At 44.2% G+C, this 1,153,433-nt stretch overlaps 2 protein-coding genes across 6 annotated transcripts; both read left to right on the top strand.

The window, feature by feature from the left end:
* Positions 1–134,516: 134,516 nt before the first annotated feature.
* GNG4 (G protein subunit gamma 4) lies at positions 134,517–199,367 on the top strand. The gene is made up of 4 exons (XM_073673268.1): positions 134,517–134,739; positions 134,921–135,037; positions 154,551–154,659; positions 197,954–199,367. The coding sequence occupies exons 3-4, from the start codon at positions 154,561–154,563 to the stop codon at positions 198,080–198,082; spliced, it is 228 nt and encodes a 75-aa protein (XP_073529369.1). The 5' UTR covers positions 134,517–134,739; positions 134,921–135,037; positions 154,551–154,560; the 3' UTR covers positions 198,083–199,367.
* A 63,005-nt stretch (positions 199,368–262,372) lies between these two features.
* FMN2 (formin 2) lies at positions 262,373–1,134,587 on the top strand. 5 transcript variants are annotated; one of them, XM_073671453.1, is made up of 18 exons: positions 262,376–263,947; positions 276,432–276,595; positions 376,525–376,651; positions 414,864–414,925; positions 462,573–464,155; positions 521,090–521,234; positions 531,694–531,781; positions 580,404–580,465; positions 658,058–658,149; positions 706,791–706,920; positions 727,971–728,117; positions 773,670–773,729; positions 837,709–837,829; positions 846,402–846,494; positions 926,929–926,980; positions 1,018,976–1,019,125; positions 1,059,978–1,060,059; positions 1,134,343–1,134,587. In XM_073671453.1, exons 1-18 carry the CDS (start codon positions 262,711–262,713, stop codon positions 1,134,370–1,134,372), a joined length of 4,425 nt encoding a protein of 1,474 aa, XP_073527554.1. In that variant the 5' UTR covers positions 262,376–262,710; the 3' UTR covers positions 1,134,373–1,134,587. The 5 variants fall into 5 exon arrangements, 2 of the variants coding, with proteins under 2 accessions (XP_073527554.1, XP_073527555.1); XR_012318035.1 differs by lacking the exons at positions 1,059,978–1,060,059; positions 1,134,343–1,134,587 and adding an exon at positions 862,083–862,194 and having other exon boundaries at positions 262,374–263,947; positions 1,018,976–1,019,037; XM_073671454.1 differs by lacking the exon at positions 773,670–773,729.
* Positions 1,134,588–1,153,433: the final 18,846 nt, after the last annotated feature.

The following is a 1,153,433-nucleotide window of genomic DNA, read 5'->3' as shown; positions in this document are numbered from 1 at the left end:
GCCCATACATTCTCCTGCCTCCAATAATATATACCTGACAGGAGCCCATACATTCTGCTGGCTCCAATAATATATACCTGGTAGGAGCCCATACATTCTCCTGCCTCCAATAATATATACCTGACAGGAGCCCATACATTCTCCTGCCTCCAATAATATATACCTGACAGGGGCCCATACATTCTGCTGCTTCCAATAATATATACCTGACAGAAGCCCATAGATTCTGCTGCCTCCAATAATATATACCTGACAGGAGCCCATAGATTCTGCTGCCTCCAATAATATATACCTGACAGGAGCCCATAGATTCTCCTGCCTCCAATAATATATACCTGACAGGAGCCCATAGATTCTCCTGCCTCCAATAATATATACCTGACAGGAGCCCATACATTCTCCTGCCTCCAATAATATATACCTGACAGGAGCCCATAGATTCTGCTGCCTCCAATAATATATACCTGACAGGAGCGCATAGATTCTGCTGCCTCCAATAATATATACCTGACAGGAGCCCATACATTCTCTTGGCTCCAATAGTATATACCTGACAGGAGCCCATACATTCTGCTGCCTCCAATAATATATACCTGACAGGAACCCATATCTCCTGCCTCCAATAATATATACCTGACAGGAACCCATATCTCCTGCCTCCAATAATATATACCTTACAGGAACCCATATCTCCTGCCTCCAATAATATATACCTGACAGGAGCCCATACATTCTGCTGCCTCCAATAATATATAGCTGACAGGAGCCCATACATTCTGCTGCCTCCAATAATATATACCTGACAGGAGCCCATACATTGTCCTGCCTTCAATAATATATACCTGACAGGAGCCCATACATTCTGCTGCCTCCAATAATATATACCTGACAGGATCCCATACATTCTCCTGCCTCCAATAATATATACCTGACAGGAGCCCATACATTCTCCTGCCTCCAATAATATATACCTGACAGGAGCCCATACATTCTTCTGCCTCAAATAATATATACCTGACAGGAGCCCATACATTTTCCTGCTTCCAATAATATATACCTGACAGGAGCCCATACCTTCTGCTGCTTCCAATAATATATACCTGACAGGAGCCCATAGATTCTGCTGCCTCCAATAATTTATACCTGACAGGAGCCCATACATTCTGCTGCCTCCAATAATATATACCTGACAGGAGCCCATACATTCTGCTGCCTCCAATAATATATACCTGACAGGAGCCCATACATTTTGCTGCCTCCAATAATATATACCTGACAGGAGCCCATACATTCTGCTGCCTCCAATAATATATACCTGACAGGAGCCCATACATTCTCCTGCCTTCAATAATATATAGCTGACAGGAGCCCATACATTCTGCTGCCTCCAATACTATATACCTCACAGGGGCCCATAGATTCTCCTGCTTCCAATAATATATACCTGACAGGGGCCCATACATTCTCTTGGCTCCAATAGTATATTCCTGACAGGAGCCCATACATTCTGCTGCCTCCAATAATATATACATGACAGGAGCCCATACATTCTGCTGCCTCCAATAATATATACATGACAGGAGCCTATAGATTCTCCTGCCTCCAATAATATATACCTGACAGGAGCCCATACATTCTCCTGCCTCCAATAATATATACCTGACAGGAGCCCATATATTCTCCTGCCTCCAATAATATATACCTGACAGGAGCCCATACATTCCCCTGCCTCCAATAATATATACCTGACAGGAGCCCATATATTCTCCTGCCTCCAATAATATATACCTGACAGGAGCCCATACATTCTCTTGGCTCCAATAGTATATACCTGACAGGAGCCCATACATTCTGCTGCCTCCAATAATATATACCTGACAGGAACCCATATCTGCTGCCTCCAATAATATATACCTGACAGGAGCCCATACATTCTCCTGCCTCCAATAATATATACCTGACAGGAGACCATACATTCTCCTGCCTCCAATAATATATACCTGACAGGAGCCCATACATTCTGCTGTCTCCAATAATATATACCTGACAGGAGCCCATACATTCTGCTGCCTCCAATAATATATACCTGACAGGGGCACATACATTCTCCTGCCTACAATAATATATACCTGACAGGAGCCCATAGATTCTCCTGCCTTCAATAATATATAGCTGACAGGAGCCCATACATTCTCCTGCCTCCAATAATATATACCTGACAGGAGCCCATACATTCTGCTGGCTCCAATAATATATACCTGGTAGGAGCCCATACATTCTCCTGCCTCCAATAATATATACCTGACAGGAGCCCATACATTCTCCTGCCTCCAATAATATATACCTGACAGGGGCCCATACATTCTGCTGCTTCCAATAATATATACCTGACAGAAGCCCATAGATTCTGCTGCCTCCAATAATATATACCTGACAGGAGCCCATAGATTCTGCTGCCTCCAATAATATATACCTGACAGGAGCCCATAGATTCTCCTGCCTCCAATAATATATACCTGACAGGAGCCCATAGATTCTCCTGCCTCCAATAATATATACCTGACAGGAGCCCATACATTCTCCTGCCTCCAATAATATATACCTGACAGGAGCCCATAGATTCTGCTGCCTCCAATAATATATACCTGACAGGAGCGCATAGATTCTGCTGCCTCCAATAATATATACCTGACAGGAGCCCATACATTCTCTTGGCTCCAATAGTATATACCTGACAGGAGCCCATACATTCTGCTGCCTCCAATAATATATACCTGACAGGAACCCATATCTCCTGCCTCCAATAATATATACCTGACAGGAACCCATATCTCCTGCCTCCAATAATATATACCTTACAGGAACCCATATCTCCTGCCTCCAATAATATATACCTGACAGGAGCCCATACATTCTGCTGCCTCCAATAATATATAGCTGACAGGAGCCCATACATTCTGCTGCCTCCAATAATATATACCTGACAGGAGCCCATACATTGTCCTGCCTTCAATAATATATACCTGACAGGAGCCCATACATTCTGCTGCCTCCAATAATATATACCTGACAGGATCCCATACATTCTCCTGCCTCCAATAATATATACCTGACAGGAGCCCATACATTCTCCTGCCTCCAATAATATATACCTGACAGGAGCCCATACATTCTTCTGCCTCAAATAATATATACCTGACAGGAGCCCATACATTTTCCTGCTTCCAATAATATATACCTGACAGGAGCCCATACCTTCTGCTGCTTCCAATAATATATACCTGACAGGAGCCCATAGATTCTGCTGCCTCCAATAATTTATACCTGACAGGAGCCCATACATTCTGCTGCCTCCAATAATATATACCTGACAGGAGCCCATACATTCTGCTGCCTCCAATAATATATACCTGACAGGAGCCCATACATTTTGCTGCCTCCAATAATATATACCTGACAGGAGCCCATACATTCTGCTGCCTCCAATAATATATACCTGACAGGAGCCCATACATTCTCCTGCCTTCAATAATATATAGCTGACAGGAGCCCATACATTCTGCTGCCTCCAATAATATATACCTCACAGGGGCCCATAGATTCTCCTGCTTCCAATAATATATACCTGACAGGGGCCCATACATTCTCTTGGCTCCAATAGTATATTCCTGACAGGAGCCCATACATTCTGCTGCCTCCAATAATATATACATGACAGGAGCCCATACATTCTGCTGCCTCCAATAATATATACATGACAGGAGCCTATAGATTCTCCTGCCTCCAATAATATATACCTGACAGGAGCCCATACATTCTCCTGCCTCCAATAATATATACCTGACAGGAGCCCATATATTCTCCTGCCTCCAATAATATATACCTGACAGGAGCCCATACATTCCCCTGCCTCCAATAATATATACCTGACAGGAGCCCATATATTCTCCTGCCTCCAATAATATATACCTGACAGGAGCCCATACATTCTCTTGGCTCCAATAGTATATACCTGACAGGAGCCCATACATTCTGCTGCCTCCAATAATATATACCTGACAGGAACCCATATCTGCTGCCTCCAATAATATATACCTGACAGGAACCCATATCTCCTGCCTCCAATAATATATACCTGACAGGAGCCCATACATTCTGCTGCCTCCAATAATATATACTTGACAAGAGCCCACGGATTCTCCAGCCTCCAATAATATATACCTGACAGGAGCCCATACATTCTGCTGCCTCCAATAATATATACCTGACAGGAGCCCATACATTCTGCTGCCTCCAATACTATATACCTGACAGGAGCCCATACATTGTCCTGCCTCCAATACTATATACCTGACAGGAGCCCATACATTCTGCTGCCTCCAATAATATATACCTGACAGGAGCCCATACATTCTCCTGCCTCCAATAATATATACCTGACAGGAGCCCATACATTCTCCTGCCTCCAATAATATATACCTGACAGGAGCCCATACATTCTCCTGCCTCCAATAATATATACCTGACAGGAGCCCATACATTTTCCTGCTTCCAATAATATATACCTGACAGGAGTACATACATTCTCCTGCCTCCAATAATATATACCTGACAGGAGCCCATACATTCTGCTGCCTCCAATAATATATACCTTACAGGAGCCCATACATTCTCCAGCCTACAATAATATATACCTGACAGGAGCCCATACATTCTGCTGCCTCCAATATATTATACCTGGTAGGAGCCTATACATTCTGCTGCCTCCAATAATATATACCTGACAGGAGCCAATACATTCTGCTGCCTCCAATAATATATACCTGACAGGAGCCATTACATTTTGCTGCCTCCAATAATATATACCTGACAGGAGCCCATACATTCTCCTGCCTCCAATAATATATACCTGGTAGGAGCCCATACATTCTGCTGCCTCCAATAATATATACCTGACAGGAGCCCATACATTCTCCTGCCTCCAATAATATATACCTGACAGGAGCCCATACATTCTCCTGCCTCCAATAATATATACCTGACAGAAGCCCATACATTCTGCTGCCTCCAATAAAATATAACTGACAGGAGCCCCTACATTCTGCTGCCTCCAATAATATATACCTGACAGGAGCCCATACATTCTCCAGCCTCTAATAATATATACCTGACAGGAGCCCATACATTCTGCTGCCTCCAATAATATATACCTGACAGGAGCCCATACATTCTGCTGCCTCCAATAATATATACCTGACAGGAGCCCATACATTCTCCTTCCTCCAATAATATATACCTGACAGGAGCCCATACATTCTCCTGCCTCCAATAATATATATATGACAGGAGCCCCTACATTCTGCTGCATCCAATAATATATACCTGACAGGAGATCATACATTCTGCTGCCTCCAATAATATATACCTGACAGGAGCCCATAGATTCTGCTGCCTCCAATAATATATACCTGACAGGAGCCCATAGATTCTGCTGCCTCCAATAATATATACCTGACAGGAGCCCATACATTCTGCTACCTCCAATAATATATACCTGACAGGAGCCCATACATTCTACTGCCTCCAATAATATATACCTGACAGGAGCCCATACATTCTCCTGCCTCCAATAATATATACCTGACAGGAGCCCAAACACTCTCCTGCATCCAATAGTATATACCTGACAGGAGCCCATACATTCTGCTGCATCCAATAGTATATACCTGACAGGAGCCCATACATTCTGCTGCCTCCAATAATATATACCTGACAGGAGCCCATACATTCTGCTGCCTCCAATAATATATACTTGACAGGAGCCCATACATTCTGCTGCCTCCAATAATATATACCTGACAGGAGCCCATACATTCTCCTGCTTCCAATAATATATACCTGACAGGAGCCCATACATTCTCCTGCCTCCAATAATATATACCTGACAGGAGCCCATACATTCTGCTGCCTCCAATATATTATACCTGGTAGGAGCCTATACATTCTGCTGTCTCCAATAATATATACCTGACAGGAGCCCATACATTCTGCTGCCTCCAATAATATATACCTGACAGGAGCCCATACATTCTGCTGCCTCCAATAATATATACCTGACAGGAGCCCATACATTCTGCTGCCTCCAATAATATATACCTGACAGGAGCCCATACATTCTCCTGCTTCCAATAATATATACCTGACAGGAGCCCATACATTCTCCTGCCTCCAATAATATATACCTGACAGGAGCCCATACTTTCTGCTGCCTCAAATAATATATACCTGACAGGAGCCCATACATTCTGCTGCCTCCAATAATATATACCTCACAGGAGCCCATACATTCTCCTGCCTCCAATAATGTATACCTGACAGGAGCCCATACATTCTCGTGTCTCCAATAATATATAACTGACAGGAGCCCATACATTCTGCTGCCTCCAATAATATATACCTGACAGGAGCCCATACATTCTCCTTCCTCCAATAATATATACCTGACAGGAGCCCATACATTCTGCTGCCTCCAATAATATATACCTGACAGGAGCCCATACATTCTGCTGCCTCCAATAATATATACCTGACAGGAGCCCATACATTCTGCTGCCTCCAATAATATATACCTGACAGGAGCCCATACATTCTGCTGCCTCCAATAAGATATACCTGGTAGGAGCCTATACATTCTGCTGCCTCCAATAATATATACCTGACAGGAGCCCATACATTCTCCTGCCTCCAATAATATATACCTGACAGGAGCCCATACATTCTCCTGCCTCCAATAATATATACCTGGTAGGAGCCCATACATTCTGCTGCCTCCAATAATATATACCTGACAGGAGCCCATACATTCTCCTGCCTCCAATAATATATACCTGACAGGAGCCCATACATTCTCCTGCCTCCAATAATACATACCTGACAGAAGCCCATACATTCTGCTGCCTCCAATAATATATAACTGACAGGAGCCCCTACATTCTGCTGCCTCCATTAATATATACCTGACAGGAGCCCATACATTCTCCAGCCTCTAATAATATATACCTGACAGGAGCCCATACATTCTGCTGCCTCCAATAATATATACCTGACAGGAGCCCATACATTCTGCTGCCTCCAATAATATATACCTGACAGGAGCCCATACATTCTCCTTCCTCCAATAATATATACCTGACAGGAGCCCATACATTCTCCTGCCTCCAATAATATATACCTGACAGGAGCCCCTACATTCTGCTGCATCCAATAATATATACCTGACAGGAGATCATACATTCTGCTGCCTCCAATAATATATACCTGACAGGAGCCCATAGATTCTGCTGTCTCCAATAATATATACCTGACAGGAGCCCATAGATTCTGCTGCCTCCAATAATATATACCTGACAGGAGCCCATACATTCTGCTGCCTCCAATAATATATACCTGACAGGAGCCCATACATTCTCCTGCCTCCAATAATATATACCTGACAGGAGCCCATACATTCTCCTGCCTCCAATAATATATACCTGACAGGAGCCCATACACTCTCCTGCATCCAATAGTATATACCTGACAGGAGCCCATACATTCTGCTGCATCCAATAGTATATACCTGACAGGAGCCCATACATTCTGCTGCCTCCAATAATATATACCTGACAGGAGCCCATACATTCTGCTGCCTCCAATAATATATACTTGACAGGAGCCCATACATTCTGCTGCCTCCAATAATATATACCTGACAGGAGCCCATACATTCTCCTGCCTCCAATAATATATACCTGACAGGAGCCCATACATTCTGCTGCCTCCAATAATATATACCTAACAGGAGCCCATACATTCTGCTGCCTCCAATAATATATACCTGACAGGAGCCCATACATTCTGCTGCCTCCAATAATATATACCTGACAGGGGCCCATATATTCTGCTGCCTCCAATAATATATACCTGACAGAAGCCCATACATTCTCCAGCCTACAATAATATATACCTGACAGGAGCCCATACATTCTGCTGCCTCCAATAATATATACCTGGTAGGAGCCTATACATTCTGCTGCCTCCAATAATATATACCTGACAGGAGCCCATACATTCTGCTGCCTCCAATAATATATACCTGACAGGAGCCCATACATTCTGCTGCCTCCAATAATATATACCTGACAGGAGCCCATACATTCTGCTGCCTCCAATATTATATACCTGACAGGAGCCCATACATTCTCCTGCTTCCAATAATATATACCTGACAGGAGCCCATACATTCTCCTGCCTCCAATAATATATACCTGACAGGAGCCCATACTTTCTGCTGCCTCCAATAATATATACCTGACAGGAGCCCATACATTCTGCTGCCTCCAATAATATATACCTGACAGGAGCCCATACATTCTGCTGCCTATAATAATATATACCTGACAGGAGCCCATACATTCTGCTGCCTCCAATAATATATACCTGACAGGAGCCCGTACATTCTCCAACCTCCAATAATATATACCTGACAGGAGCCCCTACATTTTGCTGCATCCAATAATATATACCTGACAGGAGATCATACATTCTGCTGCCTCCAATAATATATACCTGACAGGAGCCCATAGATTCTGCTGCCTCCAATAATATATACCTGACAGGAGCCCATAGATTCTGCTGCCTCCAATAATATATACCTGACAGGAGCCCATACATTCTGCTGCCTCCAATAATATATACCTGACAGGAGCCCATACATTCTCCTGCCTCCAATAATATATACCTGACAGGAGCCCATACATTCTCCTGAATCCAATAATATATACCTGACAGGAGCCCATACACTCTCCTGCATCCAATAGTATATACCTGACAGGAGCCCATACATTCTGCTGCATCCAATAGTATATACCTGACAGGAGCCCATACATTCTGCTGCCTCCAATAATATATACCTGACAGGAGCCCATACATTCTGCTGCCTCCAATAATATATACTTGACAGGAGCCCAAACATTCTGCTGCCTCCAATAATATATACCTGACAGGAGCCCATACATTCTCCTGCCTCCAATAATATATACCTGACAGGAGCCCATACATTCTGCTGCCTCCAATAATATATACCTAACAGGAGCCCATACATTCTGCTGCCTCCAATAATATATACCTGACAGGAGCCCATACATTCTGCTGCCTCCAATAATATATACCTGACAGGGGCCCATATATTCTGCTGCCTCCAATAATATATACCTGACAGAAGCCCATACATTCTCCAGCCTACAATAATATATACCTGACAGGAGCCCATACATTCTGCTGCCTCCAATAATATATACCTGGTAGGAGCCTATACATTCTGCTGCCTCCAATAATATATACCTGACAGGAGCCCATACATTCTGCTGCCTCCAATAATATATACCTGACAGGAGCCCATACATTCTGCTGCCTCCAATAATATATACCTGACAGGAGCCCATACATTCTGCTGCCTCCAATATTATATACCTGACAGGAGCCCATACATTCTCCTGCTTCCAATAATATATACCTGACAGGAGCCCATACATTCTCCTGCCTCCAATAATATATACCTGACAGGAGCCCATACTTTCTGCTGCCTCCAATAATATATACCTGACAGGAGCCCATACATTCTGCTGCCTCCAATAATATATACCTGACAGGAGCCCATACATTCTGCTGCCTATAATAATATATACCTGACAGGAGCCCATACATTCTGCTGCCTCCAATAATATATACCTGACAGGAGCCCATACATTCTCCAACCTCCAATAATATATACCTGACAGGAGCCCATACATTCTACTGCCTCCAATAATATATACCTGGTAGGAGCCTATACATTCTGCTGCCTCCAATAATATATACCTGACAGGAGCCCATACATTCTCCTGCCTCCAATAATATATACCTGACAGGAGCCCATACATTCTCCTGCCTCCAATAATATATACCTGGTAGGAGCCCATACATTCTGCTGCCTCCAATAATATATACCTGACAGGAGCCAATACATTCTCCAGCCTCCAATAATATATACCTGACAGGAGCCCATACATTCTCCTGCCTCCAATAATATATACCTGACAGAAGCCCATACATTCTGCTGCCTCCAATAATATATACCTGACAGGAGCCCCTACATTCTGCTGCCTCCAATAATATATACCTGACAGGAGACCATACATTCTCCAGCCTCCAATAATATATACCTGACAGGAGCCCATACATTCTCCTGCCTCCAATAATATATACCTGGTAGGAGCCCATACATTCTGCTGCCTCCAATAATATATACCTGACAGGAGCCCATACATTCTCCTGCCTCCAATAATATATACCTGACAGGAGCCCATACATTCTCCTGCCTCCAATAATATATACCTGACAGGAGCCCCTACATTCTGCTGCATCCAATAATATATACCTGACAGGAGATCATACATTCTGCTGCCTCCAATAATATATACCTGACAGGAGTCCATACATTCTGCTGCCTCCAATAATATATACCTGACAGGAGCCCATAGATTCTGCTGCCTCCAATAATATATACCTGACAGGAGCCCATACATTCTCCTTCCTCCAATAATATATACCTGACAGGAGCCCATACATTCTGCTGTCTCCAATAATATATACCTGACAGGAGCCCATACATTCTGCTGCCTCCAATAATATATACCTGACTGGAGCCCATACATTCTGCTGCCTCCAATAATATATACCTGACAGGAGCCCATAGATTCTGCTGCCTCCAATAATATATACCTGAGGAGCCCATACATTCTGCTGCCTCCAATAATATATACCTGACAGGAGCCCATACATTCTCCTGCCTCCAATAATATATACCTGACAGGAGCCCATACATTCTCCTGTCTCCAATAATATATACCTGACAGGAGCCCATACATTCTGCTGCCTCCAATAATATATACCTGACAGGAGCCCATACATTCTCCAGCCTCCAATAATATATACCTGACAGGAGCCCATACATTCTGCTGCCTCCAATAATATATACCTGACAGGAGCCCATACATTCTCCTTCCTCCAATAATATATACCTGACAGGAGCCCATAGATTCTGCTGCATCCAATAGTATATACCTGACAGGAGCACATAGATTCTGCTGCCTCCAATAATATATACCTGACAGGAGCCCATACATTCTCCTTCCTCCAATAATATATACCTGACAGGAGCCCATACATTCTGCTCTCTCCAATAATATATACCTGAGTGGAGCCCATACATTCTGCTGCCTCCAATAATATATACCTGACAGGAGCCCATAGATTCTGATGCCTCCAATAATATATACCTGACAGGAGCCCATACATTCTCCTGCCTCCAATAATATATACCTGACAGGAGCCCATACATTCTGCTGCCTCCAATAATATATACCTGACAGGAGCCCATACATTCTCCTGTCTCCAATAATATATACCTGACAGGAGCCCATACATTCTGCTGCATCCAATAGTACATACCTGACAGGAGCCCATAGATTCTGCTGCCTCCAATAATATATACCTGACAGGAGCCCATACATTCTCCTTCCTCCAATAATATATACCTGACAGGAGCCCATACATTCTGCTGTCTCCAATAATATATACCTGAGTGGAGCCCATACATTCTGCTGCCTCCAATAATATATACCTGACAGGAGCCCATAGATTCTGATGCCTCCAATAATATATACCTGACAGGAGCCCATACATTCTTCTGCCTCCAATAATATATACCTGACAGGAGCCCATACATTCTGCTGCCTCCAATAATATATACCTGACAGGAGCCCATACATTCTGCTGCCTCCAATAATATATACCTGACAGGAGCCCATACATTCTCCTGCTTCCAATAATATATACCTGACAGGAGCCCATACATTCTCCTGCCTCCAATAATATATACCTGACAGGAGCCCATACATTCTGCTGCCTCCAATAATATATACCTCACAGGAGCCCATACATTCTCCAGCCTCCAATAATATATACCTGACAGGAGCCCATACATTCTCCTGTCTCCAATAATATATACCTGACAGGAGCCCATACATTCTGCTGCCTCCAATAATATATACCTGACAGGAGCCCATACATTCTCCGTCCTCCAATAATATATACCTGACAGGAGCCCATACATTCTGCTGCATCCAATAGTATATACCTGACAGGAGCCCATAGATTCTGCTGCCTCCAATAATATATACCTGACAGGAGCCCATACATTCTCCTTCCTCCAATAATATATACCTGACAGGAGCCCATAGATTCTGCTGCCTCCAATAATATATACCTGACAGGAGCCCATACATTCTCCTGCCTCCAATAATATATACCTGACAGGAGCCCATACATTCTCCTGCCTCCAATAATATATACCTGACAGGAGCCCATACATTCTCCTGCCTCCAATAATATATACCTGACATGAGCCCATATATTCTGCTGCCTCCAATAATATATATCTGACAGGAGCCCATACATTCTGCTGCCTCCAATAATATATACCTCACAGGAGCCTATACATTCTCCTGCCTCCAATAATATATACCTGACAGGAGCCCATACATTCTCCTGCCTCCAATAATATATACCTGACATGAGCCCATACATTCTGCTGCCTCCAATAATATATACCTGATAGGAGCCCATACATTCTGCTGCCTCCAATAATATATACCTCACAGGAGCCCATACATTCTCCTGCCTCCAATAATATATACCTGACAGGAGCCCATACATTCTCCTGTCTCCAATAATATATACCTGACAGGAGCCCATACATTCTGCTGCCTCCAATAATATATACCTGACAGGAGCCCATACATTCTCCTTCCTCCAATAATATATACCTGACAGGAGCCCATACATTCTGCTGCCTCCAATAATATATACCTGACAGGAGCCCATACATTCTACTGCCTCCAATAATATATACCTGACAGGAGCCCATACATTCTCCAGCCTCCAATAATATATACCTGACAGGAGCCCATACATTCTGCTGCCTCCAATAATATATACCTGGTAGGAGCCTATACATTCTGCTGCCTCCAATAATATATATTTGACAGGAGCCCATACATTCTGCTGCCTCCAATAATATATAACTGACAGGAGCCCATACATTCTCCTGCCTCCAATAATATATACCTGACAGGAGCCCATACATTCTCCTGCCTCCAATAATATATACCTGGTAGGAGCCCATACATTCTGCTGCCTCCAATAATATATACCTGACAGGAGCCCATGCATTCTCCTGCCTCCAATAATATATACCTGACAGGAGCCCATACATTCTCCTACCTCCAATAATATATACCTGACAGAAGCCCATACATTCTGCTGTCTCCAATAATATATACCTGACAGGAGCCCCTACATTCTGCTGCCTCCAATAATATATACCTGACAGGAGCCCATACATTCTGCTGCCTCCAATAATATATACCTAACAGGAGCCCATACATTCTGCTGCCTCCAATAATATATACCTGACAGGAGCCCATACATTCTCCTGCTTCCAATAATATATACCTGACAGGAGCCCATACATTCTCCTGCCTCCAATAATATATACCTGACAGGAGCCCATACATTCTGCTGCCTCCAATAATATATACCTCACTGGAGCCCATACATTCTCCTGCCTCCAATAATATATACCTGACAGGAGCCCATACATTCTCCTGTCTCCAATAATATATACCTGACAGGAGCCCATACATTCTGCTGCCTCCAATAATATATACCTGACAGGAGCCCATACATTCTGCTGCATCCAATAGTATATACCTGACAGGAGCCCATAGATTCTGCTGCATCCAATAATATATACCTGACAGGAGCCCATACATTCTCCTTCCTCCAATAATATATACCTGACAGGAGCCCATACATTCTGCTGTCTCCAATAATATATACCTGAGAGGAGCACATACATTCTGCTGCCTCCAATAATATATACCTGACTGGAGCCCATACATTCAGCTGCCTCCAATAATATATACCTGACAGGAGCCCATAGATTCTGCTGCCTCCAATAATATATACCTGACAGGAGACCATACATTCTCCTGCCTCCAATAATATATACCTGACAGGAGCCCATACATTCTGCTGCCTCCAATAATATATACCTGACAGGAGCCCATACATTCTGCTGCCTCCAATAATATATACCTGACAGGAGCCCATACATTCTGCTGCTTCCAATAATATATACCTGACAGGAGCCCATACATTCTGCTGCCTCCAATAAGATATACCTGGTAGGAGCCTATACATTCTGCTGCCTCCAATAATATATACCTGACAGGAGCCCATACATTCTCCTGCCTCCAATAATATATACCTGACAGGAGCCCATACATTCTCCTGCCTCCAATAATATATACCTGGTAGGAGCCCATACATTCTGCTGCCTCCAATAATATATACCTGACAGGAGCCCATACATTCTCCTGCCTCCAATAATATATACCTGACAGGAGCCCATACATTCTCCTGCCTCCAATAATATATACCTGACAGAAGCCCATACATTCTGCTGCCTCCAATAATATATAACTGACAGGAGCCCCTACATTCTGCTGCCTCCAATAATATATACCTGACAGGAGCCCATACATTCTCCAGCCTCTAATAATATATACCTGACAAGAGCCCATACATTCTGCTGCCTCCAATAATATATACCTGACAGGAGCCCATACATTCTGCTGCCTCCAATAATATATACCTGACAGGAGCCCATACATTCTCCTTCCTCCAATAATATATACCTGACAGGAGCCCATACATTCTGCTGCCTCCAATAATATATACCTGACAGGAGCCCATACATTCTCCTTCCTCCAATAATATATACCTGACAGGAGCCCATACATTCTCCTGCCTCCAATAATATATACCTGACAGGAGCCCCTACATTCTGCTGCATCCAATAATATATACCTGACAGGAGATCATACATTCTGCTGCCTCCAATAGTATATACCTGACAGGAGCCCATACATTCTGCTGCATCCAATAGTATATACCTGACAGGAGCCCATACATTCTGCTGCCTCCAATAATATATACCTGACAGGAGCCCATACATTCTGCTGCCTCCAATAATATATACTTGACAGGAGCCCATATATTCTGCTGCCTCCAATAATATATACCTGACAGGAGCCCATACATTCTCCTGCTTCCAATAATATATACCTGACAGGAGCCCATACATTCTCCTGCCTCCAATAATATATACCTGACAGGAGCCCATACATTCTGCTGCCTCCAATAATATATACCTAACAGGAGCCCATACATTCTGCTGCCTCCAATAATATATACCTGACAGGAGCCCATATATTCTGCTGCCTCCAATAATATATACCTGACAGGGGCCCATACATTCTGCTGCCTCCAATAATATATACCTGACAGGAGCCCATACATTCTCCAGCCTACAATAATATATACCTGACAGGAGCCCATACATTCTGCTGCCTCCAATAATATATACCTGGTAGGAGCCTATACATTCTGCTGCCTCCAATAATATATACCTGACAGGAGCCCATACATTCTGCTGCCTCCAATAATATATACCTGACAGGAGCCCATACATTCTGCTGCCTCCAATAATATATACCTGACAGGAGCCCATACATTCTGCTGCCTCCAATAATATATACCTGACAGGAGCCCATACATTCTCCTGCTTCCAATAATATATACCTGACAGGAGCCCATACATTCTCCTGCCTCCAATAATATATACCTGACAGGAGCCCATACTTTCTGCTGCCTCCAATAATATATACCTGACAGGAGCCCATACATTCTGCTGCCTCCAATAATATATACCTGACAGGAGCCCATACATTCTCCAGCCTCCAATAATATATACCTGACAGGAGCCCATACATTCTACTGCCTCCAATAATATATACCTGGTAGGAGCCTATACATTCTGCTGCCTCCAATAATATATACCTGACAGGAGCCCATACATTCTCCTGCCTCCAATAATATATACCTGACAGGAGCCTATACATTCTCCTGCCTCCAATAATATATACCTGACAGGAGCCCATACATTCTCCTGCCTCCAATAATATATACCTGGTAGGAGCCCATACATTCTGCTGCCTCCAATAATATATACCTGACAGGAGCCCATACATTCTCCAGCCTCCAATAATATATACCTGACAGGAGCCCATACATTCTCCTGCCTCCAATAATATATACCTGACAGAAGCCCATACATTCTGCTGCCTCCAATAATATATACCTGACAGGAGCCCCTACATTCTGCTGCCTCCAATAATATATACCTGACAGGAGCCCATACATTCTGCTGCCTCCAATAATATATACCTAACAGGAGCCCATACATTCTGCTGCCTCCAATAATATATACCTGACAGGAGCCCATACATTCTCCTGCTTCCAATAATATATACCTGACAGGAGCCCATACATTCTCCTGCCTCCAATAATATATACCTGACAGGAGCCCATACATTCTGCTGCCTCCAATAATATATACCTCACAGGAGCCCATACATTCTCCTGCCTCCAATAATATATACCTGACAGGAGCCCAAACATTCTGCTGTCTCCAATAATATATACCTGACAGGAGCCCATACATTCTGCTGCCTCCAATAATATATACCTGACAGGAGCCCATACATTCTCCTTCCTCCAATAATATATACCTGACAGGAGCCCATACATTCTGCTGCATCCAATAGTATATACCTGACAGGAGCCCATAGATTCTGCTGCCTCCAATAATATATACCTGACAGGAGCCCATACATTCTCCTTCCTCCAATAATATATACCTGACAGGAGCCCATACATTCTGCTGTCTCCAATAATATATACCTGACAGGAGCCTATACATTCTGCTGCCTCCAATAATATATATTTGACAGGAGCCCATACATTCTGCTGCCTCCAATAATATATAACTGACAGGAGCCCATACATTCTCCTGCCTCCAATAATATATACCTGACAGGAGCCCATACATTCCCTGCCTCCAATAATATATACCTGGTAGGAGCCCATACATTCTGCTGCCTCCAATAATATATACCTGACAGGAGCCCATGCATTCTCCTGCCTCCAATAATATATACCTGACAGGAGCCCATACATTCTCCTACCTCCAATAATATATACCTGACAGAAGCCCATACATTCTGCTGCCTCCAATAATATATACCTGACAGGAGCCCCTACATTCTGCTGCCTCCAATAATATATACCTGACAGGAGCCCATACATTCTGCTGCCTCCAATAATATATACCTAACAGGAGCCCATACATTCTGCTGCCTCCAATAATATATACCTGACAGGAGCCCATACATTCTCCTGCTTCCAATAATATATACCTGACAGGAGCCCATACATTCTCCTGCCTCCAATAATATATACCTGACAGGAGCCCATACATTCTGCTGCCTCCAATAATATATACCTCACAGGAGCCCATACATTCTCCTGCCTCCAATAATATATACCTGACAGGAGCCCATACATTCTCCTGTCTCCAATAATATATACCTGACAGGAGCCCATACATTCTGCTGCCTCCAATAATATATACCTGACAGGAGCCCATACATTCTCCTTCCTCCAATAATATATACCTGACAGGAGCCCATACATTCTGCTGCATCCAATAGTATATACCTGACAGGAGCCCATAGATTCTGCTGCCTCCAATAATATATACCTGACAGGAGCCCATACATTCTCCTTCCTCCAATAATATATACCTTACAGGAGCCCATACATTCTGCTGTCTCCAATAATATATACCTGACAGGAGCACATACATTCTGCTGCCTCCAATAATATATACCTGACTGGAGCACATACATTCAGCTGCCTCCAATAATATATACCTGACAGGAGCCCATAGATTCTGCTGCCTCCAATAATATATACCTGACAGGAGACCATACATTCTCCTGCCTCCAATAATATATACCTGACAGGAGCCCATACATTCTGCTGCCTCCAATAATATATACCTGACAGGAGCCCATACATTCTGCTGCCTCCAATAATATATACCTGACAGGAGCCCATACATTCTGCTGCCTCCAATAATATATACCTGACAGGAGCCCATACATTCTGCTGCCTCCAATAAGATATACCTGGTAGGAGCCTATACATTCTGCTGCCTCCAATAATATATACCTGACAGGAGCCCATACATTCTCCTGCCTCCAATAATATATACCTGACAGGAGCCCATACATTCTCCTGCCTCCAATAATATATACCTGGTAGGAGCCCATACATTCTGCTGCCTCCAATAATATATACCTGACAGGAGCCCATACATTCTCCTGCCTCCAATAATATATACCTGACAGGAGCCCATACATTCTCCTGCCTCCAATAATATATACCTGACAGAAGCCCATACATTCTGCTGCCTCCAATAATATATACCTGGTAGGAGCCCATACATTCTGCTGCCTCCAATAATATATACCTGACAGGAGCCCATACATTCTCCTGCCTCCAATAATATATACCTGACAGGAGCCCATACATTCTCCTGCCTCCAATAATATATACCTGACAGAAGCCCATACATTCTGCTGCCTCCAATAATATATAACTGACAGGAGCCCCTACATTCTGCTGCCTCCAATAATATATACCTGACAGGAGCCCATACATTCTCCAGCCTCTAATAATATATACCTGACAAGAGCCCATACATTCTGCTGCCTCCAATAATATATACCTGACAGGAGCCCATACATTCTGCTGCCTCCAATAATATATACCTGACAGGAGCCCATACATTCTCCTTCCTCCAATAATATATACCTGACAGGAGCCCATACATTCTCCTGCCTCCAATAATATATACCTGACAGGAGCCCCTACATTCTGCTGCATCCAATAATATATACCTGACAGGAGATCATACATTCTGCTGCCTCCAATAATATATACCTGACAGGAGCCCATATATTCTGCTGCCTCCAATAATATATACTTGACAGGAGCCCATAGATTCTGCTGCCTCCAATAATATATACCTGACAGGAGCCCATACATTCTGCTGCCTCCAATAATATATACCTGACAGGAGCCCAGACATTCTCCTGCCTCCAATAATATATACCTGACAGGAGCCCATACATTCTACTGCCTCCAATAATATATACCTGACAGGAGCCCATACACTCTCCTGCATCCAATAGTATATACCTGACAGGAGCCCATACATTCTGCTGCATCCAATAGTATATACCTGACAGGAGCCCATACATTCTGCTGCCTCCAATAATATATACCTGACAGGAGCCCATACATTCTGCTGCCTCCAATAATATATACTTGACAGGAGCCCATACATTCTGCTGCCTCCAATAATATATACCTGACAGGAGCCCATACATTCTCCTGCTTCCAATAATATATACCTGACAGGAGCCCATACATTCTCCTGCCTCCAATAATATATACCTGACAGGAGCCCATACATTCTGCTGCCTCCAATAATATATACCTAACAGGAGCCCATACATTCTGCTGCCTCCAATAATATATACCTGACAGGAGCCCATACATTCTGCTGCCTCCAATAATATATACCTGACAGGGGCCCATACATTCTGCTGCCTCCAATAATATATACCTGACAGGAGCCCATACATTCTCCAGCCTACAATAATATATACCTGACAGGAGCCCATACATTCTGCTGCCTCCAATAATATATACCTGGTAGGAGCCTATACATTCTGCTGCCTCCAATAATATATACCTGACAGGAGCCCATACATTCTGCTGCCTCCAATAATATATACCTGACAGGAGCCCATACGTTCTGCTGCCTCCAATAATATATACCTGACAGGAGCCCATACATTCTGCTGCCTCCAATAATATATACCTGACAGGAGCCCATACATTCTCCTGCTTCCAATAATATATACCTGACAGGAGCCCATACATTCTCCTGCCTCCAATAATATATACCTGACAGGAGCCCATACTTTCTGCTGCCTCCAATAATATATACCTGACAGGAGCCCATACATTCTGCTGCCTCCAATAATATATACCTGACAGGAGCCCATACATTCTCCGGCCTCCAATAATATATACCTGACAGGAGCCCATACATTCTACTGCCTCCAATAATATATACCTGGTAGGAGCCTATACATTCTGCTGCCTCCAATAATATATACCTGACAGGAGCCCATACATTCTCCTGCCTCCAATAATATATACCTGACAGGAGCCCATACATTCTCCTGCCTCCAATAATATATACCTGACAGGAGCCCATACATTCTCCTGCCTCCAATAATATATACCTGGTAGGAGCCCATACATTCTGCTGCCTCCAATAATATATACCTGACAGGAGCCCATACATTCTCCAGCCTCCAATAATATATATCTGACAGGAGCCCATACATTCTCCTGCCTCCAATAATATATACCTGACAGAAGCCCATACATTCTGCTGCCTCCAATAATATATACCTGACAGGAGCCCCTACATTCTGCTGCCTCCAATAATATATACCTGACAGGAGCCCATACATTCTGCTGCCTCCAATAATATATACCTAACAGGAGCCCATACATTCTGCTGCCTCCAATAATATATACCTGACAGGAGCCCATACATTCTCCTGCTTCCAATAATATATACCTGACAGGAGCCCATACATTCTCCTGCCTCCAATAATATATACCTGACAGGAGCCCATACATTCTGCTGCCTCCAATAATATATACCTCACAGGAGCCCATACATTCTCCTGCCTCCAATAATATATACCTGACAGGAGCCCATACATTCTCCTGTCTCCAATAATATATACCTGACAGGAGCCCATACATTCTGCTGCCTCCAATAATATATACCTGACAGGAGCCCATACATTCTCCTTCCTCCAATAATATATACCTGACAGGAGCCCATACATTCTGCTGCATCCAATAGTATATACCTGACAGGAGCCCATAGATTCTGCTGCCTCCAATAATATATACCTGACAGGAGCCCATACATTCTCCTTCCTCCAATAATATATACCTGACAGGAGCCCATACATTCTGCTGTCTCCAATAATATATACCTGACAGGAGCACATACATTCTGCTGCCTCCAATAATATATACCTGACTGGAGCCCATACATTCAGCTGCCTCCAATAATATATACCTGACAGGAGCCCATAGATTCTGCTGCCTCCAATAATATATACCTGACAGGAGACCATACATTCTCCTGCCTCCAATAATATATACCTGACAGGAGCCCATACATTCTGCTGCCTCCAATAATATATACCTGACAGGAGCCCATACATTCTGCTGCCTCCAATAATATATACCTGACAGGAGCCCATACATTCTGCTGCCTCCAATAATATATACCTGACAGGAGCCCATACATTCTGCTGCCTCCAATAAGATATACCTGGTAGGAGCCTATACATTCTGCTGCCTCCAATAATATATACCTGACAGGAGCCCATACATTCTCCTGCCTCCAGTAATATATACCTGACAGGAGCCCATACATTCTCCTGCCTCCAATAATATATACCTGGTAGGAGCCCATACATTCTGCTGCCTCCAATAATATATACCTGACAGGAGCCCATACATTCTCCTGCCTCCAATAATATATACCTGACAGGAGCCCATACATTCTCCTGCCTCCAATAATATATACCTGACAGAAGCCCATACATTCTGCTGCCTCCAATAATATATAACTGACAGGAGCCCCTACATTCTGCTGCCTCCAATAATATATACCTGACAGGAGCCCATACATTCTCCAGCCTCTAATAATATATACCTGACAAGAGCCCATACATTCTGCTGCCTCCAATAATATATACCTGACAGGAGCCCATACATTCTGCTGCCTCCAATAATATATACCTGACAGGAGCCCATACATTCTCCTTCCTCCAATAATATATACCTGACAGGAGCCCATACATTCTCCTGCCTCCAATAATATATACCTGACAGGAGCCCCTACATTCTGCTGCATCCAATAATATATACCTGACAGGAGATCATACATTCTGCTGCCTCCAATAATATATACCTGACAGGAGCCCATAGATTCTGCTGCCTCCAATAATATATACCTGACAGGAGCCCATAGATTCTGCTGCCTCCAATAATATATACCTGACAGGAGCCCATACATTCTGCTGCCTCCAATAATATATACCTGACAGGAGCCCATACATTCTCCTGCCTCCAATAATATATACCTGACAGGAGCCCATACATTCTCCAGCCTCCAATAATATATACCTGACAGGAGCCCATACACTCTCCTGCATCCAATAGTATATACCTGACAGGAGCCCATACATTCTGCTGCATCCAATAGTATATACCTGACAGGAGCCCATACATTTTGCTGCCTCCAATAATATATACCTAACAGGAGCCCATACATTCTGCTGCCTCCAATAATATATACCTGACAGGAGCCCATACATTCTGCTGCCTCCAATAATATATACCTGACAGGGGCCCATACATTCTGCTGCCTCCAATAATATATACCTGACAGGAGCCCATACATTCTCCAGCCTACAATAATATATACCTGACAGGAGCCCATACATTCTGCTGCCTCCAATAATATATACCTGGTAGGAGCCTATACATTCTGCTGCCTCCAATAATATATACCTGACAGGAGCCCATACATTCTGCTGCCTCCAATAATATATACCTGACAGGAGCCCATACATTCTGCTGCCTCCAATAATATATACCTGACAGGAGCCCATACATTCTGCTGCCTCCAATAATATATACCTGACAGGAGCCCATACATTCTCCTGCTTCCAATAATATATACCTGACAGGAGCCCATACATTCTCCTGCCTCCAATAATATATACCTGACAGGAGCCCATACTTTCTGCTGCCTCCAATAATATATACCTGACAGGAGCCCATACATTCTGCTGCCTCCAATAATATATACCTGACAGGAGCCCATACATTCTCCAGCCTCCAATAATATATACCTGACAGGAGCCCATACATTCTACTGCCTCCAATAATATATACCTGGTAGGAGCCTATACATTCTGCTGCCTCCAATAATATATACCTGACAGGAGCCCATACATTCTCCTGCCTCAAATAATATATACCTGACAGGAGCCCATACATTCTCCTGCCTCCAATAATATATACCTGACAGGAGCCCATACATTCTCCTGCCTCCAATAATATATACCTGGTAGGAGCCCATACATTCTGCTGCCTCCAATAATATATAGCTGACAGGAGCCCATACATTCTCCAGCCTCCAATAATATATACCTGACAGGAGCCCATACATTCTCCTGCCTCCAATAATATATACCTGACAGAAGCCCATACATTCTGCTGCCTCCAATAATATATACCTGACAGGAGCCCCTACATTCTGCTGCCTCCAATAATATATACCTGACAGGAGCCCATACATTCTCCAGCCTCCAATAATATATACCTGACAGGAGCCCATACATTCTCCTGCCTCCAATAATATATACCTGGTAGGAGCCCATACATTCTGCTGCCTCCAATAATATATACCTGACAGGAGCCCATACATTCTACTGCCTCCAATAATATATACCTGACAGGAGCCCATACATTCTCCTGCCTCCAATAATATATACCTGACAGGAGCCCCTACATTCTGCTGCATCCAATAATATATACCTGACAGCAGATCATACATTCTGCTGCCTCCAATAATATATACCTGACAGGAGCCCATAGATTCTGCTGCCTCCAATAATATATACCTGACAGGAGCCCATAGATTCTGCTGCCTCCAATAATATATACCTGACAGGAGCCCATACATTCTCCTTCCTCCAATAATATATACCTGACAGGAGCCCATACATTCTGCTGTCTCCAATAATATATACCTGACAGGAGCCCATACATTCTGCTGCCTCCAATAATATATACCTGACTGGAGCCCATACATTCTGCTGCCTCCAATAATATATACCTGACAGGAGCCCATAGATTCTGCTGCCTCCAATAATATATACCTGACAGGAGCCCATACATTCTGCTGCCTCCAATAATATATACCTGACAGGAGCCCATACATTCTCCTGCCTCCAATAATATATACCTGACAGGAGCCCATGCATTCTCCTGCCTCCAATAATATATACCTGACAGGAGCCCATACATTCTCCTGTCTCCAATAATATACACCTGACAGGAGCCCATACATTCTGCTGCCTCCAATAATATATACCTGACAGGAGCCCATACATTCTCCAGCCTCCAATAATATATACCTGACAGGAGCCCATACATTCTGCTGCCTCCAATAATATATACCTGACAGGAGCCCATACATTCTCCTTCCTCCAATAATATATACCTGACAGGAACCCATACATTCTGCTGCATCCAATAGTATATACCTGACAGGAGCCCATAGATTCTGCTGCCTCCAATAATATATACCTGACAGGAGCCCATACATTCTCCTTCCTCCAATAATATATACCTGACAGGAGCCCATACATTCTGCTGTCTCCAATATTATATAACTGACAGGAGCCCATACATTCTGCTGCCTCCAATAATATATACCTGACTGGAGCCCATACATTCTGCTGCCTCCAATAATATATACCTGACAGGAGCCCATAGATTCTGCTGCCTCCAATAATATATACCAGACAGGAGCCCATACATTCTGCTGCCTCCAATAATATATACCTGACAGGAGCCCATACATTCTCCTGCCTCCAATAATATATACCTGACAGGAGCCCATAGATTCTCCAGCCTCCAATAATATATACCTGACAGGAGCTCATACATTCTCCTGCCTCCAATAATATATACCTGACAGGAGCCCATACATTCTCCTGCATCCAATAGTATATACCTGACAGGAGCCCATAGATTCTGCTGCCTCCAATAATATATACCTGACAGGAGCCCATACATTCTGCTGCCTCCAATAATATATACCTGACAGGAGCCCATACATTCTCCTGCCTCCAATAATATATACCCGACAGGAGCCCATACATTCTGCTGCCTCCAATAATATATACCTGACAGGAGCCCATACATTCTCCTTCCTCCAATAATATATACCTGACAGGAGCCCATACATTCTGCTGCATCCAATAGTATATACCTGACAGGAGCTCATACATTCTCCTGCCTCCAATAATATATACCTGACAGGAGCCCATACATTCTCCTGCATCCAATAGTATATACCTGACAGGAGCCCATACATTCTGCTGCCTCCAATAATATATACCTGAGTGGAGCCCATACATTCTGCTGCCTCCAATAATATATACCTGACAGGAGCCCATAGATTCTGATGCCTCCAATAATATATACCTGACAGGAGCCCATACATTCTCCTGCCTCCAATAATATATACCTGACAGGAGCCCATACATTCTCCTTCCTCCAATAATATATACCTGACAGGAGCCCATACATTCTGCTGCATCCAATAGTATATACCTGACAGGAGCCCATAGCTACTGCTGCCTCCAATAATATATACCTGACAGGAGCCCATACATTCTCCTTCCTCCAATAATATATACCTGACAGGAGCCCATAGATTCTGCTGCCTCCAATAATATATACCTGACAGGAGCCCATACATTCTCCTGCCTCCAATAATATATACCTGACAGGAGCCCATACATTCTCCTGCCTCCAATAATATATACCTGACAGGAGCCCATACATTCTCCTGCCTCCAATAATATATACCTGACATGAGCCCATATATTCTGCTGCCTCCAATAATATATATCTGACAGGAGCCCATACATTCTGCTGCCTCCAATAATATATACCTCACAGGAGCCTATACATTCTCCTGCCTCCAATAATATATACCTCACAGGAGCCCATACATTCTCCTGCCTCCAATAATATATACCTGACATGAGCCCATACATTCTGCTGCCTCCAATAATATATACCTGACAGGAGCCCATACATTCTGCTGCCTCCAATAATATATACCTCACAGGAGCCCATACATTCTCCTGCCTCCAATAATATATACCTGACAGGAGCCCATACATTCTCCTGTCTCCAATAATATATACCTGACAGGAGCCCATACATTCTGCTGCCTCCAATAATATATACCTGACAGGAGCCCATACATTCTCCTTCCTCCAATAATATATACCTGACAGGAGCCCATACATTCTGCTGCCTCCAATAATATATACCTGACAGGAGCCCATACATTCTGCTGCCTCCAATAATATATACCTGACAGGAGCCCATACATTCTCCAGCCACCAATAATATATACCTGACAGGAGCCCATACATTCTGCTGCCTCCAATAATATATACCTGGTAGGAGCCTATACATTCTGCTGCCTCCAATAATATATATCTGACAGGAGCCCATACATTCTGCTGCCTCCAATAATATATAACTGACAGGAGCCCATACATTCTCCTGCCTCCAATAATATATACCTGACAGGAGCCCATACATTCTCCTGCCTCCAATAATATATACCTGGTAGGAGCCCATACATTCTGCTGCCTCCAATAATATATACCTGACAGGAGCCCATACATTCTCCTGCCTCCAATAATATATATCTGACAGGAGCCCATACATTCTCCTACCTCCAATAATATATACCTGACAGAAGCGCATACATTCTGCTGCCTCCAATAATATATACCTGACAGGAGCCCCTACATTCTGCTGCCTCCAATAATATATACCTGACAGGAGCCCATACATTCTGCTGCCTCCAATAATATATACCGAACAGGAGCCCATACATCCTGCTGCCTCCAATAATATATACCTGACAGGAGCCCATACATTCTCCTGCCTCCAATAATATATACCTGACAGGAGCCCATACATTCTGCTGCCTCCAATAATATATACCTCACAGGAGCCCATACATTCTCCTGCCTCCAATAATATATACCTGACAGGAGCCCATACATTCTCCTGTCTCCAATAATATATACCTGACAGGAGCCCATACATTCTGCTGCCTCCAATAATATATACCTGACAGGAGCCCATAGATTCTGCTGCCTCCAATAATATATACCTGACAGGAGCCCATACATTCTCCTTCCTCCAATAATATATACCTGACAGGAGCCCATACATTCTGCTGTCTCCAATAATATATACCTGACAGGAGCCCATACATTCTGCTGCCTCCAATAATATATACCTGACTGGAGCCCATACATTCAGCTGCCTCCAATAATATATACCTGACAGGAGCCCATAGATTCTGCTGCCTCCAATAATATATACCTGACAGGAGACCATACATTCTCCTGCCTCCAATAATATATACCTGACAGGAGCCCATACATTCTGCTGCCTCCAATAATATATACCTGACAGGAGCCCATACATTCTCCTGTCTCCAATAATATATACCTGACAGGAGCCCATACATTCTGCTGCCTCCAATAATATATACCTGACAGGAGCCCATACATTCTCCTTCCTCCAATAATATATACCTGACAGGAGCCCATACATTCTGCTGCATCCAATAGTATATACCTGACAGGAGCCCATAGCTTCTGCTGCCTCCAATAATATATACCTGACAGGAGCCCATACATTCTCCTTCCTCCAATAATATATACCTGACAGGAGCCCATAGATTCTGCTGCCTCCAATAATATATACCTGACAGGAGCCCATACATTCTCCTGCCTCCAATAATATATACCTGACAGGAGCCCATACATTCTCCTGCCTCCAATAATATATACCTGACAGGAGCCCATACATTCTCCTGCCTCCAATAATATATACCTGACATGAGCCCATATATTCTGCTGCCTCCAATAATATATATCTGACAGGAGCCCATACATTCTGCTGCCTCCAATAATATATACCTCACAGGAGCCTATACATTCTCCTGCCTCCAATAATATATACCTCACAGGAGCCCATACATTCTCCTGCCTCCAATAATATATACCTGACATGAGCCCATACATTCTGCTGTCTCCAATAATATATACCTGACAGGAGCCCATACATTCTGCTGCCTCCAATAATATATACCTCACAGGAGCCCATACATTCTCCTGCCTCCAATAATATATACCTGACAGGAGCCCATACATTCTCCTGTCTCCAATAATATATACCTGACAGGAGCCCATACATTCTGCTGCCTCCAATAATATATACCTGACAGGAGCCCATACATTCTCCTTCCTCCAATAATATATACCTGACAGGAGCCCATACATTCTGCTGCCTCCAATAATATATACCTGACAGGAGCCCATACATTCTGCTGCCTCCAATAATATATACCTGACAGGAGCCCATACATTCTCCAGCCACCAATAATATATACCTGACAGGAGCCCATACATTCTGCTGCCTCCAATAATATATACCTGGTAGGAGCCTATACATTCTGCTGCCTCCAATAATATATATCTGACAGGAGCCCATACATTCTGCTGCCTCCAATAATATATAACTGACAGGAGCCCATACATTCTCCTGCCTCCAATAATATATACCTGACAGGAGCCCATACATTCTCCTGCCTCCAATAATATATACCTGGTAGGAGCCCATACATTCTGCTGCCTCCAATAATATATACCTGACAGGAGCCCATACATTCTCCTGCCTCCAATAATATATATCTGACAGGAGCCCATACATTCTCCTACCTCCAATAATATATACCTGACAGAAGCCCATACATTCTGCTGCCTCCAATAATATATACCTGACAGGAGCCCCTACATTCTGCTGCCTCCAATAATATATACCTGACAGGAGCCCATACATTCTGCTGCCTCCAATAATATATACCGAACAGGAGCCCATACATTCTGCTGCCTCCAATAATATATACCTGACAGGAGCCCATACATTCTCCTGCCTCCAATAATATATACCTGACAGGAGCCCATACATTCTGCTGCCTCCAATAATATATACCTCACAGGAGCCCATACATTCTCCTGCCTCCAATAATATATACCTGACAGGAGCCCATACATTCTCCTGTCTCCAATAATATATACCTGACAGGAGCCCATACATTCTGCTGCCTCCAATAATATATACCTGACAGGAGCCCATAGATTCTGCTGCCTCCAATAATATATACCTGACAGGAGCCCATACATTCTCCTTCCTCCAATAATATATACCTGACAGTAGCCCATACATTCTGCTGTCTCCAATAATATATACCTGACAGGAGCCCATACATTCTGCTGCCTCCAATAATATATACCTGACTGGAGCCCATACATTCAGCTGCCTCCAATAATATATACCTGACAGGAGCCCATAGATTCTGCTGCCTCCAATAATATATACCTGACAGGAGACCATACATTCTCCTGCCTCCAATAATATATACCTGACAGGAGCCCATACATTCTGCTGCCTCCAATAATATATACCTGACAGGAGCCCATACATTCTCCAGCCTCCAATAATATATACCTGACAGGAGCCCATACATTCTGCTGCCTCCAATAATATATACCTGGTAGGAGCCTATACATTCTGCTGCCTCCAATAATATATATCTGACAGGAGCCCATACATTCTGCTGCCTCCAATAATATATAACTGACAGGAGCCCATACATTCTCCTGCCTCCAATAATATATACCTGACAGGAGCCCATACATTCTCCTGCCTCCAATAATATATACCTGGTAGGAGCCCATACATTCTGCTGCCTCCAATAATATATAACTGACAGGAGCCCATACATTCTGCTGCCTCCAATAATATATACCTGACAGGAGCCCATACACTCTCCTGCATCCAATAGTATATACCTGACAGGAGCCCATACATTCTGCTGCATCCAATAGTATATACCTGACAGGAGCCCATACATTCTGCTGCCTCCAATAATATATACCTGACAGGAGCCCATACATTCTGCTGCCTCCAATAATATATACTTGACAGGAGCCCATACATTCTGCTGCCTCCAATAATATATACCTGACAGGAGCCCATACATTCTCCTGCTTCCAATAATATATACCTGACAGGAGCCCATACATTCTCCTGCCTCCAATAATATATACCTGACAGGAGCCCATACATTCTGCTGCCTCCAATAATATATACCTAACAGGAGCCCATACATTCTGCTGCCTCCAATAATATATACCTGACAGGAGCCCATACATTCTGCTGCCTCCAATAATATATACCTGACAGGGGCCCATACATTCTGCTGCCTCCAATAATATATACCTGACAGGAGCCCATACATTCTCCAGCCTACAATAATATATACCTGACAGGAGCCCATACATTCTGCTGCCTCCAATAATATATACCTGGTAGGAGCCTATACATTCTGCTGCCTCCAATAATATATACCTGACAGGAGCCCATACATTCTGCTGCCTCCAATAATATATACCTGACAGGAGCCCATACATTCTGCTGCCTCCAATAATATATACCTGACAGGAGCCCATACATTCTGCTGCCTCCAATAATATATACCTGACAGGAGCCCATACATTCTCCTGCTTACAAGAATATATACCTGACAGGAGCCCATACATTCTCCTGCCTCCAATAATATATACCTGACAGGAGCCCATACTTTCTGCTGCCTCCAATAATATATACCTGACAGGAGCCCATACATTCTGCTGCCTCCAATAATATATACCTGACAGGAGCCCATACATTCTCCAGCCTCCAATAATATATACCTGACAGGAGCCCATACATTCTACTGCCTCCAATAATATATACCTGGTAGGAGCCTATACATTCTGCTGCCTCCAATAATATATACCTGACAGGAGCCCATACATTCTCCTGCCTCCAATAATATATACCTGACAGGAGCCCATACATTCTCCTGCCTCCAATAATATATACCTGACAGGAGCCCATACATTCTCCTGCCTCCAATAATATATACCTGGTAGGAGCCCATACATTCTGCTGCCTCCAATAATATATACCTGACAGGAGCCCATACATTCTCCAGCCTCCAATAATATATACCTGACAGGAGCCCATACATTCTCCTGCCTCCAATAATATATACCTGACAGAAGCCCATACATTCTGCTGCCTCCAATAATATATACCTGACAGGAGCCCCTACATTCTGCTGCCTCCAATAATATATACCTGACAGGAGCCCATACATTCTCCAGCCTCCAATAATATATACCTGGTAGGAGCCCATACATTCTGCTGCCTCCAATAATATATACCTGACAGGAGCCCATACATTCTGCTGCCTCCAATAATATATACCTGACAGGAGCCCATACATTCTCCTGCCTCCAATAATATATACCTGACAGGAGCCCATACATTCTCCTGCCTCCAATAATATATACCTGACAGGAGCCCCTACATTCTGCTGCATCCAATAATATATACCTGACAGCAGATCATACATTCTGCTGCCTCCAATAATATATACCTGACAGGAGCTCATACATTCTGCTGCCTCCAATAATATATACCTGACAGGAGACCATACATTCTCCTGCCTCCAATAATATATACCTGACAGGAGCCCATACATTCTGCTGCCTCCAATAATATATACCTGACAGGAGCCCATACATTCTCCAGCCTCCAATAATATATACCTGACAGGAGCCCATACATTCTGCTGCCTCCAATAATATATACCTGGTAGGAGCCTATACATTCTGCTGCCTCCAATAATATATATCTGACAGGAGCCCATACATTCTGCTGCCTCCAATAATATATAACTGACAGGAGCCCATACATTCTCCTGCCTCCAATAATATATACCTGACAGGAGCCCATACATTCTCCTGCCTCCAATAATATATACCTGGTAGGAGCCCATACATTCTGCTGCCTCCAATAATACATAACTGACAGGAGCCCATACATTCTGCTGCCTCCAATAATATATACCTGACAGGAGCCCATACATTCTCCTGCCTCCAATAATATATACCTGACAGGAGCCCATACATTCTCCTACCTTCAATAATATATACCTGACAGAAGCCCATACATTCTGCTGCCTCCAATAATATATACCTGACAGGAGCCCCTACATTCTGCTGCCTCCAATAATATATACCTGACAGGAGCCCATACATTCTGCTGCCTACAATAATATATACCTAACAGGAGCCCATACATTCTGCTGCCTCCAATAATATATACCTGACAGGAGCCCATACATTCTCCTGCTTCCAATAATATATACCTGTCAGGAGCCCATACATTCTCCTGCCTCCAATAATATATACCTGACAGGAGCCCATACATTCTGCTGCCTCCAATAATATATACCTCACAGGAGCCCATACATTCTCCTGCCTCCAATAATATATACCTGACAGGAGCCCATACATTCTCCTGTCTCCAATAATATATACCTGACAGGAGCCCATACATTCTGCTGCCTCCAATAATATATACCTGACAGGAGCCCATACATTCTCCTTCCTCCAATAATATATACCTGACAGGAGCCCATACATTCTGCTGCATCCAATAGTATATACCTGACAGGAGCCCATAGATTCTGCTGCCTCCAATAATATATACCTGACAGGAGCCCATACATTCTCCTTCCTCCAATAATATATACCTCACAGGAGCCCATACATTCTGCTGCCTCCAATAATATATACCTGACAGGAGCCCATACATTCTGCTGCCTCCAATAATATATACCTGACAGGAGCCCATACATTCTGCTGCCTCCAATAATATATACCTGACAGGAGCCTATACATTCTGCTGCCTCCAATAATATATACCTGACAGGAGCCCATACATTCTCCAGCCTCCAATAATATATACCTGACAGGAGCCCATACATTCTGCTGCCTCCAATAATATATACCTGGTAGGAGCCTATACATTCTGCTGCCTCCAATAATATATATCTGACAGGAGCCCATACATTCTCCTGCCTCCAATAATATATACCTGACAGGAGCCCATACATTCTCCTGCCTCCAATAATATATACCTGGTAGGAGCCCATACATTCTGCTGCCTCCAATAATATATACCTGACAGGAGCCCATACATTCTCCTGCCTCCAATGATATATACCTGACAGGAGCCCATACATTCTCCTACCTCCAATAATATATACCTGACAGAAGCCCATACATTCTGCTGCCTCCAATAATATATACCTGACAGGAGCCCCTACATTCTGCTGCCTCCAATAATATATACCTGACAGGAGCCCGTACATTCTCCAGCCTCCAATAATATATACCTGACAGGAGCCCATACATTCTCCTGCCTCCAATAATATATACCTGGTAGGAGCCCATACATTCTGCTGCCTCCAATAATATATACCTGACAGGAGCCCATACATTCTCCTGCCTCCAATAATATATACCTGACAGGAGCCCATACATTCTCCTGCCTCCAATAATATATACCTGACAGGAGCCCCTACATTCTGCTGCATCCAATAATGTATACCTGACAGGAGATCATACATTCTGCTGCCTCCAATAATATATACCTGACAGGAGCCCATACATTCTGCTGCCTCCAATAATATATACCTGACTGGAGCCCATACATTCAGCTGCCTCCAATAATATATACCTGACAGGAGCCCATAGATTCTGCTGCCTCCAATAATATATACCTGACAGGAGCCCATACATTCTCCTGCCTCCAATAATATATACCTGACAGGAGCCCATACATTCTCCTGCCTCCAATAATATATACCAGACAGGAGCCCATACATTCTCCTGCCTCTAATAATATATACCTGACATGAGCCCATATATTCTGCTGCCTCCAATAATATATATCTGACAGGAGCCCATACATTCTGCTGCCTCCAATAATATATACCTCACAGGAGCCCATACATTCTCCTGCCTCCAATAATATATACCTGACAGGAGCCCATACATTCTCCTGTCTCCAATAATATATACCTGACAGGAGCCCATACATTCTGCTGCCTCCAATAATATATACCTGACAGGAGCCCATACATTCTGCTGCCTCCAATAATATATACCTGACAGGAGCCCATACATTCTGCTGCCTCCAATAATATATACCTGACAGGAGCCCATACATTCTGCTGCATCGAATAGTATATACCTGACAGGAGTCAATAGATTCTGCTGCCTCCAATAATATATACCTGACAGGAGCCCATACATTCTCCTTCCTCCAATAATATATACCTGACAGGAGCCCATACATTCTGCTGTCTCCAATAATATATACCTGACAGGAGCCCATACATTCTACTGCCTCCAATAATATATACCGGACTGGAGCCCATACATTCTGCTGCCTCCAATAATATATACCTGACAGGAGCCCATAGATTCTGCTGCCTCCAATAATATATACCTGACAGGAGCCCATACATTCTCCTGCCTCCAATAATATATACCAGACAGGAGCCCATACATTCTCCTGCCTCTAATAATATATACCTGACATGAGCCCATATATTCTGCTGCCTCCAATAATATATATCTGACAGGAGCCCATACATTCTGCTGCCTCCAATAATATATACCTCACAGGAGCCCATACATTCTCCTGCCTCCAATAATATATACCTGACAGGAGCCCATACATTCTCCTGTCTCCAATAATATATACCTGACAGGAGCCCATACATTCTGCTGCCTCCAATAATATATACCTGACAGGAGCCCATACATTCTGCTGCCTCCAATAATATATACCTGACAGGAGCCCATACATTCTGCTGCCTCCAATAATATATACCTGACAGGAGCCCATACATTCTGCTGCATCGAATAGTATATACCTGACAGGAGTCAATAGATTCTGCTGCCTCCAATAATATATACCTGACAGGAGCCCATACATTCTACTTCCTCCAATAATATATACCTGACAGGAGCCCATACATTCTGCTGTCTCCAATAATATATACCTGACAGGAGCCCATACATTCTACTGCCTCCAATAATATATACCGGACTGGAGCCCATACATTCTGCTGCCTCCAATAATATATACCTGACAGGAGCCCATAGATTCTGCTGCCTCCAATAATATATACCTGACAGGAGCCCATACATTCTCCTTCCTCCAATAATATATACCTGACAGGAGCCCATACATTCTCCTGCCTCCAATAATATATACCTGACAGGAGCCCATGCATTCTCCTGACTCCAATAATATATACCTGACAGGAGCCCATACATTCTCCTGTCTCCAATAATATATACCTGACAGGAGCCCATACATTCTGCTGCCTCCAATAATATATACCTGACAGGAGCCCATACATTCTCCAGCCTCCAATAATATATACCTGACAGGAGCCCATACATTCTGCTGCCTCCAATAATATATACCTGACAGGAGCCCATACATTCTCCTTCCTCCTATAATATATACCTGACAGGAGCCCATACATTCTGCTGCATCCAATAGTATATACCTGACAGGAGCCCATAGATTCTGCTGCCTCCAATAATATATACCTGACAGGAGCCCATACATTCTCCTTCCTCCAATAATATATACCTGACAGGAACCCATACATTCTGCTGTCTCCAATAATATATACCTGACAGGAGCCCATACATTCTGCTGCCTCCAATAATATATACCTCACAGGAGCCCATACATTCTCCTGCTTCCAATAATATATACCTGACAGGAGCCCATACATTCTCCTGCCTCCAATAATATATACCTGACAGGAGCCCATACATTCTGCTGCCTCCAATAATATATACCTCACAGGAGCCCATACATTCTCCTACCTCCAATAATATATACCTCACAGGAGCCCATACATTCTCCTGTCTCCAATAATATATACCTGACAGGAGCCCATACATTCTCCAGCCTCCAATAATATATACCTGACAGGAGCCCATACATTCTGCTGTCTCCAATAATATATACCTGACAGAAGCCCATATATTCTGCTGCCTCCAATAATATATACCTGACAGCAGCGCATACATTCTGCTGCCTCCAATAATATATACCTGACTGGAGCCCATACATTCTGCTGCCTCCAATAATATATACCTGACAGGAGCCCATAGATTCTGCTGCCTCCAATAATATATACCTGACAGGAGCCCATACATTCTGCTGCCTCCAATAATATATACCTGACAGGAGCCCATAGATTCTGCTGCCTCCAATAATATATACCTGACAGGAGCCCATACATTCTGCTGCCTCCAATAATATATACCTGACAGGAGCCCATACATTCTCCTGCCTCCAATAATATATACCTGACAGGAGCCCCTACATTCTGCTGCCTCCAATAATATATACCTGACAGGAGCCCATACATTCTCCAGCCTCCAATAATATATACCTGACAGGAGCCCATACATTCTCCTGCCTCCAATAATATATACCTGGTAGGAGCCCATACATTCTGCTGCCTCCAATAATATATACCTGACAGGAGCCCATACATTCTCCTGCCTCCAATAATATATACCTGACAGGAGCCCATACATTCTACTGCCTCCAATAATATATACCTGACAGGAGCCCCTACATTCTGCTGCATCCAATAATATATACCTGACAGGAGATCATACATTCTGCTGCCTCCAATAATATATACCTGACAGGAGCCCATACATTCTGCTGCCTCCAATAATATATACCTGACAGGAGCCCATACATTCTCCTTCCTCCAATAATATCTACCTGACAGGAGCCCATACATTCTGCTGTCTCCAATAATATATACCTGACAGGAGCCCAAACATTTTCCTTCCTCCAATAATATATACCTGACAGGAGCCCATACATTCTGCTGCCTCCAATAATATATACCTGACAGGAGTCCATACATTCTGCTGCCTCCAATAATATATACCTGACTGGAGCCCATACATTCTGCTGCCTCCAATAATATATACCTGACAGGAGCCCATACATTCTGCTGCCTCCAATAATATATACCTGACAGGAGCCCATAGATTCTGCTGCCTCCAATAATATATACCTGACAGGAGCCCATACATTCTCCTGCCTCCAATAATATATACCTGACAGGAGCCCATACATTCTCCTGCCTCCAATAATATATACCTGACAGGAGCCCATATATTCTGCTGCCTCCAATAATATATACCTCACAGGAGCCCATACATTCTCCTGCCTCCAATAATATATACCTGACAGGAGCCCATACATTCTCCTGTCTCCAATAATATATACCTGACAGGAGCCCATACATTCTGCTGCCTCCAATAATATATACCTGACAGGAGCCCATACATTCTCCAGCCTCCAATAATATATACCTGACAGGAGCCCATACATTCTGCTGCCTCCAATAATATATACCTGACAGGAGCCCATACATTCTCCTTCCTCCAATAATATATACCTTACAGGAGCCCATAAATTCTGCTGCATCCAATAGTATATACCTGACAGGAGCCCATAGATTCTGCTGCCTCCAATAATATATACCTGACAGGAGCCCATACATTCTCCTTCCTCCAATAATATATACCTGACAGGAGCCCATACATTCTGCTGTCTCCAATAATATATACCTGACAGCAGCCCATACATTCTGCTGCCTCCAATAATATATACCTGACTGGAGCCCATACATTCTGCTGCCTCCAATAATATATACCTGACAGGAGCCCATACATTCTGCTGCCTCCAATAATATATACCTGACAGGAGCCCATACATTCTCCTGCCTCCAATAATATATACCTGACAGGAGCCCATACATTCTCCTTCCTCCAAAAATATATACCTGACAGGAGCCCATACATTCTGCTGCATCCAATAGTATATACCTGACAGGACCCCATAGATTCTGCTGCCTCCAATAATACATACCTGACAGGAGCCCATACATTCTCCTTCCTCCAATAATATATACCTGACAGGAGCCATACATTCTGCTGTCTCCAATAATATATACCTGACAGGAGCCCATACATTCTCCTTCCTCCAATAATATATACCTGACAGGAGCCCATACATTCTGCTGCCTCCAATAATATATACCTGACAGGAGCCCATACATTCTCCTTCCTCCAATAATATATACCTGACAGGAGCCCATACATTCTACTGTCTCCAATAATATATACCTGACAGGAGCCCATACATTCTACTGCCTCCAATAATATATACCGGACTGGAGCCCATACATTCTGCTGCCTCCAATAATATATACCTGACAGGAGCCCATAGATTATGCTGCCTCCAATAATATATACCTGACAGGAGCCCATACATTCTGCTGCCTCCAATAATATATACCTGACAGGAGCCCATACATTCTCCTGCCTCCAATAATATATACCTGACAGAAGCCCATGCATTCTCCTGACTCCAATAATATATACCTGACAGGAGCCCATACATTCTCCTGTCTCCAATAATATATACCTGACAGGAGCCCATACATTCTGCTGCCTCCAATAATATATACCTGACAGGAGCCCATACATTCTCCAGCCTCCAATAATATATACCTGACAGGAGCCCATAGATTCTGCTGCCTCCAATAATATATACCTGACAGGAGCCCATACATTCTCCTTCCTCCTATAATATATACCTGACAGGAGCCCATACATTCTGCTGCATCCAATAGTATATACCTGACAGGAGCCCATAGATTCTGCTGCCTCCAATAATATATACCTGACAGGAGCCCATACATTCTCCTTCCTCCAATAATATATACCTGACAGGAACCCATACATTCTGCTGTCTCCAATAATATATACCTGACAGGAGCCCATACATTCTGCTGCCTCCAATAATATATACCTCACAGGAGCCCATACATTCTCCTGCTTCCAATAATATATACCTGACAGGAGCCCATACATTCTCCTGCCTCCAATAATATATACCTGACAGGAGCCCATACATTCTGCTGCCTCCAATAATATATACCTCACAGGAGCCCATACATTCTCCTACCTCCAATAATATATACCTGACAGGAGCCCATACATTCTCCTGTCTCCAATAATATATACCTGACAGGAGCCCATACATTCTGCTGCCTCCAATAATATATACCTGACAGGAGCCCATACATTCTCCAGCCTCCAATAATATATACCTGACAGGAGCCCAAACATTCTGCTGCCTCCAATAATATATACCTGACAGCAGCCCATACATTCTCCTGCCTCCAATAATATATACCTGACAGGAGCCCATACATTCTTCTGCCTCCAATAATATATACCTGACAGGAGCCCATACATTCTCCTTCCTCCAATAATATACACCTGACAGGAGCCCATACATTCTCCTGCCTCCAATAATATATACCTGACAGGAGCCCATACATTCTCCTGCCTCCAATAATATATACCTGACAGGAGCCCATACATTCTGCTGCCTCCAATAATATATACCTGACAGGAGCCAATACATTCTCCTGCCTCCAATAATATATACCTGACAGGAGCCCATACATTCTCCTGCCTCCAATAATATATACATGACAGGAGCCCATACATTCTCCGGCCTCCAATAATATATACCTGACAGGAGCCCATACATTCTCCTGCCTCCAATAATATATACCTGACAGGAGCCCATACATTCTCCTTCCTCCAATAATATATACCTGACAGGAGCCCATACATTCTCCTGCCTTCAATAATATATACCTGACAGGAGCCCATACATTCTCCTGCCTCCAATAATATATACCTGACAGGAGCCCATACATTCTGCTGCCTCCAATAATATATACCTGACAGGAGCCCATACATTCTCCTGCATCCAATAATATATACCTGACAGGAGCCCATACATTCTCCTGCATCCAATAGTATATACCTGACAGGAGCCCATACATTCTCCTGCCTCCAATAATATATACCTGACAGGAGCCCATACATTCTCCTGCCTCCAATAATATATACCTGACAGAAGCCCATAGATTCTCCTGCCTCCAATAATATATACCTGACAGGAGTACATACATTCTCCTGCCTCCAATAATATATACCTGACAGGAGCCCATACATTCTCCTGCCTTCAATAATATATACCTGACAGGAGCCCATACATTCTCCTGCCTCCAATAATATATACCTGACAGGAGCCCATACATTCTGCTGCCTCCAATAATATATACCTGACAGGAGCCCATACATTCTGCTGCCTCCAATAATATATACCTGACAGGAGCCCATACATTCTCCTGCCTCAAATAATATATACCTGACAGGAGCCCATAGATTCTCCAGCCTCCAATAATATATACCTGACAGGAGCTCATACCTTCTCCTGCCTCCAATAATATATACCTGACAGGAGCCCATACATTCTCCTGCCTCCAATAATATATACCTGACAGGAGCCCCTACATTCTGCTGCCTCCAATAATATATACCTGACAGGAGCCCCTACATTCTGCTGCCTCCAATAATATATACCTGACAGGAGCCCATACATTCTCCAGCTTCCAATAATATATACCTGACAGGAGCCCATACATTCTCCTGCCTCCAATAATATATACCTGGTAGGAGCCCATACATTCTGCTGCCTCCAATAATATATACCTGACAGGAGCCCATACATTCTCCTGCCTCCAATAATATATACCTGACAGGAGCCCATACATTCTCCTGCCTCCAATAATATATACCTGACAGGAGCCCCTACATTCTGCTGCATCCAATAATATATACCTGACAGGAGATCATACATTCTCCTGCCTCCAATAATATATACCTGACAAGAGCCCATACATTCTGCTGCCTCCAATAATATATACCTGACAGGAGCCCATACATTCTGCTGCCTCCAATAATATATACCTGACAGGAGCCCATACATTCTGCTGCCTCCAATAATATATACCTCACAGGAGCCCATACATTCTCCTGCCTCCAATAATATATACCTGACAGGAGCCCATACATTCTTCTGTCTCCAATAATATATACCTGACAGGAGCCCATACATTCTGCTGCCTCCAATAATATATACCTGACAGGAGCCCATACATTCTCCAGCCTCCAATAATATATACCTGACAGGAGCCCATACATTCTGCTGCCTCCAATAATATATACCTGACAGGAGCCCATACATTCTCCTTCCTCCAATAATATATACCTGACAGGAGCCCATACATTCTGCTGCATCCAATAGTATATACCTGACAGGAGCCCATAGATTCTGCTGCCTCCAATAATATATACCTGACAGGAGCCCATACATTCTCCTTCCTCCAATAATATATACCTGACAGGAGCCCATACATTCTCCTTCCTCCAATAATATATACCTGACAGGAGCCCATACATTCTGCTGTCTCCAATAATATATACCTGACAGGAGCCCATGCATTCTCCTGCCTCCAAAAATATATACCTGACAGGAGCCCATACATTCTCCTTCCTCCAATAATATATACCTGACAGGAGCCCATACATTCTGCTGCCTCCAATAATATATACCTGACAGGAGCCCATACATTCTGCTGCCTCCAATAATATATACCTGACAGGAGCCCATACATTCTCCTGCCTCCAATAATATATACCTGCCAGGAGCCCATACATTCTGCTGCATCCAATAGTATATACCTGACAGGAGCCCATAGATTCTGCTGCCTCCAATAATATATACCTGACAGAAGCCCATACATTCTCCTTCCTCCAATAATATATACCTGACAGGAGCCCATACATTCTGCTGTCTCCAATAATATATACCTGACAGGAGACCATACATTCTCCTTCCTCCAATAATATATACCTGACAGGAGCCCATACATTCTGCTGCCTCCAAAAATATATACCTAACAGGAGCCCATACATTCTGCTGCCTCCAATAATATATACCTGACTGGAGCCCATACATTCTGCTGCCTCCAATAATATATACGTGACAGGAGCCCATAGATTCTGCTGCCTCCAATAATATATACCTGACAGGAGCCCATACATTCTGCTGCCTCCAATAATATATACCTGACAGGAGCCCATACTTTCTCCTGCCTCCAATAACATATACCAGACAGGAGCCCATAGATTCTCCAGCCTCCAATAATATATACCTGACAGGTGCTCATACATTCTCCTGCATCCAATAGTATATACCTGACAGGAGCCCATACATTCTCCTGCATCCAATAGTATATACCTGACAGGAGCCCATACATTCTGCTGCCTCCAATAATATATACCTGACAGGAGCCCATAGATTCTGCTGCCTCCAATAATATATACCTGACAGGAGCCCATACATTCTGCTGCCTCCAATAATATACACCTGACAGGAGCCCATACATTCTCCTTCCTCCAATAATATATACCTGACAGGAGCCCATACATTCTGCTGCATCCAATAGTATATACCTGACAGGAGCCCATAGATTCTGCTGCCTCCAATAATATATACCTGACAGGAGCCCATACATTCTCCTTCCTCCAATAATATATACCTGACAGGAGCCCATACATTCTGCTGTCTCCAATAATATATACCTGACAGGAGCCCATAGATTCTGCTGCCTCCAATAATATATACCTGACTGGAGCCCATAGATTCTGCTGCCTCCAATAATATATACCTGACAGGAGCCCCTACATTCTGCTGCCTCCAATAATATATACCTGACAGGAGCCCCTACATTCTGCTGCCTCCAATAATATATACCTGACAGGAGCCCATACATTCTCCAGCTTCCAATAATATATACCTGACAGGAGCCCATACATTCTCCTGCCTCCAATAATATATACCTGGTAGGAGCCCATACATTCTGCTGCCTCCAATAATATATACCTGACAGGAGCCCATACATTCTCCTGCCTCCAATAATATATACCTGACAGGAGCCCATACATTCTCCTGCCTCCAATAATATATACCTGACAGGAGCCCCTACATTCTGCTGCATCCAATAATATATACCTGACAGGAGATCATACATTCTCCTGCCTCCAATAATATATACCTGACAAGAGCCCATACATTCTGCTGCCTCCAATAATATATACATGACAGGAGCCCATACATTCTGCTGCCTCCAATAATATATACCTGACAGGAGCCCATACATTCTGCTGCCTCCAATAATATATACCTCACAGGAGCCCATACATTCTCCTGCCTCCAATAATATATACCTGACAGGAGCCCATACATTCTTCTGTCTCCAATAATATATACCTGACAGGAGCCCATACATTCTGCTGCCTCCAATAATATATACCTGACAGGAGCCCATACATTCTCCAGCCTCCAATAATATATACCTGACAGGAGCCCATATATTCTGCTGCCTCCAATAATATATACCTGACAGGAGCCCATACATTCTCCTTCCTCCAATAATATATACCTGACAGGAGCCCATACATTCTGCTGCATCCAATAGTATATACCTGACAGGAGCCCATAGATTCTGCTGCCTCCAATAATATATACCTGACAGGAGCCCATACATTCTCCTTCCTCCAATAATATATACCTGACAGGAGCCCATACATTCTGCTGTCTCCAATAATATATACCTGACAGGAGCCCATGCATTCTCCTGCCTCCAAAAATATATACCTGACAGGAGCCCATACATTCTCCTTCCTCCAATAATATATACCTGACAGGAGCCCATACATTCTGCTGCCTCCAATAATATATACCTGACAGGAGCCCATACATTCTGCTGCCTCCAATAATATATACCTGACAGGAGCCCATACATTCTCCTGCCTCCAATAATATATACCTGCCAGGAGCCCATACATTCTGCTGCATCCAATAGTATATACCTGACAGGAGCCCATAGATTCTGCTGCCTCCAATAATATATACCTGACAGAAGCCCATACATTCTCCTTCCTCCAATAATATATACCTGACAGGAGCCCATACATTCTGCTGTCTCCAATAATATATACCTGACAGGAGACCATACATTCTCCTTCCTCCAATAATATATACCTGACAGGAGCCCATACATTCTGCTGCCTCCAAAAATATATACCTGACAGGAGCCCATACATTCTGCTGCCTCCAATAATATATACCTGACTGGAGCCCATACATTCTGCTGCCTCCAATAATATATACGTGACAGGAGCCCATAGATTCTGCTGCCTCCAATAATATATACCTGACAGGAGCCCATACATTCTGCTGCCTCCAATAATATATACCTGACAGGAGCCCATACTTTCTCCTGCCTCCAATAATATATACCAGACAGGAGCCCATAGATTCTCCAGCCTCCAATAATATATACCTGACAGGTGCTCATACATTCTCCTGCATCCAATAGTATATACCTGACAGGAGCCCATACATTCTCCTGCATCCAATAGTATATACCTGACAGGAGCCCATACATTCTGCTGCCTCCAATAATATATACCTGACAGGAGCACATAGATTCTGCTGCCTCCAATAATATATACCTGACAGGAGCCCATACATTCTGCTGCCTCCAATAATATACACCTGACAGGAGCCCATACATTCTCCTTCCTCCAATAATATATACCTGACAGGAGCCCATACATTCTGCTGCATCCAATAGTATATACCTGACAGGAGCCCATAGATTCTGCTGCCTCCAATAATATATACCTGACAGGAGCCCATACATTCTCCTTCCTCCAATAATATATACCTGACAGGAGCCCATACATTCTGCTGCCTCCAATAATATATACCTGACAGGAGCCCATACATTCTGCTGTCTCCAATAATATATACCTGACAGGAGCCCATAGATTCTGCTGCCTCCAATAATATATACCTGACAGGAGCCCAGAGATTCTGCTGCCTCCAATAATATATACCTGACAGGAGCCCATACATTCTGCTGCCTCCAATAATATATACCTGACAGGAGCCCATACATTCTCCTGCCTCCAATAATATATACCTGACAGGAGCCCATGCATTCTCCTGCCTCCAATAATATATACCTGACAGGAGCCCATACATTCTCCTGTCTCCAATAATATATACCTGACAGGAGCCCATACATTCTGCTGCCTCCAATAATATATACCTGACAGGAGCCCATATATTCTCCAGCCTCCAATAATATATACCTGACAGGACCCCATACATTCTGCTGCCTCCAATAATATATACCTGACAGGAGCCCATACATTCTCCTTCCTCCAATAATATATACCTGACAGGAGCCCATACATTCTGCTGCATCCAATAGTATATACCTGACAGGAGCCCATAGATTCTGCTGCCTCCAATAATATATACCTGACAGGAGCCCATACATTCTCCTTCCTCCAATAATATATACCTGACAGGAGCCCATAGATTCTGCTGTCTCCAATAATATATACCTGACAGGAGCCCATACATTCTCCTTCCTCCAATAATATATACCTGACAGGAGCCCATACATTCTGCTGCCTCCAATAATATATACCTGACTGGAGCCCATACATTCTGCTGAATCCAATAATATATACCTGACTGGAGCCCATACATTCTGCTGCCTCCAATAATATATACCTGACAGGAGCCCATACATTCTGCTGCCTCCAATAATATATACCTGACAGGAGCCCATACATTCTGTTGCCTCCAATAATATATACCTGACAGGAGCCCATACATTCTCCTGCCTCCAATAATATATACCTGACAGGAGCCCATAGATTCTCCAGCCTCCAATAATATATACCTGACAGGAGCTCATACATTCTCCTGCCTCCAATAATATATACCTGACAGGAGCCCATACATTCTCCTGCCTCCAATAATATATACCTGACAGGAGCCAATAGATTCTGCTGCCTCCAATAATATATACCTGACAGGAGCCCATAGATTCTGCTGCCTCCAATAATATATACCTGACAGGTGCACATACATTCTCCTGCCTCCAATAATATATACCTGACAGGAGCCCATACATTCTCCTGCCTCCAATAATATATACCTGACAGGAGCCCATACATTCTGCTGCCTCCAATAATATATACCTGACAGGAGCCCATACATTCTGCTGCCTGCAATAATATGTACCTGACAGGAGCCCATACATTCTCCTGCCTCCAATAATATATACCTGACAGGAGCCCATACATTATGCTGCCTCCAATAATATATACCTGACAGGAGCCCATACATTCTGCTGCCTCCAATAATATATACCTTACAGGAGCCCATACATTCTCCTGCCTCCAATGATATATACCTGACTGGAGCCCATACATTCTGCTGCCTCCAATAATATATACCTGACAGGAGCCCATAGATTCTGCTGCCTCCAATAATATATACCTGACAGGAGCCCATACATTCTGCTGCCTCCAATAATATATACCTGACAGGAGCCCATTGATTCTGCTGCCTCCAATAATATATACCTGACAGGAGCCCATTGATTCTGCTGCCTCCAATAATATATACCTGACAGGAGCCCATACATTCTCCTGCCTCCAATAATATATACCTGACAGGAGCCCATACATTCTCCTGCCTCCAATAGTATATACCTGACAGGAGCCCATACATTCTGCTGCCTCCAATAATATATACCTGACTGGAGCCCATACATTCTGCTGCCTCCAATAATATATACCTGACAGGAGCCCATACATTCTGCTGCCTCCAATAATATATACCTGAGAGGAGCCCATACATTCTGCTGCCTCCAATAATATATACCTGACAGGAGCCCATACATTCTCCTGTCTCCAATAATATATACCTGACAGGAGCCCATACATTCTCCTGCCTCCAATAATATATACCTGACAGGAGCCCATACATTCTCCTGCCTCCAATAATATTTACCTGACAGGGGCCCATACATTCTCCTGCCTCCAATAATATATACCTGACAGGAGCACATACATTCTCCTGCCTCCAATAATACATACATGACAGGAGCCCATACATTCTCCGGCCTCCAATAATACATACCTGACAGGAGCCCATACATTCTCCTGCCTCCAATAATATATACCTGACAGGAGCCCATACATTCTCCTTCCTCCAATAATATATACCTGACAGGAGCCCATACATTCTCCTGCCTTCAATAATGTATATCTGACAGGAGCCCATACATTCTCCTGCCTCCAATAATATATACCTGACAGGAGCCCATACATTCTGCTGCCTCCAATAATATATACCTGACTGGAGCCCATACATTCTGCTGCCTCCAATAATATATACGTGACAGGAGCCCATAGATTCTGCTGCCTCCAATAATATATACCTGACAGGAGCCCATACATTCTGCTGCCTCCAATAATATATACCTGACAGGAGCCCATACTTTCTCCTGCCTCCAATAACATATACCAGACAGGAGCCCATAGATTCTCCAGCCTCCAATAATATATACCTGACAGGTGCTCATACATTCTCCTGCATCCAATAGTATATACCTGACAGGAGCCCATACATTCTCCTGCATCCAATAGTATATACCTGACAGGAGCCCATACATTCTGCTGCCTCCAATAATATATACCTGACAGGAGCCCATAGATTCTGCTGCCTCCAATAATATATACCTGACAGGAGCCCATACATTCTGCTGCCTCCAATAATATACACCTGACAGGAGCCCATACATTCTCCTTCCTCCAATAATATATACCTGACAGGAGCCCATACATTCTGCTGCATCCAATAGTATATACCTGACAGGAGCCCATAGATTCTGCTGCCTCCAATAATATATACCTGACAGGAGCCCATACATTCTCCTTCCTCCAATAATATATACCTGACAGGAGCCCATACATTCTGCTGTCTCCAATAATATATACCTGACAGGAGCCCATAGATTCTGCTGCCTCCAATAATATATACCTGACTGGAGCCCATAGATTCTGCTGCCTCCAATAATATATACCTGACAGGAGCCCCTACATTCTGCTGCCTCCAATAATATATACCTGACAGGAGCCCCTACATTCTGCTGCCTCCAATAATATATACCTGACAGGAGCCCATACATTCTCCAGCTTCCAATAATATATACCTGACAGGAGCCCATACATTCTCCTGCCTCCAATAATATATACCTGGTAGGAGCCCATACATTCTGCTGCCTCCAATAATATATACCTGACAGGAGCCCATACATTCTCCTGCCTCCAATAATATATACCTGACAGGAGCCCATACATTCTCCTGCCTCCAATAATATATACCTGACAGGAGCCCCTACATTCTGCTGCATCCAATAATATATACCTGACAGGAGATCATACATTCTCCTGCCTCCAATAATATATACCTGACAAGAGCCCATACATTCTGCTGCCTCCAATAATATATACCTGACAGGAGCCCATACATTCTGCTGCCTCCAATAATATATACCTGACAGGAGCCCATACATTCTGCTGCCTCCAATAATATATACCTCACAGGAGCCCATACATTCTCCTGCCTCCAATAATATATACCTGACAGGAGCCCATACATTCTTCTGTCTCCAATAATATATACCTGACAGGAGCCCATACATTCTGCTGCCTCCAATAATATATACCTGACAGGAGCCCATACATTCTCCAGCCTCCAATAATATATACCTGACAGGAGCCCATACATTCTGCTGCCTCCAATAATATATACCTGACAGGAGCCCATACATTCTCCTTCCTCCAATAATATATACCTGACAGGAGCCCATACATTCTGCTGCATCCAATAGTATATACCTGACAGGAGCCCATAGATTCTGCTGCCTCCAATAATATATACCTGACAGGAGCCCATACATTCTCCTTCCTCCAATAATATATACCTGAGAGGAGCCCATACATTCTGCTGTCTCCAATAATATATACCTGACAGGAGCCCATGCATTCTCCTGCCTCCAAAAATATATACCTGACAGGAGCCCATACATTCTCCTTCCTCCAATAATATATACCTGACAGGAGCCCATACATTCTGCTGCCTCCAATAATATATACCTGACAGGAGCCCATACATTCTGCTGCCTCCAATAATATATACCTGACAGGAGCCCATACATTCTCCTGCCTCCAATAATATATACCTGCCAGGAGCCCATACATTCTGCTGCATCCAATAGTATATACCTGACAGGAGCCCATAGATTCTGCTGCCTCCAATAATATATACCTGACAGAAGCCCATACATTCTCCTTCCTCCAATAATATATACCTGACAGGAGCCCATACATTCTGCTGTCTCCAATAATATATACCTGACAGGAGACCATACATTCTCCTTCCTCCAATAATATATACCTGACAGGAGCCCATACATTCTGCTGCCTCCAAAAATATATACCTGACAGGAGCCCATACATTCTGCTGCCTCCAATAATATATACCTGACTGGAGCCCATACATTCTGCTGCCTCCAATAATATATACGTGACAGGAGCCCATAGATTCTGCTGCCTCCAATAATATATACCTGACAGGAGCCCATACATTCTGCTGCCTCCAATAATATATACCTGACAGGAGCCCATACTTTCTCCTGCCTCCAATAATATATACCAGACAGGAGCCCATAGATTCTCCAGCCTCCAATAATATATACCTGACAGGTGCTCATACATTCTCCTGCATCCAATAGTATATACCTGACAGGAGCCCATACATTCTCCTGCATCCAATAGTATATACCTGACAGGAGCCCATACATTCTGCTGCCTCCAATAATATATACCTGACAGGAGCCCATAGATTCTGCTGCCTCCAATAATATATACCTGACAGGAGCCCATACATTCTGCTGCCTCCAATAATATACACCTCACAGGAGCCCATACATTCTCCTTCCTCCAATAATATATACCTGACAGGAGCCCATACATTCTGCTGCATCCAATAGTATATACCTGACAGGAGCCCATAGATTCTGCTGCCTCCAATAATATATACCTGACAGGAGCCCATACATTCTCCTTCCTCCAATAATATATACCTGACAGGAGCCCATACATTCTGCTGCCTCCAATAATATATACCTGACAGGAGCCCATACATTCTGCTGTCTCCAATAATATATACCTGACAGGAGCCCATAGATTCTGCTGCCTCCAATAATATATACCTGACAGGAGCCCAGAGATTCTGCTGCCTCCAATAATATATACCTGACAGGAGCCCATACATTCTGCTGCCTCCAATAATATATACCTGACAGGAGCCCATACATTCTCCTGCCTCCAATAATATATACCTGACAGGAGCCCATGCATTCTCCTGCCTCCAATAATATATACCTGACAGGAGCCCATACATTCTCCTGTCTCCAATAATATATACCTGACAGGAGCCCATACATTCTGCTGCCTCCAATAATATATACCTGACAGGAGCCCATATATTCTCCAGCCTCCAATAATATATACCTGACAGGACCCCATACATTCTGCTGCCTCCAATAATATATACCTGACAGGAGCCCATACATTCTCCTTCCTCCAATAATATATACCTGACAGGAGCCCATACATTCTGCTGCATCCAATAGTATATACCTGACAGGAGCCCATAGATTCTGCTGCCTCCAATAATATATACCTGACAGGAGCCCATACATTCTCCTTCCTCCAATAATATATACCTGACAGGAGCCCATAGATTCTGCTGTCTCCAATAATATATACCTGACAGGAGCCCATACATTCTCCTTCCTCCAATAATATATACCTGACAGGAGCCCATACATTCTGCTGCCTCCAATAATATATACCTGACTGGAGCCCATACATTCTGCTGAATCCAATAATATATACCTGACTGGAGCCCATACATTCTGCTGCCTCCAATAATATATACCTGACAGGAGCCCATACATTCTGCTGCCTCCAATAATATATACCTGACAGGAGCCCATACATTCTGTTGCCTCCAATAATATATACCTGACAGGAGCCCATACATTCTCCTGCCTCCAATAATATATACCTGACAGGAGCCCATAGATTCTCCAGCCTCCAATAATATATACCTGACAGGAGCTCATACATTCTCCTGCCTCCAATAATATATACCTGACAGGAGCCCATACATTCTCCTGCCTCCAATAATATATACCTGACAGGAGCCAATAGATTCTGCTGCCTCCAATAATATATACCTGACAGGAGCCCATAGATTCTGCTGCCTCCAATAATATATACCTGACAGGTGCACATACATTCTCCTGCCTCCAATAATATATACCTGACAGGAGCCCATACATTCTCCTGCCTCCAATAATATATACCTGACAGGAGCCCATACATTCTGCTGCCTCCAATAATATATACCTGACAGGAGCCCATACATTCTGCTGCCTGCAATAATATGTACCTGACAGGAGCCCATACATTCTCCTGCCTCCAATAATATATACCTGACAGGAGCCCATACATTATGCTGCCTCCAATAATATATACCTGACAGGAGCCCATACATTCTGCTGCCTCCAATAATATATACCTTACAGGAGCCCATACATTCTCCTGCCTCCAATAATATATACCTGACTGGAGCCCATACATTCTGCTGCCTCCAATAATATATACCTGACAGGAGCCCATAGATTCTGCTGCCTCCAATAATATATACCTGACAGGAGCCCATACATTCTGCTGCCTCCAATAATATATACCTGACAGGAGCCCATTGATTCTGCTGCCTCCAATAATATATACCTGACAGGAGCCCATTGATTCTGCTGCCTCCAATAATATATACCTGACAGGAGCCCATACATTCTCCTGCCTCCAATAATATATACCTGACAGGAGCCCATACATTCTCCTGCCTCCAATAGTATATACCTGACAGGAGCCCATACATTCTGCTGCCTCCAATAATATATACCTGACTGGAGCCCATACATTCTGCTGCCTCCAATAATATATACCTGACAGGAGCCCATACATTCTGCTGCCTCCAATAATATATACCTGAGAGGAGCCCATACATTCTGCTGCCTCCAATAATATATACCTGACAGGAGCCCATACATTCTCCTGTCTCCAATAATATATACCTGACAGGAGCCCATACATTCTCCTGCCTCCAATAATATATACCTGACAGGAGCCCATACATTCTCCTGCCTCCAATAATATTTACCTGACAGGGGCCCATACATTCTCCTGCCTCCAATAATATATACCTGACAGGAGCACATACATTCTCCTGCCTCCAATAATACATACATGACAGGAGCCCATACATTCTCCGGCCTCCAATAATACATACCTGACAGGAGCCCATACATTCTCCTGCCTCCAATAATATATACCTGACAGGAGCCCATACATTCTCCTTCCTCCAATAATATATACCTGACAGGAGCCCATACATTCTCCTGCCTTCAATAATGTATATCTGACAGGAGCCCATACATTCTCCTGCCTCCAATAATATATACCTGACAGGAGCCCATACATTCTGCTGCCTCCAATAATATATACCTGACAGGAGCCCATACATTCTCCTGCATCCAATAATATATACCTGACAGGAGCCCATACATTCTCCTGCATCCAATAGTATATACCTGACAGGAGCCCATACATTCTCCTGCCTCCAATAATATATATCTGACAGGAGCCCATACATTCTCCTGCCTCCAATAATATATACCTGACAGGAGCCCATAGATTCTCCTGCTTCCAATAATATATACCTGACAGGAGTCCATACATTCTCCTGCCTCCAATAATATATACCTTACAGGAGCCCATACATTCTCCTGTCTCCAATAATATATACCTGACACGAGCCCATACATTCTCCTGCCTTCAATAATATATACCTGACAGGAGCCCATACATTCTGCTGCCTCCAGTAATATATACCTGACAGGAGCCCATACATTCTGCTGCCTCCAATAATATATACCTGACAGGAGCCCATAGATTCTCCAGCCTCCAATAATATATACCTGACAGGAGCTCATACATTCTCCTGCCTCCAATAATATATACCTGACAGGAGCCCATACATTTTCCTGCCTCCAATAATATATACCTGACAGGAGCCCATACATTCTGCTTCCTCCAATAATATATACCTGACAGGAGCCCATAGATTCTGCTGCCTCCAATAATATATACCTGACAGGAGCCCATACATTCTCCTGCCTCCAATAATATATACCTGACAGGAGCCCATACATTCTGCTGCCTCCAATAATATATACCTGACAGGAGCCCATACATTCTGCTGCCTCCAATAATATATACCTGACAGGAGCCCATAGATTCTCCTGCCTCCAATAATATATACCTGACAGGAGTCCATACATTCTCCTGACTCCAATAATATATACCTGACAGGAGCTCATACATTCTGCTGCCTCCAATAATATATACCTGACAGGAGCCCATACATTCTGCTGCCTCCAATAATATATACCTGACAGGAGCCCATACATTCTCCTGCCTTCAATAATATATACCTGACAGGAGCCCATACATTCTCCTGCCTCCAATAATATATACCTGATAGGAGCCCATACATTCTGCTGCCTCCAATAATATATACCTGACAGGAGCCCATACATTCTCCTGCATCCAATAATATGTACCTGACAGGAGCCCATACATTCTCCTGCATCCAATAGTATATACCTGACAGGAGCCCATACATTCTCCTGCCTCCAATAATATATATCTGACAGAAGCCCATACATTCTCCTGCCTCCAATAATATATACCTGACAGGAGCCCATACATTCTGCTGCCTACAATAATATATACCTGACAGGAGCCCATAGATTCTGCTGCCTCCAATAATATATACCTGACAGGAGCCCATACATTCTCCTGCCTCCAATAATATATACCTGACAGGAGCCCATAGATTCTGCTGGCTCCAACAATATATACCTGACAGGAGCCTATACATTCTGCTGCCTCCAATAATATATACCTGACAGGAGCCCATAGATTTTGCTGCCTCCAATAATATATACCTGACAGGAGCCCATACATTCTGCTGCCTCCAATAATATATACGTGGTAGGAGCCCATAGATTCCGCTGCCTTCAATAATATATACCTGACAGGAGTCCATAGATTCTCCTGCCTCCAATAATATATACCTGACAGGAGCCCATACATTCTCCTGCCTCCAATAATATATACCTGACAGGAGCCCATACATTCTGCTGCTTCCAATAATATATACCTGGTAGGAGCCCATACATTCTGCTGCCTCCAATAATATATACCTGACAGGAGCCCATACATTCTGCTGCCTCCAATAATATATACCTGACAGGAGCCCATACATTCTGCTGCCTCCAATAATATATACCTGACAGAAGCCCATACATTCTGCTGCCTCCAATAATATATACCTGACAGGAGCCCATAGATTCTCCTGCCTCCAATAATATATACCTGACAGGAGCCCATACATTCTGCTGCCTCCAAAAATATATACCTGACAGGAGCCCATACATTCTCCTGCCTCCAATAATATATACCTGACAGGAGCCCATAGATTCTCCTGCCTCCAATAATATATACCTGACAGGAGTCCATATATTCTCCTGACTCCAATAATATATACCTGACAGGAGCCCATACATTCTGCTGCCTCCAATAATATATACCTGACAGGAGCCCATACATTCTCCTGCCTTCAATAATATATACCTGACAGGAGCCCATACATTCTCCTGCCTCCAATAATATATACCTGACAGGAGCCCATACATTCTGCTGCCTCCAATAATATATACCTGACAGGAGCCCATACATTCTCCTGCATCCAATAATATATACCTGACAGGAGCCCATACATTCTCCTGCATCCAATAGTATATACCTGACAGGAGCCCATACATTCTCCTGCCTCCAATAATATATACCTGACAGGAGCCCATAGATTCTGCTGGCTCCAATAATATATACCTGACAGGAGCCCATAGATTCTGCTGCCTCCAATAATATATACCTGACAGGAGCCCATACATTCTGCTGCCTCCAATAATGTATACCTGGTAGGAGCCCATAGATTCTGCTGCCTTCAATAATATATACCTGACAGGAGCCCATAGATTCTCCTGCCTCCAATAATATATACCTGACAGGAGCCCATACATTCTCCTGCCTCCAATAATATATACCTGACAGGAGCCCATACATTCTGCTGCCTCCAATAATATATACCTGACAGGAGCCCATACATTCTGCTGCCTTCAATAATATATACCTGACAGGAGCCCATACATTCTGCTGCCTCCAATAATATATACCTGACAGGAGCCCATACATTCTGCTGCCTCCAATAATATATACCTGACAGGAGCCCATACATTCTGCTGCCTCCAATAATATATACCTGACAGAAGCCCATAGATTCTCCTACCTCCAATAATATATACCTGACAGGAGCTCATACATTCTGCTGCCTCCAATAATATATACCTGACAGGAGCCCATACATTCTCCTGCCTCCAATAATATATACCTGACAGGAGCCCATACATTCTGCTGCCTCCAATAATATATACCTGACAGGAGCCCATACATACTGCTGGCTCCAATAATATATACCTGACAGGAGCCCATACATTCTGCTGCCTCCAATAATATATACCTGATAGGAGCCCATAGATTCTGCTGGCTCCAATAATATATACCTGACAGGGGCCCATACATTCTGCTGCCTCCAATAATATATACCTGACAGGAGCCTATAGATTCTCCTGTCTCCAATAATATATACCTGACAGGAGCCCATAGATTCTCCTGCCTCCAATAATATATACCTGACAGGAGCCCATACATTCTCTTGCCTCCAATAATATATACCTGACAGGAGCCCATACATTCTGCTGCCTCCAATAATATATACCTGATAGGAGCCCATACATTCTGCTGCCTTCAATAATATATACCTGACAGTAGACCATACTTTCTGCTGCCTCCAATAATATATACCTGACAGGAGCCCATACATTCTGCTGCCTCCAATAATATATACCTGACAGGAGCCCATACATTCTGCTGCCTCCAATAATATATACCTGACAGAAGCCCATAGATTCTCCTACCTCCAATAATATATACCTGACAGGAGCTCATACATTCTGCTGCCTCCAATAATATATACCTGACAGGAGCCCATACATTCTCCTGCCTCCAATAATATATACCTGACAGGAGCCCATACATTCTGCTGCCTCCAATAATATATACCTGACAGGAGCCCATACATACTGCTGGCTCCAATAATATATACCTGACAGGAGCCCATACATTCTGCTGCCTCCAATAATATATACCTGATAGGAGCCCATAGATTCTGCTGGCTCCAATAATATATACCTGACAGGGGCCCATACATTCTGCTGCCTCCAATAATATATACCTGACAGGAGCCTATAGATTCTCCTGTCTCCAATAATATATACCTGACAGGAGCCCATAGATTCTCCTGCCTCCAATAATATATACCTGACAGGAGCCCATACATTCTCCTGCCTCCAATAATATATACCTGACAGGAGCCCATACATTCTGCTGCCTCCAATAATATATACCTGATAGGAGCCCATACATTCTGCTGCCTCCAATAATATATACCTGACAGGAGCCCATACATTCTCCTGCCTCCAATAATATATACCTGACAGGAGCCCATAGATTCTGCTGCCTCCAATAATATATATCTGACAGGAGCCCATACATTCTGCTGCCTCCAATAATATATACCTCACAGGAGCCCATACATTCTGCTGCCTCCAATAATATATACCTGACAGGAGCCCATACATTCTCCTGCATCCAATAATATATACCTGACAGGAGCCCATACATCCTGCTGCATCCAATAATATATACCTGACAGGAACCCATACATTCTCCTGCCTCCAATAATATATACCTGACAGGAGCCCATACATTCTGCTGCCTCCAATAATATATACCTGACAGGAGCCCATAGATTCTGCTGCCTCCAATAATATATACCTGACAGGAGCCCATAGATTCTGCTGCCTCCAATAATATATACCTGACAGGAGCCCCTAGATTCTGCTGCCTCCAATACTATATACCTGACAGGAGCCCCTAGATTCTGCTGCCTCCAATACTATATACCTGACAGGAGCCCATACATTCTGCTGCCTCCAATATTATATACCTGACAGGAGCCCATACATTCTGCTGCCTCCAATAATATATACCTGACAGGAGCTCATACATTCTGCTGCCTCCAATAACATATACCTGACAGGAGCCCATACATTCTGTTGCCTCCAATAACATATACCTGACAGGAGCCCATACATACTGCTGGCTCCAATAATATATACCTGACAGGAGCCCATACATTCTGCTGCCTCCAATAATATATACCTGATAGGAGCCCATAGATTCTGCTGGCTCCAATAATATATACCTGACAGGGGCCCATACATTCTGCTGCCTCCAATAATATATACCTGACAGGAGCCTATAGATTCTCCTGTCTCCAATAATATATACCTGACAGGAGCCCATAGATTCTCCTGCCTCCAATAATATATACCTGACAGGAGCCCATACATTCTGCTGCCTCCAATAATATATACCTGACAGGAGCCCATACATTCTGCTGCCTCCAATAATATATACCTGACAGGAGCCCCTACATTCTGCTGCCTCCAATAATATATACCTGACAGGAGCCCATACATTCTCCTGCCTCCAATAATATATACCTGACAGGAGCCCATAGATTCTGCTGCCTCCAATAATATATACCTGACAGGAGCTCATACATTCTGCTGCCTCCAATAATATATACCTGACAGGAGCCCATACATTCTGCTGCCTCCAATAATATATACCTGACAGGAGCCCATACATTCTCCTGCATCCAATAATATATACCTGACAGGAGCCCATACATTCTGCTGCCTCCAATAATATATACCTGACAGGAGCCCATACATTCTGCTGCCTCCAATAATATATACCTGACAGGAGCCCATACATTCTCCTGCATCCAATAATATATACCTGACAGGAGCCCATACATCCTGCTGCCTCCAATAATATATACCTGACAGGAGCCCATACATTCTCCTGCCTCCAATAATATATACCTGACAGGAGCCCATACATTCTGCTGCCTCCAATAATATATACCTGACAGGAGCCCATAGATTCTGCTGCCTCCAATAATATATACCTGACAGGAGCCCATAAATTCTGCTGCCTCCAATAATATATACCTGACAGGTGCCCCTAGATTCTGCTGCCTCCAATACTATATACCTGACAGGAGCCCCTAGATTCTGCTGCCTCCAATACTATATACCTGACAGGAGCCCATACATTCTGCTGCCTCCAATAATATACACCTGACAGGAGCCCATACATTCTGCTGCCTCCAATAATATATACCTGACAGGAGCTCATACATTCTGCTGCCTCCAATAATATATACCTGACAGGAGCCCATACATTCTGCTGCCTCCAATAATATATACCTGACAGGAGCCCATACATACTGCTGGCTCCAATAATATATACCTGACAGGAGCCCATACATTCTGCTGCTTCCAATAATATATACCTGATAGGAGCCCATAGATTCTGCTGGCTCCAATAATATATACCTGACAGGGGCCCATACATTCTGCTGCCTGCAATAATATATACCTGACAGGAGCCTATAGATTCTCCTGTCTCCAATAATATATACCTGACAGGAGCCCATAGATTCTCCTGCCTCCAATAATATATACCTGACAGGAGCCCATACATTCTGCTGCCTCCAATAATATATACCTGACAGGAGCCCATACATTCTGCTGCCTCCAATAATATATACCTGACAGGAGCCCCTACATTCTGCTGCCTCCAATAATATATACCTGACAGGAGCCCATACATTCTCCTGCCTCCAATAATATATACCTGACAGGAGCCCATAGATTCTGCTGGCTCCAACAATATATACCTGACAGGAGCCTATACATTCTGCTGCCTCCAATAATATATACCTGACAGGAGCCCATAGATTCTGCTGCCTCCAATAATATATACCTGACAGGAGCCCATACATTCTGCTGCCTCCAATAATATATACCTGGTAGGAGCCCATAGATTCTGCTGCCTTCAATAATATATACCTGACAGGAGTCCATAGATTCTCCTGCCTCCAATAATATATACCTGACAGGAGCCCATACATTCTCCTGCCTCCAATAATATATACCTGACAGGAGCCCATACATTCTGCTGCCTCCAATAATATATACCTGGTAGGAGCCCATACATTCTGCTGCCTCCAATAATATATACCTGACAGGAGCCCATACATTCTGCTGCCTCCAATAATATATACCTGACAGGAGCCCATACATTCTGCTGCCTCCAATAATATATACCTGACAGGAGCCCATACATTCTGCTGCCTCCAATAATATATACCTGACAGGAGCCCATAGATTCTCCTGCCTCCAATAATATATACCTGACAGGAGCTCATACATTCTGCTGCCTCCAATAATATATACCTGACAGGAGCCCATACATTCTCCTGCCTCCAATAATATATACCTGACAGGAGCCCATACATTCTGCTGCCTCCAATAATATATACCTGACAGGAGCCCATACATACTGCTGGCTCCAATAATATATACCTGACAGGAGCCCATACATTCTGATGCCTCCAATAAGATATACCTGATAGGAGCCCATAGATTCTGCTGGCTCCAATAATATATACCTGACAGGGGCCCATACATTCTGCTGCCTCCAATAATATATACCTGACAGGAGCCTATAGATTCTCCTGTCTCCAATAATATATACCTGACAGGAGCCCATAGATTCTCCTGCCTCCAATAATATATACCTGACAGGAGCCCATGCATTCTCCTGCCTCCAATAATATATACCTGACAGGAGCTCATACATTCTGCTGCCTCCAATAATATATACCTGACAGGAGCCCATACATTCTTCTGCCTCCAATAATATATACCTGACAGGAGCCCATACATTCTGCTGCCTCCAATAATATATACCTGACAGGAGCCCATACATTCTGCTGCCTCCAATAATATATACCTGACAGGAGCCCATACATACTGCTGGCTCCAATAATATATACCTGACAGGAGCCCATACATTCTGCTGCCTCCAATAATATATACCTGATAGGAGCCCATAGATTCTGCTGGCTCCAATAATATATACCTGACAGGGGCCCATACATTCTGCTGCCTCCAATAATATATACCTGACAGGAGCCTATAGATTCTCCTGTCTCCAATAATATATACCTGACAGGAGCCCATAGATTCTCCTGCCTCCAATAATATATACCTGATAGGAGCTCATAGATTCTGCTGGCTCCAATAATATATACCTGACAGGGGCCCATACATTCTGCTGCCTCCAATAATATATACCTGACAGGAGCCCAAACATTCTGCTGCCTCCAATAATATATACCTGATAGGAGCCCATAGATTCTGCTGGCTCCAATAATATATACTGACAGGGGCCCATACATTCTGCTGCCTCCAATAATATATACCTGACAGGAGCCTATAGATTCTCCTGTCTCCAATAATATATACCTGACAGGAGCCCATAGATTCTCCTGTCTCCAATAATATATACCTGACAGGAGCCCATACATTCTGCTGCCTCCAATAATATATACCTGACAGGAGCCCATACATTCTGCTGCCTCCAATAATATATACCTGACAGGAGCCCATACATTCTCCTGCCTCCAATAATATATACCTGACAGGAGCTCATACATTCTGCTGCCTCCAATAATATATACCTGACAGGAGCCCATACATTCTGCTGCCTCCAATAATATATACCTGACAGGAGCCCATACATTCTCCTGCCTCCAATAATATATACCTGACAGGAGCCCATAGATTCTGCTGCCTCCAATAATATATATCTGACAGGAGCCCATACATTCTGCTGCCTCCAATAATATATACCTGACAGGAGCCCATACATTCTGCTGCCTCCAATAATATATACCTGACAGGAGCCCATACATTCTCCTGCATCCAATAATATATACCTGACAGGAGCCCATACATCCTGCTGCCTCCAATAATATATACCTGACAGGAGCCCATAGATTCTGCTGGCTCCAACAATATATACCTGACAGGAGCCTATACATTCTGCTGCCTCCAATAATATATACCTGACAGGAGCCCATAGATTCTGCTGCCTCCAATAATATATACCTGACAGGAGCCCATACATTCTGCTGCCTCCAATAATATATACCTGACAGGAGCCCATACATTCTGCTGCCTCCAATAATATATACCTGACAGGAGCCCATAGATTCTGCTGCCTCCAATAATATATACCTGACAGGAGCCCATACATTCTCCTGCCTCCAATAATATATACCTGACAGGAGCCCATAGATTCTGCTGGCTCCAACAATATATACCTGACAGGAGCCTATACATTCTGCTGCCTCCAATAATATATACCTGACAGGAGCCCATAGATTCTGCTGCCTCCAATAATATATACCTGACAGGAGCCCATACATTCTGCTGCCTCCAATAATATATACCTGGTAGGAGCCCATAGATTCTGCTGCCTTCAATAATATATAACTGACAGGAGTCCATAGATTCTCCTGCCTCCAATAATATATACCTGACAGGAGCCCATACATTCTCCTGCCTCCAATAATATATACCTGACAGGAGCCCATACATTCTGCTGCCTCCAATAATATAGACCTGATAGGAGCCCATACATTCTGCTGCCTCCAATAATATATACCTGACAGGAGCCCATACATTCTGCTGCCTCCAATAATATATACCTGACCGGAGCCCATACATTCTGCTGCCTCCAATAATATATACCTGACAGGAGCCCATACATTCTGCTGCCTCCAATAATATATACCTGACAGGAGCCCATAGATTCTCCTGCCTCCAATAATATATACCTGACAGGAGCTCATACATTCTGCTGCCTCCAATAATATATACCTGACAGGAGCCCATACATTCTCCTGCCTCCAATAATATATACCTGACAGGAGCCCATACATTCTGCTGCCTCCAATAATATATACCTGACAGGAGCCCATACATACTGCTGGCTCCAATAATATATACCTGACAGGAGCCCATACATTCTGATGCCTCCAATAATATATACCTGATAGGAGCCCATAGATTCTGCTGGCTCCAATAATATATACCTGACAGGGGCCCATACATTCTGCTGCCTCCAATAATATAAACCTGACAGGAGCCCATACATTCTGCTGCCTCCAATAATATATACCTGACAGGAGCCCATACATTCTGATGCCTCCAATAATATATACCTGATAGGAGCCCATAGATTCTGCTGGCTCCAATAATATATACCTGACAGGGGCCCATACATTCTGCTGCCTCCAATAATATATACCTGACAGGAGCCCATAGATTCTCCTGCCTCCAATAATATATACCTGACAGGAGCCCATGCATTCTTCTGCCTCCAATAATATATACCTGACAGGAGCTCATACATTCTGCTGCCTCCAATAATATATACCTGACAGGAGCCCATACATTCTTCTGCCTCCAATAATATATACCTGACAGGAGCCCATACATTCTGCTGCCTCCAATAATATATACCTGACAGGAGCCCATACATTCTGCTGCCTCCAATAATATATACCTGACAGGAGCCCATACATACTGCTGGCTCCAATAATATATACCTGACAGGAGCCCATACATTCTGCTGCCTCCAATAATATATACCTGATAGGAGCCCATAGATTCTGCTGGCTCCAATAATATATACCTGACAGGGGCCCATACATTCTGCTGCCTCCAATAAAATATACCTGACAGGAGCCTATAGATTCTCCTGTCTCCAATAATATATACCTGACAGGAGCCCATAGATTCTCCTGCCTCCAATAATATATACCTGATAGGAGCTCATAGATTCTGCTGGCTCCAATAATATATACCTGACAGTGGCCCATACATTCTGCTGCCTCCAATAATATATACCTGACAGGAGCCCATACATTCTGCTGCCTCCAATAATATATACCTGATAGGAGCCCATAGATTCTGCTGGCTCCAATAATATATACCTGACAGGGGCCCATACATTCTGCTGCCTCCAATAATATATACCTGACAGGAGCCTATAGATTCTCCTGTCTCCAATAATATATACCTGACAGGAGCCCATAGATTCTCCTGTATCCAATAATATATACCTGACAGGAGCCCATACATTCTGCTGCCTCCAATAATATATACCTGACAGGAGCCCATACATTCTGCTGCCTCCAATAATATATACCTGACAGGAGCCCATACATTCTCCTGCCTCCAATAATATATACCTGACAGGAGCCCATAGATTCTGCTGCCTCCAATAATATATATCTGACAGGAGCCCATACATTCTGCTGCCTCCAATAATATATACCTGACAGGAGCCCATACATTCTGCTGCCTCCAATAATATATACCTGACAGGAGCCCATACATTCTCCTGCATCCAATAATATATACCTGACAGGAGCCCATACATCCTGCTGCCTCCAATAATATATACCTGACAGGAGCCCATACATTCTCCTGCCTCCAATAATATATACCTGACAGGAGCCCATACATTCTGCTGCCTCCAATAATATATACCTGACAGGAGCCCATACATTCTGCTGCCTCCAATAATATATACCTGACAGGAGCCCATAGATTCTGCTGCCTCCAATACTATATACCTGACAGGAGCCCCTAGATTCTGCTGCCTCCAATACTATATACCTGACAGGAGCCCATACATTCTGCTGCCTCACATAATATATACCTGACAGGAGCCCATACATTCTGCTGCCTCCAATAATATATAACTGACAGGAGCCCATACATTCTGCTGCCTCCAATAATATATACCTGACAGGAGCTCATACATTCTGCTGCCTCCAATAAAATATACCTGACAGGAGCCCATACATTCTGCTGCCTCCAATAATATATACCTGACAGGAGCCCATACATACTGCTGGCTCCAATAATATATACCTGACAGGAGCCCATACATTCTGCTGCCTCCAATAATATATACCTGATAGGAGCCCATAGATTCTGCTGGCTCCAATAATATATACCTGACAGGGGCCCATACATTCTGCTGCCTCCAATAATATATACCTGACAGGAGGCCCTAGATTCTGCTGCCTCCAATACTATATACCTGACAGGAGCCCCTAGATTCTGCTGCCTCCAATACTATATACCTGACAGGAGCCCATACATTCTGCTGCCTCCAATAATATATACCTGACAGGAGCCCATACATTCTGCTGCCTCCAATAATATATACCTGACAGGAGCTCATACATTCTGCTGCCTCCAATAAAATATACCTGACAGGAGCCCATACATTCTGCTGCCTCCAATAATATATACCTGACAGGAGCCCATACATACTGCTGGCTCCAATAATATATACCTGACAGGAGCCCATACATTCTGCTGCCTCCAATAATATATACCTGATAGGAGCCCATAGATTCTGCTGGCTCCAATAATATATACCTGAAAGGGGCCCATACATTCTGCTGCCTCCAATAATATATACCTGACAGGAGCCTATAGATTCTCCTGTCTCCAATAATATATACCTGACAGGAGCCCACAGATTCCCCTACCTCCAATAATATATACCTGACAGGAGCGCATACATTCTGCTGCCTCCAATAATATATACCTGACAGGAGCCCATACATTATGCTGCCTCCAATAATATATACCTGACAGGAGCCCCTACATTCTGCTGCCTCCAATAATATATACCTGACAGGAGCCCATAGATTCTCCTGCCTCCAATAATATATACCTGACAGGAGCCCATAGATTCTGCTGCCTCCAATAATATATACCTGACAGGAGCCCATACATTCTCCTGCCTCCAATAATATATACCTGACAGGAGCCCATACATTCTCCTGCCTCCAATAATATATACCTGACAGGAGCCCATACATTCTCCTGCCTCCAATAATATATACCTGACAGGAGCTCATACATTCTGCTGCCTCCAATAATATATACCTGACAGGAGCCCATACATTCTCCTGCCTCCAATAATATATACCTGACAAGAGCTCATACATTCTGCTGCCTCCAATAATATATACCTGACAGGAGCCCATACATTCTGCTGCCTCCAATAATATATACCTGACAGGAGCCCCTACATTCTGCTGCCTCCAATAATATATACCTGACAGGAGCCCATACATTCTCCTGCCTCCAATAATATATACCTGACAGGAACCCATAGATTCTGCTGCCTCCAATAATATATACCTGACAGGAGCTCATACATTCTGCTGCCTCCAATAATATATACCTGACAGGAGCCCATACATTCTGCTGCCTCCAATAATATATACCTGACAGGAGCCCATACATTCTGCTGCCTCCAATAATATATACCTGACAGGAGCCCATACATTCTGCTGCCTCCAATAATATATACCTGACAGGAGCCCATACATTCTCCTGCATCCAATAATATATACCTGACAGGAGCCCATACATCCTACTGCCTCCAATAATATATACCTGACAGGAGCCCATACATTCTCCTGCCTCCAATAATATATACCTGACAGGAGCCCATACATTCTGCTGCCTCCAATAATATATACCTGACAGGAGCCCATACATTCTGCTGCCTCCAATAATATATACCTGACAGGAGCCCATACATACTGCTGCCTCCAATAATATATACCTGACAGGAGCCCATACATTCTGCTGCCTCCAATAATATATACCTGACAGGAGCCCATACATTCTGCTGCCTCCAATAATATATACCTGACAGGAGCCCATACATTCTGCTGCCTCCAATAATATATACCTGACAGGAGCCCCTACATTCTGCTGCCTCCAATAATATATACCTGACAGGAGCCCATACATTCTCCTGCCTCCAATAATATATACCTGACAGGAGCCCATAGATTCTGCTGCCTCCAATAATATATACCTGACAGGAGCCCATAGATTCTCCTGCCTCCAATAATATATACCTGACAGGAGCCCATACATTCTGCTGCCTCCAATAACATATACCTGACAGGAGCCCATACATTCTGCTGCCTCCAATAATATATACCTGACAGGAGCCCATACATTCTCCTGCCTCCAATAATATATACCTGACAGGAGCCCATACATTCTCCTGCCTCCAATAATATATACCTGACAGGAGCCCATACATTCTGCTGCCTCCAATAATATATACCTGACAGGAGCCCATACATTCTCCTGCCTCCAATAATATATACCTGACAGGAGCCCATACATTCTGCTGCCTCCAATAATATATACCTGACAGGAGCCCATACATTCTCCTGCCTCCAATAATATATACCTGACAGGAGCCCATACATTCTGCTGCCTCCAATAATATATACCTGACAGGAGCCCCTACATTCTGCTGCCTCCAATAATATATACCTGACAGGAGCCCATACATTCTCCTGCCTCCAATAATATATACCTGACAGGAGCCCATAGATTCTGCTGCCTCCAATAATATATACCTGACAGGAGCCCATGGAGTCTCATGCCTCCAATAATATATACCTGACAGGAGCCCATACACTCTCCTGCCTCCAATAATATATACCTGACAGGAGCCCATACATTCTCCTGCCTCCAATAATATATACCTGACAGGAGCCCATACATTCTCCTGCCTCCAATAATATATACCTGACAGGAGCCCATACACTCTCCTGCCTCCAATAATATATACCTGACAGGAGCCCATACATTCTCCTGCCTCCAATAATATATACCTGACAGGAGCCCATAGATTCTGCTGGCTCCAATAATATATACCTGACAGGAGCCCATACATTCTCCTGTCTCCAATAATATATACCTGACAGGAGCCCATACATTCTCCTGCCTCCAATAATATATACCTGACAGGAGCCCATACATTCTGCTGCCTCCAATAATATATACCTGACAGGAGCCCATACATTCTGCTGCCTCCAATAATATATACCTGACAGGAGCCCATACATTCTGCTGCCTCCAATAATATATACCTGACAGGAGCCCATAGATTCTCCTGTCTCCAATAATATATACCTGACAGGAGCCCATAGATTCTCCTGCCTCCAATAATATATACCTGACAGGAGCCCATACATTCTGCTGCCTCCAATAATATATACCTGACAGGAGCCCATACATTCTGCTGCCTCCAAAAATATATACCTGACAGGAGCCCCTACATTCTGATGCCTCCAATAATATATACCTGACAGGAGCCCATACATTCTCCTGCCTCCAATAATATATACCTGACAGGAGCCCATAGATTCTGCTGCCTCCAATAATATATACCTGACAGGAGCCCATAGATTCTCCTGCCTTCAATAATATATACCTGACAGGAGCCCATACATTCTGCTGCCTCCAATAATATATACCTGACAGGAGCCCATACATTCTGCTGCCTCCAATAATATATACCTGACAGGAGATCATACATTCTCCTGCCTCCAATAATATATACCTGACAGGAGATCATACATTCTCCTGCCTCCAATAATATATACCTAACAGGAGCCCATACATTCTCCTGCCTCCAATAATATATACCTGACAGGAGCCCCTACATTCTGCTGCCTACAATAATATATACCTGACAGGAGCCCATACATTCTCCTGCCTCCAATAATATATACCTGACAGGAGCCCATAGATTCTGCTGCCTCCAATAATATATACCTGACAGGAGCCCATAGATTCTCCTGCCTCCAATAATATATACCTGACAGGAGCCCATACATTCTGCTGCCTCCAATAATATATACCTGACAGTAGCCCATACATTCTCCTGCCTCCAATAATATATACCTGACAGGAGATCATACATTCTCCTGCCTCCAATAATATATACCTGACAGGAGCCCATACATTCTCCTGCCTCCAATAATATAAACCTGACAGGAGCCCATACATTCTGCTGCCTCCAATAATATATACCTGACAGGAGCCCATACATTCTCCTGCCTCCAATAACATATACCTCACAGGAGCCCATACATTCTGCTGCCTCCAATAATATATACCTGACAGGAGCCCATACATTCTCCTGCCTCCAATAATATATACCTGACAGGAGCCCATACATTCTGCTGCCTCCAATAATATATACCTGACAGGAGCCCATAGATTCTCCTGTCTCCAATAATATATACCTGACAGGAGCCCATAGATTCTCCTGCCTCCAATAATATATACCTGACAGGAGCCCATACATTCTGCTGCCTCCAATAATATATACCTGACAGTAGCCCATACATTCTCCTGCCTCCAATAATATATACCTGACAGGAGCCCATAGATTCTGCTGCCTCCAATAATATATACCTGACAGGAGCCCATAGATTCTCCTGCCTCCAATAATATATACCTGACAGGAGCCCATACACTCTCCTGCCTCCAATAATATATACCTGACAGGAGCCCATACATTCTCCTGCCTCCAATAATATATACCTGACAGGAGCCCATACATTCTCCTGCCTCCAATAATATACACCTGACAGGAGCCCATACACTCTCCTGCCTCCAATAATATATACCTGACAGGAGCCCATACATTCTCCTGCCTCCAATAATATATACCTGACAGGAGCCCATAGATTCTGCTGGCTCCAATAATATATACCTGACAGGAGCCCATAGATTCTCCTGCCTCCAATAATATATACCTGACAGGAGCCCATACATTCTGCTGCCTCCAATAATATATACCTGACAGGAGCCCATACATTCTGCTGCCTCCAATAATATATACCTGACAGGAGATCATACATTCTCCTGCCTCCAATAATATATACCTGACAGGAGCCCATACATTCTCCTGCCTCCAATAATATATACCTGACAGGAGCCCATACATTCTCCTGCCTCCAATAATATATACCTGACAGAAGCCCATACATTCTGCTGCCTCCAATAATATATACCTGACAGGAGCCCATACATTCTCCTGCCTCCAATAATATATACCTGACAGGAGCCCATACATTCTGCTGCCTCCAATAATATATACCTGACAGGAGCCCATACATTCTCCTGCCTCCAATAATATATACCTGACAGGAGCCCATACATTCTGCTGCCTCCAATAATATATACCTGACAGGAGCCCATAGATTCTCCTGTCTCCAATAATATATACCTGACAGGAGCCCATAGATTCTCCTGCCTCCAATAATATATACCTGACAGGAGCCCATACATTCTGCTGCCTCCAATAATATATACCTGACAGGAGCCTATACATTCTGCTGCCTCCAATAATATATACCTGACAGGAGCCCCTACATTCTGCTGCCTCCAATAATATATACCTGACAGGAGCCCATACATTCTCCTGCCTCCAATAATATATACCTGACAGGAGCCCATAGATTCTGCTGCCTCCAATAATATATACCTGACAGGAGCCCATAGATTCTCCTGCCTCCAATAATATATACCTGACAGGAGCCCATACACTCTCCTACCTCCAATAATATATACCTGACAGGAGCCCATACATTCTCCTGCCTCCAATAATATATACCTGACAGGAGCCCATACATTCTCCTGCCTCCAATAATATATACCTGACAGGAGCCCATACACTCTCCTGCCTCCAATAATATATACCTGACAGGAGCCCATACATTCTCCTGTCTCCAATAATATATACCTGACAGGAGCCCATACATTCTCCTGCCTCCAATAATATATACCTGACAGGAGCCCATACATTATCCTGTCTCCAATAATATATACCTGACAGGAGCCCATACATTATCCTGCCTCCAATAATATATACCTGACAGGAGCCCATACATTCTGCTGCCTCCAATAATATATACCTGACAGGAGCCCATACATTCTCCTGCCTCCAATAATATATACCTGACAGGAGCCCATACATTCTGCTGCCTCCAATAATATATACCTGACAGGAGCCCATAGATTCTCCTGTCTCCAATAATATATACCTGACAGGAGCCCATAGATTCTCCTGCCTCCAATAATATATACCTGACAGTAGCCCATACATTCTGCTGCCTCCAATAATATATACCTGACAGGAGATCATACATTCTCCTGCCTCCAATAATATATACCTGACAGGAGATCATACATTCTCCTGCCTCCAATAATATATACCTGACAGGAGCCCATACATTCTCCTGCCTCCAATAATATATACCTGACAGGAGCCCATACATTCTGCTGCCTCCAATAATATATACCTGACAGGAGCCCATACATTCTCCTGCCTCCAATAATATATACCTCACAGGAGCCCATACATTCTGCTGCCTCCAATAATATATACCTGACAGGAGCCCATACATTCTCCTGCCTCCAATGATATATACCTGACAGGAGCCCATACATTCTGCTGCCTCCAATAATATATACCTGACAGGAGCCCATAGATTCTCCTGCCTCCAATAATATATACCTGACAGGAGCCCATACATTCTCCTGCCTCCAATAATATATACCTGACAGGAGCCCATACATTCTCCTGCCTCCAATAATATATACCTGACAGAAGCCCATACATTCTGCTGCCTCCAATAATATATACCTGACAGGAGCCCATAGATTCTCCTGCCTCCAATAATATATACCTGACAGGAGCCCATACATTCTGCTGCCTCCAATAATATATACCTGACAGGAGCCCATACATTCTGCTGCCTCCAATAATATATACCTGACAGGAGATCATACATTCTCCTGCCTCCAATAATATATACCTGACAGGAGCCCATACATTCTCCTGCCTCCAATAATATATACCTGACAGGAGCCCATACATTCTCCTGCCTCCAATAATATATACCTGACAGAAGCCCATACATTCTGCTGCCTCCAATAATATATACCTGACAGGAGCCCATACATTCTCCTGCCTCCAATAATATATACCTGACAGGAGCCCATACATTCTGCTGCCTCCAATAATATATACCTGACAGGAGCCCATACATTCTCCTGCCTCCAATAATATATACCTGACAGGAGCCCATACATTCTGCTGCCTCCAATAATATATACCTGACAGGAGCCCATAGATTCTCCTGTCTCCAATAATATATACCTGACAGGAGCCCATAGATTCTCCTGCCTCCAATAATATATACCTGACAGGAGCCCATACATTCTGCTGCCTCCAATAATATATACCTGACAGGAGCCTATACATTCTGCTGCCTCCAATAATATATACCTGACAGGAGCCCCTACATTCTGCTGCCTCCAATAATATATACCTGACAGGAGCCCATACATTCTCCTGCCTCCAATAATATATACCTGACAGGAGCCCATAGATTCTGCTGCCTCCAATAATATATACCTGACAGGAGCCCATAGATTCTCCTGCCTCCAATAATATATACCTGACAGGAGCCCATACACTCTCCTACCTCCAATAATATATACCTGACAGGAGCCCATACATTCTCCTGCCTCCAATAATATATACCTGACAGGAGCCCATACATTCTCCTGCCTCCAATAATATATACCTGACAGGAGCCCATACACTCTCCTGCCTCCAATAATATATACCTGACAGGAGCCCATACATTCTCCTGTCTCCAATAATATATACCTGACAGGAGCCCATACATTCTCCTGCCTCCAATAATATATACCTGACAGGAGCCCATACATTATCCTGTCTCCAATAATATATACCTGACAGGAGCCCATACATTATCCTGCCTCCAATAATATATACCTGACAGGAGCCCATACATTCTGCTGCCTCCAATAATATATACCTGACAGGAGCCCATACATTCTCCTGCCTCCAATAATATATACCTGACAGGAGCCCATACATTCTGCTGCCTCCAATAATATATACCTGACAGGAGCCCATAGATTCTCCTGTCTCCAATAATATATACCTGACAGGAGCCCATAGATTCTCCTGCCTCCAATAATATATACCTGACAGTAGCCCATACATTCTGCTGCCTCCAATAATATATACCTGACAGGAGATCATACATTCTCCTGCCTCCAATAATATATACCTGACAGGAGATCATACATTCTCCTGCCTCCAATAATATATACCTGACAGGAGCCCATACATTCTCCTGCCTCCAATAATATATACCTGACAGGAGCCCATACATTCTGCTGCCTCCAATAATATATACCTGACAGGAGCCCATACATTCTCCTGCCTCCAATAATATATACCTCACAGGAGCCCATACATTCTGCTGCCTCCAATAATATATACCTGACAGGAGCCCATACATTCTCCTGCCTCCAATGATATATACCTGACAGGAGCCCATACATTCTGCTGCCTCCAATAATATATACCTGACAGGAGCCCATAGATTCTCCTGTCTCCAATAATATATACCTGACAGGAGCCCATAGATTCTCCTGCCTCCAATAATATATACCTGACAGGAGCCCATACATTCTGCTGCCTCCAATAATATATACCTGACAGGAGCCCATACATTCTGCTGCCTCCAATAATATATACCTGACAGGAGCCCCTACATTCTGCTGCCTCCAATAATATATACCTGACAGGAGCCCATACATTCTCCTGCCTCCAATAATATATACCTGACAGGAGCCCATAGATTCTGCTGCCTCCAATAATATATACCTGACAGGAGCCCATAGATTCTCCTGCCTCCAATAAAATATACCTGACAGGAGCCCATACACTCTCCTGCCTCCAATAATATATACCTGACAGGAGCCCATACATTCTCCTGCCTCCAATAATATATACCTGACAGGAGCCCATACATTCTCCTGCCTCCAATAATATATACCTGACAGGAGCCCATACACTCTCCTGCCTCCAATAATATATACCTGACAGGAGCCCATACATTCTCCTGCCTCCAATAATATATACCTGACAGGAGCCCATAGATTCTGCTGGCTCCAATAATATATACCTGACAGGAGCCCATAGATTCTCCTGCCTCCAATAATATATACCTGACAGGAGCCCATACATTCTGCTGCCTCCAATAATATATACCTGACAGGAGCCCATACATTCTGCTGCCTCCAATAATATATACCTGACAGGAGATCATACATTCTCCTGCCTCCAATAATATATACCTGACAGGAGCCCATACATTCTCCTGCCTCCAATAATATATACCTGACAGGAGCCCATACATTCTCCTGCCTCCAATAATATATACCTGACAGGAGCCCATACATTCTGCTGCCTCCAATAATATATAACTGACAGGAGCCCATACATTCTCCTGCCTCCAATAATATATACCTGACAGGAGCCCATACATTCTGCTGCCTCCAATAATATATACCTGACAGGAGCCCATAGATTCTGCTGGCTTCAATAATATATACCTGACAGGAGCCCATACATTCTCCTGTCTCCAATAATATATACCTGACAGGAGCCCATACATTCTCCTGCCTCCAATAATATATACCTGACAGGAGCCCATACATTCTGCTGCCTCCAATAATATATACCTGACAGGAGCCCATACATTCTCCTGCCTCCAATAATATATACCTGACAGGAGCCCATACATTCTGCTGCCTCCAATAATATATACCTGACAGGAGCCCATACATTCTGCTGCCTCCAATAATATATACCTGACAGGAGCCCATAGATTCTCCTGTCTCCAATAATATATACCTGACAGGAGCCCATAGATTCTCCTGTCTCCAATAATATATACCTGACAGGAGCCCATAGATTCTCCTGCCTCCAATAATATATACCTGACAGGAGCCCATACATTCTGCTGCCTCCAATAATATATACCTGACAGGAGCCCATACATTCTGCTGCCTCCAATAATATATACCTGACAGGAGCCCATACATTCTGCTGCCTCCAATAATATATACCTGACAGGAGCCCCTATATTCTGCTGCCTCCAATAATATATACCTGACAGGAGCCCATACATTCTCCTGCCTCCAATAATATATACCTGACAGGAGCCCATAGATTCTGCTGCCTCCAATAATATATACCTGACAGGAGCCCATAGATTCTCCTGCCTCCAATAATATATACCTGACAGGAGCCCATACACTCTCCTGCCTCCAATAATATATACCTGACAGGAGCCCATACATTCTCCTGCCTCCAATAATATATACCTGACAGGAGCCCATACATTCTCCTGCCTCCAATAATATATACTTGACAGGAGCCCATACACTCTCCTGCCTCCAATAATATATACCTGACAGGAGCCCATACATTCTCCTGCCTCCAATAATATATACCTGACAGAAGCCCATAGATTCTGCTGGCTCCAATAATATATACCTGACAGGAGCCCATACATTCTGCTGCCTCCAATAATATATACCTGACAGGAGCCCATACATTCTCCTGCCTCCAATAATATATACCTGACAGGAGCCCATACATTCTGCTGCCTCCAATAATATATACCTGACAGGAGCCCATACATTCTGCTGCCTCCAATAATATATACCTGACAGGAGCCCATACATTCTCCTGCCTCCAATAATATATACCTGACAGGAGCCCATACACTCTCCTGCCTCCAATAATATATACCTGACAGGAGCCCATACATTCTCCTGCCTCCAATAATATATACCTGACAGGAGCCCATAGATTCTGCTGGCTCCAATAATATATACCTGACAGGAGCCCATACATTCTGCTGCCTCCAATAATATATACCTGACAGGAGCCCATAGATTCTCCTGTCTCCAATAATATATACCTGACAGGAGCCCATAGATTCTCCTGCCTCCAATAATATATACCTGACAGTAGCCCATACATTCTGCTGCCTCCAATAATATATACCTGACAGGAGATCATACATTCTCCTGCCTCCAATAATATATACCTGACAGGAGATCATACATTCTCCTGCCTCCAATAATATATACCTGACAGGAGCCCATACATTCTCCTGCCTCCAATAATATATACCTGACAGGAGCCCATACATTCTCCTGCCTCCAATAATATATACCTGACAGGAGCCCATACATTCTGCTGCCTCCAATAATATATACCTGACAGGAGCCCATACATTCTCCTGCCTCCAATAATATATACCTGACAGGAGCCCATACATTCTGCTGCCTCCAATAATATATACCTGACAGGAGCCCATAGATTCTCCTGTCTCCAATAATATATACCTGACAGGAGCCCATAGATTCTCCTGCCTCCAATAATATATACCTGACAGGAGCCCATACATTCTGCTGCCTCCAATAATATATACCTGACAGGAGCCCCTACATTCTGCTGCCTCCAATAATATATACCTGACAGGAGCCCCTACATTCTGCTGCCTCCAATAATATATACCTGACAGGAGCCCATACATTCTTCTGCCTCCAATAATATATACCTGACAGGAGTCCATAGATTCTGCTGCCTCCAATAATATATACCTGACAGGAGCCCATAGATTCTCCTGCCTCCAATAATATATACCTGACAGGAGCCCATACACTCTCCTGCCTCCAATAATATATACCTGACAGGAGCCCATACATTCTCCTGCCTCCAATAATATATACCTGACAGGAGCCCATACATTCTCCTGCCTCCAATAATATATACCTGACAGGAGCCCATACACTCTCCTGCCTCCAATAATATATACCTGACAGGAGCCCACACATTCTCCTGCCTCCAATAATATATACCTGACAGGAGCCCATAGATTCTGCTGGCTCCAATAATATATACCTGACAGGAGCCCATAGATTCTCCTGCCTCCAATAATATATACCTGACAGGAGCCCATACATTCTGCTGCCTCCAATAATATATACCTGACAGGAGCCCATACATTCTGCTGCCTCCAATAATATATACCTGACAGGAGATCATACATTCTCCTGCCTCCAATAATATATACCTGACAGGAGCCCATACATTCTCCTGCCTCCAATAATATATACCTGACAGGAGCCCATACATTCTCCTGCCTCCAATAATATATACCTGACAGGAGCCCATACATTCTGCTGCCTCCAATAATATATACCTGACAGGAGCCCATACATTCTCCTGCCTCCAATAATATATACCTGACAGGAGCCCATACATTCTGCTGCCTCCAATAATATATACCTGACAGGAGCCCATACATTCTCCTGCCTCCAATAATATATACCTGACAGGAGCCCATACATTCTGCTGCCTCCAATAATATATACCTGACAGGAGCCCATAGATTCTCCTGTCTCCAATAATATATACCTGACAGGAGCCCATACATTCTCCTGCCTCCAATAATATATACCTGACAGGAGCCCATACATTCTGCTGCCTCCAATAATATATACCTGACAGGAGCCCATACATTCTGCAGCCTCCAATAATATATACCTGACAGGAGCCCCTACATTCTGCTGCCTCCAATAATATATACCTGACAGGAGCCCATACATTCTCCTGCCTCCAATAATATATACCTGACAGGAGCCCATAGATTCTGCTGCCTCCAATAATATATACCTGACAGGAGCCCATAGATTCTCCTGCCTCCAATAATATATACCTGACAGGAGCCCATACACTCTCCTGCCTCCAATAATATATACCTGACAGGAGCCCATACATTCTCCTGCCTCCAATAATATATACCTGACAGGAGCCCATACATTCTCCTGCCTCCAATAATATATACCTGACAGGAGCCCATACACTCTCCTGCCTCCAATAATATATACCTGACAGGAGCCCATACATTCTCCTGCCTCCAATAATATATACCTGACAGGAGCCCATAGATTCTGCTGGCTCCAATAATATATACCTGACAGGAGCCCATACATTCTCCTGTCTCCAATAATATATACCTGACAGGAGCCCATACATTCTCCTGCCTCCAATAATATATACCTGACAGGAGCCCATACATTCTGCTGCCTCCAATAATATATACCTGACAGGAGCCCATACATTCTCCTGCCTCCAATAATATATACCTGACAGGAGCCCATACATTCTGCTGCCTCCAATAATATATACCTGACAGGAGCCCATAGATTCTCCTGTCTCCAATAATATATACCTGACAGGAGCCCATAGATTCTCCTGCCTCCAATAATATATACCTGACAGGAGCCCATACATTCTGCTGCCTCCAATAATATATACCTGACAGGAGCCCATACATTCTGCTGCCTCCAATAATATATACCTGACAGGAGCCCCTATATTCTGCTGCCTCCAATAATATATACCTGACAGGAGCCCATATATTCTCCTGCCTCCAATAATATATACCTGACAGGAGCCCATAGATTCTGCTGCCTCCAATAATATATACCTGACAGGAGCCCATAGATTCTCCTGCCTCCAATAATATATACCTGACAGGAGCCCATACACTCTCCTGCCTCCAATAATATATACCTGACAGGAGCCCATACATTCTCCTGCCTCCAATAATATATACCTGACAGGAGCCCATACATTCTCCTGCCTCCAATAATATATACCTGACAGGAGCCCACACACTCTCCTGCCTCCAATAATATATACCTGACAGGAGCCCATACATTCTCCTGCCTCCAATAATATATACCTGACAGAAGCCCATAGATTCTGCTGGCTCCAATAATATATACCTGACAGGAGCCCATACATTCTGCTGCCTCCAATAATATATACCTGACAGGAGCCCATACATTCTCCTGCCTCCAATAATATATACCTGACAGGAGCCCATACATTCTGCTGCCTCCAATAATATATACCTGACAGGAGCCCATACATTCTGCTGCCTCCAATAATATATACCTGACAGGAGCCCATACATTCTGCTGCCTCCAATAATATATACCTGACAGGAGCCCATAGATTCTGCTGCCTCCAATAATATATACCTGACAGGAGCCCATAGATTATCCTGCCTCCAATAATATATACCTGACAGGAGCCCATACATTCTGCTGCCTCCAATAATATATACCTGACAGGAGATCATACATTCTCCTGCCTCCAATAATATATACCTGACAGGAGCCAATATATTCTCCTGCCTCCAATAATATATACCTGACAGGAGCCCATACATTCTCCTGCCTCCAATAATATATACCTGACAGGAGCCCATACATTCTGCTGCCTCCAATAATATATACCTGACAGGAGCCCATACATTCTCCTGCCTCCAATAATATATACCTGACAGGAGCCCATACATTCTGCTGCCTCCAATAATATATACCTGACAGGAGCCCATACATTCTGCTGCCTCCAATAATATATACCTGACAGGAGCCCATACATTCTCCTGCCTCCAATAATATATACCTGACAGGAGCCCATACATTCTGCTGCCTCCAATAATATATACCTGACAGGAGCCCCTACATTCTGCTGCCTTCAATAATATATACCTGACAGGAGCCCCTACATTCTGTTGCCTCCAATAATATATACCTGACAGGAGCTCATACATTCTCCTGCCTCCAATAATATATACCTGACAGGAGCCCCTACATTCTGCTGCCTCCAATAATATATACCTGACAGGAGCCCATACATTCTCCTGCCTCCAATAATATATACCTGACAGGAGCCCATAGATTCTGCTGCCTCCATTAATATATACCTGATAGGAGCCCATAGATTCTCCTGCCTCCAATAATATATACCTGACAGGAGCCCATACATTCTGCTGCCTCCAATAATATATACCTGACAGGAGCCCATACATTCTGCTGCCTCCAATAATATATACCTGACAGGAGATCATACATTCTCCTGCCTCCAATAATATATACCTGACAGGAGCCCATACATTCTCCTGCCTCCAATAATATATACCTGACAGGAGCCCATACATTCTCCTGCCTCCAATAATATATACCTGACAGGAGCCCATACATTCTGCTGCCTCCAATAATATATACCTGACAGGAGCCCATACATTCTCCTGCCTCCAATAATATATACCTGACAGGAGCCCATACATTCTGCTGCCTCCAATAATATATACCTGACAGGAGCCCATACATTCTGCTGCCTCCAATAATATATACCTGACAGGAGCACATATATTCTCCTGCCTCCTATAATATATACCTGACAGGAGCCCATACATTCTCCTGCCTTCAATAATATATAGCTGACAGGAGCCCACACATTCTGCTGCCTCCAATAATATATACCTGACAGGAGCCCATACATTCTCCTGCCTCCAATAATATATACCTGACAGGAGCCTATACATTCTCCTGCATCCAATAATATATACCTGACAGGAGCCCATACATCCTGCTGCCTCCAATAATATATAGCTGACAGGAGCCCATACATTCTGCTGACTCCAATAATATATACCTGACAGGAGCCCATACATTCTCCTGCCTCCAATAATATATACCTGGCAGGAGCCCCTACATTCTGCTGCCTCCAATAATATATACCTGACAGGAGCCCATACATTCTTCTGCCTCCAATAATATATACCTGACAGGAGCCCATAGATTCTGCTGCCTCCAATAATATATACCTGACAGGAGCCCATAGATTCTCCTGCCTCCAATAATATATACCTGACAGGAGCCCATACACTCTCCTGCCTCCAATAATATATACCTGACAGGAGCCCATACATTCTCCTGCCTCCAATAATATATACCTGACAGGAGCCCATACATTCTCCTGCCTCCAATAATATATACCTGACAGGAGCCCATACACTCTCCTGCCTCCAATAATATATACCTGACAGGAGCCCACACATTCTCCTGCCTCCAATAATATATACCTGACAGGAGCCCATAGATTCTGCTGGCTCCAATAATATATACCTGACAGGAGCCCATAGATTCTCCTGCCTCCAATAATATATACCTGACAGGAGCCCATACATTCTGCTGCCTCCAATAATATATACCTGACAGGAGCCCATACATTCTGCTGCCTCCAATAATATATACCTGACAGGAGATCATACATTCTCCTGCCTCCAATAATATATACCTGACAGGAGCCCATACATTCTCCTGCCTCCAATAATATATACCTGACAGGAGCCCATACATTCTCCTGCCTCCAATAATATATACCTGACAGGAGCCCATACATTCTGCTGCCTCCAATAATATATACCTGACAGGAGCCCATACATTCTCCTGCCTCCAATAATATATACCTGACAGGAGCCCATACATTCTGCTGCCTCCAATAATATATACCCGACAGGAGCCCATACATTCTCCTGCCTCCAATAATATATACCTGACAGGAGCCCATACATTCTGCTGCCTCCAATAATATATACCTGACAGGAGCCCATAGATTCTCCTGTCTCCAATAATATATACCTGACAGGAGCCCATACATTCTCCTGCCTCCAATAATATATACCTGACAGGAGCCCATACATTCTGCTGCCTCCAATAATATATACCTGACAGGAGCCCATACATTCTGCAGCCTCCAATAATATATACCTGACAGGAGCCCCTACATTCTGCTGCCTCCAATAATATATACCTGACAGGAGCCCATACATTCTCCTGCCTCCAATAATATATACCTGACAGGAGCCCATAGATTCTGCTGCCTCCAATAATATATACCTGACAGGAGCCCATAGATTCTCCTGCCTCCAATAATATATACCTGACAGGAGCCCATACACTCTCCTGCCTCCAATAATATATACCTGACAGGAGCCCATACATTCTCCTGCCTCCAATAATATATACCTGACAGGAGCCCATACATTCTCCTGCCTCCAATAATATATACCTGACAGGAGCCCATACACTCTCCTGCCTCCAATAATATATACCTGACAGGAGCCCATACATTCTCCTGCCTCCAATAATATATACCTGACAGGAGCCCATAGATTCTGCTGTCTCCAATAATATATACCTGACAGGAGCCCATACATTCTCCTGCCTCCAATAATATATACCTGACAGGAGCCCATACATTCTGCTGCCTCCAATAATATATACCTGACAGGAGCCCATACATTCTCCTGCCTCCAATAATATATACCTGACAGGAGCCCATACATTCTGCTGCCTCCAATAATATATACCTGACAGGAGCCCATAGATTCTCCTGTCTCCAATAATATATACCTGACAGGAGCCCATACATTCTCCTGCCTCCAATAATATATACCTGACAGGAGCCCATACATTCTGCTGCCTCCAATAATATATACCTGACAGGAGCCCATACATTCTGCTGCCTCCAATAATATATACCTGACAGGAGCCCCTATATTCTGCTGCCTCCAATAATATATACCTGACAGGAGCCCATAGATTCTCCTGCCTCCAATAATATATACCTGACAGGAGCCCATAGATTCTGCTGCCTCCAATAATATATACCTGACAGGAGCCCATAGATTCTCCTGCCTCCAATAATATATACCTGACAGGAGCCCATACACTCTCCTGCCTCCAATAATATATACCTGACAGGAGCCCATACATTCTCCTGCCTCCAATAATATATACCTGACAGGAGCCCATACATTCTCCTGCCTCCAATAATATATACCTGACAGGAGCCCACACACTCTCCTGCCTCCAATAATATATACCTGACAGGAGCCCATACATTCTCCTGCCTCCAATAATATATACCTGACAGAAGCCCATAGATTCTGCTGGCTCCAATAATATATACCTGACAGGAGCCCATACATTCCGCTGCCTCCAATAATATATACCTGACAGGAGCCCATACATTCTCCTGCCTCCAATAATATATACCTGACAGGAGCCCATACATTCTGCTGCCTCCAATAATATATACCTGACAGGAGCCCATACATTCTGCTGCCTCCAATAATATATACCTGACAGGAGCCCATACATTCTGCTGCCTCCAATAATATATACCTGACAGGAGCCCATAGATTCTGCTGCCTCCAATAATATATACCTGACAGGAGCCCATAGATTATCCTGCCTCCAATAATATATACCTGACAGGAGCCCATACATTCTGCTGCCTCCAATAATATATACCTGACAGGAGATCATACATTCTCCTGCCTCCAATAATATATACCTGACAGGAGCCAATATATTCTCCTGCCTCCAATAATATATACCTGACAGGAGCCCATACATTCTCCTGCCTCCAATAATATATACCTGACAGGAGCCCATACATTCTGCTGCCTCCAATAATATATACCTGACAGGAGCCCATACATTCTCCTGCCTCCAATAATATATACCTGACAGGAGCCCATACATTCTGCTGCCTCCAATAATATATACCTGACAGGAGCCCATACATTCTGCTGCCTCCAATAATATATACCTGACAGGAGCCCATACATTCTCCTGCCTCCAATAATATATACCTGACAGGAGCCCATACATTCTGCTGCCTCCAATAATATATACCTGACAGGAGCCCCTACATTCTGCTGCCTTCAATAATATATACCTGACAGGAGACCCTACATTCTGTTGCCTCCAATAATATATACCTGACAGGAGCTCATACATTCTCCTGCCTCCAATAATATATACCTGACAGGAGCCCCTACATTCTGCTGCCTCCAATAATATATACCTGACAGGAGCCCATACATTCTCCTGCCTCCAATAATATATACCTGACAGGAGCCCATAGATTCTGCTGCCTCCATTAATATATACCTGATAGGAGCCCATAGATTCTCCTGCCTCCAATAATATATACCTGACAGGAGCCCATACATTCTGCTGCCTCCAATAATATATACCTGACAGGAGCCCATACATTCTGCTGCCTCCAATAATATATACCTGACAGGAGATCATACATTCTCCTGCCTCCAATAATATATACCTGACAGGAGCCCATACATTCTCCTGCCTCCAATAATATATACCTGACAGGAGCCCATACATTCTCCTGCCTCCAATAATATATACCTGACAGGAGCCCATACATTCTGCTGCCTCCAATAATATATACCTGACAGGAGCCCATACATTCTCCTGCCTCCAATAATATATACCTGACAGGAGCCCATACATTCTGCTGCCTCCAATAATATATACCTGACAGGAGCCCATACATTCTGCTGCCTCCAATAATATATACCTGACAGGAGCACATATATTCTCCTGCCTCCTATAATATATACCTGACAGGAGCCCATACATTCTCCTGCCTTCAATAATATATAGCTGACAGGAGCCCACACATTCTGCTGCCTCCAATAATATATACCTGACAGGAGCCCATACATTCTCCTGCCTCCAATAATATATACCTGACAGGAGCCTATACATTCTCCTGCATCCAATAATATATACCTGACAGGAGCCCATACATCCTGCTGCCTCCAATAATATATAGCTGACAGGAGCCCATACATTCTGCTGCCTCCAATAATATATACCTGACAGGAGCCCATACATTCTCCTGCCTCCAATAATATATACCTGGCAGGAGCCCATACATTCTGCTGCCTCCAATAATATATACCTGACAGGAGCCCATACATTCTCCTGCCTCCAATAATATATACCTGGCAGGAGCCCATACATTCTCCTGCCTCCAATAATATATACCTGACAGGAGCCCATACATTCTCCTGCCTCCAATAATATATACCTGACAGGAGCCCATACATTCTGCTGCCTCCAATAATATATACCTGACAGGAGCCCATACATTCTGCTGCCTCCAATAATATATACCTGACAGGAGCCCATACATTCTGCTGCCTCCAATAATATATACCTGACAGGAGCCCATACATTCTCCTGCATCCAATAATATATACCTGACAGGAGCCCATACATTCTGCTGCCTGCAATAATATATACCTGACAGGAGCCCATACATTCTGCTGCCTCCAATAATATATACCTGGCAGGAGCCCATAGATTCTGCTGCCTCCAATAATATATACCTGACAGAAGCCCATACATTCTCCTGCCTCCAATAATATATACCTGACAGGAGCCCATACATTCTCCTGCCTCCAATAATATATACCTGACAGGAGTCCATACATTCTCCTGCCTCTAATAATATATACCTGACAGGAGCCCATACATCCTGCTGCCTCCAATAATATATACCTGACAGGAGATCATACATTCTCCTGCCTCCAATAATATATACCTGACAGGAGCCCATACATTCTCCTGCCTCCAATAATATATACCTGACAGGAGCCCATACATTCTGCTGCCTCCAATAATATATACCTGACAGGAGCCCATACATTCTGCTGCCTCCAATAATATATACCTGACAGGAGCCCATACATTCTGCTGCCTCCAATAATATATACCTGACAGGAGCCCATACATTCTCCTGCATCCAATAATATATACCTGACAGGAGCCCATACATTCTGCTGCCTGCAATAATATATACCTGGCAGGAGCCCATACATTCTGCTGCCTCCAATAATATATACCTGGCAGGAGCCCATAGATTCTGCTGCCTCCAATAATATATACCTGACAGGAGTCCATACATTCTCCTGCCTCCAATAATATATACCTGACAGGAGCCCATACATCCTGCTGCCTCCAATAATATATACCTGACAGGGGCCCATACATTCTGCTGCCTCCAATAATATATACCTGACAGGAGCCCATACATTCTGCTGCCTCCAATAATATATACCTGACAGGAGCCCATAGATTCTGCTGCCTCCAATAATATATACCTGACAGGAGCCCATAGATTATCCTGCCTCCAATAATATATACCTGACAGGAGCCCATACATTCTGCTGCCTCCAATAATATATACCTGACAGGAGATCATACATTCTCCTGCCTCCAATAATATATACCTGACAGGAGCCAATATATTCTCCTGCCTCCAATAATATATACCTGACAGGAGCCCATACATTCTCCTGCCTCCAATAATATATACCTGACAGGAGCCCATACATTCTGCTGCCTCCAATAATATATACCTGACAGGAGCCCATACATTCTCCTGCCTCCAATAATATATACCTGACAGGAGCCCATACATTCTGCTGCCTCCAATAATATATACCTGACAGGAGCCCATACATTCTGCTGCCTCCAATAATATATACCTGACAGGAGCCCATACATTCTCCTGCCTCCAATAATATATACCTGACAGGAGCCATTACATTCTGCTGCCTCCAATAATATATACCTGACAGGAGCCCCTACATTCTGCTGCCTTCAATAATATATACCTGACAGGAGCCCCTACATTCTGTTGCCTCCAATAATATATACCTGACAGGAGCTCATACATTCTCCTGCCTCCAATAATATATACCTGACAGGAGCCCCTACATTCTGCTGCCTCCAATAATATATACCTGACAGGAGCCCATACATTCTCCTGCCTCCAATAATATATACCTGACAGGAGCCCATAGATTCTGCTGCCTCCAATAATATATACCTGATAGGAGCCCATAGATTCTCCTGCCTCCAATAATATATACCTGACAGGAGCCCATACATTCTGCTGCCTCCAATAATATATACCTGACAGGAGCCCATACATTCTGCTGCCTCCAATAATATATACCTGACAGGAGATCATACATTCTCCTGCCTCCAATAATATATACCTGACAGGAGCCCATACATTCTCCTGCCTCCAATAATATATACCTGACAGGAGCCTATACATTCTCCTGCATCCAATAATATATACCTGACAGGAGCCCATACATCCTGCTGCCTCCAATAATATATAGCTGACAGGAGCCCATACATTCTGCTGCCTCCAATAATATATACCTGACAGGAGCCCATACATTCTCCTGCCTCCAATAATATATACCTGGCAGGAGCCCATACATTCTGCTGCCTCCAATAATATATACCTGACAGGAGCCCATACATTCTCCTGCCTCCAATAATATATACCTGGCAGGAGCCCATACATTCTCCAGCCTCCAATAATATATACCTGACAGGAGCCCATACATTCTCCTGCCTCCAATAATATATACCTGACAGGAGCCCATACATTCTGCTGCCTCCAATAATATATACCTGACAGGAGCCCATACATTCTGCTGCCTCCAATAATATATACCTGACAGGAGCCCATACATTCTGCTGCCTCCAATAATATATACCTGACAGGAGCCCATACATTCTCCTGCATCCAATAATATATACCTGACAGGAGCCCATACATTCTGCTGCCTGCAATAATATATACCTGACAGGAGCCCATACATTCTGCTGCCTCCAATAATATATACCTGGCAGGAGCCCATAGATTCTGCTGCCTCCAATAATATATACCTGACAGAAGCCCATACATTCTCCTGCCTCCAATAATATATACCTGACAGGAGCCCATACATTCTCCTGCCTCCAATAATATATACCTGACAGGAGTCCATACATTCTCCTGCCTCCAATAATATATACCTGACAGGAGCCCATACATCCTGCTGCCTCCAATAATATATACCTGACAGGAGATCATACATTCTCCTGCCACCAATAATATATACGTGACAGGAGCCCATACATTCTCCTGCCTCCAATAATATATACCTGACAGGAGCCCATACATTCTGCTGCCTCCAATAATATATACCTGACAGGAGCCCATACATTCTGCTGCCTCCAATAATATATACCTGACAGGAGCCCATACATTCTGCTGCCTCCAATAATATATACCTGACAGGAGCCCATACATTCTCCTGCATCCAATAATATATACCTGACAGGAGCCCATACATTCTGCTGCCTGCAATAATATATACCTGGCAGGAGCCCATACATTCTGCTGCCTCCAATAATATATACCTGGCAGGAGCCCATAGATTCTGCTGCCTCCAATAATATATACCTGACAGGAGTCCATACATTCTCCTGCCTCCAATAATATATACCTGACAGGAGCCCATACATCCTGCTGCCTCCAATAATATATACCTGACAGGGGCCCATACATTCTGCTGCCTCCAATAATATATACCTGACAGGAGCCCATACATTCTACTGCATCCAATAATATATACCTGACAGGAGCCCATACATTCTGCTGCCTGCAATAATATATACCTGACAGGAGCCCATACATCCTGCTGCCTCCAATAATATATACCTGACAGGGGCCCATACATTCTGCTGCCTCCAATAATATATACCTGACAGGAGCCCATACATTCTGCTGCCTCCAATAATATATACCTGACAGGAGCCCATACATTCTCCTGCCTCCAATAATATATACCTGACAGGAGCCCATAGATTCTCCTGCCTCCAATAATATATACCTGACTGGAGCCCATACATTCTGCTGCCTCCAATAATATATACCTGACAGGAGCCCATACATTCTCCTGCCTCCAATAATATATACCTGACAGGAGCCCATACATTCTGCTGCCTCCAATAATATATACCTGACAGGAGCCCCTACATTCTGCTGCCTTCAATAATATATACCTGACAGGAGTCCCTACATTCTGCTGCCTCCAATAATATATACCTGACAGGAGCCCCTACATTCTGCTGCCTCCAATAATATATACCTGACAGGAGCCCATACATTCTCCTGCCTCCAATAATATATACCTGACAGGAGCCCATAGATTCTGCTGCCTCCAATAATATATACCTGACAGGAGCCCATAGATTCTCCTGCCTCCAATAATATATACCTGACAGGAGCCCATACATTCTGCTGCCTCCAATAATATATACCTGACAGGAGCCCATACATTCTGCTGCCTCCAATAATATATACCTGACAGGAGATCATACATTCTCCTGCCTCCATTAATATATACCTGACAGGAGCCCATACATTCTCCTGCCTCCAATAATATATACCTGACAGGAGCCCATACATTCTCCTGCCTCCAATAATATATACCTGACAGGAGCCCATACATTCTGCTGCCTCCAATAATATATACCTGACAGGAGCCCATACATTCTCCTGCCTCCAATAATATATACCTGACAGGAGCCCATACATTCTGCTGCCTCCAATAATATATACCTGACAGGAGCCCATACATTCTGCTGCCTCTAATAATATATACCTGACAGGAGCCCATAGATTCTGCTGCCTCCAATAATATATACCTGACAGGAGCCCATAGATTCTCCTGCCTCCAATAATATATACCTGACAGTAGCCCATACATTCTGCTGCCTCCAATAATATATACCTGACAGGAGCCCATACATTCTGCTGCCTCCAATAATATATACCTGACAGGAGCCCCTACATTCTGCTGCCTTCAATAATATATACCTGACAGGAGCGCCTACATTCTGTTGCCTCCAATAATATATACCTGACAGGAGCCCATACATTCTCCTGCCTCCAATAATATATACCTGACAGGACCCCCTACATTCTGCTGCCTCCAATAATATATACCTGACAGGAGCCCATACATTCTCCTGCCTCCAATAATATATACCTGACAGGAGCCCATAGATTCTGCTGCCTCCAATAATATATACCTGATAGGAGCCCATAGATTCTCCTGCCTCCAATAATATATACCTGACAGGAGCCCATAGATTCTCCTGCCTCCAATAATATATACCTGACAGTAGCCCATACATTCTGCTGCCTCCAATAATATATACCTGACAGGAGCCCATACATTCTGCTGCCTCCAATAATATATACCTGACAGGAGCCCCTACATTCTGCTGCCTTCAATAATATATACCTGACAGGAGCGCCTACATTCTGTTGCCTCCAATAATATATACCTGACAGGAGCCCATACATTCTCCTGCCTCCAATAATATATACCTGACAGGACCCCCTACATTCTGCTGCCTCCAATAATATATACCTGACAGGAGCCCATACATTCTCCTGCCTCCAATAATATATACCTGACAGGAGCCCCTACATTCTGCTGCCTTCAATAATATATACCTGACAGGAGCGCCTACATTCTGTTGCCTCCAATAATATATACCTGACAGGAGCCCATACATTCTCCTGCCTCCAATAATATATACCTGACAGGAGCGCCTACATTCTGTTGCCTCCAATAATATATACCTGACAGGAGCCCATACATTCTCCTGCCTCCAATAATATATACCTGACAGGACCCCCTACATTCTGCTGCCTCCAATAATATATACCTGACAGGAGCCCATACATTCTCCTGCCTCCAATAATATATACCTGACAGGAGCCCATAGATTCTGCTGCCTCCAATAATATATACCTGATAGGAGCCCATAGATTCTCCTGCCTCCAATAATATATACCTGACAGGAGCCCATACATTCTGCTGCCTCCAATAATATATACCTGACAGGAGATCATACATTCTCCTGCCTCCAATAATATATACCTGACAGGAGCCCATACATTCTCCTGCCTCCAATAATATATACCTGACAGGAGCCCATACATTCTCCTGCCTCCAATAATATATACCTGACAGGAGCCCATACATTCTGCTGCCTCCAATAATATATACCTGACAGGAGCCCATACATTCTCCTGCCTCCAATAATATATACCTGACAGGAGCCCCTACATTCTGCTGCCTCCAATAATATATACCTGACAGGAGCCCATACATTCTCCTGCCTCCAATAATATATACCTGACAGGAGCCCATAGATTCTGCTGCCTCCAATAATATATACCTGATAGGAGCCCATAGATTCTCCTGCCTCCAATAATATATACCTGACAGGAGCCCATACATTCTGCTGCCTCCAATAATATATACCTGACAGGAGCCCATACATTCTGCTGCCTCCAATAATATATACCTGACAGGAGATCATACATTCTCCTGCCTCCAATAATATATACCTGACAGGAGCCCATACATTCTCCTGCCTCCAATAATATATACCTGACAGGAGCCCATACATTCTCCTGCCTCCAATAATATATACCTGACAGGAGCCCATACATTCTGCTGCCTCCAATAATATATACCTGACAGGAGCCCATACATTCTCCTGCCTCCAATAATATATACCTGACAGGAGCCCATACATTCTGCTGCCTCCAATAATATATACCTGACAGGAGCCCATACATTCTGCTGCCTCCAATAATATATACCTGACAGGAGCACATATATTCTCCTGCCTCCTATAATATATACCTGACAGGAGCCCATACTTTCTCCTGCCTTCAATAATATATAGCTGACAGGAGCCCACACATTCTGCTGCCTCCAATAATATATACCTGACAGGAGCCCATACATTCTCCTGCCTCCAATAATATATACCTGACAGGAGCCTATACATTCTCCTGCATCCAACAATATATACCTGACAGGAGCCCATACATCCTGCTGCCTCCAATAATATATAGCTGACAGGAGCCCATACATTCTGCTGCCTCCAATAATATATACCTGACAGGAGCCCATACATTCTCCTGCCTCCAATAATATATACCTGGCAGGAGCCCATACATTCTGCTGCCTCCAATAATATATACCTGACAGGAGCCCATACATTCTCCTGCCTCCAATAATATATACCTGGCAGGAGCCCATACATTCTCCTGCCTCCAATAATATATACCTGACAGGAGCCCATACATTCTCCTGCCTCCAATAATATATACCTGACAGGAGCCCATACATTCTGCTGCCTGCAATAATATATACCTGACAGGAGCCCATACATTCTGCTGCCTCCAATAATATATACCGGGCAGGAGCCCATAGATTCTGCTGCCTCCAATAATATATACCTGACAGAAGCCCATACATTCTCCTGCCTCCAATAATATATACCTGACAGGAGCCCATACATTCTGCTGCCTCCAATAATATATACCTGACAGGAGCCCATACATTCTCCTGCATCCAATAATATATACCTGACAGGAGCCCATACATTCTCCTGCCTCCAATAATATATACCTGACAGGAGCCCATACATTCTCCTGCCTCCAATAATATATACCTGACAGGAGCCCATACATTCTCATGCCTCAAATAATATATACCTGACAGGAGCCCATACATTCTGCTGCCTCCAATAATATATACCTGACAGGAGCCCATACATTCTGCTGCCTCCAATAATATATACCTGACAGGAGCCCATACATTCTGCTGCCTGCAATAATATATACCTGACAGGAGCCCATACATTCTGCTGCCTCCAATAATATATACCTGGCAGGAGCCCATAGATTCTGCTGCCTCCAATAATATATACCTGACAGAAGCCCATAGATTCTGCTGCCTCCAATAATATATACCTGACAGAAGCCCATACATTCTCCTGCCTCCAATAATATATACCTGACAGGAGCCCATACATTCTCCTGCCTCCAATAATATATACCTGACAGGAGTCCATACATTCTCCTGCCTCCAATAATATATACCTGACAGGAGCCCAAACATCCTGCTGCCTCCAATAATATATACCTGACAGGGGCCCATACATTCTGCTGCCTCCAATAATATATACCTGACAGGAGCCCATACATTCTCCTGCATCCAATAATATATACCTGACAGGAGCCCATACATTCTGCTGCCTGCAATAATATATACCTGACAGGAGCCCATACATCCTGCTGCCTCCAATAATATATACCTGACAGGGGCCCATACATTCTGCTGCCTCCAATAATATATACCTGACAGGAGCCCATACATTCTGCTGCCACCAATAATATATACCTGACAGGAGCCCATAGATTCTCCTGCCTCCAATAATATATAGCTGACAGGAGCCCATAGATTCTCCTGCCTCCAATAATATATACCTGACTGGAGCCCATACATTCTCCTGCATCCAATAATATATACCTGACAGGAGCCCATACATTCTGCTGCCTCCAATAATATATACCTGACAGGAGCCCATACATTCTCCTGCATCCAATAATATATACCTGACAGGAGCCCATACATTCTGCTGCCTCCAATAATATATACCTGACAGGAGCCCCTACATTCTGCTGCCTTCAATAATATATACCTGACAGGAGCCCCTACATTCTGTTGCCTCCAATAATATATACCTGACAGGAGCCCATACATTCTCCTGCCTCCAATAATATATACCTGACAGGACCCCCTACATTCTGCTGCCTCCAATAATATATACCTGACAGGAGCCCATACATTCTCCTGCCTCCAATAATATATACCTGACAGGAGCCCATAGATTCTGCTGCCTCCAATAATATATACCTGATAGGAGCCCATAGATTCTCCTGCCTCCAATAATATATACCTGACAGGAGCCCATACATTCTGCTGCCTCCAATAATATATACCTGACAGGAGCCCATACATTCTGCTGCCTCCAATAATATATACCTGACAGGAGCCCATACATTCTCCTGCCTCCAATAATATATACCTGACAGGAGCCCATACATTCTGCTGCCTCCAATAATATATACCTGACAGGAGCCCATACATTCTCCTGCCTCCAATAATATATACCTGACAGGAGCCCATACATTCTGCTGCCTCCAATAATATATACCTGACAGGAGCCCATACATTCTGCTGCCTCCAATAATATATACCTGACAGGAGCACATACATTCTCCTGCCTCCAATAATATATACCTGACAGGAGCCCATAGATTCTGCTGCCTCCAATAATATATACCTGATAGGAGCCCATAGATTCTCCTGCCTCCAATAATATATACCTGACAGGAGCCCATACATTCTGCTGCCTCCAATAATATATACCTGACAGGAGCCCATACATTCTGCTGCCTCCAATAATATATACCTGACAGGAGATCATACATTCTCCTGCCTCCAATAATATATACCTGACAGGAGCCCATACATTCTCCTGCCTCCAATAATATATACCTGACAGGAGCCCATACATTCTCCTGCCTCCAATAATATATACCTGACAGGAGCCCATACATTCTGCTGCCTCCAATAATATATACCTGACAGGAGCCCATACATTCTCCTGCCTCCAATAATATATACCTGACAGGAGCCCATACATTCTGCTGCCTCCAATAATATATACCTGACAGGAGCCGATACATTCTGCTGCCTCCAATAATATATACCTGACAGGAGCACATATATTCTCCTGCCTCCTATAATATATACCTGACAGGAGCCCATACATTCTCCTGCCTTCAATAATATATAGCTGACAGGAGCCCACACATTCTGCTGCCTCCAATAATATATACCTGACAGGAGCCCATACATTCTCCTGCCTCCAATAATATATACCTGACAGGAGCCTATACATTCTCCTGCATCCAACAATATATACCTGACAGGAGCCCATACATCCTGCTGCCTCCAATAATATATAGCTAACAGGAGCCCATACATTCTGCTGCCTCCAATAATATATACCTGACAGGAGCCCATACATTCTCCTGCCTCCAATAATATATACCTGGCAGGAGCCCATACATTCTGCTGCCTCCAATAATATATACCTGACAGGAGCCCATACATTCTCCTGCCTCCAATGATATATACCTGACAGGAGCCCATACATTCTCCTGCCTCCAATAATATATACCTGACAGGAGCCCATAGATTCTGCTGGCTCCAATAATATATACCTGACAGGAGCCCATACATTCTCCTGTCTCCAATAATATATACCTGACAGGAGCCCATACATTCTCCTGCCTCCAATAATATATACCTGACAGGAGCCCATACATTCTGCTGCCTACAATAATATATACCTGACAGGAGCCCATACATTCTCCTGCCTCCAATAATATATACCTGACAGGAGCCCATAGATTCTGCTGCCTCCAATAATATATACCTGACAGGAGCCCATAGATTCTCCTGCCTCCAATAATATATACCTGACAGGAGCCCATACACTCTGCTGCCTCCAATAATATATACCTGACAGGAGCCCATACATTCTGCTGCCTCCAATAATATATACCTGACAGGAGCCCATACATTCTGCTGCCTGCAATAATATATACCTGACAGGAGCCCATACATTCTGCTGCCTCCAATAATATATACCTGGCAGGAGCCCATAGATTCTGCTGCCTCCAATAATATATACCTGACAGAAGCCCATACATTCTCCTGCCTCCAATAATATATACCTGACAGGAGCCCATACATTCTCCTGCCTCCAATAATATATACCTGACAGGAGTCCATACATTCTCCTGCCTCCAATAATATATACCTGACAGGAGCCCATACATTCTGCTGCCTCCAATAATATATACCTGACAGGAGCCCCTACATTCTGCTGCCTCCAATAATATATACCTGACAGGAGCCCATACATTCTCCTGCCTCCAATAATATATACATGACAGGAGCCCATACATTCTCCTGCCTCCAATAATATATACCTGACAGGAGCCCATACATTCTGCTGCCTGCAATAATATATACCTGACAGGAGCCCATACATTCTGCTGCCTCCAATAATATATACCTGACAGGAGCCCATAGATTCTGCTGCCTCCAATAATATATACCTGACAGGAGCTCATACATTCTGCTGCCTCCAATAATATATACCTGACAGGAGCCCATACATTCTGCTGCCTCCAATAATATATACCTGACAGGAGCCCATACATTCTCCTGCATCCAATAATATATACCTGACAGGAGCCCATACATTCTGCTGCCTCCAATAATATATACCTGACAGGAGCCCATACATTCTGCTGCCTCCAATAATATATACCTGACAGGAGCCCATACATTCTCCTGCATCCAATAATATATACCTGACAGGAGCCCATACATCCTGCTGCCTCCAATAATATATACCTGACAGGAGCCCATACATTCTCCTGCATCCAATAATATATACCTGACAGGAGCCCATACATTCTGCTGCCTGCAATAATATATACCTGACAGGAGCCCATACATTCTGCTGCCTCCAATAATATATACCTGGCAGGAGCCCATAGATTCTGCTGCCTCCAATAATATATACCTGACAGAAGCCCATACATTCTCCTGCCTCCAATAATATATACCTGACAGGAGCCCATACATTCTCCTGCCTCCAATAATATATACCTGACAGGAGTCCATACATTCTCCTGCCTCCAATAATATATACCTGACAGGAGCCCATACATCCTGCTGCCTCCAATAATATATACCTGACAGGGGCCCATACATTCTGCTGCCTCCAATAATATATACCTGACAGGAGCCCATACATTCTCCTGCATCCAATAATATATACCTGACAGGAGCCCATACATTCTGCTGCCTGCAATAATATATACCTGACAGGAGACCATACATCCTGCTGCCTCCAATAATATATACCTGACAGGGGCCCATACATTCTGCTGCCTCCAATAATATATACCTGACAGGAGCCCATACATTCTGCTGCCACCAATAATATATACCTGACAGGAGCCCATAGATTCTCCTGCCTCCAATAATATATACCTGACAGGAGCCCATAGATTCTCCTGCCTCCAATAATATATACCTGACTGGAGCCCATACATTCTCCTGCATCCAATAATATATACCTGACAGGAGCCCATACATTCTGCTGCCTCCAATAATATATACCTGACAGGAGCTCATACATTTTGCTGCCTCCAATAATATATACCTGACAGGAGCCCATACATTCTGCTGCCTCCAATAATATATACCTGACAGGAGCCCATACATACTGCTGGCTCCAATAATATATACCTGACAGGAGCCCATACATTCTGCTGCCTCCAATAATATATACCTGATAGGAGCCCATAGATTCTGCTGGCTCCAATAATATATACCTGACAGGGGCCCATACATTCTGCTGCCTCCAATAATATATACCTGACAGGAGCCTATAGATTCTCCTGTCTCCAATAATATATACCTGACAGGAGCCCATAGATTCTCCTGCCTCCAATAATATATACCTGACAGGAGCCCATACATTCTGCTGCCTCCAATAATATATACCTGACAGGAGCCCATACATTCTGCTGCCTCCAATAATATATACCTGACAGGAGCCCCTACATTCTGCTGCCTCCAATAATATATACCTGACAGGAGCCCATACATTCTCCTGCCTCCAATAATATATACATGACAGGAGCCCATACATTCTCCTGCCTCCAATAATATATACCTGACAGGAGCCCATAGATTCTCCTGCCTCCAATAATATATACCTGACAGGAGCCCATAGATTCTGCTGCCTCCAATAATATATACCTGACAGGAGCTCATACATTCTGCTGCCTCCAATAATATATACCTGACAGGAGCCCATACATTCTGCTGCCTCCAATAATAAATACCTGACAGGAGCACATACATTCTCCAGCATCCAATAATATATACCTGACAGGAGCCCATACATTCTGCTGCCTCCAATAATATATACCTGACAGGAGCCCATACATTCTGCTGCCTCCAATAAAATATATACCTGACAGGAGCCCATACATTCTCCTGCATCCAATAATATATACCTGACAGGAGCCCATACATCCTGCTGCCTCCAATAATATATACCCGACAGGAGCCCATACATTCTCCTGCCTCCAATAATATATACCTGACAGGAGCCCATACATACTGCTGCCTCCAATAATATATACCTGACAGGAGCCCATACATACTGCTGGCTCCAATAATATATACCTGACAGGAGCCCATACATTCTGCTGCCTCCAATAATATATACCTGACAGGAGCCCATACATTCTCCTGCCTCCAATAATATATACCTGACAGGAGCCCATAGATTCTGCTGCCTCCAATAATATATACCGGGCAGGAGCCCATAGATTCTGCTGCCTCCAATAATATATACCTGACAGAAGCCCATACATTCTCCTGCCTCCAATAATATATACCTGACAGGAGCCCATACATTCTGCTGCCTCCAATAATATATACCTGACAGGAGCCCATACATTCTCCTGCATCCAATAATATATACCTGACAGGAGCCCATACATTCTCCTGCCTCCAATAATATATACCTGACAGGAGCCCATACATTCTCCTGCCTCCAATAATATATACCTGACAGGAGCCCATACATTCTCATGCCTCAAATAATATATACCTGACAGGAGCCCATACATTCTGCTGCCTCCAATAATATATACCTGACAGGAGCCCATACATTCTGCTGCCTCCAATAATATATACCTGACAGGAGCCCATACATTCTGCTGCCTGCAATAATATATACCTGACAGGAGCCCATACATTCTGCTGCCTCCAATAATATATACCTGGCAGGAGCCCATAGATTCTGCTGCCTCCAATAATATATACCTGACAGAAGCCCATACATTCTCCTGCCTCCAATAATATATACCTGACAGGAGCCCATACATTCTCCTGCCTCCAATAATATATACCTGACAGGAGTCCATACATTCTCCTGCCTCCAATAATATATACCTGACAGGAGCCCATACATCCTGCTGCCTCCAATAATATATACCTGACAGGGGCCCATACATTCTGCTGCCTCCAATAATATATACCTGACAGGAGCCCATACATTCTCCTGCATCCAATAATATATACCTGACAGGAGCCCATACATTCTGCTGCCTGCAATAATATATACCTGACAGGAGCCCATACATCCTGCTGCCTCCAATAATATATACCTGACAGGGGCCCATACATTCTGCTGCCTCCAATAATATATACCTGACAGGAGCCCATACATTCTGCTGCCTCCAATAATATATACCTGACAGGAGCCCATACATACTGCTGGCTCCAATAATATATACCTGACAGGAGCCCATACATTCTGCTGCCTCCAATAATATATACCTGATAGGAGCCCATAGATTCTGCTGGCTCCAATAATATATACCTGACAGGGGCCCATACATTCTGCTGCCTCCAATAATATATACCTGACAGGAGCCTATAGATTCTACTGTCTCCAATAATATATACCTGACAGAAGCCCATAGATTCTCCTGCCTCCAATAATATATACCTGACAGGAGCCCATACATTCTGCTGCCTCCAATAATATATACCTGACAGGAGCCCATACATTCTGCTGCCTCCAATAATATATACCTGACAGGAGCCCCTACATTCTGCTGCCTCCAATAATATATACCTGACAGGAGCCCATACATTCTCCTGCCTCCAATAATATATACAAGACAGGAGCCCATACATTCTCCTGCCTCCAATAATATATACCTGACAGGAGCCCATACATTCTGCTACCTCCAATAATATATACCTGACAGGAGCCCATAGATTCTCCTGCCTCCAATAATATATACCTGACAGGAGCCCATAGATTCTGCTGCCTCCAATAATATATACCTGACAGGAGCTCATACATTCTGCTGCCTCCAATAATATATACCTGACAGGAGCCCATACATTCTGCTGCCTCCAATAATATATACCTGACAGGAGCCCATACATTCTCCTGCATCCAATAATATATACCTGACAGGAGCCCATACATTCTGCTGCCTCCAATAATATATACCTGACAGGAGCCCATACATTCTGCTGCCTCCAATAATATATACCTGACAGGAGCCCATACATTCTCCTGCATCCAATAATATATACCTGACAGGAGCCCATACATCCTGCTGCCTCCAATAATATATACCTGACAGGAGCCCATACATTCTCCTGCATCCAATAATATATACCTGACAGGAGCCCATACATTCTGCTGCCTGCAATAATATATACCTGACAGGAGCCCATACATTCTGCTGCCTCCAATAATATATACCTGGCAGGAGCCCATAGATTCTGCTGCCTCCAATAATATATACCTGACAGAAGCCCATACATTCTCCTGCCTCCAATAATATATACCTGACAGGAGCCCATACATTCTCCTGCCTCCAATAATATATACCTGACAGGAGTCCATACATTCTCCTGCCTCCAATAATATATACCTGACAGGAGCCCATACATCCTGCTGCCTCCAATAATATATACCTGACAGGGGCCCATACATTCTGCTGCCTCCAATAATATATACCTGACAGGAGCCCATACATTCTCCTGCCTCCAATAATATATACCTGACAGGAGCCCATACATTCTGCTGCCTGCAATAATATATACCTGACAGGAGACCATACATCCTGCTGCCTCCAATAATATATACCTGACAGGGGCCCATACATTCTGCTGCCTCCAATAATATATACCTGACAGGAGCCCATACATTCTGCTGCCACCAATAATATATACCTGACAGGAGCCCATAGATTCTCCTGCCTCCAATAATATATACCTGACAGGAGCCCATAGATTCTCCTGCCTCCAATAATATATACCTGACTGGAGCCCATACATTCTCCTGCATCCAATAATATATACCTGACAGGAGCCCATACATTCTGCTGCCTCCAATAATATATACCTGACAGGAGCTCATACATTTTGCTGCCTCCAATAATATATACCTGACAGGAGCCCATACATTCTGCTGCCTCCAATAATATATACCTGACAGGAGCCCATACATACTGCTGGCTCCAATAATATATACCTGACAGGAGCCCATACATTCTGCTGCCTCCAATAATATATACCTGATAGGAGCCCATAGATTCTGCTGGCTCCAATAATATATACCTGACAGGGGCCCATACATTCTGCTGCCTCCAATAATATATACCTGACAGGAGCCTATAGATTCTCCTGTCTCCAATAATATATACCTGACAGGAGCCCATAGATTCTCCTGCCTCCAATAATATATACCTGACAGGAGCCCATACATTCTGCTGCCTCCAATAATATATACCTGACAGGAGCCCATACATTCTGCTGCCTCCAATAATATATACCTGACAGGAGCCCCTACATTCTGCTGCCTCCAATAATATATACCTGACAGGAGCCCATACATTCTCCTGCCTCCAATAATATATACATGACAGGAGCCCATACATTCTCCTGCCTCCAATAATATATACCTGACAGGAGCCCATAGATTCTCCTGCCTCCAATAATATATACCTGACAGGAGCCCATAGATTCTGCTGCCTCCAATAATATATACCTGACAGGAGCTCATACATTCTGCTGCCTCCAATAATATATACCTGACAGGAGCCCATACATTCTGCTGCCTCCAATAATAAATACCTGACAGGAGCACATACATTCTCCAGCATCCAATAATATATACCTGACAGGAGCCCATACATTCTGCTGCCTCCAATAATATATACCTGACAGGAGCCCATACATTCTGCTGCCTCCAATAATATATACCTGACAGGAGCCCATACATTCTCCTGCATCCAATAATATATACCTGACAGGAGCCCATACATCCTGCTGCCTCCAATAATATATACCTGACAGGAGCCCATACATTCTCCTGCCTCCAATAATATATACCTGACAGGAGCCCATACATACTGCTGCCTCCAATAATATATACCTGACAGGAGCCCATACATACTGCTGGCTCCAATAATATATACCTGACAGGAGCCCATACATTCTGCTGCCTCCAATAATATATACCTGACAGGAGCCCATACATTCTCCTGCCTCCAATAATATATACCTGACAGGAGCCCATAGATTCTGCTGCCTCCAATAATATATACCTGACAGGAGCCCATAGATTCTCCTGCCTCCAATAATATATACCTGACAGGAGCCCATACATTCTGCTGCCTCCAATAATATATACCTGACAGGAGCCCATACATTCTGCTGCCTCCAATAATATATACCTGACAGGAGATCATACATTCTCCTGCCTCCAATAATATATACCTGACAGGAGCCCATACATTCTCCTGCCTCCAATAATATATACCTGACAGGAGCCCATACATTCTCCTGCCTCCAATAATATATACCTGACAGGAGCCCATACATTCTGCTGCCTCCAATAATATATACCTGACAGGAGCCCATACATTCTCCTGCCTCCAATAATATATACCTGACAGGAGCCCATACATTCTGCTGCCTCCAATAATATATACCTGACAGGAGCCCATACATTCTGCTGCCTCCAATAATATATACCTGACAGGAGCACATATATTCTCCTGCCTCCTATAATATATACCTGACAGGAGCCCATACATTCTCCTGCCTTCAATAATATATAGCTGACAGGAGCCCATACATTCTGCTGCCTCCAATAATATATACCTGACAGGAGCCCATACATTCTCCTGCCTCCAATAATATATACCTGACAGGAGCCCATACATTCTCCTGCATCCAATAATATATACCTGACAGGAGCCCATACATCCTGCTGCCTCCAATAATATATACCTGACAGGAGCCCATACATTCTCCTGCCTCCAATAATATATACCTGACAGGAGCCCATACATACTGCTGCCTCCAATAATATATACCTGACAGGAGCCCATACATACTGCTGGCTCCAATAATATATACCTGACAGGAGCCCATACATTCTGCTGCCTCCAATAATATATACCTGACAGGAGCCCATACATTCTCCTGCCTCCAATAATATATACCTGACAGGAGCCCATAGATTCTGCTGCCTCCAATAATATATACCTGACAGGAGCCGATAGATTCTCCTGCCTCCAATAATATATACCTGACAGGAGCCCATACATTCTGCTGCCTCCAATAATATATACCTGACAGGAGCCCATACATTCTGCTGCCTCCAATAATATATACCTGACAGGAGATCATACATTCTCCTGCCTCCAATAATATATACCTGACAGGAGCCCATACATTCTCCTGCCTCCAATAATATATACCTGACAGGAGCCCATACATTCTCCTGCCTCCAATAATATATACCTGACAGGAGCCCATACATTCTGCTGCCTCCAATAATATATACCTGACAGGAGCCCATACATTCTCCTGCCTCCAATAATATATACCTGACAGGAGCCCATACATTCTGCTGCCTCCAATAATATATACCTGACAGGAGCCCATACATTCTGCTGCCTCCAATAATATATACCTGACAGGAGCACATATATTCTCCTGCCTCCTATAATATATACCTGACAGGAGCCCATACATTCTCCTGCCTTCAATAATATATAGCTGACAGGAGCCCATACATTCTGCTGCCTCCAATAATATATACCTGACAGGAGCCCATACATTCTCCTGCCTCCAATAATATATACCTGACAGGAGCCCATACATTCTCCTGCATCCAATAATATATATCTGACAGGAGCCCATACATCCTGCTGCCTCCAATAATATATAGCTGACAGGAGCCCATACATTCTGCTGCCTCCAATAATATATACGTGACAGGAGCCCATACATTCTCCTGCCTCCAATAATATATACCTGGCAGGAGCCCATACATTCTGCTGCCTCCAATAATATATACCTGACAGGAGCCCATACATTCTGCTGCCTCCAATAATATATACCTGACAGGAGCCCCTACATTCTGCTGCCTCCAATAATATATACCTGACAGGAGCCCATACATTCTCCTGCCTCCAATAATATATACCTGACAGGAGCCCATAGATTCTGCTGCCTCCAATAATATATACCTGACAGGAGCCCATAGATTCTCCTGCCTCCAATAATATATACCTGACAGGAGCCCATACACTCTCCTGCCTCCAATAATATATACCTGACAGGAGCCCATACATTCTCCTACCTCCAATAATATATACCTGAGAGGAGCCCATACATTCTCCTGCCTCCAATAATATATACCTGACAGGAGCCCATACACTCTCCTGCCTCCAATAATATATACCTGACAGGAGCCCATACATTCTCCTGCCTCCAATAATATATACCTGACAGGAGCCCATAGATTCTGCTGGCTCCAATAATATATACCTGACAGGAGCCCATACATTCTCCTGTCTCCAATAATATATACCTGACAGGAGCCCATACATTCTCCTGCCTCCAATAATATATACCTGACAGGAGCCCATACATTCTGCTGCCTACAATAATATATACCTGACAGGAGCCCATACATTCTCCTGCCTCCAATAATATATACCTGACAGGAGCCCATAGATTCTGCTGCCTCCAATAATATATACCTGACAGGAGCCCATAGATTCTCCTGCCTCCAATAATATATACCTGACAGGAGCCCATACACTCTCCTGCCTCCAATAATATATACCTGACAGGAGCCCATACATTCTCCTACCTCCAATAATATATACCTGAGAGGAGCCCATACATTCTCCTGCCTCCAATAATATATACCTGACAGGAGCCCATACACTCTCCTGCCTCCAATAATATATACCTGACAGGAGCCCATACATTCTCCTGCCTCCAATAATATATACCTGACAGGAGCCCATAGATTCTGCTGGCTCCAATAATATATACCTGACAGGAGCCCATACATTCTCCTGTCTCCAATAATATATACCTGACAGGAGCCCATACATTCTCCTGCCTCCAATAATATATACCTGACAGGAGCCCATACATTCTGCTGCCTCCAATAATATATACCTGACAGGAGCCCATACATTCTGCTGCCTCCAATAATATATACCTGACAGGAGCCCATACATTCTGCTGCCTCCAATAATATATACCTGACAGGAGCCCATACATTCTGCTGCCTCCAATAATATATACCTGACAGGAGCCCATACATTCTGCTGCCTCCAATAATATATACCTGACAGGAGCCCATAGATTCTCCTGCCTCCAATAATATATACCTGACAGGAGCCCATACACTCTCCTGCCTCCAATAATATATGCCTGACAGGAGCCCATACATTCTCCTGCCTCCAATAATATATACCTGACAGGAGCCCATACATTCTCCTGCCTCCAATAATATATACCTGACAGGAGCCCATACACTCTCCTGCCTCCAATAATATATACCTGACAGGAGCCCATACATTCTCCTGCCTCCAATAATATATACCTGACAGGAGCCCATACATTCTGCTGCCTCCAATAATATATACCTGACAGGAGCCCATACATTCTGCTGCCTCCAATAATATATACCTGACAGGAGCCCATACATTCTGCTGCCTCCAATAATATATACCTGACAGGAGCCCATACATTCTGCTGCCTCCAATAATATATACCTGACAGGAGCCCATAGATTCTGCTGCCTCCAATAATACATAACTGACAGGAGCCCATAGATTCTCCTGCCTCCAATAATATATACCTGACAGGAGCCCATAGATTCTCCTGTCTCCAATAATATATACCTGACAGGACCCCATACATTCTGCTGCCTCCAATAATATATACCTGACAGGAGCCCCTACATTCTGCTGCCTCCAATAATATATACCTGACAGGCGCCCATACATTCTCCTGCCTCCAATAATATATACCTGACAGGAGCCCATAGATTCTGCTGCCTGCAATAATATATACCTGACAGGAGCCCATAGATTCTCCTGCCTCCAATAATATATACCTGACAGGAGCCCATACATTCTGCTGCCTCCAATAATATATACCTGACAGGAGCCCATACATTCTGCTGCCTCCAATAATATATACCTGACAGGAGATAATACATTCTCCTGCCTCCAATAATATATACCTGACAGGAGCCCATACATTCTCCTGCCTCCAATAATATATACCTGACAGGAGCCCATACATTCTCATGCCTCAAATAATATATACCTGACAGGAGCCCATACATTCTGCTGCCTCCAATAATATATACCTGACAGGAGCCCATACATTCTCCTGCCTCCAATAATATATACCTGACAGGAGCCCATACATTCTGCTGCCTCCAATAATATAAACCTGACAGGAGCCCATACATTCTCCTGCCTCCAATAATATATACCTGACAGGAGCCCATACATTCTGCTGCCTCCAATAATATATACCTGACAGGAGCCCATACATTCTCCTGCCTCCAATAATATATACCTGACAGGAGCCCATACATTCTGCTGCCTCCAATAATATATACCTGACAGGAGCCCATACATTCTCCTGCCTCCAATAATATATACCTGACAGGAGCCCATACATTCTGCTGCCTCCAATAATATATACCTGACAGGAGCCCATAGATTATCCTGTCTCCAATAATATATACCTGACAGGAGCCCATAGATTCTCCTGCCTCCAATAATATATACCTGACAGGAGCCCATACATTCTGCTGCCTCCAATAATATATACCTGACAGGAGCCCATACATTCTGCTGCCTCCAATAATATATACCTGACAGGAGCCCATACATTCTCCTGCCTCCAATAATATATACCTGACAGGAGCCCATAGATTCTGCTGCCTCCAATAATATATACCTGACAGGAGCCCATAGATTCTCCTGCCTCCAATAATATATACCTGACAGGAGCCCATACACTCTCCTACCTCCAATAATATATACCTGACAGGAGCCCATACATTCTCCTGCCTCCAATAATATATACCTGACAGGAGCCCATACATTCTCCTGCCTCCAATAATATATACCTGACAGGAGCCCATACATTCTGCTGCCTCCAATAATATATACCTGACAGGAGCCCATACATTCTGCTGCCTCCAATAATATATACCTGACAGGAGCCCATACATTCTGCTGCCTCCAATAATATATACCTGACAGGAGCCCATAGATTCTGCTGCCTCCAATAATATATACCTGACAGGAGCCCATAGATTCTCCTGCCTCCAATAATATATACCTGACAGGAGCCCATACATTCTGCTGCCTCCAATAATATATACCTGACAGGAGCCCATACATTCTCCTGCCTCCAATAATATATACCTGACAGGAGCCCATACATTCTGCTGCCTCCAATAATATATACCTGACAGGAGCCCATACATTCTGCTGCCTCCAATAATATATACCTGACAGGAGCCCATACATTCTCCTGCCTCCAATAATATATACCTGACAGGAGCCCATACATTCTGCTGCCTCCAATAATATATAGCTGACAGGAGCCCCTACATTCTGCTGCCTCCAATAATATATACCTGACAGGAGCCCCTACATTCTGCTACCTCCAATAATATATACCTGACAGGAGCCCATACATTCTCCTGCCTCCAATAATATATACCTGACAGGAGCCCCTACATTCTGCTGCCTCCAATAATATATACCTGACAGGAGCCCATACATTCTCCTGCCTCCAATAATATATACCTGACAGGAGCCCATAGATTCTCCTGTCTCCAATAATATATACCTGACAGGAGCCCATAGATTCTGCTGCCTCCAATAATATATACCTGACAGGAGCCCATAGATTCTGCTGCCTCCAATAATATATACCTGACAGGAGCCCATAGATTCTGCTGCCTCCAATAATATATACCTGACAGGAGCCCATACATTCTCCTGCCTCCAATAATATATACCTGACAGGAGCCCATACATTCTGCTGCCTCCAATAATATATACCTGACAGGAGTCCATACATTCTCCTGCCTCCAATAATATATACCTGACAGGAGCCCATACATTCTGCTGCCTCCAATAATATATACCTGACAGGAGCCCATAGATTCTGCTGCCTCCAATAATATATACCTGACAGGAGCCCATAGATTCTCCTGCCTCCAATAATATATACCTGACAGGAGGCCATACATTCTGCTGCCTCCAATAATATATACCTGACAGGAGCCCATACATTCTGCTGCCTCCAATAATATATACCTGACAGGAGATCATACATTCTGCTGCCTCCAATAATATATACCTGACAGGAGCCCATACATTCTCCTGCCTCCAATAATATATACCTGACAGGAGCCCATACATTCTCCTGCCTCCAATAATATATACCTGACAGGAGCCCATACATTCTGCTGCCTCCAATAATATATACCTGACAGGAGCCCATACATTCTCCTGCCTCCAATAATATATACCTGACAGGAGCCCATACATTCTGCTGCCTCCAATAATATATACCTGACAGGAGCCCATACATTCTGCTGCCTCCAATAATATATACCTGACAGGAGCCCATACATTCTCCTGCCTCCAATAATATATACCTGACAGGAGCCCATACATTCTGCTGCCTCCAATAATATATACCTGACAGGAGCCCCTACATTCTGCTGCCTCCAATACTATATACCTGACAGGAGCCCATACATTCTCCTGCCTCCAATAATATATACCTGACAGGAGCCCATAGATTCTGCTGCCTCCAATAATATATACCTGACAGGAGCCCATAGATTCTCCTGCCTCCAATAATATATACCTGACAGGAGCCCATACACTCTCCTGCCTCCAATAATATATACCTGACAGGAGCCCATACATTCTCCTGCCTCCAATAATATATACCTGAGAGGAGCCCATACATTCTCCTGCCTCCAATAATATATACCTGACAGGAGCCCATAGATTCTGCTGGCTCCAATAATATATACCTGACAGGAGCCCATACATTCTCCTGTCTCCAATAATATATACCTGACAGGAGCCCATACATTCTCCTGCCTCCAATAATATATACCTGACAGGAGCCCATACATTCTGCTGCCTCCAATAATATATACCTGACAGGAGCCCATACATTCTGCTGCCTCCAATAATATATACCTGACAGGAGCCCATACATTCTGCTGCCTCCAATAATATATACCTGACAGGAGCCCACAGATTCTCCTGTCTCCAATAATATATACCTGACAGGAGCCCATAGATTCTCCTGCCTCCAATAATATATACCTGACAGGAGCTCATACATTCTGCTGCCTCCAATAATATATACCTGACAGGAGCCCATACATTCTGCTGCCTCCAATAATATATACCTGACAGGAGCCCCTACATTCTGCTGCCTCCAATAATATATACCTGACAGGAGCCCATACATTCTCCTGCCTCCAATAATATATACCTGACAGGAGCCCATAGATTCTGCTGCCTCCAATAATATATACCTGACAGGAGCCCATAGATTCTCCTGCCTCCAATAATATATACCTGACAGGAGCCCATACATTCTGCTGACTCCAATAATATATACCTGACAGGAGCCCATACATTCTTCTGCCTCCAATAATATATACCAGACAGGAGATCATACATTCTCCTGCCTCCAATAATATATACCTGACAGGAGATCATACATTCTCCTACCTCCAATAATATATACCTGACAGGAGCCCATACATTCTCCTGCCTCCAATAATATATACCTGACAGGAGCCCATACATTCTGCTGCCTCCAATAATATATACCTGACAGGAGCCCATACATTCTCCTGCCTCCAATAATATATAGCTGACAGGAGCCCATACATTCTGCTGCCTCCAATAATATATACCTGACAGGAGCCCATAGATTCTCCTGTCTCCAATAATATATACCTGACAGGAGCCCATAGATTCTCCTGCCTCCAATAATATATACCTGACAGGAGCCCATACATTCTCCTGCCTCCAATAATATATACCTGACAGGAGCCCATACATTCTGCTGCCTCCAATAATATATACCTGACAGGAGCCCATACATTCTGCTGCCTCCAATAATATATACCTGACAGGAGCCGCTACATTCTGCTGCCTCCAATAATATATACCTGACAGGAGCCCATACATACTCCTGCCTCCAATAATATATACCTGACAGGAGCCCATAGATTCTGCTGCCTCCAATAATATATACCTGACAGGAGCCCATAGATTCTCCTGCCTCCAATAATATATACCTGACAGGAGCCCATACACTCTCCTGCCTCCAATAATATATACCTGACAGGAGCCCATACATTCTCCTGCCTCCAATAATATATACCTGACAGGAGCCCATACATTCTCCTGCCTCCAATAATATATACCTGACAGGAGCCCATACACTCTCCTGCCTCCAATAATATATATCTGACAGGAGCCCATACATTCTCCTGCCTCCAATAATATATACCTGACAGTAGCCCATAGATTCTGCTGGCTCCAATAATATATACCTGACAGGAGCCCATAGATTCTCCTGCCTCCAATAATATATACCTGACAGGAGCCCATACATTCTGCTGCCTCCAATAATATATACCTGACAGGAGCCCATACATTCTGCTGCCTCCAATAATATATACCTGACAGGAGATCATACATTCTCCTGCCTCCAATAATATATACCTGACAGGAGCCCATACATTCTCCTGCCTCCAATAATATATACCTGACAGGAGCCCATACATTCTCCTGCCTCCAATAATATATACCTGACAGGAGCCCATACATTCTGCTGCCTCCAATAATATATACCAGGCAGGAGCCCATACATTCTCCTGCCTCCAATAATATATACCTGACAGGAGCCCATACATTCTGCTGCCTCCAATAATATATACCTGACAGGAGCCCATACATTCTCCTGCCTCCAATAATATATACCTGACAAGAGCCCATAGATTCTCCTGTCTCCAATAATATATACCTGACAGGAGCCCATAGATTCTCCTGCCTCCAATAATATATACCTGACAGGAGCCCATACATTCTGCTGCCTCCAATAATATATACCTGACAGGAGCCCATACATTCTGCTGCCTCCAATAATATATACCTGACAGGAGCCCCTACATTCTGCTGCCTCCAATAATATATACCTGACAGGAGCCCATACATTCTCCTGCCTCCAATAATATATACCTGACAGTAGCCCATAGATTCTGCTGCCTCCAATAATATATACCTGACAGGAGCCCATAGATTCTCCTGCCTCCATTAGTATATACCTGACAGGAGCCCATACATTCTGCTGCCTCCAATAATATATACCTGACAGGAGATCATACATTCTCCTGCCTCCAATAATATATACCTGACAGGAGCCCATACATTCTCCTGCCTCCAATAATATATACCTGACAGGATCCCATACATTCTGCTGCCTCCAATAATATATACCTGACAGGAGCCCATACATTCCCCTGCCTCCAATAATATATACCTCACTGGAGCCCATACATTCTGCTGCCTCCAATAATATATACCTTACAGGAGCCCATACATTCTCCTGCCTCCAATAATATATACCTGACAGGAGTCCATACATTCTGCTGCCTCCAATAATATATACCTGACAGGAGCCCATAGATTCTCCTGTCTCCAATAATATATACATGACAGGAGCCCATAGATTCTCCTGCCTCCAATAATATATACCTGACAGGAGACCATACATTCTGCTGCCTCCAATAATATATACCTGACAGGAGCCCATACATTCTGCTGCCTCCAATAATATATACCTGACAGGAGCCCCTACATTCTGCTGCCTCCAATAATATATACCTGACAGGAGCCCATACATTCTCCTGCCTCCAATAATATATACCTGACAGGAGCCCATAGATTCTGCTGCCTCCAATAATATATACCTGACAGGAGCCCATAGATTCTCCTGCCTCCAATAATATATACCTGACAGGAGCCCATACACTCTCCTGCCTCCAATAATATATACCTGACAGGAGCCCATACATTCTCCTGCCTCCAATAATATATACCTGACAGGAGCCCATACATTCTCCTGCCTCCAATAATATATACCTGACAGGAGCCCATACACTCTCCTGCCTCCAATAATATATACCTGACAGGAGCCCATACATTCTCCTGCCTCCAATAATATATACCTGACAGGAGCCCATAGATTCTCCTGCCTCCAATAATATATACCTGACAGGAGCCCATACATTCTGCTGCCTCCAATAATATATACCTGACAGGAGCCCATACATTCTGCTGCCTCCAATAATATATACCTGACAGGTGCCCATACATTCTGCTGCCTCCAATAATATATACCTGACAGGAGATCATACATTCTCCTGCCTCCAATAAGATATACCTGACAGGAGCCCATAGATTCTCCTGCCTCCAATAATATATACCTGACAGGAGCCCATACATTCTCCTGCCTCCAATAATATATACCTGACAGGAGCCCATACAATCTGCTGCCTCCAATAATATATACCTGACAGGAGCCCCTACATTCTGCTGCCTCCAATAATATATACCTGACAGGAGCCCATACATTCTCCTGCCTCCAATAATATATACCTGACAGGAGCCCATAGATTCTGCTGCCTCCAATAATATATACCTGACAGGAGCCCATAGATTCTCCTGCCTCCAATAATATATACCTGACAGGACCCCATACACTCTCCTGCCTCCAATAATATATACCTGACAGGAGCCCATACATTTTCCTGCCTCCAATAATATATACCTGCCAGGAGCCCATACATTCTCCTGCCTCCAATAATATATACCTGACAGGAGCCCATACACTCTCCTGCCTCCAATAATATATACCTGACAGGAGCCCATACATTCTCCTGCCTCCAATAATATATACCTGACAGGAGCCCATAGATTCTGCTGGCTCCAATAATATATACCTGACAGGAGCCCATACATTCTGCTGCCTCCAATAATATATACCTGACAGGAGCCCATAGATTCTCCTGCCTCCAATAATATATACCTGACAGGAGCCCATACATTCTGCTGCCTCCAATAATATATACCTGACAGGAGCCCATACATTCTGCTGCCTCCAATAATATATACCTGACAGGAGCCCATACATTCTGCTGCCTCCAATAATATATACCTGACAGGAGCCCATAGATTCTCCTGTCTCCAAAAATATATACCTGACAGGAGCCCATAGATTCTCCTGCCTCCAATAATATATACCTGACAGGAGCGCATACATTCTGCTGCCTCCAATAATATATACCTGACAGGAGCCCCTACATTCTGCTGCCTCCAATAATATATACCTGACAGGAGCCCCTACATTCTCCTGCCTCCAATAATATATACCTGACAGGAGCCCATACATTCTCCTGCCTCCAATAATATATACCTGACAGGAGCCCATAGATTCTGCTGCCTCCAATAATATATACCTGACAGGAGCCCATAGATTCTCCTGCCTCCAATAATATATACCTGACAGGAGCCCATACACTCTCCTGCCTCCAATAATATATACCTGACAGGAGCCCATACATTCTCCTGCCTCCAATAATATATACCTGACAGGAGCCCATACATTCTCCTGCCTCCAATAATATATACCTGACAGGAGCCCATACATTCTGCTGCCTCCAATAATATATACCTGACAGGAGCCCATAGATTCTCCTGTCTCCAATAATATATACCTGACAGGAGCCCATAGATTCTCCTGCCTCCAATAATATATACCTGACAGGAGCCCATACATTCTGCTGCCTCCAATAATATATACCTGACAGGAGCCCATACATTCTGCTGCCTCCAATAATATATACCTGACAGGAGCCCCTACATTCTGCTGCCTCCAATAATATATACCTGACAGGAGCCCATACATTCTCCTGCCTCCAATAATATATACCTGACAGGAGCCCATACATTCTCCTGCCTCCAATAATATATGCCTGACAGGAGCCCATAGATTCTGCTGCCTCCAATAATATATACCTGACAGGAGCCCATACATTCTCCTGCCTCCAATAATATATACCTGACAGGAGCCCATACATTCTGCTGCCTCCAATAATATATACCTGACAGGAGCCCATACATTCTGCTGCCTCCAATAATATATACCTGACAGGAGATCATACATTCTCCTGCCTCCAATAATATATACCTGACAGGAGCCCATACATTCTCCTGCCTCCAATAATATATACCTGACAGGAGCCGATACATTCTCCTGCCTCCAATAATATATACCTGACAGGAGCCGATACATTCTGCTGCCTCCAATAATATATACCTGACAGGAGCACATACATTCTCCTGCCTCCAATAATATATACCTGACAGGAGCCCATACATTCTGCTGCCTCCAATAATATATACCTGACAGGAGCCCATACATTCTCCTGCCTCCAATAATATATACCTGACAGGAGCCCATACATTCTGCTGCCTCCAATAATATATACCTGACAGGAGCCCATAGATTATCCTGTCTCCAATAATATATACCTGACAGGAGCCCATAGATTCTCCTGCCTCCAATAATATATACCTGACAGGAGCCCATACATTCTGCTGCCTCCAATAATATATACCTGACAGGAGCCCATACATTCTGCTGCCTCCAATAATATATACCTGACAGGAGCCCATACATTCTCCTGCCTCCAATAATATATACCTGACAGGAGCCCATAGATTCTGCTGCCTCCAATAATATATACCTGACAGGAGCCCATAGATTCTCCTGCCTCCAATAATATATACCTGACAGGAGCCCATACACTCTCCTACCTCCAATAATATATACCTGACAGGAGCCCATACATTCTCCTGCCTCCAATAATATATACCTGACAGGAGCCCATACATTCTCCTGCCTCCAATAATATATACCTGACAGGAGCCCATACATTCTGCTGCCTCCAATAATATATACCTGACAGGAGCCCATACATTCTGCTGCCTCCAATAATATATACCTGACAGGAGCCCATACATTCTGCTGCCTCCAATAATATATACCTGACAGGAGCCCATAGATTCTGCTGCCTCCAATAATATATACCTGACAGGAGCCCATAGATTCTCCTGCCTCCAATAATATATACCTGACAGGAGCCCATACATTCTGCTGCCTCCAATAATATATACCTGACAGGAGCCCATACATTCTCCTGCCTCCAATAATATATACCTGACAGGAGCCCATACATTCTGCTGCCTCCAATAATATATACCTGACAGGAGCCCATACATTCTGCTGCCTCCAATAATATATACCTGACAGGAGCCCATACATTCTCCTGCCTCCAATAATATATACCTGACAGGAGCCCATACATTCTGCTGCCTCCAATAATATATACCTGACAGGAGCCCCTACATTCTGCTGCCTCCAATAATATATACCTGACAGGAGCCCCTACATTCTGCTACCTCCAATAATATATACCTGACAGGAGCCCATACATTCTCCTGCCTCCAATAATATATACCTGACAGGAGCCCCTACATTCTGCTGCCTCCAATAATATATACCTGACAGGAGCCCATACATTCTCCTGCCTCCAATAATATATACCTGACAGGAGCCCATAGATTCTCCTGTCTCCAATAATATATACCTGACAGGAGCCCATAGATTCTGCTGCCTCCAATAATATATACCTGACAGGAGCCCATAGATTCTGCTGCCTCCAATAATATATACCTGACAGGAGCCCATAGATTCTGCTGCCTCCAATAATATATACCTGACAGGAGCCCATACATTCTGCTGCCTCCAATAATATATACCTGACAGGAGCCCATACATTCTGCTGCCTCCAATAATATATACCTGACAGGAGTCCATACATTCTCCTGCCTCCAATAATATATACCTGACAGGAGCCCATACATTCTGCTGCCTCCAATAATATATACCTGACAGGAGCCCATAGATTCTCCTGCCTCCAATAATATATACCTGACAGGAGCCCATAGATTCTCCTGCCTCCAATAATATATACCTGACAGGAGGCCATACATTCTGCTGCCTCCAATAATATATACCTGACAGGAGCCCATACATTCTGCTGCCTCCAATAATATATACCTGACAGGAGCCCATACATTCTGCTGCCTCCAATAATATATACCTGACAGGAGCCCATACATTCTCCTGCCTCCAATAATATATACCTGACAGGAGCCCATACATTCTGCTGCCTCCAATAATATATACCTGACAGGAGCCCATACATTCTGCTGCCTCCAATAATATATACCTGACAGGAGCCCATACATTCTCCTGCCTCCAATAATATATACCTGACAGGAGCCCATACATTCTGCTGCCTCCAATAATATATACCTGACAGGAGCCCATACATTCTGCTGCCTCCAATAATATATACCTGACAGGAGCCCATACATTCTCCTGCCTCCAATAATATATACCTGACAGGAGCCCATACATTCTGCTGCCTCCAATAATATATACCTGACAGGAGCCCCTACATTCTGCTGCCTCTAATACTATATACCTGACAGGAGCCCATACATTCTGCTGCCTCTAATACTATATACCTGACAGGAGCCCATACATTCTCCTGCCTCCAATAATATATACCTGACAGGAGCCCATAGATTCTGCTGCCTCCAATAATATATACCTGACAGGAGCCCATAGATTCTCCTGCCTCCAATAATATATACCTGACAGGAGCCCATACACTCTCCTGCCTCCAATAATATATACCTGACAGGAGCCCATACATTCTCCTGCCTCCAATAATATATACCTGACAGGAGCCCATACATTCTCCTGCCTCCAATAATATATACCTGACAGGAGCCCATACACTCTCCTGCCTCCAATAATATATACCTGACAGGAGCCCATACATTCTCCTGCCTCCAATAATATATACCTGACAGGAGCCCATAGATTCTGCTGGCTCCAATAATATATACCTGACAGGAGCCCATACATTCTCCTGTCTCCAATAATATATACCTGACAGGAGCCCATACATTCTCCTGCCTCCAATAATATATACCTGACAGGAGCCCATATATTCTGCTGCCTCCAATAATATATACCTGACAGGAGCCCATACATTCTGCTGCCTCCAATAATATATACCTGACAGGAGCCCATACATTCTGCTGCCTCCAATAATATATACCTGACAGGAGCCCACAGATTCTCCTGTCTCCAATAATATATACCTGACAGGAGCCCATAGATTCTCCTGCCTCCAATAATATATACCTGACAGGAGCCCATACATTCTGCTGCCTCCAATAATATATACCTGACAGGAGCCCATACATTCTGCTGCCTCCAATAATATATACCTGACAGGAGCCCCTACATTCTGCTGCCTCCAATAATATATACCTGACAGGAGCCCATACATTCTCCTGCCTCCAATAATATATACCTGACAGGAGCCCATAGATTCTGCTGCCTCCAATAATATATACCTCACAGGAGCCCATAGATTCTCCTGCCTCCAATAATATATACCTGACAGGAGCCCATACATGCTGCTGCCTCCAATAATATATACCTGACAGGAGCCCATACATTCTTCTGCCTCCAATAATATATACCTGACAGGAGATCATACATTCTCCTGCCTCCAATAATATATACCTGACAGGAGATCATACATTCTCCTACCTCCAATAATATATACCTGACAGGAGCCCATACATTCTCCTGCCTCCAATAATATATACCTGACAGGAGCCCATACATTCTGCTGCCTCCAATAATATATACCTGACAGGAGCCCATACATTCTCCTGCCTCCAATAATATATAGCTGACAGGAGCCCATACATTCTGCTGCCTCCAATAATATATACCTGACAGGAGCCCATAGATTCTCCTGTCTCCAATAATATATACCCGACAGGAGCCCATAGATTCTCCTGCCTCCAATAATATATACCTGACAGGAGCCCATACATTCTCCTGCCTCCAATAATATATACCTGACAGGAGCCCATACATTCTGCTGCCTCCAATAATATATACCTGACAGGAGCCCATACATTCTGCTGCCTCCAATAATATATACCTGACAGGAGCCGCTACATTCTGCTGCCTCCAATAATATATACCTGACAGGAGCCCATACATACTCCTGCCTCCAATAATATATACCTGACAGGAGCCCATAGATTCTGCTGCCTCCAATAATATATACCTGACAGGAGCCCATAGATTCTCCTGCCTCCAATAATATATACCTGACAGGAGCCCATACACTCTCCTGCCTCCAATAATATATACCTGACAGGAGCCCATACATTCTCCTGCCTCCAATAATATATACCTGACAGGAGACCATACATTCTCCTGCCTCCAATAATATATACCTGACAGGAGCCCATACACTCTCCTGCCTCCAATAATATATACCTGACAGGAGCCCATACATTCTCTTGCCTCCAATAATATATACCTGACAGTAGCCCATAGATTCTGCTGGCTCCAATAATATATACCTGACAGGAGCCCATAGATTCTCCTGCCTCCAATAATATATACCTGACAGGAGCCCATACATTCTGCTGCCTCCAATAATATATACCTGACAGGAGCCCATACATTCTCCTGCCTCCAATAATATATACCTGACAGGAGCCCATAGATTCTCCTGTCTCCAATAATATATACCTGACAGGAGCCCATAGATTCTCCTGCCTCCAATAATATATACCTGACAGGAGCCCATACATTCTGCTGCCTCCAATAATATATACCTGACAGGAGCCCATACATTCTGCTGCCTCCAATAATATATACCTGACAGGAGCCCCTACATTCTGCTGCCTCCAATAATATATACCTGACAGGAGCCCATACATTCTCCTGCCTCCAATAATATATACCTGACAGTAGCCCATAGATTCTGCTGCCTCCAATAATATATACCTGACAGGAGCCCATAGATTCTCCTGCCTCCATTAATATATACCTGACAGGAGCCCATACATTCTGCTGCCTCCAATAATATATACCTGACAGGAGATCATACATTCTCCTGCCTCCAATAATATATACCTGACAGGAGCCCATACATTCTCCTGCCTCCAATAATATATACCTGACAGGATCCCATACATTCTGCTGCCTCCAATAATATATACCTGACAGGAGCCCATACATTCTCCTGCCTCCAATAATATATACCTCACTGGAGCCCATACATTCTGCTGCCTCCAATAATATATACCTTACAGGAGCCCATACATTCTCCTGCCTCCAATAATATATACCTGACAGGAGCCCATACATTCTGCTGCCTCCAATAATATATACCTGACAGGAGCCCATAGATTCTCCTGTCTCCAATAATATATACCTGACAGGAGCCCATAGATTCTCCTGCCTCCAATAATATATACCTGACAGGAGACCATACATTCTGCTGCCTCCAATAATATATACCTGACAGGAGCCCATACATTCTGCTGCCTCCAATAATATATACCTGACAGGAGCCCCTACATTCTGCTGCCTCCAATAATATATACCTGACAGGAGCCCATACATTCTCCTGCCTCCAATAATATATACCTGACAGGAGCCCATAGATTCTGCTGCCTCCAATAATATATACCTGACAGGAGCCCATAGATTCTCCTGCCTCCAATAATATATACCTGACAGGAGCCCATACACTCTCCTGCCTCCAATAATATATACCTGACAGGAGCCCATACATTCTCCTGCCTCCAATAATATATACCTGACAGGAGCCCATACATTCTCCTGCCTCCAATAATATATACCTGACAGGAGCCCATACACTCTCCTGCCTCCAATAATATATACCTGACAGGAGCCCATACATTCTCCTGCCTCCAATAATATATACCTGACAGGAGCCCATAGATTCTCCTGCCTCCAATAATATATACCTGACAGGAGCCCATACATTCTGCTGCCTCCAATAATATATACCTGACAGGAGCCCATACATTCTGCTGCCTCCAATAATATATACCTGACAGGTGCCCATACATTCTGCTGCCTCCAATAATATATACCTGACAGGAGATCATACATTCTCCTGCCTCCAATAAGATATACCTGACAGGAGCCCATAGATTCTCCTGCCTCCAATAATATATACCTGACAGGAGCCCATACATTCTCCTGCCTCCAATAATATATACCTGACAGGAGCCCATACATTCTGCTGCCTCCAATAATATATACCTGACAGGAGCCCCTACATTCTGCTGCCTCCAATAATATATACCTGACAGGAGCCCATACATTCTCCTGCCTCCAATAATATATACCTGACAGGAGCCCATAGATTCTGCTGCCTCCAATAATATATACCTGACAGGAGCCCATAGATTCTGCTGCCTCCAATAATATATACCTGACAGGACCCCATACACTCTCCTGCCTCCAATAATATATACCTGACAGGAGCCCATATATTCTCCTGCCTCCAATAATATATACCTGCCAGGAGCCCATACATTCTCCTGCCTCCAATAATATATACCTGACAGGAGCCCATACACTCTCCTGCCTCCAATAATATATACCTGACAGGAGCCCATACATTCTCCTGCCTCCAATAATATATACCTGACAGGAGCCCATAGATTCTGCTGGCTCCAATAATATATACCTGACAGGAGCACATACATTCTGCTGCCTCCAATAATATATACCTGACAGGAGCCCATAGATTCTCCTGCCTCCAATAATATATACCTGACAGGAGCCCATACATTCTGCTGCCTCCAATAATATATACCTGACAGGAGCCCATACATTCTGCTGCCTCCAATAATATATACCTGACAGGAGCCCATACATTCTGCTGCCTCCAATAATATATACCTGACAGGAGCCCATAGATTCTCCTGTCTCCAATAATATATACCTGACAGGAGCCCATAGATTCTCCTGCCTCCAATAATATATACCTGACAGGAGCGCATACATTCTGCTGCCTCCAATAATATATACCTGACAGGAGCCCCTACATTCTGCTGCCTCCAATAATATATACCTGACAGGAGCCCCTACATTCTCCTGCCTCCAATAATATATACCTGACAGGAGCCCATAGATTCTCCTGCCTCCAATAATATATACCTGACAGGAGCCCATAGATTCTGCTGCCTCCAATAATATATACCTGACAGGAGCCCATAGATTCTCCTGCCTCCAATAATATATACCTGACAGGAGCCCATACACTCTCCTGCCTCCAATAATATATACCTGACAGGAGCCCATACATTCTCCTGCCTCCAATAATATATACCTGACAGGAGCCCATACATTCTCCTGCCTCCAATAATATATACCTGACAGGAGCCCATACATTCTGCTGCCTCCAATAATATATACCTGACAGGAGCCCATAGATTCTCCTGTCTCCAATAATATATACCTGACAGGAGCCCATAGATTCTCCTGCCTCCAATAATATATACCTGACAGGAGCCCATACATTCTGCTGCCTCCAATAATATATACCTGACAGGAGCCCATACATTCTGCTGCCTCCAATAATATATACCTGACAGGAGCCCCTACATTCTGCTGCCTCCAATAATATATACCTGACAGGAGCCCATACATTCTCCTGCCTCCAATAATATATACCTGACAGGAGCCCATACATTCTCCTGCCTCCAATAATATATGCCTGACAGGAGCCCATAGATTCTGCTGCCTCCAATAATATATACCTGACAGGAGCCCATAGATTCTCCTGCCTCCAATAATATATACCTGACAGGAGCCCATACATTCTGCTGCCTCCAATAATATATACCTGACAGGAGCCCATACATTCTGCTGCCTCCAATAATATATACCTGACAGGAGATCATACATTCTCCTGCCTCCAATAATATATACCTGACTGGAGCCCATACATTCTCCTGCCTCCAATAATATATACCTGACAGGAGCCCATACATTCTCCTGCCTCCAATAATATATACCTGACAGGAGCCGATACATTCTGCTGCCTCCAATAATATATACCTGACAGGAGCCCATACATTCTCCTGCCTCCAATAATATATACCTGACAGGAGCCCATACATTCTGCTGCCTCCAATAATATATACCTGACAGGAGCCCATACATTCTCCTGCCTCCAATAATATATACCTGACAGGAGCCCATACATTCTGCTGCCTCCAATAATATATACCTGACAGGAGCCCATACATTCTCCTGCCTCCAATAATATATACCTGACAGGAGCCCATACATTCTGCTGCCTCCAATAATATATACCTGACAGGAGCCCATAGATTCTCCTGTCTCCAATAATATATACCTGACAGGAGCCCATACATTCTGCTGCCTCCAATAATATATACCTGACAGGAGCCCATACATTCTGCTGCCTCCAATAATATATACCTGACAGGAGCCCATACATTCTGCTGCCTCCAATAATATATACCTGACAGGAGCCCATACATTCTCCTGCATCCAATAATATATACCTGACAGGAGCCCATACATTCTGCTGCCTGCAATAATATATACCTGACAGGAGCCCATACATTCTGCTGCCTCCAATAATATATACCTGGCAGGAGCCCATAGATTCTGCTGCCTCCAATAATATATACCTGACAGAAGCCCATACATTCTCCTGCCTCCAATAATATATACCTGACAGGAGCCCATACATTCTCCTGCCTCCAATAATATATACCTGACAGGAGTCCATACATTCTCCTGCCTCCAATAATATATACCTGACAGGAGCCCATACATTCTCCTGCCTCCAATAATATATACCTGACAGGAGTCCATACATTCTCCTGCCTCCAATAATATATACCTGACAGGAGCCCATACATCCTCCTGCCTCCAATAATATATACCTGACAGGGGCCCATACATTCTGCTGCCTCCAATAATATATACCTGACAGGAGCCCATACATTCTCCTGCCTCCAATAATATATACCTGGTAGGAGCCCATACGTTCTCCTGCCTCCAATAATATATACCTGGTAGGAGCCCATACATTCTCCTGCCTCCAATAATATATACCTGACAGGAGCCCATACATTCTGCTGGCTCCAATAATATATACCTGACAGGAGCCCATACATTCTCCTGCATCCAATAATATATACCTGACAGGAGCCCATACATTCTGCTGCCTGCAATAATATATACCTGACAGGAGCCCATACATCCTGCTGCCTCCAATAATATATACCTGACAGGAGCCCATACATTCTCCTGCCTCCAATACTATATACCTGACAGGAGCCCATAGATTCTCCTGTCTCCAATAATATATACCTGACAGGAGCCCATAGATTCTGCTGCCTCCAATAATATATACCTGACAGGAGCCCATAGATTCTGCTGCCTCCAATAATATATACCTGACAGGAGCCCATAGATTCTGCTGCCTCCAATAATATATACCTGACAGGAGCCCATAGATTCTCCTGCCTCCAATAATATATACCTGACAGGAGATCATACATTCTGCTGCCTCCAATAATATATACCTGACAGGAGCCCATACATTCTGCTGCCTCCAATAATATATACCTGGTAGGAGCCCATAGATTCTCCTGCCTCCAATAAAATATACCTGACAGGAGCCCATACATTCTCCTTCCTCCAATAATATATACCTGACGGGAGCCCATACATTCTCCTGCCTCCATTAATATATACCTGACAGGAGCCCATAGATTCTCCTGCCTCCAATAATATATACCTGACAGGAGCCCATACATTCTGCTGCCTCCAATAATATATACCTGACAGGAGCCCATACATTCTGCTGCCTCCAATAATATATACCTGACAGGAGCCCATACATTCTCCTGCATCCAATAATATATACCTGACAGGAGCCCATACATTCTGCTGCCTGCAATAATATATACCTGACAGGAGCCCATACATTCTGCTGCCTCCAATAATATATACCTGGCAGGAGCCCATAGATTCTGCTGCCTCCAATAATATATACCTGACAGAAGCCCATACATTCTCCTGCCTCCAATAATATATACCTGACAGGAGCCCATACATTCTCCTGCCTCCAATAATATATACCTGACAGGAGTCCATACATTCTCCTGCCTCCAATAATATATACCTGACAGGAGCCCATACATCCTGCTGCCTCCAATAATATATACCTGACAGGAGATCATACATTCTCCTGCCTCCAATAATATATACCTGACAGGAGCCCATACATTCTGCTGCCTCCAATAATATATACCTGACAGGAGCCCATAGATTCTGCTGCCTCCAATAATATATACCTGACAGGAGCCCATAGATTCTGCTGCCTCCAATAATATATACCTGACAGGAGCCCATAGATTCTCCTGCCTCCAATAATATATATCTGACAGGAGATCATACATTCTGCTGCCTCCATTAATATATACCTGACAGGAGCCCATACATTCTGCTGCCTCCAATAATATATACCTGGTAGGAGCCCATAGATTCTCCTGCCTCCAATAATATATACCTGACAGGAGCCCATACATTCTCCTTCCTCCAATAATATATACCTGACAGGAGCCCATACATTCTCCTGCCTCCATTAATATATACCTGACAGGAGCCCATAGATTCTCCTGCCTCCAATAATATATACCTGACAGGAGCCCATACATTCTGCTGCCTCCAATAATATATACCTGACAGGAGCCCATACATTCTGCTGCCTGCAATAATATATACCTGACAGGAGCCCATACATTCTGCTGCCTCCAATAATATATACCTGGCAGGAGCCCATAGATTCTGCTGCCTCCAATAATATATACCTGACAGAAGCCCATACATTCTCCTGCCTCCAATAATATATACCTGACAGGAGCCCATACATTCTCCTGCCTCCAATAATATATACCTGACAGGAGTCCATACATTCTCCTGCCTCCAATAATATATACCTGACAGGAGCCCATACATCCTGCTGCCTCCAATAATATATACCTGACAGGAGATCATACATTCTCCTGCCTCCAATAATATATACCTGACAGGAGCCCATACATTCTCCTGCCTCCAATAATATATACCTGACAGGAGCCCATACATTCTGCTGCCTCCAATAATATATACCTGACAGGAGCCCATACATTCTGCTGCCTCCAATAATATATACCTGACAGGAGCCCATACATTCTGCTGCCTCCAATAATATATACCTGACAGGAGCCCATACATTCTCCTGCATCCAATAATATATACCTGACAGGAGCCCATACATTCTGCTGCCTGCAATAATATATACCTGACAGGAGCCCATACATTCTGCTGCCTCCAATAATATATACCTGGCAGGAGCCCATAGATTCTGCTGCCTCCAATAATATATACCTGACAGAAGCCCATACATTCTCCTGCCTCCAATAATATATACCTGACAGGAGCCCATACATTCTCCTGCCTCCAATAATATATACCTGACAGGAGTCCATACATTCTCCTGCCTCCAATAATATATACCTGACAGGAGCCCATACATTCTCCTGCCTCCAATAATATATACCTGACAGGAGTCCATACATTCTCCTGCCTCCAATAATATATACCTGACAGGAGCCCATACATCCTCCTGCCTCCAATAATATATACCTGACAGGGGCCCATACATTCTGCTGCCTCCAATAATATATACCTGACAGGAGCCCATACATTCTCCTGCCTCCAATAATATATACCTGGTAGGAGCCCATACATTCTCCTGCCTCCAATAATATATACCTGGTAGGAGCCCATACATTCTCCTGCCTCCAATAATATATACCTGACAGGAGCCCATACATTCTGCTGGCTCCAATAATATATACCTGACAGGAGCCCATACATTCTCCTGCATCCAATAATATATACCTGACAGGAGCCCATACATTCTGCTGCCTGCAATAATATATACCTGACAGGAGCCCATACATCCTGCTGTCTCCAATAATATATACCTGACAGGAGCCCATACATTCTCCTGCCTCCAATACTATATACCTGACAGGAGCCCATAGATTCTCCTGTCTCCAATAATATATACCTGACAGGAGCCCATAGATTCTGCTGCCTCCAATAATATATACCTGACAGGAGCCCATAGATTCTGCTGCCTCCAATAATATATACCTGACAGGAGCCCATAGATTCTGCTGCCTCCAATAATATATACCTGACAGGAGCCCATAGATTCTCCTGCCTCCAATAATATATACCTGACAGGAGATCATACATTCTGCTGCCTCCAATAATATATACCTGACAGGAGCCCATACATTCTGCTGCCTCCAATAATATATACCTGGTAGGAGCCCATAGATTCTCCTGCCTCCAATAATATATACCTGACAGGAGCCCATACATTCTCCTTCCTCCAATAATATATACCTGACAGGAGCCCATACATTCTCCTGCCTCCATTAATATATACCTGACAGGAGCCCATAGATTCTCCTGCCTCCAATAATATATACCTGACAGGAGCCCATACATTCTGCTGCCTCCAATAATATATACCTGACAGGAGCCCATACATTCTGCTGCCTGCAATAATATATACCTGACAGGAGCCCATACATTCTGCTGCCTCCAATAATATATACCTGGCAGGAGCCCATAGATTCTGCTGCCTCCAATAATATATACCTGACAGAAGCCCATACATTCTCCTGCCTCCAATAATATATACCTGACAGGAGCCCATACATTCTCCTGCCTCCAATAATATATACCTGACAGGAGTCCATACATTCTCCTGCCTCCAATAATATATACCTGACAGGAGCCCATACATCCTGCTGCCTCCAATAATATATACCTGACAGGAGATCATACATTCTCCTGCCTCCAATAATATATACCTGACAGGAGCCCATACATTCTCCTGCCTCCAATAATATATACCTGACAGGAGCCCATAGATTCTGCTGCCTCCAATAATATATACCTGACAGGAGCCCATAGATTCTGCTGCCTCCAATAATATATACCTGACAGGAGCCCATAGATTCTCCTGCCTCCAATAATATATACCTGACAGGAGATCATACATTCTGCTGCCTCCAATAATATATACCTGACAGGAGCCCATACATTCTGCTGCCTCCAATAATATATACCTGGTAGGAGCCCATAGATTCTCCTGCCTCCAATAATATATACCTGACAGGAGCCCATACATTCTCCTTCCTCCAATAATATATACCTGACAGGAGCCCATACATTCTCCTGCCTCCATTAATATATACCTGACAGGAGCCCATAGATTCTCCTGCCTCCAATAATATATACCTGACAGAAGCCCATACATTCTGCTGCCTCCAATAATATATACCTGACAGGAGCCATACATTCTGCTGCCTCCAATAATATATACCTGACGGGAGCCCATACATTCTCCTGCATCCAATAATATATACCTGACAGGAGCCCATACATTCTGCTGCCTGCAATAATATATACCTGACAGGAGCCCATACATTCTGCTGCCTCCAATAATATATACCTGGCAGGAGCCCATAGATTCTGCTGCCTCCAATAATATATACCTGACAGAAGCCCATACATTCTCCTGCCTCCAATAATATATACCTGACAGGAGCCCATACATTCTCCTGCCTCCAATAATATATACCTGACAGGAGTCCATACATTCTCCTGCCTCCAATAATATATACCTGACAGGAGCCCATACATCCTGCTGCCTCCAATAATATATACCTGACAGGAGATCATACATTCTCCTGCCTCCAATAATATATACCTGACAGGAGCCCATACATTCTCCTGCCTCCAATAATATATACCTGACAGGAGCCCATACATTCTGCTGCCTCCAATAATATATACCTGACAGGAGCCCATACATTCTGCTGCCTCCAATAATATATACCTGACAGGAGCCCATACATTCTGCTGCCTCCAATAATATATACCTGACAGGAGCCCATACATTCTCCTGCATCCAATAATATATACCTGACAGGAGCCCATACATTCTGCTGCCTGCAATAATATATACCTGACAGGAGCCCATACATTCTGCTGCCTCCAATAATATATACCTGACAGGAGCCCATAGATGCTGCTGCCTCCAATAATATATACCTGACAGGAGCCCATACATTCTCCTGCCTCCAATAATATATACCTGACAGGAGCCCATACATTCTGCTGCCTCCAATAATATATACCTGACAGGAGCCCATACATTCTGCTGCCTCCAGTAATATATACCTGACAGGAGCCCATACATTCTCCTGCATCCAATAATATATACCTGACAGGAGCCCATACATTCTGCTGCCTGCAATAATATATACCTGACAGGAGCCCATACATTCTGCTGCCTCCAATAATATATACCTGGCAGGAGCCCATAGATTCTGCTGCCTCCAATAATATATACCTGACAGAAGCCCATACATTCTCCTGCCTCCAATAATATATACCTGACAGGAGCCCATACATTCTCCTGCCTCCAATAATATATACCTGACAGGAGCCCATACATTCTCCTGCCTCCAATAATATATACCTGACAGGAGTCCATACATTCTCCTGCCTCCAATAATATATACCTGACAGGAGCCCATACATCCTGCTGCCTCCAATAATATATACCTGACAGGAGATCATACATTCTCCTGCCTCCAATAATATATACCTGACAGGAGCCCATACATTCTCCTGCCTCCAATAATATATACCTGACAGGAGCCCATACATTCTGCTGCCTCCAATAATATATACCTGACAGGAGCCCATACATTCTGCTGCCTCCAATAATATATACCTGACAGGAGCCCATACATTCTGCTGCCTCCAATAATATATACCTGACAGGAGCCCATACATTCTCCTGCATCCAATAATATATACCTGACAGGAGCCCATACATTCTGCTGCCTGCAATAATATATACCTGACAGGAGCCCATACATTCTCCTGCCTCCAATAATATATACATGGCAGGAGCCCATACATTCTGCTGCCTCCAATAATATATACCTGACAGAAGCCCATACATTCTCCTGCCTCCAATAATATATACCTGACAGGAGCCCATACATTCTGCTGGCTCCAATAATATATACCTGACAGGAGCCCATACATTCTCCTGCATCCAATAATATATACCTGACAGGAGCCCATACATTCTCCTGCCTCCAATAATATATACCTGACAGGAGTCCATACATCCTGCTGCCTCCAATAATATATACCTGACAGGAGCCCATACATTCTCCTGCCTCCAATACTATATACCTGACAGGAGCCCATAGATTCTCCTGTCTCCAATAATATATACCTGACAGGAGCCCATAGGTTCTGCTGCCTCCAATAATATATACCTGACAGGAGCCCATAGGTTCTGCTGCCTCCAATAATATATACCTGACAGGAGCCCATAGATTCTGCTGCCTCCAATAATATATACCTGACAGGAGCCCATAGATTCTGCTGCCTCCAATAATATATACCTGACAGGAGCCCATAGATTCTCCTGCCTCCAATAATATATACCTGACAGGAGATCATACATTCTGCTGCCTCCAATAATATATACCTGACAGGAGCCCATACATTCTGCTGCCTCCAATAATATATACCTGGTAGGAGCCCATAGATTCTCCTGCCTCCAATAATATATACCTAACAGGAGCCCATACATTCTCCTTCCTCCAATAATATATACCTGACAGGAGCCCATACATTCTCCTGCCTCCAATAATATATACCTGACAGGAGCCCATAGATTCTGCTGCCTCCAATAATATATACCTGACAGGAGCCCATAGATTCTGCTGCCTCCAATAATATATACCTGACTGGAGCCCATAGATTCTGCTGCCTCCAATAATATATACCTGACTGGAGCCCATACATTCTCCTGCATCCAATAATATATACCTGACAGGAGCCCATACATTCTGCTGCCTCCAATAATATATACCTGACTGGAGCCCATACATTCTGCTGCCTCCAATAATATATACCTGACAGGAGCCCATACATTCTGCTGCCTCCAATAATATATTCCTGACAGGAGCACATATATTCTCCTGCCTCCAATAATATATACCTGACTGGAGCCCATACATTCTCCTGCCTCCAATAATATATACCTGACTGGAGCCCATACATTCTGCTGCCTCCAATAATATATAGCTGACTGGAGCCCATACATTCTCCTGCATCCAATAATATATACCTGACAGGAGCCCATACATTCTGCTGCCTCCAATAATATATACCTGACAGAAGCCCATACATTCTGTTGCCTCCAATAATATATACCTGACAGGAGCCCATACATTCTGCTGCCTCCAATAATATATACCTGACAGGAGCCCATACATTCTGCTGCCTCCAATAATATATTCCTGACAGGAGCACATATATTCTCCTGCCTCCAATAATATATACCTGACTGGAGCCCATACATTCTCCTGCATCCAATAATATATACCTGACAGGAGCCCATACATTCTGCTGCCTCCAATAATATATACCTGACTGGAGCCCATACATTCTCCTGCATCCAATAATATATACCTGACAGGAGCCCATTCATTCTGCTGCCTCCAATAATATATACCTGACAGGAGCCCATACATTCTGCTGCCTCCCATAAAATATACCTGACAGGAGCCCATTCATTCTCCTGCCTCCAATAATATATAGCTGACAGGAGCCCATACATTCTGCTGCCTCCAATAATATATACCTGACAGGAGCCCATATATTCTCCTGCATCCAATAATATATACCTGACAGGAGCCCATACATTCTGCTGCCTCCAATAATATATACCTGACAGGAGCCCATACATTCTGCTGCCTCCAATAATATATTCCTGACAGGAGCCCATACATTCTCCTGCCTCCAATAATATATACCTGACAGGAGCCCATACATTCTCCTGCCTCCAATAATATATACCTGACAGGGGCCCATACATTCTGCTGCCTCCAATAATATATACCTGACAGGAGCCCATACATTCTGCTGCCTCCAATAATATATACCTGACAGGAGCCCATACATTCTCCTGCCTCCAATAATATATACCTGACAGGAGCCCATACATTCTGCTGCCTCCAATAATATATACCTGACAGGAGCCATACATTCTCCTGCCTCCAATAATATATACCTGACAGGAGCCCATACATTCTCCTGCCTCCAATAATATATACCTGACAGGGGCCCATACATTCTCCTGCATCCAATAATATATACCTGACAGGAGCCCATACATTTTGCTGCCTCCAATAATATATACCTGACAGGAGCCCATACATTCTCCTGCCTCCAATAATATATACCTGACAGGAGCCCATACATTCTGCTGCCTCCAATAATATATACCTGACAGGAGCCCATACATTCTCCTGCCTCCAATAATATATACCTGACAGGAGCCCATACATTCTCCTGCCTCCAATAATATATACCTGGTAGGAGCCCATACATTCTCCTGCCTCCAATAATATATACCTGACAGGAGCCCATACATTCTCCTGCCTCCAATAATATATACCCGACAGGAGCCCATACATTCTGCTGCCTCCAATAATATATACCTGGTAGGAGCCCATAGATTCTCCTGCCTCCAATAATATATACCTGACAGGAGCCCATACATTCTCCTTCCTCCAATAATATATACCTGACAGGAGCCCATACATTCTCCTGCCTCCAATAATATATACCTGACAGGAGCCCATAGATTCTCCTGCCTCCAATAATATATACCTGACAGGAGCCCATAGATTCTGCTGCCTCCAATAATATATACCTGACTGGAGCCCATACATTCTCCTGCATCCAATAATATATACCTGACTGGAGCCCATACATTCTGCTGCCTCCAATAATATATACCTGACAGGAGCCCATACATTCTGCTGCCTCAAATAATATATTCCTGACAGGAGCACATATATTCTCCTGCCTCCAATAATATATACCTGACTGGAGCCCATACATTCTCCTGCCTCCAATAATATATACCTGACTGGAGCCCATACATTCTGCTGCCTCCAATAATATATAGCTGACTGGAGCCCATACATTCTCCTGCATCCAATAATATATACCTGACAGGAGCCCATACATTCTGCTGCCTCCAATAATATATACCTGACAGAAGCCCATACATTCTGCTGCCTCCCATAAAATATACCTGACAGGAGCCCATTCATTCTCCTGCCTCCAATAATATATAGCTGACAGGAGCCCATACATTCTGCTGCCTCCAATAATATATACCTGACAGGAGCCCATACATTCTCCTGCCTCCAATAATATATACCTGACAGGAGCCCATACATTCTCCTGCCTCCAATAATATATACCTGACAGGGGCCCATACATTCTCCTGCATCCAATAATATATACCTGACAGGAGCCCATACATTTTGCTGCCTCCAATAATATATACCTGACAGGAGCCCATACATTCTCCTGCCTCCAATAATATATACCTGACAGGAGCCCATACATTCTGCTGCCTCCAATAATATATACCTGACAGGAGCCCATACATTCTCCTGCCTCCAATAATATATACCTGACAGGAGCCCATACATTCTCCTGCCTCCAATAATATATACCTGACAGGAGCCCATACATTCTCCTGCCTCCAATAATATATACCTGACAGGAGCCCATACATTCTCCTGCCTCCAATAATATATACCCGACAGGAGCCCATACATTCTCCTGCCTCCAATAATATATACCTGACAGGAGCCCATACATTCTGCTGCCTCCAATAATATATACCTGACAGGAGCCCATACATTCTGCTGCTTCCAATAATATATACCTCACAGGAGCCCATACATTGTCCTGCCTCCAATAATATATACCTGACAGGAGCCCATACATTCTCCTGCCTCCAATAATATATACCTGACAGGAGCCCATACATTCTCCTGCCTCCAATAATATATACCTGACAGGAGCCCATACATTCTCCTGCCTCCAATAATGTATACCTGACAGGAGCCCATACATTCTCCTGTCTCCAATAATATATACCTGACAGGAGCCCATACATTCTGCTGCCTCCAATAATATATACCTGACAGGAGCCCATACATTCTCCTGCATCCAATAATATATACCTGACAGGAGCCCATAGATTCTGCTGCCTCCAATAATATATACCTGACAGGAGCCCATACATTCTGCTGCCTCCAATAATATATACCTGACAGGGGCCCATACATTCTCCTGCATCCAATAATATATACCTGACAGGAGCCCATACATTTTGCTGCCTCCAATAATATATACCTGACAGGAGCCCATACATTCTCCTGCCTCCAATAATATATACCTGACAGGAGCCCATAGATTCTGCTGCCTCCAATAATATATACCTGACAGGAGCCCATACATTCTCTTGCCTCCAATAATATATACCTGACAGGAGCCCATACATTCTCCTGCCTCCAATAATATATACCTGACAGGAGCCCATAGATTCTGCTGTCTCCAATAATATATACCTGACAGGAGCCCATACATTCTCTTGCCTCCAATAATATATACCTGACAGGAGCCCATACATTCTCCTGCCTCCAATAATATATACCTGACAGGAGCCCATAGATTCTCCTGCCTCCAATAATATATACCTGACAGGAGCCCATAGATTCTGCTGCCTCCAATAATATATACCTGACAGGAGCCCATACATTCTCCTGCCTCCAATAATATATACCTGACAGGAGCCCATACATTCTCTTGCCTCCAATAATATATACCTGACAGGAGCCCATACATTCTCCTGCCTCCAATAATATATACCTGACAGGAGCCCATACATTCTCCTGCCTCCAATAATATATACCTGACAGGAGCCCATACATTCTCCTGCCTCCAATAATATATACCTGACAGGAGCCCATAGATTCTGCTGCCTCCAATAATATATACCTGACAGGAGCCCATACATTCTCCTGCCTCCAATAATATATACCTGACAGGAGCCCATACATTCTCCTGCCTCCAATAATATATACCTGGTAGGAGCCCATACATTCTCCTGCCTCCAATAATATATACCTGACAGGAGCCCATACATTCTCCTGCCTCCAATAATATATACCCGACAGGAGCCCATACATTCTGCTGCCTCCAATAATATATACCTGGTAGGAGCCCATAGATTCTCCTGCCTCCAATAATATATACCTGACAGGAGCCCATACATTCTCCTTCCTCCAATAATATATACCTGACAGGAGCCCATACATTCTCCTGCCTCCAATAATATATACCTGACAGGAGCCCATAGATTCTCCTGCCTCCAATAATATATACCTGACAGGAGCCCATAGATTCTGCTGCCTCCAATAATATATACCTGACTGGAGCCCATACATTCTCCTGCATCCAATAATATATACCTGACTGGAGCCCATACATTCTGCTGCCTCCAATAATATATACCTGACAGGAGCCCATACATTCTGCTGCCTCAAATAATATATTCCTGACAGGAGCACATATATTCTCCTGCCTCCAATAATATATACCTGACTGGAGCCCATACATTCTCCTGCCTCCAATAATATATACCTGACTGGAGCCCATACATTCTGCTGCCTCCAATAATATATAGCTGACTGGAGCCCATACATTCTCCTGCATCCAATAATATATACCTGACAGGAGCCCATACATTCTGCTGCCTCCAATAATATATACCTGACAGAAGCCCATACATTCTGCTGCCTCCCATAAAATATACCTGACAGGAGCCCATTCATTCTCCTGCCTCCAATAATATATAGCTGACAGGAGCCCATACATTCTGCTGCCTCCAATAATATATACCTGACAGGAGCCCATACATTCTCCTGCCTCCAATAATATATACCTGACAGGAGCCCATACATTCTCCTGCCTCCAATAATATATACCTGACAGGGGCCCATACATTCTCCTGCATCCAATAATATATACCTGACAGGAGCCCATACATTTTGCTGCCTCCAATAATATATACCTGACAGGAGCCCATACATTCTCCTGCCTCCAATAATATATACCTGACAGGAGCCCATACATTCTGCTGCCTCCAATAATATATACCTGACAGGAGCCCATACATTCTCCTGCCTCCAATAATATATACCTGACAGGAGCCCATACATTCTCCTGCCTCCAATAATATATACCTGACAGGAGCCCATACATTCTCCTGCCTCCAATAATATATACCTGACAGGAGCCCATACATTCTCCTGCCTCCAATAATATATACCCGACAGGAGCCCATACATTCTCCTGCCTCCAATAATATATACCTGACAGGAGCCCATACATTCTGCTGCCTCCAATAATATATACCTGACAGGAGCCCATACATTCTGCTGCTTCCAATAATATATACCTCACAGGAGCCCATACATTGTCCTGCCTCCAATAATATATACCTGACAGGAGCCCATACATTCTCCTGCCTCCAATAATATATACCTGACAGGAGCCCATACATTCTCCTGCCTCCAATAATATATACCTGACAGGAGCCCATACATTCTCCTGCCTCCAATAATGTATACCTGACAGGAGCCCATACATTCTCCTGCCTCCAATAATATATACCTGACAGGAGCCCATACATTCTCCTGCCTCCAATAATATATACCTGACAGGAGCCCATAGATTCTGCTGCCTCCAATAATATATACCTGACAGGAGCCCATAGATTCTGCTGTCTCCAATAATATATACCTCGTAGAGCATATATGTATGGGCTTCAGTCAGGACCTGGAAGGAACCAATATATAATAGGCTCAGCCCTCCTGTCATGCCTGCCAAGCCCGAGTGCTATTTCTGTGGTGGGCTGGATGAAGCGTGGGTGCACACAACAGCGCGTTTCTATAGTGAATCAATTAGCAGCAGAGAAGCCCCCGCCGCTGTCGGCCACTAGGCAGTGCTCAGAGCTGGTCCCTGGCGACTCGCTCACTGCAGTGTGGAGCGGCGACTTCCCCAGCATGGTCTCGCCCGGTAAGTTGTGCAGCCGCCTCACGGCCAGGGAGACAATGGGAGGCATGGCGGGATCGGGGGCCTCATCCAGTGCTCTGCGGACTCGGTGCCTCCACTGTTACTACATCACCCATGGCTCCTAGCACGGCAGTGCCGGCCTCACGGGTCACGGACGCTAATACATTACTCGTGCTTTTTGCAGCTGGGCTCCTGTGGTCGCTTTATCATCACCATCGTCAGTGTTAATTCAAGAACCGGGCAGCTGTGCATGAAGAAGGAGGACGGCGCCCGAATCCCAGCACACACACGCTCGGCTGTGGTGAGTATGGCAGCGCCATGGGTATCTACTTCCATAGCCTGGGGTTGCTGCTAGCCAAGGCGTGTGTGTGTGGCCTGGGGTTGCTGCTAGCCAAGGTGTGTGTGTGTGTGTGTGTGTGTGTGGGTGTGTGGGTGTGTGGGTGTGTGGGTGTGTGGGTGTGTGGGTGTGTGGGTGTGTGGGTGTGTGGGTGTGTGGGTGTGTGGGTGTGGCCTGGGGTTGCTGCTAGCCCTGAGGCACTTTTGTGTGTGTAGCCCGGGGTTGCTGCTAGCCCTGAGGCACTTTTGTGTGTGTAGCCCGGGGTTGCTGCTAGCCCTGAGGCACTTATGTGTGTGTGTCACTCACCGATCTACCGCCATATTTGTGAAGCCTGGGGCTGACAGAGTATAGCAACCAGTCAGCTCACTGCTTTCATCTTTCAACTGGTATGAGGTAAATGCCAGCTGCATGCTGATTGGTTAAGCCTCCACTTGTCTATGTTCTTATACTAGGCTGTGAGTAGCGGTCGGTCAGAGGTAGGCACGGTCTTAGGCCTGCTCATTTTTGAGTTAGAGCTCTTCTATATGATCCTCTGCTTAAAGGGGTTGTCCTGTGATCACTGGTGCTGGCAGCGATTGGCAGACCAGGGAATTTTTTATCCTGTCATAAAATGACGCAGCAGGTAAATCCTTATGACAGGCACGGGAGTCATCAACAGACCCCTGGCTGTCATGACAACCCATCAGCGCCTCGCGATCACGTCACAGGCGCGCACCGATGGACACATGGACTAGCGCACCCCCCTGCCGACACATGTTAAATTCTGATACTGACAACGGGATTTTACAAGTTAACAGCTGCTGGATGAACTCCTCTCCATCTACGGCTATTAAAGGCACATGATGGCTGGGAAAGATGTGGGCTCCGCGTGCGAGCTTGTATCAAAGTCAGACAGCCGGCATATGACGTACCAGTAAATCATATGTCTGTAAGGGGTTAACCTTTAATTTAGTTTTAATGGAGTAAAACTGTGTGGGGTGTGATTTTAATTTTATTTATTTTTAAAAAGATTTGTTTTTCTTTTTTCCTTTTATATTTTAGTTACCTTAGGGCTAATGAAGATGTACGTGGATCACAGGCCACAATTCACGGACTGGCCGCAGCTCTCCCGGCCTGAACGCGACAGCTTCATATATTTCTATGAGGCGGCCATACTCAGGGCAGGAGAGCCATGACCAGTCCGTACATTAACACTCCATGTTTGCACCGATTTTACAAAGATGTCTGCATGAGCCCTTAGATTTGAACCTGTGTTCATCTCATCACTTATATTGTACAGTGCCTTAACAAAGTATTCATACTCCATGATCTTTTCCACATTACACCAACAAACTTTAAATGTATTTTATTGGGGTTTTATCTGATACAGTTGAAACCAGTTTACATACACTACCGTATTTTTCGGATCATAAGACGCACCGGACCATAAGACGCACCTAGGTTTTAAAGGAGGAAAATAGGAAAAAAAAATTTAAGCAAAAAATGTGGTCATGATGCCCTGTTATGGGGGAGTGGGTCTGCTGCTGACACTGGTATTGGGGTAATGTCCCCCAATTCTGTTAATATCCTCCATCCTGGTATGTATCGCCCCTCCTTCCTGGTATAAGTAGCCCCCATCCCATCCTGGTATGCATGGCACCCCTTTATCCCCCATCCTGGTATGCATGGCACCCCTTTATCCCCCATCTTGGTATGCATGGCATCCCTTTATCCCCCATCCTGGCATGCATGGCACCCCTCTGAGGGCCCCATCCTGGTATGCATGGCACCCCTCTGAGGGCCCCATCCTGGTATGCATGGCACCCCTCTGAGGGCCCCATCCTGGTATGCATGGCACCCCTCTGAGGGCCCCATCCTGGTATGCATGGCACCCCTCTGAGGGCCCCATCCTGGTATGCATGCTCTGCTGACGACACTCTCACTGTGTGAGCCGCTCATGGTCACTGCTCTCCACGCCCGGACTCTGTGCGTGGGGAGAAGTGACCATTCAGTCTGTTCAATAGCCGGCACACTGTACCGCAGCGTGGCTCCTGCTGCCGCTCTGTGGTCAGTGTGCCCGCTATTAAAGACCATGGATATTCACTACAACCCATGGGAGTGAGTTGTAGCGAATATTCATGAGCTTTAATAACGGGCACACTGACCACAGAGCGGCAGCAGGAACCGTGCTGCGGCTCCAGTGTTCCGGCTATTAAGAGAAATGAATATTCATTGCTCTCCACGCCCATGGGCGTGGGGAGCAGGGAATATTCATTTTCTTTAGTAGTGGGCACAACTAGGCTGCAGCAGGCGGCTGCTGCCTCCTGTGCCCCGCTGATCCTCCGCTGCCGCTCCCCCAAACCCACCACCATGCGGCCATACAATAATATAGTATTTGGACTATAAGACGCACCCCCCACTTTCCTCCAAAATTTGAGGGAAAAAAGTGCGTCTTATAGTCCGAAAAATACGGAATATGAAAAGACACATATGCGTGTTTTTCTCAATATCTGACATGAAATCAGAATAAATCTTTCCTGTTTTAGGTCAATTAGATTACCATAATTTTTAATATTTGCCAAGTGCCACAATAATGATACTTTACATTTTTTTAATTGTTGAATAAAACATTTTTTTGATCACTCCTTCCCTTTAAGGCATTTTTATTACTTACTGCAAAGTCAAAAGTTTACATACATTTCATTAGTATTTGGTACCATTGCCCTTAAACTGAATGACTTGGGTCAAACGTTTGGGATATCCATCCACAAGCTTCTCATAATAGTTGGTCTAAATTTGGTCCCATTCCTCCTGACAAAACTGTTGTAACTGATCCAGGTTTGTAGGTTGCCTTGCTTGCACCTGGCTTTTCAACTTTGCCCATACATTTTCAATAGGATTGAGATCAGGACTTTGTGATGGCCACTCCAAAACATTGACTTAGTTATCCTTAAGCCACTTTGTTACCATTTTGGCAGTATGCTTCAGGTCCAGACCCATTTCCGCTCAAGCTTTAACTTCCTGGCTGATGTCTTGAGATGTTGCTTCAATATTGCCACATAATCTTCTCTTCTTATGATGCCATCTATTTTGTGAAGTGCACCAGTCCTTCCTGCAGCAAAACAAGACCACAACATGATGCTGCCACCGCCGTGTTTCACAGTTGGGATGGTGTTCTTAGGCTTCCAAGCTTCTCCCTTTTTCCTCCAAACTTAACGATGGTCATTATGCCCAAAAAGGTTCAATTTTAATTTCATCAGACCACAGGACATGTCTCCAAAAATTAAGGTCTGTGTTCCTGTGTGCATTTGCAAACATTAATCTGGCTTTTTTATGTTTCTTTTGGAGTAATGGCCTTTCAGCCCATATTGATACAGTACTCTTTTCACTGTGGTTATTGACACAATCTTACCAGCTTCCGCCATCATCTTCACAAGTTCTTTTGCTTTTGTCCTTGGGTCCTTCCTGAGCTGTATGATGGCTAGACATTCCCATCTTGTTTGTACTTGCGTATAATTGCTTGTACAGATGAACAAGGCACCTTCAGGTTTCTTGAAATTGAACCTAAGGATGAGCCAGACTTGTGCAAGTCCACAATTCTCTTCCTGATATCTTGGCTGATTTCTTTAGACTTTTTCCCATGGAGATACACAAAGAAGCAGTGTGTTTCAGGTGTGCATTAAAATACATCCACAGGTGTGTCTCAAATTAACTCAGATGTTGCCAAAAAAACATGACAAGCTTCCAAATACATGACATCATCATATGGGCAGTCCAGAATTGTTTAAAGGATTATTAATCTTAATGTATGTAAAGTTTTGACTTTGCGGTAAGTAATAAAAATCCCTTAAAACATTCTCTCTCTCTCATTATTCTGGCATTTGGCAAATATTAAAAATTATGGTAATCATAATTGACCTAAAACAGGAAAGGTTTATTCTGATTTCATGTCAGGTATTGAGAAAAACATGCATATGTGTCTTTATATAGTGTATGTAAACTTCTGGTTTCAACTGTTTACCAACACGAAGTAGCAAGCATTTGTGAGGCATAAAGGAAATGATACATGGTTTTCTAAAATATTTTAAAAATATAAATCTGAAAATTGTGACATGCATTTGTATTTAGCCCCCCTGAGTTAATAATTTGTAGGATCACCAAGTCTTTTGGGGTAAGACTCTACAAGCTTTGCACATTTAGAGACTGAAATGTTTGCCCATTCTTCTTTGCAAACTAGCTATAGGTCTGGACTTTGATTGGGACATTCAAACACATGAATATACTTTTATCTAAACCAGTGTTTCCCAAACTCCAGTCCTCATGGACACCCATAGATCATGTTTTCAGGATTCCCTTAGTATTGCACACTGGGAAACACTGATCAAAACCATTCAATTGCATCTCTGGCAGTATGTTCATGGTCATTGTCCTGCTGAATGGTGAACCTACATCGCAGTTTAAGTCTTTTGCAGCCTCTAAGAGGTTTTTCTGCAGGGTTGTCCTGTATTTAGCACTATCCATCTTCTCATCATCTCTGACCAGCTTCCCCCTGTCCGTGCTGAAGAAATGCAACCCCGCATGATCATGCTGCCACCACCATGTGTGGCGGTGGGAATGGTGTTTTCACGGTGATTTGTAATGTTAGCTTTCTACCACACATAACGTTTTACATTTAACTCGAAAAGTTCTACTTTGCTCTCCTCTAACCAGAGTACCTTCTTCCCCCAGTACATGGCTTTTTGCAAAGATAAAATGGGACTTCCTATGGGTTGCTTTTTTTCTTAACTACTTTCTGGCCCAAGGTGTACGTATCTGCGCCCTGGGACTTAAGAGCCTGATACGTATTAGTAATGCGGTCCCGCGACCGAAGTCGCGGTGATCGCATTAAATCTCCGGCGCCATGTTACCTCAGGGTAGATGGCGCCGTCATCTCGGGAGGGTGTCGCAGCCCCCCCCCCGCACCCAAGAGCGCTGTGATTGGCTATTCAATTCTGAACAGTCAATCACAGCATTTCTCACTGTTTCCGGCAATCAGATTGCCGGAAACAGTGATGTGCAGCCTAGGATTGGTGCTCCTAAGTGACTCCAGCCCTCTCCCCAACCCGCAGTGATCAGTGCGATCACCGATTACATCAATCGCACCGATCATAGCGCGACCTCTTGGTGACGGGGCGGTGACCTGCCTGTCACCGCCCCATGACCCCCTGTGGCGTGTGCAGAGGCCCCAGACAACTCTGATTGGAGCGATCATCATCGATCGCACCAATCAGAGTGCCGACTGGGTGGTGACCGGCCTGTGACCTGGCTGTCACCACCATATCACCCCCTGTGACCGCCCTGCAGATCCTCACACTTGGTGAAGATTTCTACAGAGCGGTCACGTTTGATCACCTCTGTGCTGGGCCTTGTGGTGCCACAGAAGCACCTGTGACACCACAAGACCTTCTTCTCACCTGCTCCAGTCGCTGCTGCTGCTGCTCCAGTGTCCTGCTGCGGTCTCCTGGGTCCTGGGTCTCCTGCTCCGTGTCCTGCTGCTGCGGTTCCTGATCCAGAGCCTCCTCCAGAACCTGCTGCTGAAAGAAGAACAGAGAAGACTTTGGTAAGTCCATCTCTGTTCTCCCCTCATCCACTTTCTCCTTTTACCCTTGTGAAAAAATGTTTTTTTTTTATTTTCACAAGTCAACGTTCTAATTTTCTGTGAAGCACCTGGGGGTTCAATGTACTCACCACACATCTAGATAAATTCATTGGGGGTCTAGTTTCCATAAAGGGGGCACTTGTTGGGCATTTCCATTGTTTAGGTACATCAGGGGCTCTGAAAACGTGACATGATGCCCGCAGCCCATTCCATCAAAGTCATTCCAAAGCGTCACTCCTTCCCTTCCGAGCCCTGCCGTGCGCCCAAACAGTGGCTTTCCCCCACATATGGGGTATCAGCGTACTCAGGAGAAATTTCACAACAACTTTTGGTTTCCGACTTCTCCTGGTACCCTTGTGAAAATAAAAAAATTGCGGCTAAAAGATCGTTTTCCCCTCACCCATGACAGCACACCTTGAGAGAGGGATCCGCCCCACCAAGGACTGGAAACAGTCTGAAATAAAAGGGCGGTACCTCTCCCTCGCTACATTTGGTTTCCTGTCCTTGATGGGAGCCTGTCTGAGGAAGAAGATGATGCAGTACCTGGGTCTGTTCCGGCGAGGAAGAGCGGGTGCCAGCCTGTGCACTGGGTTCCGGGCTCCAGAAGCGCCGTCCACGGCTCACTGGGGCCGTGTCCGTGCGTGCGCAGGCGGTGAGGAGGGCTCCAGCTCCCCACAGACCGCTGCGCTGCTTTCCCTCTGCAGCTAGCTCCTTGCTGGCCGCATGCATGGAGCGGCGTCTTCCGGGTGTGACGCGCCTGACGTCATGGCGCGGTGCATGCTGGGAGGGGTGTGCCAGGTGATGTCGGGGGGGGGCGGCACCCGGATCCAACATAGCGGCGCCCTGTAAGCACTTGGCGGCCGTTTTTTGAAGCTCCGGTGGGCGTCAGGAGGGGGGAGGGCACTTGAACTGGAGGAGTTTCTGGATGTGCCCTATTTAAGGTGGGGGGGTTAACCTGACCAGCGCTTCTTATGCTCCAGCTCATAGTGTTAATAGCTGTGGCAGACCAGGACAGTCAGGAACAGCAGCAGCTGACCCCTCCACCTCAGCAATGCCAGAGGAAGAAACAGTCTGATGCCTCTCACACAGACAGCCGCTCAAGCATCCGTAGCAGCAGCCGGAGAAGTAAGGTGTCTAACGCTTCTGTGCCATCCAGAAGGGATTCCTCTCATATTCCGCCACAGCCTCCAAATCCGGTACCCTTTTGTGACTTCAGGGGTGAGTGATCTTCGTGAATGTCACTTGATAGTCATGGAAAGTTATTATGTGCTTCATCCCCTCAGAGCCTAAGAGTAGCGCCAAACAGAAGCACAGGATTTGTGCCTTATGCCTAATTCCCCTTTCCATAGATTGGCAGAAACAGCTTTGTTCAGGCTGTATTAACAGAAACATAGCGGAGAGTACTCCAGATTTTGCATCTAATTTGAGGTCCATTGTCCGTGCAGTGGTACAAGGTTCCCTGAAGGGTTTACTTAAAGGAAAGAAGAGATCCCATAAGGATATCTCCTCCGACTATGATTCATCCTCCCAGTCGGAGGATCCATGTCTCAGTGATTCATTGTCCTCTTCTTCATCAGATAATGGTAGACCCTGTTTCCCTATTGAGGGTACGGACAAGTTGGTCAGAGCTGTCAGATCAACCATGGGATTAAGGGAGGAGAAAGCAGCCAGATCCCTTGAAGACATTATGTTCGCGGGCCTGGAGGTAAAAAAAGAGACGTTCCTTTCCGGTGAACCCTAAAATTCAGGGCCTTATAGACCGGGAATAGAGGAAGCCTGAAAAATCGGGAGCGTTGCCCTCATCCTCTAAGAGGAGGTACCCCTACAAGGGTAAAGTCTCTGAGTCTTGGGATAAAATTCCCATAGTTGACGGGTCTGTGGCTCGATCATCCAAAAAATCGTCTCTACCCCTGGAGGACTCGGGCATTCTAAAAGATGCTCTAGATAAAAAGCAGACTCCTTCCTACGTCACACCTGGGAAGCTGCAGCAGGGGGCCTGAAGCCAGCGGTAGCAGGCACTTGTGTTGCTAGGTCACTCATGGTATGGCTTCAACAATTAGAAGACTAGCTCATGGATAATAAGATCCCTAGAGATAAAATCCTCTCCAATCTACCTCTAATGCAGGCTTCATCAGCCTTCCTTGCTGACTCCTCAGCAGATTCTGTTAAACTCTCTGCCAGATCAGCAAACTTATCTAATGCTGCCAGACGGGCCCTGTGGCTCAAGGGTTGCCCAGGAGTCCTGCAGTCAAAAAATAAGTTATGTTCCCTCCCTTGTGACTACAAGCTCTTATTAGGCCAAAAGCTGGATGAGCTTTTGGAAAAAGCTGGCTACAGGAAGAGAGGTTTCCCAGGGTTCATGGGGGGCACAAAATGATCTTACTTTTGGAGGAAGAGATTTAACCGGGGTCTCCATCCCGGAGAAAGAAAAATATGGTAGTCCAAATCTAAAAAAAGAGTCTGGTTATATGTTTGGAGGACCATCCTCCAGTACTTAAAAAAATCTTCCCAATGACGCCAGGCTAGAGGTCGGTGGAAGGCTATCCCATTTTATTCCAGCTTGGGAGGCCATTACATCAAATCCCTGGGTGCTGAGTATTGTGAGGAGTGGCCTGAAGATACGCTTCAGTTGGATTCCTCACCGAACTTTCATGATCACCCCCAGGAGGAAGTCCAGGGAGGAGCAGATAGCCCTAGAGTCGGAGATATTAGAATTAGTAAGGAAACAGGTCCTTCACGAAGTTCCGGAATCACAAAGGGAAAAGGGATTTTATTCCCCCCTATTTGTGATAAAAAAAGAAAAATGGTTCTTACGGATCATTATCAACCTCAAGAGTCTAAATCAGCTGATAGAGAACCAGACTTTCAAAATGGAATCCATGAACTCTGCAGTAAAACTCCTACACCACAATGGTTTCATGGCAGTAATCGACCTAAAGGATGCCTATTATCACGTTCCAATCCATCCAGACTACCAGAAGTACCTAAGGGTAGCCCCATTCATTCAGGGGGAACTGAGACATTTCCAATTCACTGCCCTAACTTTTGGTCTCTCGATAGCTCCGAGAGTGTTTACAAAGGTGATAGCGGAGATGACAGCTTTTCTCCGAATCAAAAACGTAGTGATCGTTCCCTACTTAGACAACTTTTTGGTAATAGGGAGATCAGAAGACCACTGTTCCACTCAACTTCTAGATGTCAAGGTGGGTTTACATCAGCTGTGATGGTTGATAAATGCTCAAAAATCAAAACTAACCCCCTCAAGGACTCAAATCTTTCTCGGCCTGACCCTAAATTCTCAACTCCAAGCCTGCTTCCTCCTGGAAGACAAGGTTTGCAAAATAATCAATTTGGTCACAAGGGCCATAGAGTCTCTGGTGATGTCCTGTCTCCCAGCAGTCAAATGGGCTCAAGGTCATATGAGGCTTTTTCAGTGGGAGGTCCTGTCAGCACAGAAATCCTTCAACGGACATTTAGAAAAAAAGACTATTTCTTTCCTTAGAAATTGTAGACTCCCTCTCATGGTGGACAAACAGGGAAAATCTGACCTCAGGCATGCAGTGGTCCAGACCAGTCGACCATATAATTACAACAGATGTGAGTGGCTCCAGCTGGGGGGGTCATCTGGCAGATCTCTCAGTTCAGGGGCACTGGGCATGTCACGAAATAGGGCATCATCGAACCTAAAAGAACTTTGGGCGGTGGAGAAATCCCTTAGACTTCCTTCCCCACATTCAGGGTCACCATGCCCAGGACAGGTCCGACAATCGGACAACCGTGGCTTACATAAATCACCAGGGAGGAACAAGATCACGCTCCCTGATGGTAGTGGCAAACAGAATCCTGCAACTAGCGGAACAGCATCTCCCATCCCTCAGTGCTCTTTACATCAGGGGGGTAGAGAATTCAAAGGCAGATTTTCTCAGTCGCCACACTTTAAGACAAGGAGAGTGGGCCCTAAACCTGATAGTCTTCCAGCAGATTATCCACTTATGGGGGCCACAGGACATAGATTTGTTCTCCACCAGGGCAAACAGGGAGGTGGAGAGATTCTGTTCACTAGACCCGACAGAGAATCCCTATGCTGTAGACGCGCTCCAGGTTCCATGGAAGTTCAGGAAGGCCTATGCTTTTCTCCCGATAGTAATGATTCCGGCAGTTGTGAGGAAAATTCGGGAGGTTGGGGCAAGGATAATTCTAATAGCCCCTTTTTGGCCAAAAAGACCTTGGATCTCCCTTCTTCATCTAATGTCGATCTCAGATCCCTGCATCCTGCCGGAGAGGCCGGACCTTCTCATCCTGGGGCCGGTATTCCACGCACAATCCAAAGGATTCCATCTGGCGGCGTGGAATTTGAGAGTATGTTACTGAGTAATAAGGGGTTTTCACCGGGCCTAGTTTCTACCCTATTAGGTAGTAGAAAGCGCATAACAACTAAGATTTATAGCAGAATCTGGGGAAAATTCCTGGATTTTATAGATACCCCATTATCAGATAAACCTCCAATTAAAAATGTCCTGGAGTTTTTGCAGAAAGGGCGTGACCTGGGGGTTGGCTACAGGAACACTCAAAGTTCAGGTGTCCGCTCTGAGGGCGCTCTATAATTGCAACCTGATGGGGAACAGGTGGGTCTCTAGATTAATTAAATCCTGTTCCAGATCTAGATCAGTTCGGACTCTTGAGTTCCTCCCTGGGACCTGAATTTGGTCTTAAACACCCTCTCTTGTGACCCATTTGAACCCCTGCAGGTTCTCTCCAAAGAGCCTCACCCTTAAAACCATTGTCCTAGTGGCCCTAACATCAGCCCGTAGAGTGAGTGACCTGCAGGCCCTTTCCGTTGATCCTCCGTACACCCAAATTCATGATGACAGGATCATCCTACGTCCAGATCCAGCATACCTTCCTAAGGTACTGCCCAGATTCCACTGTAATCAAGAGATTGTGCTACCTTCATTCTGCAGCAATCCAAAAGACTCCGGGGAGGTTAGATTCCACAATCTGGATGTTAGAAGAGACTTGCTACAGTACATAGACATGACTAGTCAGTGGAGGAAGGACCACTCCTTGTTTCTGACCTTTCAGGGGAATAGGAAAGGTCACGGGGTATCATTGGGGACTATTTCTAGGGGGCTTAGGGAGGCCATTTGTCTATCTTATCTACAGGAGGTCCGGCACCGGACGGTATTAAAGCTCATTCCACCAGAGCTGTCGCAACCTCCTGGGCGGAGAGAGCAGACGTCTAAATTGACCAGATATGTAAAGCTGCTACTTGGTCTGCACCATCCACCTTCTACAAGCACTATAGGTTGGATCTATCCTCCTCTGACCTCACCTTTGGGAGAAGGGTACTTCAGGCGGTGGTCCCTCCCTAGGGTGCTCATATTCTCTCAAGGTGTGCTGCCATAAACTTTTGCAGTCAAAGTGCTCACCACACATCTAAATAAGTTCCTTAAGGGGTCCAGTTTCCAAAATGGGGTCACTTGTGGGGGGTTTCCACTGTTTAGGCACATCACGGGCTCTCCAAACGCGACATGGGATCCGCTGTCAATTCCAGTGAGTTTTGCATTAAAAACATTAAATGGCTCTCCTTCCCTGCCGTGAGCCCAAACAATGGGGTACTCAGGAGAAATTGCACAACAACTTTTAGGGTCCAATTTCTTATGTTACCCTCGTGAAAATAAAAAATTGGGGTCTAAAGTAAAATTTTTGTGAAAAAAAAGTTAAAGGTTCATTATTTTCCTTTCACGTTCAGTTAATTGCTGTGAAGGGTTAATAAACTTCTTGAATGTGGTTTTGAGCACCTGACGCTAATTGCCCATGATGCAGAAATGCTGCATATTTTTTCTGCTTCTCCCTGGCAGGAAAAACGCATGCGGATTGTACATGCGTTTTTCCTGCCAGGTAGAAGCGTTGTCAAGCGTTCTTCACATGCTTTTCTGCATGCGGGTTATCAAGCGCTTTCCAAGCGATTTTAGCATCACTTGGAAAAGTGCTTGACACCTTGGTCACACGATATAAATCCATGCAACCGGCATGGATTTATATAGTGTGACCAAGGAATAGTTTAAAAAAAAAAAAAGAATAAGAATGGTAAAAAATAAAGATTATACTTACCTTCCGATGGCCCCCGGTATTTTCTCCGCTCCGTCTGGTCTGTTGTATCGGTCGCGGTGGTGTGAAGGATCTGCGACGACTTCATTGAGTCATGTGACAGGTCACGCGACCGCCGACTAAATGACGTCATGGCAGGTCCTCACACCACCGCGACCCATACAACAGACCGGACGCATCGCTGAGCTGGCCGGGGGCCATCAGAAGGTAAGTATAATCTTTATTTTTTATTTTAAATTCTTTTTTTTACAGGTTCTATGGTATCCGGGTCTGGAAGAGAGTCTCCTCTTCTCCAAACCCGGGTACCATCCACACAGAGAATCGCATAATATCCGTATGTGCAAATGTGCTGACACGGATAATATGCGTTTCAATGCAAGTCAATGGTGGCAATCACGCTGCTTGTCTGCAAAATTAATGGACATGCTGCGTATTTTTCCGCAATGATAATCCTCAGCGGAAATTTCCGCAGCATGTTCACAGCACATGCGGATTATCATTGGGGGCCATGGGGCATGTATTACCAAGCGTTTAAGCGTTTTCGCTGCGGAAATTCCACGGCAAAAAAACGCTTGAAAAACACATAGTGGGCACACAGCCTGAGGGGTGCAGTTTTTAGAATGGTGTCACTTTTGGGTATTTTCTGTCATAAAGGCCCCTCAAAGTCACTTCAAATGTGACGTGGACCTTTTTAAAAAAAAAAAAAAAAAAGGTTTTGTAAATTTTGTTGTAAAAATGAGAAATCGCTGGTCAACTTTTAACCCTTATAACTTCCTAATAAAAAAAAAAAAAGTTGGTTCCAAAATTGTGCTGATGTAAAGTAGACATGTGGGAAATGTTATTTATTAACTATTTTGTGTGACATATCTCTCTGATTTAAGGGCATAAAAATTCAAAGTTTGAAAATTGTGAAATTTTCGAAATTTTCGCCAAATTTCCATTGTTTTTCACAAATAAACGCAAGTGATATCGAAGAAATTTTACCACAATCATTAACTACAATATGTCACGAAAAAACCTTCTCAGAATCAGTGGGATCCGTTGAAGCGTTCCAGAGTAATTACCTCATAAAGTCACAGTGGTCAGAATTGTAAAAATTAGCCTGGTCATTAACGTGCAAAACCACCCTCGGGGGTAAAGGGGTTAAAGGCCAGATTTGTGGAGTATACGACTTATAGTTGTCCTGTGGACATATCCTCCCATCTGAGCTGTGGATCTTTGCAGCGCCTCAAGAGTGACCATGGGCACATAGGCTGTTTATCTAATTAGTGCTCTTCTTGCTTGGGATGTCAGTTTAGATGGACACCCACATCTTGGCAGGTTTGCAGTTCTATACGCCTTCCATTTGTAGATGATTGATTGAACAGTGCTCCGTGAGATGTTCAGAACCTGGGCTATTTATTTATTTTTAAGATTTTATTTATTAAAACATTAAACATACATAATTGTAACCAGGTTCTGTAAAACAAAAATCACGAGGGTACAATCAGGGTTAACAAAATACCTAGAAATATATTGAGTAGTCAGTGTCATACGGTATTGACTGGAATGTCCAAGGTCATAAGGAAGCTTGAAGAGAAACCAATATTTAAAGATGGGCTGGGCTATATTTTTTTTTTCTAACCTAACCCTGCTTTAGGCTGTGTGCACACGATGCGTTTTTAATGCGTTTCCGCGGCGTTTCTGCAGCTGCGGAAACGCATTAAAAACGCATGGTAGAAGGACAGCAATGTTCCCCAATGGAAATCCGCATGTGTTGTGCCCATAATGCGGATTTTTCCGCAGCGTAAACGCTGCGATCAAAAATCCGCAGCATGTCCATTAATTTTGCGGAAACGCTGCTTTTTCGCCGCCATTGACTTGCATTAGAATGCATGGATTGCACATCACTGTATATGTATTCCATGCGTTCTAATGTGCGTATGGTACCCGGGTCTGGATGAGAGGACTCTCATCCCGACCCAGGTACCATTTAAAAAAAAAGAATAAAATAAAAAAAAATATATATATATATATATATATATATATATATATATATATATATATATATATATATATATATATATATATATATATATATATATATATATATTATATTATATTATATTATATTATATTATATTATATAATATATATATTATAATATAATATATACTTGCCTTCCGGCGTCCCGCGCTGCGTCCTCCTGGCTTCCCGGGCACTTCGCGGTTGAATGCAGGACCTACGCTGATGTCAGAGTCATGTGACGCTGACATCGGCAGGTCCTTCAGTCTTACACTGCCGGCAGCCTTGACGGAGGGAAGCAGGACACCGGGGCCATCGGAGGGTAAGTATATATTTAGTTTTTGACATTCATACACTATATAAATCCATGCTGGTTGCATGGATTTATATAGTGTGAAGTTGACAAGCACTTTCCAAGTGATGCTAAAATCGCTTGGGAAGCGCTTGTCAACCCGCATGCGGAACTGAAAGTGAAGACCGCTTCATTTCCGCATGTCCCTGGCAGGAAAAACGCATGTACAATCCGCATGCGTTTTTTCCTGCCAGAGAGATGCAGAAACGCTCAGGAAAAAATCCGGAGCATTTCTGCATCGTGTGCACATACCCTAAGGCTGGGTGCCCACGTAGCGTTTTTCAAGTGTTTATGCTGCGGAATTTCCGCAGCGTAAACGCTTTTAAAACGCTAGGTAATCCGCACCCCATGGTCCCCAAGGGGATTCCACATGTTCTATGCACATGCTGCGGATTTTTCCGCAGCGTTTATGCTGCGTACAAAAATCCGCAGCATGTCATTTAATTTTGCGGAAGCGCAGCGGAACTCCCGCCATTGACTTGCATTGAGACGCATAGAAACCGCGACTGTACATTTGTACAAGCGGCTTCTATGCGTCTCTATGTGCGGATGGTACCCAGTTCTGGAGGAGAGGAGACTCTCCTCCAGACCTGGGTACCATTGTACCTGTAAAAAAAGAATAAAATAACAAATAAAGTTTATACTCACCTTTCCGAAGGCTTCTCTCTGAATGCCGGCATCGCTTGAGGACCTGCGGTGACGTCACAGTCATGTGACCGCAGGCCCTTCACCGCTCTGTCTCGCGATATGCCGGCAGCCGGGAACCAGACAGGAACGAGCGCTGCAGCCACGCCGGGCATCGGGGGTGAGTATAGCTTTATTTGTTTTAATTTTTACGGTTCACACTGTATAAATCCATGCTGTTTGCATGGATTTATACAGTGTGACCTAGTTGTCAAGCACTTTCCAAGTGATGCTATCGCCTGGAAAGCGCTTGTCAATCTGCATGCGGAAACGCATGTGGATCCGCATGTATTCTGCAGGACAAACGCATGCACAATCTGCATGTACAATCTGCATGCGTTTTTTCTGCCAGGGAGATGCAGAAATGCTGCAGAAATTTTCTGCTTCATTTCTGCATCGTGAGCACATAGTCTAACTCATCTTCACAACTTTATCCCTGCCCTTCCTGGTGTGTTCTTTGGTTTTCATGATGCTGTTTGATCCCTTATCTGCCTTCACAGAACAGCTGTAGTTATACTGAGAATAAATTGCACACACATGGACAAAATTTACTAATTCTGTGATTTCCCTAGACAAATGGACCCTCAGGATTTTATTTACGGGTATCAGACTATATTGGGCTGAATACAAATGCACAATTTTCAGATATATATTTTTAAAATAATTAGAAAATTTTTAGGCCGTATTTTCCGTCTTAAATTCCATCCACTTTGCTGGAACTGTATGTAAATCTCATGCCCACTGTACTTCTTTTTATTCAGAGTAAACTGACCTGCGGTGTGTGCTTCAAATCCACAACTTGTCACTTTCTTTTTGGGGGGTACTCTGAGTTTTATGTGCAGATTTTTTCCCCGTAGACTTGCAATAGATGCGGAAAATCTGCAGGGAAAAAAACACATGCATTTTTAGTGCATTTCTGAAACGCATCAAAAACGCATGTGATCCACACAAACTCTACCAATAACGTTTTGTCAAAGCCAAATACTAGGAAGTATCAAAATCAAAGTGACTGTCTATAATATGATAGACCAACAAGAAACAAACTGCAGCATCAAAAACAGGGCTGTAGAGTTGGTATAAAATGGACCGACTCCAACTCCTAAAATATATAATAAATTGGGTGCAGTAGTTCAATGCAGTTTGTGGGGAATATTTTTTCATAAGAATTTGGGAAAGTTATGAAATGTCCTATAAATGTCTGTCCTATTCCTGATCTAAGGGTCTAGACTTTTAGCGGAGATTAATCTCTGCTACAGTAAATGTATCACTTAAACATGAGCCATGTATGACGGAGTCGGAGTCGAACTTTGGCTTACTGACTCCACAGCCCTGGTCAAAAATGAGATAAAACATGTAAAAAAAAAAAAACACAATTAAAAAAGATACATAACCTAACTAAGTCTATGAGACAAATCGTTTCCAAGGCACGAGAGAGAGATTTCTATTCCTTTATTCATCCAAAATGCATCATAAAAGCTTATATGATTGATGCATTTTGGATTAATAAAGGAATAGAACTCTCTCTCTGGTGCTTTGGAAACGATTTGTCTCTGAATTTGCTGTTGACTTGGTGGAAAGTTGCCCCAAAGAAGCACAGAGCCTGTGGAGTGGTGCAAAGGGAACTACCATTACGGCCACTAATTAAGGCTATGTTCATATGTTGCGTTTTTTATGCAAATTAAAAGATGCTTTTTGCATTTTTTAGAACTGCAGCATTATCCATTCGTGCTGCAGTTTTTCACCCATAGCAAGCAATAAGTGCAAAAACAGGTACAGCCGGATGTGAAGTACAGTTTCATTAAATTAGTGATATGTGTTAAGGAAGTAATGCCCTACCAATGTGATAAAGAGAAATTGTCATGTGAAATAACGCTCTTAACCTGCAGACATAGTTAATCTGTAGGTTAATAGCATTCTGAACCTGCCGAGTGCCTGCACTTAGAGCACTAGTGCTGGGAGGAAATGCACTTTATTCTTCCCAGGAGCTTATGAACTTATGAGTGTGGCGCAGGTGCAGTTTCAGTTGCCAGTTGCTCTAATGCTGGTCCTGCTTTCAGTCAGTGCCGGGGACACTGTTACAGTATATAGTAAAAATCATGGTCTCCTCTGGGGGCTATCCACAGGCTGGTCTTCATAGGATTACCATCATGTCAGGCATGGGATCCTTCAGCAGGACCCTGAATGCCACAGCAATACATTGACACCCCATGTTTGCATTGCAAGGGGGTGGACGCTGGAATAGCACGTCCTTTGTACCATACACATTAACTGCCACTGTTAGAGATTGGCAATGTGCTAAAGGCAGATGCTCTACTTGACTGCAGACTTCTGAATTGTGACACTGTGATGTGCACGCTGTCATGATTCAGCTGTCTGCAGTCAAGTAGAGTGACTGCAGACTTTGAATTTCAGCCCTGAAAGTCCCTTCCCGAAAATGGACATACTGGTATATCCAATGTCAAGTCCCGTGACTATAGGCTTTGTTTCTGCCCAGTTTAAAAACTGTAGGCTTCATTAGCCTATAGTGCAGGCAACCAAAATGATATCAAACACAAATTAAAGCTGCAAAAAAGACTTTAATAGTTCATAAAAATATACAATTTGCATGAATAAATAGATGGCAGACATTTTCCCAGAAGATACAAAAGTTCCGTAATTGCAAACAGACAAAACTACAGGGCCCTGCTGAAGTATTAGAAATCCCACACCTGGTTTGTAGCTTTAGGGTATGTACACACGGTGCAGATTTGCTGCGGTTTTGACGCTGCACTACCTAATATGCAAATTAGGTTACTTGTGTTTTTATGCATGCGTTTTTCATGTCTTCATGTTGAAATTAGAGAATAGGTTTTTTTTTTTTTTTTTTTTTTTTAAACAAACTTTATTGATCATCATGTAGCGTTTTTGTGTGTGTTTCCGATGCGGAAACGCACACAAAACACACATGCGGTTTTTACGCATGCTTATTTTCCTCATCTAATGCAAGTCTATGGGAAAAATATGCATGTGTTTCTGCAAGAGAAATAGACATGCTGCGGATCTGAAAAACGCACATCATGTCAGTTTCCGCAGGTGCACAAAAACGCATAGTGGGCATGAGATTTCTAGAAATCCCATCCACTATGCTGTAACATCTGGATGCTGAAAATGGAGTGATAGGCTTCCTTATTCAAAATCCCATTTACCTTGTACAAATCTCCCACTTTACCAGCACCAAAGCAACCCCAGACCATCACATTACCTCCACCATGCATGACAGATGGCGTCAGGCACTCTTCCAGCATCTTTTCAGTTGTTCTGCGTCTCACAAATGTTCTTCTGTGTGATCCAAACACCTCAAACTTTGATATGTCTGTCCATAAAACTTTTTTCCAATCTTCCTCTGTCCAATGTCCGTGTTCTTTTGCCCATATTAATCTTTTCCTTTTATTAGCCAGTCTCAGATATGGCTTTCTTTGCCACTTTGCCCTGAAGGCCAGCATCCCGGAGTCGCCTCTTCACTGTAGACGTTGACACTAGCGTTTTGCGTGTACTATTTAATGAAGCTGCCAGTTGAGGAGCTGTGAGGTGTCGATTTCTCAAACTAGAGACTCTAATGTACTTGTCTTGTTGCTCAGTTGTGCAGCAGGGCCTCCCACTTCTCTTTCTATTCTGGTTAGAGCCTGTTTGTGCTCTCCTCTGAAGGGAGTAGTACACACCGTTGTAGAAAATCTTTAGTTTCTTGGCAATATCTTGCATGGAATAGCCTTCATTTCTAAGAGCAAGAATAGACTGTCGAGTTTCACATGAAAGTTCTCTTTTTCTGGCCATTTTGAGAGTTTCATAGAACAAACAAATGTAATGCTCCAGATTCTCAACTAGCTCAAAGGAAGGTCAATTTTATAGTTCTCAAATCAGCCAAAACATTTTCAGCTGGGCTAACATACTTGTGCAAGGGTTTTCTAAGGTTTCCTAAACATCCATTAGCCTTCTTATATAGTTAGCAAACACAATATACCATTAAAACACTGGAGTGGTGGTTGTAGATATTGCAGTAAAAACAAGACGTTTGCAGTTAGAATAGTCATTTACCACATTAACAATGTATAGAGTGTATTTCTGATTCATTTAAGGTTAGCTTCATTGAAAAAAAAAATGTGCTTTTATTTAAAAAATAATGAAATTTCTAAATGACCCCAAACTTTTGAACGGTAGTGTACTTTATGTTATTGGTTGTAAAAGGGGTTAAATAAATAAAAAAACTATGCATGTTTGGTACCTGCCTAATTGTACTGGCATGGAGAATCCTATTGCTAGGTCAGCTTTACCGTATAGTAAACATGGTAGATAAAAAATAAATAAATAAGTAATTGCACTGTTTTTTGCAATTTCAACGCACTTGGACTTTTTTTTTTCCTGCTTTCCAATGCATCACATGATAAAATGAATGGTGTCATTCAAAAGTACAACTTGTCCCACAGAAAAGCAAGCCCTCAATTGAAAAAAAATAAAAGTTATGGCTCTTGGAAGACTGGGAGGGAAAAATGAAAACAAGAAAATAGCCCCGTCAGGTAGTGTTAAGAGATTGTTTAGACAGGATGACCACACTTGGCATCCCTGCTTGGTGGTATAGTACTCGTTGACATGTGGGGCGGTGTTTTGTGTCCGATGTGTGACACTCCTACTGTCAATACTGAACAGGTTTTTTTTTTTTCTCTGTTTATAATCAGGATTAAAACCATGAAGGAAATACTTTCTAACAACAGCACAACTAGCATCTCTCAAGCACGGAAAGCGGTTGAACAACTCAAAATGGAAGCATACATGGACAGGATAAAGGTATTTTTAGCAGACTAAAAAAATCAATTGTGTTTATTAAACGTAGAAATGATTGAAGGGGTTGTCCGGGCTTATCACAGAAGTCTGCAGTCACTGAGGATTTCCTGTGCTAACGGCAAGACCAAGCAGTCATGTGACTGCAAGTATGTGACATGCATACCCCCCCCGGCCACATGTCGACTAGATGTGTGCGGTCTCGTTCAATACAAGTGCCGCCAGCACTGGAGAATCCTCATAGTGCGCAGTGCATGTGATGTGAGGATTTTGCAAGTCTGCAGTCACATAGACTGACTGCAGTAATTTGTGATAAGCCCGGACAACCCCTTTTAAAGCTTTAAACAGATTAACCCCTTTGTACATCATGATCGTCAAGGAGTTTCCGCAAGATAACATACAGATACTTAATAGTGATTGAGTGGGCACAGGAGCTGTGTCCAGTATAATCACCGTGGGAACTCGTCTTAACTGACAGCTCAGCTTTGGCAGAAACCGCACCAATACAGGCTGTTTAATCCCATCTAGATGCCACACTCACTAGCGTGCTCAGCATCTAGGTGATGGACAGAAGAAGGGGTGATCCTTATCATGGCAACCGAAGATCAGACAATGGCCTGTGGGTCTGCCAACTTTTGTGCTTTATTAAGCTCAAACATAAATATGGTTTAATCGGACACATTTCAGGTGTTAAGCTGTTAACAGTATTATACCAAGAGATCAGCTTATTGAAAGTTGTAGTCTCATAGTGGGACTAAGTGGAAAAAGTCAAATAAAATTTGTAAAAAATTAAGTAAAGCGAAGAAGTTAAAAAAAAAAAAAAAAAAAAGTTTGCCAAAATAAAATTTAGGTTTTATATAAACGCTAAGATCTAAGGGGTAACATTTCTCCTTGTGGAGAGTGACAAGTCAGGCATGGCATGTCAGGGTGAGGAGACTTATATGCCATGAATGCTCTTCTGGGGAATTAAATATGCAAATTGCCTCTTCAGAGAGTAAGAGGACTTGAACTTAAGTTTCACCTATTGGAAATAGCAATCCTAAAAGTCAATATTGACCCTTTAACGAGCCTTATCACATGACTTAGGATAAAAGTCAAGCCAGAATCTCAATTTGCAGACACTGTGTTTCGGGCTATTGGCCCTCGTCAATGCAAAGTATAAGATCTGATTTTGCCTAGGTTAGAAGCTTATGACTGCAATCTAGGGGGTAACGTTTCTCCTTGTGGAGACTGACAAGCCAGGCTTGGCATGTTAGAGTGAAGAGACTTATAAGCCATGCATGCTCGATATTTACTTTTAGGATTGCTACTTCCAATAAGAGGCACTAAAAGTTCAAGTCCTCTTCCTCTCTGAAGAGGCAAATTTATATAAAAACTAAAAGATACAGATAATTGGTATTGCTTCGTCTGCAACAACTACAGCTATAAAACCGTTACTTACTGCAACTCCAAAAAAAAAAATAGAATGTGATCAGTCGTATGTACAGCAAGCTAATACCCATAAAAACAACTCGGCCCACAAAAAAGAAGCCATCATACAGCTCTGTCAGCTGAAAAATAAAAAGATTTAGATTTTTAGTGTGCAAAAGAGATTTGCTCTCATGAATATGTCAATGCAAAAAAAATATTTCTTGGGGAAAATTTAGATTTTTAGTGTGCAAAAGTAAAAAAATGTAAAAATAAATACATCTAGTATTGCTTTATTTGTCATATCCTGAACAAAAAGGTTGTCTTCCCACTTTTCAAATGATGAACAGTGTAAAAACAAACAAACCTGAGTTGCTGTTTACTTGTGCATTCTGATTAACCTGTTCACAACCTTGGACATATACAGTACAGACCAAAAGTTTGGACGCACCTTCTCATTTAAAGATTTTTCTGTATTTTCATGACTTTGAAAATTGTACATTCACACTGAAGGCATCAAAACTATGAATTAACACATGTGGAATTATATACTTAACAAAAAAGTGTGAAACAACTGAAAATATGTCTTATATTCTAGGTTCTTCAAAGTAGCTACCTTTTGCTTTGATGACTGCTTTGCACACTCTTGGCATTCTCTTGATGAGCTTCAAGAGGTAGTCACTGGAAATGGTCTTCCAACAATCTTGAAGGAGTTCCCAGAGATGCTTAGCACTTGTTGGCCCTTTTGCCTTCACTCTGAGGTCCAGCTCACCCCAAACCATCTCGATTGGGTTCAGGTCTGGTGACTGTGGAGGCCAGGTCATCCGGCGTAGCCCCCCATCACTCTCCTTCTTGGTCAGATAGCCCTTACACAGCCTGGAGGTGTGTTTGGGGTCATTGTCCTGTTGAAAAATAAATGATGGTCCAACTAAACGCAAATCGGATGGAATAGCATGCCGCTGCAAGATGCTGTGGTAGCCATGCTGGTTCAGTATGCCTTCAATTTTGAATAAATCCCCAACAGTGTCACCAGCAAAGCACCCCCACACCATCACACCTCCTCCTCCATGCTTCACGGTGGGAACCAGGCATGTAGAGTCCATCCGTTCACCTTTTCTGCATCGCACAAAGACACGGTGGTTGGAACAAAAGATCTCAAATTTGGACTCATCAGAGCAAAGCACAGATTTCCACTGGTCTAATGTCCATTCCTTGTGTTCTTTAGCCCAAACAAGTCTCTTCTGCTTGTTGCCTGTCCTTAGCAGTGGCTTCCTAGCAGCTATTTTACCATGAAGGCCTGCTGCACAAAGTCTCCTCTTAACAGTTGTTGTAGAGATGTGTCTGCTGCTAGAACTCTGTGTGGCATTGACCTGGTCTCTAATCTGAACTGCTGTTAACCTGTGATTTCTGAGGCTGGTGACTTGGATAAACTTATCCTCAGAAGCAGATGTGACTCTTGGTCTTCCTCTCCTGTGGTAGTCCTCATGTGAGCCAGTTTCTTTGTAGCGCTTGATGGTTTTTGCAACTGCACTTGGGGACACTTTCAAAGTTTGCCCAATTTTTCGGACTGACTGACCTTCATTTCTTAAAGTAATGATGGCCACTCGTTTTTCTTTACTTAGCTGCATTTTTCTTGCCATAATACAAATTCTAACAGTCTATTCAGTAGGACTATCAGCTGTGTATCCACTTAACTTCTGCACAACACAACTGATGGTCCCAACCCCATTTATAAGGCAAGAAATCCCACTTATTAAACCTGACAGGGCACACCTGTGAAGTGAAAACCATTTCCGGTGACTACCTCTTGAAGCTCATCAAGAGAATGCCAAGAGGGTGCAAAGCAGTCATCAAAGCAAAAGGTGGCTACTTTGAAGAACCTAGAATATAAGACATACTTTCAGTTGTTTCACACTTTTTTGTTAAGTATATAATTCCACATGTGTTAATCCATAGTTTTGATGCCTTCAGTGTGAATGTACAATTTTCATAGTCATGAAAATACAGAAAAATCTTTGAATGAGAAGGTGTGTCCAAACTTTTGGTCTGTACTGTAGGTATGTCAAAGGTAGTGTCCCTGCCGGAGCCCGCATCTTTCCCTGCACATGACAGCTGATTTGATTGGACGTGCTTCTAACACCCTCGGCTGTTAACCAGTCAAATTTAAAGGGAATCTGTCACCCCTGGCACTTATGTGACCTACTAATATGGGCATACAGGTGATAGAAATGTAAATCTATGCATACCTGTATGCCTCATATTAGAGGTCTTGTTGCTGTGAAACGTCTTTTTATTCAATCAGGTTTCTGATGCTTGCAGGCCCGGGGCCCTGAAGAAATTCCCACCTCCTGAGTTAATTACAATGCTTCTCCCCTCCCCTGCATGTCATAGTGCCTAGATTTGGCCATGGCAACTGCACATCAGAGGGCACTGACATGCAGGGGAGGGGGGGGAACACTAGAAAAATTATTAGCTCTCAAAATATAGCCATGCAAAAAAAAAAGTGTTTTTTAGTGTGTGACAGCAGCCAAACATAAAAACCTGATAAAAATCTGGTATCGCTGTAATTGCACCGATCTGAAGAATAAAGTCCTCTAATCACTTATATCACACGAGGAATGGCTTAAAAAAGAAATCAATTCTTCACTTGCTGCTGATTTGTTCATTCTGCCTCCTAAAGATCACAGTATGGCTGGGCACACATTTATCCTGTTCTGAGCGCTTACACCGGGGTTCCGTGTAAATTTCTGAAATACCTGATTTAGACAGAACCTCCGGCGGATGATTCCCTGTAATGAGGCAGATGGAGGCACTGTGGACACAATCTGGCCTGTGATCCCACGGTGTCCGTCTTTTTATTAGGTGTGCATAAAAGTGACGTCGGCCACAGTTTTGTGTAACTCTGAAAAAAAGAACACCGCCAGATGAAGTCCAGAGTAACTCTGCTGCCTCATTATAGTGAATGGATCCCTCAGGGGTTTCATCTGAATTACTTCAGTCGGAGATTTAAATGGAAACCTGATGTTAGTGCTCAGCATAGAGCACTATGCCATGCTCACAATTTTTGGAATGTGGAAGAAAAAATTAAGTTACTGTATTTTTCGGACTGTAAGACGCACTTTTTTTCTCCAAAATTTTGGAGGAAAGTGGTGGGTGTGTCCTATAGCTCGAATGTGTATAGTCCGAATGGTGTGGCTGTGGATGGGAAGGGGGGAGAGGGAATGGCAGCTAAGCAGGGTACAGGAGGCAGGAGCTGCCTGTTGCAGCCAAGACTGTACCCACTGCTAAAGAAAATGAATATTCACTGCTCTCCATACTCATGGGAGTATGGAGCACTGAATATTCATCTCCTTGATAGCGTGCACAGTGTAAGCTGCAGTTGCCAGCTTCCTGCCATGGCTCGGCTATCACGTGCGACCGCTATTAAAGGTCATGAATATTTACTACTCCCCACTCCCATGGGTGTAGGGAGTAGTGAATATTCATGCTCTTTAACCCCTTCCCGACCCGTGTCACACCGTTTGTGACATGGAAAACAGTTCGTTCCCGACCCATGTCACAGCGTCTGTGACATGGAGGGAAAGACCCCCTGCAGCGCCTGCGAGCGGGGTCGCTCAGGTGTCACAGTTGCTACTGCAACTGGACATCCTGAAGTCGACCCCCCGGGGGGTGGATTAACCCCCCCGTGCCTGGGACCCCTCCGATTGGCTGTTTCATTTTCACTTTTAATGAAACTGCCAATCGGTATGAATTAAATATTTCACCAATGAAAATTGGTGTAATATTTAAATCTGGGCATGGCCTGATGCTTACAGCATCAGCCATTGGCTGGGGGGAGTGTCACCTCTGTCCCCCCCTCCCCCCAGATCTGATTGGGGGGCTAGCGTCACATGGATACTAGCCCCAATCAGATGTGGAGGGAGTTTTTAATGATGGCCGCAACTGCCCGTCCATGGATCGGGTGCCGGCCGTTGTGGACCCTCTGCTGCTGCCCCCCCGTGGACCCTCTGCAGCTGCCCCCCCGTGGATCGCCTGCTGCCGCCGCTGATCGCCTGCTGCCGCCGCTGATCGCCTGCTGCCGCCGCTGATCTGCATCAGGTAGTATTGCCCCCGCTCCCCCCCGACCCCCCCTCCACTCCACCCTGCCCCCCCTCCACCCCCGACCCCCCCCTCCACTTTCATACCTGCACCCCGACCTCCGCTCCCTCTGCTCCCTCTCCCACGTCTTCATCCACCGGCTGCTGCTCTCCTTCTGACAGCCGGTGGACTGTGATCACAGCAGCAGCAGGCTCAGTGTAAATGCCCTGCTCCTGTGATCAAACCCACCATCCCCCAGTCCCAGTGATATCACCCCCCACCTCCCAATAATCACCCCTCCCCCAGTGTTCACCCCCCCTGTCCCCAGTGTTCACCCCCCCTGTCCCCAGTGTTCACCCCCCCTGTCCCCAGTGTTCACCCCCCCTGTCTCCAGTGTTCACTCCCCATCCCCAGTGTGCACCCCCCCATCCCAGTGATCATCCCCCCCCCCCCGCAAACCCAGTGATCACCCCCCTTGCTGCTGCCGGCTCCTGCCCCAGTGATCACCCCCCTTGCTGCTGCCGGCTCCTGCCCCAGTGATCACCCCCCTTGCTACTGCCGGCTCCTGCCCCAGTGATCACCCCCCTTGCTGCAGCTGCTGGCTCCTCCATCTCTTCAGCCCCCCCCCTACGCCTGACAGCCCCGTACGCCTGACAGCCCCCGTACGCCTGACAGCCCCCCTACGCCTGACAGCCCCCCTACGCCTGACAGCCCCCGTACGCCTGACAGCCCCCGTACGCCTGACAGCCCCCGTACGCCTGACAGCCCCCGTACGCCTGACAGCCCCCGTACGCCTGACAGCCCCCCTACGCCTGACAGCCCCCCTACGCCTGACAGCCCCCCTACGCCTGACAGCCCCCTACGCCTGACAGCCCCCACACGTGACTGCAGAAGGTTACACCAAGCACACACACACACACACGTACACTCACACTATAATAAAGTTTCGATTTTTTTTTTTTTTTTTTACACACGCACACAGCACACAAAATGTCCCGCCCGTCCCACTCATCCCAGTCTAGGGCGTACTCAGCTTAGTAGGCTATGTCAGGTTGGTGTGTGTGTTGTAGTGTGTGTGTGTGTGTGTGTGTGTGTGGTGTATACACTACAATATACCACACCGCACACCAACCTGACATACACTACACAATGGTGTCCACTAACAAATTGGAACCATGTTGCGTTTGGAGAGTCCCTGTGTGCCCAAACATTGGATCTCCCCAACAAGTGACCCCATTTTGGAAACTAGACCCCCCAAGGCACCTATCTAGATGCATAGTGAGCACTTGAAACCCCCAGGTGCTTCACAAATTGATTCATAAAAATGAAAAAGTGGAAAAAAAAACACTTTTTTATTTTTACGGATTAATTTGTGAAGGACCTGGGGGTTCCAAGTGCTCACTATGCATCTAGATAGGTGCCTTGGGGGGTCTAGTTTCCAAAATGGGGTCACTTGTGGGGGAGCTCCAATGTTTGGCCACACAGCAGCTCTCCAAACGCAACATGGTGTCTTCTAACAATTTGAGCCGACAATTTGTTAGCGGACACCATGTTGCTTTTGGAGAGCCGCTGTGTGCCCAAACATTGGAGCTCCCCAACAAGTGACCCCATTTTGGAAACTAGACCCCCCAAGGCACCTATCTAGATGCATAGTGAGCACTTGGAACCCCCAGGTGCTTCACAAATTGATTCATAAAAATGAAAAAGTGGAAAAAAAAACACTTTTTTATTTTTACGGATTAATTTGTGAAGGACCTGGGGGTTCCAAGTGCTCACTATGCATCTAGATAGGTGCCTTGGGGGGTCTAGTTTCCAAAATGGGGTCACTTGTGGGGGAGCTCCAATGTTTGGCCACACAGCGGCTCTCCAAACGCAACATGGTGTCTTCTAACAATTTGAGCCGACAATTTGTTAGCGGACACCATGTTGCTTTTGGAGAGCCGCTGTGTGCCCAAACATTAGAGCTCCCCAACAAGTGACCCCATTTTGGAAACTAGACCCCCCAAGGCACCTATCTAGATGCATAGTGAGCACTTGGAACCCCCAGGTGCTTCACAAATTGATTCATAAAAATGAAAAAGTGGAAAAAAAAACACTTTTTTATTTTTACGGATTAATTTGTGAAGGACCTGGGGGTTCCAAGTGCTCACTATGCATCTAGATAGGTGCCTTGGGGGGTCTAGTTTCCAAAATGGGGTCACTTGTGGGGGAGCTCCAATGTTTGGCCACACAGCGGCTCTCCAAACGCAACATGGTGTCTTCTAACAATTTGAGCCGACAATTTGTTAGCGGACACCATGTTGCTTTTGGAGAGCCGCTGTGTGCCCAAACATTGGAGCTCCCCCACAAGTGACCCCATTTTGGAAACTAGACCCCCCAAGGCACCTATCTAGATGCATAGTGAGCACTTGGAACCCCCAGGTGCTTCACAAATTGATTCATAAAAATGAAAAAGTGGAAAAAAAACACTTTTTTATTTTTACGGATTAATTTGTGAAGGACCTGGGGGTTCCAAGTGCTCACTATGCATCTAGATAGGTGCCTTGGGGGGTCTAGTTTCCAAAATGGGGTCACTTGTGGGGGAGCTCCAATGTTTGGCCACACAGCGGCTCTCCAAACGCGACATGGTGTCCGCTAACAAATTGAATGGAAAATCGGCTCAAATTGTTAGCGGACACCATGTTGCGTTTGGAGAGCCCCTAATGTGCCTAAACAGTGGAGCTCCCCCACAAGTGACCCCACTTTGGAAACTAGACCCCCCAAGGCACCTATCTAGATGCATAGTGAGCACTTGGAACCCCCAGGTGCTTCACAAAATGATCTGTGAAAACAAAAAAGTACTTTTTTTTTCACAAAAATTTTCTTTTAGCCTAAATTTTTTAATTTTCACATGGGTAACAGGATAAAATGCATCCTAAAATGTATTGGTCAATTTCTCCTGAGTACACTGATACCTCATATGTGGTCGTAAACCACTGTTTGGGCACATGACAGGGCTCAGAAGAGAAGGAGCGCAATTTGACTTTTGGAGCTAATTTTCCATTCAAAAAGTAAAATGGCGCTCCTTCCCTTCTGAGCCCTGCCGTGTGCCCAAACAGTGGTTTATGACCACATATGAGGTATCAGTGTACTAAGGAGAAATTGACCAACAAATTTTAGGATGCATTTTATCCTGTTACCCATGTGAAAATTAAAAAATTTAGGCTAAAAGAAAATTTTTGTTAGAAAAATAAAAATGTTCATTTTTTTCTTCCATGTGGCTTTAGTTCCTGTGATGCACCTGAAGGGTTAATAATCTTCTTGAATGTAGTTTTGAGTAGCTTGAGGGGTGCAGTTTTTGGAATGGTGTCACTTTTGGGTGTTTTCTGTCATGTACACCCCTCAAAGGGACTTCAAATGTGATGTGGTCACTAAAAAAAATGGCTTTGCAAATTTTGCTGGAAAAAAGAAAATTTGCTGATGAACTTTGAACCCTTCTAACTTCCTACCAAAAATTTTTTTTTTTTCAAAAATTGTGCTGATGTAAAGTAGACATGTGGGAAATGTTATTTATTAACTATTTTGTGTCACATCACTCTCTAGTTTAGCAGAATAAAAATTCAAAATTTGAAAATTGCAAAATTTTCAAAATTTTTCCCATATTTTTGATTTTTTCACAAATAAACGCAAATATTATCGACCTAAATTTAATACTAACATGAAGCCCAATATGTCACGAAAAAACAATCTCAGAATCGCTAGGATCCGTTGAAGTGTTCCAGAGTTTTTACTTCGTAAAGGGACACTGGTCAGAATTGACAAAAATGCCAAGGTCTTTAGGGTCAAAATAGGCTGGGTCCTGAAGGGGTTAATAGAGTGCACATGTGATCGCCGGGCCGCTGCAAGAGCTGCGGCTGACTCTGACAGAACGAATAGTCACTACTCTCCACGCCCAGTAGTTCCGCTCTAAGCATGGTCTAATAAGCTTGCTAGCCTGGTGTCATAGGTGTGTCGCCACGAAGATCGTCGCGACTACACAGCCTGACTTCTCGCAGCTGAGTTTTTGGTGCTTTGTGTTTTTTGGTTGTGAGGGAGTTAATTCTCTCTCTCTGTGCTTGACGAGGCTCAGCCTCGCCCAGCTGCAGTTAATGCTGCAGTATTGGGATTCCTTCAAATACCTGCTGGTCTGATAGGGAAGTTGTCGGTGAAAGCATTTCTTGCAGACCTTCAGAGTGGATCGTTGTTTGGTGGAGTTCGGAGCGAGGAGTATGCGGTGTGGTTTGTTCCCTTCCTCCCTTTATCATTTATCTCCTAACCTGTTGTTGTTCCCTCTGTAATTGTGGTGTTAGTTTTTGTATGCAAGGTGGTTTTTGGTTTTCCCCTTGTACTGTCTCGTTTGTCTAGTACTGTGTTTTGGGCATTTTCTATCCTGTTCCCCATTGTTGTGATCGGGGTCCTTCTCAGGACTAGATTACTTAGGTTCAGGGATATTCAGGAGTTTAGGGTTACGCTGGCGGCCTGGACCTCTGTACCATTAACAGTACCTCCAGGTTGAGGGATTAGTCAGGGCCCCCGTCTAGGGTCAGCTCAGGCCCCTGACCCCCCTGTACGCTGAGACAGCGTGACACCTGGTGACCCGGATGTTGTCATGACTACCTCGGGTCACCATGGCAACGATCGGACCCTTGCGATGACGTCGCTGGGGTATCGATCAGAAGGGAGAGGGAACCTCGCAGTGAGAGCCGGGTGTCAGCTATAATGTTAGCTGAACACCCGGCAGCGATCCTGTGCACGCAAAACCGCCAGGACGTGTCCAAGGTCGGGAAGTCCTTCCCTTCCATGACATAAGATATGTCCAAGGTCGGGAAGGGGTTAATATCAGGTTAAGCATAGGTCTGGTTCAAGATAACTTACATAAAATCAATGTGAACAAAGCCCCAGGCCAAAATGGACTTCACCCAAGAGTTCTAACTCTGCTTATTTATTACTTCGCCCTTATACATAATTTTTAGAAACTCTCTAGTGACTGCTTCTGTGATAAGTAATAGGTGCAATGATAATGTGGTGCCAATTTTTCAAAACTAGGTCTTTCCCAGGTAATTATAGAACAGTAAGCTTAGATATATATTTATATTGTAATGCAGCGGGTGCTTGGCATTACTGTAATGATCCAGTGTGTGTGTGTTTTGACTGACCATGTACCTCCCCCTCAGCTGACTGGTCACGTGACTGTGACATAGCACAGGTCCTGCGCGCACAGAATGTCTGTCTGATCACATGACTGTGACATCAGCAAGGTCCTGTGTGTGTGTGTGCGCGCACAGGATGGATATATAAACCCTGCTTGATGGGAGACAGGTGTGTTCGGTGTGAGAGGCATGAGGCCTGTTCCCCATGTGTGTGGGACACCGTTCGTGTGAGGCCTAGTGAGGCTGAGTGAAGCCTGGCAGCCTGAAAGGCCGAGACTGGATCCTGTGAGTGGATGCTAGTGGCCTTGGAAGGCAGAGGCTTGCTGAAGAGTCCTGAAAGGCAGAGCCTGGATGTGAGTGAAAACATACAAGTAGCCTTCGAAGGTACGAGGGCTGGAGACCCCCACCTGGGAAGCCTAAAAGCTGAAGTGGTAGCAAACTAAACCTGAAACCGTTAAGACCCTGCAAAAGGTAAAAGCGGTACGTTATATGGACATTGTGATATATGGACAGTGTTATAGTTTGCTGAAGCCAAGTGTTATAGTTTACCTGGAGCCAAGTGGGCATAGCTGCCACTGGAAAGGCTCGTGGACATTATGTGTGTGAACAGCGGTTTATGATAACATAATAAACTGCTGAATTGTGAAATACCGGAAGGACATTGCACGTGTGCTTAATTTACCCGGTGCAGCGAGTATCCCCCATTATGATGACTAGTGCTGCCTTACAATAAATATATATATATAATATATATACTGATCAACAGAATAAAGGGAACACTTAAACAACAGACTATAACTCCAAGTTTATCAAACTTCTGTGAAATCAAACTGTCCACTTAGGAAGCAACACTGATAGACAATCAATTTCACATGCTGTTGTGCAAAAGGAATAGACAATAAATGAAAATTATTGGCAATTATCAAGACACACTCAATAAAGGAGTGGTTCTGCAGATGGGGACCACAGACCACATCTCAGTACCAATGCTTTCTGGCTGATGTTTTGGTCACTTTTGAATGTTGGTTGTGCTTTCACACTCGTGGTAGCATGAGACGGACTCTACAACCCACAGAAGTTGCTCAGGTAGTGCAGCTCATCCAGGATGGCACATCAATGCGAGCTGTGGCAAGAAGGTTTGCTGTGTCTTTCTGGTAGCGCCTCCAGCCTCTGGACACTACGCTGGAGACAGGCCAGTACACCAGGAGACGTGGAGGAAGCCGTAGGAGGGCAACCACCCAGTCGCAGGACCGCTACCTCCGCCTTTGTGCAAGGAGGAACAGGAAGAGCACTGTCAGAGTCCTGCAAAATGACCTCCAGCAGGCCACAAATGTGCATGTGTCTGCACAAACGGTTAGAAACCGACTCCATGAGGGCCCGACGTCCACAGATGGGGGTTGTGCTCACAGCCCAACACCGTGCAGGATGCTTGCCATTTGCCACAGAACACCAGGATTGGCAAAGTCGCCACTGGCGCCCTGTGCTCTTCACCAATGAAAGGAGGTTCACACTGAGCACATGTGACAGACGCGACAGAGTCTGGAGACGCCGTGGAGAGCGATCTGCTGCCTGCAACATCCTTCAACATGGTTTGGCAGTGGGTCAGTAATGGTGTGGGGTAGCATTTCTTTGGAGGACCGCACATGTGCTCGCCAGAGGTAGCCTGACTGCCATTAGGTACCGAGATGAGATCCTCAGACCCCTTGTGAGACCATATGCTGGTGCGGTTGGCCCTGGGTTCCTCCTAATGCAGGACAATGCCAGACCTCATGTGGCTGGAGTGTGTCAGCAGTTCCTGCAAGATGAAGGCATTGAAGCTATGGACTGGCCGCCCGTTCCCCAGACCTGAATCCAATTGAGCACATCTGGGACATCATGTCTCACTCCATCCACCAACGTCACGTTGCAACACAGACTGTCCAGGAGTTGGCGGATGCTTTAGTCCAGGTCTGGGAGGAGATCCCACAGAAGACCATCCGCAACCTCATCAGGAGCATGCCCAGGCGTTATAGGGAGGTCATACAGGCACTTGGAGGCCACACATAATACTCAGCCTCATCAGGAGCATGCCCAGGCGTTGTAGGGAGGTCATACAGGCACGTGGAGGCCACACACAATACTCAGCCTCATCAGGAGCATGCCCAGGCGTTGTAGGGAGGTCATACATGCACGTGGAGGCCACACACAATACTGAGCCTCCTTTTGACTTGTTTTAAGAACATTACATCAAAGTTGGATCAACCTGTAGTGTGTTTTTCCACTTTAATTTTGGGGGTGACTCCAAATCCAGGCCTCCATTGGTTAATAAATGTGATTTCCATTGATGATTTTTGTGTGATTTTGTTGTCAGCACATTCAGCTTTGTACAGAACAAAGTATTCAATGAGAATATTTCATTCATTCAGATCTAGGATGTGTTATTTCAGTGCTCCCTTTTTTTATGAGCAGTGTGTGTATATATAATACCCATGTGTACATACTGCTTTTTTTTTTTTTTTTTTTTTATCCGATCATTTTTATTCAAGGTTTAAGTCATTTTCAACTTACAAAACAAACATTAAACAACACGTATCTCAGCACCCCATACCCAACAAAGTAAAATGGGAGTTTATATTTTTCTATAAGAGAGTATAGTTCAGTACTCCATTGTCACCAGCAGTTCTGTTCAGCCGTCTATTTCTTCACTCCTCCAGACCTTAATACACATTCCCATATCCAATTTAATAGCACCTGCATAAACATAAAGTATAGGCGATAAAGACTGTACAATATGAAAGACTTTAATGTGGAGAGACAAACATATCGAAGCTAGGAAGAATATTTTTAAATACGGTGTATATATAAAGTTCTCTCAAATAACAATACCCTGGATGGCATACCAGGGTTATCAAGCCACAGACCCCATATCTTCTCATATTTATTAAAATCATTACATTTTTTTACATTGTAATAATACTGTTTAGCCGGTTTTTAAATTCACCCACTGAAGAAAGTGCGGATTGAATCCACCTAGATGCAATATGTTTCCTAACCTAATCTAGGATACGAGAAATCCCTATCTGAGTAGGATCAAATTCCATTTCCTTCTAACAATACCAATAGACATATTTTAGGATCTGCCACAATCTTGAAATTATAGATCATTTAATGATGGTCCGAATCCTTTTCTAGAATTTCCCTAAACTAAACACACACTGCTTTTATACCCTGTGTACCCTCTTTCCCCATCCATTCGGTTACAGTATAACATGATTGGTCAGTGATGGGAGTAGCAATAATCTTTATTGCCAGAGCTGGTGAGTTATGTTTTACCAAAATGGATAACTTTTACATCCGAATAGTTGTCTGCATGCACATATTTATGGGTGAATCTGTATTTAGCACTGTTGTGTATATACTCCATTATTTTGATTCCCCTCATTTTTGCTGTGACTAGCCTCACTACTATTTCCCAGATGTATTTCCATATATGCTTATAAGAGCTCAGTAACTGAGATATACAGTATCTACTCAGCATAATTGCCTTCCATGCCTTCCACAGCAAGTCATTTGTATTACATTTTCCTTATGTTTTACCATGTCAGCTCTGTGTTTGCTCTCCCTTTTTTAACCCATTTAACCCAATAACCATTCAATATAGGATACATTTATATTGCATTGGATACAATTTTGTGTATGCATGGAGACACAGTATTTTGGCTAAGTTTTTTGCCATGTAGGGTTACAACAGTCTTGGGGTTCGCACTCATCTGCATAAATAAAATCTCTTTGATGTTCTTGAAAAGTCGGACGAGTGTCATGCGAGTATAATGCGATTTTTCTCACATAGCATCCGTATGACATTCGAATTCAATGCTTTTTTGTATGCAATTATTATTTCGCAATCATTTACAGGACCATTTACAGTGTCCTGTGCTATAGAATGTTAATGTATCCGTAAAAAACTGACGGTATGCATGTGCTGTCTTTTTTTTTTTTTTTTCTTTTTTTTTTTTTTCCCCTCTCACCCATTGACTTTCATTGGCGAGTCTCGTCCAACATACTCAGCCATTCGCAGCATGCTGCAACATTTTTTTTCTCAATCCCATCCGAGCTGAGAAAAAAAACAAAAAACGATGAACACTGATTCAGTGAATAACATTAGTGAGAGTGCAATCCAATTTTTTTTATCAGATTGCACTCGTCTGATTTAAACTCAGATGAGTAAGAGCCTTAAGGGGGAGACTGTGAGAGGGGTTATCTGAAAAAAAGGTTGATATGGCAAAGCAATTTTCCAGATCCAGAGAGGGATCCACCCTTTTAACCCCTTACCGACATATGATGTGGCTTGGGGAGCAAGCAGACAGCAGTGGCCCATGAGCAGCAGCCCATCCTTATTGTGCTTACAGTATGAAATTCACCATTGAGTGGTCTTAATACATTGGACTCCAAACAGAGACATCTTCATCAACGATCTGACACTAAGTCAGGGCTGTGGAGTCTGTAAGCCAAACCTCCGACTCCTCAATTTCCATGACACCAACTCCGACTGCCTCATACATGGCTCATGTTTAAGTGATAAATTTACTGTAGCACAGATTCATCTCCACTAAACGTCTAGACCCTTAGATCAGGAATAGGACAGATAATTTTTATGAAAAAATATTCTCCACAAGCAGCATTGAACTACTGCACCCAATTTTATTATGTATCATTTAGGAGTTGGAGTCGGCCCATTTTATACCGATTCCAACTCCACCAAAATGGGCACCGACTCCGACTTCAACTCCACAGCCCTGCAGTAAGTACACAGAAATGGTACTAGAACCAAGCTAACTACATAAAATTCGTCAAAGAACCAAGCCTACTACATAGATATGGTGCCAAAACCAAGCTTAGGCTTTGTGCACATGACCTCTCTATCAAGTAAATTCCACCTGAAAAAGTGCTGCAAAAAATGAAGATATTACGCAGCAATGTAAAAACAACACTACTGTGCATTTGTTCAGTGTTTTGTTACCTCTTTTAACTGATACAGGGTTCAGACATGTTAAAGGGGTTGTCCACTACTTGGACAGCCTCATCTAAAAAACTTATACTCACCTCTCGTGCTGGCGCCATTCCAGTGGTGTCAGCACTCGCAGTCCCGGGGCTCTCGAGCAGTTGACAGGTGAGCCTGGTGCCCAATCAGCGCTGGCATCATTGTCCCCACCTTCACACGAATTGAACATGAAGAGGAAGTGAGAGAGCAGCCGCAACTCTGATTTCCTCTCCATTTTCAATTCGTACGAAGATGGGGCCAGTGACGCCAGCGCTGATTGGGCGCCAGGCTCACGTATCACAACCACACAGGAGCCCCGGGACCGCGTGTGCCGACACCTCTAGAACGGCGCCAGCACAGGAGGGGATTATAAGCTTTTTTTTATTTTATTGGGGCCAAGCGTGTGGAATGAGAGAGTTGTCCAAGTAGTGGGTAACTTCTTTAAAAGAAGTGACATGCTCATTCTTTGCTGAACCCGTTCTCCATTAAAGTGTATAATGAAGAGAAAAGACATAGGTGGATCCGCCGCAGAAAACGATTGTAAAGACACCAGTGAAGCTGCTTCAGGCAAAAGACTGCCAGCATTTTGCTGAAGTGGCTTCACCTAGATAAAACTGGACTGAACAGACTTCGTGTGCATATACCTATAGGTGTTTTTGCACATTGGCACAATTCCCCTCTATTCCAAGCACGAACGCGCTGTTAAGTAATCACAAGTTTCATAGTTGCGGCCAAATGCCGACTAGATTCTCATCGAGTACTTTCAATGTTCTACTGAGCGAAGCTGCTAATCCTCTAGTCGGGACGTGACCACAAGTATGAAAATTGCACATTTGCGATCACTACACTTGGAACAGAGGGAAATCGTGACCTTGTGTGCATAGCATGCTACAACGATTCAGCAATCTTCAGTGACAGTGACTGCACAAATGTGTCTAGAGCCTGGAAAACCCTTTACTCTATAGAGGCAGTAACAGATCCAAGTGAACTGCACAGCTATACTAACTGAACCAACTACATATAGATACTGTAGCTGAATAAACAATACTGCAAAGATACTTGCAAAGCATTGGAAAAAAAAGTTTGTTGCTTGGAAATGTCATGATGTCCTCATAAATTCCATTCCTATATACCAGGCCTGGGTAAAGTGCGGCCCAAGACAGCCGTGGGCTTAAAACAGTGGCCCTCTGGCTGCGCTGGACATGGGGGTCGGCCGCAGCACACGGGAGGCTATGGGGGTCGGCCGCAGCGCACGGTGAGGCTATGGGGGCCTGCCTCTGCACATGTGGATGGCTGCATAATTAATTCTGCTCAATATTAAGTGATACAATTAATATTAATATAAAGAAATTAATATGTTAACATTAATATTGAACAGAGCTAATTTCAGCCTATTGGTACGGCCCTCCACAACAGTCATGGTCTCTCATGTGGCCCCTCTGGAAAATTAATTGCCCAACCCTGCTATATATCATTCCATTATTCATGAACAAAAGTTCATCAATAGATCTCTGAATAATTGGATGGGTTTAAATTAAATGTTCCTGTGCAGAGATAATCTTATACAGTTAGGTCCATATATATTTGGACAGAGACAACATTTTTCAAATTTTGGTTCTAGACATTACCACAATGAATTTTAAACAAAACAATTCAGATGCAGTTGAAGTTCAGACTTTCAGCTTTCATTTGAGGGTATCCACATTAAAATTGGATGAAGGGTTTAGGAGTTTCAGCTCCTTAACATGTGCCACCCTGTTTTTAAAGGGACCAAAAGTAATTGGATAGATTAAATAATTGTAAATAAAATGTTAATTTCTAGTACTTGGTTGAAAACCCTTTGTTGGCTATGACTGCCTGAAGTCTTGAACTCATGGACATCACCAGATGCTGTGTTTCCTCCTTTTTGATGCTCTGCCAGGCCTTCACTGCGGTGGTTTTCAGTTGCTGTTTGTTTGTGGGCCTTTCTGTCTGAAGTTTAGTCTTTAACAAGTGAAATGCATGCTCAATTGGGTTGAGATCAGGTGACTGACTTGGCCATTCAAGAATATTCCACTTCTTTGCTTTAATAAACTCCTGGGTTGCTTTGGCTTTATGTTTTGGGTCATTGTCCATCTGTAGTATGAAACGACGACCAATCAGTTTGGCTGCATTTGGCTGGATCTGAGCACACAGTATGGCTCTGAAGACATCAGAATTCATTCGGCTGCTTCTGTCCTGTGTCACATCATCAATAAACACTAGTGACCCAGTGCCACTGGCTGCCATGCATGCCCAAGCCATCACACTGCCTCCGCCGTGTTTTACAGATGATGTGGTATGCTTTGGATCATGAGCTGTACCACACCTTCGCCATACTTTTCTCTTTCCATCATTCTGGTAGAGGTTGATCTTGGTTTCATCTGTCCAAAGAATGTTCTTCCAGAACTGTGCTGGCTTTTTTAGATGTTTTTTAGCAAAGTCCAGTCTAGCCTTTTTATTCTTGATGCTTATGAGTGGCTTGCACCGTGCAGTGAACCCTCTGTATTTACTTTCATGCAGTCTTCTCTTTTTGGTAGATTTGGATATTGATACGCCTACCTCCTGGAGAGTGTTCTTCACTTGGTTGGCTATTGTGAAGGGGTTTCTCTTCACCATGGAGATTATTCTGCCATCATCCACCACTGTTGTCTTCCGTGGGCGCCCAGGTCTTTTTGCATTGATGAGTTCACCAGTGCTTTCTTTCTTTCTCAGGATGTACCAAACTGTAGATTTTGCCACTCCTAATATTGTAGCAATTTCTCGGATGGGTTTTTTCTGTTTTTGCAGCTTACGGATGGCTTGTTTCACCTGCATGGAGAGCTCCTTTGACCGCATGTTTACTTCACAGCAAAACCTTCCAAATGCACGCACCACACCTCAAATCAACTCCAGGACTTTTATCTGCTTAATTGAGAATGACATAACGAAGGGATTGCCCACACCTGTCCATGAAATAGCCTTGGAGTCAATTGTCCAATTACTTTTGGTCCCTTTAAAAACAGGGTGGCACATGTTAAGGAGCTGAAACTCCTAAACCCTTCATCCAATTTTAATGTGGGTGAATTGTTTTGTTTAAAATTCATTGTGGTAATGTCTAGAACCAAAATTAGAAAAATGTTGTCTCTGTCCAAATATATATGGACCTAACTATAAATGTGTCCTGAAGTGTACTGTGTAATGGCCGTGTCTGACCGCACAGGAACATTGTCTGTACATAGCATAGTTACTGGGCAGGTGGTGGTGGGGGGGTACTATACAGACATTACAGCACGGGATCACAGCTAATTCCTTCTTTGACATTGTTTACAAACAGGCAGTGAATTGTTTTACCTCACAAAAAGAATCAGCTGTGATCCCCGGCTGTAATGTCTGTATACTCTTTTGCTTCCTCCCCTGCCCAGGAGATGTGGTATGATCAGACCATGTTCCTGCTTGGTCAAATTATCTCAGCTCAGGAACATTTTATTTAAACACAACCTATTGTGGAAGATGTTATTATTCCAAAATCTATTCATTAAAATCAACTTTTGTTTGTGGGAAAACCGCTTTAAGGAAACTTGCCATTAACTTTTTTTTTCTTAAACCTGTGGAAATGTTAGTGTAGTTCAGTGCCAATGTGTTAATATACCCACCGATCGCCATCCTCTGTGGTATCCAGCGCTGTTCTGCTCCTCTTCTGAGTCACGTGACAGCGATTCAGACTCTCAGCATTAGGCCACGGCCCCAGTATCAGTATTTGGTCAGTATTCAGTCAGTATTTTTTATCAGGAGTGGGAGCCAAAACCAGGTGAGGAACAATCAGAGAAAAGGTATAATAGAAACAAAAAAGAAACTGGAGAAAAAATGGAATCCTAGCGGCTGATAAAATTTAGCAATCTTTATTTCATGTCTTTAAAAAGAGGGATATCCATACAATAAAAAAACAGTGAACATTCTGACGCGTTTCTGGCCAAGGCCTTAGTCATAGAATGTAAATAATAAGCTGCGGAGGTACTATTTAACCAAAATATCATCCAATGGCATTAAGACATAAACTACCATGTTAATTATTTGATGTACAACATGTGGAAGAAAGAGAACACATTCATTCAAAGTGATAGTGATATAACAATATTAAGTACAATATAAGATAACACACAGCTTCCACGAATACAATCACAAATAATGTATGGATCCACAAAAAATGAGGAAAAAAACCCATGATAAAACATCATGCAACACATTGTATTACCATATATTGCTGCTTCATATGAACATGGATATGTTACACAAGGTAGAACACAGATTCCACAATGCACTGAATACATATTCGTTTCTCCAAGTCGAAGCGGTGAAAAATCAGCTAATGAATACAACCACAGGCCAATGTCAAATGGCAGACCCTTCTAAGATTTAATTAATGGATGACACCTATATCTAAAAGGAACAAGAAGGAGTTAGTAGGTGGCGATAAATTTAGCTATGTTGCAGTGCTACATCATGTGAACACTGCCATGCAATACTGTGCAACATGTAATCTCAATACTGAATTAAAGAAGTTGTCCAGTACTTTTGATAAATGCCCCAATGTCCTCCAATGTATTTTCCTTGGGCCCAAAGGTATTTTTATAATTACCTTGCTGTGTCTTTATGGCCTGTGAGCGGCGCTATCGCAGGCCGCTCACAGACTTCACGTGACCATGGCTGCAGCCGGCTTTTTGTTCCGCTGATGTCAAGTCACAAATATGTATTGAATGTGTTCTCTTTCTTCCACATGCTGTACATCAAATAATTAAACTACCATATGTTATGTCTCAATGCCATTGGATGATAATTGGTTAAATAGTACCTCCGCAGGTTATTATTTACAGTGAGGAAATAAAGTATTTAGTCAGCCACCAATTGTGCAAGTTCTCCCACTTAAGAAGATGAGAGAGGACTGTAATTGACATCATAGTTAGACCTCAACTATGAGAGACAAAATGAGAAAACAATCCTGATAATCACATTGTCTGATTTGGGAAGAATTGTTTTTCAAATTTTGGTGGAAAATAAGTATTTGGTCAATTACAAAAGTTCGTCTCAATACTTTGTTATATATCCTTTGTTGGCAATGACAGAGGTCAAACGTTTTCTGTAAGTCTTCACAAGGTTGGCACACACTGTTGCTGGTATGTTGGCCCATTCCTCCATGCAGATCTCCTCTAGAGCAGTGATGTTTTGGGGCTACACGGACTTTCAACTCCCTCCAATGGTTTTCTATAGGGTTTAGATCTGGAGACTGGCTAGGCCACTCCAGGACCTTGAAATGCTTCTTACGAAGCCACTTCATTGCCCTGGCGGTGTGCTTGGAATCATTGTCATGCTGAAAGACCCAGCCACATTTCATCTTCAATGCCCTTGCTGAAGGAAGGAGGTTTGCACTCAAAATCTCACAATACATGGCCCCATTCATTCTTTCATGTACACGGATCAGTCGTCCTGGTTCCTTGGCAGAGAAACAGCCCCAAAACATGATGTTGCCACCCCTATGCTTCACAGTAGGTATGGTGTTCTTTGGATTCAACTCGGCATTCTTTCTCCTCCAAACACGCCAAGTTGTGTTTCTACCAAACAGTTCTACTTTGGTTTCATCTGGCCATATGACATTCTCCCAGTAGTCTTCTGGATCATCCAAATACTCTCTAGCAAACTTCGGACATGTAATGGCTTAAGCAGAGGGACACATCTGGCACTGCAGAATCTGAGTCCCTGGCCGCGTAGTGTGTTATTGATGGTAGCTTGTGTAACGTTGGTCCCAGCTCTCTGCAGGTCATTCACTAGGTCCCCCCTGTGTAATTCTGGGATTTTTGCTCACCGTTCTAGAGATCATTTTGAGGGAGATTATCAGTAGTCTTGTATGTCTTCCATTTCCTAATTATTGTTCCCACAGTTGAGTTCTTCACACCAATCTGCTTGCCTATTGCAGATTCAGTCTTCCCAGCCTGGTGCAGGGCTACAATTTTGTTTCTGGTGTCCTTTGACAGCTCTTTGGACTTCACCATAGTGGAGTTTGGAGTGTGACTGTTTGAGGTTGCGGACAGGTGTCTTTTATACCAATAACAAGTTCAAACAGGTGCCAGTACTACAGGTAATGAGTGGAGGACAGAGGAGCCTCTTAAAGAAGAAGTTAAAGGTCTGTGCGAGCCAGAAATCTTGCTTGTTTGTAATTGACCAAATACTTATTTTCCACCAAAATTTGAAAAAAAAATTCTTTCCAAATCAGACAATGTGATTTTCAGGATTTGTTTTCTCTTTTTGTCTCTCATAGTTGAGGTCAACCTATGATGTCACTTACAGGCCTCTCTCATCTTTTTAACCACTTCGCACCAGAGCCTGTTTTTGCCTTCGTGACCGGGCCAATTTTTTCAATTCTGACCACTGTCACTTTATGAAGTAATTACTCTGGAACGCTTCAACGTATTCCCGATTCTGAGATTGTTTTTTTTCGTGACATATTGTACTTCATGTTACTGGTAAAATTTCTTCGATATAACTTACGTTTATTTGTGAAAAAAACAGAAATTTGGTGAAAATTTGGAAAATTTTGCAATTTTCTAACTTTGAATTTTCATGCCCTTAAATCAGAGAGATATGTCACACAAAATAGTTAATAAATAACATTTCCCACATGTCTACTTTACATCAGCACAATTTTGGAACCAAAATTTTTTTTTGTTAGGGAGCTATAAGGGTTAAAAGTTGACCTGCGATTTCTCATTTTTCCAACAAAATTTACAAAACCATTTTTTTTAGGGACCACATCACATTTGAAGTCACTTTGAGGGGTCTTTATGACAGAAAATACCAAAAAGTGACACCATTCTAAAAACTGCACCCCTCAAGGTGCTCAAAACCACATTCAAGAACTTTATTAACCCTTCAGGTGCTTCACAGGAATTTTTGGAATGTGGAAGAAAAAAATGAACATTTTAACTTTTTTCACAAAAATGTTACTTTAGACCCAATTTTTTCTATTTTCACAGGGGTAACAGGAAAAAATGGACCCCAATTTTTTTGTGCAATTTCTCTTGAGCGTGCTGATACCCCATATGTGAGGGAAAACCACTGTTTGGGCGCACTGCAGGGTTCGGAAGGGAAGGAGCGCCATTAGACTTTTTGAATATAAAATTTGTCTGAATAATTAGCAGACGCCATGTTGCGTTTGGGGAGCCCCTAATGTGCCTAAACAGTGGAAACCCCCCACAAGTGACACCATTTTGGAAATAAACCCCTTAGGGAACTTATCTAGATGTGTGGTGAGCACCTTGAACCCCAAGGGGCTTCACAGAAATTTATAATATTGAGCTGTAAAAATAAAATTTTCACATTTTTCCCACAAAAACGTTTTTCATCCCTTAATTTTGCATTATCATAAGGGTAATAGGAAAAATTGCACCATGAAATTTGTTGTGCAATTTCTCCTGAGTACGCCGATACCCCATATGTGGGGGAAAACCACTGCTTTGGTGTATGGCAGGGTTCGGAAGAGAAAGGAGCACTATGTTGGCTGGGATAGGTGGCAGACACCATGTCACATTTGAAGAGTCGCTGACATGCCGAAACAGCAGAAACCCCCACAAGTGACCCCGTTTTGTAAACTACACCTCTCAAGGAATTCATCTAGGGACGTAGTGAGTATTTTTTAATTTATACCATTGGGCAGTGAAAAAAGCATAATTATATTTTTACCACAAAAAAATGTTTTACCCTCAGATTTTACATTTTCACACAGGGCAATGGGTAAAAATGGTGCCGAAATGTGTCACACAATTTCTTCTAAAAGTGGCAATACCCCATATGTGGCTGTATCGTACCGCTCAGCCATACAGCGAGATCTGGGGGGACGGAGTGTTATTTGACAATTGGAGAACAAATTATTGTAGAATAGGCATTTGGATTTGGGAGCACAAATTTTTCTGAATTTCTTTTGGGAGGCAAGGGCCATTTCGCTTTTCCAGAGCCTTTCTGCTACCAGTAACTTGGAAGTCCCTTATATTTTTAACAGATAATGGAACTGAGTGGGGACTAGCTTTTTTTGAGGACTGAGTTGAAGCTTTTATTGGGAATATTTTATGTAACATTTATCCGGCGCTCTAGGCTGAGCACTTACATCGGGGTTTCCATCTAAATTTCCAAGTGATATAATTCAGATGAAACCCCTGCGGGATCCATTCACTGTAATGAGGCAGCAGAGTTACTCTGGACTCCGTCTGGCCTCTGTTTAGTGGTGTCCTTTTTTTCAGAAGTGCACAAAACTGTGGCCAACCGCACTTTTATGCACGCCTAAAACAAATGACACCGTGGGATCACAGGCCAGACGGCATCCACAGTGGTCTATATCTGCCTCATTACAGGGAATCTTCCGTCATGGGTTCCGGCTGAATCACGTATTTCAGAGATTTACACGGAAACTCTGGTGTAAGTGCTCAGTGCAGAGCGCAGGATAAATGTGAGCAGAGCCTTACTGCGATCTTTCGGAGACATAATAAACAAATCAGTAGCAGGTGAAGAATTGGGTTTATTTATTTTTTACGCCGTTCCTAGTGTGATATAACTGATTAGATTACTTTATTCTTCGGGTCGGTGTGATTACAGAGATGCCAGATTTATATCGGGTTTTTATGATTGACAGCTGTCACACACTAAAATACGCTTTTTTTTGCAAAATCTAGTTTTTGCATCGCCATATTTTGAGAGCTATAATTTTTCTATATTTCGGCCGACAGTCATGTGACTGCTTGTTTTTTGCGGGACGAGTTGACATTTTTATTGGTACCATTTTTGGGTACGTGACATTTTTTGATCGCTTTCTATTCCGTTTTTTGGGAGGTAAAATTAACAAAAAACAATTCAGGAATTGTTCTTTGAGGTTTTTTTTTATGCCGTTCTGCGTGTGGTAAAAGTGATCAGGCAGCGTTATTCTTCGGGTCAGTACATTTACAGCGATACTACACTTACTGTATATTTTTTTATGTTTTGGCGCTTTTACCCAATAAAACAAATTTATAGAAAAAAATATTTTTTTTGTATTGCTTTATTCTGAGCACTATAACTTTTTTATTTTTCGACTGATGGAGCTGTATGGCGGCTTGTCTTTTGCGGAACAAGGTGACGTTTTCAGCGGTACCATTTTTATTTCTATTTTGCTTTTTGATCGCATTTTTTTCCACTTTTTGTTTGGCGATATGATGAAAAAGCATTTTTTTTGCTCCGTTTTTTATTTATTTTTATTACGGTGTGCACAGAAGGAGTTAATTAGTGTGACAGTTTTATAGCTCGGGTTGTTTTGGACGCGGCGATACCAAATATGTGTTCTTTTTTTGGTTTTGTAAAAATATACGGATTTATTGGTTTAATATTTTATTTATTTTAATTTATTTTGTGATTTATTTTATTTTTTATTTTTTTTTAACAGTTTAAAAACTTTTTTTTTTTTTACATTTTTACTTAGTCCCTGTATGGGACATTAATTTTTATTTTTCTGATCACTGATCTCATGTAATGTAATAGACATATATTACATTACATTACATTACATGAGATCTTCCCTGTTTCAGTCAGCCTGCAAGCTGAGCCAGACAGGAGACTCTGAGCCAGACAGGACACCATATATGGCAGAGCTGGAGGCGGTCATGTGACCTCCAGCTGCCATAGCAACCCCAGGTCCTGGAAGGAATCGGAGGTCTTCGGAGGTAAGTAAGACGACCCCCTCTCCTCCTGCTGTCTCCTATATGCCGCGATCACTATAGATCGCAGCATATAGAAGACAGCAAAGGGTTAACATCACTGGGACCTGATCCAATCAGGTCCCGATGATGTTCCCTGTCTGAGTTAACGCTCTGCACCGGAATCGCAGCGCTTGCAGGACCCTGGGGGTCCTGAGCGCTGCGAGACCACCCACCGTTTTTAAACGTCCGCGCTGCACAGAGCCCAGGCAGCGCGGACGTTTATGTACAGTGGGCGGTCGGGAACCGGTTAAGTGGACGAACTGGCACAATTGGTGGCTGACTAAATACTTTTTCCCCCCATTGTACATTCTATGACTAATGCGTCAGAATGTTCACTGTTTTTTTTTTGTTTTGTTTTTATTGTATGGATATCCCTCTTCTTAAAATGAACTCCACAAATAAAAAAAATCATTGTGGAATTGGTCTTTTTTTGCTATTGTGCCAAAATTAGATTTTTTTTCCTCACTTTCTAGTGCATCACTTGATAAAATGGATGGTGTCATTCAAAAGTACAACTTGTCCCACAAAAAACAAGCTCTCATACCTCTATGTTGACAGAAAAATAAAAAAGTTTATAGCTTTTGGAATAATGGAAATAAAAAACAAAAAAGCGCAAAAAAAACAGAAAATTTCCTGGTTAGGAAGGGGTTAGAAAAAACGTATTAAAGAAAAATTTCTATTTCATTTGAATGTAGTCCGATGTTGGAAAAGTCTAAGTCTATTAATAAAAACTGATATATGTTTGTGTCTAATAGTATATTATCAGAGGTAGGTAAAAAAAATACAAAAAAAATTTTTTTAGGTGATCAAAAAATATACGGGATCACTTGATTAAAGGCAGACTAGAAAATAAAACAGCATGGCTGCATGCGGTTCCTATTAGTTATTATAAATGCGGTAACTGGTCATGCTGTTTTAGGATTAGAAAGCAGAGAACATTAAACTTGGATTGATTAACTATGCTACTCTAAGGAGACAAGACACTGGAACCAGAACAGCATGGCGGCGTGGCAGAGGGGAGGCGTTTGATCAGGACTGTGGGTACAGTGTTGTCAGAGTAACCAGCTCAGGAGAAAAACCGCGCGTGTGCAATTCTGAGGTGATTCTCACACGAAAGAGAGAGACGGGAGAAGAAACAGCAGCGTCGGGAGCTCCTGTCAGGAAGAAAAGTGCTGCGCATCTGCCCAGGTGTTGAGCCCCGAAGACCTGAGCGACGCCAGTCAAGGTTCCTCTCCCGGGTGACGTCTGTCGACAGGACGGGAGCAGGTTGCGGCGGCACAGTTATCAGATGTGTGCGCCAGCGACAGGACGTCGCAGAAGCCCCAGAGGTGTCAGATCGGAGATTCACAGTCAGGTCGGCGACCAGGAAGGACGCGCGAGACGGGCCATTACCTCTGATAGGGACATATGGTACCGGGCACAGTAGTTAGACTGGAACCAGCAGACACCAGAGCGGCATCGCAAAAGTGGATAGCAACAAGTTGTGATATGAACCAAGTATTGCCAAGGCTTTAAAAGACTGCCCCTCACCCAGAATAGTTAATGACAATCTAGTTCCCCTTCCCTCCAGTAGATCATTTTAACTGCCAGCCCCTGAATTCTAGTGTATTCTGATATTTTATTCTGTTTGTGATTTTAAGCTTATTTTACTGTCAAACATTGTAAAGAAATTGTTACCATATAATACATGTTTTACAATTAATATTAGTTGTTAAATAAAATAAATATACTGTTGTTCCGCCTGTGTCTCCACTGTTGCATTCTGATACCTGCTTATGCTACAAGGGACCACATGCTAAAATGATTTTGTAGAATTTGCTGTATTCGGTCCATTTGTTTTGTACTACGTAGATAAGATGATCCTTCCCCTTTTATAAAAGAATAAGGGCTCATTCAGAAGTCAGTGACTTTTCATCATTGTTTTGTATGACAAAGCCATGAGTTTCTCCAAAACACAAACAGGTGTTAATGTTTCATTTATAGTTTCTCTATGTTCCATTCCTGGTTTTGGCATACAAACACTGATACAGAATAGTGATCAAATACTGGCGTGTGAATAAGCCCTAAAGGAACACGTTCACTCAGCACAGGTTTTGGTAATCCAAGATTATTTAAACATTTTCAGGAATACCATAAGGGTATGTGCACACGATGCAGAAATGCTCAGGATTTTTTCCTGAGCGTTTCTGCATCTCTCTGGCAGGAAAAAACGCATGCGGATTGTACATGCGGTTTCCTGCCAGGGACATGCGGAAATGAAGCGGTCTTCACTTTCATTTCCGCATGCGGGTTGACAAGCGCTTCCCAAGCGATTTTAGCATCACTTGGAAAGTGCTTGTCAACTTCACACTATATAAATCCATGCAACCGGCATGGATTTATATAGTGTGTGATGTCAAAAAATAAAAAATAAATCTATACTTTACCCTCTGATGGCCCCCGGTGTCCTGCTTCATCGGTCCCGGCTGCCGGCAGTGAAGACTGTAGGACCTTCCGACGTCAGCGTCACGTGACCAGTCACATGACTCTGACGTCAGCGAAGGTCCTTCATTCAACCGCGAAGTGCGCGGGAAGCCGGCAGGACGCAGCGCGGGCCGTCAGAAGGTGAGAATATATATATTTTTTATTTTATTCTTTTTTTTTTAATGGTACCTGGGTCTGGATGAGAGTCCTCTCATCCACACCCGGGTACCATCCGCACATTAGACCGCATGAAAAGCGCATCAACATATACAGTGATGCGGATTCCATGCGGTCTAATGCAAGTCAATGGCGGCAAAAGAGCAGCGTTTCCGCAAAATTAATTGACATGCTGCGGATTTTTGACCGCAGCGTTTACGCTGCGGAAAAATCCGCATCATGGGCACAGCACATGCGGATTTCCATTGGGGAACATTGCTGCCCTTCTACCATGCATTTTTCATGCGTTTCCACGGCGTTTACGCAACTGCAAAAACGCCGCGGAAACGCATGAAAAACGCATCGTGTGAACTCAGCCTAATAGTGATAATAAGACACATTTGCAGGGATTAGACTCCTAATGAGGGGGAAACCAGGAGTGGATAGATATACAGTACACTTCTTTTGCTAAGAGAGGTATACTGGGTTACATGTACTGATGCACTTGGCGCTTTAGGTATGAAGCGTAACAATGAGTGTGTTCTTATCATAGATTTCATAAGGAGTCAAATTACTGAAAGTACGGTATGCACTGTATTGCATGCTTTCTTTATACGAGATGAATATCGCTTTTGCAACTTCTTTGCATAGCCTTTTTGGATGTGTACCGCTTATTATTTTAATGTTGAGGGGTGTGTCTCACCTTTCTGAATGAATAAACAGGTGTGCTACCCGGGGACCAGGTAGAAGCGTGTGCTCAACTTGAAAACGGCTGATGTCCATACACTGAAGTATTCCACATGCTACCATGCTGTATTTTTATATTTTTGGAAAAAAATTGCTGCATTTTTACGTACGAGTGAGTGCCGCATTTCATTCTTTTTTTCCTGAATATATCTTTTGGACTTTACACATATTGGCTGAGCACCACTCAAGTGTATGGGGGAAATGTTTCTCGAGTGCCTCTATTAACCCTTCTATTCTGATCAGGGCCGGCTCCAGATTTTTGTGGGCCCTGGGCGAAAGAGTCTCAGTGGCCCCTTTAACACATACCATGATTCATGATGCACAGATACCGCAGAGAAATATATATATAGTACAATGCCGAAGATTTCACTTCTTACAGTACATGAGCGCTATCTATTGTGAATTCTACAAAAGCTCAGAAACCGGCGAATCCTCCTCGACGCACAGTGCATACCGGACAGTATAGTCCTCCATATTGTATTATGGGCTCCACATAGTACTCCATTCAGTATTATGGGCCCCATATATTGCTCCATACAGAATAATGACCCCACATAGTCCTCCGTACAGTCTAATGGTCACCACATAGTCCTCCATACAGTATTATGGGCCCCATATATTGCTCCATATAGAATAATGGACCCCATATAATACTCCATGCAGAATACTGGCCCCCAAATAACGCTCCATACGGGATACTGGCCCCCATATAACGCTCCCTAGAGGTTACTGGCCCCTTATAATGCTCCATACAGAATACTGGCCCCCACATAATGCCCCATGCAGGCTGTGCCCCCACATAATGCCCCATGGAGGCTGTGCTGCCACATAATGCCCCATGCAGAATGTCCCCCCCCCCCACCCATATAATGCCCCATGCAGGATGTCACCCCCTCCATATAATGTCCCATGCAGGATGTTACCCCCCCCCCATATAATGCCCCATTTAGGGTGTCATCTCTCCCCCCCCCCCCCATATAGTGCCCCATGCAGGATGTCACCCCCCCCCATATAGTGCCCCATGCAGGATGTCACTTCCTCCCCATATAATGCCCCATGCCTCCATACATAAAAAAAATATATATATACTGCCGCTGCTCCGGACTCCTCAGCGTTGTCGGCGTCTTCCCACTCTGCGCTGCCTGTAACGGCTCAGGAGAGAGCGCGGTGTAAAGACGTTCCACAGTGCAGCAGCTGTGGAAGAGACCGGACCTGCTGCAGAGGCACGGGGAGAGGTAAGTATTGTGCCGGGGCCCTGAGCAAGCGGGGAAGTGGGGGGTGGGGGCGCTGGCACCACTCTCCTCCGCTCACGGGTCCCATAGCACGCAGGGGTGCCTGACGGTGAGTGGGCCCCCCCGCCGGCTCAGGGCCCCGGCACTTACCCCGGTGCGCTGGGTGCTGACGCCGGGCCTGATTCTGATATACTACTTTATTTTAGAGACGATAGTTATGAGTAGTTTATAAAGAAATTGCTACCTTTTGTGCAGCTTTGCATGCAAAAGTGATTTCACCAAAATTGAATGAAGTTCAAAATAGCTTACTTGGGGCCAACCTCATTTTCAAAAAAGATACTCTCCGTACTTGACTAATGCAGATAACAGCTACAGCAATAACATATTTGTAACCCGCAGTCAGCAAATTGCTGAGAAAGCTATTGTGAAGCTAAATGTTTGCTGTAGTTTCTGCCAAATGAGTAGGAAGAGGAGAGAAATTGTTTCAGTTTTAGCAGTATAGTTGGCTGAATTTACTTGAGTGTGCAAAAAATTTCTCCAGTGACATCCTGTTAAATCAAACATGACTGTAGTCTGTGAGTTACCGTACTTGAATCTGTGTTAATTGGTATAAAGTCTAATGGAACATGGTGAGATTTCTTTTTTTTCTCCACACAATGTCTGTGTGAAAATTAACTAATGTAAATTGTGCCTTGTGCCCTGTGTGCATTCCATTGTGGTCATGGACTTAAAGCGTGGTGGATAACCTTTTTTCTGCCAAGAGGTTCTGGATATTTATACCATCATTCGCAGACCATACAAAATTATTAACTTAAAAATTTATATTGTTATGTTTGGTCAAACATTTACTTAACTCACCCCCAATGTGATTGCTGGAACTGCTTCTCTTTGGTGCGACTGTGTGTTAAGTGGTAATGATGATGTTGCTACTCGAACTGCTTTTCCAGGTATGCATCAGTTAGTCTGTAGAGCAGTCCACTCTTTGCGATAGTGAGTTTTGAAAAAAATCTGCTCACAGCAGTAAGTTGTTCCAAACATTGCAGGTCTACTTAAAGTGGGAAATTCATCACTGGTGTGATAACCATACATCCTCCTCTGCTGGGTGTTCTCCCTTTTTTTGTTGTACTGGGAGACATCCATCGTTTGGTTCGTTCTCCAAATTGGTGTCGGCTGTGCCGGAGGAGGAGAATTTTTCCGGTGATTTGGAGAGAGTTTGGACTAATGTACATTGCAACCTTCAAGAGGCTAACAAGAAGTCCAAGATGTATTTTAACAGGAAACGTAAAGAGGTTTTGTTTACAGTGGGTGACATGGTTTGGTTGTCTTCAAAGAATCTGCGGTTGAGGATTCCCTCTAAAAAATTGGGTCCGAAGTTTGTGGGGCCATTTAAGGTGCTTCAGGTGGTTAATCAGTCTGCTGTTAGGTTGGAGGTCCCCACCTCCTGGAAGATTAATCCTGTGTTTCATGTTTCCTTGTTGAAAAAGGCTGATGTATCGGATAGGGATACTACTGTCACAGTTCCTCCGGTGGTGGAAGACGGTGAATATGAAATTTCTCGTATCCTGAATTCCAGAAGACCTAGAGGGAGATTGCAGTATCTCGTCGCTTGGAAAGGTTTCGGTCCTGAGGATAACTCCTGGGTAGGGGCGGATGATGTCTCTGCCCCTAGACTTGTCAGAGCGTTCCACAGAAGGTTTCCTGATAGGCCTGGGCCTGGAGGATCCGGAGGATCCTCATAGAAGAGGGGGTACTGTTAGAACTCTCCTGTTAGGTTTTTTCTATTTTGGTCACGTGACCTGCTGCCTATTTATTCCAGCTCCGCCCTTCTGGCTTTGTTGGACTTCAGTGTTATTTGACTCTCTATCTAGCCAGGTGCTTTTGTACCTATCTCTCTAGTTCTTTTGGTCCTTTGGACCTCTAAGTACTTTTTGTCTGTTTGTCATTTTGCTCCGCTACATCATCTGCTAGGAGGTGTCCAATTTTGTCCCAGTCCTTAGTTCTTTTAGGGACCCCTCCCTTTATTCTATAGGTCTGCGTTCAGACTAGCTGAGCACGAAGGCGGGTCTGTTCACAAGGATCAGGTCGCCCGCTGCAACGTAGGGAATCAGCTCAGTCTTATTGTAGGGACAAATTCCCTTTCTTTCCTTAGTTCTTGTAGCAGATCATAACAACTGGTCACATAACGTTTATAGAACTCAAGCAGTTGGGGTCTGCTGTATACATCACATAAAAGACACTGAGGCTAAGTGCCCACGATGCAGAAATGCTCCGGATTTTTCCTGAGCGTTTCTGCATCTCCCTGGCAGAAAAAAACGCATGCGGATTGTACATGCGTTTTTCCTGCCAGGGACAAGCGTAATTGAAGCGTTCTTCACTTGCATTTCCGCATGCGGGTTGACAAGCGCTTTCCAAGCGATTTTAGCATCACTTGGAAAGTGCTGGACAACTTGGTCACACTATATAAATCCATGCAACCAGCATGGATTTATATAGTGTGACCGTAAAAGAATGGTAAAAAAATGAATATTATACTTACCTTCTGATGGCCCCCGGTGTCCTTATCCGATGCTTCCGGTCTTCCCGGTGTCTCACGGTTGTGTAAAGGGACGTGCCATGATGTCATTTAGTCATGTGTTAGGTCACTCGACCACCGACGTCAGCGGTCGCGTGACCCATCACATGACTAAATGACATCATGGCAGGTCCTTTTAGACCATCGCGAGCTGCTGGGAAGTCAGGATGGATCGCTATGGAGACCGGGGTCCATCAGAAGGTAAGTATAATGTATATTTTTTATTTTAATTCTTTTTTTTTTTACAGACATATTTTCAGTGGTTTCACACTTTTTTGTTAAGTATATAATTCCACATGTGTTAATTCATAGTTTTGATGCCTTCAGTGTGAATGTACAATTTTTATAGTCATGAAAATACAGAAAAATCTTTAAATGAAAACGTGTGTCCAAACTTTTGGTCTGTACTGTATATACACAGCAGTCTTGGTTAATCCGATCACATAGGAGATGCTGCTACTTTGCAGTATATACGCCACGCAGATACTACAACTGTTGCATCGGAGGTAGTAACTGGACTGGAGCGCAGAGCATGCTAACTCTGCCTGCAAAGGACATCCTGGAACTGGCCAGCATCAGGATGTAATACAGCATTGTGTGTTCTGCAGCAGCGTGCAGTAGTGAACAGAAACATTAGTGGCCAGCGGCCAAAAAATGGCTCCTGCGGTCAAAGCAATGCTACCAATCAAGGACCTGCCCAAACCATATTGCTATCAGTTGCCATTTTATTTAATAAAAGAGATGGCAGCTCAAGACTTTTCATTTTTCTAAATATTACATATGTACAAAAGATCTCAGAAGTGACCCTACTGTCCCCCGAACAGAAAGTCGGGGCCGGAATTCCGTATTGTGGGATCCTGGTATGCAGAGCGAGATTACATAGCCCTGCACGGCGCCTCTCACTGTGAAAGAGGGATATTGATTTTTGTTCTAACCTAGTGCTGCCGTGTACTTTACTAGGTTGTTACCAAATGGTAACCACTCTAATAGTTTTACCATTTGCAGAGATATTCGCATGTAAAAGTTTATATTCTAATTTCCACTTTAACCAAAGGGGCATTAACAGATTCTTTGTTGCCCAATTATAAGCAGGCAATATCATGCAGGGGAAGAAAAAAAAGCTGGACTGTCCTGACATTGCATACACAGCGCTGCATCTTTCCCAGGCATTGGGGAATATTTCTCTAGTAACTTGAATATATGCAGATCAGTGTATGTGACACACTGCTGTTCTCCTCCTGCAGCACTGACAGTGTGGGGGAAAGGAGAGAAAAGCAGAGTTGTGTGTCATTACATACACCGCTTTTCATCTTTACCAGACACACAACTCTGCTCTCCTCCTGCCACAGTAGATAATATGCTGTATGTAAGGGCACACTAATCTGCGCTACTTCCCAGGTCACATAGATCTCACTGCCATTATCTACTGTGATTACAAGTGCCAGAAGGATAAGGGAGCTGAGTGTCCAGTATAGATGCAGAGATGTTTATCTAATGACACACAGTTCTGCTGTCCTTCCCCCTGCACTCTTAGGCTATGTTCACATGTTGCATTTTTATGCAAATTAAAAGCTGCATGTTACAGTACCACCAACATCTGATATTTCATAAATCTCATTCACACAGTTTTTTTATTTACTGACTGAATTTGAAAACTGCAGCATGTCACTTACACCGTTTTTTCACCCATAGAAAGCAATGAGTAAGTGCAAAAACACAGGTATCAGGTTTTTAGTGAAAAAAGCATGTACAGCAGTATGTGGAAAAAAAAATATTTTTGTGATTTTTCCCAAGTTTAACCCCTTTAAAGCCCATGACGTACTAATACGCGTCTGTGCCCTGGGCTTTGAGCCTGACCCGTATTAGTACGTCATGGCGATCGCGCGCGCACACAGGCTGTGCGGGCGCGATCGCCGCCGGGTGTCAGCTGATTGTCACAGCTGACACCCGGTACTATGTGCAGGGAGCGGTCCCGCACCACTCCCAGCACATTAACCCCCGCAATGCTGCGATCGAAGTCGATCGCAGCATTGCGGGGGCAAGGGGAGGTGATCGCAGATACTCACCTCCTCTTCCGGCCTCCAGCGCTGTCTGCCGCGGCTTCCCTGGTGTTGCTGACGCACCCCTGGGCCTACTTGGTGTAGCGTTGCGCACGCGGGGACTACCCGGAGCCGGGCCTGTTGGGGGTAGTAGTCTCGTGGCGGCGACCCGGTCCGTGCCCAGGGAGTCAGACTAAGTGGCGGTATATTAGCAGTAGATGTAGGACGACTACGCCACCCGTTGAATGCAGCTATGGAGCTGCCGCTGCAGGGCAGACCGCTGAGGCCGGTGGTAGGATAGTGCAGCGTAGATGGTATAACCCCCAACGGGAGGGGTATGGCCTCAGGGCAGCCGACGTGGATGATGGGGGTAGCAGGAACCACTCAGAGACGATGCGGTGTAATTCAGGGTCTTTACTGGTGACAAAGATAGACCCTCCCGGAGTACTGGCTAGCGGTCGGGGCCTGGTCAGTCCTTGAGCAGATGGGATTCCCCTTGGCCAGGCGGAGTTGTAGGCCTCCCCAACTAATTGTACTCTTCTGGCTTCCTTGCTAGAGGCGGGTAAAGGTAGCCCACGTCCCTGAGTGTACCGTGTGGTGCTCACCCGTATGGCCGGTGACTCGGGGCCTTCTAGTGGCTTCCGCTCCACGACGGCGGTGCTGGTCCCACGCGTGTGACCGTGCCTTCGGGTTTCTTGGCCAGAGGACCTGAAATCCCCTGCCGGTCGGTTTCTGCTGCTGGGTCAGGGTTAATCCCCACAGCCTCGGACTCCGGGTCCGGTGGTAACTCTTCAATCAGGGCGAGCTCTTCAGCTGCCAGCCCCTGATTCCTTTTAGCACTGCTCCCACTGAGCTCCTGATCTCTCTTTCCTAAGCTGCTCCTCTTCTTCTCAACTCTTCTTCTCTCTAACCCTGCCTCAGCCCCAGTTTTATATAGGGGAAGTTCTTCCCCTCCCAGGACTGGGCAGGAGGTGTGGCATGCATAGGATTCCTGACCAAGAGACCTCCCACCTGCTCTCAGACATAACATTGCTATTACTGTGGAGACCAGACCCCTGGGGTGCCACATTGCCATGACGACCCGATGTCGTCATGACAACATCCGGGTCACCAGACAGCAGGAAGATTGTTTGGACATGCGCAGTGCATCACCAAACAATCTTCTCCCAGTCCAGCGCTGACAGCCTGCATGGCACAGGGATGGTGCTGCATTCCTGTGCCATGCAGGCGATCAGAATAAAAAAAGTGAAAGTCCCATAGTGGGACAAAGTAAAAAAGTAAAAAAACTGTCTGAAAGTGAAAAAAAAAAAAAATTTGTAAAAATATAAAAAAAAAATAAAAAAAGAATCCACTAAAAATAAAAATATAATGTACCCATCAATAAATATTATGACAAACAAACAAACAATAAAAGTACACATATTTGGTATCGCCGCGTCCGTAACGACCTGACCTAGAAAACTGTTTCACTAGTTAACCCCTTCAGTGAACACGGTAAAAAATAAAATAAAAAAAACAAAGCAAAAAACAATGCTTTATCATCATACCGCCAAACAAAAAATGGAATAACACGCGATCAAAAAGTCGAATATAAATAAAAATGGTACCGCTGAAAACGTCAGCTCGTCCCGCAAAAAACAAGCCACCATACAGCTCCATCAGCCGAAAAGTAAAAAAGTTATAGCTCTCAGAATAAAGCTATGCTAAAAAATAATTATTTCTATAAAATAGCTTTTACTGTGTAAAAGCGCCAAAACATAGAAAAACTATATAAATGTGGTACCGCTGTAAATGTACTGACCCGAAGAATAAAGCTGCCTTATCAATTTTACCACACCCGGAGCAGAATAAAAAAATGTAAAAACACACAATTCCTGAATTGTTGGTTTTTGTTTAGTCTGCCTCCCAAAAATAGGAATAGAAAGCGATCAAAAAATGTCACGTGCCTGAAATTGGCACCAATAAAAACATCAACTCATCCCGCAAAAAACAAGCCGTCACATGACTCTGTCGGCCAAAATATGGCGATGCAAAAACTAGATTTTACAAAATATGTGTCTTTTAGTGTGTGACTGCTGTCAATCATAAAAACCCGATATGATTCTGGTATCGCTGTAATTGCACCGACCCGAAGAATAAAGTAATCTCATCACTTATACCGCATGAGGAACGGCGTAAAAAATAAACGCTAGGGTTGGGGTTGAGCTAATGTTAGGGTTGGGGTTGTTTTTTTTTTCCAATGTAAAAAAAAAAAGAAAAAAAGATGACTATATGGCGACTAGTGTTGAGCGCAAGTGCTCGCTACTTGAGTTTGCATTGGGTGCTCGGGTATGCACGGAGTATCGCGGGTGCTCGAGTCTCCGCCCCATATGCTTCGCGGCCAAAAAAACCTCGCGGGGATTGCTTGCCATGCACGAGTGATCCCCGTATGTTTTTTTGGGGGTGTCTAATAACCGTGAAACATGCGGGCGGGGACTCGAGCATTTCACTTGAGCACCCGTGATACATGGTGCATACCTGAGTACCCGATGCAAACTCAAGTAGCGAGCACTTGCGCTCAAGAGTAATGACAACTTATTCAATATGATGACCTAATGTTATCAAATTCTGTGTCGTACCTCTGGGTTCAAAATGTTCGCTATACCCCTTAATAAAATCCTTGAGGGGTATAGTTTCCAAAATGGGGTCACTTGTGGGGGAGCTCCACTGTTTAGGCACATCAGGGGCTCTCCAAACGCGACATGGTGTCCGCTAACAAATTGAATGGAAAATCGGCTCAAATTGTTAGCGGACACCATGTTGTGTTTGGAGAGCCCCTGATGTGCCTAAACATTGGAGCTCCCCCACAAGTGACCCCATTTTGGAAGCTAGACCCCCCAAGGCACCTATCTAGATGCATAGTGAGCACTTGGAACCCTCAGGTGCTTCAAAAATTGATTCGTGGAAAAAAAAATACTTTTTCATTTTTACTAATCAATTTGTGATGCACCTAGGGGTTCCAAGTTCTCACTATGCATCTAGATAGGTGCCTTAGGGGGTCTAGTTTCCAAAATGGGGTCACTTGTGGGGGGTTTCCACTGTTTAGGCACATCAGGGGCTCTCCAAACGCAACATGGCATCCGCTAATTATTCAAGCAAATTTTACAATCAAAAAGTCAAATGGCGCTCCTTCCCTTCCGAGCCCTGCCGTGCGCCCAAACAGTGGTTTTTCCTCACATATGGGGTATCTGCGTGCCCAGGGGAAATTGCACAACAAATTTTGGGGTCCATTTTTTCCTGTTACCCCTGCGAAAATAAAAAATATTGGGTCTAAAGTAACATTTTTGTGAAAAAAGTTAAATGTTCATTTTTTTCTTCCACATTCCAAAAATTCCTGTGAAGCACCTGAAGGGTTAATAAAGTTCTTGAATGTGGTTTTGAGCACCTTGAGGGGTGCAGTTTTTAGAATGGTGTCACTTTTGGGTATTTTCTGTCATAAAGACCCCTCAAAGTGACTTCAAATGTGATGTGTCCCTAAAAAAAATGTTTTCGTAAATTTTGTTGGAAAAATGAGAAATCGCTGGTCAACTTTTAACCCTTATAGCTTCCTAACCAAAAAAAAATTTTGGTTCCAAAATTGTGCTGATGTAAAGTAGGCATGTGGGAAATGTTATTTATTAACTCTTTTGTGTGACATATCTCTCTGATTTAAGGGCATAAAAATTCAAATTTTGAAAATTGCTAAATTTTCGCCAAATTTCCGTTTTTTTCACAAATAAACGCAAGCGATATCGAAGAAATTTTACCACAATCATGAAGTACAATATGTCACGAAAAAACAGTCTCAGAATCAGTGGGATCCGTTGAAGCGTTCCTGAGTAATTACCTCATAAAGTGACAGTGGTCAGAATTGTAAAAATTGGCCTGGTCATTAACGTGCAAACCACCTTGGGTTGTAAAGGGGTTAAACCACAATGTCTTGGCTCTTCATCTGAGAATGGGAGTTTAGGATTAGTACAATTTAACTAAATTAGTGATGTGTGCACAGAAAACATTGGCTGACCAAGATGTGAAATTGAACAATACCTGACCAACTCAAGGGCTGAGGAAAGTGTGAAAGTAAACCGTGTCCTACAAACTCAAAGCTTTGCGAATGTCTTAGGTAAACTATTACCGACCAATTCACCTCCCACCACTGTTACATTTGTAATTGTGTATTTTTCATAAACTCGTATGAACTTTTTTGTTTAGAATAGTCACTATTTTTTCACACATAACAATCTTTTCCCACTAAATAATTGATCAAAGTGCCTTTTTTTCCAAAAATGGTTTAATGGTTTCACATATGTCTTGGATTGGTGACCTGTGTTCATTCTTCTGTGGTGGAATAAAAGCTGAACTTAGGGATCCTGAACAATGCAGCAAAATCTGCTTTTTGTAAACAGCTTCTTTACTGCCAAGAGCAGGTTTTGCCTGCAGAAAAAATGCAGCAAAACACAACTTGTGAACATAGCCTAAATTACAATGGGTGATGGAAGTGAATATCTGTGTGACCTGGTTGGATCAGTCTTACCATACCTCAGTGAGAGAGCCTGTTATGTTTGGGCAACATCATACAGTTGAAAAAGGTAACCTCCATCACAAAAGACTCTTTGCTAACTCCCCCTTGGTTATGGTGGAAATTAGCATGTTGGTTTTACAGACTGATATCTCTACAATGTACACCGCCTTCCAAATTATTATGCAAATTGGATTTAATTGTCATAAATAATTTTTGTTTTTTCAATGGACTCCTGGATGGTATTGTGTCTCAAGGCTCTTTGGATCACTGAAATTAATCTCAAACACCTGTGATAATTAGTTTGCCAGGTGAGCCCAATTAAAGTACAGCCTAATTAATATGTTCCACATTATTATGCAGGCCACAATTTTCAAGCAGAATGTGAAAGAAAAAAGACCTCTCTGCTGTCGAAAAGCATGAAATAGTGTAATGCCTTGGATGAGGTATGAAAATAGATATTTCACAAAAACTTAGAGGTTTTCCCACAAACAAAGTACATTTTTATCAACAGATCTTGGAATAAAAATAAGTTCCACAATTGGATGTGTTAAGAAATGTTCCTTTGCGGAGATAATCTTATAAATGTGCCCCTGCTATGTACTATGTAATGGCTGTGCCTTACCATGCTGGGACATGGTCTGATCATACCACATCTCCTGGGCAGGGGGGGAAACATTACAGCTGTCAGCACGACACTAGTAGAACGCCTTTTAGAATGTGCTCCTGGCATGGTCTAACAGCTGCCAGATCCAGAGGTCATCCGGCTGCCATGACAACCATCGGGTCTTCATGATCACATCGCAGAGGAGCCAGTTGGGTGAGAGAGTGGGCTCCTCCCTCTCACAATCTTCTAAATGCTGCGATCGTTATTGATTGTGGCATTTAGAGTCTTGAACAGTCGGGATTGGTGTGGGCTTCGGCTCTGGCTGTGACAGCTGGAGCTTAAGCCAATCGTGCCTGGCGGCGATCATGCACGCATAGATTATGTGCCCGCATAATCGCCATGTACGTTATAAGTCGGAAAAGTGTTAAACAGTAGTGTGCATTACAAAAGATTGAATGAAAGCTAGGGGGACAGAAAAACGCAATAGGACGTTATCCAGACAACAGCGTTAAATGGTGATGTGGCAGCGATCACCTGGGACAACACTTTAGAGGCTCAAAATATAAATCCAGCTGCTGCTGCTCCATAGGTTGGGGGGGGTCCAACGTAAAGATCAGCTATAGGAGATGCAGGTGTGCTGCGCTGCTGGATGGTAGAAATAAAAGACATCCAGAGAGTCCTAGGTATTTTGAAATAATAGTGGTTTTATTATCAATGCGTTTCAAATTATCTATAGTTTCTTCATCAGGACAAACCACAGAAAGTATACACAGTGCCAGAAACCCAGCTTAAAGAGGTTGTCCACTACTTTTTCATTGATGATCTATCCTTCAGGATAGGTTATCAGTGTTTGATTGGTCGAGGTCCGACACCCGGCATCAGCTGTTATCTGTGTTGGTGGCCGCTCGCCGGAAATACTCACTTGCCTAGCTACTCCTTCTTCTGCTCCTATAGATTTGACTAGGAGGGGGACGTACAGTACGCTGCCGCTGCCTCTATCAGTAGGCAGAACAGCTTGGCAAGTGAGCATTTCCCGCCGGTGGCCCAGACACAGCAGCTGATTGGCGGGGGTGCCAGGTGTCGGACCCATACCGATCAGACATTAATGACTTATCTTGAGGATAGGTCAATGAAAAAGTAATTGACAACCTCTTTTAAGCTTTTTACCTTTGTTTTAAGAAATATGACCCTGGCTGTCGGAGAGAAAAAAGTTTGGTAAAAGAGAAACTGATTAGTAGAGAGTTGCAATACACTGTGTGCAGAATTATTAGGCAAGTTGTATTTTAGAGGATTATTTTTATTATTGATCAACAACTATGTTCTCAATCAACCCAAAAGACTCATAAATATCCAAGCATAATATTTTTGGAAGTTGGAGTGGGGTTTTTTTAGATTTGGCTATCTTAGGAGGATATCTGTTTGTGCAGGTAACTATTACTGTGCAGAATTATTAGGCAACTTAATAAAAACCAAATATAATCCCATCTCACTTGTTTATTTTCACCAGGTAAACCAATATCCGTGCACAAAATTTAGAAATAAACATTTCTGACATGCAAAAACAAAAACCAAAAAAATTAGTGATCAATATAGCCACCTTTCTTTATGATGACACTCTTCCTTCCAGATTCTGTCAGTTGCTTGATCTGTTTTCGATCAACATTGCATGCAGCAGCCACCACAGCCGCCCAGACACTGTTCCGAGAGGTGTACTGTTTTCCCTCCCTGTAGATCTCACATTTTATGATGGACCACATGTTCTCTATGGGGTTCAGATCAGGTGAACAAGGGGGCCATGTCTTTATTTTTTCTTCTTTTAGACCTTTACTGGCCAGTCACGCTGTGGAGTAGTTGGATGCATGTGATGGAGCATTGTCCTGCATGAAAATCATGTTTTTCTTGAACGATACCAACTTCTTCCTGTACCACTGCTTGAAGAAGTTGTCTTCCAGAAACTGGCAGTAGGTCTGGGAGTTGAGCTTCACTCCATCCTCAACCCGAAAAGGTCCCACAAGTTCATCTTTGATGATACCAGCCCATAACAGTACCCCACCTCCACCTTGCTGGCGTCTGAGTCAGAGTGGAGCTCTCTGCCCTTTACAGATCCAGCCTCTGGCCCATCCAGAGTCACTCTCATTTCATCAGTCCATAAAACCTTTGAAAAATCAGCCTTAAGATATTTCTTGGCCCATTCTTGACATTTTATCTTATGTTTCTTGTTCAAAGGTGGTCGTTTTTCAGCCTTCCTTACCTTGGCCATGTCCCTGAGTATCGCACACCTTGTGCTTTTTGATACTCCAGTAACGTTGCAGCTCTGAAATATGGCAAAACTGGTGGCGAATGGCATCTTGGCAGCTTCACGCTTGATTTTCCTTAATTCATGGGCAGTTATTTTGCGCCTTTTTTGTCCAACATGCTTCTTGCGACCCTGTTGGCTATTTGCCATGAAACACTTGATTGTTCGGTGATCACGCTTCAAAAGTTTGGAAATTTCAAGACTGCTGCATCCCTCTGCAAGACCTCTCACAATTTTGGACTTTTCATAGCCCGTCAAATCTCTCTTCTGACCCATTTTGACAAAGGAAAGGAAGTTGCCTAATAATTAAGCACACCTTATATAGGGTGTTGATGTCATTAGTCAACACCCCTCCTCATTACAGAGATGCACATCACCAGATTTACTTAATTGGTAGTTTGCTCTCAAGCCTATGCAACTTGGAGTAGGACAAAATGTATAAAAAGTATCATGTGATCAAAATACTCATTTGCCTAATAATTCTGCACGTGGTGTAGTCCAGGCGAGAATGAATATGAGCGACCGTAGGAGTTTTTGCAGTTTCAAAGGTGAGGAACGGCCGGATTCTGGAAATGTTCTAAGAAGCAGCTGACGTGAGTGAGTGAATGATTGGATATAAGGAATAAAGTGGAGGGAGGAAACACAAGAAGTTCAGTTTTTTAGAGATTCTGTTTCAGATAGAGTGGGGACCTAATATTAGAGACTGCAATCAGACAATCCCTTCTATTTTATATCAAGATTGGGGTGTTGTCAGGAGAAGAGGTGTATAATTGGGTGTCATCAGCATATATATGGTACTGGAAACCAAATTTGCTGATGGTTTGTCCAATAGGGGCAGTGTATATAAAAAAGAGGAAGGGGCCTAGGACTGAGCCTTGAGGAACCTCCGACAGTAAGGGAAAGATTAAAGGAAGATGAGCCGTCAAAGGATACAGTGAAGGAGCTGTCAGAGATTGGAGGAGGAGCAATAGAAAATGGTGTCCTTGAGGCACCTCCATCTATTTTGTGGTGTGGTTCATAGAATAATTCCATGCAAAATCAGGACTTTTGAGAATAATGTGTTATATTTTTAAGTTTGTTTCTTCATTTTTAAAATAAGCACTTATAATCAAGTTGTGGTTTTTTTTTTTTTTTTTTAATTTGAGCATTTTTATTTAACACTGTTCTCTTGAGTTGCTGAAAACTGATAAATACTGTTTTTCTCTCTAGATATCCAAAGCTGCAGCAGATTTGATGGCCTATTGTGACGCTCACGTTAGAGAAGATCCACTTATTCTACCCGTGCCTGCCTCAGAAAACCCTTTTAGGGAAAAGAAATTTTTTTGCAATATTCTTTAAAGTGCATCTTTTTGTTCTTCAATTGACATTATGCATGATATTAATAGTATAGGACGTTATTTTATATATGATAGCATACTCAAACCTTAGGTGTTACAAATAATCTGGGCGACAAAATAAATATTCTTAGTGATTTATTAGGTTTCATCTATGAAGTATTGTATTGGATGCCAAAGTGCTTTTAAAAAATCCTCTATGTTCTCAAAAACACAGGATTTTTAACTCTTGTGTATTGCTCCTTGCATAGGCTACCAGCCACCTCTGCAATCCTTCAGCAGTGTCAGGTCTTTTAGGCAAGGAGCACAGCTGTAAAGATCTTTGCTGTAGACCCTGAAATTGATGCTGAAAAACCGGCTGGATCCACTCCTCCGATACTGCAGAGGCAAAGTTACCGCTGCTTCTAGCACTGGAAAGCACACAATTCAGACCAGCAGCTCCATCATATGCCATTGGTCCAAAATGTCAATCATCAGGAGCGCATTGCTCGCAAAAACCTCCTTAAATATTCCGATATTAATAAGAACTTTTTATGGATGAGTATAACTGCATTTCCAAAGCTTTTTACCTTTTTTATGTAACTAGTCTTGATTGAATCCCCCTTCCGTTTACATATGTGGTTTGAGGTTACGTTTTTTTTTTTTTTTTTTTTCATGAACTCTATAAAGTTATGGGTGCCAAAAGAGGAGCTTTTTTTTCAATTGGGAAAACAAGCGCCCTTTTTTTTTTTTTTTTTTTTTTTTTTTTTTTTTTTTAAGAAATTGAAGCGTGTCATTGTCACTATTAGGGTAAGTGCACACACCACATTGTGTTTTTCTGCACCAAATCTGCTGACAACTTTTCTCTGGCAGGAGACTAGCTGCGTCAAAAACGCACGTATTTGCTGCGTATTTTGGTGCGTATTTTTGTCCACCCATTACTTCCTATGGGTGAAAGACGCAGCAAAATACGCGACAAAATATGCGCGTTTCTGCTGAAAGAAGTGACGTCACTTCTTTCAGCGTTTTTCTAATCACTGAAAATACGCAGCAAACAAAAAAGCAACATGTGGGAACAGTGAATTCTAGTTTCTCATACACTTTGCTAGTACTGCCAGACGCAGCTGAAAATTTACATAAAAATCTGTTGCAAATACGCAGCAAAACACAACGTTTGTGTGCACTTACCCTTAGGAATTAAAATAAACGTTTTAGAAAGGTTTGCTCTGTTGGACACTTGAGTGCTGCCTGTTCAAAATGTAAAATGCCTGCACAGGCATGTCAGTGATACAATAAAAGTATAGAAATCATGCGTATTGTGTGGTGTCACATTTGAAGGAATATTTACCTCCTTTTTGACATACTTCATGCTTGGGTGGTGGGGGGGTTGCCTGAAGGTGCACAGGAGTGGTCATATCTTTCTGAGGCTCCGATGCCTGAGCTGCTGAAATGTAAATTTAAGGACTAAATTGAAAACTGGGAACCTAACTCACTCGACTGCAACCTCCCTGGATATTCCTGGATCATTTTGATACTCTCCGGGACTCCGCAGACCTTATAACGGCTGGATTATCAAAGAAAGATTTCTGTGAGGAGTTGTCGGCTTCACAGCTGCAAGCCTGTAAGTGTGTGAGAGAAATTTCCCCTCACGCTTCTGCACTTCCCTCATTACACTGCTCAGATCATCAAGGGACCCTGGAGATCACCCTCTCAAGACCCCATGGGACCACCAAGGGAGGGTAAGGGGGGAGGGGGTTCAGAAGAAAAATTACTTACCCTGCCAAAAGAGTTCCGGTGTATAACAGAGGAGCCAAAGTGAGTATAACTTCACATCACTTCCTATCAGCAGTAGTGACACAGAGCATCAAGCAAGGACCCGAGCAAGTAACTCTGGTGTTACCACTAAGAAGGTCTCTTATAAAGGCTCAGAGGGGTCCCTGCACTCTGGGAAATCCCTTAAGGGGAAAAATAGCAGCGCTTCGCAAATTTTGCACAATTCAAATTACCGCTCAACTAGCTGATTCTTGGGCTCAGGTTCAGAAATATTCCTATGGCAGAGTGACTAGGAACAATATTAAAAAAGGCTCTAAACATCCTACTAAAGTCACTGACCATAATATGTCATTTTCCTCAGAGGAATCCGTCCCCAGAAATAAAAGAGAGAAATTGGCTAGCAATAATAAAGATAATGAAAATTGAATCGAAATACAGTCATTAGAGTCTAAGGCGGACTCTAAAGATATCTCTCCAAATGTCTCTCCATACAAGCAGCACCCAAGATTGGACACAGAGTCCTCCGGCTTCTCATCCTACTATAACATCTGATTCCCAAATTTCTGTAGATACATATGCTGTCTCCAGATTGGCAACCAGGAAATTTAATTCAATCTGAGAGATTTCTACCTGAACTATTTAATGGGAATCTGTCACCACTTTGGAGTTATCAGACCTCTACTATGGCCATACAGCATATAGGCGGGGATTTGGGGGAATAATAAGCACGTAGGCGGGGATTACTCGGACGCAAAGGTTATACAAAATAGAATTGATTAAAACGCTTTTCTCTACATTCAAACATCTACTATGGGCCATACAGGTATGTATAGATTTACTTTTCTATACCCTGTATGGCCAAAGTAGAGGTCTGATAAGTCCAAATTGGTGACAGATTCCCTTTAAGTCCACAATCCAACAGCTAGACATGAATAAAAGATTTGATTATATTCAAAACTCATTAGAAGAAATCAATCAGAAGCTTAAAGTTACTGATGACAAAATGGAATCTGTTTTCATTAAGCAAAATGTCCTTGAAAAAGATCACACATTGCTGAAAAATGAAGTAAAAATGTTAAAAAGCGAAACTCACAGTTCTTGAAGATCGCAACAGGTGAAACAACCTCAAATTTAGAGGGATCCCGGAAAGCGTCCTACCCGGAAATCGTGTCTCCTGTATAAAAAACCCTACCTGCGTCTTCTAACATAGATCTGTCAATTGATAGAGCACATAGACTATTGAAGCCAAAGTTCCTATCATAGAATCATAGAATGGTAGAGTTGGAAGGGACCTCCTGGGTCATCTGGTCCAACCCCCTGCTCAAAGCAGGATTCACTAGATCATCTCAGACAGATGTCTGTCCAGCCTCTGTTTGAAGACGTCCATTGAAGGGGAACTCACCACCTCTCGTGGCAGCCTGTTCCACTCATTAATCACCCTAACTGTCAAAAAGTTTTTTCTAATATCTAATCTGTGTCTCCTCCCATTTAGTTTCATCCCATTGCTTCTAGTCTTTCCTTGTGCAAATGAGAATAAAGATGATCCTTCTACAATGTGACAGCCCTTGACATATTTGTAGACCGCTATTAAGTCTCCTCTCAGTCTTCTTTTTTGCAAGCTAAACATTCCCAAATCCTGCAAATCCTACCTAGAGAAGTACCCAGGAAAGTCATCACAAGGCTTTATTTTGTTCTAAACACAGGATCGGCTCTTAGAATATTTAAGGAAATATAAAAACTTACCCTCTTCTTTTGAATTAATCAAGGTCGTCCCTGACTTTTCTAAAGAGACATTACGTGCCAGGAAATCATTCACTGACACTACTTCTATCCTCAGGCTTAATAATATCCCCTATAATTGGGGTTTTCCAACAAAATTTAAGAATTTTTTCAATTGAAAATTGTTTATCATACAAAATCCAGAGGAAGGAAGGAACTTTCTAAGTTTGCATCACATCTCCGGGAATCTAAACAATTCTTCACGAGAAAGAGAAGCTCCCCCGAAGTGAGATTATAGATATCCTGTTTTTCTCTTTTTTTCAGTAGGTTCCAGAGGCTGTTAGCGTGGTCTTCTAATATTTGTCTTCATAATTTTAAGCTAATTTTAGGACTTATTGGCAGAGAATGACTAACTTTCTTTTCTTCCCCATTGTTAGGATGAGGCTTTCGAGAAATTGCTCTACTCTGTTCTCAAGCTCTATCTCCAGGTCATCTGAGAGGTATCAGACCCTGGGTTTTCTTTATTTTTGCTTTGTTGTATAACTATTTTTTCTTTTAGGTCTGTATATTATATTTGTTCTACCATGGGTCTTCACAAATTATTGGAAAATGGGTATTTGAAAGTTTTCTGGCTATTTGTCAGAACTATTTTACAGCTACATATGGAGTTAAAAATACTCTCACAAAATGTCAAAGGACTGAATAGTCCTTTTAAGAGGTATGCTGCTTGGAGGGAAGCCAAAAGTGCCAATATAGATATTGTGGCTTTTCAGGAAACTATACTTTCGCAAAACAATCCTCCCAAGTTTTTCCCATAAGAATTTTCCCCATACTTACAGATCTTCTTCGGAAAAGAAGGCCGGTGTATTTACAACTATACGTGACACTATTTTTCCAATTCTTAGAGGAAATTAAAGATAATAATGGGTGTTTCCATATCCTTATATGCAATATAGATAATGTTACCTATACTTTAGTAAATTTTTATGCCACTCATAGAGGACAAATTTCCTTTCTTAATTGATGAAAAAGTTATCCAAACACCAAAAAGGAAATCTAATTTTATTCGACGACTTCAGTATAATCCCCGATCAAAGTATGGAAATGACGTCTTCTTCCAAGAATTTAATTTTTACCTTGAAAAATTGGATAATCAAGGAACAACTATTTGATGTGTTCAGATGCTTGAATTCTTCATCAAGAGAATATACTTATTCCGACAAGCATAAATCTTACTCAAGAATTAACTTGGTCTTAACTAATATTTATACTTTACAAAAATTTAAGGATATACAAATTGGTAACATTACATGGTCTGACTACGTTCCAACTATTTTTATCCTCAAATCTACACCCCAGGGATATAACAGTAGACTATAGGGATGTAATTCCTTCTTACTCTACCACCCAGCTTATAAAAAAGAAACTGATAATGCCATAAAATTATATTTCCAAGAAAATTCCTCCCAAGAAATTTCTAAATTTTCAGATGGGAATATCCATAAAGCTGTAATTAGAAGGGTTCTCATTCAACTAAAGGCACAACATAGAAAGAAATCTAAGGAAAGTATCCAATCCATTGTTCAAAAAATTAATGATGAGGAGATCAAACAGTAAAAAAAATCAACAAATGAACATCATCTCACAATTCTTAGATTGAGAGCTGAACTAAAATCGTTGCTGATGGATGACTGACAAATTAAAGAATTTGGTTCAAATTAATCACTATTTTTCTTATAATAGAATGAGTAAACTCCTGACCAAAAAGGTTAAACTGCAGAAAATAATGTCAAGATTAATCGCTCTTAAAAAATCTGGTATTCAGTACGTTCACCCTCAAGATATAGCAGATCAATTTGCGACTTTTTACTCTTCCCTATACAATTTAAAAGAGAACACGGACATCCCTCAACCGAATATCCAAAAAATAAACCCGTTTCTTTCCAATATTGACCTTCCCCATTTAAGTTCTGACCAAATTAATTCACTAAATTCCCCCTTTTGCACTGGCGAAACTGAGACAGCAATTCATAAATTAAGAGAACAAATCTCTAGGTCCCGACGGTCTTCTAAATGAGTACTACAAGCTATTTGGGCATCATCTTTCTCTTCCCTTGACATTTATGTTTAGTCAAGCCTGCCCTGAAGGCTCATTTCTGAAAAAATTCTTACATGCAACCATAGTTGTTATACCTAAGCAAAACCGTGACCCCAAGTTGGTCTCGAATTATAGACCTATATCACTTTTGAATACAGATATAAAAATCTATTCCAAATTGATCTCTGAAAGACTAATAATCATTCCTAAATTAGTACATTCAGAGTTGGTTTTGTCAAGGGGAGACAAGCCTTGGATTATGTTTGCGACATTAAATAAATTTGGTTTTCAAGGTCATATTCTTAAGGTAATTTCAGCTTTGTACTCGCACCTATCAGCAAAGGTTTATGTCAACAATCAGCTATCTAATAATATCTTTATCTGATGGTACCCGTCAAGGTTGCCCACTTATCCCTGTCCTCTTCGCTCTTAGTATGGATCCTTTTGCGGAATCCATCAGAACTAATCAGCATATAAATGGCATCTCCCTTAACCATAGGCAATACAAAATTGGGTTATTTGCGGACGATGCCCTATTTACAATTACTGACCCAATTAATTCATTAAGAGCTGTCTCCTCAGTAATTAAATCATTTGCTTTGGTTTCTTACTATAAAATTAATGTAAAAAAGTCGAAAATCCTAGGATTTTTCTTGGACTCCAACCTAAGATACTCAATCCAGAATAAGTTTCTTTACTCTTGGGAAAAATCTAATATTCCTTATTTAGGAATGAAAATAACAAAACCGCTATTTAATACTCTGGATGAGAACCTATTTAATATTTTAAAACTGATCCAAAATACCATTGACAAGTGAATTCCTCGTGGTTAGGTAGTGTTGTCCTTTATAAAATGATTTTACCTAAGTTACAATATATTTTTAGGACAATTCCTATGCTGATCCAAGATCGTTGGATTGAAAAGCTTCATAAGCAACTATATAATTATATATGGCAAGCTATACCGGCAATTGCAAAAGCACTTATTTAAGTGCAAAGGGAGAGGAGTTATTGGGTTACCTAATATCCAAGCCTATAATGACACTAATATTACTTTGCACAGTAGAAATTGGTTTATACATGGACTGTGGCCTTGTTGGGTAAGTATGGAGAAATCCTTTAACTACAGTTTTTCTTTGCCATTCCTCATTTTCTCCCATTTGCTAGATCATTCTTTACACAAAAAGCAAAGCCACATTAAGAAGAATTAAAATTCCCCAAAAATTCAAGAAAAAAAAGCAGTACTTACCTGCTCAGATCTTCAGAGCTAATGCACTACCAGGATGCAGCAGACCCATATAACAAAGATGGCAGGTGCAAAATACTGACAAGACAATCACTCACAATCTGCCATTTCATGGAGGGGGTGATTGCTTAGTATTAAGATTGAGCACAAAGAGGCTTGTATAGGGCGCTGTTCACACCTGGGTAGCGCACAGGATCTGGTTTACAGCTTATTAGTTACGCCCCTACTACTAGATTAGGCAGGCTGACCAGTGCTATCCAAGTGCACCCCATGAGAACAGACACCCTAGTTTACAATGCCAGCACTGATTGGCCTGGCTGCACATTGGAATAAAAAAGTGCAAAAAATGCATATATATTTAATATATGAGGTATTAGTCGACATTTTGGCCAAAATACGCAAGCTCGTAACCCGCGTCAAGGATCCTCATGCTTACGAGTCCCTACACTAAATACAAAAAGCAAATTCACAATAAGAAGAATTAAAATTTCCCTGAAATTCCAGAAAAAAAACAAAAAACACAGCAAAAAAAGCATCAGTATTTACCTGCTCAGATCTTCAGACCTAATGCACTATGGGTCTGCTGCATCCTGGTAGTGCATTAGGTCTGAAGATCTGAGCAGGTAAATACTGCTGGTTTTTTTTTTTTTTTTTTTTGCTGTGTTTTTTTTTCTTGATCATTCTTTACCAATCCCAGATCACCCATTAATGGAATCTACTATTGTTTTATGGAAAAAGTTGCAAAAACTTTAATAATGATTAAGCTTTAAACTTCCTTTAACTATGTTTCAATCTGCACACCCCAATTTTCCATTCGACAAGTGGGAAAAAGTTTGAATATCAAAGTGCTCTGCAGTTATAACAGCCCCCAATTCGGATACTATTATAAATTTTCATTCTTTTAAAAGTGTCTTACAATCTTCCGGATGAAGAACTTTATAACTTTTTGGACTTGAGAAAATACATCAGAAATAAGATTTCTCTTCCCATTTCCCTTCCTCGAGCCATAATTACTCAAGTGAGAAATCCGTCATCTGATGCTTTTTGAAATACAAAGAATATTTATGCTTTGTTCTATACCGTCAATTGCATGCTAAAATGGGAAAAATATTTGAATCTACACTTTTCTTTTGATATTTGGAGGAAAGTGGTAGATATAATGTATAAATCTAATAATTCCAGTTTACATGAAAAGTACTATAAGACTCTTACTCGTTGATTCTTCAGTCCAGTTAGACTCAAAAAAGCCTTTACTGATTACTTGGACTTGTGCTGGACAGTGCGGACAAAGAGGCAATCTTATTCATATTCTTTGGGAGTGTCCAAAATTGTAACACTATGGAGAGAGTTGGCCTCATTGCTCTCAAAAATTAATAAATCTTCAATAAATCTCTCTCCTCAATTAGCGCTCTCATCGCTAGGTGCAGACACACTCCCTCAGAAAATCAGTTATATTTCCATACATATTTTTTCAGTAATTCATTCCTTTGAATATTCTAATGTCTTAAGGAGTAATACTTAAAAAAAAAAAAAAAAAAACATTCTAAATGGGCATCTTGAAATGCATATTTCTCTCCTGAGCAGTAAGAACCTCTTTTGGTAAAGTATTTTTCTTTTTAGCCAGACGCAATTATAATTACAATTTTTTTTTTATTTTAAATTATTGTTAGTTTAAATTTTACCCGTGGTTAAATAATTAGGATGATCTTCTGAGCCTTTTTTCCCTTCCCTTTTTTCTTTTCCCTTTTTCTTCTCCCTTTTTTCTTTTCCATTTTCTTGCCCCATCAACTCTTCCTCATCCTCCTCTCTCCCCATTTCCCCCCTTTCATGCTTCCAAATTCTTCCTGTCTCTTTATCTTTTTTCTTTTCTCATAAATATTTATCTAACTATTCAAAAGTTATTGATTTTACTGTATTGTTTTGTCCCCGTTTCTTTCCCCTTTATTCTAAAAACCCTTTTAATTACAAGAATTTAACAAAATGGTTAGACTTTTCTGTAAAAAAAAAAAAAAAAAAAAAAAAAAAAAGGGGGGTATTCCCAAATCTTACATTTACTCATTTACTTTTTAGTAAATTCAATGGGATATATACAAATAAACAACTCTCTACTTTTATTTTTATGAGCTTTCTGACCTCCTCTCCACTGATAGCTGCACAAGACGAGGCCCTCTTCTCAATGTAGAGGCATGACACATTAGTGAGAGCCAAGTCTACCATACATTTATGGCATATTCTGTGGATGTGCCATGAATGTACAAGATTGGAATACCCCTTTAACCTAAGGGGTGCAGAGTGTACTTTAATGAGAAAAAAAATTAACTTTTTAGAATTTAACAAATAGTTGCAATGAAACAGAGTGAAAAATTTAAAGGGGTCTGAATACTTTCCGTACCCACTGTAGTTAGCATTTTGAACCCACAGGTACTACACAGAATTTGATAACATTAGGTAGTCCTTTTTTACACAAAAATGTTGTTTTATCCCCAAACTTGTAGTTTTCACAATGGATGATAGGTGAATACGGACCCGAAAATTTGTTACGCAATTTCTCCCGAACAAGATGATACCCCATATGTGGTCAAAAGCTTCTGTTTGAGCACATGGCAGGGCTAGGAAAAGAAACCGCTATTTGTCTCGAATAAATTGTGAATGCCACGTACCATTTGGAGAGCCCTTGACATGCAAAAACAGCAGAAACCCCTCTAGGTGACACCATATTGGAAACCTCACTGCCTAAGGAATGCATCTAGGGATGTAGTGAGTATTTTGGACCCATAGGTGCCTCACAGAATATAATAACATTGAGACATGTAAATTTAACATTTTAGTGGTAAAAATTTAATTATTGTACTTGCTGCAAATTATTCAGGTACACAAGGGTTAACAGGTGAAACTGATCCCCATAATTCATTGCGTAATTTCTCCCGAACGCAGTGATGCCCCATATGTTGTCAGAGATTACTGTTAGGTCACATTTCAGGGCTGAGAAGGAAGGAGCGCTATTTGGCTTTTGGAGCACAGATTTTGCTAGAATAGTTTGCGGGTGATATTTGTGAAGCCCTGAAGGTGCCATAACAGCAGAAAGACCCCAAAAAGTGACCCTGTTGTAGAAATTGCACCTCAATGAATTCATCTACGGCTGCAGTGACTATTTTGTAACTTCAACGCCAGGCTTTTTTTCTGGAGAATTGCAGTTATGCCAGTTTAGTGCCCATACATTGTGCCCCCATATATTGTCGCGCCCACATACATTGAAGCCAGATTGTTCTTCTGGCAATATACACTTACCGCTTACTGTGGTTTAGGCAAAGTGGGGTATTTAGATTTAGGAACACAGAATTCACTAGATTTTATTTGAGGGGGTGGGAGCCATGTCGCTTTGTTCTTTGTTCTGCCAGTAACATAGGACCCCCCCTATAGTTTCAGTGACAGATGACGGACCTGAGTGGGAGCTGGTTTTGTGCCGGATAAATTAGGGTTTTTATTGGTAACATTTTGGGGTACATAATATTTTTTTGACATTTCCAGAATAAGGCTGGGATAAGATTCTTGAGTTCTACGCTGAGCACTTACATCGGGGGTGTGGAAGTGGGGTTCAAAGGACCCCAACCCTTTGCTTATCCCTTGCCAAATTAACTTGTTCAAGTGTATACGTGAAGCTTTGATATCGGACAGACAGAGTCAGATACTGAACTTCTGTTGAAGAGAGATGGCGCAGAAAAAGGTGTGTTTATTATTCCAGCACAACATATATATGTTCAGTATAAAGGGAGGTCCCAATAGGGTGTCGCCCTGAGGCAATTGAGCAATCACAGTAGTCTCTGGCCCATGGTATAGATAAGTCTCATTATGTTGTCCTATGGGGTTAAGTGTTTCCTCCCAGGTATTCTCCTCATTCGCCAGGATATTCTCTTGGGAGGTGTCATGTTGAATCCTTTGTCTTCTTCTTGTAAACAGTTTGAAAGTCCACTTCTATAACCAGCTCCAACTAGTCCTTTCAGGATATTTATATAGTGACACACGAGTGCAGATATCTAATATATACATCAAGGTTTTCATAATATAAAAGTGAGGGTATATATGACTAAATGATATCCAATATAACAGATATATGCAAAACAAGATTCATAACATATGACAAAATATAAGTATAGATATTAGTATACATCAGAGTTTCATATGTTTTTTAGTAGATTTTAGAATCTTATCTTTAACAGTCCCCCCTAAAAACATTTTTGAAACCCTTCATCAGACCCCCTCACTGCTTAGCACTTGTAGAAATACATAGCAAAAATTTCACACAAAAGAATCTAGAGGTTACATTTAATAATATAAATTCTAGATATAACAAAATGAATACTGCTTTCATAGCTCCCTTCTCCTTTGGCAGTGGGTGAACGCTCCAGCCGAAGTGCAAACACACAGACCTGCCCACGTACTTCTCCGCCCCTAGTGGGAGGAGCCAGCCGAGGCCGGATTCCCCAGACAAGCCTGTCTGCCACACTGCCAGATGGACACCAACACACACAAACCACCACAAACAAGGGAACTATACAGGTGCCACAATCAAGTGTTAGACTTTGTAGCATCGGCGTCTCTGCCCCCTGCCAGGCAGAGACGCCGTCCCACTCACCTCCTCGCTCCCCGCTCTGCGTTCTCCAGCGCTCCTCTTCCTGCTGCTGCCGGCGCGCGCAGCTCCCCGGGCACTGTGCTTAGGGCGGGCACTCCCCCCCTCTTAAAGGGGCCGTGCGCGCCGTCCTAAGGAGTCCCCGGCCAATAGCCGAGGGCCCTCCCATATATAAGGCACCTCCTCCAAAATGGAGGTGACCGAGCAAAAGTTGTTGCACAGTGTTTCTTACCTCTGCTTCAGCCCTCAGGTCCCCCTGCTAGCCTGACTACCAGTCCTGCCTGCCAGCCTGTTACCTGCCGTGCCTGCCAGCTCGCTCACCTGGGAGCACTTGCCTGTTGCCTGCCTGTTACCTGCCGTGCCTGCCAGCCCGCTCACCTGGGAGCACTTGCCTGTTGCCGGCCTGTTACCTGCTGTGCCTGCCAGCCCGCTCACCTGGGAGCACTTGCCTGTTACCTGCCTGTTACCTACCTGTTACCTGCCGTGCCTGCCGGCCCGCTCACCTGGGAGCACCTGCCTGTTACCCGCTTGTTACCTGCTGTGCCTACCCGGAGGCTCCTGCTGTCACTTGCCGTGACCACCTGCCAGCCTACCTAGAGACTCCTGCCATCACTTGCCGTGTCTACCTGATAGCCTACCTGGAGGCTTCTGCTCGCCAGCCTGCCTGCTGTGCCCATCTGCAATTCCGGTCAGTCCCTGCCATCTCTACCATGGGAGTCACCTGCTCTCTTACAAGGTCGTCCCCAGAGTAGCACCTGGTCCCTCTGCTCGGATCCTCCCTGGTCACGGAGTCTATTGAGCCGCCGTACGACCTTGGTCGCTCTGAGTTGATTCCTAGTTACGCCCCTCTGGGTCCCTCCTTGCACCGCAGCACAGAGGTTCCACCACCCGGATCCGTAACAGACTTATTACTTAAGACTGACTGTTTAATCTGGATTTTTGTCAAAGATTCTTCTGTCCAGTTATTAGTTTCCTCATCAGTCATTACCATTATAGGATCCACAGTTTTTTGTATTAGTTTTCGTATACAAGGAACAACACAACATGCCATCATCGATAATATAATCATTATTACAAGAATTGCTATCCCCACCTGAACTAACCATTTCTGCCAGCCACTCATCCATGAGAAATACTGGTCCCATGGATCCTTGATCCCTGAATTTTCTTTGAGTTCTTCTGATAAACTAGTAAGTTTCTTTAGAAATGTTTTTCCCAGCAGTATGCGCTCCTGAAGGATGATGATGGAACTTGATATTCGGATTCAAAGATCATTTTTATTTCAAACTAAAATACAACCGGTTTCGACTTCTTTGAGTCTTCCTCAGGTATAACATCATGCATATAAACACACATTTTATAGCAGATATCCCTGCTTGTCATTTTGGGTGTGGACTGAAAGATCTGTTTTTCAGACACACCCAAATACTCAGATATGCAGGATTTTGCACTCTGAGGAATCTAACAAAACCCATATACTAAATGACTTTCATACAGTTTTTTTCCATAAAAAAAATTTTTTGCACAACAAATGTTTTTCACACAGAAAGTATTTTCTTTTCTAAAAACACTATAAATATAATTTTACCATATATAAAATGTATTTTAAAATTAATAAGAATAAGGAAAGAAAAAAAGATGGGTGGCCGTATAATTTTATCACCGCTTTTAATCGTAGTAATACGGAGATAAGAAACATTTTTAATAAATACTGGTACTTGTTGAAAAAGGATACATTTTTGAAAAAACTTTTACCAGATAGACCCAATATTACCTTTCGTAGGGGCCAAACAGTGAAGGGTATAATTGCCCCTAATAATCTCAGAATGACCAAAGATGGGGAACAGGAATGTATAAAGAAAAAAGAAAAAACTAGGATAAATAAAATGGATGCTTTCAAACTAGGGGTCCATAGATGTGGTTCCCGAAAATGTTGTACCTGCAAAATCATCAATCATATGACTCAGTACATTACATCGTACAGTACGGGTGAAACCATAGCAATCACACAAAAATTAACGTGTGATAGTGATTTTGTGATATATGTCATTACCTGTGCCTGTGGCCTGCAATATGTGGGTCGGACCATCCAGTCCCTACGATCCCGTATGAATGGCCACAGGCACAATACCAAAAATGGGTTTTTAAAACAGAGCTTATCTCGGCACTTATGTTTGAAGCATAATAAAACATTCAATATTTCCGTGACCCCGTTGGAGCAAATACCTGAGAATTGTACTAATAGGGTACAAAATTTAAAGAATCATATTGGATCTTCTGTCTGGGTACATTATACCCAGATGGATTAAATGATATTATAGAGGGTATTTGACATATAAATGTTGACAGGTACAGTACAGACCAAAAGTTTGGACACACCTTCTCATTTAAAGATTTTTCTGTATTTCCGGTGACTACTTCTTGAAGCTCATCAAGAGAATGCCAAGAGTGTGCAAAGCAGTCATCAAAGCAAAAGGTGGCTACTTTGAAGAACCTAGAATATAAGACATATTTTCAGTTGTTTCACACTTTTTTGTTAAGTATATAATTCCACATGTGTTAATTCATAGTTTTGATGCCTTCAGTGTGAATGTACAATTTTCAAAGTCATGAAAATACAGAAAAATCTTTAAATGAGAAGGTGTGTCCAAACTTTTGGTCTGTACTGTATAACTACCCCAAGTATAAAAAGTATGTGATTTATACACTTTGTGAAAAATGAAAGGCACTTTTATACATTTTAGAGATTTTATTAATCAAAAAATAGAATGTATCAGACAGATCACATTTCAGCAGAATTACAGAATGATATAAAGCATTACAATAACATACAGCGGTGTTGAATTTAATAAAATATATTAACAGTTATTTTACAAGGGTTCAGAATAATATACAAATAACGTATTTCATAATATATAGTAGAACAGGCATTTTACATTTATTACAGCATAATATAAAGTATTACAACACATTAAAACAATTAAATTACAATTATTACACAATAATATAAAGGCATTTAGGCCGCATAGCAGTTACATCGTCAGCCACATGGATTCTAATAAAGGTAAACGCCTTTTTTTCAGCAGCAAAGTCCTCAATGTGAAACCTAATAATATCTAGGGGTAATATTTCTCCTTGCAGAGAGTGACGCGTTAAGCACGTCAGGTGAGGAGACTTTTAAAGTCGCAATGCTCCTCTGGGAAATATGCAAATTGTCTCTTCAGAGAGGAAGAGGACTAGAACTCTAGTGCCACCTACAGGAAGTAGCAATCCTAGAAGTCAATAGTGACCCTTTAACGAGCCTCATCACATGACTTAGGATAAAAAGCCAAGACCAGAAATTTTCTGGTCTTGGCTTTTTATCCTGTCATGTGATAAGGGTCACTATTGACTTCTAGGATTGCTATTTCCTGTAGGTGGCGCTAAATTTCTAGTCCTCTTCCTCTCTGAAGAGACAATTTGCAAACCTAATAATGGCACATGAGGTTTCAATGTGGATAGCATATAGAGAAAGGTGCTTCAAAATGTAAAATACTCATCTGTATGACTTAGATGTGTGGGGACAGGTACCCCAACGTGCATTTCGCGTTAGCTTCTTCGGAGGGAATACCCCCTCATGTGTACTAGGGTTTCTGAACAGGTAGTATACAGTATCTAGGGTTTATGCCCTGATTACAGTACTATGTTTATATTTTGGTCAGATCCCTGATATAGGACTATATGCTTAATAGTCTCTCTTTGTACTTCATTGATATTCAGTATTCTATGTGAATTGGCGCTTTTGGAATCTGAACTATACACAGTGCCTACAAGTAGTATTCAACCCCCTGCAGATTTAGCTGGTTGACACATGCGGAATTAACTTGGCATTGTGACATTTGTACTGTAGATCAGCCTGGAAGTGGGAAATGCACTGCAGCAAATATTGTTGTTTTTTTTTTTTTTTTAAAACGTTAAAAGTTAATTCAGAGTGTCATTTATTATTCAACCCCTCAAACCACAAGAATTCTGTTTGGTCCCCCTAAAGTATTAAGAAGTAGTTCAGGCACCAAGAATAATGAGCTTCACATGTGTGGATTAAAGATCTCTTTTGCCAACCTTTTCTGACTATTTAAGACCCTCCCCAAACTTGTGAACAGCACTCAGACATGGTCAACATGGGAAAGACAAAGGAGCATTCCAAGGCCATCAGAGACAAGATCGTGGAGGGTCACAAGGCTGGCAAGGGGTACAAAACCCTTTCCAAGGAGTTGGGCCTACCTGTCTCCACTGTTGGGAGCATCATCTGTAAGTGGAAGGCTTATGGAACTACTGTTCGCCTTCCACGGCCTGGACAGCCTTTGAAAGTGTCCTCCCGTGCCGAGGCCAGGCTTGTCCGAAGAGTCAAGGCTAACCCAAGGACAACAAGGAAGGAGCTCCAGGAAGATCTCATGGCAGTGGGGACATTGGTTTCAGACAATACCATAAGTAACGTACTCCACCGCAATGGTCTCCGTTCCAGACGAGCCCGTAAGCTACCTTTACTTTCAAAGCGTCATGTCAAGGCTCGTCTACAGTTTGCTCATGATCACTTGGAGGACTCTGAGACAGACTGGTTCAAGGTTCTATGGTCTGATGAGACCAAGATCGAGATCTTTGGTGCCAACCACACACGTGACGTTTGGAGACTGGATGGCACTGCATACGACCCCAAGAATACCATCCCTACAGTCAAGCATGGTGGTGGCAGCATCATGCTGTGGGGCTGTTTCTCAGCCAAGGGGCCTGGCCATCTGGTCCGCATCCATGGGAAGATGGATAGCACGGCCTACTTGGAGATTTTGGCCAAGAACATCCGCTCCTCCATCAAGGATCTTAAGATGGGTCGTAATTTCATCTTCCAACAAGACAATGACCCAAAGCACACAGCCAAGAAAACCAAGGCCTGGTTCAAGAGGGGAAAAAGTCAAGGTGTTGGAGTGGCCTAGTCAGTCTCCTGACCTTAACCCAATTGAAAACTTGTGGAAGGAGCTCAAGAATAAAGTCCACATGAGACACCCAAAGAACCTAGATAACTTGGAGAAGATCTGCATGGAGGAGTGGGCCAAAATAACTCCACAGACCTGTGCCGGCCTGATCAGGTCTTATAAAAGACGATTATTAGCTGTAATTGCAAACAAGGGTTATTCCACAAAATATTAAACATAGGGGTTGTATAATAATTGACCCACATTTTTATGTTTAAAATTTAATAAAATTCAACTGAACAACATAACTTTTTGGTTTGTAAGATTTATGCTTCTGTTTATAAAACCTACTCTCGTTTGCAGTTTGAAGGCTCTAACTTATTTGCATCTTATCAAACCAGCTAAATCTGCAGGGGGTTGAATACTACTTGTAGGCACTGTAGGATATACTCCTTGTCTATTGTATTGATCTAATGATCAGGTTGTTGTCAGACCCATTTTATTTTTTTACAGCTATATATGGGGGTATTTTGTGACACATTATCCATTGTCTCACTGGAGAATGTAAATTATTATCATATAAATATTTTGTGTCACGGAGCTAATGTTCTAATCCTGGAATTCATTATATTATTCTAATCTTAGATTTAATTTTTTTGTCCTGCCAGAACACATATTACCTGTACCACATACTTAGAATACTGTTTGTATGATTTGAATATGTGGGGTCTCTATGTCATTTTCCCCTTTTTTTTAATAGTTTTTAAGTATTTTAATAATGAATTAAATAAAAACTACTATTTTACTTCATAGCTAAACTAGCTTCTTTTTTCTTTGTTTGGTTTCTATAAATGTAATTCGGTATGTGCGTGCCTGTCTCCGGCATGCATTCAAAGTTGTAAAAGATATAATGATCTGACTATACCTTTGGTACATACCTTCGCAAGTAACAAAGATGGTCATCGAACTTATTAACACAACCGAGGCTTGTGAATTTTGTGTCACAATGTGACTAACATTTGCAGGACAATCTTGGCTGTGTGAAAGTTGGTCCGGCTGTTGTATCACCAGCTGTGGATGCTGTTAAGCTATTGCATCACGGGAGGCCGCTCGCGGCTTTCTAGTAGCTAGTGAACGCTTAGCACACATCAGCAGTTTTATAGTTCATTTTATAACTTTAGCCCTATTATACAGCGGTAATGTGATTTTAGTCGTTTTATGCATCCCATAACCGACCATATTCAGTTATAATGGGGGTATTTGCATCTGCTGCCACGCTATCCACACAGTTTTCGGAGTGCGTATAGTACGGCAGTATTGTCATGTGTTCGTTTTGCTGTTGATAATAATTTTTCAAAGTATAATAGAAAAAATATATTTTGGGGATCAACATTTTGTACCATAAGTACCGGGCAAACTGTTCCTTAAACACAGCTGATTCATCATCGCCCCATCCAATGGGCTCAGGGGCAGGTTCCGTATTGTGAACTTTCCGTTTTTTTACGCTCATTAACCACTGACGGTAAGAACCTCTTTATCCGATTTGTGGCATTAACCGAATTAGATGGCCCAGCAAGAGATGTGTTTGCCGGATTAGATGACCCAGCAGGAGCCGTGTTTGCAGAATTAGATGGCACAGTAAGAGATGTGTTTGCCGGCTGCACAGTATGAGACACCCGTATATAGATTCGATCTATGGCGGGGTGCTTACCGTCAGCGAGCTGATCAATCTCTCTATCAAGAACTTCATAACTCTGTTGTATTGTGTTATTCACAATGCTGATCTGGGTTGTGGTTGATGGTGGAGCTGTGAACACTTGATCAATGTTTGTGTTTTCAGGGTGGTGCAATCAATTAATGGCACAGTTGTCTTGTGTCACTCACGAGGTTGATCGACGGTGTGGCACCGGGTAAACGCATTATAGTATTCTCTCTTGATATTTTTGATTCTTTATATTTTTATGCTAAATCTTTTGAATAGGACTTTTCACGTTGTTTAGCTACCACAGCACTTCCTCCATGCTGCACCACACAAATCGGTGATAGCGTCAGTGTTCTGACAGAACCATTAGCAGCCTGTATGGGGTCCTGTGATGCCGCAGTGTGTTAATCTCATGTTACCATACACTGTTGAAGGTGTTTTTCTCCGGGCACTATGTTTAGCTGAAAGAAAAGGTTATACATGTTGAAAAGGGAAGGGTGGTGGAACGACTGGGCCGTGGTTCAAGGAGAGCCCAGAGGGGCATAAGTAGGGATCTCACCAAAGCCAACCTTGGTTGCAAGGCGACTTGATGACTCTGTGATCCGAGGAGGGACGAGGAAGGTGGACAAGGTGCTACTCCGGGACCTTGGGTGGATGGCAGCTGACCCCCAAGGGACAGGAGGTAGGTGCAAGCTGGCACGGCTAATGGACAGGCAGGCTGGCACGGCTGATGGGCACGCAGGTAGGCAGGCACTGCTGGTGGACAGGCAGGCGGACACAGCTGGTATACAGGCAGGTACGGCTGATAGACAGGCATGCGGGCACTGCTGATAGGCAAGTAAATGGAGATACATGCACTGGCACCTGAGAACTAACGAGTGTTAACAAACAAGCTTACAACGTTGCACAGGCACCTCCATGTTGGAGGAGGTGCCTTAAATAGTCATGACACTTTAGAACGGCACGCGGCCCCTTTAAGAGGTGGGGAGAGCGCACACACACCCTAAGCATGATGCCTGGGGATCTACGCAGTGTGCACTTACCCCAGGCAGCGTCAATGAGCGAGGAGGACGGAGCAGGACACTCCGGCAGGGCTGCAGAGGTGAGAAGGTTGGTTCTCTGCTGGGGGAGGGAGGCAGAGATGCCGGCATTACAGAACCCCCCCCTTTACGACCTTTCTTTTTCAAGCCTGCAAGAAATCTCTCCAGGAGGAGAGAGGCATGGATATTCTCCCTTGGCTCCCAGGACCTCTCCTGTGGACCAAACCCCTTCCAATACAGAAGAAAAAGGTCTTTCCTCTTACCCTCTTGATAGCCAGAATATTTTCTACCTTAAAAATGTCTTCAGTGCTGAGTGGTACCAGGGTCTTTCGGAAAAAGGACTGAGGACGACAGGCTTAAGGACAGACACATGAAAGAAATTGGGGATCCGTAAGGAGGCAAGGAGTTTGAGCTTGTACGCCACCGAATGAATCTGGTTTAGAACCTTGAAGGAATCGAAGAAGCGAGGGCCCAGTTTATATGAGGGTACCTTGAGACGGACATACTTGGACGACAACCAGACTTTGTCCCCAGGACGAAACAGAAGCGGATCCAGATGTCTTCTGTCTGCATGTAGTATTGGTGAAGGGAGCAACTCCTCCATGGCGCTAAAATAGATCTCTCTGGGCTGCAGTTAGGTTCAGTTAAGGAGTTAGCTGTGATAATCCAGCCCAGTAGAGGAAGGGGGAACCAAGTGCTATGGTTGAGCACAGAATGTTTGTTCCTGATGTTTCCTTGTGGGCTGTAGTATTAACAAACGGCCACAAGATGCCACTGTCTAGAATGCAGATGACAGGTGAAGTTTGCCAGTAGTATTGCAGGCATTTAGGGCAGTGAGAGAGTTAACTGTGTGTGAGGACAGCCTATAGAGGGTGGGCACTTAATGAAATTTTTGGTTAGTTTCCAGAAGCAGGAAGTGAATAGCCAGTAGTGTATAGTACGTTGGACAGCAAGGACAGGCTCCGTATACTAGCTGCTAGGAAAAAAGTGAGCCCCGTATATCCAACAGTGGATCATCAGGCAAAAGAGTCTCTCCACAAGAGTCCCCTTAGCTGGCCTAGGAAACTCAAGAGAGTCATTGAGGACCCGGGGGCACTTTCTGTCTGCAGGCTGCAGAAGTAGTTAGGACTCAAGTCTAGGACATGGGGAGAACTAGGATCCTTATATACTGTCACTGGTGAGGAAGATTCTTTAGGGCTAGAGAACAAGGCAACAGAGATGCTTCACCTAAAGTGGGAACCAGGGCTGAAGTTATATCAAGTACCTGTGGGAAAGATGAAAACCCGTTGGGCCTTATCCATTATATCTGCCTGTAAATATTGTAAAAATTCCTACTTCCCAAGTAAAGTTCCAGTTATTGTTATGAACCTTGATTCCTCTGAATTCATTGCTGCCTTGGTTCCAGAAGAGAAATGCCTTGAGACAGATGCGACCGGCTGGTCTGAAGTAAGTGGAAAGCACCACACACACTGCTGCACATCAGAGAGAGGACACACTTTGCCAGGGTGTCAGGGCGAGTATGTGCTACAGCTCACCCATGACTACCTTGCTGGGGCACCTTACATGCATGTCTTTTCTCTGCCGGGGAAGGGAGGCAGGAGGCTGAGACGCCAGCGCTACACATGTGTCAGATGCACGTGAAACCTGTATCATCAGGTGAAATGGCTTTCCTGAATTTGTAGTCACTTGTGTGTTTTCCGACGTATCAGGCTCTTGAAGCATCTCGACGTCTGCATAAAAATTTATATTTAGTTTCATATCAAAATACACATGATTAAAAGATATATATATAGATTTTCAACGCACCGATGATGTGTTGCGCTAAATTAGTTTCCATGGCTACCGCTCCACCAGCATTAGTGCATTCCATTCCTGGCAAAATCCTAAAATCAAGGTCATCCATATTCATAGTGGCTAAAAATTCATCAGTGAGATCAAAATTCATATACTCCGCTTAAACAAGAAAGAATAAAGCAATATAAAAATAATATATAAAACAGCTTTTAACCCCTTTAAAGCCCATGACGTACTAATACGCGTCTGTGCCCTGGGACTTAAGAACCTGACCCGTACTAGTACGTCATCGCGATCACCACCGGCTGTCAGCTGATTGTCACAGCTGACACCCGGTACTATGTGCAGGGAGCGGTCCCGCACCGCTCCCGGCACATTAACCCCTGCAATGCTGCGATCGAAGTCAATCGCAGCATTGCGGTGGCTAAGGGGAGGTGATCGCAATACTCACCTCCTCTTCCGGCCTCCAGCGCTGTCTGCCGCGGCTTCCTGGGTGTTGCCATGACGACCCGAATGTCGTCATGACAACATCCGGGTCACCAGACAGCAGGAAGATTGTTTGGTCATGCGCAGTGCATGACCAAACAATCTTCTCACTGTGCAGCGCTGACTGCCTGCATGGCACAGGGATGGTGCTCCATCCCTATGATATGCAGGCGATCAAAATAAAAAAAGTGAAAGTCCCAGAGTGGGAAAAAGTAAAAAAGTTAAAAACTTTCAGAAAGTGAAAAAAAAATGTTTAAAAAATTGTAAAAATATTTTAAAAAAATAAATAAATAATAATCCACCAAAAATAAAAATATAACGTACCCATCAATAAATATTATCATGAAATAAAAGTAAACATATTTGGTATCGCCGCATCCGTAACGACCTGACCTATAAAACTGTCCCACTAGTTAACCCCTTCAATGAACACGGTAAAAAAAAAAAACGAAGCAAAAAATAATTCTTTATCATCATACCGCCAAGCAAAAAATGGAATAACACGCGATCAAAAAGACGAATATAAATAAAAATGGTAACGCTGAAAACGTCATCTTGTCCTGCAAAAAACAAGCTGACATACAGCTCCATGATCTGAAAAATCAAAAAGTTATAGCTCTCAGAATAAAGCGATGGAAAAAAATAATTTTTTCTATAAAATAGCTTTTATTGTGTAAAAGCGCCAAAACATAGAAAAATTATATAAATGTGGTACCGCTGTAAACGTACTGACCCGAAGAATAAATCTACCTTATCAATTTTACCACACGCGGAGTAGAATAAAAAAATGTAAAAAAAAACAATTCCTGAATTGTTGTTTTTTATTTATTCAGCCTCCCAAGAGCTGGAATAGAAAGCGATCAAAAAATGTCACGTGCCTGAATATGGCACCAATAAAAATGTCAACTCATCCCGCAAAAAACAAGCCATCACATGACTCTGTCGGCCAAGATATGGAAAAATTATAGCTCTCAAAATATGGCGATGCAAAAACTAGATTTTAATAAATATGTGTTTTTTAGTGTGTGACAGCTGTCAATCATAAAAACCTGATATGATTCTAGTATCTCTGTAGTCGCACCGACCCGAAGAATAAGGTCGTCTAATCATTTATACCGCACTAGGAACGGCGTAAAAAATAAACGCTAGGGCTGGGGTTGGGGTTAGAGTTGTGCTAATGTTAGGGTTGGGGTTAGGGTTGTGCTAATGTTAGGGTTGGGGTTAGGGTTGTTGTTTTTTTTCAAAAGTAAAAATAAAAAAAGATGACGATATGGCAACTAGTGTTGAACGCAAGTGCTCGCTACTTGAGTTTGCATCGGGTGCTCGGGTATGCATTGAGTATCGTGGGTGCTCGAGTCTCCGCCCCATATGCTTCGCGGCCAAAAAAACCTTGCGGGGATTGCCTGCCATGCACGAGCGATCCCTGCATGTTTTTTTTGGGTGTCTAATAACCGTGAAACATGCGGGTGGGGACTCGAGCATTTTACTTGAGCACCCGTGATACATGGTGCATACCTGAGTACCCGATGCAAACTCAAGTAGCGAGCACTTGCGCTCAAGACTAATGACAACTTATTCAATATAATGACCTACTGTCATCAAATTCTGTGTTGTACCTCTGGGTTCAAAATGTTCGCTATACCCCTTGATAAAATCCTTGAAGGGTGTAGTTTCCAAAATGGGGTCACTTGTGGGGGTTTCAACTATTTAGGCACATCAGGGGCTCTCCAAACGCGACATGGCGTCCGCTCTCGATTCCAGCCGATTTTGCGTTCGAAAAGTCACACAGTGCTCCTTCCCTTCTGAACTCTGCCGTGCGCCCAAACACTGCATTTTCCCCACATATGGGGTATTGGCGTACTCAGGAGAAATTGCACAAAAGTTTTTGGGGTCCATTTTCTCCTCTTACCCTTGTGAAAATAAAAAAATTGGGGCTAAAACATCATTTTTGTGGAAAAAGTTTGATTTTTTTATTTTCACGGCTCCATGTTATAAACTTCTGTAAAGGACTTGGGGGTTCAAGGTGCTCACCGCACATCTAGATAAGTTCCCTGAGGGGTTTCGTTTCCAAAATGGTGTCACTTGTGGGGGGTTTCCACTGTTTAGGCACATCAGGGGCACATCCGCTAATTATTCAAGCAAATTTTACAATCAAAAAGTCAAATGGCGCTCCTTCCCTTCCGAACCCTGCCGTATGCCCAAACAGTGTTTTTCCCCCACATATGGGGTATCTGCTAACTAAGGAGAAATTGCCCAACAAACTGCATGGTGCAATTTCTTCTGTTACCATTATGAAAATGCAAAAGTGTGGGCTGAAAAAACATTTTTGTGGGAAAAATGTGAAAATTTTATTTTTACGGCTCAATGTTATAAACTTCTGTGAAGCACCTGGGGGTTCAAGGTACTCACCACACATTTAGATAAGTTCCCTGAGGGGTATAGTTTCCAAAATGGTGTCACTTGTGGGGGGTTTCCACTGTTTAGGCACATCAGGGGCTCCCCAAATGCAACATGGCGTCCGCTAATTATTCAAGCAAATTTTACATTCAAAAAGTCAAATGGCGCTCCTTCCCTTCCGAACCCTGCCGTGCACCCAAACAGTGGTTTTCCCCACATGTGGGGTATCTGCTTACTCAAGAGAAACTGCACAACAAATTTTGGGGTCCATTTTTTCCAGTTACTCCTGCGAAAATAAAAAAATTGGGTCTAAAGTAACATTTTTGTAAAAATAAAGTTCTTGAATGTGGTTTTGAGCACCTTGAGGGGTGCAGTTTTTAGAAAGGTGTCACTTTTGGGTATTTTCTGTCATAAAGACCCCGCAAAGTGACTTTAAATATGATGTGATCCCTAAAAAAATGGTTTTGTAAATTTTGTTGGAAAAATGAGAAATCGCTGGTCAACTTTTAACCCTTATAGCTCCCCAAAAAAATAAATTTTGGTTCCAAAATTGTGCTGATGTAAAGTAGACATGTGGGAAATGTTATTTATTAACTATTTTGTGTGACATATTTCTCTGATTTAAGGGCATAAAAATTGCAAAATTTTCGAAATTTTCACCAAATTTCCATGTTTTTCACAAATAAACGCAAGTGATTTCGAAGAAATGTTACCACTATCATGAAGTACAATATGTCACGAAAAAACAATCTCAGAATCAGGGGGATCCGTTGAAGAGTTCCAGAGTAATTACCTCATAAAGTGACAGTGGTCAGAATTGTAAAAAATGGCCTTGTCATTAACGTGCAAACCACCTTGGGTTGTAAAGGGGTTAATCAGAATAAAATAATAACAGTTGTGTTTATATTAGGTATAATACATACCTAATTGAGCATCCATAAACATGTCTGAAAATAGGTTCTCGGAATTTTGCGCTTCCATCTAAAATGAAATTAATGCTACGTGAAATTTTTAACTATCGCATTGTTTTAGAAAACCATGGCCTCTCCATTAAACGTACAACATGAGTAATTATAATTATATTATTATATATTATTACATATCGCTATTATTATTATATATTATTACATATCATTATTATATATTATTATTACATATTATAATATATTATTAATTATAATATATTATTATATATTATTACATTTATATTATTACATATTATTATATTACACAATATATATTATTACATGCCATTATTATTATTACATATTGTATATATTATTATATAGCATTATTACAAATTATACAGTATATTACATATAGTGTTGAGCCACCCCCGTAGTGTTCGAGTTCGGTTCGGTTCGTCGAACACCCGTGTGTTCGCCGAACTGTTCGTCGAACTGTTCGTCGAACACCTTCGAACACCGTTAAAACCAATGGCAGGCAAACAAAAACACATAGAAACACATAGAAAACACCTTCAAAGGTGTCCAAAAGCTGACAAACTGCTCAGAAGACATAACTAACACATGGAAAAGTGACAAGTACATATAGTCATGCGAAAAGAAAAGAGGTGAAGGAGTAAAAGGAGGGGGAGACACAGATATAGGCATGTCATGCCCTTCTAAAATCCAAAAAGTGAGAAGCCGACACGGCCATTCCGTTCCTGCCCGTGCCACCTCCGTGTCGCCGGGTTTGTGCCAGAGCCGCGGTGGACCCTGACGGCCAGCCCCCCTCTCCCAATACTGGTGCCTGTCCGCTGGTGGGTCGAGCGAGCCCCCCTGTGGTGGAGGCAGCTCTAAGCTTTTTAATTTAAATTGTCTCTCTAATTTGAATGAATACACTTTAAATCCTTTTACAAGGATCTATTGGAGGGCAAGTCTCATGCCAGCAGCCGCGTAATTCCAGCTCCAGTAGCGTCCACTAAAGCTGCTGCAGTTAAAAAGCTTTTATAAGGATCGAGCTCGGCTGTCCACCACAAGGCATCCTACCGCCAGTCCCAGCCCCTATGCCTTGGGGTGCCTCCTGATGCTCTTCACTGAGTATCCCGTGGTCCCGAAGCATTTCCTTTGAAAAAATTAAGTGTACAAACTACAGGTGGTGTAGCTTGCTTAACAGCCGGGATAATCCGCTGACTAGCAGACACTGCTACTAGGCACAAAGTATTTCCTGGGCTAGATGCAGTTAAAAATTTGTAATTAGATACTCTCGTTGGATGCTGAGAAAGCATTCCATAGAGTCTCCAGGCACGCCATATATTATTCTCTTAAAAAGCTTGGGGTAGGGGTCTAGGGGACCCTTTTATAGCCAAAATCACGGCCCTGTATCGCAATACGTCACCTAGGCTGAAGATAAATGGAACTGTAGCACCCTGAGGGCTCGGTTGCTACAGAGGTATTGCACCTCACCCAGAGGTGTGATATCTCACTCTCAGGTAAGGATGGAGTGTGGATCAGGACCCGACACCTGCATGCATTACACCACATTGCCGTGGGGCAGGGCAACCAATATGCCCCTGAGATGGGCACGACAGTCCCTGTCCCTGGCTGGAGTGGGGGGAGGGAACACTGAGGAAGGGGAACCCTGTAGTGCAGGAGCAGGGAGGAAGCAGTTCCTGGGTGCATTGAGAAGGGAGTATAAAAGGTGGGCACCATCTTAGTTCAGTGCAGAAAAGTCTGAGCAGAAGTGACAGGGAGCAGGGGCTCTGCATGAGCTCTGATCCGGAGGCGGGCCTAGTAACAGAGGCCCAGGCCTGGAAGAGGGAGAAGGAAGGAAGAGGAGCGGAGAAGGCTCCAGGAACGAGGAACGAAAGGGATCCCAGGGGTGCGGACGGGCGAGTCGCCACCGCACGCCCGAATCCACCTGCGTGGAGGGGTCAGGCCAAAGGGGGAGACCAGTCCCCGAAACTAGTGGAGGCGGGAAACGACCCTCAGCTAGAAACCAGAGGCTGTGACATTTTATGTGGCGCAGCCCCTCGCTACACCCGCTACGAAGGCACCACATAGGGTCAGGGAAACTGGCGCCAAGTTTACCAAGAGGAGGCCCGAGGCAGCCGGACAGAAGGGTTGGTAAGAAAGGCCAGACAAAGGACACACAAAGGGGGTCCTGTGAAGCGCTCCAAAGTTATCTGGGAGTTGTCTGAGCCCCTCACCTGGTGAGCACAGTACGACGTGGGCAGCCGTTACCTGCAGAAGTGGTCTGGATAATAAGAACTGTGAGTAAAGGCCCTGGACTGCATCACTGACTCCGTGTCATTACTGCTGCTGCCCTGCACCTTCACCCCCATCCTCCGCATACACTGCCCTGAGGCTATACTCCTCCCGTGGGGAGTTATGCTACGCTCTGCTGCACCCACAACACCAGCCTCAGCGGTCTGCCCTACAGCGGCGGTTCACTCTGACCGCAATCCACGGGTGGCGTAGTCGGACATTTAAACATCAAAACCACATAAATAGTTCCGCCACTGGTTTGACCGCCCTGAGCCACGGAACCGGGTCGCCGCCACGGAGACTACAACCACCAGCATCCACCAGAAAGGGTCCGGCTCCGGGTGTCCCAAGGCCCAGGGGGCGCGTCAGAACATTTTCATCACCTTTCATAATCACCAATGGGACAAGGCAGGGATGTCCTCTGTCCCCTCTCTTATACATCCTAGTGACGGAGCACCTGCTCTCATCAATTCGCCATAACCCCAATATTAGGTGGATTGAGGTGGGAGGCACCGAGTACAAGTGCTCTCTATTTGCTGATGATGTCCTAGTATATATCACTCAATCACATATATCCATCCCTGCTGTTATGGCTGAAATAGATCACTTTGTTACATGGTCAAATTTTAAAATCAATGCAGTGAAGTCTGAGGCCCTCGATGTCTCCCTCCCCAAATCCATACAGGATTCCATTCAGTCCAACTATCCCTTTGCCTGGCCCTCACAGGGTATCAAATACTTAGGAATTCCTATTCATAGAGACCTCTCCCGTCTATGTTATCTTACTTTTGGGCCCTTTATTGAACAACTCCATACAGACCACGGTTGGCAAGTTAGAACTGTAAGATTCACTACGTGAACCACTGGTGTTTTGTGGAAAAGCACATGTACACTTTGTTCCAAATTATTATGCAAAAAGTGTTTAGGAGTGATAAGGGAAGAATTTGTTTGTTTGTCAGTTAAACTCATTGATGGTGATGTGTGTCAGGGCTCTTTATATCACTGTAAGCAATTGCAGACACCTGTGCTAATTAGTTTGGCAGGTGTGTCCAATGAAAGGCAAGACTACTTAAGAAGGCTGTCCCACATTATTAAGCAGCCTACATTTTCTGCCAAAATGGGAAAGAAAAAGGATGTGTCGGCTGCTGAGAAGCAACAAATTGTGGAGTGTTTAGATCAAGGAATGACTACAATCAACATTGTGCGATGATCAGGATGAAGAGTCTTGGCAATCAAGAAGTATGTAGCTGATTCACAGTACACACGTGTGCGTGCTGATAAGGGCAAATTGAGGACTCTTTCCTACAGGCAATTACGTCAGGTTAAAAGAGCAGCGGCAAAAAAGCCTTGTCATAGCAGCAGACAAGTTTTTGAAGCTGCTGGTGCCTCCAACGTCCCCCGAACAACAAGATGCAGGGTCCTTCAGAGGTTTGCAGCTGTGCGTACGCCATCCTGTCGACCTCCTCTATCCACTTCACACAAGCAGAAACGGCTCCAGTTGGCCAAACATTACATGAAGACTGATTTCAAAACTGTTTTGTTCACGGATGAGTGCCGTGCAACGCTCGATGGTCCAGATGGATGGAGTGGAGGATGGCTGGTTGATGGACACCCCACGCAAACACGGCTACAGCGCCAACAAGGAGGAGGTGGAGTAATGTTTTGGGCTGGAATCATGGGGAGAGAGATTGTCGACCCCTTTAGGATCCCTGAAGGGGTAAAGATGAACTCCATAATGTATGTGGAGTTTCTCAAACAGCACTTCCTGCCATGGTTCAAGAAGAAGAACCGTGTATTCCACAGCAAGATCATTTTTATGCATGATAATGCACCGTCTCATGCTGCACATAACACATCTGCATCTCTGGCTGATATGGGCATAAAAGGGGACAAACTTATGGTGTGACCCCCATGCTCCCCTGACCTCTACCCCATTCAGAACCTCTGGAGCATCATCAAAAGGAGTGTCTATGATGGCGGGAGGCAGTTCACATCTAAGCAACAGCTCTGGGAGGGTATTCTGTCCTCATGCAAAACAATTGAAGCAGAAACCATCCAAAACCTGACAAATTCAATGGACGAGAGCGTTCAGAAGCTCCTTTCGAACAAGGGGTCCTATGTGCAAATGTAACATCACCTAGAATAAAGTTTTGAGTTGAAAACTGTTTGATTTCAGTTTCTAATAACCTGCTAATGCTTATAATTTCAAAAATGACCATTTTTTTGTTCTTTATTAAAATGAAAAGGTTGATCGAAGAGTGTGGGGGATCTAAGAGTGTGGCAACCCAGTAGTCAGGATTACTTCGAATTCTGACAATCTGAGGGTCATGTTGCAGGTAGTGCAGCAAAAAGGCACTTATGTGTCTTGCGCATCTCGGAGCCCCAAAATTATTTTCCGGGCTAGATGCAGCTAAAAATTATTATTAATTTTAAATCTGGTGGAGCTTAGTATAGATGGCCTAATAGAATCAGTACTGCACACTGCTACAAAGCCCAAATTATTTTCCAGCCAAGATACAGATAAACATGATTAGTAATTTTAAATCTGGTGGAGCTTAGTATAGATGGCCTAATAGAATCAGTACTGCACACTGCTACAAAGCCCAAATTATTTTCCAGCCAAGATACAGATAAACATGATTAATAATTTTAAATCTGGTGGAGCTTAGTATAGATGGCCTATTAGAATCAGTGCTGCACACTGCTACAAAGCCCAAATTATTTTCCAGCCAAGATACAGATAAACCTGATTAGTAATTTGAAAGCTTAAAACGGTTGGTGAGGTGATTTTAACCAATCATCAAGCTTTTACTCTCCCCAGGATGACACAGGGGTAGAAAAGTCGTTTCGGATCCATGATTTGTTCATCTTTATGAACGTGAGTCTGTCTACATTATCAGTGGAGAGCCGCGTGCGCTTATCTGTCAGCACACCACCAGCAGCGCTGAACACACGTTCAGACAGAACGCTGGCTGCGGGGCATAACAAGATCTCCAAGGCGTAAGTGGCTAGCTCAGGCCATTTATCCAGATTGGAAGCCCAAAAAGAGCAAGGGTCCAGTGACACAGTCATGGCTTCAATGTTTACTTGGAGATACTCCTGTACCATCGTCTCTAGGCGTTGACTATGTGTCAGACTTCTTGTCTCCTGTGGCCTTGCAAAGGATGGGCTAAAAAAGTGGTGAAATGATTCCGCAAAATTGATGTTACCAGCAGATACTGTGTTTCAGTTACGGTTTGAGTGCTGAACACTCGACGGTCCCACGGTTGGCAAGTTGGAACTGTGAGATTCACTACGTGCACCACTGGTGTTTTGTGGAAAAGCATATGTAAGATTCTGCAACAGTCTCTGCTGATACTCCTGCATGCGTGCATCTCTTTCTATGGCAGGAATAATTTCTGCAAATTTACTTTTGTACCGGGGATCTAACAGTGTGGCAACCCAGTAGTCAGCATTATTTCTAATTCTCACAATTCGAGGGTCATGTTGCAGGTAGTGCAGCAAGAAGGCACTCATGTGTCTTGCGCATCCAGGAGCACCAAGTCCCTGTTGTGTTGGTGGCGAGGTAACAATCATGCTTCCTTCCTCTGTCCTCTCCCCCCAACCTCGCACAACAGAAATGTGATCAAGGTCTCCCTCATCTGATGAGTCTTCCATCAGTTCGTCCTCCACTTCTTCCTGGGCTCCTGCACCTTCCTCACTAGTGTGGCTGCTGCCATGCGCCCTGGTAAAACCATCTCCCCCACCCTCACATGCCTGCCGCCTTGGTGCTGCCGACCGTCTGGACCTTGCAGATGTTAGCCTTTCCGCATACAACTCCTCCTCCTCTACTTCCTCCACCTCCTCTTGTGCCACCACCTGACTCCGAATTCTGTTTAACATGTGCTCCAGCATGTAAATCACCGGAATAGTCATGCTGATAATGGCATCGTCAGCACTAAACATCTTCGTTGCCATTTCAAAACTGTGCAGAAGGGTGCATAGGTCCCTGATCTGAGACCACTCCTCCAGCGTGATTTGCCCCACCTCTGGATCTTGTTGGCCCAGGCTATACGTCAGAACGTATTGCGCCAGGGCTTGTCGGTGCTGCCACAGTCGCTGCAACATGTGCAGAGTTGAATTCCACCGGGTAGGCACATCGCATTTTAGCCAGTGAAGTGGCAGGCCCAACGACTTCTGTAGAGATGTAAGTCACTGAGCTGCGGGATGCGAACAGCGGAAGTAAGCACACAGCGACCGTGCCCTCTGCAGAAGGCCATCTAGTCCGGGATAGTGGGCTAAAAATTGCTGGACAACCAGGTTCAACACGTCAGCCATACAAGGCACGTGTGTGACATTGCCCCGGCGAAGGGCCGCACCCAGGTTTGCAGCATTGTCGCACACGGCCTTCCCTGGTTTCAGGTCCAGTGGAGACAACCATTCATGAAATTGGTTCTCCAGAGCTGACCACAACTCCTCAGCTGTGTGACTCACATTTCCCAGACATTTCAAAGTAAAAACCGCCTGATGACGTTGAGCCCTACTGCCAACATAGTAAGGAGGTGTGCAGGATCCCTTCTGCGCAGTTAGAAAGCTTGTGGCATAACCAGACAGGCTTTGGGTGCAGGTGGAGGACCGAGAGGAGGTTGAGGAGGCAGAAGCAGTGCAGGAACTTTGAGATAAAGAGGATTGACGCACAACTCGTGGGGACGGCAAGACTTGGACAGCAGCCCCTTGTCCTGCTGTCACCATAGTTACCCAGTGCCCAGTCAGCGACATGTAACTCCCCTGTCCATGCCTACTCGTCCAAGTGTCTGTGGTGAAATGCACCCTGTCACACACAGAGTTTCTCAAAGAAGCGGTGATGTTGTGTGCGACATGCTGGTGGAGCGCGGGCACACCTTTCTTTGAGAAGTAGTGCCAACTGGGCATCTGGTACTGGGGCACTGCGACGGACATAAGGTCTCGAAAATCCTCTGTGTCCACCAGGCGGAAAGGCAGCATTTCTGTAGCCAAGAGCTTGCAGATGGTGAAATTCAACCTCTTAGCTTTCTCATGGCTAGGAGGAAATGGTCTTTTACTTGTCCACATCTGAGGGACCGAGGGCTGGCTATTGTGCTTAGACGGGGTTGATAAGGGTGTCCCCGGCAAACTGCCGGTCTGTGAGGAAGATTCAGGCGGACATGTTAGGTTGCCTTGATCCAAAGGTGGTGCTATCGATGTCGGACAGCGCTCAACACCAGCTGGTGTTACCACCTCCAAAGAAAATGATGACCTGCCAATCACACTGGCTGTTGCGGGTAAAGAGGTGGCAGGTCTGCGTCCCAAAACAGATGTGACTGCTGTCCCCCCAGTCACAGAGGATGAAGAGGCCGCGGATGCACAAGATATGGCAGACGGTGGTTGGCCCGGCCGGCTAGGCCGCATTGTAGCACAGTGAGCTTCCCACTGCAACTTATGTTTCATGTCCATGTGCCGGTTCATGCATGAAGTACTCAAACTATGTATTTTTTGGCCTCTACTTAGCTTTTGCTGACAAATGTTACAGATAACACGAGTTGGGTCATCTTTATCGATCTGAAAAAATGCCCAGGCTATGCAAGGCTTAGCACCCATGCGACCTGAAGAGCCACCATGACTTGTGGTAGAGTTTTGTTTGAGGATGCAGTTGTTGACGTGCTTCCAGTACTACGTCTCTGTCCAGGAAGGCGCAACCTGACCTCGTCGTCACTAGCATTCTCCTCCACCTCCTCTGCTGACCTCATCTCTTGGCTGACTGTGGGTTGACAGTAAGTGGGATCTCCAACCTCATCATCATCACCCTGTGCGTTATCACACCCGTCGTCTTCAGAGTCAACCTGTTCCTGCCCTGACAAAAAACTAAAGTTGTCGCTCCAATCAGGTATTTGAGTCTTATCATCGTCTTCCTCATAGTCTCCACCAACAGGAGTTACAGTTTGGGAATGAGGGTCTACATTATGGTCAGAACCTTCAGCGTCTGGTCCTGGATCCGACTCATAAAGATTCTGGGCATCAGTGCAGATCATTTCCTCGTCTGGATTCACAGAAGCGCTGGAGCGGACCTCTGATTCCCAGGCTATAGTATGAGTAAACAGCTCTGCAGACTCAACCATCTGTTCTACCTCATACTCAGACGGGCAGCTGGAGATTTGGGAGCTGTGAGGAAGCAAGTGCGATTGGGGTGACACCTTTGAGGACTGGAGTATTTGTGATGTTGAAGTTGATGTGGAGGAGAGCCCACTTAAAGGAGCACTTGATATCTGTTGAAGGACCTGCTGTTTTTGTGCCTCATCTGGAATTTGTAGCGATTGGCATGGCCGTAAGAAAGGGATCTTATCACATTGTCCGCTAAAAGAAGTAGACATTTTAGTTTGGCTGGAAGATGGTCTTTCTTCTGCAGATGTTACTGTTGCTTTAACACCTACCCCACGGACACAACCTTTTTTTCCACTTCCCAACACGCCTATTCCCCTTTCCACCAGCAGCAGGCCTTTTTCCACTCAATTTAGTGGTAAACTAATTCACAACTCTGGAGTTGTTTGCACAAAAAAACAATGGATGGGAACCGAGCAGAGCTGAGTGGCCAAACTGTGGTATTAGGCCAAAACTATTGGCTGGGTTAGATGCAGAAAAAAATTATATTCAATTTGCAACCTGATGGAGGTCAGTATAGATGGACTAATAGACCAAGTCCCACACACTGCTAGAAGCCCAAATATTTTTTCAGAGCTAGATGCAGAAAAAAATTATTTTTAATTTGCAACCTGATGGAGGTCAGTATTGATGGACTAATAGACCAAGTCCCACACACTGTTAGAAGCCCAAATATTTTTTCAGAGCTAGATGCAGAAAAAAATTAAATTCAATTTGCAACCTGATGGAGGTCAGTATAGATGGACTAATAGAAGAAGTCCCACACACTGCTAGAAGCCCAAATATTTTTTCAGAGCTAGATGCAGAAAAAAATTATTTTTAATTTGCAACCTGATGGAGGTCAGTATAGATGGACTAATAGACCAAGTCCCACACACTGCTAGAAGCCCAAATATTTTTTCAGAGCTAGATGCAGAAAAAAATTATATTCAATTTGCAACTTGATGGAGGTCAGTATAGATGGACTAATAGACCAAGTCCCACACACTGCTAGAAGCCCAAATATTTTTTCAGAGCTAGATGCAGAAAAAAATTATATTCAATTTGCAACCTGATGGAGGTCAGTATAGATCGACTAATAGACCAAGTCCCACACACTGCTAGAAGCCCAAATATTTTTTCAGAGCTAGATGCAGAAAAAAAATATTTTTAATTTGCAACCTGATGGAGGTCAGTATAGATGGACTAATAGACCAAGTCCCACACACTGCTAGAAGCCCAAATATTTTTTCAGAGCTAGATGCAGAAAAAAATTATATTCAATTTGCAACCTGATGGAGGTCAGTATAGATGGACTAATAGAACAAGTCCCACACACTGCTAGAAGCCCAAATATTTTTTCAGAGCTAGATGCAGAAAAAAAATATTTTTAATTTGCAACCTGATGGAGGTCAGTATAGATGGACTAATTAGACCAAGTCCCACACACTGCTAGAAGCCCAAATATTTTTTCAGAGCTAGATGCAGAAAAAAATTATATTCAATTTGCAACTTGATGGAGGTCAGTATAGATGGACTAATAGACCAAGTCCCACACACTGCTAGAAGCCCAGATATTTTTTCAGAGCTAGATGCAGAAAAAAATTATATTCAATTTGCAACCTGATGGAGGTCAGTATAGATGGACTAATAGACCAAGTCCCACACACTGCTAGAAGCCCAAATATTTTTTCAGAGCTAGATGCAAAAAAAAATATTTTTAATTTGCAACCTGATGGAGGTCAGTATAGATGGACTAATAGACCAAGTCCCACACACTGCTAGAAGCCCAAATATTTTTTCAGAGCTAGATGCAGAAAAAAATTATATACAATTTGCAACCTGATGGAGGTCAGTATAGATGGACTAATAGAACAAGTCCCACACACTGCTAGAAGCCCAAATATTTTTTCAGAGCTAGATGCAGAAAAAAAATATTTTTAATTTGCAACCTGATGGAGGTCAGTATAGATGGACTAATAGACAAAGTCCCACACACTGCTAGAAGCCCAAATATTTTTTCAGAGCTAGAGGCAGAAAAAAATTATATTCAGTTTGCAACCTGATGGAGGTCAGTATAGATGGACTAATAGAACAAGTCCCACACACTGCTAGAAGCCCAAATATTTTTTCAGAGCTAGATGCAGAAAAAAATTATTTTTAATTTGCAACCTGATGGAGGTCAGTATAGATGGACTAATAGACCAAGTCCCACACACTGCTAGAAGCCCAAATATTTTTTCAGAGCTAGATGCAGAAAAAAATTATATTCAATTTGCAACCTGATGGAGGTCAGTATAGATGGACTAATAGAACAAGTCCCACACACTGCTAGAAGCCCAAATATTTTTTCAGAGCTAGATGCAGAAAAAAAATATTTTTAATTTGCAACCTGATGGAGGTCAGTATAGATGGACTAATAGACCAAGTCCCACACACTGCTAGAAGCTCAAATATTTTTTCAGAGCTAGATGCAGAATAAAATTATATTCAATTTGCAACCTGATGGAGGTCAGTATAGATGGACTAATAGAACAAGTCCCACACACTGCTAGAAGCCCAAATATTTTTTCAGAGCTAGATGCAGAAAGAAATTATTTTTAATTTGCAACCTGATGGAGGTCAGTGTAGATGGACTAATAGACCAAGTCCCACACACTGCTAGAAGCCCAAATAATTTTTCAGAGCTAGATGCAGAAAAAAATTATATTCAATTTGCAACCTGATGGAGGTCAGTATAGATGGACTAATAGAACAAGTCCCACACACTGCTAGAAGCCCAAATATTTTTTCAGAGCTAGATGCAGGAAAAAAATTATTTTTAATTTGCAACCTGATGGAGGTCAGTATAGATGGACTAATAGACCAAGTCCCACACACTGCTAGAAGCCCAAATATTTTTTCAGAGCTAGATGCAGAAAAAAATTATATTCAATTTGCAACCTGATGGAGGTCAGTATAGATGGACTAACAGAACAAGTCCCACACACTGCTAGAAGGCCAAATATTTTTTCAGAGCTAGATGCAGAAAAAAAATATTTTTAATTTGCAACCTGATGGAGGTCAGTATAGATGGACTAATAGACCAAGTCCCACACACTGCTAGAAGCCCAAATATTCTTTCAGAGCTAGATGCAGAAAAAATTATATTCAATTTGCAACCTGATGGAGGTCAGTATAGACGGACTAATAGAACAAGTCCCACACACTGCTAGAAGCCCAAATATTTTTTCAGAGCTAGATGCAGAAAAAAATTATATTCAATTTGCAACCTGATGGAGGTCAGTATAGATGGACTAATAGAACAAGTCCCACACACTGCTAGAAGCCCAAATATTTTTTCAGAGCTAGATGCAGAAAAAAAATATTTTTAATTTGCAACCTGATGGAGGTCAGTATAGATGGACTAATAGAATGATGCTATTCCCAAAAGGTTTTACTTCACTAGGTGCAGTAAAAAAATGGTATTCTATACACAGGTGGTGTAGCTTGCAACACAGATAGGCTACTCCACTGACTAACACACTCTGCAATAGGCCAAAAAGGATTTGCTTTGCTAGATTTAGCCAAATGCTGTGAAAAAAAACTTGCACAGCACTGGCACAGACCTGCCTGGCAAAAACTGATAGGAACTGATGTAACTTAGTCCTGAAAAGGACTGCAATTACAATTAGTCTTTACTCCCACAACCTATCTATTTAAGAGCTCAGACCTGCCTGATAAAAGTCATAGGAAATGCTGTAACCTAGTCCTTAAAAGGACTGCAATCGCAACTATTCCATACTCCCAAGCTATCTGTAGATTTGTGTGAAAATTGGCTTGAAATTAACAAGGTATAGCGCACACAGCAACAGCGGTGCCGTCTAACACGCAGCTGCAGCAATGAGAAAATGGTGGCGACGGGGAAAATGGCTGGGTCTTATAGGGCAAGGACATGTGACATACACTGCCAATGACACATGCCCTTGCTTGTGTGAAAAAAAGCACTTCGCTCCGTGTGTGCGCTGCTGATAGGCTGACAGATTGCACCTCCCCACTGTAAATGCGGGAAAGAGAAAAAAAATGGAGATCTTCATTATTCCTGCAGAGATCCATCCCCTGTCCCTCCCCCCGCCCCGCTGTACACTCAAACTGCGTATTAACATTAATTTTCATCATTACTGAGAAAAAATCCAGTTATGATTTTGGTGCACGAACAGTTATCGAACATAACCTCGAACAGCCGAATTTTTTTCAAATCGTTCGTGTTCGCCGAACGGCTCGAACACCGCCCAAAACAGCTCGAATTTGAGATTGGCGAACAGTTTGAGTCGAACAACGCTCATCTCTAATTACGTATGATATATTATTACACATTATTTTTATATTATTATACATCATTATTATTACATATAATACATTATTACATATATATATATTACACATTAATATATGTATTATATACTATTACATATTATTATATATACTACACATTAATATATATTACACATTATAATATATTATTCCATATCATTATTATATATTATTGCATATTATAAGTTATTACATATTATATATATATATATATATATATACCGTATAGACCAAAAGTTTGGACACACCTTCTCATTTAAAGATTTTTCTGCATTTTCATGACTATGAAAATTGTACATTCACACTGAAGGCATCAAAACTATGAATTAACACATGTGGAATTATATACTTAACAAAAAAGTGTGAAACAACTGAAAATATGTCTTATATTCTAGGTTCTTCAAAGTAGCCACCTTTTGCTTTGATGACTGCTTTGCACACTATTGGCATTCTCTTGATGAGCTTCAAGAGGTAGTCACCGGAAATAGTTTTCACTTCACAGGTGTGCCCTGTCAGGTTTAATAAGTGGGATTTCTTGCCTTATAAATGGGATTGGGACCATCAGTTGTGTTGTGCAGAAGTCTGGTGGATACACAGCTGATAGTCCTACAGAATAGACTGTTAGAATTTGTATTATGGCAAGAAAAAAGCAGCTAAGTAAAGAAAAATGAGTGGCCATCATTACTTTAAGAAATGAAGGTCAGTCAGTGCGAAAAATTGGGAAAACTTTGAAAGTGTCCCCAAGTGCAGTTGCAAAAACCATCAAGTGCTACAAAGAAACTGGCTCACATGAGGACCGCCCCAGGAAAGGAAGACCAAGAGTCACCTCTGCTTCTGAGGATAAGTTTATCCGAGTCACCAGCCTCAGAAATCGCAGGTTAACAGCAGCTCAGATTAGAGACCAGATCAATGCCACACAGAGTTCTAGCAGCAGACACATCTCTTCAACAACTGTTAAGAGGAGACTTTGGTTTGGGGTGAGCTGGACCGCAGAGTGAAGGCAAAAGGGCCAACAAGTGCTAAGCATCTCTGGGATCTCCTTCAAGATTGTTGGAAGACCATTTCCGGTGACTACCTCTTGAAGCTCGTCAAGAGAATGCCAAGAGTATGCAAAGCAGTCATCAAAGCAAAAGGTGGCTACTTTGAAGAACCTAGAATATAAGACATATTTTCAGTTGTTTCACACTTTTTTGTTACGTATATAATTCCACATGTGTTAATTCATAGTTTTGATGCCTTCAGTGTGAATGTACAATTTCCATAGTCAAGAAAATACAGAAAAATCTTTAAATGAGAAGGTGTGTCCAAACTTTTGGTCTATACTGTATATATATATATCACATTGATATATATTATTACACATTATTCACATATATCATTATATATTATTACACATTATTATTATTATTCTATATTATTATTATACTAAACAAAGTAAGTTAAATAAAAAGAAGGATTGAGCTAGTTAGTACTCACTTTTAGTTAGCTGTTGTTTTCAGGATCTCTGGACGAGGGTCTTGGAAGCTTGCACTGACTTAGCAGTTTTGAGCTGTGTTGAGAGTCTGTTAGGCTGCTATACTTAAGGATCTTTAGGGTACATGCACACGGTCAGTTGTTGCTGCGGATTGGACGCAGCCCACTTGCGCTGCTTGCAATCCGCAGCGTCCAGATGTTACAGCATAGTGGATGGGATTTATACAAATCCCATGCTCACTATGCGTCTCCTTTCTCCTGCGGCTTACCCGGGGACACGGACATGCGGCGCATCTTCACAGACTGCAGCATGTCTATTTCTCTTGCAGAGATGCTAGTCTCCGCAACAGAAATTCTACAGTGGAAATGGATAGGATGCGGAGAAGCCGCATGTGTTCAATGAATATATGCGGCTTCACCTGCATGCAGCGCTTGCTTTGGACGCAGCATAGAGTATGCCGCCTTCAAAGCTCTGCCAAAAAGGATGGTGAGCATATACCCTTACAAGAAAACACACAACTGTTCACATCCTCAAACATGCCCGTTTACACCCCCTTCATAGGGGCGGCTGACATGTTAAACCTGTTGTTATTTTTATATATTTTTATTAAAAGTCTTTTATACGGATACATTTCTGCTGAGGGCAAGCAAATTACAATTTAATTTCACTTTATACAGCTACATTTCTGGTAAAAACAAGTGAAAGTTGCTACAGTCCTATCATTTCTTTTTAATTAATCATGACTCCGATACGCAATGATAAAATATTGCAGAATCAATATTTTAACCCACATGGTATTAAAAAGGTTGATTTGATTACGTGGCTTGCTAATCAAGATGCATATACCTTACAAACCTGTGAGAAAACAGTTTCTCACAAACAAGATCATAGCGTCAGATATTGATAGCCAATTGCAGTCAGATTTTATCAGTATGATCAAATATTTGGGAGAAAATGACAGTATCAAATATATCCTTATCCAGTTATTGATGTGCTGTCAAAATTTGCTTGGTGCGTGGCCTTATCAAACAAGACCGGCTCATCTGTTGCCCGCTCATTTGAATTAATATTTGAAAATGATCAGCGCATACCGCAGAAATTACAGAAGGACCAGGGCAGAGCATTTATGAATAACATCATGAAGCATATTTGGAAATTACATAAAATACATTATTTTTTTTACTAACAATATGTAAAGTCTGCTCTGGTGGAACGATTTAATTGCACGTTAAAAACGTGAATGTGGCGCTATCTCACCAAACATAATACCTTTAGGTATATTGATATTTTATCTGATTTGGTGTATAGCTACAATCATACTTACCATACTGCAATTTGCTGCAGGCTGGTTGATGTGACAAAACATAACTCGCTACAAATCTGGAAAAATATTTACAGCTCTAGTATGGCTAATAAGCGCAATAAATCCACTTTAAAAATCGGTGATCATGTGCTCATCTCACGATATAAGGGTTCATTCAATAAGGGTTATGAACAAACGTACGCAGACGAGATTTTTGTCATTAATGCCATCAACAAATTTCAAAAACCTCTTTATAAAATTGCTAACTTGAGCAGGGAGGCATTTGAGGGGTCATAAGGAAGAAATACAAAAAATACCAATGGATGAAAATCGTATCTACAGAATTGAAAACATATTAAGAACCAAAAGTGTCAGAGGTAAGACATTTTATTTCGTCAAATGGCTTGGCTATCCCTCAAAATTCAGCAGTTGGGTTGACGAGTCTCAGCAGATAGCAGATATATAAACATGTAAGACGGATCATTTTTATATGACATTACCAAGCAATGCATCCTCTAAAATTTACCCCGAAAACACAATTTCAATCTATACCACTAAATTAGCAAAACCTGTTCAAATTTCTGACCCCTTTGAAGTGGCACTCACAGAAATTCAATATCCTCATATTTCAAACACCTTTGAACAGGATGATGGAATTTTTTTTATTGGTGAGCATGGGGACATGATGCGAGAGTATTATGTACAGTCAGGCTTTTATTCAATCATCAACGATCTCATAAGAGCCAAACTGCGCTATCATAAGATAAAGGGGGGCGTTACCATATCGGATTCACAGGCGAAACAATTTGCACCAGTGCAAGTCGTGTACTGGGTGTGTTCTTCCAGACATGGCGGAGCCACGGGCGAGAAAACAAACTCTTACACAGTTTGATCCCAAAATAACTATATTACTTATTTAAGTGTATATTTTCATCCAGACAATAGAAAAAAAAACATTTAAATATTATGCAAACATTAGTCAATAGCTGGAACTTCTGAGTTATTGTTACGATGCCGGGTGGTGGAACCACTGTGCCGTGGTACAAGGAGGGACCGGAGGGGCGTAACTAGGGACCTCACCCGGACCGACCTTGGCTCTACAGTGGATTTACAACTCCGTGAGCCAAGGAGGGACCGGGAAGGTGGACCAGGTGCCACTCCGGGACAGCCGTTTAGGCATAAATATAGTCATACGCAGTTGAATAACTGTCCAGTACTAAAATGCTGTGCAGAAACTTTCTCCTGTAACAAAATAGTGTCCAAGTATGGTCGAGAGTCCGTTGTGTGCTGTGTCGGCACCTCAAAGTGGATTGGGATTTTCTTAGTTATTAAACCAGCATAAACCTTGGCAGCGAATCTGAAAGTTCTGGACACTGGTATTAGCAACAAACGTTATGTGAAGCAGTTAATATACCTAACTAACTAACTACAGGCTATAACACAGCCTTGAAAATTTTGGTGCCAAAAATGTTATGTGAACCGTGAACAGCTACTCACTGTGGGGTCCCTTCAACAGGTGAGCGGTACCATTGACGCTTGTAGCTTAATTTCTCAGTGGTGTCCAATATCTCTTTACAGTAGGTCCCAGCCTTTATCGTCTCTGGACAGCGTTTCTGACAGGAATCTCCTCAAATTGGACAGGTTTCCGGTTGCGAGCAAGCTCAGCTCCAATATTCCGTTTCTCTGATGTCAATGGGGTGTTCTCACAAGCAGATGCTGCTGAATTCCCTTCCAGCGTGTCCTCTTCTGTTCAGGACATATTCCAGACTACCCCCAAGATGGCCGCTCCACTTATTCCTGTCACGTACTTTTCAACTGTCCACTGGGAATTTTCCTGAGCACAGTAACTAAGCCCCTCCCACACTGGAGCTAGACCAATCACCAACTGTCTGTTGGTTGCTGGGCAAACTTCATCCTTCACTCTACTGCAGTCACTACCCCTTAACAACTTGCACTGAACTTCTTATCATCAATACATTAGCTGCTTATTCTCTTCATATAATCATGTAATACAATGCATTTTAAAACATTCACTGAGTTAAAATCTTACATCAAAATATATATACAGTCTTTCAGCATGTACAGTGCTATACTGATGTGGATACAGATTTACACAATCATATCACTATGGTGAACCGACGCACATCTCACACCAGGGCAAAAATTGGCGCATATTTTAGGGCTTCACCCCTATAGCAAGGCTTTTGTAGATAACAGTTGTCTAGAGAGGAAGAATACTTATGCAGACATAAAAGCTGGCTTTTATACACTATGTGTGTACACAGATATCATACAGCACCAACTTTGTGGGGGATAGCTATGTCCAGCTGCTGGGCACAGTGCAGGTAGCTGGTAAGAGTGGTGAAATTATCAACCTTCAGTACATAAGACCCGATAGCTTTATGCAAACAATATTTTGATTCTGTGACAATCTCAATTTTATCAGACCAAGGAGCGCATGTAAAATTCAAGTACGGAAAAAGTATTGTGCGATTACATTTTAGACGGCATTGACACGATAAAATGGTGTCTCACCGGGTGTATTGAGGTCCCACCATTTATGCCCGCTACTATATTGCTCAGTCTGGTCAAGGCTTAGAGGGCTTCCGTGGTGATGCGCACATATATGGCTCGGAAATCGTGGGGATTTTTAGGTGTCTTTTTAGGCGTGCCATACCACTTTTCAGAAAAGGCATAGAATTAGTCAAACCGCATGTGAAGACGGCTGTCAAAAACATTGCTAAAGACTCGTTGGCCATAAATGAATAGGATAAACAACACACCGCAGGATGGCTCAGGCATAGTTTATGTCGCTAAAAAACAACAGAAAAGAAAAAGACGTGCGCTATTCATGGCCCCAAATGCTCATGAATAAAAGTGTTTACAAAAGATGACCCCGTCAGAAAAGAGTAAGACGCTCTGTGGACGACATGTTCTAGTCAATCATAATGGCTTTCGTACACAATGGCTCTATAGAGTGCACAAAATCTGAACTGGATATTTTTGACATCCCGCTGACACAAACAAGTATTGAGAAATCTCTTTGTAGAGGTTCAACCTATTGCGGCGCTGTCAGACAATGTACCTCTGGAATCTTACATATCGTGGAGCTGTGAATAGTTTTATGATTTGAACAACATGCTGCTGTATATAAATTGCCATATCGTCAAGCAAGATAATACGGCTATCCCCGATGACGCTCGTGTGGCACTTATAAACTACCCTATAGCGACTCTTTTTAATCAGGATGATGTCACTCTGGGGGATCGCCTTATCTGACAATCGGACAATCTCTTCGGCTATAGAGCTTACATCGAGACCATTTTAGATTATAGTTCGTCGACATTGGCCTCGCAGTTTACTGCAGGATTGTTCTATAAAGACGCTGTAGGCCATCATAATGATTGGAGCTTGGATGGAGCAAATGCCGGTTTTATCAAAAGAGCCCGGGCATCGTCCCACTCCAAACCTGTTGATCTCTTGGGGCCTATTTTTGGCAATTTATTTAATCAGGCGAAGCTAATATTAAATGGACTTGACCTTTAGGTCAAGTTATCAAGAAATGAGGCTACTTTCTGTTTGACATCAGCAGAAGCTGACCCGTTTAAAGAACAAACCTTACAAGCCGCTCTTTATGTAAAGGGAGTGCAAGTTTCTCCAGCTGTCCGTATAGACCACAGTCTGGCACTACTAGTGGCCAGAAATGCGATTGATCGGGCTTGTTTGAAAGTGTAAGGCTATGTGCCCACATTGCAGAAATGAAGCAGAAAATTTCTGCTTCATTTCTGCATGTCCTTTCCCGGAAAAAATAATGGGCGGAATTTAGCAAGCGTTTTTCGCGCGTTTTAGAAGCGTTTTGGACATGTGGAATTGCCTTGCGTTTTTTATTGCATTGACAAAGCAATTCCGCATGCATAAATGCAAAATTAATGGACATGTTGCGGATTTTTGAGCGCATCAAAAACGCTGGGCATTGAAATTGCGGATTCTCATTGGGGACCATGGGGGACGGATTACTAAGCGTTTCACAAGTGTTTACGCTGCGGAAATTCCGCAGCATATACGCTTGTAAACGCTACGTGGGCACATACCCTAAAGCATACCATCTGGTACCCGGGTAACCAACCATGAAAATATCTTCCTCGGACAGCTACCTAAAACTGTTATATTAGGCTTTGTCGATAATGAAGCATTTAGTGGCACGTATAATAAAAATCCATTATTGTTCAGCCATTATAACGTGCACCATGCAGCGCTATACCTGGATGGACAACAGATCCCTGCAAGACCTTTTCAGCCCAATTTTACTGTTGATTTAGCCGTTAGGGAGCATATGGCCCTTGCCCATATAACTGGCAAGTACAAGTTTGATAGCGGTCTGTCCATAGACCGTGAAGAATTTATGGATGGGTTCACCTTGTTTGCGTTTGATCTATCACCAGATCAAGAACAGGGAGGTCATTTCTCCCTCATTAAAACAGGTGACCTGCGTGCTGAAGTACAATTTGCCCCACATGGTTAGCATGATCATATATTCGACCAATACCGCTGTTTTGGAGTTAAATAACTGCAGATCTTGTATGATTTTAACTGATGATGGATACTGTAGAACACCCAGCCCTGTTGAAGGCCAAAAGCTATACAGAACGCATATTTGCAGGTGTGCTGCCGTGTGATTTGCTGCCGTCAGAGAGAGTGAACCAGAGACTGCGGCATACATAGTGAATACGGATACATCAGGACAGAGCGGATTGGAAATTGATAGTACTCTGCAATGATAAAAAGGCCATATTTTTCGATAGTTACGGATCTGAGCCAAATAATTTCCCCGTAATTTTGCGACATTCTTAAATAGGAACTGCGTGTCATATAGTTATCAAAATCAATAGTTGCAAGATACATATAGCAATGTGTGTGGACATTTCTGTGTTTTTTTTCCCTTCCAGTTGGTTGAATAAATCAGGGACTACAGGGAACCACAAATGTGGTACATGCAACTTTTGCAATTTTCATTCAACCTCTAATCCTATAAACTTTGGTGGAATTAGTCATGTAGTGAAGGACTTCATCACATGCAAAACACAATTTACAGTCTATATTATTTTTTGCCCTTGTGGGAAATTTTATATTGGTAAGACCAACAGACCACTTTTCATACGGTTTAGAGAGCACTTTAAGTCCATATATTCTGGGAAAGGTTCAAGAAGACTAATAGAGCATGTTCGCACTATGCACTGTAGAAAACCCTGAAGCTCTGCGGTTTGCGGCCTTGGAAAGGGTTGTGTTACCTAATCAAGGGGGTAATCTTAATAAAATTATTCTCCTCAGAGAAGTCAAATGGATTCTGCGTTCTGGTGCACAGGGGCTGCCGGGTTTGAACGAGAAATTAGATATGGCGGTATTCCTGTAATTTTGTGATGTTACGCTATGTTTTTAATTATGCAATTTCTAAGGATGTTGTGCTGACATAGCCATTAGGGCGGGGATGTTTCACCTATATATTGTCCCACCCCTATACCATGTTGTATTTGGACCCATAGAAGCGTGCATGCCATGCGAAACGGCCGTCGTCTGACTGGGGACCCGCTCCCCCGCATCCATGTTTTTATTTTTATGTGAATAAAAGGATATTTTATCCCTGCAGTGTGCCACCCCTTGCACTTCTAGTTGCTTGCAAATCTAACGATTGATTGACACTATCAAAATCCAAGATTTAACTAATTGACACTATCAAAAGTAATTGATTTGATAATGACACTATCAAATTGAATTGATATGCTAATAACGGTATCAAATACATAGTATAATAGTGGAGGGGATATGCTTTGCGGAGGGGAAGGGTTAGACAGTTTGATACACTTTGATAGGGACAGGACACCTGTCAGATTATATTTGATGGATCATATGAATTCTCTACTACTCGTAGTGGAGGGCCTCAGAAAACAGTTTTTCCCATTATTAAGGAGTGGGTATCATAGACTGGTAATGCACATGCATTAAGTGCATGGGCTGGAAAACATTTACCTTTGCGGGGTATGCATATCTATAAAAGAATGTTAGAGGTAGGCCTCTAAAAATTATTAATTTTTTTCAGGGCCGATTCAAATCTATTCTATTTTCTACAATATTACTATATTACCTTTATTATCTGCAATTCGTATACTGTGAGCTATCGCACAAGAGATAGCATATTGCAGGCACCTAGTCAGGGATTATTGCCTTATAGTCTGTTCTGCTGCAACCAAAAATAAAAGAAAGAAAAAATTATATTCTATTCCCTATGAAATCTGCTGTTAGCTACATTTAGTATAGGGACAGGTGTTAGGTATCATCTGCTGTAAATGAGTCTTCATTCTGGTGACATACATCTCTGACACTGTCTATAACGTGATTGCTTTTTTCAAAAAACTCATTGACAGATTCGTGTTTTTTACAGTGATCTGCACTCAGAAATTCTTCAAGGCAGGCAGGGTTGCTTGCGTTCCTCCACAGTTTCATGCCACCATGTACCAAAAAAACTCTTTTCAGGGCCAATTCAAATCTATTTTATATTCTACAATATTACTATATTACCTCTCTTATCTGCAATTCATGTACGGTGAGCTGTCGCCCTGGGGATAGCGTATTACAGGCCTCTAGTCAGAGATTATTGCCTTATAGTCCTTGCTGCTGCAATGGAAAAAAAGCTATTCTATTACCCATTAATACCACTGATAGCTGCATTTAGTATAGGGACAAGTGATAGGTATCATCTGATGGAAAAGAGTCTTCATTCTGGTCACATACATCTCTTACATTGTCTATAACTTGATTGCCTTTTTCCAAAAAATCTTTGACAGATTATTTTTTTTTACGGTAAATTGTACTAAATATTTCATCAAAGCAGGCAGAGTTGCTTGCGTTCCTCCACAGTTTGGTGCTGCCACGTATAAAAAACCCCCCACTTTTCAGGGTCGATTCAAATCTATTCTAGTTTATACGATATTACTTTATTACCTCTCTTATCTGCAATTTGTGTACGGTGAGTTATTGCACAAGATATAGCATATTGTAGGCATCTAATCAGGGATTATTGATTTATAATCCATGCTGCTGCAAGCAAAAAAAAAATTTCCATTCCCTATTAATATCGCTGTTAGCTGCACTTAGTAAAGGAATGGGTGCTAGTTATCATCTGCTGGAAATGAGTCTTCATTCTGGTCACATGCATCTCTTCCACTATCTATAACTTTTTTCAAAAAACTCATTGACAGATTTATGATTTTTACAATGATCTGTACTCAGAAATTCATGTAAGCAGGGAGGGTTGCTTGCATTTCTCCACAATTTAGTGCAGGAAGGTGGACCCGTAGAAGTGTGCTTGGCACGCACGCAAAACGGCCATCATCCGACTGTGGACCCGCTCACCCGCGTCCATGCTTTAGCCTTTATGTGAATAAAAGAAGATTTTACCTCATGCAGTGTGTCACCCCATGCATTTCTACATGGCTGAGAAGAATCTCACCCCCCTCAGTGATTGGACAGGGTAGTGGTCATACAGGCGGATATAGTGGCCTAGGATGGGGACATTATTACTGGAAGGGGTCCCGATGGGGACACTGTTACTGGGAGGTGCCCAGGATGGGGACAATATAGCTGGAAGGTGCCCAGGATGGGGACATTATTACTGGAAGGGATTCAGGATGGGGACACTATTAATGGAAGGGGCCCAGGATGGGAACATTATTACTGGAAGGGACCCAAAATGGGGACATTACTACTGAAAGGCTCCCAGGACAGGCAGGGACATTATTACTGGAAGGAGCCCAGGATAGGGACATTATTACATGAAGGGGCCCACAATGGGGACATTATTACTGGAAGGGGCTCAGGATGGGGACACTATTACTGGAAGGGCCCAAGATGGAGACATTATTACTTGAAGGGGCCCAGGGTGGGGACACTATTACTGGAAGAAGCCCAGGATGGGGACATTATTACTGGAAGGGGCCCAGGATGGGGACACTATTACTGGAAGAAGCCCAGGATGGGGACATTATTACTGGAAGGGGCCCATGATGGGGACATTATTAAATAAAGGCGCCCAGGATGGGGACCTTATTAAAATGAACATAGACAGAGACAACATAGGGGCCTAAGATGGGGACACTAAAGAAAGGGGCCCAGGATCTGGGACCTTATTAAAAAAAGGGGTGACAATTACTTTATGGGGGTCAGGAGGAGGAAAAAAACATTATTGGTTTATGGTGATAAGTAGGGACATAATTACTGTAGCAATCAGGGGACATTGTTACTGCTGCAATTTAATTTACCTTTGAAGATATTATCTTCCATTGGGGTAACAAAAGGGGGATCCTGTTACTGTGCAGGGCAGCACTATGTCACTATGTATAATAGAACTGGTGATCGCTGTATTATTTGTACAATGACACTATACACAGAGCTCCTGTGCATAATGTCACCGGTGATCACTGTATTACCTGTACACTGACACTATACACTGTACACTATATACAGAGATCCTGTGTATAATGTTACTAGTGATCACCGCAGGGCCGGCTCCAGGTTTTTGTGGGCCCTGGGCGAATGAGTCTCAGTGGGTCTCTTTAACACATACCACGGTTCATGATGCACAGATGCCGCAGAGAAATATATATACAGTATATATATATATATATATATATATATATATATATATATATATAGTACAATGCCAAACATTTCACTTCTTGCAATACATGACCAATATCTATTGTAAATCCCACAATAGCTCAGAAACCGGCGAATCGCTCCATACAGAATACTGCCCCCATATAGCGCTCCATACAGGATACTGGCCCCCATATAACGCTCCATGCAGGCTGTGCCCCCACATAATGCTCCATGCAGGCTGTTCCCCCCACATAATGCCTCATGCAGGCTGTTCCCCCCACATAATGCCCTACGCAGGCTGTTCCCACCTTATAATGCCCCATGCAGGCTGATCCCCCCATATAATGCCTCATGCAGGATGTCACCCCCCTTATAATGCCCCATGCAGGATGTCACCCCCCTTATAATGCCCCATGCAGTATGTCACTCCCCCCCTTTTAATGCCCCATGCAGGATGTCACTCCCCCCCTTTTAAAATCCCATGAAGGATGTCACTCCCCCCCTTTTGATGCCCCATGCAGGATGTCACTTACCCCCCCTTATAATGCCCCATGAAGGATGTCACCCCTCCTTTTAATACCCCATGCAGGATGTCACACACACACCCTCCCTTATAATGCCCCATGCAGGATGTCACTCTCCCCCTTTTAATGCCCCATGCGGGATGTCACACACCCCTCCCTTATAATGCCCCATGCAGGATGTCAACCCCCCATATAATGCCCCATGCAGGATGTCACCCCCCTTATAATGCCCCATGCAGTATGTCACTCCCCCCCTTTTAATGCCCCATGCAGGATGTCACTCCCCCCCTTTTAAAATCCCATGAAGGATGTCACTCCCCCCCTTTTGATGCCCCATGCAGGATGTCACTTACCCCCCCTTATAATGCCCCATGAAGGATGTCACCCCCCCTTTTAATACCCCATGCAGGATATCACACACACACCCTCCCTTATAATGCCCCATGCAGGATGTCACTCCCCCTCTTTTAATGCCCCATGCAAGATGTCACATGCACACCCTCCCTTATAATGCCCCATGCAGGATGTCACTCTCCCCCTTTTAATGCCCCATGCGGGATGTCACACCCCCCTCCCTTATAATGCCCCATGCAGGATGTCAACCCCCCATATAATGCCCCATGCAGGATGTCACCCCCCCTTATAATGCCCCATGCCTCCATACATTAAAAAAAAAAAAAATACTCACCTCACTTCTCACCTGCTGACGCTGCTCTGCTCTGGACTCCAGCGCCGCCGGCAACTTCCCGCTCTGTGCTGTGACAGCTCAGGAGAGAGCGTGGTGTAAAGACGTCACCGCGCCCTCTGAGCTGAGACGTCACAGTGCAGCAGCGCAGAAGTCACTGGACCTGTTGCAGAGGCACGGGGAGAGGTAAGTATTGTGCCGGCTGCCGGGGCCCTGAGCAAGCAGGGGGAGTGGGCACTGGCACCGTACTGCTCACGGGTCCCATAGCGCGGCAGGGTGCCCGGCGGTGAGTGGGCCCCTCGCCTGCTCAGGGCCCCGGCATTTGCCCGGGTGCGCCGGGTGCTGACGCCGGCCTTGGATCACTGCATTACCTGTACACTGACACTATATACAGAGCTCCTGAGTATAATGTGACTGGCGATCACTGCATTACCTGTACACTGACGGTATACACTGTATGCTATATACAGAGCTCCTGTGTATAATGTCACTGATGATCACTACATTACCTGTACACTGAAACTATATACAAAGCTCCTGTGTATAATGTCGCCAGTGGTAATATTAGTGTTATTAGTATTATGGTTTTTATTTATGATCAGTATTATAGTATTCAGTCACTTTGTGGTGGTAATATGTGATCTGGTCATGGTGTGGTGGTATATCACTCTTGTATGTTGTATTATCCGGTCACTATGAGGTGGTAATATGTGATCTGGTCATGGTGTGGTGGTATTTGTTCCTTGTATGTGGTACTATTCAGTCACTATGTGGTGGTAATATGTTATCTGGACATGGTGTGACTGTATTTATCCCTTCTATGTGGTATTTTTTGGTCACAGTGTGGCTGTATTTGTTACTTTTATGTGGTATTATTGGTCTTGGTATAGTGGATTATGGTGTGTATGGAGGTCACTTGTTCTCTCTACTATCAATAAGGGGAATATTCTTGATTTTCAATAGAGATTAAATACTTAGATGTTTAACCTCTCCCTGTCCTGTGACTATTACACTGTATCAAATATGCACTTACAGGGATTGTATGGGGAAAACAAGTAATCACTTATCATAGGACCATATTCACACTTTCAGTATTTGGTCAGGATTTTGCCTCAGTAGTTGTAAGCCAAAACCAGTAGTGGGTGATAAATGCAGAAGTGGTGACGTGTTTCTATTATACTTTTCCTCTGATTGTTCCACTCCTGGGTTTGGCTCACAAATACTGATGCAAAATACTGACCAAATACTGAACGTGTGAACGTGGTCAAAGGATAAATGATACGTTATTGAATGGTGGGGGTCCGACTGCTGGGACTTGCACCGATCTAGAGAATGTGCAACTTTTATCCTCATTAATATGGAGCGGCATGTACAACTCGACCACTGATCCATTCATTCTCTAAGGGTCTGCACTTGGCTTTTTCTGGAACCCCCCAAAGAGGATGAATGGAGCTGCGATCAGACATCCCATCTGCCTCTCTATTTTTAAATGGGGATAAAAGTGCCCTGTCAGGGATAAAGGTTCCCCATCCTTCCGATAGGTGCAGTTTAAAAAGGTCAGATTCAACTGATCAATAAGATATCACCTACCTAACCTGTGGATTGGTGATAACTTATTTTCATCAAAGAACCCTTTAATGCAAACTACCGTAATTGTACATTCCAGTTAGAGTGTGCGCACAGTAGATGTGTAGGAGCCTCCTGTGTTTTACAGTCAATGCTCCACTATAACAGGTATAACACCTAACAGGTATCTGCATATAGCTGTAGGGTGGGCCCCTAGGGTCAATTCCCCCTCTGGGTTCCAGACACCCCAGTCTGACCCTGAACAGGTCTGTGAGAGCCAGAATTCTAGCTGTTTGGTAGGTGATCAAATACTTTTTTTAATGCAATAAATACAATTTCATTATTTAAAAATCATACAATGTGATTTTCTGATTTTTATTTTTAGATTCTGTCTCTCACAGTTGGAGTGTACCTACAATAAAAATTACAGACCTCCCCATTCTTTGTAGGTGGCAAAACTTGCAAAATTGGCAGTGTATCAAATACTTATTTCCCCCACTGTATTCGCCACTGAAATCCAACAAAATGTCTGCTCCTAAATCCAAATGCCCCTCCTCCCTTCTGAGCCCCACAATGTGCCTAAACCACAGTTAGCATCCACATGATTGGTATTAGTGTAGCGAGGAGACCTACTTAATTTATAGGGTGCGTGCCTTCAGAAGCTCAAGCTGGGCACAATGTATGGGCACCACAATGGTATACAGTATTTGCAATTTTCATCCACTGTGTACTTGTTTGTGGAAAACACCCATGGACTCAAAATCGTCTTTACACCCATAGATCCGCTTCACTTGGCACTTAGGGGCTCTGAAATTGGAGTCTGCAAAATATTCTAAGAAAATCTGCACTCCAAAAGTCAAATAGTGCTCCTTCCCTCCCAAGACCTGTTATGTGGCGAAACAGTTCTGTACATCCACGTATAGGGTGTTGCCACGTTGAGGAGAAATTGTGTAACAAACTTTGGTGCCATTTTTACCTTTTTCCCCTTCTGAAAATGTAAAATCTTGTGCTAAAATAGCATTTTAGTGATAAAAATGTACCGTATATACTCGAGTATAAGCCGACTTTTTCAGCACATTTTTTGCGCTGAAAAAGTCCCCATCGGCTTATACTCGGGTATATACTCGAGTATATAGAAATTCGGGTGGTGGGGGGGGGGCTACTGCAGCTACGTGTGCCTCTGCTAAAGGGGAGTGAATATTCACTTTTCTCCACTTCCATTGGCGTGGAGAAGAATGAATATTCATTTTCTTTAGTAGTGGGCACAGAGAAGCACTGAGCTGCCCACAGATCCGATATTGATGACGATATCGAATAGATAGACCAGACAACCTCTTTAAGGGCACAGCCCCATTATCAGTATTTGGTCAGTATTGGGTCAGTATTTTTTCTCAGAAGTTGGAGCCAAAACCAGGAGTGGGTGATAAATGCAGAATTGGTGACTTGTTTCTATAAGGCCACAGCCCCACTATCAGTATTTGGTCACTATTTTTTCTCAGGAGTGGAAGCCAAAACCAGGAGTGGGTGATAAATGCAGAATTGGTGACTTGTTTCTATTATACCTTTTCTCTGATTGTTCCTCACCTAGTTATGGCTCCCACTCCTGAGAAAAAATACTGACTGAATACTGACCCAATACTGATAGTGGGGCTGTGGCCTAAGGCTCTCACCGGTCTCTCTCCTCTCCCTACACTCCGGTCTCAGGAGTCTCATAGCAGTTTCTCCTCCTCTGCTCGGATGCCTGTTCTTTAGTCCTTCTCATTGATGCTTCTTCCTTGCCCTATGCAGTTGTGGCACCCCAGGGGTCTGGTTTCCACAGTAACAGCAATGTTATGTCTGAGAGCAGGTGGGAGGTCTCTTGGTCAGGGATCCTATGCATGCCACACCTCCTGCCCAGTCCTGGGAGGGGAAGAACTTCCCCTATATAAACCTAGGGCTGAGGCAGGGTTAGTGAGTAGAGAAGAAGTAGAGACAGAGAAGCAGATATAGGAAAAGAACATCAGGAGCTCTGTGGGAGCAGTGCTACAAGGAGTCAGGGGCTGGCAGCTGCAGAGCTCGCCCTGACTGAGAAGTTATCACCGGACCCGGAGTCCGAGGCTGTGGGGACTAACTCCTATCCAGCAGCAGAAACCGACCGGCAGGGGATTGCAGGTCCTCTGGCCCAGAAACCCGAAGGCACGGTCACACGCGTGGGACCAGCACCGCCGTCGTGGAGCGGAAGCTACTAGAAGGCCCCGAGTCACCGGCCATACGGGTGAGCACCACACGGTACACTCAGGGACGTGGGCTACTTATACCCGCCTCTAGCAAGGTAGCCGGAAGAGTATCGTTAGTTTGGGAGGCCTACAACTCCGCCTGGCCAGGGGAGATCCCATCTGCTCAAGGACTGACCAGGCCCCAATCGCTAGCCAGTACTCCGGGAGGGTCTATCTTTGTCACCAGTAAAGACCCTGAACTACACCGTACCGTCTCCGAGTGGTTCCTGCTACCCCCATCATCCACGTCGGCTGCCCTGAGGCCATACCCCTCCCGTTGGGGGTTATACTATCACGCTGAACAATCCTACCACCGGCCTCAGCGGTCTGCCCTGCAGCAGCAGCTCCTTAGCTGTACTCAACGGGTGGCGTAGTCGTCCAACATCTACCGCTAATACAGCGCCACTTAGTCTGACTCCCTGGGCACGGACCGGATCACCGCCACGAGACTACAACCCTAAAGAGATCCGGCTCCGGGTAAGCTCCCGCGTGCGCAACGCAGCGCGACACAGGCCCAGGGGTGCGTCAACTTTTGGCGTAGTTGGCAGGATTTCGTGCCCGCAACCACCGGGTACTGCGTGCCTGAAAAAGACTGTTCAAACTTACCTGTGGTGAAGATTCCCGCCATCCGGCGCCATCTTCGGCCTTCTTCCCGCCATACGTGGAGTTTTCCCGCCATTGGACGCCATCTTGAGGACGCCGCGCGGGAAGAAGAGGGGCGTGGACTCCGAAAGCGCGCGAGAACTGAAGCCCCGCCTCACGTCCGGACGTTGCGTAAGGTCCTGGAAGGAGCCCAGCAGACGCCGACGTCACAGGAGCGCGACGGAAGGTCCTCAACCCTGACGATCCACTGCGGAGCCGCGGCCTACGGAAGAGGATCATCGCAAGGTAGGCCACGGTCCACTAGGGGGGAGAAGGATGTCGGATACGGAGGAGAGCTTCACCGCTTCAACCCCCGCCAGCGCCACCGCTGTTGTGGTCATGCCTTTCACCATGCCCTATATCCCGGGGGCAGCCTGGCTACCCCAGTACTCAGGGGAGTCACATACCCTGCATGACTTTAGAGAAAAGCTGGATAGCCTCTTCCAGGTGTACCCCCTCACAGAGTGAGCATCCTGGTGGCCCAATTAACCGGGGCAGCCCAAAGGGAGGTAAAGTCCTGGCCACCTGGGGGGAGGACTGTCGCAGGGATACTAACCCGGCTGAGGGACACCTTTGATACCCGCACCTCAGCCGAGATCAAGCTTAGATTCTACGGGTGCAAACAGCGGGCACATGAGAGTATAAGGGACTATGCCCTGAACCTACAAGAGGCCCTGAGAGCCATTAAGCAGACCGACCCTGACGGCGTGGGAGACGAGGACAGGCTGTTGACTGAACAATTTATAGAGGGTTTATATTGCAATGCCCACCGAACCCAGTTGCGGGCAATGGCCTTACAGGACCCTCATCTGGGATTTGCACAGTTCAAGGACAGAGCCATCCGGGTGCTTCGAGAACCGGCACCAGGTGGCGTTGTGACCCCCAGATGCCCCACTACCACTTACCACCAGGAGGCGGCGCCCTTGTCGGCAGGGCCTGTGGGAGCTGGTGCGCAGGCTTTGAACAATGACCCGGCTCCAGACCTGCACCATCAGGTCCAAGAGCTAGCTAAAAGCGTTGCTGCGCTAACCCGAACTGTGCAGTCTTTACAGGTTTCCACTCCAGGGAAGATCCAGCTGGCATCCGGACCGGAGGACATCCCGTGGCGTCGACCAAGGAGGACCCCACCGGCCAGAGGAAGACCCAGCGACCGATACAACGAGGACGGACGACTCATCTGCCGCCGCTGCAATCAACCCGGACATATGGCAAGGTACTGTCCTTTAAACTGGCACAACCTGGGGTAGAGGGCCAACCCCCAGGAAAAAGATCACCAGGCCCATCGAACTGGCGCGACAAATATGTGGGAGGACGTCCAGTCTTACCCGTGGTACTGGATGGCATTCCTATGAGTGCCCTACTGGACACTGGGTCACAGGTCACCACCATCCCGTACGTGCTCTTCAAGCAGTACTGGAATGACTCGGATATCACCCGCTACCCTGACGACGACTTGAGTATCATCGCCAGCAATGGTCAGCCCGTGCCACAGATTGGATTTAAAGAGGTGACCATTAAAATCGGTAGAGTCGAACTGGCAGCACAGGGACTGATCATTGTAGACATTGACAAACACGAGAGTCACCCAAAGATAACTCTAGGAACTAATGTAATTGAAAATTGTCTTGCAGAGGTGATTTTCCTTTTACAGCAGGTTGCCAAGAACGCCAGCTCCGGACAGCAGCGAGTGCTCCAGAAAGAGATCCGGGCACTGATGCGACGGCAACAGCTAGAACTCTCCGGTGGTGAGATTGGTAGCGTGCGAATGTGTGACCCTTTCCCTATTGCCATGTCCCCGAAAAGTGAAATGATGATTTGGTGCCGGGCAGCTATTGGTCTGAGAGGTAGAGATTACCAGGCAATGGTAGAACCAGTTTACTCAGACAGTAGGCCCACCATTTTGACAGCACGGGGGGTGGTCAATGTACGCCATGGGAGGGTGCCCGTTCGCATAATAAATATCGGGAAGAGGGAAGTGTACCTGCCCCGGTATGCCACGCTAGCCAAATTGTATACCATCAATCAAGATTCCATACAGTCCGTAGAACCCTTGCCTCCATCTTCCCCGGAGGAAGGTAACGACTCTCAGAAAACAATGGAGGACTGGTGTCAGCAACTACATTTGGGTACTGACTCCACTCCCTCACACCAGAAACAGGGAATCTATCGGGTGGTTCAAGAGTACGAGAGAGTGTTTAGTAAACACCCGCTAGACTTCGGGCGAGTCAAGGGGGTAGAACACCACATCCCCACGGGAGATCATCCTCCCATAAAAGAGAGGTATCGACCCGTACCCCCTGCACACTACCAACACGCCAAGGGGATGCTTAGAGACATGAAGGAGGCTGGGGTGATCAGGGATAGCTGTAGCCCCTGGGCAGCTCCACTAGTCTTAGTCAAAAAGAAAGACAACACCATGAGGATGTGTGTAGATTACCCGAAAATCAACCGTATCACACACAAGGATGCGTACCCCTTACCAAGGATAGAGGAGTCTTTGGCTGCTCTAAGATCTGCTAACTTCTTCTCTACCTTGGATCTCACTAGTGGGTACTGGCAGGTTCCTGTAGCAGAGGCGGACCGGGAGAAGACCGCATTCACCACCCCGATGGGACTTAGCGAGTTTACCTGCATGCCGTTCGGACTCTGCAACGCACCAGGAACCTTCCAACGATTAATGGAGTGCTGTCTGGGCCACAGAAACTTCGAGACGGTCCTGCTGTACCTGGACGATGTCATCGTATATTCCAAGACGTATGAGGACCACCTGAAACACCTGGCGGAAGTGTTCGAAGCTCTGGCAAGCTACGGCCTAAAGGTGAAACCCTCCAAGTGTCACCTCCTGAAACCAAAGGTGCAGTACCTGGGACACGTGGTGAGCGCTGATGGAGTGGCTCCCGACCCTGATAAGATCACCGCAATTAAGGAATGGCCAAGTCCCTCCAGTGTAAAGGAAGTGCGGCAGTTCCTCGGGTTGGTAGGCTATTACCGCAGATTCATCCCCGGTTTCACCAAAAAGGCAGCTCCTATGCAGGACCTCCTGATAGGCCAGTCCCGGAAGGCCAAGAACCAGAAGCCACCCTTCAGATGGGAGAAGTTAGAAGAAGAGTCCTTCCGCCAGCTGAAGATGGCCCTCACGGGGGATGAAATCCTGGCGTACCCTGATTACAGCCAGCCCTTTATCCTCTACACCGACGCAAGTAACATCGGGCTAGGAGCCGTGCTGTCCCAGATCCAGCAGGGGAAAGAACGAGTAATCGCTTACGCCAGCCGAAAACTGCGACCCACCGAGAGAAACCCTGAGAATTACAGCTCATTTAAGCTAGAGTTCCTGGCAGTGGTGTGGGCAGTCACCGAACGCTTTAAGCACTACCTCGCTTCTTCCCGGTTCACCGTGTACACGGATAACAACCCGTTGACACACCTGGACACGGCAAGACTCGGTGCCCTAGAGCAGAGATGGATGGCCCGTCTGTCCAACTACGAGTTCACAATCAAATACCGGGCAGGACGCTCCAATACCAACGCGGACGCCCTGTCCAGGATGCCAAACCTACCGGACGTAGGAGAAGATACAGAGGGACTGGAAGAAGTCGAACTCCCCGCGTTCCACCGTCATGGGACTATCCAGTATTCCCATCGGGTAAGGAGTAAGCAAGCCGCTACGTTTAACCCCTTGCCTCACTACAACTGGGAGGAAACGCAAGACAGTGACCCTGCCGTCCGACTGGTGAAGGAGATGCTGACTCGGCCAGAGGCTCGCCTTGACCCAGACGCTCCGGAGGAAGCCAAGCAACTGTGGGCTGAGAAGAGTCGACTGTTCCTTTATAAGGGGAAGTTGTGCCGCCGAATGGTTAACTCCCGGATGCATGAACTAATCTGGCAAGTAGTGGTGCCACGAAGAGACGCAGCCGTGGTGATGGAGGCATACCACGACGGGGCTGGACACTTCGGATGGAAGAAGCTGGAGTTCCTGCTGCGCGGGCGGTTCCACTGGGTAGGTATGAGGGGAACCATCGAGAGGTGGTGCAGAGACTGTGGCCCGTGCAACCTAAGAAGGAAGGACCGTGCCAGCCAGAAGACTCCCCTGCAGTCCATCGTCACCCGGCAGCCGTTGGAACTGGTAGCCTTGGATCATGTAAAACTGACCCCAAGCAGAAGTGGCTACGTCTACGCACTAACCATCGTGGATCACTACTCCCGGTTCTTAGTTGTCGTCCCCGTCAAGGACTTAACCGCTCGAACAGCAGCTAGAGCCTTCCAGCAGCATTTCTGCCGTCCACACGGGTACCCGGACCAAGTGTTGACAGACCAGGGACCTGCCTTTGAAGCGGAGGTCTTCCAAGAGTTCTGCACTCTGTATGGCTGCCGGAAGATAAGGACGACACCCTATCATCCGCAAACTAATGGACTTTGTGAGAAAATGAACCAGGTGGTGATAGATCTTCTGAAAACATTGCCCCTGGAAGAACGCAGTCTGTGGCCTGAGAGGCTGCCCGACCTAGTGGACCTATACAACCACATCCCGGTAGGTTCCACCAACTGTACCCCGGCTTACCTGATGAGGGCAAGACCTGGTAAGCTACCTGTTGACCTGGAGATGGGAGTCCTGACACCCGAGGACACTTCACCAGAAGCAGACTGGGACACAGAGAGGTAGCAGCAGTACCGGAAAGTACAGGAGAGCGTGGAGCGAAGTCTCTGTCAAGCTAGGGAAAGACAAGAGAAAACTTACAACCAGTATGCTCCCGCTGTTCCCCTGGTACCCGGAGAGCAGGTCTTGAAGAGGAAAAGGCGGCTCCACAAGTTGGACGACCAGTGGGAGAAGGACCCGTACATCGTACTGCCCTCAAGCCACGACAACCCAAAGGTCTGTACCATCAGTAAAGACGGAGGGGAAACCACAACCATTGTATCCCGGGATCACCTGAAGAAGTGTCCCGAACAGCTACGGAACCCTGAAGAGAAACAAGAAGACCCTCGACCCGTAGAGGAAAGGGAAGATATGGTTAGTACTGTGCTCGGAGACTTCCCTCGGTCTTGGACTCAAGTCAATGGCGCAGTTGTGGTACCCGTACTCACCTTCCTCCAACCAGCATCCCAAGCACCTACGGAGCAACAGGTAGAGCTGGAAGAACAGCCGGTCCAGGAGGCAGAAGACCCCACACCAGCAGACCAGGAGGATCAACCCTCTGCTTATAGTGAACCTGCCATGCCTCTAGTGAGCCAAAGGGCCCGTGGACAGCTGCCCAGTTTACCCTTGACAGTTCCTACACCCTGTAGTTCGGGGCTAGACAGTCAGCTCCGTAGGTCCACTAGGGCCACTAGAGGCCAGTTACCCGCACGTTGGAGGATTTGAAGTGTATAAGTTGTTTTATTTATGGTTACCTGTTTTTCTTGTTACTTGTAAATAATTATGTGTTTCTAGTTATTTTTAGGAGTCCTTGGTGGATTTACCGGGAATCCTTGTACAATTGGTTGGAGCGTAACCTAGGAATGGACTAAAGACTGTTAAGGACTCGGGGCAGGACAGACCCCTACCTGGTTACGTCTCCCTGTTTTGGTGAAATGGACACCTTGCTTTTCTTCAAAACTGCACCCGGTTGCGGACACGCCGTAACCATCTTTATGTGTTTTTCTTATTGTATTATTATTGTTTATACCTTGTTATGTTTTTCTAAAAATATGTTTAGTCCCGGAGTACTAAATTTCACTAGGGGGGAATGTGGCACCCCAGGGGTCTGGTTTCCACAGTAACAGCAATGTTATGTCTGAGAGCAGGTGGGAGGTCTCTTGGTCAGGGATCCTATGCATGCCACACCTCCTGCCCAGTCCTGGGAGGGGAAGAACTTCCCCTATATAAACCTAGGGCTGAGGCAGGGTTAGTGAGTAGAGAAGAAGTAGAGACAGAGAAGCAGATATAGGAAAAGAACATCAGGAGCTCTGTGGGAGCAGTGCTACAAGGAGTCAGGGGCTGGCAGCTGCAGAGCTCGCCCTGACTGAGGAGTTATCACCGGACCCGGAGTCCGAGGCTGTGGGGACTAACTCCTATCCAGCAGCAGAAACCGACCGGCAGGGGATTGCAGGTCCTCTGGCCCAGAAACCCGAAGGCACGGTCACACGCGTGGGACCAGCACCGCCGTCGTGGAGCGGAAGCTACTAGAAGGCCCCGAGTCACCGGCCATACGGGTGAGCACCACACGGTACACTCAGGGACGTGGGCTACTTATACCCGCCTCTAGCAAGGTAGCCGGAAGAGTATCGTTAGTTTGGGAGGCCTACAACTCCGCCTGGCCAGGGGAGATCCCATCTGCTCAAGGACTGACCAGGCCCCAATCGCTAGCCAGTACTCCGGGAGGGTCTATCGTTGTCACCAGTAAAGACCCTGAACTACACCGTACCGTCTCTGAGTGGTTCCTGCTACCCCCATCATCCACGTCGGCTGCCCTGAGGCCATACCCCTCCCGTTGGGGGTTATACTATCACTCTGCACAATCCTACCACCGGCCTCAGCGGTCTGCCCTGCAGCAGCAGCTCCTTAGCTGTACTCAACGGGTGGCGTAGTCGTCCAACATCTACCGCTAATACAGCGCCACTTAGTCTGACTCCCTGGGCACGGACCGGATCACCGCCACGAGACTACAACCCTCAAGAGATCCGGCTCCGGGTAAGCTCCCGCGTGCGCAACGCAGCGTGACACAGGCCCAGGGGCGCGTCAACTTTTGGCGTAGTCGGCAGGATTTCGTGCCCGCAACCACCGGGTACTGCGTGCCTGAAAAAGACTGTTCAAACTTACCTGTGGTGAAGATTCCCGCCATCCGGCGCCATCTTCCGCTTCCTTCCCGCCATCGGTGGAGTTTTCCCGCCATCCGGCGCCATCTTCGGCCTTCTTCCCGCCATACGTGGAGTTTTCCCGCCATTGGACGCCATCTTGAGGACGCCGCGCGGGAAGAAGAGGGGCGTGGACTCCGAAAGAATAGGAAAGAAAGATCAGGAGCTCTGTGGGAGTCGTGCTAAGAGGAGGTCAGGGCTGGAAGCTGTAGAGCTCGCCCTGATTGAAGATTTCTTACCGGACCCGGAGTCCGAGGCTGTGGGGACTAACTCCTACCCAGCAGCAGAAACCGACCGGCAGGGGATTTCAGGTTCTCTGGCCCAGAAACCCGAAGGCTCGGTCACAAGAGTGGGACCAGCACCGCCGTCGTGGAGCGGAAGCTACTAGAAGGCCCCAAGTCACCGGCCATACGGGTGAGCACCACACGGTACACTCAGGGACGTGGGCTACCTTTACCCGCCTCTAGCAAGGTAGCCAGAAGAGTACAATTAGTTGGGGAGGCCTACAACTCCGCCTGGCCAAGGGGGATCCCATCAGCTCAAGGACTGACCAGGCCCCGACCGCTAGCCAGTACTCCGGGAGGGTCTATCTTTGTCACCAGTAAAGACCCTGAACTACACCGCATCGTCTCTGAGTGATTCCTGCTACCCCCTTCATCCACGTCGGCTGCCCTGAGGCCATACCCCTCCCGTTGGGGGTTATACCATCCACGCTGCACCATCCTTCCACCGGCCTCAGCGGTCTGCCTTGCAGCGGCAGCTCCATAGCTGCATTCAACGGGTAGCGTAGTCGTCCTACATCTACTGCTAATATACCGCCACTTAGTCTGACTCCCTGGGCACGGACCGGGTCACCGCCACGAGACTACTACCCCTATCAGATCCGGCTCCGGGTAGTCCCTGCGTGCGCAACGCTACATCACATAGGCCCAGGGCGCGTCACATGCGAAGTATGATCTGTCACAGGCACCGTCCATGCTCCACATGCTCACGTCACATACAGTATATAGAACCAGAAAGAGAACAGTGATATTAAAACATTGTCAACTCTTATGCGGATATGGTCCAAGAAGGTTTTGCAGATGCCAGAGCAGACTGTGGTCACACACTACAGGCAGGTTAACCCCTCTTATGCACTACAGGCAGGTTAACCCCTCTTATACACTACAGGCAGGTTAACCCCTCTTATACACTACAGGCAGGTTAACCCCTCTTATGCACTACAGGCAGGTTAACCCCTCTTATGCACTACAGGCAGGTTAACCCCTCTTATGCACTACAGGCAGGTTAACCCCTCTTATACACTACAGGCAGGTTAACCCCTCTTATACACTACAGGCAGGTTAACCCCTCTTATACACTACAGGCAGGTTAACCCCTCTTATGCACTACAGGCAGGTTAACCCCTCTTATGCACTACAGGCAGGTTAACCCCTCTTATACACTACAGGCAGGTTAACCCCTCTTATACACTACAGGCAGGTTAACCCCTCTTATACACTACAGGCAGGTTAACCCCTCTTATGCACTACAGGCAGGTTAACCCCTCTTATGCACTACAGGCAGGTTAACCCCTCTTATACACTACAGGCAGGTTAACCCCTCTTATACACTACAGGCAGGTTAACCCCTCTTATGCACTACAGGCAGGTTAACCCCTCTTATGCACTACAGGCAGGTTAACCCCTCTTATACACTACAGGCAGGTTAACCCCTCTTATACACTACAGGCAGGTTAACCCCTCTTATACACTACAGGCAGGTTAACCCCTCTTATACACTACAGGCAGGTTAACCCCTCTTATGCACTACAGGCAGGTTAACCCCTCTTATGCACTACAGGCAGGTTAACCCCTCTTATACACTACAGGCAGGTTAACCCCTCTTATGCACTACAGGCAGGTTAACCCCTCTTATGCACTACAGGCAGGTTAACCCCTCTTATGCACTACAGGCAGGTTAACCCCTCTTATGCACTACAGGCAGGTTAACCCCTCTTATACACTACAGGCAGGTTAACCCCTCTTATGCACAACAGGCAGGTTAACCCCTCTTATACACTACAGGCAGGTTAACCCCTCTTATACACTACAGGCAGGTTAACCCCTCTTATGCACTAAAGGCAGGTTAACCCCTCTTATACACTACAGGCAGGTTAACCCCTCTTATGCACTACAGGCAGGTTAACCCCTCTTATGCACTACAGGCAGGTTAACCCCTCTTATGCACTACAGGCAGGTTAACCCCTCTTATGCACTACAGGCAGGTTAACCCCTCTTATGCACTACAGGCAGGTTAACCTCTCTTATACACTACGCGCAGGTTAACCCCTCTTATACACTACAGGCAGGTTAATCCCTCTTATGCACTACAGGCAGGTTAACCCCTCTTATGCACTACAGGCAGGTTAACCCCTCTTATGCACTACAGGCAGGTTAACCCCTCTTATGCACTACAGGCAGGTTAACCTCTCTTATACACTACGCGCAGGTTAACCCCTCTTATACACTACAGGCAGGTTAATCCCTCTTATGCACTACAGGCAGGTTAACCCCTCTTATGCACTACAGGCAGGTTAACCCCTCTTATGCACTACAGGCAGGTTAACCCCTCTTATGCACTACAGGCAGGTTAACCCCTCTTATGCACTACAGGCAGGTTAACCCCTCTTATGCACTACAGGCAGGTTAACCCCTCTTATGCACTACAGGCAGGTTAACCCCTCTTATGCACTACAGGCAGGTTAACCCCTCTTACTTCATCGCTGATAGGCTTAGCTCTGGGGTTTTAGTAGGCACTGAGTGGGTGCTGTCCAGTTCCTCTGTGTGGGGGGCTGCTCATCCAAGGCATCATCACTGGAGCCACACCTATTGATACTCAGTATTACCCATTGGGGATTATTATGGGACAAAATACTGGCTATTTTGGTGACATACAGACACACTAATTGACACTGCTCGGCTTGCCTGGTGACGTCAGGACTGTTTAGCCCTCCAGGGGGCGCAGCTTTGGTGGGAGTTGTGCAGCTGTGCACTGAGCATGTCTCCGCAGAGCAGCTCGTTCTGCACAAAGGCAGCAGCCAGCGAGGGGAACGCAGACAAAGCTTCCTTCCCCTGCCTTGCTCTCTTTGCTTCCCTTTCAGCATCCTTCCTGCAAGCAGGGAATGTGTCATCTGTCAGAACAGAGCAGTGCTTGAGAGATGGGGAATCAGGATGGTAAGCACAAGAGGGCTCATGGGGATGTGAGGGACAGAGCTGAATCTAGGCCTGAGGATGGAGAGAATGGCAAGAGGGGAGGCAGGAAAAGCCATGGCAAATGCAGTGACACGCACAGCAAGAAAAAGGGCAAGTCTGAATCCAGATCGTCTGTGTTTTCCAATCTAAGAATCAGAAAGACTCTATCCAGACACAAGGATGGCACGTGTGGCTCCAGTGATGATGCCCTGGATGAGCAGCCCCCACACACTGAGGAACTGGACAGCACCCACTCAGTGCCCACTAAGACCCCAGAGCTAAGCCTATCAGCAGATGAAGCAGGCCTCTCTGATACTGATGCTGAGCACTTCCATCTCAACAAATCCCTGGCAGCAGCTGTCAGCAATGGGATCCAGGAAGGACAAAAGACCAGTTCAGGCTCAGACACAGACATCTACAGCTACCATTCAGCCACAGAACAAGATGACTTACTCTTCGATATCCAGATGGCCATCAAAATGCAGTTCTCTCAAGAGGAATCTCAGGAAGCAGATCATCTGTCATCAGTTCTTCATGGCCCCCTGTCAAGTTCTCACACAGTATTCTGGGATGCAGGTGATGAGCTGACATCTAATAAAGAAAGCATCTTTCCTCAAGTTCAAACAGATGAGAAAGAAGATACTGCAAGTAGTAATGCCGGAGTACAAGTACAAGGAAAGAGAAGCATCTCTGAAGAAAGTCACCAGATTTCTGAGATAATGCCAAGTGGCAGTAATGGCTCTTCTTCCCAATGTGAAACTGGGGAATTAGCTTTGTCTTTCAAGTGCAGGCAGGATTCCTATAACACTGTGGATGTACAGAGGAGTAATTCATGTGGAAAAGAAGAGAACATTGATTTACTCTTTAACACAAATGACACCACAATCATAACAATGCCACCAGGTGTTGAGGATAGTGCCTCTACCACCAGGAACTATAGTGGCAATGCTCCTTCACAAACTTCTTGGAATAGTTCTGGGAGGCAACAAACCTTTCCAAATGGTGATGGATGGCTTAAAAAGTACAGGGACAGTGGTCGAAAAAGGAAATTAAGCCAATCTGCAGACTGGACCAATGAACTGATTAAGGCCCAGAATAAAAGCAGGAAAGGAAGCATTCCAGACATAGCAGATGACAGTGGTGCCCTAAGAAAGTCTTCAAGCGTTCCAACAGCTTCCTTCAGTTTATTCAATGTACTTCAAGGTGAGAGATTTTTGCAATTAGCTATAATATTTATTATATTTATATATATGTGTGTGTACACTTGTGTAATATCTATACATACTATATGTAAATATTACATAGACTGCAGAAATGACCAGTAATACAGGCAACAAGCAGTAAATAAGATTGAAAATCCCTTAGTTCTTGAGAGCTAAGAGGTTGTTTTAATGACAAATAAATTGTAAAGTTGCTTGTTGCTGCATACACTTTGCAATTTTAATTATTTATTATGTTGAGAATAATCCTTTAAGTGGTATAGTACGTCTCAATGAAGTAGCTTATATTTTTGCCACCGGTCACATAAAATGTTGTGTTTTATCTGCAGCAGATAAAACAGTGATTTAATCAGACTGCGTGCATGCGATCATGTGTTTCTTGTAAATAAATAATTATAAATAGTCATAAATAATTATATAATGAATTGTAGAAAGAAAATATGTTGTAAAATGGATAAAAATAGTTAAATAATAAATGAGGGATAAAAATCATATAAAAAAGAGGGAACAAAAATATAAAATAAATAAAAGGCCGTCCTGCCTCCAAAAAGGTTCATAACCACATAAAGTTCATAGCCACATTGGTTGGATCCTGACCCTGTCTTTTGTATTAGGCTGTGTGCCCACGATGCGTTTTTTAAGCGTTTCCGCAGCGGCAATTCCACTGCAGAAACACTTAAAAAACGCTTGGTAGAAGGTCTGCCATGTTCCCCATTGCAGAAAAAAACGCAGCACTACTAATTATTTTGCGGAAGCGCTGCGTTTTCGCCGCCATTGACTTGCATTGAATGGCTTGGATTATGCATCACTGCATCTGTACATGCGGATTCCATGCGTTTCAATGTGCGGATGGTACCCAGGTCTGGAGAAGAGGAGACTCTCCTCCGGACCCGGGTGCCATAGAACCTGTAAAAAAAGAATAAAATAAAAAATAAATATTATACTTGCCTTCTGATGGCCCCCGGTGCGCTTGTCCTCGCTTGCCGGCAGATCGCGGTGGACTGAAGGACCTGCGCTGACGTCATTTAGTCATGTGACGGCAGGTCCTTCAGTGCAGTGTACCACGAGCTGCCAGCGAGCCAGGACGCATCGAATAAAGACTGCGGGGGCCATCAGAAGATAAGTATAGATTTTTTTTTTTTACCATTCTTTCGGTCACACTATATAAATCCATGCCGCTTGCCGTTTGCATGGATTTATATAGTGTGACCAAGTTGTCAAGCACTTTCCAAGCGATGCTAAAATTGATTGGAAAGCGCTTGTCAACCCGCATGCGGAAATGCATGTGAAGAACGCTTCACTTCCGCTTGTCCCTGGCAGGAAAAACGCATGTACAATCCGCATGTACAATCCGCATGTACAATCCGCATGTACAATCCACAAGCACAATCCGCATGTACAATCCGCATGCGTTTTTTCTGCCAAGGAGATGCAGAAATGCTCAGGAAAGAATCCGGAGCATTTCTGCATCGTGGGCACATAGCCTTAAAGTCTGTAATGAGCCTGTGCAAAAGTCATTGTGAACGGAGGGTCAAGTGTGAATTTTCCTATTTTAATTGGTGCTTTTATCAGCTGTGCATAGATGTGTCACCTGTCATTGTAATCCTGCCTCTAGTGTAAAATCTTCCATAAAACACAAGAACTACCAGTCTAAAAAAGCCCCAGTGGCCAGTGCGTGAACTGCAAGATTACTAATTTTATCTTTGTAATAAAGATCATGATTAGTAATGTGCGATGGTGCTCGGATAAGGTGTTATCCGAGCATGCTCGGGTGCTAACCGAGTATCTTCAGCGAGCTCGAAAAATATCTTCGCGTCGCCACGACTGCAAGTCTCGCGGCTGTTTGACAGCTACATCACATGCAGGGATTACTTGTTTATTAGGCAATCCATGCATGTATTGCGGCTGTCTAATAGGCGCGAGACATGCAGCCGTGGCGACGCAAACATATTTTTCAAGCTTGCTGAAGATTATCCGAGCATGTTCGCGCATTACTAATCATAAAATAAAAAAAAAACAGTGCCATCATTTAAAAAAAAAATTGATGCAAAACAAAAAACTGATTTAAAAATAGGTCATTTTATGAGAAAAGCTTCCTTTTAAGACATCTTGTGTGACACAAGCCATTTAAAGGGAACCTGTCATCTAAAAATGAGGATACTAAGCATTGCTGTATGATCCAAGGAGACTTCAAGGAAGCAGTATGAATGGTTTATTGAACACAAAGCTACTCTTTTCAACACATCACTGGCATCTTCATTTTGATATTGAAATTTTTTTTTTAAGTTTAATCCTACATCTTTCTGTAATTTAATTCCCATGAACTTTGAATTTTTAGCACCATTTTCTGGCCTAAATACTAGCCCTTTATCATAACCCCTTTCATGTGTGTGACTGATGACGATCCTAGTCCATGACAGAAACGTGTGATTTGTTTTAGACAATGCAAGATCTTTATTGATGACAACACTACTGTAAAGCTGGCCATACACATGAGATACTGTAGCTAGTTCAGTGGAGCTATTAAAATGCTTTAACCCCTTAATGCAAAATCCCGTATGTGTACATGATTATTGGGTTTCCCATATGTCGAGAGAGCTCAGGATCTAAGCTCTCTCCACATGTGCTGGCTATATTACATAGCTGGTATCTGTGTTTAACATCTGAGCTCTGGCCACGTCTGTTAACCATTTTAACTCCACTGTCAATCTCTGACAGCGGCATTTAAATAGAATAGGCATCGACTTCCATCAGCTCCACATGACACGATTGTGGGACACTGATGAGTTACCATGGCAGCCATCTTGGTACTCCTGTGAAGCTCAACCACAGCCACAATAAATCTGATCTACATATAATCGCATAAATTTGCCATAGTGTCCATTACCTGATGGAACAATGAAGTGAGTAAACAGGACGACCCGCCGCTCCGACGCGCGTTTTGTCGACCTTCTTCAGGGTGCGCAGTGTTGGATGTGTGATGTAAGATATATATAGGGGTAGCTGATCGTTATAATAGCATTTGCAGCTGTTTCATCCATGGCCGCTGGCCGGAAGTCAGATGGTATTCGGCGCGCATGTCTGATGACGACCTCCTGCGAAGGCGGACTTCCGTTCATGGAGCCGTGACCCGCAAGCGCTGGGTTGCTAAGCAACGCAAACGTCAGCGGTCACATTGCCCATGTCGGGAAGAACCTGGAGGTCGGTCTATCTCACATGCGCGCACCCATCTACACTACAGGGAGTGTGTAGGGAGGTCAGTGCAAGACAGAGTATATCAGAATAGATAAGTATCATTGTAACTATACAGAATTAAAATGATTTTAATAACAAAGGTTATTTTGTATTAACTAAATATTACAATGAATGTATTAAGAATTTTATGTTGCATTGAAAAATCATATATGAAGAAAATATCAGAAAAAAATATTGTAATGAAATGAATAAATATATGTTAAAAAATAATAAATAAATAATAAATGAAGAACAATGATAAATATTAAAAAATAATAAATAAATAGAAAATCAAAAAGTATAAAGAATGAAAAATAAAAAATAATAAAGATGAATATAAATGCTAATGTATAGAAAGTGAATAATATATTAATGAAAAATGGCAAGTGCCAAAAAACAATGTGAATCAAAAATAATACAAAATTGGATGTGGCAAATAAGCAAACAACGTGAAAAACATGTTTGAAATATTGAATCCAAGTGTGTACTGACATAAAGTGGAGCATATTTGAGATATTGAATCCAAGTGTATACTAACATGGAGTGATACAAGCTCCAAGTGCCAAGTGTCGATGGACCATATAGGTCAAAATATCAAATGCATGTGATGTAATAAATAGATAAAAATATTAGTAACATAAGTGTAACATTAAATTCAAGTATATCCAAGAATAAATAGCACATGAATTAAAGTGCCAAGTGGCCAGGGGTGACTGCACCCTCTGCCTCCCCGGAAGCTCCGCTACTGCCCCATATATCTATGCTGGCCCCCATGTGTCCAGCCTGCCCCCCCATATATCCATCCTGGCCCCCATGTGTCCAGCCTGCCCCCATGTGTACAGCCTTCCCCCCATGTGTCCATATTGCCCCCCCATATATCCATGCTGGCCCCCCATATACCTGCTGGCCCCCATATATCCATGCTGGCCCCCATGTGTCCATGCTGGCCACCCATATATCCATGATGCCCCCCCCCCCTTATATCAATGCTGAGCCCTCCCCCATATACAGTTGTGCTCAAAAGTTTACATACCCTGGCAGAATGTTTGCTTTCTTTGTTTCAGAGAACATGAATGATAGCAAAAAAACTTTTTCTCCACTCATGGTTATTGGTTGGGTGAAGCCATTTATTGTCAAACTACTGTTTTTTCTCTTTTTAAATCTTAATGACAACCAAAAACAACCAAATGACCCTGATCAAAAGTTTACATACCCTGGTGATTTTGGCCTGATGCACAGAATTTGCACAGAATTTGACACAATTGGGTTTGAATGGCTACTAAAGGTAACATCCTCACCTGTGACCTGTTTGCTTGTAATCAGTGTGTGTGCATAAAAGCAGAGTGAGTTTCTGGGATCCAGACAGACTCTTGCATCTTTCATCCAGCCACTGATGTTTCTGAATTGTGAGTCATGGGGAAAGCAAAAGAATTGTCAATGGATCTACAGGAAAAGGTAGTTGAACTTTATAACACAGGAAAGGGATACAAAAAAAATCCAAGGAATTGATAGTGCCAGTCAGCAGTGTTCAAACTGTGATTAACAATTGGAAAATCAGGGGCTCTGTAAAAACCAAACCACGGTCAAGAAGACCAACAAATATTTCGGCCACAACTGCCAGGAAAATTGTTCGGGATGCAAAGAAAAACCCACAAATAACATCAGCTGAAATTCAGGACTCTCTGAAAACTAGCGATGTGTCTGTTTAAAGATGCACAATAAGGAGGCACTTGAAGAAAAATGCTGCATGGTCGAGTCGCCAGAAGAAAGCCATTACTACGCAAATGCCACAAAGTATCTCATCTACAATATGCCAAACAGCACAGAGACAAGCCTCAAATCTTCTGGAACAAGGTAATTTGGAGTGATGAGACCAAAATTGAACTTTTTGGCCACAACCATAAACGTTAAATTTGGAGAGAGTTCAACAAGGCCTATGATGAAAGGAACACCATTCCTACAGTAAAGCACGGAGGTGGATCGCTGATGTTTTGGGGATGTGTGAGCTACAAAGGCACAGGAAACTTGGTAAAAGTTGAAGGAAAGATGAATGCAGCACGTTATCAGCAAATACTGGAGGCAAATTTGCATTCATCAGCCCAGAAGCTGCGCATGGAATGTACTTGAACGTTCCAGCATGACAATGATCCAAAACACAAGGCCAAGTCGACCTGTCATTGGCTACAGCAGAAGTCAAGGTTCTGGAGTGGCCATCTCAGTCTCCTGACCTCAATATCATTGAGCCACTCTGGGGAGATCTCAAGGCTGCAGTTCATGCTAGACAGCCCAGGAATTTACAGGAACTGGAGGCTTTTTGCCAAGAAGAATGGGCAGCTTTACCATCTGAGAAAATAAAGAACCTCATCCACAACTATCAACTATCACAAAAGACTTCAAGCTGTCATTGATGTTAGAGGGGGCAATACACAGTATTAAGAACTGGGGTATGTGAACTTTTGATCAGGGTCATTTGGATGTTTTTAGTTGTCATTACGATTTAAAAAGAGAAAACACAGTAGTTTGACAATAAATGGCTTCACCCAACCAATAACCATGAGTGGAGAAGGGAGGGAGATCGAGTCCAATACAGTTAACAGTACCGTAATTCTGGGTGGGCCCCCCTGCCCCCCAGTAGCTATGCTACTGGTTATATCCAAAGTTACCTGTGTGATAGGGCTTAGTATAAACATGCTTCTTGAGACATACAATGGGGAAAATAAGTATTTGATACACTGCTGACTTTGCAAGTTTTCCCACCTACAAAGAATGGAGAAATATTTTTATCATAGACTTCAAATGTGAGATAGATTCTAAAAACAAAAACCAGAAAATCACACTGTTTGATTTTGAAATAATTAAATTGCATTTTATTGAATGAAACAAGTATTTGATCACTTACCAACCAGCAAGAATTCTGGCTCTCACAAACCTGTTAGTTTTTCTTTAAGAAGCCCTCCTACTCTGCTCTCATTACCTGTATCAATTGCACCTGTTTGAACTCGTTACCTGTATAAAAGACATCTATCCACACAATCAATCACACTCCAACCTCTCCACCATGGCGAAGACCAAAAAGCTGTCTAAGGACACCAGGGACAAAATTGAAGACCTGCACAAGGCTGGGATGTTCTACAGGATAATAGGCAAGCAGCTTGTTGAGAAGGCAACAAATGGCGCAATTATTAGAAAATGGAAGAAACACAAGATGACTATCAGTCTTCCTCAGTCTGGGGCTCCATTCAAGATCTTGCCTGGTGGGGTAAGGATGATTTTGAGAAAGATCAGGAATCAGCCCAGAACTACACTGGACGACCTGGTCTTCTATTAATAATTGGCCATTCTATTTTTATGTTGAAAATAAGTGTCTTTGTAAATACCTTACTTTGCACTGGCCATTCACAGGCAACACGTTACCCCCCGCTGATGTCACGTCAAGTGAGGCATGACATCAGTGATGTGGTCCCCGCAGTGGATGCTGGGCTGTGGGCTGGATTACCCCGTGCGTCACACCCATCCAACGCGCGCTTTCCCAATGAATGGGGAGAGGGAGAGCGCGCGGTGGATGCTGGGTGTGACGCACAGGGTAACCCCGTCCACATCCCAGCATCCACCGTGGAACGCAGAAGAGAGACCCCCCAGCTGCATCCGGACCATGACGTGACATCAGCGGATGTCAGAGCCGGCTGCAGCCAGGGGTCACGTGATGCCTGTGAGCGGCCAGTGATAGCGCCACTCACAGGCAGTAACTGCAAAGCAAGGTATATACAAAGAAAGTTATTTTCAACATAAAAATAGAATTGCCAATTATTAATAGTAGTGGACAACCCTTTTAATATAAAAAAAGAATAATCATGCAATTTTTACACTGAACACTGGAGCTATTTTAGGCCCTATATTTCCTGTCATGAAAAGTTTACAGCAGTTTTCTTATCATCAGAGGCAGAATTACAATGACAGGTAACACCTCTATACACAGCTGATAACATTGGGGGATCCTATCACAGTAGGCAATATCACAGCTTACACTTCTCCCCCTCCTTTCATAATGACTTTTGCATGAGTTCATGACATGCCTCAATGCAAAATATAGGGTTGAGGTATGTTCATTTCAGCTAATATACATGTGGATTTTTTGAAACCATATAAAGTTAAAGTTTAAAAAAAGTATTATTTTTAATAAAGATAGTAATATAGTAAAAAAAACATTGTGAAAATGTTTTAAAATAATGCAATAATAATGTACCACATAAACCTGATTTAAACAACAGTCATATCTGTGCAAGTGCCTGTCCCCTCTATTCCTGCTTCAATAGTCAGCAGACACAGGATCAGTACAGACAGTACAGACCAAAAGTTTGGACACACCTCATTTAAAGATTTTTCTATATTTTCTTGACTATGAAAATTGTACATTCACACTGAAGGCATCAAAACTATGAATTAACACATGTGGAATTATATACTTAACAAAAAAGTGTGAAACAACTGAAAATATGTCTTATATTCTAGGTTCTTCAAAGTAGCTACCTTTTGCTTTGATGACTGCTTTGCACACTCTTGGCATTCTCTTGATGAGCTTCAAGAGGTAGTCACCGGAAATGGTCTTCCAACAATCTTGAAGGAGTTCCCAGAGATGCTTAGCACTTGTTGGCCCTTTTGCCTTCACTCTGCGGTCCAGCTCACCCCAAACCATCTCGATTGGGTTCAGGTCTGGTGACTGTGGAGGCCAGGTCATCTGGCGTAGCACCCCATCACTCTCATTCTTGGTCAAATAGCCCTTACACAGCCTGGAGGTGTGTTTGGGGTCATTGTCCTGTTGAAAAATAAATAATGGTCCAACTAAGCGCAAACCGGATGGAATAGCATGCCGCTGCAAGATGCTGTGGTAGCCATGCTGGTTCAGTATGCCTTCAATTTTGAATAAATCCCCAACAGTGTCACCTGCAAAGCAAACCCACACCATCACACCTCCTCCTCCATGCTTCACGGTGGGAACCAGGCATGTAGAGTCCATCCGTTCACCTTTTCTGCGTCGCATAAAGACACAGTGGTTGGAACCAAAGATCTCAAGTTTGGACTCATCAGACCAAAGCACAGATTTCCACTGGTCTAATGGCCATTCCTTGTGTTCTTTAGCCCAAACAAGTCTCTTCTGCTTGGTGCCTGTCCTTAGCAGTGGTTTCCTAGCAGCTATTTTACCATGAAGGCCTGCTGCACAAAGTCTCCTCTTAATAGTTGTTGTAGAGATATGTCTGCTGCTAGAACTCTGTGTGGCATTGACCTGGTCTCTAATTTGAGCTGCTGTTAACCTGCGATTTCTGAGGCTGGTGACTCGGATAAACTTATCCTCAGAAGCAGAGGTGACTCTTGGTCTTCCTTTCCTGGGGCGGTCCTCATGTGAGCCAGTTTCTTTGTAGCACTTGATGGTTTTTGCAACTGCACTTGGGGACACTTTCAAAGTTTGCCCAATTTTTCGGACTGACTGACCTTCATTTCTTAAAGTAATGATGGCCACTCGTTTTTCTTTACTTAGCTGCTTTTTTCTTGCCATAATACAAATTCTAACAGTCTATTCAGTAGGACTATCAGCTGTGTATCCACCTGACTTCTGCACAACACAACTGATGGTCCCAACCCCATTTATAAGGCAAGAAATCCCACTTATTAAACCTGACAGGGCACACCTGTGAAGTGAAAACCATTTCTGGTGACTACCTCTTGAAGCTCATCAAGAGAATGCCAAGAGTGTGCAAAGCAGTCATCAAATCAAAAGGTGGCTACTTTGAAGAACCTAGAATATAAGACATATTTTCAGTTGTTTCACACTTTTTTGTTAAGTATATAATTCCACATGTGTTAATTCATAGTTTTGATGCGTTCAGTGTGAATGTACAATTTTCAAAGTCATGAAAATACAGAAAAATCTTTAAATGAGAAGGTGTGTCCAAACTTTTGGTCTGTACTGTATATATTTATATATATATAGTACAAGGACAAAGATTTCACTTCTTACATTACATGAGTCATCTATTGTAAATTCCACAATAGCTCAGAAACCGACGAATCGCTCCACACAGTAAACTGGCCCCCATAAAATGCTCCATACAGGATACTGGCCCCCGGTTACACAAACTCCTGAACTGATTGGAACTGCTTCACCATCCTATTAAACAGTGCAGATTTTCCTTGCTCTGTCATTGCAAGGCTTAATCAGTTCAGTTGATCTCCTGGAGCTCTCCATCTTGAATTGTCTCAGCTGTTCTGTGTTGGCCACTCCCCTCTGGTATATATGCTTGCCACTGGCACTTGGAAGTTGACAGTGATAGTTCTACTTCCTGGTTTCGTGTTGAAGGATAAGTTCAGTGTTTGGAGTAAGCGGTTGGAGAGTGTTTCATGAGATTGTTGCGTGGAGTTGGTTTGGGTGTATATCCTCATCCTCTCCTATTTGGAGAGGAAAAACATGGGTTTTTCTTTCTTTAAACGAGGGGTACCAACAATTTTGTCACGTGTGCATAGTATATATACTTAAATACACACACACACTTGCACCTCACACATACATATGTGCACGCGCTGCATACATACATAGACAGTATATGCACAGCCTGCTCACATACATATATACACAAACTACATACATGCACAGTATACATACGACAGAATACATATACACACACTGCACATATATATATTTATACACTATATATATATACACACACACACACTGCATACATACTTACATAGACTGAATATACACACACTGCATACCTCAACTGCACACTCACACCCACAACAAAGTCAATGTTTTGGAGTGGCCATCACAAAGCCCTGATCTCAATCCTATTGAAAATTTATGGGCAAAACTGAAAACGCAGGTGCGGGCAAGGCGACCTACAAACCTGGATCAGTTACACCAGTTTTGTCAGGAGGAATGGGCCCAAATTCCGACCAACTATTGTGAGAAGCTTGTGGAAGGATATCCCAAACGTTTGACCCAAGTCATTCAGTTTAACCCCTTAACGACCAAATGGGGGTGCGTCTTATGGTCCGAACTTTACTTTACCAGATAGTTGCGGTGGTGGTGGAGCGGGATCACTGGGCCCTCCTTCCTTCAGCAACGCAGTCGCGGTGGCGGCGGCAGCAGCAGAAGAAGTGAGATGCTGTCGGCGGTGAAGTGGTGAGGCAGAGCGGCTGGAGCCTGTGCTTGGCTGGGGCCGGGACCTGTGCCTGGCTGGGGCCGGTGTGGGGCTGTGAGCGGCAGTGGGCGGTGAAGCATAGCGGCTTTCCAGTGCGCGCGGCCATCTTCCTGAGGCCTTGATCTACAAAAAATGGCCGCCCAAGCCAGCGCATGCTCAGACCGGGAGCTTCGGCGGCCATTTTCCTGTAGATCACAGCTTTAGGAAGATGGCCGCGCACACCTAAAACCCGCGCACGCCCCGGCCTCAGCCCAGCACAGGCCCCAGCCCCAGGCCCCGTCCTGAGCCCGCGGCCACAGGCCTTGGCCTCTGCCACAGTCATAGGCCCCGACCTCAGCCACAGGCCCTGTCCTTGGCCACAGCCACAGGCCCCTGCTCAACACAGGCCCCAGCAAGGCACAGGAACCAGCCAGGCTAAGGGCCCCAGCCAGGCACAGAGCCCAGCACAGGCCCAAGCCAGGAAAAGGTCCCAGCCAGGCACAAGGCCCGGCACAGACCCCATAGCATCTCACCTCTTCTGCTGCAGCTGCCGGGTTCCTGAGGGAGGGACCGGAGGGCCCTGCTATCCTGCTCCACCACCACCGCAACTCCTGGCTGCTGGAGTTCCTCCACTTCTGCTGGCTTCCTGAGGGACCCAGCCTCCTGTGACCCTCGCTCCACGGCCTCCCAGGTAAGATACCTATCCAGACTATAAGATGGACCCCCATCTTATAAAAAATATTTTTTTCCTATTTCCCACCCCAAAATTTGGGGTGCAGATTATAGTCCGGTGCGTCTTAGGCAGTGTGCCCACGATGCTTTTTTTAAGCGTTTCCGCAGCTGCAATTTCGCTGCAGAAACGCTTAAAAAACGCATGGTAGAAGGCCTGCCATGTTCCCCAATGATAATCCGCATGTGTTGTGCACATGCTGCGGAAATTTCCGCTGCAGGTTATCATTGCGGAAAAAAACGCAGCACTACCAATTATTTTGCAGAAGCGCTGCGTTTTCGCCGCTATTGACTTGCATTAGAAAGCATGGATTACGCATCACTGTATATGTACATGCGCATTCCATGCGTTTCAATGTGTGGATGGTACCCGGGTCTGGAGAAGAGGAGACTCTCCTCCGGACCCGAGTACCATAGAACCTGTAAAAAAAAGAATAAAATAAAATATAAATATTATATTTACCTTCTGATGGCCCGCAGCGTGCTTGTCTTCTCTTGCCGGCCGATTGCTGTGGGCTGAAGGACCTGCGCTGACGTCATTTAGTCATGTGACGGCAGGTCCTTCAGTGTACCGCGAGCTGCCGGCAAGCCGGGACGCATCGAATAAAGACTCCGGGGGCCATCGGATTGTAAGTATAGGTTTATTTTTTTATTTTTTACCATTCTCTCGGGTCACACTATATCAATCCATGCCGTTTGCATGGATTTATATAGAGTGACCAAGTTGTCAAGCACTTTCCAAGTGATGCTAAAATTGCTTGGAAAGCGCTTGTCAACCTGCATGCGAAAATGCAAGTGAAGAACGCTTCACATCCGCATGTCCCTGGCAGGAAAAACACATGTACAATCCGCATGTACAATCCGCATGTACAATCCGCATGTACAATCCACATGTACAATCCACATGTACAATCCGCATGTACAATCCGCATGTAAAATCCGCATACTTTTTTTCTGCCAGGGAGATGCAGAAACGCTCAAAAAAATCCGGAGCATTTCTGCATCATGGGCACATAGCCTTACAGTCTGAAAAATACAGTATATTGTACTAGTACACAAAAATACATCTCTGTATACTTTTATAAGGGTCAAATAAAAGTCAAAGTTTATTTTCATATAAAATAAACTAAAAAATATTGAAAAACAATTACAATAATCACGTTTAATACTTTTTAATAATTAAGTTCACAACCCTGATGCAGAATGCTGCTATGTGAAAGTTATCCAAGTAATAAAATAGGCAAAGGGAGATATATGATATCAGTAATGTATACAGCTGTTTTTCAGTTCATTTACTGATTTATATTAATGTTTATATATTTAATGCAGGACAAACCTTACTGGAAAAACTGTTTAGCAAGCAAAGGGATGCAGCTGAGGATGCCGAAAAACTCTGCTCTGAAATTGTTTCCATGAGCCTGCTTCTTCCTTTTAGCGACTGCTTTCGGGAGCAATGTACCAAAAGCACTGAGCAGATTCCCTCCAATATCCAAGTAAGTAATGGAAGCTTTGCCTTCATTTTCTAATTATGGCCCCGATTCATCAAGATCAGTGATGTTCACGCCGGTCTTGATGAGGGAGCATGTTTGAGTCAGAAGCTCCTCTTAGTGAATCAGGAGCCTCTGACAAGTGGTGTACGTCTCTGTGTGCGCCTCTCCACAAATCTTACTCCAGTCAGATCTATTTGTTTTGGCATAGCTGGATGAAACTGAAAATGCCAAAAGTTGCAAAATCTTTTTGCAACTCAGAGTTAAACAAAACTATTGTGACTTTTTAAAGCAATTCATGACAGAATCTTGGTGTAATTGCTTTGATAAATCGGGGCTTATATGTTTTACTCAGTCATAGACTGTTTACTGCTTAGGCTGTGTTCATATGATGCTGATGTGATTTATTATTTTTTTTTTTGTGGCTTTTACCTGAAGCCTCAAGAGCTTAGTATGGTTTAACCGCTTCACGACATTTGATGTACAGTTATGTCATCTGTTGTGTCACTGACTTTGATGCAGGCTCACAAACCGAGCCTGCATCTTCCCAGGCAGATGATAGCTGAATTATAGGAGACTGTGATTTTAGCTATACATAGCAATGCAATAGCACTGCTGTATATAGGGCAAGTGATCGGATGATCACAGCTTCAAGTCCCCTGAAGGGACTAACAAATACAGTAAAAAGTGAAAAAACTGTTTTTAAAAATATGAAAAAAATAAAAAATATTAAAGTTCAAATCACCCACTTTGCCCCATTAAAAATAAAACAATTAAAAAGATAAAAACTACACATATATGATATTATAATCAATAGAAAAAATTGGTTGTCCTTAAAGACCTCATCTGGTGTTGCTGTGCTTGTTAATACTCATAAATCAATGAGTTTGGAAACAGATCTACACGTGTGATCACCAACCAAACCATACCAGCAAATATATTAAAAACAAGAATTTTATTACACAAAGAGATATACAGTAACACATGAAAAATAAAAAAGCACTTCAGACTGTGAGGGACGATAGGGTAAAATGTAAAGCTGCTGTAATTAGATGATCAACCCAGAGATGGTTGAAAATAGCAGCTAATAACTGGTTTCCACAAAGCAGAAGCACTGACTATTTATATACTTTGCACTGGATGTGTGCTAGGCAGTGGGGTACCGCCAATGGCGGCAGGCCATGCCACTGCTATGGGGGCCATGAGCCGGGGGGCCCCAAGGCAGCAGGGGAACGAGGAGGATAGGTGAGTATTGGTGGGGAGGGAGGATGCGGCGGAGGAGCAGGGCACAGGCCGTGCCCGCTGCTAAAGGTACATGAATATTCCCTCTTCTCCACTCCCATGGGCGTGGAGAAGAGGGAATATTCATTTTCTTTAGTAGCGGGCATGGAGCAGCGTTGAGCCGCAGCTCCTGCTGACAGTGCCCGCTACTAAACAGAATACATATTCACGCTTCTCCACGCCCATAGTCCCGCACGCTGCTCAGATGCCGACATGAGCTGCTGGCAGACAGGACGCAGCGCCGGAGCAGAGGTGAGGAAGGAAGGTGAGTATAAGTGTTTATTTTTTTATGTGTAAAGTGATTGGGACACATATACCAGGATTGGGGGATGAGGGGTCCACACATACCAGGATTGGGGGATGAGGAGGCCACACATATCAGGATTGGGGGATGAGGGGGCCACACATACAAGGATTGGGGGATGAGGAGGACATGCATACCAGGATTAGGGATGAGGGGGCCACACATACCAGGATTGGGGATGAGGGGGCCACATATACCAGAATTGGGGGATGAGGAGGCCACACATACCAGGATTGGGGGATGAGGAGGGCATGCATACCAGGATTGGGGGGTGAGGCGGCCATGCATACCAGGATTGGGGGGCCATGCATACCAGGATTGGGGGATGAGGGGTGTCATACGTACCAGGATTGGGGGATGAGGGGTGCCATACGTACCAGAATTGGGGGATGAGGGGTGCCATACGTACCAGGTTTGGGGAATGAGGGGTGCCATACATACCAGAATGGGGAAATTTACCAGTAGCTGCTGCATTTCCCAATTTTTTGTGGTAAAATTAGGGGCCTCAGCTTATACTCGGGTCGGCTTATTTAAAATAAGCGGTATTTTTAAATCAGTGAGTACGTGGTGCCCATAATACTGCAGGACTGTGGGGTGCATTATACTATATGGGGGCTGCATTTTACCCTATGGGGTGTGTAATATACTGTATGGAGGACTATGGGGAGTGCATTATATTCTATGGAGGACCATGGGAATTTCTACTATATGGATACTATATGGAGGATTATGGGGGGCACATTATACTATATGGAGGATTATGGGGGCGCATTATACTATATGGATGATTATTGGGGCACATTATACTATATGGAGGATTATGGGTGGCGTATTATACTATATGGAAGGCTATGTGGGGCCATTATAATATTTTGAGGGCTATGTGGGGGGCCATTAAACTGTATGAAAGCAATTATATGGTGTGATGGTTTGTGTGGGACCCATCATACTGTTTGGAGGGCTGTGTGGGGCCATTATACTGTATGGAGGGCTGTGTGGGGGTCACAATTGGGGCATCATCCTGTGTTAGGGTCACCATACTTTGCCTTGGGAATTAAAGTGTGGTACAATAGGGTCATTATACTGTGCATGTGGAGGCTAATGTGGATGAATGCACCATAGAGATATCATACTGTGTTTGGGGGGCACTTTTATTGACATCATACTTAATGGGGCTATGAAAGAGGAATCTAGGACTTCAGCAGGAGGAAAATTACTAAGTAAAGGCTGGAAAGTTGTGAGATCTGCTCTTCTGTGACACAGACAAATATTTGTTTATTTTTTTTTGGGGGGAGGGGGCAATTAGAGCTTCTGCTATGGCGCCCCATGATTTCTATGTAGGCCCCTGGTGCTAGGGACTGTTGATCTGCTCTGGTTTTTTTTCTTTGAGACCTATACTGATTATTGATATTCTGCTGCTTTGTGGAAACCATTTATTAGCTGCTATTTTAACCATCTCTGGGTATTGGATTGTGATACCTACCGTATTTTTCGGACTATAAGACGCAACGGACCATAAGAGGCACCTAGGTTTTAGAGGAGGAAAATAAATAAAAAATTAAGCAAAAAATGTGTTCATGATGCACTTTTAAGGGAGAGGGGGTCTTCTGCTGACACTTGTATAGGGGTAATATCCCCCAATTCTGACAATATCCCCTATCCTGGTATATATGCCCCCCCCCTTCCTTTTATACGTGGTCCCCATCCCCATCGTGGCATGCCTGGCATCCCTCCATCCTGGTATGCATGGATCCCCTCCATCCTGGTATGCATGGCACCCCTCATCCCTATCCTGGTATGCATGGCACCCCTCATCCCTGTCCTGGTATCCATGGCACCCCTCATCCCTGTCCTGGTATGCATGGCACCCCTCATCCCTATCCTGGTATGCATGGCACCCCTAATCCCTATCCTGGTATGCATGGCACCCCTATTCCCTATCTTGGTATGCATTCCACCCCTAATCCCTATCCTGGTATGCATGCCAACCCTAATCCCTATCCTGGTATGCATGGCACCCGTAATCCCTATCCTGGTATGCATGGCACAGCAATCCCCATCCTAGTATGCATGGCACAGCTATCCCCATCCTGGTATGCATGGTACCCCTCATCCCTATCCTGATATGCATGGCACCCCTCATCCCTGTCCTGGAATGCATGGCACCCCTCATCCCTGTCCTGGTATGCATGGCTCCCCTCATTCCTATCATGGTATGCATGGCTCCCTCATCCCTGTCCTGGTATGCATGGCACCCCTCATCCCTGTCCTGGGTTGCATGGCCCCCTCATCCCCTTCCTGGTATGCATGGCACGCCTCATCCCTATCCTGGTATGCATGGCACCCCTAATCCCCATCCTGGTATGTATGGCACCCCTAATCCCTATCCTGGTATGCATGGCACCCCTCATCCTTATCCTGGTATGTATGGCCCCCTCATCTTTATCATGTTATGTATGCCCCCCTCAGAGTTATCCTGGTATGTATGACCCCCTCATCTTTATCTTGTTATGTATGGCCCCCTCATCTTTATCTTGTTATGTATGGCCCCCTCAGCGTTACCCTGGTATGTATGGTCCCCTCATCCTTACCCTGGTATGTATGGCCCCTTCATCCTTATCCTAGTATGCATGGTCCCCCTAATCCCCATCAGGCTGCACATAAAAAAAATAAACACTCCTACTCACCTTTCTTCTCTCCTCCAGCGCTGCATCCTGTCTGCCCACACTGATCTCTCCATGTGAGTCGTGCATGACGTCACTGCCATGCGTGGCTCACAAGGAGAGATCAGCTGCCGGAAGTCACTGCTCCCCACGCCGGGACTGTGTGCGCGGGGAGCAGTTACTTCACTCTCCTTCATAGCCGGCACACAGTGTAGCCGCCCTGCGGCTCCTGCTGCTGCCGGGCTATCTCGTGTGCCCGCTTATTAAAGGGCAAGAATATTCACCCCTCCTCAAGCCCATGGGCGTGGAGAGAGGTTGAATATTCATGCCCTTTAACAGCAGGCACAGGCGATTCCGGCAGCAGCAGGAGCCGCAGCGCGCCCCATGGGCGTTGGGAGCAGTGAATATTCATTTTCTTTAGCAGCGGGGACAGTGTAGGCTGCAGTGGGCAGCTGCTGCCTCCTGTGCCCCGCTCCTCCACCGCTACCGCTCCCCCCACACCCCACATATATATACACCCCCCCCCCAACATTTGGACTATAAGACGCACCCCCATTTTCCTCCAAAATTTTGGAGGAAAAAAGTGCGTCTTATAGTCCGAAAAATACAGTATTTATTATTAATTACAGCAGATTTACATTGTACCCTATCGTCCCTCACAGTCTGAAGTGCTTTTTTATTTTTCATGTGTTATTGTATATCTCTTTGTGTAACAAATTCTTGTTTTTAGCATACAGTGAAGGAAATAATTATTTGATCCCTTGCTGTTTTTGTAAGTTTGCCCACTGACAAAGACATGAACAGTCTATAATTTTAAGACTCATTTTAACATTGAGAGATAGAATATCCCCAAAAAAATCAAGAAAATCACATTGTATAAATTAGATAATTTTTTTTGCATTTTGCTGTGGTGAGAAATAAGTATTTGACTCCTCTGGCAAACAACATTTAATACTTGGTGTCAAAACCCTTATTGGCAAGCACAGCAGCCAGACGTTTTTTTTAGTTGATGATGTTATTGCTGCATTCGTAAAAGTTCAATCTATCAAAATATAAAATCAATTAATTTGACTGGTAAACAGCATAACAAGAAAAAAATCAAAATGCAAGAATTACGTTTTTTTAGGGCGCAACATTGCAATTAAATGCAATAAGAGGTGATTAAAGCATTGTATCTACTCAAAAATGGTATAAATAAAAATGCCCACTCAGGGCACACAGTCCTCACACAGCCCCATATCCCAAAATGTGAAAATATTACTAGTCTCGGAAAATGGCGACACAAGCAAAAAATTTTTTTTTTTTTACAAATTTCCTAATTTTCGTCATCACTTAAATAAAAAAAATCTATACATGTTTGGTATCTGCATAATCATACTGACCTGGAGAATCATCTTGCCAGGTCAGTTTTACCAAATAGTGAACATGGTGAGTAAAAAAACTCAAAAAAACGTTTGTGGAACTGAACTTTTTTGCAATTTCCACGCACTGGGAATTGTTTTCCCACTACACATTGTGGTATAATGAATGATGTCATTCAAAAGTACAATTTGTCCCGCAAAAAAGCAAGCCCTCATATGGTTATGTGAAAGGAAACATAAAAGAGTTATTGCTCTTGGAAGAAGGGGAGAAAAAATGAAAACGAAAAAATGGAAAATAGCCTGGTCATGTTGGGGTTAAAAAGGAGGTGGTGGAAGATTCTAAAAAAGAAGACAAGTAGCAGGAATCTATTCATTGGAAGCTATTGATATGGGTGTGTCAGGGTTGACAGTCATATGGTGCCCGGCTGTAGAAGGTCTCTGCGTTTGGCCTTACAAACATCTCCCTGATCCTTTTATGATTCCTCTCTCTTTAGGACCCAGCGGTGATCCTCACCTTGCTTGGGGATTATGCCTTTCCCTTTAGGACCCTGAGTTATCCTCACCTTTCTGCTGTTAATCAGCACTTCTTTGCTGTGTTATTAAATACACTCCGATTGCTCAGAGAGTTGCTGTTGATAACATGTTATACCTATTCAAGCCTAGGATTCTAGTAGTAAACTAGAATTACCTTGAAGTTCCTTCATGGATTGTTGCCTTGCTTTCTCCGGTGTCATCTTGGAGCTAAGTGTATTCCCCTGTTTGTTTCCCCTGTGTGTACTTTAGTCTGTAGTGGGGTGGACTTGGTGCTCACCCCTCCTGCTCCCTACCTAGAGCCTAGCCTAGGTCAGGTTTCCTGCTCAGCAATAGGTGCAGAACCTATTTAGCGTCTATAGGGGAGTCAGGGTTTGTTGTTGAGATCTGTTTGTTGTTGAGATTGTTGTTGAGATCTGTTTAGGGGTCTCCACTCTCTCTTTTCCTAGTTGTAGAGCTTCCTCCCCTTTCCTGTCGTTATATTCTGGGTTCTCCCCATACCTAGCATGAAAGCTATAGTGTTTTTCCATTATTAGTCAAAAATCACTGCAAAAAAAGTGACATGTTAAATGTTATATGTAACATTTTATGTTTATGCTTAATTTTAATGATACCGTTATTAATTAAGTAGAAAAAATTTGTTACAGTATAAAACAGTTTTAGATGCAAAAGCTATTTGCAAAAATACAAAATTGCTAACCCTTTGGGTAAAGAACTAAAAACATCGGAACCTCTCTGAAATCATGTGATATTGCACATCATTTAAAGTATCAATCCAGTGTTTTTGTATTTATTTCAGTATTTGTTATTCACCAGTAATGTACAGGGTGGGCCATTTATATGGATACACCAAAATTAAATGGGAATGGTTGGTGATATCAACTTCCTGTTTGTGGCACATTAGTATATGGGATGGGGAAAACTTTTCCAGATGGGTGGTGACCATGGCGACCATTTTGAAGTTGGCCATTTTGGATCCAACTTTATTTTTTTCAATGGGAAGAGGGTCATGTGACATATCAAACTTATTGAGAATTTCATAAGAAAATCATGGTGTGCTTGGATTTAACGTAACTTTATTCTTTCATGAGTTTTTTGCAAGTTTATGACCACTTATAAAATGTGTTCAAAGTGCTGCCCACTGTGTTGGATTGTCAATGCAACCCTCTTTTCCCACTCTTGACACACTGATGGCAACATCGCAGAAGAAATGATAGCACAGACTTCCAGTATCCGTTGTTTCAGATGCTGCACATCTCGTATCTTCACAGCATAGTCAATTGCCTTCAGATGACCCGAAAGATAAAAGTCTAAGGGGGTCAGATCGGGAGACCTTGGTGGCCATTCAACTGGCCCACGACGACCAATCCACTTTCCAGGAAATTGTTCATGTAGGAATGCTCGGACCTGACTTCCATAATGTGCACCATCTTGTTGGAAAAACTCAGGGAACGTGCCATCTTCAGTGCATAAAGAGGGCAACACATCATCATGTAGCAATTTCAGATATCCAGTGGCATTGAGGTTTCCATTGATGAAGAATGGCTCTACTATCTTTGTACCCCATATACCACACCATACCATCAAGATACGAGATGTGCAGCATCTGAAACAACTCATACTGGAAGCCTGTGCTAGCATTTCTCCTGCGGTGTTACTATCAGTGTGTCAAGAGTGGGAGAAGAGGGTTGCATTGACAATCCAACACAATGGGCAGCACTTTGAACACATTTTATAAGTGGTCATAAACTTGTAAATGTTAGAATCTATGTTGTTTTACTTTTCAGCCATCTTTTTGTGGTTTGCTGGCTTCTAGTCTTTTCCTCTGGTTCTGGTTGTCTTGGTCACGTGATCTCACTCTTTATTACTCAGCACCTGTCTCTCATTCCTCGCTGGACATCAGTGTTGTTACGCTTGTGCTCTGGCTCGTTGCCTTGTTAGTTCTTTGTGCTTAGGATAATTGATATCCTGGGACTTCTTGTTCCACCAGTTTTGTTTCCTTTAATCTTCATTTCTGCATCTAACTTATCTTTTAGGAGGTGATCTATTTTTGCTCCCAGTCCTTAGATCTTTTAGGGACACCATTTCCCCTTCCTTCAGGTCTTTGGTTGAGTTCAGTGCAGGATCGTCGGTGGGGCTATTCACGAGGAATAGGGCATCCACCCCAGCGTAGGGTTTAAGCAGAGCCTCAGTGCAGGGACAGCTATTCCCTCCTATTCCTTAGTTCTTAGTTGCAGAACATAACATTAAAAAACTCATGAAAGAATAAAGTTACATTAAAACCAAGCACACTATTGTTTTTCTTATGAACTTCTCAATAAGTTTGAGGTGTAACATGACCCTCTTCCCATTGAAAAAAATAAAGTTGGATCCAAAATGGCCGACTTCAAAATGGCCGCCATGGTCACCACCCATCTGGAAAAGTTTTCCCCCTCCCATATACTAAGGTGCCACAAACAGGAAGTTGATATCACCAACCATTCCCATTTAATTTAGATGTATCCATATAAATGGCCCACCCTGTATATTCAGTTTGTGCTTTAAAATAATTACCTATCAGAGTCTTCTGCCATTTCCAGCACTATTTGGGTCCTTGATGTTTGTCTTTTTATCGCAGCTCTTTCTTGCCAGATCTAACTACAGACTTTTACTTTCTTTCTTAATGTAAGCCTATGAGAGCCTCGTTCCTTATCTCATAGACTTACATTGAGAAAGCGATGTGTTAGCATACACAAATGCTGTAGGGAGCCAGTTAATCACAACCGCAGTCAGATGGTGCAGAAGACTAAGGATATGTGCACACGATGCAGAAATGCTCAGGATTTTTTCCTGAGCGTTTCTGCATCTCTCTGGCAGGAAAAAACGCATGCGGATTGTACATGCGGTTTCCTGCCAGGGACATGCGGAAATGAAGCGGTCTTCACTTTCATTTCCGCATGCGGGTTGACAAGCGCTTCCCAAGCGATTTTAGCATCACTTGGAAAGTGCTTGTCAACTTAACACTATATAAATCCATGCAACCGGCATGGATTTATATAGTGTGTGAATGTCAAAAAATAAAAAATAAATCTATACTTTACCCTCTGATGGCCCCCGGTGTTCTGCTTCATCGGTCCCGGCTGCCGGCAGTGAAGACTTTAGGACCTTCCGACGGCAGCGTCACGTGACCCGTCACATGACTCTGACGTCAGCGAAGGTCCTTCATTCAACCGCGAAGTGCCCGGGAAGCCAGCAGGACGCAGCGCGGGCCGTCAGAAGGTGAGAATATATATATTTTTTATTTTATTCTTTTTTTTTTAATGGTACCTGGGTCTGGATGAGAGTCCTCTCATCCACACCCGGGTACCATCCGCACATTAGACCGCATGAAAAGCGCATCAACATATACAGTGATGCGGATTCCATGCGGTCTAATGCAAGTCAATGGTGGCAAAAGAGCAGCGTTTCCGTAAAATTAATTGACATGCTGCGGATTTTTGACCGCAGGGTTAACGCTGCGGAAAAATCCGCATCATGGGCACAGCACATGCGGATTTCAATTGGGGAACATTGCTGCCCTTCTACCATGCGTTTTTCATGCGTTTCCGCGGCGTTTACGCAACTGCAAAAATGCCGCGGAAACGCATGAAAAACGCATCGTGTGAACTCCGCCTAAAGCAGTGCTGGAAATAACAAGAAGACGACGTAGTCTAATTTTACAAACATTTGTAAAATGATGGTCGCTCTGAAGGGCTTACTGGACTTAAATGTTGTACTGTAAGGCTATGTGCCCACGATGCAGAAATGCTCCTGATTTTTCCTGAGCGTTTCTGCATCTCCCTGGCAGAAAAAACGCATGCGGATTGTACATGCGGATTGTACATGCGGATTGTACATGCGGATTGTACATGCGTTTTTCCTGCCAGGGACATACGGATGTGAAGCGTTCTTCACTTGCATTTTCACATGCGGGTTGTCAAGCGATTTTAGCATCACTTGGAAAGTGCTTGACACCTTGGTCACACTATATAAATCCATGCAACCGGCAACCGGCATGGATTTATATACTGTGACCGAAAGAATGGTAAAAAATAAAAAAATAAATCTATACTTACCTTCTGATGGCCCCCAGTGTCTTGCTTCCCTCCATCCTCCCTTGCCAATTATGTCTTTAATGACCAAGCTAAATTTTATAATTTTGACCACTGTCAATTTATGAGGTAATACCTCTGGAACACTTCAATGGATCTCACCGATTCTGAGATTGTTCTTTCATGATATATTTTACTTCATAATAGTGGTAAAATTTCTTCGATATGACTTGCATTTATTTGTGAAAAAAATGGAAATTTAATGAAAATTTTTCAATTTTCAAACTTTGAATTCTTATGCCCTTAACCCCTTAAGCCTCAAGGGTGGTTTGCACGTTAATGACCAGGCCAATTTTTACAACTCTGACCACTGTCACTTTATGAGGTAATTACTCTGAAACGCTTCAACGGATCCCCCTGATTCTGAGATTATTTTTTTGTGACGTATTGTACTTCATGATTGTGGTAAAATTTCTTCGATATCACTTGCGTTTATTTGTGAAAAAAATGGAAATTTGGCGAAAATTTTGAAAATTTTGCAATTTTCAAAATTTTAATTTTTATGCCTTGAAATCCAAGAGATATGTCACACAAAAGAGTTAATAAAGAACATTTCCCACATGTCTACTTTACATCAGCACAATTTTGGAACCAAAATTTTTTTTTGTTAGGGAGCTATAAGGGTTAAAAGTTGACCAGCGATTTCTCATTTTTCCAACAAAATTTACAAAACCATTTTTTTAGGGACCACATCACATTTGAAGTCACTTTGAGAGGTCTTTATGACTAGTGTTGAGCCACCCCCGTAGTGTTCGGGTTCGGTTCGTCGAACACCGGGATGTTCGAGGAACTGTTCGTCGAACTGTTCGTCGAACACCTTAGAACACCGTCGAACACCGTTAAAACCAATGGCAGGCAAACAAAAACACATAGAAACACATAGAAAACACCTGCAAAGGTGTCCAAAAGCTGACAAACTGCTCAGAAGACACTCTCTTTAAAAAAGCCGGCCGGCAAATTCAGCAGCGGCATACACCGGTACCCGACAATTTAGACAAGAAGGAATAGAGCATCACACATAGATTAGATAGATAGAAACATGTCAGTCACACATATAAGAAGCACAGTGACAGTGTTGGTTACTGCACTTGTCATTTAGTGTAAAGGATTTATTAAAAAAAATATTAGTGTTTTCATGCACCGTCTCTTTAAAAAAGCCGGCCGGCAATTCAGCATCTGTACCCGACAATTTAGAACAGAAAGAATAGAGCTTCACACATAGATTAGATAGATAGAAACATGTCAGTCACATATATAATAAGTACAGTGATAGTGTTGCTTACTGTACTTGTCATTTAGTGTAAAGGATTTATTTAAAAAAATAATAGTGTTTTCATGCACTGTCTCTTTAAAAAAGCCGGCCGGCAATTCAGCAGCGGTACCCGACAATTTAGAACAGAAAGATAGAGCATCACACATAGATTAGATAGATAGAAACATGTCAGTCACATATATATGAAGTACAGTGATAGTGTTGGTTACTGTACTTGTCATTTAGTATTAAAATAAAGGATTTATTATTAAAAAAATTGGCGTGGGGTTCCCCTTAATTTTAGGCTCTAGCGGAGGTTAAGCAGACGGCTGGGGCAGATGTTTGAAGCCTGGGAAGGGGGTAATACCCACGGAGCTTCCCAGGCTACTAATATCAGCCTCCAGCTGAATACATAGCCTTTACTAGCTATTAAAATGGGGGACCCCCCAAAAAAAATGACGTGGGGTCCCCCCTAATTTAATAGCTAGCAAAGGCTAGGCAGACAGCTGGGGGCTGATATTAATAGCCCAGGAAGGGAGCCATGAATATTGGCCCCCTCCCAGGCTAGAAACACCAGCCGTCAGCCGCCCCAGAAATGGCGCATTCATAGGATGCGCCAATTCTGGCACTTAGCCTCGCTCTTCCACGCTGCCCTGGTGCGGTGGCAGGGGGTAATAGGGTTGGGGTTGATGTCAGCTTATAATGCCAGCTGACATCAAGCCCAGGTTAGTAATGGAGAGGCGTCTATAAGACACCCCCATTACTAACCCCATAGTCAAAGTTAAAAAAAACACAAACACCCAGAATAAAGTCCTTTAATTGAAATAAAGACACAATCCTTTATTGTTCTAAATTAAACCATACTTACCATCACGCCCATTCCAGCTGAAGCCAACGATCTCCTGCAATAAAAGAAAAATAATAAAGCAACCTCATCCTTACCTTTCCATGGTTCCCACGACAGCTTCAGCTCTGCTACATCGAGATGACAGGCTGGACCGCAGCAGAACGCTGCCATCCAGCCTGTCATCCCGCAGACACTGAGAAGCGCAGGCTTGCTTGCGCTGCTCAGCGTCTCTCTGTGACGACATCCAGATGAGCCGAGTTCATGTCCAATGAACTCGGCTCACCTCATGCACGTCACTGACAGCGTGGGAAAATTCTCACGCTGAAGCGCTGATTGCAGGAGAATTTTCCCACGCTGTCAGTGACGTGCAGGAGGTGAGCTGAGTTCATTGGACATGAGCTCACCTCATGCACATCACTGACAGCGTGGGAGTATTCTCCTGCACTCAGCACTTCAGCGTGAGAATTTTCCCACGCTGTCAGTGACGTGCATGAGGTGAGCCGAGTTCATTGGACATGACCTCGGCTCATCTGGATGCCGTCACAGCGAGACAGTGAGGAGCGCAAGCATGCCTGCGCTTCTCAGTGTCTGCGGGATGACAGACTGGATGGCAGCGTTCTGCTGCGGTCCAGCCAGTCATCTCGATGTAGCAGAGCTGAAGCTGTCGTGGGAACCATGGAAAGGTAAGGATGAGGTTGGTTTATTATTTTTCTTTTATTGCAGGAGATCGTTGGCTTCAGCTGGAATGGGTGTGATGGTAAGTATGGTTTAATTTAGAACAATAAAGAATTGTGTCTTTATTTCAATTAAAGGACTTTATTCTGGGTGTTGTGTTTTTTTTAAATACTTTACTAGAAATTCATGGCGGTCATGTCTAATACTGGCGTGACCCCATGAATTTTGGGCTTGGGGCCAGCTGATAATACCAAGCTGGCCCTAACCCCTTTATTACCCAGTGAGCCACCGCACCAGGGCCCTGGATGAGTTGGGTACAGCGCCAGAAGATGGCGCTTCTATGAACGCGCCATTTTCCGGGGTGGCTGCGGACTGCAATTTGTAGCGGGGGGGGGCCCAGAAAGCTTGGGCCTCCCTGCGCTGCAGATTCCAGCCCCCAGCTGCCTAGTTGTACCTGGCTGGACACAAAAATAGGGCGAAGCCCCACGTACTTTTTTTTTAATTATTTCATGAAATTCATGAAATAATTAAGAAAAAAAGGCCTTCCCTATATTGTTGTGTCCGGCCAGGTACAAATAGGCAGCTGGTGGTTGGGGGCAGCCCGTTCCTGCCTGCTGTACCTGGCTGGACACAAATATAGTGCGAAGCCCCACTTCAATTTTTTTTAATTATTTCAGGAAATTCATGAAATAATTAAGAAAAAAAGGGCTTCCCTATATTGTTGTGTCCGGCCAGGTGCAAATAGGCAGCTGGTGGATGGGGGCAGCCCGTTCCTGCCTGCTGTACCTGGCTGGACACAAATATAGTGCGAAGCCCCACTTCAATTTTTTTAAATTATTTCAGGAAATTCCTGAAATAATTTAAAAAAAATTGACGTGGGGCTTCGCACTATATTTGTGTCCAGCCAGGTACAGCAGGCAGGAACGGGCTGCCCCCAACCACCAGCTGCCTATTTGTACCTGGCCGGACACAACAATATAGGGAAGCCCTTTTTTCTTAATTATTTCATGAAATAATTTAAAAAAAATTGACGTGGGGCTTCGCACTATATTTGTGTCCAGTCAGGTACAGCAGGCAGGAACGGGCTGCCCCCAACCACCAGCTGCCTATTTGTACCTGGCCGGACACAACAATATAGGGAAGCCCTTTTTTTCTTAATTATTTCATGAAATAATTTAAAGAAAATTGACGTGGGGCTTCGCCCTGTTTTTGTGTCCAGCCAGGTACAACTAGGCAGCTGGGGGCTGGAATCCGCAGCGCAGGGAGGCCCAAGCTTTCTGGGCCACCCCCGCTGCAAATTGCAGTCCGCAGCCACCCCGGAAAATGGCGCGTTCATAGAAGCGCCATCTTCTGGCGCTGTACCCAACTCATCCAGGGCCCTGATGCGGTGGCTCACTGGGTAATAAAGGGGTTAGGGCCAGCTTGGCATTATCAGCTGGCCCTAAGCCCGAAATTCATGGGGTCACGCCAATATTAGACATGACCACCATGAATTTCTAGTAAAGTATTTAAAAAAAACACAACACCCAGAAAAAAGTCCTTTAATTGAAATAAACACACAATTCTTTATTGTTCTAAATTAAACCATACTTACCATCACGCCCATTCCAGCTGAAGCCAACGATCTCCTGAAATAAAAGAAAAATAATAAAGCAACATCATCCTTACCTTTCCATGGTTCCCATGACAGCTTCAGCTCTGCTACATCGAGATGACAGGCTGGACCGCAGCAGAACGCTGCCATCCTGCCTGTCATCCCGCAGACACTGAGAAGCGCAGGCTTGCTTGCGCTCCACAGTGTCTCTCTGTGAGGGCATCCAGATGAGCCGAGTTAATGTCCAATGAACTCGGCTCACCTCATGCACGTCACTGACAGCGTGGGAAAATTCTCCTGCACTCACCGCTTCAGCGTGGGAGAATTCTCACACTGAAGCGCTGAGTGCAGGAGAATTCTCCCACGCTGTCAGTGACGTGCAGGAGGTGAGCTGAGTTCATTGGACATGAGCTCACCTTATGCACGTCACTGACAGCGTGGGAAAATTCTCCTGCACTCAGCGCTTCAGCGGGAGAATTCTCACGCTGAAGCACTGAGTGCAGGAGAATTCTCCCACGCTGTCAGTGACGTGCAGGAGGTGAGCTGAGTTCATTGGACATGAGCTCACCTTATGCACGTCACTGACAGCGTGGGAAAATTCTCCTGCACTCAGCGCTTCAGCGGGAGAATTCTCACGCTGAAGCACTGAGTGCAGGAGAATTCTCCCACGCTGTCAGTGACGTGCAGGAGGTGAGCTGAGTTCATTGGACATGACCTCGGCTCATCTTTATGCCGTCACAGAGAGACACTGAGGAGCGCAAGCAAGCCTGCGCTTCTCAGTGTCTGCGGGATGACAGGCTGGATGGCAGCGTTCTGCTGCGGTCCAGCCTGTCATCTCGATGTAGCAGAGCTGAAGCTGTCGTGGGAACCATGGAAAGGTAAGGATGAGGTTGCTTTATTATTTTTCTTTTATTGCCGGAGATCGTTGGCTTCAGCTGGAATGGGCGTGACGGTAAGTATGGTTTAATTTAGAACAATAAAGGATTGTGTCTTTATTTCAATTAAAGGACTTTATTCTGGGTGTTTGTGTTTTTTTTAACTTTGACTATGGGGTTAGTAATGGGGGTGTCTTATAGACGCCTCTCCATTACTAACCTGGGCTTGATGTCAGCTGGCATTATAAGCTGACATCAACCCCAACCCTATTACCCCCTGCCACCGCACCAGGGCAGCGTGGAAGAGCGAGGCTAAGTGCCAGAATTGGCGCATCCTATGAATGCGCCATTTCTGGGGCGGCTGACGGCTGGTGTTTCTAGCCTGGGAGGGGGCCAATATTCATGGCTCCCTTCCTGGGCTATTAATATCAGCCCCCAGCTGTCTGCCTAGCCTTTGCTAGCTATTAAATTAGGGGGGACCCCACGTCATTTTTTTTGGGGGGTCCCCCATTTTAATAGCTAGTAAAGGCTATGTATTCAGCTGGGGGCTGATATTAGTAGCCTGGGAAGCTCCGTGGGTATTACCCCCTTCCCAGGCTTCAAACATCTGCCCCAGCCGTCTGCTTAACCTCCGCTAGAGCCTAAAATTAAGGGGAACCCCACGCCATTTTTTTTAATAATAAATCCTTTATTTTAATACTAAATGACAAGTACAGTAACCAACACTATCACTGTACTTCATATATATGTGACTGACATGTTTCTATCTATCTAATCTATGTGTGAAGCTCTATTCTGTCTGTTATAAATTGTCGGGTACCGCTGCTGAATTGCCGGCCGGCTTTTTTAAAGAGACGGTGCATGAAAACACTATTATTTTTTTTGATAAATCCTTTACGCTAAATGACAAGTACAGTAAGCAGCACTTTCACTGTACTTCGTATATATGTGGCTGACATGTTTATATCTATCTAATCTATGTGTGAAGCTCTATTCTTTCGGTTCTAAATTGTCGGGTACCGGTGTATGCCGCTGCTGAATTGCCGGCTTTTCATGTTTCACTGTTGACACTGTTCCCATCGATTTGGGCAATCACTGTAATGCCACAACCACCATGGCTGTGGCATTACAGTGAGTGACAGACAATCCCTGCATGATTGGTGCTCTAAATAGCGCCAGACATGCAGGACAAGCTTTTGGTGCACGAACAGTTATCGAACATAACCTCGAACAGCCGAATTTTTTGCAAATCGTTCGGGTTCGTCGAACAACTCGAACACCGCCCAAAACAGCTCGAATTTGAGATTGGCGAACAGTTCTAGTCGAACACCGCTCATCTCTATTTATGACAGAAAATACCCAAAAGTGACACCATTCTAAAAACTGCACCCCTCAAGGTGCTCAAAACCACATTCAAGAACTTTATTAACCCTTCAGGTGCTTCACAGGAATTTTTTGAATGTGGAAGAAAAAAATGAACATTTAACTTTTTTTCACAAAAATGTTACTTTAGACCCAATTTTTTTTATTTTCACAGGGGTAACAAGAAAAAATAGACCCCAAAATTTGTTGTGCAATTTCCCCTGGGCACGCAGATACCCAATATGTGGGGAGAAAACACTGTTTCGGCGCACGGCAGGGCTCGGAAGGGAAGGAGCGCCATTTGACTTTTTGATTGTAAAATTTGCTTGAATAATTAGCGGACGCCATGTTGTGTTTGGAGAGCCCCTGTGTGCCCAAACATTGGAGCTCCCCCACAAGTGACCCCATTTTGGAAACTAGACCCCCCAAGGCACCTATCTAGATGCATAGTGAGCACTTGGAACCCCCAGGTGCTTCACAAATTGATTCGTAAAAATGAAAAAGTGAAAAAAAAAAACACTTTTTCATTTTTATGAATCAATTTGTGAAGCACCTGGGGGTTCCAAGTGCTCACTATGCATCTAGATAGGTGCCTTGGGGGGTCTAGTTTCCAAAATGGGGTCACTTGTGGGGGAGCTCCAATGTTTGGGCACGCAGGGGCTCTCCAAACGCAACATGGCGTCCGCTAACAATTTGAGCCGATTTTCCATTCCATTTGTTAGCGGACACCATGTTGCGTTTGGAGAGCCCGTGATGTGCCTAAACAGTGGAGTTCCCCCACAAGTGACCCCATTTTGGAAACTATACCCCTCAAGGATTTTATTAAGGTGTATAGTGAACATTTTGAACCCAGAGGTACGACACAGAATTTGTTTACATTAGGTCATCATATTGAATAAGTTGTCATTAGTCTTGAGCGCAAGTGCTCACTACTTGAGTTTGCATCGGGTACTCAGGTATGCACCATGTACAGCGTGTGCTCGAGTGACATGCTCGAGTCCCTGCTCCGCATGTTTCACGGTTATTAGACACCCCAAAAAAACATGCGGGATCGCTCGTGCATGGCAGGCAATCCCTGTAAAGTTTTTTTGGCCGCGAAGCCTATAGGGCAGAGACTCGAGCATGTCACTCAAATACCCACGATACTCAATGCATACCAGAGCACCCGATGCAAACTCAAGTAGCGAGCACTTGCGCTCAACACTAGTCGCCATATCGTCATCTTTTTTTCTTTTGAAAAAAATCCCAACCCCATCACAACCCTAACCCCAACCCAAGCCCTAACCGTAGCACAACCCTAACCCTAGCACAACCCTAACCCTAGCACAACCCTAACCCCAAACCCAGCCCTAACCCTAGCCCAATCCTCACCCAAGAGTTTATTTTTGACGCCATTCCTCGTGCGGTATAAGTGATTAGACGACTTTATTCTTCGGGTCAATGTGATTACAGCAGTACCAGAATCATATGGGGTTTTTATGACTGACAGCTGTCACACACTAAAAGACGCATTTTTTGTAAAATCTAGTTTTTGCATCGCCATATTTTGAGAGCTATAATTTTTCCAGATTTTGGCAGACAGTCATGTGACAGCTTGTTTTTTGCGGGATGAGTTGACGTTGTTATTGGTGCCATTTTCAGGCACGTGACATTTTTTGATCGCTTTCTATTCCGATTTTTGGGAGGCAGAATAAACAAAAACCAACAATTCAGGAATTGTGTTTTTTTTGTTTTTTTTTATTCTGTTCCACGTGTGGTAAAATTTATCAGGTAGCTTTATTCTTCGGGTCAGTACATTTACAGCGGTACCACATTTATATCGGTTTTCTATGTTTTGCACTTTTACATAATAAAAGCAATTTTATAGAAAAAATTATTTTTTAGCATAGCTTTATTCTGAGAGCTATAACTTTTTTATTTTTCGGCTGATGGAGCTGTATGTTGGCTTGTTTTTTGCGGGATGAGATGACGTTTTTAGCGGTACCATTTTTATTTATATTTGTCTTTTTGATCGCGTGTTATTCCATTTTTTGTTTGGCGGTATGGTGATAAAGCATTGTTTTTTGCTTCGTTTTTTATTTTTTTTATTTTTACCGTGTTCACTGAAGGGGTTAACTAGTGGGACAGTTTTATAGGTCAGGTTGTTCCGGACGCGGCGATACCAAATATGTGTACTTTTATTGTTTTTTTGGTTTTTTTTTATAATAATATTTATTGATGGGTACATTATATTTTTATTTTTGGTGGATTATTTATTTTTATTTTTTTTTTATTTTTTTTTTCACTTTCTGGGTGTTTTTACACTGTTTTACTCTGTCCCACTCTGGGACTTTCATTTTTTTTTTCTCTGATCGCCTGCATGGCACAGGAATGCAGCACCTTCCCTGTGTCATGCAGGCTGTCAGCGCTGGAAGTGGAGAAGATTGTTTGGAGATGCACTGCGCATGTCCAAACAATCTTCCTGCTGCCTGGTGACCCGGATGTTGTCATGACGACATCGGGTCGTCATGGCAACACCCGGGAAGCCTTTGCAGACAGTGCTGGAAGCCGGAAGAGGAGGTGAGTATCTGCGATCACCTCCCCTTGCCCCCGCAATGCTGCGATCGACTTCGATCGACTTCGATCGCAGCATCGCGGGGGTTAATGTGCTGGGAGCGGTGCAGGGCCGCTCCCTGCACATAGTATCGGGTGTCAGCTGTGACAATCAGCTGACACCCGGCGGCGATCGCGCCCGCACAGCCTGTGTGCGCGCGCGATCGCCATGACGTACTAATACGGGTCTGGCTCTTAAGTCCCAGGGCACAGATGCGTATTAGTACGTCAGATGTTGTTAAGGGGTTAAATCAGAGCGATACGTCACATAAAATAGTTAATAAATAACATTTCCCACATGTCTACTTTACATCAGCACATTTTTTGCACCAATTTTTTTTTTTTGTTAGGAAGTTATAAGGGTTTAAAGTTGACCAGCGATTTCTCGTTTTTCCAAGAAAATTTACAAAACCTTTATTTTATTGTCCACATCACATTTGAAGTGACATTGAGGGGTCCATATGACAGAAAATGCCAAAAAGTGACACCGTTCTAAAAAATGCACCCCTCAAGGTGCTCAAAACCACATTCAAGAAATGTATTAACCCTTCATGTGCTTCACAGGAAATGAAGCAATGTAGAAGGAAAAAAATTAACATTTGACTTTTTTTCACAAAAATTTTACTTCACATCCTATTTTTTTATTTTGCAAGGGTAACAGGAGAAAATGGGCCACAAAATTTGTTGTGCAATTTCTCCTGAGCACGCTGATACCTCATATGTGGGGGAAAACCACTGTTTGGGCGCACGGCAAGGCTTGGAAGGGAACGAGCACCATGTGACTTTTTGAACGCAAAATTGACTGGAATCGAGAGCGGACACCATGTCGCGTTTGGAGAGCCCCTGATGTGCCTAAAAGGTGGAAGCCCCCCACAAGTGACCCCATTTTGGAAACTACTCCCCTCAAGGGTTTTATCATGGGGTATAGTGAGCATTTTTAACCCAGAGGTGCGACACAGAATTTGATAACATTAGGTCGTCATATTGAATAAGTTGTCATTCGTGTTGAGCGCAAGTGCTCGCTACTTTAGTTTGCATCGGGGGCTCGTATGCACCGGGTATTGCAGGTGCCAGAGTGACATGTTCGAGTTCCCGCCCCACATGTTTTGCAACTGTTAGACATCCCAAAAAAAACATGCAGAGATTGCTCGCTCGTGTATGGCAGGCAATCCCTGCCTGCTTTTTTTGCTGCATATGGGGCGGGGACTCCAGCATGCATACCCGAACATCCGATGCAGACTCAAGTAGCGAGCACTTGCGCTCAGCACAATGTCATATGTCATCATTTTTTTTCTTTACTTTTGAAAAAATCCCAACACAAACCTAACTCCAACCCAAACACAACCCTAACCCAAACCCCAACCCTAACCCTAATACCAACCCTAATCTTAACCCCAACACAACCCTTACCCCAACCCCAACACAACCCTAATCTAAACCCCAACCCTAACTGCAAAGAATGGAAAAATATATATTTTTTTATTTTATCATTTTTATCTAACTACGGGGGTGACAAAGGGGGATTTGAGTTAATTGTTCCTTTTGATCACTGTGATAGGGTTTATCACAGGGATCAAGAGGAACCAATAAGGAGAGAGGAGAGAGAAATCATTGTAACCGCAGGCACATTTTTTTCTTCCTGATTATGCTATTGGGGACCAGAAAAACCGGCCCTGATCATGTTTTCCAGGGTCTCAGCTTTCTCAGTTTTCCAGGGTCTCAGATAGCAGAGACTTCGGAGATTTTCCAACGCTAGGGGGCGCTACACTGTTATTACTCAGCGCTGTTAAACAGCGGAGCTGAGTAATAAGTACCCTTGACTGCCGCCATGAAATGGCGTATCGGCGGTTGTTAAGGGGTCAATCCCTTAGTGACCGTGCCAGTTTTGACCTTAACAGGGTCGAACTGGGGTGGCAGAGGACCACAGGGGGAATTGACCCTAGGGGCCCACCCTACAGCTATATGCAAATATCTGTTAGCTGTTATCCCCATTATAGTGGAGCGTCGACTATAAAATACAGGCAGTTCCTGTGCGTTCACTTTAACTGGGATGTACAATTATGGTAGTTTGTATTAAAGGGTTCTTTGGTGAAAACAAGTCATCACCAATCCACAAGTTGGGCTCGCTCCCACTTGCGATTAAATCAGACTAATGCAATTCGATTAAAAATTGGATTGCATTCATACCAATTTAATCCTATGCTCATATTCTCAATGGCTTTTTTTTTTCCTGCTCCAATCGGATCGCGATCGGACGGAAAAAAAAAACGCAGAATGCTGCGATTGCATACTAAATTTGGATCGCAATATAAGTCTATGGGTGCTTTTGAAACATCGCACTACACTCGGATAACAGCACCATGCAGTTACCATATATAGGAATAACATAAGTCCACAAACTCTTTCAAAATGAATCAACTTTATTAACCAATAAATAATCAATATAATGAATAAATAACAAACTAAAGAAACACTCCTGGCAAAAGAGAAACACTGTTATCTTATTCACATCAGTGTGTGATAAAGTGCCACAACAGAACAATAACAATAAATACTTTCAAGGTACATTCTCTTAAAGTGTAAGTGCCACAAATTGAAGCTGCATCCATCTGGCATCCCAGCAGCCAGCATCATTGTATCAGCACCAAACTTGGCCCACTGGGAAAAGTTAAAGAATTCTGTAAGCATTTTGGAAGTTTGTATTGCACGTTTTCCTCTCCTCTATAATACAGTACCATTCAATTGTTAGTGAAAGGCCCAAAACAACAAACAAACACACACTAACAGTCATTCAGCAGCAAAATTACAAAAGTTTTTTTTTCAGAACAGAAGATGACATTGCATACGTATTAATAATCTCATCATAGTCTAAGTTCCTTGAAATGTCATACTCAATGTTCAACAGAAGGAGTGACTCTAAAAGCTCCTGTCCAATCGAAGACCTGAGACGATTTTTTTACAATTTTCAGCTTTGAGAACACTCTTTCAAATGAAACCTGGGTGCAAACAAGTGTAAGAAGTGTCTTGTAAACTGCAAAAATGTTTATGTAATCAGCAGAATGTAAATTGTAGTCATATAAAAGTCTGTAGCAGCAGGAAAAAGTTTTTTTGCGGGACGAGTTGTACTTTCAGATGCAGTCATTTATTTTATCATATAGTGTACAGGGAAATGGCAACAAAATTTCCAAGTGCAGTAAAATTGCAAAAAAAATGCAATTACACGTTTGTTTATTGGGTTTTTTAGTCACCATGTTCACTATATGGTAAAACCGACGTGACAGTGTGATGCCTCGGGTCAGTACGAGTTCGTAGATACCAAACATGTATACAGTGGCATGTAAAAGTTTGGGCACCCCTGGTCAAAATTACTGTTATTGTAAACAGTTAAGCAAGTTAACAAAGAAATTATCTCTAAAGGCCTAAAGTTAAAGATGACACATTTCCTTTGTATTTTAGGCAAATAAAAATTATATATTTTTATCTTTTACATTTTAAAAATTCTAAAAAGGAAAATGGGCACATGCAAAAGTTTGGGCATCCTGCATGGTTAGTACCTAGTAGCACCCCCTTTTGAAAATATCACAGCTTGTAAATGCTTTTTGTAGCCAGCCAAGAGTCTTTCAATTCTTCTTTGAGGGATTTTCATCCATTCTGCCTTGGAAAATTCTTCCAGTTCTGTGAGATTTCTGGGTCATCTTGTATGCACTGCTATTTTGAGGTCTAGCCACAGATTTTCAATGATGTTCAGATCAGGGGACTGTGAGGGCAATTGTAAAACCTTCAGCTTGCGCCTTTTGAGGTAGGCTATTGTGAATTTTGATGTGTGTTTAAGATCATTATCCATTTGTTGAAGCCATCCTCTTTTCAACTGCAGCTTTATTACAGATGGTGTTATGATTGCATCCAGAATTTGTTAAAATGACATTGAATCCATTCTTTGCTCTACCCGTGAAATGTTTCCCTGCCATTGGCTGCAACACAACCCCAAAGCATGATTGATCCACCCCGGTGCTTAATGGTTAGCGAGATGTTCTTTTTCTGAAATTCTGTGTTTTTTTTCTCCACATATACCTTTGACCATTGTGGCCAATGAGTTCTATTTTAACCTCATCGGTCCACATAACTTGTTTCTAAAATGCATCCGGCTTGTTTAGATGTTCTTTTGCATAGTTCTAATGCTGAATTTATGGTGAGGACGCAGGAGACGTTTTCTTCTGATGTCTCTTACATGAAGGCCATATTTGTATAGGTGTCTCTGAACAGTAGAACAATGTACCACAATTCCAGAGTCTGCTAAATCTTTCTGAAGGTCTTTTGCAGTCAAGCGGGGGATCTTAATTGCCTCTTTAGCAATCCTACAAGCAGCTCTCACTGAAATTTTGCTTGGTCTTCCAGACCTTATCTTGACCTCTACTGCTCCTGTTAACTACCATTTCTTAATTACATTTTGAAGTGAGGAAAGGGCAGCTTAAAATGCTTTGCTATCTTCTTATAGCTTTCTCCTTATTTGTGGGCCTCCACCATTTTCATTTTCAGAGTGCTAGGCAACTGCTTAGCAGCACCCAAAGCTGCAGTTTTTTGGCACAAGGTTAGAGGAGGCTGAGTTTTTATAAAGCTGGGAAATTTGCATCACCTGGCCTTTCCTAACGATGATAGTGAATAAGCCATAATCCTAACAGACTAATTAAAGTCTGAAACCTTTGTCAAAGTTATCTGAGAACACAAATCTCCAAGGGTGCTCAAACTTTTGCATCAGTCCACTTTCCTTTTTGTAATTTTTAAAATGTAAAAAATAACAAAATATATATATTTTTGCCAAAAATATAAAGGAAATGTGTCATCTTTAACTTTAGGCCTTTTAGAGGTCATTTCATCTTCAACATGCTTAACTGTTCACAATAACAGTAATTTTTACCAGGGGTGCCCAAACATTTACATGCCACTGTACCTTTACTGGTATCTAAGTGGTGAAAACAAATTCATAAGTTTAAACAAAAAAAATCACGCTATGTTCTGCGCACCGTAGTGTTCTCATTTTTTTTTTTATCTGGGGCTGTGCGACGGCTTATTTTTTGCGTCTTGAGCTGACGTGCATCTCTGCTGCTCTGTAGTAGTCACAACACAGGGAGAGGTTAAACATTCAAGTATTTAATATGTATTGCAAATAAAGAATGTGCCCATTCTTAATATCCGAAAAAACAAATGACTGACAACAATCCACTATACCTAGACTAATAATACCATATAGAAGAGAGAAATACCGCCACAATATGACCAGAACACATACCACCACATAGTGATCAAATATTACCAAGTACAAGGTATATATACTGCCACACCATGAGAAGACCACATATTACCACCACATAGTGACTGGCCGAGTAATACCACATACAAGGGACAAATACCGCCAAGCCATAACCATGGCACATAATGGCACCAGATAGTGACTGATAATGAAAATGTAAAAAAGCTCTGTACATAGAGTCAGTGTATAGATAATGTAGAGATTATCAGTGACATTATACACAGGAGCCCATAGATTCTCCTGCCTCCAATAATATATACCTGACAGGAGCCCATACATTCTGCTGCCTCCAATAATATATACCTGACAGGAGCCCATACATTCTCCTGCCTCCAATAATATGTACCTGACAGGAGCCCATACACTATCCTGCCTCCAATAATATATACCTGACAGGAGCCCATACATTCTGCTGCCTCCAATAATATATACCTGACAGGAGCCCATACACTATCCTGCCTCCAATAATATATACCTGACAGGAGCCCATACATTCTGCTGCCTCCAATAATATATACATGACAGGAGCCCATACATTCTCCTGCCTCCAATAATATATACCTGACAGGAGCCCATAGATTCTGCTGCCTCCAATAATATATACCTGACAGGAGCCCATACATTCTCCTGCCTCCAATAATATATACCTGACAGGATCCCATAGATTCTCCTGCCTCCAATAATATATACCTGACAGGAGCCCATAGATTCTCCTGCCTCCAATAATATATACCTGACAGGAGCCCATAGATTCTCCTGCCTCCAATAATATATACCTGACAGGAGCCCATAGATTCTGCTGCCTCCAATAATATATACCTGACAGGAGCCCATACATTCTCCTGCCTCTAATAATATATACATGACAGGAGCCCATACATTCTGCTGCCTCCAATAATATATACCTGACAGGAGCCCATACATTCTGCTGGCTCCAATAATATATACCTGACAGGAGCCCATACATTCTCCTGCCTCCAATAATATATACCTGACAGGAGCCCATAGATTCTGCTGCCTCCAATAATATATACCTGACAGGAGCCCATACATTCTGCTGCCTCCAATAATATATACCTGACAGGAGCCCATAGATTCTGCTGCCTCCAATAATATATACCTGACAGGAGCCCATACATTCTGCTGCCTCCAATAATATATACCTGACAGGAGCCCATACATTCTCCTGCCTCCAATAATATATACCTGACAGGAGCCCATAGATTCTGCTGCCTCCAATAATATAAACATGACAGGAGCCCATACATTCTCCTACCTTCAATAATATATACCTGACAGGAGCCCATACATTCTCCTGCCTCCAATAATATATACCTGACAGGAGTCCATACATTCTGCTGCCTCCAATAATATATACCCGACAGGAGCCCATACATTCTCCTGTCTCCAATAATATATACCTGACAGGAGCCCATAGATTCTGCTGCCTCCAATAATATATACCTGACAGGAGCCCATACATTCTACTGTCTCCAATAATATATACCTGACAGGAGCCCATACATTCTCCTGCCTTCAATAATATATACCTGACAGGAGCCCATACATTCTGCTGCCTCCAATAATATATACCTGACAGGAGCCCATACATTCTGCTGCCTCCAATAATATATACCTGACAGGAGCCCATACATTCTGCTGCCTCCAATAATATATACCTGACAGGAGACCATACATTCTCCTGCCTCCAATAATATATACCTGACAGGAGTCCATACATTCTGCTGCCTCCAATAATATATACCCGACAGGAGCCCATACATTCTCCTGCCTCCAATAATATATACCTGACAGGAGGCCATAGATTCTGCTGCCTCCAATAATATATACCTGACAGGAGCCCATACATTCTACTGTCTCCAATAATATATACCTGACAGGAGCCCATACATTCTCCTGCCTTCAATAATATATACCTGACAGGAGCCCATATATTCTGCTGCCTCCAATAATATATACCTGACAGGAGCCCATACATTCTGCTGCCTCCAATAATATATACCTGACAGGAGCCCATACATTCTGCTGCCTCCAATAATATATACCTGACAGGAGACCATACATTCTCCTGCCTCCAATAATATATACCTGACAGGAGCCCATACATTCTGCTGCCTTCAATAATATATACCTGACAGGAGCCCATACATTCTCCTGCCTCCAATAATATTTACCTGGTAGGAGCCCATAGATTCTCCTGCCTCCAATAATATATACCTGACAGGAGCCCATACATTCTCCTGCCTCCAATAATATATACCTGACAGGAGCCCATACATTCTCCTGCCTCCAATAATATATACCTGACAGGAGCCCATACATTCTGCTGGCTCCAATAATATATACCTCACAGGAGCCCATACATTCTCCTGCCTCCAATAATATATACCTGACAGGAGCCCATACATTCTGCTGCCTGCAATAATATGTACCTGACAGGAGCCCATACATCCTGCTGCATCCAATAATATATACCTGACAGGAGCCCATACATTCTCCTTCCTCCAATAATATATACCTGACAGGAGCCCATACATTCTGCTCCCTCCTATAATATATACCTGACAGGAGCCCATACATTCTGCTGCCTCCAATAATATATACCTGACAGGAGCCCATACATTCTGCTGCCTCCAATAATATATACCTGACAGGAGCCCATAGATTCTCCTGCCTCCAATAATATATACCTGACAGGAGCCCATACATTCTCCTGCCTCCAATAATATTTACCTGGTAGGAGCCCATAGATTCTCCTGCCTCCAATAATATATACCTGACAGGAGTCCATACATTCTCCTGCCTCCAATAATATATACATGACAGGAGCCCATACATTCTCCTGCCTCCAATAATATATACCTGACAGGAGCCCATACATTCTGCTGGCTCCAATAATATATACCTCATAGGAGCCCATACATTCTCCTGCCTCCAATAATATATACTTGACAGGTGCCCATACATTCTGCTGCCTGCAATAATATGTACCTGACAGGAGCCCATACATCCTGCTGCATCCAATAATATATACCTGACAGGAGCCCATACATTCTCCTGCCTCCAATAATATATACCTGACAGGAGCCCATACATTCTGCTGCCTCCTATAATATATACCTGACAGGAGCCCATACATTCTCCTGCCTCCAATAATATATGCCTGACAGGAGCTCATACATCCTGCTGCATCCAATTATATATACCTGACAGGAGCCCATACACTATCCTGCCTCCAATAATATATACCTGACAGGAGCCCATACATTCTGCTGCCTCCAATAATATATACATGACAGGAGCCCATACATTCTCCTGCCTCCAATAATATATACCTGACAGGAGCCCATAGATTCTGCTGCCTCCAATAATATATACCTGACAGGAGCCCATACATTCTCCTGCCTCCAATAATATATACCTGACAGGAGCCCATAGATTCTCCTGCCTCCAATAATATATACCTGACAGGAGCCCATAGATTCTCCTGCCTCCAATAATATATACCTGACAGGAGCCCATAGATTCTCCTGCCTCCAATAATATATACCTGACCGGAGCCCATAGATTCTGCTGCCTCCAATAATATATACCTGACAGGAGCCCATACATTCTCCTGCCTCTAATAATATATACATGACAGGAGCCCATACATTCTGCTGCCTCCAATAATATATACCTGACAGGAGCCCATACATTCTGCTGGCTCCAATAATATATACCTGACAGGAGCCCATACATTCTCCTGCCTCCAATAATATATACCTGACAGGAGCCCATAGATTCTGCTGCCTCCAATAATATATACCTGACAGGAGCCCAAACATTCTGCTGCCTCCAATAATATATACCTGACAGGAGCCCATACATTCTCCTGCCTCCAATAATATATACCTGACAGGAGCCCATAGATTCTGCTGCCTCCAATAATATAAACATGACAGGAGCCCATACATTCTCCTACCTTCAATAATATATACCTGACAGGAGCCCATACATTCTCCTGCCTCCAATAATATATACCTGACAGGAGTCCATACATTCTGCTGCCTCCAATAATATATACCCGACAGGAGCCCATACATTCTCCTGCCTCCAATAATATATACCTGACAGGAGCCCATAGATTCTGCTGCCTCCAATAATATATACCTGACAGGAGCCCATACATTCTACTGTCTCCAATAATATATACCTGACAGGAGCCCATACATTCTCCTGCCTTCAATAATATATACCTGACAGGAGCCCATACATTCTGCTGCCTCCAATAATATATACCTGACAGGAGCCCATACATTCTGCTGCCTCCAATAATATATACCTGACAGGAGCCCATACATTCTGCTGCCTCCAATAATATATACCTGACAGGAGACCATACATTCTCCTGCCTCCAATAATATATACCTGACAGGAGTCCATACATTCTGCTGCCTCCAATAATATATACCCGACAGGAGCCCATACATTCTCCTGCCTCCAATAATATATACCTGACAGGAGGCCATAGATTCTGCTGCCTCCAATAATATATACCTGACAGGAGCCCATACATTCTACTGTCTCCAATAATATATACCTGACAGGAGCCCATACATTCTCCTGCCTTCAATAATATATACCTGACAGGAGCCCATACATTCTGCTGCCTCCAATAATATATACCTGACAGGAGCCCATACATTCTGCTGCCTCCAATAATATATACCTGACAGGAGCCCATACATTCTGCTGCCTCCAATAATATATACCTGACAGGAGACCATACATTCTCCTGCCTCCAATAATATATACCTGACAGGAGCCCATACATTCTGCTGCCTCCAATAATATATACCTGACAGGAGCCCATACATTCTCCTGCCTCCAATAATATTTACCTGGTAGGAGCCCATAGATTCTCCTGCCTCCAATAATATATACCTGACAGGAGCCCATACATTCTCCTGCCTCCAATAATATATACCTGACAGGAGCCCATACATTCTCCTGCCTCCAATAATATATACCTGACAGGAGCCCATACATTCTGCTGGCTCCAATAATATATACCTCACAGGAGCCCATACATTCTCCTGCCTCCAATAATATATACCTGACAGGAGCCCATACATTCTGCTGCCTGCAATAATATGTACCTGACAGGAGCCCATACATCCTGCTGCATCCAATAATATATACCTGACAGGAGCCCATACATTCTCCTTCCTCCAATAATATATACCTGACAGGAGCCCATACATTCTGCTCCCTCCTATAATATATACCTGACAGGAGCCCATACATTCTGCTGCCTCCAATAATATATACCTGACAGGAGCCCATACATTCTGCTGCCTCCAATAATATATACCTGACAGGAGCCCATACATTCTGCTGCCTCCAATAATATATACCTCACATGAGACCATACATTCTCCTGCCTCCAATAATATATACCTGACAGGAGCCCATACATTCTGCTGCCTCCAATAATATATACCTGACAGGAGCCCATACATTCTGCTGGCTCCAATAATATATATCTGACAGGAGCCCATACATTCTGCTGCCTCCAATACTATATACCTGACAGGAGCCCATAGATTCTCCTGCCTCCAATAATATATACCTGACAGGAGCCCATACATCCTGCTGCCTCCAATAATATATAGCTGACAGGAGCCCATACATTCTCCTGCCTCCAATAATATATACCTGACAGGAGCCCATACATTCTGCTGCCTCCAATAATATATAGCTGACAGGAGCCCATACATTCTCCTGCCTCCAATAATATATACCTGACAGGAGCCCATACATCCTGCTGCATCCAATAACATATACCTGACAGGAGCCCATACATTCTCCTTCCTCCAATAATATATACCTGACAGGAACCCATACATTCTGCTCCCTCCTATAATATATACCTGACAGGAGCCCATACATTCTGCTGCCTCCAATAATATATACCTGACAGGAGCCCATACATTCTGCTGCCTCCAATAATATATACCTGACAGGAGCCCATACATTCTGCTGCCTCCAATAATATATACCTGACAGGAGACCATACATTCTCCTGCCTCCAATAATATATACCTGACAGGAGCCCATACATTCTGCTGCCTCCAATAATATATACCTGACAGGAGCCCATACATTCTGCTGCCTCCAATAATATATACCTGACAGGAGCCCATACATTCTGCTGCCTCCAATAATATATACCTGACAGGAGCCCATAGATTCTCCTGCCTCCAATAATATATACCTGACAGGAGCCCATACATCCTGCTGCCTCCAATAATATATAGCTGGCAGGAGCCCATACATTCTCCTGCCTCCAATAATATATACCTGACAGGAGCCCATACATTCTGCTGCCTCCAATAATATATACCTGGCAGGAGCCCATACATTCTCCTGCCTCCAATAATATTTACCTGGTAGGAGCCCATAGATTCTCCTGCCTCCAATAATATATACCTGACAGGAGCCCATACATTCTCCTGCCTCCAATAATATTTACCTGGTAGGAGTCCATAGATTCTCCTGCCTCCAATAATATATACCTGACAGGAGTCCATACATTCTCCTGCCTCCAATAATATATACCTGACAGGAGCCCATACATTCTCCTGCCTCCAATAATATATACCTGACAGGAGCCCATACATTCTGCTGGCTCCAATAATATATACCTCATAGGAGCCCATACATTCTCCTGCCTCCAATCATATATACCTGACAGGAGCCCATACATTCTGCTGCCTGCAATAATATGTACCTGACAGGAGCCCATACATCCTGCTGCATCCAATAATATATACCTGACAGGAGCCCATACATTCTCCTGCCTCCAATAATATATACCTGACAGGAGCCCATACATTCTGCTGCCTCCTATAATATATACCTGACAGGAGCCCATACATTCTCCTGCCTCCAATAATATATGCCTGACAGGAGCTCATACATCCTGCTGCATCCAATAATATATACCTGACAGGAGCCCATACATTCTCCTGCCTCCAATAATATATACCTGACAGGAGCCCATACATTCTGCTGCCTCCTATAATATATACCTGACAGGAGCCCATACATTCTCCTGCCTCCAATAATATATACCTGACAGGAGCCCATACATTCTGCTGGCTCCAATAATATATACCTGAGAGGAGCCCATACATTCTCCTGCCTCCAATAATATATACCTGACAGGAGCCCATACATTCTGCTGCCTGCAATAATATATACCTGACAGGAGCCCATACATCCTGCTGCCTCCAATAATATATACCTGACAAGAGCCCATAGATTCTGCTGCCTCCAATAATATATACCTGACAGGAGCCCATAGATTCTCCTGCCTCCAATAATATATACCTGACAGGAGCCCATAAATTCTCCTGCCTCCAATAATATATACCTGGTAGGAGCCCATAGATTCTGCTGCCTCCAATAATATATACCTGACAGGAGCCCATACATTCTCCTGCCTCCAATAATATATACCTGACAGGAGCCCATACATTCTCCTGCCTCCAATAATATATACCTGACAGGAGCCCATACATTCTCCTGCCTCCAATAATATATACCTGACAGGAGCCCATACATTCTCCTGCCTCCAATAATATATACCTGACAGGAGCCCATACATTCTCCTGCCTCCAATAATATATACCTGACAGGAGCTCATACATTCTCCTGCTTCCAATAATATATACCTGACAGGAGCCCATACATTCTGCTGCCTCCAATAATATATACCTGACAGGAGCCCATACATTCTGCTGCCTCCAATAATATATACCTGACAGGAGCCCATACATTCTACTGCCTCCAATAATATATACCTGACAGGAGCCCATACATTCTCCTGCCTCCAATAATATTTACCTGGTAGGAGCCCATAGATTCTCCTGCCTCCAATAATATATACCTGACAGGAGCCCATACATTCTCCTGCCTCCAATAATATTTACCTGGTAGGAGCCCATAGATTCTCCTGCCTCCAATAATATATACCTGACAGGAGTCCATACATTCTCCTGCCTCCAATAATATATACATGACAGGAGCCCATACATTCTCCTGCCTCCAATAATATATACCTGACAGGAGCCCATACATTCTGCTGGCTCCAATAATATATACCTCATAGGAGCCCATACATTCTCCTGCCTCCAATAATATATACTTGACAGGTGCCCATACATTCTGCTGCCTGCAATAATATGTACCTGACAGGAGCCCATACATCCTGCTGCATCCAATAATATATACCTGACAGGAGCCCATACATTCTCCTCCCTCCAATAATATATACCTGACAGGAGCCCATACATTCTGCTGCCTCCTATAATATATACCTGACAGGAGCCCATACATTCTCCTGCCTCCAATAATATATGCCTGACAGGAGCTCATACATCCTGCTGCATCCAATTATATATACCTGACAGGAGCCCATACACTATCCTGCCTCCAATAATATATACCTGACAGGAGCCCATACATTCTGCTGCCTCCAATAATATATACATGACAGGAGCCCATACATTCTCCTGCCTCCAATAATATATACCTGACAGGAGCCCATAGATTCTGCTGCCTCCAATAATATATACCTGACAGGAGCCCATACATTCTCCTGCCTCCAATAATATATACCTGACAGGAGCCCATAGATTCTCCTGCCTCCAATAATATATACCTGACAGGAGCCCATAGATTCTCCTGCCTCCAATAATATATACCTGACAGGAGCCCATAGATTCTCCTGCCTCCAATAATATATACCTGACCGGAGCCCATAGATTCTGCTGCCTCCAATAATATATACCTGACAGGAGCCCATACATTCTCCTGCCTCTAATAATATATACATGACAGGAGCCCATACATTCTGCTGCCTCCAATAATATATACCTGACAGGAGCCCATACATTCTGCTGGCTCCAATAATATATACCTGACAGGAGCCCATACATTCTCCTGCCTCCAATAATATATACCTGACAGGAGCCCATAGATTCTGCTGCCTCCAATAATATATACCTGACAGGAGCCCAAACATTCTGCTGCCTCCAATAATATATACCTGACAGGAGCCCATACATTCTCCTGCCTCCAATAATATATACCTGACAGGAGCCCATAGATTCTGCTGCCTCCAATAATATAAACATGACAGGAGCCCATACATTCTCCTACCTTCAATAATATATACCTGACAGGAGCCCATACATTCTCCTGCCTCCAATAATATATACCTGACAGGAGTCCATACATTCTGCTGCCTCCAATAATATATACCCGACAGGAGCCCATACATTCTCCTGCCTCCAATAATATATACCTGACAGGAGCCCATAGATTCTGCTGCCTCCAATAATATATACCTGACAGGAGCCCATACATTCTACTGTCTCCAATAATATATACCTGACAGGAGCCCATACATTCTCCTGCCTTCAATAATATATACCTGACAGGAGCCCATACATTCTGCTGCCTCCAATAATATATACCTGACAGGAGCCCATACATTCTGCTGCCTCCAATAATATATACCTGACAGGAGCCCATACATTCTGCTGCCTCCAATAATATATACCTGACAGGAGACCATACATTCTCCTGCCTCCAATAATATATACCTGACAGGAGTCCATACATTCTGCTGCCTCCAATAATATATACCCGACAGGAGCCCATACATTCTCCTGCCTCCAATAATATATACCTGACAGGAGGCCATAGATTCTGCTGCCTCCAATAATATATACCTGACAGGAGCCCATACATTCTACTGTCTCCAATAATATATACCTGACAGGAGCCCATACATTCTCCTGCCTTCAATAATATATACCTGACAGGAGCCCATACATTCTGCTGCCTCCAATAATATATACCTGACAGGAGCCCATACATTCTGCTGCCTCCAATAATATATACCTGACAGGAGCCCATACATTCTGCTGCCTCCAATAATATATACCTGACAGGAGACCATACATTCTCCTGCCTCCAATAATATATACCTGACAGGAGCCCATACATTCTGCTGCCTCCAATAATATATACCTGACAGGAGCCCATACATTCTCCTGCCTCCAATAATATTTACCTGGTAGGAGCCCATAGATTCTCCTGCCTCCAATAATATATACCTGACAGGAGCCCATACATTCTCCTGCCTCCAATAATATATACCTGACAGGAGCCCATACATTCTCCTGCCTCCAATAATATATACCTGACAGGAGCCCATACATTCTGCTGGCTCCAATAATATATACCTCACAGGAGCCCATACATTCTCCTGCCTCCAATAATATATACCTGACAGGAGCCCATACATTCTGCTGCCTGCAATAATATGTACCTGACAGGAGCCCATACATCCTGCTGCATCCAATAATATATACCTGACAGGAGCCCATACATTCTCCTTCCTCCAATAATATATACCTGACAGGAGCCCATACATTCTGCTCCCTCCTATAATATATACCTGACAGGAGCCCATACATTCTGCTGCCTCCAATAATATATACCTGACAGGAGCCCATACATTCTGCTGCCTCCAATAATATATACCTGACAGGAGCCCATACATTCTGCTGCCTCCAATAATATATACCTGACATGAGACCATACATTCTCCTGCCTCCAATAATATATACCTGACAGGAGCCCATACATTCTGCTGCCTCCAATAATATATACCTGACAGGAGCCCATACATTCTGCTGGCTCCAATAATATATATCTGACAGGAGCCCATACATTCTGCTGCCTCCAATACTATATACCTGACAGGAGCCCATAGATTCTCCTGCCTCCAATAATATATACCTGACAGGAGCCCATACATCCTGCTGCCTCCAATAATATATAGCTGACAGGAGCCCATACATTCTCCTGCCTCCAATAATATATACCTGACAGGAGCCCATACATTCTGCTGCCTCCAATAATATATAGCTGACAGGAGCCCATACATTCTCCTGCCTCCAATAATATATACCTGACAGGAGCCCATACATCCTGCTGCATCCAATAACATATACCTGACAGGAGCCCATACATTCTCCTTCCTCCAATAATATATACCTGACAGGAACCCATACATTCTGCTCCCTCCTATAATATATACCTGACAGGAGCCCATACATTCTGCTGCCTCCAATAATATATACCTGACAGGAGCCCATACATTCTGCTGCCTCCAATAATATATACCTGACAGGAGCCCATACATTCTGCTGCCTCCAATAATATATACCTGACAGGAGACCATACATTCTCCTGCCTCCAATAATATATACCTGACAGGAGCCCATACATTCTGCTGCCTCCAATAATATATACCTGACAGGAGCCCATACATTCTGCTGCCTCCAATAATATATACCTGACAGGAGCCCATACATTCTGCTGCCTCCAATAATATATACCTGACAGGAGCCCATAGATTCTCCTGCCTCCAATAATATATACCTGACAGGAGCCCATACATCCTGCTGCCTCCAATAATATATAGCTGGCAGGAGCCCATACATTCTCCTGCCTCCAATAATATATACCTGACAGGAGCCCATACATTCTGCTGCCTCCAATAATATATACCTGGCAGGAGCCCATACATTCTCCTGCCTCCAATAATATTTACCTGGTAGGAGCCCATAGATTCTCCTGCCTCCAATAATATATACCTGACAGGAGCCCATACATTCTCCTGCCTCCAATAATATTTACCTGGTAGGAGTCCATAGATTCTCCTGCCTCCAATAATATATACCTGACAGGAGTCCATACATTCTCCTGCCTCCAATAATATATACCTGACAGGAGCCCATACATTCTCCTGCCTCCAATAATATATACCTGACAGGAGCCCATACATTCTGCTGGCTCCAATAATATATACCTCATAGGAGCCCATACATTCTCCTGCCTCCAATCATATATACCTGACAGGAGCCCATACATTCTGCTGCCTGCAATAATATGTACCTGACAGGAGCCCATACATCCTGCTGCATCCAATAATATATACCTGACAGGAGCCCATACATTCTCCTGCCTCCAATAATATATACCTGACAGGAGCCCATACATTCTGCTGCCTCCTATAATATATACCTGACAGGAGCCCATACATTCTCCTGCCTCCAATAATATATGCCTGACAGGAGCTCATACATCCTGCTGCATCCAATAATATATACCTGACAGGAGCCCATACATTCTCCTGCCTCCAATAATATATACCTGACAGGAGCCCATACATTCTGCTGCCTCCTATAATATATACCTGACAGGAGCCCATACATTCTCCTGCCTCCAATAATATATACCTGACAGGAGCCCATACATTCTGCTGGCTCCAATAATATATACCTGAGAGGAGCCCATACATTCTCCTGCCTCCAATAATATATACCTGACAGGAGCCCATACATTCTGCTGCCTGCAATAATATATACCTGACAGGAGCCCATACATCCTGCTGCCTCCAATAATATATACCTGACAAGAGCCCATAGATTCTGCTGCCTCCAATAATATATACCTGACAGGAGCCCATAGATTCTCCTGCCTCCAATAATATATACCTGACAGGAGCCCATAAATTCTCCTGCCTCCAATAATATATACCTGGTAGGAGCCCATAGATTCTGCTGCCTCCAATAATATATACCTGACAGGAGCCCATACATTCTCCTGCCTCCAATAATATATACCTGACAGGAGCCCATACATTCTCCTGCCTCCAATAATATATACCTGACAGGAGCCCATACATTCTCCTGCCTCCAATAATATATACCTGACAGGAGCCCATACATTCTCCTGCCTCCAATAATATATACCTGACAGGAGCCCATACATTCTCCTGCCTCCAATAATATATACCTGACAGGAGCTCATACATTCTCCTGCTTCCAATAATATATACCTGACAGGAGCCCATACATTCTGCTGCCTCCAATAATATATACCTGACAGGAGCCCATACATTCTGCTGCCTCCAATAATATATACCTGACAGGAGCCCATACATTCTACTGCCTCCAATAATATATACCTGACAGGAGCCCATACATTCTCCTGCCTCCAATAATATATACCTGACAGGAGCCCATATATTCTGCTGCCTCCAATAATATATACCTGACAGGAGCCCATACATTCTGCTGCCTCCAATAATATATACCTGACAGGAGCCCATACATTCTCCTGCCTCCAATAATATATACCTGACAGGAGCCCATACATTCTGCTGCCTCCAATAATATATACCTAACAGGAGCCCATACATTCTGCAGCCTCCAATAATATATACCTGACAGGAGCCCATACATTCTGCAGCCTCCAATAATATATACCTGACAGGAGCCCCTACATTCTGCTGCCTCCAATAATATATACCTGACAGGAGCCCATACATTCTGCTGCCTCCAATAATATATACCTGACAGGAGCCCATACATTCTGCTGCCTCCAATAATATATACCTGACAGGAGCCCATAGATTCTGCTGCCTCCAATAATATATACCTGACAGGAGCCTATACATTCTCCTGCCTCCAATAATATATACCTGACAGGAGCCCATACATTCTCCTGCCTCCAATAATATATACCTGGTAGGAGCCCATAGATTCTGCTGCCTCCAATAATATATACCTGACAGGAGCCCATACATTCTCCAGCCTCCAATAATATATACCTCACAGGAGCCCATACATTCTCCTGCCTCCAATAATATATTCCTGACAGGAGCCCATACATTCTGCTGCCTGCAATAATATGTACCTGACAGGAGCCCATACATCCTGCTGCATCCAATAATATATACCTGACAGGAGCCCATAGATTCTGCTGCCTCCAATAATATATACCTGAGAGGAGCCCATACATTCTCCTGCCTCCAATAATATATACCTGACAGGAGCCCATACATTCTCCTGCCTCCAATAATATATACCTGACAGGAGCCCATACATTCTCCTGCCTCCAATAATATATACCTGACAGGAGCCCATACATTCTCCTGCCTCCAATAATATATACCTGACAGGAGCCCATACATTCTGCTGCCTCCAATAATATATACCTGACAGGAGCTCATACATTCTCCTGCTTCCAATAATATATACCTGACAGGAGCCCATACATTCTGCTGCCTCCAATAATATATACCTGACAGGAGCCATTACATTCTGCTGCCTCCAATAATATATACCTGACAGGAGCCCATACATTCTCCTGCCTCCAATAATATATACCTGACAGGAGCCCATACATTCTGCTGCCTCCAATAATATATACCTGACAGGAGCCCATACATTCTGCTGCCTCCAATAATATATACCTGACAGGAGCCCATTCATTCTGCTGCCTCCAATAATATATACGTGACAGGAGCCCATACATTCTCCTGCCTCCAATAATATATACCTGACAGGAGCCCATAGATTCTGCTGCCTCCAATAATATATACCTGACAGGAGCCCATACATTCTGCTGCCTCCAATAATATATACCTGACAGGAGCCCATACATTCTGCTGCCTGCAATAATATATACCCGACAGGAGCCCATACATTCTCCTGCCTCCAATAATATATACCTGACAGGAGCCCATAGATTCTGCTGCCTCCAATAATATATATGTGACAGGAGCCCATACATTCTGCTGTCTCCAATAATATATACCTGACAGGAGCCCATACATTCTCCTGCCTCCAATAATATATACCTGACAGGAGCCCATACATTCTGCTGCCTCCAATAATATATACCTGACAGGAGCCCATACATTCTGCTGCCTCCAATAATATATACCTGACAGGAGCCCATACATTCTGCTGCCTCCAATAATATATACCTGACAGGAGACCATACATTCTCCTGCCTCCAATAATATATACCTGACAGGAGCCCATACATTCTGCTGCCTCCAATAATATATACCTGACAGGAGCCCATACATTCTGCTGGCTCCAATAATATATACCTGACAGGAGCCCATACATTCTGCTGCCTCCAATACTATATACCTGATAGGAGCCATAAATTCTCCTGCCTCCAATAATATATACCTGACAGGAGCCCATACATCCTGCTGCCTCCAATAATATATACCTGACAGGAGCCCATAGATTCTGCTGCCTCCAATAATATATACCTGACAGGAGCCCATATATTCTCCTGCCTCCAATAATATATACCTGACAGGAGCCCATACATTCTCCTGCCTCCAATAATATATACCTGGTAGGAGCCCATTGATTCTGCTGCCTCCAATAATATATACCTGACAGGAGCCCATACATTCTCCAGCCTCCAATAATATATACCTGACAGGAGCCCATAGATTCTGCTGCCTCCAATAATATATACCTGAGAGGAGCCCATACATTCTGCTGCCTCCAATAATATATACCTGACAGGAGCCCATAGATTCTCCTGCCTCCAATAATATATACCTGACAGGAGCCCATACATTCTCCTGCCTCCAATAATATATACCTGACAGGAGCCCATACATTCTCCTGCCTCCAATAATATATACCTGACAGGAGCCCATACATTCTCCTGCCTCCAATACTATATACCTGACAGGAGCTCATACATTCTCCTGCTTCCAATAATATATACCTGACAGGAGCCCATACATTCTGCTGCCTCCAATAATATATACCTGACAGGAGCCCATACATTCTGCTGCCTCCAATAATATATACCTGACAGGAGCCCATACATTCTCCTGCCTCCAATAATATATACCTGACAGGAGCCCATACATTCTGCTGCCTCCAATAATATATACCTGACAGGAGCCCATACATTCTGGTGCCTCCAATAATATATACCTGACAGGAGCCCATACATTCTCCTGCCTCCAATAATATATACCTGACAGGAGCCCATACATTCTGCTGCCTCCAATAATATATACCTGACAGGAGCCCATACATTCTGCTGCCTCCAATAATATATACCTGACAGGAGCCCATACATTCTCCTGCCTCCAATAATATATACCTGACAGGAGCCCATACATTCTCCTGGCTCCAATAATATATACCTGACAGGAGCCCATACATTCTCCTGCCTCCAATAATATATACCTGACAGGAGCCCATACATTCTGCAGCCTCCAATAATATATACCTGACAGGAGCCCCTACATTCTGCTGCCTCCAATAATATATACCTGACAGGAGCCCATACATTCTGCTGCCTCCAATAATATATACCTGACAGGAGCCCATACATTCTGCTGCCTCCAATAATATATACCTGACAGGAGCCCATAGATTCTGCTGCCTCCAATAATATATACCTGACAGGAGCCTATACATTCTCCTGCCTCCAATAATATATACCTGACAGGAGCCCATACATTCTCCTGCCTCCAATAATATATACCTGGTAGGAGCCCATAGATTCTGCTGCCTCCAGTAATATATACCTGACAGGAGCCCATATATTCTCCAGCCTCCAATAATATATACCTCACAGGAGCCCATACATTCTCCTGCCTCCAATAATATATTCCTGACAGGAGCCCATACATTCTGCTGCCTGCAATAATATGTACCTGACAGGAGCCCATACATCCTGCTGCATCCAATAATATATACCTGACAGGAGCCCATAGATTCTGCTGCCTCCAATAATATATACCTGAGAGGAGCCCATACATTCTCCTGCCTCCAATAATATATACCTGACAGGAGCCCATACATTCTCCTGCCTCCAATAATATATACCTGACAGGAGCCCATACATTCTCCTGCCTCCAATAATATATACCTGACAGGAGCCCATACATTCTCCTGCCTCCAATAATATATACCTGACAGGAGCCCATACATTCTGCTGCCTCCAATAATATATACCTGACAGGAGCTCATACATTCTCCTGCTTCCAATAATATATACCTGACAGGAGCCCATACATTCTGCTGCCTCCAATAATATATACCTGACAGGAGCCATTACATTCTGCTGCCTCCAATAATATATACCTGACAGGAGCCCATACATTCTCCTGCCTCCAATAATATATACCTGACAGGAGCCCATACATTCTGCTGCCTCCAATAATATATACCTGACAGGAGCCCATACATTCTGCTGCCTCCAATAATATATACCTGACAGGAGCCCATTCATTCTGCTGCCTCCAATAATATATACGTGACAGGAGCCCATAGATTCTGCTGCCTCCAATAATATATACCTGACAGGAGCCCATAGATTCTGCTGCCTCCAATAATATATACCTGACAGGAGCCCATACATTCTGCTGCCTCCAATAATATATACCTGACTGGAGCCCATACATTCTGCAGCCTCCAATAATATATACCCGACAGGAGCCCATACATTCTCCTGCCTCCAATAATATATACCTGACAGGAGCCCATAGATTCTGCTGCCTCCAATAATATATATGTGACAGGAGCCCATACATTCTGCTGTCTCCAATAATATATACCTGACAGGAGCCCATACATTCTGCTGCCTCCAATAATATATACCTGACAGGAGCCCATACATTCTGCTGCCTCCAATAATATATACCTGACAGGAGCCCATACATTCTGCTGCCTCCAATAATATATACCTGACAGGAGACCATACATTCTCCTGCCTCCAATAATATATACCTGACAGGAGCCCATACATTCTGCTGCCTCCAATAATATATACCTGACAGGAGCCCATACATTCTGCTGGCTCCAATAATATATACCTGACAGGAGCCCATACATTCTGCTGCCTCCAATACTATATACCTGATAGGAGCCATAAATTCTCCTGCCTCCAATAATATATACCTGACAGGAGCCCATACATCCTGCTGCCTCCAATAATATATACCTGACAGGAGCCCATAGATTCTGCTGCCTCCAATAATATATACCTGACAGGAGCCCATATATTCTCCTGCCTCCAATAATATATACCTGACAGGAGCCCATACATTCTCCTGCCTCCAATAATATATACCTGGTAGGAGCCCATTGATTCTGCTGCCTCCAATAATATATACCTGACAGGAGCCCATACATTCTCCAGCCTCCAATAATATATACCTGACAGGAGCCCATAGATTCTGCTGCCTCCAATAATATATACCTGAGAGGAGCCCATACATTCTGCTGCCTCCAATAATATATACCTGACAGGAGCCCATAGATTCTCCTGCCTCCAATAATATATACCTGACAGGAGCCCATACATTCTCCTGCCTCCAATAATATATACCTGACAGGAGCCCATACATTCTCCTGCCTCCAATAATATATACCTGACAGGAGCCCATACATTCTCCTGCCTCCAATAATATATACCTGACAGGAGCTCATACATTCTCCTGCTTCCAATAATATATACCTGACAGGAGCCCATACATTCTGCTGCCTCCAATAATATATACCTGACAGGAGCCCATACATTCTGCTGCCTCCAATAATATATACCTGACAGGAGCCCATACATTCTCCTGCCTCCAATAATATATACCTGACAGGAGCCCATACATTCTGCTGCCTCCAATAATATATACCTGACAGGAGCCCATACATTCTGGTGCCTCCAATAATATATACCTGACAGGAGCCCATACATTCTCCTGCCTCCAATAATATATACCTGACAGGAGCCCATACATTCTGCTGCCTCCAATAATATATACCTGACAGGAGCCCATACATTCTGCTGCCTCCAATAATATATACCTGACAGGAGCCCATACATTCTCCTGGCTCCAATAATATATACCTGACAGGAGCCCATACATTCTCCTGCCTCCAATAATATATACCTGACAGGAGCCCATAGATTCTGCTGCCTCCAATAATATATACCTGACAGGAGCCCATACACTCTGCTGCCTCCAATAATATATACCTGACAGGAGATCATTCATTCTCCTGCCTCCAATAATATATACCTGACAGGAGATCATACATTCTCCTGCCTCCAATAATATATACCTGACAGGAGCCCATACATTCTCCTGCCTCCAATAATATATACCTGACAGGAATCCATACATTCTCCTGCCTCCAATAATATATACCTGACAGGAGCCCCTAGATTCTGCTGCCTCCAATACTATATACCTGACAGGAGCCCATACATTCTCCTGCCTCCAATAATATATACCTGACAGGAGCCCATACATTCTGCTGTCTCCAATAATATATACCTGACAGGAGCCCATACATTCTGCTGCCTCCAATAATATATACCTGACAGGAGCCCATACATTCTGCTGCCTGCAATAATATATACCTGACAGGAGCCCCTAGAGTCTGCTGCCTCCAATACTATATACCTGACAGGAGCCCATACATTCTCCTGCCTCCAATAATATATACCTGACAGGAGCCCATAGATTCTGCTGCCTCCAATAATATATACCTGACAGGAGCCCATACATTCTGCTGCCTCCAATACTATATACCTGACAGGAGCCCATACATTCTCCTGCCTCCAATAATATATACCTGGTAGGAGCCCATCGATTCTGCTGCCTCCAATAATATATACCTGACAGGAGCCCATACATTCTCCTGCCTCCAATAATATATACCTGACAGGAGCCCATACATTCTCCTGCCTCCAATAATATATACCTGACAGGAGCCCATAGATTCTACTGCCTCCAATAATATATACCTGACAGGAGCCCATACATTCTCCTGCCTCCAATAATATATACCTGACAGGAGCCCATACATTCTCCTGCCTCCAATAATATATACCTGACAGGAGCCCATATATTCTGCTGCCTCCAATAATATATACCTGACAGGAGCCCATAGATTCTGCTGACTACAATAATATATACCTGACAGGAGCCCATACATTCTGCTGCCTTCAATACTATATACCTGACAGGAGCCCATACTTTCTGCAGCCGCTGCCTGGGGCGACGCCGCGTCCGTCCTCCACAGTGCGCACATGAAGCAGTCCCAGGGCGATGACATCATCCCCCTGACACTGACCTTCTGTGCACGCGCCGGCAGTGTCGCGCTGCGCAGAGGAGGCAGAGGGGCACTGCGGCAGCCAGCAGAACAGGGAGATCGCTCTCCCTGCTTTGACTGTTAGAACCTTGCTCTTAGGTTTTTTCCTTTGCTGGTCACATGACCTTGTTGGCCTATTTAATCCTGCTCCGCCCTTCTGGCTTTGCTGGACTTCATTGTATATCTACTTTCTAGCTAGCCTGTGCTCTGTGTCTTGTTCTGTTAGTTTGCTTGGTCTACGGACCTCTATGTTCTTTATATTTTGTTTGTTCGTCTGTCTGCTACTATTTCTGTTAGGAGGTGTCCCATATTCCTCCCAGTCCTTAGTACTTGTAGGGATTCCTCCCCCACATCTATAGGTCTTCGTACAGACTAGCTTAGGACTTTAGCAGGTCTGATCGCAGGATCAGGTTCCCTGTTACATCGTAGGGATTCAGCTGAGTTCTATCGTAGGGACAGATCTCCTCTCTTTCCTTAGCTCTGGTAGCAGAACATAACAGTAAGTCCAGCCAGCAAATTCTCTAAGGAAAGATTTTTTTTGTTCCATCATGGTGTCGGTTCAGGATTTGGCTAAACACCTGCAGGGACTCTCTCTGGAAGTGGCCGAGCTCCGTCAGCACGTGAGTAACTGTTCTGGAGCACATTTCTTGGAGCCTAAGGTATGTTTGCCGGATTTATTTTTTGGTGAACATCGAGAATTTTTTTCATTTAAAAATGCTTGCTTATTGTATTTTCGTTTGAGACCCAAGTCCTCTGGGGATGAATCCCAGCGCGTAGGGTTCATAATGTCACTTTTGCGCAAAGAGCCTCAGGAGTGGGCCTTTTCTTTGCAACCTAGTGATACATGCTTCAGATCAGTGGATAGTTTTTTTTCTGCTTTAGGACTATTATATGATGATCCTGACCGTGTCGCATCAGCTGAAACTGAGTTGAGACGTTTAAAACAAGGATCAGGTAATGTCGAAAAATATTGTACACATTTTCGTCGTTGGTCCACTCAAACAGGGTGGAACGATTCTGCTCTGAAAAGTCTATTTCTTGCTGGGCTCAGTGAAAGGGTTAAAGACCTGCTAATTGCTTATCCTACACCTGAGGATTTGCAACAGGCTATGCAATTAGCTATACGGGTGGATAGAAGACTGCGTGCTAGGGTTAATGAGAGCAAATCCTCTGCTATGTCAGTTTCTGGTTATGATAATGTGTGTACTAACAGTGGTGAACCGATGGAGATTGGATCGGTGGCACCTCGCTCTCAAGAAAAAGACCGTCGTTTTTCGGAAGGCTTGTGTTTCTATTGCGGAAAATCTGGTCATTTGATTAAAGGCTGTGAGCTTCGTATGAAGAAAGAAAAAAAAATGGTCAGTCATGCCTGTATTGCCTGTTTAAATTCCAAGGGTATATTTTTAGCTGCTTCCACGATTGCTCAGGAAAAATTAATGGAATTTCGGGTGTTTGTTGATTGCGGGTCTACACTGAATGTAATTGATGGGGGATTCGTGGAAAAACTCAATTTAAAACCTGAACCTTTATCATCCCCCATTGCTGTGGTTTCTGTGGATGGCTCCCCTTTGAAGAATATTACTCTCAAGGTCTGTGAATTTCCTCTCACTATTAATGGTGTTCACCATGAGAAATTGGATTTGGTAGTGTTGAATAACTTGCCTTCTCCAGTAATATTGGGATTGCCCTGGTTAAAATGTCACAATCCTGTACTGGATTGGTCTACCAGTGAAATTAAATCCTGGAGCCATAAATGTTATGACAAGTGTTGTAACGGGCGTATTGCAGCTTTGGATAGGGGAGAATTGCCTGTTCCTATTCAGGATTTTTGGAGAGTTTTTTCTGAGAAGGAATCGCAGGTTTTGCCTCCCCATAGAGACTATGATTGTTCTATTGAATTTGTCCCTGGAGCGACTCTTCCTAAAAGTCGTTTATTTAACCTTACTATTCCTGAGAGGAAGGCTTTGGAGGAATACATACAGACAAGTTTGGCCGCCGGTCACATTAGGCCCTCTAAGTCTCCTGTGGCGGTTGGATTTTTTTTTGTAAAAAAAAAGGACGGCGGTTTACGTCCTTGTCTGGATTTTCGTGAGATTAACAAAATTACGGTACGCAATCCTTACCCACTGCCATTGATTCCTGATCTGTTTAACCAGTTATTGGGGGCCAAGTGGTTCTCTAAAATTGACCTTAAGGGGGCATACAATCTGTTGCGCATGAAGGAGGGTGATGAATGGAAGACTGCTTTTAACACTCCTGTGGGTCATTTTGAGAATCTGGTTATGCCTTTTGGTCTTACTAATGCTCCTGCATTTTTTCAGAATCTGATTAATGACATCCTTAGACCTTTGATCGGTAAAAATGTGGTTGTGTATTTGGATGACATTTTGATTTATTCGCCAGATCTGGAGTCTCATTGGCGGAGCGTGCGTGAGGTATTACAGTTATTAATGGACAATTCGCTTTTTGCTAAGCTGGAGAAATGTGAGTTCGCTGTACAGAGAATTAGTTTTTTGGGCTACATTATCTCCAGCAAAGGTTTTGAGATGGATCCGGTTAAGGTTCAGGCTGTGCAGGAATGGCCTAGGCCTATTGGTTTGAAATCGATATAGAGGTTTTTGGGTTTCGCCAATTACTATAGAAAATTCATAAAAATTTTTTCTAGTATTGTCAAACCTCTGACTGATCTCACCAGGAAAGGTGCTGATGCGGTTCAGTGGTCTTCTGAGGCCATTGAAGCTTTTGTGTATCTCAAGGAGAGGTTCACCTCTGCTCCCATCCTTATGCAGCCTGATGTTACTAGGCCGTTTTTGGTTGAGGTTGATGCTTCCTCTGTGGGGGTTGGCGCAGTATTGTCTCAGGATAACGGGGATGGATTACATCCCTGTGCCTTTTTTTCAAAAAAATTTTCGGAGACTGAATTGAATTACGATATTGGTAATCGGGAATTATTGGCTATTAAACTCGCATTTGAACACTGGCGCCACTTCTTGGAAGGTGCGGAATTTCCCGTTCAGGTTCTTACGGATCATAAAAATCTGATATATCTTGACGCTGCCAAGCGCCTGAATGCCCGTCAGGCTAGGTGGGCACTGTTTTTCTCGCGGTTTAATTTCTCCGTTACTTACATCCCTGGTACTAAGAATGTTAAGGCGGATGCCTTGTCTCGCAGTTTTTCTCCCATAGTCGGTGCTGAGAAAGAGGAAAACATTTTACAAGAAGGTGTTGTGATAGCTGCTTTAGACTCCGTTTTGGAAGATGAGATTCTTAAAGCTCAGGAGAATGCCCCATCTAACACTCCTCATGGGAGGTTGTTTGTGCCTGGGACCTTTAGGAGAGATTTGTTTGTTGAGTGTCACGAATCTCGGTTGGCAGGTCATCCCGGAATCTCTGAGACCAAGAGACTGGTGGGTCGCAGTTTTTGGTGGCCTGGATGGCAGAAGGAAGTCATTAAGTGGGTACGCCAATGTACTGTATGTGCTAGATCTAAGTCCTCACATACTCCTGCTGCGGGGTTGCTTTGTCTTTTGGAGGTCCCCAGTGCTCCTTGGACACATTTGGCTATGGACTTTATAACTGACCTTCCCCCCTCTGAGGGTTTTACTGTCATCTGGGTGGTCGTGGACCGTTTTAGTAAGATGTGTCACTTGGTTCCCTTCATCAAACTGCCCTGCGCTAAAACTCTCGCTAAGGCCTTTGTCAAGGAAATTGTCAGACTTCATGGCGTTCCTACTGACATTGTTTCTGATAGGGGTCCTCAGTTCGTGGCTCGTTTTTGGCGTGCCTTTTGTGACAGGTTGGGAATTCATTTGTCGTTTTCGTCCGGATATCATCCTGAATCTAATGGCCAGACAGAAAGGAAAAACCAGGATGTTGAGCAGTTCTTGCGTTGTTTTGTGGCAGACAATCAAGAGGGGTGGTCTGAGTTTCTGCCACTTGCCGAATTTGCTCTGAACAATCATACATCTTCTTCTGCTGGTTGTTCGCCTTTTTTTTGTTGTTCTGGGAGACATCCGTCGTTTGGGTCGTTCTCCAAGTTGGGATCTGCCGTGCCTGAGGAGGAGAATTTTTCCGGTGATTTGGAAAGAGTTTGGACGGATGTGCGTGGTAATCTTCAGGAGGCCAACAGAAAATCTAAAGACTACTTTGATAGGAAACGACAGGAGGTTTTGTTCGCTGTTGGTGACATGGTTTGGTTGTCCTCTAGGAATCTGCGGTTGAGGACTCCTTCTAAGAAATTGGGTCCCAAGTTTGTAGGGCCCTTTAAGGTGCTTCAGGTTGTCAACCAATCTGCTGTTAGGTTGGAGGTTCCTACCTCCTGGAGAATTAATCCGGTCTTTCATGTCTCTCTGTTAAAAAAAGCTGTTGTGTCGGATGGTGACGCCTCTGCCTCTGTTCCTCCGGTGGTGGAGGACGGGGAATATGAAATTTCTCGCATCCTTGACTCTAGACGGTATAGAGGTAGTTTGCAGTATCTTGTGGCCTGGAAAGGTTTCGGACCCGAGGATAACTCTTGGGTGAGGTCAGATGATGTTTCCGCGTCCAGACTTATCAGAGCGTTTCACAGGAGATTTCCTGATAAGCCTGGTCCTAGGGGATCCGGAGGATCCTCTTAGAAGGGGGGGTACTGTTAGAACCTTGCTCTTAGGTTTTTTCCTTTGCTGGTCACATGACCTTGTTGGCCTATTTAATCCTGCTCCGCCCTTCTGGCTTTGCTGGACTTCATTGTATATCTACTTTCTAGCTAGCCTGTGCTCTGTGTCTTGCTCTGTTAGTTTGCTTGGTCTACGGACCTCTATGTTCTTTATATTTTGTTAGTTCGTCTGTCTGCTACTATTTCTGTTAGGAGGTGTCCCATATTCCTCCCAGTCCTTAGTACTTGTAGGGATTCCTCCCCCACATCTATAGGTCTTCGTACAGACTAGCTTAGGACTTTAGCAGGTCTGATCGCAGGATCAGGTTCCCTGTTACATCGTAGGGATTCAGCTGAGTTCTATCGTAGGGACAGATCTCCTCTCTTTCCTTAGCTCTGGTAGCAGAACATAACATTGACGCTGCAGAGGGCCCATCACTAATCATATCGGCAGTGCTGCCGATATGATTAGCGAACCGGGGGGGCCCTCTATTCTCTGTACAGGGCCCAGAGGGGGTAGGGGGCGGGGCTTGGGGGCGTGGCCATCGGGACCCGGGGCCCACCGGGGGTCTTCCCGATCCTCCGGTGGGCCAGTCCGCCCCTGGCCTGGTCCCAGCAGTCAGATCCTCACCAATCAATAACTTATCCTTAGGCCTTGTTCACACGTTCAGCATTTTACATCACTTATTTGTAAATCAAAATCAGGAGTGTGACAATCAGAGGAAAAGTATAATAGAAACTCGTCACCACTTCTGTATTTTTCACCCATTCCTGGTTTTGGCTTACAAATATTGATGTAACATCCTGACCAAATACTGAACGTGTGAACATGACCTTAAGATAGGCGATTACTTGTTTTCACCGAAGAACCTCTGTAAGTGTATATTTGCTACTGTGTAATAGACACAGGACAGGGAAGAGTTAAATGTCTAAGTAATTAATCTCTATTGGAAATAAAGAATCTTCCCCTTACTGATACCAGAGAGAACAAGGGGCCTCCACACACAACATAATCCCCTATACCAAGACCAATAATACCACATACTAGAGAGAAATACCGCCACACCATGATCAGACCACATCTTACCACCGCATAGTGACCTAATAATACCACATACAAGGGACAAATACTGCCACACCATGACCAGGCCACATCTTACCACCACATAATGACCGAATACCACATACAAGAAACAAATACCGCCACATCCTGACCTGATCACATATTGCAGCCACATACAAATGGCAAATACCAGACCACATGCTACTCTTACATAGTGACCGAATAATACTGCAGTAATGATCATGAATAAAAACCACGATATTAAGAACACAAATATTACCACTGGTGACATTATACACATGAGCTCTGTATATAGTGTACAAGTAATACAGTGATCACCAGTGACATTATACACAGGAGCTCTGTGTATAGTGTCAGTGTACAGGTAATGTAGTGATCACCAGTGACATTATACACAGGAGCTCTGTATATAGTGTCCATGTACAGGTAATACAGTGAACACAAGTGACATTATACACAGGAGCTCTGTATATAGAGTCAGTGTACAGGTAATACAGGGATCACAAGTGACGTTATACACAGGAGCTCTGTATATAGTGTCAGTGTACAGGTAATACAGGAAGGGGGGGGGGCATTTGGTTTTGGGAGTGCAGAATTTACTGGATTTTATTTTAAGGGGCGGGAGCCATGTCGATTTTCCAGAGTCTTTGTTCTACCAGTAACTTGAGAACCCCCTGTAGTTCCAGTGACAGATGACGGACCTGAGTAGGGGCTGGTTTCATGTGGGATACATTTTTTCTTTTATTGGTAACATTTTAGGGTATATAATATTTTTTGATTGCTTCCAGGATAAGGCTTGATCACATTCTTGTGTTCTACGCTGAGCACGTACGTTGGGGTTTCCGTTTAAATCCCACAAAAATACGATTCAGACGAAACCCCAGCGGGACCACCTACCATAATGAGGCACATGGAGACACTTAGGGCTATGTTTGGCGTCAGCTCCGGTGGTATTCATCTTTTTAGGTGTGCACAAATCTGTGGTCGCCCACACTTGTGCGCTAAAAAGACACCTAAAACGATGGGACACTGCTGGACCAGAGACCAGTCCAAAGTAACTCCATCTGCCTCATAAGTGAGTGGTTCCATCCGGGATTTTGTCTGAAACGCAGTTTTGGAGAATTTACAGTGAAACCCCCGATGTAAGCATTCAGCGGAGAGTGCAGGATAAATGTGAGCCGAGCCTTATTCCGATTTTTGGGAGTCAGAATGAAGAAATAGACAGCAGTCCCAGAATAGTTCTTATTTTTAATTTTGCGTAGTTCACCTTGCAGTATAAATAATGAGGCAGATTTATTCTTCGAGTCGGTGCGATTACAGCGATACCAGATTTATATTGGATTTTTTTAAGTTTTGCTGCTATCATACAGTAAAAATGCTTCGTCACCATATTCTGAGAGCTGTAATTTTTTTATTGTTTGGCGAACAGCGCTGTATGAGGGCTTATTTTTTGCGGGACGAGTTGCAGATTTTTTTTGGTACCATTTTGGGGTACATAATATTTTTTGATCGCTTTTTATTCAGATTTTTCAGACACAGAATGAACAAAAAACAGCAATTCAGTTATTGTATTTATTTTTAATTTTTTGTGCTGTCAACCGTGTGGCAAAAAAGTGATAAAACCTAATTGTTCGTCGGGTCGGTTCGATTACAGTGTTACCAGATATATATATTTTTTTAGAATTTGCTATTTTTTACAGACTAAAAACAATATTTTACAAAATGAATTTGTGTTTGCATCATCATATTCTGAGAGCTGTAACTTTTTTTTTTTTTTGCCAAATGAGCCATATTATGGCTTGTTTTGTTGTGTGATGGTTTGGTATTTTCTTTTGTACCATTTTTTTTACATAAGACTTTTTGATCGCTTTTTATTTACTTTTTTGTGAGCCAGTATGATGAAAAAGCGACTTTTTTGGCATGTTTTTATTATTTCTTTTTTACGGCGTTCGCCAAACGGAATAAATAACGTGCCAGTTTTATAGAGTGGGTTGTTCCGGATGTGGCGATACCAATTATGTGTAGGTTTTTTTGTTTATCTTCGTTTTATTACAAACTCTGCGTTTTGAGTGACGAAACGAATTTTAGTGATTTGTGTGCACTTTGTGTGTTTATTTCTTTACATTTTTTTTCACTTTTTCACTAAGTCCCACTGTGGGACAGGCATTTTTTTAATTTTTATCTCTGGTCTCATACATTGCATTACTCGTGTACTGCAGTGCATGAGACTGTCAGTGAGTCACCGACTCAGCCTGTGAGACACAGCTTATTACTGGATCTTAGAGGCCACTGTACCCTGAAGTCATGTAATGATATCATGGTAACCATCGGTACCCGCGATTCTCATCGCGGGGGTTTGATGGTTACTAACTGGGTGTTGTGACCCCCTTGTAACAACTTAAATACTGCTGTCACATACAGCTGACACCCATGGGAATTGCCGTTGTCGCGCGGCGCCATTCCCTTATTTCCAATCGCAGAGTCGGTAAGCCAAACCTCCGACTCCGCAATTTCCATGACACAGGCTCCACGACTCCGACTCCCTCATACATGGCTCATATTTAAGTGATAAATTTACTGTAGCACAGATTCATCTCAGCTAAAAGTCTAGACCCTTAGATCTAGACATTTTATACCCACTCTAACTCCGACTCCACCAAAATGGTGGGCTCCCTGACTCCGACTCCACAGCCCTGGTTTATTCACTGCAGGTTTATATTGCAATGCAGGGCGGGGCACCATTTCAGTTTTCACCTCAGGCATTAGGAAAGCTAGAATAAACCTTGAGTGAGACCAGAAAAGTTCCAGTCAATGCTCTTATTTGGAGTCATAGGGTGGCAAGACTGCACTAAATCTGATGAGTATTAGAATTGATGGCTATATGAAAGTATTTGTTTCTTATCAAGCACCTTCAGTGAAGGTTATCTTTGATATGTATGAATACCTTTTAAAATATTGAGCTATAAGCAGAGGTGTAACTACAATGGCATGCAAATGTTTGGGCACCCCTGGTCAAAATTACTGTTATTGTGAACAGTTAAGCAAGTTGAAGATGAAATGATCTCTAAGAGGCCTAAAGTTAAAGATGACACATTTCCTTTGTATTTTAGGCAAAAAAAATATATATATTTTCATCTTTTACATTTAAAAAATTACAAAAAGGAAAATAGGCCGATGCAAAAGTTTGGGCACCCTGCATGGTTAGTACCTACCTAGTAGCATCCCCGTTTTGCAAGTATCACAGCTTGTAAAAGCTTTTTGTAGCCAGCCAAGAGTTTTTCAATTCTTGTTTGAGGGATTTTCATCCATTCTTCCTTGAAAAATACTTCCGGTTCTGTGAGATTCCTGGGTCGTTTTTCATGCACAGCTATTTTGAGGTCTAGCCACAGATTTTCAATGATGTTCAGATCAGGGGACTGTGAAGGCCATTGTAAAACCTTCAGCTGCGCCTTTTGAGGTAGTCTATTGTGGATTTTGACATGTGTTCAAGATTATTAATATCCATTTGTAGAAGCCATCCTCTTTTCAACTTCAGCTTTTTTGCAGATGGTGTTATGTTTGCATCAAGAACTTGTTGGAATTTCATTGAATCCATTCTTCTCTCTACCCGTGAAATGTTCCCCGTGCCATTGGCTGCAACACAACCCCAATGCATGATTGATCCACCCCCATGCTTAATGGTTGGCGAGATGTTCTTTTCCTAAAATTCTGTGCGCCTTTTTCTCCACACATACCTTTGATCATTATGGCCAAAGAGTTCTAATTTAACCCCATCGGTCCCCAGGACTTGTTTCTAAAATGCATCAGGCTTGTTTAGATGTTCTTTTGCATACTTCTGACACTGAATTTTATGTTGAGGATGCAGGAGAAGTTTTCTTCTGGTGATTCTTCCATGAAGGCCATATTTGTGCTGGGTTCTCTGAACCGTAGAACAATGTACTACCTACCAAAAGGTTAGAGGAGACTAAATTTGCATCACGTGGCCTTTCCTAAAGATGATAGTGAACAAGCCATAACCCTAGCAGGCTAATTAAGGTCTGAAGCCTTGGTCAAAGTTATCTGAGCACAGAAATCTTCAGGATTGCTCAAACTATGACTTTTAAAATGTTAAAAATGACAATATATACTGTATATACAGTACAGACCAAAAGTTTGGACACACCTTCTCATTTAAAGATTTTTCTGTATTTTCATGACTATGAAAATTATACATTCACACTGAAGGCATCAAAACTATGAATTAACACATGTGGAATCATATACTTAACAAAAAAGTGTGAAACAACTGAAAATATGTCTAATATTCTAGGTTCTTCAAAGTAGTCACCTTTTGCTTTGATGACTGCTTTGCACACTCTTGGCATTCTCTTGATGAGCTTCAAGAGGTAGTCACCGGATATGGTTTTCACTTCACAGGTGGGCCCTGTCAGGTTTAATAAGTGGGATTTCTTGCCTTATAAATGGGGTTGGGACCATCAGTTGTGTTGTGCAGAAGTCTGGTGGATACACAGCTGATAGTCCTACTGAATAGACTGTTAGAATTTGTATTATGGCAAGAAAAAAGCAGCTAAGTAAAGAAAAATGAGTGGCCATCATTACTTTAAGAAATGAAGGTTAGTAAGTGTGAAAAATTGGGCAAACTTTGAAAGTGTCCCCAAGTGCAGTTGCAAAAACCATCAAGCGCTACAAAGAAATTGGCTCACATGAGGATCGCCCCAGGAAAGGAAGACCAAGAGTCACCTCTGTTTCTGAGGGTAAGTTTATCCGAGTCACCAGCCTCAGAAATCGCAGGTTAACAGCAGCTCAGATTAGAGACCAGGTCAATGCCACACAGAGTTCTAACAGCTGAAACATCTCTTCAACAACTGTTAAGAGGAGACTTTGTGCAGCTGGCCTTCATGGTAAAATAGCTGCTAGGAAACCACTGCTAAGGACAGGCAACAAGCAGAAGAGACTTGTTTGGGCTGAAGAACACAAGGAATGGACATTAGACCAGTGGAAATCTGTGCTTTGGTCTGATGAGTCCAAATTTGAGATCTTTGGTTCCAACCACCGTGTCTTTGTGAGACGCAGAAAAGGTAAACGGATGGATTCTACATGCCTGTAGCATCTCTGGGAACTCCTTCAAGATTGTTGGAAGACCATTTCCGGTGACTACCACTTGAAGCTCATCAAGAGAATGCCAAGAGTGTCCAAAGCAGTCATCAAAGCGAAAGATGGCTACTTTGAAGAACCTAAAATATAAGACATATTTTCAGTTGTTTCACACTTTTTTTTTTTGTTAAGTATATAATTCCACATGTGTTAATTCATAGTTTTGATGCCTTCAGTGTGAATGTACAATTTTCAGAGTCATGAAAATACAGACAAATCTTTAAATGAGACGGTGTGTCCAAACTTTTGGTCTGTACTGTATATATTTTTTTGTCTAATATACCAAGAAAATGTGTCATCTTTAACTTTAGGCCTTTTAGAGATCATTTCATCTTCAGCTTGCTTAACTGTTCACAATAACAGTAATTTTGACCAAGGGTGCCCACACTTTTACATGCCACTGCATAACATGTCAAGGAGTTGCACTTGTGCCTGGATTCTAGAACCTAGGGGGCCCAAAGGGCCCTTTTGCCCATATAAGAGAACCAATATTAATGAAGGTTTGTGATAGTTGGGAGCCCTGTAGAAGATTTTGCATTGGGGCCCATGAGCTTGAAGTTACATCACAGGATAAGAATGTTCTGATATTGAACAAGAACAGGATGAAGGATCCATTTGGTGTAGTGTTGAAAGTGTAGAGCTCAAATACTTAGATTAAGACTGATTTTTTAAATTTTTAACCAGTTGCATATACTGACTCTTTCCTTGAGTTGATTCCTCATGTGAAGGGATAGAAAAAAAAGTTATGTTTTTTTTTAACACTATACGTCAGTTCCTTTTCTTTCCAAACTGATATATGTAATTGCTGTTGGTTTGGTTTCACTGCCAAAAGACTGGTCATGTATTTACATTTTTTTGCCTACCAATCACCTTACTTGTAGTGTGTTATAAACAGCCATTACCGATATGAGAGATGACGCCATTATAGGGAATAGGAGAATTCTAATTTTACAATAAGAACATATAAACGGGAGTCTTTCTTTGTTGGGGTATGTGCACACAACATCTATTTCAAATGGATTCCACCTTAAATCTTCCTGAAAAAGCGCTTAAAGGGAACCTGTCACATCCTAGTTGCTATGTACACAGCCCCCATTGGTTTGTTAGTGATGCAATGTGACCCGGCCATTATTGAACCATCTACCTTTGTGTTACACATTGTTTCGAAAAAAACCCTCAGAGGGTATGCCAGCGTCTAAAAGACATACCACCTACTCTAATGAATAACTGAGACCAGTTTTGCTAGGACTTATTGTGTATAGATCTTTGTGCCTTTGATCTGGAAAGCAGTGAACTGAAGTTTTCCTAGATAGAATTCTTTAACCCTTTAGGAACAAGGCAATTTTTCATTCTTGTGCTTTTCCCTTACTTACTTCCCAGAGTCATAACTTTTTTCTTTTTCCATTGAAATAACCATGTAAGGACTTGTTTTTAGAGATGATTCAATTGGTCCATGGAAAATTGAATTTGCTGAAATTCGCAGGTCCCAATCAATTAGAGATTTGATTTCTTGTGAATCAGCAAAAATAAAAATACCTGGCGTCATTTCACACACTGCTGAAGAGTCACAGAGCTGGCTAATGACATCAGGCATGAGCAAGCCCTGCAGCTATCACCTGGTCTAGTGCACACGTGTCAAACTCTGCCCTATGGGCCAAATCTGGTGCGCAGGGTGGTTTTACTTGCCCCACAACACCAGAACCACCACCCCTATTTGGGGCCATTATTCTGTATGAAGGGCTATGTGGGACCCATTTTTCTGTATGGAGGACTATGTGGGGTCCATTATACTGTATGGAGGACTATGTGGGGCCCATAATACTGTATTGAAGACTATGTGGGGCCATTATACTGTATGGAGGACAATGTGGGGCCATTATTCTGTATGGAGGACTACGTGGGCCAATATACTGTATGGAGGACTACATTATGTGGGGCCATTATTCTGTATGGAGGGCTATGTGGGGCAATTATTCTGTATGGAGGAATTTGTGGGGCCAATAATACTGTATGGAAGACTATGTTGGGCCATTACACTGTATGGAGGACTATGTTGGGCCCATTATTCTGTATGAACAACTACGTGGGAACATTTATACTGTATAGTGGTTGGCCTGCGACTTTGTCAAAATTTTTCATTTTGGCCCTCTGTGTGTTTGAGTTTGACATCCCTGTTCTAGCGCAACCAATCAAATTTCATTTTTTGCACACTTCTTTGTTGTATTAGTCCAATATTAGACCCCTACACAGCATCCGAATACATTGACTTGTTGCAAATGCTCGCTTTTGGGACTCAAAACTAACAAGCTTTTCTTGTCCTGCTCTCTTTTTGGAAAGTACCAGGAGTCCATTTTTTTAAAATCTTTTATAAAACGGACATATGCGCCTTTTTTGCAACATAGCATTTTGGATTATTTTTTCTTTCTGTTAAAGTGTGAGATAACTTGAATGAATAAGACAAAAGAAAAAATAAAAGGTTAACGTTTTACACCTGTTTTATAGTCAAATTTAAAACCTGTATGCACCAGAACAATACTGCTGTCTGTTGCCTCAAATTACTTTCTGTGCATGTAACTAACTAGTAAAATAATATTTTAGGGTTACTTATGTTGCATTGTTTTGCAAGAGGGGCATAAAAAAAGATTAAGGTTTAATAATTGATACAGTAGTCAAAATTAACGTACGTGGCACAATAAACCTGCTGGATGTTGCTGCAAAAGCCTTACGAGGTGTGTACTTAACAAATAAGGAAGCATTCAGGGTTAGGTTTTTTGTTCAATTTGGTTCCTTGTTTTCAAAACCAAAATTAGAAATTTGAAAATATTATATACACAATTTACTTTTTTCTTAACTGTTCAATTATTCCAATTCGGTTTGGCAAACATATACCCAGGGGGACACTGGGTCGGGGGGGGCAGAAGGGCACATGACCCTCGGGCCAGTCCCCAAGCAGTTGTTCAGGGCCGCACAGCCATCTGCTGACTTAGAGGCTGCGGCCATCACTGTACCTTTAAATGTGTACATGTGCTGGCCTGGCTGGCTGCAGCACAGAACAACAGACACTACTCACTTCATGCTGGTCTTCTTCCCGCCAACCAGAAGCTTCAGCCTGTGAGCAATGCGTAAGGTCAGACGTAGTTTGATCTTTGTAAGTGTGGGCTAGTGATGTGTCAGTCTCGAATGATGGGAGCCGGCACCCCAGTGAGATCCACTAGCTTCTCTGCATGGCTCTCACTGGGTGTAAAATTGCAGAGTTCAGCAGCCGTAACTCTGCCCAGATGAGCCAAACGCCACCCACTTTTCAATTTAACTGGCTAATTGCAAGTAGGCAACGTTTTGCCGGCAGGTTGGCAGAGTTTCAACCTATGGTGAACATATATTTAATAGGGATCCATTTAGGATCCAAAAAACCCGGCTCTTTTGGTGAGTGGAGCCAGAAGATCCAGATCACCAAAAAGATCCGGATCGCCCATCACTAGTGTGGATGCCGTGAAGTGATAGCGGCAGGAGATTTATGCAGTTTGTACAGAGAGGAGGTGGTCAGACGCTGTCAAGTCCAGGGCCGGATCCTGAACATATCTATGGCCGCTCTGCTGAGGATCAGGGAGATTTTATTATGGCAGTTTGAACCTTCATGCAGGTCGGGCTGTCAGTGTGCGATCATCAGCTCCCGATCTGTATGAAGGTTCAAACTGCCATCATAAATCACACAGTGCCCTTGATAATACAGCCACTGCAGACCTGAGTATACAGACCCCTGCCCAGGACTCATCCTGCGGCTACAGGACATCATAAGTTATATATACACAACCAGCTATTATAATGTGAGAAGTCCTGTAACTGGTGAAGGATCAGTCCAGTGCCTATACCATTATACAATCTAATGTCAGTGCACAGTACAGTACATACAGTGCTGGTATATGAGATACTATGACTACAGACATCAGATGTAATACAGTATACACATTGTTATATGTACACACACACATATATATGACAATATGTATATACTGTATAACATTTGATGTCTGTATCATATTGTTTCATATACCAGTCACATATTATACTGTGTACTGGATGTGCACAGACATCTGTGTAAACCGAGAAGCACCTGAAAGAGCTATAGTGGCTGATGAGTATAATACACAGTGTCTTCAATAAAATGGCACCGTTTTGCGGTATGCGCATATGCTGACTCCGGCGCCACACCGCGCAGGCGCCACCCATCCCGACTTCGGACAGAAGGAGGCGTCCAGCATTATATACAGGTGCTTCTCACAAAATTAGAATATCATCAAAAAGTTAATTTATTTCAGTTGTTCAATACAAAAAGTGAAACTAATATATTATATAGAGTCATTACAAACAGAGTGATCTATTTCAAGTGTTTATTTCTGTTAATGTTGATGATTATGGCTTACTGCTAGGGTTGAGCGAGTATGTTCTGTTCCGAGTATGCTCGGGCCGAGCTCCGAGTATTTATAGCTGCTCGGTGATATGGTTGAATCGCTCCCGTGTGCATGATTTGTGACTGTATGATAGCTTTATTACATGTGAGGAATGTGTAAGAAATAGACATTCCTCACATGTAATAAAGCTGTCAAACAGTTGCAAATCATGCACACGGGAGCGATTCAACGATATCACCGAGCAGCTGTAAATACTCGGAGCTCGGCCCGAGCATACTCGGCGAAACGGTTAATAGAACATACTCACTCAACACTACTTACAGCCAATGAAAACACAAAAGTGATTATCTCAGTAAATTAAAATATTTAGCAAAAAACACCTGCAAAGACTTCCTAAGTGTTTAAAAAGGTCTCTGTTCTGTGTCCCCTCACACTTTTCTCCCCTATACTGTCTCCTCAATCATTCCCCTTAATAGTCTCTTCACACATCCCCCCCACACTCCATCCTCCTTCCCCATTCTGTACCCTCACCCATTCACTATCTTGTTTCTTCTTACATTCTCCCCATGCCGTCTTCTATAATTTCTCCCCCATCCCTCCCCAATGTAATAAATCTTCGGTAGAGCAAGCAGACATGCACGCACAAAGAAACACACGCACAAAGACAGACACACACAGACATGCAGAAGCACGCATAAACACGCACACATACATGTGTGTGCAGATACGCACATATACACATCCAGACATGCATGCGCCCGTATGCACACACACAGAAATGCAGACAGGCACACATACACACGTAGCGCAGGCAAACATACAAGCACACACATATACGTGCAGACACGCGCACATATACATGTACATACATACAGAAACGCAAATGCAGTCATGCACAGACACGCAAATACGCACACGGAAAATGCACACGCAGATATGCACATGTAAACACGCGCAGACATGCGCACACGCACACTCATTCGTGTGCACACAGTCACGCACAGACATGTATACAAGCACACGCGTGCGCACACACACATACATCCAGACAGACACGCACACGTACACATGCACATACCCATGCACATACCCATAAACACCCACTACAGACACAGAAATGCAAACGCAAACATGCACACCCAGGCAGACGTGTACACACACACAAACATATACAGTGACACATATAGATTCTGTAAGATGGCCACCGGACATGCCCTTGAGAGGAGATATGTATCCCTGAGGTTGGCAGCTTCAGTGATGTAAAAAACAGGGAAGCATGCTCCAGCACAAATAGTGCTGAGAGGGTTAATTGGGCATATCAGGGCCATTTTTTTCGAGCAGTCATAAGAGATGTACGGGATTGGCTGCTCACATATCCCCACCCCAGGGCGTGTGTATAAGATGGAGACCGAGTGTCTCACTCGGTGTCTGTGGCTGGAGGTGTGGAGACCTCCAGCGTGTCTGTGCTACAGGACACTGACTGGTAGTGGGCAAACCTGCAGCACTGTATGGACTGTTTTGCTTGTTTTGTTACTTTGTGCCGGACAAGGCTATATTTCATTTACCTGGAGAGTGTGGTTTATGAAGTCCGAATAAACCCACCTTGGACATTTTTAAAGAAACTGACTCATGTGATTACCTTGAAAGCGGCTGAGTGAGTACCAACCCCCTTACAATTCACATAAATACACACAAATATTAAGGATGTTAGTGTTAATACAAGGGGCAAGGGGAGAAGGGGGGGCATTATACTACAGACTCTGCCTATGGGGGGGACATTATACTACAGACTCTGCCTATGGGGGGGACATTATACTACAGACTCTGCCAAAGGGAAGGGGGCAGACTCTTCCTATTGGGGGGGGGGCATTATACTACAGACTCTGCCTATGGGAAGGTGGGCATTATACTACAGACTCTGCCTATGGGGGGGACATTATACTACAGACTCTGCCTATGGGGGGGGACATTATACTACAGACTCTGCCAATGGGGGGGACATTATACTACAGACTCTGCCTATGGAGGGGGGCATTATACTACAGACTCTGCCTATGGGAAGGGGGGAGCATTATACTACAGACTCTGCCTATGGGGGGCATTATGGGTCATACAGTGTGGGAGATAATGTGGGGTCTTTGAATAGTGTGGGGCCATCATACAGTGTGAGAGATAAAGTGGGGTCTTTGGATAGTGTGGGGACCATCATACAGTGTGAGAGATAAAGTGGGGTCTTTGGATAGTGTGGGGACCATCATACAGTGTGGGAGATAATGTGGGGTCTTTGTTTTGGTGGGGGCCATCATACAGTGGGGGAGATAATGAAGGGTCTTTGAACAGTGTGGGGGCCATCATACAGTGTGGGAGGTAATGTGTGGGGTCTTTTCACAGTGTGGGTGCCATCATACAGTGTGGGAGATAATGTGGGGTCTTTGCGCAGTGTAGGGGCATCATACAGTGTGGGAGATAATGTGGGGTCTTTGCGCAGTGTAGGGGCCATCTTACAGTGTGGGAGATAATGGGGAGTCTTTGCACAGTGTGGGGGTCATCATACAGGGTGGGAGCCATCAGTTTGGTGGCTACTTAGAGGTCAGTATACTGTGTGGGGGGTACTATACAGTGAGTTTACATTATACTGTGTATAGGAGAGCATCATACTGTGTGGAGGGGAGCTGTACATGGGGGGAGACTCAAGACATTATTAAATCTTAAGTGGGCACTATTGTGTTTTATTGGGGAACTCAGGTTATTGTGACTGCCAGAGGGGCACACAGAGGACGCTATTACTTTCTAGGGGGCAAAATGTTGGCAATATTTTCTAGGGCCCTTGCACACGACATTACTATATTCTAGAGGGTTGTTTTACCATCTAGAATGCAGGTGCAGTAATAGGGAGACATACAGCAACAGAGGCTCAGTATTGGGGTATCAGCAGGATGAGGAGTTTGTGCAGGTTGGGGACAGTGCCTGAAATGTAAGGAGTCAAATGTGTCTTTGTTGTGATCTCTGCAGACCTGAGACTGAGTCCTGGATGGAGAAGTTGTTGTGTCAGTCTGGGCCAGATGGAAAAGACGGGAAAAGTGAACAATTTAATTAGAAAGAACATCAGCTGTAAGTTACTATATATAATTGTGCTGTGATCTCATATATGTTCTGCAAGACTGGCATCTATCAATATACAGTCATGGCCAAAAGTATTGAGAATGAGACAAATAGTAATTTTTCCAAAGGTTACTGCTTCATTTTTTGTAATGGCAATTTGCATATACTCCTGAATGTCAAAGAGTGATCAGCTTAACAGCAATTACTGTACTTGCAAAGTCAATATTTGCCCAGAAAATGAACTTTAACCCCCAAAACACATTTCAACATCATTGCAGTCCTGCCTTAAAAGGAGCAGCTAACATCGTTTTAGTGATTGATCCATTAACACAGGTGTGGGTGTTGATGAGGACAGGGCTGGCGATCAATCAGTCATGATTAAGTAAGAATGACATCACTGGACACTTTAAAAGGAGGCTGGTTCTTGGTATCATTGTTTCTCTTCAGTTAACCATGGTTATCACTAAAGAAACACGTGCAGCCATCATTGCACTGCACAAAAATGGCCTAACAGGGAAGAGTATCGCAGCTACAAAGATTGCACCTCAGTCAGCAATCTATTGCATCATCAAGAACTTCAAGGAGAGAGCTTCCATTGTTGTCAAAAAGGCTCCAGGGCGCCCAAGAAAGACCAGCAAGCGCCAGGACCGTATCTTAAAACTGTTTCAGCTGCGGGATCGGACTACCAGCAGTGCCGAGCTTGCTCAGGAATGGCAGCAGGCTGGTGTGAGTGCTTCTGCACGCACTGTGAGGCAGAGACTCTTTGAGCAAGGGCTGGTTTCAAGGAGGGCAGCAAAGAAGCCACTTCTCTCCAGAAAAAACATCAGGGACCGACTGATATTCTGCAAAAGGTACAGGGAGTGGACTGCTGAGGACTGGGGCAAAGTCATTTTCTCTGATGAATCCCCTTTTCGATTGTTTGGGACATCTGGAAAACAGCTTATTCGGAGAAGAAGAGGTGAGCGCTACCACCAGTCTTGTCTCATGCCAACTGTAAAGCATCCTGAAACCATTCATGTGTGGGGTTGATTCTCAGCCAAGGGAATCGGCTCACTCACAGTCTTGCCTAAAAGCACAGCCATGAATAAAGAATGGTACCAGAATGTCCTCCAGGAGCAACTTCTCCCAACCGTCCAAGAGCAGTTTGGCGCCCAACAATGCCTTTTCCAGCATGATGGAGCACCTTGCCATAAAGCAAAGGTGATAACTAAATGGCTCATGGAACAAAACATAGAGATTTTCGGTCCATGGCCTTGGAAACTCCCCAGATCTTAATCCCATTGAGAACTTGTGGTCAATCATCAAGAGACGGGTGGACAAACAAAAACGAACAAATTCTGGCAAAATGCAAGCATTGATTATGCAAGAATGGACTGCTATCAGTCAGGATTTGGTCCAAAAGTTGATTGAGAGCATGCCAGGGAGAATTACAGAGGTCTTGAAGAAGAAGGGGCAACACTGCAAATATTGACTTGCTGCATTAACTCATTCTAACTGTCAATATAACCTATTGGTAATCATAATATGATTGCAATTATATTTCTGTATGTGATATAAACATCAGACAAACACTAATAAAAACCAGAGGCCAGCAGATCATGTGAAAATATAATTTTGGTGTCATTCTCAATACTTTTGGCCATGACTGTATTTCACCACATGGCGGTAATATCAGTGCTGGTCTTTGTATAAAGATTATTTTCAGTAACAGCGCGGTCATCTGCTGAGGTTCATCACATCACTATCTGGGTGCACCACCATAGCTGTAATCAGGGTTACCTGGTTAGGGGCCCACTCAGAAGTTTCGCCCCCCTGAACCAAAATCCTAGCTACGCCTCTGCTTACAGCCAATGAAAACACAAAAGTCATTATCTCAGTAAATTAGAATACTTTATAACAACAGCTTGAAAAATGTTGTTAAAATGTGAAATGTTGGCCTACTGAAATGTATGTTCAGTAAATGCCCTCAATACTTGGTCGGGGCTCCTTCTGCATCAATTACTGCATCAATGCGGCGTGGCATGGAGGCGATCAGCCTGTGGCACTGCTGAGGTGTTATGGAAGCCCAGGTTGCTTTGATAGCAGCCTTCAGCTCGTCTGCATTGTTGGGTCTGGTGTCTCTCATCTTCCTCTTGACAATACCCCATAGATTCTCTATGGGGTTAAGGTCAGGCGAGTTTCCTGGTCAATCAAGCATAGTGATACTGTTGTTTTTAAACCAGGTACTGGTACTTTTGGCAGTGTGGACAGGTGCCAAGTCCTGATGGAGAATGAAATTTCCATCTCCAAAAAGCTTGTCGGCAGAGGGAAGCATGAAGTGCTCTAAAATTTCCTGGTAGACGGCTACGCTGACTTTGGTCTTGATAAATCACAGTGTACCTACACCAGCAGATGACATGGCTCCCCAAACCATCAAACAACACCTTGGACCACTTAGCAACAGTCCAGGTCTTTTTCTCCTTGACCCAGGTAAGACGCTTCTGGCGTTGTCTATTGGTCATGAGTGGATTGACACAAGTAATGCGACACTTGTAGCCCATGTCCTGGATGCGTCTGTGTTTGCTGGCTCTTGAAGCAATGACTCCAGCAGCAGTCCACTCATTGTGAATCTCCCCCAAATTTTTGAATGGCCTTTTCTTAACAATACTTTCAAGGCTGCTGCTATCCCGGTTGCTTGTGCACCTTTTTCTACCACACTTTTTCCTTCCACTCAACTTTCCATTAATATGCTTGGATACTTCACTCTGTGAACAGCCAGCTTCTTTAGCAATGACGTTTTGTGGCTTACCCTCCCTGTGGAGTGTGTCAATGACTTCTTTCTGGACATCTGTCAAGTCAGCAGTCTTCCCCATGATTGTGGAGCCTACTGAAACAGACTAAGGGACCTTTTTAAATGCTTTGGAAGCCTTTGCAGGTGTTTTTTGTTATTTTTTCTAATTTACTGAGATAATAACTTTTGTGTTTTCATTGGCTGTAAGCCATAATCATCAACATTAACAGAAATAAACACTTGAAATAGATCACTCTGTTTGTAATGACTCTATATAATATATCAGTTTCACTTTTTGTGTTGAACTGAAATAAATTAACTAATTAACTTTTTGATGATATTCAAATTTTGTGAGAAGCACCTGTATATATAATGTACTGATAATACAGGGGTGTACTCACTTATGCTGAGCACTGTGTATATATAATGTACTGATAATGCAGGGGTGTACTCACACTGAGTGCTGTATATATATATATATATATATCTATATATATATATATATATATAATATATATAATATATTGATAATATGGGAGTGTACTAACTTATTCCGAGCGCTGTATATATATAATTTACTGATAATATGGGGGTGTACTCAGTTATGCTGAGCGCTGAATATATATAATGTACTGAGAATACGGGGGTGTACTCACTTATGCTGAGCCCTGAATATATAGAATTTACTGATAATACGGGGGTGTACTCACTTATGCTGAGTGCAGTATATATATAATGTACTGATAACACGGGGTTGTACTCAGTTATGTTGAGCGCTGTATATATTGTAGGGTTTGGTACTCACTGTTTTAGAGGTAGGCACAGGAGTCGGTTTCTTTAAAATGTCCAAGGCAGGTTTATTCAAACTTCAAAAACCGCACTTTCAAAGTAAACAAAACACAGCTTTGTCTGGCACAAAGTAACAAAGCAGAATTTAACAGTCCATACAGTACTGTGGCTTCACCCACTCACAGTCAGTGTCCTTTAGCACAGACACGCTGGAGGTCTCACTTATACTGAGCCCTGTATATATAATGTACTGATAATACAGGGGTGTACTCACTTATACTGAGCGCTGTATATATAATGTACTGAGAATACAGAGGTGTACTCACTTATACTGAGCTCTGTATATATAATGTACTGATAATACAGGGGTGTACTCACTTATGCTGAGCGCTGTATATATAGTATACTGATAATACGGGGTTGTACTCACTTATACTGAGCGCTGTATATATAGTATACTGAAAATACAGGGGTGTACTCACTCACGCTGAGCTCTGTATATATAATGTACTGATAATACAGGGGTGTACTCACTTATACTGAGCGCTGTATATATAATGTACTGATAATACAGGGGTGTACTCACTTATGCTGAGTGCTGTATATATAATGTATTGATAATACAGGGGTGTACTCACTTATGCTGAGCGCTGTATATATAATGTACTGAGAATACAGAGGTGTACTCACTTATACTGAGCTCTGTATATATAATGTACTGATAATACAGGGGTGTACTCACTTATGCTGAGCGCTGTATATATAATGTACTGATAATACAGGGGTGTACTCACTTATGCTGAGCGCTGTATATATAATGTACTGAGAATACAGAGGTGTACTCACTTATACTGAGCTCTGTATATATAATGTACTGATAATACAGGGGTGTACTCACTTATGCTGAGTGCTGTATATATAATGTACTGATAATACAGAGGTGTACTCACTTATACTGAGCTCTGTATATATAATGTACTGATAATACAGGGGTGTACTCACTTATGCTGAGCGCTGTATATATAATGTACTGATAATACAGGGGTGTACTCACTTACGCTGAGAACTGTATATATATAACGTACTGAGAATACAGGGGGGTGTACTCACTTATGCTGAGCGCTGTATATATAATGTACTGATAATACGGGTGTGTACTCACTTATGCTGAGCGCTGTATGTATAATGTACTGATAATACAGGGGTGTACTCACTTATACTGAGCTCTGTATATATAATGTACTGATAATACAGGGGTGTACTCACTGATACTGAGCTCTGTATATATAGTGTACTGATAATACAGGGGTGTACTCACTTATGCTGAGCGCTGTATATATAATGTACTGATAATACAGGGGGGTGTACTCACTTATACTGAGCCCAGTATATATAATGTACTGATAATACAGGGGTGTACTCACTTATACTGAGCGCTGTATATATAATGTACTGAGAATACAGAGGTGTACTCACTTATACTGAGCTCTGTATATATAATGTACTGATAATACAGGGGTGTACTCACTTATGCTGAGCGCTGTATATATAGTATACTGATAATACGGGGGTGTACTCACTTATACTGAGCGCTGTATATATAGTATACTGATAATACAGGGGTGTACTCACTCACGCTGAGCTCTGTATATATAATGTACTGATAATACAGGGGTGTACTCACTTATACTGAGCGCTGTATATATAATGTACTGATAATACAGGGGTTTACTCACTTATGCTGAGTGCTGTATATATAATGTATTGATAATACAGGGCTGTACTCACTTATGCTGAGCGCTGTATATATAATGTACTGATAATACAGGGGTGTACTCACTTATGCTGAGCACTGTATATATAATGTACTGAGAATACAGAGGTGTACTCACTTATACTGAGCGCTGTATATATAATGTACTGATAATACAGGGGTGTACTCACTTATGCTGAACGCTGTATATATAATGTACTGATAATACAGGGGGGTGTACTCACTTATACTGAGCCCAGTACATATAATGTACTGATAATACAGGGGTGTACTCACTTATACTGAGCGCTGTATATATAATGTACTGAGAATACAGAGGTGTACTCACTTATACTGAGCTCTGTATATATAGTGTACTGATAATACAGGGGTGTACTCACTTATGCTGAGCGCTGTATATATAATGTACTGATAATACAGGGGGGTGTACTCACTTATACTGAGCCCAGTATATATAATGTACTGATAATACAGGGGTGTACTCACTTATACTGAGCTCTGTATATATAATGTACTGATAATACAGGGGTGTACTCACTTATGCTGAGCGCTGTATATATAGTATACTGATAATACGGGGGTGTACTCACTTATACTGAGCGCTGTATATATAGTATACTGATAATACAGGGGTGTACTCACTTATGCTGAGCGCTGTATGTATAATGTACTGATAATACAGGGGTGTACTCACTTATACTGAGCGCTGTATATATAATGTACTGATAATACAGGGGTGTACTCACTTATGCTGAGTGCTGTATATATAATGTATTGATAATACAGGGGTGTACTCACTTATGCTGAGCGCTGTATATATAATGTACTGATAATACAGGGGTGTACTCACTTATGCTGAGCACTGTATATATAATGTACTGAGAATACAGAGGTGTACTCACTTATGCTGAGCGCTGTATATATAATGTACTGATAATACAGGGGTGTACTCACTTATGCTGAGCGCTGTATATATAATGTACTGAGAATACAGAGGTGTACTCACTTATACTGAGCTCTGTATATATAATGTACTGATAATACAGGGGTGTACTCACTTATGCTGAGTGCTGTATATATAATGTACTGATAATACAGGGGTGTACTCACTTATGCTGAGCGCTGTATATATAATGTACTGATAATACAGGGGTGTACTCACTTACGCTGAGAACTGTATATATATAACGTACTGAGAATACAGGGGGGTGTACTCACTTATGCTGAGCGCTGTATATATAATGTACTGATAATACGGGTGTGTACTCACTTATGCTGAGCGCTGTATGTATAATGTACTGATAATACAGGGGTGTACTCACTTATACTGAGCTCTGTATATATAATGTACTGATAATACAGGGGTGTACTCACTGATACTGAGCTCTGTATATATAGTGTACTGATAATACAGTGGTGTACTCACTTATGCTGAGCGCTGTATATATAATGTACTGATAATACAGGGGTGTACTCACTTATGCTGAGCGCTGTATATATAGTATACTGATAATACGGGGGTGTACTCACTTATACTGAGCGCTGTATATATAGTATACTGATAATACAGGGGTGTACTCACTTACTTATACTGAGCTCTGTATATATAATGTACTGATAATACAGGGGTGTACTCACTTATGCTGAGCGCTGTATATATAGTATACTGATAATACGGGGGTGTACTCACTTATACTGAGCGCTGTATATATAGTATACTGATAATACAGGGGTGTACTCACGCTGAGCTCTGTATATATAATGTACTGATAATACAGGGGTGTACTCACTTATACTGAGCGCTGTATATATAATGTACTGATAATACAGGGGTGTACTCACTTATGCTGAGTGCTGTATATATAATGTATTGATAATACAGGGGTGTACTCACTTATGCTGAGTGCTGTATATATAATGTACTGATAATACAGGGGTGTACTCACTTATGCTGAGTGCTGTATATATAATGTATTGATAATACAGGGGGGTGTACTCACTTATACTGAGCTCTGTATATATAGTGTACTGATAATACAGGGGGTGTACTCACTTATGCTGAGCGCTGTATATATAATGTACTGATAATACAGGGGTGTACTCACTTATGCTGAGCGCTGTATATATAATGTACTGAGAATACAGAGGTGTACTCACTTATGCTGAGCGCTGTATATATAATGTACTGAGAATACAGAGGTGTACTCACTTATACTGAGCTCTGTATATATAATGTACTGATAATACAGGGGTGTACTCACTTATACTGAGCTCTGTATATATAATGTACTGATAATACAGGGGTGTACTCACTTATACTGAGCACTGTATATATAATGTACTGATAATACAGGGGGTGTACTCACTTATACTGAGCTCTGTATATATAATGTACTGATAATACAGGGGTGTACTCACTTATGCTGGGCGCTGTATATATAATGTACTGATAATACAGAGGTGTACTCACTTATACTGAGCTCTGTATATATAATGTACTGATAATACAGGGGTGTACTCACTTATGCTGGGCGCTGTATATATAATGTACTGATAATACAGGGGGTTTACTCACTTATGCTGAGCGCTGTATATATAATGTACCTATAATACAGGGTTGTACTCACTTATACTGAGTGCTGTATATATAGTATACTGATAATACAGGGGTGTACTCACTTATACTGTGCCCTGTATATCTAATGTACTGATAATACAGGGGTGTACTCACTAATGCTGAGCGCTGTATATATAATGTACTGATAATACAGAGGTGTACTCACTTATGCTGAGCGCTGTATGTATAACGTACTGACAATACAGCGGGTGTACTCACTTATACTGAGTGCTGTATATATAATGTACTGATAATACAGGGGTGTACTCACTTATACTGAGCACTGTATATATAATGTACTGATAATACAGGGGTGTACTCACTTATACTGAGCACTGTATATATAATGTACTGATAATACAGGGGTGTACTCACTTATACTGAGCACTGTATATATAATGTACTGATAATACAGGGGTGTACTCACTTATACTGAGCACTGTATATATAATGTACTGATAATACAGGGGTGTACTCACTTACGCTGAGCGCTGTATGTATAACGTACTGATAATACAGCGGGTGTACTCACTTATACTGAGTGCTGTATATATAACGCACTGATAATACAGGGGTGTACTCACTTATACTGAGCGCTGTATATATAATGTAATGATAATACAGGGGGTGTACTCACTTACGATGAGCCCTGTATATATAATGTACTGATAATACAGGGAGTGTACTCACTTATACTGAGCACTGTATATATAATGTACTGATAATACAGGGGTGTACTCACTTATGCTGAGTGCTGTATATATAATGTACTGATAATACAGGGGGTGTACTCACTTATGCTGAGCGCTGTATATATAATGTACTGAGAATACAGGGGGTGTACTCACTTATACTGAGCGCTGTATATATAATATACTGATAATACAGGGGTGTACTCACTTATGCTGAGCGCTGTATATATAATATACTGATAATACAGAGGTGTACTCACTTATACTGAGCACTGTATATATAATGTGCTGATAATACAGGGGTGTACTCACTTATGCTGAGCGCTGTATATATAATATACTGATAATACAGGGGTGTACTCACTTATACTGAGCGCTGTATATATAATGTACTGATAATACAGGGAGTGTACTCACTTATGCTGAGTGCTGTATATATAATGTACTGATAATACAGGGGGTGTACTCACTTATACTGAGCGCTGTATATATAATGTACTGATAATACAGAGGTGTACTCACTTATACTGAGCCCTGTATTTATAATGTACTGATAATACAGGGGTGTACTCAATTATACTGAGCCCTGTATATATAATGTACTGATAATACAGAGGTGTACTCACTTATACTGAGCACTGTATATATAATGTACTGATAATACAGAGGTGTACTCACTTATACTGAGCACTGTATATATAATGTACTGATAATACAGGGGTGTACTCACTTATACTGAGCCCTGTATATATAATGTACTGATAATACAGAGGTGTACTCACTTATACTGAGCACTGTATATATAATGTACTGATAATACAGGGGTGTACTCACTTATGCTGAGCTCTGTATATATAATGTGCTGATAGTACAGGGGTGTACTCACTTATACTGAGCCCTGTATATATAATGTACTGATAATACAGGGGTTTACTCACTTATACTGAGCTCTGTATATATAATGTACTGATAATACAGGGGGTGTACTCACTTATACTGAGCCCTGTATATATAATGTACTGATAATACAGGGGTGTACTCACTTATACTGAGCGCTGTATATATAATGTACTGATAATACAGGGGGTGTAGTCACTTATACTGAGCCCTGTATATATAATGTACTGATAATACAGGGGTGTACTCACTTATACTGAGCTCTGTATATATAATGTACTGATAATACAGGGGGTGTACTCACTTATACTGAGCCCTGTATATATAATGTACTGATAATACAGGGGTGTACTCACTTATACTGAGCTCTGTATATATATAATGTACTGATAATACAGGGGTGTACTCACTTATACTGAGCGCTGTATATATAATGTACTGATAATACAGGGGGTGTACTCACTTATACTGGGCCCTGTATACATAATGTACTGATAATACAGGGGTGTACTCACTTATACTGAGCGCTGTATATATAATGTACTGATAATACAGGGGTGTACTCACTTATACTGAGCGCTGTATATATAATGTACTGATAATACAGGGTGTGTACTCACTTATGCTGAGCCCTGTATATATAATGTACTGATAATACAGGGGTGTACTCACTTATACTGAGCGCTGTATATATAATGTACTGATAATACAGGGGTTTACTCACTTATGCTGAGCGCTGTATATATAATGTACTGATAATACAGGGGGTGTACTCACTTATGCTGAGCCCTGTATCTATAATGTACTGATAATACAGGGGTGTACTCACTTATACTGAGCGCTGTATATATAATGTACTGATAATACAGGGGTGTACTCACTTATACTGAGCGCTGTATATATAATGTACTGATAATACAGGGTGTGTACTCACTTATACTGAGCCCTGTATATATAATGTACTGATAATACAGGGGTGTACTCACTTATACTGAGCCCTGTATATATAATGTACTGATAATACAGGGGTTTACTCACTTATGCTGAGCGCTGTATATATAATGTACTGATAATACAGGGGGTGTACTCACTTATGCTGAGCCCTGTATCTATAATGTACTGATAATACAGGGGTGTACTCACTTATACTGAGCTCTGTATATATAATGTACTGATAATACAGGGGTGTACTCACTTATGCTGAGCGCTGTATACATAATGTACTGATAATACAGGGGGTGTACTCACTTATGCTGAGCACTGTATATATAATGTACTGATAATACAGGGGTGTACTCACTTATGCTGAGCGCTGTATATATAATGTACTGATAATACAGGGGGTGTACTCACTTATGCTGAGCGCTGTATATATAAATTACTTAGAATACAGGGGGGTGTACTCACTTACGCTGAGCGCTGTATATATAGTATACTGATAATATGGGGGTGTACTCACTTATGCTGAGCGCTGTATATATAATGTACTGATAATACAGGGGTGTACTCACTTATGCTGAGTGCTGTATATATAATGTACTGATAATACAGGGGTGTACTCACTTATACTGAGCTCTGTATATATAATGTACTGATAATACAGGGGTGTACTCACTTATGCTGAGTGCTGTATATATAATGTACTGATAATACAGAGGTGTACTCACTTATACTGAGCTCTGTATATATAATGTACTGATAATACAGGGGTGTACTCACTTATGCTGAGCGCTGTATATATAATATACTGATAATACAGGGGGTTTACTCACTTATGCTGAGCGCTGTATATATAATGTACTGATAATACAGGGGGTGTACTCACTTACGCTGAGCGCTTTATGTATAATGTACTGATAATACAGGGGGGTGTACTCACGCTGAGCACTGTATATATATAATGTACTGATAATACAGGGGTGTACTCACTTATGATGAGCGCTGTATATATAAAGTACTGAGAATACAGAGGGGTGTACTCACTTACGCTGAGCGCTGTATATATAGTATACTGATAATACGGGGGTGTACTCACTTTCTCTGAGTGCTGTATATATAAAGTACTGAGAATACAGAGGGGTGTACTCACTCACGCTGAGTGCTGTATATATAGTATACTGATAATACGGGGGTGTACTCACTTACGCTGAGCGCTGTATATATAATATACTGATAATACGAGGGTGTACTCACTTATGCTGAGCGCTGTATATATAGTATACTGATAATACGGGGGTGTACTCACTTACGCTGAGCGCTGTATATATAGTATACTGATAATACGGGGGTGTACTCACTTACGCTGAGTGCTGTATATATAGTATACTGATAATACAGGGGGTTTACTCACTTATGCTGAGCGCTGTATATATAATGTACTGATAATACAGGGGTGTACTCACTTATACTGAGCGCTGTATATATAATGTACTGATAATACAGGGGGTGTACTCATTTATGCTGAGTGCTGTATATATAGTATACTGATAATACAGGGGGTGTACTCACGCTGAGCGCTGTATATATAGTATACTGATAATACGGGGGTGTACTCACTTACGCTGAGTGCTGTATATATAGTATACTGATAATACAGGGGTGTACTCACTTATGCTGAGCTCTGTATATATAATGTACTGATAATACAGTGGTGTACTCACTTATACTGAGCGCTGTATATATAGTATACTGATATTACAGGGAGTGTACTCACTTATACTGAGCCCTGTATATATAATGTACTGATAATACAGGGGTGTACTCACTTATGCTGAGCTCTGTATATATAATGTACTGAAAATACAGGGAGTGTACTCACTTATGCTGAGCGCTGTATATATAATGTACTGATAATACAGGTGGTGTACTCATTTATGCTGAGTGCTGTATATATAGTATACTGATAATACAGGGGTGTACTCACTTACGCTGAGCCCTGTATATATAATGTACTGATAATACAGGGGGTGTACTCACTTATGCTGAGCCCTGTATATATAATGTACTGATAATACGGGGGTGTACTCACTTACGCTGAGTGCTGTATATATAGTATACTGATAATACAGGGGTGTACTCACTTATGCTGAGCTCTGTATATATAATGTACTGATAATACAGGGGTGTACTCACTTATACTAAGCTCTGTATATATAATGTACTGATAATACAGGGGTGAAGTTGACGCGCCCCTGGGCCTGTGTCGCGCTGCGGTGCGCACGCGGGAGCTTACCCGGAGCCGGATCCGTGGAGGGTTGTAGTCTCGTGGCGGTGACCCGGTCCGTGCCCAGGGAGTCAAACTGGACGGCAGTCTACTAGTAGTAAATAGTTGATGACTACGCCACCCGTTGAGTGCAGCCAGGGAGCTGCTGCTGCGGGGCAGACCGCTGAGGCCGATGGTAGGATTATGCAGCGTGATAGTATAACCCCCAACGGGAGGGGTATGGTCTCAGGGCAGCCGACGTGGATGATGGGGGTAGCAGGAACCACTCAGAGACGGGACGGTGTAGTTCAGGGTCTTTACTGGTAACAACGATAGACCCTCCCGGAGTACTTGCTAGCGAACGGGGCCTGGTCAGTCCTTGAGCAGATGGGATCTCCCCTGGCCAGGCGTAGTTGTAGGCCTCCCAAACTGACTGTACTCTTCTGGCTACCTTGCTAGAAGCTGATGTAAGTAGCCCACGTCCCTGAGTGTACCGTGTGGTGCTCACCCGTATGGCCGGTGACTCGGGGCCTTCTAATGGCTTCCGCTCCACGATGGCGGTGCTGGTCCCACGCGTGTGACCGTGCCTTCGGGCTTCTGGGCCAGGGGACCTGAAATCCCCTGCCTGACGGATTCTGCTGCTGGGTAGGAGTTAGTCCCCACAGCCTCGGACTCCGGGTCCGGAAAGAAGTCTTCTTAGTCAGGGCGAGCTCTGCAGCTGCCAGCCCCTGACTCCTTGTAACTCTGCTGTTTCCTATGCTGCTTCTTGTCTCTACTCCACTTGTCTGACTCACCCTGCCTCAGCCCCGGGTTTATACAGGGGAAGTTCTTCCCCTCCCAAGACTGGGCAGGAGGTGTGGCATGCACAGGATCCCTGACCAAAGGACCTCCCACCTGCTCTCAGACATAACATTACATTACTGTGGAAAACCAGACCCCTGGGGTGCCACATTCCCCCCTAGTGAAATTTAGTACTCCGGGACTAAACACATTTAGAAAAACATAACAAGGCAAAAACATTAATAATACAATAAGAAAACATATAAAGATGGTTACGGCGTGTCCGCAACCGGGTGCAGTCTCTGAAGAGAGCAAGGTGTCCATTTCACCAACACAGGGAGACGTAACCAGGTAGGGGTCTGTCCTACCCCGAGTCCTTAACAGTCTCTAGTCCATCCTGGGTTACGCTCCAACTATGTACAAGGATTCCCGGTAAATCCACCAAGGATTCCTAAAAATAACTAGAAACACAAAATTATACACAAGCAACAAGACACAGAAAAACATAAATAAAACAATTTATACACTTTAAATTCTCCAGCGTGCGGGTAACTGGCCTCTAGTGGCCCGAGTGGACCTACGGAGCTGACTGTCTGGCCCTGAACTACAGGGTGTAGGAGCTGTCAAGGGTAAACTGGGCAGCTGTCTACCGGCTCTTTGTCTCACTAGGGGTACGGCAGGCTCACTATAAGCAGAGGGTTGATTCTCCTGTTCTGCTTGTGTGGAGTCTTCTGCCTCCTGGACCGGCTGTTCTTCCAGCTCTACCCGTTGCTCCGTAGGTTCTTGGGATGATGGTTGGAGGAAGGTGAGTACGGGTACCACAACTGCACCATTGACTTGAGTCCAAGACTGAGGGAAGTCCCCGAGCACGGTACTAACCATATCTTCCCTTTCTTCCACGGGTCGATGGTCTTCTTGTTCCTCTTCAGGGTTCCTCAGTTGTTCGGGACACTTCTTCAGGTGGTCCCGGGATACAATGGCTGTGGTTTCCCCTCCGTCTTTACTGATGGTACAGACCTTCGGGTTCTCGTGGCTTGAGGGCAGTACGGTGTACGGGTCCTTCTCCCACTGGTCGTCCAACTTGTGGAGCCGTCTCTTCCTCTTCAAGACCTGCTCTCCGGGTACCAGGGGAACAGCGGGAGCATACTGGTTGTAAGTTTTCTCTTGTCTTTCCCTAGCCTGACAGAGACTTCGCTCCACGCTCTCCTGTACTCTCCGGTACTGCTGCTGCCTCTCTGTGTCCCAGTCTGTTTCTGGTGAAGTGTCCTCGGGGGTCAGGACTCCCATTTCCAGGTCAACAGGTAACTTACCAGGTCTTGCCCTCATTAGGTAAGCCGGGGTACAGTTGGTGGAACCTACCGGGATGTGGTTGTATAGGTCCACCAGATCGGGCAACTTTTCAGGCCACAGACTGCGTTCTTCCAGGGGCAACGTTTTTAGAAGATCCATTACCACCTGGTTCATTTTTTCACAAAGTCCATTAGTCTGCGGATGGTAGGGTGTCGTCCTTATCTTCCGGCAGCCATACAGATTGCAGAATTCCTGAAAGACCTCCGCTTCAAAGGCAGGTCCCTGGTCCGTCAGCACTTGGTCCGGGTACCCGTGTGGACGGCAGAAGTGCTGCTGGAAGGCTCTAGCTGCTGTTTGAGCCGTTAAGTCCTTGACGGGGACGACAACCAAGAACCGGGAGTAATGATCCACGATGGTTAACGCGTAGACGTAGCCACTTCTGCTTGGGGTCAGTTTTACATGATCCAAGGCTACCAGTTCCAACGGTTGCCGGGTGACGATGGACTGCAGGGGAGTCTTCTGGCTGGCTCGGTCCTTCCTTCTCAGGTTACACGGGCCACAATCTCTGCACCACTTCTCGATGGTTCCCCTCATGCCTACCCAGTGGAACCGCTCGCGCAGCAGGAACTCCAGCTTTTTCCACCCAAAGTGTCCAGCTCCGTCGTGGTATGCCTCCATCACCATGGCTGCGTCTCTTCGTGGCACCACTACTTGCCAGAGTAATTCATGCGTCCGGGAGTTAACCATTCTGCGGCACAACTTCCCTTTGTAAAGGAACAGTCGACTCTTCTCTGCCCATAGTTGTTTGGCTTCCTCCGGAGCGTCTGGTTCAAGGCGAGCCTCCGGCCGAGTCAGCATCTCCTTCACCAGTCGGACGGCAGGGTCGCTGTCTTGCGTTTCCGCCCAGTTGTAGTGGGGTAAGGGGTTCAACGTAGCAGCCTGCTTACTCCTTACCCGGTGGGAATACTGAATAGTCCCATGACGGTGGAACGCAGGGAGTTCAACTTCTTCCAGTCCCTCCGGATCTTCTCCTCCGTCCGGCAGGTTGGGCATCCTGGACAGGGCGTCCGCGTTGGTATTGGAGCGTCCTGCCCGGTATTTAATTGTGAACTCGTGGGGACTAACTCCTACCCAGCAGCAGAACTCGGGCCATCCACCTCTGCTCCAGGGCACCGAGTCTTGCCGTGTCCAGGTGTGTCAGCGGGTTGTTATCCGTGTACACGGTGAACCGGGAAGAAGCGAGGTAATGCTTAAAGCGCTCAGTGATTGCCCATACTACGGCCAGGAACTCTAACTTAAATGAGCTGTAATTCTCGGGGTTCCTTTCGGTGGGTCGCAGTTTTCGGCTGGCGTAGGCGATTACTCGTTCCTTCCCCTGCTGGATCTGGGACAGTACGGCTCCTAGCCCGATGTTACTGGCGTCGGTGTAGAGGATAAAGGGCTGGCTATAATCCGGGTACGCCAGGATTTCGTCCCCCGTGAGGGCCATCTTCAGCTGGCGGAAGGACTCTTCTTCCAGCTCTTCCCATTTGAAGGGCGGCTTCTGGTTCTTGGCCTTCCGGGACTGGCCTATCAGGAGGTCCTGCATAGGTGCTGCCTTTTTGGTGAAACCGGGAATAAACCTTCGGTAGTAGCCTACCAACCCGAGGAACTGCCGCACTTCTTTTACGCTGGAGGGGCTTGGCCATTCCTTAATTGCGGTGATTTTATCAGGGTCGGGAGCCACTCCGTCAGCGCTCACTACGTGTCCCAGGTACTGCACCTTTGGTTTCAGGAGGTGACACTTGGAGGGTTTCACCTTTAGGCCGTAACTCGCCAGAGCCTCGAACACTTCCGCCAGGTGTTTCAGGTGGTCCTCATACGTCTTGGAATATACGATGACATCGTCCAGGTACAACAGGACCGTCTCGAAGTTTCTGTGGCCCAGACAACACTCCATTAGGCGTTGGAAGGTTCCTGGTGCGTTGCAGAGTCCGAACGGCATGCAGGTGAACTCGCTAAGTCCCATCGGGGTGGTGAATGCGGTCTTCTCCCGGTCCGCCTCTGCTACAGGAACCTGCCAGTACCCGCTAGTGAGATCCAAGGTAGAGAAGAAGTTAGCAGATCTTAAAGCAGCCAATGACTCCTCTATCCTTGGTAAGGGGTACGCATCCTTGTGTGTGATACGGTTGATTTTCCGGTAATCTACACACATCCTCATGGTGTTGTCTTTCTTTTTGACTAAAACTAATGGGGCTGCCCAGGGGCTACAACTATCCCGGATTACCCCAGCCTCCTTCATGTCTCTAAGCATCCCCTTGGCGTGTTGGTAATGTGCAGGGGGTACGGGTCGATACCTCTCTTTTATGGGAGGATGATCTCCCGTGGGGATGCGATGTTCTACCCCCTTGACTCGCCCGAAGTCTAACGGGTGTTTACTAAACACTCTCTCATACTCTTGAACCACCCGATAGACTCCTTGTTTCTGATGTGAGGGAGTGGAGTCAGTACCCAGATGTAGTTGCTGACACCAGTCCTCCATGTCTTTCTTAGAGCCGTTACCTTCCTCCGGGTGAGATGGAGGCAAGGGTTCCACAGATTGTATAGAATTTTGATTAGTGATATATAATTTGGCTAGCGTGGCATACCGGGGCAGGTACACTTCCCTCTCCCCGATATTTATTATGCGAACGGGCACCCTCCCATGGCGTACATTGACGACCCCCCGTGCTGTCAAAATGGTGGGCCTACTGTCTGAGTAAACTGGTTCTACCATTGCCTGGTAATCTCTACCTCTCAGACCAATAGCTGCCCGGCACCAAATCATCATTTCACTTTTTGGGGGCATGGCAATAGGAAAAGGGTCACACATTCTTACGCTACCAATCTCACCGCCGGAGAGTTCCACTTGTTGCCGTTGCATCAGTGCCCGGATCTCTTTCTGGAGCACCCGCTGCTCGCCGGAGCTGGCATTCTTGGCAACCTGCTGTAAAAGGAAAATCACCTCTGCAAGACAATTTTCAATTACATTAGTTCCTAGAGTTATTTTTGGGTGACTCTCATGTTTATCAATATCTACAATGATCAGTCCCTGTGCGGCCAGTTCGACTCTACCAATTTTGATGGTCACCTCTTTAAATCCGATCTGTGGCACGGGCTGACCATTGCTGGCGATCATACTCAAGTCGTCGTCGGGGTAGCGGGTAATATCCGAGTCATTCCAGTACTGCTTGAAGAGCACGTACGGGATGGTGGTGACCTGTGACCCGGTGTCCAGTAGGGCACTCATGGGAATGCCATCCAGTACCACAGGCAAGACTGGACGTCCTCCCACATATCTGTCGCGCCAGTTCGATGGGCCTGGTGATCTTTTTCCTGGGGGTTGGCCCTCTACCCCAGGTTGTGCCCGTTTAAAGAACAGTACCTTGCCATATGTCCGGGTTGATTGCAGCGGCGGCAGATGGGTCGTCCGTCCTCACTGTATCGGTCACTGGGTCTTCCTCTGGCCGGTGGGGTCCTCCTTGGTCGACGCCACGGGATGTCCTCCGGTCCGGATGCCAGCTGGATCTTCCCTGGGGTGGAAACCTGTAAAGACTGCACAGTTCGGGTTAGCCCAGCAACGCTCTTAGCTAGCTCTTGGACCTGATGGTGTAGGTCTGGAGCCGGGTCATTGTCCAAAGCCTGCGCATCAGCTCCCACAGGCCCTGCTGACAAGGGCGCCGCCTCCTGGTAGTAAGTGGTAGTGGGGCGTCTGTGGGTCACAACGCCACCTGGTGCCGGTTCTCGGAGCACCCGGATGGCTCTGTCCTTGAACTGTGCAAAGTCCAGATGGGGATCCTGTAAGGCCATTGCCCGCAACTGGGTTCGGTGGGCATTGCAATATAAACCCTCTATAAATTGTTCAGTCAACAGCCTGTCCTCGTTTCCCACCCCATCAGGGTCGGTCTGCTTTATGGCCCTCAGGGCCTCTTGTAGGTTTAGTGCATAGTCCCTTATACTCTCATGCGCTCGCTGCTTGCACCCGTAGAATCTAAGCTTAATCTCGGCTGTTGTGAGGGTATCAAAGGTGTCCTTCAGCCGGGTTAGTATCCCTGCGACAGTCTTCCTCCCAGGTGGCCAGGATTTTACTTCCCTTTTGGCTGCCCCTGTTAGTTGGGCCACCAGGATGCTCACTTTTTGCTCTTCTGTGAGGGGGTACACCTGGAAGAGGCTATCCAGCTTTTCTCTAAAGTCATGCAGGGTATGTGACTCCCCTGAGTACTGGGGTAGCCAAGCTGCTCCCGGGATATAGGGCATGGTGAAGGGCATAACTGCAGCAGCGGTAGCGCTGGCGGGGGTTGAGGCAGTGAAGCTCTCCTCCGTATCCGACATCTTCCTCCCCCCTAGTGGACCGTGGCCTACCTTGCGATGATCCTCTTCCGTAGGCCGCGGCTCCGCAGTGGATCGTCAGGGTTGAGGACCTTCCGTCGCGCTCCTGTGACGTCGGCGTCTGCTGGGCTCCTTCCAGGACCTTACGCAACGTCCGGACGTGAGGCGGGGCTTCAGTTCTCGCGCGCTTTCGGAGTCCACGCCCCTCTTCTTCCCGCGCGGCGTCCTCAAGATGGCGTCCAATGGCGGGAAAACTCCACGGATGGCGGGAAGAAGGTCGAAGATGGCGCCGGATGGCGGGAAAACTTCGCGGATGGCGGGAAGAAGGTAGAAGATGGCGCCGGATGGCGGGAAACCTCCACGGATAGCGGGAATCTTCACCACTGGTAAGTTTGAACAGTCTTTGCTTTTCAGGCACGCAGTACCCGGTGGTTGCGGGCACGAAATCCTGCCGACTACGCCAAAGTTGACGCGCCCCTGGGCCTGTGTCGCGCTGCGGTGCGCACGCGGGAGCTTACCCGGAGCCGGATCCGTGGAGGGTTGTAGTCTCGTGGCGGTTACCCGGTCCGTGCCCAGGGAGTCAAACTGGACGGCAGTCTACTAGTAGTAAATAGTTGATGACTACGCCACCCGTTGAGTGCAGCCAGGGAGCTGCTGCTGCGGGGCAGACCGCTGAGGCCGATGGTAGGATTATGCAGCGTGATAGTATAACCCCCAACGGGAGGGGTATGGTCTCAGGGCAGCCGACGTGGATGATGGGGGTAGCAGGAACCACTCAGAGACGGTACGGTGTAGTTCAGGGTCTTTACTGGTAACAACGATAGACCCTCCCGGAGTACTTGCTAGCGAACGGGGCCTGGTCAGTCCTTGAGCAGATGGGATCTCCCCTGGCCAGGCGTAGTTGTAGGCCTCCCAAACTGACTGTACTCTTCTGGCTACCTTGCTAGAAGCTGATGTAAGTAGCCCACGTCCCTGAGTGTACCGTGTGGTGCTCACCCGTATGGCCGGTGACTCGGGGCCTTCTAATGGCTTCCGCTCCACGATGGCGGTGCTGGTCCCACGCGTGTGACCGTGCCTTCGGGCTTCTGGGCCAGGGGACCTGAAATCCCCTGCCTGACGGATTCTGCTGCTGGGTAGGAGTTAGTCCCCACAGCCTCGGACTCCGGGTCCGGAAAGAAGTCTTCTTAGTCAGGGCGAGCTCTTTAGCTGCCAGCCCCTGACTCCTTGTAACTCTGCTGTTTCCTATGCTGCTTCTTGTCTCTACTCCACTTGTCTGACTCACCCTGCCTCAGCCCCGGGTTTATACAGGGGAAGTTCTTCCCCTCCCAAGACTGGGCAGGAGGTGTGGCATGCACAGGATCCCTGACCAAAGGACCTCCCACCTGCTCTCAGACATAACATTACATTACTGTGGAAAACCAGACCCCTGGGGTGCCACATACTCACTTATGCTGAGCTCTGTATATATAATGTACTGGTAATACAGGGGGGTACTCACTTATACTGAGCCCTGTATATATAATGTACTGATAATACAGGGGTGTACTCACTTATAATGAGCACTGTATATATAATGTACTGATAATACAGGGGGGTACTCACTTATAATGAGCACTGTATATATAATGTACTGATAATACAGGGGTGTAGTCACTTATGCTGAGCCCTGTATATATAATGTACTGATAATACAGGGGGTGTACTCACTTATGCTGAGCGCTGTATATATAATGTACTGATAATACAGGGGGGTACTCACTTATGCTGAGCGCTGTATATATAATGTACTGATAATACAGAGGGGTGTACTCACTTATGCTGAGCACTGTATATATAATGTACCCGTCTAGTTCGGAGGCTAAAGTGAGGAGCACAAAAGATCACCTCCGATCTAGACGCTTCACTGCTGAGAAGACTAGATCAGAGTTGCTGGAGTGAGGGCCTCAATAAATCACATCTGATCTACACGCAACCTTGCCGGGAGCAGTATTCAAATACATGGGCGGCGTCAGCAGTGACTGGATGCGCTGCTGCCCATGACTGAATAGCAGGATCACACCCCTATGACTGAATACAGCAGGTAGGACAAAGTATATATAATGTTATAAAATCATTATACTACCACCGATTTGAATGAAAAAAGCTTGTTAGTGATGCACATTGCATCACTAACAAAGCAATGGGGGCAGTGTAGATAGTAGATAGGACGTGACAGGTTTCCTTTAAATGTTTCAGATGACAAAACAAATTTAAATATTAGACAAAGATAACACAAACACAAAATGCAGTTTTTAAATGAAGGTCTTTATTATTAAGGGGGAAAAAAAATCCAAACCTACAGGGCCTTGTGTGAAATAGCGATTCCCCCTAAACCTAATAACTGGTTGGGGCACCCTTAGCAGCAACAACTGCAAGCAAGCGTTTGCGATTACTGGCAATTCGTCTTTTACAACGTTCTGGAGAATTTTGGTCCAGTCATCTTTGCAAAATTGTTGAAATTCAGACACATTGGACAGTTTCTGGGCATGAACCGCCTTTTTAAGGACATGCCACAGCATCTCAATTGGATTAAGCTTAGGTCTTTGACTAGGCCACTCCAAAGTCTTAATTTTGCTTTTTTTAAGCCATTCAGAGGTGGACTTGCTGGTGTGTTTTAGGTCATTGTCCTGCTGCATAACCCAAGTACGCTTCAGCTTGAGGTCACAAACAGATGGCTGGACATTCTCCTTCAGGATTTTTTGGTAGACAGCAGAATTCATGGTTCCATTTACCACAGCAAGTCTACCAGGTCCAGAAGCAGCAAAACAGCCCCAGACCATCACACTATCACCCCCACCATATTTTACTGTTGGTATGATGTTCATTTTCTGAAATGCTGTCTTACTTCTACACCATAAGTAATGGGATATACACTTTTCAAAAAGTTCAACTTTTGTCTCGTCAGTCCACAGAGTATTCTCCCAAAAGTCTTGGCGATCATCAAGATGTTTTCTGGCAAATCTGAGACTAACCATTATGTTCATTTTGCTCAGCAGTGGTTTTCATCTTTGAACTCTGCCATGCATGCCAATTTTTCCCTATATCTTTATTATGATGGAGTCATGAACACTGACATTAACTGAGGCAAGTGAGGCCTACAGTTCTTTGGATGTTATTGTGGGGTCTTTTGTGACATCTTGGATGAGTTGTCGCTGCTCTCTTGGGGTAATTTTGGTCAGCCGGCCACTCCTGGGAAGGTTTCACCGCTGTTCCATGTTTTTGCCATTTGTGAATAATGGCGCTCACTGTGGTTAGCTGGAGTCCCAAAGCTTTAGAAATGGCTTTATAACCTTTTCCAGACAGATAGATATCAATTACTTTGTTTCTCATTTGTTCGTGAATTTGTTTGCAACACAGCATGATGTATAGCTTTTGACGATCTTTTGGTTTACTTCACTTTGTCAAGCTGGTCATATTTAAGTGATTTTTTGATTGAGAATAGGTGTTGTAGTAATCAGGCCTGTGTGTGGCTAGGAACATTGAACTCTGCTTCCCAAAGATGTGATAAACCACAGTAAATTTATGTTTTAACACAGGACTCTGTAGGTTTGGATTTCTTTTTCCCTTAATAATAAAGACCTTCATTTAAAAACTGCAGTTTGTGTTATCTTTGTCTTTATTGAACAGTACAGCAGATTTAAACTAACATTTGAATACAAATTATTAGAGTAAATTGAGACATTTAATAATGCAGATCTGTTTTGCCAAACTTGTTAAAATTGTCAAATTGGAGACAGAGAAATGCAGTACCAATATTATAGGCAAGCTGATGTTGCATTAGCTTTTTATTGTGGTTGAATCCAGGTTTTCCGGCTAGTAACAAATATTGTTAAATACTTTTATGTTTTAACTCTGTCAAAAATGTATGTTAAACCAAAATGTTGCACTCATCATGCAATACCGTTAAAGGAAAAAACTTTCCATACTATGTAAAAAAATATGGGAGCCTCTATCAGCAGCAACCATCTCGGCTGTACTAGTATGAAACGCAGATCACAATTGGACTACATTACCTCTGGCAAGTACATCAGTGGGGAGGAAGCGGAGGGAATAATGGAATATATGTCACATTGTTTGGCTCAATCCCAGCAGGTTGATGTAGCCTCCCAGTGTGATACTATCAGTGTTCTACTCAGGCAGCTTCCTCCGCCGACAAAACAGAAGGCCCAATTCATCAAGATCGATGTAATCCATGTGACCGATCAGAGGAGCCGGGGAGAATGACTCCTGCAGCGAGTGGCACCAGAACTGCGCTCAGCGAGCGGTGTCCTGTCCTCACTGCAGGAGTCATTCTCACCGGCTCCTCTGCTGATCAGTCGCATGGATTACAGCGGGAGACACTTCGGACAGGTGTGTATATGTTTTTTTAATTTTATTTTTATTTTTACAGATGGATACAACGGGAGCAGACTACTACTACTACTCTCATCATTAACCCCTGCTGGCACTGATTGCAGCGCTGGGAGGAGACAATGATGAGGGCAGTGTTCAGCACCCGGCGCTTGGGAACAGTGCTAACTGTACCGCTGATTCCCAGGCTCCGGTATGTGTGATCCTGATGCGGCACACGGGGGCGACACACAGGCGACACACGTATGTATCTCTGGTACTGTTTTTTCCGGTACCGGAAATATCCGGACATGTGAAACCGGCCTAAGAGAGAATTTTTGTTGGAGTTGTCAGGTTGAGGGTCAAATGAGGATACTCTTGCTTAGGGCTTGTCCAGATGACCTCTCCTTGCTATTTTATGGGGCTGTGTACATGTCCTATTTTTTCCTCAGACCTAGCGGGTCCGACTGTTCGAGGAAGAAAAGTGCAGCATATACTGTTTGCCTCCAAGAATAAGACGGCCCTCGCTCATGGGTCCATGAAATAAATCAGACCACACTCGGGTAATCGGAGTCTGATTAGAGTGTGATTAGCATAATCAGACCGATTTTCTTGGATGGAGAGAAAACGAGAGAATTTGTCCGATTACTTAAATGACACTTGGCTCAAACTCTGTCAGAGCTTGAGCCGAGTGTCCGTGCACTGTGCTTCGATTATCTCTCATGAAAAAATTGCAGCACAAGTCTGGAGGAGACGGAGTAAGTAATTTCTCCATCACCTCCATTGCCAATGTCCGCGGTAATCGAACTGCACTCAGATTATATTAGAGTGCAGTCCAATGTTTCTTTCGCACCCGTAGACTTTTATAGGTCCGATTCTTGGATGCACTTACAACATGCTGCCATTATTTTCTCATGACAATTCGTCATGAGCAATTAATCGCCGATCTACACTTCTCCATAATATAACATTGGGCTGAGTGCTATCCCATGAAACATCAGATAGCGCTCGGTCATGTTATATGGCAGTGTGAGGGAGCCCTTTATTTTACGTTTCCACAATGAGCTTTTGGTGATTTTTTGCAGCATTTTCTGCACCTATTAGGTAAATTGGGTTACTTGTGTTTTTGCGTGCATTTTTTAATACGTTTTTTAAATTTTTTTTATTGTGTTTTTGATGCTCCCTCTTTTCCCCTCTATTTGATATGTATAGTTTTAAATGAAGCTGATTTATTTGTGATATTTCCTAGAATATGGCTTTGACAAAAATTTATTAACCCCTTAACAACTGCTGGTACTCATTAAAACAGCGGTTGTTAAGGGACCTTATTCCCTCATCGCCGTTTTAATCCCGGCGGCGGCGATTACCACGGGTGTCAGCTGTACATGACCAATCGGGGCCGATTAACCCATTAAATACTGCTGTCAATTGCGACAGCAGTATTTAAGTGGTTGCAAGGGGGTCACAAGACCCCCTTAGTAACCATCGGACCCTACACAATGAGAATCACGGGTCCCGATGGCTACCAAGGTACCGTGAGGTCATGTGATGACCCCAGGGTTTGGTGGATTGTGAGATACAGCTATAAGCTGAGTCTCACAGGCTGAGTCATTGACTCACTGACTGCTCTCATACACTGGAGTACACGAATACTGCAGTGTATGAGACCAGAAATCCCTCCAAAAAATGCTACATACCCCACAGTGAAAAAGTGTAAAAAGAAGTGAAAAAAGTAAAATCAAAAAAGTAAAAGCACAAACCAAAAAAGCGCGCACACAAATCATGAAAATCTGTTTCGCCATTCAAAACGCAGCGTTTGTGATAAAACAAAAATAAACCAAAAAACTACACATAATTGGTATCACCACATCCGGAACAACCCGCACTATAAAACTGTCGCGTTATTTATTCTGTATGGCGAACGCAGTGAAAAAAAAAAATAAAAAACATGCCAAAAATGTCGCTTTTTTATCATACTGACTCACAAAAAAGTGAATAAAAAGCGATTAAAAAGTCATTTGAAAAAAAAAATAGCATCAATGAAAATGCCAAAACGTCCCACAAAAAACAAGCCATAATATGACTCATTTGGCAAAAAATAAAAAAGTTACAGCTCTCAGAATATTGCGATGCAAAGACAAATTCTTTGTAAAATATTGGTTTTAGTCTGTAAAAGCAGCAAAGCATGAAAAAATATATAAATCTAGTATCGCTGTAATTGTGCTGACGACTAAATCGCTCTTATCACTTTTAATGCACAGTGAATGACGCCAAAAATAAAAAATAAAAACAATAACTGAATTGCTGGTTTTTGTTCATTCTGTGTCTGAAAAATCTGAATAAAAAGCGATGCCAAAATATTATGTGCCCCAAAATGGTACCAAAAAATTCTGCAACTCGTTCTGCAAAAAATAAGCCCTTAAAAAGCTCTATTCGCCAAAAAATAAAACTTACAGCTCTCAGAATATGGTGATGAAAAAAACTAGCATATTTACTGTGTAATAGCAGCAAAACCTAAAAAACCCCCATAGAAATCTGGTATTGCTGTAATCGCACCGACCCAAAGAATAAATCTGCCTTATCACTTATACCGCATGGAAAATGGCGCAAAAATAAAAATAAGAACTATTCTTGTACTGCTGTCTGTTCATTCTACCTCCCAAAAATCGGAAAAAGGCTGGGCTCACAATTATCCTGCGCTCTCTGCTGAGTGCTTACATCGGGGTTTCCGTGTAAATTCTCCAAAACCGCTATTCAGACAAAACCCCAGATGGAACCACTCACATATGGGGCAGATTGAGTCACTTTGGACTGGTCTCTGTTTTGGCAGTGTCCCATCATTTTAGGCGTCTTTTTAGCGCACAAGTGTGGGCAATACCACCAGAGCAGATGCCAAACGGACTCCAAAGTGTCTCCATTTGCCTCAAAAATATTATGTACCCTGAAATGTTACCAATAAAAACTCTAATTTTATCCCGCACAAATCCAGCCCCCACTCAGCTCCATCATTGAAACTACTATAGGGGGTTCCACGTTAGTGGTAGAACAAAGAGTCTAGAAAAGCAATGGCTCTCGTCCCTCAAATAAAATCCAGTGAATTCTGTACTCCTGAATCCAAATGCCCCCTCCTTCTGAGCCCCACTGTGCCTAAACCGCAGTAAACGGCCGCATGTTTGGCATTATTGTAGCGGGGAAAGAGCACTTAATAATTTACTGGTGCATATCGCCAGAATCACAAGCTGGGTACAATATATGGGGGCACTACAATATATTGGGGCACAATGTATGGGCATTAAACTGGCATATTTGCAATTCTTCAGAAAAAAATCCTGGCGTGGATGTGACAAAATAGTCACTGCAGCCGTAGATTAATTCATTGAGAGGTGCAATTTCTACAATGCCGTCACTTTGGGTTTTTTTCTGCTGTTCTGGCACCTTCGGGGCTTCGCAAATGTCACCCGCAAACTATTCTAGCAAAGTCTGTGCTCCAAACGCCAAATAGTGCTCCTTCCTTCTCCGCCCTGACCTGTGGCCTAACAGTAATTTCTGATGACATACGGGTCATCACTGCGTTTGGAAGAATAAATTGTGAGATCCAGTTTCACCTATTAACCCTTGTGTACCTGAAAAATTTGCAGCAAGTACAATAATCACATTTTTACTAAAATGTCATATTTCCATGTCTCAATGTTATTATATTCTGTGAGACACCTATGGGTTCAAAATACTGATTACATCCCTAGATGAATTCCTTATGCAGTGAAGTTTCCAATATGGGGTCACCTGGTGGGGGGGGGTAGTTTCTGCTGTTTTCGCACCTCAGGGGCTCAGGTAATGAAGCCCACAATCTATTCAAATGGAATCTGCATTCTAAAACCCAAGTAGCATTCCTTTCCATTCAATCCCTGCCATGTGCTCAAACAGTAATGTACAGCCACATATGGGGTACTACCACATTTGGGAGAAATTGCATAAAAAATTGTGGGGTCCAATTCCTCCTGTTACCCCTCGTGTAAATTGTAAATTTTGTGCTAAAACAGTATTTTAGTGGAAAAAAAATTATTTTTTGTTCTCACATGTAAATGTTATAAAGTTTGTGAATCATCTGTAGGTTAAAAATGCTCAGTACAGCCCTAGATGAATTCCTTGAGGGGTCTAGTTTACAAAATGGGGTCACTTGTGGAGAGTTTCTGCTGTTTTGGCATATCAGGGGCTCTCCAAATGCGACATGGCAGTCACAATTTATTCCAGACAAATAGCGCTTTTTCCTTTACTAGTCCTGAAATTTGCCCAAACAGAAGTTTTTGACCTCATATTGGGTATCAGCGCATTCGGGAGAAATTGCGTAAAAAATTATGGAGTCCGTTTTCACCTATTATCCATTGTGAAAATTAAAAATTTGGGGTTAAAGCAATATTTTTGTGAAAAAAAAATAAAATTTTCCATATGACGACCTAACGTTATCAAATTCTGTGTAGTACCTGTGGGTTCAAAATGCTCACTAAACCTTTGGATGATAAAACCCTTGAGGGGTCTAGTTTCCAAAATGGCTTCACTTGTGGGAGGTTTCCAAAGTTTACGCACATCAGGGATCAATTGCGACATGATGTCCACTCTCGATTCCAGACGTTTTTGTGTTCAAAAAGTCAAACGATGCTCCTTCCTTTCTGAGCCATGCCGTGCACCCAAACAATAGTTTTACCCCACATATGGGTATCGGCGTGCTCTGGAGAAATTGCACAAAACATTTTGTGGTCCATTTTCTCCTGTTATCCTTGTAAAAATAAAAAATTTGGGGCTAAAATAACATTTTTATGAAAAAATGTACAATTTTTCCGTCCACATTGCTTTAGTTCATGTGCAGCACGTGAAGGGTTAATGAACTTCTTGAATGTGGTTTTGAGTGGGTGCAGTTTTTAGAATGATGTCACTTTTGGGTATTTTCTGTCATACAGGCCCCTCAAAGTCACTTCAAATGTGATGTGGTCCCTAAAGAAATGGTTTTATAAATTTTGTTGGAAAAATGAGAAATTAATGATCAACTTTTAACCCTTCTAACTTCCTAACAAAAAAAAATTATGTTTCAGAAATGATGAAGCTGTAAAGTAGACGTGTGGTAAATGTTATTTATTAACTATTTTATGTGACATAACTCTATGGTTTAAGGGCATAAAAGTTTGAAAATTGCTAAATTTTTCTCCAAGTTTCCAATATTTTCACAAATAAACACTAGCTGTATCAAACAGATTTTACTACTATCATGAAGTACAATATGTCATGAAAAAACAATCTCAGAATCAGGGGGATCCGTTGAAGCGTTCCAGAGTTATTATTATCATATAAAGTGACACTGGTCAGATTTCAAAAATTTGGCCTGGTCATTAAGGTCAAAATTAGCTCTGTCACTAAGGAGTTAATATAGTCATGTGTGGATTACGTGTGTTTTTAGAACATTTCCACAGCAGAAATGCATTAAAAAAAAGCATTTGCACATTTGCATTTTTTTTACTGAGAATGTACAGCATCTAATGCAGTTCTATGGAGAAACTTTTCAGATAAAACTCAGGGTACCCGCAAGAGAAATTCACATTTTGTGGATTTCAAAAATGCTCCGCAAGTCAGTTTATACAGTGTCATTAGGCTACTTTCATATGGCAGTATTTGGTCAGTATTTCACATCAGTATTTGTAAGCCAAAACCAGGAGTGGGTGAGAAATACAGAAGTGGTGACGTGTTTCTATTATACTTTTTCTCAGATTTTTCCTCTCCTAGTTTTGGCTTACAAATACTGATGTAACATACTGACCAAAATACTGCTGCGGCCTCAACAAAAGCACAGTGGGCATGAGATTTCTATAAATCCCATCCACTTTCCTGGAAATGAAAGATTCTGCATTTTTTGCACTGCTAAAATGTACAATGTCAATAACTTATCAAAAACTCTTTGTGGGAAGTTACCTTACTGTTGGTTTAAATTTTATTAACAAATTGTTTTTAATTAGTTACATTCAAGAAGTGACGGATTATTGCAAGTATTGCATGCAATATTATTTTACTTAAGATAAAAAAATGTTTCAGTGTAATACATAAGTAGTGATACTGTACATGACAGGGATGTCAAACTCAAACACACAGAGGGCCAAAATGAAAATTTTTGACAAAGTCGCGGGCAACCAGTATACAGTATAATGGTTCCCACATAGTCCTCCATACAGAATAATGGGCCCCACATAGACATCCATACAGTGTAATCGCCTCACATAGTCCTCCATGCAGTATAATGGGCCCCACAAAGTCCTCCATACAGTATAATGTCCCCCATAAAGTCCTCCATACAGTATAATGGCCTCACATAGTCCTCCATACAGAATAATGGCCTCACATAGTCCTCCATACAGTATAATGGGCCCAACATAGTCCTCCATACAGTATAATGGGCCCCACATTGAGGTTCTATGAGGAGGTAAGTGCTAATCTGGATGTTGGTAATGCGGCTGATGCGATTTATCTGGACTTTGCAAAGGCATTTAATACTGTACCACATAACAGCCTTATACTGAAGCTACAGAAGCAAGGACTTGGGGGAACTATATGCAGACGGGTAAGGAATTGGCTAAATTATAGGAAACAAAGAGTCGTCATAAATGGTACATTCTCTAAATGGGATACAGTCAGCAGTGGGGTACCGCAGGGATCTGTGTTAGGAATGATTCTTTTTAACCTTTTTATTAATGACCTTGGGGATGGGATTAAGAGTAAACTGTCAGTCTTTGCTGATGACACCAAACTATGTTGGATATTAAAATCTGATCTTGACATTACGATATTGCAGAATGATCTGGATAAGATGTCTGAATGAGCAAACACTTGCAGATGAGGTTTAATGTAGATAAATGTAGAGTAATGCACCTAGGACGGAGTAATCCTACTGCTGCATATACATTAAATGGGAGTATACTCGGGACTACAGAACAGGAGAAGGACTTGGGTATTCTGGTTACAAGTAAGCTGAGCAGCAGCACTCAATGTCAAGCAGCAGCCGAAAAAGCAAATAAGATTCTAAGATGCATAAAAAGAGAAATAAAATCCCGTGATCCCAACGTATTGTTATCCCTTTATAAATCACTGGTGAGGCCACATCTGGAATATGGGATCCAATTTTGGGCTCCTCATTTTAAAAAGGATATTCAGAAGTTAGTGTCAGTTCAAAGGCGGGCAACGAGATTATTACAAAGGATGGAAGGCCTCTCGTTTGAGAGGTTGAAAAAAGTTGAGCTTGTTTAGTTTAGAGAAACGATGCCTCAGAGGAGATCTCATTTACATGTATAAATATATGTGTGGTCAATACAAAGGACTAACACATGACTTATTCCTTCCAAAGACCATACTAAGCACCAGGGGGCACTCATTATAATAATAATAATCTTTATTGTTATATAGCGCCAACATATTCCACAGCACTTTACATACATTATCATCGCTGTTCCCATTGGGGCTCACAATCTAAGTTCCCTATCAGTATGTGTTTGGAGTGTGGAAGGAAACCCACACAAACATGGGGAGAACATACAAACTCCTTTGAGATGTTGTCCTTGGTGGGATGTGAACCCAGGACCCCAGTGCTGCAAGGCTGCAGTGCTATCCACTGAGCCACCGTGCTGCCCAGGTGGAAGAAAGGCGATTCCAGCACCTAAACAGGAAAGGGTTCTTTATAGTCAGAGCAGTCGGACTATGGAATGCCCTACCACAAGAGATAGTAATGGCAGACACTATAACAGCTTTCAAAAAGGGCTGGACAATTTCCTCGATTCACATAAGTTGTGGGTTATAGTTAAATTAGACAAAAGGTTACACCTATAATCAGGGCTGTGGAGTCGGAGTCGTGGAGTCGGAGTCGGAGTTAGTTTTGGTTGGAGTCGGAGTTGGTAGAAATGTACCGACTCCGACTCCAGCTTTAAAAAAAATGTATTAATATTTCATAATTGAACTTTCATATGAATTTTAGAAATGTTACTCAAATATATATATTCTATCAAACTATGAACAACAGTGATAAGCAGTTCTGCTTGAGATAGAGACATTTCTTACTTCTTATTTGTCACTGTTCTCCACTGCCCTTATCTAATCTTATACTTGGTTAACCTCATGCTGCCCCAACCCCCCTACTTACAATGTATGAAACTGAAAGTGAAAATGTGTTGCAAATTCTTAGTAGTAAAGCTCCTCCTCTAGACTAGATGTTTACTAGGTGTGCGTCTTCCAAGCATCTCACAGCTGCTACTCAGAAAAGGAAGACTGTAAGAAGTATTATCCTTTCAACAAACTTTGCATCAGTTAACTGTGAGTACATGAGGAATAACAGTATTACTGACCACTATATCAGTTGTACGACCTGGCAATAATTTTGTACAATTGTTTTTAGGAAAAACAATTGTCATTTGGATTGTGAATGCAGAATTAAAAACCCTAGAATGTCAAAGAAGCGTCACATTAAATCAGCTGTATTTGAACATTTCACCATCACTCAAGATAGAAAACATTATGTCTGTCAGTGTATGACAAATGATCCAGACGAAAACAAATGCTGTGAAGCCAAGATCATATTCAGGCAAAGATAAAAATGCTCCTACCAGAGCTTCTAATCTAAAGAGACATTTACAGCGCTTTCATCCAGAAGTACTGAAAGCAGTGGATGAGAAAGACTGCATCCAAACCAATGAACCAGTGCCCAGCTCTTCCAGCCAAACAAAGGAGCAGAGAACTTTGCAGCCATCAGTTGCAAGATATTTTGTCAGTGACAAAGTTACTGTGACAATGACAGTAGAGACATTTAAAAAACAGATCATAGAGCTTGTTGTAAAGGATAGTGTGCCAATTTCATTATTTTCACGACCAGCTTTTATGTGTCTGAATGGGGAAATGGCCCGCAAGCTTGGTGTTTCTCTGGAGAGAGAGAGTATTAGAAAATTAGTAATCGAAGAAAAGGAAGAACTTAAAAAAACTCTCAAGGGACGCTTTCTGTTTCTTAAAATGGATGCCTGCACACGTCACAAAGTGAACTATTTTGCCATCAATGTCCGATTTGTTTGTGACCAAAATGAAATAGTTACCAAGACATTGGCAGTAAAAGACACCAAAGCTCATCACACCAGTGAGTTTCTCCAGGTCTTGGTGGAAAAGGTTCTGCAAGACTATGAACTTAAAAAAGAGCAAGTTCTTTCTGTCGTAACTGACAATGCTTCAAATATGATAAGTACTATTAAGCTAATGAATGAGAGTAATGATGGTGACCAGCAGCTAGAAGAACATTCTGGGTCCACAGACACAGAAATGTTTGAAATAGAGGAACACAGTATTGTAACTGAGGAGCAAACTGAAGTTGCTTCAGATGAACAGCAACATGATAGTTTAGATGATCTTGTTGAAACGGTGTCAATACGTTCTTTCATTCATCACATGTGCTGTGTTGTGCATACGCTACTGCTGGCTATAAGAGACAGTCTGCAAGAAGGACATGCTGCTGCACTGATTGGCAAGGTGAGAAAATTGGCTACTGTTGTCAGAACCCTTAAAGTTGACTCAATTTTGAAGAGACGTGCTGGAAAAGGGGCAATTATTGATCAAGCCACACGATGGGGCAGTACTTACTTAATGATTCAGCGCTTGGTTGAACTGAAAACCTTTCTTGTAGACATGGCTAACCCTCAACTGACGCTAAATGAAAGTCAGTGGAATCAGGTGACTGAGCTGGAAAAATTGCTAGAGCACCCATTTACAGTGACTAAAAAATTACAAGCAGAGGACTTAACTCCAGGTATTTTCTTAAAGGAGTGGAAGAACCTGATGTTTCGCCTGTCCCAAAGAGGAGGGTTAATTGCAAGTGGCATTGCTACATCAATGAAAAGGAGAGAGGAGCTACTATTACAAAATAACATTCTTTTGGCAGCTGTTTATGTAGACCCAATGCATTGGATTCTTCTAGATGATCAACAGCTAACTAAAGGAAAAGAAGCTCCGTGTGAAATAGCAGTAAGGATGAAAGGGTTGCAGAACAGTCAGGAGGAACAAGAAGAATTTGGTCGTCCTGCCACATCTTCACCCTCATCATCAACTGATGAAGAATTTAATTTCGAAAAATATTTGGATCACAAGGACCGTGCAAAGCGTTCCCGCATAGAAGAAGAGTCATCCCCATCAAAGAACACAGCCAGTACATTTCAGCAGAATTTTTCATGTGCACTAAAAGAAATTGAGAAATTTGACCGTTCATCTAAAATAACAGTGCAACAAGCGATTCCTCTGTATCCTGACATTGTCAGAGATGTTGCCCGAGTGGTTACTGCTTTGCCACCAACCCAAGTTAGTGTAGAGAGGTTGTTCTCTGCTCTCAAAATAATTAGATTAGATTTGAGGGCATCCATGAAGGAGGATCTGACAGAGGCAATACTTTTTCTGAGGACAAATTTATAGATTTCTTCTTATTAACTGCATAACAGTGTTTATTGCATATTTACTTACAAGAGTTTATAAAAGTTTATAAAAGTTATTTGCTATATTCTAATTGTATTCTAATAAATATAGTTTTTGCTCTAAGTGGTCTGATTACTTATATGATGGTGAGAAACTGAATAAGCACGATGTTAATATTTTACAACAGTAAATTTATTGTTACGAATTGGCCATTTATGAAGAAGTCGGAGTCGGAACCTGATAAAATCCAGGAGTCGGAGTCGCAACTGTGGCTTACCGACTCCACAGCCCTGCCTATAATAGTACATTTAGCACAGTAATAGTAATTACATAACTAGTAACATAATTAGGTTTGATCCAGGGTTCTAGGACTGATCTCCTTTTCTTGGGATCAAGAAGGAATTTTTCCCCTGTGACACAAATTGGCTGAATGTATCCTGGGGTTTTTGCCTTCTTCTAGATCAATAGATATAGGCATAGGGATTTTAGTAATACCTTTATTAGAAACACAAGAGTAATACCAAATATAAAACTAGTTAAAAAATTATAAATGGGTTCATTTTTAATTGTAAAAGAGTAGTAATACTAAAAATGGTAATAATAATACATTTGTGAGGCCTAGTCCCAGTTAGTTATTAGTGTAGTGTTAGTGTAGGGAGTACAATTGAGGAAGGATGGTTGAACTTGATGGACCTAGGTCTTTATTCAACCTACAGTTAGGTCCATATATATTTGGACAGAGACAACATTTTTCTAATTTTGGTTCTAGACATTTCCACAATGAATTTTAAACAAAACAATTCAGATGCAGTTGAAGTTCAGACTTTCAGCTTTCATTTGAGGGTATCCACATTAAAATTGGATGAAGGGTTTCAGCTCCTTAACATGTGCCACCCTGTTTTTAAAGGGACCAAAAGTAATTGGACAGATTAAATAATTGTAAATAAAATGTTAATTTGTAGTACTTGGTTGAAAACCCTTTGTTGGCAATGACTGCCTGAAGTCTTAAACTCATGGACATCACCAGGCGCTGTGTTTCCTCCTTTTTGATGCTCTGCCAGGCCTTCACTGCGGTGGTTTTCAGTTGCTGTTTGTTTGTGGGCCTTTCTATCTGAAATTTAGCCTTTAACAAGTGAAATGCATGCTCAATTGGGTTGAGATCAGGTGACTGACTTGGCCATTCAAGAATATTCCACTTCTTTGCTTTAATAAACTCCTGGGTTGCTTTAGCTTTATGTTTTGGGTCATTGTCCATCTGTAGTATGAAACGACGACCAATCAGTTTGGCTGCATTTGGCTGGATCTGAGCACACAGTATGGCTCTGAAGACAAATTCATTCTGCTGCTTCTGTCCTGTGTCACATCATCAATAAACACTAGTAACTCAGTGCCACTGGCAGCCATGCATGCCCAAGCCATCACACTGCCTCCGCCGTGTTTTACAGATGATGCGGTATGCTTTGGATCATGAACTGTACCACGCCTTCGTCATACTTTTCTCTTTCCATCATTCTGGTAGAGGTTAATTAATCTTGGTTTCATCTATCCAAAGAATGTTCTTCCAGAACTGTGCTGGCTTTTTTAGATGTTTTTTAGCAAATTCCAGTCTAACCTTTTTATTCTTGATGCTTATGAGTGGCTTGCACTGTGCAGTGAACCCTCTGTATTTACTTTCATGCAGTCTTCTCTTTATGGTAGATTTGGATATTGATACGCCTACCTCCTGGAGAATGTTGTTCACTTGGTTGGCTGTTGTGAAGGGGTTTCTCTTCACCATGGAGATTATTCTGCGATCATCCACCACTGTTGTCTTCCGTGGGCGCCCAGGTCTTTTTGCATTGATGAGTTCACCAGTGCTTTCTTTCTTTCTCAGGATATACCAAACTGTAGATTTTGCCACTCCTAATATTGTAGCAATTTCTCAGATGGGTTTTTTCTGTTTTTGCAGCTTAAGGATGGCTTGTTTCACCTGCATGGAGAGCTCCTTTGACCGCATGTTTACTTCACAGCAAAACCTTCCAAATGCAAGCACCGCACCTCAAATCAACTCCAGGCCTTTTATCTGCTTAATTGAGAATGACATAACAAAGGGATTGCCCACACCTTGAAATAGCCTTGGAGTCAATTGTCCAATTACTTTTGGTCCCTTTAAAAACAGGGTGGCACATGTTAAGGAGCTGAAACTCCTAAACGCTTCATCCAATTTTAATGTGGATACCCTCAAATGAAAGCTGAAAGTCTGAACTTCAACTGCTTCTGAATTGTTTTGTTTAAAATTCATTGTGGTAATGTCTAGAACCAAAATTAGAAAAGTGTTGTCTCTGTCCAAATATATATGGACCTAACTGTTTGTTACTATGTTACATGGTCTTCCATACAGTATTATGGGCCCCACAAAGTCCTCCATACAGAATAATGGCTCCACATAGTCCTCCATACAGAATAATGGGCCCCACATAGTCCTCCATATAGTGTAATGGCCCCACACAGTCCTCCATACAGAATACTGGGCCCCACATAGGGGTGATCGTTCTGGTGTCGCTGGCCAAATAAAACAACCTTGCGGGCCATATTTGGCTCACGGGACATAATTTGACACAAGTGTTACTTGATAATATTTGGCAAGTTTGATGTTGCACTTGTATATTTATTATTGAAAGTTAATGTGGGTCTAAATCTTGAATTTTCTTTTGAACAGCAAAGTCAGTTTCAGACATGGGCTGCAGTTAATCAACCTACTCATTCAATGAACTCTCTAGAAGAATGCTTTCCTCAAAGAATCCAAGAGCTTTGGTCACCATCATCCATCTTAGATAAAAAACCTGGTAAGATTTTGTCTATTATTTTAAAATAAAATTCAGTTTAATTTGGTAAAAACATATTAACATAGTTCCAATAGACTACCTTCACACATCTTTTATGGTCTTTCTTTGGGCTTCTAAAATCACCATAAATTTCATGCCACTTTCAACAGCATTGAAGATGATCTAATAATTACGAAGTAGAATTCTTATGAAAGCTTGTTCCCCCATAATTGTCATGTTTAAAAGTAAATGGGCATTTAAAATGAGGCCACTTCCAATTTTTATCTCTTCAATCATTTACACACACTGACGAGCAAAAGGGTAACAATCTTTTGACCTCTTCACTTTCAGGCTCCATATCTGACCATCCACTACTACTTCGAACATGCGACTACCATCATTTTATAGACAATCATCTTGGCAATCTTATACATAATTTTGACTTGAAACTAGTTAGCATATGATTAGTTATGCAAATTCTTGTCATGTCACTGCATTGCTAGTGTTTTGCTCCTGGTCTTGGAAAAATCTTTTTCTTCCTGTATACTACAAAATACAACCTGTTCTCACATTCCCTAATGGCTCAGTGTGTTATTAGGTTGATTTCCAAGCGAAAGGTCACTGGTTCGAATCGAGGAGCAGTTATGAAGATTTCCCAAGAAAAGAGAAACAGCATCATTCATCTCATCGATAGCGGTCTCTCGGCCAAGAAAATTGCCAAACTGCATCATGTGAATGCCATGACATTTGGAAGGATATGAAATGAAGTCTGTCCATCCATTCAAAAGTCAAAAAGTGGGCGTCCATGCAAAATATTGGAGTGAACCAGTCGGCTCATCACAAGGTCTATCAGTTCTGGTGCGACAAACACGGCATTGGAGGTGGCTCGTTTGCTTCATAATGTTGAGATCATAGACGTCCATGCAAGCACTGTGCAATGCACGTTACATAAATCTGGAATATGCTCAAAAGAAAGGTGGAGAAGCCTCAACTTCAGTATTGTCATAAGAAGCATCGGCTCGAGTTTGCAAAAAAGTATGAAAAGTGGACAGTGAAAGATTGGAAACAGGTGATTTGGAGCAATGAGATGAAAGTCAATAGACTAGGCTCTGATAAGTGCAAATGAGTCTAAAAGAAACAAGGGAAAAATAGAACGGATCAAGAAATTGAAGGAACTGTCACGTTCGGTGGAGGAATCCTGATGATATGGGGTTGTTTCACAGCCAAATGCATTGGATACTTGACGAGGATAAATAGTGGTCTCAATGCTGAGCCATATGTGAGTATCCAACAAGACGAGTTACTTTGTACACTCGAGCACTATGAGTATGTAAAGGACGATATAGTGTTTCAGCAGGACAATAGCCTGGAGCATACTTCGAGATTGGCGAAGGAATGGTTTAGTAACAATGAAGTGGAGGTGCTGGATTGGCCCCCACAATCCACAGACCTCAACCCAATCAAACACTTGTGGATAGAATTGAAGGAAAACTGTATACATACCCAAGTAAGTCGATCAGTATGCACCAACTTTGGGAGCGTGTACAAATGACCTCAAATCAGATTTCGGTCGAGATATGTTTGAATATGACCGAAAGCATGCCTAGAAGGATTCAGGCAGTGTTGAAAGCCAAAGGTGGATTGACAAAATAATACAAATTAAAATTTAGATCTTTAGGAGCAAAACAGTAACAATGCAGTGACCTCATAAGAATCTGCATAACTAATCATATGCTAAATAATTGCAAGTCAAATTTATGTATGAGATACCCAATATGATTGCCTATAAAATGATGGTAGTCTCACGTTTGAAGCAGTAGTGGATGGTGAGATATGGAGCCTGAAAGTCATAAGTTCAAAACATTGTTACCCTTTTGCTCATCAGTGTATCTATCCATGTGATATATATACAGGTGCATCTCACAAAATTAGAATATCAAAAAGTTAATTTATTTCAGTTCTTCAATACAAAAAGTGAAACTCATATATTATATAGAGTCATTATAAACAGAGTGATCTATTTCAAGTGTTTATTTCTGTTAATGTTGATGATTATGGCTTACAGCCAATGAAAACACAACAGTCATTATCTCAGTAAATTAGAATTCTTTTGTAACAACAGCTTGAAAAATGATTTTAAAATCTGAAATGTTGGCCTACTGAAATGTATGTTCAGTAAATGCACTCAGTACTTGGTCGGGGCTCCTTTTGCATCAATTAGTGCATCAATGTGGCGTTGCATGGAGGCGATCAGCCTGTGGCACTGCTGATGTGTAATGGATGCCCAGGTTGCTTTGATAGCAGCCTTTAGCTCGTCTGCATTGTTGGGTCTGGTGTGTCTCAACTTCCCCTTGACAATACCCCATAGATTCTCTATGAGGTTAAGGTCAGGCGAGTTTGCTGGCCAATCAAGCACAGTGATGCTGTTGTTTTTAAACCAGGTATTGGTACTTTTTGCAGTGTGGACAGGTGCCAGGTCCTGCTGGAGAATGAAATTTCCATCTCCAAAATGCTTGTCGGCAGAGGGAAGCAAGAAGTGCTCTAAAATTTCCTGGTAGATGGCTGTGCTGACTTTGGTCTTGATAAAACACAGTGGACCTACACCAGCAGATGACATGGCTCCCCAAACCATCACTGATTATGGAAACTTCACACTAGGCCTCAAGCTTGCAGCTTGGATTGTGGCCTCTCCACTCTTCCTCCAGACTCTGGGACCTTGATTTCCCAATGAAATGCAAAATTTATTTTGCATTTACTTAGTGTGTCAATGACTGCCTTTTGTATATCTGTGAAGTCAGCTGTCTTCTCCATGATTGTGGAGCCTACTGAAACAGACTAAGTTACCTTTTTAAATGCTTAGGAAGCCTTTGCAGTTGTTTTTTGTTAATTATTCAAATTTACTGAGATAATCACTTTTGTGTTTTCATTGGCTGTAAGCCATAATCATTAACATTAACAGAAATAAACATTTGAAATACATCACTCTGTTTGTATACATGAGTTTCACTTTTTGTATTGAAGAACTGAAATAAATTAACTTTTTGATGATACTCTAATTTAGTGAGATGCACCTGTATATATGTAGATAATCAATATGTATATATAACAATAAACTACTAACAGAACGTATTCCACAGCTGCCTAAAAGTTTTGCACTTCACTCTGTGTGTGTATATACACAGTGGCATGTAAAAGTTTGGACACCCCTGGTTAAAATTACTGTTATTGTGAACAGTTAAGCAAGTTGAAGATGAAATGATCTCGAAAAGATCTTAAGTTAAAGATGACACATTTCCTTTGTATTTTAGACAAATAAATATATATATATAATATTTTCATCTTTTACATTTTAAAAATTACAAAAAGGAAAATGGGCTGATTAAAAGGTTGGCCACCTGGCATGGTTAGTAGCTGGTAGCACTTCCTTTTGAAATTATCACAGTTTGTAAATACTTTTTGTAGCCAGCCAAGAGTCTTTCAATTCTTGTTTGAATGTTTTTCATCCATTCTTCCTTGGAAATTTCTTCCAACTATGTGAGATCCTTGGGTAGTCTTGCATATACATCTATTTTGAGGTCTAGCCACAGATTTTCAATGGTGTTCAGATCAGAGGACTATGAGGGCCATTGTAAAACCTCCAGCTTGCGCCTATTCAGGTAGCCTATTGTGGATTTTGACGTGTGTTTAGGATCATTATCCATTTGTAGAAGCCATCCTCTTTTCAACTTCAGCTTTTTACAGATGATATTATGTTTTGTATCAAGAATTTGTTGAAATTTTATTGAATCCATTTTTCCCTCTACCCATGAAATGTTCCCTGTGCCATTGGCTGCAACACAACCCCAAAACATGATTGATCCACCCCCATGCTTAATGGTTGGCGAGATGTTGCTTTTCTGAAATTCTGTGTACTTTTTTCTCCACACATAGCTCTGACATTGTGGCCAAAGAGTTCTATTTCAACCTCATCAGTCCACAGGACTTGTTTCCAAAATGCATCAAGCTTGTTTAGCTGTTCTTTTGTATACTTCTGATGCTGAATTTTATGGTGAGGACGCAGGAGAGATTTTTTTCTGATGACTCTTCCATGAAGGCCATATTTGTGCAGGTGTCTCTGAACAGTAGAACAATGTACCACAACTCCAGAGTCTACTAAATCTTTCTGAAGGTGTTTTGCAGTCAAGCGGGATTCTGATTTGCCTCTCTAACAATTCTACAAGCAGCTCTCTCTAAATTTTTGCTTGGTCTTTCAGACTTTATCTTGACCTTTACTGTTTCTGTTAATATTTTTATAGTCTTCTCCTGCTTTTTGGGCTTCTACCATTTTCAGAGTGCTAGCAGCTGCTTAGAAGAACCAATGGCTGCTTTTTTTTTGCACAAAGTTAGAGGAGGCGTTTTTATAAACTTGGGAAATTTGCATCATCTGGCCTTTCCTAACGATGATAGTGAACAAGCCATAACCTTAACAGGCTAATTAAGGTTTGAAACCTTTACCAAAGTTATCTGAGCACCTAAACCTCCAAGGGTGCCCAAACTTTTGCATTGGCCCATTTCCCTTTTTGTAATTTTTTAAAATTGAAAAAATGAAAAAAAATATATATATTTTTGCCTAAAATACAAAGGAAATGTGTCATCTTTAACTTTAGGCCCTTTAGAGATCATTTCATCTTCAACCTGCTTAACTGTTCACAATAACAGTAATTTTGATCAGGGGTGCCCAGGCTTTTACACAGGACATTGTCTCTTTAAAATGGCCAAGACAGGTTTATTCAGGCTTCATAAACCAGACTTTCAAAGGAAACAAAACACAGCTTTCTCCGGTACAAAGTAACAAAACAGGAAAATGAACAGTCCATATAGTACTGCGGGTTCGCCCGCTCATAGGCAGTGACTTTTAGCACAGACACGCTGGAGGTCTCCATACCTCCAGCCACAGACACTGAATGATACACTCGGTCTCCATTTTATACACACACACTCTGGGGTGGGGATATGTGAGCAGCCACTCCCACCCGTATCTTATGACTGCTCGAAAAAAACGGCCATGATATGCCCTATTAACCCTCTCAGCACTATGTGTTCTGGAGCATGCTTTCCCGGTTTTACATGACTGAAGCTGCCAACCTCAGTGATACATATCTCCCCTCAAGGACATGTCCGGCGGCCATCTTACATACCCCCCCCGCCCAAAGCCGGGGGGCTTGGCACCTCTCGCTAACATACAGTGGACCCTTGACAATGCTTCAGCATTGCCATACAGTTTCCCAAACCTATGCTCTACCTGGAAGCTGAACTCCTGAAGAGCTAGGAACCACCTGGTCACTCGAGCATTGTTCCCCTTTTTCTCACTCATCCACCTTCGTGGGGCGTGGTCTGATACCAGCCTGAACTTCCTGCTTAAGAGATAGTATCTTATAGTGTCTAGTGCCCACTTGATGGCCAAACATTCCTTCTCCACTATGGAGTAATTTCTCTCACAAGACGTCAGCTTCCAGCTTAAATACATTATGGAGTGCTCTTCACTGTTCATCTCTTGTGAAAGGACCGCACTCAGCCCGACATCTGACCCGTCCGTCTGGACCACAAACTCCTGCGAGAAATCCGGTGCCACCAACATCGGCTGTTTACACAGGGCTTGCTTGAGTTCCTGGAAGGCTGTCTCGGTTTCTGGAGGCCACTTAGCCATAGCCGATTTTGTCCCCTTAAGGAGGTCTGTCAATGGGGCGACTGTCATGGCAAAGTTAGGGATGAACCGGCTCTAGTAGCCCACGCTGCCCAGGAATGCTCTGACCTTTTTTGTGAGAGGTTTTGGCCAATCCCGGATCGCGTCAATTTTATTTATTTTATCACGCCTCTACCTACGACATAGCCCAAATATCTGGCCTCTTCCATGCCCATGGCACATTTCTTCGGGTTGATGGAAAACCCCGCCTTACATAGAGCATCGAATATCGCCTAGACTTTGCTCAGATGGCTACCCCAATCCTGGCTGTAGATCATCCAGGTAGGCTGCTGCATACTTCTTGTGGGAAGCTAGAATCCGGTCCATGACTCTCTGGAAGCTAGCTGGAGCTCCTTGCAATCCAAACTGCATTCTGGTGTATTGGAATCACCCATCTGGCGGTGGCCTCTTGGGACATAAGGATCTGCCAATACTCTTTTGTGAAGTCAAGGGTGGTAATGTTCCTGGCCGGCCTTAGTCTCTCAATTAGTTCATCTACCTTGGGCATTGGGTATGAATCAAACTTAGAGACCTCATTTAGTTTCCTATAGTCATCGCAGAACCGCCATTCTCCATCTGGTTTCAGCACTAAGACTATGGGACTGGACCAGCTAATCTTGGACTCCTCGATGACCCCCAGACTCAACATTCGCTTCACCTCCATTGAGATTACCTCTCGGCGGGCTTCTGGAATCCGATATGGCTTCATATTCACTCGGACATGAGTCTCTGTAAGTACCTCATGCTTTATGACCGACAACAGGTCCCTGTTCTCTTGAGATTGTTGCTTCTGGGCACGTGACAGCTACTCTGCCACCTTGATTTCCTCCATGTCGGTTTCAGTCTTCGCCATCAAACATAGAGCTTCCACTGGCTCACTGTGTCGCCATGGCTTTATGAGGTTGACCTGGTACACATGGGTAGGGTTTCCTTCTCCTTGGTTGGTGGACCCTATAGTTGACGTTGCCAAGCTTTTCAACCACTTCATAGGGGCCCTGCCACTTGGCCAGGAATTTGCTCTCCACCCTAGGTACCAGCATTAGTACCCGATCCCCAGGGTTGAAGTGTCTCACCCTCGCTGATCTATTGTACACCCTCGACTGTGTCTCTTGTGCTTTGAGGAGGTGTTCTTTCACAATGGGCATCACCTCTGCAATCTTCTCTTGCATCTGGTGCACATGTTCGATCACACTCCTGTAGGGTGTAGACTCCGCCTCCCAGGTCTCTTTTGCTACGTCCAGGAGTCCGCAGGGGTGTCGGCCATATAACAGCTCAAACGGGGAGAATCCAGTAGAGGCCTGTGGGACTTCTCTGATGGAGAATAGAAGATACGGCAGTAGGCATTCCCAGTCCCGGGCGTCTTTCTCCACTACCTTCTTTAACATGGCCTTCAAGGTTTTATTAAACTTCTCCACTAAGCCATCTGTCTGGGGGTGGTAGACTGAGGTCCTGAGTTGTGTGATCTGCAGGGTTTTGCACAACTTCCTCATCACCCGTGACATAAATGGGGTCCCTTGGTTCGTTAGGATCTCCTTAGGCAACCCCGTTCTAGAGAACATATGGATCAACTCCCGGGCTATACATTTGGCAGAGGAGTTACGTAGTGGCCCGCCCTCCGGATACCGCGTAGCATAGTCCAGTACCACCAGGATATACTGATGTCCTATGGCGGTCTTGACCAGGGGTCCCACTAGGTCCGTGGCTATGCGATCAAATGGCACCTCAATGATTGGCAATTGCACTAAGGGGCTACGGAAGTGGGCCACTGGGGAGGTCAGCTGGCAGGTGAGACATGACCTTCAAAAATGTACAATTTCTCGGTGACAACCGGGCCCATAGATCCTCTGGAGGATCCTTTCCTGTGTTTTCTCTACCACCAGATGACCACTCAACACATGTGTATGGGCCATATCTAACACTCTGCGCCTGTAGGGCCCTGGCACCAATAACTGCTAGATTATCTCCCCTCTGAGCTTGGTGACCTGATATAGTAACTCCCCAATTACGGCGAAGTGCGGATATCGGGTGTCAGCCCCCGGCTCCTGAGCAACACCATTAAGGACAGTGACATTATCAAATGCTTCTTTTAGAGTCAAGTCTCTGAACTGGACGGTTCCAATGTTTCGCCCGGACACCTCCAGCTCAGGGATGTTGGCCTCCGGGGATGCTGCCTCATCCTCATCCCCAACAAGCACACAAAGAGGAAAACCGTCAGCGGCGGCATGTGACGAGGTTCTTCTGGAGTGACCTGGTTGTTGTCCGGACAACCTGGCTTCCTCCCTTTCTCCCACAAGTCCCAAAACAATGCAAAGTCCCGCCCTATTATAACAGGGTGCAACAGGTCCTTGACTACACCCAGGTCATGGGCCTCGGTGCCACAGTTTGTGTCTATGACCACTCGGATCCCAGGGTAGTCCTTAGTGTCCCCATGGATACAACGGACGCCGACCTTTTTCCCCAGAACCAGTTGATGAGGAACTGTGGCCCGCATTAGGGTTACCAGACTCCCCGAGTCTAACAGAGCAGTCACTTACACTCCATTACCCAATATGGAGCATGCCTGCGGTCCCTCGCCTGGTTGAGGAACAGCATTGCAGGCAGGATATGCAAAGTACAAGCAGCGCTATCCCGCTTTGCAGCCCATTGGCTCGTTGATCCTGGGGCAACGGGCGGCTTTGTGACCTGGGGTGTGACATCTCCAACATGCTACGTTATGGGGCGGGACCTTGTGCAGCAGCTCAGACCCCTCTTGAACTCTAGCATGCCCCCCAGGTGTGGCTCTAGCTCTCCTCTTTTGGGTGTCCGCCCCCTTTTAGGAACCCCAGTATGAAGAGGATACGACCCCCTGTTTCCCCAAGAAACTCTCAACCACCTGGTACCTTTCCACCAACCCCACCAAGTCATCGGCATTAAGGGGATCTCTCTGGGCAACCCAGTATTGCACCAACATCCGAAGAGAGTGTATGAACCTGACTATAATGACCCTCTCCACCATCTGTGCTGGGGAAGAAGATTCAGGTTGCAACCACTTTTGGACCAGGTGTAGGAGGTCTAACATTTGGAACCGGGGAGGTTTGTCACTACAATAGGCCCAGTGGTGCACCCGTTGCGCCCTGACAGTCAGAGTCACTCCCAAGCGCGCCAAGATCTCCGTTTTTAATTTGGCGTACTCTTTTGCGTCCTGCAAGGCCAAGTCATAATAGGCTTTCTGCGGCTCGCCTGTTAAATATGGCGCCAAAACCTCCGCCCACTGCTCCGGAGGCAATTTCTCCCGCTCTGCCATCCTCTCAAAGACAGTCAGGAACGCCTCTACGTCATCACCCGGGGTCATCTTTGGTAATGCTCTTCTTACCGTCTTCCTCACGTGAGAGTCATCACCTTGAGTTGGGGGTGGGGCGGTTGCCCTGCCACGGATCACCTCGGCTAGGAGCTCCATCTGCTGCTTGTGCTGCAGCTGCTGCTGCTGTTGCCACTGCTGCTGCTGCTGTTGATGCTGCTGGAGATTAGCCTGCACGAGTTGCTTTATCAGCTCCTCCATATTGCCGGACGTCCCTGGCTGGCTGACGGCCTTCACCCAGGATATAAACGGTTTCCTGTAGCAATCACACTGCCCCGTGGGATTCGTGTCCGCATTCTCCACCAATTGTAGGGTTTTGTACTCACTCGTTAGAGGTAGTCACAGAACACTGTCTCTTTAAAATGTCCAAGGCAGGTTTATTCAGGTTTCATAAACCGCACTTTCAAAGGAAACAAAACACAGCCTTCTCTGGCACAAAGTAGCAAAACAGGAAAATGAACAGTCCATATAGTACTGCGGGTTCACCCGCTCACAGTCAGTGTCTTTTAGCACAGACATGCTGGAGGTCTCCACACCTCCAGCCACAGACACTGAATGAGACACTCGATCTCCATTTTATACACACACCCTGGGGTGGGGATATGTGAGCAGCCAATCCCACCCATCTCTTATGACTGCTCGAAAAAAACGGCCCTGATATGCCCTATTAAACCTCTCAGCACTATGTGTGCTGGAGCATGCAAAGTATATATATACACTACCGTTCAAAAGTTTGAGATCACCCAGACAATTTTGTGTTTTCCATGAAAGCTCATACTTTTATTTATCAAATGAGTTGCAAAATGAATAGAAAATATAGTCCAGACATTGACAAGGTTAGAAATAACGATTTTTATTTGAAAGAATAATTTTCTCCTTCAAACTTTGCTTTCGTCAAAGAATGCTCCCTTTGCAGCAATTACAGCATTGCAGACCTTTGGCATTCTAGCTGTTAATTTGCTGAGGTAATCTTGAGAAATTTCACCCCATGCTTCCTGAAGCCCCTCCCACAAGTTGGATTGGCTTGATGGGCACTTTTTGCGGACCATACGGTCAAGCTGCTCCCACAACAGCTCAATGGGGTTGAGATCTGGTGACTGCGCTGGCCACTCCATTACAGATAGAATACCAGCTGCCTGCTTCTTCCCTAAATAGTTCATGCATAATTTGGAGGTGTGCTTTGGGTCTTTGTCCTGTTGTAGGATGAAATTGGCTCCAATCAAGTGCTGTCCACAGGGTATGGCATGGCGTTGCAAAATGGAGTGATAGCCTTCCTTATTCAAAATCCCATTTACCTTGTACAAATCTCCCACTTTACCAGCACCAAAGCAACCCCAGACCATCACATTACCTCCACCATGCTTGACAGATGGCGTCAGGCACTCTTCCAGCATCTTTTCAGTTCTGTGTCTCACAAATATTCTTCTGTGTGATCCAAACACCTCAAACTTTGATTCGTCTGTCCATAAAACTTTTTTCCAATCTTCCTCTGTCCAATGTCTGTGTTCTTTTGCCCATATTTCCTTTTCCTTTTATTAGCCAGTCTCAGATATGGCTTTTTCTTTGCCACTTTGCCCTGAAGGCCAGCATCCCGGAGTCGCCTCTTCACTGTAGACGTTGACACTGGCGTTTTGCGTGTACTATTTAATGAAGCTGCCAGTTGAGGAGCTGTGAAGCATCGATTTCTCAAAGTAGAGACTCTTCTACTTCTCTTTCTACTCTGGTTAGAGCCTGTTTGTTCTCTCCTCTGAAGGGAGTAGTACACACCGTTGTAGGAAATCTTCAGTTTCTTGGCAACTTCTCGAATGGAATAGCCTTCATTTCTAAGAACAAGAATAGACTGTCGAGTTTCACATGAAAGTTCTCTTTTTTTCTGGCCATTTTGAGAGTTTCATAGAACAAACAAATGTAATGCTCCAGATTCTCAACTAGCTCAAAGGAAGGTCAATTTTATAGCTTCTCAAATCAGCCAAACCGTTTTCAGCTGGGCTAACATACTTGTGCAAGGGTTTTCTAGGGTTTTCTAAACATCCATTAGCCTTCTTACACAGTTAGCAAATACAATGTACCATTAAAACACTGGAGTGGTGGTTGTTGGAAATGGGCCTCTATACACCTATGTAGATATTGCAATAAAAACAAGACGTTTGCATCTAGAATAGTCATTTACCACATTAACAATGTATAGAGTGTATTTCTGATTCATTTAATGTTAGCTTCATTGAAATAAAATGTGCTTTTCTTTAAAAAATAATGCAATCTCTAAATGACCCCAAACTTTTGAACGGTAGTGTGTGTGTATATACTGTATTTTTATATATATATATATATATATATATATATATATATATATATATATAATTTACAAAGGTGAGTGTTTTTTTGCTCCTTCTATGTGGTGTCTATCTAGGTGCTGTGTGGTGGCCATTGTTGCTGTGACTTTGTGCTGGTGGGGCGGTGCGGTCTGGAGTCAGGGGTCTCAGTCTTGCAGCATTGGTTAGCGCACGACTCCGCTCCTTTAAGCCATAGATATATATATATACAGTTGAAACCAGAAGTTTACATACACTATATAAAAATACATATATGCATGTTTTTCTCAATATCTGATATGAGATCAGAATAAACTTTTCCTGTTTTAGCTCAATTAGGATTACCATAATTTTTAGTATTTGCCAAATGCCAGAATAATGAGAGAGAGAGAGAATGTTTTAAAGCATTTTTATTACTTACTGCAAAGTCAAAAGTTTACATACATTTCATTAGTATTTGGTACCATTGCCCTTAAACTGGATGACTTGGGTCAAACGTTTGAGATATCCTTCCACAAGCTTCTCACAATAGTTGGTCGGAATTTGGGCCCATTCCTCCAGACAAAACTGGTGTAACTGATCCAGGTTTGTAGGTCACCTTGCTCGCCCCTGCCTTTTCAGCTTTGCCCATACATTTTTCAATAGGATTGAGATCAGGGCTTTGTGATAGCCACTCCAAAACATTGACTTTGTTATCCTTAAAGAGGTTTTCCCATGATCAAAAGTTCATTTTAATCAATATATCTTGGAATAATAAAAACTTCCACAATTGAATGTATTTAAATAAAATGTTCCTGGTGCATTGGCACTGTGGCATTGGTTAGCGCGCTCCTTTAAGGGAGTAAAAGTTAGCGACCCACTAAGGTTTGCCGCGCCGTGACGTGGCAGTGGGCTTCATACAGCACTGCGTATGATCAAACTAACTTGCTGGGGACCCAGATGTCGCTATGACGACATCGGGTCACCATGGCAACGATCGGGACCCCGCGCTCACTGTCTCCGATCCGATAGCAGAGGTGCTTCTGTCCCTCTGTTCGCTCGCTAAATGCTGTGATCGCAGCATTTAGGGTGTTAAAGTGCCGGGAGCCATGCGGGCACTTCTACTGGCACTGAGTGCCGGGTGTCAGCTGTCAGAATCAGCTGACACCTGGCGGCAATCGGGCTCGCACAGTCTGTGTGCGGGCGCGATCGCCATGTCGTAATAATACATGCCTGGTCCATAAGGCCCGGGGGACATGGAAGTATTATTACGTACAACATCAGAAAGGGTCCATTTAGACATGACAATTATATACAGTAGATCACAAAAGTGAGTACACCCCTCACATTTTTGTAAATATTTTATGTCTTTTCATGGGACAACACTGAAGATATGACACTTTGATACAATGTAAAGTAGTCAGTGTACAGCGTGTATAACAGTGTAAATTTGGTGTGCCCTCTAAATAACTCAACACATAGCCATTAATGTCTAAACTGCTGGCAACGAAAGTGAGTACACCCCTAAGTGAAAATAACCAAATTGTGCCCAATTAGCCATTTTCCCTCCCTGGTGTCATGTGGATCATTAGTGTTTCAAGGTCTCAGTTGTGAATGGGAAGCAAGTGTGGTAAATTTGTGTTATTGCATTCACACTCTCTCATATTGGTCACTGGAAGTTTAACATGGCACCTCATGGCAAATAACTCTCTGAGGATCTGAAAGAAATAATTGCTGCTCTACATAAAGATGGCCTAGGCTATAAGAAGATTATCGACATTCTGAAACTGAGCTGCAGCACAGTGGCCAAGACCATACAGCGGTTTAACAAGACAGAATTGGCCTCGCCATGGTCAACCAAAAAAGTTGAGTGCTTGTGCTTAGTTTCATATCCAGAGGTTGTCTTTTCAAGATGATGTACGAGTGCTCCCAGCATTGCTGTAAAGGTTACAGTGGTGGAGGGTCCATTTGTCAGTGCTCAGACCATAGGCCACACACCGCATCAAATTGGTCTGCCTGGCTGTCGTCCCAGAAGCAAGCCTCTTCTAAAGATGATGCACAAGAAAGCCCGCAAACACTGTGCTAAATATAAGCAGGCTAAGGACATGGATTACTGGAACCATGTCCTGTAGTCTGATGAGACCAAGATAAACTTATTTGGTTCCGATGGTGTCAAGTGTGTGTGGCGGCAACCAGGTCAGGAGTACTAAAACAAGTGTGTCTTGCCTACAGTCAAGCATGGTAGTGGGAGTGTCATGTGGGGAGCTACAGTTCATTGAGGGAACCATGAATGCCAACATGTACTGCGAAGTACTGAAGCAGAGCATGAACCCCTCCCTTCAGGAACTGGGCTGCAGGGCAGTATTCCATCATGATAACAACCCCAAAAACTCACCTCCAAGATGACCACTGCCTTGCTAAAGAAACTGATGGTAAAGGTGCTAGACTGGCCAAGCATATCTCCAGAACTAAACCCTATTGCGCATTTGTGGGTCATCGTCAAACGGAAGACGGAAGAGCACAAGGTCTCCAACATCCACTAGACCCATGATGTCGTCATGGAGGAGTGGAAGAGGACTCCAGTGGCAATCTCTGAAACTAGTGAACTCCATGCCTAAGAGAGTTAAGTCAGTGCTTGAAAACAATGGTCCACAGAAAAATATTCACACTTTGGGCACAATTTGACTATTTTCACTTAGTGTACTCACTTTTGTTGCCAGCGGTTTAGAAATTAATGGCTGTTTGTTGAGTTATTTAAAGGGCACATCAAATTTACACTGTTATATAAGCTGTACATTGACTACTTTACATTGTATCAGTGCGTCATGTCTTCAGTGTTGTCCCATGAAAATGTATAATTAAATATTTACAAAAATGTGTGCGGTGTACTCACTTTTGTTGTATATTGTATGTGTATATATACATATACAGTACAGACCAAAAGTTTGGACACACCTTCTCATTTAAAGATTTTTTCTGTATTTTCATGACTATGAAAATTGTACATTCACACTGAAGGTATCAAAACTATGAATTAACACATGTGGAATTATATACTTAACAAAAAAGTGTGAAACAACTCAAAATATGTCTTATATTCTAGGTTCTTCAAAGTAGCCACCTTTTGCTTTGATGACTGCTTTGCACACTCTTGGCATTCTCTTGATGAGCTTCAAGAAGTAGTCACCGGAAATACAGAAAATTTTTTAAATGAGAAGGTGTGTCCAAATTTTTGGTCTGTACTGTACCTGTCAACATTTATATGTCAAATACCCTCTATAATATCATTTAATCCATCTGGGTATAATGTACCCAGACGGGAGATCCAATATGATTCTTTCCGGTTTAAATTTTGTACCCTATTAGTACAATTCTCAGGTATTTGCTCCAACGGGGTCACGGAAATATTGAATGTTTTATTATGCTTCAAACATAAGTGCCGAGATAAGCTCTGTTTTAAAAACCCATTTTTGGTATTGTGCCTGTGGCCATTTGCACACTCTTGGCATTCTCTTGATGAGCTTCAAGAGGTAGTCACCGGAAATGGTTTTCACTTCACAGGTGTGCCCTGTCAGGTTTAATAAGTGGGATTTCTTGCCTTATAAATGGGGTTGGGACCATCAGTTGTGTTGTGCAGAAGTCTGGTGGATACACAGCTGATAGTCCTACTGAATTTGTATTATAGCAAGAAAAAATCAGATAAGTAAAGAAAAACGAGTGGCCATCATTACTTTAAGAAATGAAGGTCAGTCAGTCCAAAAAATTGGGCAAACTTTGAAAGTGTCCCCAAGTGCAGTTGCAAAAACCATCAAGCACTACAAAGAAACTGGCTCACATGAGGACCGCCCCTGGAAAGGAAGACCAAGAGTCACCTCTGCTTCTGAGGATAAGTTTATCCGAGTCACCAGCCTCAGAAATCGCAAGTTAACAACAGCTCAGATTAGAGACCAGGTCAATGCCACACAGAGTTCTAACAGCAGACACATCTCTACAACAACTGTTAAGAGGAGACTTTGTGCAGCAGGCCTTCATGGTAAAATAGCTGCTAGGAAACCACTGCTAAGGACAGGCAACAAGCAGAAGAGACTTGTTTTGGCTAAAGAACACAAGGAATGGACATTAGACCAGTGGAAATCTGTGCTTTGGTCTGATGAGTCCAAATTTGAGATCTTTGGTTCCAACCACCGTGTCTTTGTGCGACGCAGAAAAGGTGAATGGATGGACTCTACATGCCTGGTTCCCACCGTGAAGCATGGAGGAGGAGGTGTGATGGTGTGGGGTTGCTTTGCTGGTGACACTGTTGGGGATTTATTCAAAATTCAAGGCATACTGAACCAGCATGGCTATCACAGCATCTTGCAGCGGCATGCTGTTCCATCCGGTTTGCGTTTAGTTGGACCATCATTTATTTTTCAACAGCACAATGACCCCAAACACACCTCCAGGCTGTGTAAGGGCTATTTGACCAAGAAAGAGAGTGATGGGGTGCTACGCCAGATGACCTGGCCTCCACAGTCACCACACCTGAACCCAATCGAGATTGTTTAAGGTGAGCTGGACTGCAGAGTGAAGGCAAAAGGGCCAACAAGTGCTAAGCTTCTCTGGGAACTCCTTCAAGATTGTTGGAAGACCATTTCCGGCTTACTACCTCTTGAAGCTCATCAAGAGAATGCCAAGAGTGTGCAAAGCAGTCATCAAAGCAAAAGGTGGCTTCATTGAAGAACCTAGAATATAAGACATATTTTCAGTTGTTTCACACTTTTTTGTTAAGTATATAATTCCACATGTGTTAATTCATAGTTTTGAAGCCTTCAGTGTGAATGTACAATTTTCAAAGTCATGAAAATACAGAAAAATCTTTAAATGAGAAGGTGTGTCCAAACTTTTGGTCTGTACTGTATATGTATATATATATATATATATATATATATATATATATATATATATATATATATACCTGTATATAAAACTACATAAAGAGCTTAATGTTGAGGTGAGTCCGAGAAAAACATCAGCTGACATTGTACCATATATACTCGAGTATAAGCCGACTTTTTCAGCACATTTTCTGTGCTGAAAAAGCCCCCCTCGGCTTATACTCGGGTATGTACTTGAGTATATATATTCCTGAGATGGATAGTGGTTGGGGAGTTGCTGTGGTGGAGGAGCAGTGCACAGCCACTGCTGCAGCTACCACGTGTGCCCACTGCTAAAGGTAAATGAATATTCACTCTTCTTCACGCCCATGAGAGTGGAGAAGAGTGAATATGCATTTTCTTTAATAGCGGGCACAGAAGAGCGTTGAGCTGCGGCTGCGATTGACAGTGCCTGCTATTAAAACAAATGCATATTCACTCCTCTCCACGCACATAGTCCCAGTGTGGAGAGGAGTGAATATCCCCGCAGCTTACCTCAGTGTCTGAAGGCGCATGGCAGTGATGTCATGCGCTGCTCAGATGCTGACATGAGCTGCTGGCAGGACACAGCTCTGGAGCAGAGATGAGGAAGGAAGGTGAGTATAAGAGTTCATTTTTTTTCATGTGTGCAGTGATGTGGGTGCCATGTATACCAGGATTGAGGATGAGAGGGCCACACATACCACGATTGGGGATGAGGGGCCATGCATACCAGAATTGGGAATGAGGGGCCATGCGTACAAGGATTGAGGATGAGGGGGCCATGCACACAAGGATGGGGTCCATTCTTACCAGGATGGGGAGCATGCATACAAGGATTGGGGGTGAGGGGCCATGCATACCAGGATTGAGGATGAGGGGGCCATGCATACAAGGATTGAGGATAAGGGGCCTTGCATATTAGGATGGGGTCCATTCTTACCTGGATGGGGAGCATGCATACCAGGATTGGGGATGTGCTAGCCATGCCTACCAGGATTGGGGATGAGTGGGCCATGCATACCAGGATTGGGCATGAGGGGTGCCATACATACCAGGATTGGGGATGAAGGGGCCATGCATACGTCTACTTCAGTAGGGCAGAGGAGTAGCATATAGAGAGATTTCCATGCGATCTGCCATGGGGAATTCACTTTTTGAATTGACGAATGTCTCTGTAATCTTCTAAATTTTATTTTTGTTTTCCGTAATGCCATTTACTAATTTATTAATTATGACAACTTTGTTGTTTATCGTGTAAAAAGGCTCAAAGTGGATATACATAGGTAATTTGAGTTCGTTTTTATTATGTAGAGCACACTTTTCTAGCTTCCGAAACGTATTTCTTTCGGAACTCAGGCTGCTAGTATATACAGTGAAGGAAATAATTATTTGATCCCTTGCTGTTTTTGTAAGTTTGCCCACTGACAAAGACATGAACAGTCTATAATTTTAAGGGTAGGTTAATTTTAACATTGAAAGATAGAATATCCCCCCAAAAAATCAAGAAAATCACATTGTATAAATTAGATAATTTTTTTTACATTTTGCAGTGAGAAATAAGTATTTGATCCCCTACTAATCATTATGAGTTCTGGCTCCTGCAGACCAGGTAGACACTGCTAATCAACTTGTTGCCTGAATTAAAGACGGCTGTCTTACATAGTCACCTGTATAAAAGACTCCTGTCCACAGACTCAATTAATCGTCAGACTCTAACCTCTACAACATGGGCAAGCCCAAAGAGCTTTCTAAGGATGTCAGGGACAAGATCATAGACCTGCACAAAGCTGGAATGGGCTACAAAACCTTAAGTAAGACGCTGGATGAGAAGGAGACAACTGTTGCTGCAATAGTAAGAAAATGGAAGAAATACAAAATGACTGTCAATCGACATCGATCTAGGCACCATGCAAAATCTCACCTCGTGGGGTGTCCTTGATCATGAGGAAGGTGAGAGATCAGCTACAAACTACACGGGGGGGACTTGCTAATGATCTCAAGGCAGCTAGGACCACAGTCACCAAGAAAACCATTGGTAACACATTTCGCCTTAAAGGTTTAAAATCCTGCAGTGCCCGCAAGGTCCCCCTGCTCAAGAAGGCACATGTGCAGGCCCGTCTGAAGTTTGCCAATGAACACCTGAATGATTCTGTGAGTTATTTGGAGAATGTGCAGTGGTCAGATGAGACAAAAATTGAGCTCTTTGGCATTAACTCAACTCGCCGTGTTTGGAGGAAGAGAAATTCTGGCTATGACCCAAAGAACACCATTCCCACTGTCAAGCATGGAGGTGGAAACATTATGTTTTGGGGGTATTTCTCTGCTAAGGGCACAGGACTATTTCAATGCATCAATGAGAGAATGGATAAAGCCATGTACCGTAAAATCCTGAGTGACAACCTCCTACCTTCCGCCAGGACATTAAAAATGGTTCGTGGCTGGGTCTTCCAGCATGACAATGACCCAAAACATACAGCCAAGGCAACAAAGGAGTGACTCAAAAAGAAGCACATTAAGGTCATGGAATGGCCTAGTCAGTCTCCAGACCTTAATCCCATAGAAAACTTATGAAGGGAGTTGAATCTTCAGGTACCTCTTTCTTCAGATATCTTTCCCTCCTCATTTAAGCATGCCATCATATCCGCTTTACTTAAAAAGCCATCCTTGGCCTGGAACTGCACTGCTAACTACAGACCTGTCTCTAATCTTCCTTTCCTCTCTAAACTCCTGGAACGCTTGGTCCACTCCCGTCTAATCCGCTATCTCTCAGATAACTCTCTTCTCGACCCTCTACAATCTGGTTTCCGCTCTTTACTCTCTACTGAAACTGCCCTCACTAAAGTCTCTAATGATCTACTAACAGCTAAATCCAAAGGTCACTGCCCCATGCTGATTCTCCTGGATCTCTCTGCTGCATTTGACACTGTGGATCACCAGCTCCTCCTCACTATGATCCGCTCTATAGGCCTCAAGGAAACTGTTCTCTCCTGGTTCTTCTTCTACCTCTCTGACCGCTCCTTCACTGTATCTTTTGCCGGATCCTCTTCCTCTCCTCGTCCTCTTACTATCGGAGTTCCGCAGGACTCAGTCATACGCCCCCTCCTCTTCTCTCTATACACTGCCCCTATTGGACAAACAATCATCAGCAGATTTGGGTTCCAGTATCATCTCTATGCTGACGACACCCAATTATACACTTCTTCCCCTGACATCACCCCTACCCTAATGCAAAATACCAAGGATTGTCTGTCTGCTGTCTCTAACATCATGTCCTCCCTCTATCTTAAACTGAATCTCTCCAAAACTGAACTTCTTGTGTTTCTCCCCTCTACTAACCTAACTCTACCAAACTTCGAAATTACCTTGGAGGGTTAAACCTTAACTCCCAAGCAGCACGCCCATTGCCTTGAGGTCATATTCATAAACTTTCCTTTACTCCCTATATCCGATCACTCACTCACTCTTGTCACCTGCATCTTAAAAACATCTCCAGAATCCGACCGTTTCTCACCTTTGAAACGGCTAAAACTCTTACTAATGCTCTTATTCACTCTCGTCTGGACTACTGCAACGCTTTTCTGATCGGTCTCCCTCTTACCAAACTTTCTCCTCTCCAATCCGTCCTGAATTCGGCAGCCAGGGTCGTATTTCTGTCCAGCCCCTTCACCGATGCCTCCATCTTGTGCCAGTCATTACACTGGTTACCCATTCGCTATAGGGTCCAATATAAACTCATCTCTCTCACCCACAAAGCTCTCCACAGTTCTGCACCATCTTATATCTCCTCTCTCATCTCTGTCTATTGCCCTACACGTGCCCTCCATTCTACAAATGACCTAAGACTAACATCCCCCATAGTCCGAACCTCGCACCTCCGTCTCCAAGACTTCTCTCGTGCTGCGCCAGTTCTCTGGAATGCACTACCCCAGATGATCCGACTAATGCCTAGCACTCACGTCTACAAGCACGTTTAAAAACCCCATCTCTTTAACCCCTTTCTGGCCCAGGGCGTACTAATATGTATCTGTGCCCTGGGCACAGCGAGATCGCCGCCGGGTGTCAGCTGATTGTCACAGCTGACACACGGTGCTATGTGCAGGGAGCGTTCCCGCACCGCTCCCGGCACATTAATCCCCGAAATGCTGCGATCAAAATCGGTCGCAGCATTCCGGTGGCATGAGGAGGTAAGCGCTATCCTTACCTTCTCTGCCAGCGTCCAGTGGCGTCTGAGTCCGGTCCCGGATGTTGTCATGGTGACCCAATGTCATCATGACAACATCCAGGTCACCAGGAGGCAGGAAGTTACTTTTGTCATGCGCAGTGCGCGACCAAAGTAACTTCTCCCTATGCAGCGCTGACAGGCTGCATATCACAGGGATGGTGCTGCATTCCTGTGCTATACAGCCGATCAGGCTTAAAAAGTGAAACTCCCATAGTGGGACAATGTGTAAAAGAAATAAAAATGTCAGAAAGTGAAAAAAAATATATAAAAAAATTGTAAAAATTAAAAAAACAAAATGAAAGAAATAATAAAAAAAATAAAAATATATTGTACCCATAAATAAATAATCTTAAGAAAAAACAAACAAACAATAAAAGTACACATATTTGGTATTGCCGCATCCGGAACGACCTGACCTATAAAACTGTCCCGCTAGTTAAGCCCTTTAGTGAACACGGTAAAAAAAATAAAAAACTAAACATAAAACGATGCTTTATCATCATACCACCAAACAAAAAATGGAATAAAACGTGATCAAAAAGACGACTGTAAATAAAAATGGTACCTCTGAAAACGTCATCTTGTCCCGCAAAAAACAAGCCACCATACAGCTCCAACGGCCGAAAAATAAAAAAGTTATAAGTCTCAGAATAAAGCAATGCAAAAACAATTCTTTTTTCTATAAAATAGTTTTTATTGTGTAAAAGTGCCAAAACATAAAAAAAAACAATATAAATGTGGTACCGCTGTAAACGTATTGACCCGAAGAATAAAACTACCTTATCAATTTTACCACACGCAGAACGGCATAAAAAAAAACAAAAACAATTCCTGAATTGTTGGTTTTTGTTTATTCTGCTTCCCAAAAATAGGAATAGAAAGCGATCAAAAAATGTCCCGTGCCCGAAAATGGTACCAATAAAAACGTCAACTTGTCCCGCAAAAAACAAACCATCACATGACTGTCGGTCGAAATATGGAAAAATTATAGCTTTCAAAATATGGCGATGCAAAAACTAGTCTTTGCAAAAAAAAAGGGTTTTTTTTAGTGTGTGACAGCTGTCAATCATAAAACCCAATATGAATCTAGTATCGCTGTAATTGCACCGACCCGAAGAATAAAGTCGTCTAATCACTTATACCGCACGAGTAACGGCATAAAAAATAAACTAAAAAAGGGTTAGTGTTGTGCTAGGGTTAGGGTTGTGCTAGGGTTAGGGTTAGGGTTGTGCTAGGGTTAGGGTTGGGCTGGGGTTAGGGTTGGGCTAGGGTTAGGGTTGGGCTAGGGTTAGGGTTGGGCTAGGGTTAGGTTAGGGTTGGGCTAGGGTTGGGGTTGGGCTGGGGTTAGGGTTGGGCTAGCGTTAGGGTTGGGCTAGCGTTAGGGTTAGGCTAGGGTTAGGGTTGGGCTAGGGTTAGGGTTCGGCTAGGGTTGTGCTAGGGTTAGGCTTGTGCTACGGTTAGGGCTGAGCTAGGGTTACTGTTAGCCCTAGGGTTAGGGTTAGGGTTGGGCTAGGGTTAGGGTTGGGCTAGGGTTAGGGTTGGGGTTGGGATTTTTTCAGAAGTAAAGAAAAAAAATGACAATATGGCGACTAATGTTGAGCGCAAGTGCTCACTACTAGAGTTTGCATCGGGTGCTCGGGTATGCATCAAGTATAGCGAGGGCTCGAGTGACATGCTCGAGTCTCCGTCCCAAATGTTTCATCTGTTATACAGCCAAAAAAACCTTGCGGGGATGGCTTGCCATGCACGAGCGATTCACGCATGTTTTTTTTTTGGGTGTCTAATGACCGTGAAACATGCGGGGCGGGGACTCGAGCATGTGCTTACCCGAGTACCGATTGCAAACTCAAGGAGCGCTCAAGACTAATAACAACTTATTCAATATGATGACCTAATGTTATCAAATTCTGTGTCTTACCTCTGGGTTTAAAATGTTCCCTATGCCTCTTGATAAAATCCTTGAGGGGTCTAGTTTCCAAAATGGAGTCAACTTGGGGGGGGGGGGGTTTCCACTGTTTAGGCACATCAGGGTCTCCCCAAACGCAACATGGCGTCCGCTAATTATTCAAGCAAATTTTACATTCAAAAAGTCAAATAGCGCTCCTTCCCTTCTGAACCTTGCCGTGCGCCCAAACAGTGGTTTTCCCCCACATATGGGGTATCGGCTTACTCAGGAGAAATTACACAACAAGTTGCATGGTGCAATTTCTCCTGTTACCCTTATGAAATTACAAAATTGGAGGCTGAAAAACATTTTTGTTGGAAAAATGTGAAAATGTTATTTTTACGGCGAATGTTGTAAACTTCTGTGAAAAACCTGGGGGTTCAGGGTGCTCACCGCACATCTAGATAAGTTCCCTGGGGGGTCTAGTTTCCAAAATGGGGCCCTTTGCGGGAGGTTTCCACTGTTTAGGCACATCAGGGGCTCCCCAAACACAACATGGTGTCTGCTAATTATTCAAGCAAATTTTATATTCAAAGGCCCCTCAAAGTCACTTCAAATGTGATGTGGTCCCTAAAAAAATGGTTTTGTAAATTTTGTTGTAAAAATGAGAAATCGCTGGTCAATTTTTACCCCTTATAGCTCCCTAACAAAAAAAAATGTTGATTCCAAAATTGTGCTGATGTAAAGTAGACATGTGGGAAATGTTATTTATTAACTATTTTGTGTGACATATCTCTCTGATTTAAGGGCATGGAAATTCAAAGTCTTAAAATTGCAAAATTTTTGCCAAATTTCCCTTTTTTTCACAAATAAACGCAAGTGATGTCGAAGAAATGTTACCAGTATCATGAAGTACAATATGTCACAAAAAAACAGTCTCAGAATCAGTGGGATCCGTTGAAGCGTTCCAGAGTAATTACCTCATAAAGTGACAGTGGTCAAAATTGTACAAATTGGCCTGGTCATTAACGTGCAAACCACCCTCGGGGTTAAACAAGCCTACCACCTCAACTACTCAGTAAACTAACTTTCCCCTGTTCCCTCCTAAATATTATTAAGAATCTGCTCCCTACTGTTCGTCTGTCTCTACACCTTCCATGCACACGATAACTGCACTCGATACTTGATTATTGCACTTAAACATACGGGCTGATGACCGGATCATGCAGCTTTATATGCCTATTATATCCCTATTTATAATAATTGCCAGACCTGAAATAACAAGCACTTTTCACCTATTGTGTCCCCCCCATTTCCTTGTAGATTGTAAGCTTGCGAGCAGGGACCTCACTCCTAATGTAACTGTTTAAACTGTCCTTAAATTGTATTGAATTTATTGTATGTACATGTCCCCGCTTAATTGTAAAGGGCTGCCGAATATGTTGGTGCTATATAAATAAAAATGATTATTATTATTATTATTATTATTATTATTATTAAGCTTCGAGTTGCCAAGCGACAGCCTCAAAATCTTAATGATTTAGAGATGATCTGCAAAGACGAGTGGACCAAAATTCCTCCTGACATGTGCGCAACCCTCATCATCAACTACAAAAAAATGTCTGGCTGCTGTGCTTGCCAACAAGGGTTTTGCCACCAAGTATTAAGTGTTGTTTGCCAGAGGAATCAAATACATATTTCTCACTGCAAACTGCAATAAAATTATCTAATTTATACAATGTTATTTTCTTGATTTTTTGGGGGATATTCTATCTCTCAATGTTAAAATTAACCTACCCTTAAAATTATAGACTGTTCATGTCTTTGTCAGTGGGCAACCTTCCAAAAACAGCAAGGGATCAAATACTTATTTCCTTCACTGTATATGTACACTGCTCAAAAAAATAACAGCCCTCCATGTGCTCGCCAGAGGTAGCCTGACTGCCATTAGGTACTGAGATGAGATCCTCAGACCCCTTGTGAGACCATATGCTGGTGCGGTTGGCCCTGGGTTCCTCCTAATGCAGGACAATGCCAGACCTCATGTGGCTGGAGTGTGTCAGCAGTTCCTGCACGATGAAGGCATTGAAGCTATGGACTGGCCCGCCCGTTCCCCAGACCTGAATCCGATTGAGCACATCTGGGGCATCATGTCTCGCTCCATCCACCAAGGTCACGTTGCACCACAGACTGTGCAGGAGTTGGCGGATGCTTTAGTCCAGGTCGGGGAGGTGATCCCACAGGAGACCATCCGCAACCTCATCAGGAGCATGCCCAGGCGTTGTAGGGAGGTCATACAGGCACGTGGAGGCCATACACAATACTGAGACTCATTTTGGCTTGTTTTAAGGACATTACATCAAAGTTGGATCAGCCTGTAGTGTGTTTTTCCACTTTTTTGGGGGGTGACTTCAAATCCAGGACTCCATTTGTTAATAAATTTGATTTCCATTGATGATTTTTGTGTGATTTTGTTGTCAGCACACTCAACTTTGTACAGAACAAAGTTTTCAATGAGAATATTTCATTCATTCAGATCTAGGATGTGTTATTTAAGTGTTCCTTTTATTTTTTTTAGCAGTGTATGTGTGTGTGTATATATATATATATATATATATATATATATATATATATATATATATATATATATATATACAGTACAGGCCAAAAATTTGGACGCACCTCATTTAAAGATTTTTCTGTATTTTCATGACTTTGAAAATTGTACATTCACGCTGAAGGCATCAAAACGATGAATTAACACAGGTGCAATTACATACTTATCAAAAAAGTGTGAATTAACTGAAAATATGTCTTATATTCTAGGTTCATCAAAGTAGCCACCTTTTGCTTTGATGACTGCTTTGCACACTCTTGGCATTCTCTTGATGAGCTTCAAGAGGTAGTCACCGGAAATGGTTTTCACTTCACAGGTGTGCCCTGTCAGGTTTAATAAGTGAGATTTCTTGCCTTATAAATAGGGTTGGGACCATCAGTTGTGTTGTGCAGAAGTCAGGTGGATACACAGCTGATAGTCCTACTGAATAGACTGTTAGAATTTGTATTATGGCAAGAAAAAAGCACCTAAGAAAAGAACAACGAGTGGCCATCATTACTTTAAGAAATGAAGGTCAATCAGTCCGAAAAATTGGGCAAACTTTGAAAGTGTCCCCAAGTGCAGTTGGAAAAACCATCAAGCGCTGCTTTGGTCTGATGAGTCCAAATTTGTGGTTCCAACCACCGTGTCTCTGTGCGATGCAGAAAAGGTGAACGGATGGACTCTACATGCCTGATTCCCACCATGAAGCATGGAGGAGGAGGTGTGATGGTGTGGGGGTGCTTTGCTGGTGACACTGTTGGGGATTTATTCAAAATTGAAGGCATACTGAACCAGCATGGCTACCACAGCATCTTCCAGCGGCATGCTATTCCATCCGGTTTGCGTTTAGTTGAACCATCATTTATTTTTCAACAGGACAATGACCCCAAACACACCTCCAGGCTGTGTAAGGGATATCTGACCAAGAGGGAGAGTGATGGGGTGCTACGCCAGATGACCTGGCCTCCACAGTCACCAGACCTGAACCCATTCGAGATGGTTTGGGGTGAGCTGGACCGCAAAGTGAAGGCAAAAGGGCCAACAAGTGCTAAGCATCTCTGGGAACTCCTTCAAGATTGTTGGAAGACCATTTGCTAAGTATATAATTCCACATGTGTTATTTCATAGTTTTGATGCCTTCAGTGTGAATGTACAATTTTCATAGTCATGAAAATACAGAAAAATCTTTAAATGAGAAGGTGTGTCCAAACTTTTGGTCTGTACTGTATACATACATATATATAAACATATATATGTATGTATGTGTATATACACAGTTGAATACTGCCTCCTACCACAGATTCTCTCATCCTTTGGTGTCAAAAACCTTGCCCTATCCTGGATCTCCTAATACCTTTCCAACCGCACTTTTAGCGTCTCCCGCTCCCACACTACCTCCTCACCCCGCCCTCTCTCTGTTGGAGTCCCTCAAGGCTCTGTCCTAGGACCGCCACTCTTCTCAATATATACCCTTGGCCTGGGACAGCTCATAAAGTCCCACGGTTTCCAGTACCACCTATACACTGATGACACCCAGATCTACCTCTCTGGCCCAGACGTCACCTCTCTGCTGTCCAGAATCCCAGTGTGTCTATCAGCCATATCCTGCTTCTCCTCTCTTTTCCTCAAACTCAATGTGGACAAAACTGAACTCATTATCTTTCCTCCATCTCGCGTATCTTCCCCATCTGATCTGTCTATCACAATAAATGACATCATACTTTCCCCTGTACCAGAAATCCGCTGCCTCGGTGTAACCCTCGATTCTGCTCTGTCCTTAAAACCACAAATCCAAGCCCTCGCCACCTCCTGTCGCCTCCTGCTCAAAAATATTTCCAGAATCCGTCCTTTCCTCAACCCCCAATCTACTAAACTGCTTGTGCATGCCCTCATCATCTCCCTCCTCGACTACTGCAAAATCCTCCTCTGTGGCCTACCTGCTAACACTCTCGCACCTCTCCAGTATATCCTTAGCTCTGCAGCCCGACTAGTTCATCTCTCTCCTCGCTACTCCTCTGATACCCCCCCCTTTGCAAATCTCTTCACTGGCTCCCAATTGCCGAGCGTATCCAGTTCAAACTACTAACACTGACCTACAAAGCCATTCATAACCTTTCTCCTCCATACAGCTATGAACTAATCTCCCAATATATTCCCTCACGTAATTTCCGGTCCTCCCAAGCAGGGCTGTGGAGTCGGTAAGCTAAACCTCCGAATCCGACTCCTCAATTTCCATGCCTCTGACTCCACGACTCCTACTCCCTCATACATGGCTCATGTTTAAGTGATACATTTACTGTAGCACAGATTAATCTCAGCTAAAAGTCTAGACCCTTAGATCACTAGGACAGACGTTTATATGACATTTCATAAGTTTCCCAAATTCTTATGAAAAAATATTCCCTACAAACTGCATCGAACTACTGTACCTAATTTAATATATATTTTCGGAGTCGGTCCATTTTATACCAACTCCGACTACACCAAAATGGGCTCCGACTCCACGACTCCGATTCCGACTCCACAGCCCTGCTCCCAAGACCACCTCCTCTCCTCCTCACTTATTCATTCCTCACCCAATTGCCTCCATGACTTCTCCCGAATATCCCCCATCCTCTGGAATTCTGTGCCTCAACACGTCCTATTATCTGCAACATTCGGATCCTTCAGATGGAACCTGCAAACCCACCTCTTCAGTAAAACTTACAACCTGCAATGACTACGCTGCCGCATCACCACCACCAGGGCTGCAGCAACCCCCCTACCTGTCTCCTTCCCCATCCTGTAGAATATAAGCCAGCAAGGGCAGGGTCCTTTTCCCTCTGTGCCAGTCTATCATTGTTAGTTCATTTACTGTAAGTGATATCTGTAGTTTGTATGTAACCCCTTCTTATGTACAGCACCATGGAATCAATGGCGCTATATTAATAAATAATGATATATATATATATATATATATATATATATATATATATATATATATTAGTGCCTTGATAAAATATTCATACCCTATGAACTTTTCTACATTTTTACACGTTACGTCTACAAACTTAAATGTATTTTCATGGGATTTTATGTGATATAATATAGTATTCAGTCAATACTTTGTAGAGTAAACCAAGTAGGAACCCAGTACTCACATGTGAAATAATTAGCCTTTTATTGTTGTCTCAACATACAAGTCATCAGACGTTTCAGCCCCTCCCAGGCTTTTTTCAATAATATGGGTTGAATACATTCAAGGGCTTATATAAGTAACATCAGATACATTTCATCATAGTGAGGCTACAGTAGTTACAAGAAAATATAACCAGCACAGTAAAATAGCATAATTGCAATAGACTATAATTTCACTGGATAATATATATGCACATTATAGTTATTATTTCTACCAATCCCTGCATGTGTTAATAAAATATATAATAACTTGATTTCTCGTGGTTTTATAACATTTCTTTAAATACATAATACAAAACTTATTATTTCATTTGTCTAAATGTTGATACATCAAAATCAAAAAACTTTTTTTAATTTTTAATTTTTTTTTATTGCTATTCTTTATTTTAAATGTACAGTACAGACCAAAAGTTTGGACACACCTGCTCATTTAAAGATTTTTCTGTATTTTCATGACTATGAAAATTGTACATTCACACTGAAGGCATCAAAACTATGAATTAACACAAGTGGAATTATTTACTTAACAAAAAAGTGTGAAACAACTGAAAATATGTTTTATATTCTAGGTTCTTCAAAGTAGCCACCTTTTGCTTTGATGACTGCTTTGCACACTCTTGGCATTCTCTTGATGAGCTTCAAGAGGTAGTCACCAGAAATGTTTTTCACTTCACAGGTGTGCCCTGTCAGGTTTAACAAGTGGGATTTCTTGCCTTATAAATGGGGTTGGGACCATCAGTTGTGTTGTGCAGAAGTCTGTTGGATACACAGCTGATAGTCCTACTGAATAGACTGTTAGCTGCTTTTTTCTTGCCATAATACAAATTCTAAGTAAAGAAAAACGAGTGGCTATCATTACTTTAAGAAATGAAGGTCAGTCAGTGTGAAAAATTGGGAAAACTTTTAAAGTGTCCCCAAGTGCAGTTGCAAAAACCATCAAGCACTACAAAGAAATTGGCTCACATGAGGACCGCCCCAGGAAAGGAAGACCAAGAGTCACCTCTGCTTCTGAGGATAAGTTTATCCGAGTCACCAACCTCAGAAATTGCAGGTTAATAGCAGCTCAGATTAGAGACCAGGTCAATGCCACACAGAGTTCTATCAGCAGACAAATCTCTTCAACAACTGTTAAGAGGAGACTTTGTGCAGCAGGCCTTCATGGTAAAATACCTGCTAGGAAACCACTGCTAAGGACAGGCAACAAGCCGAAGAGACTTGTTTGGGCTAAAGAACACAAGGAATGGACATTAGACCAGTGGAAATCTGTGCTTTGGTCTGATGAGTCCAAATTTGAGATCTTTGGTTCCAACTACCGTGTCTTTGTGCGACGCAGAAAAGGTGAACGGATGGACTCTACATGCCTGGTTCCCACCGTGAAGCATGGAGGAGGAGGTGTGATGGTGTGGGGGTGCTTTGCTGGTGACTCTGTTGGGGATTTAGTCAAAATTCAAGGCATACTGAACCAGCATGGCTACCACAGCATCTTGCAGCGGCATGCTATTCCATCCGGTGTGCGTTTAGTTGAACCATCATTTATTTTTCAACAGGACAATGACCCCAAACACACCTCCAGGCTGTGTGAGGGCTATTTGACCAAGAAGGAAAGTGATGGGGTGCTACGCCAGATGACCTGGCCTCCACAGTCACCAGACCTGAACCCAATTGAGATGGTTTGGGGTGAGCTGGACCGCAGGGTGAAAGCAAAAGGGCCAACAAGTGCTACGCATCTCTGGGAACTCCTTCAAGATTGTTGGAAGACCATTTCCGGTGACTACTTCTTGAAGCTCATCAAGAGAATGCCAAGAGTGTGCAAAGCAGTCATCCAAGCAAAAGGTGGCTACTTTGAAGAACCTAGAATATAAGACATATTTTCAGTTGTTTCACACTTTTTTGCTAAGTATATAATTCCACATGTGTTAATTCATAATTTTGATGCCTTCAGTGTGAATGTACAATTTTCATAGTCATGAAAATACAGAAAAATCTTTAAATGCGAAGGTGTTTCCAAACTTTTGGTCTTTACCGTATACATACATATATATAAACATATATATGTATGTATGTGTATATACACAGTTGACCACTGCCTCCTACTACAGATTCTCTCATCCTTTGGTGTCAAAAACCTTGCCCTATTCTGGATCTCCTAATACCTTTCCAACCGCACTTTTAGCGTCTCCCGCTCCCACACTACCTCCTCACCCCGCCCTCTCTCTGTTGGAGTCCCTCAAGGCTCTGTCCTAGGACCGACACTCTTCTCAATATATACCCTTGGCCTGGGACAGCTCATAAAGTCCCACGGTTTCCAGTACCACCTGTACACTGATGACACCCAGATCTACCTCTCTGGCCCAGATGTCACCTCTCTGCTGTCCAGAATCCCAGCGTGTCTATCAGCCATATCCTGCTTCTCCTCTCTTTTCCTCAAACTCAATGTGGACAAAACTGAACTCATTATCTTTCCTCCATCTCGCGTATCTTCCCCATCTGATCTATCTATCACAATAAATGACATCACACTTTCCCCTGTACCAGAAATCCGCTGCCTCGGTGTAACCCTCGACTCTGCTCTGTCCTTAAAACCACAAATCCAAGCCCTCGCCACCTCCTGTCGCCTCCTGCTCAAAGATATTTCCAGAATCCGTCCTTTCCTCAACCTCCAATCTACTAAACTGCTTGTGCATGCCCTCATCATCTCCCTCCTCGACTACTGCAAAATCCTCCTCTGTGGCCTACCTGCTAACACTCTCGCACCTCTCCAGTATATCCTTAACTCTGCTGCCCGACTAGTTCATCTCTCTCCTCGCTACTCCTCTGATACCCCCCCTTTGCAAATCTCTTCACTGGCTCCCAATTGCCGAGCGTATCCAGTTCAAACTACTAACACTGACCTACAAAGCCATCCATAACCTTTCTCCTCCATACAGCTATGAACTAATCTCCCAATATATTCCCTCACGTAATCTCTGGTCCTCCCAAGCAGGGCTGTGGAGTCGGTAAGCTAAACCTCCGAATCCGACTCCTCAATTTCCATGCCTCTGACTCCACGACTCCTACTCCCTCATACATGGCTCATGTTTAAGTGATAAATTTACTGTAGCACAGATTAATCTCATCTAAAAGTCTAGACCCTTAGATCAATAGGACAGACGTTTATATGACATTTCATAAGTTTCCCAAATTCTTATGAAAAAATATTCCCCAGAAACTGCATTGAACTACTGTACCCAATTTATTATATATTTTCGGAGTCGGTCCATTTTATACCAACTCCGACTCCACCAAAATGGGCTCCGACTCCACGACTCCGATTCCGACTCCACAGCCCTGCTCCCAAGACCACCTCCTCTCCTCCACACTTATTCATTTCTCACCCAATTGCCTCCAAGACTTCTCCCGAATATCCCCCATCCTCTGGAATTCTGTGCCTCAACACGTCCTATTATCTGCAACGTTCGGATCCTTCAGATGGAACCTGCAAACCCACCTCTTCAGTAAAACTTACAACCTGCAATGACTACGCTGCCGCATCACCACTACCAGGGCTGCTGCAACCCCCCTACCTACTGTCTCCTTCCCCATCCTGTAGAATATAAGCCAGCAAGGGCAGGGTCCTTTTCCCTCTGTACCAGTCTATCATTGTTAGTTCATTTACTGTAAGTGATATCTGTAGTTTGTATGTAACCCCTTCTTATGTACAGCACCATGGAATCAATGGCGCTATATTAATAAATAATAATAAAATATATATATATATATATATATATATTAGTGCCTTGATAAAATATTCATACCCTATGAACTTTTCTACATTTTTACAAGTTACATCTACAAACTTAAATGTATTTTCATGGGATTTTATGTGATATAATATAGTATTCAGTCAATACTTTGTAGAACAAACCAAGTAGGAACCCAGTACTCACGTGTGAAATAATTAGCCTTTTATTGTTGTCTCAACATACAAGTCATCAGACGTTTCAGCCCCTCCCAGGCTTTTTTCAATAATATGGGTTGAATACATTCAAGGGCTTATATAAGTAACATCAGATACATTTCATCATAGTGAGGCTACAGTAGTTACAAGAAAATATAACCAGCACAGTAAAATAGAATAATTGCAATAGACTATAATTTCACTGGATAATATATATGCACATTATAGTTATTATTTCTACCAATCCCTGCACGTGTTAATAAAATATATAATAAGTTGATTTCTCGTGGTTTTATAACATTTCTTTAAATACATAATACAAAACTTATTATTTCATTTGTCTAAATGTTGATACATCAAAATCAAAAAACTTTTTTTAATTTTTAATTTTTTTTTATTGCTATTCTTTATTTTAAATTTATAATTTGCATATTCTTTACATTCCAAATTATTGACAATATATAAGATGTGGTTTCAGTTATCTATAGACATAGAGATATTTCATCTCTGTATCCAGAAATAATATTCCCATAAACTTTTCTACAAAAAGTTTGCAGATCTACTTGTGACCGATGTCTGAAAAAGGGAAAAGAAATATGTTTAATTGAAAAAAAGGATGAAGAAAAGAAAAACTTGTTAACTAATCTTGTGTAATCCGACTGATGTCATATTCTTTGTTCAATCCGTTGGGGGATAGAGTATTTAATTTGTGGATTCAAAATGCCTCTCTCTTAAAGGGGGCTTTTTTAATATTACCCTATTTCCTACTGGAAGTTACTACTTCAATCACCTGATATTTTAGCCATGCAATTGTGTGATTATTATCCTTGAAGTGTTTTGAAAGAGGTCTAACATATCCCCACATTGAATTGTCGATTTATGTCTATTGATACAGGTGCCCACTTGCTGCGTTGTCTCCCCCGCGAGGACACTTAATTGCGTTTTTGCGTTTCCGTTTTTTGCTCCCCTTCTTCCCAGAGCCATAGTCTTTTTATTTTTTGGTCAATATGGCCGTGTGAGGGCTTTTTTTTTTGTGGGACGAGTTGTTCTTTTAAACGCCATCACTGGTTTTACCACATTGTGTACTGGAAAACGGGAAAAAAATTCCAAGTGCTGTGAAATTGCAAAAAAAATGCAATTCCACAGTTGTTTTTTTTTTTACCACATTCACTGAATGCTAAAACTGACCTGCCATTATTATTCTCCAGGTCATTACGAGTACGTAGACACCAAACATGTTTAGGTTATTTTTTATGTCAGTGGTGAAAAAAAAATCCAAAATTTGCTAAAAAAAAAAAAAAATGGCGGCATTTTCCGAGACCCGTAGCATCTCCATTTTTCGGGATCTGGGGCTGGGTGAGGGCTTATTTTTTGCTTGCCGAGCTGATGTTTTTATTGATACCATTTTGGGATAAATCCAACGTTTTGATCGCCCGTTATTGCATTTTATTGCAATGTTGCGACGACCAAAAAACTTAATTCTGGTGTTTAGAATTTTTTTCTCATTACGCCGTTTACCGATCGGATTAATTATTTTTTATATTGATAGATCAGGCGATTCTGAACGCGGTGATACCAAATATGTGTATGTGGGAATTTTTTATTATTATTTTATTTTGAATGGGGCGAAAGTGGGGTGATTTAAACTTTTATATTTTTTAAATTTTTTTTAATATTTTTAAACCATTTTTTTTACACTTACTGCTTGCTTCAATAGTCTCCATAGGAGACTAGAAGCTGCAGTTTCCTGATCGTTTCTATCTCATACAGGCGACGAGCAGATCGCCTGTATGCAGGAGAAATGCTCCTGTTCTATGAGCGCCAACCACTAGGTGGCGCTCATAGCGATCAGCACATGACAACCACTGGTGTCTGCTGCAGACCCAGGGTTTTCATGCCCACCCATCAGTGACCCGCGATCACGTGACGGGGTCACCGATAGGCGGGGTAAGTAACGCGCTTCCGGCGCGGCGATGTTAAATGCCGCTGTCAGAGATTGACAGAGGTTAACAGCCGCGGGTGGATTGCGATTCCACCCGCGGCTGTTGCTGGCACATGTCAGCTGTAAGAATCAGCTGACGTGCCCGGTTCAGTATGTACTCACCCAGGGCCGGCTCCAGGTTTTTGTGGGCCCTGGGCGAATGAGTCTCAGTGGGCCCCTTTAACACATACCACGATTCATGATGCACAGATACCGCAGAGAAATATATATATAGTACAATGCTGAAGATTTCACTTCTTACATTACATGACCGATATCTATTGTAAATTCCACAATAGCTCAGAAACCGATGAATCGCTCCAAACAGTATACTGGCCCCCATATAATGCTCCATACAGGATACTGGCCCCCATATAACACTCCATACAGGATACTGGCCCCCATATAACTCTCCATACAGGCTGTGCCCCCACATAATGCTCCATCCAGGCTGTTCCCCCCACATAATGCCTCATGCAGGCTGTTCCCCCCACATAATGCCCCACGCAGGCTGTTCCCCCCACATAATGCCCCACACAGGCTGTTCCCCCCATATAATGCCCCATGCAGGCTGTTCCCCCCATATAATGCCCCATGTAGGATGTCACCCCCCTTATAATGCCCCATGCAGGATGTCACCCCCCCCTTTTAATGCCCCATGCAGGATGTCACCCCCCTCCCTTATAATGCCCCATACAGGATGTCACACCCCCCTCCCTTATAATGCGCCATACAGGATGTCACACCCCCCCTCCCTTATAATGCCCCATGCAGGATGTCACCCACCCCTCGCTTATAATGCCCCATGCAGGATGTCACCCCCCCTCGCTTATAATGCCCCATGCAGGATGTCGCACCACTCCACCCCCCCTCCCTGGACGTGGGGGAAACAGGAAAATTGAAAAGAGATGTCTTTGTAGGTTGGTGCGAATGGTGGAAAAAACACCACGTCAAACATCCAAAGACCTGAAGGCCATCCCATTCCCATTGAAAATCTTTGGGGTGAGTTTAAATATGTCATTGGGAAAAAAAAACCTGCTAACATTCAAGAGCTTAAACAAACTGCAGGGGAAGAGTGGGAGAAAATTCCAGCTGAGAACTACAAGAAGCTTATAGATGGTTACAAGAAACGTTTGGAGGCTGTCATCAATGCCAAAGGGTGTGCAACTAAATATTAATTAGGGGCGCCTTTATTGTGGCACATGCTGTTTATTCTGTTTCTTCTTTGAAATTGCAACATGGAAGGTGAAAAACAATGTTTTATTGTTGTATTACTTTGGACCACTAATTAAAAAATCCTGAAGATATAACTTTGGTACATTTCCATTTACTTCTGAAGATAACGTACATTATGTCCTTAAACTTCATGGGTGCCAATAACGATGAGCAAGACTGTATCTTCAGTGTAAAGTAGATGATGGAGTCCTAGAAGTGATGTGTCCTCCACAGAGCTCTGTTGTCAACATCATCGAGTTTGTCTGGGATTAAATGAAGTAATAGAGGGATTTGTGCAAGCCTACATCCACAAATGATTTATGGTTAGTTCTCCAAGATGTTTAGAACAACCTTCCTGTTAAGTGTCTTCAAAATCTTCAGTACAAGTATACCTAGAAGAATTGATGTCTTGATACTGTTTTGAAGGTAAAGGGTGGTGGTTACATGAAATATGGATTTGATTTACATTTATTTCTTGTTCACTCATCTTACATTTTATTAATTGATAAAAATAAACTGTTAATACTGTTATTTTTTTTAAAGCATTCTTACTCTGCATCATGTATTCCGCACTTCCCTATAAAGCTTTTGCACTGTACTGTATATATACAATGCATTGCAATACCAAGAATGAAAAGTCATGAAGGTATTAAAATCACAGGATCAATAGACATTAATGATGAAAACATAGAAACAAATTTTTTAAAACATCTCGATCTTTTCAGTAATCAAATATGGGAACTCAGAGAAACAAATGTACTTTTACACCTTGGGATGCTGTCACTGTGGTTTTTAATTCTTGTCGGCGGAATGTTCTGCCACACTGAAGCACTTAGTAATACATATCCTCCAGATCCGCTGCTAGCAGCTTCTTTTGCTATTACTGACCAATGAGGTGCCAGATTTCCCCAATGGAAGACAAGTCCAAAGACACAGGCCAGAGTAGCACATTTAGGCCATGCAGGTTGTTCACAGTAGCATGAGCAACATGTAGCATAGCGTTGTTATGTTAAAAAATGGCTCCTGGAATGCTTTCACGTTCCCTTGTGAAAGCCTATTCATAGCCTTGTCCACATGGTCTCCAAACCAAACTCAAGCTAAAATTACACCAAAAACAAAAGTGGGAATCATCGCTGAAGACGATAGACCTCCATTTCAGACTCCACTGCTGCATTACGTTGCACCATGGAATACTTTGAGGGCGGTGATGTGAATTCAATAGAACACCTGTAGCTGTTTATCTGGCTCATAGCCCAGTCTCATGCACATGCCTTCTGTTGGCTTGTGTAGACACTATATGATGCTTTAGCCTTTATTTGCTCAGAATGGATTACTACACACCATTCTTTGATTCTGGCGAGACCACATGGGCGACACCAAGAGGCTTTCACAAGGGAATATTACACCAATCCTACTTCCTGGATTTTGGTGTGAGGTGGCATAAAGGACAATAGCCAGACATCTTTAGTCTGCATTCCAAGTATACTAACATCTCAGCATTACATCGTTTTGGTTGTGGAACCACTGGTTTAGCTTTTCTGCAAGGTGTCCCAGGAGCCAGTTTTCAATATGACAACACTAGGCCACATGTTGTTCGTGCTGCTGTGAGCAGCTTGCTTGACTTAAAGAGGTTTTTCCACAAACAAAAGTTAATTTTAATCAATAGATCTTGGAATAATAATAACTTCCACAATTGGATGTGTTTAAATAATATGTTCCTGTGCTGAGATAATCTTATAAATGTGCCCCTGCTGTGTACGGAGTAATGGCTCTATCTGACCGTACAGGATCATTGTCTGGTCATACCACAGCTCCTGGGCAGGGGAGGGAAGCAAAAGAGAGTGTACAGACATTACAGCATGGGATTGCAGCTGATTCTTTCTGTGATGTAAAACATTTTCTGTTTTTAAACAATGTTTTACTTCAAAGAAAGAATCAGCTGTGATCCCATGCTGTAATTTCTGTATCCTCTTTTGCTTCCTCAACTGTCCAGGAGATTTGGTATGATCAGACCATGTTCCTTCATGGTCAGACACAGCAGGGGCACATTTATAAGATTATCTCAGCACAGGAACATTTTAGTTAAACACATCCAATTGTGGAACTTATTATTATTCCAAGATCTATTGATTAACATTAACTTTTGTTTGTGGAAAAACCCCTTTAAGTGTGCTACCATGCCCTGCAGCGTATCCGGACTTATCTCTCTTCAAACTCATCTGGGATGTCATTGTTTGGCAATTGCAAAGGAAGCTGTCAGCAGTGAATCGTAATGATTTACATGCAAAAGTGCGTTTAGTGTGGCTGGACTTTCTTCAGGCCGCTATTAATATCCTCATTTATAGCATATTAAGGCGTTTAAGTGCGTGTATTTATGTGCTTTGCACTCATACTCAATACTGAATAAATTGAGATGTTTTGAAAATTTTGTTTTTTTTCCAACATTTGCATATTATTAAGATGACTATCGAACAAAAGTTTTTTTTATAATTCCATGACTTTTCCTTCTTGGGGTTAAAATTTGAATTTTGAGGAGTGTATTTGTATACATTTATATTTACATTTTAATGCCATAGTACTGGCATTTTTTAATTTCTAGAGAGAAGTTTATGATGAAAAACAATGGTATATGCCATACCTCAAGCATGCTGCATTTAAAAAAAATACCACTGATTAAAAAAAGCCCATCAGAACCCAAAAGGCAAAAATATCTAGTTATGTCTAAACATTAAATTACACAATTTTAAACCAGACAACAATGCAATGAAAAACAATTATAACGTCACAAGTAACATGTAAGACAGTGCTATAGTTTTATCTTTGTGCTAATTGTTTGAGTACCACATTTTAGAAAATTTGGATTATCACTGATATCATTTGGGACCTTAGATAAGTCAGTATCCTGTGGGTTTATGGCTTAAAAATTGTAATACATATCTAATCTACACTACTTGTTAATTTCATTCCAGAAAATTCTTCAGAGGAATTTGGATTTCAGAAGAAAGCAATCAAACACACTCAGGAGATTGTGGTAAGTTGTAGTAAGCAATCATTTCATAATGTTTCAAAATGATCCTCATTTTTACATTTATTTATCTTAGTACTGAATACTTGTAATATAATTTTGTTAAATGTTAGCAACATTTTAGATTTTCTTCATTTTTAATTATGCTACCCATAGTTAGGTAGTAATGGCAATTGCGAAAGACTTTTTCATTACAAAGAACAAATATATAAATTGTGTCTGCTGATGGCTTTCACTCTGGCTTCTTTCTTCCTGGCTGGGCTTGATTAGTAACGGCTCCGTCAAAAATTTGTGATCTTTCTAGTACTCACAAAACTATCTCCGCTTCATCAGTGTTTTTTATCAGATTGTCGTCATAGTTAGATCAGTGGGTAACTTTTACTGTAATAGTTTGCTCAGAGTTTCATCAGTTTTTCTCGAATGATATAAAAGAGATGAAGAAGGTTTCTCAAGCTCCTCATATCAAACAGTCCATGAAAACAAGACAAAACAAAAGGGGTTTCCATGTGTTAAAATAAAAACACTTCTGCTCTCCTCCCGTGTCCATTCGGTTCCACCAGTGTCAGCACTCAAGTTCCCAGGGCTCACTTGAGGTTATGTCACGCAAGCCCTGCGCCCATTAGCGCTGATGTCACTGTCTCCATGTTCTGACAAATCAGACATCAAGAGTGAGAGAGCAACCACAGGTCTGACTTTCTGTTGATGTTCAATACATGCAAAAGCGGTGATAGTGAATCCAGCACTGATTGGGCGTAGGGCTCACGTGACGTAATAACCTCACTTGAGCATCGGGAACGTGAGTGCCAACACTGCTGGAAAGGTGCTGGCACTGGAGGTGAGTATAGGTGTTTTTACTATAAGGAGGCCAAACATGAGAAATAAGAACAGGTTGTCCTAGTAGTGGACAACCCCTTTAATATCCGTCAAATGTTTTTTTTTTTTGCGCAGATCACTCGGTCCGTAGAAAAAAAAGGACATATACAGTACCCCATAGACTATTATAGATACAAGTGTTATCCGTAAAAATCATGATTAGCACTCGTATGAGAAAAACTGACTTCTGAATGAGCCCTAAGTCTCACAATATTTGTATAAAGAAAATGTAGTAGAAAACCCTGACCTTTATTTCATAAAGTAAATGCTGTAAAAGCAAATTCCCCAAAACAATAGGAGTGTAATGCCTTTTTTTCCACTGCATTTTTCCCCCTCTTTTTTTCCCCTCTTCAAAAAAGAAACCCTTAAAAGGACACCAGGTTTTTGACACCTAATCTGATAGAGGCATAATGTGGAGAAAAAGACCGTGATTCCAGCAATGTGTCACTTACTGGGCTACTTGTTGTAGTTTTATATAATCACTGTTTTACAAGCAGGAGATTATCACTAGATGACTAGGAATCTTGCTGCCATGAGGTCTTCCATATTGATGAGTTCTATATTACCCCACCCCCAGCATTGATTAGCAGTTTTCCACCTATGCACAGTGCACACGGGAATCTACCAATCAGTGGTGTGGGAGGGGTTATATAGAGTTCAACATTCATAGAACAGTTACATTTGCAGCAGATAAAACAGTGATTTTATCAAAGTGACAGGAAGCAGCCCAGTAATTGATAATTCTCTGAAATTAGTGTCTCTGCCCCTACATAATGCTGCTGTCTGATAGGGTAGCAAAATCTTGGTGACTAAGATTTTTTTATTGACTGCCACATTCCAATAGCAATTACCGTTTTCTCATTGATATTGTTGTATGTTTTTTCAGGATGAATTGTATTATTACATTTTGATTCACATCTAACCAATCATCTGTTATTAATTCCTCCATTGTGGTTTTCCATTTTTATTATGTTCTGTTTATCATGCTTTTATAATTTCAAGTTAGTTTTTTTTAATGGTTTAGTACTTTTGAGCGATAAGAATGTGTTTTTCGAAATCTCCACCAGAAAAACCATAACGTTTTTCCATCAACGTAGCCATTTTTTCGATAATTATCAGACTGGTTTCATTGGTACTATTGGGATACATATATTTTATAAATTACATATACAGTATGTGTATTTCCTAAATGTATTTACAATTTTTTTTTTCGAAGTAGAAAAGGAAAAAAAAACTATTACACAATTGTTTTTTTTTTGTTTGTTTTTTCCTTCATAATTATTTTCATTGTGGTTAAAATAACAATTAAATTTCATGGTACATGTCATTACTTTTACATGCCAAATTAAAAAATTGACAGGGCAATTTAAAGATATGAATAAGATACAAGACTTTATTAAACTCTAAGTAAGCAAGCCCAATTTTTTAAATCTGATGTATTACTTTATATGGTAAAAACTCTAATGTTTAAAAATATCCCAGTGATTCTGAAACTGTTTTTTTATGATACATTATATTTTATGCAAATAGTAACTTTAGGTCGATATGTTTTGCGTTGATTTATAAAAATATCAAACATTTTCAAACTTTGAATGGGTATACCATTAATCCAGATTGTTACTTTACACAAAAAAGTTAACAAACAACATTTAATTATGTCTACTTCATGTCAGCATCATTTTTTAAACGTATTTTTATTTTGTCAGGATGCTAGAAGTTTTAATAGTTTGGCAGCATTTTTTTTTTTTTTTAAGGAAATTTACAAAACTTATTTTTAGGGACTTATTCAGTTTTAAAGTGACATTGAATGCCCTATATACAGCGGGGAAAATTAAGTATTTGTTACACTGACGATTTTGCAAGTTTTCCCACCTTCAAAGAATGGAGAGATCTGTAATTTTTATTGTAGGCACACTTCAATTGTGAGAGACACAATCTTTAAAAAAATCCAGAAAATAACATTGTATGATTATTACATACTTAATTAGTGTTTTATTGCATGAAATAAGTATTTAATACAATAGAAATAAAGAACTTAATATTTGGTACAGAAACCTTTGTTTGCAATTACAGAGGTCAGACGTTTCCTGTATTTCTTGACCAAGTTTGCACACACTGCAGCAGGGATTTTGGCTCACTCCTCCAAACAGATTTTCTCCAGATCTTTTAGGTTTCGGGGCTGTCGCTGGGCAACATTGAGTTTTTTCCAAAGATTTTCTATTGGGTTTAGGTCTGGAGACTGTCTAGGCCACTCCAGGACATTGAAATGCTTCTTATGGAGGCACTCATTAGTTGCCCTGGCTGTGTCTTTTGGGTCATTGTCATGCTGGAAGACTCAGTCATGACCCATCATCAATGCTCTTACTGAGGGAAGGAGGTTTTTGGAAAATCTCATGGTGCAGTTGTCCTGTCCCCTTTGCACCCGCAAGGTATGATATTTTCCCCACCATGTTTCACGGTTGGGGTGATGTTTTTGGGGTTGTACTCATCCTTCTTCCTCCAAACACAGCGAGTGGAGTTGATACCAAAAAATTCTATTTTGGTCTCATCTGACCACATGACCTTCTCCCATGCCTCCTCTGGAACATCTAAATGATCATTAGCGAATTTGAAACGGGCCTAGACATGTGCTGATGTGAGCAAGGGGACCTTGCGTGCCCTGCAGGATTTTAATCCATGACAGCATAGTGTGTTACTAACGGTAATGCTTGAGACTATGGATTCAACTCCCTTCAGGTCATTGACCAGGTCCTCCCGTGGGCTGATTCCTGACCTTTCTGAAAATCATTCTTACCCCACAAAGCGAGATCTTGTATGGAGCCCCAGACTGAGAAAGATTGACAGTCATCTTGTGTTTCTTTCATTTTCTAATAATTGTGCCATTAGTTGTTGCCTTCTGACCAAGCTGCTTGTCTATTGTCCTATTTTAGAGTAGGAGGGCTTCTTAAAGAAAAACTAACAAGTCTGTAAGAGCCAGAATTCTTGCTGGTTGGTAGGTGATCAAATACTTATTTCATACAATAAAATGCAAATTAAGTATGTAAAAATCATACAATGTGATTTTATGTTTTTTTACAGGTGCATCTCACTAAATTAAAATATCATCAAAAAGTTAATTTATTTCAGTTCTTCAATACAAAAAGTGAAACTCATATATTATATAGAGTCATTACAAACAGAGTGATCTATTTCAAGTGTTTATTTCTGTTAATGTTGATAATTATGGTTTACAGCCAATGAAAACACAAAAGTCATTATCTCAGTAAATTTGAATAATTAACAAAAAAACACCTTCAAAGGCTTCCTAAGTGTTTAAAAGGGTCCCTTAGTCTGTTTCAGTAGGCTCCGCAATCATGGGGAAGACTGTTGACTTGACAGATGTTCAGAAGGCAGTCATTGACACACTAAGTAAATGCAAAGTAAATTTTGCATTTCATTTGGAAATCAAGGTCCCAGAGTCTGGAGGAAGAGTGGAGAGGCCACAATCCAAGCTGCTTGAGGTCTAGTGTGAAGTTTCCACAATCAGTGATGGTTTGGGGAGCCATGTCATCTGCTGCTGTAGGTCCACTGTGTTTTATCAAGATCAAAATCAGCGCAGCCGTCTACCAGGAAATTTTAGAGCACTTCATGCTTCCCTCTGCCGACAAGCTTTTTGGAGATGGAAATTTCATTCTCCAGCAGGACCTGGCACCTGTCCACACTGCCAAAAGTACCAATACCTGGTTTAAAAACAACAGTATCACTGAGCTTGATTGGCAGCAAACTCGTCTGACCATGACCCCATAGAGAATCTATGGAGTATTGTCAAGAGGAAGATGAGAGACACCAGACCCAACAATGCAGACGAGCTGAAGGCTGCTATCATATCAGTGCTATGCTTCCATAACACCTCAGCAGTGCCACAGGCTGATCGCCTCCATGCCACGCCGCATTGATGCAGTAATTGATGCAAAAGGAGCCCCGACCAAGTATTGAGTGCATTTACTGAACATACATCTCAGTAGGCCAACATTTTGGATTTTAAAATAGTTTTAGTTTTTCAAGCTGTTGTTATAAAGTATTCTAATTTACTGAGATAATGACTTTTGTGTTTTCATTGGCTGTAAGTCATAATCATCAACATTAAAGGGGTATTCCCATCTCCAAGATCCTATCCCAATATGTAGTAGTTGTAATAATATTAGCAAATACCGCCAATTAGAAATGTAGTGTAGTATAGTATTTTTTATTCGCTATGTCTCTTTCCTCAGCTTCTACAGTGCTCAACTTTTCCCATTTGTTGGTGTCCTCAATGCCGAGAAATACAGACAGATACTCATACATCATGTCATACCATCAGAGAGGCTCCAGATTTATCCTGCAGCAGGACAATGACCCCAAATATACAACTAATGTCATTAACAAATATCTCCCTCATAAAGAATAGTAAGGAGTCCTGCAAGCGATGATTTGTCACATTCGCAGCCCTGATCTCAGCATCAAGTCTGTGCATTAAGAGATAGAAGGATTTGTGCAAGTCTTCATCCACACATGTTCTGTGTTTATTTCTCCGTTTTTGGAAAAACCTCCTTTAAAAACTTTGTGCTATTGTACCTAGAAAAATGAATGCTTTGTTGCTGTTTTGAACACAAAGGGCGGTCACACCAATTATCAATTTGATCTAGATTTTTCTTTTGTTCATTCACTTTGCATTTAAAACAAACTATTAACACTATTTTTTAGAGCATTCTTACATTGCAGCATTTTTCCACAGCTGCTTAAAACTTTTGCACAGTACTGTATATATGAAATAAAAAAATGACAAAAAAATTCTGCCATTTTTTCATTTTATTTATACATTTTTTTAGTGATTCGGATTCTGTTGCTTGCTCCCGCACTTTATTTCATTGGTGCTGTTTATATATATTTTTATTGGAAACCTGAAATGCACTTGAAAACGCACCGTAAGAAATGAACAAAATGCACAGCAATGTAAAGACAAAATTGCTGGCATATGTTCAGTCTTCTGTTACTTCTTTTAGCTTTAGGGTTCGGAAACCATGAAACAGTTAATGGTAGCATGTTCACCAAAAATGACAGAAAAACCACCAGCAAAACTGCTTTAGGAAAAAGACAGTCGGCTTCTCTCTGAAGCGGCTTTGTCTAGGAAAACCTCAGATCCGCCGTAGTCTTAAAGATGTGCAGATACTCTTAATGTGATTCATTAAAGTTTTGTATCTTATTCATATCATTTATTGTCCTTGCATTATCTGTTCTGGTTTTACTATGTATTTAATACATTGAGGTTCTTTATTTGAAGTTATTTAGTCTTCACAATTGTGGTAAGTAACAAATGTGTTTTTTGTGAACCAGCTAAAAAAATAACAATTTTGTTTTGTTAAACTGTCAGGCAATCTGCTAGTCCTATATGGCGTAATATAGGTTTCTAGATGCCATAGGAAAGCATCAGACCTTATGATTACATTGCTCTTTTATACAGTTGCAATCAAAATTAATCAAGCCCCATTGCATATTAGATTTAAAGAAAACCTGTCATCAGGATCATGCATGATAAACTAAAGATATGGGCATAAATGTGCTGTTCTGCTGATTTAATAGGTACCTTTATTGTAGAAATATGTAGCCTGGTTATTCTTTAATCACCAATAGAAGTTTTGGTGCAAAAAGCAGTTTGTGCATCTAGGCAGGCCTGTGGGATGTGGGTAGGGTCTTCATCCCTGCCAGGGCCCCTTATCTGCCTCTGGTGTAAGGATCTACATATTGTTTAAAATTCCGCGCCGGTGCCGCCCTAGCTGCGGGCAGCACTTGCGCAGATCGTTGTGGTTGCAGGTTTTAGTAAAATTCCGCTGGTGTCGGCACATGCGCACGTTAACCTCCGGCAGGCTTTAGGAAAATGACGAGCCGAGATCTCAACCTGCGCACGTTCCAGAAGCCTGTGCGAGGTTAACGTGTGCATGCGCTGACACCAGAGTTTTAAAAATCATTCATCCCCTTCATGACAAGCATCTCTAGTACCTAATAGGACAGCCCTAGGCATTTATATGCTGCTGCAAGCATGATGCATGCACCTTTTTCAAGTGCCACCAAAGATTTTCTATGTGGATCAAGTCAGGTGGCCACACCAGTATATTTTGGGACTTCTTATGAAAGCAAGCCTTGATGGAATTTGAGGTTAACTTGGGATCACTGTCCTATTGGAGATCAATTGATGCCCAAGCTTCAGCTTGCTCACAAAATGCATGACTTTTTTACTTGTTTAAATCCTTCTTGTTCTTCACACGTTGATGGTTTTAGTGCCTAAGGAAACAAATCAGCCCCAGACCATCAATGAGCCACTGCTAAGGTTCACTGCAGGCAGAGCATTATTTTTAGCATATGCTTCATTCTTCTTCCCACAGACACACTGCTGATCCATAGGCCCAAAAAGTTGAAGTTTTTTTTAATCACTCCACAGAACAGAATTGCCAAACTTCTGTTAACTATTCGTATGGTTTTGAACATACTTAAGACAACTTTTCGTGTGCTTTTGGGTGATCAGAGGTATACATCTTGGAAATCGAGACCTTCAGCTATCAGCATATCTTGCTATCAGTCTTTTGTAATTACTCAAGGTCTTTTATTTTTGTTTTGAATTTGGAAAAAAACACTTATTATGCCAAAGTGAATTTGTCATGTAAAAAAAAATCAATTAACCTGCAGATATGATGTTAAGCTGTTCGGCACCTGCACTTAGAGCCCCACTGCTGGGAGCAAATGAACTTTATTCCTCCAAGCAGTGTTGGGCTTTCAGTCATAGGAGTGGGCCGGCACAGCTTCAGTCATTGCTCAGTGCATAGTGACTGACAGCTGTAACCATGCCCCCGACTCTGACTGATAGCCAGCTCAGCATTACAGTTCATTTCCTCTTGGCAGTGGGGCTCTCAGTGTGGGCACCGGTCAGTTTCAGAATTCTATTAACCTGTTGATTTGACTGATATCTGCAGGTTCATAGTGATTTCTTACATGACATGTTCCCTTTAATTAGAGATTATGGAATCAATCCATTGAATATCGACTTTGTGTCGAATTTCTTGTCATTCGCAGGTCACAGCAAATGTGAGCAATATGTGGTTCGATTCGTGTGGATAGCTTAAAGAAATACTCAGTACCATTTCACACATTGCTGAAGATTGCATTATGCAGAGAGTAGGCTCATATGAAGTCAGGCATGGCCGTGCGGGCTTCCTCATAATGCCTTGCAGCTAGTACATCATGTGTTATAGCACCGCTAATTGTGGGACCATCAAAGCCAGTGTAAAAGATGAGGCAGAAGAGTTTGGTGCACTACTGCAGTACTAAATAACATAGAAAATTGAAGTGGTAGTCTAAGTCTGTATGTAATAATACATATATCCTGGTGGTAAGGAGGTCCAGGACCTGCAGAGTATGTGTGACTGTGAACTGATTGATCCAAGATATACTCCATTATAGCACCACTTCAAGCTGCCTATGAATTTAATTACACCGTTCTTTTAATTCTTGAAGCACTACAAACCAGGAGGTCAGTTTACAACACCCTCATCCTCAGTCCAATTCTTCCTACTGAAGAAAAATACTGAAGCCAAGGCTAGTCTGAGAAAATGGGTTTCTGGCTTGTTACACTGTAAAGCCATACGCATGAGCGACATATTTTTTTAATTACTTTTGCATTCCTTTTTGTAAAGGTATTTTTTTAAAGTCATAATAATATTTTCAACATTCCAGACTTTTAAATGCAAAAGTATATGACGCGCCCCCTGGGACATATTCCTTTTTGAGGGGAATACCCGGCACCGGATCAGATGGGGGGTTGTAGTCTCCGAGCGGCTGTGACCCGGTCCCGTGCCCAGGGCGTCAAGCTCAGTGTTATGTGGCAGTCCTACAGATGTTATTAAAGTTCTTTTGTGTCGACTACGCCACCCGTTGTGATGCGGTCACTGTGGCCGCCGCTGCTGCAGGGTCCGCTGAGGCTGATGGTGGGTGCGCAGCTTGGTGAGATAACCCCCAACGGGAGGGGTATAGCCTCAGAGGGGACAGGCGCAGAGGATGGGGGTTGTGGTGGTGCGGTGCAGCCGGCAATGAAGACAGACTCGGGTTGTGCAGTTAAGGGTGTTTACTTACTGCTGATGTTCCGGTCACTCCAGCTGCTAGTGACCACCCGAGCCGTGCTGCGTCCACCAGGTCCTGGATCCAGCCAACCCCCAAACAAGTCCGGAGCGTGGCCCTGAGCTCTCCCTCTGTCCTTTCTTCAGCCGTCCCCACCAGTGATTCACCTAGGTCCAGCTCCCTCGGGCCTTCTTTTGGGACACCCTTGGCCCTGGGTTCCCTGACCCTTCATGTGGTGTGCCTTCGGGGTGAATGTGGTGGGTGACCGTGACAGACACTGCCCACGGTCTCCGGTCTCTGGCTGGGGAATGTCTTTACCCCCACCAGCTTGGGTTCCGGTACCCTCTTGCTGACTCCTCACCCGGTGCTCTAATTTGGGTTCTTGGGTCCCTTCAGTCTTCCCCCTCTGGGTCTTTCTCTTTCTTTCTCCTCTCTCTCTCTCCAGGGCTGCTGTTTCCTTCTCTCTCCTCTCCAACTGACTTGTTCTCAGCGTCTGACCCTGATCTAAGTTGGTGCCCTCCTTATATATCCCTCTATGTGTGAGCTCAGGTGACCAGCACCCAATGAGCTCCTATCACTACCCAGACTGCTCCCCCTATCTGCCCCTACACTACATGGGATGTACCACCCCCCTCCCACTCCAGCCAGGAACAGGCTCGGTTGTACCTGCACATTTCTAAGTGGGAGTACCGTCGGCCTGCTCCTCTGAAATGGGATGTATGTAGTGCATGCAGTCTATCTGAGCTCAGTTCCACACTCCTTCCTTACCCGGGAGTGGAATATCACACCTCTGGGTTGAGGTGCAATACCCCTGTAGCAGCCGAATCCTCAGGGTGCTACATATACTTCACACTTCTGTTAATAGTCCAATATTACACCAGTACAAATACTGTGGCTTGCTGCATGTGCTGGTTTTTGGGACATGTACATATTTAGTATTCATTGTCATGCAGGGGTTTTATTTTTTTATAAAAACAAAAAATATTTAAAAAAAAGTATAGATTTTACTTTCATTGAATTTTTGCATTGACATTTTACTTGTCCAATTTATCAACCGTACACACCATGACAGTCCTGCATGCTGATGTCTCATGTTTCTTTCCAGCCTTGTACCTACTGCGGTAAAGCGACTTGCACGGCTCTCCAGAGGCAGACACAGGACATGCGGTTCGGATTAAACTTCCTGCTGGTTTATTCGCAGTTGGGTAATCTGGAGGACCTTGCACAGCTCCTTCATTACCTTGCTCATGAACGGGGTCCCTTCGTCCATTAGGATTTCCTTCGGCAGACCGTTCCTGGCAAATATATATGGACAAGTTCCCTGGCTATGCATTTACTTGATGAATTTCTTTGTGGTACCGCTTCTGGATACCGGGTCGCACAGTCCATGATCACCAGAATGTATTGGTGGCCTCGGGCTGACTTGACTAAGAGCCCTACTAGGTCCACAGCAATCCTCTCAAAGGGAATCTCCATCACTGGCAGTGGAACTAAAGGACTAAGGAAGTGGGAAGAGGGAGCGTTTTTTTGGCAGGTGGGGCAGGACCTACAATCGTTGAGAATTTCTCGGTAACACCCAGGCCAATAAAACCATCTTAAAATTCTCTCCTGAGTTTTCTCGACCCCTAGGTGTCCCCCCAGAGCATGTGAATGGGCCATATCAAGTACCCTCCATCTGTATGGCCCCAGCACTAACAGCTGTTCCACTGTCTGACCGCCTCTTAGTTTAGCCACCCAATATAGCAACTCCCCCTGAACTGCAAAGTGGGGGAACCTGGTATCGGCTCCCGGCTCTTGGGCAACCCCATTACATACAGTAACCTGGTCAAATGCCCCCTTTAAGGTCAGGTCCCGAACTTGAGCTGTCCCAAAGTTCTCTCCGGACACATCCATATCAGGGAGGTCGGCCTCCTCAGTCACCGTATTGCACTCATCGCCGGCAAGGACGCACAGTGGGAACTCATCCACTTGAGACTTCGTCGGGGGTTCTTCTCCAAGGACCTGGCATTTGCCCACGCTACTTAGCCCTTCCCCCACAAGTCCTAAAACAAAGAAAAATCATGGCCCAGTATGACAGGATGTATCAGGTCCTTAACCACCCCGACCTCGTGGAACTGGGCACCACAGTCTGTTCCCACTGTAACTGTGGCCACGGAATAGTCCTTGGCGTCCCCATGGATGCACCAAACGCCCACAGTTTTGGAAGGGATCAACTGGTGGGGAAAGATAGCTCTGATTAAGGTCACCAGACTCCCAGAGTCCAACAGTCCAAGCACCTTTACTCCATTAATGGACACAGCACACACCTGTGGCCCCTCGTCAGGTCAACAGTCCACGCTGCAGGCTGGGTAAGCATAATATGAAACCCGCCTGTCTAAGCTGCAGTCCATGGGCTCAGGTGACATATGACACTGGGCGGCTATGTGTCCAGGGTTGTGACACCGCCAACAGACTATGTCCTTAACAATCGTCCTTGCGGCACCTTCAGTGGAAGTGGGACGCCCGCCAGTGGTGGCTCTAGACCCCTTCCGTGGTGAACCCGCCCCCTTTTGGGTATCCCAGTATGGGGAGGTGACTATATCCAGTTTCCCGAGGGATTTCTCAACCACCTGGTACCTCTCTACCAGGCCGAAGAAGTCATCTGCGTTCTGGGGATCGCCGTGGGCAACCCAAGTCTGTATCGACTTGGGAAGGGAGTGCAGAGATCTATCAATCACCACCCGCTCGACCATCTGGGCCGGAGTGGAGGACTCTGTCTGTAACTACTTCTGAATGAGATGCAGTAGGTCAAAAATCTGCGAGTGAGTGGGTTTGTCGCTGTCGTATGCCCAGTAGTGGAGTTGTTGGTCTCTCACCGCCATATTCACTCCCATGCATGCCAAGATCTCTGTCTTTAGCTTGGCATATTCCTTGGCATCCTGTAGTCCCAAGTCGTAATATGCCTTTAGGGGTTCACCTGACAAATATGGCGCCAGAACCTCTGCCCACTGTTCTGGTGGAAGTCTCTCCCGATCAGCCACCCTCTCAAAGACTGTCAGAAAGGCTTCTACATCGTCCCCGGGGGTCATCTTCTAAATGGACCATCTTACCGCCTTCCTGAAGTGGGAGTCATCAGTCAGCCCTGGGGGTGGGGCGGTTGCCCTGCCCTGGATGGCATCCGCCAGAAGCTTTATCTGCTGTTGATACTCCTGCTGGTGCTGCTGCAATGCCTTTTGCTGCAACTGAATCTGTTGCAGCAACAGTTTGGTCGTCTCCTGGTGCTGCTGCATGCTCTCTTGGCTCTGCTGCATGCTCTGCTGGCTCTGCAAGTGTTGCTGGTGCATCTGTTGTTGGCTCTGCACCAGGTGTTTAATGAGCTCCTCCATGCTGCCGGACTTCTCTGGCTGGCTGCCGGACTTCTCTGGTTGTCTGGCGACCTTCACCCAGGACACCCAGGTACACGTGTTCCTGGAATCTTGCACGCACTCTCACACCAACTGTGGTAAAGCGACTTGCACACTGCCATTAATGAATACATGAACTCCAATATTGGTGTATATGCTAAAAACGTAAATTTTTGATCTAAGACCAAAGAGGTAGGAGATTTAGTGTTTAGGGACTAGAGATGAGCGTTGTTCTACTCGAACTGTTCGCCAATCTCAAATTCGAGCTGTTTTGGGCGGTGTTCGAGCCGTTCGGCGAAGACGAACGATTTGAGAAAAATTCGGCTGTTCGAGGTTATGTTCGATAACTGTTCGTGCACCAAAATCATAACTGGATTTTTTCTCAGTAATGATGAAAATTAATGTTAATACGCAGTTTGAGTGTACAGCGGGGTGGGGGGAGGGGCAGGGGATGGATCTCTGCAGGAATAATGAAGATCTCCATTTTTTTTTCTCTTTCCCGCATTTGCAGTGGGGAGGTGCAGTCTGTCAGCCTATCAGCAGCGCACACACGGAGCGAACTGCTGTTTTTCACACAAGCAAGGGCATGTGTCATTGGCAGTGTATGTCACATGTCCTTGCCCTATAAGACCAAGCCATTTTCCCCGTCGCCACCATTTTCTCACTGCTGCAGCTGCGTGTTAGACGGCACCACGGTTGCTGTGTGCGCTATACCTTGTTAATTACAAGCCAATTTTTGCACAAATCTACAGATAGCTTGGGAGTAGGGAATAGTTGTGATTGCAGTCCTTTTAAGGACTAGGTTACAGCATTTCCTACGACTTTTATCAGGCAGGTCTGTGCTCTTAAATAGATAGATTGTGGGAGTAAAGACTAATTGTAATTGCAGTCCTTTTCAGGACTAGGTTACATCAGTTCCTATCAGTTTTTGCCAGGCAGGTCTGTGCCAGTGCTGTGCAAGTTTTTTTCACAGCATTTGGCTCAATCTAGCAAAGCTAATCCTTTTTGGCCTATTGCAGAGTGTGTTAGTCAGTGGAGTAGCCTATCTGTGTTGCAAGATATACCACCTGTGTATAGAATACCAATTTTTTTACTGCACCTAGTGAAGTAAAATCTTTTGGGCATAGCATCATTCTATTAGTCCATCTATACTGACCTCCATCAGGTTGCAAATTGAATATAATTTTTTTCTGCATCTAGCTCTGAAAAAATATTTGGCCTTCTAGCAGTGTGTGGGACTTTCTCTATTAGTCCATCTATACTGACCTCCATCAGGTTGCAAATTAAAAATTATTTTTATCTGCATCTAGATCTGAAAAAATATTTGGCCTTCTAGCAGTGTGTGGGACTTTCTCTATTAGTCCATCTATACTGACCTCCATCAGGTTGCAGATTAAAAATAATTTTTATCTGCATCTACCTCTGAAAAAATATTTGGGCTTCTAGCTGTGTGTTGGACTTGTTCTATTAGTCCATCTATACTGACCTCCATCAGGTTGCAAACTGAATATAATTTTTTTCTGCATCTAGCTCTGAAAAAATATTTGGCCTTCTAGCAGTGTGTGGGACTTTCTCTGTTAGTCCATCTATACTGACCTCCATCAGGTTGCAAACTGAATATATTTTTTTTCTGCATCTACCTCTGAAAAAATATTGGGCTTCTAGCTGTGTGTGGGACTTGTTCTATTAATCCATCTATACAGACCTCCATCAGGTTGCAAACTGAATATATTTTTTTTTCTGCATCTACCTCTGAAAAAATATTGGGCTTCTAGCTGTGTGTGGGACTTGTTCTATTAATCCATCTATACAGACCTCCATCAGGTTGCAAACTGAATATAATTTTTTTCTGCATCTAGCTCTGAAAAAATAGTTGGCCTTCTAGCAGTGTGTGGGACTTTCTCTATTAGTCCATCTATACTGACCTCCATCAGGTTGCAAATTAAAAATAATTTTTATCTGCATCTAGCTCTGAAAAAATATTTGGCCTTCTAGCAGTGTGTGGGACTTTCTCTATTAGTCCATCTATACTGACCTCCATCAGGTTGCAAATTAAAAATAATTTTTATCTGCATCTACCTCTGAAAAAATATTTGGGCTTCTAGCTGTGTGTGGGACTTGTTCTATTAGTCCATCTATACTGACCTCCATCAGGTTGCAAACTGAATATAATTTTTTTCTGCATCTAGCTCTGAAAAAATATTTGGCCTTCTAGCAGTGTGTGGGACTTTCTCTATTAGTCCATCTATACTGACCTCCATCAGGTTGCAAATTAAAAATAATTTTTATCTGCATCTAGCTCTGAAAAAATATTTGGCCTTCTAGCAGTGTGTGGGACTTTCTCTATTAGTCCATCTATACTGACCTCCATCAGGTTGCAAATTAAAAATAATTTTTATCTGCATCTAGCTCTGAAAAAATATTTGGCCTTCTAGCAGTGTGTGGGACTTTCTCTATTAGTCCATCTATACTGACCTCCATCAGGTTGCAAATTAAAAATAATTTTTATCTGCATCTACCTCTGAAAAAATATTTGGGCTTCTAGCTGTGTGTGGGACTTGTTCTATTAGTCCATCTATACTGACCTCCATCAGGTTGCAAACTGAATATAATTTTTTTCTGCATCTAGCTCTGAAAAAATATTTGGCCTTCTAGCAGTGTGTGGGACTTTCTCTATTAGTCCATCTATACTGACCTCCATCAGGTTGCAAATTAAAAATAATTTTTTTTCTGCATCTACCTCTGAAAAAATATTGGGCTTCTAGCTGTGTGTGGGACTTGTTCTATTAATCCATCTATACAGACCTCCATCAGGTTGCAAACTGAATATAATTTTTTTCTGCATCTACCTCTGAAAAAATATTTGGGCTTCTAGCTGTGTGTGGGACTTGTTCTATTAGTCCATCTATACTGACCTCCACCAGGTTGCAAACTGAATATAATTTTTTTCTGCATCTAGCTCTGAAAAAATATTTGGCCTTCTAGCAGTGTGTGGGACTTGTTCTATTAGTCCACCTATACTGACCTCCATCAGGTTGCAAATTCAAAATAATTTTTTTGTCTGCATCTAGCTCTGAAAAAATATTTGGCCTTCTAGCAGTGTGTGGGACTTTCTCTATTAGTCCATCTATACTGACCTCCATCAGGTTGCAAACTGAATATATTTTTTTTCTGCATCTACCTCTGAAAAAATATTTGGGCTTCTAGCTGTGTGTGGGACTCGTTCTATTAGTCCATCTATACTGACCTCCATCAGGTTGCAAATCGAATATAATTTTTTTCTCCATCTAACCCAGCCAATAGTTTTGGCCTAATACCACAGTTTGGCCACTCAGCTCTGCTCGGTTCCCATCCATTGTTTTTTTGTGCAAACAACTCCAGAGTTGTGAATTAGTTAACCACCAAAATGAGTGGAAAAAGGCCTGCTGCTGGTGGAAAGGGGAATAGGCGTGTTGGGAAGGGGAAAAAAGGTTGTGTCCGTGGGGTAGGTGTTAAAGCAACAGTAACATCTGCAGAAGAAAGACCATCTTCCAGCCAAACTAAAATGTCTACTTCTTTTAGCGGACAATGTGATAAGATCCCTTTCTTACGGCCACGCCAATCGCTACAAATTCCAGATGAGGCACAAAAACAGCAGGTGCTTCAACGGATATCAAGTGCTCCTTTAACTGGGCTCTCCTCCACATCAACTTCAACATCACAAATACTCCAGTCCTCAAAGGTGTCACCCCAATCGCATTTGCTTCCTCACAGCTCCCAAATCTCCAGCTGCCCGTCTGAGTATGAGGTAGAACAGATGGTTGAGTCTGCAGAGCTGTTTACTCATACTATAGCCTGGGAATCAGAGGTCGACTCCAGCGCTTCTGTGAATCCAGACGAGGAAATGATCTGCACTGATGCCCAGAATCTTTATGAGTCGGATCCAGGACCAGACGCAGAAGGTTCTGACCATAATGTAGACCCTCATTCCCAAACTGTAACTCCTGTTGGTGGAGACAATGAGGAAGACGATGATGAGACTCAAATACCTGATTGGAGCGACAACTTTAGTTTTTTGTCAGGGCAGGAACAGGTTGGCTCTGAGGACGACGGGTGTGATAACGCACAGGGTGATGATGATGAGGTTGGAGATCCCACTTACTGTCAACCCACAGTCAGCCAAGAGATGAGGTCAGCAGAGGAGGTGGAGGAAGATGCTAGTGACGACGAGGTCAGGTTGCGCCTTCCTGGACAGAGACGTAGTACTGGAAGCACGTCAACAACTGCATCCTCAAACACAACTCTGCCTCTCACCACAAGTCGTGGTGGCTCTTCAGGTCGCATGGGTGCTAAGCCTTGCATAGCCTGGGCATTTTTTCAGATCGATAAAGATGACCCAACTCGTGTTATCTGTAACATTTGTCAGCAAAAGCTAAGTAGAGGCCAAAAAATACATAGTTTGAGTACTTCATGCATGAACCGGCACATGGACATGAAGCATAAGTTGCAGTGGGAAGCTCAGTGTGCTACAATGCGGCCTAGCCGGCCGGGCCAACCACCGTCTGCCATATCTTGTGCATCCGCGGCCTCTTCATCCTCTGTGACTGGGGGGACAGCAGTCACACCTGTTTTGGGGCGCAGACCTGCCACCTCTTTACCCGCAACAGCCAGCGTGATTGGCAGGTCATCATTTTCTTTGGAGGTGGTAACACCAGCTGGTGTTGAGCGCTGTCCGACATCGATAGCACCACCTTTGGATCAAGGCAACCTAACATGTCCGCCTGCATCTTCCTCACAGACTGGCAGTTTGCCGGGGACACCCTTATCAACCCCGTCTAAGCACAATAGCCAGCCCTCGGTCCCTCAGATTTGGACAAATAAAAGACCATTTCCTCCTAGCCATGAGAAAGCTAAGAGGTTGAATTTCACCATCTGCAAGCTCTTGGCTACAGAAATGCTGCCTTTCTGCCTGGTGGACACAGAGGATTTTCGAGACCTTATGTCCGTCGCAGTGCCCCAGTAACAGATGCCCAGTCGGCACTACTTCTCAAAGAAAGGTGTGCCTGCGCTCCACCAGCATGTCGCACACAACATCACCGCTTCTTTGAGAAACTCTGTGTGTGACAGGGTGCATTTCACCACAGACACTTGGACGAGTACGCATGGACAGGGGCGTTACATGTCGCTGACTGGGCACTGGGTAACTATGGTGACAGCAGGACAAGGGGCTGCTGTCCAAGTCTTGCCGTCCCCACGAGTTGTGCGTCAATCCTCTTTATGTCAAAGTTCCTCCACTGCTTCTGCCTCCTCAACCTCCTCTCGGTCTTCCACCTGCACCCAAAGCCTGTCTGGTCATGCCACAAGCTTTCTAACTGCGCAGAAGGGATCCTGCACACCTCCTTACTATGCTGGCAGTAGGGCTCAACGTCATCAGGCGGTTTTTACTTTGAAATGTCTGGGAAATGTGAGTCACACAGCTGAGGAGTTGTGGTCAGCTCTGGAGAACCAATTTCATGAATGGTTGTCTCCACTGGACCTGAAACCAGGGAAGGCCGTGTGTGACAATGCTGCAAACCTGGGTGCGGCCCTTCGCCAGGGCAATGTCACACACGTGCCTTGTATGGCTCACGTGTTGAACCTGGTTGTCCAGCAATTTTTAGCCCACTATCCCAGACTAGATGGCCTTCTGCAGAGGGCACGGTCGCTGTGTGCTCACTTCCACCGTTCGCATCCCGCAGCTCAGCGACTTACATCTCTACAGAAGTCGTTGGGCCTGCCACTTCACCGGCTAAAATGCGATGTGCCTACCCGGTGGAATTCAACTCTGCACATGTTGCAGCGACTGTGGCAGCACCGACAAGCCCTGGTGCAATACGTTCTGACGTATAGCCTGGGCCAACGAGATCCAGAGGTGGGGAAAATCACGCTGGAGGAGTGGTCTCAGATCAGGGACCTATGCACCCTTCTGCACAGTTTTGAAATGGCGACGAAGATGTTTAGTGCTGACGATGCCATTATCAGCATGACTATTCCGGTGATTTACATGCTGGAGCACATGTTAAACAGAATTCGGAGTCAGGTGGTGGCACAAGAGGAGGTGGAGGAAGTAGAGGAGGAGGAGTTGTATGCGGAAGGGCTAACATCTGCAAGGTCCAGACGGTCGGCAGCACCAAGGCGGCAGGCATGTGAGGGTGGGGGAGATGGTTTTACCAGGGCGCATGGTAGCAGCCAAACTAGTGAGGAAGGTGCAGGAGCCCAGAAAGAAGTGGAGGACGAACTGATGGAAGACTCATCAGATGAGGGAGACCTTGATCACATTTCTGTTGTGCGAGGTTGGGGGGAAAGGACAGAGGAAGGAAGCATGATTGTTACCTCGCCACCAACACAACAGGGACTTGGTGCTCCTGGATGCGCAACACACATGAGTGCCTTCTTGCTGCACTACCTGCAACATGACCCTCGAATTGTGAGAATTAGAAATAATCCTGACTACTGGGTTGCCACACTGTTAGATCCCCGGTACAAAAGTAAATTTGCCGAAATTATTCCTGCCATAGAAAGGGATGCACGCATGCAGGAGTATCAGCAGAGACTGTTGCAGAATCTTACATGTGCTTTTCCACAAAACACCAGTGGTGCACGTAGTGAATCTCACAGTTCCAACTTGCCAACCGTGGGACCGTCAAGTGTTCAGCACTCAAACCGTAACAGAACCACAGTATCTGCTGGTAACATCAATTTTGCGGAATCATTTCACCACTTTTTTAGCCCATCCTTTGCAAGGCCACAGGAGACAAGAAGTCTGACACATAGTCAACGCCTAGAGACGATGGTACAGGAGTATCTCCAAGTAAACATTGAAGCCATGACTGTGTCACTGGACCCTTGCTCTTTTTGGGCTTCCAATCTGGATAAATGGCCGGAGCTAGCCACTTACGCCTTGGAGATCTTGTCATGCCCCGCAGCCAGCGTTCTGTCTGAACGTGTGTTCAGCGCTGCTGGTGGTGTGCTGACAGATAAGCGCACGCGGCTCTCCACTGATAATGTAGACAGACTCACGTTCATAAAGATGAACAAATCATGGATCCGAAACGACTTTTCTACCCCTGTGTCATCCTGGGGAGAGTAAAAGCTTGATGATTGGTTAAAATCACCCTACCAACCGTTTTAAGCTTTCAAATTACTAATCATGTTTATCTGTATCTTGGCTGGAAAATAATTTGGGCTTTGTAGCAGTGTGCAGCACTGATTCTATTAGGCCATCTATAATAAGCTCCACCAGATTTAAAATTAATAATAATTTTTAGCTGCATCTAGCCCGGAAAATAATTTTGGGGCTCCGAGATGCGCAAGACACATAAGTGCCTTCTTGCTGCACTACCTGCAACATGACCCTCATATTGTCAGAATTCGAAGTAATCATGACTACTGGGTTGCCACACTCTTAGATCCCAGAAACTTTTCGATCAACCTTTTCATTTTAATAAAGACCAAAAAAATGGTCATTTTTGAAATTATAAGCATTAGCAGGTTATTAGAAACTGAAATCAAACAGTTTTCAACTCAAAACTTTATTCTAGGTGATGTTACATTTTCACATAGGACCCCTTGTTCGAAAGGAGCTTTTGAACTCTCTCGTCCATTGAATTTGTCAGGTTTTGGATGGTTTCTGCTTCAATTGTTTTGCATGAGGACAGAATACCCTCCCAGAGGTGTTGCTTAGATGTGAACTGCCTCCCGCCATCATAGACACTCCTTTTGATGATGCTCCAGAGGTTCTGAATGGGGTAGAGGTCAGGGGAGCATGGGGTCACACCATAAGTTTGTCCCCTTTTATGCCCATATCAGCCAGAGATGCAGATGTTTTATGTGCAGCATGAGATGGTGCATTATCATGCAAAAAAATGATCTTGCTGTGAAATACACGGTTCTTCTTCTTGAACCATGGCAGGAAGTGCTGTTTGAGAAAATCCACATACATTATGGAGTTCATCTTTAGCGCCTTCAGGGATCCTAAAGGGGCCGACAATCTCTCTCCCCATGATTCCAGCCCAAAACATTACTCCACCTCCTCCTTGTTGGCGCTGTAGCCGTGTTTGCGTGGGGTGTCCATCAACCAGCCATCCTCCACTCCATCCATCTGGACCATCGAGCGCTGCACGGCACTCATCCGTGAACAAAACAGTTTTGAAATCAGTCTTCATGTAATGTTTAGCCCACTGGAGCCGTTTCTGCTTGTGTGAAATGGATAGAGGAGGTCGACAGGATGGCGTATGCACAGCTGCAAACCTCTGAAGGACCCTGCATCTTGTTGTTCGGGGGACGTTGGAGGCACCAGCAGCTTCAAAAACTTGTCTGCTGCTATGACAAGGCTTTTTTGCCGCTGCTCCTTTAACCTGACGTAATTACCTGTAGGAAAGAGTCCTCAATTTGCCCTTATCAGCACGCACACGTGTGTACTGTGAATCAGCTACATACTTCTTGATTGCCAAGACACTTCATCCTGATCATCGCACAATGTTGATTGTAGTCATGCCTTGACCTAAACACTCCACAATTTGTTGCTTCTCAGCAGCCGACACATCCTTTTTCTTTCCCATTTTGGCAGAAAATGTAGGCTGCTTAATAATGTGAGACAGCCTTCTTAAGTAGTCTTGCCTTTCATTGGACACACCTGCCAAACTAATTAGCACAGGTGTCTGCAATTGCTTACAGTGATATAAAGAGCCCTGACACACATCACCATCAATGAGTTTAACTGACAAACAAACAAATTCTTCCCTTATCACTCCTAAACACTTTTTGCATAATAATTTGGAACACAGTGTACATGTGCTTTTCCACAAAACACCAGTGGTTCACGTAGTGAATCTTACAGTTCTAACTTACCAACCGTGGTCTGTATGGAGTTGTTCAATAAAGGGCCCAAAATTAAGATAACATAGATGGGAGAGGTCTCTATGAATAGGAATTCCTAAGTATTTGATACCCTGTGAGGGCCAGGCAAAGGGAAAGTTGGACTGGATGGAATCCTATATGGATTTGGGGAGGGAGACATCGAGGGCCTCAGACTTCGCTGCATTGATTTTAAAATTTGACCATGTAACAAAGTGATCTATTTCAGCCATAACAGCATGGATGGATATATGTGATTGAGTGATATATACTAGGACATCATCAACAAATAGAGAGCACTTGTACTCGGTGCCTCCCACCTCAATCCACCTAATATTGGGGTTATGGCGAATTGATGAGAGCAGGTGCTCCGTCACTAGGATGTATAAGAGAGGGGACAGAGGACATCCCTGCCTTGTCCCATTGGTGATTGTGAAAGGTGATGAAAATGTTCTGATGCACCCCCTGGGCCTTGGGACACCCGGAGCCGGACCCTTTTTGGTGGATGCTGGTGGTTGTAGTCTTCGTGGCGGCGACCCGGTTCCGTGGCTCAGGGTGGTCAAACCAGTGGCGGAACTATTTATGTGGTTTTGATGTTTAAATGTCCGACTACGCCACCCGTGGATTGCGGTCAGAGTGAACCGCCGCTGCAGGGCAGACCGCTGAGGCTGGTGTTGTGGGTGCAGCAGAGCGTAGCATAACTCCCCACGGGAGGAGTATAGCCTCAGGGCAGTGTATGCGGAGGATGGGGGTGATGGTGCAGGGCAGCAGCAGTAATGACACGGAGTCAGTGATGCAGTCCAGGGCCTTTACTCACAGTTCTTATTATCCAGACCACGTCTGCAGGTAACGGCTGCTCACGTCGTACTGTGCTCACCAGGTGAGGGGCTCAGACAACTCCCAGATAACTTTGGAGCGCTTCACAGGACCCCCTTTGTGTGTCCTTTGTCTGGCCTTTCTTACCAACCCTTCTGTCCGGCTGCCTCGGGCCTCCTCTTGGTAAACTTGGCGCCAGTTTCCCTGACCCTATGTGGTGCCTTCCTAGCGGGTGTAGCGAGGGGCTGCGCCACATAAAATGTCAGAGCCTCCGGTTTCTAGCTGAGGGTCGTTTCCTGCCTCCACTAGTTTCGGGGACCGGTCTCCCCCTTTGGCCTGACCCCTCCACGCAGGTGGATTTGGGCGTGTGGTGGCGACTCGCCCGTCCGCACCCCTGGGATCCCTTCATTCCTCGTTCCTGGAGCCTTCTCCGCTCCTCTTCCTTCCTTCTCCCTCTTCCAGGCCTGGGCCTCTGTTACTAGGTCCGCCTCCGGAGCAGAGCTCATGCAGAGCCCCTGCTCCCTGCCACTTCTGCTCAGACTTCTCTGCACTGAACTAAGATGGTGCCCACCTTTTATACTCCCTTCTCAATGCACCCAGGAACTGCTTCCTCCCTGCTCCTGCACTACAGGGTTCCCCTTCCTCAGTGTTCCCTCCCCCCACTCCAGCCAGGGACAGGGACTGTCGTGCCCATCTCAGAGGCATATTGGTCGCCCTGCCCCACGGCAATGTGGTGTAATGCATGCAGGTGTCGGGTCCTGATCCACACTCCATCCTTACCTGAGAGTGAGATATCACACCTCTGGGTGAGGTTCAATATCTCTGTAGCAACCGAGCCCTCAGGGTGCTACAGTTCCATTTATCTTCAGCCTATGTGACGTATTGTGATACAGGGCCGTGATTTTGGCTATAAAAGGGTCCCCTAGACCCCTACCCCAAGCTTTTTAAGAGAATCATATATGGCGTGCCAGGAGACTCTATGGAATGCTTTCTCAGCATCCAACGAGAGTATCTAATTACAAATTTTTAACTGCATCTAGCCCAGGAAATACTTTGTGCCTAGTAGCAGTGTCTGCTAGTCAGCGGATTATCCCGGCTGTTAAGCAAGCTACACCACCTGTAGTTTGGACACTTAATTTTTTCAAAGGAAATGCTTCGGGACCACGGGATACTCAGTGAAGAGCATCAGGAGGCACCCCAAGGCATAGGGGCTGGGACTGGCAGTAGGATGCCTTGCGGTGGACAGCCGAGCTCGATCCTTATAAAAGCTTTTTAACTACAGCAGCTTTAGTGGACGCTACTGGAGCTGGAATTACGCGGCTGCTGGCATGAGACTTGCCCTCCAATAGATCCTTGTAAATGGATTTAAAGTGTATTCATTCAAATTAGAGAGACAATTTAAATTAAAAAGCTTAGAGCTGCCTCCACCACAGGGGGGCTCGCTCGACCCACCAGCGGACAGGCACCAGTATTGGGAGAGGGGGGCTGGCCGTCAGGGTTCACCGCGGCTCTGGCACAAACCCGGCGACACGGAGGTGGCACGGGCAATAGCGGACTGAACATGTCGGCTTCTCACTTTTTGGATTTTAGAAGGGCATGACATGCCTATATTTGTGTCTCCCCCTCCTTTTACTCCTCCACCTCTTTTCTTTTCGCATGACTATATGTACTTGTCACTTTTCCATGTGTTAGTTGTGTCTTCTGAGCAGTTTGTCAGCTTTTGGACACCTTTGAAGGTGTTTTCTATGTGTTTCTATGTGTTTTTGTTTGCCTGCCATTGGTTTTAACGGTGTTCGAAGGTGTTCGACGAACAGTTCGGTGAACACACGGGTGTTCGACGAACCGAACTCGAACACTATGGGGGTGGCTCAACACTATTAGGGGTCATCCATATTTAGGTACACCTTGGCGTTATTGGATGACTTTTGCGCTCTGTGATCAAAAAACGCTGAGTACAATTGTTACGGGTCCGGGTGGTGGAATCACTGTGCCGTGGTACAAGGATGGACCAGAGGGGCGTAACTAAGTGCACGGCTGATTGACAGGCTGGCGGGCACGACTGATAGACAGGCTTGCAGGCAGCACTGAAACCTGAGGGCTAGAGAGAGTGTAAGAACATTAACAAAAACCTTGCACAGGCACCTCCATTTTGGAGGAGGTGCCTTATATAGCAAATGTCCTCCGGCCATTGGCCGGGGACATTTTAGGATGATGCGCGTGGCCCCTTTAAGAATCAGGGAGCACGCACGTGCCCTAAGAACAGTATCCGGGGATCTGCGCGCAATGAGCGCACCCTGGGCAGACACACCATGGGAACAGGAGGAGGGAGCGGAGGATGCCGGACCAGGGCCGAGGCGGTGAGAAGATCAGCGTCTCTGCCGGGCAGGAGGCAGAGAAGCCGACGCTACAACCATTTTTAGCATTTACAGCAATATTGGAGTTGGTATGTATTCAATAACCTCAGTGTGATGATGCATCGTGTATATATACCATTCATTTTACCACATAATGTACTGAAAAACAGGAAAAAAAAATAGTGCAATAAACTTGTGAACCCCCCCGAATTTTGATATTGTTTTTTGGGAGTTGTTTTCACGGCGTACTTTGTGTGATGAAAATTACCTCATAATATGATTCTGCTCATCAGTGCGATAACGGCGATGCCAAACATATCAGGTTTTTTATCATTTTAGTGGCGGGAAAAAAAATGAAAAGTTTTAAAAAAAAATTTCGGGTTGTGTTGCCATTTCCCGAGACCTATAACGTTTTCAATTTTCCATCGATGGAGCTGTGTGATGGTTTATTTTTAGCGGGGTGAGATGATGTTTTTATTGATACCATTTTGGGATAAATGCAACATTTTTATAGCTTGTTGCAGCATTTTTTGTGGTATTGCAGCGACCCGTAATTTTGGCGTTTTTTTATTTTTTCCGCTTATGGTGTTTAATTGAGTTAGCTATTTTTATATTTTAATAGAACGGATTTCTGAATACAGCAATTTCACATACGTGAATTTTTTATTTTTTCATTATCTGTATTTTTTAATGGGGGAAAATGGGAGTGATTTGAACTTTTATGTGTTTTTTTTTTAGATTTTTTTTTTTAAATGTTTTTACTTTTCACTGTAGTTGTTAGTCCCCTTAGGAGAATTGAACCCTCAATTGTCTGATCGTTCGTGCTATGTACAGAAATACCACAGTAATTGCTGTATATAGTGTAATTCATGATCCCCTTTGAAGCCCACCCACAGGCTGAGTTTCAAGGGAGCTCCGCAATGACAAGAACGGAGGTCTTTTTAAAAGATCACCAGTTGTCATAGCAACCAATCGGCGACCCGCAAGCACATCATCGGCATGACGATGGGTGAATAACTCGTCCCCATGCTGGCGTGCTGTTAATTCCGTGGTCAGAGTTTGACAGCGCCATTTAACAGGTTAACGTTGCTCCACCTGTAGTTGTTAGAAGCAGGTCTTGGCTGTAACATACAGCCACTACCTGCCGAGTATTGGGCAAGATCACCCCGTGAGTCGGCTTCATACACCTGCTACCAGCTTGCGCCGTACATATACGGTAGGAGGATGACGGTAGGAGGTTGAAATTCAAACCTAGAGGAGATCTAGTTAAGTGTAGATCCACCATGTTTCTTTCTCCTTTATTCTCCACCTCTAATTGGTACCTTAACTTTTTCAATCCCTCTTACTTTACATGTGTCCACATTTTGCAATGTTCTCAGAAAAATGACATTTAAATGTCAGTTTATATCACAGCATGTTCACGTGATCAAACACATCACATAGGATGTATTGCAATACTAATGTAATTATTGATAAAAGTTTTATTTGTAATGGCTGAAGAATTGGGCGATTTAAGACCGATGTGGTGCACACCAGTCTTAATGAAGTACTCACTGGAGGACACTGACCTGATTCATTAAGCTTCATGCACTGCTTAATGAATTAGGCACTTATGACAACTTAGTGAGAGCCTCCACAAGTATTTTACACCACTGAATTAAGTTACACCACTTTAGTGGCATAATTTATGACCAATTTGATGTGCAGATGTGACCACTCCCTGTCCCGCCCATACTACACCCATATTGGCGTAGCTGGCAGGAAGTGTTGTATAAATTCCAAAAATAGCAGCTTATTAAGGTGTTTACACCAGATTTCTGGCATAAGCACCTTAAAGGGAAGCTGTCACCCTCTGGGACATATATAACCTATTAATATGGGCATACAGGTGGTAGAAATGTTAAACTAGTCCTACCTGTATGCCTCATATTAGTCGTCTTGTTGTTGAGAAATCTTATTTCTTTATTCTAACGATTTCTTCTAGTCTCCAGACCTTCTCTCTTCATTAAAATACCAACCTCCTTCCATGCACTTCACAGTGTCCACAGTGCATTCCCTCCACAATCCGTATCTTTTCTACCCTTCTATGGGCACTGTATGAAGGGATATTCCGTGCAGCCACTGGCAAGTCACTGCGACTTCCGCTATAGTGCCCCCGGCGTGCGCGACTACAAGATGCTCTCCTCACTTCCTCCCTGCATAGTAATTTCTAGGAACCATGTGTCTATTTAGTTGTCCTCAAAAGTTTACATACCCTGGCTGAATTTTGCTTTCTTGGCCTTGTTTCAGAGAATATGAATGATAGCAAAAAAAATTTTTCTCCACTCATGGTTATTGGTTGGGTGAAGCCATTTACAACAATGACAAGCTCAAACATCCAAATGACCCTGATCAAATGTTCACATACCCTGTTGATTTTGGCCTGATTAAATGCACAGAATTTGACACAAATATGTTTGAATGGCTACTAAAGGTAACATCCTCACCTGTGACCTGTTTGTTTGTAATCAGTGTGTGTGCATAAAAGCTGAGTGAGTTTCTGGGATCCAGACAGACTTTCATGGATTGTGAGTCATGGGGAAAGCAAAAGAATGGTCAACGGAAAGGTAGTTGAACTATATAAGGCTGTGTGCCCACGATGCGTTTTTCAAGCGTTTTTGCTGCGGAATTTTCCGCAACGTAAACGTTTGGGAAACGCATGGTAAGCCTTCTGCCATGGTCCCCTATGCAATTCCGCACTTTCAATGCCCATGCTGCGGATTTTTCCGCAGCGTTTATGCTGCGCTCAAAAATCCACAGCATGTACATTAATTTTGCGGAAGCGCTGCGTTTTCGCCGCCATTGACTTGCATTAGAACGCGCCAATTCCGCAAGACTGCATTTGTACTTGTGTAATTGGCGCGTTCTAATGTGCGGATGGTACCCGAGTGTGGAGAAGAGAAGACTCTCATCCACACCCAGATACCATAGAAACTGTAAAAAAAGAATAAAATAAAAAATAAAGATTATATTCACCTTCCGACGGCCCCCGGTCTCCTTCCCTGTGCTTGCCAGCAGACTGAAAGACCTGCGCTGACGTCACAGTCATGTGACGGCAGGTCTTTCAGTGCAGTGTCCCGCGATCAGCTGGCAGCCAGGAAGGAGCGCAGCAACTTACGCCGGGCCATCGGAAGGTAAGTACGTATCAAGGTTTATTTTTTTATTTTAAACCATTCTTACGGTCACACTATATAAATCCATGCCGTTTGCATGGATTTATATAGTGTGACCTAGTTGTCAAGCACTTTCAAAGTGATGCTAAAATCGCTTTGAAAGCCCTTGTCAATCTGCATGCGAAAACGCATGCGAATCCGCATGTATTACGCAGGAAAAACGCATGTACAATCCGCATGCGTTTTTTCTGCCAGGGAGATGCAGAAATGCTGCAGAAATTTTCCGCTTCATTTCTGCATCATGGGCACATAGCCTAACACATGAAAGGGATACAAAAAAGATATCCAAGGAATTGATAATGCCAGTCAGAAGCCTTCAAACTGTGATTAACAAATGGAAAATCAGGGGCTCTGTAAAAACCAAACCACGGTCAGGTAGACCAACAAAAATTTTAGCCACAACTGCCAGGGAAAATTGTTCGGGATGCAAAGAAAAACCCACAAATAAGATCAGCTGAAATTCAGGACTCTCTGAAAACTAGCGGTGTGGCTGTTTCAAGATGCATAATAATGAGGCACTTGAAGAAAAATGGTCTGCATGGTCGAGTCGCCATAAGAAAGCCATTACTGCGCAAATGCCACAAAGTATCTCACCTACAATATGCGAAACAGCACAGAGACAAGCCTCAAAACTTCTGGAACAAGGTAATTTGGAGTGATGAGACCAAAATTTTACTTTTTGGCCACAACCATAAACGTTACATTTGGAGAGAGGTCAACAAGGCCTATGATGAAAGGAACACCATTCCTACTGTAAAGCACGGAGGTGAATTGCTGATGTTTTGGGGATGTGTGAGCTACAAAGGCACAGAAAACTTGGTAAAAGTTGAAGGAAAGATGAATGCAGCACGTTATCAGCAAATTCTGGAGGCAAATTTGCACTCATCAGCCCGGAAGCTGTGCATGGGATGTACTTGGACGTTCCAACATGACAACGATCCAAAACACAAGGCCAAGTCGACCTGTCATTGGCTACAGCAGAACACAGTGAAGGTTCTGGAGTGGCCATCTCAGTCTCCTGACCTCAATATCATTGAGCCACTCTGAGGAGATCTCAAGCGCGCAGTTCATGCTAGACAGCCCAGAAATCTACAGGAACTGGAGGCTTTTTGCCAAGAAGAATGGGCAGCTTTACCATCTGAGAAAATAAAGAACCTCATCCACAACTACCATAAAGACTTCAAACTGTCATTGATGTTAGAGGGGGCAATTCACAGTATTAAGAACTGGGGTATGTGAACTTTTGATCAGGGTCATTTGGATGTTTTTGGTTGTCATTAAGATTTAAAAAGAGAAAACACAGTAGTTTGACAATAAATGTCTTCACCCAACCAATAACCATGAGTGGAGAAAAGTTTTTTTGTTATCATTCATATTCTCTGAAACAAGGCCAAGAAAGGAAAAATTCTGCCGGGGTATGTAAACTTTTGAGCACAACTGTATATACATGTGTATATGTGTGTGTATATACACTGCTCAAAAAAATAAAGGGAACACTTAAACAACAGAATATAACTCCAAGTAAATCAAACTTCTGTGAAATCAAACTGTCCACTTAGGAAGCAACACTGATTGACAATCAATTTCACACGCTGTTGTGCAAATGGAATAGGCAATAGATTGAAATTATTGGCAATTATCAAGACACCCTCAATAAAGGAGTGTTTCTGCTGGTGGGGACCACAGACCACATCTCAGTACCAATGCTTTCTGGCTGATGTTTTGGTAACTGTTGAATGTTGGTTGTGCCTTCACACTCATGGTAGCATGAGACGGACTCTACAACCCACAGAAGTTGCTCAGGTAGTGCAGCTCATCCAGGATGGCACATCAATGTGAGCTGTGGCAAGAAGGTTTGCTGTGTCTGTCAGCCTAGTGTCCAGAGGCTGGAGGCGCCACCAGGAGACAGGCCAGTACACCTGGAGATGTGGAGGGGGCCGTAGGAGGGCAACAACCGAGCAGCACGACCGCTACCTCTGCCTTTGTGCAACCAGGAACAGGAGGAGCACTGCCAGAGCCCTGCAAAATGACCTCCAGCAGGCCACAAATGTGCATGCGTCTGTACAAGCGGTTAGAAACCGACTCCATGAAGGTGGTATGAGGGCCCGATTTCCACAGATGGGGGTTTTGCTCACAGCCCAACACTGTGCAGGATGCTTGGCATTTGCCACAGAACACCAGGATTGGCAAAGTCGTCACTGGCGCCCTGTGCTCTTCACAGATGAAAGCAGGTTCACACTGAGCACATGTGACAGACGTGACAGAGTCTGGAGACGCCGCGGAGAGCGATCTGCTGCCTGCAACATCCTTCAGCATGACCGGTTTGGCAGTGGGTCAGTAATGGTGTGGGGTGGCATTTCTTTGGAGGGCCGCACAGTCCTCCATGTGCTCGCCAGAGGTAGCCTGATTGCTATTAGGTACTGAGATGAGATCCTCAGACCCCTTGTGAGACCATATGCTGGTGCGGTTGGCCCTGGGTTCCTCCTAATGCAGGACAATGCCAGACCTCATGTGGCTGGAGTGTGTCAGCAGTTCCTGCAAGATGAAGGCATTGAGGCTATGGACTCGCCCGCCCGTTCCCCAGACGTGAATACGATTGAGCACATCTGGGTCATCATATCTCTCTCCATCCACCAACGTCACTTTGCACGACAGACTGTCCAGGAGTTGGCGGATGCTTTAGTCCAGGTCTGGGAGGAGATCCTACAGGAGACCATCCGCAACCTCATCAGGAGCATGCCCAGGCGTTGTAGGGAGGTCAAACAGGCACGTGGAGGCCACACACAATACTGAGCCTCATTTTGACTTGTTTTAAGGACATTACATCAAAGTTGGATCAGCCTGTAGTGTGTTTTTCCACTTTATTTTGGGAGTGACTCCAAATCCAGGCCTCCATTGGTTAATAAATTTGATTTCCATTGATGATTTTTGTGTGATTTTGTTGTCAGCACATTCAACTTTGTACAGAACAAAATATTCAATGAGAATATTTCATTCATTCAGATCTAGAATGTGTTATTTGAGTGTTCCCTATATTTTTTCAAGCAGTGTATATACTAGCTATTGAACCCGTTCTACCCCCAGGTGGCAAGCCTTTTTATTGGTATATGGTGCCCTATCCTGGTATATGGTCCCCCATCCTGGTATATGGTCCCCCATCCTGATATATGCTCCCACATTCTGGCCCCTATCCTGTTTTGTGCTCCCCCATCCTGGTATATGCTCCCCAATCCTGGTCCCCTATGCTGGTATATGGTCCCCCATCCTGGTATATGTGCCCCCATCCCGGTCCCCTATCCTGGTATATGCATCCCCATCCTAGTCCACCATCCTGGTATATGCTCCAACATCCTGGTCTCCCATCCTGGTATATGCTCCAACATTCTGGTGCCCTCTCCTGTTATGTGACCCCCCAACCTGTTATATGCTCCCCAATCCTGGTCCCATATCCTGGTATATGCATCCCCATCCTAGTCCACAATCCCGGTATATGCTCCAACATCCTGGTCCCCTATCCTGGTATATGCTCCCCCATCTTGGTCCCCTATCCTGGTATATGCATCCCCATCCTGGTCCCTCATCCTGGTATATACTCCCCCATCCTGGTATTTGCTCTCCCATCCTGGTATATGCTCCCCAATCCTGGTCCCCCGTCCTGGTATATGCTCCCCCATCTGGTATATGCTCCCCATCCTGTTATATACTGTCCAATCCTGGTCCCCCATCCTGGTATATGCTCCCCAATCCTGGTCCCCTATCCTGGTATGTGCCTCACCAGTCCTGGTCCTCTATCCTGGTATATGCTCCCCCATCCTGGTATATGCTCCCCATCCTGGTCCCTTATCCTGGTATCTGCTCCCCAATCCTGGTCCCCTTTGCTCGTGTATGCTCCCCAATCCTGGTCCCCCATCCTGGTATATGCTCCTTAATCCTGGTCCCCTATGCTGGTGTATGCTCCCCAATCCTGGTCCCCTTTGCTGGTGTATGCTCCCCAATCCTGGTCACCATCCTGAAATATGGTCCCCCATCCGGGAATGTGGTCCCCATCATGGTCTATACTCCAGCTTCCTGGTATATGCTCCCCCATCCTGGTATATGCTCTCCAATCCTGGTCTATGCTCCCCAATTCTGGTCTATGCTCCCCAATCCTGGTCCCTGCTCCTCAATCCTGGTCCTCCAGCCTGGTATATGCTCCCCCATCCTGGTGTATGCTCCTCCATCCTGGTCCCCTATCCTGGTATATTCATCCCCATCCTAGTCCACCATCCTGGTATATGCTCCCACATCCTGGTCCCCCCATCCTGGTATATGCTCCCACATTCTGGTCCCCTATCCTGTTATGTGCATCCCCATCCTGGTCTCCCATCCTGGTATATACTCCCGCATCCTGGTATTTGCTCTCCCATCCTGGTATATGCTCCCCAATCCTGGTCCCCCATCCTGGTATATGCTCACCCATTCTGGTATTTGTGCCTCGATCCTAGTATATGCTCCCCCCATCCTGGTATATGCTCTCCCATCCTGGTATATGCTTCCCCCATCCTGGTTTATGATTTCACCATCCTGGTATATGCTCCCCTATCCTGGTATATGCTTCCCTCTATTCTGGTCCCCCATTCTGGTGTATGCTTCCCCATCCTTGTCCCCCATCCTGTTATGTGCTTCCCCCATCCTGATTCCCCATGCTGGTCCATGCACCCCCAATCCTGGTCCCTAATCCTGTTCCCCAATCCTGGTCACCCATCCTATTATGTGCTACCCCATCCTGGTCCATGCTCCCCAATCCTTGTCCCCCATCCTGGTATATGCTCCCCCATCCATCCAGCCATCCATCCATAAATAAAAGAAACAAACACTCCTACTCACCTTTCCATCACTCTCCTGCAGCGCATCACCTGATTTATTTTACTAAAATGGCGACAGAAACAGTGCCTGCACATAGCGCGATATCTGGCGCCATTTTATTGAAGATAAATTTGTCTTCACTAAAATAGCGCTGGATATTGCGCTATTCGCAAGTGCCGATTTTGGCGCCACACGCTTTCACCGGCCTCTGGCTTGAACAGCCCCACACTCCTCCCCCGGCCTCTGGCCCGAAAAGGTATGCATTTATGGAGCAGGACATCGCAGTATGCGTTCAGTGCCTACGCTTACCGCAATCTCCAGTGCCACACGCCTCATCCCTGCGCAGTCTATAGAGGCTTTGGTCAGAACGACACATCCCTGATTATATTCTAGATATATATACACATAAATATATGTATATATACACATACAGTGGGGAAAATAAGTATTTGATACACTCACGATTTTGCAAGTTTTCTCACCTACAAAGAATGGAGAGGTTTTTAATTTTTATCGTAGGTACACTGCACCTGTGAGAAACAGAATCTTGAAAAAAAAAGCCTAGAAAACCACATTGTATTATTTTTGCATAATTAATTTGCATTTTATTGCATGAAATAAGTATTTGATGCAATAGAAAAAAAAGAACTTAATATTTGGTGCAGAAACCTTTGTTTGCAATTACAGAGGTCAGACGTTTCCTGTAGTTTTTTACCAAGTTTGCACACACTGCAGCAGAGATTTTGACCCACTCCTCCATACAGATCTTCTCCAGATCTTTCAGGTTTCGGGGCTGTCGTTTGCCAATATTGAGTTTCAGCTCCCTGCAACGATTTTCTATTGGGTTCCTATGGAGCCACTCCTTAGTTGCCCTGGCTGTGTGCAGGTCTACAATTTTGTCCCTGGTGTCCTTAGCTCTTTGATCTTGGCCATGGTGGAGAGGTTAGAGTGTGATTGATTGAGTGTGTGGACAGGTGTCTGTTATACAGGCAATGAGTTCAAACAGGTGCAATTAATAGAGGTAATGAGTGCAGAGAAGGAGGGCTTGTTAAAAAAAAACTAACAGGTCTGTGAGAGCCAGAATTATTGCTCGTTGGTAGGTGATCAAATAGTTATCTCATGTAATAAAATGCAATTTAATTATTTAAAATTCACACAATGTGATTTTCTGGATTTTTTTTAAGATTCTGTCTCTCACAGGTGAAGTGTACCTACGATAAAAATTACAGACCTCTCCATTCTTTGTAGGTGGGAAAACTTGCAAAAACGGAAGTGTATCAAATACTTATTTTGCCCACTGTATATACAGTACAGACCAAAAGTTTGGACACACCTTCTCATTTAAAGATTTTTCTGTATTTTCATGACTATGAAAATTGTACATTCAGACTGAAGGTATCAAAACTATGAATTAACACAAGTGGAATTATATACTTAACAAAAAAGTGTGAAACAACTGAAAATATATCTTATATTCTAGGTTCTTCAAAGTAGCCACCTTTTGCTTTGTTGACTGCTTTGCACACTCTTGGCATTCTCTTGATGAGCTTCAAGAGGTAGTCACCGGAAATGGTCTTCCAACAATCTTGAAGGAGTTCCCAGAGATGCTTAGCACTTGTTGGCTCTTTTGCCTTCACTCTGCGGTCCAGCTCAACCCAAACCATCTCGATTGGGTTCAGGTCTGGTGACTGTGGAGGCCAGGTCATCTGGCGCAGCACCGCATCACTCTCGCTCTTGGTCAAATAGCCCTTACACAGCCTGGAGGTGTGTTTGGGGTCATTGTCCTGTTGAAAAATAAATGATGGTCCAACTAAACGCAAACCGGATGGAATAGCATGCCGCTGCAAGATGCTATGGTAGCCATGCTGGTTCAGTATGCCTTCAATTTTGAATAAATCCCCAACAGTGTCACCAGCAAAGCACCCCCACACCATCACACCTCCTCCTCCATGCTTCACGGTGGGAACCAGGCATGTAGAGTCCATCCGTTCACCTTTTCTGCGTCGCACAAAGACACGGTGGTTGGAACCAAAGATCTCAAATTTGGACTCATCAGACCAAAGCACAGATTTCCACTGGTCTAATGTCCATTCCTTGTGTTCTTTAGCCCAAACAAGTCTCTTCTGCTTGTTGCCTGTCCTTAGCAGTGGTTTCCTAGCAGCTATTTTACCATGAAGGCCTGCTGCACAAAGTCTCCTCTTAACAGTTGTTGAAGAGATGTGTATGCTGCTAGAACTCTGTGTGGCATTGACCTGTTCTCTAATCTGAGCTACTGTTAACCTGCGATTTCTGAGGCTGGTGACTCAGATAAACTTATCCTCAGAAGCAGAGGTGACTCTTGGTCTTCCTTTCCTGGGGCAGTCCTCATGTAAGCCAGTTTCTTTGTAGCGCTTGATGGTTTTTGCAACTGCGCTTGGGGACACTTTCAAAGTTTTCCCAATTTTTCGCACTGACTGACCTTCATTTCTTAAAGTAATGATGGCCACTCGTTTTTCTTTACTTAGCTGCTTTTTTCTTGCCATAATATGAATTCTAACAGTCTATTCAGTAGGACTATCAGCTGTGTATCCACCAGACTTTTACACAGCACAACTGATGGTCCCAACCCGATTTATAAGGCAAGAAATCCCACTTATTAAACCTGAAAGGGCACACCTGTGAAGTGAAAACCATTTCCAGTGACTACCTCTTGAAGCTCATCAAGAGAATGCCAAGCCTGTGCAAAGCAGTCATCAAAGCAAAAGGTGGCTACTTCGAAGAACCTAGAATATAAGACATATTTTCAGTTGTTTCACACTTTTTTGTTAAGTATATAATTCCACATGTGTTAATTCAAAGTTTTGATGCCTTCAGTGTGAATGTACAATTTTCATAGTCATGAAAATACAGAAAAATCTTTAAATGAGAAGGTGTGTCCAAACTTTTGGTCTGTACTGTATATATACACATGGTTCCTAGCGATGACTATGCAGGGAGGAAGTGGGGAGAGTACCTTATAGTCGGAGGTCACTGGAGCAGAAGTCGCAGTGACTCGTCTGCGGAGAAGATCCTAAATACACTGCCCATAGAAGGGAGGAAAAAATATGGATTGTAGATGGAGTGCAGGACGCAGGCGCGAGATTCCGGCGCCACAACTTTACGTCACAGGGCACTGTGACGTGCAGGGGAAGGTGGTGGTATTATAATGAAGAGAGGAGGCGGGGATTTCTTCCAGGCACCCTACGCCCCATAGCTTAGAAGAAATCATTAACATAAAGAAATAAAATGAGTTTTCTCAAGAACAAGACCGCTACAGGTAGGACTACAGGTAGGACTAGTTCAACATTTCTAGCACCTGTAAGCCCACATTAATAGGTTATATACTTCCCAGGGAGTGATAGATTCCCTTTATTGAATCCGGCTCTTTAGTATTTTTCTATGTTTACAATTACAAAAAGTGCCTATAACATGGTCACATTTATAAAAAAAAATTTGTACATAGCCAAGCTCAGGTAACTACTGTCGTTTCTCCTGCTGTGATGCCTTTCACTGGCATTTATGTCTTGTCATCTAAAAAAGATTATTATTTTCTAGCACTGTTTTTTTCTGCAGGATAATGTACATTTATATTTCTAACTGAATTTCTATTCCATCATTGATACCTATATTTGGTATGCCCTAATCCCCTAAACCACAGCCCCTTGGGAACTATGGAAGATACTTCACCAAAACAACTTCTTTTAGTTGATTTATTGGAAAAGATGAACAGTCATCCTCTTTGCTTGGATGACATGGGGGTGAAGGATATTCAAATGCTTAGCCTTGCTCCTAACTCTGTGAGCCATGGTGGTAGCGGCATTGGTAGTGGAAGCAGCACTTATAGTGGTAGTGTCACTTTGTGTCAGGGAAAATTTAAAGTCATGGGGGCAAGGAGCTCAGGACATATATGTCAGGGATTCAGCACACACAGGATCCCGATTACTCACTACGTAGTTATTGGCAAGCGAGCAGTGAGCATATCGCGTACACACCTCTGAACTCCAACGCATGGAAAATGTGTATATGCCCCCGTACGATCATCGTCAGCTTCACAATAACCCAATTAAGATTATTCGCTGCCACCACCAATCAGTTTTAAAATATTCAAATGCAGGCCTGATTGGACGCCTCCTTTCTGGTAGCGTATGGCTTTGGTGGAGGAACGATTACAGAGCATAAGAAACAGCACTATTCAATTTTATATTTAATCCAAAAGGGAGGCAGTGTTTATGAAAAAATATACAAAAGATTTTACAAACGGTGACAAGACAATACAGCATATACAGTTACACAAAATAAAAGGGATTAACAGAAGAAACTTACTAGACAGATCGTAGAGACAATTCAGTTTAGCTGGAGAGAAGCACTCCAATTCTGGCCGTTATGGAACGGGACCCCTGCTTAAACAAATATGTATCTCCCTGCATGAGTATAGATCAATATTCGGCTTGATCTTTTATGCCGAAGGGGGGCCCTGCCCACACACTCCCCTGTGATGACCTCACGTGGGCTGGTCTCCGTCCTTCATGGATTTATTGAATATCTAGTTTCTGTGATAACTCCTCGCTGGTTGATCGCAGAAGTTAGCAAGTGATGCCATAGTTTTTATTGCGATTTTACCTCTCCTTAGAGACCGAACATGACATAACTGCTGTTGGTCATATTTCCCTCTTGCATTACAGCTCACCGGTGGGGTGCACAGGTATGGAAAAATATGCATCTGTTCACAAGTTTATCTCGCCGCTAAAAATATGTGTCCCATCACAATCGGAATTATAGAACTTCTGATATTCCATATTTCGTTTCGGTGCCTAAGAGACTCGAGATTCAACACATGTGCAAATGAGAATGTCCAGACTATTATACAGAGTGAGGTAGATTCCCTTTGAAGCCTTAACAAGTTGTTTCCTTGTCTCTTTCAATCTCTGGCCCATATGTTCAAAGGGGTCTATTCGTCACCCATGTCTCTCTTGCCAGTAGGTCCATTTGGTATGGTAATTAGCCTGGATAATTGAGTTTGCCACTTCTTGTGTTGACTGCCATTTGCATAGTAACAGCTCCTTAGATTGTTAGCTCTTGTCCTCTGCAAATGGTATGGGGAGGGGGAAGAGGAGAGGGATTTCAGTGGGAGAGAGAGATTTGTAATATTTTTTTAATATTCCCTGACATCTCCACCTCTTTGAGGCAGCATAGGGGCCGATTTACAGATCGTCCCTTAAGCCTAACTTATGGGTCACCCTTCCTGGATCCCATAATACCCTCTCTTTCAGGGGTTTGGAGATGGGCTTCTCCGGGGGGCTTCTCAGCATCACCAGACCGGTTTTGGACTCCTAGCTGGAGGTAGCCAGAAGTGACGCTAAGGCCCAAACCTCACAGGAACCTTCTGGGACCTGTCTTGGGCCAGTCACTGGCCCTGTTATCCCGCTGCATGAGGAGGGTCCAAAAGGCAGGGCGCGACTTGCGTTCTGGGTTCCTGGGCCACAGGTGACAGCGGCTAGATAGGCTGTCTCCGTGGGGGATAACACTGGTCAGATGCATGGGACGACCTGCTCCCTGGTCTCTGTGCCTGCTCCCATTGCCCATAGCACTTATACTGGCTCATTTTAGGGGACCCTCAGCAGCATCACCCCGCGGTGTGAGGTGTCTGAGTTCCCCTTTACCACAACACACATTTTTATTATGCATGGCATTGACATTATTGACAGTTGCATCACATAACATATCAGATCTGGGAGGGGTGTCAGGAATGTATTGGACAACCAACCGTCCCACATCAGTTCCCAATAGCACATTAGTGGGGATATTCTCCGACACCCCCACTTCCCTTAACCCCCTCCCCGCACCCCAGTCTAGGAAAACTCGGGCCATCGGTATGGGACGGCAAACACCCCCAAACTAGGTGACAGTCTTCTCAGGAATGAGTTCTTCCAGTAACACGAACTCAGGATGGATGAGGGTACATTCTGCTCCAGTGTCCTTAAGCCCAACAGTAATGGTGTTGCCCCCGGTAACTGGTTGTAAGTTCTCACGGGCCCTGCCAACAGCCACACCCACAAAAAGAATGGCTGCACTAGGCCCTGAGGCCTCAGGTGTGGGGTTCATCTTCTGCCTCTCCGGGCAAGTGAGGCTGATGTGACCAGTCCTGTCACAGGTATAGCACCTCCAGGAGTCAAATGCCGGCTGGGTGCTGGAAGATGGGGCAGGACTCCCTGAGGGCCGGCTGGCAGGGGCACTGGGGGTGGCTGTCGGCTTACCCCTTTCCAGCTGGTGACGGCTGACTTCCGCACTTCCGGCGTGTGGTTGGCCTCATACGCATCTGCGATCTGGGCTGCTTTCGCGGCCTCCTTTGGCTCCCGGTCCAGCACAAACTGTCGCACTCAATTCGAAAGGGCAAAGATGAAGAAACTGGTCCTTCACCATCAGATCCTTTCGGTCCTCGAAGGTGGTGACTGACAGTCCTTGGACCCACTGCTCAAAGTTTGTCCTGAGCCCATCCACCACATCACTGTAGCTGTCATGTGGTCCACGCTGGAGGGCTCTAAACTTTTTCCAGTAAACCTCCGGAGTCAGCTGGTACTTTTTTATCAGGGCCTGCTTGATGGCCTCGTAGTCTCCATCTTGGGCTTGAGGGAGAGAAGCAAACACTTCCAGAGCTTTTCCTCTGAGCCCTTGAGTTAAATATCTGGCCCACTGGTTCTCAGGCAGCTGGTACTGTCTGCAGGCTTTTTCAAATCCTTACAGAAATGTATCCAAATCCCTGTCCTTTTCCATTACAGGAAAATGCTCAGGACGGGGTTTGAAGCTGTTGGCACTCATGGATCTGTGTAGGGGATGGCTCCTTCTGAATCCGGGCTAGCTTGGGCCTGTCGCTCAGCATTCTCAGCCTGGGCCTGTCACTCAGCAGCCTCTCGGTCAGCTTGGGCCTGTCGCTCAGTTCTCTTAGCCTCTTGGAATTTCAGGATGAGCTGCAGTTGTCCTTCAAGATCGTCTGCGGCGAGATGCTCCAAGGCCATCTGCAGGTGGGGGTCCAAACTACCTTGGCTGCGGGTATGGCTGGCAATCACAGGTGGGACCCCTGCAGCAGCGCCATATGGGCATTGGCTGGCCGCCCCATCATCAGGGCTCTACTGTCGGACTGGCTCTGCGGCACTTTGCAACAATTCAGCAATCATTTGGCGCCTGGTTTTGCCCATGGAGTCAATCTGTCTCAGCTCACAGAGGACAGTAAGAGCGTCCTTGGACTGCTAATCATACCAGGACTATCCTCGAGTAGCTATCATTGCCAAACAAAAGATAGAACAGAAATACAAGAGAAGGGGTGGGGGGTTTCAACTGCTACACGTACAGTAATGTCCCAGATAAAAAATATTAGAAACACTGAGTCTGATTCCTTAAAACTTTGCACAGAATTCTCGCAAGAACTGTGCAAGTTTTCAGTGACAGGAATGATTGCTCAATCCAGCCACTGATGTTCTGTAATATCCCACCACTTGCCACCAATTTGTCAGGGATTCAGCACACACAGGATCCCGATTGCTCACTACGTAGTTTTCAGCAAGCGAGCAGTTAGCGTATGGCGTAAACACCTCCGATCTACCAACACATGGAATATGTGCTTATGCCCCCATACGATCACCCAATTAAGATTATTCGCTGCCACCACCAATCAGTTTTAAAATATTCAAATACAGGTCTGATCAGACGCCTGCTTTCTGGTAGCGTATGGCTTCGGGGAGGAACAATAACAGAGCAAACAAAACAGAACTATTAAATTTTATATTTAGTCCAAAAGGGAGGCATTGTTTATGTAAAAATATACAAAAGATTTTACAGTAGGGGACAAGACAATACAGCATATACAGTTGCGCAAAATAAAAGGGATTAAGACTGTGTGCCCACTATGCATTTTTTAAGCATTTCCGCAGCGGCAATTCCACCGCAGAAACGCTTAAAAACGCTTGGTAGAAGGTCTGCTATGTTCCCCAATGATAATCTGCATGTCCTTGCTTCCCGGCGGCTCGCGATGGTCTAAAAGGACCTGCCATGGCATCATTTAGTCATGTGACAGGTCACGCGACCACCGACGTCATATGACTAAATGACTTCATGGAAGGTCCTTTTAGACCACCGCGAGCCACCCAACACACCGGACGCACCGGAGAAGACCGGGAGCCATCGGAAGGTGAGTATAATATTTATTTTTTATTTTTTACCATTCTTTTACTATAACTTGGTCACACTATATAAATCCATGCCGGTTGCATGGATTTATATAGTGTGACCAAGTTGTCAAGCACTTTTCCAAGTGATGCTAAAATCGCTTGGAAAAGACCTTGACAACCCACATGCGAAATAGCATGTGAAAAGCGCTTCACTTACGCTTGTCCCTGTCAGGAAAAATGCATGTAAAATCCGCATGCGTTTTTTCTGCCATGGAGATACAGAAACGCTGTGGAAAAATCCGGAGCATTTCTGCATCGTGGGCACATAGCCTATCAGAAGAAACTTACTAGACCAATCTTAGAGACAATTCAGTTTAGCTGGAGAGAAGCACTCCAATTCTGGCCGTTATGGAACGGGACCCCTGCTTACACAAATATGTATCTCCAGGCCTGAGTATAGATCAATATTTGGCTTGATCTTTTATGCCGAAGGGGGGCACTGCCCACACACTCCCCTGTGATGACCTCACGTGGGCTGGTCTCCGCCCTTCATGGCTTTATTGAATTTCTAGTTTCTGCTGGTTGATTGCACAAGTTAGGAAGTGAAGCCATATTTTTTATTGCGATTTTACCTCTCCTTAGAGACCAAACATGACATAACTGCTGTTGGTCATATTTCCCTCTTGCGTTACAGCTCACCGTCGGGGCGCACAGGTACGGAAAAATATGCATCTGTTCCACAGTTAGTCCCGCCGCTAAAAATATGTGTCCAATCACATTTGGAATTATTATAGAACTTCCGATATTCCATATTTCATTTCAGTGCCTAAGAGACTGGAGATTCAACACGTGCAAATGACAATGTCTAGGCTATTGTACAGAGTGAGGTAGATTCCCTTTGAAACCTTAACGAGTTGTTTCCTCGTCTCCTTCAATCTCTGGCCCATATGTTCAAAGTGGTCTATTCGTCACCCATGTCTCTCTTATCAGGATGTCCATTTTGTAAGGTAATTAGCCTGGATAATTGAGTTTGCTACTTCTTGTGTTGACTGCTATTTGCATAGTAACAGCTCCTTAGATTGTTAGCTCTTGTCCTCTGCAAATGGTATGGGGAGGGGGAAGAGTGAGAGGGATTTCAGAGGGAGAGAGAGATTTGTAATATTTTTTATATTCCCTGACAATATACTTCACTGAGATAGCTGTGAACCAAGTCATGGATAATGCTGCTGATGATTGTGAAACAGATCGTGTTGTTAAGGAGGCAATGTGATCAGATGCGGAATTGTTATTAAAGAGCAGAAAGGATGTGTTGCCAAAAGATCTTCAATTGCAAGTTCTGCTACTTCTGTGGTCTGGTCAATTTGATAGCAACTGATGTTGCAACTGATGATGGTGTTGGAGGATCCACAGTGCTTGAAAGCTGTGGTGGTGGTCATTATGATGGTGAGTTCTAGGCGCTGGCATCTCTGGTGTAGGAATTTTTTTCCACTTCGCTGAAGGATAAACTATGTGCGGTGAGCAGGCTCTGCTCTTGGAAAATAAGCTATGGACATCCTGGCCCACTTATCACACATATACTAGGAACTATGCCTCTCTGTCAGTTCATGAAGCATTATTACCTGATCACGTGGTGAAAGCAAACTGACCAGCAATATGAACAAGGATCAAGCTCATTCTCCTCATGATCATCTTTCTGGGAGCTAGTCTGCATTCACAAGTAATGCCTGGTTATTGTCATCATCATCCTTATCTACTGCTTTCTTTTATCTTTCTCCTCTCCCTCCTTTGCATCACCAGTTAGCCTTTTGTGTGCCCAAGAAACATGTTTTCAGTTGTTTATGTGGAAACAGAAGTTCCACCTCTCCAAGTCACCACAGTGGATGTCAACCAACTGAATTGTACTTCCTTTTGAAAAAGAATAGTGTGTGCTCAGCTTTTATAGAAGATACCCAGCTGCCATTATTTATTCAGAAAATCAGTTTCTTCTTTATACTTTCATGTGGCTGATACTGTCGTCTTTTCTTTGAAATTGATGTTGTGCTGCAAGTTGCACTTGACAGTAGCCATTACAACAAGGGACTTTGCATATTTTTTAAGACCCATTGAGTCACTGTTTTGCAAGGCGGTGAAGGCCATGCCATTAGGCAAAGTAACACATGCTCATTGCTTTCAGCTTCTCAGCTTCTTAGTGATTTGAATTGAAATAAAAAATTTTAAGGCCTCGTTTATTCCACAGTCATGACCTTGCAAAGGACGGGCCACAGTACAGGGATGGGCAAAAAATTTTCTTAAATTGTTTAGCTTCTAAGACTACCAATTTTCTTTAGTGGCAGCCTTATCTTCATTTTTGTTGTAAATTCAAAGGTTTTACGTGACATCTACTCGAGGACTACAGCAGTAGAACTCTGCACAGGATTTGACCCTGTGCAGGGCAGGGCATAAATGGAAAATTTGTTGTAACTTAGCAAACAAAAATTGTGGTATTCTGTTCATGTAATTTTCTTTAGGGAAAATCTAAATTTTTATGCAAAGATATATATTATTTTTATTTTTTGGGTCAAGTGAAAGTCCCTGGTAGAACCCTGCAAAGGGTTGGGTCCATGCCCAGGACTGGGAAAAAAAAGGCTGTGGTCATGTTTCCTCTTTACGGCTCAGTCATACGTCAGTGATTTTTTCATCAGTGTTTGTATGCCAAAACCATGAGTGTTTCCAAAACACGGAACAGATGTCAATCCTATAGTTTTTGTATGTTCCACTCCTGCTTTTGGCATACAAACACTAATGAAAAATCACTAATGTCTGAATGAGCCCTTAGTTATATCAAGTAGCCTATTAGACAGATTGATCCTTCCCAATGTTGTGGGATACATCTTCAAGAGATGTCTATATTAGACAATTATCTTGAGAAGGCTTCACTTCTTCAAGGGATTCTTCTGGTGATGGAGTACATTTTGCTAGTTTTTCAGCTATAACATCACAATTCTCCAATACAGGATCTATATTGAACACTGACATTGGTAGGCACTAAATCACATGGATAGAGAAGATGATGACTCAAGGAATACAACCCTGATTCTCTGTGTCTTGTGGTCTGAACATCATGTTACCCATGGAAAGTACCATCCAAAGTTGATAGGACACACAGATTTGGAATTGTTGCCACAAGTATGAATGGCTATCATCAAGTTCAGGACCCTGTGCATCAGTTATAAAATGCAAGGCTAGTCAGATTTGGCATAAACAACACACCTAATCAATTGAATTCTTTGTTTACCCCCATGCAATAAATTTCAGTCTTTACCATGGATTTACAGGCAACGAAAGAATGGTTTGCTTGATCACAAAAGATTAAGAGTTATCATTTTTTAATTTTTTTTAAAAAGCATGAAAATTCTGCCTGTGCAGTGTGTTAATAAACAGGCTGTTGGTTATCACTAGGTAATATAGGTATATATAGCTAGGTATATAGCTATATATGCTGCAGTCTCTTGAACATTATTAAGGCTGGCTTTGCATTTAAGAGCCCAAAAGGGTTCAGTACAGTCCTATGAGACCTGAGAGTATTATACTCATCTTTGCCAGGCAACTTGAGGCTTTGCAATATTGCAATTTGCTGCAAATTAATTGAATTTTTTTGAAAAAAATTAATCGAACCTGGCAAATTCATATTTAATTTTATTAATTGTTGAGGTATTTCAGTTGTTCTTATTACTTAGTTTGTTGCAAACAGCAGAACATTTAAACGTTTTGCTACTAAACGCAATTTGCAATGGGGATTGAATAGTTTTGATTGCAAGTACTACAATGGAAACTGTAGCTATGTCAAATTAAAAAGTTATAGGTCTTAGAACACTCAAAAAATAAAGTTAGCTGTTTCTTTAGGACCCAACATAATAGCTTCCTGACGGGGTTAATCTTCAGCAAAGGGTTCACGGTGAATCATAAATAGGAAGGTGCTCACAAAACCATGGCAATTAACCCAACACTACAAGACAGTATGATCAAACTTGTCAAATATATACAGTGGGGGAATAAATATTTGATCCCTTGCTGTTTTTGTAAGTTTGCCCACTGACAAAGACATGAACAGTCTATAATTTTAATGGTAGGTTAATTTTAACTTTGAGAAATAGAATATCCCAAAAAAATCAAGAAAATCACATTGTATAAATTATATATTTTGTTTTGCATTTTGCAGTAAGAAATACTGTAAGTATTTGATCCCCTACAAACCATTATGAGTTCTGGCTCCCACAGACCTGTTAGATGCTCCTAATCAACTCATTACCTGCATTAAAGACAGCTGTCTTACATAGTCACCTGTATAAAAGACTCCTGTCCACAGACTCAATTAATCAGTCAGACTCTAACTTCTACAACATGGGCTAGACCAAAGAGCTTTCTAAGGATGTCAGGGACAAGATCACAGACTTCCACAAAGCTGGAATGGGCTACAAAACCATAAGTAAGACGCTGGGTGAGAAGGAGACAACTGTTGGTGCAATAGTAAGAAATGGAAGAAATACAAAATGACTGTCAATCGACATCGATCTGGGGCACCATGCGAAATCTCACCTCGTGGGGTATCCTTGATCATGAGGAAGGTGAGAGATCAGCCTAAAACTACACGGGGGTAACTTGTTAATGATCTCAGGGCAGCTGAGACCACAGTCACCAAGAACACCATTGGTAAAACATTACGCCTTAAAGGTTTAAAATTGTGCAGTGCCCGCAAGGTCCCCCTGCTCAAGAAGGCACATGTGCAGGCCCTTCTGAAGTTTGCCAATGAACACCTGGATGATTCTGTGAGTTATTGAGAGAAGGTGCTGTGGTCAGATGAGACAAAAATTTAGCTCTTTGGCATTATCTCAACTCGCCGTGTTTGGAGGAAGAAGAAGGATAAATACAACCCTAAGAACATCGTCCCAACCGTGAAGCATGGTGGGGGAAACCTTATACTTTGGGGGTGCTTTTCTGCAAAGGAGACATGATGACTAAACCGTACTGAAGGGAAAATGGATGGGGTCATGTAATGCTGGATTTTGGCCAGCAACCTCCTTCCCTCAATAAGAGCATTGAAGATGGGTCATGGCTGGGTCTTCCAGCAAGACAATGACCCAAAACATACAGCCAAGGCAACAAAGGAGTGGCTCAAAAAGAAGCACGGTAAGGTCATGGAGTGGCCTAGCCAGTTCCCAGACCTTAATCCCATAGAAAACTTATGGAGGGAGTTGAATCTCCGAGTTGCCAAGTGACAGCCTCAAAATCTTAATGATTTAGAGATGATCTGCAAAGAGGAGTGGACCAAAATTCCTCCTGACATGTGCGCAACCCTCATCATCACCTATAAAATACGTCTGACTGCTGTGCTTGCCAACAAGGGTTTTGCCACCAAGTATTAAGTGTTGTTTGCCAGTGGAATCAAATACTTATTTCTCACTGCAAAATACAAAAAAAAATATCTAATTTATGCAATGTGATTTTCTTAATTTTTTGGGGGATATTCTATCTCTGTGTTAAAATTAAAATACCTTTAAATTTATAGACTGTTTATGTCTTTGTCAGTGGGCAAACTTACAAAAACGGCAAGGGTCAAATACTTATTTCCCCCAATAGGTGACTATTAGGGTTGAGCGAGTATGTTCTGTCCGAGCATGCTCGGGCCGAGCTCCGAGTATTTACAGCTGCTCGGTGATATGGTTGAATCGCTCCCGTGTGCATGATTTGCAACTGTTTGACAGCTTTATTACATGGGAGGAATGTGTAAGAAATAGACATTCCTCACATGTAATAAAGCTGGCAAACAGTTGCAAATCATGCACACGGGAGCGATTCAACCATATCACCGAGCAGCTATAAATACTCGGAGCTCGGCCCGAGCGTACTCGGCGAAAGGGTTAATAGAACATACTCGCTCAACACTAGTGACTATCTCTTTCTGCACCGTAAAGGTTGTCATGATGATCTCACTGCTGCTTCCAAAGCACTTGCGTGATTAGAGGCTGGAATGGGGCTGTAATAAGAGGTTGTGATCCTGTTGCAGCAGAACATGTCCTGTATTAAACAGCTGTGCTCCTGCCTGAACTGCCATGTATAACACATTAATAAAGCTACATTGCTTATGACGTGTAAAGTATATACGCCACCTTCTTTGCTGTTTATTCATATTCTTCCTTGAACCCTTCTCAGCGTGTAATGTGTATGTATGTCATACATTGAATCCTGGTATATGGAGTGTGCTCAAAACCTTCATGTGTGAATCTGGACTTAAAGGGGGACATTCAACCAAAAATTTATGCCAAAAACCTTTTTAAATACATCTGCAATGTAGTGTTGTTGTATTAAAATGCTTTCCGACTGCCATTTTCCAAGGTTTCCAGTGCTATTCTTGTCTTCTTCTTAGTCACATGACTTCAACTCCAACTCTCCAGATCACATTGGGGTATATTTGTGGACCTGAAATTGCTTTCATAGTGTAACCCTATAGAGCCTTGTTTTGAGGCTCCGTAGGCTTACAGTGATGGAAGTTACAACATCTCACACAGTGGTGCCTATGTGAGCAAAGGAGAAGAGCGCTCATGTCATTCCAAAACGGACTGGAAACGGAAAAAAGGATGATCGGTAAGTATTTTATTACAACTACACTACATTATAGACGTATTTAGAAAGGTTTAGGGGATAAGAAATGTTTGGGAAGTGGTTCTTAAATGTATATTCTTAATTGCCGTTCATATCTATAAAACACATAGGCTCTTAGTTCTATTTCACTGTGCAAGCTTAGTTATAATATACAACAAACGAATGGAAAAATTCTAAAGCTTATATCTGTATAGTTATAAATGCTCCTCCAAATGTATCCAGGGGAATAAAGTATAGTAAAGTTGAGCTTGTATGTTTTCTAGCATCATTTTATGATACTAATGTTGCTTTATTGTATTTATTTATATTACCAAGTTTTCTTTTTGATAAATTAATCCAATGTTTTTGAACAGGATAAGGACATGAAGGAAGATCATATAAATATAATACAACAACTAGAGAAAACAATACAGGATTTGAAGGCTAAACTTGCAGAGCATGAAAGGCAATATATACAAACAGATGTTTCTGCAATTAATAAAATGCAAGACAAAGTTATTTTTTCTTCTGAACTATGCATGAGAAATGACTGTACTGAACACGTGTCACTAAAGACTAATGTACAAGGAAAATCTGTACAGACATCACCAGTAGCAGAGATTGTACCGCATGAAGTGCCTTTGTTCCATGCTGAAGCATTTCAGAATTCATCGGAAAAGCAGCTTTTTTCACATCATGAGATTCATGATGGTTCTGTAGATCTGCAGCAGAAGTCAAACTTTGAACAGTTCAATCTTATTAATAATGCTTCAGAATGTATAAATCCAGCACCAGGCAAAGAAATCACTTCTGGACAAGTTGAGTCTTTGAGCTTGTCTAGTACTTTAAACTGTGGAGAATATCTTAAAAAACATGAGAATTTTCTTTCTTCACCTACCATTGTACAGGATGCTACTATGGAGAGTCCATGCCCACTATCTTCGCTATTGCACTCAGATCAGATGTGCATTCAGGATCATTTGACTGAACTCCCATCTCATGCCACAGTTATTGCATCATTGCAATCTTCAGACTCTGTAACACAAGCAGCTTCTCCTGAGTTACTAACCAGAATTTCAGATTGTAAAGCAATTCCTCCTGCTCCACCATTACCATCTACCATTTTAATTCATAATTCATCTCAACTACAGCTGAAACAACCATTAAATTCATCAGTAACTTTGCCAGCACTGTCATCTCATCTAGCAATTCCCGCTCCTCCACCATTGCCATGTTCTCATTTTCCACCTCCTGTACCAATCCATACAGACAATACTGCACCATTTAATTCTTCACCACCAAATATTCCACAATCAAGCATTATTGAAATTCCTCCTTTACTATCACCATTTACTCCACTACCAGCTGATACTGCAATACCTTGCGCTCCTCCTCCTCCTCCACCCCCTGTGTTGGCAGCTATTAGTGCAATTCCTCCTCCACCACCATTGCCTCCAGGTACTTCTGCATTTCCTCCCCCACCACCTCCACTACCATCATTACCAGGTTTTCCTTCATTTCCATTGCCACCTCCATTACCTAGCATCAGTGGAATTCCTCCTCCACCACCTTTACCATGTGATACAGTCATTCCACCTCCTCCACCACAAGCACCACCTTTACCAGGTACCATTCATATTCCTCCACCTCCTCCACTGCCAGGTACTACAGTAATCCAATCTGTTCCATTGCTGCCACGAATGCCACATAACATTTTGATTCCACCACCTCCTCCTCCACCACCTATTCTACCACCACCAGCCCCTTCCATTAATCCTTCTGCTTCATTAAACCTCCCTTCTTTTGCTTATTCTCAAACACATCTACCACCTCCCTTGCCTGCTGGATTATTTGCAATAAAATTAAGCCAAGACAAAGAAAACAGAAAAGCGGCAATTGAACCAACAAGGCCAATGAAACCTCTTTACTGGACAAGAATTGAATTACATGGGAAAAGGTAATACTTGGAATAAATGCATGCATGTTTATGATTATCCAGTAAGCACTTTCTATCTGAAGGTGAAATTAATTCTGCTGTCAAGATAGTTTAGTAAAGTTGTCATTAATGTTAAATAGCAGTCTTTAGTGCAAACTATAGTCTGGTGTTAATTCAATATATTTTTTTGCCACATTAATTTTTTTGCCATATTTAGTATGGAGGAGTGGTTTATCTTCTTAGTTTATTTTACCTTTCTCTCTCATCCTCTTACATGAGAGCATATAAAAGGTATTTTCAAATTGTGTGTGTATGCTTTATCAAGCTAAAGATGAAGAGAGGAAGGAGAAGAACAAATATTAACCATACAGTGGGGGAAATAAGTATTTTCAAGTTTCCCACCTACAAAGAATGGAGAGGTCTCTAATTTTTGTTGTAGGTACACTTCTACTGTGAGAGACAGAATCTTAAAAAAGTCTAGAAAACCACATTGTATTATTTTTGCATAATTAATTTACATTTTATTGCATGAAATAAGTATTTGATACAATAGAAAAACAGAACTTAATATTTGGTGCAGAAACCTTTGTTTGCAATTACAGAGGTCAGACGTTTCCTGTAGTTCTTGACCAAGTTTGCACACACTGCAGCAGGGATTTTGTCCCTCTCCTCCATATAGATCTTCTCCAGATCATTCAAGTATCGGGGCTGTCGCTGGGCAAAATTGAGTTTTAGTTCCCTCCAAAGATTTTCTATTGGGTTCAGGTCTGTAGACTGGCTAGGCCACTCCAGGACCTTGAAATGCTTCTTACGGAGGCACTCATTAGTTGCTCTGGCTGTGTGTTTCGGGTCATTGTTATGCTGGAAGACCCAGCCACAACCCATCTTCAATTCTCTTATTGAGAGAAGGAGGTTGTTAGCCAAACTTTTGCGATACATGACCCCATCCATCCTCCCTTTAATACGGTGCAGTCATCCTGCCCTTTTTGCTGAAAAGCACCCCCAAAGTATAATGCTTACCCCACCATGCTTCATGGTTGGGACGGTGTTCTTGGGGTTGTACTCATTTTTCTTCCTCCAGACTCGGCGAGTGGAGTTGGTACCAAAAAGTTCTACTTTGGTTTCATCTGACCACATGACCTTCTCACATACCACCTCTGAATCATCCAGATGGTCATTGGCAAACTTCAAGTGGGCCTGGACATGTGCTGGCATGAGCAGCGGGACCTCTCGTGCTTTGCAGGATTTTAATCTATGACGGTGTAGTGTGGTACTAATGGTAATGTTTGAGACTGTGGTCCCAGCTCTCTTCAGGTCATTGACCAGGTCCTCCTGTTTAGTTCTGGGCTGATTCCTGACCTTTCTCAGAATCATCATTACAACATGAGGCAAGATCTTACATGGAGCCCCAGACCAAGAAAGATTGACAGTCATTTTGTGTTTCTTCATTTTTTAATAATTGTGCCAATAGTTGTTGCCTTCTCACCAAGCTGCTTGCCTATTGATCTCTAGCTCATCCCAGGTTTGTGCAGGTCTACAATTTTGTCACTGGTGTCGTTAGTCAGGTCTTTGGTCTTGGCCATGGAGGAGAGGTTGGAGTGAGATTGATTGTGTGGACAGGTGTCTTTTATACAGTGTAAAGTGGCTAATGGTCGTGTAGTCGATGGGAGGTATGTATCACAGAGATGGCTGGTCTCTGTAATGTAACCCGGAGGATTAATTGGTGCACCTGGGAGCCGGGTTACAGGTAGCTAGGAGAGAATGGGTGGATCCAGCAACCCACATACCTTACCTCTGGGTGTGGTTAACAGTCTATAAAATGCAGGCTGTTGCTTTGCACATGGTCTGTGTGTTTGGAGGGAGAAGGCCTCCTGTGTGTGGTTGGCTCCAGACCGAGCCAGGATACTGGACGTTACGCAGCCTGGGTGCCCACAGGACTGATTAAGCAGAGACCTGCTAAGGACACTTTACTTTGTTTGCCTGATCTAAAGACTGTTTGTTTTCTTTTCTTGCTTGTTGGTTTATGAAGCAATAAACCGACATGGAATCTTAAAGGAACATGCTCCCTGTTTTCCTCGCGTCGCACCCAAGTGAGTAAAACCCCTACACCAGGTAACAAGTTATTACGTATTTCCTCCACTGTATTTCAATAGTTTGTTTGTGGCATGTAGGAATTGAAGCCGGCAGTAAATGAAGGTGGACCAGGGGTCGGCATTAAAAGCAAATTAAAACAATGATATGATTTCTGAGATTGACTTTTGTGTTGTGCAATGGAACCGATGGCTTGAAGCAGAAAATAATAAAAAAATCAACTCCAAGATGATCCCTAGCTTAAATTGAAAACCCATGAGTTTTATACTTAAATATATATCAACAGTGAATAAACTCCACACTAAATATATACCAGCAATGAATATATAACATCCATAAATATATACCATAAGTGAATAAACCGCAAGCATAAATGCTGTATAAATAATTCTAAAAGGGCAATGCACCACTAGATATAGACCCCTCACTAATAGATCATCAAAACTTAGCCTTTATTTAGATTCACTAAAAGCCATATTTACACACCCTAATTCTCAATGTGGTAATAGGTTATAAAAACCTTATTTCTAATATTGATTATTAAATAACTCTTTGAGAAGCATAAATATTGCTTGAGCTAGTATACAGAGAGAGAGCACCCCAGGTACCATCAATTCATGATTGATAAGACAAGCTATGGGTATATAAAATATATCATGACCACAACGTACATCTCCCCAATATGTTTCACTGACATATCAGTGAACTACACAATATTTAACAGCGCAAAGTAATTGTTCGATAAAGAAGGTTTTTTCTTAAAAGAGAGTCGTGACCTATATAAACGATTTTGTGAGAGGGGTTACCACCGAGCTGTTCATACACAAAGAAATGAGTTACTACATGAGACCAATAATAAGGAAAAAAAAGATTATATTAGATATATTTAATGAACAAGTTAGAAATGATCGCAGGGTTCTAAATAAACCCTGGAATATTCTGTGACAAGATGAAGATCTGAAGCATAAAGCTGCAGAATATCCAATGAGAACCTATCATAGAGCACCTAATCTTAAGACTCTTTTAATACTCCGTCACTATGAACAAGGGACAGTTGTCTAATATATGCTCGCTCCAAAATAGAACAGTAAGATCTCATAAACGTGGACACTCTAAGCAGATATCTCCAACCTTTCTGACCTTAAGAGCCACATTCAACTATGAAAGAGGGTTTTGAGCCACATTCAGCTCTGAGAGAGTATCACGAGCCACATCCAGCTCCTGTCCCTCACAGTAGTGACACCCAGAGCCCCCTTATTACTGGTATAGAAAACCAAAGCTTTTCCACTGAAATCACACCAAACCAGTATGCCAAGCTCCTGGGTTTCCTATTATACCCCCATTCAGATCTGCTATTAAAGGGAACCTGTCATGTCCTTTGTGCAGTAGTATGTAAACTGCCCCCATTCCGTTGTTAGTGATGCAATGTGCATCACTAACACGCTTTTCTCATTAATATCATGTGTAAAAAGCACTTTATATACACTGTGTTCCAAATTATTATGCAAATAATATTTTCTCAGATTTTCCCAAATTACCTATATGAATTGCAGTCATTGTAATTTTCCAGTCAAATAACTATTAGAGTACAATTGAAAGGTTTTTGTACAAACTGCCTATGATAACAGTATATTTTTAAAAAAATAAAACACTCAAGCTGCACTCAAAATGCATGTTCCAAATTATTATGCACAGCAGAGTTTTCAACCTTTTCATTTTAATAAAGAACAAAAAAATGGTCATTTTTGAAATTCTAAGCATTAGCAGGTTATTACAAACTGAAATCAAACAGTTTTCAACTCAAAACTTTATTCTAGGTGATGTTACATTTGCACATAGGACCCCTTGTTCGAAAGGAGCTTCTGAACTCTCTCGTCCATTGAATTTGTCAGGTTTTGGATGGTTTCTGCTTTAATTGTTTTGCATGAGGACAGAATACACTCCCAGAGCTGTTGCTTAGATGTGAACTGCCTCCCGCCATCATAGACACTCCTTTTGATGATGCTCCAGAGGTTCTCAATGGGGTTGAGGTGAGGGGAGCATGGGTGCCACGCCATAAGTTTGTCCCCTTTTATGCCCATTGCAGCCAGAGATGCAGATGTGTTATGTGCAGCATGAGACGGGGCATTATCATACATGAAAATGATCTTGCTGCGGAATGCACGGTTCTTCTTCTTGAACCATGGAAGGAAGTGCTGTTTGAGAAACTCAACATACATTATGGAGTTCATCTTTACCCCTTCAGGGATCATAAAAGGGCCGACAATCTCTCTCCCATGATTCCAGCCCAAAACATTACTCCACCTCCTCCTTGTTAGCGCCGTAGCCGTGTTTGCATGGGGTGTCCATCAACCAGCCATCCTCCACGCCATCCATCTGGACCATCGAGATCATTTCATGCATGATAATGCCCCGTCTCATGCTGCACATAACACATCTGCATCTCTGGCTGCTGTGGGCATGAAAGGGGACAAACTTATGGTGTGGCACCCATGCTCCCCTGACCTCAACCCCATTGAGAACCTCTGGAGCATCATCAAAAGGAGTGTCTATGATGGCGGGAGGCAGTTCACATCTAAGCAACAGCTCTGGGAGGGTATTCTGTCCTCATGCAAAGCAATTAAAGCAGAAACCATCCAAAACCTGACAAATTCAATGGACGAGAGAGTTCAGAAGCTCCTTTCGAACAAGGGGTCCTATGTGCAAATGTAACATCACCTAGAATAAAGTTTTGAGTTGAAAACTGTTTGATTTCAGTTTGTAATAACCTGCTAATGCTTATAATTTAAAAAATGACCATTTTTTTGTTCTTTATTAAAATGAAAAGGTTGAAAACTCTGCTGTGCATAATAATTTGGAACATGCATTTTGAGTGCAGTTTGAGTTTTTTATTTTTTTAAAAATATACTGTTATCATAGGCAGTTTGTACAAAAACCTTTCAATTGTGCTCTAATAGTTATTTGACTGGAAAATTACAATGACTGCAATTCATATAGGTAATTTGGGAAAATCTGAGAAAATATTATTTGCATAATAATTTGGAACACAGTGTATTTATATCCTACCTACCATGGGTACTATGTCATAGCCAGCCGCGCTTGTCCCTCTGGGAGCCCTGCACAATGAAGCTGGGAACTACACTCAACTCCACTGTGCACGCACGGGGAGCCTCTTATCACAGCTCATGCATGGCTCCCAGAGTAACAAGCACGGCTGGCCATGACATAGTACGCAAGCGTGGCATACAGACGTCAGCGCAAGCCGGGAGCAGAATTCAAATGTCGTGGACGGCGCCAACCCTGACTACATGCGATCATTCACACCCCTATGACTAAACAGGCAGGTAGGATGTAACTATATAAAGTGTTTTTTACACATTATAATAGTGCCGATTTTAATGAAAAAATGAAAAAAGAGTGTTAGTGATCCACATTGTGACTCGCCCCCTGGGCCGTGGGGTACCCGGAACCGGGCATCTGTACGATGCTGGGGGTAGTAGTGGCAACCCGATCCCGTGGCTCAGGGTGGTCAGACCAAATTGTGGCAGTCTATTTATCAGTGTTTTGAATGTCCGACTATGCCACCCGTGGATTGCGGTCAGGGATAACCGCCGCTGCAAGGCAGACCGCTGAGGCTGGTGTTGGTGTGCAGCACAGGGATAGGATAACTCCCCACAGGAAGAGTGTAGCCTCAGGGCAGTGTAGGTGGATGCTGGGGGTGATGGTGCAGGCGCAGCAAAAATCACACTGAGTCCAATGGTGCAGTCCAGGGTTTATACTCACAGTTGTTATCCATGTCACTTCTGTCAGCAATGACTGCCCAAGCCGTGCTGCGTCCACCAGGTGAGGAGCTCGGTCAACCCCCAGGCAATTCAGGAGTATGGCACAGGACCCCCTTCTGTCCTTTCTCTGGCCTCTTGTGCCCCACCAGTGACCAAACTTGTGTCCAGCTACCGCGGACCATGTCGGGTAAGCGTTGGCCTCCGCTTCCCGCTATCCTATATGGTGCCTTCCTAGCAGGTTTGGCGGGGGGTCGCACCAATAAATGATCACGACCTCCGGTTCTTGGCTGAGGGATAATTAACCTCCACCAACTTGGGAATCCGGTACCCTTCCACAGCCTGACCCTTCACCCGATATAACGCGGGTTTGCAACAGTTGCTGTCCGTTCTGCTCTCTTAGGGTCCCTTCTGCCTTCTTTTTTCTGGAGCCTTTCTACTCATCTGTCTCTCCTCTTTCCTTCCTTCTCTTTCTTCTCTTCTCTGGCCCTGGCCTTCTCTCCAGGCCTGCCTTGTGGAGCTGAGCTCAGGCTGAGCCTCGGCTCCCTGTCAGCTCTCTCTCCCTTCTGAACTCACTGACTGAACTGAACCCCATTCTAAAGATGGCTCCCACCTTTTATCTGCTTCTCTGTGTCTGAGCTCAGGTGACCTGCACCCAATGAGCTCCTTACTATGCTCCAGAAACCGTCCCCTTCTGCTCCTACATCACTGGGTTCTCTCCCCCCTCCCCACTCCAGCCAGGGACATGGTCAGTTGTGCCTGCATAAATGGGAGCACCGTCGAGCTGTCCCCCGGAAATGGGGCGAGTGTGTGTATGCAGCTAACTGAGCCCTGGTCCACACTCCATCCTTACCTGGGAGTGGAATATCACACCTCTGGTTGAGGTGCAATACCCCTGTAGCAACCGAGCCCTCGGGGCGCCACAATTGCATAACTAACAACGCAGTGGGGGCAGTTTTGATACTACAAAGGACATGACAGGTTCCCTTTACTAGCTGTTTGCTACACCTGGTGCTAATGCACGAAGCTGTCACACAACCGCAAGCCACAAATCATGGGCCCGCGAGCCACATGTGGCTCTCGAGCTACAGGTTGGGGACCCATGCTGTAAAGCATGTAGATACATGCCAACTAATATGCAATTTCAAAATTCCAATGACTCTAGAAATTATTTAATCAGGTAGTTTATTTACTATACTACATCTGTAGTAATCTACATAGCTATGTGCCCTTGCACTCTGTGATATGTGGGTAAGACTACTCAGCATCTAGGAAATGAGTACTATAGCATATTAATTCTGTCTAAAGTAATCAGAACACTCTAGTATCTTCTCATATGCTATTTAGCCATGGTTCACTTCCTCTGGTGCTGCAATTTTGTGACATTCAGAAATTTACCTTACAACAACGGTAAGGGAATCTTGATCAGATGCTGTTGGAAGAGGAGTCGAAATAGATATTCATCTTAAAACATTGAGTCTAGGTGACTTAAATAATGGATTTTCATACAGCTTGTTTATTTAGGGGGATTTACTTTATAATTGAATTAACTTTATTTAGAGGGCTTCACTTTTTTATTTCTCTATATTTTTGTTTCTTATGCAATAATTTATTTTGTCTTGTAGTTACCAATGGGAACTCTAAGCACATATACAGTGCATTGTGAAAGTATTTTGCCCCCTTGAACTTTTCTACCTTTTGCCACATTTCTGGCTTCAAACATAAAGATATAAAATTCTAATTTTTTTGGGAAGAATTAACAACAAGTGGGACACAATCGTGAAGTGGAACGAAATTTATTGGATATTTTAAACTTTTTTAACAAAATAAAAAATTAAAAGTGGGGCGTGCAATATTATTCGGCCCCCTTGAGTTAATACTTTGTAGCGCCGCCTTTTGCTGTGATTACAGCTGCAAGTCGCTTGGGGTATGTCTCTATCAGTTTTTCACATCGAGAGGCTGAAATTCTTGCCCATTCTTCCTTGCAAAACAGCTCGAGCTCATTGAGGTTGGATGGAGGGCTTTTGTGAACAGCAGTTTTCAGCTCTTTCCACAGATTCTCGGTTGGATTCAGGTCTGGACTTTGACTTGGCCATTCTAACACCTGGATACGTTTATTTTTGAACCATTCCATTGTAGATTTTGCTTTATGTTTGGGATCATTGTCTTGTTGGAAGATAAATCTCCGTCCCAGTCTCAGGTCTTTTGCAGACTCCAACTGTTACAGTATAGTTACCAAATCACTTATGGCTCTTGGCAGTGATATAATTTCTCTTTCCTGATACAATTTATATTGAGTTGGATGCCACGCCAATATAGTATTTGGCAAGCGCATCTTTTCTATCCTTATTCTGTTACATCATTGGATGATATATCATGTGATATAATGTCACATGAATAGACGGTTGATTATCCCGTCAAAGAGTGCTTTTTGACAAATAAAAGAGCTCCACGTCGACAAAAGGGGAATTCTGTTTTATTGTATCTTATGGAACATAGTAAAATCAACCAATACATAATACCATTTCACTATAATGGATCGAGAGCGTGTCTCTTTTATTCATGAAATCCAACATCATTGGATGATGTATCTTGTTGCGTGGCACTACATGATTGGACTGTTACTTCTTTCGTCAGCAAGCGCTTGCTGATTGTTAGGAGGGAGCTACGTCAGTAAAATGGGCGTTTCGGGAGTATGCTGTGCTCCTTCATCTATCGATGTTTGTTGGGAGATCCTAATATTGGTGAGTTAGCGATCTGACATATAAAGTTCCCTTGCAACAACTAAATGATTATATAAATGCAATGTTTTTTATGTTATGGCTTGACCATAGTCTATATTTTGGGGTCATGTCTCTCCGGAGCATCATTCACACTAATGTCCTATGTAATGCACACGCCCGGACTGACTGGCGTGTGTGTGTTTAGTGGTTCCACTGTGCCATGAACCGGAGAGTGTCTGGAGGGGCGTAACTAAGTATATGCCCGATCCGACCAAGGTCGCACGACGGCATACGACGCCAGTGCACCAGGGAGGAACCGAGCAGAGGGACCAGGGTCTACTCCAGGTCAGACTCCGGACACGGCTGTTGACCTACACCGGGGAATACAGGAACAGGCAGACTAGAGCGCAGGCTGGGTAGGGTCCAGTACAGACTGGGAGACAAATTTGGAGCCGCAGATGCGGTAAACAAACAGAGTAAAGCGAAACCGCAGGTGCGGTACTCAAGGCCGAGCAGAGCAGAACCGCAGACGCGGTAGACAAGGCAGAGCAGAGCAGAACCGCAGACGCGGTAGACAAGGCTGAGCAGAGCAAAACCGCAGACGCGGTAGACAAGGCTGAGCAGAGCAAAACCGCATACGCGGTAGACAAAGCTGAGCAAAGCGAAACTGCAGACGCAGTGGACAGGACTGAGCAAAGCGAAACCGCAGACGCGGTGGACAGGGCTGAGCAAAGCGAAACCGCAGACGCGGTGGACAGAGTTGAGCAAAGCGAAACCGCAGACGCGGTGGACAGGACTGAGCAAAACGAAACCGCAGACGCGGTGGACAGGGCAGAGCAAAGCGAAAACGCAGACGCGGTGGACAGGGCAGAGCAAAGCGAAAACGCAGACGCGGTGGACAGGGCAGAGCAAAGCGAAACCGCAGACGCGGTGGACAGGGCTGAGCAAAGCGAAACCGCAGACGCGGTGGACAGGGCTGAGCAAAGCGAAACCGCAGTCGCGGTGGACAGGGCTGAGCAAAGCGAAACCGCAGACGCGGTGGACAGGGCTGAGCAAAGCGAAACCGCAGATGCGGTGGACAGAGCTGAGCAAAGCGAAACCGCAGACGCGCTGGACAGGGCTGAGCAAAGCGAAACCGCAGACACGGTGGACAGGGCTGAGCAAAGCGAAACCGCAGACGCGGTGGACAGGGCTGAGCAAAGCGAAACCGCAGACGCGGTGGACAGGGCTGAGCAAAGCGAAACCGCAGACGCGGTGGACAGGGCTGAGCAAAGCGAAACCGCAGACGCGGTGGACAAGGCTGAGCAAAGCGAAACCACAGATGCGGTGGACAGGGCTGAGCGAAGCGAAACTGCAGACGCGGTGGACAGGGCTGAGCAAAGCGAAACCGCAGACGCGGTGGACAGGGCTGAGCAAAGCGAAACCGCAGACGTAGTGGACAGGGCTGAGCAAAGCGAAACCGCAGACGCGGTGAACAGGGCTGAGCAAGCAAGAACCGCCGAAGTGGCAAGCAAGGCAGAGCGGAGGGGACAGGGCTCAGTTCACACGGAACAGACAGGAAGGGAAAGGCAGAACCAGATACCCACAGGGTACTTGCAGAGAAGTAGCGAGTGGACCACAAACTCACAAACGGAAGTACAGTGACAACGAGCAGGAGTTAGGTACGAGTTCAGACTCTGCAGAAAAAGGGAAGGTACGGACATAGAGAAAAACAAAACAGGCTTGGAGAGTATTCAGACTAGAACAGACACAGCAGCAAGATACAGGAGCGGGTCTAGGTATGCGGCCCCTAGAAGCGGAACGAACAGGCAGAAGCGTGTTCACACAGGCCTGGAAATACAGCCTCCAGGATAGGCAGAAGACAACAAGCTAGAAGATAATACAGACAGGACACAGTTCAGACACGGGAACTGATACCGAAGGCAGGAAACATAAACGGGACCTGGCATATCAGTGACCAGAAGCCAACTGACAGAACACAATGCTCAGGCATGGGTTAATTGGAGCAGCTGGTTTAAATACCAGGTGACAGACAGCAATAGGCTGAGGACGCACAAGGGGTGTGCCTGCAGCAGGTACAAAAAACAGGAAGTGATCGGGCGCTGCCCTTAAGCAGCAGAAGCAGAGGCAAACAGACAGCATGGAGGGAAGCCAGGCTAGCAGACTGGACTGGAGATCAAGTGCGCACTCTTGCACAGTGGGAGATGGACCACTATGCAAGGACGCCGCCAGGTATGTTACATCCTATCACCTGAAGATGCTGATAAGTCGGTTAAACATGGTGAAGGTACATATATTGTGTGGATTATTTATTTTATACACACACATTGCATGCACTATCAATGAATTGATGGTACCCCTGGGTGATATATCTACATATATACAAGCAATGTATATGCTGCTCAGAGATTCATTTAATAATTGCTATTGGAAAATATGGGTCTTTTAACCTACTCCTCCCATTAAGGATTTGTGTATTTTAGATAATGGTTTTAGTGAATCAGAATAACAGCTAAGTTTTAATGGCCTATTAGTGAGGGGTCTATATCTGAAGGGACATTGCACATTTTGGATTATTTTTATATTCGAAATCCATACCCCTCTGTAATAATTTGACAAAGTCACTGGCAAAGTACTGGAGGGGAGATATGTATCAATGAGGTTGTTAGCTTCAGTGATATGAACCTAGGAAAATGTTTCAGCACACTAAGTGCTGAGAGGGGTTAATCAGCCATGTTTAGGGCTAGGTTGAGTGAACAGCTGTAGAGTGGATGGGAGGGGAGGGTGTTCACCATATCTCCACACCAGGGTGGAGTCCAGAGGATAAATACTGGCTCATTCAGTGTTAGGTGTCTCTGGAGAAGAGATCTCCAGAGCTGTGTTCTTGTTAAAGAAAGCTGAACCTTATGTTTGTTTCCTGAGCTGTCGGACCCCTGCAGCAACACAAACTGTGCCTTTTGTTTTGTTTTGTTTTTCCTGTTAGGCCAGAAAGGCCGCGTTTATTTTGCTAACTCTGCACTGGTTTATGCAGTACCTCAATAAACCAGTGGAATATTTAAAGAGACAGGGTTCCTGTGTCTACCTCTATGTGCACCTGAGTGAACCAATCTATCACACCCTCCCATGTCATATAGTCTCCATACGCATAATTTCAATGCATTAAATACATACTAGAAGCGAGTAAAGCACATACAGTTGTGCTCAAAAGTTTACATACCCTGGCAGAATTTTTCCTTTCTTGACCTTGTTTCAGAGAATATGAATGGTAACAAAAAACTTTTTCTCCACTCATAGTTATTGGTTGGGTGAAGCCATTTATTGTCAAACTGTGTTTTCTCTTTTTAAATCTTAATGACAACCAAAAACATCCAAATGACCCCGATCAAAAGTTCACATACCTTGGTGATTTTGGCCTGATAACATGCACAGAATTTGACACAAATGGGTTTGAATGGCTACTAAAGGTAACATCCTCACTGCATTGGTTCAATAGTCTTAGAACAAGGCCGACACCTCACAGGCCCACTCCTTCATACAGATCTTTTCCAGATCTTTCAGGTTTTGGGACTGTCACTGGGCAACATTGAGTTTCAGCTCCCCCAAAAGATTTTCATTTGGGTTCAGGTCTGGAGACTGGCTAGTCCACTCCAGGACCTTGAAATGCTTCTAGCTTAGCCACTCCTTAGTTGCCTTGGCATTTCTTAGTTGCCCTGGCTGTGTGTTACGTGTCTTTGTCATGCTGGAGACCCAGCCATGACTCATTTTCAATGCTCTTACTGAGGGAAGGCGGTTTTTGGACAAAATCTAGCGATACATGACCACATCCATCCGCTCTTCAATATGATGCAGTCATCCTGTCCCCTTTGCAGAAAAGCACCGCAAAAGTATGATGATTCCCCCACCATGCTTCACTGTTGGTACTGTGTTCTTGAGGTTGTACTCATCCTCTTCTTCTTTCTCCAAACATGGCGAGTGGAGTTGATGCCAAAAAATTCTATTTTGGTCTCATCTGACCACATGACCTTCTCCCATTCCTTCTCTGGATCATCCAGATAATCATTTGAGAACCTCAAATGGGCCTGGACATGTGCTGGTGTCAGCAGGGGGACGTTTCATGCCCTGCAGGATTTTAATCCATAGTTACTAATGGTAATGTTTGAGAATGTGGTCCCAGCTTTCTTCAGGTCTCGTGTAGTAGCTAATTATTCCAAATTGTACATTTTTTGTGAAAAAAAGTTAAATGTTTATTTTTTTTCCCCATTCCAAAAATTCTTGTGAAGCACCTGAAGGGTTAATAAACTTCTTGAATGTGGTTTTGAGCACCTTGAGGGGTGCAGTTTTTAGAATGGTGTCACATTTGGGTATTTTCTGACATATAAACCTCTCAAAGTCAATTCAAATGTGATGTGTTTTTTTGTTGGAAAAATGAGAAATCGCTGGTCAACTTTTAACCCTTATAACTTCCTAACAAAAAAAAATTGTTTCAAAAATTGTACTGATGTAAAGTAGACAGGTGAGAAATATTATATATTAACTATTTTGTGTGACATATCTGATTTAAGGGCATAAGAATTCAAAGTTTGAAAATTGCAAAAATTTCTAATTTTTACGCCAAATTTCCTCTTTTTTTCATAAATAAACGTAAGTCATATCAAAGAAATTTTACCACTATCATGAAGTACAATATGTCACAAAAAAATCTTAGAATCAATGGGATCCGTTGAAGCGTTCCAGAGTTGTTACCTCATAAAGTGACAGTGGGCAGAATTGTAAAACTGCCTACTTGAATATTAAAACAACTATGCAAAAAGTAATGTACTTTTATTATCCCCAGACAGAAAACCATAACCAAGAATACTAAGTTGGTTAGTACTTCATAGGTAGACGTTTGGAGAAGAACTTGCGACACTAGACAGCTGTAGTGTTGTGGCACGTATGCTTGTTAAATTGGATTGTAAAAACAGTTATGCAAAATCTTAACTTTTTTGTATTTTGATGTATATTTTTTGTTAAATTCTCCACGTCCTTAAAAAAAATTTGGTAACCCAAAAAACTATGTTTCTAGCTACATATTGTCTTATCAAAAGAAGTAACTATTAAAATGTAACCTTTATTTTAATTCTTAAAAATACACAATATAGACAATAAAATATTTAGTGCCCAACCAAGCACAGTATAACTAGAATGGCTAAGAGATAATGCCATACACAAGAGAACAATAACGTTTTTCTGCATTAGATCATATACATATAACTCAAAGGAGAAAGTGAGTTTCACACTCAATACACAATAGTCAGTGCCTGTCTCACCCTAGTTTGGTCCTGCACAGTGTCCCTGCCTTGCCGCAGAGGTTGGCACCCTAGCTTACACGCAAAATGGCACCCTCACTCAATGATGGCGGGACCTAGGAGGCCCTTATAAATCTCTGGTCTTAAACATTATGACAATAAAGGGAGATGGCAAAACATGATCAGGCCACAGAAGATTTTAAGACCTACCATAAATACAGGTCAGCGCAAGACTGGTATTCGGGATGTTGATTTGTCTCCTATGGAGATTTTTAAACACCGGTACAACTCCAACCCCATACAAAAGCTTCAAATAAGTCAGTAATGCCAGGGCATCAAACACTATTACTGACGCCTCTGTCAAAAGTATACAGCCATTTTATATAATCAACAACATTAAATAGATAGTGTCTGTTAGTATAGATCTCCAAGGAAATATCCAAGGAAAAACCTGCAGATATGATCAAAGATATAGTGTAACTGCAGCATCTATCTTGAAACAGCAATATCTATTGTTCACTCTTATATAAAAGACAGAACATGTATCAAGATAGCCATAGATACCTTTTTGTAGATGACTGGGGAGACAGATTTAGATACACTGCTTATCTCCGGCCCTTCTCATGCCTAGCAAACCGCAAGACAGCCTCGGACATATATATAGCTAACACAGAAAGTTGCAGGGCGAACAGAGAAAAAAATGTAAGTTATCTTCTGCCTCCACTGGAATCAAAAGCAGCTTCAACGCTTTTCCCCTCTGTTATGTAGTTCATCAGGAGGCTCATGGAACAAACAGTGTCAGAGTCTTGACATCTGTGATATACTATGGCCTGGTTGCAGGTCTGAGTGTATGATGCTTTTGGAAAATTATACCCATAAATAATTAGTGTCAATAAAAGAGCATAGAGAGAAAAGGTCCACTTCTTAATCACTATCCACTATCTATCATGTGCAGTATTCACTTATGAAACACAGAGTGATTATGGACAAAAAGGTCACTGTCACTCCAATAATCCTAGCCGGTGGTGATATATATCTTCTTCCTTTTTTTTCTCTTTTTTTCCTCTTCCTTCGTCTCTCTTAAATAAAACAGCATGAACTTCACTTCTCTCTAACCCAAATGCTCCTGGCTTTAATTCTCAGATATATGAACCTCTAACACATCAGACCATAATAAAATTGTTCAATGTAGATAGTTATTTATCCCATATGGGGCACCCTGATATTTAAATGGGGGCCATAAGAAGATGATGACAACAGGACAAAACAAAAAGGAACATCCAAGTAAGAAGTACAAAACTTTATTAATGAAGAATAAGACACACAGAGAAAAAGGGCAGATTAAATGCACACATTTAAGGACATATCATAGACAGGAATCCCCCAAGAAAGTAATTTTATCTCAGTTTAGGCACCATGGTTCTCCACATCCATAAACATAATTAGTAATTGCAACTAAAGATGAGCGAACCTGTTCGGCAAACATTAATTTTTTTCCAAATTTCGGCAAGAACGTTGCACATTTGGATTACGTGTTCGGGTTCCTGAGCCTCTTGAGGTCCGAACACGAACATCTCTGGTTTCCCACACTGCCATCTGCATGACAGCATGGGAAACGGGCTGTGATCGGCGGTAGCGATATTACCCCCCTACTGCCGTCATTATCCGGTGCCTATGACCCACAGTAAGCTTTTTTCCTGCGGGTCACTGTCACAGCTGCAGGATCATGCTGACATCTGACACTGTAATAAGTAGCTCAACCGCCGCTGATGGGAGGAGTAATCTCTCATCAGCTGGTTCTTGTGCAGTGAAAGTGCAGTAAATGAGGTCACATGACCTTTCAGCTGAAGAACTCGTCTGATCTCTCTGCTGGCAGCTCCTCGCAATACAATTTGGGAGTGATCACGCTCCTGCCAGTGTATTACCGGCTGCCGGATAGCACAGTCACGTCTCCGAATGTGGTTGTGCTATCATTAAGATCTGCGTGGGACACTTGATATTATATGGACTACGGTGGACAGGTGAGGATTATGGTGGTTTATTATTTTTGATTTATTACAGGAGACAAGGGTATCGGAGATATGGTGTAAGGTGAGTGTATGGTGTTATTTTATTTTTTATTTTTTACTTGGGACGAGGGCATCTTGGACAAGGTGTAGTTGAGTATAATGCGTTTATTATTTTTATTTAAATAATTATTTATTTTAACTTTTTTTTTACTTTCACTGTATCGCAAGCACCGGCTGATGAGAGATTACTCCACCTATCAGCGGCGCTTGCACTGCTTGTATAGAGTGGCAGAAGGCTCCGCATGATGGGGGTAGTAGTCCCATCAGCTGGCGCCTATGACCTTTTAATCTTTTTCCGCGGGTCACTGTCACAGCTGCGGGATCTTGCTGATACCTGACAGCATGATCCTGCAGCGCTGTGACCGGCGGTAGTGTTGTTACCGTCGATCACGGCCCCTGTTTCCCTGTTTTGTATACAGAACCTACTCAGTAATACAATAATAGTATTTGAGAACATATATAATTTATATGATATATGACATATATTATTTACCTCAAGAGATAACAACCAAGGGGCAGAGGGATCCCTGGATGGATGCTCGCTCAGCCCAACACGTGTTTTGGCGGAACCTTCGTCAGGGGTATAACAGAGCTTTTCGGAAGCCATTGGCCACAAATGCCCTTCTTTGATGGGACAGTAAACACTGGGTTATCCTTTAAGCGGTGGAGACCTTGTGGATACCATTTCGAAAAAAACTAAAGTAACCTTTAGGAATGGACGATCTTTAAAAGATCGTCTAGTGCATAGTCACTATACCAGGCCTAAAGTAGAAGGAACCTGGCTTGATAAGAAAATGTGTGAGTCCTTTAGGTGTGGTGGCTGTTCCTTTTGCAATTGGGTTGTACCATGTAAAAAAATTCGTCTGCTTCTTCTGGAAAGAATTTTTTTTTTTATAAAAGATTTTGGTAATTACAAAACCTCAAGGGTTGTTTACATGGTGACATGCACTTGTCCACTAAACTATATAGGAAAACTAAGAGGAAGTTGAGAAAACATGTCAGTGAACATTTGGGTGATGTGAGACACAAAAGAGACACCTCTATAATCTTCCGTGTTTGGAATTACCATCAGGGGAATGCGAGTGTACTGTCTTTTTGTGTCCTGGATTTAATCAGAGAAAATGGGAGACAGGGTGACTGGGATAGGCTTATTTTCCAGAAAGAAACCCAGTGGATCTTTAGGGTGGAGTCCATATCCCCTAAGGCTTTATATGAAAAGCTTACATATGTCTGCTTCATTTGAGTTCGCTTGATTCCGACACCACTCCCCCCCACATGTTACATTATTATATCCAGAAAGCCAGCTAAAATATGCAAGATGGATCATGCATCTTCTTAGGGCCCCCTTTTAAATATCTGGGTGCCTTACATGGGATAAACAACTATCTACATTGAACGATTTTACAGTGGGTATGGAAAGTATTCAGACCCCTTTAAATTTTTCACTCTATGTTTCATTGCAGCCATTTGGTAAATTCTAAAAAGTTCATTTTTTTTCTCATTAAAGTACACTCTGCACCCCATCTTGACTGAAAAAAAACCCTGAAATGTAGAATTTTTTTGCAAATTTATTAAAAAAGAAAAACTGAAATATCACATGGTCATAAGTATTCAGACCCTTTGCTCAGTATTGAGTAGAAGCACCCTTTTGAGGTAGTACAGCCATGAGTCTTCTTGGGAATGATGCAACAAGTTTTTCACACCTGGATTTGGGGATCCTCTTCCATTCTTCCTTGCAGATCCTCTCCAGTTACGTCAGGTGGTGAACGTTGGTGGACAGCCATTTTCAGGTCTCTCCAGAGATGCTCAATTGGGTTTAGGTCAGGACTCTGGCTGGGCCAATCAAGAATGGTCACAGAGTTGTTCTGAAGCCACTCCTTTGTTATTTGAGCTGTGTGCTTAGGGTCATTGTCTTGTTGGAAAGTGAACCTTCAGCCAATTCTGAGGTCCAGAGCACTCTGGAAGAGGTTTTCATCCAGGATAACTCTGTACTTGGCCGCATTCATGTTTCCTTCTATTGCAACCTGTCGTCCTGTCCTTGCAGCTGAAAAACACCCCAATAGCATGATGCTGCCACCACCATGTTTCACTGTTGGGATTGTATTGGGCAGGTGATGAGCAGTGCCTGGTTTTCTCCACACATACCGCTTAGAATTATTACCAACAAGTTCTATCTTCATCTCATCAGACCAGAGAATCTTATTCCTCATAGTCTGGGAGTCCTTCATGTGTTTTTGAGTAAACTCTATGCGGGCTCTCATATGTCTTGCACTGAGGAGAGGCTTCCATCGGGCCACTCTGCCATAAAGGCCTGACTAGTGGAGGGCTGCAGTGATAGTTGACTTTGTGGAACTTTCTCCCATCTCCCTACTGCATCTCTGGAGCTTAGCCAGAGTGATCTTGGGGTTCTTCTTTACCTCTCTCGCCAAGGCTCTTCTCCCATGATTGCTCAGTTTGGCTGGACGGCCAGGTCTAGGAAGACTTCTGGTGGTCCCAAACGTCTTCCATTTAAGGATTATGGAGGCCACTGTGCTCTTAGGAACCTTGAGTATTGCAGAAATTCTTTTGCAACCTTGGCCAGATCTGTGCCTTGCCACAATTCTGTTTCTGAGCTCACTAATTTATAAAAAAAAAAGCCTTGCAGATTCGCCGAAGTCCACGGAATCCACCATAGTCCACCAATGGATACGTGAAAATCAAAAAAAGAGAGAAACAAAGACAAGATACTGTCCCCTGCTCACCAATTTATTAAAGACCAAAATGTTCGAACCCAGGTCCAACGTAGTCCATGGCGTTCCCACAAGAATCCCGGAATCCGACGTCCAAAGACTATGGAGCCTTGTTCAGAGAACAAAGCTCCATAGACTGAATCAGCATAAACTCCGGGTCCCACTATGTTCCGCGAGACCCGGTGGCTGTGATATGAGCGGAGATGTTGGTAACTACCGCTGGGTCTCGCAGAGCACAGCGTGAGCCGGGAGTGGCTGTTGCTAATAGCCTATGGAGACTCAAAATGAGTCTCCATAGGCTTTATACAAGGGAATCAGGGAACGTCGTGGGAAGCACTGGACTATGCCGGACCTGAGTGGGACTCTTATTCTGTAATAAATTGGTGAACGAGGAACAGAGTCTTGTTTTTAATTCTCTCTTTTTATGTTTTTCATGTTTTCATTTGTGAACTATGTCTGATTTCCAGGACTATATCGGACCTGCAAGATTTTTTTTTTTTTAATAAATTGGTGAACCAGGGAAAGTGTCGCAGAGTGTTTTTTTTAAAGTATTTTTTGGTGTATGTGTATAAGGAGACAAGACACTGTGGAACCAGAACAGCATGGCGGCGTGGCAGAGGGGAGGAGTTTGATCTGGACTCCAGGTACAGTGTTGTCAGGGAAACCAGCTCAGGAGAAAAACAGCGCGTGTGCAATTCTGAGGCGATTCTGGCACAGAGGAGAGAGATGGGAGGAGCGACAGCACCGTCCGGAGTTTCTGTCAGGAAGAAAAGTGCCGCGCATCCAGCCAGCCCAGACGTCGACAGTGAAGCCCGAAGACCTGAGCAATGCCAGTCAAGGTTCCCAGCCGAGACGTCGACGGTCAAGCCCCGAAGATCCGAGCAACGCCAGTCAAGGTTCCTCACCCGGGTAACGTTGGTCAACATGACAGGAGCAGGTTGCCTTGACACAGTTCTCAAACGTGTGCGCCAGCAACAGGACGTCACAAAAGCTCAAGAGTTGTCAAATCGGAGACCAGGAAGGATGCGTGAGTTGGGCCATTACCTCTGACAGGGACATAAGGTACCGGGCATGGATAGAAGGAAAAACAGTATTCAGACGGGGACCAGCATATGCCAGAGTGGCATCGCAAAAGTGAATAGAGAGTGATAGGGGAAACAGGCAGCAAGCTGTGATAAGAACGGAGTATTGCCAAGGCTTTAAAAGACTTGTCCCATATAGTTTATGGCAATCTAGTTCCCCTTCCCTCCAGTAGATAATTTTAAACTACCGGCCCCTGAATTCTAGTGTATTCTGATAACACAATAAATTATGTGATTTCCTGCTTATTTTACTGTCAAACATTGTAAAGAAATTGTTACCATATAATACATGTTTTATTAATGTTAGTTGTTTAATAAAAGAAATATACTGCTCCGCCTGTGTCTCTGCTGTTGCATTCTGTTACCTGCTTTTATGTGTATTAATTTTTTGATTACTGGCTTAGTAATGGGGGTGTCTGATAGACACCTTTCCCTCTCCATTACTAACACCAGGGCTTGATGCCAGCTGTGATTTTGGACAATTCACATTGTCAAATTGGGGCCAACATCAACTCAAAGACTCATTATGTGATTTCCCAATGCACCAGGGCAATCGGGAAGAGCGAAGGCAAAGTGCTAGAATTTGCGCATCTAATGTGATGCACTGCTTCTTGGGTGACTGTGGGCTTGTATTTTAAGCCTGAAAAAGGCCCAATAGCAAAGGACCTTCCCAGCTTGATAATATCAGATCACAGGTGTCTGCTTTACCTTTGCTTGGAAAGCCCACATCATTTTTTTCATTCATTTATTTGGTTAAACTAGCCTAAAAAAACAGTAGAATAAACTCCACATAAAAAACACTAAAGGGTCAAGTTTATAATATGTAGGGGGGTTGTGAAATTATATATCTGTAGCCAGTGGTGTATCTATAGTCTGTTGGGGCTCGGTGCAAGATTTGGACCGTCCCCCCACCCCACCATCCTGAATAAATTGTATATGTGCTTCCTCCATTGTGGTATATATGTCCCTCATTCTGGTCCCATCATGGTATATATCCTCATTCTGGTATATATGCCCCCCGGTCTGCCGCTGTTCTTTAACGTATAGAAGAAAATAAACCATTATACTCATCAAGGATACATAGAAATCATGGGGCTCCATAGAAGAAGTATAATCCATCCCATAGTCCTCCATATAATATACTGCAGAGCTTATAGTCACCCATATAGTACGAGCATGCCTGCGCTTCTCAGTGTCTGCTGGATGACAGGCTGGATGGCAGCTTTCTGCTTCGATCCAGCCTGTCATGTGAATGTAGCAGAGCTGAAGCTGTCCTGGGAACCATGGAAAGGTAAGGATGATGTTGCTTTATTATTTTACTTTTATTGCAGGAGATCGTTGGCTTCAGCTGGAATGGGCGTGATGGTAAGTATGGTTTAATTTAGAACAATAAAGAATTGTGTGTTTATTTCAATGAAAGGACTTTATTCTGGGTGTTGTGTTTTTTTAAAATACTTTACTAGAAATTCATGGCAGTCATGTCTAATATTGGCGTGACCCCATGAATTTCGGGCTTAGGGCCAGCGGATAATACAAAGTTGGCCCTAACCCCTTCATTACCCAGTGAGCCACTGCACCAGGGCCCTGGATGAGCTGGATACAGCGACAGAAGATGGCGCTCCTATGAACGCAACATTTTCTAGGGTGGTTGTGGACTGCAGTTCGCAGCAGGGGGGGCCCACAAAGCTTGGGCCACCCTGCGCTGTGGATTCCAGCCCCCAGCTGCTTAGTTGTACCTGGCTGGACACAAAAATAGGGCGAAGCCCCACGTATTTTTTTTTTAAACTTATTTCATGAAATTCATGAAATAATAAAAAAAAGGGCTTCCCTATATTGTTGTGTCCGGCCAGGTACAAATAGGCAGCTGGGAGTTGGGGGCAGCCCGTTCCTGGATGCTGTACCTGGCTGGCATACAAAAATATGGCAAAGCCCACGTCAAAATTTTTGGGTAAAATGAATTAAAAAATAAATAATAATTTAGGGACTGCATCTTTATTAACCCCTCAAGTGTCATTTAGTGTTAAAATAAAGGATTTATTAAAAAAAAAATTGGCGTGGGATCCTCCATAATTTTAGTCTCTAGCGGAGGTTAAGCAGACAGCTGGGACAGATGTTTGAAGCCTGGGAAGGGGGTAATACCCACGGAGCTTCCCAGGCTACTAATATCAGCCCCCAGCTGAATACCTAGCCTTTACTAGCTATTAAAATGGGAGACCCCCCCAAAAAAAATGACGTGGGTTCCCCCCTATTTTAATAGCTAACAAAGGCTAGGCAGACAGCTGGGGGCTGATATTAATAGGCCAGGAAGGGTGCCATGAATATTGGCCCCCTCCCAGGCTAGAAACACCAGCCGTCAGCCGCCCCAGAAATTGCGCATCCATAGGATGCGCCAATTCTGGCACTTAGCCTCGCTCTTCCACGCTGCCCTGTAGCGGTGGCAGGGGGTAATAGGGTTGGGGTTCATGTCAGCGCCAGCTGCCATGAAGCCCAGGTTAGTAATGATGGGCGTCTATAAGACACCCTCATTACTAACCTACAAAGTGTTAAAAAGAAAAAACACACACTACACCCAGAAAAAAATAATTTATTTGAAATAAAACACACCATTTTATTTAATTCTTAGTTTACTAAAAAAAAATAGTTACCTGTCCACGTTCCTGCGCTGATCTCCCATGCACAGCTGTCACATCTGGAGATGGTGACAGCTGTGCATGGCTGCTGTAAGCTCACGCTGCTGGGCACACGTCCGCTCCCGGCAGCGTGAGCCCTGACTGAGGTCACCGGAGTGCATTCAGTCAGCGCAGCTCCGGAGACCTCCTTTACGGCACTGCTGTACCGTGGAAATTTCTCACGGTACAGCAGGGCCGTAAAGGAGCTGACCGGAGAAGCGCTGCCTGAACTCCGGCGAACCCGCTTATGCAATGACGGGGCTGCTTTACGGCACCGTCATTCTAGCGGCGGCAGCGGTTCAGAGCGGTCACATTCTATGTGGCTGCTCTAAACTGGAGATCATCGTGGGACACTCGTGGACTACTACGGAGGGGTAAGGATAAGGTTGTGGTTTATTATTTTATATTTTATTACAGGAGATCGATGGCTTCGGGGAATTAGGTGTCTAGGTGAGTATAGGTGTATTTTTTTATTTTTTACTTTATTTTAGGTGGCGATCGGCGGGGACAGGTAATGTATAAACTAATTTATTTTAGGTAACCACTGGCCACCAATGAAATGTATTTAAAATTTATTGGTGACACAGTAGGGCAATTTAAATAGCAGGATCAGGCTGATGGGAACTACTGCTCCCATCGAGCTGATCCTGCTGGCACGAGTGGACGGGGGACAGACATAGGCCGATGGGAGTAGTAGTGTCACATTGGCCTATGTCTGCCTGCACGCACACACCAATCATGACGGGCTGATGGTCTGCGAGGTGTGGCTGACCTGTGCGGCCGTGGGAAAGTTCATATGAGTTCATGCAATGCAGTCAAGCATGAACTCACATGAACCCTCTGAGGGCACCGCGGCGACTTCAAATGAACAGCTGATCAGCATCACCTGATACCTCAGCTGTTCATTTGAAATAACCGGCGGGAAAGCGCAGCACAGAACGGGAAAGCCGGCGGTGAAGTCTTTTCATTGCCGGCTTCCCCGCCCGGGTCCTTTGCTCCCCGCTCCTTGGTGCTGTGCTCCCCGCCTGGTCCTAACTTATGATCGAGGTGGGAGGCTGCAGGGAAGCGAGTATGGGGCTGAGTGATTGTTTAAAAGCCGGCGGGCGGTAAAAAGCCGCCGGCTTTTAAACAATCAGGAGAATTCTCCCACGCTGGGATGGCATTGAGATGACAGGCTGGATCGCAGCTGAGCGCTGCCATCTAGCTTGTCATCCTTCAGAGACACTGCAGAGCGCAGGCATTATGGGAACTTCCGATTCCGGTATCCGATATTGTAAAAATATCGGAACTCAGTATCGGAACTCCGATACCGCGAATATCGGCCGATACCCGATATTACAGTATCGGAATGCTCAACACTAGACCGAACCACTCCTCATAGATAGACATCTTATAACACTGGAATCAGCCTGTGGGAGGGAAAATAAACAGGTTTAGTTTATCCTTCCTCTAATACTAAGAAAGTAGACCCTGGCCCTGCTGCTATAATCTCTCCGTTTTTTAGCTTGTTCCTAGAATCTCCTGCACTAGGCTGGAGGCTTACTCTACTGCCCTTTTCTAAAATGATCACACTCTCGGTTATTTTTGGGCAATATGCCAGTATTAGCTGACAGATCTCCTGCCCCTTTTCAATTGACCCATTACAAAGGGGATTATCCCTAACAAAATGTTTTCCTAACTCATCTACTTCTGTCATTTCCGGAAACTGACACCATGGTGCCAGTTGAGCATGTGGCAAAACTAACAGCTTGTACCTCCTGGGGATCCCAACAATGCCAGTGTAGAATCGCCAGCATTCACCATATTCAGGTACCTGATTTTCACAATTCCAATCCACCCCCCACCCTTACTTGTCCTCAAAACTATACACTGAGATTTTGTTTTCTGTTTGACTGAGAACCTTCTTAGTTCTAATCATTACTTGTAAAGGCAAAGCCTTGTCGTCTTTGTCTGAGTGCAATCCTATCATTCTCATGGGGTGTGATCCTGATTCACCCTGTTGTTCAAAAAGAAAACTGCTTCCTCAAGTACTTTATCCCACCCCTCAGTGGTTGTTGTCACTCTGTATCTCTTGTGGGAGTCCATAACTCATTTTTAATTTTTGTAGTAATCGTAAGGTAGTGTCTTGGTCAGCATGCTTAGTAGAATGAGTAAGCATCACTCCTGAGTGAGTGTCCACTGCGGTAGCACAATACCGTACACTACCTTTTCCCACTGGAAGTGGTCCAGTAAAATCAACTTGCCATACTTGGCCTCCATGCTGACCTCTATGTATCTGGCCCAAAGGTTGTTTCCATTGATTTTGGTGCCACATGTGCATCTACACAGCTAGGCCTTGATACACTGCCCAGCTATCAGTGTAGATATACACTTCACCTTGAGTTTCTTCAATGATCATCAATACAGTCATAAGTTCTGCAAACTGAGTCGATCCAGCATCTCCTGTTTCATGTAATACAGTCTCTGTGGAAGGTTGGATAGCAGCTGCTGTGCAAGAGCATCCTTTATATGTCACTGTAGCAGAACCGTCTATGAACCAGATTTTACCTCTCTGGTCTTCATTTAGCTGATCCCAGGGAGGGGCTTCCAGGTAGGGCCCCCCTTCTACTTGTAAAGGTGGCTCCTCCATCTGTTGAGACTCAAAGTCCACTAGTCCTGCCAGTTGTTGGTTGACAGCTGAAGGTGCTTGTCCACACAGTTTTCCTCTTTCAGATAAATACTATTTCCACTGCTGCAAAGTCTGCTTTTGGGCAACTGAGGTACGAGCCGCAAGGCCTTCTTGATGTACCCAGTTACTTATAGGCAAGTCTGTACGAACAGTGACTGGCTGAAGTCCTGTTGCTGCTTCTGTGTGTTAAGCGGTATAGGTTGCTAAAAGCTGTTTCTCCAAAGGGCTGTATCGTCGCTGTGTCAACGTAAATTGCTTAGACCAGAAACCTATAGGGACTTTTCTTGCCCCTGCACTTGAGGCCTTTTGCCCAGTCCCCAGGACATGCCATGATCTGTCACTGACACATCCAAGATGAAAGGTTGGTATGGTCTGTTGGGCCCTAATATGTTATGGGCTCGTAGAGCCTGTTTGTCACAGTTCAAAGCATCCTCCTGGGCCTTGTTTCAAGAAAACTGGCTTTCTTTCTGGTCACATCATATATTGGTCAGAGAATCAGTCCAAGATGAGGCACAAATGATCTCCAGAAACCAAATAAACCCAGCAAAGATTGAGCCTCTTTCTCATTGGTGGGTTCCTTCAAATTTAAAATTGTGTCCAAAACTGGTTGTGGTATTATTTTCTCTGGTTCATGCCAAATCATTCCCAGAAACTTTAATTGTTGGGCGAGCCCTTGCATCTTATTTTTGTTAATGGCCCACCCCCGACTCAACATCCAATCGATCAGTATACTTAAATCCACTCGGACAGTCTCTTGGGTGTTACCTGACACCATAATGTCATCAATGTAATGGAACATGCTGCTGGTCAAAAGTTTGGGTATATTCTCAAGGTCTCTTGCCACTAGTCCATGACATATTGTTGGTGAATGTACATACCCCTGTGGTACGACAGTTGATGCATATTGAACATAGTAAATAATGGCGCTTTGTAAGAAAGTGGGGCACTTTCTATTAATTTAGTTTTCATCATTACCGTGAACTATGCAGCATCTGGTCCCTTCCAATCCTCCACAACAGCAAAATCATTATTAGAACCTGGCAATGGATCACGAGTTATACTACCTATGCATGCAATTTCTCTCAATCTCTGAACTCCGTCTGCAAGAGACTCCCATCGAGTTTGTGGTGATAATTCAATAGGAGTGTCATACATTTGTGCCACAGAATCCCTCACCAAGTGCAAATGACCGGTCATTTACATTCCTATGTTAAATAGGCCATCTGGTTGAACTTTTCAGTATTAATGACCTTCTGCTGAACTCCCTGAAAATATAAATATATAAATATATATATAATTATTAATTAAACTGATTTAAACCATATAAAAAATACTGAAATGATTAAAAGAAAAGAGATGCGCTGCAAACCACTCATAAAATACAAAAAGAGTGATTCCTACCTGTCTCAGAGAAAATGGTAGTCCAAATGAAGCACTTCAGATATATGCGTGCAGCTTCCAGGGGTCCAATACCAACTAACTGAGGGAGAAATGGGTATCTTGAATAAGGGTTTAAAATTTGCCCGTCCACTTATTTTAATAAATTTGATGCGTTTATTGGAATAAAGAAGTTCATCTGGCTTTGAAAAAATATTTTCTCAAAAAAAATATTGCGGGATCTACATTGAAAAAGAAAATAGATGTTTCCCCACTTTCTTCGAGTGCGTCAGACAGTTCTTTTATTCATACAGATCTCAAATGCAAATCGTCCTTTAATCCGATACAAGAGTACTTGGAGGCATTCACCAGCTTCCAGAATCTAGTTATCAGGGATATACGGAAAGTAAAAAGTACCAAACGCCATCATAATTTAACCAGGAAGGAACAATTAATTATCAAAAAATTACAGGACAATAACAATATAATGATACGCCCTGCTGACAAAGGGGGAGGTATCGTTATATTAGACAAGGAGACATACCACACAGAATCACTAAGATTGTTGAGCGATGAGAAAACATATAAAAAATAATGGATCCTACTAATTCTTATAAGATGGAATTAAAATCTCTGGTAGATGCAGGTAAAAGATCGGGCGTATTATCAGTTCATGAACAAAAATATATTTATAATCAATAAATAATAATCAAAGATCCATAACAATACAGATCATCCACCAGGACGCCCGATTATTTCAGACATTAATTGTCTCATGTCCAATCTGTCTGAATATGTAGATTGCATTTTACAGAAATGTGTGCCTTCTTTACCAGCTTACATCAGGGATACAAAGGATTTTTTACAAGTTTTAAACACGGTACAATGGGAACCGGGTTTTATTATGGGCACTCTTGATATAACCTCCCTTTACACAGTTATGGATAATGTGCAAGGAGTGGAAGCAGTACAACACTTCCTACAAATGAGTAATGGTATTGAAAAAATCCCACAAGTTCAAATTGATTTTATTAAAAAGTCGATTAATTTTATTACAACCCATAATTATTTCCAGTACGACAAACAATTCTATATTCAGACGTGGGGTACAGCAATGGGGACCAGATTCGCGCCGAGGTTCGCTAATCTCTACATGGGGAGGCGGCAGGGGCTTCACCTCCCTCCCCACCAGGGGCCCGGCGCGGGTCTGGTCCTATGGAAACGTTTTATTGTGGATGTATTTTTTATATGGTCCTGCACTGGATACTTATTTAATGGAAATTAATAAAAATGATTTTAATTTGAATTTTACGTCAGCCACCAGTACATCGTCAGTTAATTTTTTAGATATCACAGTTTTTATAGAAAATGGGCATTTAATTACAAAAAGTTATAGAAAGCCTACTGATAATAACAGTTATATTAAAATAACTAGTTGCCATTTACCTGCGTGGCTCAGAAATATTCCTAAAGGCCAATTTATGAGGACAAGGAGGAACTGTACTAATTATGAAGATTACCAGAATGAATCTGAAAAGATGATAGACCAATTCACCCAAAAAGGCTATAATCATACAGACCTCGAGAATCTGAGAGAACAGGTAGGGAAAATTCCTAGAAATCAGCTGCTTACTAAACAAAAAATAAGTGATTTAAAAAAAAAAGAGCAATAATGCTGTTTTTAAAATCCCAATAATCACGCAGTATAATCACGAATGTGGTAAATTAAAAAGCATTGTCAAAAGTAGTGTCCGTTATTAATGGAGGACAAAATTATTGGAGAGTACGTTCCTCCTAAACCCAGTTTTATACACTGCTCAAAAAAATAAAGGGAACACTTACACAACACAATGTAACTCCAAGTCAATAACACTTCTGTGAAATCTACCTGTCCAGTTATGAAGCAACACTGATTGTGAATCAGTTTCTCCTGCTGTTGTGCAAATGGAACAGACAACTGGTAGAAATGATAGGCAATTCGCAAGATACTCCCTATAAAGGAATGGTTCTGCAGGTGGTGACCACAGACCATTTCTCTGTTCTCATCCTTTTTGGCTGTTGTTTTGGTCACTTTTTCATTTTGCCATTGCTCTCACCCCTAGAGGTACAGTAGCATGAGGCGGTGTCTACAGTTCAACCCACAGAAGTTGCTCAGGTAGTGCAGTTCATCCAGGATGGCGCATCAAGCTGTCGCAAGAAGGGTAGCTGTGTCTGTCAGCACAGTGTCCAGAGCATGGAGCTGATACCAGGAGATGTGGAGGGAGCCATAGGAGGGCAACAACCCAGCAGCAGGACCGTTACCTCCTCCTTTGTTCAAGGATGAACAGGAGGAGCACTGCCAAAGCCCTGCAAAATGACCTCCAGCAGGCCACAAATGTGCATGTGTCTGCACAAACGGTTAGAAACCGACTCCATGAGGTTGGTATGAGGGCCCGACGTCCACAGATGGGGGTTGTGCTCACAGCCCAACACCGTGCAGGACGCTTGGCATTTGCCACAGAACACCAGGATTGGCAAAGTCGCCACTGGCGCCCTGTGCTCTTCACAGATGAAAGGAGGTTCACACTGAGCACATGTGACAGACGTGACAGAGTCTGGAGACGCCATGGAGAGCGATCTGCTGCCTGCAACATCCTTCAGCATGACCGGTTTAGTGGTGGGTCAGTAATGGTGTAGGGTGGCATTTCTTTGGAGGGCCACACAGCCCTCCATGTGCTCGCCAGAGGTAGCCTGACTGCCATTAGGTACTGAGATGAGATCCTCGGACCCCTTGTGGGACCATATGCTGGTGCGGTTGGCCCTGGGTTCCTCCTAATGCAGGACAATGCCAGACCTCATGTGGCTGGAGTGTGTCAGCTGTTGTGACGTCACACAGATACTAAGCGCTCACATCCTGCAGTTCTTCTCACCCATGATCTTCATCCCTGTATCCACCTAGTTCAACGGCTGAATGTACCTGAAAGCCTGAATCTTTGAGAGTCTCTGCGGCCCTCTATCTCCGGCGTTAACACGCCGTCTGAACCCATTTTCTGCAACACTCACAGCTTGTTCTACAGATTCCGGCACTTGTCCATCATCTCTAGTTGCAGTTGTGACTTCTTCTAAGGACCCCTGCTGGAAGCCGCACGCATATATCTGAAGTGCTTCATTTGGACTACCATTTTCTCTAAGACAGGTAGGAATCACTCTTTTTGTATTTTATGAGTGGTTTGCAGCGCATCTCTTTTCTTTTAATCATTTCATTATTATTTGCACCAGGGCATACTGTGCTTTGAGATTGCGTCTCTTTGCCTATCTGATCTTACTATAGCAGCACCGCTACTGCAGTTTTTTACATTTTACATATAAAAAATACATATCTAGGTTTACACACTGTACCATTACAGTATTCCCCCATACTGTCACCTCACAATTCTCTCATGCAGTCCTCTCACGATCCCATCCTATACTGTCCCCTCACACACTTCCCACCATACTGTCTCCTCGTACTTCTCCCATATTGTCCCCTTACATTTTCCCTCCCAATACTGTCCCCTCATAATTTTCCCTTCAATATGTTCCCGCCCCCATACTGTTTCCTGCACACTTTACCTCTCATACTTTCCTCTTCACTTTAGCCCCATATGTTCCCCTTACATTCCCCCCAAATTCTCCCCATACTGTTCCCTTAGACTACCCCCATACTGTCCCCTCATACTGTACTATGACGCGCCCCCTGGGCCGTGGGGTACTCGGTGCCGGGCCGGTCGGTGCAGGGGATGTCACAGTGGCAGTGGCCCGGTCCGTGACCCAGGGCGGTCAAAAAAAGGGGATTATAGTTTTTATAGTTTAATGTTCGTGACACGACCTGTGGTATGCGGCTATATGGAGCTGCTGCTGCGGTGCAGATCCTCTGGAGCTGATGGTGACGCAGCAGAGTTGGGACAGCTCTCCACAGGTAGAGCTTAGCTCCAGGGCAGGAAATGGTGATGTTATAGGTGTTGCTGTGCAGTGTAGTGCAGGGGATGGCACAGATAATAACCAGTCCAGAACTTAATGGCGGTTTCCTCTTATCTTTATTTGCGGTGGTTAGGCTGACCGGGGCACGGGTACTAGCTTGTACTAGAGGTCCGGGCAGCCTGGAAGCAAGTTGGGAATCCACCTCGCCAGGTGAAGTTGGAGGCCTTCCCTTTGCGCTAATCTCTTTGGCCCTGCTGCTTATAGCTGTGCTGTGGCCCTCGTCCCTGAGTAAAACGTCTTTGTGCTCACCCGTATGGCAGGCAACTCGGGCCTTCCTGGAGTGTCGCTCCCACATGGCGGTGCTGGGCCCTATGTGCTGTTGAGCCTCCGGGCGTCTGCTGGGGCCAGGAGACCTGCAGTCTTCTGCCCTCTGGTTTCTGCTGCTGGGTTGCTGACCGCGCACAGGCAGCACGTGACCCCCGGCTGCAGCCGGCTCTTGCTTCCGCTTACGTCACGACTATTTACGGCTGCAGCCAGGGGTCTCCTGTTCCGCGTTCCACGGTGAGTGACGGGTTGTGGGCGGGGTTATCCCCCATCGCGTCACACCCGGCATCCACCGCGCGCTCTCTCAATGAATGGGAATGCAACCTTGATGCTCTTCTGTATCCTGTATTCTTTTCAAGAGGTGATCAAGGGTGGCATGAAAACCTACACCAGCAAGGAACTTCTGTTACGGGTCCGGGTGGTGGAACCTCTGTGCCGTGGTGCAAGGAGAGACCCAGAGGGGCGTGACTAAGTATCAATTCAGACCGACCCTGGTCGTACGGCGGCTAACGACTCTGTGACCAGGGAGTGACCGAGCCGAGGGACCAGGTGCTACTCAGGTGGCTCCCACGGGTCAGATGACTGGGATTGACCGGTATAGCGGGTAGGCACGACAAGCAGGTAGGAGTCTCTGGGTTAGCAGACGGGTGGTCACGGCAAGTGACAACAGGAGCCTCCAGGTAGGCTATAAGGTGGTCACGGTAAGTGACGGCCAAGCAGGCAGGAGTCTCTAGGTTTAGCCGACGGGTGGTCACGGCACGTGACAGCAGAGCAGGCTGAAGTCTCTGGGTTAGCAGACGGGTGGTCACGGCAAGTGACAGCAGGAGCCTCCAGGTAGGCTAGCTGGTAACAGGCAGGTAATAGGCAAGTGCTCCCAGGTGAGCAGGCTAGCAGGCACGGCAGGTAGCAGGCAGGTAACTGGCAGGTGCTTCCTGGTAAGCAGACGGGCTTGCCCATAGACAGACTGGCGGGTAGAGCGGAAGGCAGACTGTCGGGCTGGAGAGTAGTCAGGCTGGCGGACTGGAACAGTAGTCTGGCTGGCAACAGGACCTGAGAGCTGAAGCAGAGGTAATATACTGTGCAACAACTTTTGGTCGGGCACCTCCATTTTGGAGGAGGTGCCTTATATATGGGAGGTCCTCCGGCAAATGGCCGGGGACTCCTTAGGACGGCGCGCGCGGCCCCTTTAAGAGAGAGGGAGCGCCCGCGCCCTAAGCACAGTGCCCGGGAAGCTGCGCGCGCCGACAGCAGCAGGAAGAGGAGCGCGGGAGGACGCCGCGCGGGGAGCGGGGAGGTGAGAGGAACGGCGTCTCTGCCTGGCAGGGGGCAGAGACGCCGATGCTACAACTTCAAGAAGAATTGCATAACTGCAGTACTACAGTTTTCTTCTGTCTGTCCGAAATTACTTCAGTCCTATTTTAAATGGTGGGAAACTGACACAACAGTACTTAGTCGACGCATATGTTAAAATTGAAGCTAATCGTCTAAATTTCATACGAATGAACCAAAAACAACTTAACCCCTTTACAGCCCATGATGTATTAATATGCGTCTGTGCCCTGGGCTTTAAGAGCCTGACCCGTATTAATATGCCATCACGATCGCGCGCGCACACAGGCTGTGCGGGCGCGATCGCCGCCGGGTGTCAGCTGATTGTCACAGGTGACACCCGGTACTATGTGCAGGGAGCGGTCCCGCACCGCTGCCGGCACATTAACCCCCGCAATGCTGCGATCGAAGTCGATCGGAGCATTGCGGTGGCAAGGGGAGGTGATCGCAATACTCACGTCCTCTTTCGGCCTCCAGCGCTGTCTGCCGCGGCTTCCCGATGGCTTCATGACAACATCCGGGTCACCAGGCAGCAGGAACATTGTTTGGTCATGCGCAGTGCACGACCAAACAATCTTCTCACTGTGCAGCGCTGACTGCCTGCATGACACAGGGATGGTGCTCCATCCCTATGCTATGCTGGCGATCAGAATAAAAAAAGTGAAAGTCCCAAAGTGGGACAAAGTAAAAAAGTGTAAAAGCTGTCAGAAAGTAAAAAAAAAAAAAAAAAAATTGTAAAAAAATAAAAAAAAAATAAAAAAAATAATGCACCAAGAATAAAAATATAATGTACCCATCAGTAAATATTATTATGAAAAAAAAGCAAACAAGCAATAAAAGTACACATATTTGGTATCGCCGCGTCCGGAACGACCTGACCTATAAAACTGTCCCACTAGTTAACCCCTTCAGTGAACACGGTAAAAAAAAAAAAAAAAACGAAGCAAAAAACAATGCTTTATCATCATACTGCCAAACAAAAAATGCAATCAAAAAGACGAATATAAATAAAAATGGTACCGCTGAAAACGTCATCTTGTCCCTCAATAAACAAGCCGCCATACAGCTCCATCATCCAAAGAATCAAAAAGTTATAGCTCTCAGAATAAAGCGATGCAAAAAAATATTTTTTTCTATAAAATAGCTTTTATTGTGTAAAAGTGCCAAAACATAGAAAAACGATATAAATCTGGTACCGCTGTAAACGTACTGACCCGAAGAATAAAGCTGCCTTATCAATTTTACCACACGCGGAACAGAATAAAAAAAAAAAAAAAAAAATTCCTGAATTGTTGGTTTTTGTTTATTCTGCCTCCCAAAAATCGGAATAGAAAGCGATCAAAAAATGTCACATGCCTGAAAATGGCACCAATGAAAACGGCAACTCATCCCGCAAAAAACAAGCCATCACATGACTCTGTCGGCCAAAATATGGAAAAATTATAGCTGTCAAAATATGGCGATGCAAAAACTAGATTTTACAAAAAATGCGTCTTTTAGTGTGTGACAGCTGTCAATCATAAAAACCCCATATGATTCTGGTATCTCTGTAATCGCACCGACCCGAAGAATAAAGTCGTCTAATCACTTATACCGAATGAGGAACGGCGTAAAAAAATAAACTCTCGGGTTAGGGTTGTGCTAGGGTTAGGGTTGTGCTAGGATTAGGGTTGGGGTCGGGGTTAGGGTTGTGACGGGGTTGTGATTTTTTTCAAAAGTAAGAAAAAAAGATGACGCTATGGCGACTAGTGTTGAGCGCAAGTGCTCGCTACTTGAGTTTGCATCGGGTGCTCTGGTATGCATTGAGTATCTTGGGTATTTGAGTGACATGCTCGAGTCTCCGCCCCATATGCTTCGCGGCCAAAAAAACTTTGCGGGGATTGCCTGCCATGCACGAGCGATCCCCGCATGTTTTTTTTTGGGTGTCTAATAACCGTGAAACATGCGGGGCAGGGACTCGAGCATGTCATTCGAGCACAAGCAGTACATGGTGCATACCTGAGTACCCGATGCAAACTCAAGTAGCGAGCACTTGTGCTCAAGACTAATGACAACTTATTCAATATGATGACCTAATGTTATCAAATTCTGTGTCGTACCTCTGGGTTCAAAATGTTCACTATACCCCTTGATAAAATCCTTGAGGGGTCTAGTTTCCAAAATGGGGTCACTTGTGGTGGGTTTCCACTGTTTAGGCACACAGGGGCTCTCCAAACGCGACATGGTGTCCGCTAACAAATTGAATGGAAAATCGGCTCAAATTGTTAGCGAACACCATGTTGCGTTTGGAGAGCCCCTGTGTGCCTAAACATTGGAGCTCCCCCACAAGTGACCCCATTTTGGAAACTAGACCCCCCAAGGCACCTATCTAGATGCATAGTGAGCACTTGGAACCCCCAGGTGCTTCACAAATTGATTCATAAAAATGAAAAAGTAGAAAAAAAATACTTTTTCATTTTTAAGAAACAATTTGTGAAGCACCTGGGGGTTCCAAGTGCTCACTATGCATCTAGATAGGTGCCTTGGGGGGGTCTAGTTTCCAAAATGGGGTCACTTGTGGGGGAGCTCCAATGTTTAGACACACAGGGGCTCTCCAAACACGACATGGTTCCAATTTGTTAGCGGACACCATGTCGCGTTTGGAGAGCCCCTGTGTGCCTAAACATTGGAGCACCCCCACAAGTGACCCCATTTTGGAAACTAGACCTCCCAAGGCACCTATCTAGATGCATAGTGAGCACTTGGAACCCCCAGGTGCTTCACAAATTGATTCGTAAAAATGAAAAAGTGGAAAAGAAAACACTTTTTTATTTTTACGGATTAATTTTTGAAGCACCTGGGGGTTCCAAGTGCTCACTATCCATCTAGATAGGTGTCTTGGGAGGTCTAGTTTGCAAAATGGGGTCACTTGTGGGGGAGCTCCAATGTTTAGGCACACAGGGGCTCTCCAAACGCAACATGGTGTCTGCTAACAATTTGAGCCGATTTTCCATTCAATTTGTTAGCGGACACCATGTCGCATTTGGAGAGCCCCTGTGTGCCTAAACATTGGAGCTCCCCCACAAGTGACCCGATTTTGGAAACTAGACCCCCCAAGGCACCTATCTAGATGCATAGTGAGCACTTGGAACCCCCAGGTGCTTCACAAATTAATCCGTAAAAATAGTGTTTTTTTTCCACTTTTTCATTTTTACGAATCAATTTGTGAAGCACCTGGGGGTTCCAAGTGCTCACTATGCATCTAGATAGGTGCCTTGGGGGGTCTAGTTTCTAAAATGGGGTCACTTGTGGGGGAGCTCCAATGTTTAGACACACAGGGGCTCTCCAAACACGACATGGTGTCCGCTAACAATTTGAGCCGATTTTCCATTCAATTTGTTAGCGGACACCATGTCGCATTTGGAGAGCCCCTGTGTGCCTAAACATTGTAGCTCCCCCACAAGTGACCCGATTTTGGAAACTAGACCCCCCCAAGGCACCTATCTAGATGCATAGTGAGCACTTGGAACCCCCAGGTGCTTCACAAATTGATTCGTAAAAATGAAAAAGTGGAAAAAAAAAAACTTTTTCATTTTTACGGATTAATTTGTGAAGCACCTGAGGGTTCAAAATGCTCACCACCCATCTAGATAAGTTCCCAGGGGGGTCTAGTTTCCAAAATGGGGTCACTTGTGGCGGTTTTCCACTGTTTAGGCACATCAGGGGCTCTCCAAACGCAACATGGCGTCCGCTAATTATTCAAGCAAATTTTACAATCAAAAATTCAAATGGCGCTCCTTCACTTCCGAGCCCTGCCGTGCGCCCAAACAGTGGTTTTTCCCCACATATGGGGTATCTGCGTGCCCAGGGGAAATTGCACAACAAATTTTGGGGTCCATTTTTTCCTGTTACCCCTGCGAAAATAAAAAAAATTGGGTCTAAAGTAACATTTTTGTGAAAAAAGTTAAATGTTCACTTTTTTCTTCCACATTCCAAAAATTTCTGTGAAGCACCTGAAGGGTTAATAAAGTTCTTGAATGTGGTTTTGAGCACCTTGAGGGGTGCAGTTTTTAGAATGGTGTCACTTTTGGGTATTTTCTGTCATAAAGACCTCTCAAAGTGACTTCAAATGTGATGTGGTCCCTAGAAAAATGGTTTTGTAAATTTTGTTGGAAAAATGAGAAATCGCTGGTCAACTTTTAACCCTTATAGCTCCATAACAAAAAAAATTTTGGTTCCAAAATTGTGCTGATGTAAAGTAGACATGTGGGAAATGTTATTTATTAAGTATTTTGTGTGACATATCTCTCTGATTTAAGGGCATAAAAATTCAAATTTTGAAAATTGCAAAATTTTCAAAATTTTCGCCAAATTTCCGTTTTTTTCACAAGTAAACGCAAGTGATATCGAAGAAATTTTACCACAATCATGAAGTACAATATGTCACGAAAAAACAGTCTCAGAATCAGGGGGATCCGTTGAAGCGTTCCAGAGTAATTACCTCATAAAGTGACAGTGGTCAGAATTGTAAAAATTGGCCTGGTCATTAACGTGCAAACCACCCTCGGGGGTAAAGGGGTTAAAGTTGAAGACTACTGCGTTCTTCAAGAACGTTTGCAAAAACAATCAATTCAAAATGGAATTCCAATTGGAAAAACAGTAATTCTCCCGTCGTCGTTTGAAGATAACCCCCGCAACATGCAACAGCGTTATCAAGATGCAATGGCAATAGTAACAAAGTATGGAAGATCTGACATTTTTGTGACAATGACCTGTAATCCTAAATGGCCGGAAATTACCGAAAATCTTGAACCCTGGCAACAAGTTGGACACAGGCCGGACTTAGTCGCACGCGTATTTTCACTGAAACTCAGCAGCCTTTTGAAAGACATCAAAAATAGGCTTTTTGGAATAGTCGTAGCAATGGTACACGTCATAGAGTTTCAGAAACGAGGTCTCCCACATGCGCATATACTAATTATCTTAGACGCGGATTCCAAGTTTCGCACGGAGGAAGAAATCGACAACATAGTGTGGGCTGAAATTCCTAACAAGAAAAGTATCCTGAACTGTATAATATTGTAGTCTCTCATATGGTTCATGGCCCATGCGGTGTAGCAAATCCAAAAAGTCCATGCATGGAGAACGGAAAGTGTACAAAAGGGTTTCCAAAGGAGTTCAAACAGCACACTGTTAAAGACTTGGATGGCTACCCATCGTACCGGCGACAACACATTGATAACATTGTTCGCAACAAAAAAATTATAAATAGCTCATGGATAGTTCCATACAACCCGTACTTATCAAAACGCTACAACTGTCATATCAACGTAGAAATCTGTGCTTCAATAAAAAGTGTAAAATATCTTTTCAAGTACATCTACAAGGGGCATGACAAAGCTAACATCGAAATATAACAGAAAACAGTCAATCACGATGAATCATCAACTTTTGTTGACTCAAGATATGTGAGTGCTCCAGAAGCTGCTTGGAGGATATTTGCGTTTCCAATGCATTCACAGTCCCATGCCATTATATGTTTAGCTATTCATTTACCAAATCAACAGCAGCTTTATTTCTTTGAAGATGCTCAAGTCAAAGATGTCTCAAAAACTTTAAGCACGACGTCAACATTAATGGAATGGTTTTTGCTGAACCAACGTGGCGAAAACGCAAGGCAGTATTTGTATCGAGAAATTCCAGAGCATTACATTTGGAATAAAACTTGGAATCCAAGACAACGAGGACTTATCAGAATAATTGGACACATGTATACTGTTAGTGTCAAGGATCAAGAAAGATATTGCCTTCGGCTGTTACTACTGCATGTGAAAGGAGCTACAAGTTATGACGATTTGAAAACAGTTACCGGAGTATTGCACGATACATTTATAGCTGCAGCTTTGGCTTTAGGACTTCTATTGAATGATACTGTGTGGAGACTTACTTTAGAAGACGCAGTTACCCTATATATGCCTGAGCAACTTCATGAATTGTTTGCCTACATCTGCGTATTTGGACCGCCTACAAATCCAGCTCAACTTTGGACAAATTTCAAAGAACATATAATCGGGGATTACTGCTTACGTCTTTACAACAGAAGTGGAAATTGTCAAAATTGCAAATCTTATGCCATGCAAGATGTCCAAAATGTCTTACTACTGCATGGAAAAATGTTTTCAGACTTTAATTTGCCACAGCCTGCAATTCAAGTTCCACAAGTTCCAGAGTATGACGAAGCTTACGAATTATTGTTGGCAACTGAGAAGAGAAACTCCTTAAATAAACAACAACGGATTGCATATGACACTATTGTGAGCGCTATAGAAAACGAAGCAGATGCAAGGGCAAAATGTTTCTTTATTGACGGTCCAGGAGGGAGCTGTAAAACATACCTCTATGAAGTTTTAATGCATCACGTTAGAGGGTTGGGAAAAGTCGTATTGCCATCGGCTACAACAGGTATTGCAGCAAACCTTTTACGAGGAGGTCACACTATACATTCACTCTTTGGGATACCAGTTCCAGTCATAGAATCATAGAATCATAGAATGGTAGAGTTGGAAGGGACCTCCTGGGTCATCTGGTCCAACCCCCTGCTCAAAGCAGGATTCACTAAATCATCTCAGACAGATGTCTGTCCAGCCTCTGTTTGAAGACGTCCATTGAAGGGGAACTCACCACCTCTCGTGGCAGCCTGTTCCACTCATTAATCACCCTAACTGTCAAAAAGTTTTTTCTAATATCTAATCTGTGTCTCCTCCCATTTAGTTTCATCCCATTGCTTCTAGTCTTTCCTTGTGCAAATGAGAATAAAGATGATCCTTCTACAATGTGACAGCCCTTGACATATTTGTAGACAGCTATTAAGTCTCCTCTCAGTCTTCTTTTTTGCAAGCTAAACATTCCCAAATCCTGCAACCGTTCCTCATAGGACATGGTTTGCAGACCAGTCACCATTCTGGTCGCTCTTCTCTGAACTTGCTCCAGTTTGTCTATGTCTTTTTTAAAATGTGGTGCCCAAAACTGTACACAGTATTCCAGATGAGGTCTGACCAAAGAGGAGTAAAGACCAATAATGACTTCACGTGATCTAGACTGTATGCTTCTGTTAATACATCCCAGAATTGTATTTGCCTTTTTTGCTGCTGCATCACACTGTTGACTCATGTTCAGTCTATGATCTATTAGTATACCTAAGTCTTTTTCACATGTACTGTTGTTTAGCTCTATTCCTCCCATTCTGTATATGCTTTTTTCATTTTTATTGCCCAGATGTAGTACTTTGCATTTTTCCCTGTTAAAAACCATTCTGTTGGTTGCTGCCCACTGCTCCAGTTTATTTAGGTCTTTTTGAATCCTTTCTCTCTCTTCTCTAGTATTAGCTATCCCTCCTAGCTTTGTGTCATCAGCAAATTTAATCAGTTTACCCTCAATTCCTTCATCTAAATCATTGATAAAGATGTTGAACAATACAGGTCCCAGGACGGAGCCCTGTGGTACCCCACTTGAGACATTCATCCAGCTGGATGTGAAGCCATTTACAATCACCCTTTGAGTCCGATCACTAAGCCAGTTATGAATCCACCTAACAGTTGCCTGGTCCATTGCATACTTGGTCATTTTTTCAATAAGGATGGTGTGAGATACTTTGTCAAATGCTTTGCTGAAGTCAAGATATACTATATCTACAGCATTTCCCTGATCCACCCAGTCAGTGATTCTGTCATAGAAGGAAATTAAGTTAGTCTGACATGACTTGTTAGTTATAAACCCATGCTGACTCTGGTTAATCACTTCATTCTTATCCAGGTACTTACATACATGTTGTTTAATAATTTGTTCAAAGATCTTTCCTGGTATAGAAGTCAGACTCACCGGCCTATAGTTCCCTGGGTCCACCTTCTTCCCCTTTTTGAAGATAGGAACAACATTTGCTCTTCTCCAGTCTTCTGGGACTTCTCCTGTTCTCCAAGAATTTTCAAAGATTATGGAGAGTGGTTCTAAAATTTCTTCTACGATCTCCTTCAGTACTCTGGGGTGTAATTCATCTGGACCTGGAGACTTGAACTCATTTATGTTAGCTAAATATTCCCTCACAATCTTTCTGTTTACAGATAACTTGGATTCTTCTATTCCTTTAAAAGGACAGTGAAGATCAGTTGATGTTACATTTTCTTTCTGAGAGAAAACAGATGCAAAATAGGAATTAAAAAGTTTGGCCTTCTCAACATCCTCTCTTACCATTTCTCCATTTTCATCCTGTAAAAATCCTATAGCATCTTTGACTTTTCTTTTACTTTTGACATACCCCCAAAATCCTTTTTTATTGCTTTTGACATCTCTTGCAAGCCTTAATTCATTGTCAGCTTTAGCTAACCTGATACATGCCCTGCAGGATCTGCAGACTGCATTATAATCTTCTTTAGATATGCCTCCCTCTTTCCATTTAATAAACATTTCTTTCTTTCTTTTTAGCATGTGTTTAAGTTCTGTGTTCATCCATCCTGGTTTCCTTAAATGCTTCCCATTCTTCCTACTTTTCGGGATTGTTAACGATTGTGCTTTGAGAATCTCATTTTTAAAAATTTCCCATCCTTCCTGGACATTTTTGTCCTTAAGGACATCCAGCCATTGGATCCCTCCTATTCTCTTTCTGAGTCTCTTAAAATCTGCCTTTCTAAAATCTAACCTTGAAGTTTGAGTCTTCACATGTCTTCCTCCTCTAGTTATCCAAAATTCTATAATAGCATGATCGCTGCCTCCTAGGGTCCCAGCCACTTTTACCTCCTCAACCATTTCCTCCTTGTTTATAAGGATTAGATCCAAAGTAGCAGATCCCCTTGTTTTCTCCCCTACCTTTTGGAAGATAAAGTTGTCAGCAAGAGAGGATAAGAATTTGCTTGACCTGTTAGTTTTACTTGAGAGAGATTCCCAACAAATGTCTGGATAGTTGAAATCTCCCATGACCACTACGTCATATTTTTTTGAGAACTTGGTCATTTGATACATAAAGAGTTCATCCATATCTTCAGCTTGCCCAGGTGGCCTGTAGTAAATGCCTACAATGGTGTCCTTTCCGTTGTTCTCTCCTTGTATTCTTACCCAAACAGTTTCCACAGAACTCCCAGTCTCTGAAGCTTCAATCTCTGTGCAGATATACGCTTTTCTAACATACAATGCGACACCTCCTCCTCGTTTATCAAGTCTGTTTCTTGCAAATAAGTTGTATCCTTTTAGCCTTTTATTCCAATCATGTGTATCGTCCCACCAAGTTTCAGTGATTCCAATGACATCATATTTCTTTTCCTGCGTTAGTAGTTCTAATTCTCCTTGTTTGTTGCCCATGCTTTGTGCATTTGTATAAAAACATTTTAGTTTGTGATTGGTTTCTCTTCCTCCCATATTTTTATTATTTAAATTGTTTTGTCTTTGTTCTTCCTTTCCACTTCCAGTAGCAGAGATCTCAATAGTATTTGTCAGCTGTATGGCTTTTTCTGGCCTTTTGCTTCCCTTCCCACATTGTTCTAGTTTAAAGCTCTCCTGATGAGTGCAGCAAGGCAATTTCCAAATACATGTTTTCCAGTCTTCGTAAGGTGCACCCCATCTCTAGCAAGTAGTCCATCGTATAGGTAATTCATTCCGTGATCCAGAAATCCAAATCCTTGTTGACGGCACCATCGACGTAGCCAGTTGTTCACCTGTAGAATCTTATTCCACCTCATTGTTCCATGGCCATCCACTGGGAGGATGGATGAGAAGACCACCTGCGCTCCCAATTCTTTCACTTTCTTGCCCAAGTCTTCAAAGTCACTGCAGATGGTTTCCAGGTCCTTTCTTGCGGTGTCATTTGTCCCCACATGTATAAGCAGGAATGGGTAGTGATCTGTAGGTCTGAAGAGTCTTGATATCCTGTCAGACACATCTTTAATTTTTGCTCCTGGAAGACAGCACATTTCTCTTGAGGTTATGTCTGGTCTGCAGATAGCAGCCTCTGTTCCTCTTAACAGGGAATCCCCCATGACCACCACTCTCCGTTTTTTCTTCACAACATTCTTCTTTCTCCATCCAGGAGGATTCTGAGGGCTTACAAGGTTATTCATTGCTGGCAAAGTCTTATCTTGCTGTATTTCTTCATGGTTCTCCTGCGAGAGAGCCTGGTACTGGTTCCTGAGCAGTATAGGTGCTGACTGCCTCTCTATCCTCCTGCTTCTCTGGGTTACATGCTTCCATTCCTCTGTTTCCTCAGGTGCAGTTCGAATTTCTTCTCTTTCTGAATCATGAAGAGATAATTCTGCTCTGTCTAAGAACTCTTCACCTTCCTTAATGATTTTCAAGGTAGTTAACCTCTCTTCTAGATTTCGCAACTTTTCCTCCAACAGGGACACAAGCTTGCATTTCTGGCATGTGAAGTTTGGCTTTTCCACTGGCAAGTCTGTGAACATGTAGCAGGATATGCAGCTCACCAAATGGCTCCTGGACTCTTCCATGTTCTTACTGTTAATGTTCTGAAAACAGTGAAAAAAGCATAAAAAAAAAGCTTCAAAATGCGCGCGCCGGCAGGCGCGCGGTTTACCGATGTCCTCTTTTCAGCTCCAACAGCCAAAATCCAGTGTTCTTTGAGCTCACGGAGACTCTTCACTTACCCCAAAATGCAGTGGGAATATGCAAATTATCTCCTCAGGACTCCTCCCCTGGTTTACCGATGTCCTCTTTTCAGCTCCAACAGCCAAAATCCAGTGTTCTTTGAGCTCACGGAGACTCTTCACTTACCCCAAAATGCAGTGGGAATATGCAAATTATCTCCTCAGGACTCCTCCCCTGGTTTACCGATGTCCTCTTTTCAGCTCCAACAGCCAAAATCCAGTGTTCTTTGAGCTCACGGAGACTCTTCACTTACCCCAAAATGCAGTGGGAATATGCAAATTATCTCCTCAGGACTCCTCCCCTGGTTTACCGATGTCCTCTTTTCAGCTCCAACAGCCAAAATCCAGTGTTCTTTGAGCTCACGGAGACTCTTCACTTACCCCAAAATGCAGTGGGAATATGCAAATTATCTCCTCAGGACTCCTCCCCTGGTTTACCGATGTCCTCTTTTCAGCTCCAACAGCCAAAATCCAGTGTTCTTTGAGCTCACGGAGACTCTTCACTTACCCCAAAATGCAGTGGGAATATGCAAATTATCTCCTCAGGACTCCTCCCCTGGTTTACCGATGTCCTCTTTTCAGCTCCAACAGCCAAAATCCAGTGTTCTTTGAGCTCACGGAGACTCTTCACTTACCCCAAAATGCAGTGGGAATATGCAAATTATCTCCTCAGGACTCCTCCCCTGGTTTACCGATGTCCTCTTTTCAGCTCCAACAGCCAAAATCCAGTGTTCTTTGAGCTCACGGAGACTCTTCACTTACCCCAAAATGCAGTGGGAATATGCAAATTATCTCCTCAGGACTCCTCCCCTGGTTTACCGATGTCCTCTTTTCAGCTCCAACAGCCAAAATCCAGTGTTCTTTGAGCTCACGGAGACTCTTCACTTACCCCAAAATGCAGTGGGAATATGCAAATTATCTCCTCAGGACTCCTCCCCTGGTTTACCGATGTCCTCTTTTCAGCTCCAACAGCCAAAATCCAGTGTTCTTTGAGCTCACGGAGACTCTTCACTTACCCCAAAATGCAGTGGGAATATGCAAATTATCTCCTCAGGACTCCTCCCCTGGTTTACCGATGTCCTCTTTTCAGCTCCAACAGCCAAAATCCAGTGTTCTTTGAGCTCACGGAGACTCTTCACTTACCCCAAAATGCAGTGGGAATATGCAAATTATCTCCTCAGGACTCCTCCCCTGGTTTACCGATGTCCTCTTTTCAGCTCCAACAGCCAAAATCCAGTGTTCTTTGAGCTCACGGAGACTCTTCACTTACCCCAAAATGCAGTGGGAATATGCAAATTATCTCCTCAGGACTCCTCCCCAGTCAACGAAATCTCCTTTTCCAGAATAAAACAAGACACATTTGCCGGAAGACAGTTAAACAACGCAAATCTTTTGATTCTTGATGAGTGCACCATGGCACCTCAATACGCTTTGAGCTTAATTGACAGACTTCTGCGTGAAGTACTCATTACAAATGTTGCTGAAAATTTTTTAATTCCGTTTGGAGGTAAAGTTTTTGTCATTGGCGGAGATTTTAGGCAATGCCTTCCAGCCATACCAAATGGAACAAGAACAGATGTTATTGAGTTCAGCTTAAAAATGGCTGACCTTTGGAAACAGTTTAATAAACTCCAACTAATTAACAAAATGCGATCTTCTGACCCAGAGTACAGCAAGTGGCTTCTTAAACTTGGTAACGATGAACTTAGCAACGAACCTTGGAGAAGACATTATTGAAATACCAAAAGACATGTTGTGCACTGACTGCATTGTAAGTGATGTTTTTGGACAATGCGTTGAAATTGATGTGAACGACCAAAGCAGTGTTGAGAGGGCCTCTTCCCATGCAATTCTCTGTCCCAAGAACGATGACGTGGCTCTGCTAAATTCCTGTGTAATGGATAGAATGCCTGGAGAGTATAAGTTGTACAAAAGTGATGATTCAGTGGATGTAGACAATGAAGATGAATGAGAGCATTATCCAGTTGAATTTTTAAATAGTCTTACGCCATCAGGAATGCCATCCCACAGACTACAACTCAAAGTTGGAACAATTGTAATGTTGCTGCGGAATCTAAATACAAAAAATGGTCTATGTAATGGAACTCTCCTTATTGTTACTGGACTCCATTCCCACGTAATTCAAGCAAGAGTGATCACTGGATCAGCAAAAGGAGACAAAGTGTTCATTCCACGCATTGATTTATGTCCTTCGGACACCGGTCTTCCATTTAGGCTTTGGCGTCGACAGTTTCCAGTAAAAACAGCTTTTGCAATGACAATAAACAAGTCACAAGGTCAAACTCAACACCGTGTTGGCATATATCTACCGGAGCCTGTTTTTCCTTTACAAGGAAAGTTGCTTATAGATAGTCAAAATGTATTCACAAGAAATGTGGTGTACAAAAATATTTTGGGCTGATATTGTTAACAAATATATTATAGTGTCTGTTAAGGGGACGGTTGCAAACAACTTTATTATAATGGAACGCAACCGAACCTGGGGTCCGCGATGCAGCCTGATGGACTCCGGCCGAACACCTTCCGGGTGAGAAGGAAGCAACCAACTTAAATAGCAATCTCCTCCGTGTTACAGCACACCGGAACGGGAATAGGGATTCGCACTATCTCCGTTAACTGCACGAGAGATGTGCGATAAATAATATATCTGTAGTCCTGTTGCAGCACAGGGACTACACTGTTGGCGCTAGGGTGCGTGTGTGACTCACGCCGGCGAATACGTGCCCCCAGCCGGCGTGCTACCGGACTGAGGAGTATCTCTCCACGTGGCTTACAGGTGGTACCGGGAATAGGGTGTCTGCAGACTGCTCGGGGTGTAAGGCGACCCCTTTGTCAGAGCCAGACTGTCAGATGAAGCTACCTGCCTATTTCATCTAGCCTGCCTATTTCTACTAAACCTGCCTGCCAGAAACTAAAGCACACGTGGAGCCCAAGAGACCAAGCGTCCACACAACACCATCACAGCTCAAAGATCACAGCACCCGCCATGTTTGTGGGCGGGCTTTTTAAAGATTAAGCCCTGCCCACCGTAGCACCATTGGTGACGTCACCCGCGAGCAATCAGGTGGTGCCTGGTCACCGGATCAGCTGACTCCCAAACCACCAATCACGGTCCGCCATGTCACGGGCATGCTCAGTACAGAGAATCCTGGACTTAGGCTTTAACAGCCCTGTCTCCCTCCGCAACCTATCCTTCATGTTGCTAGGAACAAAGACTCAAGAGACAACCTGTACATCTCGTGGACCAGCTAGGCGTTGGGACTGACAACGATGCTGAGCAGCATCAGCCCTGGCTGGACCGCAATAGGAGACCACAGAAGGTTCTGGACCCATTTCAAATCCAGCAGACACCTAACATTATCCCCCTCCACTTGACGCTCATTTTCCTCAACGAGCAGGGGAGCAAGAATGTGGTCCACCGGCTCCCAGGGATGATCCTCAGATCCATGGCCCCTCCAGTGTACTGGGTAACCTTTTTTCCCACGAACCATCTTAGACCCCATAATAGCCTGCACCTCGAGATTATCACCCCTGGTGTCTGTAACAGGTTGGGGTTCAGCGAGTTTTGTCAGGTGAACGGGTTTAAGGAGCAACACATGGAAAGTGTCGTGACTCCTCAGGTGTCGTGGTAACTGTAACCGGTACATTGCAGAGTTTACTTGGGCCAAAATGTTGAAAGGACCAATAAAGCGGGGGGTAAACTTAGCAGATTCCCCGCGTACTTTAGTATTGCGAGCCGTGAGCCACACTCTGTCGCTCGGATAGAATGCGGGAGCAGGACGACGAAGAGTGTCAGCCGACTCACTATCTGTGGAGTCCGCCACGGGTAATGGAGAAGGTAGTGGAGAAGGCCAGCCGGACTTTGACGGGATGATTTATCTCTCGCACAGAAGGCACACGCAAGAACATATTCCTTAACGTCCTGCCGCCACCGGGGCCACCAATAGGACCGTTGAAGGGACTTTGTGGTACGTTTGACCCCAAAATGGGCTCCGATCTTAGGGGCATGAGCCCAGGAGAGCACCTCATTTTGTAGATTAGGGGGAACGAATGACCTCCCTGAAGGAACCTGGTTTAAGGACACTGGAGCCACCCTCCCCACCCTCCGCATACCTCCCGAATTAATGGTGAGCCTGGGCTCATCATCGTCCTCAGCCGTATCCATGGACTGGGACAAAAGGTCTACCCGAGGGTTCTTTTTGACATAATCTGACAAGACCTGGGTCTTGGGGACAGACAGAGGGTCTGTGCCGGGGGCCACATCGGTAGAAGGGTCAGAGACTACCCTCCGGGTGACTGTAACCATACACTGAGACACACAATTCTCACTCCAGGAAGAAATTCTCCCCGTATTCCAGTCAATGTGTGGAGTGTGACAACGTAACCATGGAAGACCCAATAACACCTCATCTAATCCACCGGGAATAATAAGAAAGGAGATAACCTCCCGGTGACCCTGAGGAAATGACATGGTGAGGGGAATCGACTGGTGGGTGATTTGCGTGTCCAGGAGTGAACCGTTGACTACCCCAATGTTCATTGGTCTTGGCAGTAACTCTATAGGGATGGCATGCCTCTGGGCAAACGTAGATGACAAAAAATTGCCATCGGCGCCAGAATCCACCCACGCCTTGGCAGTAACCGCGGATGCTCCGAAGGACAATGTCACCTTATACAATAATTTGGAGGAAGAAGCCCTGGAATCTAACACACCTCCTCCAACGGTGGTTAGACACACTCGTTTTCCCGACTGCTTGGAACCCTTATTAACGGGGGACTCCAAGAGATGTGCAGGTTGGGAACGAGAAGAGCTAGACTCAGTTCGGGATATATCCATAGCCTCAGGCTCCGGGTCGGGAGTCGCGGGTTTGGAAATGGGTCTAGAGAAGGATGGTGCCAACCGACACTGAGGTCTGGCGACCTCCAGCTCTAACTTGTGTTCTGCATGACGCAAATCTATACGGTTAGCGAGAGAGATTAACTCCTCCAGGGAGGTTGGAATCTCTCTGGTAGATAGAGCATTTTTAATATGCCCAGCCAGACCCTTCCAGAACACCGGGATTAAAGACCGCTCAGACCAATCCAATTCAACCGCTAAGGTTCTGAACTGGATGGCATAGTGGCTGGCGGTGACCGAACCCTGGACCAACGCAAGAAGCTTAAGAGCCGTATCATGCGTGACGTGAAGACCAAGGAAAACACTCTTTAGGGCATTAAGAAAGAGATCCCCATTAGCCACTACCGGGTCATTGCGCTCCCACAGAGGAGTAGCCCACTCCAGAGCCCTGTGGGAGAGTAACGAGATGACATATCCCACTTTGGCCCTTTCGGAGGGGAACCGTGCCTCCATCATCTCCAATTGAATGGAGCATAGGTTAATGAAACATCTGCAAAATCTGCTGTCACCAGAAAATTTTTCCGGGAGAGCAAAACGGGGTGATGGAGCAATTGCAGCTGCCGCAGCATTTACCGCAGCCGAGTTGACCAGATTGGCTGCTTGAGAAGCCGCTTGGGTAGCTACTGCAGGGATATCAGCTACCGGGTCAGCTTGTTCCAGAGTCCTAAGTCTGGCCTCAAGTTGCTGTATATAGCGCTGCAGTTGCTGGTTGTCAGCCATGTTCGGCAAGACCCTGGCTCTCTGATACTGTTAAGGGGACAGTTGCAAACAACTTTATTATAATGGAACGCAACCGAACCCGGGGTCCGCGATGCAGCCTGGTGGACTGCGGCCGAACACCTTCTGGGTGAGAAGGAAACAACCAACTTAAATAGCAATCCCCTCCGTGTTACAGCACACCGGAACGGGAATAGGGATTCGCACTATCTCCGTTAACTGCATGAGAGATGTGTGATAAAAAATATATCTGTAGTCCTGTTGCAGCACAGGGACTACACTGTTGGCGCTAGGATGCGTGTGTGACTCACGCCGGCGAATACGTGCCCCCAGCCGGCGTGCTACCGGACTGAAGAGTATCTCTCCACGTGGCTTACAGGTGGTACCGGGAATAGGGTGTCTGCAGACTGCTCGGGGTGTAAGGCGACCCCTTTGTCAGAGCCAGACTGTCAGATGAAGCTACGTGCCTATTTCATCTAGCCTGCCTATTTCCACTAAACCTGCCTGCCAGAAACTAAAGCACACGTGGAGCCCAAGAGACCAAGCATCCACACAACACTATCACAGCTCAAAGATCAGAGCGCCCGCCATGTGTGTGGGCGGGCTTTTTAAAGATTAAGCCCTGCCCACCGTCGCACCATTGGTGACGTCACCCGCGACCAATCAGACTGTGCGAGGTCACCGGATCAGCTGACTCCCAAACCACCAATCACAGTCCGCCATGTCACGGGCATGCTCAGTACAGAGAATCCTGGACTTAGGCTTTAACAGCCCTGTCTCCCTCCGCAACCTATCCTTCATGCTGCTAGGAACAAAGACTCGAGAGACAACCTGTACGTCTCGTGGACTAGCTAGGCGTTGGGACTAACGACAATGCTGAGCAGCATCAGCCCCAGCTGAACCAGAATGAGAGACCACAGAAGGTTCTGGACCCATTTCAAATCCAGCAAATGCCCGATGCCTAACAGTGTCAATGTACGTCTTTCGTCTGATGATTTATTTAAATACAGTTAGATATTCATGTAATAGTTTATATATTTTGATGATCTGTTTAATAATTTCATTCAGTTGTATTAAGTTCTATGAGCAATAAAATTTAATGATAATGTATATACTTTACCCGGAAAATCCTGTGTATTCATTGCATTATTCTTAAATCTTCATAAATAAACTACATACATATTCTAGAATACCCGATGCGTTAGAATCGGGCCACCATCTAGTATATATATATATATTATACAGCTCTGGCAATAATTAAGAGACTACTGCAAAATTTTCATTTTCTCTGATTTTTCTCTTTATAGGTATTTTTTTGAGTTAAATATACATTGTTGTTTTATTCTATAAACTACTGACAAAATGTCTCCGAAAGTCAAAGCTAAAAAATTTGTATTTATTTGCAGCAAATGAGAAATCGTCAAAATAATAAAAAAGAAACGGTGCTTTCAGGCTTCAAATAATGCGAAGAAAACAAGTTCTTATTCATTTAGAAACAACAATACTCATGTTTTAACTCAGGAACAGCTCAGAAATCAGTATTTGATGGAATAACCATGATTTTTAGTCACAGCTTTCATGCGTCTTGGCATGCTTTCTACCTTTCTTTCAAACTGCTTTTGGGTGACCTTATGCCACTCCTGGCACAAAAATTTAAGCAGTTCTTCTTTGTTTGATGGCTTTTGACTATACATCTTCCTCTTGATTACATTCCAGAGGTTTTCAATGGGGTTCAGGTCTGGAGATTGGGCAGCCATGACGGGGTCTTGATGTGGTGCTCCTTCATCCACACATTGATTGACCTAGCTGGTGTGGCATAGGGCATTGTCCTGCTGGAAAAAACAGTCCTCAGAGTTGGGGAACATTGCCTGAGCAGAAGAAAGCAAGTGTTTTTCAAGGATAACCTTGTATGCGGCTTGATTCATACGTCCTTCGCAAGGATTAACCTGCCTAATTCCAGCCTTGCTGAAGCATCCCCAGATCATCACTGATCCTCCACCAAATTTCACAGTGGGTGCAAGACACTGTGGCTTGTATGCCTCTCCAGGTCTCCGTCTAACCATTAGACGACCAGGTGTTGGGCAAAGCTGAAAATTAGACTCATCAGAGAAGATTACCTTACTCCAGTCCTCTATGGTCCAATCCTTATGGTCTTTGGCAAACTTTAGCCTGGCTCTCCTTTGCTTCTCATTGATGAAAGGCTTTTTTCTAGCTTTACATGACTTGAGACCTGCCTCTAGGAGCCTGTTACGAACTGTTCTTGCTGTGCACTTCACCCCAGCTTCAATTTGCCATACCTTTTGTAGGTCACTTGATGTCATCCTGCGGTTGCTGAGTGACATTCGAATAAGATGACGGTCATCCCGGTCAGTGGAGAGTCTCTTTCACCCTCTGCCGGTCTGTAGCTTTGTTGTCCCCAATGTCTGCTGCTTGACCTTATTGTAATAGACTGCCGTCTTCGAAATTTTAAGGATGGAGGCTACATGACGCTTACTGTATCCCTCTGCTAGTAAAGCCAGAATTGAGCCCTTCTTTTCCTCACTCAAGACTTTTCTTTTCAACTCCTTTGGCATGGTTAAAAGTTATTTTTTCATTCAAATTACTTTTGGGCTATTCCTAGCACTTGTTTTGCCATCCAGCTTGTCCTATTGCAAGAGGATTATGAAGACCACAACAGTGTTTTTTATACTTTCTCTCATTACATAAGATTTGGTTCAGGTGATCACCTAATCGGAAGCACATTAAGTAGAATGAGGTTGGAATTCAACTGACACGGGAATGGAATGGCTGTCAGACATGTAGAGATGGTGATTTTTAGAAAACTGTGCAGTGGTCTCTTAATTTTTGCCAGAGCTGTATATATACACACATATACATACACACATACACAGTGGTGTGAAAAAGTGATTTTTCTTTTCCTGATTTCTTATTCTTTTGCATGTTTCTCACACTTAAATGTTTTAGATCACAAAACAAATTTAAATATTAGACAAAGATAACACAAGTAAAAAATGCAGTTTTTAAATGAAGGTCTTTATCACTAAGGGAAAAAGAAATCCAAACCTAGAGGGGCCTGTGTCAAAAAGTGATTGCCCCCTAAACCTAATAACTGATTGGGCCACCCTTAGTAGCAACAACTGCAATCAAGCGTTTGCGATAACTGACAGTGAGACTTTTACAACGCTCTGGAGGAATTTTGGCCAACTCATCTTTGCAAAATAGTTGTAATTCAGCCACATTGAAGGACTTCGAGCATGAACTGCCTTTTTAAGGTCATGCCACAGCATCTCAATCGGATTAAAATCAGGACTTTGAGTAGGCCACTCCAAAGTCTTCATTTTGTTTTTCTTAAGCCATTCAAAGGTGGACTTGCTGGTGTGTTTTGGATCATTGTCATGCTGCATAACCTAAGTGCACTTCAGCTTGAGGTCACAAACAGATGGCTGGATATTCTTCTTCAAGATTTTTTGGTAGACAGCAGAATTCATGGTTCCATTTACCACAGCAAGTCTTCCAAGTCCTTAAGCAGCAAAACAGCCCCAGGCCATCACACTATCGCCACCATATTTTACTGTTGGGAAGATGTTCCTTTTATGAAATGCTGTGTTACTTATATGCTATATGTAATGGGACATAAACCTTCCAAAAAGTTCAACCTTTGTCTCATCAGTCCACAGAGTATGCTCCCAAAAGTCTTGGCGATTATCAAGATGTTTTCTGGCAAAACTGAGATGAGTCTTCATGATCTTTTTGCTCAGCAGTGGTTTTCATCTTGGAACTCTGCCATGCATGCCATTTTTGCCCAGTCCCTTTCTTATGGTGGAGTCACGAACACTGACCTTAACCCCTTTACCACCTTGGGTTTTTCCATTTTTGTTATTGTTTTTTGCTCCCCTTTTTCTTAGCCATAACTTTTTTATTTTTAGGTCAATATAGTCATGTGAGAACTTGTTTTTTTGCGGGACGAGTTGTACTTTTGAAGAACACCATTGGGTTAACCATATTGTGTACTGGAAAACGGGAAAAAAATTCAAAGTGCGATAAAATTGTAAAAAAAAAAATGCAATTCCACAATTGTTTTTCGTTGTTTTTTTTTCAGTGTTCACTAAATGCTAGGTCATTACGAGTTCGTAGATACCAAACATATATAGGTTCTTTTTTAAGTGGTGAAAAAAAATCCAGTATTTGCAAAAAAAAAAAAAAATTACGCCATTTTCCGAGAGCCATTGCGTTTTTTATTTTTCGGGATCTGGGGCCAGGTGATGGCTTATTCTTTGCGCGCCAAGTTGATGTTTATATTAATACCATTTTGGTGTAGATACGATGTTTTGATCGCCTGTTATTGCAATGTTGCGTCGACCAAAATAATTTAATTCTGGCGTTTTGATTTTTTTTCTCGTTACGCCGTTTACCGATCGGATTAATTATTTTTTTATATTGATCGGGCGATTCTGAACACAGCGATACCTTATTTTTTTATTGTGTTATTTTGAATGGGGCAAAAGAGGAGTCATTTGTACTTTTATATATATTTTTTTATATTTTTAAAAACGTTTTTTTTTTACCTTACATTTTCTTCAAATGCCTCCATGGCAGAGTAGAAGCTGCGATCTTCCGATCGCCTGTGCTATTCACAGCAGGTCTTCAGCCCTGTTATGTGTAGAAAAAGTGCTCACCTGCTATGATCACCGACTGCTAGGCAGCGCTCATAGCATCCCAGCAATGACAACCGCAGGGGTCTCCTGCAGACCCCGGATTGTCATGTCAACTCATTGGCGACCCGCGGTCATGTGACACGGGCAGAGTTAGTGACACGCTTCCAGTGCAAACATGTTAAATGCCGCTGTCAAAGATTGACAGTGGCATTTATCATGTTAACAGCCATGGGTGGATCACGATTCCACCCTCGGCTATTAGGGCCACATGACAGCTGTACAGATGTGCCGTCATGTGCCCTAAAACATGCGGGCTCATCGCCGGAGCAAAGAAAAGACATGCAAAAACTGGGGATACACCTTTAATAAATACAAATTTATTAATCAAGTAGACAAAAGGACAAAAAACAACAAAATTAAAACCAATGAAAACCCCAATAATGGGAAACAATAAACATTGATTTGCTCACAATATAGCTAATGTCAAACCTCCAATGCCCTGGTATAGACGAAATCACATATATCAGAATTATATTAAAGAACCTAACATGACCCACTGGGAAAGTGCAGTCCATGGTAACACAATAATACCCAATGAGCAGAGGTGATATCCAAAAGGACGTAAACAAGTAAGCACAAAGTATGTAACCAGATAAGAAGTATGATGATGAAGTGGAAAATAAAGACCCACTAAACCTGATCACAAAGATGATAAAAGGCAATTGTTAGAGGTCCTAAGTGATGACACTCTGCCAGCACCATGCACAGGGGTACCAATAGTCCTATATTAAAAAGATAATCATGTTGTCCAAACCAGATCAAAGAACAGAGTAAAGGATGTGGGAAAAGCCTCATCGCCGGAGCCCGCATGGAGTGCAGGGATACAATCATTGACGTACTCATATGTCCAAGGTTGGAAAGGGGTTAACTGAGGCTAGTGAGGCTTGCAGTTCTTTGGATGTTGTTGTGTGGTCTTTTGTGACCTCTTGGATGAGTCATCGCTGCACTCTTGGGGTAATTTTGGTCAGCCACTCCTGGGAAGGTTCACCACTGTTCCATGTTTTTGCCATTTGTGGATAATGGCTCTCACTGTAGTTCGCTGGAGTACCAAAGTTTTAGAAATGGCTTTATAAACTTTTCCAGACTGATAGATCTCAATTGCTTAAAAAAAGAGAAAAGAAGGCAAATCGGCTTTGAATTTCACACAAACCCCCCAAAAAATGGGCTGGAAAAAATTGTAAAATTGTTGGCACCCTCGACTTAAAATTTGGTTGCACACCCTTTTAAATAAATAACTGCAATCAGTCATTTCCTATAACCATAAACAAGCTTCTTACACCTCTTAACTGGAATTTTGGACCACTCTTCTTTTGCAAACTGCTCCAGCTCCCTCATATTTAAAGAGTGCCTCCTCCCAGCAGTAAGTTTAAGATCTCTCCACAGATGTCCAATGGGATTTCGATCCGGACTCATTGCTGGCCACTTCGGAACTCTCCTGCGCTTTACTTCCATCCATTTCTGGGTGCATCTTGAAGTATGTTTGGGGTCATTGTCCTGCTGGAAGACCCATGAGCTAGGACACAAACCCAGCTTTCTGACACTGGGTACTACATTGCTACCCAAAATCCTTTGGTAGTCTTCAGATTTCATAATGCCTTGCACACAGTCAAGCTATCCAGTGCCAAAGGCTGCAAAACAACCCCAAAACATCTTTAACCTTCCACCATGTTTGACTGTAGGTACAGTGTTCTTTTCTTTGTAGGCCTCACTCCGTTTTCGGTAAACAATTGAATGATATACTCTACCAAAAAGTTCTATCTTGGTCTAATCTGTCCACAAGACTCTTTCCCAAAAGGAGTTTGGCTTACTCAGGCACATATTGGCAAACTGCAGTCTAGCTTTTTTATCTTTCTGTGTTATCAGTGGGGTCCTCCTGGGTCTCCTGCCAAAGCGTTTCATTTCATTCAAATGTCTATGGATAGTTCACGCTGACACTGATGCACTCTGAGCCTGCAGGACAGCTTGAATTTCTGGAACTTGATTGGGGCTGCTTATCCACCATCCATTTTATCCTGCGTTGCGACCTTTCATCAATTTTTCTTTGCCATCCACATCCAGGGAGATTAGCTACAGTACCATGGGTTGTAAACTTCTTGATTATGTTGCGCATCGTAGACAAAGAAACATCAAGATCTCTGGAGACGGACTTGTAGCCTTGAGATTGTTGATATTTTTCAACAATTTTGGTTCTCAACTCCTTAGACAGTCCTCTTTCTGTTCTCCATGCTTAGTGTGGCATACACAGACACACAATGCAAATATTGAGTCAACTTCTCCCCTTTTTACCTGGTTTCAGGTGTGATTTTCATATTGCCCACACCTGTTACTTGCCACAGGTGATTTTGAATGAGCATCAAATGCTTGAAACAAAGTTTAACCACAATTTTGGAAAGGTGCCAACAATTTTGTCCTGCCCATTTTTTGGGTTGTGTGAAATGATGTCCAATTTGCCTTTTTTTCTGTTTTTCGTGTTGTTCCAATACACACAAAGGAAATAAACATGCGTATAACAAAACATGTGTAATTGCAATAATTTTCTGGGCGAAATACTTCATTTTCTGGAACAATTTCAAGGGTGCCAACAGTTTCGGCCATGGCTGTAAATATTATATGGTTAATAGTTTAGAATGAAAATTCCATTTAGGATATTGGTGACGTATACAAATAATTATATAGTCTCATTGTATATACTTAGTCAGTACATTGAGACTTACATGTATTTTGTGAAAGTCCTTAGATGCACTTTGTGGTAGACTTAGCATCTTGCCTTTGGCTACATACTAGCACTGTAAAATCTACATACTCTTGATGGTATAAATGTATCTGTGTTGTCAGTCAACTTTTATGTAACATTTCTAGATCTAATTTTTATTTAAAAGGCTTGACCACCCTTTCTTTATTTACAAATAGTCCCAGTTGTACTGCTGTATTAGGCCCCTTCTGTTCTTCTCTCTTCTTCTACTGCAGCCAGTAAACTGCCACAGTTGTCACTCATTTATAAATGTCGGTCAAATTGTTTAGTTAATTATACATTATGAAATACACTTTGCAGTGCTCAAATTTTTTTTCCATTTTATACAGCGAACTGAACTTCACTTTTAGATATTATTTTTTCTTTTTTATGCATTCCGTTGGGATAATTTCTGTCTTCACAAAATAAAGTTGAAATTCTAACGTTTCATATTTGTAGCTTACATTCATCTGTTTATTAAAGGGGTTGTCCACTACTAGGAAAACCCCTTCTCGATCTGAATGTTTGGCACTGACAAAATAAAAACACTTCTACTCACCTTCCATGCTGGCGCTGTTCCAGTGATGATAGCACCCGCGTTCCCGGGACTCTCGTGCGGTTTTATAAAATGTGAGCCCTGTGCCCAATCAGCGCCAGCTTCACTGTTCCCGCCTTCTGAAGTATTGAGCATCAACAGGAAGGCAGTACTGCAACTGCTCTTTGGCTTCCTTTTGATGTTCGATTTGTCTGAAGACGGGGACAGTGACGCCAGGGCTGATTGGCCGCAGGGCTCACGTGACATAACAACCGCACGTGAGCCCCGGGAACTCGAGTGCTGGCACCGCTGGAACAGCGCCAGCGGTGAGTATAAGTGTTTTTATTTTATCGGCGCCAAACATTCAACTTGAGAAGGGGTTATCCTAATAGTCAATAACCCCTTTAAGACTTACAAAGTATAGTCCACTACAAACATATATGTTGAAACATCCATATCCATTACCAGGCACTTTCTGACCTGATTTGGATCTGTAATTCTGATCTGTGACAGAAACTGGTTAATATTTTGTCTAATTCTACTACACGATATGATGTAGAGCTTGATTTACTGTTCATTGTTCATTAGGGTAATTTGTCTACATGAAGTATTGTCTGACCTTAAAAGTTTTTTTTGTTTCATCTTAGAGATTTGAGCAGCCCTCTCATTTGGGAAGTAGTCAGTGAGCCAAACGTAGATGTCCATGAACTTGAAAGTCTTTTTTCCAAAACTGCAGTAAAAGAAAAAAAGAAACCTATTTCTGACACTATAACCAAGACCAAATCAAAACAGGTAAGTCTTTATATTCTTTATTTATTATAATACTTTGATTATCTCCTATTTGGTCAGTAGCTCCATGATAAATATTCCTAATTAGAAATATAATTATTAACTCAAAAACAGAAGAGTATGAGGCACAATGAAATAATGAAGTATGAAAATATTTACTTGTAATAACAATGAGGGGTACCAAATTACAGTATATTAGGGTATGTTGACATCTTTTTTTCCACTCGTCAGTGTATGAAGTCCTGAAAAGCGGGATTTGGATGTTTGCGCTGAAAGCACCAATGACTTTAATGGATCCAGTTGGATGAACACGTAAGGTGGGCTGTGCTGCTGGAGTAAATCAGTTCTTCAGAAATAATGATGAGAATAAGGACAGAGGATCGCATCGCACTGAACGGACTGGCCGGCACCGCTCCTGACCTGAGCATGACAGCATGATGGATTTCTTTACAGCTGTAAAGCTTGGGTCAGGAGAGATGCCGGCCAGTACGAGATTTATAATGCGATCCTATCACGAGAAATGCGGCAGTGTGTCTCTGCCCTAAGGATTTTTATTCACAACATGTGAATATCGGCTTCTTTATCAAATGCAAAACATGGCAACATATGGGTTTTAAAGGCCCAAAAAGGCCAATTACATAGGGAACACCAACAGGAACACTTTAACCAATAGGAAAATAGGGAAAGGGAGGGTGTTAAGGGGACGGTTGCAAACAAATTTATTATAATGGAACGCAACCGACCCCGGGGTCCGCAATGCAGCCTGGTGGACTGCTGCCGAACACTTTCCGGGTGAAAAGGAAAGCAACCAACTTAAATGATAAACCCTTCTGTGTTACTGCACACAGGAACGGGTATAGCGGTTCGCTCAATCTCCGTTAACCGCACGGGAGATGTGCGACCGGGGAAGTAGCTGTAGTCCTGTTAACTACACAGGGGATACGCAGTGGATGCTAGGATGCGTGTGTGACTCACGCCGGCGTGTAAGTGCTCTCAGCCGGCGTGCTACCGGACTGAGGAGAATCACTCCACGTGGCTCACAGGCGGCATCGGGAATACGGCGTTTGCAGACTGCTCGGGGTGTATGGCGACCCCCTAGTCGGAGCCAGTCTGTACGGCCAAGCTACCTGCCTATTTCCACTACACCTGCCTATTTCAACTAAAGCACACGTGGAGCTCTATAGGCCAAGCGTCCACACAACAGCATACTGCTCAATGGTCAGAATGCGCCACCATGTTTGTGGGGGGGCCTTTTAAAGATTAAGCCCTGCCCACCGTCGCATCATTGGTGACGTCACCCGCGACCAATCAGGCAGTGCCAGGTCACCGGATCAGCTGACTCCCAAACCACCAATCACGGTCCGCCATGTCACAGGCATGCTCAGTACAGAGAAACCTGGACTTAGACTTTAACAGCCCTGTCTCCCTCCGCAACCTATGCTTCCTGTTGCTAGGCACAAAGGCCCAAGAGACAACCTGTACTTCTCGTGGACCAGCTAGGCGTTGGGACTGATGGTGATGCTGAGCAGCATCAGCCCTGGCTGGACTGGAATAGGAGACCACAGAAGGTTCTGGACCCATTTTGAATCCAGAAAACGCCTGACACCTAACAGAGGGGAGTTCAACTTGCAATTTCAAAATTAAAGTCAGAGGAAAAAAAAAGAGTCCATACTTATTGATGATAAAAGGTTAATGGATGACAAAGTATTGAGGAGAAATGTATGGAATGTAGGAGAAATGGGGGCTGAACCCAGGATGGGCCAGCAAATGGAAGCCAGAATGGGAACATTTAATGGAGGAGCCATCTAGGCAGGTGAGGGAAAAATTACAAAGAAAAGAAAGGAGCTATACATATAAATGATTACACAAATAAAGAACAAATTATTGATAAGAAATGATTGGAGTGTAGGAGAAATAGAATTTGAACCTGGGACTGGTCAGTGACTTTAATGATGCAGACAAAGTAACTTGTGCTCTGCCGGACATCATTTTCAGCAGTATTTGCCTATTTGAGGCAAGCACCAAAACATGGACGAATGCGTTTTAGTGCCCACTTCAAATAGGCGGATACTGAGTGAAAATGATATCTGACAGCAAGAAGTGACAGTAGTGGTGTTGAGACAGCATGAAGCTTCAGTACCATGTAGATGCATAAAGTAAATGTGGAATGATCCCTTTTCCCAAGCAAAATCCGAGTAAAAAAAGGTGGTTTCAACATCCATTAATGAGCAACTTGCTTTATTATAGCATCACAAATCCAGAAACCGCAGCACATACAGAAGTGCACAGCCCTATTTAAACCCCCTTCAAAACAGCTATATATATCCACCAGAAAGTACAATTCTTACAGCAAACTTGTCATATAACATTATAATAGCATTATCAGTACACCATAAATATATATGCTAGTGATGAGCGAGTATGTTCGGTTAACCCTTTCGGCTAGTATATTCGGGCCGAACACCGAGTAGTTACAGCGTGCTCGGTGATATGTTTGAATCACTCCGTGTGCATGATTTGCAACTGTTTGACAGCTTTAATACATGTGAGGAATGCTTGTTTCTTTCGCATTGTTTTCCAAATATAATCCACATGTACAGTAAAGCCAATAATATGCTTGTAAAAAAATACTTCTTTCTGTATATTTTTTTCTAACGAGGACTTCTCAAAGTATTAATATCAAGATATTGTTATAAAAAAAATTGATTCATTTATTCTCGGGTTGTCTATTAAAAAGAATGATTGCAGAAGGTACATACAATAATTAGTTACAAAGTGATTGTCCATAATTAGCTTAATTGTTGAGATTCACCCATCTTTCCCTGGGATTCTGGATGGTAGATTGCGTCTGTCTGTGTCCAGCACGTGTGTCCGGATGACACCATGTGTCCGGGTAAAGAACGTCTCTCCTTGGGCCTACATCAGCAGCCGCTTTCTTCACACACAGATTCTCGTCCAGTGTCCTGTGGAATGGCAAGAGCCCCCCTGTCTCTAACACAGGGTTATATATTGTCGGTCATACCAGCTGTTCTTCTATTTATGGTACTAAGTAAAAATACACAAATAGTGCATGTCATCTAGAAACCCTAGCACGATGGCTGATGCAATCTTATGCAATGTATGGTACAGAATTCAGAATTAAGAATAAAATGAATATCCATAATTAATATTTAACAATGCTGCATGTGAAACCATGTTTATAGAAAGAATATAATTTCAGCGCAATGTTGAACTAATGTCTTAAAACCGCAAGGTAGATGGCTAGGTACAAGGAGTAATGAGTGTACTGTCCCTGCTACCTTTATCAGGAAGTGTAAATAAACATTTAGGAAGGGGAGGTTTAAAAGCGGTACCAATCATTAGGAGTCGGCCTGAGTGCTGCACGACACAAGCGTATACAGGAGGTTCTGGGCGCCTGCCGCGTCCTTCGCCATGTGACATGACGTCAAGGGGCACGGAAGGCACTGACACCAGAAGGCCACCACGACGCAGTACGCACATGCGTATCACCTGGTCGGATCATATTGAAACAAATTTGAAATTGTCTCGTCATATACCTTGTATAATCAAAAATAGGTATCGCTGCAGTACCACAAGTTGGCCACAAGATGGTGCTATAAGTGCAAATGTATATATAAAAGAAAATAACATACTGGAGATACACAGATGTAATAATGCATGGGGCAAATAAGGTGGCAACCGAGTAATGGGAAAAAAACAATAAAGGGAGGGAAAAGATATGGAAAAAATAAACAGATGCCTCTGCTACACCACATCAGTCAACAATATACACATCTTCTTCTACTTTTACACTTCTTTCCATGTAATCTTTCACATCACGATGTTGTGATATGTTGGGTGACACATGGCATATCCATCTACTGCTACATCTCAATTAGTACATGTCTTATATTTCTATACTTACCTTTTATTTTTAATCATTGATTTTTGGTATGTTATTTTCTATGTTATCTATTCATTCTTTATTTCTTCATTTATTCCCTCCATCCATCTATTAGTCTCATGGTATATCATGAAATCATAAGGTATATTGTGTATTGATGCGGTTTAGCAGAGGCATCTTCTTATTTTTTAAATGTCTTATCACGCCTTTTATTTATATTTTACCATCACTTGGTTACCATCTTGTGTGTCCCATGCAGTATTACATCTGTATATCACCAAATTGTTATTTTCTTATATCTATGCATTTCCACTTAAAGTATCATCTTGTGGTATTAAAAGTCCAGAAAGAGACCAGCACTCACTTGATTCATAAAAAAGAGGGAATTTATAATACACGATAAAAACAAGGAATATAGCACAGCTGTTCTTAGCAAGGCATAAAGGGAAACCACAAAAATCTCAGGCAACACGTATCTGACCTATGCGGTCTCAGCTGAGACTAAGGACCGTATAGGTCAGAAACGCATTGCCTGAGATTTTTGTGGTTTCCCTCTATGCGTTGCTAAGTATGGCTGTGCTATAGTCCTTTTGTTACACACGTGGATCGTGGACCCACTGCGCCACGGACCGGGGAGAGCCGTGGATCGTGGACCCACTGCGCCACGGACCGGGGAGAGCCTGGAGGCTAGAGCCCCCTAATGTTGTGATTAAACTTGGGCCACAGGTGGACATCAGGTTAAAATCCAGAACAGATCCTGGTACCGTGGCAGCTGACCCCAAGGTTCAGGACTGTAGGCACAGACTCTGAGTCCAACACAGCATCGGATACTGGTGGAACGGATAGTAATGCTAATACACACGGGACAGGGTAGTAAGCACAAGAATCGGTTCACGTACCGCCGGAGTGGTTTCTGTCTCAGGTGCCGCTGGTGTGGTTTCAAGTTCATGTACTGCCGCAGCGGTTTCTGATTCCTGTACCGGGCGGTTTCCGGTTCAAAGTACATATACAGATCAAACTGGAACAGGTACTAGAACAGATGTAGGTTAAGGGACCTGACAACAGGCTTACAGCTAGCAGACTGCCAAAACTCGCACACGGGCATGCCCTAAGCGTGCTGCCAGGGAAAGCAGTGCGGCGCACGCTAAGACTGAGATGCGGGAGCCAGAGAAGGGAACATGACAGGGTGACCTGGGCAGTGACTAAGTTGGTGTCCCTGCTGTGAGGGAGGAGCAGAGGCATGCAAAGACAGCGGCATTATAGTACCCCCACCCTGTGCCCCCTCTTCTTCAAGCCCGCAGGGCTGTGGTGTCTCTAATACTATTTGGTAATTATTTGTGAAAATATTTCTGGCTATTTTTTGGTGATCCAATTAGCTTGTGTAGGTATTGTATCGTTGTTCTAATTGGATAGTGCTGGATTGCACGCTTATATAGCTATTGTTATGTGGGATTTGTTCTTCCTATTATAGGTTTAAAGGGAACCTGTCACGTCCTAGTTGCTATTATCACTGCCCCCATAGTGTTGTTAGTGATGCAATGTGCAATGTGCAGTGAAGCTGTTTTCATGAAAATCGGTGGTAGTATAATGATGTTATAACGTTTTATATACTTTGTCATGCGTGGTCAATGTATCTTGCGGTCTCTGGCTGCTGTGGGCATAAAAGGGGACAAACTTATGGTGTGGCACCCATGCTCCCCTGACCTCAACCCCATTGAGAACCTCTGAAGCATCATCAAAAGGAGTGTCGATGATGGCGGGAGGCAGTTCACATCTAAGCAACAGCTCTGGGAGGGTATTCTGTCCTCATGCAAAACAATTGAAGCAGAAACCATCCAAAACCTGACAAATTCAATGGACGAGAGAGTTCAGAAGCTCCTTTCGAACAAGGGGTCCTATATGCAAATGTAACATCACCTAGAATAAAGTTTTGAGTTGAAAACTGTTTGATTTCAGTTTCTAATAACCTGCTAATGCTTATAATTTCAAAAACGACCATTTTTTTGTTCTTTATTAAAATGAAAAGGTTGAAAACTCTGCTGTGCATAATAATTTGGAACATGCATTTTGAGTGCAACTTGAGTATTTTTTTTTTTTTTAAATATACTGTTATCATAGGCAGTTTGTACAAAAACCTTTCAATTGTACTCTAATAGTTATTTGACTGGAAAATTACAATGACTGCAATTCATATAGGGAATTTGGGAAAATCTGAGAAAATATTATTTGCATAATAATTTGGAACACAGTGTAGATGTAAGAAAAGCAACAACTATTTTTACCACTGGGTTTACATTGCATTTTTGACTCTGCTGTGTTTACAGGTGAAACACTTTTCAAAAAAGTTTTTGATCTGTGACACCCCAATGCCAAAAACTGCAGTGTAAAACCACAGCAACTTGCTGTAAAAAAAAATAAAACAATTTATTTTTTTATGTGCTTAAAGGGTTTTTCAGAAAAAAGTTATCCCATATCTACGGAGCAGAAGAGCACATGCTCAACCTCTGTTGTATTCAATGTGCATGGTACTGCCAGAAATAGCCACAAACAGTGCTCGTCTTTCTGCAACAGTCCCATAGACAATGAATGGAGCCGAGGTATAGTGGGCTCACCCTCTGCTCCATTCAAGATGGGGTTGCTGAGCATCAAGCTTGGGATTGCTGAGGATCCCAACAGTTGGACAATCTGAGATCATAAAGTTATCCCATATCCTTTTTATTTGGGGTGGTCGGTAGAGGGGTAAAGAAGGGGGAGGGAGAGGAATAACCCTTTAATGCATTTATTGTGTACTTATTAAAAAAAATGTCCTGCAAAAGCGTAGTCTTATGCAGGGAGTGAAGGAAGATCCCACACATCACAGATTTTCCTCCTGTCCTGCAGCCGGACAGCTCCCCCACTGTCCCCGGGGGATCCAGAGTATGGGGTCACTGTAGAAAGATTAGTGATTTCATGTAAACAATAAATATATATGCCCTTATATAATGCACCACAAATGTAATACTACACACATGTTTTGCTATATTGTTATTGTCATCATTTTGCATCATAATATTATTGCCATCACCTAAACACATCACTCCCCCAGGACTATCACCATACCAGCCACACATCACTAATACACTACTCATGATGCACACATAAACCTATAACATGGAGCACACGTCACATGTAGTTACCTGCCTTCTTTTCCAAACTGTTGTTCTTGAGAACCATCAGGCTTCCTTGCTGCACTAAACCATGGGGTCCCAGTGAAGCCACACCTCCTTTGCATTAAGCCCCGCCCATCACATGATGTTCCTTACATCCTGGTCACTGTGCTTTATTTGACCCCTGTGCAGCTGAATACAGCCAGGTCCCCTGAGCCCCCTCTGCTTGCAGCATCTGCAGGGTTGAAGCAACAGTATCTGAAAAAATAAGCCTAGCACTGATTGGCTGATGCTCGGCCAACCAGCGCTAGGCTGCGCTTCTCACACACAGGCAGGGCAGTGAGCGATAACTGCACTGAGCAGCTGACAGCTCATCAGTGCACAGGGCAGTGCTGTGGAGCTTCTCTCTGCTGACTCCCCCAGTGATGGAGATGCACATATCAGCCAGCAGGGGGAGCCCCCGTTGTTATACTGTCTCTCCCTGTAAGGCTATATGTGCATGATGCATATTTGAAGCAGAAATGTCCTGAGCGTTTCTGCATCTTCTTGGCAGGAAAAATGCATGTGGATTTTCCACGCGTTTTTGACGCGTTTTGACACGTTTTTTGATGCGTTTTTTGAAGCATTTCTGTACATCAATGAATGCATTTTGGAGCTAAATGCAGTTATTTGGTGGGACAATGCTTAAACTTTGGATTACCATCAGAACTGGGGTGAGTATATTGGTTAATTTGAATGATTAAAGAATTTGTCTGTTGTATTTCAACAAAGTGTTTACTCTGTGTCTGTGTGTTTATTTAACTCTTTACTTTACTTTAATTAAGTTTGGTCATGAAAAGGTCTGATTGACACCTTGTCATAACTAAACAAAAGAGCTAGGTGTCATCTAGTCCCATTCACCCAATCTTCATTAGCATTTCTATTCAATTAATTTATGCGGCTGCTGTGAGCTACTATTTTTAGCCTGGGAAGGTGCCATTTGCAAACATAGTCCCTTGCCGTAATTAACATCTTGTGGCTGTTTCGTTAGCCACTACGTCCCCCCAATCAGCACTCAGCGATTTGGACGCAGCATATTTTTGTTGCGTCCAAAACGCGGTGTTCTAATGCCACACTTTTGTTGTCCTTAGATGTGAATCCCCACATATAATGACACTTCAGTCGCTCAAAATCTGCAGTGGAGACTAGCGAGTTCACTACAGAAATTGACTGTGGGTGAAATTGGGTACGTGGCCATGGTCAGGACCGCAGCATGTCAAATTCTCTTGCAGAGTCGCTAGTCTCCACAACAGAAATTTGACAACTAGAATGTATAGAATGCGGTAAATCCACATGGTTCAGTGAACACATGTGGATTTACCTGCGTTCAATAGAATGCATAGTTTTGGACGAAGCAAAAAATATAAGTCCAAAGTGCTGCAATGTCCGGATCCTGGGCACAGAGCTGAAAATTAAAAAAAAAAATGACATGGGCTCCCGCATTATTTTTATAACCAGCAGAGGGAAAGCCGGCCGCTGGGGTCTGATATTAGTAGCCAGGGAAGGGGCCATTAGCCAACAATATCAACCCACAGCTGTTTGTTTAGCCTTTATTGGCTAGATTACAGGGGGACCCCAGAAAAAAATTGATGTGGGGTCACACTATAAAATCAAACCAGGAAATGCTAAACTAGACAGCTGCGAGCTGATATTAATAGCCAGGGAAGGGGCCATGGATACTAGCCCCTCTGTGGCTATTATTATCACCCCTCAGCAGTCCCAAACATGGCGCATCCATAAGATGTGCCAAATCTGGTGCTTAGCTTCCGCTCTTCCCATTGCCCTGTAGCGGTGGCGAGTAGGGTGATGGGGTTGGGGCTCACGTCATCCTTGTATTGGCGGCTAGCGTGAAGCCCAGGTTAGTAATGGAGGGCGTCTGTAAGATGCCCCCATTACTAACCTCGTAGTAAAATGGTTGCCGCCTTTTCAATAAAAACATATTGAAGAATAAAGTATTTTAATGAAATAAAAAACACGTTTTTTAAAAAAAAATAAATAAAAATTATTGTATGCCTCCGCGAAGCCATCGATCTCCTGGAAAAAAACGTAAAATAGAAAACAACCATATCCCTCACCTGTCCGCCATCAATGACGCAGTCCACGTACCGCCAATGAGTGTCCCACGACGATCCATGTCACTTCTACAGCAGTGACATCAGCAACCCTGTCAGTGTACATTGCTGTGCAGGAGGTCTCTGGGGTTCCTCAGCTGAAGATCAGCTGATGAGCCCCGTGAGCTCTCACTGCCATCACCCTGGGAACTTTCTTCTGAAAGTCCCCAGGGTGCGGTCACGTGAGCAATCAGCTGATCGGTCACATGACCAATCAGCTGATAGCTGACGTCACCGCAGGTCCTGGCAGCTCAGTACACTGCGGGGAGCAAGCCCGCTCCTCGCAGTATACCGCCGGCTGCCGGGAGGAGAGGATCGCTGCCGGGGACCAGGAGAACACCAGGGGCCGCCGGACAGGTGAGTATGAGTTTTTTTGTTTTTTTTTACTTTGCTTTTTCTTTTTTTTACAGCGCGTGGTTGCTGGCTTGGCTGGGAAGACTACTGCTCCTCCCAGCCACGCCGCTCCCGCTGTTATCAGCGGGAGAGGCAATCGGGATGGGAGGAGTTGTAGTCCTCCTCTCCAACCCGGGTACCACCCGCACTGTCTTTCCGCCATGAATTCGCGGCCATTGACTTTAATTGAAACGCAGCAAATCCACATATACCTGCATGTTTGCTGCGTTTCAATGGACCTCAATGGGCGTGAATTCGCTGCGGGATCGCGCTAGAAATGGTCCTGCTGCGTTTTTGAACGCAATGCGAATCCGCAGCGGAAATTTTCGCATCATGTGCACAGCACATCCAGATTAGCATTGCCACACATGGCAGACCTATTAACAAGCGTTTTCGCAGTGTTTCCACGGTGGGAAAACTGTCGCGAAAACGCATCAAAAACACTGCGTGTGCTCATAGCCTAAGTCTGCAGCTGCTACTCCTGACTGCTCTGCTAAAGTACCGGCCCCTCTGAGAATTTTTAAACTGCCGCGATCATGGCAGAAGCGGCCCCGCCAGTGCCTCCCTGCCCTCTGCGCACAGGGCACATGCCCCGGCTGCCCCCCGGATATGCCCTTGCTCTTAGTCAAGTCATGTCTAAAACAATTTTTAAAGCCAAAGTGTCCTTTTAAAGTTACAAGTATAGCTATCTACATTGTCAGTCTCAGCAATAGTGATGATCAAATCAAACGCCAATCAGCATTTTAGAACCTACATACTGTTGAAATGTTTTCCATTTATATTGATGTTACGTACTTTAATTACTTTAGTTTGCATCATGTGTGCTTTTGCATTAAACATATTATTTTTACTTTGCATATTACTTACAGGTTGTCAAGCTCTTGAGCAATAAAAGATCACAGGCAGTAGGAATATTAATGTCCAGCCTTCATCTAGACATGAAAGATATTCAAAATGGTAAGCAAATGTTGCATTTCATTATTTTGCAATATTTAACAAACACAAGTGACCTAATTTCTAGGTATGAATCAATTTTGTTTAGCAAATTTAAATACTTTTCCAATTTATGTATGTCATGAAAATATTAAGAAAATATTAAGGATTTCTCTCTCCCCCTGAAACCTTTCATGCCCCCTCCTATCTACCATTTGTCAAAGGAAAAGAGCTGACAATCTATGGAGCTGTCTGTATGCAAATGGCAGTACAAGAAGCTCAATAGGCCATTCTACTTAACATACAAATGCAGTTCCTCTTAGCACCAACCTGTGATAAATGGACACCTTTGAGCATATGGGCCAGAGATTGAAAGACAGAGGATACAGCTCTTGGGCTTCAAAAGAACTCTGTCACACTCCAGACAATAGCAGGGTCACCCTCATTTGCAAATCCTTTTGGTTAACAGCAATCTTCAGTCTGGCTGGCACTGACGTGAAATATGGAATATCTGAAGTTCTATACTTCCGATAATAATGGGACCCATGTTTTTAGTGGCAGGGTCAGCTAAGGAGCAATATGGATAATTTTCCGTAGCTGTTTTTTTCCCCCGGGAAGCGGTAATACAAAAGTACAAAATAACAGACCGCAGCTATGTCATGTGTGGTCTCTAAAGAAAGGTAAATTCATCATGGAAAATATAGCGTCATTTGCAAGCTTCTGAGATCAACCAGCGATAAGTTATCCCAGAAGTTAGAGATTCTAATAAAACTATGAAGCCTGGAGCCCAGCCCATGTGAGGTCATCACAGGGGGTGTGTGGGCAGGTCTCCCCCTTGGGCTAAAAGACACATAAATGTCTTTCCAAATCAGACAATGTGATTTTCAGGGTTTGTTTTCTCATTTTGGCTCTCATAGTTGAGGTCTACCTAAGATGTCAATTAAAGGCCTCTCTCATCTTTTTAAGTGGGAGAACTTGCACAATTGGTGGCTGACTAAATACTTTTTTTCCTCACTGTATCAAATTCCAAAGTTTGTATAATGTAATTTAAAGCTAGGGAACCACAATTGGAAGGTATATATACACTGCTCAAAAAATAAAGGGAACACTCAAATAACACATCCTAGATCTGAATTAATGAAATATTCTCATTGAATACTTTGTTCTGTACAAAGTTGAATCACACAAAAATCATCAATGGAAATCAAATTTATTAACCAATGGAGGCCTGGATTTGAAGTCACCCCCAAAATTAAAGTGGAAAAACACACTACAGGCTGATCCAACTTTGATGTAATGTCCTTAAAACAAGCCAAAATGAGGCTCAGTATTATGTGCGGCCTCTACCTGCCTGTATGACCTCCCTTCAATGCCTGGGCATGCTGCTGATGAGGTTGCGGATGGTCTCCTGTGGAATCTCCTTCCAGACCTGGACTAAAGCATCCGCCAACTCCTGGACAGTCTGTGGTGCAACGTGACGTTTGTGGATGGAGCGAGACATGATGTCTCAGATGTGCTCAATCGGATTCAGGTCTGGGGAATGGGCGGGCCAGTCCATAGCTTCAAGGCCTTCATCTTGCAGGAACTGCTGACACACTCCAGTCACATGAGGTCTGGCATTGTCCTGCATTAGGAGGAACCCAGGGCCAAACGCACCAGCATATGGTCTCACAAGGGATCTGAGGATCTCAGCTCGGTACCTAATGGCAGTCAGGCTACCTATGGCGAGCACATGGAGGGCTGTGCGGCCCTCCAAAGAAATGCCACCCCACACCATTATTGACCCACTGCCAACCGGTCATGCTGAAGGATGTTGCAGGCAGCTGATTGCTCTCCTCGGCGTTTCCAGACTCTGTCACGTCTGTCACATGTGCTCAGTGTGAACCTGCTTTCATCTGTGAAGAGCACAGGGCACCAGTGGCGACTTTGCCTTACCTGGTGTTCTGTTGCAAATGCCAAGCGTCCTGCACGGTGTTGGGCTGTGAGCACAACCCCCATCTGTGGACGTCGGGCCCTCATACCACCCTCATGGAGTCGGTTTCTAATGCAGACACATGCACTTTTGTGGCCTGCTGGAGGTCATTTTGCAGGGCTCTGGCAGTGCACCTCCTGTTCCTCCTTGCACAAAGGCGGAGGTAGCGGTCCTGCTGCTGGGTTGTTGCCCTCCTACTGCCCGTCCATGTCTCCTGGTGTACTGGACTGTCTCCTGGTAGCGCCTCCAGCCTCTGGACACTACGCTGACAGACACAGCAAACCTTCTTGCCACAGCTCGCATTGATGTGCCATCCTGGATGAGCTGCACTACCTGAGCAACTTCTGTGGGTTGTAGAGTCCGTCACATGCTACCACGAGTGTGAAAGCACAACCAACATTCAAAAGAGACCAAAACATCAGCCAAAAGCATTGGTACTGAGATGTGGTCTGTGGTCCCCACCTGCAGAACCACTCCTTTATTGAGTGTCTTGATAATTGCCAATAATTTCCATCTATTGTCTATTCCATTTGCACAACAGCATGTGAAATTGATTGTCAATCATTGCTGCTTCCTAAGTGGACAGTTTGATTTCACAGAAGTTTGATTTACTTGGAGTTATATTTTGTTGTTTAAGTGTTCCCTTTATTTTTTTGAGCAGTGTATATATATATTTGTCAATAAGAAAAGTGGTGAATCTCAGGAAAAGGGAAGAGATTAAAAGAAGTTGTCCACTAATTTCACATTGATGCCCTATCCGCATGTGGCACCCCGCCGATCAGTGGTTATCGGAGGCGGCCGGAAGTGCTTACCTGCGGTGCTTGGACGTCCATCTGTAGTGGCCGCCGCGGGGTATTGCACATTCGCCTCCTATTCAATTGAATGGGAGGCGGATGTGCAGTAACAAGCGCTGGCCACTACAACTTGATGGACAAGCACCGCAGGTAAGGACTTCCAGCCTGCGGCTTCCGCTACCGATAACAGCTGATCAATGGGAGTGCCGCTTGCGGGACCCCGGGCCAATCATACATTGATGCCCCATCCTACGGATAGGGTATCTGTGTTAAAATAGTGGACAACTTCTTTAAGTAGTAGCAGTCACTGTGGACCACATAAAATCACCCTGATGAATAATGGATCCCACGAATGCCTGAAAGGGCAGTGCAATGGCTCACCACCATACACCCAACGTGCATTTCACAAATGCTTCGTCAGCCCTGAATTCTTATAGTACCACACACTATGTCCCCTAAAAATATCATTACCAATGTCACCTGTAAATAATGGCACCACACACTGTGGCTTCTGAATGCAATAATGCCAAATGAAGCCAGGTGGTCCAAAATAAATAATCTACGCTGAGTCCCTCAAATGAATAGCTCCACACATTGTGCCACCCTGGATTACATCACTGCTATGTGTAGCAGAAATCATGATCTCTTATGAACGCTGGCCACTTGCTGGCATTCATAGCAGATTGACAATAACAGGCACGGGGGTCTTCTGCAGATCCCCGGCTGTTATGACACCCCATCGGCGCCCAGCGATCACTAGACAGGGCGGGACTTGTGACCCGCTTCCGGCGCATGTTAAATGCCGCTGTCAGTGATTGACAGCAGCATTTAACTTACTGGTTAACAGCCACGGGTTGATCTCGGATCTACCACAGCTGTTAGAGGCCCATGACAGCTGATCAGATCAGCTCTCGTGTGCAGGGAAGATGTGGGCTTAGCTTCGAAGCCCGCATCAAAGGCATGGACATGGACGACAGCTATGTACCTATACATCCAAGGTCATAAAGGGGTTAACAGTGCGTGAAACCTCTATTCATGGTGGTCAATCTCTTGCAGCGTGCCAGCTCTGTAGTAGGAAAATAAGCTGTGGATGTCCCAGCACAAATTAAATAGGATCTTTTTTTTTTTTTTTTTTTAATATATAGTTTTTATTAATATTTTCAAAAAGGAACATAGCATACCAAATCAAGGTAATAATCAAATACCTGTTCGCAGACAGGGTATAAAGTGATGATTTTCACTTGTTTGATTGGTAAAGCAAAGCAATGTAAATAATATAAACAATATAAAAACTTAATAACATTGTAACTTACATCAGTTTAATCAGTATGTAATCCAGTTGATACTCTGAATTATTTAAGCCATCTTGTTAGATTAGACCACCTTTATTAGTATTATAGACCATTACCAAATGATCCCTTCATCCCTCTCTCTCTCCCTCCCTTAATTTAGGCGTAGTGGTCCTAGGTTATCCTTAAGATCTTCCAGAATGTACCACGCTGTGGAAGTGAAGGGTTCCACCATTTTCCTTTTTTCATCTAACGAGCAGCAATTTACAATAAACTGCTTCCATTTCGGAAGAAATTTGCCAGCCTGCGTCTCCTTATTGCTAAGGGCGTCCTGTTGCTCCATTCCCATAAAATGTTTCATTTGAGCTGTCAGCTCTTCAATGGGGGGGGGGGGGTTCTAGCCAATATTTAAGTAATTTTTTTTTTGCCAGGATAAGTACGGTGTGGCCCCTCTTCCCCTCAGGGTTCCCTGTGCTGTTCCAAAAATGTAACAAGGCTAGATAGGGGGAGAGAGTATACCCCGGACCCCAAATGGTGTTGATCATATTTAATACTTGTCCCCAATATGAAACTGAGGCCGGGCATGACCATAGGCCGTGCATGAGGTCGGAGAGTGGAAGGTGGCATTTAGGGCGAGCTGTTAGCCTGTTTGACAGCGGGTCTTTTTTAGGCATGTTAAATGCATAGATGGCACCATGTACGATTTTATATTGCGTTTCTCTCCAAGCTTCGTTTGTAATGTGTTTTCTTAGTAAATTCCAGCCTGTCCTGATCTTATCCGAGATCTCCACATCTTTCATCTGTTGTCTCTCATATTTGAAGAAAGTATCTGGGTGAACTCCCAGTAGATTAGATCTCATTACAGAATAAAGGACAGATATCGAAGGGGTACCCATTGGAGACAACAGAATGACATCCAATTCATTTTGAGAGACTTCAAAGGTCACATCTTTTAAATTGGCCATAATAGATAGTTTGATTTGTTCATATTGGAAATAATGTTGGGGAGGTAGATTGTGTCTGTCCAAAAACTCGGTACATGTCATCCATCTCTGCTCTGTTGAGTGGAGAAGATGAGATACGTTGTCTACACCTGCCTGCCGCCATTTCAGAAATAGTTTATTTTCATTACCCTGGAGGAATTCTGGGTTTTGCCATATCGGAGGGGATTTTGAAATCCTGAAAGAAAGGCCGTATTTTTTCCCGACTGCCTTCCAAATGGTAATACTGTCCCTAAGGATTGTTGACTTTTTAACTGCCAAGGTAAGGGAGGTGAAACAAGAGTGAAGGAGGGCAACCAAGTCAAGGGGGTATGCATAGTCGGCTTCCAACGTGTAGTCAGAATACGTATGTCTCTTATGAAACCAGTCTATTATATACCGGAAAAGGCAAGCAAGATTATAATTTCTGATGCTTGGGAAATGAATGCCTCGTCGTCTTTGAAAGACATAAGTTTACTCATACTAATCCTGGGCTGTTTTCCTTTCCAAATAAAGTGACTATAGGCTCTATTGAGTATAGTTACGTCCGTGTGTTTCAGGAGTAAAGGTAAGGTTTGTAGTTGATACATAATCCTGGCTGTACTGATCATTTTTACTAGATGTGCCCTACCCATAAAAGATAGGGGCAAATCATGCCATGATTTTAATTGGTTGATGATTTTTTTTATAAGAGGAGGGTAGTTTAAGGTGTATAGAGATGAAGGTAAATGGCCTATTTTAATTCCCAGGTAGGTGAAATGCGAGGGTGCTAAGGGTATACCATCTAAGGACCCAACTGGGCAGAGTTTTATTCCCTTTTCGGTTAATGGGAGTATTTCACATTTTTTTTACATTGATTTTAAATCCTAAATAAGAACCAAAATTTTTAAGTAAGTCTAACACTATAGGCAAATGTTGAGTGGGGTCAGACATAAATAGAATGACATCGTCTGCTAAAAAAGCCCCCTGAATTGATTTCCTAGTAAACTGAATACCTGTGAAAGTGCTTGGATCAGACAAGATGCAGACTAAGGGTTCCAAAGCTAAGTTAAAGAGTAGGGGGGACAATGGACAACCTTGCCTGGTTCCTTTCTCAAGGGGGAATAGAGTGGACAGGAAACCCGGGGTGTATACCTGAGCCCTTGGAGATGAATATAGATTACGAATATAGTTAAAAAAGGGGCCTGCTAGTGACATTTTTGTTAAGACCGTATACAACCACTCCCAGTTTATATTATCAAAGGCTTTTTCCGCGTCCAAGGAAACAATAGATATTGTTAAGTGAGCCAATCTACCCTCGCTATCTGTTTGTTGGCTGATAATCTGATGTGAGAGGTGTTTATTAATAAGAATTAGGACCCCAGACTTTCTATTTACTAAGGAGGAACCATAGACGGCGCCCACCCACAATTTCTTTATCCAAGGGAAATCTGTCTATGGAAGATGTGTCTCCTGAAGGAGGGCTATGTCGGGTTTTAGGCGTTTTAGATGTCTGTGGATTTTCATACTTTTTTGAGGAGATCTCAAACCCTTAATGTTTCAGGACACAATATACATAGTTAGAAGTAATATGGTTAAATCGAATTGGTAAGGTACTTATTCTAAAATGATGGCATTGATGATAGTGAAGGCATTCAACTGGAATAAAGAAATAGAAATCATTTTTAACATTATATACCAAAATTGAACAGCAAACATTGAAAACAATAGAACATATTAGTCCTAGCATCAGCTGAGGCATTTCATCCTAGCTCGCTAGAAAAGACCTTTCCTCTGGGCTTCACCTCTGCCCGACCATGTGTATAAGATTTTCGTTAAAATCTCCCCTGTTTTGATATTTTAATTTTTTGCTTTTCCCCTCATTTACTCCCATTTCCATTTCTCCTCCTCCAATTAGTAGAAATTTGTCAATATCTGTACTAAGAGTACAAGAAGAGAGAGGGTGGGCGGGAGTAGCATTTTCCAACTGGCTTCTCACATCAAGGCGTCCCATATGTAAATAGGATAGTTTCCTGATTAATTAACATTTTTTGGTCACGTTTTTGTTAGATCTCCGTTCATTTTTACCCGCTCTGCTTACGGATCTCTCTGGGGTTCTTGAATAAGAAGACTTGTCAGCTTGAGGGATCTGTTCCGGACAGAACCCTGGGCACAGTAGGTTATTGACAAAAGTTTCGGCTTTGTCCGGAGATATGAATTCGCGAAAGGAGCCATTTGAGTCTTTCAAACGTAGAGTAGCTGGGTAGCGGAGTTGAAAACAGACCTTTTCCTTATGGAGTCTAGTTCAGATGGAGCTGAATGCCTTACGTTTTCTGGTCACATCCATAGAGTAATCCTCAAAAAGTACGATTTTATGACCCTGAATGGCCAGCAGGTGATTGAGTTGTTTATAAGCTCGTATAATATCTGCTTTGTCGTTGATATCGGGGAATTTCATGATGACCTGTCTAGGTCTGGATGTATCCCGTTTTTCGGATATTGAGGGTGGGGGGGCCAATCCTGTGTACTCTTTCCACCTTTTTGCCCTCAGGTAATTTTAGAGCCTTTGGAATATCGTTTTCACATAATGGCTTCAGTATATTTTGAAAAAATGATTCTGGTAGTCCTACCAAACATAAGTTGCTCCAATGGGAGCGATTCTCTAGGTCGTCTATAAGGTCTCTCAGGATCATGTTTTCACGAGCAATAGCAGTCATTTTTGCCTGGTCCTCCTTTGAATCATCCTCAATGGTCGCTACCCGTGACTCTAAATCTGTCAGCTGTTTGACTTGTTCATCTTGCCTAACCTGTAGGTCCATCAGGGCTCAGTTAAGCGTAGATTGAATTATGGATTTGATTTCCGGTAACAATTTAGCCGTGACCTCAGCTGTTTCCCCTTTCTTTGCAATAGAGGCGCGGGGTGGTCTAAGGAAGTAGCGTGACTCCTCGTCACCCTCTATTTGGGAAGCTGTTCCTCTTGATCAAGAGTAGGGCTCATCTTGGTAGGATTAGAAATGTCAATATGGCAAGAAGAGGTGGGCTGTTTTTACCCACTACGAAGGAGATAGCGGTCCATATAAACAAATGATATTTTTTAAAGATAGCCTACAGCTTGTTAGTCACAAAGACCATGAGGATTTTGAATTCGGGGATCAAGTGGCTGGATGAGATATAAAGGGGAACATAAGCGGTAAATTAAGATTCACATGGTCGGCGCTTGAACCGGAAGACTCACAGATTCATAATTAGCGAGTTGTTCTTACTTCATGTTTCGCTACTGTCCACTTATAAATTTTTTGCAATACCGGGACTGGGAATTAGAAGGCTGCAGTAATAGATTTTGGATGCAGTATCAGGTTACGATTGACTTTGGTGTTGTTCTATATATATCCACAAGATGTCGCCAGAGACTTTGTGGTGGTGACGTTAGAAAGCCTCTGAGTAGCTTACACAAAAAAACAAAGAAGTCCCAATATGGCAGTATTAATTTAATTTAGCGGTGGAGGTTAATGTCTCAAAGAGTAAATTATTTGAGTTAGGATTATTATCCAAAGAGTAGGGCTATTATAGCCGAGGAGAAGGGGTCTCCAAACAGCACAATTACATGTATTTTGTTTTGTATAGCTCTTGGAAGCTACATAGTTACATAGTTAGTAAAGCCGAATAAAGACTTGCGTCCATCAAGTTCGACCTGTTAGTTCTGTAATTGCTAAAGTTGATCCAGAGGAGGGCAAAAACCCCAAATGATTTAGCCAATCTTCACCTGAGGAAAAATTCCCTCCCGACTCTGAAACCAGCAGTCAGAATAAATCCCTGTATCAACCTACTATTTTATTTTATTTTTAAGTATACGCTGAAATCTGCCTGGTATCTAGAAATGCATCCAGTCCCCGCTTGAACTGGTTTAGTGAATCCGACATTACCGTCTCCTCACTCAGTGAATTCCATATTCTCACTGCTCTTACCGTAAAGAACCCCTTCCTATGCTGGTGCTGAAACCTTTTCTCTTCCAGTCTTAGTGAGTGCCCTCTTGTTACCGTAATATCCCTCCTTTTGAACAAATCCCGGGCAAGGTCTCTATACTGTCCCCTAACATATTTGTACACATTTATTATGTCCCCCCTCAACCTTCTCTTTTCCAGGCTGAATAGTCCTAGTTTTGCCAACCTCTCTGGGTATTGCAGTCCCTCCATTCCCTTTATTAATTTTGTTGCCCTCCTTTGTACCTTTTCAAGCTCATTTATATCCTTTCTATATATTGGGGCCCATAATTGAGCACAGTATTCCAAGTGTGGTCCGACCAGTGCTTTGTACAGTGGAAGAACAATGTTCTCATCCTTTGCAGCTATACCTCTTCTGATACATCCCATTACCCTGTTTGCCCTTACAGCAGCGGCCTGACTTTGGGCACTCCAATTTAGTTTGCTATCAATCAAGATGACTAAGTCCTTCTCCATCTCTGAATTCCCCAGTGATTTCCCATTCAGTGAGTACTGGTGACTTCCATTTTTCCTTCCCATATGTATGACCTTACATTTCTCCTCATTAAACCTCATTTGCCATTTAATGCTCCACCTACCCAGCTTATCCAAATCCCTCTGTAGGTCTGCACTGTCCTCTTTTGTATTAATTGTTTTACATAACTTTGTGTCATCTGCAAATATTGATATTTTACTATTTATCCTGTTGACTATGTCGTTAATAAAGATATTAAATAACATTGGGCCTAGTACAGACCCCTGTGGTACCCCACTAGTGACGCTTACCCAATCTGAGTATATTCCATTTATACCACCCTCTGCCTTCTATCCTTTAGCCAGTTAGCTACCCACTTGCAGACATTTTCCCCCAGCCCCATCATTCTCATTTTGTATACCAACCTATTATGTGGCACGCTATCGAACGCTTTTGAGAAGTCGAGATACACGACATCCACTGGTTCCCCCTGATCTACTCGAGAGCTAACCTCCTCGTAGAAGTCAATCAGGTTTGTTTGGCAGGAGCGATTCTTCATGAATCCATGTTGGTTCGGGGTTAATAGATTATTAGCATCAAGATGCTCCACGATTGCCTCATTAATAAAGCCTTCAAAAATTTTGCCCACAACAAGCTGTCAGAGGGGGGTGATCTTAGATTGAAGCATGGGCCAACTGTTGTGTGTGAATCAAGAGGGCTGTTAAGCGACCTCCGTTTGGGCCCTTATGGTAGGAGATTGTTCTACCTCCTGCTTCTTACCCTCTCAACATGGTGGAGGTTCTTGCAGTGGGAGAAGTCCCTCAGCGCCACATCCCGGGAAGTTCCCTGAGCGCTGCCAGCCCTGCTCTCCTCACCGCACCCGCGATCTTCCTCCCGCGATACTCCGGTGGGCTCCAATTGCCACCTGAGGGACCACCGGCCCAGGCTTGGGTCTGGTAAGTGCGATCCCCAAGCCATGCACTGCTTTGTTGCGTGCCCGGGTCTCCTCTCACCTCTGCCCCCACCACAGGATCACACAGGTTTGCTCCGGTATCCCGGACTGCAACGCTCCCCTCCGGACACCTTCTTTCGCTCTTCCTGCCGGGTAGAGACCGGGTATGTTCGGCTTCCAGGCCCCCTCACACTGGCACCTGCCGTTCTCTCCGGGGCTCTTTTGGGCCACACCCCACGCCTGCAGGGAAGGCCGTGGTTTCAAACGTCGGTATAGGCCCGATCTCCAAATCCGACTCCGCAGCTCCGGAAGCCGCTCCGTGGGAAGCCCCCCAGTCCTGGGATGTCTCTAGTAGTTTTTAGGCAGTGTTAAAGTACTTTAATAGGTAAAATTCTGTCTGGATTCATTCAGGGAGCTCTTCACCAGCCCAGCACCTCCTAAGTGTGAAATGGTGCCAGCTGCAGTAACTGTATAATATACCAAAAGAAAGAAGCACTCAGTAAGGGCCAAGATACATAAAACAATGAAAACATTGGATCTAAACTGTATTATTACTCAGCAAAATGTACTTACAAAAAACGAAGGTTCTTAGCGCATATATTGGCCAATTCATGTGTGCCCATCAATCGCTTCAAGGTGACCTCCCTCTGATGGTTGCTGCTCTACCCTACATGTCACTTTTGGGCTACAAGCCTATAACTAAGCAGACAAATACATCTCTCAGAGAGACATGTTTGTCTGTTTAGTTGTAGAGAGAGACATCAGAGAGACATGTGTGTCCGTTTTTAGTTGTAAGCTTGCAGCCAAAAGTGGCAGGTAGGGATAGAGCAGTAACCATCAGAGGGAGGTCACCTCCCTCCGAGTTCATTCATCTGAATTGCGTCACTTGGAGATTTAAATGGAAACCCTGATGTCAGCGCTCAGCGTAGAGCACAGGATAAATGGGAACATTTTACATAAAATTTTGGATCACAAAAAAAGCTTTGACTCAATCCACAAAACAGCTCCCACTCAGGTCCGTCATCTTTTAGCGGAAATATAGGGGCTTCCACGTTACTAGTAGCTCAAAGGCTCTGGAAAAGCGAAATGGCCCTTGCCCCCCAAGTAAATTCAGCAAATTCTGAGCTCCCAAATCCAAATGGCCACTCACAGTGTGCCTAAACCACAGTTAGCGTCCACATGTTTGGCATTTCTGTAGCGATGAGAGCCTGCCTAATTTACGGGTGCATGTCTCCAGAAGCACGAGCTGGTCACAACGTACTGGTCACTGCAACGTACTGGCCACTGCCAAAAGAAGAATGTAGTGGGCACCACAGTATATAAATATGAGTATTAAGGGGTGCAACAGTGGCCACGCAAAAAAGAGGCACAGAAATAAGGAGAGAAAAGCTTGCACAGCATATAATGCACACCCAGAACAATAATAATTAGTAAAGAGATAACTTTATTAAATTTATGCAAAAATACTTCATCAAAATTTAAAAACAAGAGCCTGTAAAAACAGCAAAAGCTGGACAGAAAATCCCCAGGGTGCTATTATACAGAAAGATAATAAGGATAATCTGTATTAAATTATGCACCCTATGAAAAAGTGGGATCACACTACAATGATATAAATATATATGTGCAAAATGGACAATGAAATTTTGTCCAGACAAAATGGCATACAGGGTTGATAACAATAAATGATCAGATATGAAATGTATACCGTCTATAAAATATCAAATCAAATGCAAAAAGATTCAAGTATAACACCATATAGATACTGTACATCACTGTTTCCACATAATATATACCCTGTATACCAAAGAGATTGTCAAGTAGTGGCAATAACAGTGATGAAAGGCACCAGGGGAAACGTAATTAGTTAGGTAAAATACCTTAAAGTGATCACATCACAATATAATAATGAATCCCATAGTTGCCAATCACCAAAATTTATAGAGCCATGGATCAAACATATAATAAATGCACATATGAAGGATCAGATAAATACAGAAACCATGTTCCCAATTGCAGAGCTCAAACCCTCATCGTGTCGCTAACACTTAGCTTTGTTAGGGGTCAGTTAGATGTGAATCCAATCAGGTCTATATAGAAGATGGTAAGTGCACTTACATAAAAAAAAGTCATACCAAAATCCTCTGCACCAATAGGGAGACCGCACACGAGGATTGCGCATGCGCAGAGCCTGTGGACCATAAATGTCAGCAGTATGTGCGGCGTCCGCTGCACCAATAAGTAGACCACGCAAGAATAAGGATCGCGCATGCGCAAAAGCCTGTGGACCAGAAGTGAATAGATTTGCATTCCAAAGTAAGTAGAATGGGTGGGGATGCGTTACACCTACCGGAAATGACAACACGGGTATGCACAAAAAGTCAGGAAGCAGAAAGAGAGGCAAGGAACACAATCCCCCAGCAACAAGGGAGATACAAAGTTCCTTCAATCTCAAAGACAAATAATGAGAATACATCCCAGCATGATCAAGGGATATTCACATTGATGATAAGACAAGAAGATTGAACAACAAAAATACAAATGACAGATGAAAATAAAGAAAAAAATATGAGAAAAAGAAAGCAAAGAGAAAATGAATATAAAAATGAAAAAATAAATAAACAATGAATAATAAGAGAATCAAAATGGAAATATAAAAATAATACACAAACCAACAATGTAACAGAAAAAGAACAAGGAGGGAAAGAGGGGGAAACATCATGGGAAAGTGACAAACTGACAACACATAGAATGGGTAAACAAAAAAAGGGAAAAAGTAAGGATAATTGTTGGAAAAGGCGGGGGGATGGCTAGTCGCCAGTCCAATAATTGGAACGGAGAGTATCAATCCCCTGTCGCATACGGCGACGCATACAACAGCATGTTTCTAATATTCACCTCGCCAAACAGGATGTGATTAAGGACAGGACTCTTTCCACGGTGGCGGCACACTTTTTGCATACACATTCTGGACATACACGTGGTCTACAGGTTTGTGGCCTACAAAAGATTGCGAACAACATTAGGCGTCGCGACCGACAGAGTGACCTGCTTAGACTTGAATCCAGATTGATTTTTGAATTGAACTTTGTTTCCTACTGGTATAAATGAGGGTTTACTCTTCATAGGTTTCCTCATGCCTTGTGATAAGTAGGCTTTTTCGGCCCTTAGGACAGAATAAGTCTATTAGCACACTACCATTTGCACTTTATTTAGTAAGATGTGGGATTGTTGCTCTCCCTTCCATTTATTATTTATCCCCCGCCTTTTCCAACTGAACAAGTGTCACGTGACCGGACTTCAATCATGTGTTCAGTCATGTGGACGATGTCTCGCTTGCGTCTCCTGGACCGGCCCTTTCAGATGACGTGGCAGGGGGTGGGTCAGGCGGGCATCGTGGTGCTGCCTGCGCCAACATTGACTTTAATTAGACCCCTTACGCGGTGGCTTGGCATTGGCTGGGAGTGATATATTAGTAACCTCCTGCTGGTCTGACGCCACGCTCCCTCGCAAAGGCTTGGGCGCCGAAACACGCGTTGGGACCTGGCATCAGTCATGCAGGAGGAAATGGCCACAGGTAACTTCAGCTAATAGATTATCTTTATTGTTCTACATTGTTGGCCCAAAATACTACCTGGGTGGTTCGGTTTAAGGACATTGTTATATACTATTATATACACTTATATTTACTTTATACCCCCAAATGTTCATCTGTGTGCTAACTGTTATGTGTTTGAATTTAGTATTTATGTGGTATAACTCATCCCCGTCCTGCTGTACTGACGTATTAGTGTTGCTCATTATACACTCTCATTTACTTGATTTACTCTAATAAAATAAATTTATATTCACCCATTTGGCTATTTCTTGTGAATTGGTTCTATGGGTCAACTCATTATCCTTTAGATCTTCTTCTGGTCCCTTGTGGAATGTGTCCAACTTTACCACTTTTGGGTGGTGATCGAGGACAAACAATTTTTTTTCTTCTCAAGATATGAAGCTCTTATTCAGATTTGATAAGCAAAGACAGCAAGTATGATATGTCCTGTTCAGAGTTGTTACAGATAAATTTACATTAATACTCAGAATCAACACCTTATTCACAGGGCTGGCCTTAGCCTGAATGGGGCCCTGTGCAAAACTGTCCTTTGGTGCCACCATTTTATTGATTTTTAACCCAGTTTTCCAGAACACCAACGAACGGCAGGAGGTCATTTTTTTATATCAGTAGATAAATAATTTCGGATTTCTTCACATCGTTTTTTTTTTCTGACATGAAATGACCCCACCATGTATTGTACTATAAACTCCTCCAAATCAATTCCAGCACATCTGAACTGCCCCTTAATGGGATATTCTGATCTTCTACATTTATGCCATGTCCACAGGATGTTACATAATTGATAGTACATGCAGATCCCACCAATGGCACCCACATCGAGTCTGGAGAAGGAGGCTCTGATGATTTTCGTGGAGAGGTGGCCAAAATTTCTATACACACACTAGCGCAGCTACCGGGGGGGCAGAGGGTGCGGCCGTCATGGGCCCCACGCTCAGAGGGGCCCACCTGGAGGCGAGCTACGCTACGTTTAACTGTATCAGCACACGCCGATACAGTTAAACTCTGTGGCTGGGCAGAGAGACACGATATCCCTACACTGCTGCTATGGGGCCCCTGAGCTGGGGGCCCCCCGCATGTTCAACTGTATTGGCATCTGTCGATTCAGTTGAAAGCGATGGAGGAGGGAGCGTCAGTTGACGCTTCCTCCCCCTTCATTTTTTTTTCGACGTCTGACATTTCAGCACGGTGACGTCACTGAGATGACTAAGTAATATATGGCTGTAGTATCAGTGTAGGTCATTGTATAGAGTTTCTTTCAGTAACAGCGCCGTCATCTGCTGAGGTTCTCCTACATCCACAATTGGGGTGCACCACCATAGTTGTAATCATGGTTACCTGGTTAGGGCCCCACTCAGAAGTTTCTTTCCCCCCTGAACCAAACCCTTAGTTACGCCTCTGTATACACATGAATGTAAATTCCGCCATCTCTTGGCTGAGAGCTTCACATCTCATGGCCTCACCCATTGGTGGGATCCACATCTATACATTTCTATTGAATCCTATGTACTGTATAGGCCATAAATGCACAGAATACCAGACAATTCACGATTGAGCCGGCACCCTGCTCATAAAAGGGGATTGTACAAAATTAGAAAAAAGCATCTACTTTCCTGCATAATAAAGTGTTCATGGGTGCAGCACCATCTGCGTCACGACATTCACAACATGAGGTTTGGTGTGGCACTGTTTAAGGAAGAACACCGCCATATTTATCCAGAATAATTCCTTTATTAACGTGTCTCGGCTCACACCCAATACGGTAAATAATTTTATGGGAGATCTGTAAAATAAAACCACACCGAATCATGTAGATATTGGGGCAGATTTGTCTCTGATTTTCTTGTGTGTTATGAAAAGAAAAAAAAAAAGTCAATGATTTTGAAATAAAAATATACAATACATTGTACATAATATAGACCTCACCTACTGCAGGACCTCACAATACACCCCAGCTGCTACAGAGCCTCATAATTGCATACCTCAGCTGCTACAGAACCTCGTAATACACCTCAGCTGCTGCAGAACCTCATAATTGCACACCTCAGCTGCTGCAGAACCTCGTAATACACCTCAGCTGCTACTGGAGAACCTCATAATACACATCAGCTGCTGCAGAACATCATACTATATCTCAGCTGCTACTGGAAAACCTCATAACACACCTCAGCTGCTGCAGAACATCATAATACACCTCAGCTGCTACAGAACCTCATAATACACCTCAGCTGCTGCAGAACCTTATAATATTCATCAGCTGCTGCTGAATAGCATAATATTCACCTCAGCTGCTGCAGAACCACATAATACATCTCAGCTGCTGCAGAACCTCATAATACACCTCAGCTGCTACAGAACCTCATAATACACCTCAGCTGCTGCAGAGCCTCATAATACACCTCATCTGCTGCAGAACACCTTAATACACCTCAGCTGCTGCAGAACCTCATAATACACCTCAGCTACTGCAGAATCTCAATACACCTCAGCTGCTGCAGAACCTCATAATATAGCTCAGCTGCTGCAGAATAACATAATATACACCTCAGCTGCTGCAGAACCTCATAATACACCTCAGCTGCTGCAGAACCTCATAATACACCTCAGCTGCGGCAGAATCTCAATACACCTCAGCTGCTGCAGAACCGCATAATACACCTCAGCTGCTGCAGAACCTCATAATATTCCTCAGCTGCTGCAGAACCTCATAATACACCTCAGCTGCTGCAGAATCTCAATACACCTCAGCTGCTGCAGAACCTCATAATACACCTCAGCTGCTGCAGAACCTCGTAATATACCTCAGCTGCTGCAGAACCTCATAATACACCGCAGCTACTGCAGAACCTCATAATATACCTCAGCTGCTGCAGAATAACATAATATACTCCTCAGCTGCTGCAGAACCTCATAATAAACCTCAGCTGCTGCAGGAACTCATAATACACCTCAGCTGCTGCAGAACCTCGTAATATACCTCAGCTGCTGCAGAACCTCATAATACACCTCAGCTACTGCAGAACCTCATAATATACCTCAGCTGCTGCAGAATAACATAATATACTCCTCAGCTGCTGCAGAACCTCATAACACACCTCAGCTGCAGCAGGAACTCATAATACACCTCAGCTGCTGCAGAACCTCGTAATATACCTCAGTTGCTGCAGAACCTCATAATACACCTCAGCTGCTGCAGAACCTCATAATACACCTCAGGTGCTGCAGAACCTCATAATACACCACGGCTACTGCAGAACCTCATAATACACCACGGCTACTGCAGAACCTCATAATATACCTCAGCTTCTGCAGAATAACATAATATACTCCTCAGCTGCTGCGGAACACAATAATACACCTCAGCTGCTTCAGAACCTCATAATACACCTCAGCTGCGGCAAGACCTCATAACACACCTCAGCTGCTGCAGAACCTCATAATACACCTCAGATGCTGCAGAATCTCAATACACCTCAGCTGCTGCAGAACCTCATAATACACATCTCAGCAGCTGCAGAACCTCATAATACACCTCAGCTGCTGCAGAACCTCATAATACACCTCAGCTTCTGCAGAATAACATAATATACTCCTCAGCTGCTGCAGAACCTCATAATACACCTCAGCTGCTGCAAGACCTCATAACACACCTCAGCTGCTGCAGAACCTCATAATACACCTCAGCTGCTGCAGAATCTCAATACACCTCAGCTGCTGCAGAACCTCATAATACACATCTCAGCAGCTGCAGAACCTCATAATACACCTCAGCTGCTGCAGAACCTCATAATATACCTCAGCTACTGAAGAACCTCATAATACACCTCAGCTGCTGCAGAACCTCATAATACACTTCAGCTACTGCAGAACCTCATAATAAACCTCAGCTGCTGCAGAGCCTTATATTACATCTCAGCTGCTGCAGAACCTCACAATACACATCTCAGCAGCTGCAGAACCTCATAATACATCTTAGCTGCTGCAGAACAGCATAGTACACCTCAGCTGCTGCAGAACCTCATAATATACCTCAGCTACTGAAGAACCTCATAATACACCTCAGCTGCTGCAGAACCTCATAATACACCTCAGCTGCTGCCAAACCTCATAAGACACCTCATCTGCTGCAGAAGATCATAATACACCTCAGCTGCTACAGAACCTCATAATACACCTCAGCTGCTGCAGAACCTCATAATACACCTCATCTGCTGCAGAACCTCATAATACAACTCAGCTGCTACAGAACCTTATAATATACCTCATCTGCTGCAGAACCTCATAATACACCTCATCTGCTGCAGAACCTCATAATACACCTCATCTGCTGCAGAACCTCATAATACACCTCATCTGCTGCAGAACCTCATAATACACCTCATCTGCTGCAGAACCTCATAATACACCTCATCTGCTGCAGAACCTCATAATACACCTCATCTGCTGCAGAACCTCATAATACACCTCATCTGCTACAGAACCTCATAATACACCTCAGCTGCTGCCAAACCTCATAATACACCTCAGCTGCTACAGAACCTCATAATACACCTCATCTGCTGCAGAACATCATAATACACCTCATCTGCTGCAGAATCTCATAATACACCTCATCTGCTGCAGAACATCATAATACACCTCAGCTGCTGCAGAACCTCATAATACACCTCATCTGCTGCAGAACCTCATAATACACCTCAGCTGCTACAGAACCTCATAATACACCTCATCTGCTGCAGAACATCATAATACACCTCAGCTGCTGCAGAATCTCATAATACACCTCATCTGCTGCAGAACCTCATAATACACCTCAGCTGCTACAGAACCTCATAATACACCTCATCTGCTGCAGAACCTCATAATACACCTCATCTGCTGCAGAACATCATAATACACCTCAGCTGCTGCAGAATCTCATAATACACCTCATCTGCTGCAGAACCTCATAATACACCTCAGCTGCTGAAGAATCTCAATACACCTCAGCTGCTGCAGAACCTCATAATATAGCTCAGCTGCTGCAGAACCTCATAATACACCTCAGCTGCTGCAGAACCTCATAATACACCTCATCTGCTGCTGAAGATCATAATACACCTCAGCTGCTACAGAACCTCATAATACACCTCAGCTGCTACAGAACCTCATAATACACCTCAGCTGCTGCAGAAGATCATAATACACCTCAGCTGCTACAGAACCTCATAATACAGCTCAGCTGCTGCAGAACCTCATAATACACCTCAGCTGCTGCAGAACCTCATAATACACCTCAGCTGCTGCCAAACCTCATAATACACCTCAGCTGCTACAGAACCTCATAATACACCTCATCTGCTGCAGAACCTCATAATACACCTCATCTGCTACAGAACCTCATAATACACCACGGCTACTGCAGAGCCTCATAATACACCACGGCTACTGCAGAGCCTTATAATACACCTCATCTGCTGCAGAACCTCACAATACACATCTCAGCAGCTGCAGAACCTCATAATACACCTCAGCTGCTACAGAACCTCATAATACACCACGGCTACTGCAGAGCCTCATAATACACCACGGCTACTGCAGAACCTCATAATACACCACGGCTACTGCAGAACCTCATAATACACCTCATCTGCTGCAGAACCTCATAATACACCACGGCTACTGCAGAGCCTCATAATACACCACGGCTACTGCAGAACCTCATAATACACCTCATCTGCTGCAGAACATCATAATACACCTCAGCTGCTGCAGAACCTCATAATACACCTCAGCTGCTGCAGAACATCATAATACACCTCAGCTGCTGCAGAACCTCATAATACACCTCAGCTGCTGCAGAGCCTCATAATACACCTCAGCTGCTGCAGAAGATCATAATATACCTCAGCTGCTACAGAACCTCATAATACACCTCAGCTGCTGCAGAAGATCATAATACACCACAGCTGCTACAGAACCTCATAATACACCACGGCTACTGCAGAGCCTCATAATACACCACGGCTACTGCAGAACCTCATAATACACCACGGCTACTGCAGAGCCTTATAATACACCTCAGCTACTGCAGAACCTCATAATACACCTCAGCTGCTGCAGAGCCTCATAATACACCTCAGCTGCTGCAGAACCTCATAATACACCTCAGCTGCTGCAGAGCCTCATAATACATCTCAGCTGCTATTGTTGCATTAATTTGATAGAATGGCTTTTATTTCCACATTGAACCATTACATGTGATCTGCAGAGATCAGTGACACCATGTAATAGATAAAGCTGAGGCTTCTAACTTTATTTTACCCAGAGATAAGGGACCTAACAGCTGATTCCTACTAATTGTGATAAGAGCAAAGACAAAACAAGTCGTAAATGAATTTTCACTAAATATTCAGTATATGATAGTATAAAAATCTTTCTGTGCACAAAAATCAATATTATACTGCAAATGAAACAGTATGTAATAGCTGCTACAAACATAATCCAAAAACAGGGTGCTACATGTGACATGAAGAGGTCTGTAATATACAGGGATATACCAAAATTGTATCAAAATTGAATCACATGAAGCCTAAAAATTTGTCAGACATTGCAAAAAATCACATGCAAAGAAATGCTGTGGACAGAATGTGGTATAAGTGCTGTGATAAAGTATATATTTACTGTAGGTGCCAGGGGAATAGAAACTACATATATACTGGATGTAATATGTATTAACAAAGTGCATGTGCAACGGAGTTTATAATGCTGATTGGATACATACCCATAGATAATACCAGCTTTGTATATATAGGTATGTTCCTGTAATAAAGTGCATGTGCAAGACAATACCTCTGCTGTAAATACATAGAGATGTGCCAAATGATTAATACATCAGATGACTAACGCAGCTATTGCTACAAACATTGCCAAATAAGATCAAGGAAGAGGAAATGACCTTGCATACCTTGACTGGTGAATTGTGCAGTTTGCAGTGATATGTGCCCACCCTTACGCACGTTTTGTCATACCTTTGTATTCATATTCATTTAATTTTCCTTCATTTTATTTGGAAAGATTTGATCTTGTGCTGAGTAAATGAACCCTGCTTCTCTCAGTGCACTACTACTGAAAGAAGCCCAACAAGTCTAGTTGGCACATGACCGCAAGTATACAAATTGCAGTGGTCATGTAAACGCCCGCTCGCTCTGGGATGTCTGATCACATGCTGTCATAATTCAGAAGTCTGCAGTCACATAGAATGACAGCAGACTTTTGTATCAGGCCTGTACAACCCCTTTAATGCCCCTCTATATTGCCTCCATTGTTTCTCCACAATGCTCTACGACTAGTTTTTTTATACATATTTATTTTTGAATGTTCAAAAAGACTAACAATATGATGTGGCCACTTTTATAAGTATCAACATTATTTTTATACAGAAGAAACAACAAGGAAGTACTTGGGATAAGAAAGGGGTAGGGAAAGGAGTGGGTTAGGAAGGGGAGAGTCCTGTTAAAAACTTAGAAATATGAAAAAATATATAAACATAGCTGAGCATGTATGACTATGCATGGTAGAAACTTAACTTGGTTTGAAGAGTGTCAAAGTCAGAAGCTTAAGAAGAATAGATCAGGTTATTAAAATATTATTGAATTTTGATATGTACCATTTATTCCAAGATCCAAGAGGGTTTTTGTTCTGCAATCGGGTCTTCTCCATGGTATAAATGAGATTTGATTCATTCATCCCTTCAAATAAGGATGGGGGGGTCATTGGCTTTCCAATGTCTAGCAATGGTAATTTTAGTGGCGTTAAAATGGTGAGGAATTACAGAAAGTTTATTTAGAATTTGTTGTTGGGTGTCTAATAAGCCAGGGCTAAGGTTTATATTGATGTTGAGGGCCTTCCAATATGGATTTTTACATTTTCCCAATAGTTTGATTTTAGAACAGAAAAAAACAGATATGAGAGGGGTTACTTAGATCTCGGTTGCATCTCCAGCAGTTTGAAGTATAGGACTTGTTGATTTTATGCAGGATATTTGAAGTTTTATACCATCTGGAAATAATCTTGTAGTTGAGTTCTTAGTATTTGATTGATGTTGAGATGGAGTGTGTGTTTTTTAGAATGGTTCTCATTTCATCTGTGTTAAAAATCATGTTTAGTTCAGTTTCCCATTTATTGATGAATGCAGGGGATTCCATTGTGTTGCATAAGATTTTATATAGTTTTGATATTGTTTTACTATTTTCTTATGGGTTTGTGATTAATCCTTGTAGGGAATTATCAATTGTCAAGCTTTAAGCATCTGTCAAGAAGAATGAGGTTGTTTCTTTAAGGGTTATAGATGCTGAGTCTTTTAGATCTATGCTATTGTAAAAATGTTTTATCTTATTGGTAGTGATATCTTTGTTATTATGTATTACGTATCCAATAGGTATATTAGACAAATTCTCTGATGTTTTAATTTTACTTATTAAGGATTTAAATTTGTTTGGAATAAAATATAGTAGTGGAGTAAAATTACATATATTGGGAATTAGATTGCATTTTTCGTTGGTTTCATGCCATAGTCTAAGGCTGTGTGCCCACGATGCAGATTTCATGCTTTTCCACGGAGGCATTTCCGAGGAGAGAGGATCGCCGGCGGGAGGAGACCGTGGGCCGCCGGAGAGGTGAGTATAAGGTTCTTTTTTTCTTTTTGCTTTTTAATTTTTTTTATTTACACTAGATGCACGATTTGAAGCAGAAATCTCCTCATGAGTTGGTCACACATCCATGCCAGTTGCATGGATGTGTGACCAACTTGTCGAGCCCTTTTCCAAGTGATGCTCAAAATCGCTTGGAAAACAGCTTGAAAAAAAACGCATGCATAGACGCATGTAAAAATGCTTGAAAAACCGTGTTTTTTCTGCCAAGGAGATGCAGAAATGCTCAGGAAATTTCTGCTTCAAATCTGCATTGTGTGCACATACCCTGGAGTTAACCAAAGATAATGGTTTACAACTACTTTGAGAGGATTGAGTTCTAAGTCAACCCAGAGTTTCCTGGGTGGGAACATGCGGTATTCCAAGGTTCTGGCTAGGTGTGTGGAAATCCTGTAATTTTCAAAATCTGGAAGTCTTAGATCTCCCTTATTTTTAAGCTTAGTTAGTGTTGAGAATTGAATTATATGGCCTTTATTTAGCCATATGAATTTTGTGATCAAATTTTTAAGTTTTTTAAAAAAGGGTTATGGTATTTCAATTGGAAAAATTTGAAGATATAGGATCTTGGGCAGAGCAATCATTTTTAATCGACTGGTTCTATCAAACTAAGAAATAGGAGTGGCGCTCTGTTATGGAGTGACGGTTTGCAATTTAAGTCATATACAGTAAGGGAGAGAGAGAGTTACTGATTTTTGTCCCTAAATATGTAATATAGGATACATACTTTGATAAAGGGCTGAATACTTGGATCTCTTTGAATAACACTGTGATTGATCAACGAGGATCAGTGAGGAAAAAAGCACATCATGTACGAATGCTGCTAGCTGGCCATATTTTAGGCTTTTAATACCAGGGTTTTGTCTTATTTTTGTATGGATAATTCCATTGTAAGAATAAATAAGGGTGAGAGAGGGCATCTCTGCCTGTCCCATTCATAATATTAAAGCTAGGGGAAGGCTCGTTGTTGATTTTTAATCTAGCTGTGGGATTTCTGTATGCAGCTAACATTTTTTTCAATTAAAGGAGCTGTGAAGCCAAATTTCATCAGTGTTTGTTCCATAAATATAGTCAAATGATTTTTCAGCAACTCTTGTAAGAAGAGCTGTTTGGATATTTTTTTGTTCTGGTAGATGTATAGCGTTTAATCCCTTCACAACATGTGTGCGCTGTACATGTACTGCGCCTGTCGTGCCTCCCCCTTTGGTGAGGGCTCCGGCGCTGAGCCCGCACGTTTCCGGGCACATGACAGCTGATCTGTACAGCTGTCATGTGCCCCTAACAGCCGCGGTTGGAATCGTGATCCACCCGCAGCTTTTAACATGATAAATGCCGCGGTCAAACTCTGACAGTGACATTTAACATGATCGCACCGGAAAAGCGTCATTAGCTCCACCCATCGGCGACCCGTCACATGATTTTGGGTCGCCAATGGGTTGTCATGACAACCTGAGGTCTGCAGGAGACCCCTGGGGTTGTCATAGCCGATCTGCTATGAGCACCACCCAGCGGCGCTGCTATGTGTAACACAGGCGGTCGGAAGATCGTAGCTTCTAGTCTTTTATGGAGACTATTGAAGCAAGTAAAAAGTAAAAACAAAATGTTTTTAAAAATATTTAAAAAATTAAAAATATATAAAACTTTAAATCACCCCCCTTTTGCCCCATTTAAAACGAAATAAAAAAATCACATATTTGGTATTGCCGCGTTCAGAATCGCCTGATCTATCAATATACAAAAAGAATTAATCATATCAGTAAACGACGGAACGAGAAAAAAAAATCTAAACGCCAGAATTACGGCTTTTTGGTCACTGCAACATTGCAATAAAATGCAGTAACAGGCAATCAAAAGATCGCATCTACACCAAAATTGTATCAATAAAAACGTCAGCTCGGCGTGCAAAAAATAAGCCCTCGGCCGGCCCCAGATCCCAAAAAATAGGGTCTCAGAAAATGGTGCAATTTTTTTTTTTTTTTAACAAACTTTGAATTTTTTTTCACCACTCAAATAAAAAAAGAACCAATACATGTTTGGTGTCTATGAACTTGTAATCACCTGGAGAATCATAATGGCAGGTCAGTTTTAGCATTTAGTGAACATAGTGGATTTTTTTTCCCGTTTTCAAGCACGCGATATGGTAAAACCAATGGTGTCATCAAAAGTACAACTCGTCCCATAAAAAATAAGCCCTCACATTGCCATATTGATGGAAAAATAAAAAAGTTATGGCTTTGGGAAGAAGGGGAGCAAAAAACGAAAGCGCAAAAACAAAGAAGGGCTGTGGCATGAAGGGGTTAAAGTTCTAATGACATTGTCTTTGGCTTTGCTTCCCCTCATAGTATGTGCACATGATCAGTAATCGCTGCGGATTGGATGCAGCACACTTACGCTGTGTGCAATCTGCAGCGGCCAGATGTTACAGCATAGCGGATGGGATTTGTAGAAATCTCATTTCCACTATGTGTCTCCATGCACCTGCGGATTACCCGCGGACATGAACATGTGGCGCGTCTTTACAGACCGCAGTATGTACAATTTCTCTTGCGGAGACAGTAGTATGATGAGTATTTCACTGTGGATGGACCTGTAGTCGCGTGGTGCTCAAGAGGGAATATGGCGTCCGCGGTGTTCCAACAGATTACTCTGGCATCCTCTGATGTGATGGCAAGTAGGACAAGTTCAGATGGTGGGGAACTATCCCAAGTGTCTCCTCAGCACCCCAATATGGTTTGAGCGTTTAGTTCTGTAAATAGATAATTCCGGGACCCAGTTTTTCCTATTAAGCTGGATGAAGCTCTGAACAGCACATCTTCCTCTTTCAATTGTGAGGCCACGCCCCAGCTCTACTACTATTTAAAATGAAATAAAAAAAAAAATAATAATATCTCACCTGTCCCCGATCCCACACTGAGTGGCAACTTCCTCTTCCTTCTTTTACTGGCTGGCTCCCTGCAATACACTTACTCTACAGCCACGGGCCTATCAGAGGCGGCTGCAGAGCAATATATGTACATACATATATTTATTATGACAAAGTCTCTGGCAAAGTGCTGGAGGGGAGATATGTTTCACTGAGGCTTTTGGCTTCAGTGATGTGAAACCTGGAAGTTTTCTCCTGCATGTTATGTGCTGAGAGGATTAATCAGCCATTTGCAATAGGCCAGTTTTTTGTGAACCACTATAGAGTGGGTGGGAAGTCGTTCACCATATCTCCACCCCAGGGTGTGGTCTGGAATTTAAATACTGGGCCTGTTGAGACATTCAGTGTTCAGTAAGTCTGGGGAGGCAAACTGCAGACATGTTTGTGTTGAGCTGACCTGAACAATGTGGAGTTGCTAAACTCAAGGACTGTGTTTTGCGTGACCACTCTGTTTTCTTTATTTTTCCTGTTTTGCCCAAAAGGCCTTGTTTACTTTTATGGACTCAATGTTGGTTTATGCTGCATTCTAATGAACCAACACAGAATTTAAAGAGACAGTGTACCTGTGTCTAACTGTGTGTGCAGCTGAGTGAGCGATCTACTACAATATTATCTCTATATATATTCTCCATTTCTCCAGATCTCTTTTGCCAGCCTTTTCTGACTATTTAAGACCCTCCCCAAACTTGTGAACAGCACTCAGACATGGTCAACATGGGAAAGACAAAGGAGCATTCCAAGGCCATCAGAGACAAGATCGTGGAGGGTCACAAGGCTGGCAAGGGGTACAAAACCCTTTCCAAGGAGTTGGGCCTACCTGTCTCCACTGTTGGGAGCATCATCTGTAAGTGGAAGGCTTATGGAACTACTGTTAGCCTTCCACGGCCAGGACAGCCTTTGAAAGTGTCCTCCCGTGCCGAGGCCAGGCTTGTCCGAAGAGTCAAGGCTAACCCAAGGACAACAAGGAAGGAGCTCCGGGAAAATCTCATGGTAGTGGGGACATTGGTTTCAGTCAATACCATAAGTAACGTACTCCACTGCAATGGTCTCCGTTCCAGACGAGCCCGTAAGGTACCTTTACTTTCAAAGCGTCATGTCAAGGCTCATCTACAGTTTGCTCATGATCACTTGGAGGACTCTGAGACAGACTGGTTCAAGGTTCTATGGTCTGATGAGACCAAGATCGAGATCTTTGGTGCCAACCACACACGTGACGTTTGGAGACTGGATGGCACTGCATACAACCCCAAGAATACCATCCCTACAGTCAAGCATGGTGGTGGCAGCATCATGCTGTGGGGCTGTTTCTCTGCCAAGGGGCCTGGCCATCTGGTCCGCATCCATGGGAAGATGGATAGCACGGCCTACCTGGAGATTTTGGCCAAGAACCTCCGCTCCTCCATCAAGGATCTTAAGATGGGTCGTAATTTCATCTTCCAACAAGACAATGACCCAAAGCACACAGCCAAGAAAACCAAGGCCTGGTTCAATAGGGAAAAAGTCAAGGTGTTGGAGTGGCCTAGTCAGTCTCCTGACCTTAACCCAATTGAAAACTTGTGGAAGGAGCTCAAGAATAAAGTCCACATGAGACACCAAAAGAACCTAGATAACTTGGAGAAGATCTGCATGGAGGAGTGGGCCAAGGTAACTCCACAGACCTGTGCCGGGCTGATCAGGTCTTATAAAAGATGATTATTAGCTGTAATTGCAAACAAGGGTTATTCCACAAAATATTAAACATAGGGGTTGTATAATAATTGACCCACACTTTTATGTTTAAAATTTAATAAAATTCAACTGAGCAACATAACTTTTTGGTTTGTAAGATTTATGCTTCTGTTCATAAAACCTACTCTCGTTTGCAGTTTGAAGGCTCTAACTTATTTGCATCTTATCAAACCAGCTAAATCTGCAGGGGGTTGAATACTACTTGTAGGCACTGTATATATATATATATATATATATATATATATATATATATATATATATACAGAAAGTGTAATGAGGTTATGAAGGGGGAGATTTATCAAACACTAAATTGCAGCCGTCTGTCTGGATCATCCTCCAATAAACCATGAATTAGACGTGGACGATAAGCTTTCCACCCAATAGATTTCAGGATTCGCATGATAGAAGCTCGTGAAATTCCCAATTCCAAAGAGGCTCTTCTGGTGGACTTTTTTGGACTCTGAACAAATGTTTCAGCAACAAGTTGTTTATTATCTTCTGTACAGACTGTTTTGGGTCGACCAGTTTTTGGAGCATTAAGGATTGAGCCAGTGGCATTGAATTTGTCACGAATGCGGTAAATGGTTTGTCTCTTTGGGGCTTGAGTACCAAATGTTTCAACCCAATTTGTTCTAACAGTTTCAGCATTTTGAGATTTCCAATACTCTGTTAAAATCCATTTTCTTTGATCTGTATTTAAATTATTTGCCATTATGTGTTATCTGTATTATCTGAAAAGAAAACAGATTTGTGGGAGATCTATCGGTGAAAACTAGATCTGTGAAACTGGCTCAGTTGCCCTTAGCAACCAATCAGATTCCACCTTTCATTTTCCAAAGAGTCTGTGAGGAATGAAAAGTGGAATCTGATTGGTTGCTAAGGGCAACTGAGCGAGTTTCACTTTACACCATGTTTGATAAATCTCCCCCTTCATAACCTTATTACACTTTCTGCCCACTTACTTTTGGACCACCCTGTATATATATAATTTTATATATACATACATACATATACATACATATAGTGGGGTTTCTACTCACTTAGGTGCGTCGGGAGGCAAACAGAAAGCGTTTTCATTTAAATGTTGTAAGGTGGCTAATGGTCGCGTAGTCGATGGGAGGTATGTTTCACAGAGATGGCTGGTCTCTGTGATGTAGCCCTGAGTGTCTCTCTAGTGCACATAAGCACTAAGAGGATCGTTTGGTGCACCTGGGAGCCAGGTTACGGGTAACTAGGAGAGAATGGGCAGGTCCAGCTACTCACATACCTCACCTCTGGGTGTGGTTAACAGCCTATAAAAAGGAGGCTGTTTGGCACAAGGTCTGTGTGTTTGGAGGGAGAAGGCCTCCTGTGTATGTTTTGTTTCTAGACCAAGCCAGGACACTGGACGCTACACCAGCCTGTGTGAGCACAGCGCTAGCCATCCAGAGACTCTGCTAAAAGGACAGTTTTCTTTGTTTTTGCATGCACTAAAGACTGCTTGTTTGCATTTCTCTTTTGAACAGTTTACGAAGCCAATAAACCGTTACAGACATTTAAAGGAACAGGCCTCCTGCTTGTATATCATCGCATCTGAGGGAGTACAATCCCTACAATGTCCATGTCTGTTTATTGCTTCATAAACTAGCCAAAAGGAAAACAAAGTCTTTAGTGCAGGCAAAGCAAAGAAAACAGTCCTTTAGGCAAAGTCTCTGATTAGCCAGTCCTGTGGGCACACAGGCTGGATAGCATCCAGTTCACTGGCTCAATCTTGAGATGGCACCACACACAGGAGTCCTTCTTCCTCCAAACACAGACCATGTGCCAAACAATGGCCTCCATTTTAACTTGTGAACCACACCCAGAGATGAGGTATGTGGGTAGCCAGACCAGCCCATTTCTCCTGCTACCTGTAAAAGCTGGCCCAGAGCACAAAACAATCCTTTTAGTGCTTACATGCACTAGAGCAACATTCCAGGATTACATCACAGATGATAACCATCTCTGTGCTACATATCTCCCACAGAGAGATATGTGTCCGTGAGCTATCTTACAAGATATAGATGTATATAGATTATATATATAATATAATGAGAGATGTGTCCGTCTGTCCGAAGCCTCTATAGACTGAGCAAGCACGATGTGCCTGCGCAGTCTGGCCCCAGACAGACGAACACATCAGCCGTTACAGGTGACAGGTAAGAGGAGTATATGGCCAGGAGATCGCGGTATGCGTAGGCACTGAACATATACCACAATCTCCAGCACCATAAGTATGCACAGATACCGCAGAGAAATATATATATATATAGTACAAGGCCAAAGATTTCACTTCTTACATTACATGAGCGATATCTATTGTAAATTCTACAATAGCTCAGAAACCGGCAAATCGCTCCACACAGTATACTGGCCCCCATATAACGCTCCATACAGGATACTGGCCCCCATATAACGCTTCATACAGGATACTGGCCCCCATATAACGCTCCATACAGAATACTGGCCCCTATATGACGCTCCATGCAGGCTGTGCCCCCACATAATGCTCCATGCAGGCTGTTCCCCCCACATAATGCCTCATGCAGGCTGTTCCCCGCACATAATGCCTCATGCAGGCTGTTTCCCCCACATAATGCCCCACACAGGCTGTTCCCCCCACATAATGCCCCATGCAGGCTGTTCCTCCCACATAATGCCCCATGCAGGCTGTACCCCCCACATAATGCCCCATGTAGGATGTCACCCCCCCTCCCTTATAATGCCCCATGCAGGATGTCACCCCCCTCCCTTATAATGCCCCATGCGGGATGTCACACCCCCCTCCCATATAATGCCCCATGCAGGATGTCAACCCCCCCCCCCTTATAATGCCCCATGCAGGGTGTCACACCCCCCTCCCTTATAATATCCCATGCAGGATTGTACACCCCCTCCCTTATATTGCCCCATGCAGAATGTCACACACACCCCCTCCCTCCCTTATAATGCCCCATGCAGGATGTCACTCCCTCCCTTATAATGCCCCATGCAGGATGTCACCCCCCCTCGCTTATAATGCCCCATGCAGGATGTAACACTCCCCCCCTCGCTTATAATGCCCCATGCAGGATGTCACACCCCCCCACCCCATCCCACCATATAATGCCCCATGCAGAATGTCACACCCCCCACCCCACCCCACCCCACCATATAATGCCCCATGCCTCAATACAATAAAAAAAAAATCAAATACTCACCTCCCTTCTCACCTGCTGCCGCTGCTCCGGACTCCTCACACGCGCCGGCATCTTCCCGCTCTGCGCTGTGATGGCTCAGGAGAGAGCGTGGTGGGAAGACGTCACCATGCCCTCTGACCTGAGACGTCACAGTGCAGCAGCTGCGGAAGATACAGGACCTGCTGTGGAGGCACGGGGAGAGGTAAGTATTGCGCCGGGTGCGGGGGCCCTGAGCAAGCGGGGGGGGAGCGGGCTCTGGCACCACGGATCCCATAGCGCGGCGGGGTGCCCGACGGCGAGTGGGCCCCCCCGCCTGCTCAGGGCCTTGGCACTTGCCCGGGTATGCCGGCTGCTGACGCCGGCCCTGACCCCGGGTCCCCATGGCAATGGTTGGGCCCCCACAATGACGTCGCTGGGGTGCCGATCTGAAGGCAAACGGAGCTCCCAGGGCTCCGCCTACCTCCATAACGCTGCGATCGTGCTCGATCGCAACATTCAGAGGGTTAACAGTCAAGGGCGGTGATGACACCGCTCCTGGCTGTTTAGTGCCGCATGTCAGCCATCAGCAGCGCTGAGCTCCGGCACTGATCGGGCAGGAGACACTGATATTTCCCTGCACCTCTTCCCCTGCTGCTCAGCTGTCTGTGACAGCTCTCGGCACTGAATAGTCAATGTGTGTTTACACGCAGTGACAGTTCAAAGTCATGACGGGGATAACCCATAATGGTGCGTGAAGTGACATCCTGCCATGACCAGTTAGTCTCGTTATTGGGCGTCCACGGCAGGTTTATTGTGACTTCATAAACCGCACTTGAAAAGTAAACAAAACACAGCCTTGTCCAGCACAGAGTAACAAAACAAACAGTCCATGTAGTACTGCGGGTTCGCCCGCTCACAGTCAGTGTCCTTCAGTACAAACACACTGAATGAGACACTTGGTCTCTATTTTATACACATTCCCTTGGGGGGGGATATGTGAGCAGCCAATCCCACTTAACTCTTATGACTGCTCATCAAAATCGTCACTGATACACCCAATTAACCCTCTCAGCACTATGTGTGCTGGAGCATGCTTTGCCGGTTTTACATCACTGAAGCTACCAACCTCAGAGATACATATCTCCCCTCAAGGACATGTCTGGTGGCCATCTTACACACCCAAAAAGAACCAAGGATGGAGTAGCCACAAACCATCAATAAAGTAATAAAAATAACAATTTATGAAGAAATATTAAAAAATGTTGCCATTATGTGCATACAGGTCTAGAAAGGAGGAATTGTTAGTGAAAATATCAACATCCAAGATTTATATAGCAATTACCAGCATACATAGTATGGACAGACCTTATATTAAATCATACAAATATAACGTCAAAGTGACCATGACCTAAAGTGACACATGCTGTTTAGTGAAAGATATATTGCTTACCCATAATGTACATAATGGCAACAATTTTTAATATTTATTAATAAATTGTTATTTTTATTACTTTATTGCTGGTTTTTGGCTACTCCATGAGTTGTTTCTATTTGGATGTATTGATAGATAATGTGCGTGTTATGCATGGGGTGTAATATAATATATATATACAGTTATATGAAAAAGTTTGGGCACCCCTATTAATCTTAAGCTTAATGTTTTATAAAAATTGGTGTTTTTGCAACAGCTATTTCAGTTTGATATATGTAATAACTGTTGGACACAGTAATGTTTCTGCCTTGAAATGAGGTTTATTGTACTAACAGAAAATGTGCAATCTGCATTCAAACAAAATTTGACAGGTGCATAAGTATGGGCACCTCACCAGAAAAGTGACATTAATATTTAGTAGATCCTCCTTTTGCAAAAATAACAGCCTCTAGTCGCTTCCTGTAGCTTTTAATGAGTTCCTGGATCCTGGATGAAGGTATTTTTGACCATTCCTCTTTACAAAACAATTCCAGTTCAGTTAAGTTTGATGGTCGCCGAGCATGGACAGCCCTCTTCAAATGATTCCACAGATGTTCAATGATATTCAGGTCTGGGGACTGGAATGGCCATTCCAGAACATTGTAATTGTTCCTCTGCATGAATGCCTGAGTAGATTTGGAGCGGTGTTTTGGATCATTGTCTTGCTGAAAGATCCATCCCCTGCGTAACTTCAACTTTGTCACTGTTTCTTGAACATTATTGTCAAGAATCTGCTGATACTGAGTGGAATCCATGCGTCCCTCAACTTTAACAAGATTCCCGGTGCCGGCATTGGCCACACAGCCCCAAAGCATGATGGAACCTCCACCAAATTTTACTGTGGGTAGCAAGTGTTTTTCTTGGAATGCTGTGTTTTTTTGACACCATGAATAACGCCTTTTTGTATGACCAAACAACTCAATCTTGGTTTCATCAGTCCACAGGACCTTCTTCCAAAAAGAAATTGGCTTCTCCAAATGTGCTTTTGCATACCTCAGCCGACTCTGTTTGTGGCGTGCTTGCAGAAATGGCTTCTTTCGCATCACTCTCCCATACAGCTTCTCCTTGTGCAAAGTGCGTTGTATAGTTGACCGATGCACAGTGACACCATCTGCAGCAAGTTGATGCTGCAGCTCTCTGGAGGTGGTCTGAGGATTGTCCTTGACTGATCTCACCATTCTTCTTCTCTGCCTTTCTGATGTTTTTCTTGGCCTGACACTTCTGGCCTTAACAAGAACTGTCCCTGTGTTCTTCCATTTCCTTACTATTTCCTCACAGTGGAAATTGACAGGTTAAATCTCTGAGACAGCTTTTTGTATCCTTCCCCTGAACAACTATGTTGAATAATCTTTGTTTTCAGATCATTTGACAGTTGTTTTGAGGAGCCCATGATGCCACTCTTCAGAGGAGATTCAAACAGGAGGACAACTTGCAAGTGGCCACTTTAAGTAGCTTTTCTCATGATTGCATACACCTGGCTATGAAGTTCAAAGCTCAATGAGGTTACAAAGCCAAAAAAAGTGCTTTAGTAAGTCAGTAAAAAGTAGGTAGGAGTATTTAAAACAAGAAAATGATAAGGGTGCCCATACTTATGCACCTGTCAAATTTTGTTTGAATGCAGATTGCACATTTTCTGTTAGTACAATAAACCTCATTTCAAGGCAGAAACATTACTGTGTCCAACAGTTATTACATATATCAAACTGAAATAGCTGTTGCAAAAATGCCAATTCTTATAAACCATTAAGCTTAAGATTAATAGGGGTGCCCAAACTTTTTCATATAACTGTAATATATTACACCCTATATTTCTTATAGGGTGTAATATATCTATAGTGTGTGTGATGTATAGGGTGTAATATTATGTATTATATTACACCTTATACATGACAAAGCTTACACATCACTTACAGTAATACATCACACTACACTCAGCACATTTTTCTCACCTATGTGGAAGCCTTTCCCTACCTGGGGCAGTGTCGGCGCCCCTCCTTGTCTCTCTGGTGCAGACCAATGAGAAGAGAGGACAGAGAGAAGAGCACAGATGGAGGAGGGAAGTCCCAACTCTATAGTTTGCCTTCCTGAGCCCAGTGCAGGGCAGCAAAGTGAGTTGATGTCTTTTTGTTGCTACCCTCTCTGATATCTGGTGCCCGGCGCTCTGTGCAACCGCACTGGTCGCACACAGGTAAGGCCGGCCATGCTTATTAATTAATGAACATAACACCCTACTGTTGTCCTTTTTATCCTTCTTATACAACTTGTACAATTTGTTCTTGTTTGCTAACATGTATACGATGTCTAATTGGCTGACCTACAAATAATCTAAATTTTGAAATGCAGATGGAAGGTCATCTAGATCAGTGTTCCCCAACTCCAGTCCTCAAGGCAAAGTCGATCGCAGCATTGCGGGGGCAAGGGAAGGTGATCGGGATACTCACCTCTCCTGCCGGCGTCCAGCGATATCTGCTGCGGCTTCCCGGATGTTGCCATGACGAGCCGGTGTCGTCATGACAACATCCGGGTCACAAGACAACAGGAAGATATTTTGGTCATGCGCAGTGCATGACCAAAGTATCTTCTGCATCTGCAGCACTGACAACCTGCATAGCACAGGGATGGTGCTCCATTCCTATACTATACAGGCGATCAGAATAAAAAAAGTGAAAGTCCCATAGTGGGACAAAGAATAAAAGTAAAAAAAGTGTCAGAAAGTGAAAAAAAAAATTTGTAAAAAAATAATAATAATAATAATCCACCAAAAATAAAAATATAATGTACCCATCAATAAATATTATTATGAAAAAAAAAACAATAAAAGTACACGTATTTGGTATCGCCGCGTCCGGACGGAACGACCTGACCTATAAAACTGTCCCACTAGTTAGGTTAGCCACTTCAGTGAACACGGTAAAAAAAAAAAAAAAAACGAAGCAAAAAACAATGCTTTATTATCATACCGCCAAACAAAAAATGGAATAACACGCTATCAAAAATACAAATATAAATAAAAATGGTACCGCTGAAAACGTCATCTTGTCCTGCAAAAAACAAGCCGCCATACAGCTCCATCAGCCGAAAAATAAAAAAGTTAGAGCTTTCAGAATGAAGCGATGCAAAAAAATAATTTCTATAAAATAGCTTTTATTGTGTAAAAGCGCCAAAACATAGAAAAACGGTATAAATGTGGTACCGCAGTAAACGTACTGACCCGAAGAACAAAGCTACCTGATCAATTTTACCACACGTGGAACAGCATAAAAAATTTTAAAAAAACACAATTCCTGAATTGTTGGTTTTTGTTTATTCTGCCTCCAAAAAATTGGAATAGAAAGCGATCAAAAAATGTCACATGCCTGAAAATAGCACCAATAAAAACGTCAACTCATCCCGCAGAAAACAAGCTGTCACATGACTCTGTCGGCCAAAATATGGAAAAATTATAGCTCTCAAAATATGGTGATGCAAAAATTATATTTTACAAAAAATGCGTCTTTTAGTGTATGACAGCTGTCAATCCTAAAGACCTGATATGATTCTGGTATCACTGTAATCGCACCGACCTGAAGAATAAAGTAGTTTAATCACTTATACCACACGAGGAACGATGTAAAAAATAAACTCTAGGGTTAGGGTTGTGCTAGGGTAGGGTTGGGGTTAGGGTTAGGGTTGGGCTAGGGTTAGGGTTGGGGTTAGGGTTGGGCTAGGTTTAGGGTTGGGCTAGGGTTGTGCTAGGGCTAGGGTTAGGCTAGGGCTAGGGTTGGGATAGGGTTAGGGTTGTGCTAGGGTTAGGGTTGGGGTTAGGGTTGGGCTAGGGTTAGGGTTGGGGTTAGGGTTGGGATTTTTTTCAAAAGTAAAAAAAAAAATGACGATATAGCGACTAGTGTTGAGTGCAAGTGCTCGCTACTTGAGTTTACATCGGGTGCTCGGGTATGCACTGAGTTTCGCGGGTGCTCGAGTGACATTCTTTAGTCTCCACCCCATATGCTTAGCGGCCAGAAAAACCTCACGGGGATTGCCTGCTATGCATGAGCGATCCCCGCATGTTTTTTTTTGGGTGTCTAATAACCGTGAAACATGCGGGCGGAGACTCGAGCATGTCACTCGAGCACCCGCGATACATGGTGCATACCTGAGTACTCAGTGCAAACTCAAGTAGCGAGCACTTGCGCTCAAGACTAATGACAACTTCTTCAATATGATGACCTACTGTTATCAAATTCTGTGTCGTACCTCTGGGTTCAAAATGTTCACTATACCCCTTGATAAAATCCTTGAGGGGTGTAGTTTCCAAAATGGGGTCACTTGTGGGGGGGTTTCCACTATTTAGTTACATCAGGGGCTCTCCAAACGCGACATGGCATCCGCTCTCGATTCCAGCCAATTTTGCGTTCAAAAAGTCACACAGTGCTCCTTCCCTTCTGAACTCTGCCGTGCGCCCAAACACTATATTTTCCCCACATATGGGGTATTGGTGTACTCAGGAGAAATTGCACAAAAGTTTTTGGGGTCCATTTTCTCCTCTTACGCTTGTGAAAATAAAAAAATTGGGGCTAAAACATAATTTTTATGGAAAAAGTTTGATTTTTTTTATTTTCACGGCTCCATGTTATAAACTTCTGTAAAGCACTTGGGGGTTCAGGGTGCTCACCACTCATCTAGATAAGTTCCCTGAGGGGTCTGGTTTCCAAAATGGTGTCATTTTTGGGGGGTTTCCACTGTTTAGGCACATCAGGGGCTCTCCAAACGCAACATGGCGTCCGCTACTTATTCAAGCAAATTTTACAATCAAAAAGTCAAATGGCGCTCCTTCCCTTCCGAACCCTGCCTTGCGCCCAAACAATGGTTTTCCCCCACATATGGGGCATCTGCTTACTCAGGAGTAATTGCACAACAAACTCCATGGTGCAATTTCTCCTGTTACCCTTATGAAAATGCAAAATTGGGGGCTGAAAAACATTTTTGTGGGAAAAATGGGAAAATTTTATTTTTACGGCTCAATGTTATAAACTTCTGTAAAGCACTTGGGGGTTCAAGGTGCTCACCACACATATAGATAAGTTCCCTAAGGGGTCTAGTTTCCAAGATGGTGTCACTTGTGGGGGGTTTCCACTGTTTAGGCACATCAGGGGCTCCCCAAACGCAACATGTCGTCCGCTAATTATTCAAGCAAATTTTACATTCAAAAAGTCAAATGGCGCTCCTTCCCTTCCGAACCATGCCGTGCGCCCAAACAGTGTTTTTTCCCCACATATGGGGTATCTGCGTGCTCAGGGGAAATTGCAAAACAGATTTTGGGGTCCATTTTCTCCTGTTACCCCAGCAAAAATAATAAAAATTGGGTCTAAAGTAACATTTTTGTGAAAAAGTTAAATGTTAATTTTTTTCTTCCACATTCCAAAAATTCCTGTGAAGCACCTGAAGGGTTAAAAAAGTTCTTGAATGTGGTTTTGAGCACCTTGAGGGGTGCAGTTTTTAGAATAGTGTCACTTTTGGGTATTTTCTGTCATAAAGACCCCTCAAAGTGACTTCAAATGTGAAGTGGTCCCTAAAAAAATGGTTTTGTAAATTTTGTTGTAAAAATGAGAAATCGCTGGTCAACTTTTAACCCTTATAGCTCCCTAATAAAAAAAAATGTTGGTTCCAAAATTGTGCTGATGTAAAGTAGACATGTGGGAAATGTTATTTATTAACTATTTTGTGTAACATATCTCTCTGATTTAAGGGCATAAAAATTAAAATTTTGAAAATTGCTAAATTTTCAAATTTTTTGACAAATTCCGTTTTTTTCACAAATAAATGCAAGTGATATTGAAGAAATTTTACCACAATCATGAAGTACAATATGTCACGAAAAAAACATTCTCAGAATCAGTGAGATCCGTTGAAGCGTTCCAGAGTAATTACCTCATAAAGTGACAGTGGTCAGAATTGTAAAAATTGGCCTTGTCATTAACATGCAAACCACCTTGGGTTGTAAAGGGGTTAATAGATCTTAGAATAAAAATAAGTTCCAGAATTGTATGTGTTAAAAAAAATGTTCCTGGACCGAGGTAATCTTAGAATTGTGCCCCAGTGTAATGGATGCGTCCGACTATGCAGGAACATGGTTTGTACTTTCAAATGACACCATTTGTTTTACCATATCATTTACTGGAAAAAAATCCAAATGGGGTGAAATTGCAAAAAAAGTGCAATTCCACTGGTGTTTTTTTTTTTTACCATGTTCACTAAATGCTAAAACTGACCTGCCATTATGATTATGCAGGTCATTCCGAGTTCATAGATACCAAACATGTATGGGTTCTTTTTTATTTAACTGGTGAAAAAAAAAATCCAAAATTTGTTAAAAAAAGCAAAAAAAATGGCGCTATTTTCCGAGACCCATAACTCCTCCATTTTTCGGGATCTGGGGCCGGGTGAGGGCTTATTTTTTGCGTGTCGAGATGACGTTTTTATTGATAATGATATTTTTTTATTGATGACGTTTTTATTGGGGTAGATCCGATGTTTTAATCACCCATTATTGCATCTTATTGCAATGTAGCGGCGATCAAAAAACCATAATTCTAGCATTTATCTGTTTTTTTTCGTTACGCCGTTTACCGATCGGATTAATTCTTTTTTTATATTGATAGATCAGGCGAACGCGGCGGTACCAAATGTGTATATGTGATTTCTTTTATTGTTTTATTTTGAATGGGCCAAAAAGGGGGGTGATTTAAACCTTTTAAACTGTATTTTATTTTTTTTATATTTTTAAAAATATATATTTTTTACTTTTTGCATGCTTCAATAGTCTCCATGGGAGACTAGAAGCTGCAATTGTCTGATCGCCTCTGCTACACATAGGTGATGATCAGATCGCCTGTGTGTAGCAGAGTTTCTTACTTGTTATGTGCGCCGACGGTTGGGCGATGCTCATAGTAATCTGGCCAAGACAACCGCAGGGGTCTCCTACAGACCCCGGGTTGTCATGCCAACCAATCGGCGACCCGCGATCATGTGATGGGGTCGCTGACGGGCGGAGCCATTGACATGCTTCCTGGAAGTGCGAGTTAAATGCCGCTGTCAGAGATTGGTAGCAGCATTTAACTAGTTAACAGCCGCAGGTGGATTGTGATTCCACCCGCAGCTGTTAGGGGCACATGCCAGCTGTGATGAACTGTCATGTGCCCGGAAATATGCGGGCCTTGCGCCGGAGCCCTCACCAAAGGGAGGGAGCCGACGTGCGCCGTACTATTACAACACACGTCGGAAAGGGGACAGGAAGGGAATTTTTTTTCCTTACAGAAACCAGCATCTGTGATCCCATGCTGTTAAGCTCTTTGAGTCCTCACCTGGCCAGGACCATGTTCCTGCATGGTCAGACACGTCCGTTACACAACACAATGCAGGAGCACATTTAAAATATCTCAGCACAGGAGCAATTATTTTTTAGCACATCCAAATATGTAACTTATTTTTTTCCCAAAATCTGTTGATTAACCTCTTCATGACCATGGACATATAGGTATGTCCAGGGTAGTGTCCCTACCTTTGATATGGGCTCCGACACTGGATCCCCCTGCGGCTGTTAACCAATTAAATGCCACTGTCAATCACTGACAGTGTGTCCCAAGTACTGCCCATCGGCACCCCTGTCACGTTATCGCAGGACTACGATGGGTTGTAATGACAGCCAGGGATCTGCAGTAGACCATCAAGCCTGTATTGTGAATCTCCTATGAACGCCGGCTCGTGGCCCTGCTGTGTGTAGCACAGGCGATTGGATAACTGCAGCTTTAAGTCTCCTAAGGAGACTATTGAAGCAAGTTAAAAAAAGTTTTATAAATATATATATATATATATATATATATATATATACAAACATATTTGGTAACACTGTGTTCTGAAATGTCCAATCTATCAAAATATAAATTCAAAACGCCAGAATTATGTTTTCTTTGCCGCCGCAACATTGTAATAAAATGTAATAATGGCTGAACAAAACATCGTATCTACCCCCAAATTGTATCAATAAAAACATAAGCTCAGGGCGCAAACAATAAGCCCTCACCCAGCCTCAGATCATGAAAAAAAAATTCTTACAAATTTCAGATTATTTTTTCACCACTTAAATGAAAAAGAACCTACACATGTTTGGTATCTGCAAACTTGTACTTACCTGGGGAATCATGTTGCCCAGTCAGTTTTAGCATTTAGTGAACATGGTAAATAAAAGAAACCCAAAAAGCAATTGTGAAATTGCACATTTTTTTCAATTTCACCGCATTTGGAATTTTTTTCCCACTTTAGAGTACGCTATTTGGTAAAATCAATGCTGTCATTGAAAAGTACAACTTGTCCCGCAGAAAACAAGCCCTAATACTGCCCTATTAACAGAAAAATAAAAAGTTATGGCTCTGGTAAGAAGGGGAACAAAAAACGAAAGCACAAAAATGGAAAATCACATTGTGGGGAAGGGCTTAAAGTGTACTTTGTTTGTAGGACAACTCCTTTAACAGCACTAATCCAGCCATCCACCCTGTCCACTCCTACCGAGTCTGTCCTAGCCAGTAGTGATCAAGGTGAGACATGGGAAAAAGCCTCTATTGCTGTTTTAGGTGGGAAGCTTCAAATGTCTTTTCACATCTTAATACAGGGGAGGGGTACCTTTTTTCTACTAAGTGCCATTTGGATATTTAAAAGCTCATTTGCAGACCATGCAAAGTCATCATATTATAAATTAACCTGCTATATTTGGTGAAACATTTTATTAGCTCATCCCTATTGTAATTTCTCGAACTGCTTCTCTTTGCTTAGGCGTGGGATGTTAGGAGGTATTGATGATGTTGCTACTTGCAACTGCTTTTCCAGGTATGCATCGGTTGGTCTGGAGAGCATCTGACTCTTTGCAATGGTGAATTTTTAAAAGAACTGCTCGAAACAGTAAGTCGTTTCAAACACAGATGGGTATTTCACTTCATGTCTCCGCAAGTGGGAAATTCATCACTGGTCACATAATGTTTATAGAACTCAAGGAGGAGTGGAAAGTGTTCAGTATACATCACGTAGGAGACACCGAGACCGCTGTATATACATCACGTAGGAGACACCGAGACCACTTTATATACAGTACAGACCAAAAGTTTGGACACACCTTCTCATTTAAAGATTTTTCTGTATTTTCATGACTATGAAAATTGTACATTCACACTGAAGGCATCAAAACTATGAATTAACACATGTGGAATTATATACTTAACAAAAAAGTGTGAAACATCTGAAAATATGTCTTATATTCTAGGTTCTTCAAAGTAGCCACCTTTTGCTTTGATGACTGCTTTGCACACTCTTGGCATTCTCTTGATGAGTCATGAAAATACAGAAATTTCTTTAAATGAGGTGTGTCCAAACTTTTGGTCTGTACTGTACATCACATAGGAGACACTAAAACTGCTCTATATACATCACATAGGAGTCACTGAAACTGCTCTATATACATAACATAGGAGGCACTGTGACTGCTGTACTTAAATTGCATAGGAAAAACTGCGACTGTGTATACATCACATAGGAGACACAGACTGCTCTATAGGCATCACATAGGATACACTGAAACTGTTATATACACACATGACATAGGACACACTGGGACTAGTATTTACATCACATAAAAGACTGAGACTACTGTATATACACTGATGAGTAAAAGGGTAACAATGTTTTGAACTTTTGACTTTTAGGCTCCATATCTCACCATCCACTACTGCTTTGAACGTGAGACTACCATCATTTTATAGACAATCATCTTAGCCATCTCATACATAAATTTGACTTGCAACTATTTAGCATATGATTAGTTATGCAGATTTTTGTCATGTCACTGCATTATTACGGTTTTGCTCTAAAATCTAAGTTTTTAGTATTTTGTAAATCAATTATTGGCTTTCAACACTGCCTGAATCCTTCTGGACATGCTCTTAATCAGATTCAAGTACAGTGGTGGCCAAAAGTATTGGCACCCTGCAATTCTGTCAGATAATACTCAGTTTCTTCCTGAAAATGATTGCAATCACAAATTCTTTGGTATTATTATCTTCATTTAATTTGCTTGCAAGAAAAAAACACAAAAGAGAATGAAGCAAAAATCAATTCATTGATCATTTCACACAAAACTCCAAAAATGGGCCAGACAAAAGTATTGGCACCCTCAGCCTAATACTTGGTTGCACAACCTTTAGCCAAAATAACTGCGAACAACCGCTTCCGGTAACCATCAATGAGTTTCTTACAATGCTCTGCTGGAATTGTAGACCATTCTTCTTTGGCAAACTGCTCCAGGTCCCTGATATTTGAAGGGTGCCTTCTCCAAACTGCCATTTTGAGATCTCTTCACAGGTGTTCTATGGGATTCAGGTCCGGACTCATTGCTGGCCACCTTAGAAGTCTCCAGTGCTTTCTCTCAAACCATTTTATAGTGCTTTTGGAAGTGTGTTTTGGGTCATTGTCCTGCTGGAAGACCCATGACCTCTGAGGGAGACCCAGCTTTCTCACCCTGGGCCTTACATTATGCTGCAAAATTTGTTGGTAGTCTTCAGACTTCATAATGCCATGCACACGGTCAAGCAGTCCAGTGCCAGAGGCAGCAAAGCAACCCCAAAACATCAGGGAACCTCCGCCATGTTTGACTGTAGGGACCGTGTTCTTTTCTTTGAATGACTCTTTTTTTCCTGTACACTCTATGTTGATGCTTCTTCCCAAAAAGCTCTACTTTTGTCTCATCTGACCAGAGAACATTCTTCCAAAACGTTTTAGGCTTTCTCAGGTAAGTTTTGGCAAACTCCAGCCTGGCTTTTTTATGTCTCGGGGTAAGAAGTGGGGTCTTCCTGGGTATCCTACCATACAGTCCCTTTTCATTCAGACGCCAACGGATAGTACGGGTTGACACTGTCGTACCCTCGGACTGCCGGGCAGCTTGAACTTGTTTGGATGTTAGTCGAGGTTCTTTATCCACCATCCACACAATCTTGCGTTGAAATCTCTCATCAATTTTTCTTTTCCGTCCACATCTAGGGAGGTTAGCCACAACTTCTTGATGACACTGCGCACGGAAGACACAGGAACATTCAGGTCTTTGGAGATGGACTTGTAGCCTTGAGATTGCTCATGCTTCCTCACAGTTTGGTTTCTCAAGTCCTCAGACAGTTCTTTGGTCTTCTTTCTTTTCTCCATGCTCAATGTGGTACACACAAGGACACAGGACAGAGGTTGAGTCAACTTTAATCCATGTTAACTGGCTGCAAGTGTGATTTAGTTATTGCCAACACCTGTTAGGTGCCACATGTAAGTTACAGGTGCTGTTAATTACATGAATTAGAGAAGCATCACATCATTTTTCAAACAGTGCCAATACTTTTGTCCACCCCCTTTTTTAGGTTTGGTGTGGAATTATATCCAATTTGGCTTTAGGACAATTCTTTTTGTGTTTTTTCATTGAAGACAAATTAAATGAAGATAATAATACCAAAGAATTTGTGATTGCAATCATTTTCAGGAAGAAACGGAGTATTATCTGAGAGAATTGCAGGGGTGCCAATACTTTTGGCCACCACTGTATGTCTTAACCAAAATCTGATTCCAGGTCTCTTCTACACATTTCCAAAGTTGGTGCATACTGGTCGACTCACATGTGTGTAGAGTTGAAAAAAAAAGCTGTATACATACCCAAGTTTTCGATTGGGTCGAAGTTTGGGGACTGTGGGGGCATCTCTACTTCATTGTCACTGAATAGTTTCTTTGCCAATCTTGATGCATGCTTCGGGTTGTTGTCCTGCTGGAAAGTTAGGTCATCCTTTTGATACCCATAGTACTTGAGTGTACAAAGTAACTCGTCTTGTAGGATACTCACATATGGCTCAGCATTGAGACTACCATTGATCCTGGTCAAGTATCCAACGCCTTTGGCTGTGAAACAACCCCATATCAGGCTTCCTCCACCAAAGTTGACAGTTACTTCAGTTTCTCAATTCTTTAGCCCCTTTTCCATTGTTTCTTTTAGACTGTGGCAAGACAACTCGCTCGGCTCTCCTGGAGGCAGACTCAGGACACACGTTCTCAGGTTTCCTTTCTGCTGGTTTATTATCAGCCATAAACTCATGCAGGTTTCACAGGAAAAACAAACATGACCCCTCTGGGTTAAACTAAAAAAAAAACAAAACAAAGTATAACTCAGTCCATAAATGAGCGGGTTCCGCCCGCTCTCGGTAGCATAAACTGCACTGCTAAAGTCCATGTGAAAAGCTCTGCAGCTTCCACAATACTGTTTGGAGACTTCCCTCTCCAGACCACACTCCAGAGAAAAAAAAAAGGGACTGAGCTTTTACACATTGCTCAGCCACACCCAGAGGGGAGGTAGGGGGAATGGCGTCCCGCCCTCTTTGCCATTCCCATAAAACCGCACACCCTTTAACAGAGTAAGCCTACCAGCATATAACACGCTGGCAGAAAAATAAAGTAGGTCTTAGTTCACACAGGAGAGCATCCTGAGTGACACATACCTCCCCTCACATATAAAACCAGTGACACTGTCACAAGACCCATTTGAATCCACCAGAGCCTAGTCTGTTTGTCTCATCGCTGCAAATCATCTGTTTCCAATCTTCTACTGTCCACTTTTCATACGCTTTTTATGATGTTATTGAAATCGATGCTTCTTAACCTTTTTCGGCCACCATTCCAGACTTGTGTGCATCCCACGGTGCTTGCATAGACGTCTGTGATGTCACTACGAAGCTTTCAAGCCACCTCCACTACTGTGTTTGTTGCGCCAGAACTAATAGACCTTGTGATGAGCCAACTTGTTGACTCCAATATTTTTCCTGGACGTCTATATCTTGGCTTTTGAATAGATTGACGGACTTCATTTCGTATTCTTTCAACTGTCATGGCACTCGCATGATGCAGTTGGGCAATTTTCTTGGTCGAGAGACCGCTATTGATAAGCTGGATAATACGGTTTCTCTTTTTTGGGGAAATTTTCATGGCTGCTCCTCTATTGGAACCAGTGACCTTTCACTTGGGAATCAACCTAAAAACACACGGAGCGATTCGGGAACAGGTTGTATTTTGTAGTAGACAGGAAGAAAAAGATTTTTCCACTACCAGGAGCAAAACAGTAACAATGCAGTGACATGACAAGAATCTGCCTACCTAAGCATATATTGGAAGTCAAAATTATGTATGAGATAGCCAAGATGATTGTATATAAAATGATGGTAGTCTCAGATTCACAGCAATAGAGGATGGTGAGATATTGGAGCCTGAAAGTCAAAAGTTCAAAACATTGTTACCCTTTTACTTGTCAGTATATACATCTATACATCTGCAGTATACATCTAATAGGAGACACTGAGACTAATGCGCATATATATATAATATAAAAATTAGGGCTAGCTCACAGTATTAAATTAACGTGCAGGTGCACAAATACACTGTGTGGCCAATATACAAACATATGCATACACTATGCGTCAGCACACTGTGATGAATAAATGCACTCCACAATTGCTGAATTCATTAAAAACAAAAAGGTACTTGGTTAGCATTTTTTGATCAAAGAGCGCAAAAGCCATCCAACCACGTAAAGGTGTATGCAAATATGGATGATCCCTGTAAACTAGGGTCCTAACTCTACACGTGCCAAACCAGGCCTCATCTAAATGGGGAAGTGAAAGAAAACTAGGCACACAACCTGCAATTGTAACCTTGTCTGGGAAGGATGTGTAGATAAGAGTACTGAACCTGGAGGTGGCCATAGTACACAATGCATTTTAAAAAAGCAAAGAAATAAACCCTGCGCACTTTTAGTATTACTGTTATGATCTGCAACATGTACTAAGGAAAGATAGAGGAAAGCTGTCCCTACAGTAAGACTAAGCTGAATCCCTATGATGTACCGGGCTGCCTGTTCCTAGCGAACAGACCCGCCTTAGTCCTCGGTTAGTCTGAACGAAGACCTATAGCATAAGGGGAGAGGTCCCTAAAAGAACTAAGGACTGGGACAAAAATTTGACACCTCCTAAACAGAGAAGTTGTTGTAGAACACAAAAAAGACAAACTGAAAAAAAGGTACTAGAGGTCCCAGAAGGACCAAGCGAACTGACAGAGAAAGGCACCGAAGCACCAGGCTAGAGCAACAGTCAAACACTGAAGTCCAGCACAGCCAGGAGGGCGGAGCTGGAATATAAAGGCAGGTGGTCACGTGACCGCAAAACACAAGATGGAAAAAACAAACAGGAGGGTTCTAACAATTACACACGTGGTCAAAATTGTTGATACCCCTCGTTTAATGAAAGAAAAACCCACAATGGTCACAGAAATAACTTGAATCTGACAAAAGTAATAATAAATTAAAAATCTATGACAATGAACAAATGAAAGTCAGATATTGCTTTTCAACCCTGTTTCCACAGAATTTTTAAAAAATATTAAACTCATGAAATAGGCCTGGACAGAAATGATGGTACCCCTGAAAATAATGTGACAAAAGGGACATGTTAAATCAAGTTGTGTCCACTAAATAGCATCACAGGTGTCTACAATCTACAAGAGACGTATAGTACAAATGGTAACAAAAGAGCCCAGGATAACTTCTAAAGAGATTAAAGGTGATCTTCAAGCTCAAGGAACATCAGCGTCAGATCGCACCATCCATCGATGTTTGATCCAAAGTGGACTTCATGGGATACGACCAAGGAGAACACCATTGTCGAAAAATAATCATAAAAAAGCCAGACTGGAATTTGCCAAACTACATGTTGACAAGCCACAAAGCTTCTTTGAGAATGTCCTATGGACAGATGAGACAAAAATGGAAGTTTTTGGCAAGGCACATCAGCTCTATGACAGAAAAATGAAGCATATCAAGAAAAGAACACTGTCCCTACTGTGAAACATGGAGGAGGCTCTGTTGTGTTCTGTGGCTGCTGCATCTGGCACAGGGTGTCTTGAGTCTGTGCAGGGTACAATGAAATCTCAAGACTATCAAGGGATTCTAGAGAGAAATGTGCTGCCCAGTGTCAGAAAGCTTGGTCTCAGTCGCAGGTCATGGGTCTTGCAACAGGATAATGACCCAAAACACACAGCTAAAAACACCCAAGAATGGCTAAGAGGAAAACATTGGACTATTCTGAAGTGGCCTCCTATGAGCCCTGACCTAAATCCTATTGAGCATCTTTGGAAAGAGCTGAAACATGCCGTCTGGAAAAGGCAACCTTCAAACACGAGACAACTGGAGCTGTTTGCTCATAAGGAGTGAACCAAAATACCTGTCGAGAGGTACAGAAGTCTCATTGACTGTTACAGGAATCGTTTGATTGCAGTGATTGCCTCAAAAGGTTCTTCAACAAAATATTAAGTTAAGAAGAGTACCATCATTTCTGTCCAGGCCTATTTCATGAGTTTAATTTTTTTTAAAATTCTGTGGAAGCAGGGTTGAAAAGCAATGTCTGACTTTCATTTGTTCATTTTCATAGATTTTTAATTTATTATTACTTTTTGTTAGATTTAAGCTATTTCTGTGACCATTGTGGGTTTTTCTTTCATTAAACGAGGGGTACCAACAATTTTGACCATATGTGTAAATTAATGTCCAGATGCTCAAATATGCCATATTACTACTATAGCTTGTTCTGATAAGCAGAACAGTTGAAGGAAAAGACAAGTGTTGATTCTTTCATTACCAGCATCAGTACTCCAAATGAGTTTCTGGTTTGGAAGTCAATTACATGCAACTTTTTTACAGGAATGAAGACAAATCCTTTAAAAGGCAATCTGATTTGGGTGTAGTATCCTAATAGTATCCTTAAATAGTGCTTGGGCAGCCCTGTAATTGTGTTATTGTATGCCTGTAAGTCCCAGACAAATTTAGTGTCTCTACAACAAGTCAAACATAAAGTATGTAAATTGCAAATGAACATTCACCCATCCCCAATCCACCAATCTTTAAATAGTAACCATTGTTTTTAATTTTTATTTAATAAATGAATAGAATACAAGAAAACCATCAACTCTATTATATATCTTATCCGAGAAATCTGCTTCTTTTTCATCATGGACTGAATTCACTTTCAATTCATGGATAATATCTGTATTCAGGTAAGACAGATTTTCACATCACTGAGATAGGTGATAGATGGAGTTTTTAAACTATGGATGAGGTGAAGGAGCTAGACACACAGACAGAGACATTCTGCTGAAAGTCCATATGACATGACAGTTACAGTTCTCCATAGAACTTTATGAGCAGCAGCCGCCATCTCCTATCTCAGTTTTGGGAAAGCCTGTTCACTGAAGACATATTTTACCCCTGAGTTGAGATATTTGAGGATATTATGATCTGTTAAGGAGGAGAAAGAAGCAGATTTTTTTTATATGATATATTAGAAAGTTTCTTGTTTTCAAGTGTACTTGTGCATTTATGCTTTAAATCGAAGAAATTTCATTCTGTTTGCAATATATAATAGGTTTTTGAAATGTATTACTACAACCAAATATTTGTTTTAACAAACGTTTAATAACTGTTTAAAAACCTTTGCAATGCCGAAACAATAACATTTCATTTTTCTTATTTATTTAGCTGTTTTGAAAATGGACTATTCGGTGGTTGATTTAGAAACTCTTCAAGCTTTATATGAAAATGTAAGTATAGTTTTCAAAGTTAAAAACTCCATGTAAATAGAAGCAACAATCCAGGTTCCTTGTTTCCAAGCCATATTTGCCTCAGTATACAGTATGTATGGCAGTTGCTGAATATTTAGGTTTTTTTTTCATTCTTTTTTATTCATTTTCAAAAAGAAAGACCATAAAAAATTGACAGCAGTTAAAAAAATATTAGCAGATAATATAAACTCCATGTCCATTCAATTACAAAGGTCATACATACAGGTGACAGTTAGGAAAACTACATTTACAGAATAGTTATATGCAATGAAGTCCAGCTAAATGCTTCAGTCTTAGGAGGACATAGGTAGACGATTGTAGAATATCTTACGCTTATATAACAAGGCAATTCAAAAAAGGCAAATAAAGAAAACCAGGAAAAGAGGGGAGAGATTAAAGTTGTCACCTCTCACGGACAAGCCTTGAGGCAGGGAAGTCAAGAAGTCCAAGGTCAAAAGCCAGGAGGGTACGTCAAAGACAAAAGGATAAGACAAACGGATAGTCAGATGCGAAGACCGGGGTCAGGAAACTAAAGTCAGTGTGCGTCAAAGGCAAAATGGATAATGCAAATGAGTAGTCAAAAGGCAAACCCAAGGTCTGGCAACAAAGATCAGAAAATCAGAACACAGAGCACACACCACTGAGCAAGGCTACAACTGTCAATGGTCTGAGCATTGCCAGACAGATAAATAGGCAGGTAATCTCCTTGAACGGGTGACATCTGAAGGAAACTCCACAGGCCTAGCCAGAATTAGATGGCTGTGCTGTCATTCACAATACTGACGGGCCAGCATGCCCCTTCCTCAAATTGGGCAGTTGGGCTGTCACTCACAATACTAATAGCCCAGCATGCCCTGGACACTATAGGGCAACTGATCTGTCATTCACAGCATCCTTAGGACACAGTGAGTGGTAGAATCGTGACAGCCTGATATTTAACTTTGTCTCACTAGATTTTTAAAGACCCTCATACATATTAGATAGCTGTCATCTGAATTATCGTTTGTCTGTCTGTTAGCGATCCAACTCTCCCAAGCACAAAAATGTTTGGCCAAGCGCTTTTGTGTTCTCCATGAGAGAGCCACTGCTAGATCCCTCAGATAGCAGCATTATACATGTGAAGAACTAAAGGATTGGCCATTGAAAATCCAGTGGGCTGAATACTGAACAAATGACTACCTGAGACTGCCTGTATATAAGCTGTAGGCACAAACCACAGCTCTGTCCTAATGGAGATTAGCTAAAAAGTAGCCCAACAGCAAGACCTGAGGGAAAGAAATAGCCCAAAATTATTATTATTTGCTGTATGTACTGACTAATATCAGTTCTGAACTCCTTACTGAAATAGTTACTTTGAATTTAGATTTACTTTTGAAAAAGACTATACAACAGCACACAAAACACATGCGAAAATGTGCTATTCAACACAAGGTTTGATGTTGCTGAGTGATCTGCTAATTCCTTCATTGCATAGTCTCTGATTTCCACTAGTTTAATTTTCCTACGACTGGTGTTATAAGTGTCCAATTTCCCAGTCCCTTCTGCGGTTTATTCAACTACTTTGATCAGTCTTAGGTGGCAAGGTGCTCCAGTATCACTGTCCTTTGCCTGTATTACTGCTTTTCTGCCCTGCACAGCGGCTTTAATCCATAAACATCTATACTTGATGTACTTTCTTCAATCACTATTAAAAAGAGGGGTTTTGCAATGTACAGTCTGTGTGAAAAGGAACAGACTGTTCACTTCCAGGGCCTAAAATTGTTTAACCTCAGTGAAGTTACTTAAGCGAGCAGGGCTCTCACTCATTTTGATACCTGAGTTATGTTTATTGTGTAATATCTTTATTGTCTGTACAAGTCCCCTCTAAAATTGTAAAGTGCTGCGGAATATGTTGCCGCTATAAAAATAAAAATCCTTATTGTTATTATTACCTGTCATGTGAAAAAATGCTATTAACCTGCAGAAACTGGGCTAATCTGCAGGTTAATAGTGTTCTAACCCTTCCCATGCCGGCACTTTGAGCCTCGCTGCTGGGAGAAGATTAACTTTATTCCTCCCGGCAGCGTTCGGGTTTCAGTCACTGGGGTGGCGCCGGCATGGGTTCAGTCACCGCTCTGTGTATAGAGAGCGGCAGCTGTAACTGTGCCTCCCACATTGACTGACAGCCGCTCAGCCTTAGGGCTGGCTGTCAGTTAGTGCCTGGGGCTCGGTTACAGCCACCGCTCTCTATACACAAAGCAGTGACTGAATCTGCACTGGCGCCACCCCAGTGACTGAAACCCGAACGCTACCGGGAGGAATAAAGTTCATTTCCTCCCGGCAGCGGAGGCCTAAGTGCTGGTCCCGGGCATATCTGCAAGTTAATAGCTTTTTTTCATGTTAGAGGTTTTCTTTAAGCACTAGTGAACAGCTAATTCTAAGTGCACTTACATGTACTTAGCGTATTTCTCCCCAATTACTGTCCAATCATAAGAAAATTGGGATGAATAAATGACCATTTGATTGAAACCTGTCTAATCTGTCAGAAAATTGATCTGACATGCTGAGGAATCCATCTGTCAAACACAACTAATGTGACATGTGAACAGATATCTGAAAGACAACCTAGAAAAGGCACAGACCAAGTCAAGTGCTTTTCAAAAGTTGCTTTAATTATTCTTTTACATCAAGTTAAAATTGTATAGACATTTATAATGATCCACGGAACAAGTAATTACAAGATCTTGAATACTTGTTAGATCAGTAGATGACTGTCTGTGGACGCACAAAGAGCATTATGGAGAGATCGTACAGAGGAATTGGCGTGTGAATGTGAACACATGTGATGTTTAATTACAAGCCTACTGTATATCATTATACTCTTTTCTTTCCCTCTTTGTTTTTCTTTAATATAAATGTTTAATATCAAAAATATATATCTACTGCCTCTATCACGTTCCTGACCATTTATATACAGGCTCTCTGTTTGTCCTGTATTTACGGCTTTTGGTTTTGCGCACTCATCGTTAATACTATGGTTTGTATTGTAAATGATGATATAGGATTGTAAGTAAACGTCGTAGATGTATGCACATGCCGATGTATGCACATGCCGATGTATGCACATGCCAGTTCATCTGTACGATGTCTCCGTAATGCCCTCTGTATGTGCAGCTTGTGTGTTCTCTTCTACGGACTGTCATCTACTGATCTGCATCTATTCAGGATCTTGTAATTACTTGTTCCATGGATCGTTCAAATTATCTGTATTATTTTTACTTGATGTAAAGAATGAATAATGGCAACTTCTTAGAAGCACTTGAACTGGTCTGTGTGTCTTTGTTAAGCCTTTTTTTCAATCTACATTATGATGGTATTGGAAAACCCATTAACCCGCATTTAACACTCAGCTGCTATTGTTACTGTTTAGACTTTTAATCTGAAGACAACTCCATTATAAAGAATTTGAAGGTTTCATGTCAGGACAATTACAACAGATGAGGAAGATATTAATAATCTGTTGGTGTCAATGGCTAGTAGACCAATTTTATAATCTGTAAGCTTGGCCTGCTGTGTTAGTAATCTGTGTGTGCAGCTTAAATTAAACGTGATTGCCATGGCGCCGGTGGGTGGTGGGCTGGATGAGCCCGGCAGCCATTTCCATGTGCACATTTATTTGTAGTTCAGTTTCCCGCTACAGGCTTAGCCCTGCACTGTGTAGCTCCGCCTCCACTGTATCTGCATAGACACGCCTCTCTGACTGACAAAGCTTACTCTGCTCTTCAGCTAGAGAGGAGCTGAGGAGCTTCAGGGCACATGCCCCCGGAGGCTGAAGAGTGCTACAGCGATACAGATAAGAGGGGAGTAAGGTGGCAGACAGTCAGCAAAGGAGGAAGGATGCAGTAGAATTTTTGTCATGGTAATGGGGAGGTATGTGATGTGCAAATCAGGATATTTACAGGAGAGGGAGAGAGAGAGAGAGTATAGTGGGCAAATGCCCTGCTAGGTTTGGACTGACACACTGAGTCTAGTGAATCCCACTTTGGACCCCAGAGCCATGACTGTCATACATATGAATTTCTCCTGGACAGTGTGCAGGGGGTAAAGGATCTTACCCGTGTCCACCATGCAGCCATTTCCATAGGGACTCATGGAATCTCCCAATCAGAATCTGCCTTACCCCTAATAGGTAGGTGAAGGGATCAATGGCGTGAAATGATGGCAGAATAGGCTCTTTATTTTTATATTTAACCTGTAAAGCAACTTTTTAATGTACATCAGAACCATATACATATCACAGAGCCTGCAACACAGATTCCTATTAGAATTGTGTTGTCCATCTCCTTTAGCGCCATGTCTTCTGAGAACAAAAACAAAAATATCTTCCAAAATAACGTGAAGTTTTTATGGTGTCATATGTTCCTTAACCCCAGGGTGCTGTGAGTTATAGGACTTTGGGTTAAAATAGAAACAGAGATCATTGGACATGAACTCACCTCATGCACGTCACTGACAGCGTGGGAGAATTCTCCTGCACTCAGCACTTCAGCGTGAGAATTTTCCCACGCTGTCAGTGACGTGAATGAGGTGAGCTGAGTTCATTGGACATGACCTCGGCTCATCTTTATGCCGTCACAGCGAGACACTGAGGAGCGCAAGCATGCCTGCGCTTCTCAGTGTCTGCGGGATGACAGGCTGGATGGCAGCTTTCTGCTGCGGTCCAGCCTGTCATCTCGATGTAGCAGAGCTGGAGCCGTCCTGGGATCCATGGAAAGGTAAGGATGATGTTGGTTTATTATTGGTTTATTATTTTTCTTTTATTGCAGGAGATCGTTGGCTTCAGCTGGAATGGGTGTGATGGTAAGTATGGTTTAATTTAGAACAATAAAGAATTGTGTGTTTATTTCAATTAAAGGACTTTATTCTGGGTGTTGTGTTTTTTTTAAATACTTTACTAGAAATTCATGGCGGTCATGTCTAATACTGGCGTGACCCCATGAATTTTGGGCTTAGGGCCAGCTGATAATACCAAGCTGGCCCTAACCCCTTTATTACCCAGTGAGCCACCGCACCAGGGCCCTGGATGAGTTGGGTACAGCGCCAGAAGATGGCGCTTCTATGAACGCGCCATTTTCCGGGGTGGCTGCGGACTGCAATTTGCAGCGGGGGGGGGGCCAGAAAGCTTGGGCCTCCCTGCGCTGCAGATTCCAGCCCCCAGCTGCCTAGTTGTACCTGGCTGGACACAAAAATAGGGCGAAGCCCCACGTATTTTTTTTTTAATTATTTCATGAAATTCATGAAATAATTAAGAAAAAAAGGCCTTCCCTATATTGTTGTGTCCGGCCAGGTACAAATAGGCAGCTGGTGGTTGGGGGCAGCCCGTTCCTGCCTGCTGTACCTGGCTGGACACAAATATAGTGCGAAGCCCCACTTCAATTTTTTTTTATTATTTCATGAAATTCATGAAATAATTAAGAAAAAAAGGCCTTCCCTATATTGTTGTGTCCGGCCAGGTACAAATAGGCAGCTGGTGGTTGGGGGCAGCCCGTTCCTGCCTGCTGTACCTGGCTGGACACAAATATAGTGCGAAGCCCCACTTCAGTTTTTTTAAATTATTTCAGGAAATTCATGAAATAATTTAAAAAAAATTGACGTGGGGCTTCGCACTATATTTGTGTCCAGTCAGGTGCAGCAGGCAGGAACGGGCTGCCCCCAACCACCAGCTGCCTATTTGTACCTGGCCGGACACAACAATATAGGGAAGCCCTTTTTTTCTTAATTATTTCATGAAATAATTTAAAGAAAATTGACGTGGGGCTTCGCCCTGTTTTTGAGTCCAGCCAGGTACAACTAGGCAGCTGGGGGCTGGAATCCGCAGCGCAGGGAGGCCCAAGCTTTCTGGGCCACCCCCGCTGCAAATTGCAGTCCGCAGCCACCCCGGAAAATGGCGCGTTCATAGAAGCGCCATCTTCTGGCGCTGTACCCAACTCATCCAGGGCCCTGATGTGGTGGCTCACTGGGTAATAAAGGGGTTAGGGCCAGCTTGGCATTATCAGCTGGCCCTAAGCCCGAAATTCATGGGGTCACGCCAATATTAGACATGACCGCCATGAATTTCTAGTAAAGTATTTAAAAAAAACACAACACCCAGAATAAAGTCCTTTAATTGAAATAAACACACAATTCTTTATTGTTCTAAATTAAGCCATACTTACCGTCACGCCCATTCCAGCTGAAGCCAACGATCTCCTGAAATAAAAGAAAAATAATAAAGCAACATCATCCTTACCTTTCCATGGTTCCCAGGACGGCTCCAGCTCTGCTACATCGAGATGACAGGCTGGACCTGCAGAACGCTGCCATCCAGCCTGTCATCCCGCAGACACTGAGAAGCGCAGGCATGCTTGCGCTCCACAGTGTCTCTCTGTGAGGGCATCCAGATGAGCCGAGTTAATGTCCAATGAACTTGGCTCACCTCATGCACGTCACTGACAGCGTGGGAAAATTCTCCTGCACTCAGCGCTTCAGCGTGGGAGAATTCTCACGCTGAAGCGCTGAGTGCAGGAGAATTTTCCCACGCTGTCAGTGACGTGCATGAGGTGAGCTGAGTTCATTGGACATGAGCTCACCTTATGCACGTCACTGACAGCGTGGGAGAATTCTCCTGCACTCAGCGCTTCAGCGTGAGAATTTTCCCACGCTGTCAGTGACGTGCATGAGGTGAGCCGAGTTCATTGGACATGACCTCGGCTCATCTGGATGCCGTCACAGAGAGACGCTGAGGAGCGCAAGCATGCCTGCGCTTCTCAGTGTCCGCGGGATGACAGGCTGGATGGCAGCGTTCTGCGGCGGTCCAGCCTGTCATCTCGATGTAGCAGAGCTGAAGCTGTCGTGTGAACCATGGAAAGGTAAGGATGATGTTGCTTTATTATTTTTCTTTTATTGCAGGAGATTGTTGGCTTTAGCTGGAATGGGCGTGACGGTAAGTATGGTTTAATTTAGAACAATAAAGAATTGTGTCTTTATTTCAATTAAAGGACTTTATTCTGGGTGTTTGTGTTTTTTTTTAACTTTGACTATGGGGTTAGTAATGGGGGTGTCTTATAGACGCCTCTCCATTACTAACCTGGGCTTGATGTCAGCTGGCATTATAAGCTGACATCAACCCCAGCCCTATTACCCCACTGCCACTGCTACAGGGCAGTGGGAAGAGCGAGGCTAAGTGCCAGAATTGGCGCATCCTATGGATGTGCCATTTCTGGGGCGGCTGACGGCTGGTGTTTCTAGCCTGGGAGGGGGCCAATATTCATGGCACCCTTCCTGAGCTATTAATATCAGCCCCCAGCTGTCTGCCTAGCCTTTGCTAGCTATTAAAATAGGGGGGACCCCACGTCAATTTTTTGGGGGGTCCCCCATTTTAATAGCTAGTAAAGGCTAGGCATTCAGCTGGGGGCTGATATTAGTAGCCTGGGAAGCTCCATGGGTATTACCCCCTTCCCAGGCTTCAAACATCTGCCCCAGCCGTCTGCTTAACCTCCGCTAGAGCCTAAAATTAAGGGGAACCCCACGCTATTTTTTTTTTAAATAAATCCTTTATTTTAACACTAAATGACAAGTACAGTAATCAACACTGTCACTGTACTTCATATATATGTGACTGACATGTTTCTATCTATCTAATCTATGTGTGATGCTCTATTCCTTCCATTCTAAATTGTCGGGTACCACTGCTGAATTGCCGGCCGGCTTTTTTAAAGAGACAGTGCATGAAAACACTATTATTTTTTTTAATAAATCCTTTACACTAAATGGCAAGTACAGTAATCAACACTGTCACTGTACTTCTTATATATGTGACTGACATGTTTCTATCTATCTAATTTATGTGTGATTCTCTATTCCTTCTATTCTAAATTGTCGGGTACCGCTGCTGAATTGCCGGCCGGCTTTTTTAAAGAGACAGTGCATGAAAACACTATTATTTTTTTTTATAAATCCTTTACACTAAATGACAAGTACAGTAATCAACACTGTCACTGTACTTCATATATATGTGGCTGACATGTTTATATCTATCTAATCTATGTGTGAAGCTCTATTCTTTCGGTTCTAAATTGTCGGGTACAGGTGTATGCCGCTGCTGAATTGCCGGCTTTTCATGTTTCACTGTGAGCACAGTTCCCATCGATTTGGGCAATCACTCTAATGCCACAACCACCATGGCTGTGGCATTACAGTGAGTGGCAGACAATCCCTGCATGATTGGTGCTCTAAATAGCGCCAGACATGCAGGACACGCTTTTGGTGCACGAACAGTTATCGAACATAACCTCGAACAGCCGAATTTTTTGCAAATCGTTCGGGTTCGTCGAACGGCTCGAACACCGCCCAAAACAGCTCGAATTTGAGATTGGCGAACAGTTCTAGTCGAACACCGCTCATCTCTAGTCCTAAATAGGTCGGCACATAAGTACATGCACAGAATGTAATTAGATGAATTTATGAATGAATTTATGAATGAAGTGATTTTTCTTATTCTACCAATTTTTCATTTTGTATTGTAGTTGTAAAAGCCATTTATTAGAATTTTAAACACTCATTAGGCCCATCAGACATTGAATACTTTTTCATAGGAAGAGTCTTCAACAGATGGTCAAAATTTGAGTTTTTACTGGATGGTATTGACCACATACTTCATTATATGATGGTATGGGATGTCATGGAGTCCACCCCTGAAATAATAGGGACACCAGTAGGTCAAATCGGACCTATGGATTTTGTTAAAAAATAACAATATGATATTTGATGGTTCTTAATAAACAGGAAGTCTTTCTCCGATTTATTCAATATACCAGCAGTAATTGCCCCTTAAAGGAGGAAACTGTATTATTAAAAATATACCGTTTTTTCGGACTATAACATATATACTTTCCGCTCACCCCCAAATTTGGGGGGAAAATTGGGGTGCGTCTTATAGACCGAATGTAACTTACTAGGGGTGGGGGGCGGCAGGGGTTGGGCGATACTGCGGTTCCTGCGCTTGGAGGAGGGGATATGTGGAGGTGTGACGCTGATTGTCCTAGGGTTGTAAGACGGGATGTTTGACGGTCCTTGGTGGTGCGGAGGCTCCACCGACAGTTTATGAAAGGCTGGAGCCCTCGCACTTCCATGTTCTCTATGTGGTGGACTCCGGGAAAATGGCCACTGTTGGTGGAGCCCCCACACCGCCAAGGACAGTCAAACCACCATGGGACACGCAGCGTCGCACCTCCAGACAGCCCCTCCTCCAAGCACAGGACCCGCAGCATCGCCGGCAGTATCGCCCGACTCCTGCTGCCGAGCACCGTTGAGCAGTACCTTCTTCCAGCCTGGGACAGGACTCCCAGCATCACTCTGAACACCCCCTGTGTCCCCGTTCATATCACCGCCACTGCCCTTCGCCTGTAAGCTTAATTCAGACTGTAAAATTTGACCCCCATTTGACACAAAGTTTTTTTCCCCTATTTTCCTCCTGAAAATTTGGGGTGAGTCCTTATGGCCTGGTGCGTCTTATAGTCCGAAAAATACGGTATTTCTATGAGATTGAGTTCATTTTTGATAATATTGAGTGTTACTCAAATGCATCCATGTAATATATTTGCCGTTCAGTAGTGATGATTGAGCACTAAAATGCTTCAGTGCTCGGTACTCGAATTGAGCAGGTTGGACGCTCGGATCGGCTTGACTCGAGTACCAAGTTTAATGGAAGTCAATGGGAAACGTGAGCATTTTTCTGGCAGACCCTAACAGGAGATCTGGGGAGGTAGGAAAATCACTGAAATTAATGGAGACTCTGCTCAAATGGAATGGGAAAAGCTTGGGGAAGACGTCTGGACACATCTCTGACTCCCAGGTTGCTGCTGGGAGCAATGTTGTCAGTCCTTAAAAATGGAGTAATACTCTGACAGCAAAACATACAAAACTGAAAATAAAATGGGTTTTCCAGAAAAAATTTTTAGGAAACATTATTTCCTGTATAATGACTTGTATATAAGGCTAAACAAAAAAAAAAAAAAAAAAAAGAGAAAAAGTAAGCCCACCTCTTCCACCCCTTAATAGCCGGGCCATCTCACTGTATTTCCCTGTCACCTATGACTACAGTAGATGACATAGTAGAGAGGGCAATAAAACTACACCCACCTGTAAATGTAATTTTAACATTTTAATACTTTATCTGGGCATGTGGTGAGTGTGACATGGTCAGACACATCCTGTTTAATTTATGAAGGAGGGGCTCAAACTCACAAATCCTATGCAAAAAAATGCAAGACCTGCCAAAAATTAGAAGGAAGAAGGACTCCGATACATCCTGTATTAGACATAAAGGAGGGCCTCATTCACATTCTGTTAAAATTATTAGGAAGTGGTACTCCTAGACCCAAAGCTTATGCTCTAAGTGGAAGGGCTTCCAAAAAGTACTGTAGAAGGAGGGACTGCAATACACCCTGGAAGTTACATAGAAGAGGGCCTCAGAAAACATTTATTTCACATTTTTAAAGATTGGGACTCCTAGACTGGTAAAGTCTATGCACTAAGTGCAAGGACTGGAAAACATTTACACCTGGTGGCTGTAATACACTGTTCAAAAAAATAAAGGGAACACTTAAACAACACAATGTAACTCCAAGTGAATCAAACTTCTGTGAAATCTACCTGTGAATGTGAATCAATTTCTCCTGCTGTTGTGCAAATGGAACAGACAACTGGCAGAAATGATAGGCAATTAGCAAGATACCCCCTATAAAGGAGTGGTTCTGCAGGTGGTGACCACAGACCATTTCTCTGTTCTCATCCTTTTTGGCTGTTGTTTTGGTCACTTTTTCATTTTGCCATTGCTCTCACCCCTAGAGGTACAGTAGCATGAGGCGGTGTCTACAGTACAACCCAAAGAAGTTGCTCAGGTAGTGCAGTTCATCCAGGATGGCGCATCAAGCTGTGGCAAGAAGGGTAGCTGTGTCTGTCAGCACAGTGTCCAGAGCATGGAGCAGATACCAGGAGATGTGGAGGGAGCCATAGGAGGGCAACAACCCAGCAGCAGGACCGTTACCTCCTCCTTTGCGCAAGGAGGAACAGGAGGAGCAGTGCCAGATCCCTGCAAAATGACCTCCAGCAGGCCACAAATGTGCATGTGTCTGCACAAACGGTTAGAAACCAACTCCATGAGGGTGGTATGAGGGCCCGACGTCCACAGATGGGGGTTATGCTCACAGCCCAACATCTTGCAGGACGCTTGGCATTTGCCACAGAACACCAGGATTGGCAAAGTCGCCACTGGCGCCCTGTGCTCTTCAGAGATGAAAGCAGGTTCACACTGAGCACATGTGACAGACGTGACAGAGTCACGCCATGGAGAGAGATCTACTGCCTGCAACATCCTTCAGCATGACCGATTTGGAAGTGGGTCAGTAATGGTGTGGGGTGGCATTTCTTTGGAGGGCCGCACAGCCCTCCATGTGCTCGCAAGAGGTAACCTGACTGCCCTTAGGTACCGAGATGAGATCCTCAGACCCCTTGTGAGACCATATGCTGGTGCGGTTGGCCCTGGGTTCCTCCTAATGCAGGACAATGCCAGACCTCATGTGGCTGGAGTCTGTCAGCAGTTCCTGCAAGATGAAGGAAGTGAAGCTATGGACAGGCCCGCCCGTTCCCCAGACCAGAATCCTATTGAGCACATCTGGGACATCATGTCTCGCTCCATCCACCAACGTCACTTTGCACCACAGACTGTCCAGGAGTTGGCGGATGCTTTAGTCCAGGTCTGGGAGGAGATCCCACAGGAGACCATCCGCAACCTCATCAGGAGCATGCCCAGGCATTGTAGGGAGGTCATACAGGCATGTGGAGGCCATATACAATACCGAGCTCATTTTGACTTGTTTAAAGGACATTAAATCAAAGTTGGATCAGCCTGTAGTGTGTTTTTCCACTTTAATTTTGGGGGTGAATCCAAATCCAGGCCTCCATTGGTTAATAAATTTGATTTCCATTGATTTTTGTGTGATTTTGTTGTCAGCACATTCAACTTTGAACAGAACAAAGTATTCAATGAGAATATTTCATTCATTCAGATCTAGGATGTGTTATTTCAGTGTTCCCTTTATTTTTTGAGCAGTGTATATAAGAATTGTTGAGGTAGGTCTAATACACATCCTGTAAATATGATGAAGGAGGGAATAATATGATCTCATCATGTCCCTCTTGAAACTGGCAGGATGAAAGACCGGAATCAATAAATGTAAAGTGGGACAGAAAGCTAGGTCTTGTGGATGAGCGTGTTTGTTATGTTCCTGCCGTAGGCACAGTTTCACCTGGCCCGTGGCACCATCAGCAGCATATCTACTTTCCAGTCCCTTATCGCATGCCTTGGGTATTTTAAATTAGGTATATAATATATGCCTTCAAACTTTCTGGTATAGGGAAAATAAAATATGTAGCCCTGAAAAGGACTTGTTTTTAAGTTGTAGTAGCAGTATACCTATAGAAAGACTGTAAGGCAATAAACCCTGCCTTTATGCTTCTAATCTAAACTATGCCTCCTCCTCCTATTACTACACAGAATGCAGGTACCAGTGGTTTTACTAGAGAAAGGACTGTATGTAGCCCTGAAATGGACTTGTTTTAATGGTGCAGCAGCAGTATACAGGTGTTGCAGTAGCAATTAAACACTGTCTATATGCCTGCTCTAATCTAAGCTCTCGCTCCTAGATCAACTCTCCCTGAACTGCTTCCAGAGGAGAGTATGCCAAGCTTCGCGTCACGGGGTCTTATATAAGACCCGATGACGTGATGCGGCCGGCTAATCACAGTAATGCCAGTAGCCAATTTGGCTACAGCATACTGTGTATGGCAGGCAATCTCAGCATGTTTAATGGCTGTCTAACAGCCACAAAACATGCGGGACTTTCTGGCTGCCTGGAAACATCAGAGGATGTATCTCTTAATAAAGGTATGGGGTTTCCCACTATAGATGAATAAGAAGGCCGAGGTATCTCCCCCAGTCCCTGGGTGTTAGCTATGGAGATCTGCGACATGTGGGTCCTCATGTTGTTGTTTTTGCCGCTCACACTCCCTGATGAAGAAAGCGCCGGCACCTTGTCCGCCATCTTTTTTTCAGAGACTCCTCTCCCTGCCGCCCCTGAAGCCCCTCCGTCGGTCGCAGCCTTTCGCTCCACCGCATCCTCCTCACCGTGCTCCTCTGTGTCCCCAGGGAGCTCCTCCTCACCTCCATCTTCCAGCGCATGCTGCTCTGCGCGGGCCGCCGCCATTTTAGGTGTCTGGGGTAAGGCCTGCAGAGCTTCTTAAATAACAGGTTATACCCGTCGCTTGAGTCACTGGAGGGTGTCTGTATGCTGGGCCAGTATTTGTATGTTTCTTGGCTGGCATTTGAGGGGAGCAATCATCATTAATATGGGTCTGTAGACATCTCCCATCCAGGAGCTGAGAGGCTGCACGTCCTCACTCCTCCATAGCCAGTCCACGCCCCCGTAACTCATGTTTTTGAACACACTGCTATTATTTTGAACACTACTGTAGATGCAGATGATGGCTGAGTAACAAAGCCATCATTTGCCAGCAGAGATGCGGACTCAGTTTCTGCTCATTGTGTGCCTAACAAGCACACGGATTTCATTCTATACCGTAACTCTTTCTATGGAATATTTGTACAATGCACTTTAAAATACATATATAATATTCCATTTTCATTCCCTTTTGAAAAAACTTGGGAAATAATATGCCAGTATTTGTAAGAGCTTTATATTCATTCCACTGTAATCTACACACATTCCATATTAATTTGTCATCTAAAGAGCCCAAGGAAATCAATACATACAGTGCCTTGTGAAAGTATTTGCCCCCCTTGAACTTTTCTACCTTTTGCCACATTTCTGGCTTCAAACATAAAGATATAAAATTAAATTTTTTGGGGGAAGGATCAACAACAAGTGGGACACAATCGTGAAGTGGGGCGAAATTTATTGGCTATTTTAAACTTTTTAAAAAAATTAAAAACTGAAAAGTGGGGCGTGCAATATTATTCGGCCCCTTTGAGTTAATACTTTGTAGCGCCACCTTTTGCTGCCATTACAACCGCAAGTCGCTTGGGGTATGTCTCTATCAGTGTTTGTGAACAGCAGTTTTCAGCTCTTTCCACAGATTCTCGGTTGGATTCAGGTCTGGACTTTGACTCGGCCCTTCTAACACCTGGATACGTTTATTTTTGAACCATTCTATTGTAGATTTTGCTTTATGTTTGGGATCATTGTCTTGTTTGAAGATAAATCGCCGTCCCAGTCTCAGGTCTTTTGCAGACTCCAACAGGTTTTCTTCCAGAATGGTCCTGTATTTGGCTCCATCCATCTTCCCATCAATTTTAACCATCTTCCCTGTCCCTGCTGAAGAAAAGCAGGCCCAAACCATGATGCTGCCACCACCATGTTTGACAGTGGGGATGGTGTTTTGAGGGTGATGAGCTGTGTTGCTTTTACGCCAAACATATCATTTTGCATTGTGGCCAAAAAGTTTGATTTTGGTTTCATCTGACCAGAGCACCTTATTCCACATGTTTGGTGTGTCTCCCAGGTGGCTTGTGGCAAACTTCAAACAAGACTTTTTATGGATATCTTTGAGAAATGGCTTTCTTCTTTCCACTCTTCCATGAAGGCCAGATTTGTGCAGTGTACGACTGATTGTTGTCCTATGGACAGACTCTCCCACCTCACTGCAGTTCATCCAGAGCAATCATTGGCCTTTTGGCTGCATCTCTGATCAGTCTTCTCCTTGTTCGAGATTAAAGTTTAGAGGGACGGCCGGGTCTTGGTAGATTTGCAGTGGTCTGATACTCCTTCTGACGCGCCCCCTGGGACATATTCCTTTTTGAGGGGAATACCCGGCACCGGATCAGATGGGGGGTTGTAGTCTCCGAGCGGCTGTGACCCGGCCCGTGCCCAGGGCGTCAAACTCAGTGTTATGTGGCAGTCCTACAGATGTTATTAAGAGTTCTTTTGTGTCGACTACGCCACCCGTTGTGATGCGGTCACTGTGGCCGCCGCTGCAGCAGGGTCCGCTGAGGCTGATGGTGGGTGCGCAGCTTGGTGGGATAACCCCCAACGGGAGGGGTATAGCCTCAGGGGGGACAGGTGCAGAGGATGGGGGTTGTGGTGGTGCAGTGCAGCTGGCAATGAAGACAGAGTCGGGTTGTGCAGTTAAGGGTGTTTACTTACTGCAGATGTTGTACTGGTCACTCCAGCTTCGAGTGACCACCCGAGCCGTGCTGCGTCCACCAGGTCCTGGATCCAGCCAACCCCCAAACAAGTCCGGAGCGTGGCCCTGAGCTCTCCTTCTGTCCCGTTCTCTGGCCGTCCCCACCAGTGATCCACCTAGGTCCAGCTCCCTCGGGCCTTCTGTTGGGACACCCTTGGCCTTGGGTTCCCTGACCCTTCATGTGGTGTGCCTTCGGGGTGGATGTGATGGGTGACCGTGACAAACGCTGCCCACGGTCTCCGGTCTCTGGCTGGGGTGTGTTTTGCCCCCCCCACCAGCTTGGGTTCCGGTACCCTGTGCCGACTCTTCACCCGGGGATTTAAGTTGGGATCTTGGAGTCCTTTTCTGCTGTTTCCCCCTCTGGGTCTCTCTCTCTCTTCTCCTCTCTCACTCTGGGTCTCTCTCTTCTCCTCTGCTTGCTGACTTGTTCTCTGCATCTGACTGACTCTCTGCATCTGATCCTCTGCATCTGACCCTGATTCTAGTTGGTGCCCACCTTATATATCCCTCTATGTGTGAGCTCAGGTGACCAGCACCCAATGAGCTCCTATCACTACCCAGACTGCTCCCCCTATCTGCCCCTACACTACATGGGATGTTCCACCCCCCTCCCACTCCAGCCAGGAACAGACTCGGTCGTACCTGCACATTTCTAAGTGGGAGTACCGTTGGTCTGTTCCTCGGAAATGGGATGTATATAGTGCATGCAGCCTACCGAGCTCAGTCCCACACTCCATCCTTACCCGGGAGTGGAATATCACACCTCTGGGTTGAGGTGCAATACCCCTGTAGCAGCCGAATCCTCAGGGTGCTACATTCCCCCCTGGTAAATCACAGCACGTCCTCGGGCTGTAAAGACAAAAACACCAAAACATACAAAATTTTTCATATAAACATAATAAAACGTATAAAACATTATATATATAAAACTTTTCATATAAACATTCTCGTAGTCGTTTCTTGTTTCTGGTTCCTCCTCCGGACACTGTGCAACGTGTGTCCGGGAAAAGTGCGACAGTCTCTTAGAAAAACAGGTTTTCTATAAAACCGGTAGGGGGCGCTTTAGGACGCGCAACTATTTACAGGGGTAGTGGCCGCTCTCAGTCCTCGGCCAGGTAGAGGGAAGGGAATGGCTGCTCACAGTCCTCAGCCTGTGGGATGAAGGGGTTAACGGGTAAACAGTTCACTGGTCCCAACGGGGACTATTTTAGCAGCAACGGTTCACTGTGCCCCGACGGGCAACTATATACAGTCTCTACTCCCGTCCTCAACGACGGCTCCCTCCTGCTTTTTCTTGGTGATATGGTGTTGCTTCAGACCCGTCCGGGTCCTCTCCCAGATGCGGCACTCTTGGTCTTATGGGCGCGGTGGTGTTAGCGCCCGGGTCGCCCGGGCCTTGCGGCCAGGCCTGGGGTATCTGGAAGGTAAAGGGCACCGTAAGGACGGCGGCGCCCTGGGCTACTTGGCCCTGCGACCAGGCCGGGGGCTCCGCGGAGGTAGGGGGCGCTGTTGGTATTGCGGCGCCCGGGGGTACTAGGCCTTGCGACCAGGCTGGTGGTACTTCCTGCTTGGTCACGCCCGGGGTCGAGGCGTGTGACGTCACAGGGGTCGCGGCTGCGGTTTGAGGCCTAGTCTGCGGCGGTGACGTTGCAGCGACGGGCACGGCAGGATAGACTTCGGGCTCTGCGACGGGGAGCTGGGGCAGGTACGCGGTTTCCCGGTTTGGGGTATAGACGTCCCCTTTACCTGCCTCCACTCGTTCGGCTCCCTTCTCGGCGCCGTCTCCGGCCTTCAATCCTCCTGCGCCATCCTCAGAGGTGGTCTGTCTCCTCGTCTTGGGTGGCGTGCTCCGCTGACAGGTCTCGGTCTGCTGGGCCATCTCACGGCTCCACTCCGCCAACGTCTCTCGCTGCACCCGGGCCATCCTCCTTGCGAGGCCCTCCAGAGCGGTCTGCGCACACTCCCGGTCTCGGGGGAGCTGTGCTAGGACCTCCACTAGGCCTAGTGGGGTCGCTGTTTCCAGCAGGCTCCTGACCAACGGGTCGGTGCTGCTCTGCTCTCTTTCTGTTGTCTCCAGCAGGCTCCTGGCCAGCGGGCCGGTGCTGCTCTGCTCTCCCTCCTCTGTTTCTAGCAGGCTCCTGGCCAACGGGCCGGTGCTGCTCTGCTTTCTCGCCATCTCCGGGTAAGCTCCTCCGATATTCTTCTCCCGGCTTCTTGCCTCCGGGTGCGCTCGCTCTAGACTGCTCCAAGCGGCACCCATCTTTTCTCTTCTCTTTCGTCTCCTCCCCCTTAGAGGGCGGTCCCGGGGCAACTCGGTGACTGTCAGCTCCAGGGGTAGTTCTTTCACGCTGACAGACACCTCTAGCATCACAGTCTCTGTTGGTGGGGGCGGTTTCCACTTTTGGCGCCATTTTCTGTCCTGGCCCACGATGGGAGGCGACCTCCTGCCCTCCTTTGGCACGCCCATAATGGCGTCCGCTGCTCTTCCAAGGCGGGAAATCTGCGGTTTTGGCGGGAAGCGTCGCCCAGTGGCGGGAAACTCTGCAGATGGCGGGAACAAGTTGGAAATGGCGGACAATCGGCGGGAAACGACTGGTGATGGAGTCCGATGGCGTGGACCCTCCAGAACCGGCGGGAGACTTCTTTCTGAGGTAAACTTGCACTTTTCTTCAGGCACGCAGTACCCGGTTGTTGTGGGCACGTAATCCTGCCGACTACGCCAAAGTTGACGCGCCCCCTGGGACATATTCCTTTTTGAGGGGAATACCCGGCACCGGATCAGATGGGGGGTTGTAGTCTCCGAGCGGCTGTGACCCGGCCCGTGCCCAGGGCGTCAAACTCAGTGTTATGTGGCAGTCCTACAGATGTTATTAAGAGTTCTTTTGTGTCGACTACGCCACCCGTTGTGATGCGGTCACTGTGGCCGCCGCTGCAGCAGGGTCCGCTGAGGCTGATGGTGGGTGCGCAGCTTGGTGGGATAACCCCCAACGGGAGGGGTATAGCTTCAGGGGGGACAGGTGCAGAGGATGGGGGTTGTGGTGGTGCAGTGCAGCTGGCAATGAAGACAGAGTCGGGTTGTGCAGTTAAGGGTGTTTACTTACTGCAGATGTTGTACTGGTCACTCCAGCTTCGAGTGACCACCCGAGCCGTGCTGCGTCCACCAGGTCCTGGATCCAGCCAACCCCCAAACAAGTCCGGAGCGTGGCCCTGAGCTCTCCTTCTGTCCCGTTCTCTGGCCGTCCCCACCAGTGATCCACCTAGGTCCAGCTCCCTCGGGCCTTCTGTTGGGACACCCTTGGCCTTGGGTTCCCTGACCCTTCATGTGGTGTGCCTTCGGGGTGGATGTGATGGGTGACCGTGACAAACGCTGCCCACGGTCTCCGGTCTCTGGCTGGGGTGTGTTTTGCCCCCCCCACCAGCTTGGGTTCCGGTACCCTGTGCCGACTCTTCACCCGGGGATTTAAGTTGGGATCTTGGAGTCCTTTTCTGCTGTTTCCCCCTCTGGGTCTCTCTCTCTCTTCTCCTCTCTCACTCTGGGTCTCTCTCTTCTCCTCTGCTTGCTGACTTGTTCTCTGCATCTGACTGACTCTCTGCATCTGATCCTCTGCATCTGACCCTGATTCTAGTTGGTGCCCACCTTATATATCCCTCTATGTGTGAGCTCAGGTGACCAGCACCCAATGAGCTCCTATCACTACCCAGACTGCTCCCCCTATCTGCCCCTACACTACATGGGATGTTCCACCCCCCTCCCACTCCAGCCAGGAACAGACTCGGTCGTACCTGCACATTTCTAAGTGGGAGTACCGTTGGTCTGTTCCTCGGAAATGGGATGTATATAGTGCATGCAGCCTACCGAGCTCAGTCCCACACTCCATCCTTACCCGGGAGTGGAATATCACACCTCTGGGTTGAGGTGCAATACCCCTGTAGCAGCCGAATCCTCAGGGTGCTACACTTCCATTTCAATATGATCGCTTGCACAGTGCTCCTTGAGATGTGTAAAACTTGGGAAATCTTTTTGTATCCAAATCCGGCTTTAAACTTCACCACAACAGTGTCTCGGACCTTCCTGGTGTGTTCCTTGGTCTTCATGATGCTCTCTGCACTTGAAACAGAACCCTGAGACTATCACAGAGCAGGTGCATTTATACAGAGACTTGATTACACACAGGTGGATTCTACTTATCATTACCAGTCATTTAGGACAACATTGGATCATTCAGAGATCCTCACTGAACTTCTGGAGTGAGTTTGCTGCACTGAAAGTAAAGGGGCTGAATAATATTGCACGCCCCACTTTTCCGTTTTTAATTTTTTTAAAAAGTTTAAAATATCCAATAAATTTCGTTCCACTTCACGATTGTGTCCCACTTGTAGATTCTTCCCAAAAAAGTTAGAATTTTATATCTTTATGTTTGAAGCCAGAAATGTGGCAAAAGATAGAAAAGTTCAAGGGGGCCAAATACTTTCACAAGGCACTGTATCTGTTTGTATTGAATATATGTACAGTGGGAAAAAAGTATTTGATACACTGCTTATTTTGCAAGTTTTGTTACCTACAAAGAATGGGGAGGTTTGTAATTTTTATCGTAGGTAAACTTCAACCGTAAGACAGAGTCTAAAAAAAAAATCCATAAAATCACATTGTATGATTTTTACATAATTAATTTGCATGAAATAAGTATTTGATCACCAACCAGCAAAAATTCTGGCTTTCACAGACCTGTTAGTTTTTCTTTCAGAAGCTCTCCTACTCTGCACTGTACCTGTATTAATTGCACCTGTTTGAACTCGTTACCTTTAAAATACACCTGTCCACACAATCACACTCAAACCTCTCCACCATGGCCAAGACCAAAGAGCTGTCTAAGGACACCAAGGACAAAATTGTAGACCTGAACAATCCTGCACAGGACAATAAGCAAGCAGCTTGGTGAGAAGGCAACAATTAGAACAATTATTAGAAAATGGAAGAAACACAAGATGACTGTCAATCTTGCCTTGTGGGTTAAGGATGATTCTGAAAAAGGCCAAGAATCAGCCCAGAACTACAAGTGAGGACCTGGTCAATGACCTGAAAAGAGCTGGGACCAGTGCCTCAAACATTACCGTTAGTAACACAGTACGCCATCATGGATTAAAATTTAAAATCCTGCAGGGCCTGGAAACTCATGTCCAGGCCTATTTGAAGTTCGCCAGTGACCATCTGGATGATCCAGAGGAGGCATGGGAGAAAGTCATGTGGTCAGATGAGACCAAAATATAACTTTTTGGTTTCAACTCCACTCGCCGTGTTTGGCGGAAAAAGAAGGACGAGTACAACCCCAAGTACACTGTACCAACCCGTGAAGCATGTTAGAGAAACATCATACTTTGGGTGTGTTTTTCTGCAAAGGGGACAGAAAGACTGCACCGTATTGAAGGGAGGATGGATAGGGTCATGTATCTCAAGATTTTGGCCAACAACCTCCTTCCCTCAGTAACAGCATTGAAGATGGGTCTTCCAGCATGACAATGACCAAAACACACAGTCAGGACAACTAAGGAGTGGCTCCATAAGAAGCATTTCAAGGTCCTGGAGTAGCCAAGCCAGTGTCCAGACCTGAACCCAATAGAATATCTTTAGAGACAGCTGAAACTCAATGTTGCCAAGCGACAGCCTCGAAACCTGTAGATCTGTATGGAGGAGTGGGCCAAAATCCCTGCTGCAGTGTGTGCAAACTTGGTCAAGAACTACAGGAAATGTCTGACTTCTGTAATAGCAAACAGGTTTTTGTACCAAATATTAAGTTCTGTTTTTTATTGTATCAAATACTTATTTCATGCAATAAAATGCAAATTAATTATGTAAAAATCATACAATGATTTTTTGGATTTTTTTTAGAGTCTGTCTCTCATAGTTGAAGTGTACCTACGATAAAAATTACAGACCTCTCCATTCTTTGTAGGTGGGAAAACTTGCAAACTTGGCAGTGTATCAAATACTTATTTTCCACACTATATATTACACTATATTCTGCAAATATTCAGGGCAGCACGATGGCTCAGTGGTTAGCACTGCAGTCTTGGAGCGCTGGGGTCCTGGGTTCAGATCCCACCAAGGACAACATCTGCAAGGCGTTTGTATGTTCTCCCCGTGTTTGCGTGGGTTTCCTCCCACATTCCAAAGACATACTGATAGGGAATTTAGATTGTGAACCCCAATGGGGACAGTGTCCATAATGTCTGTAAAGCACTGTGGAATTAATGCCGCTATATAAGTGAGTAAAATAAATAAAAAATAAATATCACATTTTTCGGACTATAAGACACACCGGACCATAAGACGCACCTAGGTTTTAGAGGAGGAAAATAGAAAAAAAATGTAAGCAAAAAATTTGATCATGATGCCCTGTTAAGGGGGAGGGGGTCTGCTGCTGACACTGTTATAGGGGTAATGTCCCCCAATTCTGTTAATATCCCCTATCCTGGTATATATGGCCCCCTCCTTCCTGTTATACGTGGCCCTCATCCCCATCCTGATATGCATGTCACCCCGATCCACTATCCTGATATGCATGGCCCCCCTATTCTGGGTATGTATGGCACTCTTCTACTTGTTATGTATGGCCCCCCTCACACCCATCCTGGTATGTATGGTACCTTCATTCCTCTTCCTGGTGTGTATGGCACTCTTTATGCTGTATGTATGGCCCCCCTCATCCTGGTATGTATGGCCCCCATCATCCCTGTATGTGTAGCCCCCCTCATCCTTCATCCCTGTATGAATGGACCCCCTCATCCTGTTATGTATGGCCCCCTTCATCCCAGTATGTATGGCCCCCCTCATGCCTCGTCCTTGTATGTATGGCCCCCCCTCATCATGGTATGCTTGGCACCTCCTGATCCCCGTCACGCTGCACAGAAAAAAAATAAACAATCATATTCACCTCCTCTCTCCTCCAGTCCTGTGTTCTGCTCTGTGACAGAATAGTCACTGCTCCCCACGCCGGGACTGCGTGCGTGGGGAGCAGTGACCATTCATTCTCCCTAATAGTGCACACGCTGTAGTCGCAGCTCGGCTCCTGCTGCGCTCGGCGGTCAGCGTGCCCGCTATTAAAGGTCATGAATATTCACAACACCCATGGGCGTGGGGAGCAGTGAATATTCATTTTCTTTAGTAGAGGCACAGTATAGGCTGCAGCAGGCGTCTGCTGCCTCCTGTGCACCGCTACTCTGCAACTGTTGCTTCCTTCACATCCCCCACCACCCACAGCCACAGTATTTATGTATATCGGACTATAAGATGCACCCCCCACTTTCCTCCAAAATTTTGGAGGAAAAAAGTGCGGCTTATATTCTGAAAAATACGGTAAATATTCCATGTTCAATGCCCACCAAATACGCACAAGGAACTCAATCACCATATCTTTATGTGGGATGATATGTGTTCATCTTACTGTAATCTGCACATATTCCATGTTCATTCCCCATCTAACAAGCACTGGGAATTCATAAATTATTTAGATATATGGGATGTGTGATCATTCCACTATAGACTGTCCATATTCAATATTTGTTCCCTAATAAGGTTCAAGTCATCTTTTTTTTTTCAAAATACGTTTTCATTCTGCTAAAAACAGCACATATTTCCTGTTAACCACTTCCCAACATAAGACATAATAGTACATCTTATTAGGGAGGGTGTTTTCACAAATTGATGCTACTAGTACGTGATGGCGATTGTGCCTGCTGTGATCAACTCCCTGCAATTTAGCTTAACTGATAGTCAATCTCCTTCAGCATCAGCCAGGGCTAGTGTCTATACTGTTCCTGACTACTCTAAATGCTGCAATCAATAACATTTAGTAGATTGTGAGAGGGGGTTCTTTTTCTCACCTCATCGCGCCCTCCGCAATGCAATTGTGTGGTGCCAATGGTTGTCATGCTGCTCCTGTCAGTATAACACTGACAGGTCTAATATCCTCAGTGCATAAGTATTACAGAATATTAGACCAGTGATCAGAAAAATGAAAGTTAAAGCAAAAAAAAATAAGTTAAAAAAAATGAAAAAAATAGAAAAAAAACAAAACCATTTAAAGAAAATCTGCTTTGCCAATAAAAATGCATTATTTTATGTAGAAACAATAAACAAAAAATTGTACACATATTTTACATAATTGCATCCCGAATGACTCAATCTATAAAAAAGTTACATTGTATAACCCCTAAAGTGAACACCGTAAAAAAATAAAAAATTAAATCGGCAATGCAAGTCTATGTGTCGGTGGAAAAATCAAGTTGCACTCAGATGACATCAGAGGGAGACTGTAGAAACTTTTTTTTCTCCCCACATGAGAAAAACACTCTGATAAAGCTCTGATCAAACTAATAAAAAAAGTGCCAATTTTTCTCATACAATAAAAAATATCTCCATTTGCCTCATACAGTAAATGTTTCAATCCAGGTTCTGTCTGAATGTCTGAAAAGAAGGATTCTGACAGAACCTGGACAGACACATTTACTGTAATGAGGCAAATAGAGAGATTTGGGATTCTAGCTGGACTTTGTTCCAACCAAATAACCTTGTAGTTATGATACCTATGATAGGCATGGTAGAACAAAGTATCTGAAGAAATATTGTATTATGAAGGTGTCTGCCGGACACAATGGATGGGATATGTGTATCACAGAGGTAATGTCATCTGTGATGTAAACCTGGAGTAATTCTGTAGAACACATAGTACTAATAGCAGTTAATCGGCCATTACAGGGCAAGGTTTATTTGTAAACAACTAAAAAGTTGGATGGGACAGCAGTTAACTATATCTCCACCCCTGGGTGTGGTTCACATTGTAAAATGGCGCCTGTTTCTCTCACACATGGTCTGTGTGTGGAGATGTGCAGATCCTCCAAGATTGTATGTCTTTACTAAAGGACTAAGAAGCTGGACTCCAACCCAAGCGGGCGAAACCAGCACTATTGTATGGTCTTCTTACTTTATGTTTCACTTTGTGCCGGACAAGGGCTGAATTTAAGTTTTCTTGTGATGTGGTTTGGGGGGGTGAAATCAACCAGATGGACTTTTAAATAGAAACTGTTCCTGTGATACCTCATTACGCACCCAAGTGAGTAGCATTGTTATAATATATACACAAAAAGAGCAGAGACATGACATAATAGTTGGACATTTAAAAAAAACAAACTGAGTAAATCCATAATTAGTTTAGATAAGTGGTGTTAAAGTGTTATTGTCCCAATATATATGTAAGATCAGAGATCTGATGCGCTCATTGTCTCTGAAGATTTTGAAATTAATTACAGATTTATTTCTTGAGAGTCTTGCCCTTTTCCTGCAATTTGAAGGCATGGCCCTTTCCTTTTATGTAACTATTTTTATGTCCCTCTATTTGTTTGTCTCATTGGTGGTAATACCAGTGTGGGTGGTTTACATACAGTTATATGAAAAAGTTTGGGCACCCCTATTAATCTTAAGCTTAATGGTTTATAAGAATTGGCGTTTTTGCAACAGCTATTTCAGTTTAATATATGTAATAACTGTTGGACACAGTAATGTTTCTGCCTTGAAATGAGGTTTATTGTACTAACAGAAAATGTGCAATCTGCATTCAAACAAAATTTGACAGGTGCATAAGTATGGGCACCCTTATCATTTTCTTGTTTTAAATACTCCTACCTACTTTTTACTGACTTACTAAAGCACTTTTTTTTGGCTTTGTAACCTCATTGAGCTTTGAACTTCATAGCCAGGTTTATGCAATCATGAGAAAAGCTACTTAAAGTGGCCACTTGCAAGTTGTCCTCCTGTTTGAATCTCCTCTGAAGAGTGGCATCATGGGCTCCTCAAAACAACTGTCAAATGATCTGAAAACAAAGATTATTCAACATAGTTGTTCAGGGGAAGGATACAAAAAGCTGTCTCAGAGATTTAACCTGTCAGTTTCCACTGTGAGGAAATAGTAAGGAAATGGAAGAACACAGGGACAGTTCTTGTTAAGGCCAGAAGTGTCAGGCCAAGAAAAACATCAGAAAGGCAGAGAAGAAGAATGGTGAGATCAGTCAAGGACAATCCTCAGACCACCTCCAGAGAGCTGCAGCATCAACTTGCTGCAGATGGTGTCACTGTGCATCGGTCAACTATACAACGCACTTTGCACAAGGAGAAGCTGTATGGGAGAGTGATGCGAAAGAAGCCGTTTCTGCAAGCACGCCACAAACAGAGTCGGCTGAGGTATGCAAAAGCACATTTGGAGAAGCCAATTTCTTTTTGGAAGAAGGTCCTGTGGACTGATGAAACCAAGATTGAGTTGTTTGGTCATACAAAAAGGCGTTATTCATGGCGTCAAAAAAACACAGCATTCCAAGAAAAACACTTGCTACCCACAGTAAAATTTGGTGGAGGTTCCATCATGCTTTGGGGCTGTGTGGCCAATGCCGTCACCGGGAATCTTGTTAAAGTTGAGGGACGCATGGATTCCACTCAGTATCAGCAGATTCTTGACAATAATGTTCAAGAAACAGTGACAAAGTTGAAGTTACGCAGGGGATGGATCTTTCAGCAAGACAATGATCCAAAACACCGCTCCAAATCTACTCAGGCATTCATGCAGAGGAACAATTACAATGTTCTGGAATGGCCATTCCAGTCCCCAGACCTGAATATCATTGAACATCTGTGGAATCATTTGAAGAGGGCTGTCCATGCTCGGCGACCATCAAACTTAACTGAACTGGAATTGTTTTGTAAAGAGGAATGGTCAAAAATACCTTCATCCAGGATCCAGGAACTCATTAAAAGCTACAGGAAGCGACTAGAGGCTGTTATTTTTGCAAAAGGAGGATCTACTAAATATTAATGTCACTTTTCTGGTGAGGTGCCCATACTTATGCACCTGTCAAATTTTGTTTGAATGCAGATTGCACATTTTCTGTTAGTACAATAAACCTCATTTCAAGGCACAAACATTACTGTGTCCAACAGTTATTACATATATCAAACTGAAATAGCTGTTGCAAAAACACCAATTTTTATAAAACATTAAGCTTAAGATTAATAGGGGTGCCCAAACTTTTTCATATAACTGTAATTGTGCTATATCAGTTTTTATATATCGTTACTTGGGGAGTATCATTTTATTACATGTGCTATCATTTTGTTATTTTTAACCATGTGTATTTGGTAGCTCTTTTGAGAGATAAAATACAATTTGACTACTTTGCCAAGTCTCATGTACTTTTTACATAAGCTAACCCCTCCCCCTCGCCCCCTTGGCATTTTTCATGTTTTGTTATCTCACAGCCTGGAATTTTTTTTGAAGGTTTGCATCAGTTCATGTAAAGTTCATGCCTAAAACTGTGAACATTTTGGTTTTCTTCTTATTGTGAAGCAAACAACAAATAGGACAAAATAACTGAAAACTTCAGTGTGCATAACTATTCACCCCCTAAAGTCAGTACTTTGTAGATCCACCTTTTGTGGCAATTACAGCTGCAAGTTGCTTTGAATAAGTCTGAGCTTTCCACATCTTGCCACTGGGATTTTTGCCCATTCCTCATGCCAAAACTGTTCCAGCTCCTTCAAGTAAGATGATTTCATCTGGTGAACAGCAAACTTCAAGTCTGACCATAGATTCTCAATTTTAATTAAGGTCTGGGCTTTGACTAGGCCACTCCAAAATATTTACACGTTTCCCCTTAAACCATTCATGTGTTGCTTTAGCCGTATGCATTGGGTCATTGTCTTGTTGAAAGGTGACAGACTGAAACAGGTTTTGCTCAAGAATATTGAATCGGTCAACAGGATAGGGGTACTCGGATACCGGGATGGATGGGCTACTTCTGTGGGGATCACGGTTGGTCGGTTCCCGGTTCTGTGCACTGGACCGTCAGTAAAGGGATGGGGGTCAGGATGATGGGAGTATTGTGTCCTGACGCCTCCTGTGGTAACTGGTAAAATCGGTTACCAGCGCTGTGTTTGCTGAGGTGATCGGCATACAGCTTGTATGAACGCTATAGGCAGTAATGTCAAAGTAGGCACACACACACATTAAGTCTTTGTTTCAGTACCTTTCTTTTACTGATGTCCGGTAACAGGTACAGTTCAAGAGGGCAACCAGGTTTTCGGTGCAGGTAGAGATATTCACTCTGGAGATTTGTGAGGCCTCCTCTGACAATGTGTGCGTTGTTTGGGATCAGTCCTGCCTCAAGCTGAAACTGCCACCTTTTACTTTCTTTGGGGTCCTTCTCCACAACTGACAATGAGGACCTTTCCTTGGGGCTACCAATTCTCTTTCTGGGCCCCTGGTCCTATACTTGGTCAAGTTTGGCAACTCTTTCCCCTTCTTCTTCAGGGGGAGTAGATCCTACTGATCTGTCCGGGTTTTCTATGCTATTCCTGAATTAATAGCAATCTCGGACTCCGGTGTCCGGGTGAGCTAAAGGGATAATAGTTTTATCTCTTTCTTTCTCCTTCTAGCCTCCGTCCCTCTCTCTAGGGCGCTTCACAACACAGACCTGTTTCCTAGTTCAAGGCTTAACTGGTCCTCAGCCAACAGCTCTCTGACCCTCCTCCTTCCCCCCTCTCTAGACTAACTGCCGCTTTGCTGTCTCCCTGGAAACTGACTCCTCCCCTCAGACCTGGGGTGGAAGGTGTTGTGTGTGCCCAAGTGTACATCTCTACCTGCACCTATGGATCCTGTGGTAATCCCCCGCAGGGGTGCCACAATATCCCCCTGTTTTGCACCATCCATCTTCCCCTCGGCTCGGACCATTTTCCCTGTCTCTCCTGCCAAAAAACATTACCACATCCCCACAGCATGACCTGACGCCTCCATGTTTCATGGTGGGGATGGTGTTCTTGGAGTGATGAGCTGGGATGAGCATTTACCTTGTTGGCCAAAAAGTTAAATTTTGGTCTCATCTGAGCACAGCACCTTCCTCCATACATTTGAGGAGTGTTTAATTTTTGTGTGTAAGTAGATGCTTTTTTTTCCCACTATTCCAAGAAGGCCACCTTTTATGGAGTGTACGGCTTATTGTGATTGTATGGACAGATATTTCAGTCTCTGCTTGGGAACTCTGCAGCTCCTTCAGGATTACCTTTGGTCTCTGTGCTGCCTCTCTGATTAATGCCTTCCTTGCCCGGACCGAGAGTTTTGGTGGGTTGCCCTCTCTTGGCAGGTTTGTTGTAGTACCATGTTCTTTCCATTTGATAATAATGGATTTGATGGTGCTCCTGGGGATCATTAGAGATTGGAATATTTTTTTTGTTTATAACCCAACCCTGACTTGTACTCCTCAACAACTTTGTCCCTGTCTTGTTTATAGATCTCCTTGGTCTTCATGGTGTTAATGGTGCCTCTTGCTTAATGGTGTTACAGCCTCTGTGACCTTTAGATTGCACACAGATGGACTTCTTTTCATTAAACATGTGACTTAAACATGCACCAGAAATGTTTAGGGGCTTCATAGAAAAAGGAGTGAATACATACAGTATGCACAAGTCAATTTTAAGTTATTTGATTACATAATTTTAATTTATGCCTAGATTTTTCTCACTTCAATTCACTAACTTAGTCTTTTTAGTGCTGATACATCACACACAAATCTGATAACAAAACTATTTAAACACTGATTGTAATGTAGCATAATAGGTAACAAGCCAAGGAGGGGGGGGGGGGTGACTTGGCCACTCCACTGCCTTTCAAACCTATTTTAAATGGAATCTGTCAATGCAATCCACCCTCCAAACTGTTGACCTGGTCATGTTGCTCTCTGAAAGATCTTGCATGCTATAATTTTACTTACGCGTTGTGTTGCCCCTTGATTTAAAACTTGTTATGCAATTGAGTCCGAAGTGCTCTGGAAGTGTCAAAGCACTTCCCATGTTTGTGCCTCCCAAGCTTTATTCTCCGCCACTGTCTGTAAGCAACTGGCTTGACTATACAATCAGTGAGCTGTCAGTTCAGCAGAGGAAATAAGATTGCATCAATAAAGGTTAGGATGACATTATCTTTCAGAGAGCAATGTGATCATATAAACAGTGTGGAGAAGGAGTGAAGTATTCTGACAGATTACATTTAAAATTTCTGACACCTTTTTTTCCTTTTGCAAAATCATTTTGCTATACCCCTATCAAGTCTGGCAACAATTTAGATAATCTGCTAACTAGTGTTGAGCGAGCATGCTCGACACTGCTCGGTACTCGCCCGAGCATCACGCAACTCGGGATTAGTGTTGAGCCACCCCCGTAGTGTTCGAGTTCGGTTCGGTTCGTCGAACACCCGTGTGTTCGCCGAACTGTTCGTCGAACTGTTCGTCGAACACCTTCGAACACCGTTAAAACCAATGGCAGGCAAACAAAAACACATAGAAACACATAGAAAACACCTTCAAAGGTGTCCAAAAGCTGACAAACTGCTCAGAAGACACAACTAACACATGGAAAAGTGACAAGTACATATAGTCATGCGAAAAGAAAAGAGGTGGAGGAGTAAAAGGAGGGGGAGACACAGATATAGGCATGTCATGCCCTTCTAAAATCCAAAGAGTGAGAAGCCGACACGTTCAGTCCGCTCCTGCCCGTGCCACCTCCGTGTCGCCGGGTTTGTGCCAGAGCCGCGGTGAACCCTGACGGCCAGACCCCCTCTCCCAATACTGGTGCCTGTCCGCTGGTGGGTCGAGCGAGCCCCCCTGTGGTGGAGGCAGCTCTAAGCTTTTTAATTTAAATTGTCTCTCTAATTTGAATGAATACACTTTAAATCCATTTGCAAGGATCTATTGGAGGGCAAGTCTCATGCCAGCAGCCGCGTAATTCCAGCTCCAGTAGCGTCCACTAAAGCTGCTGCAGTTAAAAAGCTTTTATAAGGATCGAGCTCAGCTGTCCACCGCAAGGCATCCTACTGCCAGTCCCAGCCCCTATGCCTTGGGGTGCCTCCTGATGCTCTTCACTGAGTATCCCGTGGTCCCGATGCATTTCCTTTGAAAAAATTAAGTGTCCAAACTACAGGTGGTGTAGCTTGCTTAACAGCCGGGATAATCCGCTGACTAGCAGACACTGCTACTAGGCACAAAGTATTTCCTGGGCTAGATGCAGTTAAAAATTTGTAATTAGATACTCTCGTTGGATGCTGAGAAAGCATTCCATAGAGTCTCCTGGCACGCCATATATGATTCTCTTGAAAAGCTTGGGGTAGGGGTCTAGGGGACCCTTTTATAGCCAAAATCACGGCCCTGTATCACAATACGTCACCTAGGCTGAAGATAAATGGAACTGTAGCACCCTGAGGGCTCGGTTGCTACAGAGGTATTGCACCTCACCCAGAGGTGTGATATCTCACTCTCAGGTAAGGATGGAGTGTGGATCAGGACCCGACACCTGCATGCATTACACCACATTGCCGTGGGGCAGGGCGACCAATATGCCTCTGAGATGGGCACGACAGTCCCTGTCCCTGGCTGGAGTGGGGGGAGGGAACACTGAGGAAGGGGAACCCTGTAGTGCAGGAGCAGGGAGGAAGCAGTTCCTGGGTGCATTGAGAAGGGAGTATAAAAGGTGGGCACCATCTTAGTTCAGTGCAGAGAAGTCTGAGCAGAAGTGGCAGGGAGCAGGGGCTCTGCATGAGCTCTGCTCCGGAGGCGGGCATAGTAACAGAGGCCCAGGCCTGGAAGAGGGAGAAGGAAGGAAGAGGAGCGGAGAAGGCTCCAGGAACGAGGAATGAAGGGATCCCAGGGGTGCGGACGGGCGAGTCGCCACCGCACGACCGAATCCACCTGCGTGGAGGGGTCAGGCCAAAGGGGGAGACCGGTCCCCGAAACTAGTGGAGGCAGGAAACGACCCTCAGCTAGAAACCGGAGGCTGTGACATTTTATGTGGCGCAGCCCCTCGCTACACCCGCTAGGAAGGCACCACATAGGGTCAGGGAAACTGGCGCCAAGTTTACCAAGAGGAGGCCCGAGGCAGCCGGACAGAAGGGTTGGTAAGAAAGGCCAGACAAAGGACACACAAAGGGGGTCCTGTGAAGCGCTCCAAAGTTATCTGGGAGTTGTCTGAGCCCCTCACCTGGTGAGCACAGTACGACGTGGGCAGCCGTTACCTGCAGACGTGGTCTGGATAATAAGAACTGTGAGTAAAGGCCCTGGACTGCATCACGGACTCCGTGTCGTTACTGCTGCTGCCCTGCACCATCACCCCCATCCTCCGCATACACTGCCCTGAGGCTATACTCCTCCCGTGGGGAGTTATGCTACGCTCTGCTGCACCCACAACAGCAGCCTCAGCGGTCTGCCCTGCAGCGGCGGTTCACTCTGACCGCAATCCACGGGTGGCGTAGTCGGACATTTAAACATCAAAACCACATAAATAGTTCCGCCACTGGTTTGACCACCCTGAGCCACGGAACCGGGTCGCCGCCACGAAGACTACAACCACCAGCATCCACCAAAAAGGGTCCGGCTCCGGGTGTCCCAAGGCCCAGTGGGTGCATCAGAACATTTTCATCACCTTTCACAATCACCAATGGGACAAGGCAGGGATGTCCTCTGTCCCCTCTCTTATACATCCTAGTGACGGAGCACCTGCTCTCATCAATTCGCCATAACCCCAATATTAGGTGGATTGAGGTGGGAGGCACCGAGTACAAGTGCTCTCTATTTGCTGATGATGTCCTAGTATATATCACTCAATCACATATATCCATCCATGCTGTTATGGCTGAAATAGATCACTTTGTTACATGGTCAAATTTTAAAATCAATGCAGCGAAGTCTGAGGCCCTCGATGTCTCCCTCCCCAAATCCATATAGGATTCCATCCAGTCCAACTTTCCCTTTGCCTGGCCCTCACAGGGTATCAAATACTTAGGAATTCCTATTCATAGAGACCTCTCCCATCTATGTTATCTTAATTTTGGGCCCTTTATTGAACAACTCCAACATCGTCAGCACTAAACATCTTCGACGCCATTTCAAAACTGTGCAGAAGGGTGCATAGGTCCCTGATCTGAGACCACTCCTCCAGCATGATTTGCCCCACCTCTGGATCTCGTTGGCCCAGGCTATACGTCAGAACATATTGCACCAGGGCTTGTCGGTGCTGCCACAGTCGCTGCAACATGTGCAGAGTTGAATTCCACCGGGTAGGCACATCGCATTTTAGCCGGTGAAGTGGCAGGCCCAACGACTTCTGTAGAGATGTAAGTCGCTGAGCTGCGGGATGCGAACGGCGGAAGTGAGCACACAGCGACCGTGCCCTCTGCAGAAGGCCATCTAGTCTGGGATAGTGGGCTAAAAATTGCTGGACAAACAGGTTCAACACGTGAGCCATACAAGGCACGTGTGTGACATTGCCCCTGCGAAGGGCCGCACCCAGGTTTGCAGCATTGTCGCACACGGCCTTCCCTGGTTTCAGGTCCAGTGGAGACAACCATTCATGAAATTGGTTCTCCAGAGCTGACCACAACTCCTCAGCTGTGTGACTCACATTTCCCAGACATTTCAAAGTAAAAACCGCCTGATGACATTGAGCCCTACTGCCAGCATAGTAAGGAGGTGTGCAGGATCCCTTCTGCGCAGTTAGAAAGCTTGTGGCATGACCAGACAGGCTTTGGGTGCAGGTGGAAGACCGAGAGGAGGTTGAGGAGGCAGAAGCAGTGGAGGAACTTTGACATAAAGAGGATTGACGCACAACTCGTGGGGACGGCAAGACTTGGACAGCAGCCCCTTGTCCTGCTGTCACCATAGTTACCCAGTGCCCAGTCAGCGACATGTAACGCCCCTGTCCATGCCTACTCGTCCAAGTGTCTGTGGTGAAATGCACCCTGTCACACACAGAGTTTCTCAAAGAAGCGGTGATGTTGTGTGCGACATGCTGGTGGAGCGCAGGCACACCTTTCTTTGAGAAGTAGTGCCGACTGGGCATCTGGTACTGGGGCACTGCGACGGACATAAGGTCTCAAAAATCCTCTGTGTCCACCAGGCGGAAAGGCAGCATTTCTGTAGCCAAGAGCTTGCAGATGGTGAAATTCAACCTCTTAGCTTTCTCATGGCTAGGAGGAAATGGTCTTTTACTTGTCCACATCTGAGGGACCGAGGGCTGGCTATTGTGCTTAGACGGGGTTGATAAGGGTGTCCCCGGCAAACTGCCGGTCTGTGAGGAAGATGCAGGCGGACATGTTAGTTTGCCTTGATCCAAAGGTGGTGCTATCGATGTCGGACAGCGCTCAACACCAGCTGGTGTTACCACCTCCAAAGAAAATGATGACCTGCCAATCACGCTGGCTGTTGCGGGTAAAGAGGTGGCAGGTCTGCGCCCCAAAACAGGTGTGACTGCTGTCCCCCCAGTCACAGAGGATGAAGAGTCCGCGGATGCACAAGATATGGCAGACGGTGGTTGGCCCAGCCGGCTAGGCCGCATTGTAGCACACTGAGCTTCCCACTGCAACTTATGCTTCATGTCCATGTGCCGGTACATGCATGAAGTACTCAAACTATGTATTTTTTGGCCTCTACTTAGCTTTTGCTGACAAATGTTACAGATAACACGAGTTGGGTCATCTTTATCGATCTGAAAAAATGCCCAGGCTATGCAAGGCTTAGCACCCATGCGACCTGAAGAGCCACCACGACTTGTGGTGAGAGGCAGAGTTGTGTTTGAGGATGCAGTTGTTGACGTGCTTCCAGTACTACGTCTCTGTCCAGGAAGGCGCAACCTGACCTCGTCGTCACTAGCATCTTCCTCCACCTCCTCTGCTGACCTCATCTCTTGGCTGACTGTGGGTTGACAGTAAGTGGGATCTCCAACCTCATCATCATCACCCTGTGCATTATCACACCCGTCGTCCTCAGAGCCAACCTGTTCCTGCCCTGACAAAAAACTAAAGTTGTTGTCGCTCCAATCAGGTATTTGAGTCTCATCATCGTCTTCCTCATTGTCTCCACCAACAGGAGTTACAGTTTGGGAATGAGGGTCTACATTATGGTCAGAACCTTCTGCGTCTGGTCCTGGATCCGACTCATAAAGATTCTGGGCATCAGTGCAGATCATTTCCTCATCTGGATTCACAGAAGCGCTGGAGTCGACCTCTGATTCCCAGGCTATAGTATGAGTAAACAGCTCTGCAGACTCAACCATCTGTTCTACCTCATACTCAGACGGGCAGCTGGAGATTTGGGAGCTGTGAGGAAGCAAGTGCGATTGGGGTGACACCTTTGAGGACTGGAGTATTTGTGATGTTGAAGTTGATGTGGAGGAGAGCCCACTTAAAGGAGCACTTGATATCCGTTGAAGCACCTGCTGTTTTTATGCCTCATCTGGAATTTGTAGCGATTGGCGTGGCTGTAAGAAAGGGATCTTATCACATTGTCCGCTAAAAGAAGTAGACATTTTAGTTTGGCTGGAAGATGGTCTTTCTTCTGCAGATGTTACTGTTGCTTTAACACCTACCCCACGGACACAACCTTTTTTCCCCTTCCCAACACGCCTATTCCCCTTTCCACCAGCAGCAGGCCTTTTTCCACTCATTTTGGTGGTTAACTAATTCACAACTCTGGAGTTGTTTGCACAAAAAAACAATGGATGGGAACCGAGCAGAGCTGAGTGGCCAAACTGTGGTATTAGGCCAAAACTATTGGCTGGGTTAGATGCATAAAAAAATTATATTCAATTTGCAACCTGATGGAGGTCAGTATAGATGGACTAATAGAACAAGTCCCACACACAGCTAGAAGCCCAAATATTTTTTCAGAGGTAGATGCAGAAAAAAATTGTATTCAGTTTGCAACCTGATGGAGGTCAGTATAGATGGACTAATAGAACAAGTCCTACACACAGCTAGAAGCCCAAATATTTTTTCAGAGGTAGATGCAGAAAAAAAATATATTCAGTTTGCAACCTGATGGAGGTCAGTATAGATGGACTAATAGAGAAAGTCCCACACACTGCTAGAAGGCCAAATATTTTTTCAGAGCTAGATGCAGACAAAAAATTATTTTTAATTTGCAACCTGATGGAGGTCAGTATAGATGGACTAATAGAGAAAGTCCCACACACTGCTAGAAGGCCAAATATTTTTTCAGAGCTAGATGCAGATATAAATTATTTTTAATTTGCAACCTGATGGAGGTCAGTATAGATGGACTAATAGAGAAAGTCTCACACACTGCTAGAAGGCCAAATATTTTTTCAGAGCTAGATGCAGAAAAAAATTATATTCAGTTTGCAACCTGATGGAGGTCAGTATAGATGGACTAATAGAACAAGTCCCACACACAGCTAGAAGGCCAAATATTTTTTCAGAGGTAGATGCAGATAAACATTATTTTTAATTTGCAGCCTGATGGAGGTCAGTATAGATGGACTAATAGAGAAAGTCCCACACACTGCTAGAAGGCCAAATATTTTTTCAGAGCTAGATGCAGACAAAAAATTATTTTGAATTTGCAACCTGATGGAGGTCAGTATAGATGGACTAATAGAGAAAGTCCCACACACTACTAGAAGGCCAAATATTTTTTCTGAGCTAGATGCAGACAAAAAATTATTTTTAATTTGCAACCTGATGGAGGTCAGTATAGATGGACTAATAGAGAAAGTCCCACACACTGCTAGAAGGCCAAATATTTTTTCAGAGCTAGATGCAGATAAAAATTATTTTTAATTTGCAACCTGATGGAGGTCAGTATAGATGGACTAATAGAGAAAGTCCCACACACTGCTAGAAGGCCAAATATTTTTTCAGAGCTAGATGCAGAAAAAAATTATATTCAGTTTGCAACCTGATGGAGGTCAGTATAGATGGACTAATAAAACAAGTCCCACACACAGCTAGAAGCCCAAATATTTTTTCAGAGGTAGATGCAGATAAAAATTATTTTTAATTTGCAACCTGATGGAGGTCAGTATAGATGGACTAATAGAGAAAGTCCCACAAACTGCTAGAAGGCCAAATATTTTTTCAGAGCTAGATGCAGACAAAAAATTATTTTGAATTTGCAGCGTGATGGAGGTCAGTATAGATGGACTAATAGAACAAGTCCCACACACTGCTAGAAGGCCAAATATTTTTTCAGAGCTAGATGCAGAAAAAAATTATATTCAGTTTGCAACCTGATGGAGGTCAGTATAGATGGACTAATAGAACAAGTCCCACACACTGCTAGAAGTCCAAATATTTTTTCAGAGCTAGATGCAGAAAAAAATTATATTCAATTTGCAACCTGATGGAGGTCAGTATAGATGGACTAATAGAATGATGCTATGCCCAAAAGATTTTACTTCACTAGGTGCAGTAAAAAAATTGGTATTCTATATACAGGTGGTATATCTTGCAACACAGATAGGCTACTCCACTGACTAACACACTCTGCAATAGGCCAAAAAGGATTAGCTTTGCTAGATTCAGCCAAATGCTGTGAAAAAAACTTGCACAGCACTGGCACAGACCTGCCTGGCAAAAACTGATAGGAACTGATGTAACCTAGTCCTGAAAAGGACTGCAATTACAATTAGTCTTTACTCCCACAATCTATCTATTTAAGAGCACAGACCTGCCTGATAAAAGTCGTAGGAAATGCTGTAACCTAGTCCTTAAAAGGACTGCAATCACAACTATTCCCTACTCCCAAGCTATCTGTAGATTTGTGCGAAAATTGGCTTGAAATTAACAAGGTATAGCGCACACAGCAACAGCGGTGTCGTCTAACATGCAGCTGCAGCAGTGAGAAAATGGTGGCGACGGGGAAAATGGCTTGGTCTTATAGGGCAAGGACATGTGACATACACTGCCAATGACACATGCCCTTGCTTGTGTGAAAAAAAGCACTTCGCTCCGTGTGTGCGCTGCTGATAGGCTGACAGATTGCACCTCCCCACTGTAAATGCGGGAAAGAGAAAAAAAAAATGGAGATCTTCATTATTCCTGCAGAGATCCATCCCCTGCCCCTTCCCCCACCCCGCTGTACACTCAAACTGCGTATTAACATTAATTTTCATCATTACTGAGAAAAAATCCAGTTATGATTTTGGTGCACGAACAGCTATCGAACATAACCTCGAACAGCCGAATTTTTCTCAAATCGTTCGTGTTCGCCGAACGGCTCGAACACCGCCCAAAACAGCTCGAATTTGAGATTGGCGAACAGTTCGAGTCGAACAACGCTCATCTCTACTCGGGATGTTCGGCGAGCACGGAGCATTTCCGGGTTACTCGGGCGGGAGCTCGGGTCTCCGCCCTGCATGTTTGGCACTCTTTACAGAGCCAATGAACATGCAGGGATTGCCAGCCAGTCACTGTAATGCCGCAGCCATGTTGTTTGTGGGCATTACAGTGATTGGCTGGCCGCACAGCGTCACCTCGAGTATTTAAAACCGGGCGCCGCCATCTTGGACACAGTCGCTCCGGATTAGACAGAGTAGGGACAGCGCTGCTGAGCTAGGGAGAGATTTATCCTGCAAAATAGTTAGTGTAGGGTCTGTAAAGGCTGCCAGATCAAACAAACAGTCCTTCTCAGGACTAATATCCATCCCAGATATCAGGCCGGCAGGCTGTATAGGAGACGCAGTGGTTATACCAGCAAACGCTGCATTACAGTCCTGTGTGCTCCTGTTTCTTAAATTGCTGGACTTAGCTCCAGGTCTCGGGGGCCAGGAAAAATCCTTTTTTTTCATCTAAATCCTCTTTTTTTTTTCCTCCTTCATACTGTACAAATACCGGTCTTATTAACCTATTGGTGTTCCCCCCCCCCAAGAAAAAAGTGTGTCTCTGATTTTTCAGACACAAATATATCTGTTGAAAAGAGTCTGGTATAGGCCACAGAAACAGAAGTGTGGTTTTGCAGTTCCACGGGTCAAATCTCTGTAGTATCCAGTTTTGGGCCTTTTGTATCTAAAAAAAAAAACAGTTTGAGTGTGTCGCTCACTGTTCAGCCACAAATCTATATATTTTAAAAAGTCTGGTATACACCAGTAAATTAAAACTGTGGTTTTGCTGTTCCACGGTAAAAAATCTCTATTATCCTGTTTTTCGCATTTTTTGCCTTAAAAAAACCCAGTAGTGTCTCCTGACTGTTCTGTCACAAAAATATATCTGTTGAAAATAGTCTGGTGTAGGCCCGACAAATCCCAGTGTGGTTTTGCAGTTCCACGGGTCAAATCTCTGTAGTATTCAGTTTTGGGCCTTTGGTATCTAAAAATACCCAGTTTGAGTGTGTCGCTCACTGTTCAGCCGCAAATCTATATTTTTAAAAAAGTCTGGTATACACCAGTAAATTAAAACTGTGGTTTTGCTGTTCCACGGTAAAAAATCTCTATTATCCTGTTTTTCGCATTTTTTGCCTTAAAAAATCCCAGTAGTGTCTCCTGCCTGTTGTGACACAAAAATATATCTGTTGAAAATAGTCTGGTGTAGGCCCGACAAATCCCAGTGCGGTTTTGCAGTTCCACGGGTCAAATCTCTGTATTATCCAGTTTTGGGCCGTTTGTATCTAAAAAAAAAACAGTTTGAGTGTGTCGCTCACTGTTCAGCCGCAAATATATATATATTTAAAATTTTATGGTATACCCCAGTAAACAATAACTGTGGTTTTGCCATTCCACGGTAAAAAATCTCTATTATTCAGGTTTTGGTATTTTTTCCATAAAGAAAAACAGTAATAGTTTCTCCCTGATTGTTTAAAAGAGTCGGGTGTAGGCCAGAGAAATAGAACTGTGGTTTTCCTCTTCCACGGTTCTAATCTACTTTTTATTACCCTTTTTACATTGATAGTGCGAGTGTGAGCTATTTTATTTCCTTTACAATGGGCAAGGCGCGTGGCAAGGGACGTGGAAGTGGATGTTCTGGTGATGGTGCGTGCAGAGGACGGGGCCGTGGACAAGGTGAAAATGTGGCACAACCAACAGCCACATCTTCTCGCTCCCACTTCTTGACCGAATCACTAGGGAAGCACAGAACAACACCAGTATTGCGAACTGATCAGTGTGAACAGGTTATTAATTGGATAGCAGATAATACTTCCAGTTACCTGGGCACCACCACCTCCGGTCTATCTTCCACACGGTCAACTCTTAGTAGCCGTGAGTCTCGACCGCATACTCCTCCTCGCCCTGATGCTCCTTCCTCCCACCATGCCAAGTGTCGTCAGACAGCAACTGATCCCACTCTTGGACACTCTGAAGAGCTGTTCACTGGTCCATTTCCATATTTGTGCCCCTCGCCTGCTCCGCTTGAAGTGGTGGAAGAGGAGATCCCATGTAGCGATGCCCAAATATTTGAACAGCCACGGCCACAGGAAGTCGACGTTGGCAATCTGTCACAAGAGGTGGACGATGACGAGACACAATTGCCAGGAAGTGAGGAGGAGGTTCGTGGTGCGCAAGTGGAAGAGGAGGAGGTGGTGGATGATCTAGTAACTGACCCAACGTGGCAGGAGGACATGCAGAGTGAGGCCAGCAGCACACAAGGGGAGGGAGGCAGAGTACCCCAACAGGCAGGAAGAAGCAGTGTGGTGGCCGCAGACAGAAGGCGGGCAACCGTTCCCCGTAACACCAACATGAGGGACGTTGCCAGTACAAGCGGTAGGTCTTCCAGAGTCTGGAATTTTTTTAAAGACTCTGCTGATAAGCCCAAAAAGGCCATTTGTGCCACCTGCCATGCCAGCATCAGCAGGGGTGACAAAACTACCAGCCTGACCACCACCAGCATGATTAGGCACATGGCAGCAAAGCACCCGACTTTGTGGGGCGAACCCCAGGGTCCACGACCAGGTTCAGCGGGTGTCACCACTGCTTCTTCCGCTGTTGTGCGTGCAATAGAACCTCCTGTTGTTTGTGCTAGGCAATCCCCTGTCCTTACTGCATGTAAAGATGCCCCCTCCTCTCAGTCTTCACTTGTTATGGCAGTTTATCAAGAAACAGCATCAACGTCCACGTCCACGTCCCACCGCAGCGTTGAATTGTCCATATCCCAGACCTTTGCACGAAAGCGGAAATTCACAGCTAACGCCCCACAGGCCTCAGTCCTAAATTCACACATTTCACGACTGCTTGCGTTGGAAATGCTGCCTTTTAGGCTGGTGGAGACGGAATCCTTCCGCATCCTTATGGCGGTGGCTGTCCCTCGGCACTCGGTCCCCAGCCGACACTATTTTGCCCGGTGTGCCATCCCCGCACTACACAAGCACGTGTCCCAAAACATCTGCCATGCCCTCAACAGCGCAGTTACTGGGAGAGACCACCTGACAACGGACATGTGGACAAGTGCTTGTGGCCGGGGACGGTACATCTCCCTGACGGCACACTGGGTAAACATAGTGGAAGCCGGGACCCAGTCGGACCTTGGGACGGAACACATCCTCCCCACACCGAGGATTGCGGGCCCTATGTCAGTCAGAGTTGCCCCCACAGTGTACAGCTCCTGCGCATCATCCTCCTCCTCATGTTCAGCCTCCATCTCAGATATCACCACATCAGTTACAAGCTGGAAGCACTGCAGTACTGCCTCCGCCAAGCGGCAACAGGCTGTGCTGAAACTCATAAGCTTAGGTGATAAACCTCACACTGCTTGTGAGTTGTGGACAGCTGTGAAAGAGCAGGCAGATCTGTGGCTGAGACCGCTGAACCTACATCCAGGCATGGTCGTGTGTGACAATGGCCTTAACCTGGTGGCGGCTCTGAGGCGAGGCGAGATCACACACGTACCATGCCTGGCTCATGTGCTTAACCTCGTGGTTCAGCGGTTTCTTAAATCGTACCCCGAGTTGCCAGATCTGCTCTTGAAAGTACGCCGCCTGTCAGCTCATTTTTGCAAGTCGGCTACAGCTTCCGCCGCCCTTGCTGTGTTGCAGCAGAGTTTGCAGCTTCCGGCACACCGACTGTTGTGTGATGTCCCCACACGTTGGAACTCTACCCTCCACATGTTGCTAAGGATTTGTGAGCAGAAGAGAGCAGTTGTGGAGTACCAGCTGCAACAAGGCCGTCGATATTCAGGTCAGACTCCACACATAAGACCTCAGGAGTGGACATGGATGTCTGACATATGTACCATCCTGACAAACTTTGAGGAGGCCACCAAGATGGTGAGTGGCGATGACGCCATCATTAGTGTCAGCATCCCACTTGTCTGTCTTTTGCAACGCTCTCTGCAGAGAATTAAAGAGGAGGCATTGCAGCCAGAGTATGATGAGATGGATCAAGAAGCCGTAGCGGGCGATTACACACAGCCCAGCCTCATCTCATCCCAACGTGCATTGGGGGACAATGAGGGAGAGGAGGAGGAGGAGGAGGAGGAAGAACAGGAGCTGGTATCATGCGCTGTAGACGGTAGTACCTGTACAACTGTCATACCGTCGGTTCAGCGTGGGTGGCCTGAGGACAGGGGGGAGGAGGAGGAGAGCATGGTCAGTCGTCATCTTGGTGAGGAAACAGAAATCTTGCCCGTTACCAGTCTGGCACGCATGGTTGATTTTATTTTACACTGCCTTAACCCCTTTACCCCCGAGGGTGGTTTGCACGTTAATGACCAGGCCAATTTTTACAATTCTGACCACTGTCACTTTATGAGGTAATTACTCATTCTGATTCTGATTCTGAGAATGTTTTTTCGTGACATATTGTACTTCATTATTGTGGTAAAATTTCTTCGATATCACTTGCGTTTATTTGTGAAAAAATGGAAATTTGGTAAAAATTTTGAAAATTTAGCAATTTTCAAAATTTGAATTTTTATGCCCTTAAATCAGAGAGATATGTCACACAAAAGAGTTAATAAATAGCATTTCCCACATGTCTACTTTACATCAGCACAATTTTGGAACTAACATTTTTTTTGTTAGGAAGTTATAAGGGTTAAAAGTTGACCAGCGATTTCTCATTTTTCCAACAAAATTTACAAAAACATTTTTTTAGGGACCACATCACATTTGAAGTCACTTTGAGAGGTCTTTATGACAGAAAATACCCAAAAGTGACACCATTCTAAAAACTGTACCCCTCAAGGTGCTCAAAACCACATTCAAGAACTTTATTAACCCTTCAGGTGCTTCACAGGAATTTTTGGAATGTGGAAGAAAAAAATGAACATTTAACTTTTTTCACAAAAATGTTACTTTAGACCCATTTTTTTTTATTTTCTCAGGGGTAACAGGAAAAAATGGACCCCAAAATTTGTTGTGCAATTTCCCCTGGGCACGCAGAATCCCCCATATGTGGGGAAAAAACACTGTTAGGGCGCACGGCAGGGCTCAGAAGGGAAGGAGCGCCATTTGACTTTTTGATTGTAAAATTTGCTTGAATAATTAGCGGACGCCATGTTGCGTTTGGAGAGCCCCTGATGTGCCTAAACAGTGGAAACCCCCCACAAGTGACCCCATTTTGGAAACTAGACCCCCAAGGCACCTATCTAGATGCATAGTGAGAACTTGGAACCCCTAGGTGCTTCACAAATTGATTCGTAAAAATGAAAAAGTATTTTTTTTTCCACTTTTTAATTTTTACGAATCAATTTGTGAAGCACCTGAGGGTTCCAAGTGCTCACTATGCATCTAGATTGGTGCCTTAGGGGGTCTAGTTTCAAAAATGGGGTCACTTGTGGGGGAGCTCCACTGTTTAGGCACATCAGGGGCTCTCCAAACGCGACATGGTGTCCGCTAACAAATTGAATGGAAAATCGGCTCAAATTGTTAGCGGACACCATGTTGCGTTTGGAGAGCCCCTGATGTGCCTAAACAGTGGAAACCCCCCACAAGTGACCCCATTTTGGAAACTAGACCCCCCAAGGCACCTATCTAGATGCATAGTGAGAACTTGGATCCCCCAGGTGCTTCACAAATTGATTCGTAAAAATGAAAAAGTGGAAAAAAAACACTTTTTCATTTTTACAAATCAATTTGTGAAGCACTTGGGGGTTCCAAGTGCTCACTATGCATCTAGATTGGTGCCTTGGGTGGTCTAGTTTCCAAAATGGGGTCACTTGTGGGGGAGCTCCAATGTTTAGGCATACAGGGGCTCTCCAAACGCAACATGGTGTCCGCTAACAATTTGAGCCGATTTTCCATTCAATTTGTTAGCGGACACCATGTCGCGTTTGGAGAGCCCCTGATGTGCCTAAACAGTGGAGCTCCCCCACAAGTGACCCCATTTTGGAAACTATACCCCTCAAGGATTTTGTTAAGGGGTATAGTGAACATTTTGAACCCAGAGGTACGACACAGAATTTGATAACATTAGGTCATCATATTGAATAAGTTGTCATTAGTCTTGAGCGCAAGTGCTCGCTACTTGAGTTTGCATCGGGTACTCAGGTATGCACCATGTATCACGGGTGCTCAAGTGAAATGCTCGAGTCCCCGCCCGCATGTTTCACGGTTATTAGACACCCCAAAAAAAACATGCGGGGATCGCTCGTGCATGGCAGGCAATCCCCGCGAGGTTTTTTTGGCCGCGAAGAATATGGGGCAGAGACTCGAGCACCCGCGATACTCAGTGCATACCCGAGCACCCGATGCAAACTCAAGTAGCGAGCACTTGCGCTCAACACTAGTCGCCATATCGTCATTTTTTTTTTTTTTTTTTTTAAAAAAAACAACCCCAACCCTAACATTAGCACAACCCCAACCCCAGCCCTAGCGTTTATTTTTTATGCCGTTCCTCGTGCGGTATAAGTGATGAGATTACTTTATTCTTCGGGTCGGTGCGATTACAGCGATACCAGAATCATATCGGGTTTTTATGATTGACAGCTGTCACACACTAAAAGACACATATTTTGTAAAATCTAGTTTTTGCATCGCCATATTTTGGCCGACAGAGTCATGTGACGGCTTGTTTTTTGCGGGATGAGTTGACGTTTTTATTGGTGCCATTTTCAGGCACGTGACATTTTTTGATCGCTTTCTTTTCCTATTTTTGGGAGGCAGAATAAACAAAAACCAACAATTCAGGAATTGTGTTTTTTTTTACATTTTTTTATTCTGCTCCGTGTGTGGTAAAATTGATAAGGCAGCTTTATTCTTTGGGTCAGTACGTTTACAGCGGTACCACATTTATATAGTTTTTTATGCTTTGGCGCTTTTACACAATAAAAGCTATTTTATAGAAAAAATTATTCTTTTGCATCGCTTTATTCTGAGAGCTGTAACTTTTTGATCGGATGATGGAGCTGTATGGCGGCTTATTGTTTGCGGGACGAGATGACGCCTTCAGCAATACCATTTTTATTTATATTCGTCTTTTTGATCGCGTGTTATTCCATTTTTTGTTTGGCAGTATGATGATAAAGCATTGTTTTTTGCTTTGTTTTTTATTTTTATTTTTTACCGTATTCACTGAAGGGGTTAACTAGTGGAACAGTTTTATAGGCCAGGTCGTTACGGACGCGGCGATACCAAATATGTGTACTTTTATTGTTTTTTTTGTTTTTTTTTCATAATATTTATTGATGGGTACATTATATTTTTATTTTTAGTGGATTATTTTTTTTTTATATTTTTACAATTTTTTTTTATTTTTTTTTTAACTTTTTGGGAGTTTTTTTTTACTTTTTAACTTTGTCCCACCATGGGACTTTCACTTTTTTCATTCTGATCGCCTGCACAGCATAGGGATGGAGCACCATCCCTGTGCCATGCAGGCAGTCAGCGCTGGACAGGGAGAAGATTGTTTGGACATGCGCAGTGCATCTCCAAACTATCTTCCTGCTGTCTGGTGACCTGGATGTTGTCATGACGACATCGGGTCATCATGGCAACACCCGGGAAGCCGCGGCACACAGCGCTGGAGGCCGGAAGAGGAGGTGAGTATTGCGATCACCTCCCCTTGCCTCCGCAATGCTGCGATCGACTTCGATCGCAGCATTGCGGGGGTTAATGTGCTGGGAGCGGTGAGGGACCGCTCCCTGCACATAATACCGGGTGTCAGCTGTGACAATCAGCTGACACCCGGCGGCGATCGCGCCCGCATAGCCTGTGTGCGCGCGCGATCGCCATGACGTACTAATACGGGTCTGGCTCTTAAAGCCCAGGGCACTGACGCGTATTAGTATGTCATGGGCTTTAAAGGGGTTAACCGTGACCCTCGCGTTTTCAAAATGTTGGGTGACAGTCATTACTGGTTGGTGACACTTGTAGACCCCCGCTACAAGGAGAACTTTCACTTTCTTATTCCTGAGGTGGAGAGGTCTACAAAAATGGGGCAGTACCAGAAGGCCCTTGCTGCAGAACTGTTAAAAAAATTCCCATCTGAACACGCTAGCGGCAGAGGTCACAGTTCTTTGCCCAACCAAGGCGTACATGCGAGAGAGACGCAACTCCAATCCAGCAGAGGCAGGGAAACTGTTAGAACTCTCCTGTTAGGTTTTTTCTAGTTTGCTGGTCACATGACCTTTTTTTTGCCTATTTAATCCGGCTCCGCCCTCCTGGCCTTGCTGGACTTCATTGTAATTTCTACTCTTGAGCTAGCTTGGTGCTCTGTTACCTTTCTTAGTCAGTTTTGCTAGGTCTTCAGACCTCTATGTTCTATGTTGTTTGTTTGTCTTATTTCTGCTACAATTTCTGCTAGGAGGTGTCCATCTTTCTCCCAGTCCCTAGTTCTTGTAGGGATCCCTTCCTCACATCTATAGGTCTTCGTTCAGACTAGCCGAGGACTTTAGCTGGTCTGATCGCAGAATCAGGTTCCCCGTAGGTTACATCGTAGGGATCCAGCTTAGTTCTGTTGTAGGGACAGATCTCCTGTCTTTCCTTAGTGCTTGTAGCAGATCATAACAGGAACACTGTCAACGTTCTGGGATAGTTTTCTCAGACCCTCCCTTCAGACAGACCCTGAGGCGCGGGATACTCTCACAAGGAGTGGAAAGTTTCAAAAGATGGTGAGGGAGTACCTTGCCGACCGTACCAGTGTCCTCCGTGATTCCTCTGTGCCTTTTAATTATTGGGTATCCAAGCTGGATACTTGGAATGAACTCGCTCTGTACGCCTTGGAGGTCCTGGCCTGCCCTGCCGCTAGCGTGTTATCGGAGCGTGATTTTAGTGCCGCTGGGGGAATTATAACTGTTAAGCGCACTCGCCTGTCAACTGACAATGCTGACAAGCTGACCCTTATCAAAACGAACAAGGGATGGATTGGGCCAGACTTCTCATCACCACCAAATGACAGCAGAGTAACATAAAGTCAAATCCACTGTGTTATTTCGGGAGGTGTATTCACATGCACCACTTCACACCCACACATGGGTATACGCTTCCTCATTTCGGCTGTTTTATGTTCTTCTCCTTATCCTCAGCCTCCACCACCACTATACCACCAAGGTGACCGTGGTCCGTGTTGCCATTATTGAAAGTTCCTCCATCCTGATTTTTGTCAGCTTTTGCTTGGAAGGCATAAGCAAAGACTGTGGGAGACCTACTCCCCAATAATGGGAATAATATTTTTAAGATGCTGTACTGTATGGCTCTTCCAAGGGGCATTAAAAGCGTCTTGTTATACCTCTCTGACCTCCACGTCTCTTGTAAGGGGCATTAAAAGCGTCTTGTTATACCACTCTGACCTCCACATCTCTTGTAAGGGGCATTAAAAGCGTCTTGTTATACCACTCTGACCTCCACGTCTCTTGTAAGGGGCATTAAAACCGTCTTGTTATACCACTCTGACCTCCACGTCTCTTGTAAGAGGCATTAAATCCGTCTTGTTATACCACTCTGACCTCCACGTCTCATGTAAGGGGCATTAAAACCGTCTTGTTATACCACTCTGACCTCCACGTCTCTTCTGAGGGGCATTAAAAGCGTCTTGTTGTACCACTCTGACCTCCACGTCTCTTGTAAGGGGCATTAAAAGCGCCTTGTTGTACCACTCTGACCTCCACGTCTCTTGTAAGGGGCATTAAAACCGTCTTGTTATACCACTCTGACCTCCACGTCTCTTGCAAGGGGCATTAAAACCGTCTTGTTATACCACTCTGACCTCCACGTCTCTTGTAAGGGGCATTAAAACCGTCTTGTTATACCACTCTGACCTCCACGTCTCTTCTGAGGGGCATTAAAAGCGTCTTGTTATACCACGCTGACCTCCATGTCTCTTGTAAGGGACATAAAAACCGTCTTGTTATACCACTCTGACCTCGACGTCTCTTGTAAGGGACATAAAAACCGTCTTGTTATACCACTCTGACCTCCACGTCTCTTGTAAGGGGCATTAAAACTATCTTGTTTTACCACTCTGACCTCCACATCTCTTGTAAGGGGCATTAAAACCGTCTTGTTATACCACTCTGACCTCCACGTCTCTTCTGAGGGGCATTAAAAGCGTCTTGTTATACCACGCTGACCTCCATGTCTCTTGTAAGGGACATAAAAACCGTCTTGTTATACCACTCTGACCTCGACGTCTCTTGTAAGGGACATAAAAACCGTCTTGTTATACCACTCTGACCTCCACGTCTCTTGTAAGGGGCATTAAAACTATCTTGTTTTACCACTCTGACCTCCACATCTCTTGTAAGGGGCATTAAAACCATCTTGTTATACTACTCTGACCTACACGTCTCTTCTGAGGGGCATTAAAAGCGTCTTGTTAAGCTACTGGGACCTCCATGACTCTTCGAACGGGCATTGCATTTCCTCATAATTTTTTGGAAGCTTTTCCTTGGAAGGCATAAACAAATACTATGGGAGACCCACTCCCCAATAATGGGACTAATGTTTGTAATACGCTGTACTGCTTGGCTCTTGTAAGGGGCATTTCAAGTTGCTCCGTCCTAATTTTTGGACGCTTTTGCTTGGAAGGCATAAGCAAATACTATGGGAGACCCACTCCCCAATAATGGGACTTATGTTTGTAATATGCTGTACTGCATGGCTCTTGTGAGGGGCATTGCAAGTTGCTCCATCCTAATTTTTGGAAGCCTTTTCTTGGAAGGCATAAGCAAATACTATGGGAGACCCACTCCCCAATAATGGGACTAATGTTTGTAATATGCTGTACTGCATGGCTCTTGTAAGAGGCATTACAAGTTGCTCCGTCCTAATTTTTGGAAGCTTTTGCTTGGAAGGCATAAGCAAATACTATGGGAGACCCACTCCCCAATAATGGGACTAATGTTTGTAATATGCTGTACTGCATGGCTCTTGTAAGGGGCATTGCAAGTTGCTCCGTCCTAATTTTTTGAAGTTTTTGCTTGGAAAGCATAAGCAAATACTATGGGAGACCCACTCCCCAAAAATGGGAATAATGTTTTTAAGATGCTGTACTGTATGGCTCTTGTAAGGGGCATTGCAAGTTGCTCCGTCCTAATTTTTGGAACATTTTGCTTGGAAGGCATAAGAAAATACTATGGGAGACCCACTCCCCAATAATGGGACTAATGTTTGTAATATGCTGTACTGCATGGCTGTTGTAAGAGGCATTGCAAGTTGCTCCGTCCTAATTTTTGGAAGCTTTTGCTTGGAAGGCATAAGCAAATACTATGGGAGACCCACTCCCCAATAATGGGACTAATGTTTGTAATATGCTGTACTGCATGGCTCTTGTAAGAGGCATTGCAAGTTGCTCCGTCCTAATTTTTGAAAGCTTTTGCTTGGAAGGCATAAGCAAATACTATGGGAGACCCACTCCCCAATAATGGGAATAATGTTTTTAAGATGCTGTACTGTATGGCTCTTGTAAGGGGCATTGCAAGTTGCTCCGTCCTAATTTTTGGAAGCTTTTGCTTGGAAGGCATAAGCAAATACTATGGGAGACCCACTCCCCAATAATGGGACTAATGTTTGTAATATGCTGTACTGCATGGCTCTTGTAAGGGGCATTGCAAGTTGCTCCGTCCTAATTTTTGGAAGCTTTTGCTTGGAAGGCATAAGCAAATACTATGGGAGACCCACTCCCCAATAATGGGACTAACGTTTGTAATATGCTGTACTGCATGGCTCTTGTAAGAGGCATTACAAGTTGCTCCGTCCTAATTTTTGGAAGCTTTTGCTTGGATGGCATAAGCAAATACTATGGGAGACCCACTCCCCAATAACGGGACTAATGTTTGTAATATGCTGTACTGCATGGCTCTTGTAAGGGGCATTGCAAGTTGTTCCGTCCTAATTTTTGGAAGCTTTTGCTTGGAAGGCATAAGCAAATACTATGGGAGACCCACTCCCCAATAATGGGACTAACGTTTGTAATATGCTGTACTGCATGGCTCTTGTAAGAGGCATTACAAGTTGCTCCGTCCTAATTTTTGAATGCTTTTGCTTGGAAGGCATAAGCAAATACTATGGGAGACCCATTCCCCAATAACGGGACTAATGTTTGTAATATGCTGTACTGCATGGCTCTTGTAAGGGGCATTGCAAGTTGTTCCGTCCTAATTTTTGGAAACTTTTGCTTGGAAGGCATAAGCAAATACTATGGGAGACCCACTCCCCAATAATGGGACTAATGTTTGTAATATGCTGTACTGCATGGCTCTTGTGAGAGGTATTGCAAGTAGCTCCGTACTAATTTTTGGAAGCTTTTGCTTGGAAGGTATAAGCAAATACTATGGGAGACCCACTCCCCAATAATGGGACTAATGTTTGTAATATGCTGTACTGCATGGCTCTTGTAAGGGGCATTGCAAGTTGCTGTGTCCTAATTTTTGGAAGCTTTTGCTTGGAAGGCATAAGCAAATACTATGGGAGACCCACTCCCCAATAATGGGACTAATGTTTGTAATATGCTGTGCTGCATGGCTCTTGTAAGAGGCATTGCAAGTAGCTCCGTCCTAATTTTTGGAAGCTTTTGCTTGGAAGGCATAAGCAAATACTATGGAAGACCCACTCCCCAATAATGGGACTAATGTTTGTAATATGCTGTACTGCATGGCTCTTGTAAGAGGCATTGCAAGTTGCTCCGTCCTAATTTTTGGAAGCTTTTGCTTGGAAGGCATAAGCAAATACTATAGGAGACCCACTCCCCAAAAATGGGAATAATGTTTTTAAGATGCTGTACTGTATGGCTCTTGTAAGGGGCATTGCAAGTTGCTCTGTCCTAATTTTTGGAAGCTTTTGCTTGGAAGGCATAAGCAAATACTATGGGAGACCCCCTCCTCAATAATGGGACTTATGTTTGTAATATGCTGTACTGCATGGCTCTTGTAAGGGGCATTGCAAGTTGTTCCGTCCTAATTTTTGGAAGCTTTTGCTTGGAAGGCATAAGCAAATACTATGGGAGACCCACTCCCCAATAATGGGACTAATGTTTGTAATATGCTGTACTGCATGGCTCTTGTGAGAGGCATTGCAAGTAGCTCCGTACTAATTTTTGGAAGCTTTTGCTTGGAAGGTATAAGCAAATACTATGGGAGACCCACTCCCCAATAATGGGATTAATGTTTGTAATATGCTGTACTGCATGGCTCTTGTAAGGGGCATTGCAAGTTGCTCCGTCCTAATTTTTGGAACCTTTTGCTTGGAAGGCATAAGCAAATACTATGGGAGACCCACTCCCCAATAATGGGACTAACGTTTGTAATATGCTGTACTGCATGACTCTTGTAAGAGGCATTACAAGTTGCTCCGTCCTAATTTTTGGAAGCTTTTGCTTGGAAGGCATAAGCAAATACTATGGGAGACCCACTCCCAAATAACGGGACTAATGTTTGTAATATGCTGTACTGCATGGCTCTTGTAAGGGGCATTGCAAGTTGTTCTGTCCTAATTTTTGGAAGCTTTTGCTTGGAAAGCATAAGCAAATACTATGGGAGACCCACTCCCCAATAATGGGACTAATGTTTGTAATATGCTGTACTGCATGGCTCTTGTGAGAGGCATTGCAAGTAGCTCCGTACTAATTTTTGGAAGCTTTTGCTTGGAAGGTATAAGCAAATACTATGGGAGACCCACTCCCCAATAATGGGACTAATGTTTGTAATATGCTGTACTGCATGGCTCTTGTAAGGGGCATTGCAAGTTCCTCTGTCCTAATTTTTGGAAGCTTTTGCTTGGAAGGTATAAGCAAATACTATGGGAGACCCACTCCCCAATAATGGGACTAATGTTTGTAATATGCTGTACTGCATGGCTCTTGTAAGAGGCATTGCAAGTAGCTCCGTCCTAATTTTTGGAAGCTTTTGCTTGGAAGGCATAAGCAAATACTATGGGACACCCACTCCCCAATAATGGGACTAATGTTTGTAATATGCTGTACTGCATGGCTCTTGTAAGAGGCATTGCAAGTTGCTCCGTCCTAATATTTGGAAGCTTTTGCTTGGAAGGCATAAGCAAATACTATAGAAGACCCACTCCACAAAAATGGGAATAATGTTTTTAAGATGCTGTACTGTATGGCTCTTGTAAGGGGCATTGCAAGTTGCTCTGTCCTAATTTTTGGAAGCTTTTGCTTGGAAGGCATAAGCAAATACTATGGGAGACCCACTCCTCAATAATGGGACTTATGTTTGTAATATGCTGTACTGCATGGCTCTTGTAAGGGGCATTGCAAGTTGTTCCGTCCTAATTTTTGGAAGCTTTTGCTTGGAAGGCATAAGCAAATACTATGGGAGACCCACTCCCCAATAATGGGACTAATGTTTGTAATATGCTGTACTGCATGGCTCTTGTGAGAGGCATTGCAAGTAGCTCCGTACTAATTTTTGGAAGCTTTTGCTTGGAAGGTATAAGCAAATACTATGGGAGACCCACTCCCCAATAATGGGACTAATGTTTGTAATATGCTGTACTGCATGGCTCTTGTAAGGGGCATTGCAAGTTGCTCCGTCCTAATTTTTGGAAGCTTTTGCTTGGAAGGCATAAGCAAATACTATGGGAGACCCACTCCCCAATAATGGGACTAATGTTTGTAATATGCTGTACTGCATGGCTCTTGTAAGAGGCATTGCAAGTATCTCTGTCCTAATTTTTGGAAGCTTTTGCTTGGAAGGCATAAGCAAATACTATGGGAGACCCACTCCCCAATAATGGGACTAATGTTTGTAATATGCTGTACTGCATGGCTCTTGTAAGAGGCATTGCAAGTTGCTCCGTCCTAATTTTTGGAAGCTTTTGCTTGGAAGGCATAAGCAAATACTATAGGAGACCCACTCCCCAAAAATGGGAATAATGTTTTTAAGATGCTGTACTGTATGGCTCTTGTAAGGGGCATTGCAAGTTGCTCTGTCCTAATTTTTTGGAAGCTTTTCCTTGGAAGGCATAAGCAAATACTATGGGAGACCCACTCCCCAATAATGGGACTAATGTTTGTAATATGCTTTCCTGCATGGCTCTTGTAAGAGGCATTGCAAGTAGCTCCGTCCTAATTTTTGGAAGCTTTTGCTTGGAAGACATAAGCAAATACTATGGGAGACCCACTCCCCAATAATGGGACTAATGTTTGTAATATGCTGTACTGCATGTCTCTTGTAAGGGGCATTGCAAGTTGCTCTGTCCTAATGTTTGGAAGCTTTTGCTTGGAAGGCATAAGCAAATACTATGGGAGACGCACTCCCCAATAATGGGACTTATGTTTGTAATATGCTGTACTGCATGGCTCTTGTAAGAGGCATTGCAAGTTGCTCCGTCCTCATTTTTGGAAGCTTTTGCTTGGAAGGCATAAGCAAATACTATGGGAGACCCTCTCCCCAATAATGAGAATAATGTTTTTAAGATGCTGTACTGTATGGCTCTTGTAAGGGGCATTGCAAGTTGCTCCGTCCTGATTTTTGGAAGCTTTTGCTTGGAAGGCATAAGCAAATACTATGGGAGACCCACTCCCCATTAATGGGAATAATGTTTGTAAGATGCTGTACTGTATGGCTCTTGTAAGGGGCATTGCAAGTTGCTCCGTCCTAATTTTTGGAAGCTTTTGCTTGGAAGGCATAAGCAAATACTATGGGAGACCCACTCCCCAATAATGGGACTAACGTCTGTAATATGCTGTACTGCATGGCTCTTGTAAGAGGCATTACAAGTTGCTCCGTCCTAATTTTTGGAAGCTTTTGCTTGGAAGGCATAAGCAAATACTATGGGAGACCCACTCCCCAATAATGAGACTAATGTTTGTAATTAGCTGTACTGCATGGCTCTTGTAAGGGGCATTGCAAGTTGCTCCGTCCTAATTTTTGGAAGCTTTTGCTTGGAAGGCATAAGCAAATACTATGGGAGACCCACTCCCCAATAATGGGACTAACGTCTGTAATATGCTGTACCGCATGGCTCTTGTAAGAGGCATTACAAGTTGCTCCGTCCTAATTTTTGGAAGCTTTTGCTTGGAAGGCATAAGCAAATACTATGGGAGACCCACTCCCCTATAATGGGACTAATGTTTGTAATATGCTGTACTGCATGGCTCTTGTAAGGGGCATTGCAAGTTGTTCCGTCCTAATTTTTGGAAGCTTTTGCTTGGAAGGCATAAGCAAATACTATGGGAGACCCACTCCCCAAAAATGGGACTAATGTTTGTAATATGCTGTACTGCATGGCTCTTGTAAGGGGCATTGCAAGTTGCTCCGTCCTAATTTTTGGAAGCTTTTGCATGGAAGGCATAAGCAAATACTATGGGAGACCCACTCCCCAATAATGGGACTAATGTTTGTAATATGCTGTACTGCATGGCTCTTGTAAGAGGCATTGCAAGTAGCTCCGTCCTAATTTTTGGAAGCCTTTGCTTGGAAGGCATAAGCAAATACTATGGGAGACCCACTCCCCAATAATGGGACTAATGTTTGTAATATGCTGTACTGCATGGCTCTTGTAAGAGGCATTGCAAGTTGCTCCGTCCTAATTTTTGGAAGCTTTTGCTTGGAAGGCATAAGCAAATACTATAGGAGACCCACTCCCCAAAAATGGGAATAATGTTTTTAAGATGCTGTACTGTATGGCTCTTGTAAGGGGCATTGCAAGTTGCTCTGTCCTAATTTTTGGAAGCTTTTGCTTGGAAGGCATAAGCAAATACTATGGGAGACCCACTCCTCAATAATGGGACTTATGTTTGTAATATGCTGTACTGCATGGCTCTTGTAAGGGGCATTGCAAGTTGTTCCGTCCTAATTTTTGGAAGCTTTTGCTTGGAAGACATAAGCAAATACTATGGGAGACCCATTCCCCAATTATGGGACTAATGTTTGTAATATGCTGTACTGCATGGCTCTTGTGAGAGGCATTGCAAGTAGCTCCGTACTAATTTTTGGAAGCTTTTGCTTGGAAGTTATAAGCAAATACTATGGGAGACCCACTCCCCAATAATGGGACTAATGTTTGTAATATGCTGTACTGCATGGCTCTTGTAAGGGGCATTGCAAGTTGCTTCGTCCTAATTTTTGGAAGCTTTTGCTTGGAAGGCATAAGCAAATACTATGGGAGACCCACTCCCCAATAATGGGACTAATGTTTGTAATATGCTGTACTGCATGGCTCTTGTAAGAGGCATTGCAAGTATCTCTGTCCTAATTTTTGGAAGCTTTTGCTTGAAAGGCATAAGCAAATACTATGGGAGACCCACTCCCCAATAATGGGACTAATGTTTGTAATATGCTGTACTGCATGGCTCTTGTAAGAGGCATTGCAAGTTGCTCCGTCCTAATTTTTGGAAGCTTTTGCTTGGAAGGCATAAGCAAATACTATAGGAGACCCACTCCCCAAAAATGGGAATAATGTTTTTAAGATGCTGTACTGTATGGCTCTTGTAAGGGGCATTGCAAGTTGCTCTGTCCTAATTTTTGGAAGCTTTTGCTTGGAAGGCATAAGCAAATACTATGGGAGACCCACTCCTCAATAATGGGACTTATGTTTGTAATATGCTGTACTGCATGGCTCTTGTAAGGGGCATTGCAAGTTGTTCCGTCCTAATTTTTGGAAGCTTTTGCTTGGAAGGCATAAGCAAATACTATGGGAGACCCACTCCCCAATAATGGGACTAATGTTTGTAATATGCTGTACTGCATGGCTCTTGTGAGAGGCATTGCAAGTAGCTCCGTACTAATTTTTGGAAGCTTTTGCTTGGAAGGTATAAGCAAATACTATGGGAGACCCACTCCCCAATAATGGGACTAATGTTTGTAATATGCTGTACTGCATGGCTCTTGTAAGAGGCATTGCAAGTATCTCTGTCCTAATTTTTGGAAGCTTTTGCTTGAAAGGCATAAGCAAATACTATGGGAGACCCACTCCCCAATAATGGGACTAATGTTTGTAATATGCTGTACTGCATGGCTCTTGTAAGAGGCATTGCAAGTTGCTCCGTCCTAATTTTTGGAAGCTTTTGCTTGGAAGGCATAAGCAAATACTATAGGAGACCCACTCCCCAAAAATGGGAATAATGTTTTTAAGATGCTGTACTGTATGGCTCTTGTAAGGGGCATTGCAAGTTGCTCTGTCCTAATTTTTGGAAGCTTTTGCTTGGAAGGCATAAGCAAATACTATGGGAGACCCACTCCTCAATAATGGGACTTATGTTTGTAATATGCTGTACTGCATGGCTCTTGTAAGGGGCATTGCAAGTTGTTCCGTCCTAATTTTTGGAAGCTTTTGCTTGGAAGGCATAAGCAAATACTATGGGAGACCCACTCCCCAATAATGGGACTAATGTTTGTAATATGCTGTACTGCATGGCTCTTGTGAGAGGCATTGCAAGTAGCTCCGTACTAATTTTTGGAAGCTTTTGCTTGGAAGGTATAAGCAAATACTATGGGAGACCCACTCCCCAATAATGGGACTAATGTTTGTAATATGCTGTACTGCATGGCTCTTGTAAGGGGCATTGCAAGTTGCTCCGTCCTAATTTTTGGAAGCTTTTGCTTGGAAGGCATAAGCAAATACTATGGGAGACCCACTCCCCAATAATGGGACTAATGTTTGTAATATGCTGTACTGCATGGCTCTTGTAAGAGGCATTGCAAGTATCTCTGTCCTAATTTTTGGAAGCTTTTGCTTGGAAGGCATAAGCAAATACTATGGGAGACCCACTCCCCAATAATGGGACTAATGTTTGTAATATGCTGTACTGCATGGCTCTTGTAAGAGGCATTGCAAGTTGCTCCGTCCTAATTTTTGGAAGCTTTTGCTTGGAAGGCATAAGCAAATACTATAGGAGACCCACTCCCCAAAAATGGGAATAATGTTTTTAAGATGCTGTACTGTATGGCTCTTGTAAGGGGCATTGCAAGTTGCTCTGTCCTAATTTTTTGGAAGCTTTTCCTTGGAAGGCATAAGCAAATACTATGGGAGACCCACTCCCCAATAATGGGACTAATGTTTGTAATATGCTTTCCTGCATGGCTCTTGTAAGAGGCATTGCAAGTAGCTCCGTCCTAATTTTTGGAAGCTTTTGCTTGGAAGACATAAGCAAATACTATGGGAGACCCACTCCCCAATAATGGGACTAATGTTTGTAATATGCTGTACTGCATGGCTCTTGTAAGGGGCATTGCAAGTTGCTCTGTCCTAATGTTTGGAAGCTTTTGCTTGGAAGGCATAAGCAAATACTATGGGAGACGCACTCCCCAATAATGGGACTTATGTTTGTAATATGCTGTACTGCATGGCTCTTGTAAGAGGCATTGCAAGTTGCTCCGTCCTCATTTTTGGAAGCTTTTGCTTGGAAGGCATAAGCAAATACTATGGGAGACCCTCTCCCCAATAATGAGAATAATGTTTTTAAGATGCTGTACTGTATGGCTCTTGTAAGGGGCATTGCAAGTTGCTCCGTCCTGATTTTTGGAAGCTTTTGCTTGGAAGGCATAAGCAAATACTATGGGAGACCCACTCCCCATTAATGGGAATAATGTTTTTAAGATGCTGTACTGTATGGCTCTTGTAAGGGGCATTGCAAGTTGCTCCGTCCTAATTTTTGGAAGCTTTTGCTTGGAAGGCATAAGCAAATACTATGGGAGACCCACTCCCCAATAATGGGACTAACGTCTGTAATATGCTGTACTGCATGGCTCTTGTAAGAGGCATTACAAGTTGCTCCGTCCTAATTTTTGGAAGCTTTTGCTTGGAAGGCATAAGCAAATACTATGGGAGACCCACTCCCCAATAATGAGACTAATGTTTGTAATTAGCTGTACTGCATGGCTCTTGTAAGGGGCATTGCAAGTTGCTCCGTCCTAATTTTTGGAAGCTTTTGCTTGGAAGGCATAAGCAAATACTATGGGAGACCCACTCCCCAATAATGGGACTAACGTCTGTAATATGCTGTACCGCATGGCTCTTGTAAGAGGCATTACAAGTTGCTCCGTCCTAATTTTTGGAAGCTTTTGCTTGGAAGGCATAAGCAAATACTATGGGAGACCCACTCCCCTATAATGGGACTAATGTTTGTAATATGCTGTACTGCATGGCTCTTGTAAGGGGCATTGCAAGTTGTTCCGTCCTAATTTTTGGAAGCTTTTGCTTGGAAGGCATAAGCAAATACTATGGGAGACCCACTCCCCAAAAATGGGACTAATGTTTGTAATATGCTGTACTGCATGGCTCTTGTAAGGGGCATTGCAAGTTGCTCCGTCCTAATTTTTGGAAGCTTTTGCATGGAAGGCATAAGCAAATACTATGGGAGACCCACTCCCCAATAATGGGACTAATGTTTGTAATATGCTGTACTGCATGGCTCTTGTAAGAGGCATTGCAAGTAGCTCCGTCCTAATTTTTGGAAGCCTTTGCTTGGAAGGCATAAGCAAATACTATGGGAGACCCACTCCCCAATAATGGGACTAATGTTTGTAATATGCTGTACTGCATGGCTCTTGTAAGAGGCATTGCAAGTTGCTCCGTCCTAATTTTTGGAAGCTTTTGCTTGGAAGGCATAAGCAAATACTATAGGAGACCCACTCCCCAAAAATGGGAATAATGTTTTTAAGATGCTGTACTGTATGGCTCTTGTAAGGGGCATTGCAAGTTGCTCTGTCCTAATTTTTGGAAGCTTTTGCTTGGAAGGCATAAGCAAATACTATGGGAGACCCACTCCTCAATAATGGGACTTATGTTTGTAATATGCTGTACTGCATGGCTCTTGTAAGGGGCATTGCAAGTTGTTCCGTCCTAATTTTTGGAAGCTTTTGCTTGGAAGGCATAAGCAAATACTATGGGAGACCCATTCCCCAATTATGGGACTAATGTTTGTAATATGCTGTACTGCATGGCTCTTGTGAGAGGCATTGCAAGTAGCTCCGTACTAATTTTTGGAAGCTTTTGCTTGGAAGTTATAAGCAAATACTATGGGAGACCCACTCCCCAATAATGGGACTAATGTTTGTAATATGCTGTACTGCATGGCTCTTGTAAGGGGCATTGCAAGTTGCTTCGTCCTAATTTTTGGAAGCTTTTGCTTGGAAGGCATAAGCAAATACTATGGGAGACCCACTCCCCAATAATGGGACTAATGTTTGTAATATGCTGTACTGCATGGCTCTTGTAAGAGGCATTGCAAGTATCTCTGTCCTAATTTTTGGAAGCTTTTGCTTGAAAGGCATAAGCAAATACTATGGGAGACCCACTCCCCAATAATGGGACTAATGTTTGTAATATGCTGTACTGCATGGCTCTTGTAAGAGGCATTGCAAGTTGCTCCGTCCTAATTTTTGGAAGCTTTTGCTTGGAAGGCATAAGCAAATACTATAGGAGACCCACTCCCCAAAAATGGGAATAATGTTTTTAAGATGCTGTACTGTATGGCTCTTGTAAGGGGCATTGCAAGTTGCTCTGTCCTAATTTTTGGAAGCTTTTGCTTGGAAGGCATAAGCAAATACTATGGGAGACCCACTCCTCAATAATGGGACTTATGTTTGTAATATGCTGTACTGCATGGCTCTTGTAAGGGGCATTGCAAGTTGTTCCGTCCTAATTTTTGGAAGCTTTTGCTTGGAAGGCATAAGCAAATACTATGGGAGACCCACTCCCCAATAATGGGACTAATGTTTGTAATATGCTGTACTGCATGGCTCTTGTGAGAGGCATTGCAAGTAGCTCCGTACTAATTTTTGGAAGCTTTTGCTTGGAAGGTATAAGCAAATACTATGGGAGACCCACTCCCCAATAATGGGACTAATGTTTGTAATATGCTGTACTGCATGGCTCTTGTAAGGGGCATTGCAAGTTGCTCCGTCCTAATTTTTGGAAGCTTTTGCTTGGAAGGCATAAGCAAATACTATGGGAGACCCACTCCCCAATAATGGGACTAATGTTTGTAATATGCTGTACTGCATGGCTCTTGTAAGAGGCATTGCAAGTATCTCTGTCCTAATTTTTGGAAGCTTTTGCTTGGAAGGCATAAGCAAATACTATGGGAGACCCACTCCCCAATAATGGGACTAATGTTTGTAATATGCTGTACTGCATGGCTCTTGTAAGAGGCATTGCAAGTTGCTCCGTCCTAATTTTTGGAAGCTTTTGCTTGGAAGGCATAAGCAAATACTATAGGAGACCCACTCCCCAAAAATGGGAATAATGTTTTTAAGATGCTGTACTGTATGGCTCTTGTAAGGGGCATTGCAAGTTGCTCTGTCCTAATTTTTTGGAAGCTTTTCCTTGGAAGGCATAAGCAAATACTATGGGAGACCCACTCCCCAATAATGGGACTAATGTTTGTAATATGCTTTCCTGCATGGCTCTTGTAAGAGGCATTGCAAGTAGCTCCGTCCTAATTTTTGGAAGCTTTTGCTTGGAAGACATAAGCAAATACTATGGGAGACCCACTCCCCAATAATGGGACTAATGTTTGTAATATGCTGTACTGCATGGCTCTTGTAAGGGGCATTGCAAGTTGCTCTGTCCTAATGTTTGGAAGCTTTTGCTTGGAAGGCATAAGCAAATACTATGGGAGACGCACTCCCCAATAATGGGACTTATGTTTGTAATATGCTGTACTGCATGGCTCTTGTAAGAGGCATTGCAAGTTGCTCCGTCCTCATTTTTGGAAGCTTTTGCTTGGAAGGCATAAGCAAATACTATGGGAGACCCTCTCCCCAATAATGAGAATAATGTTTTTAAGATGCTGTACTGTATGGCTCTTGTAAGGGGCATTGCAAGTTGCTCCGTCCTGATTTTTGGAAGCTTTTGCTTGGAAGGCATAAGCAAATACTATGGGAGACCCACTCCCCATTAATGGGAATAATGTTTTTAAGATGCTGTACTGTATGGCTCTTGTAAGGGGCATTGCAAGTTGCTCCGTCCTAATTTTTGGAAGCTTTTGCTTGGAAGGCATAAGCAAATACTATGGGAGACCCACTCCCCAATAATGGGACTAACGTCTGTAATATGCTGTACTGCATGGCTCTTGTAAGAGGCATTACAAGTTGCTCCGTCCTAATTTTTGGAAGCTTTTGCTTGGAAGGCATAAGCAAATACTATGGGAGACCCACTCCCCAATAATGAGACTAATGTTTGTAATTAGCTGTACTGCATGGCTCTTGTAAGGGGCATTGCAAGTTGCTCCGTCCTAATTTTTGGAAGCTTTTGCTTGGAAGGCATAAGCAAATACTATGGGAGACCCACTCCCCAATAATGGGACTAACGTCTGTAATATGCTGTACCGCATGGCTCTTGTAAGAGGCATTACAAGTTGCTCCGTCCTAATTTTTGGAAGCTTTTGCTTGGAAGGCATAAGCAAATACTATGGGAGACCCACTCCCCTATAATGGGACTAATGTTTGTAATATGCTGTACTGCATGGCTCTTGTAAGGGGCATTGCAAGTTGTTCCGTCCTAATTTTTGGAAGCTTTTGCTTGGAAGGCATAAGCAAATACTATGGGAGACCCACTCCCCAAAAATGGGACTAATGTTTGTAATATGCTGTACTGCATGGCTCTTGTAAGGGGCATTGCAAGTTGCTCCGTCCTAATTTTTGGAAGCTTTTGCATGGAAGGCATAAGCAAATACTATGGGAGACCCACTCCCCAATAATGGGACTAATGTTTGTAATATGCTGTACTGCATGGCTCTTGTAAGAGGCATTGCAAGTAGCTCCGTCCTAATTTTTGGAAGCCTTTGCTTGGAAGGCATAAGCAAATACTATGGGAGACCCACTCCCCAATAATGGGACTAATGTTTGTAATATGCTGTACTGCATGGCTCTTGTAAGAGGCATTGCAAGTTGCTCCGTCCTAATTTTTGGAAGCTTTTGCTTGGAAGGCATAAGCAAATACTATAGGAGACCCACTCCCCAAAAATGGGAATAATGTTTTTAAGATGCTGTACTGTATGGCTCTTGTAAGGGGCATTGCAAGTTGCTCTGTCCTAATTTTTGGAAGCTTTTGCTTGGAAGGCATAAGCAAATACTATGGGAGACCCACTCCTCAATAATGGGACTTATGTTTGTAATATGCTGTACTGCATGGCTCTTGTAAGGGGCATTGCAAGTTGTTCCGTCCTAATTTTTGGAAGCTTTTGCTTGGAAGGCATAAGCAAATACTATGGGAGACCCATTCCCCAATTATGGGACTAATGTTTGTAATATGCTGTACTGCATGGCTCTTGTGAGAGGCATTGCAAGTAGCTCCGTACTAATTTTTGGAAGCTTTTGCTTGGAAGTTATAAGCAAATACTATGGGAGACCCACTCCCCAATAATGGGACTAATGTTTGTAATATGCTGTACTGCATGGCTCTTGTAAGGGGCATTGCAAGTTGCTTCGTCCTAATTTTTGGAAGCTTTTGCTTGGAAGGCATAAGCAAATACTATGGGAGACCCACTCCCCAATAATGGGACTAATGTTTGTAATATGCTGTACTGCATGGCTCTTGTAAGAGGCATTGCAAGTATCTCTGTCCTAATTTTTGGAAGCTTTTGCTTGAAAGGCATAAGCAAATACTATGGGAGACCCACTCCCCAATAATGGGACTAATGTTTGTAATATGCTGTACTGCATGGCTCTTGTAAGAGGCATTGCAAGTTGCTCCGTCCTAATTTTTGGAAGCTTTTGCTTGGAAGGCATAAGCAAATACTATAGGAGACCCACTCCCCAAAAATGGGAATAATGTTTTTAAGATGCTGTACTGTATGGCTCTTGTAAGGGGCATTGCAAGTTGCTCTGTCCTAATTTTTGGAAGCTTTTGCTTGGAAGGCATAAGCAAATACTATGGGAGACCCACTCCCCAATAATGGGACTAATGTTTGTAATATGCTGTACTGCATGGCTCTTGTAAGAGGCATTGCAAGTAGCTCCGTCCTAATTTTTGGAAGCTTTTGCTTGGAAGACATAAGCAAATACTATGGGAGACCCACTCCCCAATAATGGGACTAATGTTTGTAATATGCTGTACTGCATGGCTCTTGTAAGGGGCATTGCAAGTTGCTCTGTCCTAATTTTTGGAAGCTTTTGCTTGGAAGGCATAAGCAAATACTATAGGAGACGCACTCCCCAATAATGGGACTTATGTTTGTAATATGCTGTACTGCATGGCTCTTGTAAGAGGCATTGCAAGTTGCTCCGTCCTCATTTTTGGAAGCTTTTGCTTGGAAGGCATGAGCAAATACTATGGGAGACCCTCTCCCCAATAATGAGAATAATGTTTTTAAGATGCTGTACTGTATGGCTCTTGTAAGGGGCATTGCAAGTTGCTCCGTCCTGATTTTTGGAAGCTTTTGCTTGGAAGGCATAAGCAAATACTATGGGAGACCCACTCCCCAATAATGGGAATAATGTTTTTAAGATGCTGTACTGTATGGCTCTTGTAAGGGGCATTGCAAGTTGCTCCGTCCTAATTTTTGGAAGCTTTTGCTTGGAAGGCATAAGCAAATACTATGGGAGACCCACTCCCCAATAATGGGACTAATGTTTGTAATATGCTGTACTGCATGGCTCTTGTAAGGGGCATTGCAAGTTGCTTCGTCCTAATTTTTGGAAGCTTTTGCTTGGAAGGCATAAGCAAATACTATGGGAGACCCACTCCCCAATAATGGGACTAACGTCTGTAATATGCTGTACTGCATGGCTCTTGTAAGAGGCATTACAGGTTGCTCCGTCCTAATTTTTGGAAGCTTTTGCTTGGAAGGCATAAGCAAATACTATGGGAGACCCACTCCCCTATAATGGGACTAATGTTTGTAATATGCTGTACTGCATGGCTCTTGTAAGGGGCCTTGCAAGTTGTTCCGTCCTAATTTTTGGAAGCTTTTGCTTGGAAGGCATAAGCAAATACTATGGGAGACCCACTCCCCAAAAATGGGACTAATGTTTGTAATATGCTGTACTGCATGGCTCTTGTAAGGGGCATTGCAAGTTGCTCCGTCCTAATTTTTGGAAGCTTTTGCATGGAAGGCATAAGCAAATACTATGGGAGACCCACTCCCCAATAATGGGACTAATGTTTGTAATATGCTGTACTGCATGGCTCTTGTAAGAGGCATTGCAAGTAGCTCCGTCCTAATTTTTGGAAGCTTTTGCTTGGAAGGCATAAGCAAATACTATGGGAGACCCACTCCCCAATAATGGGACTAATGTTTGTAATATGCTGTACTGCATGGCTCTTGTAAGAGGCATTGCAAGTTGCTCCGTCCTAATTTTTGGAAGCTTTTGCTTGGAAGGCATAAGCAAATACTATGGGAGACCCACTCCGCAAAAATGGGAATAATGTTTTTAAGATGCTGTACTGTATCGCTCTTGTAAGGGGCATTGCAAGTAGCTCCGTCCTAATTTTTGGAAGCTTTTGCTTGGAAGGCATAAGCAAATACTATGGGAGACCCACTCCCCAATAATGGGACTAATGTTTGTAATATGCTGTACTGCATGGCTCTTGTAAGAGGCATTGCAAGTTGCTCCGTCCTAATTTTTGGAAGCTTTTGCTTGGAAGGCATAAGCAAATACTATGGGAGACCCACTCCGCAAAAATGGGAATAATGTTTTTAAGATGCTGTACTGTATCGCTCTTGTAAGGGGCATTGCACGTTGCTCCGTCCTAATTTTTGGAAGCTTTTGCATGGAAGGCATAAGCAAATACTATGGGAGACCCACTCCCCAATAATGGGACTAATGTTTGTAATATGCTGTACTGCATGGCTCTTGTAAGGGGCATGTCAAGTTGCTCCGTCCTAATTTTTGGAAGCTTTTGCTTGGAAGGTATAAGCAAATACTATGGGAGACCCACTCCCCAATAATGGGACTAATGTTTGTAATATGCTGTACTGCATGGCTCTTGTAAGAGTCATTGCAAGTAGCTCCGTCCTAATTTTTGGAAGCTTTAGCTTGGAAGGCATAAGCAAATATTATGGGAGACCCACTCCCCATTAATGGGACTAATGTTTGTAATATGCTGTACTGCATGGCTCTTGTAAGAGGCATTGCAAGTTGCTCCATCCTAATTTTTGGAAGCTTTTGCTTGGAAGGCATAAGCAAATACTATTGGAGATCCACTCCCCAATAATGGGACTAATGTTTGTAATATGCTGTACTGCATGGCTCTTGTAAGGGGCATTGCTAGTTGCTCTGTCCTAATTTTTGGAAGCTTTTGCTTGGAAGGCATAAGCAAATACTATGGGAGATCCACTCCCCAATAATGGGACTAATGTTTGTAATATGCTGTACTGCATGGCTCTTGTAAGAGGCATTGCAAGTTGCTCCGTCCTAATTTTTGGAAGCTTTTGCTTGGAAGGCATAATCAAATACTATAGGAGACCCACTCCCCAATAATGGGACTAATGTTTGTAATATGCTGTACTGTATGGCTCTTGTAAGGGGCATTAAAACCGTCTTGTTAAGCTACTGTGACCTCCACGTCTCTTCCAAGGGGCATTTAAACCATCTTGTTAAACCACTCTGAACTCCATAGCTCTTCCAAGGGGCATTAAAACCGTCTTGTTAAGCTACTGTGACCTCCACGTCTCTTCCACGGGGCATTAATGTTGTCTTTTTATTCCACTGCAACCTCCACCACTCCTCCAAGGGGCATTAAAACCGTCTTGTTAAGCTAGTGTGACCTCCATGTCTCTTCCACGGGGCATTGATATTGTGTTTTTATTCCACTGCGATCTCCACCACTCTTCCAAGGGGCATTAAAACCGTCTTGTTAAACCACTCTGAACTCCACACCTCTTCCAAGGGGAATTAAAACCGTCTTGTTAAGCTACTGTGACCTCCACGTCTCTTCCACGGGGCATTGATATTGTCTTTTCATTCCACTGCAACCTCCACCACTCCTCCAAGGGGCATTAAAACCGTCTTGTTAAGCTACTGTGACCTCCATGTCTCTTCCACGGGGCATTGATATTGTCTTTTTATTCCACTGCGATCTCCACCACTCTTCCAAGGGGCATTAAAACCGTCTTGTTAAGCTACTGTGACCTCCACGTCTCTTCCAAGGGGCATTGATATTGTCTTTTCATTCCACTGCGACCTCCTTCACTCTGCCAAGGGGCATTAAAACCGTCTTGTTAAGCTACCGTGACCTCCACGTCTTTTCCAAGGTGCATTAAAACCATCTTGTTAAACCACTCTGAACTCCACAGCTCTTCCAAGGGGCATTAAAACCGTCTTGTTAAGCTACTGTGACCTCCACGTCTCTTCCACGGGGCATTAATATTGTCTTTTTATTCCACTGCAACCTCCACCACTCCTCCAAGGGGCATTAAAACCATCTTGTTAAGCTACTGTGACTCCCATGTCTCTTCCACAGGGCATTGATATTGTCTTTTTATTCCACTGCGATCTCCACCACTCTTCCAAGGGGCATTAAAACCATCTTGTTAAACCACTCTGAACTCCACAGCTCTTCCAAGGGGCATTAAAACCGTCTTGTTAAGCTGCTGTGACCTCCACATCTCTTCCACGGGGCATTGATATTGTCTTTTTATTCCACTGCAACCTCCACCACTCCTCCAAGGGGCATTAATACCGTCTTGTTAAGCTACTGTGACCTCCATGTCTCTTCCACGGGGCATTGATATTGTCTTTTTATTCCACTGCGACCTCCATCACTCTACCAAGGGGCATTAAAACCGTCTTGTTAAGCTACCATGACCTCCACGTCTTTTCCAAGGGGCATTAAAACCATCTTGTTAAACCACTCTGAACTCCACAGCTCTTCCAAGGGGCATTAAAACCGTCTTGTTAAGCTACTGTGACCTCCACGTCTCTTCCATGGGGCATTAATATTGTCTTTTTATTCCACTGCAACCTCCACCACTCCTCCAAGGGGCATTAAAACCATCTTGTTAAGCTACTGTGACCCCCATGTCTCTTCCACGGGGCATTGATATTGTCTTTTTATTCCACTGCGATCTCCACCACTCTTCCAAGGGGCATTAAAACCATCTTGTTAAACCACTCTGAACTCTACAGCTCTTCCAAGGGGCATTAAAACCGTCTTGTTAAGCTACTGTGACCTCCACGTCTCTTCCACGGGGCATTGATATTGTCTTTTTATTCCACTGCGATCTCCACCACTCTTCCAAGGGGCATTGAAACCGTCTTGTTAAGCTACTTTGACCTCCACGTCTCTTCCACGGGGCATTGATATTGTCTTTTTATTCCACTGCGATCTCCACCACTCTTCCAAGGGGCATTAAAACCATCTTGTTAAACCACTCTGAACTCCACAGCTCTTCCAAGGGGCATTAAAACCATCTTGTTAAGCTGCTGTGACCTCCACATCTCTTCCACGGGGCATTGATATTGTCTTTTTATTCCACTGCAACCTCCACCACTCCTCCAAGGGGCATTAATACCGTCTTGTTAAGCTACTGTGACCTTCATGTCTCTTCCACGGGGCATTGATATTGTCTTTTTATTCCACTGCGACCTCCATCACTCTACCAAGGGGCATTAAAACCGTCTTGTTAAGCTACCGTGACCTCCACGTCTTTTCCATGGGGCATTAAAACCATCTTGTTAAACCACTCTGAACACCACAGCTCTTCCAATGGGCATTAAACCGTCTTGTTAAGCTACTGTGACCTCCACGTCTCTTCCACGAGGCATTAATATTGTCTTTTTATTCCACTGCAACCTCCACCACTCCTCCAAGGGGCATTAAAACCATCTTGTTAAGCTACTGTGACCCCCATGTCTCTTCCACGGGGCAATGATATTGTCTTTTTATTCCACTGCGATCTCCACCACTCTTCCAAGGGGCATTAAAACCGTCTTGTTAAACCACTCTGAACTCCACAGCTCTTCCAATGGGCATTAAAACCGTCTTGTTAAGCTACTGTGACCTCCACGTCTCTTCCACGGGGCATTGATATTGTCTTTTTATTCCACTGCGATCTCCACCACTCTTCCAAGGGGCATTGAAACCGTCTTGTTAAGCTACTTTGACCTCCACGTCTCTTCCAAGGGGCATTGATATTGTCTTTTTATTCCACTGCGACCTCCATCACTCTACCAAGGGGCATTAAAACCATCTTGTTAAGCTACTGTGACCTCCACGTCTCTTCATAGGGGCATTAAAAGCGTCTTCTTAAGCCACTCTGAACTCCACAGCTCTTCCAAGGGGCATTGAAATGTTGTTTTTAATTACCTTACCTCTAATCTCCACGACTCCTCCAACGGGCATTGCATTTCCTCCTAATTTTATTCAGCTTTTGCTTTTCAATGCAAAGGCGAAAACTAAGGGAGACACACTCCCCAATAATGGGTAGAAGGTTTTTAGTACGCTGTAATCCACGTCTGTTTCAAGGGGCATTGCAGTTCCTCATAATTTTTGGAAAGCCTTCCATTCACTGCTTAGGTCAACAGTGCACAGGAGACCCAGTTGCTATAAATGGAAAAAAAGGTTTAGTTGAGGCCCTCTGACCTCCATGTCATTTCCAAGGGTCATTGGAGTGCCTCAAAATTTTTGGTAGGCATTGCACTCACTGTATGCCCTATAACTGTGTAGCCGAACCGCTCCGTTTGTTACAGAAACATATCCTACAAGACATATGTGGTTGACTGGCCTGATATTGATGTGAATGGTCCCTGTTCCTCCTGCTCTTTCTCCTTTGCCACTACCTCATCCATCATTTATCACCTGAAGCTTTGTTTTAACGGGAGTCATAGAACTTGGATAGTAGCTGGAAAACATCCAGCAATCCTCGGAGGAGGTAGGATATGCGCCAAAATGCTGACCACCTCAGGCCTAGCCGCTACTACATACATGCACTTGCATTCCTTGAAAACAAAGCAGATGCTAACTTCTATCATCCTCATCATGCTCCTCACCTTGGCACTCTCAACTCCCCTGATGGAGAAGCCAGGGACCACCGGAGGAGTCTGGTTCTCTAGTGGGCTCGTCCAATGCTGCCCTAAAGTAGGCCGGGCTAAGAAAAGTCTGTGGGGATGTTCCGCCGAGAAATCGGGGCGGCTGGGGACCGTTTATGGACACCCGGCCGCCCCCAGGCGGCTGGGCAACGTGTGTGGACACCCGGCCGCCCCTTGGCGGCTGGGGACCGAGCGTGGACACCCGGCCACCGGGCGGCTGGGGACTGAGTATGGATACCTCACTGCCGAAGCTTAAAACTAAAAGGCCCCATTTCAAGTGCAAGCTAGCAGTATGGTATTGCAGCCTGGGGGTGGGTGGTTGGCTGCATATTTGCGCATGCATTGCAAGGAAAGGGGGAGCTACAATTGAACACTGCCCTGGGACAAGGACTTGCACAGGGATAGTTGCAAGTCTGCATCTTCTGATGCGGCAAGGATCACTTCTAATGGGCACACTTTTAGGCAGTGACCTGGGAGTCAGAGATGCTTCTAGGGGTCTTCCCCATGCTGTCCCCATGTCTTTTCAGCACTGTATACATATGTCATACAGCACATGGCCAGATAAAGTTGTAAAATGTTAAAATGACATTTCCCGGTGAATGCATTTGTCACAGTTGAAAGCAATACAAAAGTGCAAAAACGCATAAAAAATGCTACTTGTGAACATAGCCCAAGGTGTGGAGAAGTATTTTTGTTTTTGGTTATTTTTTTTTACCTTATACACAAGTCTTTACCCTGGAAAAGAAATTCCTTAACATATTTCACAGGAAAAAAGTTTCACCTTCGTTTTTGAACGTTTTATTATGAGCCCTTAAAAATGGCTTAATACCTCTGAACACGTTGTTGACAACTGTGACCTGGGGGTCAGAAATGCTTCCTGGGGCGATCCCCATGCTGTCCCCATGTCATTTGAGCACTGTCACTATCATTTTGGGCACTTTTTAGGCTTTCTACAGACTGCCGGGGGTGCCGCCGCAAAAATGCTCGGGTCTCCCATAGACTAACATTGGGCTCGTTGCTTGGGTCGAGCACCCGAGTATCACGGCGAGCTCGGCCCGAGCTTCGAGCACCCGAGCATTTTAGTGCTTGCTCAACACTACTACTAACCAATATTTTTGTATATTATTTTAGTATTGACACTTATAAGTAAATCATGCCTATTAAAGGCTTGTACAGTAGGGTGTTTAATCTTTTAGATATTTTAGAAACACTTGATAAATGTTGTTTTACCTGTTTATATGTTTAGCTTTTATCATACAAATTATCTAATTAAGAAATTATCCTGAAAATACATTTTTTCAACTCTATGAGTTGAAGTAAGGAGATATGCTTATTTAATAGTATAATCTGCTCCTGATTTTTGCCAGTATTGTACTGTAGTAGTAGTGCATATTGTTTCTTATTGTTTATTACGTCCATTATACAGTTTTTCTTTTTAGTTAAAGGGAATCTGAGAGAAGCATGACGTAGGGGCCGAGATCTTAATTTTGTCAATGTGTCACTGGGCTGCATGCTGTTTCAATAAAATCACTGTTTTATCAACGAGAGATCATCAGTAGGAATGAGCGGTAGTTTGGGTCCAGGTTCTCTCATGAAACATGACCGCAAGTAACCTATGGAGCCTTGTTCTGAGAACGACGCTAAATAAGTTGCTTGAGAGAATTGCTGGAAGTCGTGAGAACCCACAATGGATTACGTCGGAGCTGCTGGGATTATTTTTTAATAATAAATAGGTAAACCAGGGAATGTGTGGGGGAGTCTTTATTCAAATAACCTTTTTTTTTCATGTATGTGTGTGTGTCTTTTTATTTTTAAATATGGGGTTAGTAATGGGGGTGTCTAATAAACACCTCTTCATTACCAACCCATGGGCTTGATGCCAGCTGATATTACAAAGCTGACATCAACCCCATAAACCATTACCCTGATTGTCACTGCACCAGAGCAATTGGGAAGAGATGAGACTAAGAAGTGGCACATCTAATGGATGCGCCATTATTAGGCTGGGATGGGTCCATTATCCATGGACCTTCCCAGCTTATTAATATATTAATATCAGCCACGAGCTGATAACTGATTAAAAATAGGAAGGGGGGGCTGCACAATTTTTTTTGGGTTCCCCCAGTTTTAATAGCAAAGGCAAAGCAGACAGCTGGGGGCTAATACTAATAGGCTGGCAAGGTCCATGGATATTGTCCTTTTCCCAGCATAATAAGACCAGCTAACAGCTGTCTGCATTCCCTTGTCTGGTTTTTGAAAATACAGGGGACCCCACATTTTTTTAAATTATTTCTTTTACACTGTCCCTCACTCGAGATGTCCCTGCGCTAGTCAGAGCACAATGGCGGCACCACACGTGATCCAGCAGTTATACAGGCCGGGTCACAGGTGGTGCCGGCCAATCACAGCCATGCCAATACGGGCAGGCGTACACCACTTGTCAGACACTCCTGATTAAGAGGTTTATGCCGCTTAAAGGGATTCTGTCACCACCCTTGACCCACCTAAACTATTAAGGGCATACAGGTTATAGACTGCTGGAAAAAGGCATACCTGTATGTGTCATATCAGATGCCTCATTATGGATAAACCTACTTTTATCACTTTATGTAAATGACCTCTTGCAGGCTATGGGAAAGATGTTGCCCGGAAGATAACTCTGCCTTCAGAGATTGTTTTACATGAAAGGAGGTGTTACCAGTGTCAGGGCTGCCACCAGGAATTTCAGGGCCCTAAACTGGCAAAATTTTCATGCCCCCTTGAAACCCCACCCTAGCTCTGCCTCCAACGCTCGAAAGTCCCACCGCCCACTCTTGGAAAAACTCCAACTCCACTTCTGCACCACATCCTCATCAATCACACATTAACAGTTCCCATGTCACATACATAGCCATCAGCTTTTGTCTTGGCCAAAAGATTTTTTTCAGCCTGCCACCACAAGGTAGACTCTTTTGGCAGGGCTCTACTTTATTCTGACCTATTAAAATTGTCTTCAAATATCCAATACTCTCTAGGTATGTTGTATTTATTTTTCTTTAAGAGAATGTGTCACATACATTTTTTAAAATGAACAATAATACCACATACAAGGGACAAATACCACCACACCATGGCTGGACCACATATTACCACCACATAGTGACCCAATAATACCACATACAAGGAACAAATACTGCCACACCATGACAAGACAACATATTACCACCATATAGTGACTGAATAATACCATATACAGGAAATAAATGCCGCCACACCATGACCAGATCACATATTACCATCATCTAGTGACCGAATACTACAATGCTGACCCAAAAAATAATACTAATATTACCACGAGTGCCATTATACACAGGAGCTCTGTATATAGTGTCACAGTACAGGTGATCACAAGTGACATACACAGGAGCTCTGTATATACTATACAGTGTATAGTGTAAGTATACAAGGAACACTGAGTCACAGGTGACATCTCTAGTTGAAGTCCTTCATCTTCGGTTTTCTTCTTCATCCATCGCAGACCGTCATCACTTCTTCCAGTCAGGACTTGTCTCTGCAGAAAATAACAGTTATCTAGAGCACCGCTTCAAGAGCACATTCCCCGTTTTTCCCCAACTTCTACTCCACACCAGATGCACAGTAACAAGACCCCTCCTCATTACTGGCCCCTTGTGCCTCCAACCTGCTCCATATTCTCCCCCATCCTGCCTCTTGTCTCATTCCTGACCCCTTGTGTCTGCAACCTTCCCCATATGGTCTCCCATCCTGCCCCCATGTGCCCGAGGATGCACGTTCAGTTACTGAACCGGCAGGATCTTGCCCCAGGGGGCCCAATGAGCAGAAAGAGGGGAAGCCTGGTCCGGGCCCTCTGCTCATGGGGCCCCATACGCCAGTAGGGGCCGTAATGCCCTGACCAATGTTACAAGTGTGATGTGTAATGGCTGCTCTTTGCTCTCCTGATCACACTGCAGAGCTGTGTTTGATTCTATCTGATACATCAGCAGGTTCCTTTCAGCTTCCATCTCATAGGCAAGCAGGGTTTTAATATAGTTTCAATAGTGCATATTAGTCACAGAATTAGGGCCATATAGGAGCAAAATATTATTTGCCTTAATTGGCCAAAAAGGAGAGCAGATAGAGTCTTGAAAAGCTTCAAAAAATACGTAACATTTCTTTGATGTTAAAAATTACAAGTAGAAACATACAGAAAAATTATAAAATTATGACAACATTACAAAAGTAGCCAAGTGTCTGTTGCCATATGTCAAGCAAAGATTTAATGTCACAGACCCGCATAAGATAAAGAACAATCAAGACATCATAGTCCCTAGGGCGTAATAGGCAAATATCTGCCGGTAAGTATCACATATATGCATGAAAAGATATAACATACCAATACTGGGGCACCAGAAATGAGGCCAACACGAGAGAGAACCCCCAGTGTCCCTGACGCACATTTCACGTGTTCACTTGTTACGCTTCTTCATGGGGGAATGATGAAGGTCTGTGATATTAGATCTTCTCTTGACATATGGCACCAGACAAGTGGCTAGTTTGGTACTGTTGTCGTCATTTTATCCTTTTTCTAGTATATGTTTCTACATTAATAAAATGTTATGGATTTTTTTACATTTTTCAAGACTCCATCTGCTCTCCTTCATTTCTAACATCCTCCTCATAGCCTGGAAGAGTTCACTTACTTATAAGAAAAAAGTGGATTTTTCTGGGATAAGACATCAGATCGCAGATATCAAGGTATCATTTTATCCAACTTCCTATGACCTAGATGCTCAAATAGACTGCTTAGGAGGGACTACCCTGACAGATTCCCTTTTAATGAATGAAGACCATAAGACTCCAACATGCCTCAAAAGGGCCACAAGCTTCAAAATTCCACTTTAAAAATAAGTCTTCAATATAAGTCTATGAAAAATACTATTCTTAAATGAAGAATATATAAAGCATTAACATATGGTCTTGTTTTTTTACTAATGTCAATGACTCAAGAGCTTGAAGGAACCTGTGTTTAAGGTGTTGAAAAAGACTGATTGCTATTTGGTCTTTCTAGTTACTTTTGCCAGATTACTTATAACTTTATGTATCTGATTACTTAGGCTGCGTGCCCACTATAAGTTTTTCAAGCGTTTTTGCCGCGGAATTTCCGCAGTGAAAACACTTAAACACTTGGTAATACGTGCCCCATGGTCCCCAATGATAATCCGCATGTGCTATGCACATGCTGCGGAAATTTCCGCTGTGGATTATCATTGCGGAAAAATCTGCGAAATGTCCATTATTTTTGCGGAAACGGTGCGGAATTGCCGCCATTGAATCAGTTAATATTCGCATGACTACATGTACACATGCGGATATTAAGCTATTCAATGTGCGGATGGTACCCAGATCTGGAGAAGAGGAGACTCTCATCCAGACCCGGGTACCATAGTACCTGTTAAAAAAAATAATTTAAAATAAAAAATATACATTATACTCACCTACTGATGGCCCGCAGTCTTCTCTCCAGTTCGTCCTGGCTGGCGAAGGTGTAAAAGGACCATCGAATAACGTTATTTAGTCATGTGACAGGTCACACGACCGCTGACATCGGCGGTCGCGTGACCTGTCACATGACTAAATGACGTCATGGAAGGTCCTTTTACACCACCGGGAGCCGCGCAAGACACCGGATGCACCAGAGAGAAGACCGGGGGCCATCAGAAGGTGAGTATAATGTTTTTCTTACCATTTTTATTCTTTTTTTAACTATTAACTTGGTCACACTATACAAATCCATGCCGGTTGCATGGATTTATATAGTGTGACCAAGTTGTCAAGTACTTTTCCAAGTGATGCTAAAATCGCTTGGAAAATCGCTTGATAACCTGCATGCGAAAACGCTTGACAAAAGCTTCTACCTGGCAGGAAAAACGCATGTAAAATTTGCATGCGTTTTTCCTGCCAGGGAGATGCAGAAAAAATCAGCAGCATTTATGCATCGTGGGCAGTTAGAATTAGCCTTGTGACAAAGTCACTGGCAGAATACTGGAGGGGAGATATGTTTCACTGAGGCTGGTAGCTTCAGTGATGTGAAACGTGGAAGTCTTCTCTTAAATAGTAGGTGCAAAGAGGGTTAATCAGCCATGTAAAAGGGCATGTTTTATAGGTGAATGAACAGAGTGCGGGCGGGAGGTCATTCACCATATCTCCACCCCAGGGTGTGGTCTGGGCTTTAAATATCCAGCCTTTTCACTCAGGTGTTGTTCAGTGTGGGGAAGCTAGCTCCTGAGAGAGAGGAGCTTGTGCCTAAACATTGGAGCTCCCCCACAAGTGACCCCATTCTGGAAACTAGACCCCCCAGGGAACTTATCTAGATGGGTGGTGAGCATTTTGAACCCCAGGTGCTTCGCAAATTAATCCGTAAAAATGAAAAAAGAAAATTTTTGTGGAAAAAAAATACTTTTTCATTTTTATGAATCAATTTGTGAAGCACCTCGGGGTTCCAAGTGCTCACTATGCATCTAGATAGGTTCCTTGGGGGGTCTAGTTTCCAAAATGGGGTCACTTGTGGGGGAGCTCCAATGTTTAGGCACACAGGGGCTCTCCAAACGCGACATGGTGTCCGCTAACAAATTGAATGGAAAATCGGCTCAAATTGTTAGCGGACACCATGTTGCGTTTGGAGAGCCCCTGTGTGCATAAACATTGGAGCTCCCCCACAAGTGACCCCATATTGGAACCTAGACCCCCCAGGGAACTTATCTAGATGCATAGTCAGCACTTGGAACCCCCAGGTGCTTCACAAATTGATCTGTGAAAACGAAAAAGTACTTTTTTTTTTCACAAAAATTTTCTTTTAGCCTAAATTTTTTAATTTTCACATGGGTAACAGGAAAAAATGCATCCTAAAATTTGTTGGTCAATTTCTCCTGAGTACACCGATACCTCATATGTGGTCATAAACCACTGTTTGGGCGCATGGCAGGGCTCAGAAGGGAAGGATCGCAATTTGACTTTTGGATCTAATTTTCCATTCAAAAAGTGTTTTTTTCTTCCATGTTGCTTTAGTTCCTGTGATGCACCTGAAGGGTTAATAATCTTCTTGAATGTAGTTTTGAGTAGCTTGAGGGGTGCAGTTTTTGGAATGGTGTCACTTTTGGGTGTTTTCTGTCATGTACACCCCTCAAAGGGACTTCAAATGTGATGTGGTCACTAAAAAAAATGGTTTTGTAAATTTTACTGGAAAAAAGATAAATTGCTGATGAACTTTGAACCCTTCAAACTTCCTACCAAAAAATGTTTTGTTTTCCAAAATTATGCTGATGTAAAGTAGACATGTGTGAAATGTTATTTATTATCTATTTTGTGTCACATCACTCTCTGGTTTAGCAGAATAAAAATTCAAAATTTGAAAATTGCGAAATTTTCTACATTTTTGCCAAATTTTTGATTTTTTCACAAATAAACACAAATATTATCAACCTAAATTTAATAATAACATGAAGCCCAATATGTCACGAAAAAACAGTCTCAGAATCGCTAGGATCCGTTGAAGTGTTCCAGAGTTTTTACTTCGTAAAGGGACACTGGTCAGAATTGACAAAAATGCCAAGGTCTTTAGGGTCAAAATAGGCTGGGTCCTGAATTGTGCCATTCTTTTGAGATAATATTCACAAAGAACATTTGTATTTTTCACTTACATATTTTACTTATTTTTAAACTGTAATCATTAATTTGTGCTAGATAAAATATTTTTAATATTTCATTATTTGTGATTTTTTTTTACAAGACACAAAATATATAATTTTCAGGTATTCATGGTATATGGAAGTTCAGCATAAAACAGAGAATGCAAACTAGGCCTAAACCTATCATTTGTGATGCTATCTGGTAGTATATCTCTGCTGCGTCAGAGTATGTAATCATATTTATGATATTGTGCTATAGAGACAGTGTATCAAGTCTCATGTTTGATACACTGATTCTACTTTACTGTGTTCTTTCATGTGTGATAATGTGTTGCAGAGCTGCTGCACATAATCTTTTCATGTTTGATACTGTGCGGCAAACTGGCATATAATTTCTTGTAGCACATTTATTTTCTTTACTTCAAGAATGGAGTGTATGCACCATAGTAGCCCATCTTGAGACTCTTGGCCTTTTTTTTCAAAACTACAACTTCCAGAATTAAACCAAGAAAGAGACTAAATGGTCTGCTTTTTAGTTAATAAAAAATATACAGTCTTGGCCGAAAATGTTGGCACACTTGAAATTGTTCCGGAAAATGAAGTATTTCTCTCAGAAAATGATTGCAATTACACGTTTTAATTATTCACATGTTTATTTCCTTTGTGTGTATTGTAGCAACACAAAAACACAGAGAAAAAGGCAAATTGGACATAATTTCACACACTACCCCAAAAATGGGCCAGACAAAATTGTTGGCACCAATCGAAAATTGTGAGTAAACAACTATGTTTCAAGCATGTGATGCTCATTCAAAGTCACCTGTGGCAAGTAACAGGTGTGGGCAATATGAAAATCACACCTGAAACCAGATAAAAAGGGGAAAAGTTGGCTCAATCTTTGCATTGTGTGTCTGTATGCCACACTAAGCATGGAGAACAGAAAGAGGAGAATAGAACGATCTGAGGACTTGAGAGGACAATTTCAAGTGTGCTCAACACTTTTGGCCAAGACTGTATATTTTTTGAAAAATAAATAAATAAAAAATAAAAGAGATGGCAGCAGTAAAAGGGAACCTAATTATTCGGGGTCTGCAAAAAAATCACATAGACTTGTCAGATTTTGATCCAAATCTCGGATCAAACTCACCAAAACAAGTCTATAGGTCTGTGATAAAAACAGATGCCTTCTGTTTTTCACAAACTGTTTTTAATTAAAGAAAAATGTAAATTAGGTATGTTTAGAGAGGTGTTTTTTATTTTCATTTCAAAATTAATAAAAAAAGTAAAAATAAGTTGTTCATTTTGATGACAGGTACCTTTTATATTGTACAAAATCTATGGTGTCTGACCCCCCAAAAATCAACCTTCACAATGTTTCCTACAAAGTGAATAGGTTGGTCTATGAATAAGGCAAGAAAACAAGCTATTTTATTTTGAAGTTTTGAATAAAAAAAAATAAAAAATTCACATTTGGGTTTTCTCTTAATTTACAGAGAGCTGTCTCAGAAGAACAGGAGAAAATTGAAAAATATGTGAAGACTTCAAAAAATAAGGATAGTTCAAAACCCCTAGACAAACCTGAGCAGTAAGTAATTGTTACTCCAGCTGTGTAAAGGGGGTTATAAGGTTTTTTTCACAATAAACAATGACGACAGCTATCACTCATCATGTTACCTAGAATCCTAGAATGAAGAAACCATGGCACCTGATAAAGTAGAGTCCATTGTGGGGGGTTTGTATTACTATTTCTTCTGAATTGCTGTTGGGCTAGAAGTGCAAAGCAGATCCACCACAGTAATGACATTTTTTAACTGTCTACACATTCAGGCATTTGCGATATCAATGGGTGTTCCAGCAGTATGTCCAAAAATAATCAGACAATCATTACATATTTTATAAAATCATTTTTAGTTGTAATAAAGCTATTCAACTTTTAGGTTGTGTGCCCACTATGCGTTTTTTAAGCGTTTCCGCAGCGGCAATTCCACTGCAGAAATGCTTAAAAAAACGCTTGGTAGAAGGTCTGCCATGTTCCCCAATGATAATCCGCATGTGCTGTGCACATGCTGCGGAAATTTCCGCTGTGGATTATCATTGCAGAAAAATCCACAGCACTACCAATTATTTTGCGGAAGCGCGGCGTTTTCGCCGTCATTGACTTGTATTGGAACGCATGGAATCCGCATCACCGCATCTGCAGATGCGGAGTCCATGCGTTTCAATGTGCGGATGGTACCCGGGTTTGGAGAAGAGGAGACTCTCATAGTACCTGTAAAAAAAAAAAAGAATAAAATAAAAAATAAATATTATACTTACCTTCTGATGGCCCCCGGTGTCCTTAGTGATGCGTCTCAGGTTGCCGGCAACTTGCGATGGTCCTTTAGTGTACCGCGAGCTGCCGGCAAGCCAAGACGCATCGAATGAGGAAAGCGGGGGCCATCAGAAGGTAAGTATAGATTTATTTTTTATTTTTTACCATTCTTTCGGTCACACTATATAAATCCATGCCGGTTGCATGGATTTATATAGTATGAGAAAGTTGTCAAGCACTTTCCAATTGATGCTAAAATCGCTTGGAAAGCACTTGACAACCCACATGCCGAACTGCATGTGAAGAACGCTTCACTTCCGCTTGTCCCTGGCAGGAAAAACACATGTACAATCCGCATGCGTTTTTTCTGCTGGGGAGATGCAGAAACGCTCAGGAAAAATCCGGAGCATTTCTGCATCGTGGGCACATAGCCTTACAGCACTTTTACACAGGACGAAAACATTGTATTTTTTTCTCCTCACCACAACAGCATCTCCAGAGAGAGAGGTACATCTCTAGGAACAGGAAATCTAGAGATAAAAAGAAGCACCTCCTATCTAAGTCTTAAGGCCCCGTCACACTAAGCGATGCAGCAGCGATCCCGACAACGATATGACCTGTCAGGGATTGTTGCTGCGTCGCTAATACATCGCTGGTGAGCTGTCAAACAGGCAGGCTCACCAGCGATCAGGGGAGCAGCGATATCGTGGAAAGAATCGTTCCACGATGTCCTGCTCCGGTTACCAGCCTGCTGCTGAAGCAGGAGCAGGCTGGTAACTATGGTAAACATCGGGTTACTAGGGGCATACGCACACTTAGTAACCCGATGTTTATCATGGATACGACTCTGCTAAGGTGAGCGGTAACCTCCCGCACACCGTAGCAGAGTGGTATCCATGGTAAACAGCGGGTTACTAAGTGCGCACGTGCCCCTAGTAACCCGATGTTTACCATGGATACCAGCCTGATCGTTGGTCCCGCTGGTCACACACAGCGATGTGTGCTGGCCAGCAGGAGGCCAATGACCAAAAAATGGTCCAGGACACTTTGCAGCGATCAGCGACCTCACAGCAGGGGCCTGATCGTTGCAAAGTGTCACACATAGCGACATCGCTGGTGAGGTCGCTGTTGCGTCACCAAAACCTTGACTCAGCAGCGATCTCGCTAGCGATATCGCTATGTGAGACGTGGGCTTTAGTGGTTTGCTGTCCCCGTGAGACATACAATACCTGCATGTAAAACTGTCATGGCACTGCAGCATATGAATACGTCATGGCGATTTTGCGTGCACAAGAGCTGTGTGCGCGATCGCCGCCGGGTGTCGGCTGATTCTGACTAAGAGCATGGTGTAGCAAGTTTGTCAGTGTAGCACTGACAGTTTGTAAAGCATAGCAAAGCTTCTGCTTTTCTATGCTTTACAAGCAATCAGACTGCAAAAAGTTAAAGTCCCATAGAGTGACTAAGTAAAAAAGTGAAAACTTTTTTTTTACATTTTTAAAAGTGAAAAACAAATATTTTATTTATGGGTTAATATATATAAATTTAGTGTGTGACAGCAGACAAACATGAAAACCTGATATAAATCTGGCATTGCTGTAATTGCACCGACCTGAAGAATAAAGTCGTCTAATTACTTATACCGCACGAGGAATGGCATAAAAAATAAATAAAAGCAATTCTTCACCTACTGTTTATTTGTTCAAAGATCGCATTAAGGCCCAATTCACATTTATTCTGTGTTCAAGGCGGAGCGCTTAAACCAAGGTGTCCGGCTTTCTAGGCGTGCATAAAAGCACGGTCCGCCACAGTTTTGTGCACGTCTGAAATAAAGTACAGTACTGAACAGTGGCCAGACAGAGTTCAGAGTTACTCTGCTGCCTCATTATAGTGAATGAATCCCTCGGGGGTTTCATCTGAATTACGTCACTCAGAGATTGTTTCTGGAAAACACCCATGGAATCAAAATCATCACTACACCTGTAGATAAATTCCCAAGGGGATATAATTTCCAAAATGGGGTGACTTGAGGGAGGATTCTGCTCTAACACTTACGGGCTAAGTATATGGAGTCTGCAAACTATTCTTGGAAAATCTGCGTTCCAGGAGGCAAATAGTGCTCCATCCCCCCTGAGTCTCGCCATGTGGCTAAGCAGTACTGTACAGCCAAATTATGGGACAAATTTTGGTGCCATTTTTACCCATTTCCCATCACGAAAATGTAAAATGTGGGGCTAAAACTAAATTTTAGGGGTAAAAATGTAATTTTTTCTTCACTGCTCAATGATATAAAATTCTGTGACCTATCTTTGGTGTCAATAAGATCACTGCACCCCTAGATGAATTCATTGAGAGGTGTAGTTTGTAAAATGGGCCTCTTATGATGGTGGGGTTCTGCTGTTTTGGCACCTCAGGGGCTGTCATGCACAGTGTGGGAAAGACTAAGTGCAACACGAAGAGATGAGGGGAAGGAAGCCCAGACACTAGGGAAAAGGAAAGTGGAGACCTTTAGGCAGATCTAATAACACCCTGCCTACCCTACCGTCCCTATATTGATTCCACACCAATCACTGAGCTGGAAACCTAAGCCCTGTATATCCTTAGATCTAGGCCCTGGATAGGGAGGGGGGTGAGCACTGGTCAGACCCCACTATAAACTAAAGACAACAAGGGAGACAAACAAAGGGGGAGAAACTTAGCTTGAACAAAGTACAGAGAGATAACACCAAACGTCCTCCAAGGGCACCAGAAGATAGATGACAGCTATAGCTCCAAGCCTTCACAAGGGAAAATGAGAATATCACTGGCGACTCCCTGAAGCAGACTGAGAGTTTATAAACACCCAGACCAAGGTGTGTCAATCAGAGCAGAAGGGAGGTAGCTGGGTCCAAAAGTCAGAAGGATTAAGATGCCGTCTGCAAAGCCAAACGCAAAGACCTTCTGCAGCCAGATGCAAAGCGACTGTCTGTTGCATCTGACACACCTGTGACAGGGGCTCTGCCAATGTGACATGGCATCCTCAAACCAGTCCAGCAAAATCTGAACTCCAATATGGCACTTCTTCCTTTCTGAGCTTTGTACTGTGCCTCAAAAGTAGTTTTTCACCACCTATGGGGTATCGGCGTACTCAAGAGAAATTGGATAACAAATTTTGGGTTCCATTTTCTCCTCTTAACCTTCTGAAAATAAATTTTTTGGCTAAAACTAAATTTTTGTGGGAAAAATTTGATTTTTTATTTTTATTTTCACAGCTCTATGTTACAAACTTCTGTGAATCACCTGGGGTTTCAAGATGTTCACCACACATCTAGATACATTCCTTGAGGGGTCTAGTTTCCAAAATGGTGTTACTTGTGAGGGGTTTCCACTATTTAGGCACATTAGGGGCACTCCAAACGCTACATGCCATCCGCTAATCATTCCAGCAAATTTTGCGATCAAAAAGTCAAATGGCGCTCCTTGCTTTCCCAGCCTTGCTGTGCACCCAAACAGTGGTTTCGTCCCACATATGGTGTATCTCCTTACACAGGAGAAATTTCACAACAAATTTTTTGGTGCAATTTCTTCTGGTACCCTTGTGAAAATGCAAAATTTGGTGCTAAAGTAACATTTTTTTGTGGGAAAAAAATAGATTTTTTTATTTTCACGGCTCCATGCTATAAACTTCTGTGAAGCACTTGAGGTCTCATGATGCTCACTACACATCTAAATAAGTTCCCTGAGGGTTCTAGTTTCCAAAATGGTGTAATTTGTGGGCAGTTTCCGCTATTAAGGCTCATCGGGAGCTCTCCAAACTTTACATGGCGTCCACTAATTATTCCAGCAAATTTTACATTCAAAAAGTCAAATGGCGCTCCTTCCCTTCTTAGCCCTGTCGTGCGGCCAAGCAGTGGTTTTCCCCCACATATAGGCTATCGGCATGCTCAGGAGAAATTGAACAACAAACTTTGGGGTCCATATTTTCCATTGGGCCCAAATTAAATTTTTTGTGAAAAAAGTTAAATGTTCATTTTTTTCCACATTCTAAAAATTCCTGTGAAGAGCCTAAAGGGTTAATAAACTTCTTGAATGTGGTTTTGAGTACCTTGAGGGGGTGCAACCTACGCTTCACATTGCTAGGAACAAAGACCCAAGAGACAACTTGTACATCTCGTGCACCAGCAAGGCGTTGGGACTGATGGTGATGCTGAGCAGCATCTGCTCTGGCTGGACCGGAATAGGAGACCACAGAATCCACTGATGAATCTGAACCCATTTCAGATCCAGCAAACGCCTGATGCCTAACAATGTGTGGCAGGTGATGAGGTCAGATCCCGAAATGGATGCCTAGATTGACTTTGGAATAATTTAGGCAGCAGTTCTGCATGGAGGTTGAAATATTTAGTCCAGGCCAGAGTTCCTGTAATTTTTTACTCAGGAACATCAATTCCATTTGCCCATCCAAGCCATGAAGGCCTCTGGTGATGTCAGCAGAGGGCACCATCCTGACATCCCTTTACACTCCCCAAGCATGTTACTTTGGATTTAGAAAAAAATCTGGGTTGATATGTCCTCTTTGCTCCTTCTGTTTAATTAACACCTTCCCGACTTGTCAAATTTCGGTATTTGCATTTTTGGGTTTTCCTTCCCTTCTTCCCAGAGCCATAAGTTTTATTTTTCTGTCCACATAAAAATATGATGGCTTGTTTTTTTGTGTGGCAAATTATACTATGGAATGACACCATTCATTTTACCACATAATGTACTGGAAAATGGTAAAAAATTCCCAGTGCAGGGAAATTGTGCAATAAAAACACAATTCTGACATTGTTTTTAGGGAATTGTTTTTACAGCATACAATATGTGGTAAAAATGACCTTGCAGTAGGATTCTGCTCATCAATTTGATTACAGCGATACCAAACAAGTCCAGTTTTTTTTTATTATTGTAATGTTTAAAAAAAATCTGATGTTTGTAAAAAAAAATATATACCGGTATATATTTTTTGGGTTGTGTCATCATTTTCCGAGACCCATAGCGTTTTCATTTTTTGTTCAATGGAGATGTGTGATAGCTTATTTTTTGTTGGTCGGGACAATATCTTTATTGATTCCATTTAGGGATAGATATGAGATTTTGATCACTTGTTACAGCATTTTTTGTGGTATTGCAGCAAATAAAAAAAACATTTTTTTTTTTTTCCATTTACGGTGTTTACCTATCCAGTTAATTATTTTTATATTTTGACAGATTGGACTTTTCTGAACGTGATGATACCAAATATACTTATTCATTTTTATCTTTGTGTTTAACCCCTTTAAAGCCCAAGACGTACTAATACGTATCTGCGCCCTGGGACTTAAGAGCATAAAAAAAACAATATAAATCTGGTAAATTCTCCAAAACCACGATTCAGACAAAACCCTGAATGGAACCACTCAATTATGAGGCAGATGGAGGCTCTTTGGGCATGTTTGGCATTATTGTAGTGGGGAGAGAGCACTTCATTTACGGGGTGCGTATCGCCAGAAGCACAAGCTGGACATACTATATGGGGGCTCTAAACTGTTTGTGGGTACTACTCTGTGTGGGGGCACAATGTATGGGCACTAGACTGGCATATTTGCAATTCTCCAGAATAAGGCCTGGCGTGGATGTTACAAAATAGTCACTGCAGCCGTAGATTAATTAATTGAGAGGTGAAATTTCCACAATGGGGTCACTTCTGGTGTTTTTATGCTGTTCTGACACATTTGGGGCTTCGCAAATGTTGCCCGCAAACTATTCCAGCAAAATCTGTGCTCCCCATGCGATACCTGCTGTGTGCTCAAACAATAGTACTAGTAGTGTACATCCACATATCGGGTATTGCCACATTCGGGAGAAATTGCATAACAAGTTGTTAGATACAATTTCTCCCATTACCCCCTGTGTAAATTATAAATTTGGCACTTAAACAGTATTTTAGGAGGAAAAGTTTTATTTTTTGTTCTAATATCTAAATGTTATAAAGTTTTGTGAATCACCTGTAGGTTAAAAAGGCTCAATATTCCCCTAGATGAATTCCTTGAGGGTTCTAGTTTCCAAAATGGGGTCACTTGTGGGGGGTTTCTGCTGTTTTTAGCATGTCACGGGCTCTTCAAATGCAACATGACATTCATAATTTATTCCAGACAAATGGCACTCTTTCCTTTCCTAGCCTCGCCACGTGCCCAAAAAGAAGTTTTTGACACATATGGGGAATCATCACGTTCAGGAGAAATTGCGTAACAAATTAAGTTTTCAACTATTATCCATTGTGAAAATTACAAATTTGGGGCTAAAACAACATTTTGTGACAAAAAATTAAAATTCTCCATATGACGACCTAACGTTATCAAATTCTGTGTAGTACATGTCGGTCCAAAATGCTCACTATACCCTTGGATAAAATCCTTGGCGGTGTTGTTTCCAAAATGTGGTCACTTGTGGGGGTTTTCCACTGTTTATCATGGGCTCTTCAAATGCAACATGGCATTCGCTCTTGATTCCAGACATTTTTGCTTTTAAAAACTCAAAACGGTGCTCCTTTCCTTCCAAGCCCTGCTGTGTGCCCAAACAATAGTTTTCCCCCACATATGAGGTATCGGCATGCTCAGGAGAAATTGCACAACAAAATTTGTGGTCTATTTTATCCTGTTCCCCTTGTGAAAATAAAAAAAATGGGGCTAAAGTAAAATTTTTGTGAAAAAAGTAAAATGTTTATTTTTTCCTTCCACATTGCTTTTGTTCCTGTGAAGCACCTGAAGCGTTAATAAACTTCTTGAATGTGGTTTTGAAGACTTTGAGGGGGTTTTTAGAATGGTGTCACTTTTGGGTATTTTCTATTTAGGCCCTCCAAAGTCACTTCAAATGTGCGTAAAAAAATGGTTTGAAAAATGAAAAATCGCTGGTCGACTTTTAACTCTCACAAAAAAAATATGTTTCAAAAATTGTGCTGATGTAAAGTAGACATATGGAAAATGTTATTTATGAACTATTTTGTGTGACATGATTCTATGATTTAAGGGCGTAAGAATTCAAAGTTTTAAAATTGTGAAATTTTCAACATTTTAGCCAAATTTCAGTTTCAATTTTTTATACAAATAAACGCAAGTCGTGTCAAACAAATTTTACTACTGTCATGCAGTACAATATGTCACGGAAAAAAAATCTCAGCATCACCGGGATCCATTGAAGCGTTCCAGAGTTACTACCTCATGAAGTAACTGGTCAGAATTCAAAAATTTGTCCTGATCATTAAGGTCAAAATTGGCTCAGTCACTAAGGGGTTAACTACATAAATGAAAGGGCTTGGTCACTTTCACTTATTAGTCCAGCTTTTCCTTCCAAACTTACCAGCACTTCTGTTCATAAAATAGTTGCTAATGGAGGGGCACGTGAGCAAATTATTTCATCAGCCAGCTGCAATTGTAGAACACCTCACATGGGAAAGCTGCTTTTGCTTTCCAAGTTATTTTACTATAAAATCAGCAACGGACATTTAATATAGTGGTAAATTAATGAGACCACGTTTTTTTTTTACAATCTATATATTGTTCATATTGTTTCTGGCTGCCAATTAGTGGTTTCTTGTTTCTACTTGATCAGCTTATGTCCCCAAAACATATGTACTCGCTATATCTCATAGCAAATATGTCCAGGTGAGTGCAGGAATTACAGTGGTGCTTGAAATTTTTTTAACCCTTCAAAATTTTCCTTAATTCAGCATAAATTCGACCTAAAACTACATCAAATTTACCCAAATGTTCTAAAAGTAGATAAAGATAACTGAATCAAACAAATGAGTCAAAAGCATTAAACTTTGTAATTTTTTAAATTAGGAAAATTATGCAATATCACTTTTGTGTGTGGCAAATATATTTATTTATGTGAATCTTTGCTTTCTGTATATGGTGGCAACTCCTTTTGCTGCATTAACGGGTTCTAAATGTTTCTGGCAATTATCGGTTAGTCCTGCATATTGGCTTGAAGGTATTTTAACCCACTGTTCCCTACAAACCAGATTCAACTCTGTTATGTTAATGGGTTTTCTCCTATGAGTTGCTTTCTCTAGGTCCTTTCGCAATATATCAATAGGATTAAGGTCGGGACTGGAGATGAGCGAGTCATTTGAAATTCAAATTCGTCTGATACGCTGAATTTTCACAAAAATTTGATTTGCATCAAATATATTTGTTGCAATTCAAAATGTTAAAACGCCTCCAGTTGTCCAGAAAATATACTTTTAACACTCTAAGATTGCCATTGAGTGTATTGAACCCATTATGAGATCAATAGTGTTAATACAACATTATTAATATCCTTGTGCTCCATGCTCTCCGGGGCGTCTGTGTCTGCCGTGCGCGGGTGCCATGGTGACGCGTCCTGGCTCCCGCACACGCGCAGGGGTAGTGACGCCGCCGGCGGGTTGCTGTTGCGCGCATGCGCCGCTATGCACCACTTGGGAGGGGGTGGCTCCTATGTGAGCACATGACTTACAAGTCCCAGGTCCTGGCCTCTAGTTTGACTCATAATTAGGCGCACGTGTGCCTGTCTGTACAGTACTATTGGCCAGTATTCACCATGTGATATGTTGTCACAGAGATTTAAGGGTCCTGCCAGCTATGTTACACATATCCCCCATGATGAAGCGGTGAACACAACACAGCGAAACGCGCGTAGGGGTCCTTGAGGGGGATTCTTCTTCTTCTTCTGCTGCTGGCCACTTTTTCCTTTTTGAGGTCTGTTTACTTACTCTTTGATATAGCTATTTGCCTAACATCTGAGGGAGCACAGTGCCTGCAGTGTACTAGTTAGGACATTTGGGTACTTATGTGACATACAATTTTGAGGGGATTTATATACATTGTATTTTTTCCCAGGTGTCCATTTGGATATGGTATTCATGTTCCCCCCTTTTGTAACTCACATTCAGACTGATGGCAATTTGTATGTCTGACAGCCTCATATTATACTAAAAATATGGATATTTTGTGGCCATGCACTATGTCACGTTATATGTCTCCTGTCTTTTTGTTTTTTGTGTGTTTTTTTTGTATAACATAATTTTTAATTCTACCTCAATAAAATTCAGCTTTTATTTTTTGAGTCTATAATACTCCTTCTTTTCTCTTGAATTACTATGATTTTATATGGAGTTTGACTATGGGTTCTCTAGGGGTAATTTTGCCTTTTGGTTTCCCTATTAAATGTATTTTGCCAGATCTGGGGTTATATTCACTAACATATATTAACGTGTAGCAAACTGATGGGTACATATAGGTAGGGAAACTGGTAAAAATATAAACCTAGAATGCCCCTACAATAGCCCTAAGAGTCTTCCTCTACCTGTCAGTGGAGGTTGGCCCCCTAGATATGCGATGTGGCGCCCCCGCTCCACGCCGACTGACCCTCACTGGTCCTAATATATGCCCTATCAGTAAATTATAAACACGTGCCACACAAACAAAAACCTCAAAACATAATGCATCTATCCTGGGCCTTCGGAACTCTGTCCAAAAAATCTATAGGACAGCATCGGACAAAAGTCTGTAATAGTTCAGTGTTCTAATCACACGGCCAATTGCCCACAAAGAAACACGCAAGTGTACCCAGATAGTATGACAATATTGAGCTAATCAGTATATACTGAATTGTGTCAAAACCTCGATTTAAGTGCTCTATCAGCAGTGTGTATAAAGCTCAATGGTATATTGCACATGCTCAAGGGAAAACACTAAATAGGTTCAGTCATTAAACCCCTCTGTTTCAATTTTAGGGGTAAGAAAATAACTGTACACAATTTAGATGTATTTCAAAACATAGTTACTTATCCCATCAAGGGGCATCGTCCCTGCCCAACACGTTTCTCCCCACTGGAAACTGGGGTTCATCAGGGGACCTTAGGCTGTTGAATGTTCAATATCATAGGCACAGTTACCAATAGCAGGCCTTTAATTTACTAATATTATTCTACACACAGACCTAGTGTGAATAGCTTGACCGACACTCTGCTACAGAAGGGAAAAGGAGGCCAATATTTTCCACGTTCAGTTCAAATTTCTGGATTTTTATCCCTGAAATATGGAACAGATCTGGCTGTATTCTGAAGTTCTAACAAGCAAATGGAGTAGAAAAATGGTGTAATCTGGATTGCTTTTTAAGCAAATAACCAGGATTAAGATAAAAAAAAAATTGCCCTGGCCCCTGAGGCCACAGGAGCAATGCTGTAGACCACATGCAGCAGGATCACTAATCATTCTAAACCCTCCCCATCCTATCAAATCACCTGTTGTGGATCCCAGGACGCCATCATCAGTGTTTATGTGGTTCCATGCTGTATAGTGCAGTGTTATGCGTTCAACCAAGCCGGCGGAAATTATGGGAATTTGCTGGGCAACCCTTAGGTGGACCGTACATACGTCTCACACAGACCGGAAGTGACGTTCTTTTCATGTTCACAGCGATATGTGCTCCACCCGGCTGGAAAAAAATTATGTAAAACTGAAAGACATCCGGTAGGTGGAACGCAAATGCGTCTCACATAGACCGGAAGTGACACACGTTTCAGAAATGACCCACCAACAAAACACCGGGAAATACTTTTTCTTTTAGGGGTGTTTATAAGGTTGTGGATGGGAAATGAGAAAAAGAAAGGTTAATACCTCAAATAAGAATTCATAGATAATATTTATAATTCATTGGTGTTCATAATTCCACTGGCTATAAACCCATATTCAACACCAGTGGCTCAATAAAGCACATACTCAGTAACACAATTAAATAACCTGCTGTCTAGCCAAATCTCTGAAGAACATGGTACAATCTGGTACATAACTTGACCGTCCGCCATAACCCAGGGTTATCCCTATTTACAGGGAGTGTAAGGTTGAATAACACCCAACCACAAAATAGAATACATAAAGAGTGCTGTTCAAAGGACCTATACACCCGATACTGGCTTCCTCAAAAAATCTAAAGCATCCCTCCTGGTGAACACCTAACAAAGCTAATCAAATGAAACTCATGTAACTTAATTGTTCATTTAGTCCATTTGGGCTCAAGGACTCAATGCAAAAAATCCACCTTGCCTCACGTTGCATAATCATTGCCTTAAAGAGATAAAAGTGCTCCATTCTGCCGAGCAGTGCAGGTCCCAGGTGTCCTGTGGATAGGTGATAAAGGGGTGTCTGATGAAAACAAGTTCTCTCTATTCATGTGTGGAAGCTTCGTTATATGATACAGTTTTCCCTCATAAATAGTGAGATTTTAGTATTATGTATACCAGGGGTGACCAGTTTATTTTCTCGAGAGGCCACATGAGAGACTGTGATTGTTGTAGAGAGTGGAACCACCAGGCTGATATTAATTGTGCTCAATATTAATATAATAATTTTATATTATTTGTATCACTTAATACTGAACAGAATTCATTCCGCTGACTCCCTGCTACATGTTACGATAGAGCTTATTGTAACTTGTATTTTGACTTGCAGCAGAGAATCAGCACCATATAATTCACTGCTTTTTATAAAATTCATAAATCATTTGCTCCCATTATTCAGCTATTGTAACTTGACAAACAGCTACACACAGTATGGTGTCTGCGAAGCCTTCCCACACAGTACAGTGCCACCACATCCCTCCCTCACACACAGTACAATGCCCCCACCACACACAGTACATTGTCCTTACACCTCCCCAACATAATTTGATGGCCCCACACAGACAGTATGATGGCCACTCACTGTGGTGGATCTCCCAGCCCCCCTCCACACACACATGGTTTAATGGTCATCACACCCCCTATACACAGCCTCCCACCATATCCCCCACAGACAGTAATGATGGTCCTCAAAACCCTCCTCACACACAGGACTGTCCTCACAGCCAGCCACATATGGTATGACTGTCCTTACAGCGCCCCACACATGGTATAATGGTTCTCACAGGCCCCTATACACAATATTATCCCCTACAACACCCCAGACAGTATAATGGTCTCCCCAGCCCCACTATAATATGAGCCCCCACACATAGACCCTTATATACAGTATGAGCCCCCTCACATACCCCTCCCTATATTCCCATGAGACCTCACAGATTCACACACACAAAAAAAAATACTCACCCAGTTCCCATTCCCCCGGTGCTATGCTCCTATCTTTCCTTAGTGCACTGAGGTTCTGCACAGTGATAGTGAGATCACCACATCTGCTGTCACAGTTGCTTTTGCCAAATAGTGGTAGGAGCCAGCGGCTTTCTTCTCCTCCAGTATATTCAAGCCGGCAGGGTTGCCTCAACTATATATTGGGACGCCGGCAGGGTCGCCTCTTCCACTATGTATTGGGACGCTGGCAGGGCTGCCTCCTCCACTATATATTGGGACGCCAGTAGGGCTTCCTCTTCCACTATATATTGGGACGCCAGTTGGGCTGCCTCCTCTACTATACATTGGGACACCAGCAGGGTCACCTCCTCCACTATATATTGGGATGCCGGCAAGGTCGCCTCTTCCACTATGTATTGGGACTCTGGCAGGGCTGCCTCCTCCACTATATATTGGGACGCCAGTAGGGCTTCCTCTTCCACTATATATTGGGACTCCGGCAGGGTCGCCTCCTTCACTATATATTGGGACGCCAGTAGGGCTGCCTCTTCCACTATATATTGGAACGCCGGCAGGGCTGCCTCCTCCACTATATATTGGGACCCCAGTAGGGCTTCCTCTTCCACTATATATTGGGACTCCGGCAGGGTCGCTTCCTTCACTATATATTTGGACGCCAGTAGGGTTGGCAACTTGACTTTTTATTTTTTTTCTGGACAGCTTATAAAATAAAATCAGACAGACAAAATTATTTTATGGACACACTGAAAAATCATTATGACTGTAAATGATACACATCTACAGCCCATAATTCTTATATGAAGACAATACCTGCACTCACTGTAAGATGCTGAAAATTACAGTCAAATTTATCCGCATAAGTTTCTTCTAAAAAAAAAAAAAAATCATGGACGCCTTAATTTTTTTTTTTATGGACCTGGCCAAAAATTTCCATATTTTTATGGAGTCTCCTGGAATTTCTGGAGGTTTGGCAACTTTGGACGCTGGGAGAGTGGTCGCCTGGTGCAGCCCGTGGGCCACTGTTTTCAGCCCTTTGGCTGCCTCGATCCACAAGCCAGACAGGAACAGCCCGTGGGCCAAATCTATGTACTATAGATTTGAGTTACAGAAAATCAAATGTCCTCCTTCTTGGCTAAAAATACTCCTCAAAATTGGTGATATTACTCCTCTGTAAAATATGTAGTGTGACCTCTGCAAGAGCACATCCTATGGAACAGTGGGGGCACCAGCAGTCAGACCTCAGCAACTGATGGCCCTTTAATAAATGTCCATAAAAAAATGATTAGTCCCATATGACTTCTACAACAGATTAGCTGTATGGGCCACAGAGAATGGTAAAGGGCCACAGAAGGCCAGGCTCCAACGGTACACTGCTGAGACCTAACACATTGGTTGCATGAGCAATTATTGTGTTTTTTATTTACTTTTTTTAAAAAAAAAATTAAATTCTGCTGAGGAAAGAAATGGTCAGCGACATCTGAATGATTTAGTGCCAGTCTACTGGTGAGGACTTTGCTGAAGATTGCTTCCCGCACAAATTGCAATGTGTGAACATACTCCAAGCTTTAGCAATGAAAATTTAATCCTTAGTTCTCAAACTGTTTTATTAAAGCACATAAGGAGAAAAATATAAATATATTTATACATACAAGTCTGTAGCGATGAACAATATAACAAATTAATACACAGAACTAAGCCACGTTAGAGAAAAGAACCGATGAAAACAAAATGCACGCGAGTGACAACCTCTTTGCCCCCACAGCCCCACCAACATGCAGCCCCAAGTGACTGACATCATCCTCTTCCCTGTGCAGACCAACCCCTGCCACATGCAGCCCCATGCATGTGAAATCAACCCCTTCCCTACATAGCCCACCTCACCACATGCAGCCACACGCAAATAACATCACCCACTACCCCGAGCAGTGGCCCTGCATACAGACCCACAAGAGTGACATTGCCGCCATTCACCATGCTGACCCCCAGCATGCAGCACGATGAAAGTAACATCACCACCATCCCCGCACAGCACCCACGAGTGACATCACTCCCTTCCCTGCACAGCCCCATGCAAGTAAAATCATCCCCTTCCTTGCGCAGCTCCCAACATGCATCCTCACGCGAGTTACAACACCCCCTTCTCCACACAGGCACTCAACCTTACGTGAGTGACAATACCCCCTTCACTATGCAGCCCCATGTTAGTTGCATCACTCCCTTCACCATGCAGCCCCTAGCCCCATGCAGCCACCTTGCATGTAGCCTCCAGAGAGTGTCATTACTCACTTCCTGACAGAAAATTAATTCATCGCACACTCATAAATTATTATTTCTGTGTACAATTATTTAAAGGCAAAGACAAATCAAACCATAGGCGTGAAGGCGACAGTAGACGTTTCGGTCACTATACAGGCCTTATTCATTAGGTCTCTACTGCAAAAAGAGACAAGTCATCAGAGTAAGAACATAAAGCAGTAAAATATGCAAAAAGTACAGATGTTTCCAAATAATGAGAAGTAAGGGAAAGCCATGACAGAATAAAAAGTAGGGGTGGGGAGGAAAGAAGTAGGAGAGGGAAACAGTGGTTAGGAAACCGGGAAATAAATCTTTACATAAATACATATATACATTTATATACTGTACAGTCAGGAAGTATCATAGACAGCCCAGATGGTATGTTCCTTACTTGTGTTTAGATCTGATCAAATGCCAGGGATTTGAGCAGGTGCCAAGGTATGGAAATAATCCAGTAGAAAGCTGTAATGAGGGGATATACTTCAGTGTTATAGGTACGTGCTGAGAGGGAAAGAGATGTATGTAAATGGGCTGTCTGTGATACTCCCTGACTGTATATAAATGTATATACAGGTGCATCTCACTAAATTAGAATATCATCAAAAAGTAAATTTATTTCAGTTCTTCAATACAAAATGTGAAACTCATACTGTAACATACCTGGCGGCGTACTTGCATAGTGCACCATCTCCCACTATGCAAGATCGCAAACTTAATCTTCAGTCCAGTCTGCCAGCCTGGCTTCTGTTCTTGCTGTCTGCTTTTCCCTGTCCTGACTGCTTAGGGCGGCGGCCCGGTTACTTCCTGTTTCTTGTAGCTGCTGTGGGCACACCCCTAATGCGTCCTCAGCCTATTGCAGTCTGTCACTGGATATTTAAACCAGCTCCACCCTGAAGCTGGTGCCTGAGCAACTCTTACAGTACCTTCAGAGGGCTCCTTGCCTCTGATGTGCCAGGTCACGTCCCGTTCTGTTTCTTGCCTGTCCGCCAGCCTGGGGGCTGTATTCCCAGGCCTGTCTGAACTATCTCCTAGCCTGTTTGTCCGCCTCTCTGGGGGCCGTATACCCAGACTCGCTCCTGTATCTTGTTGCAGTGTCAGTTCCTGTCTGAACACTCTCCTATCCTGTTTGTCCGCCTCTCTGGGGGCCGTATACCCAGACTCGCTCCTGTATCTTGTTGCAGTGTCATTTCCTGTCTGAACACTCTCCTAGCCTGTTTGTCTCTGTGTCCGTACCTTCCCTTTTCCTGCAGTCTCTGAACCTGCACCTAACTCCTATTGGATATCTCTGTACTTCTGTTGTGAGTTTTGAGCCCACTCGCTACTTCATTGCAAGTACCTTGTGTGTATCTGGTTCTGCTTTTCCCTTCCAGTCTATTCAGTGTGAACAGAGCCCTGTCCTCTCTGCTTTGCCTTGCTCACCGCTCCGGCGGTTCCTCTCTGCTCTGCCTTGCTCACCGCTCCGGCGGTTCCTCTCTGCTCTGCCTTGCTCACCGCTCCGGCGGTTCCTCTCTGCTCTGCCTTGCTCACCGCTCCGGCGGTTCCTCTCTGCTCTGCCTTGCTCACCGCTCCGGCGGTTCCTCTCTGCTCTGCCTTGCTCACCGCTTCGGCGGTTCCTCTCTGCTCTGCCTTGCTCACCGCTCCGGCGGTTCCTCTCTGCCCTGCCTTGCTCACCGCTCCGGCGGTTCCTCTCTGCTCTGCCTTGCTCACCGCTCCGGCGGTTCCTGCCTGTTCTGCCTTGCTCACTGCTCCGGCGGTTCCTACCTGCTCTGCCTTGCTCACCGCTCCGGCGGTTCCTGCCTGCTCTGCCTTGCTCACCGCTCCGGCGGTTCCTGCCTGCTCTGCCTTGCTCACCGCTCCGGCGGTTCCTGCCTGCTCTGCCTTGCTCACCGCTCCGGCAGTTCCTGCCTGCTCTGCCTTGCTCACCGCTCCGGCGGTTCCTGCCTGCTCTGCCTTGCTCACCGCTCCGGCGGTTTCTCCCTGCCCTGCTTGCTCATCGCTCCGGCGGTACCTCTCTGCTCTGCTTGTCTACCACATCTGCGGTTCTGTTCCTGCATCCCAGTCTGTACTGGACCCTATCCAGCCTGTGCTCCAGCCTGCTAGTACCTCTCCGTCTTCACTCCAGCCATGCCTGCCAGTGCCCACCTGTCTGCATGCCAGCCGTGCCTGCCAATTCCCACCTATCTGTGTGCCAGCCTAACCTGCCTGTTCCTGTATTCCCCGAAGTGGGTCAACAGCCATGTCCGGGGTCTGGCCTGGAGTAGCACCTGGTCCCTCTGCTCGGTTCCTCCCTGGTGCACGACGTCGTTAGCCATCGTGCGACCTTGGTCGGATCGGGTTGACACTTAGTTACGCCCCTCCAGGCACTCTCCCGTTCATGGCACAGTGGAATCACTAAATCACGCACACGCCAGTCAGCCTGGGCGTGTGCATAACACATACGGTGGGTATGGAAGGTATTCAGGCCCCTTTAAAATTTTCACTCTTTGTTTCATTGCATCCTTTGGTAAATTCTAAAAAGTTCATTTTTTTTTCTCATTAAAGTAAATTTTGCACCCCATCTTGACTGAAAAAAACAGAACTGTAGACACTGTTGCAAATTTATTAAAAAAGAAAAACTGAAATATCACATACGTAAGTATTCAGACCCTTTGCTCAGACACTCATATTTAAGTCACATGCTGTCCATTTCCTTGTAATCCTCCTTGAGATGGTTCTACTCCTTCATTGGAGTCCAGCTGTGTTTAATTAAACTGATAGGACTTGATTTGGAAAGGCACACACCTGTCTATATAAGACCTCACAGCTCACAGTGCATGTCAGACCAAATGAGAATCATGAGCTCATAGGAAATGCCCAAGGAGCTCAGAGACTGAATTGTGGCAAGGCACAGATCTGGCCAAGGTTACAGAAGAATTTCTGCTTTACTCAGGGTTCCTAAGAGCACAGTGGCCTCCATAATCCTTAAATGGAAGAAGTTTGGGACCACCAGAAGTCTTCCTAGACCTGGCCGTCCCGCCAAACTGAGCAATCATGGGAGAAGAGCCTTGGTGAGAGAGGCAAAGAAGAACCCCAAGATCACTGTGGCTGAGCTTCAGCGATGCAGTAGGGAGATGGGAAAAAGTTCCACAAAGTCAACTATCACTGCAGCTCTCCGCCAGTCGGACCTTTATGGCAGAGTGGCCCGATGGAAGCCTCTCCTCAGTTCAAGACATATGAAAACACGCATAGAGTTTGCTCAAAAACACATGAAGGACTCCCAGACTATGAGAAATAAGATTCTCTGGTCTGATGAGAAGAAGATAGAACATTTGGTGATAATTCTAAGCAGTATGTGTGGAGAAAACCAGGCACTGCTCATCACCTGCCCAATACAATCCCAATAGTGAAACATGGTGGTGGCAGCATCATGCTATGGGGGTGTTTTTCAGCTGCAGGGACAGGACAACTGGTTGCAATTGAAGGAAACATAATTGCGGCCACGTACAGAGATATCATGGATGAAAACCTCTTCCAGAGTGCTCTGGAGCTCAAACTTGGCCGAAGTTCACCTTCCAACAAGACAATGACTTTAAGCACACAGCTAAAATAACAAAGGAGTGGGTTCAGAACAACTCTGTGACCATTCTTGACTAGCCCAGCCAGATCCCTGACCTAAACCCAATTGAGCATCATTGGAGAGACCTGAAAATGGCTGTCCACCAACATTCACCAGCCAACCTGACGGAACTGGAGAGGATCTGCAAGGAAGAATGGCAGAGGATCCCCAAATCCAGGTGTGAAAAACTTGTTGCATCATTCCCAAGAAGACTCATGGCTGTACTAGCTCAAAAGGGTGCTTCTACTCAATACTGAGCAAAGGGTCTGAATACTTATGACCATGTGATATTTCAGTTTTTCTATTTTAATAAATTTGCAAAAATTTCTACATTTCTTTTTTTTCAGTCAAGATGGGGTGCAGAGTGTACTTTAATGAGAAAAAAATGAACTTTTTAGAATTTTACCAAATGGCTGCAATGAAACAAAGAGTGAAAAATTTAAAGGAGCTTACAGCCAATGATAACACAAAAGTCGTTATCTCGGTAAATCAGAATACTTTATAACAACAGCTTGAAAAATTTTTTTAAAATCCAAAATGTTGGCCTACTGAAATGTATGTTCAGTAAATGCCCTCAATACTTGGTCGGGGCTCCTTTTGCATCAATTACTGCATCAATGCGGCGTGGCATGGAGGCGATCAGCCTGTGGCACTGCTGAGGTGTTATGGAAGCCCAGGTTGCTTTGATAGCAGCCTTCAGCTTGTCTGCATTGTTAGGTCTGGTGTCTCTCATCTTTCTCTTGACAATACCCCATCGATTCTCTATGGGGTTAAGGTCAGGCGAGTTTGCTGGCCAATAAAGCACAGTGATACTGTTGTTTTTAAACCAGGTATTGATACTTTTGGCAGTGTGGACAGATGCCAAGTTCTGCTGTAGAATGAAATTTCCATCTCCAAAAAGCTTGTCGGCAATAAGAAGCACAAAGTGCTCTAAAATTTCCTGGTAGACGGCTGCGCTGACTTTGGTTTTGATAAAACACAGTGAACATAAACCAGCAGATGATATGGCTCCCCAAACCATCACTGATTGTGGAAACTTCACACTAGACCTCAAGCAGCTTGGATTGTGGCCTCTCTGCTCTTCCTCCAGACTCTGGGACCTTGATTTCCAAATGAAAATTGGAACTCTGGGACCTTGTGGAGTGTGTCAATGACTGCCTTCTGGACATCTGTCAAGTCAGCAGTCTTCCCCATGATTGTGGAGCCTGAAACAGACCAAGGGACCTTTTTAAACGCATAGGAAGCCTTTGCAGATGTTTTTTTTTAATTATTTTAATTTACTGAGATAGTGAGTCATATAATATGAGTTTCACTTTTTGTATTGAAGAACTGAAATAAATTAACATTTTGATGATATTCTTATTTAGTGAGCTGCACCTGTATTTAAGTCTCCCCCCCCCTACTTTTTATTTAGTCATGGCTTTCCCTTACTTCTCATTATTTGGAAGCATCTGTACTTTTTGTATATTTCACTGCTTTATGTTCTTACTCTGATGTCTTTTGCAGTAGCGACCTAATGAATAAGGCCTATGTAGTGCCTGAAATGTCTATTGTCGAGTGTGCAATGAATTAATTTTCTGCATTGTCCGATAATCACATGCCCATTCCATCAGCACCTTTCTATATAGACTGAGTGCACGCTAATTATCCACTTACCGGATTACCCACTTCCAGACAGCCACAAGCAAGTTACATCACCCTCATCATCGTCACACCCCCCTTCTCCGCACAGCCCCTCATCATCATCGTCCCCCCTTCTTCACACAGACCCTGCTGATCATCACCCCTTCTCCACACAGCCCCTCCTCATCATCGTCACTCGAGCACCCGCGATACTCTGTGCATACCCGAGCACCCAATGCAAACAAGTAGCGCGCACTTGCGCTCATCACTAGTCGCCATATCATCATTTTTTTTCTTTACTTTTGAAAAAGTCCCACCCCAACACAACCCTAACCCTAGCCCAACCCTAACCCTAGCCCAACCCTGACCCTAGCCCAACCCTGACCCTAGCACAACCCTGACCCTAGCACAACCCTGACCCTAGCACAACCTTAACCCTAACCCTAGCACAACCCTAACCCTAACACAACCCTAACCCTAGAAATTAATAATAACTCCGGCACTCAATAATTTTTGATTTGTAAAGAATTTTTTCAATTTAGAATTTTTTATTATTCATATTAAACGACCCATGAATGCAGATACATAGCATCAATGTTTTGGCCTACAATGGCCTTTTTCAAGGTATCTGTATATATACAAAAGAGAAAACAAAAAACAAAAAGCGAAATCAATATACCACAAGAAGACATAATGACCTGCATAAAGACCATTTAAAACAAGGGAAAATTATTTTCAGCCATTCATTACATATTTTTTACATATTTCTTACATATAGTATAACATCAGCTTACAATATATCAATGTAATAAGGAATATACAAGCAATATAATGTTGTACTATTAATTCAGAAATATAATTTTGTCTTTAATATTTAATTCATTCATATCATTATGTTATATTACTGGATCATATAGTAAGGATAGGGGTCCAAAACTAGCAATCAAGCTTCCATCAACAAAAATTTTTTTTTATCCAGAAAAATTCATCAGAAAAATCCAAAATTCATCAATAGATAATTCTTCCATAAAATATTCTTCTAAAGATTTCTCAGATATCCCTAGGAAAGTCAAAGAATGAAAATTCATAAAGGTATTTCCAATATCTCCACAAAAAGGGGGACTACTATATGAATAAAAGACTATCTCCAATATTAGTGATATTCATTATTCCCAGGTTTAAGAAAAAAAGTAATATCCTGAAGTAAGAGTAAAGACAGAAGATGTGCAAGTATATAGAATAAATATATAGAACAAATATAAGGTATATATTAGTGGGGTATTTCCTGGTGGTAGTAGGGTCCCGTAGCACAAGTGTGCGATCCAAAGAATGCCGCTGTGTGAGCCCATGTTCTCACCGCTATAAGTGCGCGCTTTGAGGTGGGCATGTGTAGTCATTTCCGGTGCGTGGACGAATAGAAGAAAGGTTAGGAGGATTCACAAGTGAAATGACCCTTAATGAAATAACGTTTCCCCGATCGAGGATGAGTAAATGAGTCTCCTTTATTTATATTTGAACATTGAAGACAACTTAGACATGGAAATGTGCCATTCCGGGTAGGGGCCAGGGTACATTGTATGATATTGGGTTTACTGGATCCCACATCCGCCCTAACCAAGTGATTACTAATATTAGGGAATTGAAAAAATTCTTTACAAATCAAAAATTATTGAGTGCCGGAGTTATTATTAATTTCTTTGGATACTTTATTACTCCTGGCACCGTCTATAAGATAGTGAGCACCCAATCTGAAAATTTACAACCCTAACCCTAGCACAAACTTAGCCCTAGCACAACCCGGACCCTAGCACAAACCTAACCCTAGCACAACCCTAACCCTAGCTCAGCCGTAACCCTAACACAACCCTAACCCTAGGACAACCTTATCCCTAACCCTAGCACAACCCTAGCACAGCCCTAACCCTAGCACAGCCCTAACCCTAGCACAGCCCTAACCCTAGCACAGCCCTAACCCTAGCACAACCCTAACCCTAGCACAGCCCTAACCCTAAGACAACCCTAACCCTAGAGTTTATTTTTTACGCCGTTCCTCTTGCGGTATAAGTGATAAGACGACTTTATTCTTCGGGTTTTTATGTTTGGCAACTGTCACACACTAAAAAAAATTATTATTTTTTTTTCAAAGACTAGATTTTGCATCGCCATATTTTGAGAGCTATAGTTTTCCATATTTCAGCCGACAGTTATGTGACAGCTTGTATTTTGTGGGACGAGTTGACATTTTAATTGGTACCATTTTCGGGCACGTGACATTTTTTTACCACTTTCTATTCCGATTTTTGGGAGGCAGACAAAAACCAACAATTCAGGAATTGTTTTTTGTTTTTCTTTATGTCGATCCTCGTGTGGTAAAATTGATAAGGTAGCTTTATTCTTCGGGTCAGTACGTTTACAGCGGTACCACATTTATATTTTTTTATTATGTTTTGCCGCTTTTACACAATAAAAACTATTTTATAGAAAAATTTATTTTTTTGTATAGCTTTATTCTGAGAGCTATAACTTTTTTATTTTTCGACTGATGGAGCTGTGTGGTGACTTGTTTTTTGCGGGACAAGATGACGTTTTCAGCGGTACCATTTTTATTTACATTCGTCTTTTTGATTGCGTTTTATTCCATTTTTTGTTTGGTGGTATGATGATAAAGGATCTTTTTTTTACCGTGTTCACTAAAGGGGTTAACTAGTGGGACAGTTTTATAGGTCAGGTCATTCCGGACGTGGCGAGACCAAATGTGTACTTTCATTGGTTAAGGTTTGGGTACAGTATGTTTTTATTTTTGGGGGATTATTTTTTTTGTTTATATTTTTTTCACTTTCTGATTCTTTTTTTTACTTTTACACTTTGTCCCACTATGGGACTTTCGCTTTTTTAAGCCAGATCGCTTGTGTGGCACCCCAGGGGTCTGGTTTCCACAGTAATAGCAATATTATGTCTGAGAGCAGGTGGGAGGTCTCTTGGTCAGGAATCCTATGCATGCCACACCTCCTGCCCAGTCCTGGGAGGGGAAGAACTTCCCCTATATAAAACTGGGGCTGAGGCAGGGTTAGTTAGTTAAGAAGGAGAGTTAAGAAGAGGAGAAGCAGCTATAGGAAAGAGAGATCAGGAGCTCTGGGGAAGTCGTGCTAAAAGGAATCAGGGGCTGGCAGCTGTAGAGCTCGCCCTGATTGAAGAGTTACCACCGGACCCGGAGTCCGAGGCTGTGGGGACTAATCCTTACCCAGCAGCAGAAACCGACCGGCAGGGGATTTCAGGTCCTCTGGCCAAGAAACCCGAAGGCACGGTCACACGCAAGGGACCAGCACCGCCGTCGTGGAGCGGAAGCTACCAGAAGGCCCCGAGTCACCGGCCATACGGGTGAGCACCACACGGTACACTCAGGGACGTGGGCTACTTTTACCCGCCTCTAGCAAGGTAGCCAGAAGAGTACAATTAGTTGGGGAGGCCTACAACTCCGCCTGGCCAGGGGAGATCCCATCTGCTCACGGACTGACCAGGCCCCGATCGCTAGCCAGTACTCCGGGAGGGTCTACCTTTGTCATCAGTAAAGACCCTGAACTACACCGCACCGTCTCTGAGTGGTTCCTGCTACCTGCATGCTATTCTGCTACCCCCTTCAAACACGTCGGCTGCCCTGAGGCCATACCCCTCCCGTTGGGGGTTATACCATCTACGCTGCACAATCGTACCACCGGCCTCAGCGGTCTGCCCTGCAGCGGCGGCCTCATAGCCGCATTCAACGGGTGGCGTAGTCGAACACCGTACCATCTTCTGCTAAACTCTGCCACTCAGCTTGGACCGGGTCACCGCCACGAGACTACTACCCCTATCAGATCCGGCTCCGGGTAGGCTCCCGCGTGCGCAACGCTGCGCGACTCAGGCCCAGGGGCGCGTCAACTTTTGGCGTAGGCGGCAGGATTTCGTGCCCGCAACCACCGGGTACTGCGTGCCTGAAAAAGACTGTTCAAACTTACCAGTGGTGAAGATTCCCGCCATCCGGCGCCATCTTCTGCCTTCTTCCCGCCATCCGCGAAGTTTTCCCGCCATCCGGCGCCATCTTCTGCCTTCTTCCCGCCATCCGTGGAGTTTTCCCGCCGTTGGACGCCATCTTGAAGACGCCGCGCGGGAAGAAGAGGGGCGTGGACTCCGAAAGCGCGCGAGAACTGAAGCCCCGCCTCACGTCCGGACGTTGCGTAAGGTCCTGGAAGGAGCCCAGCAGACGCCGACGTCACAGGAGCGCGACAGGAGGGTCCTCAACCCTGACGATCCACTGCGGAGCCGCGGCCTACGGAAGAGGATCATCGCAAGGTAGGCCACGGTCCACTAGGGGGGGAGAAAGATGTCGGATCCGGAGGAGAGCTTCACTGCCTCAACCCCCGCCAGCGCCACCGCTGCTGCAGTCATGCCTTTCACCATGCCCTATATCCCGGCAGCAGCCTGGCTACCCCAGTACTCAGGGGAGTCACATACCATGAATGACTTTAAAGAAAAGCTGGATAGCCTCTTCCAGGTGTACCCCCTCACAGAAGAGCAAAAAGTGAGCATCCTGGTGGCCCAACTAACCGGGGCAGCCCAAAGGGAGGTAAAGTCCTGGCCACCTGGGAGGAGGACTGTCGCAGGGATACTAACCCGGCTGAGGGACACCTTTGATACCCGCACCTCAGCCGAGATTAAGCTTAGATTCTACGGGTGCAAACAGCGAGCACATGAGAATATAAGGGACTATGCACTAAACCTACAAGAGGCCCTGAGAGCCATTAAGCAGACCGACCTTGGCAGCGTGGGAAACGAGGACAGGCTGTTGACCGAGCAATTTATAGAGGGACTATATTGCAATGTCCACCGAACCCAGTTGCGGGCTATAGCCTTACAGGATCCTCATCTGGACTTTGCACAGTTCAAGGACAGAGCCATCCGGGTGCTCCGAGAACCGACACCGGGTGGCGTTGTGACCCACAGGCGCCCAGCTATCACTTACCACCAGGAGGTGGCGCCCTTGTCGGCAGGGCCTGTGGGGGCTGATGCGCAGGCTTTGAACAATGACCCGGCTCCGGACCTGCACCATCAGGTCCAAGAGCTAGCTAAAAGCGTTGCTGCGCTAACCCGAACTGTGCAGTCTTTACAGGTTTCCACTCCAGGGAAGATCCAGCTGGCATCCGGACCGGAGGACATCCCGTGGCGTCGACCAAGGAGGACCCCACTGGCCAGAGGAAGACCCAGCGACCGGTACAACGAGGACGGACAACCCATCTGCCGCCGCTGCAATCAACCCGGACATATGGCAAGGTACTGTCCTTTAAACTGGCACAACCTGGGGTAGAGGGCCAACCCCCAGGAAAAAGATCACCAGGCCCATCGAACTGGCGCGACAAATATGTGGGAGGACGTCCAGTCTTGCCTGTGGTACTGGATGGCATCCCTATGAGTGCCCTACTGGACACTGGGTCACAGGTCACCACCACCCCGTACGTGCTCTTCAAGCAGTACTGGAATGACTCGGATATAACCCGCTATCCAGACGACGACTTGAGTATCATCGCCAGTAATGGTCAGCCCGTGCCACAGATCGGATTTAAAGAAATGACCATTAAAATCGGTAGAGTCGAACTGGCAGCACAGGGACTGATCATTGTAGACATTGACAAGCGCGAGAGTCACCCAAAGATAACTCTAGGAACTAATGTGATTGAAAATTGTCTTGCAGAGGTGATTTTCATTTTACAGCAGGTTGCCAAGAACTCCAGCTCCGGCCAGCAGCGAGTGCTCCAGAAAGAGATCCGGGCACTGATGCGACGGCAACAGGTGGAACTCTCCGGTGGTGAGATTGGTAGCGTAAGAATGTGTGACCCTTTCCCTATTGCCATGCCCCCGAAAAGTGAAATGATGATTTGGTGCCGGGCAGCTATTGGTCTGAGAGGTAGAGATTACCAGGCCATGGTAGAACCAGTCTACTCAGACAGTAGGCGCACCATTTTGACAGCACGGGGGGTAGTTGATGTACGCCATGGGAGGGTGCCCGTTCGTATAATAAATATCGGGAAAAGGGAAGTATACCTGCCCCGGTATGCCACGCTAGCCAAATTGTATACCATCAACCAAAATTCTGTACAGTCCGTGGAACCCTTGCCTCCATCTCACCCAGAGGAAGGTAACGGCTCTAAGCAACAAATGGAGGACTGGTGTCAGCAACTACATTTGGGTACTGACTCCACTCCCTCACACCAGAAACAGGGAGTCTATCGGGTAGTTCAAGAGTACGAAAGAGTGTTTAGTAAACACCCGTTAGACTTCGGGCGAGTAAAGGGGGTAGAACACCATATCCCCACGGGAGACCATCCTCCCATAAAGGAGAGATACCGACCCGTACCCCCTGCACACTACCAACACGCCAAGGGGATGCTTAGAGACATGAAGGAGGCTGGAGTAATCAGGGATAGCTGTAGCCCCTGGGCAGCTCCACTAGTCTTGGTCAAAAAGAAAGACAACACCATGAGAATGTGTGTAGATTACCGGAAAATTAACCGTATCACACACAAAGATGCGTACCCCTTACCAAGAATAGAGGAGTCTTTGGCTGCTTTAAAATCTGCTAACTTCTTCTCTACCTTGGATCTCACTAGCGGGTACTGGCAGGTTCCTGTAGCAGAGGCGGACCGGGAGAAGACCGCATTCACCACCCCGATGGGACTTAGCGAGTTTACCTGCATGCCGTTCGGACTCTGCAACGCACCAGGAACCTTCCAGCGATTGATGGAATGCTGTCTGGGACACCGAAACTTTGAGACGGTCCTGTTATACCTGGACGATGTCATCGTCTATTCCAAGACCTACGAGGACCACCTGAAACACCTGGCGGAAGTGTTCGAAGCTCTGGCAAGTTACGGCCTAAAGGTGAAACCCTCCAAGTGTCACCTCCTGAAGCCAAAGGTGCAGTACCTGGGACACGTGGTGAGTGCTGACGGAGTGGCTCCCGACCCTGATAAGATCACCGCAATTAAGGAATGGCCAAGACCCTCCAGCGTAAAGGAAGTGAGGCAGTTCCTCGGGTTGGTAGGCTACTACCGAAGGTTCATTCCCGGTTTCACCAAAAAGGCAGCTCCTATGCAGGACCTCCTGATAGGCCAGTCCAGGAAGGCCAAGAACCAGAAGCCACCCTTCAGATGGGAGAAGCTGGAAGAAGAGTCCTTCCGCCAGCTGAAGATGGCCCTCACGGGGGATGAAATCCTGGCGTACCCTGATTATAGCCAGCCCTTTATCCTCTACACCGACGCTAGTAACATCGGGCTAGGAGCCGTACTGTCCCAGATCCAGCAGGGGAAGGAACGGGTAATTGCTTACGCCAGCCGAAAACTGCGGCCCACCGAAAGAAACCCTGAGAATTGCAGCTCATTTAAGCTAGAGTTCCTGGCAGTGGTGTGGGCAGTCACCGAACGCTTTAAGCACTACCTCGCTGCTTCCCGGTTCACCGTGTACATGGATAACAACCCGTTGACACACCTGGACACTGCAAGACTCGGTGCCCTAGAGCAGAGATGGATGGCCCGCTTGTCCAACTATGAGTTTACAATCAAATACCGGGCAGGACGCTCCAATACCAACGCGGACGCCCTGTCCAGGATGCCGAACCTACCGGACGTAGGGGAAGATTCAGAGGAACTGGAAGAAGTTGAACTCCCCGCGTTCCACCGTCATGGGACTATCCAGTATTCCCACCGTGTAAGGAGTAAGCAATCCGCTACGTTCAACCCATTACCTCATTACAACTGGGCGGAGACGCAAGACAGTGACCCTGCCGTCCGACTGGTAAAGGAGATGCTGACTCGGCCAGATGCACGCCTTGACCCAGACGCTCCGGAGGAAGCCAAGCAACTGTGGGCTGAGAAGAGTCGACTGTTCCTTTACAAGGGGAAGTTGTGCCGCAGAATGGTTAACTCCCGGACGCATGAACTAATCTGGCAAGTAGTGGTGCCAAGAAGAGACGCAGCTATGGTGATGGAGGCATACCACGACGGAGCTGGGCACTTCGGATGGAAGAAGCTGGAGTTCCTGCTGCGCGGGCGGTTCCATTGGGTAGGCATGAGAGGAACCATCGAGAGGTGGTGCAGAGACTGTGGCCCATGCAACCTAAGAAGGAGGGACCGTGCCAGCCAGAAGACTCTCCTGCAGTCCATCATTACCAGACAGCCGTTGGAACTGGTAGCCTTGGATCATGTAAAACTGACCCCAAGCAGAAGTGGCTACGTCTACGCGTTAACCATCGTGGATCACTACTCCCGGTTCTTGGTTGTCGTCCCCGTCAAGGACTTAACGGCTCAAACAGCAGCTAGAGCCTTCCAGCAGCACTTCTGCCGTCCGCACGGATACCCGGAGCAGGTGCTGACGGACCAGGGGCCTGCCTTTGAAGCAGAAGTCTTCCAGGAGTTCTGCACCCTGTATGGCTGCTGGAAGATAAGAACAACACCCTATCACCCGCAAACTAATGGACTTTGTGAGAAAATGAACCAGGTGGTGATAGATCTTCTGAAAACATTGCCCCTGGAAGAACGTAGTCTGTGGCCTGAAAAGCTGCCCGACCTGGTGGACCTATACAACCACATCCCTGTAGGTTCCACCAACTGTACCCCGGCTTACCTAATGAGGGCAAGACCTGGTAAGCTTCCTGTTGATCTGGAGATGGGAGTCCTGACACCCGAGGACACTTCACCAGAAGCAGACTGGGACACAGAGAGGCAGCAGCAGTACCGGAAAGTACAGGAGAGCGTGGAGCGAAGTCTCTGTCAAGCTAGGGAAAGACAAGAGAAAACTTACAACCAGTATGCTCCCGCTGTTCCCCCTGGTGCCCGGAGAGCAGGTCTTGAAGAGGAAAAGACGGCTCCACAAGTTGGACGACCAGTGGGAGAAGGACCCGTACACCGTACTGCCCTCGAGCCACGAGAACCCAAAGATCTGTACAATCAGTAAAGACGGAGGGGAAACCACAGCCATTGTATCCCGGGATCACCTGAAGAAGTGTCCCGAACAGCTACGGAACCCTGAAGAGGAACAAGAAGACCCTCGACCCGTAGAGGAAAGGGAAGATATGATTAGTACTGTGCTCGGAGACTTCCCTCGGTCTTGGACTCAAGTCAATGGTGCTGTTGTGGTACCCGTCCTCACGTTCCTCCAACCAGCATCCCAAGTGCCTACGGAGACACAGGTAGAGCTGGAAGAACAGCCGGTCCAGGAGGCAGAAGACCCCACACAAGCAGACCAGGAGAATCAACCCTCTGCTTATAGTGAGCCTGCCATACCCCTAGTGAGCCAAAGAGTCCGTAGACGGCTGCCCAGTTTACCCTTGACAGCTCCTATACCCTGTAGCTCAGGACCAGTCAGCCAGCTCCGTAGGTCCACTAGGGTCACTAGAGGCCAGTTGCCCATACGGTGGAGGATCTAAATGTTCAAGCTATTTTATTAATGTTTACCTGTTTATTGTTGCTTGTGTATAATTTTGTGTTTCTAGTTATTTGTAGGAGTCTTTGGTGGATTTACCGGGAATCCTTTGTGCATATAGTTGGAGCGTAACCCAGGACGGACTAAAAGACTGATAAGGACTCGGGGCAGGACAGACCCCTACCTGGTTACATCTCCCTGTTTTGGTGAAATGGACACCTTTGTTTTCCTCAAAAGTTACACCCGGTTGCGGACATGCCGTAACCATCCTAATGTGTTTTTCTTTATTGTACTGTTTTTGTTTTTACTTGTTATGTTTACAAAAGTATGTTTAGTCCCGGAGTACTAAATTTCACTAGGGGGGAATGTGGCACCCCAGGGGTCTGGTTTCCACAGTAATAGCAATATTATGTCTGAGAGCAGGTGGGAGGTCTCTAGGTCAGGAATCCTATGCATGCCACACCTCCTGCCCAGTCCTGGGAGGGGAAGAACTTCCCCTATATAAAACTGGGGCTGAGGCAGGGTTAGTTAGTTAAGAAGGAGAGTTAAGAAGAGGAGAAGCAGCTATAGGAAAGAGAGATCAGGAGCTCTGGGGAAGTCGTGCTAAAAGGAATCAGGGGCTGGCAGCTGTAGAGCTCGCCCTGATTGAAGAGTTACCACCGGACCCGGAGTCCGAGGCTGTGGGGACTAATCCTTACCCAGCAGCAGAAACCGACCGGCAGGGGATTTCAGGTCCTCTGGCCAAGAAACCCGAAGGCACGGTCACACGCAAGGGACCAGCACCGCCGTCGTGGAGCGGAAGCTACCAGAAGGCCCCGAGTCACCGGCCATACGGGTGAGCACCACACGGTACACTCAGGGACGTGGGCTACTTTTACCCGCCTCTAGCAAGGTAGCCAGAAGAGTACAATTAGTTGGGGAGGCCTACAACTCCGCCTGGCCAGGGGAGATCCCATCTGCTCACGGACTGACCAGGCCCCGATCGCTAGCCAGTACTCCGGGAGGGTCTACCTTTGTCATCAGTAAAGACCCTGAACTACACCGCACCGTCTCTGAGTGGTTCCTGCTACCTGCATGCTATTCTGCTACCCCCTTCAAACACGTCGGCTGCCCTGAGGCCATACCCCTCCCGTTGGGGGTTATACCATCTACGCTGCACAATCGTACCACCGGCCTCAGCGGTCTGCCCTGCAGCGGCGGCCTCATAGCCGCATTCAACGGGTGGCGTAGTCGAACACCGTACCATCTTCTGCTAAACTCTGCCACTCAGCTTGACTCCCTGGGCACGGACCGGGTCACCGCCACGAGACTACTACCCCTATCAGATCCGGCTCCGGGTAGGCTCCCGCGTGCGCAACACTGCCCGACTCAGGCCCAGGGGCGCGTCACTTACATAGCATAGAAATGCTGCAGCAGCATCTCTATGCTATGCAGGCTACAGCCCTGCGCACACAAGTTAGATAGACCGCGCACTGATCACGATCTAGCTAACTTCCTGCTGTCTGGTGACCCGGATGTCGTCATGACAACATCGGATCACCATGACAACCACCAGGACCCGGCACAGACAGCGCGGGACGCCGGAGAAGAGGTAAGTAAGCTGCGCTTTTCTCCCCTTGCTCCCGGAATGCTGCGATCGACTTCAATCACAGCATTTTGGGGGTTAATGTGCCAGGAGTGGTGCTGCACTGCTCCTTGCACATAGCACCATATGTCAGCTGTGAGAATCAGCTGACACCCGGCGTTGATCGCCCCGCACTTGTGATGCATAATAGTACGTACCTGGTCCATAAGGCCCAGGGCACAGGGACGTACTATTACTGATCACATCAGAAAGGGGTTAAAAATTTAATTGTGCCTGTTATTAACGTTTTACAGCACGCTACATCTCAGTTTGTCATTTTCTGGCAGTGAAATTCAGTTGTATGCAGAGCTCGTTCAGAGTAAAAAAAACTATTTTTTTTCTGTTACAGACGTTATACAGCATGCCATATCTCAGGTTGTCATTTTGTGGCGGTGAAATTTAGCTGTATGCAGAGCTTGTACAGAGTAAAAAAAAATCTTTTTTTTTCTGTTACTAATGTGATACAGCTCGCCAGTTTGAAATTGTTTGGAACGTATATTCTATGTTATACAGGCCTCATCCACAGTAAAAATAAATTCTTCTGTTACTAATGTCATACAGCAGGGGAGATCTCAGTTTTTAATTTATTTAGAGCATATACAAGTGCTTCTCGCTAAATTAGAATATCCTCAAAAAGTTAATTTATTTCAGTTCTTCAATACAAAAAGTGAAACTCATTTATTATATAGAGTCATTACAAACAGTGATCTATTTCAAGTGTTTATTAATGTTGATGATTATGGCTTACAGCCAATGAAAACACAAAAGTCATCTCAGTAAATTAGAATAATTAATAAAAAACACCTGCAACGGCTTCCGATGCGTTTAAAAAGGTCGGTTAGTCTGTTTCAGTAGGCTCCACAATCACGGGGAAGACTGCTGACTTGACAAGAAGGCAGTCATTGACACACTCCACAAGGAGGGTAAGCCACAAAAAAAACCTGGTGGCAGCCCTACACCGAGGCAAGCTCACAGACGTGCCTTGCATGGCTCATGTCCTCAACCTGGTTGTACAGCGATTTCTCTGCCACTATCCCGGCCTGGATGCGCTGCAGAAAGCATGGAAGCTGTGTGCTCACTTCCGCTGTTCACTTCCCTCAGGTCATCATCGACTTGTATCGATACAGAGGACTTTTTCCATGCCAGTTAAACTGTTGATATGCGATGTACCGACACAATTTAATTCCACTCTGCACATGTTGCAGCGACTGTGGCAGCAGCAACGAACCCTGACGCAGTATGTCTTGTCGTATAGCCTGGGCCAACGCAGTACAGATGTGGGGCATATCCCATTTGCGGAGTGGGCACAGATTAAGGACCTCTGCACCCTTCTTCACAGTTTCAAAATGGCTACTAAGATGGTTAGTGCTGACGATGCCGTCATTAGCATCACTATTCCTGTCTTCTACATGCTAGAGCAGACTTTTATTAGCTTGCGGCAGGAGGTAGTGGTTCCAGAGGAAGAGGAGGAAGCAGAGGAGGATGCGGAAGGGATAACAATGTCTCAAAGCTCCAGACTGTCGTCACACAGGCGGGTGCCAAGGGAGGCGGGATTATAGCGATCGAGGGGGGCTGGTGGTACCAGATAAACTGTTAGTAAAGGTGCAGGAGCTGAGGAACAAATGGAGGAGGAAGAGGTGATGGGTGAGCAACAGTGAGGAGATGAAGAGGATAATCATCCCCTCTATATTATTCGTGGTTGGCTGGAGGGGACGGAGGAAACAATCATCAGTGTTACCCAGCCACCAACACAGCCTTGGACCTCATGGAAGAGCCCGACATATGAGTGTCTTCTTGCTGCATTATCTGCAACATGATCCCCGTATAGTTCGGAGTCAAAATAGTGCTGACTACTACTCTGTTAGATCCACGTCATAAGAGTAAATTTTGCAAGATGTTTCCCGCCCTGGAAAGGGACCCGCGAATGCTGGAGTATCGAAACACGCTTTTACACAACCTTAAGAGAGGTTTTCCCCAAGACAGCAGTGAGGCACACAGTGTGCCTCACTGCTTCAGACTTCCCACCTCCGGAACATCAATTCTTCAGCGCCAAAACCTTAGCAGCAGTAGCAGTGTAAGTTGCAGAAGCAATTTTTGTGAGTCCTGTCATATATTTTTTTGAGCTCAGCTCGTGCACCAGCACAACAGAGTACAAGTCAGACACATGGTGAACGACTGGAGAGAATGGTGCAGGAGTATCTCAAGCTCAATATCAATAACATCATGGAGGGTTTGGACCCTTTTACATTTTGGTCTTCAAAAATGGAAGAGTGGCCTGAGCTTGCCTGTCACGCCTTGAAGGTTTTATCGTGCCTGGCAGCCAGCGTTCTCTCAGAATGTGTCTTCAGCGCTGCTGGTTGTGTCCTGATGGATAAGCACAGCCGGCTGTCCCCTAAAAGTGTAGACCCCCTAACCTTCATCAACATGAATAAGTTATGGATCTCCAAGGACTTTTGCACCCCAATCGCAGATTATACAGACTAGGTGATGTTGTAGTTTTTAGTGTGCTGCATTGATCTCACATAATTGCAGTCTGTGATATCTTTAGCGTGGCTTCTATGCCTGCTATTGGTTCTGCTGCAGATTGTATATATAGATAGTGTAGAGAGTATCTATCTGGGACACTTTCTGCTTATTTTTAAGTGTCAAGCAAGTTGGTCTTTTTTACCATATATGCCCTAGTCAAAAACATTCCCTGAATGACTCAATACACTTCCCTGATGACTTCTCCAAATGGAGAAAGAAACACGTTGGGAGGGGCAAATTTTTGGGGCAGAATGAGATTTACACTTGGGGACTGCCCTTGTTAGGACGGGAGCCACTACAAGGGGCACGACAGGGTAGAAAACAGGTATCCAGTCAACGATCATATATGGATTCCCTAAAAATTCTGGACTCCTCAGTGACCAAAATGGGTGAGATCTATACATTTTTCTTATGTATAATGTATTATGACACTATTTTTTTGGTTAAATGAACCTTGTCTATAAATTATGTGTGGTGTATTGGCTGATTGAATATTATTGATCAGCTTCTCTAGCGATTTAGGTCAGTGGACCCAATCGGAGGGTCTTTGTGTAACCTATTGATTGTCTTTTCCTGGCCTATATTTGAGTAATTGAGATGAGATAGAAAGGTAAAATATCCCCATCTTTCTCTCAGTAGATTTGCTGATTTTATCATTGGAATTAAAGGTTATGTTTTATTGAATACTCTCTATACTATCTATATTTGGTATAATTTTAAGGAGAGCAATTTATCTGTTTTATACAGAGAACTTGGCTATTTTCTGCTGCAGATGTTAACAGTAATTTTGGAAATTTGAAGACTCGCCTCCATCTGCTGGGTTGGCTATAGTGGAAGCAGTGTCGGTCCTAATTATACTATTTCTACTCTACTCCATAATTGATGTCACTCCATCTGCTGGGTTGGCTGTGCCCGGTATGTCAATGTCATGTGCTTCACCTCTACCTTTTGGCAGTGGGAAGCATTTGGTTCTCAAGCCTCATTCTGGGCCCGGTATGTTAACGGCATGTGTTTCATTTCCACCTATTGGGGGTGGGAAGCTCTCGCTCCTCAAGCCTCACTCTGGGTTTTGGCACATACGGCGATGGACACTTTTGGTAACCGGTGAGTAGCCTGTAGCATGGCGGTCTTTTGGGAAAATCTACAGCAGAATTTACACCTGCACATCCATGTCACAGTTGGGACACAAGTGTGGATTATTCACACTCTCTATTTATGGATTTTGGTGAGTTTGGCACATGACATGCTACATGCTGGGGGCTAGTTCTATATTGCCATTGGGCAATGCTTCCAACCAGGTTTGAACAGTGTATCCAGAGAATGCATGAGGCATCTTATCCACAAGGCCGTTGCTCCCTGTATCCAGAAACTGCACAGGGCACTTTAACAGGAATGCCATTGGCGTCGTCCCAAGATAAGTGATCAATTAATTTTCATATTTTTTGCTCTATGAACTTACATAGTATGTGCTCCTGATGAGCATATTCTAAGGAGAAACGTGTCGACCTTTACATGCTTTTGTACACTTTTTTTGTGATGTTAGCATCAATTGTATTTTATGTGGGCCTATTGAACAGTATAAATAATAATAATAATCTCTTTATTTATATAGCGCCAACATATTCCGCAGCGCTTTACAATTGAGACACATTATCATTGCTGTCCCCATTGGGGCTCACAATCTAAATTCCCTATCAGTATGTCTTTGGCGTGTGGGAGGAAACCGGAGAACCCGGAGGAAATCAACACAAACACGGGGAGAGCATACAAACTCCTTGTAGATATCTGTGTACACTCTATTTTTTGAGCATAGCATCTATTATACTCCATGTGGGCCTGTTATACCATATAGCTTTGCATGCGCTATCTAGTTTTACACATTCTTGTACACTTTTTTGTGAGCTCAGTATCATTTGTATCTTATGTGGGCCCATTGAACATTACACTGTGTTCCAAATTATTATGCAAATAATATTTTCTCAAATTACCTATATGAATTGCAGTCATTGTAATTTTCCAGTGAAATAACTATTAGAATACAATTGAAAGGTTTTGTGTACAAACTGCCTATGATAGCAGTATATTTTTAAAAAAATAAAAAACTCAAACTGCACTCAAAATGCATGTTCCAAATTATTATGCACAGCAGAGTTTTCAACATTTTCATTTTAATAAAGAACAAAAAATGGTCATGAGGACAGAATACCCTCCCAGATCTGTTGCTTAGATGTGACACTCCTTTTGATGATGCTCCAGAGGTTCTCAATGGGGTTGAGGTCAGGGGAGCATGGGGGCCACACCATAAGTTTGTCCCCTTTTATGCCCATAGCAGCCAGAGATGCAGATGTGTTATGTGCAGCATGAGACGGGGCATTATCATGCATGAAAATGATCTTGCTGCGGAATGCACGGTTCTTCTTCTTGAACCATGGAAGGAAGTGCTGTTTGAAAACTCAACATACATTATGGAGTTCATCTTTACCCCTTCAGGGATCCTAAAATGGCCGACAATCTCTCTCCCCATGATTCCAGCCCAAAACATTACTCCACCTCCTCCTTGTTAGCGCCGTAGCCGTGTTTGCATGGGGTGTCCATCAACCAGCCATCCTCCACTCCATCCATCTGGACCATCGAGATCATTTCATGCATGATAATGCACCGTCTCATGCTGCTCATAACACATCTGCATCTCTGGCTGCTATGGGCATAAAAGGGGACAAACTTATGGTGTGGCACCCATGCTCCCCTGACCCCAACCCCATTGAGAACCTCTGGAGCATCATCAAAAGGAGTGTCTATGATGGCGGGAGGCAGTTCACATCTAAGCAACAGCTCTGGGAGGGTATTCTGTCCTCATGCAAAACAATTGAAGCAGAAACCATCAAAAACCTGACAAATTCAATGGACGAGAGAGTTCAGAAGCTCCTTTCGAACAAGCGGTCCTATGTGCAAATGTAACATCACCTAGAATAAAGTTTTGAGTTGAAAACTGTTTGATTTCAGTTTGTAATAACCTGCTAATGCTTATAATTTCAAAAATGACCATTTTTTGTTCTTTATTAAAATGAAAAGGTTGAAAACTCTGCTGTGCATAGTAATTTGGAACATGCATTTTGAGTGCAATTTGAGTGTTTTCTTTTTTAAAAAATATACTATTATCATAGGCAGTTTGTACAAAAACCTTTCAATTGTACTCTAATAGTTATTTGACTGGAAAATTACAATGACTGCAATTCATATAGGTAATTTGGGAAAATCTGAGAAAATATTATTTGCATAATAATTTGGAACATAGTGTGTACTCTTGTGTACACTCTCTATTTTTGAGCTTGGCATTCTCTGCATCTCATGTAGGCCTGTCATACCATATACCTTTGAAATCTGTTATTTAATCAGCATTTTTTTGGTGGAATTTGCATAACAGACATATGAGAACAATATTTTTTGAGGTACTTTTGGAATACACTAAGAACATGTACCCTTGAGGTGTATTATTTGTCCTCTTTTCTCATATATGCTATAATTTCTGGAAAACGATCTTGCCACTAGCTAATTTCACATGGACTGTATATTGCTACTTTAGTGAAATTTGTCAGATTAAGAGTATTGAATAGATATCTGAATAAGATTAAATCATTGAAATATACAATTCAGACACCTTCTGGCTACTCGGTTTATTTTGATTGTATTATTGGACTAAACACTAGGTGATATATAGTGGTGTGATCCTAGGTGCTGGTTTCTAGTCTGCTATGGACCAATGTCCAGAATAAGATGTTGGCTACTACTTATCTCTGTTTTTGATATTTCCCACTTTCCATGATTTCTCATTGGACTAGGGTCTTATAGGGACTATTAGGGAAAGCTGCCATGGAGCAGGGGTGCCATTTGCGTCCAAAAGGGTGCCAACCTCCGCTGTCATGTAGGGACGAAGTCAGTGGTCATTTTATATTCATGAAATAGGATTATTCTTTGAAGAGGAAAGAGAAAATAGGCATTAATATGGAATGCCTCTGTGTGGCTATATGCTACTACTTAGGTTATAAGAACTTGATAATGCCTATGTATATCTTGAAAGTATAACATAATTTTTTGGTAAGCACTATACAGGTGGATCTTTGGATATGCCCATGATGTCTACTATTTCTATAGAGGGGAATGTATGTCTTATTCTGCATCCATTATGATGCTGGATATAGATTCTTTTATCCATCTGAGTATATCTTGCTGTAGTCCCATACACCTCTGAGTTCATGTGGACATTAAGTTCTGTGAAAGTTCCTTATATTAACTAGGGATTCCAATTTTTTATCTGTCATGTTGTCTGATAAATAATATATAGATTTATGGTTGCATTATTTATATAATTATTTAGCCCCTTTAAGTCATCTTTTGGGTGCGATTTATATCTAAATTAGTGATTGCGCATTCATTGTCTAGCCGTACGTGTCCCTCATTTTTGTGTTACCATTGCAGATTAGTGTCCCTGGTTTTTTAGTCTTTCTGGAGGATTATGCGCATACGCACTGTAGATGGCACATCCCCTCATACGATTCACCGCTGCAATCCAGCGTCCGTGGTTACATCTCCTTTCATTGAACTGGTGACACCACTTCCTATATGATGTGCGCCTGCGCGTGCGTCCATCATGGCGCTGTACGAGACTCATCATGTCTAACTAGCTTCCCTGCTTCCAGGCATATCGGCGCAGCCTCCGGTAATTAATTTTTGATTGATCAAGTGGGCATATATACCATATTTTTCGGACTGTAAGACGCACTGGACCATAAGACGCACCCCAAATTTTGGGGTCTAAAATAGGAAAAAAATAATTTTTATAAGATGGAGTCCGTCTTATAGTCTGATTAGGTATCTTACCTGGGGGGTGGTGGAGCAGGATCGCAGGTCCCTCTGTTCCCTGCCTCAGGAACCCGGCGGCAGCAGAAGAGGTGAGATGCCGGTGTCTGGTTGGGGCCTGTGGACTGGGGCCTGGCCTGGGGCTTGTGGATGGGCCTGGGGCTTGTGGACGGGCCTAGGGCTTGTTAACGGGCCTGTGGACTGGGGCCTGGCCTGTGGACTGGGGCCTGGCCTGGCGCTTGTGGACTGGGGCCTGGACCTGTGGACTGGGGCCAGTACCTCTGCTGGTGTCCGGCGGTGAGGCAGAGGAGCCAGGGCCTCTGCCGGGCTGTGAGCGGCGTCCGGCGGTGAGGCAGAGGAGCCGAGGCCTCTGCTGCACTGTGAGTGGTTTCCGGCGATGCGGCAGAGCAGCGTGTGCGGTTTTCGTCGTCCTGAGGCTGTGATCTGCAGGAAAATGGCCGCTGAAGCTCCGGGTCGGCGCATGTTCCGGCTCCGGCGGCCATTTTCCCATGGATTATGGCCTCGGGAAGATGGTCGCGGCCACCGGAAGCCGCACACGCTGCTCTGCTGCACCGCCGGGCACTGCTCACAGCCCGGAAGAGGCCCCGGCTCCATTGTCTCACCGCCGGATGCCACTCACAGCTCGGCAGAGGCCCCGGCTCCTCTGCCTCACCGCCGGACACCAGCAGAGGTACAGGCCCCGGCTCCAGCCGCATCTCACCTCTGCCGCTGCCGGAGGACCCTGCGATCCCCACTCCACCACCACCGGTAACGTACCGTTCGGACCATAAGACGCACCCCCACTTTCCTTCCAAATTTTGGGGAAAAAAAGTGCTTCTTATGGTCCGAAAAATACGATACCTCCCTTTTCTCCTACTTCATACATACCTTCCCTGATGAAGCTGTGTTTCCACAGCGATACGCGTGGGGTCTGACATTGGATCCACATGTTTGATCTCTTATAGGTGATATGGCCATGAGTGTGTGATTATCTCATTAGCTTATTTGTTATCATAAACTTTGCAGGATTTTTTTTGGCACTAATAGTAAAACCAGGAGCTATGTTTGATTACTAGTGCATATGAGGCTTATGAGCTGAATGTGTATTGATATATTGGATATGTGGATATAAAATTCCAAATACATTTATTGTATATTATTTGTACTATCTTATCATGTGTTCCATTATATATTTCTAATTGTGCTACCCCTGCATAGATTGTATATATAATGTTTTGATGACAACATATATTTTCTTTTACTATACACTATATTTATTATAGATTGATTTTTTTATATGGCCTATTACCACTTATGGGTCCTAGATGTTGGTATTTACTTTTAGTTTTAGGTGTTTTTAATGAGGTTAATAAAGCTTATATATTTTTATAAACAAGTATATTGAGGTGTGCGCATTCTAGGAGTGTGCCTTCTTTTTTTCTTCTTTGAAAATTGCTATATTTGGTACATTATGACTAGTGTTGAGCCACCCCCGTAGTGTTCGGGTTCGGTTCGGTTCGTCGAACACCGGGATGTTCGAGGAACTGTTCGTCGAACTGTTCGTCGAACACCTTAGAACACCGTCGAACACCGTTAAAACCAAAGGCAGGCAAACAAAAACACATAGAAACACATAGAAAACACCTGCAAAGGTGTCCAAAAGCTGACAAACTGCTCAGAAGACACTCTCTTTAAAAAAGCCGGCCGGCAAATTCAGCAGCGGCATACACCGGTACCCGACAATTTAGACAAGAAGGAATAGAGCATCACACATAGATTAGATAGATAGAAACATGTCAGTCACACATATAAGAAGCACAGTGACAGTGTTGGTTACTGCACTTGTCATTTAGTGTAAAGGATTTATTAAAAAAAATATTAGTGTTTTCATGCACCGTCTCTTTAAAAAAGCCGGCCGGCAATTCAGCATCTGTACCCGACAATTTAGAACAGAAAGAATAGAGCTTCACACATAGATTAGATAGATAGAAACATGTCAGTCACATATATAATAAGTACAGTGATAGTGTTGCTTACTGTACTTGTCATTTAGTGTAAAGGATTTATTTAAAAAAATAATAATGTTTTCATGCACTGTCTCTTTAAAAAAGCCGGCCGGCAATTCAGCATCTGTACCCGACAATTTAGAACAGAAAGATAGAGCATTACACATAGATTAGATAGATAGAAACATGTCAGTCACATATATATGAAGTACAGTGATAGTGTTGGTTACTGTACTTGTCATTTAGTATTAAAATAAAGGATTTATTATTAAAAAAATTGGCGTGGGGTTCCCCTTAATTTTAGGCTCTAGCGGAGGTTAAGCAGACGGCTGGGGCAGATGTTTGAAGCCTGGGAAGGGGGTAATACCCACGGAGCTTCCCAGGCTACTAATATCAGCCCCCAGCTGAATACATAGCCTTTACTAGCTATTAAAATGGGGGACCCCCCAAAAAAAATGACGTGGGGTCCCCCCTAATTTAATAGCTAGCAAAGGCTAGGCAGACAGCTGGGGGCTGATATTAATAGCCCAGGAAGGGAGCCATGAATATTGGCCCCCTCCCAGGCTAGAAACACCAGCCGTCAGCCGCCCCAGAAATGGCGCATTCATAGGATGCGCCAATTCTGGCACTTAGCCTCGCTCTTCCACGCTGCCCTGGTGCGGTGGCAGGGGGTAATAGGGTTGGGGTTGATGTCAGCTTATAATGCCAGCTGACATCAAGCCCAGGTTAGTAATGGAGAGGCGTCTATAAGACACCCCCATTACTAACCCCATAGTCAAAGTTAAAAAAAACACAAACACCCAGAATAAAGTCCTTTAATTGAAATAAAGACACAATCCTTTATTGTTCTAAATTAAACCATACTTACCGTCACGCCCATTCCAGCTGAAGCCAACGATCTCCTGCAATAAAAGAAAAATAATAAAGCAACCTCATCCTTACCTTTCCATGGTTCCCACGACAGCTTCAGCTCTGCTACATCGAGATGACAGGCTGGACCGCAGCAGAACGCTGCCATCCAGCCTGTCATCCCGCAGACACTGAGAAGCGCAGGCTTGCTTGCGCTGCTCAGCGTCTCTCTGTGACGACATCCAGATGAGCCGAGTTCATGTCCAATGAACTCGGCTCACCTCATGCACGTCACTGACAGCGTGGGAAAATTCTCACGCTGAAGCGCTGATTGCAGGAGAATTTTCCCACGCTGTCAGTGACGTGCAGGAGGTGAGCTGAGTTCATTGGACATGAGCTCACCTCATGCACATCACTGACAGCGTGGGAGAATTCTCCTGCACTCAGCACTTCAGCGTGAGAATTTTCCCACGCTGTCAGTGACGTGCATGAGGTGAGCCGAGTTCATTGGACATGACCTCGGCTCATCTGGATGCCGTCACAGCGAGACAGTGAGGAGCGCAAGCAAGCCTGCGCTTCTCAGTGTCTGCGGGATGACAGACTGGATGGCAGCGTTCTGCTGCGGTCCAGCCAGTCATCTCGATGTAGCAGAGCTGAAGCTGTCGTGGGAACCATGGAAAGGTAAGGATGAGGTTGGTTTATTATTTTTCTTTTATTGCAGGAGATCGTTGGCTTCAGCTGGAATGGGTGTGATGGTAAGTATGGTTTAATTTAGAACAATAAAGAATTGTGTATTTATTTCAATTAAAGGACTTTATTCTGGGTGTTGTGTTTTTTTTAAATACTTTACTAGAAATTCATGGCGGTCATGTCTAATACTGGCGTGACCCCATGAATTTTGGGCTTGGGGCCAGCTGATAATACCAAGCTGGCCCTAACCCCTTTATTACCCAGTGAGCCACCGCACCAGGGCCCTGGATGAGTTGGGTACAGCGCCAGAAGATGGCGCTTCTATGAACGCGCCATTTTCCGGGGTGGCTGCGGACTGCAATTTGTAGCGGGGGGGGCCCAGAAAGCTTGGGCCTCCCTGCGCTGCAGATTCCAGCCCCCAGCTGCCTAGTTGTACCTGGCTGGACACAAAAATAGGGCGAAGCCCCACGTACTTTTTTTTTAATTATTTCATGAAATTCATGAAATAATTAAGAAAAAAAGGGCTTCCCTATATTGTTGTGTCCGGCCAGGTACAAATAGGCAGCTGGTGGATGGGGGCAGCCCGTTCCTGCCTGCTGTACCTGGCTGGACACAAATATAGTGCGAAGCCCCACTTCAATTTTTTTAAATTATTTCAGGAAATTCATGAAATAATTTAAAAAAAATTGACGTGGGGCTTCGCACTATATTTGTGTCCAGCCAGGTACAGCAGGCAGGAACGGGCTGCCCCCAACCACCAGCTGCCTATTTGTACCTGGCCGGACACAACAATATAGGGAAGCCCTTTTTTTCTTAATTATTTCATGAAATAATTTAAAGAAAATTGACGTGGGGCTTCGCCCTGTTTTTGTGTCCAGCCAGGTACAACTAGGCAGCTGGGGGCTGGAATCCGCAGCGCAGGGAGGCCCAAGCTTTCTGGGCCACCCCCGCTGCAAATTGCAGTCCGCAGCCACCCCGGAAAATGGCGCGTTCATAGAAGCGCCATCTTCTGGCGCTGTACCCAACTCATCCAGGGCCCTGATGCGGTGGCTCACTGGGTAATAAAGGGGTTAGGGCCAGCTTGGCTTTATCAGCTGGCCCTAAGCCCGAAATTCATGGGGTCACGCCAATATTAGACATGACCACCATGAATTTCTAGTAAAGTATTTAAAAAAAACACAACACCCAGAAAAAAGTCCTTTAATTGAAATAAACACACAATTCTTTATTGTTCTAAATTAAACCATACTTACCATCACGCCCATTCCAGCTGAAGCCAACGATCTCCTGAAATAAAAGAAAAATAATAAAGCAACATCATCCTTACCTTTCCATGGTTCCCATGACAGCTTCAGCTCTGCTACATCGAGATGACAGGCTGGACCGCAGCAGAACGCTGCCATCCAGCCTCTCATCCCGCAGACACTGAGAAGCGCAGGCTTGCTTGCGCTCCACAGTGTCTCTCTGTGAGGGCATCCAGATGAGCCGAGTTAATGTCCAATGAACTCGGCTCACCTCATGCACGTCACTGACAGCGTGGGAAAATTCTCCTGCACTCAGTGCTTCAGCGTGGGAGAATTCTCACACTGAAGCGCTGAGTGCAGGAGAATTCTCCCACGCTGTCAGTGACGTGCAGGAGGTGAGCTGAGTTCATTGGACATGAGCTCACCTTATGCACGTCACTGACAGCGTGGGAAAATTCTCCTGCACTCAGCGCTTCAGCGTGGGAGAATTCTCACGCTGAAGCGCTGAGTGCAGGAGAATTCTCCCACGCTGTCAGTGACGTGCAGGAGGTGAGCTGAGTTCATTGGACATGAGCTCACCTTATGCACGTCACTGACAGCGTGGGAGAATTCTCCTGCACTCACCGCTTCAGCGTGAGAATTTTCCCACGCTGTCAGTGACGTGCATGAGGTGAGCCGAGTTCATTGGACATGAACTCGGCTCATCTGGATGTCGTCACAGAGAGACGCTGAGCAGCGCAAGCAAGCCTGCGCTTCTCAGTGTCTGCGGGATGAGAGGCTGGATGGCAGCGTTCTGCTGCGGTCCAGCCTGTCATCTCGATGTAGCAGAGCTGAAGCTGTCGTGGGAACCATGGAAAGGTAAGGATGAGGTTGCTTTATTATTTTTCTTTTATTGCAGGAGATCGTTGGCTTCAGCTGGAATGGGCGTGACGGTAAGTATGGTTTAATTTAGAACAATAAAGGATTGTGTCTTTATTTCAATTAAAGGACTTTATTCTGGGTGTTTGTGTTTTTTTTAACTTTGACTATGGGGTTAGTAATGGGGGTGTCTTATAGACGCCTCTCCATTACTAACCTGGGCTTGATGTCAGCTGGCATTATAAGCTGACATCAACCCCAACCCTATTACCCCCTGCCACCGCACCAGGGCAGCGTGGAAGAGCGAGGCTAAGTGCCAGAATTGGCGCATCCTATGAATGCGCCATTTCTGGGGCGGCTGACGGCTGGTGTTTCTAGCCTGGGAGGGGGCCAATATTCATGGCTCCCTTCCTGGGCTATTAATATCAGCCCCCAGCTGTCTGCCTAGCCTTTGCTAGCTATTAAATTAGGGGGGACCCCACGTCATTTTTTTTGGGGGGTACCCCATTTTAATAGCTGGTAAAGGCTAGGTATTCAGCTGGGGGCTGATATTAGTAGCCTGGGAAGCTCCGTGGGTATTACCCCCTTCCCAGGCTTCAAACATCTGCCCCAGCCGTCTGCTTAACCTCCGCTAGAGCCTAAAATTAAGGGGAACCCCACGCCAATTTTTTTAATAATAAATCCTTTATTTTAATACTAAATGACAAGTACAGTAACCAACACTATCACTGTACTTCATATATATGTGACTGACATGTTTCTATCTATCTAATCTATGTGTGAAGCTCTATTCTGTCTGTTATAAATTGTCGGGTACCGCTGCTGAATTGCCGGCCGGCTTTTTTAAAGAGACGGTGCATGAAAACACTATTATTTTTTTTGATAAATCCTTTACGCTAAATGACAAGTACAGTAAGCAGCACTGTCACTGTACTTCGTATATATGTGGCTGACATGTTTATATCTATCTAATCTATCTGTGAAGCTCTATTCTTTCGGTTCTAAATTGTCGGGTACAGGTGTATGCCGCTGCTGAATTGCCGGCTTTTCATGTTTCACTGTCAGCACTGTTCCCATCGATTTGAGCAATCACTGTAATGCCACAACCACCATGGCTGTGGCATTACAGTGAGTGGCAGACAATCCCTGCATGATTGGTGCTCTAAATAGCGCCAGACATGCAGGACACGCTTTTGGTGCACGAACAGTTATCGAACATAACCTCGAACAGCCGAATTTTTTGCAAATCGTTCGGGTTCGTCGAACAACTCGAACACTGCCCAAAACAGCTCGAATTTGAGATTGGCGAACAGTTCTAGTCGAACACCGCTCATCTCTAATTATGACGCACCCTAGTTTGTGATTGAGGTTGTGCAGACTTTTTTTTGCCTTTTTGTCAGTGATCATTTTAAGGTGACTGCTCCCACTCTCACACTACCTGATTTTATTTTTTTTATCTTTTATATTGACTATGGTCACATTTGAGGGAATTGTGTTTTGTTTGTTTTTTTGCAATTTTTTAATGGATACTAATAAACAGTGACTTGTTGTATGATGTGTGAATATAGTGCTAATTACATACATTTTTTCTATTGACCAATCAGTGATTTATTTCTCTATCTACTGGCTAACACGGTACAAAGATATATTTTTTCTCCACTGTACAAGAATTAAATGGCTCTCCTTGGCCAGCCCCTATCTTTTATACTTGCTGTAATAGTTCATTTTAATCAATAAATCTTTGAATAATAAAAACTCCCACAATTAGATGTGTTTGAGTAAAATGTTCCTTTGCTGAGATAATCTTATAAATGTACCCGTGCTATGTACTATGTAATGGCTGTGCCTTACCATGCAACGACATGGTGTGATCATACCACATCTCCTGGACAGTTGAGGGGGGAGGGAAAAAAGTATACAGACATTACAGCAAGCGATCACAGCTGAATCTTTTTGTCAGGTAAAACATTTCCCTGCATATTTTTAAGCAATATTTTACTTCAAAGAAAGAATCAGCTGTGATCCTGTGCTGTCCTGTCTGCATACTCTTTTGCTTCCTCCCCTGCCCAGAAGATGTGGTATGATCAGACCATGTTCAGGCATGATCAGACACAACCATTACACAGTACACAGCAGGGGCACATTTATAGGATTATCCCAGCACAGGAACATTTTATTTAAACACATTGTGACATGCAGAAGTAGTGCTGTTGCTTCAAAAGCATCCAGCAACTATTAGAAATAACACAAGCACAGAAGACAGGAAGTGTTGTGCTTCAGAAGCATCCAGCAACTAGAGGGGTTAACACAGTCACAGGAGACAGAGAGTGTTTTAGCAGAGCCCCAGGTGGATTGTGGGGAACTTGTTATTGTAGTCTGACTGAAGCCGAAGAGAAAGGTAGTGTGTTATCTGTATCTGACAGAAGGCAACTGAACAGAATTCAGATCAGGAGAGAAACTAAACACAGGTCAGATAAACTCCCTGAACTAACAGTGCAGAGTATTATCAGGCAGGAAGATAAGGACTGGAAGGAATTGTGTCACAGGGATCATCTCCCTCATCAACCCCCCCCCCCATCTCCATGCAGGATGAAGAATGCTGTGTACTATTGTGAAGGAAAAGCCTGTGGTTGTGTATGCAAAGAAGTGTGCTGCTAAGAGATCTAATCTATGCTGAATTATGCTACTGAAGAGACTGTAATACTGTGCCTTGTGAAGACACTACTGTATTGTTACTGGAGCCGGTTGCTCAAGAAACTCAGACTGTGCTGTAATGAAGATTGTGCTGTAATATCCCTGAATTGCACTGGACGTGCTTCAGATTAAATTCCACTGTTAAACAGTTGAAAAAGACTCTTGTCAGATGTGTCTGGTCAGCAATTGAATCTATCATGTGCCTGAGAGAAACTGCAGCCTATGGTCACCCTGAGTAACGGTTCCCCCAGGAGTCCAAAGAATTCATGAAACCCGTCTCGCCCTATTTGAACCTAGCTGCGTGCCTGTAACAACATCCAATTGTGGAAGTTATTATCATTCCAAGATCTATTGTGTAAAATTAACTTTTGTTTGTGGGAAAACACCTTTACGCTCATGGACAGATGTCCTGATATTTTCCTTTAGAATTTGCTGCTATAATTCAGAATTAAATGTTTAAACAATGATGGCAGTCTGTTCTGGCCCAGATGCTGCAAAATGGGCTATGTTTTGTCGTGATACAACCACCACTGGGTTTCACAGATGCTGTAATGCAGTGCGTTTCTTTCTCCAAACATAACACTTCTCATGTATGCTAAAAAGCTGTATTTTGGTCTCATACATCCACAAAACATTGTTCCAATATCTTTCTGGTTTGTCTAGGTGCTCTAAAGCAAACTGCAGATGGAGAGCAGTGGCATACCAGGATGGGGATGGGGGCCACGTATAACAGGAAGAAGGCCCCCATCCCCATACCAGGATGGGGGATAGTAACAGAATTGGGGGACATTACCCCTATAACAGTGTCAGCAGCAGACCCCCTCCCCCGTAACAGGGCATCATGACCACATTTTTTGCTTACATTTTTTTTTCTATTTTCCTCCTCTAAAACCTAGGTGCGTCTTATAGTCCGAAAAATACAGTACACATAGTTGAATACACCAAAAAGGCTAGGACTACACGGCATGGGCGGACGTATCATTGGTGCAAGTGCGTTGTTGCTCAGGGTCCCAAGAGGTAAGAGGGCCCAATTCTACATTAAAATCAGCAAGCCGGTTCTGTTACAAACACAGAGAGGGGCTCATATATTGTTCTTGCACAGGGGTCTTCTTTCGTCTGTGTCCGCCATTGCTACATGGAGATTTTATTATGGAACAACAATATGAAAAGTCATTCTATGAAAGGTCTGTCACACATTTTAGTCTGCAATAGGCCACGACTGTCCTGAATAACTTTATAGTAGTGGCCTTTGAGTATGTTTACATGTGATTATTCCACATACAGTATATGAATGCACAGATGTCTGTAAAATGTTTGCACATTCTGCTGGATCAACCTTATTCTAATGAAATTAATATGACATGTTTATATACTGTATACTCCAGTGGATTTTACATTTGAAATTTAGGTTTTTTAGTAATAACTAAAAGTAATGAAATTTGAAAAGTGATGTTGCTATGTTTCCATTTTTATACAGATTCCTTTATGAGCTCACAACAATACCAAATTTTTCAGAGCGAGTGTTCTGCATTTTGCTGCAAACAACAATTTCAGAGAACATTGGTCTTATGCAACGAAAGCTTGAACTTCTGCAGAAAATTTGTAAGGTCAGTCATAGTTGTTTGCCACAATAAATTGGTAAGAATCTGGATCAATTGGTCATCAAATAAGTGTAGAACCAGTATCTCTAGATTTTTAAAAAAAATACTTTACATATGTTGTAAAGTATTACAATAATGTATATAAAGGCTTAGAATCTAACATACTATAATCATATTTTTTTTGTAGAGCAAAGCTTAGTAAATTAATTGTACAAGGAAAAACAGTTCTGAAATGTGTTATAAATATAATGTAAAAATCTATTAAGTTGTCATATTAACATTGAAACGAGGATTAAATGGAGAAAAATTCTGGCTAAGGGACCTACATATGACCCTTGTCTTCAACTGAGACCCCCTTGCTGGGAACAGGTAATTAAAGGGGATGATAACAGACAACATTCCATTTCTCTTCTCTTGCAGAAGAATGTGGAAGGAAATATTTATTGCCTGTGGAGATGCCTATGGCCTTAGCCTCCCTGTTTACAGAGAACTGCAAATGGACAGCAACTGCAAACAGACTACTTTGTTCCCCAATCCAAATTATGAATATTGTTGGGTTTTTTTGAACAGCAGGGGTCTTATAGTTATGCAAGTCATATTTTCAGAGGTGTGACGATTGTAACTCATTGTCTTACCTCACTGGGCGATGACCATATCCCCTTAAATTAAATAAAGAAGGGATGGATGATGCTATCCATGTCATGTTTCCTATCTATATAAAGGTGAAATTGTGATAGGAAACATGACAGTAATATCTCCTGCCTGGGACTTTCAGGGGCGAAGATATCGTAGAATTTGGGAATCTCATAATTTTCTAAGACTGAGGCGCATCCTATGGTTTTCTGAAGACCAGCGCTGGTATGAGTCACCAGAGGGCATGTATGTGATGTGAGCGTAATATCTGTTAATAAAAGCAAATACCAAATTATAATCTTTATCAGTCCCGGGAGATGCAGTTTACTGTTGTTCTGTCCATTGCCCCCCCCCCCAAAAAAACGAAGAGCTCCTCTTCATACAAGCCAGAGCCAACCCTGTGACATTAGGTTTAGTACATTTCTTCTGTTTATCCTTTTTATTTTATACAAGGAAAGAAAAACTTGAGATTGCAATTCCGTTTGAATGTGGACATCAGACAGTCCATATGTCCATATTAAATTTATTGGTTTTAAAAACAGATTTAACTGTCAAATCACATTTACCATAAAAAACTTTTTAAAAACACAACGCGTTTCAACTTCTATGAGTCTTCTTCATCATATTAAATTTAATATGGACATATGGACTGTCTGATCTCCACATTCAAACGGAAGCGCCATCCCAAGTTTTGGCTTCAGGGCCAGGAAAAGCACACTTAAAACGGCATTGGATGAGCAGCATACCGTAAGAGAAATTCCAGTCCTCTTCTAAATTTTCTGCCAATATTGTGCCCTCCAGCACAACCATTTTAGGTGAGTTCATTACATACACTTCACCTCGCCACAGTGTTACAATTAATTACTACGCTCAGGCAGCGCTCTCTGTTCTTTTTCCTCCTTTTATCTTCTTCTGCCAAGGATAACTAATGCTCCTTTTTATTTTATGTAATTGCTTATACTATACTGTTTTGTTATATATTTTTATAAACACTGCCTAAAAAAAAAAAATGCAACTGACCTTGCCGATTTCTGTACAAAGTAGAGATCTGACCCGCAGTCCCAAATGGTTAATGCGTGAGGAGATAGCCCTAGCCACAGACTAGATGGCAGCTCGGACCTAAACTGCCTCAAAGGCCACCGAGTGCTTTACCTTCCCCCTACTGGAATTGGAGGGCAGTGTAGATTGTTTATTACATACAAAAGGGAAAGTGTGTTGAAAAAGGAAAGATCCAGAGTGATTAAAACAAACCATGAAATACAGAATAAAGTATAAAGTACGTACTGTTAGATTATATGCTACCTGCTTCCTAAAAAGAAATAGAAGGTAGGTGCAAAATAAATAACAGAAATAGCAAGGAGATAAACTCTAGCTGGAATTTCACTAACTGTCTTTAATAGCTGAACATCCAAAAGAAACTATCACCAGCAGGAAATGTCAACTGGGAGAAAGAATATAAGCGTGCACCTGAAAGGTGATAGGGCAGACCAATCAAAACACCTGTGTAATGCTAAACAGACTGCAGCCAGAATAACAGAACCTAAACACCCGGAGCAAAGGTGTCTGCTGTGGCTTGGCGGACAGAGAAACTGACCACAAAACACAGGCCCAAGTCTTCTAACCCAGGAGCATGACAGTGCAGTTTATTAAATGTCCATAAACCGTCCAGCTTAACAAAACAGCCTCTTCTGGGTACAATAGGTATAACAGAACCAAAACAGAAAATAAGCAGTCCATATATAGCACTGGCTCACTCTTTAAATGACAGACCTTCACTCAGCCTCTAGCAGAGCCTGAGCCAAGCAAGCAAGGTCCTTCACCTTTCACACATACCATCCTAATGACACAGCTGGACTTCCTTTTATCTGCCATATCAAGCCCCAGGGTGGGGATATGTGAGCAGCCAGTCCCACCCATCTCTTTAACTGGTCGTAAACACTGCAATGGACACGCCATATTAACTCCCTCAAAACTACCACCTATTGGATACCACCTATTGGAAGTAGCAATCCTAAAAGTCAATATTGACCCTTTAATGAGCCTTGCCACATGACTTAGGATAAGAGCCAAGCTAGAATCTCAATTATAATCACACATGTCTGGGCAGTGAAATCTGGCGAGCAGAGAGCAGTCATTACATATCACACTGGTAACGCTACCTTTCATGTAAAATAACCTTTGTAGATCCTTATGCAGATCAGTGTCCGGCTTATAGCCTGGAACAGTTCATTTACATGTAAGAAAAATGTGGGGATCTCTGGAATAAGACATCAGGTCACAGATATTAAAATATCACTTTATTGAGCTTCCTATGACCTGATTCCCCATATAGACTGCTTAGGAGGGTTTATCATACTGACAAATTCCCTTTAAACAAGTGTGGCAAAACAGACCTGCACAGTTAAAGATCTTGATTTAGTGTAATAATTTGTGTTTTTGGTTGTAACCCAGAAAGCTATGCTGGTTAGTAGGTACACGCATGGAAAGGAACTTGTGGCAACAGACAAGTATTTTTGTTTAGCTCTGCTTGTTAACTTGGACAGGTTAACCCCTTTACCCTCCGAGGGTGGTTTGCGTGTTAATAACCGGGCCAATTTTTACAATTCTGGCCACTGTCACTTTATGAGGTAATACCTCTGGAACGCTTCATCGGATCCCACTGATTCTGAGATTGTTTTTTCATTACATATTGTACTTCATGATAGTGGTAAAATTTCTTCGATACGTCTTGCGTTTATTTGTGAAAAAAATCTGAAATTTGGCGAAAATTTTGAAAATTTCCAATTTTCAAAATTTGAATTTTCATGCACTTAAATTAGAGAGATATGTCACACAAAATAGTTAATAAATAACATTTCCCACATGTCTACTTTACATCAGCACAATTTTGGAAGCAAAATTTTTTTTTGTTAGGGAGCTATAAGGGTTAAAAGTTGACCAGCGATTTCTCATTTTTCCAACAATATATACTAAACCAATTTTTTTGGGACCACATCACATTTGAAGTAACTTTGAGGGGCCTTTATGACAGAAAATAGCCAAAAGTGACACCATTCTAAAACTGCACCCCTCAAGGTGCTCAAAACCACATTCAAGAAGTTTATTAACCCTTCAGGTGCTTTACAGGAATTTTTGGAATGTGGGAAAAAAAATGAACATTTAACTTTTTTTCACAAAAATGTTACTTTAGACCCCAATTTTTTTATTTTCGCAAGGGTATCAGGAAAAAATGGATCCCAAAATTTGTTGTGCAATTCCTCCTGAGCATACCGATACTCCATATGTGGGGGAAAACCATTGTTTGGGCGCACGGCAGGGTTCGGAAGGGAAGGAGCGCTATTTGACTTTTTGAATGTAAAATTTGCTTGAATAATTATCGGACGCCATGTTGCATTTGGGGAGCCCCTGATGTGCCTAAACAGTGGAAATGCCCCACAAGTGACACCATTTTGGAAACCAGACCCCTCAGGGTGGTGAGCACCTTGAACCCCCATTTTGGAAACTAAACCCCTCAAAGATTTTATCAAGGGGTATAGTGAACATTTTGAACCCAGAGGTACGACACAGAATTTGATAACATTAGGTTATCATATTGAATAAGTTGTCATTAGTCTTGAGTGCAAGTGCTCGCTACTTCAGTTTGCATTATATACAGTTATATGAAAAAGTTTGGGCACCCCTATTAATCTTAAGCTTAATGTTTTATAAAAATTGTTTTTGCAACAGCTATTTCAGTTTGATATATGTAATAATTGTTGGACACAGTAATGTTTCTGCCTTGAAATGAGGTTTATTGTACTAACAGAAAATGTGCAATCTGCATTCAAACAAAATTTGTCAGGTGCATAAGTATGGGCACCCTTATCATTTTCTTGTTTTAAATACTCCTACCTACTTTTTACTGACTTAGTAAAGCACTTTTTTTTGTTTTGTAACCTCATTGAGCTTTGAACTTCATAGCCAGGTGTATGCAATCATGAGAAAAGCTGCTTAAAGTGGCCACTTGCAAGTTGTTCTCCTGTTTGAATCTCCTCTGAAGAGTGGCATCATGGGCTCCTCAAAACAACTGTCAAATGATCTGAAAACAAAGATTATTCAACATAGTTGTTCAGGGGAAGGATACAAAAAGCTGTCTCAGAGATTTAACCTGTCAGTTTCCACTGTGAGGAACATAGTAAGGAAATGGAAGAACACAGGGACAGTTCTTGTTAAGGCCAGAAGTGGCAGGCCAAGAAAAACATCAGAAAGGCAGAGAAGAAGAATGGTGAGATCAGTCAAGGACAATCCTCAGACCACCTCCAGAGAGCTGCAGCATCAACTTGCTGCAGATGGTGTCACTGTGCATCGGTCAACTATACAACGCACTTTGCACAAGGAGAAGCTGTATGGGAGAGTGATGCGAAAGAAGCCGTTTCTGCAAGCACGCCACAAACAGAGTCGGCTGAGGTATGCAAAAGCACATTTGGAGAAGCCAATTTCTTTTTGGAAGAAGGTCCTGTGGACTGATGAAACCAAGATTGAGTTGTTTGGTCATACAAAAAGGCGTTATGCATGGCGGCAAAAAAACACAGCATTCCAAGAAAAACACTTGCTACCCACAGTAAAATTTGGTGGAGGTTCCATCATGCTTTGGGGCTGTGTGGCCAATGCCGACACCGGGAATCTTGTTAAAGTTGAGGGACGCATGGATTCCACTCAGTATCAGCAGATTCTTGACAATAATGTTCAAGAATCAGTGACAAAGTTGAAGTTACGCAGGGGATGGATCTTTCAGCAAGACAATGATCCAAAACACCGCTCCAAATCTACTCAGGCATTCATGCAGAGGAACAGTTACAATGTTCTTGAATGGCCATCCCAGTCCCCAGATCTGAATATCATTGAACATCTGTGGGATGATTTGAAGAGGGCTGTCCATGCTCGGCGACCATCAAACTTAACTGAACTGGAATTGTTTTGTAAAGAGGAATGGTCAAAAATACCTTCATCCAGGATCCAGGAACTCATTAAAAGCTACAGGAAGCGACTAGAGGCTGTTATTTTTGCAAAAGGAGGATCTACTAAATATTAATGTCACTTTTCTGGTGAGGTGCCCATACTTATGCACCTATCAATTTTTGTTTGAATGCAGATTGCACATTTTCTGTTAGTACAATAAAACTCATTTCAAGGCAGAAACATTACTGTGTCCAACAGTTATTACATATATCAAACTGAAATGGGTGTTGCAAAAACACCAATTTTTATAAAACAATAAGCTTAAGATTAATAGGGGTGCCCAAACTTTTTCATATAACTGTACTCGGGTATGCACCAAGTATCGCGGGTGCTAGAGTGACATGCTCGAGTCCCCGCCCGCATGTTTCACGGTTGTTAGACACCCCAAAAAGAACATGTGGGGATCGCTCGTGCATGGCAGCGATCCCCGCAAGGTTTTTTGGCTGTATAAAAGCTGGAAAACATATGGGGTGGAGACTCGAGGATGTCACTCGAGCACCCGCGATACTCAGTGCTTACCCAAGCACCGATGCAAACTCAAGTAGTGAGCACTTGTGCTCAACACTGGTCGCCATATCGTAGTCATTTTTTTTCTTTACTTTTGAAAAAATCCCAACCCCGACACAACCCTAACCCTTGCACAACCCTAATCCTTGCACAACCCTAACCCTAGAGTTTATTTTTTACGCCGTTCCTTGTGCGGTATAAGTGATTAGACGACTTTATTCTTTGGGTCGGTGCGATTATGGCGATACCAGATTGATATCGGGTTTTTATGATTGACATCTTTCACACACTAAAAAAACATTTTTTTTGCAAAGACTAGTTTTTGCATCGCCATATTTTGAGAGCTATAATTTTCCATATTTCGGCCTACAGAGTCATGTGACGGCTTGTATTTTGCGGGAGAAGTTGACATTTTTATTGGTACCATTTTTCGGACACGTGACATTTTTTGATCGCTTTCTATTCCGATTTTTGGGAACAAAACAAAAATCAACAATTCTGAAATCTTTTTTTTTTTTTATGCCATTCTGGTGTGTGTTTTTTTTTTTTTATGTTTTGGCGCCTTTACACAATAAAAACTATTTATAGAAAAAATATATATTTTTTGCATCGCTTTATTCTGTGAGCTATAACTTTTTTATTTTTCGGCTGATGGAGGTGTATGGCGGCTTGTTTTTTGCGGGAGAAGATGACATTTTCAGCTGTACCATTATTTACATTCGTCTTTTTGATCGCGTTTTATTCCATATTTTTGTTTGGCGGTATGATGATAAAGCATAATTTTTTGTTTTGTTTTTTTTTCTAACGTTCACTAAAGGGGTTAACTAGTGGGACAGATCAGAAGAAAAGGCGCACATTCACGGTCAATGAGAGAATTAAGATGCTTATTGACAAAGAATGTAAGAGACCTCAGAAGAAAGGGCAGCTACCATCATCAAAGAGGAGGTACCCGTTTGATGAAGAGGATACTGCCAGGTGGGATAAAACCCCTAAGATTGATGTGGCAGTGTCAAAATCCTCTAAGAGATCCACCCTGCCATTTGAGGATTTGGGGGTCCCTTGATAAGAAAGCTGAGTCTTATCTAAAACAAACTTGTGAGTCCTCAGCGCACAGCCAGGTCAATGAAGATCTGGTTGCAACAACTAGAGGACCAGATTAAAGATGACATTTCCAGGGAAAAGATCCTGGCCAGTCTGCTGCTAATGTAGGGGACTGCTACCTTCTTTGCAGATACATTGGCGGATTCGGTGTGACTGGCAGCTAGGTCAGCGAATTTGTCCAGTGTGGCTCGCAGAGCGCTGTGGCTAAAAAGCTGGCCAGGAGATGTCCAGTCCAAAACCAAATTGTGCTCAATTCCGTGTGAAGGGGAATTTCTTTTCGGCCGAGCCCTGGATGACATTCTAGATAAGGCCGCAGATAAAAAGAAGGGGCTTTCCAATATATCGATGCCGCAGTTCAAGAGCTCCTTTCGTAAAAGGAGATATAACAAACAAATTCTCCAGAGAACAGGGGAAATGGAAGGACAGAATGCTAAAGAGTGGAGGCTTCATGTTCAGAGGTCCTTCCTCTGAGAAAAATCCCTAAGTGTTGGGCCTCGCCAGGTAGGAGAGACTGTCCCACTTCCTGCCCACCTGGAAAAAAATTACATCCAGTGCCTGAATATTGGGGATGATAAAGTAATGACTGAAACTGGAGTCCATATCTGTCCCTCGGCAAAGCCAATAACGACTAAAATCTATAGTTGCGCCCCATACGTTTCTCCTGGTGACACACACCCTGTAAATTGTTAAGTGCCTCCCCACTACAATAATGCCAAACATGTGGCCTCTTACTGTGGATTAGGCATAGTGGAGCTCAGAAGAAGGGGGGCATTTGGATTTGGGAGCGAAGAATTCATTGGATTTTATTTGTGGGGGTGGGGGCTGTCGCTTTCCGGAGTCTTTGTTCTACCAGTAACATGGGAACCCCTATAGTTCCAGTGACAGATGACAGACCTGAGAGGGAGCTGGTTTTGTGTGGGATAAATTAGGAGTTTTATTGGTAACATTTTTGGGTACATAATTTTCCATTGCTTCTAGAATAAGACTGGATCATCTTCTTGTGTTCTACGCTGAGCACTTACGTCGGGGTTTCTGTGTAAATCCCACAAAAATGCGATTTAGACGAAACCCCTGATAGAACCACCCACCATAATGAGGCAGGTGGAGACACTTTGGAGTCCATTTGACATCTGCTCCGGTGGTCTCCATATTTTTAGGCGTGCACAGATCTGTGGTCGCCCACACTGGTGCTCTAAAAAAAAAAAGCCTAAAATGATGGGATGCCGACGGAACAGAGACCAGTCCAAAGGGACTCCTTCTGCCTCATAAGTGAGTGCTTCTGTAAGGGGTTTTGTCTGAATTCTGCTTTTGGGGAATTTACATGGAAACCCCAACATAAGTGCTCAGTGGAGAGCACAGGATAAATTTGAGCCGAGCCTTATTCCGATTTTTTTGGAGGCAGAATGAACAAATGGACAGCAGTACCAGAATAGTCCTTATTTTTATTTTTGCGCAGTTCAGTGTATAAGTGGTAAGGCGGATTTATTCTTCGGGTCGGTGTGATTACAGCGATACCAGATTTATGGTTTTTTTTTTAGGTTTTGCTGCTATCATACAGTAAAAATGTTTTTTTTTTATAAAAAGTATTTTTTTCCATTGCTATATTATGAGAGCTGTAACTTTTTTATTTTTTGGTATACAGAGCGGTATGAAGACATATTTTTTTGCGGATGAGTTGCAGATTTTTTTGGTACCATTTTCGGGCACATAGTAATTTTTAATCGCTTCTTATTCAGATTTTTCAGACACAGAATGAACAAAAAACAGTAATTCAATCATTGTTCTTATTTTATTTTTTTTCGTGCTGTTCACCGTGCGGTAAAAGCGATACGACCGATTTGTCTGTCTGGTCGGTACGATTACAGCAATACCAGATTTATAATTTTTTTTATGCTTTGCTATTCTTACACACTAAAACAGTATTTTACAAAAAAGAATTTGATTTCGCATCATCATATTCTGAGAGCTGTAATTTTTTTGGCCGCTCACAGGCATCACGTGACCAGGGGCGGGCTGGGCCGGGTAGCAGAGGGGCAATTGCCCCCCAGGCCAGTCCTCCAGCAGCGGTTTTGGGCCGCCCGGCCTTCAGCCATTGCCTCGGCCGGGCGGCTCAAACTGTGCCGCCTGATGGCAATATTGCCGCAGCCACATTCCTCTGCACATGCCCTCCCATCAGGGTGCACGGCCGGCTGGGAGAGCAGTGCGCGGCTTCTGGAAGGGCGGCGCGCTGCCTTCTGGGAGGACGCGCGCAGATAACAGTGGCCGTGGCGCTAGTGAAAGAGGGATGGCTCGTGGGCCCACAGGAAAGTAAGGATCAGCGTTGGAATGGCAGAGGTATTTATTTTTTAATATGGGGCCATTAAACTGTGAGGAACACTATGTGGGGCCATACATACAGTACGGAGCACTATGCGGAGCCATATATGCAGTACGGAGCACTATGCGGGGCCATGTATACAGTACGGATCACTATGCGGGGCCATGTGTACAGTACGGAGCACTATGCGGGGCCATGTATACAGTACAGAGCACCATGCAGGGCCATGTATACAGTACGGAGCACCATGCGGGGCCATGTATACAGTACGGAGCACTATGTTGGGCCATGTATAAAGTACGGAGCACTATGTTGGGCCATGTATACAGTATGGAGCACTATGCGGGGCCATGTATACAGTACGGAGCACTATGTGGGGCCATGTATACAGTACGGAGCACTATGCGGGACCATTATACAGTACAGAGCACTATGCGGGGCCATGTATATACACTGTGTTCCAAATTATTATGCAAATAATATTTTCTCAGATTTTCCCAAATTACCTATATGAATTGCAGTCATTGTAATTTTCCAGTCAAATAACTATTAGAGTACAAATGAAAGGTTTTTGTACAAACTGCCTATGATAACAGTATATTTTTAAAAAAATAAAACACTCAAACTGCACTCAAAATGCATGTTCCAAATTATTATGCACAGCAGAGTTTTCAACCTTTTCATTTTAATAAAGAACAAAAAATGGTCATTTTTGAAATTATAAGCATTAGCAGGTTATTACAAACTGAAATCAAACAGTTTTCAACTCAAAACTTTATTTTAGGTGATGTAACATTTGCACATAGGACCCCTTGTTCGAAAGGAGCTTCTGAACTCTCTCGTCCATTGAATTTGTCAGGTTTTGGATGGTTTCTGCTTTAATTGTTTTACATGAGGACAGAATACCCTCCCAGAGCTGTTGCTTAGATGTGAACTGCCTCCCGCCATCATAGACACTCCTTTTGATGATGCTCCAGAGGTTCTCAATGGGGTTGAGGTCAGGGGAGCATGGGGGCCACACCATAAGTTTGTCCCCTTTTATGCCCACAGCAGCCAGAGATGCAGATGTGTTATGTGCAGCATGAGACGGGGCATTATCATGCATGAAAATGATCTTGCTGCGGAATGCACGGTTCTTCTTCTTGAACCATGGCAGGAAGTTCTGTTTGAGAAATTCAACATACATTATGGAGTTCATCTTTACCCCTTCAGGGATCCTAAAAGGGCCGACAATCTCTCTCCCCATGATTCCAGCCCAAAACATTACTCTACCTCCTCCTTGTTAGCGCCGTAGCCGTGTTTGCATGGGGTGTCCATCAACCAGCCATCCTCCACTCCATCCATCTGGACCATTGAGATCATTTCATGCATGATAATGCCCCGTGTCATGCTGCACATAACACATCTGCATCTCTGGCTGCTATGGGCATAAAAGGGGACAAACTTATGGTGTGGTCCCCATGCTCCCCTGACCTCAACCCCATTGAGAACCTCTGGAGCATCATCAAAAGGAGTGTCTATGATGGCGGGAGGCAGTTCACATCTAAGCAACAGCTCTGGGAGGGTATTCTGTTCTCATGCAAAACAATGGAAGCAGAAACCATCCAAAACCTGACAAATTCAATGGACGAGAGAGTTCAGAAGCTCCTTTCGAACAAGGGGTCCTATGTGCAAATGTAACATCACCTAGAATAAAGTTTTGAGTTGAAAACTGTTTGATTTCAGTTTGTAATAACCTGCTAATGCTTATAATTTCAAAAATGACCATTTTTTTTTGTTCTTTATTAAAATGAAAAGGTTGAAAACTCTGCTGTGCATAATAATTTGGAACATGCATTTTGAGTGCAGTTTGAGTGTTTTAATTTTTTTTAAATATACTGTTATCATAGGCAGTTTGTACAAAAAACTTTCAATTGTACTCTAATAGTTATTTGACTGGAAAATTACAATGACTGCAATTCATATAGGTAATTTAGGAAAATCTGAGAAAATATTATTTGCATAATAATTTGGAACACAGTGTAGTACGGAGCACTATGTGGGGCCCATTATTCTGTATGGAGGACTATGTGGGGCCATTATACTGTTTGGAGGACTATATGGGGCCCTGTCTCCTGTATGGAGGACTATGTGGGGCCCTGTCTCCTGTATGGAGGACTATGTGGGGCCCTGTCTCCTGTATGGAGGACTATGTTGGGCCCTGTCTCCTGTATGGAGGACTATGTGGGGCCCTGTCTCCTGTATGGAGGACTATGTGGGGCCCTGTCTACTGTATGGAGGACTATGTGGGGATTACAGTTGGAGAATCATACTGTGATGGGGTCATCATTCTTTGTTGGGGGGGATTGAGGGAGAGGGGTACAGTAGAGTCATCATACTGTGAGTGTGGTGGAATTCACTATGGGGGTGTCATACTGTGTTTGGGGGCACTTTTGTTTGCATCATACATTATTATCTGTTTCAGACAAGGATTTTTATCCTGTGTTAAATTACATATTTAAATTAGGCCTTAGGGCCATATGCTTTTTACTGCTTTTACATAACATATTATAATATTCCACTATTATTTTTAAATTGTTTTGGGAACGGCTAACCTGAGGAAAAGTGTGAGGGAGCAGAAAACGTCCACCGCTGGGGTGAGTGATAGTCCAATTCTCAAGAGCACTCACGTCTGTTTGCCTTTGCAAGTGTTCCCAGAAGAGGGATCGACATTCGGCCAGTAGTGCTTACTCATAGCAGACGATGGGGATAACGTTATTATATTGCACTTCACACTGCATGAAAAGTTAGTGAGTTTGGAACAAGGAGGCCTAGGATGGATAGAGACCCTGGAAGGGTGAACATAAACTCTATAGCATCAGTTGCCGACCATCAACTTCAGACACTGGAGGGACCTACTTGTAAGCTCCTCGTTTGTTTCCAGCACTCTGTCTTCATTTATCAAATGCTTCCTGTGATAATGGAACTGTTTACCATCTGCACATGTTGTCCCACTGTACCATCTATGGCTGTTGCCAAGGCCGTGTGAAATAAAAGTTAATCGGTTCATCGTTAACATGCCTCTGTGACTCTCTCTCATCTCCTGTCCTTCTGCGCCTAATGTGGCACCCCAGGGGTCTGGTTTTCCACAGTAATGTAATGTTATGTCTGAGAGCAGGTGGGAGGTCCTTTGGTCAGGGATCCTGTGCATGCCACACCTCCTGCCCAGTCTTGGGAGGGGAAGAACTTCCCCTGTATAAACCCGGGGCTGAGGCAGGGTGAGTCCAGGAAGAGTAGAGACAAGAGCAGCATAGGAAGCAGCAGAGTCACAAGGAGTCAGGGGCTGGCAGCTAAAGAGCTCGCCCTGACTAAGAAGATTCTTTACCGGACCCGGAGTCCGAGGCTGTGGGGACTAACTTCTACCCAGCAGCAGAATCCGTCAGGCAGGGGATTTCAGGTCCCCTGGCCCAGAAGCCCGAAGGCCCGGTCACACGCGTGGGACCAGCACCGCCATCGTGGAGCGGAAGCCATTAGAAGGCCCCGAGTCACCGGCCATACGGGTGAGCACCACACGGTACACTCAGGGACGTGGGCTACTTACATCAGCTTCTAGCAAGGTAGCCAGAAGAGTACAGTCAGCTTGGGAGGCCTACAACTACGCCTGGCCAGGGGAGATCCCATCTGCTCAAGGACTGACCAGGCCCCGTTCGCTAGCAAGTACTCCGGGAGGGTCTATCGTTGTTACCAGTAAAGACCCTGAACGCTACCATACCGTCTCTGAGTGGTTCCTGCTACCCCCATCATCCACGTCGGCTGCCCTGAGGCCATACCCCTCCCGTTGGGGGTTATACTATCACGCTGCACCATCCTTCCACCGGCCTCAGCGGTCTGCCCTGCAGCAGCAGCCCCCTGGCTGCATTCAACGGGTGGCGTAGTCATCAACTATTTACTACTAATAGACTGCCGTCTAGTTTGACTCCCTGGGCACGGACCGGGTCACCGCCACGAGATTACAACCCTCCACGGATCCGGGTAAGCGCCCGCGTGCGCACCGCAGCGCGACACAGGCCCAGGGGCGCGTCAACTTTGGCGTAGTCGGCAGGATTTCGTGCCCGCAACCACCGGGTACTGCGTGCCTGAAAAGCAAAGACTGTTCAAACTTACCAGTGGTGAAGGTTTCCCGCCATCCGCGAAGTTTTCCCGCCATCCGGCGCCATCTTCGACCTTCTTCCCGCCATCCGTGGAGTTTTCCCGCCATTGGACGCCATCTTGAGGACGCCGCGCGGGAAGAAGAGGGGCGTGGACTCCGAAAGCGCGCGAGAACTGAAGCCCCGCCTCACGTCCGGACGTTGCGTAAGGTCCTGGAAGGAGCCCAGCAGACGCCGACGTCACAGGAGCGCGACGGAAGGTCCTCAACCCTGACGATCCACTGCGGAGCCGCGGCCTACGGAAGAGGATCATCGCAAGGTAGGCCACGGTCCACTAGGGGGGAGGAAGATGTCGGATACGGAGGAGAGCTTCACTGCCTCAACCCCCGCCAGCGCTACCGCTGCTGCAGTTATGCCCTTCACCATGCCCTATATCCCGGGAGCAGCTTGGCTACCCCAGTACTCAGGGGAGTCACATACCCTGCATGACTTTAGAGAAAAGCTGGATAGCCTCTTCCAGGTGTACCCCCTCACAGAAGAGCAAAAAGTGAGCATCCTGGTGGCCCAACTAACCGGGGCAGCCAAAAGGGAAGTAAAATCCTGGCCACCTGGGAGGAAGACTGTCGCAGGGATACTAACCCGGCTGAAGGACACCTTTGATACCCGCACCTCAGCCGAGATTAAGCTTAGATTCTACGGGTGCAAGCAGCGAGCGCATGAGAGTATAAGGGACTATGCACTCAACCTACAAGAGGCCCTGAGGGCCATTAAGCAGACCGACCCTAATGGAGTTGGAAACGAGGACAGGCTGTTGACCGAACAATTTATAGAGGGTTTATATTGCAATGCCCACCGCACCCAGTTGCGGGCAATGGCCTTACAGGACCCTCATCTAGAATTTGCACAGTTCAAGGACAGAGCCATCCGGGTGCTCCGAGAACCGGCACCAGGTGGCGTTGTGACCCACAGACGCCCCACTACCACTTACTACCAGGAGGCGGCGCCCTTGTCAGCAGGGCCTGTGGGAGCTGATGCGCAGGCTTTGGACAATGACCCGGCTCCAGACCTACACCATCAGGTCCAAGAGCTAGCTAAAAGCGTTGCTGCGCTAACCCGAACTGTGCAGTCTTTACAGGTTTCCACTCCAGGGAAGATCCAGCTGGCATCCGGACCGGAGGACATCCCGTGGCGTCGACCAAGGAGGACCCCACCGGCCAGAGGAAGACCCAGTGACCGATACAGCGAGGACGGACGACCCATCTGCCGCCGCTGCAATCAACCCGGACATATGGAAAGGTACTGTTCTTTAAACGGGCACAACCTGGGGTAGAGGGCCAACCCCCAGGAAAAAGATCACCAGGCCCATCGAACTGGCGCGACAGATATGTGGGAGGACGTCCAGTCTTGCCTGTGGTACTGGATGGCATTCCCATGAGTGCCCTACTGGACACCGGGTCACAGGTCAACACCATCCCGTACGTGCTCTTCAAGCAGTACTGGAATGACTCGGATATTACCCGCTACCCTGACGACGACTTGAGTATCATCGCCAGCAATGGTCAGCCCGTGCCACAGATCGGATTTAAAGAGGTGACCATCAAAATTGGTAGAGTCGAACTGGCCGCACAGGGACTGATCATTGTAGATATTGACAAACATGAGAGTCACCCAAAAATAACTCTAGGAACTAATGTAATTGAAAATTGTCTTGCAGAGGTGATTTTCCTTTTACAGCAGGTTGCCAAGAATGCCAGCTCCGGCGAGCAGCGGGTGCTCCAGAAAGAGATCCGGGCACTGATGCAACGGCAACAAGTGGAACTCTCCGGCGGTGAGATTGGTAGCGTAAGAATGTGTGACCCTTTTCCTATTGCCATGCCCCCAAAAAGTGAAATGATGATTTGGTGCCGGGCAGCTATTGGTCTGAGAGGTAGAGATTACCAGGCAATGGTAGAACCAGTTTACTCAGACAGTAGGCCCACCATTTTGACAGCACGGGGGGTGGTCAATGTACGCCATGGGAGGGTGCCCGTTCGCATAATAAATATCGGGGAGAGGGAAGTGTACCTGCCCCGGTATGCCACGCTAGCCAAATTATATACCACTAATCAAAATTCTATACAATCTGTGGAACCCTTGCCTCCATCTCACCCGGAGGAAGGTAACGGCTCTAAGAAAGACATGGAGGACTGGTGTCAGCAATTACATCTGGGTACTGACTCCACTCCCTCACACCAGAAACAAGGAGTCTATCGGGTGGTTCAAGAGTATGAGAGAGTGTTTAGTAAACACCCGTTAGACTTCGGGCGAGTCAAGGGGGTAGAACACCGCATCCCCACGGGAGATCATCCTCCCATAAAAGAGAGGTATCGACCCGTACCCCCTGCACATTACCAACACGCCAAGGGGATGCTTAGAGACATGAAGGAGGCTGGGGTAATCCGGGATAGCTGTAGCCCCTGGGCAGCCCCACTAGTTTTAGTCAAAAAGAAAGACAACACCATGAGGATGTGTGTAGATTACCGGAAAATCAACCGTATCACACACAAGGATGCGTACCCCTTACCAAGGATAGAGGAGTCATTGGCTGCTTTAAGATCTGCTAACTTCTTCTCTACCTTGGATCTCACTAGCGGGTACTGGCAGGTTCCTGTAGCAGAGGCGGACCGGGAGAAGACCGCATTCGCCACCCCGATGGGACTTAGCGAGTTCACCTGCATGCCGTTCGGACTCTGCAACGCCCCAGGAACCTTCCAACGATTAATGGAGTGCTGTCTGGGCCACAGAAACTTCGAGACGGTCCTGTTGTACCTGGACGATGTCATCGTATACTCCAAAACTTATGAGGACCACCTGAAACACCTGGCGGAGGTGTTCGAAGCTCTGGCGAGTTACGGCCTAAAGGTGAAACCCTCCAAGTGTCACCTCCTGAAACCAAAGGTGCAATACCTGGGACACATGGTGAGCGCTGACGGAGTGGCTCCCGACCCCGATAAGATCACCGCAATCAAAGGATGGCCAAGCCCTTCCAGCGTAAAAGAAGTGCGGCAGTTCCTAGGGTTGGTAGGCTACTACCGAAGGTTTATTCCCGGTTTCACCAAAAAGGCGGCGCCTATGCAGGACCTCCTGATAGGCCAGTCCCGGAAGGCCAAGAACCAGAAGCCGCCCTTCAAATGGGAAGAGCTAGAGGAAGAGTCCTTCCGCCAGCTGAAGATGGCCCTCACGGGGGATGAAATCTTGGCGTATCCGGACTATAGCCAGCCCTTCATCCTCTACACCGACGCCAGTAACGTCGGGCTAGGAGCCGTACTGTCCCAGATTCAGCAGGGGAAAGAGCGAGTAATCGCCTATGCCAGCCGAAAACTGCGACCCACCGAAAGGAATCCCGAGAATTATAGCTCATTTAAGCTAGAGTTCCTGGCCGTGGTATGGGCAGTCACCGAGCGCTTTAAGCATTACCTCGCTTCTTCCCGGTTCACCGTATACACGGATAACAACCCGCTGACACACCTGGACACGGCAAGACTCGGTGCCCTGGAGCAGAGGTGGATGGCCCGTCTGTCCAACTACGAGTTCACAATTAAATACCGGGCAGGGCGCTCCAATACCAACGCGGACGCCCTGTCCAGGATGCCCAACCTGCCGGACGGAGGAGAAGATCCGGAGGGACTGGAAGAAGTTGAACTCCCTGCGTTCCACCGTCATGGGACTATCCAGTATTCCCACCGGGTAAGGAGTAAGCAGGCTGCTACGTTGAACCCCTTACCTCACTACAACTGGGCGGAAACGCAAGACAGCGACCCTGCCGTCCGACTGGTGAAGGAGATGCTGACTCGCCCGGAGGCTAGCCTGGAATCAGACGCTCCAGAGGAAGCCAAACAACTATGGGCAGAGAAGAGTCGACTGTTCCTTTACAAGGGGAAGTTGTGCCGCAGAATGGTTAACTCCAGGACGCATGAACTACTCTGGCAAGTAGTGGTGCCACGAAGAGACGCAGCCATGGTGATGGAGGCATACCACGACGGAGCTGGACACTTCGGGTGGAAAAAGCTGGAGTTCCTGCTGCGCGAGCGGTTCCACTGGGTAGGCATGAGGGGAACCATCGAGAAGTGGTGCAGAGACTGTGGCCCGTGGAATCTGAGAAGGAAGGACCGGGCCAGCCAGAAGACTCCCCTGCAGTCCATCGTCACCCGGCAACCGTTGGAACTGGTAGCCTTGGATCATGTAAAACTGACCCCCAGCAGAAGTGGCTACGTCTACGCGTTAACCATCGTGGATCATTACTCCCGGTTTCTGGTTGTCGTCCCCGTCAAGGACTTAACGGCTCGAACAGCAGCTAGAGCCTTCCAGCAGCACTTTTGCCGTCCACACGGGTACCCGGACCAAGTGCTGACGGACCAGGGACCTGCCTTTGAAGCGGAGGTCTTCCAGGATTTCTGCAATCTGTATGGCTGCCGGAAGATAAGGACGACACCCTACCATCCGCAAACTAATGGACTTTGTGAGAAAATGAACCAGGTGGTAATGGATCTTCTAAAAACGTTGCCCCTGGAAGAACGCAGTCTGTGGCCTGAGAAGTTGCCCGATCTGGTGGACCTATACAACCACATCCCGGTAGGTTCCACCAACTGTACCCCGGCTTACCTAATGAGGGCAAGACCTGGTAAGTTACCTGTTGACCTGGAAATGGGAGTCCTGACGCCCGAGGACACTTCACCAGAAACAGACTGGGACACAGAGAGGCAGCAGCAGTACCGGAAAGTACAGGAGAGCGTGGAGCGAAGTCTCTGTCAGGCTAGGGAAAGACAAGAGAAGACTTACAACCAGTATGCTCCCGCTGTTCCCCTGGTACCCGGAGAGCAGGTCTTGAAGAGGAAGAGACGGCTCCACAAGTTGGACGACCAGTGGGAGAAGGACCCGTACACCGTACTGCCCTCAAGCCACGAGAACCCGAAGGTCTGTACCATCAGTAAAGACGGAGGGGAAACCACAGCCATTGTATCCCGGGACCACCTGAAGAAGTGCCCCGAACAACTGAGGAACCCTGAGGAGGAACAGGAAGACCATCGACCCGTGGAAGAAAGGGAAGATATGGTTAGTACCGTGCTCGGGGACTTCCCTCGGTCTTGGACTCAAGTCAATGGTGCAGTTGTGGTACCCGTACTCACCTTCCTCCAACCATCATCCCAAGAACCTACGGAGCAACGGGTAGAGCTGGAAGAGCAGCCGGTCCAGGAGGCAGAAGACTCCACCCAAGCGGAACAGGAGAATCCACCCTCTGCTTATAGTGAGCCTGCCGTACCCCTAGTGAGACAAAGAGCCGGTAGACAGCTGCCCAGTTTACCCTTGACAGCTCCTACACCCTGTAGTTCAGGGCCAGACAGTCAGCTCCGTAGGTCCACTAGGGCCACTAGAGGCCAGTTACCCGCACGTTGGAGGATCTAAATGTTTAAGTTGTTTTACAATGTTTACCTGTTTATTGTTGCTTGTGTGTAATTTTGTGTTTCTAGTTGTTTTTAGGAGTCTTCGGTGGATTTACCGGGAATCCTTGTATATAGTTGGAGCGTAACCCAGGATGGACTAGAGACTGTTAAGGACTCGGGGTAGGACAGACCCCTACCTGGTTACGTCTCCCTGTGTTGGTGAAATGGACACCTTTGCTTTTCTTCAAAGACTGCACCCGGTTGCGGACACGCCGCAACCATCTTATGTGTTTTTCTTATAGTATTGTTATTGTTATACTTTGTTATGTTTTTCTAAATGTGTTTAGTCCCGGAGTACTAAATTTCACTAGGGGGGAATGTGGCACCCCAGGGGTCTGGTTTTCCACAGTAATGTAATGTTATGTCTGAGAGCAGGTGGGAGGTCCTTTGGTCAGGGATCCTGTGCATGCCACACCTCCTGCCCAGTCTTGGGAGGGGAAGAACTTCCCCTGTATAAACCCGGGGCTGAGGCAGGGTGAGTCCAGGAAGAGTAGAGACAAGAGCAGCATAGGAAGCAGCAGAGTCACAAGGAGTCAGGGGCTGGCAGCTAAAGAGCTCGCCCTGACTAAGAAGATTCTTTACCGGACCCGGAGCCCGAGGCTGTGGGGACTAACTTCTACCCAGCAGCAGAATCCGTCAGGCAGGGGATTTCAGGTCCCCTGGCCCAGAAGCCCGAAGGCCCGGTCACACGCGTGGGACCAGCACCGCCATCGTGGAGCGGAAGCCATTAGAAGGCCCCGAGTCACCGGCCATACGGGTGAGCACCACACGGTACACTCAGGGACGTGGGCTACTTACATCAGCTTCTAGCAAGGTAGCCAGAAGAGTACAGTCAGCTTGGGAGGCCTACAACTACGCCTGGCCAGGGGAGATCCCATCTGCTCAAGGACTGACCAGGCCCCGTTCGCTAGCAAGTACTCCGGGAGGGTCTATCGTTGTTACCAGTAAAGACCCTGAACGCTACCATACCGTCTCTGAGTGGTTCCTGCTACCCCCATCATCCACGTCGGCTGCCCTGAGGCCATACCCCTCCCGTTGGGGGTTATACTATCACGCTGCACCATCCTTCCACCGGCCTCAGCGGTCTGCCCTGCAGCAGCAGCCCCCTGGCTGCATTCAACGGGTGGCGTAGTCATCAACTATTTACTACTAATAGACTGCCGTCTAGTTTGACTCCCTGGGCACGGACCGGGTCACCGCCACGAGATTACAACCCTCCACGGATCCGGCTCCGGGTAAGCGCCCGCGTGCGCACCGCAGCGCGACACAGGCCCAGGGGCGCGTCACCTAACATCACGGGAAACGCCGCCCAGAGGGAACAGTAACAGCGGCGTTTAACCCCTGCACATACTCACAGCCGTGTGTCCTTTTCACTGTGTCCTCCGCAGCGCCACACGTCGGGCACAGCCACCACCGACCTTGTGACCGAGGACCACGGAGAGAATCTGACCCATGACCGGCGTACTGGAGGGCCTGCTCCAGTGCCTGTTACACATTAATAAAAGCTACTTGAAGAATTACCACACGTGGAAGTACTACTTTTTCATAGCGGCACAATCCACCAGAACATCTATCTCCTACTTCTCCTCAAAAATAAACCATGAACACTTGTATTTTTAAATCGTTTTTACTTTGTAGCATTTTTTCCACACCTGCCTAAACCTTTTTGCACAGTAGTGAATGCTGTGGCTGCATTATCCACTGGCTATGACTATGTTTAGGTGCATTTGTTTGTAAAAGTATAAACATACCCATATTTCCCACTCTTGGAAAATAAGACAAATGTTAGGCTATGTTATATAATTGGTTATATGTCGATAGAATATTAACATTTTTCTTTTTATTTATACTCTCAATTAAGAAATGACAGTTTCTGAACTTTTACTGTTACAGATCTTAAAAGAAGACCCTGCAGTTCTGCGCGTTTTGGGTTTGATTCTAGCAATTGGCAATTATATGAACGGAGGAAACAGAACACGAGGGCAAGCTGATGGATTTGCTATAGACATTTTACCAAAACTAAAAGATGTAAAAAGCAATGTAAGTAATATTTTTATTATTGCATTTTTAAATTTTCTACAAAGGTAATATTTTGGTGAAAAAGGACTAAAATTTGGTGTGCTAAAAAGCAGAAGTGTCTAGCAAATCTTTTGTGTTATTTTTAAACCAAAGTGAACAGCAGCCGTACAGTAAATCAGTCAATTATTTAGTATTTTAATAAAGTCTTTAAAAAAAGTTACCTGATTTATCTTACCATAAGTCATGAGTGTCTTGAAGCACATGTTACAAAAAGAGAGTTGCTTTATTCTCATTTTACATATAGGGGACTAGTGATCGCAGATAGTGCGACCAGGCTCATGGAGTCAAGGGGCTTTCCAATGCCCGTATTTTCAACTGATTTTGAATCCTCAGACTCACATTCAGCTGAAAAATATTGACAGCTGACACCATGCGGTATCGGCCTCGGGCGTTATTGAAATCGACCGTGGCCGGTTAACCTCTTAAATACTGCTATCGATCACGTCATCGGTATCTAAGTGGTTAAGACTCCCTTTGACAGGGTCGACCCCCTCCCCCACTATCATGGCAGGTGCCGATCATTGCCATGGTACCCTGAGGTCATCTGATGACCTCAGGGTATGGTGGCCTGTAAAATCCAGCTATAAGCAGGGATTTACAGACTGAGTCAATGAGACACTGACAGGTCTCTGGCACTGCAGTACATGAGTACTGGAATGCATGAGATCAGTGATCAAAGTGAAAATTATACATGTCCCACAATGGGACTAAGTAGAAAAGTAAAATAAAAAGTTACATAAAATATGTAATAAAGTGAAAAAAAACACAAAAATCACGAAAAGCAGTTTTGCCACTAAAACCTGCCCCCACTCAGGTCCATCATCTGTCACTGGAAATATAGGGGGTTCCCATATTTTTGGTATAACAAAGACTATGGAAAAGCAACATGGCTCCCACCCTTGAAATAAAATAGTGAAATCTGCGCTCCCAAATCCAAATGTTCCTCTCCTTCTGAGACCCCCTGTGCCTAAACCACAGTAAGCGGCCACATGTTTGGCATTATTTTAGTGGGGAGAACGCACTTAATTTACAGGGTGCATGTTTCCAGAAGCACAAGCTGGGCACAATGTATGGGATCACTACAATATATGGGGCCACTACACTGTATGGAGGCACAATGTATGGACACTAAACTGGCATATTCTCCAGAATAAAGCATGGCATGAATGTTATGAAATAGTCAATGCAGCCGTAGATGAAGTCATAGAGAGGTGCAATTTCTACAGTTGGGTCACTTTTGATTTATTTCTGCTGTTCTTGCGCTTTCGGAGCTACGCAAATGTCGTCCACAAACTATTCTAGCAAAATCTGTTCTCTAAAAACCAAATAGCGCTCCTTCCTTCTCTCAGCACTAGTGTGTGGCCTAACAGTAGTTTCCGACAACATATAGGATGTCACCTCTTTCAGGAAAAATTGCACAATAAATTGTGGGGCTCAGTTTCACCCATTAACCCTTGTATAACTGACAAATTTGCAGCAAATAAAAAATTACATTTTCACCACAAATGTTATATTCCAATGTCCCAGTGTTATAAAATTCTGTGAGGCATCTGTGGGTTCAAAATACTCACTACATCCCTAGATTAAATCCTTAAGCAGTGAAGTTTCCAATATGGGGTCACGGGAGGAATTTCTGCTGTTCTGGCACCTCAGGGACTCAGCTAATGGAGCCCACAATCTATTCAAATGGAATCTAAAAGTCAAGTATCGCTCCTTCCTCTGATCCCACAGTAGCGTATAACTACATATGGGGCACTGCCATGTTCAGTAAAATCTGCATAACATATTAAGGGTTACATTTTCTCCTATTACCCCTTGTGTAAATTATTTTGGTGCTGAAAGTAATTTAGTGGAAAAAATTTATTTTTTTTTGTTTTCATATCTAAATTATATAACATTTTGTGAATCACCTGTAGGTTAGGAATTTTTAGTGCACCACTAGATGAATTCCTTGAGGGGTCTATTTCCCAAAATGGGGTCATTTCTGGAAGGTTTTGGTATGTTAGGGGCTCTGCAATTGCGACATGGCATTCACTATCTATTCCAGACAAATTTACATTCCAAAAATCAAATAGTGTTCATTCCTTTCTGAGTCCTGCCATGTGCCCAAACAGCAGTTTTTGACCACATATGGTATATCATTGCCTTCAGGGGAAATTGCAAAAACAATTATGGGGTCAATTTTCTTCTACTATTCATTGTGAAAAATACAAACTTAGGGCTAAAACAACATTTTAGCTGAAAAAACATAATTTTCATTTTCACATTTTAAAAAGTTTTGGGCAGTGCCTAATAGGTTCAACATGCTCAACACAGCCCCACATAAATTCCTTGATCGGTCTAGTTTCCAAAATGGGGTCAGTTGTGGGGGTTGTGCTGTTTTGATACCTCAGGGGCTCTGCAAATGAGACATGGTGTCTGCAATCTATCCCAGCCAATATTACATTCCAAATACTAAATGTAATTTCTTCCCTTTTGAGCCCTGGTTTGTGCCCAAACAGAACTTTTTGACTACATGTGGGGTATCGTTGCACTCAAAAGAAAGTGGGTAGCAAACTGTTGGGTCCACTTTTTCATATTAACTGTTGCAAAAATTAAAGAATTTGGGAATAAAGCAACATTTTCGTGAAAAAAAAATGAAAATTTCAATATGACGACTTAATGTTATCAAATTCTGTGAAGTACCTATGGGTTCAAAATGCTCGCTATATCCCTGGATAAAATCCTTGTGGGAATTCCAAAATGGTGTCGCTTGTGGGGAGTTTCTGCTTTTCAGGCAGATCAGGGGCGCCGCAAATGCAAAATGGTGCCCACATTCTATTTCAGCCAAATTTGTGTTCCAAAATTCGAATGGTGCTCCTTCCTTTCCGAGCCCTGCCGTGTGTCCAAGCAGAGGTTTCTGACCACACGAGGGGTATGAGCATGAGCAGAAGAAACTGGGTAAAACATTTTGCAGTCCATTTTGTCATGCTATCCCTTGTAAAAGTGAAAAAATTGGGACTGAGGCAACATTTTAGGGGTAAAATGTATTTCCTCAGTGTTTTACCATTTAGTACATTTTTATTTCTTCAGCCCAAGTGCATGACCTTACATTTTTCTACATTAAATTTAAATTGCCATTTTTCAGCCCAAGCCTCCAGCTTATATAAATCCCTCTGTAATATTAAATTATTCTTCTCTGTGTTGATTAACTTACAGAGTTTAGTTTCATCTGCAAATATTGAGATTTTTTTTTCTCTGTATGTCTTTTACAAGGTGTTTAATAAATATGTTAAAAGTAAGAGTGCCCAATACTGACCCTGTGATATCCCACTGTTTACTGTGACCCAATCCAAGTGTTCCATTAATAAGCACCCTCTGTTTCCTATCACTGACCCAGTTATTAACCCAATTACACATATTTTCCTTTTGTCCCATTGCTCTCATGTTATATACCAACCTTTAATGTGGCACTGTATCAGACACTATTCAAAAGCCTAGATAGATGAAAACGCTGATAAGATATAATACAAATTTGCTTATTTGTATGTCTACTGGTAATTTATTAAATAAAAAATTACGATGGTTTACACTTTAAGCATACTGCTCCATTATCTGAGGACAACAGCAGTAATGCTGGGTAGCACTTGTCACACCAACCATCGCCGCATTCAGCATTTTTAATCTCTATGCAGCACGCAAGCCTGTTAGTCAGCTCGCTCATGCTGGCAGGCAGTTACTACATGTCCATTGCTACCTTCAGCACTGAACCCAGCACACCAGCCTGTCAGTCAGCTCGCTCATGCTGGCTTGCAGTTAATACATGTCCATTGCTACCTTCAGCGCTGAACCCAGCACACCAGCCTGTTAGTCAGCTCGCTTATGCTGGCTGGCAGTTACTACGTGTCCATTGCTACCTTCAGCTCTGAACCCAGCACACCAACCTGTCAGTCAGCTCGCTCATGCTGGCTGGCAGTTACTACGTGTCCATTGCTACCTTCAGCTCTGAACCCAGCACACCAGCCTGTTAGTCAGCTCGCTCATGCTGGCTGGCAGTTACTACGTGTCCATTGCTACCTTCAGCTCTGAACCCAGCACACCAACCTGTCAGTCAGCTCGCTCATGCTGGCTGGCAGTTACTACGTGTCCATTGCTACCTTAAGCTCTGAACCCAGCACACCAGCCTGTCAGTCAGCTCGCTCATGCTGGCTGGCAGTTACTACGTGTCCATTGCTACCTTCAGCTCTGAACCCAGCACACCAGCCTGTCAGTCAGCTCGCTCATGCTGGCTGGCAGTTACTACGTGTCCATTGCTACCTTCAGCGCTGAACCCAGCACACCAGCCTGTCAGTCAGCTCGCTCATGCTGGCTGGCAGTTACTACGTGTCCATTGCTACCTTCAGCTCTGAACCCAGCACACCAGCCTGTCAGTCAGCTCGCTCATACTGGTTGGCAGTTACTACATGTCCATTGCTACCCTCAGCACTGCACCCAGCATGCCAGCTGATCATTAACCTCACACAAGCTGGCAGATTCTGTATATCTATTGTTGCACACTGTGCTGAAATAGGAGGTTGGCTTCTACTTGGCAAACTAATTCACTTATCTAACATATATAACCAATGGCTGCTTAATAAATCTTATACGTGACAATTAAATGATTCCACTGTAAGAAGTGAATACCTTACAGTTTTGCAGCGTAAGTGTAGCATTATATAACACAAACTGTCGACAATACAGTGTTGCCAAATTGGTGCAATATTAATGGTGTTTTGATTACCCCTATAATGCTCCAAAATCTGATAATTGTGGAGCTTCTGATAATTATTTCACTGTATTATTATTTGGGGACTAAAGTCAGTCATTTCTCCTTTATCAGTCCAACATAATAGACCACATAAGTAGTAGAGAATTCATATGATCCATCAAGCTCAATCTGACATGTGCCCTTCCCCTATCAAAGTGTATCAAACTGTCTAAACCCCTCCACTTTTGCAGAGCTTGACCCCTCCCCTATGACACTGTAAAGATCTGAGATTGTGGGTTGTAAGTAATCACCTAGGCAGGTTAACGATGCAACAATATTTTATTAATCACATCCATGGTAATGTAGCAATTCCAAGTAAATGGATAAAATACAGTTCTCTCAGTCCTTAAGTTCTCAACCTGGGATCAGTAGTTCCACTGGCTTTGTATCAGGTGATACCCACTGTCTCCCAACTTTTGGTTGGCCAACAGATTTCGTATCTCCAGCCAGTATAGTCTGTAGCCACAGTCCACGATCCTCCAAACAACAGATAAATCAATAGAAACACAGGTATCCAGTAGCCATAATCCTTTACAAGAGATTGTCCCAAGGATTACGGAAGGTTTTTCCGAAACGCGTCTGTTTCTGAGAATTTTTCTGGTAGTTCACTCTGTCTCTTGGAAGTTTTTCCTCTTCTTTTTATATATATTTTTCAATAAAAATAACAATTTTAGAAGTCCATTACTCTGGATTTTTCTTCTCCAAATATCGTTGTAGTATTTCACTATAAGTTTTAATTTTTAATTCATCTGGCATGTCACGACGTTGTAAAATCTCGCTAATCTCTCCATCAAGACGCTGGATAACACTCTGGCGTATATTGTCTGTATTGGGGGTCTTAGTTTGATTAGGTCCTGTTTAGGGACCAGATACATTTTCTCTGTATGTTCCATTATTTGCCAGCTACTAGGCTCGTTATTATCGGTATTGCAAAGCCTAAAAGAGGCGCTATAAACCCGCCGGTCTGCTTTAGTAGGCATTTCTTTTTCTATATGAAGTGTGATTTATCCCTGAGGGTTCTTATAGCTTTACGCAATTTCTTTAGTATATTTTTTTTCTGCTCTTTCAGGGGTATTCGGCTTTTTAAGATGTTTAAAGCAACCTCTCCTATGGCCGTGATTAAATCGCTGTTCGCACTGCGCAAAACAGATTATCTGACAGCGAGAGTTGCCTTCAACAGCGTTTTTAAGAGCACCCAGTTATGTCATATTCTCTGAGACATCTTTGCAACACTGTGTATACAGCTTAGAATAACCGGTTTATTGTGAAATTCACTTTTTAGACGTATTTTTCTTTTGAACATACACAGCGGGCAATGCTGGTGGAAACAACACCATCCTTAAGCTCAGATCCTCAGGGGTATTAGCTCTTAAGTAAAACAGCAAATAAGGCTCCCTTGTGGCATCCTCAAAAGCCTTTAAGAAGAAGCGGGTCTTTCCGGGGTACATCTGACGGGCTAATGTCACAATTTTGTAATTTATCTTGTGGATTATTAAAAGAACCATGTACTTTGTGTTTAAATTTATCGTCCTGCTTTTCTTACCCTGATGACAAAATATGTTTTGTACCAGGTAGAAAATGCTGAGATTTCTGTGGTGAACATACTTGGTAAATACTTTTTCTATCTCGCAGTTATCACTAGCACTCTCCATGAGATCATCAACAATAGTCAAATTTACCTTGTCAGGAGGGAATAAATCATCATCTACGAACGTATGCGGCAGACCCTCCAAAAAATCTGATGTGGGGAAAAGAGAGAGAGATTTCATCATATAGTTATTGCCAGCATGAATAAAACCAAACAATATTATCGGGTTTGTGAGAAAAATGTGTATCAATATTAAGTAACAGCTGCTTTACAAAATAACTTTTCCCGGTGAGAATGCTGGAGAATAGGTGTTGTAGCCGCGGATCCATCACAGCGCTCCTAATAGCCAAATGACAGAGTGATAAACTCGTCTAATAGCTTCCGCTTTGTGTAAACGCCCTTTTGTGTTTTGCGCAGCAGTGTTGTTTCAATGTCCCGGTACTTTTTATTTCTCACAATGCCTGGCTGTTGTACGGCAATACCAGAACCAGAATTACGCGGGTAGTCCAGAACTAGATCTTTTAGACTGTTAAAATTAATAGACTGTGTGTTACTGACATTTAGTGTTATACCCTTAACTGTTAAGACAGTTTTAATAATAATAATGTTTATTTATATAGCGCCAACATATTCCGCAGCACTTTACAATTCAGAGGTTCATATACAACAGTCATAAGTAACATAGCTAAAGATAATACAATAATTACAGCAAAAATAATGACAACCCTACTCGTAAGAGCTTACAATCTACAATGAGGTGGGGGTGACAAAGTACAATGGCTTATTTACAAGGATGGTCCAGCCATCTTGAGGGGATGAGGGATAGATAAAGGCTGCATGCGCTCATCACCAGCCAGTATCTGTAGTGCTTTTTGGTTCGGTGGAGAGTTATGTTTGGAGAAGTAAGGGATGGGCTATAAGAAGATAAAAGGACTTCGATTAGGGAAGGTGATAGGCTGCCCTAAACAGGTGTTTTTTAGGGAGCGCCTAAAACTGTGTAAGGTGTGGTTCATCCTAATTTCTTGGGGTAGAGCATTCCAAAGAATAGGTGCAGCTCGGGAGAAGTCTTGAAGCCGTGAGTGGGAGGTACGGATTAGTGCGGATGTTAGTCGAAAGTCGCTTGTGGAGCGTAGAGAACGGGTAGGCCGATAGACAGAAATGAGGGAGGAGATGTAGGGGGGTGCCACACTGTGGAGAGCTTTGTGGGTGAGAACAATAAATTTAAATTGTATCCTATAATTCATGGGCAGCCAGTGCAGTGACTGGCACAGAGTGGAGGAGTCTGAGTAACGGTTAGCCAAATAGATGACCCAGGCTGCAGCATTAAGGATGGACTGGAGAGTGGAAAGTCGACTGAGGGGGAGGCCAATTAATAGAGAGTTACAGTAGTCAAGGCGGGAGTGGATCGGGGCAACAGTGAGGGGTTTTGTTGTTTCCAGGGTGAGAAAGGGGCGGATTCTAGAGATGTTCTTCAGGTGCAAGAGACAAGAGCGGGCAAGAGATTGTATGTGGAAGGTGAAGGAGAGATTGGTGTCAAACACAACGCCCAGACAACACGCCTGCTGGCTCGGCATTATTGTGGTGCCACACACGGAGAGAGAGATGTCAGATTTAGGGAGGTGAGTAGACGGCGGGAGTAGAAGAAGTTCAGTTTTGGAAAGGTTGAGTTTCAGGTAGAGAGCGGACATGATGTTAGAAACTGCAGCCAGACAGTCACTGGTGTTCTGTAGTACAGCGGGGGTGAGGTCAGGGGATGAGGTGTATAGTTGTGTGTCATCAGCATACAGATGGTACTGAAAACCAAATTTGCTGATGGTTTGTCCAATTGGGGCTATGTAGAGAAGAGAAGAGGGCCAAGGACTGAACCCTGAGGAACCCCAATAGTGAGAGGAAGGGGGGAAGAAGTGGAGCCAGCAAACGATACAGTGAAAGAGTAGTCAGATAGGTAGGAGGAGTTTTACCAGTGTTGAGTTTGTACCCGTTCGTTTTGGGACCCGTAGATATAAATTCTGTGATGTGAGTGTCATCAAGAATCTCACTGGTCAGTTCTCCCAGATAATCGCCTAAAATCGGGTTCCACTCACCTTCCCTCTGCACAAAAATAACTGAATCTGTGTTGTGATAAAGACACCTCTCCTACAGCCTGTCCAGCAGAGAATAGAGCTCAAGCCGGACATATGCAGTGGTATCATGCAATGCATCCTCTAAAATTTATCCGAAGAATACAATTTCAACCGATACCACTAAATTGGCAAAACCCGTTCATCTCTCTGGACCCTTTGAAATAGCACTCAAAGAAATTCAATATCCGCATACGTGGAACACCTTTGAACAAGATGATGGAATTTTTTTTATTGTCAAGCGTGGGGATGTGATGCTGGAGTATTACGTAAAGTCAGGCTTTTATTCAACTATCCCTGACCTAATAAGGGCAATTAACGAGCGGATCGATAGCCTCAAGATATCTTAAACCCCCTAAAACCCCTTAAAAGCCCAAGACATACTAATACGTACTTGCGCTCTGGGCTTTAAGAGCCAGGTACGTATTAGTACGCCCTGTTGATTTCGCCCGCACACAGGCTGTGCGGGTGTGATCGCTGCTGTGTGTCAGCTGATTGTCACAGCTGACACCCGGTGCTATGTGTTGGGAGCGGTCCAGCACCGCTCCCGGCACATTAACGCCCGCAATGCTGCATTGCGGGGGCAAGGGGAGGTGATCGCGATACTCACCTCTCTTGCCGGCGTCCAACGCTGTCTGCCGCGGCTTCCTGGATGTTGCCATGACGACCCGATGTCGTCATGACAACATCCGGGTCACCAGACAGCATGCGCAGTGCATTACCAAAGTATCTTCTGTGTCTGCAGCGCTGACAGCCTGTATAGCACAGGGATGGTGCTCCATCCCTATGCTATACAGGCGATCAGAGTAATAAAAGTGAAAGTCCCATAGTGGGACAAAGTAAAAAAATTGTTAAAAAATGAAAAAAAAAAAAATTTTTTGTAAACATATTAAAAAAAATAATCCACCAAAAATAAAAATATAATGTGCCCATCAATAAATATTATTCTGAAAAAAAAAGTACACATATTTGGTATTGCCGTGTCCGGAACTACCTGACCTATAAAACTGTCCCACTAGTTAAACCTTTTAGCGAACACGGTAAAAAAAAAAACAAAGCAAAAAACAATGCTTTATCATCATACCGCCAAACAAAAAATGGAATAACACGCGATCAAAAAGACGATTAGAAATAAAAATGGTATCGCTGAAAATGTCATCTTGTCCCGCTAAAAACAAGCCATCATACAGCTCCATCAGCCGAAAAATAAAAAAGTTATAGCTCTCAGAATAAAGCGATGCAAAAATTTTTTTTTTCTATAAAATAGCTTTTATTGTGTAAAAGCGCCAAAACATAGAAAAATGATATAAATGTGGTACCGCTGTAAACATACCTACCCGAAGAATAAAGCTACCTTATCAATTTTACCACACGCGGAACAGCATAAAAAAGTTTTTAAAAAAATTCCTGAATTGTTGGATTTTGTTTATTCTGCCTCCCAAAAATAGAATAGACAGCGATCAAAAAATGTCACATGCTTGAAAATGGCATCAATAAAAATGTCAACTTGTCCCGCAAAAAACAAGCCGTCACATGACTTTGTCGGCCAAAATATGGAAAAATTATAGCTCTCAAAATATGGCAATGCAAAAACTAGATGTTACAAAAAAATGTGTATTTTATTGTGTGACAGCTGTCAGACATAAAAACCCAATATGATTCTGGTATTGCTGTAATCGCACCGACCCAAAGAATAAAATCGTATAATCACTTATACCACACGAGGAACGGCGTAAAAAATAAACTCTAGGGTTAGGATTAGGGTTGGGGTAGGGTCATGGTTGGGGTTTGGGTTAGGTCAGGGTTGGGGTTTGGGTTGGGGTTAGGGTTGGGCTAGGGTTAGGTTTGGGCTAGGGTTAGGGTTGGGCTAGGGTTAGGGTTGGGCTAGGGTTAGGGTTGGGCTAGGGTTAGGATTGGGTTAGGGTTGGGGTTAGGGTTGGGCTAAGGTTAGGCTAGAGTTGGGCTAGGGTTAGGGTTGGGATTGGGGTTAGGGTTGGGCTAGGGTTAAGGTTAGGGTTGGGATTGGGGTTAGGGTTAGGGTTGGGATTTTTTTCAAAAGTAAAAAAAAAAAATAATAAAAAAAAAAGATGACGATATGGCGACTAGTGTTGAGCGCAAGTGCTCGGTACTTGAGTTTGCATCGGGTGCTCGGGTATGCACTGAGTATCGCGGTTGCTTGAGTGACATGCTCCAGTCTCCGCCCCATATGCTTCGCGGCCAAAAAAGCCATGCACGAGCAATCCCTGCATTTTATTTTTGGGTGTCTAATAACCGCGAAACATGCGGGTGGGGAATCAAGCATGTCACTTGAGCACGCACGATACATGGTGCATACCCAAGTACCCGATGCAAGCTCAAGTAGCGAGCACTTGTGCTCAAGACTAATGACAACTTATTCAATATGATGACCTACTGTTATCAAATTTTGTGTCGTACCTCTGGGTTTAAAATGTTCACTATACCCCTTGAAGAAATCCTTGAGGGGTGTAGTTTCCAAAATGGGGTCACTTGTGGGGGATTTCCACTATTTAGGCACATCAGGGCTCTCCAAACGCGACATGGCGTCCGCTCTCAATTCCAGCCAATTTTGCGTTCAAAAAGTCACACAGTGCTCCTTCCCTTCTGTGCTGTGCGCCCAAACACTGTATTTTCCCCACATATGGGGTATTGGCGTACTCAGGAGAAATTGCACAAAAGTTTTTGATGTCCATTTTCTCCTCTTACCCTTGTGAAAATAAAAAAATTGGGGCTAAAACATAATTTTTGTGGAAAAAGTTTGATTTTTTTATTTTCACGGCTCCATGTTATAAACTTTGAACTGAAGCACCTGGGGGTTCAAGGTGCTCACCACATATCTAGATAAGTTCCCTGAGGGGTCTAGTTTCCAAAAGGAGGGTTTTGTTTGCAAGAGAGGAAGAACACTTATGCGGATATAAAAGTCGGATTTTATACACTATTTGTGTCCTCAGATATCATACAGCACCAACTTGTGGGGTACAGCTATGTCCAGCTGCTGCGCACGGTGAAGGTAAATGATAAGAGCAGTGAAATTATCAACCTACAGTACGCAAGACCCGATTATATAGCTTTATGCAAGCTTTATGCAAGCAGCATTTTGATTCCATAACAATCTCAAATTTAACCGGGGTGTTCCCTGGCCTGCTAAAATAAAGTACGGGAAAAGTATTGTGCGATTGCATTTTAGACCGCGACGGCATTGACATGATAAAAATGGTGTATCACAGAGTGTACTGCGACCCCACCATTTATGCCCACTACTATATTGCGCAATAGGGTCATGGCTTAGAGGGTTTCCAGGGTGCCCCTTTCATGTATGGGACCGGGATTGCCGGTATCTTTCATGGTTTTTTTCGCTGGGCCGTACCACTCTTCAGAAAAGGCATAGAATTAGTCAAGCCGCATGTGAAGACAGCTGTCAAAATCATTGCTAAAGACGCTGTCACTACTGTCTTTAACAGCTGTTATGAATAGGATAAATAACACACTGCAGGATGGCTCTGGCCTAGTTTATGTAGCTAAAAAGCAAAAGAAAAGAAATTCACAATTCACAGATCCCAATGCTCATGAATAAAAGCGTTTCCAAAAGACAACCCCGTCTGAAAAGAGTAAGGCGTTCTGTGGAAGACATCTTCTAATCATGGCTTTCGTACACGACGAATCTGTAGAGTGCGCAAAATCTGAATTGATATTTTTGACAATTCACCGACACAAACAAGTATTGAGAAATCTCTCTTTGTAGAGGTTCAGGCTAATGCGGACCTGTCAGACAATGTACCTCTGGAATTCTACAGGGTGGGCCATTTATATGGATGCATCTAAATAAAATGGGAATAGTTGGTGATATCAACCAACTATCAACCTCACGTACACACCACACACACACAAACAACCTCACATACACTACAACACACACACCAACCTGACATAGGTTGGTGTGTGTTGTGTACGTGAGGTTGTTGTGTGTGTGCGTGATGTTTTGTATGTCATGCTAGTGTGGGTGAGTTCTGTAGGGAAGGTCAGGATGTGTTTAGTCCGGGGACATGTGATGAATTTTGAAACATTCATTCAAACACAGTCCCGGTTTATCAGGACACGTTTCACATTGGAAACGGGTGACCTTTCTTATCCCCCTTTTATGGCAGACCCGGCACCTTTTTCTTACCGTGACCTCACCAGGAAAATGTTGCCCTGGTACCACATGGGAGACTCGAGTTCCAGGGGTGCTGGGGCCCGCTTCTTCTTCGCTTCTAAAAATCAGGGCCTTTATCACTGCCTCCTGGAAGTTGAGGAAGGTGTTGGTGGTCTGGCCTGCACATTGTGACAGCACGTATGCGTTATACAGTGCCATTTGAACGATGTGCATGGCCAGTTTTTTATACCAGACTTTCGCCTTCCTCATCGCACTGTAGGGCTGGAGGACTTGATCAGAAAGATCAACTCCCCCCATGTGCTTGTTGTACCCCAGGGCACAGTCCGGTTTGCGGACCGGTGCTGGGGTACCTCTAACGTTGGTGGCCGTGGTGCCGGGACCATGGATTGTGGTCAAGAAAAAGACGTCCCTTTTGTCTTTGTACTTCACCACAACCATGTTGCCGCTACATTGAGCTCGGCTCTCACCCTTTGGGAAAACCTGCTCAATTAGCGTCAAAGGGAGACCCCTCTTGGTTCTGCGCACAGTACCGCAAGCGGCGGTAGCTCTGGCAGAGAGGGACTGAAATAGGGGAATGCTTGTATAAAAGTTATCAACGTATAGATGGTAACCTTTATCAAGCAGTGGGCGGATCAAATCCCACACTATTTTCCCACTTACCTTCAGAGCAGGTGGACATTCTGGGGGCTGAATCCTCGAATCCTTTCCTTCGTAAACTCTAAAGCTGTGAGTGTACCCTGAGGCACTCTCGCACAGCTTGTAGAGCTTTATTCCGTACCTGGCCCTCTTACTGGGCAGGTATTGTCGGAATTGAAGCCTCCCTTTGAAGTGGATGAGGGATTCATCCACAGAAATTTCCCTTTGGGGAACGTACACTTCAGCAAACTTGTTGCTGAAGTGTTCTATGACCGGACGAATTTTGAACAGTCTGTCAAAATTCGGGTCATCACGGGGAAGGCTGTCCGCGTTATCCCTGAAATGTAAAAATTTGTGAATGACCTCAAATCTTTTGCGGGTCATCACCATTCCGAACACTGGAGTTTGATATAAAATATCGGTACTCCAGTATTGACGGATTTCTGGTTTCTTCACAATCCCCATGTGAAGTACCAGTCCCCAATATTTCAACATTTCTACTGAGTCAACGGGACTCCAAGTAGAAAACATTGAATTGGGGTTTGCAGACAAAAATTGTTGGGCGTAAATGTTAGTCTGCTCCACCATGAGACTGACAATGGCCTCAGAGAAATAGACTTTGAAAAAGTCTATTTCCCTGAGGTTTGCTGTCTCGAACTGGATTCCTGATTGGGGAAGGAAATCAGGAATCCGTGGAGCGTAATTTTCAGGGACGGGGGTCCACACGGGGGCACTGGTGCTAGGTTGGGCGTGACTAGCACCAGGTTGAGGGTTACTTACAGATGGCTGTGGGTCTTCTTCCACGGCCTCCGTACGATGCCTTGACCTCTGACGTCGTCTTGGTGCCGGCTCGGTGTCACTGGAGGAGGAAGAATGAGAGGAATAGAGGAACGTGGGGTCCTCTCCCTCACTATCAGCTTCGGAGGCAATAAAGGAATATGCCTCCTCAGCTGAGTACGCCCTAGGGCGGGACGGGCGGGACATTTTGTGTGCTGTGGGTAAAAAAAAAAAATCTAAACTTTATTATTAGTGTGAGTGTACGTGTGTATGTGTGAGTGCTTGGTGTAAATCACGTGTGGAGGCGTACGGGGCGCAGGAGGGGGTGCGCTCAGGCGTACGGGGCGCAGGAGGGGGCGCGCTCAGGCGTACGGGGCGCAGGAGGGGGCGCGCTCAGGCGTACGGGGCGCAGGAGGGGGCGCGCTCAGGCGTACGGGGCGCAGGAGGGGGCGCGCTCAGGCGTACGGGGCGCAGGAGGGGGCGCTCTCAGGCGTACGGGGCGCAGGAGGGGGCGAGCTCAGGCGTACGGGGCGCAGGAGGGGGCGCGCTCAGGCGCACGGGGTGCAGGGGGGGGCTGAGGAGATGGAAGAGCCAACAGCAGCAGGGGGGGTATCACTGGGGCAGAAGGGGCAGAAAGGGGGGCAGGATCCGGCAGCAGCAAGGGGGGTAGGGGCCGGCAGGCAGTAGCTGGCAGCAGCAGGGGGGGTGATCACTCGGACGGGGGAGGGGGCTGGTGATCACTGGGGGGGGGGTGATCACTGGGGGGGTGAGATCACTAGGACTGGGGGATGGTGGGTGAGATCACTAGGACTGGGGGATGATGGTGTGATCCCTGGGACTGGGGGATGGTGGTGTGATCACAGGCACAGGAGATTTACACTGAGTCTGCTGCTGCCTGTGATCATAGTCCACCGGCTGTCAGAAGGAGAGCAGCAGCCGGTGGATGAAGACGTGGGAGAGGGAGGGAGCGGAGGTCGGGGTACAGGTGAGAAATTGGGACTGGGGTGGAAGGGGGGTGGAGGGGGGGTTGGGGGGGAAGTGGGGGCTGGAAATCTGATAAGGGGGGGGATACTACCGGCAGCGGATCAGCAGCGGAGGCAGCGGCGGGTGCAGGGGGTCGGCGGCAGATCAGCAGCGGTGGCAGCGGCGGGTGCAGAGGATCGGTGGCGGCGATGGAGGTGGCAGACGATCGGCGGCGGGGCAGATGATCTGTGGCAGCAGCGGATCGGCGTGACCAAACTCCTCTGGCTCCACGGAAGGGATGGATCTGGAAAGTTTGGTCAGCCATAGTAAATACACCGCTCGACATCTGATTGGAGCTAGTGTCCATGTGACGCTAGCCCCCAATCAGATCTGGGGGGGTGACACAGAGGTGACACTCCCCCCAGCCAATGGCTGATGCTATAAGCATCAGGCCATGCCCAGAAAGTAAATATTTCACCAATTTCCATTGGTGAAATATTTCATTCATTCCGATTGGCAGTTTCACTAAAAGTGAAAGTGAAACTGCCAATCGGAGGGGTTTTAGGCACGGGGGGGTTAATCCACCCCCTGTGGGGTCAACTACAGGTTGTCTAGTTGCAGTAGCAACTGTGACACCTGAGCGACCCCGCTCGCGGGCGCTGCAGGGGCTCTTTCCCTCCATGTCACAGACGCTGTGACATGGGTCGGGAACGAACTGTTTTCCATGTCACAAACGGTGTGACACGGGTCGGGAAGGGGTTAATGAGTTATTTACAAGTTTCTCTTTGTTTACAGCCATTAACAAGTCGCAGAGGTTAACACGTGAGGAGTGGATAGAAATTGTGTTGATGTCTGGTGAACGCAGTACCCGGGTCATTGCAGCAGATTTCAATGCAAGACACCCTACGAGACTACCTATCTCCCATGCTACAGTTAGCAAACTGCTTGCCAAATTTCGTGAAACAGGTTCAGTGTTGATTTGCCAAAATGTGGACGCAAGAAAACTGTCACTAATGAAGACACATCAGTGGCTGTCCTAGCATCATTCAGCAAGAGCCCACAGCGTAGCACTCGCCGCATGTCACTGGAGAGTGGCATCAGTCGAACATCCCTTCGGCGGACATTAGCTACTCACAAATGGCATCCTTACAAAATCCAGCTGCTGTAGCATCTCAACGAGGATGACCCAGAACGGCGCACTGAATTTGCAGAATGGGAAAAACAAAAATTGGAATAGGACCCTCAGTTTACACAGAACATTATGTTCAGTGATGAGGCAAACTTTTTTGTGAATGGTGAAGTTAACAAACAAAACCACCGCTATTGGTCTGACACTAACCCATAGTGGATAGATCCCTCCAAGACTGTTGGAACACAAAAATTGATGGTATGGTGTGGTATATGGGGTACAAAGATAGTGGAGCCATTCTTCATCAATGGAAACCTCAATGCCACTGGATATCTGAAATTGCTACATGATGATGTGTTGCCCTCTTTATGCACTGAAGATGGCACGTTCCCTGAGTTTTTCCAACAAGATGGTGCACCACCACATTATGGGTGTCAGGTCCGAGCATTCCTACATGAACAGTTTCCTGGAAAGTGGATTGGTCGTCGTGGGCCAGTTGAATGGCCACCAAGGTCTCCCGATCTGCCCCCCTTAGACTTTTATCTTTGGGATCATCTGAAGGCAATTGTCTATTCTGTGAAGATACAAGATGTGCAGCATCTGAAACAACGGATACTGGAAGCCTGTGCTAGCATTTCTTCTGTGATGTTGCTATCAGTGTGTCAAGAGTGGGAGAAGAGTGTTGCATTGACAATCCAACACAATGGGCAGCACTTTGAACACATTTTATAAGTGGTCATAAACTTGTAAATAGCTCATGAGTAAAGTTACCAAGCACACAATTGTTTTTCTTATGAAATTCTCAAGTTTTATGTGTCACATGACCCTCTTCCCATTGAAAAAAATAAAGTTGGATCCAAAATGGCCAACTTCAAAATGGCCACCATGATCACCACCCATCTGGAAAAGTTTTCCCCCTCCCATATACTAATGTGCCACAAACAGGAAGTTGATATCACCAACCATTCCAATTTTATTTAGGTATATCCATATAAATGGCCCACCCTGTACATATCGGGGAGCGGTGAATTTTATTATGATCTATGATCTGAAGAGACAATTTGCATATTTCCCAGAGGAGCATTGTGGCTTTAAAAGTCTCCTCACCTAACGTACTTAACATACACTCTCCGCAAGGAGAAATATTACCCCTAGATACCGGTTTGACGCCTCTCATCCAGCCAAAAGAGGAACTTACACTTTGCACTGATGAGGGGCAGTACCCCGAAACACAGTGTCTGCAAATTGAGTTTCTGGTCTTGGCTTTTATCCTACATCATGTGATAAGGCTCGTTAAAGGGTCACCATTGACTTTTAGGATTGCTACTTCCTGTAGATGGCACTAGAGTTCTAGTCCTCTTCCTCTCTGAAGGAGCATTGCGGCTTTAAAAGTCTCCTCACCTGACGTGCTTAACATGTCACTCTCCGCAAGGAGAAATATTACCCCTAGATTATGATCTCAACAATACGCTGCTTTATATAAACTGCCTCATCGTCAAGCAAGATAATACGGTGATTCCCGAGGACGCCCGTGTGGCGCTTATAAACTACCCTATAGCGACCTTTTTTAATCAGGTCGATATCACTCTGGGGGATCGCCTTCTCACAATTGGATAATCTCTACAGCTATAGACCCTACATCGAGACCATTTTAAATTATAGCTCATCTACACTGACATCGAAAATTTACTGCCGGATTGTTCTATAAAGACACTGCAGGACACCATAATGATCGGAGCTTGGATGGCTCAAATGATGGTTTTATCAAAAGAGCCAGTGCAACGGCCCACTCTAAACCGGTCGATCTCTTGGGACCCATTTTTGAGATATATTTAATCAACTGAAGCTTATATTGAACGGTTATCGAGAAGTAAGGATGCTTTACCCTTCACCATGACAGCACTGCACAGAGACGATATCCGCTCCAAGAACAGGAAACCTACCAAAATAAAAGGGGCGGCACCTCTCTTCCTCCCCAGTGTGGTTTCCTGTTCCTGGAAGAGGATACCTATGGAAAATACCTGGGGAGATTTCTCCTGGTGAGGTGTGGTCCCTGTAACCTTGGCGGCCAGAGAGCTGGGCTGAGAGATGGGAGCATCCTTCTGGAAACGATTGCTCCAGCTGGAGCTTGGGACATCGGCGGGCACCTCCGGGTTCGGAGGATGATGCCAAGAGGAGCGCGCAGCGCAGCAGAGAGGACGCCGCTGTGGTGGCCGGGCTGCACACAGGCTCAGGAGAGCTGCGCATGCTCCTAACGTGGGATCGCTTCTTCCGCAGATAGGACGGGGGTAAGATGGCGCCGGATGGCGATCTACGCATGCGCAAGACGGGAAACTACTTCCGGGGAGCCACGCCAGAGGCTGCTGGGAGTGCAGCTGACGTCAGCGGAAGTGAGGGGCGGGGTTATCGGGCGGTCTACTTCCGAATTCGGAGGTGAACACCGCCGCAACATATAGTCTATTGACGGAGGCTGTTTATAAATATAAATATATATGTGTGTATATATATATATATATATATATATATATATATATATGTGTGTATGTATGTATGTATGTATGTATGTGTGTATATATATATATATATATATATATATATATATGTATATATATATATATATATATACACTGCTCAAAAAAATAAAGGGAACACTCAAATAACACATCCTAGATCTGAATGAATGAAATATTCTCATTGAATACTTTGTTCTGTACAAAGTTGAATGTGCTGACAACAAAATCACACAAAAAGCATCAATGGAAATCAAATTTATTAACCAATGGAGGCCTGGATTTGGAGTCACCCCCAAAATTAAAGTGGAAAAACATACTACAGGCTGATCCAACTTTGATGTAATGTCCTTAAAACAAGTCAAAATGAGGCTCAGTATTGTGTGGCCTCCACGTGCCTGTATGACCTCCCTACAACGCCTGGGCATGCTCCTGATGAGGTTGCGGATGGTCTCCTGTGGGACCTCCTCCCAGACCTGGACTAAAGCATCGGCCAACTCCTGGACAGTCTGTGGTGCAACGTGACGTTGGTGGATGGAGCGAGACATGATGTCCCAGATGTGCACAATCGGATTGTCGGGCCAGTCCATAGCTTCAATGCCTTCATCTTGCAGGAATTGCTGACACACTCCAGCCACATGAGGTCTGGCATTGTCCTGCATTAGGAGGAACCCAGGGCCAACCGCACAAGCATATGGTCTCACAAGGGGTCTGAGGATCTCATCTCGGTACCTAATGGCAGGCTACCTCTGGCGAGCACATGGAGGGCTGTGCAGCCCTCCAAAGAAATGCTACCCCACACCATTACTGACCCACTACCAAACCGGTCATGCTAAAGGATGTTGCAGGCTGCAGCTCACTCTCCACGGCGTCTCCAGACTCTGTCACGTCTGTCACATGTGCTCAGTGTGAACCTGCTGTCATCTGTGAAGAGCACAGGGCGCCAGTGGCAACTTTGCCAATCCTGGTATTCTGTGGCAAATGCCAAGCGTCCTGCATGGTGTTGGGCTGTGAGCACAACCCCAATCTGTGGACATTGGGCCCTCATGCCACCCTCATGGAGTCGGTTTCTAACCGTTTGTGCCAACACATGCACATTTGTGGCCTGCTTGAGGTCATTTTGCAGGGCTCTGGCAGTGCTCCTCCTGTTCCTCCTTGCACAAAGGAGGACATAACGGTCCTGCTGCTGGCTTGTTGCCCTCCTATGGCTCCCTCCACATCTCCTGGTATCTGCTCCATGCTCTGGACACTGTGCTGACAGACACAGCTACCCTTTTTGCCACAGATCGCACTGATGTGCCATCCTGGATGAATTGCACTACCTGAGCAATTTCTGTGGGTTGTACTGTAGACACCAACTCATGCTACTGTACATCTAGGGGTGGGAGCAATGGCGAAATGAAAAAGTGACCAAAACAACAGCCAAAAAGGATGAGAACAGAGAAATGGTTTGTGGTCATCACCTGCAGAACCACTCCTTTATAGGGGGTATCTTGCTAATTGCCTATCATTTCTACCAGTTGTCTGTTCTATTTGTGCAACATCAGGAGAAATTGATTCACAATCAGTGTTACTTCATAACTGGACAGGTAGATTTCACAGAAGTGTTATTGACTTGGAGTTACATTGTGTTGTTTAAGTGTTCCCTTTATTTTTTTGAGCAGTGTGTGTGTGTGTGTGTGTGTGTGTGTATGTATATGTATGTATATATATATATATATATTATATATATATATATATATATATATATATATATATATATATATAATATCTATATCTACAATATAACCGGGGATGCGGGTCTCTGTCCGAAGCCTCGAAAGACTGCGCATGCGTGACGCGCAGTCTGGCTCCAGACAGAAGACCGCATCCAGCCGTTACAGGTAAGAGGAGGTGTATGGCATCGGAGATTGCAGTATGCGTAGGCACTGAACGCACACTGCGATCTCCGGCGCAATAGTTACATACTTACCTGACCGGGAAGAGCGTTGCCGCGGCGCCTCTGTTCAGCGGAGACCGGGGGCGGAGTGAGACGTCGGATCGGCGCGTGCGCATAGCGCTATCTGGCGCCATTTTACTGAAGACACATTTACTGTGTGTCTTCAGTAAAATGCCACCGGACAGCGCGGTGCTCTGGCGCCGGACAGCGCGGTGCTCTGTCGCCGCACTCCTCCCCCGGCCTCCGGCAGAACAGGACCCTGTAGCGCTGGAGTACAGAGAAGAAAGGTGAGTATAACTGTTTATTTTTTTGGGGATGTGTGTATAGTGGGGGGGTGAGGGGTGCCACGCATACCGGGATTAGGGGAGCCATGCATACCAGAATAGGGATGAGGGGAGCCATTCATACCAGAATAGGGATGAGGGGTGACACTCATACCGGGATTGGGGATGAGGGGTGACACGCATACCAGGATTGGGGATGAGGGGTGCCATGCATACCAGGATTGGGGATGAGGGGTGCGATGCATACCAGAATAGGGATGAGGGGTGCCACGCATGCCAGGATTGGGGATGAGGGGTGCCACGCATACCAGGATTGGGGATGATGGGTGCCACACATACCAGGATTGGGGATGAGGGGTGCCACGCATACCAAAATAGGGATGAGGGGTGACACGCATACCGGGATTGGGGATGAGGGGGTGCCACGCATACCAAAACAGGGATGAGGGGTGACACGCATACCGAGATTGGGGATGAGGGGTGACACCGATACCGGGATTGGGGATGAGGGGTGCCACGCATACCGGGATTGGGGATGAGGGGTGCCACGCATACCGGGATTGGGGATGAGGGGTGCCATGCATACCGGGATTGGGGATGAGGGGTGCCACGCATAATGGGATTGGGGATGAGGGGAGCCACGCATACCGGGATTGGGGATGAGGGGTGCCACGCATAGCAGAATAGGGATGAGGGGTGCCATGCATACCAGGATTGGGGATGAGGGGTGCCACGCATACCAGGATTGGGGATGAGGGGTGCCACACATACCAGAAATGGGAATAGGGGTGCCACGCATACCAGAATAGGGATGAGGGGTGCCACGCATACCGGGATTGGGGATGAGGGGTGCCACGCATACCAGGATTGGGGATGAGGGGTGCCACGCATACCAGGATTGGGGATGAAAGGTGCCACGCATACCAGAATAGGGATGAGGGGTGCCACGCATACCGGGATTGGGGATGAGAGGTGCCACGCATACCGGGATTGGGAATGAGGGGTGCCACGCATACCGGGATTGGGGATGAGGGGTGCCACGCATACCGGGATTGGGGATGAGGGGTGCCACGCATACCGGGATTGGGGATGAGGGGTGCCACGCATACCGGGATTGGGGATGAGGGGTGCCACGCATACCGGGATTGGGGATGAGGGGTGCCACACATACCGGGATTGGGGATGAGGGGTGCCACGCATACCGGGATTGGGGATGAGGGGTGCCACGTATACCGGGATAGGATGGTGGGGGCAGCACAAATACCAGGAGGGGGGCAGCACATACCAACATGGGAGACCATATACCAATAAAAATGCTCGCCACCCGGGCATAGAATGGGTTCAATAGCTAATATATATATATATATATATATATATATATATATATATATATATATATATATATATATATATATAATACAGTACAGACCAAAGGTGTGGACACACCTCATTTAAAGGTTTTTCTGTATTTTCATGACTATGAAAATTGTACATTCACACTGAAGGCATCAAAACTATGAATTAACACATGTGAATTATATACTTAACAAAAAAGTGTGAAACAACTGAAAATGTCTTATATTCTAGGTTCTTCAAAGTAGCCACCTTTTGCTTTGATGACTGCTTTGTACACTCTTGGCATTCTCTTGATGAGCTTCAAGAGGTAGTCACCGGAAATGGTTTTCACTTCACAGGTGTGCCCTGTCAGGTTTAATAAGTGGCATTTCTTGCCTTATAAATGGGGTTGGGACCATCAGTTGTGTTGTGCAGAAGTCAGGTGGATACACAGCTGATAGTCCTACTGAGTAGACTGTTAGCTGCTTTTTTCTTGCCATAATACAAATTCTAAGTAAAGAAAAACGAGTGGCCATCATTACTTTAAGAAAAGAAGGTCAGTCAGTCCGAAAAATTGGGCAAACTTTGAAAGTGTCCCCAAGTGCAGTTGCAAAAACCATCAAGCACTACAAAGAAACTGGCTCACATGAAGACCGCCCCAGGAAAGAAAGACCAAAAGTCACTTCTGCTACTGAGGATAAGTTTGTCCGAGTCACCAGCCTCAGAAATCGCAGGTTAACAGCAGCTCAGATTAGAGACCAGGTCAATGCCACACAGTGTTCTAGGAGTAGACACATCTCTACAACAACTGTTAAGAGGAGACTTTGTTCAGCAGGCCTTCATGGTAAAATAGCTGCTAGGAAACCACTGCTAAGGACAGGCAACAAGCAGAAGAGACTTGTTTGGGCTAAAGAACACAAGGAATGGACATTAGACCAGTGGAAATCTGTGCTTTGGTCTGATGAGTCCAAATTTGAGATCTTTGGTTCCAATCACCGTGTCTTTGTGCGACGCAAAAAAGGTGAACGGATGGACTCTACATGCCTGGTTTCCACCGTGAAGCATGGAGGAGGAGGTGTGATGGTGTGGGGGTGCTTTGCTGGTAACACTGTTGGGGATTTATTCAAAATTGAAGGCATACTGAACCAGCATTTCTACCACAGCATCTTGTAGCGACATGCTATTCCATTCGGTTTGCGTTTAGTTGGACCATCATTTATTTTTCAACAGGACAATGACCCCAAACACACCTCCAGGCTGTGTAAGGGCTATTTGACCGAGAAGGAGAGTGATGGGGTGCTACGCCAGATGACCTGGCCTCCACAGTCACCAGACCTGAACCCAATCAAGATGATTTGGGGTGAGCTGGACCGCAGAGTGAAGGCAAAAGGGCCAACAAGTGCTAAGCATCTCTGGGAACTCCTTCAAGATTGTTGTAAGACCATTTCCGGTGACTACCTCTTGAAGCTCATCAAGAGAATGCCAAGAGTGTGCAAAGCAGTCAACAAAGCAAAAGGTGGCTACTCTGAAGAACCTAGAATATAAGAGATATTTTCAGTTGTTTCACACTTTTTTGTTAAGTATATAATTCCACATGTGTTAATTCATAGTTTTGATGCCTTCAGTGTGAATGTGTACAATTTTCATAATCATGAAAATACAGAAAAATCTTTAAATGAGAAGGTGTGTCCAAACTTTTGGTCTGTACTCTTCCCACACCAGACATATGGTGTGCTTTGATTCAAGATGGAGAATCCAAATGTTCCTGAAGGTGATGAACCGAGCGAGACCTGCTCCTGGCACGGTAGTTCCGTGGCCTTAGGACGGGTGAGTGTTTCTCTTGCACAAACATACTGACTGGTGTCATTACCTATTTTAGGATAGACCCAGGAAAACAGTGACCAAGACAAAAAATAAGGAATGTGTCACGCTGTCTCAACGTACAGGAGGTCAGGGGCCTGAGCTGACCCTAAACGGGGGCCCTGACTAATCCCTCAACCTGGAGGTACTGTTAATGGTACAGAGGTCCAGGCCGCCAGCGTAACCCTAAACTCCTGAATATCCCTGAACCTCTGTAATCTAGTCCTGAGAAGGACCCCGATCACAACAATGGGGACCAGGATAGAAAATGCCCAAACACAGTACTAAACAAACGAGACAGTACAAGGGGAAAACCAAAAACCACCTTGCATACAAAAACTCACACCACAGTTACAGAGGGAACAACAACAGGTTAGGAGATAAATGATAAAGGGAGGAAGGGAAGAAACCACACCGTATACTCTTCGCTCCGAACTCCACCAAACAAAAATCCGCTCTGAAGGTCTGCAAGAAATGCTTTCACCGACAACTTCCCTATCAGACCAGCAGGTATTTGAAGGAATCCCAATCCAGCAGCATTAACTGCAGCTGGGCGAGGCTGAGCCTCGTCAAGCACAGAGGGAGAGAATTAACTCCCTCACTACCAAAACACAAAGCACCAAAAACTCAGCTGCGAGAAGTCAGGCTGTGTAGTCGCGACGATCTTCGTGGCGACACACCCGTGACAGTACCCCCCCTTCTACGAGGGGCCTCCGGACCCTCAGGGCCAGGTTTATCCAGGTGAGTTGTGTGGAAGGCCCGAATTAACCGGTCTGCGTTAATATCTGACGCAGGAACCCACATTCTTGCCTCAGGACCATACCCTTTCCAATGAACCAGGTACTGAAGGGACCGGCGACTAAAACGTGAATCGATGACTTTCGATACCTGAAACTCCAAATTTCCATTGACCACCACTGGAGGAGATGGTAAAGGTGACGGTATCATTGGCGCCACATACCTCTTAAGCAAAGATCTGTGGAACACGTTATGAATTTTAAACGTAGGGGGGAGGTCAAGACGGAATGCCACCGGATTAATTATAGAACTGATCCTGTACGGCCCGATGAACCTGGGACCCAGTTTCCAGGAGGGAACCTTGAGTTTTATATTCTTAGTAGACAACCATACCCGATCGTTCACACTTAGGTCCGGACCAGACACTCTCCTCCTATCAGCCATACGTTTGTATCGGTTCCCCATAGTACACAGATTATTCAGTACCCCTCTCCACACTGAAGCAAGTGATGACGAAAATCATTCCTCCTCAGGAACCCCCGAAGAGCCCCCTCTACTGAAAGTAGAAAACTGGGGGTGAAAACCATATGCCCCAAAAAACGGGGACTTACCAGTGGATTCGCTCCGCCTATTATTAAGAGCAAACTCCGCCAGAGGTAAGAAAGAAGCCCAGTCCTCCTGGTTCTCTGACACAAAACACCGGAGATATGTCTCCAAACTCTGGTTCAGACGTTCCGTCTGACCATTGGTCTGAAGATGAAAAGCCGATGAGAACGATAAATGAATCCCCCGCCGAATACAAAAAGCCTTCCAGAATTTGGACACAAACTGAGACCCCCGATCCGACACCACATCGGAGGGTACCCCGTGAAGCCTCACAATCTCTCCAATGAACACCTGCGCAAGAGTTTTAGCATTAGGAAGAGCAGGAAGAGCGATAAAATGTGCCATCTTGCTGAACCTGTCTACTACAACGAGTATGACCGTTTTACCCGAGGACGGCGGGAGGTCCGTAATAAAGTCCATAGACAGATGAGTCCAAGGACGCTCCGGGATCTTCAAAGGTAAGAGGGCCCCAGACGGACGGGTATGTGGGGTCTTAGAGCGCGCTGTAGCGCCGGCGTCCCTGCCCTCTGCTAGGCAGGGACGCTGTTCCCCTCACCTCCCTGCTCCGTGCCCGGCGTCCTCCTCCCGCTCTGCTGGCAGCGCGCGCTCCTTCCCGGCCACTGTGCTTAGGGCGCGCGCGCTCTCCCTCCCTCTTAGGGGCCGCGCGCGCCGTCCTAAGGAGTCCCCGACCAATGGCCGGAGGACTTCACCATATATAAGGCACCTCCTCCAAAATGGAGGTGCCCGAGCAATGTTGTTGCACTGTTCACTACTCTGCTTCAGCCCTCAGGTCCCGTTGCCAGTTACCTGCAGTTACCTGCCAGTTACCTGCCAGATTCCTGCCTGATTATCTGCTACCTGCCTGCTAGTCTGAGGTCCGACGGTCTGCCTTACTACTCCTGTCAGTCTGTCTAAGGACCAGCCTGCCCGCTCACCTGGGAGCGCACACCAGCCACCTGCCTGCTTGCCTGAGGTCCGACGGTCTGCCTTCCTACTCCCGTCAGTCTGTCTATGGACCAGCTTGCCCGCTCACCTGGGAGCACACACCTGCTACCTGCCTGCTAGTCTACCTGGAGGCTCCGCCGTCACATGCTGTGACCACCAGCCTGTCCAGTGACTCCTGCTCGCTCACCTGGGAGCGCTCATCTGCTGCCTGTCTGCTAGCCTACCTGGAGGCTCTGCCGTCACGTGCTGTGACCACCCGCCTGTCCAGAGACTTCTGCCCGCTCACCTGGGAGCGCTCATCTGCCGCCTGTCTGTTGGTCTTCCTGGAGGCTCCGCCGTCACATGCTGTGACCACCCGTTTATCCAGAGACTCTCGCCTGCTCACCTGGGAGCTCAAGTCTACCATCAGCCGCCACAGGTCATACCAACCCTTAACCCAGAGACTGCCCCGGTCACTTGCCGTGATCATCTGCCCGTTCACCCAGAGACTGCCCCAGTCACTTGCCGTGATCTCCTGCCCGTTCTTCCAGAGACTGTCCCGGTCACTTGCCGTGACCATCTGCCCGTTCACCCAGAGACTGCCCCAGTCACTTGTCGTGATCTCCTGCCCGTTCTTCCAGAGACTGTCCCGGTCACCTGCTGTGACTGCCTGCCTGGTCGCCACCCGCTCCCTTACAAGGACTGCCCCCTTGTATAGTAGCTCAGAGGTTCCGCCTCCCAGACCCGTTACAGTTTGCTCGGGCCATGGAACCCGGTGGCACCCAAGCTCCCTCGCTCTCGGACCTCTGTCATGAACTGTCCCGTCAGAGGTCCCAACAGGAGTCCATCCTGGGTCACCTGCGGAATGTCAATTCTCGCCTGGACACTCTGACTGCTCCACCAGCAACCACCGCCTGTGCCATGACTCGCAACCCGGCAGCTCCGCTGCCCACCAATACCATGGCATCCTACCCCGGACCCCGGCTTTCTGCACCTCCTCGCTTCGGAGGCGACCCCGCCCAGGCTCGGGGCTTCATTAATCAGTGCACCCTGCACTTTGAACTATTGTCCCACCAGTTTAACTCCGACCGGGCCAAAATTGCCTTCATCATGTCCCATCTCACCGGGGAGGCCCTGGCCTGGCTAAATCCTCTATGGGAGAGAGGAGACCCCCTGGTGTCCGACCTGCCTGCCTTCCTCACGGCTTTCCGGAAAGTCTTCGACGAACCCGGACGGAAGACCTCATCCGCATCGTCTCTGCTACGCCTCCGTCAGGGAAGTCTCACCGTGGGCCAATATGCCATACGGTTCCGTACCCTTGCCTCGGAGCTGGCCTGGGATAACGACGCTGTGGTATCCGTCTTCTGGGAGGGTCTGTCCGGCCGTATTAAAGATGAACTTGCCGGTCGGGACGTTCCTACCACTCTCGATGACCTAATAACTCTTGCCACCCGGATTGACCTACGGTTCCAGGAGCGTGCCAAAGAGGCCACCCGTGAGAGGAGGTTTCCACGTCTAGCTCCTACTTTTCAGAAACCCGTCACTCCCTCCGTCTCTCCCCAGGTACACTCTCCTGAGCCTATGCAGGTCGACCAGACCAAGATGGTCAAAACCCGTCAGGACTTACGCCATGCCGAGGGGAGCTGCTTCTACTGTGGCAGTAAGGAGCACCGGATCCGTGCCTGCCCAGAGAGGTCGGGAAACGCCTGTGTCTAGGTTCGCTCAGAGCGGTCGACCTAGACAAGAATAAATCCTCTCCATCTCTGCTGCTGTCAGTTTCAATCGTCTGCGGGGAGAACCGTTATTTCGAACTAGCCCAACTGGACTCTGGAGCAGCCGGGAATCTTATTTCACAGTCCCTGGTAGAGAAGTACCGCATCCCCACCAAACCTCTGGCTGTACCCTTGTCTGTTGCTGCCGTGGATGGGGGTCTCTTACCACGCCCCATCCAACTCATCACCGAATCCATTACTCTGCAAGTGGGAATGCTGCATTCTGAGAGTATCTCCTTTCATGTTCTGCCTGGACTCTCTCACGCCCTCCTGCTAGGTCTACCTTGGCTCCAGAGACATGCACCCGTGCTTGACTGGCAGACCGGAGAAGTCCTTCGCTGGGGACAGGACTGCCATAAGACCTGTCTGGTTCCCGTCCATCCCGTCCGTCCTTCTCCTACCCCAGCTAATCTACCTGGACTTCCGATTCCTTATTGGTCTTATGCTGATGTCTTTAATAAAAAGGAAGCAGAGACATTACCCCCTCATAGACCATACGACTGCCCTATCGACTTGTTACCCGGTACTACTCCTCCCCGTGGGCGTATTTATCCATTATCCGCTGCTGAGACCCGGTCGATGTCCGAATATATTGAGGAGAATCTGGCCAGGGGATTCATCCGGAAGTCTACCTCCCCGGCGGGAGCAGGCTTCTTCTTCGTAAAAAAGAAGGACGGCTCTCTCCGTCCCTGTATAGACTATAGAGGCCTTAACCAGATCACGGTGAAAAATAAGTACCCCCTTCCACTCATTCCGGAGTTATTTGATCGTCTGAGAGGGGCTAGAATCTTCACCAAACTGGACCTCCGTGGGGCTTACAACCTGGTTCGTATCCGTCAGGGGGATGAATGGAAGACGGCATTCAACACCCGGGACGGCCACTATGAATATCTGGTAATGCCCTTTGGTCTCTGTAACGCTACTGCCGTCTTTCAAGAGTTGGTCAATGACATCTTCCGGGACCTTCTCTACTCCTGCGTAGTGGTGTACCTGGACGACATCTTGGTCTTCTCTCCGGATCTCCAGACTCACCGGAGGGATGTTCGTCAGGTCCTGCTCAGGCTCAGGCAGAATCACCTCTTCGCTAAATACGAGAAGTGCCTCTTTGAGCAGACCTCGCTTCCGTTTTTAGGCTACATTATTTCTCAGACCGGCCTACGAATGGATCCAGAGAAACTGTCTGCCATCGAGAAATGGCCCCGACCGGAGGGGTTGAAGGCCATTCAGCGGTTCCTGGGCTTCGCCAACTACTACCGCCTCTTCATACCACACTTCTCTTCCCGGACTGCCCCAATTTCCGCTCTCACCCGTAAGGGTACTAATCCCAAAGAGTGGCCGCCCGAAGCAGAGGAGGCCTTTCTTTCCTTAAAACAGGCCTTCTCTTCCGCCCCGGTGCTGCATCGCCCGGACGGCAACAAGCAGTTTTTCCTGGAAGTTGACGCCTCCTCCTCTGGAGCCGGAGCGGTACTTACTCAAAAATCATCTTCCGGGAGGATGGTAACTTGCGGCTTCTTCTCTAAACTCTTCTCCTCCTCTGAGCGCAATTATTCCATAGGAGACCGAGAGTTATTGGCCATCAAGCTGGCATTGGAGGAGTGGCGTTACCTGCTCGAGGGGGCTCTTCACCCGGTAATAATTTACACTGACCACAAGAACTTGGCTTACCTCCAGCATGCCCAGAGACTTAACCCGCGCCAAGCCCGGTGGTCCTTGTTTTTTGCTCGCTTTGATTTTGTTCTTCATTTTCGCCCGGCTGACAAAAACGTCAAGGCGGACGCCTTGTCTCGATCCTTTCTGGTGTCTGATCTCGAGGAAGATCCGAAACACATCATCGATCCCGCCAGAGTAATGCAGGTGGCTCCCGTGAGTCTAAATAGTCTCCCTCCCGGAAAGACGTTCGTATCAGTACCTGATCGGGAGAAGATCCTTCACTGGGGTCACTCGTCTAAACTAGCTGGCCATGCCGGTCAGAAAAAGACCCTCCAGCTTATTACCCGGCACTACTGGTGGCCTACCCTGCACAAGGACGTAATAGACTTTGTTTCTGCCTGTGTGTCCTGCGCCCGCAACAAGGTTCCGAGACATCTGCCAGCCGGTCGCCTCCTTCCGCTCCCAGTACCTGCTGCCCCCTGGCAACATATAGCAATGGACTTTATAACAGACCTCCCAGTCTCTGCCGGTTGTACGGTCATTTGGGTGGTCGCTGACCGCTTCTCCAAGATGGCTCATTTCGTTCCCCTGCCAGGCCTCCCGTCTGCACCCGAGCTAGCTAAAGACTTTATTCATCACATCTTTCGTCTTCATGGCCTGCCCCTCCACATCGTGTCGGATCGTGGGGTACAGTTCACCTCACGCTTCTGGAGAGCCACTTGTAAACTGCTAGATGTCACCCTGGACTTCGCTTCCGCTTACCACCCACAGTCCAATGGTCAAGTGGAGCGGATCAATCAGAACCTGACCAGTTACCTCCGGCACTTCGTTAATGCCCATCATTCTGACTGGGTGGATCTCCTACCATGGGCCGAGTTCTCTTATAATAATCACGAGAGCGAATCCTCCTCCAAATCCCCGTTTTTTGTAGTCTTCGGTCAGCATCCTCGGATTCCTTTTCCTGTCTCCACCTCTGTGGACAACCCGGCTGCGGAATCTCTCGTTAGCAAATTTTCCTCCATTTGGGAGAGTACCCGATCCGCACTCCTTCAGTCGTCCGAACGGATGAAAAGACACGCTGACAAAAAACGCCTGGATCCTCCACAATTTCGTCCCGGAGATAAAGTCTGGCTCTCATCTAAATATGTCCGGCTCAAGATACCTTCTTACAAGTTAGGGCCTCGGTTCATCGGCCCCCTGGAGGTCATCAGTCAGATCAACCCGGTGGCCTATAAATTGAAACTCCCGGCCAACTTACGGATCCCTAACTCCTTCCATGTATCTCTCCTCAAACCTGTGGTACTTAACTCTTTTTCCAAGTCTACAGGTACGCCTCCTGCTCCGGTTTCTGCTGAGGACGAGTTTGAGGTAGAGAACATTCTTGCCACCAAAAGGGTAAGAGGAAAGACCTTTTTTCTAGTAGATTGGAAGGGGTTTGGTCCTGAGGAGAGAACGTGGGAGCCCCGGGAGAACATCCATTCCCCTCTTATCCTTGCTAAATTTCTGTCTGGCCTAAAAAAGGGGGGGCCTAAAGGGGGGGGGTACTGTAGCGCCGGCGTCCCTGCCCTCTGCTAGGCAGGGACGCTGTTCCCCTCACCTCCCTGCTCCGTGCCCGGCGTCCTCCTCCCGCTCTGCTGGCAGCGCGCGCTCCTTCCCGGCCACTGTGCTTAGGGCGCGCGCGCGCGCTCTCCCTCCCTCTTAGGGGCCGCGCGCGCCGTCCTAAGGAGTCCCCGGCCAATGGCCGGAGGACTTCACCATATATAAGGCACCTCCTCCAAAATGGAGGTGCCCGAGCAATGTTGTTGCACTGTTCACTACTCTGCTTCAGCCCTCAGGTCCCGTTGCCAGTTACCTGCCAGTTACCTGCCAGTTACCTGCCAGATTCCTGCCTGATTATCTGCTACCTGCCTGCTAGTCTGAGGTCCGACGGTCTGCCTTACTACTCCTGTCAGTCTGTCTAAGGACCAGCCTGCCCGCTCACCTGGGAGCGCACACCAGCCACCTGCCTGCTTGCCTGAGGTCCGACGGTCTGCCTTCCTACTCCCGTCAGTCTGTCTATGGACCAGCTTGCCCGCTCACCTGGGAGCACACACCTGCTACCTGCCTGCTAGTCTACCTGGAGGCTCCGCCGTCACATGCTGTGACCACCTGCCTGTCCAGTGACTCCTGCTCGCTCACCTGGGAGCGCTCATCTGCTGCCTGTCTGCTAGCCTACCTGGAGGCTCTGCCGTCACGTGCTGTGACCACCCGCCTGTCCAGAGACTTCTGCCCGCTCACCTGGGAGCGCTCATCTGCCGCCTGTCTGTTGGTCTTCCTGGAGGCTCCGCCGTCACATGCTGTGACCACCGTTCATCCAGAGACTCTCGCCTGCTCACCTGGGAGCTCAAGTCTACCATCAGCCGCCACAGGTCATACCAACCCTTAACCCAGAGACTGCCCCGGTCACTTGCCGTGATCATCTGCCCGTTCACCCAGAGACTGCCCCAGTCACTTGCCGTGATCTCCTGCCCGTTCTTCCAGAGACTGTCCCGGTCACTTGCCGTGACCATCTGCCCGTTCACCCAGAGACTGCCCCAGTCACTTGTCGTGATCTCCTGCCCGTTCTTCCAGAGACTGTCCCGGTCACCTGCTGTGACTGCCTGCCTGGTCGCCACCCGCTCCCTTACAAGGACTGCCCCCTTGTATAGTAGCTCAGAGGTTCCGCCTCCCAGACCCGTTACACGCGCACAAACCCCACAGGACGCAACAAAAGTTACCACCTCCTTATGTAAGTTAGGCCACCAAAACCGACGCGAGAGGAGATCCACAGTTGCTTTACTTCCTGGGTGTCCTGCCAAAGCTGAGTTATGGTGTGCCTCGATCACCTTTTGTCGTAGCTGATCTGGAACAAACAGTCTCCCTGGAGGTCCAACAGGGGCGTCCCCCTGAGCCTCCAATACCTCCTCCTCAAGCTCAGAGCATACTGCCGACACCACCACCCCCTCTTGAAGGATAGGAACCGGATCATCCGTATTCCCGGCCCCAGGGAAACTACGAGATAAGGCATCCGCCTTCACATTTTTTGACCCAGGACGATATGTAACGACAAAATTAAACCTGGTAAAAAACAATGACCACCTGGCTTGTCTGGGATTCAGACGTTTTGCGGACTCCAGATATAGCAGGTTCTTGTGATCGGTGATAACGGTGACCGGATGGACTGCCCCCTCCAAAAAATGGCGCCACTCTTCTAACGCTAACTTAATGGCCAAGAGTTCCCTATTGCCGACATCGTAATTCCTCTCAGCGGACGACAATTTTTTGGAGAAAAAAGCGCACGGACGCCACTTACCAGGAGACGAAACTTGTGATAAAACTGATCCCACCCCTACCTCAGAAGCGTCTACCTCAACAATGAACGGCTGTGACGCATCAGGTTGAATGAGTATGGGTGCCGAGGCAAAACATTTTTTCAAGGAGGAGAATGCTTGACAAGCCTTGTCAGACCACCTAGAAAAATCCGTCCCCTTTTTTGTCATGTCTGTGAGAGGTTTAACCATGGATGAGAAATTACGAATGAATTTCCGGTAATAATTAGCAAACCCCAGGAAACGTTGTAGTGCCTTAAGATTCTCTGGCAGATCCCACTCCAGAACTGCCCGCACTTTCCCTGGGTCCATACGAAAACCGGACGCTGACACCAGGAATCCTAAAAACTGGAGTTCCTGTACGGCGAACACACACTTCTCCCATTTGGCGTACAGTTTATTATCCCACAAGATCTGTAACACCTGCCTAACATGCTCCTGATGAGACACAAGATCAGGCGAGTAAATTAAGATGTCATCCAGATATATGACCACAAATTGACCCACCAGGCGGCGAAAAATGTCATTAACAAAGTGTTGGAACACCACTGGGGCATTAGTCAGACCGAATGGCATGACAAGGTTCTCATAATGCCCCTCCGGAGTGTTGAACGCCGTCTTCCACTCATCCCCCTCCTTCATCCTAATCAGATTGTACGCCCCCCTGAGATCCAACTTAGAGAACCACTTGGCGCCCACGATCTGATTAAAGAGATCGGGGATAAGTGGGAGTGGATACGGATCTCGGACCGTAATCCGATTAAGTTCACGGAAATCCAGGCAAGGGCGTAGGCCTCCATCATTCTTCTTCACAAAGAAGAACCCCGCGGCCACCGGGGAAGATGAAGGTCTAATATGCCCCTTAGCCAGACTTTCTGAAATATAATCCTTCATGGCCTGCCTTTCCGGACCAGATAGGTTATACAACCTAGATTTAGGTAAATTGGCCCCAGGAAGCAATTTTACAGAACAGTCATACACGCGATGAGGAGGTAGTTCCTAACACCCTTTCTCCGAGAATACATCCTCAAAGTCCGCCAGAAATGGAGGTAAGACCCTAGGAGTGACAGCACCGATTACCGTATTCATGCAGTTTTTATTACAGAATTCACTCCATTGGCTTATCTCCCTAGATTGCCAATTAATAACCGGATTATGCTTAGTTAACCAAGGAAGGCCCAACACAATAGGAGTGGGAAGACCCTCCAACACGTAACAAGACAACAGTTCTTTATGTATCGCCCCCACTTGAAGATATACGTTATGCACCACTTGCAAAAAACTTCCCTGACCGAGAGGCCTGGCGTCGATCGAAAATATGGGGATGGGTTTAGCCAACATATTCAATAGCATACCTTGAACCCGGGCAAACCAAGCGTCCACCAGATTAGCCCCGGCCCCACTATCTAGAAGAACAGATATCCTCTCAGTTCTCGTACCCACCACCACCTCTGCCGGCACGAGAAACTGAGACAAACCTAGGGACGAAATACCTACTCCCAGATGGCCGTCCACCACACAACCTGGGATCAACAGTTTTCCGACGACTCTTTACTCTGCAAAGGACGGGATGGACACCCCCCAATAAAATGTCCCTTTCTCCCGCAGAAGAAGCACCTTCCAGTCTTGTGGTGCACCGCCGGTCCCCTCCCCTGGAATGATGTCCCTCCTAACTGCATAGGCTCCTCAGGACTGACCAGGGGAACCTCCATATGAGGGGACCTTGTAGGAGGTGGAGTCATCACAGGGAACGGAGAGAGAGGGAGAAGCCAGGGAGGTGATAGTGGGAGAGGGGGTCGGCCCTGGAGAAGAGATAGGAATCAGTACAGGGGCTTCCTATTTAATAAGGGCGCCACCTACAAAGTGGGGTCCAAGCACCAATGACGCCAGTCTACCAGTGGGGGGGGCAGATTAAAGCAGTTTAACAATTAGTGGGCCTCACTGTCCGCTACCCAATGGGTAGTGGATACTCTTTCCAAAGCCTTAAAAATAAGTTTTTCTTCCATTCCCCCACTTCGGATAATAGAGACCCGGGTAGGCAAGATAAAGCAGATTGCATTGGAAGCCGAAATCCAGAAATTACTAGACAAACGTGTGTTAGTTGGTGTGCCAGAAGGGGAAAAAGGAAAAGGTTTTTACAGCAATCTATTCCTAATAAAAAAAAAAAAACGATGGTTCATACAGAACAATAATAAATTTAAAAGCCTTGAACGTATATATAAAAACAGAAAGATTCAAGATGGAGACTTTGAGATTGACGGTAATGCTTTTGTACCCCTTCTGTTTCATGGCTGTAATAGACTTAAAGGATGCGTATTATCACATCCCAATCCACCCAGACCACCAACAATATCTCAGGGTGGCAGTAGAGTTCCAAGGCGACCTCTAGAATATCAGTGCCTACCATTTGGGGTGTCCCTGGCGCCCAGGATTTTTACCAAAATAGTAGCAGAAATGACGTCATATATAAGAAAAAGGGACATATTAATAGTGCCATATCTAGGCGACTTTTTGATAGTCGGGGACTCAGAAAAAGCCTGTACCGTAGCGGTCAAACAAGTTCTATCCATCCTAACAAGATTGGGTAATAAATGAAGAAAAATCAAGGCCCAAACCCATTCAGCTTCAGACTTTTCTGGGCATCAACCTGAATGCTATTCATCTCCCACAGGAGAAAGTTAAAAAAATCAAACAGAAAATTATAAATATTCTAGGAAGAAGTGTCTCAGTGAGAGGCCATGTCCTTACTAGTATCCCTGACAGCCACAATTATTGCAGTACAGTGGGCTCATTTCCACACAAGGAAACTGCAGTGGGAAATCCTAGAAATACAGTCCTCAGTGGGAGATCAGCCGGACTACAACTTTCAGTTGTCTGCCTGGACACTAAATTCTCTAAATTGGTGGGCAGATTCAGGAGATCTTCTGAAGAGAGTTACATGGACAGTAAAAAATCCAGTTGTAGTCACCACGGACGCAAGCCCGACAGGTTGGGTGCCCACCTAGAGGTGGTGGGTTTCAAGGTTTGTGGGATTCAAAGTTAAAAGACGGTTCCTCAAACCTAAAAGAACTAACCACAGTCAGGAAAGAATTACAGGCAACCTTAAAATTCTGTATAGGAAAGGATGTAGTAATCCTGTCTTACAACAGCACGGCGGTGGCTTATTTGAATCGTCAATGGGGAACCAGATCAGACCCATTGATGTTAGCGGTAGAGAAAATATTTTCCATAGTGGAAAAAAAATCTTCTATCACTTTCAAGCCGCCACTTAAGGGGTTCAGAAAATATTGTTGCAGATTATTTAAGTCACCATTCACTCAGTCAAGTTGAATGGGTTCTAAAAAGAAGAGTTTTCGATCAGATCTGTTCAGCCTGGGGTCTTCCAGAAATAGACTTATTTGCCACCAGAGAAAACCGTCAGGTAGAAAAATTCTATTCTCTAAATCCAAGAGAGTCACCAGACGGGGTGGATGCTTTTCTGCAGGAATGGGGGTTTCGCTTGGCATCTGCTTTCCCGCCTTTTCCCATGATTCCAATAGTGTTAAGAAAATACGTGAGGGAAAAGCCAGAGTAATACTGATTGCCCCCTTCTGTCCGAAAAGGGAATGGTTTACTTGGCTAAGGGTCATGTCAGTCTTGGACCCCTGTACCCTACCCGACAATCCAGAGCTACTATCTCAGGGTCCGGTGACCCATCCTCAGGTTTCCAGACTACACCTAATGGCCTGGAACTTGAGTGGGGATTGTTATCAGCAAAGGGTTTCTCAGAAAACCTAATTTCAACTCTCCTATTGAGCAGAAAAAAGTTACCTCCCTTTAAGTATGAAAAAATTTGGAATAGTTTTCTTAAATTTTCGGGTCGGGTCATAACTCCCCAAAGTCAGCTAGTTCCCATTTCAGAAATACTGGAATTCCTCCAAAAGGGTCTAGAGAGAGGTCTCTCCACTAGCTCCTTAAAAGTGCAGGTTTCAGCACTAGGCGCACTTTTTGATCATAAAATAGCTGATCATCCATGGATATATAGGTTTATAAAAGCATCCTTTTCATCCAGACCTATAGCCAGTCCTAGGGGAGACCCCCTGGGATCTTAATTTAGTCCTCAATGCCCTTACAAAGGCTCCTTTTGAGACCATCTCATCGGCTACTGTTTAAAGTGCTTACACTAAAAACCGTACTGCTGGTGGCACTAACCTCTGCTAGGCAGGTGAGCGAGTTACAGGCCCTCTCGATCAATCCCCCGTTTGCAAACATCTTACAGGACAGAGTGATATTGAGGCCAGACCCAGCGCTCCTCCCAAAAGTGAGCTCTAGATTTCACAGAAGTCAGGAAATAGTTCTCCTTTCATTTTGTGATGAACCAAAAAACCAAGGGGAAATAACATTTCACTCCTTAGATGTGAGAAGGTGTATCCTTAGAAACCTTGAGGTAACAAGTCAGTGGAGGAAGTCCTTGGCCATGTTTGTTTCCTTTCAGGGAGCAAACAAGGGTAAAGCCACTACTAAGTCCACAATTGCCAGATGGGTTAGAATGGCCATAATTTTAGCCTACTCTGCATCTGACTGTGATCCCCCTCAGGGTATAGAAGTACATTCTACTAGGGCCATAGCTACCTCTTGGGCAGAAAGAGCCAAAGCCTCAGTAGACCAGATCTACAAAGCTGCAATCTGGGCGTCTCCGACCACCTTCTTCAGACACTACAGGTTGGATCTTGGGCTGTCTGATCTTTCCTTTGGGATAAAGGTTCTTTCAGCAGTGGTCCCACCCTAGGGATTTCATCTATATTAATCTCTGTACGGTGCTGGCATGGTGAAGGGTAAATATGATAATTGCTTAACGGTAATTTGATTTTCCAGAACCATGACAGCACTGTGCTACTTCCCTCCCTTCTTCTTTTACGTTGGTTTTGGAAAACTTCCTGTTTTAAAAAAAAAGCAAAAAACTGGTTTGTGTAAACACTATAAGGTGAATGTTGATAACTATTGTTGTATGCATATATGTCTTAACAAGGTGGTTACCTCTTATTCTCTGTAAACACACTGGGGAGAAAGAGAGGTGCCGCCCCTTTTATTTTGGTAGGTTTCCTGGTGGTGGATACTCTCTCTGTATGGTGCTGTCATGGTTCTGGAAAATTAATTACCAGTAAGCAATTATCATATTTCTGTCTCATGTCCGCAGAAGCCGATCCGTTCAAGGTGCAAATCTTACAGGCCGTGTAAAGAGGGTGCAAGTCTCACCGGCTGTCCATATAGGCCACAGCCAGGTACTACTAGTGGCCACAGCCAAATATGCACTTGATCGGGCTTGTTTAAAATTTTACAGTATTCCGGCTGGTATGTGTGTAAACAACCATGAAAATTTCTTCCTCGGGTAGCTACCTAAAAACGTTATATTAGGTTTTGTCGATAATGAAGCATTTAGCGGCACAATTACTAAAAATCCTTTGCTGTTCCATCATTATAATGTGAACCATGCAGCGCTATGCCTGGACGAACAACAGATCCCTGCAAACCCTTTCAGCCTAATTTTAATGTTGAGTTAGCAATCAGGGAGTATATGGCCTTTGCGCACATATCTGGCAAGTACAAGTCTGATAGCGGACTGTCAATAGCCTGTGAAGAATTTATGGATGGGCTCATCTTGTTTGCGTTTGATTTATCACCCGATCAAGAACAGGGAGGTCATTTCTTCCTCATTAAAACAGGTGGCCTGCGTGCTCAAGTACGTTTTGCCCTACCAACACCGCACTCGGTTAGCATGATCGTATATTCGACCAGTACTGCCATCTTGGAAATAAACCATCGTAGAGAGGTCTTGTATGATTTTAACTGATGATGGATACTCTAGAACTTACAGCTCTGTTGAAGTCCGACCGCAATACAGAGCGCATATTTGCAGGTGTGCTGCCGTGTGACTTGCTGCTGTCTGAGAGAGTGAACCAGAGACCTGCTGCCTTTATTATCAACACGGATCCCTCGGGTCGCCTTGGTCGGTACTGAATATTGATAGTGCTCTGCAATGATAAAAAGGCCATATTTTTCGATAGTTACGAGTTGGAGCCAAATAATATTTTATTTCCCCGTGATTTTATGACATTCTTGAATAGGAACTGTGCGACATATGCCTATCAAAATTGGCAGTTGCAAGATAGTGTGTGCAGACATTTCTGGGGTTTTTTCTGTATCATTTTGCCCGGGGACTGACCTATACCAAGATATTGAGCTTCTTCAATACAAATTTAAATCAAAATGGGCAAATAGTGTCCGTGTTTCTGAAGAATAATCTATGTCCTGCACATTCAACCTATAGAACAAGCTACCTTTTATAAGCAGCATTGTTTTGCCCTTTGTGATAACTGATAAAATTATCATTACATTCACTAATACGATACTAAATTCTTTGGTTGCAGACATAAATTGGGTTTATTTTCTAGTGAGTAAAAATATATTTTTCTGTGTCACTCCTAGTATGGCGGTGTTTTGCGGACAATGCGATGTGTAATTGCTTTTAGCTGACCACACTGCTGCATCACGCTATCAGCTGCTAACACTGGACACTATCTGGTCAGGATGAGGCGTTGCTGGGTTAGTGGTCATTTTATCTGGTAGCCAGGTCACGTAGCTGATGATCACTCTAAAACAGTCTCTGACCATGTTGAAAATTATGCTTTCCCCTGCTCCATCCTAAGGCTGCGTGCACACGATGCGTTTTTCATGCATTTATGCTGCGGAATTTCCGCAGCGGAAACGCATCAAAAACGCATGGTAATCCGCACCCCATGGTCCCCAATGGCATTCCGCAATGTCAATGCACATGCTGCGGATTTTTCCGCAGCGTTTCTGCAGCGCAAATAAATCCGCAGCATGTTCATTAATTTTGCGGAAGCGCAGCGGAAGCGCAGTGGAAGCGCCGCCATTGACTTGCATTGAGACGCATAGAATCCGTGCCTGTACATTTGCACAAGCGGATTTTATGCGTCTCTATGTGCGGATGGTACCCAGTTCTGGAGGAGAGGAGACTCTCATCCAGACCTGGGTTCCATTGTACCTGTAAAAAAAATAATAAAATAATAAATAAAGTTTATATTCACCTGTCCGGCGGCCCCAGCAGCGCTTCTCCTTCCAGGACCTGAGATGACGTCGCGGTCATGTGACCGCAGGCTGTCTCGCGAGATGCCGGCAACCCGGAAGAAGCCAGGAAGGAGCGCGACGGCACACGCGGCGGGGGATCGGGGGTAAGTATAATATTTAGTTTTTTATTTTTACGGTCACACTATATAAATCCATGCCTTTTGCATGGATTTATATAGTGTGACCTAGTTGTCAAGCACTTTCCAAGTGATGCTATCGCTTGGAAAGTGCTTGTCAGTCCGCATGCGGAAACACATGCGTTAACGCATGTGGATCCGCATGTATTCCGCATGTATTCTGCAGGAAAAACGCATGCGCAATCCGCATGTATTCTGCAGGAAAAACGCATGCACAATCTGCATGTACAATCTGCATGTACAATCTGCATGCGTTTTTTCTGCCAGGGAGATGCAGAAATGCTGCAGAAATTTTCTGCTTCATTTCTGCATCGTGGGCACATACCCTAAATGTGTAGAGGTCAGCGGTCTGAGACACGCTGTGCTACTACATATTATGAAATACTTTTTATGTATATATTATTCTGAACACTTGTAAAACATATTTTATTAAACTCAACATATTATGTTATTGTAATGCTTTATATCTTATCATTCTGTAATTTGGCTAAAATGTGATCTGTCTGATACATTCTATTTTTTTAATAAAATTATTAAAACTTATAAAGTGTCTTTCATTTTTCCACAAACTGTATAAAGTACGTGCTTTTTATACTTGGGGGTAGTTATAAGTCGGCCATATATATAATATAATATTTCATTTGAATGTAATATTGGGAATCACACTATCCTATAATATTGAGAATCACAGTCATATAATATGGATCCATTAATCATGATCGTAACATATCGAATTTGAAAGTGACATACATAATAATAATAGTCTGGCAATTAATTGCTAGTTACACTATCAAATCTATTTTGATAGTGTCACTATTAAATTCATTGTGCAACACAGACCCAAAAATAATAGCCCGGGACATTTAATTGATAGTAACGTTATCAAGTCAATTTATCAAAATTAAATGATTTCATAATGGCCCTATCAATTTTAATTAATACGCTAATAACACTATTAATTTCATAGTTTCATAGGAGAGGGGTCACGCTCTGGAAAAGGGGAGGGGTCAGACACTTTGATAGGGGCGGAACACCTCTCAGATTGGGTTTGATGGATCATATGAATTCTCTACTACTCACATATTCATTGCCAGTCCTTTAATTTAATACGTACACAAATTTTCATCTATTAGAATAAAAGTTTTTTATTTTAGTTTAGGTTACATTGTTTCCATCATACTTCCTCCTTATGTAATAATTTGTATTATTTATGTAAACTTTATGTGAACTTTGTATATGCATACTGATTATTCCTGGCAAATTAACATCCCTATATATCTCCATGAAAAAGATGATGGCCCTTCTTGATGAGGTGGGCGTGCTGGAGTCAGACGCTCCTGATTTATTAAGAGGTGCACACCTTTTAATGAATCAGGAGTGTCTGAAAAATGAAACAAAAGAGGAAAAAGTCCACTGAACTTAGACATCAGGTGCACGGATCAGCCGGCAGTGCCTCGAGAGATTATCAGGAAAAAGCAAGGAGTGATCCAGCCTCTAGAAGTCTTCTTTAAAATCAATAATCCTTTACATCAAATACAATGATTAAGGACCATAAGGTCTGAAACATGTCTGTATATCATCTCTCCTCGTGGGTGGTTGTGACTGTGTTTTTGAAAATATTTCTCCAATAAAGGATTATTGATTTTAAAGAAGACTTCTGGATACTGGATCACTCCTTGTTTTTTGTCTGAAAATTGGTGTACGTCTCTGTTCGCTTTGCTATAAATCTTGCTTTAATCACGGATTGGAGTAAGACTTCTGGCATAAGGTGTGCCACAGCTCGCCATGAATTAGACAAGCTTTGGCTTCACGCCGCTGTCCCACTACAACGTGAAAAAGCCAAAAGTAACAACTCTTTTGGGCAATTCAACATTGCGCTAACTTTTTGCGACTTTCAAAGCAATTTACACCAGAATTCTGCTTCTTTTGACTCAGTATAAACTGATATATGTTTGAAATCCACAACGTGTCAATTTCTCTTGTGGGTACGCTGAGTTTTAGGCTGGAGTCACGCTACCGTATAACACGGCCGAGAGCTATGCAATAAAACATCGCATTGCACTCGGCCCAGTGTTATGATATGGACCAGCTCAGGACAGCGATTATTTTCTCATCCCGATTTGGCATGAGAGAACAATCGGAGCATGCTATGATTTGCAGCGAGACTCGACTCACTCGCACCCATACTAGTCTATGGGTGCGAGTGAAACAACGGACTGCACTCGGATGTCAGCCCAGTGCAGTTTGGTACACGCAGAGTTACACCATGGAGAAGATTGAGAAATCACTTTCTCCATCTCCTCCGCACTTATGCTGCAATCCCCTTGCAAGAGAATCACAGCACAGTAGCATGATACTCGGTTCACGCTCGCAGCAGAGCAGGAGCCGAGGGTCATTAGCATATCGCATCAGATGCTCTTGCATCGGATACCGTATGCTTGTGTGACGCCGGCCTTATTTGCAGACTTTCCCCTTAGAATTGCATTAGATGCGAAAAAATGCATGTATCTACACGTGACTGTATCAATAAAGTTTTGTCAAAGCCAAATACCAGGGAATATCAAAAACAAAGCAGCTGTCACGGTTCCACCCTTCAGTGTGTCTGGGATGCAGTTAATGATTGATATCTCAGCCATCCAATCTGGTACAGGGGCATGCTGAAGCTGTCAGTGTGTTGATTAACAGCTCGGCTGTCCAATCTGGGATTGGGAGGCGCTGGCTCTTTCCAGGTGTTCATTATTCCAGGTTACTGCCAGGCTACTTAACTGGGCTGTTTCTCCCAGACCTCTGCCAGACGTACATTCAGCTTGTGTGAGGTTTATTTCTCTGTGACTAGTGTTCTGTGTATTGATCTTATGTTGCCTGACCTTGGACCTTGTTCTGACTGTTATGTTCTGCTACCAAAGCTAAGGAAAGAGAGGAGATCTGTCCCTACTATAGGACTCAGCTGAATCCCTACGATGTAACAGGGAACCTGATCCTGCGATCAGACCTGCTAAAGTCCTAATCTAGTCTGTACGGAGACCTATAGATGTGGGGAGGGAATCCCTACAAGTACTAAGGACTGGGAGGAATATGGGACACCTCCTAACAGAAATAGTAGCAGACAGACGAACAAACAAAATAGATAGAACATAGAGGTTCGTAGACCAAGCAAACTAACAGAGTTAGATACAGAGCACAGGCTAGCTAGAAAGTAGATATACAATGAAGTCCAGCAAAGCCAGAAGGGCGGAGCAGGACTAAATAGGCCAACAAGGTCATGTGACCAGCAAAGGAAAAAAAACTAACAGCAAGGTTCTAACACTGACCATCCTGTCTGTTTAACCCCTTGTGCTCTGAACTGCTATCCTCCTGGTATTCTGACCAACGGAATGTTATCGGACTACGCCTTTTTCTCTTCCCTCTGTTTATTTCGTACCCTCCTGGCTTTGACTTCAGACTCCTTGACTATCCCATCTCACGGCTTGGCCGTGAAAAGTGACTCGGCGTCACAGCAGCTTTATTTAAAGCGTCACACAATGAAAAGATTAAAAAGTAGACGTCAAAAAACTTGTGAAAAAAAGCAATGAAAAAATACAAGTAGACCTTAAAATATTTTACACCTTTGAGTTTTGAATGCAGACAAGCATAAGAAGAATCTCCAGATTCATCTGATTTACATCAATATTGTCATTCTTATGCCGTCTGTGCGACATCCATGTGGGATCTGTGTGGAATTAGCTTTCAAACCTATACATTCAATAATATGCATGATCAATTAGTTTCCTAGGTTAATAACGGCAATGTATCCATAAAAATCGGATGCCACACTGATGTTTTGTATGGGATATGATTTTTTCCACACCCACAGACTTAAAAGGATGATTCTCATCCAAGACTCAGAAGAGAATAATGCATTCTACGTTTTTTTTCACATGGACACTCAGTCTGTGGGAAAAAAAACTGTCATCTGATGAGCCATATTGAATAAGTGTGCTGTCCAATTTTTACTCTAAGGGCTCATACTCATGTGAGAAAAAAACGTTTCTGGACCGAAAAAACGGAAGACTATCATGCGATTTTCATGAGAAGACAAAACGATTTTTCACACCTAGCATCCGTATGACATCCAGATGCAATGCGTTTATTTACTCTGCAACTATTATTCTGCGATCATTTACAGGACCATTTACAGTGTTCAGTGCTACAGAATAGTAATGTATCCAGAAAATTCGGATGGCATACAAATGTCCATATGCCGTCCGTTTTTCTTTTTCTCACACCCATTGACTTGCATTGGTGAGTCTCGTCTGATATACGCGGCAAATCGCAGCATGCTGCAATTTTTTTTTCTTCTGTCTGATTTCAGCTGAGAGAAAAATCACAGATGAGATGTAACTGATAGATTAACATTGGTCAGAGTGCAATCCAATTTTTTTTATCGGATTGCAGTCGTCCTTTTTTCTCGCAAATGAGTATGAGCCCTAAGGCCACGGCCCCACTATCAGTATTTGGTTAGTATTTGGTCAGAATTTTTTCTCAGGAGTGGACAGATAAATATGGCAAGCTGGAAATAGTATGATACTGCCAGATATTGCGGGGTGTTTAAAGCTGGATACAATAGTGTAGTGGGAGAGCTTAAGGCCAAGGCCCCAACTATCAGTATTCAGTCAGTATTTTTTCTCAGGAGTGGGAGCCAAAACCAGGAGTGGGTGATAAATCCAGAATTGGTGACTTGTTTCTATAAGGTCACGGCCCCACTATCAGTATTCAGTCAGTATTTTTTCTCAGGAGTGGGAGCCAAAACCAGGAGTGGGTGATAAATGCAGAATTGGTGACTTGTTTCTATTATACCTTTTCTCTGATTGTTCCTCACCTGGTTTTGGCTCCCACTTCTGAGAAATAATACTGACCAAATACTGATAGGTTGTAGCCTCAAAGTGTTTTTGACCTTGAAGTGTGAAAAAAACGTCAAAAAGTCTCAAATTGCATTCTTTGCCTAAATATGATTGAATGTATTAACTTTTCATATGTTTAAATCTAAAGCAGTTTTTATGACATGTTGGAAGAAAATACAATCATTTTACCATAGCAGTTACTAAAATAACGTTTTTTTTTCTTTTTGTCTTAGGATAACAGCAGGAATTTGCTTTCATATGTTGTTTCCTACTACTTACGCCACTTTGATGATGTAAGTCTGCTTGGTTTGCTACTTTTCATATATTTACAGTAACTCAATTCGACAAATAAAGTTTATTGCTACAAGGAGCTTAATTTCACAAGATTTCAGATAACCCATTGTATTTCTTAGGACTGCAGCTGAAGCTTAAAGGGAACCTGTCAGCTCCAGAAATGCTATTTATCTGTAGATCTAGTGGTATTCTGTAGGTAAATGGCATTTCAATCAATGTTGTTCTGGTTTAATAAAAGCGCAGCTACAGGGAGAAGATGAAATTTTATTCTCTTTGCAGCCACTTGCTTATAATCATAGGAGCGGTGCAGGAAGCACCTGGTTTTGGCTCCAACTCCTGAGAAAAAATACTGACCAAATACTGACCAAATACTGTTAGTGGGGCCGTGGCCTTACAGTTTAAATTGACAAGAATCAGTAGCACTACAAGTAGCAACTATCTAGCACTAGCCTAATGTCTAATTCATGTGTCAATATTTTTGGTCAGTGTGTTAACAAATTTTGTTAAGCCAAAACTGGGGACCACTACTCTAGGGCTACACCTAATCTTTCTTAACCCAAGTCCATGTTCACACTGTCAGTATTTTACCTCAGTATTTCTAAGCCAAGACCAGGACTGGAACAGTCAGAGGAAAAGTATAAACACGTGCACCAGTTTTGCATTTTTCACCCACTCCTGGTTTTGGCTTACAAATACTGATGTAAAATACTGAACATGTGAACGTGGCCATACAGACATATACAGTTCTGACAGATGGTTCCAAGCCACATCTAGAGCCCTCTGAATAGTGACACCCAGTGCTCCCCAGTATAATGACCTCCAAAGCTTCCCCCTCAGAAATCACACTGAGATACTGGGCCACTCTGCTTTAGGCCTCATTCACATGTCCATGTCTCCAGTAAGTGTAGTGACCGTTTTCACACATACTGGAGACACTTACACTCATAAACCCATTCAAATTAATGGGTCTGCATACAGGCTAGTGTGTCTCCATGGACAGTGTGTCCGTGGACAAAAAAACGCTGATGTGTCCGTTTTTTACCGGGAGCACAGGCTGTAAAACTGCCTCCACCTGTGCACACTGATGACGCATGGATGACATCCGTGTTTCATCAGTATCACACGTACCTACCCCTTTGGAATCAGCAGTACAGTTCGCTGTTCCCAAGCCCTGGGTGCTGGAGGCAAGTCTCATCATTGTCCCCTGCTTGCGCTAAGATCAATGCGAGCAAGGGACAGTGGTGAGTTGTTTTCAGCCCCTACTGCCTACATAGAGTGTAAAATTGAGAATAAAATAAACACATTATACTCACCTTTACACCTAATTCCCTGAAGCCATTGTTCCCTGTAAACAAACCAAAAATAAAAAACAATATCCCTCACCTGTCCGAAGGTAAAATAATCCATAGTGTCCCACGCCGTAATCCATCTGACCGACATTTCTTCATCAGCATGTGCGGTCGCTTGGGGCGATCGCACACCCTTAAGAGCAGCGGAGAATGACTTGATGCAGCGAGCGGGTCCCTGAACTTCGCTGAGCTCAGTTAGTGACAGGACACCGCTCAGTGAGTTCACTGCTCTCGCTGCATTGAGTCATTCTCCTTTGCTCTTCAATGTGAGCGGTCAAGCCACCGCTCATGGTGATGAGCAAATGCCGCACAGATGGATTTACGGCGTGGGACACTATGGATTCTTTACACTTCGGACAGGTAAGGTATATTGTTTTCTTTTATTCTTAATTTTACACTTGTTGGAGACAACGGGGGCTGAATACAACTCTCAACATTGTCCCCTGCTCGCGCTGATCTCAGGACAATGATGAGACTTTCTTCTAGCACCCGGCGTTTGGGAACAGCGCTAACTGTACTGCTGATTCCCAGGTGCAGAACACAGTTTGACATACGGACGCCGATATCTCCGGTACTGTTTTTTCCAGTACCATAAATATCAGGAAGTGTGAAAGAGGCCTTTTAGGCAGCATACTTGCAATCCGGGTTCCCACAATACCTCCTTTCATTATTCTTGCATTTGGCCACGACCCCACTATCTGTATTTGGTCAGTATTCGGTCAGTATTTTTTCTCAGGAATGAGAGCCAAAACCAGGTGAGGAACAACCAGAGAAAAGGTATAATAGAAACAAGTGCACCAATTCTGCATTAATCACCCACTCCTGGTTTTGGCTTCCACTCCTGAGAAAAACTACTGACCGAATACTGATAGTTGGGGCCTTGGCCTTAAGCTCTCCCACCACACTATTGTATCCAGATTTAAACACCCCGCAATATTTGGCAGTATCATACTATTTCCAGCTTGCCATATTTATCTGTCCACCCCCATGGCCAGTGTATACACATCCAAATCAGCTCTTCTGTATGGGGTTACACAGAAAAGTCACCATCTGGAGACCTGCTCTTCATAGCTGTTTGCTAGATCTGGTCATATGCAAATTGTCTCCTCAGAGAGGAAGAGGACTAGAACTCTAGTGTCACCTACAGGAAGTACCAATTGTTAGAACTCTCCTGTTAGGTTTTTTTTAGTTTGCTGGTCACATGACCATTTTTGCCTATTTAATCCGGCTCCACCCTCCTGGTCTTGCTGGACTTCATTGTATTTACTACTCTTGAGCTAGCTTGGTGCTCTGTTGCCGTTCTCTGTTAGTTTTGCTAGGTCTTCTGACCTCTATGCTTTTTGTTGTGTGTTTGTCTTTGACTGCTACTATTTCTGCTAGGAGGTGTCCAACTTATCCCAGTCCCTAGTTCTTGTAGGGATCCCTCCCTCACATCTATAGGTCTTCGTACAGACTAGCCGAGGACTTTAGCGGGTCTGATCGCAGGATCAGGTTCCCCGTTACATCGTAGGGATCTAGTTTAGTTCTATTGTAGGGACAGTTCTCCTGTCTTTCCTTAGTCCCTGTAGCAGATCATAACAGTAAGTCCAGCCCTAAAAGAAAAAAAAAATTTTTCTCTAAGGAAAGACCTCCAGTTTTCCATCATGGTCTCGGTTCAAGATTTGGCTCAACGCTTGCAGGGACTCTCTCTGGAGGTGGCCGAGCTCCAACAACACGTGAGTAGCTGTTCTGGAGCGCATTTTGTGGAACCAAAGGTACGTCTGCCTGATCTATTTTTTGGCGAACAACAAGATTTTTTTTCTTTTAAAAATGCTTGTTTATTGTATTTTCGTTTGAGACCCGGATCCTCTGGTGATGAATCACAGCGCATAGGGTTCATAATATCACTTTTGCGCAAAGATCCTCAGGGATGGGCCTTCTCTCTCCAACCTAGTGATCCGTGCTTTAGATCAGTGGATAGTTTTTTTTCTGCTTTGGGTTTGTTGTATGATGATCCTGATCGTCCCTCATCTGCTGAGTCTGAATTGAGACGTTTGAGGCAGGGATCAGGTAATGTGGAAAAATATTGTTCTCACTTACGTCGGTGATCTGCCCAGGTGGGGTGGAATGATTCAGCTTTGAAAAGCTTGTTTCTTGCAGGGCTAGGTGAAAGGGTTAAGGATTTACTGATTGCTTATCCCACACCTGGAAACTTGCAGGAGGCAATGCAATTAGCTATACGGGTGGACAGGAGACTGCGTGCAAGGGTTAATGAGACAAATCCTCTGCTATGTCAGCTCCGAGTCCTGAGAGGGTCTGTGCTGACAATGGAGAGCCGATGGAGATTGGGGCGATGACACCCCGCTCTCAGGAAAAAGACCGCAGGCTTTCTGAAGGCTTGTGCTTCTATTGCGGAAATTCTGGTCATTTTATTAAGAACTGTGTGCTTCGTATGAAGAAAGAAAAAAAAATGGTCAGTTATGCCCGTATTGCCTGTTTAAATTCTAAGGGAGTATTCCTATCTGCCACTACTGCTGCTCAGGATGAATTAATTGAATTTCGGGTATTTGTGGATTGTGGTTCTACTCTGAATGTGATTGATGGGGGATTCTTGGAAAAACTTAGATTAGAACCTAAAACTTTGTCATCCCCTATTGCTGTGGTTTCTGTTGATGGCTCTCCCTTGAAGAGTGTTACTCATAAGGTCTGTGAATTTCCCCTCACTATTAATGGTATTCACCAAGAAAATTTGGATTTGGTGGTATTGGATAATTTGCCTTCTCCAGTAATATTGGGGTTACCCTGGTTAAAATTGCACAATCCTGTACTGGATTGGTCTACCAATGAAATTAAGTCCTGGAGCCCTAAGTGTTATGACAAGTGTTGTAACTGACGTATTGCTGCTGTGGATAAAGGGGAATTGTCTGTACCTATTCAGGATTTTTGGAGAGTTTTTTCTGAGGAGGAGTCACAAATTTTGCCTCCCCATAGAGACTATGATTGTACCATTGAATTTGTCCCTGGAGCGACTCTTCCTAAAAGTCGTTTATTTAATCTTACTATTCCTGAGAGAAAGGCTTTGGAGGAATACATACAGACAAGCTTGGCCGCCGGTCACATTTGGCCTTCCAAGTCTCCTGTGGCTGTTGGATTTTTTTTTGTAAAAAAAAAAGATGGCGGTTTACGTCCTTGTCTGGACTTTCGTGAGATTAATAAAATTACTGTACGCAATCCTTACCCACTGCCATTGATTCCTGATTTATTTAACCAGTTAGTGGGGGCCAAGTGGTTCTCTAAAATTGATCTCCGGGGGGGCATACAATTTGTTGCGCATGAAGGAGGGTGATGAATGGAAGACTGCTTTTAACACTCCTGTGGGTCATTTTGAGAATCTGGTTATGCCTTTTGGTCTTACCAATGCTCCAGCATTTTTTCAGAATCTTATTAATGACATCCTTAGACCTTTAATCGGCAAAAATGTGGTTGTGTATTTGGATGACATTCTGATTTATTCGCCTGATCTGGAGTCTCATTGGCGGAGCGTACGTGAGGTATTACAGTTATTAATGGACAATTCGCTTTTTGCTAAGCTGGAGAAATGTGAGTTCGCTGTACAGAGAATTAGTTTTTTGGGCTACATTATCTCCAGTGAAGGTTTTGAGATGGACCCGGTTAAAGTTCAAGCTGTGCAGGAATGGCCTAGGCCTATTGGTTTGAAATCGATACAGAGGTTTTTGGGTTTCGCCAATTATTACAGAAAATTCATAAAAAAAAATTCTATTATTGTCAAACCGCTGACCGATCTCACCAGGAAAGGTGCTAATGCGGTTCAGTGGACTTCTGAGGCCATTGAAGCTTTTGTGTTTCTAAAGGAGAGGTTCACCTCTGCTCCCATCCTTATGCAGCCTGATGTGACTAAGCCGTTTTTGGTTGAGGTTGATGCTTCTTCGGTGGGGGTCGGTGCGGTGTTGTCTCAGGAAAACAAGGATGGAGTACATCCCTGTGCCTTTTTTTCAAAAAAATTTTCTGAGACTGAACTTAATTACGATATTGGTAATCGGGAATTGCTTGCGATTAAACTCGCATTTGAACACTGGCGTCACCTCTTGGAAGGTGCTGAATTTCCCATTCAGGTTTTCACTGATCATAAAAATCTGATCTATCTTGATGCTGCCAAGCGCTTGAATGCCCGTCAGGCTAGGTGGGCACTTTTTTTCTCGGGGTTTAATTTTTCTGTTACTTACATCCCGGGTACCAAGAATGTTAAAGCGGATGCTTTGTCTCGCAGCTTTTCTCCCATGGTCGGTGTTGAGGAGGAAGAGGAGAGCATTTTACAAGAAGGTGTTGTGATTGCTGCTTTGGACTCCGTTTTGGAGGATGAGATTCTTAAAGCTCAGGAGAATGCCCCATCTAACACTCCCCATGGGAGGTTGTTTGTGCCTAGGACCTTTAGGAGAGATTTGTTTGTTGAGTGTCATGAGTCTCGGTTGGCAGGTCATCCAGGAATTTCTGAGACCAAGAGACTTGTGGGTCGCAGTTTTTGGTGGCCTGGATGGCAGAAGGAAGTCATTAAGTGGGTGCGCCAATGTACTGTGTGTGCTAGATCCAAGTCTTCGCATGCTCCTGCTGCGGGGTTGCTTTGCCCTCTGGAGGTTCCTAGTGCACCTTGGACACATCTGGCTATGGACTTTATTACTGACCTTCCCCCCTCTGAAGGTTTCACGGTCATCTGGGTGGTCGTGGACCGTTTTAGCAAGATGTGTCACTTGGTTCCCTTCATCAAACTGCCTTGCGCTAAGACACTCGCTAAGGCCTTTGTCAAGGAAATTGTCAGACTACATGGTGTTCCTACTGACATTGTTTCTGATAGGGGACCTCAGTTCGTGGCTCGTTTTTGGCGTGCCTTTTGTGACAGGTTGGGAGTTCATTTGTCGTTTTCATCTGGATATCATCCTGAGTCTAATGGCCAGACAGAAAGGAAGAACCAGGATGTTGAGCAGTTCTTGCGTTGTTTTGTGGCAGACAATCAAGAGGGGTGGTCTGAGTTTCTGCCACTGGCTGAATTTGCTCTTAACAACCATACATCCTCTTCTGCTGGGTGTTCTCCTTTTTTTTGTTGTACTGGGAGACATTGATCGTTTGGGTCATTCTCCAAATTGGTTTCGGCTGTGCCTGAGGAGGAGAGTTTTTCCGGTGATTTGGAGAGAGTTTGGACTGATGTACATTGTAACCTTCAAGAGGCTAACAAAAAATCCAAGAGGTACTTTGACAGGAAACGTCAAGAGGTTTTGTTTACGGTTGGTGACATGGTTTGGTTGTCCTCTAAGAATCTGCGGTTGAGGATTCCTTCTAAGAAATTGGGCCCGAAGTTTGTAGGGCAGTTTAAGGTGCTTCAGGTAGTTAACCAATCTGCTGTTAGGTCACTAATAAAATCCATAGCAAGATGCGTCCAAGGAGCACTAGGAACCTCCAGAGGGCAAAGCAACCCCGCAGCAGGAGCATGTGAAGACTTAGATCTAGCACACACAGTACATTGACGCACCAACTTAATGACTTCCTTCTGCCACCCAGGCCACCAAAAACTGCGACCAACAAGTCTCTTAGTCTCCGAAATTCCTGGATGACCTGCCAACCGAGACTCATGACACTCCACAAACAAATCTCTCCTAAAGTTCCTAGGCACAAACAACCTCCCATGGGGAGTGTTAGATGGGGCATCCTCCTGGGCTTTCAGAATCCCATCTTCCAAAATGGAGTCCAATGCTGCTATCACAACTCCTGTAAAATGCTCTCCTCCTCCTCGGTACCAACCATGGGAGAAAAACTGCGTGATAAAGCATCAGCTTTTACATTCTTGGTACCCGGGATGTAAGTAACAGAAAAATTAAACCGCGAAAAAAAAAGTGCCCAGCTAGCCTGATGGGCATTCAAGCGCTTGGCAGCATCAAGATAGATCAGATTCTTACGATCAGTGAAAACCTGAATGGGAAATTTAGCACCTTCCAAGAGATGACGCCAATGTTCAAATGCGAGTTTAATCGCCAGCATTTCCCGATTACCGACATCGTAATTAAGTTCAGTCTCAGAAAATTTTTTTGAAAAAAAAGCACAGGGATGTACTCCATCCTTGTTTTCCTGAGACAAAACAGCACCGACCCCCACCGAAGAAGCATCAACCTCGACCAAAAAAGGCTTGGTCTCATCAGGCTGCATAAGGATAGGGGCAGAACTGAACCTCTCCTTGAGATACACAAAAGCTTCAATGGCCTCAGTAGTCCACTGGACCGTATTCGCACCTTTCCTGGTGAGATCGGTCAGCGGCTTAACAATTATAGAAAAATTCTTAATGAATTTTCTGTAATAACTGGTGAAACCCAAAAATCTCTGTATCGATTTCAAACCAATAGGCCTAGGCCATTCCTGCACCGCCTGAACCTTCACCGGGTCCATCTCAAAGCCCTCGCTGGAGATAATGTAGCCCAAAAAACTAATTCTCTGCACAGCGAACTCACATTTCTCCAGCTTAGCAAAAAGTGAATTGTCACTTAACAACTGCAATACCTCACGTACGCTCTGCCAATGAGACTCCAGATCCGGCGAATAAATCAAAATGTCATCCAAATACACCACCACATTCTTACCGATCAATGGCCTTAGGATGTTATTATTAAGGTTCCTGAAAAATGCTGGTGCGTTGGTAAGACCAAAAGGCATAACCAGATTCTCAAAATGACCCACCGAAGTGTTAAAAGCAGTTTTCCACTCATCACCTTCCTTCATACGTAACAAATTGTATGCCCCCCGGAGATCAATTTTAGAGAACCTCTTGGCCCCCACTAACTGGTTGAACAAGTCAGGAATTAATGGCAGTGGGTAGGAATTGCGTACTGTAATTTTATTAATTTCACGAAAGTCCAGACATGGACGTAAACCGCCGTCCTTTTTTTTTACAAAAAAAAATCCAACAGCCACAGGTGACTTAGAAGGTCTAATGTGACCGGTGGCCAAGCTTGTCTGTATGTATTCCTCCAAGGCCTTTCTCTCAGGGATAGTAAGATTAAATAAGCGACTCTTGGGAAGAGTAGCTGCAGGGACAAACTCAATAGTACAATCATAGTCCCTATGAGGAGGCAAAACCTGCGACTCCTCCTCAGAAAAAACCTTCCAAAAATCCTGAATAGGTACAGGTAATTCCCCTCTTTCCACAGCAGCAATGCGACCGTTACAACATTTATCATAACACTTAGGACTCCAAGACTTAATTTCATTGGTAGACCAGTCCAGTACAGGATTGTGCAATTTTAACCAAGGTAACTCCAAAACCACTGGAGAAGGCAAATTATTTAATACCGCCAAATCCAAATTCTCTTGGTGAATACCATTAATGGTGAGGGGAAATTCAAAAACCTTGTGACTAATACATTTCAAGGGAGAGCCATCAACAGCAACCACAGAAATAGGAGATGACAAAAGTTTGGATTCTAATTTAAAATTTTCCAAAAATCCCTTATCAATCACATTGAGTGTAGAACCACAATCCACAAATACCCAAAATTCGATTAACTCCTCCTGGAATGAGGTGCTTCCAGAAAGAAATACTCCTTTTGAATTTAAACAAGCTATACGGGCGTAACTGACCTCTTTTTTTTTTTCTTTGTTCAAACGAAGCACACAGTTCTTAATAAAGTGGTCAGATTTACCGCAATAAAAACATAATCCCTTAGCAAACCTGCAGTCTTTTTCCTGAGAGTGGGGTGACATCGCCCCAATCTCCATCGGTTCTCCACCTTCCGAGCAGACCCTCTGAAAACTTGGAGCTGCCATAGCAGTAGATTTCTCTTCATTAATCCTAGCACGCAGTCTCCTGTCCACACGTATAGCTAATTGCATTGCCTCCTGCAAGGTTCCAGGTTTTGGGAAGGCAATCAGCAGATCCTTAACCCTTTCACCTAGACCAGCAAGAAACAGACATTTTAATGCCGAGTCATTCCATTCCACTTCAGCCGACCATCTTCTGAAGTATGTACAATAATTTTCCACATCACCTGATCCCTGCTTCAAACGTCGTAATTCAGTTTCAGCAGATGAGACTCGATCAGGATCATCATACAACAACCCCATAGCAGAAAAAAAATCTTCCACAGATCTAAAACACGGATCATTAGGTTGTAGAGAAAAGGCCCATCCCTGTGGTTCTTTGCGCAAAAGTGACATTATAAACCCAATGCGCTGTGATTCATTCCCCGAGGATCTGGGTCTTTAACGAAAATATAATAAACAAGCGTTTTTAAAGGAAAAAAAATCTTGCTGTTTGCCATGAAAAAAATCTGGCCGTCCTACCTTCGGTTCGACAAAATGCGCTCCAGGACAGCTACTCACGTGTTGCTGGAGCTCGGCCACCTCCAAAAGACAGTCCCTGCAGGCGTTGAGCCAACTCCTGAACCGACACCATGCTGATATCTGGATTTCTTTCCTTAGAGTGTTTTATTTTTTGGCTGGACTTACTGTTATGAACTGCTACAAACACTAAGGAAAGATAGGAAAACTGTCCCTACAATAGGACTAAGCTGATTCCCTACGATGCAGCGGGAGACCTGTTCCTTGTGAACAGACCCGCCTAAGTCCTCGGCTAGTCTGAACGCAGACCTATAGATATAAGGGAGGGGTCCCTACAAGAACTAAGGACTGGGATATAGTTGGACACCTCCTAGCAGAAATTGTAGCAGAGCAAAGACAAACAAACAAAAAGTACTAGTGGTCCAAGGATCAAGCAAACTACAGAGTTAAGTACAAGGCACCTGGCTAGCTTAAGAGTAAATGTAACACTGAAGTCCAGCAAGGCCAGAAGGGCGGAGCTGGATTATATAGGCAGAAAGTCATGTGACCAACAAAATAGGAAAAAAACTAACAGGAGGGTTCTAACAGATAAGCAGGCACGTACTGTTGATATCCAGACGGCGCTCCGGGTAGGCAAGCAGGCGTGCACGACAGGTTACTTGGCAGGTGCTCCGGGTAGGCAGGCTGGCGAGCACGGCTGGTAACTGGCAGGTGCTCCGGGTAGGCAGGCTGGCGGGCACAGCAGGTAACTGGCAGACTGGCGGGCAGAACTATTAGACAGACTGGCGGGCTGGACTGTTAGACAGACTGGCGGGCAGGACTAACAGACAGCGGGACCTGAGAGCTGAAGCAATTGTTAGCACAAGGAACAACTGCCTTGCACAAGCACCTCCATTTTGGAGGAGGTGCCTTATATAGGAGAAGTCCTCCAGCCATTGGTCGGGGACTTTTTAGGATGGTGCTCGCGGCCCCTTTAAGAGGGAGGGAGCGCGCACGCGCCCTAAGCACAGTTCCCGGGAAGCTGCACACGGTGCGCTCCACAGCAGCAGGGAGCAGGAAGACGCTGGACCAGCGCCACGATGGTGAGGGGAACGGCGTCTCTGCCCAGAAGGAGGCAGAGATGCCGATTCTACAGTACCCCACCTTTATGCCTCCTCTTCTTTAGGCCCGTGAGAAATTTTTTAAGAAGATGAGTGGCATGAATGTTCTCCCTGGGTTCCCAAGACCTCTCCTCTGGGCCAAACCCCTTCCAATCCACAAGAAAGAAAGTTTTTCCTCTTAACCACTTGGTGGCCAAAATGTTTTCTACCTCAAAGACGTCCTCAGCGGAGACCAGAGCTGGCGTGGTATCTGGATCGTCAGAGAAGGAATTAAGGACAACTGGTTTGAGGAGGGATACATGAAAGGAGTTGGGAATCCATAAGGTGACCAGGAGTTTCAGCTTGTACGCCACGGGATTGATTTGGTTCAGAACCTCGAACGGACCGATGAACCACGGACCCATTTATAAGAAGGTGTCTTGAGACGGACATATTTGGAGGAAAGCCAGACCTTGTCTCGCGGATGGAATTGAGGCGGATCCAGACGTCTCTTATCAGCATGTCTCTTCATCCGCTCGGAGGACTGAAGAAGTGCAGATCTAGTGTCTTCCCAAATAGCCGAAAATTCACTGACAAGAGACTCTGCGGCAGGATTGTCCACTGAAGAGGAGACGGGAAATGGAATCCAGGGGTGTCGACCACAAAAAACGGGGATTTAGAAGAAGACTCGCTCTCATGGTTGTTTTAGGAGAACTCGGCCCAGGGCAGGAGCTCAACCCAATTGTTATGGTGAGCATTGACAAAGTGCCGAAGAAAGCTGGTAAGGATCTGGTGGATACGTTCCACTTGACCATTGGACTGAGGATGATAAGCAAGAGAAATCCAAAGAGACATCCAGCAGCTTGCACGTAGCTCTCTAGAAGTGCGAAGTGAACTGGACCCCGCGATCAGACACAATGTGGACGGGTAGGCCGTGAAGACGGAAGATGTGATGGATGAAGTCCTTAGCCAGCACAGATGCAGATGGAAGACCAGGCAGAGGGATGAAGTGGGCCATTTTAGAAAAGCGGTCATCGACCACCCAAATGCAAGTACAACCGGTAGAAACAGGGAGATCCGTGATGAAGTCCATTGCAATGTGTTGCCACGGAGCGGAAGGCACGGGAAGAGGAAGGAGACGGCCGGCTGGAAGGTGCCTGGGAACCTTGTTATGGGCACAAGAGGAAAAAGCCGCCACAAAGTCCGCAACGTCCTTGCGCAGGGAAGGCCACCAGTAATGTCGGGCGATGAGCAGAAAGATCTTCCTCTGTCCAGCATGACCGGCTAGTTTGGATGAATGGCCCCAGAGTAGAACCTTCTTTCGATCCGGAACCGCTACAAAGGTCTTACCGGGTGGCAGATGAGACAGGTCAAACAGAGCCACAGTCATTACTTTGGAGGGGTCAATGATATGTGGAGGCTCCTCCTCTTGCTCAGAAGGCAGGAATGAGCGGGGTAGAGCATCAGCTTTAATGTTCTTGTCCACCAGGCGGTAATGCAGAGTAAAGCAGAATCTGGCAAAGAATTGAGACCACGTGGCCTGACGTGGATTTAGTCTTTTGGCGTTCTGCAAATAAGCAAGGTTTTTGTGGTCAGTGTAGATGACCACCGGGTGCAAAGCCCCCTCCAGCAAGTAGCGCCACTCCTCCAGCGCTAATTTGATTGCCAGCAGCTCACGATCTCCTATGGAGTAGTTGCGATCAGATGAGGAGAAGAGCTTGGAGAAGAAGCCGCAGGTTACCATTCTCCCGGACGAGGATCTCTTGGTGAGCACCGCTCCGGCTCCGGAGGAGGAAGCATCAACCTCCAGGAAGAACTGCTTGTTACAGTGTGGACGATGCAGCACAGGATCGGAAGAGAAGGCTTGTTTAAGGGAGACGAAGGCCTTCTCCACTTCGGAAGTCCATTCCCTGGGATTTGCTCCTTTATGAGTGAGCGCGAAGATGGGAGCAGTCCGGGAGGAGAAATGAGGAATGAAGAGGCGGTAACCCTTTTCGAAGCCCAGGAATCACTGAATCGCCTTCAACCCCTCCGGTCGGGGCCACTTTAAGACAGCGGACTCCTTCTCGGGATCCATCCACAGACCAGTCTCGGAGATTATATAGCCCAGGAATGGTAGAGAGGTCTGCTCAAAGAGGCATTTCTCAAATTTAGCGTATAGGCGATTCTTCCGGGGCCTTAGCAGAACCTGACGAACATCTCTCCGGTGTGAGGGCAGATCCCAAGATAAAACCAAGATATCGTCCAGGTACACCACCACTCAAGAATACAGGAGATCACGGAAGATGTCGGTAACCAGCTCCTGGAAGACTGCTGGAGCATTACAGAGACCAAAGGGCATCACGCGGTAATCGTAGTGACCATCCCTGGTTTGAATGCCGTCTTCCACTCGTCTCCCTGGCAGATCCGGATCAAAATGTACGCCCCACGAAGATCAAGCTTGGTGAAGATCTTCGCGCCTTTGAGGCAGTCAAACAGCTCCGAGATGAGAGGCAGGGGGTACTTATTTTTGATGGTAATATGGTTAAGGCCCCTGTAATCAATGCAGGGACATAGAGAGCAGTCTTTCTTCTTGACGAAGAAGAATCCTGCTCTGGCCAGAGAGATGGATTTCTGAATAAATCCCCTAGCAAGATTCTCTTCTATGTACTCAGATATGGCCCAGGTCTCAGCCAGCGACAAGGGGTAGATTCGCCCGCGGGGAGGAGAAGCACCAGGTACCAGGTCGATGGGGCAATCTTACGGCCTATGAGGTGGTAGTGTCTCCGCTTCCTTTTTGTCAAAGATGTCCGCATAGGACCAGTGGGGTGCCGGCAGACCAGGTAGATTAGCCAGAGTAGACTGGGATCGAGCAGGACGAACCGGAACCAGACAGGACTCATGGCATTCCTGACCCAAATGGATCACTTCACCAGATCTCCAATTCAGGACGGGCTCATGTCTTTGTAACCAGGGAAGACCAAGCAAGAGGGGGTGTGAGAGACCGGACAACACATAAAAAGGAGATCTTCTCCGAGTGCAGCATTCCCACCTGAAGGGTTACAGGCTCTGTGACGAGCAAGATGGTCTCCGGAAGAAGCCTCCCATCCACGGAGGCAACCGCCAACGGTACAGCCAGATGTACGGTGGGAATCTGGTACCTCTCCACAACAGCTTGTTGAATGACATTCCCAGCGGCTCTGGAATCCAGATGGGCAGTCTCGAAGAAGCGGGTCTCACCACTGGAAATAGAAACAGACAGAGTCAAGGACGGAGAGGATTTACTTTTGCCTAGGACGTACTCTCCGAGCGGTCCTAGACACTGGAGTTTCCCGGCCTCACCGGGCAGGAATGGATCGGATGCACTATACTGCCACAGTAGAAGCAACTCCCCTCGACTCGGCGCATCTCCAGGCGGGACTTGACCATCTTAGTTTGGTCAATTTGCATAGGCTCAGGCGAACACGCCCGGGGAATTGCTGATTGCGTGGCTGGCCTTTGGGATGTTGGGGCGAGACGCGGAAATCTTTTCTCCTGGGTAGTCTCCTTAGCACGTTCCAGAAAACGGATGTCAATCCGGGTAGCTAACGACACCAGGTCGTCCAGGGTGGAAGGGATGTCACGACCGGTTAGCTTATCCTTGAGCCGTCTGGAAAGACCCTCCCAAAAGGTGGACACCAGAGCCTCATTGTTCCAGGCAAGTTCAGATGCGAGGCTTCGGAAACGTATGGCATATTGGCCCACAGTGAGATTCCCTTGGCGGAGACGGAGAAGTGAGGAGGCAGTAGAAGATTTTCATCTGGGCACATCGAAGGCCTTCTGGAAGGCAGCGAGGAAAGCCAGAAGATCAGACACCAGGGGATCCCCTCTTTCCCACAGAGGGTTTAGCCATGCCAATGCCTCCCCGGTGAGGTGAGACATGATGAATGCCACCTTGGCCCGGTCGGAGGTGAACTGGTGTGCCAGGAGCTCAAAGTGCAGCGTGCACTGATTTATGAAGCCCCGACATAAGACTTGTTGAGGTGCCGCCGGAGTGGGTGCCGCTCTGCTAGAGACGGACACAGACGGGGTGGACAGCGTGTCCAGGCGGGAGTTGACAGTCCACAGATAGGACAGGATAGTTTCCTGTTGGGATCTCTGACGTGAGACCTCCTGGTACAGGTCAGAGAGCGAAGGAGCCTGAGAGCCACCGGGTTCCATGGCCTGTGCAAACTGTTACGGGTCCGGGTGGTGGAACCTCTGTGCTTCGGTGCAAGGAGGGACCAGAGGGGTGTAGCTAAGTGCCTACTCTGCCTTACCCAGGTCACACGGCGGCTTAGTCGACTCCATGAACCAGGGAGGGACCGGGCTGGTGAGCCAGGTGCCACTCTGGGACCGACCTTGTGTGAGAGCAGGCGACTCCCACGGGTCAGATGGCAGGAGCTGACCGCTACAGCGGATGAGCATAGCTGGCGGGTGGTCCAGGTAGATAAGCAGGCAGGTACGGCTCATAACCAGACAGGCTCTCCGGGTAGGCAAGCAGGCGGGCACAACAGGTTACTTGGCAGGTGCTCCAGGTAGGCAAGCTGGCGGGCATGACAGGTTACTTGACAGGTGCTCCGGGTTAGCAGGCTGGCGAGCACGGCAGGTAACTGGCAGGTGCTCCGAGTAGGCTGGCTGGCGGGCACGGCAGGTAACTGGCAGGTGCTCCGGGTAGACAGGCTGGTGGGCACGGCAGGTAACTGGCAGGTGCTCCAGGCAGGCTGGCGGGCACGGCAGGTAACTGGAAGACTGGCGGGCAGAACTATTAGACAGACTGGAGGGCTGGACTGTTAGACAGCCTGACTGGCAGGACTGACAGGCAGCGGGACCTGAAGGCTGAAGCAAGTGTTAGCACACGGAACAACAACCTTGCACAGGCACCTCCATTTTGGAGGAGGTGACTTATATAGGAAGCTGGGGACTTTTTACGACAGTGTGGCCCCTTAAGAGGGATGGAGCGCGCGCCCTAAGCACAGTGCCCGGGAAGCTGCGCGCGGTGCGCTCCACAGCAGCAGGGAAGCAGGAAGACGCTGGACCAGAGCCGCAGTGGTGAGGGGAACGGCGTCTCTGCCCTTTTGGAGGAAGAGATGCCAATGCTGCACTGGGTAAGAGGCATCAGACCAGTATCTAAGGGGTAACATTTTTCCTTGCGAAGAGTGACATGTTAACCACTTCGCACCAGAGCCTGTTTTTGCCTTCGTGACCAGGCCAATTTTTTCAATTCTGACCACTGTCACTTTATGAAGCAATTACTCTGGAACGCTTCAACGGATCCCCCTGATTCTGAGATTGTTTTTTCGTGACATATTGTACTTCATGATAGTGGTAAAATTTCTTTGATATCACATGCGTTTATTTGTGAAAAAATCGGAAATTTGGCGAAAATTTTGAAAATTTTGCAATTTTCAAACTTTGAATTTTCATGCCCTTAAATCAGAGAAATATGTCACACAAAATACTTAATAAATAACATTTCCCACATGTCTACTTTACATCAGCACAATTTTGGAACCAAAATTTTTTTTTGTTAGGGAGCTATAAGGGTTAAAAGTTGACCAGCGATTTCTCATTTTTCCAACAAAATTTACAAAAACATTTTTTTAGGGACCACATCATATTTGAAGTCACTTTGAGGGGTCTTTATGACAGAAAATACCCAAAAGTGACACCGTTCTAAAAACTGCACTCCTCAAGGTGCTCAAAACCACATTCAAGAACTTTATTAACCCTTCAGGTGCTTCACAGAAATTTTTGGAATGTGGAAGAAAAAAATTAACATTTAACTTTTTTCACAAAAATGTTACTTTAGACCCAATTTTTTTTATTTTCACAGGGGTAACAGGAAAAAAATGGACCCCAAAATTTTTTGTGCAATTTCTCTTGAGCGTGCTGATACCCCATATGTGAGGGAAAACCACTGTTTGGGCGCACGGCAGGGCTCGGAAAGGAAGGAGCGCCATTAGACTTTTTGAATGTAAAATTTGTCTGAATAATTAGCAGACGCCATGTTGCATTTGGGGAGCCCCTGATGTGCCTAAACAGTGGAAACCCCCCACAAGTGACACCATTTTGGAAACTAGACCCCTTAGGGAACTTATCTAGATGTGTGGTGAGCACCTTGAACCCCAAGGTGCTTCACAAAAGTTTATAATATTGAGCTGTAAAAATAAAATTTTCACATTTTTCCCACAAAACCGTTTTTCATCCCTTAATTTTGCATTATCATAAGGGTAATAGGATAAATTGCACCATGAAATTTGTTGTGCAATTTCTCCTGAACACGCTGATACCCCATATGCGGAGGCAAATTACTGTTTGGGCGCATGGCAGGGCTCGGAAGGGAAGGAGCGCCATTTGACTTTTTGAATGTAAAATTTGTTTGAATAATTAGCAGACGCCATGTCGCATTTGGGGAGCCCCTAATGTGACTAAACAGTGGAAACCCCCCACAAGTGCCACCATTTTGGAAACTAGACCCCTTAGGGAACTTATCTAGATGTGTGGTGAGCACCTTGAACCCCAAGGTGCTTCACAGAAGTTTATAATATTGAGCTGTAAAAATAAAATTTTCACATTTTTCCCACAAAAAATCGTTTTCATTCTCTAATTTTGCATTATCATAAGGGTAACAGGATAAATTGCACCATGAAGTTTGTTGTGCAATTTCTCCTGAACACGCCGATACCCCATATGTGAGGGAAAACCACTGTTTGGGCGCACGGCAGGGTTTGAAAGGGAAGGAGCGCCATTTGACTTTTTGAATGTAAAATTTATTTGAATAATTAGCGGACGCCGTGTCACATTTGTGGAGCCCCTAATGTGTCTAAACAGCGGAAACCCCCCACAAGTGCCACCATTTTGGAAACTAGACCCCTTAGGGAACTTATCTAGATGTGTGGTGAGCACCTTGCACCCCCAGCTGCTTCACAGAAGTTTATAATATTGAGCCGTGAAAATAAAATTTTCACATTTTTCCCATAAAAAATGTTTTTCATCCCCTAATTTTGCATTATCATAAGGATAACCGGAGAAATTGCACCATGAAATTTGTTGTACAATTTCTCCTGAGTACGCCGATACCCCATATGTGGGGGAAAACCACTGCTTTGGTGTACGGCAGGGTTCGGAAGAGAAAGGAGCGCTATATTGGCTGGGATAGGCAGCAGACACCATGTCACATTTGAAGAGTCGCTGACATGCCAAAACAGCAGAAACCTCCACAAATGACCCCATTTTGTAAACTACACCTCTCAAGGAATTCATCTAGGGAAGTAGTGAGTATTTTTTAATTTTTAAATTTATACCATTGGGCAGTGAAAAAATCATAATTATATTTTTACCACAAAAAAATGTTTTACCCTCAGATTTTACATTTTCACACAGGGCAATGGGTAAAAATGGTGCCGAAATGTGTCACACAATTTCTTCTAAAAGTGTCAATACCCCATATGTGGCTGTATCGTACCGCTTAGCCATACGGTGAGATCTGGGGGGGACGGAGTGCTATTTGACAATTGGAGAACAAATTATTGTAGAATAGGCATTTGGATTTGGGAGCACAAAATTTTCTGAATTTCTTTTGGGGGGCAAGGGTCATTTTGCTTTTCCTGAGCCTTTCTGCTACCAGTAACTTGGAAGTCCCTTATATTTTTAACAGATGACGGACCTGAGTGGGGACTAGCTTTTTTTGAGGACTGAGTTGAAGCTTTTATTGGGAACATTTTACGTAACATTTATCCGGCGCTCTAGGCTGAGCACTTACATCGGGGTTTCCATCTAAATTTCCAAGTGATGTAATTCAGATGAAACCCCTGCGGGATCCATTCACTGTAATGGGGCAGCAGAGTTACTCTGGACTCCGTCTGGCCTCTGTTTAGTGGTGTCCTTTTTTTCAGAAGTGCACAAAACTGTGGCCAGCCGCACTTTTATGCACGCCTAAAACAAATGACACCGTGGGATCACAGGCTAGACGGCGTCCACAGTGGCCTATATCTGTCTCATTACAGGGAATCTTCCGTCATGGGTTCCGGCTGAATCACGTATTTCAGAGATTTACACGGAAACTCTGGTGTAAGTGCTCAGCGCAGAGCACAGGATAAATGTGGGCAGAGCCTTACTGGGATCTTTGGGGACATAATAAACAAATCAGTAGCAGGTGAAGAATTGGTTTTATTTATTTTTTACGCCGTTCCTAGTGTGATATAACTGATTAGATTACTTTATTCTTCGGGTCGGTGTGATTACAGAGATACCAGATTGATATCGGGTTTTTATGACTGACAGCTGTCACACACTAAAAGACGCTTTTTTTGCAAAATCTAGTTTTTGCATCACCATATTTTGAGAGCTATAATTTTTCCATATTTCGGCCGACAGAGTCATGTGACGGCTTGTTTTTTGCGGGACGAGTTGACATTTTTATTGGTACCATTTTTGGGGACGTGACATTTTTTGATCGCTTTCTATTCCGTTTTTTGGGAGGTAAAATTAACAAAAACAAACAATTCAGGAATTGTTTTTTGAGTTTTTTTTTTATGCCGTTCTGCGTGTGGTAAAAGTGATCAGGCAGCGTTATTCTTCGGGTCAGTACGTTTACAGCGATACTACACTTACTGTATTTTTTTTATGTTTTGGCGTTTTTACACAATAAAACTATTTTATAGAAAAAAATATTTTTTTTGCATTGCTTTATTCTGAGCGCTATAACTTTTTTATTTTTCGGCTGATGGAGCTGTATGGCGGCTTTTTTTTTGCGTAACAAGATGACGTTTTCAGTGGTACCATTTTTATTTCTATTTTGTTTTTTGATCGCATTTTTTTCCACTTTTTGTTTGGCAATATGATGAAAAAGCATATTTTTTTGCTCCGTTTTTTATTTATTTTTATTACGGTGTGCACAGAAGGAGTTAATTAGTGTGACAGTTTTATAGCTCGGGTTGTTTCGGACGCGGCGATACCAAATATGTGTACTTTTTTTGGTTTTGTAAAAATATACGGATTTATTGGTTTAATATTTTATTTATTTATTTTTATTTATTTTGTGATTTTTTTATTAATAGTTTAAAAACTTTTTTTTTACTTTTTTTCACATTTTTACTTAGTCCCTGTATGGGACAATAATTTTTATTTTTCTGATCGCTGATCTCATGTAATGTAATAGACATATATTACATTACATGAGATCTTCACACAGTCAGTGTGTCCTGCCAGGCTTCAGCTGCAGCTGAGCCAGACAGGACACCATATATGGCAGATCTGGAGGCGGTCATGTGACCTCCAGCTGCCATAGCAACCCCAGGTCCTGGAAGGACACGGAGGTCTTCGGAGAGGTAAGTTGACGACCCCCTCTCCTCCTGCTGTCTCCTATATGCCGTGATCACTATAGATCACAGCATATAGATGACAGCTAAGGGTTAACATCACTGGGACCTGATCTAATCAGGTCCCGATGATGTTCCCTGTCAGAGCTAACGCTCTGCACCGGAATCGCAGCGCTTGCAGGACCCTAGGGGTCCTGAGCGCTGCGAGACCACCCACCGTTTTTAAACGTCGGCGCTGCACAGAGCCCGGCAAGCGCCGACGTTTATCTACAGTGGGCGGTCCTGAACCGGTTAAGCATGTCACTGTGCTACCCCCTAGATCTGATCCTAATGCACCAAACTGGCAGACAGCTGTGAGCCGCATGTGGCTTCCGAGCCACAGGTTTTGGACCTTTGCTCTAGATCGAGTGTGAATTTTTCAGTTAGGCTACATTAATACGGTGGATTAAATTGAAGCAAAACTGCTGCACTTAAAATCCCTACCCTACCATCCCTACCACAAAAACACTATTTTGTAAAGCTACACTAAGGCCAATACTCCCACATGCAGAAAAGCTGCTTTTCCAATGCATTTTTTTTCTGCAGGTTTACAAAAATACACACTAATAATTGACTTTGTTTTTAGTGATTGACTGCATTTTTTTTTTACAAATTTTCCTTTTTTTGATGTAGTTTTGATTTTTTTAATATTTATTAAGTCATTTTTTTAATGCAGAAATGCTACGATTCCACTTTTTTTTTTTTTTAAAGCTCCTCGTAAAAGTCTGAGGAAAATTACGCCAAAAATACTCACTTCTACTGTAGCTTTAAAGCACAGTGATCTTGAGTTTTCTCTTTTGATGCAGTTTTTAATTTTTAATATTTTTATTTATTTTTTTTTTTACTACAGAAATGATTCCACACTCGTGTTTTTCTAGGCATCTCATAAAAGTCTATGGGGAAAACCACACCAAAAACACTCACTTCTACAGTGGCTCTAAAGCACAATGGGCATGAGTTTTAACCCCTTTCTGAGATTTTTGTGACATTGTACTTCATGTTAGTGGTAAATTTAGCTCCATATAATTTGCGTTTTGTTTATAAAAATATAAAAAAATTGTCAACTTTTAAAATTTCTCAATGTTCAAACTTTTAATTTGTTTGCCCTTAAATCAGAGAGTTATGTTAACAAATAACATTTCCCACATTTCTACTTTACATCAGTATAATTTTTGAAACATATTTTTTTTGTTAGGAAGTTGAAGGGTTAAAACTGTCAGCAATTTTTAATTTTTCCAACGATTTACAAAACTCATATTTTTTAGGGACCACATCTACAGTATATGACAGAAAATACCCAAAAGTGATATAATTTTAAAACTGCTCCCCTCAAAATTATATTCAAAAAGTTTATTAACCCTTTAAGTACTTCTCAGGAATTAGAGCAAAGTGGAATGAAAAAATGTATTTTTCTCACAAAAGTGTTGCTTTAACCCCACCAAAGGTATGCTGAGCACCTTGAACCCGCAGGTGCTTCACAGAATTTTAGAATATTGAGCCATTAAAATGAAAAAGAAAAAAAATTTCCACAGAAGTGTTGCTTTAGTCCCAAATTTTTCATTTTCACAAGGTTAACAGGAGAAAATGGACTCCAAAATTTGTTGTGCAATTTCTCCGGAGTACGCTGATATCCCATATGTGGTGGAAAACTGTTTGGGCGCATAGGAAGGGCTCAGAATCGGAAGGGAATGAGCACCATTTGACTTATTGAGTGCAAAATTGGTCAAAATAGTTAGCGAACACCAAGTCGCATTTGCAGTGCCCCTGATGTGCCTAAACTGTAGAAACTCTCAACAAGTGACACCATTTTTGAAACTTCACCTAAAATACCAAATTAAAAATTTACATTTTTTTCACCCAAAAAATTGTTACTTTAGTCCCAATTTTTTAATTTTCACAAGGGTAACAGGAGAAATTGCACAACAAATTGGGTGGTCCTTTTTCTCCTGAGTATGTGGATGCCCCATATGCAGGGGAAAACTACTGTTTGGGCACACAGTAGAGCTCCAAAAGAAAGGAGTGCAGATTTTGCTTGTATGGTTTGCCGGCATCATGCCACATTTGCAGAGCCCTTGTACTGCCAGAAGAGCAGTAACCCCCAACAAATGACTCCATTTTGAAAAAAACCACCCCTAAGAAATTCATCTAGGGGTTTGGTGAGCATATCGAACCCAAATGTTTATCATAGTATTTTATAACATTGGGATGTGAAAATTAAAAATTATGTTTTTTTTCCACACAAATGTTTTAGCCCCAAATTTTTAATTTTCACAAGAATAGGAGAAAATGGACCCAAACATTTATAAAGCAGTTTCTTCTGAAAGTTTCAATACCCAGTATGTGGTCGGAAACTACTATTTGTGTGTATCTGGGGGTATAATGAATATTTTTATTTTGAGAGTATTACCAATTTCTTTACCATTGGGATTTGAGAAAATGAAAAACTACATTTGTTACAATAATAACTAGATTTTGATCAAAATATTTCATCTTTACCATGGATATAAAGAAAAAACGTACCCCCGTAATACCCACGCTATTTCTCCAAAGTATGGCAATACCCTATACGTTGTCATGCACTTCTGTTTGCGCATACAGCAGGGCTCAGAAGAGAGCCATTTGGCTTTTAGGGAGCAGAGTTTTTTGGGGTAGTTTGTGGGCACTGTTTGCAGAGCCCCTAAACTTTCAAAACAGCAGAAATCCTCAAAAAGTGACCCAATTTTGCAAATTACACTCAGAGAAATCATGTAGGGGTGTAGTGACTATTTTGACCCCACTGGTGTTCTCCAGAAAGTGGTATGCAATGGGTGTTGCAGAATAAAAATTGCAAATATGCCATTTTAGTGCCCAATTACTAGTGCTTCCGGAGACATGTGCCGCATAGATTGTTTAAAGGGTTGTCCTGAACCTAACATTTGACGACTCATCTCAATATAAGATTGGTGAGGGTTCAACACTCTTACGGTCAGCTCAAACTGCTCGGGCAGCAGCTCAAAGTAAGGCGAGGTCCACACTGTGCTTGTGGTCACTGTTGGGTGCATATGCATGGGAGTTATGCGCCGATCTGTGTACACGGTCAGGATGGATTCCTAGTAGTGTTGAGCGAGCACTAAAATGCTCGGGTGCTCGAAGCTCGGGCCGAGCTCACTGTGATACTCGGGTGCTCGACCCGAGCAACGAGCCCAATGTTAGTCTATGGGAGACCCGAACATTTTTGCAGCAGCTCCCCCGGCAGTCTGTAGAAAGCCTAAAAAGTGCCCAAAACGATAGTGACAGTGCTCAAATGACATGGGGACAGCATGGGGATCGCCCCTGGAAGCATTTCTGACCCCCAGGTCACTGCTGTCAACAACGTGGTCAGAGGTATTAAGCCACTTTTACAGGCTCACAATAAAACGTTCAAAAACGAAAGTGAAAGTGCTTTCCTGTGAAATATGTTAACCCCTTAACGACCATGGGTCTTTCTGTTTTTGTGTTTTCCTTTTTTGCTCCCCTTCTTCCCAGAGCCAGAACTTTTTTAATTTTCAATCAATATGGCCATGTAAGGGCTTATTTTTTGCGGGACGAGTTGTACTTTTAAACACCATCACTGGTTTTACCATATCGTTTGCTGGAAAATGGGAAAAAAATTCCAAGTGCAGTGAAACTGCAAAAAAAATGCAATTCCACAATTGTTTTTTGGGTCCTTTTTTTACCACGTTCACAGATTGCTAAAACTGACCTGCCATCATTATTTTCCAGGTCGTTACGAGTTCATAGACACCAAACATGTATAGGTTCTTTTTTTTTAAGTGGTGAAAAAAAAATCCAAACCTTGCTAAAAAAAACAAAAAAAAATGACGCCATTTTCCGAGACCCTTAGCTTCTCCATTTTTCGGGATCTGAGGCCAGGTGAGGGCTTATTTTTTGTGTGCCGGGCTGACGTTTTTATTGATACCATTTTGGGGTAGATCCGATGTTTTGATCGCCCGTTATTGCATTTTATTGCAAAGTTGTAGCGACCAAAAAAACTTAATTCTGGCGTTTAAAATTTTTTTCTCGTTACACCGTTTACTGATTGTATTAATTCTTCTTTTATATTGATAGATCGGGCGATTCTGAACACGGCGATACCAAATATGTGTATGTGGTTTTTTTTTTATATATATATATATTTTATTTTGAATGGGGCGAAAGGGGGGTGACTTAAACTTTTATATATTTATTATTTTTTTTTTTAAAAAACTTTTTTTTTACACTTTCTGCTTGCTTCTATAGTCTCCAGAGGAGACTAGCAGCAGCAGTTGTCTGATTGCTTCTACTGCATACAAGCGATGAGCAGATCGCTTGTATGCAGGAGAAATGCTCACTTGCTATGAGCGCTGACCACTAGGTGGCGCTCATAGCAATTGAGACATGACAACCACAGGCGTCTGCTGCAGACCCTGAGTTGTCATGCCCACCCATTGGTCACCCGCGATCACGTGACGGGGTCACTGATGGGCGGGGCTTAGGACTCCCGGAAGCGCGAGTTAAATGCCACTGTCAGAGATTTAACATGTTAACAGCCGCGGGTGGATTGCGATTCCAATAATCAGCTGACATGTGCTCGCTTCAGTGCGGGCTCACCGCCGGAGCCCCCGCTGAGCCGGCCTTCCCGACCTGGTGCGTACTATTACTGACCAGGTCGGAAAGGGGTTAAGGAACATCCTTTCCAGGGTAAAGACTTGTGTATAAGGTAAAATAAATAACCAAAAACAAAAATACTCCTCCACACCTTGGGCTATGTTCACAAGTAGCATTTTTTATGCGTTTTTGCACGTTTGTATTGCTTTCAACCATGACAAATGCATTCACCGGGAAATGTAATTTTAACATTTTACAACCTTATCTGGCCATGTGCTGTGTGACAAATGCATACAGTGCTAAAAAGACATGGGAACAGCATGGGGAAGACCCCTGGAAGCATCTCTGACACCCAGGTCACTGCCTAAAAGTGTGCCCATCAGAAGTGATCCTTGCCGCATCAGAAGATGCAGACTTGCAACTATCCCCATTTAAGTCCTTTTCCCAGGCAGTGTTCAATTGTACCTCCCCCATAACTTGCAATACAAGCGCAAGTATGTAGCCTGCCACCCACCCACCCCCAGGCTGCAATACCATATTGCTAGCTTGCTTGCACTTGAAATTGGGCCTTTTAGGCATGTGGAGGTGGAATCTGGCCACCATGTCATGGCTGCGTCGGTAGCCTGGTATTCATACTCAGTCCCCAGCCGCCCGGCGGCCGGGTGTCCACGCTTGGTCCCTAGCCGCCAGGGGGCGGCCGGGTGTCCATAAACGGTCCCCAGCCGCCCCTATTTGTCCCGGTGCGCCTTATACACAAGCGCGTATACCAAAACATTACCTGTGCCCTCCCCAGTGCATTTAGTGGGAAGGACAGCCTAACCACAAACACGTGGACAAGTGAATGTGGCCAGGAATGGTCCATCTCACTGACGCCTTCACACTGGGTTAATATTGTGGAAGCCGGGACACAGTTGGACACTGGGATGCAACACGTCCTCCAGACATAGAGGATTGCGGGTCCTGGGTCAATCAGGCTTCAACACAAAGTTCAGAAGGTAGACAGCAGCAGTGGTCGGCCTCCTACACAACGAGTAAATTATTCATGATCATGAGGCCATCCACCTCCTTAGCTTTCTGTTCCTTGGAATGCAAGCGCATGTATGTAGTAGCAGCTAGGCCTGAGGTGGTCAGCGTTTTGGCGCATATTCTACCTCCTTCGAGGATTGCTGGATGTTTTCCTGCTACTATCCCAGTTCTATGACTCCCTTTAAAACAAAGCTTCAGGTGATGAATGATGGATGAGGTGGTGGCAAAGGAGAAAGAGCAGGAGGAACAGGGACCATTCACATCAATATCAGGCCAGCCAACCACACATGTCTTGTAGGATATGTTTCTGTACCAAAAGGAGCGGTTCAGCTACACAGTTATAAGGCATACAGTGAATGCAATGCCTACCAAAAATTTCGAAGCACTCCAATGCCCCTTGGAAGTGACATGGAGGTCAGAGGGCTTTAACTAAACCGTTTTTTCCATTTATAGCAACTGGGTCTCCTGTACACTGTTGGCCTAAGCAGGGAATGGAAGGCTTTCCAAAAATTATTAGGCACAGCAATGCCCCTTGAAACAGACGTGGATTACAGCGTATTAAAAACTTTCTACCCATTATTGGGGAGTGGGTCTCCCTTAGTGTTCGCCTATGCATTGAAAAGCAAAAGCTGACAAAAATTAGGAGGAAATGCAATGCCCGTTGCAAGAGTCGTGGAGGTTAGAGGTAATTAAAAACAACATGTCAATGCCCCTTGGAAGAGCTGTGGAGTTCAGAGTGGTTTAACAAGATGGTTTTAATGCCCCTTAGAAGAGACGTGGAGTTCAGAGTGGTTTAACAAGACAGTTTTAATGCCCCTTGGTAGAGATGTGGAGGTCACAGTAGCTTAACAAGATGGTTTTAATGCCCATTGGAAGAGACGTGGAGTTCAGAGTGCTTTAACAAGACAGTTTTAATGCCCCTTGGAAGAGTGGTTGAGGTTTCAGTGGAATAAAAAGACAATATCAATGCCCCGTGGAAGAGACGTGGAGGTCACAGTAGCTTAACAAAGACGGTTTTAATACCCCTTGGAAGAGTGGTGGAGGTCGCAGTGGAATAAAAAGACAATATCAATGCCCGTTGGAAGAGTGGTGGAGGTTACAGTGGAATAAAAAGACAATATCAACGCCCTGTGGAAGAGACGTGGAGGTCACAGTAGCTTAACAAGACGCTTCTAATGCCCCTTGGAAGAGTGGTGCAGGTCGCAGTGGAATAAAAAGACAATATTAACGACCCATGGAAGAGACGTGGAGGTCACAGTAGCTTAACAAGATGATTTTAATGCCCCTTACAAGAGCCATGCAGTACAGCATATTAAAAACATTATTCCCATTATTGGGGAGTGGGTCTCCCATAGTCTTTGCCTGTGCCTTCCAAGCAAAAGCTGCCAAAAATTAGGAAGGGGGAACTTGCAATGTCCCTTACAAGAGCCATGCAGTACAGCATATTAAAAACATTATTCCCATTGTTGGGGAGTGGGTCTCCCATAGTCTTTGCCTATGCCTTCCAAGCAAAAGCTGCCAAAAATTAGGACAGAGGAACTTGCAATGCTGGCAACATGGACCACAGTCACCCTGGTGGTATAGTGGTCGTGGATGCTGAGGATAAGGAGAAGAGCAAAAAACAGCCGAAATGAGGAAGCATATACCCATGTGTGGGTGTGAAGCGATGCATGGGAATACATCTCCCGAAATAACACAGTGGATTTGACTTTATGTTACTCTGCTGTCATTTGGTGGTGATGAGAAGTCTGGCCCAATCCAGCCCTTGTTCATTTTGATAAGGGTCAGCTTGTCAGCATTGTCAGTTGACAGGCGAGTGCACTTATCAGTTATAATTCCCCCAGCGGCACTAAAAACACACTCCGATAACACGCTAGCGGCAGGGCAGGCCAGGACCTCCAAGGCATACAGAGTGAGTTCATTCCAAGTGTCCAGCTTGGATACCCAATAATTAAAAGGCACAGAGGAATCACGGAGGATGCTGGTACTCCCTCACCATCTTTTGAAACTTTCCACTCCTTGTGAGAGTACCCTGCGCCTCAGGGCCTGTAAGCTGGGCAGGTCTCAGAAAACTGTCCTAGAACATTGACAGTGTTCCCCTGCCTCTGCTGGATTGGAGTTGCGTCTCTCTCGCCTGTATGCCTTAGTTGGGCAGCGAACTGTGACCTCTGCCGCTACCGTGTTCAGATGCGAATTTTTTTAATAGTTCTGCAGCAAGGGCCTTCTGGTACTGCCCCATTTTTGTAGACCTCTCCAACTCAGGAATAAGAGAGTGAAAGTTCTCCTTGTAGAGGGGGTCTAAAAGTGTCATCAACCAGTAATGACTGTCACCCAACATTTTGAGAATGCGAGGGTCACGGTTAAGGCAGCGTAACATAAAGTCAGCCATGGGTGCCAGACTGGTAACGGGCAAGACTTCCGTGTCCTCACCAAGATGACGACTGATAGTGTTGAGCAATCACTAAAATGCTCGGGTGCTCGAAGCTTGGGCCGAGCTTACCGTGATACTCGGGTGCTCGACCCGAGCAACGAGCCCAATGTTAGTCTATGAGAGACCCGAGCATTTTTGCGGCAGCACCCCCGGCAGTCTGTAGAAAGCCTAAAACGTGCCCAAAACGATAGTGACAGTGCTCAAAAGACATGGGGGCAGCATGGGGATCGCCCCTGGAAGCATTTCTGACCCCCAGGTCACTGCTGTCAACAACGTGGTCAGAGGTATTAAGCCACTTTTGCGGGCTCACAATAAAACGTTCAAAAACGAAACTGAAACGGTTTTCCTGTGAAATATGTTAAGGAATTTCCTTTCCAGGGTAAAAGCTTGTGTATAAGGTAAAATAAATAACCAAAAACAAAAGTACTCCTCCACACCTTGGGCTATGTTCACAAGTAGCATTTTTCATGCGTTTTTGCACTTTTGTATTGCTTTCAACCGTGACAAATGCGTTCACCGGGAAATGTCATTTTAACATTTTACAACCTTATCTGGCCATGTGCTGTGTGACACATGCATACAGTGCTGAAAAGACAAGGGATCAGCATGGGGAAGACCCCTGGAAGCATCTCTGACCCCCAGGTCACTATCTAAAAGTGTGCCCATCAGAAGTGATCCTTGCCGCATCAGAAGATGCAGACTTGCAACTATCCCCGTGCAAGTCCTTGTCCCAGGGCAGTGTTCAATTGTACCTCCCCCATTCCTTGCAATGCAAGCGAAAATATGCAGCCAACCACCCACCCACCCGCAGGCTGCAATACCATACTGATAGCTTTCACTTGAAATGGGGCCTTTTAGTTTGGAGGAGGCCGAAGCTGGCCACTACCTCATGGCCGCTTCGGCAGCGAGGTATCCATACTCTGTCCCCAGCCGCCCTGATTTCTCCTGTCACCTTCCCCCACACTTTTCTTAGCCTGGCCTGCTTTAGGGCAGCATTGGACGAGCCCACCAGAGAACCAGACTCCTCCGGTGGGCCCTGGCTTCTCCATCAGGGGAGTTGAGAGTGCCTAGGTGAGGAGCATGATGATGATGATAGAAGTTAGCATCTGCTTTGTTTTCTTGGAATGCAAGCGCATGTATGTAGTAGCGGCTAGGCCTGAGGTGGTCCGCGTTTTGGCGCATATCCTACCTCCTCCGAGGATTGCTGGATGTTTTCCTGCTACTATCCCAGTTCTATGACTCCCGTTAAAACAAAGCTTCAGGTGATGAATGATGGATGAGGTGGTGGCAAAGGAGAAAGAGCAGGAGGAACAGGGACCATTCACATCAATATCAGGCCAGTCAACCAGATATGTCTTGTAGGATATGTTTCTGTAACAAAAGGAGCGGTTCGGCTACACAGTTATAAGGCATACAGTGAGTGCAATGCCTACCAAAAATTTCGAGCCACTCCAATGCCCCTTGGAAATGACATGGAGGTCAGAGGGCATTAACTAAACCTTTTTTTCGATTTATAGCAACTGGGTCTCCCGTGCACTGTTGGCCTAAGCAGTGAATGGAAGGCTTTCCAAAAATTATGAGGAACTGCAATGCCCCTTACAAGAGCCATGTGTGGCACCCCAGGGGTCTGGTCACCACAGTAATAGAGATATTACTTCGGAGAGCAAGTGGGAGGTTTCCTGGTCAGGATCCCTTAAACATGCAACATCCTCCTGCCCCAGTCCTGGGAGGGGAGAATTCTGCCCTTATAAACTGGATCTGGGGCGGGGTTGAGTGAGTCAGAGAACAGTCAGAGTCAGAGTGAGAGCAAGGGAAAGTAACAGCAAGGAGCTCTGTAGGAGCTAGCAGCTAAAGACCAGGGTCTGGAAGCTGAGCAGAGCTCGCCCTGGCAGAAGACAATAGGAACCGGACACAGGAGTCCGAAGCTGTGAGGACTTATATATCCAGCAGCAGAAACCAGCCGGCAGGGGATTTCAGGTCCTCTGGCCATAGAAGCCCGGAGGCTCAGTCACAAGCAAGGGTCCAGCACCGCCATCGTGGAGCGGAGGCTAACAGAAGGCCCCAAGTCACCAGCCATACGGGTGAGCACTACACGGTACACTCAGGGACGTGGGCTACTTCTACCCGCTTACAGCAAGGTAGCCAGGAAGAGTGCAGACAGACGGGGAGGCCTACAACTCCACCTGGCCAGGGGAACTCCTGCTTGCTCACAGACTGACCAGGCCTCTTATGCTAGCCAGTACTCCCGGGAGGGTCTACCTTATAATCATCAGTAAAGACCCTGAACTGCACTGCAAAGACTCTGAGTCGTTCCTGCTGCGCTCGTGCACCATCACCCCCATCATCCACACTCACTGCCCTGAGGCTATACTTCTCCCGAGGGGAGTTATCCCACTCTATGCTGAGCACACAACACCAGCCTCAGCGGTCTGCCTCGCAGCGGTGGTACTCCCTGACCGCAATCCACGGGTGGCGCAGTCGGACAATTAACCTCAAAACCTAAGAAAGACTGCCACTGGTTTGACCAGCCTGAGCCACGGGACCGGGTCACCGCCACGGAGACTACAGACCCCAGAGACCTGGCACCGGGTATCCCACACACGTGTACACACGGCCCAGGGGGCGCGTCACATGCAGTACAGCATATTACAAACATTAGTCCCATTATTGGGGAGTGGGTGTCCCATAGTATTTGCTTATGCCTTGCAAGCAAAAGCTGCCAAAAATTAGGACGGAGCAACTTGCAATGCCCCTTGCAAGAGCCATGCAGTACAGCATATTACAAACATAAGTCCCATTATTGGGGAGTGGGTCTCCCATAGTATTTGCTTATGCTTTCCCAGCAAAAGCTGCCAAAAATTAGGACGGAGCAACTTGCAATGCCCCTTACAAGAGCCATGCAGTACAGCATATTACAAACATTAGTCCCATTATTGGGGAGTGGGTCTCCCATAGTATTTGCTTATGCTTTCCCAGCAAAAGCTGCCAAAAATTAGGACGGAGCAACTTGCAATGCCCCTTACAAGAGCCATGCAGTACAGCATATTACAAACATAAGTCCCATTATTGGGGAGTGGGTGTCCCATAGTATTTGCTTATGCCTTGCAAGCAAAAGCTGCCAAAAATTAGGACGGAGCAACTTGCAATGCCCCTTACAAGAGCCATGCAGTACAGCATATTACAAACATAAGTCCCATTATTGGGGAGTGGGTGTCCCATGGTATTTGCTTATGCTTTCCCAGCAAAAGCTGCCAAAAATTAGGACGGAGGAACTTGCAATGCTGGCACCCTGGTGGTATAGTGGTGGTGGAGGCTGAGGATAAGGAGAAGAAGATTAAACAGCGAAAACGAGGAAGCGTATACCCATGTGTGGGTGTGAAGCGGTGCATGTGAATACACCTCCCGAAATAACACAGTGGATTTGACTTTATGTTACTCTGCTGTCATTTGGTGGTGATGAGAAGTCTGGCCCAATCCAGCCCTTGTTCATTTTGATAAGGGTCAGCTTGTCAGCATTGTCAGTTGACAGGCGAGTGCGCTTATCAGTTATAATTCCCCCAGCGGCACTAAAAACACGCTCCGATAACACGCTAGCGGCAGGGCAGGCCAGGACCTCCAAGGCGTACAGAGCGAGTTCATTCCAAGTGTCCAGCTTGGATACCCAATAATTAAAAGGCACAGAGGAATCACGGAGGACGCTGGTACGATCGGCAAGGTACTCCCTCACCATCTTTTGAAACTTTCCACTCCTTGTGAGAGTACCCCGCACCTCAGGGCTTGTAAGCTGGGCGGGTGTCAGAAAACTGTCCCAGAACGTTGACAGTGTTCCCCTGCCTCTGCTGGATTGGAGTTGCATCTCTCTCGCCTGTACACCTTGGTTGGGCAACGAACTGTGACCTCTGCCGCTAGTGTGTTCAGATGGGAATTTTTTTAAGAGTTCTGCAGCAAGGGCCTTCTGGTATTGCCCCATTTTTGTAGGCCTCTCCACCTCAGGAATAAGAGAGTGAAAGTTCTCCTTGTAGCGGGGGTCTACAAGTGTCACCAACCAGTAATGACTGTCACCCAACATTTTGACAACGCGAGGGTCACGGTTAAGGCTGCGTAACATAAAGTCAGCCATGCGTGCCAGACTGGTAACGGGCAAGATTTCCTTGTCCTCACCAAGATGACGACTGACCATGCTCTCCTCCTCCTCCTCCTCTTCCTTCTCCCCCTGTCCTCAGGCCACCCACGCTGAACCGACGGTATGACACTTGTACAGGTACTACCGTCTACAACGCATGATAGCAGCTCCTGTTCTTCCTCCTCCTCCTCCTCCTCCTCTCCCTCATTGTCCCCCAATGCATGTTGGGATGAGATGAGGCTGGGCTGTGTGTAATCGACCGCTACGGCTTCTTGATCCATCTCATCATACTCTGGCTGCAATGCCTCCTCTTTAATTCTCTGCAGAGAGCGTTGCAAAAGACAGACAAGTGGGATGCTGACACTAATGATAGCGTCACTCACCATCAAAGTTTGTCAGGATGGTACATATGTCAGACATCCAGGTCCACTCCTGAGGTCTTATGTGTGGCGTCTGACCTGAATATCGACGGCCTTGTTGCAGCTGGTACTCCACAACTGCTCTCTTCTGCTCACAAATCCTTTGCAACATGTGGAGGGTAGAGTTCCAACGTGTGGGGACATCACACACCAGTCGGTGTGCCGGAAGCTGCAAACGCTGCTGCAACACAGCAAGGGCGGCGGAAGCTGTAGCCGACTTGCGAAAATGAGCTGACAGGCGGCGTACTTTCACGAGCAGATCTGGCAACTCGGGGTACGATTTAAGAAACCGCTGAACCACAAGGTTAAGCACATGAGCCAGGCATGGTACGTGTGTGATCTCACCTCGCCTCAGAGCCGCCACCAGGTTATGGCCATTGTCACACACGACCATGCCGGGATGTAGGTTCAGCGGTCTCAGCCACAGATCTGCCTGCTCATTCACAGCTGTCCACAACTCACAAGCAGTGTGAGGTTTATCACCTAAGCTTATGAGTTTCAGCACAGCCTGTTGCCGCTTGGCGGAGGCAGTACTGCAATGCTTCCAGCTTGTAACTGATGTGGTGATATCTGAGATGGAGGCTGAACATGAGGAGGAGGAGGAGGAGGATGCGCAGGAGCTGTACACTGTGGGGGCAACTCTGACTGACATAGGGCCCGCAATCCTCGGTTTGGGGAGGATGTGTTCCGTCCCAAGGTCCGACTGGGTCCTGGCTTCCACTATGTTTATCCAGTGTGCCGTTAGAGAGATGTACCGTCCCTGGCCACAAGCACTTGTCCACGTGTCCGTTGTCAGGTGGACTCTCCCAGTAACTGCGTTGTTGAGGGCACGACAGATGCTTTGGGACACGTGCTTGTGTAGTGCGGGGATGGCACACCGGGCAAAATAGTGTCGGCTGGGGACCGAGTACCGAGGGACGGCCACCGCCATAAGATTGCGGAAGGATTCCGTCTCCACCAGCCTAAAAGGCAGCATTTCCAATGCAAGCAGTCGTGAAATGTGCGAATTTAGGACTGTGGCCTGTGGGGCGTTAGCTGCGAATTTCCGCTTTCGTTCAAAGGTCTGGGATATGGACAATTGAACGCTGCGGTGGGACGTGGACGTTGATGCTGTTTCTTGAGAAACTGCCATAACAAGTGAAGACTGAGAGGAGGGGGCATCTTTACATGCAGTATGGACAGGGGATTGCCTTGCACACACAACAGGGGGTTCTATTGCACGCACAACAGTGGAAGAAGCAGTGGTGACACCCGCTGACACTGGTCGTGGACCCTGGGTTTCGCCCCACAAAGTCGGGTGCTTTGCTGCCATGTGCCTGATCATGCTGGTGGTGGTCAGGCTGGTAGTTTTGTCACCCCTGCTGATGCTGGCATGGCAGGTGGAACATATGGCCTTTTTGGGGTTATCAGCAGAGTCTTTAAAAAAATTCCAGACTCTGGAAGACCTACCACTTGTACTGGCAACGTCCCTCGTGTTGGTGTTACGGGGAACGGTTGCTTGCCTTCTGTCTGCGGCCACCACACTGCTTCTTCCTGCCTGTTGGGGTACTCTGCCTCCCTCCCCCTGTGTGCTGCTGGCCTCACTCTGCATGTCCTCCTTCCAAGTTGGGTCAGTTACTAGATCATCCACCACCTCGTCCTCTTCCACTTGCGCACCACGATCCTCCTCCTCACTTCCTGGCAATTGTGTCTCGTCATCGTCCACCTCTTGTGACAGATTGCCAACGTCGACTTCCTGTGGCCGTGGCTGTTCAAATATTTGGGCATCGCAACATGGGATCTCCTCTTCCACCACTTCAAGCGTATCAGGCGAGGGGCCCAAATATAGAAATGGACCAGTGAACAGCTCTTCAGAGTGTCCAAGTGTGGGATCACTTGCTGTCTGACGACACTCGGCATGGTGGGAGGAAGGAGCATCAGGGTGAGGAGGAGTATGCGGTCGAGACTCACGGCTACTAAGAGTTGACCGTGTGGAAGACAGACCGGAGGTGGTGGTGCCCAGGTAACTGGAAGTATTGTCTGCTATCCAATTAATAACCTGTTCACACTGATCAGTTCTCAATACTGGTGTTGTTCTGTGCTTCCCTAGTAATTCGGTCAAGAAGTGAGAGCGAGAAGATGTGGCTGTTGGTTGTGGCACATTTTCACCTTGGCCACGGCCCCATCCTCTGCACGAACCATCACCAGAACGTCCACTTCCACGTCTCTTGCCACGCGCCTTGCCCATTGTAAATGAAGTAAAATAGCTTACACTTGCACTATCAATGGAAAAAGGGCAATAAAGAGTAGATTAGAACCGTGGAAGAGGAAAACCACAGTTATTGTTTACTGGGGTATACCACACTTTTTTAAATAGAGATATTTGCAGCTGAACAGTGAGCGACACACTCAAACAGTTTTTTTTTAGATACCAAAGGCCCAAAACTGGATAGTACAGCGATTTGACCCGTGGAACTGCGAAACCACACTGGAATGTCGGGCCTACACAAGACTATTTTCAACAGATATATTTTTGTGTCACAACAGTCAGGAGACACTACTGTTTTTCTTTACGGAAAAAACGACCAAAACCTGAATAATAGAGATTTTTTACCGTGGGATGGCAAAACCACAGTTATTGTTTACTGGGGTATACCACACTTTTTTAAATAGAGATATTTGCGGCTGAACAGTGAGCGACACACTCAAACTGTTTTTTTTAGATACAAATGGCCCAAAAGTGGATAATACAGAGGTTTGAACCGTGAAACTGCAAAGCCACACTTGTATTTCTCGGGCCTACACCAGACTATTTTCAACAGATATATTTGTGTCTGAACAATCAGGAGACACTGTTTATTTTTTACGGCAAAAAATGCCAAAAGCAGGATAATAGAGATGTTTTACCGTGGAACAGCAAAACCACAGTTATTGTTTACTGGTGTATACCAGACTTTTTTAAATATATATATTTGCGGCTGAACAGTGAGCGACACACTCAAGCTGTTTTTTTTAGATACAAATGGCCCAAAAGTGGATAATACAGAGGTTTGTACCGTGGAACTGCAAAAGCACACTTCTGTCTCTCTGGCCTACACCAGACTATTTTCAACAGATATATTTGTGTCTGAAAAATCAGGGAGACACTATTATTATTTTTATACATCAAAAAATGCCAAAAACAGGATAATAGAGATGTTTTACCGTGGAACAGCAAAACCACAGTAATAATTTACTGGTGTATACCAGACTTTTTTAAATATATATATTTGCGGCTGAACAGTGAGCGACACACTCAAACTGTTTTTTTTTAGATACAAATGGCCCAAAAGTGGATAATACAGAGGTTTGTACCGTGGAACTGCAAAAGCACACTTCTGTCTCTCTGGCCTACACCAGACTATTTTCAACAGATATATTTGTGTCTGAAAAATCAGGGAGACACTATTATTATTTTTATACAGCAAAAAATGCCAAAAACAGGATAATAGAGATGTTTTACCGTGGAACAGCAAAACCACAGTAATAATTTACTGGTGTATACCAGACTTTTTTAAATATATATATTTGCGGCTGAACAGTGAGCGACACACTCAAGCTGTTTTTTTTAGATACAAATGGCCCATAGAACTGCAAAACCACACTTCTATTTCTCTGGCCTACACCAGACTATTTTCAACAGATATATTTGTGTCTGAAAAATCAGAGGCACACTTTTTTTTTTTTTGGGGGGGGGGGGGACCAAAAGTTTAATAAGATGGGTATTTGTACATTGTGAAGGAGGAAAAAAAAAAAAGAGGATTTAGATAAAAAAAAAGGATTTTTCCTGGCCCCCGGGACCTGGAGCTAAGTCCAGCAATTTCAGCAACAGGAGCAGCACACAGGACTGTAATGCAGCGTTTGCTGGTATAACCACTGCGTCTCCTATACAGCCTGCCTGCCTGCCTGCCTGATATACCTGGGATGGATATTAGTCCTGAGAAGGACTGTTTGTTTGTTCTGGCAGCCTTTACAGACCCTACACTAACTATTTTGCAGGATATATCTCTCCCTAAATCAGCAGCGCTGTCCCTACACTGTCTGATCCGGAGCGACTGTGTCCAACATGGCGGCGCCCGGTTTTAAATACTCGAGGTGACGCTGTGCGGCCAGCCAATCACTGTAATGCCCACAAACAACATGGCTGCGGCATTACAGTGACTGGCTGGCAATCCCTGCATGTTCATTGGCTCTGTAAAGAGCGCCAAACATGCAGGGCAGAGACCCGAGCTCCCGCCCGAGTAACCCGAAATGCTCGGTGCTTGCCGAACATCCCGAGTAGCGTGATGCTCGGGCGAGTACCGAGCAGTGTCGAGCATGCTCGCTCAACACTAATTCCTAGGCATCCGTCCACCATAGGGACCCACTGTAAAGAGACGTATATTGCATGATATATATCTCTTTGCAGTGTCCTCCTGTATAGAAAAGTGCAATCTGCTGCACTTTCCTATACAATTACATAAGTGAATGCTGGTCAGACGGAGGCTGAAAGATCACACTTTTAGCCTGCATATGTACCTGAAACACAGAAATGTGAAAGGGGCTTACAATTAAAATAGACAATCTCTATTTTTCTGTTGACATATGACAGTTCTCAGAAGGCTTGTTATTTTGTGGGATAATATGAATTTTTTTATTAGTGCCATTTAGGAGTACATCATTTTTATTTGCTATGTATTCAAATTATTGAGAATCCGAATGAACAAATAAAAAGCAATTCAGGAATGGTCTTTAGGCTATGTGCCCACGTTGCGGACCTGAAGCATATTTTTTACGCTTCTCCCTGGCGGGAAAATCGCATGCGGATATTACATGCGTTTTTTCCCAGCAGGTAGAAGCGTTTGTGAGGCGTCTTTGCATGCATTTCCGCATGCGGGTTATCAAGCACTTCTCCAAGCATCACTTGGAAAAGTGCTTGACAACTTATTCAGAATGGTAAAAATTAAAAAAATAAACTTTATACTCACCTTCCGATGCATTCTCTGCCCTGTCCGGAGTCTTGAGCGGCTCACGCTGTTGTGTGCAGGACCTGCGGTGACGTCATTGAGTCATGTGGTGGGTCACATGACTCAATGACGTGGCAGGTCCTTCAGACAACAGGGCGACGGAGGGAAAACATCAGAAGATAAGTATAAACTTTATTTTATTCTTTTTTTTCCTTTTTCTTTGGTACCCAGGTCTGGATGAGAGTCTCCTCTCCTCCAGACCTGGGTACCATCCGCACATTGATTCCGCTGCGCTTCCGCAAAATTAATGAACATGCTGCGGATTTTTGACCGCAGCATATACGCTGCGGAAAAATCCGCAGCATGGGCATTGACATTGCGGAATGCCATTGGGGACCATGGGGTGCGGATATACATGCGTTTTTCAAGCGTTTACGCTGCGGAAATTCCGCAGCATATACGCTTGAAAAACGCTACGTGGGCACACAGCCTTAATCTTTCTTTTTGTGCCATTTCATGCTGTTTACTGTGGGGTAAACGTGATTAGACGACTGCACTCTTCGGGTCAGTACAATTACAGTGACACCAGAGTTATTTAGCATTCTTATAATTTGCTATTTTTGCACCCTAAAACAATGATTTATTGTTTTTACATCACCGTATTCTGAGAGCTATAAACTTTTTTTTTTTTTTTTTTCCACTGAATAAGCTGTATGGGGGCTTGTTTTCTGCGGGATGAGTTGATGTTTTTCTGCGTATCAATTTGGACTACATATCTTGTTTTGGTCACACTTTTTTCAGTTTCTGGGTGGCAGAGTGAACAAACACCAGGAATTCATAAATGTTTTTTTTTTTTTTCACATTATTCACCATTACGATCGCAATGATACCAGTTTTACATAGGATCTTTTATGTTTTGCTACTTTTACACACTAAAAATTATTATTTACAAACAATTAGTTTTTCCGTCGTCAGATTCTGGTAACTGTAACTTTATTTTTTTGTTGACTGAGCTGTATAAGGGCTTGTTTTTGCGGGGCGAGATGATGTTTTTATTGGTACCATATTTTGTTTTAATTTTTTTTGTATGTGATTTTTGATAGAATAAAAAGTTATGTTTTGTGTGTCAGTATAACGAAAAAGATAGTTTTTTTTTTTTTTTTACAGTGTTCACCAAATGGGTTAAATGATGAGTTTTATAAAATGGTTCATTACAGATGCGGTGATGCAAAACGTGTACTGTTTTACTCTTCTTTTTACATGCTAAGCATTTTTCCATTTTTTTTTTCGTACTTTCCTTTTTACTTTTTCACATTTTTAGAAATTTTATTTGACTTTTTTATAACTTTTTTACTTTGTGGACATCAACTTTCCATGCTCTGATCCATGGTAGACTACATTCCTGCGATGAGCTTTTTGCTGAGTTTTTAACGCTGCAGAATTCCTGCACCCATTATTTAAATTAAGTTACTTGCATTTTTTTAAAAAGTGTTTTTATAGCGTTTTTTTTATCTGCGATTTTTGTTTTTTTGGTGTGTCATGCTTTAAATAAAGCTGCTTTGTTTGATACTCCCTGGTATTTGGCTTTGACAAAACTTTATTTATAGTCATGTGCGGATTATATGTATGTTTAATGGGTTTCCGCCGCGGAAACGCATTAAAAACATGTGCGTTTTTTACTTGTGGATTTTCCGCATCTGATGCAATTCTATTGGGAACATCTGCACATAAAACTCAGCGTAACCACAAGAGAAATTGACATGTTGTGGATTTCAAACTCGCACCGCAGGTCAGTTTACACTGAGTAAAAAACAAGCACAAGTGGCCATGAGATTTCTCTGCAATGCTTTTGCACTGCAGCGTGTTAGATGTGTGAATATCACACAGGCCAGTATGGGCTCAGGTACCTTACAGGCCACCGTAGCGGTCGCTACTGATAGTGGCATTCTAGGGGTTAAACGTCCGCAATCGGTGATTAGCACTGATGCTTTGCAGCGCTGGGGTCCTGAGTTCAAATCCCACCAAGGACAACATCTGCAAGGAGTTTGTATGTTCTCCCCGTGTTTGTGTGGGTTTCCTCCAGGTTCTCCAGTTTCCTCCCACACTCCAAAGACATACTGATAGGGAATCTAAATTGTGAGCCCCAATGGGGACAGTACTGATGATGTCTGTAAATTAAAGAACAAAATAATAGAGCTCCAAACAGGGTCTCTATTAAAATGAGGCATAAATTAATTGTTAAAATTATGATTTTATTAGGAATAAATATAAAAAGATTTTTAATATATAGTATTTTTGTTCCTCCCTAAATGAGTTTAAATGCCAATAAATATAAATGAGCAAGATGTAAAAAAGTATTGTAAAGTGCTAGTGCATAGATATCAGTACTCAATATATGATAGCTGTTATGTTCTGAACTAAGGAACTAAGGAATAGGAGGAAAAAACTGTCCCTGCACTGAGACTCAGCTTAACCCTACGCTGGGGTGGGTGCCCTATTCCTTATGAATAGCCCCACCGAAACTCCTGCACTGAACTCAAACGAAGACCTGTAACACGGGGAAAGGGGTCCCTAAAAGATCTAAGGACTGGGAGCAAAAGCAGGAGACCTCCTAACAGAAAAGTTAGTTGCAGAAACGAAAATTAAAGGAAACAAAAGTGGTGGAACAAGAAGTCCCAGGATAGTAATAGTCCAAATCAAGAAGAACTAAACAAGGCTACTTAGCCAGAGCACGAGCGTTACCACACTGATATCCAGCAGAGAATGGGAGCCAGGTGCTGAGTAATAAAGAGTGTGACCAAGAAACCCAGCACCAGAGGAAAAGACTAGAAGCCAGCAAACCACAACAAGATGGCCGATAGTAAAACAAAATAGATTCTAACAATAGCAGCAAAAGTTAAACAAAGTGCAAGGTGCCAATCTGTGTCAAAGCATCCGGTGGTGGCTGGATAGCAAGGCTCCTCAACTACAATATGTAAGTGGCATTATGTTTGATTTTTGACGAATTTATTCTTTCTTTTAAACTTCCCTATGTGCAATACCTTGACTAGCTGATAGTATGTGTTAATTGTGAGTGAATTTAGGCACTTGCATCTTATTTATTTATTACTTACTTATGCTTTGACACAGATTGGCACCTTGCACTTTGTTTAACTTTTGCTGCTATCATTTATATTGAGTACTGATATCTATGCACCAGCACTTTCTAACATTTTTTTTTACATCTTGCTCATTTATATTTATTGGCATTTAAACTCCTTTAGGGAGGAACAAAAATACTATATATTAAAAATCTGTCATATGCTTTGCTATCTGATTGCTACATGTTCTGATACCTTTGCTTATTTTATGTATGTTTTATATTTATTCCTAATAAAATCATAATTTTAACAATTAATGTATGCCTCATTTTAATAAAGACACTATTTGGAGCTCTATTATTTTGTTCTTTGATTATTGTTATAGAGGCTAATCCTTTTTTGGTAACACTGTGTATTAATGTCTGTAAATTGTCTGAATTTTAAGCGCTGTGGAATATGTTGGCGCTATATAAATAAAAAGATTATTATTATTTCGGTTTTTGTTCATGAAACAAGCATTCCACACCTGTGGACACTTGTCCAAGTTTAATCTAAGTGTTGTCAAAAATCGGTAATGCAAGTACCGTATATGGTTTTGTGAAAAAATCAGCAAACACTCAGATACTATCCAGGTGCAGCCGACTTTCACAGTATGCAAAGCTGATGGCATACAAACAGCACATTGACTAATGCAGGTCAATGTGAAAGTTAACATTAACATTTACACAGACGAGTTGTCTGGGTTAAAAAAAAAAAGTCTCTGCATGCACTATTTTGATTTGGATTAGACCCACAAATAATTTAGTCAATGGATGTGTTAAAAATGGATCACATACGGGTTATCTGAATGCCATGCATTTTTCATGAATACATTACAATTATAAAGATAGGAAACTGTATTTGTCCTTTTATTTATGAAAATGTTTATGTAAAAAGTGGATGCCATATTGATGTACAAAACAGATATATTGATTGCATACAGATGTAAAAAAAGACACATTGATGGCACACATAATGCATACGGAAGAGAATGCTATTGAAAAATCGTCAATTTTTTCTGGACTTAAAATGGTTGATTTTGCATACGCTCGTGTGAACTTGGCCAAAGGCATAAGGTCCACTCCTGATCTTGGTTTACAAATACTGTTAAACAAAACAAACAAAAAAGAGCGATTTTTCATCTGTTTTTCATCCTTGTGGCCGTGTTTATCTGTATGTCATCCGGTTTTCTCGTGACAAAAAATCTGAGCTTTGTCCAGTAACTTGTCAATGAAATAAAATCACACTAATGCAACACGGATGACAACCAGGTACTGTCTATTATTTTTTTGTGGACCCATTTACTTGAATGATGCGTTTGATCTGCAAATTGGATCAAAATCAGGCATGTCAACATTTTTAACAGGCATGTGAAAAGACCTATGGACTAAAATGAAGGTGTTCTATCTGGAAAAAAAAGGTTAAAATGCAATAGACCGGCCTAAGTAACATTTGAACTTCGTACGGAATCGCTTTAAAAAATTGCCATGTGCACAATTGGATTCTAATTCCTAGACAATAATTGTTAATAAAAGTTAATGGAAACAAAGCAAATCACACAAATCGCCCAAACTATCCTTTTTCCATCTGTTTAGCGGATCTCATTTTAAATCAATGAATTAGGACAATATAGACAACCATTTTTTTTATATAAAACAGATGACAAAAAAGGATAAGATACACATGGAATAAGAATAAGAAAAACAGATCTATTTAGAGCATATGGACTTCAAGATGTAGATACAGATTAAAAATGCATTGAAACAGATGTGAAGACTACTGATTTTTCAAACTAGCCATTTTGAATAGGCCCTTAGCCCTCATTATCAGGTAGTGCGCATCTCTCGCTTATACACTTCTCACCCTCTACAAGCTTTCTCCCCATGATTCCAGCCCAAAACTCCACCACCTCCTTGCTGACTTCTCAGCCTTGTGGGGACATGGTGGCCATCTGCCAAGCATCCACTACTACATCCATCTGTACCTTCAAAAGTTGCACTCATCAGTAAACAAGGCTGTTTTAAAATTAATCTTCATGTCAATCTGGGCCCACTGCATCAATTTCTGCTTGTGAGCACTGTTTAGGAATCGTTGAATTGTAGGTTTATGCACGCCTCTGGAAGATAATACACCTTGCAGTTCACTGGACTCCAGAGGCACCAGCAGATTCAAATACCTGTTTGCTGCTTTGTTATTGTGTTTTAGCAGCTGTTCTCTTAATTTGATTAAGTTGTCTGGCAGAAACCTTCCTCATTATCTGCACAATCCCATCTGTGCTCTGTATCAGCCACAAACCTCTTCACAGTATGATTGTCACGCTTAAGTTTTCGTGAAATACCTAATGTTTCCATACCTTGTCCAAGGCATTGCACTATTTTGTTCCTGGACCTGAAATCGGATGGGCTGAGCCTGAAGCCTGGAGCCCTTCCGGCGGTGCCTGAGCCTGAAACCGTTACGGTAGTATTTGAACCAGCACCGTGTCTGTCCTGATTAGCTTTCTAGAGTCCGTACTGTCAGAGCCTGTTCCAGTATCTGAATCCAGTCCTGTCTGTGACTCCGTGTCAGTGTCCATTCTGCCAAGTGACCCAGAACCTGTGTTGTCTGAATCTTGTCTTGCAAGTGACTCTGAGCCCATGTCCGTGATCCTGACCCATGGGGTCAACAGTTGCAGTACTAGGGACTGCCTGGAGTCGTACCTGGTGGCTACCTGCAGCTCAAGGCTATCTCCTCCATCAGGCGCTGTAGCAAAAACTGGGTAGCCGCTTAGCTACGCCCCTTCTACACTGTGTTCCAAATTATTATGCAAATAATATTTTCTCAGATTTTTCCAAATTACCTATATGAATTGCAGTCATTGTAATTTTCCAGTCAAATAACTGTTAGATGACAATTGAAAGGTTTTTGCACAAACTGCCTATAACAGTATATTTAAAAAAAAATAAAACACTCAAACTGCACTCAAAATGCATGTTCCAAATTATTATGCACAGCAGAATTTTCAACCTTTTCATTTTAATAAAGAACAAAATAATGGTCATTTTTGAAATTATAAGCATTAGCAGGTTATTACACACTGAAATCAAACAGTTTTCAACTCAAAACTTTATTCTAGGTGATGTTACATTTGTTCATAGGACCCCTTGTTCGAAAGGAGCTTCTGAACTCTCTCGTCCATTGAATTTGTCAGGTTTTGGATGGTTTCTGCTTTAATTGTTTTGCATGAGAACAGAATACCCTCCCAGAGCTGTTGCTTAGATGTGAACAGCCTCCCGATGGTCCAGATGGATAGAGTGGAGGATGGACACCCCATGCAAACACGGATACGGCGCCAACAAGGAGGAGGTGGAGTAATGTTTTGGGCTGGAATCATGGGGAGAGAGATTGTCGGCCCCTTTAGGATCTCTGAAGGGGTAAAGATGAACTCCATAATGTATGTTTAGTTTCTCAAACAGCACTTCCTGCCATGGTTCAAGAAGAAGAACCGTGCATTCCGCAGCAAGATCATTTTCATGCATGATAATGCCCCGTCTCATGCTGCACATAACACATCTGCATCTCTGGCTGCTATGGGCATAAAAGGGGACAAACTTATGGTGTGGCCCCCATGCTCCCCTGACCTCAACCCCATTGAGAACCTCTGGAGCATCATCAAAAGGAGTGTCTATGATGGCGGGAGGCAGTTCACATCTAAGCAACAGCTCTGGGAGGGTATTCTGTCCTCATGCAAAACAATTGAAGCAGAAACCATCAAAAACCTGACAAATTCAATGAATGAGAGAGTTCAGAAGCTCCTTTCGAACAAGGGGTCCTATGTGCAAATGTAACATCACCTAGAATAAAGTTTTGAGTTGAAAACTGTTTGATTTCAGTTTGTAATAACCTGCTAATGCTTATAATTTCAAAAATGACAATTATTTTGTTCTTTATTAAAATGAAAAGGTTGAAAACTCTGCTGTGCATAATAATTTGGAACATGCATTTTGAGTGCAGTTTGAGTGTTTTATTTTTTATTTTTTAAATATACTGTTATCATAGGCAGTTTATACAAAAACCTTTCAATTGTACTCTAATAGTTATTTGACTGGAAAATTACAATGACTGCAATTCATATAGGTAATTTGGGAAAATCTGAGAAAATATTATTTGCATAATAATTTGGAACACAGTGTAGTTAAGCCGGGCCTCATGGCACAGTGGTTCCTTGATCCACGTGTCACAAAAGGTGTCATAAGTAATTACAACCTCCTCTGGATTTTTGAAAATTAGGGCCAATCAGCAAATTTAAGCTTCAGATTCGTTTTCAGAACAGCACTACAAAATTACTTAAGCTCAACTATTTTCATCTCTGAACCAATTTGACTGTAGAAGAGTGTTACCGGCCAGTGTAAATGGACCTTAACCCCTTAATAACATCTGACGTACTAATACGCGTCTGTGCCCTGGGACTTAAGAGCCAGACCCGTATTAGTACGTCATGGCGATCGCGCGCGCACACAGGCTGTGCGGGCGCGATCGCCGCCGGGTGTCAGCTGATTGTCACAGCTGACACCCGGTACTATGTGCAGGGAGCGGTCACGCACCGCTCCCAGCACATTAACCCCCGCGATGCTGCGATCGAAGTCGATCGAAGTCGATCGCGGCATTGCGGGGGCAAGGGGAGGTGATCGCCGATACTCACCTCCTCTTCCGGCTTCCAGCGCAGTCTGCAAAGGCTTCCCGGGTGTTGCCATGACGACCCGATGTCGTCATGACAACATCCGGGTCACCAGAGAGCAGGAAGATTGCTTGGACATGCGCAGTGCATCTCCAAGCAATCTTCACACTGTGCACTTCTGACAGCCTTCATGGCATAGGGATGGTGCTCCATTCCTGTGCCATGCAGGCGATCAGAAAAAAAAAAGTGAAAGTCCCAGAGTGGGACAAAGTAATAAAGTGTATAAACTGTGTGAAAGTGGAAAAAAAAAAAAAAAAAAAATGTGCAAAAATATTATAAAAAAATAAAAAAAATAATACACCAAAAATAAAAATATAATGTACCCATCAATAAATATTATTATAAAAAAAATAAAAAAAAAACAATAAAAGTACACATATTTGGTATCGCCGCGTCCGGAACAACCTGACCTATAAAACTGTCCCACTAGTTAACCCCTTCAGTGAACACGGTAAAAAAAAAAAAAAAAAAACCAAGCAAAAAACAATGCTTTATCACCATACCGCCAAACAAAAAGTGGAATAACACGCGATCAAAAAGACGCATATAAATAAAAATGATACCGCTGAAAACGTCATCTCGTCCCGCAAAAAACAAGCCGCCATATAGCTCAATCAGCCGAAAAATAAAAAAGTTATAGCTCTCAGAATAAAGCGATACTAAAAAATATTTTTTTCTATAAAATAGCTTTTATTGTGTATAAGCGCCAAAACATAGAAAAATTATACAAATGTGGTACCGCTGTAAACGTACTGACCCGAAGAGTAAAGCTGCCTCATCAATTTTACCACACGCGGAACAGAATAAAAAAAAAAAAAAAAAAACAATTCCTGAATTGTTGGTTTTTGTTTATTCTGCCTCCCAAAAATCGGAATAGAAAGCGATCAAAAAATGTCACGTGCCTGAAAATGGCACCAATAACAACGTCAAGTCATCCCGCAAAAAACGAGCCGTCACATGACTGTCTGCCAAAATTTGGAAAAATTATAGCTCTCAAAATATGGCGATGCAAAAACTAGATTTTACAAAAAATGCGTCTTTTAGTGTGTGACAGCTGTCAGTCATAAAAACCCCATATGATTCTGGCATTGCTGTAATCACACCGACCCGAAGAATAAAGTCGTCTAATCACTTATACCGCACAAGGAACGGCGTCAAAAATAAACTCTTGAGTTAGGATTGGGCTAGGGTTAGGGCTGGGTTTGGGGCTAGGGTTGTGCTGGGGCTAGGGTTGTGCTGGGGCTAGGGTTGTGCTGGGGCTAGGGTTGTGCTAGGGTTAGGGCTGGGGTTGGGATTTTTTTCAAAAGTAAGAAAAAAAGATGACGATATGGCGACTAGTGTTGAGAGCAAGTGCTCGCTACTTGAGTTTGCATCGGGTGCTCTGGTATGCATTTAGTATCGTGGGTATTTGAGTGACATGCTCGAGTCTCTGCCCCATATGCTTCGCGGCCAAAAAACTTTACGGGGATTGCCTGCCATGCACGAGCGATCCCCGCATGTTTTTTTTTGGGTGTCTAATAACCGTGAAACATGCGGAGCAGGGACTCGAGCATGTCACTCGAGCACACGCTGTACATGGTGCATACCTGAGTACCCGATGCAAACTCAAGTAGCGAGCACTTGCGCTCAAGAATAATGAAAACTTATTCAATATGATGACCTAATGTAAACAAATAATGTGCCGTACCTCTGGGTTCAAAATGTTCACTATACACCTTAATAAAATCTTTGAGGGGTATAGTTTCCAAAATGGGGACACTTGTGGGGGAGCTCCACTGTTTAGGCACATCACGGGCTCTCCAAACGCGACATGGTGTCCGCTAACAAATTGAATGGAAAATCGGCTCAAATTGTTAGCGGACGCCATGTTGCGTTTGGAGAGCCCCTGTGTGTCCAAACATTGGAGCTCCCCCACAAGTGACCCCATTTTGGAAACTAGACCCCCCAAGGCACCTATCTAGATGCATAGTGAGCACTTAGAACCCCCAGGTGCTTCACAAATTGATTCGTAAAAATGAAAAAGTGAAAATAAAACACTTTTTCATTTTTATGAATCAATTTGTGAAGCACCTGGGGGTTCCAACTGCTCACTATGCATCTAGATAGGTGCCTTGGGGGGTCTAGTTTCCAAAATGGGGTCACTTGTGGGGGAGCTCCAATGTTTGGGCACACAGGGACTCTCTAAATGCAACATGGTATCCGCTAACAAATTGAATGGAAAATCGGCTCAAATTGTTAGCGGACACCACATTGCGTTTGGAGAGCCCCTCTGTGCCCAAACTTTGGAGCTCCCCCACAAGTGACCCCATTTTGGAAACTAGATCCCCCAAGGCACCTTTCTAGATGCATAGTGAGCACTTGGAACCCCCAGGTGCTTCACAAATTGATTCGTAAAAATGAAAAAGTGAAAAAAAAAACACTTTTTCATTTTTATGAATCAATTTGTGAAGCACCTGGGGTTCCAAGTGCTCACTATGAATCTAGATAGGTGCCTTGGGGGGTCTAGTTTCCAAAATGGGGTCACTTGTGGGGGAGCTCCAATGTTTGAGCACACAGGGACTCTCCAAATGCAACATGATATCCGCTAACAAATTGTCGGCTCAAATTGTTAGCGGATATCATGTTGCATTTGGAGAGTCCCTGTGTGCCCAAACATTGGAGCTCCTCCACAAGTGACCCCATTTTGGAAACTAGACCCCCCAAGGCACCTATCTAGATGCATAGTGAGCACTTAGAACCCCCAGGTGCTTCACAAATTGATTCGTAAAAATGAAAAAGTGAAAATAAAACACTTTTTCATTTTTATGAATCAATTTGTGAAGCACCTGGGGGTTCCAACTGCTCACTATGCATCTAGATAGGTGCCTTGGGGGGTCTAGTTTCCAAAATGGGGTCACTTGTGGGGGAGCTCCAATGTTTGGGCACACAGGGACTCTCTAAATGCAACATGGTATCCGCTAACAAATTGAATGGAAAATCGGCTCAAATTGTTAGCGGACACCACATTGCGTTTGGAGAGCCCCTCTGTGCCCAAACTTTGGAGCTCCCCCACAAGTGACCCCATTTTGGAAACTAGATCCCCCAAGGCACCTTTCTAGATGCATAGTGAGCACTTGGAACCCCCAGGTGCTTCACAAATTGATTCGTAAAAATGAAAAAGTGAAAAAAAAAACACTTTTTCATTTTTATGAATCAATTTGTGAAGCACCTGGGGTTCCAAGTGCTCACTATGAATCTAGATAGGTGCCTTGGGGGGTCTAGTTTCCAAAATGGGGTCACTTGTGGGGGAGCTCCAATGTTTGAGCACACAGGGACTCTCCAAATGCAACATGATATCCGCTAACAAATTGTCGGCTCAAATTGTTAGCGGATATCATGTTGCATTTGGAGAGTCCCTGTGTGCCCAAACATTGGAGCTCCTCCACAAGTGACCCCATTTTGGAAACTAGACCCCCCAAGGCACCTATCTAGATGCATAGTGAGCACTTGGAACCCCTAGGTGCTTCACAAATTAATTCGTAAAAATGAAAAAGTGTTTTTTTTTTCACGTTTCATTATTACGAATCAATTTGTGAAGCACCTGGGGGTTCCAAGTGCTCACTATGCATCTAGAAAGGTGCCTTGGGGGGTCTAGTTTCCAAAATGGGGTCACTTGTGGGGGAGCTCCAAAGTTTGGGCACAGAGGGGCTCTCCAAACGCAATGTGGCGTCCGCTAACAATTTGAGCCGATTTTCCATTCAATTTGTTAGCGGATACCATGTTGCATTTAGAGAGTCCCTGTGTGCCCAAACATTGGAGCTCCCCCACAAGTGACCCCATTTTGGAAACTAGACCCCCCAAGGCACCTATCTAGATGCATAGTGAGCACTTGGAACCCCTAGGTGCTTCACAAATTGATTCGTAAAAATGAAAAAGTGTTTTTTTTTTCACTTTTTCATTGTTACGAATCAATTTGTGAAGCACCTGGGGGTTCCAAGTGCTCACTATGCATCTAGATAGGTGCCTTGGGGGGTCTAGTTTCCAAAATGGGGTCACTTGTGGGGGAGCTCCAAAGTTTGGGCACACAGCAGCTCTCCAAACGCAACATGGTGTCGCTAACAATTTGAGCCAATTTTGCGTTAAATTTGTTAGCGGACACCATGTTGCATTTAGAGAGCCGCTGTGTGCCCAAATATTGGAGCTCCCCCACAAGTGACCCCATTTTGGAAACTAGACCACCCAAGGCACCTATCTAGATGCATAGTGAGCACTTGGAACCCTCAGGTGCTTCACAAATTGATTCATACAAATGAAAAAGTGTTTTTTTTTTCACTTTTTCATTGTTACGAATCAATTTGTGAAGCACCTGGGGGTTCCAAGTGCTCACTATGCATCTAGATAGGTGCCTTGGGGGGTCTAGTTTCCAAAATGGGGTCACTTGTGGGGGAGCTCCAATGTTTGGGCACACAGGGACTCTCTAAATGCAACATGGTGTCCTCTAACAAATTTAACGGAAAATCGGCTCAAATTGTTAGCGACACCATGTTGCGTTTGGAGAGCCGCTGTGTGCCCAAACATTGGAGCTCCCCCACAAGTGACCCCATTTTGGAAACTAGACCCCCCAAGGCACCTATCTAGATGCATTGTGAGCACTTGGAACACTCAGGTGCTTCACAAATTGATTCATAAAAATGAAAAAGTGTTTTTTTTTTTCACTTTTTCATTGTTACGAATCAATTTGTGAAGCACCTGGGGGTTCCAAGTGCTCACTATGCATCTAGAAAGGTGCCTTGGGGGGTCTAGTTTCCAAAATGGGGTCACTTGTGGGGGAGCTCCAAAGTTTGGGCACACATGGGCTCTCCAAACACAACATGGCGTCCGCTAATTATTCAAGCAAATTTTACAATCAAAAAGTCAAATAGCGCTCCTTCCCTTCCGAGCCCTGCCGTGCGCCCAAACAGTATTTTTTCCCCAAATATTGGGTATCTGCGTGCCCAGGGGAAATTGCACAACAAATTTTGGGGTCCATTTTTTCTTGTTACCCCTGTGAAAATAAAAAAAATTGGGTCTAAATTAACATTTTTGTGAAAAAAGTTAAATGTTCATTTTTTTCTTCCACATTCAAAAAATTCCTGTGAAGCACCTGAAGGGTTAATAAAGTTCTTGAATGTGGTTTTGAGCACCTTGAAGGGTGCAGTTTTTAGAATGGTGTCACTTTTGGGTATTTTCTGTCATAAAGACCTCTCAAAGTGACTTCAAATGTGATGTGGTCCCTAAAAAAATGGTTTTGTAAATTTTGTTGGAAAAATGAGAAATCTCTGGTCAACTTTTAACCCTTATAGCTCCCTAACAAAAAAAAATTTTGGTTCCAAAATTGTGCTGATGTAAAGTAGACATGTGGGAAATGTTATTTATTAACTCTTTTGTGTGACATATCGCTCTGATTTCAGGGCTTAAAAATTCAAATTTTGAAAATTGCAAAATTTTCAAAATTTTCGCCAAATTTCCGTTTTTTTCACAAATAAACGCAAGTGATATCGAAGAAATTTTTCCACAATCATGAAGTACAATATGTCACGAAAAAACAATCTCAGAATCAGGGGGATCCGTTGAAGCGTTCGAGAGTAATTACCTCATAAAGTGACAGTGGTCAGAATTGTAAAAATTGGCCCGGTCATTAACGTGCAAACCACCCGCGGGGCTTAAGGGGTTAAAGTTTCTCTCTCCTCAGTGCTAATTAGAGCAGTTTATTTTATGACATCTTCAATTTTAGCATCAAGGTCAAGACTAGGGAGATAGAACCATTGCCCTTTAACGCTATGAATACAAGTATTCATAATAGGTTCTAAACTGATTAGAAATCAACTGAGGGTCATGAACCTCCTTAGGCCTGGCATCTCATTGAAATGGAATTTAAGAGCAAGACTTCTTTCAATAAATGACTGGTTGTACTATTTTCAATTAACTTATCGGGGCTTGGTCTGTCTTTAGGGAAGAGTATGCGCGCAAAATGTCTTTTCTTTTGGCAGATAGACCAGCCAGCCGGCTTTTAACTGAAGTGGCTTTGTCATTGTTTTTGGCGACTGAAAAAATCGCCGGTATCTTTTCTCTGTACTTGGCAATTCCTCCAGGACAATGAACTTGCTACTTCTTTTAATCACTTTATGGTTTATGAACCCTGAAGCGGCCACCAGAAGTAGCAAAAGACTGATCATGTGCAAAGCGATGTTATTTTTACATTGTTGTGCACATACCCTAACTGTTCTATCTTTTCAAATTTGCTCAATAAACAGATCTTTTTCTTAATCTGGAATCTTGGTAGATTAAAACACCCCTGTCTGCCACATCAGAGCCTCCCACTGCAAAGGAGGAGAGGTCAGGAGATCCAAAATGAAGTTAGATGTGTTTTTTATTTTTTTTGTTTTTTTTTCTAACATGCTTCTGCATCTAATATCTTTCAAAACAGTAATTTAAAACAGGATTCCCCAACTCCAGTCCTCAAGGCCACCAACAGGCCATGTTTTCTGGATTTCCTTAGTATTGCACAAGTGATAATTCCATCACCTGCACAGGCAATAATTCCATCACCTGTGCAATACTAAGGAAATCCTGAAAACACGACCTGTTGGAGGGCCTTGAGGACTGGAGTTGGGGAACACTGATTTAAAAGACACCAAGGCTAGAGATTACCAAATCGTTATAAAATTTAAATTTGCCAGCCTTGACAATTTTTTTTTTCTAATTGTTTCATAGTGAATCGCAAACTCTGCAATGCCTCTAATTGCCCTGAAAAGCCATGCTGCAGTGGCTGGCTGGCAAATTTTAGCCTGGGGGGCAAGTACACTGGCCCATGAATGGTGTGGCCCATCCTTAAGCCGGCTATGCACATTAGATGGCTGTTAGTCAAATGATGCTTCCTCCAATCATTCAGCAGAAAGCCATCTCAGCTGACTCTCCCACACACAGGAGAGTTCGGCTGATAGCTCCAGTGTTCTTTATGAGAAAGCTTATCTCAGGGAGAATGACGCAATCCGAAATTGGACATGTCCTATCGATCTCTCACCCCTTCCCCCAGTATTATAATCACACAGAGACCCCCTCCCATGCTAAAATCAGATATATACACCCCTTGTAGTATAATAACATATAGAGCCCCCCCAGTATAAATCTCTTGTCAGAGTATGATCACTTACTTTCCCTGCAGTAAGTACTCCCCCTTATAGTATAATTATTCACACCTTCACCACTGGGTCGGGATAGGGATGAATTATAGACAGAGGTAGGCACCTGTTTAGGGTGATACCTCAGGATTAGAAGGAAGGGCTGACGCCACTTATCCATGGTACTAAGCAGCCATGACTCTCTTTGCTGCTTTATCTGAACTCTACAACCACAAAGAAGGCAGTATCTGCCCTTCTCATCAGTGGTCACAGTCAGTACGGTAGTCAGTAGTACTTTAGTACTGGCACAGGGCACTGACAGCTGCGTGGCTTGTCAGTGTGAGGCAAAGGCAGCGCTTAGGGCAGGTTCCTCTGGTATTCCAGCAGTGCTCAGATTTACAAGCCGCGCAGCAGTCAGTGCCCCATGCCAGTACTAAACTACTGACTACTGTACTTACTGTGACCACTGTTGGCCAGGCAGGGCAGAATCATGACTGCCTAGTACTATAGATAAGCGGTGATAGGTCTCAGCACTGCCTACGATGCCCAACTTCTAACTGGGTGAAGTGCTGGGTGGTGTCAGGTCAGTACTGCCTATAATCTTATACTCTCATCCACATATAATAAATATAAATATATACACAGTCAAAATTGTTGGTACCCCTCGTTTATTGAAAGAAAAACCCACAATGGTGACAGAAATAACTTGAATCTGACAAAAGTAATAATAAATTAAAAATCTATGAAAATGAATAAATGAAAGTCAGACATTGCTTTTCAACCCTGTTTCCACAGAATTTTTAAACAAATGAAACTCATAAAATAGGCCTGGACAGAAATGATGATACTCTTAACTTAATATTTTGTTGAACAACCTTTTGAGGCAATCACCGCAATCAAACGATTCCTGTAACTGTCAATGAGACTTCTGCACCTCTCAACAGGTATTTTGGCCCATTCCTCATGAGCAAACTGCTCCAGTTGTCTCGTGTTTGAAGGTTGCCTTTTTCAGACGGCATGTCTCAACTCTTTCCAAAGATGCTCAATAGGATTTAGGTCAGGGCTCATAGAAGGCCACTTCAGAATAGTCCCAATGTTTTCCTCTTAGCCATTCTTGGGTGTTTTTTAGCTGTGTGTTTTGGGTCATTATCCTGTTTCAAGACCCATGACCTGCGACTGAGACCAAGCTTTCCGACACTGGGCAGCACATTTCTCTCTAGAATCCCTTGATAGTTTTGAGATTTCATTGTACATTGCACAAATTCAAGACACTCTGTGCCAGATGCAGCAACGTAGCCCCAGAACATAACAGAGCCTCCTCCATGTTTCCCAGTAGGGACAGTGTTCTTTTCTTGATATGCTTCATTTTTCCGTCTGTGAACATAGAGCTGATGTGCCTTTCCAAAAAATCCATTATTGTCTCATCTGTCCTTAGGACATTCTCCCAGAAGCTTTGTGGCTTGTCAACATGTAGTTTGGCAAATTCCAGTGTGTTTTTTTTATGATTTTTTTTCAACAATGGTGTTCTCCTTGGTCCTCTACCATGAAGTCCACTTTGGATCAAACAACGACGGATGGTGCGATTTGACTCTGATGTTCCTTGAGCTTGAACTTAACCTTTAATCTCTTTAGAAGTTATCCTGGGCTCTTTTGTTACCATTTGTATTATCCGTCTCTGTGATTTGTCATCAATTTTCTTCCTGCGGCCACGTCCAGGGAAGTTGGCTACAGCCCATGGATCTTAAATTTCTGAATAATATGTGCAACTGTAGTCACAGGAACATCAAGCTGCTTGGAGATGGTCTTATAACCTTTACCTTTAACATGCTTGTCTATCATTTTCTTTCTAATCTCCTGAGACAACTCTTTCCTTTGCTTCCCCTGGTCCATGTTGAGTGTGGTACACACCATGTCACCAAACAGCATAGTGAGTATCTGTAGCCCTATATACAGGCCCACTGACTGATTACAAGATTGTAGAAACCTGCGATGCTAATTAGTGGACACAATTTGATTTAACATGTATGTGGATGTCTTGAACCCCCAGGTGCTTCACAAAAGTTTATAACGTAGATCCAGTGAAAATACAAAAATAATTTTTCCCACAAAAATATACTTGGACCCAAATTTTTTATTTTCACAAGGGTAGCAGGAGAAAATAGACCCCAAAATTTGTTGTGCAATTGCTCTTGCGTACACCGATACCCCATATGTAGGGGAAAACTATTGATTGGGTGCACGGCATGGCTTGGAAAGGTCTGAGTGATGTTTTGGAATGCAGACTTTGATGGAATGGTCTGCGGGCATCATGTAGCGTTTTGAGAGCCCCTGATGAGCCTAAACAGTGGAAAGCCCCCACAAGTTACCCCATTTTGGAAACTACACCCCTCAAGGATTTTATCCAGGAATATATGTGTAGTACTTTTAAACCCACAAGTACTACACATCATTTGATAAAATTTTCAATATGATGACCTAATGTTAATTTTTTTTCACGAAAATGTAGTCTTAGCCCCAAATTTGCAATTTTCACAAAGGATAATAGGAGAAAACGGACCCCATAACTTGTTATGCAATTTATCCCGAACGCGATGATACCTGTTTGGGCACATGGCAGGGCTAGGAAAGGAAAGAACGCTATCTGTCTGGAATAGATTGTGAATGCCAAGCCACATTTGGAGAGCCCCTGACATGCGACAACAGCAGAAACCCCCCACAAGTGACCTCATTTTGGAAACTAGACCACTCAAGGAATTAATCTCGGGGTGTACTGAGCATTTTTAACCTACAGGTGATTCGCAAAACTTTATAACTTCTAGATGTCAGAACAAAAAAATAAAAAAATTTCCACTAAAATACTGTTTTAGCTTCAAATTTATTATTTACACGAGGGGTAATTGGATAACAAATTATGGGGTCCATTTTCTCCTATTTTTGCCAAACACAGTGATACCCCATATGTGGTTCAGCAAATGGCGGTGATCAGATGGGAAGGAGTGCTACTTGGCCTTTAGAATGCAGATTTCGTTTTAATAGATTGTGGGCTCGCTTAGCTGAGTCACAGAGCTGCTAGAACACCAGAAACCCGCTAGGTGACCCTATATTGAAAACGTCACTGCCTAAGGAATTCATCTAGGAGTGTAGTGAGTATTTTGAACCCATAAGTGCCTCACAGATTTTTATAACAATGAGACGTGGAAATATGACATTTTTGTGGTAAAAATTTAATTTTTGTTTTTGCTGCAAACTTGTCAGTTACACAAGGACTAATAGGTGAAACTGGACCCCATAATTTATTGCGCAATTTCTCTCAAATGCAGTGATGCCCCACATGACATAAGAAATTAATGTTAGGCCACACGTCAAGGAAGGAGCGCTATTTTGCTTTTGGAAGATGGAGGACAGATTTTGTTAGAATAGTTTGCGGGCGACATTTGCGGAGCCCTAAAGGTGCCAGAACAGCAGAAAAAAAACAAAAGTGACCCCATTGTAGAAATGACACATCTCAATGACTTCATCTACGGCTGTTGTGACTAGTTTGTAACATCCACACCGGGCTCTTTTCTTGAGAAAATATGCCAGTTTAATGCTAATACATTGTGCCCCCATACATTGTGCCTCGCTTAGGCTTCTGAAGACATGCACCCTGTAAATTAAGTGTGCACTCCCCACTACAATTATGCCAAACATGTGGCTTCTTATGTAGTTTAGGCACAGTGAGGCTCAGATGGAAGGGGGCATTTTGATTTGAAAGCACAGAATCCACTGGATTTTATTTGTGGGGGTGGGAGCCATGTCACTTTTCCAGAGTCTTTCTTCTACCAGTATCGTGGGGCCCCCTATAGTTTCAGTGGCAGATGACAGACCTGAGTGGGGGCTTGTTTTGTGCCGGTTAAATCAGGATTTTTTTTGGTAACATTTTGGTGTACATAGTAAGTTTAGATTGCTTCCATAATAAGGCTGGGATCACATTCTTGTGTTCTACACTGAGCACTTACATCGGGGTTTTCGTGTAAATCCCCACAAAAATGCAATTTAGTTGAAGCCCCCAACAGAACCAGCCAACATAATGAGGCACATTGAGACACTTTAGGCGTCTTCACCGGTGGTATCCATTAGTGATGAGCGAGCGTGATCAGTACTCTCCTGAGCATCTCACTGCTCATGGCCCCGCCCCACATGTTTGGCGCTATTTAAACAGCGAATAGACATGCAGGGTTTTCCTGCCACTCACTGAAATGCTGCAGCCATGTTGGCTGTGGCATTACAGTGATTGGTTGGCCGCATAGCGTCATCAGGTCTATAACAGACCCGGTGACCCTATGCTCAACAGTTTGCTCTTCAGACAGGCAGAGTAGGGAGAGGTGCTGCTGAGCTATGGAGAGAATTGGTGGTTTATTTAGTATGTAATAGGTATTCCAGAGCAATATACTGTACATCTTAACTAAAAGTTCTTCTAAGGACTAATCTAGATGTATATATTAATCCTGGTGATATCAGGAGTTAGGCAGGCAGAGTTTGTGGCGAGTGCATAGAGCAGAATAGGGTCTATTACATGTTCAGTCTGCTGCTGTTACTGATATCCATAGCCCTAGATATCAGGGCTAATGTTCTTTTTGCTCTTAATTCTGATTATTTGCTCGAAAAGCAATATAATACACAATTTTTACTGCTCCATTTACTTTTTATCAGCATACAACCAGATGTTTCATTTTATTCGCATTGCTGTATTGCGGAAGCAGAGAAACTTGCCCATCAGACGTGATCCGATTACTGCGATAATAGTCGTGACACTTTTGGGAGTGTGCCAAATATTATACTCCATTTAAAGTCTGCCAGTTGTGTGTTGTTCAATTGATTCTCACTTGGTCGCTGGCCAATACCATACTACAAGGCCACTACCTAAAACCGTGGTCATCAGACGTGATCTGATATCACTGCGGTAATAATCGTGACATTTTTCGGAGCGTGCCAGATATTATCCTCCATTTAAAATGGGCAAGGGGCGGGGAAGTGGACGTGATGGTGATGGTGCACACAGAGGCCATGGGCAAGATGAAACTGTGCCTGCTGAGGGAGCTCAACAAACCCCCTCATCATGTCGAACTACCTTCCTGTCCCAATTTCTAGGGGGCCGCGGAACACTACTCTTGAAGCCAGAGCAGTGTGAAAAGATTGTTGGTTGGAAGGCAGATAATGCTTCCAGTCAGTTTGCCACCACCACCACCCTGTCTTCCACACAAGGTATAGTCTCAGTAGCTGTGAGTTTGGACCACATATTCCTCACCCTGATCCTCCTTCCTCCCACCATTCCGAGTGCCAGGAGACAAGTGATCTCACACTTGGTAACTCTGAAGAGCTGTTCAATTTTTCATTTATAGATTCGGCATCTCGTCCGTCCCACTTCAAGCTGAGCAAGAGATCGCATGTAGCAATTCCAAAGTATTTTAGCAGCCACGGTCACACGAAGGCAATGGTGGGAAAGTGCAATTACTGTTTCAAGAGGTGGATGATGATGATGATGAGACACAATTGCCAGCAAGTTAGGAGGAGGCCCAGGGTGTGTACGTGGAAGGTGGTGGACAATGATGTCACTGTCCCAACCTGGGAAGGTGACATGCATAGCAAGGACAGCAGCTCAGAGGGGGAGGGAGGTGTAGCACCACAATTGACACGAACAAGTAGTGGGATAGCCACAGACATAAGGCGGGCAACTGTTCCCCGGAAAACCAACACGAGGGAAGTTGCCAGTCCAACTGTTAGGTCTTCCCGAGTCTGGCTTTTTTTTTTAAAGACTGTCCAGTTAACCCCTAAAAGGCCATTTTTCAAAAACTGCCATGCCTGCATCAGCAGGGACAGCAAAACTACCAGCATGACCACCACCAGCATGCTCAGGCACATGACAGCAAAGCACCCGACTAGTTGGGCCGAACACCAGGGTCCAGAAGCAGAGTCTATGGGTGACACCACTGCCTCTTCTGCTGTTGTGCGTGCACACCAATCCCCTGTCCATGGTGCTGGCGAAGGTGCCTCCCGCTCTGCACCTGTCGTTGCACACATGCAACCACCACCATCAGCAACCATGTCCACGTCCTTGTCCCAGCGCAGCGTTCAGTTGTCCCTACCCAAGTCCTTTCAACTCAAGCGCAAATACACAGCCAACCTCCCACAGTCCACAGCACTAAACTGCCTCATTTCTCGAATGCTTGCACTTGAAATATTGCCTTTTAGGCTGGTGGAAATGGAATCTTTCTGCAACCTCATGGCGGCGGGGTCCCTCTGTACTCAGTCCCCAACCGCCACTATTTCACCCTGTGTGACATCCCCGCCTTACACAAGCACATGTCCCAGGACATTACCCGTGCCCTCAACAACGCAGTTACTGGGAAGGTCCACCTAATCACGGACACGTGGATTGTGGCCAGGGACGGTACATCTCACTGATGGCACACTGGGTTAATATAGTGGAAGCTGTGACCCAGTCAGACCCAGGGATGGAACACGTCCTCCCGACGCAGAGGACTGTGGGCTCTGGGTCAATCAAGGTTGCCCCCACATTCTACAGCTTCTGCACGCCTCCATCTCCTCGTCAGCCTCCATGTTCGAAATTACCACGCTTTAAAAACACTACGTGTGAACATAGCCCAAGGTGTGGAGGAGCATTTTTGTTTTTGGTTATTTATTTTGCCTTATATACAAGTCATTACCCTGGAAAAGATGTTCCTTAACATTTTTCCCAGGAAAGTCCATTTTGACTTCAATTTTGTATGTTTTATTGTGAGTTTGTAAAAGTGGCGTAATACTCTGACAACATTGTTCACAGCAGTGACCTGGGAGTCAGAAATGCTTCCAGGGGTCTTCCCCATGCTGTTCCCATATCATTTGAGCACTGTTTCCATCGATTTGGCTAATTTTCAAACCCCCGCCCCCCTACAAGACCTCCGGGAGGGGCCGCTGGAAAAAATGCTCGAGTTTCCCATTGATTTTCATTGGACTCATTGATTGGGTCGAACACCCGAGCATTACAATTTGCTTGACCCAAGCACCAATGCATTTTAGTGCTCGCTCATCACTTGTATCCATCTTTCTAGGCATCTTTCTGGAGCGCAGGATAAATGTTAGCCGAGCCTTATTCCGATTTTTGGGATATAGAATGAACAAATAGACAACAGTACAAGAATAGTCCTTATTTTTAATTTTGCACTGTTCATCGTAACAGTGGTAAGACAGATTTATTCTTCGGGTAGGTGCGATTACAGCGATACTAGATTTATATTGTTTTTTTTATGCCTGGCTATTTTTACAGAACTAAAAAAACAATATTTTACAAAAATGAATTTGTTTTTGCATCGTCATATTCTGAGAGTTGTAACTTTTTTTTTTTTGGGGGGGGGGCAAATGAGCCATATTAGGGCTTGTCTTTTGCAAGACATTTTGGCGTTTTCGTTTATACCTTTTTTTTTTTTTTTTTTTTTTTACATACAACTTTTTATCAGTATGATGACAAATCTCCATTTTTGGCATGTGCTTTCTTTTTTTTACGGCGTTCGCCATGCAGAAAAAATAGCATTCTAGTTTTATAGAGCGGGTTGTTCCGGATGCAGCAATACCAATTATGTGTACGTAGTGTTTTTTTGTTTTATCACAAACACTGATGCTGCGGTTTTTTTAGCGAAACAGATTTTAGTGATTTGTGTGCACATTTTTTTTTATTTTACTTTTTATCACTTTTTTACTTAGTCTCACTGTGGGACAGGTATATTTTTTATTTTGATCACTGATCTCATACACTGCAGTTCTCATGTACTGCACTGCATGAGAACAGTCAGTGAGTCACTGACTCGGCCTGTGAGACCCAGCTTATTGCTGGATCTCACAAGCCCCCATTCCCTGGTGTCATCATATGACCTCAGGGTACCATGGTAACCATAGGGACCTGCGATTCTCATTTTCTTGCTACCCACCACCACCTGTAACCACTTAAATACTGCTGTCACCATTGACAGCAGTATTTAAGGGGTTAATTGGCCCCTATCAGCTTCAAAACCGACCGGGGTCGATACTGTCATATACAGCTGACACCCGCTGGAAATTCGGCCGCAGGGCAGCGCTACACTAATATTCCTCAGCGCCGTTAAAAAGCGGTGCTGAGGATTAAGTACCCTTAACGCCCACTGTTAAAAGTTGTAACATTAAGGGGTTAAAGCACCACTCCAGCATTAGTTTTTTTTTAATGCACTGCTGAAGTGGTACTTTAAATGTAAGTCCCCTCTCCCTATCTTATACTCGCTTGCCACAGCCTTCATCCTTTTCCAGAGTCGCTCCCGTCGGTCTTTGGCAAAAAGTGACCTGCCCGCAGCTCCAGTTTTTCAGGGAGCCATGCAGAGGTTACTTTTCAATACACGTCTATGGAAGCTTCGTTCTGGCTCTCATAGACTTTCTTTGAGCTCTTGTGACGTAACTTCTGACTTGTGGGCAGTTAGAAGTTACGGGCACAAGATAGTGCCGTGGGACTGGAGCAGCGTCTGTAAAAGGTGAAGCCGCCGGAAGGGTAGTCTAAGAACAGGGCAGTGATCTACATTTAAAGCTCCACTCCAGCGCTGGAAAACCCCGCTGGAGTGGTGCTTTAAATGTAGTGCTTTAAATACACATCTTCTAGCTCTGGCCAATGTAATTATTTGAGAGACATTGGCTGTAGTTTATTAGTGGCTCACATCTGCATAATACATGAGTTTTCAGACCTGCAGGAATGATCCAATATATACTCCAATACTGGGTATATGAGGCTTTTAAATAACTTGAGCAATTGTTTTTATATATAATTAATAAAGGCGATATTTTATTCACATAACCCCACATAGCACCACATCCCAAGAAATGACAACACTAACAGCCTTTATTTTTATTTTTTTTTACAAATTTACAAAAAGTCACTACTTAAATAAAAAAAACTGTACTTGTTTGGTATCAGCATAATTGTACTGACCTGGAGAATCATATTGCCTGGTCAGTTATACCGTATAGTGACATGGTAAATAAATTAAAAAAAAAACAAAACAACAATTTCAGCTCACTTGGAATTTTTTCCCCACTTTATAGTACATCACTTGATAAAATGATCATGACGGGGGTTTAAAAGAGTTTTTTTCATGTGACCTCACCATGGGAACATTCTGAAGAATGTTCCCATGGTGGTGAGCTCACCAGGGCTGATTGGTTGATCAGCTGATGAAACCCAGTGACCTCACTCCTGCAGCAGCACTGTACACTGACAGGGAGTGATTTTACACCCCTGTCAGTGTACATTGCTGTCTGTTACAGCAGTGACCTCAGTGATTTCTGATGTCACTGCTGTAGAAGTGACCCAGATCGCCGAGGAACAATCGTTGGTGGTAAGGTGAGGGATATGGTTATTTGTTTTTTTTCAGAAGATCAAAGGCTTCGGGGACAGAGTATAATAAAAAAAATGTTTTAAAACTGTGTGCTTTTTATTTCATTAAAATACTTTATTCTGGCCGTGTATTTATTGAAAAGCGGCGACCACTTTACTACACGGTAAGTAATAGGGGCGTCTTATAGCCGCCCTCCATTACTAACCTGGGCTTCACGTCAACCGCCAATACAAGGCTGACGTGAATCCCAACCCCATTAACCCACTCGCCACCGGTACAGAGCAGTGGGAAGAGCGGAGGCTAAGCGCCATTTCTGGGACTGCTGAGGGGTGATATTAATAGCCGCGGAGGGGGCTAGTATTCATGACTACTTCCCTGGCTATTAATAGCAGCCTGCAGCTGTCTGTTTAGCCTTTTCTGGTTAGATTTTTTAGGGGGACCCCACGTCAACTTTTTTTTCTGGGGTCCACCTGTAATCTAGCCAGTAAAGGCTAAACAAACAGCTGTGGGCTGATAGTAATAGCCAGGGAACATTGGCTAATGGTCCTTTCCCCGGCTACTAATATCAGTCCTCAGCGGTCGGCTTTCCCTCTGCTGGTTATAAAAATGATGTGGAAGCCCATGCCATTTATTTTTTATTTTTTATTTTAGGCTCTGTGCCCACGATCCGGATGTAGCAGCTCTTTGGACGCATATTTTTTTGCTGCATCCAAAATGTTGCATTCTATTGAATGCAGGTAAATCCACATGTGTTCACTGAACCATGCATATTTACCGCATTCAATACATTCTAGTGGTCAAATTGCTAGCGACTAGTGACTCTGCAAGAGAATTTGACATGCTGCGGTCCTTAAAGACGCGGCACATGTCAGTGTCCACGGGTGATCCACAGCCTCAGATGCACGCATAGTGGACATGGGATTTCTAGACATCACATTCACTATGCTGTACCATCTGGATGCTGCGGATTTGACGCTGCATAAACCTGCAGCGGCTCCTGATCGTGGCCACGTAACCAAACTCACCTGCAGCATGTCAATTTCTGTAGCGGACATGCTAGTCTCCGCTGCAGATTTTGACCAATAGAAGTGTCATTATATGCAGTGGATTCATATGTACCGACAACAAAAGTGCAACATTAGAACACCATGTTTTGGATGCAGCAAAAATATGCTGCGTCCAAAGCGCTGCTGAGTGCTGTTCATGAGGACGTAGCGGCTAACGAAACAGCTGTGAGCTGTTATTAATGGCGAAAGACCATGTTTGCAAATTTCACCTTCCTAAGCTAAAAATAGCAGCTCACAGCTGCTACATAAATTACATGAATGGAAATGCTAATGAGATTGGGCGAATGGGATTAGCTGACACCTAGCTCTTAGGTTTGGTGATGAAAGGGTCTGATTGACACCTTGTCATCACCAAACTAAAGTAAAGTAAAGAGTTAAATAAACACACAGACACAGAGCAAACACTTTATTTGAAGTACAATAGACACATTCTTTAATCATTTAAATTAACCAATATACTCACCTCAGTTCTGATGGTAATCCAAGGGTTTAAGCAGTGCCCCACCAAATAACTTTATTTAGCTCCAAAAAACATTCATTGATGTACAAAAAACGCTTAAAAAAACGGGTTTTTTCCACAGTGTTTTTCCTGCCAAAGAGATGCAGAAACGCTCAGGAAATTTCTGCTTCAACTCCTGGACGTGCGCACATAGACTAACTGTGCAACTTTAATTTTTAGCCTTCTCTTCCTCCTTTAGTTGCCCTCTAATATATAAAAATCCATCATATATTGTTACTAATGTGACAACATCCAGCTTGATGTAGCACTGTAATGTACTTTCTATGGTATATATTACTGATAAACAAGAATAATGATTACATAAAAAATGGTTTTCTGGTTGGTTCTAAATGCTGAAACATTGTATTAACTTTCAGAATGCTGGAAAAGAAGAAAACCCTTTCATATTGCCAGAACCTCAGGATCTGTTTCAAGCCTCTCAAATGAAGTTTGAAGACTTTGTGAAGGATCTTCGCAAGTTAAAGAAAGATGTACTGGGTACGTTAAATTATCTAAACCACTTTTTTTTTTAAGCACAGCTTGTGTCCAACAACTATTGAGTCTTGTGATCTAATAGAAAATGGCACATGACTAAGTGTTACGCTTGTCACTACTCATGGACAAGCCCCGAGACTTGGGTAGTCGAGAGGACTAGGGTCAGATACCAAGAGGGCTCGTCATATACAAAGTGGTAAGACAAAAGGCGTAGTCAGGTCACAGTCCGGAGTCAGAGTTCAAAGGTCAGAGTTTGTCAAGACAAAAGGGGTAATACAAGCGGGTATTCAATAGGCGAAGCCAGGGTCTGGCAACAAAAGGTCAGAAGTCAGAGCACTAGGCACAGAGGACAAGCTTCACAGAACTGAAAGCTACAACTGGCAGCCTTCTGGGACAGACACATCAGTGAAGTAGCTGGGCAGCCACCTGGAACAGGATCATCTGAAGGAACTGAGCACCTCCCAGTCGCAGATTGGATGACTGAGCTGTCAATCAAAATATCAACAGCTTAACATGCCTCTGCAGTAGATTGGACGACTGAGCTGTTGTCACTGCATCCAAGACACACTGAGCCATGGAATTCTGACTGTGCTTGCCTAACAAAATCCAACCAAACTGCCTGGTCTACTGGTCAGATAAGGTATTGCTATCTATGCACTGTCATATTTTGCCATTTCTGCCTAAGTCTCTAGCTTTACTAAATGTCTCTGCAATATTATATTAATCTGTCTACAGTGCACACATCCTAACAGGTATATGCTGGCACACCGCCATCAGTGCCACTTAATAGTGAGTGGTGCTGGAACCACTCCCTCGGTGCTGGACCCACTCAGATCCTGTCAATAGAGAATCCTTAAAGGGGTTGTCTCACAAAGTACATTTTAATCAGTAGACATTACATTAATAATAGGTTCCACAACTGGATGCGTTATAAAATGTTCCTGTGCTAAGATAATCTTCTAAATGTGCCCTTGCTATGTACTGTCTTATTTGCTGTGCTCCAGTTCATGGCCAGGGTGGGATTATAAATGATTATACAGATGAAATAGCTGTGGCTTGCAGCTATTGCTTTCTGTGAAGTAAAACATTTTGCCGCCTGTTTTATCACAGGAGCAAGTATTTCTACTGTGAGCTCGCTATAAATCAAGTCAGTGACATAGGAGCTTATCTGCAGTCAGACATAGTGACTCCAGCTGGCGCTGAGCTCCTGTGTAAATGACTTTATTTATGATGAGCTCATAGGACTAGAAATACTTCAGAAACACTCGTTCCTGTGATAACACAGGCAGGAAATGTTTTAATTCACAAAAATAATCAGCTGTGTCCCAAGCTGCAATATTTGTATACTCTCTTTTGTTTCCTCCCCTGCCCATGAGATGTGGTAGGTGCCAACCATGTTCCTGCATGGTCAGACACACCCATTACACAGTCCATAGCAGGGGCACATTTATAAGATTATCTTGGCATAGGAACACTTTTTTTAAAACATCCAATTGTGGAATTTATTAGTTTTAATCAATAGATATTGAAATAATTTTGTTCATGATATCACCCCTTTAAATATTACCGTAGGTATTTTGTGCCATGACGCAACAATTTGCACACTTTTGACTTGTAAAATAAAATCTGAATAACAAACAATTTTAAAATGGCATATGAATCTATATATATTTTCTGTAGTAGACACCTGGCACATTCTCATACTGTCATTTTGGTCTAACAAATTGCAGACATAGCATAAATAAGTGACTTTCGTCACTCATCTTAACGGGTTATCCAATATAAGATTTGAAAAAAAAACTCATGTGCTATGATCACCGGTCAGATGAGGGAGATATCATTCCAAGAGTATATACATGATCGCTAAAGCCACTAACTGGCTGCAGCGAATAAATGCTGGCTGCATGTAAACCAAAACCAGCAGCAATGCCAAAGGCTAAGCACTAGAAAAGACAATTCAAAAACTTTCAACAAAAGCCAGAAAGTTCAACCCTTAGTCACTTGACCCCATGTTTATTGGATTAAAGAGAAGCCATCACATGAAAAAACGCTATTATACGGCATATATGGGGTTAATTTGCTGGTTAATAGCGTTCTGAACCTGCCTGGCAGCCCCACTGCTGGGAGGAAGTTAACTTTATTTTCGGCGTTCAGTCGGCGTTCAGCAGTGTTCGGCGTTCAGTCACAGGGCGTGGCGCCGTCGCTGGTTGAGTCACTGCTCTGTGTATAGAGAGCGGCGGCCATAACCGTGCTCCCAGCACCGACTGACAGCTGGCCCTAATGCTGAGCCTGTTGTCACAGTGTCGGGGCACAGTTACAGCCGCCGCGCTCTGCACTGTACTGACTGAAACCACGCGTGCGCCACCCCGTGACTGAACATCGAACGCTGCAAGAGGGAATAAAGTTAATTTCCTGCTCCTTGCAAACAAATCTAAGAAGAGCAACAGAGACTAAAAAATATAAGATAACCCCTATCTGAAGAGCTGGATCTTCAAACTGCATCCGACTTGATATAAAGCCAACAAAGACTACATGTGCCAGGTGTTAGAACTCTCCTGTTAGTTTTTTTCTATTTTGGTCACGTGACCTGCTGCCTATTTATTCCTGCTCTTCCCTTCTGGCTTTGCTGGACTTCAGTGTTATTTGACTCTCTATCTAGCCAGGTGCTTTTGTACCTATCTCTCTAGTTCGTTTGGTCCTTTGGACCTCTAAGTACTTTTTGTCTGTTTGTCATTTTGCTCCACTACAACATCTGCTAGGTGTTCAATTTTGTCCCAGTTCTTAGTTCTTTTAGGGACCCCTCCCTTTTTTCTATAGGTCTGCGTTCAGACTAGCTGAGGACGAAGGCGGGTCTGTTCACAAGGAACAGGTCGCCCGCTGCAACGTAGGGAATCAGCTCAGTCTTATTGTAGGGACAGATTCCCTTTCTTTCCTTAGTTCTTGTAGCAGATCATAACACCAGGAGAGTATAAATAGCCCCTCCAAGATGTGATGGGACAAACTAAACTAAAAAGTGAGACCACCTGCACAGAAGCAATACAGCAAAGCAAAAAGAGCATTATCAGCAGTTGGACAGAGACAACTCAGACTGTGGCCAACAGAGAAGGAAACCGATCACACAGCCAGAGGTCACCGGATCGAGCCCCAGAGTCAAGCCATGACATAGAAGAGAGGTATAGACAAGTATGCACTGAGATGTGTGGTAAGGGTTGGCAAGTACAGTTTAAATTGCTAGTGTGAACAGAATGTGATGTGAAAGAGGAAAGTGGCTAGCACCGGACATGGGGTTTAGAGAGTCACAGGACATGGAAGTATGGCAAAAGAACGAAACTGGGGCATGCAAATTGTGTAAGAGAAAAAAGAGCAAAATAGCAGCTGCCAGAAAGACGGAAGTGGGACAAGAAGAATGAAATAGTGAATATAATATGAAATACAATGTGGTAGAGCGGCTTGCTCGGTTGTACATGGAGGTAGACACAGAACACTGTCTCTTTAAGTGTCGGGTTGATTTATTAAAAACTGCATAAACCAATCCAGAGTTCATAAAGTAAACAAAGCCCATCTGGCATAACGGCAAAGCAAAATAAAAGATACAGCACAGTCCGTATATTGGCCAGGATCCGGCCACTCAGGGTTAACCACACACAGTTCAAGTTTAGCACAACAAATGCAAAATCCTCTCTCTGGACCAAGCTTCTCCAAATACTGAACCCACCATGGCTCAACAGGCTGGCTATTTAAATCCCAAACCACACCCTGAGGTGGAGATATGGTTAACGACCTCCCACCCGCTGTACGCTGTATTGTTGTTCACAAAAAAGCTAGCCTATTTAAATATGAGACTTCCAGGTTTCACATCAATGAAACTAATAGCCTTAGTGAAACATATCTCGCCTCCAGCACTCTGCCAGTGACTTTGTCACAACACATAAAAAATAAACTATTTGTATATGAAACATAAAGGGATATCACATTTGGCAATTCTATCCAAAATATACATGACATACTGATGTACTTATGGTGGGTCTGCTGTTCTGGAACCTCAGGGCCTCTGCCAATGTGACGTGGCGCCCTGAAACCATTCTGGCAACAATTAAACTCCAATATCGCACTTTTTCCCTTCTGAGCTTCGCACTGTGCCTCATATAGGGTATTGGTGTGGCCAAAAAAAATTGCATAATAAATTAATAAATTCTAGCATTCAATTTCTCTTATCCCTTTTGAAAATTAAAAACTTGGGGCCAAAGCAACATTTTGGTGGAATAAACAGTAATTTTCCATTGACTGAACCCAAGATTATACAATTATTATACAATTCTGTGAATCGTCTGAGACATAAAAATGCTGATTACACCCCGAGATGAATTCCTCAAGAAGTGTAGTTTTGAAAATGAGGTGGTCATGTGGCACCCCAGGGGTCTGGTTTTCCACAGTAATGTAATGTTATGTCTGAGAGCAGGTGGGAGGTCCTTTGGTCAGGGATCCTGTGCATGCCACACCTCCTGCCCAGTCTTGGGAGGGGAAGAACTTCCCCTGTATAAACCCTGGGCTGAGGCAGGGTTAGTCAGTCAAGGAGAGTAGAGACAAGAAACAGCAGAAGCAATACTACTACGAGTCAGGGGCTGGCAGCTGCAGAGCTCGCCCTGACTGAGAAGCTTTCTTACCGGACCCGGCGTCCGAGGCTGTGGGGACTAACTCTTACCCAGCAGCAGAAGCCGACCGGCAGGGGATTTCAGGTCCTCAGGCCCAGAAACCCGAAGGCACGGTCACACGCGTGGGACCAGCACCGCCATCGTGGAGCGGAAGCCATGAGAAGGCCCCGAGTCACCGGCCATACGTGTGAGCACCACACGGTACACTCAGGGACGTGGGCTACTTATATCCGCTTCTAGCAAGGTAGCCAGAAGAGTACAGTCAGTTTGGGAGGCCTACAACTCCGCCTGGCCAGGGGAGATCCCATGTGCTCAAGGACTGACCAGGCCCCGTTCACTAGCAAGTACTCCGGGAGGGTCTATCGTTGTTACCAGTAAAGACCCTGAATTACACCGCACCATCTCTGAGTGGTTCCTGCTACCCCCATCATCCACATCTGCTGCCCTGAGGCCATACCCCTCCCGTTGGGGGTTATACCATCTACGCTGCACCATCCATCCACCGGCCTCAGCGGACTGTCCTGCAGCGGCAGCTCCATAGCTGCATTCAACGGGTGGCGTAGTCGTCCTGCATCTACCGCTGTTACATCGCCGCTCAGTTTGACTCCCTGGGCACGGACCGGGTCACCGCCACGGGACTACAACCCTCAAGAGATCCGGCTCCGGGTAAGCTCCCGCGTGCGCAACGCAGCGCGACACAGGCCCAGGGGCGCGTCAGTCACTTGTGTGGGTTTCTCCTGTTTTTGCATGTCAGGGGCTCTTCAAACGTGACATGGTATCTGCAATCTATTCCAGCCAAAATTGCGTTCCAGAATTCAGTTGACACTCCTCCCCTTCTGAGCCCTATAATGTGCCCAAACAGTAGTTTTTATGCCACATATGGTGTATTGGTGTACTCAGGACAAATTGCACAACAAATTGTGTAGTCCATTTTATTCTGTTACCCTCATGAAAATGAAAAATTTGGGGCTGAAGCAACATTTTTTGGGAAAAAAATATTTTTTAATTTTTACAGTACAGCATTATAGAATTTTTTGAACTCCTGTGGGCTCAAAGTGCTTACAATAGCTCTAAATAAATTCCTTGAGGGGTTTAGTTTCCAAAATGGGGTAACTTCCACTGTTAAGGCACATCACAAGCTGTGCAAACATGACATGGTGTCCTGTATCAATTGCAATTTTACACTCAAAAGTCAATTATTGCTCCTTCCTTTTTGAGCCCTACCGTACATCCAAACAATAATTTTCCTCAACATATAGGGTATCTGCGTATTCAGGAGAAACTGCAAATTGGGTGGTCCATTTTCTCTTGTGAAAATGACAAATTTGGGGCTAAAGCAACATTTTTGTAGGAAAAAGTAAATTTTTCTTTTTTTTTTTTCAACATTACTTTAATTCCTGTGAAGCACCTGAAGGATTAATAAACTTCTTGAATGTGGTTTTGAGCACTTTGAGGGGGTGCAGTTTTAACCCCTTCACTCCTTGGCCATTTTCCATTTTTGCACTATAGTTTTTTGCTCCCCTTCTTCCCAGAGCCTTAACTTTTTTATTTTTCTGTCAATATGGCCGTGTGAGGACTTGTTTTTTGCAGGACAATTTGTACTTTTGAACGACACCATTGATTTTACCATATAATGTACTGGAAAATGGGGAAAAAAATTCCAAGTGCAGTGAAATTGCAAAAAAAGTCGTGTGCCAAGCTGACATTTTTATTGATACCATTTTGGTGTCAATACGATGTTCTGAACGCCTGTTATTACATTTTATTACAATGTTGTGGTGACAGAAGAAATGTAATTCTGGCTTTTTGATTTTTTTTTTTCTCGTTACGCCATTTACTGATCGGATTAATTATTTTTATAGTTTGATAGATCGGGCATTTCTGAACACGGTGATACAAAATATGTGTATATTTGAAATGTTTTACTATTTTATTTTGAATAGGGTGAAATAGGGATGATTTTAACTTTTATATTTAATTTTTTTTTTATATTTTTATAAATACTTTTTCACTTTTTACCTGCTTCAATAGTCTCCTTAGTAGACTTGAAGCTGCAATCTTCTGATTTCTTGTGGTGCAGCACATAGTAGGGTTTCAGTATCTGAGATTGACAGCGGTATTTAACATGTTAACAGCCACTGGTGGATCGTGATTCCATCCTCGGCTGTTAGAGGGACACATGACAGCTGATCAGATCAGCTGTCATGTGGCTGAAACGATGTGGGCTCATCAGCGGAGCCCGCATCATAGGGAAGGAGGCAACATATGACGTATATATACGTCATGTCGTGAAGGGGTTAAAATGATTTAACTTTTGGGTAGTTTCAGTAATTTAGGCCCCTCAAAGTCACTTCAAATGGGATATAGTCTCTAAAAAAATTGATTTAGTAAATTTTTTCGGAAAAATTAGAAATTGCTGACAATCTTTTAACCTTTCTAACTTCCTAACAAAAAATAATTGTTTCAAAAATGATGTTGATGTAGATATGTGGTAAATTTTATTTATTAACTATTTGGTGTAATATAACTATCTGTTTAAGGGCAAAAAAAAATTCACAAAAATTCCAATATTTTCACAAATGTAAAAAATATTGAAAATGATTGCTTGGTTAGGAAGTTGAAAACAAGCTCAGGGGTGAAGGTGTTAAACATAAAGGTAATGACTCAATTTTTTACAGGCTGCTCTTCTCTAAAAGTTAGCACAGCGTGCATAAAACTAACGCTCACAAATCTCCAATGAGATGAATGACTTTAGTTCATATAATAACTTGAGTGTTGTCATTCAAAACTAAACTATTCTTGCTAAAAGAGGAATTTTTATGACCAATTCTCACCATTAGGAAAGAAAAAAAGGCAAAATTGTTTTGTTTTTTTAATTCGCACCTCCCTAAAATGCTTCACAAAATCTGATCAAAACATTATCAGATGTACCATAAAACCCAATTTATATTAATAAAAATACCAGGTCGCCACACAAATAAAGACCAAACCCCTAAATAGCACCAATCAACGGAAAATTGTAAATGTTATGGATTTCCGCAAATGGCAACAAGTTGTTTTTTTTTATATTTTTTTTATTAATCAGACTTTTACAGACACGGTGAAACAAATATGCTATTTTTCATTTCTTTAGTTTTGTCAGGAGAAAAGGATTCAACATTTTTTTTTACTTTTTTATATATTTTTTTTAAAAATGTAAAACATTTTTTACTTTATTTTTCTAGTCCATTTGAACCTTTAAATGAAAGTATCCCATGAATCCTAGCCACAGGCTAGCATTCACAGTAAGGCTGAGATGTGCAATCATGGGGGCTTCATCAGGCCTCTGTCATGAACACCCAAAAATCATGTTATGGAGGGGCCAATGGGAGCTGGTGCACACTCGTTCTACCATATAAATGCCGCTGTCAGTGACTGACAGTGGCATTTAAATGGTTAATCAGCAGTGATTGGAGCAAGTTTTGGACTTTGTTACAGGCAGATGTTGGCTATCATGCCCTGTTTGAAGACTTGGTTGATAAACCAAGAAGTTATATGTGGGTAAAGACGTCATGTTAAAATTGTGTGTAATTTTAACATTTTTCTACTTCTGTTGTTCATTGTGAATAATGCATTATATAATTTAGATAGTTACCTTGAGATTATGTAAAAGCAGCCTTGGGCCAGGTTCAGATGGGGATATTTCATGGTACAAGGACCACAAGCCAGGAACAGACTACTGGTCTACTGACTTGAACTTATAACCTCATATTTGAGGCTGCAAGTTTGTCGGGAGACCAGCTGTCAGTTCTGGCTTTGCGGTCCATAAACAGGCCATGATATATACTTATCTGAACCTCGCCTTATTGAGCCAGCATATGATTTTGATTAATGTTTCAAGATATTCATTTCAAATAAAAAATATATATATATTTTATTTTCAGCATGTGAGTCAGAGGCTTCAAAAGTATATCAGAAGTGTTTAGAAGATCATTTGCAACCTTTCAAGGACAACATAGAGGAGTTCTTAAGTAAAGGTAAGACATTTTTAAGGAGGGATTAAAAGGATGATAGTCATACAGGCTTGAAACAATATAAAGAGGCTAATCCTATAATGGATAACAACATATATATATGAAGTAGAGATTACACAGAATGAATCCTGTAGTGATAGGCTGGTAAAAATGCAATAAAAACATGCATTCTATGAGCATGTAAGATGTTATCACTTTTTAACAGATGGGATATATGACGCCCATGGAACCCTATTGTGATGTAAGCTATGTCATCTTTGGTAGGGAACATGGAGTTTAGAGGAGGCTGTGTACTAACATACCCTGAAAATATTTGCTTCTGTTATGATTACTGATGGGAAAGTCCCTCTTAAAGGGGTTCTCCAAGAATGAGGTAAAATGGTGTCCCTGATATAATTCAAACTGGAGCCTGACCCAGTCACGTGTCAGTACAAGCTGCAGACTGAAGTCATACAGCTCCCGAGTCCTGGGTCAGCTTAGTCAAAGAGGAACTGGAGGCTCATATTAATTTTACTCCCTGACCAAGTAAAGGCGATTTCTATGGATTTCTAAGGATTGTAGGGCAACTGGTAAATTACACTAGCAGAATCTTTAAGTAGCAGATGATATGCACTTGCGCTACTCTGTCCATTGCCTGAGATCCAAGATAACACCCTTCCATACTTTATCCTGTTTCGTATCAATACAGCCTTGTCCCAACTAAGCTATTGTTTTACTCATTTTTATTGCACACATGTTCACTGCAAGATGTATGTTATTAATAGGTTGTTTGTATAATATTTATATCCATATGCAATTTATATTTTCTCATCTTCACTTTCGTTCACACTTGTGTTCACTTCATTTTATTCATTTTTTCACTTGATATTTTGTATGGTCTATAATTTAAATTAATTACCTATTCATGCATTGTCAATTTATATTCATCACTTTTCACATTTGCCTTAATTTCCCCTTTTTTATATCTGGACATGCATACATCTGTTCACAATCCCCCTTTTACCCCTCCACTTCTGATGTGCAAGCCACTAATATTGCTATGTATATTACATTGTGTAGCGTCGGCGTCCCTGCCCTCTGCTAGGCAGGGACGCTGTTCCCCTCACCTCTCTGCTCCGAGCCCGGCGTCCTCCTCCCGCTCTGCTGGCAGCGCGCGCTCCTTCCCGGCCACTGTGCTTAGGGCGCGCGCTCCCTCCCTCTTAAAGGGGCCGCGCGCGCCGTCCTAAGGAGTCCCCGGCCAATGGCCGGAGGACTTCACCATATATAAGGCACCTCCTCCAAAATGGAGGTGCCCGAGCAATGTTGTTGCACTGTTCACTACTTTGCTTCAGCCCTCAGGTCCCGTTGCCAGTTACCTGCCTGATTCCTGCCAGAGTCCTGCCAGTTTGCTGTCTGTTTCCTGCCCGATATTCTGCTACCTGCCTGCTAGCCTGAGGTCCGACGGTCTGCCTTACTACTCCTGTCAGTCTGTCTAAGGACCAGCTTGCCCGCTCACCTGGAAGCGCACATCAACTACCTGCCTGCTAGCCTGAGGTCCGACGGTCTGCCTTCCTACTCTTGTCAGTCTGTCTATGGACCAGCTTGCCCGCTCACCTGGGAGCGCACATCTGCTACCTGCCTGCTAGCCTACCTGGAGGCTCCGCCGTCACGTGCTGTGACCACCTGCCTGCCCAGTGACTCCTGCCCGCTCACCTGGGAGCGCTCATCTGCTGCCTGTCTGCTAGCCTACCTGGAGGCTCTGCCGTCACGTGCTGTGACCACCTGCCTGTCCAGTGACTCCTGCCCGCTCACCTGGGAGCGCTCATCTGTCGCCTGTCTGTTGGTCTTCCTGGAGGCTCCCCCGTCACACGCTGTGACCACCCGTTTATCCAGAGACTCTCGCCTGCTCACCTGGGAGCTCACGTCTACCATCAGCCGCCACAGGTCGTTCCAACCCTTTACCCAGAGACTGCCCCGGTCACTTGCCGTGACCATCTGCCCGTTCACCCAGAGACTGCCCCGGTCACTTGCCGTGACCATCTGCCCGTTCACCCAGAGACTGCCCCGGTCACTTGCCGTGACCTCCTGCCCGTTCTTCTAGAGACTGTCCCGGTCACTTGCCGTGACCTCCTGTCCGTTCATTCAGAGACTGTCCCAGTCACCTGCTGTGACTGCCTGCCCGTCTACCCTGGTCGCCACCCGCTCCCTTACAAGGACCGCCCCCTTGTATAGTAGCTCAGAGGTTCCGCCTCCCAGACCCGTTACAGTTTGCTCGGGCCATGGAACCCGGTGGCACCCAAGCTCCCTCGCTCTCGGACCTCTGTCATGAACTGTCCCGTCAGAGGTCCCAACAGGAGTCCATCCTGGGTCACCTGCGGAATGTCAATTCTCGCCTGGACACTCTGACTGCTCCACCAGCAACCACCGCCAGTGCCATGACTCGCAACCCGGCAGCCCCGCTGCCCACCAATACCATGGTATCCTACCCCGGACCCCGGCTTTCTGCACCTCCTCGCTTCGGAGGCGACTCCGCCCAGGCTCGGGGCTTCATAAATCAGTGCACCCTGCACTTTGAACTCCTGTCCCACCAGTTTAACTCCGACCGGGCCAAAATTGCCTTCATCATGTCCCATCTCACCGGGGAGGCCCTGGCCTGGCTAAATCCTCTATGGGAGAGAGGAGACCCCCTGGTGTCCGACTTGCCTGCCTTTCTCATGGCTTTCCGGAAAGTCTTCGACGAACCCGGACGGAAGACCTCATCCGCATCATCTCTGCTACGCCTCCGTCAGGGAAGTCTCACCGTGGGCCAATATGCCATACGGTTCCGTACCCTTGCCTCGGAGCTGGCCTGGGATAACGACGCTCTGGTATCCGTCTTCTGGGAGGGTCTGTCCGGCCGTATTAAAGATGAACTTGCTGGTCGGGACATTCCTACCACTCTCGATGACCTAATAACTCTTGCCACCCGGATTGACCTACGGTTTCAGGAGCGTGCCAAAGAGGTCACCCGTGAGAGGAGGTTTCCACGTCTAGCTCCTACTTTTCAGAAATCCGTCTCTCCCCAGGTACACTCTCCTGAGCCTATGCAGGTCGACCAGACCAAGATGGTCAAAACCCGTCAGGACTTACGCCGTGCCGAAGGGAGCTGCTTCTACTGTGGCAGTAAGGAGCACCGGATCCGTACCTGCCCGGAGAGGTCGGGAAACGCCTGTGTCTAGGTTCGCTCAGAGAGGTCAACCTAGACAAGAATAAATCCTCTCCATCTCTGCTACTGTCAGTCTCTATTATCTGCGGGGAGAATCGTTATTTCGAACTAGCCCAACTTGACTCTGGAGCGGCCGGGAATCTTATCTCACAGTCCCTGGTAGAAAAATACCGCATTCCCACCAAACCTCTGGCTGTACCATTATCTGTCGCTGCTGTGGATGGAGGCCTCTTACCACGTCCCATCCAACTCATCACCGAATCCGTAACTCTGCAGGTGGGAATGCTGCACTCTGAGAGCATCTCTTTTCTTGTTCTGCCTGGACTCTCTCACGCCCTCTTACTAGGTCTACCTTGGCTCCAGAGACATGCACCCGTGCTTGACTGGCAGACCGGAGAAGTCCTTCGCTGGGGACAGGACTGTCATAAGACTTGTTTGGTTCCTGTTCATCCCGTCCGTCCTTCTCCTACCCCAACTAATCTACCTGGACTTCCGATTCCCTATTGGTCATTTGCTGATGTCTTTAATAAAAAGGAGGCAGAGACATTACCCCCTCATAGACCATACGACTGTCCTATCGACCTGTTACCCGGTACTACTCCTCCCCATGGGCGTATTTACCCATTGTCCGCAGCTGAGACCCGGTCGATGTCCGAATATATTGAGGAGAATTTGGCCAGGGGATTCATCCGGAAATCTACCTCCCCGGCGGGAGCAGGCTTCTTCTTCGTAAAAAAGAAGGACGGCTCTCTCCGTCCCTGTATAGACTATAGAGGCCTTAACCAGATCACGGTGAAGAATAAGTACCCCCTTCCGCTCATTCCAGAATTATTTGATCGCCTGAGGGGGGCTAGAGTCTTCACCAAACTGGACCTCCGTGGGGCGTACAACCTGGTCCGTATCCGTCAAGGGGATGAATGGAAGACTGCATTCAACACCCGGGACGGCCACTATGAATATCTGGTAATGCCCTTTGGTCTCTGTAATGCTCCTGCCGTCTTTCAAGAGTTGGTCAATGACATCTTCCGGGACCTTCTCTACTCCTGCGTTGTGGTGTACCTGGACGACATCTTGGTCTTCTCTCCGGATCTCCAGACTCACCGGAGGGACGTTCGTCAGGTCCTGCTCAGGCTCAGGCAGAACCACCTCTTCGCTAAATATGAGAAGTGCCTCTTTGAGCAGACCTCGCTTCCGTTTTTGGGCTATACATTATTTCTCAGACCGGCCTACGAATGGATCCAGAGAAACTGTCTGCCATCGAGAAATGGCCCCGACCGGAGGGGTTGAAGGCCATTCAGCGGTTCCTGGGCTTCGCCAACTACTACCGCCTCTTCATACCGCACTTCTCTTCCCGGACTGCCCCAATTTCCGCGCTCACCCGTAAGGGTACTAATCCCAAAGAGTGGCCGCCCGAAGCAGAGGAGGCCTTTCTTTCCTTAAAACAGGCCTTCTCTTCCGCCTCGGTGCTGCATCGTCCGGACGGCAACAAGCAGTTCTTTCTGGAGGTTGACGCCTCCTCCTCTGGAGCCGGAGCTGTACTTACTCAAAAATCTTCTTCCGGGAGGATGGTAACTTGCGGCTTCTTCTCCAAACTCTTCTCCTCTTCTGAGCGCAATTATTCCATAGGAGACCGAGAGTTATTGGCCATCAAGCTGGCATTGGAGGAGTGGCGTTACCTACTCGAGGGGGCTCTTCATCCGGTAATAATTTACACTGACCACAAGAACTTGGCTTATCTCCAGCATGCCCAGAGACTTAATCCACGCCAAGCCCGGTGGTCCTTGTTTTTTGCTCGCTTTGATTTTGTTCTACATTTTCGCCCAGCTGACAAAAACATCAAAGCAGACGCCTTGTCCCGATCCTTTCTGGTATCTGATCTCGAGGAAGAACCTAAACATATCATCGATCCCGCCAGAGTAATGCAGGTGGCTCCCGTGAGTCTAAATCGTCTCCCTCCCGGTAAGACGTTCGTATCGGTACCTGATCGGGAGAAGATCCTACACTGGGGTCATTCGTCTAAACTAGCTGGCCACGCCGGTCAGAAAAAGACCCTCCAGCTTATTTCCCGGCACTACTGGTGGCCTAACCTGCGCAAGGATGTAATAGACTTTGTTTCTGCCTGTGTGTCCTGTGCCCGCAACAAAGTTCCGAGACACCAGCCAGCCGGTCGCCTTCTTCCTCTGCCAGTACCTGCTGCCCCCTGGCAGCATATAGCGATGGACTTCATTACTGATCTTCCCGTCTCTGCCGGTTGTACGGTCATTTGGGTGGTCGCTGACCGCTTTTCCAAGATGGCTCACTTCATTCCCCTGCCAGGCCTCCCGTCTGCACCCGAGCTGGCTAAAGACTTTATCCGCCACATCTTCCGTCTTCATGGCCTGCCCCGTCACATCGTGTCGGATCGTGGGGTACAGTTCACTTCTCGTTTCTGGAGAGCCACTTGTAAATTGCTAGACGTCACCCTGGACTTCTCCTCCGCTTACCACCCACAGTCTAATGGTCAAGTGGAGCGGATCAATCAGATCCTGACCAGTTACCTCCGGCACTTCGTTAATGCCCATTCTGACTGGGTGGATCTCCTGCCATGGGCCGAATTCTCGTACAACAATCACGAGAGCGAATCTTCCTCCAAATCCCCGTTTTTTGTAGTCTTCGGTCAGCATCCTCGGATCCCGTTTCCCGTCTCCACCTCGGTGGACAATCCGGCTGCGGAATCTCTTGTTAACAAATTTTCCTCCACATGGGACAGTACCCGGTCCGCACTCCTTCTGTCATCCGAGCGTATGAAAAGACATGCTGACAAAAAACGTCTGGATCCTCCTCAATTCCGTCCAGGGGATAAGGTCTGGCTCTCGTCCAAGTATGTCCGGCTCAAGATTCCTTCCTATAAGTTAGGGCCTCGGTTCATCGGTCCTCTGGAAGTCATCAGTCAGATCAACCCGGTGGCCTATAAATTGAAACTCCCGGCCAACTTGCGGATCCCTAACTCCTTCCATGTATCTCTCCTCAAACCTGTGGTACTTAACTCTTTTTCCAAGTCTACAGGCACGCCTCCTGCTCCGGTTTCCGCTGAAAACGAATTTGAGGTAGAGAACATTCTGGCCACCAAAAGGGTAAGAGGGAAGACCTTTTTTCTAGTAGATTGGAAGGGGTTTGGTCCTGAGGAGAGAATGTGGGAGCCCCGGGAGAACATCCATGCCCCTCTCATCCTTGCTAAATTTCTGTCTGGCCTAAAAAAGGGGGGGCCTAAAGGGGGGGGTACTGTAGCGTCGGCGTCCCTGCCCTCTGCTAGGCAGGGACGCTGTTCCCCTCACCTCTCTGCTCCGAGCCCGGCGTCCTCCTCCCGCTCTGCTGGCAGCGCGCGCTCCTTCCCGGCCACTGTGCTTAGGGTGCGCGCGCTCCCTCCCTCTTAAAGGGGCCGCGCGCGCCGTCCTAAGGAGTCCCCGGCCAATGGCCGGAGGACTTCACCATATATAAGGCACCTCCTCCAAAATGGAGGTGCCCGAGCAATGTTGTGCACTGTTCACTACTTTGCTTCAGCCCTCAGGTCCCGTTGCCAGTTACCTGCCTGATTCCTGCCAGAGTCCTGCCAGTTTGCTGTCTGTTTCCTGCCCGATATTCTGCTACCTGCCTGCTAGCCTGAGGTCCGACGGTCTGCCTTACTACTCCTGTCAGTCTGTCTAAGGACCAGTTTGCCCGCTCACCTGGGAGCGCACATCAACTACCTGCCTGCTAGTCTGAGGTCCGACGGTCTGCCTTCCTACTCTTGTCAGTCTGTCTATGGACCAGCTTGCCCGCTCACCTGGGAGCGCACATCTGCTACCTGCCTGCTAGCCTACCTGGAGGCTCTGCCGTCACGTGCTGTGACCACCTGCCTGCCCAGTGACTCCTGCCCGCTCACCTGGGAGCGCTCATCTGCTGCCTGTCTGCTAGCCTACCTGGAGGCTCTGCCGTCACGTGCTGTGACCACCTGCCTGTCCAGTGACTCCTGCCCGCTCACCTGGAAGCGCTCATCTGTCGCCTGTCTGTTGGTCTTCCTGGAGGCTCCCCCGTCACACGCTGTGACCACCCGTTTATCCAGAGACTCTCGCCTGCTCACCTGGGAGCTCACGTCTACCATCAGCCGCCACAGGTCGTTCCAACCCTTTACCCAGAGACTGCCCCGGTCACTTGCCGTGACCATCTGCCCGTTCACCCAGAGACTGCCCCGGTCACTTGCCGTGACCATCTGCCCGTTCACCCAGAGACTGCCCCGGTCACTTGCCGTGACCATCTGCCCGTTCACCCAGAGACTGCCCCGGTCACTTGCCGTGACCATCTGCCCGTTCACCCAGAGACTGCCCCGGTCACTTGCCGTGACCATCTGCCCGTTCACCCAGAGACTGCCCCGGTCACTTGCCGTGACCTCCTGCCCGTTCTTCTAGAGACTGTCCCGGTCACTTGCCGTGACCTCCTGTCCGTTCATTCAGAGACTGTCCCAGTCACCTGCTGTGACTGCCTGCCCGTCTACCCTGGTCGCCACCCGCTCCCTTACAAGGACCGCCCCCTTGTATAGTAGCTCAGAGGTTCCGCCTCCCAGACCCGTTACACATTGCTATTATAACACATATGTAAATACGTTTCTTGCCTCATACTCTGTGTGCCCCTTGCTGGAACGCACCAACATCACTGCGCCTATGCTGACCCACAGTACGGTAGATATTAAGGAAGGGTGTGATTTTAAATTCAGGGGTGAATTGCCAGACTTACCTCTATTATCATCACTTTATATTGGTATAATACATCCACCAGATATTGACGGGTTAATCAATCACCTTTAATATCCAGTGTATTGTTGTTGTTTAGGCAGATGAGGTTGGGCATTTGCTTTATTGTAGGCATATCTAGTTTCTGTACACATAGCCAGTTAGAATTTTTTATTGTTTTTATATTTGTGGGCTTTAATCTCTTTATAAAAATATATATTGACTATTTGTTGGTGATCCCTATTTATTGGCATACTTCTTTTATGGTATGTTTGAAGGTAGTGCAACATTTACATCTTTTACATTTGTGGCTTCCCGTGAAAGTTGATACCATGGATTGTATACATGAAAGTAGAGGTTTGCGTAATTCGATACGGGTATGATAAGTTTTGATAGTCCTAACTCTCCTGAAAGTGATTTTAGAGTGACAAGGATCATTTAGTAATACATTGTTTTTTAAATGATTGGATGAGGTAACAAAATTGTGACTAAAAATATTCTCGTTGGTAAATTTGATTTTGGGTTTAAAGCAGTCATCTTGGGAAACAGATTTTACTTTCTCAAATGCTGAATTAATTAAACTCAAGGGGTATCCTTTTTCTTTAAATCAAAAGTTTGCTTTGTTGGACAAAATCAGATTAATCTGAACAATTGCATGTGATCCTTTTGAATTTTCCAAAATAGACATTATTTTTCTATTTCATATAATGTGAACTGTCTTGTGTGAGAAGGAGACGTACGATGCTAAAGAGCTCAGCTTATGGAGTACAGAGATGGAAGTCTAGGAGGGTTGTGGGCAGCCCTGAGACAGCACAGGCAAAGTGGTGCTGAGGCTGATGTGTAGCCAAACACGGAAGCATTGGTAAATAGATGTTGGACTTGCCAGGCTGAGGCACGTGTACCGCAATTAAGTGAACTGAAGCGGAAGAGAGTTAGAGATGGAAGGCGCCATTGACGTATGCTGTATTACCATAACATTATTCACAAGATATGTCCTGCCACCCGTAACTGTAAAGCGTGAACCTCTGTATTGTGTAGAGGATGTAAATGGCAAGTTTGATTCCAGCTACCTTCTGTACATACTGAACCACCCACTTTTTCCAAGATTAAAAATAAGAAAAAATGTAAAAAATAAATATATTTGGTATTACTTCATCCGTAAAAGTCCAATATTAGAAAAAATAAAATTAACACATAAGCTAAAAACCTATAAAGAAAAAAAATTGATACTCAAGAATTGAGTTTTGTCAGTCGCAACAATACCCCAAAATATAATAAGCAATCAAAAAAATATATCTATTCCAAAATGGTATCAATGAAAATGACAGCTTGCTACTCAAATAAAACAAACCCTGTCACAGCGCCATCAATGTAGAAAGTAATATTACAAGGTGTCAGAAAATAACAATACAAGCAAAATTTTATTTAATTTTCTTTTAAATTTCTCAATTTTTTTGGCCCCTAGTTTATTGACAAAATACTTTAAAAGTTTGGTATTACCATAATGATAATGATCTGTAAAATCATTTTGCCAGGTTTTTACTGGCCTCTTTATACAAACTAATGAAGAATGTATTAGCAATTATTCTGTTCCGAACAATCTTTGTTCCCATAAAGTACCATGTTATCGGCAGTATATCACCTGTTTAGATGGGGCAATGTGATTTTTGCTCATATTGCATATTATATACACAGCATGTGACACATGCACACACACTGCATATTAGAAACCCTCAATTCATATAGGAATAAAGTACTCAAGAACCAAGGTATATAGAATACACTCTATGCACGGGTATAACATACCGTTCAATTCAACTCTTTTTTTATTAACTTATATTACAAACCCTGCATGTTACACACACTTTGTATGTTACTGTGACGTGTGGAGGAGGAGGTAGTCCTCATCCGTGCCCCTACACGCTACAGGAAAATGGGCCGACTACTGGGTGTGTACGGTTACCTGGTCGATACACCTCTGCAGACTTGGCATAAAAGGACCAGATGAGGCAGATGTGAATGAGGGAGACCAGAGTCCAAGAATAAACTTTTCTTTACTACACAACTTAATGAGAAGTATATACATCAGATAGGAGACACTTCATGGATACTTCTTCTGCACAATCCAGAGGCAGGGACTTTTACAGTTACACTTGGCATTACATTACTTTTTACATAAGACCAGCAAACCATTCTGGGAAGTCTTCCCCTGTGAGGAACACTTGGGTGTGTCACAGCTGCCCCTCACAGCTATTCTCAATGCCCAGTTGATCTGTGAGGACCTCACTTGCTGAGGTGCATCGGTACGACTCCTCACTACTAATCTCATAGTCCATTTGATGAGGGCCACATATTCCTTGTTGTGCTACTACATCTTTTTTTTCCAATAATTTTTTTAGGTTTATGTATAAATACTGTGTATATATATATATATATATATATATATATATATATATATATATATATATATATATATTATAGTAAAATAACTGGGCTGGAGAGGGTAGGACAAGGAGATTGAAGTTGTTGAGATAAATAATAACAGGTTTAGGGGAGGCAGAAGGAGGCAAGGATACAGGAAAAGCAGGGGAAAAAGGGAAAGGAAGGGAAGAGGGAGTCAGAACTACTTAACGGTTGAACAATTGATCGGTAAATTTTATACTAAAAATTGCATCTAAATTCTGATGTTTATAGGATACCTAAAAGGTTGTTGACTGCCTGAGAGATAGTACTGCAAAACAATTAGATCAAAGTTGTCCCAAATTTTTGTATTCTAGAGAGACCAATTTTTTTCATATTTTGCAATACTATCATTTTTTAAGAGCGTAGTTATGTTAATAGATGTTATCTTTCAATAATATATTCTATTGTAGGGGGATCTTTGTGCTTGCAAAAGGTAGCTATCAGATTGTTGGTAGTTAGTGATGAGCGAGCACTAAAATGTTTGGGTGCTCGTTGCTTGGGTCGAGTAAATCGTAACCCTGAGTAACGAGCCCAATGTAAGTCAATGGAAAACTCAAGCATTTTTCCGGCGGCCCCCCTTGGAGGTCTGGTTGGGGCTTAAAAAATTGGTGAAATCGGTAGAAACCATGCTGAAATGACATGAGAACAGCATGGGGAAGCATCTCTGAATCCCAGGTCACTGGTGTGAACAATGTTATCAGAGTATTACGCCACTTTTACGGACTCACAAGAAAACATACAAAAATGAAGCTAAAATGTATTTTACTGGAAAAAAATGTTAAGAAACATTCTTTCCAGGGTAATTTCTTGTATATAAGGCAGAATAAATAACCAAAAACAAAAATGCTGCTCCACACCTTGGGCTATGTTCACACGTAGTGTTTTTGATGCGTTTTTGCACTTTTGCATTGCTTTCCATGGTGAAAAATACATTCACCAGTAACTGTCATTTTAACATTTTACTACCTTATCTGGCCATGTGGTGTGTGTGAGACCGGATCAGACACATCCTGTTTCATTCATGAAAGTGGGACTCTGAAAGTCATAAAGCCTATTTTTACAGGGCCATCAGACATCCCTCACTATTGTTAAAGGACCAGCAATCAGCCCTCACTATTGTTGTTGTGAAGCAGCACTCACAATTTATTGATGTCCAGCAGGCGGCCCTCATAATTTCTAGGGTGTCAGCAGGTGGCCTCCACTATTGTTAGAGGGCCAGCAGGCATCTTGGGGACAGATATGACCAAGATATAGCTTTTTGGTAACCCACATCATTCTCAACTGTTTACTGTAAATGGAATGTGTGGCTTACAAATAAAAAAAACACAGTAATTCTAGTCAATTATTGTGGAGATTCAAATTTTTTAGGGGTAACAGGACAATGCCCCCAAACCTAATTCAAGAAGCACCCAAAAATGGATGGAAACAAAGCAGTGGAGAGTTCTGAAGTAGTAATTCTAGCTCCAGTAGCGTCAAGTCTCCCACCACTACCTCTTACATACAGAAGCTGCAGTGCAACTGTGGACGACACATTAAATCAGTATATTTTTGTCAACTATGATAAATTTCTGTCAACCTTGATTAATCTGAGTACAGATCACTGTAAAAATTATGAAGCTGTCAATGAATGCATGCAAAACATCAATCACATTATGCACTGTGGAAGATATGCATATGACCAGAATGAACACTCCTTTCCAGCTGATGGTAACATCTAGCACCTGTCCCTATTCTAAAAGCAGCTAAAAGCTAGAGATGAGCAAACATTTCAATGTTCGGTTCAGTTCACGATCGTCAAATTTGCAATATTCGCCGATTAATTCGTCAAACATTCGCCAAACATATCCAAACCCCATTGGATTCAATGGGAGGCAAAATCAAACGCATACACAACACCTTCAAACGGGCCCAAAAGCTGCCAAAACAGATTAAATTAGGGCAGACACCAGGAAAGTGGCCCCACAGTACAAATTTTATAATGGCACAGCAGCAATCAGCCATGGGCCATGCATGAGTTCAGAGTCTGGTCCAGCATTTACAACTTTGAAATAAGCTTCAAATTAAGACAAGGTGGGTGAGAGATCGGTGTAGGTCTGCCGTGCTGGGAGCCCTGATACCACATGCAACAGCTCAACCTGCTTTTATGCTCAGCAGATGGCAGAAAAATTAGTGTTAACGTCTGCAGCAGCAACAGGAGGCACAGAAGCCAGGCTAAAGATATCACAAACTGCAATTACGCGAGATCATTGCAGCACACTAAAAACTACTACATCGTCTAGTCTGTACAGTCTGCGATTGTGGTGTAAAAGTCCTTGGAGAACCATGACTTGTTTATCTTGATGAAAATTAAACGGTCTACACTTTCAGGGGACAGCCGGCTGCGGTTATCCATCAGGACAGCACCAGCAGCTCTGAAGTCACGTTCTGAGAGAACGCTGGCTGCACGGCATTATAAAACCTCCAAGGTGTGACAGGCGAGCTCACCACGTGTCAGACTTGTACTCTGTTGTGCTGGTGCACTAGTTGGTGTAAAAAAATGTGTGAAAGATCTTACAGAAATTGCTTCTGCCACTTACACTGCTGCTGCGGCTAATGTTTTGTCGTTGACGAATTGACGTGTCAGAGGTTGGAAGTCTATAGCTGCGATGCACACTGTGTGCCTCACTGCCGTCTTGGGGAAAACCTATCAAGGTTGTGTAAAAGCGTGTTTCGATATTCTAGTATTCACGGGTCCCTTTCTAGGAAAGGAAGTATCTGGCAAAATTTACTGTTATAACATGGATCTAACAGAGTGGCAACCAAATAGTCAGCAGTATTTCGAATCCTAACTATACAGGGATCATGTTGCCGATAGTGCAACAAGAAGGCACTCATATGTCGGGCTCTTCCATGAAGTCCAAACCCATGCTATGTTGGTGGCTGGGTAACACTGATGCTTGTTTCCTCTGTCCCTTCCCGCCAACCACGAACAACAGAGGGGATGATTATCCTCTTCATCTCCTGACTGTTGCTCGCCCATCACCTCTCCCTCCTCCATTTGTTCCTTGGCTCCTGCACCTTCACTAACAGTTTGTGTGGTATCACCAGCCCCCCTTGATCACTGTAATCCACCCTCCTTTGGCACCCGCCTGTGTGACGACAGTCCCTTCCGCATCCTTCTCTTCCTCTGGGATTACTGCCTCCTCCTGCAGGCTATTCAAAGTCTGCTCCAGCATGTAGATGACCGGAATAGTGATGCTGATGGCATCGTCACCGCTAACCATCTTAGTAGCCATTTCGAAACTGTGCAGAAGGGTGCAGAGGTCCTTAATCTGTGCCCACTCCTCAGTAAACTTCATATGCCCCACGTTTGTACTGCCCAGGCCATACGTCATGACATGCTGCGTCAGGGCGCGTTGCTGCTGCCACAGTCGCTGCAATATGTGCAGAGGCGAATTCCACCGTGTTGGCACATCACATACCAACCGGTTAACTGGCATGGACAAAGTCCTCTGTATCGGTGCAAGTTGATGTCCTGAGGGGTGCGAACGGCAGAAGTGAGAACACAACTTTCTTGCTTTCTGCAGCAGCTCTTCCAGGCCAGGATAGTGGCGGAGAAATCGCTGTACCACCAGGTTGACGACGTGAGGCATGTGTGTGAGCTTCACACACATGTGAATGTGTGTGAACTCCACCAAACCTTGGGGTTTATGATATAACTCTCTGGGTACTATTTTTATGATCTACCTCTGGGTGGTTTTTGTGTACTAATAACTAGTCTATTTTTCTGACCCATTGAGATGATGTTATACACCTTGATATCTGTATATATGACCTATAAGCTGGCTCCCTGATCTCTTTACATTGTGTATTTGACAGTGTTATCAATAATACGTTATACTGGTATTAGCCATATTTACATGTTATTTAGGATATCTATTACTTATGTAATCACACTTGATAATACATGTACTGAATTCTTATGGCAATTTTGTATTATGTCCATGGCCTTTGGTCCATGAATTAACTATGTTGCCATACCATATTATTACCTAGAACCACACTGCCTCAATTTTTTAAATGGGTCTTTTTTTAGGGGCAAATTTTATATATAAGGGGTGTCTGCTGTTTGTGAAATAAAAATTCTTGATATAATAAAATTATGAAAATACATGAATTTTCAGTTATTGATTTATTCTAATAAGGGATGAGAATTAGTACAAGTGATAGTGGTTATCCTCATTGTTTTCTTGAATAGAATATTATATTTGAAATGAATCTAGTTGTCCTATTTTGCATATTTATGTGTGTGAGCTTGCCTTGGCGTAGGACTGCTACCAGGTTTGCACCGTTATTGCACATGGCCTTCCCCGACACCAGGTTCAGCAGAAAATGCTATTGCTCAATCTCAGCCTGGATAGCTGTCCACAACTCTTTAGCTGTATGACTGCGATCTCCATGGCATATTAATTTGAAGACTGCCTGATTGCAGTGAACCCTGACTGCGCAGTACGGAGGTGGTGGGGAGTTACTCTGCACTGCTAGAACGTGTGTCTCGTTAAGGCAGAGGTTGAGGGTGCAAATGGAGGCCCTTGAGGAGATGAAGTTGGCAGAAGCAGTGGAAGAAGTGTGAAATCTAGATGTTTGCCCTGTAAGCCTTGTGGATTCCAAGACTTGTGGAGCAGCCCCTTCCCTGCCTGCCCCCACAGCCACCCAGTGCCCAGTCAGCAAGATGTAACGTTCTTGGCTATGCTTACTCGCCAAGGTGTCTGTGGTGAAATGCACCCTGGCAGACATAGATTTAGTCAAGGTATGGGTGATGTTGTTTGCAACATGCTGGTTTAGCTCAGGCACAGCTTTGTTAGAGAAGTAATGGCGACTGGGCAACTGGTACTGGGGGACTGCGACAGCCATGAGCTTTGAGAAACCGTCTGTATCTACCAGGCGGAAAGGCAGAATTTCCGTGGCCAACAGTTTGGAGATGGTGGAGTTCAACCTCTTCGCTTTGTCATGTGTAAGATGAAACAATCTTTTATGTGACCACAACTATGGGACCAAGGGCTGGCTGCAGTGCTGAGAGAGGGCGGAGTACGGTGAACTGGACAAACTGCTGGATCGTAAGTGAGGTGCATATGGAGATATTACGGTGCATTGATAAAGTTGTTGTGTACGCGTTCTGAGATCAGTCAAAAACAGTAGGTATGTCTGCTTCCGTTACAGCAACAATCAGAGGTTCTGCAGTCGGAGACCTGCGTGACAATGCTTGGTACGATAACAGAGGAGGCGGAAGAAGCAGCAGATGAGTTTGATGGGGTGGCCGATGGTTGGTGAGGTCCGCTGGTCTGCATTTTATCGCAGTGAGATTGCCAGAGTAACGCATGTTGATTGCACATGTGAAGGGTCATGCATTTAGTAGTCCAATTATTGCACTTTTTCCCTCTACTGAGTTTTAATTTAAAAAGTTGGCAGATAACGTGAGTTGGCTTATCCTTTGCTGTGTCAAAGGCCCAGGCTAAGGCAACCCTTGCCGCAACTGCGAGCTGCAGACCCGCGACCGCTGCTGGCCACAGCCACAGTTGGGGCTAAGGATGCAGTGCTCGTCGTGGTTGCATCACTACATGTCTGCGCCGTAGGGCACAACATAACCTCCTCGTCTTCCTCCTTCTCCACCTCCTCAGATGAGCTACTCAGCTGTGTATGCCTCTGGGTTCACACCAAGAGGGATCTACAGCCTCATCATCATCCTCTGTGTTATCCCACTCCTCGCCCTGATTGTCACCCTCCTCCTCTTCCTGCCCTGACAGCACAGTACTGTCCGAGTGAGCCTCAAGTATCTGAATCTCATCAGAATCACCCCCTTGGGGTTAACGTCTTGTGAGGAAGGTCAGGATGCTCCTCAGACCCTACTTTGTCCTGCCCCAGATCAAACCTAAAAAAAAAATTGTGCATCGGTGCAGATGCTTTCCTCCTCTTGACTCTGTGAATCTATAAAGAGTAGACTTCTGATGCCCATGGCATAGCATGTGTAAACAGCTCTGCAGACTCACCCATCTGTGGTTCCCTACAGTCAGTTGGGCAGTTGGCGAGTTGTGACACAGAGGCAAGCAAGGGTAATTGGGGTGCCTCCTCAGTGGACTGTACTGTGTGTGATGCTGAGGAGAAGCAGCGCTTGCCATCCACTGGAGCGCATGCTCTTTCTGGCCCTCATCAACAAGGCATACCACTGTGCGGCTGCCAAAGAAAGGGAGTGGGGTAGCTCTTCCAGTAACAGAAGTTGTCAGTTGTCTTTGGATATGATGTGACTGTGTTTGTTCACTAGAGCTTTCACTAACATTACCACCTACCCCACGTACACCTTGAACACCAAGCCTATTACCCCTTCCACCATGACCTCGCTTTTTCCCACTCCTGTTGCTCAGATAGTGTGGTGGGAGCACGCTATTAACAACAAAAAATTCAATTTTTTACTGTGGATGAGGCCTGTGTACAATAGAATATATGCGCCAAAAAAATTCAAGCTGAGATGTGACCTGCTCTATGTAGCACAATAGGAACAGAAAAAAATAGCGTTTCAAGGGTGTATTCATGCATGGAGCACAATATAAGCAGAGCACAACAGAGTTCTATGCTGAAATGTGCCCTGCTGTCTGTCTGGACCTCACTAATGGCAAAAACTATTGATCTGCTGGAAGGTCAGTTTCACAGCCACACAGGATCCTATCTATCTAAACCATCCAACTTAGTTAGCTAGGCGGTTGCTTCTATCTAAAATCTTTCAGTATCCAGGAGCAGCGTCAGGAGCATCCTCTCTGCGCTGATATACTAACAAAAATGGGGCTAAAACAACATGTCCGCTCTTTATATGGAGATGGACATGTGATAGCAGCCAATGGCTCAAGCCCTTGTGCCTAGACATTGTGGATGGTTCCTGCGCCCTGATTGGCTTGCCGCAATCTGCACACATTAAGTTAAGATTAAAAAAATTAGATTACCAGCACGCCGCTCCTCTGACCACTCCCGACCCCCTCCCCTCTTTAAACACCTACCCCCTGCTTATCATACAGCACCACTATCCTAGCCAAAGTGATAAAAATACTGTAGTGGAAACACAATCATTTCCCGCACTTTTACTGAATTTTGCCGATTTTAAGTAAAAACGCTCGGGTGTCCGGTCACAAATCTGAATGTTTAACATTTGTGCCTAATTTGAAATTGGCAAACTTTTTTTGAACATGTTCGTTCATCTCTAATTTTGACCCACTCCCCCATACAGATCTTCTCCAGATCTTTCAGATTTCGGGGTTGTTGTTGGGCAATATTGAGTTTCAGCTCCCTCCAAAGATTTTCTATTGGACTCAGGTCTAGAGACTGGCTAGGCCACTCCAGGACCTTGAAATGCTTCTTACGGAGAGACTCCTTAGTTGCTCTGGCTGTGTTTCAGTCATTGTCAATCTGGAAGACCCAGCCACGACCCATTTTCAATGCTCTTATTGAGGGAAGGCGGTTGTTGGCCAAAATCTTGTGATGCATGACCCCATCCACTTCAATACAGTGCAGTCGTCCTGCCCCCTTTGTGGAGAAGCTTCTCCAAAGCATGATGATTCCTCCACTATGCTTCACGGTTGGGACAATGTTCTTGGTGTTTTACTCATCCTTCTTCCTCCAAACACAGCGAGTGGAGTTGATACCAAAAAGTTTTGTTTTGATCTCATTGGACCACATGACCTTCTCCCATGCCTTCTCTGGATCAACCAGATGGTCATTAGTGAACTTAAAATGGGCCTGGACATGAGCTGGTGTGAGCTGAGGGACCTTGCGTGCCCTGCAGGAGTTTAATCCATGACGACGTAGTGTGTTACTAATGGTAATGTTTGAGACTGTGGTCCCAGCTCTCTTCAGGTCATTGACCAGATCCTATCATGTAGTTCTGGGCTAATTCCTGACCTTTCTCAGAATCATCCTTACCCCAAGAGGTGAGATCTTGCAATGAGCCCCAGACTGAGGAAGATTGACAGTCATCTTGTGTTTTTTCCATTTTCTAATAATTGTGCCAACAATTGTTGCCTTCTCACCAAGCTTCTTTCCTATTGTCCTGTAGCCCATCCCAGCCTTGTGCAGGTCTACAATATTGTCCCATGTGTACTTAGACAGCTTTTTGGTCTTGGCCATGGTGCAGAGGTTGGAGTGTGAGTGTGTGGACAGGTGTTTTTTATACAGAGAACAAGTTCAAACAGGAGCAATCCTGATTTCATGCAATAAAATGCAATTTAATTATTTTAAAATCATACAATGTGATTTTCTGTTTTTTATTTTTATATACTGTCTCTTACAGTTGGAGTGTACCTATGATAAAAATTACAGACCTCTCCTTTCTTTGTAGGTGGAAAAACTTGCAAAATCAACAGTGTATCAAATACTTATTTTCCCCACTTTAGTGTAAGAGGACTACCAATGATATCATGAATTAAAGATTCCACTTCCCCACAAAGATGTTTGAAATTTATCCAATGCCAAAAGAGATGTTTCAAGTGTCTGTTGGCACCACATTCTATCCAGCAAAGGGTAGAGTGGTATGAAAAAATGTTATGAATTCTTTGAGGGACGAGGTACCATCTGGTTAGTAATTTGTAATATTTCATGGAGAGTAGCTCAAAGGTTCGACTTATATGAAATTTGTAAAGCTTTTTCCCAGTCCTTTATTAGAAAGTTAATTTTAAGATTTTTCACCAATTATTTATATTGTTGGTTTCGATTATTTCTAGGTCATTATTAAGTTGTTTATTAATGTTTCTAGTACTCCAAATGGAGGAGTTGTTGGGTTCTCTAAGTAAAGTGAAGATCTTTGTTGGGATTGGTATCTTATGAAGTGTGGGCAGCTTCTCCACTCCTTTACATTACATACACGCCCCATGCCAGACACAGACACATAGTGTAGAGGACTTACCAGGCTTTCTCCTCAACTTCAGTTCCTTCATATTCTTGCAGGGTGAAATACTTTAGGTCACATGACTATGTTGTCACCAAAAGTCCTTCACTTCTAACTGCAGGAACTGCACTGATAAAGCAGGACTGTAATTATCTCTACATATTCTGGCTCTTAAAGGCTGGGGACCCTTTTGGGGATGGAGTCATGGACAGTTTCTCAGTTTGTCCCCATCCTAATGACCGCTATGCATATATGCTGGGAGCTTTTTCTGCTGTGTAATATTAAACTAAGCTGTTACTGCAGCAGAGCTGAATCCTGATAGTGAGAATATGACAGTCTGTTAGGATTGGGAATGTTACCGTGCTAAATTTTATAATTGAGTGACTATAGCTTTCATCACAAAACTGGACAACTCCTTCAATGTGACTACAGACTAATGAATTCTCACAACTTGCGCAGTGTGCGACATACAGTGGGTACGGACAGTATTCAGACCCCTTTAAATTTTTAACTTTTTGTTTCATTGCAGCCATTCGGTAAATTTTAAAAAGTTAATTTTTTTTTCTCATTAAAGTACACTCTGCACCCCATCTTGACTGAAAAAAAAACAAAACTGTATACATTATTGCAAATTTACTAAAAAAGAAAAACTAAAATATCACATGGCCATAAGTATTCTGACCCTTTGCTCAGACACTCATATTTAAGTCACATGCTGTCCATTTCCTTGTGATCCTCCTTGAGATGGTTCTACTCCTTCATTGGAGTCTAGCTGTGTTTAATTAAACTGATAGGACTTGATTTGGAAAGGCACACATCTGTCTATATAAGACCTCACAGCTCACAGTGCATGTCAGACCAAATGAGAATCATAAGCTTAAAGGAACTGCTCAAGGAGCTCCGTGACAGAATTATGGCAAGGCACAGATCTGGCCAAGGTTACCAAAACAATTCTGCATTACTCAAGGTTCCTAAGAGCACAGTGGCCTCCATAATCCTTAAATGGAAGAAGTGTGGGACCAGCATAAGTCTTTCTAGACCTGGCCATCCAGCCAAACTGAGCAATCGTGGGAGAAGAGCCTTGGTGAGAGAGGTAAAGAAGAACCCCAAGATTACTGTGGCTGAGCTCCAGACATGCAGTAGGGAGATGGGAGAAAGTTCTACAAAGTCAACTATCACTGTAGCCCTCCACCAGTCGGGCCTTTATGGTAGAGTGGCCTGACGGAAGCCTCTCCTCAGTTCAAGACATATGAAAGCCCGCATAGAGTTTGCTCAAAAACACATGAAGGACTCCCAGACTATGAGAAATAAGATTATCTGGTCTGATGAGACGAAGATAGAACTTTTTGGTAATAATTCTAAGCGGTATGTGTGGAGAAAACCAGGCACTGCTCATCACCTGCCCAATACAATCCCAACAGTGAAACATGGTGGTGGCAGCATCATGCTATGAGGGTGTTTTTCAGCTGCAGGGACAGGACGACTGGTTGCAATTGAAGGAAACATGAATACAGCCAATTACAGAGATATCCTGGATGAAAACCTCTTCCAGAGTGCTCTGGACCTCAGACTTGGCCAAAGGTTCACCTTCCAACAAGACAATGACCCTAAGCACACAGCTAAAATAACAAAGGAGTGGCTTCAGAACAACTCTGTGACCATTCTTGACTGGCCCAGCCAGAGCCCTGACCTACACCCAATTGAGCATCTCTGGAGAGACCTGAAAATGGCTGTCCACCAATGTTCACCATCCAACCTGACGGAACTGGAGAGGATCTGCAAGGAAGAATGGCAGAGGATCCCCAAATCCAGGTGTGAAAAACTTGTTGCATCATTCCCAAGAAGACTCATAGCTGTACTAGCTCAAAAGTGTGTTTCTACTCAATACTGAGCAAAGGGTCTGAATACTTATGACCATGTGATATTTCAGTTTTTCTTTTTTAATAAATTTGCAAAAATTTCTACATTTCTGTTTTTTTTCAGTCAAGATGGGGTGCAGAGTGTACTTTAATGAGAAAAAAATAAACTTTTTAGAATTTACCAAATGGCTGCAATGAAAGAGTGAAAAATGTAAAGGGGTCTGAATACTTTCCATACCCACTGTATCAATGACATAAACAACCATGAAAATTCTCAAGAGAATTGAAACATATTAAGATTTGAGAGTCCTCAGTGGTTGATACCTTTTAATGGCTAACTGAAAAGATGGTAACAGGTTGCAAGCTTTCGAGACTACTCAGGTCTTTTCATCAGGCATAGTATAACACAAAATCTGAAGAGTCACATATTTATACACAATGGGACACAGAAATAATGTAATAGATGAGACAGGTAACGTAAAGCAGAGCTATTACTGTGGGGAAAAGATAAACAGTTCTGGCCGTAAATATTGGATTAGTTCATAGATAAGGACTATGAAAGTTTTATTGTCCGGTGATTGAGGTCTGCTCCAGGGTTATGATGACCCCAAAGTTCTGAGGACCACATTCCTTAGTTGATGTAGAATGACATAAATCCATGCGACACATTCATTCTTGCTCTGAAGGTGTCAAAGGTCACCATCAGTTTATATTCCTAAACTTTTTTGTCTTTCTGAGATGTGAAGTTACCTTGTAATACCAATAATTTAATGTCTTTGATGTTGTGATTAGGGAAACAAAAATGTTTGGCCACAGTTAGATCTATTTTTTCTTTTATTGTGTGGCGATGACAATTCTTCCTTGTCCTAAGTTTTTGCCCTGTCTCCCCTACATACAGACCCCCAGCTGGACATTTGGTACATATAATTAAGTACACTACATTAGATGTGATGCAGCTGAAAGTACCTGGGATCTTGTAGTCCTGATGTGAATTGGGGATCTTTATCTTGTCTGTGGTCATTATAAATGGACAGGTTTTACATTTTTTTTCTGGTTTCAGGGAAAGGTACCTGTAGCTGATGGAGATGACAGGGAGCTTCTGAAAATAATGCTTCTTAAATTTGGGGGCTGCCCGAAATACAGAAGTGCGGGGTCTGAAAATATGGATTGTAATTGGGCATCTTTTTGTAGTAAGGGTTGTAGTTTTCATGCAGCTCTCCTTAGCACCTCCAGATTTGGATTGTAGGTGACTACTAGAGGCACCCGTTTTTTTTCTTGTTTAGTCTTGTAATGTAGGAGATGATTCCTTGATATTCTGATGGCTCTTGTAATCTGGTTCTCAATTGTTCTTGGATGGTAGCCCTGATTCAAAAAGGTCTTTCTGAGGCCACCAAGGTGTTTGTCTCTATCCATAGGGTTGGAACATATCTGATTGTATCTGATGACTTGGCATAGAGTTTTTTTTTATGTGTTTTGGATGGAAATGGTCCCATTTAAGGTATGTTGGACGGTCGATTGGCTTCCGGTACAGGGATGTCTATGTCATTGTTCTGTAGCTTGATGATGGTGTCCAAAAAGGTAATTTCAGTACTGGAGTAGTTGAGTGTTAGGTTGATGGTGGGATCAAATTGATTAAAGTGTTCATGGAATGTCTTCAGCTGTTGCTCAGACCCCGTCCAGATGATTAAAATCTCGTTAATGAAACAATACTAGGCCAGAGCCCTGATTGGACATGAGGACAAAAAGTCACTTTCAAGTTTGGCCATGAAAAGATTTGCGTACTGTGGAGCCATTTTACTTCCCTTCACTGTACCAATCTTCTGTTGATATATGTTGTTATCAAATTCAAAGTAATTGTGGGTGAGGATGAATTTTGTAAGTTTCACCACAGAATCAGCATCAATTCCTGTATTTTCCATGAAGATTTTGCAGGCATTTAATCCATCCTGGTGTGGGATATTAGAGTACAATGATTCCACATCCATGGTGGCCAGGATGGTTCCTTCTGGTAGAGGACGTATTGCTGCTAGTTTATTCAGTAGGTCTGTCGTGTCCTGAATGTAGCTGGGTGAAATATTTACCAGGGGTTTAAGAGCACACTCTGCCCATCCAGAAACTTGCTCAGTAAGGGTGCCCACACATGAAATGATTGGTCTTCCTGGGTTTCCAGATTTGTGGATTTTGGGAAGCATATAGAATGTCCCTATTCTTGGACTCTCTGGTAACAGGTCATTGATTCTTATGGATTCATCAGGCAGACAAGATACCAACTTGTTTAGTTCCTTGTAATAGTAATGTGTAGGGTCAGACTCCAGTTTTTTGTAGAGTGTCAATCAGTTGTCTGTTTGCTTCCTTTATATAGACTGATGTGTTCATCATGACTATTGCACCACCCATGTCAGCAGGTTTAATGATGATCTCTTTGTTGGTTTTCAAAGATTGTATGGCCTTTCTCTCCTGGGCACTGATGTTGGATGCTTGTCTCCTGTTTGTGTCTAGGATGGTGGATTTTATCACATGTCTGAAGGAGTCTATATATGTATCCAAATGAGGGTTTCGTCCAGGTGGAGGTGTCCAATCTGACCTCTTCTTGGTTGTCAAGATCCCTTTTCCTTCAGTTCGGGTGGGTTCTGAATCTTCTGTAGCATTGAAATATTCCCTCAGGCACCGTCTCCTGAAGTAATTTTCCATATCACTGCAGAGTTCACTTTTATCTAGGGCATTAATAGGGCAAAATGAGAGTCCCCTAGAAAGTACGGTCAGCTCCCCTTTGTTGGGTGTATAATCTGAGAGATTGATGACACAGATGTTTCTGTGTCTGGAATGGAGTGGTTGTCCAAGTTGTCAGGTTTTGGCTTTGTTTTGTAACTGTTTGTATAGCGTCCTGAATTTAGGTACAATCTGTGTAACTTCTTTTCCTTGTTATGAATCAGAAGGGTCCGTAGATTGTTGTAGTATTGCTGTAATTTTTGCTCTGTGTTTCCTGTAAGTGTCTATTATATTATTTCTGTGCCCCATTGTGTATAAATATGTGACTCTTCAGATTTTGTGTTATACTATGACTCATGAGACCTGAGTAGTCTTGAAAGCTTGCAACTTGTTACCATCTTTTCAGTTAGCCATTAAAAGGTATCAACCACTGAGGACTCTCAAATTTTAATATTTTTCTATCTACTGGCTAACATGGTACAAAAATATATATTTTCCCTGTAGCAAGAGTTGAGAGATTCAAGAGAGTCTTTCAAGCTTCAAAACATTTCATTGAAAAACACCATAGTGATACATCAGGGAGAATGGTTTATGCCATCGAACAGGTATTCACTAGCAATAGAGGGGGAAACTGTTATGTTCTGCTACCAGAGCTAAGGAAAGAGAGGAGATCTGTCCCTACGATAGAACTCAGCTGAATCCCTACGATGTAACAGGGAACCTGATCCTGCGATCAGACCTGCTAAAGTCCTAAGCTAGTCTGTACGGAGACCTATAGATGTGGGGAAGGAATCCCTACAAGTACTAAGGACTGGGAGGACAATGGGACACCTCCTAACAGAAATAGTAGCAGACAGACGAACAAACAAAATATATAGAACATAGAGGTCCGTAGATCAAGCAAACTAACAGAGTTAGATACAGAGCACAGGCTAGCTAGAAAGTAGTTATACAATGAAGTCCAGCAAAGCCAGAAGGGCGGAGCAGGATTAAATAGGCCAACAAGGTCATGTGACCAGCAAAGGAAAAAACCTAAGAGCAAGGTTCTAACAGTACCCCCCCTTCTAAGAGGATCCTCCGGATCCCCTAGGACCAGGCTTATCAGGAAATCTCCTGTGAAACGCTCTGATAAGTCTGGACGCGGAAACATCATCTGACCTCACCCAAGAGTTATCCTCGGGTCCGAAACCTTTCCAGGCCACAAGATACTGCAAACTACCTCTATACCGTCTAGAGTTAAGGATGCGAGAAATTTCATATTCCCCGTCCTCCACCACCGGAGGAACAGAGGCAGAGGCGTCACCATCCGACACAACAGCTTTTTTTAACAGAGAGACATGAAATACCGGATTAATTCTCCAGGAGGTAGGAACCTCCAACCTAACAGCAGATTGGTTGACAACCTGAAGCACCTTAAAGGGCCCTACAAACTTGGGACCCAATTTCTTAGAAGGAATCCTCAACCGCAGATTCCTAGAGGACAACCAAACCATGTCACCAACAGCGAACAAAACCTCCTGTCGTTTCCTATCAAAGTAGTCTTTAGATTTTCTGTTGGCCTCCTGAAGATTACCACGCACATCCGTCCAAACTCTCTCCAAATCACCGGAAAAATTCTCCTCCTCAGGCACGGCAGATCCCAACTTGGAGAACAACCCAAACGACGGATGTCTCCCAGAACAACAAAAAAAAGGCGAACAACCAGCAGAAGAAGATGTATGATTGTTCAGAGCAAATTCAGCAAGTGGCAGAAACTCAGACCACCCCTCTTGATTGTCTGCCACAAAACAACGCAAGAACTGCTCAACATCCTGGTTTTTCCTTTCTGTCTGGCCATTAGATTCAGGATGATATCCGGACGAGAACGACAAATGAACTCCCAACCTGTCACAAAAGGCACGCCAAAAACGAGCCACGAACTGAGGACCCCTATCAGAAACAATGTCAGTAGGAACGCCATGAAGTCTGACAATTTCCTTGACAAAGGCCTTAGCGAGAGTTTTAGCGCAGGGCAGTTTGACGAAGGGAACCAAGTGACACATCTTGCTAAAACGGTCCACGACCACCCAGATGACAGTAAAACCCTCAGAGGGGGGAAGGTCAGTTATAAAGTCCATAGCCAAATGTGTCCAAGGAGCACTGGGAACCTCCAAAGGACAAAGCAACCCCGCAGCAGGAGTATGTGAGGACTTAGATCTAGCACATATAGTACATTGACGCACCCACTTAATGACTTCCTTCTGCCATCCAGGCCACCAAAAACTGTGACCCACCAGTCTCTTGGTCTCAGAGATTCCGGGATGACCTGCCAACCGAGATTCGTGACACTCAACAAACAAATCTCTCCTAAAGGTCCCAGGCACAAACAACCTCCCATGAGGAGTGTTAGATGGGGCATTCTCCTGTGCTTTAAGAATCTCATCTTCCAAAACGGAGTCCAAAGCAGCTATCACAACACCTTCTTGTAAAATGTTCTCCTCTTTCTCAGCACCGACTATGGGAGAAAAACTGCGAGACAAGGCATCCGCCTTAACATTCTTAGTACCAGGGATGTAAGTAACGGAGAAATTAAACCGCGAGAAAAACAGTGCCCACCTAGCCTGACGGGCATTCAGGCGCTTGGCAGCATCAAGATATATCAGATTTTTATGATCCGTAAGAACCTGAACGGGAAATTCCGCACCTTCCAAGAAGTGGCGCCAGTGTTCAAATGCAAGTTTAATAGCCAATAATTCCCGATTACCAATATCGTAATTCAGTTCAGTCTCCGAAAAATTTTTTGAAAAAAAGGCACAGGGATGTAATCCATCCCCGTTATCCTGAGACAATACTGCGCCAACCCCCACAGAGGAAGCATCAACCTCAACCAAAAACGGCTTAGTCACATCAGGCTGCATAAGGATGGGAGCAGAGGTGAACCTCTCCTTGAGATACACAAAAGCTTCAATGGCCTCAGAAGACCACTGAACCGCATCAGCACCTTTCCTGGTGAGATCGGTCAGAGGTTTGACAATACTAGAAAAATTTTTTATGAATTTTCTGTAATAATTGGCGAAACCTAAAAACCTCTGTATCAATTTCAAACCAATAGGCCTAGGCCATTCCTGTACAGCTTGAACTTTAACCGGGTCCATCTCAAAACCTTCGCTGGAGATAATGTAACCCAAAAAACGAATTCTCTGTACAGCGAACTCACATTTCTCCAGCTTAGCAAAAAGCGAATTGTCCATTAATAACTGTAATACCTCACGTACGCTCCGCCAATGAGACTCCAGATCCGGCGAATAAATCAAAATGTCATCCAAATACACAACCACATTTTTGCCGATCAAAGGTCTAAGGATGTCATTAATAAGATTCTGGAAAAATGCAGGAGCATTAGTAAGACCAAAAGGCATAACCAGATTCTCAAAATGACCCACAGGAGTGTTAAAAGCAGTCTTCCATTCGTCACCCTCCTTCATGCGCAACAGATTGTATGCCCCCTTAAGGTCAATTTTAGAGAACCACTTGGCCCCCATTAACTGGTTAAACAGATCAGGAATCAATGGCAGTGGGTAAGGATTGCGTACAGTAATTTTGTTAATCTCACGAAAATCCAGATAAGGATGTAAACCGCCGTCCTTTTTTTTTTTACAAAAAAAAATCCAACCGCCACAGGAGACTTAGAGGGCCTAATGTGACCGGCGGCCAAACTTGTCTGTATGTATTCCTCCAAAGCCTTCCTCTCAGAAATAGTAAGGTTAAATAAACGACTTTTAGGAAGAGTCGCTCCAGGGACAAATTCAATAGAACAATCATAGTCTCTATGGGGAGGCAAAACCTGCGATTCCTTCTCAGAAAAAACTCTCCAAAAATCCTGAATAGGAACAGGCAATTCTCCCCTATCCAAAGCTGCAATACGCCCGTTACAACACTTGTCATAACATTTATGGCTCCAGGATTTAATTTCACTGGTAGACCAATCCAGTACAGGATTGTGAAATTTTAACCAGGGCAATCCCAATATTACTGGAGAAGGCAAGTTATTCAAAACTACCAAATCCAATTTCTCATGGTGAACACCATTAATAGTGAGAGGAAATTCACAGACCTTGAGAGTAATATTCTTCAAAGGGGAACCATCCACAGAAACCACAGCAATGGGGGATGATAAAGGTTCGGGTTTTAAATTGAGTTTTTCCAAGAATCCCCCATCAATTACATTCAGAGTAGACCCACAATCAACAAACACCCGAAATTCCATTAATTTTTCCTGAGCAATCGTGGAAGCAGCTAAAAATACACCCTTGGAATTTAAACAGGCAATACGGGCATGACTGACCATTTTTTTTCTTTCTTCATACGAAGCTCACAGCCTTTAATCAAATGACCAGATTTTCCGCAATAGAAACACAAGCCTTCAGAAAATCTACGGTCTTTTTCTTGAGAGCGAGGTGCCACCGATCCAATCTCCATCGGTTCACCACTGTTAGTACACACATTCTCATAACCAGAAACTGACATAGCAGAGGATTTGCTCTCATTAACCCTAGCACGCAGTCTCCTATCCACCCGTATAGCTAATTGCATAGCCTGTTGCAAATCTTCAGGTGTAGGATAAGCAATTAGCAGGTCTTTAACCCTTTCATTGAGCCCAGCAAGAAATAGACTTTTCAGAGCAGAATCGTTCCACCCTGTTTGAGTAGACCAACGACGGAAATGAGTACAATATTTTTCCACATTACCTGATCCCTGTTTCAAATGTCTCAACTCAGTCTCAGCTGATGCGACACAGTCAGGATCATCATATAATAGTCCCAAAGCAGAAAAAAAACTATCCACTGATCTGAAGCATGTATCACTAGGTTGCAAAGAAAAGGCCCACTCCTGAGGCTCTTTGCGCAAAAGTGACATTATGAACCCTATGCGCTGGGATTCATCCCCAGAGGACTTGGGTCTCAAACGAAAATACAATAAGCAAGCATTTTTAAATGAAAAAAATTCTCGGTGTTCACCAAAAAATAAATCCGGCAAACATACCTTAGGCTCCAAGAAATGTGCTCCAGGACAGTTACTCACGTGCTGACGGAGCTCGGCCACCTCCAGAGAGAGTCCCTGCAGGCGATGAGCCAAATCCTGAACCGACACCATGATGGAACATAAAAATCTTTCCTTAGAGAATATGCAGGCTGGACTTACTGTTATGTTCTGCTACCAGAGCTAAGGAAAGAGAGGAGATCTGTCCCTACGATAGAACTCAGCTGAATCCCTACGATGTAACAGGGAACCTGATCCTGCGATCAGACCTGCTAAAGTCCTAAGCTAGTCTGTACGGAGACCTATAGATGTGGGGAAGGAATCCCTACAAGTACTAAGGACTGGGAGGACAATGGGACACCTCCTAACAGAAATAGTAGCAGACAGACGAACAAACAAAATATATAGAACATAGAGGTCCGTAGACCAAGCAAACTAACAGAGTTAGATACAGAGCACAGGCTAGCTAGAAAGTAGTTATACAATGAAGTCCAGCAAAGCCAGAAGGGCGGAGCAGGATTAAATAGGCCAACAAGGTCATGTGACCAGCAAAGGAAAAAACCTAAGAGCAAGGTTCTAACAGAAACAGAGAGGCTGCTCTGAAAAGACGTAAGGCTTGGTGGATATTTAATTTTAATGCAACGGTACCGATGGGTCTGAATCTCAGGATATTATGCTCCATTATTAGTTATTCACATTTTCCATCCAAGTAGGTGAAGGATTGAATGGAGGTGGACGGGATCCCTTGTTAGGCGGCTAATAGTGAGGGCAATCTGACCTGTTTCTCAGAGTCCGAGGTTCTGAGGAGCCCATGGCCAGATTGCCCTTATCATACGCGGAGGGCAGGGAGCAATCCCTCCAGCTCTGCTGCCTACAGGGGGTAATGGCAGCGTAGCTGAGGGATCCATCCTCTGCTTTCTGCCTGACTCTTTCTCCCTGACTCAGGCTTGTGCGGCTTGATGACGTCATCATGCAGTGCAGGCCTGTGTCGGAGAAAAATGCTGGCAATTACAAAGCTGCGGGGGAATGAGCAGAGAGGTAAATGTTTTTATTTTGTTTGTTTTTTAACTAATATACTGGGGAGACGTCCAGGACAATGATGGGGATGATAATGGAGGTGGGGGGAGAGCAAGGATGAAGGTGGGGGAAATGATAGTGATGGGGATGGGGTAGTGCAATGATGAAGGTGGGGGAGATTAATGATGGACTTGGGGGGAGAACAATGATGGGGTGGTGGAGAACAATGATGGAGATGAGTGAGAACAATGATGAGCAATGATGAAGGTAGGTGAAAGGACAATGATGGGGTGAGTGAGAACAATGATGGAGATGGGGAGAGCAATGGTGGGGGTGGGGAGAACAATGATGGAATGGAGGAAAATAATGCTGGAAGTGAGGGAGATGACAATGATGGAGGTGAGGGAGAGCAATGATGAGCAATGATGAAGGTGGGGAGAGGACAATGATGGGGAAGAATGAGAACAATGATGGAGGTGGGGAGAGCAATGATGGGGAGAACAATTATGGAGGTTGCGGGATATGACAATGATGAGGTGGGGAAGAAAGGACAATGATGAGATGGGGGAGAAGGGACAAGGGTGGAGGTGGGGGGAGAAGACAATGATGGATGTGGAAAAAAGGACAATGATGGAGGTGGGGGAGATGACAATGATTGATGTGGAAAAAAGGACAATGATGGAGGTGGGGGGAGAGCAATGATGGTGGTGTGGAGAACTGATGGAGATGAGTGAGAACAATGATGAGCAATGATGAAGGTGTGGGAGAGGATTATGATGGGGATGAGTGAGAACAGTGATGGGGTGGGGAGAGTAATGATGGGAGTGGGGAGAGCAATGATGGGGCGGAGGAGAACAATGATAGGGTGAAGGAGAACAATGATAGGGTGAAGGAGAACAATGATGAGGTTTGGGAGAACTATGATGGAGGTGGGGAGAGGACTATGATGGAGGTGGAGATGACTATGATGGAGGTGAGGTAGATGACATTGATGGAGATGAGTGAGAACAATGATGAGCAATGATGAAGGTGGGGGAGAGGACAATGATGGGGATGAGTGAGAACAATGATGGAGGTGGGGGAGAGCAATGATAGGGGAACAATTATGGAGGTGGGGGATATGTTATTGATGAGGTGGGGAGAAAGGACAGTGAGGTGGGGGAGATGATTATGATGGAGGTGGGGGAGATGATTATGATGGAGGTGGGGGAGATGGGGAGATGATTATGATGGAGGTTGAGGAGATGACAGTGATGGAGGTCAGGGAGATGACAATGATGGAAGTGGGGGAGAGGACAATGATGGGGATGAGTGAGAACAATGATGGAGGTGGGGGATAGCAATGATGGGGAGAACATTGATGGGGATGGAGAGAATAATTATGGAGGTGGGGGATATGACAATGATGGATGTGGGAGAAAGGACAATGGTAGAGGTGGGGATATGACAATGATGGAGGTGGGGGAGATGACGGATGTGGAAGAAAGGACAATGATTGAGTTGGGGGAGAGTAATGATGGGGGTGTGGAGAACTAATGGAGATGAGTGAGAACAATGATGAGGAATGATGAAGGTGTGGGAGAGGATTATGATGGGGATGAGTAAGAACAATTATGGGGATGAGTGAAAACGATGATGGGGGTGGGCGAGAACAATGATGGGGTGGAGGGGAACAATGATGGGGTGGGGGGAGAGCAATGATGGGGTGAAGGAGAACAATGATGGGGGTGTAGAGAACTAATGGAGATGAGGGAGAACAATGATAAGCAATGATGAAGGTGGGGGAGAGGACAATGATGGCGATGAGTGAGAACAATGATGGCAGTGGGGGAGAACAATGATGGGGGTGGAGGAGAACAATGATGGGGGTGGAGGAGAACAATGATGGGGGTGGAGGAGAACAATGATGGGGTGGAGGAGAACAATGATGGGGTGGAGGAGAACAATGATGGGGTGGAGGAGAACGATGATGGGGTGGAGGAGAACAATGATGGAGGCGGGGAGAGCAATAATGAGCAATGATGAAGGTGGGGGAGAGGACAATGATGGGGATGAGAGAACAATTATGGAGGTGGGGGATATGACAATGATGGATGTGGAAGAAAGGACAATAATGGAGGTGGGGTGAGAGCAATGATGGGGGTGCAGAGAACTGATGGAGATGAGTGACAACAATAATGAGCAATGATGAAAGTGTGGATGAGAATTAGGATAGGGATGAGTGAGAACAGTGATGGAGGTGGGGGATATGACAATGATGGATGTGGGAGAAAGGACAACGGTGGAGGTGGGGGTAGAGGACAAAGATGGAGGTGGGGGAGATGACAATGATGGAGGTGGGGGGAGAGCAATGATGGAGGTGGGGGAGAGTAATGATGGGTGTGTGGAGAACTAATAGAGATGAGTGAAAATGATGAGCAATGATGAAGGTGGGGGAGAGGACAATGATGGGGATGAGTGAGAACTATGATAGAGGTGGGGGAGAGCAATGATGAGAACAATCATGGGGGTGGGGGAGAACAATGATGGGGATTGGAAGGACAATGATGGATGTGGGAGAAGACTATGATGGAGGTGGTGGTGATTACTATGATGGAGGTGGAAGAAAGGACGATGATGGAGGTGGGGGAGATGACAATGATGAAGATGAGTGAGAACAATGATGCACAATGATCAACGTGGGGGAGAGGACAATGATGGGGATGAATGAGAACAATGATGAAGGTGGGGGAGAGGACAATGATGGAAATGAGTGAGAACAATGATGAAGATGGGGAGAACAATTATGGAGGTGGGGGAGAGGACAATGATGGATGCAGAAGAAAGGACAATGATGGAGATGGGGTGAGAGCAATGATGGGGGTGCAGAGAACTGATAGAGATGAGTGAGAACAATGATGAGCAATGATGAAGGTGGGGGAGAGGACTAATGGGGATGAGTGAGAACAATGATGGAGGTGGGGGAGAGCAATGATGGAGAGAACAATGATGGGGATGGAAGAACAATTATGGAGGTGGGGGAGAGGACAATGATGGATTCAGAAGAAAGGACAATGATGGAGGTGGGGTGAGAGCAATGATGGGGTTCGGAGAACTGATGGAGATGAGTAAGAAAAATGATGAGCAATGATGAAGGTGGGAAGAGGACAATAATGGGGATGAGTGAGAAGAATGATGGAGGTGGGGGAGAGCAATGATAGGGGTGGGGGAGAGCAATGATGGGGTGGGGGAGAGCAATGATGGGGTGGGGGAGAGCAATGATGGGGTGTAGGAAAACTATGATGGGGTGTTGGAAAACTATGATAGGGTGGAGGAGAACAATGATGGGGTGGAGGAGAACAATGATGGGGTGGAGGAAAACAATGATGAAGGTGGGGGAGATGGCAATGATGGAGGTGGGGGAGATGACAATAATGGAGGTGGGGGAGAGTAATGATGTAGGTGTAGAGAACTAATGGAGATGAGTGAAAACAATGATGAGCAATGATGAAGGTGGGGGAGAGGACAATGATGGGGATGAGCGAGAACAATGATGGAGGTGGGAAGAGCAATGATGGAGAGAACAATGATGGGGATGGAAGAACAATTATGGAGGTGGGGATATGACAATAATGGATGTGGGAGAAAGGACAATGATGGAGGTGGGGAAGATGACAATGATGGAGGTGGGGGGAGAGTAGTGATGGGGGTGTGGAGAACTAATGGAGATGAGTGAGAACAATGATGAGCAATGATGAAGGTGGGGGAGAGGACAATGATGGGGATGAGCGAGAACAATGATTAAGGTGGGGGAGAGCAATGATGGGGAGAACAATGATGGGGATTGGGAGGACAATGATGGAGGTGGGGGAGATGTCTATGATGGAGGTGGGGGAGAGCAACAATGGGGAGAACAATTATGAAGGTGGGGGATATGACAATGATGCATGTGGAAGAAAGGACTATGATGGAGGTGTGGGAGAGGACTATGATGGAGGTGGGGGAGAGGACTATGATGGAGATGAGTGAGAACAAATATGAGCAATGATCAAGGTGGGGGAGAGGACCATCATGGGGATTGGGAAAACATTGATGGAAGTGGGGGGAGAGGACAATGATGGAGGTGAGGGGAGAGGACAATGATGGATATATTTTGATTGGTGCATGGCTAATAGTATATTAATGGTGAGGTACATATATGTATTCAGGGTCTCAGTGCGGGAGAGACACGTGTATGTATACAATATATGTGACCTTGTTATTTTTAGGGCTGCGATGAATGTCATGGCTGAAAAATGTCGACATGAAGGTCTGACCAGATGGAGAAGAAGCAGCACAAACCGACTCTAATCAGATGAGACATCAGCTGTAAGTGCCTGGATGTAAATTATTCTGTATCTGCACTGTGTGACTTGGAGTGATAATGTTATCTGTAAAATTCCTTAGGCCACATTCTCACATTTGTGTGAAATATCCGTGTGCTGCCAGATTTTTTTATTGGACGGCACACACTCGTAGAGTTTTCTAGGTTCATTCACACATAAGTGAAAATCATGGATCTGAGAATGAGATCCGTGAGGGTCAGAGAATGTCCTATTCTGATCCTATTTTGAGGATCAGAATAGGACATGCTTAATGCGTCTGTAAAAGCGGACAGCACACCGACTCTGCACACGGATGCAGGAATATAGCCGTATTATGTATAGCATAGTCCCTTAGTATACAGTGTACTCACTTATTATGTATAGCGCCGTCCTTAGTTACATAGTTTCATCTTTTCTTATGTATAACACCCTCCCTTATTAAATACCATCCTCTCTAGTTATATATGGTGCCGTCTCTTATTATATAGTTTCCTCTGCTGTTATGTACAGTGCTGTCCCTACATACATAGCGTATTCTTGTTATTTTTCTCAGTCACTGTGCCCTCTTTTAGTAGATAGTCATCTCTTGTTAGATATAAAATGACTGCTGACTGAGGAGCTGGTGAGGCAGCATCTGACCAGAAGACCAGTCCATCGTTTCCTCCATCAGAAAATAAGCTATCCCATGTCCATCAGCTATCATTGCATTATATATCTAACAAGAGAGAGGTATGTAATAAAAAAACGGACGCTATATTATCCAATATGTAAGGGACGGTGCTGTACATAACAAGAGGGCACTGTGTAATAAGGGACGATAATATACATAAAAAGGAGACTATGTAAGATAGATATATATAGCCACATATATATATCTGTAGCTTTGTCGCCCTAAAAGGAGAGAGGCCCAGACACATTTCTTGCACAGGGGCCCCAAGCTGTCCATGTCCGCCCCTGATTCGGACCATAATGTTCCTGTTCATTTCCTTCCCATTTCTTGTGTTACATTGAGGTATAACTGTTTACGGACAATAGAAATACTGTAGCAAGATTTTATTTATTAAAATATCATCAATAATTTCTGTAAACTGGTATGGTTCTCCTATAGCAACAGCAATATAAAATGTAAAATCGAATGCACTATGTAGCGTGCATTTTTGCATCTATGCTGTATATTGTATATACAATGCATTTTCTTATGTTTTTTTATTGTTCAGTTATCAAACAGTGCTGTATATATAATTCATCTTTTGTATCGTGTTTTGTATATTTATCTTATTGTAGGTGCATCATACACTTTGTATATTTTGTACATTACATGTCACTTGTTCTTGTCAGTATTATCATGGGTTTTGTTTCCTATGCATGTGAAAGGGTTAATCTGATTGTTATTTAGGCATCAAATGTGAAAACAGGATTTTGCCCTATATATGTTCCACCCCTTCCCATTGTATGGTAACACGATTCACTACCTGAATCTAGTTGTTTTATCCACTACCATGGCATTTTAAATTCACCACACCAATAAAGAAAAGTTTTTTGGATTTCTGTGAAGCTGGATTTTTCTTTCTTTACATGACTACAGCAGTAAGTTTGCTACAGCAATCAATTGTAGTGTCAGGTCAGCCCTATATACAATTCTATCACATGAACCTACAATTCCCATTTTGTCCGTAAGGAGATACTAGGAGTTGTTGTTACCAGACATTATCAGACTGTGGACCGTACAGGAACCACAGTACTGATGAGACATGGGCAGTCTCACAAATAGACATTTACATCCAGGTATCTTATAGATGGCATCTTCTCTGATTGAAGTCATTCTCCTTCTTTTCTTCTCAATCTGGTCCAGATACCATGATGACTTTTCTCTGGTCTTCTTCAGCACATCCCATCATGGTGCCCTTAAAATAGCAGCATGATTATAATGCTCCTGAATAAAAATACCTGCCCTATGCTGAGCCCCTGAATAAATAATTGCTCCCTGCACAAAATATGACTCCCACACTGTCCCTCTTATGGTACATGGTTTCCACACTGTCCGCTCTTTTCTATACTGAGCCCCCTCTTCACACTATCCTCTCACACTGTCCCCCTGTACTTCCCAGTCTCTATTCTAAGCCTGTTTCACACTCACCCCTCTTCAACATACTGGCGCTCCTTGCCATACCCTCCAGTGCTGCCTCTTCTCTATACTGAATCCCGCACTACCCTGTCCCTATATTATGCCACCTCATACTTTTTCTCACAACATACATTTTACTTCCCATACTGTCTCCTCACACATTCTGCCCACTCCCCATATTGTTTCTCCAAACATTTCTTCCCTCCCTCTCCATAATCTCTCCCCAAACATTCTCCTGCTCCTCCCCATACTGTCTCCTCACACAATTCCTTCCTTCACTCTCCTGCTTCCCACACATTTTCCCCCAATCCTCATACTCTCTTCTCACACAATTAAATCTCCCCTCTCCATACTGTCCCTTTACACATTTCCTTGCCCCCCGGCTCATCACCATACTGTCTTCTCACACATCCCCACCCCCAATCCAAGCTGTCCCCTCACAATAAATTACATTACAATAAGTTTTCGGTCTTTTCAGCTTCATTGGAGCACTTACCAAACCGACAATGACCACGCCTATTCGGCATAGCAAATTTAAGTCAGCAGCATGATCAAATTTCCTGTGTCCACTGCTAAAGTAACCTCGACCCGGAAGTGCCATCGGTCAGGGCTTCAATTGTACTTGCACCTGAAAGACACAAGTACAATTGAAATTTAGGACCTGGAATGTTACACCTTCTCTGAGTCAGCTTTCCGGCTGCTCCCGGGGCACATGCCCCACCTGCCCACCTATAGTTAAGTCCCTCGGTATATATTCACAGGTCCTATTCAGGATGCTTATATTAGTTTCCCATTTCCTTATTTTTAATTTCAAGGACATTGTTCCAGTTTATGGTACTAAGATAATCTCCTAGCTGCTGGAAATTCGCCTTCTTGAAGTTTATTGTCCTTATTGCCCCTCTACTATACATCTTATTAAAGGATATGTGAAACCATATTGTTTTGTGTTCACTATTACACAAGTGACCCCTACCAAAACATTTCATATTCTTTCTGGCCTATTGATTAATATAAGGTCTAGAAGTGTCCCCTCTCTTGTTGGGTCCCATCGGTTGTGAAAGAAAATTGCCTTTTGTTATTGTCAAAAATGCTGTTTGCTTTGCTGGACCCGCAGGTTTCTACTCCCCAATTTATATCAGGGCAGTTGAATTTCCACATGTAACGGGTCTGGGAGGCGGAACCTCTGAGCTACTATACAAGGGGGCGGTCCTTGTAAGGGAGCGGGTGGCGACCAGGCAGGCAGTCACAGCAGGTGACCGGGACAGTCTCTGGGTGTACGGGCAGGAGGTCACGGCAAGTGACCGGGACAGTCTCTGGAAGAACGGGCTGGAGGTCACGGCAAGTGACCGGGGCAGTCTCTGGGTGAACGGGCTGGAGGTCACGGCAAGTGACCGGGGCAGTCTCTGGGTGAACGGGCTGGAGGTCACGGCAAGTAACTGGGGCAGTCTCTAGGTAAAGGGTAGGTACGACCTGTGATGGCTGAACCTCCAGGTAGGCTAGCAAGGCAGATGGAGGATGTGTGCTCCCAGGTGAGCAAGCGAGAGTCTCTGGAATAGCAGGTGGTCACAGCACGTGACGGCGAAGCCTCCAGGTAGGCAAGCAGGCAGGTAGCGGAGAAGCACTCCCGGGTGAGCGGGCAAGAGTCTCTGGAATAGCTGGTGGTCACAGCACGTGACGGCGGAGCCTCCGGGCAGGCAAGCAGGCAGGTAGTGGAGAAGCGCTCCCAGGTGAGCGGGCAAGAGTCTCTGGAATAGCTGGTGGTCACAGCACGTGACGGCGGAGCCTCCGGGCAGGCAAGCAGGCAGGTAGCGGAGGAGCGCTCCCAGGTGAGCGGGCAAGCTGGTCCATAGACAGACTGACAGGAGTAGAAAGGCAGACCGTCGGACCTCAGGCTAGCAAGCAGGCAGGTAGCTGATGTGCGTTCCCAGGTGAGCGGGCAAGCTGGTCCTTAGACAGACTGACAGGAGTTGTAAGGCAGACCGTCGGACCTCAGGCTAGCAAGCAGGTAGCAGGAATAACTGGCAGGAAACAGACAGCAAACTGGCAGGACTCTGGCAGGAATCAGGCAGGTAACTGGCAGGTAACTGGCAACGGGACCTGAGGGCTGAAGCAGAGTAGAACAGTGCAACAACATTGCTCGGGCGCCTCCATTTTGGAGGAGGTGCCTTATATATGGTGAAGTCCTCCGGCCATTGGCCGGGGACTCCTTAGGACGGTGCGCGCGGCCCCTTTAAGAGGGAGGGAGAGCGCGCGTGCGCGCCCTAAGCACAGTGGCCGGGAAGGAGCGCGCGCTGCCAGCAGAGCGGGAGGAGGACGCCGGGCACGGAGCAGGGAGGTGAGGGGAACAGCGTCCCTGCCTAGCAGAGGGCAGGGACGCCGGCGCTACACCACATAACAATTACTTCTTGATTTTCCGTCTCATCTGTTATATTTGGAGACTTATAACAACCCCCTACCAGTATTTAATAATTCCTTTTCCCTCCCCTTATCTCCACCATAGGAACTCTTCCTGAACAGACTATAGCCCCATAAATTAACAGCCCAGTCAAAGCTGTCATCCAGCCATGCCTCTGTTATCCCCTTGATATCATAATTTTCTTCCAACAATATTAAATCTAATTCATCAATCTTGTTGATGAGGCTTTGGCATTAATAAATATACACTTTATGTATTTTTTTGTACCTCTACTCCTACTCCTCCTTAGTGTATTGATTGTCCTAATCCTTCCCCACTTTCATGACTTAGGCCCTGGTCACAATCTACAATATCTTCCCCTCCTGTACAGTAATTGCCTATTTTAAACACTCCTACAAACTTCAAACCATTCTTTCTACAACAAAGCTGCTAATTTCTTATTGAGGTGCAGCCCATTCCTAGAGAAGAGCCTGTAGCCAACAAATAAGTCGGTCCAGTTCTGCAAAGACCCAAAACCCACTCTTCCTGTACCAACTCCTTAGTCAAACTACATGTGGAACAGACGACTTGTCCTGATCACCTAGTTTTACTCCAAAGTACACATAATACACTTTTCTAAAGAAGTCCATAATGTTCCTTTGTTGTTTCTTCACTACAAAACAACCGTAAATGTAGCAAAAGTTGTCGGGTGAATTATGACAGCCTCTTGTAGCCATTTCGATCACGTTGTTAGAAACAGGAGCTTAATCCACCACAACCACTAAATACTGAAAGGAATCATGGTAAGCACACCACTACACTCTTATGAACTCTGTCTAAAAGAAAATCTGCCTTTGCGCCCCATAGCAACCAATCACAGTGCAGCTTTCAGTTCTTATACTGCGGCGGTAAAATGAACGATATTGGATGCTATGGACACCACCACACTCTTTGGAAGCTGGGTTAAGAAAATTTTCTCTGCCCACAGCAGCCAATCACAGTACAGTATCCATTAATTTCTAACCAATCTAATTACACTAAAATCACCTGCCAACGGTCACGCAAAGTGGTCAAAGTATGGTGCAAGAAAAAGTCTATGGAGTCAGTGTTTGTGAAAAAACTGTACGTGATGGAATTTTTTCGATATTTTTACTGAGTTCAGAAATCAAAGGTATAAAATAATCACCTCTTATCAAATAATTTTACCCTTGCAGACCTGTGTGATTAAAGGCAGGGCTGGTTTTAGACAAAGTGGGGCCCTGGGCAAAAGGTTAAAGTGGGGCCCCAAATGTTGACCCATATTGCACCATCACAAAGAAACATTTTGTTTGCATTTACATGCCCTGAGTTCAGGTCGTTAAATGAGCGCGATCGACAATATTTATGTTATTGTTTACCAGACTTTTCACATCGGCGGAGGAAGAACTATGGGCACAGAACAATCACTAGTAATCAATCTGTCTTCATACAGTATGATGTTATCAGCAACATATCTCCCGTTTACAGCAGGTCATGCGCTGCTGAGAACAATGATTTTTGTTCCGGCATAAACAATTCAATCACCCGATGAATGAGCAGCATTTTGATCGTTCGTTGGGCGATTGCTGACATGTTTTCTTCTAAAAACTCTCATCTGCGCTGCCGGGATTTATAAATGCGGATGCTACACACGCAGTATGTGACACATACTGTACATTGTATGTTACACACATATATGTATAAAGTCTAATGAGGGGTCGCTCACTGTAATAGTAGGGTGCTCTGAAGAAAAAGAGATCCAATATATATAGTGAAAACTTCAGTACTCCAATTGGAATGCAAGAAAAAAGGTTTATTTATTAATACAAAAAGCCGCTCAATGGCAAAAAACAAATGCTTATGTATTCATGAACCAAAAAACTTTTTGATCATAAGACTGTGAGCCCTCACGGGCAGGGTCCTCGCTCCTCCTGTACCAGTCGCTGACTTGTTTTGTTAAGATTATGTAAATGTTTTTGCTATGTATATCCCTATCACTTGTAAAGCGCCATGGAATAAATGGCGCTATAATAATAAATAATAATAATAATAAAACGGCTTTTCGACGAATATCGGTCTTTATCAAGGTTTTTCTAAACAAAAAGAAAAACAATAGGAGCATCAAATTCAAATATACTATCAAGAGTTAGACATAAATAAAGAACTGTCTAGGGACAAGATTGGACAACATTATGTATTTAGCAAAATAGTGGGAATAATCATGGCAACAAACAGAAGTTCAACTAGTTCATCTGAAAAGGAGGAATTGATCGTAACATACCGTTATGGCATATGAATTTAAATACATACTCCAAAATAAGAAGGAATCATAATTGGTATAAGACTCACTGAATAGTTGTTTTTGGTTCAATATGGATGTACACCGGGTGCTGGATAGGTCAGTGAGACACTGTATAGAGAGAAAGGAATGACATGTAGAAAATAGTAAAACCCTAGCATAAGGCTATTAACAAACCATGTCATAATATGCAAGAGAGTGGGGCTCATGTACGTACCTGCTCATAAGGGGAAGTGCCTTCAGGATAGGTGCCGGTGGCAGGGGCTATGTGTGCAGTGACAGAACGTATCAGCTTGCTTATATACACACAGTGTCCCAAAGTAAATTGAGGAGCGCACACTTTTCAGCGTTACCTGTCATGCGCAATAGAGGTGAGGCGCATGAACACAGCGGATTGAACCGCATAGAACATCCGGACGTGCGCATAGTGCACTTCCAGTTAGGGGCTGGAGCGCATGTTGGAGCGCATAGGACTTCCGGACATGCGCGTTATTGGGCCCCGGTGAAACGCATATGTAAACGCTTGGGACGTCCGGACATGTGCGTTGTACACTCGCGGTATGGAACTGAGCCGCATCAGTGGAACGCATGAAACTTCAAGTCTTGCGCAGAAGTGCCTCCACTGTATTTCCAAAGCGCAAGAATAAAGAGGATATTAGATGTATCACTGGGTGAGTTATGGGAAACAAAATCCCATAAGAAAGAGAGGGAAGGCTAAACCTGTTGCCCCAATTAATCACAGGTATCAGACTCACAGGTACTAATTGGTGACCTATGAAAGAAAAGAAGGAAAGTGATCAGAAAACAACATAATCTAGTGTTATTATAGTATATTTAAATAGCAATGTTATTTAAAGAAGGGTATATCAAATGTCCTAAAGACATGGAATACATGGGATAGAAACAAACGTAATAGTTTAGCAAGTAAAATATGTCAAGACTATAGTACACAAGACAATTTATGCCATTAGTACATTGAGTGTCAAAATATGCTAAGTCCAAATGTTTAATCAATATTGTAATTTACATTCCCTATTTAAACCCTTTGGTGTCAGGGTTTATAATGTGTGAATCCAATAGGATTCGCATTCTTTAAGTCTCAATATGCGTGTTACACGTTGGGCGTTTGCTGGATCTGAAATTGGGTCAGAATCATCAGTGGATTCTGTGGTCTCCCATTCTAGTCCAGCCAGGGCAGATGGTGCTCAGCATCACCATCAGTCCCAACGCCTAGCTTGTGCACAAGATGTACAAGTTGTCTCTTGGATCTTTGTTCCTAGTAGTGTTAAGCATAGGTTGCAGAGGGGAACAGGGCTGCTACAGCCTAAGTCCAGGATGCACTGCACTGAGCATGCCCGTGACATGGCGGACCGTGATTGGTGGTTTGGTGTCAACTGATCCAGTGACCTGGCACCGCCTGATTGGCCGCGGGTGCCGTCATCAGTAGTTCGACCAATAATGCGACTGTGGGCAGGGCTTAGTCTTTAAATAGCCCGCCCACAAGCATGGCTGTGCACTCTGATCATTCCGTTTAGGTTGTGTACATGTGTGGACGCTTGTCTGTTTGGGCTCCACGTGCTCCCTTGCTGCTCTCCCCGTGACCTGCCGATGCCAGAGTTCGCTCGGCTGATTAGCACAGGTCGCTTAGGCAGGCTTAGCGGGGTGGAGGTAGGTAGTTTCCGTTTGGCAGTCTGGCTCCGGCAAGGGGGTTGCTACACACCCCGAGCAGACTGCAGGTTCCGTATCCCTGGCACCGCCTATTAGCCACTTGGAGAGTTACTCCACAGACCGGTCACACACCGGCTGGGAGCACGTACACTCCGGCGTGAGTCACACACACTTCCTAGCCCCTGCTGCATAGCCTCTGTGCAGTCAACAGAGCTACAGCTACGTTAGTTGTCGCACATCTTCCGTGTATTTAACGGAGATAGTGCGAATCCTTTTCCCGTCCAGGTGTGTAGTAACACTGGAGGGATTTACACTTTAAGTTGGTTGTTTTACACTCTAACCCACTTGGTGTTCGGCCGCAGTCTTCTAGGCTGCATCGGTTGCATTTCATTCTAATAAAGTTGTTGCAACCGTCTCCTTAACAGTATCAAAGCGCCAGGGTCTAGCCGGACATGGCTGACAACCAGCAACTGCAGCACTATATACAGCAACTTGAGGCCAGACTTGGGACTCTGGAACAAACTGCCCCAGTTGCTGATATCACTGCAGTAGCTACCCAGGCAGCTTCACAGGCAGCTAATCTTGTTAACACGGCTGCGGTGAATGCTGCGGCAGCTGCTATAGCTCCATTACCCCGTTTTGCTCTCCCGGAAAAAAATTCTGGCGAGAGCAGATCCTGCTGAGGTTTTATTAATCTGCGCTCCATTCAGTTAGAGATGATGGAAGCACTGTTCCCCTCCGAAAGGGCCAAAGTGGGTTTTGTCATCTCGTTACTCTCCCACAGGGCTTTGGAGTGGGCTACCCCTCTGTGGGAGCGGAATGACCCGGTAGTGGCTAATGAGGGTCTCTTTCTTAGAGCCCTAAAGAGTGTTTTCCTAGGTCCTCAGGTCACGCATGATACTGCTCTTAAGCTTCTTGCGTTGGTCCAGGGTTCAGCCACCGCCAGCCACAATGCCATCTAGTTCAGAACCTTAGCGGCTGAACTGGATTGGTCTGAGCGGTCGCTAATCCTGGTGTTCTGGAAGGGTCTGGCTGGGCATATTAAAGATGCTCTAGCAACCAGAGAGATTCCAACCTCTCTGGAAAAGTTAATTACTCTCGCTAACCTAATAGATTTGCATCATGCAGAATGCAAGTTAGAGCTGGAGGTCTCCAGACCTCAGTTTCGGTTGGCACCTTCATTCTCTAGACTTATTTCCAAACCCGCGGCTCCTGACCCGGAGTCTGAGGCTATGGATATATCCCGGACTAAGTCTAAGTCCCCTCGTTTCCGACCTGCACATCTCTTGGAGTACCCCATTAATAAGGGTTCCAAGCGGTCGGGAAACGAATGTGTCTAACCACCGTTGGAGGAGGTGTGTTAGATTCTGGGGCTTCTTCCTCCAAACTATTGTATGAGGTGACATTGTTCTTCGGAACAACCACAGTTACTGCCAAGGCGTGGGTTGATTCTGGCGCCGATGGCAATTTTTTGTCATCAAGGTTTGCCCAGAAGCACGCCATTCCTATGGAGTTACTGCCAAAACCAATGAACATTAGGGTAGTCAACGGTTCACTGCTGGACACGCAAATCACTCACCAGTTGATTCCCCTCACCATGTCGTTTCCTCAGGGTCACCGGGAGGTTATCTCCTTCCTTATTATTCCCGGTGGAATAGATGAGGTGCTATTGGGTCTTCCATGGCTACGTTGTCACACTCCACACATTGACTGGAATACGGGGAGAATTTCTTCCTGGGGTGAGAATTGTGTTTCTCAGTGTATGGTTACAGCCGCCCGAAGGGTAGTCTCAGAGCCTTCTACCGACGTGTCCGTTCTTCCTGTGCAATATCAGAGTTTTGCGGATGTCTTTTCCAAAAAGGCTGCAGAGACTTTACCTCCCCACCGACCTTATGACTGTCCTATTGATTTGGTCCCTGCACGGAGCCTCCTCGCAGTAGGGTTTATCTCCTGTCTGTCCACGAGACCTAGGCCATGTCAGATTATATCAAAGAGAACCTGGCCTGGGGGTTTATCAGAAAATCGGTCTCTCCTGCTGGAGTGGGGTTTTATTTCGTCCAGAAGAAAGAGGGTGAATTACGTCCCTACATTGATTACAGAGGACTAAATGCCATCACCATCAAAAATAAATACCCTCTGCCTCTTATTTCTGAACTGTTTGACAGGTTGCGAGGGGCTAACATCTTCACAAAATTGGACCTGCGAGGGGCATATAATCTCGTGCGAATCCGTGAAGGTGACGAGTGGAAAACAGCTTTTAACACTCGTGATGGTCATTACGAGTATCTCGTCATGCCCTTCGGGTTATGCAATGCCCCCGCTGTTTTTCAGGATTTTGTCAATGATATCTTTCGGGATTTGCTGCTATCATCCGTGGTAGTCTATCTTGATGATATCCTTATTTTTTCCCCTGACCTCTCCACACACAGAGAGGATGTTCACAGAGTTTTTGAACGCTTGCGTGCGAATTCTCTGTATTGTAAGTTGGAGAGATGCCAGTTCGAACGAGAGTCTCTACCGTTCCTGGGCTACATCGTATCCAGTAAGGGATTGGCCATGGACCCACAAAAGTTGGTGGTGGTACAGAACTGGCAGGAGCCCCATTCCCTTAAAGCGGTACAACGCTTCATAGGGTTTATCAACTACTACCGGCAGTTCATACCACATTTTTCCACACTGGTGGCTCCTTTGGCCGCTTTAACCAGGAAGGGTGCCAATCTCAAGAATTGGTCTAAGGAGACATCCGAGGCGTTCCGGGAGATTAAATCCTATTTTTCTAAAGCTCCCATTCTCCATTGCCCGGATGTTGACAAGCCATTCTTCCTGGAGGTCGGAGCAGGAGCGGTTCTCTCTCAAAAGAATGAACAGTGTCGGACAAGACCATGTTTTTTCTTCTCCAATACCTTCTCTCCAGCAGAGAGGAATTACACGATTGGGGACAAAGAATTACTTGCTATTAAGATGGCTTTTTCGGAGTGGAGGTACCTCTTGGAGGGAGCTAAACATCCTTTCGTGGTATATTCCGATCATAAGAATCTCTCGTACCTACAAACGGCGCAGCGTCTTAACCCGAGGCAGGCCCGGTGGTCCCTTTTCTTTTCCCGATTCAATTTTTCCATTCACTTTTTAAAAGGGGAAAAGAACCCTCGGGCGGATGCTTTGTCCCGGTCCATGGATACGGCTGAGGACCATGACGAGCCCAGGCTTATCGTTCCTCCGGAGAGTATGCGAACGGTGTCCCTAAACCAGGTTCCTCCCGGGAGGACGTTCGTTCCTCCTAATTTACAAAATGAGGTGCTCTCCTGGGCACATTTTGGGGTCAGACATACCACGGAGTTTCTCCAACGGTTGTATTGGTGGCCTCAGTTGTCCCAGGACGTTAAAGAATATGTTCAAGAGTGTGTCTCCTGTGCGAGAAATAAATCGTCCCGTCAGAGGCCGGCTGGTCTTCTTCATCCGTTACCCGTGGCGGAAAGACCTTGAGAGCTGGTTGAGATGGATTTCGTTGTCGAGTTACCTAAGTCCCGGGGAAACACGATAATATGGGTGGTTTCTGACCATTTTTCTAAGATGGTTCACCTGGTTCCTCTTCCTAGGGTTCCTTCTTCCCAGGTTCTGGCATCACTGTTTATTCGTCACGTTTTCCGTCTCCACGGAATGCCTGATAGGATTGTCTGTGACCGGGGTCCACAGTTTTCCTCCCGGTTCTGGAGAGAATTGTGTAATTTGCTTAGGATTGAACTGAATCTTTCTACTGCCTATCACCCGGAGACCAATGGTATGGTGGAACGCACTAACCAGACGCTTGTGACATACTTGCGCCATTTCGTTTCTGCCAACCATAATGATTGGCCGATATTGCTTCCTTGGGCAGAGTTTGCTCTAAACAATGCAGTGGCGGATTCCACAGGTCAGACTCCGTTTCTTCTGAATAATGGCCAACATCCGCGCGTCCCAGTTCCTATGCCAGTTTCCTCTGTGGAACCTGGGGTCAGAGATTGGGCTCTGGAGGCGTGGGAGGTTTGAGACCATACCCAGGATGCTATATTGGCCTCCAAGAATCGGATGAGAGAGTCGGCTGACACTCATCGCCGTCCAGCCCCCATATTCTCTCCGGGCGACAGGGTGTGGCTCACGGCTCGCAATATCAAAGTACGCTGGGAATCTGCTAGGTTTACCCCCCGTTTTATTGGTCCTTTCAAAATTTTGGCCCAAGTAAACCCCGTAGTGTACCGTTTACAGTTACCACGACACATGAAGATCCACGACACTTTTCATGTGTCGCTCCTTAAGCCTGTTTGCCTGACAAAATTCTCTGAACTCCAACCTGCTTCAGACACCAGGGGTGATGATCTCAAGGTACAGGTGATCGGGGGTTCTAAGATGGTTCGTGGGAAAAAATATTACCTAGTACATTGGAGGGGTCATGGATCTGAGGATTGCTCCTGGGAACCAGTGGACCACATTCATGCTCCTGTGGCGCCCCTGCTGCGCATTGGTGCCACAGAACTCAGAAGGGTGCACAGATGGATTTCTCCACAAGAGGCCCTCACTACATGCAAACACCTCCACCTTCCACCTCATACCAACAGAGGGAGACCTGATAGGGATATATAAAGGGAAGGTGGAGCCAGGCAGCTCAGTCAGTGTTTAGTCTACAGAGAGTTTAGAGTGTGCTCAGGATGTAGCAGCACGCAGGCTGCTGTGTGAGGCAAGCTAGGCCTCCAGCAGCCCTGAAGCCTAGTGAGGGCCCTGAGCGTGGTCGACGGCGAGGAGCAAAGGAGAGTGGAACTAAGGGGGCAGAGGAGCATAGTAAGCTCACCCCGATTTATATACCGGACACCGTGTCCGCGCCTACAGGGATTCTTTATGCCCAGCAGGAACAACCGGGACCCCTGGAGAACTACAGGTCCCAGGTCGACCAAGCTGAACTCATATACAGGACTAGGAATCACGAAGGCCCCAGCATCCAGTGAGAGTGATTGCCAAAAGAAAGTCGTACTACCAAGTCAGCAGGTGAAGGAGAGATCTAGCATAGAAGCCAGGCCCAGTTGCAGGCTGGCCAGGAGCTTACACAGAGGCAGACACGGATCAGGAGCCCTTATACCCGCTCCCTGGGGAGAAGTACAAAAGTGCGCCCTTCACCTGGAGTACCCTGGACCGTACCTAACAGCTATACCAGTAAAGGTCACGAAGCAAAACCCCCTGTCTCTGTCCGTTACTCCGGCTGCGCCAATAATCCTCACCACACTACAACGCCCAGCGCACCTTCCACCATCCATCCATCTATCTACACTGCCCTGAGGCCCGCTCCACCTGGGGGGAGCTGTACCATCTTAAGCAGCCTCGACACCTGCCTCAGAGGACTGCTGCAGCGCTGGTGACCTTCACCAGACACCACAGGTGGCGTCACGAATTCTCTGAACTGTTATTAATATTTGCTACCCCTTTGTGCACTGTCCACCCTGGGCCAGCCACCGTGATATATACAGTACAGACCAAAAGTTTGGACACACCTTCTCATCTAAAGATTTTTCTGTATTTTCATGACTTTGAAAATTGTACATTCACACTGAAGGCATCAAAACTATGAATTAACACATATGGAATTATATACTTAACAAAAAAGTGTGAAACAACTGAAAATATGTCTTATATTCTTGGTTCTTCAAAGTAGCCACCTTTTGCTTTGATGACTGCTTTGCACACTCTTGGCATTCTCTTAATGAGCTTCAAGAGGTAGTCAACGGAAATGGTTTTCACTTCACAGGTGTGCCCTGTCAGGTTTAAAAAGTGGGATTTCTTGCCTTATAAATGGGGTTGGGACCATCAGTTGTGTTGTGCAGAAGTCAGGTGGATACACAGCTGATAGTCCTATTGAATAGACTGTTAGAATTTGTATTATAGCAAGAAAAAAGCAGCTAAGTAAAGAAAAACGAGTGGCCATCATTACTTTAAGAAATGAAGGTCAGTCAGTCCGAAAAATTGGGCAAACTTTGAAAGTGTCCCCAAGTGCAGTTGCAAAAACCATCAAGGGCTACAAAGAAACTGTCTCACATGAGGACCGCCCCAGGAAAGGAAGACCAAGAATCACCTCTGCTTCTGAGGATAAGTTTATCTGAGTCACCAGCCTCAGAAATCGCAGGTTAACAGCAGCTCAGATTAGAGACCAGGTCAATGCCACACAGAGTTCTAGCAGCAGACACATCTCTACAACAACTGTTAAGAGGAGACTTTGTCCAGCAGGCCTTCATGGTAAAATAGCTGCTAGGAAACCACTGTTAAGGACAGGCAACAAGCAGAAGAGACTTGTTTGGGCTAAAGAACACAAGGAATGGACATTAGACCAGTGGAAATCTGTGCTTTGGTCTGATGAGTCCAAATTTGAGATCTTTGGTTCCAACTACCGTGTCTTTGTGCGACGCAGAAAAGGTGAACGGATGGACTCTACATGCCTGGTTCCCACCGTGAAGTATCGAGGAGGAGGTGTGATGGTGTGGGGGTGCTTTGCTGGTGACACTGTTGGGGATTTATTCAAAATTGAAGGCATACTGAACCAGCATGGCTACCACAGCATCTTGCAGCGGCATGCTATTCCATCTGGTTTGTGTTTAGTTGGACCATCATTTATTTTTCAACAAGACAATGACCCCAAACACACCTCCAGGCTGTGTAAGGGCTATTTGACCAAGAAGGAGAGTGATGGGGTGCTACGCCAGATGACCTGGCCTCACCAGTCACCAGACCTGAACCCAATCGAGATGGTTTGGGGTGAGCTGGACCGCAGAGTGAAGGCAAAAGGGCCAACAAGTGCTAAGCATCTCTGGGAACTCCTTCAAGATTGTTGGAAGACCATTTCCGGTGACTACCTCTTGAAGCTCATCAAGAGAATGCCAAGAGTGAGCAAAGCAGTCATCACAGCAAAAGGTGGCTTCTTTGAAGAACCTAGAATATAAGACATATTTTCAGTTGTTTGAAAATTTTTTGTCAAGTATATAATTCTACATGTGTTCATAGTTTTGATGTCTTCAGTGTGAATGTACAATTTTCATAGTCATTAAAATACAGAAAAATCTTTAAATGAGAATGTGTGTCCAAACTTTTGGTTTGTACTGTATATACTGTCCCCAAACAGGCCCACAACACTCCCCTGCTCATTGAGGAATATAAGTTGCAAGTGGAGGGGGATGTTAGAAGGGGGGATAATGTTAGGGGTCAGGCGTTTGCTGGATCTGAAATTGGGTCAGAACCATCAGTGGATTCTGTGGTCTCCCATTCTGGTCCAGCTGGGGCAGATGCTGCTCAGCATCACTTTTGGTCCCAATACCTAGCTAGTGCACAAGATGTACAAGTTGTCTCTTGGGTCTTTGTTCCTAGTAGTGTTAAGCATAGGTTGCAGAGGGGAACAGGGCTGCTACAGCCTAAGTCCAGGATGCACTGCACTGAGCATGCCCGTGATATGGCGGACCTCGATTGGTGGTTTGGTGTCAGCTGATCCGGTGACCTGACACCACCTGATTGGCCGCGGGTGACGTCATCAGTAGTGCGACCAATAATGCGACTGTGGGCAGGGCTTAGTCTTTAAATAGCCCGTCCACAAGCATGGTGGTGCGCTATGATCATTCCGTTTAGGTTGTGTACATGTGTGGATGCTGTTTGGGCTCCACGTGCGTTTCACCGGGGCCCAATAACGCGCATGTCCGGAAGTCCTATGTGCTCCAAAATGCGCTCCAGCCCCTAACTGGAAGTGCACTATGCGCACGTCCGGATGTTCTATGCGGTTCAATCCGCTGTGTTCATGCGCCTCACCTCTATTGCTCATGACCGGTAACGCTGAAAAGTGTGCGCTCCTCAATTTACTTTGGGACACTGTGTGTATATAAGCAAGCTGATACGTTCTGTCACTGCACACATAGCCCCTGCCACCGGCACCTATCCTGAAGGCACTTCCCCTTATGAGCAGGTACGTACATGAGCCCCACTCTCTTGCATATTATGACATGGTTTGTTAATAGCCTTATGCTAGGGTTTTACTATTTTCTACATGTCACTCCTTTCTCTCTATACAGTGTCTCACTGACCTATCCAGCACCCGGTGTACATCCATATTGAACCTAAGCTACTATTCAGTGAGTCTTATACCAATTATGATTCCTTCTTATTTTGGAGTATGTATTTAAATTCATATGCCATAACGGTATGTTACGATTAATTCCTCCTTTTCAGATGAACTAGTTGAATTTTTGTTTGTTGCCATGATTATTCCTACTATTTTGCTAAATACATAATGTTGTCCAATCTTGTCCCTAGACAGTTCTTTATTTGTTTGTCTAACTCTTGATAGTATATTTGAAGTTGATGCTCCTATTGCTTTTCTTTTTGTTTAGAGAAACCTTGATAAAGACCGATATAGGTTGAAACGTCGGTTTATGATCATGAAGTTTTTTGGTTCATGAATACATAAGCATTTGTTTTTTGCCATTGAGGGGCTTTTTGTATTAATAAATAAACCTTTTTTCTTGCACCCCAATTGGAGTGCCGAAGTTTTCTCTATATATATGTATATACATGTAACACACACACATACTGTATATACACAGTGTTAGGAGGGCGGTTGCAAACAACTTTATTATAATGGAATGCAACCGACCCCGGGGTCCGCGATGCTGCCTGGTGGACTGCTGCCGAACACTTTCCAGGTGAAAAGGAAAGCAACCAACTTAAATGATAAACCCTTCTGTGTTACTGCACACTGGAACAGGTATAGCAATTCGCACTATCTCCGTTAGCAGCACGAGAGATGTGTGGTGAAAAACTATCTGTAGTCCTGTTACTGCACAGGGACTACACTGGCAGCGCTAGGATGCGTGTGTGATTACGCTGACGGGTACACGTGCCTCCAGCCGGCATGCTGCCGGACTGAAGGGTACTACTCCACATGGCTGACAGGCGATAGCCGTGGATAGGACGTCTGCAGGCTGCTCGGGGTGTTAGGCGACCCCTTTGGCAGAGCCAGACTGCAAGACGAAGCTACCTGCCTATTTCTACTTCACCTGCCTATGGAAACTACGTGGAACACAGTCGTCCACACAACAGCATCACATGCTCAATGATCAGAGCGTGCCGCCATGTTTGTGAGCGGGCCTTTTAAAGACTAAGCCATGCCCACCATCGCACCATTGGTGACGCCACCCGTGGACCAATCAGGCTGTGCCAGGTCACCGGGTCAGGTGGTTGCCAAACCACCAATCACGGTCCGCCAGGTCACGGGCATGCTCAGTGCGGCGAATCCTGGACTTAGACTCCAAGAGCCCTGTCTCCCTCCGAAACCTATGTTTAAAGTTGATGGGTACAAATACCCTAGAGGCAATCTGTACATGTCGTGGACCAGCTAGGTGTTGGGGCTGATGATGATGCTGACCAGCATCAGCCCTGGCTGGACCAGAATGGGAGACCACAGAAGGTCCTGGACCCATTTCAAATCCAGCAACAGCCTAACATTATCCCCCCTTCTAACATCCCCCTCCACTTGACACTCATTTTCCTCAACGAGCAGTGGAGCATGAATGTGGTCCACCTGTTCACAGGGAAGATCCTCAGATCCATGACCCCTCCAGTGTACAGGGTACCCTTTTTTCCCACTAACCATTTTAGACCCCATAATAGCCTGCAGCTCGAGATTATCACCCCTGGTATCAGTAGCAGGTTGGGGTTCAGCGAGTTTTGACAGGTGAACGGGTCTAAGAAGTGACGCATGGAAAGTGTCGTGACTCCTCAGGTGTCGTGGTAACTGTAACCGGTACATTACAGGGTTTACCTGGGCCAAAATTTTGAATGGACCAATAAAGCGAGGAGCAAACTTAGCAGATCTCCCGAATAATCTAATATTGCGGGCCAAGAGCCACACTCTGTCGCCCGGGTAGAATACGGGAGCAAGACGACAAAGAGTGTCAGCCGACTATCTGTGGAGTCTGCCACGGGTAACGGGTGGACAAAGCCAGCCGGACTTTGACGGAAAGATTTATCTCTCGCACAGAAGGCACACGCAAGAACATATTCCTTAACGTCCTGGCGCCACCGGGGCCACCAATCGGACCGTTGAAGGGACTTTGTGGTACGTTTGACCCCAAGATGGGCTCCGATCTTAGGGGCATGAGCCCAGGAGAGCACCTAATTTTGTAGATTAGGGGGAACAAACGTCCTCCCTGAAGGAACCTGGTTCTTTTTGACATAATCTGACAAGACCTGGGTCTCGGGGACAGACAGAGGATCTGTGCCGGGGGCCACATTGGTAGAAGGGTCAGAGACTACCCTCCGGGTGACAGTAACCATACACAGAGAGACACACTTCTCACTCCGGAATAATTTCTTCCCGTATTCCAGTCAATGTGTGGAGTGTGACAACGTAACCATGGAAGACCCAATAACACCTCATCTAATCCCCCGGGAATAATAAGAAAGGAGATAACCTCCCGGTGAACCTGAGGAAATGACACGGTGAGGGGAATCGACTGGTGGGTGATTTGCGTGTCCAGGAGTGAACCGTTGACTACCCTAATGTTCATTGGTCTTGGCAGTAACTCTATAGGGATAGCATGTCTCTGGGCAAACGTAGATGACAAAAAATTGCCGTCGGCGCCAGAATCCACCCACGCCTTAGCAGTAACCGCGGTTGCTCTGAAGGACAATGTCACCTTATACAATAATTTGGAGGAAGAAGCCCCAGAATCTAACACACCTCCTCCAACGGTGGTTAGACACACTCTTTTACCAGACTGCTTGGAACCCTTATTAACGGGGGACTCTCAGAGATGTGCAGGTCGGGAATGAGAGGAGCTAGACTCAGTTCTGGATATATCCATAGCCTCAGGCTCTGGGTCGGGAGTCACGGGTTTGGAAATGGGTCTAGAAAAGGATGGTGCCAACCGGTACTGAGGTCTGGCGACCTCCAGCTCTAACTTGTGTTCTGCATGACGCAAATCTATTCGGTTAGCGAAAGATATTAACTCCTCCAGGGAGGTTGGAATCTCTCTGGTAGATAGAGCATTTTTAATATGCCCAGCCAGACCCTTCCAGAACACCGCGATTAAAGACCGCTCAGACCAGTCTAATTCAGCCGCTAAGGCTCTGAATTGGATGGCATAGTGGCTGGCAGTGACCGAATCCTGGACCAACGCAAGAAGCTTAAGAGCCGTATCATGCGTGACCTGAGGACCTAGAAAAACACTCTTTAAGGTATTAAGAAAGAGACCTGCATTAGCCAGTACCGGGTCATTCCGCTCCCACAGAGGAGTAGCCCACTCCAGAGCCCTGTAGGAGAGTAACGAGGTGACATAACCCACTTTGGCTCTTTCGGAGGGGAACCGTGCTTCCATCATCTCCAAGTGAATGGAGCATAAATTAATAAAACCCCTGCAGAATTTACTGTCCCCAGAAAATTTTTCCAGGAGAGCAAAACAGGGTAATGGGGCACTTGCAGTGGTTGCAGTGTTCATCGCAGCCGAGTTAATAATATTGGCTGCTAGAGAAGCCGCCTGGGTAGCTACTGCAGTGATATCAGCAATCGGGACAGCTTGTTCCAGAGACTTAAGTCAGGCTGTTGCTGGATTCAAAATGGGTCCATAACCTTCTGTGGTCTCCCATTCCAGTCCAGCCAGGGCTGATGCTGCTCAGCATCATCATCAGCCCCAACACTTAGCTGGCCCACGAGATGTACAGATTGTCTCTCAGGTATTTGTGCCTAGCAACTTTAAACATAGGTTGCGGAGGGAGACAGGGCTCTTGGAGTCTAAGTCCAGGATTCGCCGCACTGAGCATGCCCGTGACCTGGCGGACCGTGATTGGTGGTTTGGCAACCACCTGACCCGGTGACCTGGCACCGCCTGATTGGTCCACGGGTGGCGTCACCAATGGTGCAACGGTGGGCAGGGCTTAGTCTTTAAAAGGCCCGCCCACAAACATGGTGGCGCTCTGATCATTGAGCATGTGATGCTGTTGTGTGGACGACTGTGTTCCACGTAGTTTCCATAGGCAGGTGTAGTGGAAATAGGCAGGTAGCTTCGTCTTGCAGTCTTGCTGCTTTATTATTTTACTTTTATTGCAGGAGATCGTTGGCTTCAGCTGGAATGGGCGTGACGGTAGGTATGGTTTAATTTAGAACAATAAAGAATTGTGTGTTTATTTCAATTAAAGGACTTTATTCTGGGTGTTTGTGGTTTTTTTTTACTTTGACTATGGGGTTAGTAATGGGGGTGTTTTATAGACGCCTCTCCATTACTAACCTGGGCTTGATGTCAGCTGACATTATAAGCTGACATCAACCCCAGCCCTATTACCCCACTACCACCGCTACAGGGCAGTGGGAAGAGCGAGGCTAAGTGCCAGAATTGGCGCATCCTGTGGATGCGCCATTTCTGGGGCAGTTGATGGCTGGTGTTTCTAGCCTGGGAGGGGGCCAATATGCATGGCACCCTTTCTGGGCTATTAATATCAGCCCCCAGCTGTCTGCCTAGCCTTTGCTAGCTATTAAAATAGGGGGGGACCCCACGTCATTTTTTTTGGGGTCCCCGATTTTAATAGCTAGTAAAGGCTAGTTATTCAGCTTGGGGCTGATATTAGTAGCCTGGGAAGCTCCGTGGGTATTACCCCCTTCCCAGGCTTCAAACATCTGCCCCAGCCGTCTGCTTAACCTCCGCTAGAGACTAAAATTACGGGGAACCCCACGCCAATTTTTTTTTTAATAAATCCTTTATTTTAACACTAAATGACAAGTACAGTAACCAACACTGTCACTGTACTTATTATATATGTGACTGACATGTTTCTATCTATCTATCTAATCTATGTGTGATGCTCTATCTTTCTGTTCTAAATTGTCGGGTACCAATGCTGAATTGCCGGCCGGCTTTTTTAAAGAGACGGTCCATGAAAACACTATTATTTTTTTAAATAAATCCTTTAACACTAAATGACAAGTACAGTAATCAACACTGTCACTGTACTTCTTATATATGTGACTGACATGTTTCTATCTATCTAATCTATGTTTGAAGCTCTATTCTTTCTGTTCTAAATTGTCGGGTACCGGTATATGCCGCTGATGAATTGCCGGCTTTTCATGTTTCACTGTGAGCACTGTTCCCATCGATTTGGGCAACCACTGTAATGCCACAACCACCATGGCTGTGGCATTAACGTCTTAAAAAAATATTAATTCCTGCTATTCCATTTAATTGTAATGTCAGGGAGATATTGTAATGTCAGCGCTTGAGCAGGAGAATTCTCCCATGCTGGGATGGCATTCTGATGACAGGCTGGATCGCAGCTGAGCGCTGCCATCCAGCTTGTCATCCTTCAGAGACACTGCAGAGCGCAGGCATTATGTGAACTTCCGATTCCGGTATTTCATATTGTAAAAGTATCGGAACTCCGTATCGGAACTCCGATACAGCGAATATCGGTCGATACCCGATATTTCAGTATCGGAATGCTCAACACTAATTGCCACATAATTTTCTTTTCTCATGATGCCATCTATTTTGTGAAGTGTACCAGTTCCTCCTGCAGCAAAACAACCCCACAACATGATGCTGCCACCCCCGTGTTTCACAGTTGGGATTTTAGGCTTCCAAGCTTCTCCCTTTTTCCACCAAGCGTAACAATGGTCATTATGCCCAAAAAGTTAAATTTTAGTTTCATCAGACCACAGGACATGTCTCCAAAAATTAAGGTCTTTGTTCCTGTGTGCATCTGCAAACATTAATCTGGCTTTTTTATGCTTCTTTTGGAGTAATGGCTTCTTCCTGACAGAGTGGCCTTTCAGCCCATGTTGATACAGTACTCATTTCACTGTAGATATTGACACAATCTTACCAACTTCCGTCATCATCTTCATAAGGTCTTTTGCTTTTGTACTTGGGTTGATATGCACAAATTGGACCAAAGCACGTTCATCTCTGGGACACAGAACCCGTCTCCTTCCTGTGTGGTATGATGGCTGGACATTCCCATCTTGTTTGTAGTTGCGTATAATTGTTTGTACAGATGAACGAGGCACCTTCAGGTATCTTGAAATTGTACCCAAGGATAAGCCAGACTTGTGCAAGTCCACAATTCTCTTCCTGATATCTTTACTGATTTCTTTTGACTTTCCCATGATGCTACACCAATAAGCAGTGTTTCAGGTGTACATTAAAATACATCCACAGGTGTGTCTGTAATTAACTCGGATGTTGCCAAAACACCTTACAGCTTCCAAACACATGACATCATCATATGGGCAGTCCAAAATTGTTTAAAGGCATAGTAATGTAAGTGTATGTAAACTTTTGACTTTGCAGTAAGTAATAAAAATGCCTTATAATATTCTCTCATTATTCTGGCATTTGGCAAATATTCAAAATTATGGTAATCCTAATTGACCTAAAATGGGAAAGGTTTATTCTGATTTCATGTCAGATATTGAGAAAAACATGCATATGTGTCTTTTTATATAGTGCATGTAAACTTCTGGTTTCAACTGTACATACAGAGGCATGCATGCACAGCCAAATACATACAGAATCATGTATGCACATACAGAGGCATACATGCACAGGTACATACAGATACATGTATGCACATACACACAGAAACATGCATGCACAGGCACATACATACAGATTTGTGTATGCACATACATACAGATACATGCAGCATACAGAGGTATGCACGCACAGGCATATATATACAGATGCATGTATGCACATGCATATACATAGACATGCATGTACAGGCACATATATACAGAGGCATGCAGGCACATATATACAGATGCATGTATGCACATACATACAGAGACATGCATTAACAGGTACATACATACAGTTGTGCTCAAAAGTTTACATACCCTGGCAGAATTTTTCGTTTCTTGGCCTTGTTTCAGAGAATATGAATGTTAACAAAATACTTTTCTCCACTCATGGTTTTTGGTTGGATGAAGACATTTATTGTCATACTACTGTGTTTTCTATTTTTAAATCTTATTGACAACCAAAAACTTCCAAATGACCCTGATCAAAAGTTCACATACCCTAGTTCTTAATACCGTGTATTGCCCCCTCTAATATCAATGACAGCTTGAAGTCTTTTGTGGTAGTTGTGGATAAGGTTCTTTAATTTCTCAGATGATAAAGCTGCCAATTCTTCTTGGCAAAATGCCTCCAGTTCCTGTAAATTCCTGGGCTGTCTAGCATGAACTGTGCGCTTGGTCTCCTCAGAGTGGCTCAATGATATTGAGGTCAGAGGAGACTGAGATGGCCACTCCAGAACCTTCACTTTGTTCTGCTGTAGCCAATGACAGGTCGACTTGGTGTTGTGTTTTGGATCGTTGTCATGTTTGAACGTCCAAGTACGTCCCATGCGCAGCTTCCGGGCAGATGAGTGCAAATTTGCCTCCAGTATTTGCTGATAACGTGCTGCATTCATCTTTCCTTCAACTTTCACCAAGTTTCCTGTGCCTTTGTAGCTCACACATCCCCAAACCATCAGCGATCCACCTCTGTGCTTTACTGTAGGAATGGTGTTCCTTTCATCATAAGCCCTTTTGACCTCTCTCCAAATGTAACGTTTATGGTTGTGCCCAAAAAGTTCAATATTGGTCTCATCACTCCAAATTACCTTGTTTCAGAAGTTTTGAGGCTTGTCTCTGTGCTGTTTGGCGTATTGTAGGCAAGCTACTTTGTGGCATTTGCACAGTAATGGCTTTCTTCTGGCAACTCGACCATGCAGCCCATTTTTCTTCATGTGCCTCCTTATTGTGCATCTTGAAACAGCCACACTGCTAGATTTTAGAGAGTCCTGAATTTCAGCTCATGCTATTTGTTGGTTTTTCTTTGCATCCCGAACAATTTTTCTGGCAGTTGTGGCCAAAATTTTTGTTAGTCTATGTGACCGCCGTTTGGTTTGTACAGAGCCCCTGATTTTCCATTTGTTAATCACAGTTTGAACGCTGCTGACTGGCTTTATCAATTCCTTGGATATTTTTCTGTATCCCTTTCCTGTGTTATACAGTTCAACTACCTTTTCCCGTAGATCCGTTGACAATTCTTTTGCTTTCCCAATCACTCACAATCCAGAAACATCAGTGGCTGGATGAAAGATGCAAGTCTCTCTGGATCAAAGAAACTCACTCAGCTTTTATGCATACGCACTGATTACAAGCAAACAGGTCACAGGTGAGGATGTTACTTTTTGTAGCCATTCAAACCCAGTTGTGTCAAATTCTGTGCATGTTATCAGGCCAAAATCACCAGGGTATGTGAACTTTTGATCAGGGTCATTTGGATGTTTTTAGTTGTCATTAAGATTTGAAAAGAGAAAACACAGTAGTTTGATAATAAATGGCTTCACCCAACCAATAACCATGAGTGGAGAAAGTTTTTTATCATTCATATTCTCTGAAACAAGGCCAAGAAAGGAGAAATTCTGCCGGGGTATGTAAACGTTTGAGCACAACCATACATACATACATACATACATACATACATATACATTGTGACAAAGTCACTGACATAGTGATGAACGGGAGATATGTTTCACTGAGGCTATTAGCTTCAGTGATGTGAAACCGGGAAATCTTCTCCAGTATGTTATGTGCTGAAAGGGTTAAACCGCCATTTTAAATGGGCCGTTTTTTTGTGAATGACCATAGTGCGTGTGGGAGGTCATTCACCATATCTCCACCCCAGGGTGTGGTCTGGGCTATAAATAGCCAGCCTTTTCACTCTCGGGTGTTGTTCAGTATCTGGAGGCCAGCTCCAGAGAGAGGAGTTTGTGTTATTTTTTGCTAATTTGAAACGTGCTTTGCTAACCCTGAGTGGTACAAGGACTATGCTGGACATTTTCTTTTGTTTTGCTATTATGCCAGAAGGGCCATGTTTATTTTTATGAACTCTATATTGGTTTATGCCATTTAATAAACCAACAATAAATTTAAAGAGACAGTGTTTCGTGTCTACCTTCGTGTGCAGCCGAGTGAGCCGTTCTACTACAACATACAGACACATGCATATACATACAGACACATGCATGCACATTCAGAAACATGCATATACATACATGCATGTGTGTATAGATATAGATATTAGTTATATAGTGGCAAATCTACTCACTTGATTCCACATACAGTGCATTGTGAAAGTATTTAGCCTCCTTGAACTTTTCTACCTTTTGCCACATTTCTGGCTTCAAACATAAAGATATAAAATTCTAATTTTTTGGGGAAGAATCAACAACAAGTGGGACACAATCGTGAAGAGGAACGAAATTTATTGGATATTTTAAACTTTTTTAACAAATTAAAAACTGAAAAGTGGGGCGTGCAATATTATTCGGCCCCCTTGAGTTAATACTTTGTAGCGCCACCTTTTGCTGCGATTACAGCTGCAAGTTACTTGGGGTATGTCTCTATCAGTTTTACACATCGAGAGGCTGAAATTCTTGCCCATTCTTCTTTGCAAAACAGCTCGAGCTCATTGAGGTTGGATGGAGGGCGTTTGTGTACAGTAGTTTTTAGCTCTTTCCACAGATTCTCGATTGGATTCAGGTCTGGACTTTGCCTTGGCCATTCTAACACCTGGATGCGTTTATTTTTGAACCATTCCATTGTAGATTTTGCTTATGTTTGAGATCATTGTCTTGTTGGAAGATAAATCTCCGTCCCCGTCTCAGGTCTTTTGCAGACTCCAACAGGTTTTCTTCCAGAAAGGTCCTGTATTTGGCTCCATCCATCTTCCCATCAATTTTAACCATCTTCCCTGTCCCTGCTGAAGAAAAGCAGGCCCAAACCGTGATGCTGCCACCAGCATGTTTGACAGTGGGGATGGTGTTTTGAGGGTGATGAGCTGTGCTGCTTTTACGCCAAACATATAATTTTGCATTGTGGCCAAAAAGTTTGATTTCGGTTTCATCTGACGAGAGCACCTTATTCCACAAGTTTGGTGTGTCTCCCAGGTGGCTTGTGGTAGACTTCAAACAAGACTTTTTATGAATATCTTTGAGAAATGGCTTTCTTCTTGCCACTCTTCCATGAAGGCCAGATTTGTGCAGTGTACGACTGATTGCTGTTCTATGGACAGACTCTCCCACCTTAGCTGTAGATCTCTGCAGTTCATCCAGGGTGATCATGGGCCTTTTGGCTGCATCTCTGATCAGTCTTCTCCTTGTTCGAGATGAAAGTTTAGAGGGACGGCCGGGTCTTGGTAGAGTTTCAGTGGTCTGATACCCCTTCCATTTCAATATGATCGCTTGCACAGTGCTCCTTGAGATGTTTAAAACTTGGGAAATCTTTTTGTATCCAAATCCGGCTTTAAACTTCGCCACAACAGTAACTCGGACCTCCCTGGTGTGTTCCTTGGTCTTCATGATGCTCTCTGCACTTGAAACAGAGCCCTGAGACTATCACAGGGCAGGTGCATTTATACGTAGACTTGATTACACACAGGTGGATTCTACTTATCATTACCAGTCATTTAGGACAACATTGGATCATTCAGAGATCATCACTGAACTTCTGGAGTGAGTTTGCTGCACTGAAAGTAAAGGGGCCAAATAATATTGCACACCCCACTTTTCAGTTTTTAATTTGTTAAAAAAGTTTAAAATATCCAAGAAATTCTGTTCCACTTCACGATTGTTTCCCACTTGTTGTTGATTCTTCCCAAAAAAATTAGAATTTTATATCTTTGTTTGAAGCCAGAAATGTGGCAAAAGGTAGAAAAGTTGAAGGGGGCCAAATACTTTCACAATGCACTGTAGAGGTACACAAACACTGTTTCTTTAAATTTTCTGCTGAGTTTATTAAGAGCACTGCATAAACTACAGCAATGTTAAGTCAGGAAGGCCGTGTTTGTTTTTGCTAACAGGAAAAACAAAACATAAACATAACGTATGAAGGTCCATTAGTCTGTTTCAGTAGGCTCCACAATCATGGGGAAGGCTGCTGACTTGACAGATGTCCAGAAGGCAGTCATTGACACACTCCACAAGGTCCCAGAGTTCCAATTTTCATTTGGAAATCAAGGTACCAGAGTCTGGAGGAAGAGTGGAGAGGCCCACAATCCAAGCTGCTTGAGGTCTAGTGTGAAGTTTCCACAATCAGTGATGGTTTGGGGAGCCATGTCATCTACTGGTATAGATCCACTGTGCTTTATCAAGACCAAAGTCAGCGCAGCTGTCTACCAGAAATTTTAGAGCACTTCATGTTTCCCTTTGCCGACAAGCTTTTTGGAGATGGAAATTTCATTCTCCAGCAGGACTTGGCACCTGTCCACACTGCCACAAGTACCAATACCTGGTTTAAAAACAACAGTATCACTGTGCTTGATTGGCCAACAAACTCGCCTGGCCTTAACCCCATAGAGAATCTATGGGGTATTGTCAAGACGAAGATGAGACACCTGACCCAACAATGCAGATGAGCTGAAGGCTAATATCAAAGCAATCTGGGCTTCCATAACACCTAAGCAGTGCCCCGGCTGATCTCCTCCATGCCACGCCGCATTGATGCAGTAATTGATGCAGTAATTGATGCAAAAGGAGCCCCGACCAAGTATTGAGTGCATTTACTGAACATACATTTCAGTAGGCCAACATTTTGGATTTTAAAAACCTTTTTCAAGCTGTTGTTATAAAGTATTCTAATTTACTGAGATAATGACTTTTGTGTTTTCATTGGCTGTAAGCCGTAATCATCAACATTAATAAAAATAAACACTTGAAATAGATCACTCTGTTTGTAATGACTCTATATAATGAATTTCACTTTTTGCATTGAAGAACTGAAATAAATTTACTTTTTGATGATATTCTAAATTTGTGAGGTGCACCTGTGTGTGTGTGTGTGTGTGTGTGTGTGTGTGTGTATATATGTATATATGCATCTATAATATAACGCTACAAGCGTCCCTCTGTCTGAAGTCTTTATAGACTGCGCAAGCGCGACACGCCTGCGCATTCTGGCTCCAGACAGAAGAATACATGGAGCCGTTACAGGTAAGAGGAGTGTGTGGCGCTGGAGATCGCGATATGTGTAGAAACTGAGCGCATACCGCGATCTCCGGCGCCATACTTACATACTTACCTGACCGGGAGGAGCGTTGCCGTGGCGACTCTCTTCTCACCGGAGACCGGGGCAGGAGTGAAGTTGTTGGAATCTGCGCATGCGCAAAGTGCTATCCGGCACCATTTTACTGAAGACACATTTGCAGTGTGTCTTCAGCAAAATGGCGCCGGACTGCGCGGTATGGGCATGCCCGTACTCTGGCGCCAGACTCCTCCCCCGGCCTCCATTAGAACAGGACACAGCAGCGCTGGACCACAGGAAAGAAAGGTGAGTATAAGTGGGGTTTTTTTTGTGTGCATCGTGAAAGGGATGAGGGGTGCCATACATACCAGGATTGGGGGATGAGGGGTACCATACATTCGAGGATTGAAGGGTGAGGGGTACCATGCATACCAGGATTGAGGGGTGAGGGGTACCATGCATACCAGGATTGGAGGGTGAGGGGACCATGCATACCAGGATTAGGGGTGAGGAACCTTGCATACCAGGATTGGGGGATGAGGGGTACCATGTATACCAGGATTGGGGGTGAGGGGTGCCATGCATACCAGGATAGGATGGGGGGAAAGTATGGGGGCAGCACATACCAGCATGGGAGACCATATACCAATAAAAATGCACTCATATGTATGTGTGTATATATATATATATATATATATATATATATATATATATATATATATATATATATATACATACACACACATACATACATACATATATACATACATATACAGTACAGACCAAAAGTTTGGACACACCTTCTCATTTAAAGACTACCTCTTGAAGCTCATCAAGAGAATGCCAAGAGTGTGCAAAGCAGTCAACAAAGCAAAAGGTGGCTACTCTGAAGAACCTAGAATATAAGACATATTTTCAGTTGTTTCACACTTTTTTGTTAAGTATATAATTCCACATGTGTTAATTCATAGTTTTGATGCCTTCAGTGTGAATGTATAATTTTCATAGTCATGAAAATACAGAAAAATCTTTAAATGAGAAGGTGTGTCCAAACTTTTGGTCTGTACTGTATATACCGCAGATTACAGGACCTGTAGTGACATCACGGTCACATGACTGTGATGTCACAGAAGGTCCTTGTAACATACCTGGCGGCGTCCTTGCATAGTGGTCCATCTGAACCAGCTCTTGGCTTTACCTAGGCTCGTTCCTGCATTTTGTTGCAGTAATTGTTCTTGTCTGAACTGTCTCCTAGTTTCTTACCTGTTTTGTCTTTATGTCCGTTTGCTCCCTTTTTCTGTAGAGTCTGAACCTGCACCTAACTTCTACTCGTTGTCATTGTACTTCTGTTTGTGAGTTGGAGTCCTTTCGCTACTTCTTTGCAAGTACCTTGTGTGTATCTGGTTCTGCCTTTCTTTTCCAGTCTGTTCCGTGTGAACAGAGCCCTGTCCCCTTTGCTTTGTCTTTGTTTACCGCTTCGGCAATTTATCTCTGTCCTGTCTGTCTTACCGCTTCGGCGGTTCTTGCCCGCTCAGCCTTGTCCACCGCACTTGCGGTTTTGCTCTGCTCAGTCCTGTCCACCACGTCTGCGGTTTTGCTCTGCTCGGCCTTGTCCACCGCGTCTGCGGTTTTGCTCTGCTCAGCCTTGTCCACCGCGTCTGCGGTTTCGCTCTGCCCGGCCTTGTCCACCGCGTCTGCGGTTTCGCTCTGCTCGGCCTTGTCTACCGCGTCTGCGGTTTCGCTCTGCTCGGCCTTGTCTACCGCGTCTGCGGTTTCGCTCTGCTCGGCCTTGTCTACCGCGTCTGCGGTTTCGCTCTGCTCGGCCTTGTCTACCGCGTCTGCGGTTTCGCTCTGCTCGGCCTTGTCTACCGCGTCTGCGGTTTCGCTCTGCTCGGCCTTGTCTACCGCGTCTGCAGTTTCGCTCTGCTCGGCCTTGTCTACCGCGTCTGCGGTTTCGCTCTACTCGGCCTTGTCTACCGCGTCTGCGGTTTCGCTCTGCTCGGCCTTGTCCACCGCGTCTGCGGTTTTGCTCTGCTCAGCCTTGTCCACCGCGTCTGCGGTTTCGCTCTGCCCGGCCTTGTCCACCGCGTCTGCGGTTTCGCTCTGCTCGGCCTTGTCTACCGCGTCTGCGGTTTCGCTCTGCTCGGCCTTGTCTACCGCGTCTGCGGTTTCGCTCTGCTCGGCCTTGTCTACCGCGTCTGCAGTTTCGCTCTGCTCGGCCTTGTCTACCGCGTCTGCGGTTTCGCTCTACTCGGCCTTGTCTACCGCGTCTGCGGTTTTGCTCTACTCGGCCTTGTCTACCGCGTCTGCGGTTTCGCTCTGCTCGGCCTTGTCCACCGCGTCTGCAGTTTTGCTCTGCTCAGCCTTGTCCACCGCGTCTGCGGTTTTGCTCTGCTCGGCCTTGTCTACCGCACCTGCGGTTTCGCTTTGCTCTGCTTGATTACCGCATCTGCGGCTCTGAACCCGTCTCCCAGTCTGTACTGGACCCTACCCAGCCTGCACTCTAGCCTGCCTGTTCCTGTATTCCCCGGTGTGGGTCAACAGCCGTGTCCGGGGTCTGACCTGGAGTGGCACCTGGTCCCTCTGCTCGGTTCCTCCCTGGTGCACTGGCGTCGTATGCCGTCGTGCGACCTTGGTCGGATCGGGCAGATACTTAGTTACGCCCCTCCAGGCACTCTCCGGTTCATGGCACAGTGGAATCACTAATCACGCACACGCCAGTCAGTCCAGGCGTGTGCGTTACAGCCCTTAAGCTGTCTCAGCATCGAAAATTAGATTTATATTATTAATCTAATTTTTGCTATAGATGCTGGTGGCCCCTGGGGAGTGGGGGCCCTAGGCAAATGCCTAGTTTGCCTGCCCCTAATGCCAGCCCTGATTAAAGGTTATGGAAGTAATGCTGTAGCCCAAGAAAAAAAAAAGGCCAATGTCCTTGAATTTGTTGAACAAGTTGTGCTCTTCTCTCAGTGCAGTCAAATACTGGTTTGAATCGGAACTGTTCAGAACAGCCTTTATTATTGCATTTTTTGCTTCTTTAATTGTAGGTGAATTGGTAACAAAAGCTAGAGACGCAAATGCTCTATTGTTGGACGATGTGTTAGCACAACTGGATTGTGTCATGCCAGGGCAGAGATGCCAGGTGTGTGATTCAACGGGAGGAGGTGAGGAAGCTGGTAAAGGAAAGCCCTGACGATAGGGAGTGGGGGAGATGGTAACCCCTCAACACTTACGTTATACTGAAACTTGCACTCCCTATCGCCCAAGACACGTCCCGACCCCGTGCACCGTCTTTTGCCTAAGCTCTGACTGACCCTGCCCTTTGCCTGGCTAGTGTGCAGGACAGTAAGACAGTAGTCTTTCTAGTACAGTAAAGACATCACAAGGAATGAGACAGACAGGGGAAAACACACAAAAAAAAAGGAAATCCACAAGCTTCAAAGTATTTAAGAACAGTTTCTCGAAGAACACCTTCTCCATAGTAGTAAGGCACAGAATAGTAATTCTATAGCTGGCAAGAGAGGAAACCAGGAGCAAGTTTAAATAATGAAAGGGGCATAGTTCCAACAATCAGCAGCTGACACAAGAGCCAATAGAAAAACTCAGCCAAGGTACTACAAGGGAATCTTAACCTCTTCCTTACCACAAGAAACCTTAAACCTGTGTAACTCCTGAATGGCCGTGTAGATTTCAAAGAGGACCTGTGCTCAGATAATTGTTGAGATCTTTTCATTCCAGACGCGCTACAGGTCCCAGCAGTGTGGCACATTCATGACTGATTGTATAAGAAGCTTTATAAGGAAATCCATAACAGATCCGTTAGGAAAAGTTAGATGGATTACAATTAATAAATATATCGATTCAGACTTATGCCCAGTTGAAACGGTCAGGAAGTGGCTTCTGATCAGACCTTAGGTCGATGGTGTCTTTCTAATACATCAAGATGTTTCTCAGTTGACACAGTATCAAGGATCTTTGCCCATTCCTTCAGGATTGGAGCAGCTACGAATGTGTTTATAAAGAGATGTAATAATGAAACTGGGACGTTGGGATTTCGAAAAGTATAAATTATAAATAAGGCCAAATTTATTATTATAGTATAACTATCAATGTCTTGTAGGCAAGAAGCAAATTATCTGGATATTATTATACATTCTTTTGTATTTTGGGCCCTGAAGAGGGCTTTAGTAAGTTCTCAGTGTAAATTCTTATCTTTTGACCCCCTCAGTTTGTAAGTTACTCTGGTTTAGTATTATGGGTCTCTGATTGAAATATGTCATTTCACAGTTGAGTGAATTAAAGAACTTTGGGCCTAGCCCTGGTGTTGTTGTAGTGCATGCTGAAGGTAATGATTTGGGCAGAGTAAAAACCTTAGTAATAAGTTGTTCTTTAATTCTCTCAACAAATCTAAGTAAATGGTTCCCCGAAACAACAGTATTTTTTTCTGAAATAATTCCTGGATTGCTTTTCACGTTAAAGAATTGGCCTTTTTGGAAAATATCAGAAAACGAGTAAATACACAGTTAGATAATTTCATGGCATTGCAGGGAGGTTTCTCCTTTATTGGTTGTATCAATAAAGTATTGTGTTATTTCATGGTGATCCCTGAACATATGGCATGTTTCTTTTTCTTGGTTCTTTGTCTCAATTTGACATGCCACAGGTGGATCCCATCTAGATGGTGGTGCCCTCCGTCCTATTTTGTGTTTAGTCCTATCGGCATCAGATTTGGAAGGTTATGAAAGAGGGCTTTACAGAGTTTATTTGGTACACCTTTTGGACGTGGGCATTGATATTTTTAATGTGGGTTTTCAAAATATGGTTGATAAGGGGCTGTGGTGTTTGGGGATGCCATGTAGTTAACTACATGGCTTGTGGGTTAGTTGACCTGTTTGATTAAGGGTGGACATGGTCAAGTTTTTGTTAATACTTTGATTAATTAAACATAATTTATTATTGATACTGAATTCAAATTATTTATTTATTGATGTTCCATTGCTCCCTTTTAATAAACATTGCAGCCTTATTTATCCATATAAATTTGTTGGTGTTCTTATTTATGGCATATACATGTTATGGTTTAGTGGGGCTTGTGTTCCTGTGTGCTAGAGAGAACAGTAAGATAGCAGGCAACTTTATCACTATTGTTTAGATTCGCATATAGTCTCAGCCACACCCACTTGTTAAAGGAAAAAATTGCTTATAGGGCTCTATCATCAGTGAGAGTGGGATGCTGAGAATTTTGGAATGCAGAGGAATAGAAAAAAAAAGCCTATTTCAGAATCAGGTTGGAGAATGTACTCTGTTTAAAGGAGTTTTCCCAATATCAATATGCATTTTAATTAACGTATTTTTTGGACTATAAGACGCACCGGACCATAAGACGCACATAGGTTTTAGAGGAGGAAAATAGGAAAAAAAAATTTCATCAAAAAATGTGGTCATGATGCCCTGTTATAGGGAGTCTGCTGCTGACACTGGTATAGGGGTAAAGTCCCCCAATTCTGTTAATATCCTCCATCTTGGTATACGTGGCCCTCATTCCCATCCTGGAATGCATGGCACCCCTTGATCCCCCATCCTGGTATTCATGGCACCCCTTTGATCTACCATCCTGGTATGCATGGCACCCCCTGATCCCCATCCTAGTTTTCATGGCACACCTTGATCACCCATCCTGGTATGCATGGCACCCCTTGATCCCCCATCCTGGTATGCATGGCACCCCTTGATCACCCAACCTGGTATGCATGGCACCCCTTGATCCCCCATTCTGGTATGTATGGCACCCCTTGAGCCACCATCCAGTTATGCATGGCACCCCTTGAGCCCCCATCCTGGTATGTATGGCCCCCCTCATCCCCATCCTGGTATGCATGGCACCCCTTGAGCCCCCATCCAGTTATGCATGGCACCCCTTGAGCCCCCATCCTGGTATGTATGGCCCCCCTCATCCCCATCCTGGTATGCATGGCACCCCTTGATTCCCCATCCTGGTATGCATGGCACCCCTTGATCACCCATCCTAGAATGAATGGCACCCCTTGATCCCCCATTCTGGTATGTATGGCACCCCTTGAGCCCCCATCCAGGTATGTATGCCCCCCCTCATCCCCATCCTGGTATGCATGGCACCCCTTGATTCCCCCATCCTGGTATGCATGGTACCCCATCATGGTATGCATGGCACCCCCTGATCTCCATCCTGGTATGTATGGCACCCCTTGATCACCCATCCTGGTATGCATGGCACCCCTTGAGCTCCCATCCTGGTATGCATGGCACCCCTTGATCACCCATCCTGGTATGTATGGCACCCCTTGAGCCCCCATCCTGGTATATATGGCACCCCTTGAGCCCCCATCCTGGTATGCATGGCATCCCTTGAGCCCCCATCCTGGTATGCATGGCATCCCTTGAGCCCCCATCCTGGTATGCATGGCACCCCTTCAGCCCCCATCCTGGTATGCATGGCACCCCTTCAGCCCCCATCCTGGTATGCATGGCACCCCTTCAGCCCCCATCCTGGTATGCATGGCACCCCTTCAGCCCCCATCCTGGTATGCATGGCACCCCTTCAGCCCCCATCCTGGTATGCATGGCACCCCTTGAGCCCCATCCTGGTATGCATGGTACCCCTTTGATCACCCATCCTGGTATGCATGGCACCACTTTATCCTCCATCCTGGTATTCATGGCACCTCTTGATTCCCCCATCCTGGTATGCTTGGCACCCCTTGAGCCCCCATCCTGGTATGCTTGGCACCCCTTGAGCCCCATCCTGGTATGCGTGGCACCCCTTGATCACCTATCCTGGTATGCTTGGCACCCCTTGAGCCCCCATCCTCTTATGCTTGGCAACCCTTGAGCCCTCATCCTGGTATGCTTGGCACCCCTTGAGCCCCATCTTGGTATGCGTGGCACCCCTTGATCACCCATCCTGGTATGCTTGGCACCCCTTGAGCCCCCATCCTCTTATGCTTGGCACCCCTTGAGCCCCCATCCTGGTATGCTTGGCACCCCTTGAGCCCCCATCCTGCTGCCCACAAAAAAAATAAACAATCATACTCACCTCCTCTCTCCTCCAGCACTGTCCCGCTCTACTTCTGACACTCTGACTGTGTGAGCCGCGCATGGCAGGGCGCGCATGGCATCCCTGCCATGAGCCCTCACACAGTGTGAGAGCGCGCACACTGTACCGCAGCGCGACTCCTGCTGCCGCTCTGCGGTCAGTGTGCCTGCTATTAAGGACCATGGATATTCACTACAACCCATGGGAGTGGGTTGTAGTGAATATTCATGAGCTTTAATAGCGGGCGCACAGACCGCAGAGCGCAGCTGGAGCCGTGCTTCGGTACAGTGTACCGGCTATTAAAGAAAATGAATATTCCCTGCTCCCCACGCCCATGGGGAGTCCACTGCACTAGCTTTGTCTTTGTTACACAAAAATAATATAAATGATTGGTGACCAATAATGTGCTTAACCGAGCATATGGGATGTAATGTTCAGTATGAGTTCACACTCTCTCTCTGTAATAGAAATTGCTAATTCAATTTTTCATGTGAGCACTCTGATTTGAAGACAACATTATGGTCAATGTCTAATTACATCTAATAAGAAAAATAGTTTATACTATTAGGTAGGACTTTTATGTTTTTCAAGTATATTATATTTTTTCAAGGAGGTACATTTCCACTTATACCTAGTTATTTTATTCTCCAAACATTTCAATCTATTTATATAGGCATTAAAGGCATGTATGGCAATTTATAGGATATGTTTACAGACTTTAAGTTGCTTGGTTGCAATTTGACAATCAATAAAGATTTTAGTTCTAGCTTTATAAAATGTATACGTATGGAGTATACATAGTAACATAGTTTTTAAGGTTGAAGAAAGACTAAGTCCAACTAGTTCAACCCATAGCCTAACATGTTGATCCAGAGGAAGGCAAAAAAAAACCATGTGGCAAACACTAAGCTCCACATTGGGGAAAAAAATTCCTTCCCGACTCCATACGACAATCAGACTAGTTCCCTGGATCAACTCCCTATCAAGGAATCTAGTATATGTAACCTGTAATATTATACTTTTCAAGAAAGGCATTCATGCCCTACTTACATTTTAGTAGTGAATCCATCATTACAACATCATGCGGCAGAGAGTTCCATAGTCTCACTGCTCTTACAGTAAAGAATCCCCGTCTGTGATTATGATTAAACCTTCTTTCCTCCAGACGTAGAAGATGCCCCCTTGTCCCAGTCTCAGGCCTCAGAGTAAAAAGATCAGTAGACAGGTCTTTGTACTGTCCCCTCATATACTTGTACATAGTAATAAGATCACCCCTAAGCCTTCTTTTTTCCACAGTAAATAACCCCAAGTGTAATAACCTGTCTTGGTATTGCAGACCCCCCAGTCCTCTAATAACCTTGGTCGCTCTTCTCTGCACCCTCTCTAGTTCAGCTATGTCTTTCTTATACACTGGAGACCAGAACTGTACACAGTATTCTAAGTGTGGTCGCACTAATGACTTGTATAGAGGTAAAATTATGTTCTCCTCATGAGCATCTATGCCTCTTTTAATGCATCCCATTATTTTATTTGCCTTTGCAGCAGCTGCCTGACACTGGCCACTAAACGTGAGCTTGTCGTCCACCAATACACCCAGGTCTTTTTCAGTTACTGTTTTGCCCAGTGTTTTACAATTAAGCATATAATTATACATTTTATTTCCTCTGCCCAAGTGCATTACCTTACATTTATCCCCATTAAAGCTCATTTGCCATTTATCAGCCCAAGCTTCTAGTTTACATAGATCCTCCTGTAATATAAAATTGTCCTCCTCTGTACTGATTACCCTGCAGAGTTTAGTGTAATCTGCTAATATAGGATTCAATTTAATTTAAAGTGGTTAAACACTACTTGGATAACTCCTTATTACACCCCACGCTTGGCCCCGATAAAATATAAAAGCTTATACTCCCCTCCTGTGTCAGCGCCGTTCCCGCAGTTTTGGCACTTGCTGTGCCTGGGGCTCCCGTGCTGTTGTTGTGATATGTGATGCCGGTGCCGAATCAGAGCTGACGTCACTGTCCCCATCTCCTGTCAAATTGAACATGAGGAGGAAGTCAGGCATCAGCTGCAGCCGGGACTTCCTCTTCATGTTCGATTTGTCCGAAAGCGGGGACAGTGACTCTGGTGCTGATTGGGCGCTGGGATCACGTGTCACAACAATCACACTAGAGCCCCAGGACTAGAGATGAGCGGTGTTCGACTAGAACTGTTCGCCAATCTCAAATTCGAGCTGTTTTGGGCGGTGTTCGAGTTGTTCGACGAACCCGAACGATTTGCAAAAAATTCGGCTGTTCGAGGTTATGTTCGATAACTGTTCGTGCACCAAAAGCGTGTCCTGCATGTCTGGCGCTATTTAGAGCACCAATCATGCAGGGATTGTCTGCCACTCACTGTAATGCCACAGCCATGGTGGTTGTGGCATTACAGTGATTGCCCAAATCGATGGGAACAGTGCCAACAGTGAAACATGAAAAGCGGCAATTCAGCAGCGGCATACACCGGTACCCGACAATTTAGAACCGAAAGAATAGAGCTTCACACATAGATTAGATAGATAGAAACATGTCAGTCACATATATATGAAGTACAGTGAAAGTGTTGCTTACTGTACTTGTCATTTAGCGTAAAGGATTTATCAAAAAAAATAATAGTGTTTTCATGCACCGTCTCTTTAAAAAAGCCGGCCGGCAATTCAGCATCTGTACCCGACAATTTAGAATAGAAGGAATAGAGAATCACACATAGATTAGATAGATAGAAACATGTCAGTCACATATATATGAAGTACAGTGACAGTGTTGGTTACTGTACTTGTCATTTAGTGTAAAGGATTTATTAACAAAAATAATAGTGTTTTCATGCACCGTCTCTTTAAGAAAGCCGGCCGGCAATTCAGCATCTGTACCCGACAATTTATAACAGACAGAATAGAGCTTCACACATAGATTAGATAGATAGAAACATGTCAGTCACATATATATGAAGTACAGTGATAGTGTTGGTTACTGTACTTGTCATTTAGTATTAAAATAAAGGATTTATTATTAAAAAAATTGGCGTGGGGTTCCCCTTAATTTTAGGCTCTAGCGGAGGTTAAGCAGACAGCTGGGGCAGATGTTTGAAGCCTGGGAAGGGGGTAATACCCACGGAGCTTCCCAGGCTACTAATATCAGCCCCCAGCTGAATACATAGCCTTTACTAGCTATTAAAATGGGGGACCCCCCCCAAAAAAAATGACGTGGGGTCCCCCCTAATTTAATAGCTAGCAAAGGCTAGGCAGACAGCTGGGGGCTAATATTAATAGCCCAGGAAGGGAGCCATGAATATTGGCCCCCTCCCAGGCTAGAAACACCAGCCGTCAGCCGCCCCAGAAATGGCGCATTCATAGGATGCGCCAATTCTGGCACTTAGCCTCGCTCTTCCACGCTGCCCTGTAGCGGTGGCAGGGGGTAATAGGGCTGGGGTTGATGTCAGCTTATAATGCCAGCTGACATCAAGCCCAGGTTAGTAATGGAGAGGCGTCTATAAGACACCCCCATTACTAACCCCATAGTCAAAGTTAAAAAAAACACAAACACCCAGAATAAAGTCCTTTAATTGAAATAAAGACAATTCTTTATTGTTCTAAATTAAACCATACTTACCATCACGCCCATTCCAGCTGAAGCCAACGATCTCCTGTAATAAAAATAAAATAATAAAGCAACCTCATCCTTACCTTTCTATGGTTCCCACGACAGCTTCAGCTCTGCTACATCGAGATGACAGGCTGGACCGCAGCAGAACGCTGCCATCCAGCCTGTCATGCCGCAGACACTGAGAAGAGCAGGCTTGCTTGCGCTCCTCAGTGTCTCGCTGTGACGGCATCCAGATGAGCCGAGGTCATGTCCAATGAACTCGGCTCACCTCATGCACGTCACTTACAGCGTGGGAGAATTCTCATGCTGAAGCGCTGAGTGCAGGAGAATTTTCCCACGCTGTCAGTGAGGTGCATGAGGTGAGCTGAGTTCATTGGACATGAGCTCACCTCCTGCACGTCACTGACAGCGTGGGAGAATTCTCCTGCACTCAGCACTTCAGCGTGAGAATTTTCCCACGCTGTCAGTGACGTGCATGAGGTGAGCCGAGTTCATTGGACATGACCTCGGCTCATCTGGATGCCGTCACAGCGAGACACTGAGGAGCGCAAGCATGCCTGCTCTTCTCAGTGTCTGCGGCATGACAGGCTGGATGGCAGCGTTCTGCTGCGGTCCAGCCTGTCATCTCGATGTAGCAGAGCTGAAGCTGTCGTGGGAACCATGGAAAGGTAAGGATGAGGTTGCTTTATTATTTTATTTTTATTACAGGAGATCGTTGGCTTCAGCTGGAATGGGCGTGATGGTAAGTATGGTTTAATTTAGAACAATAAAGAATTGTGTCTTTATTTCAATTAAAGGACTTTATTCTGGGTGTTGTGTTTTTTTTTAAATACTTTACTAGAAATTCATGGCGGTCATGTCTAATACTGGCGTGACCCCATGAATTTTGGGCTTGGGGCCAGCTGATAATACCAAGCTGGCCCTAACCCCTTTATTACCCAGTGAGCCACCGCACCAGGGCCCTGGATGAGTTGGGTACAGCGCCAGAAGATGGTGCTTCTATGAACGCGCCATTTTCCGGGGTGGCTGCGGACTGCAATTTGCAGCGGGGGGGGCCCAGAAAGCTTGGGCCTCCCTGCGCTGCAGATTCCAGCCCCCAGCTGCCTAGTTGTACCTGGCTGGACACAAAAATAGGGCGAAGCCCCACATATTTTTTTTTTAATTATTTCATGAAATTCATGAAATAATTAAGAAAAAAAGGCCTTCCCTATATTGTTGTGTCCGGCCAGGTACAAATAGTCAGCTGGTGGTTGGGGGCAGCCCATTCCTGCCTGCTGTACCTGGCTGGACACAAATATAGTGCGAAGCCCCACTTCAATTTTTTTAAATTATTTCAGGAAATTCATGAAATAATTAAGAAAAAAAGGCCTTCCCTATATTGTTGTGTCCGGCCAGGTACAAATAGTCAGCTGGTGGTTGGGGGCAGCCCATTCCTGCCTGCTGTACCTGGCTGGACACAAATATAGTGCGAAGCCCCACTTCAATTTTTTTAAATTATTTCAGGAAATTCATGAAATAATTAAAAAAAAATTGACGTGGGGCTTCGCACTATATTTGTGTCCAGTCAGGTGCAGCAGGCAGGAACGGGCTGCCCCCAACCACCAGCTGCCTATTTGTACCTGGCCGGACACAACAATATAGGGAAGCCCTTTTTTTCTTAATTATTTCATGAAATAATTTAAAGAAAATTGACGTGGGGCTTCGCCCTGTTTTTGTGTCCAGCCAGGTACAACTAGGCAGCTGGGGGCTGGAATCCGCAGCGCAGGGAGGCCCAAGCTTTCTGGGCCACCCCCGCTGCAAATTGCAGTCCGCAGCCACCCCGGAAAATGGCGCGTTCATAGAAGCGCCATCTTCTGGCGCTGTACCCAACTCATCCAGGGCCCTGATGCGGTGGCTCACTGGGTAATAAAGGGGTTAGGGCCAGCTTGGCATTCTCAGCTGGCCCTAAGCCCAAAATTCATGGGGTCACGCCAATATTAGACATGACCACCATGAATTTCTAGTAAAGTATTTAAAAAAAACACAACACCCAGAAAAAAGTCCTTTAATTGAAATAAACACACAATTCTTTATTGTTCTAAATTAAACCATACTTACCGTCACGCCCATTCCAGCTGAAGCCAACGATCTCCTGAAATAAAAGAAAAATAATAAAGCAACATCATCCTTACCTTTCCATGGTTCCCATGACAGCTTCAGCTCTGCTACATCGAGATGACAGGCTGGACCGCAGCAGAACGCTGCCATCCAGCCTGTCATCCCGCAGACTCTGAGAAGCGCAGGCTTGCTTGCGCTCCACAGTGTCTCTCTGTGAGGGCATCCAGATGAGCCGAGTTAATGTCCAATGAACTCGGCTCACCTCATGCACGTCACTGACAGCGTGGGAAAATTCTCCTGCACTCAGCGCTTTAGCGTGGGAGAATACTCACACTGAAGCGCTGAGTGCAGGAGAATTCTCCCACGCTGTCAGTGACGTGCAGGAGGTGAGCTGAGTTCATTGGACATGAGCTCACCTTATGCACGTCACTGACAGCGTGGGAAAATTCTCCTGCACTCAGCGCTTCAGCGTGGGAGAATTCTCACGCTGAAGCGCTGAGTGCAGGAGAATTCTCCCACGCTGTCAGTGACGTGCAGGAGGTGAGCTGAGTTCAGTGGACATGAGCTCACCTTATGCACGTCACTGACAGCGTGGGAGAATTCTCCTGCACTCAGCGCTTCAGCGTGAGAATTTTCCCACGCTGTCAGTGACGTGCATGAGGTGAGCTCATGTCCAATGAACTCAGCTCACCTCCTGCACGTCACTGACAGCGTGGGAGAATTCTCCTGCACTCAGCGCTTCAGTGTGAGTATTCTCCCACGCTGAAGCGCTGAGTGCAGGAGAATTTTCCCACGCTGTCAGTGACGTGCATGAGGTGAGCCGAGTTCATTGGACATTAACTCGGCTCATCTGGATGCCCTCACAGAGAGACACTGTGGAACGCAAGCAAGCCTGCGCTTCTCAGTGTCTGCGGGATGACAGGCTGGATGGCGGCGTTCTGCTGCGGTCCAGCCTGTCATCTCGATGTAGCAGAGCTGAAGCTGTCCTGGGAACCATGGAAAGGTAAGGATGATGTTGCTTTATTATTTTTCTTTTATTGCAGGAGATCGTTGGCTTCAGCTGGAATGGGCGTGATGGTAAGTATGGTTTAATTTAGAACAATAAAGGATTGTGTCTTTATTTCAATTAAAGGACTTTATTCTGGGTGTTTGTGTTTTCTTTTAACTTTGACTATGGGGTTAGTAATGGGGGTGTCTTATAGACGCCTCTCCATTACTAACCTGGGCTTGATGTCAGCTGGCATTATAAGCTGACATCAACCCCAGCCCTATTACCCCACTGCCACCGCTCCAGGGCAGTGGGAAGAGCGAGGCTAAGTGCCAGAATTGGCACATCCTATGGATGCGCCATTTCTGGGGCGGCTGACGGCTGGTGTTTCTAGCCTGGGAGGGGGCCAATATTCATGGCTCCCTTCCTGGGCTATTAATATCAGCCCCCAGCTGTCTGCCTAGCCTTTGCTAGCTATTAAATTAGGGGGGACCCCACGTCATTTTTTTGGGGGGGTCCCCCATTTTAATAGCTAGTAAAGGCTATGTATTCAGCTGGGGGCTCATATTAGTAGCCTGGGAAGCTCCGTGGGTATTACCCCCTTCCCAGGCTTCAAACATCTGCCCCAGCTGTCTGCTTGACCTCCGCTAGAGACTAAAATTAAGGGGAACCCCACGCCAATTTTTTTTAATAATAAATCCTTTATTTTAATACTAAATGACAAGTACAGTAACCAACACTATCACTGTACTTCATATATATGTGACTGACATGTTTCTATCTATCTAATCTATGTGTGAAGCTCTATTCTGTCTGTTATAAATTTTCGGGTACAGATGCTGAATTGCCAGCCGGCTTTTTTAAAGAGACAGTGCATGAAAACACTATTATATTTTTTAATAAATCCTTTACACTAAATGACAAGTACAGTAAGCAACACTGTCACTGTACTTCTTATATATGTGACTGACATGTTTCTATCTATCTAATCTATGTGTGAGGCTCTATTCCTTCTTGTCTAAATTGTCGGGTACCGGTGTATGCCGCTGCTGAATTGCCGGCCGGCTTTTTTAAAGAAAGCGTCTTCTGAGCAGTTTGTCAGCTTTTCGACACCTTTTGAAGGTGTTTTCTATGTGTTTCTATGTGTTTTTGTTTGCCTGCCATTGGTTTTAACGGTGTTCGGTGTTCGACGGTGTTCGACGAACAGTTCCTCGAACATCCCGGTGTTCGACGAACCGAACCGAACCCGAACACTACGGGGGTGGCTCAACACTACCCAGGACCTGAGTGCAGACACTGCTGGAACGGCGCCAGCATAGAAGGTGAGCATTGGCTTTATTTTATTGGGGCCAAACATTTAGATTAAGAATGGGTTGTCTAAGTAGTGGACAACCCCTTTAACTTTTATTTGATTGTTAGCAGTGTAAAACTTTTCTACAGTATCCAACAATGGTGCTAAAAGTCCAGATGTATAGTCTAGAAAATATTGCTGGGAATTAAATAATCACATTATGCAAACAAAAATTTTGTATATTCTACAGTGCCGGCAAAAAAAAATCTTTACAAATTCAACGAAACACAAAATCTTAACGTTCAAGTGTTTTATTGCGGATATTTCGTTACAATTAGTATTTTAATTAATTAGTATTGATATTTAGATTTTACTAAGCCAGTTTTGCTATTATATAGTTTTTGATTATCTCCTTCATTGTGTGCACTTTTAAGAAGTGAAATCATGATGCGGATTTTACACGTAAAGTTTTTTTTTTACTGCACAAATGTAAAGTTTTTTTTGCCGGCACTGTACATCATGATTGTAAATACCTTTTAGTTTGTTTTATACATGGACCACTGCAGTGCTATTTTAGAACAAATGCATTTTGAGAAACAATTTAATTTAGATGTGTTTTTTCCTATAAAAACGTTTTATATATATATATATATATATATATACAGTACAGACCAAAAGTTTGGACACATCTTCTCATTTAAAGATCTTTCTGTATTTTCATGACTATGAGAATTGTACATTCACACTGAAGGCATCAAAACTATGAATTACCTCATGTGGAATTATATACTTAACAAAAAAGTGTGAAGCAACTGAAAATATGTCTTATATTCTAGGTTCTTCAAAGTAGCCACCTTTTGCTTTGATGACTGCTTTGCAAACTCTTGGCATTCTCTTGATGAGCTTCAAGAGGTAGTCACCGGAAATGGTCTTCCAACAATCTTGAAGGAGTTCCCAGAGATGCTTAGCACTTGTTGGCCCTTTTGAATTCACTCTGCGGTCCAGCTCACCCCAAACCATCTCGATTGGGTTCAGGTCTGGTGACTGTGGAGGCCAGGTCATCTGGCGTAGCACCCCATCACTCTCCTTCTTGGTCAAATAGCCCGGAGGTGTGTTTGGGGTCCTTGTCCTGTTGAAAAATAAATGATGGTTCAACTAAACGCAAACCGAATGGAATAGCATGCCGCTGCAAGATGCTGTGGTAGCCATGCTGGTGCAGTATGCCTTCAATTTTGAATAAATCCCCAACAGTGTCACCAGCAAAGCACCCCCACACCATCACACCTCCTCCTCCATGCTTCACGGTGGGAACCAGGCATGTTGAGTCCATCCGTTCACCTTTTCTGCGTCGCACAAAGACACGGTGGTTGGAACCAAAGATCTCAAATTTGGACTCATCAGACCAAAGCACAGATTTCCACTGGTCTAATGTCCATTCCTTGTGTTCTTTAGCCCAAACAAGTCTCTTCTGCTTGTTGCCTGTCCTTAGCAGTGGTTTCCTAGCAGCTATTTTACCATGAAGGCCTGCTGCACAAAGTCTCCTCTTAACAGTTGTTGAAGAGATGTGTCTGCTGCTAGAACTCTGTGTGGCATTGACCTGGTCTCTAATCTGAGCTGCTGTTAACCTGCGATTTCTGAGGCTGGTGACTTGGATAAACTTATCCTCAGAAGCAGAGGTGACTCTTGGTCTTCCTTTCCTGGGGCGGTCCTCATGTGAGACAGTTTCTTTGTAGCGCTTGATGGTTTTTGCCACTGCATTTGGGGACACTTTCAAAGTTTTCCCAATTTTTTGCACTGACTGACCTTCATTTCTTAAAGTGATGATGGCCACTCGTTTTTCTTTACTTAGAATTTGTATTATGGCAAGAAAAAAGCAGCTAACAGTCTATTCAGTAGGACTATCAGCTGTGTATCCACCTGATTTCTGCACAACACAACTGATGGTCCCAACCCCATTTATAAGGCAAGAAATCCCATTTATTAAACCTGACAGGGCACACCTGTGAAGTGAAAACCATTTCCGGTGACTACCTCTTGAAGCTCATCAAGAGAATGCCAAGAGTGTGCAAAGCAGTCATCAAAGCAAAAGGTGGCTACTTTGAAGAACCTAGAATATAAGACATATTTTCAGTTGTTTCACACTTTTTTGTTAAGTATATAATTCCACATGTGGTAATTCATAGTTTTGATGCCTTCAGTGTGAATGTACAATTTTCATAGTCATGAAAATACAGAAAAATCTTTTAATGGGAAGGTGTGTCCAAACTTTTGGTCTGTACTGTGTATATATATATATATATATATATATATATATATATATATATATATATATATATATATATATATAATTACTGTATATTTTTTAAAATTTGCAATATTCCATTCCTTCTTGTCTGTTTATTTATAAATATTTATAAGCCACAAGTGAAACAACAAAAGAAGGTTAAGTAAAAATATGCTTTAGAATTCGCATTTTGTGTAGAATAAATTTTGTGAGTGATGAGGTTCAATGTAGTATGCATTTTTTATTTATTTTTCAGCTAAAACTGAACATGAAGAAACTGAAAAGAAATTGACTGAAGTACATTCAAGGTATGTAAAATAAGATATGTTTCCACAAGAAATGATTGTATTGATTTATAGGACCCTGGTCCAGCAGCCAGGTCAGTACTCTGTGGCCGCTGGCCAGGAGCCATGTAATCATCCTCCTACCTGTCATCATTTGTGGCTCTTCTTTTGATTAGCCAGCCTGTTGTGTCATCATTGTTATTCCGTGACGCTCACACAATATCGTACCGGACCGGCTAATCAAGAAGAGTTACGAAAGATGACCGATAGGAGGAGGTTTACAGGGCTCCCATACAGTGGTCACAAAGTACTGACCTGGCTGCTGCGCCAATGTCCTTCAAATTTATTAGCGCATCTTCTAGTTTCTAAAATCTTCAGCTTTTTTTTTTTTTCAAAATTGGTGACTGACATATCACACTGTATTGCTAAGTAAATAAGCTTGTGATTTGGCACACATTGTATTCCGTATACTGCCTCATTTTTTTAGTTGTGTCAGGAGCAGAAATATAGCCTTTGCAGCCTGTATAGTTACACAGGGTCCCATAAGTGAGAGTGGCATCCCCAACTACATTATTGTTAAAAGTAATAAATACAGCAGGACCCTAAGTAATGCACTAGAGTACAGGAGGACCACTGTGTAACTCCATTTTTAAGGGGGCATAGTTCAGCAATGTTAGTGGTTGAGGTTTAACTGATAGGACAGAGTTTGTATCTGTAGGAAGTTGCTTGCTGAAGGTCAGAATTATGAGAGTCCATATTAGTGTGGTTAACATTAATTTTAATGACCTGTTTATAGGGTGCTGAATGATATTTGCAGTTTATAAGTGACATACGCTAAACAGTCATACTTGCCTATGATTGCCACCAAAACGGCTCTTATGACATTAGTTCCACAAGATGGTGAAAGGCATAACCTTAAAACCACCTGGCTAAAATTATGCAGCTATCCCTACAGCCCTCAAACAGCTCTGACATTTTGAGGCATTAAGTTCATGTGATAATGGATGGTGTCCTTTGGTGTCTAGTAGTGATGAGCGAGCATGCTCGTCACTACTCATTACTCGACCGAGCATCACAGGGCTCGAGATGCTCGTTATTCGGTGAGTATTTTTTGAATGTTCGGTGGGAGCTCGAGTCCCTGCCTGACATGTTTGGTGCATATTAAGCAGCCAATTAACATGCAGGGATTGCCTGACAGTCACTGTAATGTCGTAGCCATGTTGGTTGTGGCATTACAGTGATTGGCTGGCCGCATAGTGTCTATATAAGACCCGGTGACCTTATGCTCATCACAGTCTACAGGTCAAACAGGCAGAGTAGGGAGAGCATTGGTGCTCATTTTAGGCAGGGCTCCACACCACTATTAATCTACACTATCAATCCTTGTAAGGGCTGATTCTGATGAATATTAATACTGCTGACAGCAATAGTCAGGCAGAGTTTGTGGAGACCTAGTATAGTACAGAATAGGGTCCACTGCACGTTCTTTCTGATGCTGGAACTCCTATCAAAATCCCTAGATATATATCAGGGCTAATAATATTCTTTTTGCTCGTAATCCTGATCATTTTGGTGAAAAGCAATATAATCTTTATTGAACAATAAGCAAAGTGTACAAACATTGTCCAAAAACTTTAGAGAAGATCTATAAAAAGACAATTGTGCAATACTTTGAACATTAGACGGTTCATTATAACTATAACCCCCCCACCCTCTTCCATCTCCCGAGCACATATCCACAGCTCTATATCACAATAACAATCAAGTCTAACAGGAATTTTGCCGGCTAGTTGCTCTTTCATATACCAGTTAGTAAACTGGAAACAACTATGTATCGCCTGACGTATAGATAATGTCTGGGTATTAATAAAAGAGGACCATGTAAGGAAAAACCGTTCCATGTATTTATTGAGTACGGCCTCTATCCATTCCATTTTGAAAAGATAGGTTACCTTCGTAGTAATTAAGTCAGGGATCCTTTCAAAGTTAGTATTTCTGTCTTCCCAGGAAGACAGTTCCTCCATTCTGTAAATTTGGTCAGTTTAGTCTATCCATGCTTTTTTGAAAGGGGGGGTGGATTGTAATCTCCAATTTAGTGGGATGAGTAGGTTAGTTGATGTAATCGCATAATTTGGTAAGCTATCCTTGTGTGAGGTACAGGATGCATATAGTCTCCAAAGAGCTCTCAATGGAATGGATATGAGAATTGGTCTAATGTTGGGGTAGTCCCACCAGATATGGGAGATGGTGACAGTAGACTTCCTACAGAATGTAGCACCCTGAGGACTCGGCTGCTACAGGGGTATTGCACCTCAAGCCAGAGGTGTGATATTCCACTCCCGGGTAAGGATGGAGTGTGGAACTGAGCTCAGAAGGCTGCATGCACTACACACATCCCATTTCCGGAGGGCAGACCAACGGTACTCCCACTTAGAAATGTGCAGGTACGACCGAGTCTGTCCTTGGCTGGAGTGGGAGGGGGGTGGACCATCCCAGTAGTGTAGGGGCAGATAGGGGGAGCAGCCTGGGTAAAGCTAGGAGCTCATTGGGTGCTGGTCACCTGAGCTCACACATAGAGGGAGTATAAAAGGTGGGAACCATCTAAGATCAGGGTCAGTCTGTCAGAGTGTAACCTGAAGAGAGCAGAGGAGAAGAGCAGCTCCAAGGCCCAGAGAGAGAGAGGAGAGAGAAAGACCCAGAGGGGGAGAAAGAAGGAACTCTGAGAGCCCAAACTAAATCAAAGGGTGAAGAGTTGGCAACAGGGTACCGGATCCCAAACTGGTGGGGGCTACAGCATACCTCAGCCAGAGACCGGAGGCCGTGGGCAGCATCTGCCACGGCCACCCACCATATCCACCCGGAAGGCAGACCACGCATAGGGTCAGGGAACCCAGAGACAAGGGTTCACCAACAAGAGGCCCGAGGGAGCCGGACATAGGTGGATCCCTGGTGGGGAAGGCCAGAGACGAGGACAGGACAGAACGGGAGCTCAGAACCACGCTCCAGAACTACTTGGGGGTTGGCCGAGTCCAGGACCTGGTGGACGCAGCACGGCTCGGGTGGTCACTCAAGGCCGGAGTGACCGGAACATCTGCAGTAAGTAAAGAACCCTGAACTGCACAACCCGACTCTGTCTCTGATTACCATCCTCCCTGCACCTCCACAACCACCATCCTCTGCACCTGACCCCCTGAGGCTATACCCCTCCCGTTGGGGGTTATACTACCTAAGCTGCACCAACACCATCAGCCTCAGCGGACCCTGCTGCAGCGGCGGCCGTAGTGACCGCAATTCAACGGGTGGCGTAGTCGACATAAAGAACTTTAGTAACATCAGTAAGGACTGCCACACACTGAGCTTGACACCCTGGGCACGGACCGGGTCACAGCCACTCGGAGACTACAACCCCCATCTGATCCGGCTCCGGGTATTCCCCTAAAGAATATGGCCCAGGGGGTGCGTCAGTGACAGTAAACTTCCTACAGCTATAACATAGATTGTTTGCCATTAGTCACATTTTATGAAGGATATATGGAGTCTTATACCCACAGGTAAACATTAAGGGTCTTATAGGAATTCTCTTGAATTCTGATATATCTGCTGAAACCATGCGAGTGTGATAAAATAAGACAGTCCACCTCACTAAAGACAGAGCCCAATTTTTTCTATCAGGCAAGGATGAAGCTAGGTTTATTTGGTGAGTTATTAAAGATTAGGTCAGATTAGATATTGGGGAGAAGTCTGGTGGGCATAGATGGTGGGCATATATGGAATTTGCTGCAGTGTGTTAAGCAAAGAGGAGTTGAGTATTGAAAAAAGTTATTGGAGAAGTAGCGGCAAAGGGACAGGCGTCTTTTACATTTTAGGAGAATATGATGCTCTAGGGTACTTAAGGACAATAGGCTGAGTGTCTGTTTTTGGTTATTGACAAAACACTTAAACTAAATGGAAATTCCTTTGAGCTATGCAAAGTATAAAATGTTTACTGGAGAAAGGGTATATATATATATATATATATATATATATCACGGGGCCCCATAGCAAAAGTCCTAATTGAACCCCTTCTCTTCTCTGTAAATCTCTTGCTCGTATTGTGCTGTCATGGGGGAAAGGAAAAGACTAAATTATTTACCGGTAATTTGATTTTCCAGAGCTCATGATAGCACCTTTAAAATCCCCACCCCCACCCCCATCACTGGGTTTGGTGTGCACTATTTAAGTTGAGGTATATAAATGGTATGTACATATAAAAGTCTTGGAGGTCCTCTGATGCTCTGTCACCCAACTGATGTGCCTAATAGCTTCCGGCCTTGTTATTCAGTTGGTTCCTGTCCTTGATGGGTGGATACCCTCTGTCGTGTGGTGCTGTCGTGAGCTCTGGAAAATCCCATTACCGGTAAATAATTTAGTCTTTCGGTTAGAGGTTTAAGTCAACGTCTTTTGCTGTGAGTAATGTTAGAGAGATTGGGGAAGATCATCAGGTCGGAATCTTCAAAAATAAGTGGAGTAACTTGTCAGGCTTTTTTAAAAAAAAATCTGTAGGTATGATCAACCCTTCTAAGCCGTCTATATGGGAATATAGGTCATAGAAAGTTGAAAAAAATAATACCTTGATATCTGTGAATTGATGTCATGTTTAAGAGAAATCAAAATTTTTCTTATCTGCCTCCAGAGCTTATTTAAAATAGACTACAGCATTACCAGAGTGGGACATGTGAAGACTAACACTTTGCTCTCATAATCCCACACAGCTCTTGCATTGAGACCAGATCTAACAGTACAGGAGAAATTAACTTTGTATCATCACAAACATTCTTTGAAAGGCAGATGAATTTCTACTTCAGTAAATTGGGAAATAGCGCAGAACTGGCTAGTGTAAGGCATCGCTAGTCATCATCCTGGGGGATACTCGCTGCACCGGGTAAATTAAGCACACGTGCAATGTCCTTCCGGTATTTCACCATGCAGCCGTTTATTATTATCATAAACCGCATATCACACAGTTCTTCTTAGTTTATCACCGGCATGTTTACACACTTAACATCCAGGAGTCTCTCTCAAGTAGCAGACCGGCCCAATTGGCCCAAGTTACAGCCTTCCGTAAGGTACTAACTTAAATGTCCACAATAAGCAGTGTCTTTACCTTTGACGGGTTACAGCTGCTTCAGTCCCTTTGGTTTTGCCACCACTGTGGCTTTGCGGCTTCCCAGATGGGGGTCTCTAGTCGTCGTCCCGTCCAAGGCTACTGGTATGTTTCACACACACAACATCCAGCCTGCGCCTTTCAGGACTCTTCACCAAGCCGCTGCCTTTCAAGGCCACTAGCATCCACTCACAGGATCCAGTCTCGACCTTTTAGGCTGCCTGGCTTCACTCGGCCTCACTAGGCCTCACACGAACGTTGTCCCACACACGCGGGGAACAGGCCTCACGCCTATCACACCCCTGTCCTAAAATCTATCAGGGTTTATATATCCATCCAATGCACACAGACAGGACCTTGCTGATGTTACAGTCATGTGATCAGACCTTCTGTGTGCATAGGACCTGTGCGATGTCACAATCATGTGACCAGTCAGCTGAGGGGGAGGTACATGTTCAGCCAAAACACCCACACTGGATCATTACAGTAATGCCAAGCACCCGCTGCATTACATATCCCCCCCCTCTGTTCAAACTTGTGGGGTTGAACACACAGTATACCCAATTACCTCATAACCCACAGTTCACACCGAGACTATGTGCTTGACATTTGCGCTGTTCAGCACCTGGAACATTAGTCAATGACATTAGCCCATTCCTTAGGGACCTACCATCTGTCATTGTCACTGACTTCGTCAGGTCACCTTTCCGGGTCGTAATCTTGTCAGAGCTCCCCCACTCCCAGCGGTCAGTCGTAACCTTGTCAGGTCTCCCCTGCTCCCAGCGGTCAGTCGCACAGCAGTGTGACTCACATGCCCTCGTATCTAAGGTCCGGTTAGACTCCGTACTGTCCTGTACTCTATTGGGTTGTTTGTATGGGCCTCTCAAACCTGAGTTACTGGAGGTCTCACTACCTCTAAACCCACGCCCACTACTCTCAGGGCATCTTGAAAGGTCCCTAACTCCAGCTATAGCTGTTCTGTTATTTAGGGGGCCCTTTCTCTGTCTGGTCTCACAATTTCTAGACGGCTGCCATCTTCTGCTGCTCAGATGATGCTGTCTATCCACTCGCAGTCTAGCGAGATTCAATTGTTCTACCTCTCGCAGGTAGGTCACTCGGTACTCTATCAGCATGCTCATATATGCAAGACTTTCTTCCGTTCCTACAGCGGAGAATGACACCATGCCATCTTCGTCTGGTATCCAGTCCTGACGATCACGTGGACTGCTTACTTTCACCACACCAGACTTCTTGACCATCATCTGCATGGCTTGCCCATTTCTCCCAACGAGCTTTCCCACCAGAACATGAGGCACCCGGATGACCTCTTCCCGCAGACTGTGAGCTTTTCTCATAAGCTCCAGTTGTCTAACGGCTTGTTCCGTCTTCAACCGGAGAAACCGCTTCGTGCGAATACATCGCCAGTGCATGTCACTTAGGATAGCCACCCTCTTCACTGTGACTTCAGTCGTGGACAGGACCACCAGCTGTTTAGCTTCTGAGGTCAAGTACACCTTACAGGCTCCCACAGCCTTCTTAAACTCCTCATGCACGGACTCACTGGTGCATTCTTCCCTCAAATCCTCGAGTACATCTACGAGGCACTGGTACCGAGACGTTTCGGTCTCACCAGTGGTTTCCAGACGATCAACCAGCTCAGGTTTCCAGCTTCTTCATCCTGTATGCTTCCCCTGAGCTGACTCACAGCTACAAATTCACGAATTTTCATCCTGAGTACTTCCATTTCATATTTATCTTCCATTAAGATGACAAACAAGATGGATGAACTGGAAGCAGAAATATCTACAGGTAACTATGACATAGTGGGAATAACCGAGACATGGTTAGATGAAAGCTATGACTGGGCAGTTAACTTACAGGGTTACAGTCTGTTTAGAAGGGATTGAAGAAGTCGGAAAGGGGGTGGAGTCTGTCTATATGTAAAGACGTGTCTAAAGCCTACAATACGGGAGGATGTATGGGAGGGAAATGAGGAGGTCGAGTCCTTATGGGTGGAGATACATGGGGCAAAAAACAATAATAAAATTATCATAGGAGTCTGTTATAAACCACCAAATATAGCAGAAGCCACGGAAAGTCTATTAATGAGACAAATAGACGAAGTAGCAAAAAATAACGAGGTGATTATTATGGGCGACTTCAACTACCCCGATATAGACTGGGAAACCGAAAGCTGTAGATCTCAGAAAGGAAACGGGTTTCTGTCAATTATCAAAGACAATTATTTGTCACAACTTGTGCAGGAACCAACTAGAGGGACGGCCCTTTTAGACTTAATATTAACTAACAGGCCAGACAGAATAACTGAGGTGCAGGTCGGGGGGCACCTGGGAAATAGTGACCACAACATTATACAATTCCACATGTGCTTCAGTAGGGTGCCCAGCAAGGGAGTCACAAAAACACTGAACTTCAGGAGGGCAAAGTTTGATCAGCTAAGAGATGCCCTTCACCTTATAGACTGGGATAGTATCTTTAGTAATAGGAGCACGGATAGAAAATGGGAAATTTTCAAAACAGTCCTACATAGTCACTGTAGAAGGTACATACCTTATGGGAATAAAAGGGCTAGGAATAGGAGGAAGCCAATGTGGCTAAATAAGGAAGTCAAGAGGGCAATGAAAAACAAAAAAAGGGCTTTCGGTAAACTTAAACAAGAAGGCAGCGAGGAAGCGCTAATATCTTATAGGGAAAAAAACAAAATCTGTAAGAAACAAATAAGAATAGCAAAAGAGGAGACAGAGAGACTAATTGCCAAGGAAAGTAAAACGAATCCCAAACTGTTCTTTAACTATATAAACAGTAAAAGGATTAAAACTGATGGAATTGGCCCATTGAAAAATAACCTAGGTAAAATCATAGAGGGCGATGAGGGTAAAGCAAACCTACTCAATAGCTTCTTCTCCACTGTTTTCACAAAAGAAAACAATTTATCGGAGGAAATGCAGAGTGATAAAGTAAACCCTCCGCTAAATATCACCCACCTAACCCAGGAGGAAGTTCAGAAACGCCTAAATAATATCAAAATAGACAAGTCACCAGGCCCAGATGACATACACCCCCGGGTACTAAAAGAATTAAGTAATGTGATAGACAGGCCGCTGTATCTTATATTCAAGCACTCTTTATGGACAGGGACTGTCCCACTAGACTGGCACCAAGCAAATGTGGTACCAATATTCAAAAAGGGGTCTAAAAGTGACCCTGGGAACTATAGACCAGTCAGCTTAACGTCTGTTGTGGGTAAATTGTTTGAAGGATTTCTTAGAGATGCTATTGTAGAATATCTTAATGATAATAACTGTCTAACTCCATATCAACATGGATTCATGAGGGATCGCTCCTGCCAAACAAACCTGATGGCCTTCTACGAGGAGGTGAGCTCACAGCTGGACCGGGGAGAGTCAGTGGATGTTGTATACCTTGACTTCTCCAAAGCGTTTGATACCGTGCCACACAAAAGGTTGGTATATAAAATGAGAATGCTTGGTCTGGGGGATAATGTGTGCAAGTGGGTAAATAGCTGGCTGAGTGATAGAAAGCAGAGGGTGGTTATCAATGGAGTAAGCTCAGGGTGTTTCAGGGTTACTAGCGGGGTGCCTCAAGGGTCTGTCTTGGGCCCTATATTATTTAATATATTTATTAATGATCTAGTGGAAGGGTTGCATAGTAAAATAGCAATATTTGCAGATGATACTAAACTTTGTAAAGTAGTTAATACAGATGAGGATAGGGCACAGCTACAGGAGGATTTAGATAAATTGGGGAGTTGGGCCAAAAAATGGCAAATGGGGTTCAATGCCGATAAATGTAAGGTCATGCACATGGGAAAGAAAAACAGCAGTCACCCATACATATTAAATGGGAAACCGTTGGGGAAATCTGACATGGAGAAGGACCTGGGCGTCTTGGTTAATAGCAAATTAAATTGGAGTGCCCAGTGTCAGGCAGCAGCTGCGAAGGCAAATAGAGTCATGGCATGCATCAGAAGAGGAATAGGGGCATATGATGAGAACATTGTTCTTCCTCTGTATAAAGCGCTGGTAAGACCGCACTTAGAATATTGTGCACAGTTCTGGGCTCCGGTGCTCAGGAAAGACATATTGGAGCTAGACAGGGTACAAAGGAGGGCGACTAAGGTAATAAAGGGAATGGAGGGACTAGAATACCCAGAGAGGTTGTCAAAATTAGGCCTATTTACGTTGCAAAAGAGAAGGCTTAGGGGAGACCTCATAAACATGTATAAATACATCAGGGGGCAGTACAGAGATCTCTCCCATGACCTGTTTATACCAAGGATGGTGACAAAGACGAGGGGGCACACTATGCGTCTGGAGGAAAGGAGGTTCCTGCACCAGCATAGAAGGGGATTCTTTACGGTCAGAGCCGTGAGACTCTGGAACTCGCTGGGAGAGGAAGTGGTGTTGTCCAACTCACTTAAAGAGTTCAAGAGAGGCCTGGACGCCTTTCTTGAGAACAATAAAATTACATCTTATGCTTAGTGATAGTTAATTAATCCAGGGATTTAATCTGACTGCCAGATTGGTGTCGGGAAGTGAATTTTTCCTCAATGATGTAAATTGGCCTATACCGCATGGGTTTTTGTTGCCTTCCCCTGGATCAACGCTGCGGAATAGCTGCAGTGCACAAGAAATAGGCTGAACTGGATGGACGCTTGTCTTTTTTCGGCCTTATAAACTATGTAACTATGTAACTATGTAACTCTCTTAGCTCTCCTCAGGTCCACCTTCTCCAAGGAGGCCTCGTTCACTGAGTGATACTTTGTCAGGCGACTTTTGAGCCCGGAAACTTCTTCCTCTAGCTCCGCCACTCGCCTCTCAGCGGCCCGTCTCTGAAGCTCTTCCTGCTTCAACTGTTCCTTTAACAGTAGAGTTCTAGCAGACCTCTCTGTCTCCAATGCGCCCACTCGGCTCTCAACAGCCAGTCTCTCAAGCTTCTCTTGCTTCCAATGGGCTTGTAGCGACTCCTTGAGCTCCTTGATCTCGGCTCCTACATCCACCGAATCATCCGAGCTCACGTCACTCGAGGAGGTGTCTGCTTCATACCTCCCATCTCCAGCGGCCAACTCCTGGCCCTGGTCTGTGGCTTCTCCGACAGACTCCATCTTTTTCCACTCAGCTTCCATATTGCTGATTCTTTCCTTCAGGCACGTCTCTGCCCTCTGGAGATTATGACAGAACGTCTGCAGCTCCTTCACCTGAGCTTCCAGACCTAGGGTCTTTCTGCGGAGATCACCATTTTCATCACGGGTGTCCTGCAGAGTGGTCTCAACCACTTGGCGCACTTGCTCTGCATCCGCCTTGTCCTCCTCTAGTTTTTCTTTAACCTTGAGGAGATCCTCATAATCTCTCTTAATCTGTTGCAGTTCCTCACTGAACTTTTCATGCCTCTTTTCTGCCTCATGGTCGTGACCAGACACTTCAACTTTTATTGCCTCTTTCAGGGCGGATAGCTCCTGGTCTCGCTGGTACAGAGAGTCCTCCAGCCGCTCCTTCTCCTGCATTAGAGGCTTTACTTGGTCCTGGAATTGCTGCAGCTCCCTCAAGAGTTCATCATACTCCTTTTTAGATTTACACAGCTCCTGGTTGAACTGTTCGCGCAGTCGTTCTAGTTCCTGATCATGTCCAGAAACTCCATCCTGCCGCGTCTCCTTCTCAAGCTTCAACTGCAAAACCGCTCCCTTGATTTTGCGGCGGTCCTCCTTAATTTCGTAGTACATTTCCTTCCACTGGTTAATTTCCTTGTTGCTTCCCTTCAGGTCTCGCTGTAAATTCCTCACAACCTGGTATAATTTCTGCCTTTCAGACTCCAGGCTCTGCTGGTCTGAGGACACGATCTCCAGGTTTCCACATAGTTGCTGCACGTCACTCTGACACTGCTGCCTGATAGGCTCCAGCTCTTGGTCACAACTGGCCGCCTCCTCTTTCAGGGCTGTCAGATCCTTCTGACTCGGTACTGTACCGGAGGTTGCTACTGGCAACGTCACCTCCTCTTCTGCCTCGGAAGGAGGATCCACCCTTGGAACAACGGCACACAGCATTACATTTTTTTTATTTTCTCTTTCAGCGAAGACTACGGGAGCAACCTTTTTGTGGCCCTTGCGCCGTCTACGATATGGGGACTTTCTCACCTCATCTAGCACCTCCTGACTGACCTCTCCTTCTACTTTCGTAGTGTCACCGTCAGCTACGGGGTCTGTGTCACTCCCCATGGTGTTGTGGACTAACAGGTCACCTCCTACTTTGACGTCACCCCCTTCTACTCGTGCTACCCCGTTATCGACGGTCACATTGTCATTTTTAGGAGGTACCAACCCACAACCAGTAACAATTTTCAGTTTTCTACATTCCTCACCTTTTTTTAGACTCCGCCCCTTTTTAACAACCACACCGGCAGGGTAATTTTTGCAAAAAAAATCAACACTAGTCTTAGGACTCAGTTCACAACATCTCTTACCACCTCCCCGGGCACTCTGGGACAATACTGGCGCCCCCGGAGAGTTCATAGAATGGTCCACTGCCGCCATTCTATATGGTGCCCACAGCTCCTGCAGTTCCTGCACCATGTCCTGTAAAAGTTTCTCAAATACCTGCTCCGGTTTTAACCGGCCCTTTAATCGCTCAATAGTTTCAAACATATCTGCTGCTTCTTTCACAGCCATCGCGGTACGCTGTTACACTAGAACTTCACCGCTCTCCCCCGAAAATTTTCGTGGCCCCGCTGAGCCACAGCAAACCAGGTTTGAGTGCGAGGACAATTTTCCTAATCCCCGCTGAGGTACAGCAAGATGCTTTAAGCTTCGTGACCCCGCCGAGTCACAGCAAAACCGGATTTGAGTGCGACGAAAATCTTCGCAACCCCACCGAGTTGCAGCCAGATGCTTTATCCACACTCTTCGTCCTGTGCTGTTGCCCCTAGCAACCGGGCTGCAGTTGCCCCTAGCGACCGGGCTGCAGTTGCCCCTAGCAAGAGGGTTGTCGTTGCCGCTAGCAACTGGACTGCAGTTGCCTCTAGCAACCGGACTGCAGTTGCCCGCATTCTCAAACCACATGTAAGGCAGCGCTAGTCATCATCCTGGGGGATGGGGGATACTCGCTGCACTGGGTAAATTAAGCACACGTGCAATGTCCTTCCGGTATTTCACCATGCAGCCGTTTATTATTATCATAAACCACATATCACACAGTCCTTCTTAGTTTATCACCGGCATGTTTACACACTTAACATCCGGGAGTCTCTCTCAAGTAGCAGACAGGCCCAATTGGCCCAAGTTACAGCCTTCAGCAAGGTACTAACTTAAATGTCCACAATAAGCTGTGTCTTTACCTTTGACGGGTTACAGCTGCTTCAGTCCCTTTGGTTTTGCCACCACTGTGGCTTTGCTGCTTCCCAGATGGGGGTCTCTAGCCGTCGTCCCGTCCAAGGCTATTGGTATGTTTCACACACACAACATCCAGCCTGCGCCTTTCAGGACTCTTCACCAAGCCGCTGCCTTTCAAGGCCACTAGCATCCACTCACAGGATCCAGTCTCGACCATTCAGGCTGCCCGGCTTCACTCGGCCTCACTAGGCCTTACACGAACGTTGTCCCACACACGCGGGGAACAGGCCGCACGCCTATCACACCCCTGTCCTAAAATCTATCAGGGTTTATATATCCATCCAATGCACACAGACAGGACCTTGCTGATGTCAGTCATGTGATCAGACCTTCTGTGTGCATACGACCTGTGCGATGTCACAATCATGTGACCAGTCAGCTGAGGGGGAGGTACATGTTCAGCCAAAACACCCACACTGGATCATTACAGTAATGCCAAGCACCCGCTGCATTACACTAGACAGGTGTTGATAGTGGGATATTCCACTATTACAGGAACAGACAAGGCAATATGTCATGAATACCAAGATCACCAAATAGGGTGTTGTCTTCCTGGAGCTCAAGTTTGACACATCGTGGATCTGGTTGACTGATTACTGGTAAGACCTGATGAAAAACCAGCAGTGATGGTAAACATCAATATCAATGATAAAGTTAGAGGTATTTGTGAAAGAGATGGTCTGCTCAACTTCATATAGTCCATGCCCAGAAGAATGACCTTGTCAAAAGTTTGAGAGTAACATTGGTACTGAAGAGATGAAAAATGATCGATTGCTCAAGTGATGCTTTATTAGTCTCCTACCAAGGAACAGACAAGAACTGACATTTCGGCCACTTACTGTTGGCCTTTATAAAGGTTATCTGTGTGAAATAGTGTGTGTATATACAATAAAATTAATAATATGTACAAAAATATATAAAAGACATGATCAGAGAATATAATAGTCATGATTCTAAACTTACATGATTAACCCCTTTACCCCCTAGGGTGGTTTTCACGTTAATGACCGGGCCAATTTTTACAAATCTGACCACTGTCCCTTTATGAGGCAATACCTCTGGAACTCTTCAACGGATCCTGCTGATTCTGAGATTGTTTTTTGTGACATATTGTACTTCATGATAGTGGTAAAATTTCTTCGATATCACTTGCGTTTATTTGTGAAAAAATCGGAAATTTGTTGAAAATTTTGAACATTTAGCAATTTTCAAAATTTGAATTTTCATGCCCTTAAATCAGAGAGATATATCTCACAAAATAGTTAATAAATAACATTTCCCACATGTCTGCTTTACATCAGCACAATTTTGGAACCCAATTTTTTTTTTATTAGGGAGCTATAAGGGTTAAAGGTTGGCCAGCAATTTTTAATTTTTCCAACAAAATTTACAAAACCATTTTTTTAGGGACCACATCACATTTGAAGTGACTTTGAGGGGCCTTTATGGCAGAAAATACCCAAAACTGACATCAGGTGAAGAAAACTATGGATGCCTCCTCTTTTTCTTCGAAGGACAATGTCTTTATTGGGTACCTTAACATCCTGTTTCCCCGCAGTCTTATAGGCACAATTCCACTCTAGGACCCTACAGTGGGACATGCTATATAATGAGTCGATCCTCTGAGGGCATCTAGAAGGTAAAATAACATTATCCCCTCACTCGACTCAATCCCTTTGGTGGTGGTTGGATAGTGGGAACCTGTCTAGAGGGGTGCCCGGGAGGGGGGGGGGGGTGGATCCAGCCCATGTTTTAATCACAGATGCAAGTCCCATGTGATGGGAAGCCCATCTAGATGGATAGGTAGTCAGGGAGCTTGGACAGAGGACAAGAAGTAGTTCTCTAATGTTAAAGAGCTATTGGCGGTAGATCGAGCGGTAAGCGGGTTCCTTGTTTCCTTGCAGGGCCGGGACGTCAGGGTGCTCTTGGACAACCGTGTATCCATGGCTTATATAAACCACCAAGGGGGTACCAAGTCAAAAAGTCTGATGAAGGTTGCAGACAAACTGTTACAGAAGGCAGAAAGTCATCTACTCTCCTGTACTGCCTTACATATAAAAGGAAGGGAAAACACCAAGGCAGATTTCCAGAGCTGCAATACTTTAAAAGAAGGAGAATGGGTGTTGAATCAACAGGTCTTTTCTCAGATAATTAAGATGTGGGGTCTTCTGGTGGTGGATCTGTTCGCCACCAAGCAAAATCGGAAAGTGAGAGAATTTAGTTCCCTGAATGCCAGGGAAGATCCTCTGATAGTGGACTCTCTCCAGATCCCCTGGAAGTTCAGCCTGGCTTATGCCTTTCCTCCTACATCTCTGCTTCTAGTAATCATAAGGAAAGTCAGGGCAGACAGAGCGTGGGTCGTAATTATAGCCCCCTTCTCGCCCAAGAGGCCTTGGTTCTCCTGCCTGAGGGAGATGTCAGTGACAGACCCGTGGGTTCTACCAGAGATGCTGGACCTCCTCTTTCAGGGGCTGTGTCACGGGTGTGTCAGAAGTGACAGACAGTCGCCCTGCAGTGGGTTGCAGGAGATCTCTACGTCTGGCATTGCAGACGGTTTCTTAGAGGCTGTCTCTAGGACCCAGTGGCTACCTTCCTCTGGCTAATTAACACCCTGACCTGGATGTTTAAATTCCTGCTCTGTTCCAGAGGGAGGTGACGGTGATATTCATTACTCCTTGTGAAGGCTTAGCAGGAGCAGTACTACTTCCTCTGTGGTGCTTGAGGACGTGTGCGCATTTGTCTGGGGTCATCTAAAGCTAAGCAATTTTCCCCTCTTTGTCCTCCCTTGTTGTCTTTAGTGTTCAGTGGGAACCGACTAGTGCTCATCTCCTCCCTTCCCTAGCCTTAGCCAAACGCCAGGGAAAGACAGGGCGAGGAACACGTTCGGCGATTGGTGAAGAGCCAATATAGGGACGTTAGGGGAGACAGGGTAATATTCTATCAGCCAGGAGGTCTCCACTCCCCCCTTTCCCTAGAGTCTGGACTTCCTTTCCCTCTTCCCTTTGTGTTTCCCACACCTTGTGTGACAGGCTGATTATCCATCCTCCAGCTCTAGGACTACATCAGACGGCGTGGAATTTGAAAGGGCATTATTAAGAGAAAAAGGGTTTTCATCAAACCTCATAGACACCCTTTTATGTAGTAGGAAGACGGTTACTACATGTATATATGCTAGAACTTGGAGAAAGTTTCTGACCTTTTCAGGTGTTAAAGTGGATGAAAGGGCACCTATAGGGATAATTTTAGAATTCCTACTAAAAGGCCGGGAATTAGGGTTGTCCACTAGGACCCTGAAGATTCAGGTCTCAGCACTTGGTGCCTTGTTTTTCTTTGACAAAATTACTGGGTCTCACAATTTATCAAGGCATCATTTAGATCTAGACCCACTGTTAAATCTAAGCTTTGGGACTTGAACTTAGTCTTGACTGCCCTGACCAACCCACCCTTTGAACCCTTAGAATCGTCATCCCTTAAAATCATTTCCCTAAAAACAGCCCTTCTAGTCGCATTAACTTAAGCCAGAAGAGTGAGTGACATCCAAGCTCTATTTATGGCCCCACTCTTTACTGAAATATTAGATGATAAAGTAATCTTCATCTCTGTAATTCTCTCGTGGTGCTGTCATGGGTGAATAAAGTCTTAGTTACTTACCGGTAAAGAGATTTTTCGGAACCCATGACAGCACCCTTATATTCCCTCCCTTCACGTGTGGGAGCACTCCCTTAAGTGTATCATAATTCACTCTTACAAGGTGTCTAAAAAAAAAATTTTTTTGAAAATGGATAAGCAGGTTGTTGTGATTTGGATTGTTGTTGTACTGACCTTGGCAGTCCTCTCATGCTCTGCAAACCAAACTGAGGCGAGAGAGAGGTGCCGCCCTTTTAAGCGTGTAGGTTTCCTGTCCTTGGTGGGCGGATACCCTCTCTCATGGTGCTCTTATGGGTTCCAAAAAATCCCATTACCGGGACGTAACTAAGGCTTTACATGTTGTGACAAAGTCACTGGCAAAGTACTGGAGGGGAGATATGTAGCACTGAGATTGTTAGTTCCAGTAATTAAACATAGGAGAAAGGTTCCAGCACACAAAGGAATAAGGCGTTAATCAGCCATCTTTAGTGCTAAGATGATTGAACATATGTAGAGAGGGAGGAAGAGGAGGTCAAAGGATAAATTCCCAGCCTTCTAGAGCATTTGGTGTGGGGTGGGTCTGGAGATGCAAGTGAAGCGAGCAGTTACCTGTAACAACAAGAACTGTGCCATACGTTATGTTTTTTTTTTCCTGCTCGGCTGAGAAGGCCGTGTTTGTTTTGCTAATGGTTTCGTGGTTTATGCAGTTCCCTTAATAAACCACAGAAGATGTCACAGGGTTACCACGACAGGATGGAGCCAGGAGACCTCAGCGCCAGATGGCTCCTGCTCCAGCTCCGAGAAGAAGCACTTCTCTGTCATTTTAAATTTATTTATTTCTTCCGGCAGAACAGGGGTTAAGCGGTCATGTTGGATTTCCCTGGGCTCACAGCTGAGCTCGGTTAGCCACTCCCTTTCCCTTTATAAAGTGGGCTCTGATTCTAAATCCTTGTCAGAGCTAGCATTTGCTGCATGGCTAAAGAAGAGTGAGGAGTTCTATGAGAAGGAATTTGGGAGGAATAACTTGTGACTGTTGTCTGGTTTGTATGCGTGGTTATTCCTTATCCTTCTCCATTTTGGTTTATTCCCCCTACCTACACACCCCGATGCTTCCCTCTGTTATATGTGAGAGAATATTTTGTGTGCCTGGAGTTTTCTGTTTATCCCTGTCTGTGTTGCCTTGTTTGTCAGGTGGGTGTACTTCGGTGCACAGTAGCGCCCCTCTTCCCCGGGTGGGGGAGGAGAACAAGTGGAGGGCTAACTCAGGAATTAGGGCAAGGGTGGAGGCCTCAGGATCCTCACCTTCAGAGGGAATAGGGCGAGCTAGAGCGCCCCCTAGTGTTAGGGTCAGGGTAGGAGCCCCTGATCCCTGGTCACCCGACAGCTGTGTCATGACAGAAGATTTATAGAGAAGTGTTTCCATGTCTACCTCTATGTATAACCAAGTAAGCCGATCTACGACAGTTGATGTTTGAAGTGCAGGCAAGATCCCCAGGAAGCAAGTGTGATGGCTGTGGACAGACTGCATGTCCTGGGTTAAGGTGGCTGTAAGGATGAAACAGTGGTCAGACAAAAAATGGAGTAGCTGATCAAGCACCTGGTCCAAAGCCAGCACCTGCAGCAGCACCAGGAGCAACTGCAACATCTACAGCCGCAGCAGCAGCAGCCGACACAACAGGAGACAAGGAAGCTGCTGATGCAACAACTGCAGCAGCAACAGTACCAGCAACAGCCGACAGCAGCAGCAGATTGATGTGCTTAGAGAGGCGATTCATGGCACAGCGGCAGCTCGGACCCCAATGTCAGCTGATGATTTCTCTGTCTGGAAGGTGGTGAGGAGAGCCTTGCAGAAGATGACCCCGGATGATGACATAGAGGCCTTTTTAACTGTTTTTGAAAGGGTCGTTGATAGAAATTCCCGAAAGACCAGTGGGAGGAAGTCATGCCGCCATACTTAACGAAGGAGCCACAAAAGGCATTCTATGATTTGGGCTTACAATACACCAAAGAATATGAAAAATTGAAAACAGAAATTTTGAAACACTTGGGGGTGACAATGTCTGTCAGGGCACAACGGGTCTACCACTGGACATATCACCATAACAAACCCCCTCACTCCCAAATGTTTGATCTGCTGTACCTCGTCCCAAAATGGTTACAGCCAGAGTCCTCTACCCCAGCGCAGATGGTGGAGCGAGTTGTAATGGACTGGTCCGTACACTCCCTTCCGAGCCCAATGCAGATTTGGGTTGCCCAGGGAGATCCCCGGAACGCCGATGGCTTGGTCAGACTGGTCAACAGGTATTAGGAGGTCGACTGGTCCATGGGGAGGCAACCCATTCCATACTGGGTGACTGAGGTTAAAAACGGGGTGGGGTGTCCAAAGTCCAAGGGGGCAGCACAGGTCATGCCTAGGCCCTCATCAGGGGATTTAATTTGAAGATGTCACGTCCCAGTTCATATAGCAACCCATTGTCCCCTGACCACCGAGCAAATGGACTGTAGCATGGGACACCGATGTTACTTCTACGCAAATCCAGCTGATTTAATTTGAAGATGTCACGTCCCAGTTCATATAGCAACCCATTGTCCCCTGACCACCGAGCAAATGGACTGTAGCATGGGACACCGATGTTACTTCTACGCAAATCCAGCTTGCAGTGTGGACTGTCCATCTGGCAAGGGGCCCAAAGCTTGTCCTGTAAAAGTGAATGGCCTGCAAATGACTGGACTACTAGACTCGGGGAGTTTGGTGACCCTCGTGAGGGCCACACTCCCTCTCCAATTGATCCCTGGGAAGAAGGTTGGCATCCACTGCATTCACAGGGATTCTAAAGACTATCCGGTGGCCAGAGTGGTCATTGAGATGGGCCTAGGTATTGAGTCCCGTGACGTCGGTGTGGTCCAGAATTTGTTGCTCCCAATTATCACAGGTCGGGACTTTGTGTTGTTTTGGGACTTGTGGGGGAGGGGCTGAGACCTGGATTACTCGGGTAAGAAATTGGTTGGCCCTAGAAAAATCCCACCAACCCCAGAGTCTGACGATTTTCCCCTCTGTGCAATGGGTAAAGAGGAGAAGATAGTATCCCCGGAGGCATACATTCGTGAGATAGGGGTGACCAGAGAAAATTTTGGGTTCACCCAACATAGCTATCTAACTCTAAAAGAGTCAATAAGGTAACAGTTATAAACGTCATAGCACAGGAGTCGGGGGCTGACCCCAGTCTTCAATATTTCATGTTGAGGGGGTGACTTATTGTATTGGGTTAATAACGTAAGGAAGGAGATAGTGGAACAATTATTGGTACCAGGACCCCATAGACAAAGGGTGTTGGACAAAACCCATTCACATGTCTTGGGTGGCCATCTGGGGGTGGACTAAACTGAAGAACGGGTCATGCGGAGGTACTATTGGCCCAGATATCAGTGAAATTCTAAAATATTGCCAGTCCTGTCCCACCTGCCAGTTAACCGCTACCACCTCTCCCTTCCAAAATCCTATTGTGCTGCTATCCATTAAGGCAGGGCATCAGAGAAACCAAGTTGAAACTCCACGTGGGCTGGACAGACCAGAAGGTGACACTAAGGGTCTCACCATGGCAGAGAAACTGTCACAGAAACAACAGTGCCGAGAAATGCTTCAGCATAATCGGGACCTGTTTTCGCAGTTGCCAAGACATATGCAGGTTGATGAACATGGGATGCTGACGGAACTACATGTACAGGTCACCCAAAAGCTGTATAGAATCCCCGAAGCCCACCGCAAGGTGTTTTCAAAGGAAGGGGCTAAATTTGACGCATATCCAATACCCCACAAGGATGAACTCATATCGAAGCTAGGGTCAGTCAGATACATCACCTCCCTGGACCTAACGAAAAGTTACTGGCAAATCCTCCTCTCTAAGTGTCAAGAAGAAGACTGCATCTTTTAAAGCTGATGGTTGCTTTCAGTATACCAGAAGCCCATTTGGCCTGCAAAGAGACCCAGCTACCTTCCAGAGGGCCTAGACCGGATCTTAACTCATAAAAAGTACGACACAGCTTACCTCGACGATATTGTGAAATTCAGCCCAGACTGGGAAAGTCATCTGCAGATGGTCCTAACTGTACTGGATGCACTGAGGAAAGGGGGGGTTTTCCATAAACACAAACAAGTGTGCCATCAGGAAAAAAAGGGAAAATACCTGGGCTACCTCGTTGGAAGAAGCAAAGTAAAACCGCAAGTGAATAAGGTTCAAGCAGTCCAAATTTTGGCCCAAAACCGGTTTCCAAGGAACAGCTTCAGGCATTTCTGGGAATGGTGAGACACAATCAGCCAGATATCCTGAATTTCTCCATGATAGCCGCACCCCTGACCGACTTTCTTAAGGAAACGAAGATGTCAATGGCCAAATGGCCTCTTGAAGCTGTGATGGCATTCCAAGAGTTGAAACTCTGGGCTATAGGTCTTCATCTTTCATGTGGAACACACCCCTGGGAAGCTGCACAGTAACGCATGTTAGACTTTAGACTTCCATGTTTTGTGACTGAAGGTATCAAAACCTATGGCTTTGTCACATATTTCTCCCCTCTGCCCAAAGTCACTTTCAAAGTGCTGGAGGGGAGATATGTAGCACTGAGATTGTTAGCTTCAGTAGTTAAACATAGGAAAAAGGTTCTAGTAAAGGAATGATTGGTTAATCATCCATCTTTAGTGCTAGGGTGATTAAACACCTGTAGAGAATTCCCAGCCTTTTAGAGCATTTGGGGTGGGTCTATAGACACAAGCTCTGGAGATGTTTTTTGTCATGTGAAGGAAAGCTAAACCTTGGATTGTTAGTCCCTGAAGAGGATGGCTACCCGTAGCAACAAGGACTGTGCCATACGTTATGCCAACTTTGTAAAAAACGAAGGAAAAAAAATCGCAATAATTTCACAACTACATGCGTTAGTCTGGGAATCTCACTGCGATAAAATGCAGACTAGCGGGCCTAGCCAACTACCTGCCACTCCATCAACCGCATCCGCAGCTTCTTCCTCCTCCATCACATTGGCAAGTGTTCTCACACAGGTCACTAGCCGCAGAACCACTACTTGTTTACCCACTACAGTCGGGGTGAGTGAGAGCCCGTCTGCTGTTACGGAACTGGTTATGCCTGCTGTTTTTTACCGATCTCAGACACCAAGCACACCACATCTTTCTGAATCCACCATAATCCAAAAAAACAAAAACAAAAAGAACCTCTCAACCTGCACCTTTCTCACAGTCCAGCACTCTGCCGTGTTCACCCTAGTCCATCCTCTCTCAGCACAGCAGCCAGTTCTCGTTCCCGCAGTTGTGGTCACATAAAAGATTGTTTCCTCCTACACATGCCAAAGCTAAGAGCTTGAACTTCACGATCTCCAATCTGTTGGCCAAGGAAATGCTGCCTTTCCGCCTGGTGGGTACAGACCATTTCCGAAAGCTGATGGCCATCGCAGTCCCCCAGTACCAGTTGCCCAATCGCCATTACTTCTCTAAGAAAGATGTGCCTGCGCTATACGAGCATGTCGCAGACAACATCACCCGTTCCTTGAAAACTACCCTGGCCTGGATGCACTCAAGCAGAAAGCTCAGTCACTGTGTGCTCACTTCCGCCGTTTGCACCCCGCGGGTTATCGACTTGCATCGCTACAGAGGTATTTCGGCCTACCGTTCAACCAATTGATATGCGATGTGCCGACATGGTGGAATTCCACTCTGCACATGTTGCAGTTACTGTGGCAGCAGCAACGAGCCCTGTGCAGTATGTCATTTTGCATAGCCTGAGCAAACTATGTACGGACGTGGTGCAAATCAAGCTTGCGGAGTGGGCACAGATCAAGGACCTCTGCACCCTTCTGCACAGTTTTGAAATCTCTACTAAGATGGTTAGCGCTGACTATGCCGCCATCATCATCACTATTCCGGTCATCTACATGCTGGACCACACTTTGAATAGTCTGTGGGAGAAGGTGGTGGTCCTACAGGTAGAGGAGGATGCGGAATGGATAACAATATCTCTAAGTTCCAGACTGTTGTCGCACAGGTGGGTGCCATGGGAGTGTAGATTTCAATGATCGAGGGGGGCTCATGGTACCAGACAAATTGTTACTGATGGTGCAGGAGCCGAGGAACAAATGGTGGAGGATGAGGAGGAAGAGTTGATGGGTGCACAACAGACAAGAGGATAATGATCCCCTCTCTGTTGTCCATGGTTGGCGGGAGAGGACCGAGGAAGCAAGCTTCAGTGTTACTCCACCTCCAACACAACATGGACTTGGACCTCATGGAAGCGCCCGACACATGAGCGCCTTCTTGCTGCACTATCTGCAAAATGATGCCCGTATTGTTAGGATTCGAAATAGTGCTGACTACTGGGTTGTCACTATTAGATTCATGGTACAAGAGAAAATTTTCCAGATGACCCCCCCCCCCCCTGAAAAGGGCCATGCGGTATGCTGGAGTATCGAAACATGCTTGTAGACCACCTTAAGAGTGGTTTTCCCCAAGACAGCAGTGAGTCACACAATATGCAACACAGTTCTAGACTTCCAATCCCTGGAACGTCGAGTCGTCAATGCAAAAACATTAGCCGCAGTGTAAGTGGCAGAAGCAATTTCTGTGAATCGTTTCACACATTTTTTCGACAGGCCCGTGCACTAGCAGAACAGAGTACAAATCTGACACATAGTGAACGACTGGAGAGGATGGTGCAGGAGTATCTCAAGCTCAATATCAATGCCATCGGGGGGGGTGGGAGTTTGGTCCCTCTTGCATTTTGGTCTTCAAAAATGGAAGTGGCCTGAGCTTGCCTGTCACGCCTTGGAGGTTTTGTCATGCTCGGCATCCAGCATCCTCTCAGAACGTGTCTTCAGCACTGCTGGTGGTATCCTGACGGATCACATCTGGCTGTACCCTGAAAGTGTAGACCACCTAACTTTCATCTAGTTGAACAAGTCATGCATCTCCAATGACTTTTGCATCACAGTCGCATACTGGGCAGCCTAGACGATGGTGTAGTTTTTAGTGTGCTGCTTTGTTCTCGCGTTTACAGTCTGTGATACCTTTGTCGTGGCTTCTGTGCCTGCTGTTGCTACTGCTGCTGATGTTACCAACAATTTTTTGAAATGTAAAGACTCCTGATTGGGTCTCCATCTGATGGGTTGCCTGTAGTGGAAGGGGTGTCAGAGCCCTATTATATTTCTACTCTGGGGAAATTGATGCCACTTTAGTGGTGTTTGCCCCTAATTTTTAGAAATGTGTTGACTCCAAGTTGGGTCTCCTTCATTTGTATTGCCTGTAGCAGTAGGGCTCCCAGACCTGCATGCACTTACTTTCAGTCAACTACCTGTGTTACTAATCATTACATTTTTCTAACAATAGTAGTCTACAAAGCTGATATTTGTGTTACCTGAGTGTGGCTGAGCAGAAAAACAGTTTGAGCAGTTACATGAGGTATCAGGGTTCCCAACACAGCAGGCCTACACAAATCCTTCACCCACCTCTTAATTTGAACTTAAATTCAAAGCTATACTGTAAATGCGGTCCCTGACCCTGTCTCATGCATGGTTCGTAGAGTAGAGAAGTATCTCAGCACCACACCATATAGAGGTGCTACTCACAAAATTAGAATATCATCAAAAAGTTAATTTCAGTTCTTCAATACAAAAATTGAAACTCATATATATTATAGACACCTCTCCATTACTAACCTGGGCTTCATGTCAGCCGCCAATATAAGGCTGACATGCACCCCACCCTATTACCCCACTCACCACCGCTACACGGCAATGGGAAGAGCGGAGGCTAAGCGGCAGAATTGGCGCTTCTTATGGATGCGCCATTTCTGGGACGACTGAGGACTAATATTAGCCGTGGAGGGGGCTAGTATCCATGGCCCCTTCCCTGGCTATTAATATCAGCTCACAGCTGTCTGTTTAGCCTTTGCTGGTTACATTTTATAGGGGGACCCCACGTCATTTTTTTTTCTGGGGTCCCCCTGTAATCTAGCCAGTAAAGGCTAAGCAAGCAGCTGTGAGCTGTTATTAATAGCCAGGGAACATCTTTGGCTAATGGCCCCTTCCCCAGCTAGTAATATCAGCCCCCAGCTGTCGACTTTCCCTCCACTGGTTATGAAAATGATGCGGGAGCCCACAACATTTTTTTAAATTTAATTCTTCATTTTATTTCATTTATAAGAAATTCCATTCCCACTTTGCTTGTTTTTGACACTGCGTTAGCTCACCCACAGCATGTCAATTTCTGTAGCAGAGACACAAGTCTCCACTGCAGACTTTGACTGATTGAAATGTCATTGCATGCAGTGAATCCACATGTACTGACAAAACAAGTGCAGCATTAGAGCACAGCATTTTGGACGCAGCGACAATACTCACCCGTGGTCCAACGGTAATCCAAGAGTTAGGGTATGTGCACACGATCAAGACAAGCAGCGCTTTGAACGCAGCCTACTTTAAGCTGATTCCAAAGTGCTGCGTTCTACTGAATGCAGGTAAATCCGCAGGTATTTATTGAACCATGTGGATTCACCGCATTCAATATATTGTACTGATCAGATTTCTCTTGCGGAAACCAGCGACTCCGCAAGAGAAATTGACATGCTGCGGTCTTGAAAAACGAGTCGCATGTCCGTGTCTGCGGGTGATCCGCAGGCACAGATGACCACATAGTGGACATGGGATTTCTACAAATCCCATCCACTATGCTGTAACATCTGGACACTGCGGGTTTGACACTGCATAAGCAAGCAGCGTCATACCTGCAGCGGCTCCTCAACCCACGTTTCTCTTTTCAAATATCTTAAACTCCAAAAACCATTCATTGCTGTACAAAAACGCATGCAAAAAACGCACGAAAAACTCTGCAGCAAAGTGAATGAGAAACGTGAAGTGTCATGCACACATTGAGTATTTTTTGACTTGCAGATTTGGTGCAGAAAATAATCATCAGCATGTCAATTGTCTGTGCATTTTTGCCGCATTTTTTGCCTGCGTTTTTTCAGTGCATTGAATGGCTAACAATTACCTAGTGTAAAGTACTGACCAAATACTGATCGTGTGAACGTGGCCTTAAGAGAATATCTGTGTGTGAATAATTGCTGGGTAACTATTAGTGTACAGAATTAGGCAACTAAATTAAAAACATAAATTTTCCCATCTCAATTGTTTATTTTCATCTGTTAAAGTGAGAATAAAAACCAAACAACTCATTGTACAAAAATACATTTCTGACATTTCAAGAAAAAGGTCAGTGCCCATCCCTTGTTTTCAATAAGTCATAAGTAGTGATGAGCGAGCATGCTCGCCACTGCTCGGTACTCGCCCGAGCATCTCAGTACTCAAGATGCTCGGAGCTCGCCGAGTACTTTCGAGATGCTCGGGCGGGAGCTCGGATCCCCGTCCTGCATGTTTGGCACTATTTAGAGCACCAATCATGCAGGGATTGTCTGCCACTCACTGTAATATCACAGCCATGGTGGTTGTGGCATTACAGTGATTGCCCAAATCGATGGGAACAGTGCTCACAGTGAAACATGAAAAGCCGGCAATTCATCAGCGGCAGACACCGGTACCCGACAATTTAGAACAGAAAGAATAGAGCATCACACATAGATTAGATAGATAGAAACATGTCAGTCACATATATAATAAGTACATTGATAGTGTTGGTTACTGTACTTGTCATTTAGTGTTAAAATAAAGGATTTATTAAAAAAAATAATAATAGTGTTTTCATGCACCTGTCTCTTTAAAAAAAACGGCCGGCAATTCATCAGCGGCATACATCGGTACCCGACAATTTAGAACAGAAAGAATAGAGCATCACACATAGATTAGATAGATAGAAACATGTCAGTCACATATATAATAAGTAGAGTGACAGTGTTGGTTACTGTACTTGTCATTTAGTGTTAAAATAAAGGATTTATTAAAAAAAAATTGGCGTAGGGTTCCCCGTAATTTTAGTCTCTAGCGGAGGTTAAGCAGACGGCTGGGGCAGATGTTTGAAGCCTGGGAAGGGGGTAATACCCACGGAGCTTCCCAGGCTACTAATATCAGCCCCCAGCTGAATACCTAGCCTTTACCAGCTATTAAAATGGGGGACCCCCCCAAAAAATGACGTGGTGTCCCCCCTATTTTAATAGCTAGCAAAGGCTAGGCAGACAGCTGGGGGCTGATATTAATAGCCCAGGAAGGGTGCCATGAATATTGGCCCCCTCCCAGGCTAGAAACACCAGCCGTCAGCCGCCCCAGAAATGGCGCATCCATAGAATGCGCCAATTCTAGCACTTAGCCTCGCTCTTCCCACTGCCCTGTAGCGGTGGCAGTGGGGTAATAGGGCTGGGGTTGATGTCAGCTTATAATGCCAGCTGACATCAAGCCCAGGTTAGTAATGGAGAGGCGTCTATAAGACACCCCCATTACTAACCCCATAGTCAAAGTTAAAAAAAAAACACAAACACCCAGAATGAAGTCCTTTAATTGAAATAAACACACAATTCTTTAATGTTCTAAATTAAACCATACTTACCATCACGCCCATTCCAGCTGAAGCCAACGATCTCCTGCAATAAAAATAAAATAATAAAGCAACCTCATCCTTACCTTTCCATGGTTCCCAGGACGGCTCCAGCTCTGCTACATTCACATGACAGGCTGGAGCGCAGCAGAACGCTGGCATCCAGCTTGCCATGCCGCAGACACTGAGAAGCACAGGCATGCTTGCGCTCCTCAGTGTCTGGCTGTGACGGCATCCTGATGAGCCGAGTTCATGTTCAATGAATTCAGCTCACCTCATGCACGTCACTGACAGCGTGGGAAAATTCTCCTGCGCTCAGCGCTTGAGCAGGAGAATTCTCCCACGCTGGGATGGCATTGAGCGCTGCCATCCAGCATGCCATCCTTCATAGACACTGCAGAGCGCAGGCATGCTTGCGCTCTGCAGTGTCTCTGGGTGTTTGTGTTTTTTTTTAACTTTGACTATGGGGTTAGTAATGGGGGTGTCTTATAGACGGCTCTCCATTACTAACCTGGGCTTGATGTCAGCTGGCATTATAAGCTGACATCAACCCCAACCATATTACCCCACTGCCACCGCTACAGGGCAGTGGGAAGAGCGAGGCTAAGTGCTAGAATTGGCGCATCCTGTGGATGCGCCATTTCTGGGGCGGCTGACGGCTGGCGTTTCTAGCCTGGGAGGGGGCCAATATTCATGGCACCCTTCCCGGGCTATTAATATCAGCCCCCAGCTGTCTGCCTAGCCTTTGCTAGCTATTAAAATAGGGGGGACACCACATCATTTTTTTGGGGGTCCCCCATTTTAATCGCTGGTAAATGCTAGGTATTCAGCTGGGGGCTGATATTAGTAGCCTGGGAAGCTCAGTGGGTATTACCCCCTTCCCAGGCTTCAAACATCTGCCCCAGCCATCTGCTTAACCTCCGCTAGAGACTAAAATTACGGGGAACCCCACGCCAATTTTATTTTTCAATAAATCCTTTATTTTAGCACTAAATGACAAGTACAGTAATCAACAATATCACTGTACTTATTATATATGTGACTGACATGTTTCTATCTAATCTATGTGTGATGCTCTATTTTTTTCGGTTCTAAATTGTTGGGTACCGATGTATGCCGCTGATGAATTGCCGGCCGGCTTTTTTAAAGAGACAAAAACACTATTATTTTTTTTTAAGAAATCCTTTATTTTAACACTAAACAACAAGTACAGTAAGCAACACTGTCACTGTACTTATTATATACAGTACAGACCAAAAGTTTGGACACACCTTCTCATTTAAAGATTTTTCTGTATTTTCATGACTATGAAAATTGTACATTCACACTGAAGGCATCAAAACTATGAATTAACACATGTGGAATTATATACTTAACAAAAAAGTGTGAAACAACTGAAAATATGTCTTATATTCTAGGTTCTTCAAAGTAGCCACCTTTTGCTTTGATGACTGCTTTGCACACTCTTGGCATTCTCATGATGAGCTTCAAGAGGTAGTCACCGGAAATGGTCTTCCAACAATCTTGAAGGAGTTCCCAGAGATGCTTAGCACTTGTTGGCCCTTTTGCCTTCACTCTGCGGTCCAGCTCACCCCAAACCATCTCGATTGGGTTCAGGTCTGGTGACTGTGGAGGCCAGGTCATCTGGCGTAGCCCCCATCACTCTCCCTCTTGGTCAAATAGCCCTTACACAGCCTGGAGGTGTGTTTGGGGTCATTGTCCTGTTGAAAAATAAATGATGGTCCAACTAAACGCAAACCGGATGGAATAGCATGCCGCTGCAAGATGCTGTGGTAGCCATGCTGGTTCAGTATGCCTTTAATTTTGAATAAATCCCCAACAATGTCACCAGCAAAGCCCCCCCACACCATCACACCTCCTCCTCCATGCTTCACGGTGGGAACCAGGCATGTAGAGTCCATCCGTTCACCTTTTCTGCGTCGCACAAAGACACGGCGGTTGGAACCAAAGATCTCAAATTTGGACTCATCAGACCAAAGCACAGATTTCCACTGGTCTAATGTCCATTCCTTGTGTTCTTTAGCCCAAACAAGTCTCTTCTGCTTGTTGTCTGTCCTTAGCAGTGGTTTCCTAGCAGCTATTTTACCATGAAGGCCTGCTGCACAAAGTCTCCTCATAACAGTTGTTGAAGAGATGTGTCTGCTGCTAGAACTCTGTGTGGCATTGACCTGGTCTCTAATCTGAGCTGCTGTTAACCTGCGATTTCTGAGGCTGGTGACTCGGCTAAACTTATGCTCAGAAGCAGAGGTGACTCTTGGTCTTCCTTTCCTGGGGCGGTCCTCATGTAAGCCAATTTCTTTGTAGCGCTTGATGGTTTTTGCAACTGCACTTGGGGACACCTTCAAAAATTTTCCCAATTTTTCGCACTGACTGACCTTCATTTCTTAAGTAATGATGGCCACTCGTTTTTCTTTACTTAGCTGCTTTTTTCTTGCCATAATACAAATTCTAACAGTCTATTCAGTAGGACTATCAACTGTGTATCCACCAGACTTCTGCACAACACAACTGATGGTCCCAACCCCATTTATAACGCAAGAAATCCCACTTATTAAACCTGACAGGGCACACCTGTGAAGTGAAAACCATTTCCGGTGACTACCTCTTGAAGCTCATCAAGAGAATGCCAAGAGTGTGCAAAGCAGTCGTCAAAGCAAAATGTGGCTACTTTGAAGAACCTAGAATATAAGACATATTTCAGTTGTTTCACACTTTTTTGTTAAGTATATAATTCCACGTGTTAATTCATAGTTTTGATGCCTTCAGTGTGAATGTACAATTTTCATAGTCATGAAAATACAGAAAAATCTTTAAATGAGAAGGCGTGTCCAAACTTTTGGTCTGTACTGTATGTGACTGACATGTTTCTATCTATCTAATCTATGTGTGATGCTCTATTCTTTCTGTTCTAAATTGTCGGGTACCGGTGTATGCCGCTGATGAATTGCCGGCTGGCTTTTTTAAAGAGACGGGTGCATGAATATCGGAGGGCACTAGTGTGTTCCAAGTGCCCTGCTATGTTTTTCATGCACCCTCCTATATACCCTGCCTGCCTATATATTCTGCCTGCCTGACGTGTAATTGAGCACCGTTCCCATCAATTTGGGCAATTTTTGACCTTCTGCAGACCGCCGGTGGGGGGGGGGACCACCAGAAAAATGCTCGAGTTTCCCATAGACTTACATTGGGCTCGTTGCTCGGGTCGAGCACCCGAGTATTCCAATGTGCTCGACCCGAGCTTCGAGCACCCGAGCATTTTAGTGCTCGCTCATCACTAGTCATAAGCCTTCCATCCATCGAGTTTGTCATTTTCTTAATCTGTTGATGATCATCTTTTTGGGCAGCACTATAGTTGTTCATTAATGAAATTAATCGTCAGAAATACAAATTGCCTAATAATTGTACACACTGCGTATATACCCTTTGAGAATAAACAAGTTACAAATAGGAGAAAACCACTATTGCTAAATAAAGCTGTAAGGGGCATAATAAATGACAAACAAGCATTTAGTGAATTAAAGCAGGCGGGTAGTAACAAGGTTAGAATTATAGAGAAAAAAAAATGTGTAAAAAGCAAATCATAGGAGCAAAGATTGAGACAGAGAGACTCATTGTCAAAGAAATTAAAAATAATCCAAAAATATTCTTCTACTACATAGACAGTAAGTAACTCTATTTTTGAGGGGGCCAATACTATCTTTAATATCTAGGTGAAATGATGGAAGAGGATGATGGAAAGGTCCATTTGCTAAACACCTTTTTACCTACAGTATTTACACAAGATAATACCATGACAGATGACATGATCAGGGATACCAGAAATGTTCAATTAAATGTCACCTGTTTAACCCAGCAGGAAGTTCGGTGCCACTTACATACACCCCCGAATAATTCAGGAATTAATTACAGTGATAAACAGACTATAATTTTTAATATTCAAAGATTCCAATAACAGGGTGTGTGCTATAGGACCGTCGCATAGCATACGCCAATATGCAAAAAGGGAACAAAATCAGAGCCTGGAGACCGGAAAGTTTAACTCTGTAGGTAAAATCTTTCAAGGTTTTCTTAGAAATGCTATCATGGAGTATCTCAATAAAAAAAATCTCATGACCCAACATCAACATCGGTTTATGAGGGTTCTGTCCTGTCAAAACTAATCTGATCAGCCTCTATGACTATTATTATTATTATTTACTATTATAGCGCCATTTATTTCATGGCACTTTACGAGGTAGTAAGTTCCAGACTGGACCGTGAAAATGCCGTGGATGTTGTTTATTTGAACTTTTCAAAGGTGTTTGATACGGTGCCACATAAAAAGTTGGTGCATAAAATGTGAGACTTGGGACTCGGGGAAAATATGTTTAATTGGGTAAATGACAGGCTTAATGATAGGAAACAAAGTGTGGTTATTAATGAAACGCACTCAGATTGGGTCTCATTTAACAATGGTGTACTAGAGGGGTCAGTATTGGGCCCCCTTCTTTTTGACATATTTATTAATATCAATAGTTACCTTGTAGGGGTATTACAGAATATAATTTCTAAACTTGCAGCTGATACTAAACTCTGCAGGGTACTCACCACAGAGGAGGATAATTTAATGTTACAGATGGATTTAAGTAAGCTGGAGGCTTGGGCTGAGAAACTATAATTAAAGTTTAATGTAGATAAATGTAAGGTCATGCTCATGGGCAGAAAAAATAAAGTATATAATGATGTACTAAATTGTAAAACACTATAAAAACAGTTTCTGAAAACGATTTGGGTGTATGGGTGGACGGCAAACTCAGTTTTAGTGATCAGTGCCAGGCAGCTGCTGCCAAGCCTAATAAAATATTGGGATGGATTAAAAGAGGCATAGATTGCATCTTGCGCATGACCAGAACATAGTTTTGCCTCTATACAAGTCACTAGTGCAGGCACACATAGAATACTGTGTAAAATTTTGTTCTTTGATGTATAAGGAGGACATAGCTGAACTAGAGCTGGTACAGAGAAGGGAAACCAAGGTTATTAAGGGAATGAAAGTTATCAGTTGAGAAAAACAAAGGCTTAGCAGCAAACTTGTGCACAAAGGAGTTAAGATGACAAAAAACAACAATTCCTATTTTTTTTTTTAAGGTGTTCTGTATGTGGGATAAATAGCATTATAATTTCATAGCTACAGTTACAATGATACCGAAATACGTTTAGTTTGGGCTAAGACTACGCTGCAACTTATGTCGCATGACACTGAAATCTCAGTAATGCAACTTTGGGTGTAATGATTTCATATTGCGTCACATTGCAGCCTGCAATACAGAGTCGCAAATGTTTACAAATGTGTTGGACTTTGTCGCCGGTTGCAAGTTGAATGCAACCCATGCTAGACTAGCGTGTCCACTACAGAAATTGACATGCTATGGGTGAGTTTGGGTACGTGGTCACGATCAGGAGCCGCTGCAGGTTTGAAGCTGAGTGTTTATACAGCGTCAAACCCGCGGCGTCCAGATGTTACAGCATAGTGGATGGCATTTCTACAAATCCCATGTCCACTATGCATGCATCAGAGGCTGCGAATCACCCGCGGACACTGACATGCAGCGCGTCTTTCAGGACCGCAGCATGTCAAATTCTCTTGCAGAGTTGCTAGTCTCTGCAACAGAAATTTGACAACTAAAAAGTATTGAATGCGGTATATCCGCATGGTTCAATGAACACGTGGAGATTTACCTGCGTTCAATAGAATGCAACTTTTTGGACACAGCAAAAATATGCATCCAAAGCGCTGCTACATCCGGATCGTGGGCACAGAGCCTTAAATTTAAAAAAAAAATAGCGTGGGCTCCCGCGTCATTTTTATAACCAGCAGAGGGAAAGCCGACTGCTGGGGGATGATATTAGAAGCCGGGGAAGGGGCTATTAGCCAACAATGTTCCCTGGCTATTAATATCAGCCCACAGCTGTTTGTTTAGCCTTTAGCGGCTAGATTACAGGGAGAGCCCAGAAAAAAATTGATGAAGAGTCCCCCTAAAAAATCTAACCAGAAAAGGCTAAACAGACAGCTGCATGTTGATATTAATAGCCAGGGAAGGGGCATTGGATATTAACCCCTTCCGCGGCTATTAATATCACCCCTCAGTAGTCCCAGAAATGGCGCATCCATAAGATGTGGCAAATCTGGCGCTTAGCCTCTGCTCTTCCCACTGCCCTGTAGCTGTGGCGAGTGGGGTAATGAAGTTGGGGTTCACGTCAGCCTTGTATTTGCGGCTGACGTGAAGCCCAGGTTAGTAAATGAGGGCGTCTATAAGATCCCCCCATTACTAACAATGTAGTAAAGTGGTCGCCGCTTTTTCAATAAATACATGGCCAGAATAAAGTATTTTAATGAAATAAAAAACACACGGTTCTAAAAAAAATTTTATTACCCTCTCAGTCTTCGATCTTCTGAAATAAACTTAAAATAACAAACAACTATATCACTCACCTGTCCGCCATCAATGACTTAGTCCACATACTGCCAACGATTGTCCCACGACGATCCGTGTCACTTCTACAGCTGTGACATCAGCCATCACTGATGTCACTACTGTAGAAGGCAGCAATGTATACTGACAAGGAGTGTAAAATCACTCCTGTCAGTGTACATTGCTGTGCGGGAGGTAGCTGGGGTTCATCAGCTGATCAGCCCCAGTGAATTTACTACCATGGCAGCATTCTACAGAATGTTCCCAAGGTGAGGTCACGTGAGCATCAGCTGATTGCTGACGTCACCGCAGGTCCTGGCAGCACAGTACACTGCTGCTCCCAGGACCTGCAGTGTACCACTGGGAGCAGCGCATTGCTGCCAGGGACCCGGAGGACACCGGACAGGTAAGTATAGAGGATTTTTTTTATTTCTACTTTTTTTTTTTACTTTTTTTTACCGCGGGCTGGGCAGAGCAGACTACTGCTCCCCCCCCCAGCCGATCTGCTCTCGCTGTTATCAGCGGGAGCGCCGGTCGAATGAGGGGAGCAGTAGCCCTCCTCTCCCGACCCGGGTACCACCTGCACCGCGTTTCCTGCGTGAATTCGTACCTATTGGCTCTAACTAAAATGCATAAATACCTCAGGTATAGATATTATACCTGCAGTTTTGATGCGATTCAATGCAAGTCAGTGGGCGCGAATTTGCGCCGGAAACGCCTGAACAATGGCCATGCTGCGGTTTTTCACGCAATGGTAATCCTGTGCGTAAATTTACTCATCATGTGCACAGCACAGCAGGATTACCATTGCTATAGCTGGCAGACCTATAACAAGCGTTTTTGCAGCGTTTCTGTGGAGGGAAAACCACTGCGAAAATGCATCGTATGAATCCAGCCTTACACAGATTTTTTTTTTGTTGCGTGACTTTTCTGAGTATTGCTCTCACATGACTCGTGTCACAGGTGTGTCAAAAGTGACAGACAGTCGCCCTGCAGTTGGATGCAGGAGATCTCTACGTTTGGCATTAGACATCTTCTTAGAGGCTTTCTCTAGGACCCACCGGCTACCTTCCTCTGGCTAATTAACACCCAGGCCTGGGTGTATAAATACCTGCTACGTTCCAGAGAGAGGTGCCAACGATATTCATTACTACTTGTGAAGGCTTAGCAAAAGCAGTACTTCATCCTCTCTGGAGCTTGAGGACGCATTCGCATTTGTCTGGAGTCATCTAAAGCTAAGCAATTTCCCCCTGTTTGTGTACCCTTGTTGTCTATAGTGTTTAGTGGAGATCGACTAATCCTCATCTCCTCCCTTCCCTAGCCATACACCTGGGAAAGACAGGGCGAGGAATGCTTGCGGCGATTGGTGAAGAGCCAATACAGGAACGTTAGGGGAGACAAGGTGATGCTAGATCAACCTAGGAGGTCTTCACTTCCCCCCTTTCCCTACAGTCTGGGCTCCCTTTCCCTCTTCCCTTTGTGTTGCACCAAGTCTTTCCCACACCTTTCATGACATTATCACCGGCCAGCACATTTTGAAAAGGAAAAAAATATTTAAAAAAAAATCTGACACTTTGTTTTTTTTTTTCTCCCCTCTGTGTTTTTGGGCGTGGACTTTTTTTTCCCTTTCTCCCTTGGTATGGATACTTTTGCAGAGCACGCAGAGCAGTTCCGCTGTCTGTCCCTGGAGGTGAATGACCTCCACTGTGAGGTTCAGCAGCAACATCAGCGGCTACTGGTCACTAATGTGGGGGTCTCTGCATGTAGGCCTGCCCAGCCTAACCGAAGGTTACCCTTCCGGACAGGTTTTCAGGAGGTAGGGACACATTTTTTGTATTCAAGGAGGCCTGCAAACTGTATTTCAAACTTCTTCCTTATTCCTCTGGAAATGAGGAGCAACGGGTATGTATTGTGATCTCTCTACTGCAGGGAGAAGCTCAGTCATGGGCGTTTTCTTTACTGCAGGACTCGGTGTGTCTCCAGTCTGTGGAGGGGTTTTTCGCAGCTCTGGCCCTCATCTATGATGACCCTGACCGAGTCATCTTGGCTGAAGGGGAATCGGTCAGTGGAGACGTACAGTTTGGAATTCCGTAGATGGGCAACGGATTCCAATGGATGACTCAGCCCTTAGAAGTCAATTTTGTGAGGGGCTTACTGAAAGGATGAAAGATGCCTTGGCAGTATATGAAACCCCTCAGTCCTTGGAGGCTGCCATGTCGTCTTATAGACGCCTTCAGGATAGACGGGTGAGACCACATTCTCCGGGGCCTTCTTGTTGGGGTTGTGTACCTCTGCCGGGGGAGCGGTCTGGGGTTAAGCCAGTACTGGGGGAGGTGGAGGAACCCATGCAGTTAGGGGGTGTCTCTACATCATACATCTCCCCGGAGATTTGCAGGAAAAAGGAGTTGTTGTTTTTTGTGGGAAAAAGGGACAATTTATTGGGACCTGTCCGGCTATTCCTAAACAAAAGGAGTCTCGATTAACTCTTGGTAGTCTGGAGTTGGATAAACAAGGGGTACATTTGTTACCAACCTGCAGTTCCCGCCTTGTCCCGTCAGCAGAGGTTGTGCTAGAGAACAAAACCGAGAAAATTTCTGTGCTTGACAGTGGAGCCGGAGTCAGCATGGTTGATGCTGAGTTTGTGAAAACTCATGGTGTTGCTTGCTGTGCTTTAGCTTAACCTATTTCCATTTTTGCCATTGAATCAGCGCCACTTGCACAGAAAGCATTTACTCAGATTGTACATAATGTAAAACTGAGGGTGAAATAATCCCTTGCTATGTCCTGGACAATCTTCACACACCGATTGTTTTCTGTATTCCTTGGCTTATTAAACACAATCCGTTGATGGATTGGCAACCCGGGGAGATTATTGAATTGGGTATTACTGCCATGAGAACTGTTTAGATATTTCCCTTGCTACTGTCCCTATGGAAATATTACCTGCTTTTCTGTCTGTTTTAAGGATGTTTTTTCTGGGAGGGGGTGTAAGGATTTTCCTCCTCAACGTGCTTATGACTGTCCTATTAACCTGACCCCTGGAGCAAAACTACCGAAATCCAGACTGTATAATCTTTTCTGGCCCTGAGAGACAAGCAATTGAAGGATTTCATTGCGGAAAGTCTGGATAAGGGACATATCAGACCCTCATCTTCGCCCGTGGCGGCAGGGTTGTTCTTTGTGAAGAAAAAAGATGGCGGTCTACGTCCCTGTTTAGATTTCCAGGAATTAAATCAAATTACCATCCGTGATCCATACCCTCTTCCTCTGATTCCTGATTTGTTCAGCCAGGTTGTAGGAGCTAAGGTAATCTCCAAGTTGAATTTAAGGAGAGCCTATAACCTGGTTAGAATCAGAGAAGGGGAAGAATGGAAAACAGCGTTCAATAACCCGGAAGGACATTTCGAGAGTTTGGTTATGCCTTTTGGTTTGACCAATGCACCTGCGGTATTCCAGCATTTCATAAATGATATTTTCCATTATTTGGTGGGGAGGTTTGTGGTGGTCTATCTGGACGATATTTTGGTTTATTCGTCTTATTTTGAGACTCATCGTTGGCATGTTAAACAGGTGCTCCTGATATTAAGGGATAACAAACTTGGAAAAATGTGTTTTCGCTGTTCAGGAGGTGCAGTTTTTGGGGTACTTGTTGTCATCTTCGGGTTTTCCGATGGATCCGGAGAAGATCCGTGCAGTCCTTGATTGGGAACGTCCTGAGAACCTGAAGGCTCTACAACGTTTTCTGGGCTTTACTAATTTTTACCGTAAATTCATCCAAAATTACTCAGTAATTGTGAAACCCCTTACTGATTTTTCCAAATGGTCAGATGCTTCCCTCCAGGCTTTTTCTTCCTTAAAGGATAATTTTGCCACTGCACCTTAACTCAGTCAACCCGATGTTTCCCAACCCTTTATTGTGGAGGTTGATGCGTCGGATGTCGGGATTGGGGCTGTGTTGTCTCAGGGTTCGTCCCCTGGTAAATCGCGTCCATGCGCCTTCTTTTCTAAAAAATTTTCTTCGGCTGACAGAAATTATGACATGGGTAATAGGGAACTTTTGGCGATCAAATTGGCGTTCGAGTAATGGCGACATTGGTTGGAGTGGGCTGTCCATCGTATTTACTGTTATTACTGACCATAAGAACCTGTCATATCTCCAGCCAGCTAAACGTCTCAACCCTAGGCAAACCAGATGGTCCCTATTTTTTACTAGGTTCAATTTTGTTGTCACTTTTCGTCCAGGGGGTCAAAAATGTCAAGGCTGATTCTTTGTCCCGGAACTTCCCTGGTGGTGGTGATCATGAGAACCCTGCCCAGATATTACAGAAAGGGGTAGTCATTTCAGCACTGTATCCTGATCTGGAGGGTGAGGTGTTGGAGACTCAGGAGGACGCCCCTGCCTCCGGCCCTTCGGGAAGGTTATTTTGTACCATCTAATCAACCGCAGAGTAATTAAGGAGCATCATAACTCTGTGCTTGCTGGGCATCCAGGTGGTAAGGCAACGGCGGACCTCCTCTCTCGTCGTTTTTGGTGGCCGGGGTTGCATCGGGATGTGATTTGAACACGTAGCTGCTTGTAGTATTTGTGCGCGTTCTAAGGTTTTGCATACTTGTCCTTCTGGTACTCTTCTTCCACTACCTATCCGTAGTAGGCCATGGACACACTTGTCCATAGATTTTATTACTGACCTACCTTTTTCTGCAGGTAAAACTGTGATTTTGGTGGTAGTAGATAGGTTCAGTAAAATGGGTCACTTCATTGCATTGCCTGCACTTCCAAATGCCAAGACACTTGCTCAGGTGTTCATAAATGAGATTGTGAAGCTTCACGGGGTTCCCTCCGATGTGGTGTCAGATCAGGGGAACCCAGTTTGTTTCCAAGTTCTGGAAGGCATTCTGTTCTCGACTGGGGGTGCAGCTGTCCTTTTCCTCTGCCTTCCACCCTTACTCGAATGGACAGACCGAGCGTGTCAATCACAATTTAGAGACCTACCTCAGGTGTTTCGTCTCCGAAAATCAGGAGGATTGGGCATCCTACTTACCGCTGGCAGAATTTGCCATTAATAATAATCGTCAAGAATCCACTGACAGGTCACCGTTCTTCGGTGCATACGGGTATCACCCACAGTTTGGTACCTTTTAGTGGGGGAGGAGCTTCAGGAGTTCCTGAGGAGGAACGGTTTGCTTCGTCGCTCTCCTTGGTATGGCAGGGTGTTCTGAGTAATTTAAAGATCATGGGAGACAGATATAAACGTATGGCTGACAGAAAACGCTTGCCAGGTCCGGACCTGAATGTGAATGACTTTGTGTGGTTGTCTATCAGGAATATAAAATTGAAAGTTCCTTCTTGGAACCTGGGACCAAGGTTTATTGTTCCCTATAAAATAACCGCCGTCATTAACCCAGCAGCGTTTCGCCTTGAACTTCCTCAGGCCCTTAAGGTCCACAACGTGTTCCACAGGTCCTTACTAAAAAAGTATGTGGAACCTCTTGATCCCTCACTTCTACCACTGCCCCCAGTAATGGTTGATGGTAATCTGGAGTTCCAGATTTTGAGGATTGTAGATTCTCGTCTCCAATGTCGTTCTCTACAATACTTGGTGCACTGGAAAGGCTATGGTCCAGAGGAGAGGATGTGGGTTTCAGCGTAATGGGTGAATGCTCCCAGGTTTGTTCGCTCATTCCACACCTCTTATCCTGAGGTACCCGGTCCTGAGGCCACTCGTAGAGGGGGGGGGGGGTACTGTCACGGGTGTGTAAGAGGTGACAGACAGAAGTCCTCCAGTTGGTTGCAGGAGATCTCTACATTTGGCATTACAGACTGTAACATACCTGGCGGCGTTCTTGCATGGTGGTCCATCTCCCACTGTGCAAGAGCGCGCACTTGATCTCCAGTCCAGAATGTCTCTCTGGCTTCCCTCCATGCTGTCTGTTTGTGTCTGTTTCTGCTGCTTAAGGGCGGCGCCCGATCACTTCCTGCTTTTTGTACCTGCTGTGGGTCACACCCCTTGTGCGTCCTCAGCCTATTGCTGTCTGTCACCTGGTATATAGCTCAGCTGCTCCCATCTATCCCTGCCTGAGCATAGTGTTTCATTCAGTGTGTGCTTGCACTCTGAAGGTGCCAGGTCCCGTTCTTTGTCTCCTGCTTTGCGGTATCAGTTCCCGTGTCTGAACTGAGTCCTGTCTATTTCTCCTGCTTTGCGGTATCAGTTCCCGTGTCTGAACTGAGTCCTGTCTATGTCTCCTGCCTTGCGGTATCAGTTCCCGTGTCTGAGCTGAGTCCTGTCTATGTCTCCTGCCTTGCGGTATCAGTTCCCGTGTCTGAACTGAGTCCTGTCTGTCTCCTGCCTTGCGGTATCAGTTCCCGTGTCTGAACTGAGTCCTGTCTATGTCTCCTGCCTTGCGGTATCAGTTCCCGTGTCTGAACGGAGTCCTTTCTGTGTCCTCTTGTCTGCCTATCCTGGAGGCTGTATTTCCAGGCCTGTCTGAACTCGCTCCTAGCCTGTTCCTCCCGCCTTCTAGGGGCCGATTACCTAGACCTGTTCCTGTATCTTGTCTGTCCTGTCTGAACACGCTCCTTGCCTGTTCGTCCCGCCTCTCTGGGGGCCGTATTCCCAGACCCGCTCCTGTATCCCGCTGCAGTGTCGGTCTCCTCCGTACACTCAGTTCCAGTCTGAACTCTTTCCTATCCTTTACCTGTTTTGCCTCTATGTCCGTTCCCTTCCTTTTTCTGCAGAGTCTGAACTCGTACCTAACTCCTGCTTGTTGTCTCTGTACTCCCGTTTGTGAGTTTGTGGTCCACTCGCTACTTCACTGCAAGTATCCTGTGGGTATCTGGCTCTGCCTTTCTCTTCCTGTCTGTTCCGTGTGAACAGAGCCCTGTCCCCCCTGCTCTGACTCCTTTGCTCACCGCTCCGGCGGTTCTAGCCTGCTCTGACTCCTTTGCTCGCTGCTCCGGCAGCCTTGCTCCGCTCTTATCCTTTTGCTCGCTGCTCCGGCAGTCTCGCTCCGCTCTTATCCTTTTGCTCACTGCTCCGGCAGTCTTGCTCCACTCTTGCTCACCGCTCCAGGCGGCCTCGTCCTGCTTTACTCTTGCTCACTGCTCCGGCAGTCTCGCTCAGCTCTGACCCTTTGTTCACCGCTCCTGGCGGCCTTGTCCTGCTCTACTCTTGCTCACCGCTCCAGGCGGCCTTGTCCTGCCCTGTTCTCGCTCACCTCTCTGGGCGGCCTCACTCTGCTGTGTTTGTCCGCCACATCTATGGTTCTGTTCCTGAGTCCCAGTGTGTACTGGGTCCTATCCCGCCAGTGTCCCTACCTGCTAGTGCCTCCCTGTCTGCACTCTAGCTGTGCTTGCCTGTACCCCTCTGCCTGTATTGTTCCTGAGTCCCAGTGTGTACTGGGTCCTATCCCGCCTGTGTTCCTACCTGCTAGTGCCTCCCTGTCTGCACTCTAGCTGTGCTTGCCTGTACCCCCCTGCCTGCATACCCGCCTGCCTGCATACCAGTCGTGCCTGCCTATACCCACCAGTCTGTGTGCCAGCCTACCAGTCTGTTCCTGTATTCCCCTGTGTGGGTCAACAGCCGTGTCCGGGGTCTGTCCTGGAGTAGCACCTGGTCCCTCTGCTCGGTTCCTCCTTGGTGCACTGGCGTCGTATGCCGTTGTGCGACCCTGGTCGGATCGGGTGAATACCTAGTTACGCCCCTCCAGGCATTCACTTTCCGGCACGGTCCAGTGGAATCACTACAATCACACGCACACGCCGCTCAGCCCGGGCGTGTGCATTACACAGACATCTTCTTAGTGGCTTTCTCTAGGAGCCAGCGTCTACCTTCCTCTGGTTAATTAACACCCTGCCTGGGTGTATAAATACCTGCTATGTTCCAGTGGGAGGTGCTGGTGATATTCATTACTACTTGAGAAGGCTTAGCAAGAGCAGTACTTCGTCCTCTCTGGAGCTTGAGGACGTGTGCGCATTTGTCTGGAGTCGTCTGAAGCTAAGCAATTTCCCCCTGTTTGTGTACCCTTGTTGGCTATAATGTTTAGTGGAGATCGACTAGTGCTTATCTCCTCCATTTCCTAGCTATACGCCAGGGAAAGACAGGGCGAGGCACACGTGCGGTGATTGGTGATGTCACGGGTGTGTCAGAAGTGACAGATGGTCGCCCTGCAGTTGGTTGCAGGAGATCTCTACATTTGGCATTACAGACATCTTCTTAAAGGCTGGCTGTCTCTAGCACCCAGCTGCTACCTCCCTCTGGCTAATTGTCTCCCTTGCCTGGGTGTATAAATACCTGGTGTGTATGAGAGGGAGGTGCCAGCGATTTTCATTACTACTTGTGAGGCTTTAGCAAGAGCAGTACTTCGTTCCTCTCTGGAGCTGGAGGCCGTGTGCGTATTTGTTTGGAGTCGTCTAAAGCTAAGCAAATCCACCGTTTGTCTACCCTTGTTGTCTATAGAGTTTAGTGGAGATCGACTAGTGCTCATCTCCTTCCTTCCCCATTCTTAGCTATATGCCAAGGAAAGTCAGGGTGAGGCATGCGTGCAGCGATTGGTGAAGAGCCAATATAGGGACGGTATTTGAGACAGGGTGACACTAGTCCAGACTTGGAGGTCTCCACTTCTCCCTTTCACTAGTGTCTGGGCTCCCTTTCCCTCTTCCCTCTGTGTTGCACTAAGTCTTTCCCACACCTTGCATGACAGGTGAAGAGCCAATACAGGGACATTAGGGGAGACAGGGTGACGCTAGATCAACCTAGGAGGTTTCCACTTTCTTCCTTTCCCTCTTCCCTTTGTGTTGCCCGAAGTCTTTCCCACACCTTGCGTGACAACACGTCAGCCTCATTATATTTAACTAATTTTGTTACAGCTGAAACACTGCTGATTGCCCAAGCTCAGCCCCTGAACCCCACACCATTGCTGTGCCATAACTGCATTGCAGTTCAAGTTTAGGCCCTCTTTTCAAGGACGTAATAGTATATTTCGAGGAGTTGACATGTTAAACACTGATATGAAGAGAGTTTAAAGCACTGTAAAACAATGTTGACTGCCTAAAATGTTGTATTAACCCCTTCACGGCCTATGTCTTATAGGTATGTCATAGGTTGCCTCCATCCCTTTTCAAGCAGATAACAGCTGATCTGATCAGCTTTCATGTGCCCCTAAAAGCCACGTGTGGAGTCAATCTCTGATAGCGGCATTTAACTTGTGCTTACCGGTAGTGCGTCACAAACCCCACCCATTGGCGCCTCTGTCACATGATCGCGGGGCACCGATGGGTTGGCATGACAGCCGGGGGTCTGTAGAAGACCCCTGTACTAGTCATTGCAAATCTCCCATGCAGGTGGAAGTACTAAAAAAAAAAACTAAAAATGTATTGCCTATTTCTTTCATTCCTATGAAAATAGTATATGAATTCTATATAAATAGTATAAGCCATAAATTATGTATAATAATTCACGGTCCTTAAGGCCTCAAATACAGTGCAGGACCAGAGATGAATATCTATACTATATATTTAATACGAGTATGATCTTGAGCATGTATCAGAAGTAGCATGGTCTGGGGACTGAATTAAGGGGTATGGGGTCTGTTGGTTCAGAAGCTTGGGGATTTGTATTTATTTAGAGAGTGGACTGCACCATGTAGAGTTAGAGGTTTGGGGTCTGTACTTTTTTTTACAATATCCCATTTGTGGTAGTTTTTATTTTGTGGTCTGGTCTGAGGTCTGAATTTGTTTAGGGGTTCAGATCTGTATTTATGTAGTGGTCAGGGGCCTGTATTAATTTATGGGTGTGAAGAAGGCTGAGGGCATGTTGTATGTGAATCAAAAAAACATAAAATGTACCTCTTTATATACCCTTTAACCATTTAGCCTAATATCACATATCCCCTTTAACCATTTAGCGCAATATCACGTACAGGTCTGCGGGGTTGATCACGTGTGGAGATGGCTTAGGATTTGAGTTATATTCACACGTTAAATGATATATCCGACATCTGTCTCTAACAGCTGTGGCCAGAGCTAAGCTTTGACCTACGGCTATTAACAATTTAAGTGCTGCTATCCATCTCCTACAGCGGTATTTACAAGGAACACACCGGTGATCGTGTATGCTGGCTCCCATGGGCACCCTGTAGCATGATTGTGGTGCTCCGATGGTTTAATATAACAGTCGAGGGCCTGCTGACGGTCCTCATTGCTGCCATCTTGGTCCTTCACTGAAGCTCCGCTATATGCTGGGTTTCAAAAGGACACCACGATTTTTGCTATATAATGCAATGCTAAAGTATTTTATTATATAGTATAACTGATCGGACAATCGCAGGCTCAAATCCCCTGTGTGGACTAACAGTTGATGTAAAAACAAGTTTTAAATAATTGTAAATAAATATGGAAATGTTCAAATCGCCATTTAAAAATAAAGAAGTAAAAAATAAACACATTTGGTATCGCTGTGTTCATAAAAGTCTTATGAATCAAAATGTAAAGTTAGTTAGCCCAATTTATGAAAGGGAATCTGTCAGCAGGTTTTTGTTATGTAATCTGAAGACAGCAGGAGATAGGGACTGAGACACAGATTTCAACCATGTGTCACTTAGACTGTGTGCTGCTGTGTACTTACAATGAAGGTGTTATCACCTGAACATTATAACTGCCAGGACTGGTGCTCGCTGTGAGCCCTGGTCCGACCATACCTCCTCCTTTGATAAGCAGCTCACTGTCAATAGGCAATGTGCACAGAAATCTGTGGTGTGGGCTGGGTTAGCTTTCTCAGCTCTGCTTCATGCTGCATCTAAGTACACTGATTGTGTCACAAATGCTGCACCCAGTAAACTAAGTGATACATTGCTGGAATCAGGGTCTCTTTTCCAACATCATGCTCCTCTCAGATGAGGTAGCAAAAACCTGGTGACTGATTCCCTTGAAAAGCCTTAACAAGAAAAAAATCAATCTAGCAGAATTGCGGATTTTTGGTCACAACATATCAAAACATTGTATCTACACCAAATTTGCATCAATAAAACTGCCAGCTCGTCACGCCAATAGCAAGCCCTCATCTAGCTCAGTCGACAGGAAAACAAATGTAAAAAAAAAAAGAAGTGGCAATACAAGCTTCCAAATTAATTTTTTTTTTTACAAATTTCTAAAAAAAAAAATTCTACACCTAAATGACAAACCTATATATACAGTTTTGGTACCACCGTAATTGGACTGATCTGGAGAATCAAGATTTAAAATAACTTTTACCACAGAATGTACCCTGTTAAAACAAAACCCAAAAAACAATGGCAGAATTATTTTTTTTTTAATATTTCACTCCACTTCGAAGTCTTTCCGTTTTTACAATACATGAAATGTTAGACTGAATAGTGTCAATCAAAGCTCGTCCTGCAAAAATCAAGCCCTCATACGGCTATGTTGATCGAAAAATAATAAAGTTATGGCTCCGAAGAAGCGGGGGGAAATGAAAGTGCAAAAACTAAATTTGGCTGGAAAAGTAAGGCATCCAGGCCCTTCTTAAATTTTAGTAGCGAATCAGTCACTACAACATCATGCGGCAGAGAGTTCCATAGTCTCACTGCTCTTACAGTAAAGAATCCGTGTCTGTGATTATGATTAAACCTTCTTTCCTCCAGACGTAGAAGATGCCCCCTTGTCCCCGTCTCTGGCCTCAGAGTAAAAAGATCAGTAGAAAGATCTCTGTACTGTCCCCTCATATATTTGTACATTGGAAAAATGAAGGCTTGGGGCAATCTTTTTACAAACTGAATAACCCCAAATTTACCTTACTTGGTACCCGTCTTGCAGTCCAAGCAAAACTATGTTCTTGTCATGAGCATGCTTCTTAATGCATCCCAATATTTTATTCGCCTGGGCAGCAGCTGCCTGGCATGGTTACTAATATTGAGTTTGCTGATCACCTATACACCCAGGTCTTTTTCAGTGACAGTTTTACCCAATGATTTACAATTTAATACATAACTATATATTTTATTTCCTCTTCCCAAGTGCATAACCTTACATTTATCTACATTAACCCCTTCACCACCTTGGGATTTTCAGTTTTTGCATTTTCGTTTTTTGCTCCCCTTCTTCCCAGAGCCATAACTTTTTTATTTTTCCGTCAATATGGCCATGTAAGGGCTTGCTTCTTGTAGGAGGAGTTGTACTTTTGAACGACACCATTGATTTTACCATGTAGTTTACTGGAAAAGGGGAAAAAAATTCCAAATGCAGTGAAATTGCAAAAAAAGTGCAATTCCACAATTGTTTTTGGTTGTTTTTTTTACCATGTTCACTAAATGCTGAAACTGACCTGCCAATATGATTCCCCGGGTCATTTTTTTTTATTTAAGTGGTGAAATAAAATCCAAAGTTTGTAAAAGGAAAAAAAAAATGGCACCATTTTTTGAGACCCATAACGTCTCCATTTTTTGGGATCTGGGGCTGGGTGAGACTTATTTTTTTATGTGCCGACTTGACGTTTTTATTGATAACATTTTGGGATAGATACGATGTTTTGATTGGCCGTTATTGCATTTTATTGCAATGTTGCGGCGACCAAAAAACTTCATTCTGGTATTTTGATTTTTTCTCTCGTTACGCCGTTTACCTATCGGATTAATTCTTTTTATATTTTGATAGATCGGGTGATTTTGAATTCATCGATACCAAATATGTATATTTTAGATTTTTTTTATTGGTGGCAAAAGGGGGTGATTTGAACTTTTTTATATTTTTTAAAAAGTTTTTTTAAACATTTTTTTTTACACTTTTTACTTACTTTAAGGAGTCTTGAATGTGCAATCTTCTGATTGCTTATGCTACACATAGCAGGGCAATAGCCCTGCTATGTGTAGCAGAAATAATTATCTGCTATGAACGCCGGCAATGGGGAGGCGTCCATAAGAGATCTGCAATGAGAAGCCATCTGCTCCCCACGATCGTGTGACAGGGGCACCAATGTGCGTGGTTTGTGATGAGCTTCCAGCGCTCTCCTGATAAATGTCTCTATCAGAGATTGACAGCGGCATTTAACATGTTAACAGTCTCGGGTGGATCGCAATTCCATTCGCCTCTGTTAGGGACACATGACAGCTGATAAGATCAGCTGTCATGTGCCTGAAAAGATATGGACTCGGTGCTGGAGCCCGCATAAAAGGGAGGGAAGCTACCTATGATGTACCTATACATCATAGGTAATAAAGGGGTTAAATTACATTGCCATTTCTCAGCCCACGCCTCCAGCTTATTTAAATTCATCTGTAACATTCAAGTATCCTCCTCTGTATTGATTACCCTGCAGAGTTTAGTAACAACTGAAAATATTGAAATTCTACTCTGTATGCCCTCTACTAGGTCATTAATAAGTATGTTAAAAATGGTTATGGAAGTTTCGCCCCCAGCAGTACGCCTCCAGCAATTTGCCCCCAGCAGTTCGCCCCCAGGTACATTTTGCCCCGCACATTTTGCCCCTATCATTTCGCCCCCATGAAGATTCGCCCCCGCACAATTCGCCCCCGGACCGGGGCAAACTGGGGGCAATATGTGTGGGGGTGAAATGTGCGGGTGCAAAAAATCCTGGGGGCCAAATGCTGGGGGCGAAATGTACCCGGGGGCGAACTGCTGGGGGCGAAACATCCAATTCTCGTTAAAAATAGAGGGCCTAATACTGACCTGTGGTACTCCACTGTGACCCTATCCGAGTGTGTTTAATTAATCACCAACATTTTGTCATCTATCACTGAGCCATTTGTTGATTTTCTTGATAAATCCTGTAGAGAAAAAAAAGCCTGGCCTTTACCTCCATTTCACTGACTATTTTTGAGTAGGCCAACACTTCATTTTTCAGTTTCTTACTGTTTATGTAGTTGAAGAATATTTTTGGATTGTTTTTACTTTCTTTGACAACGAGTCTCTCTGTCTCAATCTTTGCTACATTGATTTGCTTTTTACACAATTTATTTTTCTATAAATATTTAATACCTCATCACTACCTTCTTGATTTAATTCTTTAAGTGCTTTTTTGTCATTTGTTAAAGCTCAATTTAGCCATAATGCTTTTCTCCTATTTCTTGCTTGTTTATTTCCATAGGGTATATATTTTGCACAAGTCCTACATAGGATGCTTATAAAAGTGTCCCATTTGCTTTATGTACTTTTATTTCTCAGGACATTAGTTTATGGCACTAAGATCATCTATAAGCCGCTGGAAATTCACCTTCCTGAAGTTTAGTGTCCTTGTAGCCCATCTAATATACTTATTATTAAATGAAAAGTTATTATTCTAGGATCATAATCACCCAAGTGACCCCCAACTCGTATATTTGATATTCTGTCTGGCCTATTGGTTAATATTAGGTCTAGCAGTGCCCTCCTTCTTGTTGGGTTTCTGAACAAATCATGAAAGGTAATTGTCTCTCATAGTTGTCAAGAACCAGTTTCCTTTGCTGGACCTGCAGGTTTCTGCTCCCCAATTTATATCAGGGTAGTTGAAGTCCCCAATAATTACGACTCCCTTTTTCTCTGCCTCATCTTTTTGATGTATGAGGATATTTTCTGCTGCTTCCATTATATTTGGAGACTTATAACAAACCCTTATCAGTATTTTTTTTTCCTCCTCTTACCTCCACCCACAGGGACGCTACATTTTTATTAGCCTCACATATATTTTCAATGAGCATAGGTTTAGGTTTTAGGGAAGATCGTACATATAAGCAAACCCCTTCCCCTCGCTTATTTGTATGATCATTCCTGAACAGACATAGCTCTGTAAATTAACAGCTCAGTCATAGCTCTCATCCAGCCATGTCTCTATTATTCCCATAAAATCATACTTTTCTTCCAACAATATAAATTCTAATTCAATTTGTTGGTAATTTTTTTGGCATTAGTGAACATGTGTGGGTTTCCTCCGGGTTCTCCAGTTTCCTCCCACACTCCAAAGACATACTTTTAGGGAATGTAGGTTGTGAGTCCCAATGGGAACAGTGATGATAATGTCTGCAAATTGTCTGAATTGTAAAGCGATGCGGAATATATTGGTGCTATATAAATAAAAAGATTATTATTATTATTATTACTATTATTAATAATATTTATGGTTTTCTCTGTACCTCTATTCCTGCTTGGTGTATTGACTGTCCTAACCCCTCCCCCATACCACCCCCAATTTCATTACTTATGCCCAGGTCACTATATACACTATCTTCCCCTCCTGTACAGTAATTGCCCTCCCCCAGTCCCTAGTTTAACCCCTTTACCCACCCAAGCTGGTTTGCATGTTAATGACCAGGCCAATTTTTACAATTCTGACCACTGTCACTTTATGAGGTAATTACTCTGGAACGCTTCAAGGGATCCCCCTGATTCTGAGATTTTTTTTCGAGACATATTGTACTTCATGATAGTGGTAAAGTTTCTTTGATATCACTTGCATTACTTTTTGAAAAAAAATCGGAAATTTGACAAAAACATTTTTTTCGTTAGGAAGTTATAAGGGTTAAAAGTTGACCAGCAATTTCTCATTTTTCCAACAAAATTTACAAAACCATTTTTTTATAGCAAAAAAATACCGAAAAGTGACACCATTCTAAAAACTGCACTTCTCATGGTGCTTAAAACCAGATTCAAGAAGTTTATTAACCCTTCAGGTGCTTCACAGGAATTTTTGGAATATGGAAGAATACAATGAACTGTAAGGCAGCGCTTGTCATTATCCTGGGGGATACTCGCTTTGCTGCGTCAATCAATGCACACCAGCAACTACTTTGCCGTGTTTCACAATCCACAGTTTATTATCTCATCATAAACTGCATTTCACACACATAATGTCAAACAAGCCCAAGTGGCAGACAGGCCCACTTGGTTCTAATAACAGCCTTCCGCAAGGTAATAATAAAGCAATGTCCATGTGAATGTCCATAACACAAAGAGTATTACCTTTAGTCGGTTCTAGCTGCTTCAGTCCACCACTACTGTGGCTCTAAGGGTTGACCACACGTGGTCTCCAGCCCTCCACCCGTCCAAGGCCACTGGCGTCTCTCACATACTCAGATCCAGGCTCTGCCCTCCAGGACGCTTGTGTGGCACTCCGAGGCTTACTGGCATCCCCCACACTCTCACAGGGATCCAGGCTACACCTCCACCGGAGTCCACCACGAGCGGTGTTCCCACACACACACCCAGGGAACAGCCTTGTGCCGCTCACACGGTGTCCGCACATACGGGTAACAGGAAACACGCCTGTCACACCCCTTTCACCTCTGCACACGGTGCCCACACAGGAGCTCCCAACACATAGGAACTCATACACACCGGAACACACCCACACAGGAACACACAGGGTTTATATATCTTGCAGCACACCCACAGATAGGACCTTAACTGATGTCAGAGTCATGTGTCCACACCCTCTGTGTGCATAAGGACCTGTGTGATGTCACAGTCATGTGACCAGTCAGTTAAAGGGGAAGGTACATGGTCATTCAAAAACACACTGAACCATTAAAGTGATGTCTGCTACATCACATATTCCCCCCCTCTGTTCAAACTTGTGGGGTTGAACACATAACATACACAAACAGTCTATATCCCACAGTTCACACTGAGACCATACACCTGACCCTTGCGTTGTCCAACCCCTGGAACATTAAACATTGACATTAACCCACTCCTTAGGGACCTACCATCTGTCAATGTCATCGACTCCGTCAAGTCGCATTTCCGGGTCGTAAACTTGTCAGACTTCCCTCGCTCCCAGCGGTCAGTCGTAACTGTTAGAACCTTGCTCTTAGGTTTTTTCCTTTGCTGGTCACATGACCTTGTTGGCCTATTTAATCCTGCTCCGCCCTTCTGGCTTTGCTGGACTTCATTGTATAACTACTTTCTAGCTAGCCTGTGCTCTGTATCTAACTCTGTTAGTTTGCTTGGTCTACGGACCTCAGTGTTCTATATATTTTGTTTGTTTGTCTGTCTGCTACTATTTCTGTTAGGAGGTGTCCCATTTTCCTCCCAGTCCTTAGTACTTGTAGGGATTCCTTCCCCACATCTATAGGTCTCCGTACAGACTAGCTTAGGACTTTAGCAGGTCTGATCGCAGGATCAGGTCCCCTGTTACATCGTACGGTTAAAGCTGAGTTCTATCGTAGGGACAGATCTCCTCTCTTTCCTTAGCTCTGGTAGCAGAACATAACAGTAAGTCCAGCCTGCAAATTCTCTAAGGAAAGATTTTTCTGTTCCATCATGGTGTCGGTTCAGGATTTGGCTCATCGCCTGCAGGGACTCTCTCTGGAGGTGGCCGAGCTCCGTCAGCACGTGAGTAACTGTCCTGGAGCACATTTCTTGGAGCCTAAGGTATGTTTGCCGGATTTATTTTTTGGTGAACACCGAGAATTTTTTTCATTTAAAAATGCTTGCTTATTGTATTTTCGTTTGAGACCCAAGTCCTCTGGGGATGAATCCCAGCGCATAGGGTTCATAATGTCACTTTTGCGCAAAGAGCCTCAGGAGTGGGCCTTTTCTTTGCAACCTAGTGATACATGCTTCAGATCAGTGGATAGTTTTTTTTCTGCTTTGGGACTATTATATGATGATCCTGACCGTGTCGCATCAGCTGAGACTGAGTTGAGACGTTTGAAACAGGGATCAGGTAATGTGGAAAAATATTGTACTCATTTCCGTCGTTGGTCTACTCAAACAGGGTGGAACGATTCTGCTCTGAAAAGTCTATTTCTTGCTGGGCTCAATGAAAGGGTTAAAGACCTGCTAATTGCTTATCCTACACCTGAAGATTTGCAACAGGCTATGCAATTAGCTATACGGGTGGATAGGAGACTGCGTGCAAGGGTTAATGAGAGCAAATCCTCTGCTATGTCAGTTTCTGGTTATGAGAATGTGTGTACTAACAGTGGTGAACCGATGGAGATTGGATCGGTGGCACCTCGCTCTCAAGAAAAAGACCGTAGATTTTTTGAAGGCTTGTGTTTCTATTGCGGAAAATCTGGTCATTTGATTAAAGGCTGTGAGCTTCGTATGAAGAAAGAAAAAAAAATGGTCAGTCATGCCCGTATTGCCTGTTTAAATTCCAAGGGTGTATTTTTAGCTGCTTCCACGATTGCTCAGGAAAAATTAATGGAATTTCGGGTGTTTGTTGATTGTGGGTCTACTCTGAATGTAATTGATGGGGGATTCTTGGAAAAACTCAATTTAAAACCCGAACCTTTATCATCCCCCATTGCTGTGGTTTCTGTGGATGGTTCCCCTTTGAAGAATATTTCTCTCAAGGTCTGTGAATTTCCTCTCACTATTAATGGTGTTCACCATGAGAAATTGGATTTGGTAGTTTTGAATAACTTGCCTTCTCCAGTAATATTGGGATTGCCCTGGTTAAAATTTCACAATCCTGTACTGGATTGGTCTACCAGTGAAATTAAATCCTGGAGCCATAAATGTTATGACAAGTGTTGTAACGGGCGTATTGCAGCTTTGGATAGGGGAGAATTGCCTGTTCCTATTCAGGATTTTTGGAGAGTTTTTTTCTGAGAAGGAATCGCAGGTTTTGCCTCCCCATAGAGACTATGATTGTTCTATTGAATTTGTCCCTGGAGCGACTCTTCCTAAAAGTCGTTTATTTAACCTTACTATTCCTGAGAGGAAGGCTTTGGAGGAATACATACAGACAAGTTTGGCCGCCGGTCACATTAGGCCCTCTAAGTCTCCTGTGGCGGTTGGATTTTTTTTTGTAAAAAAAAAGGACGGCGGTTTACGTCCTTGTCTGGATTTTCGTGAGATTAACAAAATTACTGTACGCAATCCTTACCCACTGCCATTGATTCCTGATCTGTTTAACCAGTTAATGGGGGCCAAGTGGTTCTCTAAAATTGACCTTAAGGGGGCATAAAATCTGTTGCGCATGAAGGAGGGTGACGAATGGAAGACTGCTTTTAACACTCCTGTGGGTCATTTTGAGAATCTGGTTATGCCTTTTGGTCTTACTAATGCTCCTGCATTTTTTCAGAATCTTATTAATAACATCCTTAGACCTTTGATCGGCAAAAATGTGGTTGTGTATTTGGATGACATTTTGATTTATTCGCCGGATCTGGAGTCTCATTGGCGGAGCGTACGTGAGGTATTACAGTTGTTAATGGACAATTCGCTTTTTGCTAAGCTGGAGAAATGTGAGTTCGCTGTACAGAGAATTAGTTTTTTGGGTTACATTATCTCCAGCGAAGGTTTTGAGATGGACCCGGTTAAAGTTCAAGCTGTACAGGAATGGCCTAGGCCTATTGGTTTGAAATCGATAGAGGTTTTTAGGTTTCGCCAATTATTACAGAAAATTCATAAAAAATTTTTCTAGTATTGTCAAACCTCTGACCGATCTCACCAGGAAAGGTGCTGATGCGGTTCAGTGGTCTTCTGAGGCCATTGAAGCTTTTGTGTATCTCAAGGAGAGGTTCACCTCTGCTCCCATCCTTATGCAGCCTGATGTGACTAAGCCGTTTTTGGTTGAGGTTGATGCTTCCTCTGTGGGGGTTGGCGCAGTATTGTCTCAGGATAACGGGGATGGATTACATCCCTGTGCCTTTTTTTCAATAACATTTTCGGAGACTGAACTGAATTACGATATTGGTAATCGGGAATTATTGGCTATTAAACTCGCATTTGAACACTGGCGCCACTTCTTGGAAGGTGCGGAATTTCCCGTTCAGGTTCTTACGGATCATAAAAATCTGATATATCTTGATGCTGCCAAGCGCCTGAATGCCCGTCAGGCTAGGTGGGCACTGTTTTTCTCGCGGTTTAATTTCTCCGTTACTTACATCCCTGGTACTAAGAATGTTAAGGCGGATGCCTTGTCTCGCAGTTTTTCTCCCATAGTCGGTGCTGAGAAAGAGGAGAACATTTTACAAGAAGGTGTTGTGATAGCTGCTTTGGACTCCGTTTTGGAAGATGAGATTCTTAAAGCACAGGAGAATGCCCCATCTAACACTCCTCATGGGAGGTTGTTTGTGCCTGGGACCTTTAGGAGAGATTTGTTTGTTGAGTGTCACGAATCTCGGTTGGCAGGTCATCCCGGAATCTCTGAGACCAAGAGACTGGTGGGTCGCAGTTTTTGGTGGCCTGGATGGCAGAAGGAAGTCATTAAGTGGGTGCGTCAATGTACTATATGTGCTAGATCTAAGTCCTCACATACTCCTGCTGCGGGGTTGCTTTGTCCTTTGGAGGTTCCCAGTGCTCCTTGGACACATTTGGCTATGGACTTTATAACTGACCTTCCCCCCTCTGAGGGTTTTACTGTCATCTGGTTGGTCGTGGACCGTTTTAGCAAGATGTGTCACTTGGTTCCCTTCGTCAAACTGCCCTGCGCTAAAACTCTCGCTAAGGCCTTTGTCAAGGAAATTGTCAGACTTCATGGCGTTCCTACTGACATTGTTTCTGATAGGGGTCCTCAGTTCGTGGCTCGTTTTTGGCGTGCCTTTTGTGACAGGTTGGGAGTTCATTTGTCGTTCTCGTCCGGATATCATCCTGAATCTAATGGCCAGACAGAAAGGAAAAACCAGGATGTTGAGCAGTTCTTGCGTTGTTTTGTGGCAGACAATCAAGAGGGGTGGTCTGAGTTTCTGCCACTTGCTGAATTTGCTCTGAACCATCATACATCTTCTTCTGCTAGTTGTTCGCCTTTTTTTTGTTGTTCTGGGAGACATCCGTCGTTTGGGTCGTTCTCCAAGTTGGGATCTGCCGTGCCTGAGGAGAAGAATTTTTCCGGTGATTTGGAGAGAGTTTGGACGGATGTGCGTGGTAATCTTCAGGAGGCCAACAGAAAATCTAAAGACTACTTTGATAGGAAACGACAGGAGGTTTTGTTCGCTGTTGGTGACATGGTTTGGTTGTCCTCTAGGAATCTGCGGTTGAGGATTCCTTCTAAGAAATTGGGTCCCAAGTTTGTAGGGCCCTTTAAGGTGCTTCAGGTTGTCAACCAATCTGCTGTTAGGTTGGAGGTTCCTACCTCCTGGAGAATTAATCCGGTATTTCATGTCTCTCTGTTAAAAAAAGCTGTTGTGTCGGATGGTGACGCCTCTGCCTCTGTTCCTCCGGTGGTGGAGGACGGGGAATATGAAATTTCTCGCATCCTTAACTCTAGACGGTATAGAGGTAGTTTGCAGTATCTTGTGGCCTGGAAAGGTTTCGGACCCGAGGATAACTCTTGGGTGAGGTCAGATGATGTTTCCGCGTCCAGACTTATCAGAGCGTTTCACAGGAGATTTCCTGATAAGCCTGGTCCTAGGGGATCCGGAGGATCCTCTTAGAAGGGGGGGTACTGTTAGAACCTTGCTCTTGGGTTTTTTCCTTTGCTGGTCACATGACCTTGTTGGCCTATTTAATCCTGCTCCGCCCTTCTGGCTTTGCTGGACTTCATTGTATAACTACTTTCTAGCTAGCCTGTGCTCTGTATCTAACTCTGTTAGTTTGCTTGGTCTACGGACCTCAGTGTTCTATATATTTTGTTTGTTTGTCTGTCTGCTACTATTTCTGTTAGGAGGTGTCCCATTTTCCTCCCAGTCCTTAGTACTTGTAGGGATTCCTTCCCCACATCTATAGGTCTCCGTACAGACTAGCTTAGGACTTTAGCAGGTCTGATCGCAGGATCAGGTCCCCTGTTACATCGTAGGGTTAAAGCTGAGTTCTATCGTAGGGACAGATCTCCTCTCTTTCCTTAGCTCTGGTAGCAGAACATAACAGTAACCTTGTCAGGTCTCCCCCGCTCCCAGCGGTCAATACAACAGTGTGACTCCACATAGTTCCGTCCTCTATTGGGTCGATTGTATGGGCCACTCAACCCTGAGTCACTGGAGGTCTCACTACCTCCAAACCCACTCCCAGGACATCTTGAAAGGTCCCTAACCTCAGCTGCTCTGATATTTAGGGAGCCCTTTCTCTGTCTGGTCTCACACTTTCTAGACGGCTGCCATCTTCTGCTGCTCAGATGATGCTGTCTATTCACTTGCAGTCTAGCGAGATTCAGCTTTTCCACCTCTCGCAGGTAGGTCACTCGGTACCCCACCAGCATGCTCATATCTGCAAGCCTTTCTTCCGTTCCTACAGCGTAGAACGACACCATGCCGTCTTCATCCGGCATCCAGTCCTGACGATCACGTGGACTGCTTACTTTTACCACACCAGACTTCTTCACCATCATCTGCATGGCTCGGCCATTTCTCCCAATGAGGTCTCTTACCAGAACACGAGGCACCCGGATGACCTCTTCCCGCAGACTGTGAGCCTTTCTCATCAGCTCCAGTTGTCTAGCGGCTTGCTCCTTCTTCAACCGGAGAAACCGCTTCGTGCGAATACATCGCCAATGTATGTCACTCAGGATCGCCACCCTCTTCACCGTGACTTTGATTGTGGACAGGACCACCAGCTGTCTAGCCTCTGAGGTCAAGTACACCTTCCAGGCTCCCACGGCCTTCTTAAACTCCTCATGCACGAACTCACGGGTGCATTCTTCCCTTAAGTCCTCGGGTACATCTACGAGGCACTTGTACCGAGATGTTTCGGTCTCACCAGTGGTTTCCAGACGATCAACCAGCTCAGGTTTCAGGGACAACTGACTTCCAGCTTCTTCACCCTGGATGCTTCCCCTGAGCTGACTCACAGCTACAACTTCACAACTTTTCGTCTTGACCACCTCCACTTCACCTTTATCTTCCAACACCATACTCTTAGCTCTCCTCAGGTCCACCTTCTCATGGTCTAAGGGAGTAAGTGCAACTTGTTTGCCTCTTCCCTTCTCCAGGGAGACCTCGTTCACCACGTGACACTTTGCTAGGTGACCTTTAAGCTCTAAAACTTCTCCTTCCAGCTCAGTTACTCGCCTCTCAGCAGTCCATCTCTGAAGCTCTTCCTGCTTCAACTGCTCTTCCAGCAGCAGAGCTCTCTCAGACCTCTCCGTCTCCAATGCGCCCACTCGGCTCTCAATAGCCAGTCTCTCATGCTTCTCTTGCGTCCACTGGGCTTGTAGCAACTCCTTGAGCTGCTTGGTCTCGGCTCCGACATCCACCGAATCATCAGAGCTCACATCACTCGAGGAGGTATCTGCTTCATACCTCCCATCACCAGCGGTCAACTCCTGGCCCTGGTCTGTGGCTTTTCCGATGGACTCCTCCATCTTCTCTCGCTCAGCTTCCATCTTGCTGACTGTTTCCTTAAGGTACGTCTCCGTCTTCTGGAGAGTATCACAGGACATCTGTAGCTCCTTCACCTGAGCTTCCAGATCTAGGGTCTTTCCCCGGAGATCATCATTCTCCTCATGGATATCTTGCAGAGTGGTCTCAACCACTTGGCGCACTTGCTCTGCATCCGCCTTATCCTCCTCTAGTTTTTCCTTCACCTTGAGGAGATCCTCATAATCTCTCTTACTCTGTTGCAGTTCCTCACTGAACTCTCCATACCTCTTTTCTGCCTCATGATCATGAGCAGACACTTCAACTTTTATTGCCTCTTTCAGGGTGGATAGCTCCTGGTCTCGCTGGTACAGAGAGTCCTCCAGATGCTCCTTCTCCTGCATTAGAGGCTTTACTTGGTCCTGGAACTGCTGCAGCTCCCTCATGAGTTCATCATACTCCTTTTTAGATTTACACAGCTCCTGGTTGAACTGTTCGCGCAGTCGTTCTAGTTCCTGATCACGTCCAGAAACTCCATCCTGCCGCGTCTCCTTCTCAAGCTTCAACTGCAAAACCTCTTCCTTGATTTTGCGGCGGTCCTCCTTAATTGCGTGGAACATCTCCTTCCACTGGACAACTTCCTCGTTGCTTTCCTTTAGACTTCGCTGTAAGTCCTTCACAACCTGGTATACCCTCTGCCGTTCAGACTCCAGGCTCCGCTGGTCTGAGGACACGTTCTCCAGGTCCGTCACCTCCTCTTCTGCCTCTGAAGGAGGATCCACCCTTGTAACAACGGCACACACCATTACATTTTCTTTATTTTCACTTTTAGTCAAGACTACAGGAGCAACCTTTTTGTGGCCCTTGCGCCGTCTACGCGAGGTTGACTTTCTCACCTCATCTATCCCCTCCTGACTGACCTCTCCTTCTACTTCCGTAGTGTCACCGTCAGCTACGGGGTCTGTGTCACTCCCCATGATGTTGTGGACTACCAGGTCACCTCCCACTTTGACTTCACCCCCTTCCACTGGAGCTACCCCGTTCTCAACGGTCAAATTGTCATTTCTAGGAGGTACCATCCCACAATCAGCAACAATTTCCAGTTTTCCACACTCTACGCTCTTGTGAAAATCCGCCCCTTTTTAGACTCCGCCCCCTTTTTAACAACCACACCGGCAGGGTAATTTTTACAAGAAAAATTAACAGTAGTCTTAGGACTCAGTTCACAAGACCTCTTACCACCTCCCCGGGCACTCTGGGACAATACGGGCGCCCCTGGAGAGTCCATAGAATGGTCCACTGCCGCCATTCTATACGGTGCCCACAGCTCCTGCGGTTCCCGCACCATGCCCTGTAAGAGTTTCTCAAATACCTGCTCCGGTCCCAAGCGGCCCTTCAAACGCTCATTAGCTCCAGACACCTCTGTTGCTTTGCTCACAGCCATCACGGTACACTGTTCACACTTGAACTTCACCGCTCTCCCCGAAAAAATTTTCGCGGCCCCGCCGAGCCACCGCAAAACAGGATTTGAGAGCGATGTCAATCTTCGCAACCCCGCCGAGTTGCAGCAAGATGCTTTGACTTCGTGAGCCCCGCCGAGCCACAGCAAACCAGGTTTGAGTTCGGCGACAACCTTCGCAACCCCGCCGAGTTGCAGCAAGATGCTTTGACCTTCGTGAGCCCCGCCGAGCCACAGCAAACCAGGTTTGAGTGCGACGACGACCTTCACAGTTGCTCCCAGCAACCAGACTGCAGATGCTCCCAGCAACCAGACTGCAGAGTGCCCCTAGCAACCAGACTGCAGAGTGCCCCTAGCAACCAGACTGCAGAGTGCCCCTAGCAACCAGACTGCAGAGTGCCCCTAGCAACCAGACTGCAGAGTGCCCCTAGCAACCAGACTGCAGAGTGCCCGCATTCTCCACCACATGTAAGGCAGCGCTTGTCATTATCCTGGGGGATACTCGCTTTGCTACGTCAATCAATGCACACCAGCAACTACTTTGCCGTGTTTCACAATCCACAGTTTATTATCTCATCATAAACTGCATTTCACACACATAATGTCAAACAAGCCCAAGTGGCAGACAGGCCCACTTGGTTCTAATAACAGCCTTCCGCAAGGTAATAATAAAGCAATGTCCATGTGAATGTCCATAACACAAAGAGTATTACCTTTAGTCGGTTTTAGCTGCTTCAGTCCACCACTACTGTGGCTCTAAGGGTTGACCACACGTGGTCTCCAGCCCTCCACCCGTCCAAGGCCACTGGCGTCTCTCACATACTCAGATCCAGGCTCTGCCCTCCAGGACGCTTGTGTGGCACTCAGAGGCTTACTGGCATCCCCCACACTCTCACAGGGATCCAGGCTACACCTCCACCGGAGTCCACCAGGCCTCACACGAGCGGTGTTCCCACACACACACACCCAGGGAACAGCCTTGTGCCGCTCACACGGTGTCCGCACATACGGGTAACAGGAAACACGCCTGTCACACCCCTTTCACCTCTGCACACGGTGCCCACACAGGAGCTCCCAACACATAGGAACTCATACACACCGGAACACACCCACACAGGAACACACAGGGTTTATATATCTTGCAGCACACCCACAGATAGGACCTTAACTGATGTCAGAGTCATGTGTCCACACCCTCTGTGTGCATAAGGACCTGTGTGATGTCACAGTCATGTGACCAGTCAGTTAAAGGGGAAGGTACATGGTCATTCAAAAACACACTGAACCATTAAAGTGATGTCTGCTACATCACAGAACATTTAAGATTTTTTTACAAAAAGTTTAGTTTAGACCCAATTTTTTTTATTTTTGCAAGGGTAACAGGAAAAAATAGACGCGAAAACTTGTTGTACAATTTCTCCTGAGCACGCCGATGCTGCATACGTGGGGAAAAACCACTGTTTGAGCACACAGCAGGGCTCGGAAGGGAAGGAGCCCCTGATGTGCCTAAACAGTGGAAACCCCCCACAAGTTACACCATTATGGAAACTAGACCCCTCAAGGAACTTATGTAGATGTGTGGGGAGCACCCTGAACCCCCTGGTGCTTCACAGAGTTTACAACGTAGAGCCATGAAGTTAAAAAAATCTATCTTTTTCCACAAAAATGATCTTTTAGCCCCAATTTTTTTATTTTCACAAGGGTGAAGAGGAGAAAATGGACACCAAAAACTGTTGTGCAATTTCTTCTGAATACGCCGATACCACATACAGGTGCATCTCACTTAATTAGAATATCATCAAAAAGTTAATTTATTTCAGTTCTTCAATCCAGAAAGTGAAACTCATACAGTGCCTACAAGTAGTATTCAACCCCCTGCAGATTTAGCTGGTTTGATAAGATGCAAATAAGTTAGAGCCTTCAAACTGCAAATGAGAGTAGGTTTTATGAACAGAAGCATAAATCTTACAAACCAAAAAGTTATGTTGCTCAGTTGAATTTTATTAAATTTTAAGCATAAAAGTGTGGGTCAATTATTATACAACCCCTATGTTTAATATTTTATGGAATAACCCTTGTTTGCAATTACAGCTAATAATAGTCTTTTATAAGACCTGATCAGGCCGGCACAGGTCTGTGGAGTTATCTTGGCCCACTCCTCCATGCAGATCTTCTCCAAGTTATCTAGGTTCTTTGGGTGTCTCATGTGGACTTTATTCTTGAGCTCCTTCCACAAGTTTTCAATTGGGTTAAGGTCAGGAGACTGACTAGGCCACTCCAACACCTTGACTTTTTCCCTCTTGAACCAGGCCTTGGTTTTCTTGGCTGTGTGCTTTGGGTCGTTGTCTTGTTGGAAGATGAAATTACGACCCATCTTAAGATCCTTGATGGAGGAGCGGAGGTTCTTGGCCAAAATCTCCAGGTAGGCCGTGCTATCCATCTTCCCATGGATGCGGACCAGATGGCCAGGCCCCTTGGCTGAGAAACAGCCCCACAGCATGATGCTGCCACCACCATGCTTGACTGTAGGGATGGTATTCTTGGGGTCGTATGCAGTGCCATCCAGTCTCCAAACGTCACGTGTGTGGTTGGCACCAAAGATCTCGATCTTGGTCTCATCAGACCATAGAACCTTGAACCAGTCTGTCTCAGAGTCCTCCAAGTGATCATGAGCAAACTGTAGACGAGCCTTGACATGATGCTTTGAAAGTAAAGGTACCATACAGGCTTGTCTGGAACCTAGACCATTGCGGTGGAGTACGTTACTTATGGTATTGACTGAAACCAATGTCCCCACTGCCATGAGATCTTCCCGGAGCTCCTTCCTTGTTGTCCTTGGGTTAGCCTTGACTCTTCGGACAAGCCTGGCCTCGGCACGGGAGGACACTTTCAAAGGCTGTCCAGGCCGTGGAAGGCTAACAGTAGTTCCATAAGCCTTCCACTTACGGATGATGCTCCCAACAGTGGAGACAGGTAGGCCCAATTCCTTGGAAAGGGTTTTGTACCCCTTGCCAGCCTTGTGACCCTCCACGATCTTGTCTCTGATGGCCTTGGAATGCTCCTTTGTCTTTCCCATGTTGACCATGTCTGAGTGCTGTTCACAAGTTTGGGGAGGGTCTTAAATAGTCAGAAAAGGCTGGCAAAAGAGATCTTTAATCCACACATGTGAAGCTCATTATTCTTGGTGCCTGAACTACTTCTTAATACTTTAGGGGGACCAAACAGAATTCTTGTGGTTTGAGGGGTTGAATAATAAATGACACTCTGAATTAACTTTTAACGTTTTAAAAAAAAAAAAAAAAAAATTGCTGCAGTGCATTTCCCACTTCCAGGCTGATCTACAGTACAAATGTCACAATGTCAAGTTAATTCCGCATGTGTCAACCAGCTAAATCTGCAGGGGGTTGAATACTACTTGTAGGCACTGTATATTAAATAGAGTCAATACAAACAGAGTGATCTATTTCAAGTGTTTATTTCTGTTAATGTTGATGACTATGGCTTACAGCCAATGAAAACACAAAAGTCATTATCTATTAAATTCATTCATTAAAGTCATTAATTATTAAATTAAAATAATTAACAAAAAACATCTGCAAAGGCTTCCTAAGCGTTTAAAAAGGTCCCTTAGTCTGTTTCAGTATGCTCCACAATCATGGTTAAGACTAATGACTTGACAGATGTCCAGAAGGCAGTCATTGACACACTCCACAAGGTCCCAGAGTTTCAATTTTCATTTGGAAATCAAGGTCCCAGAGTCTGGAGGGGATAGTGGAGAGGCACACAATCCAAGCTGCCTGAGGTCTAGTGTGAAGTTTCCACAGTCGGTGATGGTTTGAGGAGCCATGTCATCTGCTGGTGTAGTTCCACTGTGTTTTATCAAGGCCAAAGTCAGCACAGCCATCTACCAGGAAATTTTAGAGCACTTCATGCTTCCCTCTGCTGACAAGCTTTTTGGAGATGGAAATTTCATTCTCCAGCAGGACTTGGCACCTGTCCACACTGCCAAAAGTACCAATACCTGGTTTAAAAACAACAGTATCACTGTGCTTGATTGGCCAGCAAACTCGCCTGACCTTAACCCCATGGGGAATCTACGGGGTGTTGTCAAGAGGAAGATGAGAGACACCAGACGCAACAATGCACACGAGCTGAAGGCTGCTATCAAAGCAACCTGGGCTTCCATAACACCTCAGCAGTGCCACAGGCTGATCGCCTCCATGCCACGCCCCATTGATGCCATAATTGATGCAAAGGGAGCCCCGACCAAGTATTGAGTTCATTTACTGAGCATACATTTCAGTAGGCCAACATTTCGGATTTTAAAAACCCTTTTTCGAGCTGGTGTTATAAAGTATTGTAATTTACTGAGATAATGACTTTTGTGTTTTCATTGGCTGTAAGCCATAATCATCAACATTAACGGAAATAAACACTTGAAATAGATCACTTTGTTTGTAAAGACTCTTATGAGAAACTCTGGAGAGTGACAAAAGCGCACTCAAAATAGGACAATACCGTCTGGCAAGGGGTAGGTATAATCAATGGTTGCACTCACCTAAAGGTGTTGTGTGCAGGCACAACACCTATAAATGCATCAAAATCTGCTGCTGCTGCCCCGTGGCTGGAGGAAAGGGTTCTTCTAGAGGTAATGGCAAAAATTGGAAGCTGGCACGTTTAGGCGGGCTGCGCTGAGGGAATGAAGAGGCTTGGGATTCCAAGATGGTTTTTATTAATACCAACACGTTTCTGTTCCGGACCGGCGCCTTTCTCAGGGTATAAAAACCAAATTTGGTTTTTATACCTTGAGAAAGGCGCCGGTCCGGCGCAGAAACGCGTTGGTATTAATAAAAACCGTCTTGGTATCCCAAGCCTCTTCATTCCCGCAGCGCAGCCCGCCTAAACGTGGCAGCTACTAATGACTCTATATAACATATGAGTTTCACTTTTTGTATTGAACTAAAATAAATTAACTTTTTGATGATATTCTAATTTACTGAGATGCACCTGTATGTGGGGAAAAAAACACTGTTTGGGCGCACGGCAGAATTCAAAAGGGAAGGAGCACTCAGTGACTTTTTGAACGCAAAATTTGCTGGAATTGAGAGCGGACGCCATGTCGCATTTGGAGAGCCCTTGATGCGCCTAAACAGTGGAAACACCCCACAAGTGACACCATTTTGGAAACTACACCCCTCAAGGATTTTATCAAGGGGTATAGTGAATATTTTGAACACAGAGGTACGACACAGAATTTGATAACATTAGGTCATCATATTGAATAAGTTGTCATTAGCTATTGTCATTTGTAATAATGAGTGCTCTCTACTTGAGTTTGCATTGGGTACTCGGGTATGCACCAAGTATCACGGATGCTCGAGTGACATGCTTGAGTCCCTGCCCCACATGTTTCACGTTTGTTAGACACCAAAAAAAAGCATGCAGGGATTGCCCATGCATGGCAGGCAATCCCTGCATTTTTTTTGGGTTGTATAATCGCCAAAAATCATTTGGGGCCCCGAATTATTTGGGTTGGAGACTCGAACATGTCACTCGAGCACCCGCGACACTCGGTGCATACCTGAGCACCCGATGCAAACTCAAGTAGCGAGCACTTGCACTCAACACTAGTCGCCATATCGTCAGCATTTTTTTTTCTTTACTTTTGAAGAAATCCCAACCCTAACCCTAGCACAACACTAACCCTAACACTAGCCCCAACCCTAGCACTAACCCTAACAGAACCTTAGCACAATCCTAACCATACCCCTAACCATAAATCTAATCGTAGAGTTTATTTTTCACGCCGTGCCTCATGCAGTATAAGTGAATAGACGACTTTATTCTTCGGGTCGGTGCGATTACGGCAATACCAGATTCATATCGGGTTTTTATGTTTGGTAGCTGTCACACACTTGCTTTTTTTTTTGCAATGACTAATTTTTGCAATCATTTTTCCATATTTCGGCTGACAGTCATGTAAGGGCTTATTTTTTGCCGGAAAAGTTGACGTTTTTATTGGTACCATTTTTGGGCACTGTAAGGTAGCGCTATTCATCACGCTGGGTACATCTATGAGACACTTGTACCGAGACATTTCTGTCTCACCAGTGGTCTCTAAATGATCATCTGGCTCAGGTTTCAGGGACAACTGACTTTCAGCTTCTTCACCCTGTATGCTTCCTCTGAGCTGACTCACACCTATGAATTCAAGAATTCTCGTCTTGACCACTTCCATTTCATACTTATCTTCTTTTAACACTCTCTCAGCTCTCCTCAGTTCCACCTTCTCATGGTATAAAGGATTAAGCGCAACTTGTTTGCCCTTTTCCTTCTCCGAGGAGGCCTCATTCACTGACTGGTATTTTGCCAGGTGACCTTTGAGCTCGACAACTTCTTCCTCTAGCTCAGCTACTTGCCTCTCAGCAACCCATCTCTGCAGCTCTTCCTGCTTCAACTGCTCCTTTATCAGCAGAATTCTCTTAGACCTCCCTGTCTCCAATGCGCCCACTCGGCTCTCGAAAGCCAGTCTCTCAGGCTTCTCTTGCTTCAAATGGGCTTGTAATGTCTCCTTGAGCTCCTTGATCTCGGCTCTTACATCCACCGAATCATCCAAGCTCGCATTATTCGAAGAGGCATTTGCTTCATACATCCCTTCTCCAATAGACTCCTCCATCCTGCAAATTCTATCCTTAAGGCACGTCTCTGCCCTCTGGAGATCACCACAGAACGTCTGCAGCTCCTTCACCTGAGCTTCCAGACCTGGGATCTTTCTGCGAAGATCATCATTCTCATCATGGGTGTGCTGTAGAGTAGTCTCAATCACTTGGCGCATGTGCTCTGCATCAGTTTTATCATCCTCTAGTTTTTCCTTAACCTTGAGGAGATCCTCATAGTCTCTCTTGATTTGTTGCAGTTCCCTATTGAACTTTTCATGCCTCTTTTCTGCCTCATGATCGTGACCAGACACTTGATCTTTTATTGCCTCTTTCAGGGCAGATAGCTCCCGGTCTCACTGGTACAGAGAGTCCACTAGCCGCTCCTTCTCCTGCATTAGAGGCTTTACTTGGTCCTGGAATTGCTGCAGCTCCCTCAAGAGTTCACCATACTCCTTCTTGGAGTCACACAGCTCCCGGTTGAACTGTTCGCGCAGTCGTTCTAGGTTTTGATCACGTCCAGAAACTTCATCCTGCAGCGCCTCTTTTAAGGCAGACAGCTCCCTATCCCTCTGGTGTAGACCCTCATCCAGCTTTTGCTTCACCTGCATCAGCTCTAAGTGTACCAGGGAGAAACGATCTTTCATCTCGCACAGCTCATCTTCAAACTCCGCTTTGTCAAGCTCCAACTGAAAAACCTCCTCTTTATTTTTCTGGAACTTTTCCTTCCAGTTGTTGACTTCCTTGCTGCTTTCCTCCAGTTCTCGCTGTAAGTTCCTCACAACCTGGTTTATTTTCTGCCATTCAGACTCCAGGCTAAGCTGGTCTGAGGACACGTTCTCCAGGTTTTTCCTTAGTTGCTGCACGTCACTCTGATACTGCTGCCTGACAGGCTCCAGCTCTTGGTCAGGATTGGCCACCTCCTCTTTCAGGGCTGCTGGTTCCTGATCCTTCTGTCTCAGTAGATCATCCTGCTTGTAACCAATCTGCTGAACTGCATCCAACTCTTCCTCCTGATTTTCTAAAGGAGGATCCACACTCGGAATAAAGGCACACAACATTGCATTTTCTTTATTTGCCCTTTCAGCAAAGGCTACAGGAGCAACTTTTTTGTGGCCCTTGCGCTGTCGACGACGAGAGGGGGACTTTCTCACCTCGGCTAACTCCTACTGACTGAACTCTCTGCTGTCGTAGTGTCACCATCAGCTATGGGGTCTGTCACTCCCCATGGTGTTGTGGACCAACAAGTCACCTCCCACTTTGATGTCAACCCCTTCTACTGGAGCTACCCCATTTTCAACGGTCCAATTGTCATTTTTAGGTGGTACCAACCCACAACCAGTAACCTATTTTGGTTTTCTATACTCCACGCTCTTTTGAAACTCCGCCCCCTTTTGAGACTCCACCCCTTTTGGACACCCACACCTGTAGGGGGATTTTTTAAAAAAAAACATGTGATAGTCTTAGGACCCAGTTCACAACATTTCTTACCAGCTCCCCGGGCATTCTGGGACAATACCGGATCCCCAGGAGAACTCACAGAATGGTCCGCTGCTGCCATTCTATACGGTGCCAACTGCTCCTGCCATTCCTGCACCATGTCCTGTTGCTGTAATCTTAACAGGTACCTTAACCGCTCAGCAGCTTCAGTCTCATTAGCTGCTCCCTTCACAGCCATCTTTATCTGCTCTTGCATTTCTATAGAAAACTCTATTTTGCTGAAGAGTGTTTGCAGCCGGTTATCTAACCACTTTTCCATTCCGTCTGGGGATACTGCTCCATTCATAGCCATCGCGGTACACTGTTCACACTAGACACTTCACACCGCTCTCCCCGGAAAATTTTCGTGGCCCCACCAAGCCACAGCAAACCAGGTTTGAGTGTGAGACAATTTTCGGAACCCCGCTGAGTTACAGCCAGATGCTTTAATCTTCGTGACCCCGCCGAGCCACAGCAAGATTCTTGCATCCACAATCATTGTCCTGTGCCGTTGCCCCTAGCAACCAGGCTGCCGTTACCCGCATTCTCCAACCACATGTAAGGTAGCGCTATTCATCACGCTGGGGTACTCGCTTACATGCAACGTTTTCCGGTAATATGTAGTCCAGCAGTTTATTACACATCATAAACCGCACATAACATAGTCCATCTCAGTGGCTCGCAGGAACTTTACACATGTATCCTAGAGCCTTTTCAGTGGCAGCTATGCCTGCTTGGCTTCAAATACAGACTTCAGCAAGGTACAGCAACAATATTCACTTATAGCGCCGATTTACCTTTGCCGGGTCTCATCTCCTTCTGTCAGCTCGGTTCTGCCACAGCTGTGGCTTTAAGGCTTCCCAGACGTAGTCTCCAAGCCACGTGCTTTCCAAGGCTACTGGTGTCTCAAACACAGGGATTCAGCCTCTTCCTTCCCGGCTAGTGGAGTCCCACACAGGGACCAGGCCTCCTGCCATCCAAGGCTACTGGTATCTCCAACACAGGGATCCAGCCTGTGCCTTTCAGACCTCACCAGGCCTCTCTCTCCCTGTTTCAAAACCACCAGGATTTATATATCCTTCTGTGCACACAGGACCTGTGATGATGTCACAGTCATGTGATCAGTCACCTGAGGGGGAGGTAAATGGTCAGCCAGAGCACACCCCCTGGACATTTTAGCAATGCTGCAAGCCGCTGTATTACAAGCACATGTCACTTTTTGATCGCTTTCTATTCCGATTTTTGGAAGGCAGAATAAACAAAAATCAACAATTCAGGAATTGTTTTTTTTTTTTAATGCCATTCCGCGTGTGGTAAAATTGATAAGGCAACATTATTCTTCATGTCAGTACGTTTACAATGGTACCACATTTATATCTTTCTTTCTGTTTTGGCACTTTTTCACAACACAATAAAAACTATTTCATAGAAAATATAAATTTTTTTGCATCGTTTTAGTCTGAGAGCTATAACTTTTTTTTATTTTTCGACTGATGGAGCTGTATGGTGGCTCGATTTTTGCTCGACAAGATGACGTTTTCAGCGGTACCATTTTTATTTACATTCATCTTTTTGATCACGTTTTATTCCATTTTTTGTTTGGTGGTTTACTGATATAGCATCGTTTTTTTTGCTTAGTTTCTTTTTTTTTTTTTACTGTGTTCACAGAATGAATGAACTAGTGGGACAGTTTTATAGGTCAGCTCGTTCCGGACACAGCGATACCAAATGTGTACTTTTATTTATTTTTTTCATAATATTCATTTATGGGTACAGTATATTTATATTTTTTTAGTATTTTTTCATTTTTGCAATATTTTTTTCACTTTTTTTTTTTCACTTTGACACTTTTACACTTTGTCCCACTATGGAACTTTCATTTTTTGCAGGCTGATCGCTTGCATAACATTGGGAAGCATCAGCATAGTTGTGCTATGCAGGCTGTCAGCTCTTCGGGCACAAGTTAGATAGATTGTCCACTGTGCATGATCTATCTAGCTTCCTGATGCCGGGTGACCTAGATGTCATCATGACAATATTGGGACACCATGGCAACGATCGGGACGGGGTCTCCGATCCAAGGTAAGAGGGGCTTTCTTGCTTCTGCCTGCTCCTGCAATGCTGCGATCGACTTCGATTGCAGCATTTCGGGGGTTAATGACCAATAGCCGTGCGGGACCGCTCCTGACACATAGTACTGGGTGTCAGCTGTTAGAATCAGCCTCTGTGCGTGCGTGATCGGTGAGGCGTAATAATACGTACCTGGTCATTAAGGCCCAGGTTACAGGTACGTATTATTACGCCTCACGTCTAAAAGGGGTTAAACACTCCTCCAACCTTTCAGCCATTTTTCTCCCAGCAGAGCTGCACCCTATACAATGAGGTGCAGCCCATCACTAGTGTAAAGCCTGTAGCCAACAGATAAGTCATTCTAGTTCTCCAGAAACCCAAGACCCTTCTTCCTACATTAATTCCTGAGCCATTTATTCATCTCCATAATCTCCTGCTGTCTCTCTGGCATGGCATGTGGTGCAGGCAGTATTTAAAAAAATACTACTTTTGAGGTCCTTGATTCAAGCTTACAGCCTAATTCCCTGACATGCTCTTAAAGGAACTTCCGCCTATCTCTAACCTTGTCATTGGTGCCGATCTGCACCATGACTGCTGGGTCATCACCCGCCCTTCCAAGTAATATGATCAGTGATGTGCCAAACTCGAGTGCCAGGAAGATAACACAATGTTCAGCCATCCCTGTCTTTGTGACATATTGCCCTATGTGTTCCCCTAATAATGGAGTCAGCCGCTATCAGCATCTGTCTAGCCTTCCTTGCACTCCTATTTCCCCCCTTACTGGAGCAGATACTAACCCAGATTTCAGAGTATGTGTCTTGCTGCAACAATGCTACCCATGTAATGACACCCCTCTCATCTGCCAACTTAGCAAATTTGTTGCGGAGTGCGGATCTGGACTAGCCTCCCTGACTCTCTTCCTTCTCCCCTCCTTCTAATTGTCACTCAGCTATATGCCTCACTGTCCTAAAGCTCCTTACTATGATTACCTCCCCCACATTTACCCCAGCGAGCACCTGCTCAGTGAGCAACAAACTCCTTTTCATATAGTCTATGGATCTCAGTGTTACTAGCTGTTCAGTATCTGGGCTTCCAAGTGTACAACATGCACACATCTCGCACAGCAGTATGCACCCTCAAACGGCTGTTCAAGGATTGCATTCATGCGACAAGATGTATGCTGGATGGCATTACTGATTTTTCTGGTATGAAAACAAACAGTCGGATTTTCATCAGTATTTTCATCAGTGTTTGGTTATTGTTTCAATTTTAATCAGTGATTTTGTTATATGAAAAAAAAAAATTACAGAACTTCAAGTACTCATTGCAATGTTAAAAACGGACATCACATGCATTAATTACGGGTGATAGCTGTCAGTGAATTTTTCATGGACTCATATACTCATATGGGTAATTTCATCCGTGACTCGGATCAAAAACAGAAGTCTCTATTTCTTTTAATGTGAACCACTATGTCCTCCAAAAATGTGAAAATGTGAATAGCCACATAAATTATAAATGGTATGTGTTTTATTCATGAAAAGCACAGGTAGAATAAGTACATGATTCACAGTCTTCTGAATGAGACCTTAAAGGAGGCAGCATTTCAATTCTTGCTTGAGGAGTTTCTGCTTGAATAACCTCTACAAATTGCCACTGAATAAGTAAAAACTGAAAAAACGCTCCCTACACAAAAAGTGTAAAAAATAACATGAAAAAAGCATCAAAACTTCCTTGTGAATGTTCCTTAAATGTTATCATTGAATATTAGACAACTCAAAGTGGCTGATGGAGATCCATCTATGCAGCAACTTTGCCTGCACTTAATTAGAAGAACCAGCCTCTATGTTGAGGTTACATAGCCCTGGAAGCCCTGATGCATAGACTGACTGAAATGCTGTAAGCTGCCTCAGTGTCTTTTTTAGACAATGTGTGGCCCTGAGCAAAATTGAAAGTCCTAAATTCTAATATATTGCACCACAATATAGAAGGCTGTGTGCCAGGGGCATTGCAAAATGTTTTTCAGAAAAATATTGCCGCAAAGGTAATGCTTTCTATGAATAAAATGTCACCACTGTAGCGCTAAAAATAAAAGTGAGTAGTGTAAGATGACCGCCAGACAGGTCCTTAAGGTGAGATATCTATCATCGAGGTTGGTAGCTTCGGCGATGTAAGCCTGGGAAAGCACGCTCCAGCACGAATAGTGTTGAGAAAGTTAATACGGCGTATCAGAGATGGGTGTGAATGGCTGCTCACACATCCCCAACCCTGGGGGCACGGTTTGGCAAATAAAATTAAGACCAAGTGTCTGTGTCTGGAGATGAGTAGATCTCCAGTGTGTTGATCTTTGCTAAGGACTTAAGAACTGGACATTAACCAGAGCAGTTAAACCCACAATATTGTATGGACATTTTACTTTGTATTTTCACTTTGTGCTGGGAAAAGCTGTCTTTTTGTTTTGGTTTCCTGAGCGGTTTATGCAGTCTTAATAAACCAGCCTGGACATTGTAATGAAACCACTTCCTGTGCCTACCTCAACTGCAACCAGGTGAGTAGTAACCCTTCATTAGATTAGTAACAAGAAAATAGTGCAAGACTCAACAATAATAAAGAATATATCAATTAATTTAACCACACTCAAAATATTAGTTGCCCTTATGTAATGCCATGACGCTCTACTGTGCCATAGGTCACGCACCATGTGGTGTGAGGATAGTGCCACTTCACTATGGCAGTGACACAAAAGAAAATGAAGTTCATGATGTCAGGGTGCACTTAATTACCTCTGCTTCCCGGTAGTGTGATGTAATATGATGCATTCCAAGTAGTCCAGAAAACAGGAAGGCCAGAGGGGCTGTTGATAAACTTTGCTTGTTGCATGAATACACAGGTACATCCAGATAAACGATGATTTAACAGAGATTCAATTCCAATGCAGCAATCACAGTTACTTTCCGGTATAGTCATGCAGATGCATAAATGGTGCAGTGATTCCGGAGTACCAGCTTCTGCTTATATGCACAGTCCTGATCACATAGCTGACTGCAGCTGAGGCTGTGGTTTCTCATATATAGGAGCTCTGACTCTCCTACCTGTTCCTTCAGTTTTCTAGTTAAAGTGTACAAAAAATGTCTCCTTCTCTCTCAGTGCTAAGCTCAGGACCTGGTCATGTGGTCTAACCATGTGACCTTATGGCCATATATGGAAAGCAGGGCTGCTTTTTTAACTCTTAACAACCTCCTGATAGCAGAACATAAAAAGTACATCACTTTATTCCAGGGGTCTCAAACTCTGCTAAGTATATGGACCGCACATAGAAAAACTGTGAATTTGAAGGGCGGCATTCTTTGCAGGGTGATATGAAATTTTTAATGAGACCATATTGCTTTTTCTAAACACTTTTTGGATAATTTTTTTAACATTTTTGGCTTTTTTTTCTCTTAAATGGAATTAATTTTATGGGCTATGGTACAGTTACAGTTTTTACAATTTGTATTTCCTTTTTGTTTTTCTTACAATTAGCACTATATAGTAATTCTGATCAACTTCTTATAGTAATGTAGTTGTTTCCCCATCTTGTAGTAATGTCCCCCATCTTGGTCCTCATCTTGTAGTAATGTGCCCATCCTGGTCCCCATCTTGTAGTAATGTGCCCGTCTTGGTCCCCATCTTGTAGTAATGTGCCCATCATGGTCCCCATCTTGTAGTAATGTGTCCATTCTGGTCCCCATCTTGTAGTAATGTGTCCATTCTGGTCCCCATCTTGTAGTAATATGCCCATCCTGGTCCCCATCTTGTAGTAATGTGCCCATCTTGGTCCCCATCTTGTAGTAATGTGCCCATCTTGGTCCCCATCTTTTAGTAATGTGCCCATCTTGGTCCCCATCTTGTAGTAATGTGCCCATCTTGGTCCCCATCTTGTAGTAATGTGCCCATCTTGGTCCCCATCTTGTAGTAATGTGCCCATCATGGTCCCCATCTTGTAGTAATGTGTCCATTCTGGTCCCCATCTTGTAGTAATGTGTCCATTCTGGTCCCCATCTTGTAGTAATATGCCCATCCTGGTCCCCATCTTGTAGTAATGTGCCCATCTTGGTCCCCATCTTGTAGTAATGTGCCCATCTTGGTCCCCATCTTGTAGTAATGTGCCCATCTTGGTCCCCATCTTTTAGTAATGTGCCCATCTTGGTCCCCATCTTGTAGTAATGTGCCCATCTTGGTCCCCATCTTGTAGTAATGTGCCCATCTTGGTCCCCATCTTGTAGTAATGTGCCCATCTTGGTCCCCATCTTGTACTAATGGCCCATGCTGGTCCCTAACTTGTAGAACATTCAACTTGAAAAGAATCACTGACTTTGGCAGCCCTCAGGACCAGGCCACAATCATTACGGGGGCTATGGTGCCTGCGGGCCGCATTAAGCAGCCTTAGGCCGTGTGTTTGAGACCCCTGCTTTATGCATGTATAAACCACTTCTATGTACTGAATTCTCATGTACATTATCTGCAAAGGGATATGTGAACATTGTGAAAACATAATGAGGTAGCTTCTAGCTCTGCTACATCTTAAATACACATATACAACAAATTTGGAGCATTATATATTGACCCACTTTAAAAACATGCATATCCCCGTGCATCTGGAACTTCATACTGTGTTTTAGAACAACCTATAAGAGAAAGACACATAAAATGCAGACAGTGAAATATCATGAGTCTCTGTAGAAATGCTGTTATCTGGAACATGTATTACATCATTCAAAAGTCTTTGAAGGCATGTAACTTGAACATTGCAAATATAAAAGAAATTAAGAATATGGGGGCTTTTGTATCACAGTCTCTTGTAGTGGGCTATTTTCTCTTTTAATAGTCCCAATTAAAGTACATAGAGTAAAGGATTAACTCAGTCATTCAAGATATTTTGCTGGCATACAGCCTTCGGTCACTTTTTGACCTTCTCAATGAGTCACTTGTGATATCCGATGGGGGCTCATTCTCAATGGATTAAGAGTCAATACATTCAGTGGGGGGGTGGCTGAGAGTCAACGAGTTCATACTGTGGCTAGACAAATTGTGGGATGGACCACTGCAAACAAGGACCAAATGGACATCCAACAGGAAACATATCACTTGTTACGGATCCGGGTGGTGGAACCTCTGTGCCGCAGTGCAAGGAGGGACCCAGAGGGGCGTAACTAAGTATCAACTCAGACCGACCCTGGTCGTACGGACACTAACGACTCCGTGACCAGGGAGGGACCGAGCAGAGGGACCAGGTGCTACTCTGGGGACGACCTTGTAAGAGAGCAGCTGGCTCCCTGGTAAGCAGGCGGACTTGCCCATAGACAGACTGGCGGGTTGAACGGAAGACAGACTGTCGGGCTGGAGAGTAGTCAGACTGGCGGACTGGAACAGTAGTCAGGCTGGCAACTGGGCCTGAGGGCTGAAGCAGAGGTAAGTATGCTGTGCATCAACTATTGCATTCCATTTTGGAGGAGGTGCCTTATATATGGGAGGTCCTCCGGCTATTGGCCGGGGACTACTTAGGACGGTGCGCGCGGCCCCTTTAAGAGAGAGGGAGCGCGCGCACGCGCCCTAAGCACAGTGCCCGGGAAGCTGCGCGCACCGGCAGCAGCAGGAAGAGGAGTGCAGGAGGACGTCGCGCGGAGAGGTGAGAGGGACGGCGTCTCTGCCTGGCAGGGGGCAGAGACGCCGATGCTACATCACTTTTACCTTCTGGAACTGTATCTGACCTTTTGTTAGGGGGTACCTCGTCTAGAACGGCTTTCTCTACAGAATTCTTCCTATAATCAGCTCTGAAGTTATCTGGTGGATGGTTGGTGAAGTCATCTCCACTGTCATGTCTGGAGAGATCTCGAACGTCGTCTATCAGGCAAAGCTTTAGCTGGCTATGGTGTACCATGTTGGTTGTCTCTTCATCCTCTTTAGAGATCTTGTAGATTTCTACTCCAGGCAGAGGGATAGCTCGAACGATGTATGGGCAAGTTTCATACTTCTCATCTAATTTTCTGGCGCGATGATTCTTCTTAAGCCAGGCTCGATCTCCAATTGTCAGAGGTTTTCTTTGGCATTCAATTTGTGGTTCTCTTCTTATCTCCAATGAATGACTTTCATTCTCTCTTCCACATTGATATTAGCTTCTTCTAGTTTTTGCTGATGCTCTGTGACCCAATCAGTGTGTGGTAGAGGGTTGACTGTCTCTGGAACTTGCACTTCCAAGGCATCATTTGCTGGTAGTCTTCCTTGCCTACCAAACATCAGGTATTAAGGTGTATACCCTATCCTTCCAGCCTTTACATAGTAATTTTCCTCCCGCTGAAGTCCTAGATTCCTCTTTCATTGCCCCCATAAGGTATGATGCAAACAAAAGTGTCCCCAAACACAGTATGATACCCCCATGGTGAATTCCTCCACATTAGCCTCCACATGCACAGTATAATGATCCTACTGTGCCTCACCTCAACTCCCAAGGCAAAGTATAGTGACTCCAACACAGTATGATCCCCCACACAGCCCTCCATGCGATATTATGATGGTCTCCACACAAACCTTCACACTGTATAATTGCTTGCATACAGTATAATGAACCCCTCCACGGTCTTCCATACAATATACTGCGCCCCCCATGGTTCTGTATACAGTATAATGCTCCCCCCATGGTTCTGTATACTGTAGAATGCTCCCCCCTGGTCCTCTATACAGTATAATGTTCCCCCCCATGGTCCTGTATACAGTACAATGCTCCCCCCATGCTCCTGTATACAGTACAATGCTCCCCCCATGCTCCTGTATACAGTACAATGCTCCCCCCATGCTCCTGTATACAGTACAATGCTTCCCCCATGGTCCTGTATATAGTATAATGCTCCCCTCATGGTCCTGTATACAGTATAATGCCCCCCCCCATGGTGCTGTATACAGTATTATGCTCTCCCATGGTCCTGTATACAGTATAATGCTCCCCCCATGGTCCTGTGTACAGTATAAAGCTCCCTCCTTGGTCCTGTATACAGTATAATGCTCCCCCATGGTCCTGTGTACAGTACAATGCTCTCCCCATGGTCTTGTGTACCGTATTTATGCTCTCCCATGGTCCTCAATACAGTACAATGTTCCCCCCATGGTCCTATGTACAATATAATGCTCTCCTCATGATCCTGTGTACAGTATAATGCTAACGCACCCTCTATTATGGCCAGCAGTCAATGATTTAAATAAATAAATGCAATACTCACCTGTTATGGGTGTGTCAGGTTTGATAGACAAATTAAATAAAATAAAAAAGCGGTCTATAGGGCGCTAAAAGAATGAACACTAGAGGTGAAAATTTTTTAGGGCTAAAAATTTAATTTAATGAGCCCTTTCCACAACGCGTTTCGATAGTGAACTATCTTCCTCAGGTGGTACAAGGGTATGAGCACAAACATAAAATATATATAGACAAAGATTCACAATGATTGGTTGATGCTAATTAGTTAACCTGGGTCCAAACAAAGGAAACCCTTCATGTGCTGGTGCGAAGTGTCCACATTGTATTCATGTGAAGGTGGCTTATGTGAAACCAAAGTATCAAAAACACATTGGATAAGGTATAGAATATGGCAATACATGTTGATAAACAGTTATACAAAAATACATCTGTAGTGCCTATATCAATTTCATAGAAATCACCTACACATGAAATACAAAAAATCGAAATATATTAAGTGAGCTATAGAATGAAGTAATACATGTTAAAAACAGTTATTCAAAACTGCATCATAAAAAAGAGAAAAAAAAAACAACAAAATACATTTAAAACCGCAATAATAATTCCATTAGAAAGTAGAAGGAAATGACCTTAAGAGCTGGTTACATTTTCATGGGCCATATTCAGACCCTCAGGGGCCAACGTGCCCAACTTAAAGATCCAAAAGCTTTCTTTATTAATCAAACTCACTAATCGGACGGGGACAGTATCAGGTATGTGGTCTATAATAGTAAGCCTCATATCTCCTGGATCTTTTTGGTGGACAATACTAAAGTGTTTGGATACACTATGTAATTGATAACCTATCCAAATGTTATGTCTATGTTTATTTAGACGTGCGTGCATAGTTTGTATAGTTCGACCCACTTACTGGAGGTTGCAAGTGCACTCAAGTAAATAGATCACGTGTCGACTGACAATTCACATTGTGTTTGATAGAGAATTTTTTTCCTGTGGTATATGATGAAAAATTCTTTTGATTACCATTTTGAATGACTATACAACATAAACATTTAGGCATATTACATGGAAGACACCCCGAACAGAGGTCGCTGTAAATGATAAACCCCATGGATTGGCGTTGAGTTCCTCAACGAATTTCAATGCACTCTCACTATGTCCCCTCCACAGGAAAAATAAGTCTATGAAGCGGTGATAAAACACCACATGGTTGGCCGCCAGAGGGGACTGCGCGATGAAGACGGACTCAAAAACCCCCATAAACAAATTTGCATAGCTGGGGGTGAACCTCGTCCCCATTGCGCAGCCCTGAAATCTAGAATACAACCCTCACAAGAGGGCGTCTGTTCGGGGTGTCTTCCATGTAATATGCCTAAATGTTTATGTTGTAGAGTCATTCAAAATGGTAATCAAAAGAATTTTTCATCATATACCACAGGAAAAAAATTCTCTATCAAACACAATGTGAATTGTCAGTCGACACGTGATCTATTTACTTGAGTGCACTTGCAACCTCCAGTACGTGGGTCGAACTATACAAACTACCACCAAAAAGATCCAGGAGATATGAGGCTTACTATTATAGACCACATACCTGATACTGTCCCCGTCCGATTAGTGAGTTTGATTAATAAAGAAAGCTTTTGGATCTTTAAGTTGGGCACGTTGGCCCCTGAGGGTCTGAATTTGGCCCATGAAAATGTTAACCAGCTCTTAAGGTTGTTTCCTTCTCCTTTCTAATGGAATTATTATTGCTGTTTTAAATGTGTTTTGTTTTTTTTTTCTCTTTTTTATGATGCAGTTTTGAATAACTGTTTTTTAACATGTATTACTTCATTCTATATCACACTTAATATGTTTTGATTTTTTGTATTTCATGTGTAGGTGATTTCTTTTAAATTGATGTAGGCACTACAGATGTATTTTTGTATAACTGTTTATCAACATGTATTGCCATATTCTATACCTTATCCAATGTGTTTTTGATACTTTGTATTCATGTGAAGGTGGCTTATGTGAAACCAATGTGGACACTTCGCACCAGCACATGAAGGGCTTCCTTTGTTTGGACCCAGGTTAACTAATTAGTATCAACCAATCACTGTGAATCTTTGTCTATATATATTTTATGTTTGTGCTCATACCCTTATACCACCTGAGGAAGATAGTTCACTATCGAAACGCGTTGTGGATAGGGCTCATTAAATTTATTTTTTAGCCCTAAAAATTTTTTCACCTCTAGTGTTCATTCTTTTAGCGCCCTATAGACCACTTTTTTATTTTATTTAATTTGAACCACTTTCAGTCCCCCTTTGGGGGTTAGCGGCAGGAGCAGCTTCTAGTTAATCATTCTTAAATTCCCCCACTATAAAATTCCCCTTTGGCTGCTCAACTCAGGACCTGCGGTTGGGGGCTGCACTCTCCTAACTTTCAGGACCTGTGGTGATGCACATCTGATCCTGAGTCACGTGATCTGTGGGTGGACACGTGGCCTGCAATTTTGGAACCTGGAAGCAGTGAGCACGAGCGGCGGTCTGCAGCACACGGCACGTGGTGTGCCAAGCTACCTGTACCTTGCGGTGAGACGTGCCTGCTCCTTCCATCCTCACACTAACATCGGAGTTGTGCAGGGGTGCACAACTCCAATAGGTGAGTGGCCTTTTGGCTGTTTCGGTCACATCTACCTATCAGGTCCTTCACATAGCGTGCTTTTCTTCCTTTCTCTTCCCGGTTTGATAGACAGTCATACCGGATCTGGCTGTATCAGGTTGCTGCAATTGGCCTTGCACACACCTTCTTGATCCTTTCATCATCCCTCTCCCTTTAGGACCCAGTGGTGATCTCTACCTTTTGCTGCTAATTAACACACCCCTGCTGGATCCTTAAATACACTCAGTTTCTCCAGAGAGGTGCTGGTGATAGTTAATTCCTCTGTTCGGGTCTGGAAATCTAGCAGTCGGCTAGATTCTTCTTGGAGTTCCTTTGTGGATTGTAGTTGTGATCTCTCTGGTGTCTTCTCAAAGCTAAGTGCATCCCCTTGTCTTTTTCCCTTGTTTGTCTTTAGTTGCAGTGGGGCTGACTAGTGCTCACCCCTCCCCCTCCCTACCTAGATCCTAGCTCTAGAGTCAGCCAGAGCTAAGGTATCTGCTCGGCAATAGGTGCAGAACCTAGCTGGGATGATAGAGGAGTCAGGGTGTTGGTAGATCTGCTTAGGAGTTAGGTGTCTCCACTCCCCCTTTCCCTAGTTGCTGGTCTTCCCCCCTTTTCCCATCATCGTACGCTGGGTTCTTCCTATTGCTATTGTGACATCACCTCTCCTGGTTCCACCCGATGCTCCGGTCTGCTGAGCCTGTGGTGGGAAATGCCGCACATCTCAGAGCAGCAGGTGACCTGTAACGATGTCACCCCCCCCCGTGGCTCTGACAGGTCAGATGCTGAGGAAGGATGATGGGGGTGGAGGCGTCTGCTGACGCTGCCTCCTCCATCTTCATCGCTCGCGCTGACAGCCAGAGCTCCCCTCCAGCGGTCAGTGTAAGCAATGATGGAGGAAATAAAAATTTCCACATGTTGGCGGTAAAAACACTGACGCGTTTCTGGCGCTGAGCGTGCCCTTAGTCAAGATTTTTATTCTCCTTTTAGATATGAAATGAAGTTTGAAGATTGTTTTTAACTGGTGGTGCCTTCCAACTTTATGCTTTTGATGGATTTCTCTGTGGGTCAGCAGTTTAGGATAAGTCATTCCACTGAGATGAAGCAGGCATGAGATGATATAGTACAGTGAGATTTTTTTTTCTTTTTTCAAGTCTTATGATTAGAATACTATCTGTATCTTTCTGTAAAGTAACCAATTTTCGCCTGCTTATTGCTTCTTCTGCCCAATTTCACCTGTGCTGTCCAGGGTTCCCACAATCCCACAGCTCTACATTTTGGGCATCCGGCTATAACCAACACGGATGAGCTCTTTCTGTTTTTTTTTCCACTTTCTAGGTATCCAGGATGTTATGGCCATATTAAGATCCAAATAGAGTTGATGTTGCAGGCTTTCTAGCACAAAACTATTCTTCTTATTCACACACCCAGCTTGCCTCTAAACACTTATCTCCCTCTTTCACCACTCACTTCCCACTGCTGACTCTTCTTTCTCCCAAAATCTCCCACCACCTTCTGGGCTGGAAAGCTGTAACCCTTTATTTCCAGTTTCCTATTCTTCCACAGCCCCACAGAGAGTAATTGCAATAAACTATACATTACAGGTACTACATCAGAAACATATGCACAGATGAGGGCAATACATCAATTATTTAGGGGAGCGACAGCTGTTCTTCATCTCCTTTTACTTCTGTACCACACTGATGAGCTTAGCATTGCGTTTATGCAGCACTGAGGTCCACCCAGGACAATAACTACAAGGAATTTGTATATTCTTACTATGTTTTGCGTGGGTTTCCTCCTGTAACTCCAGTTTCCTTCCACACTCCAAAGAGGAGCCAATGAACATGCAGGGATTGCTTGCCACGCACTGTAATGCCATAGTCATGTTGGTTGTGGCATTACAGTGATTGGCTGGCCGCATAGCATCGTCGGTTCTATATAAGACCTGGTGCCCCTATGCTCATCACAGTCTAACCCAGAAACTGGCAGAGTAGGGAGCGCTGCTGGTGAGTCAAGGAGAGATTTGCTTGTTTATAGTTAGTATAGATATTCCACAGCATATCTATATATCCATCTGAACTAACAGTCCTTCTGAGGACTAATCCAGCTGCATATATTCAGTGGTGATAGCAGGAGTTAGGTAGGCAGGGTTTGTGGCAGTGAATACAGCACAAGAGGGTACATTGCACGTTCTGTCTGTTGCTGCTGTTACAGATATCCATAGACATAGCCCCAGATATGAGGGGCCAGGGCTAATTTTTTTTTTATTTTAATCCTAACTATTTGCTTAAAAAGCAATACAGAGAAGACCATTTTAGTGCTCCATTTGCTTGTTAGCACTGTAAAATATAGCCAGATCTTTTTCATCATCAGATGTGATCCCATATTACAGCGATAAAAATCCATAAATTTGTAGTGAACGTGGAAAATATTGTCCTCCATTTAGAGTTTTGTATCAGTGTGTCAGTGAAGCTATTCACACGTGGTCGCTGTGAAGAATAGTAAACTATGGGGCCACTATTTAACCCCTTTACAACGACATCAGTAATAGTACATAGCTGCACCCTGGGCCTTATGGACCAGCTTCGTACTATTACGCATAATGCGATCGCCCCTACACACAAGCGATGCGGGGCGATCGCCGCCGGGTGTCAGCTGATTGTCACAGCTGACACCCAGTGTTATGTGCCAGGAGCGGTCAAGCACCGCTGCTGGCACATTAACCCCCAAAATGCTGAGATCTAAGTCGATCGCAGCATTCCAGTAGCAAGGGGTGGTAAGCGCCATTACTTACCTCCACTCTGGCGTCCCGCGCTGTCTGAGCAGAGTCCCAGATGTTGTCATGGTGACCCGATGTCGTCATGACAACATCCGGGTTACCAGGAGGCAAGAAGTTACTTGGGTCATGCGCAGTGCGAGACCAAAGTAACTTCTACATACAGCGCTGACAGGCTGTATATACACTGCTCAAAAAAATAAAGGGAACATTTAAACAACAGAATAGAACTCCAAGTACATCAAACTTCTGTGAAATCAAACTGTCCACTTAGGAAGCAACACTGATTGACAATCAATTTCACATGCTGTTGTGCAAATGGAATAGACAATAGATGGAAATTATTGGCAATTATCAAGACACACTCAATAAAGGAGTGGTTCTTCAGGTGGGGACCAAAGACCACATCTCAGTACCAATGCTTTCTGGCTGATGTTTTGGTCTCTTTTGAATGTTGGTTGTGCTTTCACACTCGTGGTAGCATGAGACGGACTCTACAACCCACAGAAGTTGCTCAGGTAGTGCAGCTCATTCAGGATGGCACATCAGTGCGAGCTGTGGCAAGAAGGTTTGCTGTGTCTGTCAGCGTAGTGTCCAGAGGCTGGAGGCGCTACCAGGAGACAGGCCAATACACCAGGAGACGTGAAGGGGGCCGTAGGTAGGCAACAACCCAGCAGCAGGACTGCTACCTCCACCTTTGTGCAAGGAGGAACAGGAGGAGCACTGCCAGAGCCCTACAAAATTACCTCCAGCAGGCCACAAATGTGCATGTGTCTGCACAAACGGTTAGAAACCGACTCCATGAGGGTGGTATGAGGGCCCGACGTCCACAGATGGAGGTTGTGCTCACAGCCCAACACCGTGCAGGATGCTTGGCATTTGCCACAGAACACCAGGATTGGCAACGTCATCACTGGCTCCCTGTGCTCTTCACAGATGAAAGCAGGTTCACACTGAGCACATATGACAGACGTGACAGAGTCTGGAGACGACGTGGAGAGCGATCTGCTGCCTGCAACATCCTTCAGCATGACCGGTTTGGCAGTTGGTCAGTAATGGTGGGGGGTGGCATTTTCCCTCCATGTGCTCGCCAGAGGTAGCCTGTCTTCCATTAGGTACCGAGATGAGATCCTCAGACCCCTTGTGAGACCATATGCTCTTGAGGTTGGCCCTGGTTCCTCCTAATGCAGGACAATGCCAGACCTCATGTGGCTGGAGTGTGTCAGCAGTTCCTGCAAGATGAAGGCATTGAAGCTATGGACTGGCCCGCCCGTTCCCCAGACCTGAATCCGATTGAGCACATCTGGGACATCATGTCTCGCTCCATCCACCAACGTCACGTTGCACCACAGACTATCCAGGAGTTGGCAGATGCTTTAGTCCAGGCCTGGGAGGAGCATGCCCAGGCGTTGTAGGGAGGTCATACAGGCACATGGAGGCCACACACAATACTGAGCCTCATTTTGACTTTTTTTAAGGACATTACATCAAAGTTGGATCAGCCTGTAGTGTGTTTTTCCACTTTAATTTTGGGGGTGACTCCAAATCCAGGCCTCCATTGGTTAATAAATTTGATTTCCATTGATGATTTTTGTGTGATTTTGTTGTCAGCACATTTAACTTTGTAAGGAACAAAGTATTCAATGAGAATATTTCATTCATTCAGATCTAGGATGTGTTATTTGAGTATTCCCTTTATTTTTTTGAGCAGTGTAGCATAGAGATGCTGCTGCATCTCTATGCTATATAAGTGATCAGGCTGCAAAAATTGAATGTCCCATAGTGGGACATAGTGTACAAGTGAAAAAAAAAATAAAAAAATTGTAAAAATGGTAAAAATAATCCCCCAAAAATAAAAATATACTGTACCCATAAATAAATATTATGAAAAAAAATAAACCAATAAAAGTACACATATTTAGCATTGCAGCGTCCGGAACGACCTGACCTATAAAACTGTCCCACTAGTTAACCTCTTTAGTGAACATGGTTTAAAAAAAAGAAAAGAAAAACAAAGCAAAAAACGATGGTTTATCATACCGCCAAACAAAAAATGGAATAAAACGCGATCAAAATGGTACCGCTGAAAACGTCCTCTTGTCCCACAAAAAAAACAAGCCGCCATACAGCTCCATCAGACGAAAAATAAAAAAAGTTATAGCTCTCAGAAAAAGCGATACAAAAAATTATTTTTTCTACAAAATAGTTTTTATTGTGTAAAAGCGCCAAAACACAAACAATATAAATGTGGTACCACTGTAAACTTACTGACCCGAAGAATAAAGCTGCCTTATCAATTTTACCACACTCGGAACGGCATTAAAAAAAAAAAAAAAATAATTCCTGAATTGTTGGTTTGTTTATTCTGCCTCCCAAAAATCGGAATAGAAAGCGATCAAAAATGTCATATGCCCGAAAATGACACCAATAAAAACATCAACTCGTCCCGCAAACAACAAGCCCCATCACATGACTCTGTCGGACGAAATATAGAAAAATTATAGCTCTCAAATATGGCGATGCAAAAACTAGTCTTTACAAAAAAAAGTGTCTTTTAGTGTGTGACAGCTGTCAATCATAAAAACCCGATATGAATCTGGCATCGCTGTAATCGCACCGACCCGAAGAATAAAGTTGTCTAATCACTTATACCGCACGAGAAATACTCTAGGGTTAGGGTTGTGCTAGGGTTAGGGTTGTGCTAGGGTTAGGGTTGTGCTAGGGTTAGGGTTGTGCTAGGGTTAGGGTTGTGCTATTGTTAGGGTTAAGCTAGGGTTAGGTTTGTGCTATGGGTGGGATTTTTTCTAAAGTAAAGAAAAAAAAATGATGACGATATGACGACCAGTGCACGAGCGATCCCCGCATGATTTTTATTTGGTGTCTAACTCGAGCACCCACGATACATGGTACATACCTCAGCACCCGATGTAAACTCAAGTAGAGAGCACTTGCGCTCAAGACTAGGTCATCATATTGAATAAGTTGTCATTAATGTTATCAAATTCTGTGTCGTACCTCTGGGTTCAAAATGTTCACTATACCCCTTGATAAAATTCTTGAGGGGTCTAGTTTCCAAAATGGGGTAATTTGTGGGGGGATTCCACTATTTAGGAGCATCAGGGGTCTCCAAACGTGACATGGCGTCCGCTCTCAATTCCAGCCAATTTTGCGTTCAAAAACTCACACAGCTCAATGTTATTAACTTCTGTGAAGCATCAGGGGGTTCAAGATGCTCACCACCCATCTAGATAAGTTCCCTGAGGGGTCTAGTGTCCAGAATGGTGTCACTTTTGGTGGGTTTCCACTGTTTGGGCACATCAGGGGCTCTCCAAACGCAACATGGCATCCGCTAATTATTTAGACAAATTTTACATTCAAAAAATCAAATGGTGCTCTTTCCCTTCCAAACCCTGCCGTGTGCCCAAACAGTTGTTTTTCCCCACATGTGCAGCATCGGCGAGCTCAGGAGAAATTGCACAACAAGTTTTGGGTTCTATTTTTTCCTGTTACCCTTGCAAAAATAAAAAAAATTGGGTCTAAAGTAAACTTTTTATGAAAAAATCTTAAATGTTCATTGTAGTCTTCCACATTACAAAACTTCCTGTGAAGCACCTGAAGGGTTAATAAACTTCATGAATGTGGTTTTAAGCACCATGAGAAGTGAAGTTTTTAGAATGGTATCACTTTTCGGTATTTTCTGCTATAAAGGCCCCTCAAAGTCACTTCAAATGTGATGTGGTCCCTAAAAAATGGTTTTGTAAATTTTGTTGTAAAAATAAGAAATCGCTGGTCAACTTTTAACCCTTATAACTTCTTATAAAAAAAAAAAAAATAGTTCCAAAATTGTGCTAATGTAGACATGTGGGAAATGCTATTTATTAACTATTTTGTGTGACATCGCTCTCTGATCTAAGGGTATGAAAATTCAAAGTTTGAAAATTGCGAAATTTTAAAAATTTTTGCCAAATTTCTTTTTTTTTCACAAATAAATGCAAGTCATATTAAATAAATTTTACCACTTTCATGAAGTACAATATGTCACGAAAAAACAGGGGGATCCGTTGAAGCGTTCCAGAGTTATTATATCATAAAGTGACAGTGGTCAGAATTGCAAAAATTGGCCTGGTCACTAACATGCAAACCACCCTCGGGGGTAAAGGGGTTAAAACCGTGGGTGTCCATCAGACACATCACATATAACTGTGGTTTAAATCCAGCCATTTGTAGTGAACAAGGAAAATATTGTCCTCTATTTAGAATTTGTAGCAGTGTGTCAGTGAAGCTATTCACACGTTGTTGCCGTGAAGAATAGTAAACTAGAGGGTCGCTATTTAAAACCGTGGGTGTCCGTCAGACGTACTGCGATACAAATCCAGCCATTTGTAGTGAACGTGGAAAATAATATCCTCCATTTAAAATGGGCAAAGCGCGTAGCAAGGGATGGGGAAGTGCATGCTGATGGTGCATGCAGAGGCCAAGGTCGTGGACAAGCTGAAACTGTGCCACAACAAACACCCACATCTTGTCGCTCAACCTTCCTGTCCCAATTGCTAGGGGACCACAGCACACCACTATTGAACCCAGAGCAGTGTCAAAAGGTTGTTGGTTGGACAGCAGATAATACTTCCAGTCACTTTGGCACCACCACCACCACCCTGTCTTCCACACGGTCAAGTCTCAGTAGCCATGAGTCTGGACCACATATATTCCTCATCCTTAACCCTCCTTCCTCCCATCATGCCAAGTGCCCGGAGATAACTGATCCCACACTCGGACACTCCAAAGAGCTTTTCACTTTTCCATTTATAGATTCTGGCCTCTCGCCCGGCCAGCTTCAAGCAGGGCAAGAGGAGAACATGTGTAGCGATGCCCAAATATTTGAGCACCCATGGTCACACGAAGGCAACGGTGGGAAAATGCAATTACTGTCGCAAGAGGTGAATGATGATGAGACACAATTGCCAGAAATTCAGGAGGAGGACCAGGGTGCGTAAGTGGAAGGCGTGGTGGTGGACGATGAAGTCACTGACCCAATCTGACTATGTGACATACAGAGCGAGGACAGCAGCACACAGAGGAGGGCGCCTAGCACCACAACAGGCAGGAACAAGCGGTGAGGTGGCCACAAACACAAAGGGGGACAACCGTTCCCTGGAACACCAACATGACAGAAGTTGCCAGTACAACTGTTAGGTCTTCCCGAGTCTGGTTGTTTTTAAAGACTCTGCAGATAACCCCAAAAAGGCCATTTGCACCACCTGTCAGGCCAGCATCAGCAGGGGTAGCAAAACCAGCTGCTTGACCACCACCAGCATGATCAGACACATGAAAGCAAAGCACCCGACTCTTGACCTGGGTGTTTGGCCCCCTTAAACAGTGCTTGTAGGTGATACCACTGCTTGTTCTGCGTGCACGCCAATCCCCTGTCCATGGCACATTCAAAGATGTCTAAACTCATTTTGCGAATGCTTGCGCTCAAAATGTTGCCTTTTAGACTTGTGGAGAAGGAAGCTTTCCGCAACCTGATGGCTGCGGCCATGCCTCGGTACTCTGTCCCCAGCTGCCACTGTTTCTCCCCGCATTACACAAGCACGTGTCCCAGAACATTATCCATGCCCTCAACAATGCAGTTACTGGGAAGGTCCACCTAACCACAGACTTGTGGACAAGTGCTTGTGGGAGGGACGGTACACCTCGCTGACGGCACACTGGGTTAATATAGTGTAAGCCGGGACCCAGTCATACCTTAGTGCAGAACACGTCCTCCCTACGCCGAGGATTGCGGGCCCTGGGTCAATTAGGGTTGCCCCCACATTCTACAGCCCCTGCATCTCTTCTTCCTCCTCTTCAGCCTCCATCTCCGAAATGACCACATCAGTCACAAGCTTGAAGCATTGCAGCACTGCCTCGGCCAAGTGGCAACAGGCTGTGCTGAAGCTAATATGCTTAGGTGACAAACCGCACAATGCTGAAGAGTTGTGGACAGCTCTGAAAGAGCAGGCCGATCTGTGGCTGACACCTCTGAACCTACAGCCAGGAATGGTTATGTGTGACAATGGCCGGAACCTGGTGGTGGCTCTGAAGCGAGGCAAGCTCACACACGTACCATGCCTGGCCCATGTGCTTAACCTCGTGGTTTTAGTTGTTTCTCAAAACCTACCCGGATCTGCCATATCTGCTTGTCAAAGTATGCCGTGTGTGTGCCTATTTTAGAAAGTCAGCTACAGCCTCTGCTGCTCTTGCCGTGCTTCAGCAGCGATTGCAGCTTCCAGCTCACCGACTGGTGTGCTATGTCCCCCCATGTTGTAACTCAACGTTGCATATGTTGGGAAGGATTTTTGAGCAGCGGAGGGCAGTTGTTGACTACCAGAATCAAACACGGCCATCTGTATTCAGGTCAGCCTCCACACATAAGACCTCAGGAGTGGACATGGATGTCAGACATATGTACCATCCTCCAAATCTTTTAGCACTCCACCAAGATGGTGAGCGGCAATGACGCCATAATTAGCATCACCATCCTGGTTCTCTGTCTTCTGAAACGCTCGCTGCTCACAATTAAAGAGGAGGCATTGCAGGCGAAGCACAATGAGATGGAGCAAGGAACCATACAGTGTGATTCCATACAGCCCAGCCTCATCTCATCCCAACGTGGATTGGGTTACAATTAGGAGGGGGTAGAACAGGATCTAGTTTCCTGTGCTATAGACAGTACTACCCACACAACTGTCATACCGTCTGTTCAGCGTGGATGGCCTCAGGATGGGGAGGAGGAGGAGAAGGATGAGGAGGAGAGCATGGTCAGTCGTCCTCTTGATAAGGACACGGAAGTCTTGCCTGTTAGCAGTTTGGCACACATGTCTGAGTTTGTTACGCTGCCTTTCCCGTGATCCTCGCATGCTCCAAATTTTGGGTGCCAGTCATTATTGGTTGGTAACACTTCTAGACCCATGCTACAAGTAGAACTTTCTATCTTTTATTCCCGCGGTGGACAGGTCTGCTAAAATGAGGCAGTACCAAAAAGCCCTTGTTGCGGAATTATTAAAATAAATTCCCATCTGAAAACGCTGGCGGCAGAGGTCACAGTTATTTGGACAACCAAAGAGTACAGGCGAGAGTGACGCAAATCCAATCCAGCAGAGGCAGGGGAACACTGTCAAAGTTATGGGACAGTTTTCTCAGACCCCACCATCGCACAAGCCCTGATGCGCGGGTAGTCTCACAAGGAGGGAAAAGTTTGAGAAGATGCTTAAGGTTTACGTTGCCGACCGTACCAATGTCCTCCATTATTCCTCTGTGCCTTATAATTATTGGGTATCAAAGCTGGACACGTGGCATGAACTGTCTCTCTACGCCTTGGAGGTCCTGGCCTGCCCTGCCGCTAGCATTTTGTCAGAGAGGGTTTTTAGTACCGCAGGGGGAATTATAGCTGATAGATGCATCCGCCTATCAACTGAAAATGCTGACAGGCTGACTCTTATAAAAATGAACAAGGGCTGGATTGGGCAGATTTCTCAACACCACCGAATGATAGCAGTGTAGCAAACTCAAATCCAGTGTCTTTTTTTCGGGGAAGTTTATTCCCATGCACCTCTTCACACCCAGACATGGGTATTCGCTTCCTGATTTTGTCTATTTGCTCTTGTCCTCCTCCTTTTCCTCATCCTCCCACCACCATATCACCATATGCACGTCTCTGGCAAGGGGCATTGGAGTGCCTCCAAATTTTTGGCAGCCCTTGCATTCACTGCATAGGCAATAACAGTATGGGAGACCCACTTCCTAATAATGAGAACATTTTTTTCATGATTTCCTCCTCTATGTCTCTTGCAAGGGGCATTGGAGTGCCTCCAAATTTTTGGCAGCCCTTGCAGTCACTGCATACACAAGAACAGCATGGGAGACCCGCTCCTTTGTAATTCGAACATGTCGTTACTGAGGCCCACCTCTGTGTCTTCAAATTGGTATTGGGGTTTTTCCTAAATTTAAGCAACTGTTGTACTCACTGCATATGCAATAACTGTATAGCAGAATCACTCCTTTCTAATATGAACATGCCATTACTGCGGCCCACCTCTGTGTCAAATTGGTATTGGGGTATTTCACAAATATAGGCAGCCCTTGCAGTCACTGCATGGGCGTTACCACTATAGGAGACACACTCCTTTATAATGGTAACAATTTTTTTAATGAGACCCTCCTTTATGTCTCTTCAAAGGGGTATTTGGGTGCTTCCAAATTTTTGACAGCCCTTGCAGTCACTCCATACGCAATAACAGCATAGGAGACCCACTCTTTAATAATTGGAACAACAAAGCATAGCCGACTGATGGCTCTCTAACATTAGTGAGGGCCAACTGCTGGCCCTTTAAGAATATTAAGGACCACCTGATGGCCCCATAAAAATAGGCTTTGTGACTTTCAGAGTCCCGCCTTCATAAATGATGGATGTGTCTGATCAAGTCTCACACACAACATGGCCAGATACAGTAGTAAAATGTTAAAATAACATTCACTGGTGAATGTATTTTTCACCGTTTAAAGCAATGCAAAAGTGCAAAAACGCTAAGTGTAAATATAGCCCAAGGTGTGGAGGAGAATTTTTGTTTTTTGTTATTTTGCCTTATATACATCTCATTTACCTGGAAAGGATGTTCCTTAACATTTTTCCCAGGAAAATCCATTTTGGTTTTGTTTTTGTATGTTTTATTGTGAGTCCGTAAAAGTGGCATAATACTCTGACAACATTGTTGACAGCAGTTACCTAGGAGTCAGAGATGCTTCCAGGGGTCTTTCCCATTCTGTTCCCAAGTCATTTGAGCACTGTTCCCATCGATTTTGTTAATTTTTAGGCCCTCTGCAGACCTGTGAGGGGGGGGGGGGGTGGCACCAGAAAAATGCTCACGTTTCCCATAAACTTACATCTGGCTCGTTGCTCGGATCGAGCACTTGAGAATTCCAATTTGCTCCACTCTGACAATGAGTACCCAAGCATTTTAGTGCTCGCTCATCACTAATTGTGAGCAACACTACCAGACAGTGGTGTGCAACCTGAAGTACTATATGTGTTAAAGACAGCATGACAACAGCAGTAGAACCACAGCATGCACAACACTGCTTTTAAGTATAGAATTTAAAGGGATTGTCTAACTTCTCTGACAGTAATGGTTATACAATACAATACAATTAGGTATATGTATCACAGAAGCCGAGTGAGAAAACAGTGCAATAAGAAGCAGTGATATCTCTGATGAGTCCTCGCCAGATGTGCCATTAATGAGGAGATACTGCCATCTGCTGGCCAGGCAAAATCAATCGGAACCAAATTGTGCTAGAAGATTTGCACTGGGAACGACTTTGTTTGCTGGACCTGATCAGGTGACCCAGAGGAAGGACTTCCTTGATATAAAAGCACTTCGCGCCAGATCGCAGGGGGCTTTGGCACCAAGAGAGAGCAAGGTGCAAATGTGCACAGGAGAAGACGCTGCGGCCAGAGTGACAGGCTGCAGCCGGAAGCATGTGCCAGCAGCATGCTGGCTGCTTACAGACAAGGTCCAGACGACACCCGGTGAAACTCAGAGTCCAGACTGCACTGGTCAAGACCAGGACCTGCGCTCTACACCAGTCAAGCCTCGGAGACCAGACGTCGCCCATCAGGAACCGAGGCCCAGTCCTTTCTGCCCCAAGCCCAAGAGGCTTCCACTGACTGTCAAGATGAGAAGATCTGTGAGGAGACTGCGCCAGGAGTGGCACGCCTGCAATTGCAGAGAAACAACATTTCCAGCTATAACCTATGGTATCTGGGTCAGCTGGGATTAGGAGAACAGGTTGAGAGGGGGCCAATTGGTGTGTAGGAGGCTCAGCGCGCTTTAATAGACTACGTCAGAGAGAGACTTGCAGCCTAGCGGGAAGGAACTTGCATGGTGACTCCCTCGAATGGGTGCACCACCCTTGTTAAACGGACATTAATGGTATATAGTGAATGACTTTGATATTCCAAGCTTATGGTTATTCATTTCATTGTTCATTTGCATAGTTACTAACACCAATTGTTCAGAGTTACTTTAAATTACTATAAAATTACTACTGCATTTAAATCGAATTATATTGATTACTGACTGTTGTTGCCTTGTGTTCTCTGTGCGTTGCATCCAGACACCTGCATTATATTAGCTGAATTTTATCACTTAAGAAGCTTCATAGAAGCTCAGTAGCCTTCTGGCTGCCATTATCAGACATCAGTACAATGAGCTAACAGAGAGAGTTTTAACCACTTAGATCAGGGACGTGAAACTCAAACATGCAGAGGGTCAAAATGAAAAACTTGGACAAAGTCGCAGGCCAACCTGTATATAGTATATTGGGCCCCACACAGTCCTCCAAACAGTATAATGGTTCCACATAGCTTTCTATACAGTATAATGGGCCCCACATAGTCCTCCTTATAGTATTATGGGCCCCTCATTGCATTATATACAGAATAATGGCCCCACATAGAGATGGTGGTTCAGGTGTCGCGGGCCAAATATAATCAGCCTGCGGGCCAGGTTTTGCCCACAGGCAAGAGTTTGACATGTGTGACTTAGATACTGTAGTCAAAATTGAACACGTCATCTAAAGGGTTAAAGTAAAACAGTGATGTCCATTTTATATGTCAATAAATTGTAGTCCCTACGTTTTATAGCTGTATTCAACCCCTCCAATGCTTCTGAACAGCCTCCCCAATCCTATCCCTTTTTTATCGGACAATCCTGACTATTGCTATACAAACTCGATACTGAGCTCTTTACGGATACTTGATACTGTAACTTTAAGGCTGTGTGCCCACGATGCGTTTTTTTAAGCCTTTCCGCAGCGGCAAAAACGCTGCAGAAACGATTGAAAAACGCTTGGTAGAAGGTCTGCCAGGTTCCCCAATGATAATCCGCATGTGCTGTGCACATGCTGCGGAAATTTCCGCTGCGGATTATCATTGCGGAAAAAAACATGACAATTACACATGGTGGGAAGGAGTTATTATACTTACAGAGAGAATATTAACCTCTTCCATAATACATTTTCTCGAAGACATCCTCTCCAGAGTAGACTAGTCTGCAATTTTTATAACATATTTAGTTCCATAATGTCTTATGAATACTTCTTTGAGAATAACTCTCCTATTTTGGGGTGCCGATTTTATCATATGTTCAGTTAAATTCACAATTGAATTTCAAAACGTAAATATTGTTTAGGTCATATCGCTTCAGTTGACATTACAATTCCTTCTTCATACTGTCTTACTTTACCCTTTCTTGCTAACATTTAAATATATTGTTGGTTTACAGATTTCTCGACACTGCAGCCTATTTTTGTGTAAAGTCAAAAATAGGTGAAAAGGAGGTATCGCCAAGCTCTTTCTTTTGTACTTGGCATGAATTTAGCACTGATTTTAAAGATTGTTGGAAAAAGGAAAATAGGATAATTTTACAAGAAAGGTGAGTTATTTAAAAATCCTTTTCTAAATATTTACAATAATTTCTAAAAATGTATTTTTCATACAAATGATTCAAAATATGTATAATCTTACTGTTTTGATAAATCTAAGTGAAAAGATTTTGATAAACAAAAGCATTTTATTGTATACAGGTTTACATAGAAATAAGGCCCTATAGCAAAATTCTGAATGGGCCTGACTCCCCACTAACAGTGGCAAAAAAGTTTGTACTGATTAGAGATGAACGAACATGTTCAGAAAACTTTCGCCAATTTCAAATTCGGCACAAACATTGCACATTCAGATTCATGATCGAACCCCCTAGCTTTTTTGCTCAAAATCTGCAAAATTCGGCCAAAGTACGGTAAATGATCATGTTTCCACTATTGTATTTATTAGTACTTTGCCTAGTGATGCTGTATGATGCGCAGGGGGGATGGGGGAGGGTTTGATGAGGGACTGGGGTGGGGAGAGGTCAGAGGAGCGGCAGACTGTTATTCTTATTTTTTTTTCTTAATGTGTGGAGATTCCGGCAGCCAATGAAGACGCAGGAACCATCCACAAACTCCAGACACAAGGGCTTGTGTCATTGATTACCGAAGTCACATGTCCTTCTCCATATAAATAGCGGACATATTGTTTGGCACCATTTTGTCAGTGTAACAGTTCAGAGAGACAGCTGCTCTTGCTGCTGCTACTGGATAGTGAGAGAGTGAAATAGTTAGCTAGGCCGTTGCTTGTAAGTCAGATAGTTTTAGATAGATGTAAAGCGCCATGAAATAAATGGCACTATAACAATAAATAATAATAGATAGGAACGTGTGTGACTGTGATATCTACCTTCCAGCAGATCAATCGTCTTTTCTAATAGTGTGGTCCAGACAGAGACCAGGCCACATTTCAGCATATAACTCTGTTGTGCTGATATTGTGCTCCATGCAGGAGTACACCTTTGAAACTCTAATTTTTTGGTACTACCGTGCTGCATAAAGCAGGCCACATCTTAGCTTGTAATTATAATATAATAATAATCTTTCTTTATATATCGCTAATATATTCTGCAGCACTTTACAATTAAGTAGGGACATGTATAGACAATAAAAACAATATAATGTATCACATTTCAACAGTTAGAGGAGGAGTGAGGGCCCTGGCCCTGCTTGGAAGCTTACAATCTATTTGGAAATAGGGGTACACAATAGGGAGAACATGGTCATCAGCCAGTATCTGTCTAAGTGCAGTTACCGTGTGCTATTGGGTGCATGGAGGATGTGGAGATAGATGAATAAGCAGAAGCAGATTAAGATTAAAATTTAGGAGGGAACAGGGGAGAGTTAGGTTAGTGAGATGCGGTGATAGGCTTGTCTAAACAGATGTGTTGCTAAAGCACGCTTAAAAACATGTAGGCTAGATATTAGATCATTTGGGGTAGTGCATTCCAAAAAACTGGTGCAGCACACAAGACGTCTTGGAGACGAAGGTGTGAGGTTCGAATTATGGAGGATGTTAGTCTAAGATTAGTTGCAGAACGGAGGGCACGGGAAGGGTGATAGACAAGGATGATATATAGGGCGGTGCAGAACTGTGGAGAGCTTTGTGGGTGAGAGAGATTAGTTTATATTGTATTCTGTAGTGAATGGGTAACCAGTGCAATGACTGGCACAGGGTAGAGGTGTCATTGAAGAGGCCTGATAGCAATACGACCCTGGCAGCTGCATTCAGGATGGATTGGAGAGGAGTTTGTTTAGAGGGAGATCAATTAGAAGAAAGTTGCAGTAATCCAGACAAGAGTGAATAAGAGTGACAGTAAGAATTTTTGCAGTATCAAAGGTGAGAAAAGGTCGGATTCTGGAGATGTTTTTAAGGTGCAGGAGACATGAGCGAGTGAGTGATTGTATATGGGGAATAAAGGAGATGTATGTATCAAATAGGACTCCAAGACAGCGAGCTTGCTGCTTGGGGGTTATGATGGCACCACCCAAAGAAATTGCAAAGTCAGGTATAGGTAAGTTGGTAGAGGGAGGAAACACAAGAGTTCAGTTTTGGATAGATTCAGTTTCAGATAGAGGGAGGTCATGATGTTAGAGACAGCAGAAAGACAATCACTGCTATTTTGTATTAGAGTGGGGGTGATGTCAGGTGAAGAGGTGTATAGTTGGGTGTCATCAGGATAGAGATGATGCTGGAAACCAAATCTGCTGATTGTTTATCCAACTTCTCTAGTTTGTCCAATTGTGTTGCTAAGAGATTCTGCTGTATCCAAGGTTCCAAATTAGAAATTCAGATTTTTTCTTGTACTACTGTGCTATAGAAACAAGGCCACATCTGAGCTTGTAATTGTTATGCCAATTCTGGTGATGCGGCTGTTGCCTAGTCGAGGAACAGCTGAGTACCTCTGCAAAAACCCTAGAAAGTGTAACCAAAAGAAAAAAAATTAGAAAACCCTGCTGAGATAGCAAAACCTAATGCCAGCACCACTCACCACCATGCACATGGGGAACTGCAATAAACAGCATAGGACTGAGCAAGGAGCAGGATTATATAGCCAGCCATGCACATGGGGAACTGCAATAAACAGCATAGGACTGAGCAAGGAGCAGGATTATATAGCCAACCAAGTGATCAGGTCTTGATTACCTCCCAATCATCCCCAGACAGCCACTCCCTGCTTGATTATTGCCAGTCAAAGCAGCGTCCTGTGTTGCTTGGCACACGGGGAAGACAGCATGCCATCTTCCTCGGGCAGAGAAATCAGTGACGCTCATGGCATCCCACATCCTCACACATCCTCACACATTCCACAACTTGACGCTTTACAAGATTGGGACAGTTTCCCTGCGCATGTGGTAACTCAAGGGTCAGGACAATGGCGGCTCTTGTGACCAGAACAGCACAGTACCGGACCTGCTCGATTACCAGATGGGAGCACAGAATCACGATTCGTAACAGTATCCCTCTCCCTAGGAGAGACCACCGAGCGCTTATCCCCCACCTTATCCAGAAACCTCTTATGGAACACAGCGATGAGACAATTGACATGTATGTTACTTCTCGAGACCCAGGACCTCTACTCAGGACTGTACCCCTTCCAATAAATCAAATACTGAATGGAGTTCCAAACTCTATGAGAGTACACAATGCTTTTTCTATCAAATTCTTCAGTATTAGCTAGCAGAATAGGAGGAGGAGGATCCTGGATCACAAGCAGAGTAACCACTTTCTTTAATAATGTCTTGTGAAAAACATTGGGAACCCGCATAGAGGAAGACAGACCTACCCAAAAAGCCACTTTATTGACAACCTTGATAATGGGAAATGGTCCTATAAACCTGGGTGTGAGCTTAGGAGCTGGTACCTTAATATTGAGATTCTTAGTAGACACCCAAACTCTGTCCCCCACTGAGTTTTCAACCTTGCTGATGGTGCTCATCGGCCTGCCTCCTCATGCTCTTCCCTGCTTTCTTGAGATGGATACGGGGCTTGCAGATAGTGGCAGAGACCGGCAGAAGGACATTGTCTTCTCCCTCAAGACAAATGGACCTAGGATTGAATCCTAGATTACAAAAGAAGGGAAACATCCCCAAATCCTCGTGGTGTCTGTTGTTTTGGGCGAACTCTGCCAAGGCTAAGTATGATCCCCAATCATTCTGAGTATGGGAGCAAAAACATCTTAGAAAGGACTCAAGACACTGGTTGGTTTTCTCCATTTGCCTATTAGTTTGAAGATGGTATGCAGATGAAAAGGAGAGTTCAGACCCGAGGTGTTTACAGAAAGCCCTCCAGAATCAGGAGACAAACTGGGACCCATGATCAGAGACAATATTCATAGGAACCCCATGTAATCTTACCACCTTAACAAGGAACAAATCTACCAAGTCCTGCTCACTGGGCAACTGAGCCAAAGAAACCAAATGGCATTGTTTAGAAAATTTTTCACAATAATAATAATGAAGTCCATGGATATGTTAGACCAAGGACATACAGAAATGGGGAAAGACAGAAGATTTCCTGCCGGGGCGACACGAGGCACCTTGTTCCCTGCACAGATCTTGCATAAGCTTCAACATCCTTACCCAAGGACTACCATCCATGCTTACTGCTCAGCAAGTGACCGGTCTCTTTAATGCCCGGGTGGCCCCTGCTGTGACACTCTGAGTAAGCCCAACCATACCTGCATCGGAACTAATAATTTATCATGAGGTGTGCTGGACAGAGCCATCCCCTCCGAGAAAAAAAAATGCACAAGGCCTCAAATGCATTAGTGGTGGAACCCTGGGAGAGCACCACTCCCACCCCTACCTCAGAGGTATCCACTTCTACCACAAAAGGCTTATTGGCATCAGGCTGGACCAAAACTGGAGTGGAGGAAAAGGCCTTAAGTGTATTAAAGTCCTCATTGGCCTCTGGTCCCCAATTAGACACGTCTGCCCCTTTGTGGGTAAAATTAGTGAGGGGTTTCACCATCTTTTTAAAAAACTTTAATAAACCTCTGGTAATAATTGGCAAAACCCCAAAAATACTGCAATGCCTTGTTAACAGGTTGTGCACACTCCAACACCGCCCTCACTTTTTCGGGGTCCATTCGAAACCACGTGGGGGATGGAATGAGTCCCAGGAACCTCAACTCTTGCACTTTGAACATACATTTTTCTTTTTTATATAAAATGATCCTCCAATCTTTTCAGGACGGTGCACACATGGTCCCTATGTTCAGCCATGTCCCTTGCGAAGATGAGGATATCATCGATGTAAACAATAACAAATACCCAAAAGATCACAGAAAATGTCATTTACAAGTGCTTGAAACACAGCTGGACCATTAAAAATGTCCAAAGTGCATAACAAAATACTCATAATGACCCTTAGGGGTATTGAAGGCCGTTTTTCACTAATCCCCCTTATTGATGTGAACAAGATAAGCCCCCCAGAGATCCAGCTTAGTGAACCAACTTGCCGCCACCAGTTGGTTAAAGAGGTCAGGGAGGAGTGGAAGAGGGTACTGAATACTTAGTTAGGTGATTGAGCTCACGGTAGCCCACTGTCTCAAACCGCCATCCTTTTTGTCCACAAAAAAAAACCCTTCTCCAACTGGGGATTTAGAAGGGCGGATAAACCCATTTTTCCAATTATTCTGAATATATTAGCTCATGGCTTGCCTCTTGGGTTCTGACAGGTTAAAAATTCTGCCCTTGGATAACTTTGCCCCCTCAATAAGCTGAATGGAACAGTCGTAAGTTTTATGTGGAGGTAATTTCTGGCCTCCTCGGAGAACACCTGTGTTAATTCTGCCATGTACCATGGGATCTGGGAGGTGGAACCTACTACCTTAGGAGGCTTGATAATACAAAGGCATTGGCAGTTAGAGGACCACTTAACAATATCCCCCCCTTTGCCAGTCAATAATAGTGTTATGAGTGCGAAACCAAGGGAGACCTAACACCTCAGCAGCAGGAAGATCCTGTAATATAAAAAAGCATGCCTCTTCCTTATGAAGGCAATCTGTGGTGATAGATACCGGTTACTCTGGGCGAGGGGAGAATTATCAAGAGAAGATAATGTTATGGATGCATCCAAGTAGATAAGAGGAACCTTATCAACTCCTAGGCCACATCAGAATTTAAAAACCTTCTCAGCCCCTCAATCAACAAAAGCATAACCCTCCACACTCTTACCGCTAAATGTGATAGCAATGGGTAAAAGCAATTTCTTTACTAGGGGTACCTGAGCACCTAACTGGGGATCCCCGAACCCAGCTTAGGTGCAGTCAATTTTACTGCCGGCTCCAGACGTGGACATTCACGAACCAGCGAGAAACCGCATATAAGACACTGTCGCCGACTCCATTTTTGTTGCCTTGACTCCCGAGAGGTACCAACTCCACCAAGCTGCATGGGTTCTCCTTCAGCTTCAGGACTGGCAGAGGGTATGGATGAACTCCGGTGGGGGGCAATTTTTCTCTCTCATCTTCTCTGATCAAGTCGCACAGCGAAATTCATGGTGGACTCCAATGACCAGGTAGGAGAGTGGTGCACTAGCATATCTTTAATATGTTCATTAAGCCGGGGCAGGAAAGTATTTTTTTTATTTTACTCACTTATATAGCACCATTAATTCCACAGCGCTTTACAGACCTTATCGGCACTGTCCATATTGGGGCTCACAATCTAGATTCCCTATCAGTATGTCTTTGGAGTGTGGAAGGAAACCTGAGAACCTGGAGGAAACCCACGCAAACACGGGGAGAACATACAAACTCTTTGCAGATGTTGTCCTTGGTGGGATTTGAACCCAGGACCCCAGCGCTGCACAGTGGCTCAGTGGTTAGCACTGCAGCCCTATATAGTACTATGAAGAGCGGTTTCCTTCCACCCAGTCTCTATGGCCCACCTTCGAAACTGGGAGCAGTATTCCTCCGCAATAAGGTCCCACTGACACAATGCCTTAAGATGGTATTCAGCTAAAGCCACCCGGTCTGGTTCATCATTAATCTGCCCCATAGCCTTAAAAACTCATCCAATGACGAGAGTATGGGTGAACCTGAAGGTAATGAAAATGCACAAGACTGGGGATCCCTTCTGAGAAGGTAAATAAGACTCACCCGAGTACCTTCATTCCCAGAGAAAACAGGGCAAAGTTGGAAATATAATTTGCACCCCTCCTTAAAATTATTAAATAGTTTCCAATCTCCAATCTCCCCACAAAAAATCAGGAAGTGGCACCCTAGGTTCCATGAAAATGACCCCTGCTGTGGGACTGGAGTTAGAACGTGCCTGTGTGCCCGGAGATCCCATCCTCTGCCGCATCACTCCTCACCGTTTTGCCTCCTTTCCTCTTCCTGCCCTGGACGCACTCCGGCAATAAGAGTGGGGCCCTCGGTGTGTCCCAGTAGTGTCACCCCAGTACGCTAGTTTTTGACGCCAAGTTGCCATATTAGAGGGGAGGAGGAGAGAGACAGAGGGAATATTTCAATTTTCTTTAAGGAGTCTGACAGCTCCCTTAACTCAGTGGGGTCCTATTTATTCTGTGAAAACAGGACTGTTTTTCCCCCAGTGCTGCATTGCTTCCAGCTTCTGACTGATGTGGTCATTTCGATGGAGGCTGAAGAGGAGGAGGAGGAGGAGGTGCAGGAGCTGTAGAAAGTGGGGGAAACCCTGATTGACCCAGGGACCGGGAGAAATAGTGACGGCTAGGGACCAAGTACCGAGGGACGGCCGCCGCCATCAGGTTGCGGAAATATTCTGTCTCCACCAGCCTAAAAGGCAACATTTCGAGTGCAAACATTCGCGAAATGTATGAATTTAGTAGTGTGGCCTCTAGGGCGTTGGCTGCGTATTTGCGCTTGCGTTCCAAGGACTGAGGTCAGGACAACTGAATGCTGCGCTGGGACAAAGACGTGGACGTGCTTGCTGATGGTGCTTGTTGAGAGTGTGCAACGACAGGTGCATGGCAGGAGGCATCTTCGCATGCACCATGGACAGGGAATTGGCGTGCACACACAACAATGGAAAAAGCAGTGGTATCGCCCGCAGATGCTGTTTCTGGACCCTGAGGTTTGGCCCACTTAGTTGGGTGCTTTGGTGCCATGTGCTTGATCATGCTGGTGGCGGTCAGGCTGCTAGTTTTGCTACCCCTGCTGATGCTGGCCTGGCTGGTGGTGCAAATGGCCTTTTTGGGGTTATCTGCAGAGTCTTTAAAAAACAACCAGACTCGAGAAGACCTAATAGTTGTACTGGCAACTTCCGTCATGTTGGCATTATGGGGAACGTTTTCCCGCCTTGTGTCTGCGGCCACTGCACTGCTTCTTCCTGCCTGTTGTGGTGCAACGCCTCCCTCCCCCTGTGTGCTGCTGTCCTCGCTCTTCATGTCTCCCTTCCAGGTTGGGTCAGTTATTATATCATTCACCACTTCGTCTTCCACTTCCACACCCTGGTCCTCCTCCTGACTTTCTGGCAACTGTGTCTCATCATCATCATCATCATCCACATCTAATGATAGTAATTGCACTTTCCCACCGTTGCCTTCTTGTGCCTTCTTGTGATCATAGCTGCGCAAATATTTGGGCATCACTACACACGTTCTCCTCTTGACTCGCTTGAAGCTGGCCGGGCGAGAAAAGTGAACAGCTCTTCTCAGTGTCCAAGTGTGGGATCAGTTGTCTCCGGGCATGGTGGGAGGAAGGAGGCACGACTCGTTAAAGGGTTGATTGTGACTTGTAGGATTGCTGCTTTCAATAGATGGCGCTATAGAGTTCAAGTCCTCTTTTTTTCTGAAGATGCAATTTGCATATTAAATTTCACAGAGGAGCATTGCACAGTGAATAAGCCTCCTTAACTTGACTTGCCAGAGCCGGTATGTCACTGTTCACAAGGTGAAACGTTACTCCTTAAACCTCAGTCCAGAGCCTCTCATCTAGCCAAATCAGTTCTCATACTTTGCACTGACGAGAGCCAACAGCCCGAAACACCGTGTCTGCAAATTGAGATTCTGATTTGGCTTTTATCCTAGGTCATATTGCATGACTCGTTAAAGGGTTGATTGTGACTTGTAGGATTGCTGCTTCCACTAGGTGGCGCTATAGAGTTCAAGTCCTCTTTTTTTCTGAAGATGCAATTTGCATATTAAATTTCCCAGAGGAGCATTGCACGGCGAATAAGCCTCCTTAACTTGACTTGCCAGAGCCGGTATGTCACTGTTCACAAGGTGAAACGTTACTCCTTAAACCTCAGTCCAGAGCCTCTCATCTAGCCAAATCAGTTCTCATACTTTGCACTGACGAGAGCCAACAGCCCGAAACACCGTGTCTGCAAATTGAGATTCTGATTTGGCTTTTATCCTAGGTCATATTGCATGACTCGTTAAAGGGTTGATTGTGACTTGTAGGATTGCTGCTTCCACTAGGTGGCGCTATAGAGTTCAAGTCCTCTTTTTTTCTGAAGATGCAATTTGCATATTAAATTTCCCAGAGGAGCATTGCACGGCGAATAAGCCTCCTTAACTTGACTTGCCAGAGCTGGTATGTCACTGTTCACAAGGTGAAACGTTACTCCTTAAACCTCAGTCCAGAGCCTCTCATCTAGCCAAATCAGTTCTCATACTTTGCACTGACGAGAGCCAACAGCCCGAAACACCGTGTCTGCAAATTGAGATTCTGATTTGGCTTTTATCCTAGGTCATATTGCATGACTCGTTAAAGGGTTGATTGTGACTTGTAGGATTGCTGCTTCCACTAGGTGGCGCTATAGAGTTCAAGTCCTCTTTTTTTCTGAAGATGCAATTTGCATATTAAATTTCCCAGAGGAGCATTGCACGGCGAATAAGCCTCCTTAACTTGACTTGCCAGAGCCGGTATGTCACTGTTCACAAGGTGAAACGTTACTCCTTAAACCTCAGTCCAGAGCCTCTCATCTAGCCAAATCAGTTCTCATACTTTGCACTGACGAGAGCCAACAGCCCGAAACACCGTGTCTGCAAATTGAGATTCTGATTTGGCTTTTATCCTAGGTCAGGGGTCTCAAACTCGGCTGGGTATATGGGCCGCACATGGAAAAAATTTGAATTTGGGGGGCCGCATTCTTTGTTCAATGTGACATTTTTAGTGATACCATTTTTTTTGTATACACCTTTTGAACATTTTTTCCGTGTTTATTTTTTTATGGCTTGGGTCGTTATGGATGTGGCGATAATAAACGTGCACTTTTTTGTGTTTACTTTAGTTTACATATAAAACAGCATTTTTAGCGCCCAATATTTTTTCATGCTTTATTTTTATTTTTTTGATTTTTACAATTTTGTTTCCCCCAATTGGCCACATTCAGTAATATTGTCTTACAATTAGCATCATATAGTAATAATGGCAAACATCTTGTAGTAATGTTCCCCATCCAAGTCCCCATCTTGTACTAATGTGCCCCATCCAGGTCCCCATCCTGTGGCTATGTGCCTCATCCAGGTCCCCATCTTGTGGCTATGTGCCCCATCCAGGTCCCCATCCTGTGACTATGTGCCCCATCCAGGTCCCCATCCTGTGGCTATGTGCCCCATCCAGGTCCCCATCTTGTGGCTATGTGCCCCATCCAGGTCCCCATCCTGTGGCTATGTACCCCATCCAGGTCCCCTCTTGTGGCTATGTACCCCATCCAGGTCCCCTCTTGTGGCTCTGTGCCCCATCCAGGTCCCCTCTTGTGGCTATGTGCCCCATCCAGGTCCCCATCCTGTGGCTATGTACCCCATCCAGGTCCCCTCTTGTGGCTATGTACCCCATCCAGGTCCCCTCTTGTGGCTATGTACCCCATCCAGGTCCCCATCTTGTGGCTATGTGCCTCATCCAGGTCCCCATCTTGTGGCTATGTGCCCCATCCAGGTCCCCATCCTGTGACTATGTGCCCCATCCAGGTCCCCATCCTGTGGCTATGTGCCCCATCCAGGTCCCCATCTTGTGGCTATGTGCCCCATCCAGGTCCCCATCCTGTGGCTATGTACCCCATCCAGGTCCCCTCTTGTGGCTATGTACCCCATCCAGGTCCCCTCTTGTGGCTCTGTGCCCCATCCAGGTCCCCTCTTGTGGCTATGTGCCCCATCCAGGTCCCCATCCTGTGGCTATGTACCCCATCCAGGTCCCCTCTTGTGGCTATGTACCCCATCCAGGTCCCCATCTTGTGGCTATGTGCCCCATCCAGGTCCCCATCTTGTGGCTATGTGCCCCATCCAGGTCCCCTCTTGTGGCTATGTGCTCCATCCAGGTCCCCTCTTGTGGCTATGTGCTCCATCCAGGTCCCCATCCTGTGGCTATGTACCCCATCCAGGTCCCCTCTTGTGGCTATGTGCTCCATCCAGGTCCCCTCTTGTGGCTATGTGCTCCATCCAGGTCCCCTCTTGTGGCTATGTGCCCCATCCAGGTCCCCATCCTGTGGCTATGTGCTCCATCCAGGTCCCCATCTTGTGGCTATGTGCCCCATCCAGGTCCCCTCTTGTGGCTATGTACCCCATCCAGGTCCCCTCTTGTGGCTATGTGCCCCATCCAGGTCCCCTCTTGTGGCTATGTGCCCCATCCAGGTCCCCATCCTGTGGCTATGTTTTCCCTGTGCTGTTCTTCACACACATAAAAAAAAAATGATGATTCTCACCTGTCCTCCGTTCCCTCGGCGGCCTTCCTGCAGATGTGGCCCGCAGGCACCACAGAGTCAGACCCCTTGACGATCCCGACCTGGTCCAGGAGGAGCCGCCGACAGCAGCGCTGCATTGCCGCACAGAGACTGTCTCCCAGCATAGCATTTTCAATGTCAGCCGCCGGCCAATCAGAGGCCAGCAGCTGACATCTGCATATGGCAATGACGTCATACTCGCTGCGCCGACACGCAGATATCAGCTGCTGGCCTCTGATTGGCCGGCGGCTGGCATTGGAAATGCAGTGCTGGGAAACAGTCTCTGTGCGGCAATGCAGCGCTGCTGTCGGCGGCTCCTCCTGGACCTGGTCGGGATCATCAAGGGGTCTGTGCCTGCGGGCCGCATAAAGCAGCCTCAGGGGCCGCATGCGGCCCGCGGGCCGCGTGTTTGAGACCCCTGTCCTAGGTCATATTGCATGACTCGTTAAAGGGTTGATTGTGACTTGTAGGATTGCTGCTTCCACTAGGTGGCGCTATAGAGTTCAAGTCCTGTTTTTCTCTGAAGAGGCAATTTGTACAGGGAACATACTGTATATGCTCTGCGTACGAAACAAATAAAATGGCTCATCCCCACATTAGGTACACTAAACTAATTCGTGGAGGGAATATTGATTCTTGGGGAGATTTTAACTGGAACCTCAAATAGATAAATCAACAATCTCACACAAGGCATTGGTAAAGCTCAAAACTAAACTTCATGAGACCCAACTCACTGAAATCTGGAGACTGTCTAACCCTACGGTAAAAGACTATACACATTTCTCCGCCCCACACCTTTCATATCAAAGAATGGATTATATAATGTTTCAAACAGCATGTATAAAATACTATACAAGCTCAAAAATGAATTCTCATTCTCAGATCACTTGCCCATTGAAGTTTCCTTTACAATACCTTCTATCTCAAAACAAGAATATATTTAGAGGCTCAACGACGTTCTACTGAAGTCTCCGGCGAATGTAGCATAATGAAGTTTCTCTGCAGACTCTATGGGAGGAACAGAAATCATATGTCCTAGGTGAGATTATAGCTCTCTCTACCTCTCAAAACAAGGAAAAAGAGGTCAAAGAGGCTGCATCCTCTGCAAAGGGAAATTGGTAAACTGGAAACACTACACCTCAATTAACCTCGCTAATAACAATCGCTGTGCAATTTATTAAGTATACAATCTGCTAAAACTTACCTTCACTCCAAATGTAAGTATTATGCACATGGAGACAAGCCCACTAAATTTATGATAGCCAGTCTAATCCAAAATAAAGTGAAATAATTTATAAACTGAATAAAAAAAAAAACAACCAACCACGTTATACAAAACAGAAGAGATTGCCCACGAATTTATGAAATTTTACGAACAACTTTATAATTTAGACCCTCACCCTTCGGAACCAAATATTAACAACAAAAAAGAAAGAATTAACACAGTTTTAAGTAGCATAACATTACCTACCCTTACAGAGGACCAGATAGGGACTTTGAGCTCTCCTATCCTAGAACAAGAAATTGTATAAGCACTATCCTCATCACCTAAAAATGAATGCCCGGGCCCTGATGGTTTTACACCCTTCTTCTTTGAAACTTTTAAAGAGACTTTACTCCCCTACTTAACAAAACTATATAATGTGGCGCTCCAGGGGACTCCATTTCATATGCAAACCCTCACATCAACAATATCAATAATCCCAAGAGAGGGGAAAGATCCCACTCTTTGCAGTAATTATAACCCTATATCCCTCCTTAACACAGATCTTCAAAAACATATGCAAAAATTCTAGCTTTAAGATTACGTAAGATTTTACCTTCAATTATTAATCCCGATCAAGTAGGCTTTGTACCCAATAGAGAGGGTAAAGATAATATTTATAAAACCATACAGCTAATATATTATGCCCAAACCACCTCTACATCTCTCATGTTGCTTAGTACTGACACCAAAAAGGCTTTTGATCGGGTTGATTGGACTTGCATGCAAGAAACGGTGAATGCTTTCCATATCCCCGAGGGATTTATTGCAGCTGTGTTCTCAATGTATAAAAATCTATCTACATGTGTACTGGTTAAAGGGGTTTTCCCACGAACAAAAATTAATTTTAAAAATTGTCTGTCTGACCGTGTACGGAACATACCACATCTCGTTTAATGGTCATCTTTCCCATCTGCTTTAAATTACCAATGGAATCCGCCAGGGCTGCCCGCTCTCCCCCCTTTTATTTATTCTCACTATAGAAACGTTATTACAAAAAATGAGAGGGATATGATATTTGAGTGGGTGAGATGTGGTGGAAGGGAGCACAAAACTGCAGCTTACGCGGATGATTTGCTCTTGTTGATAACTAACCCCCAAAGGGCTTTATCAAAAATGATAGATACACTTGATTGCTTGATTACATGAGTAAGTCCCAAGCGCTGGATATTAACTTACCAAAAAATATTAAACAACATTTAAATAGACTCTCCTTTTGAGTGGACTTCTAGCATTCGTTTCCTGGGTATCAATGTATCCTCTAATTTGAAGAACTTATATAAAAAAACAATTTCCCATCTCTACTCTCAAATATTTCAAAATGTATTTCTTCTTGGTTCACTCCTTATATTTTATGAATGGATAAAAAGAATATATGAAGTGCATAATTTGGCCTAAAACATATTTCATGCAATCTTTACCCATGTGTCTTCCCGGCTCCTTTACAGAAACACAGAAAATCTTCTTACATCATCTATGGAATTAAAAAAAAAAAACCCTGAGTTTCCCAGCATATCCTAACCTTGCCCCATTATAAAGGTGGGATAGATTTGCCGTCCCCTCTCCATTTTCAACATGTTGTACATCTGCAAAGGATAATGGCCTCCAGAACACAAATGTTGGGTTCAAATAGAAGAGGAAAATGTATCATTTCCACTGAGACAGTTGATATTTTCCTTACATGGGAAATTCAGTAACCTCCAAACCCATTCACCTATGTCACAAAGAAAATATGGTCATTAAGCCATATTAGAGAAACCTGTGCCCCGTATCCTTCTCCACTGTTGCAGATTAGAGACCTGTTTCTATCCAATACTTCAGTAACGAATTACATGGTTTCACAGTCAATACAAGCATCTGAAATTCTATTCCAGGCTCTTTTAGACACTGGTCTAATTGACTCGTTGAATGAACTAAAAGTAAGACTTAATGTTGAGCCCCTGAACCCCCTCCTGTACCATAGATTTCTACTACAGTACAATACCATTGTCAAACAGAAGAATGTCAATAGACAACTTGCATAGTTTGAGACTATTTTGGCACAAGTAAAGCCACAAAAGAAAATTGTTGCCTCTTTGTATAAACAAATAATTTCCCTCAGAGGGCCTAAAAAACTATCCTTCCTTTCAAAATGGCAACAGTACATGAGGAAAACCTTTTCGGAGGCAGGAACAAAAATAATCTTACTAACCCTAAAACTTTTATTAAAATGCATTCGTACACAAGATACTGTATACAAAACGTTGACTAGTTGGCATATAACTCCAGAAATGCTTAATAAAATGAATGGCTTATATGATTCTAGTTGTTGGAGTGTGGTGCGAACCCCCGTACATATTTCCATATGTGGTGGACATGTCTGAAAATTCAAAAATATTGGGTGAATATTCTACATACTATCTCTCACATTCTCAAGTCCTCACTTCCTGTTACGCCAGAAATATGCTTGCTCAATCTTTTCCCAGAGGCACTTGCTAAAAACAAGATTTCCCTCCTTAAACATCTTTTAGCGGCTGTCAGGATACCGATTCCTACAATGTGGAAGTCAAAAATTGCCCCTGCAGATGTCCAATGGGAACAGAGTGGAGCAAATATATAGACTGGAGGAGCTGTCAAATTGGGAGCTGAGGAAACACTCTCTCCTTAAAGAAATATGGTCCCCCTGGCGTTCGTTCAGGACCCCCTAGTTCTAGTTGATATGTTGGCCTTTCAACAAATTGATCTCTTCTTGTCCTTCCCTCTTCCTTTTCTTTTCACTACACTGCGAGAATTAGAAAGCGTTCACTTAGAACAGAATATTTTAAATAAACCGTCGTACTCATACTATTATTTCAATGCATTAAAACTGAATATCTTTTTAATATGCCCAATACTGTCGCCCCCTTCTCTTTCCCCATTCCTAATCATATTACTTGCAGACATGTTATTCGTTTTCTCTGCAGGCTTTATTATGTGGCATAAAGCCCTCCAGCTTTAGCTAAAATAAACACAGCCTTCCTGGCAAACAACAAAACAAAAGATAAATGATAGCACAGTCCATAGCACTGTGTACTTCGCCCACACAGGTTGTAGTTCCAGCCTTCAGCTCCTCTCTGAGCTGTGTCCTTCCAGTCTGGAGTCCTTGCCTCTCCAAACTCCACAAGAGAAAAAAAAATGGTGACTGAGCATTTAAACCTTGCTCAGCCACACCCTGAGAAGAGGTGTGAATGGCCTCCCACCCTCTTTGCTATTCACATAAAACCACACACCCTTTAGTGAGTTAACCCCCAGCATATAACATGCTGGCAGGTTTTGGTTCACACAGGCTAGCAACCTGAGTGACACATACCGCCCCTCGTAAGTCACACCAGTGACTCTGTCACATATTCTCCCCCTGTGCCCAAAGCCGGGGGTTTGGACACCTTCCGATATCAGACAGGGAATTTTAGAAAAAATGGCATCAGTGTTCCCATGTAACTTCCCGGGCCTACTATACACAACGTGAAAGTTGAAGTCCTGAAGAGCTAGGAACCATCTAGTTACCCTGGCATTTTTACCCCTCTTTTCCCTCAACCATCTCAACAGGGCATGGTCTGACACCAACTTAAACTTCCTGCCTAGTAGGTAATATCTTACTGTATCTACGGCCCACTTTATTTCTAAACACTCCTTTTCTACTATTGTGTAGTAGTTCTCGCAGGACGAAAGCTTCCGGCTCAGATAGAGAATGGGATGTTCTTCCCCATTTATCTCTTGAAAGAGTACGGCTCCTAGACCAACCTCTGAAGTGTCTGTCTGGACCATGAACTCTTAAAGTCTTGTGCAACTAGAACTGGCTGCTTACACAGTGCTAATTTCAACTGAAACGCGGTCTGTTTCCTCCGTCCACTTCACCATGGTTGATCTGGTGCCTTTTAGGAGATCCATCAGTGGCATGGCCATCATGGCAAAATTTTGGATAAACCGCCGGTAATATCCCACCATACCCAGGAACGCTCTCACTAGCTTCTTGGAGAGTGGTTGCGGGCAGGTCTGGGTTGCCGCCACTTTATTAACTTGCGGCTTTATTTTGCCTCTCCCGACGACATAGCCCAAGTATTTGGCCTCATCGCATTTTTTCGGATTTATTGTAAATCCTGCCTTCCTTAGAGCATCCAGAGTGGCCTATAGTTTAGGTAGATGACTAGTCCAGTCTGGGCTAAAGACTACAATGTCATCAAGGTAGGCTGCAGCATACTTCTTATATGGGGCTAGGATCCAATCCATAGCCCTCTGGAAGGTGGTTGAGGCCCCCTATAGCCCGAACAGCATCCGAGTGTATTGAAAGCACCCATCCATTGTCGAGAAAGCCGTCTACGACATGGGGATCTGCCAATAGCCCTTCGTCAGGTCGAGAGTGGTGATGTATCTCACCGGTCCAAGCCTCTCGATGAGTTTGTCGACGCGGGTACGCATCACACTTGGACACCTCATTCAGCCGGCGATAATCATTACAAAACCTCCACTCTCCGTTGGGTTTTGGCACGAGGACAATTGGGCTCGACCACCCACTCTTTGACTCATCTATCACACCGAGGCTAACATCCTCTTTATCTCGGGTGAGATCACCTCCCGGCGAGCTTCCGGAATCCGAAACGACTTCAGATTCACTCTCACATATGGTTCCATTAGCACGTCATGCTCTACCACCTGAGTATGCCCCGGCAACTCTGAGGACAGCTCCCGATTCCGCTGTAGTAGTTCGACACTTGCTTCTGGGCTGGTGATAGAGTCTCTGCTATAGTGACCTCTTCCACCGTGACTTCGGGAGTGGCTCCCAAGCAAGGAGTTTCCACAGGTTCCCGGTCCCGCCACAGCTTGAGCAAGTTCACATGGTATAGTTGGTGTAGCTTTCTTCGGCCAGGATGGTGGACTCTGTAGTTCACTTCACTTAGTTTCTCCACCACCTCATACGGGCCTTGCCACGTGGCCAAGAACTTACTTTTGACAGTGGGAATGAGAACCAGAACGCGATCCCCAGGCTGGAACTGTCTCAACCTTGCCGACCAGTTATACACCCTCGCCTGGGCTTCCTACACCCGGAGATGTTCCTTCACGATGGGCATCACTTTCGCCATTCTCTCCTGTAACTGGGCGACATGTTCGATGATGCTCCAGTGGGGCATGACCTCAACCTCCCAGGATTCCTTGGCGATGTCTAGGAGACCCCTTGGATGCCGGCCACACAGAAGCTCGAATGGAGAGAAGCCAGTCGAGGCTTGGGGAACTTCTCTGACAGAGAAAAGTAGAAATGGAAGTAGGTAGTCCCAGTCTCGACCATCCTTCTCGACGACCTTTTTGAGCATCGCTTTCAGGGTCTTATTAAAGAGCTCTACCTGGCCATCGGTCTGCGGATGGTAAACGGAGGTTTGCATCTGGGTAATCTGAAGCACTTTACACAGCTCCTTCATCACCTTGCTCATGAATGGGGTTCCTTGGTCCGCCAGGATTTCCTTCGGCAGGCTGGTCCTGGCAAAGATGTGGACAAGTTCCTGGACTATGCTCCTACTGGACGTGTTCTTTAAGGGTACCGCTTCAGGGTACTGGATCGCATAGTCCATGATGACCAAGATGTATTGGTGGCCCTGGGCCGATATAACTAACTTAGGGGCCCACGAGATCAATGGCAATCCTCTCAAAGGGAACTTCTATCACAGGTAGTGGAACTAAGGGACTAAGGAAGTGGGAGGTGGGCGCGGTTATCTGGCAGGTGGGGCAGGACTTACAATAGTTTAAGATCTCCCAGTAACATCCTGGCCAATAAAACCTCCTCACTATTCTCTCCTGAGTTTTTTCAACACCTATGTGTCCCCCCAGAATATGTGAGTGGGACATTTCTAATATCCTCCGACGGTATGGCCCTGGAACTAACAGCTGTTCCACTACCTCTTCACCTTTCAGTTTGGTTACCCGGTATAATAGCTCCCCCTGAACTGCAAAGTGTAGGTACCTGGTGTCCGCCCCCAGCTCTTGAGCAACACAATTACAAACATTGTCCCACGCCCCTTTCAAGGTCAAGTCTCGAACTTGAGCTGACCCAAAGTTCTCTCCGGACACCTCTAATTCAGGGAGGTTGGCCCCCTAGGTCACAGTCTCATCTTCGTCGCCAACAAGGACACACAGTGGAAACTCATCCACTTCCGATGTCGACCGGGGTATTTATTTGGGGTCCTGGCTTTTGTCCCCGTGACTGAGTCTGGATCCCTTCCCCCACAAGTCCCAGAACAAGGGAAAATCGCTCCCCGATATGATGGGATGTATCAGGGCCTTGACCACCCCGACCTTGTGGATTTGGGCACCACACTGTGTTCCGACTGTCACTCTGGCCACCGGGTAGTTCTTGGTGTCCCCATGTATGCAGCGGACGGACACAGATCTGACGGGCATCAGCTGGTGGGGAAAGGTGGCAATGATGAAGGTCACCAGACTCCCGAAGTCCAACAGCCCCAGAACCATCACTCTATTAACGGACACGACACATGCCTACGGCCCCTCGCCGGGTTGACAGTCCACACTGCAGGCTGGGTAAGCATAGTATGAAAATCGTCTGCCTAGGCTGCAGTCCATTGGCTCAGCAGACATATGACACTGGGCGGGTATGTGTCCTGGATTGCGACATCGCCAACATATCACATCCTTCACAACAGTCCTTGCAGCCCCTTCAGTGGAAGTGGGCCGCCCCCAAGTTGTGGCTCTGAACTCCTTCCGTGGTGAACCCACCCCCTTTTGGGCACTTCAGTAAGGGGAGGGGGCTATGTTGGGTTTCCCCAGGGATTTTTCAACCACTTGGTACCTCTCTACCAGACCCACAAGGTTTTCTGCATTCCGAGGGTTGCCCTGGGCAATCCTGGTCTGCACCGGCCTGGGTAGGGAATAGATGAACCTGTCCATCAGCACACGCTCAGCCATCTGGGCAGGAAAGGAAGACTCTGGCTGCAGCCATTTCTGGACAAGATGTAACAAGTCAAAAATCTGTGAGCGTGGAGGTCTGTTGCCAGCATACGCCCAGTGGTGGACCCTTTGTGCTCTGACATCTGACAGACATAGTCACTCCTGAGCGTGCCAATATTTTGGTTTTTAATTTGGCGTATTCCTTTGCGTTCTGTAAAGTCAGATAGTAATAGGCCTTCTGCGGCTCCCCGGTCAAATATGGCGCCAGAACCTCCGCTGACTGCTCCAGCGGCAATCTCTCCCTTTCCGCCACCATCTCAAAAGACAGTCAGGAAAGCCTCAACATCATCTGGAGCTGAATTTGTTACAGCAGCAGCTTAGTGGTCTCTTGTTGCTGCTGTAGCTGCTCATGGTGCTGCTGCTGCATGCTCTGCTGGCTCTGCAAGTGCTGTTGCTGCATGCTCTGCTGGCTCTGCACCAGGTACTTAATTATCTCTTCCATGCTGCTGAACGTCTCCTGCTGGCTGACAGCCTTTACCCAGGACATCCATCCGTCTCTATAGCAGGTACACGTGTTCCTGGAATCTTGACCGTATAATCCACCAACTGTGGTAAGACTCCTCACTTGGCCGCTTCCAGAAGTAGACTCAGGAACCATGTTTTCTGTGCAGGCTTTATTATGTGGCCTAAAGCTCTGCAGCTTCAGCAAAAATAAACACATCCTTACTGGCAAAACAACAAAACAAAAGATAAAAGATAGCACAGTCCATAGCAGTGTGGGGTTCGCCCACACAGGTTGTAGTTCCAACCTTCAGCTCCTCTCTGAGCTGTGGCCTTCCAATCTGGAGTCCTTGCCTCTCCAAACTCCACAACAGAAAAAAAATGGTGACTGAGCATTTAAACTTTGCTCAGCCACACCCTGAGAAGAGGTAGTATGAATGGCCTCCCACCCTCTTTGCCATTCACACAAAACGACACATCCTTTATTGAGTTAACCCCCAGCATATAACATGCTGGCAGAAATTTTGCAGGTTTTAGTTCACACAGGTTAGCAACCTGAGTGACACATACCTCCCCTCGTTTATCACACCAGTGACTGTCACATAATATATATATATGTACATCTATATATCTAATTTGTGACAAAGTCACTGGCAGAGTGTTGGAGGGGAGCTTTGTTTCCCTGAGGCTATTAGCTTCAGTGAATTAAAACCATTAAGTTTTCCCCACCATGTTATTTGCTAAGACGGGTAAAGTCCATTTGTAGAAGGGAGTGATTGTTTTCTTGTAAATGGCCATTGTGAAGGGCGGGAGGCCATTCACCACATCTCCACCTCAGGGTGTGTTCTGGAGGGTTTAAATACTGAAGCATTCAGAGTTCAGTGTCTGGAGAAGCTAGCTCCAGAAGAGAGCTTGTTGTTGTTTGTTCCTGAACCATGTGGAGTTGCTGAACTCTCAGCAGGCAAATCCCTGCTACTACAAGGACTGTGTTCTTTGTATTACCATTTTGCTTTGTTTTCCTGTTTTGCCCAGCAGGCTGTTTTATTTTTATGGACTAACTGTTGGTTTATGCCACACTATAATAAACCAACAAAAGATTTAAAGAGACAGCGTACATGTGTCTACTTCCGTGTGCAGCTGAGTGAGCAATCTACCACAGGTGGCGATAGAAGTGTGGGCAAGATCCCCAGGAAACGACAACATGGAGGATCTGATCAAGCACGTGGTGAAAGCTCAGCAGGAGACAAGCAAGCTGCCATTACAACAGATCTACCAATAGCACAATAACCAACAAGTCCAACTCAAACAAAATCAGCAGCAGATGGAATTGCTAGCAGAGGCGGTTTGTGCGAGACCAGCAGCCCCTCCCCCAACTCCAGGTGATGACTCATAAGTCCAGAAAGCGGTAAGACGAGCCATGCAAAAAATGACCCCGGGCGATGATGTGGAAGCATTTTTGACTGTGTTTGAGAGGGTGGCAGAGCGGGAGAAGCTACCACCAGAACAGTGGTCAGAGGTGCTGGTGCCCTATCTGACTGGTGAGCCCTAGAAGGCTTATTATGACCTGGCCTTGGAAGATGCCCAGGAATATATTAAACTAAAAACTGAGATACTGGCACGTGCGGGAGTGACTATGTCAATCAGAGTCCAAAGGGTTCACCACTGGGCGTATTATGGTGATAAACCCCCTCGCTCCCAAATGTTCGACCTTCTGCATCTTGTACATAAGTGGCTGCAGCCAGAGTCCTCACTTTAGCCCAGATGGTAGAACGAGTCGTGATGAATAGATTTGTTCAATCCCTCCCTAGGCCCGGGCTGACCTGGGTTGCGCAGGGAGACCCCTGGAATGCAGATGACCTGGTCGGCCTCGTAGAAAGGTACCAGGTGGTAGAGAGGTCCCTAAGGAAGCCGGGAGGTGCTGCATCCCCATACTGGGGAATCCAGAGGGAGCCCAAGTCCCAAAAGAGGGGTATTAGAGCCACCACTGGGTGAAGTCCAAGGTCCCAAGGGGTTGCTGAGGGTCTGCCAAAAGCCACTGGGAAAGACTTGATCTGTTGGAGATGCTGCAGGCCTGGACACATAGCCACCTATTGTCCTATATCCTCTGACCAGATGGACTGCAGCATTGGGAGGCGGTGCTCATACTACGCATACCCTGCCTACAGTGTGGACAATCAGCCCAATGAGGGGCCACAGTCATATACAGTGACCATAAATGCGGTACTGGTGTAAGGACTTTTGGACTCAGAGAGTTTGGTGACTCTAGTAAGGGTCACACTTCACTTCCAGTTGATCCCTGGGAAGCACGTGTGCATCCGCTGTATCCACGGGGATGCCAAGGACTACCCTCTCACTCAAGTGAGTATAAAAACGAACCGGGGTACTGAGTCCCATGAGTTCGGGGTAGTCAGAGATTTGTTACACCCAGTCATAATCAGGCAGGACTTCTGGCTGTTCTGGAACTTGTGGGGAAAGGCGGGAGTTCCCACTAGCTGAGACCAGAGCCGGATCGTTCATGAAGAATCCCCATTACAGCCAGAGGTGGATGAGTTCCCCCTGTGTGTCCTTGCTGGTGACAAGGACGAGACAGTGACCCATGAGGATGAGATTCCAGAATTGGTAAGGAATTTTGAGACTGCTCAGATGGAGGACCTTACGTTAAAAGGGGCATGGGACAATGTGACTGATAAATGGGGTCGCCCAAGAGCAGGGGGCTGACACCAGGTCTCCTTATTTTGCAGCAAATGAGGATTTGCTATATCGGGTCACTAAACAGAGAGGGGAAGTGTTACAGCAGCTGTTGGTACCAGGTCCCTATAGGCGTAGGGTACTAGACCTAGCCCATTCTCATGTCTTGGGGGGGCATCTGGGTGTAGACAAAACCCAAGAGCAGGTCCGTCAAAGGTTTTACTGGCCTGGGTGTCACCGGGAGGTGTTTAATTATTGCTCCTGTGTCCCACTTCCGTAGTCCCCTTGTCCCATTATAGAGGTTCTGTCTGATCGAATTGCTATGGATCTGGTAGGGCCTTTAGTTAAGTCCGCTAGGGGTCACCAATGCATCCTGTTGGTGCTGGACTACGCAACACGGTGCCCAGAGAAGGAACCATTGAGAAATTCCTCTGCCCGGAGTATAGCGCATGAACTAGTCCATATTTTCTCCCAACCCGGCCTGCCAAATGAGATCCTGACTGACCAAGGAACTCCATTCATGTCGAAAGTGATGAGGGAGTTGTGTAAAGCTCTAAAAATTACCCAACTCCGGACATCTGTGTACCATCCGCAGATAGACATCCTGGTGGAGAGGTTCAACAAGACCCTAAAGTCTATGCTTAAAAAGGTCATGGAGAAGGATGGCCGAGACTGGGATTGCCTACTCCCCTACCTGCTATTCTCCATTAGGGAAGTTCCCCAAGCCTCTACGGGGTTCTCACTCTTCGAGTTGCTTTATGGACGGCACCCTCGGAGACTATTGGACTTTGCGAAAGAGACCTGGGAAGCCGAGGTAACGCCCCACCAGAGTGTCATCGGGCATGTGGCCCAGATGCAAGATCAGATCGCGAGGGTAATGCCGATTGTAAGAGAGAGCCTCCTTCAAGCATAAGAGGCCCAGGCAAGGGTCTACAATCGGTTGGCGAGACTGAGGCACTTTAGCCCTGGAGATCGGGTGTTGGTGTTGATCCGCACAGTTGAAAGTAAATTCCTGGCTAAGTGGCAAGGGCCATATGAGGTGGTCGAAAAGTTGAGTGACATCAACTACAAGGTACACCAACCAGGAAGAAGGAAGCTGTATCAGATGAACCATGTTAACATGCTCAAGCCTTGGCATGACAAGGAGCCGGTGGAAGCTAAGTGCCAGGGGCCCCATCCGAAAGCCCGAGTCGAGGATGTCACAGTGGCAGAGACACTATCACCGGCCCAGAAGCAACAGTGCCGAGAGCTGCTTCAGCGGAACTGAGATCTGTTTTCAGAGCTGCCAGGTTGTACACAGGTGGTCGTACATGAAATCTTGACAGAACCGCATGTGAGAGTGAATCAAAGGCCGTATCGGATTCCTGAAGACTGCCACGAGGTGATCTCTAAAGAGGTGAAGAGAATGTTGAGCCTGGGCGTCATCGAGAAGTCACAGAGCTGCTGGTCCAGCCCCATTGTCCTGGTGCCGAAGCCAGATGCAGAATGGCGATTCTGTAATGACTACAGGAAACTGAATGAGATGTCAAAATTTGATGCGTATTTGATGCCCCACATCGATGGGCTTATTAAGAGGCTAGAGTCAGCCAGATATCACCACCCTGGACCTAACGAAAGGGTACTGGCAGATTCTCCTGTCCCCAAGTGTCAAGGAGAAGACTGCCTTCTCTACTCCTGACAGGTGCTTTCAGTACACCAGGATGCCATTCGGTCTTCAGGAAGCCCCATCTACCTTCCAGAGGGCCATGGACCGGATCCTAGTCTCTCACAAGAAGTACGCTGCAGCTTACCTGGATAACATCGTAATATTCAGCCCGGATTCGGGGAAGTCATTTACAGAAGGTTCAGGCAGTACTGGATGCACTAAGGAAGGCAGGGTTTATGATAAACCAAAAGAAGTGCGCCATCGGGAAGGAAGAGGCAAAGTACTTGGGCTACATTGTCGGAAATAAAGCCGCAAGTAAATGAGGTGGAAGCTATCCAAAACTGGCAGCAACCGAACTCCATGAAGCAAGTTCCTGCGTTTCTGGGAATTGTGGGGTATTATCGGCGATTTATACCAAATTTCGCCATTATAGCCGCCCCCTTGACTGATTTTCTTAAGGACATGAAGACATCGATGGCCAAATGGTCCTCGGAAGCGGAGATGGCATTCCAGGAGTTGAAGCTCGCCTTATGTAAACAGCCGGTCATAGTCACACCTGACTTCACAAAGGAGTTTGTGATGCAGACGGACGCCTCCGAGGTCAGTTTGGGAGCTGTGTTGTCCCAGGAAATAGATGGATGATGAACATCCAGTCCTGTTCCTGAGTACTAAACTCTTCCTGTTAAAAGAACTATGCTATCATAGAGAAGGAGTCCATGGCCAACAAATGAGTATCTTAGTGTCTCAATTACCATCTGTTATGCCGAAAATTCAGGCTTGTTTCAGACCATGCACCCCTGAGATGGATGAGGGAAAGAATTCCGGGGTAACAAAGTGGTTTCTAGCACTTCAAGACTTTAATTTTCATGTAGACAACAGGCCCAGGAAACTACACACAAATGCAGATGCCTTGTCCAGAATTCCCTGTTTAGCGAGTGAAGGTACCAAAACCCTTGGCTTTGGGCAGAGGGGGGGGGATTTGTGACAAAGTCACTGACAGAGTGTTAGAAGGGAGGTATGAATTCAGTGAATTAAAACCATTAAGTTTTCTCCAACATATTATTTGCTGAGAGGGGTTATGTCCATTTGTAAAAGGGAGTGTTTTTTGTGAATGGCCATTGTGAAGGGCAGGAGGCCATTCACCATATCTCCTCCTCCGGGTGTGTGCCAGCTAAGGCATTCAGAGTTCAGTGTCTGGAGAAGCTAGCTCCAGAAGGGAGCTTGTGTTTGTTCCTGAACCATGTGGAGTTGCTGAACTCTCAGCAGGTGGATCCCTGCTACTATAAGGACTGTGTTCTTTGTGTTACCATTTTGCTTTGTATTCCTGTTTTGCCCAGCGGGCTGTGTTTATTTTCATGAACTAACTGTTGGTTTATGCCACACTAGAATAAACCATAGCATAGGACTGAGCAGGGAAGCAGGATTATATAGCCAGTCAAGTGATCAGGTCTTGATTACCTCCCAATCATCCCCAGACAGCCATTCGCTCCTAGCTTCAACAGCAGGCTGGACAAAATCCCACCATTGCTTATTGCTAAACAAAGCAGCTTCCTATGTTGCTTGGCAACTGGGGAAGACAGCATCCCATCTTCCCCGGGCAGAGAAATCAGTGGGGGACACGGCTTCCCGCATTCTTACGCATCCCACAACTCCAGAACTTGACGCTCTACAAGATTGGAACAGTTTCCCTGCACGAGTGGTAACTCCGCCTCCAGGGTCAGGACAATGGCAGCGCTTGTGACTGGAGCAGCGCAGTTCCGGACCTGCTCCATTACCAGATGGGAGCACAGAACCACGATTCGTAACAGTAATTGTTTTGTACTGAGATTCTGCTCCACATTAGAAAATATATTTTTTTTCTGGTACTACCGTGCTACAGAAACCAGGCCACATCTGAGCTTGTAATTGTTTTGTGCTGATTTTCTGCTCCATCCAGGCGTTCACATTAAAAATATAAATTTTAGTTTGGCTGGAGCAACAACAATCTGAGAAAATAAATACTGATTGGTAATTTTGTGACAGGTGATTGACAGGTCTGAGCCTAGGGTTCTGAAACAGCTGGTTAAAAGAGGGGAAGGATACATCCAACATGAGTGGGAAAAAGCGAGGACATGGTAGAAATAGGTTTGGTGTACGTGGGGTAGCTGGTAAGGTTAGTGAAAGCTCTGCTGAGCAAATACCATCACGTCCTATTCAAAGACAACTGACAACTTCTGTTACTGGACGGGCTACTCCACTTCCTTTCTTTGGCAGCCGCACAGCGGTACGCCTTGTAGATGAGGGCCAGAATGTGCTGCAGTGGATGGCAAGCGCTGCATCAAGTGGCCTCTCCTCCTCTTCCACCTCAACATCACACACAGTACAGTCCTCAGAGGCGACACCCCAATTACCCTTGTTTAGCCCCTTGTCACAACTCTCCAACCAGCCAACTGACTGAAGGGAACCACAGACGGACGAGTCTGCAGAGCGGTTCACACATTGTATGCCATGTGCATCAGAGGTTTGCTCCAAAGATTCACAGACTCGAGGAAACTATCTGCACCGATGTCCAAAATTGTTTTTGTCCTGGATCTGGGGCTGGACTAAGTAGGGTCCAAACAGAATCCTGTCCCTTGTCACCAGACGCTAATTCCCAGGGTGAGGTGAACCTGATAAGACTCAGATACTTGAGGCACACGCGAACTGTACTGTGCTGTCAGGACAGGAAGAGGAGGAGGGTGACTGTCAGGGTGAGGAGTGGGAGAACAGAAAGGATGACAATGAGATTGTAGATCCCACTTGGTGTAAGGCACGCAGCTGAGTAGCTCACCTAAGGAAGTGTGTTACGCTGACGCCCAGACAATTTGGCGTGAGCGTGGTTTGTGGTCCCACTGGGCCACGAACTGAGGAGTGGCTGAAGGGGTGTGACTAGGGACCTTGCCAGATTCGACCCCGGACACACGGCGGCTTAACGACTCCGCGATCTGAGGAGGGACGAGGTAGGTGGCCTAGGTGCTACTCCAGGGCAGACCCCAGTCACACAGCTGGTGACCCACACCGGGGTATGCATGTACTGGCAGGTTCGGGTGATGTGTAGATAAGCTCTGGCAGGTGTGATGGGTCCAGCGAGAATACAGATAGGCAGGCAAGTACTGTCAGGCAGGGCTGGTATACAGGGAGGCAGGTACTCTCAGGCATGGCTGGTATACAAACAAACTGGTAGACCGACTGGATAGGGACCAGTACAGATTGGGATACAGGAGCAGAGCCGCAGGTGTTGATGGCAACTTAGCAGAGCCGCAGATGCAGACGGGAATGGAGCAGAGCCACAGGTGCAGACGGGAACAGAGCAGAGCACGGCCGAGCGGGACAAGGCTCTGTTCACAAGGAACAGACAAGTACAGGAAAGCACAGAAGAATAGCAAGAGTGCCGAGGATAAGTACAGGGACAGGGAAACGGGACAGACAGAGCTAGATTCACACAGGGTACTTACTATGAAGTAGTGAGTGAACACTCTCACAAACTGAAGTACAGAGATGACAGGTAGGAGATATGTTCTGGTACAGACATTGCAGGATATGAGAAAGGTACTGGAACAGACACAAGAGGTAAAGGGAAGGAACGGACGAAGAGGTAAACAAGTAACGGACTAGGACACATATCAGACAGGAACTGACACAGGAACGAGATACAGGTACGGGCCTGGACATTCAGCCACCAGGGTGGCGGAAATAGAATAGAAGTCACAGGTACAGGTAACAGGCCTGGGTACACAGCCCCAGGGTGGCGGAACAGGATAGATACAGGACACAGGTACAGGCCTGGGTACCCAGCCCCCAGAGTGGCAGAAACAGGCAAGATACAGGCCTGGGTACTCTTCCCCCAGGATGGCAGAAACAGGTAAGATACAGGACAGGACCTGGCAACTCAGCAGTTGCACAAAACACACTGAAAGATAGTGTTGCTCGGGCACCTCCCACTGGGCGGAAGTGCCTCAAGTACCCAGTGACTGCACACTGTTCTTTTAAGAATCAGGAAATGCTGGCGCCGCCGCCCTAAACATGCAGACAAGAAACATGCACACAGCTGACAGAGGAATACAGTGCGCAGCCTGAACTGGTGGGTAAGTTGACGGCCTTGCATGGGGGAGATGGAAAGCCATGCCGGCACGCCGCCAGTGATGTTACACTGTTTAGGAAGAGGAAGACAAGGTTACGTTGCGGCCTCCTGCACAGACACGGAGTGATGCAGCCACAACAGACACTGCATCCTCAGCCACAACTTTGACATATAGTTAGGTCCATATATATTTGGACAGAGACAACATTTTTCTAATTTTGGTTCAAGACATTACCACAATGAATTTTAAACAAAACAATTCAGATGTTGTTGAAGTTCAGACTTTCAGCTTTCATTTGAGGGTATCCACATTAAAATTGGATGAAGGGCTTAAGAGTTTCAGCTCTTTAACATGTGCCACCCTGTTTTTAAAGGGACCAAAATTAATTGGACAGATTAAATAATTGTAAATAAAATGTTCATTTCTAGTACTTGGTTGATATATTAGAAAAATGTTGTCTCTGTCCAAATATATATGGACCTAACTGTATCCATAGGAAGCAGTAGCATTTGGAGTCCAGGCTTTATAGGTGTTGTGTCCCACACAACCCTACTAGGTGAGCAGTTTTTAATACTTATGTAACATTTATTAATTGGATAAGACCCTATTGCGCTCTTGCATTTTTCCACAACTGTGGCTGTGGCCAACAGCAGTCGTGTCTGCAGTTCGCAGGGGCAGCAAGGGTTGACTAGCCAGGGCTTTTTTCGAGACCGCAAAGTATGACCCAACTCGCGTTATCTGCCAACTTTGCAAAAAAAGACTCACTAGAGGCAAAAATTGCAATAATTTGACTGCTACATGCATGAACTGGCACATGCGCAATCAACAAGCATTAGTCTGGGAATCTCACTCTGTTAAAATGTGGACTAGCATGCCTCATCAATTACCAGCCACCCCATCAACCGCATCTGCTGCTTATTCCTCCTCCATCACCGTGCCAAGTGTTCTTACACAGGCCCGCCGGCCGCAGAACCTCCACTTGTTTACCTGCTCCAGTCAGGATAAGTGAGAGCCTGTCAGCTGTTACGGAAATGGACATGCCTGCTGTTTTTGTTTCACCGAGCACACCACATCTTTCTCAATCCACCGTATCATCTCCACCTACACCTCACTCACAATCCAGCAGTTTGTTGTGTTCACCCTACTCCACCCTCTCTCAGTACAGCAGCCAACCCTCGGTCCCGCAGTTGTGGTCACGTGAAAGATTGTTTCCTCCTACAGATGCCAAAGCTAAGAGCTTGAACTCCACCATCTCCAATTTGTTGGCCGTGGAAATGCTGCCTTTCCGCCTGATGGATACAGACTGTTTCCAAAAGCTAATGGCTGTCGCAGTCCCCCAGTACCAATTGCCCAGTCGCCATTACTTCTCAAAGAAAGCTGTACATGCGCTACACTAGCATGTCACAGACAACATCACCCATTCCTTGAAAAAAATCTATGTCTGACAGGGTGCATTTCACCACTGACACCTGGACGAGCAAGCATGACCAGGGGCGTTACATCTCACTGACTGGGCACTCGCATTCCAACAGCGCAGAGAGAATCCTCCCACATCCGTACTGCGCAGCTAGGGCTCACTATAATCCGGAAGTGTTAAAATTAATATGCCTTGGAGATCACAGTCATACAGCTCAAGAGTTGTGGACAGCTATCCAGACCGAGTTTGAGCAATGGCTGTCTCCCTGAACCTGGAGCCAGGGAAGGACATGTGATAACCGTGCGAACCTGGTGGCAGTCCTACTCCAGGGCAACCTCACACACGTGCCTTGCATGGCTCACATCCTCAACCTGATGGTACAGCAATTTCTCCACCACTTTCCCCTTCATGCGCTGCTGCAGAAAGCACGGTCGTGGTGTGCTCACTTCCACCGTTTGCACCTCGTGGATCTGACGCGCCCCCTGGGCCGTGGGGTACTCGGTGCCGGGCCGGTCGTCGCTAGGGGAGATGTCACAGTGGTGGTGACCTGGTCCGTGACCCAGTGCGGTCAATCAAAAGGGGATATTACAGGGGATTAATAAAGTTCGCGACACCACCTGTGGTATGCGGCTATGTGGAGCCGCCGCTGCGGTGCAGAACCTCTGGAGCTGATGTTAGTGCAACAAGGTTGGTTCTGCTCTCCACAGGCAGAGCTTAGCTCCGGGGCAGTGTAGATGTTATAGGCTGTGCTGGGCGTTGTAGTGCAGGGGTGATGGCGCAGATAATAATCACAGAGACAGTGGGGTGCAGTCTTCCGAGTTTACTCACAGTTCTTAAGTTCCTCAGGTTACAGGTTCCGGACTACAACCTCCCACGTCGTGCTGCGTTCACCAGGCAGGGGTTCAGCAATCCCTCAGGTAGTTCAAGAGTGCCTGACAGGACCCCTTTCTATGTGCCTTCCTCAGTCGTCTTCCTGCGCTGGCTCTTGCCCCCCTGCCCTGCGCCTCGCAATCAGTGTCCCAATTTGGTTGCCTCGGGTCTTGTCGGGCGACCTGCTGTCCCCTGGACCATCTGTGGCCACCTTTTCAGCGATATAATTGCGGTTGTGGCCACTGCACCTTGCAAGTACAGCAGCCTCCAGTTCCTAGCTGAGCCTTGTAGTTCTCCACTAGTTTAGGGACCGGTCCCCTCTGCGGCTCGATCCCTCCACCGCCTGGCAGATTCGGGCATACGGGTGGCCTCCAGCACTTCCCGTACCCCTGGGATCCCTTCTGTTCCTGGAGCCTTTCTCCTGCTCCCTCTCCTCTCTTCTCTCCTTCTCCTGGGCCTTTCACTAGGCCTGCCTCCGGAGCAGAGCTCCTGCAGAGCCTCTGCTCCTTTCACTTTCCTCCTCTGACTGACTTGTCCTTCTAAGATGGCTCCCCTTTTTATACAGCTTCCTTTCACATGCTCCCCTAATCTTCTTCCTCCACCCACACCCACTACATGGTTCCCCCTCGCTCGGTTCCCCTCCACTCCAACCAGGGACTATGCTCTTCCTTAGAAGCAATCTCGCCCTGCCCTACTGAAGTGGATGTGTTGGATGCAGGTGTTAGGGTCCCGGGCAGCACTCTATCCTTACCTGAGAGTGGGATACCACACCTCTGGGTGAGATGCAGTACCTCTGTGGCGACTGAACCCTCAGGGGCGCCACAGATCATCAACTTGCTTCGCTACAGAGGTCTTTGGCCATACCGGTTGATATACGATGTGCCGACACGGAAAAACAGAAAAAAGGACGATATAGTGGTCAAAAATATTGTTGAATTAAATATTTAATAAACTTTTGCTAATTATACACAGGTCACAGTAGGGGGAGGAAGGGCATGTGCATGTGGAATATTGTTAAAAGAAGTGCGCTAAAATGTCTGAAACATAATAATTATACAATGAATGAAATATATATTATAGCCAAGTGTAACGTCCTGCAGACATGAACAGTGTATTAGTAGCACCGCATGGTACTGAGATCAGAACAATGCTAATATCATATCTGTATGTTGGACAACATCATATAGGTAACCATATACAATATACCTTGAATGGCCCTACAGGAACACACTGACAGACCTTAGCGCACCCGCCCCGACAGCCGTTTCGGTAAGCCTTCATCAGATGTGCCGACATGATGGAATTCCACTCTGCACATGTTGCAGTGACTCTGGCAGCAGCAATGAGCCCTGACGCAGTATCTAATTTTGCATAGCATGGGTCAACGCAGTACAGGCGTGGTACAAATCACGTTTGCTGAGTGGGCACAGATGAAGGACCTCTGCACCCTCCTGCACAGCTTTGAAATGGCTACTAAGATGGTTAGTGCTGACAGTGCCATCATCAGCATCACTATTCCGGTCATCAACATGCTGGATCCACTTTGAATAGTCTGCGGGAGGAGGTGGTGGTTCCAGATTAAGAGGAGGAAGCAGAGGAGGATGTGGAAGGGATAACAATGTCTCTAAGTTCCACATTGTCATCACACGGCGGGTGCCAAGAGAGGTTGGATTACAGCGATCGAGGGGGGCTCGAGGTACCACACAAACTGTTAGTGAAAGTGCAGAAGCCGAGGAACAAATGGAGGAACAGGTGATGGGCAAGGAACAGTCAGAAGATAAAAATTATAATGATGCCCTCTCTGTTGTCCGTGGTTGGCAGGAGGGGACGGAGGAAGCAAGCTTCATTGTTACCCCACAACAAACACACCATGTACTTGGACCTCATGGAAGAGCCTGACACTGAGCGCCTTCTGGCTGCACTATCTGCATCAAGATCACAATATTGTTAGGATTAGAAATATTGCTGACTACTGGGTTGCCACTCTGTTAGATCCATGATACAAGAGTACATTTTGCCAGATGCTTCCCACCCTGGAAAGGGACGCGCGCATGCTGGAGTATTGAAACATGCTTGTAGACAACCTTAAGAGTGGTTTTCCCCAAGTCAGCTGTGAGGCACAGAGTGTGCATCGCAATTGTAGATTTCAAATTCCGGTAACTTCAATTTGTCAATGCTAAAACATTAGAAGCATTAGTGTATGTAGCAGAAGCAATTTCTGTGAGTTGTTTAACACATTTTTTAGACCAACCTGTGTACCACCACAACAAAGTACAAGTCTGACACATAGTGAAGGACTGGAGAGGATGGTGCAGGAGTATCTCGAGCTCAATTTCAGTGCCATCAGAGAGGGTTTGGACCCCTTTGCATTTTGATCTTCAAAAATGAAAGAGTGGCCTGAGCTCGCCTGTCACGCCTTGGAGGTTTTGTCATGCCCGGCAACGCTGCTGGTGGTGTCCTGACAGATAAGGGCACCTGGCTGTTCCCTGAAAGTGTAGACTGCCTAACTTTCATCAAGATGAACTAGTCATGGATCTCCAAGGACTTTTGCACCCCAATAGCAGACTGTGCAGACTAGGCGATGGTGTAATTTTTAGTGTGCTGCATTGATCTTGCATTATTGCAGTCTGTGACATCTTTGTTGTGGCTACTGTGCCTGCTGTTGCTACTGCTGCTGTTGTTATCAATAATTTTTTGACATGTGGAGACTCCTGGTTGGGTCTCCATCTGGTGTGTTTCCTGTAGTGGAACGGGTGTCAGTCCCCGTTATACTATTTCTACTCTGGTGAAATTGATGCCACTTTGGTGGTGTCTGCTCCTAATTTTTTGAAATGTGGAAACTCCAAGTTGGGTCTCCTTCATGTACCTAAAGCAGTAGGGCTCCCAGATCGGCAGGTCTGCACTTACTTTCAGTCAACTACCTCGGTTACTATCCTTAAATGCTGTTGCATGAGATATCAGAGCACCCAGCACAGCAGGCATACACCGATCCCTCACCCACCTAGTCTTACTTTGAAGTTCAATTCAAAGCTATAAATGCTGGCCCAGAACCAGACACTGATACCCATGCATGGCCTATGGCTGACTGCTGCTGTGCCATTATAAAATTTGTACTGTGGGTCAATTGATGCCCCTTTATTCTGTTGACTGCCCCTAATTTGAGCTGTTTTGGCAGCTTTTGTGTCCCTATGAAGGTGTTGTGTATGCGTTTGGTTCTGCCTCCCATTGAATGCAATGGGATTCAGATATGTTTGATGGACTGTTTGGCGAACAGCGTGAAATTCGTCGATCGGAACCGAATCGAACCTTGAAAGGTTCGCTCAACTCTAGCGCTGATAAATGAGTACAACTATTGCTCAAAAGTAAGATTTTGATCAACGTCTCACTGAATCCAAGAACAATTTCCAATATTTTGGCAAGATTGTGTTTCTCCCCCCCCCCCCTCCCAAAAATGGAATAAAAAGCAATCAAAAAGTCATATGTACACCAAAATCTAATAGGCAGTCTGTTAGCCCCTAAACTAATAAAATGTCCTTTTTATTTAATAAGAGTGTTCAGCCCCAGATGGATGATTTTTTAAATACCATCTGTTAACAAAACCGATGTAGTTTCCCTAATGTCCAAGTAAGAGCCTGACTTTGCATAAAAAGTTGGGTCTTAACTTCCAGGTTATGAGATCCCAGCATCCATGACGGAATCCCAAATACCCCTGTAACATTATTAGATACCATTCAGTAACTGCTTAGTAAAATACACAGCTGCTCGGATAGTGCAAAGCGTAAGATCCTACAACTTAGAAGTGGTATTATGTGTTTGATATGTTTGGTTTAGACAAAAAATAACCATCTTGGGACAAGCGAATTAGTGCTATATGGAACACTGTGACTACCTGATCCTATAAGAACTACCTATACCCTGAAAATGACTGGTTGTGTCCCTTTGAGTGGAAAATATCACTGATGGGCCTTGGTCCACTGTTTTGCTATTGCCAACCATAGAAGCTGACTCAATTGGGTTTGTGCCTTATGTTATATTTATTGGTCTTAGTTAGGGATTACCAGGGCCATGAGGGGCAGCCGTTGGAAGCGTTCAAGAGGGTGCCAACCTCCGCTGCCAGGTCGAGTAAACCTATTAGGGCAGGATCAGGGCAAGGTAGCCTACTATATTTTGTAACTATCAACACTTATTTGTATTCGTTTTTCACTGGTTTAATGCTATTTGGGCTATTTGAGACTAATTTTAAAAAAATTCAATAAAGGTAATTTTTTAATGGGTATTCTATTGGATAAGCCGTATGTATTTAACCCAAAAATAAAGTGAACCCAGTTATGTCCTTGCCTGTAAAACTTTTTTGAGGCAAAGCAGTGAAATCTGCATTTAAGTCCTTAGAGGTAACCATGATTAACAGAAGAATGCAATGAATTCTCTCTTTTAAAGCAACCAGTCTACTTTTAGAATTCAATCAGCTGGACAGGGTTATATCAGCTGCCTTGACATCATTAACAGTTTCTCCAGAGCTATTGAGAAGATCACTGAAATTATGTAAGCAGATCAAGTTGTGGCTGAAATAAGTAAGAATCAGTGAAAATTGAGGTTTGTGATGAAGTTAATTTTCCATACGAAGGAATGACAGCTATTTTTTTCAATATATTCGATCATGCTTCATACAATTTAAAGTTAATTCAAATTGTCACTATAAAAACTGATGCAGCAACGTTTTTGAAAACCAATATTTGTATTTGTCTCAACTTTTGGCCATGACTGTAAATTTCATGTTTCTATCCATATATTTATTTAAAAATGGAGCAGAATACTGCTTTCTGAATGTATAAGCAAAAAATGGCATGGTTTTAGTTGTGCTGTATCATATTTGTGATTAAAATTACAAATTACATTTGGAATCTAGTTTGGTGAACTCTACGTTCTACTGCATACCAGCTATATGTACAGTGGGTACGGAAAGTATTCAGACCCCTTTAAATTTTTCACTCTTTGTTTCATTGCAGCCATTTGGTAAATTCTAAAAAGTTCATTTTTTTCTCATTAATGTACACTCTGCACCCCATCTTGACTGAAAAAAACAGAAATGTAGAAATTTTTGCAAATTTATTAAAAAAGAAAAACTGAAATATCACATGGTCATAAGCATTCAGACCCTTTGCTCAGACACTCATATTTAAGTCATATGCTGTCCATTTCCTTGTGATCCTCCTTGAGATGGTTCTACTCCTTCATTGGAGTCCAGCTGTGTTTAATTAAACTGATAGGACTTGATTGCTAGGTGGTATCATCACCAACTACAGATTGTTCATTCTGGTCGCATAAATATCTTCCACAGTCTATAACTTTATTTTTTTTTATTTCTTTGGCCTTATATACAAGTTATTACCCTGGAAAGAATTGTTCTTAACATTTTTTCCATTTTAGCTTGTTTTTTGTATGGTTCTTTTTTGTCAGTCTGTAAAAGTAATACTCTGACGACATTTTTCACAGATATGCTATTTGTCAGCAGCCAACTATGAATAGGTTTGAACCCACAGCTGCAATACTTTTAATGGAGTGTAATATTTGACACGCTCACAAAAATTGCTGAATTATGAAGACAGTCATATGGGATAAAGTTTGATGGCCACGGTTTCAGGCAGTCACCTAATAGTATGGTATTTGTCAGCGACCAAGTGTCAATTGGTTCAACAAAACACAGGTGGTGACTTTAAATGGAGTGGAATATTTGGCACGCTCCACATTATTATGGCAGTCATATGGATCACATGCATTTGATCATTGAAAAAAGTTCTTCTGCTTCCACAATACAGTAATATGAATTAAACTAAAAAAAATCTGGATGTATTCTGCAAACAAGCAAATGGAGCTATAAAATGGTGTACACTGACACACTGCTACAAACTATAAATGGAGGACAATATTTTCCACATTGACTAGTAGTGATGAGTGAGCATGCTCGCTACTGCTCAGTGCTTGCCCGAGCATCTCACTGCTCGAGATTCTCGGCACTCGCCGAGTATTTCCAGGGTTGCTCGGTGGGAGCTCTAGTCCCCTCCCTGCATGGTTGGCGCGGGGATTGCCTGCCATGCACGAGCGATTCCTGCATGTTTTTTTTGGGGTGTCTAATAACCGTGAAACATGCGGGCGGGGACTCTGGCATGTCACTCCAGCACCCGCGATACATTGTGCATACCTGAGTACCCGATGCAAACTCACATAGCGAGCACTTGTTCATGTATACCCCCCAGGGGTAAATGTTTGTCAGCCCATACACTTAGTGCATGGGCATTACAAGTATAGGAGACCCGCTCCTTTCTAATGGGAACATTTTTTTATGAGACCCTCCTCCACATCTTTTCCAAGGTGCATTGGAGTGCTTCCCAATTTTTGGCAGCCCTTGCGTTCACTGCATAGGCCAACACAATGGGAGACCCACTTCCTAATAATGGGAACATTTTTTCATGAGGCCCTCTACGTCTCTTCCAAGGTGCATTGGAGTGCCTCCCAATTTTTGGCAGCCCTTGCATTCACTGCATAGGCCAACACAATGGGAGAACCACTTCCAAGTAATGGGAACATTGTTTTCATGAGGCCCTCTGACCTCCACGTCTCTTCCAAGGGGCATTGGACTGTCTCCAAATTTTTGGCAACCCTTGCATTCACTGCATAGGCAAACTCAATGGGAGACCCACTTCCTAATAATGGGAACATTGTTTTCAGGAGGCCCTCTGACCTCCACGTCTCTTCCAAGGGGCATTGGAGTGCCTCCAAATTTTTGGCAGCCCTTGCATTCACTGCATAGGCAAACACAATGGGAGACCCACTTCCTAATAATGGGAACATTGTTTTCAGGAGACCCTCCTCTAAGTCTCTTCAAAGGGGTATTGAGGTGCGTCCAAATTTTCGAAGGGGTATTGGGTTGCGTCCAAATTTTGGGCAGACCTGCCACTCACTGCATTCGCAATGACAGTATAGGAGACCCACTTTTTAGTAATGGGAACAACAAAGCATAGCCGGCTGATGGCTCTCTAAGAATAGCGAGGCCGACTCCTGGCCGTTTAAGAATAGTAAAGGCCACCTGATGGCCCTATAAAATTAAGTTTTGTGACTTTGAGTCCCTCCTTCATAAATGAAACAAGATGTGTCTGATCATGTCTCACACACCTCATGGCCAGATAAGGTTGTAAAATGTTAAAATGACATTTCCCGGTGAATACATTTGTCATGGTTGAAAGCAATGCAAAAGTGCATCAAAAACGCTACGTGTGAACATAGCCCAAGTTGTGGACGAGTATTTTTGTTTTTGGTTATTTATTTTGCCTTATGTACAAGAGGCATTACCCTGGAAAGGATGTTCCTTAACATATTTCCCAGGAAAATCCATTTTGGTTTCGTTTTTGTATGCTTTATTGTGAGTCGTTAAAAGTGGCGTAGTACCTCTGACAAAGTTGTTCACAGCAGTGACCTGGGAGTCAGAAATGCTTCCAGGGGTCTTCCCCATGCTGTTCCCATATCATTTGAGCACTGTTCCCATCGATTTGGACAATTTTTAGGCCCTCTGCAGACCGCCGGGGGGGAGCCACCTGAAAAATGTTCACGTTTCCCATAGACTTACATTGGGCTCGTTGCTCAGGTCGAGCACCCGAGCATTCCAATTTGCTCGACCCGAACATCAAGCACCCGAGAATTTTAATGCTTGCCCATCACTATTGACTACAAATGGCTGAATTTGGAACGCAGTTATATGTGATGCACCTGACAGAGAACCACAATTTTAAATTTAGGGCCTGTAGTTTACTAATACTATTCTTCACAGCAACCTCGTGTGAATAGCTTCACCGACACACTGCAATAAAATGGAAATGGAAGCCAGAAATGGCTGATTTTGGAACGCAGTTATATGTGATACGTCTGACAGAGAACCACGGTTTTAAATAGCAGGCCTGTAGTTTACTAATACTATTCTTGACAGCAACCTCGTGTGAATAGCTTCACTGGCACACAATGGAAATGGAGGCCAATATTTTCCCTTTTCAGTTCAAATTTCTGGATTTTTATCACTCTTATATGGAAAAGATCTGGCTGTATTCTGCAGTGCTAATGTAGCACCCCGAGGGCTCGGCTGCTACAGGGGTATTGCACCTCAAACCAGAGGTGTGGTATTCCACTCCCGGGTAAGGATGGAGTGTGGACTAGGGCTCAGTAAGCTGCATGCACCATACACACCCCATTTCCGAGGGACAGCTCAACGGTGCTCCCACTAGACAGAAGTGCAGGCACGACAGCATCTGTTCCTGGCTGGAGTGGGGAGGGGGAGGAAAACCCAGTGGTGTAGGGGCAGATAGGGGTGGGTCTCTGGGCATAGGTAGGAGCCCATTGGTTGCTAGTCACCTGGGCTCGGGTGTTAGAAGGAGGTATATAAGGTGGGCACCATCTTAGAACAGTGTGCAGTGCAGAGAAGAAGTCAAGAGTGAGAGGAGAAGACAGGAAGCAGAGCCCCTGCATGGGCTCTGCTCCGCAGGCAGGCCTTGTCAGGAGGCTGGAGACTGAGAGAGAGAGAAAGGAGAATGAACAGAAAGGACAGTAAGAAAGGAAGCAAGGAACAGGAACACAGAGAAAGGCCCAGAGACACGAGTGAAGAAGGAACCCTAAGAACCCATGAGATAACGGGTGAAGGGTTGGCAGAGCAGGGTACCGGAACCCAAATTGGTGGAGGCGACTAATCCTCAGCCAAAACCGGAGGTTGTGACCACATCTTGGTGCGACCCCTCACTACATCCACCAGGAAAGCATACCACATAGGGTCAGGGAAACCGGAGAGAGGTTTCGCCGACAGAAGGCCCGAGGAAGCTGGACAAAGGTGGGTCACTGGTGGGGACGGCCAGAGAAAGGAAAGGAAGGGAGCCCTGTGCCACGCTCTGGAATTGCCTGGGAGTTGGTCGAGCCCCTTGCCTGGTGGACGCAGCACGGCTTGGGCAGTCACCGCCGGTACCGAGGCGACTAGGACCAGTAAAGAACTGTGAGTAAAGCATTGGAAACTGCAACCACACGTCTCTGTGTTTCATCGCCGCACCAGCACCATTAGTACTGGGACGCTCACACCATCACTACCATCATCTACTCTAGCTGCCCTGAGGCAATACTTCTCCCGTGGGGAGTTATCCCATTCTTGGCTGCGCATATAACATCAGCCTCAGCGGTCTGCAGCGCAGCGGCAGTCCCCACTGACCGCAATCCACGGGTGGCGTAGTCGGACACTTATTACAACACAAATAGACTGCCACTGGTTTGACCACCCTGAGCCACGGACCGGGTCACCGCCACATGGAGACTACAACCCCCAGCGATCCGGCTCCGGGTATCCCCCTGCACAGCACAGGCCCAGGGGGCGCGTCACTAACAAGCAAATGGAGCAGAAAAATGGCGTACTCTGGATTGCTTTTTAAGCAAATAATCAGGATTAAGATAGGCTATGTCTGCAAATTTCTGTAACAGCAGCAGTCAGAATGTGCAATGGACCGTCTTGTGCTATATGCACTGCAGTCTACCACATACCCTGCCTGCCTTGCTTTTTAAGCAAATAACCAGGATTAAGATAAAAAAAAATAGCCCTGATACCTGGTGCTATGTCTACAAATATCTGTAACAACAGCAGCAGCAGACAGAACGTGCTATATGCACTGCAGTCTGCCACATACCCTGCCTAACTCCTGCTATCACCACTGAATATATGCAGCTGAATTAGTCCTCAGAAGGACTGTTAGTTCAGATGGATATATAGATATGCTGTGAAATACCTATACTAACTATAAACAAGCAAATCTCTCCCTGACTCAGCAGCAGCTCTCCCTACTCCATACTCTACCACCCTGTTTCCGTGGTAGACTGTGACGAGCCTAGCATCACTTGGTCTTAAATAGACCCGATGACGCTGTGTGGCGAGCTAATCACTGTAATGCTACAACACAACCAACATGGCTACTGCATTACACTGCGTGGCATGCAATCCCTGCATGTTCATTGGCTCTCTAAAGAGCGCCAAACATGCAGGACAGGGACCTGAGCTCCCGCCCGAGCAACCCGGAAATACTCGCCGAGGTTGTCGAGCACTGTGATGCTCGGGCGAGTACCGAGTAGTGGCGAGCACGTTCGCTAATCACTAGTTGCAACAATAAATAGTTATATCCTTTGGCACACCTGCATTGATTTTTGAACAGTAAAAAATAGTGTACATGCTGAGTGACATGAATTTGTGCTTGATTGGTGTTATGTATTACAGAATTGCAGATTTAGTTTAGCTTCTTTTTTTCAGGTTGAAAGAAGCAGAAGACGTGTATAAGCAAAAGAAAGAAAAAACATCAATTGTAGTGAAACCCAAACATGAGTCTGGAATTGTAAGTATATACATATCTGCTGAATTATAACTTGTGGGTAGCAACATTTTCTTTTAGTTTCTTGTATCTACAGCATTTGCAGCATTACTTTCTAAAGCCTAAATATAAAAATCACAGATATTAGATGGAACAGTGGCCTCTGGTGAGTGATGATGATGTCTGTGAAGTGCAGCAGAAGATATTTGTGTTAAGATAATAATAAATATGTGCATTTGTCATTAAATATATTTTATACTATTGTTAAAGACTTTACGTGAACGGCTGCAATTTACGATCTAACGACTAAATAAATAAATAAGGAATTTATCAATATGAACTCTACAGAAGCACTTCCATTACATTTTTTATTCATTGAATGTAACAAAACATGAAAACATATTGTAAATATGCATGTAATATAGTGTGAGTGTATTAACATACTCACTTACTGACGCTCTCGCCGGTATCCAGTGCCATTCTTCTCCTCTTCTCCGTGATGTCACTGATCTGCAGACTCTCCAGGTAACACTGCTCTCAGCGTAACCCAGAAGTGACATTTACAAAGTAAGTCGACAGAGCCTCAGAATGAGGCTCCATAGGCTTTCATTGTAAAAGAGACTTCCAGCTCATGCATAGTGATCAGGGTAGTCGCAGTATGGAGAAGGCCAGCATAAGGGAGAGAGTTTGAAGAGTGGTCAGCATGCGGTGGGCTCAGTATGGAAAAGGGGGCAGCATGCGATGGGCACAGTATGGAAAAAGGGGCAGCGTAAGGTGGGCTCAGTATGGAAAAGGCAGCAGCATGGGGCGAGCTCAGTATGGAGAAGGAGTAGTATGGGGGGCTCAGTATGATGGAAGGGAAAATATGGGCTCAGTATGGAGGAGAGTATCTTGAGAGTTTGAAGAAAGAGCAGCATGGGGCAAGGACAGTGTGGGGATCATAGTTCATAAGTGATGAAGGTGCAGTGGGCACAATTTGTAAGGGGGGACGGTGTGAATGTCAGGATGTATCTAAGGGGGGTCAGTGTGGAGGTGATAGTACATAAGGAGGGATGGGGTGATGGGAATATTTTGGGATAGTCTGGAGGCCATGTACCATAAGAGGGACAGTATGGGATCATTTTTTGCTCAGGGAAAGGGGCAGTTATTTATTTGGGGGCGCAATGTAGGGTTTATTTAGGGCACAGCATGTGTGATTATTTTTATTCAGGTGGCATTATAATGACAATGTCAGTATGTGCTACAGTAGACTGGAGAAGTTGGAGGTCTGCAGAGACTAGCTCTGGTTGTGAAGTCATCATGGCATCAGGAGCTGTAAAGTACCTAAATGTAAGGGTGCATTTACGTTGACTAAATACAGGTTAAGCGACCGCTGATCTGCTATATCAAGCAGATCGTCAGTCGTTTAATAGCCTGTTTAGACTGCACTTTTTTTTGCACAATACGATCTTTAACAGCTTGGCAGCATGTGTTCACAGGACAATGTGCTACCGAGAAAGATGATATTTAAAGGGTGTCTGTCACGCCTTAAATACCAATTAAACTGCATAAACATGCATTTATGGAACAAACCCCCTATAAAAATCATACTTGGTATATAAAGTTTAACTTAATATTGAAACATTTTCTTTTATTATTTATGCAAATGAGGGCACATTGAAGCACCTTTGGCACAGCCAATGCCTTGGTGCACCATTATGCCCTTCTATTTGCATATTAAAGCCAGTCACTTGTCTTGATTGACAGTGCTTCATTGGTAAGAGCGAGCGCTGCTTAAAATCAGGGGGCTCCAAGTGTTAATGTGGCCATGCCACAATGTGGCTGCAGCTGCGTTCTAATGCCTGGTTCCTGCCTGTTTTTGTCTGCCGCTCGAGCGGCTTCAATGACGAGGATGAGGGGTTTTTAAGTGAATAGAAAGCATGTGCTCCTCACATGGTGCTCTCCTTTTTGAAATGCTAGCTACACTTACAGGTGCATTGAGCGGTGACCACAGACAGGCAGAATCTACGCATCAGAGTGCGCCCATAGCTACATTGTGCATGCATCTGCACTGTCACTTGGAGCACTCACTTTTTTTAATGGGCCCCTGTCATGCAAGACAATGGACTGGCTTCAATATGCAAATATTAGAGCATAATAGTGCACTAAGGCATAGGCCATGCCAAGGGTGCGCTGAAGCACCCTCATTTGCATATTAAATAAATGTGGATTTTTCAGCAAACGTTAAGTTAAACTGTATACGAGTGATACTAAAATCGCTTGGAAAGCGCTTGACAACCCTCATGCGGAAATGCATGTGAAAAACACTTCACTTCCGCTTGTCCCTGGCAGGAAAAACGCATGTACAATCCGCATGCGTTTTTTCTGCCAGGGAGGTGCAGAAACGCTCAGGAAAAATCCGGAGCATTTCTGCATCGTGGGCACATAGCCTTACTCAGGGCGACCATAAATTGCAGCTTTCTCAGTCATAAGGGATATTGACTCTCTGGCACAGACACACTTGACAGAGTCCTTAGAAACAGTTCAACAATGATATTTAATGCAGTTGCACGATCAGTACAAAACAGCCGTCCTTTAGAGCAGCAGGCTTTCCATAAACAACAGTAGGCTTTTCCTTCACAAAGGCACAATTAAAGACACATTATTCTTTATCCTCCAGTGAGATGGAGGGGGGGGGGTGAGGGAGATGATCCCTGTAAGGCAATTCCTTGCAGCTCTTATCTTTCTGTCCGATGATAGGATTCCTCAACTATCAGTACAGTGTCTCTTATCTTAGCCCAGCTTCACCCATTCTTTGAATCCTGTTCACTACAGTTCCCTTACCTGGATTTCTGTGAGATACCCTGGGGCTCTGCTAACCACTCCCTGTCTCCTGTGACTGTGTTAACCCCTCTAGTTGCTGGTTGCTTCTGAAGCAAACTACTTCCTGTCTCCTATGATTGTGTCAACTCTTCTAGTTGCTGGATGCTTGTGAAGCAACAGCGCTAGAGATGAACGAATTTTTCAATATTCGATACAAAATACGATCGCCGAATTTGCGATATTCGCCGATTTATTCGCCGAGCATTACCAAACGCCATAGGATTCAATGAGGGGCAAAAAAAAACGCATACACAACACCTTCAAATGGGTTCAAAAGCTGCCAAAACACATCACATTAGGGGTAGACACCTGAAAAGTGCCATCAATTGACCCAGAGTACAAGTACTATAATTATTATTACTATTACAGCGACATTTATTCTGTGGCACTTTACATGTCAAAAGGGGTCACTGATTGGTACAAGAGGAGAGAGGACCATGCCCGCAAGGGTGCACAAACAATCTACAAGGGATGTGTGAGGGTACAGTGGGTCAGGGTACAGCTAGTCATGCAGCGGTATTCTGGAGCGAGGCTTACCGCAGATTGTATGCGTGTCACAAGAAGTGGGTCTTCAGCTTCCTTTTCAAGGTTTCCACGGTTTGCGACAGTCTGATGTGTTGGGGTACAGCGTTATCACAGTAGGGGAGATGCACGGGACAAATCTGTCGAGAGCCTAAATCACGTTAAACTTCCAGGAGCTCACAACCGAGCAGATTAACCCCTGCACCGATTAATATGAAGGCGAAAAGCTTCTTTTTAATGACCGCAGGAGTGGGAGGAATCAGATGCTGCGGTCTTCTGGCTCCTCTCTGTCATGGTAAACCTGTGACACCTTGCAAGCTTCAACACAATGTTCTCAAGGTAGACCGCAGCGGTGGTCAGTCTCCTAGACAATGAGTTAACTCCTTTATGATGATAGAGGACAACATTTGCAAGTAGTTTGTATGTTCTCCCCGTGTTTGCGGGGGTTTCCTCCAGGTTCTCCGGTTAGCTCCTCAGTAAAAAAAATAGCCATACAGGAATGTTCACAGTTCAAAAAAATAGGGCCTGACACCACCATTTCCATGGCCAACAGATTGGACATGGTAGAGTTCAACCTCTTAGCTTTGTCGTGTGTGTGAGTAAACAATCTTTTATGTGACCACAAATGCGGGACCAAGATCTGGCTGCAGTGCTGAGAGAGGGCAGAGTACGGTGAAACGGACAAACTGCTGAACCGTGAGTGAGGTGCAGGGGGACATGTTACGGTGGATTGAGACACATGTGGTGTGCTCGATGAACAAAACACAGCATGCATGTCTGCTTCCGTTACAGCTGACGGGCTATCACTCAGCCTGACTGGAGCAGGTAGAGAAGCAGAGGTTCTGCAGTGGGAGACCTGCATGCCAATACTTGGCAAGGGAACAGAGGAGGAGGAAGAAGCAGCAGATGCGGTTGATGGGGCAGCTGATGGTTGTTGAGGTCCGCTGGTCTGCATTTTAGCGCAGTGAAATTCCCAGCGTAATGCATGTTGTGTGCACATGTGTAGGTTCATGCATGTAGCAGTCAAATTATTGCACTTTTTCCCTCTACTGAGTTTTTTCTTGCAAAGTTTGCAGATAACATGAGTTAGCTCATCCTTTGCGGTCTCAAAAAAGGCCCAGGCTAGGCAACCCTTGCCACACCTGAGAGCTGCAGACCCGCGAGCGCTGCTGGCCACAGCCACAGTTGTGGCTAAGGATGAAGTGCTCCTCGTGCTTGCATCACTCCGTGTCTGCGCCATAGGGCAGAAGGTAACCTCCTTGTCTTCCAACTCCACCTCCTCAGATGAGCTACTTGGCTGCGTGACTCTGGGTTCACACCAAGTAGGATCTTCAACCTCATCATCATCCAATATGTTATCCCATTCCTCGCCCTCAGAGTGACCCTTCTCTTGTTGCCCTAACAGCACAGTACAGTTCGCATGAGCCTCAGGTATCTGAGTTTCATCAGGATCACCTCCTTCCCCTGCGGTTAACGTTTCGTGACGAGGGTCAGGAACCAGCTCGGATCCTGCTCCTTCCTGCCCCGAATCCAACCTAAAAAAAATTTGGGCATCAGTGTACATGCTTTCCTCCTCTTCTTGACTCTGTGAATGTTTGGAGTATACTTCTGATGCCCATGGTATAGAATAGGTGAACAGTTCTACAGACTCGCCCGTCTGTGGTTCTCTACAGTCAGTTGGGCACTTGGACAGTTGTGACATGGGGGAAGCAAGGGTAATTGGGGTACCACCTCTGTGGACTGTACTGTGTGTGATGTTGAGGTGGAGGAAGAAGAGGAGAGGCCACTGGAAGCAGAGCTTGCCATCCACTGGAGCACCTGCTCTTTCTGGCCCTTATCAACAAGATGTATAGCTGTGCGTCTGCCAAAGAAAGGGAGTGGAGTAGCCTGTCCAGTAACAAGTTGTCAGTTGTCTTTGGATAGGACATGACGGTGTTGGTTCACTAGTGCTTTCATTAATATTACTACCTACCCCACGTATACCTTGAACACAAAGCCTATTCCCCCTTCCACCACAACCTCTCTTTTTCCCACTCATGTTGCTCAGATACTGTAGTAGAAGCACGCCATTAGCAAAACAAAATGAGATTTTTTCCTCTGCAACAACTCTTCACACACCTGAATTTCAGCAGCACTAAATGACAAGGTAAGATACGGCTTGCTGTATAACGTTACTAACCGAACAAAATATTTTTTTTTACTATGGATGACGCCTGTATAACATAGGAGATATTCTCCAAACTATTTCAAACTCAGATCTAGCCTGCTGTATAACGTTAGCAACAGCAAAAAATTGATTTTTTGACTGTGCACAAGCTCTGAATACAGCTGAATTTCACCACCACTAAAAGGACTAGGAGGCTTATAGCAGAGTGTAACACGTTTGCAACAGAAAAAAATATTTTTTGGACTCTGCCTAGCACCAGAAAAAAATCTATTTTTTTACTCTGAAAACAGCTGAAGTTCACTGCCAGTAACATAGTAGTTGACGTATAGCACAGTGTATGACGTTTCCAAACAAAAAAATCTTTTGTGGACTCTAGCAAGACAAACAATAATTTTTTTTACTTTGAAAACAGCTAAGGTTCACCCCCACTAAGATAGTAGGTGGCTTTTAGCAGACTGTATCACGTTTGCCACACAAAAAAATCTTTGATGGACTGTGGCTAGCAACAGAAAAAATATATTTGTTTTACTGTGCATAAAGCTGAAATTCATCCACCAAAAAAATGACAAATTGGGCTAACACAGCTTGCTCTATCACATTAGCAAATGAAAAAAAAAGTTTTTTGTGCTCTGCACTCAGAAGCTCTGGTCTGACAAGCTCGGCACTGACCAGCTCTGCAGATAGCTGAATTTCTACCCCACAAAATCAAAAAGTGGCCTACAAGGGCTTGCTTGCTTGCTTTATCACATTAGCAGTGCAAACATAAATTGAAGGTCTGCGTGGAGCACAGACAGGGCAACCAGTGCACAACACTGTTCTGTGCCAAAAAAAAAAAATTCTGCAAGGTGGATTGAACAGGTACATAGGACAAGACTTATCTACACTATCTGACTTCCACAGAAGCGCCCATCTATCTAGCTAATATCTCTCATCACACAGGAGCTGTGGGCAGGAGCAGCGTCTAAGGCTATGTGTGCACGATGCGTATTTGAAGCAGAAATTTTCTGTGCATTTCTGCTTCTCCTTGGCAGGGAAAACGCATGCGTTTTTGACGTGTTTTTTTAATGCGGTTTTTGAAGTGTTTTGTACATCAATGGAGGATTTTTGGAGGTAATTTGGTAGGACATTACTTAAACCTTGGATTGCCATCAGAACTGGGGTGAGTATATTGATTAATTTAAATGATTAAAGAATGTACCTGTTGTAATTCAAATAAAGTGTTTGCTGTGCATCTGTGTGTTTATTTAGCTCTTTACTTTATTTTAATTACGTTTGGTCATGAAAAGGTCTGACACCTTGTCATAACGAAACCAAAGAGCTAGGTGTCAGCTAGTCCCATTCACCCAATCTTCATTAGCATTTCTATTCACATAATTTATGCGGCTGCTGTGAGCTGCTATTTTTAGCCTGGTGAGGTGCCATTAGGCAAACATGGTCCGTGGCCTTTAATAACATCTCACAGCTGGTTCGTTAGCCACTACGTCCCCCCCATCAGCACTCGGCAGCGCTTTGGACACAGCTTATTTTTGCTGCGCCCAAAACGCAGTGTTCTAATGCCGCACTTTTGTTGTCGGTAAATGTGAATCCACCTCCTATAATGACACTTCAATCGGTCAAAATCTGCAGCAGAGACTGGCGTGTCCGCTACAGAAATTAACATGCTGCGGGTGAGTTTAGGTACCTGGAAACGATCCGGAGCCGCTGCAGGTCTGATGCTGCATGTTTATACAGCGTCAAACCCGCAATGTCCAGATGTTACAGCATAGTGAATTGGATCTCTAGAAATCCCATGTCCACTATGCGTGCATCAGAGGCTGCGGATCACCTGTGGACACTGACATGCGGTGCGTCTTTCAGGACCACAGCATGTCTAATTCTCTTGCGGAGTCGCTAGTCTCCGCAACAGAAATTTGACCACTAGAAAGTATTGAATGCAGTAAATCCACATTCTTCAGTGAACACATGTGGATTTACCTGCGTTTAATAGAATGCAACGTTTAGGATGCAGCAAAAAATATGCGTCCAAAGCGCTGCTACGTCCGGATCGTGGCCACCGAGCCGAAAATGTAAAAAAAAAATGGCGTGGGCTCCAGTCGGGAAAGCAGACTGGTGGGGGCTGATATTAGTAGCCGGGGAAGGGGTCATTAGCCAACAATGTTCCCTGGCTATTAATATCAGCCCACAGCTGTTTGTTTAGCTTTTACTGGCTAGATTACAGGGGGACCCTCCCAAAAAAATTGATGTAGGGTCCCCCTATAAAATCTAACCAGCAAATGCTAAACTAGACAGCTGCTTACTGATATTAATAGTCAAGGAAGGGGTCATGGATACTAGCCCCGTCCGTGGCTATTAATATCACCCCTCAACAGTCCCAGAAATGGCGCATACATAAGATGTGCCAAATCTGGCTCTTAGCCTCACTCTTCCCACTGTCCTGTAGCGGTGGCGAGTGGGGTAATGGGGTGGGTTGGGGTACACATCAGCCTTGTATTGGCAGCTGACGTGAAGACTAGGTTAGTAATGGAGATTGTCTATAAGACGCCCTCATTAGTAACTGCATAGTAAAATGGTCGCCACTTTTTCAATAAAAGACACTGCCAGAATAAAGTATTTTAATGAAATAAAAACCACACGGTTCTACCATTTTTTTTATTAAACGCCTCCGCGAAGCCCTCAATCTCCTGAAAAAACGTAAAATAAAAAACATCCATATTCCTCACCTGTCCAACGTCAATGACGCAGTCCACATACCACCGAGTGTCCCACGACGATTCGCGTCACTTCTACCGCAGTGACATCAGCCATCACTGATGTTAATGCTGTAGAATACAGCAATGTATACTGACAGGGGTGTTAAATCACTGGGGTTGATCAGCTGAAGATAAGCAGATCAGCCCCGGTGGGCTTACTATCAGCTGACTGTCGCGTGATCGGATCTGATCCTGACAGTCACGTGACCATCAGGACCAGCTCTGCTGTCACCGCTCAGCTGATGGTCACGTGACCATCAGCTGATCTGTGACATCGTTGCATATACTGACGGTCACGTGACCATCAGCTGAGCAGCGGTGAATTCGCAGTAGAAATGGCCATGCTGCGTTTTGCAACGCAATGCGAATTCGACGCATTAATTAACGCATCATGTGCACGGCACACCTGAATTCGCATTGAAATGCATGGCAGACCGATTAACAAGCGTTTTCGCGGCCAGAAAAACGCCGCAAAACGCTTTAAAAACGCTACGTATGAGCTTAACCTAACACACATGACATGCATAAAATGGCGCTGAGGGAACATGGCCGGTTTTTATATGGAGACGACATGTGATTTCAGCAGCCGATTGCAGAAGCCCTTCTGTCTGGGACACTGTGGATGCTTCCTGTGCTCTGATTGGCTAGCCATGCTTTCCTGGCTTAAAGTTACCGCCTACAGGAAAAAAAAAAAAACAGTGCACCACTGATCTGACCTGTTCTGAGCTATCACCAGCCCCATCACTCATCTACCACGTCTCCCCACTCATCATACACAAGCACTATGCTAGCAAAACTGTTAAAAAAGCTGTAGTGGCCCCGCAATTATGTAACCACGGAAATTCGCCGAGCGTTACAGATTTTCCCGAATGTAACAAATTTTGCTCGTCTTTCTGATCACGAATCCAAATGTGCCACATTCGTGTCGAACTTAAGTTTGGAAATCGGATTATGAACATATTCGCTCATCACTAAACAGCACTACTTCTGCCTGTCACAATAGTCCTGTCTTCTGAGCTGTGCCCTTCTAAGAGGTCTATTAAGCAATCAGTGGGAGTGTCAGGACACATTACTGCATAATTCTGCTCAAAATTAATGGACCTAAAATATATAAGATATCTCCCAAAAGTTACCATTCTTTAAATGTTTACTAGTGCTACTGCTACAGTGCTACTGTTTTTCCTGTATGGTCTGCAGTCTACATGATAACAGGTCTGTAAAAAAAAAAACGCAACATTCCAACCAGCAAAACTTACTTAACATATACCAATATTTAATGAAAAATACAGTGCACTCCATAGTTTAGATATCTCTATGACATAAATCATGGCAAAACTATTAAAGGTGTAAGGAAATATGCTTTCTTCCCTTTTCAGGATGTGCTAATAACAGGCAGAATGCGGTCTCAAGACCGAAGTATGGTAAATCTGATCCACCTTGACCCAAAATATCAGTTAGTCATAACAACCACCAGTTGAACAAATAAAAAAGGTATCAAAGGTGCTGCTCACTTACAATGACCAATCCCCTTTTTTCATATCTGACACTTTGTGTGGTAATAACTCTACGAAGCATCAATATGTAACTCAGTGATTCTGAGATTGATCGATTGTTTTTCATGTGACACATTGTACTTTGCTAGAGGAAAATTTACATCTTTTTTTTTTTTAGAAAAAATAACAATATTCGATCTTTGAATGCTTATATCCTAAAACCGAAAAGTCAAACTACACAAAATAGTTCATTTCCCATATATCTACTTAACATCCGCACCCCCTTATATTCTCAGAACATTATACATACAGCACTCAGCTTAAGTGAGTACACCCCCTGTATGATCAGTACATTATATATACAGCGCTCAGCTTAAGTGAGTACACCCCCTGTATTATCAGTACATTATATATACAGCACTCAGAATAAGTTAGTACACCCCCCTATATTCTCAGTACATTATACATACAACGCTCAGCGTAAGTGAGTACACCCCTGTATTATCAGTACATTATACATACAGAGCTCAGTATCAGTGAGTACACCCCTGTATTATCAGTACATTATATATACAGCGCTCAGTATAAGTGAGTACACCCCTGTATTATCAGTACATTATATACACAGCGCTCAGTATAAGTGAGTACATCCCTGTATTATCAGTATACTATATATACAGCGCTCAGTATAAGTGAGTACACCCCTGTATTATGTACATTATATATACAGCACTCAGCATAAGTGAGTACACCCCTGTATTATCAGTACATTATATATACAGAGCTCAGTATAAGTGAGTACACCCCTGTATTATCAGTACATTATATATACAGTGCTCAGTATAAGTGAGTACACCCCTGTATTATCAGTACATTATATATACAGAGCTCAGTATAAGTGAGTACACCCCCTGTATTATCAGTACATTATATATACAGCACTCAGTATAAGTGAGTACACCCCTGTATTATCAGTACATTATATATACAGTGCTCAGTATAAGTGAGTACACCCCTGTATTATCAGTACATTATATATACAGTGCTCAGTATAAGTGAGTACACCCCTGTATTATCAGTACATTATATATACAGTGCTCAGTATAAGTGAGTACACCCCTGTATTATCAGTACATTATATATACAGTGCTCAGTATAAGTGAGTACACCCCTGTATTATCAGTACATTATATATACAGCGCTCAGTATAAGTGAGTACACCCCTGTATTATCAGTACATTATATATACAGTGCTCAGTATAAGTGAGTACACCCCTGTATTATCAGTACATTATATATACAGAGCTCAGTATAAGTGAGTACACCCCTGTATTATCAGTACATTATATATACAGCGCTCAGTATAAGTGAGTACACCCCTGTATTATCAGTACATTATATATACAGTGCTCAGTATAAGTGAGTACACCCCTGTATTATCAGTACATTATATATACAGCACTCAGTATAAGTGAGTACACCCCTGTATTATCAGTACATTATATATACAGTGCTCAGTATAAGTGAGTACACCCCTGTATTATCAGTACATTATATATACAGCGCTCAGTATAAGTGAGTACACCCCCTGTATTATCAGTACATTATATATACAGCACTCAGTATAAGTGAGTACACCCCTGTATTATCAGTACATTATATATACAGTGCTCAGTATAAGTGAGTACACCCCTGTATTATCAGTACATTATATATACAGCGCTCAGTATAAGTGAGTACACCCCTGTATTATCAGTACATTATATATACAGCACTCAGTATAAGTGAGTACACCCCTGTATTATCAGTACATTATATATACAGTGCTCAGTATAAGTGAGTACACCCCTGTATTATCAGTACATTATATATACAGAGCTCAGTATAAGTGAGTACACCCCCTGTATTATCAGTACATTATATATACAGCACTCAGTATAAGTGAGTACACCCCTGTATTATCAGTACATTATATATACAGTGCTCAGTATAAGTGAGTACACCGCTGTATTATCAGTACATTATATATACAGCGCTCAGTATAAGTGAGTACACCCCTGTATTATCAGTACATTATATATACAGTGCTCAGTATAAGTGAGTACACCCCTGTATTATCAGTACATTATATATACAGAGCTCAGTATAAGTGAGTACACCCCTGTATTATCAGTACATTATATATACAGTGCTCAGTATAAGTGAGTACACCCCTGTATTATCAGTACATTATATATACAGTGCTCAGTATAAGTGAGTACACCCCTGTATTATCAGTACATTATATATACAGCGCTCAGTATAAGTGAGTACACCCCTGTATTATCAGTACATTATATATACAGTGCTCAGTATAAGTGAGTACACCCCTGTATTATCAGTACATTATATATACAGAGCTCAGTATAAGTGAGTACACCCCTGTATTATCAGTACATTATATATACAGCGCTCAGTATAAGTGAGTACACCCCTGTATTATCAGTACATTATATATACAGTGCTCAGTATAAGTGAGTACACCCCTGTATTATCAGTACATTATATATACAGCACTCAGTATAAGTGAGTACACCCCTGTATTATCAGTACATTATATATACAGTGCTCAGTATAAATGAGTACACCCCTGTATTATCAGTACATTATATACACAGCGCTCAGTATAAGTGAGTACACCCCCTGTATTATCAGTACATTATATATACAGCACTCAGTATAAGTGAGTACACCCCTGTATTATCAGTACATTATATATACAGTGCTCAGTATAAGTGAGTACACCCCTGTATTATCAGTACATTATATATACAGAGCTCAGTATAAGTGAGTACACCCCTGTATTATCAGTACATTATATATACAGTGCTCAGTATAAGTGAGTACACCCCTGTATTATCAGTACATTATATATACAGTGCTCAGTATAAGTGAGTACACCCCTGTATTATCAGTACATTATATATACAGCGCTCAGTATAAGTGAGTACACCCCTGTATTATCAGTACATTATATATACAGTGCTCAGTATAAGTGAGTACACCCCTGTATTATCAGTATACTATATATACAGCGCTCAGCATAAGTGAGTACACCCCTGTATTATCAGTAAATTATATATACAGGGCTCAGCATAAGTGAGTACACCCCTGTATTATCAGTACATTATATATACAGCGCTCAGCGTAAGTGAGTACACCCCTGTATTATCAGTACATTATATATACAGGGCTCAGCATAAGTGAGTACACCCCTGTATTATCAGTACATTATATATACAGCGCTCAGCATAAGTGAGTACATCCCTGTATTATCAGTACATTATATATACAGCGCTCAGCATAAGTGAGTACACCCCTGTATTATCAGTACATTATATATACAGCGCTCAGCATAAGTGAGTACACCCCTGTATTATCAGTACATTATATATGCAGGGCTCAGCATCAGTGAGTACACCCCTGTATTATCAGTACGTTATATATACAGCGCTCAGCATAAGTGAGTACACCCCTGTATTATCAGTACATTATATATACCGTGCTCAGCATAAGTGAGTACACTCCCTGTATTATCAGTACATTATATATACAGCGCTCAGCATAAGTGAGTACACCCCTGTATTATCAGTACATTATATATACCGTGCTCAGCATAAGTGAGTACACTCCATGTATTATCAGTATACTATATATACAGCGCTCAGTATAAGTGAGTACCCCCCTGTATTATCAGTACGTTATATATACAGCGCTCAGCGTAAGTGAGTACACCCCTGTATTATCAGTACATTATATATACAGTGCTCAGTATAAGTGAGTACACCCCCTGTATTATCAGTACATTATATATACAGCGCTCAGCATAAGTGAGTACACCCCCTGTATTATCAGTACATTATATATACAGCGCTCAGTATAAGTGAGTACACCCCTGTATTATCAGTACATTATATATACAGAGCTCAGCATAAGTGAGTACACCCCTGTATTATCAGTACATTATATATACAGCGCTCAGTATAAGTGAGTACACCCCTGTATTATCAGTACATTATATATACAGAGCTCAGCATAAGTGAGTACACCCCCTGTATTATCAGTACATTATATATACAGCGCTCAGCATAAGTGAGTACACCCCCTGTATTATCAGTACATTATATATACAGTGCTCAGTATAAGTGAGTACACCCCTGTATTATCAGTACATTATATATACAGGGCTCAGTATAAGTGAGTACACTCCTGTATTATCAGTACATTATATATACAGTGCTCAGTATAAGTGAGTACACCCCTGTATTATCAGTATACTATATATACAGCGCTCAGCATAAGTGAGTACACCCCTGTATTATCAGTACATTATATATACAGGGCTCAGCATAAGTGAGTACACCCCCGGTATTATCAGTACATTATATATACAGGGCTCAGCATAAGTGAGTACACCCCTGTATTATCAGTACGTTATATATACAGCACTCAGCATAAGTGAGTACCCCCCTGTATTATCAGTACATTATATATACAGCGCTCAGCGCAAGTGAGTACACCCCTGTATTATCAGTATACTATATATACAGCGCTCAGCATAAGTGAGTACACCCCTGTATTATCAGTACATTATATATGCAGAGCTCAGTATAAGTGAGTACACCCCTGTATTATCAGTACATTATATATACAGCGCTCAGCATAAGTGAGTAAACCCCTGTATTATCAATACATTATATATACAGCACTCAGTATAAGTGAGTACACCCCCTGTATTATCAGTACATTATATATACAGGGCTCAGTATAAGTGAGTACACCCCCTGTATTATCAGTACATTATATATACAGGGCTCAGTATAAGTGAGTACACCCCCTGTATTATCAGTACATTATATATACAGGGCTCAGTATAAGTGAGTACACCCCCTGTATTATCAGTACATTATATATACAGGGCTCAGTATAAGTGAGTACACCCCCTGTATTATCAGTACATTATATATACAGCGCTCAGCATAGGTGAGTGAGTACACCCCCTGTATTATCAGTACATTATATATACAGCGCTCAGTATAAGTGAGTACACCCCTGTATTATCAGTACATTATATATACAGAGCTCAGCATAAGTGAGTACACCCCCTGTATTATCAGTACATTATATATACAGCGCTCAGCATAAGTGAGTACACCCCTGTATTATCAGTACGTTATATATACAGCACTCAGCATAAGTGAGTACACCCCCTGTATTATCAGTACATTATATATACAGGGCTCAGCGTAAGTGAGTACACCCCTGTATTATCAGTAGATTATATATACAGTGCTCAGTATAAGTGAGTACACCCCTGTATTATCAGTACATTATATATACAGTGCTCAGTATACGTGAGTACACTCCTGTATTATCAGTACATTATATATACAGTGCTCAGTATAAGTGAGTACACCCCTGTATTATCAGTATACTATATATACAGGGCTCAGTATAAGCGAGTACACCCCTGTATTATCAGTACATTATATATACACAACGCTCAGCATAAGTGAGTACACCCCTGTATTATCAGTACATTATATACACAGCGCTCAGTATTAGTGAGTACACCCCTGTATTATCAGCACATTATATATACAGCACTCAGTATAAGTGAGTACACCCCTGTATTATCAGTACATTATATATACAGTGCTCAGTATAAGTGAGTACACCCCTGTATTATCAGTACATTATATATACAGTGCTCAGTATACGTGAGTACACTCCTGTATTATCAGTACATTATATATACAGTGCTCAGTATAAGTGAGTACACCCCTGTATTATCAGTATACTATATATACAGGGCTCAGTATAAGTGAGTACACCCCTGTATTATCAGTACATTATATATACAACGCTCAGCATAAGTGAGTCCACCCCTGTATTATCAGTACATTATATACACAGCGCTCAGTATTAGTGAGTACACCCCTGTATTATCAGTACATTATATATACAGAGCTCAGCATAAGTGAGTACACCCCCCTGTATTATCAGTACATTATATATACAGCGCTCAGTATAAGTGAGTACACCCCTGTATTATCAGTACATTATATATACAGAGCTCAGCGTAAGTGAGTACACCCCCCTGTATTATCAGTACATTATATATACAGTGCTCAGTATAAGTGAGTACACCCCTGTATTATCAGTACAATATATATACAGAGCTCAGTATAAGTGAGTACACCCCTGTATTATCAGTACAATATATATACAGAGCTCAGTATAAGTGAGTACACTCCCTGTATTATCAGCACATTATATATACAGGGCTCAGTATAAGTGAGTACACCCACTGTATTATCAGTACATTATATATACAGCGCTCAGTATAATTGAGTACACCCCCTGTATTATCAGTACATTATATATACAGCGCTCAGCAAAAGTGAGTGAGTACACCCCCAGTATTATCAGTACATTATATATACGGCGCTCAGTATAAGTGAGTACACTCCTGTATTATCAGTACATTATATATACAGTGCTCAGCGTAAATGAGTACACCCCCTGTATTATCAGTACATTATATATACAGGGCTCAGCGTAAGTGAGTACACCCCCTGTATTATCAGTACATTATATATACAGCGCTCAGCGTAAGTGAGTACACCCCTGTATTATCAGTACATTATATACACAGCGCTCAGTATTAGTGAGTACACCCCTGTATTATTAGTACATTATATATACAGTGCTCAGTATAAGTGAGTACACTCCTGTATTATCAGTACATTATATATACAGGGCTCAGTATAAGTGAGTACACCCCTGTATTATCAGTATACTATATATACAGGGCTCAGTATAAGTGAGTACACCCCTGTATTATCAGTACATTATATAAACAGAGCTCAGTATAAGTGAGTACACCCCTGTATTATCAGTACATTATACTTACAGAGCTCAGTATAAGTGAGTACACCCCTGTATTATCAGTACATTATATATACAGTGCTCAGCATTAGTGAGTACACCCCTGTATTATCAGTACATTATATATACAGCACTCAGTATAAGTGAGTACACCTCCTGTATTATCTGTACATTATATAAACAGAGTTCAGTATAAGTGAGTACACCCCTGTATTATCAGTACATTATATATACAGTGCTCAGTATACATGAGTACACTCCTGTATTATCAGTACATTATATATACAGTGCTCAGTATAAGTGAGTACACCCCTGTATTATCAGTATACTATATATACAGGGCTCAGTATAAGTGAGTACACCCCTGTATTATCAGTACATTATATATACAGCGCTCAGCGTGAGTACACTCCTGTATTATCAGTACATTATACGTACAGAGCTCAGTATAAGTGAGTACACCCCTGTATTATCAGTACATTATATATACAGTGCTCAGCATTAGTGAGTACACCCCTGTATTATCAGTACATTATATATACAGCACTCAGTATAAGTGAGTACACTCCTGTATTATCAGTACATTATATATACAGGGCTCAGTATAAGTGAGTACACCCCTGTATTATCAGTACATTATATACACAGCGCTCAGTATTAGTGAGTACACCCCTGTATTATCAGTACATTATATACACAGCGCTCAGTATTAGTGAGTACACCCCTGTATTATCAGTACATTATATATACAGTGCTCAGTATAAGTGAGTACACCCCCCTGTATTATCAGTACATTATATATACAGTGCTCAGCATTAGTGAGTACACCCCTGTATTATCAGTACATTATATATACAGCACTCAGTATAAGTGAGTACACCTCCTGTATTATCTGTACATTATATATACAGAGCTCAGTATAAATGAGTACACCCCTGTATTATCAGTACGTTATATATACAGCGCTCAGCATAAGTGAGTACACCCCCCTGTATTCTCAGTACATTATAAATAAAGCGCTCAGCTTAAGTGAGTACACTCCTGTATTATCAGTACATTATATATACAGGGCTCAGTATAAGTGAGTACACCCCTGTATTATCAGTACATTATATACACAGCGCTCAGTATTAGTGAGTACACCCCTGTATTATCAGTACATTATATATACAGTGCTCAGTATAAGTGAGTACACCCCTGTATTATCAGTACATTATATATACAGCGCTCAGTATAAGTGAGTACACCCCCTGTATTATCAGTACATTATATATACAGTGCTCAGTATAAGTGAGTACACTCCTGTATTATCAGTACATTATATATACAGTGCTCAGTATAAGTGAGTACACCCCTGTATTATCAGTATACTATATATACAGGGCTCAGTATAAGTGAGTACACCCCTGTATTATCAGTACATTATATATACAGCGCTCAGCATAAGTGAGTGAGTACACCCCTGTATTATCAGTACATTATATATACAGAGCTCAGTATAAGTGAGTACACCCCTGTATTATCAGTACATTATATATACAGTACTCAGTATACGTGAGTACACTCCTGTATTATCAGTACATTATATATACAGTGCTCAATATAAGTGAGTACACCTCCTGTATTATCTGTACATTATATATATAGAGCTCAGTATAAGTGAGTACACCCCCCTGTATTCTCAGTACTTTATATATACAGCGCTCAGCGTTAGTGAGTACACCCCTGTATTATCAGTACGTTATATATACAGCGCTCAGCATAAGTGAGTACACCCCCCTGTATTCTCAGTACATTATAAATAAAGCGCTCAGCGTAAGTGAGTACACTCCTGTATTATCAGTACATTATATATACAGGGCTCAGTATAAGTGAGTACACCCCTGTATTATCAGTACATTATATATACAGTGCAAAGCATGTGAGTACACCCCTATATTATCAGTACATTATATATACAGCGCTCAGCATAAGTGAGTACACCCCCTGTATTATCTGTACGTTATATATACAGCGCTCAGCGTAAGTGAGTACACCCCCTGTATTATCAGTACATTATATATACAGCGCTCAGCATAAGTGAGTACACCCCCTGTATTATCAGTACATTATATATACAGCGCTCAGCATAAGTGAGTACACCCCCTGTATTATCAGTACATTATATATACAGAGCTCAGTATAAGTGAGTACACTCCTGTATTATCAGTACATTATATATACAGTGCTCAGTATAAGTGAGTACACCCCTGTATTATCAGTACATTATATATACAGTGCTCAGTATAAGTGAGTACACCCCTGTATTATCAGTATACTATATATACAGCGCTCAGCATAAGTGAGTACACCCCTGTATTATCAGTACATTATATATACAGGGCTCAGCATAAGTGAGTACACCCCCGGTATTATCAGTACATTATATATACAGGGCTCAGCATAAGTGAGTACACCCCTGTATTATCAGTACGTTATATATACAGCACTCAGCATAAGTGAGTACCCCCCTGTATTATCAGTACATTATATATACAGCGCTCAGCGCAAGTGAGTACACCCCTGTATTATCAGTATACTATATATACAGCGCTCAGCATAAGTGAGTACACCCCTGTATTATCAGTACATTATATATACAGCGCTCAGTATAAGTGAGTACACCCCTGTATTATCAGTACATTATATATACAGGGCTGAGCATAAGTGAGTACACCCCTGTATTATCAGTACATTATATATACAGCGCTCAGCATAAGTGAGTACACCCCTGTATTATCAGTACATTATATATACAGCGCTCAGCATAATTGAGTACACCCCCCTGTATTATCAGTACATTATATATACAGGGCTCAGTATAAGTGAGTACACCCCTGTATTATCAGTACATTATATATACAGCACTCAACATAAGTGAGTACACCCCTGTATTATCAGTACATTATATATACAGCGCTCAGCATAAGTGAGTACACCCCTGTATTATCAGTATACTATATATACAGCGCTCAGCATAAGTGAGTACACCCCTGTATTATCAGTACATTATATACACAGCGCTCAGTATTAGTGAATACACCCCTGTATTATCAGTACATTATATATACAGGGCTCAGCATAAGTGAGTACACCCCCTGTATTATCAGTACATTATATATACAACGCTCAGCATAAGTGAGTACACCCCTGTATTATCAGTATACTATATATACAGCGCTCAGCATAAGTGAGTACACCCCTGTATTATCAGTACATTATATATACAGCACTCAGTATACGTGACTACACTCCTGTATTATCAGTACATTATATATACAGGGCTCAGTATAAGTGAGTACACCCCTGTATTATCAGTACATTATATATACAGTGCTCAGTATACGTGACTACACTCCTGTATTATCAGTACATTATATATACAGTGCTCAGTATAAGTGAGTACACCCCTGTATTATCAGTATACTATATATACAGGGCTCAGTATAAGTGAGTACACCCCTGTATTATCAGTACATTATATATACAGCGCTCAGCATAAGTGAGTACACCCCTGTATTATCAGTATACTATATATACAGCGCTCAGCATAAGTGAGTACACCCCTGTATTATCAGTACATTATATACACAGCGCTCAGTATTAGTGAGTACACCCCTGTATTATCAGTACATTATATATACAGAGCTCAGCATAAGTGAGTACACCCCCTGTATTATCTGTACGTTATATATACAGCGCTCAGCGTAAGTGAGTACACCCCCTGTATTATCAGTACATTATATATACAGCGCTCAGCATAAGTGAGTACACCCCCTGTATTATCAGTACATTATATATACAGCGCTCAGCATAAGTGAGTACACCCCCTGTATTATCAGTACATTATATATACAGAGCTCAGTATAAGTGAGTACACTCCTGTATTATCAGTACATTATATATACAGTGCTCAGTATAAGTGAGTACACCCCTGTATTATCAGTACATTATATATACAGTGCTCAGTATAAGTGAGTACACCCCTGTATTATCAGTATACTATATATACAGCGCTCAGCATAAGTGAGTACACCCCTGTATTATCAGTACATTATATATACAGGGCTCAGCATAAGTGAGTACACCCCCGGTATTATCAGTACATTATATATACAGGGCTCAGCATAAGTGAGTACACCCCTGTATTATCAGTACGTTATATATACAGCACTCAGCATAAGTGAGTACCCCCCTGTATTATCAGTACATTATATATACAGCGCTCAGCGCAAGTGAGTACACCCCTGTATTATCAGTATACTATATATACAGCGCTCAGCATAAGTGAGTACACCCCTGTATTATCAGTACATTATATATACAGCGCTCAGTATAAGTGAGTACACCCCTGTATTATCAGTACATTATATATACAGGGCTGAGCATAAGTGAGTACACCCCTGTATTATCAGTACATTATATATACAGCGCTCAGCATAAGTGAGTACACCCCTGTATTATCAGTACATTATATATACAGCGCTCAGCATAATTGAGTACACCCCCCTGTATTATCAGTACATTATATATACAGGGCTCAGTATAAGTGAGTACACCCCTGTATTATCAGTACATTATATATACAGCACTCAACATAAGTGAGTACACCCCTGTATTATCAGTACATTATATATACAGCGCTCAGCATAAGTGAGTACACCCCTGTATTATCAGTATACTATATATACAGCGCTCAGCATAAGTGAGTACACCCCTGTATTATCAGTACATTATATACACAGCGCTCAGTATTAGTGAATACACCCCTGTATTATCAGTACATTATATATACAGGGCTCAGCATAAGTGAGTACACCCCCTGTATTATCAGTACATTATATATACAACGCTCAGCATAAGTGAGTACACCCCTGTATTATCAGTATACTATATATACAGCGCTCAGCATAAGTGAGTACACCCCTGTATTATCAGTACATTATATATACAGCACTCAGTATACGTGACTACACTCCTGTATTATCAGTACATTATATATACAGGGCTCAGTATAAGTGAGTACACCCCTGTATTATCAGTACATTATATATACAGTGCTCAGTATACGTGACTACACTCCTGTATTATCAGTACATTATATATACAGTGCTCAGTATAAGTGAGTACACCCCTGTATTATCAGTATACTATATATACAGGGCTCAGTATAAGTGAGTACACCCCTGTATTATCAGTACATTATATATACAGCGCTCAGCATAAGTGAGTACACCCCTGTATTATCAGTATACTATATATACAGCGCTCAGCATAAGTGAGTACACCCCTGTATTATCAGTACATTATATACACAGCGCTCAGTATTAGTGAGTACACCCCTGTATTATCAGTACATTATATATACAGAGCTCAGCATAAGTGAGTACACCCCCCTGTATTATCAGTACATTATATATACAGCGCTCAGTATAAGTGAGTACACCCCTGTATTATCAGTACATTATATATACAGAGCTCAGCGTAAGTGAGTACACCCCTGTATTATCAGTACAATATATATACAGAGCTCAGTATAAGTGAGTACACCCCTGTATTATCAGTACATTATATATACAGCGCTCAGTATAATTGAGTACACCCCCTGTATTATCAGTACATTATATATACAGCGCTCAGCATAAGTGAGTGAGTACACCCCCTGTATTATCAGTACATTATATATAAAGCGCTCAGTATAAGTGAGTACACTCCTGTATTATCAGTACATTATATATACAGTGCTCAGCGTAAGTGAGTACACCCCCTGTATTATCAGTACATTATATATACAGGGCTCAGCGTAAGTGAGTACACCCCCTGTATTATCAGTACATTATATACACAGCGCTCAGTATTAGTGAGTACACCCCTGTATTATCAGTACATTATATATACAGTGCTCAGTATAAGTGAGTACACTCCTGTATTATCAGTACATTATATATACAGTGCTCAGTATAAGTGAGTACACCCCTGTATTATCAGTATACTATATATACAGGGCTCAGTATAAGTGAGTACACCCCTGTATTATCAGTACATTATATATACAGTGCTCAGTATACATGAGTACACTCCTGTATTATCAGTACATTATATATACAGTGCTCAGTATAAGTGAGTACACCCCTGTATTATCAGTATACTATATATGCAGGGCTCAGTATAAGTGAGTACACCCCTGTATTATCAGTACATTATATATACAGAGCTCAGTATAAGTGAGTACACCCCTGTATTATCAGTACATTATATATACAGTGCTCAGTATAAGTGAGTACACCCCCTGTATTATCAGTACATTATATATACAGAGCTCAGTATAAGTGAGTACACCCCTGTATTATCAGTACATTATATATACAGCGCTCAGCATAAGTGAGTGAGTACACCCCCTGTATTATCAGTACATTATATATAAAGCGCTCAGTATAAGTGAGTACACTCCTGTATTATCAGTACATTATATATACAGTGCTCAGCGTAAGTGAGTACACCCCCTGTATTATCAGTACATTATATATACAGGGCTCAGCGTAAGTGAGTACACCCCCTGTATTATCAGTACATTATATACACAGCGCTCAGTATTAGTGAGTACACCCCTGTATTATCAGTACATTATATATACAGTGCTCAGTATAAGTGAGTACACTCCTGTATTATCAGTACATTATATATACAGTGCTCAGTATAAGTGAGTACACCCCTGTATTATCAGTATACTATATATACAGGGCTCAGTATAAGTGAGTACACCCCTGTATTATCAGTACATTATATATACAGTGCTCAGTATACATGAGTACACTCCTGTATTATCAGTACATTATATATACAGTGCTCAGTATAAGTGAGTACACCCCTGTATTATCAGTATACTATATATGCAGGGCTCAGTATAAGTGAGTACACCCCTGTATTATCAGTACATTATATATACAGAGCTCAGTATAAGTGAGTACACCCCTGTATTATCAGTACATTATATATACAGTGCTCAGTATAAGTGAGTACACCCCCTGTATTATCAGTACATTATATATACAGAGCTCAGTATAAGTGAGTACACCCCTGTATTATCAGTACATTATATATACAGCGCTCAGTATAAGTGAGTACACCCCCCTGTATTATCAGTACATTATATATACAGAGCTCAGTATAAGTGAGTACACCCCTGTATTATCAGTACATTATATATACAGCACTCAGCGTTAGTGAGTACACCCCTGTATTATCAGTACTTTATATATGCAGCGCTCAGCATAAGTGAGTACACCCCCCTGTATTCTCAGTACATTATAAATAAAGCGCTCAGCGTAAGTGAGTACACTCCTGTATTATCAGTACATTATATATACAGGGCTCAGTATAAGTGAGTACACCCCTGTATTATCAGTACATTATATACACAGCGCTCAGTATTAGTGAGTACACCCCTGTATTATCAGTACATTATATATACAGTGCTCAGTATAAGTGAGTACACCCCCCTGTATTATCAGTACATTATATATACAGTGCTCAGCATTAGTGAGTACACCCCTGTATTATCAGTACATTATATATACAGCACTCAGTATAAGTGAGTACACCTCCTGTATTATCTGTACATTATATATACAGAGCTCAGTATAAGTGAGTACACCCCTGTATTCTCAGTACTTTATATATACAGCGCTCAGCGTTAGTGAGTACACCCCTGTATTATCAGTACGTTATATATACAGCGCTCAGCATAAGTGAGTACAACCCCCTGTATTCTCAGTACATTATAAATAAAGCGCTCAGCGTAAGTGAGTACACTCCTGTATTATCAATACATTATATATACAGGGCTCAGTATAAGTGAGTACACCCCTGTATTATCAGTACATTATATACACAGCGCTCAGTATTAGTGAGTACACCCCTGTATTATCAGTACATTATATATACAGTGCTCAGTATAAGTGAGTACACTCCTGTATTATCAGTACATTATATATACAGTGCTCAGTATAAGTGAGTACACCCCTGTATTATCATTATACTATATATACAGGGCTCAGTATAAGTGAGTACACCCCTGTATTATCAGTACATTATATATACAGAGCTCAGTATAAGTGAGTACACCCTTGTATTATCAGTACATTATATATACAGTGCTCAGTATACGTGAGTACACTCCTGTATTATCAGTACATTATATAGACAGTGCTCAGTATAAGTGAGTACACCCCCCCTGTATTCTCAGTACTTTATATATACAGCGCTCAGCGTTAGTGAGTACACCCCTGTATTATCAGTACGTTATATATACAGCGCTCAGCATAAGTGAGTACACCCCCCTGTATTCTCAGTACATTATAAATAAAGCGCTCAGCGTAAGTGAGTACACTCCTGTATTATCAGTACATTATATATACAGAGCTCAGTATAAGTGAGTACACCCCCCTGTATTCTCAGTACTTTATATATACAGCGTTCAGCGTTAGTGAGTACACCCCTGTATTATCAGTACGTTATATATACAGCGCTCAGCATAAGTGAGTACACCCCCCTGTATTCTCAGTACTTTATATATACAGCGCTCAGCGTTAGTGAGTACACCCCTGTATTATCTGTACATTATATATACAGAGCTCAGTATAAGTGAGTACACCCCCCTGTTTTCTCAGTACTTTATATATACAGCGCTCAGCGTTAGTGAGTACACCCCTGTATTATCAGTACGTTATATAGACAGTGCTCAGTATAAGTGAGTACACCCCCCTGTATTCTCAGTACTTTATATATACAGTGCTCAGCATTAGTGAGTACACCCCTATATTATCAGTACATTATATATACAGCGCTCAGCATAAGTGAGTACACCCCCTGTATTATCAATACATTATATATACAGCGCTCAGCATAAGTGAGTACACCCCCTGTATTATCAGTACATTATATATACAGCGCTCAGCATAAGTGAGTACACCCCCTGTATTATCAGTACATTATATATACAGGGCTCAGTATAAGTGAGTACACCCCTGTATTATCAGTACATTATATATACAGCGCTCAGCATAAGTGAGTACACCCCTGTATTATCAGTACATTATATATACAGGGCTCAGTATAAGTGAGTACACCCCCCTGTATTATCAGTACATTATATATACAGAGCTCAGCGTAAGTGAGTACACCCCCTGTATTATCAGTACATTATATATACAGAGCTCAGCATAAGTGAGTACACCTCCTGTATTATCTGTACATTATATATACAGAGCTCAGCATAAGTGAGTACACCCCTGTATTATCAGTATATTATATATACAGCGCTCAGTATAAGTGAATACACCCCCTGTATTCTCAGTACGTTATATATACAGCGCTCAGCGTAAGTGAGTACACCCCTGTATTATCAGTACGTTATATATACAGCGCTCAGCATAAGTGAGTACACCCCCTGTATTCTCAGTACATTATACATACAGCGCTCAGCGTAAGTGAGTACACCCCCTGTATTCTCAGTACGTTAAATATACAGCGCTCAGTATAAGTGAGTACACCCCTGTATTATCAGTACATTATATATACAGCGCTCAGCATAAGTGACTACACCCCTTTATTATCAGTACATTATATATACTGCGCTCAGTGTAAGTGAGTACACCCCTGTATTCTCAGTACATTATATATACAGTGCTCAGCATAAGTGACTACACCCCCCCTGTATTATCAGTACATTATATATACAGCGCTCAGTATAAGTGAGTACACTCCTGTATTATCAGTACATTATATATACAGCGCTCAGTATAAGTGAGTACACTCCTGTATTATCAGTATACTATATATACAGCGCTCAGTATAAGTGAGTACAGCCATGTATTATCAGTACATTATATATACAGGGCTCAATATAAGTGAGTACACCCCTGTATTATCAGTACATTATATATACAGTGCTCAGCATAAGTGAGTACACCCCTGTATTATCAGCACATTATATATACAGCGCTCAGCATAAGTGAGTACACCCCTGTATTATCAGTACATTATATATACAGCGCTCAGTATAAGTGAGTACCCCCCTGTATTATCAGTACATTATATATACAGTGCTCAGCATAAGTGAGTACACCCCTGTATTATCAGTACATTATATATACAGCGCTCAGTATAAGTGAGTACACCCCTGTATTATCAGTACATTATATATATATACAGCGCTCAGCATAAGGGAGTACACCCTTGTATTATCAGTACATTATATATACAGCGCTCAGCATAAGTGAGTACACCCCCCTGTATTATCAGTACATTATATATACAGCGCTCAGCATAAGTGAGTACACCCCTGTATTATCAGTACATTATATATACAGCACTCAGTATAAGTGAGTACCCCCCTGTATTATCAGTACATTATATATACAGCGCTCAGGATAAGTGAGTACACCCCCTGTATTATCAATACATTATATATACAGCGCTCAGTATAAGTGAGTACTCCCCTGTATTATCAGTACATTATATGTACAGCGCTCAGTATAAGTGAGTACACCACTGTATTATCAGTACATTATACAGTACAGACCAAAAGTTTGGACACACCTTCTCATTTAAAGATTTTTCTGTATTTTCATGACTATGAAAATTGTACATTCACACTGAAGGCATCAAAACTATGAATTAACACATGTGGAATTATATACTTAACAAAAAAGTGTGAAACAACTGAAAATATGTCTTATATTCTAGGTTCTTCAAAGTAGCCACCTTTTGCTTTGATGACTGCTTTGCACACTCTTGGCATTCTCTTGATGAGCTTCAAGAGGTAGTCACCGGAAATGGTCTTCCAACAATCTTGAAGGAGTTCCCAGAGATGCTTAGCACTTGTTGGCCCTTTTTCCTTCACTCTGCGGTCCAGCTCACCCCAAACCATCTCGATTGGGTTCAGGTCTGGTGACTGTGGAGGCCAGGTCATCTGGCGTAGCACCCCATCACTCTCCTTCTTGGTCAAATAGCCCTTACACAGCCTGGAGGTGTGTTTGGGGTCATTGTCCTGTTGAAAAATAAATGATTGTCCAACTAAATGCAAACCGGATGGAATAGCATGCCGCTGCAAGATGCTGTGGTAGCCATGCTGGTTCAGTATGCCTTCAATTTTGAATAAATCCCCAACAGTGTCACCAGCAAAGCCCCCCCACACCATCACACCTCCTCCTCCATGCTTCACGGTGGGAACCAGGCATGTAGAGTCCATCCGTTCACCTTTTCTGCGGCGCACAAAGACACGGTGTTTGGAACCAAAGATCTCAAATTTGGACTCATCAGACCAAAGCACAGATTTCCACTGGTCTAATGTCCATTCCTTGTGTTCTTTAGCCCAAACAAGTCTCTTCTGCTTGTTGCCTGTCCTTAGCAGTGGTTTCCTAGCAGCTATTTTACCATGAAGGCCTGCTGCACAAAGTCTCCTCATAACAATTGTTGAAGAGATGTGTCTGCTGCTAGAACTCTGTGTGGCATTGACCTGGTCTCTAATCTGAGCTGCTGTTAACCTGCGATTTCGGAGGCTGGTGACTCGGCTAAACTTATCCTCAGAAGCAGAGGTGACTCTTGGTCTTCCTTTCCTGGGGTGGTCCTAATGTGAGCCAGTTTCTTTGTAGCACTTGATGGTTTTTGCAACTGCACTTGGGGACACTTTCAAAGTTTTCCCAATTTTTCGGACTGACTGACCTTCATTTCTTAAAGTAATGATGGCCACTCGTTTTTCTTTACTTAGCTGCTTTTTTCTTGCCATAATACAAATTCTAACAGTCTATTCAGTAGGACTATCAGCTGTGTATCCACCAGACTTCTGCACAACACAACTGATGGTCCCAATCCCATTTATAATGCAAGAAATCCAACTTATTAAACCTGACAGGGCACACCTGTGAAGTGAAAACCATTTCCGGTGACTACCTCTTGAAGCTCATCAAGAGAATGCCAAGAGTGTGCAAAGCAGTCATCAAAGCAAAAGGTGGCTACTTTGAAGAACCTAGAATATAAGACATATTTTCAGTTGTTTCACACTTTTTTGTTAAGTATATAATTCCACATGTGTTAATTCATAGTTTTGATGATTTCAGTGTGAATGTACAATTTTCATAGTCATGAAAATACAGAAAAATCTTTAAATGAGAAGGTGTGTCCAAACTTTTGGTCTGTACTGTATATACAGCGCTCAGTATAAGTGAGTTCACTCCCTGTATTATCAGTACATTATATATACAGGGCTCAGTATAAGTGAGTACACTCCCTGTATTATCAGTACATTATATATACAGCACTCAGTATAAGTGAGTACACCCCTGTATTATCAGTACATTATATATACAGCGCTCAGTATAAGTGAGTACACCCCTGTATTATCAGTACATTATATATACAGCGCTCAGTATAAGTGAGTACACCCCTGTATTATCAGTACATTATATATACAGCGCTCAGCGTAAGTGAGTACACCCCTGTATTATCAGTACATTATATATACAGCGCTCAGCGTAAGTGAGTACACCCCTGTATTATCAGTACATTATATATACAGCGCTCAGCGTGAGTGAGTACACTCCCTGTATTATCAGTACATTATATATACAGCGCTCAGCGTGAGTGAGTACACCCCTGTATTATCAGTACATTATATATACAGGGGTCAGTATAAGTGAGTACACCCCCCTGTATTATCAGCACATTATATATACAGCGCTCAGTATAAGTGAGTACACCCCTGTATTATCAGTACATTATATATACAGGGCTCAGCATAAGTGAGTACACCCCCCTGTATTATCAGTACATTATATATACATCGCTCACCGTAAGTGAGTACACCCCCTGTATTTTCAGTACGTTATATATACAGCGCTCAGTATAAGTGAGTACACCCCTGTATTATCAGTACATTATATATACATCGCTCACCGTGAGTACACCCCCTGTATTCTCAGTACATTATACATACATCGCTCACCGTAAGTGAGTACACCCCCTGTATTCTCAGTACGTTATATATACAGCGCTCAGTATAAGTGAGTACACCCCTGTATTATCAGTACATTATATATACAGCGCTCAGTATAAGTGAGTACACCCCTGTATTATCAGTACATTATATATACAGCGCTCAGCGTAAGCGAGTACACTCCTGTATTATCAGTACATTATATATACAGTGCTCAGTATAAGCGAGTACACCCCCGTATTATCAATACATTATATATACAGCGCTCAGCATAAGTGAGTACACCCCTGTATTATCAGCACATTATATATACAGCGCTCAGCATAAGTGAGTACACCCCTGTATTATCAGTACATTATATATACAGGGCTCAGTATAAGTGAGTACACCCCCTGTATTCTCAGTGCACTATATATACAGCGCTCAGTATAAGTGAGTACACCCCTGTATTATCAGTACATTATATATACAGAGCTCAGTATAAGTGAGTACATCCCTGTATTATCAGTACATTATATATACAGTGCTCAGTATAAGTGAGTACACCCCTGTATTATCAGTACATTATATATACAGCGCTCAGTATAAGTGAGTACATCCCTGTATTATCAGTACATTATATATACAGCGCTCAGTATAAGTGAGTACACCCCTGTATTATCAGTACATTATATATACAGCGCTCAGTATAAGTGAGTACACCCCTGTATTATCAGTACATTATATATACAGTGCTCAGTATAAGTGAGTACACCCCTGTATTATCAGTACATTATATATACAGGGCTCAGTATAAGTGAGTACACCCCTTTATTATCAGTACATTATATATACAGAGCTCAGTATAAGTGAGTACTTCCCTGTATTATCAGTACATTATATATACAGTGCTCTGTATAAGTGAGTACACCCCCTGTATTATCAGTACATTATATATACTGCGCTCAGCATAAGTGAGTACACCCCCTGTATTATCAGTACATTATACATACAGCGCTCAGCGTAAGTGAGTACACCCCTGTATTATCAGTACATTATATATACAGCGCTCAGTATAAGTGTGTACACCCCTGTATTATCAGTACATTATATATAGAGGGCTCAGCGTAAGTGAGTACACCCCTGTATTCTCAGTACATTATACATACATCGCTCACCGTAAGTGAGTACACCCCTGTATTATCAGTACATTATATATACAGGGCTCAGCGTAAGTGAGTACACCCCTGTATTCTCAGTACATTATACATACATCGCTCACCGTAAGTGAGTACACCCCCTGTATTCTCAATACGTTATATATACAGCGCTCAGTATAAGTGAGTACACTCCTGTATTATCAGTACATTATATATACAGCGCTCAGTATAAGTGAGTACACCCCTGTATTATCAGTACATTATATATACAGCGCGCAGTATAAGTGAGTACACCCCCTGTATTTTCAGTACATTATATATACAGTGCTCAGTATAAGTGAGTACACCCCTGTATTATCAGTACATTATATATACAGCGCTCAGCATAAGTTAGTACACCCCTGTATTATCAGTATATTATATATACAGGGCTCAGTATAAGTGAGTACACCCCCTGTATTCTCAGTACGTTATATATACAGCACTCAGCGTAAGTGAGTACACCCCTGTATTCTTAGTACGTTATATAGACAGCACTCTGCTTAAATGAGTACACCCCCCTGTATTCTCAGCACGTTATACATAATGAGCTCAGCGTGAGTACACCCCCTGTATTCTCAGTACGTTATATATACAGCACTCAGCGTAAGTGAGTACACCCCCTGTATTCTCATTACGTTATATATACAGCACTCAGCGTAAGTGAGTACACCCCCTGTATTCTTAGTACTTTATATAGACAGCACTCAGCGTAAGTGAGTACACCCCCTGTATTCTCAGTACATTATACATACAGCACTCAGCGTGAGTACAACCCCTGTATTATCAGTACATTATATATACAGCACTCAGCGTAAGTGAGTACACCCCCTGTATTCTCAGTACATTATATATACATGGCTCAGCTTAAGTGAGTACACCCCCATATTATCAGTACATTATATATACAGCGCTCAGTATAAGTGAGTACACCCCCATATTATCAGTACATTATATATACAGCGCTCAGTATAAGTGAGTACACCCCTGTATTATCAGTATACTATATATACAGCGCTCAGTATAAGTGAGTACACCCCTGTATTATCAGTACATTATATATAAAGCGCTCAGCATAAGTGAGTACACCCCCGTATTATCAGTATACTATATATACAGCGCTCAGCGTAAATGAGTACACCCCCCTGTATTCTCAGTACTTTATATATACAGTGCTCAGTATAAGTGAGTACACCCCTGTATTATCAGTACATTATATATACAGCGCTCAGTATAAGTGAGTACACCCCCTGTATTCTCAGTACATTATATATACAGGGCTCAGTATAAGTGAGTACACCCCCCTGTATTCTCAGTACGTTATACATACAGCACTCAGCGTGAGTACACCCCCCTGTATTATCAGTACATTATATATACAGCACTCAGCGTAAGTGAATACACCCCTGTATTATCAGTACATTATACATACAGCGTGCAGCGTGAGTACACCCCCTGTATTATCAGTACATTATATATAAAGTGCTCAGTATAAGTGAGTACACCCCCCTGTATTCTCGGTACGTTATACATACAGCACTCAGCGTGAGTACACCCCCCTGTATTATCAGTACATTATATATACAGAGCTCAGCGTAAGTGAGTACACCCCCTGTATTCTCAGTACATTATATATACAGCACTCAGCGTGAGTACACCCCCATATTATCAGTACATTATATATACAGCGCTCAGTATAAATGAGTACACCCCCATATTATAAGTACATTATATATACAGAGCTCAGTGTAAGTGAGTACACCCCCCTGTATTCTCAGTACATTATATATACAGTGCTCAGTATAAGTGAGTACACCCCTGTATTATCAGTACATTATATATACAGCGCTCAGCGTAAGTGAGTAAACCCCCTGTATTATCAGTACGTTACATATACAGTGCTCAGTTTAAGGGCGTACATCTCACTGTATTCTCAGTACATTATATATACAGCGCTCAGTATAAGCGAGTACACCCAGTGTATTATCCGTACATTATATATACAGCGCTCAGTATAAGTGAGTACACCCCTGTATTATCAGTATACTATATATACAGCGCTCAGTATAAGTGAGTACACCCCTGTATTATCAGTACATTATATATACAGCGCTCATCATAAGTGAGTACACCCCCGTATTATCAGTATACTATATATACAGCGCTCAGCGTAAATGAGTACACCCCCCTGTATTCTCAGTACGTTATACATACAGCGCTCAGTATAAGTGAATACACCCCTGTATTATCAGTACATTATACATACAGCACTCAGCATAAGTGAGTACACTCCCTGTATTCTCAGTACTTTATATATACAGTGCTCAGTATAAGTGAGTACACCCCCTGTATTATCAGTACATTATATATACAGTGCTCAGTATAAGTGAGTACACCCCCTATATTCTTAGTACGTTATATAGACTGCACTCTGCTTAAATGAGTACACCCCCTGTATTCTCAGCACGTTATACATACAGCGCTCAGAGTGAGTACACCCCCCTGTATTCTTAGTACTTTATATAGACAGCACTCATCGTAAGTGAGTACACCCCCTGTATTCTCAGTACATTATATATACAGCACTCAGCGTAAGTGAGTACACCCCCTGTATTCTCAGTACATTATATATACAGCGCTCAGCGTAAGTGAGTACACCCCCTGTATTATCAGTATACTATATATACAGCGCTCAGTATAAGTGAGTACACCCCCTGTGTTCTCAGTATGTTATACATACAGCACTCAGCGTAAGTGAGTACACCCCCTGTATTCTCAGTACGTTATATATACAGCACTCAGCGTAAGTGAGTACACCCCCTGTATTCTTAGTACTTTATATAGACAGCACTCAGCGTAAGTGAGTACACCCCCTGTATTCTCAGTACTTTATACATAATGAGCTCAGCGTGAGTACACCCCTGTATTCTCAGTACATTATACATACAGCACTCAGCTTGAGTACAACCCCTGTATTATCAGTACATTATATATACAGCACTCAGCGTAAGTGAGTACACCCCCTGTATTCTCAGTACATTATATATACAGCGCTCAGTATAAGTGAGTACACCCCTGTATTATCAGTACGTTATATATAGAGTGCTCAGTATAAGTGAGTATACCCCTGTATTATCAGTACATTATATATACAGCGCTCAGCATAAGTGAGTACACCCCCATATTATCAGTACATTATATATACAGCGCTCAGTATAAGTGAGTACACCCCCATATTATCAGTACATTATATGTACAGCGCTCAGTATAAGTGAGTACACCCCTGTATTATCAGTATACTATATATACAGCGCTCAGTATAAGTGAGTACACCCCTGTATTATCAGTACATTATATATAAAGCGCTCAGCATAAGTGAGTACACCCCCGTATTATCAGTATACTATATATACAGCGCTCAGCGTAAATGAGTACACCCCCTTGAATTCTTAGTACGTTATATATACAGCACTCAACGTAAATGAGTACACCCCTGTATTCTCAGTACGTTATACATATATCACTTAGCGTAAGTGAGTACACCCCCCTGTATTCTCAGTACGTTATACATACAGCGCTCAGCGTAAATGAGTACACCCCTGTATTCTCAGTACGTTATTCATACAGTGCTCAGCGTAAGTGAGTGCACCCCCTGTATTCCCAGTATGTTATACATACAGCATTCAGCGTAAGTGAGTACACCCCCCTGTATTCTCAGTACATTATATATACAGCACTCAGCGTGAGTACACCCCTGTATTCTCAGTACGTTATATATACAGCACTCAGCGTAATTGAGTGCACCCCCTGTATTCTCAGTACGTTATATATACAGCACTCAGCGTAAGTGAGTACACCCCCTGTATTCTCAGTACTTTATACATAATGAGCTCAGCGTGAGTACACCCCCTGTATTCTCAGTACATTATACATATGTGGCACCCCAGGGGTCTGGTTTCCACAGTAACGGCAATGTTATGTCTGAGAGCAGGTGGGAGGTCTCTTGGTCAGGGATCCTGTGCATGCCACACCTCCTGCCCAGTCCTGGGAGGGGAAGAACTTCCCCTATATAAACCTAGGGCTGAGGCAGGGTTAGTGAGTAGAGAAGAAGTAGAGACAGAGAAGAGAAGCAGATATAGGAAAGAACATCAGGAGCTCTGTGGGAGCAGTACTACAAGGAGTCAGGGGCTGGCAGCTGCAGAGCTCGCCCTGACTGAGAAGTTATCTCCGGACCCGGAGTCCGAGGCTGTGGGGACTAACTCCTATCCAGCAGCAGAAACCGACCGGCAGGGGATTGCAGGTCCTCTGGCCCAGAAACCCGAAGGCACGGTCACACGCGTGGGACCAGCACCGCCGTCGTGGAGCGGAAGCTACTAGAAGGCCCCGAGTCACCGGCCATACGGGTGAGCACCACACGGTACACTCAGGGACGTGGGCTACTTATACCCGCTTCTAGCAAGGTAGCCAGAAGAGTATCGTTAGTTTGGGAGGCCTACAACTCCGCCTGGCCAGGGGAGATCCCATCTGCTCAAGGACTGACCAGGCCCCAATCGCTAGCCAGTACTCCGGGAGGGTCTATCGTTGTCACCAGTAAAGACCCTGAACTACACCGTACCGTCTCTGAGTGGTTCCTGCTACCCCCATCATCCACGTCGGCTGCCCTGAGGCCATACCCCTCCCGTTGGGGGTTATACTATCACTCTGCACAATCCTACCACCGGCCTCAGCGGTCTGCCCTGCAGCAGCAGCTCCTTAGCTGTACTCAACGGGTGGCGTAGTCGTCCAACATCTACCGCTAATACAGCGCCACTTAGTCTGACTCCCTGGGCACGGACCGGATCACCGCCACGAGACTACAACCCTCAAGAGATCCGGCTCCGGGTAAGCTCCCGCGTGCGCAACGCAGCGCGACACAGGCCCAGGGGCGCGTCAACTTTTGGCGTAGTCGGCAGGATTTCGTGCCCGCAACCACCGGGTACTGCGTGCCTGAAAAAGACTGTTCAAACTTACCTGTGGTGAAGATTCCCGCCATACGGCGCCATCTTCCGCTTCCTTCCCGCCATCGGTGGAGTTTTCCCGCCATCCGGCGCCATCTTCGGCCTTCTTCCCGCCATACGTGGAGTTTTCCCGCCATTGGACGCCATCTTGAGGACGCCGCGCGGGAAGAAGAGGGGCGTGGACTCCGAAAGCGCGCGAGAACTGAAGCCCCGCCTCACGTCCGGACGTTGCGTAAGGTCCTGGAAGGAGCCCAGCAGACGCCGACGTCACAGGAGCGCGACGGAAGGTCCTCAACCCTGACGATCCACTGCGGAGCTGCGGCCTACGGAAGAGGATCATCGCAAGGTAGGCCACGGTCCACTAGGGGGGAGAAGGATGTCGGATACGGAGGAGAGCTTCACCGCTTCAACCCCCGCCAGCGCCACCGCTGTTGCGGTCATGCCTTTCACCATGCCCTATATCCCGGGGGCAGCCTGGCTACCCCAGTACTCAGGGGAGTCACATACCCTGCATGACTTTAGAGAAAAGCTGGATAGCCTCTTCCAGGTGTACCCCCTCACAGAGGAGCAAAAAGTGAGCATCCTGGTGGCCCAATTAACCGGAGCAGCCCAAAGGGAGGTAAAGTCCTGGCCACCTGGGGGGAGGACTGTCGCAGGGATACTAACCCGGCTGAGGGACACCTTTGATACCCGCACCTCAGCCGAGATCAAGCTTAGATTCTACGGGTGCAAACAGCGGGCACATGAGAGTATAAGGGACTATGCCCTGAACCTACAAGAGGCCCTGAGAGCCATTAAGCAGACCGACCCTGACGGCGTGGGAGACGAGGACAGGCTGTTGACTGAACAATTTATAGAGGGTTTATATTGCAATGCCCACCGAACCCAGTTGCGGGCAATGGCCTTACAGGACCCTCATCTGGGATTTGCACAGTTCAAGGACAGAGCCATCCGGGTGCTTCGAGAACCGGCACCAGGTGGCGTTGTGACCCCCAGACGCCCCACTACCACTTACCACCAGGAGGCGGCGCCCTTGTCGGCAGGGCCTGTGGGAGCTGATGCGCAGGCTTTGAACAATGACCCGGCTCCAGACCTGCACCATCAGGTCCAAGAGCTAGCTAAAAGCGTTGCTGCGCTAACCCGAACTGTGCAGTCTTTACAGGTTTCCACTCCAGGGAAGATCCAGCTGGCATCCGGACCGGAGGACATCCCGTGGCGTCGACCAAGGAGGACCCCACCGGCCAGAGGAAGACCCAGCGACCGATACAACGAGGACGGACGACCCATCTGCCGCCGCTGCAATCAACCCGGACATATGGCAAGGTACTGTCCTTTAAACTGGCACAACCTGGGGTAGAGGGCCAACCCCCAGGAAAAAGATCACCAGGCCCATCGAACTGGCGCGACAAATATGTGGGAGGACGTCCAGTCTTACCCGTGGTACTGGATGGCATTCCTATGAGTGCCCTACTGGACACCGGGTCACAGGTCACCACCATCCCGTACGTGCTCTTCAAGCAGTACTGGAATGACTCGGATATCACCCGCTATCCTGACGACGACTTGAGTATCATCGCCAGCAATGGTCAGCCCGTGCCACAGATTGGATTTAAAGAGGTGACCATTAAAATCGGTAGAGTCGAACTGGCAGCACAGGGACTGATCATTGTAGACATTGACAAACACGAGAGTCACCCAAAGATAACTCTAGGAACTAATGTAATTGAAAATTGTCTTGCAGAGGTGATTTTCCTTTTACAGCAGGTTGCCAAGAACGCCAGCTCCGGCCAGCAGCGAGTGCTCCAGAAAGAGATCCGGGCACTGATGCGACGGCAACAGCTAGAACTCTCTGGTGGTGAGATTGGTAGCGTAAGAATGTGTGACCCTTTCCCTATTGCCATGCCCCCAAAAAGTGAAATGATGATTTGGTGCCGGGCAGCTATTGGTCTGAGAGGTAGAGATTACCAGGCAATGGTAGAACCAGTTTACTCAGACAGTAGGCCCACCATTTTGACAGCACGGGGGGTGGTCAATGTACGCCATGGGAGGGTGCCCGTTCGCATAATAAATATCGGGAAGAGGGAAGTGTACCTGCCCCGGTATGCCACGCTAGCCAAATTGTATACCATCAATCAAAATTCCATACAGTCCGTAGAACCCTTGCCTCCATCTTCCCCGGAGGAAGGTAACGGCTCTAAAGAAACAATGGAGGACTGGTGTCAGCAACTACATTTGGGTACTGACTCCACTCCCTCACATCAGAAACAGGGAGTCTATCGGGTGGTTCAAGAGTACGAGAGAGTGTTTAGTAAACACCCGTTAGACTTCGGGCGAGTCAAGGGGGTAGAACACCACATCCCCACGGGAGACCATCCTCCCATAAAAGAGAGGTATCGACCCGTACCCCCTGCACACTACCAACACGCCAAGGGGATGCTTAGAGACATGAAGGAGGCTGGGGTGATCAGGGATAGCTGTAGCCCCTGGGCAGCTCCACTAGTCTTAGTCAAAAAGAAAGACAACACCATGAGGATGTGTGTAGATTACCGGAAAATCAACCGTATCACACACAAGGATGCGTACCCCTTACCAAGGATAGAGGAGTCTTTGGCTGCTTTAAGATCTGCTAACTTCTTCTCTACCTTGGATCTCACTAGTGGGTACTGGCAGGTTCCTGTAGCAGAGGCGGACCGGGAGAAGACCGCATTCACCACCCCGATGGGACTTAGCGAGTTTACTTGCATGCCGTTCGGACTCTGCAATGCACCAGGAACCTTCCAACGATTAATGGAGTGTTGTCTGGGCCACAGAAACTTTGAGACGGTCCTGTTGTACCTGGACGATGTCATCGTATATTCCAAGACGTATGAGGACCACCTGAAACACCTGGCGGAAGTGTTCGAAGCTCTGGCAAGCTACGGCCTAAAGGTGAAACCCTCCAAGTGTCACCTCCTGAAACCAAAGGTGCAGTACCTGGGACACGTGGTGAGCGCTGATGGAGTGGCTCCCGACCCTGATAAGATCACCGCAATTAAGGAATGGCCAAGTCCCTCCAGTGTAAAGGAAGTGCGGCAGTTCCTCGGGTTGGTAGGCTATTACCGCAGATTCATCCCCGGTTTCACCAAAAAGGCAGCTCCTATGCAGGACCTCCTGATAGGCCAGTCCCGGAAGGCCAAGAACCAGAAGCCACCCTTCAGATGGGAGAAGTTAGAAGAAGAGTCCTTCCGCCAGCTGAAGATGGCCCTCACGGGGGATGAAATCCTGGCGTACCCTGATTACAGCCAGCCCTTTATCCTCTACACCGACGCAAGTAACATCGGGCTAGGAGCCGTACTGTCCCAGATCCAGCAGGGGAAAGAACGAGTAATCGCTTACGCCAGCCGAAAACTGCGACCCACCGAAAGAAACCCTGAGAAACCCTGAGAATTATAGCTCATTTAAGCTAGAGTTCCTGGCAGTGGTGTGGGCAGTCACCGAACGCTTTAAGCACTACCTCGCTTCTTCCCGGTTCACCGTGTACACGGATAACAACCCGTTGACACACCTGGACACTGCAAGACTCGGTGCCCTAGAGCAGAGATGGATGGCCCGTCTGTCCAACTACGAGTTCACAATCAAATACCGGGCAGGACGCTCCAATACCAACGCGGACGCCCTGTCCAGGATGCCAAACCTACCGGACGTAGGAGAAGATCCAGAGGGACTGGAAGAAGTCGAACTCCCCGCGTTCCACCGTCATGGGACTATCCAGTATTCCCATCGGGTAAGGAGTAAGCAAGCCGCTACGTTTAACCCCTTGCCTCACTACAACTGGGAGGAAACGCAAGACAGTGACCCTGCCGTCCGGCTGGTGAAGGAGATGCTGACTCGGCCAGAGGCTCGCCTTGACCCAGACGCTCCGGAGGAAGCCAAGCAACTGTGGGCTGAGAAGAGTCGACTGTTCCTTTACAAGGGGAAGTTGTGCCGCAGAATGGTTAACTCCCGGACGCATGAACTAATCTGGCAAGTAGTGGTGCCACGGAGAGACGCAGCCATGGTGATGGAAGCATACCACGACGGGGCTGGACACTTCGGATGGAAGAAGCTGGAGTTCCTGCTGCGTGGGCGGTTCCACTGGGTAGGCATGAGGGGAACCATCGAGAGGTGGTGCAGAGACTGTGGCCCGTGCAACCTAAGAAGGAAGGACCGTGCCAGCCAGAAGACTCCCCTGCAGTCCATCGTCACCCGGCAGCCGTTGGAACTGGTAGCCTTGGATCATGTAAAACTGACCCCAAGCAGAAGTGGCTACGTCTACGCGTTAACCATTGTGGATCCCGGTTCTTGGTTGTCGTCCCCGTTAAGGACTTAACGGCTCAAACAGCAGCTAGAGCCTTCCAGCAGCACTTCTGCCGTCCACACGGGTACCCGGACCAAGTGCTGACGGACCAGGGACCTGCCTTTGAAGCGGAGGTCTTCCGGGAATTCTGCAATCTGTATGGCTGCCGGAAGATAAGGACGACACCCTATCATCCGCAAACTAATGGACTTTGTGAGAAAATGAACCAGGTGGTAATGGATCTCCTGAAAACGTTGCCCCTGGAAGAACGCAGTCTGTGGCCTGAGAAGCTGCCCGATCTAGTGGACCTATACAACCACATCCCGGTAGGTTCCACCAACTGTACCCCGGCTTACCTAATGAGGGCGAGACCTGGTAAGTTACCTGTTGACCTGGAAATGGGAGTCCTGACACCCGAGGACACTTCACCAGAAGCAGACTGGGACACAGAGAGGCAGCAGCAGTACCGGAAAGTACAGGAGAGCGTGGAGCGAAGTCTCTGTCAGGCTAGGGAAAGACAAGAGAAAACTTACAACCAGTATGCTCCCGCTGTTCCCCTGGTACCCGGAGAGCAGGTCTTGAAGAGGAAAAGACGGCTCCACAAGTTGGACGACCAGTGGGAGAAGGACCCGTACACCGTACTGCCCTCAAGCCACGAGAACCCGAAAGTCTGTACCATCAGTAAAGACGGAGGGGAGACCATAGCCATTGTATCCCGGGATCACCTGAAGAAGTGTCCTGAACAGCTACGGAACCCTGAAGAGGAACAAGAAGACCATCGACCCGTAGATGAAAGGGAAGATATGGTTAGTACTGTGCTCGGAGACTTCCCTCGGTCCTGGACTCAAGTCAATGGTGCAGTTGTGGTACCCGTCCTCACGTTCCTCCAACCAGCATCCCAAGTGCCTACGGAGCAACAGGAAGAGCTGGAAGAGCAGCCGGTCCAGGAGGCAGAAGACTCCACACAAGCAGAACAGGAGGATCAACCCTCTGCTTATAGTGAGCCTGCCGTACCCCTAGTGAGTCAAAGAGCCGGTAGACAGCTGCCCAGTTTACCCTTGACAGCTCCTACACCCTGTAGTTCAGGGCTAGACAGTCAGCTCCGTAGGTCCACTAGGGCCACTAGAGGCCAGTTACCCGCACGTTGGAGGATTTGAAGTGTATAAATTGTTTTATTTGTGGTTACCTGTTTTTCGTGTCGCTTGTGTATAATTATGTGTTTCTAGTTATTTATAGGAGTCCTTGGTGGATTTACCGGGAATCCTTTGTGTATAGTTGGAGCGTAACTCAGGACGGACTAAAGACTGTTAAGGACTCGGGGCAGGACAGACCCCTACCTGGTTACGTCTCCCTGTTTTGGTGAAATGGACACCTTGCTTTTCTTCAAAGACTGCACCCGGTTGCGGACACGCCGTAACCATCTTTATGTGTTTTTCTTATTGTATTATTATTGTTTATACCTTGTTATGTTTTCCTAAAAATATGTTTAGTCCCGGAGTACTAAATTTCACTAGGGGGGAATGTGGCACCCCAGGGGTCTGCTTTCCACAGTAACGGCAATGTTATGTCTGAGAGCAGGTGGGAGGTCTCTTGGTCAGGGATCCTGTGCATGCCACACCTCCTGCCCAGTCCTGGGAGGGGAAGAACTTCCCCTATATAAACCTAGGGCTGAGGCAGGGTTAGTGAGTAGAGAAGAAGTAGAGACAGAGAAGAGAAGCAGATATAGGAAAGAACATCAGGAGCTCTGTGGGAGCAGTACTACAAGGAGTCAGGGGCTGGCAGCTGCAGAGCTCGCCCTGACTGAGAAGTTATCTCCGGACCCGGAGTCCGAGGCTGTGGGGACTAACTCCTATCCAGCAGCAGAAACCGACCGGCAGGGGATTGCAGGTCCTCTGGCCCAGAAACCCGAAGGCACGGTCACACGCGTGGGACCAGCACCGCCGTCGTGGAGCGGAAGCTACTAGAAGGCCCCGAGTCACCGGCGATACAGGTGAGCACCACACGGTACACTCAGGGACGTGGGCTACTTATACCCGCTTCTAGCAAGGTAGCCAGAAGAGTATCGTTAGTTTGGGAGGCCTACAACTCCGCCTGGCCAGGGGAGATCCCATCTGCTCAAGGACTGACCAGGCCCCAATCGCTAGCCAGTACTCCGGGAGGGTCTATCGTTGTCACCAGTAAAGACCCTGAACTACACCGTACCGTCTCTGAGTGGTTCCTGCTACCCCCATCATCCACGTCGGCTGCCCTGAGGCCATACCCCTCCCGTTGGGGGTTATACTATCACGCTGCACAATCCTACCACCGGCCTCAGCGGTCTGCCCTGCAGCAGCAGCTCCTTAGCTGTACTCAACGGGTGGCGTAGTCGTCCAACATCTACCGCTAATACAGCGCCACTTAGTCTGACTCCCTGGGCACGGACCGGATCACCGCCACGAGACTACAACCCTCAAGAGATCCGGCTCCGGGTAAGCTCCCGCGTGCGCAACGCAGCGCGACACAGGCCCAGGGGCGCGTCACATACAGCACTCAGCCTGAGTACAACCCCTGTATTATCAGTACATTATATATACAGCACTCAGCGTAAGTGAGTACACCCCCTGTATTCTCAGTACATTATATATACAGCGCTCAGCATAAGTGAGTACACCCCCATATTATCAGTACATTATATATACAGCGCTCAGTATAAGTGAGTACACCCCCATATTATCAGTACATTATATATACAGCGCTCAGTATAAGTGAGTACACCCCTGTATTATCAGTATACTATATATACAGCGCTCAGTATAAGTGAGTATACCCCTGTATTATCAGTACATTATATATAAAGCGCTCAGCATAAGTGAGTACACCCCCGTATTATCAGTATACTATATATACAGCGCTCAGCGTAAATGAGTACACCCCCCTGTATTCTCAGTACTTTATATATACAGTGCTCAGTATAAGTGAGTACACCCCTGTATTATCAGTACATTATATATACAGTGCTCAGTATACATGAGTACACTCCTGTATTATCAGTACATTATATATACAGTGCTCAGTATAAGTGAGTACACCCCCTGTATTATCAGTACATTATATATACAGGGCTCAGTATAAGTGAGTACACCCCCTGTATTATCAGTACATTATATATACAGAGCTCAGCATAAGTGAGTACACCCCTGTATTATCAGTACGTTATTTATACAGAGCTCAGCGTAAATGAATACACCCCCCTGTATTCTCAGTACATTACATATACAGCGCTCAGCGTAAGTGAGTACACCCCCTGTATTATCTGTACATTACATATACAGTGCTCAGCGTAAGTGAGTACACCCCCCTGTATTCTCAGTACATTATATATACAGCACTCAGCGTAAGTGAGTACACCCCCTGTATTCTCAGTACATTATACATACAGTGCTCAGCGTGAGTACACCCCCCTGTATTCTCAGTATGTTTTATATACAGCACTCAGCGTAAGTGAGTACACCCCCCTGTATTCACAGTACATCTTATATATGCTGAACGCGTCCTTCTGTCTGAAGCCAGGATGGGTGGTACCTGCGCAGTGAGGCACCGGAGTCGGCACGTGTGCATACGTCACTACTGCTCCATTTTATTGAAGACACTGTATATGCGAATTCGCAGACAGTGTCTTTAAAAAATGGCACAGGATAGCGCGGTATGCGCATGTGATGACTCCGGCATCATTAATAAAATTAAAAATGTACCAATTAAAATGCTCACCACCTGGGCGTAGAACGGGTTCAGTAGCTAGTCTTATATATTGTTCTCATCTGATCATCATAGGTCCCAATACAACAAACCCTATTACTCTGTGATTTATCTATATTCAAACTTAATAGTTCATCCTTATTAGTCACTTTAGCTCTATTAAAGGCTTTATGTAGGACCCGTTTAGGATAGCCTCTCGCTGTAAATCTATCAAATAAATTCCTACTCTCATTAAGAAAAGTAGCATCATCAGAGCAATTATGTTTGGCACGTAAATATTGACTTACTGGTATCCCATCTTTTAATGCCCTTGGGTGCCAGCTATCCCAATGAAGGAGATTGTTGGTGGAGGTTGGTTTCTGAAAAACCTCAGTGTGTACACTGCCTGTACCGTCAATTTGAATTTTCAAGTCCAAAAAGTTAATCTGTTTAATACCAATGTCATATGTGAAAAACATTCCAATTTGGTTATTATTCAAAATAGAAACAAAATCCAGAAAAATATCAATGTCTCCATCCCACAAAATTAAAACATCATCAATAAATCTACACCCAAAATATAATGTGAGTATTATATTAAGGACCGGCTAGATTGTAAGTCTAAGGGAGTGGTGTATGTGGCAAAATGCCAGTGTCCAAAACTGTACGTAGGGAAGACTATTCCGGAATTTAGGAGAAGAATCTCCAAACATCTAAGCTCTATTTATACAGGTACTGACACCCCTCTTTCAAGACATATGAGAGGTCAACATTCAGAAAGACTTCTCGATCTGACCTTCACGGGTATCTGGAAAATGAGTTTGGGCCCTAGGAAGGGTAATCTGGATCAACTTACATTAAGGGAGGAAGCAAGGTAGATCTATAAATTAAATTCAAGGAGTCCTATGGACTTGAATGAGGGATTCAGTTACAGTGCCTTCTTATAATTTAATGGGATTTGAGTCAGTTAAGATAATGTAGAGATACGTATATGCATTTATTGCAGTATCATAGTAGCCTACTCATTGACTAGTTCATGTTTTTACATTTATTTACGGTGATATTTTCTGGACTTGGTGACCTTTGTAGACAATGATAGTATCAACCAAATCTGATTATGTAGTAAATTGTTTGTCCAATATATTGGTATATGTAATCTTATCTGATACTTTTTAAATGTAGCCGATCTCTTATGTTGACTAATTTACCTTAAATGAGCTCCTTGCCTATTGAGGAGGAACTAGCTCATCAATAATCTACCTAAAGAGTAAAATTAAATGATAGCTCCTTCTATTTATTGATTAGTTTGTCTATTTGGAAACGCTGACATGCACAGTTTGTTCCAGGTATACTCCAGAGACTAAGTTGTGAAGGGCGAGTAGTGAGCATGCTCTCTGACGTCAGCGCCTGAAGCGTATAGGTCAATGACTTAAGTGACGTCATCGGACTCGATCCTATCAGAAAGTGACATGTTGCACAGCCTGGTTGGTTGTCGTGGACAGCCAATAACGGGGAATGTAACCAAAGTGACATTAGTGTGCATGAGCCGTGGACGTTCGGTGAGTGGTGAACAGAGCACCTATTATACGCTCTTGTATAGGTATGTGGTATGTTGGCGTCTGACGCCACGGTAGTTCATAGGCCCTTTTGATTGAGGAGCAATGGGAGATATTTATACACCAGGTGGGATTGGATAATGATGTGCTCTAGTATATGTACTATACATGAGATTTGGCTGTTTCATGTGTACAATTGTGATTGGTCCTTCGCTGTCCTATAGTGTATGAGCCAAGGCTTTAAAAAGTCAGTGTTATGGTTTGTGTATTCACTATAGCCCCAGCCCCCTGAGGAAGCCCTTGTGGCGAGACTTGCTGGGGTGGCTATGTGGTGATTGTTTTAATAAGCACTATAGGTGCCAGTGAGCATTAGCATCAGTGATTCATATGAACTTCATTCATGATGAAAGTAAAAGTATTTAGTATCTGAATCGGTTGCTGTATGTGTAGATCCGTGTAATCAAACATAAGATAGCAAAAACACTGACACATTAGTGTGTTTTTAATTCTTTATTACCATTTCTTATTTTAGAAAATACTAAATAAAAGTCATGTTTTAACACATCCCTAAAATTGGGTTTAGTTGCCTCTTTTGGGGTAATATGGTAATTATTGTATGTTATCCCTATAGGGGTGTGAACACCTTTTGTCAGTTCTTGATCATGTCTCACACACCACATGGCCAGATAAGGTAGTAAAATGTTAAAATTAAATTTACCGGTGAATGTATATTTCACTGTTGAAAGGAATGTAAAAGTGCAAAAACGCATCAAAAACGCTACTTGTGAACATAGCCCAAGGTGTGGAGGAGCATTTTTGTTTTTGGTTATTTATTTTGTCTTATATACAAGTCATTACCCTGGAAAGAATGCTTAACATTTTTTCCAGGAAAATCCATTTTGGCTTTGTTTTTGTATGTTTTATTATGAGTCCGTAAAAGTAACGTAATACTCTAACAACATTGTTAACAGCAGTGATCTGGGAGTCAGAGATGCTTCCAGGGGTCTTCCCCATGCTGTTCCCATATCATTTTAGCACTGTTCGATTTGGCAAATTTTTAGGCCCCCTCCAGACTTCCGGGGTGGGGCCGCCGGAAAAATGCTCAAGTTTCCTATTGACTTACATTGGGCTCATTGCACGGGTCGAGCACCCGAGCATTGCGGTTTGCTCGACCCGAGCAACAAGCACCCAAGCATTTTAGTGCTTTCTCATCACTACTCTCCAGTTCTTTGTTTCCATCCATTTCTGGGTACTTCTTGAAGTATGTTTGGGGTCATTGTCCTGCTGTAAGAGCCATGCCCTAAGATGCAAATCCAGCTTTCTGACACTGGGCACTACATTGCGACCAAAAATCCTTTGGGAATCTTCACATTTCATGATGCCTTGCACACAGACAGGGCCCCCAGTACCAAAGGCAGCAAAACAACTCCTAAGTATCTTTGAACCTTCACCATATTTGACTGTAAATACTGTGTTTTTATTTGTAGGCCTCATTGCTTTTACAGTAAACAGTTAAATAGTCTAAATTCTCACACAAATGGTTAATAAATATGTCTCAAAGCATTTAGGCACGAGGTGTACTTTTAAATAATGACATTAATTTTACCAAATAGTGTACTAGAAAACAGAGATACAATTCCAAATGCTGTGAAATTGTGAAAAAAAAACATTATTTTTGGGGAATTGTTTTTACGGTATATATTGTGTGGCAAAAATGACCTGCCAATATGATTCTGCTAATCATTATGTTTATGGCGATACCAAGTTTGTCCAGTTTTTTTATTATTTAGTATTGGAAAAAAAAAGCTTTGAAAAAGAAATTGGGGGAATTCGGTCAACATTTTCTGAGACCCATAAAGTTTTCATTTTCCGATCGATTGAGCTGTGTAATGGCTTGTTTTTTGTGGGGTGAGATGATGTTTTTATTGATACCATTTTTGGGACAGATATGACATTTAATCACTTGTTTCAGCATTCTGTCGATTTTTTTCATTTTTTTCTGTTTATGCTGTTTACCTATGGGGTTAATTATTTTTATATTTTAATAGATCAGAGGTTTATGGACGCGGCAATATCACATGTGTATTTTTTATTATCCATGTTTTTGATGGGAGAAAAGTGGGGTGATTTGAAGTTCTTTATTTTTCAGATATTTTTAAACTTTTCTTTTTTTTTTAAAACTTTTTACTGCATTTATTAGTCTCCTAAGGGGACGTAAACCTACTATCATCTGATCGCTTGCACTATATAAAGCAATACCACAGTATTGCTGCGTATAATAAAAATCAAAGTTTCCATGAAACCCAGTCACAGGCACCCCAAAATCACATCACGGGCGTGCCCGTGGGTGCATAAAATGACACCCCCCCCCATCCTGGCGCACTACTAGTGACACTATCAGAGATTGACAGCAACTTTTAACAGATGATTACATCTCGACATGCTCTGCGCTCGGTGAGTATTTCCGGGTTGTTAGGGCAGGAGCTCGGGACCCCGTCCTGCATGTCTGGCGCTCTTTAGAGAGCCAATGAACATGCAGGGATTGCTTACCAAAAGTATGAACAATATATTAAATGCCAATGAATACCAACCAAGCATATAAAAAACAAAATATGTATTCAAAACAAGGCAAAATTAAATTACCATAATCAAGTTTATTCAAATAGCAAAATCAATACACATGATGGAATAAAAACACAACAATGTAAAAATAAAAAATAGAGGAGATCAGATCTTTTATATTCTGTGTTTTTACATTGTTGTGTTTTTATTTCATCATGTGTATTGATTTTGCTGTTTGAATAAACTTGATTATGGTAATTTAATTTTGCCTGGTTTTGAATACATCTTTTGTTTTTTACATGACGGCAAAGCACCCGACTCGGCGGGAGGAATGCCATGGTCCAGAAACAGTGTCTGCAGGTGACACAACTGCTTCTTCCACTGTTGTGTGTGCACGCCAATCCCCTGTCCATGGCGCATGCGAAGATGCCTCCAGCCCTGCAACTGTCGTTGCACACTCTTAACTAGCACCATCAGCAAGCACGTCCTTGTCCCAGCGCAGCGTTCAGTTGTCCCTATCCCAGTCCTTGCAATGCAAGCGCAAATGAGCAGCCAACGCCACCCTGCTAAATTCACACATTTGGCAAATGCATGCGCTCGAAATGTTGCCTTTTAGGCTTGTGGAGACTGAAGTTTTCCGTAACCTGATGGCAGCGGCCGTCCCTCGGTACTTGGTCCCCAGCCACCACTATTTCTCCCGGGCACAAGCATGTGTCACAGAACATTATTTGTGCCCTCAGCAACACAGTTACTGGGAAGGTCCACCTAACCACGGACACGTGAACAAGTGCTTGTGGGCAGGGACGGTACTGGGTTAATATAGTGGAAATCGGGACTCAGTTGGATCTTGGGATGGAACACGTCCTCCCGACACCGAGGATTGCGGGCCCTGGGTCAATCAGGGCTGCCCCCACATTCTACAGCTCCTGCTCCTCCTCCTCTTCAGCCTTCATCTCCGAAATGACCACATCAGTCACAAGTTAATAGCACTGCAGCACCGGCCAATGTGTCACCATCCCGCTTCTCTGTGTTCTGAAACACTCGCTGCTCACAATTAAAGAGGAGGCTTTGCAGGCGGAGCACGATGAGATGGAGCAAGGAACCATACAGGGTGATTCCATACAGCCCAGCCTCATCTCATCCCAAACATGGATTGGGTGACAATGAGGAAGAGGAGGAGGAGGAAGAACAGGAGCTAGTTTCCTGCGCTATAGACGGTACTACCTGCACAACTGTCAGCGTGGATGGCCTCAGGAGAGGGAGGAGGAGAGCATGATCAGTTGTCCTCTTGGTTAGGACACTGAAGTCTTGCCTGTTAGCAGTCTGGCACACATGACTGAGTTTATGTTACATTGCCTTTCCCGTGACCCTCGCGTTCTCCAAATTTTGGGTGCCAGTCATTACTGGTTGGTGACACTTCTAGACCCACGCTACAAGGAGAACTTTCTATCTCTTATTTCCATGGCGGACAGGTCTGCTAAAAAGGGGAAGTACCAGAAGGCCCTTGTTGCGGAATTATTAAAAAAATTCTCATATGAAAACGCTGGCGGCAGAGGTCACAGTTCGCTGGACAATCAAGGAGTACAGGTGAGATTGACACAACTCCAATCCAGCAGAGGCAGTGGAACACTATCAAAGTTCTGGGACAGTTTTCTGAGACCCTACCATTGCACAAGCCCTGATGCGCGGGTTAGTCTCACAAGAAGGGAAAAGTTTGGGAATATGCTGAAGGAGTAAGTTTCCGACCGTACCAACATCCTCCGTGATTCCTCTGTGCCCTATAATTATTGAAACAATATTAAAAGATCCTGCTGGCGCTCCCGTGGATATTATGGGAATCTTCATCAGTTTGAAAAGAACCACCTTATGATCCACTTTTTTCTTTAAAAAATTGAGTGGTTTTATTTTCTTAAAAAATATATATATTTAAAAACAAGATATCATGAAGAAATTATCACACATACAGGATATCTTAATAGACAAATCGCACAATGCGTTTCTGCTTAAAAAAGCCTTCAACAGGTGCATAAAGAGGAGTGTGTCTCTCAAACTCTTTATGCTTAAATGTTCTTGAAGAGAGGTGGGTTACTTCCCCAAGCTGGAATCACATTACTCATTCTAATCAGCTGTTGCCGTTCCAAATAGCGCTCACAACTCCACACTTACAGTTTGAGAAAAATGGTAAATAAAGGTTTTTACAGTAGTACAACATGTATTCAACACACAAATCAATTTCTATAAAACCTGGGGATAACCATCTAGAAGATGCCCCTCAGACACAGTATACTGCATTACAGTTGTTGTTGAAATTTACTTGGTTTTGTATATTAATATTTTTTACTTATAATAAAGAACTTTCTTTTTTCAGGGGAACATGTATATAAACCAACTATGCATCAGGGGAAAAAAAATGTTTTTCAAAAAAGGTTTTCAAAAAAAATAATCCCCAAAAAGTTTTAAAAAAAAAAAAAATCAAAAGTTTTTGAAAAAACAAAACTAATAAAGAAAAACCCAGAAAAAGTAAAAAAAAAAAAAAAGTTTAAAAAAACCCACAAAAACAAAATTATTGGGTATCCAAACTGGACATGTGACATGAACTGGCTCTCTACTCCTTGGAGGTCCGGGCCTGCCCTGCCGCTAGCATTTTGTCAGAGCAGGTTTTTAGTGCTGCCGGGGGAATTATAACTGATAGGCGCATCTGACGCGCCCCCTGGGCCATATTCTTTAGGGGAATACCCGGAGCCGGATCAGATGGGGGTTGTAGTCTCCGAGTGGCTGTGGCCCGGTCCGTGCCCAGGGTGTCAAGCTCAGAGTATGTGGCAGTCCTACAGATGTTATAAAGTTCTTTATGTCGACTACGCCACCCGTTGTATTGCGGTCACTACGGCCGCCGCTGCAGCAGGGTCCGCTGAGGCTGATGGTGTTGGTGCAGCTTTTGATAGTATAACCCCCAACGGGTGGGGTATAGCCTCAGGGGGTCAGGTGCAGAGGATGGGGGTTGTGGTGGTGCAGCATAGATGGTAATTAAAGACAGAGTCGGGTTGTGCAGTTTAGGGTATTTACTTACTGCTGATGTTCCGGTCACTCCAGCTTCAAGTGACCACCCGAGCCGTGCTGCGTCCACCAGGTCCTGGATTCAGCCAACCCCCAAGCAAGTCCGGAGCGTGACCCTGAGCCCTCCTTCCTGTCCTGTCTTCTGGCCGTCCCCACCAGGGATCCACCTAGGTCCAGCTCCCTCGGGCCTTCTGTTGGGAAACCCTTGGCCTTGGGTTCCCTGACCCTACACGTGGTTTGCCTTCAGGGTGGATGTGGTGGGTGGCCGTGGCAGATCCTGCCCACGGCCTCCGGTCTCTGGCTAGGGTGTGCTTTAGCCCCCACCAGTTTGGGATCTGGTACCCAGTTGCCAACTCTTCACCCGGTGATGGACTTTGGGTTCTCAGAGTCCTTTTCTTTCACCCCCTCTGGGTCTTTCTTCCTTTCTCCTCTCTCTCTCTCTGGGGCTGCTCTGCTCTTCTTCCTCTGGCTGCTCTGCAAAGACTGACAGACTGACCCTGATCTTAGATGGTGCCCACCTTAAATACTCCCTCTATGTGTGAGCTCAGGTGACCAGCACCCAATGAGCTCCTATCTTTACCCAGGCTGCTCCCCCTATCTGCCCCTACACTACTGGGATGTACCACCCCCCTCCCACTCCAGCCAGGAACAGACTCGGTCGTACCTGCACATTTCTAAGTGGGAGTACCGTTGGTCTGCTCCTCGGAAATGGGATGTGTGTAGTGCATGCAGCCTACCGAGCTCAGGTCCACACTCCATCCTTACCCGGGAGTGGAATATCACACCTCTGGGTTGAGGTGCAATACCCCTGTAGCAGCCGAATCCTCAGGGTGCTACACATCCATCTGTCAACTATAAATGCTAAGTACTGGATTGGGCCAGACTTCTCAACACCACTAAATGATAGCAGTGTTACATTAACTCAAATAGTGTCTATTTTTTAGGAGGTCAAACTCTATTCCCATGTACCTCTGTCTTCACACCCAGACATGGGTATACGCTTCCTGATTTTGTCTATTTGCTCTTGTCCTTCTCCTTCTCCTCATCCTCCACCACCATATCACCACCATATCTACTATATCACCATATCTACGTCTCTTGCAAGGGGCATTGGAGTGCGTCCAAATTTTTGGCAGCCCTTGCATTCACTGCCTACTGCATAGGCAATAACAGTATGGGAGACCCACTTCCTAATAATGGGAACATTTTTTTATGAGGTCCTCCTCTGTTTATTCCAAGTGGCATTGGAGGGCGTCCAAATTTTTGGCAGTCCTTGCATTCACTGTATAGGCAATAACAGTATGGAATACCCACTTCCTATTAATGGGAACATTTTTTTCATGAGGCCCTCCTCTGTTTATTCCAAGGGGCATTGGAGTGCGTCCAAATGTTTGGCAGTCCTTGCATTCACTGCATAGTGTGACAGTCACTGGTGTCATATGTGAGGGGAGGTATTTTTTTGCTACGGCTGCTAGCTTTAGCAAACTGAACCTACAACTATTCTCCAGCATGTTATATGTTGGGGGTTAAATCACCAAAAGGCAGTGTTTTTTTGTGAATTACCATTGTGAAGGGTGGGAGGTCATTCACCATACCTTTTCAATCAAGGGAGTGCCTTGGCTTTAAATAGCCTGCCTTGACACTCGTGTTTGTGTGTGCTAAACTGAACCGTGTGGGTCTCTGTTGCTGATCGTGAGTGGCTGGACCCCGGCCGGGTGCAAGGACTTTGCTGGACACTTTCTTAAGTTTGTTTTACCATTATGCCAGATGGGCTGCCACAGTTGGTGGAGAATGCGGGCAAGATTCCAGGAACATGTGTACCTGCCACAGAGACCTGTGGCTGTCCTGGGTTAAAGCCGCCAGCCAGAGTAGTCCGACAACATGGAGGACCTGCTTAAGCATCTATTGCAGGCACAGCAGGTGCAACAAATGCAGCAGCAGCAAGCGCAGTTCCAGCTACTGCTACAGCAGGCGCAGCAGTATCAGCAGTAGCACCTGCAGAGCCAACAGAACATCCAGCAGCACTGGGAGCAGCTACAGCAGCAACAAGAGCAGCAGCAGCAGAGCCAGAAGCTACAGCAGGAGACAAACTCCTGATGCGACACTGGAACTCCTAGCAGGGGAGATCTGTGGCAGGACAACCACCCCACTCCGAAATCCAGGAGATGACTCATATATCAGGAAGACGGTAAGAAGAGCGTCACATCCCCGGGGGATGATGTTGAGGCGTTCCTGACTGTTTTTGAGAGGGTGGCGGAACGGAAGAGATTGCCTCCGGAGCAGTGGGCGGAGGTTCTGGCGCCATATTTAACTGGGGAACCGCAGAAGGCCTATTATGATTTGGCTTTGCAAGATGCAAAGGAATATGGTAAATTAAAAACTGAGATATTGGCACGCTCAGGAATGACTTTGCTGGACACTTTCTTAAGTTTGTTTTGCCATTATGCCAGATGGGCTATGTTTGTTTCATGAACGTTGCGTTGGTTTATGCCGCTAAATAAACCAGTTGAAAATTTAAAGAGACAGTGTCACTTGTTTACCTCCACATACAGCCAAGTAAGTCGCTTTACCACAATAGGCAATAACAGTATGGGAGACCCACTTCCTAATAATGGGAACATTTTTTTCATGAGGCCCTTCTCTACGTCTCTTCCAAGGGGCATTGGAGTGCGTACAAATTTTTGGCAGCCGTTGCAGTCACAGCATACGCAAGAACAGTATGGGAGACTCGCTCCTTTCTAATGGGAACATGTTACCGAGGCCCAGCTCTGTGTCTTTAAATTGGTATTGGGCTTATTCCCAAATTTAGGCAGCTATTGTACTCATTGCATACCCTCTAACTGTATAGCAGAACTGCTCCTTTCTAATGGGAACATGTTACCGAATGTATTTTTCACCATTGAAAGCTATACAAAAGTGCAAAAACGCATCAAAAACGCTACGTGTGAACATAGCCCAAGGTGTGGAGGAGCATTTTGGTTTTTGTTTCATTTTGCCTTATATACAAGTCATTACCCTGGAAAGGATGTTCCTTAACATTTTTCCCAGTAAAATCCATTTTGGTTTCGTTTTTGTATGTTTTACTGTGAGTCTGTAAAAGTGGCGTAATACTCTGACAACATTGTTGACAGCAGTATCCTGGGAGTCAGAGATGCTTCCAGGGGTCTTCCCCATGTTATTCCCATGTCATTTGAGCCCTATTCCCATCAATTTGTGCAATTTTTAGGCCCTCTGCAGACCTCCGGGGTTGGCCGCCGGAAAAATGCTTGAGTTTCCCATAGACTTACATTGGGCTCGTTGCTCGGACCGAACACTCGAGAATTCCAATTTGCTCGCCTCGAGCAACAAGTACCCGAGTATTTTAGTGCTCGCTCATCACTACATGTAACAGATCATATATGTGATCCTGAATATTATCATTTATGACCGATTAGAATCTTTTTATATAGGTATATTTACAAACACTTATATTTAATATGTGCCAGTACCAATGTATGTGGATATACACACCATAGGTTAACTTATATTAAAGATGCAGTGGCTTATACTTACTAGGGCAAATATCTACTATTATGAGGATATATCTGCCTGCTGACTAGTTTCTGATATCACTCTCCCTTTTGACAATGAATTTTTAACTCTTATATATTGTATTAAATACATTGTGTGTTATACGTTTCTGTAATATTTAAATAAAATTTGTTTTTCTTTATTACTTTTGATTGTATGCTCCTCCATGGTCATTTTAGGTTATAATGCTAATTTTGGAAGGAATCATTGTATTATTGTTACGAGGAATTTTGTAGTTTTCATTTAACAGGTTAACAGGTTAAAAGCAGAGCTCCATCCATGGCCAAAGTAATAAATCCTAAGGTTAGGTCTATTCAAATTTCACTAGCGATTAGTTCCCGCATAGAGTGTGTTGGATACAAGTAAACACATCCCCTATGGCCATTAGAATAGCACTAAGCATGTGTAACATGAGCAGCAATATGGAGATGCCTTACCCATGTGTCCTGTGGCTGGACCTCGTGCACATACTCCCCTTGGAGAAGGTGTCTTGCACACTGAAACGTGCGTAGGATGGGGGATGTGTTTACTTGTATCCAACACACTATGTGGGAACTTATCACTAGTGAAATTTGAAAAGACCTAACCATAGGATTTATTACTTTGGCTACCCCCACATGGAGATTATATAATAGGGTAAATTTACCCATAGTGTAGTACTTGTGTGGCCAGTTCAATCCTTGGTGGGTCTCTTTAGGTGTGCTTTGGCGTAATGTTCACTGCATGAGATGTGTGTGGATTGACAAAACTTACTGTTGTCCTACCCATGTTGTTCTGACGTTTGGTCCTCCTTCTAGTTGGGAGTCCATTCAGCCACCTCAATATTTGTTATGGTGAAGGCATTATCCTTCCGTGCCAGTGCTAATCACCACGGCTCATCCTCTTTTTAATTGTGCGTTTTATTCTGCAATAAAAATGTTTGTATTTGATAAGTTGTGGCCCCTGTTGACTTATTTTGGTGTTCTGTAGGTGTAATTTATACTGATTTTTGGCTAGCCATGTATGTGTTGGTCCAGGAATTTTTTGTTTTCTATTTAATTTTTTAATGGACTGTAATATTTTTCTAATATATTCATTTCACAAAAACTTTTATCATTTGTTAAATAATATCTTTATTAAGTACTTTCAGTACTCACTTGGCTTATTACAAGACGATTAACACAAATGTCCTAGAAATTAGTGCATACCACTTCAAGCATGAATATACCCTCACAGCTCCAGATTAGAATACAATCAAATACAATGAAGATGCTTAGAATTAAAAAACAATACATTTATTCAACAAAAATTGAAACCATCGCTGTATGGCAATAAAAATAGCAGGGAAAAGACCGTAAAACAATCCACATGGGGAACAGCCAAAGTCAATAATGACCAAAAAAGTTATTTTTAGCTCAGTGATCTTTACTAGAAGGAGCAATTTGTACCATCTGACATAAGGTGCATAATGCTATAATAGACTTGTGGTATCAGCTATAACTTTGAGAAGTAAGTCCATTTATGTGAGCCTATGCATATTGGTTAGGCAGAAAGTACATAATGAGGAGTGGCTTATTGTAAAGTGCAAAGTGCAATTGATAAAAGCGTCAATCCAAATGGTTCTGTCTACAATGAAAATGTTCAGAGACTTACTGTTTATGGGCTGATCTGCATGTGGCAAGGGGACCCCGATGACGCTGTTTCGCCAGTGCTTTTTCAAAAGGGGCGTAGCCATGGTAACCCGATGTCGGACGACATCCGGGTCACCAGGCACTAGCAAGTTAGTTAGGACGACATCCGGGTCACCAGGCACTAGCAAGTTATTTAGATCATGCGCACTGCATGATCTAACGAACTTGAATCTGCAGCACTGACAGGTTATAAGGTATAGCAGTGATCCTGCACTACTATACCTTATATCTGCGATCAGACTGCAGAAAGTGAAAGTCCCATAGCGGGACTAAGTAAAAAAGTGAAAAAAATATTTAAAAAAAGTCCTGCTTATCATTATTGGCACCCATGAAGTTTAAGTACATAATGTGGAATATCTCCTGAAAAAAATGAATCAAGTGCAACAGTTTTCTCGTGTTAAATACAAAAGAGCAAATGATAAACAATAATTTAAAACAAAAAACAATGTGAGGGAAAAATAGAAAAACCTAAAGCTTGCTGGTATTGGCACCCAGTTTGCCAAGCATGGAACTATCGAGAACCTCCTGGACATGGAGGAAACAGAAAAATTGACTAGATGTCTTCGAAGGTGTTTGCGAATGGTGGAGAAAACACCATGTCAACCATCCAAAGACCTGAAGGCCAACCTAGAATAGTCTGGGGTCATGGTTTCAACAAGTACCATTCGCCACACACTAAACCAATCAGAGCTTTATGGGTGAAGGCCAAGGAAGAAACTATTGCTGGAGAAAAGACCTAAAAGGAACAACTCATCTTTGCCAAAGAGTGCCTTGACAAACCACAATCCTTCTGGGAAAATGTTCTATGAACAGATGAAACAAAAATAGAGCTTTTTTGGCAATGCAAAGCAACAGTTTACAGATGACGCAATGAAGCTTATAAGGAAAAGAAAACCTTACCAACAGTTAAGGTGGTGGAGAATCCATAATGCTGTGGGGTTGCTTTGCTGTGTCTGGTACTGTAGGTCTTGACCATATCACAGGAATCATGAAATCAGATAATTATTAAGAGATTTCAGAGTGAAATGTCTTACCCAGTGTAAGAAAACATGGTTTGAGTCGAAGATCATGGATCCTCCAGCTAGACAATGACCCAAAGCACACATCCAAAAGTACACAGGAATGGTTGAAAAAGAAAAAATGGACTGTTTTAAATTGGCCAGCAATGAGGCTTGACCTCAATCCCATTAAAAATCTTTGGGGTGAGCTGAAATCTGCCATTGGGAAAAAGAACCCTGCAAACATTCATGAGCTTGAACAAACTGCCAAGGAAGAGTGGGAGAAAATTCCAGCTAGTAGTGCAAGAAGCTTATAGATGGCTACAGGAAACATTTGGAGGCTGTCGGCAATGCCAAAGGGTGTGCAACCAAGTAATAATTAGGGGGCGCCTTTATTGCTGCACATGTTGTTTATTCTGTTTCTTCTTTGAAATTGCAACAAGGAAGTTGAAAAACTATGTTTTATTGTATTACTTTGGATCAATAATTTTAAAATCCTGAGGATATAACTTTGGTACATTTACATTTATTTCTGAAGATATTGTACAGTCTATGAAAAAAATTAAGGGGTGCCAATAATGGTGAGCAGCACTGTATATATATTGTACCCATAAATAAATATTATTATGAAAAAAATAAGCAATAGAAGTACACATATTTGGTAACACCACATCCAGAAAGACTTGACCTATAAAACTGTTTCACTAGTTAACCCCTTTAGTGAACACGATAAAAAAAAAAAAAAAAGCAAAAAACAGTGCTTTATTATCATACCACCGAACAAAAAGTGGAATAAAGCCCGGTCAAAAAGATTAATGTAAATAAAAATGGTACCGCTAAAAATGTCATCTTGTCCCGCAAAAAACAAGCCACCGTACCGCTCCATCAGCCAAAATATAAAAAAGTTATAGAATAAAGCAATGCAAAAAAATTCTTTTTTCTATAAAGTAGTTTGTGTAAAAGAGCCAAAACATAAAAAAATATATAAATGTAGTATCACTGTAAACTTACTGACCCGAAGAATAAAGCTGCCTTATCAATTTTACCACACGTGGAAAGGCATAAAAAAATCCTGAATTGTTGATTTTTGTTTTTTTGTTTTTTCTTCCTCCCAAAAATAGCAATAGAAAGAGATCAAAAAAATGTCACATGCTTGAAAATGGTACCAATAAAAACATCAACTTGTCCTGCATAAACAAGTCCTTACATGACTGTAGGACGAAATATGGAAAAATTATAGCTCTCAAAATATAGCTATGCAAAGACTAGTTTTTGCCAAAAAAAACAAACAAAAAAAACGTTTTTTAGTGTGTGACAGCAGCCAAACATGAAAACCCAATATAAATCTGGTATCGCTGTAATCGCACCGACCCGAAGAATAGTCATGTAATCACTTATACCGCAAGAGAAAAAGCATAAAAAAGAAATAAAACCAATTCTCCTGCTGCTGATTTGTTTATTTTGCCTCCCAAAGATCGCAGTATGGCTCTGCTCACATTTATCCTGCAATCTGTGCTGAGCGCGTACACCGGGGTTTCCATATAAATCTCTGAAATACGTGATTCAGACCGAACCCCTGGCGGAAGATTGCCTGTAATGAGGTAGATGGAAGCACTGTGGATGCCACCTGGCCTGTAATCCCACAGTGTCCGTTTTTTTATTAGGCGTTGTACGGTTTCTACTCACTTGGGTGCGTCGGGAGGCAAAGAGGAAGCGTTTTCATTCAAATGTCCATGTCGGTTTATTACTTCATAAACCGTTCATCAGTGTAAAGGAAAACAAACAGCCTTTGGTGCAGGCAAAACAAAGTAAACAGTCCTTTAGGCAAAGTCTCTAGTTAGCCAGTCCTGTGGGCACACAGGCTGGATAGCGTCCAGTTCCCTGGCTCAGTCTGAAGACAACAGCACACAGGAGACCTTCTCCCTCCAAACACAGACCATGTGCCAAACAACGGCCTCCATTTTAACTTGTTAACCACACGCAGAGATGAGGTATGTGGGTAGACAGACCCGCCCATCTCTCTGGCTACCCATAAAAGCTGGCCCAGAGCACCAAACAAACCTTTTAGTGCTTAGATGCTCTAGAGCAACATTCCAGGATTATATCACAGATGACAACCATCTCTATGATACATACCTCCCATCAACTATATGTCCGGTAGATGCCTTGCATACCTCCCCCTCTGCTTAAAACCATGGTGCTTAGTAACGTCTACTACTAGACAGGGGATTCTTGAGAGGGCATCAGCATTCCCATGTAGCTTCCTGGCTCTATGTTCCACATGGAAGTTGAAATCCTGTAGGGCTAAAAACCAGCGGATGACTCTAGCATTTTTCCCTTTTGTCTCCCTCATCCACCTGAGAGGGGCATGGTCCGATACCAATTTAAACTTTCGTCCCAACAGATAATACCGTAACTTGTCCACCGCCCACTTTATGGCCAAGAATTCCTTTTCTATGACAGACTAATTTTTCTCACATGAGAATAGCTTCCTCCTCAGGTAGAGAACAGGGTGCTCCTCCCCGTGTATCTCCTGGGAAATTACTTCTTCTAAACTGACATCAGAGCCATCTGTTTGGAATATAAATTCCCTCTTGAAGTCGGGGGCAGCCAGAACCGGTTGCTTACACAGAGCCCCTTTCATTTTTTGAAAGTCCGTCTCCACCTCGGCAGACCATTTGGCCAATGCTGATTTCGTCCCCTTAAGGAGGTCAGTCAGGGGTGCGGGCATCATGGGGAAGTTTGGGATGAACCTTCTGTAGTATCCCACAATTTCTAGAAAGGCTCTAACTTGTTTCTTCGACAGCAGCCTTGGCCAGGTTTGGATTGCCTCCACTTTACTGATTTGGGGTTTGATCTCACCTCTACCCACTACTTATCCCAGGTATTTGGCTTCTTCTTTCCCCATGGCACATTTTTTGGGGATTTATTGAAAACCCCGCCTTCCTTAGGGCATCAAACACCTGGACCTTTTCCAGATGACTCTCCTAGTCTGGGCTGAAGATTATAATATCGTCCAGGTATGCTGCGGCTTATTTCTTATGGGGTGCAAGGATTCGGTCCATGGCTCTCTGGAAGGTGGTCGGGGCCCCCTGCAATCCAAACGGCATCCGGACATATTGGAAGCACCCGTCGGGCATAGAAAATGCCGTCTTCTCCTTGGCACCCTGTGACATGGGGATCTGCCAATATCCCTTTATTAAATCCAAGGTGGTTATGTACCTTGCTGGTCCAAGTCTTTTCGATCAGCTCATTGACACGCGGCATCGGATATGCATCAAATTTGGAGACCTCAATCAACTTCCTATAGTCATTGCAGAATCTCCATTCGCCATCGGGTTTTGGGACCAGGACAATCGGGCTCGACCAACCGCTCTTGTATTCCTCAATGACACCGAGTTTCAACATATGATCCACTTCCTTGGAGATAAATTCTCATCGGGCCTCAGGAATTCGATAGGGCCTCAAATTCACCTGCACGTGTGGCTCCGTTAGTACCTCGTGTTCTATGACCTTTGTGCACACAGGCAATTCCGAGAACAGGTCCCTGTTCTTCTGCAGCAATTCCTGACACTGCTGTTTTTGGGCCTTCGTCAGCATCTCTGGTATTGCAACTCCTCCAACCTTACCTTCTGGCTGACCCAGCAAGCATGAAGAGATTGACGTGGTAGATCTGGTATGTTTTACGTTTTCCTGGTTGATGAATCTTATAGTTCACTTCACCAAGCTTCTTCACCACCTCATTTGGCCCTTGTCACTTGGCCAAGAATTTACTCTCCATGGTAGGTACAGGAGTTCAAATGGCGAGAATCCAGTAGAGGTTTGTGGAACCTCTTGGATAGAGAACAGATACGGCAGGAGACAGTCCCAGGCTCTACTGTCCTTTTCTATGGCCTTCCTCAGCATACTCTTCAGAGTTTTGTTGACCCTTTCCATGAGGCCATCTGTCTGAGGATGGTATACTGATGTTCTCAGTTGGGAGATTTGCAGGGCCTTACACAATTCCCTTATCACCTTACTCATAAAGGGTTTTCCCTGGTCGGACAGGATCTCCTTTGGTAACCCTGTCTGGGAAAAAACATAGACCAATTCGCGAGCTGTACTTTTGGCGGAAGAGTTTCTCAGGGGGATCACTTCAGGATAGCGAGTGGTATAGTCCAAGATGGCCAATATATATTGATGCCTATGAGCAGATTTAACCCGGGGACCGACCAAGTCCATAGCAATTGTCTTCAATGATGGGCAATGGGATGAGCGGAATTCGAAATTGAGAGGTGGTGGCGGTTAACTGGCACGTAGGGCAGGACCTGCAATACCTTAAGATTTCCCGGTGACATCCAGGTCAATAGAACCTCTGCACGATCCGTTCCTGCGTTTTTTCCACTCCCAGATGGCCACCCAAGACATGTGAATGGGCCATGTCTAACACCCTCCGTCTATAGGGCCCTGGCAGCAATAACTTCCACAAGCTCCTCCCTTACTTTCGTAACCCGGTGCAGCAACTCCCCACTCAACATAAAATAGGGAAATCTTGTGCCAGCCCCCAGCTCCTGTACAATACTCTTTATGACTGTGACATTGTTAAAGGTTTCCCTCAGAGTTAAGTCCCTATGTTGGGCGGACCCAAAATTCTCACTGGTCACCCCTAACTCAGGAATGTCAGACTCAGGGGACAATACCTCCTCATCCCGCACAAGAACACAGAAAGGAAACCTGTCCTACTCTGGGTGTGGTGATACCTCCTCAGGCTTCACCTTTTTCATATCCGAGCTACCGAGCCCTGAACTCTTCCCCCACATATCCCAAAACAAACAAGTCTCGACCTATAATAATGTGGTGCAACAAGTCCTGGACGACGCCGACCTCATGGGACTCAGCACCGTGGGTCGTTTCAATGTTTACTCTGGCCACCATGAATGCAGTGGACGTCAACCTTCTTCCCTTCGATCAGTTGGAGAGGAAGTGTGGCCCTCGCAAGGGTTACCAGACTCCCAGAGTCTTAACAATCCAGTTCCTGACAACCATTTACCTTCATGGGACAAGCTTGTGGCCCCTCGCTAGGTGGACAGTTCACACTGCAGTCCGGATACGCATAGTATGAACAGCGGCGTCCCAGGCTGCAGTCCATTTGCTCGGGGGTCAGGGGAGAACGGGCGGCATGTTATCACCCGTAGAGACCTTTGGCATTACCTCCCCTGCCCCTTTGGACCATGAACGCCCCACCCCCTTTTGGGCCTCCACCCCCTGTTGGGATCCCCAGTATGGAGTGCCCTGCCTTCCCAAGGAACCCTCAACCCCCTGATATCTCTTGACCAGTCCGATCAGTTTATTGGCATTCTGGGGATCACCCTGGGCAACCCAAGTCTGTATTGGCCTCGGCAGGGAATGCTCAAACCGGTCCATCACCATTCTACCATCTGCGCAGGCATAGAGGACACCAGCTGCAGCCATTTTTGGACCAGGTGCAAAAAGTCAAACATTTGGGTGCGAGGGGGTTTGTCACGGTAATACACCCAGCAGTGGACCCGCTGCACCCTGACAGTCATCGTCACCCCCAAGCGAGCCAGAATTTCCATTTTCAGCTTGCCATACTCTTTGATGTCCACCAAGTCATAATAAGCCTTCTGAGGCTCCCCCGTCAAGTATGGAACCAGCACCTCTGCCCACTGCTCTGGCGGAAGTCTCTGTCACGCAAGGTGTGGGAAAGACTAGTGCAACACAAAGGGAAGAGGGAAAGGGGGAAGTGGAGACCTCCTAGGCTGATATAATATCACCCTGTCTCCACTAACGTTCCTATATTTGCGCTTCACAAATCGCCGCACGCGAACCTTGTCTTGTCTTTCCCTGATGTTTGGTCCTGGCTAGAGAAGGGAGGGGATGAGCGCTAGTCGATCCCCACTGACAGCTAAAGACAACAAGGGGGAACAATCAAGGGAAGATAGCTTAGCTTTTAGTCGACTTCAGAGAGATGAACACCCGTCCTCATAGCACCAGAGAGGAAAAAGTAATGCACTTGCTCTGAGCCTTCACAAAGGGTAATGTGAGTATCGCTGGCACCTCCCTCTAGCAGACAGCAAGTATTTATAGACCCAGGCCAGAGTTTTAATGAGCAAGAAGGTAGCCACTGGGTCCTAGAGAGACAGTGTCTAAGGAGGTGTCTGCAATGCCAAACAAAGAGATCTCCTGCAACCAACTGCAGGGCGACTGTTTGTCACTTCTGACACACCCATGACAGCACCCCCCCCCTACGAGTGGCCTCTGGACACTCAGGACCGGGTTTCTCAGGATAAGAGGTGTGGAATGATCGAACCATCCTGGGAGTGTTCACCTCTGGTGTTGAAACCAACATCCTCTCCTCTGGACCATAACCCTTCCAGTGCACTAAGTATTGTAAAGAACGACGTTGGAGACGAGAATCTGTAATCCTCAAAATCTGGAACTCCAGATTACAGTCAACCATTACTACAGGTGGTGGTAGAGGTGAGGGCTCCAGAGGTTCCACAAACTACTTGAGTAAGGACACGTTGTGGACCTTAAGGGTCAGAGGAAGTTCAAGACGAAACTCTGCTGGGTTAATGACGGCGATTATTTTATAGGGACCAATAAACCTGGGTCCCAGCTTCCAAGAAGGAACTTTCAACCTTTATATTTTTGGTAGACAACCACACAGTCATTCACATTCAGGTTCAGACTTGGTAAGCGTTTTCTGTCAGCCATACATTTATACCTGTCTCCCATGATCTTTAAATTACTCAGAACACCCCGCCATACCGATGAGAGCGTCGAAGCAAACCGTTCCTCCTCAGAAACTCCCGAAGCTCCCACCCCACTAAAGTCACCAAACTGTGGGTGGTAACCATATGCACCGAAGAACGGTGACCTATCAGTTGATTCTTGACGATGATTAATAATGGCAAACTCTGCCAGCGGTAAGTAGGATGCCCAATCCTCCTGATTTTCAGAGATGAAACGCCTGAGGTAGGTCTCCAAATTCTGATTGACATGCTCGGTGTGTCCATTCGATTGAGGGTGAAAGGCAGAATAAAAGGACAGCTCCACCCCCAGTCGAGAACAAAAAGCCTGCTAGAACTTGGAAAGAAAGTGGGTCCCCCGATCTGACACCACATCAGAGGGAAACCCGTGAAGCTTCACAATCTCATTTATGAACACGTGAGCAAGTGTCTTGGCATGTGGAAGAGCATGTAATGCGACGAAGTGAACCATTTTACTGAACCTATCTACAACCACCAAAACCACCGTTTTACCTGCAGAAACCGGTATGTCAGTAATAAAATCCATTGACAAGTGTGTCCATGGCCTACTAGGGATAGGTAGCGGACGAAGAGTACCAGATGGACGGGTATGCGAAACCTTAGAACACTAGCAAATACTACAAGCAGATACATGTTCAATCACATCCTGATGCAACCCTGGCCACCAAAAACGAAGAGAGAAGAGGGCTGCGGTTGTCTTACCACCTGGATGACCAGCAAGCACAGAATTATGATGTTCCTTAATTACTTTGCGGTGCAGATTAGAATGTACAAATAACACTCTTGAAGGGCAGGAGGCAGGGGCGTCCCCCTGAGCCACCAACACCTCACCCTTTAGTTCAGGATACAGTGCCAAAATGACTAACCCTTTCTGTAATATCAGGGCAGGGTTTTCATGGTCACCGCCACCAGGGAAGCTCCAGGACAAAGCATCAACCTTGACATTTTTGACCCCTGGATGAAAAATGACAACAAAATTGAACCTAGTTAAAAATAGGGACCTTCTGGCTTGCCTAGGGTTGAGACCTTTAGCTGACAGGAGATATGACAGGTTCTTATGGTCAGTAATAACAGTAATAGGATGGACAGCCCTCTCCAACCAATGTTGCCATTCCACCAATGCCAATTTGATCTCCAAAAGTTCCCTATTACCCACGTCATAATTTCGCTCAGCCAAAGAAAATTTTTTAGAAAAGAAGGCGCATGGACGCCATTTACCAGGGGACGGACACTGAGACAACACAGCCCCAACCCCCACGTCCCACGCATCAACCTCCACAATAAAGGGTTGGGAAACATCGGGTTGACTGAGTATAGGTGCAGTGGCAAAATGATTCTTTAAGGACGAAAAAGTCTGGACTGAGGCATCCAACCATTTGGAAAAATCAGACCCCTTCTTAGTCATATCAGTAAGGGATTTCACAATTACAGAGTAATTTTGGATGAATTATCGGTAAAAATTAGTAAAGCCCAGAAAATGTTGTAGAACCTTCAGGTTCTCGGAACGATCCCAATTAAGGACTGCATGGATCTTCTCCGGATCCATCCGAAAACCTGAAGATGACAACAAGTACCCCAAAAACTGCACCTCCTGAACAGCAAAACACATTTTTCCAGTTTGGTATAAAGTTTGTTATCCCTTAATATCTGGAGCATCTGCTTAATATGCCACCAATGTGTCTCAAAATCAGGTGAGTAAATCATAATATTGTCTAGTTAGACCACCACAAACCTCCCCATCAAATGATGGAAAATATCATTTATGAAATTCTGGAATACCGCAGGTGTATTGGTCAAAACGAAAGGCATAACCAGACTCTCGAAATGCCCTTCAGGGGTATTGAACGCTGTTTTCCATTCATTCCCTTCTCTGATTCTAACCAGATTGTAGGCTCGCCTTAAATCCAACTTGGAGAATACCTTAGCACCTAAAACCTGGCTGAACAAATCAGGAATCAGAGGAAGAGGGTATGGATCACGGATGGTAATTTGATTTAATTCCCGGAAATCTAAACAGGGACGTAGACCGCCACGGGCGTAGATGAGGGTCTGATATGTCCCTTCTCCAGACTTTCTGCAATGAAATTCTTCATGGCTTCTCTCTCAGGGCCAGAAAGATTATACAGTTTGAACTTCGGTAGTTTAGCTCAGGGGGTCAGGTTAATAGGACAGTCATAAGCACGATGGGAGGCAAATCCTGACACCCCTTCTCAGAAAAAATGTCCTTAAAACCAGACAGAAAAGCAGGTAATATTTCCTTAGAGACTGTAGCAAGGGAAATATGTAAACAGTTCTCGTGGACATAATCTGCCCATTCAGTAATCTCCCTGGCTTGCCAATCAACCAACGGATTATGTTTCACAAGCCAAGGAAGACCCAAAACAATAGGTGTGGGACGACTGTCAAGGACATATCAAGGGATTATTTCACAATGAACTGACCCCACCCTGAGTTTTACATTATGTATAATCTCAGTAAATGGTTTCTGTGCAGGTGGCGCGGAGTCGATGGCAAAAATGGAAATAGTTTAGCTAAAGTACAGCAAGCAAGAGCATGAGTTTTCACAAACTCAGCATCAACCATGCTGACTCTGGCTCCACTGTCAACAAACACAGAAATTTTCTCGGTTTTGCTCTCTAGCACCATCTCTGCTGTCAGGAAAAAACGTGAATTGCAGGTTGGCAACAAATGCACCCCTTGTTTATCCAACTCCAGACTATCAAGAGTTAATAGAGTCTCCTTTTGTTTAGGAATTGCAGGTCAGGTCCCAACAAAAGTTCCTTTTTCCCACACATAAAAACATACGCCTTTTCTCTTGCAAATCTCTGGGAAAATGTATGATGCAGAGACACCTCCTAACTGCATGGGTTCCTCCACATCTCCCAGTACTGGTTCACCGCCAGACCAATCCCCCGGCAGAGGTACATAACCCCGACAAGAAGGCCCAGAAGAAGGTGGTCTCACCCACCTATCCCAAAGGCGTCTATCAAGATGTATGGCCAACGACATGACAGCCTCCAAGGACTGACGGGTTTCATATACTGCCAAGGCATCTTTCAACCTTTCAGTAAGACCCTCACAAAATTGACTTCTAAGGGCTGAGTCATTCCATTTGGAATCTGTTGCTCATCTACGGAATTCCAAACTGTACTTCTCCACTGACTGATTCCCTTGCTGAAGGCGACATAGCCTAGATTCAGCTAAGGCGACTCAGTCAGAGTTATCATAGATGAGGGCCAGAGCCCCGAAAAACCCCTCCACTGACTGGAGACAAACCGAGTCCTGCGGTAAAGAAAACGCCCACGCCGGGCAACCTTGGGTTCAGGCTATCTACAGAGACCCCCACATTAGCAACCTGAAGCCGCTGATGTTGATGCTGAACCTCACAGTGGAGACAGACTGCGCAGCTGCTCTGTGAGCTCTGCAACTGAAACCATACCAACGGAGAAGTAAAAAAAAGTCCAGGCCCAAAAACACACACACAAAAAGAAATAAAAGTGTCAGATTTTTTTTCTTTTCAAAATGTGCTCGGCTGGCGATAATGTCACGCAAGGTGTGGGAAAGACTAGTGCAACACAAAGGAAAGAGGGAAAGGGAGCCCAGACTTTAGGGAAAGGAGGAAGTGGAGACCTCCTAGGCTGATCTAATATCACCATGTCTCGACTAACGTCCCTTTATTGGTTCTTCACCAATCGCCGCACGCGAATCTCGCCTTGTCTTTCCCTGGGGTTTGGCCCTGGCTAGGGGAGGGAGGAGATGAGCGCTAGTCGATCTCCACTGACAACTAAAGACAACAAGGGGGAACAAACAAGGGAAGATAGCTTAGCTTTTAGTCAACTTCAGAGAGATGAACACCCATCCTCATAGCACCAGAGAGGAAGAAGTAATGCACTTGCTCTGAGCCTTCACAAGGAGTAATGTGAGTATTGCCGGCACATCCCTCTAACAGACAGCAGGTATTTATACACCCAGGCCAGAGAGCTAATGAGCAAGAGGAAGGTAGCCGCTGGGTCCTAGAAAGACAGCCTCTAAGAAGGTGTCTGCAATGCCAAATGAAGAGATCTCCTGCAACCAACTGCAGGGTGACTGTCACTTGTGGCACACCTGTGACAGTCTCTCCCTCTCGACGACCCTTTCAAACACAGTCAAAAAGGCCTCTATCTCATCCCCGGGATAATTTTCTGCAGCGCTCTCCTCACCGCCTTCCGGATGGAAAAGTCGCCCACTGACTTTGTTGGAGGTGTCGCCATGCTACGGATCTCCTCTGCGAGCAAATTAATTTGCTGCTTCTGCTGACGGTGCTGGTCCTGTTGGAGCTGCTGCTGAATCTGGAGCTGCTGCATTAGCCGCTTACTTATCCCCTGTTGCGCCATTTGTTGCTGCTGCTCCCTGTGCTGCTGTAGCAATTGCTGGTGTTGTGCCGTTGTGCCTGCTGTGCTTGCACCAGATGTTTAAGCAGGTACTCTATCTTGAATGGCATCGCTTGCTTGCTTGTGGCAGACTTCACCCAGGACATGTTGTACATCTTGTAGCAGTCACGTGTCTGCTGGGAACGCTGCCCGCTCTTCTAACACCAATTGTAGGGTTTCTACTCACTTGGGTGTGTCGGGAGGCAAACAGGAAGCGTTTTCATTCAAATGTCCATATCTGTTTATTACTTCATAAACCGTTCATAAGTATAAAGGAAAAAAACAGGCTTTGGTGTAGGCAAAACAAAGCAGTCCTTTAGGCAAAGTCTATAGTTAGCCAGTGCTGTGGGCACACAGGCTGGATAGCGTCCAGTACGCTGGCTCAGACTGGAGACAACAACACACAGGAGGCTTTCTCCCTCCAAACACAGACCATGTGCCAAACAGCGGCCTCCATTTTAACTTGTTAACCACACGCAGAGATGTAGCATGTGGTTAGCCAGACCCGCCGATCTCTCTGGCTACCCGTAAAAGCTGGCCCAGAGCACCAAACAATCCTCTTAGTGCTTAGATGCACTAGAGCAACATTCTAGGATTACATCACAGATGACAACCATCTCTATGATACATACCTTCCATCAACTATATATCTGATAGCTGCCTTACAGCGTCCATAAAAGTGCTGATGGCCACAGTTTTGTGAACCTCTGAAAAAAAGGACACCGCTAAACAGAGGCCAGATGAAGTCCAGAGAAACTATGCTGCCTCATTATTGTGAATGGATCCCTCGGAGGTTTCATCTGAATTACATCACTCAGAGATTTAAATGGAAACCCTGATATCAGTGCTCAGCGTAGAGCACAGGATAAATGGGAACATTTTACATAACATTTTGGATCACAATAAAAGCTTTGACTCAAGTCACAGAAAAGCAAGTCCCTACTCAATTCTGTGTTCCCAAATACAAATGCCCACCTCCCTTTTGAGCTCCACAGTGTGCCTAAACCGCAGTTAGCGTCGACATATTAGGCATTTCTGTAGCGCCCGCCTAATTTACAGGTGCATGTCTCCAGAAGCACGAACTGGGCTTAACGTATTGGTTACTGCAACGGCAGTTTGCAATTTTCACTCAGCAACATCCACTGCTGCTTGTTTCTGGAACACACCCATGTAGTTAAAATCCTCACCACACCTGCAGATAAATTCCCAAAGGGGTATACTTTCCAAAAAGGATCCCAGGGGGGATTCTGCGCTTCTAGCACTTAGGGTCTCTGTATATGGAGTCTGCATACTATTCTAGGAAAATCTGTGCTCCAGCGCTCCGTCCCTCCCGAGTCTTACCGTGTGGCTAAGCAGTACTGTACAGCCACATATCAGGTATTTCTACATTCAGCAAAAATTGTGACAAATTTTGGTGCCACTTTTACCCATTTCCCAGAGTGAAAATGTAAAATCTGGGGCTAAAACTTTGCTTGTAAAAATGTAATTCTTTCTTCACTGCCCAATGATGTAAAATTCTGTGAGACACATGTGGTGTCAACATTCTCACTGCATCCCTGTATGAATTCATTGAGAGGTATAGTTTGTAAAATGGGATCTCTTATGGGGGGGTTCTGCTGTTCTGGTGCCTTAGGGGCTCTGCCAATGTGACATGGCACAGTTAAACCAACCCAGCAAAATATGAACTCCAATATGGCGCTTATTCCCTTTTGAGCTTTGCACTGTGCCTCAAAAATAATTTTCGACCACATATCGGGTATTGGCGTACTCAGGAGAAATTGCACAACTAATTTTGGGGTCAATTTTCTCCTGCTATCCTTGTAAAAATGAAAATATTGGTGGCTAAAGCAACATTTTTGTGGGAAAAATATATATTTTTAATTTTTACAGACCAATGTTGTAAAATTCTGTGAAGCCCCTCAAGGTGCTCATCGCACATCTAAATAAATTCCTTGAGGTGTTTCGCTTCCAAAATGGGGTCACTTATGGGGGGTTTCCACTGTTTAGGCACATAAGGGGCTCTTCAAATGCGATATGACACCCTGCAGACCATTCCATCAAAGTGTGTTCCAAAATGTCACTCCTTCCTTTCTGAGCCCTGCCATGTACCCAAACACTAGTTTTCCCCCACATATAGGGTATCTGCGTGCACAGGAGAAATTGCACACCAAATTTTGGGGTCCATTTTCTCCTGATATCTATGTGAAAATGAAAATATTGGGGGCTAAAACAACATTTTGGGGGGGGGAATATATATATATTTTTAATTTTTACAGATCCACATTGTAAAATTCTGTGAAGCACCTCAAGGTGCTCACCGCACATCTAAATAAATTCCTTGAGGTGTTTAGTTTCCAAAATGGGGTCACTTATGGGGGGTTTCCACTGTTTAGGCACATCAGGGGCTCTTCAAATGCGATATGACACCCTGCTGACCATTCCATCGAAGTCTGTGTACCAAAATGTCACTCCTTCCTTTCTGCGCCCTGCCGTGTACCCAAACACTAGTTTTCCGCCCACATATGGGGTATCTGCGTGCTCAGGAGAAATTGCACAACAAATTTTGGTGTCCATTTTCTCCTGTCACCCCTTTGAAAATAAAACATTTGGGGCTAAAAAACATTTTTGTGGGAAAAATGGGATTTTTTTTTTTCACGGCTCCACGTTAAAAACTTCTGTGCAGCACTTGGGGATTCAAGGTGCTCACCACATATGTAGATAAGTTCCCTGAAGTTTCCAAAAGGGCGTCAATTGTGGGCGTTTCCACTGTTTAGGCACATCAGGGGCTCCCCAAACGCGACATGGCGTCCGTTAATTATTCAAGCATATTTTACATTCAAAGAGTCAAATGGCGCTCCTTCCCTTGTGAGCACTGCCGTGTGCCCACATAGTGGTTTTCCTCCACATATGGGGTATCGGCTTACTCAGGAAAAATTGCACAACAAATGGTTTGGTACAATTTCTCCTGTTACCGTTATGAAAAATCAGAATTTGGGGCTAAAAAACATTTTTGTGGGAAAAATGTGAAAATTTTATTTTATGGCTCAATGTTATAAACTTCTGTGAAGCACCTGGAGATTCAAGGTGCTCACTACACATCTAGATAACTTCCCTGAGGGAATAGTTTCCAAAATGGTGTCACTTGTGTTTTTTTTTCACTATTTAGGCACATTAGGGGCTCTCCAAACGCGACATGGCGTCCGCTAATTATTCAAGCAATTTTGACATTCAAAAAGTCAAATGGCGATCCTTCACTTCCGAACCATGCCGTGCGACCAAACAGTGGTTTTCCCCCACATATGGGGTATCGGCGTGCTCGGGAGAAATTGCACAGCAAATCTGGGGGTCCATTTTTTCTTGTTACCCTTGCGAAAATAAAAAAAAATGGGTCTAAAGTTACATTTTTGTGAAAAAAAGTTAAATGTTCATTGTTTTCTTCCACATTCCAAAAAATTCCTGTGAAGCACCTGAAGGGGTTAATAAACTTATTGAATGTGGTTTTGAGCACCTTGAGGGGTGCAGTTTTTAGAATGGTGTTACTTTTGGGTATTTTCTGTCATAAAGACCCCTAAAAGTCACTTCAAATGTGATGTTGTCCCTAAAAAAATGGTTTTGTAAATTTTGTTGGAAAAAATAGACATCACTGGTCAACTTTTAACCCTTATAACTTCCTAACAAAAAAAACGTTGGTTCCAAAATTGTGCTGATGTAAAAGAGAAATGGGAAATGTGGGGAATGTTATTTATTAACTACACTGCTCAAAAAAATAAAGGGAACACTCCAATAACACATCCTAGATCTAAATGAATGAAATATTCTCATTGAATACTTTGTTCTGTACAAAGTTGAATGTGCTGACAACAAAAATCACACAAAAATCATCAATGGAAATCAAATTTATTAACCAATGGAGGCCTGAATTTGGAGGCACCCCCAAAATTAAATTGGGAAAACACACTACAGGCTGATCCAACTTTGATGTAATGTCCTTAAAACAAGTCAAAATGAGGCTCAGTATTGTGTGTGGCCTCCTCGTGCCTGTATGACCTCCCTACAATGCCTGGGCATGCTCCTGATGAGGTTGCGGATGGTCTACTGTGGGATCTCCTCCAGGATGGCACATCAATGCGAGCTGTGGCAAGAAGGTTTGCTGTGTCTGTCAGCGTAGTGTCCAGAGGCTGGAGGCGCTACTAGGCGACAGGCCAGTACACCAAGAGACGTGGAGTGGGCCGTAGGAGGGCAACAACCCAGCAGCAGGACCGCTACCTCTGCCTTTGTGCAAGGAGGAACAGGACAAGCACTGCCAGAGCCCTGCAAAATGACCTCCAGAAGGCCACAAATGTGCATGTGTCTGCACAAACTGTTAGAAACCGACTCCATGAGGGTGGTATAAGGGCCCGACGTCCACAGATGGGGGTTGTGCTCACAGCCCAACACCGTGCAGGACGCTTGGCATTTGCCACAGAACACCAGGATTGGCAAAGTCGCCACTGGCGCCCTGTGCTCTTCACAGATGAAAGCAGGTTCACACTGAGCACATGTGACAGACGTGACAGAGTCTGGAGACGCCGTGGAGAGCGATCTGCTGCCTGCAACATCCTTCAGCATGACCTGTTTGCAGTGGGTCAGTAATGGTTTGGGGAGCATTTTTTTGGAGGGCTGCACAGCCCTCCATGTGCTCGCCAGAGGTAGCCTGACTGCCATTAGGTACCGAGATGAGATCCTCAGACCCCTTGTGAAACCATATGCTGGTGCGGTTGGCCCTGGGTTCCTCCTAATGCAGGACAATGCCAGACCTCATGTGGCTGGAGTGTGTCAGCAGTTTCTGCAAGATGAAGGCATTGAAGCTATGGACTGGCCCGCCCGTTCTCCAGACCTGAATCCGATTGAGCACATCTGGGACATCATGTCTTGCGCCATCCACCGACGTCACGTTGCACCACAGACTGTCCAGGAGTTGGCGGATGCTTTAGTCCAGGTCTGGGAGGAGATCCCACAGGAGACCATCCGCAACCTCATTAGGAGCATGCCCAGGCATTGTAGGAAGGTCATACAGGCACGTGGAGGCCACACACAATACTGAGCCTCATTTTGACTTGTTTTAAGGACATTACATCAAAGTTGGATCAGCCTGTAGTGTGTTTTTGCACTTTAATTTTGGGGATGACTCCAAATCCAGGCCTCCATTAGTTAATAAATTTGAGTTCCATTGATGATTTTTGTGTGATTTTGTTGTCAGCACATTCAACTTTGTACAGAACAAAGTATTCAATGAGAATATTTCATTCATTCAGATCTAGGATGTGTTATTTGAGTGTTCCCTTTATTTTTTTGACCAGTGTATTTTGTGTGACATATCTCTCTGATTTAAGGGCATGAAAATTCAAATTATGAAAATTGCAAAATTTTCAAAATTTTCACCAAATTTCCAATTTTTTTTCACAAGTAATGCCAGTCATATCAAATCAATTTTACCACTGTCATGAAGTATAATATCTCATGAATAAACAGTCTCCGAATCAGGGGGTTTCGTTGAAGCGTTCCAGAGTTATTACCTCATAAACTGACATTGGTTAGAATTATAAAAATTGGTCTGGTCATTAACGTGCAAACCACCCTCGGGGGTAAAGAGACCAAGACACATATAAATCCATGGTGAAATTGGCATGTTTTACATGGGGGTTGTTAAAAATTCACTTATGTTGTACTATACTGTATACTATTAACTTGTTTTTATTTTTGTTTTTTTTACAGAAAGCAAAGTTGAGCTTGTTAACACAATAACAGCACAATAGGATCTAAAGAAGAAATTCATGTTGTCAATTTCAGTGGCGTGCCATTTTTGTAACATAAATATGAACATGATAATAAATTCAATATTTTTTATTAGGATATTATACAAATAATGAACTTAATATTTAATTCAGCATTTTGGAAAGGAAATGATCAAGTATGCAGCCAACAGCCTCGGAGCTAAATGAGCAGAATACTTTGTTTAACAAACTTCATAAAAATATGTAATTTTGTGTAATAAAGTCTCAATATGCTTGTAGTTTCTGTGACTTTATCATTATGATCAAAATATGTTCTAAATTATTTTTTAAATCAGTCTTAATGCTCAGCCTCAAAATGAAAACTAATGACAATTTAAAATATTGCAAGGTATAAATGTAAGGTTCTGGGTTCCTTATATGTAATATTGTATGGTAATTTCATTATTTAAAGTAGCTTGGTTTTAAGATATTTTATGGAATTAGCAGGTGTAGAATTTTACACAAATATCTTGTTTTTTCTGAACGTACAGGCTCTCTGAATATATACGAGATGCAACTATAGTATGTATGTTTTCATACTCTACACTAAGGACAGCCTTGTATTTTTATTAGGCTTCACTATTTTTCATTAGGTATCTGCATGTGCTCTATAAGTGTGTGCATATACAGTGGCTTGTGAAAGTATTCACCCCCTTTGAATTTTTCTTGCCTAAAACTATGAACATTTGGTTTTCTTTTTTTTTTGTGAAGCAAACAACAAATAGGACAAAATAACTGAAAACTTCAGTGTGCATAACTATTCACCCCCTAAAGTCAGTATTTTGTAGAGCCTCCTTTTGCGGCAATTATAGCTGCAAGTCGCTTTGGATAAGTCTCTGAGTTATCTACATCTTGCTACTGGGATTTTTGCCAATTCCTCAACACAAAACTGCTCCAGCTTCTTCAAGTTAGATAGATGCCTCTGGTGAACAGCAATCTTCAAGATGAGCATTGTGGCTTAAAAGTCTCCTCACCTTGACGTGCTTAACATATCACTCTCTGCAAGGAGAAATGTTACCCCTTGGATACTGGTCAGATGCCTCTCACTCAGCCAAACCATATCTCACTCTTTGCACTGACGAGTGGCAGTACCCCGAAACACAGTATCTGCAAATTGAGATTTTGGTTTTGGCTATTATCCTAAGTCATGTGATAAGGCTCCTTGAATAGTCAATATTGACTTCTAGGATTGCTTCTTCCTATAGGTGGCACTAGAGTTTTAGTTCACTTACTTTGTGAAGAGACAATTTGCATCTGTCCAAGAGGTAACTGTGGAACGGGTAGAGTTAGCATGAATATTTAACCAGGTCTTTTAGAACGTAACAGTCCCTAATAATTTCTTTCAACCACCTGGTGACAGTGGCTTTACTGGCTTTTTCCCCATAATAGGAACTTGAAACTGTAGTAAAAGAGCTCCTGAATTTCTAAGACTGCAAGGAGTGTAACACATAACCATACCTTTCCTTGCCAAAAACCTGGGGCTGCGTTAACAACACATAAACCACATCCTGAGATGATCCTTGAATAAAAATACTGTTCATCAATGTTGGGTTATGTGGGTTGGCCACAGCTTTTTTATTTGACCAAAAAACACCATACATACATTGCCAAAAAATCAATCCTTGTCCGTGCTCATTTTATGCTTTATAACCAACAAAATTTCCAAAGGCCAATCGCTGCTGTACAGTCATGGCCAAAAGTTTTGAGAATGACACCAAAATGATATTTTCACATGATCTGCTGGCCTCTGGTTTTTATTAGTGTTTGTCTGATGTTTATATCACATACAGAAATATAATTGCAATCATATTATGAGTACCAATAGGTTATATTGACAGTTAGAATGAGTTAATGCAGCAAGTCAATATTTGCAGTGTTGCCCCTTCTTCTTCAAGACCTCTGTAATTCTCCCTGGCATGCTCTCAATCAACTTTTGGACCAAATCCTGACTGATAGCAGTCCATTCTTGCATAATCAATGCTTGCATTTTGCCAGAATTTGTTGGTTTTTGTTTGTCCACCCGTCTCTTGATGATTGACCACAAGTTCTCAATGGGATTAAGATCTGGGGAGTTTCCAGGCCATGGACCCAAAATCTCTATGTTTTGTTCCATGAGCCATTTAGTTATCACCTTTGCTTTATGGCAAGGTGGTCCATCATGCTGGAAAAGGCATTGTTGGGCGCCAAACTGCTCTTGGACAGTTGGGAGAAGTTGCTCTTGGAGGACATTCTGGTACCATTCTTTATTCATGGCTGTGTTTTTAGGCAAGACTGTGAGTGAGCCGATTCCCTTGGCTGAGAAGCAACCCCACACATGAATGGTTTCAGGATGCTTTACAGTTGGCATGAGACAAGACTGGTGGTAGCGCTCACCTCTTCTTCTCCGAATAAGCTGTTTTCCAGATGTCCCAAACAATCGAAAAGGGGATTCATCAGAGAAAATGACTTTGCCCCAGTCCTCAGCAGTCCTCTCCCTGTACCCTTTGCAGAATATCAGTTGGTCCCTGATGTTTTTTCTGGAGAGAAGTGGCTTCTTTGCTGCCCTCCTTGAAACCAGCCCTTGCTCAAAGAGTCTCCGCCTCACAGTGCGTGCAGAAGCACTCACACCAGCCTGCTGCCATTCCTGAGCAAGCTCGGCACTGCTGGTAGTCCGATCCCGCAGCTGAAACAGTTTTAAGATACGGTCCTGGCGCTTGCTGGTCTTTCTTGGGCGCCCTGGAGCCTTTTTGACAACAATGGAAGCTCTCTCCTTGAAGTTCTTGATGATGCGATAGATTGTTGACTGAGGTGCAATCTTTGTAGCTGCGATACTCTTCCCTGTTAGGCCATTTTTGTGCAGTGCAATGATGGCTGCACGTGTTTCTTTAGAGATAACCATGGTTAACTGAAGAGAAACAATGATACCAAGAACCAGCCTCCTTTTAAAGTGTCCAGTGATGTCATTCTTACTTAATCATGACTGATTGATCGCCAGCCCTGTCCTCATCAACATCCACACCTGTGTTAATGGATCAATCACTAAAACGATGTTAGCTGCTCCTTTTAAGGCAGGACTGCAATGATGTTGAAATGTGTTTTGGGGGTTAAAGTTCATTTTCTGGGCAAATATTGACTTTGCAAGTACAGTAATTGCTGTTAAGCTGATCACTCTTTGACATTCAGGAGTATATGCAAATTGCCATTACAAACAATGAAGCAGTAAACTTTGGAAAAATTACTATTTGTCTCATTCTCAATACTTTTGGCCATGACTGTACAGCGGGTCTTGCTAATAAAACTTATCTTGCATGGATGAGAACCACCACGGTGGAAAGTAATGTAACCCTACATTGAATTCTGACCAACCCCACCCGAAAATCACACTCTTTCCAAACCATCTTGTAAACTCGATAGAAAAGTGTACATCTCTATCTCATTTAGGTGAACCCAATCACTCCAAAGTACGTCCTTATTATCACCTTCTAGCTCTCTATGTCTCACTACCACCCCGCCAAAGGCCTGAACATGTTTTGAAACCCTAACAGTAAGTAATCGTCTTGCCCTCTCAACCACTCCTAAGTTCCTAGCCTCTCACCAATTGGTCCTAGGCACTAATTCTGATGAGATAATAGTTGAATCTGTAAAGAAATCCTTAAATTTTGCAAAATCCTGTTTCATTAAGGCCAACAGATGTCCTACCTTTATCTTGCACAAGTCATTACCGCCTGTATGGATTATCAGAATTACGGTGCCTCCATACTGTCGGCTGCATTTCACAACCATTGGAAACAGTGGTGTCCATCAATGCCTCTAACCCCTTTCCAAAAAACAGAAACCTGTGAATTGCCCAAATTAAGTCCACCAGTACGGATGCCTGCTTTCTTTTCTCCCCAAAAAATGAAAGAATGTCCCATAACAAAAAAACTTTGTTTCGGCGCGAAACCTGCAATAGAAAGAAAAAACGACTATTTATAAAGTAGACCCTTGAGTAAACTGTATATGCACTTGTCACTTTCAATAATGGAAAAAAAAACACTTGTATATGGCTAGATCGAGGCAGATGTAACTTATAAAACAATCAGATTTCCACCTACCCAGTGCTTTGACTTCCCATGATGACATACCGCATGTCGTAGTTGCCCCAAAACGGAAACAGTGTGTCCCAAAATCCGAGGAGGCTAAGCCTAATTTGCTAATGCCTTTTTTAAAAACTGCCGAAAGCTGGTAACGAGTCAACGGCGTATTATCCTTATGCAATTAGAAAACTCTACCTTTACCTTTAACTGCCAAATACTCCTTTATCATTTTTACTGGGCAGAATTCCATCCACAACCCGTACATCGATAACCAAGTGCCCCATTCGAACACAATAGTCTTTAACCTTCTAATACATACACTACCGGTCATTTAGAAATTTCATTCTTTTTGAATGAAAAGCACATTTTTTTTCAATGAAGCTAACATTAAATGAATCAGAAATACACTCTATACATTAATGTGGTAAATGACTATTCTAGCTGCAAACGTCTTGTTTTTATTGCAATATCTACATAGGTGTATAGAGGCCCATTTCCAACAACCACCACTCCAGTGTTTTAATGGTACATTGTGTTTGCTAACTGTGTAAGAAGGCTAATGGATGTTTAGAAAACCCTAGAAAACCCTTACACAAGTTTATTAGCCCAGCTGAAAACGGTTTGGCTGATTTGAGAAGCTATAAAATTGACCTTCCTTTGAGCTAGTTGAGAATCTGGAACATTACATTTGTTTGTTCTATGAAACTCTCAAAATGGCCAGAAAGAGAGAACTTTCATGTGAAGCTCGACAGTCTATTCTTGTTCTTAGAAATGAAGATTTCCTACAACGGTGTATACTACTCCCTTCAGAGGAGAGCACAAACAGGCTCTAACCAGAGTAGAAAGAGAAGTGGGAGGCCCTGCTGCACAACTGAGCAACAAGACAAGTACATTAGAGTCTCTAGTTTGAGAAATCGACGCCTCACAGCTCCTCAACTGGCAGCTTCATTAAACAGTACACGCAAAATGCCATTGTCTACGTCTACAGTGAAGAGGCACATCCAGGATGCTGGCCTTCAGGGCAAGGTGGCAAAGAAAAAGCCATATCTGAGACTGGCTAATAAAAGGAAAAGATTAATATGGGCAAAAGAACACAGACATTGGACAGAGGAAGACTGGAAAAAAGTTTCATGGACAGATGAATCAAAGTTTGAGGTGTTTGGATCACACAGAAGAACATTTGTGAGACGCAGAACAACTGAAAAGATGCTGGAAGAGTGCCTGACGCCATCTGTCAAGCATGGTGGAGGAAATATGATGGTCTGGGGTTGTTTTGGTGCTGGTAAAGTGGGAGATTTGTACAAGGTAAATGGGATTTTGAATAAGGAAGGCTATCACTCCATTTTGCAATGCCATGCCATACCCTTTCCTCCTCCATCTGGCCACTGCCATGCGCCCCCGTACATACAGCATTCTGGTGCTCCATGTGCTGAAGAAGTTTGGCATTCCCCTCCTCTCACCTGTGATTCACCACCACCGCAGACACTTGCCTCTCCCTGTTTGATGTGTGGTCCATATGCTGAGCCACACGCTCTCGCATGACGTCATCAATGCGCACCCGATGTCTTCCAGTCCCCGGCCACGGGCTGGGGCTCAGGCACAATGGAGGCTTTGCTCGTCATCTCAGACAGACCTATGGCGATGCGCTCTCCTGCACTTCTCCAGTGGACTCCAGGGAAGGTGGGGGCGAAAGGAAAGCCTGCAGCCAGCTGACTACCTCCTGGGCGATCTTATCAATTAGCTGATCCTCCAAGCTGGATATCTTCTTCTTCTCTGGTAAGAAGCAGCCTTACTGACCGTTGACGCCTTTCCCCCTTCCTTTTTCTCACACCACACCACCAAAATCCATAGTGCAGCCCCAAAAGATTCCCACACTTTTATTTAACCCTTAAGGGGCCACAACTTTCACCAATTTGTAATTCATTAGTGTAAGAAAAACTAGAATATTACCGACTTAAACAATAAAAATCAAATATTATCATAAAGATAAAACGTCACTTTTGTTAAAGATGTTTTAAAAATGGTTAAATACGAAAACAATAACAATATAATATTATGGCCAATTACTAGTTACTCATCTAGAAGGCAATAAGAAGGGTTAGTTGCATCCTACAATTGGTCTAATGTGACCCTGCCTTGCCACAGAGGTTGGCACCCTTCACCTGCACAATGGCGCTCTCGCTCGGACGTCGACTCTCCCTATCTGACCCTATAAGGCGCTACCATGGGAGGCAAAGTAGAAAAACACACAGCAAAAGATGTTGTGTAATAATGTCCTATGATGGAACAAGTCAAGATGAACGAGTGGAATCTCAAGATAAGAATAGTAAGAAAGTAGAGTCTCAGAGGGGAACTCTTTTCAACAGTTGATACTCCTGAGTAATGCTAATATACACTAGGGTTCAACAAACTCCAAATAGGAGGTCCATCACATATATTGTATGCATAGCTGTGTCTGCCAGCATCACAACAAATAGCTTGTCTGGAAGGAAACTGATCATTTCCCTATATTTTTTGTAGTGCACCTCTACCTTGCTGCGGAAGCTGGCACCCTACACCTGCGCAATGGCGCTTGCGCTCAGACATCGATTCTCCCTGTCTGACCCTATAAGGGAGAAAAGGTCAGAGAAGAGCGCGACCAATAGTACAAAAAAAATAGATAAGGTGTGCTAATATCCTAGCACATCTAGGGGCTGACCACCATAGACTGAACCTGTGTGGTCCGCAATCCATAACCAAAAAATCCACACATGTATGAGATAAAGAATATATGTCGGTATTTTTGGTATTTTTTTGTACTATTGGTCGCTCTCTTCTCTGACTTCTTCTCCCTTTACAGGGCCTTATAGGGTCAGATAGGGAAAGTCGACATCCAAGCTTGGGCGCCATTTGGCATGTGTAGACTCCCAACCTCTGCAGCTAGGTAGGGCTACACTAGATAACATACAGGGAAATTATATCAAAATTATCCGTTTCCTTCCAGACTAGCTATTTTGATGTGATGTGGATACTACTATATACAGTATGTGATGGACCTCTTATATGCAGTTTGGGAACTGCTTCAATCGAGGATGTAGTAAGAACCAGTATTGTTATTGATTGTCAAATAGGAATTTCCCTTAAGAATAACAGAAGTGACACATTATTGTAGCGCTTCCTTATCAGTTCTTCTGTTTCATTAACGTAATTTGTAAAGAAAAAGCCAGGAAAAAATCTAGATATTTTATTCTGGTGGAAGAAATCAGATGCTGGAGACATAACTTTATGCAAAGAAATTTTCTGTTCAAGAAATTTATTTAGGTAGGTAAGGTCTATGACTAAGAGCAACTTTCCTCCTAGCTTAGGAACAGGTAAAATAGGTGCGCATACCCCTTTCCCTCTTTGAAGGTAGGAGGAACTTTTTCCTAAAAACTCCTGGACTAAATGAAGAATTTCTGTATCCTCTAGACTGTTTATCATAAAACGGTCTTTTGGAATGGAGATCAATTCAAGGGCGTAGCTGTGAAGGATGGTGGAGATTACCCACTTGTCGGAGGAAGTATGCCATTGAGAGGCGAAACTCCTTAGTCTTCCTCCTACTGGGGATTTGCTGAGGTTAGCATCAAATATTTTTATAAGCAGAATTCTGACCCTATATAAACCTGAACCTCCTCTGTGCGAGTATTGCACAGGAATCTAGGTCCCTGTTACACATACGCCGCTAGGTTCAGATAGGGGCGAGACAGACAGGTTACATGAATTCTTTGGAATCCTGGGGGAATTGTTACTCAGGGCCACCATAGACCATATGCTGCAGCTTCTCTCAGGCACATAGTGGTATTGACCCTCAGGAACAGACACGTAGGTTGTTTCACTTGCTGACCAGACACACTTGACAAGAGTCCTAAAATGGTAGAACAGTAGCAGGAGAGGGGGAGGGTTTGCTGAGGGAGATGATCCCTGTGACACCATTTCTTCCAGTCCTTATCTTTCTGCCTGACAATACTCTGCACTGCCAGTCCAGAAACTCTACCTGACCTGTGCTTAGCTTCACTCCTGACTTGAATCCTTTTCACTTGCAGGGGCACTTCTGTGAGATACCGATCACACACACCACCTTTCTCTTCGGCTCCAGACAGACAGTAAAACAACTTCCCCACAGTCACCCTGGGGCTCTGCTAAAGCACTCCCTTTCTCCTGTGACTGTTAACCTCTCTAGTTGCTGGATGCTTCTGGAGCACAACACTTCCTGTCTCATGTGCTTGTGTTACTTCTAATAGTTGCTGAATGCTTTTAAAGCAACAGCACTACTTCTGCATGTCACACTCTGCAGCAGCACTATTTCTGCATGTCACACTCCTCCCTCCTTTTTGAATGTCATCCTCGACACTCGTCTTAATTGGTCAATCTGACAAATTCTGAGACCGTGGTGAAAGTTGGATAACTTTATATACAAATTGGCATTGTGGAATTGGTATAACGTTCATAAACATTAATAACAACTTTATCTTACGACCTTTTTCTTGTAGGATGCCTGTAAGAAATAAACAACACAATTAAAACAATCAGCATCTCTTCAGCTGGAGCTTTTTGTACGTCTTCAACCAGCTCTCTCTCTATGCGTTAACAGTTCTTTGTTTCTACAAAGTCTTTTAAGGAAAATCAAAGCATGCAAACAAGTCTTTCCACCAGGCAACATCTTCCATACTGCCTCTCAGTTGTGAATACCACTCAAGTGGGCTTACCTGGTCCGCAGGCAGAGATACCTGTTTCCAGTCGACAGTCCTTGGCACTTGATTCGGTTCACCAAGTGTCTCATGCATCAGCATCATGGGCCTCCTCACTTCTCGAGTCGACATGCTCCTGGTGGGTTGTTCCTCAGAGACCAAGGATTCTTCGGTCACAGAAGTTTCTTCCGCCGTATTCATTTCCCGTGCTTCCTCAGATGCTCTTGGAGCTGCCTCTGTAAGTTCCTGTACTTCTCCTGAGTAGCTTGTTTCCGCACGGTCTGGTAATTCCGCTCCTCCTAAGTGTCGATCTGTCTCTTCAGGGGCTGGTGTTCGATCATCAGATCTGAATTGGACTTCATCTGAACTCCTTGGTACAAATTCTGGAGCCTCAGGACTTAGTTCACTATCCTGAGGATGGTACATCCCTCTCCTTGCCGGTCTGAGAAATACAACGGTGTGTTCTTCTCCATCAGAACTTTCAAGTTCACTATCCACCTCCGGAGCTTCAGTCTGTGGTGGTCCCTTAGTTGATCTCGGACGATGTCTGTCTACTTCTGGGAAGTCTTGTTGTTGTGGGAGATAATCACAGGGTAGTAGTAAATTCCGATGGACTATTCTGGTTTTCTCGTCTCCTGTTTCCAATCTGATTTCATACACTAGGCTGTCATCAGCTTTCCTCCTTACAACCACATACACCTTGTCCTCCCAGTACGAACTAAGTTTTCCTGGACCGCCTTTCTCATGTACACTCTTGACTAGCACCCGGCATCCCGGTGCCAATTCTGCTCCATAACATTTTCGATGATAGTACTCTTTACTGTTTCTCTGTTCTTGCGTAACCACTTTGGACGCTATGTTGTATGCCTCTGCCATCCGTTCCTTCCTTTTCCAAACGTACTCCGGATACGTTCTGTAAGTCTCTGACACTGGAGTATCAAGCATGATGTCGATTGGCAGTCTTGGCGATCGTCCATACAATAGGAAGAAGGGTGAGTAACCCGTTGCATCGCTCTTTGTACAGTTATAGGCATGTACCACTTTTGACAGGGAACTCTTCCAGTCTTTCTGCTCATCACCTGTTAAAGTGCGCAACATCGACAATAATGTCCGGTTAAAATGTTCCACTTGTCCATTACCCTCTGAGTGATAGGGCGTTGTGTGGGATCTCTGAATTCTACAGTACTTTCCTAGTTTGTCAAAGAGCTGGTTCTCAAATTCTCTTCCTTGGTCGTGGTGTAACCTCGTAGGGAACCCAAACTTCAAAGCAAAATCATTGAAGATCTTCTCTGCCGCTGATAGACCTGATTTATTGGTGGTGGCATATGCTTGAGCCAATCGAGTGAAATGGTCCGTCACCACCAAGATGTATTCGTAGCTACCCTTGCACGTCTCGAGATGTAGAAAGTCCATTGAGACCATCTCAAATGGATACGTAGTTTGGATGTTGCTCATAGGTGCCCAGGTTGACGTGTTGGGACGTTTATGTTTCAGACACCCACACTCCCTGGTCACGTACCTCTCAATATCTCTCTGCATGTATGGCCAGAAGAAACGTTCACGGATCAAGTTTGTTGTCCTTTCCACTCCCAGGTGTCCCATGTTATCATGGAGTTCTTTGAAGACCAACCAACGGAATACTCTGTGTAGTACCAACTGCCAGTTTTGTCCTCCTTTACGATGCAGGATACCGTCTTCACTGAGGTAGAGCTTTGTCCATTCTTTAACTAAAACAGATACTGCTGGTGACTCATTGTCTCTCTCCTGTTTACTTGGAAAATGATTTTGGTCCACATAAAGTATTCTACCAGTTATCTGATCTTCCCGCTGTGCTCTATGGATTTTTCCTTTTGGTAGTTGTTGAATAGACAGGGGGTGATCTTGTTCTCTCACTCTTATGGTGGTTTCCACCGTCAACGGACACCACAATGGTGTGTCTTCCTCCTGATAAGCTTGTACTGCTTGGGTAGTGCTCTCAATTGCTTTTAGACTGACTTCCTCCGAGCATTCTTGCATTAACTCCTCAGGCTCTAGTGGCATTCTCGACAATCCGTTAGCATCCACATTGCATTTTCCTGGCCTGTACTTGATACTGAAATTAAAGTCAGCTAGTTCAGCGACCCATCTCTGACCCGTTGCATTCAGTTTGGCTGTAGTAAGGACATAGGTCAAAGGGTTGTGGTCAGTGTATACCTCAAACTCTTTGCTGTAGTAGAGATAATCTCTAAATCATTCACAGATAGCCCATTTCAATGCCAGGAACTCCAATTTTCCGGAATGTGGATTGTAATTCTTCTCGGCATCTGTCAAAGTCCTAGAACTGTAACCGATGACTCTCATTTTTCATCTTGATGCTGATACAGGGAAGCTCCCAGTCCAACTTGAGAAGCGTCACAATGAAGAACAAATGGTAAATTGAAATCAGGATATCCCAAGATGGGTGGTTTTACCAGGTAGTCTACTAGTTCTTCCAATACCTTCTGGTGGTCTGCTGTCCAGAGAATGGGCTGTTGGGACGAAATGGCGTTGTTTCTTTTAAGCCCGGTCCTACCTGCATTCTTTTTTTTTTCCATGGGTGGTGGTGTCTCTGTCTCCCCCCCCCAAGAGGAGGTATAGTGGGGCGGCAATCCTGGAGAAGTTCCGAACGCAAGTATGATAGTGTTATGCACACGCCCAGGCTAAGCGGCGTGTGCGTGTGATTGTAGTGATTCCACTGGACCGTGCCGGAGAGTGAATGCCTGGAGGGGCGTGACTAAGTATTCACCCGATCCGACCAGGGTCGCACGACGGCATACGACGCCAGTGCACCAAGGAGGAACCGAGCAGAGGGACCAGGTGCTACTCCAGGACAGACCCCGGACACGGCTGTTGACCCACACAGGGGAATACAGGAACAGGCTGGTAGGCTGGCACACAGACTGGTGGGTATAGGCAGGCACGACTGGTATGCAGGCAGGCGGGTATGCAGGCAGGGGGGTAAAGGCAAGCACAGCTAGAGTGCAGACAGGGAGGCACTAGCAGGTAGGAACACAGGCGGGATAGGACCCAGTACACACCGGGACTAAGGAACAATACAGGCAGAGGGTTACAGGCAAGCACAGCTAGAGTGCAGACAAGGCTGAGCAGGGCAGGACAGGACTGCCGGAGCAGCGGGCAGAAGCAGGGCAGGACAGGACTGCCGGAGCAGCGGGCAGAAGCAGGGCAGGACAGGACTGCCAGAGCAGCGGGCAGAAGCAGGGCAGGACAGGACTCTGTTCACACGGAACAGACAGGAAGGGAAAGACAGAGCCAGACACCCACAGGGTACTTGCAGTGAAGTAGCGAGTGGACCACAAACTCACAAACGGGAGTACAGAGACAACAGGCAGGAGTTAGGTACGAGTTCAGACTCTGCAGAAAAAGGAAGGGAACGGACATAGAGGCAAAACAGGTAAAGGATAGGAGAGAGTTCAGACTGGAACTGAGTGTACGGAGGAGACCGACACTGCAGCGGGATACAGGAGCGGGTCTGGGAATACTGCCCCCAGAGAGGCGGGACGAACAGGCAAGGAGCGTGTTCAGACAGGACAGACAAGATACAGGAGCGGGTCTAGGTAATCGGCCCCTAGAAGGCGGGAGGAACAGGCTAGGAGCGTGTTCAGACAGGACAGACAAGATACACAGAAAGGACTCAGTTCAGACACGGGAACTAATACCGCAAAGCAGGAGACATACAGGACTCAGTTCAGACACGGGAGCTGATACCGCAAAGCAGGAGACATACAGGACACAGTTCAGACACGGGAGCTGATACCGCAAAGCAGGAGACATACAGGACTAAGTTCAGACAGGCCTGGAAATACAGCCTCCAGGAAAGGCAGACAAGGAAACAAAGACGGGACCTGGCACCTTCAGAATGCAAGCACACACTGAAGGAAACACTATGCTCAGGCAGGGATAGAAGGGAGCTGCTGAGCTATATACCAAGTGTCAGACAGCAATAGGCTGAGGACGCACAAGGGGTGTGACCCACAGCAGGTACAAAAAGCAGGAAGTGATCGGGCGCCGCCCTTAAGCAGCAGAGACAGACACAAACAGACAGCATGGAGGGAAGCCAGAGAGACACTCTGGACAGGAGATCAAGTGCGCTCTCTTGCACAGTGGGAGATGGACCACCATGCAAGGACGCCGCCAGGTATGTTACAGATAGTAGGAGAGGAATCCCAAGATCTGCCTCAACTCCCTGACAGTAGAGGGCCACTTGTCTTTTAAGGCCAGTACCGATTCCTGCGATTTCTGCTGGGTCCATGGTATATCCTTCTCCAGACACAATTTTCCCTAGAAATCGGACTTCTCTTTTGAACAGTTCACACTTCTTTGAGGTTAACTTAACTCCCGTGTTGTTGATACCGTTGTAATTCGGTCCTCACGTATTCAACATGCTCCCGGAAGGTTTTGCTGTGTACCACACTGTCATCCAAGTACGGCTGGCAGATATCATCCCTCAATTCTTCTAAACATGTCTCCATGCTCCTCTGGAATTCTACTGGAGCTGAACTGAGCCCAAATGTTATGCGAATCCACTCATATAACCCCCACGGTGTGATGAATGCTGTCAAGGGTCTACTGGACTCTTCAACAAACCCTTGATGGTATGCTTTACCCTGATCGAGGATAGAGAGCCAGGTACTTCCTGATAGGCTATCCAGCATATCTTGTATCTTTGATATCGGGTGTTGATCAGGTACTGACTTTCGGTTTAGTTCCCGGTAATCACAACAGAGTCTCAATGTACTGTCCTTCTTCCTAACACAGACAATAGGAGAGGAATAAGACAACTTTGACTTTTGGACCCACCCTCTGTTGATTAGGTCTTGTAAATACTTTTTCACTTCACGGTGTAATAGTTTCGGCACAGACATGTAACTTCTGGTTACTGGGGTCGTATCTTTCAAATTGATTTTCAACTGCAACTAAGGGATACAGCCTATATCAGAGTCATCTTTGGAGAATGCATGACACTCTTCTCTCAGCATCTGTTTTGTTACTGCTCCATCTTCAGCACACAAGTGTTCCAGGAGTACTGGGGGATCCTAGCACTCAGAGGTTGGGTCATGCAATTTGTTCCCCAGGGCAACTCCTGTTCCTTGGTGGGGAGACTGAATTCCCGGTAGACCCCTGGGTTGGTTTCACACTGGCTGGATATACCATTTCAACGGTTTCGATGTGACCTAACACAGTCTTTGGATCCAGTCTAATTTCGTGTCTCGTAGTATTCATCACCGCTACTGGCACTCGAGCAAACCCACCAGTAGGAATCGTAAGCACAGTCTCACCTTGAACTAGGCCTTCCAGAAGTTCTGAGGAGTCTTTTGGCATGAACAGTCTTTTCTGGACTTTTTTTCCCGGTTCTACCCGGACAGCACACCTCACCCCCCACCATTTGGTTTGCAGGGATGATGGTTGGGCGCAAGCCTACCTTGACTTCTTTTAGGTCTATTGTATTCTGGTCTTTCTTTAATCTATGAATCACGTTTTTCGCCACGACATTGGATATGGTGAGCGATGTGGCTATTGCATCCACCACCAGCGCCCCTGCCTTGTGTTTCGTGATGACCTCACTGATTACATTATAACCCAGCATAGGATCCTCTGCCACTTTCTGATCACCGGTCACAAGAAAAGGTACCAAAAGCTCAATGGTGTTGCTGTTCTTCGTGGCCCTGAGTAGGAAAGGGATTTCGGTCTACTTGACGGCTTTGCCGAGGAGTTCCACTGGTCCCAACAGTTCTTTTAGTGACCGAAGGCAAGTGTATGGCAGGGCTCCTGTGTCCCACAGTGCTTTTATTAGGAGTCCATCTAGCTGGCACTGTATAAAGCACCTTTCACCGATTAGGCTGATGAGGCTATCTTTACTGACCGAGGAATCCTCCTCCCAGGAGTACATCGTTTGACCTCCGCACTGGGCATTAAGTAACTAATGCCCCTGTCTCCCTTGCAGCTGTTGTAGATGGGAACACACTTGGGGATAGTACTGACGCAGCCGTTTTACCTCATGTGCCGTTCTGGGGTTTGGTGAAATTTGGATTTGCTTCTGGGGCCTCCTCCGTGTCGCAGTTACCAGTCGCCCCGCACTGGCAACCTCCTGTCTTTTAACTCAAACAACCGTGACCATTGGCATTCCTTGGCATAATGTCCTTCCTCACCACATTTTAGGCAGTAGATACACACCGTACTCTGATTTGATGAACGGCATGCTTCACAAGCCGGGTATCTTCTGTTTTGAAACCCACTCCTGGATTTGAGGGATACAGTTTCTAACCTAGAACGATTCAACTTTTTCACCTCAATCATCTCGGCTCGCAGGTCTCCTATTATTTCCTCACAGTCCGTGCTGGTGGTTCTCTCTTTTGCTGGTGATTTAAGGTTCCCTCCCGGAGGTGGCAATGGAGGGCCTCCATGATGATATTCGGATTCGCCACTAGGGGTCTCCAACTTCAGCTGACTCATTTTTGTGATTTTAGGAGCAAAGCCTTTCTTTAACTTCTGTTCGCTCTCTGACTCCAAACTAGCTTCCTCATTCATTTTTTTCAATTAGGACTTCATCCAGAATGCCAGGATCTTCTAGGTACTGTTTTAGCTGCAACTTGATGTCTTTGCTGATTAACCCTGTTCCCAATGATCTCAAGAACGTCTTCTGGACTAGTCCAGCATCAAACTTCTCTTCTGCATCTACATCTCTGGATGCAAACAACAGTCTACCCTTCAGTTCAATTGCTCTGTACAAGAAACTTTGTGGTGATTCATTATTTTTCTGTGAGAGGTTAATGAGTCGGTGGAACAATTCTGAAGTACTCTCTTCTTTATAGTGCCCTTTTAAAATCATCTTCAGCTGTTGCAAGGTCAATTGACTTTTCATCTCTAGGATACTATGGAGGTTCAGTCCTGGGCTGGTCGCTTTCACCACCCCCTTAACAATCTCATCTGTCTGGTAGCCTTTCTGTAAGCCTGCACCGATCTGGTGCAACAAGTTCATATAAGACAGTCTCTCTTTCTGTTCACACTCTGTCCCAGGATCTTGAATTATTTCCTTATGGCGATTTGTGGTGTTAGAGAGGACTGTCTCCCTGATTTATCTAACCTGAGCAGGTTAAAGGTTCTGTCTGAGTCTATCACCCTTTCAGAGGTTTTGGTCGATTCCTGAAGGGCTGTTGTTGGGGCTTTGAATTGTTCTTTCAAATCCTGTAGTTCTGTCTGTGGACGGAGATTCCCGCTTTTGGTAATTGGTGTCACCCCTCCATCCTCCAACTTCAACCTGGTTAGAAACTGTGTTAGTTCCTGGAGGAATTTCCCCATGACGTCTTCAGTTTCTTTCTCCCCCAGGTCATCCGTTTTTGCATTAATGGCAGCTAACAGTTGCCTGCGGTTTTCTGCTTTGCAAATCTGTTCTACTGACATCTTTATATGTTCGGCTACTGTTCTCAATTCTTCACAGGTTAACTGAAGAAGCAGCTCACTAATTCTGTCCATTTGTATTTCCACATCCATTGCTGCTAATGAGTTTTTCTTTAGGACTGGCCCTTTAACTGGTGCAGCAGAGTTGAATTGAGGTGCTGTTCCACTGTTTTTCCAGACACTTTTTCTCTTCTCCCTATACACTCTAATTCCCACTCAGGATTTCCCATATGGGCCACCAATGTTACATGCATGCCGCTAGGTTCAGATAGGGGTGAGACAGGTTACATGAATTCTTTGGAATCCTGGGGGAATTGTCACTCAAGGCGACCATAGAACATATGCTGCAGCTTCTCTCAGGCACACAGGGGTATTGAAACCAAGCAATGTGAACTGAGGTCTAAGATGGAACACATGCAAGTAATAGGAGCATGTTCACACTAGCAAAAAGAAGCAAAACCTACAAAAGACAAAAAATATATCTCATACCCTACCATCATTATATATAAATGTAAAGCAAAGTTGCATAATAAATATAGGGTACTTAGTGAACTATTTTTGATCAAAAAAAGTATACAAGCCGTCCCACCAGCGGCAAGGTGACCCTAAATTGGGACGGTACCTATACTGTCTATATTAAAAACCTTACTGTATATCAAAGTTGAAGTAATGCATATAAAAGGGTAGACAAATAGGACTGGGTCCCAACTTCAGACCACCTAGACCCGTGGTAAGCTACATATATACTAATCAGCTCAACAAAGGGGATGCCACACCCTTAAATTGCACAGAATGCAAACTAGACAAGAAACCAAGCAATGTGAACTGAGGTCTAAGATGGAACACATGCAAGTAATAGGAGCATGTTCACACTAGCAAAAAGAAGCAAAACCTACAAAAGACAAAAAATATATCTCATACCCTACCATCATTATATATAAATGTAAAGCAAAGTTGCATAATAAATATAGGGTACACAGGGGTATTGACCCTCAGGCACATACACGTAGGTTGTTTCACTTGCTGAACAGACACACTTGATAAGAGTTCTCATAAACGGTAGAACAGTAGCATTAAATAAGAAGCCGCACAGCCAGTGCAAGTTAAGTCTTATGAGCAACAGGCTCCAGTGACAAACAGTGCAGTTTCCTTAGCAGCACAGCAGTTCACAGTCTTCCCAGTAGTACAGGACAGCACCGTTCTAATGCAAAGGCACTGTTAGAACCCTCCTGTTTGTTTTTTTCCATCTTTTGTTTTGCGGTCACGTGACCATCTGCCTTTATATTCCAGCTCCACCCTTTTGGCTGTGCTGGACTTCAGTGATCGACTGTTTCTCTAGCCAGGTGCTTCTGTGCCTTTCTCTTGTCAGTTCGCTTAGTCTTTTTGTGTTCTGCAACAACTTCTCTGTTTAGGAGGAGTCCCATTTTTGTCACAATCCTTAATTATTTTAGGGACCCCTCCCGTTATGCTATAGGTCTTCGTTCAGACTAGCCGAGGACAAAGGCGGGTTTGTTCGCTAGGAACAGGTAGCCCGCTACATCGTAGGTATTCAGCTTAGTCTTACTGTAGGGACAGCTTTACCCTATCTTTCCTTAGTACTTGTTGCAGATCATAATAGTAAGTCCAGCCCAAAAAACGAAAAGGAAAGAAATTCAGGGATCAGTATGGTTTCTGTCCAGGATTTGGCTCAACGCTTGCAGGGATTGTCTCTGGAGGTGGCCAAGCTACAGCAACACGTGAGTAGCTGTTCTGGAGCGCATTTTGTGGAACCCAAGGTAGGACTGCCTGATGTTTTTTATGATAAACAGCAAGATTTTTTTCCTTTAAAAATGCTTGTTTGTTATATTTTCATTTGAGACCAAGGTCCTCTGGGAATGAATCACTGTGCATTGGTTTTATTATGTCACTTTTGCACAATGAACCACAGGGGTGGGCCTTTTCTCTCCAACCTAATGATCCATGCTTAAGGTCTGTAGAAGAATTTTTTTCTGCTATGGGTCTATTATATGACGATCCTGATAGAATCTCATCTGCTGAGGCAGAACTCAGGCGTTTGAATCAGGGGTCAGGTGATGTTGAAAATTATTGCACACACTTCAGAAGATGGGCTTCAGAAGTCTTATGGAATGATTCTGCTCTGAAATGTTTATTTCTTGCTGGCCTGAGTGAAAGGGTTAAGGATCTGCTAATTGCATTTCCTGCACCTGAGACTCTGCAGGATGCCATGCAATTAGCTGTTCGTGTCGACAGGAGGCTGAGGTTCAGGCTGAATGAGGTAAAGACTCCTGTAATGTCAGGCCCTAGTCCCCAGAAAATCTGCTCAGAAGATGGAGAATCGATGGAGGTTGGGGCGATGTCACTCCGCTCTCTGGAAAGAGACCGGAGGTTAGCTGAGGGATTGTGTCTTTATTGTGGTAAAGCTGACCATTTGATTAAGTATTGTGAGCTTCGTTTAAGTTAAACAAAAAAAAAAAAGGTCAGGTACGCCCGTATAGCTTGTTTACGCTCTGCAGGAGTGTTTCTTTCTGGGAGTACTACTCTGCAGGGAGATTTGATTGAATTTCAGGTATTTGTAGATTGTGGTTCAACACTTAATGTGATTGATAAAGGGTTTTTGGAAAACTTAACTTCAAATCCAAACCTTTGTTATCACCTATTTCTGTGATTGCAATTGATAGCACTCCCTTGAAATGTATTACTCACAAGGTTGCTGCATTTCCCCTCACTATCAATGGAGTTCACCAAGAAATTTTGGACTTGGTTGTATTAGATAATTTACCCTCTCCGGTTGTTCTAGGTTTGCCTTGGCTAAAACTGCACAATCCTTTACTGGACTG

Source organism: Phyllobates terribilis, unplaced genomic scaffold, assembly GCF_046119375.1.
Source record: "Phyllobates terribilis strain yellow unplaced genomic scaffold, ASM4611937v1 Scaffold_3__8_contigs__length_932513732, whole genome shotgun sequence".
NCBI lineage: Eukaryota > Metazoa > Chordata > Amphibia > Anura > Dendrobatidae > Phyllobates > Phyllobates terribilis.
This window is presented reverse-complemented; position numbering and strand designations above follow the sequence as displayed.

Bases quoted from the DNA above. Each gene is read 5' to 3' on its own strand.
- GNG4 (XM_073673268.1), top strand. From the start codon at position 154,561: ATGAAGGAAATACTTTCTAACAACAGCACAACTAGCATCTCTCAAGCA. The intron at 154,660-197,953 runs GTATTTTTAGCA...TTTTCTCTCTAG, and splicing joins CATACATGGACAGGATAAAG to ATATCCAAAGCTGCAGCAGA.
- FMN2 (XM_073671453.1), top strand. From the start codon at position 262,711: ATGGGGAATCAGGATGGTAAGCACAAGAGGGCTCATGGGGATGTGAGG. The intron at 658,150-706,790 runs GTAAGTAATTGT...ATTTTTATACAG, and splicing joins CCCCTAGACAAACCTGAGCA to ATTCCTTTATGAGCTCACAA. The intron at 1,019,126-1,059,977 runs GTGAGTTATTTA...TCTTTTTTTCAG, and splicing joins AGGATAATTTTACAAGAAAG to GTTGAAAGAAGCAGAAGACG.